This window comes from Hyperolius riggenbachi, chromosome 6, assembly GCF_040937935.1.
Source record: "Hyperolius riggenbachi isolate aHypRig1 chromosome 6, aHypRig1.pri, whole genome shotgun sequence".
In the NCBI taxonomy this organism is placed as follows: domain Eukaryota; kingdom Metazoa; phylum Chordata; class Amphibia; order Anura; family Hyperoliidae; genus Hyperolius; species Hyperolius riggenbachi.
The window spans coordinates 96,002,860-97,149,105 of NC_090651.1; the positions used below are offsets into that span (position 1 = coordinate 96,002,860).

Sequence of the window (1,146,246 nt, forward strand, 5' to 3'; positions counted from 1 at the left end):
CTTGTTTATAGCTGGCCCCAGCCTCTCCACCCCTCTAGAGCGAACACAGTGAATCCAGCGCAAGAGACTTGGGTGCACAGGGAGTAACTTCAGCGCCGTCAAAAGACATTATACACCATCCATGGCGGCCTGGAGGAATAATAGTATTTAACACGACCGGGACTTGTTCAGCAGCAGGATCAGCCATATACCTGCTGTATCCTGCGCCCAAGTCTCCCGCGCCGATTCCTCTCCTACGGCTCTAGAGGCATTTCAAGCCACAGAGATGATTATAAAGGCCCTATAATTTTTCTGGCAGTCCAGGAAAATAAAAGTTTATTTTTCCTGTCCTGAGAAATTGACAAGGGTGTGGAAAGAAAAAGCTTTCTGCTCTCTGCACAATTGTTCTAATGACTTCATCTGCTATTCTGCTTAGCCACTGATAAGGAATCATACAAAGTTTTGTAGGATTTGTAGACAGTCCCTATTCAGTGTGCAGCAGGGTCTTGTGTACAATGCCCTGTCCCCAGCCTCTCCACACCCTCACCAAGTGCTGTTTACTGTAGTGATGCTGCTGGAGGAGTCTGCAGAGCCAGTTCTGCTCCATCAGATGACAGAGTGAGTGTAATAAGAAGCTGAGGCTGGGAGCACACTTGTCTGTCAGTTTTCTGTGTTTTTCTGTATGCTTTTTCTGCACACCATGGGCTTGATTCACTAAACCATAATAACTCATACCGCTCCACGCTAGTGTTTTTGCGCGTAATTGCAAATTTCCACGCGCAATAACGAATTTTCACGTGCAACCGCTGGCGCTGCCGTGATAGCAGTTATCGCGGTTTAGTGAATCAAGCCCCACGTGTGTCTGTATGTGTGAAAACATGCATGCTTTATCACAGCAGTGAATTGACAGAGAAAATGTGTAAAGTGCTTCACTGCTGTCAGTTTTTATCTGCATGAGGGAAACATGTTCAAGTGTGCACTAGCCAATTAAAGAGAACCCAAGGTGGGTTTGTGACATCAATATTAGGACACAGAGGCACATTCTGCATACAATGCCCAGCCTCTGTGTCCTTACAGTGTACCCCAGTCCCCCCCTTGCTCTGCTGTACCCCATTATGAAAACCGCTAGGCTAGCAACACGCAGATTGTCGCTAGTCGGCTGTTTACATTCAGGCTGCCATTCAGAGCCGCTCCCCACCTCCTCTATAGCACGGCTCCCCGCCTGTGTCTCTTCCCTCCCCGCCTCCGTAAGCTTCCTCCAATCGGCTTACAGAGGCGAGGAGGGAAGGGACACAGGCGGGGAGCGGCGCTACAGAGGAGGCGGGGGAGAGGCGCTGAGTGGCAGCCAAAAGGTAAACAGCCGACTAGCGACAATCTGCGTGTCGCTAACCTGGCGGTTTTTATAATAAGGGACAGCAGAGCACGGGGGAGACTGGGGGCACACTGTAAGGACGCAGTGGCTGGGCATTGTATGCAGAATGTACCTCTGTGTTCTAATATTGATGTCAGAAACCCACACAGAAAACAACACAGAAAAGTGTGCTCCCAGGCCAAGGACAGGACAGCATGGTGAGATCAGGACCCAGGAGCAGAAGCGATGTCTCTGTTGTCTACACAGTGACTTGCTGTGAGTGTAGCAGCAGGTCTGTGTTCTTATGAAGCTCTGTCACTTGTGGAAGTCATCTTGTATAGCACTGACATCTTCTGCAGCACTTTACAGATCACATAGTCATGTCTCACCCTGACCTCAGAAGAGCTCACAATCTAATCTCTACTATAGTTATAATCTAATATTTTCACTATAGGATTGTTTTGGGGAAACCAGTTGACTAATTAGTAAGACTTTTTAGCATGTAGGATAATATAAAGTGTCTGAATGAAATCCAGGGGAAGATAGAAACTCCATGCAGATTTTGCCCTGGCCAATCGTCATAAACCTAGGACTCGTCACTATAATACAATAGTGTTATCCAGTATGCCTCTATTCCGCTCATATCTATCTGCTCATCCATGTCATCAATTCTGACCCTCCTCCCTCCAATCTCCCATCAGATAGATGGGTCGATAGATAATTAACGACTGATCCGGTCTGATTTCAATAGTTTTTCTGATCAATTTTCTGATAACTTCTATACAAATCTGAAACCAGATTGGACCTGTCGGAAAGTATCTATTTCCCCATCTATCTGACAGAAAATTGCATGGTGTATTCCCAGCATTACACTACAAACACGCTGTGCTTATCTCCAGAATGGGTTATGAATCAATCCATTGTAGCATCTCACTTTGTCAGCCCTTCAATGTCATGATATACCCACTTCAGTACTATCCTAGCAAGTGATAACCTATTTGCATATCCCATAATGTTTGTGAAAAATTATTCTGAAATGAAGACCATCTTGCTTGATAATCTGATCCTGCGATGTGAAGGACATGACATGATGTTGAAACTTGTAGTGTGGATGCTGTTTTTATTTGAGGTGCTTAGTGGCAGCATGTGCTGTATGGCATACAGAGCTGGATCATCCACAAGGCAAACCTAGGCAGCTGCCTAGGGCCTGGAGAGAGTCTAGGGGCCTGGTTGATGCTAGTCCCCACCAAATCTAAGTAAATAAGCCAGGTGACCATCAGTGGAAGGCAAAAAGTGTTATCTAGACTAGGGGCGCATTTCATAGTGACCCTTTTCTGATGGTTGATATCATATGTGAAGTGTTGTATAATGTGTGTGATTTTTTTATCGGGGGGGAGCAAGATTTCTTGCCTGGAGTGATAAAACGGCTAGAAAAGCCCTGAAGCACTGAATAGAATGCCCTGCATGCACAACATATCTAACTAACGCTTCTCTTTCATTCTACACCTGTTGGCAAGCATGATTTCAATCTGAAAAGAGGGCGATTTGTCATCGATGCAGTACAGAGATCATCGTGCAGGCGTAGAGAAGGGGATCTGTCAGCATCAGTCGTTTAATAATTAATGATTGCGATAAGAAGAAGGGGGGGGGGTGGAAAGGGAGAGAGCCCACAGCCCCTCTGCTAGAGATCCTTTCTATTGAGCAGGTGAAGTTCTACTCTGGAGCGCTGACAGCAGGGGAGGGAGGGAGGGAGGCAGCTTACTCCCAATTCATTTTCTGGACAGGTAGAACTACTAACTCCCAACAGCTCAGCATATAACTGTATCACTCACAATAAAAACTAGGCTCAAACATAAGACACACACGCTGTATAAAAGCCTCCACCGCTGTCTGCTGTTGCTCGCCTGGCACACTGAACGTTCTTACCTTATATCTTCCAGAAAGCACAATATACACGCTGCAAACATCTGCAGCAGCATTACAAGGGCAATTAACCTCTACCTTTCCAAGGTCTGTGAATCCCACCATAAAACAGGATGCCTCCAGGTTACATTGTAAAAGGATATGGCCAATCGATGAGCTTCTTCGCATATTTCCTGATAATGTTGTCTTCTCCAAAGATGAACAGCGACCTGTTCACCGTGAAGCAGTTCTGCCGGACCGGTATGGGGTTGTATAAAGCCATGGTCCTTGCTCTTTGGGCTTTAGATTGCTTGAAAGCTGCCTGGGTCCCCACTGGAGCGGCCGGGGAGCCTTGTAGAGTCTTGCTCCTCTCTGATCCTGCATCTCCGGACCCCACTCTGCCAGCCACCGCCTCTCCAAAGCGAGCCATTCTGGAAGTTAAAAGAAAGACAGGAGAAGATCAGAGATAATCCGGAGGAGGCACAGACCACGGCAGTCAGAGAGCCCCCAGTAACAGCATACTCACTCTGTATGTGAGGAGAGTCTATGTGAAAGCCCCTCAGCCTCAAAAATAACAATAAATCCAGGCAAATCCTACGTCTATTACAATTAGATCTGATCAGATAGACATAGCCAAGCCACCTCATTCATGAATAGGTAAACTGCAGGGAGAACAGACATCGCATAGGGTAGCAGCACTGCGCACACATGAAGCTCTGTGATTATCATTTAGTTGGGAAGCAACAAGATCCTATTCACATAAGGACACGTCCCAAAGCCCAAGGGGGCAGGCGATGCTGTGAGATCGGCTTACATCACATGTAGCTGACAATCTGCTGGGGGGGGGGGGGGGGGGAAGGGGGTGACGTTCTGCCAAATTCTCTCTCTCTCTTTTCTGTTCCCCCAAAACAAAAATAAGCATGGCATTAAAATAGGGAGTGTAATGAGCAGGAGGCACTGCAGCACAAGGCTGAGAACTTCTTCCTGACAATAGAGCTTCTGTGTTGGCCACATGCAAGAGTAGTGACGGCACACTGAACGGATACTAGCAAAACAAACGACCTACAGCAAAGGGGGGTTAAGGAGGGGGGGTCTACAATCAAGAGGGCGGTAAGCAGCCTTTGTAGCTATGGGTGGAGATTTCGGACATAATTAAATCACTTTCAGACAAGGCATGCAACCAGTGAAGCCATGGCAGGGATTTGGATGTAAGGCATATGCAGTCAGTACATGCCCTTTTAGTCAAGCAGAGAGGCACATTGAAAGTGTAGCGCTCACACATCCTACATACATTCTGAAGCTGGTCCCCTGTTCCTCCTCCGGTCTGTTCTAAATGTGTCTTTGCAGCCAGAATAACATGTGCCTGTGTGCTTCACACACATATACAGGCAGGTGCACATACACTGACTTGTCATGTAGACAGCGCAGTACATGCACACAACCCCGCCCCCTTCCCTTTCATCTGCCTTAATTGAAGGTGCTTCTTGCAAGCTATGATGTTGCCTTGTATCAAGCACAGATACTACGTTGTCTTTCTCTCATTCTGCTTGTTAGGTAGGTTGTCTTCTCCAGTGCTTCATTACTGCTGTGCCTCCCTTAGGATAAAGCCAGACTGCAAATCAGTACATACTAATAAATGCAAATCATTTGCCTCTGTGAGATGTTTTGACACAAAGAGGAAATCAAATTCAGTTTCAGCTGTAAACAAGTTAATGAGTAAGTCTCTCAGGTGATCAGAGTTAAAAGTTCTGAAGTTTTCCTTTTTCTAGAGTTGCATTCACACGTGTTGCTGTACAATGCTTTGCTGGATGTGACTGTACTGGCCATTCAATTGTATGGGCATGTCCACTTCTCTGCATTAAAACTGACAATGTTATCTAAATGCAGGACTCAGACAAGGTTCTCCAGCACTAGAGGCAGAGATTCCAAAGTGTGACCCCAGTCTTAAAAGATTTCCGATGCGGGAATGATTAAACAGATTTTACTCACCTGGGGCTTCCTCTAGCAGCAGTCTCAGTCTCTTGCTGCAGCCCCGATCTTCCGCATTGTCCTGCTGTCCGCCAGTAAAGATTGCGACCCCGCGCTTGCCTGTGCGACCATGTCATCTGGCGCATACTACAACTACTGCACAGGCGCAGTATGCACCAGATGACATGGTCGCGTGGGCACGAATGGTCGCGCAGGCACAGAAGAGCTGACCCGCCGACGGGGTCACGATCTTTACGGGCGGCCAGTGGGACAATGTGGGAGACTGGGGCTGCGGCGAGGGACTGACACTGCTGCTAGGGACTGGAACAAGCCCCAAGTGAGTAAAATCTGTTTAATCATTCTCACATTGAATGTTTTTTAAGTGGGTTGCCACCCCCACCCCCAATATAGGAATCCAGAAGTGCCCCGAGTATTAGGTAACCCCCCCACCCCCATAGGTACACCTATGGCGGCGCCTGAGAATTTGCAGAGGCTTTTTTTGCTGCAGATGCGATAATTGCAGTGCACCGTGCCAATGGAAACGGACCCTTAGGTAGCTAGTGTGTGTGTGTGTGTGTGTGTGTGGGGGGGGGGGGTGGTTTAAGGGTTAAGCATTAGGTAAGCAGTTTGTGCGGGTGGGGGTTTAAGCGTTAGGCATTAGGTAGGTAGTGTGTGTGTGTGGTTAAAGAGATCCTGGAATGAAAATAAAAAGTCAAAATAACCATACACAGGTCATACTTACCTCCTGTGTGGTCTACTACTCGATCTCTCTCTCCTCTCCTGCGTCCCGTTTGTCCACTATGATCAATGGATTTCTCCGTCCTCCATTTTAAAAATGGCCATTACCCCCTAACAGCTTCCTGGTCAGCACACTGTTACACTGTAATATCACCCACTTGAGCCATAGGGAAACTTGGACATTGCTTGCACATTCAGTTGTAAGTGACAGCTGAACTGGTATATTTCAGTTCTGACAAAATATTGTCAGAACTGGAAGGGATCACTGTAAGAAGAAAATGGTGAGCTTCTGAAAGGAACTGATGGTGAGGTAAGTATGTAATATTAATTTGCAGCTACGTCCTGTGTTTATTTTAAATATTTTTCCTCGCTTCAGGTTCCCTTTAAGGGTTAGATAGGTCGTTTGCATGTGGTGGGGGAGGGGACAGTGGTGTAACAATAGGGGCTGCTGCCCCTGCATCTGCGGGGAGGCCGGGGCACCTCTGGGGCCCGCTCAGGGACATTTTGGGGGTCAGGAGGGGTCGCAGCATAAGGAGAGAGCATTGCCACACATCGGCATCCCCCTTCACCTCGGGCTCTCCCCTCAGCGCTCCCCCTCCAGCATCAATCAGTGGCAGCAGGTGGTGGGCAGCAACACATACCTTCATGCGTTCCACGCGCCAGAGGTTCCGCTCCTTCCTGTTTAAACAAGAAGTAGTGTGAGGCACTTAGAGATTGGACCTCCGCAGTGGATGGAGGTTTGTGTTCCTGCCCGCCGCCTGCTGCCACTGATTGATGCTGAGGGGAGAGCCCGAGGTGGGAGGGGGAGTATCCCCCCTCCCTGTCAATGTGTGGCAATGCTCTCTTCTCATGCTGCAACCCCTCTTGTTCCGAAAATGGCCCTGAGCGGGCCCCAGGAGGGGTTAGGTTTAGGCATCAGACAGATAGTGTGTGACCGTTGGGGGGTGAGGGGGTTGTTAAGCTTAGGCATCGGTAGGGTTCAGTAAGAGTACAAGTAGGGTTAGGTTTGGCCGTAGTAAAATATCGATATTATGTACCGATATTTTACTATCAGCATTACTAGGCGCCACTGTTAGGCAGTCCCCTGCCCCCAGGGATGTGCGCCCCGAGGCTGGTGCCTCCCCGCCTCTACCTCGGCCCAGCCCTATTTAAACGTACAGGTATAACACACATGTGAAGAGTGTGCATTGTGTTATGCCCACATTATAGTCAGGGGCGTAGCAATAGGGGGTGCAGAGGTAGCGATCGCAACGGGGCCCTCGCTCAACCACAGTATTCATTCTTTATTGGTCCTGTGCTGATAATATTCACTTCTATAGATAGTTTGAATAGTGGTAATCATTAACCAACTGCTTCCCATCCCCTTCTTGCACCTCTGACACTGTGGTTGTCCTTGATTGGTTTTGGTGCGCCATAACAATTGTTCTGTATAGAGAACTTGGGGGGTCCCAATGTAAAACTTGCACCGGGCCTGCTGCTTCTTAGCTACGCCACCGATTATAGTGTAGAAAAGCGTTATCCAGAAGCACCACATTATAAATAGCTCTTTATTGGCATGGATAAAGTTTTTCTGCCTGTGATTGACTTTATAAGGTAACTTCCTAAGAGTCCTTCTGGTTTAGCTAGATTGGAGTGCCAATTTCAAACAATTGGTGTAAACCAGTACTGCTCGGATACCCCTTTTCAAAATCCGAATCCGATTCGGATCCGGATACCCAGATATCCGATCCGGGTCGGATATCCGATTTCAAAATTTTCCAATCCGAATCGGATATCTGGCCCTAGTATCCGGGATATCTGGGCAAATTCGGATATCCGGTTAGAAAAAACGGAAGTGGCCTTTAAATTGCTTTAAAAAACGTTTTAGGGTATATGAGGCATGTAGCATCATTATTTTGTAAAGGGGAACACTAATTGTTGATGTGGGGACTTAAAATCCCCCCCCCCCCCAAAAAAAGGCTGTCAATTAACATTAGGCCTAGGTTCCAGACAGCGGTCGTGCAGCCCACATTGGGCTTGATTCACAAAGCGGTGCTAACTGTTAGCACGCCTGTGAAAACCCCCTTAGCACGTCTAAACGAGCTTTTCGCGCATAGGGCGCTCCGTGCGAAGTGCCCATTAAAGCCTATGGGACTTAGCGCGCATAAAACTTTGCGCGCGTACAACTTTGCGCACGCAAAGTTAGCGCGCGATCTGATTGAGAAATCCAGTGCTAACCTACTTAGCACCCTGGTTAGCACGTCTAAAGACTTTAGACGTGCTATGTAGGTTAGCACCGCTTTGTGAATCAAGCCCATTGTGTCCAAAAACCAACCGCACAACTGGGACATGACAGTTTTCAGCCAAGACACCTCCAAACATTTATGCAGCAATTGTGTTTTGGGTTAAATATAGGTGGTATCAGTGGCCTGTGGCACCCTAGCTTGGCAGTGGGAGCTGCACAGGCAGCAGGAGCAGGGCAATGCAGCAGCAGGCGTAATGTGTGCCAGGAGCATGCCGGACGTGGCACGTTGCAATTGGCACTTAGCACGTGTCACTTGGCACGTGTATCGTGGCACTTGGCACGTGACACTTGGCACGTGTCACTTGCCAAGTGTCACTTGGCAAGTGCCACGTGCCACATGACACGTGCCAAGTGACACGTGGCAAGTGCCAAGTGCTGAATGACAGTCAGACAGCAGAGGAGAAGACACTAGTGCACACTAACTGTCACACTGCCACTGCTCACTGCACAGCAGTTCTGTAGAAAGCTAACACAGTAGTACTACTACTCTAACAACTACTAGCAATGAATGCAGTACTACAGTACTAACTACACAATAACAGTAATCCTATCCCCTAATCCCTAACCTAACCTATACCTAAGGTTAATAGCTGGCCATCATGGCAGCCCTCCTTATTATACAGGAGGGCTGGCCAGTGTTCCTTGTTGTGATTGGGTGCCAGGGTTTAGGCTGGGAGCCCTCTGATTGGCTAAATGAGGTCAGGTGGGGCTGGCCAGGGTTCCCCTCTGTGATTGGTTGCTAGGGCTTCTGCTGAAAGCCCTCTGATTGGCTCCAGGATGTCATCTCCTTAGTTACAGTATTTCGGATCCGGATATCCGCAATATCTGTGGATATCCGTGTTATGTGCCCAAATATCCGAAAAATCCGAATCCGAATCGGATAGCGTAAAAAAGTTCGGATATCCGTATTACCCGGATATCCGGAATTCTGATTAGCAGCCCTGGTGTAAACACGCTACTACATAGTAGGTACATTATGAAATGTGCAACACTTGGTCCTGAATTATACCTTAAAGTTGTCCTATACGAGGACTAAAACACTTTCATAAATACAAAAATGGTATAAAAAAGTATAAAAGGGTTGAAAAGGTCACTCGTCTTTGTCCCAACCCACATACACAGTATAAAGGGGGGTCCATGCTCATCTCCCCAACACTGGATGTCCCAAGCACTGGGCTGGGATGGAGTGCAGCTATCCTTCAAACTGTGTAGAAAACAATATGAAAGGTCCCTCACTTGAGGACTCAGATATAAGTGCAGACAGGGGTGTTTTAAACCACTGGCACTACAGGAGCTCACCTGGAGCGCAGAGCTGGTTAGAAAGGCTCTGTACATTTTCTGACAGTCCAGGAAAAAAAAAGTTTATTTTTCCTTCCCTGAGAGACAGCGGTAAGGGTGCAGAGAGATAAAGCTTTCTGCTCTCTGCACAATTGTTTTAATTACTGCATCTGCTAAGCCACCAATAAGGAATCATACAAAGTTTTGTAGACAAAGATTTGTAGATGGTCCCTATTCAGTGTGCAGCAGGGTCTTGTGTACATCGTCCTGTTCCCAGCCTCTCCAGAACCTTCCCAAGTGCTGTGTACTGTAGTGATGCTGGAGGGGTCAGAAGAGCCAGTTTTGCTTTATTGAAGGTGAACAGAGTGAGTGTAATAAAAATCTGAGCATGGGAGCAAACTCCTATGGCAGCTTTCTGTGTGTGTGTGTGTGGGGGGGGGGGGGGGGGGGTTGGGGGGGGGGAGAGAGAGAGAGACACGCCTAGGGCCTTTTTGCTGCCAGGAGGGTCGCAGCGCATGATGGGAGAGCAATGGCCACACAGAGCGGCAGAGAGGGGGGGTTTACTCCCCCTTTGCCTCACCTTGGGCACTCCCTTCAGTGCTCTCCCCTCCAGCATTAATCGGGCAGCACAAGCGGGCATGGAACATGGGTATACTTCCACGTTCCATGTAAAGTGGCCCTCAACCCTCACCTGCCCCCCCCCCCCACCCCATCAACACCACCTCAATGCATCTACTTGACTAAGAGCATTGGTCTTTCCCTCTATCCATCCACTCAGTCATGTGGTGCTCGGTCAGCCCTGGCATACCAACAGAACCAGTCATCAGCCTAGAGGCTAGTGATGCATCCATACAGAACTCTACCCAAACTGTCACCTGAGGGATCAAGCGACATTTGAAATTCTTGTATTCTGGGCTCTACTCTACCTGGCATTAAGCATGTTTGTCTGTACAATGAACCCTGTTCAGAGGGGATAGGTAATATAGCTAATGTGGAGCTGCAAGCTCAGGTCTGGACACTTTGGCAGCATAATACAACAAATACATGGCTTTTGTAGGCTTGGGAAGAGTAACCTTTGTCAAGATTTTTTTTTTTAATGTTCTTTTTTTTTCTACAGGACTACCAGAGTTCAAGGTAAAAGGAACCCAAGGTGTGAGACCTATGGAACCTATGGAAGCTGCCAATTATTTCCTTTTAACCTTTTGGGGACCGCCGCAAATAAATCCTACCACACACTTGTGGCTGTCCAACTCTGATGCCGCGCAGGTTTTACGCCGCCTACTGTGGTAACAGTAAAAAATAGTGGACAAATCGGGCGCTGCCATTCACTCCCATAATAAATATAATTTACTGGGCGCCGAACGGGAAAAAAGGGCGCCCGAGAATAATAACGTTTTCCAAGGGCGCCCAAAGATTTTTAATGTTTTATAACTGCTAGTGATGATTTACGTTTCCTATTTAAATAAAACATTATTTTAAATGTTATTTCTTACTGTTTGTAAAACATTATTATTCACAAAATAAATCGATCAGTACGTAACGTAAATTGTAATATATTTTATCCCTTACTGTTTCTAAAACATTATTCTACACACAATACAGTGATCACTAAGGAGGGTCTTAGGTTTAGGCACCACCAGGGGGGTCTTAGGTTTAGGCACCATCAGGGGGGGTCTTAGGTTTAGGCACCACCAGGGGGGTCTTAGGTTTAGGCCCCACCAGGGGGGTCTTAGGTTTAGGCACCACCAGGGGGGTCTTAGGTTTAGGCACCAATACGGGGGTCTAGGGGTTATGGGTAGGTACAGGGAGGGTTACTTACTAATTTTTTTTTAAACGTTAGTATACATTTCACTTTTTAAACGGAAAATTAACGTTTTCACAATTGCCGATTTAATGAACATTATTTAATGATTTATAACTTTATAAAAACGAATATTTAAATGAAATATAGTACATTATATTTTTAAACGTTATCCATGTTTATCGTTTAAAACCCTGCGTCCTTTTTTCCCAGCGCCCCTTTTTAACGTACGCGCCTACTGCTTCCACTCCCGACACGATCGTGAGCACCCGAGAGGGGTGCCTTAAAGGTATCATCAGACATTAAAAAAAAAAAGCCGTCGCAGAATTATTGCGCCTGCGCAGTAAGCCGCGTACAACGTGGGCTTGATTGACAACGGCGGTTCGCGCAGGTGCATTAAGGACGACCTCGGGGTCGGCCTCTGCACTGTACACGGAGACCGGAACGCAGCGGAGAGCGGAGCGGTCGGCGTGGGTGCTCCTTTAAGTGTCGAGTCCCGGCTTGATGACGACATCAAGCCGTGACCCGGAACTTTACAGCAGTGCAAGCGGGGATGCCGGCCAGAGCAGAGGGGGCTAGAGATTCTCATCGCTGGAACCTGGGAGGTGAGTAACGGCTGCTGGAAATATGGGGGACACCTGGCTACACTGGGGACATCATGGCTAGCTATCTGCAATGGGGACCCGGCTGCCTGACCCCCTCAAATGCCCGCCCCGCCCCCCGCATGCAAAATGGCCTGGTCTTTAAGGGAGGTTAGGCAGCCGGTCCCCAGGGCTAAACAATACCAGTTGCCTAGCAGTCCTGTCGATCTTTCTGGTCAGTAGGGTCTACATCACACATCTGAAACAAGCATGCAGCTAATCTTGTCGGATAGACATCTTGTCATGGACATCTGATCTGCGCTCTTGTTCGGGGTCTATGGCTTAAAGCATTAAAAGCAGAGGATCAAAAAGACAAAAAGACAGCCAGGCAATGTGCATTATTTAAAAGGGAATAAACATGTCAGCCTCCATATCCCTCTCACCTTGGTTTCCCTTTAAAGCTACAGAGGTCGGAGGCACACTCTCTACAGCAGCAATCGTAAAGAGGTTCTTTTAAAAGGTATGTTCGGAAAAACTTGGTGGCTCTCCAGAACTACACACTGCAGTGGAATGGTACTTGTTCTATGCTGCATTCAGAAGGCAAACAGCTGGTGGCTTTTACACATGACACAACTCAGTATGTGTTTTGGCTGAACTGCTATCAACTGGTTGTTTTTCTACCCATAACAAGACTGACATACCACAAGTTGCATCTACTCTGACTCCTAATAGCACTGAGGGTCCAGTTTAAACAATCATTCCCCTACAAACCCCCAGCTGTACTGCTGGCCAGTCTTCATTCAAAACACTAGTTATCCTTTGTTGCCTCAGATTGTAATCTTTAAAAGAATGCCGTTTAACACATTCTGAACTGCAAGCCTGAATTCCTTTAGAGGTAACAGGAATTTCATTTGTACCATCAATGTATGGTGCTAATGCAAGTTTAACAATGCAGAGTTCTGGTACAATGTAAACACTCACCTCTGTTGACGACCCCCCCCCCCCCCCATGATATGCTAGTAGTATGCGTTGTACTTGCTTTCTCTTTTAGTTACACTAAGGGTGTAGGGGTGTAAGAGGCAGTTGACAAAAAAAACATTCAGAGGGGACAAGAATGAATTGCTCTAACTCTGTCCAAAGACTGGCTGCAGAAATCAGAATAAGGAATCAGGGTTAGACAGGAGAGGAGAGATCACAGAGAAATTTGTTCACGAATTGCCACGGACAGCTGCTCCTCATTTGCTCTTGTTTTTGTTTAACCTGCCTTGCTAAAACACCCACCAAGGCACAACCACTAATGGAAGAATAAGGGTTGGTCCACACTATGACAAAGCAACCAGAGCAGGTTGTGTAGCTGATTCATGTTCTGGTGGTCACACTGTCTGCAGAGCGGTAGCTTGTCATGCCCTCTGCTATGACAACACATTCATTATCCACTAGTTATTGTGTAGATTGGAAATCTCTGTTGCAGTGGTCAGTCCTACATTCGATGTAAACAGACTGTATGAATGGGCCTATAGGGATAGCATGGCTCCATAGGTCTACTGAAGAAAACGGTCTACCTAAACCTAGTCTGAACTGACCCCTCAGGAGGATATTAGACATCATAGTCTATTTGTCGTATATTTCTCTCACTTAGCACTCACTTAATCACTTGAGTCTATCTGGTCGACGATAGTCATCCATATAGAAGCTCTTAAAGTCTAACTGGATGCATATTCGCGTCTAGTGTTACTGCGGAGGTTGCGCATGCATTTTTTTTCTTGTTCTTCCCTATAAAATGCATCTCACTAATATTATAAATGCAAACGTTTGGATGTTTGTTACTCAATCACTCTGCAAGTATATAATTATCAAGTTAGCTGCTCTCAGCCCCTCCTCCTGAGTTTCCTGTTTGCATGATAAGTAGTAGCAGATTTGCATATGATTTGCATCTGAGTTGAATGCGAAGTGTGCAGCAAGCATATTTAGGTGCTGCACACATGAGCTGGTTGTCATATCAGATGCAGCCTTAGTGGTATGCACTGGCGTTCTCCTCGCTGTCCCACAAAATGTAAGTTACACATTTTTTTGCTTAACTGCTCCTGAGTTTCCTGTTTGCATGATAAGTAGTAGCAGATTTGCATATGATTTGCATCTGAGTTGAATGCGAAGTGTGCAGCAAGCATATTTAGGTGCTGCACACATGAGCTGGTTGTCATATCAGATGCAGCCTTAGTGGTATGCGCTGGCGTTCTCCTCGCTGTCCCACAAAATGTAAGTTACACATTTTTTTGCTTAACTGCTCCAAAGGTTTTAAATGTAGGTTAGGTCACTTGCACGGAGGTTTGCCTCACCGTGGCGCAAGTGTCTAGTACTTTATACTTTGCATGCAAACCATATTGGAAGCTAAAGTTCCTCCTAGTGTAATAAATGTTAGCATTGTTTTGGATGCAGGGCATGCATTTTTCAGTCTAATAGAGGCGGTGTATGCCTATGCGATTAACCATTCAATTGCAGCATGTGTTTAGGGATGCGCAGCCTTCCCCCCACTTTTTTCTGTTACTCAATCACGCAACAATGGCTGAACGGATTTGAATGAAATTTGGCGCACACATAGTACATTACCTGGAATAGCATATAGGATATTTCGGTACTTTTCCCTTAGCCGGGCGCATCCACTAGGTGGTGATAATTACTATTCCCCCTCCAGGCCGCCATGGATAGTAGGGAAAGATGTAATTCTGGTGGAGTTTTATCGCCACCTAGTGGATGCGCCTGGCTAACGGAAAAGTACCGATATTTCTTAACCACAAAAAGTGAGCGGAGACAAATAAAAATTTTACTTGGAAAATGTGAAGCCTACAAAAGTTCACCTATTGCTTTACAAGGGGAATGTTTAATTGCTGCCATTCTTGCACTGTTAATGGCACAAGCCCCAAGCCTGCTACAGTTGGTAATTGGGTGACTGGGGTTCAAATTCAGAAAAGGAGGTGGAGCCACAGCCAATCAGATCTGTTTCATTTCAATGCAAATTATTGATGCCAAAGACCGCAAAGCTCACAAACTAGGTCTTTGAGTAATTGTGTGTTATAGTTAGAAAAAGTGGGTGGAGCCAACACCAGCCAAATACATACCCGGGCAGGACCGGACCATCAGCTAGTAGAAAATAAAGTAATTGCTGAAAACAAGCATCGCCCATAAAAAGCCTACTTTGTGGCAAAAAACAAACAAACAAGATATAGATTATTCAGGTGTGAGAAGCAGTTATAAGGTTATGGCCAAATAAATGGGAGGAGTACTGACAGGTGAAAATGGTACTTGGCGGCACGAGTAAAAATGGCCTTTGGGCTGAAGTGGTTAAATGAACTGCAATGCAGCATTTTGTGCTTGATAGTACTTTTCTCTAGTGCATTTTCTCTATTAACTGGGATTACACTTACACTGACTGTCAGATAAAATCCCATGCTTATTCTGTGCTTTCAGATTGTCACAACCCCTTTAAGACAGTTTAGGGTCGCTGTGAAAAAAACATAGCTTTGCTTTAAGGAAACCCAAGATATTACCTTTTCAGTGATGGGCTAATGACTCCACATGGCAGCAATCACCTAGAGATGTTATTGAGCCACCACCCCCTTAATAGGTTGAGACACAAAGTCTAGTGCTATCCTCAATGAAATGTCAGCCAGGGCTCTGGGCTTGTAAGGAAGAAGGAGAGCGGCAGGCCTGGCCAGGGAGGGGAGCAGGAGCCGGATACACATACAGCTGTCCACGGTGACTCAATCCATTTAACCCCTCTTATCTCGTTATTGAAATATATATGAGAAATGGGAACAGAATTCAGCTTAAATAATTTCTCCGGTAGAACAACACCCATTATAATGAAGACTTAATCATCCGTTAATGACAAGTCAATTAATGAAGATCTTATCCTCCCCTTCCACTCACTGATTTGATGTTGTAAATTACGTACTTATAAAGAGAATTCCCACAAAGCTCCGCTGGCTTCAACCCTTAATTGCCAGGGATAAGGAACACTATGCACCCTTGTGAACTCTGACCCCAATTATATGGCAGGAAAGCATCACCCACTGCTACAGGGAAATGATCTTTTGTTAGTGGTTATTAGGTAGTTCACGCAGCTGCTTTAGCATTTTTCCTGCCAGAAAGGCATGATGGTCTTACAACAGCAAATCAGTCTGCCTTTTCCAAAATGGCAAATAATATGTGTACAAATAATACAGGGCCCACAGCAACCCATTAGAACCCACACAGTACCAGTTGGTTGCAGGAAACTGGGATCTGTTTGGTCTGTAGGGTCAGTGCCTGTCTGACATCATATCACTTTACAGCAGCTAGTGAAATAATCGGAGAATATTCAAAACCAACACACAAGAGCTGGTTTACAGATAAGATAAAAGAACCATATGCAATTCCCTTTATCTCCTAAGTTTTCTACTAGGAGATAATTTTTCATCTTCAATTTAAAGAGACTCTGAAGTCTCCTAAAATTGACCTTTTTATTTAACAGCTGTCTTCAGCATTATAACACAAGCTAAAATGCCACATCCCAGCAGCAGATCGCTACATTTAAACCCCCCAAATCCCCTGGCCTAAATATGGGGAGCGCTTCCTTGTAGAGGCAGAGTGTAACGATCGGTGTAACACAGAGAGGATCTGATTATCGGTGATCTGCAGTATCACCGAGAATACAGATATATACCCGATTATTGATGATCTGCAGTATCACCGATAATCAGATATATATCTAACCTCTGGACACCTGAGTAAGATGAGTGTTTGGTGCAACAGTAATACTTTGAGGAGAGCACCCGTATCGAGGGTGCCAGGCAGTAAGAGATACTGCCCAAGAACAAGCTCCTTCCACTGGCCTGAGGCTCCCCAAGGGGAGGAGTCAGAATGAGAGTGGGAAGGACCAGAGTGTGAGTGACACCAATGGTGGAGTGTCACTGACAGATCTGCGAACTATCTCTAAACAGAAGAGATAGTTCTCGAGGTCGGACAAGCCAGGTCGGCAATAGACAGACAGATCAGGTACAAAGACAGGAGACAGAATCGGAATCCAAGGACAAGCAGAGTTTGGCAACAGAGTATCAGATATAGCGAAGTACCAATTCTGAGATCAAGAGAGTGGTCAGGAAAGCAGGAAGTCATAACAGATTATAGCAATGCCTATTCTTTAGGTGTGAGCTCCGTGATCATCAACACCCTGGAACTAGTCTGAAGTATAACAGAATGATAATACAGTTCCCTAGTCTTGGGTGTGAGTTCCTTGATCATCAACACCCTGGAACTAGTCTGAAGTATAACAGAGAAATAACAACACAGATTTTAGCAAAAGGTCTGAGTGCTACCACGTAGTGATCGCAACGGCAGACACCAGAGAAATGACCAGCATCCAGTATATATACCCTAGCGCTCTACAGCGCCTCCCCTAAGTGCTGGACCAATGGGAAGTGGTAAAATTGTCAGCTGACCAGCTTGGTCAGCTGACACCCTTCTGGCTGTCATAAAAGCTCTGCCTCTCAACGCGCGCGCACGCGCGTCCTTCGAAACCTGTGTGGACTATCAGTCCCAGCCACACCAGATCTGTTTTGCAATGTATCTGCTGTGCAGGACGTGGAAGCAGCCGCACCGCTATCCGAGCACGCGGCGGTTTCTCCACGTTCCGCCATGCAGACAGAAGTAGGCCTTTGCGTGCAATCCGCCGCCTTGTTTACTGGGCATGCGGCGGTTTCTCCGTGCTCCGTCAGGCCAGTGGATGCAGGCCCATGTGCAAAAACTGCCATGTTGAACGCGGAATCAGCCGCCTTACCTTGAGTACTCGCGTCGGCTTTTCCGCGTTTTCTCACACAGAGCTTACCGAAGTAACTCTGCCTCTACTCGTGCCAATCCCCGCTGATTGCCGCCTCTCCCCGCCCCTCTCAGTCTTCTTTCACTGAAAGGGGCGGTAAAGAGGCGGAGATACGCGCGGACTGACGCAAATGGAGGCAGAGCTGCAGCTCAAAGCTCTGCCTCCCCGGGCAGAAAAATCCACGACTTTGAAAGTCGTGGATTTTTTCCCCGGTATTTGGGGTTTTTTAATGTAGCGATCTGCTGTGGGGATGCAGCGTTTTAGCTTGTTATAATGCTGAAGACAACTGTTAAATAAAAAGTGCAATTTTAGGAGACTTCAGAGTCTCTTTAAAATAACCTTTTAGCACTTTGCAATAGAAAAAGTACCAAGAAGTAGGTAAAAAGGAACTGTCAAAATAATTGAGTATTTGTTTGCTTGCTGATGGTTTAAAGGTATTTTATTTTCAAGATGTGAAAATATCACCTAGGAGAAAACTCAGGTGAAAGAGTGAATTGCATATGGCCCTCGGTGAGATAGTTGACTATAAAAAGTGTCAAATTAAGTTAGGTATCCAGGTGGGTAACCACTTTATCCACCACACCAGTACAGTATATCTATGTCTGTGACTTCATCTAAGTTACCAGGACATAGATATATGTCTCGTAGCTGAAGCACAGTTGTGCATGGTTGGGCTTGCTCCTGTACACACCTCCAGCACTATCTGCTGCAGCACTAATTGGTGAAAGGAAATACCGTATATACTCGCATATAAGCTGACCCGTGTATAAGCCGAGGTACCCACTTTCCCTTCAGAAACCAGGGAAAAGTGATTGACTCGCGTATAAGCCCCCTTCCCAGTATAGCCCACTCCACAGTAGCCAGATGTGCCACAAGGTCAATAGTTGTGTCTCAAGACGCCACTAGATGAGGTCATAGATAAGACAGCAAATGCCACACAGGAAGAATACCCAATCATTGCACCGCTGACAGATTGCTTGCACACTCTGCTCCACAGGAAATCTTGTTGCAGGGGATGGGGGGCACAGACACAGCAGGGAGTCAGCTGGCAAGAGCAGGTTCACTAGTGCATGATCCTTACACTCCTCTGCCAGTAACAAAACCTGCTCCACTGACTTGCATATAAGCTGAGGAGGTAACTTTTCAGCTCTTGTTTTGTGCTGAAAAATTAGGCTTATATGCGAGTATATACAGTATATGTTTCCTGAGCAGGGGCGTTGCTAGGATCCTAAGAGATCCGGTGAACTTTTGTGCACTCCAGATGAAAAATGGGTGTGGCCATACACCAGAATGTGGGTGTGGTCATGGGTGGATCCAAAATTATATAAACTTATCAGCGGTCTAAGTAGGCCAGCTCAGCAAAATGTCTTAATGAAATTTAAATATGCAGCATATCACATAAATATCACATACATGCTGTTGTGCTATGCTGGGTGCTGTGTGGTGCCATGCTGGGCGCTGTGGTGCCTCTACTGTGCCAGGGAAACATTTGGGGCACCCCAGAATAGATACAGTGGCTTGCAAAAGTATTCGGCCCCCTTGAAGTTTTCCACATTTTGTCACATTACTGCCACAAACATGCATCAATTTTATTGGAATTCCACGTGAAAGACCAATACAAAGTGGTGTACATGTGAGAAGTTGATTGAAAATCATACATCATTCCAAACATTTTTTACAAATAAATAATTGCAAAGTGGGGTGTGCGTAATTATTCGGCCCCCTGAGTCAATACTTTGTAGAACCACCTTTTGCTGCAATTACAGCTGCCAGTCTTTTAGGGTATGTCTCTACCAGCTTTGCATATCTAGAGACTGAAATCCTTGCCCATTCTTCTTTGCAAAACAGCTCCAGCTCAGTCAGATTAGATGGACAGCATTTGTGAACAGCAGTTTTCAGATCTTGCCACAGATTCTCGATTGGATTTAGATCTGGACTTTGACTGGGCCATTCAAACACATAGATATGCTTTGTTTTAAACCATTCCATTGTTGCCCTGGCTTTATGTTTAGGGTCATTGTCCTGCTGGAAGGTGAACATCCGCTCCCAGTCTCAAGTCTTTTGCAGTCTTCAAGAGGTTTTCTTCCAAGTTTGCCCTGTATTTGGCTCCATCCATCTTCCCATCAACTCGGACCAGCTTCCCTGTCCCTGCTGCATGATGCTGCCACCACCATATTTGACAGTGGGGATGGTGTGTTCAGAGTGATGCGCAGTGTTAGTTTTCCGCCACACATAGTGTTTTGCATTTTGGCCAAAAAGTTCCATTTTGGTCTCATCTGACTAGAGCACCTTCTTCCACATGGTTGCTGTGTCCCCCACATGGCTTGTGGCAAACTGCAAACGGGACCTTTTATGCTTTCTGTTAACAATGCCTTTCTTCTTGCCACTCTTCCATAAAGGCCAACTTTGTACAGTGCATGACTAATAGTTGTCCTATGGACAGAGTCTCCCACCTGAGCTGTAGATCTCTGCAGCTCGTCCAGAGTCACCATGGGCCTCTTGACTGCATTTCTGATCAGCGCTCTGCTTGTTCGGCCTGTGAGTTTAGGTGGACAGCCTTGTCTTGGTAGGTTTACAGTTGTGCAATACTCCTTCCATTTCTGAATGATCACTTGAGCAGTGCTCCGTGGGATGTTCAAGGCTTTGGAAATCTTTTTGTAGCCTAATCCTGCTTTACATTTCTCAATAACTTGATCCCTGACCTGTCTTGTGTGTTCTTTGGACTTCATGGTGTTGTTGCTCCCAAGATTCTCTTAGACAACCCCTGAGGCCCTCACAGAGCAGCTGTATTTGTACTGACATTAGATTACACACAGGTGCACTCTATTTAGTCATTAGCACTCATCAGGCAATGTCTATAGGCAACTGACTGCACTCAGAATAAAGGGGGCCGAATAATTATGCACACACCACTTTGCAGTTATTTATGTGTAAAAAATGTTTGGAATCATGTATGATGTCCCTTCCACTTCTTATGTGTACACCACTTTGTGTTGGTCTTTCATGTGGAATTCCAATAAAATTGATTCATGTTTGTGGCAGTAATGTGACAAAATGTGGAAAACTTCAAGGGGGCCGAATACTTTTGCAACCCATTGTAAGTGGCACGTGCCACCGATCTTTGGGGCTAGCAACGCCCCTGTTCCTGAGCCAATGAGATTAATTTTTACCATTATAAATACTTTTATTTTCTCAGTTCATAGTAAAAAATACACACTGTAGCATTATTTCACAATCAAATATCCTCACCATAAGTTGTGACAGGAACATAATCTATATTTTGTGATAAATGGTAGAAATAGCCAAACAAGATTTGTGTTTTATCCACAGTAGCACTTTTTTATTTTTAAACCAGAATTGGTAAAACTGAGGAATAATGTTTTTTGTTTTTTCTTTTTTTTTCCTCTTTTTCCCATTAAAATGCATAGACAATAACATTGTTGGGAGGGAAAAAATGGCATGCAATGAAAGCCAATGAAAGCCTAGCTTGCCTTGAAAAAAATGATATATATTTCATTTACGCGTCAAAAGTAGGGATAAAGAATTAAATAGGGACATGGCTAAAATGTCAAAACTGCTCTGGTCCATAAGGGGGAAACAAGGTCTGGTGCACCAATAAAAATCGTTTCTCTATCGCAAACGTCTACTTGCTTTTATATTCTACCAAACATCTATAAGGTAGGAAAATTGTATTATCCCATACTTTATGAAGATTGTTTTAAGTGACTATTCGACATCTTGATATAGTTTTATCCATTACCATGACGTAACCCAGACCGGGCGCCTCCTATCCACTTGAAATATAACTGTGTTCCCTCATATATATTTTGTATTGAGGGTGATTCAGTCGAGTATCTCGGCGAAAGAATCGTTTTTTACTAGGAGTAGCGACCGTCTTAGATACTAAAGGCCGAGTGGGGACGGTTTTTCTCCACCTGCGGACACGAGTGGTTGCCTTACTGCAACCCGCCTTTGTGAGTATATACTCAATTGTCTTTCAATATACCCATACCAACTAACGATATTGCACCAGATTGGGCTCCCGGACCTTTTTGTGTTTTTCCTTCACTATTCTACAGAAACATCAGCTCTACATTTGATAAACTTATGGTGGCCACCAGAGAAAAATATTGATATTCTTTTTGCATTCATTTTCACAAAAATAATGTTAAATTCGACTTTTGAGCAAAAATGCCATAGAAAATCGTTGTTTTTTTTAATTTTGGGCTAAAAATAAACAATTGTGTGCTTTTTCAAATTTTCAAAATAAAAACTTTTTTTGTGCAGTTTTCTTTGACCAATGTATTATTGCAAATATTTTCTCAAAATAGCAACACTGGTGGCCACTAACGATACAATTTACCAAATAATTGTTTAAGAACTTTTTTATGTGAATAATTAGAAATGATCAATTTGGGACCACTAATAGACAAAAATCTCTAATCCAATCCGATCAGATTAATGAATCAATCCGATTTTCAGATCAATCCCGTCAATCTGATTGGATTGGTTAGGATATTTTTGTCCATTAGTGGCCCCAAACAATCATTTCCAATTGTTCATATGAAGAATTGTTCATAAATGATCCTTTGTCAAACTGTACCATTAGTGGGCACCTTAAGACATAGTTCACACTGACATAGTTCACACTGCAAATCGCAATCACGAACCGCTTAGTGATTGTGATTTTACAATGCAATTTTCAGAGCGGTTTTTAAAGAGACACTAAAGCGGAAAAAAAATGATATAATGAATTGGTTGTGTAGTACGGATAATTACTAGAAGATTAGTAGCAAAGAAAATATTCTCATATTTTTATTTTCAGTTACGGTATATACCGTAGTGTTTTTTATAACACTGCATCATTCTCTAATATTTGCAGTTCACACACTACTCAGCATTCTAAATGATTTTAAAGAGCAGTCTTGTGAACTATTGACCTGTCCTCTGGGGAGAAAAAGAAAATACAGTGACTGACAGTTGAGATAATAAGCTTCAGAAGGCAGAGCTCTCTGCGACTTTGAAAGTCGTGGAGCTCAATGGCTTTTTTTGCATAGATAACATCTGGAGTTTCTTAACTCTTCCTGTACTGGAAACAATATTAGACTTGTATCTCTGCTGCTAATGTTTTATTCCTTAGGTGCACTACACATACAAATTATTATATAATTTTTTTTGCTTCAGTGTCTCTGGGAATGTGCATTTTTGCACTTTCCTTTAAGCTGAATTGCTCTGAAAAATGGTACAAGCAAGATTTCAATTTTCTCAAAAAAACAAAACGCATAAGCTTCCCTGTCCCTGCTGAAGAGAAGCACCCCCAGAGCATGATGCTGCCACCACCATATTTGACAGTGGGGATGGTGTGTTCAGAGTGATGTGCAGTGTTAGTTTTCTGCCACACATAGCGTTTTGCATTTTAGCCAAAAAGTTCCATTTTGGTCTCATCTGACCAGAGCACCTTCTTCCACATGTTTGCTGTGTGCCCCACATGGCTTGTGGCAAACTGCAAATGGGACTTCTTATGCTTTTCTGTTAACAATGTCTTTCTTCTTGTCACTCTTCCATAAGAGCCAACTTTGTGCAGTGCACGACTAATAGTTGCCCTATAGATAGATTCTCCCACCTCAGCTGTAGATCTCTGCAGCTCGTCCAGAGTCACCATGGGCCTCTTGACTGCATTTCTGATTAGCTTGTTCGGCCTGTGAGTTTAGGTGGACAGCCTTGTCTTGGTAGGTTTACAGTTGTGCCATACTCCTTCCATTTCTGAATGATCGCTTGAACAGTGCTCCGTGGGATGTTCAAGGCTTTGGAAGTCTTTTTGTAGCCTAAGACTGCTTTACATTTCTCAATAACGTAATCACTGGCCTGTCTGGTGTGTTCTTTGGACTTCATGGTGTTGTTGCTCCCAAGATTCTCTTAGACAACCTCTGAGGCAGTCACAGAGCAGCTGTATTTGTACCGAGATTAAATTACACACAGGTGCACTCTAGTTAGTCATTAGCACTCATCACGCAATGTCTTTGGGCAACTGACTGCACTCAGACCGAAGGGGGCTGAATAATTATGCACACACCACTTTGCAGTTATTGATTTGTAAAAAATGTTTGGAATCATGTATGATTTTCGTTCCACTTCTCACGTGTACAACACTTTGTATTGGTCTTTTACGTGAAATTCCAAGAAAATTGATTCATGTCTGTGGCAGCAATGTGACAAAATGTGGAAAACTTCAAGGGGGCTGAATACTTTTGCAAGCCACTGTATATATGTTAGCATAGTGCGTTGCTAATTGATGCAAATTCACATATGCATTAATAAAATGAGAAGATGGACTAGGGCTTTCATGAGTGCTGTACAGTCACACTGCCTCCCAGCCAGGTGAGGTTTTTTGTACATTAAAGAGTGAATTGTGGAGGACAAGCAGGTGGTGCCCTGAAATGGAAATATAATATCGGTTGAGCAAGAGCAATATAACAAGAGCAATATAACACGGCTGATCACTGCAGAGGAGGCCAGCAATATCAGCAAACACCTATACATTTTAGCTATAATGATAAAGAAAGAATGGGTCGTATTCATTAAATATTGGTAAAGTTCCCAAGTACAGGAAGCATACAGCAATTTTATTGCTACTTATGCTGACTAGGTTGACTATGTAGCATGTTGAGCAATTAGGGTAGTTCACATTACCTTAGCAATGCTCAGGTTACCTAGGTAACACAGGTTGCTCTAATTGCGCAATTTATGCTAAGTACATGACATAAGTAATGGTAAAATTGCTGTAGGCCTTCTGTGCATGGAACCTTTACAGATATTTAGGGAATATGTCCCCCTGTTTCAGTTGAGGAAACTCTGAAGTGTTTATGTACCGTAGCAGTCATGTATTGCTGCACAGACAGTAAGCAGTTTAGCAGGCCAATCCAGCAGTCATTACAGTTAATGTCTTATTATATTCTTTAATACTGTAGTTAAATGCTGCCCGAAAACCTCTTCATATAATTCACAATTAATTTAAAAAGAAAACCTGTAACGAGAAAAAGTACCACTGGGGGGTTACTCACCTCGGGTGGGGGAAGCCTCCGGATCCTGTTGAGGCTTCCCCGTCCTCCTGTGTCCCACGGCAAGCGAAAAAGCTCCCGAAATGGGGGGGGGGGGGGGTGTAAATATTTACCTTCCCGTCTCCAGCGCAGGCGCAGTATCGGCTCTCCGCTCGGAGATACGCGGAAATAGCCGTTCACTGTCGGGCCGCTCTACTGCACAGGCGCAAGTCTCCTGTGCCTGCGCAGTAGAGCAGACCCAATGGGGATCAGCAATTTTTGCCTATCTTCGTGCTGAGAGCCGCAACAGCGCCCCCGCTGGAGCCAGGGAAGGTAAATAAATGTAGCTTGTCAGGCTTGTCGAGCCAGGATTGCCGGAGACTTCGGGGGAGCCAGCGCTGGACTGCCTGCAGCTACAGGGGAGGGGGAAGCCTCATTGGGACCCTGAGGCTTCCCTCTCCCGAGGCGAGTACCCCCTGGGGAACTTTTTTTTGTTACAGAGTCTCTTTAAAAGATAACTCCACTTTAGTACAAAAATCTACACAAAAATCTACACAATATATGCCATCACTATGCAACTCATTTTGTCACCAAATTCCATTAAATATTATTTTCTATTTTCGGGCATACACTCAATGCGGCCACAATGTGTTTTTTTTTACCAACCGCATGTTTACTGCTATATTGCTAATAAAGATTTGTAGCTGTTAAGTGTACCCGAGCAGAAGTCCGGGCCAAAAATAACACACTTTCCTAAGAAGAGGACTTGTCGGTAATCTGATTAGGGCCGCGTTTCTCTTCAAGCATAAGTGCTGCCGTACTGCTCCTGCATGAGTGTAGCTGTGCTGTTAGCTGGGGTCACCCATGCAGGAGCGGCTCCGTTCCCTCTCCTTAGGTAAGTAGTGTACATGAACGTTCACAAAGCTCAGGGTTTTACTTAAAAGAGACACTGAAGTGAAAACAATTATGATATAATGAATTGGTTGTGTAGTACGGAAAATTACTCGGACATTAGTAGCAAAGACAATATTCTCATATTTTTATTTTCAGTTATATCATTTTTTTTTTTTTTTTATAGCATTGCATCATTATCTAATATTTGCAGTTTACACACTACTCAGCATTCTAATTGATTTCACAGAGCAGGCCAGTGAACTTGTGAAACCTTCTCTGCAGAAAAAAATAAAATAGAGTGACTGACAGTTGAGATAACAAGCTTCAGAAGACAGAGCTCTCTAGGACTTTGAAAGTCGTGAAGCTCAATGGCTGTTTTGCATAGATAACAACTGGAGTTTCTTAACTCTTCCTGTACTGGAAACAATATTAGACTTATGTCTCTGCTCTTAATGGTTTATTTCTTAGCTGTACTACACATACAAATCATTATGTCTTTTTTTTTTTTTTGCTTCAGTGTCTCTTTAAACTGATATCTGGGTAGCCCATGTTGTTAGCTGGTCAGGTGAAACAGGCAGGAGCCGTACACAGCGGGATGCCGGAAAGCCACTAGGAGCTACAGGATAGGTAGAAGATGGCGCCTGAAGACTTGACAAGTATTTTCTGCTGCACGGGGGTTGGTGCTATTTTTGGCTGGTTGCTCAAGCAACCGGCAAGCACACACATATCCAGCATCAGGCAGTCCCCATCTGTATTCACAATCCAATATACAGTATATACGCAAACAGGGGTTTTGTCATGAACCAAAGTTCTCTTTTATTCTTCAATTATTTCTTCAGATCGCAGGTGATAAATGTAGATACAACATCAGACATTCACTTCACATAAAAATGCCTGACACGTGTTTCGCAGCCATAAGCCGCTTCCTCAGAGGCACATCACAAACAACACATCCAAAGTCAGGGACATACACAACACCAGCTCAATCCGAAGTCAGTGAAGAGAGACACCCTCAACGCCGTCCCCGTGCGAATAGACTGCATGAGACTGTGCCATCATGTGTACCAGATACAGGGGACCTTGTATCTTCTATCTATATGTACACATACATTTTTTAAATTTTACAGTTTTTGTCATAGTATTCCTTTGAGTAAACTAGACAATATACTCATGAGTTGGATCCTTGCGTTGGTGCATATTGGTATACATTTTGTATGTTATAAAGATTCTATTTACTTTGTATCTTCCCATCCCCATTACATGCCATCTGCTTTGTTATAATTAATAGATGTTTACTCTCATTGTGCGTTACATTTTTTTGCAATTACAGTAATAAATGAATAGCTGGATGCCGCTGCAGTACTAGAGTTTCAGATACAACATTTCTGTAGATAGTAAGTGTTGGTTACTCCCTGAGACTGGTTCATACTTTACTATAGTATAAATTAAAGAGAAAATGATGTGAAGAAAAACAGACAGAGGTCCTGGAGTCAAAAGCCTTTTCCTAAAAATGTATTGAAAACAAATGCTAGCCTCGTCAAATTTTGCACATGTACTGCACACTACAGACGGAAAAAAGGAGGGATTACCCGCAAAATAGCACCACTCTGTATTCAGGAATAATAGAAACGTTTTATTATATCCAAATGGCATTCCATACGGATACTAAACAATTAAAAACAACCTCAATCACTGATCCAAACATAAGCCAATAAATAGCAATCAAACTGTATGAGTAAACCTGGTGTACCAATATGTGTAACCTAATTAGACTGTGTGTTGGTGTATGAACCCGGGTTCACACAAGTGCAAAGAGCAGTATATAAAACTGCAAACTGTGTAATAAACAAACATCACTAAATACAAAATACTGGTGTCAATCATACATAGAAAAACCACATAGTGCAATGGAAGTGCTATTGCTATATAAATGATGCTGGAAGGTAGCATAAATGTGCAATAAAAGTGTATACACAGTATACCGTATATTCTGGCGTATAAGACGACTGGGCGTATAAGACGACCCAACTTTTCCAGTTAAAATATAGAGTTTGGGATATACTCGCAGTATAAGACTACCCCTCTTCCAACGCACACCAATTAAAAAAAAAAAAAAAAAACAATATACTGGTGCTATGTATGAACATATACTGGTACTGTACTGTATGTGGTACCCAGTATATAACAGTATACAGGTGATTGACTGGTTGGATTGGTCAACTCTCCCTCTCCATAAGTGGATTTGTCAGCTCTTCTTGTCTACCTGTTTATCAGAGCGGAAGGGAAGTATAGATTGCGCTGTGCCTATAAAGCATGCCCCTTTCACCTTTCTGGCCGACCTTTGTATCCTATTTACCTCCTTCGCTGCCTCTCAGATCTCGCTCATGTGCGCCTGCGCCGCTTCACTACAGTCCTCAGCAGCGAGATCTGAGAGTTGGCAATAGGAGAAGACGTGTCACCTGGCATCAATGACACTGGGCATATAAAACGACCCTTGACATTTCAGAAGATTTTCAAGGGTCTTACACGCCATAATATATAGTACTTAACCCAAGTAGGAGATAAGAATCAGGAGTGGATCAGGAGCAAGGAGGGAACCAGCAATAAGCCAGGGTGGACAAGTCCACTGGTTCCATGGGCGTCACCCCGCTTTGTCAAGGGTATCAGTCTACCACATGGCAGATAAAATGTAATGCCTATAAAACGACTGTCTTCAGCACCAAGGAGATGAAAAAGATGCTGAAGCTGTAACTGCAGGGTGGTAATGTAACCAACATTAGTCTGTTACCCTACCTTTGATTTGATTAAACACTCCAAATGCAGTGGTGATATCAAATATTAGCATGCAAAATTGCTGTAACCAAGCTGTGTATAAGGTTGTGAAGAGTGCTATTAAAAGTTGAAGAGACAGCTCTCCACAGCAGTATAAATAATCCCTTGGAGGATATTCAGAATTGGAAAGCAGGAGGTCTTACAGGCAATATCTACTAACACAATTTAGTTCTTCAAAGGAAAAAGTCTCATCACTGCCAATAGCGCTACAATCTTTGACACAGTCTTATGAATTCCCCCCCAGGGAACAGAGCGGCAGAATTCTCAGCCTCGGATACTAATGGAAACGTTTGTGTTCTTCCACAAGCAGTGGAAGCGGCCATGGTCAGAAGAGGCTCCATTAATGACTCTCTTGGCAGTTATAATTATCCCCTACAAATGGATTCTTGATTCCTCCAGCCTTCAAGGAATAATTTGAGCCTATGTGAAATTATTCATCATAGGAGGAGTCTGTATTGCTGGAAAAGATGTCTCTCTTGTTATTATGGGAAGAGAAAGTCTAATTGAGTCTTTCTGTGAATAAATATTCAGGAAATCTTATCTCGGAGACTTGGTTGAAACAAAAAATAATCTCTTCACAAACAAAGCAGCATTTTCCTGATAAATGGAACATTGTATACTTACCTATCTGTAATTTTATTTTCCTGATGCCTGCATGGCAGCCCCTGTGGGTAGCTGCCCCACCCTCTACCCCCAAAGGACAAGTGAATAGATAACTTAGCAAGAATAACTCACCCCTCTGTCTATGTTCAGCTCAGACTTACTGCCACTTTGGGTGATCCTGTGCTGCTGCCATGGATGCATGAGGAAAACAAAATTACTGTTAGGTAAGCATACAATTTTCCATTTTCCCAATGCTTCCATGCAGCACCTCTGAGATCTAACTAGAGTAAACAAAAATCATTAAAGGAGGAAAAATGCAGGTGCAAAAAGAAAGGTGGTTTATTCAACTCTATAGTCTTCATGGATTTGTGCAGATAACACTGATTCCCCAAAGTGTCCGGAGGAACCTGTAGCCTGCCAGTATTACAAACAGTAGCAGAGCCTCAGAGCTTCCTTCAGTAAGGAGTAGGTAAAGTCCAAACCTAATTAAAGTGGTAGGATGTTGCAACCTTTGCAGTGAAATGTTGCATTGGTTGAGTACAATTCTATCTGGAAAACACATTATTGATCCTTAAAGAGAACCAGAGAGGAGGAGGACAGAAAATATTTTATACATACCTGGGGCTTCCTCCAGCCCCATACGCACAGATCGTTCCCACGCCGCCGCTGCCCGGATGCGCCGGTACCGGGTCCCGTCATTGCCGCGAGTCGGCCAGTCGGCGGGCGGACGCGGCCAATTGTCCGCATCACAGGGGCTCCCTCTATACACTTACGCTTGCCGCTGTGTACTGCGCAGCCGCAATGCGCAAGGGTATGGAGGGAGCCCCTGTGATGCGGACAATTGGCCGCGTCCGCCGGAAGTGACGGGCCCAGTACCGGCGGATCCAGGAAGCGGAGGACAGCGGCGTGGGAGCGATTCAGGCTTATGGGGCTGGAAGAAGCCCCAGGTATGTATAAAAACGGTTTCAATTTTCAGGCTCCATTCCTATCTGGTTCCCTTTAATATCAATTTTCAGGCTCCATTCCTATCTGGTTCCCTTTAATAATCCTTAATCAATAATGTGTTTTTCTATATAAATCTGAATTTGTGAATGTACAATTCTATTTGGAAAAAAGAAAGTTAGGAAGGGTTATATGATCCCCAATGCTTGTAGTTCCGAGACTGTACTTGCTTATGCAATGGCTATGAGAAAGACAGTTTTTAGCATTAAAGTGTACCTGAGGTGGGGCATTAAAAAGAAAATATACTTACATGGGGCTTCTTACAGCCCCCTCTGGCCTGATCGCTCCCTTGTCATCCTCAGTTGCCATCTAGTTTGTCTGCAAGTGGCCACGGTAAGTAGTCCAGCCGTGGCCAGTCAGCGCAGGTGCAGTCCGGCCACACACACTACCCCGCCATGCTCCTGTAGCTGGGAGTGTTCTGCTCAGGCAATGGGAGCACTGCAGGAGCGCGCGTGCAGCCGTGTCGTGCAGTTGCCCCGAACCACAGGACTTTCTGGGGTCAGTTGCTGAAGAACAAGAAGGTGGAGGATGGTGATGAGGGAGGGAATCAGGCCGGAAGGAGCTGGAGGAAGCCCGAGGTAAGTATATTTTCTTTTTAATGTCCCATCTCAGGTTCCCTGATTGAACATACCTATAATGGCTCAAATGTAGATCTAGTTAATGCTTTAGTTAATGCTTCTAGGACTAGTGGTAAGTCCAACTTGGGGAAGATGGTTTTTCTGGGAGATTTTATTCTGTGTATTGCTATGGTAACACGCAGTATGCCCCACGTACATTTGTGCATTAGGTCCTCTTTACTGCCAAATAAATGACAGACAGCAAACTGTCAGGACCTTGGTCATGACATCACACTGTGGGAGGGGTTTCACCTCAATATCAGCCACACAGATGTCCCACAGATGATCTATTCGAGAAAAGGTAAAGATTTCTCATGGGAAATGGGGTACCAGCTACTGACTGTAATTAAGTTCAATCCTTCCTCTTTAAACATTGCATAGCTTTTGTCAGCCCAGATAGTGACTTATTTTTTTTGATCTAGAACAAATTTTCTTAGATGTATCCGAGCGCAACAATGTATAGAGAAGCTGCAAAGCTCCTGGTTCATTAATGCATCTGTTAGATGTTAGATAACTTGAATTCCCCTAACGTTAACAAAAGATTCATGTTAACATTCAGATATAATAAGATACACGTGTAACACACACTGGGATACAGGCAATGACACCAGCTAATTGGCCTTATAGTGTAGTGCCCATGGCACAGATGTATCCAGCCTGCATAGTAAGCATTCTCTTGATGCTAATAATATACAGTGGTTTGCAAAAGTATTCGGCCCCCTTGAAGTTTTCCACGTTTTGTCATATTACTGCCACAAACATGAATCAAGTTTATTGGAATTACATGTGAAAGACCAATACAAAGTGGTGTACACGTGAGAAGTGGAACGAAAATTATACATGATGCCAAACATTTAAAAAAAAAAGAACTGCAAAGTGGGGTGTGCATAATTATTCAGCCCCAAGACAATACTTTGTAGAACCACCTTTTGCTGCAATTACAGCTACCAGTCTTTTAGGGTAGGTCTCTACCAGCTTTGCACATCTAGAGACTGAAATCCTTGCCCATTCTTCTTTGCAAAACAGCTCCAGCTCAGTCAGATTAGATGGACAGCGTTTGTGAACAGCAGTTTTCCGATCTTGCCACAGATTCTCGATTGGATTTAGATCTGGACTTTGACTGGGCCATTCTAACACATGGATATGTTTTGTTTTAAACCATTCCATTGTTGCCCTGGCTTTATGTTTAGGGTTGTTGTCCTGCTGGAAGGCAAACCTCCGCCCCAGTCTCAAGTCTTTTGCAGACTCCAAGAGGTTTTCTTCCAAGTTTGCCCTGCATTTGGCTCCATCCATCTTCCCATCAACTCTGACCAGCTTCCCTGTCCCTGCTGAAGAGAAGCACCCCCAGAGCATGGTGCTGCCACTACTATATTTGACAGTGGGGATGGTGTGTTCAGAGTGATGTGCAGTGTTAGTTTTCTGCCACACATAGCGTTTTGCATTTTGGTCAAAAAGTTCCATTTTGGTCTCATCTGACCAGAGCACCTTCTTCCACATGTTTGCTGTGTCCCCCACATGGCTTGTGGCAAACTGCAAACGGGACTTGCTTTTCTGTTAACAATGGCTTTCTTCTTGCCACTCTTTCATATAGGCCAACTTTGTGCAGTGCACGACTAATAGTTGTCCTATGGACATATTCTCCCACCTGAGCTGTAGATCTCTGCAGCTCGTCAAGAGTCACCATGGGCCTCTTGACTACATTTCTGATCAGCGCTCTCCTTGCTCGGCCTGTGAGTTTAGATGGAGGGCCTTGTCTTGGAAGGTTTACAGTTGTGCCATACTTTTTCCATTTCAGAATGATCGTTTGAACAGTGCTCCATGGGATCTTAAAGACTTTGGAAATTTTTTTGTAGCCTAAGCCTGCTTTAAATTTCTCAATAACTTTATCCCTGACCTGTCTGGTGTGTCTTGGTTTTCATGGTGTTGTTGCTCTCAATATTCTCTTAGACAACCTCTGAGGCCCTCGCAGAGCAGCTGTATTTGTACTGACATTAGATTACACACAGGTGCACTCTATTCAGTCATTAGCAATCATCATGTCTATGGGCAACTGACTGCACTCAGACCAAAGGGGGCTGAATAATTATGCACACCCCACTTTGCAGTTATTTATTTGTAAAAAATGTTTGGAATCATGTATGATTTTTGTTCCACTTCTCATGTGTACACCACTTTGTATTGGTCTTTCAGGTGGAATTCCAATAAAATTGATTTATGTTTGTGGCGGTAATATGACAAAATGTGGAAAACTTAAAGGGGGCCAAATACTTTTGCAAACCACTGTAATTGCAGGGAATAGGCTAGGTACATTGTGCTGTGACTGTAGCAGCATCCCCCCAACAACCAATCTGCCTCAGACTGCAGATATGTTACAATCCTAATTCACACCTACAGAAAGAGAAAATGTAACCTTTTTATCCCCCTTTAAAACGTTTTTATTTATTAATTTATCCCACATAATAACTGAATTAAAATTTGATCCTTTGGGCCTTTTATCAGTGCACATGTGTTCTGTGTATGCAGTAACAATGCCACGTTGCTTCTCATCTCTTCCCATGTGACAGATATTTACCAACATGGTTGAACATACTTCAATAAATGAATCACATGTTGCTTGAACATAACATATTTCCAGGAGGTTCGATTAAAATTATCAAATTTGCTGCAAAAAAATAAATGGTTATGACCGGCTTAAAAAGCCAGTTTAACTTACCTGGGGCTTCTAACACCCCCAAGCAGCCACCCTGTGCCTGCGCTGGGACAAACCGATTCTCTGGGCGGTAGTGAGAAAATCTCGCACTAAGCATGCGCTGCGAGCTGCGATGCTCCTGGTGACAGGAGCTCGATCGAGGACACGCACAGCCAAGGCCGTGCAGGTGCAGTGGCCATTGACTGGCTCATTCGTTGAAAACAAAACTTCGGCGTTGTGGGGGATCGGAGGATCGGCTGCAGGGGGCCGGTAGAAACCCCAGGTAAGTAAGTTTTTTTCAATGTACTTGAGGACCACAGGTTCATACCCCTCCCCCTAGTGACCAGGCCATTTTTTATAATTCAGCACTGCGTTGCTTTAACAGGTTATTGCTCGGCCATACAACTTGGAAGCCAAATGAATCTTTCTTCCTTTTCTTCCCCCTAACAGGGCTTTCTTTTGGCAGTCTTTGATGGCTGCTGTTCCTTTCAGTTTTTTTTTTTTTTAATTAATAAGATAAGAGCTAAGTTTTTTTTTTTTTTTTGCATCTCCCCTCCCTTCCCCCTTTCCCTCTTAAATTAGCCCTACACTGCTATCATCAAAACACTGCATTACACATACACAGGCATCAGCATATGTATGTGATTAGATTATGAGGCCATCAGAGGGACGGTCACTGATACAGCGCTGCACTAGATCGCAGCGCTGTACATGTAAATAATTGTTTGTTTGTTTTTTCTGCCTGCCAGCTCCGATCGCGGCTGGCAGACTGATGACGGATAGCCACTCTACGTCACGGCACAGGCATTCCCAGCTAATCCCCGCCTCCAGTACTTGACGGCAATCAGTGTTAGGCGGTCCTGGAGGCGCCACCTTCCCATTTTCATACTTGTTTTGCCATTTAATTTTTGACAGGTGGGGAGCGGCGGATCAATTGGGGCTCCTGTGACCTCTAGCTGATACAAATTGCCCAGGGGATTGTCTGTGTGTCGCTGTGATAGGTAAGTGATGGGGACGCTCCGTCCATCTCTCTTTGCTATTTGGCCTTTTGTTTATGCAATGGACGCTGTATAGCGTCGGGTTGCCTAGTTCCCCTGTGTCCTAGCAACTGGAGTGCGACTTGGGAGGAGGGGCGACTTGGGAGGAGGGGCTTTACTAACCCATCCAGTCGCGTCCTGCTGCACACGAATAGGAGGAGGCACGGCCGGCTATTTGGTGACGGCGGCCGCTGCACTATTGGAGGACTGAATACACGTGACTAATGTCACGTAAGCGGGGCACGTCAGTGGTGATGTAGTCTATGCGGAAGGAGATGGCTGGGATGTCCGTAGAGCTTGCTACATTACAGCCTCAATGGCGGTGGGTGATGCACCGCGTTTCCACGCAAATGGTCAGTATATTGTTACCTCCCATGGGGTGTGGCTCTTTTTTGGTCTATTTTGCATATTACCTGATGTAGTTTTCCATCAGGTCTGCTGGAAAATGGGCGTGGCTATAACCTGCGGCAAAAATGGGTGTGGCTATAACCTGCGGCAAAAATGGGTGTGGATAGAACCTGCGGCACGTAGCGCCGCGGCAAAAAATGGGCGTGGCAATGACCGGATAAGGGCGGAGCTAACTGTAATTTAAAGTGATCCCGGGGTGAGAGTGATATGGAGGCTGCCATATTTATTTCCTTATGCCCAGAAAATACGTGCAATGATGTCGGCAGATATGCCCAGAAAATACGTGCAATGATGTCGGCAGATATGCCCAGAAAATACGTGCAATGATGTCGGCAGATATGCCCAGAAAATACGTGCAATCATGTCGGCAGATATGCCCAGAAAATACGTGCAATCATGTCGGCAGATATGCCCAGAAAATACGTGCAATCATGTCGGCAGATATGCCCAGAAAATACGTGCAATCATGTCGGCAGATATGCCCAGAAAATACGTGCAATCTTGTCGGCAGATATGCCCAGAAAATACGTGCAATCAAGTCGGCAGATATGCCCAGAAAATACGTGAAATCAAGTCGGCAGATATGCCCAGAAAATACGTGCAAGCAAGTCGGCAGATATGCCCAGAAAATACGTGCAATCGTACGTGCGATGACGGGTACATGAACTTAGCAGCAGTTAATTCAGCAGTTGACATCAACAGGGAACTTTGAGTAAAGCCCTGTCTCCTAATAAAAAATTATGCGCTATTTACTATACATATAGAAGATATTAGATAGTGAGCTCCTCTGAGCACAGTCAGTGTCGTGACTATGTACTCTGTAAAACGCTGCAGAAAATGTCAGAGCTATATAAATACATAATAATATGATAAGACATTCAACTATGACTATGGTAGGAGTAGTGTGAGCTCCTCTAAAGGACAGTGAGCGACATAACGATGTACTCTGTAAAGTGCTGCAGGTGGGTGGGTGGGCTAAACGATTACCTGGTCGGGAGGGTGGGTGAGCTAAAAGATTATCTGGTCGGGAGGGTAGGTGGGTGTGTGGGCTAATAAAATTACTTGTGAGGGTGGGATGGAGGATTACCTGGGTCTGGGTGGGTGGAGGATTACCTGGGTCTGAGTGGGTGGGTGGGCTATAGGATTACCTAGGTCTGGGTGGGTGGGCTATAGGATTACCTGGGTCTGGGTGGGTGGGTAGGTGGGCTATAGGATTACCTGGGTCTGGGTGGGTGGGTGGGTGGGCTATAGGATTACCTGGGTCTGGGTGGGTGGGTGGGCTATAGGATTACCTGGGTCTGGGTGGGTGGGTGGGCTATAGGATTACCTGGGTCTGGGTGGGTGGGTGGGCTATAGGATTACCTGGGTCTGGGTGGGCTATAGGATTACCTGGGTCTGGGTGGGTGGATGGGCTATAGGATTACCTGGGTCTGGGTGGGTGGGTGGGCTCTAGGATTACCTGGGTCTGGGTGGGTGGGTGGGCTATAGGATTACCTGGGTCTGGGTGGGTGGGTGGGCTATCGGAATACCTGGGTCTGGGTGGGTGGGCTATCGGAATACCTGGGTCTGGGTGGGTGGGCTATCGGAATACCTGGGTCCTTTGGGCTATAGGAATACCTGGGTCCTTTGGGCTATAGGAATACCTGGGTCTCTTTGGGCTATAGGAATACCTGGGTCTGGGTGGGTGGGCTATAGGAATACCTGGGTCTGGGTGGGCTATAGGATTACCTGGGTGTGGGTGGGCTATAGGATTACCTGGGGGTGGGTGGGTGGGTGGGCTATAGGATTGTCTGGGTGGGTGGGTGGGCTATAGGATTACCTGGGTCTGGGTGGGTGGGCTATAGGATTACCTGGGTCTGGGTGGGTGGGCTGTAGGAATACCTGGGTCTGGGTGGTTGGGTGGGCTGTAGGATTACCTGGGGGGGCTGTAGAATTACCTGGGGGTGGGCTGTAGGATTACCGGGGGGGGGGGGCTGTAGAATTACCTGGGGGGGCCTTTAGGATTACCTGGGGGTGGGCTGTAGGATTACCTGGGGGGCGGGCTGTAGGATTACCTGGGGGGGGGGAGCTGTAGGATTACCTGGGGGGCGGGCTGTAGGATTACCTGGGGGGGGCTGTAGGATTACCTGGGGGGGGGCCTGTAGGATTACCTGGGGAGGTGAAGCTGTAGGATTACCTGGGGGGGCGGGCTGTAGGATTACCTGGGGGGCGGGCTGGTCGGTCTGGGAGGGTGAAAGATAAGATTACCTGGTGGGTGGACTATTTGCCGAGGCTGGGAGGAGGGCCCGATCACTCCCTCACCTCGGCGGGCCCCCCTCCTGTTATGCGCGGCGCCGAGCGGGAGATACAGCCAGCTATTAGTCTCCGGGCTGCAGCAGACACTAGAGCACCAGCCGCCTGTCCACTCCTGTCTCCTCCTCAGCAATACCGCTCTGCACGCACTGAATCAGGAAGTAGTGCAGAGCGGTATTGCTGAGGAGGAGACAGGAGTGGACAGGCGGCTGGTGCTCTAGTGTCTGCTGCAGCCCGGAGACAATAGCTGTATCTCCCGCTAGGCGCCGAGCATAACAGGAGGGGGGCCCGCCGAGGTGAGGGAGTGATAAGAGTCGGGCCCCCCGGGGATAAAAAAAACTAAAAAAAAAACAAAACAAAAAAACGCCTGCAATACATAATGGGCCCCTCAAAAACGGAGCTTGAGGGGCCCCTGTGCGCTTGCACGGCCTGCACGGCCGTATGTCCGCCACTGACGGTGACTGCACAATGGATGTGGATTTGGAAGATACAAGTGCAACTTTTGCTTACACACAGGATGATGCGGCACGTATTTTACCACCAGTGACCGGCAATCGACAATTTCTACAAAAGCCAGATGAGAAGATACTTAAAGGGACTCCGAGCTCAGAGTAAAAATAAAATTTGAACTTGCCCGGGGCTTTCTCCATCCCAGCCCTGGTCGGGACGTCCCACGCCGGCCTCCTGGCTCTTCTCCCGGCGGCTGTCCGCATAGCGCGGACAGGCCGGTCCCCCGGGCGACACTGGCGAGTGTCGGGCCTTCTCCTTCCGTACACTAATGGATATGTATATACCTGGCAGAAGGAAGGATTTGTCCCTAGACGTAAAGGGAGGTACCCATTTAATAAGAAAGGGAGGAGACCACGACAGGTTCCCCCAGATGGAGAAGCTGGATCCTCTGATTTTTTACCAACCTCCAGGGACAGTTCCCCAGTGTCGTCCCACGACACAGAAGGAGAGGAGGGAAGAGGTACCAGCGGAAAAGGCAAAGATCGCAGGAACAAGGGTCCTACCAATCGAATGAATCTACGTCAGAGGGTTCAGAAGACCAATTAGTGGTTAATCTGTCGAGTCACACTCTTACAGTCAATGAGAGGAGAGTTTTGAATCATGGACTGGGATTTTGCCCAACATATGGGCCAGATTTTTTTTTCAATTAGATCTGGACTTGTGCCGATTCTTCAGAAACATTACATTGAAACAATATTTTTCTTGTGTTCCAAGGTGGCCAGGGTCACACACTACAGAAGAAATCAGTGAACTTTCTCTTTAGCCTTTGGGCCTTCGTAATAAAAGCACCTTTAATCCCCCAAGTCACCCTACCATTGATTTGTTTATGTCTAAAGTGAAACAGGATCTACAGTTGTTGGAAGATAATTTCCTAAAAAGTCCACCGAGTGTCACACCTAATCTCTCGAGAGAAGAGAGACAAGCACTTAACAGCTTACGAGAAGATGATCAAATTGTGATCCGCACAGCAGATAAGGGCGGGGCGGTGGTCATTTTGAATAGCGATTACTATAAAAAGGAAATTTTACAACAACTCTCCAATGAGGAGGTCTATGAGAAATTAGATATGGATCCTTTATTTAGGATACAGGATAAAATATGTAGGGTGGTAGATGATGCTCTAGAGAAAAATATCATTGATGTTGAGTGTAGTAGATTTCTCATTAAGCAGCATCCGGTGACCCCGATCTTGTATACTTTACCGAAGATTCATAAGAGTCTTGAAGCACCCCCTGGTAGGCCGATAGTTTCAGGGGTGGACTCTATTTTTGTTCCGTTGGCTCAGTTTGTCGATAGGATTCTACAACCTTTGGTCCATTCCTTGGAATCTTATCTACGAGACACTAGAATGTTTCTTGAAAAATTGCAGTCTTTACCAGATTTGGACTCTGGGTGTTTGCTGGTCACATTGGATGTTGAAAGCCTCTACACCTCCATCCCACACGATGGAGGTGTAGAGGCTGTAGAGTGGTTTTTGATGGTCTACTCTGATTTAACTAATCCTCAGAGGAAATTTGTAATCTCAATATTGCAGATAATTTTGCATGAAAATTATTTTCTATTTGACGGCCGTTTCTATGCACATTGTAGAGGGACGGCGATGGGTTCGAACGTGGCCCCGTCCTATGCAAATCTATTTATGGGACAGTATGAGGAGAGCTTTGTTTACACTAGTAATTTGTTCCACCAGCATGCTAGGTGCTGGTTTCGTTATATAGATGATATCTTTTGCATATGGGCGGGGCCACGTTCGACATTGGATTGTTTCATTGAGGAGTTGAGACAGAAGTGTCCCTGCATTAGATTAACAGCACATGTGGAAGTGGATGAGGTGCCCTTTTTGGATACATTGGTGTATAGGTCTGGTGATCGTTTACTCACGGACCTATACACCAAACCAACAGATAGGAATTCCATTCTTGAGTTCCAGAGCTTTCACCCCAAACATATTAGAGAAAATATCCCGCAAGGACAAGAAATCAGGGTTGAAAACATTGTGGCTGACCCAATTAAACGGGAACAGAGGATTGCACAAGTACAAAATAAGTTTGTTAGGAGGGGTTACCCTAAGGAATTACTTGGGAGAAAGAAAGTCCATAGTAAGAATGGAGCTAGTGGATCAAGGGTGCCCTTTGTTAGTACCTTTAACAGTCAAAGCCAACAAATTAGTAAAATCATAAGGAAACATTGGAAAATTTTGAAAGAATCTTTCCCTCAGGTACAAGAATTCAGATACCCACCCCTGATGTCTTTTCGCAGACCACCTACAATTAGAGACAAAGTGGTACATACTTACCCTGGGGATCCCGGGGGGGGGTTGTGAATAGGAATGGAACTTACCCGTGTTTGCACTGCCATATGTGCAATAATGTGACAAAAGGAGATACATTCACCCATCCCTCAAGTGGACATAAATTTTACATTAAGGGTTACTTTACCTGTGAATCTATGTATGTAGTATATTTAATTAAATGCCCTTGTGGTTTAGGGTATGTTGGTAAGACAACACAGCCCTTGAAGGATAGGATCTCCTCTCACAAGACTACTATTAGGGGGGATAGTCGTGAACAATCTGTAGCCTGTCACTTTAAGGAATATAGACATAATGTATCCCAATTAAAGGTACAAATAATTGATCAAGCCCCCCTAGGTCTTCGTAGGGGGGATCGCCATAAGATGTTGTTAAAAAAAGGGGCCAGTTGGATTAGAAAATTGGGCTCTCTGGGGAGGGGAGGTATGAATAAAGAGTATGATCTATTGTCATGTATATAGAGATGCTGCTGCTGGTTCTGCTGTAGGTAAAACATTTTCATACTTGTTTTGCCATTTCATTTTTGACAGGTGGAGAGCGGCGGATCAATTGGGGCTCCTGTGACCTCTAGCTGATACAAATTGCCCAGGGGATTGTCTGTGTGTCGCTGTGATGGGTAAGTGATGGGGACGCTCCGTCCATCTCTCTTTGCTATTTGGCCTTTTGTTTATGCAATGGACGCTGTATAGCGTCGGGTTGCCTAGTTCCCGTGTCCTAGCAACTGGAGTGCGACTTAGGAGGAGGGACTTTACTAGCCCATCCAGTCGCGTCCTGCTGCACACGAATAGGAGGAGGCGCGGTCGGCTATGTGATGACGGCGGCCGCTGCACTATTGGAGGACTGAATACACGTGACTAATGTCACGTAAGCGGGGCACGTCAGTGGTGACGTAGTCTATGCGGAAGGAGATGGCTGGGATGTCCGTAGAGCTTGCTACATTACAGCCTCAATTGCGGTGGGTGATGCACCGCGTTTCCATGTAAATGGTCAGTATATTGTTACCTCCCACGGGGTGTGGATCTTTTTTGGTCTATTTTGCATATTACCTGATGTAGTTTTCCATCAGGTCTGCTCTAGGCTGCAGGACCCTGGTTGGTCTGCCGCTGGTCACCTGATGTGCCAAGATTACTATTTAAACAGCTGATCTGTTGATGTCCAGTGTGGATGTTGTGCCTTTACAGCTTGAAAAAGGGTAGATGACCCGAAACAGCGGAGCTGTCGCTGTCCTGCCATACACCATGCTGTTCTATTTTAACTTTTGATATGGAATAAAGAGCTATTTTTACTGAGACGGTGACGACTCATTTGGAATCGGACTTTACTATCACCTGAGAGTGCACAGGTGATTTGAGTCTTGGCACGTCATTTTTTCTGATCTGTTTCCCCCATTGGTGCATACCATACACAGATTTACTGATACAGCGCTGCACTAGATCGCAGCGCTGTACATGTAAATAATTGTTTGTTTGTTTTTTCTGCCTGCCAGCTCCGATCGCGGCTGGCAGACTGATGACGGATAGCCACTCTACGTCACGGCACAGGCATTCCCAGCTAATCCCCGCCTCCAGTACTTGACGGCAATCGGTGTTAGGCAGTCCTGGAGGCGCCACCTTCCCACTGCTGATCGGAGTGAGGCGGTCGGGAAGGAGCTAAGGGAGCATGAGGTGAGAGGGATATGGAGGCTGCCATATTTATTTCCTTTTAAACAATACCAGTTTTTTGGCTGTAGTAGTGACTGAAACAAGCATGCAGCTAATCTAGTCAGACTTCAGTCAGAGCAAGTTATCTGTATGCTTGTTCAGGGTTTGTGGCTACAAGTATTATGCAGGGAATACACGTTACGTTTTTTGCGAAGAATCGTTCCGATAGATGCCTTCGATGATAAAATTCCGACATGTACGATTCTCCGCTCGATTCTGTTCCGCTCGATTTTTCATAGAAGTGAATGGAAAAAAGAAAAGAAAAACGAAGATAAGATAAGAGAATCGAGCAGAGAATCGAATGGCTAATAAATCAAACTGAGAATCGAACGCGAAAAAGTAACGTGTATTCCCACCATTAGAGGCAGATGATCAGCAGGACAGCCAGGCAATTTGCATTGTTGTAAAGGAAATTTTCATCTAACTTCAGGTGTGTGTTTAGTCTTTGCCCTCTCCTGGATGATTTTCTAATGAGGTGCCTTTTTCTAATAATAGTATGAGGTGAGGGTGGGAGGAGGCTTTGACCAAAATAATGAAGTCTTTTAACCATGTGATGTGTTTTCTGCACTTGTGCTCCAACGTGAATCTGATCTGAACAATGCATAGGCAAGTTTAGGGGGGATTACTGGAGCCCAGAATCCCCCCTCAGATCATGGCCGGTGCAGTGTCTGAGGACAGGCACAAGTTGAAACACCACAATGACTACATACATCCTGCCTTTCACTTTCTACCTCTACCTTCTCCCCACCAGAACTTCTGTGCCTATAGGCTCCCAAGATATAAATCTACTCCTGGTTTTTATACAGTGTTTTGTGTATGTAGGTGTGGCTAGAGATCCAGTAGATGGAGCCAGTAAAGCTCTGGTGGGAAGCGCCATGCTGGAGATTTTTTGGCTTTGAATGTTTTTGAGCTCCTTAGAAAACGTTGTGGACTGCAATAGCTGAGCAAGTACACTCACCTGGCTGCAGCACATAACAAGCGGTACATGGTCATGATGCACTAACTTGCATGAAAGCTAAATCCCAAAACATTAATGAATTCGGCATGCAGTAAGCTGTGGTGCCCAGTACAGTATGCTGTTGTATGTGCAGGATACTGCAGCTTCCTACAATCTTTCTAAATCAACCCATATGTACCCTGAGGCAAAATAAAAAAACAATGGAGATAATGGAGAAAAATAACTCTAAAATTACATTTTTTTTCACATTAATTACCCCCCCCCCCCCCCCAAGCATTACCCTTAAACAAGTTTAAGGCCTGGAACCCACTACAAATCGATATCGCTAATCGCAATCACTAGCGATTTGTATGAGCGTTTTGTAAGCGATTTCATGAGCGTTTTCTGGCGATTTTGGTAGTGATTTTTAAAAGTGTAAGTGTTTTGCCAGCGATTGTGTAGCGATTAGCGTTTTTAACTCTGATTGGTTCTTTCAATTAATCTTAATTTTTTTTTACAGTGTATAGTAATTACAAAACGCTAGCAAAATCGCTCTGTGTAGGTTTTCACGAGCGATTACACAAGCGTTTATATACTTTACATTGCAGAAACGCTAACGCTAAAAATGCTGCATGTCCTGCTTTTGCGATTTTTGGTAATCACAATCGCTCCAGTGGAATTTGGCCCATCTATTAACATTAGCTGAGCGTTTAGGTAAATCGCTAGCGTTTTGAATCGCTCCCTAAACGCCCACAAAATCGCTCCAGTGGGTTTGAGCCCTTAGTGCTGATGCAGTTAAACAAACCATAGGTAGCAAGTATTGCTTTTAGGCAAATGAGTCATTGGTGTCAATGAACTTAGACATGGAGTTAAATCAAGTATTCTTGAATTTGAAATAGAATTGATCAAGTTCAAGTTGCAAAAGCTCTGCAAGTAATAAAGAAAAAAAAAAGTCAAAAAGCATTATTATCCAACCCAGACGTCATTCATTCCCCATTTAGCTGGAGTGCTATGGAAAGTATGTGTTGTTTATTCTTCTGTTCTATCATTAAATGTCACCGCCAGGCAGTTCTGTGTATAACAGCGTCAGAAGTCAAAGTTTCCTCCTAGGAGATAATTTTTCATCTTCTATTTAAAATAATTGTTCTGCACTTTGCAATTGAAAAAGTACAAAAAAAAGTGGGTGAAAAAGTACCATACTAATTATTTTTTGCTTGCTGGTGGTTTAAAGGGCATTTTATTGACAAATATCACATAGGAGAAAACGCAGGTGAAAAATGTAATTGCATACGGGCCAATGAGATTGATTCACAAAATAGCAGTAATATTACAGTACATGCACAGCAATAGTACTGTTATTTCTGCGCGTAAGTACCGCGCGATAGGCTAGTACCATGACCTGTGGTACTATAGTAGCACGACTGCTACTACGGTAACATGTGCAGTAATATTGCCATGCGCACACAGTAACATTACCGATATTTCATGACTCAACTCCATTGTGTGATGGGACCCATTGGTGGTACAGTTACTGTTACTTCTGTTTATTAATATCTATATTGGAGTGCCCTTCAGAAGTCTATCTCCTGGATTTATCTTCCTGACCGTCACATCTTGAAGTAAACCCGAAGCAGCAAAGAAGTTAGATACCTACCCAGTTAGCGGGACAACATACAGAACTTATTGGTAGGTGAACAGAGGCGCCAGAAGGATAAAAGTACATAAAATTTTTAAAAAATTGCTGGGAGGAAGTGGTGGACTCGCCTCCGTTAAAGCAGACACCAAGGACTGTAAATATATAGATATACACATTTATTAAAAAATACCCCAAAGATGCAACGCGTTTCCTTTCTAAACACTGCCCTGTGCATGCAGAGAAAGCTGCATGTTATGTAAGACCACATGCACACCAATCTACTCCTTACAGCTGGTAGCAGCTGATTGGAGGACTCTCTGTCACTATGGCCACTCACTCCACCCACCCACACTGAAGCAGCTTCTGGATAGGCCAGAGCTGCCAGCATTAACACATTTAAAGGGAAGGTTCAGGGAAACCTTGAAAAAAATAAAAATCCATATCCACTTACCCGGGGCTTCCTCCAGCCCGTGGCAGGCAGGAGGTGCCCTCGCCGCCGCTCCAGAGGCTTCCGGTGGTCTTCGGTGGCCGACCCGACCTGGCCAGGCCAGCTGCCAGGTCGGGCTCTTCTGCGCTCCACGGACGGGCTCTTCTGCGTCCCACGCGGGCGCGCTGACGTCATCGGACGTCCTCCGGGCTGTACTGCGCAGGCGCAGAACTACTGCGCCTGCTCAGTACAGCCCAGAGGACGTCAGATGACGTCAGCGCGCCCGCGTGGGACGCAGAAGAGCCCGTCCGTGGAACGCAGAAGAGCCCGACCTGGCAACCGGCCTGGCCAGGTCGGGTCGGCCACCGAAGACGACCGGAAGCCTCTGGAGCGGCGGCGAGGGCACCTCCTGCCTGCCACGGGCTGGAGGAAGCCGCGGGTAAGTGGATATGGATTTTTATTTTTTTCAAGGTTTCCCTGAACCTTCCCTTTAAAGCAGCAAGCGACCTCACATCAGTACAGAGGTGCTCTGCTTGCTATAACTGAATTGCTGGTAAGTCTTTATCTTTATTTTTAACCACATGCCTTTTTCCCACTTGCCAGCTGCAATTTATTCCATTCACTACCTTCTACTGAAATATACCTAAAGCGGTTAATTTGATACCAACTTAATCTGATTTACTAACTACCTTTTACCACTGTTATCTAGTCTATTCCCCTACACACATTATGTAGTCTACACCGACCCATTCCTTGCAATCACCCCTCTACTATAACATATCACTTAACACTATTTTTGAAGTACTATTCTTATTACACTAACTAATAATCCATTTGTATCTTTTTATGGCAACATTTATAGCTATGCCTCTGTCTTTTGTTTACAGTTGTTTATCCCCCTGCTTATTGCCTGAAGAAGTGGGCTGTGCCCGCGAAACGCATTGCATCTTTGGGGTATTTTTTAATAAATGTGTATATCTATATATTTATAGTCCTTGGTGTCTGCTTTAACGGAGGTGAGTCCACCACTTCGTCCCAGCAATTTTTTTTAAAATGTTATGTACTTTTATCCTTCTGGCGCCTCTGTTCACCTACCAATATATTTGAGTCCACCCCAGGTGGAGGGGTGATCTACCCCCTTTCTTCCTATCTACAGAGAGCGACTTCTTAATCCTGAGTGAGGACAGGTCTAATCTCCTCACCTGCCTAATGAGTGGTTACCTAGGTGGTAACCCGTGTTTGTGAGTATTACCATCTCACTGTTTAATTTATCCAATCAATTTTGACATACTACACCATATTGGGCTCTTGATTTCTCTTCAACTTTAACATACAGAACTTGAATGACATTTAACCTCCTGAGCGGTATGTCCGACACTGTGTCAGGCATGCCGCTGAAGAGGTTTTGCTAGCCTCAGGCATCCCCCAGTATAAATCTATTAGGTTATGTGGCTGCATTATATGTAAGCTAGCACTAGGCTAGCTAGTATATAGTGGGTTGCAAAAGTATTCGGCCCCCTTGAAGTTTTCCACATTTTGTCACATTACTGCCACAAACATGCATCAATTTTATTGGAATTCCACATGAAAGACCAATACAAAGTGGTGTACATGTGAGAAGTGGATCGAAAATCATACATCATTCCAAACATTTTTTTACAAATAAATAACTGCAAAGTGGGGTGTGCTTAATTATTCATCCCCCTGAGTCAATACTTTGTAGAACCACCTTTTGCTGCAATTACAGCTGCCAGTCTTTTAGGGTATGTCTACCAGCTTTGCACATCTAGAGACTGAATTCCTTGCCCATTCTTCTTTGCAAAACAGCTCCAGCTCAGTCAGATTAGATGGACAGCGTTTGTGTACAGCAGTTTTCAGATCTTGCCACAGATTCTCGTTTGGATTTAGATCTGGACTTTGACTGGGCCATTCTAACACATGGATATGTTTTGTTTTAAACCATTCCATTGTTGCCCTGGCTTTATGTTTAGGGTCATTGTCCTGCTGGAAGGTGAACCTCTGCCCCAGTCTCAAGTCTTTTGCAGTCTCCAAGAGGTTTTCTTCCAAGTTTGCCCTGTATTTGGCTCCATCCATCTTCCCATCAACTCTGACCAACTTCCCTGTCCCTGCTGAAGAGAAGCACCCCCCCGAGCATGATGCTGCCACCACCATATTTGACAGTGGGGATGGTGTGTTCAGAGTGATGTGCAGTGTTAGTTTTCTGCCACACATAGCGTTTTGCATTTTGGCCAAAAAGTTCCATTTTGGTCTCATCTGACCAGAGCACCTTCTTCCACATAGTTGCTGTGTCCCCCACATGGCTTGTGGCAAACTGCAAACGGGACTTCTTATGCTTTCTGCAAACAATGCCTTTCTTCTTGCCACTCTTCCATAAAGGCCAACTTTGTACAGTGCATGACTAATAGTTGTCCTATGGACAGACTCTCCCACCTGAGCTGTAGATCTCTGCAACTCATCCAGAGTCACCATGGGCCTCTTGACTGCATTTCTGATCAGCGCTCGCCTTGTTTGGCCTGTGAGTTTAGGTGGATGGCCTGGTCTTGATAGGTTTACAGTTGTGCCATACTCCTTCCATTTCTGAATGATCACTTGAACAGTGCTCCGTGGGATGTTCAAGGCTTTGGAAATCTTTTTGTAGCCTAAGCCTGCTTTAAATTTCTCAATAACTTGATACCTGACCTGTCTTGGACCTGTCTTGTGTGTTCTTTGGACTTCACAGTGTTGTTGCTCCCAATATTCTCTCAGAAAACCTCTGAGGCCCTCACAGAGCAGCTGTATTTGTACTGACATTAGATTACATACAGGTGCACCCTATTTAGTCATTAGCACTCATCAGGCAATGTCTATAGGCAACTGACTGTACTCAGATCAAAGGGGGCCGAATAATTATGCACACCCCACTTTGCAGTTATTTATTTGTAAAAAATGTTTGGAATCATGTATGATTTTCGTTCCACTTCTCATGTGTACACCACTTTGTGTTGGTCTTTCATGTGGAATTCCAATAAAATTGATCCATGTTTGTGGCAATAATATGACAAAATGTGGAAAACTTCAAGGGGGCTGAATACTTTTGCAACCCACTGTAGGTGCCCACCACCCCCCGATCCAGCCACTATTTACATACCAAGCCTCTATCTAGTGATCGCCACAGCCTCCCGCACAGGTCCGGTTTTCTTTATGGAGAGGATTGGGACTGCGCATGACGTCATGATGTCGGTGATGTCATGTACGATCCTCCCCATAGAGAAGACCAGAACTGTGCGGGGAGGCTGTGGCGATCGTGGGATCGAGGCTTGGTAAGTATATAACGGCTGGATCGAGAAGATAGGGGCAATCGGGGGGGCACCTATACTAGCTAGTCTAGTGCTTGCTAACATAGGCTAGCAAAACCTCTTGAGCTGCATACCACTCAGGAGGTTAAACATTCTGTAACAATAATGTCTATCCCTAAGTAAAGCTTTCTTGGAGGCCAGATCCACATCCTCTGGACCCCAACTTAGCACTAGTGCACACCAAAATCGCAATTGCAATCGTTTGCATTTAACGATTTGGATTTTGTAAAGTTATTTTTGAATAAATGAGCATTTTTGCACATTCATACAAGCTGAATTGCTCCAAAAAATGCTACATGCAGCGCGGTTGTGTTTTAAAAAAAAAATCACAACGCTGCTGTAGGAACACCCTCATAGGATTACAGTAGCCAAGTGCTTTTCAAAGCACTTGTGATTTGAAAAGCGCTCAGAAGCGTTCTTGGTGTGCACCAGCCTTCAATCGTCGTTACAGAATAAGACAAGACAAGACAAGACAAATAACATTTATATTGCGCTTTTTTCCTTGCGGACTCAAAGCGCCAGAGCAGAGCAGCAGCCACTAGGGCGCGCTCTATTGGCAGTAGCAGTGTAAGGGAGACTTGCCAAAGGTCTCCTACTGAATTAGTGCTGGCTTACTGAACAGGCAGAACCGAGATTCGAACCCTGGTCTCCTGTGTCAGAGGCAGAGCCCTTAACCATTACACCATCAGCCAACTGCTTAAATAAAAAGGATTAGGCGGTGAAAGACAATATACGAGAGTAATAACTACCTATGGAACATATTGGAATTGTCTTAAAAAAAATCATTGGCACATTTTGTGCCTAAATCAATCCTTGCTGAAGTGGTGGATCCTCACCCTCTATTCCCAGCAAGGAGAAGCAAGAATGTGAAGGATGTTATTGTCAGTAGTGAGGGCAGACCAGAAAGGGCTAGAATTAAAAAGAAAGGAATGTTTAAATGTCATTCATGTTCCATAGGTAGGCTGGTGAAAATATAGTGTTCTATATACAAAGCTATATTGAAAGGTCATTTATCAATTAAAATGTCCCTGCGGTTTTACATCTATTGGAACTCGCATCTTGGAGCACATTTCAGCAATTGACAACAAGGATGAAGAGAGGGTGGTGGCTATGCATTTTAAAGTGTACCAGAGATGTCATTATCAGGGCTGCTCAAATCCGGATCCGGTAGACATCCGGATATCTCCCTGTTACCTGTGCGGGGTGGGGGGTCAATCTTACCTGTCTGACGTCTTCTTCGGTCTGTCCCTCGGCACCTCTCACGATGTGGTCCAAGCGGCGGTCACGTGATTACAAATACTTCCTACTTCCGGGTTGAAGGAGGAAGTGTTTTTTTTAATCACGTGACGCGCGTGAAGTGCATCGTGGGAGGTGCTGAGGGACGGACCAAAGAAGACGTCAGACAGGTAAGATTGCCCCCCGCCCACCCCGCACAGGTAACAGAGAGATATCCGGATAGAACTATTCAGATGTCTCCCGGATCCGGATTTAAGCAGCCCTAGTCATTATACTAAGATTCAATACTCGGCACTTCCTCCAGCCCTATAAGCACTGCTGAGTCCCTCACCATCCTCCCGTGGTCTGCTGTTCAGCGAAAATCAGCCCCAGTAACTGGCTCAGTCGCATCAGTCGGGGTCTTCCGCGCATGCGCATAAGAGCTAACTGTCGCGACTGAGCCAAACTACCGGGGGCTGATTTCGGCTGAACGGAGGCATGGGGGAGGACAGCGAGGGACACAGACGTGCTTATAGCCCTGGAGGAAGCCCTGGTAAGTATCGAATCTTTATATGACATCTCTGGTTTCCTTTAACCACCTTACGACCGCCTAGCGCTGATCAACGGCTGCAAGGTAGCTCCTCCAGGAGCCTCGTAACACTGATTGGCGTCAAGTGCTGGCAGCAGAGATTGCAGGGGATGGCGCGTGCCGATGCGCGCAAATCTCCGCTTTAGTTACAGAGCTCCATTCCGTAAACAGCCTGCTAGCCCACGATCGCGGCTAGTAGGCTTTCAAAAGAAAAAAAAATGGTTTTATAATGCTGGTGACTATGAGAGGTAATCACTGATTGGATCGCAGGTGGGAGGGAGGGAGGTCGGGAAATTTAAATAATAAAAAAATGCACAAATTTAATAAAAAAAAAAATCTTTATAAATTAACCTGGCAGCAGCAATCAGATGCCACCAACAGAAAGCTCTGTTGGTGGCAAGAAGTGTGTGTGGGGGGGGATTCATCTGTGTGCACAGTTGTATGGCTCTGTAGCGAGCTTTTAAAGCTGCAGAGCACAGAATTGTAAAGAATAGCCTGTTCACTAGCTTAGAAAATATTCATAATGCGGCAATCTTTCACCAGAAAATAATCGTATTGCAGCAATGTTTCACCAGAACATAATCTGCACCTGTTAAAAAAAAAGCATTTACTCACCCGCAGAAGACTCCTCTCCTGGTGCACAGCTCCCCTGATCATCTTCCTGCAGCCAGCGGCTACAAACTCCCACGCTGACACAGGCAGAGCAGGGCTACGGGAAGATGGCGCCCGAAGCCCTGTACTGGAGACACAAATGGTCTCCAATGCAGGGCTTCAGAAGCCATCTTCCCATAGCCTTGCTCTGCCTGCCGGAAGACTCCCACGGGCTGAGGTGAGCAATGGGCTGCAGGGAGTCCCTGGGGGGTCCCACAATCTGGGCACGTTCCCCCCCCCTCCCCCGCAGCAGCGCCCCAAGCGACCGCCTGGTCAGCCTGGTGGCCCAGGCGCCCCTGATACCAACTAATATGTTGCAGCAAAACCTGCCAAGGAAAACCAGTGTCAGAGGTGCAAGAAGGGGATGGGGAAACGTTTGATGATTACTACTATTCAAAGCATCTATAGCAGAGATCATTACCAGCACAGGACCAATAAAGAGCAAATACTGCGGATGAAAGAATCCCCTTGGGGTTCTTCTAACACAAGGGTCTTGGTACGATCACATCCTCTGCATCCCCCATCGCTACGACACTGGTAAGTAGATGTAAGAATGATAACTGTGGGCTATGGGTCACTGCACCTTGCATTTCTCCTTTAGCTTTATGAAATGAATATACAGCACCATTTCTGTATATGAAATCTTAGGCCAGACAGAACTGTATTCTTCACCAATGACTCATTATGAATAGTTATGGTACATATGGAACGTGCAGCACTTCACACAAGCCTATAATTTGCATCCCGCTGTTGTAGAGATAGAGGCTTCAGGACATAGTTCTGCTATAAACTCCCTCGGGGAAGAGATTCAAGGAATTGTGCTGCAGAAAAAGCTCGTTGGATTTACACACTGGGAAGCTTAGCGTTGTTCTGTGATCTTTCTCCAGGACTTTCTTGCTACATGTTTATCTCTTCCTACAGTAACTGGATTTACTCATGTTTTATTAATAATGGCATGGAGATTAGGAAATATGTTGATTGTCATATAAAAACATGATGGGTTCTAGCAGTAAAAAGGTATCTCATCACAGGTGCAGCGCAGAGGGCTGCAGAAAAGGTCACGGCAGCAGCAGCAGCAACTGGCTGGGGGGGGGGGGGGGGGGGTGATATGTGAATGCTTATATGAGGAGGAGAAGGTCCCTTGCTTAGCTGCACATAGTCAGTCAGAGGTGCATGGGCACTGTACCTACTACTTCTCTCTATTTGTTATCACATTGCAGTCAGAGGGAACTTGTATGTGCTGTAACTGTTAGGAGAGTCACCTAATCAGCTCAGCAGCCACTAAAAATAAGGGCTGGGCTTGATTTCTGGAAAGGCCACAAAGGCCCAGGTCCTTGGGCGGCTGCAGCCAATGGGGCACCTGAACATGAAAGAGGAGATGCTACATATGAAAGTGGAGGATGATCATGGGGAGCAGTGAAAAAGGGAACTGATGCTCAAGGGACCGGTTTATGAAAGAGAGGGGCTGCTGTACATAGATGATAAACATGAAAGGGGGGGGGGGGAGGCTGCACATGAAATGGGAGCATTGCTAGCGCACAAGGAAGGGGAAAAATCAAGCCTTGGGGAAGGGAGAGACGCCTCACCTCAGAGCATGGCATTTGCCTGGCTAGTCAGTCTCAGAAATGCCTAAGGCAGGGGCCACACTTGTTGAAACTGCAGATGTTTTGCCACAATACAAAAATCGTAAAGTGAAATCGTCAGCTTTCCTATGGGGCAGCTGCGTTTTCAGGAGCCATCTACGATTCTGTATAACGTTTAAAAAAATAATGCACGCACTTCACTACTTTTCTGCACAACATGCAAAAAAACCCTCGCTGCATTTAATCGCAGCCAAATGCACATATCGTGAGGTGAAATGCATGCCATGTGTTGTCTGTGGTTTCCACACAGCTAAATGCGCAGTCCCATGCACTTCCATGTTACTTATCAGGGTCATCGTAACAGATAATAAACACAATTTCTCTTTAACTACCTAACAACTGCGGCAGCCCCAGGACCGCCTAACGCCGATTGGCAAGTCCTGGAGCTGCAGTTTCCCAGGGAATGGCCGCGCGCATGCGCGATCGTTCCCTTCCCGTTCACAGTGCGGAGCTCCGTGATTAGCCTGTTAGCCGCCGATCGCAGCTAGCAGGCTGTTTGTAAACAAAAGGGGAAAGTGCAAGAGGCTGAAAAGCCTGCACAGCCCAGTGCTGCAAGAAATGGCCTGGTCTTTAGGGGGGTTTAACACTGCGGTCGTCAAGTGGTTAATCATTTTGCATCGCTGCTGCCGACATCCACGTTATAGCACAAATCACTGTGCACTGTGTACAACGGAAAACGTTTGTGCGAAATCAAGTTCCTGCTGCTTGCAGTGATAACACAATTGATTTAGGGTAGTTATCAATGGAATATCGATCGCATTATCAATTGGAAACAGGTGGGAGATTTACAAACGAGGACACACGACTTCTTATCAGATTACCGATCGATCTGATGGAAAATTGTATCATGTGTGCTAGCCTTTACATTCCTGCCACAGTCACAGTCTAATATTCCTGACCTAGTCATAGTCTGCTATTCATGTCACAGTCTAACATTCCCGCTACAATATCACTGGCAGGAATATTAGACTGTGACTGTGGCAGGAATGTTATGCTGGGTACGTACAGAGGTGTATCTACATGGGTACAGGTATGGCATGTGCCACGGGCGCCACTTACTGGGGGCGCTGCTCTGTGGCATCCCCGGTGTCCTCCAAACAGATTCTAGTTTTTATCTGGGGAAAAGTCTGCTGTCTTGCTGTCTAGCTGCATTTTTTTTTTTTTGGGGGGGGGGGGGGGAGGCAAGCTCTGTTATTTAAAGCAGGGGTCCCCAACCTTTTTAAGCCTGGGGCCCACTATCCCGACCAAACTTTTCTCTGGGGCCCCCCGGGGGGAGGGGGGGCGTGGTTAGTGGCGGCGGAAGCCCCCCCTCTTTTCCCTGATTTTGAGTGTAGTATATAGGTAAGTAGGTATCTAGGTAAGTAGGTATCTAGGTATAGTTGCCCCCAGTATAGGTAGCTAACACAGTTGCCCCTGTATAAGGACTATAGTTGCCTCAGTATAGTTAGTTAGGTAGTATAGTTACCCCAATATAGTTAGTACAGTTACCCCAGTATAGTTAGTACAGCTACCCCAGTATAGCAAGTACAGTTACCACACTATAGCAAGTACAGTTACCACAGTATAGCAAGTACAGGTACCACAGTATAGCAAGTACAGGTACCACAGTATAGCTAGTACAGTTACCACAGTATAGCAAGTACAGTTGCCACAGTATAGCTAGTACAGTTGCCACAGTATAGCAAGTACAGTTACCACAGTATAGCAAGTATAGTTACCACAGTATGGCAAGTACAGTTAGCCCAGTGTAGCCAGTAGTTACCCCAGTATAGCAAGTACAGTTACCCCAGTATAGCCAGTAGTTACCCCAGTATAGCAAGTACAGTTAGCCCGGTATAGCAAGTACAGTTAGCCTGGTATAGCAAGTACAGTTAGCCCAGTATAGCAAGTACAGTTAGCCCAGTATAGCAAGTATAGTTAGCCCAGTATAGCAAGTACAGTTAGCCCAGTATACCTAGTACAGTTAGCCCAGTGTAGCCAGTAGTTACCCCAGTATAGCTGCCCCAGTGTAGCTAGCAGAGGTGCCCTCTCCCCCCCGCGGCCGCCGCTCCTGTTACCTTATGAGCGGGCGTCCGCTTCCTTCCTTATATTACTCCAGCCTCGGCTTTCCTCTTTGCAGCATGTCGTATTACAGCAGCGCTTCCTGCGCGGCTGCTGTAAGGAGGGAAGGAGGTGGGGTAGCGGCTTTCTGTAGCGGCGATACGCATCATCGTTACTATGGGAACTGCTGTCCCGGCTCCCTTGGCTCCTTACAGCAGCCGTGCAGGGAGCGCTGCTGTAATACGACATGCTACGAAGAGGAGAGCCGCGGCTGAAGGAATATAAGGAAGGAAGCGGCCGCCCGCTCATAAGGTAACAGGAGCGGCGGCCGCGGGGGGAGAGGGAGAAGACGCGGCCACCCAGAAATCTACCCAAGGACCCCCAGGGGGCCACGACCCCCAGGTTGGGGACCCATGATTTAAAGGATATGTATAGACTGACCTATTGCGATACTCCATTCTTACAGGCCATGCTTCTCCTAAGCCTGGACACAACCAATTCAACCGAGACTAAATATTTGGAGGGTGGTGCGCCCCCTACCACGGGGAGGGGGGGGGGGGTAATTTAACTGTATGCCATAGGCGCTGTTTTCCCTAGATACGCCTCTGGGTACACACAATGCGTTTTTTCGATTCTCCGTCCGATCAATTTCCGATCGATTTCCAATTCGATTCTGTTATCTTTTCTTATCTAACAGAATCAAATTGGAAATCGATAGTAAATTGATCGGACGGAAAATCGACCGAAAAAAAACGCATTGTGTGTACCCAGCATAACATTCCTGCCACAGTTACAGTCTAATATTCCTGCCAGTGATATTGTAGCGGGAATGTTAGACTGTGACATGAATAGCAGACTATGACTAGGTCAGGAATATGAGACTGTGACTGTGGCAGGAATGTAAAGGCTGGCACACATGATACAATTTTCCATCAGATCGATCGGTAATCTGATAAGAAGTCGTGTGTCCTCGTTTGTAAATCTCCCACCTGTTTCCAATTGATAATGCGATCGATATTCCATTGATAACTACCCTAAATCAATTGTGTTATCGATTGGGATCTTGTCGAACCGGTTGTAAATTATCGGATTGAGCTATTGATCTGATGGAACATTGTATTGTGTGTACTAGGCTTTAGACTGTGACTGTGACATGGATAGTAGACTGTGATTATGACAGGGATAATAGACTATGAGGCCTGGAACCCACTAAAAAACGCTATCGCTAATCGCAATCGCTAGCGTTTTGTATGAGCAGTTTGTAAGCGATTTCATGAGCGTTTAGGGAGCGATTTTAAAAAGTGTAATCAATTTGCAAGCGGTTGTGTAGCGATTAGCGTTTTAAAGTCTAATTGGTCCTTTCAATTAATTTTAATATTGTTACCGTGTACAGTAACTTTAAAACGCTAGCAAAATCGCTCCATGCAGGTTTTGATGAGCGATTACGCCATCGATTATATACTTTACATTGAAGCGCAAACGCTAACAAAATGCTGCATGTCCTGCGTTTGCGATTTTGCTAATCGCAATCGCTTCTGTGGAATTTGCACCATCCATTTACATTGGCAGAGCATTTAGGGAAATCGCTAGCGATTTATCACGCTCCCTAAACGCTCAAAAAGATCGCTCTAGTGGGTTCCAGCCCTGACTGTGGTAGGAATATTAAACTGGGACTGTGGCAGATATATTTGACTGTGAAATCCCTTGAAGGACAGTTTGTGACATGAATTATTCAGTGTACTCGGTAAAGTGTTGCAGAAAATGTCAGCGCTATATAAATGTATAATAATATTAACAGTGTTACAATATCACGATAGGTCAGAAATCTCCAAGCATATCCTAGCGCTGTAACGGTAAACCGACTGGAAATTTTCAACTGTAATGATTTGATTCGGGTTGTGCAAGTCAACCAATACAGGTTTATGGAGCAAACAGCTCTCAGGGGACAAATGGACTGAAACTCTCAGGCCTGGAACCCACTAGAAAGCATAAAACACTATCACAATTTCAAGCGATTTCCCTGCTCTTATAAAATGTATTAGAATGGAAACGTTCCCAAAATGCTGCATGTTCTGCAATTGTGATTTCCTTAATCGCAATCGCTCTAGTGGAATCAGTCCCATCCATTTACATTGGCAGTGCGTTTAGGGAAATTACTAGCGATTAAAGGCGCTCCGACAGGCCTGGTGCACACCAAACACCGCTAGCAGATCCGCAAAATGCTAGCAGATTTTGAAACGCTTTTTCTTCTTTTTCTGCAGCGTTTCAGCTAGCATTTTGCGGTTTTGTGAAGCGTTTCTGGTGTAGTAGATTTCATATATTGTTACAGTAAAGCTGTTACTGAACAGCTTCTGTAACAAAAACGCCTGCGAAACCGCTCTGAACTGCCGTTTTTCAGAGCGGTTTGCGTTTTTCCTATACTTTACACTGGAGGCAGAAACGCCTCCGCAATCCAAAATCTGCAGCAGCCCGGAAGTATGCGTTTCTGCAAAACGCCTCCCGCTCTGGTGTGCTCCAGCCCATTGAAATACATTACCCAAGCGTATCCGCAGCCACAAGCGGATCGAAAAACGTTGCCGAACCGCTCTGGTGTGCACTAGGCCTAAATGCTGAAAAAATGCTCTAATGGGTTCAAGGTCTAATCCTGGTTTGGACCAGCTAATTTATAACAAGTAGACAGGGCGTATGACATGCAAATAATATGGGCTTGGTTGCAAATATATTGCAGATTGTGCTGCTAACAATTTGCATTATCTCTGCATGCAAGCCAGAATTACCTGCATCTCTTTGAGTATCTGTAATCATGAGCAATTTGCACTGCCCAACGTGTGAATTTGAATTTTTATTAATCATTAGTTTCGATCAAAGTCGACAAAAATGACAATTGATTGGCCATGTAGGTACATAGATTTCTGGCAAATTCAGAGTGATAGAATAAGCTGGGAATCAAAATCAAAAACTGATAAGTCTGTGGCTACCTTAAAGAGTACCCGAGGTGGGGTTCTTCCATTACAATCCATATACAGAGGCTGGGTCTGTCTATAGAGCCCAGCCTCTGTTGCTAGTTCGTTTCCTCCAAAGCCCCCCTGCGCGCTGTCAGACCCCATAAAACACAGCCGCGCTGGCGACACGCAGCGTGTCGTAGCCGGCTGTGTTTAGCTTACTACTGTCTGTTCTGCAGCTCCCCCGCCTCCTGCAGAATTATGCATTGGCATACACTGAAATGCACTAGCAAGTAACTGGCATTGCATTTAGAAAGTCCTGGGACCCACTGGGAGAGATTTTGCAACGCTTGACATTTTCCAGTGATCTGCAAAACACTAGACCAGTGAAACCATATGGGGGTGCTCCCACTCGCAGCGTTTTGGGAGCAATCCCAGAGAGATCACATCAGTGGCTGCAGAGCCAAATTGTGATAATACTTTGAGGAAAATATGGGCTAGTCGTCATTCGCGATTGCCCACAATGCACTTGTAGCGAGTCCCTAGCCAAACGTATGCACAAGTGGGCTAAACCATTCCAACCCCAGATAGGAGATTCCACAGAAGGTAATAAGATAGCAGAGCCTGTGAGACTTCCAGACCCAGCACCCTGGCCTGAAGTAAAGCTGAATGCTCACCGCAAAGACTGCATAAAATGGATCCATCTTTCGCAATTGCGTACTGCAGGGACAAATGACGGGCGCAAATTGCATCGGTCCTAGAGATCATTATTGATTCTCTCTGTGAGAGTAATTTTTCCCTATTGCCTCCTCTACATGGGACCTTTATTAATTCTAAATCCACCATTTTCAATACGTCTGCATTGGCATCATGTACTTCTCTGACATGGTTGATTAACCTCAAAGCACCTACACCTTTTTTGATCGATCAACGATGTTCCAGTAGCCTCTCCCGTATTGGATGGGTAGTTTTGCCTATATAGTAGAAGGAACAGGGACAGAATATGCCATAGACAACAAATGATGTCCTACATGTTATAAAATCTTTAATTTGATGTGTGTATCCGCCCATTTGCTGACGCGCTTCCGCTTTACATGTGGGAAAAAATGGGGGAGGTCGGGCCGAGTGGAGGATGGCCTGGCGTATTTCCATTTAAACGCCGAGGAGTGTGAATGGCGGCAAGCTTCTCCCCGCCATGGAGCCATGTCTTTGATAAAGCGCTAATCAGCGCAAAACAATTGTCGACAAAGCGTAACACCTCTGTAACTGCCAGCTACTTCGGATTGGTGATGTATATTCAACTTTACATCCGAAACCTGTAATGTATTATGCTGCTGGAATAAATGAAGCTTTCTGATCTGGTGCCCACGGATACCTGTCTTTTTGATGTGTAGATGATAACTATTCTTTAAATCGTGGAGGCACAGTAGTGGAAGCCTATAATCCAGCAGCCGGGTTGAGGTCTCCCAGTTAAAGTACTTTACTCCCTTTTGATTATTAAATTTCTAGATGGTGTGGGTCATACTGGAGTAATGTTCCCTCAGCTAGGTAGTTCAGGTCACACGATCCAATGTTTTTTATATTTCCGTATCATTTAAAGGACAACTGAAGTGACAGGGATATGGAAGCTGCCATATTTATTTCCTTTTAACTACCTGCCGACCACTCCATGCCAATTGGTGTGAACGTGGCGGCAGCCCCAGGACCACTCCACGTCGATTGGCGTAAATTGTTTCCTATGGGGATTGCAGGAGAGCGCGCGCATCTCTGCTTGGAGTCTCCCATAGGTGATCGCCGCTCGGAGACTGTTAGCCGGTGAAACCGTGTGACACAGCTGCCCCCCTAGGGGACACAGGAGCGGTCCGCTGTGATAGGCTGATCGTTGTAATAGGCTGACTGGGGAAGGGAGGGAAAATTTTTTAAAAAATAAGTAAATTTATAAAAAAAAATATTTACAAAAAAATAAACATTGGGGGAGCAATCAGACTCCACCAACAAAGAGCTCTGTTGGTGGGGAGAAAGGGGGGGGGGGGATCACTTGTGTGCTGAGTTGTCCAGCCCTGCAGTGAGGCCTTAAAGCTGCAGTGGCCCATTTAGTAAAAAATGGCCTGGTTACAAGGGGGGTTTAACACTGTGGTCCTAAAGTGGTTAAGCAATACCAGTTGCCTGGCTGTCCTGCTGATCCTCTGCCTCTAATACTTTTTGCCATAGACCCTGAACAAGCATACAGCAGATCAGGTGTTTCTGACATTATTGTCAGATCCCACAAGATTAGCTGCATGCTTGTTTCTGGTGTTATTCAGATACTACTGCAGCCAAAAGGACCAACAGGAATACCAGGAAAATGGAATTACTTAAAAGGAAAAAAATAATGCAGGCTCCATATTCTTCTCACTTCAGCTGTCCTTTAAATGCAACTAGTAGATTGTGTGTGCTTTTAATTAGTTTTAAATCGGTAGTTGAAAGATTTCAGGTTCAAACCCTGAAACTGTTTAACTTTTGTGTCATTGTGTGTACAGGCTTGGCAAAGGTTTGTGAATGTGGGATGACCCTCCAGCCCTGTGCAGTCTCATGGTGTGCGTATTGTCACATCAGATGCAAGATGTATTGATTGTCTGTGACATTTCCACAAAGGGAGGATCATCTCAGGATCAAAGAGCACTCAAATGATTTTCCATCAAGGTGCAGCCACAAGAGAGCGTGTTTAAACAAAGGGAGGCTTTTTTAGGGAAACGATCCTGCTTTTAAATTAATTGGCTCATATCAGCTGGACGCTTAATATTCTTTTTTCCAGGTGTTACTGAGTGTAGTTGGCAACCAGAAGATTTAAATAATAAAGGAATTGGTATTTTTACTTATTCTATCTCTGCTGTTTGTGTGAAAGACAGGGGGAAGACGTATTGTACACAGAACTGATACTGCAGAAGGATAGCATACATGGGACAGGATGGAGTTTTTTATTAGACCTGGTAACCTGATCTTAGCAGAGATATAAAAATAACCCAATGCTCTCCAGTAACACACGTTCAATTCTGTCACCCAGAGGGAACAGGAACTGAGGCCCGATGCTGTAAACGGGGCCATTTTGGTCCCCGCAAAGGGCACTTCCAATATTCTAAATACAAACATTTTAGCCTACATTAGTAAAATTAGGGTAAATAAAGAAATATTTTTTTCCAAAAATAATTCTGTAAAGGATATTTAAGATTATTACCAGGCCAGAAACACCTCACTGACCCAAATTCACTGAACCTGCATAGCGACTTCCTATATTTGTTATGAGAATCTGTAGCCACTTTACATCTGAAAAATAAAAAACATTATACTGTTTAGTGAAGCCTGGGTCTTTACAGGTTGAAATATTGTCCTGGAAATGCAGAGTTGCAATGGCCAATAGAAACCAAATCTAAAACAGTCACATCTTAATGAGCAAAGCCTCGTTTTTTTATGCAAAATTAGCAGTGCCCATTCAGGTGTTAAATTACCATCCATTACTTTCTTAAGGTGCCTATTCATAGTACAACATTTTCTTCAGATGTAATAATTCAATAAGATTTATATGATACAATTGTACAGAAAACCGTACAGTATGTGAAGAAAATCAATGTGAAACAATTGTATGGTCAATTGGAATACAATGTCTGGAGAGAGAAAATGCCATAATCGACCCATTTATGGGAACAATCAATAACTGCCTTCCGATTACTTAACCTCCTTGGCGGTAACCCCATGTGTGACACGGGGTAAGCCGCCGGAGGGTGCCGCTCAGGCCCTGCTGGGCCGATTTACATAATTTTTTTTTTGCTGGACGCAGCTAGCACTTTGCTAGCTGCGCCAGCACCCCGATCGCCGCCGCCGCGCGCCCGATCACCGCTATCCGGTGCGGCGCGCGGCCCCCCCCCCCCCAGACCCCTGCGCTGCCTGGCCAATCAGTGCCAGGCAGCGCCAAGGGGTGGATCGGGTCTCCCAATGACGTCCCAACGTCGCTGACGTCGGTGACGTCATTCCGCCCCGTCGCCATGGCGACGGGGGAAGCCCTCCAGGAAATCCCGTTCTTTGAACGGGATTTCCTGATCGCCTATCGCCGGAGGCGATCGGCGGGGCTGGGGGGATGCCGCTGAGCAGCGGCTATCATGTAGCGAGCCCTGTGCGATCGACCGATATCATGCTCGATCGAGTAAGCTGGTCAATTCGGCATGATATCAGCCACTTTTCATCAATTGGGAATTCTGAAACACACTTGATTCTCTCTCCATTCCTTCTTGATTCCATAAAATGATCGAATCGAATGGTCGATCATACTGTAAAATTTCTAGATGTATGGGCACCTTTACAATCCTGCAAATCTGATTGAGTGATTGCATCAGAGGAAAATATTGTACCATTAATGGAACTGGCAGATGAGTTTTAGAATCCTATCTTTATACGCATAGTGTGCTAAGAGTAGCTACTGCTAAGAGTAGCTATGTGGTGCCCCTTTCTGCAGGTTTCACTCCAGGTGTATGCCTTGTGTGTCTATGCCTAAAAACTGCCCTACCTGTTCAGATGTTCTGTTGCTATGGAGAAACCAGTGGGGCCATCGGTATGGTACACGACACAGCGGCACGGAGGTGAGGTGGGAAGGAGAACAATGCCTGTGCTCAGCCAAGACAATGCACCAGACTGATCACCGGCACTGTGTAATGTAGTTGTACCAGCTAATGTAGTTACATAAAAAAAAATATATGAAGTAAATGCACGTAATGACAGACAGCCTTTCAATAATAAATGCACGTAATGACAGACAGCCTTTCACCAGTAAATGCATGTAATGAGAGACAGCCTTTCAATAGTAAATGCATGTAATGATAGACAGTGTTTCACCAGTAAATGCACATAATGAGAGATAGCGTTTCCCCACTAAATGCACATAAGAGACAGCCTTTCACCAGTAAATGCACATAATGAGAGACAGCGTTTCCCCATTAAATGCACATAAGAGACAGCCTTTCACCAGTAAATGCATGTAATGAGAGACAGCCTTTCACCAGTAAATGCATGTAATAAGAGACAGCGTTTCCCCACTAAATGCACATACGAGACAGCCTTTCCCTAGTAAATGCATGTGATGAGAGACAGCCTTTCACCAGTAAATGCACATAAGAGACAGCTTTTCACCAGTAAATGCACGTAATGAGAGACAGCCTTTCACCACTAAATGCACATAAGAGACAGCCTTCCACCAGTAAATGCACGTAATGAGAAACAGTGTTTCACCAGTTAATGCACATAATGACAGACAGTGTTTCCCCAGTAAAAGCATGTAATGAGAGACAGCCTTTCACCAGTAAATGCATGTAATGAGAGACAGCGTTTCACCACTAAATGCACATAAGAGACAGCCTTTAACCAGTAAATGCATGTAATGAGAGACAGCCTTTCACCACTAAATGCACGTAAGAGACAGCCTTTCACCAGTAAATGCACGTAATGAGAGACAGCGTTTCACCACAAAATGCATGTAATGAGAGACAGTGTTTCACCAGTTAATGCACATACTGACAGACAGCCTTTCACCAGTAAATGCATGTAATGATATCAGAGCCGGGACAAGGTCCTTTAGCCCCCAAGGCTGAGACACCAAAGTGTGCCCCTCCATCCCTCCCACCCCAGCTGTCACACACTGATTGCTATTAGACTAAGAGGGCCACAGGGCCCACAACCTCCCCAACACCTTAATATCTAGTTATCTGGCTTGCAGTCACTGCTATGTATCCTCTTTTCTTATTTATTTCTGCTTCATACACAATTAGGAATGACAGCTGAATGAATTGTGTGCCCCCTCCTACACTGCACCCTGAGGCTGGAGCCTCTCCAGCCTATGCCTCGGCCCGGCCCTGAATGATATAGATGTCCCCAGTATATGTAGCCAGGGGTTTGTGTGCCCAGTATATGTAGCCAGGGGTATATGTGCCCAGTATATGTAGCCAGGGGTATATGTCCCAGTATATGTAGCCAGGGGTATATATACCCAGTATATGTAACCAGGGGTATATGTGCCCAGTATATGTAGCCAGGGGTATATATGCCCAGTGTATGAAGTCAGAGGTATATGTCTCCAGTGTATGTAGCCAGGGGTATATGTGCCCAGTATATGTAGGCAGGGGTATATGTGCCCAGTATATGTAGCCAGGGGTATATGTGCCCAGTATATGTAGCCAGGGGTATATGTGCCCAGTATATGTAGGCAGGGGTCTATGTGCCCAGTATATGTAGGCAGGGGTATATGTGCCCAGTATATGTAGCCAGGGGTATATGTGCCCAGTATATGTAGCCAGGGGTATATGTGCCCAGTATATGTAGCCAGGGGTATATGTGCCCAGTATATGTAGCCAGGGGTACATGTGCCCAGTATATGTAGCCAGGGGTACATGTGCCCAGTATATGTAGCCAGGGGTACATGTGCCCAGTATATGTAGCCAGGGGTATATGTGCCCAGTATATGTAGCCAGGGGTATATGTGCCCAGTACATGTAGCCAGGGGTATATGTGCCCAGTATATGTAGCCAGGGGTATATGTGCCCAGTATATGTAGCCAGGGGTACATGTGCCCGGTATATGTAGCCAGGTGTATAGTTGTCCCCAGTATAGGTAGGTAGGACTTACCATGTATAACCAGGTGTATAGGTGTCCCCAGGAGGGGTCGAAGCGGAGAGAAGAGGAAGTCGTGTGGACAGCAGCAGAGAGGGGGTCCGTCTCCCCCCCTTCCCTCACCTTGGGGCTCCCACTCTCTGCCTCGCTCCCCCCTCAGATATCAGCGGCTGGCGTCAGAAGACTTCCACTCTTCCCAGCGCGGGAGAGAGAGATCGATCTGTGCGCCGCTACTCTGGTCTAGACTAGACCAGAGCGGCGCACAGATCAGCCGCGCTGGGAAGAGAGTGAGTCTTCTGACGCCAGCCGCTGATATCTGAGGGGGGAGCGAGGCAGAGAGTGGGAACCCCAAGGTGAGGGAAGGGGGGGGGGAGACGGCCCCCTTCTCCGCCGCTGTCTACATGGCTTCCTCTTCTCTCTGCTTCCACCCCTCCTGCTGCTTGGCAACCCTGCGGAGGGGGGCTTTTGCAGGGGCTGACAGCTTGCCAGCTGGGGCTTAAGCCTGGGTAAGCCCCAGTGTAGCGCCGCCACTGCGACACATGGAGAGGGATGGAAGGCTGCTTTATGCTGGGAACACACAATGCAATTTCCCGCCCGATCTGCAGGAACTGAGCTATTATTTCCGACATGTCCAATCTGTTTTAGATCAAGAAAGGAATCGATTTTGCAAAATTATCATTGGAAAATTGATCCCTTCATCGATCGGGAGCAGTTTGGACATGTACATCGATACAACTTCCTGTCTGGTCATCCGTCGATCGGACAGAAAGTTGCATCGTGTGTTCCCAAGCATTACACATGCTAGATTCAATGCACAGACGGCCCCAACCAATTACCATCTAGCATGTGTGCAAGGCTTTACTGCGTATTGGTCAGTAATAAGGAGGTTACTGTACCTGGTAACAAAATACATGGGTATGATCAGCTCACTCTGCACAAACATCACTGTGTTTTAGGAGTTTCTGATGGCAGCTTATTGCTCACTACTGCAGCTTGTGCTTTGCAGTCAGACAACACTTTAGAATTTTAAGGTATCTTGTATTTGAATTAGGTGGCACCATCACCCCTTGCCAATGTATTACTTTGCAGCACACATTATTTTCCTGAAGCGCTGGCTTTCTCATCTCTCTGGGGTTTCAGATCACTCAATGTAAATAGATATTGTTTTGTGCGATTTTCCTTCTTAAAACAGAAGGTACTTGCGATAATTCAGCTTTAAAGAGAGTCTGATGCTTAATAAAAATCCTATTTTTATTTGACATTTATCTTCTGCAATATCACCAGTGCTAAAACGCCACATCCCCACGGCAGAACACCGTCATTAAATCCCTCCAAATCCCTATGGCAAAACGTGGAGAGCGCTTCCTGATAGAGGCAGAGCTTAGCGCCGTAGCTCTGCCTCTACTCGCGTCAATCCTCACTGATTGTCGCCTCTCCCCACCCCTCTCAGTCTACTTTCACTGAGAGGGGCGGGGGAGAGGCGGGGATTGATGCTATAATAAACAAAAAACCTTCAATGTGCGCTCCTCAACTAATTCCTTATTCCAATCTATCACTGTTAAGAACTGGATCGCTCCTGAAAAAAGTGTGTGTGTCACTTCCTAAAACAATATATGAAAAAAACAGGGCGCTCTACAGATATCACAAATAAAGCTTCAAATAAAATGCAGTCCTGAATGACAGAACAACAGAGTTCTAGTAGTAAAAAAAAGTTCCCACAGTTCTTCTTTCAAACTCCTTTTGGGGATATATGGACTCCACACTTTCCTGGCATAAATAGTTATAGTATACGCTCACCAGAGATGACAGCTGCCCTTCTCAGGATCAGCCAACAACGCTCCTGGCCCAGCCAGTATTCCTCCGGTATTTCAGCGTGCTTTCCTTCCTCCAGTCATTCCAACCATAAAAAACGGGGAAACAGACTCACATAGTGTAATACTGTATGGCTCAATTGGAAGACTCTAACACCAGTGCTCCCAGTCGATACACAGCACCCAGTGTTCCACCACCAAAAAATCAATAAAGCCTCTCACCACACGTCCTGGCTGACCCAGCACAGACCAGCAATATTCACTTTTCAAGCAACATCAAACTTGCTCCTGTCTTGGTGGTGCTCCTAGGGCTCAAACAGGGCCAAACATAGTGTAAAATCTTCTTTTATTAAAATAATTAAAACATAGTGCACTTACAATTTAGCAGATACAAATGCGCATATAAGAAATCCTTAGAGCTCTTTCAGCGTCCCTCGCTCCTTAGGCCACGCCCAACTAGTTTCGTCCTTTGACTCATCAGGGGCTAGGGCCAATCGGAGCGAGTGGACGCTATATACTTCCTCCCCCACATCACATGACCAGCATTCCCACGGGGCTCGGCATATTTCACTTATTGCTTTCTCATTTGCCGTCATAGGCTGAGGTTTACCTCACTCCACCCACCATAGGAATAGGAGTCCATAATTGGCCGTGCAGGTTTCACAGATCTCCGCACGCCACCTAAAACTACATCTCCCATCATTCCCTGCTTCTCCCTTTTAATATAACATACGGAGTTCCGCCTCTGCTCACAACACCGATGCCATTCCCGGAAACCAATGCACCAAATTGCCGATTTCCTATCAGTTCGTTCTATTCTAAACCACAATTCCCATGATTCCTTTCTTGTATTTCCTTTCCTCTCTACGGTGGCTCCGGGGTAACCTGTCTACTAACTTCACTCCTCTCGCTGTTAAGGGAACACATCTCTCTCTTTTAACCCCTCATCCTGCCGCCACCTTAAGGAGGCACTCTACATGACAAGTAAAAGGAGATACTTTATAGTAAAATACCAGAATTAACATACAGTAAAATATGAGTAACATAATAAATAAGAGTTAATATTCTAATGAAAGGACAAAACTACAAATTTTTTAGAGGTTTTTTAGAGGTTTTTAGGAGGATCACAACGGTAATCTTCTATGGGATGCTTCTTTACCCGATGTTTCTTCCTATTTATATATGCAATTCATAAATTATGCATAGCCCCTTGCATTGACCATTTGTCAGTAATTCATATTGTCCCCAACATTCTGTTACAGTTCATTAGAACCGGATAGTGTACCACATAACAGTACTTGATATCTTAAACATTATTGTTACACTACATTAGAGCCAGGTAGTACATGTATGTCAAATGCTTTTACACCCCCCCCCCAACCCACCCAATTATTGTCACCCCAATACACGTGCTTTTGCACCCCACAGCCCACCCAGTTGTTGCCACCCCAACACACATTGCAGGTAGCATATGGGTGCTGCCGTAGTCCACACACTCACTTCACCGCCACTCTTTAATCATCAGCTAAAAAGCAATTGATATCCAGCTCGACATTTAATCCACCCGGCGTCAACGTTTGTAATTCATAGATCCATCTAGTTTCCATTCGTGAGATCTCTCTGATCTTGTGGCATCCTCGCCACTTAGTTGTAAGTTTTTGTACTCCACAGAATTTCAATAAAGCTGAATTGTGTTCATGTCTTTCTAAAAAATGTTTTGACACACTATGTCCCTCAAACCCTCTGTTGATGTTCGCAATGTGTTCACCAACACGTTTCCTCAGGGTTCTTTTGGTCCGACCCACATACTGCAGCCCACACGGGCACCATAATAGGTATACCACATGTGTGCTGCAGCAGTGGATAAATTCATTAATTTTATAACTTCTCCCTGTTTGATTTTACACAATTTCTTTTAATCTTACTCCCTGTGCTATCTCACACGTGGTGCATTGTCGGCAGGGATAAAATCCCACATTGCCCCATGCGTCCGTCTTGTTTTTAACCCTGGGACCTTCCACATATGTTTTAACCAAGCTCTGCTGTAAATTCTGCGCACGCCTGTAAATGAATTTAGGTTTCTCTGGGAGTATTTTGCCCAGAATGGGGTCATTCCTTAACAGGCCCCAGTGTCTTTTATAGATTTTTTCAACCTGTTTATACTGGGAATTGAATTGTAATAACACCGCATGTTCAAAGCCACCAGATTTGCTATCGTTTCGGTTGTTGGCGTTTCTAGACGCCTGTAATAGTTTGTCTCTTCCTTCTCGCATCACATCCTCCGATATAAACTCCAGCTGTTGTCTGTTATATCCTTTCTCAACAAACCTTTCTATTAGCATTTCTGCCTGCATAATATAGTCACTTGTATTGGAACAATTCCTACGTATCCTGCTCAGTTGACCCTTGGGGATATTTGCCATCCAACTTGGATGGTAACAATTCTGCGTGGGTATATAAGAATTCCTATCTGTTTTCTTAAAGAATGTCTTACTCCCCAAGGTTCCATCTCTTTTCATCACTACAATATCAAGGAAATCAATCTCCTCGGTACTGCACTTCATAGTTAACTCAATCCCCAACTGATTGTGGTTCAGCCATTGTACATATTGGTTTAATTCTTCCACATCCCCTTCCCATATCCAAAATAGATCATCTATAAAACGTTGCCAGTTTCTAACCCTACTACTCTGTGGCCTCCCCAAAACTTCTCTTTCCCATTGATCCATGAAAATATTTGCTACACTGGGGGCATACTTTGCCCCCATGGCGCAGCCTACCACCTGTAAATAAAATCTCCCATCAAACCAAAAATAGTTGTGTGTTAAAGAATAATGTAATATCTCCAAAATAAATTCAATTTGTTCCTCACCAAGTGCTTCTTGTTCCTCAAGTCCCTTTCTCACAGCTTCTAGTGCCTTTGTATGCGGTATTATAGTGTACAGTGCCGTAACATCTGCAGTAACCAATATACTCTTATCATCTATTCCAATACCGTTAATCGTCTGCAGAAAGTGCTTGGTATCCCTCAACAGATGCAGAAGGGTCCCCACAACCGGCTGCAGGAACTGGTCCACATATTCCCCTAATTTCTGGTTTAGTCCTCCAATCCCACTAATAACTGGCCTGCCAGGGGGCCGAGTCTGGCTTTTGTGGATCTTGGGGTTAATGTACATAACTGGTATCCGGGGTGCATCAATCACTAAATACTTAAATTCAGCATCATTCAGTATACCTTTTTCTAGCCCTTTTCTTAAAATGTTCCTCATTTCTTCTTTATACTCACTTGTTGGGTCCCCTTTCAGGCACCTATAGGTGGCAGTGTCCCCAAGGATGTTATATACTTCCTGCTTGTACTGAGATTGATGCATAATAACCACCCCCCTCCCTTATCAGCTGGCCTGATAAGGATTTCCTTTTTCTTACTCAATTCATTGATCTGTTTGCATTCTATTTTATTACTGTTGGTTTTTAATGCTTCTAAATCTTTTAATACCATGTTTTTGAAACTCTTAACGGTGCTGTCTTTTGTTAGGTCCGGTGGATTAAATGTCGAGCGGTTCCTTAAATTGGTGTGGACAAACTCCTGTGTTGCTCCCCCCTGATTGGCCCTGTTTGTTGGGCCTTCCTTTGATAGGAAATATTTCTTAATGTTCATTTTCCTGATGAATTTATGGGTGTCAATGTACACATCAAATTTATTTACACCTTTCTTCGGGGCATATTTCAAACCTTTATCTAGAATTTTCAGTTCAGCTGGGGTTACATCCACCCCGCTGATGTTAAATATACCTGTGCCCTTTACTTCCTCCTTTTTATGTCTGCTCCCTCTGTGTCCTCTTCTATTTCTCTTTTTCTTGTATTCCGTATCTGATACTCTATTTCTTGCCATTGATCCTGCCCTCCCCTCCTGTCCCCTAAAAAATGATGGTGAACAACCTCATCTGTTTCCCGTTCAAGGGGTTCATATCTGTTATATGTTGGTAACATCCCGTTTCTCCTCTCTCTTTCTTCCCAACTTCCTTTTGCAGGGATCCTCCTGTATGGGCTATATGTTGGCATTGATGGTTGATTCCGGTGAACCCCACCATAAGGTCCCCCATTTCCTCTCTGCCCCCTTCCTCTATTGTACCTAGGTGCTACCCATTGTTCCTCCCTTTCCCTTTTTACTACTAGAACTCTGTTGTTCTGTGATTCAGGACTGCATTTTATTTGGGGATTGATGCTAATTGAGGCAGCACTACATCGCTAAGCTCTGCCTCCCCAGGTAGCAAATTCAACGACTTTGAAAGGTATTTGGGGGGTTTAAATACAGTGTTCTGCCACGGGGATGAAGTGTTTTAGCACTGGTGATATTGCAGAAGATAAATGTCAAATAAAAATAGGATTTTTATAAGGCTTCAGACTCTCTTTAAGTGAACATTTGTGGTTACCCACAATGCACCACTTCTGAGTATGAAAATTATCTCATATTATTATCTTATAATTTTATGCCCCTTAAGCCAGACTTGCATCCAAAACCGCTGGTGTATAGCACACCTATAGCTTTAAATTTTACAGAGCCATATCAACCCCACGTGCAGACAACCTGTTTCGGACTTTTGGTCCTCCTCAGTACATGGCAGGGATTTATATGGCTCTATGGGAAAGAGCTTGGACCAGCACAACAGAGTAACTTAATGCTGAATTATCATAAATACCTTCTGTCTTAAGAAGGCAAACCACACCAAGCATTGCTTATTAGTAGGAGGGCTTTTGCGTCTCTTTTAGTCCACTATATTTCCCTAGTGGTTTAAAGAAACCGAGACAAACTAACAGTTTTATACATACCTGGGGTTTCCTCCAGCCCCATCAGCCTGGATCGCTCCCACTCCACTGTCCTCCGCTGCCTCTATCCGCCGGTACCTGGTCCCGTCATTTCGGCCTGCAACACTACACTTCCGGCGCCTGGCCCCGCCTCCCCTCTTTCCTCGGAGAAAAAACGCCCGGCAATTTAATGCAGTAAATGGCTTGACGTTTTTGTTTGAGCAGAGAGAGAAGGCGGGGCCAAGCGCTGGAAGTGTAGTGAGGTGGAGTCTTTGGGGCGGCTTCGTGGGACGAGGCTCCGCGGGTAAATATAACTTTTCTTTGCAGCAGTACCGACAAATTTTTATTTTATAGCTGGAGATTCACTTTAAGCAGACTTGTCAAGCTGCATGTTTACCCATGGGAAAACCCACGATTTCCAGGGGGGATTCCTGAAAGCTCTCCCTCAGCCACGCACAATACAGTATAATAATATGATAGGACATCATGCTGGGTACAAATAATGCAATTTCCCATCCGACTGACAGGATCTGACAATTATTTCCTAAATTTCCGATCTGATCCCGATCGACAACGGGATTGGTCAAGAGCAGTTTGGATACAGATAATAATGAGGACAGCCGACATTGGTAATGAAGGGGATAGTGAAGCATTCACCCAGCAGGAGCACAGGGATGTGCTCATACCTGACTCTGTTAAGTTCCCCAGAGCTGCTCCAAGCTCTGTGCACATGCTGCTGCTCCATGCTCTGTACACATACTGCTGCTCCATGCCCTGTATACACGCTGCTGCTCCATGCTCTGTACACATGCTGCTACTCCATGCTCTGTACACATGCTGCTGCTCCATACAAAGTCAACTGTAGCAGGTAAAGGAAGGGGCAGTTCTGTGAGCTGCAGGATGCCTGCAGATATTCTGGTGTCTCAACTTGTGCCTGTCCCGAGACACTGCACCAGCCCTGGTTTGAGGGGGGATTCTGGGCAGCTGTAATCCCCCCTGCGTTTGCCTATGTTACCCATCTACAGTTCTACTCTTCTTCCATCTGTGTCATTACACCTGAAGTTGCCATAGATATGATATGTGGGCACTTTAAAAATAATAATGATGTACAAATGGATGTTATAGTAGCACACCTTTATTACACGACAGCATGTTACATTCAGTACAATATGCTTCAAACCCTGTGCAGAACCTATACCCAGAATTTCAGGGTCTAATTGATTCGAGGAAATTTTAATTACACAGCCCTGCTGACAATGAACCTCAACATTAAAGCAGTAACGATACATCACCTCTTTATCTCGGTTATATTGCGTGTCAGCGCGCTGTTTGAAGTTCGAGGAATACGTGCCAGCGAGGCTGACAAATACCAGATCATAATTTACTAGCTCTGCTCTTTTATGAGTTGCTTACAGCAATTGCACAGTAACTACAATTCGGGAAAGCTATAATCTCATCCTTCGGAGCTCTCATTGTCATTGTATCCGTAATGATCTTTTGTGAAAATAAGTCACAGGGCATTATAAAGGTAATGGTCCTGGGGGCTTGTGCAGGGAGGGCGCACTCATCAAATAACAAAGGTTTGTTGAGGACGCCAGTCCAAATGATTCATAGAAATTGCATAATTGTGAAATGATTCCACTCTTTTAGAAGGGAAAATGAACCATATTTATGGGAGCGATTCGTCGGTAGGAAATACAATACAGAGTGAATATATCATGCTGGAAATGCTAGAGCTGCTACCATCAGATTTTTTGAAGACACTCACAGTTTCTATAATTGTAATAATGATTCCAATATTTGTATAGCGGTTTTCTCCTACCAGATTAAAAACTCTTGCAGTGTTAGGCAGTCTTGCCCAAGAACTTCTCACTGAATAGGTGCTGGCTTACTGGATAGGAAGAGCTGACATTTGAACCCAGAGGTATCCCCTTATTAAAGGATACTGGAGGTGGCATGTGACATGATGAGATAAACATGTGTATGTACAGTGCCTAGCATACAAATAACTATGCTGTGTTCCTTTTTTTTCTTTCTCTGCCTGAAAGAGCTAAATAGCAGGTATGTAAGTGGCTGACTCAGTCCTGACTTACAGGAAGTGACTACAGTGTGACCCTCACTGGTAAGAAATTCCAACTATAAAACACTTTTCTAGCAGAAAATGGCTTCTGAGAGCAGGAAATAGATAAAAAGGGTCAATAGTTCATAGAGTTTAGCTCTGGCATACTTCAATGAATGTGTCATTGAGCAAAAACAATAAAACAGTTAAATCTTAAAAAGTAGATTTAAACATAAAAGAAAAATGTGGAATATCTTAAAGTCAATGAGTACCAATCTAAAAATAAAAAAGTCAGTTACTCACCTAAGGAGAGGGAAGGCTCGGTCCTAATGAGCCTTCCCTCTCCTCTCCCGGTGCCCTCGGTGCTGCGCTGGCTCCCCCGTTCGCGTCCGCCGCCGCAGGGACTTCGGAGGTCTTCGGGAGCACTCGCATGCGCGAGCGCCCTCTATAACGCACTCGCGCGTGCGTAGTATGGAGCGGCCCGTCTTCAGGAGCCCGAGTGCTCCCGAAGGCTTCCGAAATCTCCCTTCGGCATGCGGAAGTGGCAGTATTTGACCGAACTGGTCGAATACTGCCACGGGGGATCCTGCGCGGGACCGGGCACCGGGAGAGGAGAGGGAAGGTTCATTAGGACCGAGCCTTCCCTCTCCTTAGGTGAGTATCCGACTTTTTTATTTTTGAAATGGTAAACACACACTTTAAAAAGTCATTTTTAGGAGAAGGAAGATAGATACAATCGTTTATTTCATTAGTTTATTTTCGCCTTGGGTGTACTTTAACCATTACACTATCCAGCCACTATAGATTCCTCAACACTGGGGCAAATTTTTATTGGACTCTAGCTAATTCTGATAGTAAAATATCGGCAGTTTTGTTTATTTTACTATTGCCTAACCTGACCCTAGTCTCACTTGAACCCTTCCTCTAATGAGGCCTAACCCTAACCTATCCCCTGCACTACAATCTCTGCACATATAAGCACAACCTTTGCCACTAAAAGTATGCTGGATCAATTAACCACTTGAGGACTGCAGGGCTAAACCCCCCTAGTGACCAGGCCATTTTTAGCAAAATTGGCCACTGCAGCTTTAAGGCTAAGCTGCAGGGCCGCACAACTCAGCACAGAAGTGACTCCCCCCCCCCCCTTTTCTCCCCACCAACAGAGCTCTCTGTTGGTGGGGTCTGATCGCTCCCCCCATGTTTATTTTTTGTTAAATAAATATTATTGTTTGTTTTTTTTCTTGAAAAACCCGTTTCTTTAAATTTCTTCCCTCCCTCCCTCCCTCCCTCCCTCCCCACAGCCATCCAATTATGGCGATCGGCTGTCATAGGCTTCTGCCTATGAGAGCCGATCGCTCTCTTGTCCCCCATGGGGACAGCTGTGTCACACGGCTGTCCCCAGTGCAGCGCTGCTGCTCATCGCAGCGCTGCACCTAGTAAATAGACGGCGTGATCGCCGTCTAACAGTCTCCCGAGCGGCAATAGCCGCTCGGAGACTGAAGGCGGGGCAGAGCTCCGCCCTCCGAGCATGAGATGCGCGCGCACCATGCGTGCGATCTCATGCAAAACAGAGCCCCAGGACTTTACGCCAATTGGCGTTAGGCGGTCCTGGGGCTGCCGCCGCGGCCACGCCTTCTGGCGTGACACGGGCGGCAGAAGGTTAAAAATCGTTGTGCAGTGTGTGGAAGTAACAGATCCTCTCTGATCAAATGTCAATCTTTTGGGCATGTCCGGTGACAGTCTGCCAGTGTATGGCAGGCTTTAGGAACATGTCACGTAGAAAACTTAAGGCCCATTTACACTTAATCAGTTGGTGTGCATACTGTGCGTTAGTACGCGTTTTTTCCATAGCAGTGTATTGTGAAAAAGATTTCAGTTGAAACACGTTACTTGTGAAAGGTGCCATAGGAAAACATGGGCATTACATTGAATATCAGTTTTCTTTCAGTTATAACTGAGAGCAACTGATTAAGTGTAAACAGAGCCTTAGGGGTTGATTCACAAAACTTTTTCTAATGTAAGCACAGAGGTATGTTGAATGTCCATGCTAGATCCGCATACCTCTGTGAATTGTCCATTACTCTCCTTGTTTCCACCTGGTCCCATAATCACTCCTTAAAGGGGCACTATGGCGAAAAATTGTAAAATTTCAAATATGTGCAAACATGGACAAATAAGAAGCATGTTTTTTCCAGAGTAAAATGAGCCATAAATTACTTTTCTCCTATGTTGCTGTCACTTACAGTAAGAAGTAGATATCTGACAGAAACGACAGGTTTTGGACTAGTCCATCTCTTCATGGGGGGATTCTCAGGGATTCATTTTTTTTTAAAAGCACTTAGTGAATGGCAGTTGCTCTGTCCAACTGCCAAAAAACTGTTTAGCGAGCAGGGAAGCTGGACAGCATCATTGTTTAAATCCTTTTTAGGGAATATCTTTATAAGGAATAAAACCCTTGCTGAGAATCCCTCATGAAGAGATGGACTAGTTCAAAACCTTCTGTCAGATTTCTACTACCTACTGTAAGTGACAGCAGCATAGGAGAAAAGTAATTTATGGCTCATCTTACTCGTCTATGTTTGCACATATTTTAAATCTTACATTTTTTCGCCATAGTGCCCTTTAAAGGGAACCTAAACTGAGAAGGATGTGGATTTTTCCTTTTAAAATAATACCAGTTGCCTGACTCTCCTGCTGATCCTGTGTCTCTAATACTTTCAGCCACAGCCCCTCAACAAGCATGCAGATCAGGTGCTCTGACTGAAGTCAGACTGGATCAGCTGCATGCTTGTTTCAGGGTGTGAGATCCAGATACTACTGCAGCAAATAGATCAGCAGGACTGCCAGGCAACTGGTATTGTTTGAAAAGGAAACATCCATATCCCTCTCAGTTTAGGTTCCCTTTAAAGAGAAACTGTAACAGCACCCCTCCCCCGGGCAATACTTACCTCGGGAGGGAGAAGCCTCTGGATCCTTTTGAGGCTTCCTCCATTCACCTAAGTCTAAGGGATCTAGCGCTGGAAGCCCCCCATATTACAGCCAACAAGTGTGTTGGCTGTTGCGCAGGTGCAGTAGTGCCTGCAATATTTACCTTCCTTGGTCCAGTGCAGCTGCAGTAGCAGCTTTCAGATCAGGCTCAGGCGCGATTTGCCTGTGCAGTAGAGCTGACCAGATGGGACTCGGTCGGATCGGAAAGTTACTACTGCGCCTGTGCTGGATAGCAGCAGCAGGTACATATTTACCTCGCCGGTATTCCGGGGCTGCCAGCACTGAATCCCGGAGGGTGAAGAGCACAGGGGAAACCTTATTAGGATCCAAAGGCTTCTCCCTCCTAAGGTAAGGTTATTACAGGCTTGCTGTGATGTTCCCTCCTACCATCCTCATATTCTCTTTTCTTCCCTTGCCTTATGAAGAGCCAAAGTCACATTTTTTTAAGGGATTGATTTGAGGGACCGTAGGGGAATGAGAAAAGAAACTGACAACACACAGAGCTATGTGGATCCAGCATGAACATACCTCTGTGCTTACCTTAGGTAGTTTTACAACATCAATTAATGTGTTACATTTTAAAATAAAGTTCCATAAAAGACTGTAGTAAGACCAAGTGACGGTCATGAGGAAGCCCTAATTGCAGGACGAAACAATTACCAACCTTCCTCTTGTACTACCTCGTCTACTAATCTCTCTTATGTAATTTGACTTTTATGGAACTGTCTTTTAAAATGCAACAACTAAATGGATGTGTCAATAATGAAGATATTGATGGTCCTGGATCATTACGCTGTTGCTTCAATCTGTTGACTGTATTGCTGGATCCAGACATTGCTCCATGGTGTTTGAAAAGATAGAAGGAAGTTACCTGCTTGATCTGTGCATAGGAGTTGCATAAATTGTGTCATAGTATAAAAAAAACTAAAATTGTTATAGTGACAAATGCATTGCAGTTAAATTATTGTACAGCAAGATGAGATAAATTGTGTTAATCAACCCCTTAGTTACTGAGCAGCATATGAGCTGGTAGCATCACAGTTATTGAGATGCTAAGCATCTGCTACTATGGTTATCCAATGCAGTTGCTAAGCACTGTGACACACTAGAGCAGCGGAAGCTAGAAGTTGTGTGCCATAGTTGATAGCAACTGCATTGAATAACATCAGTAGCAGCTGCTCAGAATCACAGCATAAACTAATCAACTTGAAACTAAGAAGCTTTAAGTCTTTTATGTGACATGGTCCTAATCTAAAGCAAATCTCAAATGTTTGGGACGTCACATGACCGACCAAGTAGCTAACAACTAGTCATAGCAACTAATCACTAATTATAGCAACTCGTCGCTTCTATCATTTCTATCTCCACTGACCTGTACTGAAGCCCATTGGCAGCTACCAGTCGCAGCATCTCCGTTGCCATGACTGAGTCACCTATTCAACATGGTCATTAGAATCATGAGCATTGTAGGTAATCTTATATTCCGAACTTGCAGAAAGTGAGGTAGCAGAGTCCATGAAACAGAGTCCTCACAATCTGCAGCTGTGCTTTAAGCAGGGCTGGCTCTGTAGGGGGGGGGGGGCTGCCCGAGGGGGCAGCTCCCCCTCAAAAATCTTGCCCCTTCAAATTAACGGGGAAAACTTTTCTCTTCTGCCGCTGCGCTGCCCATCAGCCGACAGTTCCTGCTCCTGGAACGCAGAGAGAGAGAGAGAGAGAGAGGGAGAGAGAGAGAGAGAGGGGCGAGGCAAGCAAGACATGTCACATCAACTGAGCAGCGGTCATGTGACTGCTCAGTCACATGACCGCGAGCCAGCTATTTCCTCCCTCCTCCTCTATGCGATGCGTAATGATGTGCAGCAGCAGCACGCCTACGCTTGTTGTCCCGCGACTCTCACGGACAGAGAGAGAGCTGACTGAGCACGCCACTCAACACTTCTGTCGCTGTGTTTGCTGCCTTGTTTTTAGTGACAGCCACACCACTCGCCACGGTCACAACCACCGCCTTTGACATCTAGTCTGCCTGCCAGTGCCTGATATTGCCTGATATTGATATAGGACAGACCGCCAGACCAGTAGTCTGTTCCCCAATTCCCCCGGCTGCTCAAAGATGATGTGTACACATGATGCCCCCCTTATATTTCTGACTGTCCCCTCATATGTGCCTGTCTAGAACCTGCCCTGGCTTTAGGCTAGGTGTATAAGCTGGATGGCCGAGGTGGCCATTAAGAACCATCTCAGGGGCAATAATCTAGCATGTGTACAGACCTACCTCATGTTTCTGACCCCTACTACACAGATCATTCTTCCTCCCCCCACAGACTCCTGATCTCTGTGGTCAACAGTACTCACAAGCTTTGATGAAATTTTCCAGTACAGCAAAAGTTTTTATGTATGCAAAAGAGCTTCTCGACAGCTTATCGAATTCATTATGTTTTCCTGAAAAGTAACTAGAGGCTATGGCAGCTGCGAAACAGCGAGATAAAGCTTCCAAAGAAGGTATAGGTACAAGAAAGTTTAAAACAGCCTCTTTATCTTTCAGCTTAAAAAGGCAGAGTGCAGATTCTATACAGCAACTGTGATAGTCTGATGCAATCCAAAAAATGAACCCATTAAACTGAAAATAAAAATATCAGACTAATTCCCATGCCACTACACCGTACTATACAAATAATTTAATTATCTCATGTTTACTTTCACTTCAGGTTCACTTTAATCACTTGAGGACCGCAGTGTTACCCCCCCCCCCCCCCCCCCCTTAAGGACCAGGCCCTTTTTCTTAAAATTGGACACTGCAGCTTTAAGACCAAGCTGCAGGGCCGCACAACACAGCACACAAAGTGATCCCCCCCCCTTCTCCCCACCAACAGAGCTCTCTGTTGGTGGGGTCTGATCGCTCCCCCAGTGTTTTTTTTTTTTTAAATATTTATTTTATTATTTTTATTTTTTACCCACTCCTTCCCTCTCCCCGCCAACCAATCAGCGTGAATGGCTGACATAGGCTTCAGCCTATGACAGCGGATCACTTCCACAGTGATGGAGGGGACAGACGCAGATCACAGCGCTGTACAATGTTTATAGACGGCGGTTTCGCCATCTAACAGTCTCCGAGCTCTGATCGCCATCTGGCGTAGAACAGTTGGCAAGTAGTTAAATAGAATGAAACAGTGTAAGCTACACTATCCCAGTAAATGTTAGCATAGTAGCACCAAATGTAGTCTGTAGTTTCTGTAATTTGCAATGTGTGCTTTAGCAAGATCAAATGAAAGAAATGTTACTTAGGTATGTAGAAGCAGGCAAAGATGATACTAGCAGAGGCGTAACTACAGCGGAGCAGCCCCTGCGATTGCAGGAGAGGCCAGAGCTGCAACAGGGCCCCAATTACTACTTCACTTACTCCACTATTGTTACACTCACCGTGGTGGCGTCCTCCGGCGTTCCCGTGCACGTGTCTTTACGCGTGCAGTAAAACACTGACTCTTATGGCCCCATCTGCTTAATTACGCCATACGGCATTACACAGTACGTGCATGCACACTAACATTTACGCGTGCAAACCTTTTGAGTGGGGGCTAGCATCCACCAGGCCCCTAGATTCTCTCCAAGCCCTAGGCAACTGCCTAGTTTTGCCGTATTGGTGATTGGCTCTGCATAGGATACAGCTGTTGCCTTTTATTAACCCTCTCCAATATATGTTCTTGATTACCCACCTGTGTGTTTGTGAGGGGGGCATGGTTGATCAAAAGAATGCTGTTGCAATGGGGTGGGGGGGGGGGGTGAGGGCACAGACATCAGCAGCAGGGTACAGGATGTCTTAAGCTTCCACACTGTAGCTCTGTCCCGTTGCACACATGCCAGCATAGTAACAGTATTACACGCTACAGCGTGCTACCGAAGGGGATCAGTGTTGTACTTTGTCTAACACTTTGATCAGCATGAGCTGACGCTGTGCCGGACTAGAGCTGGCAATGGAGCTCGTTGCGGCTAGCCAAAATATGCCCATGTATTATATAAATTACATGGCTGAGCGAGGAGATGGTGGCGATCAATGTGTCGGACCTAAAGGTGCTGACATTGTCCTGGATTTTATCTGGCAACAGTGCCCCCAGTGGCAGCAATGTTTTTCTATAACCGTCATTGGGCATATGCTGGAATGTGCAAATGTCGGACACAGTGCGACTGCGACGTAGCATTAGACATAGTTAAAGAACTGAGGCCAAGATCAATAGTGCAAATATACTTAGATTACTGATTGTAGCCTAATTTATAATACTGGCTTATCTCCTTCAATATATACCTTATAATTACTCCAAGCTGCCACTGTTAGTAAACAGATTTCAGTATGTGCATATAGGTGTGTACACACGCACTACCAAATGCAACGACGGGTCCGCCGGACCCTCCCGCTGGGCTGTCTTTAGCCAACAGTATGCGCATGTGTACGCGTTGTCAGCGGACTGACAAGGCTGTTTCTGAGCGATCAGAAACAGCCTTATCAGTCCGCCGACAGCGTACACACTCGCATACTGTTGGCTAAAGACCGCCCAGTGGGAGGTTCCAGCGGACCCGGCGTTGCATTTGGTAGTGCGTGTGTACACACCTATAAGCACATGTACGCATCTTATCTCTACTTGAAAAAAAACCCTTTCTATCAAGTTCCTTTCCTTTGCTATTGTTGTAAATTGTGTGTTTGCACTGCTTATCTTTTCTGAGCAGCTCTTATCAGCACTTCAGTGCACACTGAGTATGAGGTACAGTGCAATCAGTTCTGAGTCTTTTTTGTGTATGTAATGTGACTCACATGACAGTATTTTGCACTATCTTTAAAAACAGGTAAAATTAGTATGCTGTATTATTGTTCAAATCATCCTTAACCATGTTTAGCTAAACTTAAGAATGAGTCACCAGTACTTTAAGCACAATTTTTTTTCTTACTTGTTATCAGCTTTAAAAGCAACAACGGTAACGGTGTGAGTGTATATGAACCTTTACAGAATGTTTGTACCTTAAGTAGAGGTATAGTCCATATTTCAGGTACAGCCATCTCCTTCCCTCTTTCTTCCTCATTTGTCTGTCTTTTAGGTCTGATGTGCAGGGCCAGTAGTGCCATGAAGCCGACTGAATCACGTGATTCAGGGCAGCAGACTGTAGAGGGCAGCATCAGCTCTACACTCAGCTGATCTTTTTCAGTCTCTCCCTCTACTCAGCTGCTTCTGGCTGACTCACAGAGCGCAGAGCTTTCCTGCTGTGAATTTGTGTGTGGTGGCAGGGCCTTTAAAGAGTACCTAACTTATAAAATACAGTGCATTAAACCTAATAAATTGCCAAGATACAGTATATTACAACACACATAAAGTATCATTTTCTCACCCCCATGGTCTGTACTCCACATATGGGCTTGAAATCCCCGCCCGCTGTCTGAAATTGGGCCCTGGCCATTTTTGTTTCCTTTCCTAGACAGAGGTGCAAAGGATGCTTGAGGATTCATGTCATTACTCCGACTCCCCCCCCCCCCCTCCCCCATGTCTTGTTTGCATCTCACACCCACTGTAAGAAGGGACATAATCTGATCTAGGCAGGCAGACATCTGGGGTAAGAATTATAGTATGCAGTCTCAGATTTCTTATCTCTAAGATCACAGCGCTGCGTAATATGTCGGCGCTATATAAATACTAAATAATAATAATAATAATAATAATCACTCTTCTCTGTGTCTGCTCTGTTTCTACTGCTTTCCCCAAGTGCTGTATCAAAACAAGTCTGGCTCTTATAATGTCATCAGTCCAGCCCATAATCTGAACAGAGCATGTGTGGAATACCACAGGTATGTTTGCATGAAGGGAGGGCACGAGGCTGGGGGTAACAAAATGCTGGAGCAGAGAACACAATGCTGAGGGTGTGCTTGCAAGGCATCAGCATGAGGAGAAAGAGGAGAAAGATTGAGGTGCTACTACAGATATACAGTAAATGTGTGTCTGTTCTAGACACTACGATGTACCAGATGTAAACTTTATATGTTCATCTAACTGTACGCAGTGCATAGACTACATACATGTTGACATGTCATATTGACATTCAATGGGTTTTTCTTTGACCCGAGGTAGTCTTTAATTAAATATGCATTGCTCTTCTGCTTTTGGGACAGCTGGGAGGTACAAGAAATCATACTACTTTCCGTGCATGGCAGGAAAGCACATGTGTGGTAAATAAGGGGGAAAAGGCATATGATGAAAACAGAAGTCAAACTCAATACCACTTCATGTTCCATGTCCGGAACTGTGAAAACTTTCTGGCCGTTATTCAATTCAGGTGGAGACGTTATGTTCACAGCCCCGCCCCTTTGAGCACATGGAGAGGAAAGAAGACGTCGTCGTTGTGAGTGCAGCGCCGGGTTCTTCAACACACAGCAGTTGCTGAGACAGAGGGCTTCCTGCCTGGCTGCTTGCTGTGTGGGTATGTGTACTGAATGTTTCGAAGGGGGAGTTGTTGTGTATTTATAATATATAGATAGTTTGCATTCCTAACCTGTAACCCTTGGATTCTGTCTCAGGTTTTTACTTACCTGGGGCTTCCTCCAGCCCCATGGGGTCTGTCTGGTCCCTCGGATTATGTATTTACAGGCTGGCCCAATAAATCTGTCAACTGAGCCCAGTTGTGGGCCACTGTGCATGCATGTTTTGGTCACACACGTGTCCTAATCGCACTCCCATTACTGGGGGAGGGGGGATCCAAAGTTTTGCAGGGGGGCAGCAGTGATTTCTAGTTATGCCCCTGCCCATATGTGTTTATGTCTACTCTAGACAGTATGATGCTTAGAGTAACGTGACTCAATTACTCATGCAATTACTCATGCAAAAATAAATAATAGAGATTTATTCCTAACATCTAAACTGAGGAAGTCACTTAGAATAGTGGTGAAACATCATTGGGATAGTCAATAAGACATTTTGAACTAATGTACTGTACGTGTAAAGTTAAGTGAGGATGCTAGTGTAATGTCTATTTTTTCCCTGCTGGAGCTTCTGAAAATCAATACAGTTAAATTTGTTGAGATGACAGCAGTAGTTAGTTACTGTAATTTAGCTCCTTCCATTGTCATGCAATGGCTGGCAAAACTACAAACGGACACCAGCCACTGGGATTCAAGCTTGTTGGAAGAGTATTCGCAGCCAATAAGCACAGCTAGAGATTGTCGGGAGTGTTGATGCAAGGACGAGTCAGACAATGGCTATTCTCATTGACTGAGCTTCCTCAAAATGCTGGTTAAATACAGCAAGGTTTGTATGGGTACCCTATAGCAGTGGCACCAAACATGATGGAATTTACACCAGAGGTCTAGCAGGGAGCTGGGGTAGGAGTAGGGTAGGATGGATTGATCATCAACAAGTTTAGCTTGGGGTCAGAAGCCAGAGGATATCTGTCAGCCAAGCCAAGGTTTAGACATCAGGGAAGCAAAGTGTCAGAAGCCCGAACATAGTCATCAGTCAAGTCAGGGATCAGATGCTGGAGGAAAGCTCTCAGCCAAGCCAGTAGTCAGAAGCCAGAGGATAGTTTTCAGCCAAGCCAGTAGTCAGAAGCCAGAGGATAGCAGACAGAATAGCCAGAAGAGAGGATAGCTGTCAGCCAAGCCAGATGTCAGAAGCCAGATGATAGCTGTCAGCCAAGCCAGAAGTCAGAGGATAGCCGTCAGCCAAGCCAGAAGTCAGAAGCCAGAGGATAGCATTCAGCCAAGCCAGTAGTCAGAAGGCAGAGGATAGCTGTCAGCCAAGCCAGTAGTCAGAAGCCAGAGGATAGTTTTCAGCCAAGCCAGTAGTCAGAAGCCAGAGGATAGCAGACAGAATAGCCAGAAGAGAGGATAGCCGTCAGCCAAGCCAGAAGTCAGAAGCCAGAGGATAGCATTCAGCCAAGCCAGTAGTCAGAAGGCAGAGGATAGCTGTCAGCCAAGCCAGTAGTCAGAAGCCAGAGGATAGCTGTCAGCCAAGCCATGGGACAAAAGCCATAAGATAATCATCAGCCAGACCAGGGTATAGAAGCCAGAAGATAGCATTCAGCCAATTAATCAGCTCTTCATTAGCATTTGTAATCGGCTTTGTAGCTACTCGGAAGCCCATCCCTGTTGTGTAGCCAGAGGATGGTTTTTAGCTAAGCAAAGGTTCAGAAGCTAGCCTAGGACATAACCATCAGCCAAGCCAGGGGTCAGAAGCCAGATAATACCTTTCAGCTAAATAAAGGTTCAGAAGCCAGAGTCATTAGTCAAGCAATTGATCTATAGCCAGAGGATAGTTGAAGCAGAATGACTGGAATTTTGGAACTGTAAAGTAGAAGTACTGAGATGCCAGAACTCTGAAGTAGGAGGACTGGAATACTGGAAATCTAAAGCAGAATGACTGGGGTGCCAGAATTTTGAAGCAGGAGGACCGGGATTCCTGAACTCTTCAGCAGGAAGAAAGGCATAACTAGTAGCTAAGATGCTGAAAACTGAAAATGAGTGAAAATAATGTAAAAGAACTGGAGTTTGTGGACAAGTGATTGGTTTGATGTAATTTGCATACCTCAGTCCAGCTAATCAAGCAAGTCCATAACAGCACTCCAAGAAATCAGCATCTTCAACAATCACTTTTCTGCTCGATCCCTGATATCACCACCAAGCAAGTGCTGCATGATTAACTCTGATTGTTCGTGTGTTACCAGTTTAAAAACAAGATATTCTAGCTTAGTATTTGTAAGTCTGTAAGAACTGTAGGAATGAACCTGCATCTCCATGACATGGAATTAGAGAGTGTAAACATCTTAAAGAGAACCCGAGGTGTGTTTAAAGAATGTTATCTGCATACAGAGGCTGGATCTGCCTATACAGCCCAGCCTCTGTTGCTATCCCAAACCCCACTAAGGTCCCCCTGCACTCTGCAATCCCTCATAAATCACAGCCGTGCTGTGAGGCTGTGTTTACAGCTGTAGTGTCAGTCTCAGCTGCTCCTCCGCCTCCTGCGTAGCTCCGGTCCCTGCCCCCGTCTCTTCCCTCCAATCAGCAGGGAGGGAAGGGATGCAGGCGGGGACTGGATTTCTGCAGGAGGCGAGGAGAGCAGCAGACTGACACTATAGAGATAAACACAGCCAGCTCTGACAAGCTGTTTGTCAGTAGCGTGGATGTGATTTATGAGGGATTGCAGAGTGCAGGGGGACCTTAGGGGGGTTTGGGATAGCAACAGAGGCTGGGCTGTATAGGCAGATCCAGCCTCTGTATGCAGATAATATTCTTCAAACCCACCTAGGGTTCTCTTTAAGACATCCCTCATTTCACTGTTCTCAAAATGTTATTTGTCAGTTTAGGATGTGCACATAAGCATGATTACTGTTGCCCACAGGGATTGGGACTCTAACCCTTTGGGGCCCAATGCTGTACAGATGTGCCACTAGCCTACAGGCTAGCAATACCTTCTGTTGCTTTGGAAGAGGCCGGAGGGATGATGAGAGATGGGATGATGAGAGGTGCACAATGGATCTCTTGGCTACACATCAGTGCCACCGCACACGTTAGAGTCTCTTCCCGGCCGGACATTCTGGCCAAGAATCTAGCATGTGTATAAAGGTGCCCATAAGCAGTACAATTTTTTTTAATCAATTTTATATTAAAATTAAATGAGCAGTTGCTCATGATAGATTAAAAACAACTATATAGTCAATCATATATACTGTAGCTGTTTTCTCAATCTGCCTGGTGGATTTTTATTATAGGATCTGTTCTGATCACGTTGAAAATCTTGTAATTGATGTATATTATGATTTATTTATTTTTAAAACAAACAGAACCAAACTCTTACACAGCACACATTAAAAAGTCTAAATTCCACATATAATTGCTGAAGAACTTCACTGCTGTGATTTTCTGTGTTTGTTTATCCAGATTCTTATCAGCAGCTATGAATAGACTGCAGGAGCACCACAGTGGCTCTCTCCTTATACAGTAAACACTGAGGCTTAACCACTTCAGTGCTCCCTGGAAACTGAAACCAAGTTCTAAACTTCAGGTTTTTTTAGGATTTCCATAAATTATAATGAAAATCGAATGGAGGGGAGTACTGATTGGCAAACATTAACAACCAGCGTGCTTAGACCCTTCTGTTCTTTTGATAAATTATAAATTATAATGAATACATTTTGTTGTCCATTAACCTCCTTGGCGGTTAATTTTTTTTTCCTAATTAAAAAAATCCTTTTTTTTTTAATTTTTTTTTTTTGTTTCATGTAAAGCTACCAGAGTGGTAACTACATGAAACACCACTAGAGGGCGCATGTGGCCCTCTAGTCCGATCGTCGCCGGCATCTATAGCAAACAGGGGAACGCGTATATAACGCGTTCCCCTGTTTGGCTTCTCCTGTCGCCATGGCGACGATCGGGATGACGTCATGGACGTCAGCCGACGTCCTGACGTCAGGCAGACCCGATCCAGCCCATAGCGCTGCCCGGAACTCATTGATCCGGGCAGCGCAGGACTCTGGCGGGGGGGGGGGGGGGCCCTCTTCAGCCGCTGCGTGCGGCCGATCGCCGCAGAGCGGCGGCGATCAAGCTGTGCGCGCGGCTAGCAAAGTGCTGGCTGCGCGCACAGCAATTTACAGGACACAAATCGCCCCACCAGGGGCTGAGATCTCCCCCTGCGCGGCATAGCCCGAGCTCAGCTCGGGCTTACCGCCAGGGAGGTTAAGGTTATCATGCTGTGGCCAATCTTTTAGAGCAGAGAGGAAATTCTGAGTTTGGTTCCACTTTAACAAAGCTTTATTGTTAACTCTATGTTTCCAACTTTTACTAGTGTTTTAAATTCACACCTTTTTCCTTTTAATCCATATTTTATTATTAAAAGTTTTTTTTTTCATTTTTCAAATACTGTATAACTATAACAAATTACCAAAATTATGTATGGTAATTCAAAGAAGGTTTGTTGAAATACAATATTTGTCATAAGTAATTATTTACCCTGGCCCTAATACTGTATATATTGGGCCATATGCAATTAACTTTTTTTTCCTGAGTTTTCTCCTAGGAGATGATGGGCCATATAGAATTCACTTTTTCACCTGAGTTTTCTCCTAGGTGATATTTTTAAATGTGTCAATAAAATGCCTTTGAAGCCACTAGAAAGCAAGAAAATACTAAAAATAATTTTGATAGTACTTTTGCACTTACTTCTCTGTACTTTTTCAGTTTAAACGTGCTGGAAAGTTATTTTAAATTGAAGCTGAAAAATTAGGAGAAAATATAGGAGAAAAGTGGAATTGCATATGGGCCAATGTTTCATCTTCTATTTAGAATAACTTTTCAGCACTTTGCAATGGAAAAAAACTATCAAAAAAGTAGCAGAAAAAGTACTATCAAAATTATTTTGAGTTGTTTTTTTGCTTGCTGGTGATTTAAAAGGCATGTTATCAACAAGTTTGAAGATATCACCTAGGAGGAAACTCAGGAGAAAAAAAGGTAATTGCATATGGGCCATAGTGTCTAAATATCCTTATTGAAAAACAAAAAAATTCCTGTTGTTGGTCACAAAAGACAAGAAAAAGAACATTTATATTGCACTCTCCTCCTGGCGAAGCCTTACCAGTACGCTATCCAGCTGATCCAAACAGAGCATTTCTAATTGATAATTACAATTTAAAGCGGATCCGAGATGAAAAACTAACTATAACAAGTAACTTGTCTATATATCTTATATAAAGTTTAGATAGTTTACAAAGCAAATCTAGCTGCAAACAGCTTTAAACTCCCTGGCGTTCTGATTTCCCAACCTAATTTTCTTTTTTAATCATGTAGCTAGCCTAGGGCTAGCTACATGATTCCCCCCCCCCCCCCCCCCCTCCCTGCTCACTCCCTTCCACCCTTTTGATCGCCGCCGGCGATCATGCCCACCAGGAAATCCCGTTCTGAACGGGATTTGCTTCAGGGCTTGCCCCATCGCCATGGTGACGAACGGAATGACGTCATTGATGTCACAGGGAGTCCCGATCCACACCTCAGCGCTGCCTTGCACTGATTGGCCAGGCTGTGCACGGGGTCTGGGGGGGCCTATTATGCGGCGGGTAGCGGCAGATCAGCATCGAGCGGAGAAACACGCAGCTAGCAAAGGGCTAGCTGCGTGTTTAAAAAAAAAATATTCAAATCGGCCCACCAGGGCCTGAGCGGTGCCCTGCGGCGTTACTGGACGAGCTCAGCTCATCCAAAACGCTAAGGAGGTTAATAGAATAAGATTATTTCTTCCTGTGGTACAATGAGAGCAGCAATGTTGTTTGTAAACATTACACAGAGGCAGGCTTATCTGCATCTTGAGCAAAAATGCCTCTGAAATCTCTGGCTAGTAATACCTCCCCCTCCTCCTGCCCAGACTGAGCTCCCATGAGCCCTTGCTACTGTCTGAAAGTGCCTTGGCTCTCTTAAAACCTGTGGGCGTGGCTTGTTTAGTTTATAGGGAATTAGAGTATTAAAACAAAAACAAAAAAGTATTTGGCTTGAGGAATGCCCTATAAATAGGAAAGGAACACAATTATGCAATGAGTAAAAGTTCATCTCGGATGCACTTTAACAAATCTCTATGAGCCTAAAGGTCAGTCTTAAAATGAGTCTGAAGAGTCAATAAAAAAAACAGATACTAGCCTAAGGAGAGGGAAGGCTGTGGGTCCTATAGAGCCTTCCCGTTCCTCCTACTGTCCCCGTTTTCCATTGCTGGATCCCCCGTTAACAGTCTCCAACCTATGGGTCCGAGACTGCCCACTTCCACCACTTCGGGAGGCTTCAGCAATAATCAGGAGCCCAAGTGCTCCCAAAGACGGCCGCTCTGTACTGCACATGCACGAGCACACATTCTCACACACACAGTACGGAGCGGCCATCTTCAGGAGCACTTGGGCTCCCGAAGATTGTTGAAGACTCCAGCAGGGGTGGAAATAAGCAGCCTCTGACCCATCGTTTGGAGACTGCTAACGGGAGATCCAGCGATGGAACACCAGGACAGTAGGAGGAACAGGTAGGCTCTACAGGACCCAGAGCCTTCCCTCTCCTTAGGTTAGTGTCTGTTTTTTTATTGACACTTCAGACTCACTTTAAGAAGTTCAGCTTAGTTTACTCTTATTTCCTCTATTGCCTGCAATGGTAAGGAAGAGGAGGGGGGTGTTTTGTAAGGCTTTGAACACTGATGTAGATGCACTATACCTTTATCCTAGACCTATTTTTGTGCCTTGCTGAGGAAAGTTATAAATAGTTTCAAGTTCATAACAGCATTAAGTTTGGATGCTCCAGTACTGAGCTTAATTCCAAGTGAAGGTTTCCATAAATTATTTGATAGGACCATAGTAATTACTCTGACACATAGCTAAATTTGTACCACAGTTCTCAAATAGAATGTGTATGTTAAAATGATAATGACTGCAGAAAAGCTGAACAGCATCTTTCCGTATTTTTGTCACTGTGAAGCCAACATTGACTCCTAAGTAAGTCATCACGGAAAATGAACGATTTTCTACCAAAATACATTTTTCTGTTTAGTGCTTGTTTCAAGTCATGAAGAATTCATATCTAAAGCTTCTCTTTTAAAAAATCGAATCCTCAGCCTCTGCAAGCATCCTTGCCTCTCAATACACTCATAGAGTGCCATCTGCTGGCCACCAAGCAGCCTGAATACAAAGTCATAGCATATCATATCTGCTAAGCTGGCTCCCTGTATTCTCAGTTCTGAGCAGTGTATTTTCATTCTGTGCAGATGTATTGGTAATTATGGTAAAGTCATTGGTAGATTGCCAGCTATATTAGGTATAAACCTTCAACCAGGCAATCACACTGATCCTTTCCCCTGGGTCTAATTCAACTACAAACGTAAAGAAGCATGTCTTCTGGTGCCCATACATGGTACAATAAAAACGTTTAATTTTACCATTTATTCGACCAAAACAATTAAATCGAATGAAAGTTGAAAATAATCTTTTTTTTTCGATCAAGAAAAATAAATGATTATCCAGTTTTTCGATAAAAATATGATCGGACGTGTTGGAAAAATCTTTATATACGATCTAACGGAATAATCGAGCAAAATTATTTAATTGAAAAAAATTGAAAGAATTGTACTATGTATGAGCAGCACCATTAGGGTTACAAGTTCTTGTCCACACGACACAAGCAAATATGTATAAGTTTCTATTGCATGCAAACAGTGGGCCAATGCTAGGCAATTAACAGGTATATAGCAACTTGTGTGCTTATACCATAATCCACTGGTCAATTTTATTGACTCGGCAATAATTTATTGCCTGTCTGTGAACTAGACAATTTTTTAATTGCTTAAAGGACAACTGCAACAAGAGGGATATGGAGGCTGCTATATTTATATACTTTTAAGCAATACCAGTTGCCTGGCTATCCTGCTGATCCTCTGCCTCTAATACGTTTAGCCATACACCCTGAACAAGCATGCAGTAGATCAGGTGTTTCTGACATTATTGTCAGATCTGACAAGATTAGCTGCATGCTTGTTTCTGGTGGTATTCAGACACTACTAGAGCCAAATAGATCAGCAGGGCTGCCAGGCAACCAGTGGCAGTGCCAGGGGGGTGCTTGGGGGTGGCTCAAGCACCCCCTAAATTTTTCCAAGCACCCCCAAAGCACCCCCTGGCGTGAACTGACTTCAGGCGTCTAAGAGACGCCGAGTCAGTTCACAGCGGCAGCCCGGAGTAGCAGGCAGGGCTACGGTAAGATGGCCGCCCGAAGCCCTGCTCTGCAGTCTGCAGTGCAGGGCTTCGGGCGGCCATTTTCCCGTAGCCCTGCTCGCCGGGTAATGCAGGCTGCAGGCAGGAAGGAAGAGGATCGTGGAAGCTGAGCTGCGTGCCACAAGGAGGTCGGAAGAGGAGGAGGTCGGAACAGGAGGTCTTCTGACTAGGTGAGTAAATGGATTTTTCTTTTCTTTTTCAGGTGCTGCTGCTGATTGGGGTCAGAACTGCTGAGCATTGTGCATATTGGGGTCAGATCTGCTGAGGATTGTACATATTGGGGTCATGTCTGATAAGGATTGTGCATATTGGGGTCATATCTGAGAAGGATTGTGCATATTGGGGTCATATCTGATAACGGCTGTGCATATTGAGGTCATATCTGATAACGGTTGTGCATGTGCATATTGGGGTCATATCTGATAACAGTTGTGCATATTGGGGTCATATCTGATAACGATTGTGCATATTGGGGTCATATCTGGTAACGATTGTGCATATTGGGGTCATTGAACATGCTTTTTGTTCAAATCTGCTCACATTACGTGTATTTTCTTGAGAAAACCTGCACAATTATGTGAATTTTCTGGGGAAAGGGTCACCAAAACTTGGGCCCTCTGTCTTTGCGTTGAACTTTTAAAGGGAACCCGAGGTGAGAATAATATTGAGGCTGCCATATTTATCTCCTTTTAAGTAATACCATCTGCCTGGCTGCCGTGTTGGTCCTCTGCCTCTAATTCTTTCAATCATAGACCCTGAACAAGCATGCAGCAGGTCAGGGGTTTCTGACAATATTGTCAGAATTGACAAGATTAGCTGCATGCTTGTTTCTGGTGTAATTCAGTTCACTACTGCAGCCAATAGATCAGCAGGGCTGCCAGGCAACTAGAATTGTTTAAAAGGAAATAAATATGGCAGCCACCATATCACTCTCACCCTGGGTTCAGGTTAAATTACAGTTAGCCCCGCCCTCATCCGGTCATGACCGCGCGAAGCGCGCCGCAGGTTGTAACCATGCCCATTCTTTGCCACTTCGCGCGCCGCAGGTCGTCAGCTCCCCCGGAAATTGGTCCAGCACCTGCATAGCACCCCTTAAAAAAAATTCCTGGAGCCACCACTGCAGGCAACGAGTATTATTTCAAAGCTAATAAATATGGCAGCCCCCATATCCTTCTCACTACAGTTGACCTTTTTTTTTTTTGGGGGGGGGGGGGTATTGATGGTGTAGTAATATAATCTAGCATTTGACCGTGTATATGCAGTTACTAAGCCTTTTTGTTCAGCATACAAGAATATTTACAAAAAACTTTCATACACACGTTATCATGTAGAAATGCATTATAATGTACAGTACAGTGCAGTACAGTGCTTTATACTTTCAAAAAATTATACTTTGCCTGCATTCAACCCCAAGGCCAGTAAGTATTTGTACAAAGCCCATAATTACTGTTAAAGAGACTCCGAAACTAATACATTTTGCCATTTTTACCTTGTAATTCGCTTCAGGAGTCTCAGCAGAAGTAAACCGCCGCATCCGCGCCGCAAAACGAGGGCTTTAGACCCCCCAAATCACCGGGGGGGGGGCAATCCGGGCAGTGCTTCCTCAAAGCTGCAAAACTTTCAGCTGCAGCTCTGCCTCTACTGATGTAAATCGTGGCGGATCTTCCCAGAGGCGTAGCTAGGGCATTCAGCGCCCGGGGCCATAGACAGTTTATGTGCCCCCTCCCCACGGTGCCAAAGCGTGAAAAGGGGGCATGGCCCCAGTTTAGAATGTGAGTGTGGTCATCGGTGCTGCTATACAAATACATAATATGATAGGACATTAGACTATGACTATGGTAGGATTAGAGTGTGAGCTCCTCTGAGGACAGTCAGTGACATGGCTATGTACTCTGTAATGTGCTGCAGAAGATGTCAGTGCTATATAAATACATAATAACAATATGATAGGACATTAGACTATGACTATGGTAGGATTAGAGTGTGAGCTCCTCTGAGGACAGTCAGTGGCATGACTATGTACTCTGTAATGTGCTGCAGGAGATGTCAGTGCTATATAAATACATAATAATATTGTAAGAGATTACACCATGACTATGGTAGGATTAGATTGTGAGCTCCTCTAAGGACAGTCAGTGATATGACTATGTACTCTGTAAAGTGCTGCAGAAGATGTCAGTGCTATATAAATACATAATAATAATATGGTAGGACATTAGACTATGACTATGGTAGGATTAGAGTGTGAGCTCCTCTGAGGACAGTCAGTGACATGACTATGTACTCTGTAATGTGCTGCAGAAGAGGTCAGTGCTATATAAATACATACTAATATGGTAGGACATTAGGCTATGACTATGGTAGGGATTAGAATGTGAGCTCCTCCAAGGACAGTCAGCGACATGACTATAGTCTGGTGGGTCGGGTCTGGCGGCTGGAGGCCTCTGGCTCAGGCATGGTGGTTTTGTGTACTGGGCTCCGGCCTAGTGGGGTCTATGGCTAGAGGCTTCAGGCTCAGGCCTGCCTGGTGGTGTGGTGGGCACCACCAGGCAGGCCTGTAGTGGGCTGGATCCTAGTGGGTTGGAGACCATGGTCAGCAGTGAATGGGGGTGGGTGCCTGGGGAGGCTGGTATGTCTGGGAGTGAGGGGTTGCAGCAGCCAGTAGGCAGGCAGAAAACATACAGAAAACAGCCAGCCAGGTTGCAGCCTACTGCTACATGTGTGCTGCCTGAAACTGGATAGTACTGCCTGGATCTAGGTGGGCTGCTGGCAGGAGCTTGGCTTCTATCCTTTCTTCCCCCCAGATACTGTGATAATGGCTGGCTGAATGTGTGATAAAATGCTAAAAGCCTGAAGGGTCAGGGAAAGGGTCAGTCAGTCAGTGAAAGGGTATGTATGTATGTATGACATACATAGATTCTGTGATTCCTTCCTTGACTGTCTGACCCCTGTCCTTGTCCCCTGCAGGCTTCTTCAAGCATTTAGCATTTTATCACACAAGTACCCTATTTTTTGGACCATGACACCCTCCCAATTACAGTAATTCCACCCCCACTAATCTCCTCCACACCCTCAGTGACAGCAACCCTCCCAGTAACAGTAATTCTCCTCTCCCACCCCCCCAGCAGGGCCGAGGCATAGGCTGGAGAGGCTCCAGCCTCAGGGCGCAGTGTAGGAAGGGGCGCACAATTCATTCAGCTATCATTCCTAATTGTGTATTAAGCAGAAAGAAATAAAAGGGGATACATAGCAGTGACTGCAAGCCAGATAACTAGAGATTAAGGTGTTGGGGAGGTTGTGGGCCCTGTGGCCCTCTTAGTCTAATAGCAATCAGTGTGTGACAGCTGGGGTGGGAGGGATGGAGGGGCGCACTTTGGTGTCTCAGCCTTGGCTGCTGGAGGACCTTGTCCCTGCTCTGCCCCCCAGTAACAATAATCTACCCTTCCATAACTGCTCTACTCATCCGTCTCCGTCGCCCTCCCCACAGTTGCGCTCCACTTCTCTGCCTGCCTCCGGCGCTCCTCCTCACCCACCATCTGGCTTGTGACGTCACACAGGAAGAGCCCCGAGCAAGGCAGCAGCAGCGGCAGACTCTGGCACAGAGAGATTTACAAAAAAAAATGCAGCTGGGCGCCCTTAGGGAGTCGGCGCCCGGGGGCACATGTCCTACCCCGCCCACCCCTAGCTACGCCCCTGGATCTTCCTTCATAGAGAGGGGTGGGGAGAGGCGGAGATCCGCACGGCGATTGACGTCAGGAGAGGCAGAGCTGCAGCTGAAAGCTCTGCCTCTCAGGGCAGCAGAATCCACGACCAAGTTGGTTGTGGATGTTTGGCGCTTGATTTGGGGTGTCTAAAGCCCTCGTTTTCCGGCGGTTTACTTTTGCTGAGACTCCTGAAGCGAATTACAAGGTAAAAATGGCAAAATGTATTCGTTTCAGTGTCTCTTTAAATCTCAGTTTATGAGACACTGCCAATAATTAATTCCTGACTAATGAGACCTTCCAAAAATCACCTACATTTGGCAGGAGTGAGTGATTTTTTTGCAGGTTGATCCCTGTCTAGTTTTTTATTTTGGATATTGATGTCCTCCCATGGCAAGTAAATTACCTTTACATGGCAAGTGCTGACTTTCTAAAAAGCAAGTCAGTGTGAAGAGTCTATCATTGTGGAGTGTAGATGCGATATACTCCCTCCTGGTCTACTCTGCATAAGGAGGAATTTGCCATACAGGCAGCAAACGACTTTATTATTCTCCAACACTTTGCTCTCAATTTTGTATTGAAGTGGGCCTCATCCAGCTGAAATAGCTTATGAATCATTGTTTGCACCTAGAAAGCAGGTCAAAGAGTTCTCGCTAAACTTTACACCAGATTTATGTCACACTTGACCAAAAAGGACATTTATGAGACAATTGGGATGTTTATTTTGGGCAGTTATTTCATTTCTACATATCTATTTTTTATGCTTTGATTAAGCGGTAAAAAGATAACTGTGGTATATGATGACTCTATGACGTTGCAATAGATTAGGTATTCTAGCAGAATGACATATATAACTAATAACTTATTGTTCTGCATCAGAATACATAACGTGAGTTGAGGCGCTGAACTTCCCCATTAGCCATTACATTAAAGGAACCCTGTAGTGAGGGTATATGGAGGCTGCCATATTTATTTCCTTTTAAAGAAAGCCAATTGCCTGGCTGTCTTCAGTGGTGTCCCTCCTTGCTTTTATAACCCGGCCTATAAAATTACTTTTCAGTAGTCTTCAAAACAAAACAAAAAAACAAAAAAAGTAGAAAAAGGACTCAAAGAAGTTATTCCTGAATCCTTATTAGCTTAACTTAGAAAACACTTTTCTTACCTTACTCTTAGTATTTTTTGGTTGTTGGCTGCTGAAAAGTTTTTAAAGAGACCCTGTAATGAAAAAAAGTTCCCCTGGGGGGGTACTCACCTCGGTAGGGGGAAGCCTCAGAGTCCCAATGAGGCTTTCCCCTTCCATGTAGCTGCAGGCAGTCCAGCGCTGGCTCCCCCAAAGTGTCCCGGAATCCTCCCTCGACAAGCCTGACAAGCGCTGATTTACCTGCCCTGGCTCCAGCAGGGGCCCTGTTGCGGCTCTCCGCACGGTCTCTGTCGGGTCCGCTGTACTGCGCAGGAGACTTGCGCCTGCCATGTAGAGCGGACCGACAGAGATCGCCTATTTCCGCCTATCTTCGAGGTGGAGAGCCGATACTGCGTCTGCGCTGGAGCCGGGGAGGTAAATATTTACATCCCCACCGTTCTCGGGGCTTTTTCGCCGCCGCTGAGGACGAGGAAGCCTCAATAGGATCCGGAGGCTGCCCCACCCGAGGTGAGTACCCCCCAGGCGAGGTTTTTAAAGTTACAGGTTTTCTTTAAAAAGATAAGGGAACAATAAATATCAGCCCCCAAAGTCTCTTGCCCTGTGCAGATAATTTATCCTGCAGCAACTGCAGCAACATGAGAGTCTCTGGACAGTCTCATAGCAACTGTATTCCTAACAAGGTACAGAAAACACTGTTGCTAAGGCTGCACAGAAAAGCAAGCTGATCTTTCTATTTCTTTTGAAAATGCTGAGCTGACTTCAGACTAAATTAGAACATAATTTTTAAAAACAGCAGCAGAAAATTATGACAAAAAAAAACAAAAATCCAGTCCTGATTTCCTGAATCGCTTGTGACATCCCCAATGGAGCGGTTTGGAGAAAACTTAGTAAAGTAGGAAATGTTTGGAGACGTCTGAGTAATCAGGTTCATAGTCTGTTAAGTTGAGGACAGCAGGTAATAATTACACATGCACAACTCATCCATGCTTTTGCTTTTTCACGTCAGTTGCAATTTCGACTACTGCAATAATAGTACTTAAAGGGATACTGTAGGGGGAAAATGAGTTGAAATTACCTGGGGCTTCTAGTGGTCCCCCACAGACATCCTGTGCCCGCGCAGCCACTCACCGATGCTCCAGCCCCGCCTCCTGTTCACTTTTGGAATTTCAGACTTTAAAGTCTGAAAACCCCTGTGCCTGCGTTGCCGTGTCCTCACTCCCGCTGATGGCACCAGTAGCATACTGCGCAGGCCCAGTATGGTCTGTGCCTGCGCCGTGCACTCCTGGTGACATCAGGGGAAGCGAGGACACGGCAACGCAGGCACATTGGTTTTCAGACTTTAAAGTCTGAAATTCCAGAAGTGAACAGGAGGCGGGGCCAGAGCATCGGTGAGTGGCTGCACGGGCACAGGATGTCTGCGGGGGACCATTAGAAGCCCCGGGTAACTTCACTCATTTTTCCCGACCCCCCTACAGTATCCCTTTAAAGAAACACTATCATTTAACATTTTTTAAACTGGGATGGGAAAAGTTTGTCATAGGCTGGGTGCACACTTGTCAGTGTGTGAAAGATCGCATTTTCTGTCATGTGCATTTTTGCGTTTGTAGTGCATTTTTTGTGTGTTTGCGTTTTGCGTTTTTTTGCACACATGCACATATGTGTTTTGTATGCGTTTTCCATACGTTTTTCTATTACGTTTTATGCAAATCACTAGGAAGACAACAGGAAGCGTAAATACATCAGAAATCATTAAAAAAAAGGTGCACACAAAACGCATTACATTGCGTCACCATTGATTGACTTTCATTATGTGTATTTTTATAGCGTTTTTGAAAAATATGCAACAAAACCAGCGTTTTTAAAAATGCATATTATAAAACGCATACAAAACGCATATGCGTTTTTTATATGTGTTTTTATGTGGCCCATTGACTACCATTGCAGGCAAAAACGCTGCATTTTCCGTAAGTTTGTTCCCAGCCTAAGTGTTCCTAAGTACTGCTGTATATCTCCCTCTGTTTATCTCTTCCTTTAACCACTTCACCACTGAGGGGTTTTACCCCTTGAGCACCAGAGCAATTTTCACCTTTCAGCGCTCCTTCCATTCATTCGTCTATAACTTTATCAGTACTTATCACAATGAAATGAACTATATCTTGTTTTTCCCGCCACCAATTAGGCTTTCTTTAGGTGGGACATTATGCCAATAATTATTTTATTCTAAATATGTTTTAATGGGAAAATAGGAAAAATGTGGGAAAAAATTCATTATTTTTCAGTTTTTGGCCATTATAGTTTTTAAATAATGCATGCTACTGTAATTAAAACCCATGAAATATATTTGCCCATTTGTCCTGGTTATAAAACCGTTTAAATTATGTCCCTATCACAATGTCTGGTGCCAATATTTTGTTCAGTCCCTAAGGTAACTATTTATGTATTTTTTTTTATTGTACATTTTTTTTATTTTTTTTAATTACAAAAATAAAAAATTGGGGAGTGTGGGAGGTAATGAGTTAATTTTCTGTGTAAAAGTAGTGTATTTGTATGTGAAAAATGCTTTAGGGTGTAGTTTTACTATTTGGCCACAAGATGGCCACAGTAACATTTAATTTATGCAACCTACAAGCGTCCGGAAGGACGCTTGCAGGAAGTACAAAGAGGCTGGGAACTTTTTTTTTTCTTCACAATGATCGCTGCTTCTCGTAGAAGCAGCGGATCATTGCGGGGGCTTAGATCAATGAACGGGAATGGATTTTCCCATTCAATGATCTCCGGGCGAGCGGGCGGCGGCGTGCATGCGAGCGGGAGTGCGCGCATAAGCGAGCGGGAGCGCGGGCAGTGGCGGGAAGTACAAAGAGGCTGGGAACTTTTTTTTTTCTTCACAATGATCGCTGCTTCTCGTAGAAGCAGCGGATCATTGCGGGGGCTTAGATCAATGAACGGGAATGGATTTTCCCATTCAATGATCTCCGGGCGAGCGGGCGACGGCGTGCATGCGAGCGGGAGTGCGCGCATAAGCGAGCGGGAGCGCGGGCAGTGGCGGGAGCGCGGGGAAGTACGGATTTCTCCGTCCCTGATGGTAAAAGGATGGAAAAAGGGACGGAGAAAGCTGTACGGGTGGGGGTAAAGTGGTTAATGCTATCAAATTCCTTTCACAATTCACTGAAGGATGGTGACGGGCCAGGATGACGGACCAGTGAATCATGATGGGGGGAATCCCACTCTCTACATCTGTTAAACCTGTGTGTACATATCTTTTGCAGATGACAGGTCTAACTAGGTTAATCTGCAGCTGCTTGTCTCTCTGAATGAGCTGTCTGAGGAGAATAATGCACTGAGAGCAGAGGAAATATATCTTGTTATATGCAACATAATGTAAACAATTTTAATTGTGTGTGGAACCTGATACCAAGGCAGGATGTTCATACTAAAGCCCCATACACACGCTCAACAGCGGTCTTTTATGCAGCACAATTATCAAACAACTTTCAAAAAAAGTTACTTGCTGTTAGTTACACAACTGATAAGATGTCAATCCAACTGTTGGATTGACGTTTTATCAGTCTTATAAGTTGTGTGAACAATAGCAAGCAACTTTTTTTTTTGTTGTTTCAACTTGTTTCACAACAAAAGTTGTTTGACAATTGTGCTGCATAAAAGACCGCTGCTGCGCGTGTGTATGGGGCTTAAAGGTTTTTTTTTTTTTTTTTTGCTTTCAAAGAAAAATACTCCAAAGCCCTAGCTTTGTCACATTTCTCACGAAGCATTGACTCCCCTTTGCTAATGATTTGGTCCAATGCACCTACAACCTACACACGAATTACAGCTTTTGCCTCTAATATTTAACATGAAAAGTAGGAAAATGCTTACACAGCTACTTAGTCATTATATATATATTGCCATTTTAGAACACTTGTTTATAGATTGTTTTCTTTTAGGCTGGTTTCACAGTGGGACGTTACAGGCGCACGTTAGTGCAGCCTGTAACGCACCCCACCGCACAGCAATGAAAAATCAATGGGCCGTTCACAGTGCCCACGTTGCATTACACAGTAACGCTGCGCCATAACACAACGTACTGCATGCAGTACTTTGTAAGCGGCAGAGCCGCGTTAGACTGCTTGGACATGCGCAGTAATGTTGGGGAGGAGCGGAGAGCGGCCAAGCACATGGCTTATTAATATTCACTGCACTCAGTGACGTGCAGTGTTTACTTCCTGGAGCGGCCGCTCTGTGCGGCGATTGGCCGGGCGGGACCACGTGATGCCGCATGCGTCCAAGAGTGCGCATCACGGCATCACGGACGCCAGAGTGAGCTGCACAACCCAGCTCACTCTGACGTCCACCTTAGAGAGCACCAGGCGTTGCGTTAGGGGCACGTTATGTGACCATAACGTCCCCTAAAATGCAACGTCCAGTGTGAAACTAGCCTTAAAGTAAACTTGGAGCAGGTAATGGAAACTGCTTTGCTACTGGTCTGCATTAGGTTCTGGTTCTGGTTGTAATTACCAGATAAAAATAAAGAATTGATTTTTTATTTTATGCCTGACAGTTACACTTTAAGTAACTGATTAGGTGTCCGCCTCCTTCTGAACTGCCCTGATATAAATCAGACGGATTGCTTGCAGGAACAACTTCACATCTCCTTTTCTTAACCTCTTGAGGACCTCAGTGTTAAACCCCCCTAATGACCAGGCGATTTTATGTTAAATGGGCCACTGCAGCTTTAAGGCCAAGCTGCAGGACTGCAAAACACAGCACACAAGTGATTCCCCCCTCCTTTTGTTCCCACCAACAGAGCTCTCTATTGGTGGGGTCTGATTGCCCCTGCAGTGGTTTTTTTCTTTATATAAATCATTATGTTATTTTTTTTTTTTTTTTAAATGTACATATTTTTTCACATAATTTTTTCCCTCTGTCCCTCCCACCCCCCAGGCAGCCAATAACGGCGATCGACTGTCATAGGCTTCAGCCTATGAGAGCCGATCGCTCTCTTGTCCCCCACGGCTGTCCCCAGTACAGCGCTGCTGCAGATCGCAGCGCTGTACAATACAATCAAGCGGCGGTTTCGCCGTTACAGTCTCCCGAGCTCCGCTCCGCCCACCAAGCAGGAGATGCGATCTCCTGCAAATGCAAGCCCCAGGACTTTACGCCAATCGGCGTTAGGCGGTCCTGGGGCTGCCACCGCAGCCACGCCCATTGGCGTGACGCGGTCGGGAAGTGGTTAACTTTACACAGATACCAGTTGAGCATCCAGCTTCTCTGATATGCAAAATCAATAAAATATATGATCAAAACATCTGGTGTTCCACCGGAATAGGTGAAATAAGTAGGTGTGGACTGGCAAAAGGCTTACTGGGAGTTTTTCTACTCCTAGCTGCATCTGCCAGAATCTATAAATACAAGAGAGGAAAAGCAGCTGTTCCTGTAACTTACCAGCACAGCTGTGCTAAACAGGGTAAAATATGCATAAAAAGATAGAGAAGATATTTCAGAACCGTAATTAGTTCACATGACACTTCCATCAATTGGTGCATGTCTCAAGAAGACAACTGTCTCATAATGCTGCTTTTTTAACCCTTTGTGTACCAGCAGTCTCTGGCCCCTTAAGGACTAGAGACTGCTGGCACCACAAAATGGTGCTTACCGATGAATCGCCGCACATACCTGCCGCTCTCACTGGTCACGCCGCTCTACCGTCGCCACAGGGACCTCTCTCTGCCGTCATTATGATGGAAGAGCTCTGTGTACTTCTCAGGAGCCGCTTTCCATGGCTCCTGACCCTGTCCATCAATGTAAGCCAATGTGATTTGCTCACAGCCAGGCTCGGACTGAGCCACCGAACCACCGATTTTTCCATCGGTAGGCCCCGCCGCCCGGCCACCCCACCTCCTGGGGGCCCCAGATAGGGCTGAACTTATCTTCCATGGATGCGTTCTAGTGTCCACGGCTTCGTCCAGGAGAACGGATTCACTGGTTTTACAGATTGCGATGGTATATTACCTGCGAACCAACATATGATATGTGTATGCACTGTGTGCCTCTGAGGAAGCGGTCTTTGACCGTGAAACACGTGTCAGGCAGTCCTTTGTTTTGATGTGGAGTCCTGTATGTGGTTCTTGTGGTTACCTGTCTACAATCTAGAAGAAAATTGAATACTGAAGAATAAAACGTTGATTGTTCATTTAAAGCCCCGTTATATTGTATGGACTGTATAGGGCTGAACGATGACGATCTTCAGATCATCAAAGTGGCGGTTTTTGCTGCCGCCGCCGCTGATACATGCCCCTCTCCTGGCCCCCTCCTCTGCTCCCGGACCCCCCTCCAGTAAGTTCTGATCTGATTCAGGCTCACCGTATTAGTGAGCCGTGGGGAACAGGCAGCGAGTGTTGCCAAGTAATGCGGGGCCTGTAGCAGGAAGTGTGACATCACTTCCTGCCGGCGGCCACCGTTATCATGCAACACTTGCTGCCGGTTACCCGCGGCTCACCGCGCGACAATCTAATGCGGTGAGCCCGAATCAGATCAGAACTTACTGGAAGGGGAGGCGAGAGAGGAGCATGTATCAGGGGGGATCTGCTGCCTATATACAAAGGCAAGGGGGGAAGTGCATGTGGCTATATACGCTAAAGGGGGGGTTGCCTATACTAATGGGGGATCTGGCTATATACACTAAAGGGGGGGTCATCTACCTATAATTAAGGGGGGATCTGGCTATATTCATTAAGGCTTCCCCCCCTCCCTGCTGCTCTGTGCCCACTGCCCCCCCCCTCCAGCATGGGGGCCCCCACTAACTGGGGACCTGCCTTTGTGTGGATATCTGCCGCCAATCTATTGCATTTTGTGGGGATATCTGCCACCAATCTATTTGCATTTTGTGGGGATATCTGCCGCCAATCTGATTGTATTTTGTGGGGAAATCTGCTGCCAGTCTCATTGCATTTTGTGGGAGTATCTGCTGGCAATCTGATTGCATTTAGTGGGAATATCTGCTCCCAATCTGATTGCATTTAGTTGGAATATCTGCTGCCAATCTGATTTCATTTTGTGGGGTATCTGCGGCCAAGCTGATTGCATTTAGTGGGGATATCTGCCGCCAATCTGATTGCAATTTGTGGGGGTATCTTCTGCCAATCTGATTGCATTTTGTGGGAGTATCTGCTGGCAATCTGATTGCATTTAGGGGGATATATGTGCTGCCAATCTGATTGCATTTAGTGGGAATATCTGCTGCCAATCTGATTGCATTTTATGGGGGTATCTGCGGCCAATCTGATTGCATTTAGTGGGGATATCTGCCGCCAATCTGATTGCATTTTGTGGGGGTATCTGCTGTCAATCTGATTGCATTTAGTGGGGGTATCTTCTGCCAATCTGATTGCATTTTGTGGGGATATCTGCTGCCAATCTGATTACATTTTGTGGGGAAATCTGCCGCCAATTTGATTGCATTTTGTGGGGAAATCTGCCGCCAATCTGATTGCATTTTGTCGAAAAATCTGCTGCCATTTGACTACTTATAATATGAATTATCATGAGGCATGTAACTACTTGATTATTTTATCTAAAATGTATCTGGTCAGACCTAATCTCTGTGAATAACACCGCTACTTATTTATTTATTTTTAAAGTCTGCCCATGACTCATGACCACGCCCACGTTCCAGGGCGTGGGGACACTCATTTATTTTTGCTGCGGCGCATTGTGCGTGCCGCATGTGGTCATATCCCAATTGGAGACTGTACTCAGAAGTGCTCACAATCTATTCCCTGCATAAAATCATGCAACATTTCTAGAGTACATGTGTATGTGAGCCCAAAATGGGGGGAGGGGGAGGAGGAGAGGTGATCGGGGGGGAGGAGGAGGAGGGGGGCAGGCCCCAGGCTGAAACTTTCTTGGTGGGCCCTTAGTGTCCCAGTCTGACCCTGCTCACAGCGGTCACACAGTCAGGAGCCCATGCCCGGCTTACAGTGCTCTGCCATTATATAGATGGCAGGGCAAGTGAATTGCAGCAGAGGAAGAGTGACGCGACCGGCAGTAACGGCGGTAGCGTGCAGCGCACACATTGAAATCCTCATCCAGTCAGAGCTGTGCAGCCACCTGCAGGACGTAGATTTAAACCAATGCAGTCCTGAAGGAGTTAAAAGCAAGTAGTATCTATTTTTCATCTACATTATTGCCTCGGAGCCATATTTACTAAATATCAGTAACATTTCCACATGCAGGAAACGCATGGCAATTGTACCGTTATTTACTCTGACTGCATAGTGCAGGTAGAGCAATTAGCACAACCTGCGATACCTAGGTAACTTGCACATTGCTATGGTATTGCTTGCTACACTGCCTGCGCACAGCAATATTATCAATATTTAGTGAATATGGCTTCATATTAGATAGCTCCCTTAAGGTGCGTACACACATGCGACTATAGTCGTTTGTAACGATGGTTCCCCGATCTTTAACAACGACGATCGTTACAAAAAACGAACCACCGACTATCAAGGCAAACGACGAACGAGCCAAATCGCTACAAAAGAAAGTCCTGTCTCGGCGGATTTTAACCAACGACGATCGTTTGCAAAAGTAGTACATCGTTGGAAACGATCGTTCGTACTAGGCTTGACATGCGCATTTCACAATTTCTCCGTGAAACTTCTCATTTTTATGCGCAGGCGCAATAGTTGCTTTACGTGATTTAACGTTCGTTCTAACGATCAGATCGTTACACACCTTTTAAAACTAACTTTACTTAGGTCGTTCTTTCATCAATTAAAAGTTCGTTCGTCGTTCTCAACGAACGATCGTTGTCGCATGTGTGTACGTAGCATTAGACAGATGGTAGTGCATGAGGCAGGTCATTTTGGGGCAAGCTCTTCCCCACGCTGCGCCTGACCTGGCTGCCACCATAGACACAATGTTATCATGTCTATGGCTACGCAGCAGTATAATTAGGGTGCCAACAATTCCTAGACCTCAAATTACTTCTCCCTCCAAGTTGCTACGAGGAAGAGTAGTAATTACCGCCACCTGGAATTTGAGTGGCAGCATGGTAAGTCGTCAATCGACCTGCGCCAAAGTGACTGGGAAGCAAAACTCCATGTACATGGTAGTGTACAGCAAGACATCTAATTTGGTCACCACACTGCGCCACCAATTTAGGCACCACCATAGGCTGTAATGTTAAAGGGAACTGAGCACATTCTCTTTCACTGGAATCTCTCCTGGCATAGAAGCTGCCATGTCCCCCCCTCCCCTTCTCACACTCCTTATTTACAGAAGTCACAGATGCTATCTTGACACTTTGACACACACAATGGCCTCAATTCACTAAGCTTATCTCCTGTCTTTAATAACGTTTCAAGAGTTGTTACCATGGTGATAAGGCATGTAGTATTCAGGAAACATTTTACCTCAGGCAAACCTAAAGTTAACATTTCTGTCTTTAAGTTAACTCTCCAATCCTTAAAATAACTCCAGAGTTAATGACAGGCTGTTAATTAACTGTGTGTGAAAATAACTACAGAGGAGGTAAATTAACTACAGAAGAGGTAAATTAACTACAGAGGAGGTAAGGTAAGGAATGAAGAGATAAGATAACTCTCTCACTGTGTGGAGGCAAGTTTTCTCTTGCCTTATTATCTCCAGCATGATCTTAGTGAATTGAGGCCTATGTCTTTGAAGAAACAGACCTAATTACTCACCCCCTTTGTTAATGAAAAGGTATTGTTTACCTCTTGGTAATTAGCTCAATAAAACAATTAAGTTCCTGAAAGCTCTGCGGATGGGGACGGTCCGGCAGGCCTGCTGAAACAGGCTAATAAAACTACTTTGATTGTAAAATACAAGGTAAAATGAAAGCTTATTTTAATAATGAAACAGATGGTCGACATGCATTTTTCATGTGCTATAGAAATGTCCTGAGTGATAAAAAAGGTGCTCGGTTCACTTTAATTGCAGCTATAGCTGCACTCACTGCGTAATTTGGGTATCAAATTACAATAAAAAACACTGTAACTTAGCTGCCGGCAGCAGCCAGACTCCTAATTAAGTTTACAGGTTCCAAGAGGTCACTTACAAGATTTGGCAATATGAAGAAATCTCAGCAGACCTTAGAGATACAAACATTATTGCTAAATTTCAAATACGTGACAAAGAAGACCAGAAAGCTATCTATGCCTCGCTTTCTGCTGTTAGACAAATCATCATGTGCGCTCCTGAATTGCCTGGCCTTTCCTGCTAAGAAAATTCAACACAGCAGTGACTGCCCTGCTAAAGTCATCAGTATATGGACAGGACTATAAACAGAAGCAGGGCCGGATTACCAACCAGGCAACAAAAGCAGTCGCTTGGGGCCCCATTCAGAGTCAAAGGGGCCCCATCAGCACACAAACCAGCCCTCGCCATCCTGTCAGCGGTGGCTGGATGGTATAATGGTTAAAGGGACTCTGAGCAGTGCAGTAACTATGGAAAGATGCATATCATTTTAAAGCTCTCTTTCTCCTCTTTCCAATGATATATAAACGGCCACCCTATGCCTTTTAGTTTTCGCTATTTTCCACAGGACGACTTTTCTCCAAAGTCGGCAGCTCGATTCAGCACAATGCAATGAATTATAAGGAACCCAGGGGGATATAATTACAAACATCATGCTGGTAGGTGTGAGGATGTAATTAATTAGTTGTGGGTATGCTTAAAGGCATACCCACAGGTACTGCTCGGAGTCCCTTTAAGGGCTCTGCCTCTGACACAGGAGACAAGGGTTCGAATCTCGTCTCTGCCTGTTTAGTAAGCCAGCACCTATTCAGTAGGAGACCTTAGGCAAGTCTCTCTAACACTGCTACTGCCTATAGGGCGCGTCCTAGTGGCTGCAGCTCTGGCACTTTGAGTCCGCCAGGAGAAAAGCGCGATATAAATGTTGTCTTGTCTTGTCAAATGATGCCGTGCGCTGCTGATTGTCTTCAGAGCCAGGCTCTCCTCTTAGGTCCCCCTCCTGCTACTGTGCGCTCTGACGCTGCCCACTCCACCCTCCCTTCCCACAGAGAATCACAGCTGCAGCAAGAATGATAGCAGCAGATGGCAAACGCTCACTCACCTATCCATGATCCAAGCGATAGAGATCCCGTCATCTGAAACCCATCTGTCTCTTCTACAGTGCAGCCGCTCGCTCTGAACTTCCTGATTCTCAGATCAGACAGGATGTAGGAAGTAGTAATAGTAGTAGTAGTAACAGAGCGGCAGCACTCTAGAGGAGACAGATGGGCTCCGGATGACAGGACCTCTATTGCTTGGATTGCAATAGGTGAATGTGAGTCATCTGGTGCTGTCATTCTCCCCCGCTGCGGCTGCCTTCTCTGCTGGACTATCGTATTCACTGGGATGGAGGCTGCGTGGTGGCTGTCTAGTTTGGGAGGAAATCGGTTGTTCGGTGGTGGGGGTGGTTATGTAAATTCTGTCTGAGGAACGGCTTCCGGTTTGGCGGTGTCCAGAGATTTCTGCTATTGCCAGGCTGGAGATGCAGGGGGAAAGTGCTGCTGCTGTGATATCTGGCGCCCTCTTCACGGGTGCCCCAGCCCCTGAGTGCAAATGTCCCATCCATTCATCTCTCACTCTGCATTTTGCCGCTGCTATTCCCTGTATTGTGCACCCACAGAGGAAAGCGGGCTGTTGCCCATAGCAACCAGTAGCTCGGCTGCCCCAATGTGTGCGGCATGTTGCTGTGCAGCTGCATCTTCTGATTCTATTACGACATGATGGGGGGCCCAAATCAGTTACTTTGCTTAGGGCCCCATTTAGCCTTAATCCGGCTCTGAACAGAAGCAGGTGCATACCTAGAAATCACTGGGCCCCACTGCAAAACATTTGATGCCCCCCCTCCCCCCTTGCTTTCTACACAGGTAAACTGAGAACCAATGTTATTCAATAAACTAGTGCACACTTGAATGTTTTCCCCATGCAAATAAAATCAGACAGCAGTGAAGCACTGCACACATTTTCTCAAACAATTACATTAGCTTCTGTGATAAAACGGGCATGTTTTCACAAACACAGATACACATGGTGTGCAGGAAATGCATACAGAAAACTGACAGACGCGTGTGCTCCCAGCCTCAGCTTATTACACTCAATCTGTCCATCTCTGATGGAGCAGAACAGGCTCTGCAGATTAGTGATGGTCAAGTAGATGCAAATAACTTTGAGTTGATGCAAATGTGTATGCAAATTTATGCAGCTTGAAAATAAATCAATCAAATTTTACCTCAGCAGGATTTGATTGGATCATTTTCAAACTACATACATTGGCAGAAAATTTGCATCAACTTGAAGTTATTTGCATCTACTTGACCATCACTAATGCAGACTTTTCCAGCATCACTACAGTACACAGCACTTGGGAGAGATAAAGAGGTTGGGGCGGGGCACTGTACATAAGGGCCTGCTACACACTGAATGGGGACTGTCTATAAATCGTTGTCCACAAAACATTGTATGATTCCTTATCTTGGCTGAGCAGATGCAGTCATTAGAACAATTGTGCAGAGAGCAGAAAGCTTTTTCTCTCTCCGTGCCCAGACTCCACAAGCATCATTACAGTACACAGTACTTGGGAAGGGGTAAAAAGGCTGGGGGTAGAGTAGCACTGCACACAAGACCCTTCTGAACACTGAATAGGGACTTTCTACAAATTTTTGTCTGCAAAACTTTGTACAATTCCTTCTTATCAGTGGCTGAGCAGTCACAGTCATTAGATCAATTGTGCAGAGAGCAGAAAGTTTATTAGCTCTGTGCCCTTGGATGTCAGTCTCTCAGGCCAGGTAAAAGAAATGACTCCCCCCACTGCTTCTGGACCCCCCTGCAGCTGCATCCCTTGCAGAGTCTATTGTTACATCCTGACCAGAAGATATGCATTTATGAACTAAAACTGAATCATTTTCCTTAAAATTAGGATTTGCACAAATGACTATATAATATGGTTTCTAGTTTCAGTTTTTATACTATTGATATTAAGATCTGATCATTTTAAATGTCTATTGCTTGTCAAGAACTATTATTAAGACATATAACAGAAATCCATAAAATCATTCAGAGTTTACAACATTTTCCCAACTGTCAATCAATACTTAAAAAGTGACTGAACAATCTGTAAAGCAATAGCTATATATGAAAATCAGCAGGTTAACTATGATTTCAGCAGTGCTGCCTTCATTCTGGATTTTCCCAGAACACAGAAATCTACGGTATAAGGCTTGCCTGCCTATATATAAATAGAGAAAATTGATTTCAACACTGCAAAATAAAAACTATAGCTTCACTCTGAATTTAAAAGGGCATTTATGTTGTCTCAAGACCAAAGTGTGAGGTTGCTGGTTACATTCCCACTATTTGTTATATTTGACCAGAGATGGACAACAACAAGGTACATTTCAGAAATACATGGCACTAAATTATTATATTTATCTAAGCGTAGCAAAACTACGGTATGAGATGAGAGTCTAACTTGAGCTAACAGACTAGACTGCAGCATAGATGGTTCAGAGATACCTGGTTGTCAAGTAATGTCAATTAGAGATGCAGACAGTTAATTTATATTTATTATAGAAGCATTTTCTGCATGGCTTCTCCAGTTCTTCTTCACAGACATACCCTCTATCATTATTGGCAACTTAGCTATCCCAATAGATACTAACTACCCCACTACCACTAAACCTCTTTCACTTACGCTACCTGCACTTTCCCAAGTGGTCCTCTTCCTCCACCTGCTATGATGACCACACTTTGGACCTAGTCTTTACACAACTTCGCACTCTCTCACTTTACAACTCAACTATACATTTTCTCTATTACATCAGAACTTTGAAACTCCTCGTCTCCACCATCCTATGCGCTGTGCAGACACTATAGGAATTATGAAAACCTTTATGTCCACATCTTGGCTGATGGTTTGTGATGGTTATCAATCCCTGAGCACTCTGTCCATCTAACAATAACTCTGAGACAGAGGCCGCTCACTAAACCAATATTGTATCCTCTGTCTTAAATTTTAAATTAACTGTCAACCACCTGACTCCCACCCCTTCCACATATCAACCATCAGCCATGTCTGGCAGAACCCATTGAACAGCTGGAAATTACAAGTTGGCAGAAAAGCACCAGAGGAAGACCACTACTGCAAAGAATTACAAGCATCTGGAGGAGCTCAGAGATATCCTTTCCCATGTCAACCAGAGATACTTCTCACTCATTTTCCTACAGTCCATAACCCCAATTACTTTTTCATCCACCACATCCTCCCTAACCACATGATTATTAGCAGTTTTAAAATGGAGCCCTGTTCACCAGTCTGACCATCACTACCAAATTCCTCCTGTCTGCCTGCCTGCTCACTCACTTATTTTAAAATTATAAACTCCTACTCTACTCCACATGTCCAGTAATTCACTCTAACTTCCTCCTCTCTCTTAGATTGTATTGTCTTACTAACCTTCAATGCACACCTCAATACCTGCATTCTGTACCCTATTCCCATCACATTTTAAGCTCTCCTTCTTCTTCATTCTTCTTTTCAACCTCTGTCTCCACTGGCGTTTTCCATCCCTTATTAAAACAGGTGATCACAACAACATGAATTAAAAAAAACATATTTCGACCAACGCTTTGATCTTGTAAGATCCTCCAGGCACTCATGGCGGCAGCGTGCCAAGACCCACGCTGAGGCGCAAGCCTCTGGGTCTCGGCAGGCTGCTGACATCACTGGAGCACATGGCACTCAGTTCCCATTGGATAGGCAGCGGACGCGCTCTCAGTACGCGCTCCGCCACTGTAAACAATAAAACATTAGACACGTGTGTGTATGGCGTGTCAGCTGACCTGCTGACACGCCACAATGTCATTGATAACTTTGGATGCTTTTGTTTTCTGATTGGTTAGTCCTTGTACTTAACTCAAGTGAGTGCTCCCAGACATCACCCGTGATAGCATTTAGCTTTGGCTTGTTGCTTAGTATGCGCTCACAAACATTTGATTACTGTTGCCGACTCTGCCTTGTATCTTTCACCACGTTTAACTCTAGCTTGATTCCCTGTTGCCGACTCAGTTTTGTATCCTGACCACGCTTATTGGATTACCCGTAGCCCACTGTGCTGTGTACCTGGACCTTGCCTGTCTGCTGCCTGGATCGACTTCTTCTTGGATAAGGACTTGTTTGAACGCTGCCCGGACCGACAATGGCTACACTGACCACGCTACCTCTTAGTGCATGAACTGCATCCTATTCTACCTGCTGACAACCACTTGACTCTCATCTGGATTGCTTTATCTTCCAGGCCTCAGGTGACTATAATACCTGTGTATACTGTGCCTTGCTTATTTCCTTAGGTTCTGTGTGGTGAATACTGTCAGTCTGTATGCTACATCTACCTGCAGGGTAATGTAGTTCTGTGTTAGGTAGGAGTTTTGTGCAGGTGTTACGGACTGGGCTATAGGTCAGTCATATGGGCATACAGCCTGACCTACAGTCATTGACCAGAAAAGCCTGACAGATTTTCTTTGTGTAATCAATTATGCTGGCGTGCGTGCAATGCATGGCAGAGCTACAGTACGCAAGCTGGTGTTGGTCTTGCCACCCGCTGATTGGCTGTTTTTCTCCTTGCTCTACTGCAATGAGTTAGAGATCCTAGAAGCTCCCCCTGCATAAGCACACAGCGATCACCCATACCCCTCGCACAGTGGAACAAAATGCTGGAGCAGAAATCAGTAATGAAATAATAAGATTGGAAAGGGTTAATTCTGAAGTGTGCACAGAAACCAAATCAGTGTGATGTAACAACTGGTTCATCAAGCTCCCAACAAAAAATAATAAAGACTGATGAACCTCCGCCCCCAGCACCAGCAGCCACATATCAGGCTCTGTCATTTTCACCTCTTGTTAAGAAAAAGTGAACAAAGAAACATTCAGACTTGGTACTATATCTATGTATCCATGTCTACCTTATCATGTCACATGTCAGTTCAGGTATACTTTGGAGGGATAAAAATCCCTCTATTCTGTGGAGGGATAAAAATGATTTGGAGAAAATGTTTAGGGGAAATAAATGGATGAATAGCTTGGGGACCTCTGTTCATTTATGATTAAAGCAATTATTCTATGCAGCAGTTTGTGTTGATACTTCAGAACATAAAAGCTCTCACCAAAGAGATGATCCAGAAGATAGAGACTGGGGAATTCAGAGGTCCTTTAAACTCTACAGGCATGTTTCTAATTCACAGCTCTGAATGCCCTTGATGTTAGATGTGAAAAATGATATTCTTAGCTGGATGCTCTTTTAAAACCACTCTAAGACATGTATGCATTTTGATCTTCAGTTAATGAATGCATGCCAAGATTTACACTGTCGTGGTGGTGTTAAAATATTAGAAAATCAGCCTTCGCAACACAGTTGAGGCCTTTGGGTCCTTGGAAGAAATGAATGCGTGCTGCTCGACAATTGCATCCGGAGGGTGAGGGGAAGATGTGAATCTGAGCATGAATATGTGCTTGACTGAAAGTGACATCACAGAATCTGCATTTCTCGAAATAGCTGAAAGGACCGTTGCTTTCAATTAATTGAATCACTGCACAGCCTTGACAAACTAAATAGCGTGCTGAGCATTCCATATTGCAGTGAGGTTGTCTGTTCTTTCATGGTGGGGGGTTTAATGATATAGTCCAACCTCAAAGTGCAAAACCACAACATGTGCATAGGAAACACTTCAAAAACCCAATCCCCCACCTAAACAATATATTTTAGCTACGATCTCCCCGCCTACTTCCATTTATCAAAGACTCTGACATTGGGCGTGATAAACTAAACAACGGTAAAGTTGCCATGCGCAGGTAGCACACAGCAATGTTATCGGTACTAATGCCAGGGGAGAACCACCTATTAACCTAATAACGACATACGTATTACCTATGCTAGTGGGTGGTGCTAATGATTAAGGGGTGGTACTCCCCCACAGTTGGTACTGCTAAAATCACCATGCATGGCAACTTTACCAAAATGCATCAGGGCCATTGTGACAGCCTTCTGTATTTCAATTTTGGAATTGCTACACTAATATTTTCTGTAAACCAAACTAAATGAAATACCCAACATATAAAAGGTAGATGCATAGAAATGACTCATCATTTTTGGGGGGGATGCCACCACTGGAATTCACCAGAAAGAAACCACTGAGCTGTTTAACTTAGTATTTTCCAGAAACTAAGATATGTGGTTTTGGGGGAACCATCGTTGACAGGGGTTGCTCTGGCAATTATTAATATCATTAATTCACAGAATGATTGGTACAATTGACAGAAATTAAGAGAACCACAAGCCTTTTAAATTAATATATGCAAATAAACAGTTCTTCAGTGTCCATCACCAAACATAGACAAATATCCATCTGTGATCTCCATAGTAAAAGCTAGTACACTCACCAGATATTGTGTAAACGTGTAACACTACTTGCGTAAACACCCGCAAAATTGCCTTATTCTGCTTACGTGTGTCAATGTTATAGCTTTTACATTAAATATCTTGAATAGAAAAGGATACTGAAGGGTCCAGATTAAAAACAGAAGAGTATTTTATTAGTTGCTTTATTTAAATATATATATAGTGTTTCATTAAGGTGATGTCAGCAAGAAAGCGCACAGCATGCCATGGTGAAGTGAATCTAGGAACTTTTATTTAGCACATCCGACTGACAGAAAGGCAGCTGACGCTTTCCAGACACGCAGGTCCTTAGTGTCCGAAACGCATCAGCTGATGCGAAAATAAGTTTTGATATAATGAATTGTAAATGTAGTACAGCTAAGAAATAGAACATTAGTAGCAAATAAGAGAGTCTCATATTGTTTTCCAGTACAAAAAGTTAAAAAACTTCAGTTGTTATCTATGCTAAAGAGCTTCTCTGTAAGGGCCCTTTTTCTACTATCCTCTGTTTTACACTGATTCAGATTGCTAAGGGCCTGAGCCCACTAACGCAGTTGTGCGCAGTTGTTTCTGCTTTCCAGCATCTTTAACATTGATGAGTTGCTGAAAAGCGGACACAAGTTCGCACAGCTGCATTAGTGGGCTCGGGCCCTAACAGATCGCAACATACAGGGTACAGTAAAACCAATGCTGAGTATATAATGCAATCGTAATCACATTAGTGGAAATAAGTTTGAAATGCAGTCCTGTTTTCTGAAGCACATAAACTTCAAAGAAACAGCTCGAGATAATGTTTTACTGCATGAAAGTTTAAAGGGTAATTATTTATGCTTTGTTTTAGGCTACTTGCACACCGAGACAATGCGTTAGGTGCTACGTTAAGGTCGCATAACGTGCACCTAACGCAAGGTCTGGTGCTCTTCGATGTGGACGTCAGAGTGAGCCGCGTTGTGCAGCTCACTCTGGAGTCTGTGATGCCATGATGCGTATTCTTGGACGCATGCGGCATCATGTGGTCCCGCCGGCCAATCGCAGCACAGAGCGGCCGCACCAGGAAGTAAACACTGCACGTCACAACGTGCAGTGAATATTAATTAGCCATGTGCCCGGCCGCTCTCCCCTCCTCCCCAACATGACTGAGCATGTGCAAACAGTCTAACTCGGCTTAAGCCGCTGTAACACCGTAGCATGCTGCACTTTCGGAAGAACGTGCAGCGTTACATGTAACGCAACGTGGGCAGTGTGAACAGCCCACTTGTGTTACATTGCTGTACGTTGGGGGAGCGTTACAGGCTGCACTAACGTGCGCCTGTTATGCCCCTGTGTGTAAGCAGCCTTATACTTTAAAAGACAGGGGCCCATATGCAATTCACTTTTTCTCTTAACTTTTCTCCTAGGTGATATTTTCACACCTTGCCAATATGAGGCATTTTAAACCATCAGCAAGCAAGAACGCTCGCTTAAGTACGCCCCTGAATCCTGAAGTGGTTTCCATGGAAACGGCCGCTTGCATGAGCGGCCGTTCCATGTCAGTTCACGGAGGGTGTCTCCGTGAACACCCCGTAAGCCTCCGATCGCGGCTCGCAGGGTAAATGTAAACATGCGGGGAAGATCTTCCCCGCTGTTTACATACATACGGCGCTGCTGTGCAGCAGCGCCGTAGAGGAGATCGGCGATCCCTGACCTCTGATTGGCCGGGGATCGCCGGCATCTGATAGGCTGAAGCCTATCTGAGGCGGCGCAGGACGGAAATCCGTCCTGCGCCGCTCACAGGGGGAGGGAGAGGGAGGGAAAGGGAAGGAGGCCAGAAAGCGCTGCGGAGGGGGGCTTTGAAGAGCCCCCCCGCAAGCGAAAGCAGCTGGCGGCGATCAGACCCCCCCAGCAGGACATCCCCCTAGTGGGGAAAAAAAGGGGGAAGTCTGATTGCCCTGGCTGCTATCTGATCTGTGCTGCGGGCTCAAGAGCCCCCGCAGCACAGATCAGCAAAACCACCGGAACCCGGACGTGGTTAAAGGACCTCTGTCGCGAAAATCTTAAAATTTTAAATATATGTAAACACATACAAATAAGAAGTATGTTTCTTCCAGAGTAAAATGAGCCATAAAATACTTTTCTCCTACGTTGCTGTCACTTACAGTAAGTAGTAGAAATCTGACAGCAGCAACAGATTTTGGACTAGCTTATCTTCTCATGGGGGGTTCTCGGGGTTTTCTTTATTTTTAAAAGCAGTTAGTGAATGGCAGTTGCTCTGTCCAATTGCCAAAAAAGTGTAGTGACCAGGGAGGCTGGTTAGCATCTCTGTATACATCTTTTTCAGAGAATGTCTTTATAAAGAATAAAGTCCATGCTGAGAATCCCCCATGAAGAGATGGACTAAACCTAAACCTGTCGGTAATGTCAGATTTCTACTACCTACTGTAAGTGACAGCAACGTAGGAGAAAAGTAATGTATGGCTCATTTTACTCTGGAAGAAATGTACTTCTTATTTGCATGTGTTTTACATTTTAAGACTTTCGCGACAGTTCCTCTTTAAGTTTTAACAAAAGGCATAAAAAGACAGGAAACAGTTTAGGAATAATTTATAATTTCTGTGAGGTTCTAACCACATCACTTCCGTATTATTAAAATCTGAATACATTTCCCACATACAGATCTCTACAATAGGAGGATCGGTCACCATTGAAATGTAAGCAAAGGATTAGAGCAATTTGTGCACAGTAAAATTACCCGATACCCATTAACCCCACTGATCACAATGCAGGCTTCTTTAAGAGAGCGTTTCAGACTTTAGTTAACTAACAAAGGCACATCAGTGTGGAGCAGTCACCAAGGAGAACCCCGGGCATATTGTGCCATGTCATTACCGTGGCCAGCATGCTGCGCTCCATGACTTGGAGACCTAATAAATGTACGATCTCTATTCTAATAGGAATCTACTACAACAAAATCACAGCTTGCGTCAGTGTGTGGGCTCTGACAGCCGCATTGTTCTCCTCCAGTCTCTTTATTGATAGATAACTGCACGGATATATACCGCACTCCCTTCTAATGACAAGCATTTGGCAATTAGGCAAGATGATTGCACAGGCCTGTATGCAATTTTCCCAAACTTTTGTAAAAGAGCTCAGATTAAAACCTTGTTTTATTTTGCTGGTTTTGTTAATCCGGCTCTGTAAAACAAAATGTTCGTGTTTTAGAAAATGACATACCCCGATGTACAACAAGCGAGGCAGAGCTGCGGAGGTGCACTTTGTTCAATGGAAAGGGCTGAGCCATTGTGCACTTAAGAACATAAAATACAACCTCCTCTACATCTTTTAACTGTTGAGAACAAATGAGTCTCGGTAATCTCTCCATACAGGCGGGAGATTTGTGTCTTCAGAAAGGAATGGAGTCTAAACATTGTACATTAAAAGAAAATAAATCCCAAACCTCTCCTTGACATTAATTATATTAACACATAAATGTGCTCAAAAAGGTCAAACGATAAAAGGAAAGTTATGATAATGGAAATGTATGCGGGCTGCCCTTGCTGTTTGTATTTCCTGAGGTTGCACGTTCTCTGGCTCTTATACACCTACCAAAATGTCATTATTTAGTGAGTCACTCAGGGCAAATTAGGTTGTCCGGTCCTCATTCATCTTTGAAATGAATGGAGATGAATGGGGCTGGAGCATAGATGATGTTCAAGCTTTTTAATTGAGGTTACACACTATGCAATGTGATTTTGGTTCTGCTTATGTCAGTGAATAATGATTTAGGTGGTGCTATCGGTTGAATGCTGCTCTGTGCTGCTGCAGGAGGCTTTGGGAGACGTGCAGCTCCATATTGTACCTGCGCAAGTATGATCTCTCTCAAGCTCACGTATGTGTACCACGGAGCCGCCCACAGCAGCAGATAGGAATGAGGTGACAGCGCTAAAACAAGGAAACCATGAGAGGAACAGGAAGGCTCTGTAGGACCCAGAGCCTTCCCTCTCCTTAGAAAAAATATCTGTTTGTTTTTTTCAATTTAAATTGGCTTTAAGAGCATAGATAGAAGGTCCCAGGAGTTAGGGATAGATATGTTATTAGGTAAAGCTATAGAGGGTTAACAACTGATCAAGAGACAGAATAAGGTTAGGTCCTGTTTAAAGGGGGGAAGTTAAGGAGAAGCATAGGAAAAGTAGATCAATAAGAGGTTAATGGGAGACACCAGGTTATGGTTATCAGTAAGGGATCTTGGTTATGGTTAGGCACATGACAGGGAGAGGCTATGATTACTCATTGGAGAAGGTCCTTCTTTTCCCATGAGTAATGGTCAGGGATAGGGTTGAGCTATGCGTGTTGGAGAGTTGGAGAAGGTTTAGGGGTTTCCAATGACCCTTAAAACCAGGTGTAAACAGAAAACCACATAGCCAGTACCTTGTACTTAAATCAATGGGGGTTGTGGCTAACATTAGACATCTGGGGTTAGAGCAGGCATGGGCAAACTTGGCCCTCCAGCTCTTAATAAACTACAAATCCCACAATGCATTTGCCTTTATCAGTCATGACGGTGGCTGTCAGACTACTGCAATGCATTGTGGGACTTGTAGTTCCTCAACAGCTGGAGGGTTTGGCTTTTCATTTAATACCTTAATCAAATCTGCTCACTCAACTCACCATCACCTGCATTATTCAGAAGTAAACTGTTTATTTGCATTTATTGAGCAGCCTGTTAATATTCTTTATTTTTAGAGGCAGTCTGAAATCACTGTGGTAACAGAGGCCTGCTGACTGTCATGCCATAATACTGAGCTGCCAGCATTGTTCCTTTGCCACTATGACTTAACGTTCACTGAGATTGATGCCCACTTATTACATTTACAGGAAAATGATATTACACAGGGCATACTGGGAACTGCCAAAAATGATTGCAACTGGAATAATGGTAGTAAGAGACTCCTTTTATATTGGCTCAGCAATGGAGAGAGGAGTTTTAAAGTTTTTATAGGTTGTGTTGTCTAAGCGGCAGCAGCTACAGTCTCCGTGAAGGTTCATCCTTATTTGGCCCCTTCAGGACTGACCGTATTTCATAGCTTGGTTACCATTTGGTTACCATTTTATGAATTTGCTTCAGCTTCTAAAAACTTTTTAAATGTTTTATGTCTCGATACAAAGCTTTGCTGCTTTTTTTTGGGGGGGGGGGGAGGGGGGGGGGCTAGGGCGGTGCAAAAGAAATGTTTTTAGAGGTTTATTTTGTTAAGCCAATCAAGTTTATTGAAACATAACACAAACATAGTTACAACTATGTAAGAAAGAACATGCAACAAATTATTATTTAGTATTTATATAGCGCTGATATCTTCTGCAGCACTGTGCAGTGTATAGTAACTTGTCACTAACTGTCCCTCGGAGGAGCTCACATTCTAGTCCCTACCATAGTCATATGTCTATTGCAGTCTTGGACCAATTTTAAGGGGAGGCCAATGAACTTATCTGTATGTTTCTGGGATTTGGCAGCAAACTGGAGTGCCTGGAGGAAACCCACGCAGACATTGGGAGAACATACAAACTCTTTTCAAATGTTGACCTGGGGACCCAGCGCTGCAAGACAAGAGTGCTATCCAGTAAGCCACCATGCTTCTCAACAGCCCATTTGAAAAGTGGTGCTGCACATCATGAAAAGATCAAGGAAATGGTCCCAGGGAAGTCCATATATACCGACCATCTCAGACTGTAGCAAAATGATACTTAGACACATAAGCTTCGTCTTACCCGAGTGCAGGAGGAGCTTAACCATGCCACTCATATTCTATCCAGGGCCGAATTTCAGCCAAGCCAACATAGGCCTGAATCTGGAAGGGCAATTTGTGGGCAGTAGAATAGTACTGTTATTTTCTGCCTCGCAGTGGCCGGCCTTTAGCTGGACAGAGTATACTCCTGCTGGTGTGCATCCAACCAGACCCGATCCGGGGCCGCCCTGCTTCTGAACTTGCTGCAAATAGCTGCGGGAGGCCACGGATGGCTGGGACTGGCAGACAGGATGTAAGCAGCAGGGATTGAAATCACGGGGCTGCAGGCAACTCACAATGACGTATATGCCTGTCGCTCCCTGAGTCCTCCTCTCTCTCTTGTACGGAGCTGTGTGTTGTGCAGCCACGCCCCCTTCCTCTCCGGGCTGCTTGTCACACATACAGCCGGGAGATTCAAGCCATGGAGAACTGCTATCAGCCCTAAACAAGGGGAAGACTTCACTGGCAAGTAAATGGATTGGCAACGAAGCAATTACAAAGATATCTGCAGCGAGATAGCTGCAATAAAGATAAGGTAATGGGGGCTGCTGCTGATTATTTACTTGTCTTTCTTCCCCTACAAACTACATGTTCTAGTTCTTGATAAATGAAATGTTTTGACAATGGAGATTAAGTAAGTTCATAGTATTTATATTTCTACCGCAATACAGTATAAAAACAGTAAAACTCTCTCTACACTTTGCTCATCATACCCTTTTTGTCTGTCATTTCATCTCTCCTCTCTGCCATATTCAGGTAGTGCTCTTTCCCCCTCTGTTTTATATCCTATTTTCCAGTCTGTAATGCTGGGCATACACAGTTCGATTTTGCCGCTCGATTCTTCCGCTCTATAGATTCCCTGCTTGATTCTGCAGCCGATTCTCTTATCTTCTGCTCGTTTTTCTTATCTTTTCCCATTGTCCTCAATGCAGAATCGACCGGCAAAACAATCGGGCGGGAGATCGGATGCGTCAGAAATCATGTATCGAGCCATCTAAATGACTCCGAATCGAGCCATGTATTCTCAGCATAACACCCCCCATAGTCATGTCAGTGACTGTCCTCAAAGGCGCTCACAACCTAATCTTACCATAGTCGTAGTCTAATGTCCTACCATATTATTATTATGTATTTATATAGCACTGACATCTTCTGCAGCACATTACAGAGTACATAGTCATGTCACTGACTGTCCTCAGAGGAGCTCACAATCTAATCCTACCATAGTCAAAGTATAATGTCCTACCATATTATTATTATGTATTTATATAGCACTGGAATCTTCTGCAGCACATTACAGAGTACATAGTCATGTCACTGGCTGTCCTCAGAGCAGTTTACAATCTAATCCTACCATAGTCATAGTGTAATGTCCTACCATAATATTATTATGTATTTATATAGCACTGACATTCTCTGCAGCACATTACAGAGTACATAGTCATGTCACTGGCTGTCCTCAGAGCAGCTCACAATCTAATCCTAGCATAATCATAGCCTAATATCCTCCTGATCTATTAGTATCCCTAACCACTATCCCTTCCCCTTTGTGGATAACGCTATCTTAACACCACTGTTGTCATGGGGCGGCTGGAGATTGTGGGCCTAGGGCGGTAAAATGTACAAATCCGGCCCTGATTCTATCAAATTATTGCACCAATGTAGAGGACAGCATACCTCTACATTGGTGCACAGCTTTCCACAGTGGAAGAACTGCATTGACTAACTTTATCCAGTCTGTGCAAGTTGACAATGTGTATAAAATCCAATACTTGGTAAGTATATATTAAAGTATACTTTAAAAGGAACTGTCGTGAAAATCTTAAAATTTAAAACACATAGAAATAAGAAGTACATTTCTTCCTGAGTAAAATGAGCCATAAATTGCTTTTCTCCTATGTTGCTGTCACTTACAGCAAGTAGTACTAGTCATAGTCATTTTTTTTCAAGAACTTTAATTGAATAGAAACAAATTCATCCAGTGAATATTTATTGAGATCTCTGACCATTATTACTGAAATACACTGAGGCGCTACATCCGCTATTGATGAAATTCTGCACCCATTTGACCTGAGGAAGCGGTTTGAGCCGCAAAACGCGTTGTCTGCAGTGCTTGGTATTATTATAATAAATATACCTTTTACAAAAAGTGGAAGTCTTCCTGAATAAGGTAGGAGAACACCGTTATTTATTTATATACATATATACTCTATTACTAATCAACCTAAAATACAAAGGGCGCCTCCTACCATCAACATATTCAGTATTACCGAAATAGGCCTTAATAAGCATAAGGAGTTGTGACATCATTTAATATGTTTCTTAACACTACAGACTTGACTCAATGTCCATCAACAACCATGAGTTCTCACAAGCTACTGTGTGAAGTTTTGAAAATAAAGACAACAGATTCCTAGAAAGCAGAAGAAGGCTATAAGAAGAAGATCGCAATCTCTACCAGTGTGTAATCTCCAGTACTAGTAATGTCACAAAAATTAGCAGTTGGGGAAACTGTGAAAGTCAAATCAAGATGGAAGACCAAGGAAACCTTCAGAGATAACTGCTTGAATGTTAGCAAAGGCAAACCTTCATAAGACTGGAAAGACCTCCAAGAAGGTTTGTCTAACAAATGTGTGGTGGTCTACCATTCCAGGGTGCAGCATGGCTTGCAAAAACACAGTCTATGGAAGAGTCATCAGAACTAAGCCTGTGGCCTCTCCACAAAAGTCAATGGTCCATGCGCAGTTAACTTTTTCTTGAGTTTTTCTTGAGTTTTTCCTGAGTTTTCTCCTAGGTGATTTATCAAACTTCTAAATAAAATGCCTTTTAAACCAACAACAAGCAAGGAAACACTCAAAATAATTTTGATAGTACTTTTTCAACTACTTTTTGGTACCTTTTCAATTACAAAATGCTAAAAAGTTGTTTTAAATAGACAATGAAAAAGTATCTCCTAGGAGAAAAAGTCAATTGCATATGGGCCCTTGTCAATAAACTGCCTTTTAAGACAACAACAAACAGGTAAGAAAATACTTGTTATATAATAAATAGTTGTAATAAATAGTTGTGACAGTACCTTTTCACCAACTTTTTGGTACTTTTTCAAATGCAGAGTGCTGAAAAATTATTTGAAATTGAAGATGTAAAATTGTCTCCTAAGAGAAATCTTAGGAGAAAAGGTGAACTTAATAAGTGTTTCAGTTTTGAAAGGCAGCATCTAGACAAGCCAGAAGCCTGTTGGAAACAGGTGCCGTAGATATGAAGCGAAAACTGAAATACATGGCTAAAATCACCAATTGCTTGTTTGGAATAAGCATGCAGTCAAATAATAATAATAATAATAATCCGAACATTTGTATAGCGCTTTTCTCCTGTCGGACTCAAAGCGTTCAAGAGCTGCAGCCACTGGGACGCGCTCAAGAGGCCACCCTGCAGTTTTAGGGAGTCTTGCCTTGAACTCCTTACTGAAAAGGTACTTGACCTAACCAGGATTCGAACCCTGGTCTCCCATGTCAAAGGCAGAGCCCTTAACCAGTACACTATCCAGCCACTATGTGGAGCTGAAAGATGGATTTAGATAGGTTACTCTGGAACAACACAATAGTATTTATAAACTCAGACAAATGAGCCTTAGTTTTTGCCATAATTGGGGGGGAAAAAGCTTTTAAACAGACCATTGACATAATCAGATGAAACAAAGTCAAACCAGGAGCCTGGCATATTTTATCTGCTCTCGGCACACAGTGAAATTAAGTTGACAATAATTAAAGGTTTGCTCAGTCACAGTTTCCAAATGTGCCAGTCCTTTCTCATTTATTTCCATTAGTTCCTTCTAGGATAACTAATGTGACAGAAAGCCATTTAACTGCTAGTGTTATAAAACGACATTGAAGATGACAGGACATACATCATGACCGGGCTGAGTAAAATGACATGCTGTGGAAAAAGTGAAATGCATTAAGGCAAGCACTGTATGGGTGCACGCTGCATTATGCATGTTATAGGGCCAGAGTTAGGACACATACTAACAGAGGAGACTGTGTAGCATATGTGACTATGGGAAATAACACATTGTTTTGCAAACTAAAACCTCTGCTGTTTAATTAGCAGTAGGAATACTGTTTTCTTTTCATTGTTTAAATGAGTATTTGCGTGCGAGTGTGCAAAAATTGTCTTTGCTGTTTGCTTGGCCACACCTGTTTTAGCGCCTCAATCTTATTTAAAGAGAAAGAGTAACCAAGAATTGAACTTCATCCCAATCAGTAGCTGATACCCCCTTTTACATGAGAAATCTATTCCTTTTCACAAACAGACCATCAGGTGGCTCTGTATGGCTGATATTGTGGTGAAATCCCTCCCACAGGAAACTGTGAGGACCATGGTCCTGGCAGTTCCCTGTATGTGAATCTTGTTGCATTGTGGAAAATAGCTGTTTTACAGCTGTTTCCAACTGCCAAAAAAAGCAAGCAGAAGCTACTTCGACTGACCAATCACCTGCCAGCAGTAAAAATGTCACCAAGTGATAAATGTCAGAATGTAAATCAGGGAGAGGAAAGCTTTTAAATGGGCAAACACAAATCAGTTATACATAATTATTGTAAAAATGAAGCACTTTTTTATTACATTATTTCACTGGAGTTCCTCTTTAAGCATCCTTAGTAAGAGATGAGCCTGGATTTTGTAAGCAGTAAGGATATGTGCTTCTAATCTGTTAGATAGGTTGATGCACTGTATGCTTGCATGCCTCTTTATGAATGTTATAGGCCAGAATTAGGACACATACTAACAGAGCAGACTAAGACCACTGTTTTTTAAATAGCTGTATGGATAGATTTTCTTTATCATTAGGGTTGAAGGAGTATTTGTGTGCGAGTGTGCAAGGGGTTGAATGACTTTGCCATGTTTGACCACACCTTCTTTGGCACCACCATTATAGTTTAAGTGTCCTTATTAGTAAGGTAAGCCTTGATTCTGTGTCTATTAGAACAATGGAGGGTGTCCTTGCTGAGAACTTTTAGGTGAATAATAAATAGTCACCAAGGTAATATTTAGCTTTACTATGGGAACCTAATCTGGATATCTATTCTGGATCAATGAGTATTGTTTCCCTTATTATAATGGATTTTCGATAGGTTCAAAATCCTTTTTAAACCTGGGGCCTGGTGCAGAAACAGCCAGTAATAATGCAATGCCTAGGAAGTGCACAGCAACATTACTAGTACTAGAACCAGAAGAGTATAGTGCATTGCGTAATTAGCACAACCTGTGGTTCACGGGTTATGTGAGCGTTGCTATGGTAATCTGCATTAAACAAGTAACGTAATGTGCTTTACTGTAGCAGTGCTTGCATGACCCACATACTGTGGGTCGCACTATTTGTACAATGTGCGTTACTGTGCTTGACAATATTACCAGCGGTTTGTCCATCAGGCCCCTAATGTCTAATTTATTTAATTTGGCTAACAATTTCTACACAGCTTTACTTGTCAAAATCGCTCATATTCCTCTACTCCATCTTGTACCTTTTTACAGACTCTGAATGGTAGAAACTTGCTATTAAAATGATGAACCCTTCCATAGATGCTTATTTAGACTGCCAATTTCTTATAGCTGTAATAGCCTAATACAGTAAATGGCCACAGATTGCATTTGTAAATAGTAATAATATCTAAATGCAGGAAGGAGAGCAGCAATCACACAGACTGCCAGGCAATCTCCAGCCCTCTCCAATATTCAATGCTATGTTATCAATTTTTCAATCCAAGTAGAATTTAGACTTTTAAATAAAAAGGGTGTTAATTGCTGTATTTCCTGAGCATTTGTTTTTCTTGATTGTATTTTATGCGCCTGTTTTGGATGACTATTGTGTATCACGATGAAATGTGTTTAAGAAAAAAAAGTGAGCTCCGCCCATAGCCAGGATAGCCTACATCCCACAAACAAATTTGCCAAATCTACATCTGCAATAGCCCGTTATGCCTCCATTTCCTGTTGGTGTCTATTAATGCTGAAATCCAGGAAAAGGGTAGAGCTTTTTTGGATTTTTATTGTCGTGGTTTATTCCTTGTCCCTAGCTGGTAGGGATGATCACAGATATGCACATTCTTCTGAGTTTATGCAAAATAAATGTATGCAAATTTTTATGTATATATATATATATATATATATATATATATATATATATATATATATATATATATATATATATATATATATACAGCTTGAAAATGGACCAATCAATTTGAACCTGTGTTTAAATTGATTGGGCCATTTTAAACCTGCATACATTTGCATAAAAATTTGCATAATTTCTGAAGAATATGCATTTCAATGATCATCCCTACTAGCTGCACAGTCAATAGCAGATGCCCTCGATTGCAGCAATGTACTTAAGACTAGACGCCAGATGAAATGTTTATTCCAACTTAGTGGTCTATTTACATGTGAGTACAACGGTGAACATAAGGTGAACCACAATAACCAGCAAGCAATAGGAGATCACTAACCTAACTATCTAACTTAATATACAAGCACAAATATATACACAAAATATAAACATTACTATGCAATGTAGAGTCATTAGGCAAAAGGCAGAATGAGATACTGAACAACACTACAGCAAGCTACTGATGATTCTGGCAATGCTGTAGTTCAGCAGAATTACAGGGGCAGATTAGGAATCGGAATCAGGAATCACAACCAGGGTTACCCAAAGACTTAGAACTAGCAGCATACAAAGTTCTGTCAATGCTCTTAAATTAACGATTAAATCGTGAGGCCCCCCACAATGACAAATTCAGCAATCGTGTGGCCCCCAACAAGACACATTCAGTAATCATGAGGCCCCCAACAAATCATGAGGCCCCCAACAAGACAAATTCAGCAATCATGAGGCCTCCAACAAATCATGAGGCCCCCAACAAGACAAATTTAGCAATCTTGAGGCCCCCAACAAATCATAAGGCTCCCAACAAGACAAATTCAGCAGTCATGAGGCACATAAATAGACAGCATTTCAAATAAATAGGCAGAATGCCCCCTTAATATGGTAGCCCCCCAGGTTAGGTAGTGAGTGACAGGGACCCCCGTTAGATAGTGAGTGACAGGCGCCTCCATTTAGGTAGTGAGTGACAGGGACCCCCGTTAGATAGCGAGTGACAGGGACCCCCTTTACATAGTGAGTGACAGGGACCCCCTTTACATAGCGAGTGACAGGGACCCCCTTTACATAGTGAGTGACAGGGACCCCCTTTACATAGTGAGTGACAGGGACCCCGTCAGATAGTGAGTGACAGGGACCCCCGTCAGATAGTAAGTGACAGGGACCCCCGTCAGATAGTGAGTGACAGGGACCCCCCCCGTTAGGTAGTGAGTGACAGGGACCCCCCTCACCTTGCAGCCAGCAGACCTCGATCAGCGGGCGACCCGACCAGATAGAGCAAGCGCCGGACGCACCACGCTGTATATAGTGGTGTCATTTCCGCATATCAGCGGTGTACGCTAGGTCCTAGCGCCCGCTCTATCTGGTCACCCACTGATTGAAGTCTGACGCTCTGGCCGCGGGTGGGCGCAGCGGCCGCCAGCAGGGGGCAGTGCTGGGCACCCCTGGGAAAGAGATCCGAGGCACCCCAGGACAGATTGGGGGAACGTGTCCCCCAAAATAGGGCTAGCAACGCCCCTGCTCTGCATAATGGAAATATATATGATAAAATGAACAGGCAGTATTTTTTTTTATATATTTTCAGGTTCTATTTTTTACATGATTAAGGTCTACAAATGAAAGGGACCTGAGCTCTCAATAAAATCTAAATATAAACTTACCTGGGGCTTCCTCCAGCCCCCTGACGTCCTCATGGCTCCTCCCCCAGTCTCACTGGCGGCTCAGTTAACTGGGGACTTCAGCCTGCCATGCACGCAACGCATCATCACGCTGGCCGGCGGTGGAGTCCAGGGCATGCGCACAATTCTCAATGATGACATGTAGCGTACGTGGTGGGGTTGCGCACTGGCAACTCAGGACGAAGTCGCCGAATAATGGAGCCACCAGCTGGACCGGAAGAGAAGCCAGGAGGACGCTGGGGGACCTCAAGGGCTACGGGGGCTGGAGGAAGCACATATTGCGATTTTTACAGAGAGCTTAAAGGTGAAACGTGTAATAAATATTTGTTGGTTGCTATGGGCAACAACACTACACCTTTGTTCAGCACCCTATCACAGAAAGTGTGATAACTTGACACTCATCACAGCAACAGCACAGGAGATAGAACTGCTTAGACGTTGTCAAAGTTTCAGGAGTTTATTCAGAAAACAAATATACAGATGTGTTCAGCAATCTTATCTCTTCGTTTACCTCAGCAAAGCAATTGGTCTGTAGAATCTTTAGCGTTGCGGTTCTTGGTCAATCCCTTTTGAATAGACCAGGCTTTCTCTTATGGTACATCGATGCACTTAGCGTATATGCAGCACACAGATAATGGAAGTTACAAGAAGTAAGGTTGAAGTCTGAAGCTAGAAGGTGGAAACGGAAAGTGGAAGTCAAAAGTGGCTCTCTGGAGCCTGTTGGCTGTTTTATACTAGCCTTTAAAGAGTTAAATGTGACATCATCCAGCAGGGATGGATCCATAACCCATCACCTGCTATAGGCTGATAAGAACATGTGATAGCATGACAAGCACAGTCTTTACTGCGCATGCACTGGAAGATTACATTTTCCAATGACCTGCCCCCTTGTTCTGAGGAGAAGATTGTTTTCTGCTCCCTGGCTATTGTTTATCTTTAGGAAATATGAAAACACTCGATGTTTATTCCACAAGGCCTGGAAGACTGTACATCTAGAGCTTGATATCTATTCTATGGCCCTGTACCTACCCATAGAACATTTCTACTAAACCTCCAAATGTCTTTTACTAAACCAGTTATGTAAAGTAACTGAGGCCTCCGAATTCAAGCATACCATACTTAAAGAGACTCCGTAACAAAAATTGCATCCTGTTTTTTATCATCCTACAAGTTCCAAAAGCTATTCTAATGTGTTCTGGCTTACTGCAGCACGTTCTACTATCACCATCTCTGTAATAAATCAACTTATCTCTCTCTTGTCAGACTTGTCAGGCCTGTGTCTGGAAGGCTGCCAAGTTCTTCAGTGTTGTGGTTCTGCTATGAACTCCCCCTTCCAGGCCCCTCTATGCACACTGCCTGTGTATTATTTAGATTAGGGCAGCTTCTCTCTTCTCTCTTATCTTTTACAAGCTGGATAAATCGTCCTCTGAGCTGGCTGGGCTTTCACATACTGAAGAATTACAGACAAGGGCAAAGCTGTTTGCAGGAGAAAAACGAGCAGCCTGAAACTTCAGTGCATGAGAACTGCAGGGGGAAAGAAACACACAATGATCTCTTGAGATTCAAAAGGAAGGGTGTATACAGCCTGCTTGTGTATGAATGTATTTTCTATGTGTGGACATACTGTACATCAACCTACTTCCTGTTTTGGTGGCCATTTTGTTTGTTTATAAACAAACTTTTTTAAAACTGTTTTTAACCACTTTTAATGCGGCGGGGAGCGGCGAAATTGTGACAGAGGGTAATAGGAGATGTCCCCTTACGCACTGGTATGTTTACTTTTGTGCGATTTTAACAATACAGATTCTCTTTAAATTCTAACAGAACGACACAGCAAATTCCAACAGATCTGATTGCCTTCAGTTACACACTGAATCCTGGATGTTACGCAAGATTTCATTTGCAAATTTCTAGTATAAGACCTCTTAAATCTAACAGGGTAACACACATTTTCTAAATGATCTCATAAAGGATAACTAGTACTGAACTGACCTCTGGGGCTTAAAATGGATAAAGATAAATGACTCATCATAATAGGACTGCAATGGATTCAGATAGTCTCTCTAATATTCCTTATTAAGGGAATAGCATGAACAGAAAGTAGCAATCAATTATTTACTTGACTGTATGAAATAAATGGGAGCACTTTGCAGAAATAATGCATGCATTAGAGTGAAGAAATTCTATATAATTACATTATTTGAAAAGGTAACTAAATGGAAAATTATTTTCCCAAGCTCTCAATTTCCCCTTACCTTGGGTAGCATTCAGAAATGAGCAGCGATACGGATATGATCAGAACTACTGTAAAATGTTTTTCTCACGCTGCATCAACCCCAACATGTTTTGGTTAAGCCATTCATACTGAGTTAAATTAAGCTGCTGACATTTATTAGTGTATAGGCTGTTTCCTAAGGCTTCTTCTACTCCGTTCTCTTACTTTGCACAAGATAAAAGCCTTACCATCCAAATACCATTTTCCCCAAAACTCAGAAAAGTTTAGCAATGTTTTTTTTTTGGTGGGGAAGATCTCATTCTTTTTGAAAGAAACCTGATGTGTGATACCTATGGAAGCTGCCATATGTATTTGCTTTTAAACACTTCCAGTTGCCTGGCAGGCCTGCTGATCTCTCTGGTCAGTAGGGTCTAAATCACACACCTGAAACAAGCATGCAGCTTGTTTAATTCTCCCTCATTCAACCCCCTACGTGACTAATCACAACTGCAATTTGATCTCTCAGCTGCGTCCGCACAGGAATCTCTGCAGTCCTTCACAGACCAGCTAATTTGTAAACACAGGATGTTAACCCTTTGTCTGCTGGAAGTAGACACACTGCAGATTTATTGCAGGATTTCTATCAGCTGAAACAAATATTTTTTTCTCTATAAAAGGTTATTATGCTGTTGCTTCTCTTTTGGAGCAAAGAGAAGTTTTGAGATCAGATCGGTTTTAAGTATAACAATATGCTCTTCACAGCTTTACCAGTTTATTGCTCGGTCATACAACTTACCACCCAAATTAATTTTACCTCCTTTTCTTCCCACTAGTAGAGCAGACTTTTGGTGGTCTGATTGCTGCTGCGATTCTTAGGTTTTTCTTAATAAAAAAAGAGTGTTTGTGTTTTGTACCCCTCTCCCTCCCCCCCCCTAAATTGGCCATAGACTGCGATCCATACACTATACTACCCATACATGGGCTTCAGCCTATATATGGGATCACGGTGTGAGCCAATCAGAGGGACAGTTAAGTGACTAGGCTGTCCCCTGTACAGTGCTGTGCTAGATAGCACCGCTGTACAAATGTAAATAGTTTTTTTTATTTATTTATTTAGCCTGCCAACTTAGATTGCGGCTGGCAGGCTGATCACGGATCCCCGCTCTGTGTCTTCGCAGGGAACCCATGCCCTGCTAATCCTGTCCACCACACTTTGACGCCAAACGGGGTTAGGCGGTCTTCAGCGAGCCACTCTCCCACCGCCCATCAGTGTTAGGTAGTCGGGATGTGGTTAACTGAGTGGACATATTAAGCCCTGGTTCATTTACCTGGGGTGCTCAAATATTGAGCGAATCAGGTGATAGTCACTACATTTGCTGTCGGGCACAATACTATATATCATATATTGCATATCATTAACCACTTGCCGACCGCCCGGTACATTGGCGGCGGCAAAGTGGCAGCCCCAGGACCACGTAACGCAGATTGTCGTCGGGTCCTGGGAGACTGTGTTGCCGGGGATCGCGCGGTGGGATGCGCGCGCATCCGCCGGCAATAGGCTCCGCCCGCCCGCGACGACAACCCGCCGGCGGGTTGTTAACCCCATGACCGCCGCATACAAAGTGTATAATACACTTTGTAATGTATACAAAGTGTATTATACAGGCTGCCTCCTGCCCTTGTGGTCCCAGTGTCTGAGGGACCACCAGGGCAGGCTGCAGCCACCCTAGTATGCACCAAACACACTGATCCTGCCCCCCCCCTTCCCTCTGAACGACCACAGCACCCCTCAAACCCCCCTGCCCACCCCCCAGACCACTGTTTGCACCCAATCACCCCCCTAATCACCCATCAATCACTCCCTGTCACTATCTGTCAACGCTATTTTTTTATTTATTCCCTAAACTGCCCCCTGGGAACTCCTGATCACCCCCCACCCCTCAGATTCTCCCCAGACCCCCTCCCCCCCCCGTGTACTGTATGCATCTATCCCCCCTTTAATAACCCACTGATCACCTGTCAATCACCCATCAATCACCCTCTGTCACTGCCACCCATCAATCACCCCCTATCACCACCTGTCACTGTTACCCATCAGATTAGACTCTAATTTGCCCCTTGCGGGCACCCAATCAACCGCCCACACGCTCATATTGCCCTCAGACCCCCCCTTATCAATTCACCAGTGCATTATTTACATCTGTTCTTCCCTGTAATAACCCACTGATCACCTGTCAATCACCTGTCAATCACCCATCAATCACCCCCTGTCACTGCCACCCATCAATCAGCCCCTAACCTGCCCCTTGCAGGCAATCTGATCACCCACCCACACCATCAGATCGCCTGCAAACCCACCGGCAGATCACCTCCCAAGTGCATTGTTTACATCTGTTCTCTCCTCTAAACACCCACTAATTATCCATCAATCACCCATTAATCACCCCCTATAACCACCTCTCACTGTTACCCATCAGATTAGACCCTAATCTGCCCCTTGCGGGCACCCAATCAACCGCCCACACGCTCAGATTGCCCTCAGACCCCCCCCCCTTATCAATTCGCCAGTGCATTATTTACATCTGTTCTTCCCTGTAATAACCCACTGATCACTTGTCATTCACCCATCAATCACCCCCTGTCACTGCCACCCATCAATCAGCCCCTAACCTGCCCTTCGGGCAATCTGATCACCCGCCCACACCATTAGATCGCCCGCAAACCCTCCGTCAGATCACCTCCGAAGTGCATTGTTTACATCTGTTCTCTTCTCTAAACACCCACTAATTACCCATCAATCACCCCCTGTCACTACCTGTCACTGCTACCCATCAGATCAGACCCCTATCTGCCCCTAGGGCACCCAATCACCCACCCACACCCTCAGAACTCCCTCAGTCCCCAGCCCTGATCACCTTGCCAGTGCATTGCTTGCATCTATTCCACCCTCTAATCACACCTTGAGACACCCATCCAGGGGTGCCGCAAGGCACCAAGCAGACCAAGCGGCCGCTTGGGGCCTCAAGGTCTTAGGGGCCTCGGCGCCGGCGGCTCCGTGACGTCGGCGTGACGTTACTATTTATTAAGCTTGTTTTTTTACACACAATTGTCCATTTACAGAGATATTTCTCCCACCTAGCATGGGTATGTGTAAAAATACACCCCAAAACACATTATACTACTTCTCCTGAGTACGGCGATACCACATGTGTGACACTTTTTTGCAGTCTAGGTGCGCTAAGGGGCCCAACGTCCTATTCACAGGTCATTTTGAGGCATTTGCTTTCCAGACTACTCCTCACGTTTAGGGCCCCTAAAATGCCAGGGCAGTGTAGGATTTATACAGATGCATTTACAGGAACATGAGGACTGAGTAGTAACTTCCGTTAGTAGTATGGTGAGTTCATAGAAGTTTTTATTTTTTTGTCACAAGTTAGTGGAAAATGACACTTTGTGAAAAAAAACAACAATTTCTGCTAACTTGTGACAAAAAATAAAATCTTCTATAAACTCACCGTACTACTAATGGAATACCTTGGGGTGTCTTCTTTCTAAAATGGGGTCACTTGTGGGGTTCCTATACTGCCCTGTCATTTTAGGGGGCCCTAAACCGTGAGGAGTAGTCTAGAAGCCAAATGCCTCAAAATGACCTGTGAAATCCTAAAGGTACTCATAGGATGTTGGGCCCCTTAACGCAGTTGGGGTGCAAAAAAGTGCCACACATGTGGTATCGCCATACTCAGGAGAAGTAGTATAATGTGTTTTGTGGTGTATTTTTACACATACCCATGCTGGGTGGGAGAAATATCTCTGTAAATAGACAATTGTGTGGAAAAAAAATCAAAAAATTGTCATTTACAGAGATATTTCTCCCACCCAGCATGGGTATATGCAAAAATACACCACAAAACACATTATACTACTTCTCCTGAGTACGGTGGTACCACATATGTGGCACTTTTTTGCACCCTAACTGCGCTAAGGGGCCCAAAGTCCAATGAGTACCTTTAGGATTTCACAGGTCATTTTGAGAAATTTGGTTTCAAGACTACTCCTCACGGTTTAGGGCCACTAAAATGCCAGGGAAGTATAAGAACTCCACAAGTGACCCCATTTTAGAAATAAGACATCCCAAGGTATTCCGTTAGGGGTATGGTGAGTTCATAGAAGATTTTATTTTTTGTCACAAGTTAGCGGAAATTGATTTTAATTGTTTTTTTTTCACAAAGTGTCAATTTCCGCTAACTTGTGACAAAAAATAAATCTTCTATGAACTCACCATACTCCTAACAGAATACCTTGTGGTGTTGTCTTTCTAAAATGGGGTCACTTGTGGGTCTCCTAAACTGCCCTGGCATTTTAGGGGCCCTAAACCATGAGGCGTAGTCTTGAAACCAAATGTCTCAAAACGACCTGTGAAATCCTAAAGGTACGCATTGGACTTTGGGCCGCTTAGCGCGGTTAGGGTGCAAAAAAGTGCCACACATGTGGTATCTCTGTACTCAGGAGAAGTAGTATAATGTGTTTTGGGGTGTATTTTTACACATACCCATGCTGGGTGGGAGAAATCTCTCTGTAAATGAACAATTGTGTGTAAAAAAAATCTACACATTGTCATTTACAGAGATATTTCTCCCACCCAGCATGGGTATGTGTAAAAATACACCCCAAAACACATTATACTACTTCTCCTGAGTACGGCAATACCACGTGTGGCACTATTTTGCAGCCTAACTGCGCTAAGGGGCCCAAAGTCCAATGAGCACCTTTAGGCTTTAGAGGGGTGCTTATGATTTAGCAACCCCCAAAATGCCAGGACAGCAAACACACCCCACAAATGGCCCCATTTTGGAAAGTAGACACTTCAAGGTATTCAGAGAGGGGCATGGTGAGTCCGTGGCAGATTTTTTTGGTCACAAGTTAGCAGAAATTGAAACTTTTTTTTTTGTCTCAAAGTGTCATTTTCCGCTAACTTGTGACAAAAAACAAAATCTTCTATGAACTCACCATGCCTCTTAGTGAATACTTTGGGATGTCTTCTTTCCAAAATGGGGTCATTTGGGGGGTATTTATACTATCCTGGAATTTTAGCACCTCATGAAACATGACAGGTGGTCAGAAAAGTCGGAGATGCTTCAAAATGGGAAAATTCACTTTTTGCACCATAGTTTGTAAACGCTATAACTTTTACCCAAACCAATAAATATACACTGAGGATAGATTCACAGTGGGACGTTGCATTATCATGCCATGTTAAAGTCGCACCGCAAGCTTACAACGCAACACGCCCAAAAAGTGGCAACGCAGCGTTACCGTCATATACAGCAGATACAGTAAAAAATACAGGCAGTGAAAAGTATGCTTCCAAGTCATTACTGAGCTTGTGCAAACAGTCCAACGCAGCTAATAACGTGTATAACGCACTGCATGCAGTACTTTTACTTAACGTGCAGCGTTAGACACCGATGCAACGTGTGCACTGTGAACAGGGCATTGATTTTTCATTGCAGTGAGTTATTCTGCGTTAAATGCTGTTTTAACGCGTGACTTTAACGTCCCACTGTGAACTTAGCCTGAATGTTTTTTTTTTTTTTATCAAAGACATGTAGCACAATACATTTGGACAAAAATGTATACAGAAATTTTACTTTATTTGACAAATTTTATCACAGAAAGTTAAAAAAAAATCTATATTTTTTTTTACAAAATTCATGTCTTTTTTGATGAATATAATAAAAACTAAAAATCGCAGCAGCAATCAAATAGCACCAAAAGAAAGCTGTATTAGTGACAAGAAAAGGAGGTAAAATTTATTTAGGTGGTAGGTTGTATGACCGAGCAATAAACCGTTAAATCTGCAGTGGTCTGAATGGAAAAAAAAGGCTCTGGTCCTTAAGGGGTTTTATGACTGCAGTCCTTAAGTGGCTAAAATGGTCATGATGGTGATGTGGATTTTTTTTCTTTTAAATGGTTTTATAATGTTTGTAATACTATATTGTTCAAATAAATATTGTTATACTTTATACACTGAGTGGTGCTTTATGTGGGTAATTTGGTGTTTATCCTTTGCATATTATCTAGAGCCCTAGCTTGCCTGTAATCCAGAGTGTAGATCTGTTTTGTGTGTGTTGAACTAATTCAAAAATGTGCCTACAAAAGGATAAAATATTTAAAAAAATGTTTAAAAGGCACAAAACGGTTTCCTGTCAATTCAAGTAATGTTCTGGCTGAAAAACATGCCTTAACCAAGTGGGTGTAGAGTTATGGTGCATTATGGCTCATTAGCCTCCTGATGCTTCAACCAACAATAGACAGCCTTGGTAACTCAGAAACGTTAGTACAGTATAATCTCGTTATAGTAAACTCTGATATAGTAAGCCTCGGTAGTTATCCGTTAGCCAGGCGCATTCGGCAGGTGGCGCTAATTACTATTCCCCCTCCAGGCCATCATGGATAGTAGGGAAAGATGTAACTCTGGTGGAGTTTTGTCGCCACCTGCCGGATGCGCCCGGCTAACAGATAAGTACCTAAACCTCTGATAATAGTAAACTCAGTCCTCATGTTCCTGTAAATGCATCTGTATAAATATACAATGTATTACCAATTCTGATATAGTAAACTTCTGATATAATAAACTACTTTTCCTGATCCCTTGGAGTTTACTATAAAGGGATGATACTGTATTTAGCTTGCCTCCTAGCCCCAACCATACTGAAACACATCAAATAGGAAGAGTATCACCCCAATAGACGCCCACTATTTCCCCCAGCTCCTGGTGCTCTTACACTTTTTCCTCAGGCGTGCTCTTAAAGTCGGTGGAGTAAAAAATTAGTCCAGGCATTCCCTCACCACATTACTAACAATGCTACCAGCGGCACCCCTGACCAGGACGCAGTATTCTCAAAAGCCATAGCTGCCTGTTGTTTGCATTCCCCCTCCATGGATTTTTATCACTCCGTTGGAGATGTGGGCAGTCAGTGTTCTCTTCGGCCATAGAGTTAGGGTTGGTCCAAACTTGTCAGGTTGCAGATCGGAAGGCGTTTTAAACGGATCAGTTTTTCTAAAAACTGATCAATTTTTCAAAATGTTGTGCTTTTGCAGCGTACTTTTCCAGTCCGTTTAAACATATGTTAAAATGTGTCCTTCCTTCCTGTGTGTTTCTATTGGATTAAGAGGTCCGCAAAGATGATGCTGAGGGGAGGAGCAGGCAGTAGGCAATCTGCTTTGGCATCCGTTTTTTGTTTAAAAGTTCTCTGTAAAGAGGGAGATTTATTTTTGTATTGCCTTTCATTGCCTATGTGGGTATCTAAGCTCCATAAAAAATGTGGCAAATCCGGACTCTGTTCAGTTTTCTAAAATGGAGCACACGGAGTGTGTGAAGATGGCTGCTTTTTTTTAACATTGGTACCCATGGCTGCAGTTTTGTCCAGGGCAAAAAAACAAAGCCACGGATACGGTTTTGAAACATAGTTCTGATGCAGCTTGTCTGATCCTGCTGGTTCTCATTGGCCATGGATGTAATCATGGCATGGCTTGATCAAAGAGACAATCCCCCTGCTTAAATTATACTTATAGAGTAGCCACATGCATATCATACAATGCAGCTACTTTCAGCTACTAACAATATTTATAATGGGTGGTAATGCAGATCTCTTGCCTTGCGGACACACAGTGTCTAGGCACTGAAAACTTTAAAATGTCATAAGTGAAAAGCATGAAGATGTCAGCTATGCCAATTACCTGACTAGTTTCAAGAACTATGTTGGTTCAAAACTAGTCAGACAATTACCATATCTGACATCTCCATGCTTTTTACTCATGACGTTTTAAATAAGTTTTCATACCTAGACACTTTGGGCCTGATTCACAAAGCGGTGATAACTCAGTTATCACGCATAAAAGACTTTAGGCATGATAACCTTTGCACTACACTGGTGAAAAGCCAGTTTAGGCGTGATAAGTTTAGGTGTGATAAGTTTAGGTGTGATAAGTTTAGGCATGCTAAGTTTAGATAAGTGTAGATAGCGTGCAAAGTCCCGCACGCAAAGCAGCGCCATTAATCTCTATGCGAAGTGCACCAGACTTTGCTAGCGCAAAACTTTTGATCAGCTGTGCACTGCGGTGCTAACGCAGTTGGTGCTTAAACTTATCATGCCTAAACTTATCACACCTAAACTTATCATGCCTAAACTTATCACACCTAAACTCATCACACCTAAACTTATCATGCCTAAACTGAGTTTAGGCGTGATAAAGGGCTTTTCACCAGGGTGCTAACTGTTTGCACCGCTTTGTGAATCAAGCCCTTTGTGTCCACTAAGCAAGATATCTGCATTACCGCTCATTGCATATATTGGTAGTAGCTTGAAGACACCACATTGTTTCATATGCAATATTGCACGTGGCTACTCTGTAGGTATATATTAAGCAGGGGGATTGTTCGTTTAATAAACACATCACATGATGAAAATTGTTTGCTTCTGTTTCTTTCCTCTCAGGCATCCATGCAGAGAGTCTAGTGGAACAAGCCAGGAAAGCCACACTAGTTAAGTGCAGGAGAATACTGTACATGAGGAGACCAGCAGCGTTTGATCCAGCCATGACAGGATTACATCCATGGCCAATGAGAACCAGCAAGATCCGACCAGCAATGCCAGGACTACCTTCACAGAGACAGTTGACTACCCTTACCACCGATGGAGTGGTAGAACCCATGGAGGATTCATGCAAATACCAGGTTATTGAAAATACCACATCCTGGCCAGGGGTGCAGCTGGTAAAACTGGGAGTAAAGTGGTGAGGGAGTGTCAGGACTCATTTTTGACTTTATACTGAAAAAATAGATTTTTAACATTGAGGGGTAGCTTGCATCAGGGGAGTTTCCAAAACCTTCACTCCCTGGCAAAGCTCTATTCTTCCAGTCCCGAAGAATGAAGGCCTCTACAAGTACCACAAACAGAAGAAGAGGGAAATATTAACATGGAAAGCCATTATGGTAGAATCGGAAAACCTTTCGTAATAATTGGCTCCCCAGATATCTGCTCCCCCATGTGAGTAATTATAGAAGTCACTCTAGACTCCTCACCTTTTCACAGACAATAATAAAAACAAGATATGATGAAAAAAATGTAACCCCATGCCATATTATATATTATAATTAGTGTCCTAATTGTAATCATTTGGGATCATGAAGTCATGAAGGGGGAATCCAGATCATTTTAGAAATGTATAAATGCTCACAGTTGACATTATAGAGCAATGCAGAAGCATCACACTGGGTAATCCTATCCCAATCTTAATTCTAGCTGCAAGGGTTATGGTAAACTGATGAAAAGTCAGATCTAAGGTTAGTCATACACGGGTCAATAATTGCCCAATATGCCAAGTCAATGTAAACCCTAATTGGATTTCAATCCAATAATGCTCATTCCCTACTCCACATGGTAAACTGAATTTTCAAAAATTTCAGCAGACATGTTTATGAATTCCAATGTTATAGGACATCAATCTGTCCTGCCTCACATGGAGATTATTCAACATGTCTGATCAGAATTTCAATCGATAAACTGTCCAACATGAATTGAAATGGAATATTGGGGGCAATAAGCAACCAGAAGATTTGATCAAAGGGGGCAAATCAGCCGGAAAAAAAAAATACATGCATGGCCAGCCTAAAGCACCCCTGACCAAAAAATAAGCTTGTGAAACAAAGTTATTTTCTAAATACTTACAGTACCTACAGGAGATCCAGGCTGGAATCTTGTCAGGGCCGGTTTAAGCAACAATGGGGCCCCAGGGCAAAATAAACCTGGAGGGCGCCCCCAACATATACCCTGGAACAAAAATCGGCATTAGGGGACCTTTTTTGCAGCTGGTATAGTCAGGGTGTGAAGTCCCAATCGGTCGGAGCTCCACATTCTGGCTATTCCAGCCTGCATGGGGGACAAGGGGTTAAAAAGTTTCAGGAGGGGGGACCCCACATAATTTTTTTTTTAAATTCCCACACTCTAAACATAAAAAAAAAATTGGGAAAATAGGAAAAAATGCCAGGGATCTTCATACAGCCATACTGCGGCTGTATAGCGATCCCTGGCCAAAGCGCTGCGGCTGCGTATAGACCCCCTGTAAACCCCGTCAGGAAATTTATTGTGCTTTTGTTTGATGCATGTAAAATTACACTATCGTTAGGTTTGCTACTAAAAGTGACATTTACCGCATTTAAAAGTATACTTTTTTCCTTCGAAACTTTAAAATCGATTTTCTAAAAAACTATAAAGTCTTTTTGAAAAATTGTTTTTTCCTCTTATTCCTAATGATCTCTTTAACATATCCTGCAAATTTAGGGTTTCTAGCATTTAAGGTGGATTTGCTATTAACCATTAAAGTTGGCAAGTTTTTAAATGTGTATTTTTTTTCCTTTGAAACTTTAAAATTGATTTTCTCAAAAACTATAAGGCTGATTTGAAAATTTTTTTTTCCTCTTGTAGCCACTGGGGGCCCCTACAAGCTCTGGGGCCCTGGGGCAGCTGCCTACTTTGCCTCTATGGTAGCGCCGGCCCTGCATCTTGTGCCAGTCCTCTCTGGTAGGGATGCTCATTCGGATTTCGCGGAATTGAAATTTCCGAATTTCCGATCGGAAATCTGAATTCCCGATCGGAACTCGGAAACCAGAACTCAGAAATCTGATTTCTGCAGAAATACTGCACTACTGCAATTCGGTAATTTTAGGTCAATCACAGAACTTCAAATCAATGGACCAATCAGAGAATGCAGAAACAACTCGGAAGTATTTGGCCAATCAGAGAATGCAAAAAATGTAAAACAAAACCCCACTACCTGGAAATCGGAAACCGATCGGAAATCGGATTTATGAAGAAATACTGCATTACCACAACTCGGTAATTTTAGCCCAATCACAGAACTCGGAAGCATTGGGCCAATCAGAGAATGCAGAGTCAACTCGGAAGTATTTGGCCAATCAGAGAATGCAAAAAATGACCAAAAAACCCAGTACTCGGAAATCGGAACTCGGAAATCTGTAAAATCGGTAATCGGCATTGTCGGAAATCGGAATTTCTGCAGAATCGGAAATTAACATTTCTGACCATCCCTGCTCTCTGGCTCGTTCCGCACTGTCCACAGTAGTAGTTCATCCATTTTAAAAATGCACTGTCCCTGGATCAGCACTTTCCAGTGCACTGGATGCTCACTCATGACAGGATAACGAATGACAAGGGGATACAAATCAGCAGAAAGGGGGAGTGAACTGGGTGAGAAGATAGAGAAGGTGGACTGCTTCTTCCGTCTCAACCATATTCCACAAGATTCAACAATCATCCCACTCAAATACTTTTGGAATTGAGTTGTGGGGACCCGTGGGAGAGCAGGGAGATAACAAGCATGCTGTAACACATATCAAAGCGCTGCGTGTATCAAGAAAGGGCGCCTGGAAAAAAGGGCGCGGGATATAGCCGAAATTATAAGTTGTAATTTAAAACAATATTTTTCGTTTATAGCTTATAAACGAAAATATAGTGCTAAATCGGTTCAAAAAACGGAAACGAAACGGCAAAATGCCGTCTATAGCAACAAACAAATTCGGAAATGAAACGTCAAATAGCGTCTATACCAAAAAACAATATTTACACTTGTATTAAGCATAGTAATACAATGGTAGATTTTACAGGTATTTTACTGCAACTATACCTAACTATAGGCCCACACAGATCTCTCCCTATCCCTAACCCCTAGACCCCCCCCCCCTCTTTGTGTAAATATACATAATTTAATAAATTGTGTATATTACAATATTGTACTGTAACTATACCTATCCCTACTCTCACACAGAACTCTCCCTGTAACTATCCCTAACCCCTAGACCCCCCTGGCGGTGCCTAACCCTAACCACTCCTCTGGTGGTGTATATTGTACTGTAACTATACCTTATCCCTACTCTCACACAGAACCCTCCTGTAACGATTGTGGGATTCTCTCCGTGATCAGCGCAAGTGCGCTGACACTGCGGAAATCCTCCACAAGCGTAGAATTTGCGGGAACCCAGCAAAAGGTGCAATGCACCTGTAGAGGGAAATTCCTGTCGACAGGGGGAGCTGTGGAGTGCAGAGGAACAGCTCCTCTGCCCTACCACACATGCCAGACAGGAATTGCACGAAGGGACGGAACGCAATCGCAAGAGAGGCGATTGAGAATGAGCACAGAGACAGATTGTATGTGTGTGCACTAAACTAGTCGCCAACCCGTGACGGTGCACACACCACAGCAGATATGAAGTAGGAACGCGATCGTGAGAGGTGCGATCGGAGCACGAGAGTAGCAAAGGCACAGCAAATCATACAATGAGGAGATACGGAAAATAACAAACGCTAGCTAAACGCAAACACCACACTCATTCGCAACAGTGCACGCGTTTATGCGCGGTCTCCACGTGATAAGCACAATAGAGACAAACACGCCTAACTAACCACCGACAGACAAACATGAAACAGAGGACGCGAGCGCTTGCTTAACGGTTACCTCACCGAGCCTCTAGCAACCGATCGTAGCAGACAAGACCGACACACAAAAACATGAATAAGCGAATGATAGGATCCACAGCACAAGCGAAAGTGGCTAGCGCGATCCAGGAAGATAGAACAGAAGGATCCACAGCGCTAGCGCAAGATGCTAGTGCGATCCAAGTACAGAGTAGCAGACCAGAAGGATCCACAGCACTAGCGCAAGTGGCTAGTGTGATCCAGGAAGACAGAACAGAAGGATCCACAGCGCTAGCGCAAGATGCTAGTGCGATCCAAGTACAGAGTAGCAGACCAGAAGGATCCACAGCACTAGCGCAAGTGGCTAGTGCGATCCAGGAAGACAGAACAGAAGGATCCACAGTGCTAGCGCAAGATGCTAGTGCGATCCAAGTATAGAGTAGCAAACAAGAAGGATCCACAGCACTAGCGCAAGTGGCTAGTGCGATCCAGGAAGACAGAACAGAAGGATCCACAGCGCTAGCGCAAGATGCTAGTGCGATCCAGGTACAGAGTAGCAGAACAGAAGGATCCACAGCACTAGCGCAAGAGGCTGGTGCGATCCAGGGAAACAGATCAGAAGGGGCTACCAGTAACAACCGCTGTTCCGGTTAGCACCCAGACACACAGAACGATTTCCTGTCGACCACCGCTGGGACAGGTCAATCGCAACAGACAAACAAAACAGATAAGCAATCCTAACTGCACTAGGGAAACCTGCCTAGTGCAGTCCCAGGAATTACTCTAGGCTAATCTTAAACAAAGAGCAAGGTTGACACTCCAGGCGAGTGTTCCACAGGACTAACTCTTATGACCAGCAGCCTAAAGTGGGAAACATAGCTCTTTATAGAGCAAGCCCGCAAGGGATGTGGCTAGGCAATCTGCATGACAAACGTATGCAAATTCCTCAGCAGCAAGCTGCACAACTGACAAACGGTCTCTCTTCCAGAGACCTGCAGAATGCAGACCTGAAAAGTGGTCAAAAGGCTGCCTGCCTGCGCAGGCAGCCCAGAGGATCCTCACACCTCCCTGTACCTATCCCTAACCCCTAGACCCCCTAGTGGTGCCTAACCATAACCACCCCCCCTGGTGGTGTCTAACCCTAAGAGCCCCCTGGTGGTGCCTAACCCTAAGACCCCCCTGGTTTTGCCTAACCCTAACCACCCCCTGGTGGTGCCGAACCCTAACCACCCCCTGCTGGTATATATTGTACTGTAACTATACCTATTCCTACTCTCACACAGAACCCTCCCTTTACCTATCCCTAACCCCTAGACCCCCTGGTGGTGCCTAACCCTAACCCCCCTGGTGGTGCCTAACCCTAACCACTCCCCTGGTGGTGCCTAACCCTAACAACCCCCCCCCCCCCGGTGGTGCCTAACCCTAACCACCCCCCTGGTGGTGCCTAATCCTAGGACCTCCCTGGTGGTGCCTAACCCTAAATCTCCCCTGGTGGTGCCTAACCCTAACCATCCCCCTAGTTGTGCCTAACCCTAACCATCCCCCTGGTCATGCCTAACCCTTACCTTCCCCACTGCACAAACACCCTTACACACATATAAACAATAATATATTTAATCTTTAAAATACTTCACTATAAATAACATGAAAATAATAATGTATATATTTGTAATAGAATAAATAGTGTTGAAATCACGTACACATGAATAATATTATAAATAGAAAAAGGTATATATATATATAATAGAATAGATAGCCTTACAATCACGTACGCATTAAAAATCTTAAAATAACGGTAATATTAAAAGCGATATATTAGAAAACTATAATCAACGCATCATAAGTGTAAAAAACAAAGTTAATACCAAAAGCGACGTATTTCCAATAGAACAAGGTTGAAAACGATATTTAAGCATTTTACGTATGAAAACGAATTTTAAATGATAAAATAAGTGTAAACGATAATTTACTTGTTACAGCTCTGAAAGTGAAATTTAAAAACGGAAAAATAAGTAAAAGCTCCTATAAGCAAAATTTAAAAATAAAAAAATAAGTAAACCACAAAGTTAAAACGAACTTTTAAACGGGACGAAAACTTTTGTTAACATGATCCCTGCAACTGCTGTTTCTAGGCGCCCTTTTTTCCTGTCGGGCGCCCAATAGTCGATATGTTGCATTGCAGTCCATGGCATCTCCCTTTTTGTCCATTAGCCATATGCGCCCTTTTTTACTGGCCCGCAAAGCGCTACCTTTACATAGACATACACAGAAGATTGTATACAGGTGAAACTCGAAAAATTACAATATTGTGCAAAATTATAACAAATCAAAGCTTGAAATATCTCCCTTTGCATGTAATGAGTCTATCTCATTTATTAGTTTCACCTTTTAAGTTGAATTACTGAACTAACTGGACTTCTGCTCACAATATTCTAATTTTTTGAGTTTCATCTGTATTTATCTACTGTATATACTTTATTTATAATTTTTTTTAAAATAATTGAATACAGACAATGCATGACAAAAGGAACCTTGCAAAGAGTAAACTTTTCCTATATTAAGTCTACTATTAAGTCTACTATACCTGATGCCATTTGTCCTGCTGGCATGTGGGAGCTGCAGAGATGATGAGACTTTCTTGTAAATATTATGACACTTTTAATCAAGAAAATCTATATTAAGCTGTGCATGCAACCTTTGTTTCTCAAGTTCTAAAAATAAAGGATAAGACTGTGAAAATGTACAGCAACCTGTTCCCAGGGCGGGACAAAGAAGAGCCAATTACAAACTAGAAGTAAAAACTTTACTGCAATATTGTTTCCCTTCTCAGAACACCTCCTTATCAATGTTCTAAGCAAACTGAATTCATTTTACAAACTTTCTCACCTTAGGGATGTTATAGCTACTTAAAGGAATACTATCGATTCACATATTTTTTTCAATTGACACAGGAATTGTTTGGGAAGTGCTGCTAAGTACTACTGGTGTATACATTTTAGTAGCAACTTCTTTGTTTACTGTTAGCAAAATACTTTCAAAGTTTACTGACGCCAAAACTGACGGCTGACTGAGCCATGAGGAGAGGGGAAATTCCCCTCACACTTGATCAGTTAACTCTATGTGTAGCTCTGTGTGTGACAGAGAAGAGAGCTCCCAACAGCTGCAGCTCCTGTGTCCTGTGTTTCTGACTGACCTGTCTGAAGAGAGCAGAGGAAATGTAACTAATTGTCACAGCTTTTTCATGCTGTTTTTGCTTTCAGAGTTTGATATTTTTGATACTTGCTTTCTGTAGTCTGGCTGTGCATTGAAACAGACACCCCTTCTGCAATTGATTTGTCCCAATATAGCTAAATCCTACCCTCAATAAATTACAGCTTTTGCCTCTGATATTTAACATGAAAAGTAGGAAAATGTTTACACAGCTACTTAGACATTATTTGCACACTGTCATTTTAGAACACTTGGGTATCGATAGCATTCCTTTAAGTGCTAGCCTGCTTTGTGGCAATAGCTCCTTTGCTGAGTCTACCTCACTATATCTCACTATCACTTACTGTGACTTTGGAATAGATGACTTTGTTATTTGGTACTAAACAAATGTTCATGAAAATGTGACATCAAATGCATTCAGAATGGAGCTGGATCATTCACAAGGCAACGTAGACAGTTGCCTATGGCCTGGCTGACCACATCTCCTACCAAACTGTACCAAAAAATCAAACTGCTCAGCAAGGGTAGGCCAGAGGTGCTATTTTGCCTAGGGACCCATGACACCTTACTCCATTCCTGATTGGAGAGAATTGGGAAGGTGAAATGAAAGTGACCTGAAACAATGTAAACTGGAGCTGTGAGTTTTTAATACATGATTAGATCACCATCAGTTAAAAAAAATTCATGGTAAATGTTTTTTCCTCTAGTCATATACCATACAAATAGCATACAAATTAGCAGTATGAATACAACTATAGAAAATTAAACATACAGATAAAAAAAAAATATAGAAACGAGAATATTGCTAAATATACACAAATTTGATCAAAACAAGGCACTGTCAATTCAATCAAAACAAACAAAAAAATATACAAAATAACTTACAGAAATAAAAAACTACTATCAAACCAAAAGCGCATTATGAAAAAAACTTTCAGCAGTCTTCACAGTCCTACAATAGCACACACAGTGCAAAGAGTAATCAGATTAGGGGCTCTTTCACACAGGCAGTTGAAGGCACCTGTCAGCTGCTTCAGAGAATGAGCCAGGTACAGGCATTTGGGAGGAGTCCATTTCATGCAGGAACATCTGAGCATGCCCAGTGCAAACATCAAGGGATTCAGATTGCAACGGTATTAAAATGAGCCCTTTCCAACCCTGCGTCATATTAATATGAACCCTTGTGGTGGACTACGTCCATCATTGGCATTTTCCAATTAGCACCAATGCAGGACATAGTCTGATTCAGGAAAACGTGGATCCAGCCAGGCATGCCGTAAGTCCTTTAAAATCAATGAGTCGGACTAAGTCTGACACTTTGACCATCAGCAGCCCCATTCTCTGCCACTATGCCATGTATGGTTAATATTACTTTGGTGCATTTGGGCTCGTCACTAAGGGCATCACTGCTGGATGTAGTCTGGCACAGCGTGAGGCTATGTGGGTCAAAGTGTTTCACAAAACACAGCAGAAAAAAAATGTAAGTGCGGGGAGGAGGGGGGTGGACACACGGATGATCAAAAAAGAGGATTAAAACTCTTTATCTGCACCAGTGGACATGAAGAGTAAGGATTTTGCAACATTAACCAAAAATGGTATGTTCTATTGTATTCAGAAACTGACTATAAGGGCCCATTTCCATTTGCAAATGGGAGCCGAAGGGATGCGATGCGGCTACGCACAATGGAAGAGATGGGGCGGATGCTGCAGATTCTTTGATCGCTCTGCACCGCTCCGGATAACCACCATGCAGTGGCCTTGATTCATAAAGCATTACCGCATGCAGTAATGCTGAAAACAGCTGACTTTACCGAGCACTTATGAACATCAAAGAAAAGTACCCAATAACAAGAGCACCAAGCTACTCCAAAATAATTCTAAATATATACAAAAACTTTATTGGTAAATGGCAAACAGAATAAAATCAATATTAAAAATCACCAATGGTGATAGCAGTGGTGTACATGGTTATAAATAAATACAACAATCACAATGCTTCACAACCATCCCAATAGAAATACCATGATCATAACAAACAAAATCATAAATATAGATAGTAAATCAAAGAGGAGATTATATATAAATAAACAAATCCTATATTATAAGGATCTAAAGTGCATACAATAAATTATATAGTATGTACAATTGTATATATACTAGTGCAAAACCCTTGGTGACCTAAAGTGCATAGATAGTGCAGTATGTCAAAAAAATATGTATACACATATATGCACATTAGAACAAAATGCCAAAGTGAAAAAACCAGAAGAGACACAAGAAATGAGTGTCCAATAAGATAGTGACTAATATAAATAGACACCAGAACGAGCAATTGAAGCACTTGAAATCAACCGTGCGAGAATAAAGTAAGAGGGAATAAAGAAGCTTGAGACTTACATGACAAGGGAGGAGGAACTAAGTACACCGCCGCACGCCTAAATGCATCGCGCGGGCTCAACCCGCTTCAGAGAGAGGCCAACCGAGCACTTAGGCAAATGTCAATTCATAAAAGCTGTTACCGCATGAAAAACTGAAATTCACCGAGCAGTGAGGTAAATTACAGACTTGTGCGGTAATTACCTCAACACATGTCAGTAAATGTCAATTCATAAAGATTCGAGCAGGCGGTAATGGCACTGAACATACCGCCTGCTTTGAACAGGTGATAAGAGAGCGATAAGCGAGGGACTGTGTGATGCTAATGGAGACTCAGCAGAAGCAGTGAGATCTCCCCAAGCTAGCAGCAGAGCGATCGAAACAAACAAGGCTTCCCCTGAATACCGTAAGCTGTGTTTTTAACCTCTTGGGTACCTGTTTTTCAGATGTGTATTTGCAGGAAGTGAACATCAGAAAGCCTGGCATGTGTAAAGTTTATTGAAGTTCTTCTACGCTGTGGCAATGAAATAGATTGTTTAGAAAGACTAATAGAGACATTCAGAGCAGATTCAGGGCAAGCAGAGGCAGTATAACAAAGTATGCACATCTAAATTGAAGTTGGGATGCCTCTTTTTTTGTAATGCTGTCTCTGCATGGAGAAATGTAACAACTCAGCCAGCTACCCTTCTCATGTTACCGACAGTTTAGTTCGGTAAAACACTGCATTTCTATTGCAGCTGTGAAAATCTTTATGAATTAGCACACAACAGTCTAAAATACTCGAATGTGGTATTTTTCCGACCATTTTTTTTTTCTGCACAGCCTTTTATGAATTGACCCCATTGGAAACTGTTCCATTGATGGGGTTTGGTTTCAGTTCAGCGTCTATGTAGCCTCATTGCACTGTGTGTAGTGGAAACAGGTCCTAAGTAGAACCTATTGCTCTTTTTTTATTATTAGAAGACGTAAGAGCTAAATTTTAATAAAAAAATAGATTTTTTTTTGTGTACTGTTAATTGAATTAGGCCTAAAGTGTTTTTCACAGTGTTTGCATATGTGCATAGCCTTAAAATGCCCTTGTAGTCAAATCTATGTTGATAGGATCATCACAATAATGCATATACAGGTCCTTCTAAAAAAATTAGCATATTGTGATGAAGTTCATTATTTTCTGTAATGTACTGATAAACATTAGACTTTCATATATTTTAGATTCATTACACACAACTGAAGTAGTTCAAGCCTTTTATTGTTTTAATATTGATGATTTTGGCATACAGCTCATGAAAACCCAAAATTCCTATCTCAAAAAATTAGCATATTTCATCCGACCAATAAAACAAAAAAGTGTTTTTAAAACAAAAAAAGTCAACCTTCAAATAATTATGTTCAGTTATGCACTCAATACTTGGTCGGGAATCCTTTTGCAGAAATGACTGCTTCAATGTGGCGTGGCATGGAGGCAATCAGCCTGTGGCACTGCTCAGGTGTTATGGAGGCCCAGGATGCTTCGATAGTGGCCTTAAGCTCATCCAGAGTGTTGGGTCTTGCGTCTCTCAACTTTCTCTTCACAATATCCCACAGATTCTCTATGGGGTTCAGGTCAGGAGAGTTGGCAGGCCAATTGAGCACAGTAATACCATGGTCAGTAAACCATTTACCAGTGGTTCTGGCACTGTGAGCAGGTGCCAGGTCATGCTGAAAAATGAAATCTTCATCTCCATAAAGCTTTTCAGCAGATGGAAGCATGAAGTGCTCCAAAATCTCCTGATAACTAGCTGCATTGACCCTGCCCTTGATAAAACACAGTGGACCAACACCAGCAGCTGACATGGCACCCCAGACCATCACTGACTGTGGGTACTTGACACTGGATTTCTGGCATTTCCCTCTCCCCAGTATTCCTCTAGACTCTGGCACCTTGATTTCCGAATGACATGCAAAAGTTGCTATCATCCGAAAAAAGTACTTTGGACCACTGAGCAACAGTCCGGTGCTGCTTCTCTGTAGCCCAGGTCAGGCGCTTCTGCCACTGTTTCTGGTTCAAAAGTGGCTTGACCTGGGGAATGCGGCACCTGTAGCCCATTTCCTGCACACGCCTGTACACAGTGGCTCTGGATGTTTCTACTCCAGACTCAGTCCACTGCTTCCGCAGGTCCGCCAAGGTCTGGAATCGGTCCTTCTCCACAATCTTCCTCAGGGTCCGGTCACCTCTTCTCGTTGTGCAGTGTTTTCTGCCACACTTTTTCCTTCCCACAGACTTCCCACTGAGGTACCTTGATACAGCACTCTGGGAACAGCCTATTCGTGCAGAAATTTCTTTCTGTGTCTTACCCTCTTGCTTGAGGGTGTCAATGATGGCCTTCTGGACAGCAGTCAGGTTGGCAGTCTTACCCATGATTGCGATTTTGAGTAATGAACCAGGCTGGGAGTTTTTAAAAGCCTCAGGAATCTTTTGCAGGTGTTTAGAGTTAATTACCGTAGTTGATTCAGATGATTAGGTTAATAGCTCGTTTAGAGAACCTTTTCATGATATGCTAATTTTTTGAGATAGGAATTTGGGGTTTTCATGAGCTGTATGCCAAAATCATCAATATTAAAACAATAAAAGGCTTGAACTACTTCAGTTGTGTGTAATGAATCTAAAATATATGAAAGTCTAATGTTTATCAGTACATTACAGAAAATAATGAACTTTATCACAATATGCTATTTTTTTGAGAAGGACCAGTAAGCACATTCCAAACCATCTGCCCTGTCTGGAAAAGCATAGCAGGCTGCAAACTAAAAATATATATGTTACAATAACAGTAGCTGGTGCAGTACTAAAATATGTAATAAACATTTTCAGCAACAATTTTAATTTCTAGTAATGACCATTATAATACAGCAGAAAAACTGTAAGTGCTGGAGGTAAAGGGGTGCACACGTGATCAAAAAGAGGACTATAAAGGGTTTAAAACTCTTTACCTGCACCAGTGCACATTAAGAGTAAGGAATTTGCAACATGAGCCAAAATTGTATGACCTTTTGTATTCAGAAACTGACAGACTATAACTGGAACCTATTGCCCATTTTATTAAAGGAAGAAAAAGTAAAAGCTACATTTTAATAGATTTTTTTGTACTATTAATTGAATTAGACCAAAAGTGTTTGCGTAAGTGTACATGTATAGCCTTAAAATGCCTTTCTAACAAATCTATGTTGACAGGACCATCACAATAATGCATGTAAGCACATTCTGAGCCATCTGCCCCTTCTGGAAAAGCAGAGCTGGCTACAGATTAAAAATCTATTTTATAAAAACAGTAGCTGGTGCGGTACTAAAATATGTTATAAAAAATGTCAGAAACAATTTTAATATCTAGTAATATTCATTAAACTGTTAATGTTGGCTACTGGGAACCACTAAAGGCAAGCACAGCATTGTTCATGCTGGGTGATACATACTTTTTTGTTAGTTCTAGAAACTGGTTTATATTAATTGAAATTTATGAAAATGTATTTTAAGGTAGTAAGGTAATGGTTTATATTTGAAAAGATCAACACAACAACCCAAACTAATAAGTATTTCATTGAGTTAAATAGTGGAAACGAGGGATGATCAGTGAGATGAAAATTATTCTGAGTTGATATGGGATTATGCAACTTCTGCATGTAATTGTATGTGGCTTGAAAATGGACCAATCAAATCCCACTAAGGTTAATTTGATTGGTCCATTTTCAAGGCATATAAATTTATATAGAGAATTTACAGAATTCTGAAGCAACTTGGAATTACCATATTACTCGGAATATAAGAGGCACTTTTTCTTCCCCAAACTAAATGGAAAAGTGGGTGTGTCTTAAATTCTAAATGTACTGTAAAAATTGAAAAAGTGGTGGACACCGCTACACCCCACACATAAAAAGACAGTGCACGACCAGGTCAGCAGGGCCCAAAAACAATGTATATCACAAATAAAGGGGTCCGCACTTATCCGTTAATCTTCTTTATTGCAAGACATATTTAAAAATAAAAACACCATCACATCTCAGGTTGACATGTTTCGGACACGCTTAGTCCTTAATCATAGCTGGTCAGCCCCTGTACATGCACTTCTCAACTGTTGCCACCTGCCTCTTCCGCTATACAGCTCCAGGTCCTTTGTTCCTTGTGGCCTCTGTACTTCCTGATGTGGTTCCCTCAAACAAGCACTGCACATCATGAGTGACCTCAGAGTAGCATGTGCCTTGGGATCACACATGATGTGAGGAGCACGTGCCAGAGAACCACATCTGGAAGTATGGAGGTCACTAGGAACGAAACACCCAGCGCTGTGTAGCGGCGGTAGGTAGCTGCAGTGTAGATCAACAGCTGCAGAAAAGGAACACGTGTACTGCGACTAGAGGAGAGGAGCATGCCAGCACGATCAGGTCACACGTGGCAGTGTAGTGTAGTGTGGCTTAGCTGGTAGGGCAGCAGGGATAAGTGTAGCGTAGTCTGTAGAAGTTTAGTGCATCTTAGCTGGTGGGACAACAGGTATTAGTGTAGTGCAGTGCAGTGTAGCTTAGCTGGTGGGGCAGCAGGAATTAGTGTAGTGTAGTGCAGTGCAGTGTAGTGTATTTTAGCTGTTGGGGCAGCAGGGATTGGTGTAGTGTAGATGGGCAGTGTTGCATAGTAGCTTAGAGACAGCTTGGAAGGAAAAGGTCCATAAGAAGCCCCTGCACCATGGTTTAGTATTTTCCCCGATTTTTGCCTTCTAAACGTATGTGCATCTTATAGTCTGGAGCGTCTTATAGTCCAAAAAATGCAGTATTAGCATCTCTGGACCATGCTTAGCTTAATCTAAAACTTAACAGAACTACCTATAATCACTCAACTACTACATCACTGTTATTTGAAAACTTATGAAACTTTGAAAACGGAGTACCACTGTTTCAGCCTGCATTACACATTTGGTACAGTGCTGCTCATAATTATTCATACCACAGGCAAATTTTGACTTAAAGTTACTTTTATTCAACTAGCAAAAAAATGTTGGTGGGAAATGACATAGGAGTCTCCCAAAAAGATAATAAGACAATGTAGAAGAGGTATTATTGTGGGGAAAAAAAACATTTCTCAACTTTTATTTACATTTGAGCCACAAGTATCCAGTCCAAAATTATTCATATCCTTCCCAAACTGTCACAGTCTGTACGAAAATCCAACGTTCTATACCATTCCAAATAGTCCAAGCTGTGCTAAAGCATCCTAATCACCTTGATTAATTGGGAACAGCTGTTTTAATCAACTCAACAGATGAAAAACAGCAGTTCTCTGCAGTTGGTTTGTGGACAGTCATGGCTAAGAAAATGAGCTAGTAAGGACCTGCGGCTGCACAGTGTGGCTGTTCACAACCCTTTTTAAATGTTTTCATGTTCCACGTGGCTACAGTGCAAAGTATTAAAAAATACAAGATGTTCTGCACTGTGGAAAATCTCAGAGGACATGGTTGGAAGCCAAAAGTGACACCTGTGCTGGCCAGGAGGATAGTGAGAGAGGTGAAAAAGATTCCAAGGATCACCACCATGGCCATCCTGGTGAATCTGGGCTCTGCTGGTGGCGATGTCTCAATCCAGACAATCCAATGGACACTGCACACTGCTGGGTTCCACAGATGCAGACGAAAGAGGACGCAACTTCTCCAGATAAAGCACACAAAAGCTTGCTTGGTCTTTGCAAATGCTCATCTGGACAAAGAAGGAGGCTTCTGGTCCTTTGTGTTATGGTCAGATGAAACAATAATTGAATTGTTTGGTCAAAATGATGTTTCCTTCCTTTAGCAATAAAAAAGACCAGTGTACCTAATCACAGTAAACCGCACCATGAAAAAAGAGCAATACATGCGGATTCTCAATGACAACATCAGGCAGTCTGCAGAGAAACTTGGCCTTGGGCACCAGTGGACATTTCAGCATGACAATGACCCAAAACACACAGCAAAAGTGGTAAAGAAATGGTTAGCAGACAACAACAATAACGTTTTGGAGTGGCCCAGCCAGAGTACTGACTTGAATCCAATTTAGAATCTGTGAAGGGTGCTAAAGATCAGGGTGATGGCAAGAAGACACTCCAACCTGAAAGATTTGGAGCTTTGGAGCTCATTGCTAAAGATGAATGGGCAAAAATACCTGTGGAAACATACAAAAAGCTGGTCTGCAATTATAGGAAGCATTTGATTGCTGTAATAGCCAATAAAGGCTTTTCTATTGATTATTGAGAAGAGTATGAATAATTTTGGACTGGACAAATAAAAACTGAGATTTGTTTTCCACAATTATGGCCTCAATTCACTAAGCTTATCTCCTGTCTTTAATAACTTTCTAGAGTTATCACCATGGTGATCAGGCATGTAGTATTCAGGAAACATTTTACCTCAGGCAAACCTAAAGTTAACTCTTCTGTGTTTAAGTTAACTCTTCAATCCTTAAAATAACTCCAGAATTCTAAAGTTAAAGACAGGCTGTTAATTAACTGTGTGTGAAAATAACTACAGAGGAAGTAAGTAACTTAAAGGACCGCTTTTGCGAATGAGGAAAAAAAAAAGTGGTTTATGCATAAAGTATTAAACATTCTTCTAAATAGTGTAAAACGTTTTTTAAAAAAATGAATGGTTTCATCAAAGCTTAGTAGTAGAAGTAGTTCGCACTCCAGTAGATATAATGTCGTTATGATGTGCCTGGAAGTAAAGGACTTTCAGCCCCAAGTCCCAATCTTCAGTATATAATGATGAAATCCGGCACCATCAGTAATTTGCTCTTTCACTTTAATGACAAGGTACTGGCATAGTTACAACGTTTCGGAGGACTAACCTCCTTTATCAAGTATTACCAGCATCTGAAGAAACACATAACATGTTGCAATATATATACAGCTTAATCTCAAAATTGGCCAATCAGCTTTGCAAGGTCGCAAATTAGCGACCAATCCCCTTCCGTCCGCCACGCGGACCTTATGGGGAACTGCTACTTAATATGCACAAGCTTCTGCTCCAATAGCAGAGCACTTACGGACAGTCAGCCGTGCGACGCACGGGGGTGGGGCCCAGACGGCCGCTCACAAACGCCGACCAATACGGGCGCATATCCCCAGATGACATCACATCAGGTACCGCCCCTAGGAAGAGCGGACCTGATGGGGGACAGCGCTCCGTAAGGCGGAAGAAACTCCGCCTATGGGCAGCGTCATGTGACATGTGTGATGGGCGAACGAAGTCCGCCCATCCCACCGTCACCAGGCAACCATCCAGGCGTCCACAGCCAGCGCGCACGGCGCTGTCTAACTCAGTTGCAGCACCATATGGCGGAAATCCATCTAAAGAAAAGAGAGAGTATATAATCACTACACCACAGATCAATATATAGCTCAGTGCTATTGGGCATCATATGCAGCAATGCAAAAATAAAACAGCAAAATTAATAAATATTACTATATAAATGGCATCATATCATATTCCCTATTCATGCCTCTAGGTTCAAGTGTATCAAGTCTGCGTATCCAGATAGCCTCCCTATATAATAATTTTTTAATTCTATCACCCCCACGTCTAGGTGGCTGAACTTGCTCTAATATTTGGAACCTCAGCTGGCTAACAGAATGATTAGCATGACTAAAATGGGAAGGGACTGCCAATTCATTGGCATGATTTCTAATTGTGCTCTTATGTGCTGATAGTCTGACTTTCATGGGTTGTGTGGTCTGCCCAATATAGAGAAGACCACACGGACACTTTAATGCATAAACAACATAACGTGAGTTGCAATCGAACTGTCCACCGATCCCAAACCTAGCACCCGAATGGGGATGTGAAACATAGTCACCTTTAATAACACTATGGCAATGGACACAATTTAAGCAGGGATAGGTGCTCTTTCGGCTCGACCCAATGGCACCTATCCCTGCTTAAATTATTATATAGGGAGGCTATCTGGATACGCAGACTTGATACACTTGAACCTAGAGGCATGAATAGGGAATATGATATGATGCCATTTATATAGTAATATTTATTAATTTTGCTGTTTTATTTTTGCGTTGCTGCATATGATGCCCAATAGCACTGAGCTATATATTGATCTGTGGTGTAGTGATTATATACTCTCTCTTTTCTTTAGATGGATTTCCGCCATATGGTGCTGCAACTGAGTTAGACAGCGCCGTGCGCGCTGGCTGTGGACGCCTGGATGGTTGCCTGGTGACGGTGGGATGGGCGGACTTCGTTCGCCCATCACACATGTCACATGATGCTGCCCATAGGTGGAGTTTCTTCCGCCTTACTGAGCGCTGTCCCCCATCAGGTCCGCTCTTCCTAGGGGCGGTACCTGATGTGATGTCATCTGGTCGGCGTTTGTGAGCGGCCGTCTGGGCCCCACCCCCGTGCGTCGCACGGCTGACTGTCCGTAAGTGCTCTGCTATTGGAGCAGAAGCTTGTGCATATTAAGTAGCAGTTCCCCATAAGGTCCGCGTGGCGGACGGAAGGGGATTGGTCGCTAAATTGCGACCTTGCAAAGATGATTGGCCAATTTTGAGATTAAGCTGTATATATATTGCAACATGTTATGTGTTTCTTCAGATGCTGGTAATACTTGATAAAGGAGGTTAGTCCTCCGAAACGTTTTGTAACTATGCCAGTACCTTGTCATTAAAGTGAAAGAGCAAATTACTGATGGTGCCGGATTTCATCATTATATAATGGTTTCATCAAAGCAACATGTAATCCTCAGTGTATGTAAACACCGACGGATGACGAACTGGGAAGCTAAACTATTTGTTAGGGGTGTTTTTTTTTTACTTTCATTTCACAAACAACTCCTGCCTACCTAGTTTTCAGTGGTGTAATCCATTGCTGGCAGGAATCGCCGTTACAGCTGTTATAATAGCGGCTCTGTATGTGTTTACATTGTTGCCTGGCAGCCAGACTCCCGGTCTGTGCAGAGAGTCGGTCTGTGCAGAGAGTCATCTGTTATCAGCTGCTGGGAGAATCAGCCAGAATCAGCCCCATCTACACCATACGATTCTTTGTCCGATTCGATTCAATTTGATTCGATTCATTGATTATGAGCAGCACTATATGTGTAGTGGTGTATAGACACATTTTCTTGCATCTCACATTGTTTTTTTTTTATACTTAGTAGTTTTATTTTAGTTGTCAAGTGTGTGCAGCAGCCATGTCAGTGTGAGATACAAGCTGGTTCATTCATCTCCCAACAGAAATAAATAATTAGCTTTGAGGTTTTGAGCACTCTGGTGTTATCAAAGACTGTTTATAAAGCCAGGTGTTTTGGCTTCCTTTTAGTTTTCTTACAAAATGTATGCATTACCAACTTTGTAAAAATAGGTAGTATTATATTCTAACTTACACATCAATAAAGCATGAGTTAAATACAATAGAATAAAACAATATGTATGGTGCATTTGTATTATTTGTTTAGAACTAAAAATCAGAAGGTAAAAATATTTAAAATTATTTCAGAAAAATATAAAAACTATTTCTAATTAATCTTACATTTTTGGGGGGGCTTCACTTGTTGGTTGACTGGCAGGTTTGTAACTATGAAATAAATCCTTGTTTTACAGCTGTGTAGTAAATGTACGATAAATACACAATCAACAAACTGGCTTCAATCTCAGTTACTTAGCTATTGTAATTTTACAGCAATTTTACTTGCAGTAAAGCAAGACACTTTTCTCTGTACAAAACTAATAAAACTAGAAGGTAGATCTTGCAAGATGAAACATTACAGTGGGGTGCGAAAGTTTGGGCAACCTTGTTAATCGTCATGATATTCCTGTATAAATCGTTGGTTGTTACGATAAAAAAATATCAGTTAAATATATCATATAGGAGACACACACAGTGATATTTGAGAAGTGAAATGAAGTTTATTGCATTTACAGAAAGTGTACAATAATTGTTTAAAGAAAATTAGGCAAGTGCATAAATGTGGGCACTGTTGTCATTTTATTGATTCCAAAACCTGTAGAACTAATTATTGGAACTCAAATTGACTTGGTAAGCTCAGTGACCCCTGACCTACATACACAAGTGAATCCAATTATGAATAAAAGTATCTAAGGGGGTCAATTGTAAGTTCCCCTACGCTTTTAGTTTTCTCTGAAGAGTAGCAACATGGGGGTCTCAAAACAACTCTCAAATGACCTGAAGACAAAGATTGTGCACCATCATGGTTTAGGGGAAGGATACAGAAAACTGTCTCAGACATTTCAGCTGTCTGTTTCCACAGTTAGGAACATATTGAGGAAATGGAAGACCACAGGCTCAGTTCAAGTTAAGGCTCAAAGTGGCAGTCAAGAAAAATCTTTGATAGACAGAAGCCACGAATGGTGAGAACAGTCAGAGTCAACCCACAGACCAGCACCAAAGACCTACAACGTCATCTTGCTGCAGATGGAGTCACTGTGCATCATTCAACCATTCTGCGCACTTTACACAAGGATATGCTGTATGCGAGAGTGATGTAGAGCAAGCCTTTCCTCCGCCCACAGTACAAACAGAGCTGCTTGAGGTATGCTAAAGCACACTTTGACAAGCCAGCTTCATTTTGGAATAAGGTGCTGTGGACTGATGAAGCTAAAATTGAGTTATTTGAGCATAACAAGGGGTGTTATGCATGGAGGACAAAGAACACAGCATTCCAAGAAAAACACCTGCTACATACAGTAAAATATGGTGGTGGTTCCATCATGCTGTGGGGCTGTGTGGCCAGTGCAGGGACTGGGAATCTTGTCAAAGTTGAGGGATGCATGGATTCCACTCAGTATTAGCAGATTCTGGAGACCAATGTCCAGGAATCAGTGAAAAGGCTGAAGCTGCGCCGGGGCTGGATCTCTCAACAAGACAACAATCCTAAACACTTCTCAAAATCCACTAAGGCATTTATACAGAGGAACAAGTACAATGTTCTGGAATGGCCATCTCAGTACCCAGACCTGAATATAACTGAAAATCTGTAATGTGAGTTAAAGAGAGCTGTCCATGCTCGGAAGCCATCAAACCTGAATGAACTAGAGATGTTTTGTAAACAGGAATGGTCCAAAATACCTTCAACCGGAATCTACTAAATATTTATTTTATTTTATTTTTTTGTGGTGCCCAAATGTATGCACCTGCCTAATTTTGTTTAAACAATTACTGCACGCTTTCTGTAAATCCAATAAACTTCATTTCACTTCTCTCAAATATCACTGTGTGCTGACATTTTTTATCGTAACAACCAACGATTTATACAGGGAAATCATGACGATTAACAAGGTTGCCCAAACTTTCGTATCCCATTGTATTTGTGGAAATATGTGTTTTCTTTTTAAATTAAAAAAAAAACACATCTTTTTTAAATACTGTTATTTCTAACTAGATTTTTATTTTTTTTTACAAAATGCAGTACTAATTATAATAGATTAAGAAATCAAACACTATATATATATATAACTTTTAACTATGGAATAATGCTATGGATAGTGTGTCATACAGGTAAATAATGTTAAGCAACAAATATTTTATAGCCAGATACATTTCAGCTGCCAAAAATATTGTAAGGAACTTAACTGGTTCTTAAAGCTAACCTGTAGTAAAGATAAACTTATGAGATAATTTAATTGTATGTGTAGTACAGCTAAGAAATAGAACATTGGTAGCAAAGAAAAGAGTCTCATATAGTTTCCAGTACAGGAAGAGTTAAAGGGAACCTTAACTGAGAGGGATATGGATGTTTCCTGTTAAACAATACCAGTTGCCTGGCAGTCCAGCTGATCTCTGTGGCTGCAATAGTGGCTGAATCACACCCTGAAACAAGCATGCAGCTAATCCAGTCTGACTTCAGTCAGAGCACCTGATCTGCATGCTTGTTCAGGGGCTGTGGCTAAAAGTATTAGAGACATAGGATCAGCAGGTGATTCAGGCAACTGGTATTATTTTAAAAGGAAAAATCCATATCTTTCTCAGTTTAGGTTCCCTTTAAGAAACTTCAGTTATTATCTATGCAAAAGAGCTTCTCTGAGCTATTTGACCCAACTTGGGCCGAATACAGTCCTGTTTTCTGAAGCACTTAAGAAACAGTAAGATACAGCTTAAGATAAGGTTTTACTGCAGGAAAGTTCAAATGGTCATCAACTCTGTTCTGTTGCATAACAAATAAAATATATATAATTGAAAATAAAAATATGAGACTCTTTTCATTGCTGCTAATGTTCTATCAATTATCCACACTACACATACGATTCATTACTGTATATTATAATTTTTTTTTTTACTTTGGGTTTGCTTTAAGAGCAATCCCAACTTGATAAACAAAATAAGAAAAAAGCTGAATTAAATAGTAATAAGAGCTGTAGCTGAATTTAAAGCACTATAGCTATATTATTCAGTAGTGAAAGTGAAAAAGATATAAAAGGTACATTAGAAAAAATGTAAAAAACTTGGAACAATTTCGTTTAAGTACCGTACATTTTTGCTAGTTAGAAGTTGAAAAGACATTTTTATTAAAATATCTCCTGTGAGCAGAAAAGTTTCATGAAGGTATTTTTTGTGTATATGAGAAGAATGTGTATGAACGGTCTCAGTAGTAGAGTATATAACAATTCCAAGAACATCCAGCATGCAAGCATGTTTACTTGTTACCTGTGTAGATGGCCCCGGACTCTCAGTCATGTAAGAATCCCACCGAGAGAGCGATGTATAATACGCTGAACACAGAGGGCACCAAGAAGAGTGTGCCCAAACAAGCTATTGGTACACCTCCTGCCTCTACACAGGGAGAGGATACACATTGCCAATAGTGTTTATTCAGGGGAGAAGATGGATGGTACATAACAGTGCAAGGCATAGTTACAGGATCAGTGGTACAAGCTGTGTTGATTTATTTCAATGCTGTGTATACAGCAAGTGCCCTGGGACTGGATTTATGGAGCAGTCACACTAATTCTCAACTTACAATGCAGGTTAGATACTTTAATTGTCAAAAGTGATATCTTCCCGAGATATAAAACAGAGATGGAAAGTAAACTGCAGGGAGCAGAGTTAAAAAAAAAAAGCAAAGGATTCAGTGTCTAAGCGGTGGGACTGGTTTTAGAACAGAAACATGGGGCTTCATAAAACTTTGTCTTATTTACTCTGAACAGTTCCTTCAGTCACTGGGGGCTACAATTTGGTTAAAGGACACATCCGAGGAAAATAAAAAATCAAGATCTACTTAAGGTGGCCACACACGATAAAATTTTTTAAATATCTGTTCAATTTAAGAATTGCAATCAATTTTTCTGACTGATTGTAACATTTCAATAAATATGACCAATGTACCACACACCACACCTATGTTCAATTTTTTCCTCAATCATGATAAAAATGATTGGAAACTCAGAGAAAATTGCTAGGGTGTGTATATTGATAAATTAACAATCCAACACACACCATACACTTTTTAGTAGAGATTAAAGAGAAATATCTGGCATTCCGGATCGATTTAAATAGAAAAAAACGAGAAATACGATCGTAGTTTTCAGTTGAATGAAAAAAAAGCTTTCTATTTTTTCGAGAGATACGATCATTTTTATCGAATTACTGTAAAATCAGATCATTTTATTGTATCGTGTGTGGCCACCATTACCCAGGGCTTCCTCCAGCCCCTGGCAGCCGATATGTCCCTCGCCACAGCTCTGGTGTCCCAGGGTGCCCTTCTTTGCAGATGCTGACCTCGCCAGCTCAGAATCTTCTGCGCCTGCGCAGAACACTCCAGGCCATGTGAGCACAAATGTGGGTCGCGCTCGCGCAGAAGATGCTGACCTGGTGGGGTCGGCATCTACAACAGAGGGGACCAAGGGAAACCAGAGCTGCGGCGAGGGACATATCGGCTGCCTGGGGCTGGAGGAAGCCCTGGGTACGTAGATCTTGATATATTTTTTTCCTCGGACCTTCACTTTAAGGAGTGGGAGGAACCCTGTGCTGGTGTAATAGGCACTTTGAAGCAAACAAACACTCTGTATGCAGCTCCTCCAACTCAGGTGTAAGGTGGCTTGAGAGTACAGAAAGATAAGAAGAAAGGAGGGGAGCTCCAATAGTGTAACATGGCTTTAATAGTTATAATAATAATAATCTGAACATTTGTATAGCGCTTTTCTCCTGTCGGACTCAAAGCGCTCAAGAGCTGCAGCCACTGGGACGCGCTCAAGAGGCCACCCTGCAGTGTTAGGGAGTCTTGCCTTGAACTCCTTACTGAATAGATACTTGACATAGCCAGGATTTGAACCCTGGTCTCCCATGTCAAAGGCAGGGCCCTTAACCAGTACACTATCCAGCCACGGTTAAAAGACACTTGCAGTAAAAAGTACTTTTACTAAAAGTGGATGTGATAAACGCTCAACAAGGTCTCTCTGCAGCCTCCTGAGATGCTGTGGCTGCCAGCATTGGTGGTGGTCCCAGGTGTAACGGACCACGGCTCTAGCAGAAGACCTTCCATGCACCAGTGATGTCACTATGAGTTTTGGTACCGTTTCAGCATGGAACCCCAAAACGCCCAGTGACGTTACTGGCATGCAGGCGGTGTACTGTTAGCGCCATGGTCCGTTATACCTCAAAGAACGCTGGAGTTCCAGGGAACCCTGGTTGAGAAAGCCTGATGCAGCCCTGCAGTTAAAACTGTGCTACTCCTCGGACTGAGGATACCAACTTTAGCCAAAATTTCAACTCATTGTAGAGCTTTTTAGTTTTTTCAGCCTTGGACTTAAAGAAGAGCTGTAGTAAAAATAACGTAATGAATAAAATTGCATATTTTTTTTACAAGATTCATTTATAAATTATTTAGTCAGTGTTTGCCCATTATCAAATCGTTCCTTACCCTGATTTAGGGCCTGAGCCCACTGACGCAGTTAAGTCCGCTCCGAGGCGGAGCTACATCCAGTGCGTCTGATGTCATCACGAGACTGAGCAACTGGTTGAATAGAACTACCAGGAGATCGAAATAGCGAGGTGCAGCTGCATAATGGTCAGGGAGAGGGACACGGGACGCTGTATTCTGAACCAGAAGGGACCAGACCCCGCTGTTGGCTCATTGATGTGCAATAATTCAAGGCAGCAGACGTGAGTGCACATTTGGTGCGCAGGTGTTAACATATAGATGTTAAAAGGTTTTACGCTATGTCTGTTTTATCTTGTATTTTTATGGATGGGAGTTCTAAGCCGATATTAAAGAGAAAATGAAGATTTAAAGTGCCATTGAGGTTATTGATAAAACGCTAGATACACCTGTTGTCTGAGGTGGCCGACATCTGGTGAGCGCAAAATTTGGAAGTGTGAAGCAAGCTGTGTATTCACCAGTGGTTCACTAATCACAAAGCACGGGGTGTTGTGGACTATTAGAAACAGTATTACGCTACGTGCAGTCTTTTTTATTTTTTTAGGAGATATCTAAAATGGTGGAGAGCGCAGTTCAGCATTTTATATCACTGACTGTTTGGAAAATTGTGACAGCGACCCCACCATATTGTATCATCTGAGTAGATGGGAACTATTGTTAAGGGTATGGCAATATAGTTGGTAATTTAGGTGGTGCAGCGTTGTGGAAAATGATGTTACAAAATGCTGATACACGAGCTGATACACAAGGTCTTTTTTTTTAATACAGGCTGTGATCAGAGACTTCTGAAAAGCGGTCTATTGTTATTGGCTAAAAGCTCTTTTGGTATGTGGGGTTTATAAAAGGTCAGTTTCTTGGATAGTTTCTTTTTAAGCACCTGAGCTTACCCACTGCTCAGTAGGCAAAAGTGACAGATACCCACTGTGGTAGAGGACAGGCTCCCTATGCTGATCTGCTTTTTTTTTCCCAATCGGCACTGTTATTGGCCTCTGAAAGCGGGCTTAGACCCAAGAAACGCGTTGCCTGTGCTAAATAAAAATCCTTTGTTTATACTAAGATTTCATCATTGAAGTAAGCCACCTCATTTTTTTCGATTTTACATTGTTTTTAATGAGTTTTATACACACCAGGGAGCCTATTTATCCTTATTGTGGTATTCAGTAAAAAAATAATAGGTCAGTAAAATACTGCAGTCTGTAATTTAGACATTACTTCCGATTAGCAAAAAAATGTCTTCAGTTCACTAACACCTGTTCAGAAAAAAGTTGAAGTCTAACCAGCTGTGGAGTATTTCTCGGCAGCAAGCAGTGTTCTGCTACGGTAAAGGTCTCCCACTTCTGGCCAGAATAGTGATGATTCTTCAAGCGGTCTGCCTAGACCATAGCCTTTCTTTGCAAGAGCTGCTTGCGACAGCATACAACAGAAAGAGGCATCCCTAGAGTCCATTGAGTTCTGCATGCATGTCACTAGAGAGACCTATCTGTGTATTAGTCTTTTTCTGTGCACGTCTAAGGGGATAAAGGGAAACTTTTATGAATGTGCCCTGCTCCTGCATCTTGAGTTTTGTTTATTTTCTGAAGTCCCGCCTAAGAGTACATCGGTACCAATGGAGTGAGGAGTAGGACGGGGGTGGATCCTCCTATTGGCTGTCCTCTTTGCCTGTCCAGTTTGCCACATGGCTGATTGTTAGTTACTGACTACTCCAGGAGGTAAAATACCAAACATCTCACTTGTTTTACCGAATGCTGTAATCTTTGTGAATTGACATTTATTGAGGTAGTTATAACACTAGTCTGTAATTTACCTCACTAGTCGGTAATTTACCTCACTAGCCGTTAATTTTACTTTTCCATGCAGTAACAACCTATGTGAATGGAATTTTGACAAAACGGTCAGTAAAAACTGCTGTAAATCATTGGAAAAATCATCAGTGTACATGACATCACTAGAAGTGAATTTGCTACCAGCAAGCTGAGAGGAGATATACCGGCAACATCATAGGCATACAGAAGACCATGCAAATTTGTGATGACAGGTACAGTTAGGAGTACATTTTAGATTAGTTTGGTGAAGTATCACTGGAGACAGTAATTTACATCAACCAGCTGAAGAGCTTCTTGTACATAAAAGAATGGTAATAATAACATTCTGCTTACTAAGCGATCAGACGATTTATTTTGATCTCCGCTTAGAGATTGGCTGTACAAAGCATTTTATGTAATGCATTCTTCCAAGGAATTGACACTGTAAAACTGTAACAAAGAATTTGTCTTAGCCAAGTTAGCCAGACTCAGCAACAAGCATGTTTCCGAAGAACTTTGTATTTAGAACCTTACGTGATCCCACAGCCAGCCAAACTTGTGAAAACATTTCCCATGGCTGAGATAACAGCAACTAAATGCAAAGCAGATGCCTTCACCTCAGCCTGACACCTTCAAGTAACATCACCTGCTAGAGTGAGAACCCTTCCTCACATACAATTATGTACATTGAGTGCAGTAACCTCATTAGCTGAATATGTAATGTGACAAGATAGACTTGCTCTAGAATGAAGGGGGAGAGATGTTCTTTACTTCTTTAGCAGACTGACATAAACATTGCCATATTTAGAGAGGCTTGGAGCTTATGGCCACGTGGCTACATAAGAAAAACAAGACTCATACTATGACTGGGGAAATATTATCCAGACTTGTTCAGGCTAAGGCTGTGTTAATGGCTGATCATGCTGTATTTCATTTGCTTTAACAGATCAGTAAACAAAGGCAACTCATGAGTCACCTTACTAAAGTGATTCATATTAAAGGTCCTCTACAACTTAACAGGTGAAAAATGAACTTTTAGGCAGGGGCCACACTTGCTTAAAATCACGTGTGAAAATGCACATGCTTCCCAATGCACAATTGCAGTGCACTGGCAGTAATGTGCAGTTTTCCACAGCGGGGGAAAAAAACACGGTGCTATTGCGTGCAATTCCCTATTGTTCATAGTCAGCTGCTCTCAGCTGGCTGGCAGCCAAGAATGAAGATTCGGCCGAGGGAAATTGCTGATGTTTTGACGTGGGCCCAAGTGTGAACCTTCCCTTAAGCCAATCTGGATGGAGAGATTTGTCCAAAAATCGCCACTCAAAGGCAATCTTAACGAATATATCCATCCATCGATGTTGCAGCCATTGCGCAGGCGGCTCGTTCCCCACCGCTATTACAGGGTATTGATTGCGGAAAAGGAATAAGTGTTCCCCCGAGGCAAACGATCCCCTGTTAATGAATCAAGATGCCTCCATCTAGTGGCCAAAAAGTAAAATTAAAGTAGAAATGAAAAAAACAAAACCAATACACACTAAATAAAAACTGATTGACCCCGCACCCTGTCAATTAAATTGGACCCAAATTAAAAATACAAGATTTCAGAAATAAAATCTATTTTCTAATTTATAATAATAAATAGCAGCCTTTTTTCAGCTGCATGATGACAAATATAAAATATTTTACATTTATTGGAGGAACCCCTCCCTTCCTTTCAAATTGCCGGGACAAAATCCGGCAAACTGGTGGAGTAGATGGTGTCCGGCAATGGAGGAATTGCTAATGGCTGCCCCCAGTATAACCCTAGTTATGAAAAGAGAAGGGTGAAAAGCATGCACTGAAATGATCATAGGTTTGAAGAAGTGTTTATTTATCTTTGTATGTGTCAGAGTGGTGCAACTAAATATTTTTAATAAAAAAAATGTTTGGTTTGGGTCCGCTTTAAGTAAAAAAATAAATAAAAATGGACATTTAAAAAAAAATTACAGTTTTAAAAAAATACATAAATAGTTACCTTAGGGACTTTTTAATATGTAAGTTGGTAAGGTGTATTAATACCGTATATACTCGCATACAAGCCGAATTTTTGACCCCCAAAAAGGGGGCCAAAAGTTGGGGGGTCGGCTTGTACACGAGTCATGGGTGGTGGGTGGTGGTCCGCGAACCCCCTGCCCGCTCCATCCGCGGCCCCCCTGCTTGCTCCCTCCCTCCGCGGCCGCCACTGCTATTACCTGTTCAGCCAGCGGCCGCTTCCTCTAATCCGGTAAGGCAGGAAAGAGCGGTTCCCCTGGTAACGACGATGCACATCGCCGCTACAGGAAGCCGCGCTCTCTCCTGCCTCGTCACAGCAGCAGCGCCGGGCGCGCTGCTGTGATACATTTATACGCATGATGGAGAGGGGAACCCGGATTAGAGGAAGCGGCCGCTGGCTGATCAGGTAATAGCAGCCGCGGAGGGAGGGAATGGGCGGGCACTATACTGGCTATACTGGGCACTATACTGGCTATACTGGGCACTTTACTGGCTATACTGGGCACTATACTAGCTATACTGGGCACTATACTGGCTATACTGGGCACTATACTGAGCACTTTACTGGCTATACTGGGCACTTTACAGGCTATACTGGGCACTTTACTGGCTATACTGGGCACTATACTAGCTATACTGGGCACTATACTAGCTATACTGGGCACTATACTGGCTATACTGGGCACTATACTGGGCACTATACTGGGCACTATACTGGCTATACTGGGCACTATACTGGCTATACTGGGCACTATACTGGCTATACTGGGCACTTTACTAGCTCTACTGGGGCACTACCTACCAATACTGGGGCACTATACTAGCTATACTGGGCACTATACTAGCTATACTGGGGCACTACCTACCCAGACTGGGCACTATACTAGCTATACTGGGCACTATAATAGCTATACTGTGCACTTTACTAGCTATACTGGGCACTTTACTAGCTATACTGAGGCACTACCTACCCATACTGGGCACTATACTAGCTATACTGGGACACACTGGGGGGATCACGCAGCCTGCACCAATCCAGCATTTCCTACCCCCGGCTTATATGGGGGTCAATCGTTTTTCCCTGTTTTTTCAGGTAAAAGTTGGGGGGTCAGCTTATATGCAGATTGGCTTATATGCGAGTATATATGGTATATACTTTATTACCTATATACTATACTTTATTACCTTGAGCTTATATGGGCTTGTAATTAGTGATGGACTCAAAGCTGAAAATATGTACCTCTATTTCTAAATAAAATATTTGCGCCATACAATGTACTAGGGAAATATTTTCAACGTTGCAATAACCCGGGACAAATGGGCAAATAACATGTGTGGATTTTATCCACAGTAGAACGTTTTATTTTAAAATTATAATGGCTGAAAACTGAGAAATAATGATTGTTTTAAATTTTTTTTCTTATTATTCCTGGTAAAATGCATGTAGAATAAAATAAATCTTGGCAAAATGTACCACCCAAAGAAAGTCTAATTGGTGCCAATTTGGTGGCAAAAAACAAACAAACAAGGTATAGATCATTTAGGTGTGATAAAATTATTGGCGAATGAATGGAAGGAGCTCTGACAGGGGAAAATTGCCTTCATCCTGAAGGTGAAAACACCTGCGGGCTAAAGTGGTTAAAGGGGTCCTTAAGTGACATGTGACAGGATGAGATGGACATGTGTATGTGTAAATTGGACCCAAATTAAAAATACAAGATTTCAGAAATAAAATCTATTTTCTAATTTATAATAATAAATAGCAGCCTTTTTTCAGCTGCATGATGACAAATATAAAATATTTTACATTTATTGGAGGAACCCCTCCCTTCCTTTCAAATTGCCGGGACAAAAACCGGCAAACTGGTGGAGTAGATGGTGTCCGGCAATGGAGGAATTGCTAATGGCTGCCCCCAGTATAACCCTAGTTATGAAAAGAGAAGGGTGAAAAGCATGCACTGAAATGATCATAGGTTTGAAGAAGTGTTTATTTATCTTTGTATGTGTCAGAGTGGTGCAACTAAATATTTTTAATTAAAAAAAATGTTTGGTTTGGGTCCGCTTTAAGTAAAAAAATAAATAAAAATGGACATTTAAAAAAAAATTACAGTTTTAAAAAAATACATAAATAGTTACCTTAGGGACTTTTTAATATGTAAGTTGGTAAGGTGTATTAATACCGTATATACTCGCATACAAGCCGAATTTTTGACCCCCAAAAAGGGGGCCAAAAGTTGGGGGGTCGGCTTGTACACGAGTCATGGGTGGTGGGTGGTGGTCCGCGAACCCCCTGCCCGCTCCATCCGCGGCCCCCCTGCTTGCTCCCTCCCTCCGCGGCCGCCACTGCTATTACCTGTTCAGCCAGCGGCCGCTTCCTCTAATCCGGTAAGGCAGGATAGAGCGGTTCCCCTGGTAACGACGATGCACATCGCCGCTACAGGAAGCCGCGCTCTCTCCTGCCTCGTCACAGCAGCAGCGCCGGGCGCGCTGCTGTGATACATTTATACGCATGATGGAGAGGGGAACCCGGATTAGAGGAAGCGGCCGCTGGCTGATCAGGTAATAGCAGCCGCGGAGGGAGGGAATGGGCGGGCACTATACTGGCTATACTGGGCACTATACTGGCTATACTGGGCACTTTACTGGCTATACTGGGCACTATACTAGCTATACTGGGCACTATACTGGCTATACTGGGCACTATACTGAGCACTTTACTGGCTATACTGGGCACTTTACAGGCTATACTGGGCACTTTACTGGCTATACTGGGCACTATACTAGCTATACTGGGCACTATACTAGCTATACTGGGCACTATACTGGCTATACTGGGCACTATACTGGGCACTATACTGGGCACTATACTGGCTATACTGGGCACTATACCGGCTATACTGGGCACTTTACTAGCTCTACTGGGGCACTACCTACCAATACTGGGGCACTATACTAGCTATACTGGGCACTATACTAGCTATACTGGGGCACTACCTACCCAGACTGGGCACTATACTAGCTATACTGGGCACTATAATAGCTATACTGTGCACTTTACTAGCTATACTGGGCACTTTACTAGCTATACTGAGGCACTACCTACCCATACTGGGCACTATACTAGCTATACTGGGACACACTGGGGGGGATCACGCAGCCTGCACCAATCCAGCATTTCCTACCCCCGGCTTATATGGGGGTCAATCGTTTTTCCCTGTTTTTTCAGGTAAAAGTTGGGGGGTCAGCTTATATGCAGATTGGCTTATATGCGAGTATATATGGTATATACTTTATTACCTATATACTATACTTTATTACCTTGAGCTTATATGGGCTTGTAATTAGTGATGGACTCAAAGCTGAAAATATGTACCTCTATTTCTAAATAAAATATTTGCGCCATACAATGTACTAGGGAAATATTTTCAACGTTGCAATAACCCGGGACAAATGGGCAAATAACATGTGTGGATTTTATCCACAGTAGAACGTTTTATTTTAAAATTATAATGGCTGAAAACTGAGAAATAATGATTGTTTTAAATTTTTTTTCTTATTATTCCTGGTAAAATGCATGTAGAATAAAATAAATCTTGGCAAAATGTACCACCCAAAGAAAGTCTAATTGGTGCCAATTTGGTGGCAAAAAACAAACAAACAAGGTATAGATCATTTAGGTGTGATAAAATTATTGGCGAATGAATGGAAGGAGCTCTGACAGGGGAAAATTGCCTTCATCCTGAAGGTGAAAACACCTGCGGGCTAAAGTGGTTAAAGGGGTCCTTAAGTGACATGTGACAGGATGAGATGGACATGTGTATGTGTAAATTGGACCCAAATTAAAAATACAAGATTTCAGAAATAAAATCTATTTTCTAATTTATAATAATAAATAGCAGCCTTTTTTCAGCTGCATGATGACAAATATAAAATATTTTACATTTATTGGAGGAACCCCTCCCTTCCTTTCAAATTGCCGGGACAAAATCCGGCAAACTGGTGGAGTAGATGGTGTCCGGCAATGGAGGAATTGCTAATGGCTGCCCCCAGTATAACCCTAGTTATGAAAAGAGAAGGGTGAAAAGCATGCACTGAAATGATCATAGGTTTGAAGAAGTGTTTATTTATCTTTGTATGTGTCAGAGTGGTGCAACTAAATATTTTTAATAAAAAAAATGTTTGGTTTGGGTCCGCTTTAAGTAAAAAAATAAATAAAAATGGACATTTAAAAAAAATTACAGTTTTAAAAAAATACATAAATAGTTACCTTAGGGACTTTTTAATATGTAAGTTGGTAAGGTGTATTAATACCGTATATACTCGCATACAAGCCGAATTTTTGACCCCCAAAAAGGGGGCCAAAAGTTGGGGGGTCGGCTTGTACACGACACGAGTCATGGGTGGTGGGTGGTGGTCCGCGAACCCCCTGCCCGCTCCATCCGCGGCCCCCCTGCTTGCTCCCTCCCTCCGCGGCCGCCACTGCTATTACCTGTTCAGCCAGCGGCCGCTTCCTCTAATCCGGTAAGGCAGGAAAGAGCGGTTCCCCTGGTAACGACGATGCACATCGCCGCTACAGGAAGCCGCGCTCTCTCCTGCCTCGTCACAGCAGCAGCGCCGGGCGCGCTGCTGTGATACATTTATACGCATGATGGAGAGGGGAACCCGGATTAGAGGAAGCGGCCGCTGGCTGATCAGGTAATAGCAGCCGCGGAGGGAGGGAATGGGCGGGCACTATACTGGCTATACTGGGCACTATACTGGCTATACTGGGCACTTTACTGGCTATACTGGGCACTATACTAGCTATACTGGGCACTATACTGGCTATACTGGGCACTATACTGAGCACTTTACTGGCTATACTGGGCACTTTACAGGCTATACTGGGCACTTTACTGGCTATACTGGGCACTATACTAGCTATACTGGGCACTATACTAGCTATACTGGGCACTATACTGGCTATACTGGGCACTATACTGGGCACTATACTGGGCACTATACTGGCTATACTGGGCACTATACTGGCTATACTGGGCACTATACTGGCTATACTGGGCACTTTACTAGCTCTACTGGGGCACTACCTACCAATACTGGGGCACTATACTAGCTATACTGGGCACTATACTAGCTATCCACAGTAGAACGTTTTATTTTAAAATTATAATGGCTGAAAACTGAGAAATAATGATTGTTTTAAATTTTTTTTCTTATTATTCCTGGTAAAATGCATGTAGAATAAAATAAATCTTGGCAAAATGTACCACCCAAAGAAAGTCTAATTGGTGCCAATTTGGTGGCAAAAAACAAACAAACAAGGTATAGATCATTTAGGTGTGATAAAATTATTGGCAAATGAATGGAAGGAGCTCTGACAGGGGAAAATTGCCTTCATCCTGAAGGTGAAAACACCTGCGGGCTAAAGTGGTTAAAGGGGTCCTTAAGTGACATGTGACAGGATGAGATGGACATGTGTATGTATCGTGCATAGCATACAAATGCATATGCTGTAATGCTTTCTTTCTTTCTCTGCCTGAAAGAGTTAATATTCAACCAGGCAACTGACAGTTGTTCTCCAGTCAGGACGCAGTCAGACTACCGATAAGGAATTACGGCCATAAAATAATTTGCTCTAGGAAGCCCAGTTCTCTGCTAGGAGAAGATAGATAAGGTCAATATTGGGCACCCTGAAGATGCGTACACACGCACTACGGCAATGAACAACGGGTCCATCAGACCCTCCCGCTGGGCGGGCGTTCCAGCGACAGTAGTGTGTGTGTACAGTCTGTCAGGCAGACTGATAAGGCTGTTTCTGAACGATCCGCTCAGTGGAGCGTTCAAAAACAGCCTTATCAGTCTGCCTGACAGACTGTACACACGCACTACTGTTGCTGGAACGCCCGCCCAGCGGGAGGGTCTGACGGACCCGTCGTTCATTGCCGTAGTGCGTGTATGCACCCTAAGACGCAGTGACAGACTGTTCAATTCACCAAAACAAAACAATAAATCTGCTTTTTTAAGTTTTTAACCACTTTACCCCCACTGGTGCGGATATCTCCGTCCCTTTTTCCATCGTTTCACCCCCAGGGACGGAGATATCCGCACCTCCCACGCTACCGCTGCTGTCCGTGCTACCGCCGCTGTCGGTGCTCCTGCTCGCTTGTGTACGGTGCCGCCCTCTCGCACGGAGATCAATGAACGGGAAAAAACTTTTCCGTTCGTTGATCTAAGCCCCCGCAATGATCGGCTGCTTCTATGAGAAGCAGCGCGATCATTGTGATTTTCCCAGCCTCATTGTGCTTCCTGCAAGCGTACTTCAGGACCCTTGCAGGTCGCATGAACAAAAAATCACTGTGGCCATCTTGTGACCAAATAGTAAAACTACACCCTAAAGCATTTTTCATATACACATAATTAATTTTACACAATAAATTAACTCATTACCTCCCACACTCCCCAATTTATTTATTTTTTGTAATTAAAAAAAAAAAAATTACAATAAAAAAAACAACATAAATAGTTACCTTAGGGACTGAATTTTTTAAATATTTATGTCAAGAGTGTATAACACTGTTACTGTATAAACTATGGGCTTGTAATTAGGGATGGATGATAAACTGAAAAAAGACACCTTTATTTCCAAATAAAATATTGGCGCCAAACATTGTGATAGGGACATAATTTAAACGGTTTTATAACCAGGACAAATGGGCAAATACATTTCATGGGTTTTAATTACAGTAGCATGAATTATTTAAAAACTATAATGGCCGAAAACTGAAACATAATGATTTTGTTCCCATATTTTTTCCTATTTTCCCATTAAAACACATTTAGAATAAAATAATTCTTGGCATAATGTCCCACCTAAAGAAAGCCTAATTGGTGGCGAAAAAAACAAGATATAGTTCATTTCATTGCGATAAGTAATAATAAAGTTATAGACGAATGAATGGAAGGAGCGCTGAAAGTAAAAAATTGCTCTGGTGTTCCAGGGGTAAGACCCCTCAGTTGTGAAGTGGTTAAACATAACATAAAACTGTGGGAGATGTAAAAGTCATTTTTAGGAGTAGGGGGATCAATACAATTGTTTATCTCTTCACTTTGTTTTCACTTAAGTATCACTTTAAAGTACAAAAATAAATAAAACATGCACAGTTTAAAGCAATATTAGATACCAGGCCCCTCATATACCAGTGGCTGACAACAGTGTCAGTTTATTTTAGTAATAGAACAAAGTTTATAGATACAACAACTAATTCCCCATTGCTAAGTGCCGTAACACTGCGGGCCTAATCTACTTAGCCTGAGATGGGAACTCATCTTGCCCAGCCCACGATACTCTGCACGTTTGGAGCTGCAATGGGGGTTTGTGCATGCATATGCATGTTTCTCTATCCATCAGCAGGCATTATAGGTAAATAACCTGCATTTTTTATTTTGCAAAGTAGTTTTTGCAAAGTAGTGTGGCCACACAGTGCAATCCTTGGCGAGCACATTTTTTCAACTTCTATGCATGCATTGCACATATTCATGTCCAGTCAGGGCCGGCCCTAGACTTTTTGCCGCCGGAGGCAAAATTAGAGAAAATTGCCCCCCCCTACCCCCCCCCCCCCCCAGCCGTGGGGTGGGGGGGGGGCGCCGAGCTGGAGGGGTAGCGGGCAGAAAGAGGGTATTGGGCCTAGCGGCGGGGAGGAGGGTCCCCCGATCTGCGCTCCCCTCCAGCGTTAAGTACAAGCCTGCATATGATGAAGAGGCAACGGGCAGGGGAATCACTCCCCTCTTCCGTGTTCCATCGCGTGCTCCACTGACGTCACTTCCTGCAACGCCGCCCACTGCATTGTAAGTGGACGGCCTTGCAGGAAGTGACGTCAGTGGAGTGCAAGATGGAACGCGGAAGAGGTGAGTGATTCCCCCGCCCGTTGCCTCTTCATCATATGCAGGCTTGTACTTAACGCTGGATGGGAGCGCAGATCGGGGGACCCAGGCGAGGGAGGGGGGGTCCGACCCCCCTCCCCGCCGCTGGGCCCAATACCCCCTTTCTGCCCGCTACCCCTCCAGCTCGGTGGGCGGCCCCTAGCGTATGGACAGGCGGGTGCCGCCCCCCCAGATCTGCTGCCTGAGGCAAATGTTTCACCCCGCCTCATGAGCGGGCCGGCCCTGTGTCCAGTGTTTTAAAAATCAGTCTTAGTAATTAAAATAAGAAAAAAACCAGTATAACCACCCCCTCCTGAGTTTTCATACAGCAACTGTTGGACCAAGCAAGTTGGGGGGGGGGGGGGGGAGTATAGAAAATGGGCTAGCGAGTGTGTTGCCTCCTCTGTTAACCACCCTGGCGTTCATTTTTTTTGCGGCCATGAGGCTGCGGGAAGGAAATTTCTGTTTCAATTTTGTTTAATATAGTGTAGCTAGCACTAGGCTAGCTACACATGTGCCCCAAGTCCCCCGGCACCGCTCTGATCCCCCCGATTGCCGCCAGCTATATTTATCTAGCCGCAATCCTGCGAGAACCGCAACTTCCCCGAACAGCTTCTGTTGTCGCTATGGTGATGATCGGACATGACGTCATCAACGTCATGATGTCATGCGCAGTCCTGATCCTCCCCATAGCGACGCCTGGAGGCTATTGGAGAGGCTGCGCCATCGTGGGTTCCGGGGGGAGGTATGTATAAGGTCGGCGATCGGGGGGTTCAGAGGCTGCCAGCGGCGATCGGGGGACATATGCTACTAGTGCTAGCTACATGATGTGAGACAGTTTTTATTTTTAAAAAACCCACCCGGGGCCATGCGATCCCCTGCGGCGGTATGGACGAGCTGAGCTCGTCCATACCGCTCAGGTGGTTAAACCAACCAACCCACACCACATTCAACGTTGGGGGTACTTTTAATAAGGAAGGTTAGGGTGGGGTGTCAGAAGAGTTTAACTTAGGTGGGGAGATTGGGGTATGGTGTCAATAAAAGGATAGTATTGGGGATGGGAGGGTTATTGCAGTTCATCTGTGGCTAAACAACTCAGTAATGAAAAGTGAAACAAACACTGAAAATGCACGTGCATAGCCAACAGCAAACAAGCATCACCAGAGACTGTACAAATGCCAAACGTCAATGTGTTCACATTATATGTACACATCTGAAATACTTTCTTTATACTTAGTCACCTTGGTGGGGACACGCTAACTCATACCTTCCTACTTCAAAGCATACCTGAACTCTGAACAACCCCTATGCTCTAAAAGATAAGCAACAGCATACTAACTTTTAAAGAAAAAATGTCTTTGTTACAGCTGATACATATCCTGCAATATATCTGCAGTGCGTCTACTTCCTGCTTTCATGAAAACAGACAAAGGGTTAACATCCTGTATTTACAAATTAGCTTATCTGCCGAGGCAGGCAGCTGACACACTAGTGATTAATCACAGATGAGGGGGGAGGTGGGGGGGGGGGGGTAGAGAGGCTAAACTCCCTAAATACACACGGTACATTTCTCTATGTTTCATTCTGTCTGGTGCAAGAGTTCATGTCTACTTTCAGTATTAATTAGTCTGGCATTCCCATCCATGAGAAATCATGGAATGATTCTGAATACATGCCAAGGAATGGTTGTTTTTGCCTACCATGCTGACTCTTATGATTTAAAAAATATACTACACATAGACATTACTGTGGCATATGAAATACATCTAATAAGGATTGCTTTTAAGAACATCTGTATTGAAAAGATGTACTGGCTAACTTTTATTAACTTTTAAAAATACCACGTGCCTGCTCCTAAGGTTAAGTATAATTCTAGCACTGATTCATTTTTGTGTCAGGAGAAGCTTATAAGAACATTGGTTAAAAGTAGTTACCTGTGCTCTAGTGCAGAGTTTCTCAACTCAGTCCTCAAGTACCCCCAACAGTGCATGTTTTGTGGAAATCCACAGAGGTAGTTAATGAGCTCTGCTGAGACACTAATTACCCCACCTGTGAATGACGCAGTGGATGGGGTGTCGGGACACCCTGGAAAGAAGAAACAAAACATAAATCGGGAACCCAAATGGTGTAGTATGTTAGTAACACTGAAAACAATATAATGATAAAAGGGCTACTCACAAAGTTGGGTTGCTGGGAGCAACCAACCACAGGAAGTAGGTGGAGATAATGAACCCGTCTCCACTTGGGGTGTCCCAGACTGGGACTAGTGGTGGTCGCTTCTTCTTTAAAAGACAATAACGGCTTCAAACATGGTCCGTTTTTTTAACCCCACCCACAACAGGTGTGTGTGTGTGGGGGGGGGGGGGGACTAAGCACAATGAGGGTAAAGAAGCGCCCAGGGGTTTATAAAACTGAGTTAAAAAGCACAGTAAAAACAATAAATGAGGTGGCTTACCTCAATAAGGACATTCTCATAGGAAAAAAAAGAGAATTTTATTTTTGCACAGGCAACGCATTTCACGGGTCTAAGCCAGCTTCCTGAGGCCAATAAGAGTGCCAGAGTATGTAGAGCCAGTATGCATGGAGCGCTCTGACTGTGCAGCACCGGCATACCATCTAATCATGCTGCTCTGCTGCCCTACGCAGAGCAGCACACCGCCTATTAGAGGAAGCAAAGGGAGAGCCGGGGCTGGACCTTTTACCTTGTTCCTTACAGGCCCACCCCACTTCCTCCCCAGCCGCCGCTCAGCCTCTCTCTTCCGCTCTCTGGGATCCTTCTCACTGTTGCTGCTTGCCGGGTTCGGAGACCTCAAATCAGCGGCGACCACAGTGCAGAGGAGAGCGGTGGCATAGCAATGGCGCATATACGCACTGTTAGGTCTCTGAGCCCGGCATGCAGCCCCAGCGAACGGGATCCCAGTGTGGAGGAGAGTGGCAGCTGCAGAGGAAGGGGGCGACCGGTGGAGGGGGGCAATACCTGGCTACCTATAATAGCGCTCATATGCCTGGCTACCTACACTGTGCACATATGCCTGGCTACCTACACTGGCCACATATGCCTGGCTACCTACACTGGCCACATATCCCTGGCTACCTACACTGGCCACATATGCCTGGCTACCTACACTGGCCACATATCGCTGGCTTACCTACACTGGCCACATATCGTTGTCTACCTACACTGGCCACATATTCCTGGCTACCTACACTGGCCACATATCCCTGGCTACCTACACTGACCACATATGCCTGGCTATCTACGCTGGCCACATATCCCTGGCTACCTACACTGGCCACATATGCCTGGCTACCTACACTGGCCACATATTCCTGGCTACCTACACTGGCCACATATCCCTGGCTACCTATACTGGCCACATATGCCTAGCTACCTACACTGGCCACATATCCCTGGCTACCTACACTGGCCACATATCCCTGGCTACCTATACTGGCCACATATCCCTGGCTACCTACACTGGCCACATATCCCTGGCTACCTATACTGGCCACATATCCCTGGCTACCTACACTGGCCACATATCCCTGGCTACCTATACTGGCCACATACCCCTGGCTACCTAACACTGGCCACATATGCCTGGCTACCTACACTGGCCACATATGCCTGGCTACCTAACACTGGCCACATATGCCTGGCTACCTACACTGGCCACATATGCCTGGCTACCTACACTGGCCACATATGCCTGGCTACCTAACACTGGCCACATATGCCTGGCTACCTACACTGGCCACATATGCCTGGCTACCTACACTGGCCACATATGCCTGGCTACCTAACACTGGCCACATCTGCCTGGCTACCTACACTGGCCACATATGCCTGGCTACCTACACTGGCCATATATCCCTGGCTACCTACACTGGCCACATATATTTATACACATCTGTACATAAGGTCTGAAAGAGGGAGGAATGAAGAAAAAGGGACAGATGGATTTTGTTCCCAAAAAGGGACTTTCCCTCTGAAAAATAGGACAGCTGGAAGCTATGGGTCACTAAGCTTTCAGAAAAGCGCTGTGACACTTTTCCACAATGGGGACGGGGTATTTGCTTTCAAGTAAACCTGAGATAGGTTAACTACTTGCCGACTGCTCTACGGCAATTGGCGTGAGCAGTGCGGCAGCCCAAGGACCGCTCCACGCCGATTGGCGTTTTCTATGGGGCTAGCAAGAAATCGCGCATCTCCTGCTTGGAAGGTGGAGTCTCCCAGCGGCGATTGCCACTCGGAGGCTGTTAGACAGCAAAACAACCGTCTAATTACCCCATACATCGCTGCGATCTGCAGCAGCGCTGTACTGGGGACAGCTGTCTGACTCCATAGGCTGGAGAGTGATCGGCTGTCATAGGCTAAATGAGTAATAATACTTATGCACAAAAACAAATATGATAACTGTATGGGTTATAAAAAGTAGCAAAACATGTTTTTATTGAATTGTATGTCAGAGTCTTCTACCGCTTTAAGAAAAGTAACGTCCTTGTGGTTAAAGTGACTTTGTAATAACAAACTAGGATTGTGACATGAAGACACTTCTAAGCTTCCATCTGAATGTAAAGGTCAATGTCAAAAGCCACGTGCCATATAAAGTCATGGCTTACTTTCTATATAACTGTAGGATCAACTGAAATAAACTTCAACAAGACAACTAATGAGGCTCTGCAGTGATTGGAAAAAGAGCCTATGTATAAATAATACATTCAGAAATGCAGAGAAACAAAGGAACCCCCCATCACGGCACAGACTGCTCGCTAGAGCCGGAATCACGAGAACAGCATCTATAATACATTACAATTGGCTAACTACTTAGGTGTTTTGGAAACAAGTCAATGATAAATACAATACATTACAGTACTGCAAATAGCCTGGCACAAAGGTAGATTTCTGTACATAAATGAGTGATGGAACTCACTAATGAGGCTAACCAGGTAAATAAATATAATAGGCCAATCATTCAAAGCTATTCAGCCATTTGCAATCCATTAGTAAAGAGCTTTGAGGAAAAAACAGGGCTGTGGAGTCGGAGCTGGATTCGAGGTCGAAGCAATTTTTGGGTATTCTGAGTTGTACAAAAATGCACCAACTCCGCCTCCTAATACATTTAATTTTTAATTAAGAGAAAAAATATGGTGAAATATTCTATTTCTAATGTAATATATAGTAAAAGTAGTGCTTAGTCCACCTAATTGACATTATAAACCAATCAAAAAAAAGTTACTTATGCTGCTGCAATAAGTCACTGGCGTCAATTCATCAAAGGCCTGTTCGATAACAAAAACCAAGTCTTTAAAATACCGCATTTGGTATTTTAGACTTGTGTGTGCTAATTCATCAATATTTTCACACATGTGGTAGATGTTCGGTAATTTACAGAATAGGTAACAGCAGTTCTGTGCTGTCACCGCTGTTCTCCATGCAGTGAGGGCATTACAATAGTAAGAGGCATCCCTGACATCCCTTTAGATGTGAATGTTATACTGCCTCTGCTTGCTCTGAATCTGCTCTGAATCTGCTCTGAATCTGTCCCACTAGTCTTAAAATTCTATTTACTTGCAACAACTAAGATGAACTGCCAAGAAACATTACACATGCCCTACTTAGGTCATTTCCGCTCCAGCTCCCACTAGCATCTCTGCATATTCAAACAGGCATTCGAGGGGTTACACTACCGAAGGGTGCCAGGAAAACATCTTTTGTTATTTTCTCTCTGCTCGCTGCCTGGGGGGGTCTAAAAGCTTGTTCCACCTGAGGACCCTGCACAACCTATCAGCAGCACTTTCAGGAGACAGGGGCTCTTTCCATTGGCTGCCTGCTCCTGTCAATCATAGGGGCATCCACATGGAAGGCAGTCGAAGCTAGTTACCAATAGAGGAGAGCTGGAGGTAATCAACGCACATAATTCTGTGTGTTACCGCCTGCTGTAACCTTGATGAATTGACATTTACTGATGTGCTGCGGTATTTACCTCACAAGTTGGTAATTTACCTCACTGCTCGGTAATTTCAGCTTTTCATGCAGTAACGGTTTTGATGAATTGACATCGGTAAAGTCAGCTATTTTTAGCATTACCGAATGCGGTAATGCTTGATGAATTGAAGCCAATGTATTTTAAAATCAGATACACATATGTAACTGACTGTATATTTGAGGTGTACACAGGAATCTTTTATATATAATAAATAACATCTTTGCAGTAGGATTAAAGATTGCCAAGTAGTTGTGTCACTAGTAGGGAAGGTGAATGAGATGCAAATAATTCAGTGATGATGTAGGCTTATGGAAATTTTGCATGCAAATGTATGCAGCTTGTAAATTAACTACTCAAATATCACCTTTGTAAGAATTGATTGGTCCATTTTCAAACTGTATAATCCTGCATTAACTCAAATTTGCATCTTAACGCTGATTGAAATCTACACCCTGTTTGGCACCTGTTATCTCTGACAGGGTGTAGATTTCAATCATCCCCGCTGCACGCTCCCACTGCTGCAGCCGATCGCGCCGCTCTCTCACTGCTGCAGCCACCTCGCTCTGCCCTTGGTATAATGGCAGAGCTCCCTGAGCCGGACAGGAGCCGATTTCATTGGATGTAGCAGCAGTGTGTGTACAAAGCATGGAGCAGCAGCGTGTGTACAGATCATGGAGCAGCAGCAGCATGTGTACAGAGCATGGAGCAGCTCTGGGGAACTTGACAAAGCACAGAGCCAGGTATAAGCACAGCCCTGTACCCCTGTTGTGTGATAGCAGCAAAGGCAGATGGAACCTTGCAGGGGGCTTTATTTTCCCCTTCATTTCACAAGTTGGCTGTCTTCATTATTATCTGTATTTACTGAATATTCTGCAGAGGCCAGTAGACACAAATAACAATGCTTACAATCAACTGACTTCTGTAGTGATAAGAGAACAAGCACTGAGAGAGGACTGGACAGATATGCCAGCTGAACACATCCTTGTCTCGGGCTGCTCATGTGATAGCCCTCTTCTTATATACAATTACCTCTATTTCATACTGAAACGTGTGTCTCACTCTCCCCCAAGACTTTCTCACCCTCTCTCCCTGGTATATGCTCTTCCCCTTTACCCTGCCTCTCATTCACAGTGCAATGTGTCTGTGTATTATCTCAGTATGGCCCTGCGAATTAGAATAATGCAATTCTGGTCAGGTATCTCTCACCTGTTTCTGTGTTGCCTTCCATTCCCTCTTTCCTGCGCCTATCTCTCTCCTACTGTGTACTGTGTGCGACCCACTCTGTATCCCCCATTCCCGTCTCTCCCTCTTCCCCTCACTTTTCTTTTCTTCTTCCCCACAGACAACCACTCGTGTCTCTTGCCCTTTTACTGAATTTCACTCTTCTTTCTCTATCTTTCCCCCATTCTCATATCTTTTTCTCCCACTCTCCTGTCTCTCCACCCCCCCAAAAGAAAAAAAATCAACACGGTCCCATTCTAACTACTATTATGTATTTATATAGCACTGGCATCTTCTGCAGCACATTACTGTTCTCAGGGGGGCTCACAATCTAATCCCTACCATAGTCATAGTTTAATTATTAAAATTATTATTTAGTACTTACTTAGCGCCGACATCTTCTGCAAACCTGTACAAAGTATATTGTCTTGTCACTTAACAGACAGACAGACACAGATACATTTATAGCACGCTTTTCTCCTGGTGAACTCAAAGCGCCAGAGCTGCAGCCACTAGGGCGCGCTCTATAGGCAGTAGCAGTGTTAGGGAGACTTGTCCAAGGTCTCCTACTGAATAGGTGATGTACAGGCAAAGCCGAGATAACTGTCCTTCAAGCTAATCCCTACCATAGTCATAAGTCCAGTGTTGTGTCATGTATGTATCGTAGTCTAGGGCCAATTTTAGGGTAAGCCAATCAACTTATCTGCATGTTTTTGGGATGTGGGAGGACACTGGAGTGCCCGGAGGAAACCCATGCAGACACAGGAACAGTGTAAAAACTCTGTGCAGACAGTGCCATGACTGGTATTTGAAGGTGAAAGTGCTATCCACTATGCTACCGTGCTGCCCGTACTCTAAGGTCCTACTATATTATATTGTGTGTGGCTGAGAGAGAGTTTTCAGGAAACCCCTCCTTGAAAATCCTGGGTTTGCCCCTGAATCGGATGATTGATTGGCCGCCAAATCGCTAGGAGTATGGCCACCTTTACTCCACTTTGCTATCTGTCTATCTAACAAAGTCTGCATAGATCGTATTCATCAAGCCATCCACAGCAGATGACACCTGCAGCCTTCACCTGGGTAATAGTATTATATTTCCTCATAAGCAGACAGCTTTCATTGACGACCCAGAAGACATGGGGAGCTGACCTCCTTCACAGTAGTCAGCCAAAGAGGTGAAGAGCAAGCCAAACTAATTATCTGTGCAACAAGCTAACAAATGTGTTAAATATACAATGACATTTATCAGCTGTCAAGTGGGAGAGAATAGTTTTATCTACCCTGCTAACATTCTGCTCAGGAAGTGACTTGCCACTGAATATTAAAACAAAGTTTATTCTAACAGACTGACACTCAAAGGCTTCTCAGCTTTGTCTCACCCACTCTGAAATCATCTCTTCTTTCTTTCTTTTTTTTTATCTCATTCCTTTTGTAACAAGCATACGAATTCAGTTTTTATGTTGTTCTTGTCACTTGGTATAAGAATGAAAAAGCAGCACTGTCATCTCATCATAAATGCTTATTATAAGAGCTGGTCTAATTAAAATGCAAAATAATTGGTTTAAAAAGAACAGCAGTTAAGATAAACCTTAAGAAAAATAAATAAGGAGACTGCCATTTTAACACTTTAAAAATGCAATTTGACTATCTGATGTTTTAGCTTCGGTAGTTTCTAAGAGGTATATTCTCGTAGCTGTGGTAACATTTCCAGTTGTTTTACCAGAACTTACACCAGTTATGTAGCGAGCGTTGTGCAACTCGCGTTATGTTATGTGCCTTTTGCTAGTCTACTGCATGCTACATAGTTGGTGGTACACTAGCAATCAAGGCCAGATTTACACCACAGGAGCTTTTAAGCACAGAGGTTCTGGTGCCCTAAACTCCATCCCCAACACAGGCCACACACCCAATGCCAGTCCATTTTTTCCTACATTTTATTAGAGACAGGAAAAACTCACTGCGGGTGCTGGGAGAGAGAGAAGTGCGGATACTGGGGAGGGAGAGGTCAATGCAGGTGCTGGGGGAGGGAGAGGTCAATGCGGGTGCTAGGAGAGGGGACGTCAGTGGTGGTGCTAAAACAGGGGAGGTCAGTATGGGTGCTGGGGGAGGGAGAGGTCAGTGCAGGTGCTGGGGTAGTTAGAGGTCAGTGCGGGTGCTGGGTGAGGAAGAGGTCAGTGCGGATGCTGGGGTAGAGAGAGGTCAGTGCGGAGACCGGTGGAGAGAGAGGTCAGTGTGGGTGCTGGAGGAGGGCGAGGTCAGTTTGGACGCTGGGGGAAGGAGGGGTCACTGCGGATACTGGGAAAGGGAGAGGCCAGTGCAGGACGTTGGGGGAGAGAGAGAGGGCAGTGTGGACACTGGGGAGGGAGAGATCAGTGTGGACTCTGGGGAGGTCACCATGTGTGCTGGGGGGAAGCTTCCTGCAGGTGGTGGGCGAAGCTTCCCATAGGTAGTGGGTGTAGCTACTCCTGGGCGGAGGCAGAGCTTTTTTACATGGCTTACTTTGTAAGATCCAGCTGTCGCCCAATTTTTGATCACATACTTTTCGCTGTGATCATTATCATATGATTCACTGCATTCATGGTGATATGATTGGACACTTGATGTCACCTGCTGCAGTGTTTTTAATTGTTTTCACTCAGGGATAAGCGGTGGCGAAGCTAAAGAGCTTGGGGCCCCAGTATGCGTTTTACATGGGGCCCCAAGCACTCTAGTGCCTCAAAACCTACCAAGGACAGTTTCAGTGTCAGAGAGGTGTAATCAGGGTAAGGAAAACAGGTAAAGATTACTACAATTCATTGCACATATAGAGGTGTCCATTATCAGTATAGCACCAATGAAAAGCTAATAAGATTGATAAAGGAGGCCCCCTAATGGGCCCTGGTGTGGTCGCAACCTCTGCACCCTCTATTGCTACCCCACTGGGGATAAGTCCCTAATAAATGTTGCTACATTGCACAAGTGCATTTTGAGCTGGATCATCCCATCACAACGGAGGAAGTGTGTCATGTTCCTGTGAACCTGAACTGAGAAAAATTATTTAAAATAAACACATTACGTAGCTTCAAATGAATATTACATACTTACCTCACTTTCAGTTCCTCTCAGAAGCTCACCTTTTTCTTCTTACAGTGATCTCTCCAGTTCTGACAATATTAGTTATATATCAGTTATATAATTAGTTATATATCAGCTGCTGTCAGTTACAACTGAATGTGCAAGGTAATGTCCATGTTTCCCTATGGCTCAAGTGGTCAATATTACAGTTTAACAGTGTGCTGACCAGGAGACTATTATGGGGTAATGGCCATTTTCAAGATGGAGGATGGAGAATTTAATCAATCACAGTGGACAAACAGGATGCGGGAGAGGAGAAAGAGATTGATGAGTAGACTACACAGGTGGTAAGTATGACCTGTGTATGTTGATTTTGACTTTTAATTTTCAGTTCAGGTTCTCTTTAATGGCAATTGCGGTGAAGCGGCACAATGCCTGATAGTATATTTGCTGTCTTTAGAAAAGCATTTTCACTCAGTTTACCCTTTTAATATACACATAGATGCAGTGGGATTGTACAAAAAAGATTGTATCATTTAATTTGCAGTAACTTCAGAGAGGAGCCTCAGCAGCCCCTCCCACCATATCTTGAAGCAGCAGGTGAAGCCATTTTATCCCAGGAAAAAAAACACATGTATAAGTGGATAACTACTTGTTCTACTTACATAACAGATGTATTGTACTTATTGTATGTATTGTGTTTTAAGTGGATTTTATATAGTAAACAAAGAGAATTCTGATCCTGCCATTTGCCATCTTGTTCCTGAAGCCAATACTAATGTATATTCCTACCTTACTTTTTTTCCGGCCCTCAGCCAATCCCTCAGCCCTGAATTGCCCTTAGCTTGTCAGTGAGGGGCAGGCATGTGGGAGGGGTGATGACAAGCTTCCTTCTCATTGGCAATGGCAAAAATAGAGCCAGGCTGACTGAGGTTTGACTGACTGACTGATTTATTACAGCAGAAATAATGCAGGGTAAGGTTGCAGGCTGCATAATGAACACAGTGCAGTAGGTAAATGGAATTTGATTTTGTGGCTGACAATCCCTCTTTAACCAGAATAACAAAAAATACACATTCAGACACATTCAAGCACTAGCAAAACTAGACTTGGTAATAACAGTTGAGAACTTTACATAGAAGGGCTCCACATCCATATACATCAAGACCCTGAGTCTGAGTGCTGCAATTTTTATCCAAAAATACTAAATATATTTGAATAAAAATGGATTGAAATCTAACCTGACCACTCTATTTTTAGGGTTCCTCATTATGCAGATCGACCTTGCTATACACCTTTCCTTAATATTTATGTCCATATTCGGAGAACAGCATGACAGTCAAATAATGATGTTGTCTGATTATTTTAGCATTTTATAACAGAACTCTCAGAATTTAAGTAGGTGCAGATTGTCTGTGTTTATAGCAAAGGTAATTCCAAGCATTTAGCTCACTTCTTCAAATACGCTATGTTTAAACAAACACATCTTTAAGAAAAACATGCATCAATGATGTACTTGTGAAATGCAGCAGTAAAAGATATCAGCATGGTATGGGATTTTTAGTATGTAGTATGATAATAATATGAAAATGTAAAAGTATTTCGGGGAAATCGTGAATTCTGTGTCCTCTGAGCTAAAGAGAGGAAGTTCCATCTGGCTAAATATCAAGTTAAAAAGTCAACATCTGTGATATTAGTTGAACATAACATAGGTAGCTTGCATATCTTGCAAGGGACCACTGCACTGATACCGAACCATATGCTGTCATATAGACATCTTTTTTTAAGGGAAGGTTAGACCTTGCTAATTTCAGCAACAGAATGCTGCATTTTGCAAGATTTATACTAGAAAGGTTCTATAGAAATAGTCTGGGTGCTAAACTAGCTTGCCTGCAGTCCGGACCGCTCACCCACCGAAAACATTTGACACATTATAAAATTTAAAACATGATAAAGGCGCCCCCAAAGCTTTTGAGCAACTGCATATTAGGCAAGAATGGGACAACCTTCCACCCACAAAACTACAGAAACTGGCCCCATCAGTTCCCAAACATTTACAGAGCGTTGTTGGAAGAAGAGGTGAAGTAACTCAGTGGTAAGCATGCCCATCTCAACAGGTATAAAGTGCAAAATAAGCATGTATCATTCACAGAGCCATATTTCTCAGTTTTAACTACCGTATGTGTTCTTTGTACTGGTTTCAGTTCATGATATGGTTGGCATAATTTGAAAATCATTGCATTCTATTTTTATTCACATTTTACAAAGTGCCTCAACTTTTTTGGATGGGGGTTGTTCTCTGTACAAGTCCTGGAGGTGAATTAGAAGAACGTCAAGCTTGACTTCTTTTAATGACTGCTGCATTCTTGCAGAACAGCAAGAGCAAAATGAAATCAACGTTGCACAGCCAGTCTTAATTAAATTATGCTGAGGATAGAAGTTCTCCAAAAATGTAAATTTAACCACTAGATGAAAAGGCATTCATACTGCTCTGCATTCAGTACGGGGCCAGGCAGGCCCATCCCCTTCCCCCGCACGCGCAATGCCGGAGGTCAAGGGGCTATTGTTACGGCCCCGACTGAAGTAAAGAAGAGTAGCATCAAGTATATGGGATTGGAGGTGGTGCCCCAATTGTGAAAAAATGATCTAAAACCAGTTAAAACATGAAGGTTGGCCTACCTCAAGTAAGTCAGCAAACAGCGAAACCTGAACAAAACAATATTTATTGAAGACACTATGGACAACACTCCTCACGGGCTGAAATGCCTCTCCTCAGGTAAACAAGTGTCTTTTAGCGGCAAGCAACAAAGCTTGAGGCGCCCCAGCAAGCCTCATGCTTATTGGCTGCCAGGAGCGCAGCCACACTGAACTGAAGAGGAGAGAGGAGGACCTGTTCCACCGCCAGGAGCAGGTAATGTACATGCTCTGCTGCCGCCAATCTGCATTTAACTCTTCATTTGCTCACAGGACTAGGCTCCTTAGGGCCAGTTCACACTAGAGTGGATGCAAAACAGGCATGGTAAGTGCATCCTCTAGAAATGTCCATTTTGCCTCTGCTTGCAGCAATCTTCCTCATTCACTCGGCATCCAGTCCTGCATCGATCACATCTGCCATACGCATTGCCACTCGCATGTCTTGCCATCGCTTGGCCCCTTGGGTAACAGCCCGGGGGCCGGTAGGGACATGGGTTTCCCCATAGAAGATAATACATTAACAAACGTTATCAGCACACCACGTTGCAATTATAGCGCACACTTCATTGTGCCAGTATCCACAATCAGGTCCAACAATTGTTTTGGGGGCTACACAGGGTCCCCCTTTACCAAGGCGTGTGGTTACATCAAGTAAAGGGGGACCCTGTGCGGCCCCTGAAACAATTGTTGGACCTGATTGTGTATACTGGCACAATAAAGTGTGTGCTACAACTTCAACGTGGTGTGCTGATAACATTTGTTGCTGCATTGGATGTGTGGTACTGCCTATAGCACTTTATCAAGCACCCAGAGAGATTGATGGTGTGCCAACTCTACCTGAGGATTTACCATAGAAGATAATAGACCAATTCTCCCTAGCAACAGGGAGAATTTTTAATGATTCACCATAAACCATTGAGAATCCTCCATGTTGCTGAGGATTCCTATTGGTCTTTTGCAACCCTATGAGGATCCTGATGCTTCTGCCCCGATCTGTGTCCCGGGACATAGCGGAGGAGTCGGCAGAATGGAGTGATGAGAGCATTTTTAACAATAGGATCCGCTTCCTGCACTAAACGGAGCTTAAAAAACGTCCCGAACGGGTACATTTTTTAAATTGTAACGGTTAGGCGTAAAATCAAAAATCAATTCTTTATTTTTATCTGGTAAACAAGTAGTAAGAATGCTAACCAGGCAATCCAAAGTTAAAAATCACTATTACTTTTTTTGCTGATAAATGATCAGTTTACCTGACTCTTATTTGGTACATTGCCACACAAAGGAAGTTGCAGGGCATACTGGGTTGTCTTTTTTTTGCTTCTTTAATTTCCCCTCAGACTTAACTAATGCAGCCTGATTGGCTGAAGCCTCTTTCCCTCCAGTTTTTCCCTCCCACACCTCTGTTCCTTTCTGACTGGCCAATATTTCTCAAACTGAGACAATGCACTTTCTATTGCAGAACTGGGTGGGAGTGCCTGAAGACTGGGAGAAGGGTGGGCAATGCATACACAATCAGGCAGAGGAGAGTAAGGGAGGAAATGACATCAGGATTGGCTTCAAGATAGACACAGTTAAAATGAAGAATCCTAAGAAGGATTTTCTCTTGTTTTACTATAGAAAAATCACTAAAATCAAAACATGGACAGTGCAATACATATGTTATGCAAGTAGAGCAAGTATTTATCTACTTATATATGTGTTTTTTTTCTAAGATAGTATGGCTGACAGCTTCTCTTTAGGCAAGTGTGAACTGGCTCTTAGCCCCAGGTCCTTGAGGTCCAGAAGGGGAGGCTGGAAAAGAGGCACAGGTGGCTCGGCTGGCGGGGCCTGGTAGACTGTAGTTACGCCCCTGTGCATACAGCACCCATGAATGCGAAATGATTGTAAAATTCACTGAATGTAATGCTCAGTTGTTTGTATCCAGATCACCAATGGTGAATGCATATGGACACATTTAATGAGGTTATGCAACTGCAACCAATTTTTGACTTCCTCACAATTTGACCATCCTAAAATGATGAAAAGTGAAATCCGTCTGGCTATAACATTGTACTGTGCTTTTTTATGCTGATATACAACTATTAATACTATCTTATTGCACGCAGAATTTTTCTATTTAATCACACAATATTTTATTTCCTGTCAGGGACAGACGTGAAATACCTTCATTGACTCCCTATGGCTGTTCAGCAGGAAAGATATTAAATATTCATGTCTTCCGTTGGCCGTCAGGCTATTTAACATCCAGGAATGGAATAGATGGGCGGCCATAATCACTTTTTACTACAAGAGCCAAAGGGACTTCAGATGCCGGCTGAATAATGTAATGGTCTGTTCTATTAATTAACGACATCTATTGTACCGACGCGCCCCATACGGATGGCTGTGTTAGACAAATACATGACTGGAATAATGCAGGTCTGGGCAGAATCCGCACAGTGCTAGAATAATATATGGATTCCTCGCTGCTGTTTTGGCTAAGGCTCACAATTAGACTAAACTATGAAGATATGTTAGTATAGTTTCATAACACATGTATCCTCTGCATGGAATTATGGGTGCATACAGACTTATCACCGCCAGTACACACCACCCATTACAATAATGACATAAAATTATCTATTCAATAAATAAAAGCTGAATTCTAGGATAACAGCTAAATCCACAGTTGATTTACTTAAAGGGAACCCGAGGTGAGAATGATCGGGAGGCTACCATATTTATTTCCTTGTAAACATTGTCAGTTTCCTGGCAGTCCTGTTAATCTTCTGGTATATGTAGTGTCTGAGTCAAAACCCTGGAACAAGCATAAGCTAATCCAGTAAAATCTAAGTCAGCTGAGTCAGAGTACCTGATCTGCTGCATGCTTGTTCAGGGTCTATGGCTAAAAGTACTAGAGACACAGGATCAGGAGGACTGCCAGGCAGCTGGTATAGTTTAAAAGGAAATAAATATGGCAGCCTTCATATCACTCTCACCTGGGGTTTCCTATAAGATTGGTAACTGAGTCTGGCAGTGGTCACATTTGAGCCCGACAGCCACCTGGCTGTCCGCAATAGGGAATGGGTGAAAAAAAAGGCAACAGTGCCTGCTAACCCTCCTCCACCCCCCCCCCCCCCCCAATTGTGGAAAACCATTGTGATTGTGCATTGGGAAGAAGTATGTGTGCTTTTTTGTTTTAATTAGGTGTCATCCCTGACAAATGTATCTTTTGACGTGACTCCCTCAGTGAAGATTAGTAATGTAAGTGCAAAAATAAGTTATAATCAGCCACTATAAGTATGTCAAATATTACTATCATTGCTCATATTTTATATTAACCACTTTCGCCTCCTGGACATACTAGCTACGTCCAGGAGGCCCTGTGCTCTACCGCGGCCGATCGCGCACGTACACGCGGGCTCCCGGCCGCGGATAGTTAGCCCAGGAATCAATGAATTGGGCTATGGTGCCCGATCACTGATTTCTTTCCCCCGCAGAAAAAGCGACAGCTTCTGTCGGAAGCTTCACTTTTTCTGACTCCAACGTCCCCCTACGTCGCTCTAAGCGTACATGTTACATTTAGAGTGACGTCATGTAAACAAACTTATGGCTGCCATCTTGTGGCCAAAAAGTAAAACTACAACTAAATGTAATTTTTTTTTTAAATCAACACATATTTACAAAAAAAAATTACTGTTTACATCCCACCCTCCCAAAAATATCCAAATAAAATGTTTAATCAAAAAAATAAAAAATAAATAAACATTAAAATAAAAAATAAAAAAACATGTAAATATTTACCTAAGGGTCTAAACGTTTTAAATATCAATGTAAAGATGAAATATTTCCTTTTTATTTTTAATTATAAGCTTGTAAATAGTGATGGATGCAAAACGGAAAAAATGCACTTTTATTTCCAAACAAAATATTGTCGCCATACATTGTGATAGGGACATAATTTAAATAGTGTAATAACCGGTACAAATGGGCAAATACAATACGTGAGTTTTATTTATGGAGGCATTGCAGTTTCTTGACAACTTGACAAAGGGCATGAAGCCCGAAACAGCGGTCTGTCGTTGTTTGACTGCTTTTAATCCATGTGATCAATAAAGAGCTTATTCATACGTTGATGGTGCCTGCTCAAGTGGATTTCTACAATTTTCAGCCCCAGTGGTGTGGAGAGCTGTGAGCTGAGGCATGTCGCTGAGTCTTCCAGTGGATGGGTGCTCCAACCAGAAATAGTTTCTATTTATGGAGGCATGTATTATTTTGAAACTATAATGGACAAAAACTGACAAATAATGAATTTTTTCAGTTTTTTTTTATTCTTCGTGTTGAAATGCATTTACAGTAAAGTGGCTCTTAGCAAAATGTACCACCCAAAAAAAGCCTAATTGGTGGCGGAAAAAACAAGATATAGATCAGTTCATTGTGATAAGTAGTGATAAAGTTATAGGCTAATGAATGGGAGGTGAACATTGCTCGGATGCATAAAGTGAAAACGACTGAAGGCTGAAGTGGTTAAAGTGGTCTGAAACTCTGACATAACATTCAATAAAATTTTGTTTTCCTACTTATTATTACTCATACAGTTACCATATTTGCTTTTGTGCACACATAATATTGTCTGTTTACAAATTACAAGTTTCCAAAGTGTATTTTTTCTTACCCTGAAAGTTGGCATTGCATTTTATTATTTTTCTATTATAACTGCTTTTTATTATATATTAAAATCTTCTAATGAGTTATTCTGAACTCTGTGTGTGCCTGAAGCAGAGACAGTTTCTCAGAGAGTGTTTGTTTGCATTCCAATGTTAATACATTTGTGTTTAACAAGTAAAAAAGACACTGTTATCTACAGTTTGGATACGATTTGAAGCTGAATAGCAGGGCAAAATACTTTGTTTAACCATTTCAGTGATGTTCTGCTAGAATTTTTTTCTGTGATAGTAGCTTTCAAGCTGTGAGGAATCTTTTAGAGCAAAGTAGAAATGCTGACTTTCAGACCACTTTAAATCCAGTAAAGTGCAGAATTTAGCAATAGTGCCTCTTTAACAATAACCTCTCCCCTGATGTTAACTCTTTGACTCTGAACCCTAACCTCCGCACTCAACAACAGCTCCTTTCTGATGCTTAAAGGACACCTAAAGTGAGAGGCTACCATATTAATTTCCTCTTAAACATTATCAGTTGCCTGGTGCCCTGATGATCTTTCATGCATCAGTAGTGTTGGGTTGATGTGGCTCTGTAAAATGTGTTCAGCTATAGACTTGAAATACACCAGCGGTTCTGGATGTGAGCCTGGCTTCAGGGGCAAAAAGAGATAATTTGCATATTCTGGAGTGGTGCATCATGGGAAAACACAGTTGCCCCTGAGACTTAGTTTTTAGGGGTGTAGATATACTGCCGTGGAGGCATAAGTGGTTAATCCCATATACTTTCCTGATGTTCTCTGAGGAAGGACAGTGTCCGGAACGAGTGAGCTTTGGGTCTCAGTGTGCGGCTTGGTCCCCATCCCAGGGTGAATCAGCTTCTATCTTAGCTCACCCGTCATTGGTGGTTATCTGTCTTGCACAGCGGCCGTGCTGCAGCACTATTTGGTCTGCTGTGCAGGTAGCTGCATTATTACATATAGGTACAGCCAGTGACCATACAGCCTGTGGGTGGTTATCACTTGCTATATAGTGTGCATGTGATTCTTTATTTCCGCACTCTGTACACCCACTTGCCCTGTGTTGTGTTTTTATCTTGCTTTTATGGGCTATGTCCCTTAATAAAGATTTATGGAGTCATATTGTTTTACATTGTGATGTGCCATGGATGTCTTTTGTGTTAGTTAGTATAGTGATTTACGACTATAGCAATGAACTTCTTCATTCATTTATTGGTCTATTGTTTGGCTACTATACTTTCCTAATGGTTCTGGGTCACCATGAGCTATTTGGGTATTCTGCAGTAGTGTCTGAATCACCCGCTTGAAACAAGCATGTGGATAATCCAGTCAGACTTCAGACAGAGCAGCTGATCTGCATTTTTGGTTCAGGGTCTATGGCTAAAAGTATTAAAGGCAGAAGATCAGCAGTACAGCCAGACAATTACCATTTTTTTTACAAGGAAATAAATATGGCAGCTTCCATATCCCTCTCATGCCAGATGTGCTTTAACTGTAACCTCCCCTTTAACAATAATGTTTTCTGGGTGCCAAACGCTACCTTCTAAACCTAACATGCAAACCTAACTTCCTCCTATCCCATAATTTTAACTCACCTAAAAGATGCTCACCTTTCATAGTATTAATCAACGGTGTAGAACCCAAGCTTGTTAGACACAAATACATACAGTATTTGTACAGTTTCTAAGGCAGCTTGCCAATAATGTGTCTGGTTATTGGGACGCCTGCATGATACAAGTGTAAAAAATGCAGTGTGAAAGTTCGCCTGCCCAATAGAGAACAAAATGGTTTGTTAGGAATGAACAACTTTCATACCATTCTGTCATTGTTTTCTGTTGATTCATTCAGTATTTTTAGATGTGGGAGGCATCTTTATTGTCAAAATGAGGTCAGACGAGGGAAACGTTTTACCTGTTCTGCCTAATAAAAAGACAGTTCCCTATGGATAAAAAATTAATTTTATTATACTTTTATCTCTGTGTATACCCCTTCGAACCTTCTCCCCCCTTTCCCCCGAAAAAAGAGAGATACAGACTAACCAGCAAGCTCATGGTGACCCAGAACTCATTGGAGTGTGTAAGGGACTACAATGGTCCTAAAAGCCCCCTTACTAAGAGGTTAAGAAAAACAAAAGTTTGCTTTCTTAAAACAGAAAGAATTTGCGATAATATAGGTTGTTTTTCTTAACATCTTAGTAAGGGGGCTTTTAGGACCATTGTAGTCCCTTACACACTCCAATGAGTTCTGGGTCATCATGAGCTTGCTGGTTAGTCTGTATCTCTCGGTGTTACAAGCCCTACTCCATAGAGCCATATTAATCCATGCCATGCACTGATGAGGATCAAACAATCCGAAACAGTCTGTATGCATGTTGGATTATTATGGCTCTGTACAAATTAACAAGCTGACACATCATTGCATTCCAGCGGTTCTGGAGGTGTGTTTAGCTTCTAAGGGTACAATGGTTAATTTGCATATATTCAGCGGTGATGCCCTGGGAGACATCTCGAGCTCACTCCAACCTGAATTATCGCAAATTATTTCTGTTTTAAGAAAGCAAACTTTTGTTTTTCCCCTAAAAAAGAAAAGGCTTTTTAAACCCTCATCCCCTGTGCAGGCTGGTATTGCCAAACATAATTAACCACTTCCATACCATGAAATTGTGTGCTGATCTGTGCTGCGTGGGCTCTCCAGCCCACAGCACAGATCAGATAGCAGCCAGGCCGATCAGACTTCCCCCCTTTTTTCCCCACTAGGGGGATGTCCTGCTGGGGGGGTCTGATCGCCGCCGGCTGCTTGCGCTTGCGGGGGGGCTCTTCAAAGCCCCCCTCCGCAGCGCTTCCTGGCCTCCTTCCCCTTCCCTCCCTCTCCCTCCCCCTGTGAGCGGCGCAGGACGGATTTCCGTCCTGCGCCTGATGGGATAGGCTTTAGCCTATCAGATGCCGGCGATCCCCGGCCATTCAGAGGCCGGGGATCACCGATCTCCTCTACTCAATTAATGTATTTTAATGCGACTGCCAGACTGACATAGATACGACCTTAGCTTTACTGACCATTCTCTAGTCCTTTGTACCGCAGCGATCTGATCGAATGTGTATGACCTTAGCCTGTTACCGACTCAGATTCCGCCTAGTCCATTGTACCGCAGCCATCTGATCTAACGTGTATGACCCTAGCCTGTTACCGACTACATCTGTTGTGTATTGTATACATGTAAACACCGGGGAGGGTCTTCCCCGTGTGTTTACATTTACCCTGCGAGCCGCCGATCGGCTCGCAGGGTGTTCACGGAGACACCCTCCGTGAACTGACATGGAACGGCCGCTCATACGAGTGGCCGTTTCCATGGTATACACTTCAGGATTCAGGGGCGTATATATACGCACCGAGAATCCGGAAGTGGTTAAGCCTGCTTGTGGTTACTGGGCAATACCAACCCATATGCTTCTCAGAACTTGAGGTGCTTGGCGCCAGGGGGCTGCACCTTCCTCCCTTTTCCCAACCATTGTCATCCAATGTCAGTCAGGGTTTAGATGTCCCAGAGTAGGTAGATGTAATACTAGGAAAGGGTACATACAGCTAACTGGAAGTTTATTTTAGTAAGAGAAGGGGGTAAAGGGGATACATATACGTCCCCTCTCATAGAAGTGAGTGCTGAGATTTATTAGTGCGCCTTAGCAATTGCCTAATCCAAACACCTCTTCTTTATATAGAGCCGGCATGTTTCGCGGTGCTGCACAGCAGCATACAGGGTATAACAAATCAAAATAAACAGTACAACAGTCAATACAAGACAGTAAGTGGTAGAAGAATCGCTCACCCCCGTAAAGAACAGTGTTGGCACCCGGAGACTGAATCTGATAGATACTGGTTCAAGCTGATCCAAAACGTTATTGAAAATGCATCATAGGTCACAAAAAGATGACATGTTTCGGTCTCACAGGACCTTAATCAATACAAAACAATGGTGGAGTACAGCTGATGTAGTGAGAAATTCCACTACATATTTTTACACAGGGGTGGGAGGTATGTACACCCATTACACAGCATTGTGAGGCAAAAGGGGAAGAGAGCCTTGGCCAAGAGGCCTTACAGTCTACAGGTTTAGGGGATAGGACACAGGTAAAGGGAAGCTGTGTATGAGGTGGTAGAAATGGTGGTCGATGGTGGTTCTAAAATTAAATCACACCTCAATATCTCAAACAGTATAAGAATCCGTGTTTGTTGTTCCAGTATCATTGGTTTAACCAGCCTGGCGTTCTATTACGATCGCCAGGCTGGCGACCGGACACTTTTTTTTTTGATAAAAAAAAAATTATTGCATGCAGCCAACTGAATGAAAGCCCACTAGAGGGCGCTCCTGTTGCGTACTTCTGATCAGAAGTAACAAGAAAGGCCGCGATGAGCGGCCTTTCTTGTTTCGCTTTCCTCGAGCGGAGTGACGTCATGAGCGTCAGCCGCCTCCGATCCAGCCCTTAGCGCTGGCCGGAACTGTTTGGTCCGGCTGTGCTGGGCTCGGGCGGCTGGGGGGACCCTCTTTCGCCGCTGCACGCGGCGGATTGCCGCGCTGCGGCGGCGATCAGGTAGCACACACGGCTGCCAAAGGGCCGGCTGCGTGTGCTCCTTTTTATTTGAAGCAAATCGGCCGAGCAGGGCCTGAGCGTCAGCTCCGGCGGTAATGGACGACCTGAGCTCGTCCATACCGTCAGGCTGGTTAACCAATGGCTCTCAGCTTAACCATACACTTCAGCTGTGTGGTAGACAGAAGATAAAGGGATAAATTAAAATTAAAAAAGTTGCATACCAGCTAAGGAAATGCAGCCAATAAAGTTATAGTTAGATATTTATTAGGAGGGTTAGGATATAGGGAAGGGATGGTTAGCATTATAATTTAGGGTTAGAAATGTAAGTTTAGGGAAAGAGAAGGAGGACTTTCACAGGGAGGGGAATTTTGTGGGGTGGAGGGAAGGGCAAGTTGACATTAGGCACAAGGTTTGGGGTTTTCATCAAGGAGGGATGTTAGGGTCAATGGGTGCAATGGAGATTTTCATTAAAGGGGGAGGGGGAATTAGAGATAGACCAACTCCAAGGAGAAAAGCACCAAAGCTACTAATAAAAAAAAACAGTGGCCAAAACACTACATGATTCTGTAACGCATAGCCAAAATGGCAGATTGAAACATCTCTAAATCTTTGGCACTGAACCTTTGAAACTCTTGGAGTGGGGATGATTGTCAAAAGAGGCAAAGCTTACCCCAACGTTCTACAGTGTTTCCAGGATTCAGGGGGTCTCTGGCCTCAGCTGATCAAGAGGAGTTTGGGATATTACTGCAGCCCTTCAAAGTACCTGTGTTTTAGCAGAAATAAAATATTGGCCAAAAATGTTTGATGGCAGGTTCTTATTAAAGAGGATGTCTCATACCCGGGGAGCGTAAATCCTCTGTGTGGCCGGATGGGCCCAACCCTAGAGACTGGATGGGTGCGAAGCAGTGACAAGGTCCTCCAGCACCCAAGGCGGAGACACCAAAGTGTGCCCCTCCATCCCTCCAACCCAGTCGTCACACACTGATTGCTATTACACTAAGAGGCGCCCCAACCTGCCCCCCAACACCTTAATCTCTAGTTATCTGGCTTGCAGTCACTGCTATGCATCCCCTTTTTCTTATTTCTCTCTACTTAAAGCACAGTAAAGGAATGATAGCTGAGTGAGTTGTGCGCCCCCTTCTACACTGCACCCCGAGGCTGGAGCCTCCCTCGCCTCTGCCCGGCCCTGGATGGGTGTGCCTGAAGGCAAATGCTGAGTGTGACTAGATAATCCAATGCGAGGTACAGGTACAACAAACAGAAGACATAGTGAGGGATAAGCCAGAAGTTCGTTATTAGGAAATCAGTCTCAGTCAGGTGAGGTACAGGAACAAAGCCAAACGGGTAGTCAGAGTATTGCCAAGATCAAAGACAGGGGGCCATATGCAATTCACTTCTTCTCCTGAGTTTTCTCCTAGGTGATATTTTCACAACTTGTCATAAAATGCCTGTTTAAGCCACCAGCAAGCAAGAAAATACTCCAAATTATTTTGATAGTACTTTTTCATCAACTTTTGGGTACTTTTTTCAATTGTAAAATGCTGAAAAGTTAGTTTAAAGAGAAGATGAAAATTATTTCCTAGGAGAAAACTCAGGTGAAAAAAATAATTGCATATGGGCCAGGATATAATTTCATAAAGATCTAAGTCTATCCACAAACAAGGACACAGGAAACCTGTGTTGCTTAGGCAGTGAGCAACAGCAAGTGAAGTACTTTTAAAACATAATTCAGGAAGTGAGCTCACAGGTGCAAACAGGAATGAGTAGCGCATTCCAGACACTATATGGCGAGGGAACATCTAAAGGTCCTAGAAGGGAATACAGTTCTGTAGAAAGAGTCCTTAGCCCATGGGTTACCATGTGACAGTGGAACTAGATCTCTTGTCCTGAGATCTTTGTGAAAGTTGTGTCCCAAAACACTTTCACTTTAAGCTTTAGGCTCAGCTCACTTTGTTTACACTAGCACAAAAAAGGTTGCATTTAGTGGAACGGATCTGAACAGTTTCGAATGGATCCTATGCAAAGCAATACACATTAGTCTGGTTGGAATGGATCCATTTGCTCCATTCCAGTGAGCAGAAAGCAAGCTTAGCACCCGTACGACTTTTCTTGATCTGCCAGACGAAGTGAATGGTGACAGAGGATAAGAGAGTACCGATGCTAGTCTATGCTGTTCGCCCCACGTGTTCCATACATTTTATATATATATATATGTATATATATCATATAGGCGACACACACAGTGATATTTGAGAAGTGAAATGAAGTTTATTGGATTTACAAAAAGTGCACAATAATTGTTTAAGTAAAATTAGGCAGGTGCATACATTTGGGAACCGTTGTCATTTTATTGATTCCAAAACCTTTAGAACTAATTATTGGAACTCAAATTGGCTTGGTAAGCTCAGGGTACGTGTCATCAGGTAGATGACGCGTACCCTCGTACGCGTCATCGCGGTACTTCTGTTCTCTCTTGACGCGACTTACAAATGTAAACAGGAAGTGCGTCAGAGAGAGGGCGGAAGTACCAGATGGTACTAGCGCCTGTGATCGCCGGCTGCCCGCTTCCTGCCCTCTTCCAGCCAGCCTGCTACAGGTACTTTGGGGGACTTCTATTTAATTTTATAGGGTCCAGCAGAAGGGAGAGCTTAGAGGGGAGGGGTGGGGGGCATTTCCGACCCCCCCCCCCCCGCACTCGGGGCATGCTCTCCCTTTATGCTGGGACCCTATAGGGGCCCCAAAGGGACATGTTCGGGTTGGGTTCGGGGTTCGGCCCGAACATGCCGAATATCGGGGGCATGTTCGGCCGAACCCGAACATCTGGATGTTCGCCCATCACTACTGAAGACAAAGATTGTTCACTGTACTAAAGAAAACACTTGAGCCTATCTTTGGGTGTTTCTCATGATATCCAGAAGAAAATAACGTGACTGAACTGTCAACTACCAGCACAGTATTGCTAGCAGCAGCGTAATGCCTGTTCCTTTACTGGTGGGTAAAGCCGACCTAAACCAAGGACTTCCTATCTGCTTTAAAAGATAAGCAAAAGCACAATAACCTTTACAGAAAAACATTTATTTCAGCTTATAGAGCTCCTTCAGAGATGCTGCAGCGTTGTTACTTTCTGGTTGGCTGGGGGCAAAGAAAGGGTTAAACTCCTGCATTTACATATAGCCTGTCTGAACGGCACACATCACACTCATTCAACCAATTCCCATTGACATTACAATGGGAATCACCCCTATCAGTTGCAGGTAGCAGTTACAAAATGCACATGTGACCAGTGGCGCACCAACACAGGATGTAGAGGCCGTAACCGCATCTGGATCCCTGGACCAGAGGGCCCTCTGCTTTAATTGCTGCATCAGCTCATCAGTAGTACTAAAGCTGCAATGATCACCACTATAAAAGCTTTGAATGGTGGCAATAATTAAGAAATTATTCACTCCCCCTTGTTATACCTCTATTTGGGCTTGATTCACTAAGACAAATAGCATGCCTTATCAAAGTTAACTCGCCTTATCAGAGTAGCATAGCGAGCGCTACAAACGTATGCCTGCTAATTGGCAATGACGAGAGCTCCACGCGTCCTGCCCTGAGCCCCTGTGGGTTCGTAGCGCTCGCTATGCTACTCTGATAAGGCTTGTTAACTTTGTTAAGGCGTGTTAACTTTGATAAGGCATGCTATTTGTCTTAGTGAATCAAGCCCTTTGACTGTGACTGTCCTCGGAAGACATGCTTTAGCTTTCCTTATCAGACAGATGTTGTTATATAGTTTTGGGTGGGCCCAGTGTCAGATACACTAGGATCCATGGCTCTATAGTTTTACCACTGCATCCATCTAACAAAGCAATATCTAACACTTACAGGCGCTGTCACATCTATACTATAAATATCCATATAGCTAGTTATACCTTTGTAATAAGCAGAGTGAGCAACAAGCAGGTCACAAATACATAAATACTAACATGACCCAAACAGTACTAGTCCCAGACATTACACACTAGATCTATATAATAACCTACCTCGTAAACTGGAGTTTAATCATAGTTTGTCAATGAGACAGCAGCATCCACAGAAACACACAGAGCATCCCAAGCTTCATTATGCCAAGATGCTAACGGGTAGAAAGCAAATTTCCCTAACCTCTATAAAAGGTAATAGGGAGTAAGCATACTTTACATTTGTTTATACGGGGAAAAATCTGCTGCTGCTGCTTCTGTCCTATAGAGAAGCCATTATCTGTGCAGGAGTGCTCGGATTCCTCTGGCAGAGGAAGTGGCGCTCCTGAAACATAAACTGCTCACACGGAAAAGTGCTGCAGTAGCTACCTTTCCTCATACTAAGCCCTGTATAGATACAGCACGGGCTGCTGCTCTGGTAACTGCACAAGCATGGCCTGGCCTTCCACTCCTAGCAAGAGTCCTGCTGCTTATTAGCAACACTACAAAACTTTATTATGTATCTCTGGCATCTTGGGCTTTGATGTCGGAAGCAATGCTGTGCTGTCGCTTCTAAAATATTCTTCCATTAGCTGTTCATGCTTTTTTGTCACACTGAGTTATGCAGATTTCGATTAAACAGAGATCACAAGGGACATTTGTGTTATGTGGGGAATAAGCCCAACTCCAGCAAAAATATGTTCTGGAAAATGTGGAATGGGGTCAGTATCTCTTTTAAGCCTATATATTATTTCTGTGTCCCAATGTGTGAGAATATTCTGCTTTCATTTCTTCACTCCTACAGGGACAGAGGAAGCTAGAAAACAAGTTGAGAAAACCTCATCAAGTTTTTTTTTGCCTCTGTCTGCATTAACCTCCTTAGTGGTATGCCCTACACTGTGTCGGGCATACCGCTCTGTGGCCCCAGGAGTCCCCCATAAATAAATAAATGTGCCAAATGGCTGTAAATCCTCTAGCTAGCACTAGGATAGCTAGTTAGAGTCTCCGGCACCCCTGGATCCCCCGCGATCCCCCCGTTTATACGTTACCCCCCCCCACCTGGCTCCAGCGATCGCGCAGCCTCCCGACACAGCTCCAGTCTCTCTATGGGGAGGATCGGGTTTGCGCATGACGTCATCTGCGATCCTCCCCATAGTGAAGACCGGAGCTGTCCCGGGAGGCTGCGCGATCGCTGGATCCAGGGGGGTGTAACGTATAAACGGGGGAGCGGCGGGGAGCGGAGGGTGCCAGAGACTTCTTCTAGACTTCTTCTAGCTAGCCTAGTGCTAGCTAGAGGGTTTATAGCCATTTAGCACTTTTATTTAAAAATCGGACTAAAAGTAACAAAACCTCCTGAGTGGCGTAATGCTCAGGAGGTTAAAGGGCACTATGGCGAAAACAAATTAAATTTCAAATATGTGCAAACATATACAAATAAGAAGTACATTTTTTCCAGAGTAAAATTAGCCATAAATTACTTTTCTCCTATGTTGCTGTCACTTACAGTAGGTAGTAGAAATCTGACAGAAGCAACCGGTTTTGGACTAGTCCATCTCTTCATGGGGGATTTTCAGGGATTTATTTATTTTAAAAAGCACTTAGTGAATCGCAGTTGCTCTCTCCAACTGCCAAAAAAACTGTGTAGGGTGCAGGGAAGCTGGCCAGCATCATTGTTTAAATCCTTTTTAGGGAATATCTTTATAAAGAATAAAAGCCTTGCTGAAAATCCCCTATGGAGAGATGAACTAGTCCAAAACCTGTCACTTCTGTCAGATTCCTACTATCTACTGTAAGTGACAGCATTATAGGAGAAAAGTCATTTATGGCTCATTTTACTCAGGCAAAAATGTACTTCTTATTTCTCTGTTTGCACATTTTATGGTAGTTTTCCTGGTTTCAGCATCACGAACACTTCCTATATCTATATACTGCTGTATACTGGTATGAAGCTCCGCCCTCCAAGTGATGGGCAAACACTGACTAAATAATTTATAAAGTAATTTTTAAACAAATAAGGAATTTTATTCATTACACTATTTTCACAACAGATCTGTAAGAAAAACAAGTGACCCTATAGGGTACTTACCTTGGGAGGAGGAAGTTTCGGGATCCTACTGTGCCTTTCTCCATCCTCCTCAGTCCCTCCGTTTGATTCGCCGGGGCTCCAGGATCATAACAATCCTGTGTGAGCCTTGCGCAGGCGCAGTGGCGGTTTTCCTTCGAGCGCAGATGGAAATAGTCAAGCACAATTGGATCCGCACTACTGTGCAGGCTATTAAACTTTTTACTATGCTATTCAATGCAAATATACTACTGTATACATAAAACATGGGATGACGAATGGAAGCTTTTAGATTTACTAATGTTTTGAAGGACTGACAAAAAAAAAAAAAAAAGTTACTTGATCTAGCATAAGTAGCCAAGGGATTATTCAGAACTGTCTGCTACAAGGCTGCAGGCAGGGCCGGATTTGTACTTTTTTACTCGCTATCACCTGCTGCCCCCAGACCGACAGCATCCTAACCCCCTTCCCCAACATTGCAAGGATTAGATTGAGACTCCTCTGAGGACAGTTAGTGAAGTGATGGCGGGGATTACATTATAAGCTCCTCTGAGCAGTGGCGGACACAGCCAGCAGTGGGCCCCTGTGCAAAATTGTAATTGTGGCCCCCCACGACCTGCGGCGCGTGTAAAATATGGGCGTGGCTACTTTGCGCGGCGCAGCAAAAAAAAGGTGTGGATAGAACCTGCGGCAAAAAAATGGGCGTGGCAATGACCGGATGAGGGCGGAGCTAACTAACTTAAAGCGAACCCGGGGTGAGGGTTTATTTCCTTTTAAACAATACTAGTTGCCTGGCGGCCCTGCTGATCTATTTGGCTGCAGTAATAAACTGAACTACACCAGCAACAAGCATGCAGCTAATCTTGTCAGTTCTGACAATATTGTCAGAAACCCCTGACCTGCTGCATGCTTGTTCAGGGTCTATGGTTGAAAGAAAAAGAGGCAGAGGACCAGCACGGCAGCCAGGCAACTGGTATTGCTTAAAAGGAGAGAAATATGGTAGCCTCAAGATTATTCTCACCTCAGGTTCCCTTGAAAAGTGACGCAAAGACAGCGGGCCCAAGTTTTGGTGACCCTTTCCCCAGAAAATTCACATAATTGTGCAGGTTTTCTCAAGAAAATACACATCATGTCGGCAGATATGCCCAGAAAATACGTGCAATCATGTCGGCAGATATGCCCAGAAAATACGTGCAATCATGTTGGCAGATATGCCCAGAAAATACGTGCAATCATTTCGGCAGATATGCCCAGAAAATACGAGCAATCAAGTCGGCAGATATGCCCAGAAAATACGTGCAATCATGTCGGCAGATATGCCCAGAAAATACATGCAATCATGTCTGCAGATTTGCGCAGAAAATGCATGCAATCATGTGGCAGACCTGCCCAGAACATACACCTGCTAATATAAATAAAAAAACAAAAACATTTACTCACCTGCAGCAGCAGACCTCCTGTCCCAGCCTCCATCCGGCGCGCAGCTCCCATGGGTGGTTGGGTGGATAGGTAGACTGGTGGGTGGGTGAGTGGGTGGGTGGGTAGGTAGCCTGGTGGGTAGGTAGCCTGGTGGATGGGTTGGTAACTAGCCCGGTAGGTAGGTAGGTAGCCTGGTGGGTGGGTAGGTAGGTAGCCTGGTGGGCGGGTGGGTAGGTAGGTAGCCTGGTGGGTGGGTAGCCGGGTGGGTGGGTAGGTAGCCTGGTGGGTGGGTTGGTAACTAGCCCGGTAGGTAGCCGGGTGGGTGGTTAGGTAGGTAGCCGGGTGGGTAGGTAGGTAGCCGGGTGGGTGGTTAGGTAGGTAGCCGGGTGGGTAGGTAGGTAGGAAGCCTGGTGGGTGGGTAGGTAGCCGGGTGGGTAGGTGGTTAGGTAGCCGGGTGGGTAGGTAGGTAGGTAGCCGGGTGGGTAGGTAGCCTGGTGGGTGGGTAGGTAGCCGGGTGGGTAGGTGGTTAGGTAGCCGGGTGGGTAGGTAGCCTGGTGGGTGGGTAGGTAGCCGGGTGGGTGGTTAGGTAGTCGGGTGGGTGGTTAGGTAGGAAGCCTGGTGGGTGGGTAGGTAGCCGGGTGGGTAGGTAGGAAGCCTGGTGGGTGGGTAGGTAGCCGGGTGGGTAGGTGGTTAGGTAGCCAGGTGGGTAGGTAGGTAGGAAGCCTGGTGGGTGGTTAGGTAGCCGGGTGGGTAGGTAGGAGGCCTGGTGAGTGGGTAGGTAGCCGGGTGGGTAGGTCGGAAGCCTGGTGGGTAGGTGGTTAGGTAGCCGGGTGGGTAGGTAGGTAGCCGGTTGGGTAGGTAGCCTGGTGGGTGGGTAGGTAGCCTGGTGGGTGGGTAGATAGCCGGGTGGGTGGTTAGGTAGTCGGGTGGGTGGTTAGGTAGGAAGCCTGGTGGGTGGGTAGGTAGCCGGGTGGGTAGGTAGGAAGCCTGGTGGGTGGGTAGGTAGCCGGGTGGGTAGGTGGTTAGGTAGCCGGGTGGGTAGGTAGGTAGGAAGCCAGGTGGGTGGTTAGGTAGTCGGGTGGGTAGGTAGGTAGGAAGCCTGGTGGGTGGGTAGGTAGCCGGGTGGGTAGGTGGTTAGGTAGCCGGGTGGGTAGGTAGGTAGGAAGCCAGGTGGGTGGTTAGGTAGTCGGGTGGGTAGGTAGGTAGGAAGCCTGGTGGGTGGGTAGGTAGCCGGGTGGGTAGGTGGCTAGATAGCCGGGTGGGTAGGCAGGTAGCCCTTTGAGTATCCGGGTGGGGGGCCCGACTCCTATCCTCCCTCCCTCCCTTCCTCACCTCGGAGGGCCCCCCTCCCGATATGCGCGGCGGGAGAGCGAGCGGCAAATACAGGAAGTCTTCAGGGCTCTCCAGGCAGACGCTAGAGGCTCAGCCGCTTGGTCTCCAATATGTCTCCAACTCTGTCGGCATATTGGAGACCAAGCGGCTGCCGGCTGAGCCCTCTCGCGCATGCCTGGAGACCCGGATTTGCCGCTCTCCCGCCGCGCATACCGGGAGGGGGGCCCCCCGAGGTGAGGGAGGGAGGGAGGATAGGAGTCGGGGCCCCCCGGGGGAAAAAAATAATAAAAAAATATATATATAAAAAAAAAAATACTTAATGGACCCCTGAAGAAAACGGAACTTCAGGGGCCCTCGTGCGGCGGCACGGCCGTATGTCCGGCACTGCCTCTGAGAACAGTTGGCAGGGATTAGATTGTAAGCTCCTTGGCGAGCAGCACATTCAGTAAGGCCCAGTGCACACCAAAACTGCTAGCAGATCCTCAAAACGCTAGAGGTTTTTGGAGCAGATTTCAGAGCGATTCTAGGCATGTTTAGAGGTGTTTTCTAAACATGCCTAGCGTTTTTGGGAGTGTTTTTGTGTAGCAGATTACAAATATTGTTACAGTAAAAGCTGTTACTGAACAGCTTCTGTAACAAAAACGCCTGGAAAACCGCTCTGATCTAGCATTTTCCAGAGCGGTTTGAGCTTTTCCTATACTTTACACTGAGGCAGAAACGTTTCTGCAAACCGCAAAAGTGCTGCAGGACCCACGTTTGCGGTTTGCTAAAAAACGCACACCGCCGGTGTGCACCAGCCCATTGAAATACATTAGCCAAGCCTTTTCCAAGGTGGAAGCGGTTTGCGGATCGCTTCAAAAACCGCTCGGTGTGCACCAGGCCTCAATGACAGGCAGCTCAGAGATCACTGTAAGTGCTGGGTTCCTGCTGTTGGTAGTCACCCACTGCTACATGCAATCTCTGTGTAGCAGGACGATTGTTCATCAGGGTAACTGCTACTGCCACCCTGCTGCCCTCAGTCCACCCCTTACTTTCCTGGTGCCCTAGACCATGCCCTTTTGGCCTTGCCTGAAATCCGGCCACGGCTGCAGGCCTTGCATAGGTCATACCAGACCACAGTGAGGGTAGCTAGAATCCTAGCAACATAGAAATCCATAAATTGTGGTTGCATTGCATGTACACAACTGCAGTGACAACTCATTGTTGGAACTTATTACTTATTTAACAAATGTCTGCTATTCTGTGGCAATACTTTATTCTTAAAGAGAACGTGAAGTGGGCATATGGTGGCTCCATATTTATTTTCTTCTAAACAAAAAAAGTTGCCCAGCAGTCCTGCTGATCTTTTAGGCCGCAGTAGTGTCTGAATAACACACCTTCAAACACTCTCATGCAAATGTTCAAACAAATGCATTCGCAGATTCACTCATCCAGGCACCACTGTTATCCCTACAGCTAAGTTAAAAGCCAGGGTCTTAGTTCACCGAAGAATGCATTCTTTTGCTTAGTCACCTACACTGCGCAGAAGTACCCAGGTAAACATAGGTGTCCTAACTCTGGCCCTGTAACATGCATAGTGCAGACATGCAAACATTCATTTGCATGCGAGTGTGCGAAGGGTTACTGATTTCTGCTAATTTTCTGGCCATGGCGACGGGTGGGATGACGTTACCGATGTCACCGACGTCGTGACGTCAAAGGGAGTCCCGATCCACCCCTGAGCGCTGCCTGGCACTGATTGGCAGTACACGCAGCTAGCAAAGTGCTAGCTGCGTGTACAAAAAAAACATTATGCAAATCGGCCCAACAGGGCCTGAGAAATCCTCCTGCGCGGCATAGCCCGAGCTCAGCTCGGGCTTACCACCAGGAAGGTTAATCAGCTCTGCTGAGACACTAATTTCCCCACCTGTGCATGCTTGAGGTGTCCTGCAAAACATGCACTGTTGGTGTACTGTTGGTGAGCCTTGAGAACAGGGTTGGGGAACTCTGCATATAGAACATCCTCTCGTGGTCCCCTCGTTCCAGTGTTGTCACCCTTGTTGCAGCTATTCAACCAGCTGGTCGAATACACCTTTGGGGATCCTTGGAAGACAGGGACATGAGTGCTTCTGAAGATGGACGTCTCTGTACTTTGCATGCATGAGCACGCACTTGCTTATATGCAGTTCAAAGCCGTCTGTCTTTGGAAACACTTGGGAACACAAAGTCTTCCGAGGGCTCCCGGAGGCGGCAAAATTGAACTAAGGACAGAGCTGGAAAGAGGACAATGAGAGAGGACAGGGAAGGCTCTATGAGATTCAGAGCCTTCCCTCTCCATAGTTGAGCATCTGACTTTTCTTTTTTTCTTCAGTATTGCTTTAATAAAACCAGTACAGTTTGACAAAACTACTTAAAATGTTCACTGTTCCTCATCACTGAACGCTCTTCAATGTCTTAGTAAGTCCAGCCCCTAAAGCTCTCTATATAAAAGGATGAACAGGATGTTTGCCAGAGATTGAGAAGTGTCCTTGAACTGATGGCAGCTTTTAAACAACCACATTTTTTGTGCGACATTTATTAAGTGCTGTCCAGACCTGATTGCAGCTTTCTAAGGCCACATGAAGATGTCGCTTTAATTATGGCAATCCTTATAAGGACAGGGTTGGCCGCCATATTGCCGTTCTTGAGAGTGCTAGGGTGCCGAATTACCAAAATGAAATTAAAAACAATGTTTGCTGTTAGGTACACTATGCCTGAGACATGTTATCAAATAAAATTTTTCCACAGGAAAAAGCCACATACCGTGTGCAGTTAGCACAGTGGTAGCTGCTAATCAGTGGCTGTTACTGCTGCTGGCACAGTGGCAGCTGCTAATCAGTGGCTGTTACTGCTGCTGGCACAGTGGTGGCTGCTAATCAGTGGCTGTACTGCTGCTGGCACAGTGGCGGCTGCTAATCAGTGGCTGTACTGCTGCTGGCACAGTGGCGGCTGCTAATCAGTGGCTGTTACTGCTGCTGGCATAGTGGTAGCTGCTAATCAGTGGCTGTTACTGCTGCTGGCACAGTGGCGGCTGCTAATCAGTGGCTGTACTGCTGCTGGCACAGTGGCGGCTGCTAATCAGTGGCTGTTACTGCTGCTGGCATAGTGGTAGCTGCTAATCAGTGGCTGTTACTGCTGCTGGCACAGTGGCGGCTGCAAATCAGTGGCTGTTACTGCTGCTGGCATAGTGGCAGCTGCTAATCAGTGGCTGTTACTGCTGCTGGCACAGTGGCGGCTGCTAATCAGTGGCTGTACTGCTGCTGGCACAGTGGCGGCTGCTAATCAGTGGCTGTACTGCTGCTGGCACAGTGGCGGCTGCTAATCAGTGGCTGCTACTGCTGCTGGCACAGTGGTGGCTGCTAATCAGTGGCTGTTACTGCTGCTGGCACAGTGGCGGCTGCTAATCAGTGGCTGTACTGCTGCTGGCACAGTGGTGGCTGCTAATCAGTGGCTGTTACTGCTGCTGGCACAGTGGCGGCTGCAAATCAGTGGCTGTTACTGCTGCTGGCATAGTGGCGGCTGCTAATCAGTGGCTGTTAGGAAAAGATTGAATCGCACGATTTCTGTCAGAAATTGCGATTGATTCAATTCACGATTTTCTTAAAATAAAGCTTTCGTACTAAATTCACAATGCACACCATGTACTTCGGCCAGTTAGCAAGCCTGAAACAAACCATTTTAGGATTAATCAGAGTCCGCTCACTCAGCTCCTTTATCAAATGCACAGTGTCCAGCAGGCCAGGCCAGCACACATTAATTCACACGTCTAGGTCCAATAAATTTCAAATCATCAAATGCTTCCCTGGGTCTAAGACCCCACGTAATCAATTTTAAACCTTTAGCAAGAAGGGAAGGAATACTATATTCAGAAGATCATAAAATTCTTTACTTTAATTACTTAATTATCAAAAGATAAAATATACACACATGTATAAAAAGACCTGATATAAGTAGCATATGGGGTTAAGCATGTGGCAAACAACCTCAAAGCATCAATGATAATCAATTCCACTAGATCAACTGGCCAGTTGTCTTATTGTAGTATGCGCATAAAGGGAGAGGAAAAGAGGCCTGTTAACGCCAAAGTTATCTTGATGAGGTAGGTAGAGTTCAATTTATTGTTCCCTGTGGGAGTGATAATGTCGATCAACAAATCCATCCATATGTTATCATAGCATGTAGGCCAAAAACCATCAACATAGACAGATTGATAGAGAATTCTCTTCAAATAAAGCTTCAGGACAATAAAGATCCGCCAGGATGAAATCCTTATGCAGGGTTGTCCATATTAGATGAAATAGCAAATTGCATGGGTGCTTAGATCACTCAGACTTGTGTCATAGATAGAAAATCAGTTCAAGGAAACATCAACAGCCTAGGTATAATCATGGTCAGCATATGTAGTCCGCCAGGTTAGCAACCTTATGCAGTGTGATCCCAAGATCCTAGCCGTATTTCCCTGTAAAGTTATATGCAATGATAAGAGTCCACCTCCATGCAAATTGTGGTGAGTTGGCACATGAAAGGCTATCTAATGGCAAAACAGTATCCCTTCCTCAGAGATATAACTCCATCTCCACATAGGCTTGTATGAGAAAAAACAGGTAAGTTCAAATGATACTCATCCGGTCGTTGCGTAGGTATTGATGGTGATGCCTTCCATGCTCTTTCCCCAAGCACTTGATCGGTCTGTGAGTGGGCCCAATAGCCGACCGGTTTCGCTGGTCAGAATACCAGCATCGTCAGGGCAGGCCCCCAAAGTGTGTCCTTCCGAGGAGAGATGCCGGCCTTAATGGCGCCGGGCGGCCGGGGAACGCCACTCCGCCCCCCTCCCCGACGCCCCGCCTTTGGCGTTAACAGGCCTCTTTTCCTCTCCCTTTATGCGCATACTACAATAAGACAACTGGCCAGTTGATCTAGTGGAATTGATTATCATTGATGCTTTGAGGTTGTTTGCCACATGCTTAACCCCATATGCTACTTATATCAGGTCTTTTTATACATGTGTGTATATTTTATCTTTTGATAATTAAGTAATTAAAGTAAAGAATTTTATGATCTTCTGAATATAGTATTCCTTCCCTTCTTGCTAAAGGTTTAAAACAGGCCAGCACACAACAGCTTTCCACAGATCAGTGAGATCACCATGCTGTTTGCCGCAATCAGAATTCTGCTGTGCAAAGGAGGCGGAGCTGTGATAATTCCATTTCCCATTTCCAAGCATAAAGATTTGATTACTGGCCATACTTTTTTTGAGTTACAGGCCCAGCTGGAGTGAGCGTGAGAGCTGATGACAGGTGCCCTGGAGAGAGAGGGAAAACAAGTGAGACCCTGCGGGCAGGGAGCACTGTTGGAGGCAGAGGGAAACGAATGAGAGCCTGCAGGTGGAGTCTGTCGCGCGGCGCCCGCCCCCTCATGACACGCTAGGTGGAGTCTGTCGCATGGCGCCCGCCCACCTCATGACACGCTAGGCAGAGTAGAAGGGCAAGAGAGCCGATGACGTAGGAGGAGGAAGCGGCGCACAGTAGGAGAAAGGAGTGATAGTGAGCCACCGCTGGAAAAAAGAGCCGATGAACCGCTGCTACTTGACCATAAAGCGGCAAGTTGGAATGCACAGCGGGAGGGCGCGGGATATCGAAAAAAAATCGCTGCTCTGACGATCACAGAATTGCCATTTCCGTGATCACGATTTTGATGCAAAAACGATAAATCGTTCAAGCCTAGATGCTGGCATAGTGGCGGCTGCTAATCAGTGGCTGCTACTGCTGCTGGCACAGTGGTGGCTGCTAATAAGTGGCTGTACTGCTGCTGGCACAGTGGCAGCTGCTAATCAGTGGCTGTTACTGCTGCTGGCATAGTGGCGGCTGCTAATCAGTGGCTGTTACTGCTGCTGGCACAGTGGCAGCTGCTAATCAGTAGAGTTGGGCCGAACCTCCGATTTTAAGTTCGCGAACCCTGTTCGCGAACTTTCGCAAAAGGTTTGGTTCGCGAAAAAGTTCGCGAACCGCAATAGACTTCAATGGGGAGGCGAACTTTCAAAGTTTAAAAGTTTCTATCAGCTGGAAAAATGATAGAAAACATGTTTCAAAAGCTCTAATACCTGGAGCCACACCTAATTGAGTGAAATACACATCTCTGCTGGACCCACCCTCCCTCCTCCTCCTCCTCCTCCTCCAAGCAAGGTCCTTTATACCATTTGCCTATCTACACTAATTAGTTATGGGACAGCTGCTAGGAAGATTTTAATCTCCCTCCTCCCTCCGTCTCTTCTGGCAGGGAATTATACTACTTTAAAAGCCAGTATACATCATACCATAGCTGGGAATTGAACCCAGATCTCACTGTGTAGTGGACACGTCTCCCTAAGCACTGTACCACTACAGTAGTAAGTGAAGCTAGCCGAAAATGTACCATTAATGCTCAATGCAATAGAACCATTAGGTTGCTTAAAGGAGAACTGTAGTGAGAGGTATATGGAGGCTGCCATATTGATTTCCTTTTAAGCTATACCAGTTGCCTGGCAGCCCTGCTGATCTATTTGGCTGCAGTAATAATAATAATCCAAACATTTGTATAGCACTTTTCTCCTGTCAGACTCAAAGCGCTCAAGAGCTGCAGCCACAGGGACACGCTCAAGAGGCCACCCTGCAGTGTTAGGGAGTCTTGCCTTGAACTCCTTACTGAATAGGTACTTGACCTAGCCAGGATTTGAACCCTGGTCTCCCATGTCAAAGGCAGAGGCCTTAACCAGTACACTATCCAGCCACTGTAGTGTGAATCCCACCAGAAACAAGCATGCAGCTAATCTTGTCAGATCTTACAAAAATGTCAAACTGTTGTTTGTTCAGGGTCTAGGGCTAAAAGTATTGGAGGCAGAGGATCTGCAGGATAGCCAGGTAACTGGTATTGCTTAAAAGGAAATCAATATGGTAGCCTCCATATACCTTTCACTACAGTTCTCCTTTAAAGGGAACCTTAACTGAGAGTGATATGGCTGTTTCCTGTAAACAATACCAGTTGCCTGGCAGTCCAGCTGATCTTTGTGACTGCAATAGTGGCTGAATCACACCCTGAAACAAGCATGCAGCTAATCCAGTCTGACTTCAGTCAGAGCACCTGATCTGCATGCTTGTTCAGGGGCTGTGGCTAAAAGTATTAGAGACACAGGATCAGCAGGCGATTCAGGCAACTGGTATTATTTTAAAAGGAAAAATCCATATCCTTCTCCGTTTAGGTTCCCTTTAAGGATTTGTAGCATAAAAGCCAACTCACATTGGCTGGGATTTGAAACTGGGTCTCAATGTATGGTGGACAAGCACACTATCCACTATACCAACTGAAGCTGGCCTGAAATTGCTGGCCTGAAATTGCTGGCCTGAAATTGCTGGCCTGAAATTGCTGGCCTGAAATTGCTGGCCTGAAATTGCTGGTTCAGGCCAGCAATTTCAGGCCAGCAATTTCAGGCCAGCTTCAGTTGGTATAGTGGATAGTGTGCTTGTCCACCATACATTGAGACCCAGGTTCAAATCCCAGCCAATGTGAGTTGGCTTTTATGCTACAAATCCTTAAAGGGAACCTAAACGGAGAAGGATATGGATTTTTCCTTTTAAAATAATACCAGTTGCCTGAATCGCCTGCTGATCCTGTGTCTCTAATACTTTTAGCCACAGCCCCTGAACAAGCATGCAGATCAGGTGCTCTGACTGAAGTCAGACTGGATTAGCTGCATGCTTGTTTCAGGGTGTGATTCAGCCACTATTGCAGTCACAAAGATCAGCTGGACTGCCAGGCAACTGGTATTGTTTACAGGAAACAGCCATATCACTCTCAGTTAAGGTTCCCTTTAAAGGAGAACTGTAGTGAAAGGTATATGGAGGCTACCATATTGATTTCCTTTTAAGCAATACCAGTTACCTGGCTATCCTGCAGATCCTCTGCCTCCAATACTTTTAGCCCTAGACCCTGAACAAACAACAGTTTGACATTTTTGTAAGATCTGACAAGATTAGCTGCATGCTTGTTTCTGGTGGGATTCACACTACAGTGGCTGGATAGTGTACTGGTTAAGGCCTCTGCCTTTGACATGGGAGACCAGGGTTCGAATCCTGGCTAGGTCAAGTACCTATTCAGTAAGGAGTTCAAGGCAAGACTCCCTTGAACCGTGGCTTCTTGAGCATGTCCCTGTGGCTGCAGCTCTTGAGCACTTTGAGTCTGACAGGAGAAAAGTGCTATACAAATGTTTGGATTATTATTATTACTGCAGCCAAATAGATCAGCAGGGCTGCCAGGCAACTGGTATAGCTTAAAAGGAAATCAATATGGCAGCCTCCATATACCTCTCACTACAGTTCTCCTTTAAGCAACCTAATGGTTCTATTGCATTGAGCATTAATGGTACATTTTCGGCTAGCTTCACTTACTACTGTAGTGGTACAGTGCTTAGGGTGACGTGTCCACTACACAGTGAGATCTGGGTTCGATTCCCAGCTATGGTATGATGTATACTGGCTTTTAAAGTAGTATAATTCCCTGCCAGAAGAGACCCTCTGAATAGGTTGAAGGGAGGTGGGAGGAATTAAAACTCTCTAGCAGAGTGTGTACCAGCTGTCCCATAATTAGTGTAGGCAGACAACTGAGTCAAATGGTATAAAGGACCTAGCTTGAAGGGAGGGTGGGCGGGTCCTCAAGCAGTGTGTTTGACCATAACATGGCTGCTGACAGTGAAATGGAGGGTAAAAATTTTGTTTTTTGAAGCGAACTTCCGCAAACGTTCGCCTGCGGGTGGCGAACGCGAACCACCGAAGTTCGCCGGGAACCGTTCGCCGGCGAACCGTTCGGCCCAACTCTACTAATCAGTGGCTGTTACTGCTGCTGGCATAGTGGTGGCTGCTAATCAGTGGCTCTAACTGCTTCAGTGGTGGCTGATAACCTACAGATGAGCAAAGGGGAAGGCAGAGCGGCGACACAAGGTGGCCCCTGTCTGTGGCACCGCAGTTATGGCCTGTGGGTCGCATGGAATTAACAATTGTAGAGAGCTCTGGGGGCCACCAGAAAAAGCTTGGTGGGACACATTTGGCCTCCGAGTCGGACTTTGACATGTCTGTTATAAGACATAGTGAAGATCAGAGTTGTTTTTTTTTTGTCAAACACCTCTATTACCACTTTTTCAACGGTTCCCAACAATAGAAAATAGCTGTATGCAGAGCAATAATAGTCAATGGACCATGTACTGTTAATGTTATAATAATGGTTGCAGCAAGAACAGGTCCTAAGTACAAGTGATCGCTATTTTCAGGTAATTACGGTATAGTAATTCAGTGATACTCTGGTATACAGTTTTCTTAAAAAACAACATCTGAATGTTGTTTTTTCATCATGTTATCAATTTCAGGCTTGTTTTAAGCGTCATAATTGAAAGCCCTGGTTTAGGGTGATCTGCTATCCTCCTCCTCACTGATTACCATGTTAAGCAGTCATGGGTAGCCAGGTCTGCGGAGATTTCACGGGACAGACAGAAATATATATTGGAAAGTACACAGTGCGCGTTATTAATCTCCCTGCTTCTAATTATACAGCCGACAAACCATACTGTGTCGTAATCACCGAGACAGAGAGCTGCATGCCCCGAGGTGCTCTGTGTTTACCGCTAAATAACAGGAGACGTGGATGATTACACCACTAAATAACTCCTGTCCACATACCATTGTGGGGAACTCCAAGTCTGGACAGAGAAACTGGGAAATTCACCTGGGGACATGTCATTTATAATGCTATGCTGTGAGTTTTTAGATGGAGAAAATTAGCAACAGAACCAGCGCTGTATAATAATGGCATAGTGTAGACTACCAAAATGGGGTTTGCAAAGACAGCCCCTGTAAGGGAGATGCTAATGCAGTGACTGCAGGAGAGTTTCTGCTTGGTTCCTTTAGTCCAGCGGCCTGTTACAATTACAACAAAGGCCAGATTTATACTTTTTTTGCCCCTAGACCAAGGATGTCAAACTCAAATACAAAGTGGGCCGAAATTGTACACTGTGACCTAGTCGTGGGCTAATCTCAATGTCTGCTGGCCACCTTCCTACCTTACAAAGTTTCCAGGTGTCTAATGGACCCCCTCTCCAACCCCTACTCAGTTCCCTGGTGTCTAGTGGCATTCCCTCCCCTACACATTTCCCTGGTGTCTTGAGGTCCCCACCCTCCCCTATACAGTTCCATAGTGTTTAGCGCCCCCCCCCCCCCCACCTCCCCCATATGGCTTCCCGGGTGATCTAGGGCTTCACCCCCAATATAGCTTCCTTGCTGATCTAGAGTGGGCCAAACATAATGCAAAGTGGGAAAACCACTTGAGGGCCAAATTTAATGGCTCTGAGGGCCAAATTTGGCCCACGGGATGGAGTTTGACATGTATGCCCTCGACCAACTTTCTAGTACAGCACCCTGTGCAGCCCCCTCTTCCATGTCTAACATACATGTACAGCAGCCAAGGGCAAACCCAGGATTTTCAAGGGGGGGATTCTTGAAAGGTCTCCCTCAGCCACGCACAATACAGTATAATATGGTAGGGCATCATGCTGGGTACACATAATGCAATTTCCTGTCCGACTGATCGACCGGACAACGGTATCGATCAGGAGCAGTTTTGATACAGATAACAATGAGGTCAATAAATGGAAAAGTGAAGCATTCACATCGCAGGGCACAGGGCTGTGCCCATATCTGACTCTGTTAAGTTCCCCAGAGCTGCTCCATGCTCTGTACACACAATGCAGTTCCATCCAAAGTCAACTGTAGCAGGGAAAGAAAGGGGGCAGTGCTATGAGCTGCAAGATGCTTGCAGATATTCTGGTGTCTCAACTTGTGCCTGTCCCCAGACACTGCACTGGCCCTGGTCTGAGGGGGAATTCTGGGCAGCTGTAATCCCCCCCTGCCAGGGCCGGTTTAAGCAACAATGGGGCCCCAGGGCAAAATAAACCTGGGCCCCCCCAACAGATACCCCGGAGCAAAAATTGGCATTAAGGGACCTTTTTTGCAGCTGGTATAGTCAGGGTTTGAAGCCCCAATTGGTCGGAGCTCCACATTCTGGCTACCCCAGCCTGCATGGGGGGACAAGGGGTTAAAAAGTTTCAGGAGGGGGGACCCCACATAATTTAAAAAAAAAAAAAATTCCCACACTCTAAACATAAAAAAAAAATTGGGAAAATAGGGGAAAAAAATGCCAGGGATCTTCATACAGCCATATTGCGGCTGTATAGCGATCCCTGGCCAAAGCGCTGCGGCTGCGTATGGACCCCCTGGAAACCCTGTCAGGAAATGTATTGCTCTTTCTTTTGATACATGTAAAATTACACTACCGTTAGGTACTAAAAGTGACATTTACCGCATTTAAAAGTATACTTTTTTCCTTCGAAACTTTAAAATCGATTTTCTGAAAAACTATAAGGTCTTTTTTAAAAATTGTTTTTTCCTCTTATTCCCAATGATCTCCTTAACATATCCTGCAAATTTAGGGTTTCTAGAATTTAAGGTGGTTTTGCTATTACCATTAAAATCGGCTGGTTTTTAAATGTGTATTTTTTTTCCTTTGAAACTTTAAAATCGATTTTCTCAGGAACTATAAGGTCGATTTGAAATTTGTTTTCCCTCTTGTAGCCACTGGGGGCCCCTACAAGCTCTGGGGCCCTGGGGCAGCTGCCTCCTTTGCCTCTATGGTAGCACCGGCCCTGCCCCCTGCGTTTATCTATGGAAGCCCCCTTCAGTTATATAAAGATCTCTTGTGCAGCAGCTCCCCTCTTCCAGGTCCAGCCACCCCTTGGCCAGCTGCCACCCAAGGCCCCCTTCTAAGAAATTTGGCTTTGGTTGCAACCTTTGCATCTCCTGTTGCCTGGCCACTGGATAAAACTTTGTTATGATAACTAGAGATGAGTGATATCAATGTGTTTCATGAAAACAAAATGCATTTGTAAGGCCTGACAGGTTATGTCCCTAATCAGTCTCTATGCCCCAATCTACAGCCACGGCTCTGAGCCCGGCCCACAGTCTTCACCTATAGCCCCAGGTCTTAACGTGCAAGGCATACAGACTGAAGGAGAGTGGACAATAACCCGCCAGAACCCCAATGAGGCTAGTAACACAATTCAATAGTTCATAAGTATCACACAGGACTAGTACCTTGATTTAGGAGGATGAGGCCCTCAGTGTTGATTGCCAGTAATGACAAATGATTCAGGAACATACAGTCGATGATCCAAGCAACACGTGAGAGAGTTCATGCAAGGTCCACATGCAAGGTCATCCAAGCAACAAGCAAGGGTAAGTCCACTAGTCCAGGTATAACTAGAGTGTCCAGTAAACAACAATGGTCGGTCCAGGCAGCAGGCAAGAGTATCCAGTAAACAGGGAGAGGTTGGTCCAGGCAGCAGGCAAGAGTATCCAGTTAACAAGCAGAGGTTGGTCCAGGCAGCAGGCAATGAGAGTCCAGGTAACAGGCAGAGATCGTCCAGGCAGCAAGCAAGAGTATCCAGGAATCAGAGCAAGGGTTAGTAACAGCAGACAAGAATGGTCAAATACAAGCCAAGGTTGAGTTCCAGTAATTCAAACAATGTGAGTGCACACCCAGCAGCAACTAGCCACAGCAATGCTTATCACGGGCGATGACTGGGAGGTCTCTGCAGGCTTAAAGACAACTTTCATCCAATCAGTGGCCGGTCACAATCCGCACATCCAATCACACAGCGGTAACCTACCTAGGTGTCAGCTGTAGCGTCAGCTGAGACCGCGCTGTCAGCTGACCGTAGTCAGCTGACTATTGTTTACATCTCCGGAGGGCGTACTGGGAACGTGCCCTCCGCCTATCAGAATGTGTGGCCAGCGTTCCAGCGGCTCTGTCATCAGCGGGGGAACAAGCGCCGAGACCCGGAAGCAACGGATTCCGCATCGGTCTCGGCGGAAACACCATCAACAACAGGCAGGTTCCTTATAGCATTAAGGTCAATGGGAAAGTAAAAGCCACTTTTAAAGAAGCACCAAATGTGGTCTTCATGATCACCTGCAGTTACTATGGTGCCTCTGTGCTGAATATTTGGTTCAATGTTACATAAAAATAATATACAGTCCAATGAGTCACCATCTAAGTAAAAAATGCTCTTTTATTGAAAACGTCAAAATGACATGCAGTTAATAAAACATGGCACTGTGGCAATTGCCATGTTTTATTGACTGTGTAATTTTAATGACGTTTACAATAAAACAGCATTGTTTACTTAGGTGGTGCCAACCTCAATGGTCTGTTGGCTATACGGTCATTGGTACTGTGAACACAGGCTTGGGCACACCAGGATCATTTTACATGGGTGCTCCCCATACCAGAAGCTGCTACACTTAAAAATAATATCACAGCTGCTTTACAATACAGGCTAAATTTGAAGTGAAGCCCCATTGGGTTCTGTTGCTATGCAGGGGGCTGGGAGGAGGGCTGACATAGCAAGCACACGAGTGATGTCACACCTTGGGCCGGTTGAGTAAGGAGCACAATGTTCTTAGCCAGCAACTGACTGACTCCTTCCGCCCTGCGGATCCGTGGCTGTGGTGTTGGGGACCGCTGTACACACACTATATTCTCGGGAGAGGCGGGTCATTTGAGGCCACCTCAGCAGAAGTTCAGAGCATGCACACAGAGCTTGCATTTGCATATACAGGTAGTCCCCGGTTAATGAACGAGATAGGGACTTGTATGTTCGTTCTTAACCTGAATCTGAGCTTTTTTTCAATAAACATTATTGTCACAGTTATCTGGCCCTCAGTGTATTGCTGCAAAGAGTGGTCATCTGCTATTTGCTTGTGCAGACCGTTACAAGTATATAGCTAATTCACTACCAGGGGTATAACTATAGGGAAGCAGCCCCTGTAAATGCAGAGCTGTAAGGGGGCCACAGCTACGACTTCATTACCTCTCATAAAGGGTACATCCTTCACATCAGGTGTTTCTTTAGCTACACCTGTTATGGGTGTGATGATTACGATACCCACACTTGTTTTATGACCCTTTTAAGATGGGCCCCTCAGGCTGTGAGGGTCTCCAGGGTCAGGCAAGGGAAAGGGTATGAACATTGGGGGGGGAGGGGATCAACGTTTTGTGGGGGGGGGGGGCATGATTTGTAGTTAGCAATGAACAAATACAGTAAATAAATGGAGCCTTCAAATAACTGGTCTCCTCTGGCCTTCACCACACCTCACCACAGTTGGAACTCTGATCTTTGTCATTGCTTTTTACACTGACAGGAAGAGGCTAAACAGCATCGGGGGGAAAAATTAGAGGCTTAATAGCAAGGCAAGTGATTCTTTCCCTACTGCAGTTCAATAGCACAAAGATGTATGCAATATTAGATCAAGTTCTCCTCCTTGCCCCAAGATGGTTGGAGGGCAACTAAAATGCCTGAGGAAAAACTGCAACTTCAGGTTGTGTTGTTAGGAAGTCAGATCATCTCCAGCATTCATAATGAAGCCATGTGCTGAGCTCCTCAATTCAGTATGCCATAACCTGATGTAGAGGGTTTCATTTATTGATGTCCTGTCATGAAAAAAAGCAGGAAGCAATGCCTTCAGAGCTATGCTATCACCACTGGTGTATTGCAAATGGGATCAGAAAAGCACGTCTGTGGGTCTGTGGAATGCTGCATCAAGATCAAGTCAATGGAATACTTGAACTGATGGTAGATGACAGCTGTAATTTACAAATGTGTGTATTTGTTATACTGGCCACACGCTGGGAGATTTCTGGAAGATCACAGAATTTATGAACGGTGCAAAGCTCGGGTGCAAATTGAAATATTTACTTAAAGAGAGGGAATCCTAAGGATCCTATTGAGGTTTTTCTCAATACTCTAACATCCCCCTCGCTAAGCACGCCCCCCCGGAAGATTGGTGACAATGCATTCTTGCCAGTCATATCAGGGTCGCTTACCTCCTCCTCCATCTACGTGGCTGCACAGTAGCCTGCGCAGTAAGTCGGAGTCTCTCGTATAAGAGTGGCTCAGTGCTACTGCCCATGCGTGACCACACTTGTAACAGAAGACTATGTGGAGGGAGGCCGCACTGACTAAGGGGGACATCAGAGCACAGAGAGAAGCCTCAACAGAATCCTGAGACTTCCCTCTGTTTAGGTATATATCTTTTTTGAAGCTCAGGTTCCCTTTATCCACTTCCCCTTCCCCCAACTACGTCCCTGCAAAATCCCATATCTCCTTGCAAGGACTTAGCTACTATATCCCTTCCCGCTGCCCCCCCCCCCCACACACACACACACACTCACACCCGCACACTCCTGCATTTGTTACCGCCGACGATCAGCCAGGAGATCAATTGATCTAAGTCCCGTGTGAATGACCGCAGCCATCCTTTAGATGGCGCCGTCATTCACAAAAGTCGATACTTACACGTTCACGCATAACTTCTTCTTTGCGTAGTAATATTATGCATTGGGAAGTTATGAGCGAGGACATCTTGTGGCCAAATAGTAAAATTACATCTAAACGGTTTTTTAATGTAAAGACATATTTTTACATTTAAAATGAACAATTAACCCCTTACCTCCCACACTCCCCAATAGTCCCCCCCCCAAAAAACATTATATATATATATATATATATATATATATATATATACAATGAAAAAAATACATAAATAGCTACCTTAGGGACTGAACTTTTTAATATTTATGTCAAGAGGATATATTACTGTTAATTTTGAAATTGTGGCCTTGTAATTAGTGATGGATGCAAAAGTGAAAAAATTGACCTTTATTTCCAAATAAAATATTGGCGCCATACATTGTACTAGGGCAATATGTTAAACATTGCAATAACCGGGACAAATGGGCAAATAAAATGTGTGGGTTTTAACTCCGGTAGCATGTATTATTTTAAAACTATGTCTGGTGAAAACTAAGAAGTTGTTCCATATTTTTCCTGTTAAAACACATTTAAAATAGAATAATTCTTAGCAGAAAGTACCCCCTAAAGAAAGCCCAATTGGTGGCGAAAAAAACCAAGCTATAGATTGTTTCGTTGTGATAAGTAGTAATTAAGTTATAGGCGAATTCATGGAAGAAGCGCTGACAGGTGAAAATTGCTCTGCTTTTTTTAAGGGGAAAAACCCTTGGAGGTGAAGTGGTTAAAGTACAGAGGTGCCCACTTTAACTTACCTTGGGCTTCTTCCAGCCCCGGTATTCCTTCAGGTCCCTCACAGTCATTCTGATTTGTTCAGTGTAGCAGCCATGCTCCCCAAAAGCTGGTCCCTACCGTGCGCCTCAATTGCGCTTCCGTAACCTGGAGCGATAGGCGCATCTGCAGTTGCAACGTGTGCGTGATCGAAGATGCAACTTCTGTAAGGGGCTATCTGCTGATTGGCGCAGAGTGGAATGAATGCAAGGAAACAGAAGGACTGCAAGGGGCTTAAAAAAGCACCAGGTAAGTTAAACTAAGAACCTTTGTTTTACAAGTTTCTTTTAAAGTGGATCCAAGATAAACTTTTACTCATTGCATAATTGTGTTCCTTACATATAGTTTATAGAGCATTCCTCAAGCCAAATACTTTTTGTTTTGTTTTTAATACCCTAATTCCCTATAAACTAAACACGCCTCGCCCACAACTTTTCAGAGAGCCTTGGCACTCAGTCTCAGGTAGCAAGGGCTTATGGGAGCTCAGTCTGGGGAGGAGGGGGAGGAGGTTACTAGCCAGAGATTTCAGAGGCAGAGGGGAGGGGGGAGTTGGAGGGGGAGTGAAATGTTCCACAAGCTAAGGGCTGGAAATGCTATCAGCTTGCCACAGTGTATTGTGACAAACAGAACATGGCTGCCCTCATTGTATCACAGCAATAAATAATCATACACTTTTGAAGCTGTTTGCAGCTAGATTTGCTGTGTAAACTATCTAAACTTTAAATAAGATATATAGACAAGCTACTTGTTATAGTTACTTTTTCATCTCAGATCCACTTTAATGAAGGAAATGTATAGAAAAGAGCCGTGACAGTTCACAGTGATAGAGTTGAACATGCTGCCAAGTGATGAAATATCCTATAATTTGTATCAACACTTGATTGGCTGTTTAAAACCAAGTGAAGCTTCATTAAAGATTTGCTTCAGTAAACCAACTGCACTGTTTCATTTAAATATTAGGTTTGAGTGCTCTGTGAATCATTGCTTTCTGCTTTTACTTATGTTTTAAACAGCTTCCTATTTGTATTAAGTGAACCAGAGATGAAACCCCCTCAAGTAATTTACCATATATATCGGTGGGAACATTAGAGAAAACACCTACCCTGCTCTCTGTTGCATTCTTCACTGCTCAGCCTGCTTGTTATCAGCCCTGATAAAATCCCCAACTGAGCATTCAGTCCGGCTTTACTAAGGAATCATTATAGCTGAGTCTGTCTTCTCTCTGGTTTAATGACTTGGCTATAATGATTCCTGAGCAAAGCCAGACTAAATGCTCAGTTGGGGATTTTATCAGGGCTGACAACAAGCAGGCTGAGCAGTGAAGGATGAAACAGAGAGCAGGGTAGGTGTTTGTCGGTAGGTAATACATTTATCAATTTGTATTAAACACTAAACTTGGTTCATTTTTGCCTAATATTTGCCTGAAAATACATTTTAAACGCAGTGTTAATTAATTTACTGAAACCTCTCTAAAAGACAGATTGCAGCTACAGTGCATGGGTGTTCGCGTGGCAGATATAACAGCACATGTGTTTTCTTGATCTATTATCAGAACTGTTATAAACAACCAAGCTATGTATACATATATATTCGTATATTATTATATTGTGAGAATGTCACTTTCACTAACTGTCGTACTGTGAACTGCAACAATCTCACTGACACATATTGTTCAATGAGATATTAAAGTGTAACTCCCTTTTTGTTAAGTAAAAAAAAAAACAATGCTCTGTAGGCCAGCCATATATTTAGCAAGGATTTTTAACAAGCTGTGTTGCACATATATTACCAGTTCCTGTCCCAGAGCTCGCCATTTAATTGCAGCAACTTCAAAGTCTACTCTAGTTTTAGCCATAAAACAACACAGAGCTCTCAACACTGAGGTGCTTTGCAAAGTGAGGTAGAACACAGGGCTGGGCCGAGGCAGGTGCGAGAGAGGCACCAGGGTGTATTATCTATGTTTTGGCTTGATACCTTTCTAATGACTCTGATGACTTAATTCCAGTAAGCCGTTATTTTAGGGCAAGACCATTGTATGTGGAGTAGAGTGCCTTTCCTCCCACACCCTCTCCAGCATTCATCTTTAGCATTGTCATAAATTTTAGCCAAGAGGACTGGGGACCTATACCATCTAGTTAATGTTTTAAAATTGCCCTCTTGAATTCTAGAGCTAATAGAAGAGGTATGACAGTTTCTTAAAATAGTATCCGATTGACCGTCTTCCCGTAGATAGACCAGTAGACTTTTACTTGTCATGGCTAAAAGAAGTTGATATAGTTCAGAAACTGCATGTTCAATTTTGGAGCTTTTAAGAAATAGAGATACCAAACTAGAAACTTTCTATCATCCAAAGGGGGTGCCATACCTTTACACCAGGAGTTAACCTGTTGCAGCCTCCAGAAATCAAAAGGGAAGGAGTCATAATCTTCTCTGAGTTCAGTAAAAGTTTAAAGTCTTGTCCCTTTCCATAGATGTCCTATACAAGCCTCTTTCTAACCTTTGCTTGAAAAGCGGATAGCCCATTAAGGAAGTCTTTTGGAAGTCTTTTATTCTTATATTAACCCATTAAAAATGATGCTTTGGTAGTTGGCTATATATTTTTAAGTTTTCACTTTTTAATATTTATATATATTATATGTTAATATTTTAAGAGTATTACAGTAGAGCCCCAGTTATCTGGAACTCAACCAACTAGCAGTCTCAACAACCAGCACAAATCTCCGGCAGTACTCACAGTGGTGAAGGCCAACTTCTTGGGCTGTTTGTGGGCTCTGCTGTGCTCAAAGACTGGGACTATGGCTGCCCCAATGTTAATATACTTTAAGTTGCTGGATTCTAACATTTAATACAGAGTTCATGGTATGTATATAGAGTGGGTATAGTACTGGCAGGTGGCGTAACTAAGGAGCTTGGGGCCCCCGGTGTGAGTTTATCAAGGGGCCCCAGCAGGGCCGGGCCGAGGCAGAGGCGAGAGAGGCTCCAGCCTCAGGGCGCAGTGTAGTAGGGGACGCACATCTCACTCAGCTTTCATTCCCCTATTGTGTTTGAAGCAGAGAGAAATAAGAAAGGGGGATACATGGAAGTGCCTGCAAGCCAGATTACTAGAGACTAAGGTGTTGGAGAGTTGGATAGCAATCAGTGTGTGACGGCTGGGTTGGGAGGGATGGAGGCGCGCACTTTGGTGTCTCAGCCTTGGGCGCTAGAGGACCTTGTCCCGGCTCTGGGAGAACAATCCCCCCCCCCCCCCAGCATCATTGGCCAATGTCGAGAGACAAAGAGCTGTTTTCCTCCAAAAATGTGGCAAGAGTAGTAAGGGGTAGCTAGAGCACCACTTCAACCCAGGTAAATAAGTAAACTAGGCTATGTTCTAGTCTCTTACTTACAAAAAATTTAATAGCTGAAAAAAACAATACTTTGAACATATTATAGTCTAGCATCATAATTCAGTTCTAATTTTCCAAATTTGCAATGGAGAGGCACAGGAGTGACATCACGCAGACGGCGGGTAACCCCCATGGCATTATGCTTCTTTCCGGATTTTAGGGTCTAAAAGCGGTGCCATTTCTTTGCATGCTTTTAGATCCTAAAACCTGGGAAAAAAATCATGCTGCTAAGGAGTTCTGCAGCAGCTCAGCTCTCACTCACCTCCCTGGGATCCAGCGCTGCAATTTTCGCTCCGTCCTCTGGGTGGCGATGTAACCCTTTAGTGAGATTGCCAACTGTCATCATGATGACTGACGCCGATCTCACCAAGGGGAAGCAGAGCCTTGGAGGAGAGGAAGTAGAATAGAAGCAGCAGACGTCGGGATCCCCCGGGAAGTGAGTTAAAATGCCCGCTGCGCGCATCGCTCTGCACAGACCTCCTGGCGGCTACCACAAGTTCATCTTGGGGATACTGCTCCTAGCTTGTTTTTCCTACCCCGAGCTGAACCTGTGTTTACCGCTAAGGAGGTTAAGTGAGGAGAAAGATACTCTCAGCATTGCTTGACCAAAGCAATCTGCCAGGTAGATCACCAAATGAATGGCAGATGGAGGTCGGGGGCTGCTATACACATGCTGGTTTCATCTAGATTGTGTACAGGGCTCTAGTGAGTCTTATTTACTTGCATAATCAAAATAGTTTCCTTTGACAACAATAGTAATTTAATGTTTAAATTATGCAAACTTAACATTCCATGCACATGTCTATAGCACAACAGCAGCCATTATTATGAACTTAAAGAGACTCCGTAACAAAAATTGCATCCTGTTTTTTATCATCCTACAAGTTCCAAAAGCTATTCTAATGTGTTCTGGCTTACTGCAGCACTTTCTGCTATCACAGTCTCTGTAATAAATCAACTTATCTCTCTCTTGTCAGACTTGTCAGCCTGTGTCTGGAAGGCTGCCAAGTTCTTCAGTGTTGTGGTTCTGCTATGAACTCCCCCTTTCAGGCCCCTCTCTGCACACTGCATGTGTGATATTTAGATTAGTGCAGCTTCTCTCTGCTTTCGTATCTTTTACAAGCTGGATAAAGTGTCCTCTGAGCTGGCTGGGCTTTCACATACTGAGGAATTACAGACAAGGGCAAAGCTGTTTGCAGGAAGAAAAGAGCAGCCTGAAACTTCAGTGCATGAGAGCAGAAGGGGGAAAGAAACACACAAATGATCTCTTGAGATTCAAAAGGAAGGGTGTATACAGCCTGCTTGTGTATGGATGTATTTTCTATGTGTGGACATGCTGTACATCAACCTACTTCCTGTTTTGGTGGCCATTTTGTTTGTTTATAAACAAACTTTTAAAAACTGTTTTTAACCACTTTTAATGCGGCGGGGAGCGGCGAAATTGTGACAGAGGGTAATAGGAGATGTCCCCTAACGCACTGGTATGTTAACTTTTGTGCGATTTTAACAATACAGATTCTCTTTAAGGTGGCCATTCATCAGGCAACTTGGTGGACGATCGACCATCTGATTCAATTATTATAATCGAATCAGATGAAAATCGGTGCCACCAAGTGCATGACTGAACGACGATGCAATCAATTTCGGGCTGAAATTGGTTGCATGTATTGATCAGACATGCTGCAATATATAGGGCCGATGTGCTCGATTGGGCGCGGCAGTAATGGCGTGTGATATTGGGACGTCACACAAATGCCCACGTTACGCCGGCAACCATGTGGGGCATATGTATGTGAGGCAGTACGGAGACGGAGCCAGTGGTGGACACCAACAAGTAAAGTACGGTATTCACGCACGGGGCACTGGGGGACACATTTTACACTAGGGAAGACAACGCCGGGGGTGGCAAGGTGGAGTCACTAAGCTGGTTCCCGCAGGATTTCATGCTGAAATTGATCAGGATCGGCCTGCAGTATATGGGCAGCTGACAGATCTCTCTCTGATCAGATTCAATCAGAGAGAGATCTGTCTTTTGGTCGAATCTGCCCATCATCGCTAGACGTATAGCCACCTTTACAATACCAATAGCTAAGTTTAAATCTTTCCTCTTTCATTTATCTTTATACTATGCAAATGAAGGCACAATGTCCTACAGAATACATGTAGCAAGTCCGGTATTTCCTATGGTTATCAATGAGCAATCATTGCTTCATTTATATAATATGTGATTTGCATGAGTTCCTCTTGGAACACAACCTTGGTATAAAATGAGACTCCTCTGTATATATGAAAAGTGATAGAGGTACATTGGTGACTGACAATTTGTTCCTCCATAATAAGTGTGCAACCATATGCTGGAAAATCCTACATGGCATAATATGATAACCTACTTTGAAATATGCATCACATCTATTGTGTAACTCTGCAGTATTGGCTAATGTGTGAGCCTGGCTTGTGTACACACTTGTAACACCATGATCTGCTAAGGAATAGCTTTAACAAAGGCATTTAAGGGCCTTATTGCCATAGCAACAAGGACTCTATGTCAGTATATAAAAGTTAGCCTCAGGTGAGACAGCAGAGGAGCGATTATTCTGTATTTATTTTTAGCAAGCTGTCAAATATATGTGAATAATCTAGAAAATTATCCACTTATTATATTAATAGTAATAGGAAGACAATTCACTAACACACATCCGAAGCACGGAGCAAATCAAAGTAATAAGTGGGGAAGATGCTGCAGGCTGTGTCTGGGTAATATATGCACACCGTCACTCATACATTATATACAAATGAAACGGTATTTTAGGAATATATACTATGGACCCCCCCCCCCCCCCCCCACTACCCTAGCACTTACCTCACCCTCTGCGTGGCCCTGGTGATAACAGCACTTTCTTTAACCCCTTACTAGCAACTAACTTCTAACAGCCCTATTGTTCTCTTCTAAGTAGCACCAGGCTTGCTCTCATGAGTAATCAAAAGTGATTACCTGTGATTCAAATGAGGCTTAATTGGTGCAGGTGTGCGGTGGGGATACAAGGTGTTATTTACCCATAATTCCGCCGTCCGCCCTGCGTTCTAAACAGCTTGCATGCGTCCTATTGGTCGCGTTGCAAGCCTCACCTGGGCGCACTTCCTCCTTCAAGCCGGAAGTTCGCCGGTGTGAGGCTTGCAACGCGACCAATAGGACGCTTGCAAGCTGTTTGGAACGCAGGACGGACGGCAGAATTATGGGTAAATAACCTCTTGTATCCCCACCACACACCTGCACCAATTAAGCCTCATTTGAATCACGAGTAATCACCCGTGATTAATCGTGAGAGCAAGCCTGAGTAGCACTAAGGGCTGGTTCACACTTCCAACTGCACATGTGCACATGTGCAATTGCAACTGCCCTTAGACAGAGGAGCTATATCTGGCTCTTGACCCGACTTGCGGTCTTATGACAGCTGGCATCTCCCCTCAGTAATCTGCAGCCATTGTGTATGGCTGCTGATCACGTGATCACTACGATCGCCGTCAGATCGTAGTGATCAATTTGACAGCTGCGGCGGTAGGGGGGAAAGAAGAGGATCCACTCACCTTCCTGCCGTTCCCACGACGATCCGCGCCCCCCACCGCTCTTGACGGCATTTCTGCACCTTCTGACGTCAGCACCGGGTCCTGGCTTGATTACGTCATCAAGCCGCGACCCGGAACTGAGCGGCAGTAGGAGCTGAGATGCCGGCCGGAGTGGAGGGATCCGCTGCGGCTCGTCGCTGGAGCCTGGAAGGTGAGTGATTGCTGCTGACAAGGGGGGACACCTGGCCACACAGGGGGGAGACAGCCCAGCCAGACCCTGCAGGGATCCGGCTGCCTGGCCCCCCAAATTCCTGGTCCTGAAGGGAGGTTAGGCTGCCGATCCCGAAAGGGTTAGGTTTCAGTGGTTTGAAAAGGCCCATGAAAACAAAAGGGTTATTTCATAGCACAGCATCACAGCATCAATAATTACCAGGGCTTTTTAGTGTGAAACATGCCTAAAAACTACTGTACATGAAGCTTATAACTGAAGTAGATTTCCGACATCGGCCAGATACGTTGGACAATGCTTGCGTTTTTAAGTGTGTGTACACAGCCAGCAAACAATGCGCACACAAAAATGGGGATGAGCCTGCATACAGGCATGTAGTGAGACAACTTTCCTCCTGGTGCAGCAGCAACAACTTGGAAATTAAAAGATACCAGATATGAATTGAGATAGGGAAATGGGTGGAATAGGCATATAGGGCTTGATTCACAAAAGAGTGCTAACTGCTAGCACGGGTGTTTTTGCGCGAATTTTTGCATTGCGCGCGATCGTGAATTTTCGCATGAAACGATAACGTTTGCGAATTTTCCCGTGAAGTCGATATCGTTTTCGCATGAAAATTCGTGTTTGCGTGCGAAAACATTATCGTTTCATGCGATAATTCGCGATCGCGCGCAATGCGAAAATTCGCGCAAAAACGCCCGTACTAACAGTTAGCACTCTTTTGTGAATCAAGCCCATACTGTTACCTGTCCTGATGTCTACCGCTACCCCTTGCTCTCCTCTCTCCCCCCGCAGTCTACCTAAATGCCCCTTTGGCAGCCTCTTCTGGGTCGCCAGAGTCAAGCACTACTGCACAGGAACTGGCCGGGCTGCGCGCGTCCTACAGCGTGCTCCTGTGGCTGAGAGCGCACTGCGCATGTGTGTGACGTCACTCTGCCATGCGCATGATGCCACACGTATGCGCAGAGCGCTCCCAGGCCACGGGAGCATGCTGTATGATGCACGCAGCCCGTCCAGTGCCTGCACAATAGTGCCCGACTCCGGCAACCCAGAAGAGGCTGAGATAGAATGAGGGGCAGTAAGAACGGGGGGAGCAGTAGGCATTAGCACAGGTGGCCGTATATGCCTGCTCCCCCCGTTTCTCTAGCTTAGTTTATATCCGGAATCCTTTAAAGCTGATCTTCACACTAAATGAAAAATCCTGCAGCCTCGCTGTAAAAAGAACGTTATAGTTACTTGAGCTGTCTTGTCCCGCAAAGCCGTCCCCAAACCCTGCATCACTTGACTTCCGGCCCCTGGCCCCATCTCCCCTGTCTCCACGGAGAAAAACACCAAGCTATTTACTGCAGTAAAGAGGATTACTGCAGTAAAGAGGAATAAGGTTACTGTAAGATGGCCACTAATGATCCAATCTTTTTCATCCAATCTTACCAAATCTATGTAGTATAAGGGTAAATTGAGTGAATTCATTGAATGGATAATTTAGGTAGTCCATTACATTATATAGAAATGATAAGATTGGATGAAAAAGATTGGATCATTAGTGGCCACCATAAGATGTATTGGTAGGAAGGTCAGTGTTGGTTGTAATTGGTAGGAGGGTTAGTGTCAGGCCTGGGGCCCACTATCAGCGATTTTCGAAGTGCTTGTGATTTGAAAAGCTCTTGCTAACGTAATGCAATGTGGGTGATGCCACTTGAGGGCTGTGATTTTCTAAAAATCCCCCACAGCAAATACATTAGCAAGCACTTTACAAAACACAAGGTCTTAGAAAAGCACTGCTAGTGGGTTCCAGGCCTTGGGTGTATCAGTAGGAAGGTTAGTGTTAGATTTATCCTTACGAAGGTTAGTGTTGGTTGTATCAGTAGGAAGGTTAGTATTGGTTTAGTGTTGGGTGTATTGGTAGGAAGGTAAGTGTTAAATATTTCTGAAGGAAGGTTAGTGTTGATTGTATCAGCAGGAAGGTTAGTGTTGGTTGCATCGGTAGAAGGGTTAGTGTTGTGTGTATTGTTAGGAAGGTTAATGTTAGACGTATCGGCAGGAAGGTTAGTGTTAGACATATCGGTAGGAAGGTTAGTGTTGGGTGTATCGGTAGGGAGGTTAGTGTTGGGTGTATGGGTAGGGAGGTTAGTGTTGGGTGTATGGGTAGGGAGGTTAGTGTTGGGCATATCGGTAGGAAGCTTAGTGTTAGATGTATAAGTAGGAAGGTTAGTGTTGATCGTATCAGTAGGAATGTTAGTATTGGCTGCATCGGTAGAAGGGTAGTGTTGGGTGTATCGGTAGAAAGGTAAGTGTTAGATGTATCTGTAGGAAGGTTAGTGTTGGTTGTGTCAGTAAAAAGGTTAGGTTTGATTGTATTGGTGGGATGGTTAGTGTTGGGTGTATCTGAAGGAAGGTTAATGTTAAATGTATCAGTAGGAAGGTTAGTGTTGGTTGTATGAGTAGGAAGGTTAGTGTTGGTTGCATCGGTAGAAGGGTTAGTGTTGTGTTTATCATTAGGAAAGTTAGTGTTAGACGTATCGCTAGGAAGGTTAGTGCTGGGCGTTTAGGTAGGAAGGTTAGCGTTAGAAGTATTGGCAGGAAGGTTAGTGTTAGATGTATCAGTAGGAAGGTTAGTGTTGGGTGTATAGGTAGGAAGGTTAGTTTTGGGTGTATCGGCAGGAAAGTAAGTGTTCGCTGTATCTGTAGGAAAGTTAGTGTTGGTTGTATCAATAGGACGGTCAGAGTTGGGCGTATTGATGGGAAGGTAGAGTGTGTGAGAGGATAGGGTACAGGGATGATATGTTAGTGTTTGGACTGCAACTTTTATGCAGCCTTCTTTGATCTGTTGGTGGAGATTTATAATATACCAGCAGGTGATCCTACGCAGATTTCCACCCAATCTGCAACTCCCCGTTTCACAGACAGGTGCTATCTTTAGCCGAGGCTGTCTTAATCTGCATATTCACCTAAAGACTTCTTGCTGAGCTCTGTGGCCCAAGTGATTGGATACAGATTCCTGCTGGGCCACAGAGAGGCTAGGCCTCTGTACATGCCTATCATCAGCCTCTGGCTGACGACATGCATGTTGCTATACGGAGGGATGACGAGCACATGCGATAGATCGATTTCCGGCAGGCAGGGAGCAGTGAGAACACTGGCGTGGTGCGGTTCTCAGGCATCGCTAAAGATCTGACATAACCAATCATTGCGCGGTGACTGTACTCACTAGCCGATATCTGAATGATCTGCTATTTCTCGTTCATTCCCCGTGATCTGGACATTAGGTGATCTTCAGAAATATTTTAGAGCAAGCGATGTGTATATATTTAAAGGGAACCTAAAGTGAGGCTTCTATATTTATTTCCTTTAAAGTAATACAAGTTGCCTGGCAGTCCTGATGATCTCTTTGGCTGTAATAGTGTCTGAATCACACACCTGAAACAAGAATGCAGCTTATCCAGCCACACTTCAGTCAGAGCACCTGATCTGCATGCTTGTTTAGGGTCTATGGTTGAAGTATTAAAGGCAGAGGATCAGCAGGACAGCCAGGCAATATGCGTTGTTTAAAAGGAAATAAATATGGCAGCCTCTATATCCCTCTCACTTTAGGTTCCCTTTAAGGAGTACAGATTATCGTGACGCCGGGCAGTTGGGCGCCGGGTGAGCCGAATGATGACTCTTCCTGCTAACTCTAAACTCCCCGGCAGCATTCCTACTTATTCCCACTCCGAGTTGTAGCAACTTGGAGGGAGATGTAATTTGGGGTATGGTGATCTGCTGAATTACTCTTAGGCTGCATTTCCACTTGTGCGGTGGGAATCGTCGCAGGAAAAATTCGCATGCGGATGCGAATTCCGCATGCGGGTCTATGCGAATTTTCATTCAAATTTGCATGGATGACGATGTATTGCGAATTTAACCTATTTTGGTTCCTGGACGTAGAAACTACGTCCATGAACCATGCGCGCTCCCGCGGCCGATCGCGCGCGTGCACTCCCGGCCTGCGGTTCGTTAGCCAGGCAATCAGTGAATCGTGCTATGGTGCCCGATCACTGATTCCTCTCCCCCGCAGAAAAAGCGACAGCTTTTCTCGGAAGCTTTGCTTTTTCTGGCTGCAATGTCCCCATGCGTCTCTCTAAGCGTATGTTACGCTTAGAGTGACGTCATGTAAACAAACTCATGGCTGCCATCTTGTGGCCAAAAAGTAAAACTACAACTAAAAGTAAAAAAAATAAAACTCAACAGACATTTACACTATAAAACTATTGTTTACATCCCACGCTCCCAAAAATACCCAAATAAAATGTTTAATATAAAAAAAAACAACAACATTACAATAATAAAAAAAAATGTAAATATTTACCTAAGTCAGAAATTATGAGTCTGATCAAAGATGGACAAATCAGGCACATGATTGGCACTCTTTATTCAACCCTTATACTGTACACCATAAGGCTGACACCTACAATGCCCCTTCAAGAGATAAATGGGTTGTGTGTGGCTTAACTATAGAAGATGATGACTGGGATGATATCCTTGTAGCAGTAAGACTGGCCTCTCCCTGTGTGAGAGATAGGCTCACTCAACTTTATATCATACACCAGGCATATCTCACCCCTGGAAAGGTTGCTAAGTTTGACATAAATCGCTCAGATAAATGCCCTAAATGCATGTCACCCAACCCAACCTTTCTCCACTTAATTTGGGAATGTCCACCTGCTACATACTGGACCCAGGTAGTAGCGTTCCTCCATGATAAAATGGGCTGCCCAGTCACACTTGACCCTGCAATGTGCCTCCTAGGCCTCATCGCTGATGAGGATACTCAAAAGAACGATAAGTTGTTTATAAGCCAGACCCTCTTTCACGCTAGACAGGAAATCGCCCTTAACCAGCTGAGCGGTCTGGACGAGCTCAGCTCGTCCAACACCGCCAGCGGCTGCCGCTCAGGCCCTGCTGGGCCGATTTTAACGAAATAAAAAGCAGCACACGCAGCCGGCACTTTGCCAGCCGCGTGTGCTGCCTGATCGCCGCCGCTCTGCGGCGATTCGCCGCGAGCAGCGGCGAAAGAGGGCCCCCCTAGCCGCCTGAGCCCAGCGTAGCCGGAACAAAAAGTTCCGGCCAGCGCTAAGGGCTGGATCGGAGGCGGCTGACGTCAGGACGTCGGCTGACGTCGATGACGTCACTCCGCTCGTCGCTATGGCGACGATATAAGCAAAACAAGGAAGGCCGCTCATTGCGGCCTTCCTTGTTTATTCTGGGCGCCGGAGGCGATCGGAAGATCGCCTCCGGAGCGCCCTCTAGTGGGCTTTCATGCAGCCAACTTTCAGTTGGCTGCATGAAATAGTTTTTTTTTTATTTAAAAAAAACCCTCCCGCAGCCACCCTGGCGATTTAATCAGAACGCCAGGGTGGTTAAAGGGAATGTCCAAGCAAAATAAAAAAATGAGTTTCACTTACCTGGGGCTTCTACCAGCCCCATGCAGCCATCCTGTGCCCTCATAGTCACTCACTGCTGCTACGGTCCCCTGCTGGCAGCTTGCCGACCTGGGAGGTCGGCGGGACGCATTGCGTACATTTTTACGCATTCCCGCTAGTGCAGGAACATTAACACATACATTTTACGCGTTACTGGTTCAATGTGTAAATTTTTACGCATTGAACCAGTAACGCGTAAAAATGTCATTTTTTTATTTTGCTTGAACCTTCCCTTTAAATAGCTTTCGCCAAACTTTCCCACACTTACTGATTGGATTAGGTGTGTAGACAACATAATACCCTATAAGAAACTTATCTATATACATAGGAAGGCTCCTAACAAGTTCAATCTAATATGGGACAGGTGGATAAACAGATAAATACCTCTTTCGTGTCTGGTATAATTTGCATATGCAATTGCTATTTATTTGTATGTATATACTCCCTGCCCTGCTGAAACCCAAAACACAAGGTGTTACCTTTTTCTCCCGTACTATGTAATACCCCTACTATACTAAGGATTTAAATGGACTAACTGTTTATGTGGTACTGTATTCTGTTGAATTACCTTAAACTTTGTACTTGAATTCTGCCTCACACCGGCAGTGTTGTATTACTACCTTGATATTTAACCCTCCTGGCGGTTTGCTAAAAAATCGCCAGGGGGCAGCAAATCTTTTTTTTAATTTTTTTTTTTTTCATGTAGCGAGACAAAGTCTCGCTACATGATAGCTGCTGCTCAGCGGCATCCCCCCAGCCCCTCCGATCGCCTCCGGCGATCGGCGATCCCGTTTAAAGAACGGGATCTCCTGGAGGGCTTCCCCCGTCGCCATGGGGACGGGGCGGGATGACGTCACCGACGTCAACGACGTTGTGACGTCATAGGGGATTCCGATCCACCCCATAGAGCTGCCTGGCACTGATTGGCCAGGCAGCGCACGGGGTCTGGGGGGGGGGCGGCTGCGGCGCGACGGATCGGCGGGTAGCGGCGGCGATCGGGCACTGCACGCAGCTAGCAAAGTGCTAGCTGCGTGCAGCAAAAAAAAAATTATGCAAATCGGCCCAGCGGGGCCTGAGCGGTGCCTTCCGGCGGCATAGCCCGAGCTCAGCTCGGGCTTACCGCCAGGAAGGTTAAATAAACTTTTTTTTCTTGGGTTAAAAAAATATTTACTTAAGGGTCTAAACTTTTTAAATATCAATGTAAAAATGAAATATTTCTATATTTTTTTTATTTTAAACTTCTAAATAGTGATAGATGCAAAACGGAAAAAATGCACCATTATTTCCAAATAAAATATTGTTGCCATACATTGTGATAGGGACATGATTGTAACGGTGCAATAACCGGGACATATGGGCAAATACAATACGTTAGTTTTAATTATGGAGGCATGTATTATTTTAAAACTATAATGGCTGAAAACTGAGAAATAATGATTTTTTTTCCGTTTTTTTCTTATTCTTCCTGTTAAAACGCATTTACAGTAAAGTGGCTCTTAGCAAAATGTACCCCCCAAAGAAAGCCTAATTGGTGGCGGAAAAAACAAGATATAGATCAGTTCATTGTGATAAGCATGGCCGTTTCTAGGGCCATGCGGCCCGTGCAGCAGCCCTGAGCGCAGAAGGAGGAGGGGCGCCGTGATGGAGAGGGAGCCGCAGCCGCGGGGAGGGTGGCCCGACCCCTCCCTCCCTTCCTCTTAGGCGTGGACTGGCCCATATGCTGAGCAAAAGAGGAATCAGCTCAGCAGAATAGGATTAGGATGCACGCAGCAGCCAGCGATGATTCAGTATCACGGGCTCTGGCTCCAGGCTGCAATGATCTGCTCCTTTCTCCTCGGCGGCCGCTCGTTCTCTGTCCCCATCTTCTGCACCTCAAAAATCATGTGATGTGCAGAGGAACCAGGTAGTGGAGAACGAGCGGCCGCCGAGGAGGAAGGAGCAGATCATTGCAGCCTGGAGCCAGAGCCCGTGACAGTGAATCATCGCTGGCTGCTGCGTGCATCCTAATCCTATTCTGCTGACAGGTAAAAGGGGAGGCAGGGGCACCTGGGGGAGGGGGAGTTCGAGCAGCACTACTGTCTGGGTGTGAAGGAAGGGGCTCTGAACACAGCCATCCATGTCCAGCACGCAGCGGGGGGGGGGAGATTTGGGGCTATGGGGGTTGAGCACTCCTATCTGGGGAGGGGGTGTTGAAACCTACCTAACTAATCTATATTACAGTACCTACCTACCTACCTAATCTATACTGCACCTACCTACCTACCTACCTAATCTATACTGCATCACCTACCTACCTACCTACCTAATCTATACTGTAGCACCTACCTACTACCTAATCTATACTGCAGCACCTACCTACCTACCTAATCTATACTGCAGCACCCACCTACCTACCTAATCTATACTGCAGCACCTACCTACCTACCTATACTGTAGCACCTACCTACCTAATCTATACTGTAGCACCTACCTACCTAACCTATACTGTAGCGCCTACCTACCTAATCTATACTGCAGCACCTACCTACCTACCTAATCTATACTGCAGCACCTACCTACCTACCTAATCTATACTGCAGCACCTACCTATCTAATCTATACTGCAGCACCTACCTACCTAATCTATACTGCAGCACCTACCTACCTACCTACCTAATCTATACTGCAGCACCTACCTACCTACCTAATCTATACTGCAGCACCTACCTACCTACTCTATACTGCAGCACCTACCTACCTACTTACTCTATACTGTAGCACCTACCTACCTAATCTATACTTCAGCACCTACCTAATCTATACTGCAGCACCTACCTACCTAATCTTTACTGCAGGCACTTACCTAATATATACTGCAGTCACCTACCTAACCTATACTGCAGGCACCTACCTAACAAACCTATACTGCAGGCACCTACCTATCTAACCTATACTGCGGGCACCTACCTATCTAATTCATACTGGTGGCACCTACATAGCTAACCTAAACTGTGGGCACCTATACCTGGCTCCATGCCGCGGAGGGGGGGGGGCGATTTTTACACCCTCGCCCTGGGTGACATTTAGCCTAGAAACTGCCCTGGTGATAAGTAGTGATAAAGTTATAGGCTAATGAATGGGAGGTGAACAACATTGCTCAAGTGAAAACGACGGAACGCGAATGGGTTAACCATGGCAGTGCTGGTGTGGGTTTCCATTGTTTCAATGCGAATTTGCATGAAAATTTGCATGAAAATTTGCATACCCAAACTGCTTGCGAATTTCTTATTAAATACATTGTATGCAATTCGCATAGCGATATGCGAATTGTGATGGCTCTGCCATGCGAATTTTTTCTGCACAGAAAAACGCAAAGGAATCCTGACAAGTGGAAACAGTCCCATTCACTTGTATTGCTATGCGAATTTGCATGCGAAAAACGCATGCGAATCCGCGATAGTGGAAATGGGCCCTTAGAAAAAAAAACACTTGTATAAGTAGATAAATACGTGCTCTACTTACATAACATATGCATTGCACTGTCCACATTTTTATTTTAGTGATTTTCCTATAGTAAAAAAAAAAGAGAAAGCCCTCCTTAGGATTTTCCATTTTAACTGTGTCTATCTTGAAGCCAATCCTGATGTCATTTCCTCCCTCACTCTCCTCTGTCTGATTGTATGTGCGTTGCCCGCCCTCCTCACAGTCTTCAGACACTCCCACCCAGCTCTGCAGAAAGTGCAATGACATCAATGTGTGACTCTGCAGAGCTGGTTTATTTGTATGGATGAATTTCAGAAGCTGCTGGGGTGAGTGCTTTTCTCAGCTTCTCAGCATGAGAAATATTGGCCAATCAGAGAGGAACAGAGGTGTGGGAGGGGAAAATGGGAGGGAAAGAGGCTTTGGCCAATCAGGCTGCATTAGTTATGTCTGTGTAATGCTTCGGTGGTATACTTTCTGAGTCAGCGTGTATGCTCAAGACTGGAGGCTCGCTCTTCACCTGCTGACCCTGCCTGGCACACCACTAGCTGACCCTCAACCTGTCCCTGCCTGGCACACCACTAGCTGGCCCTAATAGGACTTAGGCAAGCAAGCATACAAGCTGATGCAGAAAGCAAACCTACCACCAAGAGCAACAAGACTATGTAGCTGGGTAATGGAAGAGGCTACACAGGTTGCCACAGGAGTAATGAACAAGGGAGCAAGATTGCCCAGAGCAACTGCAGCTCTGGGATCCCGATACCGCCACAAATAACACACAATGGTAGCGCAGTGCGATGCTGCACTGCCTATAATCTGAGTAACAAGACAAACAATGGACAGACTGACTGACTGATGCCCAGGGCGGCTGCCGCCTGAACCTCTGCCTAAGTAACAAGACAGACAACAGAAAGACAGACAGAATGCTTGCAAGACTAATTGCTGCCCCAGCAAGCATCCACACTGGCACGAACAAGACAAACAGGAAGGAGTGTAACTAATAGCAACTGCAGCCTATAGTTACGTCCCCATAAACAAGACTAGCCGGAATACTACCAGTCACCAACATGGTGATGGCAGAATCCAAGCTATCAGGATAGTGGACTTCACGGACCCCCGCAGGTGCAGCAAACATCCAGCAGGCATGAAAATACAGAGCAAGGCATTATACAATTTTACAAAAACAACTTTCACAGCATGGACCCAATGACAACTATAGTAGCTGTACGCTATGTCAGGCGGAGTCTAAAATAGGAGGCAGACTTTTATGTGGACATCAGCCAATGGATGCAGGCATGCAAATTCCCACACAGCTGAATGGCAATCACTCAATCCTGAGCTAGCTTGATTACAAGCTGCTAGCTGACTGTGAAAAAGGACTCTCATAACAAATTCATGCAATATTATGCAACAACATGCATGTAGGAAATCCAGGGCTTTCTGGCTGCAGTTCAACTGCAGCAAGCAATAGGAAGAATCGTGACAGCATCCTGAGCTGCTCTGAATTGCAGAGTCATTGCAAATGACAATGAGACTTATTGCCAATGCGCAACCAAATGTAAGCAGATAAGTCAGAACTGCCCGGTTGCAGTTCCACTGCAACCGACAGAGCATGCTACATGAAAGATCCTAACAGTCTGAGGGGAAAAGGGGAGAAAAGTAAGGAAGAAAAAAAAACAGCATGCCCTGCAACTTCCTTTGTGCATTACATGTACCAAATAAGAGCCAGGGAAACTGGGGAATTATGTTTTATGGATAAGAAAAGTGATTTTTAACTTCTGGATTGCCTGGTTAACATCCTTATTACTTGTTTACCAGATAAAAATAAATAATTGATTTTTAATTTTATGCCCAACAGTTACACTTTAAAGGTAGCCATACACTGGTCGATTTGCCATCAGATCCGACCAACAGATAGATCCCTCTCTGATCGAATCTGATCAGAGAGGGATCGTATAGCTGCCTTTACTGCAAACAGATTGTAAATCGATTTCAGCATGAACCTGATCACAATCTGTGAAGCTGTCGCTGCCGCCGCCCCCTTCCCCCGCATACATTACCTGCTCCTTCCGGCGCATGTCCCCTGGTCTCCGCGGTCTTCTTCTCCGTGCACGGCTCCTCCAGCTTCACTGAACTTCCTGCCGGGGAAGTTTAAACAGTAGAGGGCGCTCTACTGTTTAAACTTCCTGCCGGAACAGGAAGTTCAGTGAAGCTGGAGGAGCCGAGCACAGAGAAGGAACAGTGGAGACCAGGGGACACGCGTTGGCCGGAGCAGGTAATGTATTGCCGCTAGCGTCAGTTGTCGGGCATTCGAACGCCGCTATCGACACACTCCCGACCCGCCGGCGATGGAGCGAAATCTTTCGCATGGATGGATCGACGGGAACGATTGATTTCGGACGGAAGTCGATCGTTCTGTCAGCGTTTGCGCAACTATTTCACAGCAAATTCGATCACAGTGATTGAATCTGCTGTATATCAGCGGGAATATCGTTAGGGGTATGGGCCCCTTAAGGACTGTACCCTTCCAAGGTAAATGCCACAGTGTCAGTCGCTCGCTCAACAAACTCAATTGCTTAATCACTCTATGGAAAATTGAGTAATGTATGGGTACCTTAAGCGCCTGAATTATCTGATTGCATAATAGAAATACTGGAAATAAGACTAACTAGGGCAAATTTACCATAATGAGTTCTCTTGAATAGAGGGTGAGAACTACAGCTAATAAGATTAACAGTACTTTTCCCTTAATGACGGAGAAGCTAGCATTCATTATTAGAAGTGGATCAAAACGTGAAAAAAAAGCCTATAACCTGTGAGTCTTGCTCTTCTCTGTCAGTATAAGCGATAATGCGGCTTCATGAAATGAAACACAATCATTTTCCAGTGGGCTGATGAGAGACTGCTGTTTTTAATTAAATTCCATCCAAGCCTCATTTTGTTCTGTGCTGAGGAAGACACTTCTATAGTCGTGTTATTTATCAAATGACGCCAACACACAATGGCACCTAAATCCCACTGATAAAGTTATACATTACATAAGACAGAGAAGTTCAACACTTCACTTTATCTGCTGCTGAAGGAAACAGTCAACTTTCCAACACATTCATACCATTTTATAACACATCTAAAACTGTATAAATTATTCGTTAGTTACCCAGCTTGATTTATATGCCTTTATACACACTTCTACACGTCACATTTCTTTTGCTTGCTTTCCTCTCAAAGCTCTGTGTACTCCCTCTTCATGCTCAAATATGGGAATCCTAAACTGCGGAGTCACATGACACCACCGTCAAGCCAAACAGCCATAGAGACCGAAGATTCGAAAAACCAATTAAAAATGTCCAGACATCTCCCCATTCCATACTTCATTTCACAACAAGAGACAAAGAATACTAAGTAGCAAACCCCCCCCCCCCCCCCAAACACACACAGCATTAGGACTCATAATAACTATAAATAGAACTAAAGAACTAAAAGGCTAAAATCATCCCCATTCTGCAATACCCTGCCCTGCATCCCAGGAACTTCTATGCACTTACATATATTAGCACCTCCCCTTCCCATGCACTCACACATAGTGGTTCCTTCCCTTCCTGTGCATGAACACATATTGGCTCCTCCCCATCCTGTGCACTTACACATCTTTGTGCCTCACTTGATTTGCTTGGGGGAGGTCCATGGCTGTGATGGCAGCCACCTAGTAGGGACCCAAGAGGAAGTTCAGCATGAGAAACAATGAGATACTTTCCTCAGTAGGGGGAAACATTTCTGGATCCTTCAGAGGTTTCCCTTGTCCTGCTTGAGACCACCAATCCAGCACTTGACCCTCTGGAAGTTCCCAGCCATGCATGAATGAGAGTGGCTCCACTGCGCAGGTGCAGGACACCTCATGCCTGTGCACTAGCACAGAGCCTGCAAAGGCTTGGTGGAAATAGCCGAGCCTGATGGACTCCATGCCACTGCGCAGGTACAAGGTGTCCTGTGCAGTGCGGTCGTGCTTGTTTAAGGACAGAAGCATAGCTGTGCTCACTACTCGACAAAGCCCTTGTTGAGCAGGTTCTGGGGAGGCAGCACTGGTTCGGTGGAGGCGAGAGGGATGTGGAAAGCGCCTACATTATCTCTATTGAGATGAGTAGCCATTTGGGGCACTTTTGGTGGTCGGTGGCAACTGTACACAGGCCGGATTATCGACTTAGGCAATCGCTATCAGCTGCCTAATCTAGCATGTGTGCGGGGCACACACTGCTGTACATTGTTGCTGCGGTTTTGGTCACAATCTAATCTTAAGCCTTTTATACCTAAAGAAAAAATATTGCCCACCACTGCAATTTTCCATGTTTAAAAGGAACCAGAAACATGGGGGGGATTTTGGGAATTATACATACCAGGGGGTTCCTTATTCGCCATCCAGACTGAGATCCTGGATTCACCTGGTTCCCCCACAATTTGGCAGCAAAGTCCTCAGGTCTGGGAAGTACTGTGCATGCACGGCTTGGCAGCACGCATGCCCCGTCACTGGGAGCATTCTGTGGGAGCACGACAGGAGCGCGTGCATCCAGACTGTCCCCGAATGAAGGACTTTCAGGGGCGAATTGATCCAGATGGTGCAGCAGAACAGCAAAGGAGTGATCAGCCTGGAGGTAGACCCAGGTATGTATCATTTTTTTAAATCCTGTCGTCTCAGGTACACTTTAAGCTGCAAAGCTTCAGTGCTTTATAAACAGTGCCTATTTTGCCAGAATTGTTTTATTTTGATTTTGCTGGAATTGAAGCAGCAATTTTTCCGCGGAACTGCTTCCCCACAAAGCACCAGCCAATCTTTCCTCTCTGCTGCCTCTCTCTTCTCACTGTACGCCAAGCTGCCAAGAGAGAAGTTATCTTGTTGTAACACAGACAGCGGCTGGAAAAGACATTCTGTAGAGCAGACGTCGGCTTTTACTGACTTAGAAAATGACTTTGTAAAATGTGGCTTGTTTTTCATGTTCCCAGTTCCTTTATTTTCTCTGGAGCAGACAGCGTGGAAATAGATTATATTAGAAAGAGGTCACATTGGGTTAATTAAGCAGGGCATCTGATATGATTATTGCAGTTAATATTTGACATTAGGGCTAATTAATTATTGTGTTGTGGGATAATTCATCACTAATTTAGTTTATTGAATTAGCTGTTAATTAAATTATAGCAATAGTCTGAACTGATGACTGTGCCAGCTTAGTTGTTTATTTAAAATGCAAAAACTGACCAAACTATACATTCATGCAGACTTCATGTGGATGTTAACCACAAGGTTGCGCTCAATGATAATGGGAATAGCAGAATTTGTGAAGTTTGATATTGAGGAGCAAGTGGAGAGCAGGTCATGTGTGACCATCAGCCTCAGAGGACAATTGTGTGAGGTCAAAACAGGAGCTTAGAGACATCAGTTTGAAAGCAGCAGTTATAAGAGGGTGGGAGGCTGAAAGCCACCAATGGTGACCAGGGCTGGATTTGTGCCTTGTAGTTTACAGCGCCCAAAGCCCGCTGCCTCCATTCTTCAGACTTATTTTACTGATTTTTTTTTTTAACTGATGGCTAACATGGTACAAGGGTTTAAGATTTAGCTTAGAAAGAGCTGCCCTAAATTTCTGTAGGAAAAAAAATACCTTCTCTTTTTGTTTAAAGTTGGGTACACACTGTACAATTTTCCGCCAGATCGACAGATCTATTAGATAATTACAGACCAGTCCGATCAGATTGCGATCGATTTAGGATACTTATCAACACAAAATCGATTGCAAATCGATCGGAAACAATTTGGACGTCTACACACGATGAAATTTCTTATGAGATCCCAGGTCGATCTGATGGAAAATTGTACCGTGTGTATGAGGCTTAAGATTTACGAGTCTGGGATTTACAAGTCTGTCATTAACTGAGTCTGATTAGCTATACTGTTCAGCTCAGCTTGAGTTGTAAAGTGGAGCTGATATTCCCATGAATGTAAACCTTACCAGATCAGATGTTCTTCTCTACAACCCTGGCACTAAACTGAAGGTTCTATGTTCCTGGATCATCAGGAGTTTGCACTCATTGCACACCAGGAAGTAAGGAAGATGCAGGGAGCTCTGGAATTTAGGCTGTCTGTGCAGCAAAGCTGGGCAATTTCAGAGCAGGAGAGATGCTTTATTTTGACATGTAGCCTCTTATCTCTCCCCAAGTGTTGCTGCCCTTCTGCTTTTTCAGCACCCAAGGCCATGGCCTTTGCGGTCCTGTTGGTGGCAGAAAAGATATCAGTGGACATCCCTAGTGCCAAGCTGCTGCACATAAAGTGGGTAGGCTGGGACAAAACAGGTGAATTGGAAGGGGTAAAAGGTATATATCCAGCCCTGCTTCCAATAGCAAAAGATTGCTAAAAGCTTGTCGTTACTAGTACCTAATTTAAAGAGGAACTGTAGTTAAAATAACAATGAATAAAATTACTATTTTTTTTTACAATATTCCTTTATAGATTATTTAGTCAGTGTTTGCCCATTGTAAAATATTTCCTCTCCCGAGAGATATCATGATGAAATCAAAGGAACTGGCCTGTGGTGTATTGGCAAGCAACAGATCTCTCTCCAATCAGACAGAGATCTTTCTCTTGGTCGATCTGCCCATATATTGTCTGATGTATGGCTACCTTTACAAACACTCCTTAAAGCAAGTAAAGAGAAAGAGGTTCAATAGACCATCATTGCTCTCTATGGGTTTACAATAAACATAAAAATCAAGGGTGGAGGCCAGTGAGAAAATTTGATCATCATGCAGCACTGATTTCCACAGCACTTTACAGGTAAATATAGTCTTGTAACCAATTGTCCTCAGAGGAGCTTGCAAACTATCCCTGCCTTAGTCATTTGTACCAACCATAGCTTAAAGGAATACTATTGATCGAAACGATTTTTTTTAATACTCTATTTATTCACCCAGGTCTCTCTCTCGCTATCCCTGCTTAAAAAATCATTTCTCACACAGCTCATAGTAGTTTGGGTCACCCTGAGCTGCTTGGTTACTCTGTCACACAGCTCACAAATATATGTCACTGTGTCACTCTCACAGCATGCAGGAGTCATGAGGAGAAATAGGCTGATCTGAGGTGGTAACAGGTAACTAAATGAGCTGTAATATTGCTGGAATACAACTAGCTATAACACTAGACTGTGTTTACACTCAGACTGGTTGCCTGCTTGTGGTGATTCACTCCAGGCTGCATCCACTTTACAAGCTGCTGAGAGGGGCAGACCACTGTCTACAATTAGCATTATTAGTATCTTTATCAGTCAAGAGAAGCAAAGATAATAAACACACATTGCTAGAATCTTTAACCCCTTACCGCCATATCAACAAGATTCTTTCAGCAAGGTAATAATTAAACTATAAACTGAGGAGTTGATAGCAACTCCCCTGTGCAGAGACATGGTCTAGCCCTCTGGGAGCCCAGTATTAGATACATTTTGTATCCAACACTGACGCCAAAACTGACGGAGGATTTTACAGCTGAGAGGAACAGCTGTGTGAGAAATCAAATTGCTCCTAGTACTTGTCCTAATGTGTGCTACAACATACCGCATTTAAAAATAAATGTATACATCGATAGTATTCCTTTAAGACCAGTATGTTTGGAAGGAACCAATTAACTTATAGTATGTTTTTAAGGAGGAGACCACTATGGAGATAGTGTCTTGGACTATGCTCTCATGCCACTCTTAATCTTTTAACCATTCAAACCAAAATAGGAACATGAGATTTAAAGAAAGTTCTATTCAGGATTATTTCTTTAGATACAATTGTTTGCCTCAACGGTTTTTATAAATTTACTTCCAAGAAAAATTATCAGTATCAGTGGTATTCTTAGGCATAGGCATTACAGGCCACTGCCTGGAGTGCCATTGGTCCTGGGGGGCGGCATGCCCCTGATTAGGCCTCACCCCTGAACTAAGCCATGCCTCCACAGTTGTACCTCCTTCTGTCCCCTTGTGCCTCCTTCTGTCTCCTAGTGCCACCTTCAGTCCCCCGTTGTCACCTCTGCCCCCCTGTGTGTCCCTCTGTCCCCCTGTGCCTCCTTCTGTCTCCTTATGCCACCATCAGTCTCTTTGTGCCACCTCTGCCCCTTTGCATTCATAGATGGATTAAAGTGAAATGGTGTCCTAGGCAAGCAACGACTTTGGGCCCATGCTTGATGGCCACCTAGCTTTTTTTTTTGGCAAGATTTGTTGGGGGTTAGCATAAAGCGGGCCCCTAGACTCTCTCCAGGCCCTAGGCAATTGCCTGATGTGCCTTGTGGATGATCCGGGTCTGTGTGCATCCCTCTGTGGCAACTTCTGTCCCATTATGCCTCCTTCTGTCCCCCTTTGTGTCTCCCTCTCTCTCCTCTGTAACTGTTCTCACCCCCCTCCTGCGCTCCCCCAGTCCAGTGTGCAAAGGCAGAGTATAGTGCAGCAGAAGCTGTGCTCTCACCTTCCTGCCAGAGTCCAGCACTTAGTCTGTGTGACCATCCTGTCTGTTTTCTGCTCCGTCTAGTGCTGGCACCTCACTATCCTCATGTCGCGTGTAATCACACTACATGCGACAGGAGATGCCGGGCACTAGGGCGAGTGTTGAGTGGGCAGGCAGAAGAACAGCACTGGACTCCAGCAGAGAGATGAGAGCACAGCAACTCGGCATTTACACACTAAGCTGGGGTAGTACAGGAAGGAGGTGTGCAACAAAATGTGAAAGGATCATTGGGTTGTTTGTATCTCAGGGTCTTACACCCAATAAGGCACATGGTTTATAAATCTCTAGATTGTGTGGGTTTTTTTTTTTTGGGGGGGGCAGCGGTAATACAGGACTCCTTGCCTGGAGTGACAAAAAAGCTAGAAACACCCCTGTGCCCATGATGCCTCCTCAGTGACATAAGTACAGCCAGCCTAGGCATTTCTAAGCGATGTAAACATGAACTTTATTTACATTATTGATGCTGAACTGCACAACAGTGGAGTCGGTAAGAGTACAAAAAATAGTTTAAAAAAAAATGACTGATCTGGCAACAAACACCATGTCTTCCTCCTCTACTTGTTAAAAAGAGGCCTCCAGTCATACATGCTAATAGAATTCATTGTTTCCACAGCACTGGAAATGCAGATGTTGTCAGGCTGCCCAGGAGGACCGAACAGCTCACTCCGATACATCTCCGAAGGATGTGAGGACTTTGGAGAGCGGCCAACAGATTTCGGCGAGAGCTTTTTCCAGCACAAACTGGCTGTGCCTCTTAGGGGCGATAAAGACTGCAATATCAGTACTGCAAAGGTCTGCGAATGAATGATCTGAACTTGGAATAGTAGTTTAATTTTCATAGTTACCTTATGGGATCAATTCTGAAAAATTAATAGCACCATTTATAAATATGCAGAAGGGTCAGAGATCGCCTATATGGAACAGCTGCACAGTTGCAGTCACTGTAATGTCACTTAATGAGCCAATTTCTTATTCAGACTCCATTAGTCTTTTGTTGGGCAATGCACCTGCAAACCTGACAGATATTAAATGTATAGTCTTACCTGAATTAGTAAATAAAAAAATCATAATTCTCTAATGACTGCTCCATTACAGATATAGATACAGCTAAATGTGGACCAGGTAAGTGGTTAGAACTCTGAACTGGGCTTGCATCATTATTATACTGCCAGGATTTAACTTCAAGAGAAGACAGTGTCTGCATAAAGTGTGTATGTTATTCAAAAACAAACAAGGAGGTTGGTGCGTACACAAAAAAGTTGCCTGAGGGATTGGCTCTGAATTCATGTCGGCAACATTTTTTGTGTGTATGTACGAAACTGAAGCCTGCTTGATTGGGGACAAGTACAGGACAAACACATTGAGAGCATACAGCCTCGCAGGGTTCCGCTGCTAAGGGTGAAAGGGGGAAGCCTGATGGGAGTGCATTGCCGTGGCGCACATGAGCAGTACAGCACATCTTGGGACGACTAGAGAGAGAGACTGGGCTGGTCAGAGGAGGATAGGAGTGTGTCGGGATGATGGAAAGAGAGCACATGGAGCTGGAGGAAGCCCCAGAGGAGGGGGAGTGCTGGGCTGCCTTAGTGATCACTACAATCAGCAGTGATTGTAGTGATCAGGAGCCAATCGACATGGCTCCTGATCAGTGAGGGGAGATCATGTCATGTGTCATGTGACAGCTGAATCTCCCCCTTCGGGTATGCGCGATCGCAGCGGGACTAAGGTCAGTTACAGTTATGTCCTGTCAGCAGCAAACAGCCACAAACAGGATGTAACTATCAGGTCCTTCATCCCAAAGGGGATTAAAGGACATCTGAAGTGACAGTAATGTGGAGGCTTCATACTTATCTCATTTTAATCAATGCACACTACATAGTTGTGAAGTAGAACGCATGCGCAGATTGTTACCGGCCGCGGGCGTGCAATCAAAGGATGCGCACCAGGCAGCGACTGCGCAGTTAGCCGCCACCACCATAACCAGGAAGTTTGGGGGTCGGTAGGAAGTATCGGAGGGGGAGGGAGGAGAAGAAGTGGAGCGGTGGGCATGAGTAGAGCCCACTAAACATGCTTGCTCCCCCTGTTTTTAAATTCTTTTTGCCCCAAGGTACCCTTTAAGTTAAGCCACCAGCAAGCAAGAAAATACTCAGAATGATTTTGACAGTGTTTTTTCACCTACTTTTTGGTACTTTTGCAATTGCAGAGTGCTGAAAATGTATTTTAAACAGAAGATGAAAAGTTATAATTTAGGAAAAAAAGTGAATTTGATCTGTATTATACATTGTGAATCCCACCTATTCCATTTATTGTAATGAACAACTACAGGAATATAGAGAGAAAATGGCAACAAAGAACCAGAAATAGAAAGTCTACCAACATGGCCACCTAGGCTTTTGCACGGAGCCACGTTTCACTCTACGGCTGTGTTCTATTCTGACAGGTCACTCGACCCTCTATATGTTGACAGATATATTGGTTACTATTACTGAGCCAGTTGGATGAATATATACTGAAATGGATACCTAGAACATTTCTATGCGGATATGATCAATGTGTTTTGATACTTCTCTTAATTCTTATCGTCACAAATGTTGATCTGCTATTTTTTGTCTCTGAAGAAGCAACCATCAAAAAACTGTGAAACATGTGTTAGGCTGCACATTGTACATTAATACTCCCGTGACATATCGATAATCCTATGTGGGAACACACAATGCAACTTCCGGTCCGATCGGCGGGGATCAGATAATTTGTCTCTGATCAATAAAGGGATAGATTTTGAAAAGTTATATTTGGAAAACTATCCCTTTATCGCTCGGGAGCAGTTTTGTATACACGATTCAACTTCCCATCAGATTACCTCTGTCGATCAGACAGGAGATTGCATAGTGTGTGTTCCCAGCATTACAGAGTTGTCTGCAGGGTGGTCGGGGGAAAATGAGTTGAAGTTACCCGGGGCTTCTAATGGTCCCCTGCAGACATCCTATGCCCGCGCAGCCACTCACCGATGCTCCGGCCCCGCTTCACTTCTGGAATTCCAGACTTTAAAGTCTGAAAACCACTGCGCCTGCGTTGCCGTGTCCTCGCTCCTGCTGATGTCACCAGGAGCGTACTGCGCAGACCCAGTATGGTCTGTGCCTGCGCAGTATGCTCCTGGTGTCTATGGGGGACCAATCGAAGACCCGGGTAAGTTCAACTCATTTTCCCCCGACCCCTCTACAGTATTCCTTTAATCTAATTTTAGTATACCTAATAATTATATAATTGTAAAAAAAAAAGAAAGAAAACAATACATTTACATCCCTATCAATTTTCCTAAAGCCCAACTTCAGTGTATAGACTGAAATAGAAATTCTCATGGCTTCCTTTGGGTGATGTTTTTCTTTACTTTACATTAAAGACTATGTGTATTATAAATTCTGAATGCTGCTAATTCACTCATCGTAGCTCAGCACTACAGGAATACAGAGAGAAAATGGCAACAAAGAATCAATTACATCACAATAGCCCATCATTAGGTTGTAAGGAAGGCATGGTAAGTTCCAATTCCTCCCACAGATGTGACTGTACTTACTCCCACTCTTTCCGCCGTGCTTGGGGTGTGCTCTGCATCTTATGTGCCTGGTGGGCTTTTATGATATCCTTCTGCTCAATCAGACCTCCTCTCCTCCTTTTTATGACATGGGGGCTCAAGGGGAACTCTGCATCCACTCCAGTGGCCACTTCAAACATGCTGTTGCCCTCGAAGGGAAAGTTAGTCTCAGCCTCCCGTGCTCTAAGATCGTATAATGCATCATAGCTTGCTGTACGTGATACCAAAGTTTCTGAAATAGTATCTGGTTCCAGTAAGTTGCAAGAGTGAGTATCTTGCGTCAATCCCAGCCGGTGCTTCCTCCACGTCTCCACTTCTGGCAGTGCCAGGACATATCTGTGGGTGTCAGCATCCAATGTAGGTATTCCTAGCGTGCTAGAGTGATCAAGCTCTGTCAGGGTGTGGGCACTGGTTGAGCAGGAACTTAATCCAAGCATCTTCAGGACCATCAGAACACATCTCTCTGCACAAAAAACAATGCAAGACACAGGTGAGTTACTATGGGACTGAGAAAGCAAATTCATAATTAGGATTGATCTACATTTCTAGAAGAGCCACACCATTTCTCAATACATTTCAATATATAGTGATGTTGCTAAAAAAATCAGATGGCCCAACAGCAATATCTTGATGGGGTCCCTACAACTATGTACACATAATGACAGCTTCAGCTTTTCAATGAGTATGCAATGACATCTCAATATACACTGACATGCACTGTGCAGCACACAGAGCACATGGATACAGCTGTTTGATGTCACAGGATACAGGAGGCCCATGTTCCAGGATCCCACAGCAGCTGCTATGACCGCTATAGTTATTGTTATACCCCTACCAGTATATGAGGCATGAAGCACAAAGCAAAAGCCTAAGGGCCCATTCACACTCGGGCGATTAGCGGGCATTTACCATATTTCAATCGTGATCGCTCAAAAAAAAAACGAAAATGTCCACTGATTTTTACGCGTTAATTGCATAAAAATTGCCAATGTTAATTATGTTTGTCAGGATGAATGGGTCCTTAAGGGCTGGAACCCACAGGAGCGCTTTTGGCAGCGTTTTGGCAGCACTGCGATACGCTAGCAGTTTGCCAAAACGCTGGGCTAATGTTAATGGATGGGGCAACTTCCACAGGAGCGTTTGCGTTTCCCAGAAACGCAAACGCAGGACCTGCAGCATTTTGGGAGCGTTAGCGCTTCAATGTAAAGTATTGAAACGCTAGCAGAAACGCTCAGCAAAACCTAAACTGAGCGGTTTTGCTAGCGTTTTGCGGTTCAGCACACTGTAACAAAATTAAAAATAATTCACAGGACCAATCAGGATAAAAACGCAAAACGCAAAACGCTACGCACCCGCTGGGCAAAAAAATACAATGTTGCAAAACACGACCAAAAACGCGCATGAATCTGCTTGCAAACCGCTCAGACAAAACGCTAGCGGTTGCGTTTTGCGTTTGCTGATTTCAGTGGGTTCCAGGCCTAAAGGAATACTTAAGTCATCAAAAAAAATGACTTCTACTCACCCGGGGCTCTCCTCAGCCCCCTGCAGCTGAACGGTGCCCTCACCGTGTCCCTCCGATGCGCCTGGACTTGCCGGCGGGCACTTCCGGTTTGGTCGTCACCGGCCGACAGGCTGGGAACACGGCTGATTATCCGCGTCCCCGGCCGCAATAGCATTATAGGGGGCGCTATTGCGGCCGGGAACGCGGCTATTCAGCCGCGTTCCCAGCCTGTCGACCGGTGACGGCCAAACCGGAAGTGCCCGCCGGCGAGTCCAGGTGGATCGGAGGGACACGGCGAGGGCACGGTTCAGCTGCAGGGGGCTGAGGAGAACCCCGGGTGAGTAAAAGTCATTTTTTTAGATGACTTAAGTATTCCTTTAAAGGGAACCTTAACTGAGAGGAATATGGATGTTTCCCTTTAAACAATACCAGTTGCCTGGCAGTCCTGCTGATCTCTGGCTGCAGTAGTGGCTTAATCACAACCCTGAAACAAGCATGCAGCTAATCCAGTCAGACTTCAGTCAGAGCATCTGATCTGCATGCTTGTTGAGGGGCAAAACAAGAAGAATTCCTTGCGCTTCCACTCCAAAACAGAAACAAGTCACATCCACAACGATAATCTGTCCTAGTCTGATGGTCATGCACTGTGCTGCTCCTGTGTAGGGTAGTGTAAAAACATCTAAGGAAAAGAAGAGCGCTCTAGGTGCATTACCAAAGGATAGGCTTTATTGCGCATAATAAACAAGGTACTTACAGAATAGTGGTTAAAAGATCGCCTGTCAGCGGTGAGCCAACCGCTACACCCCTCTGCGGTAATGATGCACGTGCTGTGGCCAGCAGCGCGGTCTCCGATCTTCCTGGAGCTACCCAGAAAGATTGGAGACCGCGCTGCTGGCCACACACACGCGTGGCTAAAAGTATTAGAGACACAGGATCAGCAGGTGAGTCAGGCAACTGGTATTATTTTAAAAGGAAAAATCCATATCCTTCTCAGTTTAGGTTCCCTTTAATGTTGTGTTTTTTTAGAAGAATTTTGTTGATAACCATACCCAAAAAATTTTTTCACTTGGCATACCGTCAGAACTCAAGATTTTGAGCCAGATATTCTATCTGGACTGCTCGGTCTCTGTTGTCCTCTTCCCATACACCAACTTTGCATGTAAGAACATTTCTAACATGGTGGCCAGGTGCCCAAAGTTTGCACCATTCTCTTGCAGTTCCAGAGTCCTGGGTTCTACTCTGGCCACACTGAGTTTGTGTCTTCACCCAATGCATCCTCTAGGCACACTGGTTTCTTAACACGTCCCACAAAACTACTTGGAAGTTAATTGTTGCTCCTGATTTACTATATGTGTGTCGTGTATCTTATGAATGACCCTTTGAATGACAGTTACTGGGCCTGATGCAATTCACCTTTTCTCAAAGTTTTCTCCTAGGTGATATTTTCATACCTTATCAATAAAATGCCTTTTAAGCCACCAGCAAGCAAGAAAATACTTTGAATAATTGTCAAATAATTTTACAGTACATTTTCACCTACTTTTTGGTCCTTTTTCAACTGCAGAGTGCTGAAAAGTTACTTTAAAGAGAACCCGAGCTGGGTTTGAAGAATGTGATCTGCATAGTGAGGCTGGATCTGCCTATACAGCCCAGCATCTGTTGGTATTCCAACCCCCCTAAGGTCCCCCTGCACTCTGCAATCCCTGATAAATCACAGCCGTGCTTTCGACACACAGTGTGTCGCAGCGGCTGTGTTTTTCTCTATAGTGTCAGTCTGCTGCTCTTCCCACCTCTTGCAGAACTCCAGTCCCCGCCTGCCTCCCTTCCCTCCCCGCTGATTAGAGGGAAGGGAGGGGGGCAGGGACGGAGCTCTGCAGGAGGCGGGGGAGCAGCCGAGACTGACACTACAGATGTAAACACAGCCCACACAGCACGGCTGTGATCTATGTCTGATTTCAGAGTGCAGGGGAACATTAGGGGGGTTTGGAATACCAACAGAGGCTGGGCTGTATAGGCAGATCCAGCCTCTGTATTCAGATCACATTCTTCAAACACACCTCGGGTTCTGTTTAAACAGAAGATGAAAAAAATATCTTCTAGAAGAAAACTTAGATGAAAAAGTGAATTGGATCAGGCCCACAGCGAGAGCTTTTTCACACTACATGTGATTCAGATTCCAAATTCTGATTTTGATGCAATTTTACATGCAATTCTGATTTTTGATGCAAATAAAAAATGTCCTGCATGCTGCGTTTTTCCAGCGTTTTTCTTCTTGTGTTGCTAGCATCCAGTGAAAATCGCAAATCAGAATGGGAAATCGGAATTGCGATTTGCAGTGTAAAAGAAGCGTGAGCCTTGTGAATCTTCAGTGTTTAAAGCGGACCCAAACCAAACATTTTTTTAATTCAACATATTTAGTTGCACCACTCTGACACATACAAAGATAAATAAACACTCCTTCAAGCCTATGAGCATTTCAGTGCATGTTTTTCACCCTTCTCTTTCCTAACTAGGGTTATACTGATGGCAGCCATTAGCAATTCCTCCTTTGCTGGACACCTCCTACTCCACCAGTTTGCCGGGCAAATCCCCGGAATTTGAAAGGAAGGGAGGGGTTTCTCCAATAAATGTAAAATATTTTAAATTTGTCATCTTGCAGCTGAAAAAAGGCTGCTATTTATTATTATAATTTAGAAAATAGATTTCATTTCTGAAATCTTGTATTTTTAATTTGGGTCCACTTTAAGAGTACCTTAAGTTAAAATTTGAATAAAATACATATTGTTGCAAAGCAATTACTGCAGAAACTTTTCCTTCTGCTCATTGCCTTCAGGGACTATACTGTTTCTTTTTAATATTTAATTGCCTAGCCAGTTGAATCCTCTCTTCAGGACACATTTAAGGCCATGTGCAAGTGCAATTGAACCCGACATGCACGATTTCCAAACTGCGCATGTCCTATAAAAATGCACAAAAGAAAATATACACAAGCACTTTGTTTCACACAGTGATCGAATTTGCTGTCTATCAGCGGGAAATCAAGTAAGTGTATGGGCACCTTTTGAATGTTGTTCTAGTAAAAAAAATGCTGGTTGTATATAATATGCTGTAAATAATCTATTAGAGCAAAGAAGAAATGCTGGGTTTCATTCCGCTTTAAGACAATATATACTGCGCTGAGGAAGATGGCAGTACTATATAAAACCTAAATTATATTATGAGACAGAATCGATTATGTGATTAACCACTTTACCCCCGCGCGTACGTATTTCTCCGCCCCTTTTTCCATCCTTTAAAAACCAGGGACGGAGAAACACGTACTTTCCGCGTTCCCGACGCTGCCCGCGCTCCCGCTCGTAAACACGCCGCCCGCCGCTAGTAAAACCGCCGCCGCCCGCTCGCCCAGAGATCAATGAACGGGAAAATCCATTCCCGTTCGTTGATCTAAGCCCCGCAATGATCAGCTGCTCTCCTATGGGCAGCGCGATCATTGTGAGAAAAAACTCACGTGTCCAGCCTCCTTATTCTTCCTTCTGTGGCAAACGCGAAATTTTACCGCGAAATCGATATCGTTTTTGCGCAAAAATTCGCGTTTGCGCGCAAAACTGTTATCGTTTAGCGCGAAAATTCGCGATCGTGCGCAATGCTAAAACGGCCGTGCTAACAGTTAGCACTCTTTTGTGAATCAAGCCCATTGTACATAAACTGTACATTTGTGCAGAACATAACTCCAGCCAGACAAAAGTTCATCAAATATATTGGAGCACAAGTGTTTCCACAGGAAGGAATTTCACTAGGTATGGATTTCCTTTACAGCACATTATTCAGTTCCTTGTCACATGCAATGTAGAAAAAAAACCACAGCAAACAGCAATAGAGTCTGCTGTGTGTCATATTAGTCACTGATATCACCACAGGGAGGCAGGAGGCGTCAACTGCACTGCATAGAAAGATATCAGTAGATGCAAGCACATGTCAGCACATACTGTAACCACCTGTGTGGCAAGACAAAATGCAGCCAGCTAATTACATCTATACCACAGACATCAACATGTGATGATAGCATTTCCCTGCTACTGGTCATCCATGCACTCAATGGTTGATTTATGTTTTTAATAACAGAACATTCAAGTTTACTCAGTGCAGCGAAGAAATACATATATGACAGTACTGACACTGTGATGAAGTTTGCCTTTACAGAAGCGGTATAGCATCGGCCAAAGATTACAGTACAGGAAACTCAGTAAAGCTACCTGCAAGACTTCACAGAAGATTTGCAAAGGCTTGAATATACTGTTCTGTGCACAGCAGACTGCCTGAAACAGAATATAATTCATACAGAAAGTGCAGTGTTGCACTCTGCGCACTAGAGGGTGCTCTAGGATTTTGCCTGGACAGCCAGGGCCCAGAAACATCTCTGCTGCCACCCTAAGCTCACCAGAGGAATGGGTGAGAAGGTGAGGTGCATGCAGTACCACAAAGTGCAGACCATTTATTGAAAAGGGAGTGTACTGAAGATGAATAAAGTTTCACTCTGTTCAAATATGCAATCAGGTGGAAGGAATATGAAATAAAAATAATAATAATAATAATTTCAATTCTTAATGATCAGACTGAATATTTGAAATTGCACACAGTGAAAGCGCTCTGTCCTAGCTGCACATCTCCTTAACATCCAGTTCACATAAGATTGGTCCAGGTCTCTGGAGGTCCCTTCACAGGTCAGTACAAACAACCTTAAATAGAAGTATTTTAGATTGGCGCCCGTGCCCCACACGACTTCTATTCAAGGTTACTTGTTTGTACTGACCTGAGGAAGCGGGCTTAGACCCGTGAAACACCTTGTCTACAATTAACAACTTGATAATAAAGACTCCCTACGTTAAATCCGAGTGAGTCTTCATTGCAGGTAAGACACCTCTTCCTATAATACTGTACAGTAATTATAACTCAGCCTCATTAGTAAAGAATCTGGGCACCTCCCCAAACCTTTTTAATAGTTCACATAAGAGACTTGGAATAAGGCAAAGGCAATTAAGCAACTACTTAGCAATTTGACTAGCAGAAAATAGTAAGCCCAGTGGCGTAGCAATAGAGTTGGCCCGAACGTCCGATTTTAGGTTTCCAAACCTTTGCCAAACGTTCGATTCTCACTAACTTTTGCGAACCGCAATAGACTTCAATGGGGAGGTCAACTTTGAAAACTAGAAACATTTATGCTGGCCACAAAAGTGATGGAAAAGATGTTTCAAGGGGTCTAACACCTGGAGGGGGGCATGGATGAGTGGGATGGACGCCAAAAATCCCGGGGGAAAATCTGGATTTGACGCAAAGCAGCGTTTTAAGGGCAGAAATCACATTGAATGCTAAATTCCAGGCCTAAAGTGCTTTAAAACATCTTGCATGTGTATACATCAATGAGGGAGTGTAATTAGAGTACTGCTTCACACTGACACACCAAACTCACTGTGTAACGCACCGCAAACAGCTGTTTGCGTAGTGACGGCCGTGCTGGAGTGGTGCGCACCATGGCGAGATTGCTCTTCCTCACTCAGTGATGTCAAGTAATGTCTGACTACCTTATCAACTGTTGATGGTTCTTTCTCTACCATTGTTAAAGCTTACATTTTTTTTAAATACTTGTTCTGCTTGCTGTTCAGTACCTGCATCGAGAATCTTTTATGGAGGGCAAGTCTGCCATTGTGAGTGACCACGGGTAATGGGTAATCCTGGTTCGATTCCAGTCCGGAGTGGGAGCCTAAGAAAAGGATACCACCACAACACATCCAAGGAAAGCAGCAGGCATGCTGTGGGCAAAGGAGCAGGAATGGCTACCACACATCCAAGGAAGGCAGCAGGCATGGCATGCACGTCCAGAGGTAGTGATCAAAAGGAGGACTTTCGAGGCCCTGCTGTAGATGACACTGATAGACTGTACTACCTGTAACGAGAATCTGTTATGGAGGGCAAGTCTGCCATCTATTCAAGTGAAAGGTATGCACTGACTGCCAGGTATAATACAATGTGCAGTCAAAGATGCTGTGAAAGGTATGCAGTGACTGCAAACAGCTGTTTGTGTAGTGATGGCCGTGCTGGACTGGTGCGCACCATGACGAGAGTGCAGATGATGGCGGCTTTCCAGCCCATCTGGTCACTGGGCTGAGGTAGCTGAATGACAGAACAGTGACTGTCCAGCTGATCAAATTTGGTCTGTCCACAATGAAGCAACGACTTTATTATCTTTGGTGTGCCACCCCCCACCCCCACCCCGAGACACTCATATAGCCGGTGGTCATTGCTTCATTGTGATACGCAAGCCACTTCACCGCGGCAAGGTAATGATCACGAAGGGGAATGGGCACATGTACATGCCTTTTGTTTTGTTGTTGCAGCCGCAGTGCATCCAGAAAAATTAGGCAGGGATGTACACGCACTAGAAAAATTATTATAGTGGCCGCTGCTAGCAGCAGCCTAAAAAATTCAGGAATCCGCCGGGAGTCCTGGACCCTGTTGGTGGTGGCGGAGAAGGCAGTCAAGCGGCCTACGGGCAGAGGTGCTGTGTGGGGAGCGGCTTAGTCTTCGGGTGGGCAGTAGCCCTCCGGGATCCATGCCTCATTCATTTTGTGACTTAATCGACTTCTCTTCTCAGTGACAATGCCTCCAGCTGTGCTGAAGGTCCTTTCTGACAGGATGCTTGAGGCAGGGCAAGACAGAAGTTGGATGACAAATTGGGACAGCTCTGGCCACAGGTCAAGCCTGCGCACCCAGTAGTCCAAGGGTTCATCGCTGCTCACAGTGTCTACATCCACACTTAAGGTTAGGTAGTCATCTACCTGCCGTTCCAGGCGTTGGTGGAGGGTAGATCCGGAAGCCCTAATGCGGGGCATTGGACTAAAGAATGTCCGCATGGCCGACATCACCATGAGATCACAGGAGCATCCTGTCCTTGCCTGCGTGGACATAGGAGAAGGATTACTGGCAGTGGTACCTTTAGTGCGTTGTGCTGTGACATCACCCTTAAACGCATTGTAAAGCATAGTTGCCAGCTTGTTCTGCATGTGCTGCATCCTTTCTGCCTTCAGGTGACTTGGTAACATGTCCGCCACTTTGTGCCTATACCGAGGGTCTAGTAGCGTGGCCACCCAGTACAGCTCATTCCCCTTGAGATTTTTTATACGGGGGTCCCTCAACAGGCTGGACAGCATGAAAGACGCCATCTGCACAAAGTTAGATGCAGACGTACTATCCATCTCCTCTTGCTCTTCCTCAGTGACATCAGGTAAGTCCTCCTCCTCCCCCCAGCCACGAACAATACCACGGAAACATCAAGCAGCACAAGCCCCCTGCAACACCTGCTGCGGTTGTTCTTCTGCCGCTGCCTCCTCCTCCTCAGAAACACCTTCCTCATCATCCGTGTCTGATTCCTCTTCCCCACACGACTCTTCCTCCTCCCCCCCCCTCTGTGCTGCCGCAGGTGTTGAGGAAACATTTGGTTCTGTTGAAAATTGCTCCCACAACTGTTCCTCCCGTAACTGTTCCTCTTCATGTTCCTCCACAGCTTGATCCACCACTCTACACACGGCACGCTCCAGAAAGGAAGCGTACGGGATCAAGTCGCTGATGGTGACTTCACTGCGACTCCTCAAACGGCCGCATGAGCCTGCATGCATTTTGCATCAGTGTCCAGTTGTTGGGCCAGAAAATCCCCATCTCCCCAGATTGTATCCTTTTACTGTAATTGTACAGGTACTTGGTAACGGCTTTCTCCTGTTCTAGTAGACGAGAGAACATGACCAGGGTCGAATTCCAGCGAGTCGGGCTATCACATATCAAGCGTCTCACCGGCAAGTTGTTTCTCCGCTGAATGTCCGCAAAGCGTGCCATGGCTGTGTAAGACTGCCTGAAATGCCCACACAACTTCCTGGCCTGCTTCAGGACGTCCTCTAAGCCTGGGTACTTTGACACAAATCTTTGAATGACTAGATTGAGCACATGTGCCAGCTTTCCCAAATTCAAAGCGGAAAGGAGATTGCTGTCATTGTCACACACCACGTTGCCGATCTCCAACTGGTGCGGGGTCAGCCTCTGATCCACCTGTTTGTTAAGAGCAGCCAGAAGATCTGATCCAGTGTGACTCTCCGCTTTGAGGCAAGACATGTCTAAGATAGCATGACACCGTCGTACCTGGCATGCAGCATAGGCCCTGGGGAGATGGGGCTGTGTAGCTGGAGAGGAGATCGCAGCACCTGAGGAGTTGAATTGCCATTCAGCCAAGGAGGAGGAGGAGGACGATAGCGAAGAGGATGTAGCAGGAGGAGAAGGAGAGGAGGTGGCAGGAGGCCTGCCTGCAAGCTGTGGAGGTGTCACAAGTTGGTCCGCTGCACAGCCACGTACTCCCTGCTTGCCAGCGGTCACCAGGTTGACCCAATGGACTGTGTAGGTTATGTACCTGCCCTGACCGTGCTTGGCAGACCAAGCATTCATGGTCAGGTGGACCCTTGACCCAACGCTGTGTGCCAGAGATGACACCACTTGCTTCTCAATTTCACGGTACAGTTTGGCTGTCGCCTTTTTAGAGAAATAATTGCGGCCTGGTATCTTCCACTGCAGTGTTCCAATGGCCACAAATTTACGGAAGGCCTCAGAGTCCACCAGCTGGTATGGTAACAGCTGGTGAGCTAACAGTTCCACCAAGCCAGCTGTCAGACGCCGGGCAAGGGGGTGACTGGCAGAAATTGGCTTCTTCCGCTCAAAGATTTCCTTCACAGACACCTGGCTGCTCTGCTCAGAGGAGCAGGAACCGCTCAAGGGCAGAGGCGGAGTGGAGGAGGGTGGCTGTGAAGGTGCAAGGAAGAAAGCGGCTGAAGATGCTGCACCTGAAGGAGGAAGAGGAGAAGGAGGGTGGCTTTGCTTTTGTGTGCTGCTTTTGCTCAGGTGCTCTTCCCACTGCAGTTTGTGACTTTTCTCCATGTCCCTTCGTAAGGCAGTTGTCCCTACGTGGGTGTTGGCCTTTCCACGGCTCAATTTTTGGAGGCAGAGAGAACAGATGGCATTGCTCTGATCGTTGGCAGACACACAAAAAAATTTATAAACCTCTGAGCCCCCCTGGGGTGATGGCACTATGATGGCATCAGTAGCTGATGTTGAAGGGCATGTTAGCTGGCGCTGGACACTGCCACCAGCTGTTTCTGATGACGAGCTCCCCCTACTTCTTTCAGCAACTCATCTCCTCCTACTCCTCTCTGGCTCCCCCTCTGAACTGTCCCCCTGTTCATCTCCTCTATTGGGAACATACGTGGCATCCGTATCATCATCATCATAATCATCCAGCCCAGCTTCGCTTGCCTCAGACACCTCCAAAACTGCACCAACAGCAGGTACTTCATCCTCCTCCTCACACGTTACGTCCATAGTGTTGCCGCCTAACTCAGACATATGAGGTGGTGTAACTTGCTTAGCGCCTTCATCTTGTTGTAAAAAAATGGCTGTGCATCAGTGATCTCCCTACCAAATAACTCCTGTGAAGTGTTAAATGCAGCGGATCTTGTGCTAGTAGTAGCGCTGGTGGCTGCGGAAGATGAGGTGTTCTGTGTTAAATAGTCAACCACGTCCTGACAATCTTGGGAGTTGATGGGACGTGCCTTCTTCTGAGCACTGTACTTTGGGCCAGGGCCGCACGAAATCACATCAACATGACCTCGCGCAGACCTGCCGGGTGGTCTTCCTCTGGGTCTGCCTCTACCTCTTCCTCTACCTGTTTTGTCTATTTTGTCCATAACAAAGGGGATGAAGTGAAAGGTATGCACTGACTTGACTAATACAATGTGCATTCACACAGGTGCAGTTGACAGGTATGCACGGAGTGATATATCACACTGTGTGCACTCATGTAGGTAGGTGGGTGCACTGTGAACAACAGGTAGGTATATGCAGTGATGGGTATTACAATGTGCACCTGTCAGTCACACACAGACAGGTACCGGACAGGCACAGTGACACTGCGTGCGCTCACGTGGGTAGGTGGGCGTACTGAAGTGAACAGGTAGGTATATGCAGTAATGGGTATTACAATGTGCACCTGTCACACACAGACAGGTAAACTGAAAGAAAAACACGACTCCGGCACTCCACAGGAACTCTTCTTTTATTGAGGCCACAAAGCAACGGATACAGAAGGAATGCCCCTACTGTCTACAGCTGTTTCGTGTGAGGTTCACGCCTCTTCAGGACATGTGGGGCCTGTCAACCTTACTTCCTACCCCACCTATAAACAGGTAACCCCTCCCCCTCACCCACCTCTCTCTCACAGGTCAGGGTCAGGGTGGGGTCAATATAAGATCAGGAACATAGGTGGCAGTGTAGTCTATACTAAATTCCTATAACAGACCTATTTAAAAAAGGCATTAGCCTCATCCCTCTCATTGAAACCCAGATTCCCCAGAGCCTCCGTATGATAAATCATCCATGCTTCCCTTTTCGAGAGCCTATCGTCTCTCAACCCCCCTCTGCGGTTGCTCTGTACGACCTCCAGACCAGCGAAGGAGAGGCAATCTGCATTACGCAAGTGGGCCTCATTCACATGTTCTATCAATCGGGTAGCACCTACCCCATTTTTGGTAGATCTTTTATGTTGAAAAAATCTCTCCTTCAGTGGCTGGACCGTCCTACCAATATAATAGCGGCCACAGGGACACCACACACAGTAAACGACAAACCGAGTACGACAATTGATGAATTCTCTGATTTTCCAAGTAATCGGGCCAATCTGTACCACCTTACCCTTTTTAATAAAGCGGCAGGCACTACAGTGCCCACAACCATAATTCCCCTCCCACTTTCTTTTAGACAACCAGTTTCCAGACTCTTCCTCCCTCCTTTTTATATCACTATGCACTAACATTCTCCTAATTGTTTTACCCCTCCTAAAGCTGACCCTCAGGGGAGATTCGGTTATGTCCTTCAGGTGTTTTTCCAACCTAAGGATTCGCCATTGATTACGGACCGCTTGTCTAATCTTTTCAGAGAGTGGGGAATAATCAAATACAAAATTACATCGATTGCCTGTAGATCGCAACTGATTTTTCCTAATGAGTAACTGTTCTCTTGGAACCTGCCAGGCTCTATCTAGGGCTTTACTAACTGAATCTAGTTCGTATCCTCTATTAATAAGATGCTCACCTAGCTCGGCTGCTTGTTCCTCAAAGTCTAACTCATTTTTATTATTCCTCCTAAGGCGCAAGAATTGGCCATACGGGATGGCGTCCTTGACATGTCTGGGATGGTAACTAGCAAAGTGGAGCAAGCTGTTCGTAGCGGTTTCCTTCCTAAAACCTTTAGTGGTCACCACACACAGACAGGTAGCAGACAGGCACAGTGATACTGCGTGCGCTCAACTCACGTAAGTAGGTGGGTGCACTGTGAAAAGCAGGTAGGTAGGTATATGCAGTAATGGGTATTACAATGTGCACCTGTCACACACAGACAGGTAGCGGACAGGCACAGTGACACTGCGTGCGCTCAGCTCACGTAGGTAGGTGGGTGCACTGTGAACAACAGGTAGGTAGGTATTTGCAGTGATGGGTATTACAATGTGCACCTGTCACACACAGACAGGTAGCGGACAGGCACTGTGACACTGCGTGCGCTCAGCTCACGTAGGTAGGTGGGTGCACTGTGAACAGCAGGTAGGTATATGCAGTGATGGGTATTACAATGTGCACTTGTCACACACAGACAGGTAGCGGACAGGCACAGTGACACTGCGTGCGCTCAGCTCACGTAGGTAGGTGGGTGCACTGTGAACAACAGGTAGGTAGGTATTTGCAGTGATGGGTATTACAATGTGCACCTGTCACACACAGACAGGTAGCGGACAGGCACTGTGACACTGCGTGCGCTCAACTCACGTAGATAGGTGGGTGCACTGAAGTGAACAACAGGTAGGTATATGCAGTGATGGTTATTACAATGTGCACCTGTCTCACACACACAGGTAGTCACTGAATGTGCTGGGCCTGGCAGTGGCACACACAGTATGAATTATCAAGGCTGTCTATGCAACACAAGTGTCAGTGGGACACACAGAAAAAAAAATAGATCACAAGAACAAGATTAGCTCTCAAAAGAGCTGTTGTAGGGTGCTATTTTAGCAATAAGAATCAGCAAGGAGCAAGCTAAGAAGCCTACAAGAGCCTAACTAATCTTTCCCTATGAGAGTCTGCAGCAGCTGTCCCTTCTCTAATTACTGCAGGCACACGAGTGAGTAAAATGGCCGGCACTGCCTGCCTTTTATAAGGGGGGGGAGTGGCTCCAGGAGGGAGTTTAGCCTGATTGGCTATAATGTGCCTGCTGACTGTGATGTAGAGGGTCAAGGTTGACCCTAATGGTGCAGTATGGGAGCGAATCGAACTTCCAGTAAAGTTTGCGGTTCTCCGCGATCGCGAACCCCGGAAGTTCGCCGGGAACCGTTCGCCGGGAACCGTTCGCCGGTGAACCGTTCGGTACGTAGCAATAGGGGGTGCAGAGGGCACAACCGCACCGGGGCCCTTGGGCCAGAGGGGCCCTCCCTCAACCCCAGTATTAGCTCTTTATTGGTTCTGTGCTGATCATAATCACTTCTACAAATGCTTTCAATATTAGTAATCATTAAGCTGTTCCCATTCCCCTTCTTGCACCTCTGACACTGTGCTTGTCCTTGATTGGTTTGGTGCGCATATCAACTGTTATGTATAGAGTGCTTGGGTGGCGCCAATGTAAAACTTGCACTGGGGCCCACAGCTTCTTAGCTACGCCACTGAGTAATTCCTATAACACGGCCCTTATACATCACTACCAACCAACAATTACCACGCTTTAGAAAAATGAAGTGAGTTTGGCTGCTATAGTTTTATGCACTTTTTCATATGAACTTTGTAAATTCATGCTCAGCTTAAAGTGATTCCGAGATGAAAAACTAACTATAACAAGTAACTTGTCTATGGCCTCAATTCACTAAGATCATGCTGGAGATAATAAGGCAAGAGAAAGCTTGCCACCACGCAGTGAGAGAGTTATCTTATCTCTTCATTCCTTAAGTTACCTCCTCTGTAGTTAATTTACCTCCTCTGTAGTTATTTTCACACGCAGTTAATTAACAGCCTGTTTTTAACTCTGGAGTTATTTTAAGGATTGAAGAGTTAACTTAAAGACAGAAGAGTTAACTTTAGGTTTGCCTGAGGTAAAATGTTTCCTGACCTTATCACCATGGTGACAACTCTAGAAAAGTTATTAAAGACTTGAGGCCAATGTATCTTATCTAAAGTTTAGATAGTTTACACAGCAAATCTAGTTGCAAACAGCTTCAACAGTTTATGATTATTTATTCCTGTGATACAATGAGGGCAGCCATGTTCTGTTTGTCACATTACACACAGCCAAGCTGATCTGCATCTCCAGCTCTCAGCCTGTGAAAACTTCGCTCCCCTCTCCTCCTCCCTCTGCCTCTGAAATATCTGGCTAGCAACCTTCTCCTCCTCCTGCCCAGACTGAGCTCCCATAAGCCCTTGCTACATACTCTGAGAATGCCAAGGCACTCTGGAGAAGCTGTGAGCGAGGCTTGTTTCGTTTATAGGGAATTAGAGTATTAAAACAAAACAAAGGAATGCCCTATAAACTATATGAAAGGAACACAATTATGCAATGAGTAAAAGTTTATCTCAGATCCACTTTAATATTTATAGGAATGGCAAAGGTGGTATGTAATTATCACTAACAAAAAGGGAGAAGGATCATTGTGAGTAACCAACGTTTTACAGTAAAATGTGTATGTCATCCTTTCAGATGCATTTGCTATTTCTTATTTGTCAGAAACAGTTGGGGACCACCACTTTTACTGTCACTACTTGGCTGAATACTATGTAGGTGAGGAAACTAGGAGCCTGCATTGTCACAGCTGGGAGCTAGATCTTTGCTGGGTGAGCATTCTACATAACATTTGCCACAAATCACTAAGCTCATCTCCTGTCTTTAATAACGATTCTCTGCCGTTTTTACTGTTATCACCATGGTGATAAAGCATTTAGTATTCACTAAGCTATTTACCTCAGGCAAACTTTAAAATAAAGATTCTGTCCTTAATTTAAGTAATGCTTTCTGAAGTTAAGGTTTAAATCCTTAAAATAACGACAGAATTCTTAAGTTAAAGACAGGGGCCCATAGGCAATTAACTTTTTTCTCCTGAGTTTTCTCCTAGGTGATATTTTTACAGTTGTCAATAAAGTGCTTTTTAAAACACTAGCAAGCAAGAAAATACTAAAAATAATTTTGATAGTACTTTTCACCTACTTTTTAGTACTTTTTCAGTTGCAAAGTCTTGAAAAGTTATTTTGAATAGAAAATTAAAAAGTATCTCCTAGGAGAAAAAGTTAATTGCATATAGGCCAGGATGTCAATTCAGAGAGGAATGCAAGTGATCACAACTGTCAAGTGTGTGAGAAATTATCACATGGCCTGAGCTGTCATTAAGTGTAGTGCTGCTACAAACTGCAATGCAAAGTGAAGCATTCTTAGCTGTCTGCTTTATTTTTTTACTAGTTTATGCAGCAGATAGATATAAATATGCACAGCAGACACACAAAGAGGGAGGGAGAGACACCAATATATATATACATACATATTTGCTGTATATATAGATATACACACACACAGAAATTCGCACACAGACCCAGTCATACACACCCAATCACAGCCTCTCCCTCCTTCCTTGGCTGTCTTATACAGGCTAACTGTAATCATCCTGGCAGCAGGAGGGGTGGTACATCCTGCATGTGCTCCTCCCCTCCCTATCTACTGCATGTGAGACTAACATGTGCATGTGAGGTGATCATGTAAGGACTGGAGTGATATGACAGCACTTTCACTGCGAAAGCTTATCACTACATGTTAACCACCCTGGCGTTCTATTAACTGCGCCAGGGTGGTGGCGCAGCACTTTTTTTTAAATATTTTTTTTAAATCATGTAGCTAGCGCTAGGCTGATGATGCCCCCCTCCCTGCGGCATCCGCCCTTACCTTTGGATCGCCGGCGGCGCGTACCCACGTAAGGAAATCCCGTTCTGAACGGGATTTCCCTGAGGGCTTCCCCCGTCGCCATGACGACAATCGCGATGACGACATCGATGTCGTGACATCAGACGGAGTCCCGATCCACCCCTCAGCGCTGCCTGGCACTGATTGGCCAGGCTGCGCAGGGGTCTCCGCGGGGGGCGTTACGCGGCGGGCAGCGGTGCATCGGCAGCGGCGATCGTCATCAACACGCAGCAAGCAAAGTGCTTGCTGCGTGTTTTTTAAAAAAAAATTTGAAAATCGGCTCAGCGGGGCCAGAGCAGCGCCCTCCAGCGGTCATGGACGAGCTGAGCTCGTCCATACCGCCAAGGAGGTTAATAAGGCAAGCTTCTTTAGTCAATTAACACTTAAAATAACTGATTGATGTGTGGCAATACGTTTTCACATGCCTTATTATCCCTAACATGATCCTAGAGAATTGTGGCCATTGTTAAAAATGATTGGATTGCCTTGATTTCCTCAACTTTCTCTTTTTCAAAAAATTCACATTATTACTCAAAATCAACAAGATTGATAAAGGATCACCTCCCTGTGGCATTACTTTGTAGATTAAACAAAAGAAACCGTAATAAGGTAACCACCTCTCTGGTCAATATGGATAATAAGAAAACAAGGAAATTTTCAGTACCACAATTAATAATACAGTGATTATAGCGTGTAACTTTTAATTACAGCCATTGAGTCATGAACAAATGTGACAAATGTGTTAAAAATCCACATGTCAAGTCGATGTGCAGTGATTGGCCTGATGCATGTTTTGCGGTCTATACAAGAGCTCCTTCTTCAGAGGCAAACAATGAAAGTTCCAAATGTAAATGAAAGGAAAAAACACAATTGAGAGCCCCAATAGTGTATTATTGATGATAAAGGAGTGCCAAGGTAGCCGCAAGTAGAAATATACTCACAAGTATGGGTTGCTGGGTTCAGGCAAACACTTAAAGCACTTATGGGGATATAAGTCTGTCCCCACTCAGGCTAAAAAGTCGCTCTCTGTAGAAGGAAAGAAGGGGTGTTCACCCATCTACCAGGTGGATAACAATAATTGCAATGGAAACAGAGGCGCCAGCAGAGTAAAAGTTGATCATAGGTAAAAACAGATAAAAGTTGGGGGGCAAGGGTGCGTACAGGGCCTCTTTCACAGAAGCGCTGTACTTGTCTACACAACTTCTGAGTTACTTCAATCTTTATTAGTGCCCGAGGAAGCGGGCTAGAGACCCGCGAAACACATTGCATTTGTTCTGGAGTACAAATTAAATCTTGTTTAAACCATACATAGTGGTTGTGTTCGGTTTTGGGGAGGTAAGTCCACTCTTGCCCCCCAACTTTTATCTGTTTTTACCGATGATCAACTTTTACTCTGCTGGCACCTCTGATTCCATTGCAATTAAAGTTCAAAGTTCGTGACATGAGGCAGTTAAAAACATCATCAAAAAGTATAACAAAGAATATGGCTAAAATCCTCTTCCATGCATCAGATATCCATGTCCTCTAGTCAAACTTGTTAGACAAGTAAACAGTTGCCCATCATAATCACTGGGTTGGTAAATAAATAAATATATATATATATATATATATATATATATATATATATATATATATATATATATATATATATATATATATATATATACATATACATATATATACATATACATATATATATACATATACATATATATACATATACATATATATATATATATATATATATATATATATATATATATATAATGTAATTAGGTTGTAATTAGGTTGCAAACAGCAATCACAGGCAGGGTGGCCAGTAAGTGTATTTGAATGTCCAGGGTCGCAATGATGTAAACGAATGGGGACCATCTGGTATGCACAGCGTGGCTGTGGTAGGCAAGTGCCTCCATTCATTTTACATAATGACCACACTGCCATAAATTCCTGTAACTGTTAGAAAGTTGCCACAGTTTTCTTGGTAGCCTTTCTGTCCAGTTTCCTCCTCCCTCTTATCTAGTTTAGAGGATTGGCCTCATGAAAAGGGTCCTGGTAGTTCTAAACACTTTCCAGTTCTTAATTATAGACTTTACTGAATTTAAAAGAGCTGGAATTTCTATTTAATTTTTTTTCATCCATCTCCTGGATTGTGTTAATCCAAAACTTTATTCCTGAGATCTCTTGACAGTGTCATTCCACCCATAGTTGATTATTTGCTTTAAGTTGCTTATCCAAGAATGCCACATAACTTAATGCTACATTACTTTTACAAGACTTTGTATTTTCTACCTACACAGGAATGCTACAGAAATTGCTGTTTCTATGTTGAACTAAACAAAACTATTACACTTGATGTCAGGTGAAAGCCCATACGTTTGGTATAAAATGGAGAGTGTGATTAGTTACACTGACTGAGTTTACAAGTATTTTAGGAGAGGAGAGAACCTTTAACCATCTCAGTGATTCTGGTTTTCCATTTTTTATAAAGAGGAACTGTTGCAGAGGAATCTTTTACTTGGCCGTAATACGTTGCATTGAGTAAATAAAAAGCATTTTTGTCTTTGCGTCTTCATTTCCAGCTGCAAAACAATAAAATGTAAACACTGCATTTTGAAAGGGTTGATTTTTGTTCGATTCTTACTGTATGCCATTGCTCGGCTGAACAACACAGGAGGTGAAGGCTGGTTAAGCCGCGTACGTACAAAAAGGGCGCCCGGACAAAAAGGGCGCGGGGTGTAAACGCTAATTAATAATTAATCATTAATAGCGTTTATAAAAATAGTGTGCTATATTTCGTTTACAAATAATGTTTTACAAAATTATAAATCATTAAATAATGTTTATGAAATCGGCAATTGTGAAAACGTTAATCTTCCCTGTTTCAAAAGTGAAACTTATAATTACGTTTATTAAAAAAACGATAATATATGTTTAATTGTTATAATTATATATTATTGTGAATAACCTTCATTTATGGTTTGTTCTTATAATAAAATCTGAAAATATTCTTTATAACGATGATATAAAAATAACTACGTTCGTAATAAGTGTTGTAAAACATTAGTAAGTATTACTAAAATTTTACTAAAACTATACCTAAGCCTACTCTCACACAGAACCCTCCCTGTACCTATCCCTAACCCCTAGACCCCCCTGGTGGTGCCTAAACCTAAGACCCCCCTGGTGGTGCCTAACCCTAAGACCCCCCTGGTGGTGCCTAAACCTAAGACCCCCCTGGTGGTGCCTAAACCTAAGACCCCCCTGGTGGTGCCTAACCCTAAGACCCCCCTGGTGGTGCCTAACCCTAAGACCCCCCCTGGTGGTGCCTAAACCTAAGACCCCCCTGGTGGTGCCTAAACCTAAGACCCCCCTGGTGGTGCCTAAACCTAAGACCCCCCTGGTGGTGCCTAAACCTAAGACCCCCCTGGTGGTGCCTAACCCTAAGACCCCCCTGGTGGTGCCTAAACCTAAGACCCCCCTGGTGGTGCCTAAACCTAAGACCCCCCTGGTGGTGCCTAACCCTAAGACCCCCCTGGTGGTGCCTAAACCTAAGACCCCCCTGGTGGGCTGCGCGCACTCCCGCGGGTCGCGCGCGCTCCCGCGGGCCCCCCCGTGCGCGCCCCCGCTGCTGGCCGCTAGATTACCGATCAGTGAAAGGGATTATAAATCCCTTTCGCTGATCGGACCCCCCCGGAGAAAAGTCGACAGCGTCTCTTCAGATGCTGCGGCTTTTCTGAGCTCTGGGCTCCTTTCTTCTGCCTGGGAGCGAGATCGATCGCTCCCAGGACTTTTTGATTCTGGCCATCTTGTGGCCAAATAGCAAATTACACCTGTAAAAAAAAAAATTCAAATTAAACATATAAATATATTAAAAAAAAAACCTGTTTACCTCCCACACCAAAAAATACCCACATACAAGTTTAAATTAAAAAAAAAAAAAAATTACAATAATAAATAAAAAAAAAAAAACATAAATAGTTACCTAAGGGTCTGAACTTTTTAAATATGCATGTCAAAGGAGTATATCAATATGATTTAATAAATTATGGGCTTCTAAACAGTGATGGATGCAAAACGGAAAAAATGCACCTTTATTTCCAAATAAAATATTGTCGCCATACATTGTGATAGGGACATAATTTTAACGGTGAAATACCCGGGGCATATGGGCAAATACAATACGTGAGTTTTAATTATGGAGGCATGTATTATTTTAAAACTATAATGGCTGAAAACTGAGAAATAATGAATTTTTTCCATTTTTTTCTTATTCTTCCTGTTAAAATGCATTTACAGTAAAGTGGCTCTTAGCAAAATGTACCACCCACAGAAAGCCTAATTGGTGGCGGAAAAAACAAGATATAGATCAATTAATTGTGATGAGTAGTGATAAAGTTATTGGCAAATGAATGGGGGGTGAAAGTTGCTCGGATGTAAAAAAATGTCAACCCTTCGGACTTAAGTGGTTATTATGTGGATAATAATATTTTACTAATTGTGGCTGCAAAAAATATATTGCAATTTACGTTACGTACTGATCGCTTTATTTTGTGAATAATAATGTTTTACAAACAGTAAGGGATAAAACTTTAAATAATGTTTTAATTAGTTAAATAAGATAAATATGTTTAGTATTTTTATAAACGTTATTCGGCACGGGTGCATTTTATAAACGTAAATCACCACAAGCACAGTTATAAATCATTAAAAATCTCCGGGCGCCGTTTGTAAACATTATTTATCTCCGGCGCCCTTTTTTCCTGCTCGGCGCCCATTAAACGTTATTTATTATGAGCGTGAATGGCGGCGCCCTTTTTGTCCACTAGCTGCCTGCGCCCTATTTTCCCGCTTCCGGTTAAGCCACCCACCTTACATTTAACACAGAAACATTTCAGAAGTTGTATTGATGTGGAGGCTGCAGACATACACTTTGTGCAGGTCAGAGGGGACAACGCTTCCACCAGCTCCTACATAATGCTTCATTTAATGACATGTCAACACAAAGACCCGGGGAGCTAGTAAGCAGCACACTCTCCTTGGCTGCAAAGGCTGCTGACATTAGATGCCTTGCCGTAGGGACAAGAATAGTTATTGTGTATTCCTGTGAGCACAGTCACCTTTACACAGCTAGTGTAGGCTCCTTCCCATTAGTAAATGAAATGACCTGTCTTGTAAAAACACTCTGGGATATGTGATTGTTTCAAATCCTGGAGTAATCACATTGATACATGTGGCTAGAATGTTTCAAAATGAGGCTCTAATCTACAGAGCCACATACCTGCTTTACTGATTGTAGCTGTCTGAAAAGAATAGTAATGTCAGTATGAGTCATTGTTTACACTAAAAAAATGAGTCATCATTAGTTCTACTCCTCCATATTCAATGTGTGCTGATGGTTAGGTGCAGGTAAAAGCTAAAGGAGAATTAACAACAGAGATAAATGGCCAGCTACACACAAGAAGATCCTTTTGAGCATTCAACCATTCAAATCAATTTCCTGACAGGTAATCATGGCTCTTCCATCCAATATTTTATTCTTGGCAAGTTCAGACAGGTCTTTTGTTCCTGTCACATTATATCAGTGGTTGTTTGCACGTCTGTAAGGCATTATATGTGCACATCCAATCAATGTTTACCACAACATGTGATCTAACCTAAACTGAAAATAAACTTATGAGATATGGCCTCAATTCACTAAGCTTAACTCCTGTCTTTAATAACTCTTCTGAGCTGTTTTACAGCTATCACCATGGTGATATAATTGTGATAACTGTAAAACAGCTCTGAAGAGTTATTAAAGACAGGAGTTAAGCTTAGAGAATTGAGGCCATTGAATTGCATGTGTAGTACTAATGGCAAATAGAACATTAGTAAAATAAGGGTCTAAAACCTTATCAGCAGGGTTTTCTCAGCCAGATAACACTATTTTGCCTTCTATTTACTTTACAGAACATCTGACTTTGTTTGACTGCCTCATTTGCAGGGATAACTGCACTAGTTTTGAACACTTGTTTTACAGGAAAACAGAAAAGGGCTACAGACAATTTCTTAGCAGGACAAGTACTATATGTACCTATGTTTACCTCATCATGAAGGATATTCACTATGCAGTGGTAAAACTGTTGTGTGCAGAAAGTATGCAGCTGTTTTACCTGTACTTCCAGCAGCTATGTAGTGCATGCTGTGCAAATAACATGTCACTAATTACCTAGGTTACATATACATTGTCCGGGTACCATAAGCCATGTTACGTGCTGCTTGAGATGAATATACCCTACCTTGGAAAAGTATTCATAACCCTTGGCTTTGAGACTTTTTTGTTACATTCCAAACTGTAATTTTAATGTTCCTTAAAGTGGTCTAATACCCAGCATTTCAACTTTGCTTTAAAAGTTTGCTTACAGATTAGAAAATATTATGTCAGATTTTTTTTTAACAGAAATTCACTGAATGGATTAAACATGACATTTTAGTGTTGCATTTAGCTAGAAATCCGCCTCTGTGCTGAGGTTATTAGATACAAATGTATCTATTTACAATGTAAATAAACAAACACCTCTCTGAGAGAGCACTGAGGGCTTCCCAGACAGGCTTTTCAGAGGTCTATTTGCATTCCAAACAAAGATATATTTGTAACAAAACCTCAGCATGGATGTGGATATCTAGCTAAATTCAAAACTAAAATGTCATGTTTAACCCATTCAGTGAATTTCTGCTTAAAAAAAAAATCTGGCATAATAGTTTCTAAGCTGTAAGCAATTTTTTAAAGCAAAGTTGTAATGCTGGGTGTTAGACCGCTTTAATCTTATTTTATGTGATGCATCTGCAAAAATAGTCTAAGTTGAAATAATATACATAAAACTTATTCAAAAAAATAATACACTGAAAATGCATCTGTCTTCAACCCATTTGCCATAAAGAAACTAAAAAGCCCTGGTGCAACCAATTACCTTCAAAAGTCACATAATTAGCGTGCAATCTAAGTGTCACATGATCTGTCAGTACAAACACCTTTTTAGAAAGGCCCCACTAACCAAGAGACATGACATCATGAATAGCAAGGAGCTCTCCAAACCAGTCAGGGACAAAGTTGTTGAGAAGTAGAAGTCAGAGTTGGGTTATAAAAAAGATCCAAAGCTTTGAATATTACCTGATGCATCTTCAAATGGAAAGAATATAGTACACATGTAGTACATATGGAGGCATTCTTCCACAGGTGAGGGGAGCGTGGCTGCGAGCACCATATTCAACATTATTGTTGTAATAAGACCGGGGCAGCTTCTCTCTCTACGGAGGTAAACATCTAACTTTTTTTTTTAACGCTTCAGGAACTGTTTAATTGTATAAAGGCCCAGAGAGTAAGATGAATTGCTCTTATCTCCAGAATGCTGTTTGATTAGTAACTTAAAGAGAAACTCCAACCAAGAATTTAACTTTAACCCAATCAGTAGCTGATACCCCCTTTTACATGAGAAATCTATTGCTTTTCACAAACAGACCATCAGGGGGCGCTGTATGACTGTTATTGTGGTGAAACCCCTCCCACAAGAAGCTTTGAGGACTAAGGTACTGTTGGCAGTTTCCTGTCTGCGAACCTTGTTACATTGTGGGAAATAGCTGTTTACAGCTGTCTCCAACTGCCAAAAGAGCTAGCAGCAGCTACATAACCTGCCCACAGTAAAAAATGTCCCCATGTAATAAATGCCAGAATGTAAACCGGGGAGAGGAAATATTTTACAATGAGCAAACACTGACTAAATCATTTATGCATAATTATTGTAAAAATGAAGCACTTTTTTTATTACATTGTTTTCACTGGAGTTCCTCTTTAAAGAGGAACATCAACCTAAACATACTGTCATTAATTTACATTAGTTATTTTAATTAAAATAGATAGGTAATATAATCTCTTACCCACCCTGTTTTAAAAGAACAGGCAGATGTTTGTGATTTAATGGGGGCCGCCATCTTTTTGGTTGAAAGGAGGTGACAGGGAGCATGAGACACAGTTCCAACTGTCCTGTGTCCTGATCACCCCTCCCAGCTGCGCGCTAGGCTTCAAATCTCAAATTCAAAATAAAAAAACAAAACACATTTGCGCAAAAACAGCAGAACGAGAACAACAACCTCAGAAATCCAATCATGCTTTGCCCAGCATCAGGGCAAAAATGCCCGGGCAGAATTCTTTGATGGGGTGGAGCTTAGCTTCTGTGCAGCTAAAAATGAGACTTGGGTAAGAAAAACAAAGTTCTGATGCTGTGAAACTGTTAAAGAAACACCAAGCCTTTTCAGTGCTGCTGAGTAGATTTTTAGTCTGGAGGTTTGTTTTAAGACCGAGTCAGAACACGGTAAATGACTAATAAATGATGTAGACTCACACACACAAATCCCTAAAAAAGCATTTCAAACAAGGCTAAAAGCCATGGAAGGATGTAGTACTAGAGGAGTAAGTAATCCACTTTTGAAAGGCTGATTGCCAGGGAGTAAACCTGTTACCCGAATTTAAAAAGGTTACGTTATAAAATGATGAGCAGAATTTTAAAGTGCATAATTTTAAGAAAGGCACTCGAATCTCTCGGCTGCAGCCATTAGGCACTGTTTTCATTGACCTGAAGAGACATGTCAATCCCATTAAATGCATTGTCATTTTTATTTGCCAATAAATGAACATTCTGGGAAGTGCTGGAAGTATGGTTGATGAAGGACAGGTAAGCCAAAATCTATTTGGCTCCTGCCATCCCTTGAAGCACCGCATGATTGGAGTGACATTTTGGTTTTGTGATGGCTCCTCAGGTGGTCCTCTGATGTGAATAGATGCTGCTTTTATACTTTTAAATTTCATTCTCAGCCATGTTTGCGGTTATTTTTCCGAGCGTTGGACGCACACGGTTTTCCGCGTACTGATGGTCTTATGCGCAAGCATGATCGAGATGCCTATGGGATTTTCCACGAGTAATGTGAACGTTTTTCCGCTTCTGGACGGCCGTGTCCGCATGCGCTGAGCAGAAGCAAAGCTGAGAGGCGCATTTTTTGTGATGTCACTGCTTTTTAGTTCACCATCAGGTCCACGGCCCTACTGAGCGCTCCTATTGGCCAGCAAGATTTTAAACTGATTGGCTAACCACTTGTATTGTACCTATTTAAGGAGGAAGTGTTCCTCTGATTATGTATATGGCTTTTGGCTTTGAGAAAGAGCAACTGAGCTTGAACCAGCGGGCTGTCAGTGGCTATAGCCATTTTTATCCATGACTTGTCATTTTTCATGACTTTTTCAATAAAGAGCTACTGAATTACTGAAGGTGGTGCCTGCTTCGCTTGGATCTGCATAAAAGCACCTGACGCATCAAAGCAAGCCCTTATAGTAATAGCCATGCTTACTACATCATGTTTCTGTCAATCTTTTGGGTTTTCCTCTGATTTGAGCATTATTTTTATTTTAACCTGATTAGGTGCTGCCATCTTTCTGATGAAGAAGCACTATGAGCACAACAGGGATTTAAGCCACCTCTGCTTAGTGTAAGCTGGGTCTATTAGCAAGAAGAGTTAATAGTCAGAGAGAATCAATCTTAAATCTGTGTAGTTAAAGTGAACTAGAGACGAAGCACCCTCATGTATTTTACCATATATATCAGTGGGAACATTAGAGAAAACACCTTCCCTGCTCTCTGCTTCATCTTTCACTGCTCAGCCTGCCTGTTATCAGCCCTGACAAAATCCCCGACTGAGCATTCAGTCTGGCTTTGCTCAGGAATCATAATAGCAAAGCTTTGCTCCATCATCAATCTACCAGCAGTGATCTAGGAGAGTGTTAGACGGCAAAACCGCTGTCTATTTTCACTGTACATCGCTGAGATCTACGGCAGCGCTGTACTGAGGACAGCTGTGACACTCGGCTGTTCCCTGGAGAGGCTCAGAGAGCGAAATGCTCTCATAGGCTGATGCCTATGAGAACTGATCGCTATGATTGGCTGGTGGGGGGAGGGATATTAAAAAAAAGCTAATTTTTATTACAAATTTAATAACAAAAATCAAAACACAAATCAAGCAGCAGCGATCAGAGCTCACCAACAGAAAACTCTGTTGGTGGGCAGAAAAGTGGGAAGGGATTTATTTGTGTGTTCAGTTGTGTGGCTCTGCAGCGAGCCATTAAAGCTGCAGTGTGCTGATTTGTGAAAAATAGCCTGGTCACTAGGGGGGTGTAAGCCTGAAGTGTAGGTCCTGAAGTGGTTAAATACATTTTGATGGTGCCGGCCTTCACTTACTTCAGAGATTTAGCTGGGCTCTAGTGCTGTGAGACCCTACAGCCAGGCACATCAGACCTTTTCATTGCAGGAGTGCAGTTGACTACAATTGATATCTATTTTTTAACTTCTCATTTTGCAATGTATTGAATTATTTTTTCCCCCTTTTCGCTTAAAGGAACTCTATCAAACCATGTGTTCTAAAATGACAATGTACAAATAATGTCTTAGTATCTGTGTAAACATTTTCCTACTTTTCATGTTAAAAATCAGAGGCAAAAGCTTTAATTCATTGTGTGTAGATTTTAGCTACGTTTGGAATGTCTCATTTGTAGAGGTATGAATCTGTATGAATCTCTGCCACCTGACATGCTAAGAACAGTGTAATATTGAAGCAGATTACCTGGCAGGCTTTTGTTTTCATATATCAGGTTTCACACACACAATTACAGATGTTTATGTTGCACATAAGATACATTGGCCTCAATTCACTAAGCTTATCTCCTGACTTTAATAACGTTTCTAGAGTGGTCACCATGGTGATGAGGCATGTCGTATTCAGGAAACATTTTACCTCAAGCAAACCTAAAGTTAACTCTTCTGTCTTTAAGTTAACTCTTCAATCCTTAAAATAACTCCACAGTTAAAGACAGGCCGTTTATTAACTGCGTATGAAAATAACTACAGAGGAGGTAAATTAACTACAGAGGAGGTAACTTAAGGAATGAAGAGATAAGATAACTCTCTTACTGTGTGGAGGTAAGTTTTCTCTTGCCTTATTATCTCCAGCATGATCTTAGTGAATTGAGGCCATTTCCTCTGCTCTCTGTGAGAGAAAGCTCTGCCTGTCTCTGACTGAGCTCTCTGCACACAGAGTTAATAATGCACTGTGAAGGGAATCCCCCCCCCCCCCTCCCCTCATGGCTGAGTCTGCTGTCACTTAGCAGCACTTTCCAAACAATTTCTATCTAAATAGAACAAAACATGTAAATCTATAGTGTCCCTTTAAGTTCCTCTTTAAATTATGCAGTTTTTTTAAACAATTAATGGCAAACTGACTTATTAAAACGTCCTGTTTGAGCCTGTTAACCACAACAGGACGTTTTAATAAGCCGCTTGCTCCCACAGCCGCTCCGCACAAGTTCGCGCCGCTCCCACCGCCGTTTACCATCGAGTATCCGTGTTCCGTAGTTGAGGAAGAGGACCGAGTGGTCCTCTACCCAATCGCAATGCCTGAAATGAATGGACGTGACCGCGATCAGCGGCCGCGTCCATTCATAAAACAGGAAGCCGTCAAAGATTAGTAAAATGGAAAAAAAAGTGAACACTTCCTAAACAGGAGAGTGTTCACTAGCACCATCTTGTGACCAAAAAGTAAAATTTCACATACAGGCACATACATACACAATATTAATAAAATTAATAAATTATACTTCCAAAGCCCCCTCCCCCCCCCCCCAAAAAAAAAAAAACACTTGTAAAAAAAATCAGTTTAAAAAAAAATACATAAATAGTTGTTTTAGGGACTCAGCTTTTATATTTTTATGAAGGAATATTACTATAACTATACTACATAGGGGCTTGTAATTATAGACCGGACAAAAAAAAAACAATACAGAAAAATAACACCTATATTTCTAAATAATATATTGTCGCCATACATTGTGATAGGGACATAATTTAAACAGTTTAATAATCAAGACAACTGGGCAAACAAAATGTGTCGGTTTTAACCACAGGACAATGTTTCATTTTAAAACTATAATGGCCGAAAACTGAGAAATAATGAATTTTTTTTCATAATTTTCCTACTTTCCAGTTAAAACGCATATAGAATAAAAAAATTCTTAGCAAAATGTACTACCCACAGAAAGCCTAATTGGTGGGAAAAAAACGAGGTATAGATCATTTTGTTGTGATAAGTAGTAATAAAGTTATTAGGGAATAAAAGGGAGGAGCACTGACAGGTGAAAATTGCTCTGGTCCGTTAGGGTAAAAAAACAATTGGAGGTGAACTGGTAATAACAAAATAAATAGAGGATGTACCTTGGGCATAATGTGTGATAATGCTCTTGATGTCTGAATGCGGTTAAAACTGGGGTAGCTAGCAAGATGATAGACAGAAAAGCCTTGAGAACCTAATTAGTGATTTTGGATTCCGCAATGAATTAGGCACTGTCAGATAACGTCGCCTTAATTGTGCTGCTGGTGCTTTTTCATTTCTCTGTATGGCTTTTTAAGAAACCATGCTCCCTGTCTGGCTGCTTCTCCTTTCCCCCAATGAGAATTTCTTTGCCACTAAGCCTCTTTTTTTTGTATTTTTTAAACCATGAATGCATATCAAACATATATAGATTCTATTAGCATTTCTGAGAAACTGGCTTCTGTAGAAAATTAAAATGGCAGATACAGTAAACGGATCGCCATGGTAACACCTGAAGCCAATTAACTTTAAGAGTTAGAAAAACAGCATGCAAAATAATGCTAATCCATAAAATACTATCTAACTGTGCCATTTATCAAAGTCAAGCATGTTGTGAAACTAAGTGCATCAAGTCATATTCATATGGACAGAGCTGACAAGGGAATTTTAATAATCGTTTCTCTGATTTTGCTTCTGGGTGATGACAAATAAGAAAGAAAGGTAAGTTGTATTTTAAATGATGATTTAAGTGCTAGCCTGTGTCCCATTGTATTGAACCATCCTACGAGTATAGGTAAAACAGGTTAATTAGGTTAGTGTTAGGCATTAGAAGGGGGGGGGGGGTTAGTGTTAGGCACTTGAAGGAGGAAGATTAATGTTAGGCACTATAAGTGGTAGTTTAGTGTTAAGCATAAGGAGGGGGGGGGGGTTAGTTTTGGGCAAAAATAGGGGGGTTAGTGTTAGGCACTAGAAGCGGTAGACTAGTGTTAGGCATAAGGAGGGGGGTTAGTGTTAGGCACTAGGAGGGTGGTTGTGTTAGGCACTAGAAGCGGTAGACTAGTGTTAGGCATAAGGAGGGGGGTTAGTGTTAGGCAATAAGAACGGGGTTAGTGTTAGGCATAAGAGGGAGGGTTAGTGTTAGGCAATAGGAGGGTGGTGGTGTTCGACACTAGAAGCGGTAGACTAGTGTTAGGCATAAGGAGGGGGGGGGGGATTAGTGTTAGGCACAAGGAAGGTGGTGGTGTTAGGCACTAGAAGCAGTAGACTAGTGTTAGGCATAAGGAGGGGGGTTAGTGCTAGGCACTAGGAAGGTGGTGGTGTTAGGCACTAGAAGCGGTAGACTAGTGTTAGGCATAAGGAGGGGGGTTAGTGTTAGGCAATAAGAGGAGGGTTAGTGTTAGGCATAAGAGGGAGGGTTAGTGTTAGGCATTAGAAGGGGGTTTAGTGTTAAGTACTAGAAGGGTGGTGGTTTTAGACAAGGAAAGGTCAGTATGAGAGTAGGAGACAGATAAGTCAGTGTAATGTATATTGGTTCAAAAATATAGGGCAATTCGACAAACAGAAAAATTATGGGAATATTGGTTACTTTGACAATGTAGGCTATTTCGTTAGAGCACCTGCAGCAATTGCTACTTCAGTTATGGGTGGACTATGCTAACATCTTTTATCTCAGAAACTTCAGTAGCAAGATCAGTGTAGCTTGCAAATTTTCACCAAAGTCATTATCGCATCGGAAATGCAGTTTTCAATTTTGAGAAAATATCTGTGAAAATACATTGTATTATTGCAATACGGTCAAAGGAAACTACATTTTCTTTCCGATGAAAAAGTTAGCAGAAACTGTGAATAATCGTTATTTTTATAGTGAAAATTTGCAAAAAAAAATGACAAGCTTATAACAAAATGATTTTCGACTGCATTTTTGTTTGAAAGTCAAATGGTACATTATAAAATGAATGCGAAAAGAATATCAGCATTTTCGTTCATCACTGAGCAAGATATCCCCATCATGGCTGCCCAGTCCCCAGCATACTGTCACCCTCAATGTAAAAGTACATTTAAAATAAAACAGAGAGACAGTGGGAGACCCTCTAGCAAGGAAGGACCCAGAAAGGTGGGTGATGCTGTGGCCGCAAGTGCAGAGATATCTGTACTGGAGATAGAAGATGAGGGTGGCTATTTCAAGTTGCTGGAATTCCAAAGCAGGAGCAGAGTGAAAATCCTCTAATATAGATTTCCAGGAATCAGAAAAAGTAACCCTCCCTCACCAACAAGCATTGCAGCTCTAGTGATGAAGTAGTGAGAACTCATGGAGAAGCATGTGATTGGTTCGGTCAGGTGATAGATATCTAAGTATCTGATTTGCTAGTGATGATCAATTCCTAATGCAGGATCAGCTGATCAATCAAATCACATGCTTTTTCAGTTTTTCCTAGACATAACCATCACTATGCAACACTACTAGCGAAGTGAAAAGGATTGTCTATATTGTACATCACAGCCTATGTTCGAGTGACAGCAGCAGGACTCTTCCCCCTACAGCCTCTCCCTTCTGGAGGAGGGCCTAAATGGAACACACACTGGCCTGCACTGGCTTATGGGAGGAGACATGGCATGAAATGCCACACAGTGAGATCCTATGTCATTGGGAGTGGTCAGGATTGTCAGGCACTCCAGTCCTCAGGGGGAGTCATAGCCATACCAGTGTTTAGGATGAAGTGAGAAAGGGAGAAATGCGTTCTACTTGATGAATCACACCTTTCCTGATTCAGTCCCATTAATTAATTTGAGCTATGCCAAAAATGTGTGAGAACCGACACTTGGGGACTTAAAGAGGAACTTCAGCGTAAACAAACACATTGTCATTAAGTTACATTAGTTATGTTCATTAAAATAGATAGGTAATGTTATCTCTTACCCACCCTGTTTTGAAAGAACAGGCAAATGTTCGTGATTTCATGGTGGCAGCCATCTTTTTCATGGGGGCAGCCATCTTTTTGGTTGAAAGGAGGGGACAGGGAGCATGAGACACAGTTCCAACTGTCCCGTGTCCTGATCACCTCTCCCAGCTGCGCGCGCTAAGCTTCAAATTTTAAATTAAAAATTTTAAAAAAAATTGCACCTAAACAGCAGAACGAGAGCAACAACATCAGCAATCCCATCATGCTTTGCACAGCATCAAGGGAAAAATGCCCGGGCAGTTTTCTTCTGTGCAGCTAAAAATAAGGCTTGGGTAGTTCTGATACTATGAAACTGTTAAAGGAACTCCGAGCAGTGCAGAAACTATGGAAAGATGCATATCATTTTAAAGCTCTCTTTCTCCTCTTTCCAATGATATATAAACCGCCGCCCTACGCCTTTTAGTTTTCGCTATTTTCGCGATTGAAATTGCAGCGACGATTTAGGTGTCGCCAGAAAGAGGAGAAAGAGAGATTTAAAATGATATCCATCTTTCCATAGTTACTTGTATTACACAGGACGACACTTTCCCCAGTGTCAGCAGCTCCATTCAGCAGAAAAAGTCGGCCTGTGTAATACAATGTAACTATGGAAAGATGGATATCATTTTAAAGCTCTCTTTCTCCTCTTTCTGGCGACACCCAAATCGTTGCCCTACGCCTTTTAGTTTTCTTTATTTTCGCGATTGAAATTGCGGCCGCGGCAATTTCAATCGCGAAGATAGCGAAAACTAAAAGGCGTAGGGCGGCGTTTTATATATCATTGGAAAGAGGAGAAACAGAGCTTTAAAATGATATGCATCTTTCCATAGTTTCTGCACTGCTCGGAGTCCCTTTAAGGTAGCCATACACTGATCGATTTGCCATCAGATTCGACCAACAGATAGATCCCTCTCTGATCGAATCTGATCAGAGAGGGATCATATGGCTGCCTTTACTGCAAACAGATTGTGAATCGATTTCAGCACGAAACCGATCACAATCTGTGGTGGTGCTGCCGCTGACCCCCCCCCCCCCCCTCACCTGCTCCGCCGGCACGTGTCCCCACTGTCACCGATGTCTTCTTCTCCATTGGCCTCCGGGTTCCAGCTGGCTTCACTTCTTTCTGTCTGGGGAAATTTAAACAGTAGAGGGCACTCTACTGCTTAAACTTCCTGCCGTGACAGGAAGAAGTGAAGCCTGCTGGACTCAGCACAGAGACGGAGAAGGCGTAGCGGTGACAGTGGGGATACACGTCGGCCGGATCAGGTAATGTATTGCGTCGGTCGTCGGGCATTCAAACGCCGATGTCGATGCACTCCCGACCCGCCAGCGATCGAGAAAAACCGTCCGCACGGACAGCTCGACGGGAACCGACGGGAATGATTGATTTCGAACAGAAATCAATCCTTTGTGTTTGCGCAACGATTTCACAGCAGATTCAATCACAGTGATCGAATCTGCTGTATATCGGCGGGAAAATCATTAGGTGTATGGGCCCCTTAAAAGAAACACCAAGCCTTTTCAGTGCTGCTGAGTAGAATTTTAGTCTGGAGGTTCACTTTAGGTTGGAGAACCCTGTTTAAACTAGTTAACCACTAAGGGTTTTTTCCCCTTAAAGGAGTTATCAAGGAATCAAGGAAATACTGCTCCCCCCCCCCGCTCTACTTACCTGGGGCTTCCTCCAGCCCCTTGCAGCCGATCCATCCCACGCAGCATCTCTGCTCACAACCGTAGGCCCGGGGTCCCCATAAGTCGTCCTCTACTGCTCCTACGCAAGCACTGCTGCGAATCAAGTCCATGTTGTTCCCAGTGTGCTGCACAGGCACAGAACTACTGCGCCTGTGCAGTACACTGCGGACAACATGGACTTAATTGACAGCAGCACTCATGCAGGCACAGTGGAGAAGGTTGGCTTCTGCACCAGCAGGAACCCTGGGCCAGCGGATGCGAGTGAAGCTGCTGTGAGGGACATGTCGGCTGCAAGGGGCTGGAGGAAGCCTCGGGTAAGTAGAGCGGGGGGGGTGTTGGGCAGCAGTATTTGCTTGATAACGCCTTTAAGGACCAGAGCAATTTTCACCTTTCAGCACGCCTCCCTTTCATTCGCCAATAACTTAATCACTACAATTCACAACAAATTGATCTATATATTATTTTTTGCCACCAGTTAGGCATAATTTGGGTGGTACATTTTGCTAAGAAGTATGTACTTTATTATATTTTAATGAAATAATATAAGGAAAACAAATGGAAAAAAAAATCATTATTTCTCAATTTTCAGCCATTATAATTTTAAAATAAACCATTCTACTGTGGTAAAAATATTTCCCTAGTACAATGTATTTTGTAAATAAAGGTGTATTTTTTCTGTTCTGTGTCCATCACTAATTCCAAGCTCATATTTGCAAAAAAAATAGTAATATACCCTCATGACATACATATTTAAAATTTCAGTCCCTAAGGTAACTATTTATGTATTTTTTTTTTTTAAAAATGGCATTTTTTGTAATATACATAAATGTTTTATTTCGGTAACTATGGGAGAGTGGGGTGGTAGGGGGTTAGTTTTAATGCGAACTTTACAGGATGTATTATTGTGTAATTTTGTTAGGGTGCAATTTACTATTCGGCCACTAGATCCCCCCCCCCCCCCCCATCCTGTTTAAACCCCTGTGTATTGAACAGTACACAGAGAAACTTATGCTGGGAATACACAGTTCATTTTTAAGCTGATAAGGTGGGTCGATAGATAATTACCGACATGTCCGAACGCACTTTTGATTCTTTGGCCGCTCGTTTTCTGATAGAAGTGAATGGAAAAAGATAAGAAAAAGGAGAAGATAAGAGAATTGAGAGCTGAATTGAGCGGCAAAAACAATCGAGAGCAGATATGCGCGGCAGAAACGAAATGTTTATTCCCAGCATAATGCGTGTATGCGTTTCCTTTTTGCCAATGACCGCAGGCAGGCTTGCTGTTCCAAGTAGCTACCTACTGGTAGCTACTCAGAATTGAAATGTTAATTACAGCAGCTGTGACTGCAGGGGAGGGGAGGAGGGTTAACTTACCCATGCTGCCGTCTGATCCAAAGCACTCCAATCGTGTCACATCCTGTTCCAAGTCACTACCACGCATTTGACTGCATTTCTGATCAGCACTCTCCTTGTTCAGCCTGTGAGTTTAGGTGTATGGCCTTGTCTTGGTAGGTTTACAGTTGTGCCATACTCCATTTCTGAATGATCGCTTGAACAGTGCTCTGTGGGATGTTCAAGGCTTTGGAAATCTTTTTGTAGCCTAAGTCTGCTTTAAATTTCTCACTAACTTTATTCCTGACCTGCCTGGTGTGTTCCTTGGACTTCATGGTGTTGTTTCTCCCAATATTCTCTTAGACAACCTCTGAGGCCGTCACAAAGCAGCTGTATTTGTACTGACAGATTACACACAGGTGCACTCTATTTAGACAGACACTGGTGGACACAAAGCATCAGAGCTGTAGCCACTAGGACGCGCTCTATAAGCAGTAGCAGTATTAGGGAGTCTTGCCCAAGGTCTCCTACTGAATAGGTGCTGGCTTCCTGAACATGAAGAGATGAGATTGGAACCCCGAGTCTCCTGTGTCAGAGGCAGAGCCACTGTACAATAGTACAATGACTACACATATTCACTGGCCATATTAATGCAACAGATGTAAAATGTTCCATACAGCATAAATCATCAGTAAAGGCTGCAGGATTCAAACTCACATAACAGTTTTCCTACTACAACTCATCATGAATCCACAAAGCTGTTTGACACTTCCCATAAGGAAGGCAAAAATCAATATAAGAAGCAGAAGTAGAACAATCCAAAGTAAATGCAGGGACTGATGATGGATTAGTATAACCATTGCCGTATTTCACACTATTAATTATTGGCAAGCATTAAGCTACCCTTACAGAATCCATTGTAAAGGAGCATCACTCAGTGCTATTTGTGGATGGTGGATTTAACATTCTTATCTGGATATCTGTTTACCGTATATACTCACATATAAGCTGACCCGCATATAAGCCCAGGTACCCACTTTTCCCTCAGAAACCAGGAAAAAGCTATTGACTCACGTATAAGCCCCCTCCACAGTAGCCATATGTGCCCCCAGTACAAGTCAGCCTCCATTCCCATAGCCACATGTGCCCCAAGGATGATACAGCTTTGTCTCAAGAAGCCACTAGATGGCGTCATATATATGAGACACAGCGATTGCCACACAGGAGGAATCCCCGATCATTGCACTGCTGACACATTGCTTGCACGCTCTGCTCCACAAGCCAGGGCACTTAGGTAGTCCTGAGCAGCTCACTTTGCACACCATGTTGTAGGGGATGTGGGGTACAGACACAGCAGGGGGGCAGTAACAAAACCTGCCAGTAACAAAACCTGCTTTACCATCTGTTCTGCTCCTCTGACTCACATATAAGCTGAGGGGAAAACTTTTCCGCACATTTTTTTGTGCTGAAAAATTAGACTTATACGCGAGTATATACAGTATCTGTAGTAGCACCATAGCGGTTTCATCTATATACTGCAGTGATTTCAGCAGGGATACTAAAGCTTGCAATCTCAAGTTTTTCCAGTGGAATTTTCTAAAGCGTACCTGAAGTGAAAGCAAACAGTTTATCAGCGCCAAGGAAATAGAACATATGATCGCTGCCGAGAATAAACAACGTCCAAAGTCCACAAAATTAGTATTAAGAAGTCAGCGCAGATCAAAGAGGAATAAATACAGTCAATAAAACTTCACCACGGTGATATTCCAACCTCACATGGTCTTGTAGCCAACCACCACCAGAACAAAGTAAGAGGGGCTTACCAGCTGCCAACAACCCACATTATAAGGTTGTATGTCTCGCATTCAGTGGTAATCCTAATGGACCTCGAGCAGATATGCATCCAAACTTCCATCACTCCCTCACTTCGATATATGGTATGGTATCCAAGAAGGCCAATATATAAACACAACAAAAAACGGCAACTCTAAGTGTAAACCGCCTATTGTAAAAACAATCGGTACCTGAAGTGAAAGGGATATGAAGGGTGACATATTTATTTATTTAATTTTAAACAATTAAAATTGCTTGGCTGTCCTGTGTATCCTCTGTTTTTAACAGCTTCAATAGAGTTAACTTGCTTGAGATAAGTGCACTGCTTTTGACTTCAATCAGCAGAACTCGTTGTGCTGTAAATTCTTGGAATATTTTGATGTCTTTCTGGTAGCAGAAACCAAAAGCAGAAGTCCTCCTCTGTTTCACACTGCCCCTTAGTGACAAGTGCCATAAATACACATTACAGTAGTACTAATTTGAAGCAGAGAAATGTAACAAATAATAAATAAAAAAAGTGCTATAAAAATTGGTCTTGTGCACTTGCAAGCCTCTTAATAAATTGTCTGCTAAAGGGTAACTTTTAGGCACAAACCCTGAACAAGCATGCAGATCAGTTGCACTGACTGAAGTTTGACTGGATTAGCTGCATGCTTGTTTCAGGTGTGTGACTCAGACACCACTGCAGCCAAAGAGATCAGCAGGGCTGACAGGCAACTGGTATAGTTTAAAGGAGAGCTGAATAGAGAGGTATATGGAGGCTGCCATGTTTATTTCCTTCTAAGCAATACCAGTTGCCTGGCATCCCTGCTGATCCTCTGCCTCTAATACTATTAGCCATAGCCCCTGAACAAGCATGCAGCAGATCAGGTGTTTCTGACTTTAAAGTCAGATCTGACAAGACTAGCTGCATGCTTGTTTCTGGTGTTATTCAGATACTACTGCAGAGAAATAGACCAGTGCTGCCAGGCAACTAGTATTGATGAAAAGGAAACAAATATGGCAGCCTCCATATACCTCTTGCTTCAGTTCCCCTTTAAAAGGAAATCAACATAGCAGCCACCATATGCCTCTCACTTTAGGTTCCCTTTAACCCCCTTGCCGGTCCAATTCTTGCGGCAAGGGGGCAGCGCAGCACTTTTTTTTAATTTTTTTAAATCATGTAGCTAGCCTAGCGCTAGCTACATGATAGCCGCTGAGCAGTGGCATCCCCCCACCCACTCCGATCGCCTCCGGCGATCAAAATAAGCAGGAAATCTCGTTCAGAATGGCTCGGCGTGGCGGGGAGCGGCGAATCGGCGGGTAGCGGCGGCGATCACGTACCACACGCAGCTAGCAAAGTGATAGCTGCGTGTAGGAAAAAAAATTTGATAAAAAAGGGCTATCCTCCTGCGCTCAGCTCGGGATAACCGGCAAGGAGGTTAAAGATTAGTGCTTGTCGCTGGTATTTTCTCTTATATCAACATGCAGCACCTTACAATCTAGATACATTTAAATAAGCTTAAAGAGTAACTGTCGGGCATAAAATCCAAACTCAATTCTTTATTTTTATCTGGTAAACAAGCAATAAGGATGCTAACCAGGCAATCCAAAAGTTAAAAATCACTCTTATTTTTCTTCTCCATAAAACATCATTCCCCAGTTTTCCTGGCTCTTATTTGGTACATCTGCCAAACAAAGGAAGTTGCAGGGCAGGCTGGGTTTTTTTTTTTGCTTTCCCCACAGACATAACTAATGCAGCTCTTTCCCTCCTGTTTCCTCTCCCACACCTCGGCTCCTCTCTGATTGGCCAGTATTTATCATGCTGAGACAATGCACTGTCTACTGCAGAGCTGGGTGGGAGTGTCTGAAGACTGGGAGGGGGGCAGGTAATGATACACAGACAGAGTAAGGGAGGAAATGATGTCCAGATTGGCTTCAAGATAGACAGACAAAATGGAAAATCCTAAGAAGAATGTTCTCTTTTTTTACTATAGAAAAATCACTAAAATCAAAATGTGGACAGTGCAATACATATGTCATGTAAGTAGAGCAAGTATTTATCTACTTATATATGTGGGTCTTTCTCTGAGATAGTATGGCTGATAGCTCCACTTTAAGAGAGCAATGTGTGTCTGGTTGATTTCTGCATATGTTGTTAGAAGTCTTGACTGTGGATGGGGAGAAGATAGAACACAATGATTGAAGGGGCACCATAGAAAATAACACACTATACTCCTTGCACACTCTCATAACCCATACACTATACAGTACACCTCAGACACTGGGCATCCATCCATACACTCTGCATACATCCAATGACAGCACCACCCAGTCCCAGCACACAAATGCAGGGCCACCCATTCCTCACACCCACACTCCCAATAGATTATCCTCACAAGAGTTTGACCTCTAAACCTGCAGATCAGCACACAGGAAAACATACAGGAACAATTACAACCGGAACAGTTCAATGGAGCACAACAAGCATGGGTGCCTGTTAAATAATGGGCAAAAGAGCCACCCGCAATTAGTAGCTGCATTTCGCATAGCAGGCAGCCCCAGCTCACGCTATTTAGTGGTGGCCCAAATTTATTGTTGGGGTTTAGGGTGGGGGGGAAGCTCATCATGTCACATGCCATCTTGGGTACACTTTAAAGCTTATAACAGTTGCAGATAGCCAAATAGAAAAAAGAAATAAAAAGGTTTTCTTCGCATCACAAAATAATAACATTTTTCCCATCAGCACTTTCAGTAGTGAACATCTGGCAGACGGAACCTGTTATTTTTTTTTTTTTCAGCTCCACTCACCAGCAGTGCCACCTGAATCTATAATAACTGTAAAATGATCATCACACCTGGAATGGAAAAATCCGTATCTAATGTATATTCTGGATACACGTCCTCTTCTTGTGCTCACGGGAGACAGGAAGTCCACTGTATTCCCAAACTATGTTACAGAGCCGTAACTTCAGATAAGCCATAAGTAATGAGACTATTCAAAGTGCACTAGCTCTGCAACAAACAGCAAATTGATTGAAGTCCACACTGCCTCAGTCAATCGTCAAACTTTTATTGGTACAAAAGTTAAAACATATTGCTGTAAGGCATACAGCAATATGTTTTAACGTTTGTACCAATAAAAGTTTGATGATTGACGGAGGCTGTGCGGACTTCAATCGATTTGCAGGCTGTGTGGATCCTGGTGGTACCCAGACGGAGAGTCCAGCACGCCTCACCCCTCAGTGTATTCTAGCCATGTGTACGGTTCAACGACCAAACTAGCCCTGCAACAAATGCAGTATCTTATGAGAATGTATCTGACTCTCTGGCAGAGCCAGGACAAGGTCCTCCAGCACCCAAGGCTGAGACACCAAAGTGCGCCCCTCCATCCCTGCCACCCGAGCCACTTGGAGAAATCATACAAAAGCATGGCCTGACATATCATTGCTATGCTGAAGACACCCAGCTATATTTGTCATTCAAACCTGGCATCACAGACCCTACTCCACAAATAAACTCATGCTTAGCTGAGCTTCAGGAGTGGATGAATATGAATTGGCTAAAACTTAATGCTGACAAAACTGAGGTACTTGTTATCGAGGGCCAGGGCTCAACAGCAAAGCAGCCCCAGTCTCAACCAACACTGCTAAGGATAGGGAGCTCAGACCTGAACAACTCAGACTGTGTGCACAGCCTGGGAGTACTGATTGATAGGAAATTAAGCTTCAGGAATCAAATCTCAGCTGTTGTGAAACATTCCTTCTTTCATCTAAGGAATATTGCAAAGATTAAACACCTAATTCCTTCAGAGGATCTTCCAACCCTAGTCCATGCCTTCGTCACATCAAGGTTAGACTACTGCAACGCCCTCTACACAGGCCTGCATAAGAAAGACTTACGCCGCCTGCAATTAGTACAGAATGCCACCGCAAGGCTGTTAACGAGCCAACCCCGCCATTGCCACATAACACCAACCCTGATCTCACTCCACTGGCTACCAATAAAATGGAGAATTCTGTTTAAGATTGGCTTACTGACATTCAAATCCTTGCACAATCTGGGCCCTGGATACCTGAAGGACTTGTTGCAACTGTATCACACCCCCCACAATCTTAGATCAAAAGGACGCAACACCATGGTCACCCCCAGAGTCCACCTCAAAACCTTTGGAGACAGAGCCTTTTGTCATGCTGCCCCTACACTTTGGAACTCCCTGCCACACCCAATCAGGACAGCTCCATCCCTGGAAGCATTTAAGTCTAAACTGAAAACCTACCTCTTTAGTCTGGCATTCATGAACATCTGACTATCTCCTCTGTAACACAACCCAGCCTGCAACCCTGTATTAATCTGAGACACAACTATGCGCTTTGAGTCCTATGGGAGAAAAGCGCTTTACAAATGTTATTGTATTGTATTGTATTGTATCAAACACTGATTGCTATTAGACTAAGAGGCGCCACAGGGCCCACAACCTCCCCAACACCTTAATATCTAGTTATCTGGCTTGCAGTCACTGCCATGTATCCACTTTTCTTATATCTTTCTGCTTCAAACACAATTAGGAATGACAGCTGAATGAATTCTGCGCCTCCTCCTACACTGCGCCCTGAGGCTGGAGCCTCTCCAGCCTATGCCTCGGCCCTGCTCTCTGGACAATAGTACACTACAGATCTGATTTGATGGATGTCTACACTCTGAACTATCATATTTATGAAGTCCAAATAAGAGTAAAATATGTCTACATAGCTCAAACTCCTTCTAGAAATACATTTTGTAAACTCATAAGCAGCTTAATTTTCCAGCACACAATTATATAGTCTGGAATGTGGAACCATTATACCATTTCAATGCCTAGGGTCATAAATCAGCTGAGGTAACGATGAGTGCCAGTTTGAGTATGCCAAAAAGAATCATTTTAGGATTAGGGTTTGGGAGAGTTTCAGCTGTGCTGTCATCACTGCCGAGTAAGCCATTAGTAAAATGCTAATTACAATTTTCCATGGGATGCAAGCAATGACATGCATGACATTGAAAGATGGATATGTGGGGTACCTGGTCACACAGACACTGATCTCATCATTACTGGAGAGTCTCCTGATGCTCAAGCAGAATTCTACTCAGACAACAACCCACTTAGGGATGCTGAGGCCCCAGGTTTATGTGGGGTGGTCTAGCAGCATTGGAGCTGGACTATAATGGAGGGCAGTAGGTTCTTGAGCCCTGAGCTGCTTTGTACATGGCTAACTTGTCATAGTAGTAATATGGAGGCAACAGCTGCCGATCTTCTTTTGGAAATGCTAATTGTCTGTCAGCAATAGTGATACTTTGGCAATCAGATGCTTTCTATGTGAATCCCCTGGAGCAACAATTCAGACCAGCAACCACAATGGAAAAGCAGGCAGTCAAAACTAGATATGAGCAAAAATATGATATTTTCTTTGACTTGTTTTTTTTTGTGTGTAAACAAAACATTTTTAAAAGAGAGTTTACAGGCAAATGGAGGGTGACACAGCTACAAGGGAGGTGCAGTAAGAAATGGCACCCCTCCCCATACACTTACATAGCTTCCAATTTTCTCTTTGGCAGGATACAGGCTCTGGCCACGCTTGTCCTTCTTTGCGTTCCAGTCCGCAATAGCGCTATTGCAGACGGGAACGTGAAAAAAGGATACGCTTGGCAGGGCTGCACAGACTCAGTGGCCCCACGTCTTACAAGTCAAGAAACGAAACTAGCTGGCAGCGGGGAATGGAGGATCGTGGAGGACCGGCGATGGACAGGACGGCTGCTGGGGTCTTGCAGAAGCCCCGGGTAAGTTAAACTGTTTGTTTTAATATTATCTTTAGTTATGCTTTAAAGAGAACCTGAGTCGATCATAAAGCAAAAAAATGGAAGATTTGCCTGAGAAGAGGGACGCCTATGGATCCTGCAAAAGGATTCCCATGTCCTCTCTGGGACACCTCTACTGCCTGAGAACCTTTTGAAGAGTTCAACTGCACTTGTCTTCATGCACACACATGAGCACAACTGCGCCTGCACGTTAGCAGAGACACACATGGATGAGCGCACAGGCGTGGCTATACGCCCGCAGGTGCAGTATGGCCTCACTCATGCATGAAGCGCGGCCATGATAACATATCCAACACGCTCTTGTCGGATATGTCCTGGGGGTCCGCATGAGGACGTTGGAAGACTCTGCAGGACTCTGCAAAGATTTTTACTTATCTTTTTTTTAGGTTCGCCTCAAGTACTCTTTAAAGAAAATGTAAAGCAAAATAAACTTATGAGATAATGAATTTAACAAATGCAACATTAGTAGCAAAGAAAAGTCTCATATTGTCTTCCAGTAAAGGAACTCGAACACTCGGGGCTTCATTCACCAAGCAGTGCTAATGCATAGCACGGCCATGCTATGCGTGTAGCGTGCAATGTTACTCGCGCAAAGTTTTACACTCGCAAAGTTTTACACGCGCACGCTAACAAAGCTCTTCGCGAGTTAACGAGTTACAATGCGCACATTGTGCCACGTTAACACTTGAAAAGCTTGTTGGCGCACGCATGTAAATCTGTGCACGCGTAAAATTTTGCGCAAGTAACATTGTGCGCTACACGCATAGCATGGCCGTGTGAATCAAGCCCTTGATTTGTCATCTATGCAAAAAAAACTTCTTTGACCTATTCCACCAACCTTGTTGAACTCAGTCCTGTGTTATAAATAGCTTAAAGGGAACCCGAGGTAAGAGGGATATGAAGGCTGCCACATTTATTTCCTTGGCAGTCCTTCTGATCCTGCGTCTCTAATACTTTTAGCCATAGACCCTAAACAAGCATGCAGCAGGTTAGGTACTCTGACTCAGCTGACTCAGGTTTTAGCCATTTCCTTGTTCCAGGGTTTTAACTCTTATGCCAGAAGATCAACACGGCTGCCAGGCAACTGGCATTGTTTACAAGAAAAAAAATGTCAGCCTCCTTATCCTTCTCACCTCGGCTTCCCTTTAAACAGCCAAGAGACAGTGAGAGACTGCTTGAGATAAGGTTTTACAGCAGGAAAGTTCAAAGGGTCATTAGCTCTGCTTTGTTTTATAGATTAAAATACAGCGTGTGGTTTCTAAACTACAAATAATGGAATGATGCAATGTTATAAATAAAGCTATATAACTGAAAATAATAAATAGGACTCTTTTCTTTGATACTAATGTTCTACTACCTATCCGTACTACACATACAATTCATTATCTCATAAGTTTGTTTTCACTTTAGTGTCACTTTAATGCCAACTTGGGGTGTGTGTATTTCAGATATCCCCACAGAGGTCAGAATCTGTTCCCCATCATGTACCTAGATGAAAAGGTTGTTTTTGAGAGGATAACCTGAATCATGGCTAGGCAGAAAACATGGCTTGCATACCAGAGGATAAACCTTACAGCCAGGGATCTGGCATGCTTTAGCAGATGTGGCACATCTCTCATGACAGCTTTAACCCAAGAAACATCACGTCTATTATCAGGTTAATTACTCTGAATCAGCTTGATTGTCTTTGGAAGATTTTTAATAAATATCCTCTTTAGTTCTTCTGTGTTCAGCCCTTACAATCAGACTAATTGCATCACAGATGTTCTTGGATTTGGCCTGTTAAGTATTAATTTTCCTTTTTCATATGAATTACCATAATATGATACATAAGTATCTGCAGAAAGTATGTAAATTTAGACTGCTTGAAAATAATATGAAATCCGATACACTTACTTGTGTAATTTAAAGTGCTTCATGAAAAGATTTTGACCCCTTGGCTGGCTGAAGTAGCGTTTAGCACAATTTTAGGACCTCTGCATTCTCCAATTTGTCATCACAACTTTCGGAAAAGTATATTTAAAGGAACACTATCAATTAACATATTCTTTTCAGTTGAGATAGGAATTGTTTGGGAAGTGCTGTTAAGTACAGGTGTATACATTTGACAGCTTATCTCTTTGTTTACTGTTATCAAATTCCTTTCACTCTTCAGTGACGCCAACATCTGACGGACTACGTCATGAAGGGAGGGAGGATTCCATCACACTGAATCTGTTAACACTGTATGTGAGTGAAAGCTCTCAGCAGCTGCCTGTCTCTGACTGAGCTGACTGCAGAAAGCAGAGGAAATGTATCTCATGTGCAACATAAACATTTGTAATAGTGTGTGACCCCGGACACCAGAGCCATCGCATATAACTCTGCTTCAATATTACACTGTTCTTAGCATGTCAGACTGCAGAGATTCACCTATGCAAATGAGACATTCCAACCAAACTAAAATCTACACACAATGAATTACAGCTTTTGCCTCTGATATTTAACATAAAAAGTAGGAAAATATTTACACAGCTACTTAGATATTTGTACATTGTCATTTTAGAACACTTGGTGTGATAGTGTTCCTTTAACAGTAAGCTGTTCAGAATCAGAAAATCATATCTTTGGAGTAGGAAATACCTATTGGGCATAGGGCAGGTCAGACACTGAGGACTAGGAAATAGGTGAATGGGAGAGGAAAGGAAAAGACTTGCAACACCTGCCGTTGCAGAACACCATCACAAGTATGTTAACAAACCAATACCACTATTGCCACATCCTTTTCTCATTACACTGGCTAACCATAAAATGGAGAATCCACTTCAAATCTGGCCTACTAACATTCAAATATCAAAATAATGTATGCCCTAGATAACTGCAGTAACTGAATCACACCTTTCTCAACCTCAGATAAATGAGATCTAACAACTTGGTCATCCATGGAATCCACCTTAAAACCTTTGGAGCCAGAGCCCTCTGTCACGCTGCTACACTTTGGAATTTCTTGCCACACTCAATCAAGGCAGCTTCAACCCCAGGGGCATTTAAATCCAAATTGAAAAGCACCCTGTTTAGTCTGGCATGTATGAATGAATAGCATTTTCCTCTGTACCACACTCCATCCTGCAACTATGCACCAATCTGAGACATATCAATGCGTTGTGAGTCTATAGGAGAAAAGCACTTTACAGATGTTCAAGTTGTTGTAATACAACTTTGGGATAAACAGGAGGGAAAATCATAGTAGGTGGTAGGATAGATGAAAAAGCAGGTAAATTACAGGGAGGAAAGTAGGAGAGGTCATCATGCTGGTGGACATAGTGATATGGTAGGATAGATGACAGATGCATATACTACAAAGGAGGGTAAGCACTGTGTAAAATTTCAAAAGATAAACTTAAATGGAATGGTCTTCAGAAATAATTAAAGAAGATGAATAGGGAGATGAATTAATAAGGTGCATATTTTAGGTGCAATACAGTGGGTAAGTGGTTGGTTGTGAATCAGGATAAATGACTTGACTGAGCTGCTGCTCACCCTTTTACCACCTGTAGAATGCAGTATGGACCTATAGCTTGTATAGAGCTCATCAACACTTTGCTGTATGCTGCTGTGACTTCAGCACCATCAGGGTTATAGCAGCAAAATGAGGCCTGGTTAACATTGGAAAAAAATGGTCCGTTTAGCGGATCATAACGGAATGGACCCTAAACAAGGTGAACAGATCATTTGTCAATATCAATAGGATCCGTTCACATTGCTCTGTTCGAACAGATCAGTTTGGTCCTGCATCGATTTTTCCCGGACGGATGCATCGCATTGACTGTGGCTTTTACACAGATCAGTTTTCCATCCAAGCTAGTGTGAACCAGGCCCGATGGCGGGGTAAAGAGTGGTGTCTGCAACCGGTATTTTGTGCAAATGGAAATGGGTTTTTGGGAAGCTGAAGGTGATGAGAAGTGACATGTGTGGGTTAGAAGATAGATGAGGACTCACTGGGCAGGGTGATAAGAGGTGACAATGGGGGGGGGGGTTGGAAGGGTAAATGATGTGTGCACACGTGGAGTTCAGGAGAGGAGACATCACGGATGGTATTTTAGATAAGGTGTGGATAGGCATGTGATAATCATGGGATTAAGCAACATGGGAGATAAAGTGTGAGTGGGTATATTAGGATGTGGAGATGTGAAAAGAGAGGTTGAAGAATGCCTTAGGGATGAACTGGGGGTCAGAAAAGGTGACATTGCTGTAGTAACGAAACCCGAGGGTGTGGGTAAGTGAAGATCAAGAGTAGCAACACACCCAGGTGGTAGGATAAATAAGGGGTTGGGTGCTCAGACAGCTTTGTGATCTGCCATTGCAGCCGATGCTGCTCAATGCGGTTTCCCGGTCACTCAGCTTTTGTGAAACTTGTCTGGGTGATCTAGTGATGCACTAAAGGACGGCCTTTGTTCATCATGTTGGCAACTACCTTGAATAGCATCAGTGACATTTTACCGCTTTTAACTGCACTTTCATTCTAAGTAAAATTATACAATGCTTACTTTTCTTTGGAGAACGTAGGGGGCTTGGTGTAATGCAATATCTAATAAAGCACAGTTGACATAAAGACAGTAAACTGTGATGAATACTAATATTGACTGCACACAGGGACAAGACTTTTTATTTGCCTGTATAGAGAGCTGATGGAGGAAGTGGTGGCAAGTTTAAAGAGTATGGTGGCACCAAGTTTTTTACAGCTTTGTGTTTAGGATCACTGTTGGCTTTCATTCCTACAGTTGTACTTTCAAAAGGCAGGAGGACTGTATTTACGAATGGTCATGTCTTGTTAGGCATTATGATTTGCCTGAAGCTGCTGTGTCCTCTCACTTCATGGAAGTGTCAGCCCTGCTGAAGCCAAAGGATGATCCTCTTTAAAGAGGAACTTTAACCAAGGATTGAACTTCATCCCAATCAGTAGCTGATACCCCCTTTCCTGCAAGAAATCTTTACCTTTTCTCAAACGGATCATCATGGGTATGCACAAAAGGATCCGCAAACCAAGCAGTGGTGGAGAAATGCTGGTATTCTTTATTCAGGAATTACACATGGCAAATATTGTAAAATCACAAGGTTCAACTGATGCGTGTCGGGCTTACAATCTGCCCTTAGTCATAGTTAAAGGTGAACCTGCAAGGGGAGGGCTTTATGTAGGTGGGAGGAGAGAAAACTCCACCCTATACCTCAACCAGCCCTCGCCTTAAAGGGAACATTACACATGTACACATACATTATCCTAAAAGAGACATAGTAAATACACAAAGATGCATTAATATGTTCAATTATGTTTAATAGCAACCATTAACAAATGTTAAAAAGTAATGTAAAAAACCAACACTGGAAAAAACACAGAGTCGCATATACCGGTAATAGCCCATTTAGTAAAGGAGAGAAGAAAATGGGGGAAAAGAATGGGGGGGAAACAGGGGAATGCATAAATCCCATGAATGAGAGAGAATCGGAGGGAAAACAAACATATAAAGTCAACAATCGTAAACTAAGTTCAGATCCCAGCGTGTATTGAGACCCATAGGAGTACGAGTATCCATCCTATGTATCCAATAAGCTTCTCGTCTCAAAAGTAATTTGTAGGTGTCTCCACCTCTCTTAGGACTCACTATACGTTCCACCCCTTGAAAAGTAAAAGAAGAAAGATTGCCCTCATGAACATTTTTAAAGTGTTTAGACACTGCCGACTGTTTGAAGGTCTTCCAATTAGTGCCACAATAATGTTCCGCAATGCGGGCTCTCAAGTTGCGAGTGGTGCATCCCACGTATTGTAAGCAACAAGAGGTGCAAGAAATAACATAGATGACACACTTCGTGTCACAATTGACATACTGTTTGATGGGGAAACTGTTACCAGTCGCAAAAGAGAGAACAGAGGGACCCTTTCTGTGACAGTGGCAGTAATTGCACGTTGAGAAGCCAACGTGTGGCTTCTCAACGTGCAATAAACTGCCACTGTTTATAATACGTGGGATGCACCACTCGCAACTTGAGAGCCCGCATTGCGGAACATTATTGTGGCACTAATTGGAAGTCCTTCAAAAAGTCGGCAGTGTCTAAACACTAAAAATGTTCATGAGGGCAATCTTTCTTCTTTTACTTTTCAAGGGGTGGAACGTATAGTGAGTCCTAAGAGAGGTGGAGACACCTACAAATTACTTTTGAGGCGAGAAGCTTATTGGATACATAGGATGGATACTCGTACTCCTATGGGTCTCAATACACGCTGGGATCTGAACTTAGTTTACGATTGTTGACTTTATATGTTTGTTTTCCCTCCGATTCTCTCTCATTCATGGGATTTATGCATTCCCCTGTTTCCCCCCCTTCTTTTCCCCCATTTTCTTCTCTCCTTTACTAAATGGGCTATTATATGCGACTCTGAAGTAGAGCCCTCCCCTTGCAGGTTCACCTTTAACTATGACTAAGGGCAGATTGTAAGCCCGACACGCGTCAGTTGAACCTTGTGATTTTACAATATTTTGCCATGTGGAATTCCTGAATAAAGAATACCAGCATTTCTCCACCACTGCTTGGTTTGCGGATCCTTTTGTGCATATCTTTTGACTGGTTTGGCTTCCCAGATCCTGCACCCACTGGTCGAACTGGTAGGGGGTTTGAGCGTTCTGATCTCTACAATTTGGATCATCATGGGGCTTTTTGTGACTGATATTGTAGTGAAACCCCTCCCACAGTGTGATGTCAGGATCATGGCCCTGACAGTTTCCTGTCTGTGGACCTTGTTGCATTGTGGGAAATAACGGTTGTTTCCCAATTCCAAGCAAGCAGGATCTCCCTCTGTAAATAGAACTCTCGGTAATGAACATTCCATACAGATCACCTAGTAGGACCAAAGATGTCACCACCTGTGATCAATGTCAGAATGTATAATCAGGGAAAGGAAAACATTTACAATGGGCAAATACTGGCTAAATAATTTACAAATGAATATTGTAAACAATAAGCAATTGTATTCATTATGTTATTTTCACTACAGTTCCTCTTTAAACATCCACTCCTGATCCCAGACTAAATGACTATGTACACACTTTCAGTTTCTGCCACTGACAGTCCCTCGGGAGACCGTGTGGTGCTGAGATCTGTACAGATGCATTGCAAGCCTGCATGTTGGTAACGCATTCTGTTACTATGGCAGGGAAGGGACAAAGCACAGTGCAGTACTGAGCAAGAGGGCATCTGATCCATCCGGCTGGATTTCTCACCGACGCATCGGCGAGGGTCTACTATCGCTGTACACACACTAGATTCTCAGCAGAGGTTGACCTGAACAGCTTCCTACCCTTTAGCAATGCCACTAATGCTGTGCCTGAGACAGGTAGACTGGTAAGGAGCCACTAAGCTACAGCTAGAAAGAGGGACAAATCTATTAGATACATAGCACATAACCTCCTGATGAATAGCCGCATATACACGCTACTTTTGCCGGTCACGCCATTCTCCCATTGCTCCAGGCCCCTTGCGTCTGTGGTCATTAAGACGGCAAAGCTCTGTGCGCCGGTCAGGAGCCGCTTTCATTGGCTCCTGACCCTGTTCATCATTGTAAGCCAACGGTATTAGCTCACAGTGATCACACGGTCAGGAGCCAATGAAATCAGCTCCTGACCGGCTCACAGAGCTCTGCCATCATAGAGATGGCAGAGAGAGGGTCCTGTGGCGGGTGTAGATTGGCACAATCTTCAGTTGTGCGCAGCAAAGCAGTTGACATCGATGTCCTGCCAGAGCCACACAGATACCTGCAGGACGTAGATTTCTACCAACGTGGTCTGCAAGTAGTTAATAATGATCAGTGTCTATTTCCTACAGCGCCCATGTCAGTGACTGGCTACTGATGACACAGACCGCAAAAGTTGGTGACAATTTAACACTATCTAGTCACAAAATACAGTGTAACATATTTCCTTCAGTGAACAGAATCTGCAGAAGTAATAAATGATAGTCATAAGATACTGTGCCGTTCTGTCCTTTCCATGCTATTCTAGGGATAACAGGCTGAGGTTCTAACTGCAGAACGCTAGCCAATTATACAGAAAAGTCTTCTGCTTTTTCCGGGAAGCCATCTCATGCAGACGGCCTCAAGTCTTTGTTCCCTCCTCTGATGTTCCTCATGAAGAAGGGCATAAAACACGCCACAGAAAGTCACACAACATAAACATAGCTGGGATGTGTTAAGACAACAGGCAAGCTCTGAGAGATGAACATCAGCTCCGTACTGTATGTAAATATGACAATTACTGTAATTGTGGATTGTCAGCCTTCCAGGCCCGATAAAGTTTCCTTGCAGAGCCCCTATTGCTTGGGAAGTTGCGTTGCAGTATCACTGCTAATTATTAGAATAGGAATGAATTACATTACTTTTACATGGATATTTTATCATAAAAACATAAACATTAATTACTTTTAATTGGTACTGTAAATTTCCAGTGCATGCTGAGCTTCCCCTTGGTATTTGGCTTGATTTGCAGTTCCTGCTGCCCATGACTTTCTGATCCTGATTTATTATTGCCGCAGTGAGCAACGATGACCAGATTGTGGCATTTATATGTTAAAAAGGCATGCCTGTGACATCATATGGTGTATTTATTATTTATTGCTGACAAACACATGAGGTTGTATGGGGCAGGCAGTGTTTACAGTTATCACCAGCAAATAGCAGGAGATGTTGCATTTTATCTTCGCATTTTGTCAGGAAAAAACGATTTATAAAACATCACAACAATCTTATTTATATCTATATATGTTTACTGTCCATTTTTTCTTACATTTAGAAATGTAGAAAAAAAGCATCCGCTCATAGGCATGTACACACTGTAATGCTAAGGGATAAATTCAGGAAACAGGGGCGGTCTTAGGCATGTACCATCTGTGCATGTGCCGGGGGAAGGGTGGGGAAGGGCACCACATGTGCTCACTGCGGGGGTACGTGGTCACTATGGCTGCACACGTCACTGTAGCGCAGCAGGTCACTGTGACACCACGTCCGTGTGCTGTGCCAGCACCTGTGTTTGTCACTAGTAAAGGGACTAACTACAGTCCAGTCACCGGGAGTTTCTCCCTATCAGCCCCGCCCCCCGCATGGCACTTGCCTCCCATTGGATAAGCACGCTCTCAGTACGCGCTCCGCCGCTGTAAGCAATAATGACAGGTGTGCTGTGCGTGTCAGTCTCACGGCCGATTCCTGAGACATTTCATGCTGAAATCTTTTGGAAATCGGCCTGCGGTACATGAGCAGCCAACAGACCTCTCTCTGATCAGATTTGATCAGAGAGATCTGTTTCTTGGAGAGAGATCTGTTGCTTGGTCGTTCGGCCCATACATTGTCTGATGTTTGGGCACCTTTAAGGTGGCCACTAAAGATCCAATCTATTTCATCCAATCTTACCAAATCTATGTAGTATACGGTTAAATTGAGTGAATATACTGAATGGATACTTCAGGCAGTTACCTTATATTACATAGAAATGGTAAGATTGGATGAAAAAGATTGGATCATTAGTGGCCACCATTAGGCTAGGTTCACAATGGTCAATTGCTAAGCGCACGTGTTATAATGCATTGTAATGACGGTGAACTGCAGTGGAGACTGGACATAGACTTTAATACAAAGCCTGCATGCAGCGAGTTAGAATAACGCAATCAGTTACAACGCAGTACTGTGAACGGGCCCATGGAATTGTATGGGCAGGGAGTTGACATGCAGAATTATCCTGTAACGCAACTGAGCACTGTGAACTAGCCCTTAGAGATTTATATAGGCCATGGTTGATTAACAGTTTTAAGGGCAAATGGTGGGAATGCCAAGCACTGAATTGATTTTCTTTTCTTTTTTCTTTTTTTTTTTGGGGGGGGGGGGGGGGTTGTTTTTTTGTTCTGTCTTTTGAATTTTCTTATGCACTTGTTAATGAATATCTAGGACTAGTCAATGCAATATTGATTTTACAGTGACACTGAAGCATAAAATAGTTATGATATAATGAATTGTATGTGTAGTACGGATAGGTAATGGAACATTAGTAGCAAAGAAAAGTTTGTTTTTATTTTCAGTTACATAGCTGTTTTTCTATAATATTGCATCATTCTCTAATATTTGTAGTTTTAAATTTACCCTCTGTATTTTAAATGATGAAACAGCTAATGAACCTTTGAACTTGCTGGCATAAAAACCTTAACCACTTCACCACTGAGGGGTTTTACCCCTGGAGCACCAGAGCAATTTTCACCTTTCAGCGCTCCTTCCATTCATTCGTCTATAACTTTATCATTAATTATCGCAATGAAATGAACTATATCTTGTTTTTTGCGCCACCAATTAGGCTTTCTTTAGGTGGGACATTATGCCAAGAATTATTTTATTCTAAATGTGTTTTAATGGGAAAATAGGAAAAATGTGGGAAAAAATTCATTATTTTTCAGTTTTCGGCCATTATAGTTTTTAAAAAATGCATGCTACTGTAATTAAAACCCATGAAATTTATTTGCCCATCTGTCCCGGTTATTACACCGTTTAAATTATGCCCCTATCACAATGTTTGGCGCCAATATTTTATTTGGAAATAAAGGTGCATTTTTTTCAGTTTTGCGTCCATCCCTAATTACAAGCCCATAGTTTATAAAGTAACAGTGTTGTACCCTCTTGACATAAATATTTAAAGAGTTCAGTCCCTAAGGTAACTATTTATGTACTTTTTTTTGTATTTTTTTTTCTTTTTATTACAAAATAAAATAAAAAATTGGGAAGTGTGGGAGGTAATGAGTTAATTTATAATGTAAAACTATATATTTATATATGAAATATGTTTTTGGGTGTAGTTTTACTATTTGGCCACAAGATGGCCACAGTAATTTTTTGTGCATGCGACCTGTAAGCGTAGGAAGTACGCTTACAGGAAGTGCAATGAGGCTGGGGAACTTTATTTTTCACAATGATCGCGCTGTTTCTCATAGAAGCAGCCGATCATTGCTGGGGGGCTTAGATCAACGAACGGGAATGGTTTTTCCCGTTCATTGATGTCAGGGCGAGCGCGGGAGCGTGCGCACGAGCGATCCGGAGCGCAGACAGCAGCGGTAGTGGCGGGGGTGCGTGTATCTACGCTCCTGGTGGGGAAAGAATGTCAAAAGGAGCGTAGATACACGCTACTGCGGGGTAAAGTGGTTAAGCAAACAAGTAACAGTGACAGTTTGAGATAAATGCTTCAGAAAATTGCATTGATCTCTGACTAAATTAGTTGGAGAGCTCAGAGAAGCTCTTTTGCATAGCTAACAACTAAAGTTTATTAACTTTTCCTGTACTGTAAACAATATGAGACTTATATCTGTGCTACTAATGTTCTATTTGTTAGCTGTACTACACTTACAAATCATCATATCATAAGTTTATTTTCACTTCAGATTCCCTTTAAACATCCCTAGTGTACATCAGTTTTTTTCACAAGTGTACATATGTGTTTATGTGTGTGTGTGCTTTATAGCTCTCCTTGTAAGATATAACCACAGCATAGTATAGCAATATGGCAATTATTTTTAAACTGTGGAAAGAGGCAGCTTTTCCAAGGTATATGTTTCTTCTACATATTTAATGCTTTGCTGGGGGTTGTACAGTGCAATCTCCAGGCTGCTGCATTCGTCTCCAGTGAAAAATGCACACTAAAAACCTATACCAGAGAATGAATGTAAACAATGCGGAGCTTAGAAATTTTAATGGAAATTTCTTTCAGATCTGAGAGGCCACAAGAAGGACATTTTTCACAATGTGACAACCTTGGCTAAGAACTGATGAATTGTTTTGAAACAGTTTCAAATGATAACATGATGTGCATATTTACCATATTTGGCAGGAGGATAACAATTTTAGTCATGTTTTAAAACAGAAATATAAAGTATCCAGGCAGGCATATAAAAACCAAATGCAGAGGGCCTGTCACAGATTGGAGACAGACATAGGGGGACTGATGCTGGAATTTTACTAATGTCTTCAACATTTCCCAACTCCATGTTCTGAGTCCATTAATCTAGGAGGCTTATGGAGAATGGGAATATTTTGCCCAAAAATGGGCATGGTAAATCAGATTTAGCTTCAGCTATAGCTAATGTGGACCTGAATAATTATTTTAAAGGCCAACTGTATTCAAATTTGTAAAGGGCAACATTTCAAAGCAATTGTGTAAATGATAAGCAACGCATTTGGAACTGATCTTTTTGAATAAAAGAAACTTTAAGATTAGTTTGCCTGTACAGTAGCTATGCTCCTATCCATACAGACTTACATCTACAGGTATAATAGCTTCTTGTTAGACTGATGTCTTATAATCCCTCACAACCTACTTTCTAAAAACAAGAAACACCAAGAGCCCCAATAGTGTAATATGTACTGGTAAATGGTTACTAGATAGAGTAAATAATAATACTCACAAACCAGGGTTACCATTAGGCAACCACTGTAAACGCAGGTGGGGAGATTTTCCTGACCCCACTCAGGAATAAGAAGTCGCTCTCTGTAGATGAGAAAAAAGGGGGTTCAACCCTCCACCCAGGGTGGACTCAATATTATGCAGGAGAACAGAGGCGCCAAAAGGATAAAAGGAAGCTAAATTAGCTTAAATTCTTGGTAAATAGAGCAGGCACTGGTGGACTTACCTCCTCCAAGTAGACACACAACGACTGTAGTAAAGACAGTCAATATATTTTATTTATCAACTCCAAATATGCAACGCGTTTCGCAGGTTTGATCCCGCTTCATCAGGCAATAACAACAGAGCAATAGCATATGTGGTCAGTAGAAGAGCCAGGCACCCCTGTGATCCATAATTCAGACCTGCTAATTACATTTGGCACGTTTTTAAATTAAAAGTGTGGCAAAGATGACCCTGGACTATTAAGCAGGGGAAATCTGATATTTGGGATGAATGGGACAACATTTCATTTTCAAAACTACAACAATTGGTCTTTGAGTTCTCAAACATTTACAAGGTTTTGTTAAAAAAATCGGTGATGCGATACAGTGCTACCATCATTATCCTGTCCTAAGGTTTTAGACATATGCTGTAAGCATGAATTCAAAATGAGCTTTTATTTTCCATAAAACAATAACATTTCTTAGGGCTCAGGCACACTATAAGCGCTTTTCGGAGCGCTTTTAAGCCTCCAGCGCTTTCAGACAGCTTTTTAAAAAATGCCCCCATTGACTTCCATTAAAATCACGATCGTGGTAAAATCGCGCATTTTTACTGCAATTGCGATTTTACTGCGAATTTAATGTAAGTCAATGGGAGCGGGTTTTTTTTAAAAGCTCTCAGAAAGAGCTGAAGGCTAAAAAGCGTTCAGAAAAGCACTTATAGTGTGTCTAAGCCCTTAGTTTCAGCAAGTGCAATGTGGTCTTTGAACTGCTTTATTTTCAGTTAAATATGGGATTACTTGATTTGCAGATACTCACATTCTGTTTTTATTTGCATTATATCTTACCTGCACAAAACAAACCATAAAGTTAATCGGAAGCACTACTGACAACAAACAAAGAGGATCCTGTCTCCAGAGACACAGTGTATATTTTTTAATAGCAAGCACACAAAATTCTTCAATGTAGCCTCTGCTTGATATAATTATGCAGTGTTCTCAGCAGCAAGGCCACTTTAGGCAGTAATAGAGCAATTTTTATACAAAAAAGACAAACGCAAAACGTCCTTTGCACATACACTTTTAATTTATTACACACAAACTTGCTAAATTTAACTATAACCTAACCTAGCCCTACTGTCACACAGAACCCTCCCCTCTACAAATGACTAACCTTATCCCATTCCGGTGGTGCCTTACCTTAATCCCACAGAGGTGCCTTACTCTAACCTCATATCCCCCGATGGTGCCTTGGAGGTAATGGGATACTGAGCAGGTACAAAAAAACAGAATTGGTACTTACCTGGGGCTTCCTCCAGTCCATTCCAGACTCCTCTCCGGTTCCTCTGGCGGCTCCATTAATTGGCAACTTCTGCCTGAAGTCGCCACTACAAGTCCCGAGGCGCATGTTATGCGTCATCACGCCGGCCACTATGCATCATCACGCCGGCAGACGTGAGAGTTCTGTCCATGCACAGTTCAGAGTTCGAGAACAGTGATGCGCAGGACTCTCACACAGGCTGATGATGCATAGCGGCCGTCGTGATGACACGTAACATAACGTAATTAACGTAGCCGCCAGCAGGAGCGGGAGAGGAGCTAGGACAACGCCAGAGACCTTGTGGCCTAGAGTGGGCTGGAGGAAGCCCCAGGTAAGTACCAATTTTGTTATTTTGTACCTGCTCAGTATACCTTTAACTCCAAGGACCCCCCTCCCTCCCCCCTCCCCCCCCCCACACACACACACCTAGCACAAAAAAAAAACCGTGCCAAAAAGCAGCGATCAGTGACAATAGATGGAAATTTGGGCACCCGGAGGCACCTGATAAAATAGCGGGTCCCGGAGCTACATGCTATGCAAATTCTTGCTATTGCCACTAATCGTGGCTTTATCATTGCCGCTGGCTCCCTTCTTTCCATGGTGCCTTGTGCACCATTTTTTCCTGCTTCGCCTTTTGACACCTCTCTGTTCAAGTTCCCAGTTGCAGAGTGGCTAATGTCACTATGCCTTTTGGGGCCTAACCTTTTTGTAAGCCCCATTTAGCAAGTGTGTGTTTTATAAATTAAAGCTCTTTGTGAAATGGAGGGCCCTTATTTAGCCCCTTTTGTAATCCTACATGCACTTGGTTTCTTATAATCAGCTTGTAACAGTGCATTGCAGTACAGCCAGCTCCACGTGCCTCCAAGGACATGGCCACGGCACGTACAGTTTGTTCGCAGTTACAGGAAGTGGGCCTCTTGAGTTTGATTATCTCCAAACACAGAGCGGAAAGATTACACCGTCGTATTAGTCTCACACCCGCATGGCTGATACCTAGGTGGGATGTAAAATGATTGACTGTACGGTATCTGTACATTCCTGTCTCTGGAGTAAACAAAGAGAACCTCTCCAGGCAGACATAAAATATGGATCCATTTGTTCTAACAAAAGTTACATTCTGTTTTCAGTCAGTTCTTGCAGGAGAACCAAACTGTGAGCAAGATTTTAAATTAATAATATCCTGTATACAGTATATTGTGTTAGGCCTCTGAAAAGGAAAATAAACTTGTTTTTTTCCTAAGATTGGAATCTCATTAAAGCATGATAAAGCCAGCAGTTCACCGAAAACAAGGTGGGAGTAGAAAGCCAGGAGGTGTCTCTATTCACCGAATTCCACTCACGCTCACCTTATTTCCGCACACAGTAATTTACACATCCCACCGACACCTACCTACCTCTACCTGCCCCTTTATTAAATGAACAAAGTAACAAAACTGGGAATTATCTCCTTACACTGCAATCAAACAAGCCGTATTCAGCGGAAGATTAAGTCAGCATTGTGATGGATTTAACACCTTCCATGGCAGCGTTTTACCATTGCTTCTCACGCAGATGTCAGATTAAGCTTTGGCGGTATTATCCTGCGAGCTGAGCTGCTAGAGCAGGCCAAGAAATAATTCATTAAGTTCGAAAACATTCTCGCATCTGAATGTAACAAATATCCCGCAGCATCTGTGAAAAATTGCAAGATCCAGAGGTGAGGCAAAGTCATGCTTTGGTTAGCTTGAAATGCTAAAGTGAACCTGAACTCAGAACTTTCTCTCTGCTCTAAAAGATAAGCAACAGCATAATAACCGTTAAAGTAAAACATTTCTTTGTTGCAGCTGATACAAATCCTGCAATAAATCTGCCGTGTCCATTTCCTGCTTTCCCGGGAAGCAGAAATAGGGTTGACATCCTGTGTTTACAAATTAGCTGCTCTGACAAGGCAGCGTGCTGACACAGCGGAGAGATCAAATTTCACTTGTGATTAGTCACAGATGAGGGGGAATTAGACATTGGGTCAGGTGACTCGCTTGCTTCCGTGCATGGCGCCAGAAAGTCGCTAGGAGCTGCTAGACGTCGCTGGAGGCTTGGTAATGCATCCAAAACTATAGTCCCCATTATCCCTCAGGCATGCCGGTTACTTGAGACTTCCTGTTGCCTGAGTTCCAGATAACGGGGACTTTGCTATACATACAGGGTGCATTTCTCTATGTTTTTTTTCTGCCCTGTGCAAGTCCACTTCAAGTGTTGGCTACAACAAAGGTGATTGCAGAACAACGTGGGTAGTCTGAACAGAAGTGAATGTTGGGAAATGAGACAATGTAAGACTGCGGCACTCATATCCTAGCACAAACTGATATCTAGTGCACAAAGCATTCACAGTGGGTAATGCCAGGGCTGGTAGGCAGCTCTTTAGAAGCTGATTTCTGATAGGACCCAAAAAGGCCCAGCTGTGAAGCTCTCCACCTTGGCTGGCTAGGAAGGTCCTCAGCTGGACATGACATTACTGTTTCGCCCAGAAAAAGCACTAGCTCTAAACTTACCAATCTCAGAACTGGAAGTCCAAATAGCTATCAAATACCTGAAACAGGGTAAGGCTCCTGGGCCAGATGGCTTCACGGCCTTATACTACAAAAAATTTAAGAACATTCTGGCCCCCTACCTTGTTAAATTAAGCATTAAACTGGTTGTCATTCTGACCAGAACCAGAGTCCAAGGTTGTAACTAGAGGGAAGAAGCCCCTGCATTCACAATGGTGCCCAGAGCCGTTTTGGAGCCCCAACTACTAACCTATCCTTCCTCTGATACCGGGGAAAATACTTCAGATCAGGTGTTTTTGAGGCGTCACTTGTTATGGGTATGATGATCATGATGATCACACTCTTTTTTTGACCCATGTGAGATGGGTCCCAAGGTCATGAATGGCACCAAGGGGGGCAAGGGAATGGGTGTGGCCATTCAAATCAATCATTCAAATTCATAAAAGTTTCAATGTGGGCCCCATAAATTGTAGTCATGCCACTGCCAGAGTCCCTAACTCCTGTGTCCTCTGGAAAGCCACGCTCTCGAAAACCGTATGCTTCCACTACAAGTTTCTCTGATCTCCTGACCTCTGTATCTAATCACTCACTCACCAGCAATAGAGGAAGACAAAGACAGAAAACTACTGAACGACGCCAGTCTAAACACCAGAATGATTCAGCGGGTTCCAGCATGGCAGAAATTCCCTTCATAGTGGCATCATCCATTAAATAAAGCAAGCTAAATCTAGATATAGTTCAAGTTTATTTGTTGCAAGTAGCAACCAGCTAAAGGTAGCCATACACTGGTCGATTTGCCATCAGATCCGACCAACAGATAGATCCCTCTCTGATCGAATCTGATCAGAGAGGGATCGTATGGCTGCCTTTACTGCAAACAGATTGTGAATCGATTTCAGCATGAAACCGATCACCATCTGTGAAGCTGCCGCTGCACCCCCACCCCCGAAATACATTACCTGCTCCAGGCCGGCGCGAGTCCCCCAGTCTCCGCTGTCTTCTGCTCCGTGCTCGGCTCCTCCAGCTTCACTGAACTTCCTGCCGGGGAAGTTTAAACAGTAGAGGGCGCTCTACTGTTTAAACTTCCTGCCGGGACAGGAAGTTCAGTGAAGCTGGAGGAGCCGAGCACTGAAAAGTGACAGCAGAGAGAGCGGGGACATGCACCGGCGGAGCAGGTAATGTATTGCAGCTAGCGTCGGTCGTCAGGCATTCGAACGCCGCTATCAACATACTCCCAACCCACCGGTGATCGAGCGAAATCTTCTGCACGGACGGATCGACGGGAATCGACAGGAACGATTGATTTCGGACGGAAGTCGATCGTTTTGTCAGCGTTTGCGCAACGGTTTCACAGCAGATTCGATCACAGTGATCGAATCTGCTGTATATCGGCGGGAAAATCGTTAGGTGTATGGGCCCCTTAAGACAGAAACAGATCGACACATTTCAATGTTCTTTGAGCTCTTACTCACATGACTAAGGGCTCTATAACACTACATGCGATTTCAATGCAATTCTGCATTTGACGCGATTGAGATGGTATTGTGATTTGCAGTGTAAAATAAGCCAAAAGCCTTGTACACAGGCTACTGTAGAGGGTGTTGGCTGAGGCAGCTGGTTGGCAATGCCTCTGCTGAAAAAAAATAGCCTGACTACGGCTTGCATGGGATCTAGCCAATGCTTTTATTCTCCTTCTCCCTACTGCTTTGTCATGTACTGTGTCACCATTCCTCCACACCACTCCATAGCAAGAAAGCTGGACCCCTAACTGTCGTTTGAGGGATCAAGTTCCTGCAGGCAACATACATTTTGCATGCGTATGCACCTTACCAGCTAATAGAAACTTGAAAACATGTTGGCTGTTTGTCTCTTGCATGGTTGTTTATATGTACTGTAGCCTTCCTCCCATTCAACATGTAGCCCCAGCTTTCTATAGATGTAAAAAATGGCAGCCACAAAAAAGCGCACCAGATGTAGCTGATGCTGCAGATCAGATGTGCCCGTCAAGCATTGGATTTGGTAGCAGTAGATCAGACTAACAATATGGTGTACCCAGCGTCCAATTAGCTGCCATGGTGCCGCCATAGCCAATAACATTGTGGACTGTGGTGGCATGCAAATTACCATAAGTGGTGCTGTCTTCTTCGTGCAGCATCCATATACAGCAGCACCTCACTTTCATTTGTTTTGGTTGAATTATTATAATAAAATATAGTGTGATTTAGTAGACCTATCCTTTAATGTGTAGTTAGTTGCAATTTTACTCATAACATTCCCCTCCCCCAAGCATAAAACTCTGAATGTTACAAAAGTAATGAGATGCAAAACTACAGCAATTCTGGTGATAAACATTTAAAGTGAACCAAAACCCAGGACTTCCTCTCTGCTGTAATGCTGGGAATACACAATGCATTTTTGAGGTTGATTTGCCGTTCGATTGTGTTTCGACTCCTTTTTCTGCTCGATTTCCCTCTCGATTCTCTTTTCAATTTCCATTCACTTCTATCACAAATCGAGCGGTAAAACGATCGAAAGTGAGATCGGACATGTCAGAAATTATCAATCGAACCATCTATCTGTCTAAAAAACGCATGGTGTGTTTCCAGCATTAAAGATAAGTAACAGTATAATAACATTTCTTTGTTACTGCTTATAGAGCTCCTCAGAGATGCTGCAGTGTACTTACTTCCTGGTTTCATGGAAGCACATACAGAGTTATCTTCCTGTGTTTACATATATCTGAATGGCACAACTCGGCACAGTTCAGAGCTGGCAGCTCAAATTACAGTGGCTCATTACTTCCAGATGAGGGCGAATTAGACCGGCTTGTTATTGCTAAATACACACAGGGTGGGTTTCTCTGTGTTTTCCTTCTCTCCTGTGGAAAAGTTAATCTCCTCGTTAATACAAGTAAAGTGTATAACTGAAAAGCAAAATAGAACATTTGCCTCCAGTTTTGAAAGTCAGTGTGTTCTGTTGTTTTTGTATTTACCAGGAACAATATTGTGCATTGATGCCTTCCAGGATTGCATAATTAGCTGTCTGGAAAATAAAACATTCTGGAGAGATTACGAACACCACAAGGCTGACATGGTGGCTATGTGCAACTTGACACATTGTGCTCCTTTCTTCCAGCTTCTCTTCAATCACACATTCCAGGCTATTCTAACACCTTTCCCTGGAGAAACCCGCTGAAACATTCTTTCCAAAGTTTACCAGTGTTTATACTTGAACGAGATATTTTTGGAAGTATTCCCTAGACAATCGGGAAGACGAGAAGCCAAGAGCGCATCTGAAATGTACGAGTCTCTTCCCATACCGACTGACAGCATTTGTTTTCTTCTCAGTATAGTAATATACCCAAACCAATAAACAATGCTGTCAGTACTTTGTGCTTTGCAGGTGCTAACTAATTAAAGTTTTGTCACAGAGCTACAGCCTAAAACTACTTACAGACATTAACGTGCTCCTGTAATGACATGCATGCGATTACCGCGCTGCAAAGAAAAATGGTAGCTCGCTCAATCAAGCTTATAACTTGCATGGAAGGAAAACAGAAAAATATAATTAATCACATGGTAAAAATATATACATAAAAGCAGGGCCGGTTCTTGACTTCCTGCTGCCTGATGCAAACTTTGGAGGATGCGCTATTAAATGTAATTGCTACTGATTGAGTGCAGTGATTGGTGCAATGGTGGTGTGGTGGTGTCCCAAGACCTTCGACACCAGTTAGCAAAAGGAGTAGTGGACGGCTGTGATTGGCCGGTCTGGTACTAACACCCCCGCCTGATTGGTCATGAGTCACAGCTTTCCCTCTGACTGGCAATGGTCATCTCTCTTCGCCAATGGGGTTTTACTGTAGCATGCCCTATGATAGTGCACGCTATTATGCTGTCATAGGGAAGTCGGCAGGTGCTACTGGTTGAATGAGGATGGGGATTCGGGGATGAGGAGGGTAGTGTGTGTGCCAGGAAGGCGGGCAGGAGAGTGGAGAAGAGGCAGGGGCCAGGTGGCTTAAACTATTTGTGCAAATGTTGCCCCCTAGACTTTGCCACCTGAATCACGTGATTCCGGTGGCTTCCGCCTCTGCATAGAAGAACCCCAAACTCAACTTGCATGAAGCCGGTGTGACCTGTGACTTTTAAAATTAAAAAAATGATATGCTTAACTCAGTAGAGGGAAGCCTCTGGCTCCTCTAGAAGCTTCCCCAATCCTTCTTGAACCCACGCTTGATCGCCTAGGACCCCGCTCTTTTTTGCTGCTGCACTCCTGTCTGTGGGCCGGTGAAAGGCAACCTGCCCCTGCGCAGTACCACAGAACTCATCAAGCGTGGAGGATAAAGGTGTGTGCACAAATAGCTATGGTGCAGGCGTAGGCCATAATGCATCTGCACAGTGTGGCCATGCTCATACCAGGACGGAAGTATGGAGCCGCTTGTCTCCAGAAGTACTAAGGCACCCCAGTACTTTTAAAGACTCTCTAGGAGTCTTGAAGGTGCCAAATTTAAAGTCTTGGCAGAATGTTCTGTAAATACTGCATGGCCTCCCTTACCACTATGCATGTTACTGTGTAAAGTAAGGGCACCACCATAGGCAATCATGTTAATAGCCGCAATTTGTGGCTGATTGTAGCCACAGTTTGTATTATGGCCCACCTCTACGTCAGCTATTCTATCGGGTGCCTCTGGCACCTAAATTTTCCAGTTATTACTGCAAATTGCAGCTATGGCGGTGCCCAAACTTCCCAGTGCCTCGGGCGTCCAATTTACCTGCTTTCCTGGTGAAGTCATAAAATATGCATTCCTTTTTGCTACACCACTGTATAGAAAGTGAAGGCATTCACCTTTCTGCAGACTAACAGTTTTGTGACGATATACAAAAAAAAATATAATGTTTTCTTAACCACTAAAAGTGGACCCAAATTAAAAATACAAGATTTCAGAAATAAAATATATTTCTACATTATAATGATAAATAGCAGCCTTTTTTCAGCTGCATGATGACAAATATAAAATATTTTACATTTATTGGAGGAACCCCTCCCTTCCTTTCATATTGCCGGGATTTTTCCTGGAAACTGGTGGAGGAGATAAAAAACAAAAACAAAACACAGGCTGCTACTGATGATGTCACAGGGGAGGTGATCTCAGCTTGTGTGAGATTTCACATAGACGATGCCCCTGTGAGGGAGGGTAGCTGATGACAAACACACCCATGATCTAAAACATCCTCCTAAGCCCAGAAGTAATGGCTGCCACCTGTATAACCCTAGTTATGAAAAGAGAAGGGTGAAAAGCAAACACTGAAATTCTCATAGGTTTGAAGGAGTGTTTATTTATCTTTGTATGTGTCAGAGTGCTGCAACTAAATATTTTGAATTAAAAAAATGTTTGGTTTGGGTCCGCTTTAAGTACCAGTGGTCTTTGCCCCTTTAAGGGCCAGTGACCGCTGGTACAGAAACGGCGGAATCCCGACGAATTGTCACACATACCCGGTGCAACCATTGTCACCACCGCACGTCGGGAACCTCGGCCACCCACTCTGCCATCTCTATGACGGCAGTGTTCCTGTAAGCCGGCCAGGAGCCACTTTCATTGGCACCTGGCCCTGTCTTTCAATGTAAGCCAATGGGAGTTGCTTACATTGAAAGACAGGGCCAGGAGCCAGTGAAGCCGGCTCCTGATCCGCTCACAGGGCTCTTCCATCAGAGACAGGCAGAGCGAGTGAACTGCGGCGAGAGACGGCGGGGATTCAACGGCGAGATCAGTGGGAGCATTGAAAACATCGGATGTGCGCAGCGGCGGTGAATTGAAATCTACGCCCTGGCAGCCAGATAGCCATCAAAACAGGGCGTAGATTTCAATTAGTGCGGTCCGTAAGTAGTTAAATATGATGGGAATATAAAAAATGTTCATATCAGGACAGATTTTATATGAATTGCCATCTCATCCCTGCCTTACCTTCAGTATCTGACATTCAAGGAACAAAGTCCTGTTTCCCACTACTCCAATACATCATTGTCACTGACACTGCTGCCTACACAAAGAAGTGAAGGCTCTATTGCATCATGGGAAGTATTTCCTTCTTTGTCCAAACCTGTTTGTATGTAGAACATTAAACAGGAGTGTTATTATGTGGCGGAGTGGATGTAAACTGCACCCTATTCTGTCCTTTATACATTCCATAACAATGGCAGTGTAGAATACCCTCTACCGTTATACCACCTTTGTGTTAAATATAACGCTGCTAGCTACTATATCTGTCTAAATGAAATCTGTACTAATGATATAATAGTGAGTTCCTCTAGGTATTATGGTGTGTGCTATATATAGTACCTCGACTGACTCACATATGTGCATGCTAACTGTTCACTCAGCAATGCGGTTCATTCCTAGAAATACTGCAGGATCTTGAATTACAGCAATTGTTTACACAATTAAACAGATTAGGAGGAAATGAAAGAAAACCATCTATAATTACAGTGTTACTACATTCTGTTAAGTATATCACTCATTTAAATGATAAATGGAATACACAAATATAGAGGCTCATGCCTTTGTTTCTGGAGTTTAACTAAGGCAATATTTATTATACAGGAGCATGGTTTGATGGAAGCGTTATATATTATTAAAACTACATTCCAAACTCATTTAAAGGACAACTGTAACAAGAGGGATATGGAGGCTGACATATTTATTTCCTTTTAAGCAATACCAGTTGCCTGGTTGTCCTGCTGATCCTCTGCCTCTAATACTTTTAACCATAGACTCTGAACAAGCATGCGGCAGATCAAGTGTTTCTAACATTATTGTCATATCTGACAATATTAGCTGCATGCTTGTTTCTGGTGTTATTCAGACACTACTGCAGCCAAATAGATCAGCAGGACTGCCAGGCAACTGGTATTGCTTAAAAGGAAATAAATATGGCAGCCTCCATAAACCTCTCACTTCAGTTGTCCTTTAAAATGAGCCATGGTTATGCCATCTCCATCTCCCTCACTGATTACTACTACAACCAATAAGAGCTCTCTTTTTCGTCTGTATTAATGGAAAAAGTAGTGGTGACTATTCAATGCTGCTTTCAACTCTATAGGAGCTCTATAAAACTGCAATGACAAATGCTTGTGATTGGGAATTTCATTATTTGCAAGACTGCCAGGAAGGGGCTGGAGCAGGCACTGATAGAAAAGTAACAGATAAAAGACACAGCTGGAGTTGGCATTTATGTGTTTAAAAAAAAAACACCACACACAGTTCATGGAGGATTGTGCAAATATTGTATGCAAATTTATGCAGCTTGAAAATGAACCAATCAAAACCTGCTGAGGTAAAAAATTGATTGGTCCATTTTCAAGCTGCATACATTTGCATAATCCTGCATCAACTCAAAATTATTTGCATCTCATTGACCATCCCTAGTCCAGATTGAGGAATCTGATTGGTTGTTCTGACCAACTGCTCCATTTCGGTAAATGTGTTCTGATTGTTAGGACAAACCTGTTTACTCTGGCACTAGTGGTTGGCACAGGCTCTCGCAGGGTGTGGGAGCCAAGTGAACACCAGAGTGCCCCCCAAAGAATGATGGGCCCCTACCAGGCGACAGACTACTTTGCTGAAGTGGCCACCAGGCCTTGGCCCCCTAGGATTACCCCACTAGTGACAAAGAGAACAAGATCGTCTACAGAAAAGAGATTTTAAGGAAGGATCATTGACAGGCAAAAGGCCAGGGCAGGCGGCAGTCTGGAATGGTCATATAACAAGCCAAAAGGTCAGGGCAGGCTGCAATGAAGAAGCGTCAATATACAGGGAGAAGTCAGCAACAAGATCAGGAAAGTAAACAAGGTCAGAAACTAAATGGGCCATAACAAGCAAATAAAATGAACAGCATGCAGAGCTTTCAGAATTACCAGAGCTAGTCAGAACTATCAGCGCTGGCATTCAGACAGAATGGACAAATAGCCCTTGAATGTGTGGACACTCCAACAGTGAATTGGTGCCATGCACTGCGCCTGCATTTTTGCACATTTGTTTAAGAGAAAGTGCACATACATGGGGCCTGATTCACAAAGCGGTGCTAACAGTTAGCACCCTGGTGAAAAGCCCTTTATCACGCCTAAACTCAGTTTAGGCATGATAAGTTTAGGTGTGATAAGTTTAGGTGTGATAAGTTTAGGCATGATAAGTTTAGGTGTGATAAGTTTAGGCGTGATAAGTTTAGGCATGATAAGTTTAAGCACCAACTGCAATAGCACCGCAGTGCACAGCTGATCAAAAGTTTTGCGCTAGCAAAGTCTGGTGCACTTCGCATAGAGATTAATGGCGCTGCTTTGCGTGCGGGACTTTGCACGCTATCTACACTTATCTAAACTTAGCATGCCTAAACTTATCACACCTAAACTTATCACACCTAAAGTTATCACACCTAAACTGGCTTTTCACCAGTGTGGTGCGAAGGTTATCATGCCTAAAGTCTTTTAGGCGTGATAACTGAGTTATCACCGCTTTGTGAATCAGGCCCATGGTGTGCATACACGCACAACGCTAGCAATGTGCATAAACCTGCGGCCCGGCGTGAGTGCATAACAGGGTGCAAATACTATAACGATGCAAATACTATAACAAAATATTTTGCACTTGACTTGCTCCAGTTCTATTTGTGCTAGTTCTAGTAAACCTGCCCTAATGTGGGATGGAAGTGTGTGAAGTCATGGCAGACATGCTCACCTGTGAGGCAGCAATCAAGATAAATCCTTCATGATCCAGTACAAAGGCCTCTGTGCTACTCATCCACCCACTTCCAGTTCTGCACAGTGGGAGCCTGCCAGTATTGGAAACTATTATTATGCAATGAAATGTTGTGCAAAGCTTTACACAGTGCATAGAACAATTCATGGTACTTTAATACATATAACACTATCAGTATTCCTTTAACGTCTAGCAATTTGTACAGAGGGGCTCCCTTAAACTCACCTTCCTTTCATTCATTCCTGCTGTTCGCCAATGCTGCATCCCCCACACACGCAGAAACCTATGCAATCTAGACATTACACCCAGGCTCTCTGAAACCTCTATTATCTATGCTCTCAGGCACTGTATTCTTAAATATAGCTCTTACATCTTCCACGTTGCTTTACAGTGTAGTCGTGTCACCCCTCTCTCATAGTGTCAGCCAGTATGGACTGCCCCCTGCTAAGTACGCCACTGCTCTCCTCCTCCAACACTAGACTAGTTACATCTCATTACCATAACAATGATTGGGGGGCCGGTGTTTATTGTTAGGAATTAAGCTTGGGGAGGGCAGTCAATAATAGGAGTGTTTGGGGGCGGAGAGAGGGCACATCGCTGCGCTGACCCTACACAATTTCCAGTTGTGATATTAAGCTACTAATACACTTTTAGGCCCCATTCACACTTGCAAAACGCTAGCGCTTTTGCTAGCGTTTTGGTCAGGCGATTTTTGGCGTTTAACGCGGAAAAAAATCACCATTCACACTTGGCGATTTTTTTGCGAATAAACAGAGAAAGTCTTGTGGGCATCAAAATGAATGATTATCTGTATTCTGCGTACACTAGGATGTCGTCTTGATCCTGTCTTATGAGCCTACAATAAGACTAAGAATGGTGCATTATCCGGGTAAAACGGTACCACCACAAAAAACACAGTGACCCAGAATACCAGCATAGCACCTGTGTTTAGTGAGGGTGGTCACACCATGCGCACCCCCCCCCCCCTCCCCAATCCAAAACACATGGCTCACTACCAGATAGATAGCAACTCAGGCTTCAATAAACTGCTTCAAAAGTACAATGATTACCCAATCATCGAAGAACACTTGTTACAAATCAAGGATTATTTTTATTGCTTGTAATTTGCATAAAAGTACATAGATTAAAATAGGCGTGTTAAAATACTGCTACCACAACATTTGGAACATAGATAGATATATAGGATATACAATATAAAATCAATATTCAACCTCACACATACCATTCATACCCACCGCCTCTCTGCAGTGGGGAAAAATTTGCATAAGCTTGAAAAAATTATTTTTTCTATTTGAAATTGCAAAAAAATTGCAGAAAAGTGCATGATGTGTAGATGACTGCACTGTATTCAAGGGTATTGATTGTATTCAATAAAACGGAATAAAGTGCCTTTTGCATCGATTGGTTCCTGTGTTGTTCCTCAAAATAGGTGCGGAGCAGAGGAGATAATCTCTTATCTGTTACAGTATCTCTAAAAGAGTTGCAATTGCATAGAATAGTTCAACAAAGTTTCTGGGAATGACATGTCTCCTAAGGTAAGCTCATGCTACTCTTTTGTACAGATCTACAACATGCATAATTCTAAATATTTCCCGACACTTGGATTCTGCTAGTTCAGTACAGTTCACATAAGAATAATAGTCTATTTCACCGCTGATTAAGCTATAAAAACATTTTTGTTCTCCTGTCTACTAAGTCAAACCTGAACATATTGTGTTGAACCCCCTGCCTGATCTAGATTAAATTTCTGCCTTGTTGACTGTTTCTGTAAACTAATCTCAATCACAATATTGCTTTACACCTAACCATTTATGATTTCCATGGTGCATGCTCAATTTCACAAAATTGGTGCTAATTAAGAAAGCCTAAAAGACAAAAAGACTGCTGCTTTCGAGAATGGTTATCACAAAGGCGGATTAGCATTAAAATTAATCTTGTATACTTTATCATAAACTGGATGGCAAAATTAAGTTTTGTATTCAAAGAACTGGTTGTAAGTACTATCGAAAATAAGTAATGTACAGTAGAATTAACAGCTAAAAATAAGACATGGACATGAAGCATGGTTGAATATACCGTAAATGAAAAATAATTCATCCTGTCTCTGTCATGTTATAAATATAGGCTATCCACAGCTCAAAATCTGATGAGATGGTACAAATACAACACGCCCTTCAACCGTAACAAATTATATATACCGTAATATATGTTATTTTATATATTACTGTAAAAGTTTCTGGAACGGTTATGTGAATCCTTGTCAAGGCACACAAGATGATATCACAATGGCTGCATCCAGCATGCATTCTATTCAGTTTTCTCGCCCATCAGTGAATTATTAAAGAGAAGAAAAGGATAGAGTACAATGTGTGGGCTACTAGAAATCTACTGTACATGGTAAAAGGGAATATTCACCTTTTCCTTCTAAGGTCCAATGACTTATCAAAGACTTGGTGTATTGAACCTTGCTTGTCTAACATGAGCCAGGTTGCAGGACAACTGCCATAGATTTAGGAACCAGCATACTATGTTACTCAATAACCTCAATCGCTTGATCAACGGTCACAAGACAGTTCACATAAGAAAAAAATCACACCATAAGTCTGAAGTAGGTTAGCACACCGTTCTGCAAGAAGTTGCTTTTATTCCATCAGTTAGTCCACACTATAAGCTGACAGTTGTTTTGGGGCCACTCAGGGTCTCCTTTATCAAAGCATAAGAGTAGACAGTAACGAATAAGTCAGACATCCGAAGTAATTTGTGACGGATTGCGGAGAAACCGCCACGCCTTCTGACAGTGAGGCGGCGGTATCCGCGCACAGAGCGGCGGTTTCCCCGCAGCAACATGCATCTGGTTTGGCTGCACCCAGTAGTGCACACAGATGGAGAGCTACGCGCGCGCGCGCGCCGCAAGACAGGCTCTTTATACCAATAGGAGAAGGGTCAGCTGATCGAGGCGGTCAGCTGATCCCAGCTCAGTTGTTGATTGGTTGATGGGAGCTGGGTGGCGCTGGAGAGCGCTCCACTATATATATCTCTTGCTGTTCAGTTGCTGGTTGTCTGGCGTTGTGAATACCTGTGTGTTAGCACTCAGACCTAGTCAGATCTTTCAGTGTGGTGGAACCAGGAGGACCTGGGAATCCGCACTTAGCCAGTTTACTGTGTATTGTCTGTGTTATTCATTAGACCAGTTCCAGGGTGTAGAAACCAAGGACCTTACACCCCAGACTAGGAATACTGTGTATCATCTGTGTTATTCATTAGACCAGTTCCAACGTGTAGAGATAAAGGACCTCACACCCCAGACTAGGAATACTGTGTATCTGTGTTATTCATTAGACCAGTTCCAGGGTGTAGAGATAAAGGACCTCACACCCCAGACTAGGAATACTGTGTATCATCTGTGTTATTCCTTAGACCATTTCCAGGGTGTAGAGACCAAAGACCTCACACCCAGACTAGGGAACTTGTGTTATCATTCTGTTATACTTCAGACTAGTTCCAGGGTGTAGAGACCACGGACCTCACCCCCAGACTAGGCATTGTTTGATATCTGTTATGACATATTGCTTTCCTGACCACTCCTCTGATCTCTGATTCGGTACCTTGCACTTCTGATATTCCGTTGCCAAACCCTGCTTGCCTTGGATACCGAATCAGCGTACTGTTTTTGTACTTTATCTGTCAGTGTGTTGCCGACCTGGCCTGTCCCACCTTTCTGGCTGTCACCCACCCCTTGGGTGCTCAGCATCCCTGCAGGGGCCCCCTGCTTCTCAGAAGGGGCACTGCTGCTAACCAGTCAAGGTCTCCTTCTCCTGGAGTCCTTGACTGCAGTAGAGTCTGTCTCTACTTATTGGACCACCTGCTACCCCGTTGGTCCAATTTCTACAGTTACACGTGTTTGTTGAACAAGCAAGAAAGATTTCTGAGTACAAATTTATGAAAATGTTCAAGACATTAACAGAAGGTTTAAATTGTGGAATGGGATTCATGACTCCTTATGTAACATGATTGACTTGGCTTCACTATCTTCAGAAACCTGCTAGATTTCATGTTTGCTTGCATAAGCTCACTGGCTCCAGCCTGCTGATCACATGACATCTAACTGCTAAACAGCAACCAGTACAACTGCCATCTTCATGCAGCTTCCCTGCATCAGTGTTTTACTACAGCTAACATCTAGAAATATGCCTGAAGAAGGGGACTAGATCCCAGAAAGCTTGCATTATTTAACTTTATCAGTTAGCCATTAAAAGGTATTACTTTTACAAGACTTTGTTTTTTTCTACCTACATATACAGTTACACCAAACACTCACACGCTTCAGGTGTCCAGAGGTTAGCAATATATCTGTATTATCGGTGATTCTGCAGATCATCAATAATCAGGTATATATCTGTATTCTTGGTGATACTGCAGATCACCAATAATCAGATTCTCTCTGCATGCTGACACCAATCGTTACATAATTCTTGTGAAACCGACCTATATGTCCTGTACGCAATCTAAAGCAGTACAGGAAGCAGAGTGTCTGTCACATATCTTAGGTTTGAAGACTTATATTTTGAGAACAGCTTCTCTTGCAGGTCACAGTTCAGGAACGCTGAGGTTGGAACAGGGAATCAAGGACAGCACGTTACAGGAGTGCTTTGAGCAGTGGGCCTGGTTGGCAACAGAACAGGTAGGTTGACAAGCAGTTGCTCAGCAAGCATACAGGTAGTCAGACAAGTAGGAAAAATAGACTTAAAGAGGAACTCCAGTCTAAACAAACATACTGTCATTAAGTTACGTTAGTTGTTAATTAAAATAGATAGGTAATATAATCTCTTACCCACACTGTTTTAAAAGAACAGGCAAATGTTTGATTTCATGATGGCAGCCATCTTTTTGGTTGAAAGGAGGTGACAGGGAGCTGTCCTGTGTCCTGAGCACCTCTCCCAGTTGCTAGGCAACGTGAATAACAACATAGGAAATCCCATCATGCTCTGCACAGCATCAGGGGGAAAAAGCCTGGGCTTTTTTTCTTTGATGGGTGGAGCTTAGCTAAAAATGCAGCTAAAAATGATGCTTTGGTAAGAAAAACAAAGTTCTGATGCTGTGAAACTGTTAAAGAAACACCAAGCCTTTTCAGTTCTGCTGAGTAGATTTTTAGTCCGGAGGTTCACTTTAAGAAAGCGACCCAACTGACTTTTAAGAAAGAAGAAACACTGCATAGATTTTTTTTTATCAGGGTTTGATTTGTTCATTCTGTCTGATCGTTTATTTGAAGGTGTTAAGCAGAAGAACAGAAAAGCTGGACATCCAAGTTATGAACAAAGTTTTCAAAAGTCCTATGTAAGGTGCATACCCCTATCTAATGTGGCGTTGCTGGAGACTCTCTGAATTCTCACGATTACATTAATAAAAGTGAGTGCAGTAAACACAGCAATCTACTACAACAAAAAATGGTGTTAAAGCCTTTCGAGCATGATAATTCTACAATGAAGTCCACTGAAGTCATGAAGTGGTTTGAGTTGGCCCCAAGTTGTGGATTTAGAGGCTTTGTTGAGAGCACAAGCAGAGCAGGAATTTACATAGTTGTTGAACGAAAGATGTGAAATCTTGCTCTGCTAGGCCAGAAGTGGAAGATCAGCAAGATTCTGAGGTCATCAACATTGGCAGCTCCTGACGACCCGGCTGTAGGGTTGGCTTATGTAGAGAGAAACAGAAGAGGAGCACTCCGTCGTGTGATAACGCTTTTAATAGAGAGAGTGCGCAATAAAAAATACACTTAGGCCTTGTTCACACTGTGTTTCGTTCGCATTAGCGTTCGCTTTCGGGGGGGGGGGTTGATTTCCCGGTGCTTGGGTGGGCGTTCCATTTTTCTGAAAAGCACTTTTCTAAGCACTTTTCCCAAGTGTTTTTTTAATTCACTCCCTGATGCAAGTCAGGAAGTGAACTCTTTGACCCAGAAAAGAATAAATACAATGTATTTATTCTTAAAAACGCGAACGCAATCGCTGCACAAAGCGATTTTACGAGAGTTTTGCGTTTCTCCTATAGCTACCATTGAGGCGGAACTGCCACTAAAATGGTCCATACACCGCTTTGCTGACCGCACAGCGCACGACGCACACTGATATGAACCTTCTCATAGACATTCATTGCACAAGCGTTTGGGGGGCGATTTTAAAAATAGCCCGCCAGTGAAAAAAGGCCAAAACGCCTCCAGTGTGAACGAGCCCTTACTGTGTAATAATAAAAACAGGCATATCAATGGGCATAGAGCCCTCCAATGTGTCTTAGGTAGGTGCAGCCTCAAACCACCAGGGCCAGTAGCTGTGTGTGGACCAGATGGAAGGGGGTCCTCGGAGTCCCACCGTCTGACCTTAAAGGACTTACAAGGCCAGACTGTACCTGTCAGCTTTTTGATTCCATAGAGGATGCCATCCTCACCCTCTGTTTAGTTCTGCCGCCATTATACTCCTTGTACTGGCCCCAGGTCGGATCCCGATCCTAAGATGGCCGTCGAGCTGAGCCGCCGCTGCGCTGTATGCATGGACGCGAGTGCGGCTGCACAGCTCTCAGCCCTCCTCCAGCCGCGTACACCGCTCCCCGTGGCTCAGCTCGGCAGCCATCTTAGAAGGGGAGTGATAAGACAACCCGTAAGGTGGGGTCGGGACCTGACCTGGGGCCAATACAAGGAGTATAATGGCGGCGGAACTAAACGGAGGGCGAGGATGGCATCCTCTATGGAATAAAAAAGCTGACAGGTACTGATCTATTTTTGGCTGTCTGGCCTCGTAAGTCCTTTAAGTGTGCTGGTTGCGTTATGACACGTTTTGGCGTTCAATGCCTTCATCAGGTAAATTTGAATGGCAGAATGTTGAGCCTAAATGCAGTCCTAGTCCAATAATGTTGGGGTACAGTGGAGAATATCCAGTTTCAATAAGTCATGATAGCCTGTTTTGGTAAAAGCACAGTTTCTAGAAGAAAAAGTCTTGAGCTAATGAAAGATCCCTCAGCAAAATGAATATGAAGAGGGTACATTCTGGCTTGCAATGGAATGGAAAGCGGAGTGACAAAAATGCTATCCATTAAGCAAATGCAGGCTCTAAAATAAATGGCTTCTCAAGGGAGCTTTAGGGACATAGGAAGAACAAGGTTATTGACTGAGGTTAATGACATTTCCTTGGCTTGGATCTTATCACTGAATAACTCACCAGCAGGCCATAAATAAGCATTGCGTCCTAATGCAATAATAAGACTTACCACAACAGAAATATGGGATTTATCTGCAGTGTTTCATGCGCTCTGGAGTTCAGGTGGGTCAGATTTACTCAGTTTTCATTGTTTCAGATAAGTTTATGGGGGGGGGGGCAGTGGAAAGTGCTGCGGAGGTTGGGATGGTGTGTGTGATTCAGTAGGTCCAGATTGGAAAAGAGGTTCTTGCTTGTCCAGACAGCATTCTCTAAGGTGTTGGTTGGTCTGAGTTGAAACTTAGGTTAGTTCTACAAGGTTTCAAGAACCTCTTCCCATACTAGTGCATCCTCTTGTGTTTGGTATTCAGTTTGCGGTGGTAGTGGGCAGCTTCGGGGCTTGCTGGTACTTCCCCCTTTGTGTTGCATGCAGGTTTGAAACTTCCACTGTATTTAAAAAAAAAAAAAATAGGTGAAACTGAAAGCTCCTCGTTGCAGGGAGACCCGAGTATAGCACAATTTCTGTTATGGCAGTCAAGTGATAAGGCCCAAAGTAAGAGAAGGTAAGTGAAGCGAAACATATTAACCATTTTGTAAACAAGATCCTGTTATTGGAAGTCATGATGGCTTTAGAGATTTCTAACAAGAAGCAAATTTTTGCCTGTATTTTTTTTGTAAAGGTTTTATTAATTCCCTTTCACAGAAAAAAGGGTGCATTACATTATGTCCATTATACTGCAAAACAATTCTGCATGTCAAATCACTGTCTATACAATCCTCTGGGCCTGTTGTAACTGATCGCATTATTCTAGCTCGCTGCATGCAGGCTTTAAATAAACATGTACATTATAACACCTACAGAGTCCATTGCAATTCACACACGTGTTATGCTATCGGTGCTGTGTAAATCTACCCTAAGCCAACAGCAGATATAGATTTTCCAACTTGTAAAAGTAATTCAATTGCTATGAACAAGCAAGATATGAAGTAGAAATTTACTAACTGCTTCATTCTAAAAATCCACTTTAAATAGCCCGCTATGCACCTGCCAGTTACCACTGGAAACAACCTATGCAGGAACAAATTGAGCATACTCTGATTCTTAGCAACTGGCCAATCTGTAAGTAGAACAGAGTACAAAGTATTTATAAATCAAGCCCATGATCAAATTGATCACATGATTCTCCATGCATTCTCCTTGAGGAGAAGATTCTAGTGTTAGTGTGGACTGACAAACATTCCAAACGTGGTATGGAAAATGTTGCAATCAACTTTACACTGCACCCAGGGCCGGAGCTGCCATACAGGGAAAGGGGGTAATTGGCCCAGGGCCCCTGACCCCTGTGGCGCTGGACCCTGCCAAGTGGTCTCCCCCACACATTAGCTTCATTAATCATTCACTTGCCCCAGTGGGTGGCTGCACCGTCCATGCAATCTTCAACCACCTGTACACCTCTTCTGTATTCGCCACTTGTTTACACATAACATGTGTCGGATAGAGAAGAGGCAGACAGCGTGGTTAAAGACTGCATGGACGGTGCAGCCACCGCCTGCTGGGACAGGCAAGTGATAATGCAGATAATGTGCAGGGGCCGCGGGGAGCAGTGGGGTAATGTCTATCGGTGGGGAAGGGGGAGGGAATATTGGTGGGGTGAAACTATCGACGGGGGGTAGAGGGACCCCCCACTTAAATTTGCCCCAGGGCCCTCGGACAACTTAAACTGGCCCTGACTGCACCATAGAATCGATTATAACACTGAGGCTGGGTTCACAGTGGTAAGTTGTATAACTCTCTTGTTATAATGACTGTGAACTGCAATGGAGACTGGCCATAGGATTTAATAGAAAGCCTGCATGCAGCAAGTTAGAGAAAAAAAATCTGTTACTATGAACAGACCCATAGAGTTGACATGCAGAATTTTTCTGCATCGCGACTGACCACTGTGAACCGGGTCTGAAAAATTCACTCTAGTCTAGCGAAGGCGGGAAAAATGGGTGCAGGAGCCGCCTTGGAAAAAATGGTGCTGCCTTGGAAAAAATGGGTGCAGGAGCTGCCTTGGAAAAAATGGTGCCGCTGTAGGTACCACAATGTTCGGCAATGAACGGAAATTTGGGCGCAATGTGCAATGTGGACATAAATGGTGAACGGCTCATCAAGGGTTAAAAAATACCCGGTACTCTGTCTGTTGCACTTCTGAGCACGAAGAGCCCCCGTCGCATTTCCGCAGCTGGGAGTGCTCTGCGCCTGCGTATATTTGGGCATACGAAGGCGCCCAATAAAATCGCGGGTGCCGAGGCTACCTGATATGCAAATTTTAGCGTTACACAGCTGGCACTCTGTTATGTGATGCTGCTCCACGCCCACAATGTAATGCTGCAAATTGCTTAGGGGAGGAGCGTCGGCACCCAAAATTTTTTGGGATGCCCCGTGTGAACACTTTTCCCTTAATTGCCCCAAATCACGGCAGGGGAAAGTAGGTTAAAGTTATGCGATACAGGGGGATGCTTAAAGTGACACTGAAGAAAAAAAATTCTCGTATAAATTATGATATAATGAATTGTATGTGTAGTACGGATAATTCATAGAACATTAGTAGCAAAGAAAATAGTTTCATATTTTTATTTTCAGTTACATAGTTTCATAGTTGCATCATTCTCTAATATTTGCAATTTACACACTACTCAGCATTCTAAATTATTTCAAAAAGCGGGCTAGTGAACTTTTGAGCTTTACTCTGCAGAAAACACAAAACAGTTGAGATAATAAGCTGCAGAAGACAGAGCTCTCTGCGACTTTGAAAGTCCTGGAGCTCAGATAAGCTCTTTTGCTCAGATAACAACTGGAGTTTCTTAACCCTTCCTGTACTGTAAACAATATTAAGGTGCCCATACACTAAAGCGATTTCCCGCCGATAGACAGCAGCTTTAATCACTGTGATTGAATCTGCTGTGAAATCGATATGCAAACGCAGACCGATCGACCGATTTCCATCCAAATCGATCGATTCAGTCGATCTGCCAAGGCGGAAAATTTTGCTCGATTGCCAGCGGGTCGGGAGTGCCTTGTTAGCGGCGTTTGATACAGTGACGGCCGACACATAGTGGCAGCAATAAATCACCTGTCCGGTCGGCGCGAGTCCCCGCTGTCTTTCACTTCTTCCGGCATCTTCTCTTCACCTACTGTCCCGTCCTGTGAGAAAGCGAAGTTCAAACAGTAGAGGGCGCTCTACTGTTTGAACGTTCTACTTGTGACAGGAAGGGAAGGGAAGAAGGAGTACGTTGGAAGAAATGAGACTGCAGGGACCCGGGGAATCGCGCCAGCGGACAGGTAATGTATTGCTGCTGGCGGGGGGAGCACACGAGGGTGGCGAGTAGGCGGCAGTTTCACAGGTTGTGAATCAATTTCATGCTGAAATCAATTCAAAATCTGTGTGCAGTGTATGGGCAGCTAGTAGATCCCTCTCCGAACAGAGAGGGCTCTATCTGTTGGTCGATCTGGTGGAAATCAACCAGTGTATTGCTGCCTTTAGACTCATATCTCTGCTGCTAATGTTTTATTTCTTAGATGTACTGCACATACAAATCCTTATATCATAAGTTTATTTTCACTTCAGATTCCCTTTAAGGGTTAAGCGTCACTGATGGGGGCAGGGTTATGTGTTAAGCATCGCCTGAGTGGGTTAAGGGTTAGGTATAGGTAGAGGGAGGGTTAAGGGTTAGGTACCGGCAGAGGCAGGGTTCTATGTGAGAGCAGGGTTAGGTTAAGTCGCAGTAAAATACTGGTAAAGATAAGTAGTAGAATATGTCATTTTACCGATATTCTACTAGCGACATTCCCCATGTGCCCTTTTTTCCAGGCACCTTTATTACAAGAATACATTGCCTAGTGATTTTGTGCCTCACATTGGTGTAGCAACCAGAAGGTCACAGCAAATACTGTATATTCCGGCGTATAAGACGACTTTTTGAACCCTGAAAATCTTCTGCAAAGTGGGGGGTCGTCTTATACGCCGGGTGTCAGGTGCAGGGTGTTAGTATTGTGGCAGGCAGAGCTTACCGGGTGCAGCAGCCTTGAACGGTCCGCTCGTGTCCTCGGTCCTTTTATGTCCTCCACTGTCCCCCGCATCATTTATGTCCACGTCCCCCGTGTTTGAAAATTCAAAGCTGCAATATAATAGCATCTTGCGAGCAGCCGCTCACATGGATAATACGGCAGCTTCCTGATTCCGTTTGATGTGCATAGGAAGAGGAAGACACTGAATTGTGGAGCGCACGTCACCAGTCAGGTGACCCGGAATCAGGAAGCTGCCATATTATCCATGTGAGCGGCTGCTCGCAAGATGCTATTATATTGCAGCTTTGAATTTTCAAACACAGGGGACGTGGACATAAATGATGCGGGGGACAGTGGAGGACATAGAAGGACCGAGGACACGAGCGGACCTTTCAAGGCTGCTGCACCCGGTAAGCTCTGCTCTGCCTGCCACAACACTGACACCCGCTCTTAAAAAAAAAAAAAATCACACCCTGATCTCTTTTCCCTCCCCTGGATGACTGCGGCACGCAGTAATATCCAAAGGTGTATACAGGGGTGGGCCAGGAGGATGGAGGAGGCATATTGTGAAAAGGGGTCTTATACGGCGAGCATATGCCAAATTCTTTATTTTAACAGGAAAAGTTGGGGGGTCGTCTTATACGCCGGGTCGCCTTATACGCCGGGTCGCCTTATACGCCGGAATATACGGTATATTGGTTTTCAGGTTGGTCTGTGTGATATTCACAGCTGTGTTCTGGCTTTAAAGTTGTTGTTTTTTTTTTTTCAGAAAAATGAAACTTGATCAGTAGATTGATGCTGGTATAATTGCTATCACACCTTATATCACATCTCTGATAATGACCTACACTTCACCATCTCTTCTTGTAGATTCTATTGAACATGTTCTACATGAGATAAATGGGTTGCTTATTCAAGAAGACATTTCTTTAGATCTGCCAGACAACAAACTAGCTTCCTGCGCCTGGACAGAGAGCCAGATTCAGCTTCTTTTCACAGATGAAACTGCTCTGATTGCAATAATGATGTGACAGTTAAGATGTAAGAACAATGCGAATGTGATTATAGCTGCCCTTTCTGTTCATTTCTTCAGAATATTCAGATAATGCAAACAGGTTAGACATAATTAATTAAAGGTGTGAAATATAAATAGGAGTTATCATTAAGGAATGAAGAAAACCTCCCAAAACTATGACCTCCTGCAGAAAATGAAAAAAGAATATAGTTTTAATTCCAAAAGTTGATGGAAGATAAAATAAGGGTAAGAAAGCCTTTATGGTGTAGTTAGTCACAGGGGCGTTACTAGGATCTTAAGAGATCCGGGGAACTTTTGGGCACCCCAGCCGAAAAAAGGGTGTGGCCTTGTACCTGCATGTAGGTGTGGTCATGGGTGGAGCCACATTTACATGAATTTAACAGCAATCTAAGTAGGCCTGCCCAGGAAAATGTTGGATGAAGCCCCCCCTCTCCATTAATACAAAATAAATTGCAGCATATCACATATATAGGCAGTGTCACTTAAACATAACTAGACACAGTTACCTGGCTTCTGTGATGGCAGGTCTGACTTTCTGATGGGCATGCTGGCAGGTTGTCTGGCAGTCTCCCCATAACGTTCCCTAACCTTTTAGTAGACCCCCTCCCATGCTCCCACAGGCCTCACATTGAGGCACCACAACTCACAGCATGCCCCCATAGTAGAATCACAGCTCCCTGCATGCCCCCATAAAGGCATCACAGAACCCAGCATGGCACCACAGCACCTAGTAGACCCACATAGATGCCCTGTGTGGTGCCATGCTGGGAGCAGTGGTGCCTCTATTGGGCATGTGGTTTAGAAGGGAAAGAAGCACAGAAGAGTAGGTGTCTGCAGACCAAGTGGCCGGAGGTGAGTACTGCCTCCCCCACCTGACTCTGCCTAAGGAAGATCCGGGGCACCCCAGAACAGAGCCGGCGCTACCATAGAAACAAAGGGGGCAATTGCCTAAGGGCTCCAGGCCTGTAAGGGCCCCCAAGGTGTCTTACCCCAACTTAACTGTTGCTCCCCAGGGCCCTTACACAGTCTTCGGCAGAGCCAGGGGGTGACAGCCCCTGGCTCAGGGGCTCTATAGGGAAATCTGGCTGCATAAAAGTGTCTCTACTGCCGCTTTTTGGTTGGGGGGTATCTATTTGGGGGCCCCCAGGTTAATTTTGCCCAGGGGCCCCATTGTTACTAGAACCAGGCCTGCCCCAGAATATGGGGTATGTGCCACTGATCTTTGAGGCTAGCAACACCCCTGGTTAGTCATAATGGAATGGGTGTAGTGTAGGTGTTGTTCTGAATCACAAAGTAGGGTGACCAAGATAATAGACTGCCCCATTGTGGACTTGGTGTCCTGCTGTTGTTGCTCTTTAAAATGTGTATGCGTCCTTCTGACTGGCTACTTGGATTTAGGGTACTGGGATAGTAGCAGAGGAAAACAGATATAGCTAAAAACCTTTAAAGAATTTCACCATGTAGAAGCAGTTCCTTAAAGGAATTATCAGGCAATATAGAGAAAATTTGATCTACTTACCTGTGGCTTCCTCCAGCCCCTGGCAGCCCATATGTCCCTTGCCACAGCTCCGGTGCTAATGCACGGCAGATGGTAATGCACCTGCGTGAGAGCCGCTCACGGTCGCACTGACGTGGTTCGGAGTGTACTGCACTGCACTCCGAAACACGTCAGCGCGACAGCGAGCGGTTCTCACACAGGTGCATTAGCATCTGCCAATGTCGGCATTTTACACCTATTCAACAAACTTACAGCCTTTTTCTGACTTTCTGGTCCTCATCAGTAAATGGCAGGGATTGCTATAGCTTTATGGGCTAGGGCTTGGGCCAGTGCTAAGGAATACCCAGGCAGCTCATGATGACCTAGAACCACTAGGAAGGTATAAGGGCCTTCAGTACAAGCACGTTTTCTTTCTATTAATGATATAAATGCACTGGCATTCTAAGACTGGGTGAAGTGCTCCTATGTATATAAGCAGAATTCTGTTAACTTTGGTTAATCAAGCGGCAGCCTTGCTTTACACACTCACAAAGAAATAGGTATAGGAATATTTATTTACCCTTTGCTGCACAGTAATTAAGTATAACAGGTTAATTCCTGCTAAATGAGCTTCCTGTGAATGAGGTGGTTTAATTGTCTAATTAAACTAATAGTCCAAAACATGTAAACCTACACCCACTTTTATCAGCTCCTAAAGCAGTGATTTCACCAGGCACAGGTGCAGAATAAACACTGCAGATTAATTTGTGAACTATGGACGAAGGATTACTATTTCCGTTGTGTTTTTACTAGTATAGAAAGTGAATTAATCCATCTACACCACTGCAAGCATCTTGGACACCCCCCTCCTTTTTCCCGGTTAGGACTGATTAACACATCAGAGCATAAAGGAGTTTATTAAAATCACTGAGTATGTGGCTATGATGGAGGCGGGCCAATACCAGTCAAACAGAAGGCAATTAGCATTTCAACTAAATTAGCATGACAATAACCGCAGGTAATTATGCTATTCAACGGATTTTAAGTAGCGCTAATTAGATGCTACGTACCTCCGTCGCACAGGTTTTCTCCATACAAAGCAAATTGCTTATGTACATATAAAACAATTAGACATAACATAGCAGAGGTAGTAAAGAGTCGATGCAAATTGGGGTTCCATACATCCTGAGAGCACAAACTGAACTACAAGATTGTAAAATCTGTCTACAGGCACAGATCTAAATATACCATCTGAAGCATAGCAAGCAAAATGCCCAACTGTTATCATCTTCAAGGGGGCAGGTTTATATCCCAGTAAGTTAGATAATGCAGCAATACATGTTTATCACTGTCTTATCTCTGTTAACATACTGTCCCTCTTCCCAAAACAGGGAAAAAGGCGCAGGAACCCTTATGGAAAAAACAGCGCCGCCATAGGAGCCTATGATTAAAGCCGCATTTAGCGGCATAAGAAGGAAATTTGAGCGCATGGCGGCGGATGCTAGCGGGCACTTCAGGACGCCCAATGTTACCCTTTTTGCAGCAAATTGCGGCTTACGCAAAGCTGCGATATGCAGCTATGAAGGTCAATTTGGGCACCCGGAGTCATCCGATTAACAGCAAGAGGGGCTATTTTTTTAGGACAGGCTTGCGGGAAAAAACAATGGCTTAAGGATAACTACATTGCAGCATAACGAGCGAAAGCCTGTCCACATAAAGTAGCCCCTCTTGCCGCTAATCGGGTGCCTCTGGGTGCCCAAATTGACCATCACAGCCGCATATAATGGCTTTGTGGAGGGGGAGGGGGTTAGCTCAAGGAAGGGGATTAAGGGTTAGGCGCCACTTAGGTTTAGGCACCACTAGGGGCACTTTTAGGTTTAGGCACCACCAGGGGGCGCTTTTAGGATTAGGCACCACCAGGAGGGGGGGGGGGGGGGGGTGTTAAGGTTTAGGCACCACATGGAGGGTATCTAAGGGTTAGGCACCACCGGGGGGGAGGGGGTCTTAGGGTTAGACATCGGTAGAGGGAGGGCTCCGTGTGAGAGTAGGGTTAGGTAGTTTAGCCATAGTAAAATATTGGTAAATATTACCGATATTCTACTATGGAAATTCGCTTTAACCTCTGCATTAGTTCCAAAATGCTGCTGAAAGCACTTTAGTGAGCCCCAGGCCTAAAAGGGTATGTGTACTTACTAAAGTAGTAATGAATACATTTACTTTCTAAAGTGCACTACATAAGTTGTTATGCAGGAGAACAGAGGCGCCAAAAGGATGCCTCTAAAGAGGTGCCTGGCTCTTCTACTGACCACATATGCTATTGCTCCGTTGTTATTGCCTGATGAAGCGGGATCAAACCTGCGAAACGCGTTGCATATTTGGAGTTCATAAATAAAATATATTGACTGTCTTTACTACAGTCGTTGTGTGTCTACTTGGAGGAGGTAAGTCCACCACTACCTCCTCTATTTACCAAGAATTTGGTTTATAAGCTCATTTAGCTTCCTTTTATCCTTTTGGCGCCTCTGTTCTCCTGCATAATATTGAGTCCACCCTGGGTGGAGGGTTGAACCCCCTTTTTTCTCATCTACAGAGAGTGACTTCTTATTCCTGAGTGGGGTCAGGAAAATCTCCCCACCTGCCTTTACAGTGGTTGCCTAACGGTAACCCTAGTTTGTGAGTATTAATATTTACTCTATCTAGTAACCATTTACCAGTACATATTACACTATTGGGGCTCTTGGTGTTCCTTGTTTTTATGCTACATAACTTGTGTTATTCTAAAGGTAGTGATTCAAGTGACAAATTCAAGTGAATGGCAAAAAGCATGCCCCGATGCCTCCCCTTTTGCCCTGCTATTATTGTGTTACCGTATATACTCGCATATAAGCCGACCCGCATATAAGCCGACCCCCCCCCAAGTTTTACCCCAGAAAGCAGGAAAAAGTCATTGACTCGCAAATAAGCCCAACCCTCACCCCCAGTATAAATAGCCAGATGTGACCCCAATACTAGGCAGCCCCATTCCCCACAGCCATGTGTGCCCAACAATGTTAGGCAAACCCCCTTCCCACATTGTGATCAGAGTATTTAGTAGTGACCTGCTATGCAAAGACAAGCAGGTCCAACAAACTTGTCACAAGAATACATTTGTTACAGCAGACTGAGAACAGCAATGGTGCCTCCCTTGCTATTTAAAACAATAGGGATCAGAATGATTCTCTTCAATGTGATTTCCCCCCCAACTGTGCCCATGCACCCCCTCCCACCCTAGTACCTCTGTGGCTATTTAAAAATGATGTACCCCTGCTATGTCCGTGCCCCTCCCCGCTGGAACGGTACATGCATATCATTGTTTTCTCCCCGAGTCTCTGCCCCCTAACCCCGTGATTTGCAGAGCTTTCTGCTCTTACTTGTCCAGTCCTGAGCCCCCGTAATGGTGTAGAGGGGTGCCGAGTCCCAGCGTCACATGCCCGGAGCCCCGTAATGCTGTCTGTGGGTAGAGGAGAGCTGAGTATCAGCATCACATGTCCGGGGATTCCCTTCTTCTCTGACACTCTCACTGTGTCTCATATTTATGACGCCATCTAGTGGCGTCTTGAGACACAGTGAAGAAGGGAATCCTCGGACATGTGATGCTGATACTCAGCTCTCCTCTACCCGCAGACAGCATTACGGGGCTCCGGACATGTGACGCTGGCACTCGGCACCCCTCTACATCATTACGGCGATTTAGTACTGGACAAGTAAGTGCAGAAAGCTTTGAAAACCACAGGAAGGAGATTCGGGGAGGAATCTGCTCGGAGTCGGAGAGGAGGCAGATACCGCAGGGGGGAAAACAGTTTTTACATGTACCGCTCCAGCGGAGGGGGCACATACCGGAGCGAGGGGGAACACTTTAGCATCATGACACGCATATATGCCGAGACCCCTACTTTTGGGCCACTTTTTGGGGGTCAAAAATTTGGCATATATGCGAGTATATACGGTATTTTGGGATACAACTACCATTATTGCAGGATAATGGATGATAATGGCTAGTAAAATAATGCAATAGACTGGCTTCCTTTATCACTGCAATTTTCTGCAGCACTTTTCCAATAAATACACAGAGATTAGCAGTGATGTCACAAGTATACACGCAAGATTAAAGTTATTGTGTACTAATGACATTATAAGGAATGACATCTGTGAACGAAGTGCCACAGAACAATTTTGTGCAAACTTTAACAACACGGTCATGACACTGTGCATTCTGCGAAGAAATACACAGTGGATATTCAAGTGGTAAAGCCATGCATGTGCCGATACCATGTTGTGATCTGAGGCTATTTGCACATATGGGAACATATTGACTAAAGCCCCTTTTACACCTACCATGTCACATCACGTCACTCTCCCCGCCACAGCTCATCGCAGTGACCATTAAAATCTATGGGCCTGATGCAGGAAATCAGGTAATATTGCCATGCACAGACAGCACATGGCAATATTACCTGATTTCCTGCATCAGGCCCATAGACTCTGATGGCCACTGCAATGAGCTGCGGCGGGGGAGAGTAATGCAATGTGACATGGTAGGTGTAAAAGGGGCATTAGTCAATATGCTCCCATGTTTGCAAATAGCCTCAGCTCACAAACAGGTATTGGCACATGCATGGCTTCTCAGCATGAATGCCCTTAGGATTGGCATTGTATACCGCGAGTTACGCTATTATCAAAATGACCTGCGAAATACGTTGTCAGAAGATACAGACACCAGTTCAGAAAAAATATTTATTCAAAAAATTAACAACGTATTTCGCGGGTCATGGCCTGCTTTCTCAGGTCAATACAAAAAATGCCTTAGCAGAATAAGGAGTAGAGTGTAGGCTTTATGGTTATCTGGAAAGTGTATTAAACTACAGGAGGACAACCATCCAGTACCCGGCTGGACCTGGAGTGCCAAGCAGGGATGGTGAAATCCCTGTAGGCTTATATGGTGGTTCAGGAACTGCAATCCACCTTTTTGAGTATATAATCATATATACTTAACAGATACTGCCCCCCATACCTAACGATACTGCACCATTGGGCTCCTGGTCTCTCTCTACTTCTCGTTTAGGTGCTCTTGGTCACTACAAGAATCACCAAACCCCTTCTACTATGGAGTATTTATATAGGACTCGGAAAATGTCTGGAGCCAGGCTTTAAAATACAAAAATTGAATGGTTATCAAAATTAGGAGATGACTGAGAATCTGGAACAGATCAATTAATTATCTCCATTTAAAGCAGCATCTGGGCTGTGTTCCCGCTTGAGGTGACCTCTCTTAATTAGTGATGTGGTGTACTAACTTTTTCCACTACTTTCTGTTTTTCCACACAGAACAGTCATCTCTGAGGATCTAACCTGTGCCTTCCGCACATTTTGCAGCAATTACATGAACAATAAGCTAAAAACACAGAAAATTAGTCAGAAGTATTCTGCACATGTAGGGTGGGAGAAATTTGACTGGTTTCCATATTTAATGATTGCAGCTATTTAGGACTTTCATTTTGCATTTCTCTCTTTTTAAAGGAGATGTATAATGTTTATATTTACTCAGGGCCGGCCGCACATGAGGCGGGGTGAAACATTTGCCTCAGGCGGCAAACTTCTAGGGGCGGCACCCGCCCGGGGGGGCGGCCGCCGAGCCGGAGGGGTGGCGGGCAGGTCGGGGGTATTGGGCCTAGCGGTGGGGAGGGGGGTCGGACACCCCCCCCTCCCTCGCCTGGGTCCCCCGATCTGCGCTCCCCTCCAGCTGTAATTAGGAAGCAGCCGCTTGCAGATCGTAAGAGACAACGGGCGGGGAGGACTCACCTTTTCCGCGTTCCAGCGAGCGCTCCACTGACGTCACTTCCTGCATCGCCGCCCCTGACCCCCCTCCCCACCGCTAGGCCCAATACCCCCAACCTGCCCGCTACCCATCCGGCTCGGCGGCTGGGCGGGGGGGGGGGGGGGGAGGCGGGTCCGGCAGCAATCTTCTCCAAAATTTGCCTCAGGCCGCAAAAAGTCTAGGGTCGGCCCTTACTTGCACCAAAACCCCCAAGACACCATATCTAATCTATAAAACATGATTCTCCAGTAACTATACCCTGAGGACAAGATATTGACCTCCCCATACAGCACATCATTCCCCAAACCTCCAAGACACCATATCTATCAGGCTGGATTTACACTTAGATGTGTTGAGTTTTGGTGAGTTGCTTTGCATTGCAGTATTATTTTTTCAATGGGATGCAATGGGACACAACTCAAATCTAAATCAGTTGCCAAAGCATAATAAATTGCAATTTGTTTAGTGAAGTTGTCATTTTTGAGGTAAGCCACCTCCTCTTTTCTCATTTTAGTTGTTTTTTTACACAGTTTTATATATGCTTTGGTGCCTCTTACCCAGTTTGTTTTTCAGTAATACATTACATCCCATAGGAAAAATACATCTGAAAATGAACATGCTGACAAACGTAATTCCACAGGGAATTCTATGTATTAACCATTTAAGTCTATCTGGACGACTATAGTCGTCCAAATAGAAGCTCCTCACGTCTAACTGGAGGCATATAGGTGTCCAGTGTTACTGCAGCGGGTGCGCACATCGTTCCCGGTGGCATTTACATGGCGGCGACAAGCGTTCTCAAGCCAATCACAGTGTGTATGTATGTCATGGCGGTATATTACTGTTATTTTAGAAAATAAGGGCTTGTAATTGTTGATCCCATACAAAAAATACAGAATAAATACACCTTTATTTCCAAATAATATATTGTCACCATACATTATTCTGGTATTCTGGGAACATAATTTAAATGTTGTGATAGCCGGGACTAACAGGCAAATACATTGGGTGGGTTTTATTTATAGTAGCATTGCTTATTTTAAAACTATAGTGGATGGAATTGAAGAAATATTGTATTTTTGTTTTTACCTATATAATGCATATAAAATTTAGTAATTACCACTACTGAAAACAAGTATCACCCACAAAAATCATAATTTGTGGTGGGAAAAAAACATGATGTACATTATTCAGGTGTGAGAAGCAGTGATAAAGTAATGGCCAAATGAATGGGAGGAGCGTTGACAGGTGAAAATGGCTCTTGGCGGTAAGGGTAAAATGGCCTGTGGGCTGAAGTGGTTAAAAAAGCTCTAATAGCTGTTTCTAGTCTGTATTTCCTGATACAGGAACACACTGCATTTGCGACAGTAGCCACTCGCTTTTCCAAGTCACCTGACATATAGTTCTGGATTGCAGCAAGGACTGGCTTTCAGTTAGATTGGCAGGGCAAAGGGGAATTGCCACACACAAAGCCCCATCTTGTCATCCCAACTGAAAATTCCCTGACCACTGCATTGTGGCAAATGCTGACTTTTCAGTTAGCTGGATGGACAGGGGGTGTGACCTCACAGGGTATGAACATGATCAGTACTGGAATGACTTTTCAGCCATTTAGGTTGGTAGGCAGGGTGTGTGCCTTCAAAGAGCGTACACATGATCAGGTGGGTGAAGATATAGCTATGGTGCAAATACAGCCAATCCTGTAACATTAAGTGCAGACCACATAATACAGAATGCAGCCTTTTTTAGCAGCCAGCGTGTCAAGCATGTCACAGATTATAGATTCCCAGAAAACAGCAGCATCCGTATTAACTGTACCAGACTTGTTTTATTTGATGATTTCAGAAAACATTTAGTAGTTGCATTTTATTTCACTGACTTTTACTCTAAATGGCAGGTTAATCAGCCCTAGTTAAGCTTAAACCTGTGGCTTTGGCAATATCACTAAATTATACTGAACTCTTCTGCATGACTCATCCATCTCTCCTCTCACTTCTGTAACACTACCCTGGCTGACTACTACAATTTAAAGAGAACCTGTAACAAAAAAAACCTCCGGGGATACTTACCTTGGGAGGGGAAAGCCTGAGGGTCCCAATAAGGCTTTCCTGGCCTTTGAAGCTTGGAGGAATCAAGCGCTGGCTCCCCTGAATCTTCCCCTGACAAGCTTGACAAGCGGTGATATATTTACCTCTCCGCGATCCTGCGCAGGCTTTTCGCTAGGCAGAAATAGCCCGATCGTATGCGCTCTACTGCACAGGCGCAAAGGACTGTGCAGTAGAGTGGATATGATTGGGTTTGGCTATTTCCGCCTTACTCGAACGAACGAAGAGCCGCTAGTGCGCTTGCGCAGGATTGCCGTAAGTAAATGTTTACCTCGCCGCACTTCAGGGGGGTCCCAATGCTTGAGTGAAGAGATGGAGGAGGACGGGGGAAGCCTTGTTAGGATCCAGAGGCTTCCTCCTCCTGAGGTAAGTATCCCCCAGAGGGTTTTTTTTTTACATTACAGATTCTCTTTAAAGTTATAAACCCTTATGGCTCCTTCACACTAAAGGTGGGTTACACTGACGGGTTACACTGACGCACACGGCTGTGATGTTGTCAGGAGCAGCACTAACCCCATTTGGTTTCACACAATGTAGAAATGCTGCATTACATTTAAAACTGTGGACTTCTGTGAAATAATGCATCACACAGTACCGGTAATTTAGTTCAGACCATCAGGCAATGTACAGCAATGTTGGCAATCAAAACTGTTTGTCTGGTTTCCCCTAGCATAACTGCACTTATTTCTAGATATCATCCTAAAACCAACCTCCAGTTGGCTAATGACATTCTCTCCTCATCCCTTCTAGTTATCTCTTCTCATGCTCGCATACAGGATTTTTGATGTGTTGCTCCTGTTCTCTGAAACTCCCTCCCACAATCTGTTCAGCATTTAACAACCTCTACCAGCTTCAAATGCAACCTAAAAAATCAGCTCTTCGGGCAAGCATGTAAGCAGACCTACTAGGACACAAACTGTCGGCCTACTACTTAGATTAACACTGGCCAGTGTTTAGGGAAATTAGCTTAAATGTTTATCGGAGTTTGATTATAACAGACATGTCTTTTAAAGCACTTAAAGGAGTTACCAGGGAAAAAAACAACAAATGAGCTTTACTCACCTAAGGCTTTCTCCAGCTCCTTGCAGCCGACTGACCCGCTCTGTCACTTCCGCTCCCCGCCTCTGTCCCGCTCTCGCCACACGGTGCAGAGGCCAACCGCGGGCTTGGCCTTACTGCGCCTGTGCGAATCGCCGCTGTCAATGATGGCCACGTGGTTCGCAGCGGGCTTTGCAGAACTACTGCGCCTGCGCAGTTCGTCGTGAACTACGTGGCCATGATTGATAGCGGCAATTCGCGCAGGCACAGTAAGGCTGAGCCCAAGGTCGGCCTCTGCACCGTGCGGCGAGAGCGGGACAGAGGCGGGGAGTGGAGGTGACAGCGTGGGACAGTCGGCTGCAAAGGGCTGGAGAAAGCCCCAGGTGAGTAAAGCTCATTTGTTGTTTTTTCCCCGATAACTCCTTTAAAGAGAATCTGTATTGTTAAAATCGCTCAAAAGTAAACATACCAGTGCGTTAGGGGACATCTCCTATTACCCTCTGTCACAATTTCGCAGCTCCTCGCCGCATTGAAAGTGGTTAAAAATAGTTTTTAAAAGTTTGTTTGTAAACAAACAAAATGGCCACCAAAACAGGAAGTAGGTTGATGTACAGTATGTCCACACATAGAAAATACATCCATACACAAGCAGGCTGTATACAGCCTTCCTTTTGAATCTCAAGAGATCATTTGTGTGTTTCTTTCCCCCATGCACTGAAGTTTCAGGCTGCTCTTTTCTTCCTGCAAACAGCTTTGCCCTTGTTTGTAATTCCTCAGTATGTGAAAGCCCAGCCTGCTCAGAGGACGATTTATCCAGCTTGTAAAAGATAAGAGAGAGAAGAGAGAAGCTGCTCTAATCCTAAATAACACACAGGCAGTGTGCATAAAGGGGAGTTCATAGCAGAACCACAACACTGAAGAACTTGGCAGCCTTCCAGACACAGGCCGACAAGTCTGACAGGGGAAAGATACATTGATTTATTACAGAGACTGTGTTAGTAGAAAGTGCTGCAGTTAGCCAGAACACATTAGAATAGCTTTTGGAACGTGTAGGATGATAAAAAACAGGATGCAATTTTTGTTACGGAGTCTCTTTAATAATCTACTGTGATTTTGGGATTTGACATCCGTGGATTGTAACTTTCACATGGTTGGGCCTCCCTGGGTCTTGTGCAATACAGTTGTAGTTAGGACTAGAAACAAAAACTGTCATATTGGCCTAACAATCTGCTCTGGGGTGTCTCGGCCTATCAGAAGAGGATCATTTATACATATCAAATAATCCAACTTGTGTCATCTTCCTGATGCTGCTCTCCTGGGTGAAACTCCTTGTGGATTACAAATACTGTTTTATATATGAGCTCCAACTGCAGGTCTACTACTTAGATTAACACTGCCCAGTGTTTAGGGGAAAATTTTGTAATGATTATCTGAGTTTGATTATAACACACTGTTTATACATGTGTCATTTAGGCCTCATTCACACCAAAAAATGAAAACGCAAACGCCAGCGTTTTGCGTTTTTGTGTGCTTTTTTTTTCCACCCTCCCGATGCTAGTCTGTGCGCTGCGTTTCTGAAAAAAACGATTTTCTAAGCGCTTTTCCAGAGTGGTTTTGTAATTCACTCCCTGATGCAAGTCAGGAAGTGAACTCTTTGACCCGGAAAAGAATACATACAATGTATTTATTCTTAAAAACGCGAACGTAATCGCTGCACAAAGCGATTTTGTGAGTATTTGCACTTTTCCTATACCTTCCATTGAGGCAAAATCACCCCAAAAATGGTACAGGCACCGCTTTGCTGCACGCACAATGCATGAACTGCACTGATATGAACCTTCTCATAGAGATTCATTGCGTTTTGTTGCCGATATTAAAAATCGCCTGCGCTTGAAAAAAAAGGCCAAAAAGGCCCCTAGTGTGAACGAGCCCTTAATGTGTACTTAACTGTGATTTGGGGATTTGACATCTCTGGATCTGTCAGAAAATATTGCTAGAAGGTAAATTATTAATTTAATCTTTATTACTGGGTCCCTGGATAAAATAAAATTGCTTATCATACTGCTGTTTTTTTGTGTATCACTAAAGTTCACTTGTGTATGAATTTGTCATTATTGAGGTAAGCCACCTCAAAAGTTATTTATTTTACGGTCTTTAATTAATTTTATCATTTCCTGGGCGTCTTTTCTTTTTGTTTGTGCATTGTATACCAAACAACAACCCCCCCCCCCCCCCCCTCCGCTCAGGGTAGAGGATACTCCTGGACACTAAGGCCTTTTTCTCAAAAAGTGCGACCATCTGCCGCTATCTTGGACCCCCGAGCAGAGTCAGGTTTCTTGATCTCCACCTTCCTGTAATGGTTGGTTGCCCCTTTGCAACCTCCCTTTGTGAGTGGAACCCTCTGTTTATATTGTTTTGCTTCTTCTATCATTTGTGATGTACTGCCCCATGTGGGCTCCCAGTGTCTCTGTGTTTTTTTGTTCCAGGGTGACTGTTCATCCTCCACTTTGATTACGTTAACCAGGTTCCCATTCTAAGCTGCATTAGGTAAAGTATAACAGTCACTGCAGTTACACTTTAATGCAGGTGTAATATAAACAAAGTTAAAACATGCATAAGCTCAAACCCAGTACAGATATGCAATTATACTTGCAAGAATAATAATAACTTTTATTCACTAGACCAGAATTTAGCTGCAATAACAATTTTCTCACTGGTTAAATTGTTAGAAGTGGGTTGCAAAATAGCAAATGCTTTTGTAATTATGGATCAAACAAAAGAAAATCAAAATCACACCTAGAAATTCTCAGCTTGATTTAAAGCAAGTAAAGAGGTAAGAACAAAAACCTTGGTACCTCTATCCGTGAAGTGACCACAAAAACACACAGCAAGTTTGAGAATAGGACAGCGTGTCAAAGCAGAGATCATTACACAAAAAAAAGTGTGGTAAATTGTAACCATTATTATTATTAATAATCAGGGACGGTTCTAGACTTTTTGCCACTTCAGGCAAACTTGTGAGGATGCTGCCCCAACTTCCCTATAGGTAGTATAATTGCCCCCAGTATAGGTAGCTTGGAGGGGATAGCAACCAGGAAGGGGGAGTAGCGGGCACAGCGGTGGGGAGGGGAGTTGGACCCCCCTCCCCCACCTGGGGCTCCCCCATCAGGGCTCCTCCTCTAGCTATTTGCCCAGCATTACAGTCAGCAGCAAACGGGGAAGGAATTACTCACCTCCTTCAGGTCCAGGCATTGCGTTCCACCGCTAACGTCACTTCCATGTAATGCCACCGACTGTACAGCAGAAGTACAGTGGGCAGCATTGCAGGAAGTGACATGAGCGGTGGAATGTAATGCCTGGACCGGAAGGAGGTGAGTCATTGCTTCCCCGCTTGCTGCTGACTGTAATGCTGGGCAAATAGCTGGAGGAGGAGCCCTGATGGGGAAGCCCCAGGTGAGGGAGGGGGGGTCTTATCACATCCCCACTGCAGTGCCAGCTGCCCCCACACCTCCGCTCCCTTAGGAAGCTGCCTCACCATGCCTCATGGGTGGGACGGCAGTATTAATAATCAGATTCTAAAACAACAATACTGAAACACAAAACTAAAGTCCAATCATTGTATAAGCAAGCCAAAACTGGTCGCTAAAAGGATAAAATATGTTCAAGCAAACCTGAACTGAAAATAAACTTATGAGATACCGTAATTAATTGTATGTGTAGTAGGAATGGTAAATAGAACGGTTAATGACTGTCATCATGGATTCTGGATAGCACTCTTGCCTAGCAAGGCTAAGGGGTCCCCATTTCATACCTGGCCAGGACACTATCTGCATAGCGTTTGTAAGTGCTCTCGGTGTCTGCGTGGGTTTTCTCTTGGTACTGCAGTTTCCTGACCATGGTCTAGAGGTACTACCTCTGCCTGTGAAGCATGATGTCATGAATTCAACTCCATGGTAAGTAAAAAAAATTGGCTCTAGACTACAATAAGACAATGACTGACTATGGTAGGGATTAGATTGCAAGCTCCTCTGAGGGACAGTTAGTGACAAAAGTATGTAAAAATGCTACAGAAGATGTCAGTTCTGTATAAATACATAATAATAAATAACATTAACCTTTTCCAGCCAAAAGTCTAATTCTAAACCTAAAATTTCGCCCCAACCTCTACCCTAGATGTTGCCAAGCCCTAACATAACGCTCCTGGAACATTTACTATTGCTCTGTTAAAACTAACCTCATGCTGGCCACAGATTTATCTTTAAAATGCTCAACTTAACCTTTGCATTTGTGCCTACAAGTTATTATGCATATGCAATTTCCCACTCTTCTGATCAATTTTCTAAAAATAATCAATCAGTTAAAGATTGTTCACCATTGATGAAGAGAATATTTGCATTCTATATCGTGATCAATTGGATTGTCTAACTGAATCATTTGCCTGTTGTCATATAATTTACAGAAAACTTAACCCTAACCTATACTTAAAACTCCCCCAAATCTTGATCATTATCCTCCCATACCCCAACTCACCCTAATCTGCTAAACATTAATACCCAAATAACTAATAGAATCAGTTTTTACTCTCTAACCTCCCTTAAAGGAAATCCAAGGCGAGGGACAGAAGTTTAACTTACCTGGGGCTTCTTTCAGGTAAACTGGATCCTCCGCTAGCCGGCCTGAAAATTCTTCCAGATGGGACGTACTGCACATGTGCAGCCCCTTCGTGCTCCCGGGGGCAAGCACGCAGATAGACTGTGCATGCAATGTCTAGCCCCAACTAGACGAATTACCAAGCTGGCTTGCAGAGGATCTAAGCGGCCCGAGAGGATGGCAAGGGAGTGAACAGCCTGAAGGGTGCTGGAGGAAGCCCCAGGTATGTATACATTTTTTTAAGCCCCCCATCTCAGGTACACATTAAAAAGTACTAAGAAAAATGTGTATATGAATTATTTTGGGGCCACAAAAGCTTTTAGCGGTGGACGTTTACATTTTTTTTTCTTGTACAAAGGAACTTGTCAATATTTGGCAAATTGTTTCCAAAATAAGACAACTGTGTATAACAGTTTCCAGTAGCAGCTCAGATAGGAAAGCGTAACACTTACTAATCTCAAGCTCTCATTGAGCCATTAACCATAGCTAATGGTTTGCTTTGACTAATTGCTCCGTGACAGCCTGAAACTAGTAAGTGTTATGATTTTCCTATCCATGATGTAGATGGAAAATAAAGAAATGTTTCCTTCTGCAGAAAGCCAGCTTGCTTGCTGGGTGTTTTTTTTTGTTTGTGGTTGCAGCTGTATGCACTGACTTCTGTCACGCCAACATGGCTAAAGGTAGTCCCCGGTTAACGAACGAGATAGGGACTGTAGGTTCATTCTTAACCTGAATCTGTTCTTAAGTCAGAACACTGTGCCATCTCTTACCCCTGTACCTCCTCTGTGCCCCCCTGTGCCTCCAGTGTCCCCTCTGCCCCCCTGAACCCACCTATGCAAGTTTAAAAGACATTTTTCTTAGATTTAAAAAAAAATCAATTTTCTCAAAAACTACAAGTCCAATTTCAACTTTTTTTACTTGCTCCCACAGAATCACAAAATCCACGCCGTTTGTATAGGCGGGGCGTTCGTAAGTCAGGCGTTCGTAAGTCGTAAACTACCTGTATTGTCGAGCAAGATGCTATTTACATTTGTCACTTTGTCTTCTTATTTAATACCAACCAAACTAGGCTTTCATTGAATGGCAGTCCCCCCCCCCCCCCCCCCCCCCAAACAATTTTGTTTTTATGTATTTTAATGGGAAAAATAGGAGAAAAATTGAAAAAACACATTATTTCTCAGTTTTACCAATTCCAGTTTAAAGATAAAAAGCACTACTGTTCCGGTTCCGGCGCCTGTGAGGGAAGACGGCAGTGTAAGGAGCTCCGCTCGCGGACCTCTGCCCGCCCGCTCAAACACCGCGAAAAGTGCCCACTTTACAGTGCAAGAGCAAGGGGAGACGGCGGACAACCTCCAGGGCTCGGGGGACGTGGCATGGACCGGTACTTACTTCGGTCCGACGCTAGAACATCCATGGCCGGGGAATCTAAGATGGCGCCCAAAGGCAAAGAGCGGAGGACACCGCAAGACAAACAGACCTCTCCAGCTGGTAAGGAGACGGCGAGCAAGCATGTGCAGGAAGGGGCCAGTGACTCAGATGATCCCGTAGATGAGGGTGAAAACCCTACAGGATCACTAGATTATGCAGAGATAGCTGACGCAGTAGTATCCAAACTGACTCCAGAACTGCACAGTATGATACAATCCGCCCTAGCACAATCCCTGAAGCAGATCCACAAAGATATACAGGCCCACTCCACCAGGCTTAAGCAGGCAGAAAGCAGAATCTCTAAACTAGAAGATGACAGAGCTAAGCATAAGGAGCGCATTAAAAAGCTGGAAGCTAACAACAAAGAGATGAATGACAAAATGCAAGACTTGGAGAACAGGTCACGTAGAAGCAACCTTAGAATGGTGGGTCTCCCTGAATCGTTTGCAGCCAATACTTTACATGATATCTGCTCTGTAACTCTCCCTCAATTGTTGGGACTACCAGCATCATGTAAGATTGAACGCGCACACAGGATTGGGCCCCCTAAGGATAATAGCACACGGAAAGGCCCAAGAGTAGTCATCATGAAGTTTCTTGACTTCACGGAGAAGGTAGCCATAATGAAAGCTTATAAAGAATCTAAACAGGCTCTATCATACCAAGGACATACCCTGAGACTTTTTAATGACTATTCCCTAGAAGAGTCCAAGGCAAGACAACAGTTCAATAAAGCATGCTCAATGTGCATTACTAAAAATGTGAGATTCATGCTTCTGTACCCTGCCACTATGAAAATTACTGATGAAAAAAAAAATGAGCACGTGTTCAAAACGGCTCAAGAAGCAGAAAAGTACGTGGAGGAACTGGCTAGTGCTGAAGACGCTTAATTATTTGCTGCGCCATGACGAGCTCGAGGTTTTTCCAATCGCAGGAACTTTAACTCCACAGCTCATTAACAACAATGAGATTCTATGGAGTCTCTCTTCTTCATAGGGCACTGACAAGCATCATCTTATATATTTGATATATATCATATAAAGACGGGCGGGCTGGCTCGTGAAGATATCTGTTTCTAGCTCCCTTCTGGTGTCACCGCTTTTGATCCTCAGCGATCAGGAAAGTACAGTTTACCTCACAGGGAAGAAGTGAGGTCACGGAAAAGTTAGGAGCTAGGATCTGAGTCCATCTCAGATCCTGTGACTATGTGCTCCAGTTGGGGTGTTTATGTTAGGGGGGTAAGGGAGGGGGGGGGAGGGAAAGGGGTTGTCACCAAGCCTAGTCGTCCAATCTTGTATCGAGATATATACGGTCATACTGCAATGTGTCTTATTAATGTGTTACATATATATGAAAATGCGTATAAACCTCTGTTCAAAGCTACATAATGACGGAAAATGCCTTTCCGAGTATTAACTTGGAACGTTAAGGGGCTACGCACCCCGGCAAAGAGATCTATAGTCCTACGCCATATTAAGAAACATAAAGTAGACATAGCAATTCTCCAAGAAACCCACCTACCAAAAGAATTGTTTTGTTCAATGAAGAAATTCTGGGTAGGGGAGGTATATGGCTCCGCTGCACAAGGTAGGAAAGCGGGGGTCCTAACCCTCATACATAAAAATTTACGAGGTGCAGTAATAGGCCACGAGGCAGATGACAATGGCAGATGGGTCAAAGTAAGGATTAAGATGGCAGCAGAAATAGTAGATATACTGAATATCTATGGGCCGAATAACGATAATGAGCAATTTCTGACTGATATCACAACACTATCACTAAGTTCCTCGGGATCTCCTCTCATAGTAGGGGGAGATTTTAATGCAGTAATGAATGACTTAGAGGATAGAACACATAAGAAACCAATAATGCAGCCCATTGCTAAAAAGTCAGAAAGACTCAGTCAGTTTGCAGCTGATGTCAACTTGACTGACTCTTGGAGATTCCTGCACCCATACGAGAGACAATATTCTTTCTTTTCCTCTCCCCATGATGTATGGTCGAGAATTGACTATATATTTATCTCGTCTTCCTTAACTACAAGGATTGAAAAGTCAGAGATTGCAGATTTACTTATTTCAGATCATTCGCCAGTATACATTGACCTACATGAGATAGTTCCAAGGGGAAGTGATATCCTATGGAGGTTTCCCTCCCAGTTATACACAGACGAGAAGTTTGCTAACCAGCTAATCTTGTGGTGGCAGGAATATATACATGACAACAGGGCACACTTAAGCGACCCGATTTTGCTGTGGGAAGCGGCCAAGCCAGTCCTTAGAGGAAGGATAATAGCTTACATGGCGGGAGTAAAGAAGCAAACAAATGAAAAATACCACCAAGCAGTAGCGGAGGTACGCAAATCACTATGTGAATATCAGTCACATCCCACAATCCCTAATAAGGAAAAATGGGTGAAAGCCAAATTAGAAGTTGACAAACTTCTTAAATATAAGGAGGTCCTACAGGGCTCATTTAGAGAAATTAGGTTTAAAAGATATGGGAATAAGATGGGGAAAATTCTGAGTGGTCTGATCAGGGGCTCTGAGACTAACTCCCATGTACTATCTCTCAAAACTAACTCAAATATATACACCTCTGACCCGGAACAAATAAATCTAATATTTTGTGAATATTATGCTAAATTATATGGCCCAGATTCCCACACTCTAGACTTAGAAAAAATTGATAACATACTATCTAAAATTAATCTGCCAAAACTATCGGAAGAAGATAGGGAGTGCTTAGACGCAGATATAACAGAAGGGGAAATTAGGCTGTGCATCACTTCACTTGCTAATAATAAGGCCCCTGGCCCTGATGGCCTGACAGGAGAATTTTTTAAAATCCTAAAAAATGAGATCAGTAACACACTACAAAAAGTATATTCCACCTCCATTTCTAAACAACAAGCCACTGAAGCCTCACAATTAGCGTATATTAAACTATTGCCAAAGCCAGGCAAAGATAACACCCTCCCAGAATCTTATCGACCAATTTCATTAATAAATGTGGACAGGAAAATACTAACAAAAATATTAGCCAATAGACTAGCCGACATCATGCCCAAATTGGTGAGCCCATGCCAAGCAGGCTTTACACATAATAGATCCGCAGTGGCAAATGTACGCAAGGTTCTTACTCTTCTTGATTACGCAAAGAACTATCCAGTAACTGCAAAAAAATATGCCTTATTGTTCCTTGACGCAGAAAAGGCATTTGATAATGTCAAATGGCCTTGGTTAGAAAAAATCATGCATAAGCTTGAATTTCCCCCAATGTTTCTGAACATATTAGCCATATTACATGCACATCCCACAGCCCAAATATACACTCCAGGTTTCCTCTCCCCCAAATTTTCGTTATTTAAAGGGACAAGACAGGGATGCCCCTTATCCCCTTTACTGTTTAATTTGGCTCTGGAGCCCCTTCTCAGACTACTCCAGCTCAAACTGAAAGGAATACCCATTGGCTCAGCAAGAGTTCTACAGGCAGCGTTTGCAGATGACCTAGTCCTCTTTCTGGCCGACCCAATAGCTCAGATCCCGATAATCTTTGAATTATTAGAAGAACTCAGCCCCCTTAGTGGTTTTAAGATAAACCAATCCAAAAGTGAACTGCTGTTTCTTACAGGGGCGGGCAAAGCACAGTCAGGAGTGGGAGCATTACCCGTAAAAATTACCAACAGGGTACGATACCTAGGTATATACCTTAATAGGGACCCATCTTCACTTTACTCTTTGAACTATGACCCACTAGTGCGAGACCTCCAAGAGAAACTGCACAGATGGGAGAGTCTACCTCTCAACTTAATGGGAAGGGCGGCAATCCTCAAATCAGTTTTTTTCGGCAAACTACTCTATCCACTCCAAACAATTCCCCTATTAGTCAAACATGTGGATATTCAAAAGCTGGAGAAATCATTTACACGCTTTTTATGGAAGGGGAAAAAGGCGAGGATTGCTTTGTCCAAATTAAAATTTCCTAAAGATAAGGGTGGACTGGGACTGCCAGACATACGACGCTATAACTTAGCCTGCTTGTTCAGGCATGTGAGAGATTGGGTCCGCCAGACGAGTGTTTTCTCCAATTTTAAGTTGGAGAGTGCCTATGTAGAGCCATGGTCACTGACTGCAACACTTCACACTCCATATAAGGCCCTACCTGCGAGGCTGAAGGGCAGTAGACTAATTCGAGATACATGGGTTACCTGGAAGGAAACACGCAAATTGTTCCAGGTCCCTATGCATGTATCCAAATATATGCCTTTGTGGGGACATCCCGGTTTTAGGGCCAGCATGGCACATAGCGGTTTTAGTGATTGGGAGGAAAGAGGTATAACTAAGTTGGGAAACATTCTGGCACTGGACAAGCACAGGTGGTTGTCTTTTAGAGAAATCCAAGATCAGTTTGGTATACCCCGCTCTCATTTCCTATTTTACGCCCAGTTACGTTCATATATCACCTCCCAGACACGAGACATGTCCAAAGTACATTCTATAAATGACTTTGACCTTTTCTTCTCACCCACAATCCAAAAATTATCTTTAGCAGATATCCAGAAAAAACTAGAATATAGAACATTGAGGGGAGCAAGCGAGGTATACCAAAAGATCTGGTCGAAATATATAAATGATCCGCTAATTGGAAATAAGATATTGGAGGGGAATAATGTGTTTAGGTATATAATGATCAGTGAATCTTGGAGAGAATCACACTACAAGATGATAAATAAGGCAAAATACGCCTTCAACCTGAAATATATAAATCCCCCTTCTTACTACGCTCCAGTATGTCCTAAATGTGGAGAACCAGAGGCGGATATGTTTCATTGCATCTGGACCTGTGCTCCTATTTCTCTGTTTTGGATGAAAGTCCAAAGGTATATCAAAGACGTGTGCAATATTGACTGGTTACTCACCCCTCAACTCTTTCTATTCCATTACAAAGAAGATCCAGCTAATATAGGGGTACCTCCTCAGCCTCCCCCTAAAGGATCCAACAAACTGGCCCACTTAATCCTGGCTGCAGCAAGAAAAACGATTTACAATAAATGGATCTATCCTAGCCCCCCTAAGTTGTGGGACCTAAAAGAGGAATTAATGCACATCTTCAACCTGGACAAATTAGAGACGCTACAACATAAGGAGAAACTCACAAAATCTTTATTCACCACATGGAAACATTTTATTCTTCATTCATACTCAGACGTTGAGATCCATAAAATGATGGAACACTTTAAATATACCTCTTGGTATGCAGTTCTAGACTTGCAGGACAAACTTGGCAGGCTAAAGGTTCCGAGTCGCTAGCTGTGCTCTGGATCTATCCAGGGGAACATGCTACTAACTAATAGCACCCTGTTGTAGGACCTGTTGGAAATTTTAGCTTATTTTCTCTGTTTTAGATATATTGCGGTAGACCTCGATAATATTCCATTAATTCAGCATGTAAATCAGGGGAGGACGGCCCTTTGGTGGCAAAAGGGGGGTGGAGGGGAGGGTTAGTTTTGGTGGGGGCAGAAGGGTGGGAGAGGTTGGGGTTTATGTACATGTACTTACCATTGTATGGGCCTATGGCCAATAACCTGAAATGCTTTATGTGGGTTTAATAAAACAATAAAATATGTTTTTTAAAAAAAAAAAAGCACTACTGTAAATGAAAAAATTCAAATTTTGTTTGGCTATTTCTATCGTTTATCACACAACTTTGATTATGTTCCTGTTTATGGTGATGATATTTAATTCTGAAATAATGCCACAGTGTGTATTTTTCACTATGAAGTGAGAAAATAAAAACATTTTTAATGGTAAAAATCAATCTTGTTAGCTCAGGGAACATATATTCACTTTCACCAATTAGTGCTGCATTAGATAGTGCCGGAGGTTTGCACAGGAGCAAGCCCAATCGTGCACAGCTGTTCTTCAGCTACAAGACGGACATCTACGTCCTTGTTGCTTACATGAAGTCACAGAGGATGTAGATATAATGTAGTGGTGAATAAAGTGGTTAAGGAGGTAAGATCTATACACTCCTGGATATAAACGGTTGTAATGATTTTTTAGGGCACCTCCAACAAAGTATCTATTAGACTAGCCTTCAATCGGTAGCACCTCTAGCTACTTAATACTGAGGGAACCTATAGCTACTTAATGCTAAGGGACAGCTGTAGCTACCTATGATGGCCAAGGGAAGTAAGAGAGAAGTGACAGTTGGTCCAGCCAGCACACTTGCGGTGCAGTTTGGTGGGGATTCGTAGAGTCATGGAGGGCAAAGTCTAGGGTGCCAAGACATGTGTGCCCATAGGCTCCTGTATTGTAAATCTGGGCCTGGACTGCAGTCTTCATGACCTATCTGCCCATATTGTCCAGAAACCACTTGCCAATAGCTGATATGATTGCAATATCACTCCTGCTAAGCCTGAGAATATCACTGTAGAAGTTAACTGCTGTCAGTTGGTATTGGTGAAAAAGCAGCTACTGACTCTCCATGTACGCGCCAGCCTAGTTGTGCTCAGTCGCAGCACATTTGTGGTGAACTGTAAATTGATAGTGAAATCACAAAATAAGTGTTTTTATATGAGTGATTGTACATGGTTGTGTACTCAGAAGTGTTTTACTTTCTAGAGAGGATTTCAGAATACTAAGAATACTAAATAATCCTTCATGTCTGTAAGGCTTGTCTGAAGCAAAACTTGGTCTCAGAATATTAACATAGTAGACGTAGTAAAGGGAGATTCATCTATTTTCTAACATTCAGAGCTGGAAATAGTAATGTAAAGTATTACTCATCAGAGAGTAAATGTGACGTGAATGCCAAATTAATCTAACTTCTATTTTTGAATTTTGTGTGTGCGTGTGTGTGTGTGTGCGTACGTGTGTGTGCGTGTGTGTGTGTGTTGGGAAATGTGAATTATGTCTTTGTGAACTGGAGAAGGATTGCCTGGCAGTATGTGTACAATATCTGCATCTCTTCTACCACTTCCATTTGGCATGAGGGCCAACAGATTTTGAATACTATGAACAGATTGTGTAGATGGTCAAATTGGTTTCTAGTCACTCTTGTGTATCCAGCCTCCCACTGCTCCATATTGTTTGTCCCCAGAAATCTAGTATTATCCTGCATAGGCCTCGATTCATAAAGCATTACCTCATGCGGTAATGCTGAAAACAGCAGACTTTCCCGACCACTTAGCAATGTGTCAATTCATAAAGGCTGTTACCGCATGAAAAGCTGACATTACCGATCAGGGAGATAAATTACCGACTTGGCTGTAGTTACTTCCAACACATGGCAGTAAAATGTCAGCAAATGTCAATTCATAAAGCCTGCAACAAGGGGAAAGCCTGACGATAGTTACCGACATCTCTGGTGAGGCGTTAACAAGTTACAGACACCTCTGGTGAATGCAAAGTGCAGAGAGCCGAAGTCTGTTTAAGTCATCTGTGGAGAGAGCCAGAGAGCAGTCTGTGTGAGTCATTTCAGCAGGCAGGGAAAGTCTGTGCGAGTCATCTTTCTGAGTCATCTGAGTGAGTCATTTGTGCAGGCAGGGAAAGTCTGTGCTAGTCATCTGTCTGATTCATTTGTGGAGTCATTTGTGCAGGCAGGGAAAGTCTTTGCGAGTCATCTGTCTGATTCATTTGTGGAGTCATTTGTGCAGGGCAAAAGAGAGAATCGCCACACTGCTCTACTCTACCGCTCAATGGGCTGCGGTAATTTGCCGACCTTCAAAGGCAGCTGGGGAAATCTTTATGAATTAGCACACAGACCGGGAGAATACCGAGTGCGGTATTTTCCCGACAAGATTTTTTTTATCGCACTGCTTTTTATGAATCGAGGCCATAGTGTGTCCCAGCATTCTAGTGTCCACTGCATAGTCTGTCCCAACTGTTCAGTCCTTCACTCATAGGGCTTGATTCACTAAACTGTGATAACTCAAATATCACACCGTATCAAAGATGTCACACCTTATCAAAGTTAACATGCCTTATCAGAGTAGCATAGCAAATGCTACGAACCCGCAGGGGCTCAGGGCAGGACGAGTGCAATTGCCAGTTAGTAGGCATAAGTTCGTAGTGCTCGCTATGCTACTCTGATAAGGTGTGATATATTTGATAAGGTGTGATATTTGAGTTATGACGGTTTAGTGAATCAAGCCCCTAGTGTGTCCCAGTGAGCCCGAGCATTCATGTATCCCAGCTTTCCAGTGTCCCGTGTAATGGGTCCCAGCTTTCCAGTGTTCCCTATAGTGTGTCCCAGCTTCCCAGTGTTCCCTATAGTGTGTCCCAGCTTTCCAGTGTTCCCTATAGTGTGGCCCAGCTTTCCAGTGTTCCCTATAGTGTGTCCCAGCTTTCCAGTGTTCCCTATAGTGTGTCCCAGTTTTCCAGTGTTCCCTATAGTGTGTCCCAGCTTTCCAGTGCTCCCTATAGTGTGTCCCAGCTTTCCAGTGTTCCCTATAGTCTGTGCCAGCTTTCCAGTGTTTCCTATAGTGTGTCCCAGCTTTCCAGTGCTCCCTATAGTGTGTCCCAGCTTTCCAGTGTTCTCTATAGTGTGTCCCAGCTTTCCAGTGTTCTCTATAGTGTGTCCCAGCTTTCTAGTGTTCTCTATAGTGTGTCCCAGCTTTCCAGTGTTCCCTATAGTGTGTCCCAGCTTTCCAGCGTTCTCTATAGTGTGTCCCAGCTTTCCAGTGTTCTCATGTAGTGTGTCCCAGCTTTCCAGTGTTCTCTATAGTGTGTCCCAGCTTTCCAGTGTTCCCTATAGTGTGTCCCAGCTTTCCAGTGTTCCCTATAGTCTGTCTGAGCTTTCCAGTGTTCCCTATAGTGTGTCCCAGTGTTCCCTATAGTGTGTACCAGCTTTCCAGTGTTCCCTATAGTGTGTCCCAGCTTTCCAGTGTTCCCTATAGTCTGTCCCAGCTTTCCAGTGTTCCATATAGTGTGTCCCAGCTTTCCAGTGTTCCCTATAGTCTGTCTGAGCTTTCCAGTGTTCCCTATAGTGTGTCCCAGCTTTCCAGTGTTCCCTATAGTCTGTCCCAGCTTTCCAGTGTTCCCTATAGTGAGGCCCAGCTTTCTAGTGTTCCCTATAGTGGGGCCCAGCTTTCTAGTGTTCTCTATAGTGGGGTCCAGCTTTCCAGTGTTCCCTATAGTGGGGCCCAGCTTTCCAGTGTTCCCTATAGTGGGGCCCAGCTTTACAGTGTCCACCTCATAGTGACTCCCATAGTCCCATCCTCCTCTCATAATGTATCCCAGCATTCCCCTCATAGTGAACCCCAGCATTCATGTATCCCAGCTTTACAGTGTCGCCTGTAGTGTGTCCCAGGTTTCAGCGTCCCCTTTAGTGAGTCCCAACTTTCCACTGTCCACTTCATAGTGTGTTCCAACAGTCCACTTGCCGCATGGGCACGTTTTTACTGCTTCGCCCTGCAACTGCAAGGGAGGGGCTCAAGGGATACAAGGGACCTCTCCTCCTCCTCCTCTCCTGCAGAGTGCAGCAGAGCTGTGTAAATATATTAACCCTTTCTCGCTCCACGAACTTAAAGTTCCTGGCGTTTTTGACACTTTAGCTGTGTCGTTTTGATACAGCAGTAACTTTTTAATTATCTATGCCATCTTGGTGATACATATCTTGTTTTTTTCAGTAGAATCTACGCTTTCTTTGGGTAATATTTTTCTCCCCAAACTATTTTGTTTTATAGTCCATTTATGGGGAAAAATTAGGCGTAAATGCAGAAAACGAATATTTTTTTCATTCTTCCCCTCCCTAATTTTCACATCTCCCGTCCCACAGTTATAAAACATTTACAAATCAATTATTTGGCCCTTCCCGACTAAAATGATACCCCACATGCCATATTTTACTTCTAGCTGAGCATGTGGCGGAATGTTAACCCCAGTCTGCGCGTCTGTGGCGATCGAATGCATTCGCTTCGGCGACAGTTCGTCTGCCAGAATGCTGTACAGATGCATCGCTAAGCAATGGCAGAGAGTTACATCTGTAGAGCATTGGGGCCTGAAACTTTTGCCCTAGCGATTGCATCCGATCGCTACTGGCGGCAGTCATTAAACGTTTATAAACAGGCAAGGGTATTGCAGGGGTTAATAATGGGTTAATAGGCTAAGTTTGGGTTAAAAATTATTGGGGAATGAAAAAAAAATTACTTTTTATTTTATTGGGCCCATGTCACTTAAAAATTTTTTTTTTTAACTTTTACAACTTTTTTTCCCCCTAACTTTATTGGATGATTGTTGCTAGCTAACAGCAACAATCATTCACAGGACCATTCACGTGACTGGGCGGTCACGTGCACGGTCAGGTGCGCGGTCACGTGCACGGTCAGGTGCACGCAGCGGCGGCAGACAGCGCGGTTTAATGCAGGACGTAGAATCTACGTCCTAGAACGTACAACAGTTAAACTGCCTTCGCCACATTAAGTCTCCTCCTTCTCCCAGCAGCCACTTGAAATGTTTGTCTCTTATAACCTTTGAGAGACACAATCTTTTTAAGTGGTATACATTAAAAATGTTATTCCTGTTCTTTGCCCAGTCTAATAACATTTCAATGAGTTCTCCTTTAAAATATTATACTTATGGGTAAAGAAAACCTAAACTAGCATTGAAAAAATGATATAATTTACCAGTGCCCACTTTTATAATACTGGTCTGTTATTTCCAGCTCTGTTTAAGTTGGTACTCTCTAATTATGCTGCTGCTTATAAATGTATGTTATATACATGTTATACTAGCTACAGTGTTTGTTGATCCCGGTCTGAAAGGAAAAAAAAATAAAAATGCTCCTATTTTCTGTAGTTGATGGTTCCCCTATGCTTGCTTTTCCGCCACCTACGGGTGTGTAGCGTGGGCGTACTCAAGCACTTTATGTGCACTTCATTGATTGATATGCGCAAACATGCATTAGGGTCCAGTATGTAAGGGCCCGCAATGTAAGTTGTTTTATTGAGAGTGTTTTTAAAAACTTGTGGAAATACTGTATATTCTGGCGTACAAGACTACTTTTTAACCCAGTAAAACCTTCTCAAAAGTCAGGGATCGTCTTATACGCTGGGTGTCGTGTTGTAGGGCGGGTGCTGAAACTTCCGAGCCAGACTGGAGAATTTGCGGTTATCGCATATGGTGGGAGGAGCTCAAAAACGTCTGCGGACACATGCCCACCGTATCCAGCGAACGTATGAAAGCGGCAAGAATGTTAGGCAGAGAAGGAGGTATAGTAATAGGATACAAGGGCGGGCCAGACGGGGGAAAGAGGAATGTTTGCGCGTCTCATAGTCTTGGAGACAGGAATAGCTGACCAATCCTTATCTTATTGTATATATCTTATTGTATATGCCCAGTTGTCTTATATGCCTGAATATATGGTGAAAGGTTTATTTGGATACAATATTTGATCCCAGTTTATATCTTTCTGGTTGTGGACATTTGTACGTGTTGTATGAGCACTGGGTGGTGAAGTTAACTATTATCAGAGTGTGGGAAATCCATAGATCCATTGCAGCGCTAGGGATTTTTTTTCCCTTCAGTGAAGATAATACAGTAGAGCCTTAAAGTGCCGGGTCCATCCACATAACTCTGCAACCTCTCATCCTCCCCTTCCCACAATACCAATGCAAGCCCACCACCTCCTCTCAAATTCTCTTCCCTGAACAAGACCTGATCATTCCCAATGTGCATGCTTTCTAAGATTAGGAGTCAACCAGAACTAAAGCCTCGAACACACATTACATTTTGATTGGCTAATTCTACCGCCACCATTTGGCATGAGGGCCAACAGATTTTGAACACTATGAAACGATTGTGTAGATGGTCAAATTGGTTAGTGATTGGTCAATCAAAATTGAAGATGTGTACAAGGACCTAAGGAAACCAAAGACCACCTTTTGAGACACTCAAGTCTTGTACATTTCACATAAGAGGCACTTTTTGATGGTTTTTATTGACCTGATGAAGCGGTAAATACCCAAAAATGCATTGTCTAAACCTTTTTTGCAATAAACTCTTGAAAATCTCAATCAAGTTTTGATTGCTACATGTGCTACTTCACCGGAGAGGTAAGCTTACCATACCTCTCCTTATCATATTGTTTTATGCCTTTTGGGCGCCTCCACCGTTTCACTTTAAGCACTTAAGGACCGCGGTGTTAAACCCCCCTAGTGAACAGGCATATTTTTTACTAATTAGGCCACTGCAGCTTTAAAGCCTCGCTGCAGGGCCACACAACTCAGCACACAAGTGATTCCCCGCCCCCTTTTCTCCCCACCAACAGAGCTTTCTGTTGGTGGGGTCTTATCCTTTCCAGCATGTTTATTTATTTTTTATTTATTTCGTTTTTTTTCTAATTAATTGTTCTATTTTTTTAATTTATTTTATTATACCCCGCCCTCCCTCCCCCTGCCAGCCAATCAGCACGATTGGCTGTCATAGGCTTCAGCCTATGACAGCGGATCGCCTTTGTGCCTCTGAAGGGGACAGCCGAGCTTTAGATCGCAGTGCTGTACCTAGTAAATAGACGGTGATCGCCGCTGGGAGACTGATGGCGGAGCAGAGTTCCATCTTTCCAGCGAGGATGCGCAAACACAGGCACGCGCGATTCCCTGCAGTCCACGGCCATAGCACTTCACACCGATCAGCGTGGAGTGGTCCTGGGGCTGCCGCCACGGTCGCACCAATTGGCGTAGAGCGGTTGTCGAGAAGTTAAAGGACAACGATGGCTAGCTGCTGATCTGACAGGAAATGGGCTCCATCTGGTTGTTGTGTAATGTGTATTGCTACCAAATGGCATCATGTGTAACCACCCATGTGTCAGTGGTAGAACCCAGGTGCACGTACTGCGTAGCAGAAAACCTCCATGGCTATGTGGGTTGACTACTCTACTCAGAAATTACGTGAGAGACTTTGTTCTCATAAAAGAGCAATACGGAGCAAGGATCTAACACAGGCAGTATCCAATCATTTTACTGAGCGGGGACATCATTTATCACAGCTAAAAGTACATGTTATTGACAGTGTGCCCAGTGATTGGTAGATTGACTAGACTGGAGGAGTTACTTCAGAGGGAAGCTTGGTGCATTAGACAATTGGAGCTGATATGCGGGGGGGGGGGGGTTTCCTTATGCTTAGTGACGCGGCGAACTGTGACGGCGTGTAGGCGTATTTCCATTTGTACGCGGCATCTATCGAAGTGAAGTTATTGCCTGTGACTGTATTACACAGCCATTTGGTGAGCGCAGCGGTTGGACATGTTTATGCCGCTTACCGCTGCAGCGAGCAAAGCCTTGAGGTTTTAACATGAGCCCACTATGCCTGCTGTGATTCTAATCACTCATTGGTGAGGTTCTTTTTGTATCAGTTCCCCATCAGGTCCTCTTCGCTTGTTTTTTTGCTGCCATTGGCCATCATTGTTTGAATTCATTGGTTGTTTGTAATTGATGACACTATAAACAGGCAGGGTGATTCCTGCCTTGAATATATGGCAGAACGGCTTGAAAAAGAGCTGTTTACAGCGGTTTCCAACTGACAAAACAGCGAGCAGCATCTCCTTCCACTGACATCACCTGCCAGCAGTAAAAATGTCACCATGTGTTAAATGTCAGAATGTAAATCAGGGAGAGGAAAGATTTTACAATGGGCAAACACTGACTAAATCATTTATACATAATTATTCTAAAAATGAAGCACTTTTTTATTACATTATTTTCACTGGAGTTCCTCTTTAAGTCTAATCAAGCCTTAGTGCAAAAATAAGACAATTTGTCTATTTTTGTGTACCTGTATTGTATACTGGCCATGGCCATAACTGACAATGACAAATCCATACCAAGGTATATTCATACAGCTGTTCTAGGTCCCCATGGTCTTCAGTCAAAGCAAACAGGAGCAGTGAAATATTCCTCATGTCTTCCAGCATCCTCTTTCTGCAATCCATGCACCATGCTGCTCTGATCACAGCTTAGAGGAGCCCGAGGCTTCCAAGAGCCTGTCAGCTTTCTCTCAATTAGATCACAGTTTAAAGAGCAGACTATTATCTATTGGACAGCACATGGTGTAAAGTGCAGGTGCTGGAGAGGAGGATAATGGCTGGATGCCATGACTCTGCTTGCCGCTGTCTTCATTCACAATGAGACACTGTTGGCATTCTAGTACATAATTTGCATTCCGTGACCCAAGTTCCCTGATGAGCGGAAGAGCTTACCAGTTAGGCATGTTCTTGCTGAAATCATTCAGCTCACTACCAATGAAGCAATGGTAAAGCCAAAAAATCCACTCAGAAACGTGCAGAAAGATAAATATGAATATATATATATTTAGATAAAACGGGTGTAGGCTAAAGCAAAAATCAAACTAGCATTGTATCCTCCTTCTAAACAAAAGTAGGTGAATACACTTAAAAACACATAAAAGTTGCAGTAAGATGACTGGTTGCAGCAGGGCCGGATTTACAACCTAGAGGCCTGTAGGCACAGGTGTTCTGATGCCCTAAACTCTGCCCCTGAACACAGGCCACACCTCCAAGTAAAAATATACTGTAATCTAATCCCTGCCTTATATCGATAACTGTCGTAGAATCTAACACTTTAATCACTTTCTCATACTTTCCTTAGTGACATGAGACAAGGATTAGGGTGTAAGTGCCTGAGGTCAGTGATTTGAGACAGGGAATAGACTGTAAGCTACTGAGGTCAGTGATCTCAGAAAGGGGGCCTCCTCTCCTACTTAAGGTGCCTGTAGGCACGTGACTACAGTGCCTTATGGAAAATCTGACCCTGGGTTGCAGGCTGATATTGAAAATTTTGGAAGGTTAATAAAAAAAATATATCCTTCAAGGTGTTGCACTGCACCAATAACCGTATCAAAATATTATGAGGATATAAAACAAAATAGTGGAAAAGTTCCGGAAAACCAAAAATATTTTTCTTTATCTTAAATAATCAAAAGTACAAAAATGAACAAGAGTGATGACAATTATATCCATCCAATAATGGTAATTAGGCAAACTGGACTCACCATGAGCTTGCAATAACGTATGACTGTAATGATCGGTGTCAGCACACAGAGAGAATCTGATTATTGGTGATCTGCAGAATCACCGATAATCCAAGTATAACTAACCTCTGGACACCTAGATAGTGTGAGTGTTTGGTGCAACAGTAATGACTTTGAGTAAAACCACCCGAGGAGCAGGTGGTTTTTTGGCAGTATGGGCGATACTGCCTTTTTGAGAAGTACAAGAGCCTTCCAGCAGCCTGAGACCTCCAAAGGGGTGGAGTCCCAGACTGTAGGTAGGAGGGACCTGTGAGTGAGTGAGTGACACTTGAAGGTGGATGTCACTAGCAGGTCTGGAGACTATCTCTAAAAGGAGAGAGATAGCTCTCGAGGTCGGGCAAGCCAGGTCGGCAACACACAGACAGATAAGGTACTGAGACAGTAAGCTGATTTGGTATCCAAGGCAGGCAGGCATGGTTGGCAACAGATAATCAGATATGCGTAGGTACCGAATCAGAGAGCAGAGGGATAGTCAGGAAAGCAGTAGGTCATAACAGATATCAAACAATGCCTAGTCTTGGGTGTGAGGTCCGTGGTCTCTACACCCTGGAACTAGTCTGGGGTATACTAAGATGGTACACAGTATCCCTAGTCTTGGGTGTGAGGTCCGTGGTCTCAACACCCTGGAACTAGTCTGAATAATAGCACAATGATAACACAAGTTCCCTAATCTTGGGTGTGAGGTCCGTGGTCTTGACACCCTGGAACTAGTCTGAATAATAGCACAATGAAAACACAAGTTCCCTAATCTTGGGTGTGAGGTCTGTGGTCTCGACACCCTGGAACTAGTCTGAATAATAACACAATGATAACACAAGTTCCCTAATCTTGGGTGTGAGGTCCGTGGTCTCGACACCCTGGAACTAGTCTGAATAATAACACAATGATAAACAGAAGTAATCTGGCTCAGTGTGAATTCACAGGTCCTCCTGGTTCAAACACACTGTAGGATCTAACTAAGGTCTGAGTGCTTCCACTAAGTGTTCGCAACGGCAGACAATTTGAGACTGAGCAGCAGTAACTATATGTAGAGCAGCGCTCTCCGGCGCCACCCATCAGTGATTGACCAATAGTCACTTGCTCTGAGGTCAGCTGACCCACTTGGTCAGCTGATCCCTCCTTGGCTGTCATAAATGTTCTGCCTCTCAGCGCGCGGGCACGCGTATTCCTGAATCTGTGTGAACTAACAGACCCAGCCACACCAGACGCACGCTGCTGTGTGCAAACCGCCGCGCTGGACGCGGAATTAGCCGCCTTGCTGTCAGTACACGCGACGGCTTTTCCGCGTTTCCTTACAATCACTTTATATTTTTCTTACAGTAGGTGACAAAGCCAACTTGTTTCAGGTTAAACAACCATTCTTCAGGCCCTAGAAATACAATGGCCACAATTCACTAAGCTTTATCAAACATTTTATCAAATGGGTAAAATCGAATTTTTACGCTAGAGCTGTTGACTGGAGTAGACATATAAAATGCAAGCAATGGACTAAACTAGAACAGGACTTAACTACATTCCCTCTGACAGATCTCTTGTGGATAACTCCCTCAGATATGAACAAATGGCCCTGCCCACCGCTATGCATTAACACCTTTAAAAGTCTTAATAAGGTTAGACACCTGACAGATATATCACCTTGGCCATCTCCTCTTTTACCACTAGTGACAAATCCTGATATCCCGATAATCAGTACACAATCCAGACTTTCTGAGGACGGTAGAGGCCTGACATTAGCTCTCTTCAGGGACCACTCTGACTGGCCTTCTCTTGACTATCTTGGGGAGAGGTTTCCCCAGCTTAATATAGGCTGGTGGAACTTATTCCAAATACATTACTACTTGAGACGATTAAAAATCCATCCAGAAATGACTAGACCACTTACAACCTTTGAGAGTCTATGCACAGGAAAAGAACCAATGCGGAAGGTTTTGTCAGTGATCTACTCCCTCCTGATTGACCAGTCATCCCCAAACATGCCATTTATGGATAAATGGGAATCAGAATTAGGAACCACGTTCTCTACCGCACAAAGGAAAAAAATCTATCTTCACCCATAAAACCTCCCTAGCAGCAAGAACGCAAGAAATGAACTACAAAGTATTGACCTCTTGGTATCTAACACCTACTAAGCTTCACAAATACTACTCTGAGGCCAATCCTAACTGTTGGAGATGTGGGAATAGTAGAGGTACACTTTTACATATTCTGTGGACTTGCACTGGGGTGGTGGCCTTTTGGAGGGGAGTCAAAAGACTAATCAGTGGCGTATTAGAGGGTGAGTTTCCGTTCCTGCCGGAGACCTATCTGCTACACCATAACGACTGGTCAATCAGGAGATACAAAAAATCCATTGTGAGACATATTTTCAATGCAGCTAAATGTACCATAATCAGAGGGTGGAAAAGCACCTCGGCTCCTAACCTGAAGGAGTTGGTCGGAGAAATGGATTTGGTATATTATATGGAAAATTTAGCTCATGTGGCTCAAAACAGAGCTGAGGTATTTAAAAAAACATGGGACTGCTGGTCAGCGTTCCGAGAATCGGAGGAATTTGAGGCGGTGATAATGAATACTGGGCAATAATAATCTCACCAGAACCTCTGAAATGATTTCTAGTTGTTGACAATATTATTATGATGATATGTTGGTAAATGTCTGTTATGACCCATAACTAACATAGTCATAATATGCAGAATCCCCCTTTAACGCTAATGAGTCAAACGCTTCATAGAAATATCAGTATAAAGTAATGTGAATATTGAGAAGCGTATGCAAAGAAACAAAGTGGTCTCGTTGGTTGTTCAAAAGTTTTTATTTGATATTGTTTTATAATCTCACACATAACATATGTTTATAACAAAAATAGTCATATTCATCGGCATCTGTAATCTTACAGGAAATAAATATAAGGATATAAGATAATGTATATGCCACATAGCCTTTGGATTAAAATAGATTTATTATATATGATCTTTCCTGTACCAATCACCAAGAAAGGTGGTTTATATACTACTAACAAGACCGTTCAAATAAGATTGATAATATTATATGATGTGATCTTGTACTGTTCAAAAATCTCTGACAAATAAAGATTTTTCAAAAAAAATCGAATTTTTAATTCACCAAGGTGTTATATAGTTATCAAATGTTTTATTGATAAAATGTTCAATAAATCTGTAACACCTTAGTGAATTCAAAATTAGATTTTACCCATGAGGTAAATTATCAAACGTTTGATAACGTGATAAATCTTAGTGAATTGAGGCCAAGGTGTAACCGATTTAAGTAGACAAAGGGTAAACAGGTAAGTACATCTGGACAATATAAAGCCAGGAAAGACCACCCCTATGAGGAAATAACAAGCCCGATTAGCTATAGTGCTGCATGGCCAAATGAAGAAGTGGTTGCAGGCCACTGCATTGTGGACCTCATTCCTGCATTGGGTATAGATATATACTACACTGTATAATGCCAGTGCAATAAGAGGTAGTCATAATAAACTCTGGCTGCTGGACCAGCACCATTTAGTGGGTCCTTTATGCTGGAAATACACAGTGTTTTTTTTCCACTCGACTCTCTACTCGATTCTATTATCTTCCGCTTGTTTTTCTTATATTTTTCCATTTACTTCTATAAGAAATTAAGCAGTAAAACAATCGAACTTAAGATCGGACATGTCGGAGATTATCTATTGAACCGTCTATCTGCTGGAAAAACGCATGGTGTATTCCCAGCATAAGTCAGTATATAGTTGTGTTACTAACTGTTCTTTAGAGGGGCTCACAATCTAATCCCTATCATAGTCATATCAATTATAGTCTAGGGAAAATTTAGGGGGAAGCCAATTATCTGTATGTTTCTAGGATGTGTGAGGAAACCAGAGTGCCCAGAGGAAACCCACGCAGACACAGGGAGTGCATGTGAACTCCATGCAGATAGTGATGGTACAAAACAGAAAGAGACAGCACCCATGAATATAGGGCCAGCGGTGTGCCAATGCCTGGAGTCACAGTACCAAGTGGCTTGTCAGCATCAAAAGTCACAAAGGCAGGCACCACCTGTAGTAAAAATAGCGCTTTATTAAAAAAATATTAAAATGTCATCCAATAAAAATGGCTAAGTCGACAACCCACCGTTTCAAACTCATATGCTCTTTTTCAAGCCATTATGCCATATATTCAATGCAGGAAACACCCTGCCTATTTATAGTGTCATCAACTGAAAACAATCAATGAATTCAAACAATGAAGGTGGCCAAAGGCAGCAAAGAAACAAGTGACGAGGACCTGATGGGGAACTGATACAAAAAGAACCTCACCAATGAGCAATTAGAATCACAGCAGGCATAGTGGGTTGGACCGCCCATGTTAAAACCTCAAGGCTTCGCTCGCTGAGTATCTAAGCGGCATTAACACGCTCATCCACCGCGCTCACCAAATGGCTGTGTAATACAGTCACAGCCAATCACGTCACTCCGATAGCCGCTGCGTACACGCGGAAACAAGCCTACCTGCCGTCACGCATAGTGACACAAAGCACAAGGAAAAACAGAGGCTGCTAACACCACACCCACGGGTACAGCCGGCCAACAGGATGGTATAGACAAAAACGGTAACTATGGGAACTAATGCTGGAGATACACGGGTCGACAAATCCTTATCAATCGAGCCGCTAATGGCTCGATTGATAACATCCGACAGGTCCGATGACCCGCCGGATAGATTCCCGGCTCGATCTCAGCGGGCGGACAATAGCGGGGAATCGAGCGGAAGATAAGGAGCGCCGGCGGGGATTGATACAGGCGCCGGCGGGGATGCGCCGGGATCGATCTGGCTTGATCCGGCGCAATTATCTAACCGTGTATACCCAGCACACGCACTAGGAATACTGAAACCATGTCCTGTTGTCTGATGAGACCAAGACAAACTTAATTGGTTCAGATGATGTCATGCATTAGCAGTGGCAGCCAGAGGAGGAGTACACAGACAAATGTGTCTTGCCAACAGTCAACTGGTGGTGGGAATGTCATGGTTTTCGGCTGCACGAGTGCTGCCGACACTGGGGAGCTACAGTTCATTGATGGATACCATGAATGTCAACATGTACTAAGATATACTGAAGCAGAGCATGATCCGCTCCCTTTGTAAACTGGGGAGCAGGGCAGTATTCCATCCTGATAATGACCCCAAACACACCTCCAAGACAACCACTACCTTGCTAAAGAAACTGAGGGTAAAGACACTGGACTGAACAAGCATCCACTTACTTTTTGTGAGATATTGTCCAACATACATATGCCACAAAATCTCAAATCACGTAAAAAAAAAAAAAAAAGGTTCTGATGAAGTGGTTAAAGATTATTCATGTTTACAGATCATTTCTGTCTCCACTATATGTTTAAAGTGTGTTAGCTGATAGACCCGTGATATATTTAATTAGTATAGCACAATATGTTGTGGCTTTCTGAGGTTTATATTGTAATATTGTGTATTTAGAACTCATTAGTAGTTCAAAGATCACTAATTAGTGTTCCGTACACTATTTGTATACTGTAAGTTTTGTGTGGGAGTATCCGATACTGTTGTTTATGTTATTTGCACTTACGGTATATCTGTTCCTATTCATTATTTACTTGCACTGAAGGACTTTGACATTTACCGTAATAAGAATATTGTATATACAGGTCCTTCTAAAAAAATTAGCATATTGTGATAAAGTTCATTATTTTCTGTAATGTACTGATAAACATTAGACTTTCATATATTTTAGATTCATTACACACAACTGAAGTAGTTCAAGCCTTTTATTGTTTTAATATTGATGATTTTGGCATACAGCTCATGAAAACCCAAATTTCCTATCTCAAAAAATTAGCATATATCATCCAACCAATAAAAGAAAAGTGTTTTTATAACAAAAAAAGTCAACTTTCAAATAATTATGTTCAGTTATGCACTCAACACTTGATCGGGAATCCTTTTGCAGAAATAACTGCTTCAATGCGGCGTGGCATGGAGGCAATCAGCCTGTGGCACTGATCAGGTGTTATGGAGGCCCAGGATGCTTCGATAGCGGCCTTAAGCTCATCCAGAGTGTTGGGTCTTGCATCTCTCAACTTTCTCTCCACACTATATCACAGATTCTCTATGGGGTTCAGGTCAGGAGAGTTGGCAGGCCAATTGAGCACAGTAATACCATGGTCAGTAAACCATTTACCAGCGGTTTTGGCACTGTAAGCAGGTGCTAGGTCGTGCTGAAAAATGAAATCTTCATCTCCATAAAGCTTTTCAGCAGATGGAAGCATGAAGTGCTCCAAAATCTCCTGATAGCTAGCTGCATTGACCCTGCCCTTGATAAAACACAGTGGACCAACACCAGCAGCTGACATGGCACCCCAGACCATCACTGACTGTGGGTACTTGACACTGGACTTCAGGCATTTTGGCATTTCACTCTCCCCAGTCTTCCTCCAGATTCTGGCACCTTGATTTCAGAATGACATGCAAAAGTTGCTTTCATCCGAAAAAAAGTACTTTGGACCACTGAGCAACAGTCCAGTGCTGCTTCTCTTTAGCCCAGGTCAGGCGCTTCTGCCGCTGTTTCTGGTTCAAAAGTGGCTTGACCTGGGGAATGCGCCACCTGTAGCCCATTTCCTGCACACGCCTATACACGGTGGCTCTGGATGTTTCTACTCCAGACTCAGTCCACTGCTTCCGCAGGTCCCCCAAGGTCTGGAATCAGTCCTTCTCCACAATCTTCCTCGGGGTCCGGTCACCTCTTCTCGTTGTGCAGCGTTTTCTGCCACACTTTTTCCTTCCCACAGACTTCCCACTGAGGTGCTTTGATACAGCACTCTGGGAACAGCCAATTGGTTCCGAAATTTCTTTCTGTGTCTTACCCTCTTGCTCGAGGGTGTCAACGATGGCCTTCTGGACAGCAGTCAGGTCGGCAGTCTAACCCATGATTGCAGTTTTGAGTAATGAACCAGGCTGGGAGTTTTTAAAAGCCTCAGGAATCTTTTGCAGGTGTTTAGCGTTAATTAGTTGATTCAGATGATTAGGTTAACAGCTCGTTTAGAGAACCTTTTCATGATATGCTAATTTTTTGAGATAGGAATTTGGGGTTTTCATGAGCAGTATGCCAAAATCATCAATATTAAAACAATAAAAGGTTTGAACTACTTCAGTTGTGTGTAATGAATCTAAAATATATGAAAGTATAATGTTTATCAGTACATTACAGAAAATAATGAACTGTATCACAATATGCTAATTTTTTTAGAAGGACCTGTATGCAGTGGAATACATGTATTCAATCGATTTGAATACATATCATATATACTTGAATATAAGTCGACTTTACATATAAGTAAATATTTGATTAAAGGTGAAAATAAACTAAGATAAACAATTGTGTTTATCCTCCTACTCCTGAAAATGACTTTTTTTAAGATATCTCTTAGTCTTACTTTACTTTAACATTTACAAAGTAGATTTAATGTTTTATTGTGTCTGCTCAGTGGCAGTCCATTAAGTGTCCCAGAGTTAAAATACATGAACTATTGCCACTTTTCTATCTTTCCTCTGCCCTCAGAAGTTGTATTCTGCCAGAATTTTTGAAGGCTGTAACTTGCTCATCAGTAAGGTTCCCGGCAAAATACCGAAAAGACAGAAGCTGTTACTTGCATGCCTAAATATTAACGCTTTCTTTTTTTGTTTTTCTGTCTGAAAAAACAGCCAGGTTTTTAATTATTTTTGCACTATACATAAACGTTTAGCTCATCATGTCCCATGTCGTTCTTGGTACACTTTAAACTTAATTTTTTTTGAATGGCTTAAAGTGAATCCGAGATAAACTTTTACTCATTGCATAATTGTGTTCCTTTCATATAGTTTATTGGACATTCCTCAAACCAAATACTTTTTTTTGTGTTGTTTTAATACTCTTATTCCCTATAAACTAAACAAGCCTCCCCACAGCTCCTTTTGTGCCTTGGCACTGTAGCAAGGGCTTATGAGAGGTAAGTCTGGGCAGGAGGAGGAGGAGGTTACTACTAGGGATGGGACGACGAATCCGGCGAATCCACGAATCCCTCGAATATTAGAAAATATTCGAGATTCGTGGATTCGAATCCCGACGCCATTTTCTGATCGCCGAATCCGCCGCGACGCTGCATCGCCGCTTTACCCGTCCGCAATTGTCCTCCTTCCTCCCCCTGCAGCCTCCTCCGCTCGCCCGCCGCATAAATAAGAGGAAGCAGCCTCTCACCTCCAGCGTGGAGCTCGGAGCGGCAGACCTCCTCCAGACTTCCTTATTTCCCCTAGTGACCGGCTCTTACTATGCGTCATCAGTAAGAGCCGGTCAGGTGGCCACTAGGGGGAACCAGGAAGTGAAGGGAGAAGTCTGCCGCTCTGGGCTCCACGCTGATGCTGGAGGTGAGAGGCTGCTTCTCCTTATTTATGCAGGGGGACGAGTGGAGGAGGCTGCGGGGGGAGGGAGGAGGATTACCCAGGTACCTATACTGCAGCCCCTCATAGCCTGCTACCTATACTGAAGCCCCCCATAGCCTGCTACCTCTACTGAACCTCCCATAGCCTGCTACCTATACTGAAGCCCCCCATACTGAAGCCCCCCGTAGCCTAACTATACTGAAGTCCCCCATGCTGAAGCCCCCCATAGCCTGCTATCTATACTGAAGCCCCCCATAGCCTGCTACCTATACTGAAGCCCCCCATACTGAAGCCCCCCATAGCCTGCTAACTATACTGAAGCCCCCCATACTGAAGCCCCCCGTAGCCTAACTATACTGAAGTCCCCCATGCTGAAGCCCCCCATAGCCTGCTATCTATACTGAAGCCCCCCATAGCCTGCTACCTATACTGAAGCCCCCCATACTGAAGCCCCCCATAGCCTGCTAACTATACTGAAGCCCCCATACTGAAGCCCCCCATAGCCTGCTAACTATACTGAAGCCCCCCATACTGAAGCCCCCCCATAGCCTGCTACCTTTACTGAAGCCCCCCATACTGAAGCCCCCCATAGCCTGCTACCTATACTAAAGCACCCCCATAGCCTGCTACCTATACTGAAGCCCCCCATACTGAAGCCCCCCATAGCCTGCTAACTATACTGAAGCCCCCCATAGCCTGCTACCTATACTGAAGCCCCCCATAGCCTTCTACCTATACTAAAGCACCCCCATAGTCTGCTACCTATACTGAAGCCCCCCATAGCCTGCTAACTATACTGAAGCCCCCCATACTGAAGCCCCCCATAGCCTGCTAACTATACTGAAGCCCCCCATACTAAAGCCCCCCCATAGCCTGCTACCTTTACTGAAGCCCCCCATACTGAAGCCCCCCATAGCCTGCTACCTATACTAAAGCACCCCCATAGCCTGCTACCTATACTGAAGCCCCCCATACTGAAGCCCCCCATAGCCTGCTAACTATACTGAAGCCCCCCATAGCCTGCTACCTATACTGAAGCCCCTCATACTGAAGCCCCCCATAGCCTGCTACCTATACTAAAGCACCCCCATAGTCTGCTACCTATACTGAAGCCCCCCATAGCCTGCTAACTATACTGAAGGCCCCCATACTGAAGCCCCCCATAGCCTGCTAACTATACTGAAGCCCCCATAGCCTGCTTACTGTACTGAAGCCCCCCATAGTCTGTTACCTATACTGAAGCCCCCCATAGCCTGCTAACTATACTGAAGCCCCCCATACTGAAGCCCCCCATAGCCTGCTAACTATACTGAAGCCCCCATAGCCTGCTCACTGTACTGAAGCCCCCCGGAGCCTGCTAACTATACTGAAGCCCCCCATACTGAAGCCCCCCATAGCCTGCTAACTATACTGAAGCCCCCATAGCCTGCTCACTGTACTGAAGCCCCCCGGAGCCTGTTACCTATACTGAAGCCCCCCATAGCCTGCTACCTATACTGAAGCCCCCCATAGCCTGTTACCTATACTGAAGCCCCCCATAGCCTGCTAACTATACTGAAGCACCCCATAGCCTGCTACCTATACTGAAGCACCCCATAGCCTGCTACCTATACTGAAGCCCCCCATAGCCTGCTACCTATACTGAAGCAACCCATAGCCTGTTACCTATACTAAAGCCCCCCATAGCCTGTTACCTATACTGAAGCCCCCCATAGCCTGTTACCTATACTGAAGCCCCCCATAGCCTGTTACCTATACTGAAGCCCCCCATAGCCTGCTACCTATACTGAAGCCCCCCATAGCCTGTTACCTATACTGAAGCCCCCTATAGCCTGCTACCTATACGGAAGCCCCCCATAGCCTGTTACCTATACTGAAGCCCCCCATAGCCTGCTAACTATATTAAAGCCCCCTATACCCTGCTACCTATACAGAAGGCCCCTATACCCTGCTGCCTATACTGAAGCCCTCCATAGCCTGCTACCTATACTGAAGCCCCCTATACCCTGCTACCTATACAGAAGGCCCCTATACCCTGCTGCCTATACTGAAGCCCCCCATAGCCTGCTACCTATACTGAAGCCCCCTATACCCTGCTACCTATACTGAAGGCCCCTATACCCTACTACCTATACTGAAGCCCCCTATACCCTGCTACCTATACTGAAGGCCCCTATACCCTGCTGCCTATACTGAAGCCCCCCATAGCCTGCTACCTATACTGAAGGCCCCTATACCCTGCTGCCTATACTGAAGGCCCCTATACCCTGCTGCCTATACTGAAGGCCCCTATACCCTGCTGCCTATACTGAAGGCCCTTTATACCCTGCTGCCTATACTGAAGGCCACTATACCCTGCAACCTATAGTGAAGGCCCCTATACCCTGCAACCTATAGTGAAGGCCCCTATACCTTGCAACCTATAGTAAGGGCCCCTATACCTTGGTAGCTATACTGAAGACAACTTTACCTAGCTACCTATACTGCGGGCACCTATGCCTGGGTACCTTATACTGCGGGCAACTTTACCATGGATCGCACAATTCTTATGCGCAGGATTCGTTAGATTCGGTATTCGAAAGGTTCGAGATATTCGAGAACCTTTTTAGATTCGGATCCGGATTCGGATTCGAAGAAATTGTGAATTCGTCTCATCCCTAGTTACTACCCATTGATTTCAGAGGCAGAGGGAAGGAGGAGAGGGGGATGAGTGTACACACAGGCAAGTTGATAGCATCTCCAGCCCTCAGCCTGTGACGATGTGACAACAGAACATGGCTGCCCTCATTGTATCACAGGAATAAATAACCATAAACCTTTTAAGCTATTTGCAGCTAGATATGCTGTGTAAACTATCTAAACTTCAGATAAGATATATAAACAAGTTACTTGTTATAGTTAGTTTTTCATCTCAGATCCACTTAAGTATAAGGCCTAGTTCACACTACACGGATGAAAAACTGATCTATGGAAAAACTGATCCGTGGAACCGATCAGTTTTCTATTGGGCACCAGTTTTTCATCAGTAACCCTTTGTTCCATGTGTGCGCAGTCAAATGTGTCTGTTGATCGGGGAAAAAAAATTGTTCCCAACAAAAACTTGGGGTCCGTTCAATTGATTAAAGTTTAGCTCACACTGGGGCGCTTATTGGGGTTTTTCAAGGTTTTGCTGATCACCGGTGATTAGCAAAGCGCTGTGTCAAAGTATTTCAATTAAAACTATTTACACTGCTGCATTGCGATTTGCATAAAATTGCATATGCGCTGCATGCAGCATTTTTGGAGTGATCATGATGCAATTCTCATTACCCAAACAAAATCACAAACTGCATTTCACAAAAAAATCAAATAGCAAAATCACAATCGCTAGGAGATTGCGATTGCGTTTTGTAATTGCAAGTGTGAACTAGCCCTAAGGCCCCTTTTAATCAGTTGCTGCGGACCCAGCTGCTTAATGACCTAATGGATCATATATCATTGCAAGCTAGCAGAGCAGCGGCGCTCGAATCGGGGGGAGATCGGCTCATAACATGACTTATTAGATCGTTAAGCAGCCGGGTCCGCACTGAAAGCTGCCTCCCTGAATGCCTGCAGGATTGTCCATAGAGATTGTGCGGACCTTCCGTGCATCGTCGCCAGATATAAAGCGGTTACTGCGCATGAGTATGCACGGGCAATTATGGCAGTTAGGTAAAGTATATGACACCTAAAAAAAGGACTATACCATCTACAGGTTAATTTATTTACAACACCTGACAGGGCTTCTCCTATGATGGAATGAAAGTTAATCAAGTACGTCAGCATCAATGTAAGTACTCTAGCATACAGAATACAGTGACTTGTGGATATTAAAAGGACCATAATAGAAATTAAAGGACTACTGTAGATGGTTAGGGGGGAAAAGTGCCACTTAATAAGTCAGGGCCAAATGTAAGTTACGAATTACCAGTCAGTAAGCCATGGTCAGCAAAGACTTAAGAGAGGGTCAGCCAGTTTAGAGCCAATTAAGGGTTAAGAAAAAGGTGAGGCATAGGTGGCTGAGGGTTAAGAGCAGACCAGCAAATAATTCAGGACCCCTTAATGATTAACAGAGGGACGTGCATGCTAAAAAAGCTCACAAGGGGGCGGCATAACTCGTAGGAGAATAGGGTCAAGTCCCATAGGCCTACGAGCACTCAGATTGGCCAATGCAGTGAAGGTCAGAAGCTTGCAGAGCGGAGGACAGCTCCCCAGCATTTGTCATACATAGCACGGGTAGAGCGATTTCTTGCCAGCACACCAGCGGTATACCACTGGCATACTGCTATCCCAGAAGGAGGGCGACGGACAGAAGGAAGGTACTGATTGCCCATGCTGGTGGCGAGATCTGTTTGTAGACATTATTGCATAGTTTGCAACCCAAAGATATTACACCTTAGCGCACCTGGACTATGAAATATGCCTCTCTCCCCGGAACTAGAGTGGATGTATGAGTGTGAGTGCAGTGGCGTGTTATGTGTGTGGTAGCGCTCTGATATGATCAACCATAATTGGTTGGTCAGTTGGGTTTCTTTATGCTAATCAATAAAAACTGTTTTTGAATTTTTGGCACATACCCTGAGTGGCGACACTATTTTTCTAGATTTGCAGTATATTACAATTTCAGTGATGTTACTCCCTCAAAGGTGAGGTAGATGTGGCGTATAAAAAGAGTGGTAGAGTCAGGCTGCTTGCTTATATACTGGTTAATAGAGGGACAACCATGGACAGATGGAAAGCAAAAGAGACAAGGTTCAGTACTGACAAAGGTAAAAAAGTGTAGATGTACCATAGTTCTTGTGGTCACAAAAACCATATGTGACTACCGGTACGCTTCGCTGCAACTTCTGCATCAAATGAGAGCTTATTTTCAGCATAGAAAATTAAGGGCAGCACCGTTCATGGTAGCCTGATTTTCTCTGTAAGGAAAATACTTCCAGAGCATAATTAATTTGTCTGCAGCTCGGCAATGTGCAGAGCGCTGCTCGTCAGCACTTCCATATTTCTCCCTGTTATCAAATTGTCAGACCTTTGCCAGTTCCTGGCATTCATACATGCACATAAACCACTCACTTAACGTGTTCCAGAAATCCTGCAGCTTAAATAACAATATAGTGTGACTCTTTCTTACTCCTATTCACTTTCCGCTGTCACAATACTATGAGATTCACGGTTACCATAAAGCCCCATGTATCACTGGTTTATATATGTAATAAGACTCCAAATTACGAGGCTTATTTAAAAGGAATGTTACTGCCAGATGTAAATAGCTGTGCTGTTTCTCAGATTGAGTTTGATGGAATCAGGGGGTTCATGTATGCCCAGAACATACTATGCGGTTGATTCTCAACTATTCTCTAAGTTGGATCTATATTCTCCCAATACAAAGCCATGCACACTACTGCTGAACTGTCCATTATGCCTGCTCTACCTCTGGACCTGTGAATGGCATGTGCACAGTGGTGGAGGGGGGGGCTCTGGGTGCTCAAGCACCCCCGTTTGTGGCCCACTACCGTAGGCTCTTCCACTGGACGTCCTCCTGTTTACCAGTGTGGAGTCTGTGGTGTGGAGGGCACTGGAGGGTTGCAGCAGACTTACAGTAAGTAACTTATACTCACTGGTTGCCGATAGACACAGGGAGCCAGGAGAAACAGGCGCCATCAAGTAGGAAGTTTCTTGAAGCTTGGCGTCTCCATGGCAGCCACACACCATGTTGTCGCATAGCGTTGTTGCCATCCTGACGTCATGACAGCGGAGACATGGCTGCCAAGGAGACAGAAAAGAGGGAGGAGGTAATGAATGGCCACTGGTGACAGGTCTGACTCCACACCATGAATGCAGCCAACACCTCTGTAATTGAATGTGTGTGTCAAGCGGAAGGGCTCAGGGGGATGATTCGGGACAGTGGCAGTGGGGGAGCCTTACTACTTACTACTACTGGTTTGGTACTACTGTGCATTTCGGGGGGGGGGAGGAGGAGGAAAGGTCACCTGTCACTGCAGGAAAAGGGGGCTGAGGGTTGGTTGGTACTACTGTGTATTGGGGGGGGGGCTTTTTTAAATTTGAGCACCCCCAAATTAAGCACGCTGCACGGCCCTGCTGTATGGTGATGGGGTTCAGTGTAGGAGGAGACAAGTTTTAGTTCCATGTAAGACAAAAAGAGGAGATTGAGAGCCTAATATAGTGTAGTAGTTTGTATGCCAATGAGCAAAGTAAACCAATAATGGATATACTCACAAATGTGGGTTACCACTTAGGTAACCACTTCAGTTGCAGATGGGCAGAATTATAACTTGACCCCACTCAGGTATAAGTAGTCACTCTCTGTAGATAGGAAAAAACAGAGATGTAACCCCTCCACCGGGGGTTGACTAGACTAGATACCAATTATTTAAACACAGGCGCCAATGTAGAATAAAAATGTCTAAAAACAGTTTAAAAGGGGGAAGTTAGTGGACTTACCTCCCTCAAGGAAAAACCGACTAGGATTCGTTATTTTATCATAAAAATAACATTTAATTGTAGCTCCAGTGGCAGTATGCAACGCGTTTCACGGGCAAAATCCCACTTCATCAGGCAATCAAATGGAGAAAAGGAACTAGTAGTTGTCTGTACAGCAACCGAGCGCCTCTGTCAAGTGTCAGAGGCGCACGGCTGCTGTACATACACGTGTGTGATCAAGTTGGGTGCGTGGATGGGCCGCAAATGTGCAGTTACTCACAATTTTGCCCAAAGTCGCCAGGATAACAGGGCCGTCAGGGGGACCACAGAGGGGACCGAGTGGATGCCGAGGGACTTTGTGGGCTATGGGGGGCTGGAGGAAGCCCCAGGTGAGTCCATATTTCTTTTTTTTTTATTACTGTTCAGGGTCCATTTAAGATGTCACCCGAAGTGACATATGACATGATAAGATAAATATATACACATTTAGTACTAACCCTACTAAGACATTGTTTTTCTCTTTTTCAGTACAGCAGGAGTTAAAAAAGTTGAGCCCCTATATATGCAAAAGAGCTTGGCAACAGCTTGCCGAATTCAGTCCAGATTACTGAAGACTAAATAGTAGCTAAAAGGCTGATAAGCTGCTGTAAGGTTTTACTGCAGGAAGGCTCAAATGGTCATTATTTTTCTCCTACTTCTTCTTCAAGTAGATAATTTTTCATGTGCAGTTCTCAAAGACTGCCAGCAGACTATGGTGGATGACATGCACCTCAAAATGTGCACTAAATGCGCATATACACCTGTGTTTTCTGCGAGAGCAAGTGTGCTCCCAGCCAGTTATGCTACTTAGGGCTTGTTCACACTACAAGAGCTTTTCTAAGCGCTTTGTGATTTTAAAAACTCTTGCCGATCACTTGCAATCGGCAAACTGAGTGCAATCGCTCATAGGGCTTGATTTACTAAACCGTGATAACGGATATCACGGTCGCGCTAGCAATTTGCGCGCGTTATAATGCACGTAACGTTTTTCACACGAAAATGCAACCGTTTTTCCGTGAAAAAAAAATCAGGATTGCACGCGAAAACCGTTACGCACGTTATAACACACGCACAACGCTAGCGCGACCATTATATCAGTTATCACGGTTTAGCGAATTAAGCCCATAGTGTGAACCTGCCCTCATGGCTTCATCTGCTAACTCCTGTGTCTTCTTCCCTATCGCTTTCCCACTACCCTCTAGATTATAAGCTCACAAGGGCAGGGACCTCCTCCTATGGTTTCTTATTTTGCTGTAATTTATCAAATTAACGTGTACCAATTTTAGTGATATCTTAAACCACACATATGTATGTTATGTATTTGCACTTGTATGGCTATATGTCATGATTGTACAGTGTTTTGAACATCTGTTGTATATATATTCCCCAATATGTGTATTGCACTATATACAGATATCCGCGCTAGAGAGACAAAATAAATAACATTATTATTATAATTTTTATTCAAATGTAAACATTTTATCAACTGAACAAATTACATTTAAACATTGAAATGCCTGCTTTAGAATCCTTTACGATTGTTTAAAATAGACTGCATAGCATGTATACGTTTGTGGCTACCCTTCACCTAATACAATGAATAGAGAAGAAAATTCTGTAAGCAGTCTGTAAGTCAACAACAAAATGTGATATATAAACATTCTTACAGTGCTCTTGTAATTACTACAAAATATAATTAGATCGCAATAAAGCTCTATCCAGAGATAAACATCCGTATTATAATTTCTTTGCAACAGAGACATTGTTCCAAATACAGTTGTGATCATTTCAGAACAATGCAAAACAGTGACTTTATTGTTTTTGCCATAGATGTAACGCATGTAATCAAGATCAAAAGACAACAAATGTGTTTGGTACAGAACGTCTCTTTCTGCACATGTTTCTTGCTTGTACCAACTGGATAATTTGTTTACATTTGATCATTTTCCAAGAGAAACACTAGGCTTGCATAATACTAAAACTCTTCTTTACTCGCATTTTATATTGTCGTTATCAGCAAATGACCCACCTCATGTGTGATGGTGGAATATGAGAAGGCGTATGGGCAGTAGCCCCACATAAAAAAATAATAATATATGTACAGTATATAAAGGGCCAGTTCTAGACTTCTTGCTTATTGAGGAAAACTTGTGAGGATGCGACATCCCCCCCCCCCCAGTTGGAATGATCGCACAAAACCCAGAAATTCACTCTGCTTCATTTAATGTTCTCACATGACATGCTGCAGCTCAACCCAATAGCACTCTGGCTGGCTGTGAGTATGTGACATACAAACTGCACAGCCTCAGCCACTGTATTCTTCCTCAGTCAGGACAACAGTGCCACCTCCTCCCTTCGGCCTCTTGCACACTGCAAGCAAATCAGATTCAGATTCAGATTTTTAATCTGTTTTTACATCCGATTCCGATTCAGATTTTTAATCTTAACTGCATGCTGCGTTTTTTGATCCGTTTTTCTGTTGAATGTATTCAAGGAAAATCGGAAACGGAATCGGAATCGGAAACGGAATCGGAATCGGAAAACGGATTTGCAGTGTGCAGGGAGCCTTCTGTTGTGTTCTGTTCTGTAGTCAAAGGAAACACTGCCGCACTCCTGCCTCCCCCCTCCTCACTCACTGTCAGACTCCTCACACAGCACAACACGCTGCATTTCCCCAATGATTACCTCTTCTCCTCCCTTTCCTCTCACTTCTCCTCCTATTCTGACTGCATGCTGCTAGTGTAAAGTAAACGCAGTACAAACATGCAGCCCCAGTAAACTCTGCGCCTAATGCAACTGTTTCACCTTGCTTCATGAGGGAACCGGCCCTGAGTGTATAAAAATAGTTTGTATGTCATGCGCAAAACTTTTTGTATCCCAAAAACATACAGATAAGTTAACTGGCCTCCTCCTAAATTGGCTGTAGACTACTTTTAAGATTTTTCTAATTGCTCTAGAATACCGCTTTAAGTCTATCAGTGTAAAGTGCCAATTGATTTCAATTTAAGTTCACTTCAGTGTTTGTTCTGTTTATGATTTAAAAAAAATGTTCCATTGAATTTTTAGGTTCAAGAATTAATTAAGGAGAAGGGGTGCTCTTACCAACTATTTAGACTCAATATTAGCTTGTGTCTCATTACATTTCTTTTTTTTTATTAAACAAAATTTGGATCAGAAGACCCCCAATTATTGATTTATAGGTGAATACGTTTATTGATTGTGTGGTTTGTGGTCCAGAGTTCCAGGTAAAGTAGTAGCCAATTGAATGATATTGTGCAATAAGGGCTGGCGAGTTCTAAAATCAACATTGGAGAGAAGAAACGAAGGTCGGCACTGCAAGCAGATCGGTTTATTCCAAGATATATAACGTGCATCAGCAAAATTTTAATAGTGCAAGCCTGAGCAACAATTCAAAAAGTAGGTGCACATACCGGTCCTGGTGGGCAGTCAGTGGGGTGGTGATGACTGTTTCACGTTAATATCGCTTCTACGGAGGCTAAGCCTTAGTTGCAACCCTCCAGATTACGATACAGTGCCAACGTTTAGCTTCACTTATCTTTAGAGTTCTAAAATCAGGCGACGTAATCAAATGAAAATGAATTTTTTTCATGCAGCAGGGTGGAAAATAACTAATGTGGATGATTTTATATCCAAGCAAGTTATTTCCCCCTAGGCAATTGCACACAGCAAGTTGTATAGAGCCTTTTAATATGTGGTTGATCTTTCAGCATTAATACAGGCAATAATGATTGGTTGGACCATACGCAGACCAGATATCTGGAGTAGATTAGAGTGAGGAGAGTTTTTGCGTTCTTTGTCCTACTTTAATAACAGGCCTGAGATGTGTGTGGGGTAAGTCACATTAATGAGGAACATTCGTTAATGTGCACTTTAAAAATCAATTGTTGCATCAAGCTTATAATTAGCAGATGTAACAAATGGGGCTGTCAGAAGGACATTTAAACAGCACATGTGTTGCCTTTTAGTGCAGCAGAAACACAAACAGAATAGTTACTGTATGCTGCTTTCTCCGTGTTTCTACTACCAAGAATTCTGTAAGGGAGGCTTAAGTAAAGACCTATGTGTGTGATTTACAAATGGGTGATTTAAAGTGTGAAGTTCTACCGTGACCAATTTAACCACTTGAGGACCACAGTCTTTCTACCCCTTAAAGGGAACCAGAGATGAACGTTTCACACAAAATAAACATATCAGTTGATAGCTTGTTATGAATAAATGCTCTACATGATAATTTTGCCGCTCTGGTGTGCCTTTTTTAGTGTTTTTTATCCATTATTGCTCCAGGAAAAATCAAATATGGCCGCCGGCTCATATCCCTTCTCCTTCCGGGTTATATGAGTTGTTCTAGATGTGCTGTCTAGGCTATATGAGACCATGCTGCTATCTAGGCTAAATGCAGCCTTTTATCTATGTGCTTTCAGTTTGGTATGATCTGCCTGTAGGAAGTGTCACTGATAATAACTGCAGTTTCATTCCTATGAGAATCTAGTGCACACAGAGCACACAGGGATCATATTACAGCCACAGAGCTTCTCTCTCAGCAGAGCAGCCCCTCCCAGTCATCACAGCTCTCAGTATGCAAAGCAGAAGATCTAAGCCAGGAGGGGGAAGGCTTGGGCTTGAAAGGACTCCACAGAAGAGTGACTCAGCTATAATGATTCCAGGTCAAACCTCAACTGAATAATCGATGGATTCTTATCACAGTTGCTAATAGACTAATTAACCACTTGCCGACCGCCTACTTCATATTGGCGGCGGCAAAGTGGCAGCCCCAGGACCACGTAACGCAGAATGGCGTCAGGTCCTGGGGCACTCTTTGGCCGGGGATCGCGCGCTGGGATGCGCGCGCATCCGCCGGCAATAGGCTCCGCCCACCCGCGACGTCAACCCGCCGGCCAATCGGAAGCGTGACAAAAAATAAAATCTTCTATGAACTCACCATACCCCTAACTGAATACCTTGGGGTGTCGTCTTTCTAAAATGGGGTCACTTGTGGGGTTCCTATACTGCCCTGGCATTTTAGGGGCCCTAAATCGTGGGGAGTAGTCTAGAAAACAAATGCCTCAAAATGACCTGTGAATAGGACGTTGGGCCCCTTAGCGCACCTAGGCTGCAAAAAAGTGTCACACATGTAGTATCGCCATACTCAGGAGAAGTAGTATAATGTGTTTTGTGGTGTATTTTTACACATACCCATGCTGGGTGGGAGAAATCTCTCTGTAAATGGACAATTGTGTGTAAAAAAAAATCAAAAATGTGTCATTTACAGAGATATTTCTCCCACCCAGCATGGTTATATGTAAAAATACACCACAAAACACATTATACTACTTCTTCTGAGCACGGCGATACCACATGTGTGACACTTTTTTGCAGCCTAACTGTGCTAAGGGGCCCAAAGTCCAATGAGTACCTTTAGGATTTCACAGGTCATTTTGAGACATTTGGGTTCAAGACTACTCCTCACGGTTTAGGGCCCCTAAAATGCCAGGGCAGTATTGGAACCCCACAAATGACCCCATTCTAGAAAGAAGACACCCCAAGGTATTCCGCTAGGAGTATGGTGAGTTCATAGAAGATTTTATTTTTTGTCACAAGTTAGCGGAAATTGATATGTATTGTTTTTTTTTCACAAAGTGTCATTTTCCGCTAACTTGTGACAAAAAAAAAATCTTCTATGAACTCACCATACCCCTAACGGAATACCTTGGGGTGTCTTCTTTCTAAAATGGGGTCACTTGTGGGGTTCCTATACTGCCCTGGCATTTTAGGGGCCCTAAACCGTGAGGAGTAATCTAGAATCCAAATGCCTCAAAATGACCTGTGAATAGGACGTTAGGCCCCTTAGCGCACCTAGGTTGCAAAAAAGTGTCACACATGTGGTATCGTCGTACTCAGAAGAAGTAGTATAATGTGTTTTAGGGTGTATTTTTATACATACCCATGCTGAGTGGGAGAAATCTCTCTGTAAATGGACAATTGTGTGTAAAAAAAATCAAATAATTGTCATTTACAGAGATATTTCTCCCACCTAGCATCTGTATGTGTAAAAATACACCCCAAAACACATTATACTACTTCTCCTGAGTACGGCGGTACCACATGTGTGGCACTTTTTTGCACCCTAAGTGCGCTAAGGGGCCCAAAGTCCAATGAGTACCTTTAGGATTTCACAGGTCATTTTGCGACATTTGGTTTCAAGACTACTCCTCACGGTTTAGGGCCCCTAAAATGCCAGGGCAGTATAGGAACCCCACAAATGACCCCATTTTAGAAAGAAGACACCCCAAGGTATTCCGTTAGGAATATGGTGAGTTCATAGAAGATTTTATTTTTGTCATAAGTTAGCGGAAAATGACACTTTGTGAAAAAAAACAATTAAAATCAATTTCCGCTAACTTGTGACAAAAAAAAAAAATCTTCTATGAACTCACCATACTCCTAATGGAATACCTTGGGGTGTCTTCTTTCTAAAATGGGGTAATTTGTGGGATTCCTATACTGTCCTGGCATTTTAGGGGCCCTAAACCGTGAGGAGCAGTCTTGAAACGAAATTTCTCAAAATGACCTGTGAAATCCTAAAGGTACTCATTGGACTTTGGGCCCCTTAGCGCAGTTAGGGTGCAAAAAAGTGCCACACATGTGGTATCGCCGTACTCAGGAGAAGTAGTATAATGTGTTTTGGGGTGTATTTTTCCACATACCCATGCTGAGTGGGAGAAATATCTCTATAAATTGACAATTGTGTGTAAAAAAAAAAAAAAAAATTGTCATTTACGGAGATATTTCTCCCACCCAGCATGGGTATGTGTAAAAATACACCCCAAAACACATTATACTACTTCTCCTGAGTACGGCAATACCACATGTGTGGCACTTTTTTTGCAGCCTAACTGCGCTAAGGGGCCCAAAGTCCAATGAGCATCTTTAGGCTTTACAGGGGTGCTTACAATTAGGCACCCCCAAAATGCCAGGACAGTGAACACACCCCACAAATGACCCCATTTTGGAAAGTAGACACTTCAAGGTATTCAGAGAGGAGCATAGTGAGTCCGTGGCAGATTTCATTTTTTTTTTGTCGCAAGTTAGAAGAAATGGAAACTTTTTTTTGTTTGTTTATTTTGTTACAAAGTGTCATTTTCCGCTAACTTGTGACAAAAAATAAAATCTTCTATGAACTCACCATGCATCTCACTGAATACTTTGGGATGTCTTCTTTCCAAAATGGGGTCATTTGGGGGGTATTTGTACTATCCTGGAATTTTAGCCCCTCATGAAACCTGACAGGTGCGCAGTAAAGTCAGAGATGCTTGAAAATGGGAAAATTCACTTTTGGCACCATAGTTTGTAAACGCTATAACTTTTACCCAATCCAATAAATATACACTGAATGGTTTTTTTTCTATCAAAGACATGTAGCAGAATAACTTTCGCGCTCAAATGTATAGGAAATTTTACTTTATTTGAAAAATGTCAGCACAGAAAGTTAAAAAAGTCATTTTTTTTACAAAATCCATGTTTTTTTTGATGAATATAATAAAAAGTAAAACTCGCAGCAGCAATCACATAGCACCGAAAGAAAGCTGTATTAGTGACAAGAAAAGGAGGTAAAATTCATTTAGGTGGTAGGTTGTATGACTGAGCAATAAACCGTGAAAGCTGCAGTGGTCCGAATGGAAAAAAAGGCTCTGGTCCTTAAGGGGTTTTATGACTGCAGTCCTTAAGTGGTTAAGCAGATAACAATGAAACTAAAAGCAGGGTAGGTGTTTACTGTCATGTTCCCACTGATAAATGTAATAAAATACATGAGGGTGCTTCATCTCTGGTTCTCTTTAAGGACCAGAGCCTTTTTTTCCATTTAGACCACTGCAGATTTAACGGTTTATTGCTCAGTTATACAACCTACTATCTAAATGAATTTTCCCTCCTTTTCTTGTCACTAATACAGCTTTCTTTTGGTGCTATTTGATTGCTGCTGCAATTTTTTGTTTTTATTATATTAATCAAAAAAGACATGAATTTTGTCAAAAAAATGATTTTTTGACTTTCTGTGATAAAATTTGTCAAATAAAGTAACATTTATGTAAACATTTTTGTCCAAATTTATTGTGCTACATGTCTTTGATTAAAAAAAAACATTCAGTGTATATTTATTGGTTTGGGTAAAAGTTATAGCGTTTACAAACTATGGTGCAAAAAGTGAATTTTTCCTTTTTGAAGCATCTCCGACTTTTCTGAGCACCTGTCATGTTTCATGAGGTGCTAAAATTCCAGGATAGTATAAATACCCCCCAAATGACCCCATTTTCGAAAGAAGACATCCCAAAGTATTCACTGAGAGGCATGGTGAGTTCATAGAAGATTTTATTTTTTGTCACAAGTTAGCAGGAAATTGACACTTTGAGACAAAAAAAAAAAAACAAAACAAAAAGAAAAAAGTTTCCATTTCTGCTAACTTGTGACAAAAAAAATGAAATCTGCCACGGACTCACCATGCCCCTCTCTGAATACCTTGAAGTGTCTACTTTCCAAAATGGGGTCATTTGTGGGGTGTGTTTACTGTCCTGGCATTTTGGGGGGTGCAAAATTGTAAGCACCCCTGTAAAGCCTAAAGGTGCTCATTGGACTTTGGGCCCCTTAGCGCAGTTAGGCTGCAAAAAAGTGCCACACATGGTATTGCCGTACTCAGGAGAAGTAGTATAATGTGTTTTGGGGTGTATTTTTACACATACCCATGCTGGGTGGGAGAAATATCTCTGTAAATGACAATGTTTAGATTTTTTTTTACACACAATTGTTCATTTACAGATAGATTTCTCCCACCCAGCATGGGTATGTGTAAAAATACACCCCAAAACACATTATACTACTTCTCCTGAGTACAGCGATACCACATGTGTGGCACTTTTTTGCACCCTAACTGCGCTAAGGGGCCCAAAGTCCAATGAGTACCTTTAGGATTTCACAGGTCGTTATGAGATATTTGGTTTCAAGACTACGCCTCATGGTTTAGGGCCCCTAAAATGCCAGGGCAGTTTAGGAACCCCACAAGTGACCCCATTTTAGAAAGACTACCCCACAAGGTAGTCTGTTAGGAGTATGGTGAGTTCATAGAATTTTTTTATTTTTTGTCACAAGTTAGCGGAAATTGACACTTTGTGGGAAAAAAAACAATAAAAATCAATTTCCACGGAATACCTTGGGGTGTCTTCTTTCTAAAATGGGGTCACTTGTGGGGTTCATATACTGCCCTGGCATTTTAGGGGCCCTAAACCGTGAGGAGTAGTCTTGAAACCAAATTTCTCAAAATGACCTGTGAAATCCTAAAGGTACTCATTGGACTTTGGGCCCCTTAGCGCAGTTAGGATGCAAAAAAGTGCCACACATGTGGTACCGCCGTAGGAGAAGTAGTATAATGTGTTTTGTGGTGTATTTTTACATATATCCATGCTGGGTGGGAGAAATATCTCTGTAAATGACAATTTTTTTTATTTTTTTACACACGATTGTCTATTTACAGAGATATTTCTCCCACCCAGCATGGGTATGTGTAAAAATGCACCGCAAAACACATTATACTACTTCTCCTGAGTACAGCGATACCACATGTGTGGCACTTTTTTGCACCCTAACTGCGCTAAGGGGCCCAAAGTCCAATGAGTACCTTTAGGATTTCACAGGTCGTTATGAGATATTTGGTTTCAAGACTACGCCTCATGGTTTAGGGCCCCTAAAATGCCAGGGCAGTTTAGGAACCCCACAAGTGACCCCATTTTAGAAAGACTACCCCACAAGGTATTCTGTTAGGAGTATGGTGAGTTCATAGAATTTTTTTTTTTTTGTCACAAGTTAGCGGAAATTGACACTTTGTGGGAAAAAAAAACAATAAAAATCAATTTCCACGGAATACCTTGAGGTGTCTTCTTTCTAAAATGGGGTCACTTGTGGGGTTCCTATACTGCCCTGGCATTTTAGGGGCCCTAAACCGTGAGGAGTAGTCTTGAAACCAAATTTCTCAAAATGACCTGTGAAATCCTAAAGGTACTCATTGGACTTTGGGCCCCTTAGCGCAGTTAGGATGCAAAAAAGTGCCACACATGTGGTACCGCCGTAGGAGAAGTAGTATAATGTGTTTTGTGGTGTATTTTTACATATATCCATGCTGGGTGGGAGAAATATCTCTGTAAATGACAATTTTTTTTATTTTTTTACACACAATTGTCTATTTACAGAGATATTTCTCCCACCCAGCATGGGTATGTGTAAAAATACACCACAAAACACATTATACTACTTCTCCTGAGTATGGCGATACCACATGTGTGGCACTTTTTTGCACCCTAACTGCGCTAAGGGGCCCAACATCCTATGAGTACCTTTAGGATTTCACAGGTCATTTTGAGGCATTTGGTTTCTAGACTACTCCTCACGGTTTAGGGCCCCTAAAATGCCAGGGCAGTATAGGAACCCCACAAGTGACCCCATTTTAGAAAGAAGACACCCCAAGGTATTCCGTTAGTAGTATGGTGAGTTCATAGAAGATTTTATTTTTTGTCATAAGTTAGTGGAAATTGATTTTTTTTTTTTTCACAAAGTGTCATTTTCCACTAACTTGTGACAAAAAAATAAAAACTTCTATGAACTCACCATACTACTAACAAAATACCATGGGGTGTCTTCTTTCTAAAATGGGGTCACTTGTGGGGTTCCTACACTGCCCTGGCATTTTAGGGGCCCTAAACCTTGAGGAGTAGTCTGGAAAGCAAATGCCTCAAAATGACCTGTGAATAGGACGTTGGGCAAATTAGCGCACCTGGACTGCAAAAACGTGTCACACATGTAGTATCGCCGTACTCAGGAGAAGTAGTATAATCTGTTTTGGGGTGTATTTTTACACATACCCATGCTAGGTGGGAGAAATATCTCTGTAAATGGACAATTGTTGTGTAAAAATAAATTGTCATTTACAGAGATATTTCTCCCACCCAGCATGGGTATGTGTAAAAATACACCCCAAAACACATTATACTACTTCTCCTGAGTACGGCGATACCACATGTGTGACACTTTTTTGCAGCCTAGGTGCGCTAAGGGGCCCAACGTCCTATTCACGGGTCATTTTAAGGCATTTGGTTTCTAGACTACTCACGGTTTAGGGCCCCTAAAATGCCAAGGCAGTATAGGAACCCCACAAGTGACCCCATTTTAGAAAAAAGACACCCCAAGGTATTCCGTTAGGTGTATGGTGAGTTCATAGAAGATTTAATTTTTTTGTTACAAGTTAGTGGAAAATGACACTTTGTGAAAAAACAATAAAAATCAATTTCCGCTAACTTTTGACAAAAAAATAAAATCTTCTATGAACTCGTCATACACCTAACGGAATTGCAACAAACACGGAAGAGACAGCTGCGGTGAACAGCGATACCACCGCAGCTGCCTCCATCTCCCTGCCTAGCGATCTGCCGGTCCTCGGGCGTCTAGCACACCGAGGACGGATTTGTCAGCAGCACATAGGGTTGCAATGTCGCGTGCGCGCGCGCAAAGACGAGACCTTTATGCGGGGAGGAGGCGTGTCAGCTGACCGGCTGGTCGGCTGACGTCAGAGGAGACGCTCGCCGCTCCTCATTTTTTAATGAGAGGGGGCGTGCCGGAGGGGGTCTCCTCTGCTTCTTAAGCTTCCCTGAATCACTCGCAACTTGTCTGCTGTTGCGAATACTTCGTGTTAGCACTCAGACCTTAGATGGATCCTGTGTGCTTTGATCCGGGAGGAAACCGGGGATTTCACACAGTGATAGGATTGTTTGATAGCCATAATCATAATTGAATTTGGGCGGGTGATTGGGTGCCCGCAAGGGGCAGATTAGGGTCTGATCTGATGAGTAATAGTGACAGGTGGTGAAAGGGGGTGATTGATGGGTAATTAGTGGGTGTTTAGAGGAGAGAACAGATGTAAACAATGCACTTGGGAGGTGATCTGACGGCGGGTCTGCAGGCGATCTGATGGTGTGGGTGGGTGATCAGATTGCCCACAAGGGGCAGGTTAGGGGCTGATTGATGGGTGGCAGTGACAGGGGGTGATTGACAGGTGATCAGTGGGTTATTGCAGGGGGGATAGATGCATACAGTACACAGGGGGGGGGGGGGGTGTGGGGAGAATCTGAGGGGTGGGGGTGATCAGGAGCCCCCAGGGGGCAGTTTAAGGCATAAAAAAAATAGCATTGACAGATAGTGACAGGGAGTGGTTGATAGGTGATTAGGGGGGTGATTGGGTGCAAACAGTGGTCTGGGGGTGGTCAGGGGGGGTCTGAGGAGTGTTGTGGGCGATCAAGGGGCAGGGGGGTGCAGATCAGTGTGTTTGGGTGCAGACTAGGGTGGCTGCAGCCTGCCCTGGTGGTCCCTCGGACACTGGGACCACCAGGGCAAGAGGCAGCCTGTATAATACGCTTTGTATACATAACAAAGCGTATTATACGCTTTGCATGCGGCGATCGTGGGGTTAACAACCCGCCGGCACTTCCGAACAGCCGGCGGGTTTTCATCGTGGGTGGGCGGAGCCAGTTGCCAGGGGAAGCGCGCGTCACCAGTGATGCAATCGCTCCCCGGGCATGCCGAAAGGACGCAACGCCGATGGGCGTATTGCGGTCCTTTCGGCGTCCACTTTGCCACCGCCCATCAGCTGTGGGCGGTCGGCAAGTGGTTAAGTAGCCAATCAAGGGCAGAGAAGTTTCTTTCTAACTTCATGTGCACCTCACTGTGTATGAAAGTGAACCTGACGTGAAAACAAACGTATGAGATAATTAATACTATGTGTAGTACCAAGGGCAAATAAAACATTAGTAACATAGAAATGAGTCTTATATATGTATTTTCAGTTATATGGCTTCATTTTTAAGAAGGCATCAGACTGTCACAGTTGCTGTATAGAATCCACACTCTACCTTATTAAGCTGAAAGAGAAGTAATAAAGTTATACACTAAAACCTTATCAGAAGCCTTATTTTACTGTTTCTCAGCTGCTCTACATTTACTTATCAGGAAACTGGTCTAAATTGGACAAGCTGTTGGACAAACTCTTTTACATACATAACAACTCAAGTTGTTTAACTCTTGCTGTATTGTAAAACAGGAAGGGACTTCAGACAACTTCTTACTAGGGCTAGTATTATATGTTGCTATGTTTATCTCATGTCACTTTTAGTGCTTCTCATTTAATAATCCACCCCTTTTGTTACTGCATCTGATATAGTGAGTGAATTCATTACAACATTCCCCAAAGCATACACATTTTTTTTCGCATTTTGTAATATATGGTTTGCCAAACTTTACTGTATAAGGTAGCTTAACCATAACCATTGCTCTACCCTGCATTAGTAGAAATGATGACATGTACAACCCAGCTACATTGTCCACATGTATTATCCAGTGGAACCCACACAATCCACATATCTGTCACTATTGCTGACCTCTGCAGTGTGCCAAAAACAGGATAAATGAGTACAATAACTACAAAGTAATAAAAACAATAACTACAAAGTAACTTTGTCATTGCTACTAGTAGCAGTAATAATAATAGTATTACAGAATTTATAGGAGAACAAATTATATCATTAAAATACAAGAAGCAACAGAAACCACTTCAAAATTTAAAAATTCACTGTAGACAAGGTTAGAACCAGTAATAATAATATTAATAATTACTACAAAATAATATTGTCATTACTACTAGTAGCAGTTAGGGGCCAATTCCACTTATTAGAATTTGCATGCATCATGCTGAATTTTGATTTCTCATTCGTTGGACATCTAATCTAATTCAATGGCATTACATTTGACCCGCGTTTTTCTTATTTGTCATGTGTTTTGCAGTTTTTCTGCATTCTTAAATCATGAAGCAGTGGTGCTTTTTACAGTGTGATTCACATGTAATGTAAATCAATGCAATGAAAAACTGCATTTGTCATGCGAAAATCTAATTTTATTTTAAAGTTAGATAAATTAAAATGGCTCTACAAAATAAATTAATAAGAGAACGCTGCCTACAATAGTCACTGTTCCTCCATATCATACAGTCCATAAAAAAACTAATCTCTCCAGGAAGCAGATCTAAAAAAAAAGCCCACTTTAGTCTGAGATGGAAATAGGTAAACTTTCACCACAGCTGTTGTGACCCAAATTACAAGGTCAAAAATGCATCAGCCATTTTTCCCTTTAGGATTAACACCCCCCCATCTCTCGCCCCGCACACCCCTCGCCCAGTGACGTATTCCCTGCTGGACAGGAAGTACGTCACTAGGTTTCCCTGTTGTATTCCTGTCATTTTACGCATGTGTGCTGCTGCCAACATGTTTAAGGGACAACTGAAATGAGAGGGCTATGGAGGCTGCCATATTCATTTCCTCTTAAAGGATAAACACTATCGATCTACATATTTTTTTCAATTGAGATAAGAATTGTTTGGGAAGTGCTGCTAAGTACTGGTGTATACATTTCACTGGCAACCTCTTTGTTTACTGTTATCAAATACTTTCAAACTTTACTGACGCCAAAATTGATGCAGAAAGAGCTGTGAGGAGAGGGGAAATTCCCCTCACACTTGATCAGTTAACCCTGTGTGTAACTCTGTGTGAGAGAGAGAGAGGAAGCGCACAGCTTTTGTCACAGCTTTTCATACTGTTTTTGCTTTCAAAGAAAAATACTCTGTAGTCTGATGTGCATTGAAGTAGACACCCCTTCTGCAATTGATTTGTCCCAATATAGCTAAATCCTACTCTCAATAAATTAAAACATTTGCCTCTGATATTTAACATGAAAATTAGGAAAATGTTTGCACAGTTACTTAGACATTATTCGTACATTGTCATTTTAGAACACTTGGGCATTGATAGTATTCATTTTAGGCTACTTTCCCACCAAGATGTTGCATTTTAGGGGACGTTATGGTCGCATAACGTGCCCCTAAAGCAACGCATGGTGGTGTTGAAGTTAGACGTCAGATTAAGCTGCGTTATGCAGCTCTCAAAGCAGCCGCTCCAGGCTAGTGATAGGAAGTCTGGATCTTTTTAGGGATTTGGATCATTTGAATCGGATCATTGAAAAGATCCGGATCTTTGAACCGAATCATTTGAATCTTTTTACTAGGGAAGCAGACTGGGTGAAATGATTAGCAGGACAGGACTTTCCCTGCACTGTACATTCTGTATGTTCCTGTTTCTTCCAGACAGACATCCACTGTGAACCGAATCTTTCATTGTGATGATCCGGATGATTCGACTCACAAAAAAGATCCGGATCAAATGAACGATTCGTTCATGATCCGGACAACACTACAGTCCCACCACGAGTCATCACAGTGCAGTGAATATTAATTAGCCATGTGGCTGGCCTCGGAGGAGGAGGGGAGACCTCCTCCTCCAACAATACTGAGCATGTGCAAACAGTCTAACGTGGCTTAGCCCAGTATATCGTACAGCATGCAACACTTTGTTTAAACCTGCTGCGTTACTATGTAACGCAACGTGTGTGTAAGGAAGCGCGGAAAAGCCGCCGCGTGTACTGACAGCAAGGCGGCTGATTCCGCGTCCAGCGCGGCGGTTTGCACGCAGCAGCGTGCGTCTGGTGTGGCTGGGTCTGTTAGTTAACACAGATTCAGGAATACGTGCGCGCGCGCGCTGAGAGACAGAACATTTATGACAGCCAAGGAGGGATCAGCTGACCAAGCGGGTCAGCTGACCTCAGAGCAAGTGACTATTGGTCAATCACTGATGGGTGGCGCTGGAGAGCGCTGCTCTATATATAGTTACTACTGCTCAGTCTCAAGTTGTCTGCCGTTGCGAAAACTACGTGGAAGCACTCAGACCTTAGTCAGATCCTACAGTGTGTTTGAAGCAGGAGGACCTGGGAATTCACACTGTGCCAGATTACTTCTGTTTATCATTGTGTTATTATTCAGACTAGTTCCAGGGTGTCGAGACCACGGACCTCACACCCAAGATTAGGGAACTTGTGTTATCATTGTGTTAATATTCAGACTAGTTCCAGGGTGTCGAGACCACGGACCTCACACCCAAGCTTAGGGACTTGTGTTATCATTCTATTATACTTTAGACTAGTTCCAGGGTGTAGATACCACGGACCTCACACCCAAGACTAGGGATACTGTGTACCATCTTAGTATACTCCAGACTAGTTCCAGGGTGTAGAGACCACGGACCTCACACCCAAGACTAGGCATTGTTTCATATCTGTTATGACCTAATGCTTTCCTGACTATCCCTCTGCTCTCTGATTCGGTACCTACGCATATCTGATTATCTGTTGCCAACCCTGCCTGCCTTGGATACCGAATCAGCCTACTGTCTCTGTACCTTATCTGTCTGTGTGTTGACGACCTGGCTTGCCCGACCTCGAGAGCTATCTCACTCCTTTAGGAGATAGTCTCCAGACCTGCTAGTGACATCCACTTTCAAGTGTGGATGAAATTCAACAAGTTAAATAATCGTTCCCAATGCCAAGCCGCTGCAGCTAAAGCTAACAAAATTTTGGGATGCATTAAAAGGGAAATAAAAACTCGAGATGCTAGCATAATATTGCCCCTGTTTAACTCTCTAGTAAGGCCACATCTGGAATATGGAATTCAGTTCTGGGCACCGCATTACAAAAAAGATATTGCAGTTTTAGAGCAGGTGCAGAGACGAGCAACAAAATTGATACGTGGGATGGAAGGTCTCGCTTACCAAGAAAGGTTAAATAAACTGGGTTTATTTAGTCTAGAGAAAAGACGCCTTAGAGGAGATCTAATTAACATGTATAAATACATCAGAGGGCAATATAATAGCTTGGCGGATGAGCTTTTTGTCCCTAGGCCTTCTCAGAGGACTAGAGGACATGATCTGTGCATGGAGGAAAAATGTTTTAGCCATTTATTTAGGAAAGGGTTCTTTACAGTAAGAGTGATTAAGATGTGGAATGCATTGCCACAGGAAGTCGTTATGGCAAACTCTATACCTGCATTTAAAGGGGGCTTAGATGCTTTCCTTGCGTTGAAAGACATCCATGGCTACAATTACTAGGTAATGCCTAATGATGTTGATCCAGGGATTTTATCTGATTGCCATCTGGAGTCGGGAAGGAATTTTTCCCTTTTGGGGCTAATTGGACCATGCCTTGTGAGGGTTTTTTCGCCTTCCTCTGGATCAACAGGGATATGTGAGGGAGCAGGCTGGAGTTGTACTTTGTACTGGTTGAACTTGATGGACGTATGTCTTTTTTCAATCAAAATAACTATGTAACTATGTAACTATGTGTCACTCACTCACAGGTCCCTCCTACCTTCAGCCTGGGACTCCACCCCTTTGGAGGTCTCAGGCTGCTGGAAGGCTCTTGTACTTCTCAAAAGGCAGTATCGCCCATACTGCCAAAAATCACCTGCTCCTCGGGTGGTTTTACTCAGAGTCATTACTGTTGCACCAAACACTCACACTATCTAGGTGTCCAGAGGTTAGTTATACTTGGATTATCGGTGATTCTGCAGATCATCAATAATCAGGTATATATCTGCATTCTTGGTGATACTGCAGATCACCAATAATCAGATTCTCTCTGTGTGCTGACACCGATCGTTACAGTGTGCACTGTGAACAGCACATTGATTTTACAGTGCTGTGAGTTAGGCTGCGTTACTGGCTGCTGTTACGTGGGACTTTAACGTCCCACTGTGAAACCAGCCTTAAGCAATACCATTGCCTGGCTATCCTGCTCATCCTCTGCCTCTAATACTTTTAGCCACAGACCTTAAACAAGCATGCAGCAGATCAGGTGTTTCTGACATTATTGTCAGATCCGACAAGATTATCTGCATGATTGTTTCTGGTGTGATTCAGTCATTGCTGCAGCCAAACAGACCGGCAGGGCTGCCAGGCAACTGGTATTTGTTTAAAAGGAAATAAATATGACAGCCTCCATATACTTCTCACTTCAGTTGTCCTTTAAATTTTCTGCATTGCCCATTGACTTACAATACCATTGATTCTCTCTGTGTGCTGACACCGATCGTTACAGAACGGCAGACCAAAACCAAATGTACGCACTTAACAGCCGTCTTGATGCACTCACCACTTCGGTGGAGAATTACACCCGAGTGCTGGACAGTCATCAGACCCAGATTAACGCTTTGTCTGGGTCTGTGCAAGTCTTTCAGACGGCTGTGAATACAGTGCGATCTCCTCCAAGTACAGACTTACGTATGCCTGTACCCGAAAGGTTTTCTGGTCACAGATCTGACTTCCAGAATTTTAGAAATCGAGTGTTATCTTACTTTGTGTTGAGGCCTAATTCATCAGGAACCGTGGCACAGAGTTACGTTCATTAAGACTCTGTTGTCAGGGGATTCTCAGACTTGGGCATATACCGTATATAGTCGCAAGCAAGCCGATCCGCATGCAGGCCGACCCCCCAACATTTACCTGAAAAAACAGGAAAAAATGATTGACCCCCATATAAGCCAGGGGTTGGAAATGCTGGCCGCGTGATCCCCCCCCCCCCCCCCCCGTGTGTCCCAGTATAGCTAGTATAGTGCCCAGTATAGCTAGTTTAGTGCCCAGTATAGCTAGTAAAGTGCCCAGTATGGGTAGGTAGTCCCCCAGTATAGCTAGTAAAGTGCCCAGTATAGCTAGTATAGTGTCCCAGTATAGCTAGTATAGTGCCCAGTATGGCTAGTATATTGCCCAGTATGGCTAGTATATTGCCCAGTATGGCTAGTATAGTGCCCAGTATGGCTAGTATAGTGCCCAGTATGGCTAGCATAGTGCCCCAGTATAGCTAGCATAGTGCCCAGTATAGCTAGCATAGTGCCCCAGTATAGCTAGCATAGTGCCCAGTATGGCTAGCATAGTGCCCAGTATGGCTAGCATAGTGCCCAGTATAGCTAGCATAGTGCCCCAGTATAGCTAGCATTGCGCCCAGTATGGCTAGTATAGTGCCCAGTATGGCTAGTATAGTGCCCAGTATGGCTAGCATAGTGCCCCAGTATAGCTAGCATAGTGCCCAGTATAGCTAGCATAGTGCCCCAGTATAGCTAGCATAGTGCCCAGTATGGCTAGCATAGTGCCCAGTATGGCTAGCATAGTGCCCAGTATAGCTAGCATAGTGCCCCAGTATAGCTAGCATTGCGCCCAGTATGGCTAGTATAGTCCCAGTATGGGTCCCCGTCCTGCTCCGGTAACTAATTCACAGCAGCGCGCCCCTCGGCGGCTGCTGTGATGACGGAGGAAACCATAGAGAGCGGCTTCCTGTAGCGGCGATGTGTATCGCCGTTACTATGGGAACCACTCTCTATGGTTTCCTCCGTCATCACAGCAGTCGCCGAGGGGCGCGCTGCTGTGAATTAGTTACCGGAGCAGGACGGGGATAGAGGAAGCGGCGCCGCCTAAGGTAATAGCAGCGGCAGCGGGGGGAGCGGGGAGGGGCACTACCTACCCACCTACCTATACTGGCACATGACTCGCAAGCAAGCCGACCCCCCAACTTTTGGGCCACTTTTGGGGGGTGAAAAATTCGGCTGGCTTGCGAGTATATACGGTAGTCTCCAGACAGGGCAGAAAGCTCTAACCTCAGTTGAGGAATTTTTTAAAGCTATGGCTATAATTTATGATGATCCGGACATTGCCTCTACCGCTGAGCGGAAGCTCAAGACTCTGCGGCAGGGCAAGGGTGCGGTAGAAAATTATGCAGCTGAGTTCAGGAAATGGGCAGTTTCAGCTAGATGGGACTCATTTGCACTTCTGGACTGCTTTTTGTCAGGATTGTCAGACGCGGTCTCTGATCTAATGTTGGGTCATCCTGAGCCGAAGTCCATTGATGAGGCCATTTCATTAGCCGTCAGGGTTGATCGTCGCCTATGTTACCAAAGACAGACTCGGGGTAGGAACAATACGAGATATGTTTCCTACACCTCACCTCCACCCGTTTCACCTCCACCAGAACCAATGCAGATTGGTCAGTCAAAATTGTCCCGGGTGGAGCAGAGTCGCAGAAAGACAGAGCAGCTCTGTCTATACTGTGCAGAGGAGGGTCACAGAGTACAGAATTGTCCCAAGAAGTCGGGAAACGCTGCCGCCTAGGTGTAGTCGGAGGTAATACCCTAGGCGCGCAGTCTTTACCTCTAGACAATAAACGTTTGCTCCTCCCTTGTACTATATCTTGGAAGGATCAAACAGAGACCACTGAGGCCTTCATTGACTCTGGCTCAGCAGCCAATTTTATGGATTACGAATTTGCTAAGAAATTGGGGATTCCTATTTCCCCTTTGAATCAACGGATTCTGGTCACTGCAGTGGACGACTCTCCTCTGCAGAGTAAATACCCTCTGTCTCAGACCCCAGAGTTAAGGGTTACGGTGGGGGTGTTACATAAAGAGAATCTACAGTTTCTGGTCTTGCGGATGACAACTTCCACGATCATTCTTGGTATGCCATGGTTACAACTTCACTCTCCTCAGATCAATTGGGCTTCAGGTCAGCTAACGAGCTGGTCTACCCATTGTCATCATCATTGTTTAGCGAAGGTAACCTTGGGTAACACCAAGATTCAGATGGAAGGTTTGCCAGACCAGTATTCAGAATTTGCGGACGTGTTTAATCCCAAGTCAGCAGATAAACTTCCTCCTCACCGTCCTTTTGATTGTCCCATTGATCTCAGGTCTGGTTGTATGCCCCCTAGAGGCCATCTCTATAATTTATCTGGGCCAGAGAAATTAGCTATGCAAGAATAAATCCGAGATACCTTAGCTAAAGGCTATATTCGTCCCTCTCGGTCACCAGCAGGGGCAGGATTCTTTTTTGTGAAAAAAAGGATGGAGGCCTCCGTCCATGCATCGATTATCGGGGCTTAAATAAGATTACAGTAAAAAATCGTTATCCTTTGCCTTTAATTGACAATTTGTTTACCCAGGTCACCAATGCTAAGATTTTCTCGAAGCTGGATTTGAGGGGTGCATACAACCTTGTGCGTATCAGGGACGGTGATGAATGGAAGACGGCCTTTAACACACCCGACGGGCATTACGAGTAACTAGTGATGCCCTTCGGGTTGTGTAACGCGCCGGCCTGCTTCCAGGAGCTGATTAACGAGGTCTTCAGAGAGGTGTTGGGCAAATTCGTCTTAGTGTACTTAGACGATATACTCATTTTCTCATCCAACCTCTCAGAACACAGGAAACATGTTGGGTTTGTGTTACGGAAGTTGAGACAGAATATGCTGTATGCTAAATTGGAAAAGTGCATTTTCGAAGTGACCTCTGTCGCCTTTCTGGGGTTCATAATCTCGACCTCCGGCCTCTCTATGGACCCTGGAAAGGTTTCAGCTGTCTTGGAATGGCCCAAACCTGTAGGACTGAAAGCCCTCCAGAGATTCCTGGGGTTCGCCAACTACTACAGGAGGTTCATAAAAGGGTACTCTACGGTGATCTCGCCTCTCACCAGTCTCACCAAGAAAGGGGCAGATACTCACCACTGGTCCCCAGAGGCCCATGCTGCTTTCTCCACTCTGAAGAAATTGTTCTGTTCTGCACCCATACAGAGACATGTAGACGTCACCTTTCCCTTTATCGTGGAGGTAGATGCCTTATCTGTCTGTGTGTTGCCGACCTGGCTTGCCCGACCTCGAGAGCTATCTCTCTCCTTTAGGAGATAGTCTCCAAACCCGCTAGTGACATCCACTTTCAAGTGTCACTCACTCACAGGTCCCTCCTACCTTCAGCCTGGGACTCCACCCCTTTGGAGGTCTCAGGCTGCTGGAAGGCTCTTGTACTTCTCAAAAGGCAGTATCGCCCATACTGCCAAAAATCACCTGCTCCTCGGGTGGTTTTACTCAGAGTCATTACTGTTGCACCAAACACTCACACTATCTAGGTGTCCAGAGGTTAGTTATACTTGGATTATCGGTGATTCTGCAGATCATCAATAATCAGGTATATATCTGCATTCTTGGTGATACTGCAGATCACCAATAATCAGATTCTCTCTGTGTGCTGACACCGATCGTTACAGTGTGCACTGTGAACAGCACATTGATTTTACAGTGCTGTGAGTTAGGCTGCGTTACTGGCTGCTGTTACGTGGGACTTTAACGTCCCACTGTGAAACCAGCCTTAAGCAATACCATTGCCTGGCTATCCTGCTCATCCTCTGCCTCTAATACTTTTAGCCACAGACCTTAAACAAGCATGCAGCAGATCAGGTGTTTCTGACATTATTGTCAGATCCGACAAGATTATCTGCATGATTGTTTCTGGTGTGATTCAGTCATTGCTGCAGCCAAACAGACCGGCAGGGCTGCCAGGCAACTGGTATTTGTTTAAAAGGAAATAAATATGACAGCCTCCATATACTTCTCACTTCAGTTGTCCTTTAAATTTTCTGCATTGCCCATTGACTTACAATACCTCTGCTCGGCAGTCCATCGTGCACTTCCTTGCATTACCAATTGTCTAGCATTGCCATTGCATTATCCTATGCTAGAACAGTGTTACACAACCCAGCTTTGCAAGACAAGTATAGAAGGGGCCACAAAGTAACACTGTACGGAGTTTTTCCCCTTTGGGATCAAGGACGCTACAGTTACGTCCTGTGCTGCTGAATGTAACGTAACTGTAATGTCCCTTAGTCCCGCTGTGCGCAGCCGAATGGGGAGATTCACATGTCACATGACAGCTGACATCTCCCCTCACTGATCAGGAGCCATGGCTATTGGCTCCTGATCATGATCATGTGATCATCGTCGATCTCCGCTGATCATAGTGATCACTAGGTCGGAAGAAGAGGATTCCGTCACCTCTCCTGACGTTCCTCCGGCAATCATCGCTCCCTGTCCGCTCTGCCTAGCATCCAGCCTCACACTGCTTCTAGTGTCAGGTCCCAGCTTGATGACATCATCAAGCCGGGAACTGAAACTTAGCGGCAGTCCGAGGCTGCATGGTGGGGAGAGCTGCTACTCACTGGAACTATGGGAAGTGAGTAATTGCTGCCTACCTATACTGGGGAGAGCTGCTACTCACTGGAACTATGGGAAGTGAGTAATTGCTTCCTACCTATACTGGGGACACATTAGCCTTGCTATCTATACTGGGGATACCTATGCCGTGCAATCTATAATGGTGAAATCCTTAATTTTGCACCCCGGTCCCAAAGTAGTTAAGCTTACTAAACTAAGTCCAGTCCCATGGTAGCTGGAGTTGTCATAGATGTGGTGGATACCTCCGCCTCTCCAAAATGGTGAAATCACTCCATGCCTACCTTTCCCCTGACTGCCTTTCCATTCACACTTGCAAGAGGGAAGTGATGTCCCTACGGGATATCCTGGTCAAACTACAATGACTATTCTGATCATCAGATCTGCACAGAGCTTGACACTGGTGGATCCATCTCTATACTATAATGCAGATGAGGACATGGATAGTATTGACTGAGATTACAGTCAGTGTGCTAAATGGGTTTAAGGTTCATTCAGTAAGTTTAAACTCACTACAGGGTTATTTTATTCTTTCAAAGGTAATTCAGAATGTTTCTCTTCTGGTAAAATCCGGTACTACTTCAATTCAAAAATACTTAAGTAAAAAATCTATAATCTATAACATAAAAAATGCGTTTCCAGTCTGGGACGTAAAAAGGGACATTTGGAAAACCCAAAACTGGTGTGTGTTTTTTATAGGGCAGGGCAGCTGTAACCAATAACTCCAATTGCATCTCATTGATTGGACTCCAGCTGGCTGACACCTTACTCCAATTAGCTCTTGGAGATGTCATTAGTCTAGGGGTTCACATACCTTTTCCACCTGCTCTGTAAATGTTTACATGGTGTGTTGAATAAAAACATGAAAACATTTAATTATTTGTGTGATATTTGTTTAAGCAGACTGTGATTGTCTATTGTTGTGACTTAGATGAAGATCAGATCACATTTTATGACCAATTTGTGCAGAAATCCATATAATTCCAAAGGGTTCACATACTTTTTCTTGCTACCATACTTACCTAAGATCCTCTGGATCTTGTCAGATTTCTTTGGGGGGGTCAGAGGGCCACAATACAGGTCTGGAGGACGGCATGGGAAGTCTCGAAAGGATCCAGAGTCCTCTTTTCTTTCCTCTTCTTAAGCAACTATGAACATTTTGACCCCAGGTTCGCCTTGGGTACATTTTAACCACCTTACAACCGCCTAATGCCAAACTTCGGCCACAAGGTGACTCCCCCAGAACAGTGTAACGCCAATTGGCGTCAAGTCCTGTGGGAGCAGATCGCAGGGGATACCTGCTGAGTGACGGAGAGGAGCTCTGTGATTAGCCTGCCAAGAGGCTTGCAGGCTGTTAACTGTTAAACCTCCCCCCCAAAAAAACGGTCTGTTTACATTTGTACAGTGCCGCGATCTAGCACAGAGCTGTACAGGGGACACTTAGCTGTCCCTCTAAGTGGCTTACTATGAAATCCCTCTCATAGGCTGATGCCTTTGAGAGGAGGGGAAATCATCGGATCGCTGCCTAGGGTCAATTTAGGGGGGGAAGGGGGGAGGGAGGTTGACTATAGTAATTTTTTTTAAAAAGGGCTCTTTTTTTAAATTAAAAAAAAAACCTAATGATGCAGCAACGATCAGAGCCCACCAATAGAAAGCTCCGTTGGTGGGCAGAAAAGGGGGGGGGGATTTCTCTGCGTGCTAAGTTGTATAGCTCTGCAGCGAGCTGGTAAAGCTGCAGAGCACTGTATTGTAAAAAATTGCCTGGTCACTACGGGGGTGTAAGCCTGTGGTCCTTAAGTGGTTAAAACATAATTATCTCTTTATGCTCCATTTTTATATGCTACATTTTGTATATGCCTAAACAAATTCTATAAGCAATCATACAACTGATGTTGTATATACTAAGCAGAGCATGAAGGAGTTAATCACTTTTTATGTAAACCCAGTTGTAATTTCGGATTACTGTTGACTTCTCATATTTAGTCAGCATGATTAGTTATTTGCGTAAATTATGACATACAATTATGAAACCCTATTGTTGATCTCCCACACTCAGCAAGGGTAATAGGCCACTAAGTGCTTAGTTTCCTTGCAATAAATGGAAATATGCTCGCAAGGATCTCTTCAAATAACAGTCCTTTCCTTTCTGCCTTCAGTGATCTCCTGATGTCACAAACCTGCCAGGACTATGCCTGTTTACAGGTGATAATTAATGGATTTACATATCAAGATACAATAGGATTTTTTTATAAAGATTATTGTACAACAGACGTTTACTGTACATTTTTCAAGTAAATCAATCTCTTCCTCTAGTATACAAGTATCAAACTCAAGGCCCACAGGCCAAATACGACTTGCCTTGCGATTTTATGTGTCCAGCAGGTACTTTTAATGTGCATGATTGTCTCAAATAAGGTCTATGGGAATTTAAAATGCATATGACCCATAAATTCCCAAAATGCAATTCACTTTTGTGATCCACGAAATAAGGTCCACAAAATAGAATTCAGTGTTTCTATTTTACCACTGTTTGCAGCGGGTTTTTCAATGAGCCAAGATAAGTAATAATAACAATCTATCCCAAAATGACCGAGAGGAGAAAAGTTGATGCAGAAGGAAGACAATTTAATGAAATATGGGAAAGTGCATTTAAGTGAACCTGAGATGGAATAAAGGAAACAAATGTGATACTTATCTGGTCTTCATCCAGCCCCATGCACTCTGTTGTTACCTTCGAAATACTCAACAGTGGCTCAGTTAATCTGTAATAGCCCCTTGTAATAGGACTTCAGTTTCCCCAGACAAGCGGCTCTGTGCATGCGTGGCCCGACTACTCATGTGCCCCCATCGTGCTCCTGTCACTGGACAGGAAAGGAGGCAACAGAGTTCATGGGGCTTGAGGAGGCACTAGGTAAGTATCGATTCTTTCCTTTATTTCGTTTCAAGTACACTTTAAAGAAGACAAACCAGTATGTATTTTAAAGGCTGTGTCTGCGGTAAAGTACAGTACCATATACGTCAGCATTTTGACAGCGAACATGGAATTAAGTACGCTAAATATACGCTTCAAAGAAAACCTTCAAATTGTCCAAGAATTGAAAGGCAGAATTTCGTCGCAGCAGGAAATGTTTACCAAAGCTACAGCCAGAAATGTTGCAGCATTGAAAGTTAGCCGTATCCCGGCTGAAAAAATGAAACTTAACTAAAATGAAACAAAAAAAAAAAAAAAAAAAGATTTGAGGTGTTTTTCAGAGGGTTTTTTAAGCAATGCATGCTTATATACAGTATATTTTTGTTTAGTTTATTAACATTGCAAATTTTAGACTGTTCAATAAATGTTAAATCGTAATAAATAATTTGGCCTAGAACTTTAAGAGAACCTGAACTGAAAATAAAAAGTCAAAATAACACACATCATACGTACAGTACCTCCTATGTAGTCTACTCCTGATCGTCCAATGTGATCGATGGAATTCTCTGTCCTCCATCTTAAAAATGGCCGTCACCCTTCCTTCCTGGTCAGCACACTGTTAAACTGTAATATCACCCACTTGAGCCATACGAAAACATGGACATTACCTTGCACATTCAGCTGTAACCGACAGCTGCTGATATATAACTGACAGCAACTGGTATATTTCAGTTCTGACAAAATATTGTCAGAACTGGAAGGGATCACTGTAAAAAAAAAATGGCGAGCTTCTGAGAGGAACTGACGGTGAGGTTAGTATGTAATATTCATTTTCAGCTACATCATGCGTTTATTTTAAATAATATTACTCAGTTCAGGTTCCCTTTAAGCTAGTTACACACCATGCAATTTGATCTTCAGATTTTATTGAAGTGACTGATTAGATTAACAATCAGATCTGACATTGGCTATAGAAGAAAGCTAGCATACGCATGTATTATTATTTAGTATATACAGTATATAGCACTGACATCTTCCACAGTGCTCTACAGAGTATATTGTCCTGTCACTTAAAGAGGAACTCCAGTGAAAATAATGTAGTAAAAAAAGTGCTTCATTTTTTACCATAATTATGTATAAATGATTTAGTCAGTGTTTGCTCATTGTAAAATCTTTCCTCTCCCAGATTCACATTCTGACATTTATTACATGGTGACATTGTTACTGTGGGCAGGTTATTTAGCTGTTTCTAGCTGCTCTGTCTGTTACAGACAGCTAATAACAGCTATTTCCTGTCTCTGAACATTGTTACATTGTGGCAGTTTGCCAGCAGTACCGCGGTATTCAGAGCCTCTTGTGGGAGGGGTTTCAGCACAAAATCAGTCACACAGCGCCCCCTGATGGTCTGTTTGTGAAAATCATTGTCTTTCTCATGTAAAATGGGGTATCAGCTACTGATTGGGAAAAAGTTCAATTCTTGGTTGGAGTTTCTCTTTAACTATCCCTCAGAGGTGCTCACAATCTAATCCCTACAACAATCATATGTATATGTATGTATGTATTGTGTAATTGTATCGTACTCTAGGGCCAACTTTATAGGAAGGCCAATTAACTTATCTGTATGTTTTGGGGATAGGGGAGGAATCAGGAGTGCCCAAAGAAAACCCACACAGACATAGGGTGAGCATACAAACTCTGTGCAGATAAGACTCAAGCGCCTCAGAACAAAATGGGTATTATTCTTCTATGCTTTACAAAAACTGCTATTTTGTTACGCATAATTTCAATAAACCAATGTTGTGCTAAATACATTAAAAAGTGCATGAAATAGTAATAACTAGTACTTTGGGGTCGCTGAGGGAAGGAACATAGCTTTATTGTTTGTAAGTTGAATGATCAGAAGTGACTAACATTTTCCACATACAATTGCTTCTAGAGGTAATTATATTTTATTGATGGGACCTATGCAGTGTAAATGCCAAGACAAATTTGGCATGTAATATGAATGTCAGATAAATATTCGTTGCCACGATTTAGACTCACAGAAAAGTCCAAAGTTAATTATCAGATGTTTTTAAAGAGAAATGTCACTTTTACTGAAAAAAACAAAGCACAGCCCAGCTATTAACGTTACAAAGAAGTTAGCAAACTTTTTCTTTATATCTATATCTAATGTTATTCCACAGTGGTGCAACTTGCAATGTATCCCATGTACTAGAATCCCTTATGTGTCCTTTGGTCAGTGTAGTTTGCCTTTTTAAAACAGAAGGTATTTTGCGATAATTCAGCTTCAAGTAAGCGACTGTGGTCTCCCACAATGCATTACTATTGAATATGCAAATTATCTCTTTATGCCCCTGAAGTCAGGGTTACAACCTTCACCAAAGTTCCCCACAAAAATATGATAGGCTGCTACCCCAGCTGACAACAGACTACTTTGCTGCCTAGGACTCCCAAGTCCCCCGATCAAACCAGCAGGAACCAACAGGAGGACAGGCCTCAGAGTGGAGATTTGTGAAGAAATGAGTGACAGCAAGGTCAAGCAGTATCTGTAGGTGAAGTTGGGACAGGCAGCAATCCTGATTAGTTGGTTTCTGTAGCAAGGTCAAGGTAGATGATAATGTTTGGTTAGTATTCATATCTGGAGGCAGGCAATAAGAAGCAGAGCTGGGTTAAGGCCAAGGTCAGTATCATGACAGAAGACTGGAGTTAAGGTGCAGATCATCATACACACATGATTTAACAGACATTCATCTGCAGATCAGATCCACCAGGATGGATTTTCAGATCTGCAGATGATTGTCTGATCTGCAGATGAATGTCAGTTAAACAAGGTGTGTATGATGATCTGCAGATCTCATAGACTATCATTGCAATTTGCAGGAATGGATTTTTGGCAGGAACAGATCTTTTGCAGATACTGATCTTTTGTGTCTGTACAGCATCTGTGTGTGCAGCATCTTGCAAAGATTTTTTTCTGATGTGGAGTTCAGCTCCATAGAAAAGACTGTGTAGAGTATGGCTCTCATACTACATGAAGGGTGGTAAGATTGGTCTGTGATCTTTCATTTTCCAAAGACTATAGTCTGATGTGTGTATGAGCCTTAAGTCAGACAAGCAGGTTTAATAAACAGCCAGTGAAAGTATAGCAGGGGCTCTGGTCAACACACTAGCCTTAGCCACACTTGGGACCTACAAAGCAAGGACCAAGTTTTACTGAATGGCAATGGATGTTTAGATTGTACTTAGATTACAAAACATCTCTTAGTTAAGTTAAGTTCCGCTCTTCCCCTTGTATCAAAGTTCTGTTTCATTCTAACTTTAGTTTGAGCCAGGATGAATTAGAGAGTCAAAGTTATAGGCCAAAAGAGAAGGTTGTTCTTGAAGTCATGGCAAATGTGATTGGAGATCAAGAACAAGAGTTGCAAGAAATTTGGAATGAAATCCGCAATTCACAAAGAAGGGTGAGTGAGTGAGTAGCATTGCTATAAGCAAGGTCTGCTAACAGAAGTGCTGTTTTAGGGTTGTTCTTTCAACTTGTTATGGTTTGTTCTTTCAACTGGTGTGTTGAAACAACAGTCAGTAAACGTACAGCAGGGGCTCTGGGCAAGATGATAACTTAATACATGGTGGGATGGAATTTGTTTTTTTTTGTAGAACTGCTACTACATAGAGATAAATAGACTTCCATGTCTCACACAATATTGTCAGGGAGTCCATGTGTCCACTTTTGTGACGAAAACTTCTGCATTATCTCTGGTGGAAGTAGCACCCATCATTCAGACATAATATGCCACGTCACCCACATAACAAGCTGTGGTCGCCCTGATCCTGCTCAGCCTTAAGGACCATGTAAAGAGAGCCCGAAATGAGCTCATAAAATAAAAAACTAGGCTACCTGATCTGGGAGCTGGGCGGACCCGGTAGCTGACAAAACCGCCTCTTTCTGCCACTACTGTGGGCTGCACTGGCCCACTTTCACTTTCCGTGACCTCAGGGTCAGGACACTGGAAGGAGATATTGTGTCTCTGATTCACAGCGTACAGGGGAATTGGGGAGCAGCAGGGGGCATGGCCAGGGAGGGAGAGCTGCCTAATGGCAGCTCTGGAAAGCCTGCAGGAACATCCCTAATGGGCGTTTTGAGCAGGGAATCCCTCTCCCCCATGTTTACCTCCGAGATAGCGACAAATAAGGTCACTAATTTCAGGGGGGGGGGGGGCAGTGGCAGTGTTTGGCAGTGGGGGCACACAGAGGCATGTCATAAGGCAGAGAACATGCCTCTGAAAATTGAAAGCTCTCTTTTTTATGGGTCTGCTCTTTCATATGCCAACAACATTTGTTGTGATATCCATATCTTCTCTTTATTACATTATGGTATATCTTAATTGCTATGTTATTCTAAAATCAATGCCGTTTTCTCTGTATATCATTTCACTATAAATTAATACAAATGTAATTATTTAGGAAAAAAAAAAAGACATAATATGCCACCTTGCACATGTTTCAGCATCAGCTAGGTCAGTATTAGTATTACAGAAAGTTGGATGTATCACAATAAAAATGAGATAAGAAATAGTCTCGTGAACTTCAGGGTTTGGAACAGCTGAAATCTTTCAGACAGCTTTCTGTATCCTTCCCCTAAACTATGATGGTGAACAATCTTTGTTTTCAGGTCATTTGAGAGCTGTTTTGAGACCCCCATGTTGCTACTCTTCAGAGAATATTAAAAGAGGAGGGAGACTTATGAATGACCCCCTTAAATACTCTTTCTCATAATTGGATTTATCTGTGTATGTAGGTCAGGGGGCACTGAGCTTACCAAGCCAATTTGAGTTCCAAAAATTAGTTCTAAAGATATTGAAATCAATAAAATGAGAACAGGGTCTAAATTTATGCACCTGCCTAATTGTATTTAAACAATTATTGCACACTTTCTGTAAATCCAATAAACTTCATTTCACTTCTCAAATATCACTGTGTGCGTCTCCTATATGATATATTTAACTGATATTTTGGATCTTAACAGCCAACGATTTGTACAGGAACAAGGTTGCCCAAACTTTCGCATCCCACTGTATACTAAACCTGCTGCATCCATGGTGAAGGGGCATCTTGTGGATTATGACCCTTTTGTACCTCATGTCCCCTTGAACTTCTTGTGTCTCCCTGTGTCATCCTCTGTCCCCCTTGTGTTCTCCTGTGTCCCCTATGTGTCCGCCTCAGTCCTCCTTCTGTCCTCCTCTATGCCCCTTTGTGTCCCCCTTGTGTTCTCATCTATGCCCCTTTGTGTCCCCCTTGTGTTCTCATCTATGCCCCTTTGTGTCCCCGTGTCGTCATCTGCACGGGCACAGTACAGGGAGTCCCGACATTACAGCAGGTTGGAGGTTCGTATTCACAGGCGTTCACAAGTCAGGAACTCCCTGCATTTGGACTATAAGTCGCAGTGACTTTTTTTCCTCACTTTTGGGGGGGAGGGGGGGGAAGGTGAGTCTTATAGTAAAAAAAAAAAACAGTACTTTAGAGTTTTTGGAGCAGGGACAGTAAGTGACAGGAAAGTTATATCATGTAAAAAAAGAAAAAAAAAAAAAAAAAGCTCACCCGGGACTTAATCTCCTGGCTGAAATAAGGTACTTTATATTTTTGTGGAAATACTGGGTTAGTAGCTCTCTCCAGAAGATACCACCATTCTTCCATGGCAGTTTTGATAGCCAGTGAAACCTTATCACTGATGACATAATTACTAGTGGGGGGCAGAAATTACACCTATGCGTAATTACGCATTGTACGCATAATGGCATAATTTACGTGTAATTTTGTTTGCAAATGTTGTATGCATACAAACAGATTTTTCGCATAGAATATTTATATAGCCGCGCGTGTGCAGTATGCTGGCTGATGAATGCTAATTTTTTTACTAACAGACGCTTTTTTCAAGTTGAATATTTAACTAATAGTCACGCATGGCAAATAGATGAGAAAATGTTTACCGATTGAAATCGAATTACACTTTATTACAGGCGTAATTACAATTCACAAATGTAATATGCTGTATGTAATGTAATCCAAATTACATAATCCATAATTGTGAAAAATAACACAAAATTTTGCTTAAAGAGAATCTGTGTTGTTAAAATCGCACAAAAGTAAACATACCAGTGCGTTAGGGGACATCTCCTATTACCCTCTGACACAATTTCGTCGCTCCTCGCCGCATTAAAAGTGGTTAAAAACAGTTTTAAAAAGTTTGTTTATAAACAAACAAAATGTCCACCAAAACAGGAAGTAGGTTGATGTACAGTATGTCCACACATAGAAAATACATCCATACACAATCAGGCTGTATACAGCCTTCCTTTTGAATCTCAAGAGATCATTTGTGTGTTTCTTTCCCCCTGCATCTCTCATGCACTGAAGTTCCAGGCTGCTCTTTTCTTCCTGCAAACAGCTTTGCCCTTGTCTGTAATTCTTCAGTATGTGAAAGCCCAGCCAGCTCAGAGGACGATTTATCCAGCTTGTAAAAGATAAGAGAGAAGCTGCCCTAAATAAATAATACACAGGCAGTGTACATAGAGGGGCCTGGAAGGGGGAGTTCATAGCAGAACCACAACACTGAAGAACTTGGCAGCCTTCCAGACACAGGCCGACAAGTCTGACAGGGGAAAGATACATTGATTTATTACAGAGACTGTGATAGTGGAAAGTGCTGCAGTAAGCCAGAACACATTAGAATAGCTTTTGGAACTTGTAGGATGATAAAAAACAGGATGCAATTTTTGTTACGGAGTCTCTTTAACCCATTCGCGTTCCGTCGTTTTCACGTGAGAAATGTTCACCTCCCATTCATTAGCCTATAACTTTATCACTACTTATCACAATGAACTGATCTATATCTTGTTTTTTCCGCCACCAATTAGGCTTTCTTTGGGGGGTTCATTTTGCTAAGAGCCACTTTACTGTAAATGCATTTTAACAGGAAGAATAAGAAAAAATGGAAAATATCATTATTTCTCAGTTTTCAGCCATTATAGTTTTAAAATAATACATGCCTCCATAATTAAAACTCACGTATTGTATTTGCCCATATGTCCCGGTTATTACACCGTTAAAATTATGTCCCTATCACAATGTATGGCGACAATATTTTATTTGGAAGTAAAGGTGCATTTTTTCCATTTTGCATCTATCACTATTTAGAAGTTTAAAATAAAAAAATATAGAAATATTTCATCTTTACATTGATATTTAAAAGTTTGTACCCTTAGGTAAATATTTACATGTTTTTTTTTAATTGTAATGGTTTTTTGTTTTTTTTTATAGTAAACATTTTATATGGGCAGTTTTGGGAGGGTGGGAGGTAAACAATAGATTTATAATGTAAATGTGTGTTAATTTTTATTTTTTTTTTACTTTCAGTTGTAGTATTACTTTTTGGCCACAAGATGGCGGCCATGAGTTTGTTTACATGACGTCACTCTAAGCGTAACACACGCTTAGAGTGACGCATCGGGGAGGGAACAGCCAGAAAAAGCACAGCTTCCGAGAGAAGCTGTCGCTTTTTTAGCGGGGGAGAGGAATCAGTGATCGGGCACCATAGCCCGATACATTGATTCCGTGGCTACCGAATCCGCGGCCGGGAGTGCGCGTGCACGCGCGCGATCGGCCGCGGGAGCGCGCGGTGGCGCGCATGCTTCTTGTACGTAGTTTCTACGTCCAGGAACCAAAATAGGTTAATAGTAATTGACCCATTACGAGCACAACTAATAATTATCATCTCTCTAGTTTAGTTTGTGAGGGGAAAAAAAAGGCAACTGGATGAATCAGGGCTTTAGGCAGAGGCGTCACTAGGGTTGGTGTCACCAGGTGCAGAGACTTGTGGTGTCACCCCTCTCTTACCTCATGAACCCCCAACCTCACCAGGCCAAGAATACAATTTTTGTAGTATTGTTACTGGTTACTGTCACTTGTTGAAAATTGGGTTTGGAAGGAGGTCTTTTTGACCTATTTGCTACAGGGGGAGACATTAGTTAGGGATTGTTGAACTATACAGGAGGTGGGGGAAGAGTTCAATGAATGTTATGCTTGAGGGGGGAGGGGGTGTCTGGCAATGTTTGCTCTGGAGTTATGAGGGAGGGATACCATGCTGGACAAACATGATATGGGGGGATGGGTGATTGGATGGGACACCTTTACTAAGGTGTAAATAGGGGGATGTTAAGGTGAACCCCATATGGTCATGGTGTACTCTGAACTCTGTTATCAGCTCACCATGGAGCAGCCAGAAGGGAGAAGTACATCAGGCACTAGCCTGGTCTGTATTTACATAGCCTACTCCATTCTCACTTAGCCTGGAGCTTGGTGTCACCCCCTCTGCTGGTGACACCTGGTGCAGTCCGCACCTACCGCACCCCCCTAGTGCCACTACTGGCTTTAGGGCTGGAGTGTAGTGAAAGATGGCCCTCACAGTGATTTTGGATTATACAATCAAGTGCTGATTCTGATGATTTGACAAAGATTTGAAATGTAGAAAGACCGATATAAAAAAATGGCAGATAGTATTTTTTGTACATAAATATTTCAGTCAAATACAGATTCTGGCCCTATGTAAGTTTTCATGATGATGGAGATACAGCCATCTGGAGGAATGTGTAATTAAGGAATATACTTGTTAACAGCTCCACGGCGAGATGTGGCTAGATTGTTAGCGAGGTTGGGCCAACGTAATGAGATTTACAATCTGACTTCTACGGATTCACTTCTCAGTGAAAGTAAGCTTAAAAAGGAATAACTGAAGTTAAAAATAACACAGCGTGAGCTCAGAGTTTCTTTTCTACTGGATGTCAATGTCTAACATACCAGCATAAGATACTGCTAGCAAGTCATTCACCTCAGCCTTTGTATGCCTAAGCTTCCCAGGACGAAGGACATCAGTGCCATGAAACATGGACCGTTCTCCTTGGCCAGAAATCTCTCATCCAATTTCATGGAGCAAAAATGTCTAAACTTGTCTGAGCATGACACAGGCGCAAGCTGCCCTAGAGTATATCTAAAACTCAACAATGGAGAAAAAGTGCAATATATGTTCAAAGTACCACCTGACATTGGGGCAGAGGTTTACCTAAAGGTGTAGAGCGCAAAGGATTGTCCATTAACCTCCCTGGTGGTACGCAGTTTATGAGGCTGCGTCCGCGGCAGGGATTTTTAAAATAAAACATGTTTTAAGCTTCGTAGCTAGCACTAGGCTAGCTACCTGTAGCCCCCGAGTCCCCCGGCACCTATCTGCTCCCCCGGTCGCCGCTGGCAACACTCACCTGTCCACAATCCCGCGAGAGCCGCAGCTTCCCAATTAGCTTCAGTCTTCGCTATGGCGACGATCGGACATGACGTCATCGACGTCATGACATCATGCGCAGTCCCGCTCCTCCCCATAGCGAAGCCTGGAGCTGAACGGGAGGCTGCGCCAATGCGGGATCGCTGGGGGGTATGTATTGTGGCGGGGATCGGGGGGAGAGCGGAGGCACTTGGGGGGCATAGGTAGCTAGCCAAGTGCTAGCTGAAGAATATGGAACAAATTTTATTTTAAAAAAATCCTCTCGGGGCCATGCGATCCCCTGCGGCCGCTTGCCTGACATTGTGTCTGGCATACCGCCAGGGAGGTTAAAGGTAAATTATTTTTAATTTTATACTAAGGTATCACTAAAGGTGGCCACACACGATACAATAAAATGATCCGATTTTACAGCAATTCGATAAAAACGATTGTATATCCCGAAAAAAATCGAAAAGCTTTTTTTTCATTCGACTGAAAAGTTTGATCGGATTTCACGTTTTTTTCGAGTTATATCGATCCAGAATGCCAGATATTTCTCTTCAATTTTTTTAAAGATTGTATGGTGTGTGTTAGATTGTCAATTTATTAATATACACACCCTAGCAATTTTGTCCGAGTTTCCAATCATTTTTATCATAATTGGGGAAAGATTGAACATAGGTGTGTGGTACATTGGTCATATTTTTGAAATGTTACAATCAGTCAGAAAAATGGATTGCAATTCTTAAATTGAACAGATATTTAAAAAATTGTATTGTGTGTGGCCACCTTAACCTCCTTAGCGGTATGCCCGACACTGTGTCAGGCATACCGCCGGCTGTCCCCAGGAGTCCCACATAAATAAATAAAAGTGCTAAACAGTGGTGCTCAGCAGAGCTCGAATATTCGAGTAGCTCGAATATTCGAGCTCTTTTCCAGCTATTCGAGCTCGGTATTCGAGCTCCGAATAGCTGTAGCTATTCGAATGGGCTATTCGCGTACACTCGAATAGCCCATTCACTATTCGAGCTATTCGAGCAAACGGCGCTATTCGAGCTCGGTACCGAGCTCGAATAGCGTCATAGCCCAGATTGATGTCCTTAGAGCCAATCAGAGGGCTCCCAGGCCCTCTGACGGCAGCCAATCACAGAGGGGGACCCTGGCCAGCCCCTACCCTATAAATAGCGGCCGCCATGTTACGTTTCTCCGTCCTTGCCTGAGACTTGCATAGAGAGAGAGTTGCTCCTTTGTGCTTTGGCTTAGCAAGAGCTTTATTGTGGTCATTTACCTAGCGTTTTTGCTCACATACACCTCCTATACACACCTATATTGTTGTTAGTTAGTTAGACATTGTATTTTAGTTAGTAGCTTTTGTGTTACATAGAGACAGGCCAGCTGCTGCAGGCTTACAGCTTTAGGCCTCAGGGCCTGCCTGTGTGGGCAGCTGTCCTCCTGTCCTCTGTTTATTTCTCTCTATTCTATACCAGTATTTCTGCTGTCCTTTACTACTGATTGTATTAGTATTGTAGTTATATACTGTAACTGTACTAGGACACTCACTGTCACTGTTCATAGGCTACTAGCTGCTCCTGCGTGTGTGCACTCACTGTCTGTGTACACACTACACACACTCTATTTCCAAGTTCTGATAACTGATTGATTATTGTAATTGAATATTGTAATTAGTTAGTTGTACTCACTGTTACTACTTACTGTACTAGGAGTCTAGGACACTCAGTCACTGTTCATAGGCTACTAGCTCCTGCGTGTGTGCACTCACTGTCTGTGTACACACTACACACACTCTATTTCCTTCTGATAACTGATTGATTATTGTAATTAGTTAGTTGTACTTACTGTTACTACTTACTGTACTAGGAGTCTAGGACACTCAGTCACTGTTCATAGGCTACTAGCTCCTGCGTGTGTGCACTCACTGTCTGTGTACACACTACACACACTCTATTTCCTTCTGATAACTGATTGATTATTGTAATTAGTTAGTTGTACTTACTGACTGTTACTACTTACTTACTTACTGTACTAGGGACACTCACTCAGTCACTGTTCATAGGCTAGCTCCTGCGCGTGTTTGCGCGTGCGTGCACTCACTGTCTGTAGTGTACACACACTAAATTTACTTGTGATTACTACTGATTATTGTAACTGCTAGTTGTACTTCCTGACTGTTACTACTTACTTACTGTACTAGGGACACTCACTCAGTCACCTCACCCACCAACCCACTCCATTAAAGTACCCCACTTTTCACCCGCCCTTTTAAAAAACTTTTGTCTATACGCCCAAAACATCGAAGATGTCTGGAAGTGGCAGCCAGCGCGGTTTGGGCAAGGGGAAGGGCAGCAAGGGAATCAGGAGGAGAGGGAGCAGCATTGTGGCAAGCCGCGGGCGCGGGCGCGCCACCATGCACAGTTCCGCAGCAGCAGCAGCAGCGTCAGTGGCTAACATTCCTCCCATAGCCACTGGCCGTGGACGCCTTGGGCGCCGCCCAGCAGGAGCATCTGCAACTCACGCTGCAGAGACACAGCAGCAGCAGCGTGTAGCACCTGCTCCGATTTTCCTCCAGCCGGGTCGGAAACGTCCCATTGAGGAAAAGCATGCAGACACTGTGGTGCAACTCATGACGGAGGATGAGCAGCCCGCCATCAGCTCTGCATCTGAGGCCTCCACCCTCACCACCACCACCACCACCCCTGTTCGCAGCAGCCGCCCAGCAGGGTCTGGGGAGGAGGCCAGTTCACCGTCACTCGCCGACCTGTCATTCAGCAGTCTTTTGACCCCAGGCATCATGAGTAAATTGTCTGCTGTTGTTGGCGATCTTGAGGAGGAGATGCTGATGGGCACTTTGGGGGATGAGGGATTGGACAGCAAGACTGTGGCGACAGTCAAGCAGCCCATCCATGCATCAGGAGAGGAGTTTGGGGGGTCCTCATCCCAGCAGGACATGTTTCAGGAGGGGGAGGATGTTGATGACCCGGTGACAGACAGAGACTGGGTGCCACCACCTCCAGGGGATGTCGTCCTCAGCAGCTCTGAGGAGGAGGAGGAGGATGCTCTTGTGGGCCTTGCAAGGAGGCGCATCATTGCAAGCATTGGCAGCAGCAGTAGGCAGGTCCCACAGCCTGCTGGTGTCTCAGGCTCAGCAGCAGCAGCAGCAGCATCTGCCAGTACCACCACCAGCCGCACCCAAGCCCCCCAAGCCCCACCCCCAACCACCACAGGGAGACAGGCAGCAGCGCTTCCATGCCGTAGGGGGATGTTTCTGTCACCAATCTGGCGCTTTTTCACCATGCCCACAGTGTACAGCAAGTACGCCACTTGCAACCACTGTCAGCGGAAGTTGAGCAGAGGTGCAGACCCCTTAAAGTTCTGCACCAGCTCGCTCATCAACCACCTTGCTGCGAAACATTTCCACCAGCATCAGGAGTTCCAGAGGCTGAAGGCATCTGGTGCTGGCAGTGGCACCACACCCATCACTGCACAGCCTTCAGCAGCAGCAGCAACAGCAGCCACCCGCCCTCCTGCTCCTCCAGCAGCACCAGCAGGAGTGCGGAAACGCACTGCTCCTCCCCCCTCTGCAACTCCTGCCGCCGACACTGAGGCCTGTTCTGGCAGCCAGTCCTCAGTGGCCTCCTCCGCTGTGTCTGCTGATTCCCGTGCCAGCAAAAGGCCACGCCAGAGCCTTTTGAGCGAGTCCTTCCAGGGGGTGGTTAGGGCTCTGCCTCCCAGCAGCCGTCGCGTGCGGCAGCTGAACGGCTTGCTGGCACGGGCCATGTGCTCCCAACTCCTGCCGTACACGCTCGTGCAGGAGGGGAGCGACATTCGTGCGCTGCTTGCTTGCGCAGCCCCAGACTGGCAGCTCCCCAGCAGACACTTTTTCTCCCGCAAGTCCATTCCTGCACTGCACCGCTTTGTGATGGCCAATGTGGAGCGAGGGCTGGAGCACGCGGTTGGTGAAAGGGTCCACGTCACCATGGACTCCTGGAGCAGCCGCTTCGGGACAGGCCGCTACCTGTCCTTCACTGTCCACTGGGTCAGCTTGGTGGAAGGGGGTGAGGATGGGAGAGCAGCAGCGGGCACAGCAGCAGCAGCAACACAGTGGGTGGTGCCACCCCGCAGGGTCAGGGGAACTGCAGCAGGTTCCTCTGATCCTCTGCCATCCTCCGGCACACCTGGCCAAACCCCCCGCCTCAGCAGCAGCGTGAAGGCCCGCCACTGCCAAGCGCTGCTGCACTTGGTCAGTCTTGGGAAGACCAAGCTGACGGCAACCCATGTGTTGGCCAAACTCCAGGAGCAGGAGAGGATTTGGCTGACCCCCAGAGGCCTCAGAGTCGGAGAGGTGGTGGCCGACAATGGGGCCAATCTGGTTGCCGCAATAGACAGGGGAAACCTGACCCACATCCCGTCTTGCCCACGTGCTGAACCTGGTAGTGCAGAAGTTCTTGCGCACCTACCAGGGGATGGGCGAACTGCTGGAAACGGCAAGGAACGTTGTGCGTCACTTCCGGCGCTCGGCTGCAGCCTGTGCGAGCCTGGAAGACGTGCAAAAGGAGCTGGATCTGCCACGCCATCGGCTGATCCTTGACGTTCCGACTCGCTGGAACTCCACCCTGGCGATGTTGGAGCGTCTGGTTGAACAGAAGCAGGCTGTCAACCAGTACCTTGCCCTGGCCACTGTTTCCGCCGCTCAGAGAAGGGACAAGACCAGCAACATCCCGTCCATCGTCCCCGATGATGACTGGAGGCACATGCAGCAGGTGTGCTTAGTGCTGGCTCCCTTTCTGCAGGCCACTAACATGGTGAGCAGGGACCATGCTATGGTCTGCGAGTGGGTGCCCCTGGTTTGTCTGCTGAACAGGGCCCTCGATGCTTTGCTGGAACAGGGAGCGGCAGCCTTGGACCAGCAGAAGCGGCAAGCAGCTGCACAGTCCACCTCTGAGGGGGAGGAGGAGGAGGACTTGGTGGAGGTCCCTGACCTTGCTGCTGATGAGGGGGAGCAGCACAGTGCAGCTGAGTTGGTGCGGGGGTGGAGAGAGGATGAGGCTGACGAGGCAGAGGAGGAGGATGAGGACAGCAGCACTGCCGTCGATGTGCCAGCAGACGTGGCCCGCCTCTTCCCAATGGCAGCGCACATGCTGACGTGCCTGCGCAGAGACCCCAGGGTGATCCAGATGAAGCAGAGGGAGGACATCTGGATCAGCATGATGTTGGACCCACGCCTCAAGGGGAAGTTGAGCCAGTTCCTGCCGCCTGCAGGAGGAGACCCAGCGCAACAAATAAGGAGCTTGCAGCAGGCCCTTGTTGAGCGCTTGGAGGAAGCCTTCCCCCAGCCTTCCACCCCCACTGTCCAGCAGCCAGCACAGAGGCAGCAGCAGGTGCCTGCATCCAGCAGCAAGCGCCCCACAGACCTGCTGTCTCTCAGCCACGAGCTCTACAGGACTGTAGAGGCTCCGGCAGCAGTGACTAGAGAGGAGGTGCATGCAGCAGCATCCTCCACCGGTCACAGCCAGCGCCTGACCCGCATGGTGGCTGACTACATGGGGTCCTACAGCGGGCTTGACAGCGATGCCCCTGTTGATCCCATGGAGTATTGGGTCAAGCGCCTGGAGATCTGGAGCGAGCTGGCGCAGTACGCCCTGGAAGTGCTGTCCTGCCCCCCTTCCAGCGTGCTGTCCGAGCGCTGCTTCAGTGCAGCTGGTGGTGTGGTCACCGAGAAACGCTCACGTCTGTCTCACAAGTCTGTGGACAGACTGACGTTTCTCAAGATGAACCAGGCGTGGGTGGAAGGCGAGTTCCTGGCCCCTGTTGTCGGCGAGAGGGGGACATGAACTGGCTAAGAACCATCGTTAATGTGCCTTACCACCCTTTACCACCTCCTGGCTCCTGCTCACTAAGCCAGCCTGGTTCACTTTGACTATTACGTCGCCTGCAGCCACACATTTTACACCTACAGTGGGCTGCTGTGTACTGCCCTTCTGCTGTCTGTCTGTGTTTCCCACTGCCAGGGTACACAGATTTACCTTCTGCTGCCACTCTGCCACCAGCTATTACGTCAAACAATAGCTATATATCTGTGTAATTTGTTTTACAAACAAAACCAAAAAACCATAAAAAAAAAAAAAGGTTTAATTTTTCTGAGGTGCCCGGGTTGAAAACTGTGTTGTCCCAGTTGTGTATTGGACACAATGTGGGCTACACGACCGCTGTCTGGGACCTCCTGCCTGCTGTGTTTATTTACAGCCCTGGTATCACCGCTAGGTACCAGGGCTATTATGTCACGCTGCCTGCCTGCTGCCACACTCACACTACTCCTCCATTCCTCCTGCTGATGCTGCTGTCTGTCTGTGTTTCCCAACGCCAGGGTACACAGATTTACCTTCTGCTGCCACTCTGCCACCAGCTATTACGTCAAACAATAGCTGCTCACATTACTCCTCCATTCCTCCTGCTGCTGCTGCTGCTGTCTGTCTGTCTGTGTTTCCCAACGCCAGGGTACACAGATTTACCTTCTGCTGCCACTCTGCCACCAGCTATTACGTCAAAAAATAGCTATATCTGTCTGTGTAATTTGTTGTAAAAACAAAACTACAAAACCATAAAAAAAAAAAAAAGGTTTAATTTTTCTGAGGTGCCCGGGTTGAAAACTGTGTTGTCCCAGTTGTGTATTGGACACAATGTGGGCTACACGACCGCTGTCTGGGACCTCCTGCCTGCTGTGTTTATTTACAGCCCTGGTATCACCGCTAGGTACCAGGGCTATTATGTCACGCTGCCTGCCTGCTGCCACACTCACACTACTCCTCCATTCCTCCTGCTGATGCTGCTGTCTGTCTGTGTTTCCCAACGCCAGGGTACACAGATTTACCTTCTGCTGCCACTCTGCCACCAGCTATTACGTCAAACAATAGCTGCTCACATTACTCCTCCATTCCTCCTGCTGCTGCTGTCTGTCTGTCTGTGTTTCCCAACGCCAGGGTACACAGATTTACCTTCTGCTGCCACTCTGCCACCAGCTATTACGTCAAAAAATAGCTATATCTGTCTGTGTAATTTGTTGTAAAAACAAAACTACAAAACCATAAAAAAAAAAAAAGGTTTAATTTTTCTGAGGTGCCCGGGTTGAAAACTGTGTTGTCCCAGTTGTGTATTGGACACAATGTGGGCTGCACGACCGCTGTCTGGGACCTCCTGCCTGCTGTGTTTATTTACAGCCCTGGTATCACCGCTAGGTACCAGGGCTATTATGTCACGCTGCCTGCCTCATTGACTGCCTGCTGCCACACACTCATCCTCCTCCTCCTGCTGCTGAATTTACCTCCTGCTGTCTGTGTGTTTCCACTGCCAGGGAGCACATACAATGGCGCTTCCAACATGCGTGCGCCACCAGCTATTTGTTACGCTCAAAAATAGCTGCATTTCTTTAAAAAAAAAAATTTGAAAAGAGAAATAAGTGAAGAAGAAGACGATATAGAAGAAGATGAAGAAGATGAAGAAGAAGAAGATGATGAAGAAGAAGAAGAAGAAGATGAAGATGAACAAGAAGAAGAAGAAGAAGAAGAAGAAGAAGAAGAAGAAGAAGAAGAAGATGAAGAAGAAGATGAAGAAGATGAAGATGAAGAAGAAGAAGAAGAAGAAGAAGAAGAAGAAGAAGAAGAAGAAGAAGAAGAAGAAGAAGAAGAAGAAGAAGAAGAAGAAGAAGAAGAAGAAGAAGAAGGAGAAGAAGATGAAGAAGAAGATGAAGAAGATGAAGAAGATGAAGATGAAGAAGATGAAGAAGAAGAAGAAGAAGAAGATGAAGATGAAGAAGAAGAAGAAGAAGAAGAAGAAGAAGAAGAAGGAGAAGAAGATGAAGAAGAAGATGAAGAAGATGAAGAAGATGAAGATGAAGAAGATGAAGAAGAAGAAGATGAAGAAGAAGAAGATGAAGAAGAAGATGAAGAAGAAGAAGATGAAGATGAACAAGAAGAAGAAGAAGAAGAAGAAGAAGAAGAAGAAGAAGAAGGAGAAGAAGATGAAGAAGAAGATGAAGAAGATGAAGATGAAGAAGATGAAGAAGAAGAAGAAGAAGAAGAAGAAGAAGAAGAAGAAGAAGAAGAAGAAGAAGAAGGAGAAGAAGATGAAGAAGAAGATGAAGAAGATGAAGAAGATGAAGATGAAGAAGATGAAGAAGAAGAAGATGAAGAAGAAGAAGATGAAGAAGAAGATGAAGAAGAAGAAGATGAAGATGATGAAGAAGAAGATGAAGATGATGAAGAAGAAGAAGAAGATGAAGAAGATGAAGATGAAGAAGATGAAGAAGATGAAGAAGAAGAAGATGATGAAGAAGAAGAAGAAGATGAAGAAGAAGATGAAGAAGAAGAAGATGAAGATGATGAAGAAGATGAAGAAGAAGAAGATGAAGATGATGAAGAAGAAGAAGATGAAGAAGAAGATGAAGATGATGAAGAAGAAGAAGATGAAGAAGATGAAGAAGATGAAGAAGATGAAGAAGAAGAAGATGATGAAGAAGAAGAAGAAGATGAAGAAGAAGATGAAGAAGATGAAGAAGTTGAAGATGAAGAAGAAGATTAAGAAGTTGAAGATGAAGAAGATGAAGAAGAAGAAGAAGAAGATGAAGAAGATGAAGAAGATGAAGAAGAAGAAGAAGATGAAGAAGTTGAAGATGAAGAAGATGAAGAAGATGAAGAAGATGAAGAAGATGAAGAAGAAGATGAAGAAGAAGATGAAGAAGATGAAGAAAAAGAAGATGAAGAAGAAGAAGATGATGATGAAGAAGATGAAGAAGAAGAAGAAGAAGACAATATAAAAGAAGAAGAAGATATAGAAGAAGATATAGAAGAAGAAGATATAGAAGAAGAAGATATAGAAGAAGAAGAAGAAGAAGAAGAAGAAGATATAGAAGATGAAGAAGAAGAAGAAGTATATACAGTACTGAACAAATTTCTGGACACAACTTCTCTTTTCAACTTTTTTTTTTAAAGGAACATCCCCACATAATCACTTGCTGTTGTTACTTGGAAAAAAAGAGGTTTCTTGCATCATTCACCCTCAAAACAAGTGTTGGAAGCTATTTAAGGCCATTTCGAATAGTCAGCTCGAATAATGAGCTCGAATACCGACTCGAATAGTGAGCTCGAATTCCGAGGTCGAATCGAATAGTAAAAATTATTCGACTCGAATATTCGACTGATCTCGAATAATTTACTATTCGAATTCGACCTAACTCGAATTTTGAAAAGGGGTATTTGAGCACCACTAGTGCTAAATGGCTGTAAATCCTCTAGCTAGCACTAGGCTAGCTAGAAGAAGTCTCCAGCACCCTTTGATCGCCGCTGCTCCCCATTTATACATTACCCAGCCTGGATCCAGCGATCGCGCGGCCTCCCGACCCAGCTCCGGTCTCTCTATGGGGAGGATCGGGTTTGCGCATGACGTCATCTGCGATCCGCCCCATAGTGAAGACCGGAGCTGGCCCAGGAGGCTGCGCCGATCGCTGGATCCAGGCTGGGTAATGTATAAACGGGGAGCGGCGGCGATCAAAGGGTGCCAGAGACTTCTTCTAGCTAGCCTAGTGCTAGCTAGAGGATTTACAGCCATTAGGAACATTTATTTACTAATCGGGCAAAAAGTGACAAAACCTCCTCAGCGGCGTAACACTCAGGAGGTTAAGAGGCACTGTAGTGACATATAATACAATTACGGTAAGTAAGGTATTCAGCATAACCACTTTTATGGTAATTTTCCTGGTATCAGATTCAGAAACACTTCCTATATCTATATATTTCTGTACATTGGTATGTAGCCTTGCCCTACCCGTGATGCTTACCCTAGGCTGTTTAGCTATGTGGAATTCTCTTCCCAGAACCATCTGGGAGACGAGGCATTATTTTCACTGGCTTTAGAACTCTCAGAAGAAGAGATTCTGCAGAGCTGCACCTGACAGGATTAAAGATTTTGCCGCCTGTAATACATTTTCATAATGTAAATCAAGATAAGGAAAGATATTACAACGGGTAAACGCTGACTAAATAATAAATTGATATTGTAAAAAAAGCGATTTTATATTCATTATGTTATTTTCACTGCAGTTCCTCTTATTGTTTGCTGTTCATCAAGCAAATCTGACACTGAGGGGGGTAGTTTTACAGGTAGCAGTGTTCAAAAATTGCTGTTATTTCTGCAGAAATAATAACAGTGTTCTGAAGATCTAAAAATCCCCATATTCATAAAACAAGATGACCAGCATAAATTATTGCCACTTTTAAAAGGGTTCGCATGTTCCTATGGTCTCTACTTTTGCCAGTAATTATCAGAAATAATGTGACCATCACCATATTATTTATAAAGGAGACCGCTGTGTCTCCTTCCCTAATGTTTCCAAACTGCTACCCTCTAAACTGTAAGACTGCAAGGGCAGGGAACTCCTCCTAGTGTTTCTTATTCGACAGACTTTATCATATGAACATGTACCAGTGTCAGATCACAAACATACATTCTCTAAAAAACATCCACTGGCAATGACATCTTAAGTTAAGAATTATTGGGTTCAGTTGAATCTTCCAGATCAGGGCAGTTTTTATGTATAGGCAAAACAGGCAGATGCCTGGAGTGACAACTGTAGGAAGGGGCACCACAAAGGTAGTCGTAACACACTGTACTTGCATGGAATTCTTATAGCCAACTGCTAGTTCTATTAAAGGGATCATGCACTGATGCAGATCAAACAAATCCGAAAGTCGGTATGCATGTTGGATTATTGTGACTCTGCACTATTAACAAACTGACATATCATTGCAATCCAGCGGGTCTGGAGGTGTGGCTAGCTTACAAGAACAGCAACAGAGAATTTGCATATTCAGCAGTGATGCATCGTGGGAGACATCATATGATTACTCCAAACTGAACTATTGCAAATACCTTCTGTTTTAGGAAGGCAAACTTTGTTTCATTTCTCAAATGCCTGTTAATAATCATCTCATTATCTTTGTATATATCTGTCAAGCAATCTGTCCTTCTAGTTAACGCTCATACTATTTAGCTAATACTAGACAAGACAAGACAAATAACATTTATATCGGGCTTTTCTCCCGGCGGACACAAAGCGACAGAGCTGCAGCCACTAAGAAGCGTTCTATAGGCAGTAGCAGTGTCTTGCCCAAGGATTCCTACTGATATGTGCTGGCTTACTAAACAGGAAGGGCTGAGACTCGAAATCCAGATCTTCTGTGTCAGAGGCAGAGCCCTTAAAGAGGAAATGTCTCGAAAATCTTAAAATTTAAAGAGACTCTGTAACAAAATTTTGAGCCTTATTTCTTCTATGCTATAAGTTCCTATACCTGTTCTAATGTGCTCTGTCTTACTGCAACCTTTCCTTCTTGCACTGTCTCTGTAATAAATCTTATCTCCTTTCCTCTGTCGTGTCTGTTGGCTGAGGCTGGAATGTGTGGAATGTGCAGCACTGCTTGTCATTGGCAGAAGCTTTACACACCCCCTCCAAGCTCTGCATGAGTCACACAGTAAGCTAGTTCTCAGCCTATAATACTCTGGTTAAAAGCCAGTCTTTTGTTTGTAAACACTGCCTAAAACTGTTCATTACAAACCAGGATTGCAGCAGGGAGTGGCAGAAACAGCACAGAGGGGCACAGGAGAACATAAGGAATAGAATGGTATGCTTTTTATTGTAAGAATATTAGAGTACAGATTCTCTTTAAAACACATACAAATAAGAAGTACATTTCTCTAAAAGTAAAATGAGCCATAAATTATTTTTCTCCTATGTTGCTGTCACTTACAGTAAGTAGTAGAAACCTGACATTATCAGGTGCAGCTACATCTCTAATCTCAAAATGGGAATCCGACCTTAACACAAAGTTCACCCCAGATGAAGGGGACAAAATATGTACCCTTATACATAAAACATCTCTTGCCTCTATCGCGCAAGAAAAAAACTATAAAATCTCTACTAGATGGTACAGGTATCCTACCCTGTTACATAAATTCAATTCCTCCACTTCAGAAACTTGTTGGCGATGCCTGAAAGAGAGAGGCACATATTTCCATATGTGGTGGGAATGTAAACCTATCAAAAAATTTTGGTACATAACATATAAACTATACTCTTAGGTTATGGGAGTTCTTTAACATCCGAACCCAAAACTTGCCTTACTATCTTGCATACCAGAATCTATTGCTAGTCAGGTTTTGGGCTAGTCCGACAGGTTTTGGGCTAGTCCATCTCTTCATGGGGGATTCTCAGCATGGCCTTTATTTTTTACAAAGACATTCCCTGAAAATGAGTAATACAAAGATGCCAGCCAGCCTCCCTGCACACTTTTTTGGCAGTTGGACGGAGCAACTGCCATTCACTAAGTGCATTTAAAAATAAAGAAAAGCCTGAGAACCCCCCTATGAGAAGATGGGCTAGTCCAAAATCTATCCGTAATGTCAGATTCCTACTACTTACTGTAAGTGACAGCAACATAGGAAAAAGTAATTTATGACTCATTTTACTCTGGGAGAAATGTACTTCCTATTTGTATGTTTTTTACATTTTAAGATTTTCGCGACAGTTCCTCTTTAAGCCAGTGCACTATCCAGCCACTGCTGGATAGTGCTGGATAGCACTGCTAATACTAAAGGCCTATACACATACAAGATCAATGTCACCTGTTGGGGATCAGTACCTGATCCCTTGGGCCACATTGAAGGGCCGAGGCTTACAGACACGTGACTAGCCTGCAGGCTAGCGACATGTTCTGTTGCTATATAGGAGGGGGCGTAGGGCTGACAGAGAAGCGAGGGAGTGATGTCACGCGGTAGGCGATGGGTGGAGAGAACAATGATCTTGGCTGTAACTGGGCAATAGCGATCAAGAGGATTTGGGGGCTTCCATACACACAATGGATTATTGACAGAGGAGGTCAGTTTTGTCTGCCTCAGCCAAGTAATATTGCCATGCACAAGCAGCATACAGCGATATTACCAGTACAAGCGTCAGCAGCGTACCGCATGCTGTACAGCATGGTATGTGAGGGGCATAATCCTTTGATAGATTTCCCTTGTTCCGTGAAGCCATAATTTACATCGGGCAGTGAAAATGCAAGTAACATCCCCGAATGAGCAGTTCTGGGCCACCTACAATGTTGATAACTGTAGTGCAGTAAGCCATATCTCTCATTCGGAGAGCATTAAATATTTGTACAGAGCTGTCATTCCAGCTATACTTTATATCACTGACTTTTTGCCTTTCCGTATGGAATAGACTGTATGACAGCTTCACTGCCATAATTTGTGAAACAGCAGCAGGTAGAACACATATGAAACCTCCTCTCCATACATAGTATGCCACACAAGAGCAAGCTCAGGTTTTCCCCAGACAAACGTCCCATGGCAACTGCTTGAAGAGACATGATTTCACCGGTCAAGCAACTGAAAGTCTCTAAATTACTAACCTGAAAAAACATCTTTTGGAATAACACTGAAGTCTTTTCCCACCATTTCAAAACAAGTAATATTGGTGATACAAGTTCTGTGTATTCCATCCTATATAATAAAACGGCTGCGTCCCTGCGTCTTCTGTCCATGTGTGTTCATGCATTTGGCATACTGCGTATTCGTAGCACGCAGGCGGACTTGGAACAGCAGAAATCTGGTGCAGAGGGGGGCGGGCGCACACAGCGGTGTAAGTGCAATCGTTGGGGGGAGAGAGAGGCAGTGCTGGGGGTCGCGGCCAAAGCCTAGTGCCCATTTTTTTAAACAGGCGGGCTTTCATCTTGTTATTAATAAAAGCCTAATGTTCAACATTTAAATCTTACTTAAATGGAACTTAAACTGAAGCCCCCCCTCCCCCCAAAAAAAGAATTTCATTAACCTGAGGCTTCTACCAGCGCCTTGTTCAACTTGTTCACTGCGCGAACCCGCTGCTACCGCCGATCGCGTTGCCTTCTCCCTGCCGGAGTTAACTTGCCCTGCTACATGATCACTGTGAGCCAATCACATTGGCTTACATTGATATACAGCGTCAGGAGCCAATGAAAGCGGCTCCTGACCGGCTGTCAACACTCTGCCGTCATAGAGACGGCAGACAGAGGGGCCTGCGCCAATGGGTGAGAGGTGTGACCGGCGGGAGTGGCAGGTATGTGCGGCGATTTGTCAGGAGGTGCAATTTTCTGTTACCAGTGGTCTTTGGTCCTTAAGGGGCCAGAGACTGCTGGTGTGCAAAGGGTTAATTCAGTAAAACAGTGTTTTCCTGCTTTTTATTACCCATACAGTTATCATATTTGGGTCTATGCACAATTGTTACTGTCTGCAAGGCTGTGGCGATAGAGTCGGAGTTGAGGAGTCAGAGTGGAAGCAATTTTGGGTACCTGGAGTCGGAGGTTTCAATAAACTGAGGAGTCGGAGTCGGATGATTTTTGAACCAAATCCATAGCCTTTGTAAACATTAGGCTAAGGGGTCGGAGTCGAGGAGTCGGAGCAATTTTGGGTACCTGGAGTCGGAGGTTTCATAAACTGAGGAGTCGGAGTCAGATGATTTTTGTACCGACTCCACAGCCCTGATAGTTAAGTTCTCAAAGTACAGTTTATCTGCACTGAAAGCTGTCATTGTAACTTATTGCATATCTGCTGTATTTATATACAGCCCGTTTCTCTGGGCATGCAAATAGTGCAATCAACTGGGGCGCTGGATTAAACGGCAGGAGGGTGGGGCGCAGCAGCGAGGGGAGCGGGTATAGCGTAGTTATAACTCACCTTCCACAGTCGATCCCCTGCAGCCTCTAGATCTCCTTCCTCTCCTAGGCGTCTGTCGCGTTGGTAACCGTGCCCCCTGTGATGATGTGACCGCATGTCATCATAGGGGGTGCTGTTACCAATGCGACAGATGCCGGGACAAGAAGGAGATAGAGGCTGCGGGGAATCGGGAGGGGGGGGGGGGGTAGACGATAAGTTATAACTACGCTATATACGATCCCCCGCCGCTGCAGGGCATCTACCCATCTAACCTTTATTTGGGGCACCTACCAATCTAACCTATACTGGGGGAACCTACCTATCTATCCTATACTGGGAGCACCTACCTATCTAACCTATACTCCGGGCACCTACCTATCTAACCTATATTGGGAAATCTATCTACCGATCTAACCTTTACCTAGGGCACCTACCTATCTAACCTATACTGCGGGCATCTACTTATCTAACCTATACTGGGCCACCTACCTATCTAACCTATACTGGGAGCAACTATACTGGCTATCCATATTGGAGGCACCTACCTAGCTAACTTACATTGGGGGCACCTACCTATCTAACCTATACTGGGGGCAACTGTACTGGCTACCTATATTGGAGGCACCTACCTATCTAACCTATACTGCGGGCACCTACCTATCTAACCTATACTGGGGGAAACTATACGGGCTACCCTATACTGGAGGGACCTACGTAGCACCTACATAGCTAACCTATACTGGGGGCAACTATGCCTGGCTACCTATCCTGGGGGGGACCTATAGCTGGCTAACCTATACTGTGGGCACCTATGCCTGACTCCGGGAGGAGAGGGGGCGCAATGTTTACACCCTTGCCCTGGGTGCAATTGAAACTGCCCTATTTATATTTTACAATGTATCCAGTGAGAATGTGTCTTCTGCTATATACACTTTTGGCTTGTATTCAGCTGAGACAGTTTTTATATTATTGTTTGTTTTCTTATCAGCTATCATTGTTGGTACCGTAGTAACTTTTTACTTTAAAGAATCTTTTAGAGCAAAGAAGAAATGCTGGGTTTCATACCACTTGGTGCAGTGCGATCATCGCATCGCACCGCAACTAAACCGCCGCTGATATAAGTTAGTGTTTCTATTGTTTCCATAATATAAGAAGTGTTTCCATTGACGCAAATTACCCGACGCGATGCAGGTAAAATTATGGATAACCTGCTGCAGATTTCTACAGCACACATCCGAGTCCCCATAGCCACTAACAGGAAGCCGCATGACACCGCATCCGGCTGTTCGGATGACAACCGGAAGTACCTGCGGGAAATGCGAGGCGATGCGGCCTTGCATCAAACGCCAGTGGAAACGGGCCCTAAAGTGTACCAGAGATGGCACACTGGCATTTATTTATACTTACCTGGGGCTTCCTCCAGCCCCATAAGCACCGTGCTTTCCCTCGCCATCCTCTTCAGCCCCTCTATTCTGATGCTACGACTCCTGGTAATCCTGTTAGCCGCTGCCACTTGAGGGCTTCTACGCATGCGCGGAACGCTCCAGGGGACAGGAGCGCGACGAGGGGTGTACACGCTGCTGAGCCACTCATGCGCAGGAGCCTGTGACTGCCCGGATTACCGGGAGTCAAAGCGGCATAACGGAGGGGCCGAGGAGGCACCAAGGGAGGCCATGATGCTTATGGGGCTGGAGGAAGCTCCAGGTAAGTATAAATTAACGCTAGTGTGACTGCCCGGATTACCGGGAGTCATAGCGGCATAATGGAGGGGCCGAGGAGGCACCAAGGGAGGCCATGATGCTCATGGGGCTGGAGGAAGCTCCAGGTAAGTATAAATTAACGCTAGTGAACCATCTCAGGGTTACTTTAAGGAGGAACTCAACTGAAGTATATACTGTAGTAACTATAATAATGGGAAGGGATGTATTCTCCAGTCTGCCAAGTTGCAACCATAGGATGTCTATGCATTTTTTCTCCATCATTTTCCCTTCCAGAGAATCCATGCTGGCAGAGGAGCTTGGCACCATATACTGTTTGGTTTCCTCACATATATGCCATCCAATAAATGGAATCCTCTTCAGTGACGCAAAAGCTTCTTTTACACTGCAAATCGCAATGTGATGACGATTTGTGATTCCGATTTACAATGGATGCTACCAACATGAGAAGGAAAATGCAGAAAATGCGCAGAATGCAGTACTTTTTGAAATCGCATTACTATAGTAGTCACATGTAGTGTAAAAGAACCCTCACACATTCTTTTTATCCTTTTATGTTTGTGCCTGACACATGAAAGCATGACATCATTGGGGGAGGAGGAGCAATGAACAAAAAGTTGTAATCTCTGAACATTACGTGCTTACAGTGGCTTGCAAAAGTATTCGGCCCCCTTGAAGTTTTCCACATTTTGTCATATTACTGCCACAAACATGAATCAATGTTATTGGAATTCTACGTGACAGACCAATACAAAGTGGTGTACACGTGAGAAGTGGAACGAAAATCATACATGATTCCAAACATTTTTTACAAATCAATAACTGCAAAGTGGGGTATGCGTAATTATTCAACCCCCTGAGTCAATACTTTGTAGAACCACCGTTTGCTGCAATTACAGCTGCCAGTCTTTTAGGGTATGTCTCTACCAGCTTTGCACATCTAGAGACTAAAATCCTTGCCCATTCTCCTTTGCAAAACAGCTCCAGCTCAGTCAGATTAGATGGACAGCGTTTGTGAACAGCAGTTTTCAGATCTTGACACAGATTCTCGATTGGATTTAGATCTGGACTTTGACTGGGCCATTCTAACACATGGATATGTTTTGTTTTAAACTATTCCATTGTTGCCCTGGCTTTATGTTTAGGGTTGTTGTCCTGCTGGAAGGTGAACTTCCGCCCCAGTCTCAGGTTTTTTGCAGACTCCAAGAGGTTTTCTTCCAAGATTGCCCTGTATTTGGCTCCATCCATCTTCCCATCAACTCTGACCAGCTTCCCTGTCCCTGCTGAAGAGAAGCACCCCCAGAGCATGATACTGCCACCACCATATTTGACAGTGGGGATGGTGTGTTCAGAGTGATGTGCAGTGTTAGTTTTCTGCCACACATAGCGTTTTGCATTTTGGCCAAAAAGTTCTGTTTTGGTCTTATCTGACCAGAGCACCTTCTTCCACATGTTTGCTGTGTCCCCCACATCCCAAACGGGACTTCTTATGCTTTTCTGTTAACAATGGCTTTCTTCTTGCCACTCTTCCATAAAGGCCAATTTTGTGCAGTGCACGACTAATAGTTGTCCTATGGACAGATTCCCCCACCTGAGTTGTAGATCTCTGCAGTTCGTCCAGAGTCACCATGGGCCTATTGACTGCATTTCTGATCAGCGCTCTCCTTGTTCGGCCTGTGAGTTTAGGTGGACGGCCTTGTCTTGGTAGGTTTACAGTTGTGCCATACTCCTTCCATTTCTGAATGATAATTTGAACAGTGCTCCATTTGATGCTCAAGGCTTTGGAAATCTTTTCGTAGCCTAAGCCTGCTTTAAATTTCTCAATAACTTTATCCCTGACCTGTCTGGTGTGTTCTTTGGACTTCATGGTGTTGTTGCTCCCAATATTCTCTTAGACAACCTCTGAGGTCGTCACAGAGCAGCTGTATTTATACTGGCATTTGATTATACACAGGTGCACTCTATTTAGTCATTAGCACTCATCAGGCAATGTCTATGGGAAATTGACTGCACTCAGACCAAAGGGGGCTGAATAATTACGCACAACCCATTTTGCAGTTATTGATTTGTAAAAAAAATGTTTGGAATCATGTATGATTTGCATTCCACTTCTCACGTGTACAACACTTTGTACTGGTCTTTCATGTGGAATTCCAATAAAATTGATTCATGTTTATGGCAGTAATGTGACAAAATGTGGAAAACTTATCCTTTGTAACCTCCCTACAGATTCAACAGATGGATTCAAGGCCGTGTTGAAATTAAATGCATTGTCTGGATATTTCAACAATACATGGTTAGACATTTTAACAGTATAAAGTAGACCAAAAGTGTAAATTCTTCAATGAAAAAGAGCCAGAATGACACTTACTATGACAGTCACTCCTCTTGTTTTACCCATTGCAACAACAGGTGATTTCTGTATTAAAGAGAACCCGAGGTGTGTTTAAAGAATGTTATCTGCATACAGAGGCTGGATCTGCCTATACAGCCCAGCCTCTGTTGCTATCCCAAACCCCATTAAGGTCCCCCTGCACTCTGCAATCCCTCATAAATCACAGCTGTGCTGTGAGGCTGTGTTTACATCTGTAGTGTCAGTCTCAGCTGCTCCCCCGCCTCCTGCATAGCTCCGGTCCCTGCCCCTGTTCCTTCCCTCCAATCAGCAGGGAGGGAAGGGATGCAGGCGGGGACTGGAGTTCTGCAGGAGGCAGGGAGAGCAGCAGACTGACACTATAGAGATAAACACAGCCAGCTCTGACAAGCTGTTTGTCAGCAGCGTGGCTGTGATTTATGAGGGATTGCAGAGTGCAGGGGGACCTTAGGGGGGTTTGGGATAGCAACAGAGGCTGGGGTGTATAGGCAGATCCAGCCTCTGTATGCAGATAATATTCTTCAAACCCACCTCGGGTTCTCTTTAAGTGTGTGTCAGTTGCGCCATAGAGCAACTGACACTGAATATTATAGCTGGCAGTACTCCTTTACTCCTTTTCTCTTCACCCTTCCTCTTCCTGTGACTGGCTTAGTGGCACAGAACACATCTGGGTTGCCTTAAAGAGAGACTGAAGCGAGTTAGATAGCATTTGATTAATGTAAAGCACCTTACATAGTGCTAAATCGCCGCTATCCTGCGGCAAAACGAGGGGTTTATACCGCCCAAATCCCCTCTTCTAGGTCCGGGGAGCGCTTCCTGCTTGAGGCAGAGCTAATGGCTGTAGCTCTGCCTCTCAGCGCGTCAATCCCGGCTGATCGCCGCCTCTCACCGCCCCTCTTGATCTGCCTTCACAGAGAGGGGCGGGGGAGAGGCGGAGATCCGCCGGCAGATTGATGTGCATGGAGGCAAAGCTGCAGCTCATAGCTCTGCCTCCATGAGCAGCAAAATCCACGACCAAGAAAGTCATGGATTTTGTAAGGAGGATTTGGGGGGTAAAAACCCCTCGTTTTGCCGCGGGATAACGGCGGTTTAGCACTATGTAAGTGCTTTACACTAATCAAATGCTATCTCACTCGCTTCAGAGTCTCTTTAAAGGGAAGATACGAGCTTAAAAAATGAACAAAATGCAAAAATTTGAACAGAGGCGTCAACAAGAATAAAAACTTCTAAAAAACGTTTAAAAGGGGGAAGTTAAGGTGGACTTGGCTCCCTCGCAGATTAACGGACTGAAAGCCGTTATTTTCAAACAAAATAACATTTATAGGTGCTCCAAAATGCAATGCGTTTCGCAGGTCACAATCTTGCTTCATCAGGCAAATAATGGAGAAAATAAAGGGAGTCTGTGTAACAGCCAAGCGTCTCTATCACAGACCGGCGTCATGGGCACAGGAGGACTCCAGGGGGCTGCAAGAATCCCCAGATAAAATCATATTTTAATTTTAACTTAAGAATCACTTAAATATTTCCTGTGCTGGAACAAATCATTGGAATTATTCTGTCCTTTTAATTGTTTGTCAAAACTTAAAAAGCTTGTTTTTGTAACATATAATGTATGCAATTGTTTGGGCATTGTTAGCCATGTTTGGCTAGTTGCATATGTGAAAAGTGAGTAACAGCTGCTGCAGGAAATTGTATGTTCAAAAAACACCAAACCTATTTACAAATGTCAATGCAGAGGTCCTTTGGCATTTTTACTGGAGTTGTATTTGCTTAGTGACTCAGCACACAGCGTTCAGTAGGTGGGCTGACTGAAGGACTTTAATATGGGGAGCTGTGGAGGGACTGTACTGTTATTATTATTTATTTATAAAGTGCAAACATATTCCATGACGCTGTACAAAGTAAGAAACAAACATGGGGTACAAAATAATACTGTTAGCAACATCACTGAGAAGAAAGAGTTCTGTGCTTTCTTTCCACGTGTTACAAAACTAGGAGAAAACATGAAATGGTGATGGAAGTGCTCTACAGAAAGAACTGCGCTTTTCCGGCTGGTCGCAGATCACCACGTTTATAAATAGGATCCTTATTTTCCAGCCTGCCAGCATTTCCCAGACAAGCCACTTATGGGCAGCCTGATGTAATCATTGCTGTTAAAGTGAATAATAAACTGTAGTTTGTTTATAAATGAAGAAGGGTCTCTTCAGCAGCTCCGCACACTCAGAAAGTGTGATTTTTATAACACAAAGACAAAAAGCGCTGGTTAAAAAGTGAAGCATGACTAAGCTTCCTTCACTGCACAAACTGCCTTACAATGGGACATTTACTATGCTTTAATAAATAGCCTTGAGATTTACAGCTTTATTAAGCCTGTAGGTGTGATTTTGTTTTTTTCAGCCTTCAGATCCATCGCTCATCATCCAGTTGCAGAATAGAAATAATGTCAGCACCATAAAAGATCAGAAAAACAGAGAGGAGGAAAGTTAAAAAAAAACACCTGATGAAGTGGTTTTCTTTGTAAACGTTATTATCTATATACCTTATTGCTGCTCGATATTACAAAAGGAGCTCTTATCCTGCCTAGACTAGACTTAAAGTGAGTCTGAATGGGGGGGAAAAAACAGATACTTACCTAAGAAGTGGGAAGGATCTGGGTCCAATAGAGCCTTCCCGATCCTCTCCCGGTCCACTCATTCCAGCACGGGCTCCCCCGTTAGCATTCTCCGACCGATGGGTCAACGACTGCTGTTTTATGCAGTGGAGGGCTTCGGAAGTCTTCGGGAGCCCAAATCCTCACAAAGACAGGCCAGTCCATATTGCAAATGCATGAGTACACTCTCTCGTGCAATCACACATGCCCAGTACGGAGCAGCCCGTCTTTGGCAGCATTCCCGAAGACCTCCAAAGCCCACCTCAGTGGAAGACAGCAGTCTCCGAACCCATGTATATGCAGAGGGAGATGCTGCTTGCTTGGCAGTTGGAAAAATCTGTTATTTCCCACAATGCAGCAAGGTTCACAGACAGGAAACTGTCATGACCATGGCATTAACATCACACACTGTGGAAGGGGTCTCACCACAATATCATCCATACAGATGTCCCTGATGATCTATTCGAGAAAAGGTAAAAATTTCCCATGTGAAAGGGGGCATTTGCTGCTAATTGTGATGAAGCTCAATTGTGAGTTTAAGTTCCTCTTTAAGCGTTGTTTAACAGAGCTGCTTAAATCCGGAACCGGGAGACATCCGGATAGTTCTATCCGGATATCTCCCAGTTACCTGTGCGGGGGGTCAATCTTACCTGTCTGACGACTTCTTCGGTCCGTCCCTCGGCACCTCCCACGATGCGGTCCAAGCAGCGGTCACGTGATTACAAACACTTACTCCTTCCGGGTTGAAGGAGGAAGTGTTTGTAATCAGGTGACACGCGTGGACCGCATCGTGGGAGGCTCCGAAGGACAGACGAAGAAGACGTCAGACAGGTAAGATTGACCCCCCGCACAGGCTTACTGGGAGATATCCGGATAGCACTATTGTTTAATATATGCTACTGAACCTTTCAGGATGCTTGGTAGTAGTGTAGCCAGCTCTATAGTTGTCATAGCAACTGCCAGAAGGCACATATTAGCCATAGACATTTCTAATGCGAGTTGCCCCTGATCACACTTCCTCCCTCCCATACTGTAATGCTCCAAAAGCACATGCCTGGTTCCCGCTTCCTGGCCACGCATGCAGATCCAGCTTTCCTGTCTTCCCTCAAATCCAGGCCTGGCATTGAGCAATGTGTGTTGGTAGCTAGGGGGAATGAGAGCGCCTTGGGCAGTCTAATGCAATTTTCAAAAGTGTTTAGGCAAAACTTTTAAAGTCCATAGCACCTTACTGCAGTCCATAGCGCTGGTTAATAGCAAAAGCCCCCATACATGCTATAATCCAGTGATGGCTAACCTTGGCACTCCAGCTGTGACAAAACTACAAATCCCATCATGCCTCATCCTCCCCAAGTTATGCTAAGAGCTGTCGGAGTATTGCAATGCCTCATGGGACTTGTAGTTCCCCCACAGCTGGAGTGCCAAGGTTAGCCATCACTGCTATAATCCCAAAATTTGTTAGGTATGTTAAGGAGAATATAATTTTTCACACAAAAAAAAACCCTTGTAATTTTTGAGAAAATTGATTTTAAAATTTTGATAAGAAATAAGGTTAAATTGCACATAATGTATCTAACCATCAGTATTGAAAATGTACTTATATCCCCAGAAACAGAAGTGAATTTAACGTAGGTTGCAACACTTTTGCCAGGGATCGTTGTACAGCCACAATACTGCTGTATATGGATCCCTGGCAAATATACCTATTATTTGCATATAAAAAATAATGACATAAATGATGAAATAAAAAAGCAAATTGGACATAATGTCACATAAAACTCCAAAAATGAGCTGGACAAAATTATAGGCACCCTTTCAAAATTGTGGATAAATAAAATTGTTTCAAGCATGTGATGTTCCTTTAAACTCACCTGGGGAAAGTAACAGGTGTGGGCAATTTAAAAATCCCACCTGAAAGCAGATAAAAGGGTGAGAGGTTCTCTTAGTCTTTGCATTGTGTGTGCCACACTAAGCATGGGCAACAGAAAGAGGAGAGAAGAACTGTCTGAGGACTCGAGAACCAAAATTGTGGAAAAATATCAACAATTTCAAGGTTACAATGTCGTACTGAAAGAAAAGCACGGACTCCAGCACTCCACAAGAATTCTTTTATTGTAGCCACAAAGGAACAAGTACAGCAGAAAGCCCCTACTGTCTACAGCTGTTTCACGTGATTATCACGCCTCTTTAGGACACGTGGGGCCTGAGGACCAAAATTGTGGAAAAATATCAACAATTTCAAGGTTACAAGTCCATCTCCAGAGATCTAGATTTGCCTTTGTCCACAATGCGCAACATTATTAAGAAGTTTGCAATACATGGTACTGTAGCTAATCTCCCTGGACGTAGACGGGAGATACAAATTGATGAAAGGTTGCAATGCAGGATAGTCTGGATGGTGTATAAGCAGCCCCAAACAAGTTCCAAAGAAATTCAAGCTGTCCTGCAGGCTCAGGGAGCATCAATGTGAGCGCAAACTATCCATCAACATTTAAATGAAATGAAACGCTATGGCAGGAGACCCAGGAGGACCTCACTGCTGACACAGAGACATAAAAAGCAAGACTACAGTTTGCCAAAATGTACTTGAGTAAGCCAAAATCCTTCTGGGAAAAGTCATATGGACAGATGAGACCAAGATAGAGCTTTTGTGGCAAAGCACATCATTGTACTGTTTTACCAAAAATGGAATTAGTAAAAACAAAAGTAAAGAACACAGTACCTACAGTAAAATATGGTGGAGGTTCAATGATGTTTTGGCATTGTTTTGCTGCCTCTGGCACTGGGTGCTTTGAATGTGTGCAAGGCATCATGAAATCTGAGGATTACCGCACTGTAGAGCCCAGGGTCAGAAAGCTGTGTTTTGCATCCAAAATCTTGGGTCTTCCAGCAGGACAATGACTCCAAACATACATCAAAAAGAACCCAGAAATGGATGGCAACAACGTACTGGAGAGTTCTGAAGTGGCCAGCAATGAGTCCAGATCTAAATCCCATTGAATCCTTGTGGAGAGATCTTAAAATTGCTGTTGGGAAAAAGCACTCTTCCAATAAGAGAGACCTGGAGAAGTCTGCAAAGGAAAAGTGGTCCAAAATTCCAGGTGAGAGGTATAAGAAGCTTATTGATGGTTATAGGAAGTGACTGATTTCAGTTTTTTTTCCAAAGGGTGTGCAACCAAACATTAAGTTAAGAGTGCCAATAATTTTGTCCAGCCCATTTTTGGAGTTTTGTGTGACCTTATGTCCAATTTGCTTTTTTCCTCTTTTTTTGTTTTATACCAATACACATAAAGGGAATCAATGTGTATAGCAAAACATGTGTTACTGCAATACTTTTCTGTGAGAAATACTTGATTTTCTGGAAACATTTCTGGGGTGGCAACAATTTTGGCCATGACTGTATCTCTGTACTGCCTTTGCTCTGATCTATATCCCTAAAAAACTATTGTTTAAATAATGGACTCTTCAGTCCTTTTATTTAGAACTTTTATTTAGTCTTTTTATTTGGAGCCGCGGAGGATATGAAAGAGCCCTGTGTGAAAATTTATTGCCACAGAATATAGAGCGAGCAGGATTCTTTTCAGTTCCCTTCAATGTAGCATTGATTAAATGGAACAATTTAATTTAGTAGTGTCAAATGAAGTTTATCTATCGAGTTCCTATAATAGCAATAGTGTTTGGCACAAGAGTAATTTGGTTGTTTCATGCATAAGGCTATTGTTGGCGCCACAAGCTACTTGCATTATGCTTTGCAAAGTGCAGATAAAAGTCCAGTCCAGGGACACATTTTATAATGTAAATAAATACATAATTATTACCAGCAAATTATTTTTATGTGTTTAACCACTTCAGGATTAGATAAACTGACTTTATTTAGTCTAGAGAAAAGACGCCTTAGAGGAGATCTAATTAACATGTACTGTATAAATACATCAGAGGGCAATATAATAGCTTGGCGGATGAGCTTTTTGTCCCTAGGCCTTCTCAAAGGAGTAGAGGACATGATCTGCGCATGGAGGAAAAATGTTTTAGCCATTTATTTAGGAAAGGGTTCTTTACAGTTAGAGTGATTAAGATGTGGAATGCATTGCCACAGGAAGTCGTTATGGCAAACTCTATACCTGCATTTAAAGGGGGCTTAGATGCTTTCCTTGCGTTGAAAGACATCCATGGCTACAATTACTAGGTAATGCCTAATGATGTTGATCCAGGGATTTTATCTGATTGCCATCTGGAGTCGGGAAGGAATTTTTCCCTTTAGGGGCTAATTGGACCATTACTTGTAAGGGTTTTTTCGCCTTCCTCTGAATCAACAGGGATATGTGAGGGAGCAGGCTGGTGTTGTACTTTATACTGGTTGAACTTGATGGACGTATGTCTTTTTTCAACCAAAATAACTATGTAACTATATAACTATGTAAGGATCACAGGTTTTCCCCCTTAAAAACCAAAACAATTTTCACATTTCAGCGCTCCTCCCATTCATTCAGCGATAACTTTATTGTTACTTATCACACTAAAATGATCTATATATTGTTTTTTTCTCCACAAATTAGGCTTTCTTTGGGTGGTAGTTTTTGCTATGCATTATTTTATTTTATATGCATTTTAAAGGGAATAATAAGGAAAAACAAACAAACAAAAAAAAGATTATTTCTCAGTTTTCAGCCATTATAGTTAAAAAAAAAAAAAAAAGGTGCTTCGATACATAAACCCCACACGTTTTATTTGCCCATTTGTCCCGGTTATTACAACGTTTGACTTGAGTCCCTAGTGCAATGTATGATGATAATATTTTATCTGGAAATAAAGGAGCATTTTTCCGTTTAGGGCCCGTTTCCACTAGTGCGGTGCGGAATCGCATGCAGATGCGATTTCGCATGCGTTTTTGCCGCGATTTCGCATGCGATTTCGCATAGGCAGGGTACATGCGATTTTAACCATGTCACTGCCTGTGTCATTTAACATTACTTTCAATGCGAAATCGCATGCGAAATCGCGGGAAAAAACGCATGCAAAAAACGCATGCGATTTCCCTATTAAATACATTGCCTGCGATTCGCCTGCATTCCACACGCAGGCGAATTCTGCAGGCTCTACCGTGCAGAAAAATCCTGCACAGAAAAACGCAGAAGAAAACTGACAAGTGGAAACAGGGCCATCCACTTGTATTGGTTATGCGAATCCGCATGCGGACAACGCATGCGGATTCGCTCTAGTGGATTTTTAAGGGATTTTTAGGGATTTTTAATACTTACTTATTCACTTATTACAAGACTTTTTTTGCAAAATTAACAGTAATATAGTCTCATGACAACCATATTAGAAAAGTACCTAAGGTAACTATTTATGTGAAAAATAATTAAAGTAATTTTTTTCATTATTTTTAACAAGTGTTTTATTTCTGTAACTGTGGGGCAGGGTTGGAAGGGGTTAAAAGTAAACAAAAACATAATAAACTTTCTATGTAATACAGTATAGTGGTATACAGTGGCGTAGCAATAGGGGGTGCAGAGGTAGCGACTGCATAGGGGCCCTTGGGCTAGAGGGGCCCCGAGGGGCCCACCCCTTAAACACAGTATTAGCTCTTTATTGTTCCTGTGCTGATAATATTCACTTCTATAGTTGATTTGAATGGTAGTGATCACCAACATACAGGTTCCCATCCCCTTCTTGCACCTCTGACACTGTGGTTGTCCTTGATTGGTTTTGGTGTGTTGTATCAATTGTTATCTATACCATGCTTGGGGGCCCCCAATGCTAAACTTGCACTGGGGCCCACAGCTTCTTAGCTGCGCCACTGGTGGTATAATTAGGTGTATATTTACTTTTTGACCAAAAGATGGTGCTACTGAGACCGTGTTTCTATTAATAGAACACAGAAGAACAGGAAGTGTCGGGTCTGAGAGTTTGTGTGACTTTATTAACCTCTCAGAAGACACGGGAACGGTGATCAGGATTGAGAATAAAAGATTGATCACAGATGGAGGTGGGCTGCAGCGGTGGATCGTGTGAAAATGGCGCAGGGATCGTTAACTCAACGGGAAGGTAACAGTACGCATATCTACCCCCCTCATCCGCACGTCAAGTTTAAAGGGGCGTAGATATGCGTACCAAAAATCCTAAAGTGGTTAAAAATTGTTGCACCAGCACTTTCAGTTCCTGAAGCACTCAATTAAGGAAAGGGCATAAGAGGTATAGATTAAATATTCATTAGGCCTTTCATATAACCATAAGCATTAACTAACCTTGTCAGTGTTCTCCCCAAAGCCTTTAAGCCAGGCACTTTGCCCGGCTAATTTAGGTGAGCGCCCAGCTGTCATTTTTCCTGTGGTCTGGACTTTTCTCCTCACTCTTGTGTTCCTCTGCCTGCCTGCATGCCTCACCCGCCTGACGATGCTAAATAGAAACATCCTCAGCTCTCCTCCGCAAATATCCCCTTGCTCGCTGCAATGCATATGCAGCACAGATCACTCAGCGGCACTGATGGCTTACAGTGGCGAGAGCAAGCGGTGCCTAGTGATCATGCCGTATACAGGAAGTGACATCACTTTTCACTTCCTATATTTGAAGTACATGGCACGGTCAGTGGGCATCGCTCGCTCTCATCCCCACTTTCATTATCTGCGAGTGAGGAAATCTCTGTGGAGGAGAGCATGTCTCTTATTAGCATCGGCAGACAAGGGGTGGCTACAGAGAGGCATCTGCCGGCTGCACTGTGTGTGCATATGCTGCCCTAAGCCTGTGCTTTCTCGTGGTGTATTAAAAATAGACCGAATCAGGTACGAAGTTGCCCAAGGTGACAAATTAGCAGTTGCACCCAACTTGAGGCTAACTGCCTCTCCAACATGCTATATGGGGTGGGGAAGGGGGTTCACACTGGCTGCTGCTAATGTAGGAAAGGGACTCTACCTTTGGGGGCCGGGAGGGTCTCTCACTGTTGGGGAATGGGGAGGGACATTCTCAGAGTTCTGCTGGTGGATAGGGGTGAGAGAGATCTTCCTATCCATCAGCAGCACCTTGACTGAGAATGCCTCTGCCCAACAGTATCACTCCAGTCCATGTGAGACCCCCCCCCCCCCCGCCCCCCATCATCCAAAGGGAGATTACCCATCCTCTTAAGTAACAGCTAGTGTTAACTCCTTTTCCCACCCACTAGCATCATCCAGTGTGAAGCCCCTTACCATTTCATCAGCAGCATCCATTATGAATCCACACCTTGGTCAGCAGCATCTAGGGTGAGATCTCCCTTCCCTTCCCATTACTCAGCATTACTTACAACCCCTCCACCATCATCTGCCAAAACCAGTAGCATCTAGGCTAATCCCCCTAAGCTCCCCCCCCCCCCCTCTTCCCAAAAGTACCTAGTGTGATCCCACACCCAGTAGAACCCAGTGTGACCTTCCCCAACCGGCTACTTTTTCATGCGACCCGGCTGGAAAAAAATTCTGAGAATGCTGTTTTTTTTTACCTGAAAAATACAGGAATACAGTATGGAATGGTTTTTAAGTATGCTTCCTAAAACCCTGTTTTATACAAGCGTAGTATACCGGGTGCCAACATGTTTTGTAGAAACAGTTAGGAGAGCATCAGGTCTGTGTAGGATGTAGGTAATTTTAGTCCAAACAGATTCATTCTTCAAAGGATTTCATTTCCAGGGAGCATTTATCAGTGGGAAACACATCGGTTGTTTAGTAAGAAACCACATGTAAAAAATTGGCAGCTTGTCCTGATGTGTACCTTAAAAAATGACAACAAATGGCTTGCAATTGATATTATATTATCACATAGTGTGTTCTGAGAAAGACCGAGGAGCAAGCTGTTGACAAGGTCTTGTGAATTTTTTTTAGGATGACACAGCTCTAGAACTGCCCAGTGGAGGAGGATGGGGGAAGCCTTTGGATTATCCAGAAGCGTTCCTCTATTGAGGTAAGTACCCATTTGTGGCACTTTTTTGCTATAGGTACACTTGAAATGAACACTTCCTGATCTAAGATGTACTGCACTGATATTGTGGCAACAAAAAGCATTATACAGTAATACAGTATAGGACCGGCGTGGGCAAACTACGGCTTGCAAGCTGGATCCAGACTCCTTTCCTGTCCTCCCTCCTTGAAAATGTTTGCATTGTGCCTAATGGGAAGGTTAACTCACCCAATTGCACGGTCCAGTGGCGACATGTGACCGGTCGTCATTACGTACCAGCGTGCCACCATCGCTTTGGAGATCGCTGCTGGAATGTGCAATTGGTTAAAGCCTATTGCTACACGCGTCTGCAACTCTGCAGGGAGGGAGGAAGAGAGGAATGCAGGTGGAATGCGGGAGGCATGCGGGCCGCTACAGTAATACGGGCCACAGGCATAAAAGTTTGCCCACCCCTGGTATAGGATGACTAAAAATTCTGCTACAACTTTTGTGGGTTCATTCTGTTGTCTGACTTTGGTAGCTTTTTCCACTAATTGTGTAATACAAAGCCCTCTCAAGTCAGTCCCATTTTATCATAGGTACCTCTTTGTGGTAGCAGCCAGATATGAGGAATCCATTCATTGTAACGTTCTCGCTATTCCAGAGGAGTTAACCTACTAAACTATACCTGTCAAAACAGCTCTGTGTGTAGCTGAACTGTATCTGTGTACTTTGCCCTTCTGATCGGGTGCCATGTGAGCTGCCTGTGAAAAAAACCCATTCTAATTGCTTTCCTCTAATGGGTAAATCCGGGAGACTTCTGATCTTTATAAAAGGCAGAGAGGGAAAATAGAGCAGCTTCCGGACCACTGCAGTGCATTTATGGAGAATAAAAGTAGCTATATTTAGCAGAGCAGCACTCTTTAATTCACTTTGAAGGTTACTTTTAGAATTCATATGAATCCAAAATACTGCTGCTTTTATACAGCAAAGACAATCCATACGTTTAAAAATGCAGAAGCAAGCGAACAAGCCAACTAAAGGGAAGGGAAATTATAGTCATGCACCCACCTTGCTGTGCTATCCTCATATTGCATGTTTTGACCTGTGAACCTGACCAAGTCGCTTAACCGATTTGGGTTAGAAACTAGGCCGCATCTGCGGGTCTCTAACTTTGATGCGGCGTAGATTCTACCCCGTGGGCTTACCACAGTCCCGAGCTAATCGCTCTTCCTGGAGGAAGTGAACTTGGCTGTCACGTGATAGCTGAACTTCCTCCTATCGGTCAGGAGATGTTTTAATTGGCTCCTGACCTCCTAATTGCTGAGAGCCAATCACAGCCATTTGGAAATGAAAAAAGAAAAATAAAGACTCTTAAAGGGGCCAGAGGTTGCGGTCCCAAAGACGTTAAAGAGGAACTGTAGCAAAGGATTGAACTTCATCCTAATCAGTAGCTGACCCCCTGTCCCGTAAAATTTTTTTATCTTTTTTCTCAAATAGATCATCAGGGGTGTCTGTATGGCTGTTATTGTGGTGAAACCACTCCACCAGTGTGATGTCAGGACCATGGTCATGACAGTTTCATGTCTGTGAACCTTGTTGCATTGTGGGAAATAACATCTGTTTCTAACTGCCAAGCAACCAGTATCTCCCTTTCTTTATTTGTATATCTATAAAAAAAGCAATATTTTAGCCTATCCCAACATTAGTAGGTATAGAAATAATGGCAGTTGCAAAAATGGTTTACCATTAACCTTAATAAAAGGGAGTGGGTGCCCCTAAAACTGTCAACAGCCATCAAATAGGAAAGAAAGAGGTACCTTGCTCAATGTCACTCAAAATACAATTTTATTAAGGAAAATTCGAACATCCCTTATTGCATATTAATATTGTTAAAAACACCCCCCATAAAATACAAGCATGGCCACAAAGATCTTCATTAACACACAGCCGGCTGTACAGGCACATTCACTCACAGCAAGTTCACATGGGATCCCCATTTATATACTACTAAATTGCTGCATGGCTATAGCCAATTTGTTTGCAACCTGATTGTATGTCTATGGTTCTCAGTGTGCTTGGGTTCCACAACAAGGTTCCTGTAACGATTGTGGAACTTTCTCCGTGATCAGCGCACAACGCGTGCGCTGATACGGCGGAAATCCTCCACAAGCGTATAATTGCAGGAACCCAGCAAAAGGTGCTACGCACCCATAGAGGGAAATTCCTGTCGGCAGATGGCGCTGGGGAGTGCAGAGGAACCAATCCTCTGTACCTCCACAAATGCCAAACAGGAATTGTACGAAGCGCAGAACGCAATCGCAAGAGAAGCGATTGTGAATGAGAACGAGCAAAGGGACAGGTTGTATGTGTGTGCGCCAATCTAGTCGCCATCCCGCGACAGCGCACACACAACAGCAGATACGAAACAGAAACGCAACCGCAAGAAAGGCGATTGCCAGAAGTGACACAAGGCAGATCAGAACAGAATACGAGGATAGCAAAGGCACAGCAAATCATACAATGAGGAGATACAGAAAATAACAAACGCTAACTGAACGCGAACACCGCACTCATTCGCAACAGTGCACGCGTTCATGCGCGGTCTCCACGTGATAAGCACAATAGAGACAAGCACGCCTAACTAACCATCGACAGACAAACATGAAACAGAGGACGCGACCGCTTGCTTAACGGTTACCTCACCGAGCCTCCAGCAAGCGTTCGTAGAAGACAAGACAGACACACGAAAACAGGGACAAGCGAGAGATAGGATCCACAGCACTAGCGAAAGTGGCTAGCGCGATCCAGGAAGACAGAACAGAAGGATCCACAGTACTAGCGCAGGATGCTAGTGCGATCCAGGTACTGAGTAGCAGAACAGAAGGATCCACAGCACTAGCGCAGGATGCTAGTGCGATCCAGGGAGGCAGAACAGAAGGATCCACAGCACTAGCGAAAAGAGGCTAGCGCGATCCAAGGAGACAGAGCAGAAGAGATAGCTGGTAGCAACCGCTGCACCAGCTATACTCCAAGAACAGAGATCAAAACGATTTCCTGTCGACCACCGCTGGGACAGGACAATCGCAACAGAACAAACAAAACAGATAAGAAATCCTAACTGCACTAAGGAAACCTGCCCAGTGCAGTTTCCAGGGATAACTCTAAGCTGATATTCAAACAATGAGCAAGGCTGACACTCTCCAGAGTGTTTCACAGGAAGAATCCTTATGACCAGCCAAGCATTGTGGGAAACACATAGTACTTATAGTACACGCCTCCAATGAATGTGGCCAGGCAATTTGCATGACAACGTATGCAAATTCCTCAGCAAACACAAGCTGCAAAACTGACAGAAGCTCTCCTTTCCAGAGTCCTGCAGCATGCAAACCTACACAATGGTCAAAAAGCTGCCTGCCTGCACAGGCAGCTGAGCAGATCATTACAGTTCCTGGTAATATTGCATGCACTGTGGACAGTCAATGGGGATAAAGTTATGGTGTCATGCCAAGTTAAATAGCAAAATTGCAGGGGGGTAGCACCCTCAGCTACCTATGCGGGGGGCTCTCTTCCTACCAACACTTAGGGGACCTCTCTGGCTACCTATAAAGAGGGGGGCGGAACTCTCTGACTACCCAAAAAGAGGGGCCCTTTCTGCCTACCTACACTCGGGGGCACTTTCTGGCTACCTATAATGGGGGCACTGTCGTCCTACCTACACTAGGGAGGGGGCACTCGTTGGGAACCTATAAGAGGGAAGGTGGGGAAGCAGAGATAAAAAGCACTCCCTCTGTGTTTCACTGACTAGAGTCACACATAATTCCAGTAACTCTCACCTGTTCTGTAGGCTGAATGTGTCTTATAACAGTTCCAGCATAAGCGCCTGTGCCACAATAACGCAGGCAAAAGTATTGATCAGGATTAGCCATCGCTAACCCTTGGATGCTGACCCAATGAACAGCTGACTACTACCATTTCTGATCGATTACCAAGTCAGGTTTTTTTAATGGGATAGTTATTAAGAATTACACATAAAAAAGTAACACAAGTAACAATATAAAAGGTACAAGTGAAATAAATCTTGAAGGAGGAAGTGACGACAGCGAGGCTTGGAACACTACTATTAGGACACATGGACCTATATGGAGCACGGGGAGGACGCGGATTTATGGGTAAATAACCCTTCCAATCCCTGCCGCTCAGCTGCTGTAATTAATCCTCATTTGAATCACGAGTAATCACTCGTGATTAAGCTCGAAGATCATCCCTGTTTGCTTCCATGAAAGCAGGAAGTAGATATACTATTGCATGATTTGTATCAGCTGTAACAAAGAATTGTTTTTCTTTAAGGCTGGGTGCACACATAACATAACGTGTGTTTTATGTCATATTTTATGTTAATGTTGTGTGCTTTTTTTTTTTTGCATTTTTACTGCATTTTTGGTGCATTTGTTATGCATTTTGCGTGCATTTTAATGTGTTTGCGGTTCGCATATATTAACCACTTCACCACTAAGGGGTTTTACCCCATGACCACCTGAGCAATTTTCAACTTTCAGCGCTCCTTCCATTCATTCGTCTATAACTTTATCATTACTTATCACAATGAAATGAACTATATCTTGTTTTTTCCGCCACCAATTAGGCTTTCTTTAGGTGGGACATTATGCCAAGAATGATTTTATTCTAAATATGTTTTAATGGGAAAATAGGAAAAATGTGGGAAAAAATTCATTATTTTTCAGTTTTCGGCCATTATAGTTTTTAAATAATGCATGCTACTGAAATTAAAACCCATGAAATTCATTTGCCCATTTGTCCCGGTTATAAAACCATTTAAATTATGTCCCTATCACAATGTTTGGCGCCAATATTTTATTTGGAAATAAAGGTGCATTTTTTTCAGTTTTGCGTCCATCCCTAATTACAAGCCCATAGTTTATAAAGTAACAGTGTTGTACCCTCCTGACATAAATATTTAAAAAGTTCAGTCCCTAAGGTAGCTATTTATGTATTTTTTTTTAATTGTAAATTTTTTTTATTTTTTTTTTAATTACAGAAAAAAATAAATAAATTGGGGAGTGTGGGAGGTAATGAGTTAATTTTTTGTGTAAAAGTAGTGTATTTGTATGTGAAAAATGCTTTAGGGTGTAGTTTTACTATTTGGCCACAAGATGGCCACAGTAACATTTTATTTATGCGACCTGCAAGCGTCCGGAAGGACGCTTGCAGGAAGTACAAAGAGGCTGTGAACTTTTTTTTTTCTTCACAATGATCGCTGCTTCTCGCAGAGGCAGCGGATCATTGTGGGGGCTTAGATCAACGAACGGGAATGGATTTTCCCATTCATTGATCTCCAGGTGAGCGGGCGGCGGCGTGCATGCGAACGGGAGTGCGTGCATAAGCGAGCGGGAGCGCGGGCAGCGGCGGGAGCACGGGAAGTACGGATTTCTCCGTCCCTGGTGGTAAAAGGATGGAAAAAGGGACGGAGAAATCCGTACGGGTGGGGGTAAAGTGGTTAAACGCATATGTGTTTTGTATTTGTTTCTCATGCAGTTTTATATTTCCATTTATGCAAATCACTAGGAAGACAACAGGAAGCGGAAATACAGCATAAAAAAAATACTTTGGGGAAAAAACGCATATAAAAGCGCATGGAAAACGCATGAAAAACGCATACCATCGTTTTTGATGTGTCTATAAATATTATGCAACAAAAAACCAGCGTTTTCTGCAATGCTAGCGTTTCTGCTATGTGTGCACCCAGCCTAAAGGTTCAGTGTTCTCCCCAGGCTCTTTTAGCCGGGTGCTGCACCCGGCTAGTTTTGGTGAGCACCCGGCTGTCATCGGCTCACTTCCTTCTAATCTGTAAGCAAAGTTGCACACAGAAGCATCGGCCCTATATTGTTTCATCTCGCCCCACCCGGCTACTTTTTCCTGCCACCTGGCTGGAAAAAAAATCTGGGGAGAACACTGAGGTTATTATGCTGTTGTGTATCTTTTAAAACAGAGAGGAAGTTCTGAATTCAGGTCTGCTTTGGTATATTTATTTTAAGTCGTGTTGGCGTAGCCAGATTTGAAATTACTTATTAATAAAAGATAATGTTATTTAGCTACTTCCATGTTCTGCTAATGTAATTTGTCACTTACACTATTTGATTTATGTGTTTTACTTGAATTACCATCTGTTGTGCTTCACAAATACTATTCCAACTAGGTGTCATTTCAGTGAGTGAAAGTCCATTGGGGCACTTTAGAATGGGTATTCTAGCAACCAAACAAGCGTTTGTAGTGATAAAGAAGCCATAATGTGTGTCTAAAGCAGTATTTACAACTGCTTGCCCAGAACACTGGCTTATCTTTTCTGCAGGCATCCATGCGTGAGGTTTTGGTCTATGTTCCAGTATTGGTTTGTTACACATTTAACATTACAGCCAGCAATCAGTATTGAGGAAAACAAGGTACAATGCGCCGCTACAAAACAAAATGTAAGGTGGTGTTGGCTGAAAATTCACAGGTTAGGAGACAACAATGCATGTCCCCATCTCATGTCTACGCTAATGGTGGATGCAGTTGCATCCTACATATACAATGAGTGTATCAATGATTGAATACATATCCAATTAGATTAAAAGCCTGATGGTGCCCATTAATCTTACAATTCCATGTCAAATCAAATTTTAAATTTTTTCAGATCGATCCCATAAATTGAATTAGCTAGCGGGAATTCGTCCATTAATTGGCACGACTAATTGTTTCTGATTGATTACCATGGCAATCAGAAGATAGCGATAGGCCGCAGAATTGTACCGTTAATGGGTACTTTGAGAGCAGTTTTACCTGAGGTCATCCACAGGGTCATGTGCCCCAAACCTCATGGGGTGCAGCTAGACATCAGGAAGAGGGTAGGGTGGGACCACTAGCAAGATCTTACTGTGTTATTGCACTCACCGTATCTAACTCAATTTTGCTCTGTATAGTTCTTCCCAACCCCAAGCTCCTTATATGTTGGTTATCAGCCTGATTCAGTTGACTACTATTCTTTTTTGCAATGTTTGACACAGTGAGTGCATTAAAACAGGGGGATGCTGGTAGTGGCAATCTTTATAAAGATGTTGATAAGGCAAGCGATATTCTTTGAGCAGATGATGAGTCATTCCGTGATTGTAAGCCTTCAATGCTTGGGGCCATTGACATGTTAAACACTACCTCCTTACTGGGTGACATTTATTCAAGGCGCTCTTCCAACATTCACAAAAACATAGCATTCACCAGAGTAGGGTGGATTTATACAAAACAATGGAAGGAAGCAGAGCAAATGCCAAGTACATATTATGGAGGTATCCAGACATCGTGCATTACACGTCTGAAGGGTGCATGGGGTGCTAAAAGCAATTTGTACAGCTGTTATTTAAAGAGAACCTGAGGTGTGTTTAAAGAATGTTATCTGCATACAGAGGCTGGATCTGCCTATACAGCCCAGCCTCTGTTGCTATCCCAAACCCCACTAAGGTCCTCCTGCACTCTGCAATCCCTCATAAATCACAGCCGTGCTGTGAGGCTGTGTTTACATCTGTAGTGTCAGTCTCAGCTGCTCCCCCGCCTCCTGCATAGCTCCGGTCCCTGCCCCCGTCCCTTCCCTCCAATCAGCAGGGAGGGAAGGGATGCAGGCGGGGACTGGAGTTCTGCAGGAGGCGGGGAGAGCAGCAGACTGACACTATAGAGATAAACACAGCCAGCTCTGACAAGCTGTTTGTCAGCAGCGTGGCTGTGATTTATGAGGGATTGCAGAGTGCAGGGGACCTTAGGGGGGTTTGGGATAGCAACAGAGGCTGGGCTGTATAGGCAGATCCAGCCTCTGTATGCAGATAATATTCTTCAAACCCACCTCGGGTTCTCTTTAAAGTGAGTCTGAAGTGTAAAAAAAAAAAAAAAGATACTTACCTAAGTAAGTAGAGGGAAGGCTCTGAGTCCTATAGAGCCTTCCCGTTCTTCTCCAGGTCCCAGCACTGGCTCCCTAGTTAGCAGGCTCCGACTGATAGGTCGGTGACTGCTCTCTTCTCTCTTTTCTGCTGCAGGAGTCTTCAGGAGCCCGAGTGCACCCAAAGACGAGAGTACGTTCTCTTGAGGCCTCTTGCACACTACTTGTTCTGATTTTAACCCTATTTTACATGTGAATCCGATTTTTCATCTATTCCAGTTTTTAATCGGCCCTGCATGCTGAGTTTTTCTTCTTGTGTTGATAGCATCCAAGGAAAATCAGAATCGTAAATCGCAAATCGTATTTGTGATTTGCAGTGTGCAGAAGGCCTTAAAGAGTACAGAGCTGTCACATAACGACCCATGCTCTCCTCCCACGGTCTGCCACTCAACCGCGATCAGCCCCAGTAACAGGCTCAGTCGGGTCCAGTCTGGGTCTTTTGCGCATGTGCAGATCCCGCGTGCATGCGCAGTAGACCCACACTGAACTTGACTAGGTTTGTTCCTGGGGCTGGCTGCGGCTGAACGGCAGACCGCGGGAGGACGGCGTGGGACTCAGATGAGCTTATGCTGCTGGAGGAAGCTGCGGGTGAGTATCAAATCTTCGCTATGTGACAGCTCTGGTTTCCTTTAAAGGGAAGGTTCAGGGAGGGTGGGTAAAAAATAAAAATCAAATTCCACTTACCTGGGGCTTCCTCCTGCCCGTGGCAGGCAGGAGGTGCCCTCGCCGCCGCTCCGCAGGCTCCCGGTGGTCTCCGGTGGCGCGCCTGACCTGGCCAGGCCGGCTGCCAGGTCGGGCTCTTCTGCGCTCCAAGGCTCGGAACTTCTGCGTCCCACGCCGGCGCTCTGACGTCATCGGACGTCCTCCGTGCTCTACTGCGCATGCGCAGTAGTTCTGCGCATGCGCAGTAGAGCACGGAGGACGTCCGATGACGTCAGAGCGCCGGCGTGGGACGCAGAAGTTCCGGGCCTTGGAGCGCAGAAGAGCCCGACCTGGCAGCCGGCCTGGCCAGGTCGGGCGCGCCACCGGAGACCACTGGGAGCCTGCGGAGCGGCGGCGAGGGCACCTCCTGCCTGCCACGGGCTGGAGGAAGCCCCAGGTAAGTGGAATTTTATTTTTATTTTTTGCCCACCCTCCCTGAACCTTTCCTTTAAGATGTTTGGCATCCCTGACAAACTGGAGGCTTTGATAAAAGCTTGGGACACAGAGTGCCATCCAGCACACTTGATGCTGAGGATTCATTATCAGGATGAACACGTACATTACAATTACAACTCCCACAATCCATCAACCTACAGATCTTCTTAACTGGCATCAACCTTTAGTGTAACTAAATCAAACAAAAAAAAATGCTATTTTCCCATTATCTCCAAAGCCAATGATGCACTTGGGAAACATCAGCCTACAGGAACTGCTCTTCAATTTGTTTATTCACTTAAGGCAGACAAATAAAAATGAATTGGACCTTACAAGTGAAAGCAATTGTACATGGAATCTCTCTCATCCACAATGTTAAATACAAAGACCCCAAACGCAGCCAGCCCGGCTGGTGATCTCTGGATTAATTTAGCTTTACAAAGTGGTTACCAGAGCACACATTTAACCTATTCATGTAAAGGAAGCAGTGATGACTTTTTGTTTATAAACCGTTATCTTTCGTTGAGTACAGACCATAGTTTTCCACTTTGGTATACTGTTATGTATTTGGAATTTGCTTTTAAAGAGATTCTGAAGTGAAATTAATTTGAAAAAAAAAAAATACGTAGGTCAGCAGATCTAATTATTACAAATCAATGGCGCCTATTACCGCTGCTGCTCCGCCGCCTCATGTTCATTCACTTATCCATTTTGAAAAAAAAACAGTTACTTCCTGGACAAAAGATGGCTGCGACCTCAGAAGAGTTTCCGGGTCACGACACTTCATTGTGTGCGGCCATGCGCGCACACGCAGCACGTCCTAACGTGCCACCCTGCTCCTTCTCTGAAATGTGAGGGATGTTTGCATGGATGCTGTCAGGAACCGGCCCGCAGCACGCCTGCGTATACGGTTCCCGACTGCGGGTTTGACCAGACTGAGAGGGGAAGCAGCCTTAGTCAAGCTAAAACAAGGCTGGGACCCCTCAGAATACCTCTCACTGCCACCACTAGCTGTTCGCTAGACACTTCCACTCTGCTGTTGAGTCCCAGCGCGCACTCCGCGTTTTCGTATTCGGGTCAGCTTTGCGCTTAGGCCAAATACGGGAACGCCACGCACCCACACACACACACAGTTGCAATCTTACACGGTCGTGAAGCAAAGACCCACTAACAGTGGTTCCGAATGATACTGTTAGCCACTCTGCTGTCGCTACTCGCACTGGCGTTGTTCGTACATTGGGTCAGCTGCGCGCTTAGGCCAACGTATGACAAACGCCCCCACACACAATGCAATTACAATTTCATACGGTAGTGTTGCTCAAACATACAACTAGGCATGAACTTATACACGGTTACACTTCAGTCTCTTCTAGGCTATGGGCCTGATTCACAAAGCGGTGCAAACTTTTTCGCGGACTTTTGCGCGCGCAATTTGCCGCGATTTGCGTGATTGCGGACTTTTGCGCGTGCAAAAGTCCGCGAAAAAGTTTGCACCGCTTTGTGAATCAGGCCCTATGAGTGTTAGTTTAGTACAGCAGAAGTCAAGCTTATTAAATAATGATTTAATATTCCATAAAAACATAGAACAATGCAGAACTTAATATATACAAAGATTACAAAAAGACAAAGAAAAAATAGTTACAAGATAAAAGTTACAAAGATAACACACACGGATATTTGCATAAGATAAAAATGGGGATTAAAAAAAACGTTAACAACTTGAAGGTCTCAACGTTGTCGGCAGGAGCATGCCGCTTGTTCGACCAGAAGTCGAGATCAACTCTAGCTATGCGCTAACTCCAAGAGCAGATAGTCACTAGGCATCTGCCTCTGCTTTTTATACTTTGAGCTATGCCTGGAGGCTGCAACTTCCTTGGGGAGGGGAGGAACTAGGTTTTAATTACATCCTCAGTCATAATTGGATTTCTAGAGATCTAACATCCACAAAAAATGTACTATAGCCCACATACATGAAAAGACTTCCTCCAATAATTTAATTTCCTCACAGTGAAATAGGGTTTCTTCACCACAAGTTGACATGTGTTAGACTTTTCCTGCCTAGGCTTGCTTTGTGTATTGAGACAATGGGCCGTCTCCTGAGTTCAAAACGCCAGGCAGATAATCCCATTAGCAGAAACTCAAAGCATTTCCTATGGTCAAGACAATACCCACTTCCTTGTCCCAAGCAATCAATGGCCACAGCTCCCTTCTAGCCGACCTATATGGAACACAGGCAGAAAAAATGGAAGAATATGTTCCTGTTATCCTTACATCATATGCACCCCAATATATCACCACAGATGCATACACTAGTGTGCGTGCATGTGCAGTCTTACGATCTGTGCCTGGCATACGCTGCAGTCGCTGGCTAGCGCACATTAGATAGGCAGAGATGGGTGGAGAGGAGCAGACATAGGCGGTGATTGGCACTGCAAGAGGCAGAGCTACAGTGAACAGCCCTGCCTCTTCCTGCAAGCTCGTTCTCCAACCAAGTGGGTCAGAGAGAAATAAAGGCTGTTTCCGGGGGACAGGGAGACTCGTTTTACTGCAGTTATTATACCGTGGAACTTAATGTGAGTAACCAATAAGTAAGATTAAGGCTTAAAAAAAGAAAAAAAATTGGCTTCAGATTTTATTAACAAATACTCTGCACAATTCATCATCAATAGGAAACATGGACAAACATGTAAAGAAATGTATTTATGGTCTTTTTTTAATGATAACTTCTTTAATATTTTTCCCAAAGCGTGCTCCAGCTGGGCCCATGCAGCTAATGGTAGCTTTGCTGATATGTGCTATAGGCCCCGCCCTTCAGCCACTAGTATATGCAGATACATGGATGGAGATAAGCTTCTCATTCATAACAGAGAAGTCAGCTTTTCTATGCATAAAATATATATTTTATATTTCATGTATTCAAAGTTGCCCTGACTGGCCCTGAAGGGACAAGGCTGCCAGATGTCCCTGAATGGCCCTGAAGGGACAAGGCTGCCAGAAGAAGTCTATTATGATCACACAGATGCTGTTTTTTAAAGGGAAACTCCACTGACATATTTAAAATTCATTTTCAATTCAAGTGTTACAATTCCCTTCAAAACACTTGTAGTTTATCTTGTCATGTGTTATATGTGTGTGTGTGTGTGTGTGTGTGTGTGTGTGTGTGTGTGTGTGTATGTATATATATATATATATACAGTGGAGGAAATAATTATTTGACCCCTCACTGATTTTGTAAGTTTGTCCAATGACAAAGAAATGAAAAGTCTCAGAACAGTATCGTTTCAATGATAGGTTTATTTTAACAGTGGCAGATAGCACATCAAAAGGAACATCGAAAAAATAACCTTAAATAGAAGATAGCAACTGATTTGCATTTCATTGAGTGAAATAAATTTTTGAACCCTCTAACAATAAAAGACTTAATACTTAGTGGAAAAACCCTTGTTTGCAAGCACAGAGGTCAAACGTTTCTTGTAATTGATGACCAAGTTTGCACACATTTTAGAAGGAATGTTGGTCCACTCCTCTTTGCAGATCATCTCTAAATCCCTAATGTTTCGAGGCTGTCTCTGTGCAACTCTGAGCTTGAGCTCCCTCCATAGGTTTTCTATTGGATTAAGGTCCCGAGACTGACTAGGCCACTCCATGACCTTAATGTGCTTCTTCTTGAGCCACTCCTTTGTTGCCTTTGCTGTATGTTTTGGGTCATTGTCGTGCTGGAACACCCATCCACTACCCATTTTCAGTTTCCTGGCAGAGTGAAGGAGGTTGTCGTTCAGGATTTCACGATACATTGCTCCATCCATTTTCCCGTTAATGCGATTAAGTTGTCCTGTGCCCTTAGCAGAAAAACACCCCCAAAGCAAAATGTTTCCACCCCCATGCTTGACGGTGGGGACGGTGTTTTGGGGGTCATAGGCAGCATTTTTCTTCATCCAAACACAGCGAGTTGAGTTAATGCCAAAGAGCTCTATTTTGGTCTCATCAGACCACAGCACCTTCTCCCAGTCACTCACAGAATCATTCAGGTGTTCATTGGCAAACTTCAGACGGGCCTGCACATGTGCCTTCTTGAGCAGGGGGACCTTGCGAGCCCTGCAGGATTTTAATCCATTGCGGTGTAATGTGTTTCCAATGGTTTTCTTGGTGACTGTGGTCCCTGCTAATTTAAGGTCATTCACTAACTCCTCCTGTGTAGTTCTAGGATGCTTTTTCACCTTTCTCAGAACCATTGACACCCCACGAGGTGAGATCTTGCGTGGAGCCCCAGAGCGAGGTCGATTGATGGTCATTTTGTGCTCCTTCCATTTTTGAACAATCGCACCAACAGTTGTCACCTTCTCTCCCAGCTTCTTGCTAATGGTTTTGTAGCTCATTCCAGCCTTGTGCAGGTCTACAATTTTGTCTCTGACATCCTTGGACAGCTCTTTGGTCTTTCCCATGTTGGAGAGTTTGGAGTCTGCTTGATTGATTGATTCTGTGGACAGGTGTCTTTTATACAGGTGACTAGTTAAGACAGGTGTCCTTAATGAGGGTGACTAATTGAGTAGAAGTGTCTAACCACTCTGTGGGAGCCAGAACTCTTAATGGTTGGTAGGGGTTCAAAAACTTATTTCACTCAATGAAATGCAAATCAGTTGCTATCTTTTATTTAAGGTTATTTTTTCGATTTTCCTTTTGATGTGCTATCTGCCACTGTTAAAATAAACCTACCATTGAAATGATACTGTTCTGAGACTTTTCATTTCTTTGTCATTGGACAAACTTACAAAATCTGTGAGGGGTCAAATAATTATTTCCTCCACTGTATATACATATATATATATATATATATATATATATATATATATATATATATATATATATATATATATATATATATATATATATACATATATATATATATATATATATATATACATATATACATATATATATATATATATATATATATATATATATATATTAGCGTGTGTGTGTGTGTGTGTGTACACACAAACATCACTTCCTGGTTATCGGCCACGTTTTTTGTTTGTAAACACTGCCTAAAATTGGTGATTAAAAGCCAGGATCGCGGCGGGGAGTGGTAGAAATGCCAAAGAGGGATCCAGCAGATCACAGTGACTCTATTGGTATGTTTTCTATTGTACAAATCGGACAGTACAGATTCTCTTTAAATCGCAGTAGCAATCTTTACCATGAATTTGGCCTTCGAATATGTATGTACAGAAGAGGAAAAGGAAGCGCTAGCTTCTATGGTTGCAGTGGCATAGTAAAGATGGAGCTGAGTGAAACAGCCTGCAGCCTCTGCAAGTAAAATGCCCCAGCATGCATCTCTAAAGCAAAGCCTGGCTTGACTTGGTGATACACAGTTGCCTGACCAAGACCTTGGCCACACAAGAAAGGGTTTTTTACAATGAAGACTATAAATAAAATTCAACTGTAGTTAGTTTATTGTTTATAGATCAGCTTCAGTTTACATTATTATCATAGTTATAGGTCTCCCTCAATAAACTGACTGTGTTGCACTTGAATGGGAGGAGACAACACCTGATACACAGCAGGAGAGAGCAGCTTCCAGGGCTGGGATTCTCTGCTGATCTCAGAAGCTGCCTCAGGAATATTTACTATGCCAGGCTTATCTGTTTATGCAAGCGTTTGATTACTATGCATTAAAGACTAGCTTTTAAAACCCATCAATCACTGCTGAGCTCATTGTGATTTAATGCTGTGCTGTTTACTTCTGCTTAAAAGGTTTTGCCTTGTTTTATAATTTGTAAAATACTTGAAGTCCTATGGGGAGATAATTACATTTATTAATATTTCCTGTAAACTGAGTGAAACAAATTATATTGTAATATTATCATTCTGAGCTATTCTGCATAAAAACAGAAAACAAAACTTTTCTTCTTCTGTTTTCCAATAATAAATAGTACAGGGTCACAACACTAAAGTGACCCTGTACACACCAAAAACCTTTCAAGGAGCACCAGAGACCCCCTCTATTACTCCTTAATTGCCTAGGAGCACCAGACACCCCCTTTCTTACTCCATTACTGCCACAAGGAGAACCAAAGACCACCTTTCTCAATCCATGATTGCCACAAGGAACATCAGAGACATCTTTTCCTACTTCCTGACTGCCACAGGGAACACCAAAGACTGCATTTCCCGCTTCATAACTGGCACAGGAAGCACCAAAGACCACTTTTCTCACTTCATAACTGCCACAGGGCGCATTGAAGACCGCCTTTTTTGCTTCATGACTGCCACAAGGAGCACCTAAGACTGCCTTTCTCACTTCATGACTGCCACAAAAAGCACCAAAGACCGCCTTTCTTTCTTCATGACTGCCACAAGGAGCACCAAAGCCCGCCTTTCTCACTCCATGACTGCCACAAGGAGCACCAAAGACCGCATTTCTCAGTCCATGACTGCCACAAGGAGCACCAAAGACCGCCTTTCTCACTTCATGACTGCCAGAGGGAGCACCAAACCACGCCTTTCTCACTCCATGACTGCCACAAGGAGCAACAAAGACCGCCTTTCTCACTCCATGACTACCACAAGGAGCACCAAAGACCGCCTTTCTCAGTCCATGACCGCCACAAGGAGCACTGCCTTTCTCACTCCATGACTGCCACAGTGAGCACCAAAGACCGCCTTTCTCACTCTATGACTGCCACAGAGAGAACCAAAGACCGCCTTTCTCACTTCATGACTGCCAGAGGGAGCACCAAAGACCGCCTTTCTCACTTCATGACTGCCAGAGGGAGCACCAAAGACCGCCTTTCTGATTCCATGACTGCCACAGAGAGAACCAAAGACCGCCTTTCTCACTTCATGACTGCCAGAGGGAGCACCAAAGACCGCCTTTCTAATTCCATGACTGCCACAAAGAGCACCAAAGACCGCCTTTCTCACTTCATGAATGCCACAGGGAGCACCAAAGACCACCTTTCTGGCTCCATGCTTGCCACTCCCTTCACCTGTGTGTGATGTTGCTCGTTAAATGCTGCTATAACAGGTGGGGAGGATGAGGTGAGGTTAACAATAGTTAGTACTATAGAGAGTTATTGTTCTATCTGGTCAGACTGCTGTTTTTATGCAGAAGCCAGATGGGCTAGAGGGAACAGCTGTTCAGCAATTAAAAAAACTGTGCAATCCATACCTGTGGCTACAGTAGAATGTGTTGGATGGGGAGGAGTGTGATGTGATGGGAGGCGGGCACTATGGGATACAGATAGGATATGTGTGATGTAAAACCCTTACACAAGTTAGACAGAACTTAATTAAGGTAGACATTCGCGGGGCTGTCTCAGCCAAGAATCTGGCATGTATATGAGTTTAGACAGGCAGTGTGTTGGGTGCCTGATGAGGACCCTAGTACCCGACTGTCAACAGGAAAAACTGCTGCTACTATGGCTACTACACAGGTTTAAAGGCGTTCTTTCGCGAAAAAAGTAGGCAGTTAAAAAATGTGACAGATGACAGGTTTTGGGCCAGTCCATCTTTTTAAGGGGGATTCTCAGGGCTTTCTTTGTTTTCAACAGCATTTCCTGAACAACAGCAGGGCCGGCCCGCTCATGAGGCGGGGTGAAACGTTTGCCTCAGGCGGCAAACTTCTAGGGGCAGCACCCGCCCGTCCGTGGGTGCGGGGAGGGCCGGCCACCGAGCCGAAGGGGTAGCGGGCAGGACGGGGGTATTGGGCCTAGCGGTGGGGAGGGGGGTCGGACTCCCCCCTCCCTCGCCTGAGTCCCCCGATCTGCGCTCCCCTCCAGCTTAAATAGGAAGCAGCTAATGCCCAATAATAAGAGGCACGGGCGGGGAGGACTCACCTTATCAGCGTTCCAGCGTGCGCTCCACTGACGTCACTTCCTGCATAGCCGTCCACTTAGAATACAGTGGGGGGGGGGGGGGGCACAGGTATGCGGCGGCATTTTTTTTTCTAAATTTGCCTCAGGCGGCAAAAAGTCTAGGGCCGGCCCTGAACAACAGTTGCAAAATTTAACTGACATAATAGTGTGCAAGTGATTAGGGAGGCCGGCTGGTATCTTGCTATTTTGACAGTTAAACTGTTGTTCAGGAAATGCCCTGAGAATCTCCCTTAAAAAGATGGACTGGCCCAAAACCTGTCATCTGTCACATTTTTTAACTGCCTACTTTTTTTTCGCGAATTAAGTTACACTAGCTCAGAGGTGCCCACACTTTTTCGGCTTGTAAGCTACTTTACGAAATTAGCAAGTCAAAATGATCTACCTATGTACAATTTTAGGAGCACAATTGTATATACAGAATGGAAAATGTAGTGGGGTTGGGATCTACCATAAAGACCTTCGCGATCTATCCTTGCGTTGAAAGACATCCATGGCTACAATTACTAGGTGATGCCTAATGATGTTGATCCAGGGATTTTATCTGATTGCTATCTGGAGTCAGGAAGGAATTTTTCCCTTTTGGGGCTAATTGGACCATGCCTTGTGGGGGGGTTTTCTCCTTCCTCTGGATCAACAGCGGTATGTGGGGGACGGGCTGGAATTGTACTTTGTACTGGCTGAACTCGATGGACGTATGTCTTTTTTCAACCAAAATAACTATGTAACTATGTAACGATCTACCTATTGGGCTCCCCTGCACTAGCTTATTGGCTAGTACTTATAATACTTTGTTTCTGGGTCAAAGTGCATTTGATTCTGATTTTAACCAAAAACTCCATCCTATCTATTAAATGGAAGCTGTCTTGCGTATATATTAGTACTGTTCCTCAACATCCTGGAGTAAACACAAGCAAATCAGATCTTCGCCTATATTTGAATTGTGTCCTGGCAGTCCTCCTGATCCTGTGTTGCTAATTCTTTTATCCATAGACCCTGAACAAGCATGCAGCAGATCAGGTACTCTGACTCTGCTGACTCAGGTTTTACTGTATTAGCCATATGCTTGTTCCAGGGTTTTGACTCAAACACTACTTAAAGAGAACCCGAGGCGGTATTCTTACATCGCAATCCCCATACAGAGGCTGGGTCTGCTTATAGAGCCCAGCCTCTGTTGCTATATAGCTTCCTCCAAAGCCCCCGCTGCTCGCTGTCAGACCCCATAAATCACAGCCGCGCTGGCGACATGCAGCGTGTCGCAGCGCGCTGTGTTTACCTCACTAATGCCAGTCTCGACGCTCCCCCGCCTCCTGAATCGCTCCGGTACCCGCCCATGTCCCTTCCCTCGCCGCTGATTGGAGAGAAGGGCCGCGGGCGGGGACCGGAGCAATTCAGGAGGCGGGGAGAGTGGAGACTGACATTAGTGAGGTAAACACAGCCGCACAGCGCGGCTGTGTTTTATGGGGTCTCGCAGCGCGCAGGGGGGGGGGCTTTGGAGGAAGCTAAATAGCAACAGAGGCTGGGCTCTATAGGCAGACCCAGCCTCTGTATGGGGATTGCGATTTAAGAACCCCGCCTCGGGTTCTCTTTAATTCAGAAGATCAACAGGGCTGCCAGGCAAATCGCATTGTTTACAAGGAAATAAATATGGCAGCCTCCATATCCCTCTGGGGTTCCCTGCAAGAACATATGTGGACTGATGAAACATAAGAAAACTAGGTAAAACACTAAATAAAATCTGTAGCTATAGAGGTAGAAATGGTCCATGCATCTAAATTTATTGTTACAACAATCCTCAAAGCGCCTTAGGAATCGATCCGAATCTATGTTGGAAATATGTAAGATCTACTACTTTATGAATCTACAAGGATAGGAAAGCAACAGAAATAGCTGATACATTTCAGAGAGTAAGCCCTTAGTCACAGCACAGTAACAGCTATGACTAAGGGCTTATTCCTCGACTGAAATCCATGAGCTGTTATTGTTGTTGTCCTATCTGTTGACGATTTATGAAACGGGATTTTTTATATCTGCAATGAGCTGTGCATCAATTTCTTTGTATTATTGTCTCTAGCTGGAGATGTCCAGGGATCCAGCAGCACATGCAGTGTGAGTTACAAGGGTTTGAGCAGTATTCCCACATTTCATTTCAACATTATATCAAATTGATCAGTAGTCTTCATGCTGAGGGCTAGTAATGCGGTACTATGGCGAAATGCACACATAAAATAATAACACATACACAAGCTAATTAAACATACATCATTGTTAAAAGGGAATGGTAGCAAAAATAACAATGAATAAAATTGCTTATTTTTGCTTACAATATTATTTTATAAATTATTTAGTCAGTGCTTTCCCACTGTAAAATCTTTCCTCACCTTGATTAATATTCTGAAATGTATCACAGTGGCAACATCTTTAGTCCTGGCAGCTGATCTCTGAGAAATGTTTGTTTACTGAGCATTCCAAACCCAGCATATGACATCAGAGCCGGGACAAGGTCCTCCAGCACCCAAGACTGAGACACTAAAGTGCCCTCCATCCCTCCCCCCTCAGCCATCACACACTGACTGCTATTAGATTAAGAGGCACCCCAGGTACCTCAACACCTTAATCTCTAGTTATATGGATTGCAGTCACTGCCATGTATCCCTTTTTCTTATATCTCTCTGCTTCAAGCACAATAGGGGAATGATAGCTGCGTGAGTTGTGCGCCCCCTTCTACACTGCTCCCTGAGGCTGGAACCTCTCTCACCTCTGCCTCGGCCCCGCCCTGTAAAATTTACCTGGTCTCCCAGAATGCTTGGGGGAAGGGCCCACCCCCAGCTTGGCAGTCACCATCTGCCGAGCTGGGAGCGGGGGCCATGGCAACACAGATGGAGGTGGCTAAAGCATCAACAGAAATGTTGAAAAACCCATGCCGGGCCCCTTTATCAAGGCACACGTAGCTCTAGGCAACAATCTGTCTGCTGCTTCAAGGTAAACCTAGAAGGTTAAGTGGGGAGTCTCTACTCCTCTTTGCACTCACAAATGTGCCTAGAGCAATGTGTGCCTTGATAAAGGGGCCCTGCGTGGCTCTGAAACATTGGCTTATTTGTAAGATAACAAAGATAATTCTTGTATGTTCTAGCTTCTTCATATGCATATGTTCAACAAGGGGCTTTATCCCCTTTTTTCAGCGGCAGCACTCTCTGTATGAACTTAAGTGGAATCCTTTAGTGTGAGCGAGACAAAAACTTTGTATATTGATGTTAAAAAAACATCCATGGCTGCAATTACAAAGGTGGCGGAGCAATCACCTGCCTGCATGAATTACGACAGATGAGGTAAGTATTTATCCCTGAAACACCAAAGTCCTGTATCGTTAAAAGAGAGCCTGGCATGACAGGTCCTAGCACAGGACTAAACAATACAATGTATTATTGCTTCTGGGGTTGCTTTACCATTTTACTGTATAGTATTGTAAATTTGTTTACAAAAAGGACAGTGATATGATTTTAATTTAAAAACTGTCACTTGCATACCTGATGTTTAACTCTTTCGGGCAGAGAAAGTAAAAAAGGAGCACAGCCTAGTTATTTGTGTGCTAGGCACTGTACATACACATGTCTATCTCATCATGTCACCTCGGGTGTCCTTTAAAGTGTACCTGAGATGTCCACATAAAAACATTTTATACTTACCTGGGGCTTCCTCCAGCCCCATGAGCAGCAATGCATCCCTCGCAGTCCTTCAGAGTGGCTTCGCATCAGTGAGCTCTTCTGCGCATGCGTGGAGGGGCCGCACCTATGCAGATGAACCAACTGGCATGACTGAGACAGATTACCAGGACCAATAGCAGGTGAACGGAGGCACTCGTGAGGAGGGCAAAGAATGCATCGGTGCTCATGGGGCTGGAGGAAGCCCCAGGTAAGTATAAAATCTTTTTATTTGGACATCTCTGGTTTACTTTAAAGGACAACTGAAGCGAAAGGGATATGGAGGCTGCCATATTTATTTGCTTTTAAGTAATGCCAGTTGCCCGGCTATCCTGCTGATCTTCAGCTTTTAATACTTTTAGCCATAGACCCTGAACAAGCATGCAGCAGATAAGTTGTTTCTGACATCATTGTCAGATCTGACAACACTAGCCGTATGCTTGTTTCTGGTGTTATTCAGGCACTGTCAAATAATCTAATCTCAAAGTGCAATAAGTCAGAAAAGAACAATTAGTCTCTCTACTTGAGAGCTCCACCTACTGGATCCAGAGGGTAATCATTTACTTACACCAAGAGGAGAGCGCACTGTATTAATGTGTAGATTGCATATAATCACATATGTATAATATTTCAATTTTAGGTCAGCTTGAGCACAGCCTGAATAGACTACAAAGCAGATAGACAGACCTGCTACAAGTACCTCAGTCTCCTATTGTCACATAGTAAAAATGATGAGAAGGCAGGGATGACAACATCCAGGTACCATCAAAGGCAAATGACAATATGAAGAACTGCATGCTCCTCGCAATGCATGATGAGAGATTGTGTAACAGTTTGAATGAGGGTGGGTGAGTTCTGGTAAGTGACAAAGTCATTGTAATGGAAATAACCCAGAGCATCCAGAAGTACATGAAGGCAACTGGCATTTTTCAAATGCAAATAAAAGTGACAGATGCAAATTGCTCTAATTCCAGTTGCTGTTAAAGAAGTTTGTTTATTTTGTACCGTAACTCAAAAAGTATTTTGTCTTCTAGATTAGTTTCGTGCTTTGCTTTAGGGTTTTTTTAAGGGTGGGGGCAGTTGGAGGAAGCTCCAAAAGAGTATAAAATACCGGAAGATCAAATAATAAAATATTATGATCATGAAGTATAAGAATTACTGCTCTCTTAGTAAGTTAGAAGCAGTGGCGTAGCTACAAACCTCTGGGCCCCGATGCGGAATCTGGATGTGTCCCCCCGGCAACAACAGCCCCCCCTCCCCCGACGGATGCACACACATATCAAAATCCCTATAGCCAGCTATAGGTACCCCCAGTATAGGTAGTCAGGCATAGGTAAGCCAGTATAGTTGCCCCCGGTATAGGTGAGATAGGCAGGCGCCGCCGGTATAAGTTAGATAGATAGGTGCCCCCAGTACAGGTTAGCTAGGTGGGTGCCTCTAATATAGGTAGCCAGAATAGTTGCCCCCAGCGTAGGTTAGATAGGTAGGTGCCCCCAGTATAGGTTAGTTAGGTAGGTGCCTCCAATATAGGTAGCCAGTTTAGTTGCCACCTGTATAGGCTAGCTAGGTGCCCCCAATACAGGTTAGATAAGTAAGTGCCCCCAGTATAGGTTAGATAGGTAGGTGCCCCCAGTATAAATTAGATTAGGTCGGTGCCCCCCAGTATAGGTTAGATTAGGTAGGTGCCCCCCAGTATAGGTTAGATTAGGTAGCTGCCCCCCAGGATAGATTAGGTAGCTGCCCCCAGGATAGATTAGGTAGGTGCCCCCCAGTATAGGTTAGATTAGGTAGCTTCCCCCCAGGATAGATTAGGTAGCTGCCCCCCAGGATAGATTAGGTAGCTGCCCCCCAGGATTAGGTTAGATTAGGTAGCTGCCCCCCAGGATAGATTAGGTAGCTGCCCCCCAGGATAGATTAGGTAGCTGCCCCCAGGATAGATTAGGTAGGTGCCCCCCAGTATAGGTTAGATTAGGTAGCTGCCCCCCAGGATAGATTAGGTAGCTTCCCCCAGGATAGATTAGGTAGCTGCCCCCCAGGATAGATTAGGTAGCTGCCCCCCAGGATAGCTTAGGTAGCTGCCCCCAGGATAGATTAGGTAGGTGCCCCCCAGTATAGATTAGGTAGGTGCCCCCCAGTATAGATTAGGTAGGTGCCCCCCAGTATAGATTAGGTAGGTGCCCCCCAGTATAGGTTAGATTAGGTAGGTGCCCCCCAGTATAGGTTAGATTAGGTAGGTGCCCCCCCAGGATAGATTAGGTAGCTGCCCCCCAGGATAGGGCAGGTAGGTAGGTGCCCCGTCCCCATAATGGAGGGGGGGGGCCGCGGGGAGGGCAGCCCGACCTCTCCCTCCCTTCCTCTCCCCGGGCCCCCCCCCCCCCCTTAGGTGCAGAGTGAGCGGCTCACGGAAGCGCTGTAGGCAGAACTCACCTCCGTCCCTGGTTCCAATCGCCGCTGATCTCCTCTCTGGCTGGCTCTGCATAGATGCTTACACACGCAGCTTCCTGTTTAGCCGGAAGCTGCGTGTGTAACAGCATCTATGCAGAGCCAGCCAGAGAGGAGATCAGCGGCGAGTGGAACGCAGGGAGGTGAGTTCTGCCTACAGCGCTTCCGTGAGCCGCTCACTCTGCATCTGAGGGGGGGGGCCCCGGGGAGAGGAAGGGAGAGAGAGGTCGGGCTGCCCTCCCCGCGGCTGCGGCTCCCCCCTACCAGCGCGCACGGGCCGCATGGCCCTCCAAACAGAGATGGGCCCCCCGGGCCCCTCCCCCGCCTCCTCAGGAGCCGGGCCCGGTCGCCAAGGCGACCGCTGCGACCACGGGCCCTACGCCCTTGGTTAGAAGGACCCGCATTTAGGATAAGATGAGGCATCGGAACTTTAACAAGCATTTCTTTAATGCTATTCATGGTAATTATCGCAGTTCTTTGGCTATGAATTCTCTTTAAAAGTTTTGCTCACTTCTTGCAAAAAACAACTGACATAAAAAAAGTGGGTTATGTCTTATCAAACATGGCCACAGTTTAAATTCCCCCCAAAGTAAGTCCTTGTTGGACTGTGCTGTCCCACTTCGTGAAGGTCCACGCTCCTGGGAGTCCTGGTCAGGAGGAGGCGGGGCCTGCAAACATATCATAACCAGAGGCAGGGCCAAGCAGACCACTGAGCCATGCAACAACGTCCCGGCTTCAGGGGGGAGGAGCTGAGTGGCAAGAATGATGTGGGCCGGCAGAAGAAGTAAGAGAAGGGGGAGAGACACTTCAAACAGATGGGCTGCAGCAAGAGCTCTTGTAGGCTGGATGTGGCCCACAAGTTGGATAGCACTGTGCCAGGAAATTAGTTGCATTTAAGGTGGCCACTAATGATCCGATCTTTTAGTAGAAGGGTAAACTGAGTGAATATATTGAATGGATAATTTAGGCAGTCCCTTCTATTACATGGAAATGGTAAGATTGGACAAAAATGATTGGATCATTAGTGAGCACCTTACAGGTTGCCCTCACGGATTGGGACTTCATCCCTCAGGTGATAGCTCTAGCTAGTGACACATTCTGTTGCTATGGAGGGGAGAGGACAGCTGACGGCGGTGCATGACAGAGTGGAACAGAGCGGTCAGGGTGATTAAGAGAACAGGGTCATCCTACGCTCAGTTGAGACGATCCACCAGTCCAGATCACTTGATGACACATCGGGGAGGGTTGAAGGCTGCCATACACATGCAAGATTGCCGGGAGAGGTGACTCTAACTGATGGTATCAGCCAAGAACCATCTAGCGTATGTACACAGCTTTGGGACCTTAATACACTAACATGCTTCTGTTTGCATTTCAGCAATGCAAATCTGTCTGTAACATTGATGTGTTACTGAAAAGCAGACAGAAGTGCGCTTCTAACTTTTTTATACTCTTTGAGCGCCTCTTCCACAATTCCAAAACTAATCTATTCTTACCTTCAAGTTCAGATGATACATCTATTGAACAGTTTTATGGAAGAGAGTCGCGTCTATTACATACAGAAGTGTCCAAGAGGGGACAGTTTACAATTACCTGGCAAACTAAAAAGTGTGAATAATTTCCTACCAGTCTATCCTTTCCTTTTGCTGTTCGATTCACAAAATACACTACATTGGCTCTTGTTTGCTTCCTCGGGTCTTTAGTCTTTTTAGGTACTCATTCAATCTCTCCTCTTGTCTCCCTCTCATTAATTAAATGAAGTTAAAGGGATACTGTAGGGGGGGTCGGGGGTAAATGAGCTGAACTTACCCGGGGCTTCTAATGGTCCCCCGCAGACATCCTGTGTTGGCGCAGCCACTCCCCAATGCTCCGGCCCCCCCTCCGGTTCACTTCTGGAATTTCTGACTTTAAAGTCAGAAAACCACTGCGCCTGCGTTGCCGTGTCCTCGCTCCCGCTGATGTCACCAGGAGTGTACTGCGCAGACACAGACTATACTGGGCCTGCGCTGTGCGTTCTTGATGACATCAGCGGGATCGAGGACACGGCAACGCAGGCGCAGTGGTTTTCTGACTTTAAAGTCAGAAATTGCAGAAGTGAACCGGAGGCGGGGCCGGAGCATCGGTGAGTGGCTGCGCCAACACAGGATGTCTGCGGGGGACCGTTAGAAGCCCCGGGTAAGTTCAGCTCATTTTCCCCCGACCCCCTACAGTATCCCTTTAAGCATTTATCGGGCTGTCTTCTCTTAGTAAAGTGGTTTGAAGCGGCGAGCCTTGCGCCTCACAAAGGAATTCTCTGCACAATCCTCTGTTTTCTAATAATATATAACCCCTCGGCCGGCAGAACAGCTTCGGAAATCAAAGCTGTAGTCAGAGTGTGTCTGTTCAACTAAGTCGGCCAGATGCTGTTTGACTGCTGCAGCCTGTTAACCAGTACGGAGGGGAAATAAACGCCTATTGTACCAACTGCAGGGAAAAAGGCTTCAGAAACAGAACACAAATAAAATAAAGAAGCTTAAAACAAAAAGATATGAACATAAAATATCTGTACCCCTAGCTTTGCTTTCAGAAGAGGGAATTAGAAAAGTAAAGCATTAGATTAAGCTTCATTATTTAATAGCTCATTGCACATAATTACAAAATGAAAATGAAAGCTTCTTCCTATGCATGGCTTTTATGTCCTACTTCTGTATGTTTGAATCACACACTAGCCAAAATGTACAACACAGTTGTATGTGCTGGTGGGACCTTAATCTCCCAACCTTAAACAAAGACTTGATCAGAGGCTTTTACTAAAAGTGCACTTGTACAGTATTAAATTTAAAGTTAAACTGAGATATATAAACATACCGGGGGCTTGCTCCAGCCCCCTCCAGGCTTATCACACCCTCGCCTCCCTCCTCCGTCTCCTCATTCTTCTGCAATTGGCCCCATAATGTCCTCTGGTCCGGGGCCAACTGCGCATGCGCAGGTGCAGAACGCTCCTGGCAATAGCTGGAAGCCGCATTACATCTTTCCCCACTATCCATGACGTAGTAATTAGTGCCGTCAGGAGTTGTGCAGGAGCAGGGTAAGCCGTTTATCGGCTTTACCCTGCGCCAAAATCTTCTGGCGGCTGAATCATATGTATGCCCTTTAACACCCCTATATTTGTGTATACCCAGTATGCAGAAGTATGTATTTGGACTGGAGCGTGGCCACATGAAGAAGAGGGTACAAGGCAGCAGTGGTGGGCTCGAGGAGAAGCTGGGAACCATCTATAGGCATCCCATTTCTTAGGTAAGTATCTAACTTGATCTTTCATGCATTAATAGTGTCTGAATAACCCACCTGAATCAAGCATGCAGTACATCCAATCAGAGCACCTGATCTCTATGCTTGTTCAGGGTCTATGGCTAAAAGTATTTGAGGCAGAAGATCAGCAGCACAGCCAGGCAATTCAGGCATCCTTTAAAGCAGCAGGGACAGCCATACTATACCAGGAAAAAAACACGTATAAGTAGATAAATACTTCTACTTACATAACATATGTATTGTACTGTCCACGTTTAGATTTCAGTTAATATTATATAGTAAATAAAGAGAAAACTGTTCCAGGCATTTTCCATCTTTATTACATCTGACTGAAGCCAATCCTAAAGTCATTTCCTCATTCTTTTTTTTCTCCTAGAAAACTGCACTGTCATATCTAGCTTGCTTTGTGAACACATGTGAGCATAGCATATATTGTATTTCAGCAGCTTCTGCAGAGTTGTGAGGTGTATTTCCCTTCTCAGCCTTGTCACACTGAACTGCCCTCAGCCAATCAGTGAGGAGCAGGAATGTGGGAGGGGAGATAACAAGCTTATCTATCCTCGGCAATGTACCAGAATAGAGCCAGGATGACTTAGATAAGATTTATTACAGCAGAAACATATATGGTTACATTGGAATGCTTGCAATGCAGACTGCAAGTAGACTACGTAATAAACACAGAGCAGTGGGTAAATGGAATTTGATTTTATGGCTAACAAACCCACTTTAAGGCCCCGTTCACACTTGCGGTTTTGTAAAAACCGGAACGGATGTCCGGACCGCACCGGATCCGGACCGGACCTAATCCGTACGGTTCCTATCCGGATCAGGTCCGGATCCGGTCCGTTTGCATCAGTTTTCCGTGCGGTATGAACACGGTTGCGGTCCGGATCCGGTTTCTTAAAGAGATAACAACCTGTAAATACCTGGGGTCTGGGAGGTCAGCAGAAGCTCTGGGGTCATTGTTGGAGACAGGTGGACGTGTGGAGACCATCCGTGGAAACACAGAGACTGCAGTTGGGACCATGGATCCAGTCATTTTTTACTCGTACCTGGGAATTCTCTCCTTCCTGTTCACCTACTACTATGTGGGGAGAAGGCCTCACCTCCTCGTTATCAGACATATCATCAGACATGTTGCTGCCAAAGAGCTCCAGCATGAAATCCCTGCTGCTCCACTCTGTGAACGCTGGGCCCATGTGGTCCCCATCCAAAATGGCCACTAGAAAAAGCATAGGAAGTGGGGTAAAACGTCCGGTTTTTATAGCCAGTGTGTTGTGCGCTCTCCAGGTCTCATTGGTTTGTATTGGCCGGATGCAACAGTCCGGCTCCGCTCCGGATACGTCAGCCAGACCAAAAAATAGCGCATGTTGGATCTTATGCCGGAGTCCGGATCCGGTCCGGCTCCGGTCCGGACGAAACGGACGCATGTGAACGGACGCATAGACTTTCATTGCTATGCCGTGCGTCCGTTCCTCATGCGGTCCGGCTCCGGCACGGCGATTCCGGACGGCGACCGCTAATGTGAACCGGGCCTAAGAGAAGCCTTCCGTTGGTAAATACTCCTTTCTGTAATTGCATGTGTGACGTATAATGGGGCCACACAGACTGTATATATCAAAGCCAATTCCAGTGATAAAAATGTTTGCAAAAAACTGCTTACTATACTACCTATTTGTTCATCTTCTGTGGAATGTTAGAAAGTGATATAGAAATAATGATGCTATAAACTGCACCTTTCAGTTTTATGAATCTTCTCAAAGCTCAACTACAAGAACATTATCCTACCTTTCAAGTGTAGGTGTCGTGTGTATTAAAAGACAATACTCTTATCCCTAGGATCACTGTGGCTCTATAAAACACATTGCAGAAGCGCTGGAATTGCTTGTCAATGGCATTCCTGTCAGTCTGGATGCTGTTTCTGTTCTGTAAGGCTGTTACATGCCTCAAGTCAGCTCTCAAAAAGCTCTCTGCATACTTGTTGTGCTGAGCAGAGTATGATGTCATCACATCAGCACTTCCATCAACCTGCTGAAAAAGTGCCACAGTTTACATGTATTGTGGAATTTAAGGCCATCTTTAACACAACTTATCAGGGAATGTAACTGAGTTTCCCTAATAGTAAATGAGGATTGAACCTCTAAAGGTGTGCAAATACATACCATTAGTATTGCCTGTCAGGACCAAACTCATTCCTGTGGCAGCACTGCAGGAAACAAGTGTGTATGCATCACTCTGGTATACCAGATTGACACTTGCTGTTGATAGAGAACGTACTGTGGCACCGCCGCATGAGTTGGAGGCTGGGTGGTGCCACTTGTAGTAAAATATCAGGAATTTAGATTACCAATATTTTACTATGTAGTACCTGGCACCCATTGTCACTTGAACCATATGCCTAACCCTAATCCCGCCTGTGAGTGCTTAACCCTAACCCCCCCCCCCCACTTGATGCCTAATTCCCCCATAGATGCCTAATCATGCCTGTAAGCTCTAACCTCCCCACCTACCTAATGCATAACCCCCCAGAGGTGCCTAACCCCGTTGGTAAGTGCCTAAAAATAAACCCTAACTAATTACAAACCCTAAACCTCCCCCCTGTAAGTGCCTCACTCTAACCTCCCACTCAATACCTAACCCCCCCACCCCAGTAAGTGTCCAAAACTAACCTTGAAGCCCCAACAACCAATCGGCTACAGCCATTAATTACTATGTAGAAGTCAATCATCTACTAACCACATCAGGTACTCAAATCACTGGTTGAGCACTCAATAATTATCACAAGTGTCTATTAGACACCTGCTGATCACGGCGCACAATTGCACAATTGACCTGACTTGCTGTTCCTATAGTGAGGGTACAAGGGAGAATGGCACAATGCACAATGTATTTTATTTATTTATTGTATTTATAAAGGGCCAACATATTATGCAGCGCTGGACATTAGTTTAGGTTACAGACAAAATTTAAGGGTGACATACAGCAATACGACAATATAGGAAAACAAGAAAAACCAGATCACGCAGCACAGTATGAGTACAAGGTAATGCTTAGTCAGTCACTAGATGGGAGCATGGGGATTAGGCAAGTTGAGTTCACTCAAATGCATAGCATGGGTGCACAGTAATGGAGGTGTATGATAAGGTAGGACACAAAAGGAGGAGGAGCCTGTCCAAAAGCTTACAATCTAGAGGGAGAGGTAGGGACACGAAAGGTAGGGACCAGAGTTCAGCTGTGGGATTAGAGCACTTGTGAGGGGTGGTAGGCCAGAGTAAAAAGGTGAGTTTTGAGGGCCTTCTTGAAGATGTTGAAGGAGGGGGCTGCTCTAAAGGGTTGAGGATATGAAGTTCCATAGTGTTGGTGCAGCTCTTCAGAAGTCCTAGAGGCATGCATGGGACTGGGTGGTGTGGGGGGCGGTGTTAGGTGCGAGAACAGGAACTGTTGACCGCCCCACTATGATGTGGACCACCCAAGCGCAGAGTCTAAGTGACCACGGGTCTTCACCCACGACCCCTTGAGGGGGAAGCAGGACCACTACCCCAGGAGGGGGAAGTGGAACTTCGCTGCCTAGTGCCCACCAGGTTGCGCTCAGGATAATCCCACAGTGGATTGGAGAACAGGTGACGTCTCGATGTGGAGAGCCAGGTACAGGCAAGATCGTGGTCGAGGAACAAGCCACGGTCAGGGCAGGCGGAGATCAGGATTGTCAGGAACAGGCCGGAGATCAGGGCAGGCTGCAGACATCAACACGGTAAAACAAGCCAAGGGTCAAGACGGGCAGCAGACGAGAGTAGTCAGGGTCACACGCCAAGAGTCAATACCAGGAAATACGATCAGAGTAACTACAGGTTCACTAGGCACACGCTGTATGAACAAACAGCACAGGACTAAAGGGCAGACCTGTTTCAATAGGGCAATGGGCGCCAATGATTAACGCCTGCGCATGCGCGCAGCGCGCACGGCCTTGCACGCAACTCGATGCGCGCATTGCGCACGCGCGCAACTCTGCACGCGCATAGCGGAACGCAGTGCGCACCATAACAGCAATGAGACACTATAAGTCCCAGTGTGCCCGCGCGCGTGCGCATAAGGACGCGCCCGCGGCAGCAACGGAGGAGACCCGGCTGGTGAGTATGACATTGCCCCCCTCCCAGAGGCGACCTCCGGGTGCCGCCTGGACACGGCTTTTCAGGGAACTGAATGTGAAACCTTCTGACCAACCTTGGTGCATGTACATTTTGAAAAGGTTCCCAAGAATTCTCTTCGACCCCGAACCTTTTCCATTTCACTAAGTACTGAAAGGATCTTCCTCTTCTTCTGCAATCCAGAATTCTCTCAACTTCATATTCCTCATGGTCATCAAGCAATACAGGAGGAGGAGAGGAAGGTGAACAGTTAAATTTATCAGGAACGACTTCTTTCAGGCAAGATATATGGAAAACTGGATGTATATTCATGGAGGTAGGAAGTTTCAGTCTGAAAGCCACCGGGCTAATAACTTTTTCAATGGGAAAGGGACCCACAAACTTGGGCCCCAACTTCCTGGAGGGGCAACGGAGATGCAAGTTATTAGTGGATAACCATACCAGATCGCCAGTAGTAAAACAAGGACCCTTCTCCCGTTTCTTGTCAGCCCAGAACTTAGACATTTTTTGGGACTCCAGCAGAATAGACTGTAACTTTTTGAAATTTTCCACTAGAAAATTGAGTCTGTCTTGAACTGTAGGCACCGAAGATTCAGCCACAACTCCGGGTAAGTATACAGGATGAAAAGCGAAATTAGCGAAGAACGGAGACAGTTTGGTGGCAGTGTGAACAGAGTTGTAGGCAAATTCTGCCCTGGCAAGCAGAGTGGACCAGTCGTCTTGAGCAGCAGAAGAGAAACAGCGTAAGTATTGATCTAATGTCTAGTTTGTCCTCTCAGTCTGGCCGTTGTTTTGAGGGTGATAGCCAGACGAGAGGCAAGGTTTGATACTCAGAAGTTTGGTTTGATACTCAGAAGTTTACAGAGCTCCTTCCAGAATTTAGAGGTGAACTGCGAGCCCCTGTCGGACACAATCTCGGACGGGAGACCGTGGAGATGGACGATCTCCTTCAGGAACACCTGAGCAGTTGGTTTGGCCGAAGGGACACCTTTTAAGGGTATAAAGTGGGGCATCTTGGTAAAACGGTCGACTACCACCAGGATGGTGGTGAAGCCCTCAGAAGGTGGTAGATCGACAATGAAGTCCTTGGCAATCTTGTCCCACGGCCGCTCAGGAATGGACAATGGATTGAGCAGACCCCAAGGCTTGGATCTGGAGCTTTTTGATCTTGCACAAATCTCACAGGAACGTATGAATTGCTTACAGTCCTTAGACAAAGTCGGCCACCAGAAGTTTCTCCGGAGAAGTTCTAACGTTCTAGAGACCCCAAAATGTCCCGCCAGTTTGCAATCATGACAACCGGCCAACACTGACTGACGAAGCTCGGGGGGAATAAAGACTTTGTTTCCATGAAAAAAAAAACATCTCTGAAGACTAGACCAGAGGGAACTTCCTGTACAGGTGTTGTAGAGGTGACTTGCTTGACTAGATCCAACAGACCGGTTTGTAAAAGAAGGAAGTGACTTGCAGACAGGATAGTATCAGAGGCCAGGTGGGTTGCTGACTCATCATGGAACATACGTGAGAGAGCGTCTGCTTTGGCATTCTTGCAACCAGGGCGGAAGGTCAACTGGAAGTTGAACCTGGAAAAGAAAGCCCAGCGGGCTTGACGAGGTTTCAATCTTTTGGCCGAACGTAAGTATTCCAGGTTCCTGTGATCGGTGAAAATAAGGATAAGATGCAACGCTCCTTCAAGCAGATAACGCCATTCTTCCAGGGCTGCCTTAATGGCTAGGAGTTCTCTATCAGCAACATTATAATTTTTCTCAGAAGAACCAAGTTTCCTGGAAAAGAAGGCTATCGGATGCAGGATGGACTTAGGGCCAAATCGTTGTGAGAGAATGGCCCCTATTGCAGTTTCCGAAGCGTCCACTTCCAGGACGAAAGATTGAGAACGATTCGCGTGTTTAAGGATAGGAGCAGAAGTGAACTGTGTCTTGAGATCCTCAAAGGCAGACTGAGCCTCAGGCGTCCATCTGAATGGAAGATTAACCTTGGTCAGTAGAGTGATAGGAGCAACAATCTTTGAAAATTTTTTAATAAATCTCCTGTAAAAGTTGGCAAATCCGATGAATCGTTGGACTTCCTTGCGATCAGAAGGAACAGGCCAATCCAGGATAGCAGACACCTTCTTTGGGTCCATCTCGATTCCCTCCGATGATATTCGGAGACCCAGGAACTGAATATTATTCTGCTCAAACTCGCACTTCTCTGGTTTTGCGTAAAGTTCATGTGTGCGTAGACGAGCAAGAACCTTTTTAACATGAGCCTGGTGTTCCTCTAGAGAAGATGAAAAGATAAGGATGTTGTCCAAGTAAACAACGAGGAAATCATCAATAAAGTCCCTTAACACATCGTTGATAAATCGCTGAAAAGTAGCAGGAGCGTTACAGAGGCCGAAGGGCAGAACTAGATACTCAAAATGTCCGTAACGGGATCTGAAAGCCGTCTTCCACTCGTCCCCTTCCTTGATTCGTACCAGATTGTAGGCTCCCCTTAAATCAAGCTTGGTAAAGACTTTGGCTGACCGTAACCTTTGGAACAAGTCAGACATTAGGGGTAGCGGGTAGCGATCCTTGGAGGTAATTTCATTAAGGGCTCTGTAGTCGATGCATGGCCTAAGAGAACCATCTTTCTTTTCTACAAAAAAGATTCCAGGACCGGCTGGAGAGGAAGAGGGTCTGATGAATCCTTTTTTCAGATTTTCCTCGATGTACTCCTTGAGTACCTGTGACTCCGGTTCAGAAAGAGAATATATTCTGCCATAAGAAATGGCCGCACCAGGCTGAAGGTTCACTGGACAGTCATAGATACGGTGCAGGGGAAGCAAGTCAGACCCCTTCTTGTCAAAGACATCCAGGTAATCATGATAAATGGCTGGGATCATGGAGGCCTTTTCAGCGTTCGTGCAGAGTAGACGACCAATACTTGGGAAGCAGAAACGGGAACAGTAGGAGGAGTTGAAGGAGACTTTGCCAGAAACCCAGTCGATCTGAGGGTTATGACTCCTGAGCCAGGGAATTCCCAGGATAACAGGGAACAGTGGGGAAGGAATCAGGTCGAAACAAAGATATTCCTGATGATCTTCTTTGATGGTAACCAGCAGAGGGAAGGTTTCTAGGGTCACAGGTCCAGAATAAATGGATGATCCATCGGCAAGCTGAATAAGTAGAGGTTTATTTTTCTGACGAGTAGGTAGCTGAAGTTGTTGGGCGAGATGAAGGTCTAGGAAACAAGAGTAAGCTCCAGAGTCTACGATAGCTTTAAGGTGAGTATTCTTTCCTTTGGGACCCTGCAGAAGGAGAGAAAGAGGAACATGAGCCGTTGAAGGTAATGGACTGTGAAGTTCCGAAGATGGGAAGGAGGCAGGCTTACTTAGAGGACGAACCGGACAATCCTGGCGAAAATGTCCGGATGCTCCACAATAAAGACAGATATTTGCAGCCCGACGACGTCGTCTTTCCCCCGGAGTGAGTGGAGCTCGGGCAAGGCCCAACTGCATGGGTTCAGGTTCTTCCATGGGCGTAAAGCTGGAAGCTGAAGGGGACACAGCAGGAAGTACTGGAGCCGGAGGTTACCAGGAACTATGAGGGTTACCGGCTCTTTCTTGACGCCTCTCTCTCAGACGCCGGTCTATCTGAATGGAGAGCTGGATAAGTTCTTTAAGAGTAGCTGAAATTCCCACATGGGCAAGTTCATCTTTAACCGGCTCAGAGAGGCCCAAGCGAAACTGAGACTTCAGTACAGAGTCATTCCAGTCTAGATCACCTGACCAACGATGGGACTCCTGGACATATTCCTCGACCGACCTACGACCCTGTCGAAGGGAGCATATAGCAGCATCAGCTGAAGCCTCTTTACAAGGGTCGTCATATATTTTTGCCATTGCCTCGAAAAATGACGTGGAATTCTGTAAACAGACATGACTCTGTTCCATCAGCCAGAGAGCCCAGGCTTGTGGATCCCCTTGGAGAAGAGAAATGATTGCTCCAACTCTGACATTCTCATTGGCAAAGGTTCGAGGAAGCATGTTGAAGTGCAGGTAACAGGCACTCCTAAAAAGTCTGAACTTGCTTCGGTCACCAGAAAAACGTTCAGGAAGCGCCAGCTTTGGTTCAGGAGCAGGTGGTTCAGGGTTAGCAGGTAACTGAGCAGGCCCGGAAGCAGGAGCGGGAGCTGGAGCAGACACGGGATCAGCATGGCCGCGGGAGCCACTTGGTTAGCAAATTGGCCGCGGATCTCAGCACAGTCCCTCTGAACCATTTGCACAGACAGGGTCAATTGTTGTACCAGATCACAGAGGGCATCAAACGGAGTTCGCTCTCCAGAGCCGTCCATAATGGTTGTTTGTTACTGTTAGGTGCGAGAACAGGAACTGTTGACCGCCCCACTATGATGTGGACCACCCAAGCGCAGAGTCTAAGTGACCACGGGTCTTCACCCACGACCCCTTGAGGGGGAAGCAGGACCACTACCCCAGGAGGGGGAAGTGGAACTTCGCTGCCTACTGCCCACCAGGTTGCGCTCAGGATAATCCCACAGTGGGTTGGAGAACAGGTGACGTCTCGATGTGGAGAGACAGGTACAGGCAAGATCGTGGTCGAGGAACAAGCCAAGGTCAGGGCAGGCGGAGATCAGGATTGTCAGGAACAGGCCGGAGATCAGGGCAGGCTGCAGACGTCAACACGGTAAAACAAGCCAAGGGTCAAGACGGGCAGCAGACAAGAGTAGTCGGGGTCACAAGCCAAGAGTCAATACCAGGAAATACGATCAGAGTAACTACAGGTTCACTAGGCACACGCTGTATGAACAAACAGCACAGGACTAAAGAGCAGACCTGTTTAAATAGGGCAATGGGCGCCAATGATCAACGCCTGCGCATGCGCGCAGCGCAGAGTGCGCGTGCGCACGGGCTTGCGCGCTCATGCGCGCAACCCGATGTGCGCACTGCGCAGCAAAACGCTGTGCGCGCCATAAGAGCAATGAGGCACTATAAGTCCCAGCGTGCCCGCGCGCGCGCGCATAAGGACGCGCCCGCGGCAGCAACGGAGGGGACCCGGCTGGTGAGTATGACAGGCGGTCAGGCAAAGTTCATTGCAAGAGCAGAGTGAGGGGTTAGGTGTGTACCTCTGAGTGAGATCAGAAATGTAGGTTGGACAGGTTTTGTGGACAGATTTGTAAGTCAGGCACAGTATCCTGAATCTGATTCTGGACTGGATGGGAAGCCACTGGAGGGATTCACAGAGGGAAGCCGTCATGGTGGAGCAATGGGAGGGGTGGATAATTTTGGCTGCCGCATTCATGATGGACTGCAGCGGGGCAATTCAGGTCATAGGGAGATCAGACCGAAGGGCATTGCAGTAGTCAAGGCAATCCAGCAGCTTATGGTATACAGTAGGTTGCAAAAGTATTCGGCCCCCTTGAAGTTTTCCACATTTTGTCATATTACTGCCACAAACATGAATCAATTTTATTGGAATTCCACATGAAAGACCAACACAAAGTGGAGTACACATGAGAAGTGGAACGAAAATCATACATGATTCCAAACATTTTTTACAAATAAATAACTGCAAAGTGGTGTGTGCATAATTATTCGGCCCCTTTGATCTGAGTGCAGTCAGTTGCCTATAGATATTGCCTGATGAGTGCTAATGACTAAATAGAGTGCACCTATAAAAATTGTTACAAAAAAAAATAGACTGCACCTGTGTGTAATCTAATGTCAGTACAAATACAGCTGCTCTGTGAGGGCCTCAGAGGTTGTCTAAGAGAATATTGGGAGCAACAACACCGTGAAGTCCAAAGAACACACAAGATAGGTCAGGTATCAAGTTATTGAGAAATTTAAAGCAGGCTTAGGCTACAAAAAGATCTCCAAAGCCTTGAACATCCCACGGAGCACTGTTCAAGCGATCATTCAGAAATGGAAGGAGTATGGCACAACTGTAAACCTACCAAGACAAGGCCATCCACCTAAACACACAGGCCGAACAAGGAGAGCGCTGATCAGAAATGCAGTCAGGAGGCCCATGGTGATTCTGGACGAGCTCCAGACATCTACCGCTCAGGTGGGAGACTCTGTCCATAGGACAACTATTAGTCATGCACTGTACAAAGTTGGCCTTTATGGAAGAGTGGCAAGAAGAAAGGCATTGTTAACAGAAAGCATAAGAAGTCCCGTTTGCAGTTTGCCACAAGCCATGTGGGGGACACAGCAGGGACAGGGAAGCTGGTCAGAGTTGATAGGAAGATGGATGGAGCCAAATACAGGGCAAACTTGGAAGAAAACCTCTTGGAGACTGCAAAAGACTTGAGACTGGGGCGGAGGTTCACCTTCCAGCAGGACAATGACCCTAAACATAAAGCCATGGCAATAATGGAATGGTTTACAAAACATATCCATGTGTTAGAATGGCCCAGTCAAAGTCCAGATCTAAATCCAATCGAAAATCTGTAGCAAGATCTGAAAACTGCTGTTCACAAACGCTGTCCATCTAATCTGACTGAGCTGGAGCTGTTTTGCAAAGAACAATGGGCAAGGATTTCAGTCTCTAGATGTGCAAAGCTGGTAGAGACATACCCTAAAAGACTGGCAGCTGTAATTGCAGCAAAAAGTTGGTTCTACAAAGTATTGACTCAGGGGGCCGAATAATTACGCACACCCCACTTTGCAGTTATTTATTTATAAAAAATGTTTGGAATCCTATGATTTTCGATCCACTTCTCACATGTACACCACTTTGTATTGGTCTTTCATGTGGAATTCCCAAAAAATTGATGCATGTTTGTGGCAGTAATATGACAAAATGTGGAAAAACTTCAAGGGGGCCGAATACTTTTGCAACCCACTGTATTTGAGGGCTACTATGCATTTGGGGGTCACTGCTGTTGCTGAGTGCCATACCAGGTCATTAACCTCTTCCGGACGCCTCTGACTAAAATCTACAACCTGTTTAGGGCCTCTTATCCCTGCAACAGCGTAGTTTTCAATCTCCAGTTTAAAAGCTTGGTACAAACCAGTCAGGAGCCGGTTTCATTGGCTCCTGACCTTGTGATAATTGTGAGCCAATAATAGTGATTCCAATCAAAAGGAGAAAAAAGGCTCTGGTCCTTAAAGGGCCTAATAAGCCCAAAAGTGTTAAACAAGATTGGGGAAATCACACTCGTACACACGCTGGATTTTCAGCCGACGTGGCCATAATTGGCTGTCTTGGTCAAGATCCTTCCAAAGTGTCTACATAGCTTGAGGAATGAAGATCCTAAACAAATGATCTTGCAAGCTTAGCCTAGATTAGTCTGTCAGCTGTTACATTCCTCTAAACTCTTTCTAAAAGAGTAGAAAGGGAAACCTTTTTAGGCAAAAATATTTAGACTAACAACAGCCACCATCCACCTTGCAAAACACCTCTAGATATAAGAACCAAAGAATGCATAAACATTTCCATAGTTGCCTCCTAAAGTCATGAAAGAACACAAAAAAAAAAAAAAAAAATCACACAGCACTTTAAAAATAAAAAATGCAGTAAGTTCAGGATAAAACACAGAGAAAACAAAAAAAATACAGTACTATATTTATTAATACATATATGTAATAAACCAAAGCCCTGGTGAGGTAGTTTTAAAGTTACCTAACCAAAACTCGGTATAGGTTACTGCCGTGGGAACAAACTCCATGTAGCACTACATAGAACCAGTACCGTATATACTCGCAAGCAAGCCGACCCACATATAAGCCGACCCCCCAACTTTTACCTGAAAAACCAGGAAAAAATGATTGACCCTCATATAAGCCGGGGTAGGAAATGCTGGCCGCGTGATCCCCCCAGTGTGTCCCAGTATAGCTAGTATAGTGCCCAGTATGGGTAGGTAGTGCCTCAGTATAGTTAGTAAAGTGCCCAGTATAGCTAATATAGTGCCCAGTATAGCTAGTAAAGTGCCCAGTATAGCTAGCATAGTGCCCAGTAGAGCTAGTAAAGTGCCCAGTATAGCTAGTAAAGTGCCCAGTATAGCTAGTTAAGTGCTCAGTATAAGTAAAGTGCCCAGTATCTAGTAAAGTGTCCAGTATAGCTAGTATAGTGCTCAGTATAGCTAGTATCGTGCCCAGTATAGCTAGTAAAGTGCCCAGTATAGCTAGTATAGTGCCCCAGTATAGCTAGTATAGTGCTCAGTATAGGTAGGTAGTGCTCAGTATAGCTAGTAAAGTGCCCAGTATAGCTAGTAAAGTACCCAGTATAGGTAGGTAGTGCCCCAGTATAGCTAGTATAGTGCCCAGTATAGCTAGTATAGTGCCCAGTACAGCTAGTAAAGTGCCCAGTATAGCTAGTATAGTGCCCCAGTATAGCTAGTATAGTGCTCAGTATAGGTAGATAGTGCTCAGTATAGCGCCCCAGTATGGGTAGGTAGTGCCCCCCCCCCCACTCCCACGGCCGCCACTGCAATTAGCTGACCCGGCGGCTGCCTCTATTCCCCTCTCCGTCTCCAGCTCGCCGGTGTAAATAATTCACAGCAGCTCGCCCCACGGCGGCTGCTGTGTGATGGCGGAGGAAGCCGTAGAGAGATTTTTTGACTGCCTGCCAGTCAAATCATTAAAATTAGACACACAACAAGGGTGAGGGCCATAGATATTGGAAAGTGCATCCTCAAAATACATCCTCAGCACCCACTATTACTTTATCTTGCATGTTGGTTTCGCTTCAGGTACACTTTATTGCAAATTTATTATTCCATGCATAACAAATGGGAAGCTGACTTATGGCATTAATCCTGGAACTCCAGATAAGCACATGGTTAACCTTAGAGGAAGCAGCAGCAATAAAATACTATACATATAGAAAACTCTCGCAACGTGCATAAATCTACTGCTATAACCAGAAAGTGATATAGGGACTCATATAATTACATTAAGCCAGAGAGATGACAGCTTCCAGTTTCTAACAAGCTGCTTTCCAATGACCACAAATCAGTAATTTAATATAATAAGCTCCACTGGCTGACAGGTTAAACTGTACATCACTTATATGATTTACATTCTAAATGAAAAAGACACTTCCTGCAATTAAAGAGACATTTATCATTTAACTGGCTGTCATGTGACTAGTGTGTATGTGTGTGTGTAGCAAGCTCGCTTTTATCCAGAACTCAGGCAACTGGAAGTCTCAACTAACCGACATGCCTGAGGGGGATAATGGGGACAGTACTGTGGGGTGTTTGCAGGGCATTACTTACCGAGCCTCCCGGGGCCATCTTCTACCCATCCTGCAGGTCCCTTCAGCTTTCCAGCGCCCATGCATGGCTCCTGGCGTGTGACCTGGGAACCGTACACAGAAACCGCCACAGAGCCACTGGCAGCTACAGGAAGTGTAGAAGACAGCGCCTCGAGGCTAGGTACCGTATATACTTGCATACAAGCCGAATTTTTGACCCCCAAAAAGGGGGTCAAAAGTTGGGGGGTCGGCTTGTATGCGAGTCTTCCCTGGTGGTCTAGTGGTGGGTGGTCCGCGCCCCGCTCCCCCCCTCCCCGCTCCCCCCGCGGTCGCCGCTGCTATTACCTGCTTAGGCAGCGGCCGCTACCTAATCGCGTTCCTCTTCTGAACTTTCAGCGTGTATCACAGCAGCACGCCGGGCGCTGCTGCTGTGACGATGCAGGGGGCAGGAAAGAGCGGTTCCCTTGGTAACGGCGATACAGATCGCCGCTATAGGGAGCCGCGCTCTTTCCTGCACTCTGCATCGTCACAGCAGCAGCGCCGGGCGCGCTGCTGTGATACACGCTATAAGTTCAGAAGAGGAACGCGGATTAGGAAGCGGCCGCTGCCTAAGCAGGTAATAGCAGCGGCGGCCGCGGGGGGAGCGGGGAGCACTACCTACCTATGCTGGGCACTATACTGGCTAAACTGGGCACTATACTGGCTAAACTGGGCACTATACTAGCTAAACTGGGCACTATACTGGGTAAACTGGGCACTATACTAGCTAAACTGGGCACTATACTAGCTAAACTGGGCACTATACTGGCTAAACTGGGCACTATACTAGCTAAACTGGGCACTATACTGGCTAAACTGGGCACTATACTAGCTAAACTGGGCACTTTACTAGCCATACTGGGGCACTATACTAGCTAAACTGGGCACTATACTGGCTAAACTGGGCACTATACTAGCTAAACTGGGCACTATACTGGCTAAACTGGGCACTATACTGGCTAAACTGGGCACTATACTAGCTAAACTGGGCACTATACTGGCTAAACTGGGCACTTTACTAGCCATACTGGGGCACTATACTAGCTAAACTGGGCACTATACTAGCTAAACTGGGCACTATACTGGCTAAACTGGGCACTATACTAGTTAAACTGGGCACTATACTGGCTAAACTGGGCACTATACTAGCTAAACTGGGCACTTTACTAGCCATACTGGGGCACTATACTAGCTAAACTGGGCACTATACTAGCTAAACTGAGGCACTACCTACCCATACTGGGCGCTATACTGAGCACTATACTGGCTATACTGGGCACTATACTGGCTATACTGGGCACTTTACTAGCTATACTGGGCACTATACTAGCTATACTGGACACTACCTACCTATACTGGGAAATATACTAGCTATACTGGGACACACTGGGGGGCTGCACCAATCCAGCATTTCCTACCCCCGGCTTATATGGGGGTCAATCATTTTTCCCTGTTTTTTCAGGGAAAAGTTGGGGGGTCGGCTTATATGCGAGTATATACGGTAAGCATTTTCTGCTGCACAGTAAGCATTTTCTGCTGTGCCAGATACAGGGGACAATGCTGTATTTGGGATATAATACTACGTCCAAATCTTGTGAAGTAAAGCAACCTTTGAAAACAGACATGGAAACATGGCTACTTGTATACAATTTCTATGTTCTTTTTATTTACACTAAAATTGTCTTTTATTCATATATGAACTGCGTGAGAATCAGGAAAGAGCTGTGAATTGTACCCGCCCCTTCCTGCCACACTAAAGGTAGCCATACATCTAGCAATTCTGATTCAAATCGACAAAGCCATCGACTTTTTTAACCACTTCAGCCTTCAGTAGTTTTTCACCTTATGCATCCAAGCACTTTTCACCTCCCATTCATTCGACCAATAACTTTATATCTACTTATCACAATAAATTTATCTAAATCTTGTTTTTTTACCGCCACTAATGAGGCTTTCTTTGGGTGGTGCATTTTGCTAAGAGTTATTTTTTTCTAAATGCATTTTAACGGGAATATTAAGAAAAAAATAATTATTTCTCCATTTTCGGCTATTATATGTAATGAATAGCAGAGATACGGCCACAACAGCAAGCGGCATGGCGGCTATCTCCGCGTCACAGCCTGCGGTCTCTGCCGCGTGGCTACACGCTGATGCTCTGCCTGGTCCCTCTATTGCTCACAGACTAAGGGCTACGCGCGCGCCAGGACCTTTATGCATCTAGAAGGGGAGTCAGCTGATCCAGCGATCAGCTGACTCTAGCTATGCTCTGGATTGGCTGAGTGACTGGGGCGGTGCTGTGGAGCGCTTGCAGCATATATAGGACAGGTCATTCAGTTGCTCCACGTCTGCTGTTGCAAATGCTACGTGTTAGCACTCAGACCTAGTCAGATCCCAAAGTGTGCTAGAACCAGCTGGAGCTGGGGATCCACACTTAGCCAGATTCTGTTCATAGCTTAAAGTACTAATTGAATTGTATTATTGTTATGACCTTCTGCTAGCTTGACTACTCTTCTGTTTACTGATCCTGTACCTTTGCCTATCTGATATAGTTGCCGACTCTGCCTGAAATACTACTCTGATCTAGCTTTCTGTCTCTGTACCGTATTTGTCCGCTCGTTGCCAAACCTGCTTGTCTGACTCTTCTATCCTCACCAGTGAGCCAAGTCACTGGTGAGGGATTCTCTGCCAGAATCACCTGCTTTGTCTGGTGTATACTAGCTGCAGTACTATCTGAATCACCTGCTCCTCAGGTGGTCAGTAGCTGCAGTACTGTCTGAATCACCTGCTCCTCAGGTGAATAGTCACTACAGTATCATCACCTCTACCTGCCCCTCAGGTAATAGTGACTACAGTACAGTCTGAATTACCCACTCCTTGGGTGATCAGTACACTCGTTGTTAGCATAGTTCCACCCGCTCCTCGGGTGAACTATCTTACTACTGCATGTATCTCCAGCTTGCTGGAGTTTGTATTCCTGTGTTACATAGATATATTCATATCTCCCAGCTCCTCTGGGAATAGCGAGTATCTCTATCATTACTGTTGCACCAAACACATACCCTCACATTGGTTATCCTGGTCCTGGCTATACCAGTATTATTGGTGATTCTGCAGATCACACATAATCAGGTATAGCGTCTGTATTATTGGTGATACTGCAGATCACCAATAATCAGAGAAATCTGTTCTTGCTGACACCAATCGTTACATTATAGCTTTAACATAATACACGGTACCATAATTAAAATCCACATATTTTATTTCCCCATTTGTCCCGGTTATTACCCAATTTAAATTATGTCCCTAACACAATGTATGCCCCAATATTTTATTTGGAAATAAAGGTGCATTTTTACAGTTTTGCATCCATCACTATTTGCAAGCTTATAATTAAAAAAAAATAATAATAGTAATATTCCCTCTTCACATGCATATTTAAAAAGTTCAGACCCTTAGATAACTATTTATGTTTTGGTTTTTTTTGTTTTTTTATTGTAATTTTTTTTTTTATTAAAAATGTATTTGGGTATTTTTTGGAGTGTGGGGGGTAACCAGTTAATTTTAAATGTAATAAATTGTATTTATTAAAAAAAAATGTATGTAGATGTAGTTTTACTGTTTGGCCACAAGATGGCCACAGTCAAAAAAACATTTTTTTAGTCCTGTAAGTGAGCTCTCTCGCTTACAGGAAGTGAAGGGAAGACAGGAAACTTTTCTTTCTTTAGAAAGATTGGGGCTTCAAAAAGAAGCACAGTCTGTCTTTCTAACGGGAACTGTATTCCCATTCATTGATCACCAGGCTAACGAGCGACACGGGAGTACCCGGCCGCGTGCAGCAGTGCAGATGCAGCCATTTGGACATAACAGCAATGTCCAAAAGGCGAAAGGAGTTAAAGAAAATCTGTAATGAAAAAACCTCCCCTGGGAGGTACTCAACCATACTGAAGTTGATTCCTTAAAGAAAACCTGTACTGAAAAAAGTTCCCCTGGGAGTAATCACCTCAGTAGGGGGAAGCCTCCGGATCCTATTGAAGCTTCCCCGTCCTCCTCGGTCCCACGGCGGCGGCGAAAATGCTCCCGGAGAGGCGCAATGTAAATATTTCCCTCTTGGCTCTAGCGCAGGCGAAGTATCCGCTCTCTGCACGGAGATAGGCGCTTGCGCAGTAGAGCGGACCCGACGAAGATCGGCTATTTTCGCCTATCTCGATGGGAAGAGTGCCCCCGCTGGAGCCAGGAAAGGTAAATATTGCACAGCCTGACAATTGTCGCATGTGCGTTCCGTGGGCTGCAGCGAGACCGCCGTGGGACACAGGAGGACAGGTAAGCTTCAATAGGGTTCAGAGGCTTCCCCCTACTGAGGTGATTACCCCCAGGGGAAGTTTTTTTCAGTACAGGTTTTCTTTAAGGAATCGACTTCAGTATGGTTGATCCAAAGTGGATCAACTAGTGACCCACACACTACAAACGATATCCAATCAATTCACCTTTACATTTGATCTGACCGATGTTGTGTCTCCATGCTCTGAATTCAAAAATCGATTCAGAGTCGACCCAAAGACATGTGAACAATATCCAATTCCTGTGCGATTGACCAATATCTTGCATCCTGCTCCATAGACTAAGCTGGTCGATTTGGTGTAAAATCCGCCCCTTTTCATCGATTGGGAATTCTAGAACACACTTGATTCTGTCTCGATTCTATAAATTGATTGGCTGTATGGCTACCTTAAGCTGCTAACATTGGCTAACTTTCACCACCTGTAGATGTGATAGCGGTGACAGGATTAATGGGCACAGGTCTTTATTAACCTACAGAAGCTTTTCCTGTAAATGAAATAAAACTGCAGTCCTGGGCCTTGTGCGTGAGAAAGATCAATACTCGTTTCCCATAGCAGCGAGTCATATTTCTTGGGAATCTTGTGAATGAGCATTGTAAAATGACATTAGAATGCAGGACAAATATTTCAGGGGAATTAAAAGTCATTCTCATATACTCTGAGGAAGGCAAATGCAGTTCACAGAGTCCTTATTAACACCAATAATGTTTGTAAATGTATTCAATCTCCTAAACACATTTTTACAAAGAGTTTATGGAACTCTAAGGGCCTTTTTCCACTACACGCAGAATGGATGCAGAATGAATGCAGAAAAACTGACTCCAATGAATGTCTATGGGCCTGTTTCCACTAAACACGATTTTTCTGATGCAGAATTTCCCATAGGCATTCACTGGAGTCAGTTTTTCTGCATCCAATCTGCGTGTAGTGGAAACAGACCCTAAGGCTGCTTTCACACAGGGACGTTACAGGCGCACGTTAGTGCGCCTGTAACGCTCCTCCAACGCACAGCAATCTAACTCAAGTGGGCTGTTCACACAGCCCACGTTGCGTTACATGTAACGCTGTACGTTGCCCGGAAAGTGCAGCATGCTACGGCGTTAGAGCGGCTATAGCCGCGTTAGACTGTTTACACATGCGCATTAGGGGGCGGAGAGGAGGCGGGGAGAGCCAGCTACAGTAGCCGCGCACATGGCTACTTAATATTCACTGCACTGGCGGCCGCTGATTGGCCGGCGGGACCACGTGATGCGGAGTGTCTCGCTCCGCGTCACGTGGTCCCGCCGGCCAATCAGCGCCACTCTGGGAGACTTTATCGGAATAGAGCCGCCTAACGCGGCTCACTCTACCGTCCGCTCTTGCAGCACCATACGTTGTGTTAGGTGCACGTTATGCGACCTTAACGTGGCACCTAACGCAACGTCTTGGTGTGCAAGTAGCCTTAATGTAAATGTTACATAGTCCTGTAGGTAGTAAAGGTATTAGTTCTGTAAGTTATAAACATATGTACACACCTACCATCAGGAAGACTAGCCAAAGAAAGGAGAAAAACCCCTGATCATATATATAATGTGAGCAAAGATTGGATGTCAAACCAAGACCAATTATGGTACAAAAAAGATAACAACTTTATTAAGCCAACTGCACAAAAATAAAAACAATTAAAAACAGAGCTGGGCCATCCCAAGCCACAAGGCCCCTAGATAATACATGATTGTTATGTTGTTGACAAATATACAAAAAAAGTCTACAAAAATATGTAAATCACAATTTGTATGAGCATTAAAAGCCTCATTAGGTATCATGAAGAATGTGTGTTAATCCCAGCACTATTTGAGGTCTAAAATTGTCACAGCATCACACCCAATTGTAATATATCAATTTATATATGTGTGTGTGTGTGTTGCTGGGCCTCAAAACAGTAATGAGAGTAAACTAAGAGAGTAAACGCAATGTAATGCGCGTGAAGGTTTGCGCATATAAAGATTTAAATGCGCACTCTAACAAAGATTATCGCACTTTAATGCGCGCACTTTGAGCGCACTCAGTTGTAATAATATATGTGTGTGGCTGAGTCTCAGAACAGCAATAGGAGTAAACACATCAATAAACATAGTGCTCAGAGCTGCAACAAACGCTTACACCTACCATCAGTGCGGGGAGTGATCAGTGTATAGTTGCTAAGAAGATTGGAGGATCAATGACGGGATGGCACACGATAGTGCAGTTTCCAAAGGGCGGGATAAAGATGGAAACAATGACTCAAGCCACACCATGCCTCCAGTCACACCCTCATGATGCCTCAAGTCACACCTTACTACACCTCTAGACACACCCTCAGCACACTTCCAGCCAACTCTCACCACACCTCTAGTCATACCCCACCACACCTCTAGGCACACGCTCACCATGCCTCCAGTCACACCTTACCACACCTCTAGTCACACCCTCAAGATGCCTCGAGTCACACCTTACTACACCTCTAGACACACCCTCAGGACACTTCCAGCCAACTCTCACCACACCTCTAGTCATACCCCACCACACCTCTAGTCACGTCCTCAGCACACTTCCAATCAACTCTCACCACACCTCTAGTCATATCCCACCACACCTCTAGGCACAACCTCACCATGCCTCCAGTCACACCTTACTACCCTTTCAGTAACACCCTTGCCTCACTTCTAGCCACATCCTCATCACACCTCTAGTCACAACCTCACTACACCTCCAGTCATACCTCACTACACCTCCAATCGTACCTCGCCACACCTCCAGTCACACCCTAACTACACCTCCAGTCATACCTCACCACACCTCCAGTCACACTTCCCCACACTTCTTGCCTCACTTCTAGCCACATCCCCATCACACTTCTCGTCATGCATTCCACAAAGAATTAATTACCAAACTGCATCATTTTATAATTCAAACTACACTGGTCCTGTTTTACATAACTACTTTTCCTTCGCATTGCAAAAGCAAACAACATATACATTTAAAGCATAAAAATAAAGATTACCATGTTTTCAATCAACAATCACATAGTTGCACATTAGTCCTTAAAGAGGCACACACAAGGAAGAAGAGGGGGTTTTGGTTCCAAAAGCACAGTCCTTCCAAAAAAGGTACAGTTAGGAGCTATGCAAACGCCACACAACAAGCAGTTTTTATTAAAGAGCTCACCCTGTTGGTTCCGTATGGAAACGCAACATATTTACACATAACATTTCATATGTATCTGAATAAGCAACAAAGATTGTTTTATTACAAATTACAGGAAAATTCTCCAGAACTTGAAACGGTGGCCATAAAGTAAGAGTGAGCTATTTCAACGGCATTAAAGTATGTACCCCTTTGTAAAAGCCAGTGTTATTCCAAGTACGCCTCAGTGTAAATATGATTATCTCAAGTACTCCTTGACACATATACATTTATTAGCACTACACACTAATTGCCTATATATGCTTTTTTAAAACATCTCTTCTGCTTTTATATAACATAAAAACACTCAGTGGTGTTTACATACTTCTAAAGTTCAGAACTTGTTATAAATGAACTGACTTTGGCAAGCACAAGTACCTCTGAACACATCAGTATTTCCCCCTGGGGTGCAGCTATCTTGTACCGAGAGCCTGTGCTGTATATGACAAGACCGTAATTCACAGTACTTGTAGTCCAGTACAGAGAGAATTGTTATGCGGTACTAGGACTAGAAAAATGTGGAAATCTCTATAGCAACCAAATGGAAGAAAAAAATCTGATTGGTTGCTATGAGTAGTTATCAGCTTCTTTCTGAAACTTCAGGAAGTAATGAAAAGAATGTCCTCCACCCAATAAATTGCATTTTACAATCACAGTTATACAAACGAACCCTTTTGTGTCCTTGGAATTTGTTACACATTTATTTATATTAATTTTGTCAGTGCAATTACCAGTTCTGAAGGTTGTACCAACTCTGTATTTCGTACATTGGTGTACACCATTGCCTGAATTATTTTGTACCTTATATTTGTTTCTTATTTTGTGCATCGCCACAGAATATGTTGGAGCATTATAAATTAATAATATTCAGGGGCATAACTAGAAATCACTGCCCCCCCCCCCCACCTCGCTTCCTGCACAGGTAAACTGAGAACCAATGTTATTCTATTGGCTAGTGCACACGTGAATGTGTTTTCCCCATGCAGATAAAAACAGACAGCAGTGAAGCACTGCATTCATTTTCTCTATCTATTACATTAGGTTCTGTGATAAAACGTGCATGTTTTCACACATACAGACGCATGGTGTGCAGAAAACGCATACAGAAAACTGACAGACGAGTGTTCTCCCAGCCTCAGCTTCTCCCAGCCTCAGCTTATTACACTCACTCTGTCCATCTCTGATGGAGCAGAACTGGCTCTGCAAAACACTTTAGCATAACTACAGTACACCACACTTGAGGAGGGGTGGAGAGGTTGGGGGCTGGGCGCTGTACACAAGAGCCTGTTGCACACTGAATAGGAACTGTCTACCAATCTTTGTCTGCAAAGCTTTGTATGATTCCTTATCAGTGGCTGATGCAGTCATTAAAACAATTGTGCAGAGAGTTCAGCTTCTCACGAGCCTCTCCTTTGCTTTGGAAAACCCTCCCATAACCCAGTTGGCACTTACTTACCCTTATGATTATTAAACTCAAGTTCTAAGAGGAACTTATGTTTAATGCATAATTCAAATATACTGTATGTTCCATTCTCTACATCCAGAAGTAACAGACTACGCAGGGGCAGAACTGATATATATATATATATATATATATACATATACATATACGCACAGAGAGAGATACTGCTTGCTTGACAGTTGGAAACAGACGTTATTTCCTACAATGTAATAAAGTACACATACAGGAAACTGTCATGGCCATGGTCCTGGTATCACACTAAAGGAGGGGTTTCACCGCAACGGCCTCAATTCACTAAGCTTGTCTCCTTTCTTTCATAATGTTTCTGAGCTGTTTCTAGAGGTATCACCATGGCGATAAGGAATTCAGGATTCGGGAAACATTTTACCTCAGGCAAACTTAAAGTAAACTCTTCTGTCTTTAAGTTAAGGAGAGAGCTTTTAACCTTCCTGGCGGTAAGCCGCGCAGGAGGTTTTCTCAGGCCCTGCTGGGCCGATTTGCTTAACTTTTTTTTTTTGCTGAACGCAGCTAGCACTTTGCTAGCTGCGTCAGCACTGCGATCGCCGCCGGCCCACGCTCGATCGCCGCTATCCGCTCTGCCGTGCCGCCCCCCCCCCCCCCCCCCAGACCCCGTGCACTGCCTGGCCAATCAGTGCCAGGCAGCGCTGAGGTGTGGATCGGCACTCCCAAAGCCATGGCGACGGGGGAAGCCCTCCAGGAAATCCCGTTCTTTGAACGGGATTTCCTGATCGGAGATCGCCGAAGGCGATCGAAGCGGGCGGGGGGATGCTTCTGAGCAGCGGCTATCATGTAACATGATTTAAAAAAAAAAACTGCTGCGCTGCCTCCTGGCGGAAAACATTAGACCGCCAGGAGGGTTAAGTTAATGTTTCAATCCTTAAAATAACTACAGAATTCTAAAGTTAAAGACTGGCTGTTAATTAACTGCATGTGAAAATAACTACAGAGGAGGTAACTTAAAGGAGTTATCAGGCTAAAATTCATAAAATAACTGCGCAGTTCGCCGGGGCCCACGTGGCCATGATTGACAGTGGCGCTTCGCACAGCCGCAGTAAGGCCAACCGCCGCGGTCAGCCTGAATACCGATCACGAAGCCCGGGAGAGCAGCGGGGAGCGGAGCGATCGGCGTGGGACAGTCGGCTGCATGGGGCTGGAGAAAGCCCCAGGTGAGTAAAGCTCATTTTACGAATTTTAGCCTGATAACTCCTTTAAGGACTGAAGTGATAAGATAACGCTCTCACTGTGAACACTTATCTCTACACCTTAATAAGGCAAGCTTCTTTAGTGAATTAACACTGATGTGTGGTGATAAGTTTTCTCTTGCCTTATTATCACCAGCATGATCTTAGTGAATTGAGGCCAATATCAGCCACACAAAAGTCCTTGATGATCTATTCAAGAAAAGGTAAAGATTTTTCATGGTAAAAGGAGATCGGCTACTGATTGGGATGAAATGTAATCCTGGGTTCCTCTTTTAATCCTCCAGTATTTCCACAATCTCTATAGCAGCAGGGCTCTGTGATAAGGAGCTAATATCCTCCCATCATTACATGGATGGCCTCTTCAATAATATTGTCATCTTGCCTCAGGGCAGAATCAGCGAGGTCTGCTAAGGGCAGGGTCATTTTTGCTCTTGTTTCCATTTGCTCTACTTTTCAAGCAGCTAAAGCAGGTCTGATACTAGAAGTCTGTCATTATAATGAAGATTATTTCATACAGCTAATGCTCACTCCCACTGTTCTTCCACAATGATCCATATGGGTGATTCCATGCCGTCTAATGGCAGGTGGCATTAGATGCAGGGGGTCATTTTAATTATTGGCTCCTCTTTAAAGATTGTTTGCCTACCGCGGAGGGCAGAGCTCGCTAAAGAGCTATGGAAACCCAGGGGAAGCAGAGCTGTCTGTCAACACTTTAGAAAGTCACACCCCATAAACAGGTGCTCTGTCAGACCGCAGAGATCATGCGTTCCACTGCCAAGAGCTTACAACAGCGATGCTTCCTGAATCCGTATGAGTAAATCTATCTGCAGATAAAGTGCGTGGGAGCTGCCAGACTGGTCCAGAGCATGCATTTAATAGATTCAAGGTCAGGCCTCTTATACAAGTCCTCAAATATTAGTATGTGCCTTGAGTACTCCCTAATCAACAGATTAGTATGCAAAGACCATCATGGAAATTACAAAATAGTCTCCGTTCCAAATTAATTTACAGATTATTATTTTTTTGTATACTCCAAAAGAGCAAAATCGAAAGTAATTTAACTCTTTTTCAAGCCAAAAAATTAAGTAATTACTGTTCTGAACCTGCCAATCAATTTCAGCTTGATCAGTCTACTTTTTGTAAGAACTTCAACAATGACTTTGCACTAAACTCACTAAAGTTAAAAGAACTTGTCTGATTACTGAAGAATTAGAAGTCACCATATATCAAAGCCAACTTGGCATGCTGATACTTTTAGTTCCATACTACAACAATCCTAAGACATTGCTTATATGGGTCTGAATTATTAAGCCATATCTACAGCTGTCATTTTCAAAACTGACCAAAATTATGAAACCTGTCTGCAAAGTGGCAAAAGATTGCAGTCTTCACCATATCAAACTGTAGCTAAGAAAATTCTCAATGACACCATCCTCCCCCCGGCCCACTGTGAAATGTTCAGCTAAAGGTTTTGAAAGTTCTAGTTTTATTTATAAAAACCAGAAGTGGTGTACTGACACCTATAGCTGCAAGAGTAGTTTTGTTGTCTGAGCTACTGGCTGCTATAGGTTACTTCTCAGCTGAGCATGTTTACTTGTACAGTGTTATTAAATAATCTCATGTTTAAGCCTTGTGTCACTATTACCTGAAGAAGTGGACTCATCCCACGAAACAACTTGTACTAGAACTTAATGAGTTCTTTTGCACATTAAGGATGATTCCCAGGGTGTAAACACATTGATGCTTATGTCCTTTTATATTTTTTACAATGTTATCACCTGCAAAGCCCTACTTTCAAAGTTCTAAACAAATAACAGCGATCTATTAGAACTCATGAAGTTCAAGAGTCCAATCAAGACCTGCCTACACAGTAGTTGCCGACTCTGCTTTGTGAGTATCTGTGCTCTATTAATTTTCAGTTTCCCCAGATACTACGCTTATTGGCTCCTAGTTTAGTTTTGCTTTTTTGTTGTCTTTTATTATATATAGTATATTTCTATTGAAGAGTATATCAATCTAACATATAGACAAGTGCATGTAAAGGTATACAGACTATAACCATAGATCCCCAAAAGTCATATCTTGTTCATAAATTCCAATAATATAGAGAAACCTAAAGAAAAGAGAAAACAAAAAATTCAACCATAAAAAAATAAATAAAAAAACAGAGACCACCTGCTGCATAAACTACAAAAACAGAAAAGTACAAGAGCATAGCTCAAAAGAGAACAGATACAAAACTGCAAAGGCAATGAGCGGGGTAGGACGTTTTTCGTCTTTTTAACTGAGCTTTTCGCAACCCCAACACCTTTCAGACTGTTATATTTCATAAACTAGTGGAGATTCAATTTGATTTTTGGAAAGGGGAATAACCCATGTCAAACTATCATCATTGATAAATCCGATCAGAGTAAAGTAAGCTGAAATCTGTTGTGGGTTAATGCACTCTGCATGTCACTACAGTTTGCACTGCGTCAGACACTAAGCCTGGTTCCAGTGGCATATTCCAAGGTAGGGTGGGAAAGTTTATAGTAAACCACAAGATTAAGGTTATGTTCACAGTGGGGGATTGTCCCCTGTAAATAAAAAAAGAGGTACACGACAGAGGGGAAGAGTCACATCCCGCGTATGCTCTACTGCCACGGTTAATGCTCGCCTTATGCGATAACATACTGCCTAACAGATCCTTTGCACAGCACTGCTAACCCACTGATGTGAATGTAGCCTTACAATATAATACTACCATGTTAGCAATGCCATTTCATTGACCGACGCACCGCAACGCCCCACTGTGAACGTAGCTTAAAGCGGAATGCAACCCAGCATTTCTTATTTGCTCAAAAAGATTATTTACAGCATATTATATACTACCACCATTTTTTTTTTACTAGAACAGCATTTAACTAGTTAAACACAGGACTTACAAGCTCAGTGCAGAGAAACCTGGACACATCCGAACTGGAGATAATGTTATCTTGTGTTTACTTCATTGTATCAAGTGAGGAATGTGACACATTCTCTGATTGTGCAGACTTTCCTGAACACAGACCAACAATCAGAAAGCATTTCTGCCTTCAATACAAGATGAATAAAACCAGTTGTTAATAAAATTCAAAGTCAGCTCTCAGAGCAAAGAAATGTACTTTGGGAACTTGTAATTTCTAAATGAATAATAATACTTATGCACAAAAGCAAATATGATAACCGTATGGCATATAACAAGTAGGAAAACGTGTTTTTATTGAATATTATATCAGGGTTTTATACCGCTTTTAAGGACAGTGGTAAAAAGCCATCAGTAGTTACTTAAATACAACATTAGCAGTGGCTGGATAGTGGAATGGTTAAAGTAAAACTGAGACGTGGGGATTTTAAAAAATCCTGGAGGTCCATTCAGGCTGATGGCTCCCTCACGACCTCCTTCGCTGCCTAGATCATCCGCAATTTGTCCCCAGAAGTCCTGCGGCCTGGGGCATTCTGCACATGCACAGCCCGGCCGTGTACGGCCAGACATGCACACAGGCACATGCGGCCAGACTGCACCTCACATGTAGGACTTTCCGGGGCAAACTGTGGATGATCCAGGTGGAGGAGGAGGACAACGAGAGAGCGATCAGCCTGTAGGGGGCTGGAGGAAGCCCCACGTATGTATATATTTTTTTCCATCTCAAGTACACTTTAATTGAATTGCTCTGCCTCTGACATAGGAGACGTGGGTTCAAATCGTGGCTCTTCCTATTTCAGTAAGCCAGCACCTATTCAGTAAGAAGTTCTTGGGCAAGAATACCTTACACTGCTACTGCGTACTGAGCGCACTGTAGTGGCTCCCTCGCAAATGCTTTGAGTCCAACAGTGGAGAAGTACTATACAAATACTGGAATTATTATTATTTTAAATAAAGTAATTTTTAAGATTCCACGTATTGGATTTTGTTGTGATTAATCAAGCCACTAAGCAGTAGACTGGGGAAGAGGGGGAGGGGAAGTAGCACCCCTACTGCCCCCACCTTGGTACTTTAGTACACACTCACTCAGAACTGGAATCTGCACTGGCTGAACCGAAACTTTGCAACAGGCTTACCAGTTTAAAAAAGTGCCAGCTAATTTACCAGCATCCAATTAATAAATGAGCTTCTGGTTGATTAAACAACAATCTAATCACCCACTGTAAAAGCACTGTTTTCGTATTTGCCCATTCATTTCCTGGTCACTAGCAGTTACCCATGGCAACAAACTGCCTCACTAAACAGGCCCAAAAGAGTGAAAGAAGTGCTGAGCTTAGCAACACACAGCCACATTCTCACTCAGATTCATCAGCGCTTTGCAAGTCAGTGCTAATCCAATCCTTTCATCAACACCCCTAAAAATATGGTTGTCATGGTGATGAATACTACAAAATTGAGAATCCGAATAAAAACATGTAGAGAACTGGAAACCAGTCTAGAAAGGTCATGAACACACAAGTAAATTAAAACACAGCGACACACTGGATGTACCATATTACAGACCAAGGGGAAGGTACTTTAGCTACAGAGTTTCTCATTCACGCCAAACGATGAATGCAAATCACCTTGCAGGATTAAAAATAGCAGCTTAACAGCCAGCACTGTAACCCACCAACTCTGAAAAGTTGCTAAAAGAATCTTCATTGTTTTAATTGCAAGTTACAGAAAAACTGGTGGTAAATGTCAGCGTTATTCTGTGACGAGAGAATAAAGGGGCGCATTCGCTAAATAATAACGTTTCAGTTCCACGGGTCAGTCTTCCCGTATTTGGGAACCCTGTAATTACATACCATGTCCAAGGAAAAGAACCCTATTTTTAATCATAGCTTTTATCTATCTTGATCAATAGACAATCCACAAGTCAAACCTTGAGTCAGCCCGTCCACCCGTAACATGTTTGGGTGGACTGATCCTGTCAGTGACGTTTAAAGCGCAACTGAACTTAGAACTTCCGTTGTCTCTAAAGGATACGCAGCAGTATAATAACCTTTAAAGAAAAACATTTCTTAGTTACAGCTGATACAAATCCTGCAATAAATCTGCTGTGTTACTACTTCCTGCTTTCCCGAAAGCAGACATATTTTTAACATCCTGTGTTTTCAAATGAGCTTATCTGCCATGGCAGTCGGAAGGAACAGGGAGAGATCAATTGACTACTTGTGATTAGACACTAAGGAGGGGGAATTAGACAGGCTAAACTCTCTAAAAACATACAGGGTGAATTTTTCTGTTTTCCGTCTGTCCTGTGCAAGAGTTCAGATCCACTTTAAAGCAAAGCTCGGCTTCTAAGCCACTATATACATTAAGTACATTTAAAGATATACAAGCAAATGAAAGTCTTTCCTTCTTCCGTTTAGTATTCTGAATCCCATCACGGCTGTCAAAAGAAAATGCTTTTAGAAGGTGCCTTTAACTCTGTTAATCCACCCTTTATTCTTTTAGATTTTCCAAATGCAATTATATATATATATATATATATATATATATATATATATATATATATATACACACACACACATACAATATGTATATATGCCACACAACGCAAACTCAGATCATAAGCAGTCAATGGTAAATGCAGAAGCAAAATCCCTATTGATTTGTCATAAAAAGAGCACAATTATTATTCTTTTGCAGCAGAGAACCCGGCAGAGATGGATTTTGTCAGCGAGATTTGTTCTGAGAGCAATTTGCCAGAGCTGTCACCACAACAGGTTGTATCAACTGCTCCAGCAAGAGATCTGTTGTGGATTGTGCAGAACGCAGAGCAGTTAGCAGATAATAATAATCATAATCCTTACTATCTCCCATTCAAAAGCAAATTAAACAGGATACACTCACTGCTTTGACATAGAATGAGAAATAAAAAAAGACATAGCAGCTTACCTTCATTTAATGCATGGTTCCTGCAGCTAGCAGAGGGTGTGGGGTATGCTAAAGGAAATAATTTCTAGTGTAAAAGGATAAAGAAGAAGAAAAAAAAACAGGAGGTGATATGGAAAAAGAGGGTGGAGAAAGAGCTGGAGGAGGGAAAGAAAAAGAACAGAATGAGAAAAGAAAAGAGAGGAAAGACAGTTTAAATCAGTCTCCTGCCCACACAGTGTGAAAGGAATCACTGACAGTGAAAGGAGCGCACACACACACAGAACACACTAGAGGGGGCAGACAGCGGAAAGAGACATAGGAATAGAGAGAGAGCTTCTCAGCTCGCTCCAAACAGACACACGTGAAAAGGGAAGGCACAGGTGATGTGGTCCTTGAGTAGAGTACACAGTGCACTTACTCAGCTATGAGTCACCTAGTACAGGCTGAATCCAGTCACCTACCATAGGCTGGACACAGGCACCTATTGTAATGTGGAGCCAGTCACATGCTAAGCACTTTCAATATAGTTTTAAAGTCTACAGCTATGCACATATGCTAGACGTTTTGTAATTGTCTCAAGAGAAGAAAAACTGCTACCAGTACAGATGTCTAGAGGCATAGATAAGCTATCTGCTGCATCAAAAAGCAAAGCTTCCGAAAATGAACTTGGGAGCGGTACAATTTTTTCATCAGATGTGATCTTTGATGCACTTTTTATGAATGAAAGTCATAGCTCCCAACTGTCCCTCTTTTAAAGGGACAGTGCCTCTTTGGCAGCCCTGTCCCTCTTTCTTCTTCCTTTGCCCCTCTTTCATAACTCATATACAAATTTGGGTACATGTATGTATTTTTTCACTACTGAAAAATATACTTGACTCTAAACTTTATTCCTACACTTTAATTTGATATATTTTTTACTTTCAAATGCAGTGGCGGACACAGCCAGCAGTGGGGCCCTGTGCAAAATTGCAATTGTGGGCCCCTACGACCTAAATGGGTGTGGCTACAACCTGCGGCGCGCAGAGAGCGCCGCGGCAAAAAATAGGTGTGGATAGAACCGACCGGATGAGGGCGGAGCTAACTGTAATTTAAAGCGAACCCGGGGTGAGGGTTTATTTCCCTTTAAACAATACTAGTTGCCTGGCGGCCCTGCTGATCTATTTGGCTGCAGTAATAAACTGAATTACACCAGCAACAAGCATGCAGCTAATCTTCTCAGTTCTGACAATATTGTCAGAAACCCCTGACCTGCTGCATGCTTGTTCAGGGTCTATGGTTGAAAGAATAAGAGGCAGAGGACCAGCACGGCAGCCAGGCAACTGGTATTGCTTAAAAGGAGAGAAATATGGCAGCCTCAAGATTATTCTCACCTCAGGTTTCCTTGAAAAGTGCAACGCAAAGACAGTGGGCCCAAGTATTGGTGACCCTTTCCCCAGAAAATTCACATAATTGTGCAGGTTTTCTCAATAAAATACACATAATGTGAGCAGATATGCCCAGAAAATACGTGCAATCATGTCGGCAGATATGCCCAGAAAATACGTGCAATCATGTCGGCAGATATGGCCAGAAAATACGTGCAAACATTTCGGGAGATATGGCCAGAAAATACGTGCAAACATGTCGGGAGATATGCCCAGAAAATACGTGCAATCATGTCGGCAGATATGCCCAGAAAATACGTGCAATCATGTCGGCAGATATGCCCAGAAAATACGTGCAATCATGTCGGCAGATATGCCAAGAAAATACGTGCAATCATGTCGGCAGATATGCCCAGAAAATACGTCCAATCATGTCGGCAGATATGCCCAGAAAATACGTGCAATCATGTCGGCAGATATGCCCAGAAAATACGTGCAATCATGTCGGCAGATATGCCCAGAAAATACGTGCAATCATGTCGGCAGATATGCCAAGAAAATACGTGCAATCATGTGGCAGACTTGCCCAGAACATACACCTGCTAATATAAATAAAAAAACAAAAACATTTACTCACCTGCAGCAGCAGACCTCCTGTCCCAGCCTCCATCCGGCGCGCAGCTCCCATGGGTGGTTGGGTGGATAGGTAGCCTGGTGGGTGGGTAGATAGGTAGGCAGCCTGGTGGGATGGTAGGTAGCCCTTAGCCGGGTGGGTAGGTAGCCTGGTGGGTGGGTGGGTAGGTACCCGGGTGGGTGTCTGGTTAGCTGGGTGGGTAGGTAGCCTGGTGGGTGGGTAGGTAGGTAGCCTGGTGGGTGGATGGGTAGCCCTTAGCCGGGTGGGTAGGTAGCCGGGTGGGTGGGTAGGTAGCTCCACCCGGCTAGTTTTTGTGAGCACCCGGCTGTCATCGGCTCACCTCCTCCTCTGCTATAAGCAGAGTTGTGCACAGAAGCACCGGACCTGCAGTCTCTCATATTGCCCCACCCGGCTACTTTTTCATGACACCCGGCTGGAAGAAAATTCTGGGGAGAAGACAGAGCCTGGTGGGTGGGTGGGTAGGTAGCCCTTAGCCGGGTGGGTAGGTAGCCTGGTGGGTGGGTAGGTAGCCTTGTGGGTGGGTAGGTAGCCTGGTGGGTGGGTAGGTAGCCTGGTGGGTGGGTAGGTAGGTAGCCTGGTGGGTGGGTAGGTAGGTAGCCTGGTGGGTAGGTAGCCAGGTGGGTAGGTAGCCTGGTGGGTGGGTTGGTAACTAGCCCGGTAGGTAGGTAGGTAGCCTGGTGGGTGGGTGGGTAGGTAGGTAGGTAGGCAGCCTGGTGGGTGGGTAGCCGGGTGGGTAGGTAGCCTGGTAGGTGGGTTGGTAACTAGCCAGGTAGGTAGGTAGCCGGGTGGGTAGGTAGGTAGGAAGCCTGGTGGATGTGTGGGTAGGTAGCCCTTAGCCGGGTGGGTAGGTAGCCTGGTGGGTGGCTGGGTAGCTGGGTGGGTAGGTAGCCTGGTGGGTGGGTAGGTAGCCGGGTGGGTAGCCGGGTGGGTGGGTAGCCGGGTGGGTGGGTAGGTAGCCTGGTGGGTGGGTAAGTAGGCAGCCTGGTGGGTGGGTAGCCGGGTGGGTAGGTAGCCTGGTGGGTGGGTTGGTAACTAGCCCGGTAGGTAGGTAGCCAGGTGGGTGGTTAGGTAGGTAGCCGGGTGGGTAGGTAGGTAGGAAGCCGGGTGGGTAGGTAGCCGGGTGGGTGGTTAGGTAGTCGGGTGGGTAGGTAGGTAGGAAGCCTGGTGGGTGGGTAGGTAGCCGGGTGGGTAGGTAGCCGGTGCGGGTGGGTAGGTGGTTAGGTAGCCGGGTAGGTGGTTAGGTAGCCGGGTAGGTGGGTGGGTAGGTGGGTGGGTGTTTAGCTATCCGGGTGGGGGGCCCGACTCCTATCCTCCCCCCCTTCCTCACCTCGGAGGGCCCCCTTCCCGATATGCGCGGCGGGAGAGTGGCAAATACAGGAAGTCTTCAGGGCTCCAGGCAGACGCTAGAGGCTCAGCCGCTTGGTCTCCAATAAGTCTCTAACTCTGTATACTGCTCGCTACTTCCTGATTTAGTAGCGAGCCGTATATAGAGTTGGAGACATTGGAGACCAAGCGGCCGCTGAGCCTCTAGCGCCTGCCTGGAGCCCCGGAGACATCCCGTATTTTCCGCTCTACCGCCGCGCATATCGGGAGGAGGGGCCCCGAGGTGAGGGAGGGAGGATAGGAGTCGGGGCCCCCCAGGGAAAAAAAAAAAATATATATATATATATATATATAAAAACAAAAAAATACTTAATGGGCCCCTGAAGCAACGGAACTTCAGGGGCCCTCGTGCGGTGGCACGGCCTGCACGGCAGTATGTCTGCCACTGTTCAAATGTTAGTATGAAGGAATAAGGGCACTGGCGTAACAATAGGGGAAGCAGCCCCGCCCCCGCGGGGGGGGGGGGGTCAGGGGCTGCTTCCCCTATTGTTATGCCAGTGCTCTACTGTTAAAACAGGAAGTAATATGAAGCCCTTGCAGATTGGAGACCTCCAGTGGTGAATGGAGGTAATTATAGCTGCTGCTGCCACGCTGCTGACACAGATGGACCAGTGTGGTTTGAATAATAGACGAACATATTTTCCTTATGAAATCTTTATAGTATGCGTAATTAGGGGTGTGTTGGGGGTGTAGTTAGAGGTGTGGCAGGAGCGTGGCTTAAGTGTCCCTCTTTCTGATCTCAAAAAGTTAGGAGGTATGTGGAAGTAATCGAAAGGCAATTCTCGATTGTTCCCATAAACAGGTCATTTTCTCTCTTTGGATACATTTCACCAAACACTGCGCTGTTTTCTGTACAATTTGATCATAAATTAACTGTTGTATTGTTTATTATGTATTGTTATACCCTGTATGCTGTTGTACAGCACTACAGACGATGCTGGCGCTATATAAATCAATTATAATAATATTGCATCAGAAGATCGCATATGATGAAAATATTGTACCATTAAAGCTTAGTACACACCATGCAATTTTTATTTCAGGTCCTATTCAAGTGAGGGATCAAATCAATATTCAGATCTGACGTAAAAGAAAGCTAGTGTACACACACGTAAGCAATTTATTTCTACTTCTGATTATTTTTCGGATTGGTTATCGATTGAACAGGAAAAGAAAGGACATACACATGGAACATTAGCAAGTAATTCAATCAACATTTTCCAGCAAATTTGATCTGCTTCAAACACAGCAAGAGATCGATTTTGAGTTTGAGATTGGTGACAGGCAATCAGTAGACTGTATATTATTTTGCCTGATTTGATCATTTTTTTCAATCGGAAGTAGGTTCTAAGTGAAAATTACATGCTGTGCTCTAAAGGTTAAACATGAGGAGCACATTACTTTTTTCAACCAACATACTGTAGGTTACTTTGGGGTCGATTCAGAAGGCTTTTCTCTTGAATTATCTCACCTTACTTACCGTATTTTTCATCTCAACTATAGGGAAAAGTTAATTCATGAGATAAACAGATAACGGATAAGGGGACAGATGCACTAACTTTCGATAAAGTTAGTGCATCAGTGTAATTAACCTATCACACACAACCATAGCAAAGTGTGTGTTACCCAGGAAACGTGACTGGTTCTAATTGCACAAGACAACACAAATAACATTTATAATGTGCTGACTCAAAGCACTTGAGCTGCAGCCACTTGGGGGGGCGCTCTATAGGCAGAAGCAGTATTAGGGAGTCTTGCCCAAGGTCTCGAACTAAATAGGTGCTGGCTTACTGAACAGGAAGAGCAAAGATTTGAACCCTGGTCGCCTGTGTCAGAGGCATAGCCCTTAACCAATATACTATCCAGCAAACATGCGCTACCCCCTGGCATTAATACAGCAAGACCCCCAGTATCTGGCACAGGCGGGGATTGCCTGATGCTGATAAATGTGCTTGCCAGTTGCTTGAACCGAAGTTAAAAGCACTTTTTTCTCCCCCCAGAAGCAGCAGTAACTACTCACTGATCGTCCAGGCGCCATCTTCTATGCATCCTGCAGGTCTCAGTGGCTTTCCAGATTCCTCTGTGTACGGTTCCCAGTGTGTCACCTTGTGTTGGTACTGAAAGTTAGTGCATCAGGACCAAGGAGAGAGATTGTGAGCCAAGTCAGATAATGAGAGATAAATCAAAAATTAAAATATGCATACCTGGGGCTTCCACCAGCCCCCTCCATGCCGATTGCTCCCTCATACTTCTGCGCTGTCTAGAACACCCACAATTAGCCCCAGAAAGTCCTGGAGGAAGCCCCAGGTATGTATATCCCCCCCTCCCCCCGCCATCTCAGGTACACTTTAATAATAGAGAAATAATCTTTCATAAAGTACTCCTGAAGTGAAAAAATATAGTACATTGTGTATTGAGGCAATGGTGGACCTGTTTTGAATTGGACATGCATGAGTTCTGAACCACACATGCCCAGTAAAAAGAAGTGCAGGTGCATGAAAGAAAGAAGTGCACTGGTACTTTCTTTCACTGTGCATGTGCTGTGGGAAAAAAAAAACTTGAGTGGAAAGCAGAGAGGACCTTGGAGAGAGTGGGAAGTGGGAGGATAGTCACAGTATTTTTCTAGTAGTTCCTGGCCGCTGCTCCCCACGCTGGACTACCATCGCACCTCTTTGGATTGGCCATTCTCCGCCGCACCTTGGACAAGCACCCTGCCCTTGCAGCCCCACAGCTCTGCCAAGCTGCTTCAGCATGGTCGCTACCCCCTTCCCCCCTAGCACTAACACTATCGAGACCACCTCCACACCACACTGAGGCTCTGCCTCACTGTAGATCCCTGTACAGAGATCCCTGGCAAAAGCACTTTAAGCTTAAAGCCAGGGTTCCCCATTGGCCTACAGTCTGAACCAATAATCCTCAATGAGAAGGATTTCCATTGGTCACTTTTCTCTACACAGTGCTTTGCTAAAACTAGAGGAACCGTGGCAAAAGCATCTTCAATATTTTTTACTGGGGTCCCCCATTGATTTCTATAATAACCAATGGAATTCCTTATAAGTTATTATAAGAGCCAATAGGAAACCCATTGTCTCCCCTTCCATCTGCGTAGAACAGTACAGGCTCCCTGGATATAACCAAGCAGTATGTCTATACAATGATAATTTCTAAAACTGTCATCCAAAATAATCAACAATCGTTTTGAAAGATCAATATTAGGTGTCTCTACAGACTTTAAAGAGAACCTGAGGCGGGGTTCCGGGAATGAAATCCCCATACAGAGGCTGGGTCTGTCTATACAGCCCAGCCTCTGTTGCTATACAGATCGCTCCTAGGCCAGCCCCCCCCGCTCTGCAATACCCCATGACTCACAGCCGCGCTGTGCGGCTGTGTTTGCCTCTCCTCTGTCAGTCTCGGCTGCTCCCCCGCCTCCTGCCTTGCTCCGGTCCCGCCCGCGTCCCTTCCCTCCAATCAGCGGCGGGGAAGGGAGGTGGGCAGGGACCGTAGCGATGCAGGAGGCGGGGAGCGGCAAGACTGACAGAGGAGAGGTAAACACAATGCGCTCTGACAAGCTGTGTGTCAGCAGAGCGGCTGTGAGTTATGGGGGATTACAGAGCGCAGGGGGGGGGGTTTAGCAGCAATCTATATAGCAACAGAAAAAAATCTATTAACCCTTCGCACTCTTGCATGCAAATGTTAAAACAAATGCATTCACAGATTCACTCATCCAGGCACAATTGTTATCCCTACAGCTAAGTTAAAAGCCGGGGTCTTAGTTCACAGAAGAATGCATTCTTATGCTTAGTCACCTATACTGCGCAGAAGTACCCAGGTAAACATATATAGCAACAGAGGCTGGGCTCTATAGACTGACCCAGGCTCTGTATGAGGATTTTATGCTCAGAACCCCGCCTCGGGTTCTCTTTAAAGAGACACTGAAGCGAAAAAAAATGATGATATAATGATTTGTATGTGTAGTACAGTTAAAAAATAAAACATTAGGAGCAGAGATATAAGTCTAATATTGTTTCCAGTACAGGAAGAGTTAAGAAACTCCAGTTGTTATCTATGCAAATAAGCCATTGAGCTCCATGACTTTGAAAGTAGCAGAGAATTCTGACTTATGAAGGTTGTTATCTCAACAGTCTGTCACTATATTGTTTTTTCTTCTGTACAGGACAGGTCAAAAGTTCACAGCCTGCTCTGTAAAAATAATGTAGAATGCTGAGTAGTGTGTAAACTGCAAATATTAGAGAATGATGCATTGTTATAAAAAACACTATATACCGGTAACTGAAAATAAAAATATGAGAATATTTTCTTTGCTTCTAATATTCTAGTAATTATCCGTACTACACAACCAATTCATTATATCATTTTTATTTATTTTTTTGCTTCAGTGTCTCTTTACAGAAGGGTACACACAGGTAGTCTAACAGATGCATTTGATTAGTTTGATCCCACCTGCCTAAAATCCACTTCCTGTGAAAACATCCGACAATGTTCAAAAAACATTAAAGAGAACATCAGCTGAGACTGCAAAAGAGAGGGATAGAAAGTGATGCTCTTACTGGCATCGGATAAAGGCCTGGAGGGATGTTTTTTACCTAGTAGCAAAGCACTGATATCATAAAAGGTGAACATGCACAAGTTTGAAACAATTGTTTAAACTACAGAATCAATTTGAAAAACAAAATGGGAAAGAGGTGCCCAAGACTGTGATAAAACCGTGTTAAAACAATTAAAAGAAGAAAAAATGAGGTGGCTTATCTCAACGAAGAAAATTCATATCATAAATTAATTTTAATATGCACTGGCAACGCGTATCGTGGGTCTGTGCTTACTTCCTCAGGCAGAATAAAGTGCCAAAGGATGCTGTGATCCAGCACAGAGGCGCCTTAAATCTGGCTCACAGAACCCTTTGGAACTTTATTTGGCCTGACGAAGTAGGCACAGACCCACGAAACGCGTTGCCAGTGCATATTATAATTCATTTATGATATGAATTTGCCTTCATTGAGGTAAGCCACCTCATTTTTTCCTATTTTAATTGTTTTTAACAAAGTTTTATCACAGTCTTGGGCACCTCTTTCCCCCTTTGTGCTTTCCACCCTTCTTTGGGAGGCTGTGTACCCTTGGCTCCTAGTGATTTTGCCACCTCTAGGACCACTTGGTTGTTTTTGTAACAAGAGCGCCACCGCATCCAGCTGGCCTGGACACCCGAGTAGAGTCGGGTTTATACATCTCCACACATCTACAGTGGTTGGTTGCCCTTCTGCAACGTCCCTTTGTGAGTACAATTTTCACCTACCACTTAATTGTGACATACTGCACCATCTGGGCTCCTGTTGTCTCTGTGTTTTTTCCTTATAGGGTGCTTTGATCACCCTGATCACCCTTCACAGTTGCATCTATTTGAAAAGGCTATGTGAATGACTGAATCACTTTAAAGTCCTACCAATGGTTGCCAAATAGAGACATTATCATATACAGTACATATATATATATATATATATATATATATATATATATACATATATATATGTATATATACACACACACACTATAGTATAGTTCATAAAAGACTAGAAAAAAAACACTGAGCCAGTGCTATAACTTTTGTACAAAATGTATTACAAACCTCTAAATGCATAAGTCAGAAAGGCAGGGGGGGGGGGGGGGGCAATTGCCCCAGGGCTCCGAGCACTGCTGGGGCCCCAGCCTCCCCCTGCCTCAACATTAGTATGGTCCTTCACCCACCTCGTTCACCCACGCGGGCAGGACCCCGACCTCCCTGCTAATTGATCTGAGCCAACAAATATATCCTCTAGCGGGGCCCCAGCACGAGAGCAGCATTTGTACTTTAACTTTCTCGGCTGCTGTGCTGGAGCCGCTTGCCCATCTTCATTCTACTTCCTATGTGATAATGTTACACGTTATGATTTGCCGGGTTACACAAGAAGTAGAATGCAGATGAACAAGCGGCTCCAGCGCAACAGCTAAGACAGGTAAAGTACAAATACTGCTCTCCTGCTGGGGCCACGCTAGAGGATATATTTGTTAGCGCAGATCAATTAGAAGAGAGGTTGGGTTCTGCCCGCGAAGGGGGTCTCAGCATCTGTCCAGTGGCTGTAATTTTTCTGGGGGATGGGAGCCCCAGGATTACCTTTGCCGCGGGGCCTCAACCAGCCCTGCAAAAAGGATGTACAACAGACTGCATGTTGTAATACAGTAGTAGTGTTCCTTATCATGTCATAATGGAAAGTTCTACGTAAAGATCTTAAAGTCAACTAGGCAGTTGTTTTAGCTCCAAAATTAGAGCAGAATTCATGTGGGCTGAGCCATATCTTTCCGCGAGGCAAATAAAGTAATGTACATATGCTACAACTCCGCATCAACTCAGCATTTATCATCTCATTGATTATGTCTACTGACAGCTTGATTCATTGCTCTCTTGTTGGGTAACTAATCATTAGCCTTCTGAATTCAAATTTCTTATTTCTAACACAAACCTATTTTGGTTCTTACGTCTTAGGCCAACTCTGTATTTCCCCTGCAGAAATGTCTAGTGTCAGATAGGACAGCAGCTGATTTGTCACAAAACGAACAGCTGATCTATTCCGCAGACAGCAGCTCGGAGCTGCCTGAGGGTTCGGAGACCAAGCAGGAAACACTATCCATGTCACCAACTGAATAGGTTTAGTAAAGTGCCTGAAGCCCAGCAGCTGAAGGTCGCAGGTGAGGGTCCCGCTGTGCAATTTTAGAGCTTATTTTGGTGCTCACCGATAGGGTTTTTCTCGCTGGGTCTCCGCTCCTCAGGCAGCACTGAGCTGTCATCTGTGGTATAGATTAGCAGTTGGTTTTGTGGCAAAATCAGCTGCTATCCTACCTGACACTAGACTTTCCTGCAGGAGAAATACAGAGTAGCCAGCTGCTAGTCAACGGCCTAAAACCTATGCATCCCTATTTTTTGTTTGTCTTATGGATTTAGGACTTTCTTCCACTATCAGCATTTTTAAAGCGTACCAGAGACAAACTAAAATAAATGTTTTATACATACCTGGGGCTTCCTCCAGCCCTCTGCTCACCATTCGCTCCCACACCATCTTCCTCCAACTCTTCGCTTGCTACGTAGAAGTGCCATTAGCTTGGCAAGTCAGGGCCCGTCAGCGCAGTTCGCGTGTATGTGCGCACCCATCTCACTCCTGCGGCTGGAAGTGTTCTGCGCCTGTGCAGTAGTACTGCGCAGGTGCAGAAGTCTCCAGGGGACCGTAAAGTGGCAGAATACCTTGACTGGTGGCTGAGCAGATTACTGACAGTTGTATCACCAGAACGGAGGAGCTGAGGGGTAAGGCGAGGGAAGCCGAAGTGTTCATGGGGCTGGAGGATGCCCCAGGTAAGTATAAATAAGTGCCAGTATACCATCTCTGGTACACTTTAAATCTGATTAGGATTGCTTGCGAATTGCAAAAATCAGGGGTTAATGTTTCAATTTCTACAATTCGATTGTGGCGTGATTTTTCCCAATCTCACACATTTTTCCTGCGTTTACGACTGTGTTTATAGCAACTGCAGCATGACACCTGTCAGATCTCGCAGTAATTATGTGTTCTGTGCACTAGAAATCGCGATTGCAGTCACACCATGGTCACAATTGCAATTCCTAGTGGAAAACGGCCCTCTGGACAAAATAAATTCTGGACATTTGCAGATACCAGAGTAAAGTAAAAAGGGGGCGGGTGGGGTGTTCTCCCAAGCTCCCTATGAAGAAATGTAATGCCATGTTTGCCACTCTATGGGACCTAGGACTGCTATCACTAGATTGCAGCTACACAGCCCTGGCTTGCAGACACTGACAGGTGTCTAGCAAACTCCACTGCCTACGCCCTACAGGAAATAGTGGTTGGGAGCAACACAGAACTAACCACCACTAGTCTTGCTGCATGTTTAGCATCTCTGGATTTAGATAAGGTTTCTGCACTGTAAGAACATCCTAATAGCTCCCCCACCCATTATTCAGGCATCCCTCAGCACATCCAAAGGCACCCCTCTAGCACCCCATGAATAATTCACTTTGCATAAAATTCCCTTAGCATACTACATTACATAGTCCACCCCTTTACTACTATAAACTCACAATGCTGTAATCATTACCTACATAGCCATACACTTGGTACCCCAAACGCAGTCCACTTACACATGGAACATAACAGTATGGATCCACATGCTTTATCATGTGTTCCTTCCCCTACACTAGCAGCACTGTAAAGGCCACCCAGCCACACTGTTTAGGGTAACCTACCTAAAAAATCCAGTCAGAAGGAGGAGGATGGCCAGTCGGCAAACAGATCCGAGTGTGACTACGTAACTTTATTAGCTGGCTGCATACCAAAAGAAACATTGCTTCTATCTACTGACACGTCACCTACAGAAAGGAGGTGGTACTGCAGGCTCGCTTTGTTTGACTTAGACAGTCGTGTAGCCAGACACATTTGTCACTGTGAGCGCAACTATTCCCGTACCCATAGCAACACTGCTTCTGCACACCAGCAACTCAGGCGGGCCACTGTGCACTGCAGCTGTGAACTAGAACTAGGCCGTAGTAAACTATCACTGCACATGCGCAATAGAATTTAACTAAAGGTCTTTTCACACCTAAGTTTTAAATGTATTTATTTATTTTATTTATTGTATTTATAAAGCGCCAACATATTACGCAGCGCTGAATCAGGATGATACCATTTATTGGCTAACTAAAAAGAATAAGCAAGCTTTCGGCCTTGCAGCCTTCGTCAGGCTTAAATCCTGTTTGCTTGCAGGCTGATGGTATGTGTCTGCGTGCACAAATGTTTTATAATTGCATATATAGTCTTGTCTTGTCAGTAACTGTCCCTAAAGCTGGAGACTCACCTGAAGATGGATCACAGCAGCACCAACCAACGAAGAGCGCTCCCCGATCCATGTTCCGACCAGTGGGAACACACGATGCGCGCGAACGAGAGGCTAAACATTCCCGGTACTTTGCGCGGGAGTTGCTGGGAATCCTAAAGATCTGGTCCGTTATGATGGTTGTAATCGCTGCGCATCGCAAAACATTGTTTGTGTAGTTACACGCATGTATGAAGTTGCGTGATCATGGAAACGATCTCTTATCACTCAAAAAAATGCCGGTCATCAGAAAAATCGCAGAATAAGTTGCAATGTGGGTTCAAGTTTTCAGGCTTAGTTCACATCAAAAGTCCCTAGTGCTTAGCAATTGTGATTTTGCAAAGCGATTATTTTGTGAATGTACGTTTTTGCACATTCATGCAAGGTGAATTGCTCCAAGAAAGAGGAGTAAAGATTTTCATTTGGCAATTCTAGGCACTGTTATTGGCCTGAGGAAGCGGAATTGTAGCCGTGAAAGAAACGCTTTGCCTGTGCTTCAATAAATTTCTCTATCTCGAGATTGTTGTTTTTGAGGAAAGCCACCTCACTCCTTTTAAGTTTCACTATTGTTTTTAACCTAGTTTTTACATATTTGGGTGCCGCTTTACCCCTATTGTGCTGGGTGTCACCCTCTCACATGCAGTGGTGAGAGGGGTCTAGCCTGGCCTCACATGGTGGATGCCATAGTGAGAGCCAACTTTTAACTTTCACAGAGAGCGACCATCCCCAGGCAAAGGTTGGACAACCCGAGTGGAGTCGGGTTTATTGTCTCCACCTGCCACAAGTGGTTGGTTGACCCCCCTGCAACCTGCCTTTGTGAGTAGTCCTTTTATACATTTGAATTTATACCTTATTTATTGAACTTACTACGCTATTTGGGCTCCCGTGTTTTTTTCTCTGTGTCCTTTTCTCTAGGGTGTTGTTACACCCCACCCCACCTCTGCTCCAAGAAATGCTACATGCAGGATGTTTGCGATTTTAACAAAATAACAACGCTGCTGTGGGAACACCCTCTTAAACAAAACCTGTAAGAAAAAATCCTCCCCTGGGGGGGGGTACTCACCTCGGGTGGGGGAAGCCTCCGGATCCTATTGAGGGCTGCCCCTGTCCTCCTCGGTCCCACAGCAGCGGAGATAAAGCTCCCCGAACAGCGGGGATGTAAATATTTACCTCCCCGGCTCCAGCACAGGTGCAGTATCGGCTCTCCGCCTCAGAGATAGGCGGAAATAGCCGATCGCTGTCGGGGCGCTCTACTGCTAGGCGCAAGTCTGCTGCGCCTGTGCAGTAGAGCGGACCCGACGGCGATCGGCTATTTTTGCCTATCTCCGTGCGGAGAGCCGCAACAGCACCCCCGCTGGAGCCAGGAAAGGTAAATAAATCAGCGCTTATCAGGCTTGTCGAGGGAGGATTCCGGGACACTTAGGGGGAGCCAGTGCTGGATTGCCTGCAGCTACAGGGATGGGGGAAGCCTCATTGGGACCCTGAGGCTTCCTCCTCCCGAGGTGAGTACCCCCCCCCCCGGAACTTTTTTTTATTACAGGTTCTCTTTAAGGGTTTCATTAGCCAAGTGCATTTCAACTTGTGGGCGCTTTGAAAACGCACTCTTGGTGTGAACATCAAGCCCCCAAAGGAGCGCACAATCCAATTACAAATATAGTCATATGTCTAGGGCCAACTTGGGGGCCAATTGACTTATGTCAATGTGGAAGGAAACAGACAAGCAGGCAGAACATAAAGGAATACCGGGCAGCTTCCATGGTTTTTCACCGTGGATACTTCATTCTCAAGGTGCCCATTAACAATTCAATATTTTCATCAGATGCGATCCCTAAATTAGATTGAAAGAAATCGGAAAGTAATTATCGATTGTTTGCATAAATTGGATGATTAGCGCACTTAGATACAATTGCAAAAACAAACATTCTGATTGATTACATTTTCTATTCCAGTTGATCATAGCATTGTTTTACATTTTTTCCACATACTCACTCTGTGGTTTTCTGTACAATTTGATTGAATGAGAACCTTTAGAGCAGGACTGCAAATTTAGAGACTGCTTTGATATAGGCCCTTCAGGAATAAGGCTTGAGTTGGGACCCACTAGCAGCATTTTTTTAAGCACTTGTGCTTTAAAAAGCTTTTGCTAATGAAATGTTGTAGGGGATTTTTAAAAAAATCACATCCCTCAAGTGGGTTCACACCCATAGCATTATATTAGCAAGAGCGATTCACAAGCGCTTACAAGAGGCTTAGTAAAGCGCTGCAAGTGGGTTCCAGGCCTAAAGCTGGGACATGAAGCAAGGGTGCCCAACCTCCTGTAGCTATAGCTAAAGCAAATCATTGAATTTATGTTACACCTGCTCCAGTAAAACCATAGCTGCAAGTGCACTCACATAACTAGTTGTAAAAGGTCATGTCATATCAATAGCAGTTCCAGAAGCCAGAAAATGAGAACACATTATATATTTGAGACTGAACTACTTCCTGGTTACTAAAAGGTGCAGTGCAACCCACTTGGCTGTAGAGGGAGCTGAAAGACAAACTGTTCCCAATTCTGGACTTGTGAACTTTTTTCCCACTCCAGACCCTGCAGCTTACATACACGTTTGCAGGGGCGTTTCTAGCCATTTTGTCACTCCAGGCAAGAAAACTTTTGGCGCCCCTGTCCCCCCCCCCCCCCCCCCCACACACACACACACACGTAGTGTCAACCCTTATTCCACAACACAATAACACACTGGTTGGATTGCTGGCTGTGGGTCTGTGACAAGCAAACTGCACACCCTCAGCCAGTCGTCCGTCCTCCATTCAGTACAGCAGCACCACCTCCACCTTTCTGCTGTGCAACTAGTAGAGATCAGCACACACTGCAGTACAGGTACAGAGTCACAGCTTATACTGTAGGTACTGGAGGTAGAAGAGATCAGCACACGCTGCAGCTAGTTTACTATCAGCGCAGGCAAAGAGTAACAGCTTATACTGGAGGAAGCAGAGATCAGCACATGCTGCAGCTAGTTTACTATCAGTACAGGTACAGAGTAACAGCTTATACTGCACATACTGGAGGCAGCAGAGATCAGCACACACTGCAGCTAGTTTACTATCAGTACAGGCACAGAGTAACAGCTTATACTGTACATACTGGAGATAACAGAGATCAGTACACACTGCAGCTAGTTTACTATCAGTGCAGGCACAGAGTAACAGATTATACTGTACATATTGGAGGTAGCAGAGATCAGCACACACTGCACCTAGTGTACTATCAGTACAGGCACAGAGTAATGCTGGGTACACATAATGCGATTTCCTGCTCAATCGGCGGGATCGATCGATTATTTCTGACATGTTCGATTGGGTTTCGATCGATACAGCCGTCGATTTTGCATACGTAACATGAGTAAATCGATGGCTGCATCGATCAGGACCTGATCGAAGATATCAGAAATAATCGATCGACCAGTCGATCGAGCGGGAAATCGCATCATGTGTACCCAGCATAACAACTTATACTGCACATACTAAAGGCAGCAGAGATCAGGACACACTGCAGCTAGTAAAAGATGCCTCAAAGGAATACCACTGCTCCCTGTCTGATTGTACAGCGCTCAGCCACTTTCCCAGCTGTGCACTTAAAAACTAACTGTCTTCTAGCAGTCTGCAGTCCCTGAAAAAAATAACATGTTCAAGAATTCCTAATTGTCAGCCTGAAGATGAGCAGTGGGCTTTAAAGATAGGTTGCTACCGGTAATTCCTTGTTGTAAGCAGGTTGGGAACTGGAGGAGTTGAAATGTCAGTTATCACAAACCAGAGGTGGGATGTCTCTGGTGGGCAGGTGACTTGCAGGGGTCAGGCAGAGGTGGATATCTGAAACCCTGGAATACAAAGGGAATCCCAGGGGTGGGGAAGAGTGGGAGAGAATAACTTTCCAAAAAAGCTCAGCTCTGAGGATCTCTGATCCATTCCACCATCTGAATGTAACCAATTGCCATTTGCTGCTAAATGCCTCTCTCCTCTGACCACAAAGCATGCTTTAGATATTCACGTTAATCTGTCTCACACAGCCTCAGCCAATACCCACCAGGGAGCCCCCTGCTTGTTTTTTTGGGGGGGGCAGTAAAGTATTCTAGCCTCCACCTGTGGATCGTTGCTGACTTATTTTCCTCCCCTTCTATTATACAAATGTTGAGGACAGCCAGCTAGAGCTCACAGTATAGGCTGGCTTAAAAAAAAAAAAAGCACAAAACAGACACCCAAGGGGACAATATAGGCTTCCTCGAACTAGGCCTGGCTGCTGTCACCCCTGCTGCCTGGATTACTGTGAGATGATGATTCCAGGCTCCCACAAGGACACCAACAACCTAACTCTGATTCCCCCAGGCCCCACGCAAACACAGGCTACTGTCCTAACTGCTCCTTCTCCCATTGATTGATGAACAGGAGAAACAGGACTGTCTTGCTTACCCCTTGTCCAGACTCCTGGCGGCAGGGCCGTCTCAGCCATCAGGCAACTCTAAATATTTGCCTAGAGCGCCATGGGAGATAGAGCGCAACGCAGGGGGGCCAGTCGTGTTTTTTTTTAATTCTTTTAATCATGCTGCTGCAGCAGCTGCTGCGCCTCTGATAGGCAGCTGTGCCGCCTACCGGACCGCCCCCTCCTCAGAGCGAGCAGCCGCACGAGTAGTTTGTTTACTACGTGCGGTGCCGCCTCTAACTCCGCCCCCGCCTGTCACACGTGCACGCAGGCAGCGTGTGTGAGTGTGACCAGGCATTTTGATTTTGGGCGCCACTGCTGGCTGCACTACAGAGACAGCCTGAGCCTGGAGTCTGCCTGAGCCCTAAGCCCACCCACCCTGTTGCACATGAGGAGGATGGCGGCAGGTCAGAGGCAGAAAGGGAGAAGAGCGCTGCCCCCCTGCCTGCTGCCCCCTCTGCTAACACCACGGAGGGAATCGTCAGTGTCAAGCAGACCTGCAGAGATGACGATCCCCAGCTGGCCAGCCGCTGCCCGCCAGGCAGGGGTGCCTCTAGTCATTTTGTCACTCCAGGCGAGAAAACCTGTGGCGCCCCCCCAAGCCCCCCCCCCCCCCCCCCCCAAGAAAATAATCATAATGCAGCATCGTTTCACCAGAAAATAATCATAATGCGGCAGTGTTTCATCAGAAAATAATAGTAATTATCGTAATTCAGAATCGTAATTCACCAGAAAATAATCGTAATGTGGCAGTGTTTCACCAGAAAATACACTTATTGCAGCAGCAGTTCACCGGAAAATATTCGTAAGGTGGCAGCGTTTCACCAGAAAATACACTTATTGCAGCAGCATTTCACCAGAAATTAATCATAGGGCAGCAGCGTTTCACCAGAAAATAATCGTAATGGGGCAGCGTTGTCAGAAAATAATCGTAATGTGGAAGCGTTTCACCAGAAAATACACGTAATCCGAGCAGAGGGAAAGAGTAGAGAGGGAGAGGCAGCATAAGATGTAAGAGGGGGGTAGAGGAACAGAGAGGGGGAGGGATAGACAGCATAAGATGGAAGAGGGTGCAGAGAAACAGAGGGGAGAGGGAGAGACAGCATAAGATGGAAGAGGGGGCAGAGGAACAGAGAGGGGTAGAGACAGCATAAGATGGAAGAGGGGGCAGAAGAACAGAGAGGAGAGAGGGAGAGACAGCACAGCACTAAAGCACAGGTTTACAGCTTTACCAGCCTACAGCCTAACCAGCTTTCAAAGAAAACTCTAGTATCAAAAGAGCAGGGCACATTCTAGCAGTTATAACAGTACTGGGAGTCTGCACACAGGACAGGAAGTGTTCTTAGCAGCCTGCCTGCATACCTTATCTTCTGCCTGTGCATGCAGCTTATCATCTCTGGAGTAGTGATGGGTCGTTCGCGAACGAGCCGGCTCTTTGCTGCGAATGACAAGAGCCAGTTCTCAGTTTTGAAAGAGCCGATGCCTCAGCCGCCCCACAGAGCTCTGCTTTGCTCTGCAATAAAGGGCGCTGAGGCATGTTGGGAGATGTAGTCCTCCTCTTGCAGCTTGTAGGAGTGTATGGGGCGGAGCAGAGCAGTAGCAGTAGGGATTGCCCCAGTCAGAGAAGCAGTCTGGAGTTGTCATGGAGACGGGGGCGGGGCTTTTATTCCGATTCTGAGTGGTGTTTAGTGATATTTAATGAAGAGCCGATTCAGAGCCGTAAGAGCCGGCTCTTTAATGGGAGCCGATTCAGAAGAGTCGATTCTCTGAAAAGAGCCGGAATTCCCATCACTACTCTGGAGCAGAAACGTCCCTACTCCCGGGCTGTGTTGCTGTCTTGTGCGGGGGCGGGGCTCCAACACGGACACATCACATTCTTCTCTCTGTGACTGCATCTGTCCCCTGGCTGTCTCGCTCCAGTGTCTGTGTGCAGCCAGTGACACAGGTGGGGGGGGGTCAGACTGTCGGGGGCATAAGCTGGCTGGCCGCTGGCTCCTGGTTTGACTGGCGTGGGGCGGAGTTAAAGGCTGGGCCACATGAGGTAAACACTTTACCTGTGTGGCTACTGAGAAGAAGGGGCACGGCTTTAAAGAAGGAGCCTGGCAGAGAAGAGCAGTATTGATTGCTCTATTGGCTGGGGAGAAGTGGAGGTGGAGGCACTGCTGAGCACATGGTAGCGTGCCGAGCACCGGGGACTGAGTCGGGAAGTAATATAATATAAAAAAAAAAAAAAAACATGGTCACAGTAGCAGCGGTGGGGGAATGCACCTCACCACCTCATGGCGCCTCACCACCTCATGGCGCCCCAGGCAACCGCCTATACTTGCGTGGTGGGTGAGACGCCCCTGCAGGCCACACATGCAGCTTTCAGAGGGAGCGGCAGCTGAAGGGAAAAGAACGGCAACATTTTGAAGGACCAGGAAGACTACAGAGGGCTGGAAGAAGCAGGGCCGGCGCTACCATTAAGGCAAAGGAGGCAGCTGCCTCAGGGCCCCAGAGCTTGTAGGGGCCCCCAGTGGCTACAAGAGGGAAAAAAAATTTCAAATCGGCCTTATAGTTTTTGAGAAAATCGATTTTAAAGTTTCAAAGGAAAAAAAAATATACATTTAAAAACCTGCCGAATTTAATGGTTAATAGCAAATCCACCTTAAATGCTAGAAACCCTAAATTTGCAGGATATGTTAAGGAGATCATTAGGAATAAGAGGAAAAAACAATTATTCAAAAAGACCTTATAGTTTTTGAGAAAATCGATTTTAAAGTTTAGAAGCGAAAAAGTATACTTTTAAATGCGGTAAATGTCACTTTTAGTAGCAAACCTAACGGTAGTGTAATTTTACATGCATCAAACGAAAGCGCAATAAATTTCCTGACGGGGTTTCCAGGGGGTCAATACGCAGCCGCAGCACTTTGGCCAGGGATCGCTATACAGCCGTAATATGGCTGTATGAAGATCCCTGGCATTTTTCCTATTTTCCCAATTTTTTTTTTATGTTTAGAGTGTGGGAATTTAAAAAAGAAAATTATGTGGGGTCCCCCCTCCTGAAACTTTTTAACCCCTTGTCCCCCATGCAGGCTGGGATAGCCAGAATGTGGAGCTCCGACCGATTGGGACTTCAAACCCTGACTATACCAGCTGCAAAAAAGGTCCCCTAATGCCGATTTTTGCTCCGGGGTATATGTTGGGGGGGCCCCCCAGGTTTATTTTGCCCTGGGGCCCCATTGTTGCTTAAACCGGCCCTGGGAAGAAGCCCTAGGTAAGTTGACATGGGGATTTACTGTCAGTTTAGGTTTCTCCCGGTGATACCTAACCTTACCTCCCACCCCACCCACTGTTGTCCTGTTAAAAAGTGTGCCCAATAAAATAGTGGGCGTCGGACCACCCACTATGCAAACAGCGGCTACAAAGCCCCGGCGCCTGTTATTTTATCAGTCGCCCTTTACAACAGGACGCATCTCGCGTTCAACTGTTCTGTCCTGAGGGACTAGTAGTTAAGGGCCTGAGCCCCTGACGCAGTTGTGTCCGCTTTTCAGCATCTCTAACATTGATGTGTAACTGAAAAGCAGATACAGCTGCGTCATTGGGCTCAGGCCCTAATAGAAAGCTCTCCTTAGATTGACACAGAAACAGCATTCAGTGCCCAAGAGGTTAATTTGCAAGTTGTTTGGCATGGAAATGTCTCGTACAGCACTTAAAAAATGCTTTGACAAGTATATGCAGGCACGGTACATGCTTTTTAAAGAGTAACTCCATTGAAAATAATGTAATAAAGAAAAAGTGCTTCATCTTTACAATAATTATGTATACATGATTTAGTCTGTGTTTGCCCATTGTAAAAGCTTTCCTCTCCCTGATTTACATTCTGACATTTATCACTCGGGGACATTTTTACTGCTGGAAGGTGATGTCACTGAAAGGAGATGCTGTTGGCTTTTTTGGCAGTTGGAAAGAGCTTTAAACAGCTATTGCCCACAATGCAATGAGGTTCACAGACAGGAAACTGCTAGGACCATGGTCCTCACAGTTTCCTGTGGGAGGGGTTTCACCACAATATCAGCCATACAGACCCTCCTGATGTTCTGTTTGTGAAAAGAAATAGATTTCTCATGCAAAAGGGGGTATCAGCTACCGATTGTTATGAAGTTCAATTCTTGGTCACGGTTTCTCTTTAACACTCAACGTTTTGCTTCCTTTTTTTATTATTATTATAATTAGAAAGAGAATTACACACAAAAAAAAAAACTTAGGGAGGCAAAAAACTTAGGAGGCTTCACAGATTTCAGAGGAGCCCCAAAATCAATCAGTGTATTTGATACCCAAATGATGCAGCCAGAGCTCTGTTTATTGCTGCCCTAGTCATACATATAATGGAGCTGGAGAATGCTGTGGCAGTGCTGTAGTACGTAGGGTACAATTGACTTGAATACATTTTCCGTTATATGCCTGTAACCATCCGTGAACACGGAAAGTCCTAATCAGCAGAGCCAGCACTACCAGCGAGGAGAGAGATTTTCTTAATTAAGATTGGTTGGCTTCCTATAACGAACTGAAGGTGACATCAGCTCAGCCCAGAGTTTCTGTATGAATCACTCTTCACCTGTCACACAAGTGTGGGGGAGAGCAGTGCACTCCAGAAGACGCTACACGCTGAGAACTACACAGCCTCTCATTTGGTGACTTGTTTGCTTTATTCTGACTGGCAAGATTGTGCTACAATCCTGCTTGCTGCATCTTTCAAGGCAAGTGTGCTGCTAAGGAGAGATTGGGCTTGATTCTCTAAAGCATGATATATCCCACGATCTGCCGCACGCAAAGCATAAAGCTCAACACACACCATACAATCTTGGTTGTACAGATTTACCAAATCTATGTAGTATAAGGGCCAACAGATTGAAAATACCTTGAATGATTGATTGGATAAGCTCTTCTACTACATGAAAGTGGTAAGATTGAATAACCAACATTGTATGGTGTGTGTTGAGCCTTACTCTGTGTGATAAAGGAAGGTTTGCATGCACGCAAACCATCCTTTCTCACACGGAGTAATGCTTTGCGCGGGAAAGCGCCACGCGTGGCAAATCGCGTGATAACTGCTGTGATAGCAGTTATCACGCTTTAGAGAATCGAGCACATTGAGTGATGACTTTTTCACTTGCAAATTGTAAAATTCAAAGTCCTTCTACTAGCACTAGGGATGATCAGAATGAGCAAATTCTGTTTCGCCCGAATTCCGTCAGCGCTAAATTCCGTCGCCATTACATTTCCGCGGAATTCCGCATTCTGGCGGAAAAAATTAAAGTAATCGCAAATGAAACCTTGTTTATGCTAAATGGTAGCCCATGGGACCTAGTGGCTGTTCCCCCTGTCATTTTTTTTTTTGCAGCAGCAGGAGGTGTCGCTTAAGCTATGGGACCTAGCGGTGGTCCCATGGCGGTCATTTTGGCACCGCAGGAGGTGTCGCGTAAGCTATGGGTCCTGGCAGTGGTTCCATGGCGGTAATTTTGGTGCCGCAGGAGGTGTCGCGTAAGCTATGGGTCCTGGCGAAGGTCCCATGGCGGTCATTTTGGCACCGCAGGAGGTGTCGCGTAAGCTATGGGTCCTGGCGGTGGTTCCATGGCGGTCATTTTGGTGCCGCAGGAGGTGTCGCGTAAGCTATGGGACCTGGCAGTGGTCCCATGGCGGTCGTTTTGGCACCGCAGGAGGTGTCGCGTAAACTATGGGACCTGGCGGTGGTCCCATGGCAGTGGTTTTTGCGCCACAGGAGGTGTCGCGTAAACTATGGGACCTGGCGGTGGTTCCATGGCGGTGGTTTTAGCGCCGCAGGAGGTGTCGCAAAAGCTTTGGGACCTGACGGTGGTTCCATGGCGGTGGTTTTTGCGCCGCAGCAGGTGTTGCGTAAGCTTTGGGACCTATACAAAATGGTTGGGATAGGTGAGATAGCTAGGGAGCTGGTTGCTAACATAGGATTGATTAGTTTTTGTTAACACTGTAATTGGTGCTGAAAGAATTCAGATTTTCATGCAGAAATCCATTTGGGTGGTTTTTGTAAGCCTCTGATTGGTGCAGAAATTCCTATTTTCATGAAGAAATCCTTTTGTTTTCACTTTTAACTTCTTCTAGGGCAGGGGTCTCAAACTCACGGCCCGCGGGCCATTTGCGGCCCTCGATACAATATTTTGCGGCCGTCGCCGGCAAAAGCTTCCTTATAGTTCGCTTTAATGCTCCCAAGTAATCCGCTGCATCCCCGCCGCTAAACGAGGGTTGCAGAGCCCCTAAATCGCCTGGGGGGAAATCCGCTGGCATTTCCTGGAAGGGGCAGAGCTTTCAGCTCCAGCTTTGCCCCTCCTGACATCAATCGCCGCACGGATCGACACCTCTCCCCGCCTCTCTCTGTGAAGGAAGAGTGAGAGGGGCGGGCAGAGGCGGCGATGTGCCGCGATTGTGAAATTCCTTATGCAGCCCAGCCTCATCCTGACTTTGCCTCCTGCGGCCCCCCAGGTAAATTGAGTTTGAGACCCCTGTTCTAGGGGCTTCCTTGTGATTGGCTTACAAAATTCCGCATTCCGCCGGAATTACGCATCGTTCCACGGAATTTCTGCTATAGCGCTAAGGCAATTCCGTTCCGATGCGATGGAATGGAATCAACAAATTCCGTCCGGAATCGCGGAAAAATGAATTTCCGCGGAACGCATCCCTAACTAGCACTGAGCACAGGTTGCTGTGTCATGGACTGGTGGGACTGACAAATAACGGTTTTCATATCTTTAATTCTAAATGAAAAAAAAGCGACACTCATTTTGTACATTTATGCAAGGTTAACATTCTTTCCATATTTTCAGAGCTTAAAAAAAATTTGGCATCAGTTTCATTGCCATCGCGTTTCGAGTCCCTAGAACAGGCCTGGGCAAACATCTACAGGGCTCGGGCCACATGTAGTGGACCACGGGCCACATTCCTAAAATACTTTTCCTCCTCCCTCCCTGCAGAGTCGCGAGCGGGCGATAAGAGTGGGTAAAAACTCACCTGATCTCTGATTACAGCATCGTATCTCCGTGGCAACAGGGCGTCACGTGACACACTGTCAGGTGTGGTAGCATATTACATTCTAGCTGCCAGCATGTAATACGCTGGCATATCCTCGCGCGACACCCTGTTGCCATGGAGACGCGATGCTGGAATAGGCATTCAAGTGAGTTTTTACCCACTCTTATAGCCCTCTTACTGCTCCGCGGGGGTGGGGGCTGTCTACGGACGGGCCAGATTTACAGCACAAGTGGGCCGGATAAGTTTGCCCAGAGCTGCCCTAGACCCTAGAAGGACATGGAACCGCAAATGCAGCTGATGTCGGATGCTATATGTAGCATCTCTCAATGCAGGCCCTAAAGCAATATGGAAAGAATAGTAGAAAGGTACAAGAGCTTGAGATAAATGACAGCTTTATCACAATTCTTTTACTGACAATTGCCAGCAATTGCGCAGATGGGGCAGTTGATCAAATTTTCCAAGACGCTTCCGTGCAGCATCCAGCGTGGTCTGCATTTTTGGTTCCATGTCCTTCTAGGAGTTCAAAATGCAACACGATGGCAATAAAACTGATGTCAAACGCTTTGCATGGTACCAGAAAAGCATTTAGCATCGCTAAACAAATCGCCACCAGTCGTCTGTCTGAACTGGCCCTTATTTAGAACATAGATCAATTCATACCACTGTCTCCCCCTGGTAATCGCAATGTAATACACCTGCCACAATCTGGGCTAGTTTTGAGGGCATTCTATACAGCTTGTGGCAGAGGAGGACTGGGAACATTTGGCTTGTGGAGAAATACAACCAAGTGGCCCTTAGAGGGCAGTGATGGGAATAGAGGAGTGATGAAAAAAGTGGGTGGTGCCACAATTGTCAGATATAACGTGAGTGTCCTGGCTTTACAGTGTTCCCGAGTGCATATCCTGCTTTTCAGTGCACTGTTGTGTCTTATCTTTCCCCAGAAAAACTTACTGCTTTCTAGCTTACCCCACCACACAGTCTCTGCTTTGCAGGATTTGCTAACTGCTGACAGAGATCACCTCTGAAAGAGATTGTGGCTATGTATGAATGATGCCAGACATTGGGAACTATCTATGGCTGCTGAAGATATTGATGGCCACCTATGACAGCTGACAAATATTGGGAGTTGCCCTGGACTAGATTTCTGCCCAAGTTGTTGGCTGGACATGGAAAAGGGGTTGCTAAATACATAAGAGAAAGCTGAAAATGGAAAAGGGAAGCTTCAAATAGGGAGCAACATGCGGAAGAGGAAATGTGCTGTTTCAAGGGAGCTGTACATGGATGTAACACAGAAGAGGGCAGCACATAGAATGGTAGGGGTGCAGTTGCACATGGAATGGGAGCTACATGAAAGTTGGCCTAGGGGTGGAAAAGTATAAATCTGGCCTTGGAGCCACTTATGACTGCTGGGAGATATTGGTGGCCACCTATGTCTGCCAGCAGAAATTGGGGTTTGTTGACAGATAGTGGGAGCCTCCCATGTTTGCTGGCCAACATTGTGGGCCACCTATCACTGTTAGATATTAGGAGCCACCTAGGACTTATAACAAAGACCGAGAAGCCATTTGTGACTGCTGCCTAAGGTGTCAGCAAGGGGACATGATCTGCGTATGGAGGAAAAAATTATTTGCCATCTACTTTGGAAGAGGTTTTTTACAAAAACAATGATTTAAATTAGGAAGTAGTTATGGCAAATTCTATATCTGCTTTGAATGGAGGTTTGGATAGTTTCTTTGCATTGAAGGACAGCATGCAGCAATTGTCCGGATGCGTTTGCGTTTCAAATATAATGTATTTCAGAGGAAACCACTTGTGTAGCTAAGTGTATGGGTTTGTTTGAAAACATACGCAGATGGATATTGTCCTATGTAGATTAGAATCACATTGAAGGCTAATACACAAAAAGCACGTGTTTTTAAAAATGTGTTAAACACATGCATTTTATTGCGTGCAATTTGACAATTTGTGATTGAAACAGACTCTTAGAGATCACAACAGAGGAAGATGGAGTTTTTTTGAACACAGAAAAGTATTCCTCAATGTATAAAAGTGTAACATTAATTAACCCCTTTGCCGTTCCAATTGTGTCGGCAAGGGGGCGGCGCAGCGCTTTAAAAAAATATATATTTTTTTTTAAATCATGTAGCGAGCCCAGGGCTTGCTACATGATAGCCGCTGACACGCGGCATCCCCCTACCTAAGCCGATCGCCGCCGGCGCTCTCTGAAAGCAGGAAATCCCGTTCAGAACGGGATTTCCTGCTGGGCTTCCCCAGGGGCGGGATGACGTCATGGACGTCGGAACATCAGAGGGAATCCCGATCCACCCCTCAGCGCTGCCTGGCACTGATTGGCCAGGGTGCGCAAGGGGTCTGGAGGGGGGGGGGGGGCGGCGAATCGGCGGCGATAGAAATATGCACGCATCTAGCAAAGTGCTAGCCGCGTGCAATAAAAAAAATTATGCAAATCGGCCCAGCGGGGCCTGAGAAATCCTCCTGCGCAGGTTACCCCGAGGATACCAAGGTGGTTAAAATATCCATACAAAATTGGGAGGCAGTTAAAATACTGAATCATAAAATACATATCACAGCTTGCTCACAGGATAAAACACAGTCTGAGGCCCAGTGCACACCGAGCGGTTTTTGGAGCGATCCGCCGGCCGCATCCGCCTCTAAAAACGCTTGTCTAATGTATTGCAATGGGATGGTGCACACCGGCGGTTTGCGTTTTTTGCCAAGCCTTAAAACGCGCCTCCTGCTGCGCGTTTGCGGTTTTCGGATGCGTTTCGTCCTCAATGTAAAGTATAGGAAAACCGCAAACCGCTCTGAAAAACGCTAGTTCAGAGCGGTTTGCCAGGCATTTTTGTTACAGTAGCTGTTCTGTAACAGCTTTTACTGTAACAATATGTGTAATCTGCTACACAAAAACGCACGCAAAACCGCTAGGTATGTTTAGAAAACCCTCTCTAAACATACCTAGAATCGCTCTAAAATCATCTCCCAAAACCGCTAGCGTATTGCGGATCTGCTAGCGGTTTTGGTGTGCACTGGGCCTGACTCACGGTTCAGGCAGGGCAGTGCTTCATAAGAAGCACAGTGTATAGTATATAATACTCACAGGCCTAGCATAAATAATCCCAGGCAGATGGGTTTCTAACAAGAAATACTTTTCCTTAACTATAAATACCCATTTGTGGCTGGCTGACTGGTTCTCTTTATATTAAAGTGTCTGATAGTTCCCAGAGATTGTTCAAAAAAGTATCGATGTTCTTAAGACTGCATCTGCCAGACATCTCTGCAGGAGAAGAAAATGCTCACTCCCAGCCAGCAATCTGCCATTTTATATGACCTACAAACAGCCTGTCAGCCAATCAAGTGTAATGGTACACACCTGTGTCTGCAATACCAAATCAAGCTGGAATTGCATAAGTTCAGCAAAACTCAGGTGAGAGGGTTCGGTCAGACATAATCATAGACTATATCACCAGCTGGGGGCACCACATGCAAGTAGTCTCTTATTTTGCACCCCACTAGCAGGGAGCACTGTGCGCAGGTATACCCTCCCATGCCCCCCTCCCTAACCACCAGGGGCGTAACTAGGAATCACCGGGCCCCCCTGCAGAAATTCTGAGTGGTGTGTCCTCGGGTGACCTTTAAGGCATCTTAATGACGTGTTTATGCTTGCAAAAAAAAAAATCTATGTTTCCCTTTCGATGTTGCATGTACTGTATATAGCTGTCTGTACCAACATCTTGAAAGCAAACAGGATTGAAGTCTGACGAAGGTTGCACAGCCCAAAGCTTACTCTTATTCTTTCTTTTATGTTAGCCAATAAATGGTATAACCCTGATTCAAAACTTCTTGAAGATAGGTCTGTAACTTTAAACTGATCTGCAAGATCGGACCTCCAAACACATCAATCGTCTTGTATAAGGATGAGCAAGAGCAGTTTCACAAAATACACAGCAGTCCTGTTGTGTATGGGGGCACAGGCCATGGCAGAGGGTTAACTCACCTGTGTCCCTGCCTCTTACCGCTGCACTGCATGCTGTTCTCCATCTGCCTGACACCTCCGCCTTCACAGCTGGTTATAAAGGCGGAAGTGTCAGGAAGATAAAGAGCAGCGTGCAATGCAGCGGTGAGAAGCAGGGTTGCAGGTGTTAACCCTCTCCACCACAGCCCGTGCCCCCATACACGCCGGGATAGTTTTGCATTTTGCAAAACTGGTTTCACTCATCCCTAGTCTGGTACTGCTCAATGCAACACAAAAATGATGTAGGGTACCAGATTTGATTGCATTTTCTACACATCTGATCAAAGTTGCTTTGCTCTTGATGGGGCGGAGCTTGGAGCCACGCAGGACGCCAACTAGGAAATTAGACTAGCGGAGGTTAGGGACTGAAGGCGTGCAGCGGGATCCGACCGCGGCGGATGCTGTCACTATCAGATAAGCGCTCTGGCTCTTTACATTTGGTACACATTATTTATTCTGGATTTTAGTGATTAAAACATTTACAGTTTTACACTATGGAAGCTCCTGGTTTTGTCTTTTAAAGGCTTATTTGAAAGGTTCTTTGCCCAGATCATAGGAGGGCTGAGACGCTAGTGGACACACGGTGAGTGTAACCCACTTGGGGAGCGTACCCCACTAAGTATGCTCCTGGTGAAGGCACTATTGCTTCTGTCCTGCAGTGATCACAAAGGTGTTATATACCTATACAGTATTGCGCTATGTGTTGTTTACTTCTATAGGGTGATCCATCTCCTTACCTTTACGGAGTGCTGCTTTGTTGGAACTAATCTTGATGGTAACTTTCAACTTCAAAATAATTATTTTAAACAATCATATTTATTGATCGTTTGAACGAATGTCATTGAATCAAGCCATCTACGGTTTCATAATATTCCTTTGAGAAATACCTAAGATGATTTATACTTAGAAGAACGTGGAGGATCATCATCTAACAACAAAATGTAATCGTAGGATAAAATAGAATGTGCTTTGTGTCAGTACAGACTGAAGATTAAGGGATCTACAGAATGCTCGCTTGTATTACATGCAGCATGAATGCAAATATAGTAAAAGCAAATAGTACAAGCTCTGCCATAGCATGACTAATACAGCTGAAAAAAGGACAGCGCTGCAAGAATGATACTAGTAATAAACCTGCGGTAATGTAAACATTTATCTTCAGAAGGATTGGAGACGATGCTGTTAATATTACTGCAGCAAATGGAGGTGTACATCATGTAACAGACGGCAGGAAGAGTAACCTGCTAACCTCCAATGAGAGAAGAAACTACAAATTCCAGCATATGGTGGGAATGTACATGTTTTGAGGAATATTTAATATTAATCTCAAATAAGAAAAGGAATCCAGACTAGACAGACAAGAGGTGTTTTATTTTAGATAAAGAGTGATGAAATCCACCAGGTTTTTAATGCTGTTTGTGCCTAGAGACATTGCAGGAAGTCATTCTATTTCTCAGCTTTTAAAGTGACACTGAAGAGGAAAAATAAAACTTATAATGAACTTACTAATTGTATGTGTTCAAGAAAAGTACAGAGGCGCCCCAAGGATAAAAACACTATGAATAAAATATATACAGTATAAGATGGGGGGTGCTGGATGAACCACCTCCCCAAAAAATGATAAATTCACACTGATTCAAATAAAAGGAACAGCTTTATTCTCACTCCACCACATAGCTTGCAAACGCGTTTCACGGGTCTGACGCCCGCTTCCTCAGGCAACATAAAAACTGCCAAACCCGCTCCCTGACATATTGAGTTGCTCCAGTTTTTATGTTGCCTGAGGAAGCGGGCATCAGACCCGTGAAACGCGTTTGCAAGCTATATTGTGGAGTGAGAATAAAGCTGTTCTTTTGATTTGAATCAGTGCGAATTTATCATTTTTTGGGGAGGTGGTTCATCCAGCACCCCCCATCTTATATATATTTTATTCATAGTGTTTTTATCCTTGGGGCGCCTCTGTACTTTTCTTGAACACGATTGTATCCACCAGCTGGATGGGTGTGAACACCCTTTTCTTTCTATAGAGAGCGACCTTTTAGCCTGAGCGGGGGCAGGCCTAAACTCCCCGTCTGCGAGAATAGTGGTTGACTGAGCCGGCAACCTACACTTGTGAGTAATATCCCTTCTACTTTAACCAATAATATAATAACAATACCACACTATTGGGGCTCTCGTTTTCCTTTTTGTCTTTACAAATTGTATGTGTAGAACGGATAATGAATAGAACATTAGTAGCAAAGAAAAGAGTCTCGTGTTTATTTTCAGGTATATAGCTTTTTTTTTCTTTTTTTTTTATAGCATTGCATCATTCTATCATATTTGCAATTTACGGACCACGCTGTTCTTTACTATGAAACAAGCAGGGCTAATGATCCTTAGAACTTCCCTGCAGTAAGAATCATATCTGAAGTGCCTGTCACTGTTTCTTTGATTTATAAGTGCCTCAGAAAAACAGCACTGTAGCCAACTAAACTGGTCCGAGAGCTCAGAGAAGCTCTTTTGCATGGATAACGAGTGAAGTTTCTTAACTCTTCCTGTACTGGAAACAGTATGATACTTGTTTCTTTGCTACTATTGTTCTATTTCTTAGCTTAGCTGTACTACACATACAATTCATTATCTCATAAGTTTATTTTCAGTTCAAATTCCCTTTAAGTCACCAGTAGGACAATATGTGCGCTGCAGGCGACACTTTTTTGCCTCCCCCAGACTGGCAGCTTTAAGTCGCGCAAGGAGCCCTTTCATTACCTGTTCTGGTTTGGATTGGCTCTGCTCTTCCTCCACCTGTGGTGCTGCAATGCCGACATCCAGTTCTGGGTCACGCTCACATGATATATGTGATCGGGACCCAAAGGATGATGTCAGCGTTTCATCGCCGCTCGGTGGTGAAAGAGTTTCTTCCAAAGTGGGAGGGATATGGAGGAAACCATATTTATTTATTTTTGCCTGGCTGTCTTGATGACCCTCTACCTCTAATACTTTTAGCCATAGACCCTTAACAAGCATGCAGATCAGGTGCTCTGACTGAAGTCTGACTGGATTAGCCCCATGCTTGTTTCAGGTGTGTGATTCAGACACTACCGATGCCTGAAAGATCAGCACAGCTGCTAGGCAACTAGTATGTTTTAGTGCACACCAAAAACTGCTAGCGTATCCGCAAACGCTAGCGTTTTTTTGAAGTGGTTTTTTTCAAAGCAATTCTAGGCATGTGCAGAGCGATTTTGTACACATGCCTAGCGTTTTTTGGACCGTTTTGGTGTAGCATATTTTATTTTATCTAGCACTTTTCAGAGGGATTTTCCACTTTCCTATACTTAACATTGAGGCTGAATCACCCCAGAAATCAACAAAGATGCTGCAGGACTCGAGTCTGCGTTTGAGGACCCCCGTCCTCTGTAGCTTGGGGGAATCCAGAGCTGGCTCCTCCAAAACCTCCTCGATAAGCTTTTCAAGCGACTTGACAAGCGACGCAATATTTACCTACCGTGTTCAAGCGCAGGTGCAGTAGCGGCTCTTCTTTCGGGCATAGGCGGACACAGCCAAGCCCGATCGTATTTGCTCTATTGCACAGGAGCAAGTCCTTTGAGCCTGTGCGATAGAGCGGATACGATCGGCTCAGCTATTTCCGCCTATGCACGAACAAAGCCGCTACTGCACCTGCGCTGGATCACGGTAGTGTTGGGCGAACACCTGGATGTTCGGGTTCGGGCCGAACAGGCCGAACATGGGCCAGATGTTCGGCATGTTCGGCCCGAACGCCGAACTCAATGGAAGTCAATGGGACCCCCGAACATGCCCATGTCGCAGGCATAAGGGGGGAGCATGCCCCGATCGCGGGGGGGTCGGAAATTCCCCCCACCCCCTCCGCTAGCGCTCCCCCCTCTGCCCGCTTCCCCATAAAAAAAGTTTCAGGCAAGTTAAATAGTACCTGGTGGCTGGCACTGGCAGTGGAGTGAGGAGGAGTCCGAGTAGCAGAGTGACGCGTTGAGGCCGGGCAGCGGGCAGTTCAGCGGTAGTACCCTTGTGGTACTTCCGCCCTTTCTCTGACCTCACGTCCTCTACGTGATGACGCATACGAGGGTACGCGTGACGCGTACCCTCGTATGCAGAGGACGTGAGGTCAGAGAAAGGGCGGAAGTACCACAAGGGTACTACCGCTGAACCGCCCGCTGCCCGGCCTCACTCTGCTACTCGGACTCCTCCTCCTCCTCACTCCACTGCCAGTGCCAGCCACCAGGTACTATTTACCTTGCCTTAAACTTTTTTTATGGGGAAGCGGGCAGAGGGGGAAGCGCTAGCGGAGGGGGTCGGGGGAATTTCCGACCCCCCCCCCCCCCGCGATCGGGGCATGCTCCCCCCTTATGCCTGCGACCCCATAGGGGGGCCGTATTGCGGCATGTTCGGGCGAACAGGGCCCTGTTCGGCCGAACAGGGGCCCTGTTCGGCCCTGTTCGGCGGGCATTGAAAAGTTCGGGCGAACCCGAACTAAAAAGGCCGAACACCATCAGGTGTTCGGCCGAACTCGAACATCACCCGAACAGGGTGATGTTCTGCAGAACCCGAACAGTGGCGAACACTGTTCGCCCAACACTAGATCACGGTAGGTAAATATTTACCTTGCCGCTGTTTGGGGGGTCGCAGGACTGGAGGATCTAACAAGGCTTCCCCCTCCCGAGGTAAGTATTCCCCAGGGGTTGTTTTTGTTTTCGTTACAGGTTCTTTTTTAACAATTACTATGCTGTTGCATATTTTTTAGAACAGAGAGGAATTTCTGAGTTCAGCACAACTAAGATGCTGACATTAAACATTAAGGTTTGGCTTGAGTGTGTGTGACATTTTGAATTATTAAACAGTATATAACCCTGGTCATTTGCATAACCCTCCATGTATTTTCATGAAGTATTTAAATGGTTTCATCATCAGCCACATAACTCCAGTTGCTTCAATGAAAGAGACCATTATGTTCACCAGTGGATACAAAGGAAAGCTGAAAGGTTTCATGATAGCAGAATGAACCCACCTGACCTTTATTTAATGGTCTTTTATTTCAATGCATTCATTTGAACAGCCACTTGTTCTTTGATTCTTGTTTAAAGGGCTAGTAGACTAAAATGTATAATTATATAATATCAGTGTAAATTACTGTTTTCCTATGTTGCTGTCTCTTACAGTAGGCAATGAAAAGCTGACAGATCTGTCAGGTTTTGGACTAGTCAATCTCCTCATGGGGGAGTTTCAGTTATCTCTTTATTTACAAAAGCACCTGCTGAACTGTAGTTGCTCAATTCAACTGCCAAAATAGTATGCAAACGAGTATAGAAAGGGGCTGACATCATTGCATAGATCCTTTCCAGAGAGTGCTTTTGTAAATAACAAATGTAATACTGAGAATCTCCAGTAAGGAGATGGATTAGTCCAAAATCTATCAGATCTGTCAACTTTTCTTTACCTGCTGTAAGTGACAGCAACACAGGCAGAAGGTAATTTATAGTGCTTTTTACTCTAGGAGGAACATACATTTTATATGTATGTATTTAAAATGTTAAAATGTTTAATAAGTGTCGTCATTTAGGAAGGATAAATATAATTCTCACGATGTAAGCAGTATTAATGGACAGATGTGGCCTAGTAAGCTATGTTGTTGTATATTGGACTGGTGAGGGCTGCTGAAGTGTAATTGTGATTGGTTAGGAGTGGGATGCTGTATCCCGTTATCAGAATCTTCCGCCCACCTACTACAGATTCCCATTCTAACAACTGGCTACTTTGGTGGACCACTGTCACATATTTAAAGAATTTTAACCCAGGATTGAACTTCATCCCAATCAGTAGCTGATACAACCTTTCCGATGAGAAATCTTTTCCTTTTCTTGAATAGATCTGTGTGGCTGATATTGTGGTGAAATCCCTCCCACAGTGTGATGTCAGGACCATGGTCCTGACAGTTTACTGTGTAACCTTGTTGCATTGTGGGAAATAACAACTTTTTACAACTGCCAAGCAAGCCACATTTCCCTCTGCGGAATGTTCATTTACTGAGGGTTTTAAAGGGAACCAGAGAGGATTCAATATACATACCTGGGGCTTCCTCCAGCCCCATACGCACGGATCGCTCCCACGCCGCCGTCCTCCGCTGCCTGGATCCGCCGCCACCGGGTCCCGTCATTGCCGCGAGTCGGCAAGTCGGCCGGCGGACGCGGCCAATTCTCCGCATTACAGGGTGCTCTCTCTCCATACAGATACGCATGTGGCTGCTTACTGCGCTGCCGCATGCGTACATGTATGGAGGGAGCCCCTGTGATGCGGACAATTGGCCGCGTCCGCCGGAAGTGACGGGCCCGGTACCGGTGGATCCAGGAAGCTGAGGACGGCGGCGTGGGAGCGATTCAGGCTTATGGAGCTGGAAGAAGCCCCAGGTATGTATAAAATCATTTTCTTTTTTCAACCCCCCGTTCCTCTCTGGTTCCCTTTAAGCACTAAAGATGTTGCCACCTGTTATAAATTTCAGAACATAGTTCGGGATGAAGAAAGATTTTACAATGGGCAAACACTGAATAAATAATTCATAAATTAATATTTAAAAAAAAACTATTTTATTAATAACGTTATTTTCACTGCATTTACTGTTTAAAGTGAACCAGAGACAAGGCACCCTCATGTATTTTACCATATATATCAGTGAGAACATTAGAGAAAACACCCACCCTGCTCTCTGTTTCATCCTTCACTGTTCAGCTTGCTTCTAATCAGCTCTGATAAAATCCCCAACTGAGCATTCAGTCTGGCTTTGCTCAGGAATCATTATAACTGATTCTGTCTTCTGTGATGTCTTTTTAAGCCCAAACCTGCCCCCTTGTGGCTCTGCTCAGGAATCATTATAGCTGAGTCATTATAGCAAAGCCAGACTGACTGCTCAGTATTGGATTTTGTTGGGGCTGTTAACAAGCTGGCAGAGCAGTGAAGAATGAAACAGAGAGCAGGGTAGGTGTTTTCTCTAATGTTCCCACTGATATATATGGTAAAATACATGAGGGTGCCTTGTCACTGGTTTACTACTACTGACTGTTTTAAAATGGCATGTTTGTATATAAATAGAAAGTACACACTGTAAAGCCCTGTACACACGGAGGGCAACACCTGGCTACCTCTGCTGTGAATCTAGTGTGTACAGAGGCCCCCAGGGCCTCGGCCAGGTGTACTGAGTCAGCCAATCACTGACCAAGAGCATTGTTATCCTTATAAACCCCGCCTGCTATATGATGTCATTCCTGCACTGCTCCATCTGCTCTCTGCCCAACCTCCCCTCATGGGCGACGCTACACTAGGGCACGCTGGAGCACTGACCACCCCGGAATCACAGTGCCTGCTCAATAACAGTTAACTGATTCCAGGCTCTAGCAGCGTACAGTGAACAGGATAGGGTCTGAAAAAAAGAGGATAATAATCCTAATTCAAAACTTTCTGTCTGTAGAATACAAGCTCTAGTCTCCGGCAATGCCTAGCTACTAAAATGAGGAATTACATACACAGTGTTTCTCTCTTACCTGCCTCTTCCCCTTCCCCTTGCTTGTAGAGTCGTTAGACACAGGCTGGGGGCTGGGATGATTTGTCGGTGATCTGTCCACACAGGAGCAGCTTGCTAGCAAGTAAGGATTAATGAATGCCAGCCAGAAAACTAGTCAAGTACATCTGTAGGTAACTTCTCTTCCTTAATTGCACCATCATTTAGACAATCTGCTCTGCTTAAAAGCCTTTCAGTTTTGTTTGTGGTGTTTACATTTTGTTCCTATCGTTGCTGAATTAGTTAGCCTTAATTGTATTTTATGAGTTAGACAAAATATATCTAAAACCTGCCATACAATCAATGATTTTGATCACCCAAATGGGCCCCACCAGCCAGCCATTGCGCCCCCCAAAAATATGAAGCTGGAGCCGCTACTGCCTCCTCCGTCTCCCCCCTCCACACATAACAACGAAACACCCAGCTAGCTTAGATTCTACAGTGCAGCGGCAGAGAGCAGTCTCATCCGTCAGAGACTGCTAACGGGGGAGCCAGTGCTGGAACGCTGGAACCGGGAGAGGAGAGGGAAAGCACTAGGACCCAGGGCCTTCCCTCTCTTTAGCTAAGTATCTGCTTTTTTTTTTGTTGTTTTTTTTTTTCACTTCAGGGACAATCTTGTTGTAATTCACAGCTCCTCCAGCTGCACTGAAACCTCTTTCTGATAGAACATCGGAGGATGGACATGAAAGCACCTATGTGGCATGCTGTGCCAGTTCTGGGCACACAAGTATCTTGTTGAACCAAATATAAGAGGTCATCAGTGTGCAGACTTTCAATCCTTACGCATGAAGTTACATAATCCTCAGCTTTCCTTTAAAGTTGATGACAGAGGCTGTGGAGCTAGAGGAGGTCAGAAGAGATTGTTCCACGCATACCTGTGATCCCCACCTTGACCAACATTGGGACGTATTAGTAGTATGTGCAAATGTGCTCAGTATTAACTTTTATTATAATAGTACTAGTAATGCGGTTATGTGAAAATAAGCACAATATCAACCTTTATGATAACAGTAGTAATGCACAATCAAGTGCAAATGTGTACATTATTATCCCTTTATTTATAACTAAAAATCCACACAGGGATATATTGGCGATATCAGTCTGAAGGATCTGCACATCCTCAGCCCTGTAATGTCACCCAAGTGATTGGATCCTGATCTCGGTCAGGTAACAATGATTGAGAGTGTGTAAGGGCCTTTAGTTAGCTAGATCAGACAGACAGGTGTTCTTAGTGTATAGTCCATAATGGAAATCAAATGAGCTGATAAGCTGACTGAGGCCATAAGTATAGACGAATTAGAGAAAGGTCCCAAGAATAAAACCTTGGGGTACATCAACAGGGATGGAGCATGAGCAGGAGGTGGTAATGGAATGTGGAAATCTGAAGCACGTATCTGTAGTACAAGGTAAGCGTGGATAGAGTTAGACCCTGAATGCTCAAGTAGAAGAGGATGCATTGCAGAGAATAGTCTGGTGTATCAAAAAATGAATAAAGACAAAAGAATGACATTATGCTGAAGATTTTTGACAGGTCTTGTTCTTATGAAGTAGTGTTGGGCGAACAGTGTTCGCCACTGTTCGGGTTCTGCAGAACATCACCCTGTTCGGGTGATGTTCGAGTTCGGCCGAACACCTGATGGTGTTCGGCCACATGGCCGAACTAAGAGCGCATGGCCGAACGTTCCCCGAACGTTCGGCTAGCGCTGTGATTGGCCGAACGGGTCACGTGGTTCGGACCCGAACGCGCTCTGATTGGCCGAACTGTCACGTGGTTCGGGTAAATAAATACCCGAACCACGTCATATCTCCGCCATTTGTCTGTGGGTTTAGCTTTGGGTAGGCAGGCAGGGTAGTTCGCGCTCCAGCCACGCTAGCCAGGGTCCCCGCAGTCATTGTGTCGCTGCTGGGAATAGTAGTACACCGCTCGCTCAGCCACACTATATAGCATTCTGTTTACTGCCACTCTGTGTACCTCGCTCAGCCACACTATATAGCATTCTGTTTACTGCCACTCTGTGTCTGCTGGGAATAGTAGTACACCGCGCGCTCAGCCACACTATATAGCATTGTGTTTACTGCCACTCTGTGTACCTCGCTCAGCCACACTATATAGCATTCTGTTTACTGTTCTGTGTCTGCTGGGAATAGTAGTACACCGCTCGCTCAGCCACACTATATAGCATTCTGTTTACTGCCACTCTGTGTACCTCGCTCAGCCACACTATATAGTATTCTGTTTACTGTTCTGTGTCTGCTGGGAATAGTAGTACACCGCTCGTTCAGCCACACTATATAGCATTCTGTTTACTGCCACTCTGTGTACCTCGCTCAGCCACACTATACAGCATTCTGTTTACTGCCACTCTGTGTCTGCTGGGAATAGTAGTACACCGCTCACCCACCACTGTATAGCATTGTGCTCTGTGTCGCTGCTGGGAATAGTGGTACACCGCTCAGCCACACTATATAGCATTCTGTTTACTGTTCTGTGTCTGCTGGGAATAATAGTACACCGCTCGCTCAGGCACACTATATAGCATTCTGTTTACTGCCACTCTGTGTACCTCGCTCAGCCACACTATATAGCATTGTGTTTACTGCCACTCTGTGTCTGCTGGGAACAGTAGTACACCGCTCGCTCAGCCACACTATATAGCATTGTGTTTACTGCCACTCTGTGTCTGCTGGGAACAGTAGTACACTGCCGCTCACTTAGTCACCTAATTACTATATAGCATTGCTGGGATCTGTAGTACTCTGCTCACCCACCCATACCATTGTACTGCCAGTCACTGTGTATATTGCTGGGATCTGTAGTACTTCACTCACCGTCAACCACTATATAGCATTGCGTACTCTGCCAGTCAGTGTGTATATTGCTGAGATCAGTAATACTCCACTCAACGTCAACCACTATATGAGCTCACCATGAGTTCCTCAGAGACCTCCGCTGTGAGCAGCTCTCCCAACAACAGCAACAGCCAACGCCCCACGCAAGCTATAACATCCACCCCAGCAGCCAGTGGTCAGCAGCAGCCCTCCCCGGAGGAGAACGTTGTGCCCATCGGTCCGGCGCCAGAGCGATTATTGAGGGCTGCCATTGAGGAGATGATGGGGCCTGATGTGGAGGAGGAGGTCGGGCTCAGGCCAGCATCCCAAGTTAATGTTGAGGACGATGAGGGGTCTGTGTCTGGGGATGTTGGGGTAGCAGAGGTGGTGGGTGGGTCAGACTCAGGAGAAGAGTTGTATGATGAGGATGATGATCGGGACCATCTGTATGTGCCTCAGAGTCCGACCCCGGAAAACATGTTGTATCGTGTGTTTAGGTACTAAAATCTGCGTTCCCACTTCCCAGTACTGCCCGGATCCACGGATCCATATAATTTTTTGGGCAGCACTATCAAACTGTGGTACTATGAGTGAGTTGCCATGGTCCTTCTGTGCTGTCACACTCACCGTCTGTCTGCAGATGGATTGTTCAACACAGCTACGCCATCTGACATGTAGTCCTTGACCATCTTCTCCAGGCGATTGGTGTTGGAGGACGTGGAACTGCCCGATTGCTGTTCTGTGGGCTGCTGCATGGGTGTCAGAAAATGTTCCCACTCCAAGGACACTGCCAATACCATTCCCTTTTGGGCACTAGCAGCAGCTTGTGTTCTTTGCTGCCCTCCTGGTCCTCCTGGGTTTGCTGAAGTCAGTCTGTCGGCGTACAACTGGCTAGAGAAGGAGGAGGATGTCAATCTTCTCTCTAAAGTCTCCATCCTCAAGGGCCTGCTGGAATTGTTCCATTTTTGACCTGTCTGACACTTTCTTCAATCAGTTTTTTAACATTGTGTTTGTATAAACTGGGTATAAACCCAGTAATTGGTGTTGTCCAGAATAATGAATAATAATGAATAGTGAATAATGCGCGGGCCGCGTTCAATGCAGTCTAGCATGAATTGAGCCATGTGTGCCAGAGAATCCTGCCAGACTCCTCTGTCTTCATGTTCTTGTGAGCGTTGTGATTGTTGTGATGCACCATATTCGTCAGCAGCATCACTTTCTTCCTCTTCTGTTGTCCATTCCCGCTAAATTGTGGAAGTCCAACGTGCACCGCTCTGTCCCTCGGCAGTGGGGGCATCCAATTCCTGCTCCAACTCCAGCTGTTCCTCGTCCTGTTCTTTGTCATAGCTGGGACCAGCGTTTCCTGAGGCAGGTTGCCTGATGTTGGCATCATCACGCTGATCGTTTTCATCTTCAGATTCCCCCACTTGCATCATGCCAGCGGTTTTCATCTTCAACATTGATTTCTTCAGTAAACACAGCAGTGGTATTGTAATGCTGACTGTAGAGTTGTCACTGCTCAGTCACAAGCAACGTGGATTGCTCAAAATTTTGGAGGACTTGGCAGAGATCCAACATGGTGGCCCAATCAGATCCACAGAAGCTTGGTAGCTAGCTGCTGGAATGCGCCTCGGCACTGCACAAAAGCGTGCTAGCATGTGCAGCGTAGAATTCCAGCGCGTAGGGAGGGACATCACCCAGCGAGCGATGGTGCGCTAGATTGAAGCGCTCCTGCATCTCTTGGTGAGTCCTTCAGAAGCGGTACTGGACTTTTAAAAATCTTTTTTTTTTCCCTTCAACAGAAGATCTGCCATGTTGGAGTGAGGAGGACGCCGCCGACCCCGACACCAAGCTGAACCCCGGCGAACTCCAAGCAGAGGATCTTCAGGAACCCTCAAGGCTTTGAGCAAGCTGAGGAGGATCAGCAGTCCCGACGAGACCTCTCCTCATATGTGACTGTGTGCAGTGGAGTAGAGCTCCCCAGAACAACCTCTCACTTGTCACTTTGTCACTGGTCACTTTCAGGGATGCTCGGATGTGCCTCATCCACGAATTCGGCAATCCGCGTGGTTGCAAAAAAAAAATCCGCATTCGGCCCCGCCACATGCGGATTTTCGTCCGCGTCCACGCAACCACGCGGATTTTTTCCCGTGAATGGCGTAATCACGCGTGGATTCACGCCCGGAGGCGGATTTTCTTTTAACGTTAATAACAAAGCCCCCATACATGCTACAGTCCCCCAAATAGCATGGATTACCGAGGTGATAAGGGGCAACATAACTTCAACATAAAAAATTCCCCCCAAAAATTTTTTTCTAGAGAAAATGGATTTTAAAGTGAAATCAACACTTTAAATGGGGCTATTAATTGGTAATAAGTGGTTTTAAAAAGGGATATATGCGTTAAGCAGTCAAAGAGGTGAAGGCGAGTTCCAATGGCACTTGGCGGCGAAGGTACCGCTGGAGGAGGATGAGTGGCTGACGGCAAAAAGGCTCCAGAGAGGTTTTTGTAATTTTTTTTTTGTTTTTTTTGCAGCAATTAGCAATGACATCGCAGCAGAGTTGTCAGTGGACACGGGCAGTGTGAACGCAGAGTGCAGTGGTGGTAGCGACTGAGTCAGGAGAAGGACTATGCGGGCGGTCAGTTCAGCAGCACAGAAGGACCACGCAGAGGCGTATCTAGAGGGGTGCAGGCATGGCTTGTGCCATGGGCGCCACAGCACCATGGGCGCCATGGCTGCCTCCTCCTCCCTCATGCTTCACCACCATACTGAAGGATGCCTCTTCGTCATTTGTACCTGCTCTTATACTGGAGGACCCCCCCTCAGTAAAGGCTCACTACCTTTACTGGGGGGGGTCTAGTTATACCGGGGGGCACCTGCCAAATCTATACTGGGGGGAGCGGGTTACTTATACTGAGGGGAACCTCTCATTACCTATACTGAGGGACTACTTATACTGCAGGGATACCTCTTGCCACTTATGCTAAAGAAGGCTACTTATACTGGGGAGACATCTCTTAACTACATATACTAGGAGGGCAACGTAAACGTGGGTCTACTTATACTGGGTGAACTACCTCTGGCTACCTATACTAGGGTGCTACCTCTGCTTACTTTTACTTGGGGGTTAACTCTAGCAACCTATACTGGGGTGACTTGTATCATTGCAAGAAAAGAAGTTGTTATTATGGGACAAGGTGGTCTGATGGGGGAGGGGGGGGCGCAATATCAGTGTTTGCCATAGGCGCTATGGCACCCAGATACGCCCCTGGGACCACGGCAACATACTGGTGGTAGTAGTAGCAGCACAGCGTCATAGTGCTGGCCAAAAAATTAAATGCACCCGGCGACCCGGGCAGTGTGAACGCAGAGTGTAGAAGCGACTGAGTCAGGAGGACAAAGCGGGCGGTCAGTTCAGCAGCAGCAGCACAGTAGTATTAGCACAGCGTCATAGTGCTGGCCAAAAAATTAAATGCACCCGGTGACCCAGGCAGTGTGAACGCAGAGTGTAGTAGCGACTGAGTCAGGAGGACAAAGCGGGCGGTCAGTTCAGCAGCAGCAGCACAGTAGTGGTAGCACAGCGTCATAGTGCTGGCCAAAAAATTAAATGCACCCGGTGACCCGGGCAGTGTGAACGCAGAGTGTAGTAGCGACTGAGTCAGGAGGACAAAGCGGGCGGTCAGTTCAGCAGCAGCAGCACAGTAGTAGTAGCACAGCGTCATAGTGCTGGCCAAAAAATTAAATGCACCCGGCGACCCGGGCAGTGTGAACGCAGAGTGTAATAGCGACTGAGTCAGGAGGACAAAGCGGGCGGTCAGTTCAGCAGCAGCAGCACGGTAGTAGTAGCACAGCGTCATAGTGCTGGCCAAAAAATTAAATGCACCCGGCGACCCGGGCAGTGTGAACGCAGAGTGTAGTAGCGACTGAGTCAGGAGGACAAAGCGGGCGGTCAGTTCAGCAGCAGCAGCACAGTAGTAGTAGCACAGCGTCATAGTGCTGGCCAAAAAATTAAATGCACCCGGTGACCCGGGCAGTGTGAACGCAGAGTGTAGTAGCGACTGAGTCAGGAGGACAAAGCGGGCGGTCAGTTCAGCAGCAGCAGCACAGTAGTAGTAGCACAGCGTCATAGTGCTGGCCAAAAAATTAAATGCACCCGGTGACCCGGGCAGTGTGAACGCAGAGTGTAGTAGCGACTGAGTCAGGAGGACAAAGCGGGCGGTCAGTTCAGCAGCAGCAGCACAGTAGTAGTAGCACAGCGTCATAGTGCTGGCCAAAAAATTAAATGCACCCGGTGACCCGGGCAGTGTGAACGCAGAGTGTAGAAGCGACTGAGTCAGGAGGACAAAGCGGGCGGTCAGTTCAGCAGCAGCAGCACAGTAGTAGTAGCACAGCGTCATAGTGCTGGCCAAAAAATTAAATGCACCCGGTGACCCAGGCAGTGTGAACGCAGAGTGTAGTAGCGACTGAGTCAGGAGGACAAAGCGGGCGGTCAGTTCAGCAGCTCAGAAGGAGGACCATGGCAACTTACTGGTAGTAGTACCATAACACCAAAAAATTAACCAAGGTAGGCACTAGGCAGGCAGTAAATGTCTTTATAAAGGCAGGCATAGTTAACAACAGCACATGCAGCAGCCACTTCATGTCCCCCTGTGTCCGACAATAGGGGCCAGGAACTCACCTTCCACCCAAGCCTGTGTGGTAGTAGTTGCCGGGGGTTGCATGGTGGTGGTGCCGGCTGAAGCAGTGTCCTGTCTACTTCCTCCACGCCCACTGCTGCCGATGCCCCTGCCCCTGCCTGACATATGGCGATATCCTTGCCTAGGCCGAGGTGACTCGTCATCCTGCTCTGCCTCTGACCATTCTTCCACGGACTCAGCAGGCTGCACATAGTTAGGGTCCACAACGTCGTCATCATCAGCAGCATCTTCATAATCCAGCTCTTCCTCTGACTCCCCTGCCTCCTCTTCTGTCCCTACATCCCCAGACACAGACCCCTCTTCTTCATCATCAGAACTCAACAACGCTTGTGATTGTGGCCCGATCTCAATCTCTGCCACATCAGTCCCCAGTAAGTCCTGAGCTTCTTGCATCAGCAGGTTCCCAGAAGCCGGACTGAGGGACAGAACGCTGTCATCCTGGGAGGGCTGCTGACCAGTGGGTGCTGGGGTGGATGTCACAACAAGCGTGGGACGTTGGCTGCTGCTGCTGCTTGGAGTGGTGCTCACAGTAGAGGTCTGGGAGGAAGTCATGATGTCCATGAGTACGTCAGGTTCCATTTGCTCAACCACCACACGGGGACCAGAAACTTTAAAATATTTGGACAATGGCGTCCGCTGACTCGGCCCAGGCTTTGCTGCCCCCCTTTCTGCTGCATCACGACCACGTACAGCTGGGCGTCCTCTCCCTGGACGTGGAGCAGTCCCAGAAGTGGCTGAGGCAATTGAACTCCCTTTCCTCTCACCCCGCGAAACCCTGCCAGACATGTTGCTAGTAATGAATCACTGGATGCAGTGGGCACAGTACAAGGTCACTGAAGGAAGCAGTGGGCACAGTACAAGGTCACTGAAGGATGCAGTGGGCACAGCAGTGGGCACTGGATATACAACTAGGTCACTGAAGGATGCAGGGGCCACAGTATAAGGTCACTGAAGGATGCAGTGGGCACAGCAGTGGGCACTGGATATACAACTAGGTCACTGAAGGATGCAGTGGGCACAGTACAAGGTCACTGAAGGATGCAGTGGGCACAGTACAAGGTCACTGAAGGATGCAGTGGGCACAGCAGTGGCCACTGGATATACAACTAGGTCACTGAAGGATGCAGTGGCCACAGTACAAGGTCACTGAAGGATGCAGTGGGCACTGGATATACAACTAGGTCACTGAAGGATGCAGTGGCCACAGTACAAGGTCACTAAAGGATGCAGTGGGCACAGCAGTGGGCACTGGATATACAACTAGGTCACTGAAGGATGCAGTGGGCACAGTACAAGGTCACTGAAGGATGCAGTGGGCACAGTACAAGGTCACTGAAGGATGCAGTGGGCACAGCAGTGGCCACTGGATATACAACTAGGTCACTGAAGGATGCAGTGGCCACAGTACAAGGTCACTGAAGGATGCACTGGGCACAGCAGTGGGCACTGGATATACAACTAGGTCACTGAAGGATGCAGTGGGCACAGTACAAGGTCACTGAAGGATGCAGTGGGCACAGTACAAGGTCACTGAAGGATGCAGTGGGCACAGCAGTGGCCACTGGATATACAACTAGGTCACTGAAGGATGCAGTGGCCACAGTACAAGGTCACTGAAGGATGCAGTGGGCACTGGATATACAACTAGGTCACTGAAGGATGCAGTGGGCACACAAGGATGTCACACTGTGTAATGAGATGCTCATATGCCAGCGAGCGAGCAGTGGGCACTGGGCACGGCACAAGGTCACTGACAGAATGAATGAACAGCGCCGGCAGAGAGTGGCGGCGCCGGCGGTGTGACTGGCTGCCTGCGAATAGTACAAGTGTATAACTGTCACTGGAATATACAAGTGAACACTGCAGCTGCACTAACCTGCCTGCCTGCACTCTACACACAGATAATCCCCACTCCCACTACACTGCAGCACTGAACCTGCCTGCACAGCACTACACACAGTTAAATAATCACTAGACTCCCACACTCCCACTACACTACACTGACTACAACTAACTACAGCAATCACTCACTGACTAGCTAACTGTGTACAGTATAAGAGCAGTGTTAGCAAAAAAAACGCTTTGTTTTTAACACAATAAATGCACTTGCTCAAACAACAATGGCCTGGAGATAATCCTCTCAGCACCACAGTCTAGCAAGGACAGAGCTTTTCCATCATGGCCGCCGCTTTATATTCAGGAGGGGAGGGCATAGCTCCCCTCCTGTGATTGGTTGCTAGGGCCTGGCTGGGGCACTTTGATTGGCCTGCAATGTGTCACTTCCACATAGTTTGACGCATTTCCGCAAACCACGACTTCAGCGCCGGGTTTCACGAGCGTGAATGCGGATTTCTGTCCGCATTCACGCGTAGCCGAAGCAGATTTTCGTGGTTGAAAATCTATTCACGGCTTAGCGTGTCCGAGGCGGAATGCGTCAAAATGGTCGTGAATCCACGCGTAAGCGTGATCACGTCCTGGCGGTGAGCACCACTGGTCACTTTGTCACTTTGTCACTTTGTCACTTGTCACTTTGTCATTTTGTCACTTTGTCATTTTTTCACTTTGTCAGTTACTTTGTCACTGGTCACTTTTCACTTTGTCACTTGGTCACTTGTCACTTGGTCACTTGGTCACTTATCCAGATGATCTCGGTACACCTCCTGCGATTCAAATTCCTGCACAGATTGCTCTGGGATTTGGGTGTGATGAATGATGCATCTAACTGGCCACCGGAGGCAATTAAGGCCTTCAAAACATTGAAAGCAGCTTTCTGTTCCGCCCCCATTTTGCGTCATGTTGAGTTGTTGACGTCATGTTCATCCTCGGCCTCGCCTTGCATTTCAGTGCGAGGTGCATTTTCCACAGAAAAAGGTTGTGAATCCGGGCACAACATTTGTGGCTGTTCCATTGACCTTTCACAGGTAGAAGATTGTGGGGGTGGGAATAGCTCCTCCGAATAGCCCATTGTGTCCTGAAAACTACTCATTGCATTGCTTTGCGCACGCATTTTTTTGTCCTCATGCAAGGCCTGAGTTGTGCCTGAAAGCGTGGCCTTCTCCTCCTGCGCCTCCTCCTGTTCCATCACGTCTGCTGCTGCTGGGTTAGCGTTGCCGCCCGGTCCCTGTTTATTGAACCTCTTATCTTTATTACATTTATGACTGCATGGCGGTACAAAGCATGCTATCCGCACGCTTCTTGTCCTCATGCGAGGCCTGGGTTGTTGTGTCTCAAAGCGTGGCCTTCTCCTCCTGCGCCTCCTCCTGTTCCATCACGTGTGCTGCTGCTGCTGCTGGGTTAGCGTTGCCGGTCCCTGTTTATGGAACCTCTCATCTTTATTACATTTATGACTGCATGGCGGTAAAAAGCATGCTATCCGCACGCTTCTTGTCCTCATGCAAGGCCTGGGTTGTTGTGTCTCAAAAAGCGTGGCCTTCTCCTCCTGCGCCTCCTCCTCCTGTTCCATCACGTGTGCTGCTGCTGGTGCTGGGTTAGCGTTACCGGTCCCTTTTCCTGGAACCTCTTCTCTGTATTACATTTATGACTGCATGGCGACAAAAAGCATGTTACCTGTGCAAAGAAACATGACATTTTCCACATTTAAAAGACAGTTTTTCCTTTGAAACTTTACAATCAATTTTCTCAAAAACTATAAGCTCTTTTTCAAATATTTTTTTTCCTCTTGTACCCACTCCCAAGGTGCACATACCCTGCAAATTTGGGGTATGTAGCATGTAAGGAAGCTTTACAAAGCACGAAAGTTCGGGTCCCCATTGACTTCCATTATGTTCGGAGTTTGGCGCGACCACTCGAACATCGCGGCGATGTTCGGCGAACGTTTGCGAACCCGAACATCTAGGTGTTCGCCCAACACTATTATGAAGGCACACCAACACATCATCATGGCAGCTTGGCCTCCTAAGGTCACTTCTGGATGCTGTTATGACACAAGTTCCACCACTTACCCCTACCCTTCATTGCTGTTTGAAGAAGAGACATTGTTTTTACAGCCTCTGATTAGAGATGGCCCGAACGGTTCACCGGCGAATGGTTCCCGGCGATCTTCCGGGGTTAGTGATCGAGAAAAACCGCGAACTTTACCGGAAGTTCGGTTCGCCCCCATAGTGCACCATTAGGGTCAACTTTGACTCTCTACATCACAGTCAGCAGGCACATTGTAGTCAATCAGGCTACACTCCCTCCTGGAGCCACTCCCCCCCCTTATAAAAGGCAGGCATCGCCGGCCATTTTACTCACTCATGTGCCTGCAATAAATAGAGAAGGGACAGCTGCTGCAGACTCTCTCATAGGGAAAGATTAGTTAGGCTCTTGTAGGCTTCTTAGCTTGCACCTTGCTGATTCTTATTGCTAAAATAGCACCACACAACAGCTCTTTTAAGAGCTAATCTTGTTCTTGTGATCTATTTTTTTTCCTGTGTGTCCCACTGACACTTGTGTTGCATAGACAGCCGTGATAATTCATACTGTGTGTGCCACTGCCAGGCCCAGCACATTCAGTGACTACCTGTGTGTGTGACAGGTGCACATTACCCATCACTGCATATACCTACCTGTTGTTCACTGTGCACCCACCTACGTGAGCGCACGCAGTGTCACTGTGCCTGTCCGCTACCTGTCTGTGTGTGACAGGTGCACATTGTAATACCCATTACTGCATATACCTACCTACCTGTTCACAGTGCACCCACCTACCTACGTGAGCTGAGTGCACGCAGTGTCACTGTGCCTGTCCGCTACCTTTCTGTATGTGACAGGTGCACATTGTAATACCCATTACTGCATATACCTACCTACCTGTTGTTCACAGTGCACCCACCTACCTACGTGAGTTGAGCGCATGCAGTGTCACTGTGCCTGTCCGCTACGTGTCTGTGTGTGACAGGTGCACATTGTAATACCCATTACAACATATACCTACCTGTTCTATTCAGTGCACCCACCTACTTACGTGAGTGCACGCATTGTGATATACCACTCCGTGCATACCTGTTAACTGAACCTGTGTGACTCCCACATTGTATTAGTCAACAGGGCTGCTCAAACCCGGGGCCAGGAAACATCCGGACTTCTATCCGGATATCTCCCAGTTACCTGTGCGGGGGCGGGGGGGTCAAGCTTACCTGTCTGACATCTTCTTCGGTCCATCCCTTGGCGCCTCCCACAATGCGATCCAAGCGGCGGTCACGTGATTACAAACACTTCCTCCTTCCGGGTTGAAGGAGGAAGTGTTTGTATTCACGTGATGCACGTGGAGCGCATAGTGGGAGGCACCGAGGGACGGACGAAGAAGACGTCAGACAGGTAAGATGGACCACCCACCCCGCACAGGTAACTGGGAGATATCCTGATAGCAACTATCCGGGTATCTCCCGGATCCGGATTTGAGCAGCCCTATTAGTCAAGTCAGTGCATACCTTTCACTTCATCCCTCCCAATACGGACAAAACAAAAGGCAGCAGCAGGCCTCCTGGCTGCTGTTTGCGGTGCGTTACACAGTGAGTTTGGTGTGTCAGTGTGAAGCAGTACTCTAATCACACTCCCTGATTGATGTATACACATGCAAGATGTTTTAAAGCACTTTAGGCCTGCAATTTAGCATTCAATGTGATTTCTGCCTTTAACCTTCCTGGCCCTGCTGGGCCGATTTGCATAATTTTTTTTTTGCTACACGCAGCTAGCACTTTGCTAGCTGCGTGTGCACACCGATCGCCGCCGCTCTGTGTGCGATTCACCGATATCCGCCGCGCCACCCACCCCCCCCCCTTAGACCCCTTGCGCAGCCTGGCCTATCAGCGCCAGGCAGCGCTGAGGGGTGGATCGGGACTCCCGATGACGTCACGACATCGTTGATATCGTTGACGTCATCCTGCCAGTCACCATGGCGACAGGGGAAGCCCTCCAGGAACGGGATTTTCTGATCGCAGATCGCCGGAGGCGATCGGAGCAGGTGCGGGGGATCCCGCTGCACAGCGGCTATCATGTAGTGAGCCCTAGGCTCGCTACATGATTTAAAAGAAAAAATATTTAAAACTTCTGCGCTGCCCCCTGGCGGTTTTTAATAGACCGCCAGGAGGGTTGAAACGCTGCTTTGCGTCGAATCCAGATTTTTCCCTGGGACTTTTGGTGTCTATCCTGCTCCGCCATGCCCCCCTCCAGGTGTTAGACTCCTTGAAACATCTTTTCCATCACTTTTGTGGCCAGAATAAGTGTTTCCATTTTTCAAAGTTTGCCTTCCCATTGTAGTCTATTGCGGTTCGCGGAAGTTCGCGCGAACCAAACTTTTGGCGGAAGTTCGTGAACCGAAAATCAGAAGTTCGGGCTATCTCTACCTCTGATGTCAAACTGGTTAGTAAGGAACATAGGCTCAGTGAGTAACATGGTGGGTGCAGTGATGCTGGGGGAGGCTTTTTTGTTTGGGTTTTCAGTGGAGAGAGTTTACATCACTTTCTCTTCTCTGTGATCCTGCCACTGGGACAGGAAGGCAGTAAGTGTACATCTAACACACTAGGCTGGAGTAAGGGTGCTTGTCTGATTGCACAGAGAATTTGGGGTGATCAGATTATACACCATATACTCATATGGTCATCATAGACCATAAACCCTTGCTTCCATAATCAGGCACCCCACCAGGAACAGGGATTTACCTTTGGGGGGACCCCAAAACATGTTTATTGCAGCTTAATCATGTAAACACAAGTTTGCAAGTCAATGGAGTGCCTTCTAGTCTCTATTTTATATTTACCAAAAAGCCCTTGTGACCACTATTCCTAGGTATCTTAAGTTGCTGTAATTGCGCAACTCACACTATGTAGTAGTAACGGTAAAATTGTGCATGGCAGTTTTACCAAGACTTAAGGTAGCCATACACTGGTCGATTTGCCATCAGAGTTGACCAACAGATAGATCCCTCTCTGATCGAATCTGATCAGAGAGGGATTGTGTGGCTGCCTTTACTGCAAACAGATTGTGAATCGATTTCAGCCTGAAACAGTTCACAATCTGTGGTGGTCTTGGTGGTGCTGCTGCCGCTCCCCCCCCCTCCGCATACATTACCTGCTCCGGCCGGCGCGACTCCCCCCGGTCTCCGCTGTATTCTTCTCCACTCTGGTCTGGTCTCCGAGTCCGGCAGGCTTCACTTCTTCCTGTCTGGGGGAAGTTTAAACAGTAGAGCGCCCTCTTTAAACTTCCTGCCGGGACAGGAAGAAGTGAAGCCTGCCGGACCCGGAGACCAGCGCGGAGAAGAAGACAGCGGAGACCTGGGGAGTCGCGCCGGCGGAGCAGGTAATGTATATTGCAGCTGTATTGTGTCGGCCGTCGGGCATTCGAATGCTGCTAGCGACGCGCTCCCTACCCGTGGGCGATAGACGGTAATTTCCCGCACGGAGCGATCGACGGCACGAAATAGATCGAAATTTTGCGTTAACGTTAACGATTTGACAGCAGATTCGATCCCAGTGATCGAATCTGCTGTCGATCGGCGGGGAATCGGCCTAGTGTATGGCCAGCTTTAGTAAATACTGTATGGCCCTTGATTCAATCAGACTGTAGGTAAACGTCACACTATTTTTTTATTTACCAGGCTGTAACCAGTATGTTTTTACATCAACCCCAATATCCCATGCTGAGATCAAGCCACGGTGTGTGATATGTATGATATATGTCCTGAAAACCAATATATGCACTAGTGATTTATTCGTCATTTGGTTCCCATCAGTAATCCCTATATGTGAAATAAAGACAATGAAATGTTTACCATGAGAAGTTGGGATTTATAACATTAGGTGATACTGCTACTGCATGCTGTTAGATTGTCAGAGAAGTAAATCACATTTTTATATTAGCAGGCCATCGGGCTCCATGATGTGTACTAGATTCAGGTAGTAGAGTACAGCTTGACAGGTCCTCTTCCCATGAGGCCCCAGTATGTCAGAGCAACTGACCTGCACTGTTTTTTTGCTGCTTTGTATAGTCCCTCATACATAAAATACAAGTGCTGAATGCCTGAAGACAGCAGCTATTTACATTCACTGACACCAAAGCCAATAGTTTAATGTCTATAATGTAGCATAAGAGGGACATAAATAGTTTACATTGCTTTCTTCTGTGCATATTTCATTGATTTACATATGACCTATAAATATGTAAAATATGTAGTGACTAAGTGCTTAAAGGATACCTGAGGTGACATGATGACATAGACATGTGTATCTACAGCGGCTTTTGATACAGTTGACCATGAAATCCTGCTTAACAGACTGCAGGAGTACTGTGGCATCAGTGGATCAGTCCTCCAGTGGTTCAGATCATTCCTGACTGACAGAACACAGAGAGTATCCCTAGGTCCTATAATGTCCAAACCTGCACCTCTACAATTCGGAGTGCCACAAGGATCAATCCTATCCCCTCTGCTGTTTGCAATCTACATGTTGCCACTCGGTACACTTATCCTACGTCATGGCCTGACGTACCACTGCTACGCCGATGACACACAGCTATACCTGTCCTTCAAACCTGGTGGAACAGACCCTACCCCAAAAATAAACTCTTGCTTAGCTGAGCTACAGGCATGGATGAATGATAACTGGTTGAAACTGAATGCTGACAAAACTGAGGTCCTGTTTGTCCAAAGCCAGCACTCGCCATCAAAACAGCTCTATCCTAAAGCAACACCAATCAGGAATCAGGATTGGGAATTCAGACATAAACAGCTCCAACCTTGTGCGCAGCCTTGGAGTACTAATCGATGGGGAATTGAGTTTTAGAAACCAAATTTCATCTGTAGTTAAATCTTCCTTCTTTCATCTAAAGAACATTGCAAAGATTAAACATCTGATTCCCCCAGAGGATCTTCCAACCCTAGTCCACGCCTTCATCACATCACGGCTGGACTACTGCAATGCCCTTTATGCTGGCCTCCCCAAAAAGGACCTGCGTCGCCTGCAATTAGGGCAGAATGCTGCTGCCAGATTGCTAACAAACCAGCCTCGCCACTGTCACATTACACCGATCCTTCGCTCACTGCACTGGCTACCAGTAGAATGGAGAATACTCTTCAAGATTGGACTGCTGACATTCAAATCCCTGCACAATCTGGGCCCTGGATACATGAAGGACCTGCTGAAGCTGCACCACGCCTCTCACAACCTCAGATCAGCAAGTTCTATAAACTTGGTCACTCCCAGAGTGCACCTCAAAAAATCTGGAGATAGAGCCTTCTGTCATGCTGCCCCTACTCTTTGGAACTCCCTGCCACACCCAGTAAAGACAGCACCATCCCTGGAGCTATTCAAATCCAGACTGAAAAGCCACCTGTTTAGCCTAGCATTTCCGGACATATAAAATTCTTCCTCTGTACCACGATGGTCGGAGCCATGCTTATGCGCTTTGAGTCCCATGGGAGAAAAGCGCTTTACAAATGTTATTTGTTGTTGTTGTTGTTACAGTGCCTAGCACACAAATAACTATGCTGTGTAGCGGACTTTTGCGAACGCAAATTGCCAATCGCGGCAATTTGCACGCGCAAAAGTCCGCGATCGCGCGAATCGCGGCACTTTGCGCGCGCAAAAGTCTGCAAACGGCCCTTCACGTGCTAACTGTTTTGCACACCCGTGCTAAACAGTTAAACAGTTAGCACGGCTTTGTGAATCAAGCCCAAAGAGTATGCGTTTTTAGATGTCCTTTTTACCTCTATAGCTGATACAGTAATAAACAAATATGTAAAGGATATACTCTTTAATACAGAGCCAGGGATGTAACAATAGCCCCCATGACCCACGTCACTGTGTGTGTGTGGGGGGGGAGGGGGATCTAGTGGCTATAGGGGCTATAGGGACCGGTTCCTGCTCCACTCCTCCCTCCCTGACTGGCTGGCAGGCAGAGTTAGGGCAGTGGCCCTGCATACAAATATTTACCTTATCCTACTGTGTAGCTTCTCCTCCCAACAGCCACTCACTCATGTTGTGGTGTTTGGGACTACTAGTTGATTCACTGGCCACTACGCGGGGCAGCCAGGTGGTAATGCAAGGGATCATTTACTGGCCACTACCAACTGAAGGGAAGAGGGGGCTTAATAAAATCGATGGTTAGGGGGAGGAAGAGGTCCAGGAAGATGCCACCATGCAGCAACATCGTGGGAGAAGGAGTAGGTTGCCCAAAACATCAGGGTTCTAATGTGAACAAAACTATGAACATTAAAAGCTTCTCTTGCTGAAAGCAGAACACTTACAAAGTTATTTACAGATAATATCTGCTGTAATTCCCCTCCCCTTACTGCCGAATATGTTTCTGCATACCTAATAGCTTTAGAGGATATCAGTCAAAAAACAATGTTACAGTACATATCTGGTGGCAAAACTCAAACATACAATGGTTTTGGATTAGAGTTTACACTTTTATTATGCCAGTACTCATTCATACTTACCATATTTTTCGGACCATAAGACGCACCGGACGATAAGACGCACCTAGTTTTTTAGGAGGAAAATGAAGAAAAAAAAGATTCTGTACCAAATTGTGCCCTAATATAATTTATGTAGCATAGAAACACAATAACACCTATATTCCATCAGGTGCTCTCATTACTCCCCCCATATTCCATCAGGTGCTCTCACCGTCCCCCCATATTCCATCAGGTGCTCTCATTACTCCCCCCATATTCCATCAGGTGCTCTCACCGTCCCCCCATATTCCATCAGGTCAGGTGCTCTCATTATCCCCCTATATTCCATCAGGTGCTCTCATAGGACAGTGTCTCAAAAACAGTACCCATTAGTCATGCAGAGACTCTCTGCTATCCAGCAAACTAAGGTACAACCCATACTGTAATCACTGCCACCCAAAGCCATTAAAGATTTTAGAACTGCTCCATCATACTATATATCTGCCTATCATGCAGAGACTTTATGTTATTCAGCAATAACTTGCACTGTCGTGCCTCCAGCCTCTTCTCTCACCAGGCTAACAGCTGTCAGCAAAGTTCATGGTTGCATAAAGGTGTGTGGACACCCATCATGCAGAGAGGGTATCTCTGCATGATTTATGGTTATCCACACATCATATGCAACACTGAACTTTGCTGACAGCTTTTAGCCTGGTGAGAGAAGAGGCTGGAGGCACGACAGTGCAAGTTATTGCTGAATAACATAAAGTCTCTGCATGATAGGCAGATATATACAATGGAGCAGTTCTAAAATCTTTAATAGCTTTGGGTGGCAGTGATTACAGTATACAACAGTATACAACGTTTGTGAGGCTTACAGTTCTGCATACAATTTGCAGTAAACGGTAGTACAATCATGCAGGGCAAAGTGCTGGGCGGAGATCTTCAGTACTTACACCCAACCATCAAGCGGCATCCAGCAGAGGGCGGAGTGGTGGGCGGAGATCCAGCGTACTTTTGGCCAGCCATCCAGCAATACATCCAGCGGTGGGCGGAGTTTCGGCGGCAATCACGCGAGCACACGAGGTGGACACGTGGGCGGACTACCGCACATCCCGACTGGCTGCCGAACGCCGAACTGCGCATAGGGTGGAATGAAGGCTATCACGCGAGTACACGAGGTGGACACGTGGGCGGACTACTGCACATCCCGACTGGCTGCAAAACGCTGAACTGCGCAGAGGGTGGAATGGAGGCAATCACGCGAGCACTCGAGGTGGACACGTGGGCGGACTACCGCACATCCCGACTGGCTGCAAAACGCTGAACTGCGCAGAGGGTAGAATCGATGCGACATGGAGAGCGGGCGGAGGTAGATTACTGCAGTATGGAGAGCAGGCAGAGGCTTATTGCAGGCGGCATGGAGGCGGGTAATTGGCGGCGACTTAAAGAGCGGGCACGGGGCAGATGATTGGTGGCATGGAGATGGGTAATTGGCGGCGACTTAAAGAGCGGGCACGGGGGCAGATGATTGGCGGCAGGGAGTTGGCAGACTGAGGAGGATGAGAGGTGATTGGTGTGCAGCAGGCACAGAGACACACAGTGAGCGCAACAGTAATAACAGTTTTTGCAATATGTGTACTGCATTTTACTACTATTTTTTGCTACCTTTGGACCATAAGACACAGGGACTTTTTCTCCCCAGTTTTGGGGGAGAAAAAGTGCGTCTTATGGTCCGAAAAATACGGTATGTAAGACCCCATGGGAAGCCCTCTTAAACAAAAGAATACCAGAAGTTCCTAAAGTGGAGCGTCAACTAATTACTAATTAGTTATATCTTCTCAAAAGAAAAGCAAAGAGTAGCTGTGCTTAGAGATCTCTAGAGCTTAATTGCGAAGAGGCTAAGCAAATACTGAAGAGTACTATGAGTAATAAGGGAATTGGCAGACATGATCCTCGTGGAATTCTTAACTCTGACAGGGAATAATATGCAAACTTGGCTTTTCCTATAGAATGACCCGGTGCTTCAAGACTGGGTCCTTGAAGCTAGTACTGCACTACAGTACACTACAGTGGTGTTAATTAGATTATGTATTGTTTAGATTATGTCTTTGTTAGATTATGTCTTAGATTATTAGACTACATCTTCTAAAGGGAAGTCCTGCCCATGAGGAACCCGAGTGAGTGATAGGAATTTGCATGCATGCCAGGATACTGCTGTTGGTTTAAACTTTAAACAATAATGTGTAACGATCGGTGTCAGCACACAGAGATAATCTGATTATTGGTGATCTGCAGTATCACCAAGAATACAGATATATACCTGATTATGGATGATCTGCAGAATCACCAATAATCCAAGTATAACTAACCTCTGGACACCTCTATAGTGTGAGTGTTTTGTGCAACAGTAATGACTTTGAGTGGGACCACCCGAGGAGCAGGTGATCCTTGGCAATATGGGAAATACCTCCCTCTGGGAAGTGCAAAAACCTTCCAGCAGCCTAAAACATCCAAAGGGGTGGAGCCCCAGGCTGGGTAGCAGGAAGGACCTGTGGCTGAGTGACACCTGGAAGGTGGGTGTCACAAGCAGGTCTGGAGACTATCTCTCAATGGAGAGAGATAGCTCTCAAGGTCGGGCAAGCCAGGTCGGCAACACACGGGCAGACAAGGTACAGAGACAGAAGGCTGATTCGGTAACCAAGGGCAGGCAGGGTTGGCAACAGGCAATCAGATATGCGTAGGCACCGAATCAGAAAGCAGAGGGATAGTCAGAAATGCAATAGGTCATAACAGATATCAAACAATGCCTAGTCTTGGGTCTGAGGTCCGTGGTCTCAACTCCCTGGAACTAGTCTGAAGTATAATATGATGGTACACATTATCCCTAGTCTTGGGTGTGAGGTCCGTGGTCTCGACACCCTGGAACTAGTCTGAAGTATAACACAATGATAACACAGAATCCCTTGTCTTGGGTGTGAGGTCCGTGGTCTCAACACCCTGGAACTAGTCTGAATGATAATACAGAAGTAATCTGGCTCAGTGTGAATTCCCAGGTTCTCCTGGATCTAACACACTGTGGGATCTGATTATGGTCTGAGTGCTTTCACATAAGTGTTTGCAACAGCAGACAACTTGAGACTGACCAGCAGTAACTATATATAGAGCGGCGCTCTCCGGCGCCACCCATCACCGATCAACCAATAGCCACTTGCTTTGAGGTCAGCTGACCAACCTGGTCAGCTGATTCCTCCTCGATTGTCATAAAGGTTCTGCCTCTCCGCGTATTCCTCAACCTGTGTGAACTAACAGACCCAGCCACACCAGACGCACGCTGCTGCGTGCAAACCGCCGCGCTGGGCGCGGAATCAGCCGCCTTGCTGCCAGTACACGCGGCGGCTTTTCCGCGATCTATTACATAATGGCTTCAATTCAGCATTTGATAATGCAGAAAACAGCTGATTTTACCAAACATCTTGCCAAACACCAGTTCGCTAAGGCTCTTACCACATTGTAAAAAGTTAAATTACTGACTAGTGAAGCAAATTACAGACAAAATGAGTGCATTATGTAAAAAAAATTAAATGTGCGATACTTAAGACCAGCCTGGACCTATCAGTAACTATAGCAATCAACATTCTATAAAATTGACAGCCTATAGAAGAAAGCCAATGGGAAGAGCCACACTGTCCTGCTACTCACCCCATTTGCACTGCTGGGCGGGACTTCAGCAAAAAAACAAAAACAAAACAAAAACAGAAGAGCAGGAAAAGGTGATATTCAAAGCGGCTTTTCTGTATTGCCTAAGATTTACAGATCTATATACTGATGCACAGAAGAGCACCCTCTAGTGGCATGCAAGCACATCTAAAGGGATGCAGTCACAAGACTGAATCATGAAAGGCTCATGCTAGCCACTTGTAGGAGAAGAATCACAGATTGCTACAGAGACCTACTCCACAGCTGGTGAGGCTTCTACATTACCAAACAGGATTTAGTGTATTGAAGCAACATTTTTCTGTACATTACCGAACTATTACTGCATGTGTGGAAATCTTAGTGAATTTAAAAAAAAAAGTCTAAAATACAGAATGCGTAATTTTACCAACCTAATTTTTTTTACTTACAGCCCTTAGTGAATTGACACCAATGTGGTCATATGTTCTTTATGCTAACACATGGGTTAATGTGTCTGTTACTGTTGAAAATGTAAACTGTGCAAAATAATAATTTTGTATTTAGTGCCTTCAAGGATAACTAAAGTGAGGAGAAATTATGGCTGTCATGTTGTTCTCCTTAAAGTAGACCTGAATATTTAAAATAAAACAGTGGGTTGGGAGGAACAAGTTCTATTTGACTTACCTGGGGCTTCTTACAGTCCCCATAGCCATACAGGTCCCTTGGTTTCCTCCCAATCCCCTTCGTTGTGCAGCTGTTCTCCTCTGAAAGCAGGGCCGGGCCGAGGCATAGGCTGGAGAGGCTCCAGCCTCAGGGCGCAGTGTAGGAGGGGGCGCACAATTCATTCAGCTGTCATTCCTAATTGTGTTTGAAGCAGAAATAAATAAGAAAAGAGGATACATAGCAGTGACTGCAAGCCAGATAACTAGATATTAAGGTGTTGGGGAGGTTGTGGGCCCTGTGGCCCTCTTAGTCTAATAGCAATCAGTGAGTGACAGCTCGGGTGGGAGGGATGGAGGGGCGCACTTTGGTGTCTCAGCCTTGGGTGCTGGAGGACCTTGTCCCAGCTCTGTCTGAAAGACTGATGACTGTGCAAGTGTGGCCCCACTTGCGTTCCTCCTCGATTGCGCTTCCATGGCTGGGAGCGTTCTGCGCCTGCACAGTTTAAAGAGAATCTGTATTGTTAAAATCGCACAAAAGTAAACATACCAGTGCGTTAGGGGACATCTCCTATTCCCCTCTGTCACAATTTTGCCGTTCCTCGCCGCATTAAAAGTGGTTAAACACAGTTTTAAAAAGTTTGTTTATAAACAAACAAAATGGCCACCAAAACAGGAAGTAGGTTGATGTACAGTATGTCCACACATAGAAAATACATCCATACACAAGCAGGCTGTATACACCCTTCCTTTTGAATCTCAAGAGATCATTTGTGTGTTTCTTTCCCCCTGCAGCTATCTTCCACTGAAGTGTCAGGCTGTTTCTTCCTGCAGAGTGCAGACACCTCTGCCTGTATGTAATTCCCCAGTATGTGAAAGCCCAGCCAGCTCAGAGGAGGATTTATCCAGCTTGTAAAAGATAAGAGAGAAGAGAGAAGCTGCCCTAATCTAAATAATACACAGGCAGTGTGCAGAGAGGGGCCTGGAGGGGGGAGATGCATCACAAAACCACAACACTGAAGAACTTGGCAGCCTTCCAGACACAGGCTGACAAGTCTGACAAGAGAGAGATAAGTTGATTTATTACAGAGATGGTGATAGTAGAACGTGCTGCAGTAAGCCAGAACACATTAGAATAGCTTTTGGAACTTGTAGGATGATAAAAAACAGGATGCAATTTTTGTTACGGAGTCTCTTTAAGTCTTTACAAACTGAGCATATGCAGAACACTCCCAGGTTGAGGAGCCATGCTGTCAGGGCCGATGCATGTGCAATAGCCCACTACTGGTCCAGTCGGTGAGCTACTGGAAGTGAACAGTAGCACAGAAGAGTGGACTTGGAGGAAACCGAAGGACCTGTAAGGCTACTTGGGCTGGAAGATAAGTACATTGGCCTCAATTCACTAAGCTTATCTCCTGTCTTTAATAACGTTTCTAGAGTTATCACCATGGTGATGAGGCATGTAGTATTCAGGAAACATTTTACCTCAGGCAAACCTAAAGTTAACTTTTCTGTCTTTAAGTTAAGGAGAGATCTCTATAGTTAACTCTTCAATACTTAAAATAACTCCAAAATTCTTACGTTAAAGACAGGCTGTTAATTAACTGCATGTGAAAATAACTACAGAGAAGGTGACTTAACTACAGTACAGAGGAGGTAACTTAAGGACTGAAGAGATAAGATAACTCTCTCACTGTGAAAACTTATCCCAACACCTTAAGATTGATGTGTGGAGGTAAGTTTTCTCTTGCCTTATTATCTCCAGCATGATTTTAGTGAATTGAGGCCAATAGGTCTTAATCCAGTAGCATATGACTTACTCTAGTGGCGCAGAAGGGGATGCAGATTGCAGAGGTAGCGGCTGCACCAGGGCCCTTAGACCATAAGGACTCACTAGGGGCCCTGCTTCAATGGATTTATTAGCTCTTTATTGATGCTAAGCTAATAATGATCACCTATATATGTGCTTTGATTAATTGTAACCATTAATAGACTGTTCTGCTCCCCAGTTTACACCTCTCTGACACTGCAGCTGTCTTTGGCAGGTTTGGTGCTCCATACAAATTGTTACATATAGAGCTTGCTACTGACTTGTTCCCTTCACCCTAAGTACACTTTACACCGTACAACCTGGAAAAATGTATTTTAGTTTTAGACAGTATGGAATGGGATTAAATTTATTCTAGGCTTCTATTACTTTCTATGTCTTCTTCTGGAAGAATTTTACTTACTTCTCTTCCTGACAGGAAGTAGGTAGAGATAGGCCGAACGGTTCGCCGGCGAACGGTTCCAGGCGAACTTCAGGTGGTTCGCCTTCGCAGAGAACCGGGAACCTTTTTTCCAAAAAGTTTGGTTCGCCCATAGACTTTAGTGGCGCCGACTTTAGCGGTTAATAGCAAAGCCCAATTGCATAGTAAAAACACCAAAATTGTTGGGAATGTTAAGTGGAATAGTGGGAACAAGAGGAAATTTTTTTTTCCAAAAGACCTTATACTTTTTGAGAAAATCAATTTTAAAGTTTCAAAGTAAAATGAGCCGATTCATAAAAAAGAACCGATTCATTAAAAAGAACCGGATGATTCATGAAGCGTTAGTATAGCAGAGAATGCGTCCTGAGCAGGACGTGAAGCTGCCGTCTCCGCTGCTGTCTCTCCCCACCTGCCTGCACCTGTCACCCTCACCTAGCCTGGCACCCGGTGCACCCATGGGTGCCAGGCTAGGTGAGGGTGACAGGTGAGGAGGTGGGGAGAGACAGCAGGAGCCCGCAGCTATGCGTCCGACGCATTCTCTGCTATGTGGGAGGCGTCGGAGATCTTCAATCAACTTAATTGAAGATCGCAACATAAGAGAATACAGTTCGTTGTATCATTTACCGTGGATATTGGCGTGGGAAAACTTTTTTTTAAAGGTACAGGTAAGTATATATGGTTAATTTAGAATAATAACCACAAGAAAATGTATGCGTGCTCAACACCAAGCTTAACCCTTACAAGTCTGGCTGTGCAAATCTGGCTAAATTGGCTTTTCATGAGGCATTGCTCATGCAAAAATGCATTTGCTTTCGCATGCCAAACTTTACAGGGTCAAAAACTAATACCGCGAAGCGGTTGCCCTGCGACAATTAGTTCATGCTACATAGCACTATCCAGGAGCGCCACGGGGAGGCTTCCCAATGCCCCCATACAACCGGGGGGGCTGCGGGGCTCCAGGCTCTCTCACTGCCCAGGGACCACAGCGACACTACGGGGGGCATTGGGAAGCCTCCCCGTGGCGCTCCTGGATAGTGCTATTGTAGCATGAACTAATTCCCGCAGGGCAACCGCTTTGAGGCATTGGTTTTTGATCCTGCATAAATCGGCATGCGAAAACGAATGCATATTTGCATGAGCATTGCCTCATGAATAGCCAATTAGGCCAAATTTGCTTAGCCAGATATGTCAGGTGTTTACTTGGTGTTGAATGCACACATTCAATTCTTTGTGTAGTGGTTCATTTTGTATCCCCCCTTTGGAGGCGGGTGGTGGATGGCTCATTTCAGGTGGTGTGAGCCCTGGAGTGGGCTGTCTGCGCCTGTCCTCCCCCCCCCCCTTGGAGTGCTGTGTGTGAGCCAGCCCTGACCTCCAAAGCTCAGTGCAACCCATGCTTCATTCCTTTCCTTTTCAAATGTGTTGCACCCAAGCTATGCTCAGTAGCAGAACGCAGTGGACGTTAAGGTAAGTGCTTGTTTTTAAATATTGGGAGGTGGGTGCGGGCGGTTCTCCCCGGCGCTGGCCACGCTTGGGGGGGCCGCCTGCGCCACCCAGCCTCCCCCTCCGGGGTGCTGCTGTGGTTCCCAGGCAGTAAGAGCACCGGGGACCGCGTCCCCGGTTGTATGGGGGCATTGGGAAGCCTCCCCGTGGCACTCCTGGATAGTGCTATTGTAGCATGAACTAATTCCCGCAGGGCAACCGCTTTGAGGCATTGGTTTTTGACCCTGCATCTGTTGGCATGCAAAAGCGAATGCATATTTGCATGAGCATTGCCTCATGAATAGCCAATTAGGCCAAATTTGCTTAGCCAGATATGTCAGGTGTTCACTTGGTGTTTAATGCACACATTCAATTCTTTGTGTAGTGGTTAATTTAGAATAATAAAATACTTTTCTTGTGGTTGTGTTTTTATTTCATTTAACCCTTTGTGGAAATGGGTAAGGGGTACTTTGTACCCCTATACTCATTTCTCCTGGGAGGGGGGTGTTCATCTGGGGTCCCCTTCTTAAAGGGGACTCCCAGATGCCACCATGAACCCCCCCCCCCCCCAGGGAGTTGTCGCCCCAACCTCCTCCTGGGGCACTGGAGGTAGGAAAGAGCCCCTTGTCCATGGATTGGACAAGGGCTCCGGGGGGAGGAGGGGAAGGCTTGGCCGCCCCTCCCCCAGGAGCCCCCCATACCATGGACCATGCAGGCTGGTATAGTTCAGGGTGCGAAGCCCCAGTCGGCCGGGGCTCCACATTCTGGCTATCCCAGCCTGCATGGGGGACAAGGGGTTACAGAGGCTCGGGAGGGGGGACCCCATGCCTTTTTTTTCAGATTTCCCACACACAGCACATAAAAATAATTTTAAAAAAATAAAAACATTTTTTAACCTCCTTGGCGGTATGAAAAATACCGCCAGGAGGGAGCGCAGCAGGTTTTTTTTTTAAAAAATTTTTTTTAATCATGTAGCGAGCCGAGGGCTCGCTACATGATAGCCGCTGCTGAGCGGCACCCCCCCGCCCGCTTCGATCGCCTTCGGCGATCTCCGATCAGGAAATCCCGTTCATAGAACGGGATTTCCTGGAGGGCTTCCCCCGTCGCCATGGCGACGGGGCGGGATGACGCCACCGACGTCACTGACGTCGGGACGTCATTGGGAGTCCCGGGCCACCCCTCGGCGCTGCCTGGCACTGATTGGCCAGGCAGCGCTGGGGTCTGGAGGGGGGGGGGGCCCGCGCCGCAGCAGATAGCGGCGATCGCAAAGGGGCCGGCGGCGATCAGAGTGCTGGCGCAGCTAGCAAAGTGCTAGCTGCGTCCAGCAAAAAAAAAATTATTAAAATCGGCCCAGCAGGGCCTGAGCGGCACCCTCCGGCGGCTTACCCCGTGTCACACACGGGGTTACCGCCAAGGAGGTTAAAGGACTTCCGAGGCCACAAATGTGAAAAAAAAGTTAAATACCTTTTCATAATCCCGATCCATTGAGGACGCCATCCGCATCCTCCCGTTCATTCCCCCATGGCTCCAGCACTAATAACGGCCCCGGTCAAGTCCCGACCCCTCTGAACGGGTTGGGTTCTCAACTCATTCCCCCCCTCAATATGGCCGGCACAGATTGCCGCGGCTGCGCAGTCCGCATAGACGCGATTGCGGCTGCGCAGCTCTAGGACCTCCTCCCGATGCATCCGATGTATATGCAAGCATATTGATGATGCGGTGGGAGGAGGGACTAGAGCTGTGCAGCCGCAATCGCGCCTATGCAGACTGCACAGCAGCGGCAATCTGTGGCGGCCATATTGAGGGGGGAATGAGAACCCGACCCGTTTGGAGGGGTCGGGGCCCGACCGGAGCCGGTATTACTGCGGGAGCCATGGGGGAATGAACGGGAGGCCGCGGATGGCGTCCTCCATGGATCTGGATTATGAAAAGGTATTTAACTTTTTTCACATTTGTGGCCTAGGAATTCCGTCAAATATTGTTTCCCGCTATCGTTTTAACATATCCTGCAAATTTGGTGTTGCTAGGATGTAAGGGGCCTTTGCTATTAACTGCTAAAGTCGGCGGGTGATGATGATACCCAACCAGAATTATAGGGGTGCAAAAGTGCTGAATTCTGCCATAGGCTTCCATTAGGCTCCCTATTTCACTTTCAAAAATCTCAAATCTTTTCAAAGGGCGATGGTTTAGCAGTGGCAAATTTTCTTGCATTGTAGGGACTCTTAGGGGGATCATGACTGGTGAGTTTCGGGCCCCTAGGCTGAAGAGGTCATAGCCTAGGGCAGGGGTGCCCACACTTTTTCGGCTCGTAAGCTACTTTAAAATTTGCCAAGCCCACTACCAATCTACCAACATTTAGGTAGCTAGGTATACATGCCTTCAGTATAGGTAGATAAGTATAGGGGCCTTCAGTATAGGTAGCCAGGTATAGTGTAGTTAGGTGTAGGAGCCTTCAGTATAGTTAGCCAGGTATAGTGTAGTTAGGTGTGGGTGCCTTCAGTATAGTTTTCCAGGTATAGAGTAGTTAGGTGTGGGTGCCTTCAGTATAGTTAGCCAGGTATAGTGTAGTTAGGTGTGGGTGCCTTCAGTATAGTTAGCCAGGTATAGTGTAGTTAGGTGTAGGTGGCTTCAGTATAGTTAGCCAGGTATAGTGTAGTTAGGTGTAGGGGCCTTCAGTATAGTTAGGCAGGTATAGTGTAGTTAGGTGCGGGTGCCTTCAGTATAGTTAGCCAGGTATAGAGTAGTTAGGTGTAGGTGGCTTCAGTATACTTAGCCAGGTATAGTGTAGTTATGTGTAGGGACCTACAGTATAGTTAGCCAGGTATAGCGTATATCACCTCCCTCCAGTTCCAGCGGCGGTGTCTGGGGCTCCTCCTGGTCTCCCCTCCTTCGGCCGCGCTGGCTAGTCAGTGCAGATGCACGGCATAGAAGAAGACTCCGGCGAGCGGCGGGGGCGGCGGGCAGCATGAGCTGATGCATTGTCCCCATCACCGCCCCCCGCTATGACGTCGCGGCGTCTTCCATTCCCGCTGCGCCGCTCCTCTCCTCTCTGCCTCTTCCGATTGGCTAGCGGCCGACAGGGGTGCAAAAGTGGTAAAATCCCCCATAGGCTTTCATTGGGCCTCCTATTTACTGTTCCAAAATTTCACACCATTTCAAAGGGCAATGGCTCAGCAGTACCAAATTTTCTAGCATTGTAGGGACTCTTAGGGGGATCATGACTGGTGAGTTTCGGGCCCCTAGGCCAAAGAGGCCATAGCCTAGGGTCACAAAAACCTGTTTATTTGGGCAATGTCAATGGTGGAAATTCTGACGAACATAAATCGCAGCCATGGCCGTTAGCAACGTCTGAATCTCACGACATGTCTCATGCAGGTAGAAGGCATATTGTTATACTTGGAATCCAAAGATGGGTTCCCTACATCTCTGCAAACCAGAGTTACAGGGGTGCAAAAGTGGTAAAATCCCCCATAGGCTTTCATTGGCTCCCTATTTCACTTTCCAAAGTCTCAAATCTTTTCAAAGGGCAATGGCTCAGCAGTACCAATCTTTCTAGCATTGTAGGGACTCTTAGGGGGATCATGACTGGTGAGTTTTGCCACTGCTGAGCCATTGCCCTTTGAAATGGTGTGAGATTTTGGAACGGTAAATAGGAGGCCCAATGAAAGCCTATAGGGGATTTTACCACATTTGCATCCCTGTAACTCTGGTTTGCAGAGATGTAGGGAACCCATCTTTGGATTCCAAGTATAACAATATGCCTTCTACCTGCATGAGACATGTCGTGAGGTTCAGACGTTGCTAACGGCCATGGCTGTGATTTATGTTTGTCAGAATTTCCACCATTGACATTGACCAAATAAACAGGTTTTTGTGACCCAAGGCTATGACCTCTTTGGCCTAGGGGCCCGAAACTCACCAGTCATGATCTCCCTAAGAGTTCCTACAATGCTAGAAAATGTGGTACTGCTGAGCCATCGCCCTTTGAAAAGATTTGAGATTTTTGAAAGTGAAATAGGGAGCCTAATGGAAGCCTATGGCAGAATTCAGCACTTTTGCACCCCTATAATTCTGGTTGGTTATTATCACCCGCCGACTTTAGCAGTTAATAGCAAAGGCCCCTTACATCCTAGCAACACCAAATTTGCAGGATATGTTAAAAAGATAGCAGGAAACAATATTTAACGGACTTCCGAGGCCACAAATGTGAAAAAAGTTAAATACCTTTTCATAATCCAGATCCATGGAGGACGCCATCCGCGCCCTCCCGTTCATTCCCCCATGGCTCCCGCAGTAATACCGGCCCCGGTCGGGCCCCGACCCCTCCAAACGGGTCGGGTTTTCATTCCCCCTCAATATGGCCGCCACAGATTGCCGCTGCTGTGCAGTCTGCATAGGCGCGATTGCGGCTGCGCAGCTCTAGGATCTCCTCCTGCCGCGTCATCAATATGCGTGCATACATCGGACGCATCGGGAGGAGGCCCTAGAGCTGTGGCAGCCATATTGAGGGGGGGGAATAAGAACCCGGCCCGTTTGGAGGGGTTGGGACCCAACCGGGGCCGTTATTACTGCGGGTGCCATTGCGGAATGAACGGGAGGGCGCAGATGGCGTCCTCCATGGATCTGGATTATTAAATGGTATTTAACTTTTTTCATACTTGTGGCCTCGTAAGTCCGGGCTTGTTTGCGCTGATCTGTGCAGAGTGGGCTCTCCAGCCCACAGCACAGATCAGCAGACAGCCAGGGCGACCAGACTTCCCCTCTTTTTTCCCCACTAGGGGGATGTCCTGCTGGGGGGCTCTGATCGCTGCCGGCTATTTGCAATCAGTGGGGGTTGTCTCCTCAAAGCCCCCCTCCGCAGCGATTTTTCGCCTCCTTCCCTCCCTCTCCTCTTTTCCCTGGGCGGCGCAGGACGGAGATCCGTCCTGCACTGCCTCTAATAGGCTTCAGCCTATCAGCTGCCGGCGATCCCCGGCCAATCAGAGGCCGGGGATTGACGATCTCCTTTACGGTGCTGCTGCGCAGCAGCGCCGTATGATGTAAATAGCGGGGATTTCTTCCCCGCGTGTTTACATTTCACCTGCGAGCCGCAATCGGCGGCTCGCAGGTTGTTCACAGAGGCACCCTCCGTGAACTGACATAGAAAAGCCGCTCGAACAAGCGGCCGTTTCCATGTAAGACCACTTAACACCTAGGTCCGCCGATCGGCTGACTGTGGTCGTTAAGTGGTAAAAAATATATATATATATATATATATATATATTATTTTTATGTGCTGAGTGTGGGAAATCTGAAAAGAAAACAACGTGGGGTCCCCCCTCCCGAGCCTCTGTAACCCCTTGTCCCTCATGCAGGCTGGGATAGCCAGAATGCGGAGACCCGGCCGACTGGGGCTTCGCACCCTGAGCTATACCAGCCCGCATGGTCCATACTATGGGGGGCTCCGGGGGGGGGGGGGGGGGCGGTGGGGCGGTCAAGCCTTCCCCACCTCCGGTGCCCCAGGAGGAGGTGGGGGTGACGACTCCCTGGGGGGGTTCATAGTGGCATCTGGGAGTCCCCTTTAAGAAGGGGACCCCAGATGCCCACCCCCTCCCAGGAGAAATGTGAATAGGGGTACAAAGTACCCCTTACCCATTTCAACAAAGGATTAAATGAAATAAAAACACAACCACGAGAAAAGTATTTTATTATTCTAAATTAACCATAAATACTTACCTGTACCTTTAAAAAAGTTTTCCCACGCCAATATCCATTGTTCCCACTGTTCTTCTTAACATTCCCAGTAATTTTGGTGTTGCTAGCTGTTAAAGGTGCTTTGCTATTAACCGTTAAAGTCGGCGGGGGTATATTTTCCCACGGTCAGAAGGAGAATTTACATTGAAACTTTAAAATTGATTTTCTCAAAAACTATAAGGTCTTTTTGAAAAAAAAAATTCCTCTTGTTCCCACTGTTCTTCTTAACATTACCAGTAATTTTGGTGTGTCTAGCTTTTAAAGGGGCTTTGCTATTAACTGCTAAAGTCGGTGGGCGTTTTATTTTCCCACGGTCAGAAGGAGTTACTTTAACATGATTTTCTCAAAAAATATAAGGTATTTTTGTAATTTTTTTCCCCCTCTTGTAGTCACTGAAAGATCACAGGTGTTAGACACCTTGAAACATCTTTTCCATCACTTTTCTGGCCAGCAGAAATCTTTCTAGTTTTCAAAGTTCGCCTCCCCATTGAAGTCTATTGCGGTTCGCGGAAGTTCCTGCGAACCGAACCTTCCGCGGCAGTTCGCGAACCTAGAATCGGAGGTTCGGCCCATCTCTAGAAGTAGGTATATCTCAGTAATGAGAACAACATCAAATACTACCTTTTTTGTGGGAAGTGGGAATGGGGATGAGGGAGAAGAACCCATCCAGTTATATTGCTGTCCTTCTGTGCCTCCTGTCCTCTAGACCCTAGGTTCTCAACGTGTGGAACGCGTACCCCAGGGGGTACTTCTGATGGTTCCAGGGGGTACTCGGGCTTGACATACTCAACCAAGAATAACACATTTAGAGTTTTAGAAAATGCTAAATATTATTTAAAACAATACCAAATTAGTATTTTAGCTAATTAAAAGCAATAGTAAATGCTTGGAAATTGTTTAGACCCAATTATCATGTACTACGATTAAACTTATATTTGTCAAGGGGTACTTGTGATAATGTTTACTATGCTAAGGGGTACTTGGTGAGTACAGGGTTTTAAAAGGGGTACACACCAATAAAATGTTGAGAAACCCTGCTCTAGACTGCCAGTAATCATATTAAATCCACAGAGATCCATGGAAGTCCCAGGGGAAGAAAGTTGGGGAAAATTACCTTGATGGGGAATTAAACAGCAGTACAAACCCAAACAGAAGCTGCAAACACCTTCTACTTTAACTATAGCTAAACATGTTTTCTTTCCTATTGTTTGGGTTTTAATAACATATTTTTGGGAGTTATCAATCAATAACAGATTGTGTTTCTCTTGTAAGTTTTGCTCCATGATCAAACCCCCAAAGAATACAGTATAAACGCATTGAAAACTTAAGTTCAAATATAAGAAAAGTCTGTTTGATTTTTATTTTGATGCTAGCCTTACTTGCATGTTAATACTGATCGTCTCTGGAGACTCTCTCCAGACTTGGTCTCTGAATTTTTCCCATCAGTGAAATATTGCCTTGCTTTGTAAAATTATCCGGTCACAAATATATCAAAAGAATTGTTGGCAAAGGAGGCTGTAAACATGAGTGGGATTGTAAGATTCCAGTTAGAATTTTGTTTTCTCATTTTAATATTTCCTACTAACTTCAATTCAGCATAGAAAATGTATGGTGGTGCTTTAACATTCAACAGGCAACAATCATAACAAAAAATGTTTTTAAACTTCATATTTTTAAAGTGTCTTTGAACTGAAGTGATATGAGATAAACATAGGTACATATAGTACTAACCCTACTCCGAATCTGCCTGTTTTCAAATTTCTGCTATTTTTTTTATCATTATTGAAAGAGGTAACAGAGCAATGTTGTCTGTATGCAAATTAAGCAGTTGAACATAAAGTGTAATGCAGCAGATGCTTTCCTGAAGAGTAAACAGAGGCAAATTAATTTTATTTTGGGTAAGCAAATGCTGATGATGACAAAAGAGAGCTGAAAAGTTTAAATGTTCACTAGTTCTTTTAGTTGGCAGCTGAATGAGTCAGATTTTACATCACACTGAAATGGTTGCTGTACATACCTCAGAGTTAAACTTTAGCCCCTTAATTTGAAAATAGAAATATGAGACTGCAGGGAAGTTCTATACAGCTTTGTTACTACACATACAATTACCTATCTCATAAGCTCATTGTTAGTTCGGGCTTGCTTTGAAGTCTTTCCCATTAGTGAATATATGTTTTTGTGCTGTAAAAGTTGTGAGCACCCATCCTAAAATCTTTTTTGAGGAAAGGGTTTGGGACTGGGGCTGAACCATGTCTGTCAGGAGAAAATTCAAGTTGGCCTAATGCTTACATCGATTTTTCAAACAGAGCTGTCAGAGCTGCTGGGTAATTCCTCTCTAGCATGCAGATTACAAAAGCAGCATACACATTTACAAAGAAAAAAATGGTCCCACACATGCACAGCCTTTGATGTCTACACAAAAATTTAGTTAAGGCCCTTTCACGTTTAAATCTTAGTTTTGCGATTTGCTGATCACCAATCAGCAAAGCGCTGCTGCACAAGTAATCCTATGGGATTACTCACACTGCTGTGATTGCGGCACGTTTGTGATTTCTGACACTCACAAAAGTGCTGCATGTACCATTTTCCTGGCGATTGGGTCACAATTGTCCTTCATTGGAATAAGGATAGCAAAGTGTATTAACCAAAATATTGTTGAATATTGCAATGCAAAATTGTGACCGCAATCGATAGGGGATTACGATCGCATTTTGCATTGCAGAGTGTGAACGTGGGCCTTATGTGCAGAGCTGTCCATCACTGTACATTGTGTGCGACACCCATGGTAACACAAAAGTCTACTGACTTGCGATGTAACACACTGGGAACAATTTTTTGCATGATGCATGCCATTTCCTATTGGGTTAATTTGTGCCAGCGCTGATGACTGGCACTGAAACTGAACCCCCCACCACACATGCCATGCATTGTAATGCGTGCACAAACTTGCATTCATGCATTCATGTACTTGTTGGCTAGTGTGAAAGAGCACCAACCAAATCCTGAATTTCATCAATGAGAACACCTCCCACTCTGCCAGTAAAAGAGGTTGCAAAGTCAACAATTTTTTTTAATTAACCCCTCATGAGGGAGGTTCTTAATGGAGTGTGTCATGGGAGGGATTGCCATTACTTACCTTTAGAGTGCTGCTCCTTTGGCATCTTCCTCGTATGGGATCCACCATCTTCTCAATGGAGAGCCCCCACTATGCCTAATTTTCAACTTCCTGAGAGATATAGCCCAGGAGATGTAGGCCTTTGATGCAAGTCCATGTACTCTCATGTCCTGGCCACATCTCCTAGAATGCATTGCGACACGGCCATGAAGTTGGAAACTCAACGCAGGGTGAGCTCTCCGTGTAGATTAGAAGATGTGAAAGATCTCAAAGAAGCAAGAGGCCAGAGGAGAAGTACCCCATAGGTAAGTAATGCAGATCACGCCAGCCCCTCTGATATTCCCCCCTTCCCCACTCCTATCGACACATTCCATTAAGAACTTTAAGCCAGCAGGTCCAATGCTGAGAAAGCAGGTGTGGCTATTGATCACAGAAATTATCAGTCCTGCACCAGAGTACAGATAGCAGACAAGTGTTTTAAAATGTGAACTGTGTGAATATTTATCTTGCTAGACACTTCAACAGTAGTCACCACTAAGAACAAAAATATGTAAATTTACTTTAAAGTGATATTCCAGCTTTGTAAGAAAAATATTATGACATATCAGTGACGCATGAGTCATTTTGTGATTTACTCTTTCTATTCCAGCTTACAGCTTTCTGTGAATGTCTCAACGTTCCTGGACACTCAAATAGAAATATTTTTCAAGCACAATGGGACTTCACAGAGACAGAGTAAAGGTATTTAGCTCATCAACCTTCTGAGAACATACAAATGTTGTATGTTTTATTTTAAAGGGGTTCTGTAGCGCATTAAAAAAACAAAAACTGTCACTTACTTGGGGCTTCTACCGGCCCCCTGCAGACATCTAGTCCTGCGCCGATCCTCAAAGATCCTCCAGTCCCCATGCCGCGGGTCACATCCAATTATTCGTCTAACTAGACGAATGTCACTGCGGCTGCGCTGCCATGGCTACGCACGTTCTCGCTTCCGCTCACGTCTCCGGGAGCTTACTGCACAGACACAGTATGAAGTTTTCTCGGATGGATGATTTGCATATTCAGCAGTGATGCATCTTGGGAGACATCATAAGCTCACTCCAATCTGAATAATCCCAAATACCTTCTGTTTTAAGTAAAAAAAAAACATTTTAGCCCCTTACACACTCTACTGGGTTCTGATTCACTATGAGCTTTCTGGGTAATCTGTGGCTCTGGTCCCAGTAAGGGTTGCAGATTTTTTTTAAAGAGCAAATCTTTTTAATTTGCCCAATTCTGTGACACCGTGGAAGAATTTATATAGTAAAGGCAGTTCATGAAGATGCATGATCCATATATAATCAGCAATATCATAGCATTAAGCAGATGGTCACCCGATGAGTAGCCAGCACTGCTGTCAGATAAATTATGAAACATATGCTGGGGATTGAGAGAAATGAATGCATTACTTTTAAAATGTCTCCAAATGTATTGGCAATAAGATTGGGCTGGCATGGAGCCAATGGTTCTGCCTTCCATGTTCGGCTTCACTTAGAAAAAAAACACATAGGAGATCTATGCTCCCTGGCAAAACAGACAAAGCACTGATCAATGGCTTGTAATATTCTCTATAACCGAACAAGTCATCCAAAGCCCTGTCCCCGGGGCATTTAGGTCCTGGGTTTTTTTTTGAGCCTGTATCGCTTAAGTGACTTTCTTCCTAGTAGCCGAAGAACTGAAGAGAAAAGCCTGCTTCAATAATTCACATTGCAATGATTTTGTCTAGTTGCCTGGCAACCAACATCCTGATATCCAATTGGGAGAGGGACCTTTACAGGAAAGGGGAAAGCACAAGCCTGCGTTCCAGCCACAGAAAGTTTAAGGACACATATTTGTACATTAAGTTGCCACAGCTAGAATCAATTTTTGGTTTTAAAAACGTGCCCCGATTACATTTACCAATTAAGCATGCTGTGCCTTCTAAACTAGAATATCACTCGTTCTGATTCTGCATTCTTAGAGGCTGTATGTGGTAAATATCACGGCTTACAGCACAGATGACTCCAAATCATTGCACCATAGGATACATCATTAAATAAACAGAGCTACCCACATGTCTTAAAGAGGACCTAAAATGATCATCTTATCCACAGGAACATTGCTCATTGCTGCATATGACTTGAAATATAACAGATATAGAATCACCATTTAATCTAGTACGGTGGTCAGTAAAGGAAGTGTACATTTAAATGGTATGAAAAATGTCTTCTTTTTTGTAAGAAATGAAACACAACATAAAACTATTGGAATGTGTATTTAGCAACAACAGTCTATTATCTATTGTGAGTATATCTATGCATTACCAGCTATAACCACAATGTAGCAGTATATTAAAGTAGCAAAGGTCTCTTATTTATATCTTGCATCTGTAAAGGAAATTGTGAATTAAACTTTTGAATTAAAGTTTGTTTTTTTGGTGTAACTTGTCTGAGGAAAAGGAGACCAGTAAGCTGAGGACAGCAAACCTTGCTGAAGTGGGAACAGGAACCCCTGGTAGACAACTTAGAGGCAGGACTTGAAGAACTGGTGGCAGGACGGCCAAGTGTGTTATCAAAGTGGAACAGCACCACTCCCATAGGCTGAGTAAAGTGTGCAGCTTTAATTTATTTGGAATTGGATCATATAATTCTTTACTGCGGCTTCCTGATCTTGAATGGAAGAATTGTGTGTGGGACTCCATTACAGAGAAAAATTGGTTGAATAGGGGCATTGCTAGGATCCTAAGAGATCCGGAGCACTTTTGGGCACTCCAGCTGGAAAATGGGTGTGGCCACACACCAGAATGTGGGTGCGATCATGGGTGAGTGACATCCGGGAAACTCCTGAATAGATCCGGGGCATGTGTACGGATCTTTGAGTCTAGCGACGCCCCTGTGGTTGAATACACTAAATGGGCAGGGCCAGTCTGTTGAAGATACTCCGACCAGTCTGTTGAAGCTTCTCACATCAGGCATGGGTTTCCCTAAAAGGAAGTACAGGAAGAAAGACTACTTTAGTACTATTATTATTTATTCTATGAAAATAGCAGTAGAGTATTCTTGGTTAGCCATCAGTAAAAGCAGGGCCGGAGCTACCATAGGAAAAAATGGGCAATTGCACCCAGGCCCCAGAGCCTGTAGGGGCCAGGGACGGATCTAGGGGGGGGGGGGGGGGGCAAGCGGGTATCTTGCCCCAGGCGCAGTTTGCTGAAAGGCGGCAAAATTTGGATGGGGAATGGCAGTTTACGCGCCAAAACATGACCTTGCCCCAGGCGCAACTTGGTCTAGATCCGTTCCTGGTAGGGGCCCCCAAGGTGTCCCTCCTCCATCTTAATTGTTGCTCCCCAGGGACTCAGCAGAGTCTTTGCCAGAGGAGTGTCTCATCTGTGCTGGCGGGCAGGTGAGACACTACACTGACATACAGTAGACACTGCAGTGGCCCTAGGGAGCACAGTAAAGTTGGGAGGTGATTGGGGGAGGAGATGTTTTGGATCAATCAGGATGATACCATTTATTGGCTAACTTAAAGAAAATCTGTTGTGACCTGAAAGTAAAAAAAAGGCAGATACCTATGGAGAGGCTCTGAATCCTATAGAGCCTTCTCGATCCTCTGAAATGTCTTCAATTCCATCACTGTCCCCAGTTAAAATTTGCTGCATCCAGGAGCCCTCAAAAGCCTTCGGAATCACTCAGGGACACTAGTGCTTCTGATGCCTTCTGAGGAATCTTGAATGTGTATTTGACCTGTTGCTCAAATGCATGCATAAAAAAGGGCACCAGGATAACAGGGCCAGGCTGGATAACTAAATGGCTCCGGTGGATAATGAAATCTCAATTACAATAAACATTGTTGTCCAACTTGGTTAACGATAAATACCGTTCTAAAGACAGATGGGCAATAATAACGAAAAATATTAACGTTAAAAAAACGTTACGTAATTCAACAATACAGCTTAACCCAACCCTACTCTTACACAGAACCCTCCCCTGGTGGCTCCTTACCCTAACCACCTGCCCCCCCCCATCCCGATGATGCCTAACACTATTCACCCCGCAGTGGTGCCTAACCCTAACCACCACCCCCCGGTGATGCCTAACCCTAACCACTTAATGATATTTATCAGGTGCCCTTTTTTCTGCGTTTTTTGCCGTATTAATGATAATTTCATTAGAGTCTATCGCGGCGCCCTTTTTTGTCCACTAGCCGTCGGCGCCCTTTTTTCCTGCTACCGCTCAAATACTTTCAATGGGGGTGACAGCACTGGACCAAGGCCATGGAGAGAGGACTAGGAAGGCTTTGTGGGATCCAGAGCCTTCCCACTCCATAGGTGAGTATCAAACTTACTTTCCTTCTTGTTTTTTAACCACTTCAGTATAACTTTAAAAGAAAAAGCTTAAGACAAATAAGCCTTCTTCAGACTATTTCTGCAGGCCTACAAGATGTTAGAAAACACAGCTTGTATACATTTAAACAAAATGCATAGTGAAATGTATATGAACAGTGTTTTCTGACATCTTGTATGCCTACAAGAATAGAGTCTGAAGAAGGCTCATTAGCTAAAAGCTAAGCCTTTGGCTCTTATCCAGTTCACTTTTTCTCCTAAGTTTTCTCCTGTCACCTTCTGTTTAAAATAGATTTTTAGCACTCTGCGACTGAAAAAGTTCCAAAAAGTAGGTGAAAATATACTATCAAAATTATTCTGAGAATTGTCGTGCTTGCTGGTGGCTTAACCACTTGACAACTGAGGAGTTTTACCCCTTGAGCACCAGAGCAACTTTCACCTTTCAGCACTCCTTCCATTCATTCACCTATAACTTTATCACAACTTATCACAATGAGATGACCTAATTTTTTTTTTTTCGCTTCCAATTAGGCTTTCTTTGGGTGGTACATTTTGCCAAGAATTATTTAATTCTGAATGCTTATTAGCGGGAAAATAAGAAAAAAAAATCGGAAAAAAATAATATTTTTCAGTTTACAGCCATTACAGTTTTTAAATAATTCATGCTACCGTAATTAAAATCTTAAATTATTATTACATTTAAACTTAATTTATTTGTCCCAGTTATTACACCAATTGTTAATTTAAAAAAAAAAATGCTTGTAATAAAAAAAAAAAAAGTGTATTGACGTAATTTTACTATTTGGCCACAAGATGGCCTCAGTCATTTTTTTAAATGCCTCCTGTAAGCATACATAGTATGCTTACAGGAAGTGCACTGTTAATGGGAAACTTTTTTTCACAATGATCGCGTGGCTTCTCATAAAAGCCGCAGATCATTGCTTTGGGGACATAGATCAATTAATTCACATTTATTGATCTCCGGGCGACTGGGTGGTGACGTGAACGAGCGCAGGAGTGCATGCACAAGCGAGCCAGAGAGCGGCGGTAGTGGCGGGGGTACGTGTATCTAAGCTCCGGACGGGGAGGTGAAGTTAAAAGGGGTGTAGATATACTGTACCCGGGCGGGGAACTGGTTAAAGGGCATTTTACTGATAAGATGAGGTAATATTACCTTGAAGAAAACTTATGAGAAAAAGTGAATTGGATCAGCCCCTTTTTCTTGCTTTCTGTCTTTCAAAATCTAGGCATGGTTTCTGAAAGGCTGTTACACCACTTACAAAACTTTAGAACTAGTACTCAGAGTTCTGCTTTAAATATTTACTGTAATTGGCTATTGTATATCTTTAAAAATAGCTAATCAGGCAGACATTAGAAGATTGATCTGTGCCGTCTCTCCAGGGAAGCATAACATATATATAAATGTATGTAGTGCAATGACTCAACAGGCATAAATCTCATATGCACCCTTTGCGAAAAACCAGCATGGATGATTCCTTTGATTATAATGTCTCTCAGCTTACTTTGTATAATAAAACCTGGCATGGCAGAACAGCAAGGGAGAATTAATTAAGGAAAATCACACCGTCATTTAATACCATCCAGCAGCTATGAAAAATTAGCTGATTGAATGATCAACTCATACAATTAACTGTGACACATGGAAGGCAATGGGCAGTTGGGCACATGGAGAACTGTCTGTTTATTCCAAAAGCATCCTAGAATGCATTCATCAATTCAATGCAGTCTATGTCTGATCAGACTGAAAAATTTAAGCTGCACATATGAGCTGTATATCAAAATAAACCTGAACTTCAAATTTGCCAGAGGCACAACCCTCCACCCTATTATCCTGTGCTGGCTGGGACAATTGCTCAACCTTCCACTTGCTGTGAATGATCCCAAACTTCCTATCTACATGCTGAGCCTCTTCTCAGCACAAATGCTGTTCAATCAAGAAAGTGCTGGGCCTGAATTTGATGACGTGGAAGTAGTAGTAGACTATTCATACCTATGTACACCTGAAGTAAAAAAAACAAACAAACAATGAGATTATTCATCTTCTGTGTTTTACTGAAGTAAATATAACATAGAACTGAGTCTCATATTTTTTATGTCCAGTTTACAGTAAGTGCTTCATCTTAAGGCTGAGTTCTAAACAGCAGCCGTGACAAATCTGCCCTGCCGGGCTGAAAAACAAACAGAAGTAATGACTTTCTCAACCTTCCAGCACCAAAACCTCATCAGAAGCCTTTTCTCACTAAAACTTCCCAGGCTTCTATTTACCTTTCAGGAAACTGACTCAATTTGCCAAGCTGTTCGACAAGCTCATTTGTATAGATAACAATGACATTTTTTTTTAACTCAGACTAAATGACATCCTGGAATCATGGAGTTTAGCTTGCACTTAAATACAAACCTTATTTGAAATTTAAGGCAAACCACTCATTGACCTGTCTATAAACTGAGATTTGCAGTAAGGGTTTTTGGCTGAAAATGACTTGGTTTATATTTAGATATACTTAGATATACTTAGTGCTTGTTATAGCATTATAACTTGGTCCACTTGGATGAATATTATTGCCTCTGCAACATATTTCTTCCCTGTGAGTTTGGCACATTTTCTGACCTCCCTCTTCTTACAGTAGTTATTAAGTGTAGATTTTTGTATTTGCCATCAAGGGGTTGCACAGTCAAACTGGGCACTCAACAAAACCATCCAGCCTCCCACCTGCTCAGTGGTTAACCATACCATTTAGCAAGTGGTTTGGTAATGCTCCCATTTGCTCAGCAATGAGCATATGAGAAAACTTCTTGGGCCATATGCAGTTGACTTTCTCTCCTGAGTTTTCTCCTAGCAGAAAAATGTTACTCTTTGATTTATAATAACTTTTTAGCACTTTGCAATGGAAAAAGTATCAAAAAGTAGGTGAAAAAGTATTCTTGAAATTATCTTGAGTATTTGTTTTCTTACTGGAGGCTTAAAAGCTATTTTATTGACTCAGGTGAAAAAGTGAATTGCATTTTGGCCCTTGTGTCTCTTTGTTCCCTTTTCATTTCAGTGGGAGAGGTTAACCACTTTTCAATTTCTGGTTCCTTTATTGTTTTAAATACATGCTATACACCTAGGTTCTCAACACATGGTAAGCATACCCCTCGGGGGACTTGTGTTCGTTTCAGGGGATACTTGAACTTGTCATAGCAAATCTGAAACTGAGTTTGGGGATTAAAAAATATTTCACCATGTATAAATATACCCGCATATGTATGTTTAGTTAATTAAAAGCATGAAGGAATGTTTGAAGAAGTATTGCGTATCCCTAACAAATATACAGTCAGGGGCGTATCTGGGTAATATAGAGCCTATGGCAAACACTGAAATTGCACCCCCCATCCCAGTCAGAGCTCCCTTCCCCTTCAAAACATCATCCTTTCTCATGTACTTGTGTTATGGTTACCTGTGTTTTCGCTCAGGATATTGCTGAAGTTTCTGTTCGGTAAATATCTCTTCTTATTTCCTCCTTTTCCTCTTTTCTAACACTAAGCCAAGTGTGCCTTACATACCTAAATTAAGTAGCCATGTTCCCCTGATAACAGAATTAATCTGATGCGTGGGGTATGGGTATGTGCTGTGGCGCCCATGGCACAAGCCATGCCTGCCCCCCTGTAGATACACCTCTGTATACAGTTAGGCCCATAAATATTTGGACTTTTTTTTTCTAATTTTGGTTCTGTACATTACCATAATGAACTTTAAATGAAATAACTCAGATGCAGTTGAAGTGCAGACTTTCAGCTTTAATTCAGTTGGGTACTTAAGCTGATGTTATTTCACAATAGGGGGGTACTCAGCAAACACCATCTTTGATAAAAGGGGTACATGACGTAATAATGTTATACCACATTCTCTACACATCTGTACAGTTCTACATTATATGCCCACAAAAAGCAGGTACCCCAAAATTAGCCACATGCAACATCTAAACCAGCAGTTGTAGATACATATTTAGCCTTAAGGGGGATGAAATAATTCTCTCTTATCCAGCCATAAGAAAAAAATCTGCTTGCTGAAAGTGATCACTCTGCACCCCTTGCCTCCTAAAGACGTACGCTGTCTTCTCTCCAGCTAGTAATCTCAGCTGGGAATCAGCTATTCAGTACTTGATTTAAACTGCAGAATTTGGTTTGATAAGTCAGGATAAATGGGGTTTAGCATAAGAAACATCAACGCCCTTTTATTAAATACTTCTGTTTTGGGATAGAAAAATGTATGGATACACTGAAGGGTTAATTTAAAGTGGACCTGAACTCTTGCACAGGACAAAACATTTAGCCTGTCTAATTCCCCCTCATCTGTCACTAATCACAAGTGTAATTTGATCTCTCAGCTGTCACAGCTGGCTGCCTAGGCAGAGCAGCTACTTTGTAAACACAGGATGTTAACCCTATGTCTGCTTCCATTAAAGCAGGAAGTAGAGACACAGCAGATTTATTGCAGGTTTTGTATCAGCTGTAACAAAGAAATGCTTTTCTTTAAAGGTTATTATGCTGTTGCTTATCTTTTAGAGCAGAGAGGATGTCCAGAGTTCAGGTTCCCTTTAATATGAGTTCCTCTCTGTATGTGAAAGAGCAGATAGTATGATTAACCTGCTTTTATTTGTTTGTGATGTCTCCTCTGTGAATGCGGAGAACTCCTTTAGGAGCTTTTTCAGAAGGGCAATTAAGCAGGATACGAGTTCTGTCAGACTCTAGCTGTACTTAGTGCTGCTGAAGATGACCTCATTAACTCCTCTCGTAAGGCTGATTGCAGAGGCGTAGCTACGGTGCTGTGGGCCCCGATGCAAGTTTTACAATGGGGCCCCCCTAGCACTCTATACACAACAATTGATACGGCGCACCAAAACCTGCCAATGGCAACTACAGTGTCAGAGGTGCAAGAAGGAGATGGGCAACAGTTTGTTAATGATTTGCACTATTTAAAGTATCTATAGAAGTGATTATTACCAGCACAGGACCAATAGAGAGCTAATACTGCAGTTGAGGGAGGGCCCTTCGGGGCCCCTCTGGCCCAAGGGCCCCGATGCGGTCGCTACTTCTGCACCCCCTATTGCTACGCCCCTGGCTGATTGAACCCTATAAGAAGGTTGCCGGTAGTACACTTGCTCACCTCAAACATAATGCATGGATAGTGCACATATTAGAACTTTATTACATTTTATGTACTTTGTTCCCTTAAGAATAATCTGTTTCAAGGAAGCTGCTGGGCATGACTGCCAAACCTTGTTTTTAATTTTCTGAAAGTGTCTGGAACTTTGGAGCGGGGTGAAACCTTCTGTCTCATCAGATCCATCTCAATCCAGCACCTGCCAAGAAGAGCATTTATTGAGCCAATAGAATGAAAAATGAAGCACTAATCATAAAAGGATTATGTTAAAAGAAATACAATAAAGTTGAATGAGCCATTATTATTATTGTGTAGTGTGTTGGGCAAGATTTAGCATGCCTAGCCAAAGTAAATCTGGTCATACACTGTACAATGTCTTCACAGAGTGAGTGTTGAGCCCAATCTACACGATACGATTCTATTTACGATCCGATTAAATCCGACATGTCAGATCGGGATTCGATTGAATTCGATTTGCCATTGTTTTGCAACGGCAAATCAAATTGAATCGAATCGGACATATCGAATTTAATCAGATCGTAAATAGAATCATAATCGAATCGTATCGTGTAGATTGGGCTTTAGATTTCATATCAATCTTATTTTTTCATTCTTTTTTTTATTTATATAGCACTGACATCTTCTGCAATGCTTTAAAAGATAGTCATAGTTTTATGTCCCTATTATAGTCTAAATCCTCATGCACATATATGCGGAATGTCACCCAACAGAAATGTAATCCCTTGGGCAAAAGTGCGGGGCTGAGATTGTACAGGCATGTTGCTAGCCTCTGGCCTTGCGACACATTTTGTTGCTATAGGGAGTGGGAGGAGGGCCAATAGAGGGGCACAAGAGAAGCATCACAGAGTGGGCAGGGTGAATGGGAAGAACAATGCCCTTAGCTGAGTTATCCACCAGGCAGATCACTCCCCGATGTGTTAAAGGAAAACTTAAGTCAAATAAAAAAAAATGACATTTACTCACCTGGGGCATCCCTCAGCACCCCGAAGCTGGATGGTGCCCTCGCAGCCCCGCTCCGATCGTCCTGTCCCCGCCGGCGGCTACTTCCGGTTCGGCGACATCCGCCGACAGGCTGGGAACGCGGCTGATTTTCCGCGTTCCCAGCCGCTGCTATCACCCTCTATGCTGCTATAGCGTATATATAGACGCTATAGCAGCATAGAGGGTGATAGCAGCGGCTGGGAACGCGGAAAATCAGCCGCGTTCCCAGCCTGTCGGCGGCTGTCGCCGAACCGGAAGTAGCCGCCGGCGGGGACAGGACGATCGGAGCGGGGCTGCGAGGGCACCATCCAGCTTCGGGGTGCTGAGGGATGCCCCAGGTGAGTAAATGTCATTTTTTTTTTTTGACTTAAGTTTTCCTTTAAGGGCGATCAGACCCAGCTGTACACGTGATAGAGAGGTTTAACCTCTTCTGGATAGCCGTAGTTAAAGTGAACCCAAGGTGAAAATAAACTGATGAGATAAACAATTATATTTATTTGCCTAATCCTAAAAATGACTTTTTAAAGTATCCCAGGGTTTTCTTTTATATTTAAACATTCACAAAGTAGGTTGAATGTTTTACTGTTTCTAATCAGTATCAGTCTATTAAGTGTCCCAGAGTGAAAATACATGAACTATTAACCTTGTCTTACCTCTCTCCTCTCCTCAGAAGTTGTATTCTGCCAAGAAAACTTTTATGACTAATTAGTTTATCAGTGATGTTTACTATTTTCCTGACAAGTTACTGACAAGCCAGAAGCTGTCACTAGCATGCCTGAAAATTAACTCTTTCAGACAGCGAAATAAAGCAAGTGAAACAGCCTGGTTATTAATGTTTGGCACTGTACGTACACATGATTATCTCATCATGTCACATGTTGCCTCAGGTACACTTTAAAATCTACACCCGGTTTGTTTTTGCTAATCCCAAACAGGGCATAGATTTTAACTTCCAAGTCGAGAGCTCACACTGTTACTGTTGCTCTTGCCATTTCAGGAACATTGTAGCCCACTCGCTCTGCTGTCCTAATGACAACAGAGCTTCCGTATCTCAGTCAGGAGCCAATTCTATTGGTTCCTGACCTCATGATTACTGTGAGCTAATCACAGGCTCAAACAGGGAAAGGAAAGCTCTGGTCCTCAAGGGGCCAGAACCATCCAGTCCTGAAAGGGTTAAACTAGCATGTCTACATAGCTTAAAGAGATTCTGAAGCGAACATATATTGCTATTTTTACCTGTTAGTTCGCTTCAGTAGTCTCATTAGATGTAAACCGCCGTATCCCCGCCAAAAAACGAGGGGTTTAGACCCCACAAATCCCGGGGCAAACATCCACGACCATCTTGGTTATGGATTGGATTGTGCTGCCCTGAGAGGCAGAGCTTTCAGCTGCAGCTCTGCCTCTACTGATGTCAATCAACGTGCGGATCTCCGCCTCTCCCCGCCCCTCTCTGTGAAGGAAGAGTGAGAAGGGCGGGAAGAGGTGACGGTCCGCGGCGATTGACATCAGTAGAGGCAGAGCTGCAGCTGAAATCTCTGCCTCTTTCAGGAAACGCTGGCCGAATTGCCCCTCTGGGATTTGTGGGGTATAAAGCCCTCGTTTTGCGGCTTGGATGTGGCAGTTTACATCTACTGAGAATACTGAAGCGAACTAGAAGGTAAAAAAAGCAGTTTTTGTTCGCTTCAGTCTCTCTTTAAGGCCAGTTTTTGAGGGTAGCCAAGTAACTTATCTGCATGATTTTAGGATGTGGGAGGAAACCAGAGCGTCTGGAGGAAACTCAAACAAACACAATAAGAGCATACAAACACAATGCAGATAGTGTCTTAGAGTTAAAACTGGGACCCCAACGCTGCAAGGCTATCCACTATGCTACTATGCATTGCTTAAAAATCTATTAAAAACAAAGGCCCTCTTGATAAATAGCTAAAGAAAAGAGACCTATTCTGTTTAATGAGAGTGGGCTGGGAATAACAGAATGGACATTTCAAAAAAGCTAGATGGCTGATTTCCATTGGAGAGTTGTGTCACTAGGTCAGAGACCTCCATCTTGGACAGAGTACTGAGGAAGCTGTCACTGAAATACCTGTCAGTCAGTCATTACCCACATCTGAGCCACATGGTCATCATGAGGCCGGACTGTCATCATATGATTGTGTCCCATGTTTCTGAGCATTGAAGCTGATTGGAGGAACAGGTCATTTATGGATTCTTAGGAGCTTGTGATGCTGTGGACTGTAAGTGACAAACTACCGCACTTTCACTGAACTGTCAGACTGTCACTGTGCAACAGATTAGACTCAGTGATAAACCATCTTTTTTAACATTTAATTCTACTATAATTTGTTCTTCTGTCTGAAGCATCTACTCCCAAGCATCACTTAGATAAGACTAGTGACAGATTGAACTGCTAGATGGTGTAATTTGTGATGATAATTTTGTTTGACACCATTGTTCACTCTTACGGATTACAGACCATTTAGTGCTGTTCAGATACAATTTATCCTTTGTTCACCTGTAGTCAGCACTAAGGAAGCGGTGAAGCGATCCAAAGGACCTCAGCACAGCTGATCACTGATATCATTATTCTTGATTTATAAAGCACCAACATATTCCGTGGCGCTGTACAAGGTAAGAAACAAACAGGAGGTACATAATAATACAGACCACAGACAATGGTATACACCAATATGCAAAATACAGAATTGGTAAAAAAAAATACAGAATTGGTAATTACAGTGACAAAAATAATATGATAAATAAAATGTACAAATTCCAAGACACAAAAGGGGGCGAGAGCACTGCCCTTGCGGGCTTACAATCTAAAGGAATGAGGGCTAGGGATGAGCGTAATGACCTAATTACGAATTTCCGAAATTTCGCGAAATTACTACAATTACGATTTTAGCAGTAATCGAAATTTCGTAATTTTCGCAAATTACGCAAATTTTCGTAATTACAATTACGAAATTTAGTATTTTAAAGTTTGCAAAGGTTTCTATCCCTCTAGATGCCTAAAATGAATAACCAACCTCCTCCTCTCCTCTCTCTCTCTCTCTCTCTCTCTCTCTCTCTCTCTCTCTCTCTCTCTCTCTCTCTCTCTCTCTCCAGAGATTTGTAGTATTTCAAAACCATACTCACATTCATGACATGTCCAGGGATCAAACCCAGGCCAACCACATGGAAGACAGCTATGCTCACCACCATACCACCAAACACACACTAAATAGACTGCTAACCTAAATCTTACTTGTAGACAGTCATATGAGACACATGCTGGGTGCAGGGCTTTGTGATTGGACCATGCGATAGAGTGAGGTGCAAAAATGAAATCATGCCTAGCAGAGGATGGTTTCACAGTGCTAAATGCTAGGCTGGCTGTGGTGCAATTGGTTAGTGTGTCTGGCTGGTAACAGCAAGGTTACAGGTTCAATTCCATCCAGGCATGTCTTTTCCTTTTGCGTTCAACAGTTGTCCAAACAGAGCCAACAGAGCCCCAGATAGCCATGTAGAGTTAGGTCACAGCTAGCCTGGCTGTGGTGCAATTGGTTAGTGTGTCTGGCTGGTAACAGCAAGGTTACAGGTTCGATTCCATCCAGGCATGTCTTTTCCTTTTGCGTTCAACAGTTGTCCAAACAGAGCCAACAGAGCCCCAGATAGCCATGTAGAGTTAGGTCACAGCTAGCCTGGCTGTGGTGCAATTGGTTAGTGTGTCTGGCTGGTAACAGCAAGGTTACAGGTTTGATTCCATCCAGGCATGTCTTTTCCTTTTGCGTGCGCGCGCTGCGCCATTGAACCCCATGGGGTATTTTGCGTGCGTAAAACTTTACGCATGCAAAACTTTGTGCTCGGTGTTTGGACAACTGTTGAACTCAAAAGGAAAAGACATGCCTGGATGGAATCGAACCTGTAACCTTGCTGTTACCAGCCAGACACACTAACCAATTGCACCACAGCCAGGCTAGCTGTGACCTAACTCTACATGGCTATCTGGGGCTCTGTTGGCTCTGTTTGGACAACTGTTGAACGCAAAAGGAAAAGACATGCCTGGATGGAATCAAACCTGTAACCTTGCTGTTACCAGCCAGACACACTAACCAATTGCACCACAGCCAGGCTAGCTGTGACCTAACTCTACATGGCTATCTGGGGCTCTGTTGGCTCTGTTGGGACAACTGTTGAACGCAAAAGGAAAAGACATGCCTGGGTGGAATCGAACCTGTAACCTTGCTGTTACCAGCCAGACACACTAACCAATTGCACCACAGCCAGGCTAGCTGTGACCTAACTCTACATGGCTATCTGGGGCTCTGTTGGCTCTGTTTGGACAACTGTTGAACGCAAAAGGAAAAGACATGCCTGGATGGAATCGAACCTGTAACCTTGCTGTTACCAGCCAGACGCACTAACCAATTGCACCACAGCCAGCCTAGCATTTAGCATTGTGAAACCATCCTCTGCTAGGCATGATTTCATTTTTGCACCTCACTCTATCGCATGGTCCATGGTCCAATCACAAAGCCCTGCACCCAGCATGTGTCTCATATGACTGTCTACAAGTAAGATTTAGGTTAGCAGTCTATTTAGTGTGTGTTTGGTGGTATGGTGGTGAGCATAGCTGTCTTCCATGTGGTTGGCCTGGGTTTGATCCCTGGACATGTCATGAATGTGAGTATGGTTTTGAAATACTACAGATCTCTGGAGAGAGAGAGAGAGAGAGAGAGAGAGAGAGAGAGAGAGAGAGAGAGAGAGAGAGAGAGAGAGAGGGAGGAGGAGGAGGAGGAGGAGGAGGAGGAGGAGGAGGAGGAGGAGGAGCTGGCTGTGCTATTCATTTTAGGCTTCTAGAGGGATAGAAACCCTTACAAACCTGAAAAAGTAAAATTTCGGTTGGAGACACGAAATTCGTTATTACGGGAGTGAAATTTCGATTACGAAATTGTAAATTACGATTTGAAAATTAATTACGAAATTACGAATTTGGGTCGTAATGTTAAATTTCGCATTCGTAATAAAAGCAGTTCGAAATTTCGAAAATTTCGGCTCATCTCTAGGGGGAACAAGAGGTGGGGTAGTGTACAATATTCATACCTAGAGGCAGTGTGATTTTAGGTTTTCTAGTAGGAGTACAACTTGGCCAGAGGTCAAAGGGGGAATGGCCTAAGGTAGAGCCTATGCTTTTCGGAAAAAGTGAGTTTTTAGGGAGCGCTTAAAGATATCCAAGTATGGAGAGTGATGAATATGTTGTGGAAGGGCATTCCAAAGGAGGGGTAAAGCACGTGTAAAATTTTCTATACGTGAATGCGACAAACACATGCAACAAACAATGTGACAAACACCCACCTATCCTGTCGTACTATGCCACAGTTGCCATACAGGTCTCATCCACTAGAGGCTCCTGGAGGTGAATCCATTGATAACTGATAACAACCTTTCAGCTGGCACTGCCCAGTGCGTGGTATTAGAAATTACACTGACAGATATACAGGTGGCCCGTTCCGTTCTGGGAGATGTTTGTGAGTCAAATTTTTAAGTCAAGCCTTTACTCTATGTGGTGCATCCCTGCTCAGCTGAGGGACGACTTTATGCGTCATCCTAGTGCTCAGTTACATCCAAGCCATGCACAAGGTATAGGGACTAAGGCCAGGAAAGCAGAAGTAAGCAAGCAATGGTAATATCAGGCAAAATACATGGTAGCGAATATTAAGCATGAGACAGTCCAATACAAGCCAGTGTTACACACATGATCAGAAGTTCACGGTATCCAAGGGCTAAAGAAGACTTAACTATCAATCGAAGGTTAACAGTCAGGCTAAGGTCGTACATTAAGGTAATGCAAAATAATATACCCAGCACAGCAGGACACAGGTAAGTTGCAATGGACAAGGGCAGTACTTTATTGGAGCAAAGACAAAGTGGGCGGGACTATAAGTACTGGCAGCCCATTGGCTTCCAATGTAACAGAGTGGCCTATTGGCCACTCACTAATTATTGATAAATAATTTCCCTTCTGGGAATAAGATAGGTGCGTCGCCCCGTGTAGTGGAACCTCTAGTGTTTTTCACTTTTCACCTGTTGTACCAGGAAGTAAGAAAATGCATTTTCTGTTGTGCTTTTAGTAGGGTGTTGTAAGCTTTGATAATTTAAAGTGAGCAATTTATATATTCTATTTTAAGGCTGTTGTATGAAATAGATGGATAGATGGATAGATAGATAGATAGATAGATAGATAGATAGATAGATAGATAGATAGATAGATAGAGTGGCGTAGCTAAGAAGCTGCAGGCCCGGTGCAAGTTTTGCATTGGGGCTCCCCAAGCACTCTATACATAACAACTGACACGGCACACCAAAACCAATCAAGGACAACCACAGTGTCAGTCAGAGGTGCAAGAAGGTGATGGGAAACAGTTTGTTAATGATCACTACTATTCATATCATCTATATAAGTGAATATTATCAGCACAGGACCAATAAAGAGCTAATACTGTAGTTGTGAGTGGGCCCCATGGGGCCCCTCTAGCCCAAGGGACCCTCTGCACCCCCTATTGCTACGCCACTAGATAGATAGATAGATAGATAGATAGATAGATAGATAGATAGATAGATAGATAGATACTATGGATAGACACATTCACACACATATGCACACTATCTCTCTCACACACTCTCACATACACACACAATTAAACACCAGAATGACTGTGGTGTTGTGTGTTTGAAGGCACAATTGCTTGGGTTTTATATTCTTTTTATCAGAGCTTCTAAAAGTAATTCAGACAAAAACAATGAGCATGTCAAGACAAAGCTTTTTATCAATAACAGACACAAATTACACATCACATTAATTTTATTCCCCCTATTAATAGAGTTAAAAGCTTTCCTACTGAGGGCTAATTACCCGCTGCTCCTTGTATCTACTGTGTGTGTAACACGATTTAAAACAAAAAGTGATGAAATGTGATTAAATTATAATACATTTTAGTAACATAAACAAGAGAAATGCTACAGCCAATGAGAAACTGGCAGCTCAGTCTCTGGTGTGGAAGCAGGAAATTTGGGCGCATGAGGCAGGTGGACAAAAAGGGTGCCGCCATTCACTCCCATAATAAATATCGTTTAATGGGCGCCCAACAGGGAAAAAAGGGCGCCGGAGAAAAATAACGTTTTAAAAGCGGCGCCCGGAGACTTTTAATGTTTTATAACTGCTTCTCATGATTACCCATTATTTAATGATTTATAATTTTTTAAGCATTATTTTTAAACGAAAAACAGTACAATATTTTTTTAAAACATTACTTTTAAACGAAAAACCGTACAATTTTTTTTTAAACATTTTTAAACGAAAAACCGCATATTTTTTTTAAAACGTTATTAATGCTTATCACAGGGGGGGTCTTAGGTTTAGGCATCACAAGGAGGGTCTTAGGTTTAGGCACCACCAGGGGGTTCTTAGGTTTAGGCACCACCAGGGGGGTCTTAGGTTTAGGCACCACCAGGGGGGTCTTAGGTTTAGGCACCAACAGGGGGGTCTTAGGTTTAGGCACCATCAGGGGGGTCTTAGGTTTAGGCACCAACAGGGGGGTCTTAGGTTTAGGCACCAACAGGGGGGTCAAGGGGTTAGGGATAGGTACAGGGAGGGTTCTGTGTGAGAGTAGGGTTAGGTATAGCTTTAGTAAAATTCTTATTAATGTTTTATAAAACGTTATTATAAATTTCACTTTTTAAACAGGGAAGATTAACGTTTTTATAATTGCCGATTTCATACACATTATTTAATGTTTTATAACTTTATAAAACATTATTTTTAAACGAAATATAGCACAAATTTTTTTTAAACGTTATCCATGATTATCGTTTAAAACCCTGCGCCCTTTTTTCCCGGCGCCCTTTTTTAACGTACGCCTCTAGTGTAGCCTAAATCAATCAGCTTTGAACTTTTATTTATTATTATTATTATTATTATTTATTATTATTATTTATTGTATTTATAAAGCGCCAACATATTACGCAGCGCTTCCTTAATTTAGGGTTAATTAAGGAAGAATTCTGGGATTCACTAATGAACAAGCAGGATGTTGTTTTAAAATCATGCAAGTTGTCATTGTATCTTCTGCCGTTGACTCTGTTTTTAACTCCTGTATATGCTTGATATTTGAATGATTGTATGCTTGCCAGCTACAAAGAAATAATCTAGCTCTGTTTTCATAGTGAACATTGATACAAAATTTGAAGTCAATGCCATGGTCAGCTAATACCGTGTTTCCCCTAAAGTAAGACATCCCCTAAGAATAGGGGAGAGGAGTTCATGTCCACTTTATAAGAACGTGCCTAAACACACCACACAGTCCCTGAATCCCTAGCATGATGTTATCACTAAAACTTTCTTCCTGTCTCTGTGAGTATGGGGGGGCCTTGGGGAGAGGATGACAATACTTAAAGTGAACCCGAGGTGACAATAAACTGATGAGATATGTATCCTCCTACTCTTAAAAATGACAGTTTTAGGTATCCCAGGGTTTTCTTTTATATTTAAACATTTACAAAGTAGGTTGAATGTTTTACTGTCTCTAATCAGTGGCAGTGTTTTAAGTGTGAGTTAGACAAAGGTCAATAGTTCATTTATTTTATCTCTCCCTGCCCTCGGAAGTTGTATTCTGCCAGAAATCTTTTATGGCTGTAATTTGCTTATCAATGATGTTTACTATATTCCTTACAAAGTTTACTATATTCCTGACTAGAAATTAACTCTTTCAGACAGCAAACTAAAACAAGTAAAAGAGCCTGTTATTATTATGTGTTGTATTATACATACCCATGTTCATCTCATCATGTCACATGTTGCCCTGGGTACACTTTACACACACTGGATTGAACTTGACCATGACAGCCGATAAAGACCACCTCAGACAAGAAATGTGACTGTGTACAGCAGCTTCCCAATGTCTCCTAGAGATCCGACTTGCCAGAGACCAGAGGTTTCAGCAACAGAGTTAATTCATCTGTCTGGCTGGTGCGCTCCTCCATCAGTCTGTGCCCTCCTGCGCCCGACCACAATAACTTTAAGGGTAGACCTGGGGGTGACCAGCAGCTGACTCAGGGGGCCCCAAGGGGATTTGTCAGAAAAAAAAGGTTCCTCAATGTCTCCAGTATATAGATAGCCAGATGTGCCCCAGTAAGATATAGTCCTCTTTCTAATATACATAGCCAGAAGTTACCCCAGTATTAGGTAGCCCCCCTCCCCACTATATATAGCCAGATGTTCCCCTAGTATTAGCTAGCCACCTCACCAGTATATTGGGGATTGAATACATTCGTAATACTTTTTGAATTATATACGTGTGGTGCTGTATATGGTCATATTCCTTATGTACACCTCTCTAGTATAGATAGCCAGATGTGCCCTCAGTATTAGGTAGCTCCCCCGGTATAGAGAGCCAGATGTGCCCTCAGTATTAGGCAGCTCCCCCAGTATAGATAACCAGATGTGCCCTCAGTATTAGGTAGCCCCCTCCCCAGTATAGAGAGCCAGATGTGCCCCCAGTATTAGGTAGCCACCCTCTGCAGTACAGATAGTCAGATATGCCCCCAGTATTATACATTAGGCAGCTCCCTCCCCAGTATAGATAGCCAGATGTGCCCCCAGTATTAGGCAGTGCCCCCTTCCCCAGTATAGATAGTTTGATATACCCCCAGGATAAGGCAGCTCCCTCCTTGGTATAGATAGCCAGATGTGCCACAGTATTAGGCAGCTCCCCCAGTATAGATAGCCAGATGTGCCCCCTATATTAGGCAGCTCCCCCAGTATAGATAGCCAGATGTGTCCCCAGTATTAGGCAGCTCCCCCGAGTATATCTATCTATCTATCTATCTAACCATCTAATCAGCTAAAAAACTAACCATGTATTCCCAGCATTAGGCACCCCCCCCCCCCCGTATAGATAGCCAGATGTTCCCCCAGCATTAGGTAGCCCCTTTCTTCAGTAGAGATAGCCAATATAGATAGCCCCAGTGTTATGTAGAGCTTATAGTGCCATCTTTCTTAAAAAAAAAAAAATCATGTCATGGCTCATTTTCTGGTAAGGTGTTATTTTTATAGAAACAGAGTAAACACTGAGTGGTACGTGGGGGCCTTAATGAGTCCTCAGTGTACACTGGACAGCACAGCCCTGCTTTTCTTGTGCAGGACAACTGGGCACAGAGCAGTAGTCGGGTGTTTGCTAGCTGCTCTGAACGTGAATGAGATGATAACGCGCAGCAAAGCCCCCTTGTTACAGGCAGCAGCATCACCTGAAACATGGAGCTTACCCACTTCAGGATAAAAGCAGCTCTGGGGAAATTGCATTGCGGAGAAGCCAGCTTGCCATTATTATTATTATTATTATTTAGTATTTATATAGCGCCGACATATTACGCAGCGCTGTACAGTGTATATAGATATATTGTCTTGTCACTAACTGTCCCTCAAAGGAGCTCACAATCTAATCCCTACAATTGCCATATGTCTATATTATGTAGTGTAAGTATTGTAGTCTAGGGCCAATTTTAGGGGGAGCCAATTAACTTGTCCGTATGTTTTTGGAATGTGGGAGGAAACCGGAGTGCACGGAGGAACCCCACGCAGACACGGAGAGAACATACAAACTCTTTGCAGATAGTGCCTTGGCTGGGATTCGAACCAGGGACCCAGTGCTGCAAGGCGAGAGAGCTAACCACTACGCCACCGTGCTGCCCTGCAAATGCCATGCAAATAAAGTAGTGCTTGACACATTTCTTTCAAGGAAAACATGATGTTAATGTTTTATAAAGCGACAACATCATAGCTGGTGCAGTAAAAAAAAAGAGAGATGTGCTGTAGTGCGATGCTGCTATTGACAATGAAGACAAGAACTTGTGCAGGATGCACAGTACATAAGAAATAACACCATACATGTGTCAGTAAGGGAGGAAACTATCCCTTTAGTTATATCAGATTAATAACAAATACACTGCTCAAAAAATTAAAGAAACACTTTGAAAACATATCAAATCTTAATGGGAAACAAAATCATGCTGGATATCTATACTGCTATGGATATTATATTATGTTATATACAAAAGCTGTGGGATCACCAAGGAGAGACGGAGGAAGAGGTGTGAACCTTCTAGGCGCCATGATTTGTAGTTACACCCGTAGAATCACTCACTCACTTAACGCATATCTCACTGGCTGCCTAGCCCCATGTGTTCGCCTTGATGGAGAGCATCCATAGCTCCACCCCCAGAATGCCGCACATCGTACTGTGCACACAGGGTGAGGGCGGCGCCATGGAAACAGCAGGGATGCTGCTTCGGCTTCGTCCAACATTCGGGGCAGTATTGGCGGGCACACCGGGACCCCCAGGGGCGCATTTGAATAGATCCGGGCCACATGATTCGGACCTCCCCCCCCCCCCCCCCTCCCCAGTGGTGCACCTGCTATGCATCTAAATCATTCTCACATAGAAAGGTTAAAGAAAAATAAAGTAAATGTTCTGGATTGGCCAAGTCAAAGTCCTGAACTTGATCTAACTGATATGTTGTGGAAAGACCTACAGTGAGCAGTTCATATGAGGAAACCCACCAATATCTAAGAGCTGAACCTGCTCTGTGTGGAGAAATGGATATACATTCCTATGAGTCGATATACAACTGGTCAACAACCATTGCAAATGTTTAGTTGCAGTTCTTTGTATTTTTTGGACTATAAGATGCACCTGACCATAAGACGCACCTAGATTTAGAGGGCAAAAACCAGGGGAAAGAGATATTAAACCTGGGTGCGTCCATGGTGCAGGGGCATCTCTTCCCCCTAAGGGCCCTTTTACACTTAATCAGTTGCACTCAGTTATCACTGAAAGAAAACAGATTTTCAAAGTAACGCCCCTGTTTTCCTATGCACCCGTTTACATTTGCGAATGGGTGCCGATGCAGCTACGCATCACTTATGCTCTCATTCGCGTCACTTCCACATCGGAAGATGCGGAAGTGTATTGGAGGAGATGGTGTGCGGTTGCGGCCATGCGAGATTCTGCAGCATGCTGCAGATCCTTGGATCGCTCCCCATTGCTCCGCACAACCAGCAAGCATTGGAAACCGTTCCATTGCCGTGCATTGGTTACAGTGCAACCGCGGTGCGATGTGTCTATGTAGCCGCATCACACCGCAAACAGTGGAAGCGGGCCCTATGGCTCAGTTCCAACTATACGCGCTTTAACTGAAAGCTTTTTCACAATGCACTGCTATGGAAAAAAACGCATACTAACGCGTACAGTAGGCACACACACGCATACCAACGCATTAAGTGTAAAAGGGCCTTTAGTGATCTCTATCTCCTAAGCTATACTGTCCAACTAAAGAAACCCCTGCTGCCTCCTCAGCTACAATAACACACCCACTACTGCCAAGTTACACTAACTAATGCTTCCTAGGTCAGAAAAGAAGCTCCCCCAGGCTCTTGTATCCCCCAGCAACAGCAGGGATAAAAAAAAAAAGCTTTTCCTTGTAGCTGACCCTCCCGCCCCCCAACCCTCCCGTTACCCCGAGCAACTTGACAATAACAATGTTTTTCCCACAGCTGCACCCTCCCCACCACTAAGACTCCTGCAGCCCAGCAACTTATTAAAGTGGACCTGAACCCTTGCACAGGACAGAAGGAAAACATAGAGAAATGCACCCTGTATGTACTTAGAGAGTTTAGCCTGTCTAATTCCCCCTCATTTGCGTCTAACCACAAGTTGTAATTTGATCTCTCCCCGTGTCACATGACTGCCACGGCAGACAAGCACATTTGAACGCACAGGATGTTAACAATATGTCTGCTTCCAGTGCAGATTTATTGCAGGATTTGTATCTGCTATAGTTATATATAGTTACTAGTAGACCTAAGCCCGTTTAAAAACGGGGTCTAGGTCTGTGTTTCTCGGCGCGCGCTCCCGCCACCGCTCCCGCTGACCTGGCGCTCACTCTGCAATAGCCTGGGGGAATACAAAGGCTTAGCAGCATTGGAGCTGCTGCTGTAAAGCTGCCAAACACATGTGTAGTAGCCAGGGGTAACGGGCCTTGACGGGGGAGTGGCTGCAGCGAGAAAAGGATTTTCTGTTGCTGGGCTGCAGGAGGCTTAGCGTGGGGAGGGTGCAGCTGCGGGGAAAGATTTTCACAAATAAGTTGCTGGCTATGGGAGTCTTAGCGAGGGGAGGGTGCAGCTGTGGGAGTGTTCAGGTTGGGAAGGACACCCAGGGGACGCCTGGCACAGTGCAAAATTTACTATTTGGACCATAAGACGCAGTGACTCCCCCCCACAGTTTTGGGGGAGAAAAAGTGTGTCTTATGGTCTGAAAAATATGGTAAAACCAGATACTAACAACATGTCTCTTCTTACTTTTGCCACATGCAGATATGTTGTTGGATAGTTTTGAAAATAAATAAATAAATACAGCACATGACCAAATATAATCATTTTGCTTCATTTGTATAACTAGGTTTCCTATATCTACTTCTAGGGCTTGTTTGAAAACCAGATGATGTTTTAGGGCTGTGGCACATTCATATAGAATATACAGAAAAGGGGTTCACAAACTTTTCACCACTGTATGTCTATCTGAATGGCAAATGTATATCTTATTGAGCACATGCATTGGGGGACATTTACTATTGCTTCTGCGCTGAATCTCAGGCCCATTTCATTGCAAATCAGATTTATTATGGATTTTCTCTGACTTTGTGATGTATATGGAAAGCTGTTGCTACAAGGGATTTCCAACAGTCAGCGATGGATTTGTGATGCAAAGACGTGCAGAAATCAGAAATGATATGACACACGTTGAAATTTCAGAGCAATGTGAGCAAGAGATTACAAAGCATTGCTCTGCAGTGTAAAATGTATTGCAGTGCGGCCTGACTTGTGAGATAGCTGAATGCAGAAATGAAGAAACCTTCCCCAGTTTGTCTAATGAATTTCTTACCAGCTATCTACAGGAACACCTAGCAGTTTTCCACAAAGCTGACTTCGGCAGATTTGTACAAAACTTTACTTATAATCTGTTGAGTATTAAATTCTAATTCCACAATGCACACCATACAAAACAAAACCCCACATCTGATTATTGATGTCCATCAGAAATCACAAAATTATCCCTTTGGGTGTCAATTGCTGTACAATGCTGTACAGACATATCACTAGTCCACAGGCTAGCAATCATTCTGTTGCTATAGAGGGGTGTGCGTGCTGAAAAATGGGCATAGCCACAAATGTGGGCGTGGTCATGGGTGGGGCCAAATATACATGACTTTAGCAGTGCTGTTAAAAGTCTCCTGGGAAGGTTTGAGCTCTTCACCAAAAAAACAAACAAAAAAAACACATAATCTGGCAGAGGTGCTTCCAAATAACAGATAATATGGCAGTGGTTCCCCCAAAATAGATGTAATCTGGCAGCAGCGGTTCCCTCAACATACACATAATCTGGCCAAAATACACTTAATCTGGCAGCAGCAGTTCCCCAAAAAATCTCACAAGAAAAGGTGGCCCCAGTATAGGTAACCAGGTCTATAGGTGTCCCCAGTATAAATAGCCAGGTCTATAGGTTTCCCCAGTTTAGGTAGCCAGGTCTATAGGTGTCCCCAGTATAAGTAGCCATGTGTATAGATGTCCCCAGAATAGGTAGCCAGGTATATCTATGTCTTTAGAATAGGTAGCCAGGTGTATAGATGTCCCCTGAATAGTTAGCCAGGTGTATAGATGTCCCCTGAATAGTTAGCCAGGTGTATAGATGTCCCCTGAATAGTTAGCCAGGTGTATAGATGACCCCTGAATAGGTAGCCGGGTGTATAGATGTCCCCTGAATAGGTAGCCAGGGGTATAGATATCCCCTGAATAGTTAGCCAGGTGTATATGTGTCCCCAGTATAGGTAGCCAGGTGTATAGATGTCCCCTGAATAGGTAGCCGGGTGTATAGATGTCCCCTGAATAGGTAGCCAGGGGTATAGATATACCCTGAATAGTTAGCCAGGTGTATATGTGTCCCCAGTATAGGTAGCCAGTAAGCCAGGTGTATATATGTCCCCAGAATAGGTAGCCAGGTGTATATATGTCCCCTGAATAGGTAGCCAGGCATATAGATGTCCCCTGAATAGTCAGCCAGGTGTACAGTATATGTGTCCCTAGTATAGGTAGTCAGGTGTATATATGTCCCCAGATTAGGTATAGGTAGCCAGGCATATAGATATCCCCTGAATAGTTAGCCAGGTGTATATGTGTCCCCAGTATAAGTAGCCAGGTGTATATATGTCCCCAGAATATGTAGCCTGGTGTATATATGTCCCCAGAATAGATAGCCAGGAGTGTATGTGTCCCCAGCATAGGTAGCCAGGTGTATATATGTCCCCTGAATAGGAAGCCAGGTGTATAGATATCTCCTGAATAGTTAGCCAGGTGTATATGTGCCCCCAGTATAAGTAGCCAGGTGTATATATGTCCCCAGAATATGTAGCCAGGTGTATATATGTCCCCAGAATAGGTAGCCAGATACATATGTGTCCCCAGAATATGTAACATGGTGTATATATGTCCCCAGAATAGGTAGCCAGGTGTATAGATGTCCCCTGAATAGGAAGCCAGGTGCATAGATGTCCCCTGAATAGGTATCCAGGTGTTTAGATGTCCTCAGAATAGGTAGGCAGGCATATACTGTAGATGTCCACAGAATAGGTAGACAGGCATATAGATGTCCCCAGAATAGGTAGCCATGTGTATAAGTATCCGGAAGGGTGGCAACGCAGAAAAGAGGGAGAGTGGTGGGCACAGTGACGGGGAAGGGGAGCTGTCTCCCCCTCCTTCCCTCACCTGGGGCTCCCCCCCCCCTTCGTTCCCCCCTCTGAAACTAACTCTTGTGCTGCTGGCAGTGGTGGGGAGTCGGGACCCACCACTGCCTCATTCCAGCCGGCGCGAGATGAAGCTCTGCATTGCCGCTAGTCTGGTCTAGACTACCGCCGGCTGGAACGAGGTAGAGGTGAGTCCCCGCCCACAGCCAGCTGCACAGGGGGGAGCGAAGGAGGGTGAGCCCCTGTTGAGGGAAGGGGGGGATGGCCCCCCTTCCACGCCTCTGTGCCCGCCACTCTCCTTCTTCTCTGCACTGCCTCTCCTCCTGCTCACAGGACAGCCTTTTACGGACGCTGCTGAATTCCTTACGGAATTCACGGGCAGCTAAATTTCAATGAAAATTTACGGTAAGCCCATAAATGTACGGGTGGTTGGCAACACTGATGCAGGGGGGCTGGAGGAAGCCCGGAAGCCCCAGGTAAGTGGATTTTTTATTTTTGGACCTTTTATTGCTTGGACCTTCCCTTTAAATATCAGAGGCAAAAGCTGTAATTCATTTTTTAGTTCAGTTGGAATGTCTTATTTGCAAAGGTGAATTTCTGCACTCTGACATGCTAAGAACAGTGTAATATTGAAGCAGTTATATGAAATGCCTGTGGTGTCAGGTTTCACACACTATTACAAATGTTTATGTAGCACATAAGATACATTTCCTCTGCTTTCTGCAGAGAGCTCTCAGAGACAGGCAGCTGCAGTGAGAGCTTTCTCTCACACACAGGGTTAATAGATGCAGTGTGAAGGAATCCCCCCTCCCTTCATGATGTAGTCCATCAGATTTTGGTGTCAGGGAAGTGTGAAAAGAATTTGACAGCAGTAAACAAAAAGATAAGCATTGAAAAGTATACGCCCATACTTAATAGCACTTCCCAAACTATTCCTATCTCAATTGAAAAAAAAAATATGTTAATCAATAGTATTCGTTTAATAATCTGTCATGCCGGACCCTTAGGCAATGTCAGGTGACCTCTGTACATACACTAGATAAAAGAACAATCCTAGATTTCTGTGTAGGGTTTGTTGAGGGTTTTTTATTTACATAGAAGGTTGTATGGTTGAGGACTGGGAAGAGGGGCTCAGGAGATGAGCATACTTGCTTTTAACGTTTGATTTGTATAGTGAACTGGCAGTGGGGTTCAATGGTTACCTTGCTAGCTCACTATTGTCTCTCTCTCATCTGAAGACTGTATGATCAGGTGACTTGGGACTTGGTGATTAGTTAGCCCTTCCTCATCCTGTCATTACAACTGGGATTTTGCTGAATAATCTCAGAACCATTGTGGTCCACTTGACTGCCTCTCCATATTAAAGTGTACCAGAGCTGAAAAATATAAAAGATTTATACATACCTGGGGCTTCCTCCAGCCCCATCCGCACGGATCGCTCCCACGCCGCCAACCTCAGCCTTCTGCAGCATCAGTACCGGGTCCCGTCACGACTTCAGTCAGTCGGGGCCAGTCTACGCAGGAGAAGTGCACTCTCTATGTATTTCCATGGTGGCTGCTGGAGTGATACGCAAAGAGCGCACTTCTCTTACGTCAGACTGGCAGTGATTTGGAGCGATTGCTCTCCAATACAAAAGTTATGAATACTGCAAAAATAATTTTGCAATTGCTGTGCTCAGTACCTGAGCAGAAAAATAAAAATTGAAAACCACAGTCAGTCTACAAATGCAAGCTCTAAAAAAACATATTGTGCTCTAAAATCGCTGTACAAAACACTTGCAAAAACACTAAGCGATTGCAATAGCGATTAGCATTCTGCAGTGGGCACCCAGCCTAAAAAGTATTGCCTGCTAGAAATATCGCTGTTTCTGTTAGCCACTTCCAATTAGGTTAGGTTCACAGTAGTGTGTAGCAAGATAGACATAAAGTAGAAGGCACTGCGGACTTCCGCGTTAGAGAGGGTTCACTTTCTGGTATTGAGGGATAGGGTATTACCTCTTGCGTGCTCAAGATAGTAAGATAAACACATCACAATATCCGAAAGTACAGAGAATAAAGATATCAGGCACTGCACCGAGGTCTCCGCTTTGTCAGTTTAATGTCAGCCATATAAACACAGGACACCATCAATCCATATTGTACATATAACAGTTTCTGAGATACCCTACGTTGGTCCTTGCTGTGGGGCAATGTGGGAGCAGCGGCCTGCCTGACGACTGTTTCGCTCAACGAGCTTCCTCTGAGGCTCCGTGCAGGGTGATGTCCCCATTCGCGGGTAATTTATAATTACGCGTCACTTCCGGCTCGTCATGGCGGCGCGCATTCGTACTAATGCACGCGTATCACGTATACTCCTAAGCAGGAAGTGTATCCGTTCCACAGTGGACTTTCTCTCTCCAGACACGTTGGATTATAGAAAACGTCCACTAGATGGTGATAAAAACAACACAGTAGTGTGTTGTATTACGCACGTTATAATGTGTGAACTGGAATGGAGATTGGATATAGACTTTAACCCATAGAAATGTTTAGTTTGAAAGCTGCTGGTGCATTGTAAGCCTCTGTCGACATATTTAGTGCAGCCAAATGAGCAGGTGGCAGGGGACAGTTATATTTACCTGTTCCGGGTGTCTTCTTTTCTTCCTCGGAACTTCAAGGTTTTCTAGGTCTCATTCACATCCGATCACATGATATGACATGTGATCGGGATCCAGAAGACCATGTCAGCATTACAGCGCCACCTGGTAATGGAAGAGGGGGGAGGGAAGAGACACTTCCATCACCCCTCTTCCACAACTGGGTGGCGCTCTAAAGCTGACATGCTCACCTGGATACCGATTACATGTCATATCATGTGATCAGTACCGAGAAGACCATAACTCCCAACTGTCTCTCTTTTGGAGGGACAGTCCCTCTTTGGGAACACTGCCCCTCTGTCCCTCTTTCCTCCTCATTTGTTCCTCTTTCAGGACTTTGTCCCTCTTTCTATGTAAATCTATGTATTTCTCTACTGAAAAATGTGTTTGATTGACTCTAAACTTTATTCCCATCCTTTATATTGATATATCCACCTCTTTCTCATCTCAAAAAGTTGAGAGGTATGGAAGACATGTCGGGATTACATCGCCACCGAGGTGGAGGAAGAAGCCAATCCAGCCATCCAGACATGTATGTATGAAAGCTCCCACTTTACATACCCTGCTGAGCCTGCCAGGCTGGGGAAGGCACACTTCCCCAGCCACAGGAAAAATTTGGCCCTGCAGCCAAATAAAGTTTTACTCTATTTGACTGCTAAAGAATGAATACAAAGCCTGCATGCAGTGAGTAAGGTGGCCACCGATTTCTAGCAAAAAATTGTTTGAGCGATCAGAAATTCTGATCGGATTGGTTGTAAATAATCTCCAATGATGGGCACAATCGATTACGAATGATTATTAAAATAGTCATCCGATTGGATTTTGGTCAGACCGAAATTTGGATTTTCTTGCTGGTTGTGATAGATAGGAAGCAAAAATTGGTTTGTTGATGGTGTAGTGAACAATTTTGCCATGCCGAAAAATTGGCCTGGGGGGCCGCGCCGAAATATGGGCGTGGCCCTGACATTGTATGGCCATGACATTGTAACCGTAACCCCAAAGCAACAAATATAGCCAACTATGACCATTAAATAATAAATGCAGCAACAGTTACCCCAGACACCAGAAAATAAATGCAATTTGAGCAACATTTCAGCAGAAAACAAATGCAATTTGGGCCACATTTTAGCAGAAAATAAACGGAATTTGGGCAAAATTTCAGCAGAAAACAAACGCAATTTAGGCCACATTTTAGCAGAAAATAAACGGAATTTGGGCAACATTTCAGCAGAAAACAAATGCAATTTGGGCCACATTTCAGCAGAAAACAAACGCAATCTGGGCCACATTTCAACAGAAAACAAACGCAATTTGGGCCACATTTTAGCAGAAAACAAATGCAATTTGGGTCACATTTTAGCAGAAAACAAATGCACTTTGGGCCACATTTTAGCAGAAAACAAACGCAATTTGGGCCACATTTTAGCAGAAAACAAACGCAATTTGGGCCACATTTTAGCAGAAAACAAATGCAATTTGGGCCACATTTTAGCAGAAAATAAACGGAATTTGGGCAACATTTCAGCAGAAAGCAAATGCAATTTGGGCCACATTTCAGCAGAAAACAAACGCAATTTGGGCCACATTTCAGCAGAAAACAAACGCAATTTGGGCCACATTTTAGCAGAAAACAAATGCAATTTGGGCCACATTTTAGCAGAAAATAAACGGAATTTGGGCAACATTTCAGCAGAAAGCAAATGCAATTTGGGCCACATTTTAGCAGAAAACAAACGCAATTTGGGCCACATTTCAGCAGAAAACAAACGCAATTTGGGCCACATTTTAGCAGAAAACAAATGCAATTTGGGCCACATTTTAGCAGAAAATAAACGGAATTTGGGCAACATTTCAGCAGAAAGCAAATGCAATTTGGGCCACATTTCAGCAGAAAACAAACGCAATTTGGGCCACATTTCAGCAGAAAACAAACGCAATTTGGGCCACATATTACCAGAAAACAAACGCAATTTGGGCCACAGATTACCAGAAAACAAACGCAATTTGGGCCACATTTTAGCAGAAAACAAACGCAATTTGGGCCACATTTTAGCAGAAAACAGACGCAATTTGGGCCAAATTTTAGCAGAAAACAAACGCACTTTGGGCCACATTTTAGCAGAAAACAAACGCAATTTGGGCCACATTTTAGCAGAAAACAAACGCACTTTGGGCCACATTTCAGCAGGAAATAAATGCAATTTGGGCCACATTTCAGTAGGAAATAAATGCAATTTGGGCCACATTTCACCTAAAAAAAAGAATTTACTCACCTGACAGAAGTCTTCTCCGGCCGGCAAGCAGCTCCTCGAACGATCCTCCTGCTGTCTCCCGTGCTGACAGGCAGAGCAGGGCTACGGGAAGATGGCGCCCGAAGCCCTGTACTGGAGACACAAATAGTCTCCAGTACAGGGCTTCGGACGCCATCTTCCCATAGCCCTGCTATGCCTGCCGGGCCCGGAAGAATAAGCAGGCTGAAGTGGGGCTGCGGGTTATGAACTGGCGTGGCCAGTTCATGGAATAGTACGCTGGCCAGAGTCCTGAGGCCGGGATGTCCCGCGGCTAAAAGCGGGACGTTTCCCAGGACCTCATGCAGCCTGGGACAGGGGACCCCAAATCCGGGACCTGTCCCGGGTAAAGCTGGACGTATGGTCAGCGTATAAAAGGGAATAGTCCTAACGGAATATATGCATCACTGGCCACAGGAAATCGTTTAGGTTCTACATATATGAAGAACATTCTTTACATATAGTATATGCTGCTGATTGCCAGCACAAACACAAATACATATAACATGCTGATGCAATTATAATAATTTGTCATAATAAATGTAACATGTATAGTGTGAAACCTGGTCTCAGATGCATATTAAAGTACATTTCTAGTAAAACATTGTATCTTCTGTGTATCCCTGATCCCCCTGATTATTACTATTGAGAGATGAACTATTGAGAGAGAGATGAGACATGAATTGAGAGATGAACTTAATTGAGACATGAATTGAGAGATGAATCTTAAGTAGGCCATACACGCATGGATTTTTACCAGCAGAACAAATCCATTTTCTGTGATGCAGTGAGTTGCATCGATCATAATTTTCATTGATTTGTGGCAAAAATCAATTGAAATTACGATCAGACAGTAAATTTGAATCAATCAGGCGCAGCGGGAAAGACGCGGTAGATCGACGGCCCATAGCGCTGCAATGTATCAAACAGTGCAACACTGCGGTTCGATAAATTTTATATAGATTTCATTGTGAATGCTAAGAAAAATCTGTGCAGTGTATGGGGGATTCAATCCCTCCCTGATTAGATTCAGATCACAGAGTGATTGATCCGTTTGCCACATTGTATGGCAATCATACCGTGTTTGGCCACCGGCAGATGACTCTATTGCAACTGTATGGACATTTTCAGGGAGCTAGAATGCTTCTGGGGAAAAAATACTAAACTTGGTGCGTCAATAGTGCAGGGGAGTCTTTTGGACCCTTTTACTCCGAAGCTGTCTGAGCTTAACTGTCCAGCTACGCAACACTACACTAACCCCTGCTGCCCCCATCAACTACACTACACTTCGCAACTACACTATAACTCACTAAGCCCCTTCCCTCCACCCCAGTTACACTGCACTACACTACACTAAACTTTACAGCCCACCAGCTACGCTACTCTACACTAACCCCTGCTGATACTACAATACGCTACACCACACCTGTGAAAGATCTCACTTGAGCCTGCTGCCACCCATGCTCCTTCTCTCTCTCCGGTCATCTTGTATTGTACACTTTGGTCCTCCAAGGGCGCCGTCCTTCATACATCAGGACCCTGCTGCACATCCTGCCGCTGTTGTCCTTCCTGGTAACGGTGTCCTTCCTAGTTACTGTTGCCCTGTTACTGTGTGACTTCACGGCCCACGTGCGCTGACCCCGAAACACGTGCGCCGTGAGGTCACACTGTAACAACAACAGTTACTAGGAAGGATGATGTATGTACAAAAGGATGATGCAGCGGCTGCAGACGGAGCCTGATGGGAAGAGGAGCGCGGTGGCTGGGGTCCTGATGTGCGAAGGACTGCGAGCTCGGAGAGGACAGGAGCGTACACTGCAAAATGACCAGAGACGGAGGAGAGGAGTTGGGCAGCAAGACCGGTAAGTGCTTCTCTGCACACTCTTCACCATACCTTCTAAATCTAAGATGCATGACTTTTTCCCCCAGTTTTAGAAAAAGTGCATCTTATATTCCAAAAAAATACGATATGTGGTTGGGGAAGAGGGGTTGGGAGGGACAACTTTAAGGCTAGAGTCACACTTGGCAAAAAATTGTGGGCATTTTCGTGTTGCACATAATGCTTCCCAATGCACAATCACATTGTACTGGGAGCATTGTGCAGTTCTCCGCAGTGGGGTAAAAAAAGCTGTGACTGTTACTTTTCATCACACAATGCATGGGATTCACCTTTGCTGTTCTCAGCTGGCTGCCGGTAAAGAATGAGATTCGGCAGTGGGAAACTACTGCTGTTTTTCTGTGGCCGCAAGTGTTACCCTACCCTAAAGATTAGTGGGTCCTGGGTGTGAGACAAATTATTAAGACTCTTCTGGGGACACACAGTACGTTTCTGTACCATGTATCGACCAGGTGATCTGGCCAGCTGACAATATTCAGCTGGCCCGATCATGCCGCTCGACCCCCACCCGCTCGATTCCCGCCTGCGGACAATGGCAGGGAATCGAGCGCTGATAAGGAAGTGCCGGTGGGGGCGAGCGGTAATCGATCCGCGTGCACGCACGGTCGAGCGTGGAGTCGGCTGGAGTCGATCCGGCAGCTAATCGAGCCGCCGCTCGTACCGTGTATCCCCAGCATTAGTTGATTTAAAAGCACAAATACAAAGAACACCAGCACAGCACTATTGAAACAAAATTCTGGTTAGTTGGTTTCTGGGCACAGCTGCTGCACTGTCATTGTTCATCAGCTTGCCCACTCCGTTAACCTGGTTGGGTAACCAAAACTGTTCATAACATCAAAGCTAGCTTCACCGATCAATATCATAATAAAGCCATGCTTTTCGCTAAACAAAAGCAAGTGCTACTCTACTAACATACTTTGTGTTTCCATGACAATAAAGCCATCAGTTATTAGTTAACATGGTAACTAAGGTTTCGCCAACATTCTATAGCAGCAGAATCCGATGCCTCATTAAAAGTTTGATTCATTTCACATTGTCCCAGCAACAAAGAGGTTACTTTTTGAACCTGCTGTAATTGATGAGTCAGAACAAAGTCACTAAGCAATCATAATTAGAAGATGCTATGCTGGCCACACACTTTACTGATGTGGTAAACAATCGATTCTAACCTGGCTGCAGTACAAAGCTATGGGGCAATGCTCTCATCCACTCCTGCCTTCAGCCCTGCTGCTGTCTAGCTCAATCAAGCTCATAAAGAACAGCCTGTCCCATAATGATGTCATCAATTGAGGGGGCCTTGTATCTTAAAAATGTTTTATTAGATTCAAAGATTTTTTTTCAGAATCTAACATCTAAACCATTAGAACATTGTACTGTATAATATACAGGAGGTCCAGCTATACATAGGTCCCAAATGAAAGTATTCAGTTAAAAAATACAGTCTGTACCAACCGGGAGTAAGGGTGGAGCCATGGGGGTGTGTCTCTCTCCCTGCCTCTCATTTTGCAGAGCAGCGCACAGCGGAAACCACTTGCCAGAGCTCCAGGCAACAGTGGCCCTCTTCACTTCTACAGCTGCCTGCTGCATCCATTTTTTCCAGGGTGCTTTGGGAAAAGGTCTGGAGACGGTGGTCTGAAGGGTCTGTACCTCCTTGCACTAGAGCGAGGAAGTGACCTGACATGAGTGGTGGAGGGCAGGTCACCTTGTGTGCTGTAGCTCCAGCACCTTGCACGAGCTCCAGTGTAATTTCATTATTACACAATGCACCATGCTGCTGTGGAGGATCAAAATATCGGACTGTGTCCGTCACTTTGATCCACATAGGGCAGGGGTGTTAAACTCAAATACAAAGAGGGCTGAAATTGTACACTGGGACCTAGTCAACCTCAATGTCTACTGGCCACCTTCGTTTTTTGTGCTTTCCTCCTATCTCCCCCATATGGCTTCCCTGGTGTTAGAGGGCTTCACCCCCAGTATAGCTTCTCTGCTGGTCTAGAGAGGGCCAAACATAATGCAAACTGGGGAAACCACTTGAGGGCCAAATTTAATGGCTCTGAGGGCCAGATTTGGCCCGCTGGCTGGAGTTTGACATGCATGACATAGGGGACGTCATGCCAATACCTAACCATAAGACCTCAACAGTAAATTATAATACAACACTACATTATTACCCTTAAACCTCCTACCTGATTACCCATGTTTACCCAGTGCCTACTACATTGGGGCGCCTCTTTCCATTGTGTGTCGTTTTCTCCTCCCTCCAGTGTTGTCCCCTGAAAAAATTATCCAGTGGCCCTTTTTTCTGGAGTGCGACCTACCCATCCTGAAGAGGATACTCAGTCCACATGGAGACGGAATACTCCACCTGCCTAATGCTGTGGTTGCCTAAATGCAATCCAGTTTTTTTTGCCTGGAAATACTACAATATCTGGCTCTCCTGGTGATTTCTGTTTCTATTTTTCTCTCCTGGTTCCTGAGGTTCATCACCCGAATTCAATCACCCGAACACCCCTCATCAAGATTTGAAGACAGTTTGTGCGGAAGAATGGGACAAATTCACACTTGAGCAATGCATGTGACTCGCTACTCCATATAGAAGGCATCTCCAAGCTATCTTTATTAACCGAGGCTTTTCTACTGATATTACATAAATTCCAGTAAGCTTGTTCAATACTTATTCCCTTTTGTTATCCCTCTTTGCTAAACATAAATTAATTTATCGATTACTAAGGTTGTTACCAACATCTTGTGTAAATTTCATGTCAATAGCCCCATTAGCAATATATTTACTGAGAACAACATTGACTTGTTCAATACTTATTTTCCCCGATGTATATTCTACACAATATGCATTAAAAAAAACAAGAGCCGGAACTTGAGCTATAATAAAGCCAGCACAGGCAGAATTTATTAAAGTAAAACTGAAGAGAGAAGAAAAAAAGTCTAATACTTACCTTAGAGAGGAAGTGAATCAGCAGTTGTATGATAATGGTTTCACGTGCAGATAAGAACTGTTTTAAAGCAAATCTGTAGCAATAAAAATACCAAAATAACATACTTACCTATGTAGAGGGAAAGCTTTGGATCCTGTAGAGCCTTCCCTGTCCGCTCTCAGACCCCTCGTTCCAGCGCTATCACCCCCTGTGCATGTATTGGACCAACTGGTGGAATACGCCTTTGGGGAACCATTAGAAGGCTTTGGGAGCACTCGGTTCCAGAGTGCTCCTGACGGCTCTGTACTGCATACGTGCCCATGCATGCATAGTATGGATCCACCTGTCTTCATGAGCACTCGGGGACATGAGTGCTCCCAAAGCCTTCAGAGGGCTCCCAGAGGTGACGAAACTTCACGGGGACAGCAGGGGAAAGGAAACACCAAAAGTGGACAGGGAAGGTTCAATAGGGCCCAGAGCCTTCCATTTCCATAGGTAAGTATGTTATTTTGCTATTTTTATTGCTAGAGATTTGCTTTGAGGGCCCTTTTCCACTAGCAATCGCTAGCGTTCACGCTGAACGCTAGCGATTGCTGAATCGCAATTACCGCCGATTCCCCGACGTTCGCGGCCGCGATTTTGCTATGCTATGCACTGCATAGCAAAATCGCGGCAAAAGTCGCTCCGTGGCGCGATCGCGCTCAAGTAAAAAACGAATCGCGGTAGTGGAAATTACCTACCGCGATTCCTATGTTAAAAAGCAAACCGTAGCGATTGTAAAATCGCTAGCGGTTTGCGTTTTTGCGATTCAGCCAGCGCAAACGCGCTGGTGGAAAAGGGCCCTTAGGGGAGAGTTTTTATCTGAACACGTTATCACCATAGTCATTCAACTGCTGATTCACTCATCTTTTCGGTGGTCATCACCATAGTCTAATATTACCCAGGGAAGGGTTGCAAACATATGACTCCTATTAGAGTATCGTTAACCACTTTTGGGCATTTTAGCTGTGTCGCTATTGATACAGCAATAGTTTTTTTATTGCTTGAGCAATCGAAGTGATATATGTATTGTTTTTTCTGAACAATCTAGGCTATTTTTTCACATTTCACCCTTGCTAAATAACATTCCTAACTATGCGCCAGGGAGAGGGGGGGCAGCCTCCCCCCCTTCCTCACCTGATGCCTTCCTTCCGCACTCCCCCCTCCAGAATTTAGCGCAGTGGCGGCGAGTGGGGAACGACTTCCTGGTTCTAGGTGCCAGAGTTCTGCGTGCTGCTGGTGTGGTCTTCTCAATTGTCCAATGCCGCTCTCACTGCACTTCAGCGGAATTACAAACACAGAACACTTATATCACGCTTTTCTCCTGGCGGACTCAAAGCGCCAGAGCTGCAGCCACTAGGACGCGCTCTATAGGCAGTAGCAGTGTTAGGGAGACTGGCCCAAGGTCTCCTACTGATTAGGTGCTGGCTTACTGAACAGGCAGAGCCTAGATTTGAACCCTGGTCTCCTGTATCAGAGGCAGAGCCCTTAACCAGTACACTATCCTGTTACAGTGAGAGCAGCATTGGACAGCTGATAAGACCAGACCAGCGGCATGCAGAGCTCCGGCGCCTGGCTGGCTCGCTGCTTCTGCACTAAATTCTGGAAAAGGGGCGTAGAAGGGGGCTCCTGGTGAGGGAGGGGGGAGGCTGCCCCCCTCCCTGCCACTCTGTGCCTGCTTCTCCTCCTTCCAGGCTACCTATACTGGGGACACCTATAGATCTGGCTACCTATACTGTGGACACCTATAGACCTAGCTACCTATATTGGGGACACCTATGGATCTGGCTACCTATACTGGGGACACCTATAGACCTGGTTACCTATACTGGGGGCACCTATGACTTGCTACCTATACTGGGGGCACCTATAGCTGGCTTCCTATACTAGTGGCATTCATAGCTTGCTACCTTTACTTGGGGCAACTATAGCTGGCTTCCTATACTGGAAGCACTCCTAGCTTGCTACCTATACTTGGGACAACTATAGCTGGCTACCTATACTGGGGGCATCTATAGCTGGCTACATATAATGGGGGCTACTATAGCTGGCTACCTATACTGGGGGCAGCTATAGCTGGCTACCTATACTGGGGGTACCTATAGATGGCTACCTATACTGGGGGCATCTACAGCTGGCTACCTATACTGGGGGCATGTATAGCTGGCTACCTATACTGGGGGCATCTATAGCTGGCCACCTATACTGGGGGCATCTATAGCTGGCTACCTATACTGGGGCTACCTATAGCTGGATACCTATACTGGGGGCACCTGTAGCTGGATACCTATACTTGGGGCATCTATATCTGGCTACCTATACTAGGGGCAACGATACTTGGCTAGGGGGGAGGGGGGCAATCTGCTACTTTACTTAGAGCCCCATTTGTCGTTAATCTTGCTCTGGTTCAACTGTACAAACTACTAATTAATAGCACTTCTTTTTTCAAACTGCAAAGCTGAATTCTAGGCACAGAATCACTCAGCCCCTCCATCACCATCCCAACAAAGTTTGTCAGGTTGGGAGTATCTAATTTGCAGATAGACACTTAAAGTGTACCTGAAATGAACAAATAGAAAAAAAATATATAAATACCGTCCACCTGTAACGACTGTGGAATTATCTCCGTGGTCAGCGCACAAGATGTGCGCTGACACTGCGAAAGTCCTCCACAAGCGTATAAAAATGATAGAACCCAGCTTTGGTGCAGAGAGAAAGTGAGCACAGAGACAGAATGTATGTGTGTCCACCAATCTAGTCGCCACCTGGCAACGGTGAACACACAACAGCGGAAACCTAGTGGGAACGCAATCGCAAGAGTGACGATTGCCAACAGTGACAGAAGACCGAGTAAGACAGAGCACAAGTGTAGCGAGAAAGACACAGTAAATAACAATGATCAGAATGCCAAGGAAAATAACAAACGCACTCGCTAAGCGCGATTGCCGAACGGAAAGCGCAACAGTGACAAAGCACGCTAATGGCGCGGTCTCCGCATGAAAAGCGCAACAGAGACAAAACACGCCAACCCTAACTAACCAATGAACACGAAAATGAATAGAGAACGCGAATGCTTGCTAAACGGTTACCTCACCGAGCCTACAGCAAGTGTTCGTTCCAGATAAGACAGACAGAAGGAGCAACCAGTAGCAACCGCAGCTCTGGCCTACACTCCCAGACAGAGTGCTGAAGGAACCACCGCCACTACCGCTAGGGCGGCTACGGTCCAAGAAGAAAGACAGAAGGAGCAACCAGTAGCAACCGCTGCTCTGGCTTGCACCCCTAAGACAGAGTACAGAAGGAACCACCGCCACTACCGCTAGGGCGAATGCGATCCCAACAGACAGAACGATTTCCTGTCGACCGCCGCTGGCGACAAGACAATCGCAACAGATAGACAGACAAGGCAATACAAATAATACAACCTGACTACGCTAGAAGGAATGCTAGTGCACTCCCAAGGAATTACTCTAAGATAATCTTAGCAAACAATAAGCAGAGGCTGAGACTCCAGGTAAGTTAGCAGGAACAAACCTCTATGACCAGCAGGGAATTCTGGGAGGAAAAGGTATTTATACGGCAAGTCATCAAAGGAAGCAGCTAAGCAATTTGCATGACAAGTGGATGCAAATTCCTCACCAGCAGAGCAAGTTTGAAACTTACAGAGTGAAGACAGGTCTCCTTTCCAGGGACCTGCAGCACTCAGACCTGCAAAATGGTCAAAAAGCTGTCTGTCTGTGCAGACAGCAGAGCGGACCATTACACCCCCCCCCCCCTTCTGGCTGATTGGACCCTCGACATGCACCCCCGCCACTTTGTTCTCACTGCTAGCCTCGCCCACCGCCCAGTGTCATATCTGCACTGCTCCAGCGGTCCAGCGCCCCCCCCCCCTAATCGGAGCAGAACATGTCATCAGTTTGTAGGCTGAATACGTGTCTGTACAGCCTGGGCCCAGGTATATTGCCCATCGGGTGACATCAATCAAACATACATATGGGCCTTTACTAATGTACCATGGGCTGCGCTGATTGCTCTAGTGACATATTTATGGTAAAATTGCTGTGCATTGTGTGCGTATGGCAGTTTTACTGTAGGTTAGTCAGTCGATGTCTGTCTTTTGAATAGCAATAATCATTAAAATGTGTTCCACCCCCTCTGTTTACATATCTTTCACGCTGAGGCTAAACCTAGATGCAGGTCTGGGGGCTACAAATCAAGTAATTGTTATATATACAATGTTGAAGGTTCCCAGTGTTAACATTTGCACTGTGGTCCATGGCTCTGTAGCTACAGCTCTAAAGAAGGAAGATTTCCTGTTTTATGCAGTTGGTCATTCAAGCGGGAAGAGGATATACCTGAGCTGGCTGTATTGAAATACCTCTCTGTACTGAAATATTTTCCAAACTAGGAAATAAGTGCAGTTTGCGCTTTGGTCTGGGTTTCACTACAAGCACTTTTCAAGTATCTGCTGATCGCCAGCAATTGGACCAGTCAAAATTCTTAGGAAATTAATTTACATGGCCCAATTCCGGGCTGTACACAGTTTGCAATAAAAGACACCTAAAGTGAAAGGTATATGGAGGCTGCCATATTTATTTCCCGTTGATCCTCTGCCTGTAATACATTAAGCCATAGACCGTGAACAAGCATGCAGATCAGATGTCTGACTGAAGTTTGACTGGATTTGCCACATGCTTGTTTCAGGTTGAATGTGTATTTAGCAACAACAGTCCATTATGAGTACTTCTATGCATTACCAGCTATAACTCTGGGATTAAAGTAGCAAAGGTCTCTTATTACATCCTGAATCTGTAAAATAAGGTTGTCCTTTTTGGTGTGCATTAGCTAGGAGAGCCATTAGCCATAAATTCTTCAGATTAATATCTGTTTCTTCTACTTTTTACATTTTTGCATACAAAGAATCTAGATTATAATATCCCTTTCTAATGCTGGATACACACCATGCGTTTCCGCGTCGAATGCGTCCGTCGATACACGTCGATTCGATTATTTCTGAGCATTTCCGAACGCATTTCGATGTAGACACTGCTGATGCATGAAAGATCAGCAGGATGCCAAGTAGTGATGGGCGAACATCTGGATGTTCGGGTTCGGTGTGGTTCGGCCGAACATGCCCCTGATGTTCGGCATGTTTGAGCCGAACCCCGAACCCAACCCGAACATGTACCTTTGGGGCCCCCTATAGGGTCCCAGCATAAAGGGAGAGCATGCCCCGAGCGCGGGGGGGGGGGGGGGGTGTCGGAAATGCCCCCCACCCCTCCCCGCTAAGCTCTCCCTTCTGCTGGACCCTATAAAATTAAATCTAAGTCCCCCAAAGGTACCTTGCAGGCTGGCAGGAGGAGGGCAGGGAGCGGGCAGCCGGAGAGCATAGGCGCTAGTACCATCTGATACTTCCGCCCTCTCTCTGACGCACTTCCTGTTTACATTTGTAAGTCACGTCAAGAGAGAGCAGAAGTACCGCGATGACGGGCTGTTCGGGTTCGGGCAGCGTGCCCGAACACCCTCCCGAACACCATGAGGTGTTCAGGGGGTGCCGAACCGAACCCGAACAGGCCAAAATCCGGGCGAACCCGAACAGTGGCGAACACTGTTCGCCCATCACTAATGCCAAGCAACTTATATTGTTTAAAAGGAAATAAATATGGCAGCCTCCATATCCCTCTCCCAGCAGGTGTCTTTTAAAGTTGTCATTGTCACACACAGCAAGTTTGCTGCAGAAGCTAATGCAGGAATTGTGTGAGTTTATTTTTAACTCTGGCAAGCCTCTTCTCCAATATGATGTCAGATATGGATAAAAACAGAAAAATCCTTCCATTCATCTCCAGTCTATTCCTGGCGGAGTATCTGCTCCTGTATATGCATGAAGAACCTGTCAGGGGATGTCAGTCTGGCTTTCGCCTGAGAAGCTGGGTAGCTGAAGATGGTGTATTCTCATTCGCGGGCTGCATGCTCAGGAAGAAGACAAGGGCTCTGCTAGCTTCTTGCTATGTTCTGTACAGGACTTGACGCTACAAAACATGCAGAACCAGCTTCACGGGAAACGCAACGGAATATCTATTTTTAACATCCATATGTATGGTATATATATGACAGATTTCACGTTAGACTATATTGTATTGTCATATAGGTTTAAATCAGTGTGATTATCTGCCATATTCCTGGACGTTTCAGCTTGAAGTTAATAAAGCATAAGCCTTCAGAATTGCCTGAGAGCAAAGTAATCTTTTTGGAGAGTCTTTCAGCACAGAGTTAAACTATCAACTGGAGGAATTATAACTACTCAAGGTGAATTGCAGTGAATATGACTAGGTAAAGTGCACCTGTGGTGGATGAACTGTATAGAACCTTACCAACAAGTCTGGGCTGTCACAATGTCGAAAAAAGGCTTTACAGGTCCAAAAAGTTGCTTGGAATTCTAGTTAAGGCCTGTACCACTGCACGATTTTCCCGACGACCTGCGGTACTTTGCGTGACAAACGATAGTTTCTGCGATCTTGTGACATCGTTTAGCAGAGATAACGACCGTCAGGGCGGATTGGATCTTTAAGGTCCCCAATAACTCCACGCAAAGTACCATGATCGCTTGCCTTCCCACCTGCACCCGCCATGTGACATCACAAATACCCGTCGGCCGGAAGATGGATTGCGGTGCGCTCATCACGAGGGCGATGTTGCTGGATCCATATTCCTCCATCGGGTGGTGATTATTTAGTTTTATAGAATCCAGGAACACACTTTACCACCCCCTGCCACATCATTAACCAGCCTCCATTCTGATAAACTAAGCTGTGGTTGTCAAAGAGTCACATGCAAACTGGATCTTCATCCAGCTTTGGAGATCTACCACAGTTCAAGTGAGCCACATTCTGAAGAAGTGAAGTAATAGACATGGAGGCAAGGTTCCATAGAATGCGACCACACCATCATTGTCATGTGTAAAGAGAACCTGAACTGAAAATTAAAAGTCAAAATAAACATAAACATGTCATACTTATCTCCTGTGTAGTCTACTCATCAATCTCTTTCTCCTCTCCTGTGTCCTGTTTGTCCACTGTGATCAATGGAATTCTCCATCCTCCATTTTAAAAATGGCCATTACAGCATAACAGCTTCCTGGTCAGCATACTGTTAAACTGTAATATTACCCATTTGAGACATAGGGAAAGATGGACATTACCTTGCACATTCAGTTGTAACTGGCAACAGCTGATATATAACTGACAGCAACTGGTATGTTGCAATTCTGACAAAATATTGTCAGAACTGGAAGGGATCACTGTAAGAAGAAAATGGAGCTTCGGAAAGAAACTGGCGGTGAGGTAAGTATGTTATATTCATTTGCAGCTACATGTATTTATTTTAAATAATTTTACTCAGTTTAGGTTCCCTGTAAGCACCCACTACAAATGTGCTTCAGTTGCAGTTCATGGTCTTCTAGCAAGACCAGCAGCCTAAGCTAGTTGGATATCACTTGAAGATCTCCTTGTCAAAGTAACACCAAATTACATGGTTTGCAGCATTAAGGGTACCTGCGAACTGGAGGGGTTAAACACCAAACAGCGGGGATGTAAATATTTACCTTCCTAGCTCAAGCGCAGGAGCAGTATCGGCTCTCTCCGCTCGGAGATAGGCAGAAACAGCCGATCGCTGACGGCCCGCTATTGCCGCCTATCTCCATGCAGAGAGCCGCAACAGTGCCCCCGCTGGAGCCAGGAAAGGTAAATAAAACAGCGCTTATCAGCGCTTGTCAGGCTTCTCGAGGGAGGATTGCCAGACATTTCGGGGGAGCCAGCGCTGGATTGCCTGCCTGCAGCATTGGGACCCTGAGGATTCCCCCTCCCGAGGTGCTTTTGTTACAGGTTCTCTTTAATACAGAGTTTAGTGTGGAGTATAGTACTGTATTTTAGCTGAGCCTATTTTTAACTTTGACTCTCAAGCAACCAGAAACAACACTTTTTCAGCATCAGCCTATCCTTGTTGGTGCCAGATAATTGAGGTTTTACTGTATTGGCTTTACAGTACTGTTTTTGCAGGTAATTCAGCATTTATTGTTCGCTTAAAGGGAACCTTAACTGTAACAAGAAAATGAGTTTTACTTACCTGGGGCATCTACCAGCCCCCTGCAGCCATCCTGTGCCCTCGCAGTCACTCATGGCTCCTCTGGTCCCCTGCTACCAGCTAGTTTCGTTTTTGCCGACTGGCAGTCGGCCGGCCGCCATGCGTAAGTTTTTACGCATTCATGCTGGTACAAGAAGCTATTGCAGACATCAACAAGTACATTTTTACGCGTTACGGTTGTAATGCGTACAATTGTACTTGTTGATGTCTGCAATACTCTGCAATACTCCCAGTCGGCAAAAACGAAACTAGCTGGTAGCAGGGGACCAGAGGAGCCATGAGTGACTGCGAGGGCACAGGATGGCTGCAGGGGGCTGGTAGATGCCCCAGGTAAGTAAAACTCATGTTTTTGTTACAGTTAAGGTTCCCTTTAAGCCTAGTGGATTGCCCTTATATAAATTTCCATTCCTTAGCTTAACCTCCCTGGTTAATGTAATCGCCTCTTCGATGCCCAATCTTAACCTCACCCTCCGAGTCCTAATGTAATTTCTGCGCAAATTAGAAACAATGATCATGGAAGCACCACATTCACTTTGCTGTCAAATCAGCTGCTCCTGTTTTACTGCCTGAGGAAATAGGCTGTATCCCACAAAGCGCATTGCATATTTTGGAGTACAATATTAAAGAATTTTTGATGCTAATCTCATGTTGAATCTTCTATGGGGAAGCGAGTACTACTTCCCCTATTTTTATTTATTTTAACATTGTTTTATCCTGATTGGCGCCTCTGTTTCATCATGAAATGATTACCTAGCAATGGCAGTTGTTTTCAAAAGTATTTGCCTTTATTGTAAGTTGTGATGTTGTATATAATAAAGCAGCCATTTTTGAACGTGTATCTCGTGGAAGCCATATTTTTTCATTTTATGTCTGCTGTGCACTATCGCATCTGTGTATGTCTGTTAGAAACCAGTCTGGCATGCAGGCTTTGGAAATTATTGTCACCTGGACACTAGGTAAAGTAGGAAGCAATCTTAAAAGGGGAAATCTGCATCTTTCTGTGAATCTAATTTGAATAGACCAGCTAAGTTGCATAGGCCATGGACACCCGGACATTGTGCTAGCCTCCAGCAAGGAAGCAGTCAATTAAATAATGACCCAACCGTTTGTCCTGAATCTCCTGATGTGCTGGAAGGTGTCTGTGTTGCTTTGAACTCTGTATACACAATTGGTCTAGAGTCTGGCGGAACAGAAAACCTTGGAAATTTACATATGACAGCAAGTTGGGATATTACAGAGGTCTTTGAAAACCATGAAAACCATGAGGGAAATTACATTATTTCAGCTGGGATGTTACAGAGGTCTCAGTAAACCGTCTGAGAAACTTGTGGCCTCAGGCCAAAAATCTTCATATAAAAGTCAGCAGGGAAGATTCAGAACTTGTACTTCTCAGGAGCTAGCAACATGCTCGGGGTGCCCCGGCTTCCGGTCGGAATCTGCGTGCTTCCGTAAACAACGCTCTGATCTTTATGCTGGTAACGTTTGATCCCCGTTTTATTTTGTTTATGAACAAACTGTCTTGTTGTGTGTCTTTGTAGTTTTTACTTTGTTTTTGTAAATATTTTGTAGATATTTCTTTCTGCACTGTTTCTCTTTTTGGAATATTAAATCTTTGATTAATAAGTCTGACTTCTGATGTACTAACATCCTGCTGTACAAAATTCTGATCTACTAAGCAGAACTTGCATTCCTAGAGAGAGACTGCAGTGTAATTTGTGTTACAAGTTCAGTGTCTGATTGGATGCTCGGTTTGTACACCGCTACCGTGTGAGAGTTCGTGTGTGTGTGGCGTTCTAGTATTTGGGCCTAAGCGCAAAGCTGACTCAAATATGAAAAAGCTGGACTAAGTGCAGGCCCCTCGACAGCAGTGGGAATTGTCGAAGTGTCTAGCAGCTGCTAGTGGTGGCAGAGTGAAGTGTTGTTGAGGGGTGACAGCCTTGTGTTAGCTTGAATAAGGCTGCTCCCCCTCTCGATCTGGTTCAAACGAGAAAACCCCAGTCAGGTACTGTCTCTGCAGGCTTGCCGTGGGGCCAGTTCCTGACATATGTTTTTATCAACAAAGAGTCCTTTTAACATACAATAGTACAAACATCAAATTAGACATACTGGGTAGATGTGGAGAGTCAGCGAGTGGGTGCAGCAGGGCACAAGACCAAGCCTGACGGCTATTTTGCGCCGATATGCACTCCTTCTGAGGCAGTGTCTTAATGCCTAATTCTAGCCTCCCTGCCTAATGTAGTTCACGTCCTGGTGTCTAACCTTAACTTCATAACCATATACTATGCATGCCCAGTAGAATGAAGCCATTTGTGCACTTCTTTTTTCTTATGTCCACAAGCACTACACTCTACTGGGAATGCACAGACCTTATCGTGTCCTTCTCGTCTGCTGCCAGAAACACATCCAAAAGAACTTATTGGACAAGCTTTTGTCAAATAGATATATCAGGACCCTGCCACTAGAACGGTGGGTGGTGAAAAGATTTTGACTGTACTGACTATACTGAGATAAGCATCTAAGGTAGAATATATACTTTTCCGCATACTTCAGCGTTTTCTCTCAGATGGCTTCCTAAAGTCTTCTGGTGGCAAGCTCTGGGGATATCACAGCAGCCCAGCCTCCCACAGTGCCTTCTGGGTGGGGCACACTCAAATTGTCCCCCCCTTCAATGTATTGTGGGAGGTGTGGCCAAATTCTCTTCCTTTGTTTACTATGGGAGGTGGTGTGGTTATGAGGGGGTTTTGTAGGATAAATCATGGGGCATATTGGGAAGCTGCATGAGGCATTGTGGGAGAGGAAATGGACTTGCCACTCAAATGCTCTTCCGTGTAAAACATATGGAGGGAACAATGGCTCAGGAATGAAATGGAGATGGAGAGCTTCTGTCTATCAGGCTTTGAGTCTAGTGTAAGGAGGAGCGGTATGGCCTGCTTGGAGCAGAGACGCATGACCAATTATTAGAAATAGACTGCAGCGAGTGATAAAGGGTGTGTGTGTGTGTGTGTGGGGGGGGGGGGGGCTGTACATCTTGTTGTTAGGCACAGGATTTGGAAAAGTTGAGTTATAAGAACACTGCAGATGAGCTTTAACATCATATTACAGTATTTTGTAAATGAGTTGAAGCTGCTGATATTTAGTGTATAACATCTCTGTCTAGAGGAGGAACTATTCATGTTTTTCAGGTCAAAAGATCTGGCAGAGTGACGTCCCACAGAGCAAACATCCTTCAGAACCACAGGGAACATCTTTTGGGCCAGCTGTAATTGTGAACACTTCAGGGGGACAGGCCAACCATATCTCTAGGTGGTCTGCTTTGTCCCATCCCACAGCAGCTGTACGTGGAAGCGGCTTTGTTCTGTCTGCCCTGCAACTGCAACATGCTCACCCTCCCTGTATTCCAGGATGTGCCAAACAGCGTATCTGAGACATTAACTAACAAATGATACAGTGGCTGAGTGACTGGAGGAAAGGAAAGCCAGAGAGTGTGCTTGCGATTTTCAGTGCATTTTGAGGGTTTGTGATGGGGAACATGAAATCAACTATCAGTAAATTGATAACAGCTAAAAAGTCAGTCCACCGCATGCATTCTGATCCAACTTTTAAGTGTACATAGGCCAAAGCTCGGGTACAAAACGAGATACTTACCTAAAGAGAGGGAAGGCTCAGGATCCTATGGAGGCTTCCCTCAGTATTCTGATGTCCCTCGCAGCTCCTCTTCCTGCAGAGTGGCCGCACAGTAGCTGCGCAAGCTTGCCCGCGCATGCACTGTAAGCTGGAGCCGGTTGTGTACAAGCAGCTCCTGGCAGGCATGGCCACGCTCATAACAGAGGAGGCACACTGCCCCGATCTGGAGGGGAGCCGCACTCAGCAACGGGGGACATCAGAATACTTAGGGAAGCCTCAATAGGGTCCTGAGGCGTCCCTCTCTTTAGGTAAGTATCTCATTTTGATCCTGCTCAGGATCACTTTCAGAAGGCTTGTGTTTTTACAATCACAAGGGAAGCAAGGATTTAAAGTATCTCTGAAGGGAGAGGCATATGGAGGCTGCCATATTTATTTCCTTTTAAACAATTACATTTCCTGGCTGTCCTGCTGATCTCTTTGGCTGCAGTAGTATCTCAATCACACACCTGAAAGAAGCATGCAGCTAATCCAGTCAGATTTCAGTCAGAAGCATCTGATCCGCATGCTTGTTTAGGATCTGTGCCCAAGCGTTTTAGAGGCAGGTGATCAGCAAGACTGGCAGGCAACTGGTACTGTTTAAAAGGAAATAAATATGGCAGCTTCCATTTTCCTCTCATTTCAAATGTGTTTTAGAGAGAAACTTTACTGAATGTAATTGTTTTGTCAATGTTTGTCCTTGGTAAACTCTTTCCTCTCCCTCATTTGCATTCTTAAAGTGATCCTAAAGTCAAAAAAAAAAAAAAAAAAGAGTTTTACTCACCTGGGGCTTCCAATAGCCCCCTGCAGCTGTCCGCTCCTCTATGCTGCTATAGCATATAGCATGAAGCATATAGCAGCATAGAGGGCGCTATTGTGGCTGGGAACGCGAAGAATCACTCGCGTTCCCAGCCTGTCGGCTCCTGACGGCGAAACCGGAAGTGGCTGCCGGCGGAGACAGGAGGATCGGAGGGACACGGCAAGGGCACCGGACAGCTACAGGGGGCTATTGGAAGCCCCAGGTGAGTAAAACTCATTTTTTTTTGTTTGACTTAAGGTTCCCTTTAAATTTATAAAAGGGGGTGACATCTTTACTGCTAGTGGGTGCATAACTGTGGAATGTTTGTTGTGTGTTCCGAAGTGAGCAGAAACAACATCTGGTCTACCCTGTGACATCAATGCCTAGTCAAAACTTTATTGTGAGGGAATGGTTAAATACCAGTACACAACAAAATATATAGTAAGTGTTTCTGATGCTAAAACCAGGCTAAATAGCATAATAGTGGTCCCCCGAATAATATACATATAATATAACTTTATACTTTTTGTCTTTGCAGTGCCATTTTAATGTAACTCGCACTGCCCCTTTTCCCTTAATGTTATTAGATCTTTCCCCAAGTGCAAAATGTTGAATTTTTTTGCATTTGTGAATGTGTTTGGGTAAAGCAATATTACCCTTTTTACAGAGAAGTTGTGCAGATCGCAGTTATGACTTTTTGGCAATTTCTGACTGCAGCTGCTACAAATGTTACCATAGGAGTTACTGTAATGATCCGCTCAGCTGTCTGCACAGACAGACAGCTGTTTGACCATTCCTTAAGTCTGAGGGCTGCAGGTCTCTGGAAAAGAGACCTGTCTTTACTTTGTAAGTTTCAGACCTGCTCTGCTGCTGGGGAATTTGCATATATATGTGTTATGCAGATTGCCTAGCTGCCTCCTTTGAAGGCTGGCAGTATAAATACCATGTTCTCCCATAATCCCTTGCTGGTCATCCTCATGGTTTGTTACTGATGAACTCTCCTAGAGTATCAGCCCTGTTTGTTTGTTAAAGTTTATCTTAGAGTAATTCCTGGGGACTGCACTAGGCAGCCCTTCTAGTGCAGTCAGGTTGCATTATCTGTTTTGCCTGTACAGTCTTTGTGTCTCGATTGCCTTGTCGCCAGCGACGGTCGACAGGGAATCGTTCTGTCTGTCCAGGGGTGCTAACCAGAGCAGCGGTTGCTACAGGTAGCCCCATCTGTTTATCTGTCTGGATCGCACTCGCCCTAGTGGTAGTGGCAGTGCCTCCTTCTGTATTCTGCCTCAGGGGTGCTAACCAGAGCAGCGGTTGCTACTGGTAGCCCCATCTGTTTATCTGTCTGGATCGCACTCGCCCTAGTGGTAGTGGCAGTGCCTCCTTCTGTATTCTCCCTCAGGGGTGCTAACCAGAGCAGCGGTTGCTACTGGTAGCCCCATTTGTGTTTGTCTGGCTGGATCGCACTCGCTCTAGCGGTTGCAGCGGTGGTTCCTTCTGAACTCTGTCTGGGAGTGTAGGCCAGAGCTGCGGTTGCTGCTGGCCGCTCCTCCTCTCTGTCCTGTCTTGTACGGACGCTTGCTGTAGGCTCGGTGAGGTAACCGTTAGCAAGCGTTCGCGTTCTCTACCTTGTGTTTGTGTGTCATTGGTTAGTTAGGGTGGCACGCTTATCACTGGGCGCCTAACGCACGGAGATCGTGCAGAAACGTGTTCGCTGTTGCGAATGAGTGCGGTGTTCGCGTTTAGCTAGCGTTTGTTATTTTCTTTATCTTCTCATTGTTGTTTGCTGTGCCTTTGCTACTCTCGTGCTCTGTTCTGTTCTGCCTTCTGTCACTTCTGGCAATCGCATCTCTTGCGATTGCGTTCCTGCTTTGTTTCTCCGGATGTGTGTTCGCTGCCCCTGGGTGGCGACTAGATTGGGGAACACACATTTAGTCTGTCTCTGTGCTCTCTCTTTTAGAGGGCTATCGTGCCCTACTTTGCCTTTATCTGTACAATTCCCAACTGGCATCTGTGGCCATGCAGAGGCTGCACTCCACAGCTCTATCTGCCGGTGGGAATTGCCCTCTACTGGTGCATTGCACCTAAGCTGGGTACCATCTATTATACGCTTGTGGAGGATTTCCGCTGAGTCAGCGCGCATCTTGTGCGCTGACCACGGAAATAGAAACCCGCAATCGTTACAGTTACACAGTTATTTATTTTGGATTAAAAAAAAGACACCCATCTATCAAGTTCAACCACAAAAAAAAGTAAAATTGTTCAACACTGTTCTGTACACACACTTATGCTAATTGTTTTAGAAAAAGGTGGAAAACCTTTACAAGGCTTAAAGAGAACAAGAGACGAAGCACCCTCATGTACTTTACCATATATATCAGTGGGAACATTAGAGAAAACACCCACCCTGCAGTCTGTTTCATTTTTAACTGTTCAGCTTGCTTCTAATCAGCCCTGATAAAATCCCAGACTGAGCATTTAATCTGGCTTTGCTATATATATGAATGCTCAGTGGCTGATAAGAAGCAAGCTGCACAGTTGAAAATGAAACAGAGAACAGGGTTGGTGTTTTCACTGATGTTCCCACTAGTATATATGGTAAAATACATGAGGGTGCTTCGTCTCTGGTTCACTTTAAGCGCGTGTATCAAAATAGGGTGCCTGGAAAAAAGGGCGCGGGATAGAGCCGAAATTATAAGTTGTAATGTAAAACAATATGTTTCGTTTATAGCTTATAAACGAAAATATAGTGCTAAATCGGTTCAATAACCGGAAATGAAATGGCAAAATACCATCTATAACAAAAAACGAATTCGGAAATAGCGTCTATATCAAAAACAATAAACACAGGGGTTTGCAGCACACCAGCTCTTTTATTCAGAGCGCACAAGGAAAAGTTACAAGCAAGCTTTCGGACACTCCCTGTCCTTTGTCAAGCTAACACATAATGAAACAACTGGGTATATATGCACAATGCAGCAGGAAATGACATCACAATTAATCTCATTAAGTCTAATTGACACAGGTATTAACCCTATAAGCAAACATGGAAAATAACATGGAAAATAACATAGAAAATAACATAGTCACGTCATCCTGCAGCTTTCCCTTGCATAAGAATGAGTCCATTCCCTCCTTTCCCTTCCATAACGTAGTATGTATCAAAAGTCCATGTGCAACCTGTAAATTCAAAGAAACAAATGTAAATCAAAGTCATGATTCAAGCCACGAGGAATTAACGTATCCAATTCATTGATCCAAAAAAACTCCCTCTTTTTTAGAGTGAGTATGCGATCACCTCCCCTCTGTAACCTAGGTACATGATCAATAACCATAAATTTGAGGTCATCACAGGTATGTCCCTTTTCTCTACAGTGTCTGGGAATTAGAGTTGGGCCGAACCTCCGATTTTAGGTTCGCGAACCGGGTTCGCGAACTTCCGCGGAAGGTTCGGTTCGCGTTAAAGTTCGCGAACCGCAATAGACTTCAATGGGGATGCGAACTTTGAAAAAAAAAAATAATTATGCTGGCCACAAAAGTGATGGAAAAGATGTTTCAAGGGGTCTAACACCTGGAGGGGGGCATGGCGGAGTGGGATACACGCCAAAAGTCCCCGGGAAAAATCTGGATTTGACGAAAAGCAGCGTTTTAAGGGCAGAAATCACATTGAATGCTAAATGACAGGCCTAAAGTGCTTTAAAACATCTTGCATGTGTATACATCAATCAGGTAGTGTAATTAAGGTACTGCTTCACACTGACACACCAAACTCCACTGAACAGAACAGGTATGCAGTGGCGGGTTCACTAAACAGGTATACAGTGGCGGGTCCACTGAACAGAACAGGTATGCAGTGGCGGGTTCACTGAACAGGTATGCAGTGGTGGGTTCACAGAACAGGTATGCAGTGGTGGGTTCACAGAACAGGTATGCAGTGGCAGCAGGATCACTGAACAGGTATGCAGTGGTGGGTGGGTTCACAGAACAGGTATGCAGTGGTGGGTTCACAGAACAGGTATGCAGTGGCAGGATCACTGAACAGGTATGCAGTGGTGGGTGGGTTCACAGAACAGGTATGCAGTGGCAGCAGGATCACTGAACAGGTATGCAGTGGTGGGTGGGTTCACAGAACAGGTATGCAGTGGCAGGATCACTGAACAGGTATGCAGTGGTGGTGGGTGGGTTCACAGAACAGGTATGCAGTGGCAGGATCACTGAACAGGTATGCAGTGGCAGGATCACAGTACAGGTATGCAGTGGGCTGAGGGCTCACTGAACAGAACAGGTATGCAGCCAGGAAGAAGTTAAGCCTAACTAATCTTTCCCTATATGAGAGACTGCAGCAGCTCACCCTACTCTCACTAATGCAGGCACACGAGTGGCCGTAATGGCCGCCGCTGCCTGCCTTATATAAGGGGGGTGGGGCTCCAGGGGCTAGTGTAGCCTAATTGGCTACACTGGGCCTGCTGACTGTGATGTAGAGGGTCAAAGTTGACCCTCAGGTGCATTATGGGGCGAACCGAACTTCTTCCGCAAAACGTTCGCGTGCGGTACCCGCACGCGAACCACCTAAGTTCGCGCGAACCACGTTCGCCGGCGAACCGTTCGGCCCAACTCTACTGGGAATGGGTAAATCGGAGGTAACAGACCTCACAGTGGACCTGTGTTGTGAAATCCTCTGCTTAACCCTTTGGGTAGTTTCCCCCACATAAAGAAGACCACAGGGACATCGAATAATATAAATAGCAAAAGCAGTTTGACATGTCAGAAAATGGCGAATCTTATAATTCTTTGACCCTGCGAAATTCCTGAACGTAGTTCCCCTGAGGATATTGCTGCATTCAGAGCAAGATAAACAGGGATAACACCCCAAATGTCTCGGAATGGGGGCTGTGCTAGTAGTAGTGGTACATCCGATATCGGCCCTTACTACCCTATTACCAATAATAGGATTCAGACAGAATGCCTGCAGTGGTGGAGCAAGAAATTCCTCAACATGAGGATATGCATTAGTCAGCACATGCCAATGATTTTTAAGGATAGCAAAGACCCTATCTGAAAATGAATGGTACTGACACACGGTAAGCGTTTAGTTTTGGGCTTCTTTACCTCAGACCTATCCTTGCATTTGGAAATCAAATCAATGGGATAACCCCGCTCTGAAAATCTCTGACACATTTCCTGTTCCTGTTCATTACCTGTGTCAATTAGACTTAATGAGATTAATTGTGATGTCATTTCCTGCTGCATTGTGCATATATACCCAGTTGTTTAATTATGTGTTAGCTTGACAAAGGACAGGGAGTGTCCGAAAGCTTGCTTGTAACTTTTCCTTGTGCGCTCTGAATAAAAGAGCTGGTGTGCTGCAAACCCCTGTGTTTATTGATATTACGCTGTGGAGGCTAGGGGACCTTCGCTGTTTGCTTGCACCCATACATTGGGACCCTGAATGCAGCTGACCCCTGATTGCACATATAACAAAAACGATATTTACACTTGCATTAAGCATAGTAATACAATGGTAGATTTTACAGGTATTTTACTGCAATGATACCCAACTGTAGGCTCTCCCTATCCCTATCCCTTAGACCCCCCCCCCCCTGTGTGTAAATATACATAATTTAATACATTGTGTATATTACAAATATTGTACTGTAACTATACCTATCCCTACTCTTACACAGAACCCTCCCTGTACCTATCCCTAACCCCTAGACCCCCCTGGTGGTGCCTAACCCCCACCCCCCCCGGTGGTGCCTAACCCTAACCACCCCCCTGGTGGTGCCTAACCCTAACCACCCCCCTGGTGGTGCCTAACCCTAACCACCCCCCTGGTGGTGCCTAACCCTAACCACCCCCTGGTGGTGCCTAACCCTAAGACCCCCCTGGTGGTGCCTAACCCTAAGACCCCCCTGTTGGTGTCTAATCCTAACACCTCCCTGGTGGTGCCTAACCCTAACCATCCCCCTGGTCATGCCTAACCCTTACCTTCCTCACTGCACAAACACCCTTACACACATATAAACAATAATATATTTAATCCTTAAAATACTTCACTATAAATAACATGAATAGAATAATTTATATATATATAATAGAATAGATAGCCCTACAATCACGTACGCATTTAAAAATCTTAAAATAACGGTAATATTAAAAGCGATATATTAGAAAACTGTAATCAACGCATTATTAGTGTGAAAAACAAAGTTAATACCAAAAGTGACATATTTCCAATAGAGCAAGGTTGAAAATGATATTTAAGCATTATATGTATGAAAACGAATTTTAAATGATAAAATAAGTGTAAACGAAAATTTACTTGTTACAGGACTAAAAGTGAAATTTAAAAACGGAAAAATTAGTAAACCACAAACTTAAAACGAACTTGTAAACAATATTTGTAATAAACCTTATTCTGTAAACGAAAACTTTTGTTAACACGATCCCTTTTTTCCTGTCGGGCGCCCAATAGCCGATATTTTGCATTGCAGTCTATGGAGGCGCCCTTTTTGTCCATTAGTCATATGCGCCCTTTTTTACTGGCCCGGGCTTAAGCCAATTAGCCTTATAAGGAAGACTAAAGATTGGTTAGCACTTTGAATTATGACTGACCAATCACAGACCAATTTTACCACCTCCATGTAGTAAAAGAGTCAACAGATAATTAATACAATGAGCAGATTGTGTAGGTAAGCCCTCCTACTACATGGAGGTACATAGCTATCTATACTGGAGGCACCTACAGCTGGCTACCTATACTCTTCATCTGCTGTAGCACTACTGAAAGTCTAGGGGCATGCCAGGTGTGCAACCGCCCTGAGCACTGGTGGGGGATGCAGTGCTGGAGGGGTGAGCTGTGGCCACACTGCGCCTGACTTCTCCCTCCCTCAATTTCTCCAGGGCCCCTCTCCGTGCTCCCCCTCTATGCAGAGTAAACACAGGGAAGCCTCGTATTAGTAACTCATCTCCCTGTTGGCTCCAACCGCCACTCACTTGCTGCTGGTCTCCATTTGCATAGCTGCTGATATACTCTCTACTTCCTGATAAGCAGGAAGTAGAACGTGTATCGGCGGCTATGCAGATGGAGGAGACCAGCAGCAAGTGAGTGGCGATTGGAGCGAGCAGGGACTGTTTCGGATTGTTTGATCCTCATCAGTGCATGGCATGGATTAATTTGGCTCTATGGAATAGGGCTTGTAACACCGAGAGGTACAGACTAACCAGCAAGCTCATGGTGAACCAGAACTCATTGGAGTCTGTATGCATGTTGGATTATTATGGCTCTGTACAAATTAACAAGCTGACACATCATTGCATTCCAGCGGTTCTGGAGTGGTGTTTAGCTTCTAAGGGTAACAATGGTTAATTTGCATATATTCAGCAGTGATGCACTGGGAGACATCTCAAGCTCACTCCAACCTGAATTATCGCAAAATCTTTCTGTTTTGGTGTTATAACAAATGTATTCTTGCGATATAACTACATCCAATACAGGAAACACAGAAGTGCTACACCTTGCCCCAGGCGTGCTGTATAAACAACTCTGCTAAGAGGAAGGCAACAAAAAAATCAATGAATTATTAATAAAAGTTGCAAGAGGACATTCAGTAGGGAAGCCAGCAGAGCGCATTTACTTTCACTGAACCAGATAAGAACAGAAAAAAAGGTTATGCAGTAACTAGACCAATATGAGGTCATATAAGAATATTACATAATTATAACAATAACAATAACAATTATATTTCTATAGCGCTTTTCTCCCTGGGGATTCAAAGCGCTGTGACCCTGCATTATGCAGTCTCGAAGGCTAGGGGAAAGAGTTTTTAGCCTTTTTTTAAAGCTGTCCAGAGAAGGAGCCTCTCGTACTGATTGTGGAAGTGAGTTCCATAGAGCAGGGGCTGCATAGAAAAAGGCCCGAGCACCAACTGTTAAGTGTATCCTGGGAATAACCAGCTTCATCTTGTTGGCAGACCGGAGGGTGCGAGGAGGGGCATAAAGTTCCAATAGATCCGCTATGTATTTGCGTCCCATGTGGTTTAGAGCCTTGAATGTCAGCAGGCAGATCTTAAAATTGATTCTCCATTTTACTGGCAACCAGTGAAGAGTTTGCAGTACTGGGGTGATGTGTGAGCTGCGGGGGGCATTGGCTAGGAGTCTGGCTGCAGCATTCTGTACTAATTGTAAGGGGCGCAGAATCTTATCTGTAGATCCGATGAACAGGGCGTTGCAGTAGTCTAGGCGGCAGGTTACAAATGCATGAACCAGGGTAGGTAGGTCTTCAGCTGGGATAAGGTGTTTGATTTGCGCTATATTTCTTAGATGGAAGAAGGAAGACTTGACGACAGCTGATACCTGCTGTCTGAGTTTTAGATTTCCATCCAGGATTACCCCAAGGTTTCGCACAGAGTCTTTATACTGTACGGTATCTTTTATACTACATCATTACTTAGTTTGGCCTCTTTCTAAAAAAAAAAAAAAAGATACCCCTATCATTAACCATTTCCGCCGCCCGGACGTGAAGCTCACGTCCGTGCGGCTGCTATGCTGCGCTCCTGTGTGCGATCGCGGGTGCGCCCCCGTGTCCCCCAGTAGCCCTGGGATCGGTGAACAGGAACATAAAAAATGAACTGATTATGTCCCACACCAAAATATTACCCAAATAAATTTTTTAATGAAAAAAAAAAAAGACATAAATAGTTACCTAAGGGTCTGAACTTTTTAAATATGCATTTGAAGGGGGTATACTACAAACATTTTTGTAAATAGTGATGGACGCAACACGGAAACAATGCACCTTTATTTCCAAATAAAATATTGGCACCATACATTGTGATAGGGACAAAATGTAAATGGTATAATAACCGAGACATATGGGCAAATAAAATACATAGGTTTTAATTATGGTAGCGTGGATTATCTTAAAGCTATAATGGCCGAAAACTGAGAAATAATGAATTTTTTTCAATTTTTTTCTTATTAATCCTGTTAAAATGCATTTATAAATAAATAATTCTTAGCAAAATGTACCACCCAAAGAAAGCCTAATTGGTGGTGGAAAAAAACAAGATATAGATCAATAAATTGTGATAAGTAGTGATAAAGTTATTAGCGAATGAATGGGAGGTGAAAATTGCTCTGATGCATAAGGTGAAAAATCCCAGCGGGCTGAAATGGTTAAACAGCACCCTGCATTAACTAGAAGATTTCCATCGTCCCTTGGAATAGACTTGATAATTCAAATTAGACATAAAATGGAAATGCCAGGAAGTGAGACTGAAGACAGCGATTTTGTTTGAGAAACTCACTCTTACCATCTCTGGCAGATCTTAATTCCTTCCACTGCTACACAGTAAATTAACATTTTGTATTACACACCATTTATTTAATTAAGTATTTATATAGCGCCAACATATTACACAGCGCTGTACAGAGTATATTGTCTTGTCATTATTAACTGTCCCTCAGAGGGGCTCACAATCTAGTCCCTATCATAGTCATACAGTATGTCTATGTATGTATCATGTAGTGCATGTACCATAGTCTAGGGCCAATTTAGGGGGAAGCCAATTAACTTATCTGTATGTTTTTTGGGGATTTGTGGGTTGGAAACCGGAGTACCTAGAGGTAACCCACACAGACAAAAGGAGAACATACAAACTCCTTGCAGAGATAACTCACACAGACACAGGGAGAACATACAAACTCCTTGCAGATGTTGACCTGGCTGAGATTCGAACCGAGGACCCAGTGCTGCAAGACCGAGAGCGGACGCTGACCACTACGGCATCGTGCTGCCCACATGTGCTGTAAGCATGTTAATTTACTGACCTCCTTCTATTCAGCTTCATGCTTCCATGCATTATTATTATTAGTGATTTAACCGCTTCAGCGCCACATTGTCGAAAATCGCATGCATCCGAGCAACGTTCACCTCCCATTCATTCGCCACTAACTTTATTGCTACTTATCACAATTAATTGATCTATATCTTGTTTTTTCCGCCACTAATTAGGCTTTCTTTGGGTATTACATTTTGCTAAGAATTATTTTTTTCTAAATCCATTTTAACAGGAAGATTAAGAAAGAAATTAAAAAAAATCATTATTTCTCAGTTTTTGGCTATTATAGTTTGAAATTAATATACGCTACCATAATTAAAACTCATGTATTTTATTTGCCCATCTGTCCCGGTTATTACACCATTTAAATGATGTCCCTATCACAATTTATGGCGCCGATATTTTATTTAGAAGTAAAGGTACATTTTTCAATTTGCGTCCATCACTATTTATAAGTTTATAATTTAAAATAATATAATAACATACTCTCTTGACATGCATATTTAAAAAGTTCAGACCCTTGGGTAACTATTTATGTTGTTTTTGTTTTTTTTTATTGCATTTTTTAAAATTTATTTTTTTAATAAAAAATGTATTTGGGTAATTTTTGGTGTGGGAGGGAAACAGCTAATTTTACATGTAAAATAACATAATTGTTTAATAAAAAAATGTATGTGGGTGCAGATTACTATTTGGCCACAAGATGGCCACAGTCAAAAAAGTCCTGGATGTGAACGATCTCGCGTCCAGGAACTAAAAAGAAGAAGGTGATGTTTCCTGGGGGCAGAAATACCGCGCTCTCTGAATAGAAAGCGTCAGTATTTCTCCAAGGGACGTAGATCGGTGAATGGGAATTATATTCCCATTCACTGATTGGGGGGCTAGCGGCAGGGGGCGGGGCGCCCGATCGCGCGAACCAAGCGGCGGCAGCCGCAGAGCCTATCTGGATGAGTAAGTTCGTCCAGAAAGGCCGAACTGGTTATAAAGCGCCAACATATTCCGTGTTGCTGTACAATTTAAGAAATGAACGTGGGTTACATAGTAATACAGACATTGGTGTACACCAATAAACAAAATACATAATTGGTGACAAAATACAGAATCAATACAAAATACAGAATTGGTAATTACAGTGATAAAAGTAACATGGTGAAAAAATTTGTATAATGAATTCTAAGACACAAAAGGACATTCAACTTGTTTACAGATCTGTTAGGCTCTTTACTCTTTGTATGGTAACACTCAATTCACTCTACCTCCTAACACCTCCCCTTGGAATAGGACCTCCCAAAATAATAAGCAAAATCAAATAATCAGAAAGGGTTAGAACAAAATAAAAGCAAATAAAATAAAATATAAATTGACTGATGCACCCCTCTATACCATCAATATCACCCTCCTACAATATAACTTTGTTTAAGTGCACTTTGACTTGAAGGCTGAATAAACTCTAATTTAGAGTTGATGCAAAACTTGTGCTTCAACTTAGTTGACTTTGTATCTTGATCAGGTATCACCTGGTTTATCCTGCAGCACACTTTAGTATCACAAGATGCAATGTAACTCCTCCTCCACTTATCTTCTTTTTAGTACTGTTAGGTTCCCTTTAAAATCTCAAACTCTCGCTAATTCTGCAGAACACATCAATTTAAGAACTTATAACTTTAACTCCTGACTTGAAATGGACTTGACAGGCACTATGTCTCTTTATATACCAGGACTTAATGCAAGCGGGGTCTGAGTCAGCTTTGCGGGTACTTTAGGGAGGCTACTAATGTCTTTCAGCAGCAGCGAGGCCTGAACACTCAATACACATCTTATTATCAATAGCAACTTTGCTTAGCACAATATCTCTGCATTTGGATAGCTTTCTCACACTAGCAGTCTCTAGCAACACCACCTTAGAACAGAATTGGCCTCTTCAGGTTCTGGGCCGCTATCCTCAGCAAGCCTCCACCGAATACCGGCCACCAACTGAACACACTCCGCGGCCCGCAGTTGGCCCTCAGGCCTGCACTCATCCGTCTGTTGCCTCCGGCCCATCTCGGGTCTGCTGCCTCCGGCTTCTGGTCAACGCCCAACCTGCTGTCCTTACTGGCTCTGCGCTGGTCACTGTATGGCCGCCAGATCCCCCTCACGGCTTCTCTCTTGGTCCACCTCCTTTCCGCTCCACACAGCCAGCTCCTGGCTCCAAGTCTCGTCCTCTCTCTCTCACTCTCCGGCGCACTCCCTCTGGCTCCAGCCAGTTCCCTCCGGCCACACCCTTCCATCTCTGCCTCCCCGCGCAACAGCTCCCCGACAGTCCGTGCGGGGCCTCTGGAAAGCTCCAGCAAGCTCCCCCACCCTGCAAACCCCGGTCGCCTAGCAATAGTTTACGCGACCATGCTGACGCTTATACTCCTCTCCCATGCGCTGTTTTAGTTCCACAAACTGGTGTCTAAGGCTTTAAAGGCGCCACACACATAAAAATACATTAACACTTTGTAACCCTCTTTTTTGGGGTTACACAACAAGCAGTCAAGAACAGGTGCCAGGAGTGAGTTACGGTCTGGAGCCGAGAGGTTCAGTTGTATATCGTTTGCATATAAGTGGTATTGAAACACAAATGAGCTGATTAAGTTGTCAAGACCTTGCATGTAGATGGAAAAGAGGAGGGGGTCAAGGACAGAGCCTTGAGGAACCCCCACAGACAAAGGATGAAGGCAGACAAAGGATGCATGTAGCTATCCTTAAAACTGTGTACACACAATAGATAAAATTTGCGGCCAATAAAAACCACCTCATTGAGTTCATATACTATGTGCGCAGATAGCGGATGGCAAGTTTACCGGTATGTATGCCATTTGAGTAGTGTGTGTTGCTCAAGTACTGCTAGCTGTGCTAAATGCACACTGCAAACTACTCAAATGGCGTAAGTAATGTAGTAAACTTGCCATGCACTGTCTGCACCACTGATGCTTGAGCTAGGTACACTCGCTTGATGACACATGGCTAAGAGGACTTGTTCAGACCACCTAAGCTGAGAATCTAGTGCGTGTATAGGTGTCCCATGACTTTGCATAAAAGCCTGATCTTTAGTGACAGCGAAACTTGACTGAACCCCAAGCCTATTGTTTCCCCCTCACCCTGCCCACCAGAAGCCACTCAATCGTGTGCAATGCTGCCATCCCTCCTCCTTTTTTACATAGAGAGATACGTTGATACCCTTTAGCCAAGCAATGTGTCTGTACAGCACTCGGCCCCTAACTGTTAAATCTACAGTAATTGTGCATGCTGGATCTTTAAACGACTGTGACCCCCAAGCACATTGTCCCCACCTTACCGTTCTCACTGGAAGCTGATCCATCCTGCGTCGCACTGTCATCGCTCATCCTTTCACCATAGAAAGAGGCCATTTGTTTCACTCTTCTATAGCAAAGCAAGGTGTTTGTACAGGACTCAGCCCTCGAATGATCAAATACCTACCAATCTCAAGTAGCAACAACCATTGTGGAAACCACTGTGTGTGTGCACCTTAAACTTGCACAATCCTTATTTGATTTGCACTCTAAAACTGTATCTTGCACTTTGGAATAGAACTTTAAAATGATTGTTCAAACAATCATTTCTAATCCTATATAATAATCCCTAACTGTCCCTGCGTCATCATTTGTCCCTGTGTCCGGATGAAAACTGAACTGCGCATGTGCGCGTAGTTCAGCCGGCTCGCTCTGCGCTGTGTATGTGGTTGCTAGGGTAACAGGGACGCACAGTGCAGAGCTGGGAGGATGACGCAGGGAAGGAGGAGGAGGACGACAGAGCCACGGGGGCGGGCGTGTGTGCGCGTGTGGGTGCGCGCTGTGGCGGTGGTGACAGACCTAGAGCCCGTTTTTAAATGGGCTTAGGTCACTAGTAGTCTTTATAAAAGCTCACCTACAAAATCAACTTGTGCTAATGCTGGATACAGATGGGATGATTTTTAAGGTGTTTTTTTTCTGTCATTTCATATCAATAATTTGCAAAGTACTGTCTGTGAGCAATCCTTCTAGGATATCATCTTTTATTAGATCCTATTTGACAAACATTTCAAAATGATAGATCTTTCAAATGATTGATTTTACAAAAGATATTGATAATTTCTTATCTGCAGGAGAAATAATTAACACTAGGAAATGTATTCCTCAATAGCTGTAAAAATGGCTTTTGATTTTTCTGTTGCTGTTCACAGCAGTGCTTTGGGCAATCTCCGGTCCACTAAAAGGATATAATTGTTATTGATATGTAATTACGTTAGAACCATAAACACAAGTGTACAATTTACCAAGGTAATCCTGTGGTGTTCTGTGGGTCATCCATTGACTACCTGGACAATACCAACCTGCATGGTCCATGACATAGATCGGGGGTGGCCAGCAGAGGTGCGTCAGTGTGTGTGCTGGGGAAGGGGTTGTCTGGCAGGGATGCAACAGTGTCACAGTTGTGTATTCTGGAGGTGAGCAGTGGGCAACTTTGCAATCAATACCTGAGAGTAAAGAAGCCAAAAGAAAAGAACAAATGAAGAACAGAGGACTAGAATAAAAGAAGGTTAAAAAGTAGATCAACAAGTATACAGTTGATTATGCTAGAACAGGGGTGTCAAACTCAATTACGTAAGAGGCCAATATCTCTAATATAGTCTAAGTTGCGTGCCAAATTTTTTAATCAGGATTTAACATTTATTGAACAGTCTAAAAAGCGGCATAACTACAGCTACTATCCTTCTACAGAGCAGCACTTTGATATTTACCTGCTTCAACACTGGTTTGGGCTCCTCTGATCTTCCTGGCTCCTAAGGCATGTCATGTGATTGAGAAAATGAGGAGCACAGAGCGTGCGACTGCCAGGAAGAACAGAAGAGACACAATGCAGCATTGGAGCAGGTAAATAAATAACTGCTCTGCTACAGTACTCCGTGTGGAGATAGTGTTGGGGGGGGGGGGGATGTGATGGTGAGTGTATGTTTTTGTCAAACATATGGCGGGCTCCATGCTAATTTTGTTGGGGGTGGGGGTGCTTTATGGGTTGTTGCTGCACCTGGGCTCAAAAGGACAATTTTTAAACCAGAAACACAGTCACCACTGTGCTTCTCCGGATGGGAAGGCGGTGTACTGTTATTTTACATCTTAAAATGATGCCCATTTGAAGCTCTCAAGGGCCACATAGAATGGCAAGAAGAACTGCATTTGGCCCACAGGCCTTGTGTTTGACACCTGTGTGCTAGAAAATAGAACTGTACAAAAGAAGATGACATCACAACAAAGAAATATGCAGATGGAAAACGTTTTCAATGTTCAATGCAAGTACTGTGGTAAATTTTGTGGGAGGAATGGCAGTGCATCCTAAGACCAGGCCACATCTGAATGACTACCAACAGAGGCGTGCAGAGCCCCCTAGAGGCAACATACACACCTTGTATTCAAACGGAAAGTAGAGCGGAAATTTAGCATTCTGTTTCTATCAGAGGTAAGGGCTTTAGTGCATATTCTAGTTCAAACGACTTGTACACACATGGTCAACCTGTACAATAGTTGGTCAGTTGATTGCCAGTTTGATCAGGCAAACCTCCTTTTTTTAGTCGCTCGTCTAGTCAGTTGCCATGTGTACACTTTCACAACCTATCGTCCAATAGAAAAGCTTGGATGATAGTTGGGCGGAAAAGTTGCACGTGTGTGAACCTTAAAGCAGATGATACGTTTAGCGCCCTAATTTTTGATGTTCAACAATACCTTCCCACATTTAAACCACTAATTGAAACAGATGAAAAAAACTTTGGTCCAGATAACATGGGCCAATCTGTGGACTGTGCAACCCCCTTCCTCCCCACACACATTTTTGGACGGAAGAATAGGCCAAATACTGTGACTCACCAATGAGCTAACCCTCCCATGTGCCTCCTTGTCCTCCCAAGTAGAACGCCTGTTGGAGAACGATATTAGAAGTAAAGTGTGCCAATAAAAGCATAGATATCTTTCCTCAATCCAGTTTATACCCTCATGCCTTTCCAACAGCTTCTGATCTGTCCGTTAGAGCTCCAGGATCTCTGTTATGTGACCACAGTGAGCTCCAGGCTCTCTGTCATGTGACCGCAGTGAGCCTGAAGTTCTATTGGCCAGTTCAGAAGTTGGCGGGGACACGCGAGGATGCAAGTTGGAGCCGAGAGAGGTAGCTACGCTTTCTGTCATGTTCCAACATGCACTCTGCATAGCAGGGCTCCTTACATAATGTACTGTAGGATGAGAAAGTTTGGGCAACCTTGTTAATTGTCATGATTTTCCTGTATAAATCATTGGTTGTTGTTATGATAAAAAATTGTCAGTTAAATATATCATATAGGAGACACACACACAGTGATATTTAAGAAGTGAAATGAATTATTGAGGTATGCTAAAGCACATTTAGACAAGTCAGCTTCAATTTGGAATAAGGTGCTGTGGACTGATGAAACTAAAATTGAGATATTTTGGCATAAAAAGGGGCGTTATGCATGGAGGAAAAACAACACAACATTCCAAGCAAAACACCTGCTACCTACAGTAAAATATGGTGGAGGTTCAATCATACGGTGGGGTTGTGTGGCCAGTCCGGGGACTGGGAATCTTGTCAAAGTTGAGGGACGCATGGATTCAACTCAGTATCAGCAGATTCTGGAGACCAATGTCCAGGAATCAGTAACAAAACTGAAGCTGCGCCGGGGCTGGATCTTTCAACGAAACAATGGCCCTAAACACTGCTCAAAATCCACTAAGGCATTCATGCAGAGGAACAAGTACAACGTTCTGGAATGGCCATCTCAGTCCCCAGACCTGAATATAATTCAAAATCTGTGGTGTGAGGTAAAGAGAGCTGTCCATGCTCGGAAGCCATCAAACCTGAATGAACCAGGGATGTTTTGTAATGAGGAATGAGGAATGGTCCAAAATACCTTCAAGCTGAATCCAGACTCTCATTGGAATCTACAGGAAGTGTTTAGAGGCTGTAGTTTCTGCAAAAGGAGGATCTACCAAATATTGATTTAATTTATTTTTTTGTGGTGCCCACATTTATGCACCTACCTAATTTTGTGTAAAGAGACTGAAGTGAATGATTTAACATGTGATTACTATAAAGTACCTTACATAGTGCTAAACCACTGCTATCCCCCGGCAAAAAGAGGGTTTTTTTACCCCCCAAATCCCCCCTGCAAAATCCACAACTTTCTTCGTCGAAGATTTTGCTGCTCATGGAGGCAGAGCTATGAGCTGCAGCTCTCCCTCCATGCGCGTCAATCGCCGCATGGATCTCTGACTCTCTCCTGCCCCTCTCTGTGAAGTCAGATTGAGAGGGGCGGGGGAGAGGCGGTGATCAGCTTGGATTGACGCGCTGAGAGGGAGAGCTGCAGCTGAAAGCTCTGCCTCTTCAGGTAACGCTCCCCAGGCACCACGGAGGGGATTTGAGGGGTAAAAAAACCTTGTTTTGCCGCGAAATAACAGCGGTTTAGCACTATGTAAGGTGCTTTATAGTAATCACATGCTAGTTCATTCACTTCAGTCTCTCTTTAAACAATTATTGCACACTTTCTGTAAATCCAATACACTTAATTTCACTTCTCTAATATCACTGTGTGTGTCTCCTATATGATATATTTAACTGACATTTTTTATCATAACAACCAACAATTTATACAGGAAAATCATGACAATTAACAAGGTTGCCCAAACTTTTGCATTCCACTGTATTACCCGCAGATAAGCCAACCTCCCACTTTACAGACAAAATGTGGGTGTAAAAAAAAAAGTGCCTCATCCACGGTGATACTCGGTAGTTTTTTCTAACACTATCAGACTAGCTAATATTTGCCTGGCAGTGCAGTGTTTGCTTAATCATGCAATTCTGAAATCGCACGAGCTAAACAATCGCCAGCACTTAACACTGGCGATTGATGGAACAGAATCGAGCCCTAAATGCTGCATGCTATCATTGATTGTTGTGTAATGTCCTACACGGCCAGTAAATGGTAGAAAGGCCAAGGTAATGAAAAGAATGAGAGGAACATGGAAAACAGAAGCAAACAAGAGGCAGAGAGAAAGACGTTTAAAAATGGAAGGGCAAACTGATTCGTCAAGCGAGTCAAAGGATCCAGTGACAGGATAATCACAGAGCACAACAAAGTGAGTCTTGTTATGATGATGAGTGAATGGAGTGGGGTGACAGATGAGCAGCTGAATGCTTGATAAGTGGAGTGCATATGATTAATAGACGGAAAAGCACATTTAAAAGCTTCACACTCAGCCGTTGCTGCAGAGCGACACTTATTTTGGAGATTCATCATCAGTAACCAAAAATAGCAGAAAGCTTCTTGAAATAACCCATACTACGTACATAAGCCACGCTATAATGTGTAGGTAGAATGAACATGCTTAGCTTGCAGTTTATTTTTGTATTTTTCCTCTTTTTTGTATATTCATAATACTGTAGTACAAATCAGAGCCGGGACAAGGTCCTCCAGCGCCCAAGGCTGAGACACCAAAGTGCGTCCCTCCATCCCTCCCACTCCAGCCATCACACACTGATTACTTTTAGACTAAGAGGTGCCCCAGGGCCCTCAACACCTTAATCTCTAGTTATCTGGCTTGCAGTCTCTGCCATGTATCCCTTTTTCGTATTTCACTGCTTCAAACACAATAGTGGAATGTAAGCTGAGTGAATTGTGCGCCCCCTCCTACACAGCGCCCTGAGGCTGGAGCCTCTCTTGCCTCTACCTCGGCCCGGCCCTGGTACAAATAGAGCACTGGGGGCAGTACAGAAATTCTGATCATGTAATGTGGCATACACTGTTGGGCTGTGTTCCTACTTTAGCTTAGAACGGACATTTTATATCTGTTCTCCACTCATCGCAAAATTGATAGTGAACGCCTCGTATTTTATAAATAGCTGCTGTTCACACTTGTCACTCTGCAGTGGATCTGTGTGATCTGTTGCAGTAAGTGGACCACTCTTCTGTGCAGAACAGGATAATCCCAGGAAGGCAGATGTGTTCACCATATAGACTATGGAGGTAACCCATCTGCCCCCACCTCCAGCCCGGCCACAGTGAACCATCAGAGCGAACACTACATCCGCTGGCTGCATGTGGTCCGGCTCAAGTGGAAACTGAGCCTTAGGCCCCAAATCAGTCCATGGTACAGCAGTAGTTAAAGGGACCCTGAGCTCAGGTTTAAAGCAGAATTTGGACTTACCTGGGGCTTCCTCCAGCGAGCCCAGCCCCTCGTAGCTTGGGAAGTCCCTCCTGGCTCCTGTCCTGGTCCCGCTGGGAGTTCCGTTAATCAGCGACTCGGCCTGAAGTCATCAGCGCGTGCCCCCGCTGTGCACACAACACGTCATCTCGCTGTCTGGAGTGAGAGTCCTGCAAACACAAGAAAGAGCCAATCGCACTCTTCTGGCACACCACCCTTAGTCAGAAGAAAGGGGGGTGAGGTGTGCAGGGCTTGTCTCCGGATACCACAGAGAGTAGTCGTAGTAGATCAAAATGGAAGTCCGCACCACCTCTTTAGGATAAATCTTTGTTTTATTGGTATCAAAAGCACATTAAAAAGAACCAGTAGGCAAGACAGTCCGCTGTTTCGGGCTCCTGCCCTTCTTCATGTTGCCAGGTTCTGAATACATGTTCAAACACATCACATATATATACCCCAGAGCAACCAATCAGATTCAATATTCAAATAGGAGGACCTGATGGGGAACTGCTCATTTAAATATAACACTCCGCCTACCCATGTATCTCTATGGGACATCAGTATCCTTTATGAAACACCGAGCATATAGTTAAAGATCTCAATTTTACCTCATATAGGATAAATATGAATACAGGCAATGTCCCCAGATGGATCACAAAGTTCCCCTGGCTATAGATCGCCTTCACCTCATTCAAAAAGTGTATCACCAGTTTATAAACAAACTGCGTGATCACTGTCCAATCAAAACGCTATACGTGTCCGCGTCATGGTCCGCAATACGCCCACATCACGTGGATGCCTTAGCCGGCCAATCAAAAATAGGTACGCGTCAGATGACGCTTATGACGCGGCCAAACGTACGCATGGCCAGACATGCCAACCAATAGGACCATGCGTAATGCGTCAACCAATCTCGCGGTATTGATGCGGCCGTACAAACGAAAAAAAACGCCTGTCAAATGCCGAACAAAAATACACAGTGTTAATGTGACCATGCGAACGTGCAAAGAACGCCTATCCAATAAATACGCAATACCGATACGGCCATGCGAACGCGCAAAAACGCCGATCAGAAGTCAAAATAAAGGCACAAAAACTCACCCCAGGCAAGATACCATTATGTCAAAGGGGAGAGTGTGTCTCACAAACACATGCAATTTAGGGAAGCAAATGCGATAATATATAGCCAGAAGAACACACATAACTCTATTAGTTAATATTGGTTGCTATATTCTAAAATTTAAAATTAATATAACAAAGACCCCTACGTGAACTCTTAAATAAACATATGAACAACATGAACAGATCAACTACCAATCAAGGCGTAAGTCATAGTCCCTATTTAATCCAGAGTTAATCGTATCCAATTCCCTAATCCACCTAGATTCCATTTTAAGAAGTCTGGACAGCCTATCACCTCCTTTTTTATCTAGGGGGACACTACCAATGATACATACTTTAAGTTGGCTGACATTATGTCTAAAAAGGGTAAAGTGTTCTGACACAGCTTGATCACTATTATGATTACGTATGGCAGATTTGTGCGATGCCAGTCTGTCTTTGAGCCTTTGGGTCGTTTGACCTACATAACATTTACCACAAGGGCATTTAAGTAAATAGACTACCCAGCTGGAATCGCACGAATATCTGCCATGTATCTTATATTTCTTTCCACTAGTAGGATGTGATATAGTATCACCCCGAATAAGGCTATTACAGATGTGGCAATTGAGACACGGAAAAGTGCCACAACGTCCCTTATAAATGGCTTGGTTGGTAATATCTGAATGTACAAGTTTACTGCGAAGGGAAGGAGGGCTTTTATAGCAAAACATAGGTGGCCGTTTAAATTCAGGTATATATGGCAATGAGTCACCCAAAATACTCCAATTACGTTTGATACATTTTTCAACATGATGGCTAACAGTATTAAAAGTAGATACCAACATGACTCTATCCATTTTAGAATTTTTTGAATTTCTAGGCTTTTTGTTGGTCATATGTTGTTTCTGTAGTTGTTCATTAAGTATTCTGTCTGGATAGCCTCTCTGTCTAAACCTTCCCACCATCTCAGCAAGTCTTGTATCCTGGTTATCTTTTTCACTGACAATCCTGTTTATTCTCTGAAACTGTCCTCCCGGAATGTTGTTAACCATATGTCTGGGATGAAAGCTGCTAAAATGCAAAATGGCATTGCGGTCTGTTTGCTTCCTGTACAAGTCAGTAAGCAATTTACAGTCTCTCTTGTATATCTTAGTATCCAAGTACGAGATGCCCTCGAGGTCAAAATTGGCGGTCAACTTAATCTCATGACACCTCTCATGCAGCGAGTCAATAAATTCCAAAAGGGTTGAGTGTGGCCCCGCCCACAAACAAAAGACATCATCGATGTAGCGAAACCAACACCGTGCATGTCGGGAAAAAAGTGGGGAAGTATACACATGGGCCTCCTCATAGAGGCCCATATATAGATTCGCATATACAGGGGCCACACTCGACCCCATGGCCGTACCCCTACACTGCAAATAAAAACTGTCATTAAAAAGAAAGTAATTCTCCCTCAAAATAATATTCATCATATTGACCAAGAATGACCTCTGGGCACCATCATAATCAGACTATGCAAAAAGATAATGCTCGATCGCCTCCACACCCCCATCATGTGGGATGGAGGTGTAGAGGCTTTCGACATCAAGCGTAACAAGCAGCCAATCATCACCGACATCATCTAATTTGCTGATCTCGCCTAAAAAATAACCAGTATCTCTAACATAAGATGGTAAACAATTAACATAGGGCTGAAGAATGCGATCTAAAAATCTTGCCATAGGGGAAAAAATAGAATCAGTGGCTGCCACTATCGGTCGTCCAGGGGGGAGCAGTGGATTCTTATGGATCTTGGGCAATGTATACAGCAATGGAGTAGATGGATGCCGATTAATGAGGAAGTGAGAAACATCATCACCAATGAGGCCATTAACCAAGCCTCCATTCACCAAGTTCTCAACTCTCTCCATAATAGACTAAATCGGATTACCATCCAATTTCCTATATACATTGTCATCAGATAATTGATCCATAATTTCTTTAATATAGTAGTCCCTATCCATAATGACCACTGCTCCCCCCTTGTCTGCTGGACGTATAATAATCTCAGTATTAGCCTCCAAACCTCTCAAGGCCTTCCTCTCTTCTGAGGTCAGGTTATGGTTTACTAGATATTCACCCCTCTTGGTAGATTTCTCTACTCTCTTTATATCATTAGTAACCCGTTTGATAAACAGATCAATGGCCGGGTGACTACTTGGTGTAAATGCACTTTTATTGCGAAGACCAACTTCTTTAAGAGATAGGCTATTCCCATCAGAGGGTGCTGTAAACCTAAAGATAGGATCAGATCGGGGAGTCCCAAAAAAGTTCTTAAGCTTTAGGGTACGAAAAAAACGATTAAGTTCAATGTCCAACGAGAAAAAATCGGGACCATGAGTTGGGCAAAATGACAGTCCATATTCAAGGATCTGTTTTTCAACATTGGATAACGTATAAGATGAAATGTTAATAACAAGAGACACATCACCTATCTTCTCCTCAGTTGGATTGGACTCCTCTGTTTTGAGGTTCCGGCGTTTGTGTTTCCTGCCGCCACGTCTACTTCTCCTCTTCCCCTCTCGGGTGTCGGATCCCGTGAGGACAAAAAATCAGATGTGGAGCCACCAGCCATAGAACTCTCATCACCAGAGGGATTATTATTTTTCTTCTGTTTGTTGCCACTTTTTTTAAATTTGCGTCCTCTCCCCTTAAATGGATGGTTATTAAAGGGTTTCTTTCCTCCAGAGCCACGTTTTTGCCAGTTGTACACGTAGCCATGTAGATAATCATTCTGATCCCGTTTGTACTTGGATCTCTTTGTCTCCTCAAGGCTATCTGAGAATTTTTTTTATCTTGGCGTCCAAACTCTCTAGGTATTGTTGAAATTCATCATCTGAGAGGGCCATTTTAAGCTCACTTTCAAAGCCACTCATTTTAATCTCCAGCCTTGGCAATTCTTGATGTATTCTTGCTATCATGTGTACCATTGAGTCAAAGGAAGCTTTATTCCAAATCTTGGCCCAAACTGAGGTAAAATCACTTGTGAGAGTCCTGCGCATGCGCAGTTCAATCTTAGAGAGCCGAGCATGTGCAGAACTCTCACTCCGGCCGATGTAATGACACGTAGCATTAACCTTAAGGCCGAAGTCACCGATTAACAGCGGGACCAGGACTGGAGCCAGAGCACCTCGCGGGCTACAGGGGGCTGGGGGAAGCCCCCGGTAAGTCCAAATTCCGTTTTGAGCCTGATCTCAGGGTCCCTTTGCTAAATGCAAAATTTTTGAAAAACTCATAATTAATTTCATTTGTAACAATAATAATCAGGAACCGCAATTACATGTCATTACGCGTAATTTTGTGCTGATTCTAGTTGTTAATTGAAAAGCCCCCGCCCCCCGTACATGCGATCATTGCCAAAATTGCTATGTATGTTAAAGGTTATAGTGGAAACAAGTAAAAAATAATATTTTTTTCAAGAAAATCAGTTTAAAAAATTCAAAGTAAAAATGTTTTTTTAAATTCAGCAAAATTAAATTTTAGGTTTAGTTCACACTTGGGAACTTTTGGTCCGCCCTTTGCTGATCATCAGAGACCAGCAAAGCACTGCTGTATGAGTAATCCTATGAGATTACTCACACTGCAACAATTGTGATGCATTTGTGATTTTCAAAGATCGCAAACATGCTGTATGCAGCATTTTCCCAGCGATAGTGTCGCAATTCTCATTCAATAGAAAAAAATTGTCACATGTTCTCACTATGTTCTCACTATTCCACTAACCACTCGAAATCGCACAAATTTACGCAAAATTACACGTAATTATGCAAAATGAATTATGTGAAATCAATTGAATTTCCACATCGTAATTATGTATGGCCGTAATTACGAAATTTTACCCAAAATTTTGCCTAGTAGTAATTAACAGATCACCATCATTGCTCTATAGCAGTTCCAATGGCTGTAATGATCATAAGGTCCATCGCTGTCAATACTCCCAACTGTTTTCAGAAACTGGGAACCAGTCAAATTGAAGTTGATAAATTCTGATAGTATGCATTTTTTTACTTTAAATAATAAGTGATGCTTTTGGCACTGCATTTTAAAACGTAAGAATCTGTTTTATAGCTGTGCTTGCCTGCAGCTGCGCATCTATCCATATTAATGCAAGACCCCTGCATTCTTCTGGCTTCCCGTTCAGAAAGAGGAGTCTTTGAAATTCTATTACCTGCAAATTACAAGTCTACAGAAAGCTGTGCCAGCTTAGTGACTGATATAAACCCCTTACATTCTGTTGTGTATAAAACTGAATCAGAATCAGCTTTATTCGCCGAGTACAATGGTTGTCGTACTCAGAAATGATTGCGGTACAAATGGCATTACCAACAGAACAAGCAAATATTGGCAAACAAAAACAGAAAAACAATACAACAACAACAACAACAAAAAACAGAACAGCAATAAAAAATAAGCAATAGTGCATGCAGTCAGACAATCATTTAAAGCGTGAGAGGTAAAAAAGTGGGCAGGCAATATTACACTTCAGGATTTTTAAAGTGTTCCAGAGACGAGATGTAATAAAAGTTTTATACAAACCAGAGGCTTCCGTCAGCCCCAGCCACGCGGATCACTCCCACGTCCTCAGTCTTCTCTAGCTCCGGTACCAGATCCCGTAACCTTGGTCAGTCGCGGCCAGTCTGAGCAAGCGCAGTGCGCTCTCTCCGGTGGAGAATAGTACTGCACAGTACTGCCATAGCATTGCATTAGCAAGAGCTTTTCAAATCACTAGCGTTCAGAAAAGGCTGCTAGCGGGTTTGAGTCCTTAGAGGGAATGGATCAGTAGGATGGCCTGCATCTTTTTTATAGATCCTTTCCAGGAAGTGCTTTTTAAATTTAATACTGAGAATCCTCCATGAAAAGATGGACTAGTCAAAAACCTATCAGTTCCATTAGATTTCTACTAACTACTGTGAGTGACATTGACTTAAGAGAAAAGTTACTCTGGAAGAAACATACTTATTACTTGTATGTGTTTAAATATATTTTAAATGTTATAATTTTCGCAATAGTGGTCCTTTAAAGAAGCACCATAGTGACATGTAGCAGAATGCGGTAAATGATTCCGGATACTTATTTTAACTTTAATTATCCTGGCCTCAGAAACACTTCCTATATCTATATATTGCAGTACATTGGTATGTAGCTCTGCCCTTCCAGGGGCTGCTTAACCACTTGCCGACCGCCCAAAGTGGACGCCGAAAGGACCGCAATACGCCCATCGGCGTTGCGTCCTTTCGGCATGTGCGGGGAGCGATCGCGTCACTGGTGGCGAGTGCTTCCCCCAACAACTGGCTCCGCCCACCCGCGACGACAACCCGCCGGCCGTTCGGAAGCGCCGGCGGGTTGTTAACCCCACGATCGCCGCATGCAAAGCGTATAATACGCTTTGTAATGTATACAAAGCGTATTATACAGGCTGCCTCCTGCCCTGGTGGTCCCAGTGTCTGAGGGACCACCAGGGCAGGCTGCAGCCACTCTAGTCTGCACCCAAACACACTGATCTGCCCCCCCTGCCCCCTGATCACCCACAGCACCCCTCAGATCCCCCCCTGCCCACCCCCCAGACCACTGTTTGCACCCAATCACCCCCCTAATAACCCTCAATCACTCCCTGTCACTATCTGTCGTCAGATCACCTCCCAAGTGCATTGTTTACATCTATTCTCTCCTCTAAACACCCACTGATTACCCATCAATCACCCATCAATCACTACCTATCACCACCTGTCACTGTACCCTATCAGATCAGACCCTAAGCTGCCCCTTGCGGGCACCCAATCACCCGCCCACATGCTCAGATTGCCCTCAGACCCCCCTTATCAATTCACCAGTGCATTATTTACATCTGTTCTTCCCTGTAATAACCCACTGATCACCTGTCAATCACCTGTCAATCACCCCCTGTCACTGCCACCCATCAATCAGCCCCTAACCTGCCCCTTGTGAGCAATCTGATCACCCACCCACACCATCAGATCGCCCGCAGACCCGCCATCAGATCACCTCCCAAGTGCGTTGCTTACATCTGTTCTCTCCTCTAAACACCCACTAATCACCCATCATTCACCCATCACTCACCCCCTATCACCACCTGTCACTGTTACCCATCAGATCAGACCCTAATCTGCCCCTTGCGGGCACCCAATCACCCACCCACACGCTCAGATTGCCCTCAGACCCCCCCCCCCCCCTTATCAATTCGCCAGTGCATTATTTACATCTGTTCTTCCCTGTAATAACCCACTGATCACCTGTCAATCACCCATCAATCACCCCCTGTCACTGCCACCTATCAATCAGCCCCTAACCTGCCCCTTGCGGGCAATCTGATCACCCACCCACACCATCAGATTGCCTGCAGACCCGCCGTCAGATCACCTCCCAAGTGCATTGTTTACATCTGTTCTCTCCTCTAAACACCCACTAATTACCCATCAATCACCCATCAATCACCCCCTGTCACCACCTGTCACTGCTACCCATCAGATCAGACCCCTATCTGCCCCTAGGGCACCCAATCACCCGCCCACACCCTCAAAACGCCCTCAGACCCCAGCCCTGATCACCTCGCCAGTGCATTGCTTGCATCTATTCCCCCCTCTAATCACACCTTGAGTCACCCATCAATCACCTCCTGTCACCCCCTAGCACACCTACCCATCAGATCAGGCCCTAATTTGCCCCGTGTGGGCTCCTGATCACTCGGCCAAACCCTCAGATCCCCCTCAGACCCCCCTTCCGATCACCTCCCCAGTGCATTGATTGCATCTATTTTCCCCTCTAATCACCCCCTGAGACACCCATCAATCACCTCCTGTCACCCCTCTAGCACTTCTATCTATCAGATCAGGCCCAATACAACCTGTCATCTAAGAGTTCACCCTGCTTATGACCGGTTCCACAAAATTCGCCCCCTCATAGACCACCTGTCATCAAAATTTGCAAATGCTTATACCCCTGAACAGTCATTTTGAGGCATTTGGTTTCCAGACTACTCCTCACGGATTTGGGCCCCTAAAATGCCAGGGCAGTATAGGAACCCCACAAGTGACCCCATTTTAGAAAAAAAGAAACCCCAAGGTATTCCGTTAGGTGTATGACGAGTTCATAGAAGATTTTATTTTTTGTCAAAAGTTAGCGGAAATTGATTTTTATTGTTTTTTTCACAAAGTGTAATTTTCCACTAACTTGTGACAAAAAAATAAAATCTTCTATGAACTCACCATACACCTTATGGAATACCTTGGGTGTCTTCTTTCTAAAATGGAGTCACTTGTGGGGTTCCTATACTGCCCTGGCATTTTAGGGGCCCTAAACCGTGAGTAGTCTAGAAACTAAATGCCTCAAAATGACCCGTGAATAGGACGTTGGGCCCCTTAGCGCACCTATGCTGCAAAAAAGTGTCACACGTGGTATCGCCGTACTCAGGAGAAGTAGTATAATGTGTTTTGGGGTGTATTTTTACACATACCCATGCTGGGTGGGAGAAATATCTCTGTAAATGACAATTTTTTGATTTTTTTACACACAATTGTCCATTTACAGAGATATTTCTCCCACCTAGCATGGGTATGTGTAAAAATACACCCCAAAACACATTACACTACTTCTCCTGAGTACGGCGATACCACGTGTCACACTTTTTTGCAGTCTAGGTGCGCTAAGGGGCCCAACGTCCTATTAGTTACATAGTTACATAGTTACATAGTTATTTTGGTTGAAAAAAGACATACGTCCATCGAGTTCAACCAGTATAAAGTACAACACCAGCCTGCTCCCTCACATATCCCTGTTGATCCAGAGGAAGGCGAAAAAACCCTTACAAGGCATGGTCCAATTAGCCCCTAAAGGGAAAAATTCCTTCCCGACTCCAGATGGCAATCAGATAAAATCCCTGGATCAACATCATTAGGCATTACCTAGTAATTGTAGCCATGGATGTCTTTCAACGCAAGGAAAGCATCTAAGCCCCCTTTAAATGCAGGTATAGAGTTTGCCATAACGACTTCCTGTGGCAATGCATTCCACATCTTAATCACTCTTACTGTAAAGAACCCTTTCCTAAATAAATGGCTAAAACGTTTTTCCTCCATGCGCAGATCATGTCCTCTAGTCCTTTGAGAAGGCCTAGGGACAAAAAGCTCATCCGCCAAGGTATTATATTGCCCTCTGATGTATTTATACATGTTAATTAGATCCCCTCTAAGGCGTCTTTTCTCTAGATTAAATAAACCCAGTTTATCTAACCTTTCTCGATAAGTGAGACCTTCCATCCCACGCATCAATTTTGTTGCTCGTCTCTGCACCTGCTCTAAAACTGCAATATCTTTTTTGTAATGTGGTGCCCAGAACTGAATTCCATATTCCAGATGTGGCCTTACTAGAGAGTTAAACAGGGGCAATATTATGCTAGCATCTCGAGTTTTTATTTCCCTTTTAATGCATCCCAAAATTTTGTTAGCTTTAGCTGCAGCTGCTTGGCATTGAGTACGATTATTTAACTTGTTGTCAATGAGTACTCCTAAGTCCTTCTCACAGGTCATTTTGAGGCATTTGCTTTCCAGACTACTCCTCACGGTTTAGGGCCCCTAAAATGCCAGGGCAGTGTGGGAACCCCACAAGTGACCCCATTTTAGAAAGAAGACACCCCAAGGTATTCTGTTAGTAGTATGATGAGTTCATAGAAGTTTTTATTTTTTTGTCACAAGTTAGTGGAAAATGACACTTTGTGAAAAAAAAATAAAAATCAATTTCCGCTAACTTGTAACAAAAAATAAAATCTTCTATGAACTCACCATACTACTAACGGAATACCTTGGGGTGTCTTCTTTCTAAAATGGGGTCACTTGTGGGGTTCCTATACTACCCTGGCATTTTAGGGGCCCTAAACCGTGAGGAGTAGTCTATAAACCAAATGCCTCAAAATGACCTGTGAAATCCTAAAGGTACTCATAGGATGTTGGGCCCCTTAGCGCAGTTAGGGTGCAAAAAAGTGCCACACATGTGGTATCGCCATACTCAGGAGAAGTAGTATAATGTGTTTTGTGGTGTATTTTTACACATACCCATGCTGGGTCGGAGAAATATCTCTGTAAATAGACAATTGTGTGTAAAAAAAATTGTCATTTACAGAGATATTTCTCTCACCCAGCATCGGTATATGTAAAAATACACCACAAAACACATTATACTACTTCTCCTGAGTCCGGCGGTACCACATGTGTGGCACTTTTTTGCACCCTAACTGCGCTAAGGGGCCCAAAGTCCAATGAGTACCTTTAGGATTTCACAGGTCATTTTGAGAAATTTGGTTTCAAGACTACTCCTCACGGTTTAGGGCCCCTAAAATGCCAGTGCAGTATAGGAACCCCACAAGTGACCCCATTTTAGAAAGAAGACACCCCAAGGTATTCCGTTAGTGGTATGGTGAGTTCATAGAAGATTTTATTTTTTGTCACAAGTTAGCGGAAATTGATGCTTATTGTTTTTTTTTCACAAAGTGTCAATTTCCGCTAACTTGTGACAAAAAAAAATCTTCTATGAACTCACCATACTCCTAACAGAATACCTTGTGGTGTTGTCTTTCTAAAATGGGGTCACTTGTGGGGTTCCTAAACTGCCCTGGCATTTTAGGGGCCCTAAACCGTGAGGCGTATTCTTGAAATCAAATGTCTCAAAACGACCTGTGAAATCCTAAAGGTACTCAATGGACTTTGGGCCCCTTAGTGCAGTTAGGGTGCAAAAAAGTGCCACGCATGTGGTATCGCTGTACTCAGGAGAAGTAGTATAATGTGTTTTGGGGTGTATTTTTACACATACGCATGCTGGGTGGGAGAAATCTCTCAAAAAAAATCAACACATTGTCATTTACAGAGATATTTCTCCCACCCAGCATGGGTATGTGTAAAAATACACCCCAAAACGCATTATACTACTTCTCCTGAGTACTGCAATACCACATGTGTGGCACTTTTTTGCAGCCTAACTGCGCTAAGGGGCCCAAAGTCCAATGAGTACCTTTAGCATTTCACAGGTCGTTTTCAGACATTTGGTTTCAAGACTACACCTCTATGCTTACAATTTAGCACCCCCCAAAACAGACAGTAAACACACCCCACAAATGATCCCATTTTGGAAAGTAGACACTTCAAGGTATTCAGAGAGGGGCATGGTGAGTTCGTGGAAGATTTCATTTTTTTTTTTGTCACAAGTTAGCAGAAATGGGACTTTTTTTTTTTTTGCCTCAAAGTGTCATTTTCTGCTAACTTGTGACAAAAAATAAAATCTTCTATGAACTCACCATGCCTCTCAGTGAATATTTTGGGATGTCTTGTTTCCAAAATGGGGTCATTTTGGGGGTATTTATACTATCCTGGAATTCTAGCACCTCATGAAACATGACAGGTGGTCAGAAAAGTCGGAGATGCTTCAAAATGGGAAAATTCACTTTTGGCACCATAGTATGTAAACACTATAACTTTTACCCAAACATATAAATATAAACTGAATGTTTTTTTTATTATCAAAGACATGTAGCACAATAAATTTGGACAAAAATGTATACAGAAATTTTACTTTATTTGACAAATTTTATCACAGAAAGTTAAAAAAATCATTTTTTTGACAAAATTCATGTCTTTTTTGATGAATATAATAAAAACTAAAAATCGCAGCAGCAATCAAATAGCACCAAAAGAAAGCTGTATTAGTGACAAGAAAAGGAGGGAAAAGTCATTTAGATAGTAGGTTGTATGACCGAGCAATAAACCGTTAAATCTGCAGTGGTCTGAATGGAAAAAAAGGCTCTGGTCCTTAAGGGGTAGAAAGACTGTGGTCCTCAAGTGGTTAACCTAGGCTGATTAGATTTATACCCCCCTCCTCCCTCAGAGCATTTGAGAGACCAGGTACATTTTGTATTGGCTTCAGAACTCTCAGTAAACAAATCTTCTGGAGAGCTGCACCTAACAGGACAAAAGATGTCATCACCTGTGACATGGGCCCCCACCCGCCAGCCATTGTGCCCCCCTCCTACACAGACATTTGAAGCTGGAGCCGCCCCTGAAGCTGCATATGCTTTTAGGATTATTTCTGTGAAGGTGCATACACACATCAGACCATAGTCTTTGGAAAATGAAAGTTCACAGACCAATTTTTCCCCCTTCCATGTAATATGAGAGCCATACCTACACAGTCTATTCTATTGAGCTGAACTCCCCATCAGATACAAATCTTTGCAAGATGCTGCAGACAAAGATGCTGTACACATTCAACAGATCAGTATCTTCAAAAGCTCTGTTCCTGCAAAAGATCAGTTTCTGCAAAATGCATTAATAGTCTATGATATCTGCAGATCTCATACACACAGGGGCGTCGCTAGCCCTATTTTGGGGGGGCCCGTGCCCCCAATCTGCCCTGGCGTGCCACGGATCTCCCGGCCACCGCTGCCCCCCCCCCCCCCCCCGGCTGTCCCTGCTGCCAGACAGCAGGGTCAGACCTTGATCAGCGGGCGACTAGATAGAGCAGGCGCTAGGACCTAGCGGACACCGCTGATATGCGGAAGTGATATCACTTCCGCATATTTGCGCCTGGGGCCCGCTCTAACTGGTCGGGTCGCCCGCTGATCCTGAGGTCTGACACGGCAAGGTAGGTGGGGGTGGGGAGCACGCCTGTCACTCACTACCTAACGGGGGTCCCTGCTGTCACTCACTACCTAACGGGGGTCCCTGCTGTCACTCACTACCTAACTGGGGGTCCCTGCTGTCACTCACTATCTAACTGGGGGTCCCTGCTGTCACTCACTATCTAACTGGGGGTCCCTGCTGTCACTCACTATCTAACTGGGGGACCCTGTCACTCAATACCTAACTGGGGGTCCCTGCTCTCACTCACTACCCAACTGGGGGTCCCTGCTGTCACTCACTACCTAACTGGGGGGTGCCTGTCACTACCTAAACTGAGGGCTCATGTCACTACCGGAACTGGGGGGCACCAGTCACTACATACACTGGGGGGCTCCTGTCACTAAATGAGCTGGGGGCTCCTGTCCCTACCTGAACTGGGGGGCTCCTGTCACTACCTAAACTGGGGGACTCCTGGTGCTACCTTAACTAGGGGGCACCTGTCGCTACCTAAACTATCCAGGCCAGCCAGCCCAGCATCACCACCAACCAACCAGCCCAGAATCACTGTCAATAAGGCCACAGCATCACCACCAGTCAGGCCAGCATTTACTTCAACCAGCCAAGCACAGCCCAGCATTACCACCAGCCAGGTCACAGCATCACTGCCAGACCTTTCAGCTCACACATCATCCCCAATCCAGCCAAAAACAGTATTGCCAGGCACAGCAGCCAGTAGAGGAGAATTCAGAAGCCAGGTGAGAGGTGTCTACCATATTAAGGGGACATTCTGCCTATTTATGTGAAATGCTGTCTATTTATGTGCCTCATGACTGCTGAATTTGTCTTGTTGGGGGCCTCATGATTGCTGAATTTGTCTTGGTGGTGGCCTCATGATTTGTTGGGGGCCTCAAGATTGCTGAATTTGTCTTGTTGGGTGCCTCATGATTTGTTGGGGGCCTCATGATTGCTGAATTTGTCTTGTTGGGGGCCTCACGATTGCTGACTTTGTCATGTTGGGGGCCTCATGATTGCTGAATTTGTCTTGTTGGGGGCCTCATGATTTCTGAATTTGTCTTGATAGGGGCCTCATGATTGCTGAATTTGTCTTGTTGGGGGTCACATGATTGCTAACTGCGAGACTATGGGAAAAGCTGAATCATCATCATATGAGACAATAGCATTAAACCTACTTTTTTAGCTTTTTAAAACAGAAAATAAAACTGGAAGGTTCTAAAAAAATGAATACATTTTTTCAGTAGTAGGATGGATGAAATTGTTTATCTTCACAGTTTTTAAACTTGGATTTTCCATAATGTTCATGTATGTGTTAAAACGTTTGTACAGTATTTAGTTTAAATTGCTGTTGCCACGCAATAGATAAGTGACTTGTGGGTTGCAGTTTGGGCACTTCGGCCTCCAAAAAGTTCGCCACCACTGTCCTAATCTAATGTCCCACCATTGCTAAGTTCATGTAAATTTGTCTCCACCCGTGACCACACCCACATTCTGGTCCATGGCCACACCTATTTTTCGGCCGTAACCCTCGTATTTTTCGGCAAGCTAGCTGCAGTGTGCTGATTTCTGTTGCCTACAGTATGTACAGTATAAGCTGTTCTCTAGTGCCTGCACTGTGTGCTGATCTACCTCTGTGTACAGTATAAGGTGTTACTTTGTGCCTTTACTGATTGTAAACCAGCTGTATTGTATGCTGATCCCTGCTACTTTCAGTATGTACAGTATTAGCTGTAAAGCTTGGTACACACATACAATTTTGATTAGCCAATTTTAGCTCTGTTCATCAAATTCATTGTCTGTTGGCCAACTTACTGCATGGGGGTGGTAAAATTGGTCAGTGATTGACCAATCAAAATTGTATGTGCGTATACATCTTTGAACTATGCCTATAATGATTGTAAATTATCTAAATAAAGGACAGGGGGCTCCATCCAGTATTTCGATGGGCAGGCCCATTATCTGTAGCTTACACCGCTGCTAAGTTCATGTATGTTTGGCCCCACTCATGGCCACGCCCACTCACTGCATGACCATGCCCATTTTTTGCCCCACCTAGTGCCCCCGATCTCCAAGGACCCTAGGAACGCCCCTGCATACACACCTTGTTTAACAGACAGTCATCTGCAGATCCGAATCCAAACTTTTTGGTATCCGAGTAAACTCTGATATCCGAACCCAATATCCGACCGGATTCGGATATCCGGATAGAAAACCGGAAGTAACCTGAAAATGGCTTAAAAAGCTTCCAAAAGTGTCTTCAAATGGCAAAAACCCCTTTTGGAGGTCTCTCTCTCTCTCTCTCTCGGCCTGGATGCCTTCGAAAGGGATTTTTGCCATTGAAGGAGATTCTGGCTTCTGCACGGATATCTGAACTAATTATCCGCCCGAATTTCGGATTTCAGATAGGAAATCCGAGTTTGCCTGGATAGTATTTTCGGATTATAAAAAATATCTGAATTGCTATTCAAAGTTCGGATAGTGGAAAAAGTTTGGATTATCTGGGTAGTTCGGATATCCGAAATCTTGCTGACCACCACTGCTCCGCACTAAGGGTGTGGACAGAAATAGCTTTCTGCTCTACTACAATTGTTCTAATGACTGCATCTGCTCAGCCACTGATAAGGAATCATAAAAAGTTTTGGGGACAAATAATTGTAGACAGTCTCTATTCAATGTTGAGCAAAGTTTTGTGTACAATGCCATGCCCCCAGCCTCTCCACCCCCTACCCAAGTGCTGTGTACTAGTGATGCTGGAGGAGTCTGCCGAGCCAATTCTGCCGCCATGCCAGAGAAGGACAGAGGGAGTATGATAAGAAGCTGTGGCTGGGAGCACACTCGTCTGTCAGTTTTCTGTGTGCGTTTTTCTGTATGTGTTTTCTCTACATGTATATGTATATGTATGTGTCTGTATATGTGAAAACATGCACGTTTCATCACAGAAGCAATTAATAGAGAAAATGCGTGCAGTGCTTCACTGCTGTCAGTTTTTATCTGCATGGGCAAAACACATTGAAGTGTGCACTAGCCAATTGAATAACATTGGTTCCTGTGCAGAAAACACACAAACGGACAAGTGTGCTCCCAGCCTGAGGTCAGGACAGCATAGTGAGATCAGGACCCAGGAGTAGCAGCTGGGACAGACATGTGCTGAGGGGTCTGTCACTTGTGGAAGTCATATTCTAAAAAGCTCTTAAAGTGTACTAGAGATAAATAGGGAACAAAATTCATACAAACCTTGGGCTTCCCCCAGCCCCCGCCTGCCTGATTGCTCCCTCGGCACCATCCTCCGCCTCCTCAATCTTCTGTAACGGGTCCTGGCACACTCTCAGCCATGTTCACTGTGTGGACAATGCTTACACCCTGCTCCAACTAGAAGCAGATGGCGCTGTGCCGGGTGGGGATTTGGTGGAGAAGTCGGTCACAAGTCTCCAAATGTCTGATGATGTAAAGAAGAAACAGGTATCCAAAACTTGTTGTTGTTCCCCTATGGTATGTATTAAGCAGTATTTGTGGCTGTTTCGGCACAGAATCTAGTGCTGCTGACAACAATCTCCTCCTCCTTCTCCTGAATGTCCCTCTCAGTGTCTGCTGCTCTGCCAGAGGCACCTGCACTCAATTGGCACCTACAGCCATCCTTCAAAGGACCGCTATCGCGAAAAAAGTAGGCAGTTGAAATCTGACAGAACCGACAGGTTTTGAGCCAGTTCATTTCTTCACGGGGGATTCTCAGTGTTTTCTTTGTTTTCAACAGCATTTTTGGCAGTTAAACTGCTGTTCAGGACATGCTGTTGAAAACAAAGAAAACCCTAAGAATCCCCCATGAAGAGATGGACTGGCCCAAAACCGGTCGGTTCTGTCAGATTTTTAACTGCCTACTTTTTTGCGATAGTGGTCCTTTAAAACAGTGAGGAGGCACTGTTGTTTAGGAGTCATGTATGTTCATGCTGCTGCTAAATCATATAGATATTGTCTGGCTGTAGGTCAGAAAGGGGGGGGGGCTCACTTGGTCAGCTCAGCCTCTGTTGGTGGTGGACCTTGCCTCAGCCCTGGACTATAACTACTCAATATAGACAAAATATATGTATAATAATAGTTCTGCAACTTTAAGAAGCTGGAAAATTATGTATTGCTAATAAAGAGGCAGTGTAGGAAACAGGCACAGCCACAGCAACAAGTTAAATGGTTACGTATACCTCTCATGCTATAACATTTCGCTAATAATGCAATTAAAAATCACAGCGGCAGTAAACAAGCATTCAAACAAACAAACTGCAGGGGAGAGTGTTACCCAACCAGAAGACACCAGGGTATTCCAGAGGCAGAGCGACAGGTAGAGGATTGAAGGCCCAACGAAGAGGTGGATAAAACAAGAATAATTAATAATTCCTCATTAGTATATGAGCAAGTGGATGAATCAAAGTGGCACACGTGTCATGAGTGTCGGGTGCAGAACCTAGGCGGGCAGCCATGCCACCAATCGTCATACAGAGAAGTTCCACATAGGTTAGCACATCAATTTGAAGGTCAAAGGTTCAGTTTATTTCATCAGTGGTCCACTAACTGACAATTGTTTCGGGGCCAAGGGGGTCCCCTTTCTCAAAGTGCAATTCAGACAAATCAGTGTGCTAACCTAACTGGAACTTCTGCTTATTAGTAAATGAGTGCACAAAGCACTATAGTTGAAATGCACACAATGTTCTCTATGCTCAGGTGAGGAAAATACTTAGGCTTGGTTCCCACTTGAGCGGATGCAAAACGGCACAGTAAAAGCTTAAGATGTGATGCACTCCGTGTTCTGTCGCATGTCCGCACCATCGTTCACAGTAGCTGCCATTTTGCATTTCCACTTCACCTCCCGTCGTCCACCACCTCTGCTGACACCGGCGTTCAGTCCAGGGAACAGCTGGCATAAATAAACTGGTGACCAGCAGGACTGGTGATCAAACGCTTCCTATAATTGCAGACCAGCTTTTTACATGTCTCCACAGGTATTTTTGCCCATACATCTTTAGCAATGAGCTCCAAATTTTTCAAGTTGGAGAGTCTTCTTGCCATCACCCTGATCTTTATCTCCCTCCACAGATTCTCATTTGGATTTAAGTCAGGACTCTGACTGGGCCACTGCCCCCCCCCCCCCCCCCCGAAGCATTAGTTTTCCACCACTATGTTTGACATTGGGGATGGTGTTCTTTGGATTGAAGAATTCTCCTTTTTTACGCCAAATGAAGGAAATTGTGACCAAACAATTCAATTTTTGTTTCATCTGACCGTAACACAGAAGACCAGAAGTCTTCTTTGTCCAGATGAGCATTTGCAAAGGCGAGCTTTTGTGTGCCTTATCTGGAGACAAACAAAAGTTTGCTTTCTTAAAACAGAAAGAATTTGCGATAATTCAGGTTGGAGTGAGCTTGAGATGTCTCCCAGTGCATCACTGCTGAATATATGCAAATCAACCATTGTTACCCTTAGAAGCTAAACACACCTCCAGAACCGCTGGAATGCAATGATGTGTCAGCTTGTTAATTATCTGGAGACGTGACTTCCTCCTTGGTTTGCATGTGTGTAACCCAGCAGTGTGCAGCTCCGTTGAATTGTCTTTCGCGAGACATTGCCACCAGCAGAGGCCTTTAACAGGATGGCCTTGGTGGTGATCCTTGGATTATTTTTCATCTCTCTCACTATCCTCCTGGCCAGCACAGGTGTCACTTTTTGCTTCCGACCACATCCTCTGATTTTCCACAGTGCAGAACTTCTTGTATTTTTTTAATAATACTTTGCACTGTAGCCACTGGAACTTGAAAACATTTAGAAATGGCATCTTAGCCCTTTCCTGACTTGTGAGCAGCTACAATGTGCAGCCGCAGGTCCTCACTGAGCTCCTTTGTCTTAGCCATGACTGTCCACAAACCAACTGCAGAGAGCTGCTGTTTCTCACCTGTTGAGTTGATTAAAACAGCTGTTCCCAATTAATCAGGATAATTAGGATGCTTTAAAACAGCTTGGACTATTTGGAATGGTATAGAACTTTGGATTTTCCCACAGGCTGTGACAGTTTGTGAAGGGTATGAATACTTTTGGACTGGACACTGTTTGCTCTAATGTAAATAAAAGCTGAGATTTTTTTCCCACAATAATGCCTCTTGTACATCGTCTTATTATCTTTTGGGAGACAACTATGTCATTTCCCATCAAAAAATTACTTGCTGGTTGAAGAAACATAACTTTAAGTCAAAATTTGCCATGCGGTATGAATAATTATAGGCAGCACTGTATATACAGTATAACATAATACGAAAGTTTACAAGATCAACATATATAACCAAACAATGCAAACCCACCCCACATCAGACATTTTAACACATTTAAAAAGACAGCCACACACAATGCCCACCATTCAAATCACAATATACAGTAAATATTATGATTAAATTACTACTTTTATAGGAGCCACTTGCTAATACTACTTTATATACTATTATCTGTTTATTAAGTCCCCTCATATCGTTCCTTTGTTTATTAAATATTTGAAGGTGCTAGTTGTTTATCTGAAATAAAGATTAACCACTTGACCACTGAGGGTTTTTTCCCCTATAGGACCAGAGCAATTTTCACCTGTCAGCGCTCCTCTCTTTCTTTCGCCAACAACTTAATCACTACTAATCACAACAAAATGATCTATATCTTGTTTTTTTGCCATCGGTTAGGCTTTCTTTGGGAGGTACATTATGCTAAGAATTATTTTATTCTAAATGCATTTCAATGGGAATAATAAGAAAAAAATGGAAAAAAAAGTATTATTTCTCAGTTTTTGCCCATTATAGTTTTAAAATAAAACATGCTTCTGTGGATAAAACGCACACATTTTATTTGCCCATTTGTCCCGGTTATTGCAATGTTTAAAATATTTCCCTAGTACAATGTAGGGCGCCACTATTTTATTTGGAAATAAAAGTGCATTTTTTCAGTTTTGAGTCCATCACTAATTACAAGCCCATAAATGAAAAAAAATAACAGTAATATACCCTCTTGACATACATATTAAAAAAGTTCAGTCCCTAAGGTGAGCACATGTTATTTGGGCGCCGGGCAGTTTGGCGCACGGCGAGCCAAATGACATGTGCTCACCTTAGGGACTGAACTTTTTTAATATGCTGCTAAACTCCCCGGTGGCTTTAATACTATTCCCCCTCCCAGTTGTCGCAAATACAAAAAAATGTATTCAGGTACTATGGGAGAGTGTGGGAGGGAAGGAGTTATTATTATTATTTAGTATTTATATAGCGCCGACATATTACGCAGCGCTGTACAGTGTATATATATCTTGTCACTAACTGTCCCTCAAAGGAGCTCACAGTCTAATCCCTACCATTGCCATATGTCTATATTATTTAGTGTAAGTACTGTAGTCTAGGGGCATTTTTTTTAGGGGGAGCCAATTAACTTATCCGTATGTTTTTGGAATGTGGGAGGAAACCGGAGTGCCCGGAGGAAACCCACGCAGACACAGAGAGAACATACAAACTCTTTGCAGATAGTGCCCTGGCTGGGATTCGAACCAGGGACCCATCGCTGCAAGGCGAGAGAGCTATCCACTACGCCACCGTGCTGTTAACTATAAATGTAAGTGTGGGTCTTTTCAATAATAATAAAAAAAATGTTTGTAGGTGTAATTTTACTATTTTGCTACAAGATGTCCTCACGTATTTTTTCCTATTAGCGTACTATAAGTATGCAAACAGGAAGTAATGCGTGGATGTGTTACTTCCGTAATTACAATGACGCAGGCATCTCATTGAGGCCGGCGATCATTGACATGGGGACTTAGATCAATGAATGGGAACTGCGTTCCCACTCATTGATCCCCCCTCTAACAAGAGGCAACAAGTACCTGCGGGAGCAAGCGTGGGAGCTGTGCACCCCCCAACACCCCCCCCAACACCCCCCCCCCCGGGCAAAAGACGAGTTTCAATGTCACTGGGTCTTAAGATGAAGTCTCCAAGGGTGTAGATATACTGCACTAAGTGGTTAAAAAATGATTTTTAAAAAATTGATAGAAGTTTTGAATCAGGATGATGCCAACCTAATACAATAACAGTAAGCTTTCGGCTGTGCAGCCTTCTTCAGACTTCAATCCTGTTTGCTTACAGGATGTTTGCTTACATCTTCAAAACTTCTTGCTTTTACTGATGGCTAACACGGTACAATGCTCTACTAAAAAATTGTGGTAGGTTTGGTTTAATTACGCATTCAGTCAGCCACTATTTGCCAACAGTAGCAGACTTTAAAAGTATTTTTATGAGCATCAAGAAACAACATTTACTAGTACTGTCCTTTGCGTATAAACTGCACTAACTGCACTAATAGTACAATCTTGATTGTACAATCTTACCATTTCTATAGGGGCCCATACACTTACATGATTTCCCGCCGATATAGAGCAGATTCGATAATTGTGATTGATCACTGTAATCGAATCTGCTGTGAGATCGTTGCGCAAACGCTGACTAAACGATCAATGTCCGTCCGAAATCGATCATTCCCGTCGATCTTTCCGCGCGGAAGATTTCGCTCGATCGCCGGTGGGTTGGGAGTGCGTTAATAGTGGCATTCGAATGTCCGACGACCGACGCTACCGGCAATACATTACCTGATCCGGCCAGCTCGTGTCCCCGCTGTCCCTTCTCCGCGCTGGGCTCCGGCTGGCTTCACTAACTTCCTGTTGGGGGAAGTTTAAACAGTAGAGCGCCCTCTACTGTTTAAGCTTCCCCTGACAGGAAGTAAAGTGAAGCTGGAGCCCTGGAGCCCAGAGCAGAGAAGAGACAGCGGAGACCGGGGGACTTGCTCCGGCCAGATCAGGTAATGTATGCAGGGGGGGGGGGGGGGCGACAGCAGCTCCACAGATTGTGAATCGGTTTTATAGTGAAAGTCAAAATCTGTTTGCAGTGTAGGCAGCCTATAGATCCCTCTTTGATCAGATTCGATCACAGAGGGATCTATCTGCTGGTCGATCTGGTGGCAATCGACCAGTGTATGGCAGCCTTAAGTAATATGACTGACTACTTTAAGTTTCCATCCAAAGTATTTACACTCGGCTTACATTTCTACAAAGTAGATTTGGTAAGATTGTACCATCAAGTTTGTATGTTTGATGGGCATTTTTAGTTTATGGACGACAGAGAAAACTGGAGAGTTGAAAATGTAGGTTAGTTTGACTTTGCTGCCACCCAGTGGACAAAATAAGGCATTATTTTCTTTTTATTTCTTGTATTGTAGAAACAAGTTGGTTCTGGCTTTAGAAATTATTTTGTTTTTGTTTTTTGTAATTTGCGGGAAAAAAAAACTTTTATTATAGGTGAACTTACAAGCGGCCAACCTGGATTTTTCCAAGTCAATATAACTCCAGGAGGTTGCAATTGCCATGATCACTATTTTTATTAACTTTTCAATGGAATCTAAAGTTAAAAAAGGCATATGGCGGCTGACATATTTATTTCATTTAAACTATACCAGTTGCCTGGCAGTCATGCTAATCTCTGAACAGACTCCTAAAACAAGCATACAGATAATCTGATCAGATATTTTGTCAGAAACACCTGATCTGCATGCTTGTTCGGGGCATTTGGCTAAAAGTAATAGAGACAGAGGATCAGCAGAACTGCTAGGGAACTGGTATTGTTTAAAAGGAGATAAATATGGCAGCTTCCATATCCCACTTCAGTTGTCCTTTAAAGGGGGGGATCAGGCATGTATGGGCTGTAGTCCTCATGCCCACCGTTCCCCACATTCACCTCCGTCCCCCAGTATGATCAAGGGCCAGCGCTTTTGCAGTAGTGGGTGACCTGGCAGACCGCGTCCAGGTCGGCCAGGTCACCCACTACTGCAAAAGTGCTGGTCCTTGATCAAACTAGTGGTTGGGCGCGGTCTGCACATTCGCACTACATGTCCTGATCCCCCTGTTTCTGCAAATTAAGTTGCCTCAGGAATCCTTAAAGGGAATCTTAACTGAGAGGGATATGGATGTTTCCTTTTAAACAATACCAGTTGCCTGGCAGTCCTGCTGATCTCTTTGGTTGCAGTAGTATCTGAATAACACACATGAAACAAGCATGCAGCTAATCCAGATACATATCTGCCTATCTGAATGGGGGAAGGGGGCACCTCTGGCTATCTATAGGGGGAAGGGGGAACATCTGGCTATCTAAACTGAATTTGTACTTTTGGCTCCACAAAAACGGTCTTTGTCCCCAGGCACTGAAAACCCTGACTAGTGGGTTTGACATGGGAAAGAAGAGGCAGGGGTAGGAGTGACACCGGTATATAGAAGGCATACACCAGTGAACCGGTGAGTGTAAGGTCCCGTATAGATAGCCAGATGTTTACCCCTTTAGATAGCCAATGTGCCCCCTTCCCCCCTTTAGACAGCCAGATGTGTGATACCAGCAAAAGCAGCGGTGTAGCAATAGGGGTTGCAGAGGTTGTGACCGCATCAGGGCCCTTGGGTCAGAGGGGCCCCGAGAGGCCCTCCCTCAACTGCAGTATTAACTCTCTATTGGTCCTATGCTCATAATAATCACTTCTATAGATACTTTGAATAGTAGTAATAATTAACAAACTGGTCTCCATTCCCTTCTTGCACCTCTGACACTGTAGTTGCCATTGGCAGGTTTCGGTGGGTAACAGTAAAAAAGAGCGCAGGAGGCTAGTGGACAAATCGGGCGCCGCCATTCACTCCCATAATAAATATCGTTTAATGGGCGCCCGATAGGAAAAAAGGGCGCCGGAGAAAAATAACGTTTTAAAAGCGGCGCCCGGAGACTTAATGTTTTATTACTGCTTCTCATGATTACACATTATTTAATGATTTATACATTTTTTAATATTATTTTTAAACGAAAAACAGTACAATATTTTTTTCAAACATTATTTTTAAACGAAAAACAGTACAATTTTTTTTTTTTTTTTATACATTATTTTTAAACGAAAAAAACGCACAATATGTTTTTGAAACGTTATTAATGCTTATCACAGGGGGGTCTTAGGTTTAGGCACCAACAGGGGGGTCTTATGTTTAGGCACCAACAGGGGGGTCTTAGGTTTAGGCACCAACAGGGGGGTCTTAGGTTTAGGCACCAACAGGGAGGTCTTAGGTTTAGGCACCAACAGGGGGGTCTTAGGTTTAGGCACCACCAGGGGGGTCTTAGGTTTAGGCACCAACAGGGGGTCTTAGGTTTAGGCACCAACAGGGGGGTCTTAGGTTTAGGCACCAACAGGGGGTCTTAGGTTTAGGCACCAACAGGGGGGTCTTAGGTTTAGGCACCAACAGGGGTCTTAGGTTTAGGCACCAACAGGGGGGTCTTAGGTTTAGGCACCAACAGGGGGGTCTTAGGTTTAGGCACTAACAGGGGGGGTCTAGGGGTTAGGGGTAGGTACAGGGAGGGTTACTTAGGCACCAACAGGGGGGGTCTTAGGTTTAGGCATCAACAGGGGGGACTAGGGGTTAGGGGTAGGTACAGGGAGGGTTACTTAGTAATTTTTTTTTTTAAACGTTATTATACGTTTCACTATTTAAACGAAAGATTAACGTTTTTACAATTGCCGATTTAATGCACATTATTTAATGATTTATAACTTTATAAAACATTAATTTTAAACGAAATACAGTACAATACATTTTTAAACGTTATCCATGCTTATCGTTTAAAACCCCGCGCCCTTTTTTCCCAGCGCCCCTTTTTAATGTACGCGGTTTCGGTGTGCCAAATCAATTGTTATGTATAGAGTGCTTGGGGGACCCCATTGTAAAACTTGCATCGGGGCCCACAGACCCTTAGCTATGCCACTGAACAAAAGACTCACCGGTTTCAACATTCCAGCAATGATGTCACCTCTCCTCTGCAGCATGCCTAGAGCCCTCTCCTTGGTAACAGTGGCATGCTGCAAAGGAAATATTTTGTCATCGTTGGAATGTTGGAGCTGGTGAGTCTTCTGCAGTTATTCATGTTTCTGTACTCATTTGCAGAGGGAGGGAGATAAGCAGGGGCATTTTGGGTGCCGGCAAGCCCCCTCTCATGCACACGGGGCTGCGGCAGCCGCGCTGAACACCCTCACAAGGCTGCGCCAGGGGACATATGTTCCCCCTTGCCCCCCATAGCTACGCCTCTGCACTAGAGGCCCAGAGACAGGTACCTTACTTAACTATGTACTTGCTGGGCCTCTAGTGTTCGATTGTCAAGGGACCTATGGCAGGGCTTGGCCGAGGCAGAGGCGAGATAGGCTCCAGAATCAGGAAGCAGTGTAGGAGGGGGCACACAACTCACTCAGCTATAATTCTCTTATCGTGTTTGAAGCAGAGAGAAATAAGAAAAGGGGATACATGGCAGTGACTGCAAGCCAGATAACTAGAAATTAAGGTTTTGGGAGGGTTGGGGCCCTGGCAGTGGTGTAGCTAAGGAGCTATGGGCCCCGGTGCAAGTTTTACATGGGGCCCCCCAAGCACTCTATACATAACAATTGATACGGCGTACCAAAACCTGCCAAGGACAAGCACAGTGTCAGAGATGCAAGAAGGGGATAAGGAACAGTGTGTTAAGGATTACTATTATTCAAAGCATCTTTAGAAGTGATTATTACCAGCATAGGACCAATAGAGAGCTAATACTGTGATAGAGGGTGGACTGTTCGGGGCTCCTCTGGCCCAAGGGCCCCGATGCGGTTGCTACCTCTGCACCCCCTATTGCTACGCCACTGGGCCCTGGGGCACCTCTTAGTCTAATAGCAATCACTGTGTGACAGCTGGGGTGGGAGGGATGGAGGGACGCACTTTGGTGTCTCAGCCTTTGGTGCTGGAGGACCTTGTCTCGGCTCTGACCTATGGCCCCAGGAAAGAAGAGGCAGGGATGGGCGCCGACAATGGATAGAACACATGCACTAGCAGACAGGTGAGCTGAAGACCCAGTGCTGCAAGGCGAAAGTGCTATCTACTATACCACAATGCTGCCCACACCATAATTTGGACACAGTTATAGGGAAGTTTGCATTAACATTTATACATGTGTTATACTTCAACATGTTTACTATCCATGCCACCTTTTAGGTCTCTATTCATTTTAGAGGGGATGCAAATTAGCCACTCCCACTCTGGGGGCTGTCCATTGTTCAAACCTCTTGCCTCCAATCACAGCTTCTAGTTTTAATGAGGGAGCAGGATGTTTTCCAGCTCTCTTACTGGTTAACCAAGTCACATGGTGCTGAGCTGTGCTGTACATCATGTAGCCTTGCTGCAAATTCCATAATTTTTTCCCAAAGAGCAGCCTTCTACCAAGTGATGATCAGTAGTAACGCATTTCTCTTGGCATCTCACAGGGATGAGAGACACAATACTGTGATGCAGTGGCTCAAGTAAGACTGACAGTTCAGTGCCACTGAGGCAAAGGGGGCAATAGCCCCAGGGCCCCAACCACTCCAGGGGCCCCGTGCCACTGGACCATCTAGGTGGCCTCTCCTATCTGCTTCCCGTGGACCCTCGTGTTCGGTAGTTCAGCTGCCTTGAAATCTCTCACCTGTCTCGGTGGCTGCTCCGTAACAATCTCCGTCTTCAGCCACGCTGCCTGCCTCTTCTCTATGCCCACCACATGTTATTTAAACATAACATGTGCTGGATGGAGAAGACGCAGGCAACTGGGCTGAGATCAGGATGGAGCAACCACCGGCACAGGAGAGAGATTTCAAGGCAGCTGAACTACCGAATGGGGGCCACAGGGAGCAGTCAGGGGAGGCCACTTGGGGGGGTGGGGTGGCGCGGGGGCCCCGGGAGATGACTTTCATGGGGGAATGCCAATTACTTTTGCTCCGGGCTTAAATCGGCCCTGGTTTAGTGTAATGGGGAACACACTGTTCACAATAGGAACATCTGCTTAGAATATATTATAGCGAAGCATCTCCCTAAAATATATTACAGCAGAGCACACCCCTCCATGTGTATTAAAGCTGCACCTTGCAGCATACTGTATACACATGCTTTTATACAGGGGTCTAGTCCTGGAAAAAGAAGTGAGTGGACTCACCCTAAAAAGTGGGCGTGGTTAAGCATAGCGTGGGCGTGATCATGGGTGGGGCCAAATATACATGGCCTTAGCAGTGGTATAAAAGGTCTGCCAGGGGAAGTTTGAACTCTGTCGTAGAGTATCCCCAAAAAGTAGATGTAATCTGACGGGTGGGCAGAAACTACGCATATGCGAATCTACGCAACGTATTTTACGCTATACGCATAGGCGTAGCATTTCGTATGCCTAAGACTACGCGTAGCAAAATACGCGTAGTCATTTTTGCCGTTCCGTAGTGATACGCAATATACGCACGCGATTGCGTAATTTGCGTAGCTTCGCATGCGTATTTTTAATGCGTATGTATACGCAGCCAGGCGTATACTACGCGTAAATTGAAGTTCACACTCTCACGCATGTAACAATGCATTCGTAGCTTACGCCATAGGCGTAGCTTACGCTTACGCGTATTTTCATACGCGTAGTTTCACAAACAGACTATTTGGCCAATCAGGTAAAACTTTTGGTGGCTGCTACACTGTTAGCAACCAATAGAAATGTAGCCCACCCCTCAGTATAAAAGCTTCCTTCCAACAGCTCTGCTTTCAGTTTCTGGGTGTTATTGTGCTGTGTGCTGGGCTTTGTGAGGACTCTGAGAAGAATCAGCTTACACAGGCTGCAGCCAGTGACATACACATCCACATTCCTTGCATTCTTTTGTTGTTTTCCTTATTTCTAATCTGTGTTTTAGCTACCTAGCTACTAGTATTACTATTTAGTGTAAGGATTTCTGTGATTTAGTGTTAGACAGCTACAGAAGATAGGAGGAGGACTGTGTATATAGCTATATAGTTCCATGCTGTGATCTGTAGTCCTATCATCCTTTTTTCATTTGTTTTCCTTATTTTAATTCCACTGTATTATTGTATTCATTCCTGTCCTTTATTCATTCTTTCTTCTATCTCACTTATTCAGCAAAAGTTTTTTGACATTGTTCCCCTTCCACTATACTTCAATTAAAAATTTGAGACAAATAATAAACAATGTCCGGCAGAGGTGAAGCTCGCCGTGGTCGAGACAGTGCAGGCAAGGGTCCGCCAGCAAAGTCAGCAGCTGGCAGGGGACACTCTGCACCAGGCAAGGGTCAGTCCACAGCAGTCCGGGGACAGACTTCTGCAGGCAGAACCAGAAGCCAAGTAGCAGCAAGTACTAGCCACTCAGCCACAGGTAGTGGACACTCAGTATCAGGCAGTGATGCATCAAATCCCAAAAGGGGGTCCAGTCTGATACGATCGTATTTCACGTCACAGAAACCACGGGCTATTGTGCAGAGCCACACTGAAGACATTGTGAACTGGGTGTCAGGAGACAGCCCTATTAGTCATCATAGTCAGTCCTCACAAGCTGAGTTACAAAGTACCAGCAGTACCACCAGCAGCACTTCCATGCCTCCTCCAAAAGCTGCCCTTAACCCATGTGTCCTTCCCTTTGATGACACAATTTCAGCACTTGTTGATACGGCTCTGCAGCAGTCAGACATCGATCTGTCGCATGATGCCCAGACTTTTCTTTTGGATGATGATAATGTTGTTGAGGGGGGGGGGGGGGTGCAGAAGTTGACATTCAAGTAGTGGAGGGTCAGGATGAGAACATTGAGGAGGTGGGCTATGAGGGAGGCAGCCACAGTGATGATTATGCTGACGATGACATGGATATCACCTATGAGCCTGAGCATGATGATGCCAGCTCAGAAGAATCAGAGGCAAGCTGGCAGAGGAGGCAGCTTGGACATCGGCACACCAGGGGGCCTAGTGGCAACATGAGCTCCTCTGCTAGTGCAGTTCAAGGAAGGCAGGAGTTACAGTCACAGCCTCCAGCTGAAACTCCTATGTCCCGAACTGGAAGTGGTACAACTGCAACCTCAGGCATAAACACTTCTCGGAGGAAGGCCCCGGTTTGGAAGTACTTTACTGAGTCAACCAGTGATCCCTTAGTAGTTGTGTGTAAGCTGTGCAGTGCCAGGCTGAGCCTAGGAAAAAATTTGAAAAGGTTGGGGACAGGTGCTCTGCACACACACCTAAAAAGTAACCACCAAAAGGAATATGGCAGTGTTAAAGGACCACAAAGCAGCACCATGCAGAGGACTATAGCACAGACCCGTCCACTTTCCCATCCTGCTTCAGTTTCTGAGATTGGCACCCATCCTGCCTGCTCTCCATCTGTTATACACTCTGGCCGTAGAGGGCAGATTTCACCTTCCTCCACTCCATCATCAGCTCAAAGCACCCAGCCATTGATAACTGAGGCTATAAGGTCCACAAGAGCACTGCCTCCCCGTAGCCGCAGGATACGGAGATTAAACGGTCTATTGGCAGAGGCCATGGTCCAGCAGCTGCTGCCCTACTCCATTGTAGAGAAGGGGTCAGCCATTCGCAACCTCCTGGAGTATGCCATTCCTGAATGGCAAATACCCAGCCGTCACTATTTTTCCCGAAGGGGAATTCCTAACCTGTACCGACGCACAGTTGATAATGTCGCCCTGTCGCTAGATTATTCCATAGGCGACAGGGTACATCTCACCATGGATGGGTGGACCAGCAAGCATAGTCAGGGCCGATATGTCTCATTTACAGCTCACTGGGTCACCCTACATAGTGAGCAGGAGGGTTCCGGTCCTGGTGCTTCCATTGAGCTTGTTGAGCCTCCCCGTGGGGTCAAGGGTAGTGTTGGGCGAACATCTAGATGTTCGGGTTCGGGCCGAACAGGCCGAACATGGCCGCGATGTTCGGGTGTTCGACCCGAACTCCGAACATAATGGAAGTCAATGGGGACCCGAACTTTCGTGCTTTGTAAAGCCTCCTTACATGCTACATACCCCAAATTTACAGGGTATGTGCACCTTGGGAGTGGGTACAAGAGGAAAAAAAATTTAGCAAAAAGAGCTTATAGTTTTTGAGAAAATCGATTTTAAAGTTTCAAAGGGAAAACTGTCTTTTAAATGCGGGAAATGTCTGTTTTCTTTGCACAGGTAACATGCTTTTTGTCGGCATGCAGTCATAAATGTAATACATATAAGAGGTTCCAGGAAAAGGGACCGGTAACGCTAACCCAGCAGCAGCACACGTGATGGAACAAGAGGAGGGTGGCGCAGGAGGAGAAGGCCACGCTTTGAGACACAACAACCCAGGCCTTGCATGAGGACAAGAAGCGTGCGGATAGCAATTTGCATTTTGTCGCCATGCAGTCATAAATGTAATACAGATGAGAGGTTCAATAAACAGGGACCGGAAACGCTAACCCATCACAGATGTTCATTGTTCATGTTACTTGGTTGGGGTCCGGGAGTGTTGCGTAGTCGTTTCCAATCCAGGATTGATTCATTTTAATTTGAGTCAGACGGTCTGCATTTTCTGTGGAGAGGCGGATACGCCGCCGATCTGTGACGATGCCTCCGGCAGCACTGAAACAGCGTTCCGACATAACGCTGGCTGCCGGGCAAGCCAGCACCTCTATTGCGTACATTGCCAGTTTGTGCCAGGTGTCTAGCTTCGATACCCAATAGTTGAAGGGTGCAGATGGATTGTTCAACACAGCTACGCCATCTGACATGTAGTCCTTGACCATCTTCTCCAGGCGATCGGTGTTGGAGGTGGATCTGCACGCTTGCTGTTCTGTGTGCTGCTGCATGGGTGTCAGAAAATTTTCCCACTCCAAGGACACTGCCGATACCATTCCCTTTTGGGCACTAGCTGCGGCTTGTGTTATTTGCTGCCCTGCTGGTCGTCCTGGGTTTGCGGAAGTCAGTCTGTCGGCATACAACTGGCTAGAGGAGGGGGAGGATGTCAATCTCCTCTCTAAAGTCTCCACAAGGGCCTGCTGGTATTCTTCCATTTTGACCTGTCTGGCTCTTTCTTCAAGCAGCTTTGGAACATTGTGTTTGTACCGTGGATCCAGAAGGGTATAAACCCAGTAATTGGTGTTGTCCAGAATGCGCACAATGCGTGGGTCGCGTTCAATGCAGTCCTAGGCCGAAGAGGTCATAGCCTAGGGTCACAAAACCTGTTTATTGGGCAATTTCAATGGTGGCGAGTCTGACGTACATAAATCGCAGCAATGGCCGTTAGCAGCGTCTGAATCTCACGAAATGTCTCATGCAGGTAGAAGACATATTGTTAGACTTGGGCTCCAAAGATGGGTTCCCTACATCTCTGCAAACCAGAGTTACAGGGCTCCAAATTTGGTAAAATCCCCCATAGGCTTTCATTGGGCCTCCTATTTACAGTTCCAAAATCTCACATCTTTTCAAAGGGCAATTACTCAGCAGTGGCAAATTTTCTAGCATTGTAGGGACCCTTAGGGGGAACATGACTGGTGAGTTTCGGGCCCCTAGGCCGAAGAGGTCATAGCCTAGGGTCACAAAAACCTGTTTATTTGGGCTATTTCAATGGTAGTGATGGTGACGTACATAAATCGCAGCAATGGCCGTTAGCAAAGTCTGAATCTCACGAAATGTCTCATGCAGGTAGAAGACATATTGTTAGACTTGGATTCCAAAGATGGGGTCCCTACATCTCTGCAAACCAGAGTTACAGGGGTCCAAAATTGGTAAAATCCCCCATAGGATTTCATTGGCTCCCTATTTCACTTTCCAAAATCTCACATCTTTTCAAAGGGCAATGGCTCAGCAGTACCAAATTTTCTAGCATTGTAGGGACCCTTAGGGGGAACATGACTGGTGAGTTTCGGGCCCCTAGGCCGAAGAGGTCATAGCCTAGGGTCACAAAAACCTGTTTATTGGGGCTATTTCAATGGTAGTGATGGTGACGTACATAAATCGCAGCAATGGCCATTAGCAAAGTCTGAATCTCACGAAATGTCTCATGCAGGTAGAAGACATATTGTTAGACTTGGATTCCAAAGATGGGGTCCCTACATCTCTGCAAACCAGAGTTACAGGGGTCCAAAATTGGTAAAATCCCCCATAGGATTTCATTGCCTCCCTATTTCACTTTCCAAAATCTCACATCTTTTCAAAGGGCAATGGCTCAGCAGTACTAAATTTTCTAGCATTGTAGGGACCCTTAGGGGGAACATGACTGGTGAGTTTCGGGCCCCTAGGCCGAAGAGGTCATAGCCTAGGGTCACAAAAACCTGTTTATTTGGGCTATTTCAATGGTAGTGATGGTGGCGTACATAAATCTCAGCCATGGCCGTTAGCAACGTCTGAATCTCACGAAATGTCTCATGCAGGTAGAAGACATATTGTTAGACTTAGATTCCAAAGATGGGGTCCCTACATCTCTGCAAACCAGAGTTACAGGGGTCCAAAATTGGTAAAATCCCCCATAGGCTTTCATTGGGCCTCCTATTTACCGTTCCAAAATCTCACACCATTTCAAAGGGCAATGGCTCAGCAGTGGCAAAACTCACCAGTCATGATCCCCCTAAGGGTCCCTACAATGCTAGAAAATTTGGTACTGCTGAGCCATTGCCCTTTGAAAAGATGTGAGATTTTGGAAAGTGAAATAGGGAGCCAATGAAATCCTATGGGGGATTTTACCAATTTTGGACCCCTGTAACTCTGGTTTGCAGAGATGTAGGGACCCCATCTTTGGAATCCAAGTCTAACAATATGTCTTCTACCTGCATGAGACATTTCGTGAGATTCAGACTTTGCTAACGGCCATTGCTGCGATTTATGTACGTCACCATCACTACCATTGAAATAGCCCCAATAAACAGGTTTTTGTGACCCTAGGCTATGACCTCTTCGGCCTAGGGGCCCGAAACTCACCAGTCATGTTCCCCCTAAGGGTCCCTACAATGCTAGAAAATTTGGTACTGCTGAGCCATTGCCCTTTGAAAAGATGTGAGATTTTGGAAAGTGAAATAGGGAGCCAATGAAATCCTATGGGGGATTTTACCAATTTTGGACCCCTGTAACTCTGGTTTGCAGAGATGTAGGGACCCCATCTTTGGAATCCAAGTCTAACAATATGTCTTCTACCTGCATGAGACATTTCGTGAGATTCAGACTTTGCTAACGGCCATTGCTGCGATTTATGTACGTCACCATCACTACCATTGAAATAGCCCCAATAAACAGGTTTTTGTGACCCTAGGCTATGACCTCTTCGGCCTAGGGGCCCGAAACTCACCAGTCATGTTCCCCCTAAGGGTCCCTACAATGCTAGAAAATTTGGTACTGCTGAGCCATTGCCCTTTGAAAAGATGTGAGATTTTGGAAAGTGAAATAGGGAGCCAATGAAATCCTATGGGGGATTTTACCAATTTTGGACCCCTGTAACTCTGGTTTGCAGAGATGTAGGGACCCCATCTTTGGAATCCAAGTCTAACAATATGTCTTCTACCTGCATGAGACATTTCGTGAGATTCAGACTTTGCTAATGGCCATTGCTGCGATTTATGTACGTCACCATCACTACCATTGAAATAGCCCCAATAAACAGGTTTTTGTGACCCTAGGCTATGACCTCTTCGGCCTAGGGGCCCGAAACTCACCAGTCATGTTCCCCCTAAGGGTCCCTACAATGCTAGAAAATTTGGTACTGCTGAGCCATTGCCCTTTGAAAAGATGTGAGATTTTGGAAAGTGAAATAGGGAGCCAATGAAATCCTATGGGGGATTTTACCAATTTTGGACCCCTGTAACTCTGGTTTGCAGAGATGTAGGGACCCCATCTTTGGAATCCAAGTCTAACAATATGTCTTCTACCTGCATGAGACATTTCGTGAGATTCAGACTTTGCTAACGGCCATTGCTGCGATTTATGTACGTCACCATCACTACCATTGAAATAGCCCCAATAAACAGGTTTTTGTGACCCTAGGCTATGACCTCTTCGGCCTAGGGGCCCGAAACTCACCAGTCATGTTCCCCCTAAGGGTCCCTAAAATGCTAGAAAATTTGGTACTGCTGAGCCATTGCCCTTTGAAAAGATGTGAGATTTTGGAAAGTGAAATAGGAGGCCCAATGAAAGCCTATGGGGGATTTTACCAAATTTGGAGCCCTGTAACTCTGGTTTGCAGAGATGTAGGGAACCCATCTTTGGAGCCCAAGTCTAACAATATGTCTTCTACCTGCATGAGACATTTCGTGAGATTCAGACGTTGCTAACGGCCATTGCTGCGATTTATGTACGTCAGACTCGCCACCATTGAAATTGCCCAATAAACAGGTTTTGTGACCCTAGGCTATGACCTCTTCGGCCTAGGACTGCATTGAACGCGACCCACGCATTGTGCGCATTCTGGACAACACCAATTACTGGGTTTATACCCTTCTGGATCCACGGTAGAAACACAATGTTCCAAAACTGCTTGAAGAAAGAGCCAGACAGGTCAAAATGGAAGAATACCAGCAGGCCCTTGTGGAGACTTTAGAGAGGAGATTGACATCCTCCCCCTCCTCTAGCCAGTTGTACGCCGACAGACTGACTTCCGCAAACCCAGGACGACCAGGAGGGCAGCAAACAACACAAGCCGCAGCTAGTGCCCAAAAGGGAATGGTATCGGCAGTGTCCTTGGAGTGGGAAAATTTTCTGACACCCATGCAGCAGCACACAGAACAGCAAGCGTGCAGATCCACCTCCAACACCGATCGCCTGGAGAAGATGGTCAAGGACTACATGTCAGATGGCGTAGCTGTGTTGAACAATCCATCTGCACCCTTAAACTATTGGGTATCGATGCTAGACACCTGGCACAAACTGGCAATGTACGCAATAGAGGTGCTGGCTTGCCCGGCAGCCAGCGTTATGTCGGAACGCTGTTTCAGTGCTGCCGGAGGCATCGTCACAGATCGGCGGCGTATCCGCCTCTCCACAGAAAATGCAGACCGTCTGACTCAAATTAAAATGAATCAATCCTGGATTGGAAACGACTACGCAACACTCCCGGACCCCAACCAAGTAACATGAACAATGAACATCTGTGATGGGTTAGCGTTTCCGGTCCCTGTTTATTGAACCTCTCATCTGTATTACATTTATGACTGCATGGCGACAAAATGCAAATTGCTATCCGCACGCTTCTTGTCCTCATGCAAGGCCTGGGTTGTTGTGTCTCAAAGCGTGGCCTTCTCCTCCTGCGCCACCCTCCTCTTGTTCCATCACGTGTGCTGCTGCTGGGTTAGCGTTACCGTTCCCTTTTCCTGGAACCTCTTATATGTATTACATTTATGACTGCATGCCGACAAAAAGCATGTTACCTGTGCAAAGAAAACAGACATTTCCCGCATTTAAAAGACAGTTTTCCCTTTGAAACTTTAAAATCGATTTTCTCAAAAACTATAAGCTCTTTTTGCTAATTTTTTTTTCCTCTTGTACCCACTCCCAAGGTGCACATACCCTGTAAATTTGGGGTATGTAGCATGTAAGGAGGCTTTACAAAGCACGAAAGTTCGGGTCCCCATTGACTTCCATTATGTTCGGAGTTCGGCCATGTTCGGCCCGAACCCGAACATCTAGATGTTCGCCCAACACTACACGTGACCCCGAACAGGGTGATGTTCTGCAGAACCCGAACAGTGGCGAACACTGTTCGCCCAACACTAGTCAAGGGGAACAGGTCTGCTCTCACCTCAGCTGGTGACTCTACTGCCACTGCCGAGCCCCCTAATAAGCGGCCCCGTTGCTACACCAGCGTGTGTCACAAGCGATGTCAAGCATTGCTTGAGCTGGTGAGCATTGGGGAGCAGAGGCTCACGGCAGCAAATGTTTTAGCCCTACTCCAGGAACAGGCACAAAAGTGGCTGACCCCCCGAAGACTACAGGTTGGCCATGTTGCCTGTGACAATGCAGCAAATTTGCTGGCTGCCCTGAACGATGGCAACATTCCTCATGTGCCATGTTTTGCCCATGTCCTCAACTTGGTGGTTCATCGTTTTTTGCGCACCTTACCAGGTATGAGTGACGTGGTGCAGCATGCAAGGAAGATTTCCGGCCGTATGGGCCGCTCTTCAACTGCCACCTCATTGTTCCGTCGCTATCAGCGAAAGCATGGCTTGCCCCCTCACAGGCTCATAGTAGACACTCCAACGAGGTGGAACTCCACCCTTTACATGCTGGAGAGGATGGTGGAGCAGAAAAAAGCAGTCTCTGAGTACCTTCTGGAGCAGGACGACATCCATAGGTCATCAGCAGAAACACTCCCCTACATCACACGGGAAGAGTGGCGGCTTATGCAACAGGTCTGCCATGTGTTGGCCCCATTTGAACAGGCTACTACGTTTGTAAGCGGGGAGCAAGTCAGTCTCAGCGACGTGCTCCCTGTTGTGTTCATGCTGGAACAAACACTTAGTAGCCTAATGACTGCTGGTGAGGAAGCCGTTACTGAACTTGAGCTGCAGCAACAAAGCTCGCTCCAAGGCAGCCAGGCTCAGACACAGGAGGAAGAGGAGGAGGATGTCCATGTGATGGAGGATATCATGGAGGTGCCTGACCATGGTGAAGAGGAAGAGGAGGCGGGTGCAGCTTCTGTTATTCAGGGGTGGGGTGACCTTGGAAGTCAGGAGGAACAGCAGCAGCAGGAAGAGGATTTGTCTGTTTTGCGCAGAGATGACGATGGGGATTTGGCGGAGCGAGCTCTTGCTTTCCCAATGGCTGCTCATATGATACGATGCCTCCGGATGGACCCTCGGATCAAAAAGATAAAGAAAAGAGATGACTACTGGCTGGCCACCCTTTTAGACCCACGCTGCAAGGGGAAGCTGGGTCAATTTATTCCAACCAGCCAGCAGGAGGAAAGGATGGGAGAGCTGCAGCAGGCCCTGATCGACCAGCTGAAGGAAGCCTTTCCACATCCACAGCCTGAGAACCCAGCTATCCCTGCTCATGGTGCCCAGCAGGTGCCTATGCCCAGCAGACCTAGACATCTTGGAGACTTGTTTGGTGCGATGAGGCAGTTTTACAGCTCTGAGTCTGTTCAGCCTACCACAGCATCAGCAGCAGCACCTGGAAATCAGGAGCAGCGGCTGTCCCGCATGGTCAACGACTACATGTCTTCACTCAGTGCATCAGATAGCATGCGCACTGAGGACCCCATGGAGTACTGGGCAGCCAGACTCGACACCTGTCCTGAGCTTGCACAATATGCGCTGGAACTTCTCTCATGCCCTCCTTCCAGTGTTATTTCTGAGCGGGCTTTCAGCGCGGCAGGTGGGGTGGTTACCGATAAGCGATCCCGCTTGTCCACTGATTCAGTAAACGCACTGACATTTTTAAAAATTAACCATTCGTGGATTGAAAGTGGCTACTTGGCCCCCGTCGTTGGATCCAGGGACACAACTTCACCGCTTTAAATTGCCCTTCCTGGACTGCTTCTCATTCCCTCATCCGAATCCAACCTATTTACTGCCAATAATTTTGCCTACTTAGTACTTACTGCCAAAATGTACTTATATTGAGGGTGATGGTCATCTTGACTGAGCCGCTGCTCCTCTCATAGGTACAAGACCAGGTGAAATGTTGCCTACTTACTGCCAAAATGTACTGTTATTGAGGGTGATGGTCATCTTGACTGAGCCGCTGCTCCTCTCATAGGTACAAGACAAGGTGAAATGTTGCCTACTTACTGCCAAAATGTACTTTTATTGAGGGTGATGGTCATCTTGACTGAGCCGCTGCTCCTCTCATAGGTACAAGACCAGGTGAAATGTTGCCTACTTACTGCCAAAATGTACTTTTATTGAGGGTGATGGTCATCTTGACTGAGCCGCTGCTCCTCTCATAGGTACAAGACCAGGTGAAATGTTGCCTACTTACTGCCAAAATGTACTTTTATTGAGGGTGATGGTCATCTTGACTGAGCCGCAGCTCCTCTCATAGGTACAAGACCAGGTGAAATGTTGCCTACTTACTGCCAAAATGTACTTTTATTGAGGGTGATGGTCATCTTGACTGAGCCGCTGCTCCTCTCATAGGTACAAGACCAGGTGAAATGTTGCCTACTTACTGCCAAAAAGTACTTTTATTGAGGGTGATGGTCATCTTGACTGAGCCGCTGCTCCTCTCATAGGTACAAGACCAGGTGAAATGTTGCCTACTTACTGCCAAAATGTACTTTTATTGAGGGTGATGGTCATCTTGACTGAGCCGCTGCTCCTCTCATAGGTACAAGACCAGGTGAAATGTTGCCTACTTACTGCCAAAATGTACTTTTATTGAGGGTGATGGTCATCTTGACTGAGCCGCTGCTCCTCTCATAGGTACAAGACAAGGTGAAATGTTGCCTACTTACTGCCAAAATGTACTTTTATTGAGGGTGATGGTCATCTTGACTGAGCCGCTGCTCCTCTCATAGGTACAAGACCAGGTGAAATGTTGCCTACTTACTGCCAAAATGTACTTTTATTGAGGGTGATGGTCATCTTGACTGAGCCGCTGCTCCTCTCATAGGTACAAGACCAGGTGAAATGTTGCCTACTTACTGCCAAAATGTACTTTTATTGAGGGTGATGGTCATCTTGACTGAGCCGCTGCTCCTCTCATAGGTACAAGACCAGGTGAAATGTTGCCTACTTACTGCCAAAATGTACTTTTATTGAGGGTGATGGTCATCTTGACTGAGCCACTGCTCCTCTCATAGGTAGCATTCCCACAGCCAGGGAGCACCCCCCCCCCCCCAAAAAACAAAAACAAAAAAAAAACACCTGTTGCTGTTATGTTTACTGGTGTCCCCACCTTTAGGGTGCACCATACCTTTTCACTCATTTACCTTCTTCTGTTCCTGTTAGATAGCAGTGTTCCCACTGTCAGGGAGCAAAAAATAAAAAAAAACCCTTGCTTTTATGTGTATTAGTGTGTTCCCACCGTTGGCGTGCACCTCACCTTTTTATTGATGTACCTTATTTTGTAGATGATAGATAGCAGCGTTCCCACTGCCAGGGAGCACACACACCCCAAAAAAAAAAAAAAAAAACCACCTGTTGCTGTTATGTTTACTGGTGTCCCCACCTTTAGGGTGCACCATACCTTTTCACTCATTTACCTTCTTCTGTTCCTGTTAGATAGCAGTGTTCCCACTGTCAGGGAGGACCCAAAATAAAAAATTGCTTTTTTGTTTACCTATGATGAATTAATGGGGGGGGGGGGGGGGGGGGAGAGGGTAGAGGTCTGGCTACCTATGAATTACTGGGGGGGGGGGGGGGAGAGGGGAGAGGTCTGGCTACCTATGAATTACTGGGGGGAAAGGGGAGAGGTCTGGCTACCTATGAATTACTGGGGGGAGATGGGAGAGGTCTGGGTACCTATGAATTACTTGGGAGGGGGGGGGGGGATTAGGTCTGGCTACCTATATTTAACTGGATGGAGAGGTCTGGCTACCTCTATTTATATGTGTATCAGATATACATGCATGCAGATTTATTATCAGATGCATATATATATATATATATATATACATATATCTATCTATCTATCTATCTATCTATCTATCTATCTATCTATCTATATATATATAATTTTTTTTAATTTTTTTTTTATTTATACATATACTGTATATACATATGTCCCCAATATCCACCAGCTGGGATCACTTGAAGCCGTATTCATGTGCTTGTCGGTTGCTTACTTGAACCACCAGCAGAAAAAAACGCAAACCTGCTCCAAAATATTCACTGAAACCTCCAGCAACATCTTTCAGCCCTCCTGAAACTCCTAGCGGCTTTTTGACATCCTACTTGCATGGAAGCCGGCGTGTTACCTGACCTGCCTAGAGTCGAGTGATACGCCTGCTGCCGTGAACAGAGGACGTCGGAAAGCCAATAGGAGCATGCTAGGAGCTTCAGGAAGGCTACAAAACGCCGCTGGAGGCTCGGTAAGTATTTTGTAATGCCTGCAAACCAGGCCCAAATTCTTCTCCCCCACCCTAAAGAAAGAACCCCTGAAAGGGACACTGAGCAGGGGCACAGGGTATGTTTTTAAAGGGACTCCAAGATCAAATTAAACGCAAAATGTGAACTTACCCGGGCTTTGCTGTAGCCCAGTGCTGGTCTGTAGTTCCCACGACGTACCTCCGGGTCTTCTCCCAATACCTCTTCAGAAATGGTTTGCCGGCGGATCCTGGCGACACTCGGGCCGAGTGTCGGGCTCCTTCTTCCGCATACATCACGCGTAACGTCATTACGCCGGCCGCCTCGCGTCATCACGGTGGCCGGCGTGACAGTACGGCGCATGCGCGATTGAACCACGCATGCGCCGTACTGTGACGCCGGACGCCGTAATGACGTTACGCGTGATGTATGCGGAAGAAGGAGCCCGACACTCGGCCCGAGTGTCGCCAGGATCCGCCGACCAACCATTTCTGAAGAGGCTCAAATGAAGTAGAAAACAAGGAAGGAGGCACCGCTTCTTTTGTAAAATCCCTTTATTCCGGTGGGGGAAGATGCAGGTACATGGCAGTGGGGGCAACAGATGCCTAGGCCTCCTTCCTTGTTTTCTACTTCATTGGATCCCAAGCTGTCTTCTGGACGTGCACGCTCTTGGTTCCCATCCCCGGTGCGTCTGCCCTGCTGCATTTGGTGCCAGGTACTGTGCCTCCTTTTCCACTTCATTTCTGAAGAGGCATTGGGAGAAGACCCGGAGGTACGTTGTGGGAACTCCCGACTAGCACTGGGCTACAGAAAGCCCCGGGTAAGTTCTCATTTTGTGTTTAATTTGAGCTCGGAGTCCCTTTAAGTATACCCAAGTGTATATGAAGTGTATACACTTCCTCTCTTAATCCCTCTCCATCCCGGTATGCCCACTCTCAATGCTATTGAAAACATGGCTCCTACAGAAAGTAGAGCTGAAACATGAAAAATGATGTCTTTGGGTCCTTACAGCGCATGCGCAGTCTCTGTCTCCTCGAATTATTTTCCGACTCTCTGCATCGCATCATAGTTCCGTGCACTATGACGCGTGCCACAGAGAGGAGGGGAGGAAGAAAGTAGAGTAGCCTGAACCTGCATGCGCTGTAAAAGAGAACTAAAAAGCAATGAATAATTGCTACATATACTCTTTACACTTTAAATGTCTATTTTGCACACTGGTGCTTTGTGTTGGACACAGAAGAAGATCTACAAAATTAAGGGATTGCATCACACAAGCAATGTGACACATACAACTAAGTATTCTGCATAAATATATGTTTTTGAAATGCATTGTATTAACAATGTCATTGCATTTCTTTTGCGATTATTTAGTCCAACACAATGTGTCAGTGTCAGAGATCGTACAACAAAAGAGAAGAAACTTATCCTTTTTTAAGAAAAAAATTTATTTTTTGTGAAAAGTTTTTCTTTTCTTTTTTTTTTTTTTCTTAAAGCGGATCCGAGATGAAAAACTAAATATAACAAGTAACTTGTCTATATATCTTATCTAAAGTTTAGATAGTTTACACAGCAAATCTATCTTCAAACAGCTTCAACAGCATATTAATATTTTTTCCTGTGATACAATGGGAGCAGACATGTTTTCTGCTTGTCACTATTACACAATTACACACACAGGCAAGCTTATCTGTATCTAGGCCAGGGGTCCCCAAACGTTTTGGGTCGAGGGCCGGGTCAACATACTTCAGACTGCTGGGGGGCCGGAGTATGCATAAAATGTTGTCTTTGCGGGCCGTACAGTGAAGCATACCCAAGCAGTCCAATTGGACAGCAGTGTCACCTGATGTGGAATTTGATTGGAAACCAGCGAATTACTGCTTTCTGGCTTCCATGTGGATGGGTGGTGCCAGCACTGCTATTCTATATGTGGATCACCAATATTTAAAGATGTAGCTGACCGCATCTATAAGTAATACATTTTGTGTGTGGGGGCCGGTAAAAAAGCCTCAGGGGGCCGCATTCTGCCCGCGGGCCTTAGTTTGAGGACCACTGATCTAGGCAATGCTAATCTGCCTATCTGCATATTCTGTGAAAACTCCACTCTTATCTCCTCCATTACAAAGGCAACTGATCTGTATCTGCACTGAAGCTCTCAGATTGTGAAAACTCTGCCTCTGAAATCTATAGCTAGTAACACCTTTTTCACCTGCCCAGACTGATATCCCACAATCCCTTGCAAGCGCCAAGGCATTCTGGAGAAGCTGTGGGTGTGGCTTGTTTAGTTTATAGGAAATTAGGGTATTAAAACAAAACAAAAAAAGTATTTGGCTTGAGGAATGCCCTATAAACTATATGTAAGGAACACAATTATGCAATGAGTAAAAGTTCATCTCGGATCCACTGTAAAGGGGAACTTCAGCCTAAACAAATATACTGTCATTAAGTTACATTAGTTATGTTAATTAGAATAGATAGGTAATATAATCTCTTACCCACCCTGTTTTAAAAGAACAGTCAAATGTTTGTGATTCATGGGGACAGCCATCTTTGTCATGGGGGCAGCCATCTTTTTGGTTGAAAGGAGGTGACAGGGAGCAGGAGACACAGTTCCAACTGTCCTGTGTCCTGATCACCCCTCCCAGCTGCACACCCTAGGCTTCAAATGTCAAATTCAAAATGTTAAAAAAAAAAAAATGCACCAAAACAGCAGAACGAGAACAACAACATCAGAAATTCCATCATGCTTTGCCCGGATTCAGGGGAAAAATGCCCGGGCAGTTTTCTTCTGTACAGCTAAAAATGAGGCTTGTATAAGAGAAACAAAGTTCTGATGCTGTGAAACTGTTAAAGAAACACCAGGCCTTTTAAGTGCTGCTGAGTCGATTTTTAGTCTGAAGGTTCACTTTAAAGACAATCTGTACTCTAAACATGTAAAACCCCTCCCACAAGAAACATGAAAAGTACGTACTCCTGGCAGTTTCCTGTCTGTAAACCTTGCTGCATTGTGGAAAATAGCTGTTTACAGCTGTTTCCAACTGCCAAAAAACCATGCAGCAGCTACATCACCTGCCAGCAGTAAAAATGTTCAACAAAAATAAACAAAAAAAAAACAACAAAAAAAACCCCCCTCAGTCCACCCTACCCCCTGTCCCCTTCAATTGGCGGACCTCCTCCTCCACATTCGCCATATGCTGGCGCATCTCCAGCATCTGGCTTTTAAGTAAGCGGATTTCCCGCTCATGCCTCCTCTTCGTCTTCGTCAGCCTCCTCACCTGGCCCCTCAGCCTCGTATATGTTGATAGAGGAACTGTAGAAAAAAATGTGCAAAATAGGTAAACCCAGCAATCCATCAACTTGTACATATTTCAATCTCATTGATCATCCCTAAAATTAAGAACCTGTAATGTAATACATATAACATAGCATTTACTTGCTTTTCCATAGTATGCAATGTTAATCATACAGTAAGAGAATTTTACCATAAAGCGGTGTCCTGGCTCGACTCAGATAAGCCCTCTGGCTATGATGGCTGGGGCCAGGTGAGGAGGCTCTTGACGAAGAAGGAGGCCTGGGTGCAGAGGATCCCCGGGGCCGGGCAGTGCGGGCACCACTTGCAGCTGTAGTAAGGAGTAATGAATAATACAATTTAATCAAAATATATGATAAAATGGATAAAAAGTAATAACTTTATTGTTTGAACTACAATTACTTTTATTTCTATTTTCAAGTGAACTTTGATAAGGACCTTACTCTAAACACAGAACAAAAAATCATATTCTTATTCCTTTAATGTATTTATTATACATGAAAGAATATGACTCTTCAATACAGTAAAATAAAACTAGGATAGGCTTTAAAGTGATCCTTTGCGGCTATTGCGGCCTCCGGGACGTAATAGTAGCATAGGGGGCGATATTTTTGCTGGGAACACGAAGAATCACTCGCGTTCCCAATGCCTGTCGGTTCCTGACAGCGAAACCGGAAGTGGTCGCCGTGGGGTCCAGGAGGATCTGAGCGAGGCGGCGAGGGCACCGATCGACTGCAGGGGGCTGAGGGAAGCCACAGTTGAGTCAAAATCTTTTTTTTTTTTTTACAGGCTTAAGGATCACTTTAAAGAGAGCACTTGGAACGCAGACTGGGGCAATGGTTCATCTTGTAGTAGGAATACGACACAGCCAAGATATCAATGGTGTGGCTCCGAGACAACTCTGTGTATGTCCTTGAGTGGCCCAGCAAGAGCTTAGGCTTCAATACGATTGAATAGCTCTGGAGAGATCTTTAAAAAAAATTGCTGTGCAACAAAGCCGGACCATCCACAAGGCAAACCTAGCCACTTGCCTAGGGCCTGGAGAGGATATAGGGTCCAGATGGACGACAGCACCTATCAAATTTTTCTAAAAAAAAAAAGTTAATTGATCATCAGTGGTTATCAAAAACCAATGTTAAGCCTAGGGGCCCATTTTTTTTAATAACTTTATTTGCATGAATGCAGTATAATCAGTACATATTGCACAAATATCATCACTATGCCCACACAGGAGCACAAAATAATATGTTTTAACCCATTTTGGAATAAGCCCCTAACAAAACAAAATGTGGGAAAAGTGCTGCACTGTGAATACCTTACGGATATATACTTTAACTGTACATACTGCACAACTCTATAGTATTCAGCCCATGGAATTATTTTTTAGGATAAATACATACAGCATATAAAACCCAAAATAGACATACATAAACTAATAGTTTGCTGACTTACATCCAATTTGAGCAACCACCCGCCTGAGCAGGTCCTGGTCCCTCCTCTTAAGGTCGCTCCAGAGCATTTGGACCTGCTTGGTGGTGAGGACCCGCCGGTACTCGGTCCTCAGGATCCCCTGCACCCTTCTCACCACGTCTCTTTTTTCAGGAGCGGTGGTGAGGTCATACCGGCCTCTTGTAAATTCCTGAAAAAGAAATATTACAGTATTAATGACCACTGTATTATACCTTAATTAATTAAGAATCTTCTTACTTACAGCATAATGTAAAAGATTATAATATTATTCATAATGACAGTTTTCAAAAATTGTGGGAAGCAACCAACTATGACTTCGGGCAGATACTAGGGATCAACGATGACTAGTGCCACCTATAACTGCTGACATTGCTAGCCATAATAACTACATCATTTCATTTCATGTGTGATTGGACTGACAGAGAAGATCCTGTGACAGCAAGCATCAAATATATAATTGAATGGATTCCATGAACTGGCCGCGGCGTCTATAGACTTTGTGCCAGTTCATAGCCATGGGCGTCCGCACAAAATTTTCCAGGGGGGGGGGGGTGCAAAAAGGCAGGGAAGAAGTGGTGCGCCGCAAATTTTAGAGAAGACGTGTGCGCCGAAAAACCTGAGGGTTATGTTGTGCGGCGCACGTACGCGCCGCCCCCAAAAATGGGTGCGGCCATGGACCAGAATGTGGGTGTGGCCATGGGTGGCGACAAATTTTCATTAACTTAGCAATGTGGGACATTAGATTAGGACAGTGGTGGCGAAACTTTTGGAGGCCGAGTGCCCAAACTGCAACCCAAAAGTCAATTTATCTATCGCAAAGTGGCAACAGCAATTTAAAACTTCATACAAACGATTTAACTCATACATGAACATTATTGAAAATCCAAGTTGCAAATAAACTGTGAAGATAAACAATTTCTTTCATCCTACTCCTGAAAAATGTATTCGTTTTTTAGAACCTCACAGTTTTATTTTCCGTTTTAAAAAGCAAAAATGTAGGTTTAATGCTATTGTCTCATAGGATAATGATTCAGCTTTTCCCAGAGGCCCCCAACAAGACAAATGTAGCAATCATGAGGCCCCCAAGAAATCATCAGGCTCCCAACAAGACACATTCAGCAATCTTGAGACCCCCAACAAGACAAATTCAGCAATCATGATGCCCCCAACAAGACAAATTCAGCAATCATGAGGCCCCCAACAAATCATGAGGCCCCCAACAAGACATTCAGCAATCTTGAGGCCCCTAAAAAATCGTGAGGCCTTCAACAAGACGAATTCAGCAATCATGAGGCCCCCAACAAGACAAATTCAGCAGTCATGAGGCACATAAATAGACAGGATTTCACATAAATAGACAGAATGCCCCCTTAACCATTTCCACCGCCCGGACGTGAAGCTCACGTCCGGGCGGCAGCTCAGCAGCGCTCCCGCGCTTCGGCGCGCTCCCGCCCGCGATCGCGGGCGCGCCCCCGCATATCCGCTGTGCCGCCCGGTAGCCCTGGGATCAGTGAAAGGGAACATGGTTCCCGATCACCGATCCCTTTCCCCCGCAGAAAAACCGAAGCGCTCACCTGTGAGGCTTCAGTTCTTCTGCCCGGAGAGACTTCCGCATCGCCCTTGTACTTCCGCTTAGCAGGAAGTACAAGGACTGAAAAAAAAAATCAAGGTGGCCATCTTGTGGCCAAATATTAAAACTACAGCTACACAATTTAACATTACAGTTTACACAAAAAACAACATTAAAAATTTACTGTTTATGCCCCACACCAAAATATTCCCCAAATAAAAATTTTAATGGAAAAAAAAAAAATTACAATAAAAAAAAAAAGACATAAATAGTTACCAAAGGGTCTGAACTTTTTAAATATGCATTTGAAGGGGGTATACTACAAACATTTTTTAAATTATAAGCTTGTAAATAGCGATGAACGCAAAACGGAAAAAATGCACCTTTATTTCCAAATAAAATATTGTCGCCATACATTGTGATAGGGACAAAATTTAAATGGTATAATAACCGAGACATACGAGCAAATAAAATACATAGGTTTTAATTATGGTAGCGTGGATTATTTTAAAGCTATAAAGGCCGAAAACTGAGAAATAATGAATTTTTTCCATTTTTTTCCTATTAATCCTGTTAAAATGCATTTACGGTAAAGTGGCTCTTAGCAAAATTTACCACCCACAGAAAGCCTAATTAGTGGCGGAAAAAACAAGATATAGATCAATAAATTGTGATAACTAGTGATAAAGTTATTAGCGAATGAATGGGAGGTGAAAATTGCTCCGATGCATAAGGTGAAAAATCCCAGCGGGCTGAAATGGTTAATATGGTAGACACCTCTCACCTGGATTCTCAATTCTCCTCTACTGGCTGTTGTGCCTGGCAATACTGTTTTTGGTTGGATTGGGGATGACGTGCGGGCTGAAAGGCCTTGCGTGATGCTTGCCTGAAATGTGGCCCAAATTGCGATTTTTTTCCCTGCTAAAATGTGGCCCAAATTGCGTTTGTTTTCTGCTAAAATATGGCCCAAATTGCGTTTACTTTCTGCTGAAATGTGGCCCAAATTGCGTTTATTTTCTGCTGAAATGCAGCCCAAAGTGCGTTCATTTTCTGCTGAAATGTGGCCCAAAGTGCGTTTGTTTTCTGCTAAAATGTGGCCTAAATTGCGTTTGTTTTGTGCTAAAATTTGGCCTAAATTGCGTTTGTTTTCTGCTAAAATGTCTATATTTGCTGCTTTGGGGTTACGGTTACGCTCCGCCCATACAATGTCATGACCACGCCCATTTTTTGGCGGGGCGCCAAAAATGGGCGTGGTCATGACATTGTATGGGCGGAGCGTAACCGTAACCCCAAAGCAGCAAATATAGACATTTTAGCAGAAAACAAACGCAATTTAGGCCAAATTTTAGCAGAAAACAAACGCAATTTAGGCCACATTTTAGCAGAAAACAAACGGGCCTGGGGGGCGTGTGCGGCGCGCATAGTGCGCCCCGCACTATGCGCGCCGCACACGCCCCCCAGGCCCGTTTTCCGCCGCGCTGCGACCCCCTCCCCAGCCATCCACAGCCCACCCCCCACCTTCACTTGTCCCAGGTTGGTACCAGAAAAAACAGGTCACTGTAGTGAATATGTCTCACTCTACTATTAACAGTACTGCTACAAATGCAAAGTTACAGAGATAAACTAAAAACAATTGTCTACTACAACACCTATGATATCCTTTTACACAGTGCAGTTTCTAGGCTAAAATGCACCCAGGGCGAGGGTGTAAAAATTGCGCCCCCCCCCCCCCCTAGGTTAGATAGGTAGGTGCCTCTCAGTATAGGTTAGATTAGGTAGGTGCCCCCTAGTATAGGCTAGATTAGACAGGTGCCCCCCAGAATAGGTTAGATTAGGTAGCTGCCCCCCAGTATAGGTTAGATAAGGTAGCTGCCCCCCCAGTATAGGTTAGGTAGGTGCCCCCCAGTATAGGTTAGGTAGGTGCCCCCCAGTATAGGTTAGATAGGTAGCTGCCCCCCAGTATAGGTTAGATTAGGTAGCTGCCCCCCAGTGTAGGTTAGATAGGTAGCTGCCCCCCCAGTGTTGGTTATATTAGGTAGCTGCCCCCCAGTGTAGGTTAGATAGGTAGCTGCCCCCCAGTGTAGGTTAGATAGGTAGCTGCCCCCCAGCGTAGGTTAGATTAGGTAGGTGCCCCCCAGTGTAGGTTAGATAGGTAGCTGCCCCCCAGCGTAGGTTAGATTAGGTAGCTGCCCCCAGTATAGGTTAGATAGGTAGCTGCCCCCCAGCGTAGGTTAGATTAGGTAGCTGCCCCCAGTATAGGTTAGATAGGTAGCTGCCCCCCAGTGTAGGTTAGATTAGGTAGGTGCCCCCCAGTGTATGTTAGATAGGTAGGTGCCCCCCAGCGTAGGTTAGATTAGCAGCTGCCCCCCAGCTTAGGTTAGATTAGGTAGGTGCCCCCAGAATAGGTTAGATAGGTAGATGCCCCCAATAATGGAGGGGGGAGCCGCAGGGAGGGCAGCCCGACCTCTCCCTCCCTCTCCTCTCCCGGGCGCCCTCCGTGCTCCCCCCTCAGATGCAGAGTCCGTGAGCAGCAGGGAAGCGCTGTTTACAACTCACCGGCTGCCTGGCTCCAAGCGCTGCTCTCTCGCCGCTGGTCTCCTCTCTCTGTATACATACTGATACACGCTGCTTCCGGCTACAGGAAGCAGCGTGTATCAGTACGTATACAGAGAGAGAGAGGAGACCAGCGGCGAGAGAGCAGCGCTTGGAGCCAGGCAGCCGGTGAGTTGTAAACAGCGCTTCCCTGCTGCTCACGAACTCTGCATCTGAGGGGGGAGCACGGAGGGCGCCCGGGAGAGGAGAGGGAGGGAGAGGTCGGGCTGCCCTCCCCGCGGCTCCGGCTCCCCCCTCCATTATAGCGCCCCCCTCCCAACAGCGCCCCGGGCGGCGGCACGCTCCGCACGGGGCAAGAAACGGGGCTGCTTTTACATGATGGGACATATAAAGATTAGAGAAATGCAGTCAGAAACAGTAGCCAAAAACTATACATTCTGTTAATAGATTGCTTACCTCAATTAGCATAACTTTCATCCTGAGGGGAATCTTAGGAGGCATGTTGTTGAGTTGTTGATGGCAGTGCTGCGTGTCTGATGCCTGTGATGCGTCCTCTCCACGCGTTTGCCGGTGCCTGCTCTGGCCAACTTCCTGTCTCTACGCATCAGCCAATCAAAACTTCCGCTTGTGACGTACGCGTGTACGTACGCGTACGGAGGCAAAGTACGCATGCGCGCGCGCATTGGTGGCCGTGCTGATGCGGCTGGTTATACGCATGCTGGCTAGAACGTACACATGACAGGCAAACCAGTTCACGCATGCGCGGTACGAACACGGCTAACGCGTAAAGAATCCCGCATGCGAGCATAATGTTACGCATACGGCTACGATAGCTACGCGGATACGCGTATTTCAAGGTGTAGTTTCGTAGTTGCAGACGTAGCGAAGTTTAAGGCGTATTGGCGTAGTCCCACTACGCGTGGATGCGGAAAAATACGCGTAGTTCCAGCGTAGCGAAGTTGCCTGCCTACGACCACCCCTGTAATCTGACAGCATTTCACCAAAAATACACAATCTGGCAGAGGTTCCTCTAAAATACAGATAATATGGCAGTGGTTCCCCCAAAATAGACAATCTGGCAGCAGCAGTTCCCCCTACATACACATAATCTGGAAGCAGTTCCCCCAAATACGTGTAACCTGGTAGTGGATCACCCAAAATACATGTAACACCCAAAATACATGTAATCTGGCAGTAGTGGTCCCCAACATACACAATCTGGCAGCGGTTCCCCAAAATACACGTAATCTGGCATCAGCGGTTCCCCAAAAATATAGATCTGACAGCAGTTCTCCCAAAATAGGTACACCCAGTATAGCTAGCCAGGTCTATATGTGTCCCCAGTATAAGTAGCCATGTGTATAGTTGTCCCCAGAATAGGTGGCCAGATGTAGAGATGTCACCAGAATAGGTAGCCAGGTGTATAGATGTCCTTAGAATAGGTGGTCAGGTGTAAAGATATTCCCAGAATAGGTGGCCAAGTGTATAGATGTCCCCAGAATAGGTAGCCAGGTCTATAGGTGTCCCCAGTATAGCCATGTGTCCCCAGTATATCTAACCAGGTGTTCAGGTGTCCCCAGTATAGCCAGGTGTATAGGTGCCCCCAGTATAGCCAGGTGTATAGGTGTCCCCAGTATAGCCAGGTGTGTAGGTGTTCGCAGTGTAAGTAGCCAGGTGTATAGGTGTCCCCAGTATATGTAGCCAGGTGTATATGTGCCCAGTATATGTAGCCAGGGGTATATGTGCCCACTATATGTAGCCAGGTGTATAGTGGCCCCCAGTATATGTAGCCAGGTGTTTAGTGGCCACCAGTATATGTAGCCAGGCGTATAGTGGCCCCCAGTATATGTAGCCAGGTGTATAGTGGCCCCCAGTATATGTAGCCAGGTGTATAGTGGCCCCCAGTATATGTAGCCAGGTGTTTAGTGGCCCTCAGTATATGTAGCCAGGTATATAGTGGCCCCCAGTATATGTAGCCAGGTGTATAATGACCCCCAGTATATGTAGCCAGGTGTATATTGGCCCCCAGTATATGTAGCCAGGTGTTTAGTGGCCCCCAGTATATGTAGCCAGGTATATAGTAGCCCCCAGTATATGTGGCCAGGTGTATAGTGGCCCCCAGTATATGTAGCCAGGTGTATAGTGGCCCCCAGTATATGTAGCCAGGTGTATAGTGGCCCCCAGTATATGTAGCCAGGTGTATAGTGGCCCCCAGTATATGTAGCCAGGTGTTTAGTGGCCCCCAGTATATGTAGCCAGGTATATAGTGGCCCCCAGTATATGTAGCCAGGTATATAGTGGCCCCCAGTATATGTAGCCAGGTATATAGTGGCCCCCAGTATATGTAGCCAGGTATTTAGTGGCCCTCAGTATATGTAGCCAGGTATATAGTGGCCCCCAGTATATGTAGCCAGGTGTATAATGACCCCCAGTATATGTAGCCAGGTGTATAGTGGCCCCCAGTATATGTAGCCAGGTGTATAGTGGCCCCCAGTATATGTAGCCAGGTGTTTATTGGCCCCCAGTATATGTAGCCAGGTATATAGTGGCCCCCAGTATATGTAGCCAGGTGTATAGTGGCCCCCAGTATATGTAGCCAGGTGTATAGTGGCCCCCAGTATATGTAGCCAGGTGTATAGTGGCCCCCAGTATATGTAGCCAGGTGTTTAGTGGCCCCCAGTATATGTAGCCAGGTATATAGTGGCCCCCAGTATATGTAGCAAGTATATAGTGGCCCCCAGTATATGTAGCCAGGTATATAGTGGCCCCCAGTATATGTAGCCAGTTGTCCCTCCCCCCCCCCCCCCCCCCCGGCTGGAGGGAAGCAGCGCAGCAGAGAGGAGCATTGTGCGCAGCGTGGGGAAGGGCGGACGTTTCCCCCCCCCCCATCCCTCACCTTGGGGCTCCTCTCCCTGGCTCTCCCCTCCATAAAGATGCGGCGGCGGCGGCGGTGACTGGCAGCGGCATCGGTGGGCGGGACTTACCTCCTCCAGTGTTCCGGGTGGCCTCTGTGCGTGCAGCTACTCTGGTCTAGTGAAGACCAGAGCAGCGGCACGCACAGCGTCCACCCGGAACACTGGAGGAGGTAAGTCCCGCCCACCGATGCCGCTGCCAGTCACCGCCGCCGCCGCCGCCGCATCTTTATGGAGGGGAGAGCCAGGGAGAGGAGCCCCAAGGTGAGGGATGGGGGGGGGGGAAACGTCCGCCCTTCCCCATGCTGCGCACAATGCTCCTCTCTGCTGCGCGGCTCCCCTCCAGGGTGCTAGGGGGGACGGCGTTCACTGTCCAAAAAAAGTAAGTGGACGCCGTCCCCCCGCGTTCACGCAGGACTCGACCCCTGCTTTTATACTATACATGTGCTAACTTTCTGGAAGCATTTTAGTGGGTTGTGAGAGGATTGTACCAACTTCACAATAGCTCGTGGGTGAAGTGATGCTGAAAGCCGTGAGTCTAACAACTGGGGATGGAAATCAAAGGAGTACACTGGCTTATTTTTCTCCAGGAGTGGTAACACAGGAGGCAGGGTTTCAATTCACTCGTTCTGCCCTGAGCTTCGGCGGCGGCGGTGACTGGCAGCGGCATCGGTGGGCGGGACTTACCTCCTCCAATCTGAGTCCAATCACTTTAAAGGACCTATCCCCGCACTTTGATTGGCCCAGTAGGCTGCCTGTCACTTGACAGGAAACTTAACAGGCAGCCTAATGCTTCATACACACTTGAGATAAAAGTCTTTGGAAAATGCAAGATCACAGACCAATTTTACCCCCTTTCATGTAGTATGAGAGCCATACTCTACACAGTCTATTCTATGGAGCTGCACTCCCTATAAGATAAAATCTTTGCAAGATGCTGCACACAAAGATGCCCGTACACATTCAAAAGATCATTATGTGCAAAAGATCTGTTCCTGCAAAAAATCCATTCCTGCAAAATGCATTCATAGTCTATAAGATCTGCAGATCCTCATACACACTTGGTTTAACAGACTTGTTTAACAGACTTCATCTGCATATCTGGCAATCATCCGCAGATCTGAAGATCCATCCTGGTGGATCTGATCTGCAGATGATCTGCAGATGATTGTCTGTTAAACCAAGTGTGTATGAGGATCTGCAGATATCATAGACTATGAATGCATTTTGCAGGAATGGATCTATGCAGGAACAGATCTTTTGCAGATAATGATCTTTTGAGTGTGTACAGGCATCTTTGTGTGCAGCATCTTGCAAAGATTTTATCTGATAGGGAGTTCAGCTCCATAGAATAGACTGTGTAGAGTATGGCTCTCATACTACATGGAAGGGGGTAAAATTGGTCTGTGATCTTGCATTTTCCAAAGACTTTTAACTCAAGTGTGTATGAAGCATAAGTTCGTAGCGCTCGCTATGCTACCCTGATAAGGCATGTTAACTCTGATAAGGTGTGCTAACTATGATAAGACATTTTAACTTTTACAAGGCAAGCTATTTGTCTTAGTGAATCAAGCCCAGAGTGCGCTCTTTTTCTAACACTTTGCGCTCTCTTTGGTAATTTTTTTCTTACATCAATATTATTGGGCTTCATCAGATTGCTCTTTAGGCCATGAAGATTGGATTTGCACCATAATTGTTTGAAAAAGGAAGGGGGAATAGATGAAAAGAAATCAATAACAAACACTCTTTACTTTCTCCTATAGGGCCTGATTCACAAAGCGGTGCAAAGTGTTTGCACACCTGTGAAAAGCCCTTTATCACGCCTAAACTCAGTTTAGGCATGATAAAATGAAACTCGCGCGAATTTCCCGTGCGCAAAGTTTTGCGCGCGTAATCGTGCGGCGCACGGTGTAGTGCGCGCGATGCGCCTATTAAACCCTATGGGCGCTGCACGCGGAGTTGCGCGATTGCGCGCGGGACTTTGCGCGCGATAAAGAGCACAAAACGGTGCTAACTCAGCAGTGCAAAGGTTATCCCGCCTAAAGTCTTTTAGGCGTGATAACTGAGTTATCACCGCTTTGTGAATCAGGCCCATAGTCTTTTAGGTAAGTTGAAGTGGGAGAATGGTCAGAGAAAGGGGCAGCTGGGCCCCTTGATGTCCACTGGGCCCCAGGCAATGGCCTAGGATGGTTTGGGGAGGATCCTGCATTATTAACAAGTAGTTATCTATAAAGCTATGATTTGATATTAGCTGATAAAAAGGCGGGGAGGGGCAAAAAGGTGGTGGTGGGGTAATACAGTACATTTAGCTTTTATAATAGTTGTCAAATTCACCAACTTCCGACTTTTAATTTTATATGTTCACGTTGTGTGCCCTCTCTGTTTCTAACACATTGCTCTCTCTTTTGTAATTTGAGCTCTCTGCCTGCAAAACCTTTTTGCACTTTGCTGAGTCTCTGTGTTTATCTCTGCAGTACTTTGCAAGTGCTCACTCTCATTTTGCAGAACGCTGCACTTTCCCTTTGTGTCACTTTGCAATCTTTATCTGTGACACATTCTCCTTTACTCTACACCTCAAGACTTTTCTGTTTCTTTCTATACCATTTTGAGTTATTTTCCTTCCTCTCCTCCTTTTCGCCTTGCACACATTCTCTCTCTCTCTTTACACAACGCTGAGATCCCTCTCTCTCTCTCTCTCTTTGCCACTGTGCTCTCCTTGCACTTTCTCTTCCCACCTCTGCCACCTTACTCTGTCTCTTCCCGCCACCTTGCTGTCTATCATTACCAGTTCACACTGTGTTTGTTGACTTTATCCTCCCACTATAATATACACTATTCTATAGTTCATTATAAAAATATACAGTATACTGTATACATTCCATCGCAGTAATGCAGTTTTGGTTTTTGCTGCATCCAGTTTGATTTGCTTTCTGACTCCAGTGGCACATTACTGTGTTAACAATAAACTGAACAGCTTTAGTTATTTGATTTTGATACTGCTAAGCCTTGGGGCAATTCTTACAAACCTATAAACAAGTTCACAGGCAGGCAGAAGTGATAGATGTGCGAATGTTTCCGCTGTCTTGCCAAGTAGAACTTTGCATCAGACTTTAACCAGTTCTTGTCCTACAGCTCTAGATGTTGAGTTTAGATGTGGCCATTAGGGAAACAACAGTCATTTCATACTGCCTTTTAGAAGGTGCTGCCTTAGACAAAAGGCCCAGACACATGTTACAGGCACTGGAGTTGTTTGGGAACGGCTTGAAATACTCACCAGAAATGCATGCACACCCTTCATACACTTCATGTGTGCAACAATCCATGTACAGGAAGTCACAGCCCCCTACCATGGTCATAAGACCATAGCCAGGCTTGTACAAACACAAGATACCATACTCCTCCCTTGAAAGCTTCCTCCAGATACTAACAGCAAAGAGAGTCTCTGCAACACTGCAACTAGTGTGCGCTAGGGCTACGGAAACTGCAATAATGAAGGAACTGTATAGCCCATGAAGCAGCACTATACATGAGTATGCAAACATGTAAACATTTTATTCAATCAAGTTAACACTGTAACAGAAAGTTAAAACTATTAAAATGATCATAACACCCGAGGCAATGAAATATTGCAAATGTACAATCATATTTGTCCCACGCCCCTAGTGGCCAGGCTGCTCAATGCCTTCCAATTTATTTCAACCCACAGACTGTCCAAACTCGTGGATGCAATCGATGCACTGAAACCGCTGGAATTGGGAGGCAGACAGGCTAAGAGGGAGCGTGTGAGCAGCACAAAGACTTTACTACACAATATTTCAGGTACAGGGCTGCCGCTACCTCTGTGATGGACATAGGAACCTGCTCTGACTATTCTAAACCTGCAAATGAAAATTGTTGAACACTCTGCTCCGGCTAAACAATACAATACCGCAGGGTAGTGAATCTTAAGAAAGGCTAGGATTCTTTCTGCATGGCTTAAAACAGGTTTGCAGCTGAAAAAAATAACTTTAAAGTATTTTATTGGAAATGCAATATAAATAAATAATATATACAGAAAATTAATAAAAGTAACAATTATAAAGAAAGAATAGCCCAGATAAAATAAAAGGAAAAACAAAACAAAAAAGAATACTTAGTTTTGGAAGAAATATGTCCTTTGTGGAAAATAAAAGATAAGTGGAGGGATCCTTTGTTTCAAAAGTTCAGTGAAAATGGCAGCCAGCCTAGGTCCTCATGCTAGCTGCTTCCAATTCTTATATGATGGTAAAAATGGAGAACTGAGGTTAAATTTCACCCTACTGCTTTTATACAGACCTGCCCTGAGGGCAGATCTCAGAGCCAGCCCCCTGGTCTGGGGTTTTATTTTTGGCAGGAAGCTTAAGTCCAAAAGATATGACATTTTCATATTTCAGCACATGTTCATCGCACACAAATAATAACAGCAAACCCACATTCTTCAAAAAATATAGCTCTCATTGATACTAGAAATTAATATTATATATTTGATATTCGGTTACTGAGAAGTTTAATAACGTGGATGTGGCAGACACCAGCTCCTCAAAAGGGGTACCAAAACGTCCAGTGGGACACTACTAATCAAATGACATAACTCCCATAACTGTCTTATGTACAGTATCTCTTAAAAAGGAAAAAATCATACAATAACATTTATTCCAAATCTGCTACAATGGTGCCAGCCCGACTACAATTATGCTGCGTGGAAAGCTTGCTTTTGCCTTGTATCACCAAATGGTTCCTTTTTAGGTTTGCAATTCACACCTAAGTGTGAGGTGCTCTGCTAAATGGAGCTTCTATTATACCTTGTAATTAAAGATAAACATTGTAATCCCCAGAAGTACAGTCGTATCCAGCTAAATAGACAGACCCCAGAGAGTTGCCTGTGCAGTCCTTAGATGGGTAATTTAAATTGGAAATGTGAAACACAATTAGAAAACCGATTGATTGCGTTTCTTCACCAATAGATTACGTTTCTTCACGAATTGTTTGTGACAATATCATCATAACATCACAGACCCATAATTATATCCTATATCTAATTACTAATGATTAGAGATGGCTCGAAGCTCCGATTTTTGGTTCGCGAACCTCGAATGCGAACCTCCGCCAAAAGTTCGGTTCGCGCGAACTTTTGCCAGCCACAATAGACTTCAATGGGGAGGCGAACTTCGAAAATTAGAAACATTTATGCTGCCCACAAAAGTGATGGAAAAGAAGTTTCAAGGGGTCTAACACCTGGAGGGGGGCATGGCGGAGTGGGATACATGGCCAAAAGTCGCGGGGAGAAATCCGGATCTGACGCAAAGCAGCGTTTTAAGGGCAGAAATCACATTGCATGCTAAATTGGAGGCCTAAAGTGCTTTAAAACATCTTGCATGTGTATACATCAATCAGGGAGTGTAATTAGAGTACTGTTTCACACTGACAGACCAAACTCACTGTGTAATGCACCGCACACAGCTGTTTGTGTAGTGACGGCCGTGCTGGACTGGTGCGCACCATGGCCAGAGTGCAGGTTTTCAAGCCCATATGGTCGCCAGGCTGAGGTAGCTCAATGACAGAATAACAGTGACTGTCCAGCTGATCGAATTTGGTCTGTCCACAATGAAGCAATGACCTTATTATCTTGGGTGTGCCCCATCCCCCCCCCATCTCCCCGAGACACTCATATAGCCGGCGGTCATTGCTTCATTGTGATACGCAAGCCCCTTCACCGCGGCAAGGTAACGATCACAAAGGGGAATTGACACATGTACATGCCTTTTATTTTGTTGTTGCAGCTGCAGTGCAGCCATAAAAATTAGGCAGGCACGTACACGCACCAGAAACATTAGTATAGCGGCCGCTGATAGCTTCTTTTTGTTAGCGCCTGCTGCTAGCAGCGGCCTTAAAAATTCAGAAATCCGCCTGGAGTTCTGGACCCTGTTAGTGGTGGCGGAGAAGGCAGTCAAGCGGCCTGCAGGCAGAGATGCTGTGTGGGGAGCGACTTAGTCTTGGGACAGGCAGTCACACGGCGTGCAGGCAGAGATACTGTGTGTGAGGACTGACTTAGTCTTTGGGCAGGCCTGACCGTACTTTGCAGACCAACTCTGTGTGCCAGAGATGGCACCACTTGCCTTTCAACAGCACGGTACAGTTTGGGTATCACCTTTTTTGAGAAATAATTGCGGCCTGGTATCTTCCACTGTGGTGTGTGGCTTTGCTTTTGTGTGCTGCTTCTCCTCAGGTGGTCATCCCATCGAACAGACCTGCCGGGTGGCCTGCCTCGGCCTGTTTTGCCCATATTGGGGGGGGGGGGGGGATGAAGTGAAAGGTATGCACTGACTTGACTAATACAATGTGCAGTCACACAGGTGCAGTGAAAGGTATGCAGTGACTGGTATTACAATACAATGTGCAGCTGTCACACAGTGTGCAGTTAACAGGTATGCATGGACAGAGGCGTATCTTTAAGGGTGCATATAGGGAACCTGCTATGGGCGCGCCCTTGTCAATCACCTTGGGGAGCACATCCCCAGTAAGCAATTTAATAAATCTCCCCTCCAGTTAATCCTGGCACGCACCTCTTTTCCATGTTGCAGACGCACCGCCAGCACTGTTATCTATGCCGCCCGCCCGCAGAGGTAGGGGAGAGGGAGAGTGACTGTGTGTGACTCGTAGGCGGCCCCCCACTCGCAGCCCATTTACATGCGGTCCTCCCGCTACACTGTCCAGCATTTTGTGGTCGCCATAGCAATGTTGGTGGCACGCACTGCCTCACATCCCCGATCCCCCCTCCTGATTGGCCAACTCTGTGCCGCTGGGGATGATGGGGGTGGGAGAGGAAACAGTCCATGGATGGAGCTGCAAGAGGTCAGGTGACACACGCACGCTGACTGTAAGCAGCTAGGCTTGTCGGTCTTGGGCAGCAGAGATCACATCTTGCTGCTGGCTGGAAGCAGTGAAATTATAAAAAAGGTATTTAATAAGATAAGTAAGTTATCACTGACTTAAGTTTAGGCAGAAGGTTACCAGAGCCGATTCAGCATGCTCAGAGATTGCTTGTCATTGAGCGATAGGCAGTATATTATTACAGTTGAGCACTTCGCTCACTCTGCTCACCTAATAACATCACTCCGAACAACTGGTGCAATGTCATAATCTCCACTCTCTTCTCCTCTCACTACAATCTTCACCCAGCTGACTTGAGCAGGCTTATTTAGTTAGCAGACAGAAAGAGACAATTATAAGAACACGCCAGCATGAGTGAGACAAGTAAGTTACTGTAATTCACTTTCTGCAGTGCAGGGGGTGGGGGGTCCTGGCTGCTGGGAGACAGGGAATTACACATGGAAGGAAAACTTCTGATATGCAGATATCCTCCAGACCAGCTGTGACCTGGGATCAGCTCTCCCAACTTCTTTTTCTAGGCTTTCTTAACTATTAAAGGTAATATCCAGTCTCTCTCAGTCTCCATTTTCTGTGGATCTGTTGTGCTGTTGTGACACACAGGCTTCTAGGTGCTGGAAGAAGCCCCAGGTAAGTAAAGCTTTATATGTAATCATGACTTAAAGGTAATATCCAGGCTATATAAAAAAAATGATCTACTTACCCAGGGCTTCCGCAAGCCCCTGGCAGCCACTACGTCCCACGCCACAGCTCCGCTCTCAGCCGCCGACCCGGGGTCGCCGCCGGTGCAGAGACTGACCTCGCCAGGTCGTCCTCTACTGCGCCGCTGTCAATCAAGTCCATGTTGTCCAGCCTGGGCAGTACATTCCGTCAACGTGGACTTGATTGACAGCGGCGCTCGTGCAGGCGCAGTACAGGTTGACCTTGCAAAGTTGGCCTCTGCACCGGAGCGGACCAGGAGCCAGCGGCTGGGAGTGGAGCTGCGGAGTGGGACATAGGAGGAAGCCCCAGGTAAGTAGATAATTTTTTTTTTATATAGCCTGGATATTACCTTTAAGTGATTGTTAGGTATAACGCTTTACTTACCAGGGGCTTCTTCCAGCACCAGGGGCATTTCTAGGGCCCTTGGAGATCGGGGGCACCTGTGGGCACCAGGTGGGGAGGTATATGCGGCGCGTGGCCATGCGGTGAGTGGGCGTGGCCATGGGTGGGGCCAAATGTACATGAACTTAGCAGCGGTGTAAGCTACAGATAACGGGCCTGCCCATCGAAATATTGGATGGAGCCCCCTGTCCTTTATTTAGATAATTTACAATCAGTATAGGCATAGATCAAAGATGTATACGCACATACAATTTTGATTGGTCAATCACGGACCACCAATTTTACCACCCCCGGGCCCCGTGCAGTAAGTGGGCCAACAGACAATACATTTTATGAACAGAGCTAAAATTGGCTAAAACTGTATGTGTGGACCAGGCTTTACAGCTAATACTGTACATACTGAAAGTAGCAGGGATCAGCATACAATACAGCTGGTTTACAATCAGTAAAGGCACAGAGTAACACCTTATACTGTACACACTGGAGGTAGATCAGCACACAGTGCAGGCACTAGAGAACAGCGTATACTGTACATACTGTAGGCAGCAGAATTCAGCACACTGCAGCTAGCGTGCCAAAAATATGAGGATCACGTTGTGCGGTGCGCTTATCGCGCCGCACCGAAAAATGGGTGGGCCATGGACCAGAATGTAGGTGTGGTAACGGGTGGAGACAAATTTACATGAACCTAGCAATGGTGGGACATTAGATTAGGACAGTGGTGGCGAACCTTTTGGAGGCCGAGTGCTCAAACCAACCCAAAAGTCACTTATCTATCGCAAAGTGGCAACAGCAATTTAAACTAAATACTGTACAAACGTTTTAACTCATACATGAACATTATGGAAAATCCAAGATGAAAATAAACTGTGAAGATAAACAATTTCATCCCTCCTGCTCCTGAAAAATGTATTCAATTTTTTAGAACCTCCCAGTTTAATTTTCTGTTTTAAAAAGCTAAAAAAGTAGGTTTAATGCTATTGTCTCATATGATAAGGATTCAGCTTTTCCCGTAGTCTCGCAGTTAGCAATCATGTGACCCCCAACAAGACAAATTCAGCAATCGTGAGGCCCCCGACATGACAAATTCAGCAATCGTGACGCCCCCCGACATGACAAATTCAGCAATCATGACGCCCCCCGACATGACAAATTCAGCAATCATGAGGCCCCCAACATGACATATTCAGCAATCATGGAGGCTCCCAACAAATCATGAGGCCCCCAACAAGACAAATTCAGCAATCATGAGGCCTCCAATAAATTATGAGGCCCCCAACAAGACAAATTCAGCAATCTTGAGGCCCCAACAAATCATAAGACCCCCAACAAGACAAATTCAGCAGTCATGAGGCACATAAGTATACACAGCATTTCACATAAATAGGCAGAATGCCCCCTTAATATGGTAGCCCCCCAAGTTAGGTAGTGAGTGACAGGCGCCTCCAGTTAGGTAGTGAGTGACAGGGACCCCCGATAGGGAGTGACAGGGACCTCAGTTAGATAGTGTCAGGGACCCCAGTTAGATAGTGACAGGGACCCCAGTTAGATAGTGACAGGGACCCCAGTTAGATAGTGACAGGTACCCCAGTTAGATAGTGACAGGGACCTCAGTTAGATAGTGACAGGGACCCCAGTTAGATAGTGACACGGACCCCAGTTAGATAGTGACAGGAACCCCCGATAGTGAGTAACAGGGACCCCCGATAGTGAGTGACAGGGACCCCCGATAGTGAGTGACAGGTACCCCAGTTAGTGAGTGACCGGGACCCCAGTTAGCAAGTGAGTGACAGGGACCCCCGATAGTGAGTGACAGGGACCCCCGATAGTGAGTGACAGGGACCCCCAATAGCTAGTGAGTGACAAGGACCCCCGATAGCTAGTGAGTGACAGGGACCCCCGATAGCTAGTGAGTGAAAGGGACCCCCGATAGCTAGTGACAGGCTGGCTTCAGGGTGGCTAGCTGGCTCTGGCTGCAGTGCTGCACCCTCTCATCTCCCCCCTCCCCACCAAACCCCCACCACTTGCATTTGCTGGGTGCTGCTGCTGCTGCCACTTACTGTGTGAAGGTGGATGACTGCGGTGTTCTGCTGGCTGCAGGCTGCCTGGTGGGGACTCTCTGGCATCTGGCTGCAGGCTTGCTTCCTTGTCCTTTCCACTGTCTGCTCGAATGAGCCAACTTGAGAGGCACTGTGGGGGGCACCGGCCGGGTGAGGCAGACTGAGGCGGCGAAGTCTGGGGCGGCGGCCAGATGGTGGTGTCGTGGTGGTCTGCTGCTCTGTGGTGGAGGCGTGGAGCAGTCTTGCCGGGTGCGGATTGGAAGCCGGCACCACCAATATGACGCCATGCCATGTGCTGCCTTGCCTGGGTCGGGTCAGACTCCGTGCAGGGGGCGGAGCTAGTCACGCTCCATGGCTCTAGCCCCCTGCCTTTCAATGGAACACCACGCCCCCTGCCAGGTGCTCCTCCGCTTCTGATTGGAGCACAGGGCGGCAAGGGGCGGATCAAGGCAGCGTATGCTGCCTGTCAAGTTGATGTCGGGACTGGGAGCCGGAAATGTGAGCGTGAGCGGCCACCGTATCGAGCGAACGGCGGTCGCGTTGAGTCATACTTGTGCAGCTGCTGTGCGGCTGCTGTGCCCATACATTCAGGGCACCTGTGTTGGGCACCCCATAACACAGAGATCAGGGGCACCCTACGCCAGGTTCGTGGCACGGGCCCCGAATGAACAGCGCTAGGAACGTCCCTGTCCAGCACCTAGCAGCCTGTGTGGCACAACAGATCCACAGAAAATGGAGACTGTATATTACACTACATGGTGAGTTTTTTTCAAATTTAAAAGTGTGAATTAAAAGGAACCTAAATTGAAAAAAAGAAAAAGTTTCACTTACCTGGGGCTTCTACAAGCCTCCTGCAGCTACCCTGTGCTTGCTCTGTCACAGATTAATCCTCCAGTCCCCCGCTGCCACTTAGTTTCATACTTGCTGACTGGCCAGTCAATGGCCACTGCTGTGCAGCCTTGGCCATGCGCATCCTCAATCACACTCCCATCACCGGGAGCGTCCCAGCACATGTGCAGTACAAGATTTTCGCAGTGGCCATCCACATGGCTTGAGTCGGCAAGAAAGTGGCAGCGAGGGACCAGAGACTCAATCTGTGACAGTGCAGGCACAGGATGGCTGCACTGGGCAGGTAGAAGCTCCAGGTAACTGAATTGTTTTTTTTTGTTTCAATTCAGGTTCAATTCAGGTTCCCTTTAATTCACACATTTTAATATGAAAAAAAAAACAAACCATGAAGGGCGGGGGGGGGGGGGGGGGGGGCGCAATTTCAGTACTTGCCATAGACGCTATCTTCCCTAGATACGCCTCTGTGCACGGAGTGGTATATTAAACAGCGTGCGGTCACACAGGTACTGTGAACAATTATGCAGTGATGGGTATTACAAATGTGCAGCTGTCACACACACACACGCACACGCACGCACGCACGCACGCACACACACACACACACACACACACACACACACACACACACAGGTACCGTGAACAGGTACAGTGACTGGTGGTATTAAATATCACACTGCGTGCGCTCACATAGGTAGGTGGGTGCACTGAACAACAGGTAGGTATATGCAGTACAGGAGGATCCGCAGACACAGCGAAGTGATAAAAGGTGGTATTCTTTATTGAAAAAAGCCACAAAAATGACACAAGAAAGGCCACAAGATGACTGACGCGTATCGGGCTCAAAGTTCGCCCTTAATCATAGTCATACAGATTCTAAAAAGAGGCGGGGACTTTATAGCTAGAGGAGAGGGGAGGGAGAAAAAACTCACACCCACTCCACCAGGAAAAAGTCACACACCTCTTAAAGGAACAGAGTACATCTTATAATAAACATTACTAAATAGAATTATAGCATGATTGCAAAAATACAAAACATGTAACAAAGTTCTTTAAAAACATCTAAATGTTAAAATTACGTACAAAAAGTACAAATATAAAGAAAAAGAAAAAGAGAAAATGACTGGCAACTAGAAAAAAGAAGAAAAAACTTTCTTAACAATCGTATACTAGACTAATGTCCCAGCGGGTATTTAGAACATCGGGGGAGCGGGTACCCATACGATGAATTCAAAAGGCCTCTCGTTTAAGGAGAAGTCTCTGGTGGTCACCTCCCCTAATTGGAGAAACCACTCTTTCTACTTCCTGGTATTTGAAAGAGGTCATGTTCCCATTGTGACAGTTCTCAAAATGCTTTGAGACAGCAGATTTTTTAAAAGTATTCCAGTTAGTCGCACAGTAGTGTTCACCTATCCTCGCTCGAAGATTGCGGGTGGTGCACCCCACATACTGGATGCGACAACTGGTACATGAAATTACATAAATTGTATATTTAGTATCACAATTGATATACTGTAAAATGGGGAAAGACCTATTAGCTGTGTATGAAAAAAATGGAGGTTCCTTTATGGTGACACTTACAGTAATGACATGTGGTAAAACCACAAGGGTAAGATCCTACTGTACTTAACCAAGTAGGGGTGCGTATAGAGGCCGGGGACCTAAAAAGGCTGGGGGACAAGAGGGACCCTAAAGTGCGTGTCTTACGGGCTGAAAAACGACACCCTCTATCTAAAACCTGCTTCAGTTTGGGATCTGAATGTAGAACTGGGAGGTATTTCTTAATAGTGTCAACAATATTCTTATATTCTAAACTATATTCTGTTACAAACGTAACAGTACCATTCCCTGTTTGTTTGTATCTACCCTTGTCACTATTTAAAAGTTCTGTCCTAGATTTTTTGGCCACCTTGTTACGACTAATTTTTAATTGCCTATCTGTGTATCCTCTCTGCCGTAGCCTAGACTCGATCAAACTACACTCCTTATTGGCACCCTCCAAAGTAGAGCAATTGGGAATTGCTCTGACAAATTCGCCAGTAGGTATGGTGTCAATGGTGTGTCTAGGATGACAAGAATTGGCTAAAAGAATAGAATTACCCGATGTCGGTTTCCGAAAAGTACAAGTCGAAATTGTCTGTGACACAGGATCACCTATTAAAGTGAGATCTAAATAATCAATCGAGGTTGCATGAGTATTCATTGTAAATATCAGATTTAATTGATTGTCATTTAGATAATTCAAGAATGACTCCAAAATGTCAGGAGGACCCTCCCACACTAGCAATAGATCGTCTATATACCTGCCATACCATTGTATATGGGAGGTAAAGGGATTATCATCCCCAAAGATGCGGAGCTCCTCCCACCAACCCATGTATAGGTTGGCCAGGGAGGGGGAAAACTTAGCCCCCATAGAAGCTCCGCATCTCTGGAGATAAAACTGAGAATCAAAGACAAAAAAATTGTGCGTGAGAAGGTACTCTACTGCTATGAGCAAAAGAGACTGTAATGAAAAATCAAAAGAGGAATATGTAGTGAGATGAAATTCTAGTGCTTGTAAAGCAAGTGCATGGGGAATAGAAAAATACTGTATAGTGAAGTGACATCCAGGGTCACCCACCGGAAATTACCATTCCACCTAAACTTGTCAAGACTAGAGAGAACATGCCGGGTATCTTGAAGATAGCCTGGCAGTCTGGACACTAGGGGCTGGAGGTGTGCATCCACCCACTCGCCCAGGCGCTCACCCAGGGAGGCCAATACCAGCAACAATTGGTCGGCCCCTCGGGGGAACGCCCGGTTTGTGAATCTTCGGGAGATGGTGGAACACGGGGAGAACAGGGTGCGATGGACATAAAAACTCAGAAAGTCACATGGTAAGTACCCCCATGTTCACCCCACGTTCCAGCAGCGCCCGAAGATCACAGAGATACTCCTGAGTGGGGTTGCGAGCCAAGGATAGATACACATCTCCATCCTCCAGTTGTCTCAGAGCCTCCGCTCTATAGTCCGTGGCATCCAGGACCACCACCACCCCACCTTTATCCGCCGAGCATATAACAATATTGGGGTCACCATGTAATTCATTTAGAGCCCGACGCTCGGAGGAGGTGAGGTCGGAAGGGGCCCTGGAAGCCCTGGTCAGACCACTCAATTCCCTCTCTACAAGATCCTGAAATGTATCTATTGCAGGAGATATAGCATTAACAGGATAAAAAAAGGGATTGGAAATCTGAACAGGAACCACATCTTGCAACTCAATGCCCGATACTTTGGTGTCATCTAATGTCTGTAATGTCATAAGAGTTTTAATGTCAACAAAAGAGGGGACATCACTAATTTGGCTAACAGGCGGAGACTCCTGAGAGTCGGAAGCCCCAGTGTCATCAAAGAAATGTTTCTTAACTACAAGATTTCTAACAAATTTATTCAAATCTAAAATAGTCCTGAACAAAATAAAATGATTGAAGGGTGCAAAGGAAAGTCCCCTAGAAAGGAGCGCAGTCTGGTCAAGAGTAACCACTCGACTGAAAAGATTGACAACATTTTGGATATTAGAAACTATCTGGGTCGTGGATTTTCTATGTTTTCTGCCTGCTCTCCTGGTTTTCTTAGTTTTGGTTGTCTTTTCTTTTGTCTCGATTTCTTTTTGGTTCCCCCGGCACATCAGACGGAAAAATAGTTTGTAAAGTGCTATGAGAGCAATCGGAAAAATCTGATGTATCGGATTGGGACCCCGAGGTGTCTTGAAAGCCAAAACTTATATTTTTCTTAGGAGTGAACTTTTTAAGAATAGATTTGGGCGACCTGTGGAAAGATCCCCACCTCCCCCATTCATAGACCACATTTTTCTTATAATCATTAGTGTTCCTCAAAAATGTTACCCTTTTAGTTTCCATAATGATTGTTTCCAATTTACCTATGTTTTGTTTTAATTAAGCATGACCTCTTTTACATACCAGGGAGTAGAAAGAGTGGTCTCTCCAATTAGGGGAGGTGACCATCAGAGACTTCTCCTTAAACGAGAGGCCTTTTGGATTCATCGTATGGGTACCCGGCCGCTCCCCCGATGGTCTAAATACCCGCTGGGACATTAGTCTAGTATACAATTGTTAAGAAAGATTTTTCTTCTTTTTTCTAGTTGCCAGTCATTTTCTCTTTTTCTTGATATTTGTACTTTTTGTACGTAATTTTAACATTTAGATGGTTTTTAATAACTGTAACGATTGGTGTCAGCACGCAGAGAGAATCTGATTATTGGTGATCTGCAGTATCACCAAGAATGCAGATATATACCTGATTATTGATGATCTGCAGAATCACTGATAATACAGATATATTAATAACCTCTGGACACCTAAGGGTATGTAAGTGTTTGGTGTAACAGTAGTACTTTGAGCAATGCACCTGCTGGGCAGGTGATAATAGACAGTAAAGAGACACTGCTCTGAGAGCACAGGAACCTTCCAGCAGCCTGAGACTCCTCAAGGGGTGGAGTCAGGCTGAAGATAGGGAAGGCCAGAGAGTGAGTGACACCTGAAGGTGGATGTCACTATCTGGTCTGGAGACTATCTCTTAATAAGAGAGATAGCTCTCGAGGTCGGGCTCGCCAGGTCGGCAACACACTGACAGATAAGTACAAAGACAGAAGGCTGATTCGGTATCCAAGGCAAGCAGGTTCTGGCAACGGAATATCAGATATGCGAGGTACCGAATCAGAAGACAGAGGAGCAGTCAGAAAAGCAATAAGTCATAACAGATATCAAACAATGCCTAGTCTGGGTGCGAGGTCCGTGGTCTCAGCGCCCTGGAACTAGTCTGAAGAATAACACAGATGGTAACAAAGTTCCCTAGTCTGGGTACGAGGTCCGTGGTCTCAGCACCCTGGAACTAGTCTGAAGAATAACACAGATGGTAATAAAGTTCCCTAGTCTGGGTACGAGGTCCGTGGTCTCAGCACCCTGGAACTAGTCTGAAGAATAACACAAATGATAGTACAGTTCCCTAAGCTGGGTGTGAGGTCCTTGGTCTCTACACCCTGGAACTAGTCTGAGCATAAACAGAATAACAGTTCAAGTAATCTGGCTAAGTGTGAATTCCCAGGTCCACCTGATTCAAACACACTGTAGGATCTGACTGAGGTCTGAGTGCTTCCACGTAGTGATCGCAATGGCAGACAACTTTCAACTTGCCAGCAGAAACTATATATGGAGTAGTGCTCTACAGCACCACCCCTAATTGCTCAACCAATAGCATCCTGCTCAGGAGTCAGCTGATCGGCATGGTCAGCTGACTCTCCCTGCCTAGTATAAGAATTCTGCCTCTCAGCGCGCGCGTATTCCTAAGCCTGTGTGCACTAACAGACCCAGCCACACCAGACACACGCTGCCGCGTGCAAACCGCCGTGCTGGACGTGGAACCAGCCGCCTGACTGTTGTTGCATGTGGCGGCTTTTCCGCGTTCCGCCCTGCCACTAGACACACGCTTCCGCGTGCAAACTGCCGCGCTGGACGTGGAATCAGCCGCCTACTCAGTAGCACACGCGGCGGCTTATCCGCGATCTCTCACTGTTCCAGAGACTGATTGGTTCTCTCGGTCTGGCCATTGGTCTGTGGGTGGTAGCCTGATGAAAAAGACAACTCCATGTCTAACTGATGGCAGAATGCCCTCCAAAATTTTGAAACAAATTGGACTCCCCGATCTGACACTATATTTTCCAGGATACCATGCAGCCGGAAAATATGTTGGATGAAGAGATCAGCCAATTCCTGGGCCGAGGGGAGTCCTTTCAGGGGGACAAAATGGGCCATCTTGCTGAAACGATCGACTACCACTCAAATGACCGTCATGCCCTCAGACCTGGGCCCACAAAATCCATGGACAGATGGGTCCATGGTTCACTCGGGACTGGTAATGATTGCAATGTCCCAACAGGTGCCTGACGGGAGGGTTTGCTTCTAGCACACACTGCACATGCTCTTACATACTCTTTGCAGTCAGTTGCCAATGATGGCCACCAGGCACATCTTGCTATGAGGTTCTGAGTTCTGGTGGCCCCAGGATGCCCAGCATTCTTGTGGGAATGAAACAACTGCAGTATTTGTAGACGAAAAGGCAGTGTTACAAACATGAACCCTTCAGGCTTTCCCTCAGGAACATCCTGTTGGAACGGACTCAATGTTTTTGTCCAGTCCCTCCAGGTCTCAGTGGCGGCCAGAACCACTTTCTGCAGCAGAATGGTTTCTGGGTCTGAGGGCTGTGCTGTCTCGGGCTCAAAACATCTGGACAAAGCATCAGCTTTGATGTTCTTACTACCCGGGGTATATGTGATTACAAATCAGAATCTCTAGAAGAACAATGACCACCGAGCCTGTCGGGGGCTAAGTCTCTTAGCGCCCTCAATGTACTCCAAATTCTTGTGGTCAGTATAGACAGTAATGGTATGTTCTGCACCCTCTAGCCAATGTCGCCATTCCTCAAAGGCCAACTTAATGGCTAGAAGCTCCCTATTGCCTATATCGTAGTTTTAACTGTAACTAATAAGCAAGTTCTCCTGCCTTCACTTGCTGGATGCTGTAGATTAGCTGCGTTAGCTGGCAGGCTGGCTGACACTCGCTCCCTTCCCTCCTCAAACATCAGTGCAGTGCTTCCCTGAGCTAGAGTCTGCACACAAGGGGTGAGCTTTGCATGCATTCCTTCTTCTGGCTGCTCTTCTCCAGGAGATGGGTTGCTTAACTAGAGTGACCAGATTTTTGTGGGTCCAACCTGGGACGGGGGCGCGGGGAGGGGGGGCGGCGCGCGCAAAGTGGGGAGGACTAAGGCGCCGAAGACTGAAGGGAGCGCCGCGTCGAAAAATGGGTGTGGCCATGACATTGTATGGGCGGAGCTAACATAATGATGTAACAGCGAGGCATAAGAAAGCAGTGTTTACGCCATGATGTGGACAAACGAGACTTTGCATCATGGGTGTGCAGAAACTGTGTGATGCTAATAGTATACCGTAACCACAAAGCAGCAAACATAGCCATCTATGACCATTAAATAATAAATGCAGTAACAGTTACCCCAGACACCAGAAAATAAATGCAATAGGCAACATGTCAGCACAAAATAACCGGAATGCGGGCAACATGTCAGTATAAAATAAATGCAATGCGGGCAAACATGTCAGTATAAAATAAATGCAATGCGGGCAAACATGTCAGTACAAAATAAACGCAATGTGGGCAACATGTCAGTACAAAATAAACGCAATGCGGGCAAACATGTCAGTACAAAATAAACGCAATGCGGGCAACATGTCAGTACAAAATAAACGCAATGCGGGCAAACATTTCACCAGAAAATAAATGCAATGCAGGCAAACATGTCAGTACAAAATAAACGCAATGCGGGCAACATGTCAGTACAAAATAAACGTAATGCGGCCAACATGTCAGTACAAAATAAACACAATGCGGGCAAACATTTCAGCAGAAAATAAACGCAATGCGGGCAAACATTTCACCAGACAATAAACGCAATGCGGGCAAATATGTCAGTACAAAATAAACGCAGTGCGGGCAAACATGTCAGTACAAAATAAACGCAATGCGGGCAAACATGTCAGTACAAAATAAACGCAATGCGGGCAAACATTTCACCAGAAAATAAATGCAATGCGGGCAAACATGTCAGTACAAAATAAACGCAATGCGGGCAAACATGTCGGTACAAAATAAACGCAATGCGGGCAACATGTCAGTACAAAATAAACGCAATGCGGGCAACATGTCAGTACAAAATAAACGCAATGCGGGCAAACATTTCACCAGAAAATAAACGCAATGCGGGCAAACATTTCACCAGAAAATAAACGCAATGCGGGCAAACATGTCAGTACAAAATAAACGCAATGCGGGCAACATGTCAGTTAGTGTTGGGCGAACATCTAGATGTTCGGGTTCGGGCCGAACAGGCCGAACATGTCCGCGATGTTCGGGTGTTCGACCCGAACTCCGAACATAATGGAAGTCAATGGGGACCCGAACTTTTGTGCTTTGTAAAGCCTCCTTACATGCTACATACCCCAAATTTACAGGGTATGTGCACCTTGGGAGTGGGTACAAGAGGAAAAAAAAATTTAGCAAAAAGAGCTTATAGTTTTTGAGAAAATCGATTTTAAAGTTTCAAAGGGAAAACTGTCTTTTAAATGCGGGAAATGTCTGTTTTCTTTGCACAGGTAACATGCTTTTTGTCGGCATGCAGTCATAAATGTAATACATATAAGAGGTTCCAGGAAAAGGGACCGGTAATGCTAACCCAGCAGCAGCACACGTGATGGAACAGGAGGAGGGTGGCGCAGGAGGAGAAGGCCACGCTTTGAGACACAACAACCCAGGCCTTGCATGAGGACAAGAAGCGTGCGGATAGCATGCTTTGTACCACCATGCAGTCATAAATGTAATAAAGATAAGTGGTTCAATAAACAGGGACCACGCGGCAACGCTAACCCAGCAGCAGCACACGTGATGGAACAGGAGGAGGCGCAGGAGGAGAAGGCCACGCTTTGTGAGACACAACAACCCAGGCCTTGCATGAGGACAAAAAGCGTGCGGAGAGCATGCTTTGTACCGCCATGTAGTCATAAATGTAATAAAGATAAGAGGTTCAATAAACAGGGACCACGCGGCAACGCTAACCCAGCAGCAGCAGCAGCAGCAGCACACGTGATGGAACAGGAGGAGGCGCAGGAGGAGAAGGCCACGCTTTGTGAGGCACAACAACCCAGGCCTTGCATGAGGACAAAAAGCGTGCGGATAGCATGCTTTGTACCGCCATGTAGTCATAAATGTAATAAAGATAAGAGGTTCCATAAACAGGGACCGGCAACGCTAACCCAGCAGCAGCAGCAGCAGCAGCACACGTGATGGAACAGGAGGAGGCGCAGGAGGAGAAGGCCACGCTTTGTGAGACACAACAACCCAGGCCTTGCATGAGGACAAAAAGCGTGCGGATAGCATGCTTTGTACCGCCATGTAGTCATAAATGTAATAAAGATAAGAGGTTCCATAAACAGGGACCACGCGGCAACGGTAAGCCAGCAGCAGCAGCAGCAGCAGCAGCACACGTGATGGAACAGGAGGAGGCGCAGGAGGAGAAGGCCACGCTTTGTGAGACACAACAACCCAGGCCTTGCATGAGGACAAAAAGCGTGCGGATATAGCAGCAATGCTTTTTGCCGCCATGCAGTCATAAATGTAATACAGATGAGAGGTTCAATAAACAGGGACCGGAAACGCTAAACCATCCCAGATGTTCATCGGTCATGTTACTTGGTTGGGGTCCAGGAGTGTTGCGTAGTCGTTTCCAATCCAGGATTGATTCATTTTAATTTGAGTCAGACGGTCTGCATTTTCTGTGGAGAGGCGGATACGCCGATCTGTGATGATGCCTCCGGCAGCACTGAAACAGCGTTCCGACATAACGCTGGCTGCCGGGCAAGCCAGCACCTCTATTGCGTACATTGCCAGTTCGTGCCAGGTGTCTAGCTTCATGCCCGGTTTCAGGTCCAGCGGTGCCAGCCACAAATCCGTCTGTTCCTTTATTCCCCTCCAAATTTCCTCCCCTGTGTGCTGCTTATCCCCAAGGCAGATCAGCTTCAGCAACGCTTGCTGACGCATGCCAACAGCTGTGCTGCACTGCTTCCACGATCCTACTGCTGCTGGTGCTGGGTTAGCATTTCCGGATGAGGTACAGCTTTGAGATGCGTTGGAGGAGAAGGAGTCAGAGAGGTAGGTGCTGCTGTTGTTATCCAGCTGTTTGCGGCGTGGGCAACACCCGCGCCGTAGCAGGTGAGGAATCGCTGCCAGGCTCCACAAGGTTCACCCAGTGCGCGGTAAGGGAGATGTATCGACCCTGGCCGAACGCACTCGTCCAGGTGTCAGTGGTGAGGTGAACCTTGCAGGCAACGGCATTCTTCAAGCTTCGGGTTATTTAGCTGACCACGTGCTCATGCAACTCAGGCACTGCAGAGCGCGCAAAGTGGTAGCGGCTGGGAACAACGTAACGTGGGATGGCCACTGACATCATGCCCTTGAAGCTGTTTGTCTCCACCACTCGATATGGCAGCATTTCGCAGGCCAGAAGCTTGGCTATGCTGGCTGGCTGTTACTGCCACGGCCCGGGGGTCATTTGCTGGCAATTTCCTCTTGTGCTCAAACATCTCAGAGACAGACAACTCAACCGTAGCGCTGCACACCGAAGGGCTGTTGGTTGTTGTGTTTGATGAACACTGGGAGACCTCAAGAGCACTAGTCCGGAAAGTGACAGTGTCAGCATCGTCTGATGTTTGTGAATGTTGTGAACCACGCAATGGCTGGGCTACTGCTGCTGCTGAGGCGGGTCTGGTGGTGAGTCTGGTGAACCCAAGGGAGGCAGTGTTGCTGGTGGTACCCTGTCCTGCCGCGTTTGCCCACAGAGTGGGATGTTTGGATAGAATGTGGCGGCTCATGCTGGTGGTGGAGAGGTTGTTAATACTTTTCCCCCTGCTCAGGCGGGTCTTGCACACCTTGCAAATCGCCATGGTAACATCCTCAGTGCAGTCTTCAAAGAAAGCCCAGACTTTAACTGGCTGAGGACTCGGACCTCGTGCGTGATGTGCTGGTGCTGCTTAACCCACTGCTGGACGCTTGAGAGGTCATCCAAGTAATTATCTGGTCCTGTTCTTTTGGATCTGTGAGGGTTGTTGTCCTGGACAACATGGGCAGTATTGAGTGGGTTTTCTTGGGTGCTCCCCTGTGGCCTGTACGTGAACCGTCAGGGGAAACACCTCTTCCCTTGCCCCTCCCTCTTTCACCGGATTTCTTCCTCATTTCACTTATCCTTAAAGTACACGCTGACTGGCAGCAGTACAGTGGCAGTACAGAAATGCTATACAGTGGTGGGTGAGCGGTGTACCACTATTGTCAGCAGTGACACAGAGCACAATGCTATACAGTGGCGGGTGAGCGGTGTACTACTGTTCCCAGCAGACACAGAGTGGAAGTAAACACAATGCTATATAGTGTGGCTGAGCCGTGTACACAGAGTGGCATTAAACACAATGCTATATAGTCTGCTATATAGTCACCCCGAACAGGGTGATGTTCTGCAGAACCCGAACAGTGGCAAACACTGTTCGCCCAACACTACTGGGAGGGAACGCAGATTTTAGTACCTAAACACACGATACAACATGTTTTCCGGGGTCGGACTCTGAGGCACATACAGATGGTCCCGATCATCATCCTCATCATACAACTCTTCTCCTGAGTCTGACCCACCCACCACCTCTGCCACCCCAACATCCCCAGACACAGACCCCTCATCGTCCTCAACATTAACTTGGGATGCTGGCCTGAGCCAGACCTCCTCCTCCACATCAGGCCCCATCATCTCCTCAATGGCAGCCCTCATTAATCGCTCTGGCGACGGACTGATGGACACAACGTTCTCCCCTGGGGAGGGCTGCTGCTGACCACTGGCTGCTGGGGTGGATGTTATAGCTTGCGTGGGGCGTTGGCTGTTGCTGTTGTTGGGAGTGCTGCTCACAGCGGAGGTCTCTGGGGAACTCATGTTGAGCTCATATAGTGGTTGACGGTGAGTGGAGTATTACTGATCCCAGCAATATACACACTGACTGGCAGAGTACGCAATGCTATATAGTGTGGCTGAGCGGTGTACACAGAGTGGCAGTAAACACAATGCTATATAGTCTGGCTGAGCGAGCGGTGTACTACTGTTCCCAGCAGAATCAGAGTGGCAGTAAACAATGGTATATAGTCTGGCTGAGCGGTGTACACAGAGTGTCAGTAAACAATGGTATATAGTCTGGCTGAGCGAGCGGTGTACTACTGTTCCCAGCAGAATCAGAGTGGCAGTAAACAATGGTATATAGTCTGGCTGAGCGGTGTACACAGAGTGTCAGTAAACAATGGTATATAGTCTGGCTGAGCGAGCGGTGTACTACTGTTCCCAGCAGAATCAGAGTGGCAGTAAACAATGGTATATAGTCTGGCTGAGCGGTGTACACAGAGTGTCAGTAAACAATGGTATATAGTCTGGCTGAGCGGTGTACACACAATGCTATATAGTCTGCTATATAGTGTCAGTAAACAATGGTATATAGTCTGGCTGAGCGAGCGGTGTACTACTGTTCCCAGCAGAATCAGAGTGGCAGTAAACAATGGTATATAGTCTGGCTGAGCGGTGTACACAGAGTGTCAGTAAACAATGGTATATAGTCTGGCTGAGCGAGCGGTGTACTACTGTTCCCAGCAGAATCAGAGTGGCAGTAAACAATGGTATATAGTCTGGCTGAGCGGTGTACACAGAGTGTCAGTAAACAATGGTATATAGTCTGGCTGAGCGGTGTACACACAATGCTATATAGTCTGCTATATAGTGTCAGTAAACAATGGTATATAGTCTGGCTGAGCGAGCGGTGTACTACTGTTCCCAGCAGAATCAGAGTGGCAGTAAACAATGGTATATAGTCTGGCTGAGCGGTGTACACAGAGTTTCAGTAAACAATGGTATATAGTCTGGCTGAGCGGTGTACACAGAGTGTCAGTAAACAATGGTATATAGTCTGGCTGAGCGGTGTACACAGAGTGGCAGTAAACACAATGCTATATAGTCTGGCTGAGCGAGCGGTGTACTACTGTTCCCAGCAGAATCAGAGTGGCAGTAAACAATGGTATATAGTCTGGCTGAGCGGTGTACACAGAGTGTCAGTAAACAATGGTATATAGTCTGGCTGAGCGGTGTACACAGAGTGTCAGTAAACAATGGTATATAGTCTGGCTGAGCGGTGTACACAGAGTGGCAGTAAACACAATGCTATATACTCTGGCTGAGCGAGCGGTGTACTACTGTTCCCAGCAGACACAGAACAGTGAACAGAATGCTATATAGTGTGGCTGAGCGGGCGGTGTACCACTATTCCCAGCAGACACAGAACAGTAAACAGAATGCTATATAGTGTGGCTGAGCGAGCGGTGTACCACTATTCCCAGCAGACACAGAACAGTGAACAGAATGCTATATAGTGTGGCTGAGCGAGCGGTGTACCACTATTCCCAGCAGACACAGAACAGTGCACAGAATGCTATATAGTGTGGCTGAGCGAGCGGTGTACCACTATTCCCAGCAGACACAGAACAGTAAACAGAATGCTATATAGTGTGGCTGAGCGAGCGGTGTACCACTATTCCCAGCAGACACAGAACAGTAAACAGAATGCTATATAGTGTGGCTGAGCGAGCGGTGTACCACTATTCCAAGCAGACACAGAACAGTGAACAGAATGCTATATAGTGTGGCTGAGCGAGCGGTGTACCACTATTCCCAGCAGACACAGAGTGGCAGTAAACAGAATGCTATATAGTGTGGCTGAGCGAGGTACACAGAGTGGCAGTAAACAGAATGCTATATAGTGTGGCTGAGCAAGCGGTGTACTACTATTCCCAGCAGACACAGAGTGGCAGTAAACAGAATGCTATATAGTGTGGCTGAGCGAGGTACACAGAGTGGCAGTAAACAGAATGCTATATAGTGTGGCTGAGCAAGCGGTGTACTACTGTTCCCAGCAGTGACACAATGACAGGGGGGACCCTGGCTAGCGTGGCTGGAGCGCGAACTACCCTGCCTGCCTACCCAAAGCTAAACCCACAGACAAATGGCGGAGATATGACGTGGTTCGGGTATTTATTTACCCGAACCACGTGACCGTTCGGCCAATCAGAGCGCGTTCGGGTCCGAACCACGTGACCCGTTCGGCCAATCACAGCGCTAGCCGAACGTTCGGGGAACGTTCGGCCATGCGCTCTTAGTTCGGCCATATGGCCGAACGGTTTGGCCGAGCACCGTCAGGTGTTCGGCTGAACTCGAACATCACCCGAACAGGGTGATGTTCTGCAGAACCCGAACAGTGGCGAACACTGTTCGCCCAACACTAATGTCAGTACAAAATAAACGCAATGCGGGCAAACATTTCACCAGAAAATAAACGCAATGCGGGCAAACATTTCACCAGAAAATTAACGCAATGCGGGCAAACATTTCACCAGAAAAGAAATGCAATGCGGGCAAACATTTCACCAGAAAAAAAACGCAATGCGGGCAAACATTTCACCAGAAAAGAAACGCAATGCGGGCAAACATTTCATCAGAAAAGAAACGCAATGCGGGCAAACATTTCAACAGAAAATAAACGCAATGCGGGCAAACATTTCATCAGAAAAGAAACGCAATGCGGGCAAACATTTCACCAGAAAAGAAACGCAATGCGGGCAAACATTTCACCAGAAAAGAAACGCAATGCGGGCAAACATTTCACCAGAAAAGAAACGTAATGTGGGCAAACATTTCACCAGACAAGAAACGCAATGCGGGCAAAGTTCACCTGGAAAAAAACCATTTACTCACCTGGCAGAAGTCTCTGGCCTCTGGCGCGCTACTCCCGGGACCACCTTCCCCCTGCATATCTCCCGCGCTGACAGGGCTACGGCAAGATGGCGTCCGAAGCCCTGTACTGGAGACACAAATAGTCTCCAGTACAGGGCTTCGGCAGCCATCTTGCCATAGCCCTGCTCGCCTGCCGGTGTCGGAACAGACACCGGAAGAGGAGGCTGGAGCGGGGCTGCAGGCAATGAACTGGCACGGCGTCTAAAGACGCCACTGCCAGTTCATGAGGAGAGAGTGGCCAGAGTCCCGAGACCGGGACGTCCCGCTGCTGAAAGCGGGATGTTTCCCGGGACCTCATTAAGCCTGGGACAGCAGACCCCGAATCCAGGACGCGTCCCGGGCAATCCGGGACGTCTGGTCACTCTAGCTTAACCCATTCAGCAGCTCAGCAGTCTCACTTAGAAGGCTCTGAGATATCCATATATATCCAGCCCCAAAGAGTGTCTCCTGTTTTGTAAGAGGCATCTCTCTGTCTCTCTGTAAAGGTATGGATACTTGGGTGACCTACTTCTTGTTGCAAGTAGCTCCTAATGTCACCCTTTCTACTAGCAGCACCCAGTGTGAAAAAATACTCTCTGGTTTTATACTGGGGCTCTCTCTTGCTGTACAATAGGGCTCTCTGGCTGTATACTGGGGCTCTCTGACTGGCTGTATAATAGGGCTCTCTGGCTGTATACTGGGGCTCTCTGGCTGTATACTGGGACTCTCTAGCTGTATACTGGGGCTCTCTGACTGGCTGTATAATGGGGCTCTCTGGCTGTATACTGGGGCTCTCTGGCTGTATACTGGGGCTCTCTGGCTGTATAATGGGGCTCTCTGGCTGTATACTGGGGCTCTCTGGCTGTATACTGGGGCTCTCTGGCTGTATACTGGATCTGGCTGTATACTGGGGCTCTCTGGCTATATACTGGATCTGGCTGTATACTGGGGCTCTCTGGCTGTATACGGGGGCTCTCTGGCTGTATAATGGGGCTCTCTGGCTGTATAATGGGGCTCTCTGACTGTATAATGGGACTCCCTGGCTGTATATTGGGGCTCTCTGGCTGTATGCTGGGGCTCTCTGGCTGTTTATACTGGGGCTCTCTGGCTGTATACTGGGGCTCTCTGACTGTATAATAGGACTCTATGGCTGTATACTGGGGCTCTCTGGCTGTACACTGGGGCTCTCTGGCTTTATACTGGGGCTCTCTGGCTTTATACTGGGGCCCTCTGGCTGTATACAAGGACTCTCTGGCTGTATACAAGGACTCTCTGGCTGTATTCTGGGTCTCTCTGGCTGTATACTGGGACTCTCTGGCTACATGCTGGGGCTCTCTGGCTACAAACAGGAACTCTTTGGCCACATACTGGTGCTCTCTCGCTACATACTGGTGCTCTCTATGGCTACATACTGGGCTCTCTGGCTACATGCTGGGGCTCTCTGGCTACATGCTGGGGCTCTCTGGCTACATGCTGGGGCTCTCTGGCTACAAACAGGAACTCTTTGGCCACATACCAGAGTATGGCTGCATGCTGGGGCTCTCTCTGGCTACATACTGGTGCTTTCTGTGGCTACATGCTGGGGCTCTCTGGCTACAAACAAGAGCTCTCTTGCCACATACTGGGGCTCTCTTGCTACAAACAGGAGCTCTCTGACTGTATACTGGGGCTCTCTGGCTGTATACTGGGGCTCTCTGGCTGTATACTGGGGCTCTGGTTGTATACTGGATCTGGCTGTATACTGGGGCTCTCTGGCTGTATACTGGGGCTCTGGTTGTATACTGGATTTGGCTGTATACTGGGGATCTCTGGCTACATACTGGGGCTCTCTGGCTGTACACTGGGACTCTCTGACTACATACTGGGGCTCTCTGGCTGTACACTGGGACTCTCTGGCTGTTTACTGGGGCTCTCTGGCTGTATACTGGGGCTCTCTGGCTGTATACTGGGGCTCTCTGGCTACATGCTGGGGCTTTCTGGCTACAAACAGGAACTCTTTGGCCACATACTGGGTCTCACTGGCTACAAACAAGAACTCTCTGGCCACAGACTGGGGCTATCTTGCTACAAACAGGAACCCTCTGGCCACATACTGGGGCTCTCTTGCTACAAACAGGAACTCCCTGGCCACATACTGGGGCTTTCTGCCTACATACTGGGGCTATCGGAACATCTCCCCATACACACATAAGACATCCTTTTTTAAATAAAGTAACATTTTAATAACATTTTTAAAGGGTGGTTGAGGGAGGGGGCCCAAATCTGGAAGTCTGCTTAGGGCCCCATTTGGCCTTAATCTGGCTCTGCGGAAGGGCATCACCAGGTACTCGTAATGCCCGTCGGGTGTGTTAAAGGCCGTCTTCCATTCATCACCGTCCCTAATCCGCACAAGGTTGTAAGCACCCCTCAAATCCAGTTTTGAAAAAATCTTAGCATTGGTGACTTGAGTAAACAAATCGTCTATTAACGACAAAGGATATCAATTCTTTACTGTAATTTTATTTAAGCCCCGATAATCAATGCAAGGCCGGAGGCCTCCATCTTTCTTTTTCACAAAAAAGAACCCTGCCCCGGCCGGAGATCGAGAAGGGCGAATAAAACCTTTAGCTAAGTTTTCTCTGATGTATTCCTGCATGGCCAATTTCTCTAGCCCAGATAAGTTATAAAGATGACCTCTAGGGGGCATACAACCAGAACTGAGATCAATGGGGCAATCAAAGGGACGGTGTGGAGGAAGTTTATCTGCTGACTTGGGACAGAACACGTCTGCAAATTCTGAATAATGATCTGGCAATCCCTCCATGTGAATCTCGGTTTTACCAAAGGTTACTTTCGCAAGACAATGATGATAGCAATGGGCAGACCAGCTTGTTAGCTGACCCGTAGCCCAATTGATCTGAGGCGAGTGAATTTGTAACCATGGCATGCCAAGAATGATCATGGAGGTTGCCATTCGTAACACAAAAAATGATAAACTTTCTTTATGCAACACCCCTATCGTGACCCCCAAGTCTGGGGTCTGAGAAAGAGGGTGATTACTTTGCAGAGGGGAATCATCCACCGCAGTGACCCGAATCTGTTGTTTTACTGGGGAGATCGTAATCCCCAATCTCTTGGCAAATTCATAATCCATAAAATTAGCTGCTGAGCCAGAATCTATGAAGGCCTCAGTAGTCTCTGTCTTATCTTGCCAGGATATAGTGCAAGGGAGAAGAAAACGTTTGTCATCGAGAGGTAATGACTGCGCGCCTAGGGTATTACCTCCGACTACACCTAGGCGGCAGCGTTTCCCGACTTCTTGGGACAATTCTGTACCTTATGACCCCCCTCTGCACAGTAAAGACAGAGCTGTTCTGTTTCCCTGCGTCTCCGTTCCACCTGAGACAATCTCGACCGACCAATCTGCATTGGTTCCGGTGAGGGTGAATCAGGTGGAGATGGAGCAGAAGGAGACGCTGCGTAGGACAAGTACCTCACATTGTTCCTACCCCGGGTCTGTCTTTGGTATCGTAAACGACGATCAATTCTGATGGCCGATGAAATGGCCTCATCGATGGATTTGGGCTCAGGATGACCCAACATTAGATCAGAAACTGCGTCTGACAACCCTGACAAGAAACAGTCTAAAGGAGCAAATGAGTCCCATCGAGCTGACACTGCCCACTTTCTAAACTCCGCAGCATAGTTCTCTACCGGACCTTTACCCTGCCGCAGCAACTTGAGCTTCCGCTCAGCGGTCGAGGCAATGTCCGGGTCATCGTAAATTATAGCCATAGCTTAAAAAAATTCCTCTACCGAGGTCAGGGCCTTATCCCCCGTGGGAAGACTATACGCCCAAGTCTGGGAATCCCCTGACAATAGAGTCTTAATGAAGGTTACTCTCTGTGCCATGGTTCCTGAGAAATTAGGTCTTAACTCAAAGTATGATAACACTCTGTTTCTAAAATTCCGGAAGTCAGATCTGTGACCAGAAAACCTTTCAGGTACAGGCATACGTATGTCTGTGCTAGGAGGAGATCGCACGGTATCCACAGCCGTCTGATAAACTTGTACAGTCCCAGACAAAGCATTGAGTTGAGTCTGGTGACTGTCCAGTACTCGGGTGTAATTTTCCACCGTAGTGGTGAGTGCATCGAGACGGCTGCGGAGTGCGTCCATTTGGGTTTGGTCTGCCGTTCTGTAACGATTGGTGTCAGCACGCAGAGATAATCTGATTATTGGTGATCTGCAGTATCAACAAGAATGCAGAAATATACCTGGTTATTGATGATCTGCAGAATCACTGATAATACAGATATATTACTAACCTCTGGACACCTAAGGGAATGTAAGTGTTTGGTGTAACAGTAGTACTTTGAGCAATGCACCTGCTGGGCAGGGGATAATAGACAGTAAAGAGACACTGCTCTGAGAGCACAGGAACCTTCCAGCAGCCTGAGACTCCTCAAGGGGTGGAGTCAGGCTGAAGATAAGGAAGGCCAGAGAGTGAGTGACACCTGAAGGTGGATGTCACTATCTGGTCTGGAGACTATCTCTTAATAAGAGAGATAGCTCTCGAGGTCGGGCTCGCCAGGCCGGCAACACACTGACAGATAAGTACAAAGACAGAAGGCTGATTCGGTATCCAAGGCAAGCAGGTTCTGGCAACGGAATATCAGATATGCGAGGTACCGAATCAGAAGACAGAGGAGTAGTCAGTAAAGCAATAAGTCATAACAGATATCAAACAATGCCTAGTCTGGGTGCGAGGTCCGTGGTCTCAGCACCCTGGAACTAGTCTGAAGAATAACACAGATGGTAACAAAGTTCCCTAGTCTGGGTACGAGGTCCGTGGTCTCAGCACCCTGGAACTAGTCTGAAGAATAACACAAATGATAGTACAGTTCCCTAAGCTGGGTGTGAGGTCCTTGGTCCCTACACCCTGGAACTAGTCTGAGCATAAACAGAATAACAGTTTAAGTAATCTGGCTAAGTGTGAATTCCCAGGCCCACCTGGTTCAAACACACTGTAGGATCTGACTGAGGTCTGAGTGCTTCCACGTAGTGATCGCAACGGCAGACAACTTGCAACTGGCCAGCAGAAACTATATATGGAGTAGTGCTCTCCAGCACCACCCCTAATTGCTCAACCAACGGTATCCTGCTCAGGAGTCAGCTGATCGGCGTGGTCAGCTGACTCTCCCTGCCTAGTATAAGAATTCTGCCTCTCAGCGCGCGCGCGTGTATTCCTAAGCCTGTGTGCACTAACAGACCCAGCCACACCAGACACACGCTGCCGCATGCAAACCGGCACGCTGGACGCGGAACCAGCCGCCTGATTGTTGTTGCATGCGGCGGCTTTTCCGCGTTCCGCCCTGCCACTAGACACACGCTTCCGCGTGCAAACCGCCGCCTCAGTAGCGGCGGCTTTTCCGCGATCTCTCACAATAACTTTGTTACATCTTTTGTATTTTTGCAATCATGCTATAATTATATTTAGTAATGTTTATTATAAGATGTACTCTGTTCCTTTAAGAGGTGTGTGACTTTTTCCTGGTGGAGTGGGTGTGAGTTTTTTCTCCCTCCCTCCTCTAGCTATAAAGTCCCCGCCTCTTTTTAGAATCTGTATGACCATGATTAAGGGCGAACTTTGAGCCCGATACGCGTCAGTCATTTTGTGGCCTTTCTTGTGTCATTTTTGTGGCTTTTTTTCAATAAAGAATACCAGCTTTTATCACTTCGCTGTGTCTGTGGATCCTCCTTTGCTTGATGTTACCTGTGGCTTGCTCACCTGATCCTGCACCGGTGGAGTGTTTGCTTTCTGGGGGTTTCAGAGCGTTTGGCCTTCTGCCTATAGGTATATGCAGTGATGGGTATTACAAATGTGCAGCTGTCACACACACACACACACACACACACACACACAGGTACCGTGAACAGGTACAGTGACACTGCGTGTGGTCACGTAGGTAGGTGGGTGGGTGCAATGAACAACAGGTAGGTATATGCAGTGATGGGTATTACAAATGTGCACCTGTCACACACACAGGTAGTCACTGAATGTGGGTGGGTGCACTGTGAACAGCAGGTAGGTATATGCAGTGGTGGGTATTACAATGTGCACCTGTCACACACACAGGTAGTAGTCACTGAATGTGCTGAGCCTGGCAGTGGCACACACAGTAGGAATTGCCAAGGCTGTCAATGCAACACAAGTGTCAGTGGGACACACACACACACACACACACACACACACAAAATAGATCACCAGAACAAGATTAGCTCTCAAAAGAGCTGTTGAGGGGTGCTTTTTTAGCAATAAGAATCAGCAAGGAGCAAGCTAACAAGCCTACAAGAGCCTAACTAATCTTTCCCTATGAGAGTCTGCAGCAGCTTTCCCTTCTCTAATAAATGCAGGCACACGAGTGAGTAAAATGGTTGACACTGCCTGCCTTTTATAAGGGGGGGGGGGGGGGGGAGTGGCTCCAGGAGGGAGTGTTGCCTGATTGGCTACAATGTGCCTGCTGACTGTGATGTAGAGGGTCAAAGTTGACCCTCATGATGCACAATGGGGGCGAATCGAACTTCCGATAAAGTTTGCGGTTCTCCACGATCGCGAACCCTGGAAGTTCGCCGGGAACCATTCGCCAGCGAACCGTTCGGGCCATCTCTAATTATAGCACCACTTTTAAAGTCGGTACAAAATAAAAGAAGACATTCTAAAACAAATCGTCAGGACTGGCCAGCTGAAAGTGTAAGGTTACTTCAAGAGTGGAGTCGATTAATTATCTGCAATGAGGTGTTGTACCGCAGAGTGGCAGACCCTGATATAACATGGCAGGTACTTCTGTCCCGAGCAAAGACCCTCTCTGTGGCTGAGAAGGTGCATAATGATTCAGGGCACTGGGGAGTTGAGAAAACCTACAGTTGGTTGCGCAGGTACTGTTATTGCGTGAGCTTAAAGAGACACTGAAGCGAAAAAAAAATTATGATATTATGATTTGTATGTGTAGTACAGCTAAGAAATAAAACATTAAGATCAGATACATCAGTCTAATTGTTTCCAGCACAGGAAGAGTTAAGAAACTCTAGTTGTTATCTCTATACAAAAAAGCCATTAAACTCTACGACTTTCAAAGTCGTGGAGAGGGCTGTTTTCTGACTTTTATTATCTCAAGTGTTAGTTAACTATTTACTTTTTCTCTGCCAGAGGAGAGGTCATTAGTTCATAGACTGCTCTGAAAGAATCATTTTGAATGCTGAGTGTTGTGTAATCTACACATATTAGAGAATGTTGCAATGTTAGAAAAAAACACTATATACCTGAAAATAAAAATAAGAGAATATTTTCTTTGCTGCTAATCTTCTAGTACTTATTCATAGTACACAACCAATTCATTATATCATATTTTTTTTTCCGCTTCAGTGTCTCTTTAAGTACTATTGTACAGAGAGTCTGTCAGCAATGCCATACGTGTGCAGCAGTGAAAGGAGGGGAGAGTGTAGTGCCTATCCAGACTTGGCGGACCTTTGAACCACTGGCTTTAATCATGCCCTGGTTATGGTTGATCATTTCTCCAAATTTGCTGTGGTTGTCCCAACCCGGGAACAGACTGCTCGAACAGCCGCATTATCTTTCTGGAAGCATTTCTGTTTGCCGTATGGGTGCCCCCAAAGAATTCATTCTGACCAGGGTGCCTGCTTCGAAGGCGACACGATTCGAGAGCTATGTAACTTGGCAGGAATAAAGAAGTTTCGTACTACCCCATACCACCCCCAGGGTAATGAAGCATGTGAGAGGTTTAACAGAACTACCATACAGATGCTACGAGGCTTGGAAAAGGAAAAGAAGATGGACCATGTACCTGGCAGAACTAGTCTGGAGTTACAACCATACCATCCATTCAGCAACCGGACGAACACCTTACCATGTGCTTTTTGGACGCACTCAGGGTGGTCCCCTTGTCCTTTGGGCCTCACCCCCAAGTGACTCTCCTGGATATACACCCATCATGTGGATTCAACAGCTGAAGCACAGACTGAGAGAAGTACAAGAGTTTTTTGTCAAAAGGAAGCAGTGGCAGGAAATTGAGGGTGTCAGATCAGAGTCTGATGAATTGCGTCCAGGTGAGCGAGTGCTTATTAGAAGAAAAGGGGCTCACCAATATGGGTTGTTCTATGTCAGCCAATGAATGGAGTCCCTGTTTATGATGTCCTAAAAGAGGGTTCACAAAATAGACCTAGAAGACTACATCGAAAACTGTTAAAGCGGTATACTGCCACTGGAAATCCAGATGTCTCTAGGGAGTTACCAACGGCTGAAGAGCAACTTCAATCTCAACCAGTAAATCCTTTAGGGAATTTGTGGTATCTGCCAGTACCTTCTAACCCAGTGCCTCCTGTCAATAAAAAGTAGGGTCGTTGTCTTGACGAAAGATTCAGCCTCGTCCCAGCTTCAGCTTTGTCACTGATTCCTGGACATTGGTCTCCAGCATCTGCTGATACTGAGTGGAATCCATGCGTCCCTCACCTTTGACAAGACCACCAGTCCCTGCACTGGCCACACAGCCCCACCACCATATTTTATTGTAGGTAACAGGTATTTTTCTTGGAATGCTGTGTTGTTTTTCCTTACATGCATAACTTTTGTTATGTCCAAATAACTAAATTTTAGTTTCATCAGTCCACAGCACCTTATTCCAAAATGAAGCTGGCTTGTCCAAATGTGCTTCAGCATACCTCAAGCGGCTCTGTTTGTGCTGTGGGCGGAGAAAAGGCTTCCTCTGCATCACTCTCGCATCCAGCATCTCCTTGTGTAAAGTGCGCCGAATGGTTGAATGATGTACAACGACTCCATCTGCAGCAAGATGATGTTGTAGGTCTTTGGTGCTGGTCTGCAGTGATGCTCAGATACCCACAATCATGGATTCAACTATTCGGCCGTGATTGAAAAAAATCCAGAAATTCTGTGATTAATTTCCCGGATTTAAAACGGACTCACGAATTCAACCTGGATTTTTTCCGTGAATGAGGCAATCACGGATATTCACGGCCGTAATCACGGAAAAACATTTTAACTAATAGCAAGACCCCCATACATGCTACAATCCCCCAAATTGCATGTATTATAAAGGTGATAAGGGGCTACAACTTAAACAGAATTCCAAAAAGAACTTTTAGTTTTTGAGAAAATGGATTTTAAAGTTAAATCAACACTTAAAATACGGCTATTAATTGGTAATAAGAGGTTTTAAACAGGGAAATACACTTTAAGCAATCACAGAGGTGAAGGTGAGTCCCAATGGCACCTGGCGGTGATGGTACCACTGGAGGACGATGAGTGTCTGAAACCACAAAAACCCAGAGAGGTTTTTGTAAATTTTTCAGCGGCAGCAGGATAAGGACCAAAGCGGTCAGTGCGGCAGCACATAACGACCATGACACCTCACTGGTGGTACCACAGCATAATAATGCTGCCCAAAAAATTACATGCATCCGTGGATCCCATCCGTGGGTGGATGTCACAGCAAGCGTGGGGGGGGGGCTGCTGCTGCTGGGAGTGCTGCTCACAGCGGAGGTCTAGGCTAAAGTAATGATGGGCTGCTCCTCCGTCATCATGTCCATCAATGCCTGTGAGTCTATCTCCTGAATGACCACACAGCGTCCCGAGGTGCTGAAAATGGGCAACACCGGTGTCGGCTGACTCAGCACAGGCTCTCTACTGCACACCCTACTGCTGAGCGCCCTCTCCCTGGCCATGGACCAGTCCCAGAAGTGGCGGAGGTAATGGCACTCCCTCTCCTGCCACACCCACGACCCCAGCCAGACATGTTGTATACTATGCATAACCAGTGGCGGCGCCACGCTGGGGCTTACCCAGGCTTCAGCCCCAGCTGTCAACTAGCCAGCCCCCCCTAAAGCCACCCCGCGGGCTGCGGCCGCCGCAAGTCAGTACTCGCGGTTTAGAAGAAGGAAGGAAGGAGGAGGACTGGAGGAGGGCTGGCCTGGCTGTCAGAAATAACCCCGCCCCTGCCCGGGTAATTATACAGTCTATCTGTATACAGACGCGCCACGCACGTAACCAGGCACAGAGGGCCCGCAAGGGAACGTTCGTGGCTCTTAAATTTGTGTCACGTGACGACGTCCGTCATGTGACACGCAGCAGTGTGCAGCGTGTTGCCTGGCCTGCCCGCCCGCCCAGCTTCAGAGGCAGAGCAGAGAGGCTTGCTGCTATTCACTCCGACGGCGCCGGGGACTCATTCCAGCCACCAGACTGTCACTCACTACTAGTGACTCACTCACGGAGACGCAGTAGGACCTCCGTTGACAGCTCAGCAGAAGGAGGAGGAATCAAGGTGGGTTACTGTGGGGTGGGCAGCCAAGCCAACTTGAATTATTGTTTTTTTACATGTGATGGCGATGTGAGCCTGGGGCCCCCAGTCCACTACCACCAGCCAGACCTGAGCTGCCCCCCCTGGGGCCCCAGCCCACCATCACCAGCCAGGCGCCTCCAGCCCACCACCAGGCAGACCTGAGCTGCCCCCCTGGGGCCTCCAGCCCACCATCACCAGCCAGGCGACTCCAACCCACCACCAGGACGACCAGAGCTCCCCCCCTAGGGCCCTCAGCCCACCACCAGCCAGGCCTCAGCTGCCCCCCCCTGGGGTCCCTAGCCCACCACCACCAGCCAGACCTGAGCTGCCCCCCTGGGGCCACCAACCCACCACCACAAACCAGACCTGAGCCTGGGGCCTCCAGCCCACCATCACCAGCCAGGCGCCTCCAGCCCAGCCCACCACCAGGACGACCTGAGCTGCCCCACTGGGGCCCCCAGCCCACCACCAGCCAGGCCTGAGCCTGGGGCCTCCAGCCCAGTCCACTACCAGGCAGACCTGAGCTGCCCCCGGGCCTCCAGCCCAGCCCACCACCAGGCAGACCTGAGCTGCCCCCCTTGGACCCCCAGCCCACCACCAGGCAGACCTGAGCTGCCCTCCTGGGGGCCCCAGACCGTCACAGGCAGACCTGAGCTGCCCCTAGCCCACCACCACCAGCCAGGTCTGAGCCTGGGGCCTCCAGCCAACCACCAGGCAGACCTGAGCTGCGCCCAGCCCACCACCAGCCAGCCAAGTCTGATCCTGGGGCCTCCAGCCCAGCTCACCACCAGCCAGGCCTGAGCCCTCTAGCCCAGCCCACAACCAGGCAGACCTGAGCTGCCCCTAACCCACCACCACCAGCCAGGTCTGAGCCTGGGGCCTCCAGTCCACCACCAGCCAGGCCTGAGCTGCCCCCAGCCCACCACCACCAGCCAGGCCTGAGCCTGGGGCCTCCATCCCACCACCAGGCAGACCTGAGCTGCCCTGGGGGGCCCCCAGCCCAACACCACCAGCCAGACCTGAGCCTGGGGCCTCCAGCCCACCACCAGACAGACCTGAGCTGCCCCCAGCCCACCACCAGTCAGGCCTGAGCCTGGGGCCTCCAGCCCAGCCCACCACTGCCTCTTATGTGCATTTACTGGTGAAACGCTGTCTCATTATGTGCATTTACTGGTGAAAGGCTGTCTCTCATTACATGCATTTACTGGGGAAACACTGTCTGTCAGTATGTGCATTAACTGGTGAAACGCTGTCTCTCAATACCTACATTTACTGGTGAATGGCTGTATGTCATTACGTGCATTTACTGGTGAAACGCTGTCTCTTATGTGCATTTAGTGGTGAAACGCTGTCTCATTACGTGCATTTACTGGTGAAAAGTTCTCTCATGTGCATTTACTGAGGAAACGCTGTCTGTCATTATTTGCATTTACTGGGGAAACGCTGTCTGTGATTATGTGCATTTACTGGGGAAAAGCTGTCTGTCATGTGCATTTACTTCATATTTTTTTAATGTAACTACATTAGCTGGTACAACTATATTAGTTAGCCCCGCCCACATGACGTCACTACCACGCCCATTTTTTCGCCTTTCTTATGAGCCCCGCCAGCCAGCCATTGTGCCCCTTTTGAGCCCCCTCAAAAATCTGAAGCTGGAGCCGCCACTGTGCATAACATTTCGAGGTGGAGAAAGTGTGCTGCTTTTTACAGTCAATACGAGTGTGTGGGCTTGGGGACAGACGGAATATAAAAGGGGGCTTTTATTGATTTTTCAGAAAAGAAAAAACAAAATACTGAATGCAGTAAAATAGAACATGAAAATCAGTGGACAGTGCCGTGGTCTGCCTGTACTATGTGCACAACAAACGAACCGGCTGCACGCTAGTAGCAAAGTACAAGGTCACTGACTAAACTTAGTGACTGAACAACTGTGGCAGTGACTGCAACTAACTGAAGTTGATCACTGGCTGGCTGGCTTAGCTAGCTAACAAGTACACAGTAATAGAGCAGTAGAATCAGTGTGAAGTTGAACCTGCCTGCCTGCACTAAGCACAGCAATCAGTACACTCTCTCACTGACAACTACACTGACTACAACTAACTAAAGTAATCACTCACTGGCTAGCTAGCTGAATACAAGTATCAGATACAGTATAAGGGCAATGTAAGGACTGAAAACACTCTTGCTGATGTACAATATGGCCTGGAGATGATCCAGAGCCTCCCCTCATATGATTGGTTGCTAGGGCCTGGCTGGGAGCCTCTGATTGACCCAGGGATGTCAATTCTGCCCATTTCCGCCCAATCACGACCTAATCACGGATTTTCCACTGCTATCACGGCCGTAACCAAATTCCGAATATTTGCAATCACTGAATTTCCATGGCCGATTTCCGTGATCCAGAATTGATCACAGATTCAGATTCAGAAGTCGAATAGTGAAAAAGTGCTTGTGAATCACAGCTATTCCGTGATCACAGAAATTATCCAAGCACCACTGCTGGTCTGTGGGTTGACTCTGACTGTTCTCACCATTCTTTGCTTCTGTCTATCCGAGATTTTTTTTGGTCTGCCACTTCGAGCCTTACCTTGAACTGAGCCTGTGGTCTTCCATTTCCTCAATATGTTCCTAACTGTGGAAATAGACAACTGAAATCTCTGAGACAGCTTTCTGTATCCTTCCCCTAAAACATGATGGTGAACAATCTTTGTCTTCAGGTCATTTGAGAGTTGTTTTAATTCCCCAATGTTGCTACTCTTCAGAGAAAATTAAGAGGAGAGAAAACTTACAATTGACCCCCTTAAATACTCTTCCTTATAAATGGATTCACCCGTGTATGTAGGTCAGGAATCACTGAGCTTACCAAGCCAATTTGAGTTCCAATAATTTGTTCTAAAGGTTTTGGAATCAACAAAATGACAGCAGTGCCCAAATTTATGCACCTGCCTAATTTTGTTTAAACAATTATTGCATACTTTCCGTAAATCCAATAAACTTCATTGCACTTCTCAAATATCACTGTGTGCGTCTCCTATATGATATATTTAACTGACATTTCAATGTCAGTTAAAATCATGACGATTCACAAGGTTGCCCAAACTTTCACATCCCACTGTATTACCGCAATCAAATGCTTCCTATAATTGCAGACCAGCTTTTTGCATGTCTCCACATGTATTTTTTCCCATTTATGAGCAATGAGCTCAAAATCTTTTAGTTTGGAGCTTCTTGCCATCACCCATGATCTTTCGCTCCCTCCAGGACTCTGGCTGGGCCACTCCAAAACGTTAATGTTTTTGTCTACTAACCATTTATTCACCACGTTTGCTGTGTGTTTTGGGTCATTGTCATGCTGCAATGTCCACTGGTGCCCAAGGCCAAGTTTCTTTGCAGACTGCCTGATGTTGTAGTTGAGAATCCTCATGTATTGCTCTTTTTTCATGGTGCTGTTTATTGGGATTAGGTTCCCTGGTCCATTGACTGAAAAACACCCCCAAAGTATTAGATTCCCACCACCATGTTTGACAGTGAGGATGGAGTTCTTTGGGTTTCAGGCTTCTCCTTTTTTACACTAAATGAAGTAAACATCATTGTGACCAAACAATTACATTTTTGTTTTATCCGACCATAACATAGAAGACCAGAACAGTCTTCTTCTTTGTCCAGATGAGCATTTGCAAAGGCCAAGCAAGCTTTTGTGAGCCTTATCTGGAGAAGTGGCATCCTCCTTGGTCTGCATCTGTGGAAACCAGCAGTGTGCAGTGTTCGTTGGATTGTCTGCCTTGAGACATTGCCACCAGCAGTGCTTAGACTTACCAGGATGGCCTTGGTGGTTATCCTTGGATTCTTTTTCACCTCTCTCACTATCCTCCTGGTCAGCACAGGTGTGACTTTTGGCTTCCGACCACGTACTCTAAGATCTTCCACAGTGCGAAACAGCTTGTATTTTTTTAATAATGCTTTTGCTCTGTAGCAACTGGAACTTAAAAACATTTAGAAATGGCCTGTTAGACCTTTTCTGACTTGTGAGCAGCCACAATGCGCACCCGCAGGTCCTCACTGAGCTCCTTTGTCTTAGCCATGATTATCCACAAACCAACTGCAGAGAGCTGCTGTTTTTCAGCTGTTGAGTTGATTAAAACAGCTGTTCCCAGTTAATCAGGGTAATTAGGATGCTTTAGAACAGCTTGGACTATTTGGAATGGTGTGGAACTTTGGATTTTCCCACAGACTGTGACAGTTTATGAAGGGTATGAATAATTTTGGACTGGACACGTTTTGCTCAAATATAAATAAAAGCTGAGAAATTGTTTTTTTTGCACAATAATGCCTCTTATACATCATCTTATTATCTTTTGGGAGATACCTATGTAATTTCCCGACAGAAAATGACTTGCTGGTTGAATAAAAGTAACTTAAAAGGATACGTCCAGGAAAAAAAAAATATTTACCTGGGGCTTCCTCCAGCCCCTGACAGCCGTCCTGTTTCCTCCGGTGGTTCCCGTTCTCCTCCGCAGCAGAAGCCGACCTCGCCAGGTAGGCTTCCGGTTCGGCTTCTTCTGCGCTCCACCGCTACACCGCTGCGGCTGACATCATCAGGACTGTACTACGCAAGCGCAGTAGTTCTGTGCCTGCGCAGTGCAGCGCTGATGACGTCAGTGGTGTAGCGGTGTAGCGCAGAAGAAGCCAACCCAGAAGTCGACCTGGCGAGGTCGGCTTCTGCAGCGGAGAAGACCGGGAGCCACCGGAGCTGCGGCGAAGGCACAGATGGCTGTCGGGCTGGAGGAAGCCCCAAGTAAGTTGATTTTTTTCTTCCATAGACATATCCTTTAAGCCAAAATTTGCCAGGGGTATGAATAATTATGGGCAGCACTGTATGTCTAGTCTCTATATCAGTTCACACACATTATAACGTGCGCGTTATGCAACTAACCACTGTGGACCTAGCCTCACAAGACATGTACCTCTGCTATAAAATACCCCAAAATATATTCTTTGCCTGTTTTTGGTTAAAATGATGCCCCATATGCCTAATTTTAATATTAGCTGGGCATGTAGCAGACCATTAACTCTGGCATACTCATTTGTTTTTTAGCAGGGCAGTTTTTTTTCCTCATATGATTTTATAGCACTTTTTTTTCCATGGCAGTGTACCACTAGCAGTGCATTGCCAACAGTGTACCCTGCATTACACAATTAGGCCTTGATTCACTAAAGGGTGCTAAGTGTTAACACGCCAGTGAAAAGGCACTTATGACGTGAAATATGTGCGCAAGCGTTTGCGCGCGCTACACTGTCGCACCGTTTACACGCAAAGTAGCCTGAAAAGCTATTTTACACGCAAATGGTGCGACGTTTCACACGCACCAACTTAACGCGCAATCAGTGACAGCTTTGGACATGCAAACTACTTAGCACCCTAGTTTGCATGTCCAGAACTTTTAGCCATGCTAAATAGGTTAGCACCCTTTTGTGAACCAAGTCCTTAGTGCGACCGTACACAGGTATTGCGAGTGTTACCATGATAATGCACGTTATGTCCGTAGGTTGCACTATTTGGGTAATACACAGTACACTGTTAATGGCAATAACTGTAATAATACCTGCCCTGCCTACGCATAGCAATATTACTGGGTAGTTAATGCATCCACCCCTAAGTGAGTGTTAATATTTCATATTTATAACATTAATCACTAATCCTTTCTTCCCTAACCATCACCACCTCTCCTTCCATATACCATTATTGTGTTCAATATCTATACCCATTCCTACTGTATTAATCCCACCACTGTAGTCTACTGTATACTACAATTTTTGCAAAACCCAATAGGCATACATTTGCTAGTAACTTTACATTGTGAGTGCAAATGTGTGTAATTTAATGTTCACTATAAAGGGCTGCTTAATATGTTGGCACAATAGGAATGTAGGAAATAATTGTATGTCTGTATAGCCTACTATAGTGAAAATTATAATATTCTGCTATTCTAATATAGCCATTTGTGAATGAAATTCTCAGCATACCATGTGTCAAAAATGCTACCAAACATGACTTTTAAAGCCCTAGTCCTGCCCTTCATTTTTTAAGGCATATCATTTGTATTACATAGCAATTCCCAGTGATTTGTGCAGAGTGCATCTATACCTTCTGCAAATACTATTTTGAAAGTACTTGACTGACTGGCTGGCTCCTCTTTCTCCTTCCAGTCAGGAGAGTGGGAGTTGCTTTCACAGCATATAATCTGCAGTGTAATCTGCCTTTGTGTGGGCTCTGCACATCTATGCAGCTGGTCAATGTGCAGACCATTTATGGCTAGCAGCCTCAGGTTCATATTATGTTTCTACTGTCAGCTAGTGGTTAGGTTTAGCTAGTGGTTAGGTCTCTTCTGAGAGGGCACATCATCATCGTGGAAGGGTCTAGTAGTGCACAATCTGTGCACAGGCTGTCCTTGAAGCCAACGCCCTCTTTTTCTGCATCTGTGTTGAATGCAAGTTGTGTAAATCTGCCCATGTGTGGGATCTGCACATCTATGCAGCTGGGTGCAGCCTGTATTTGGAAGCGCTGCCAATATATCCTGTTCTAAAAAAAAATGGCTAGCTGCATCCATTTGTATCAGTTTGCATTCCATTTATTTAGATTAGCGTTTAGTACATAGTTTTGCATCCAATTTTTATTCAATGTGTGTAATTAAGTCCCTGGGGGCGTTGCATGCCTCTGTTGGTTTCATTCCAGTTGCAGCCGGATTGAGCGCTGCAAATCTTTTCCCTGTTCTTTAGAAGACGTGTAGACTATTTATGGCTAGCGGCTTCAGGTTCATACTATGCGTTAACTGTCAGCTAGTGGTTAGGTTTAGCTAGTGTGGTTAGGTCTATTCTGAGAGGGCACGTATCGTTGTGAAAGAGTCTAGTATTGAACAATCTGTTCACAGGCTGTCCTTGAAGCCAACGTCCTCCTTTGTTGCATCTGTTTTGAATGCAAGTTGTGTAATCCAGGGGCGTAACTAGACTTAATAGGGCCCCCCTGCAAAAATGATAGCTTGGGGCCCCCTTGGTCCCCAAACCCCATTCTGGTCACGTAATCGGGAGCTGGTGAATGGCACCAGAAAATGTTTTGCTGTGAAGCAGCATCTGGAAGCAGGAAAAAATTACACATGCTCCTGCATATGGTTTTTGTGAGCAAACAGGGAGGGTTTTTTGCTAATTGGCAGCCCTTGCAGTTGGGGAGAGAGAGGAGGAAGGGCCACAAAAGCCCTTGGGCCCCTCTGCGATGGCAGGGGTCTCAGGGGTTATTGCTACGCCCATGGTGTAATAATCTGCCTGTGTGTGTGGGCTCTGCACATTTATGCAGCTGGTCAACTCGGGTGCAGCCTGTATTTGGAAGCGCTGCCAATATATCCTGTTGTAAAAAAATGTAAGTCTACTTATGGCTAGCTGCATCCATGTATATCAGTTTGCATTCAGTTTATTTAGATTAGGGTTTAGTGCATAGTTTTCAATCTGATTTGTATTCAAAGTGTGTAATTTAAGTCCCTGGGGTCAGCGCACGCCTCTGTTGGTTTAATTTCAGTTGCAGCCTGATTGAGCGCTGCCAATCTTTTCCCTGTTCTTTAAAATATGAGTAGACCATTTATGGCTAGCAGCTTCAGGTTCACAGTATGCCCTGTCAGCTAGTGGTTAGGTTTAGCTTGTGGTTAGGTCTCTTCCGAGAGGGTTATATCATCCACCCCCCCCCATTTTAAATACAGATAACATGTCCCCCACAGACAGTGTCGGACTGGGAGCTAGTAAAGCTGAGGAAATGCACTTCCTGGCCAAGCAGCAGTAATCAGGTGTTGCTGCTCACAGTAAAGACTTGCTGTAGGTTTCTATTGGGAGTGATAACACAGGGTTACTGCTGCTTGGCCAGCGGGTGGATTTCCTCAACTTTCCCAGCTCCCAGTCCGACACTGCCCACAGATAAAAGCAGATATCATGACCCTCATAGATCATAGGCAGGTGCCGGAGAATAAGGTGCAGATGCTAGATGCCAGAGAACAAGGCCAGACATCATTGCCCCCATAACAATTCCAGGTATTATGTTCCCCACGGATCAAATGCAGATATCGTGTTCCACATATGAAGCAAGACATAAGTCCTTAGTATAGTAAGTGGACTCTTCATTACACATTTGCACATACATAATGGGATATGCAAATAAACGGCCACGTGTTAGGATAGATACGTATGTACAAGGTATATCATAACATGGAAAAGCTGATATGAGATGGTACACATATTTACATACTGTAGTTACATGGTTATTTGGGTTGAAAAAAGACATACATCCATCGAGTTCAACCAGAAAACAAAGTACAACACCAGCCTGCTCCCTCACATATCCCTGTTGATCCAGAGGAAGGCGAAAAACCCCCACAAGGCATGGTCCAATTAGCCCCAAAAGGGAAAAAATTCCTTCTCGACTCCAGATGGCAATCAGATAAAATCCCTGGATCAACACCACTGGGCATTACCTAGTAATTATAGCTACAGATGTCTTTCAATGCAAGTGAAGCATCTAAACCCCCTTTAAAGGGAAGGTTCAGGGAGGGTGGAGGAAAAATAAAAATCAATTTCCACTTACCTGGGGCTTCCTCCAGCCCATGGCAGGCAGGAGGTGCCCTCGCCGCCGCTCCGCAGGCTCCCGGTGGTCTCCGGTGGCCGACCCGACCTGGCCAGGCCGGCTGCCAGGTCGGGATCTTCTGCGCTCCAAGTCTTGGTACTTCTGCGTCCCACGCCGGCGCTCTGACGTCATCGGACGTCCGCCGGGCTGTACTGCGCATGCGCAGAACTACCGCGCATGCGCAGTACAGCCGGGCGGACGTCCGATGACGTCAGAGCGCCGGCGTGGGACGCAGAAGTACCAGGACTTGGAGCGCAGAAGAGCCCGACCTGGCAGCCGGCCTGGCCAGGTCGGGTCGGCCACCGGAGACCACCGGGAGCCTGCGGAGCGGCGGCGAGGGCACCTCCTGCCTGCCACGGGCTGGAGGAAGCCCCAGGTAAGTGGAAATTGATTTTTATTTTTCCTCCACCCTCCCTGAACCTTTCCTTTAAATGCAGATATAGAATTTGCCATAACTACTTCCTGTGGCAATGCATTCCATGGGCTTGATGCAATAAGACAAATAGCATGCATTATCAAAGTTTACATGCCTTATCAAAGTTAACACGCCTTATCAGAGTAGCATAGCAAACTTATGCCTGCTAATTGGCAATGACGAGCTCCACTCATCCTGCTCTGTGCCCCTGCGGGTTCATAGCGCTCTCTATGCTACTCTGATAAGGCGTGTTGATTTTGATAAGGTGTGTTAACTTTGATAAGGCATCCTATATGTCTTTGAGGTGCTTAGCCCAATCCGGAGGTAAGCACGGTGTGTTGTAGGGTTGGTAGACAGAATTTCTGGGGTGAAATGAAATTGAACCAGAGTACTGTCTTAACATTTATGCCTTTTTTTTTTTTTATTTTTTTGCTGTTATTTTATATTATGTTTTCTCTTGTAATGGATATTGTTTTGTTTCTTTTTTTAACCAGTTAATGACAATGGCCTCGATTCACTAATCGCTTAAGGCTTTGGACGTGCAAACTAAAGTGCTAAGTAGTTTGCACGGGCAAAGCTGTTACTGATCGCACGCTATCCGGTGCGCCCAAAATGTTGCACCGTTCACGAGCAAAATAGCTGTTGAGGCTATTTTGCATGTGGACAGTGAGACCTTTCGCGCACACCGGTGCGACGGTTTGGGCGCACCGCGCAGTGCTAAACTTTGCGCGTGTTAACGCTTGCGCGTATATTAGCGCTAGAAGCGTCTGTTTTCGCGTCCTAAGTGCCTTTTCACTGGCGTGCTAACACTTTGCACCCTTTAGTGAATCGAGGCCCATGTAACTTATTAAAACATTGAGCCTGTTAACGGCAACAGGACGTTTTAATAATTCGCTCGGCGTTCCCACGCCCCCCCCCCCCCCCCCGCTGTTACACATAAGGACTCCATGTTCCATGATTGGGGAAGAGGACGAGTGGTCCTCTACCCAATCGCAATGCCTGGAATGAATGGACATGACCGTGATCAGCCGCCACATCCATTCATAAAACAGGAAGCCGTCATAGTGTAGTAAAATGTGAAAAAAAAAAAAGTGAACAGTTCCTATAAGGCCCCGTTCACACTTGCGGTTTTGCAAAAACCGCACCGGATGTCCGGACCGCACCGGAGCCGGATCGGACCTGAACCGTACGGTTCCTGTCCGGATCCGGTCCGGATCCGGTCCGGTTGCATACGGGTTCCGTGCGGTATGAACACGGTTGCGGTCCGGATCCGGATTCTTAAAGAAATAACAACCTGTATAAATACCTGGGGTTCTGGGAGGTCAGCAGAAGCTCTGGGGTCATTGTTGGAGACAGCTGGACGTGTGGAGACCATCCTTGGATACAGAGACAGCAGTTGGGACCATGGATCCAGTCATTTTTTACGCTTATTACCTGGGAATTCTCTCCTTCCTGTTGTTTACCTACTACTATGTGGGGAGAAGGCGTGCTCCTCGCAGGAGATGGTGGGTGCACCCTCTACTAGCCAGGAGGCAGAGGAAGGGAGAGTTCCAGGCCCTCTACCGGGACCTCAGACGACACCCACAGAAGTTCTACAGCTACACTCGGATGTCTATTCCCCTGTAAGTATATAGGCCTAAATACACCAACCCCCACCATTCCTAAACACCCCACCCTCACCCCCACAACACCTCATCCCTTTATACCTAGCTAAACACACCACCCTGACCCCCACACCCCTGTATACCTAGCTATACAGTACACCCCCACCCTCCACAACACTCCCAAACCTCTGTAAACACACCTCCCCCATCCTCCACCCAACACCTTGTCCCACAACATACTTTACAGCTTCTTCCTTTCCATCTCCTGACAGGTTTGATACCCTTTTGGAGATGGTGAAGGATGACCTTAGGAAGAAGGATACCACGTTCAGGAGAGCAGTCACACCACAAGAACAACTACTCATCACACTGAGGTATGTAAAAACAAATTTTTTTATTGCAAAAACAACCACTTTCCAACATGGAAACATTCTTCCAACATGGAAGACAAAAAAATAACATATCTATGGTATAGCCCGGTCAGTTTTAAGGAACACCAACCACCAACTTTGTGCTGGAAGAGTTGTAGGGCATAGCTGCCCAAGTGTCTTTCGGGGACACCAGGCCCTAATAAATTGAAGTGCTTCAAAAACCTAACCACTGGCACAGGACCCTCTGAGCCATGGATGAAGGACACAGGTCAGTGAAAAGGCTAGGCCTCTCACCGACCAGTGTAGGTGTCCTTCATCCATGGTTTCAAGGGTCTTGTGCAAGTGGTTAGGAACAAGAAAAAAGTGAGGAGCAAGAGGAACCGATGGCAGAGGTGCATGACTACAGGTGCAGTGCAACAGGCACAAGGTTGTGACCAAGGTAGTGTCTTTCGGGGACACCAGGCCCTAAAATTGAAGTGCTTTAAAAACCTAACCACTGGCACATGACCCTCTGAGCCATGGATGAAGGACACAGGTCAGTGAAAAGGCTAGGCCTCTCACCGACCAGTGTAGGTGTCCTTCATCCATGGTTTCAAGGGTCTTGTGCAAGTGGTTAGGAACAAGAAAAAAGTGAGGAGCAAGAGGAACCGATGGCAGAGGTGCATGACTACAGGTGCAGTGCAACAGGCACAAGGTTGTGACCAAGGTAGTGTCTTTCGGGGACACCAGGCCCTAAAATTGAAGTGCTTCAAAAACCTAACCACTGGCACATGACCCTCTGAGCCATGGATAAAGGACACAGGTCAGTGAAAAGGCTAGGCCTCTCACCGACCAGTCAAGGTGTCCTTCATCCATGGCTCCAAGGGTCTTGTGCAAGTGGTTAGGAACAAGAACAAAGTGAGGAGCAAGAGGAACCGATGGCAGAGGAGCAGGACTACAGGTGCAGTGCAACAGGCACAAGGTTGTGACCAAGGTAGTGTCTTTCGGGGACACCAGGCCCTAAAATTGAAGTGCTTCAAAAACCTAACCACTGGCACATGACCCTCTGAGCCATGGATGAAGGACACAGGTCAGTGAAAAGGCTAGGCCTCTCACCGACCAGTCAAGGTGTCCTTCATCCATGGCTCCAAGGGTCTTGTGCAAGTGGTTAGGAACAAGAACAAAGTGAGGAGCAAGAGGAACCGATGGCAGAGGAGCAGGACTACAGGTGCAGTGCAACAGGCACAAGGTTGTGACCCAGGTAGTGTCTTTCGGGGACACCAGGCCCTAAATTATTAGTGCTTCTAAAACCTAACCACTGGCACAGGACCCTCTGAGCCATGGATGAAGGACACAGGTCAGTGAAAAGGCTAGGCCTCTCACCGACCAGTGAAGGTGTCCTTCACCCATGGCTCCAAGGGTCTTGTGCAAGTGATTAGGATCAACAAAGTAAGGAACAAGAGGAATCAAAGGCACAGGTGCAGGACTACAGGTGCAGTGCAACAGGCACAAGGTTGTGACCCAGGTAGTGTCTTTCGGGGACACCAGGCCCTAAAGTTCAAGTCCAGCAAAACCAAAAGTTAAAAAGCCCTGTGATGGTATCCTTCCTCCGAGGATCGGAGGTATTCAGAGGAGCATGTCCAGGAACAATTTGACTTTTTTTTTCAAATTGTATCGGCACCACTACTAGAAAAGGTGGGAGTTGCTGCCTGGAAATCTGGACTCTCTTGGGTGCTGGTCGTGGATGAGCTGGACCCTGACAGCGGTGGCCCATATTGACTGCCTCTGTAGCCGGTGTACATCTGTGATGATTGCCAGGTGGGCACCGCTGTTGGTTGTGGGGGTCTAAAAATTGGTGGTTGCAATAATGGCGTGTCCATGTGCTGTTTAATCACCTCCAGCAAATTGGAATGGCACGCCATCAGGTTTTGGGAAGGCACCTTTTCCAGATATGGTATTAGAGACATCACAGTGTGAAAACATGGGTGTGCCTGCAATTTCAGTAGTTCCTTGCTTTGTTGATGCATTTGCTGCATCATGTTCTGCAGCTGGCCCACCGACTGATGATGCTGCGCACGCCAGTGGCGGACATACGGCCGTGCAGGCCGTGCCGCCGCACGAGGGCCCCTGAAGTTCTGCTGCTTCAGGGGCCCATTAAGTATTGCAGGTTTTTTTTTTTTTTTTTTTTTTTTTTTTTTTTTTTTAACCTGGGGGGCCCAACTTCTGTCCTCCCCCCTCACCTCGCCCCCCCCCCCTCATGCGGCGGGAGAGCGGAAAATACAAGAAGTCTCCGGCCGGGGCGGCAGCTGCCGCTTGGTCTCCAACTTTGGAGACATATCGGAAACTAAGCAGCAGCTGCCTCTAGCGTCTGCTGCAGCCCCGGCCGGAGACTTCCTGTATTTTCTGCTCTCCCGCCGGCTGCAGCGCATACCGGGAGGGGGCCCCCGAGGTGAGTGAGGGAGGATAGGAGTCGGGCCCCCCACCCGGATAGCTACCCACCCGGCTACCTTACCCACCCACCCGGCTACCTACCCCGCTACCTAACCATCCACCCGGCTACCTACCCGGCTACCTAACCAGGCTACCTACCCACCCACCCGGCTACCTAGCTACCCACCCGGCTACCTAACCACCCTGCCGGCTATCTACCTGGCTACCTACCCACCCGGCTACCTAACCACCCGGCTACCTAGCTACCCACCCGGCTACCTAACCACCCTGCCGGCTATCTACCTGGCTACCTACCCACCCGGCTACCTACCCACCCGGCTACCTAGCTACCCACCCGGCTACCTAACCACCCTGCCGGCTACCTACCTGGCTACCTACCCACCCGGCTACCTAGCTACCCACCCGGCTACCTGACCACCCTGCCGGCTATCTACCTGGCTACCTACCCACCCGGCTACCTACCCACCCGGCTACCTAGCTACCCACCCGGCTACCTAACCACCCTGCCGGCTACCTACCTGGCTACCTACCCACCCGGCTACCTAGCTACCCACCCGGCTACCTAACCACCCTGCCGGCTATCTACCTGGCTACCTACCCACCCGGCTACCTAGCTACCCACCCGGCTACCTAACCACCCTGCCGGCTATCTACCTGGCTACCTACCCACCCGGCTACCTACCCACCCTGCTGGCTACCTACCCACCCGGCTACCTACCCACCCACCCGGCTACCTACCCACCCGGATACCTACCTACCCACCCGGCTACCTACCCACCCACCCGGCTACCTAACCACCCTGCCGGCTATCTACCTGGCTACCTACCCACCCGGCTACCTACCCACCCGGCTACCTAGCTACCCACCCGGCTACCTAACCACCCTGCCGGCTATCTACCTGGCTACCTACCCACCCGGCTACCTAACCACCCTGCCGGCTATCTACCTGGCTACCTACCCACCCGGATACCTACCTACCCACCCGGCTACCTACCCACCCGGCTACCTAACCACCCACCCGGCTACCTACACACCCACCCGGCTACCTACCTACCCACCAGGCTACCTACCTACCTACCCACCCGGCTACCTACCAACCCACCAGGCTACCTACCCACCCACCCAGCTACCTAACCACCCACCTACCCACCCACCAGGCTACCTACCCACCCGCCTACCCAGCCACCCACCAGGCTACCCACCCAGCTACCCAGCCACCCACCAGGCTACTTACCCACCCGGCTAAGGGCTACCTACCTACCCACCCGGCTGCCTACCTACCCACCAGGCTACCTATCCACCCAACCACCCATGGGAGCTGCGCGCCGGATGGAGGCTGGGACAGGAGGTCTGCTGCTGCAGGTGAGTAAATGTTTTTTTTTTATTATTTATTTTAGCAGGTGTATGTTCTGGGCAGGTCTGCCACATGATTGCGTGTATGTTCTGGGCAGGTCTGCCACATGATTGCGTGTATGTTCTGGGCAGGTCTGCCACATGATTGCATGTATGTTCTGGGCAAATTTGCTACATGATTGCATGTGTTTTCTGGGCAAATCTGCCGACATGATTGCACGTATTTTCTGGGCATATCTGCCGACATGATTGCAGGTATTTTCTGGGCATATCTGCCGACATGATTGCAGGTATTTTCTGGGCATATCTGCCGACATGATTGCAGGTATTTTCTGGGCATATCTGCCGACATGATTGCACGTATTTTCTGGGCATATCTGCCGACATGATTGCACGTATTTTCTGGGCATATCTGCCGACATGATTGCACGTATTTTCTGGGCATATCTGCCGACATGATTGCACGTATTTTCTGGGCATATCTGCCGACATGATTGCACGTATTTTCTGGGCATATCTGCCGACATGATTGCACGTATTTTCTGGGCATATCTGCCGACATGATTGCACGTATTTTCTGGGCATATCTGCCGACATGATTGCACGTATTTTCTGGGCATATCTGCCGACATGATTGCACGTATTTTCTGGGCATATCTGCCGACATGATTGCACGTATTTTCTGGGCATATCTGCCGACATGATTGCACGTATTTTCTGGGCATATCTGCCGACATCATTGCACGTATTTTCTGGGCAAATCTGCCGACATGATTGAATGTATTTTCTGGGCAAATCTGCTCACATTATGTGTATTTTCTTGAGAAAACCTGCACAATTATGTGAATTTTCTGGGGAAGGGGGTCACCAAAACTTGGGCCCACTGTCTTTGCGTTGCACTTTTCAAGGGAACCTGAGGTGAGAATAATATTGAGGCTGCCATATTTCTCTCCTTTTAAGCAATACCAGTTGCCTGGTTGCCGTTCTGGTCCTCTGCCTCTTATTCTTTCAACCATAGACCCTGAACAAGCATGCAGCAGGTCAGGGGTTTCTGACAATATTGTCAGAACTGAGAAGATTAAGCTGCATGCTTGTTGCTGGTGTAATTCAGTTTATTACTGCAGCCAAATAGATCAGCAGGGCCGCCAGGCAACTAGTATTGTTTAAAAGGAAATAAATATGGCAGCCTCCATATCACTCTCACCCCGGGATCACTTTAAATTACAGTTAGCTCCGCCCTTATCCGGTCATTGCCACGCCCATTTTTTGCCGCGGCGCTACGCGCCGCAGGTTCTATCCACGCCCATTTTTTGCCGCGGCGCGCGTAGCGCGCCGCAGGTTATAGCTACACCCATTTTTTGACGGGTCAGGGGGGCCCACAATTGATATTTTGCACAGGGGCCCACTGCTGCCTGTGTCCGCCACTGGCGCACGCAGTTGGTCGATTTCTCCTCTGTGCATCTCATGCACCATTTTAAGCTCGTCCCTGTAGTGCCCATGTACAGCGTCGAGCTCACATTGCAGTATAGTGATGTGGGACTTGTACTGCTCCATGATATGGCCCCTGTCCTCATCTTGCAACTGCCGGGTTATGAGAGTTTGGTGTCTCTGAAGAATCCCGAGAAGTCCGGAGACAGCCCCGGACATCTCGGACTCTGTCTCTCTCCTTGTTGGGGGGAGGGTACCTCGACGCCTCACTGGTGTGGTGGTCCTCACTGGTGGTGTGGCAGCATCTTCCCGTCCTCTGGCCTGTGTCGGGGTTGCCCTGCGCGCTGGTTGTGCTGCAGTCTCTCGGTGCTCCTCACTTTGTTCTTTTTCCCCTGGAGCTTCCATAGCGGTCGATTGTGGAGGTTCAGCTTCTTCCACACTCGGTCCTGCAACCTCAACATCCAAGCTCTCTTCTGCCAAGTCATCATCAAAGGAGAGAGTTGGGATTAAGGACTCCCTCCTCCTACTCCTCTCCTCGGGGCAATAGGTTACATCGGCGACGTCATCATCCACCAAGCTCTCCTCACTGCTGAACCGTGCCTCCTGGGTCGGTTCCTCTTGCTCCAAATTGTCTTCAGTCCTGTAGATAAAAACAATATTTATTGGTGTGCCAAACAGCATGTGGCGTCAATTCACAGAGCTAGCAAACACTAGCAATCACTTTATCAACCGTTTCTACCCAACATTTGATAAAGCTTGTGAGAAAAGTTCGCTAGCCATGGGAATTGAGGCCATAGCAATACATGGCCGAAGTCATGGTAAATGAGCTCTCAGTTCCTGCCCACAGTAGTGGTACTTACAGTCTAGGTTCCAGGCTTGCATTGATGAAAGACAATTGCTTGGCAAATTGGTAGTCTTTTTGTCGCCTTCCCCCGCCACTGCCACTTCGTTCGGCAAGTTTTTTCTTCCGTAGCCATTTCACGTATGCATCCCGTATATTGCGCCACCTTGTCTTGAACCTTTCTCCTGTAACGACATGAAAAATTGATTTCGATTATTTCTCTTGTAGGTACATCGCAACTGGACAAACATATACATCGCTACATGTCACATTTCGTATTGGGAAGAGCACGGTGGCAGGCATCGTCGTGAGGACTTCGAGGATCCTTTGGACGCGACTGAGGGCCAGATGCATGCCTGTGCCGGACACCACGAAATGGGAGGAGATCGCCCAGGGCTTCTGGACCGAGTGCAAGTTTCCTAATTGTGTTGGCGCACTGGATGGGAAACACATCCGGCTTCAGAAACCCGTGGGGAGTGGCAGCCATTATTTCAACTATAAAAAATACTTTAGCATTGTTCTAATGGCAGTGGCAGATGCGGACTACAAGTTTGTGTACGTGGACGTGGGGTCGTACGGTAGTTCCAATGACTCTGGAATTTTCCAGCGTACAACCCTTTGCCGGCTGATGGAGGAAGGCAGACTGCGTCTCCCCCGTGACAGACCCTGGCCTGGGACAAGGGCACCGGCCTACCCCTATGTGTTTGTGGGGGACGAGGCCTTCGCCCTTTCCGACCATGTAATGCGTCCGTACCCAGACAGGGGACTTGATGCCAGCCAGCTACACTTCAATGCTCGGTTGAGCCGTGCAAGGAGAATGGTGGAGTGCACATTTGGGATCCTGGTGTCAAAGTGGAGGGTGTTCCACACGCCCATGCTGCTGAAACCGGGCAACGCAGTTGTCGTGGTGAAGGCAGCATGCATCCTCCACAACTTTGTGCGGCAGGAGGAAAGAGAGACTCCGGAACCCCCGAATGTGCTTCCACTAATGCCCCTGCGGAGGTATGCAACCAGGCCAAGGGTAGTGTCACTGCGGAACAGGGACCAACTGAGACTTTATTTTACCACACCACCAGGACGAGGGTGAATGTTTGGTTTTTAATATGTTTTGTTGAAATGTGTTTATTTTGGAGTTTCAAGTTTTTGAGTGATTTTAAATGTATTAATTTTTTACAATAAATTTATGTATAATAATTGGTCATTGTGTATGTTTTATGTGCACAGGTGGGGTACATCGCAGGTGGGTGGGATACATCACAGGTGGGTGGGATACATCACAGGTGGGGTACAGGTGGGTGGGATACATCACAGGTGGGGTACAGGTGGGTGGGATACATCACAGGTGGGGTACAGGTGGGTGGGATACATCACAGGTGGGGTACAGGTGGGTGGGATACATCACAGGTGGGTGGGATACAGCACAGGTGGGGTACAGGTGGGTGGGATACATCACAGGTGGGATACATCACAGGTGGGGTAGAGGTGGGTGGGATACATCACAGGTGGGTGGGATACAGCACAGGTGGGGTACATCACAGGTGGGGTACAGGTGGGTGGGATACATCACAGGTGGGGTACAGGTGGGTGGGATACATCACAGGTGGGTGGGATACATCACAGGTGGGATACATCACAGGTGGGGTACAGGTGGGTGGGATACATCACAGGTGGGGTACAGGTGGGTGGGATACATCACAGGTGGGGTACAGGTGGGTGGGATACATCACAGGTGGGGTACAGGTGGGTGGGATACATCACAGGTGGGGTACAGGTGGGTGGGATACATCACAGGTGGGGTACAGGTGGGTGGGATACATCACAGGTGGGTGGGATACAGCACAGGTGGGTGGGATACAGCACAGGTGGGTGGGATACATCACAGGTGGGATACATCACAGGTGGGGTAGAGGTGGGTGGGATACATCACAGGTGGGGTACAGGTGGGTGGGATACATCACAGGTGGGGTACAGGTGGGTGGGATACATCACAGGTGGGTGGGATACAGCACAGGTGGGGTACATCACAGGTGGGGTACAGGTGGGTGGGATACATCACAGGTGGGGTACAGGTGGGTGGGATACATCACAGGTGGGGTACAGGTGGGTGGGATACATCACAGGTGGGGTAGAGGTGGGTGGGATACATCACAGGTGGGGTACAGGTGGGTGGGATACATCACAGGTGGGTGGGATACATCACAGGTGGGATACATCACAGGTGGGGTACAGGTGGGTGGGATACATCACAGGTGGGTGGGATACATCACAGGTGGGATACATCACAGGTGGGGTACAGGTGGGTGGGATACATCACAGGTGGGGTACAGGTGGGTGGGATACATCACAGGTGGGGTACAGGTGGGTGGGATACATCACAGGTGGGGTAGAGGTGGGTGGGATACATCACAGGTGGGGTACAGGTGGGTGGGATACATCACAGGTGGGGTACAGGTGGGTGGGATACATCACAGGTGGGTGGGATACAGCACAGGTGGGTGGGATACAGCACAGGTGGGTGGGATACATCACAGGTGGGATACATCACAGGTGGGGTAGAGGTGGGTGGGATACATCACAGGTGGGGTACAGGTGGGTGGGATACATCACAGGTGGGGTACAGGTGGGTGGGATACATCACAGGTGGGTGGGATACAGCACAGGTGGGGTACATCACAGGTGGGGTACAGGTGGGTGGGATACATCACAGGTGGGGTACAGGTGGGTGGGATACATCACAGGTGGGGTACAGGTGGGTGGGATACATCACAGGTGGGGTAGAGGTGGGTGGGATACATCACAGGTGGGGTACAGGTGGGTGGGATACATCACAGGTGGGTGGGATACATCACAGGTGGGATACATCACAGGTGGGGTACAGGTGGGTGGGATACATCACAGGTGGGGTACAGGTGGGTGGGATACATCACAGGTGGGGTACAGGTGGGTGGGATACATCACAGGTGGGTGGGATACATCACAGGTGGGATACATCACAGGTGGGGTACAGGTGGGTGGGATACATCACAGGTGGGGTACAGGTGGGTGGGGAACAGGTGGGTGGGCAACACAAATCCATAGCAAAAGTGGAATACATCACAAGCTTAAACCACAAGCCCCCCCCAAAAACTTCTAGTCAACATACCCTCTGTGCCTTGCTGTCTCTTGCTCAAGTTCTCAAAGTCCTCCACATACAGCTTGGCAATTTTTTTCCACAGGCCTCTGCATTTTTTGATGTTGCTGTGGTCCGCATCCCCCTTGTCCCACAGGGCTGGTACCTGCTGCACCTGTAGGATGAGGTCTTCTGATGTGTAGGGCCTCACCCCCTCGCTATCAGACAGATCCTGCTCCATATTGCTGCCAAAGAGCTCCAGCATGAAGTCACTGCTGCTCCACTCTGTGAACGCTGGTGCCATGTGGTCCCCATCCAAAATGGCCACCATACCATAGAGTCAGCATAGGAAGTGTGGTACAACATCCGGTTTTTATAGCCAGTGTGTTGTGCGCTCTCCGGTTCTCATTGGTTTCCATTGGCCGGATGCAACATTCCGGCTCCGGTACGGATACGTCAGCCGGACCAGCCGGACCAAAAAATAGCGCATGTTGGAACGGACGCCGGAGTCCGGATCCGGTCCGGCTCCGGTCCGGACGAAACGGACGCATGTGAACGGTCGCATAGACTTTCATTGCTATGCCGTGCGTCCGTTTCGTCCGGTCCGCATGCGGTCCGGCTCCGGCACGGCTCCGGCACGGCGATTCCGGATAGCAGCCGCTAATGTGAACCGGGCCTAAACCGGTAGAGTGTTCACTAGCGCCATCTAGTGGCCAAAAAGTAAAATTACACATACAGGCAAATACTTACACATACTATTAATAAAATTAATAACTTACACTTCCAAAGACCCCCCCCCCCCCAAAAAAAAAAAACACTTGTAAAAAAAAAAATCTGTTAAAAAAAATTGCATAAATAGTTGCCTTAGGGACTCAGCTTTTTAATCTATATTTTATGAGGGAAACTTACTTTTACTTTACTACATAGGGGCTTGTAATTATGGACCGGACAAAAAAAACAGAAAACAGAAAAATGACACCTATATTTACTAATAATATATTGTCACCGTACATTGTGATAGGGACATCATTTAAATGGTTTAATAATCAGGACAACTGGGCAAATAAAATGTTTTATCCACCGAAGAACTTTTAATTTTAAAACTATAATGGCAGAAAACGGAGAAATAATTATTGTTTTCCATTATTTTCTTATTTTTCCCATTAAAAGGCATTTAGAATAAAAAAAAATTCTTATCAAAATGTACTACCTACAGAAAGCCTAATTGGTGGCGAAAAAAATGAGGTATAGATCATTTTGTTGTGATAAGTAGTAATAAAGTAATTAGGGAATGAAAGGGAGAAGCACTGACAGGTGAAAATTGCTCTGGTCCGTTAGCGTAAAACCCCTAAAAAATTAAATAAATAAAAAGAAAGTTAAAAAAAACCCCAAAGAAATTAAATTGAATAAACTTATATTGAGAAAAAAGCAAGTTGGCTCTGTGCATTGTAAACATTTTACCAAACATTATTTTAGTTTTCTACTTTCTGGTGTGGAAAATTAGAAACATGTCTTCCTGCTTTGTGCAGCTATGTACATAGTAGGAAGAGGAGTAGTTGGTGAGATGTGTACACCAGGGGGTAAAGCAAATAGGATATAACTTCCATGGATGTAAGTCAGACTACTCAAGTCAGTTAAAAATAATCTGTACTCTAAAATTCTTACAACAAAAAGCTGTGTGCTGTTTCTGCCACTCTCTGCTGCAAACCTGGCTTGTAATTACCAGTTTTAGGCTGTGTTTACAAACAAACCAACCAACCAGCTTGTGATAGGCTCACATAAGCAGAGTATGTGAGTCATACAGAGCCCGCAGGGGGCCCGGAGAGGGTGTGTATAGCTTCTATCCAATCACAAGTAGCCCTGCACATTCCAGTCTGACTGCATGAGCCCGACAGACCCGACAGAGGAGAGAAGATTAGATCATATAACAGAGATAATACAGCCACTGTGCAAGTAGGAAAGGTTACAGTAAGCCAGACCACATTAGAAAAGGCATAGGAACTTATAAGATAGAAAAAATAAGGATGAAAATTTTGTTACACAGGCCCATATGCAATTCACTTTTTCGCCTGAGTTTTCTCCAAGGTGATATTTTTAAACTTGTCAATAAAATGCTTTTTAAGCCACCAGAAAGCAAGAAAATACTCAAAATAATTTTACTATTACTTTTTCACCTACTTTTTGGTACTTTTTTAGTTAAAAAGTACTGAAAAACGGCTTTAAATCGAAGATGAAAAATGATCTCCTAGGAGAAAACTCAGGTGAAAAAGTGAATTGCATATGGTCCAGAGTCTCTTTAAGATGTGACCGTGGGCTGCATTTTACATACAATTTCTCTGTTGCTGGAATTTCAGCTTCCATCACTAGAGGTCACTAAAGCATAAGAAAATATTTAATACAGCTACTATACCTGTCTCACACCGAAAATGCAGCACTTCTGCGATATTAATGAAAACAATTCTTTTCAGTGGGAAACAGTCCATAGCATTTATTTGATTTTGTGCTTTTTAAAACACTATCAATCAGAAAAGAGCTTAAAAAGCACTTTCAATGGGAAACAGCCCTTATGCAATCCGATTCCTATCACTTCGAGATTGCAAAAGGTAGTACGACACTACTGGTAATCCCTCTGAAACGTTTCCATTAGGGCTGAGCCCACGAATAAAGTTGTGTACGCTTTTTAACAATATATTAATGCGACATATGCAGAAAAGCGGACAGAAGTGGACACAACTGTGTTTGGCCCGGTTAACGCTGGGGAAAAAAAACGGTCCGTTCGCGGATCTAGTGTTAACCCCATGGATCTGTTCACATTGGTTTGTTAGAATGAGGCTAGAATTCCAGAAGGGGTTAGAAAGGGGCTAGAATTCCAGGATAGTATAAATACCCCCAAATCACCCCATTTTGGAAAGAAGACATCCCAAAGTATTCACTGAGAGGCATAGTAAGTTCATAGAAGATATTATTTTTTGTCACAAGTAAGCGGAAAATGACACTTTGTGACAAAAAAAAAAAAAAGTTTCCATTTCTTCTAACTTGCGACAAAAAAAAATGAAATCTGCCACGGACTCACCATGCCCCTCTCTGAATACCTTGAAGTGTCTACTTTCCAAAATTGGGTCATTTGTGGGGTGTGTTTACTGTCCTGGCATTTTTGGGGGTACCTAATTGTAAGCACCCCTGTAAAGCCTAAAGGTGCTCATTGGACTTTGGACCCCTTAGCGCAGTTAGGCTGCAAAAAAGTGCCACACATGTGGTATTGCCGTACTCAGGAGAAGTAGTACAATGTGTTTTGAGGTGCATTTTTACACATACCCATGCTGGGTGGGAGAAATATCTCTGTAAATGACAATCTTTAGATTTTTTTTACACACAATTGTCCATTTACAGAGAGATTTCTCCCACCCAGCATGGGTATGTGTAAAAATACACCCCAAAACACATTATACTACTTCTCCCGAGTACGGCGATACCACATGTGTGGCACTTTTTTGCACCCTAACTGTGCTAAGGGGCCCAAAGTCCAATGAGTACCTTTAGGATTTCACAGGTCATTTTGCGGAATTTGATTTCCAGACTCCTCCTCACGGTTTAGGGCCCCTAAAATGCCAGGGCAGTATAGGAACCCTGCAAATGACCCCATTTTAGAAAGAAGACACCCCAAGGTATTCCGTTAGGAGTATTGTGAGTTCATAGAAGATTTTATTTTTTGTCACAAGTTAGCGGAAATTGATTTGTATTGTTTTTTTTTCACAAAGTGTCACTTTCCCCTAACTTGTGACAAAAAATAAAATCTTCTATGAACTCACCATAGTCCTAACAGAATACCTTGGGGTGTCTTCTTTCTAAAATGGGGTCATTTGTGGGGCTCCTATACTGCCCTGGCATTTTAGGGGCCCTAAACCATGAGGAGTAGTCTGGAAATCAAATGCCGCAAAATGACCTGTGAAATCCTAAAGGTACTCATTGGACTTTGGGCAACTTAGCACAGTTAGGGTGCAAAAAGTGGCACACATGTGGTATCGCCGTACTCGGGAGAAGTAGTATAATGTGATTGGGGGTGTATTTTTACACATACCCATGCTGGGTGGGAGAAATATCTCTGTAAATGACAATCTTTTGATTTTTTTTACACACAATTGTCCATTTACAGAGAGATTTCTCCCACCCAGCATGGGTATGTGTAAAAATACACCCGAAAACACATTATACTACTTCTCCTGAGTACGGCGATACCACATGTGTGACACTTTTTTGCAGCCTAGGTGCGCTAAGGGGCCCAACGTCCTATCAACAGGTCATTTTGAGGCATTTGTTTTCTAGACTACTCCTCACAGTTTAGGGCCCCTAAAATGCCAGGGCAGTATAGGAACCCCAAAAGTGACCCCATTTTAGAAAGAAGACACCCCAAGGTATTCCGTTAGGAGTATGGTGAGTTCATAGAAGTTTTTATTTTTTTGTCACAAGTTAGTGAAAAATGACACTTTGTGAAAAAAAAACAATAAAAATCAATTTCCGCTAACTTTTGACAAAAAATAAAATCTTCTATGAACTCGTCATACACCTAACAGAATACCTTGGGGTGTCTATTTTTCTAAAATGGGGTCACTTGTGGGGTTCCTATACCGCCCTGGCATTTTACAGGCCCAAAACCGTGAGTAGTCTGGAAACCAAATGTCTCAAAATGTCTGTTCAGGGGTATAAGCATCTGAAAATTTTGATGACAGGTGGTCTATGAGGGGTCATAAGCATGGTGGCCTTTTAGATGACAGGTTGTATTGGGCCTGATCTGATGGATAGGAGTGCTAGGGGGTGACAGGAGGTGATTGATGGGTGTCTCAGGGGGTGGTTAGAGGGGAAAATAGATGCAATCAATGCACTGGGGAGGTAATCGGAAGGGGGTCTGAGGGGGATCTGAGGGTTTGGCCGAGTGATCAGGAGCCCACACGGGGCAAATTAGGGCCTGATCTGATGGGTAGGTGTGCTAGGGGGTGACAGGAGGTGATTGATGGGTGTCTCAAGGTGTGATTAGAGGGGGCAATAGATGCAAGCAATGCACTGGCGAGGTGATCAGGGCTGGGGTCTGAGGGCGTTCTGAGGGTATGGGCGGGTGATTGAGTGCCCCAGGGGCAGATAGGGGTCTAATCTGATGGGTAGCAGTGACAGGGGGTGATTGATGGGTAATTAGTGGGTGTTTGGAGGAGAGAACAGATGTAAACACTGCACTTGGGAGGTGATCTGATGTCGGATCTGCGGACGATCTATTGGTGTGGGTGGGTGATCAGATTGCCCGCAAGGGGCAGGTTAGGGGCTGATTGATGGGTGGCAGTGACAGGGGGTGATTGATGGGTGGCAGTGACAGGGGGTGATTGATGGGTGATCAGTGGGTTATTACAGGGAAGGACAGATGTAAATAATGCCCTGGCGAATTGGGGGGGTCTGAGGGCAATCTGAGCGTGTAGGCGGGTGATTGGGTGCCCGCAAGGGGCAGATTAGGGTCTGATCTGATGGGTAACAGTGACAGGTGGTGATAGGGGGTGATTGATGGGTAATTAGTGGGTGTTTAGAGGAGAGAATAGATGTAAACACTGCGCTTGGGTGGTGCTCTGATGTCGGATCTGCGGGCGATCTATCGGTGTGGGTGGGTGATCAGATTGCCCGCAAGGGGCAGGTTAGGGGCTGATTGATGGGTGGCACTGACAGGGGGTGATTGACAGGTGATCAGTGGGTTATTACAGGGAAGGACAGATGTAAATAATGCCCTGGCGAATTGATAAGGGGGGGGGGGTCTGAGGGCAATCTGAGCGTGTAGGCGGGTGATTGGGTGCCCACAAGGGGCAGATTAGGGTCTGATCTGATGGGTAACAGTGACAGGTGGTGATAGGGGGTGATTGATGGGTAATTAGTGGGTGTTTAGAGGAGAGAATAGATGTAAACACTGCGCTTGGGTGGTGATCTGATGTCGGATCTGCGGGCGATCTATTGGTGTGGGTGGGTGATCAGATTGCCCGCAAGGGGCAGGTTAGGGGCTGATTGATGGGTGGCAGTGACAGGGGGTGATTGATGGGTGATTGACAGTTGATTGACAGGTGATTGACATGTGATTGACAGGTGATCAGGGGGGATAGATGCATACAGTACATGGGGGGGTCGGGGGGGGGGGGGGGGGGTCTGGGGAGAATCTGAGGGGTGGGGGGGGGGTGATCAGGAGGGAGCAGGGGGCAGGGGGGGATACAAAAAAAAATAGCGTTGACAGATAGTGACAGGGAGTGATTGATGGGTGAATAGGGGGGTGATTGGGTGTAAACATGGGTCTGGGGGGTGGGCAGGGGGGGGGGGTCTGAGCGGTGCTGTGGGCGATCAGGGGGCAGGGGGGGGGGGAAATCAGTGTGCTTGGTGCAGACTAGGGTGGCTGCAGCCTGCCCTGGTGGTCCCTCGGACACTGGGACCACCAGGGCAGGAGGCAGCCTGTATAATACACTTTGTAAACATTACAAAGTGTATTATACACTTTGAATGCGGCGATCGTCGGGTTAACATCCCACCGGTGCTTCCGTATGGCCGGCGGGATGATGCGGCGGGTGAGCGGAGACAGGCGCCGGCGGAGGATCGCGTCACGGATGACGCGATCGCACCGCCCATGCCCCTACAAGGACCGCCGCCATTTGTCAATACGGCGGTCCTTGCGGGGTCCACTTCCCGGCCGCCAATTGTCAATACAACGGTCGGGAAGTGGTTAAGTCCCTATGTATAACCTTATAAAATATAAAACTGGGGATGTAGGCAGCAGATGTTTGTACATGCTCGTACTCACCTTGCGATTCTTCGCATGATACTTCCGACTATCAGTGATTTTTTTTTGAGGGATGAGTTATCATTTCCGCTATCTCGTGAGGTGTGTCCAAGTGCACAATTTGACTAACAAAGCTTAGCGACGCACGATGATAACAAACATCATGGCAGATCTTTAAGATCCCAGCCCCAGATGACTTTGTTTGAACTCTTGTACGCGCTTTATCGTGTGCCATTGCATGTTCCTTTGGGACAGGAAGATGGATCAGGTAACCTCATTCTTCTGGAGGCGTCGCTGTGACAATCCATCGTCAGGTGAGTATTAAGCTTTACTCCTTACCACCAGTGTAGATGGTGTTGTATAACTTATATAGAAGATTCATTGATCAGGCTGTGTAGAGCCATTGGCGTAGCTAAGGAGCTGTGGGCCCCGATGCAAGTTTTACAATGCCCCCCCCCCCCCCAGGCACTCTATACATAACAATTGATACAGTGCACCAAAACATGCCAATGGCAACTACAATGTCAGAGGTGCAAAAAGGGGATGGAGAACATTTTGTTAATGATTTCTACTATTCAAAGTATAGAAGTGATTATTAATGTGAAAACTGTGAAAACGCCGCGCACACCGCTGACAGAACGATCGCTTTCCTTCCGAAATCGATCATTCCCGTCGATTCCCGCCGATCCGTCCATGCGGAAGATTTTTCTCGATCACCGGCGGGTCGGGAGTGCGTTGATAGCGGCGTTCGAATGCCCGACGACCGCCGCATATACATCGGGTATACATTACCTGTTCCGGCCGGCGCGAGTCCCCCGGTCTCGGCTCTCTTCTCCGCTCTGGTCTGGTCTGGTCTGGTCTCCGGCATGCTTCACTCTACTGTTTAAACTTCCTGCTGGGCAGGAAGAAGTGAAGCATGCCGGAGACCAGACCAGAGCGGAGAAGAAGACAGTAGAGACCTGAGGAGTCGCGCCGGCGGAGCAGGTAATGTATGCAAGGGGGGGGGGGGGGGCGGCAGCAGTGGCAGCTCCACAGATTGTGATCGGTTTCAGGCTGAAATCGGTTCACAATCTGTTTGCAGTAAAGGTGGCCATACGATCCCTCTCTGATCAGATTCGATCAGAGAGGGATCTATCTGTTGGTCGAATCGAATCTGATGCCAAATCGACCAGTGTATGGCCACCTTTAGAAGTTGTGGTTGCAATCATGCAGTGTGACTGTCGGATATGCTTGATATTCACGTTGAAACGCGCACAGAGAAAAGAGAGAAAATGTCTTAATACATTGCAGTGTGTTTGCATTGCTTATCACAAATATTTTGTAGAGAATGCCCGTAAATCATCCCTGAAGCAACCTAATAAAAAAGACTCAGATACTCACCTAAGAAGAGGGAAGGTTGTGGATCCCATAGAGCCTTCCCGGTCCTTTCTCCATCTCCTCATTCCTCCACTGTACCTCGTTCACAATTCACACCTCGGGGCTCCTCGGAAGACAGGCACATCCATAGTGCTCATGTGCAAGTCTGGACTGGCCGTGCGATCAGCAGTTTCACTGGAGAGTGTAAGCGCTCCAATTTTTGTGTTGGGACCATAAAAACATACAGTAGTGGATGTGACTAATGACCTCCACTAGATGGGTCAGTTTGGGTCTGTAAACTCCAAATTAGCATCAGGATCCTGTACAGTTCACTACCCCTTTCGCGTCAGGATCTTTGGCACTTTTATCTTTTGGCATAAAAAGGCAGTACAGTCAAAACAATGTTGGTGTTACCTTCCAGAAAGCAGCATAGGAAACATAATATAGTGTTTCGATTCAATATGGATGTTCCAATAAATGAATGGAGTCTGCGCACGTTCCCATTGCTTATGCAGGTCCATCCTGGTGTGATTGCTCTCCAGAGAAATTATAGAACCAAATATCAACCTCTCTACAGGGAGACTATTATAACTGAAGGACTAGGAGGTGCCCAATGTGAATAAAATAATTTAAAATATTAAAATTGGATAGTAAGAGTGGGTTTATTAGCACACTGTGACTGGACAACATGTTTGGTAAGTGTAGCTCACTTCCTCAGGTCAGTAAGTGGGCCTTGCTGGCTGCCATGTGTAAGGTAGAGTGCCTTTGTCAATGGAATAGCCACCCATTGTAAGGACTGGCAGATCTCTTGTCTTCCTTCAGTCCCTATGCCCCAATCTGATGCCAAGCTCTTCACCTATAGACAAGCCCACACATGAACCAGAGACAAGTTACGCCTACCCGACTATGGTTATTCCCCAGGACTTCAGTGTGCAAAGTATAAGGACTAAGGCCAGGAAGACTCGAGTACCACCAGAACTCACTGAGCTGTGAAACAGGCAAATATGTAGCCAAACAATCCAGGGTCATACACAGTAATCAGATGGCAGTCAATTAGAGGTGTATGCAATATGTACTATGTAGTCAACAAGCCAGAGGTTATACACAAACAGATGAAACCAGGCACAAGGAGTAAGACAGAAGAGTGGTCAAAAACTACCACAGGTCGGTACAGGCAGCAAACTGAAGGATAGTCTTAAATATTGAATCTTCGCAGGCCACAGGCAAGTTATCAGGCAAGGTAACAGGTGTGGGAAACAAGGTACGCCCAGCAACTAGCTCTAGCAGTTTAATGCTATCACAGGAAACATACAAGTGTGAGTTTAAATACTACCAGCAGCCAATCAGGAAACCTCACTCAGTCAGCCTGCCAGCCAATGGAACGCACCGCCTTCAACAGTGATTGACTCTGTGTAGTCAATCACTTCCTGGTACAGAGGCAGCACTGCAGAGTGTACGTCAAGTGTCCCAGTCGCCTACCAACAACAAGGGAAGTCCGTCACAGGGATGCCAACCCCACGCGGGGAACCACGCAACCGGCTGCACTGGTTCCCAAGGACCACCGATCCATCGCTGGAGCCGGGCTGAGGTGAGATCGTGACACTCATCTACAATGATAGCAGTTGTAAGTGGCAGTCCTCTACAATCTGGCTTTAAGAAACACCACAGCTGTAAAACAGCCCTCATGCAAGTCTGCAACGATCTGCTCATGGCAAGGGACAGAGGGGAATGTTCCATCCTAATCCTGTTGGATCTCTCAGCGGCTTTTGATACAGTTGACCATGAAATCCTGCTTAACAGACTGCAGGAGTACTGTGGCATCAGTGGATCAGTCCTCCAGTGGTTAAGATCATTCCTGACTGACAGAACACAGAGAGTATCCCTAGGACCTATAATGTCCAAACCTGCACCTCTACAATTCGGAGTGCCACAAGGATCAATCCTATCCCCTCTGCTGTTTGCAATCCACATGTTGCCACTCGGTACACTTATCCAACGACATGGCCTGATGTACCACTGCTACGCCGATGACACACAGCTATACCTGTCCTTCAAACCTGGTGGAACAGACCCTTCTCCAAAAATAAACTCTTGCTTAGCTGAGCTACAGGCATGGATGAATGATAACTGGTTGAAACTGAATGCTGACAAAACTGAGATCCTCTTTGTCCAAAGCCAGTGCTCGCCATCAAAACAGCTCTATCCTAAAGCAACACCAATCAGGATTGGGAATTCAGACATACACAGCTCCAACCTCGTGTACAGCCGTGGCGTACTAATCGATGGGGATTTGAGTTTCAGAAACCAAATTTCATCTGTAGTTAAATCTTCCTACCTTCATCTGAAGAACATTGCAAAGATTACACATCTGATTCCCCCAGAGGATCTTCCAACCCTAGTTCACGCCTTCATCACATCACGGCTGGACTACTGCAATGCCCTTTATGCTGGCCTTCCCAAAAAGGACCTGCGTCGCCTGCAATTAGTGCAGAATGCTGCTGTCAGATTGCTAACAAACCAGCCTCGCCACTGTCACATTACACAGATCCTTCGCTCACTGCACTGGCTACCAGTAGAATGGAGAATAGTCCAAGATTGGACTGCTGTGCTGACATTCAAATCCCTGCACAATCTGGGCCCTGGATACATGAAGGACTTGCTGAAGCTGCACCACACCTCTCACAACCTCAGATCAGCAAGTTCTATAAACTTGGTCACTACCAGAGTGCACCTCAAAAAATCTGGAGATAGAGCCTTCTGTCATGCTGCCCCTACTCTTTGGAACTCCCTGCCACACCCAGTAAAGACAGCACCATCCCTGGAGCTATTCAAATCCAGACTGAAAAGCCACCTGTTTAGCCTGGCATTTCCGGACTTATAAAATTCTTCCTCTGTATCACGATGGTCTGAGCCATGCTTATGCGCTTTGAGTCCTATGGGAGAAAAGCGCTCTACAAATGTTATTTGTTGTTGTTGTTGTCATGTCATCTTAAGCAAGGGTTCGGAGTTAGTAACCACTTGTAGTCCAAGTGTGTCATAAAGCAGCAACCTAGGAGGATAAAATATGTGAGGATCAAATTGCAAAAGGGGGTTACCATAGAGATCAATGGTTATCAGCAAGCTGCCTTCATCGCTAAATTACTATCTGCGTGTTGTTTTTTGGGAGCGTTTCAGGATCCTGGGATGTTCAGTTCAAGGGGCCTTATATAGTCAGCTTATCAATATCCTGAAGTGTTCAAGGAAAACTTGAAAATGAAATCCTGTTAGGTAGAGTGCCAAAGCCTTTCCATGAGTTTCCATACCAAAGCTTGAGAAGTTCAAGCTAATGGCACACAGCGCCTATGCATACAAATGGCGCCACATTAAAAAGATACACTTATCGCTATTTATCGTTAGTACTGCATAATAATGGCGCACAGGGAAAAAAGAAGAAAAACGGCACACAGTAACGTTATTTATCAATAGTGCCGTTCATATGCCAAACAGCAGACGTTATTGTGCACAGTAACGTTATTTATCAATAGCGCCCTACATAAGCCAAACTGCAGACGTTATTTAAGAACTTAGGGTTAGGGATAGGTACAGAGAGGCTTCTGTGTGTTAACACTAAATAACAATAAGGCTTTAAGGTTAAATAGCGATAAGCGTCAAACGGATTAGCGGCAACACCGTGCGCCATTATTCGCAGATGCCATTTTCAGATGGACTTCTGGAGGAAGCCCTGGGTAAGTATCTAATCTTTAGAATGTGACGTCTCTGGTTTACTTTAAACCACCTTTTGTACTTCCTACAAGATAACCTAAAATACACTGCCTCTAGGTATGATTATTGTATACTACCGCATCTCTTGATCCCCCCTATTCCTTTAGATTATAAGTTCGGAAGGGCAGGGCTCTCTCACCCTTTTGGATTTTGTTACTCATTTATTCAGATTAATTTTGTCACTGTAATTACCAATTCTGTACTTTGTACCAACTCTGTATTTTGTATACTGGTGTATACCATTGTCTGTATTATTTTGAACCCCGTTTGTTTCTTACTTTGTACAGCGCCACTGAATATGTTGGCGCTTTATAAATCAATAATATTGTAACAACTGTGACGCTATAGATTTTATACTTTTCTGTGCTAACTTATCCAACTGTTGTACTTGAAACTGTACTTCAATAAAAACATAAAACAAGAAAAATGATGTGCCATGTGTATGCAATTCAAGCCTAATCTAGGGCTTTAACAACTTTATTTGTGAACTTAAGAGACCCTTTATGTACTTCATGTTTAACCTCCTTAGCGGTAACCCCAGGGTGCCACTCGGGCCCTGCTGGGCCGATTTACATATTTTTTTTTTTTGCTACACGCAGCTAGCACTTTGCTAGCTGCGTGTGCATAACAATCGCCGCCGCCACCCGCACGGCCCCCCCTCCCCCCAGGCCCCTTGCGCTGCCTGGCCAATCAGTGCCAGGCAGCGCTGAGGGGTGGATCGGAGTGCCCGCTCACGTCACGACGTCGGTGACGTCATCGCGATCGTCGCCATGGCGATGGGGAAGCCCATACAGGGAATCCCGTTCAGAACGGGATTCCCTGCAGGGTAAAAGCGCCGGCAGCGATCGGAGTGGTGGGAGGGATAGCGAAGGGAGGGGGGAAGCATGTAACTAGCGCTAGGCTAGCTACATGCTTTAAAAAAAAAAAAAGTGCTGCGCTGCCCCCTGGCGGATTTATTGTACCGCCAGAGAGGTTAATAGATTAAGAACCGTTCAGTGTGGGAAAAAGATTGTACATTAAGAACAGGCAAATACTTTTCACAGCACTATGTATAAAAGATAACTATACTGAGGAGGAAACAGCACATATAATAAAGTCTTATTAAAATGTAAATGAGTCTTTTACTGTCCATGTGATTGATGCAATCATTTTGTGACAAGTGGAGCAGATGCTCTTTATTTTGTCTGTTCAATACTTATGCACACCGGATTTGAAAGTGATGTGTCATGATTCAATCTATTCTGTGAACACTGCACATGGGAGGAGTACTTCACATACAGTAAGGGGCTCGATTCTCTAAAGCAGGATAACTGCTATCACAGCAGTTATCACGCGAGTCACCAGGTGCAAGCTTTGCTTCGCGCGATAAGCGAAGGTTTGTGTGCGATCACATTCGCTTCTCACATGAAAAGCGCACGTGATCGCGCGCAAACCTTTGCTTCTCACGCAAAGTAATGCTGTTCGCATGCAAACCTTTGTGCACGGCAGCTCGCGTGATAACTGCTGTGTTACCGGTTATCACGCTTTAGAGAATCGATCCCAATAAACGCCCTGCCCTGCATTGGTCAAAATGCTGTACCAGATTTACAGTATGAGTGTATGGTCACTGATGACATTTAACCTGATTCATTATTTAAATTAATTCTCAATTTCACTTATTTGACACAGTAGCCTAAAACTAAAGCTTTTAAATACGAACGGCTCAAATACCGTAGCCCAGATCAACATAAGTCAAAGTAGTATACAAAAGTGAGTAGCTAATTAGGACCATTAGCGCATTACGACACATTAGGGCCGGTGGTTGCTTCCCGCCCGTTTTGCATCTGGTTGCAACAAATTTCCTTGTCCGCTCCTTCATCAATCATGTTCGCAGTGCCGCTCACCTGTTCCGAAGCCAATCGGTCCATCCATATTCAGTCTGGAGGCCGGCAGGAGTATGGGGCTCTCCATAGGCTCTCCATAGGCTGCATTAGGCCAATTCTCCCTAGCAACATGGAGAATTTTCAGTGGTCCTCCATGAAGCAATGAGTTCTCTCTGTTGCTTAGGATTCCCATTGGTCTTCTACACCCCCTATGAAGATTCCCATGCTTATGCCGGCCACCAGGCTGTATAGGAGGGACCAAGCGGTGGCGGGACCAGAGTATTACGAAATGGGCGAAGCGGACACAGCAGCTAGCCTAGTAAGATAGGCTTTCATTGTAGGGTTACTGCAGTATACTGGTATGACGGTTTGATTGTGCATGGTAATCATATCCTGCACAATCATGGTTTACCGTTTTTTTGGGGGTGGGGCGATGTCTTAGTGGGGTTGCGACGTAGTGGCGGGCACATAAACAAACGGGCGCATAATACTCACTTGCCGGTGGGTCCTGCACACGTGTACTGGCTTTTTCTTCCTGTTCTTGGGTCCCATTTTCCTGAAACAGCGCCCCTGGGCGTTGTTACAAAGAGATGAAACGCAAGAACAGGAAGAAGTATGAAACCAGTATCTGTGCATGACCCGCAAGTGAGTATTTGCATCCCCACCGCTGCGACCCCCCCCAGCTCTCTATACTGCGGGCCCCTATCCTAGCTACCTATGTTGCAGCCACCTACTGGCTACACCTATCCATGGCTACCTTATGCTGCGGCCACCTAATGGCTACACCTATCCCTGGCTACCTATGCTGCAGCCACCTACTACTGGCTATACCTATCCCTGGCTATCTATGCTGAAGCCACGTACTACTGGCTACACCTATCCCTAGCTACCTATGCTGCGGCCACCTACTACTGGCTACACCTATCCCTCGCTATCTATGCTGAAGCCACATACTACTGGCTACACCTATCCCTAGCTACCTATGCTGCGGCCACTTACTACTGGCTACACCTTTCCCTGGCTATCTATGCTGCAGCCACGTACTACTGGCTACACCTATCCCTAGCTACCTATGCTGCGGCCACCTACTACTGGCTACACCTATCCCTCGCTATCTATGCTGAAGCCACATACTACTGGCTACACCTATCCCTATCTACCTATGCTGCGGCCACCTACTACTGGCTACAACTATCCCTGGCTATCTATGCTGCGGCCACCTACTACTGGCTACACCTATTCCTGGCTACCTATGCTGCGCCCACCTATTACAGGCTACACCTATCCCTGGCTATCTATGCTGCGGCCACCTATTACTGGCTACACCTATCCCTGGCTATCTATGCTGTGGCCACCTACTTATGGCTACCTATGCTGCGGCCACCTATTACTGGCTACACCTATCCCTGGCTATCTATGCTGTGGCCACCTACTTATGGCTACCTATGCTGCGGCCACCTATTACTGGCTACACCTATCCCTGGCTATCTATGCTGCGGCCACCTACTACTGGCTACCTATGCTGCGGCCACCTATTACTGGCTACACCTATCCCTGGCTATCTATGCTGCGGCCACCTACTTATGGCTACCTATGCTGCGGCCACCTATTACTGGCTACACCTATCCCTAGCTATCTATGCTACGGCCACCTACTACTGGCTACCTATGCTGCGGCCACCTATTACTGGCTACACCTATCCCTGGCTATCTATGCTGCGGCCACCTACTTATGGCTACCTATGCTGCGGCCACCTATTACTGGCTACACCTATCCCTGGCTATCTATGCTACGGCCACCTACTACTGGCTACCTATGCTGCAGCCACCTATTACTGGCTGCACCTATCTCTAACACCACCAGGACTTTTGCAGGAGCAGGGTGTGCCTTTTTACAGTTTTACCCGGTGCCCCAATTCTCCCGGCAGCTTAAAGTGAACCTAAAGCCGGGGAAAAAAAATGAGATTAACTCACCTGGGGTTTCCCTCAGCCCCCTGCAGCCGATCGGTGCCCTTGCAGCCCCGCTCTGACGCTCCAGGACCCGCCGGCGAGCACTTCCGGTTTGGCCGTCACCGGCCGACAAACATGGGAACGCCAGTGATTGTTCACGTTCCCAGCCTGTATATCGCCCCCTATGCTGCTATTGCGGCCACTTTAGCTTCACTATAATCATATGTATGCCGAGGGAGTGGGGCACCCCACACTGGGGTGGAGGGGCCCTGGGTCCAAATAATTGTATAATACCGTAATACAGTGGTATTTTTTTAGACGGTTATCATACCATGGAATTTCATACCATTTCAACCCAATTTCATAGCATACATTTTCCCGTCCGGTTAAATGTGCCAAGTTCGGACTCTGCGTTCCTCTTAGCCCAGTGATCTGCAAACTTGGCTCTCCTGCTGTTAAGGAACTACAAGTCCAACAATGCATTTGCCTTTATCAATCATGACTGTTACTGTCAGACTTCTGCAATGCATTGTGGGATTTGTAGTTCATTAAACTACAACTACAGGAGAACTGTCGTTGAAGGTATATACAAGCTGCCATATTTACTTCCTTTTAATAAATTCTAGTTGCCTGGCTTCCCTGCTGATCCTCTGCCTCTAAGACTTTTAGCCATAGACCCTGAACAAGCATGCAGCAGATCAGTTGTTTCTGTCAAACCTGACAAGATTAGCTGCATGCTTGTTTCTGGCCCAATTTAGACATGACTGCAGCCAAATAGAGCAGCAGAGTCGCCAGGAAACTGGTATTGTTTAAAAGGAAATAAATAAGGCAGCCTCCATATACCTCTCACTACAGTTGCTTTTTAACAGCTGGTGAGCCAAGTTTGTAGATCACTGGCTTAGTACAACGAGCCAAACGTATACGTTTAACAAGTTGAGACGGATCCTGTTTTTACCATTAGGATCCGTGTCCTGCACCAAGCGGAGCTTAAGAAAAATGTTCCGAATGGGTACGTTTTTCAAGTGTAAACCAACCCTTACTTTAATGTAAATAAATATGGCATTCTTCATATCCATAGCACTACAGGGTCACTAATCATTTAGGAATAGATGTAAATCATGCAAAGCTTAAAAGGACAACTGAAGTGAGAAGAATATGGAGGCTGCCATATTATTATTTTTTAAATACCAGTTGCCTGGCAGCCCTTCTGATCTGTTTGACTGCAGTAGTCAGACACTTCAGCACTGACTCTTGAGATCCTCCACCAAAAACACCACTAAGATCATAGATACGTTTACCAGAAATCCATAGACCTTAATTACAGGGTCTATATAGCTTCTATGGGCCTGCAGCTGGCATTCCTCCTGCTGGCCTCCCTCTTGTCACACCATATCCACCTTCACTCAGAATGATAGATTTACCATGGATTTGCAGTTTAAAATAGATAGAGATAGCATAGCTCCCAACTGTCCCTCTTTTGGAGGGACAGTCCCTCTTTGGGAGCCCTGTCCCTCGGTCCCTCTTTCTACCTCATTTGTCCCTCTTTCAGGACTTTGTCCCTCTTTCCATGTACATATACATATTTCTTTACTAAAAAATGTGTTTGACTGACTCTAAACTTTATTCCCATTCTTTAAATTGATATATTACTAAATTTAAAATGTTAATATGAAGGTAAATTAACCAGGATAGAAAGGACCAGTGTGGTTTGAATTATAAAACAGCATACAGTATTTTTCTTATGAAATCTTTATGGTATGCGTGATTAGGGGTGTGATGGGGGCATGATCAGGGGTGTGGCAGGGGCATGGCTTAAGTGTCCCTCTTTCTCATTTCAAAAAGTTGGGAGGTATGTAAGCGTATCGGTCACAATCAGCAAATTTATTTTGTATATAAAATCATATAAAAGATTACAGGAACAGGTACTCACATAAGGGCCCTTTTGACAGGGACCCAGGCAATAATAACAGCGTTTCACTATTTGCAGGGCACTAGGGCTGAACGATTTTTTGCCCAGACACCCCCTTTTTTCACGTTCAATTAAAGTGCCCATTCAGTGGCCCGGCCGCGAGAAGCCCTGCCCATCTTCGGAAGCTCCGCCCCTGGGTTGTTTGGTTGTGGGACTTCTTTAGCACCCATAAGACCGCACCTTTCCCTCCCCCAACAGCACCTCTACAGTAGTGATGGCACAAACTGCTTGCCAGCGAACAATTCACCATCTATTCTAGCTACTTCAAGGCGGACAAGTTGCGGCAGTGGTGTGCAGGAGTTGGCTAGGTAGCACACCTCTTTCATCGCGTGGCCAGAAGCGCTCTGCGAATTTACTCTACGTAGTCATGACTAGAGATGGCCCGAATGGTTCGACCACAAACTTATTCACGCGAGCTTGGGTGGTTCGCGTTCACGGCAAACCATGAACTTTATGCGAGTTTGACCCGCCCCCTATACTACATCATTAGGCTCAACTTTGACCCTCAACATCACAGGGCAGCCAATAAGGCTACACTCCTTCCTGGAGCCCTCCCCCCCCCCCCCCTTATATAAGGCAGCAACGTCGGCCATTATTTCACTCGCGTGGCTGCAGTAATTAGAGAAGGGAGAGGAACCTGCTGTAGACATAAGGAAAACTTAGTTAGGCTGTTGTTAGGCTTGTTAGCTTGCTCCTTGCTGATAATTATTGCTAAGAAGCAACCCAAAACAGCTCTTTTGAGAGCTAATGTTCATTTGATGTGGTTTTGTGTGTGTGTGTGGCCCACTGACACTTGCATATACAGCCCTGTCAGTCGCAGCTGGCCCTTGGTAATTGCTATACTGTGCAAGGCCCAGCACATTCAGTGACTACTTTTTCACTGCACCTGTGTGGGACAGCTGCATATTTGTAATACCAGTCACTGCATAACTGTTCATGTTTACTGCACCTGAGTGACAGCACGCAGCACGCAGTGTTATATATACCAGTCACTGCATACCTGTTCATGTTTACTGCACCTGTGTGACAGCAGCACGCAGTGTTATACATACCAGTCACTCCATACCTGTTCACGGTACCTGTGTGTGTGACAGCTGCACATTTGTAATGCTAGTGACTGCATACCTGTTCACGGTACCTGTGTGTGTGACAGCTGCACATTCGTAATACTAGTCACTGCATATCTGTTCATGGTACCTGTGTATGTGTGACAGCTGCACATTTGTAATACTAGTCACTGCATACCTGTTCACGGTACCTGTGTGTGTGACAGCTGCACATTTGTAATACTAGTTTCGGTAGGGTTAAGAGGCGCCCGGTCAAGGTGATGATATAAATACACTCTATATGACCCCACGCTCCTCTATACTACTATACTAGTTCAGGCCGGTCCCCCTATTAGATCCTTCCCCTCTGTGAACTCAAATACCCACCCCCCTTATATTACCCACCCCACACCCGCACCATAGGAGACAATCTTTCTCCTCTCTTTGCCAACAGGAGAAAGATAATCAGATTTATCCCCTATTTTACACATTGGTAATATACCATTAGGAAGATCTATGCGCATAATTAACTCTATGCCCACCCGGGGTACACACACTTGAGTGTGCATATGTACATATATGCATTGAGCTCCTAACCCCCTTTTTCTTTCTTGGGGGGATGTGTGTGCATGTGTGTGTGTTGGGGGGAGGTACGCGCACACGTACACTAATAGTGGTGTGTGCGGATGTATGTGTGCGTGCAGCCACACGCGCCCTGCTACTTATCTCCTATCTAAATTAGAATGACAATTCTGTTAGCAAGTAGCACTTGTCCCCATTAAAGAGACACTGAAGCGAAAAAAAAATATGATATAGTGAATTGGTTGTGTACTATGAATAATTAATAGAAGATTAGCAGCAAAGAAAATATTCTCATATTTTTATTTTCAGGTATATAGTGTTTTTTCTAACATTGCATCATTCTATAATATGTGCAGATTACACACCACTCAGCATTCAAAATGAGTCTTTCAGAGCAGTCTGTGAAGTAATGACCTCTCCTCTAGCAGAGGAAAAGTAAATAGTCCAGGAACAGTTGAGATAATAAAAGTCAGATAACAGCCCTCTCCATGACTAACTTAGTCGGAGAGCTTAATGGCTTGTTTGCATAGAGATAACAACTGGAGTTTCTCAACTCTTCCTGTACTGGAAACAATTACACTGATCTTAATGTTTTATTTCTTAGCTGTGCTACACATACAAATCATAATATCATCATTTTTTTTTCGCTTCAGTGTCTCTTTAAGTAGAAACTAGAATAGGCCATATAACAATAACAACAATAACAATAATATTTATATAGCGCTTTTCTCCCTGGGGACTCAAAGCGCTGCGACCCTGCATTATGCAGTCTCAAAGGCTCGGGAAAAGAGGTGAGTTTTTAGCCTTTTTTTAAAGCTGTCCAGAGAAGGAGCATCTTGTACTGATTGTGGAAGTGAGTTCCATAGAGTAGGGGCTGCGTAGGAAAAGGCCCGAGCACCAAATGTTAAGTGTATCCTGGGAATAACCAGCTTCATCTTGTTGGCAGAGCGGAGGGTGCGTGAAGGGGCATAAAGTTCCAATAGATCCGCTATGTATTTGGGTCCCATGTGGTGTAGAGCCTTGAATGTCAGCAGGCAGATCTTAAAATTGATTCTCCATTTTACTGGCAACCAGTGAAGAGTTTGCAGTACTGGGGTGATGTGTGAGCTGCGGGGGGCATTGGCTAGGAGTCTGGCTGCAGCATTCTGTACTAGCTGTAAGGGGCGCAGAGCCTTATCTGTAGATCCGATGAACAGGGCGTTGCAGTAGTCTAGGCGGGAGGATACAAATGCATGAACCAGGGCAGGTAGGTCTTCAGCTGGGATAAGGTGTTTGATTTTCGCTATATTTCTTAGATGGAAGAAGGAAGACTTGACGACAGCTGATACCTGCTGTTTGAGTTTTAGATTTCCATCCAGGATCACCCCAAGGTTTCGCACAGAGTCTTTATACTGTACAGTATCTCCCCCAATTGCTAGTTTGAGGTGGTGAGCGTTTTGAACTTTATCCATCATGTGTGGACCACCTACCACCAACACCTCTGTTTTGTCAGAGTTCAGCCTCAGCCAGCTGGTGTTCATCCAATTTTGTAAATCCACTAGACACGCATTTATGGATGCTGATGGGTCTTGGGTGCCAGGCTTGAAGGACAGATACAGTTGTGTGTCATCTGCATAACAATGGTATCCTAGGCCATAGTTCTGGATTATTTTGCCCAGTGGGAGCATGTAGGCTGCAAAGAGTAATGGTGATAGTACAGAACCCTGTGGAACTCCATAGGCAAGTGGCACTGGATTAGAGTAGTGTGTGCCCAGACATACTTGCTGTGTCCTGCCACATAGGAAGGTCTGAAACCATCTAAGAACAGTACCCCTTAGGCCACAGTAATTCTTCAGTCGCTGGATAAGAATTTCATGATCCACAGTATCAAATGCTGCTGACAAGTCAAGAAGAATCAGAACTGAGCAATCACCCTTGTCCCTTGCAGTAAGTAGATCATTCATTACTCGGACTAATGCTGTTTCAGTGCTGTGCCTTTTCCTGAATCCTGACTGAAAAGTATCAAAGATGTTGTTATCTGTAAGCCTGGCTTCTAGCTGGTTGGCGACTGCTTTCTCGATAACTTTTGATATAGGATTAACTATTCAAAAATCTCTGATACTATTAACCTGCTTATACTCTAATACCCCACGGACCCAGTGTATTATCTATAGAGATAGCCTGAACCGCCAATTTTAGGTTTGCGAACCGGGTTCGCGAACTTCCGCAAAGTTCGGTTTGCATGAACTTTCACGAACCGCAATACACTTCAATAGGGAGGCGAACTGTAAAAACTAGAAACACTTATGCTGGCCTGAAAAGTGATGGTAAAGATGTTTCAATGGGTCTAACATCTGAGTTTTTGCATGGATGAGTGGGATAGACGGCAAAAGTCCCAGGGAAAAATCTGGATTTGACGAAAAGCAGCGTTGTAAGGGCAGAAATCACATTGAATGCTAAATTGCAGGCCTAAAGTGCTTTAAAACATCTTGCATGTATATACATCAATCAGGGAGTGTAATTAGAGTACTGCTTCACACTGACACAACAAACTCACTGTGTAACGCACCGCAAACAGCTGTTTGTGTTGTGACGGCCGTGCTGGACTGGTGCGCACCATGGCGAGATTGCTCTTCCTCTGTGATATTAGGTACCATGTCTGACTGCCTTATCAACTTTCGATGGTTCTTTCTCTACCATTGTTAAAGCTTACATCAATTTTTTTTTTATTACATTTTCTGCTGGCTGTTCAGTACCTGTAACGACAATCTGTTATGGAGGGCAAGTCTGCCATTGTGACCACGGGTAATGGCTGGGGAATCAGGGTTCGATTCCAGTCCGGAGTGGGAGCCTGAGAACCAGCTACCACCACCACACATCCAAGTGCAATTCAGGCATTTATGGTCAGATGGACCCTTGACCCAGCGCAAGACACACCAAATCGAAAGCATTTGCCAAGAATGTGTTATGGTGGGTGTCACATTTTCGCGAACGCCATTGCAGCAAGCGCATAAAAATGCGCCCAAACTATGATCTGGAGAGCCCCTTTAATTCATTAGCCTGGCTTTTAGAAACTCAGTGCTCCTCCATCTCACCACCCCTGCACTGGAGGATGTGAGTGAGTATTTCTTTGTACTTCCCGAGACCCCCCATAAAACCCTAAAAACCAGAGCCATTCACATGGCTCACAAATCTACTTCAAAGATGATACTAGCTAGGCCAGAACAGACCCCTCATAAAGCCATTAAGTACCACATTTCCGCAGTCGTCACTTCCGCCTCCTTAGTGGAACGCAGCGTGACCAAGCGTCCGTGTTGACGCGAAACGGCCGTCGCTAGGCCCACCGTTATCCCCACTCCCACCTCCTGCACCAGCAACCGGCACTACAACATATGAGGTACCCCTCTCCATGTGATGATACAAATGTAACCTCTATTCATTTCTTATACTGCACAACTTGGAATAATAAATGTACCTAAGTTCCTGACGGAAAAAAAATGTGGAACGCAGCGTGACCAAGTGTCCGTGTTGACGCGAAACGGTCGTCGCTAGGCCCACCGTTATCCCCACTCCCACCTCCTGCACCAGCAACCGGCACTACAACATATGAGGTACCCCTCTCCATGTGATGATACAAATGTAACCTCTTTTCATTTCTTATGCTGCACAACTTGGAATAATAAATGTATGTACCTAAGTTTCTGACGGAAGGTGCACGCTCCTTTCTTCTTTGTATCAATATTGATGTGGACTTTCTTCAGTCATACCATATTAGCGGAGCACACGTCAGGCAGCAGTTAAGAGGTCGTTAGGTTGCAGAGTGCGTTGCCAGTTTGTACCACAGTCAACTTTCTCCCATATGACCACAATCAAGCTTCAAAGGGGAAGTGCCACACTTCTTTTTCTAGTTTGAATAAGTACCACATTCCTGCATCTAGCCTGAGGGGAGTTAGAGAGTTAGAGAGAATGACTTTTAATTCACATTGATATGAAGGAATAAGTCATTCAGACATTAGAGAGAATGACTTTTAATTCACATTGATATGAAGGAATAAGTCATTCAGACATTTTACTAAATTAATCAGTTTTCTGTCGAGGCTAGCCATTACAAAATTAGCAAAATTAGCATTATTAGTAATGATTTGTGTGTGGTGGAACCAATCAGAATGTTCCTACCATTATCCGAAAACAAGCAACAGTGTGATTTGCCTTTGGATACCCCAAGATGCACATGTTTCGTATCTGGGCGACACCGAGAACACTAGAAGCGCGCCCGTGACACTCGCTGCAGGTTTTGGTCGGCTGTTGCCGAGCTATGATCATTCCAGTTATTACCTATTCTTTCTGCTTGTCATGACAAAGGGTGGGAGAAGGTATAAAACACCGATCTCCTTTTACAACTCCGCCCTCTGGCAGAGGAAGAGTTAAAACCAACAATTCTGGACAGAGGAGAGAGTCTTTGGTCCAGCCATCTGATACCATCAAAGGATTTGGCATTACAAGACTTCCATCTATTCCACAGAACTTTCCATAACTGGACTTTAAATCTTCTGTTGGACTTCATATCACAAAGGACACGGTAACTTGATAAACTGCTCAGACTGTAATCAGCTATTATTTTCATATTGAATAATTATTATTTCTGTATCAATTTGTTTCGATTGCTATATTTTTTGTTCTGCATTATTTCATTAAATAAACAATTAAAAAATCATTTGTCTAAGTGCTGTTCTGAAACAAATTTCCGCCAAAAGAATTCACATCTTCAAAGAGAGACATGTTACCATAACTGTTTTGATATTAAATATTGTTAGTTTTGCTATCTCTAGAAAGGTTGTCAAATTAACCCTTTTTCCTACAGGATTTAGCTAGAGTTAGAATTAGCGCATTCACACGCTTTTATTGTGGATTGGTGGCAGCGTCCTCCGTCTTCTGTCTTGCGTCCTCCATCTTGCGTCCTCCGTCTTCCGCCTTCAGTCTTCCATCTTGCGTCCTCCGTCTTCCACCTTCAGTCTTCAGTGTTCCGTTCTCCGTCTTGCGTCTTCCATCTTGCATCTTCCGCCTTCCGTCTTTCCTCTTCCGTCTTGCGTCTTCCGCCTTCCGCCTTCAGTCTTCCGTCTTGCGTCTTCCGCCTTCCACCTTCAGTCCTCCATCTTCCGTCTTGCGTCTTCCGCCTTCAGTCTTCCGTCTTCCATCTTCCGTCTTGCGTCTTCCGCCTTCAGTCTTCCGTCTTCCATCTTGTGTCTTCCATCTTCCACCTTCAGTCTTCCGTCTTGCGTCTTCCGTCTTGCGTCTTCCGCCTTCAGTCTTCCTTCTTGTGTCTTCCGCCTTCCGCCTTCAGTCTTCCATCTTCCGTCTTGCGTCTTCTGTCTTCCGCCTTCAGTCTTCCGTCTTGTGTCTTCCTTCTTCCGTCTTCCGTCTTGCGTCTTCCGTCTTGCACCTTCCGCCTTCAGTCTTCCGCCTTGCGTCTTCCGTCTTGCGACTTCAGCCTTCAGTCTTCCGTCTTGCCCCTTCCGCCTTCAGTCTTCCATCTTCCGTCTTGCGTCTTCTGTCTTCCGTCTTCCGTCTTGTGTCTTCAGTCTTCCGTCTTCCGTCTTGTGTCTTCAATCTTCCGTCTTCCGCCTTCAGTCTTCCGTCTTCTGTCTTCCGTTTTGCGTCTTCCGTCTTGTGTCTTCCGCCTTCTGCCTTCAGTCTTCCGTCTTGCGTCTTCCGCCTTCAGTCTTCCGTCTTGCGTCTTTTGTCTTCCGCCTTCAGTCTTCCGTCTTGTGTCTTTAGTCTTGTGTCTTGCGTCTTCCGCCTTCAGTCCTCCGTCTTGCGTCTTACGTCTTCCACCTTCCGCCCTCAGTCTTCTGTCTTGCATTTTCCGTCTTCCGCCTTCCGCCTTCAGTCCTCCGCCTTCAGTCTTCCATCTTCCGTCTTCCGTCTTGCGCCTTCCGTCTTCCGTCTTCCTCTTTCGCCTTCAGTCTTCCGTCTTGCGTCTTCCGTCTTGCATCTTCCGTCATCTGCTTTCAGTCTTCCGTCTTCTGGTTTGCGTCTTCCGTCTTCCACCTTGCATCTTCCGCCTTCAGTCTTCCGTCTTCAGTCTTCCGTCTTCCATCTTTCGTCTTGCGTCTTGCGTCTTCCACATTCAGTCTTCCGTCTTGTGTTTTCAGTCTTCCGTCTTGCGCTTTCAGTCTTCCTTCTTGCGTCTTCCGTCTTGTGACTTCCGCCTTCAGTCTTCCATCTTGCGCCTTCAGTCTTCCGTCATGCGTCTTCCGCTTTCAGTCTTCCGTCTTGCGTGTTGCGTCTTATGTCTTCCACCTTCAGTCTTCCATCTTCCGCCTTCAGTCTTCCATCTTCCGTCTTGCGTCTTCCGTCTTGCGTCGTCCGCCTTCAGTCTTCCGTCTTGCGTCTCCTGTCTTCCGTCTTGCGTCTTCCGCCTTGCGTCTTCCGCCTTCCGTCTTCCATTTTCAGTCTTCCGTTTTCGTCTCCCATCTTCCGTCTTATGTCTCCTGTCTTCCGTCTTCCGTCTTCCGCCTTCAGTCTTCTGTCTTCTGTCTTCTGTCTTCCGCCTTGCGTCTTCCGCCTTGCGTCTTCCGCCTTCAGCCTTCCATCTTCCGTTTTCAGTCTTCCGTTTTCCGTCTCGCGTCTTCCGTCTTCCGCCTTGCGTCTTCCGTCTTCTGCCTTTAGTCTTCCATCTTGCGTCTTCCGCCTTCATTCTTCTGTCTTGCGTCTTCCGTCTTCAGTCTTCCGTCTTACGCCTTCAGTCTTCCGTCTTGCGTCTTCCGCCTTCAGTCTTCCACCTTCCGTCTTGCGTCTTCCATCTTGCGTCTTGTGTCTTCCGTCTTGCGTCTTTCATCTTCCGTCTTGCGTCTTCCGTCTTGCGTCTTCCGCCTTCAGTCTTCCGTCTTCCGTTTTCCGTCTTCCGTTTTCTGTCTTCCGTCTTGCGTCATCCGCCTTCAGTCTTCCGTCTTCCATCTTCCGTCTTCCATCTTGCGTCTTCCGCCTTCCGTCTTCGGTCTTCCGTTTTCCTCTTCCGTCTTGCGTCTTGCGTCTTCCGCCTTCAGTCTTCCGTCTTCCGTCTTGCGTCTTCCGTCTTCCGTCTTGCGTCTTCCGCCTTCCATCTTGTGTCTTCCGTCTTCTGCATTCAGTCTTCCATCTTGCGTCTTCAGTCTTCCGCCTTCAGTCTTCCGTCTTGCGTCTTCAGTCTTCCGTCTTCCGACTTCCGTCTTCCATCTTGCGTCTTCTGCCTTCCGCCTTCAGTCTTCCGTCTTCTGCCTTCAGTCTTCCGTCTTCTGCCTTCAGTCTCCCGTCTTCTGTCTTCCGTCTTCCGCCCTCCGTCTTCCATCTTCCATCTTGCGTCTTCCGTCTTGCGCCTTCCGTCTTGCGCCTTCCGCCTTCAGTCTTCCATCTTCTGTCTTCCGTCTTGCGTCTTCCACCTTCCGTCTTCTGTCTTCCGTCTTCCGCCTTCAGTCTTCCATCTTCCGTCTTGCTTCTTCCGCCTTGCATCTTCCGCCTTCCGCCTTCAGTCTTCCCTCTTCCGTCTTCCGCCTTCAGTCTTCCATCTTCTGTCTTCCGTCTTCTGCCTTCCGACTTGCGTCTTCTGTCTTGCGTCTTCTGCCTTCCGTCTTGCGTCATCCGCCTTCAGTCTTCCGTCTTCCGTCTTGCGTCTTCCGTCGTCCGCCTTCAGTCTTCCGTCTTGCGTCTCCTGTCTTCCGTCTTGCGTCTTCCGCCTTGCGTCTTCCGCCTTCCATTTTCAGTCTTCCGTTTTCCGTCTCGCATCTTCCGTCTTATGTCTCCTGTCTTCCGTCTTACGTCTTCCGCCTTCAGTCTTCTGTCTTCCGCCTTGCGTCTTCCGCCTTGCGTCTTCCGCCTTCAGCCTTTCATCTTCCGTTTTCTGTCTCGCGTCTTCCGTCTTCCGCCTTGCGTCTTCCGTCTTCTGCCTTTAGTCTTCCATCTTGCGTCTTCCGCCTTCATTCTTCTGTCTTGCGTCTTCCGTCTTCAGTCTTCCGTCTTGCGCCTTCAGTCTGCCGTCTTGCGTCTTCCGTCGTGCGTCTTCCGCCTTCAGTCTTCCGTCTTGCATCTTCCGCCTTCAGTCTTCCATCTTCCGTCTTGCGTCTTCCATCTTGCATCTTCCGTCTTGAGTCTTCCGTCTTGCGTCTTTCATCTTCCGTCTTGCGTCTTCCGTCTTCCGGCTTCAGTCTTCCGTCTTCCGTTTTCCGTCTTCCGTTTTCTGTCTTCCGTCTTGCGTCATCCGCCTTCAGTCTTCCGTCTTCCATCTTCCGTCTTCCATCTTGCGTCTTCCGCCTTCCGTCTTCGGTCTTCCGTTTTCCTCTTCCGTCTTGCGTCTTGCGTCTTCCGCCTTCAGTCTTCCGTCTTGCGTCTTCCGTCTTGCGTCTTCCGTCTTCCGTCTTCCATCTTGTGTCTTCCGTCTTCTGCATTCAGTCTTCCATCTTGCGTCTTCAGTCTTCCGCCTTCAGTCTTCCGTCTTGCGTCTTCAGTCTTCCGACTTCCGTCTTCCATCTTGCGTCTTCTGCCTTCCGCCTTCAGTCTTCCGTCTTCTGCCTTCAGTCTTCCGTCTTCTGCCTTCAGTCTCCCGTCTTCTGTCTTCCGCCCTCCGTCTTCCATCTTGCGTCTTCCGTCTTGCGCCTTCCGTCTTGCGCCTTCCGCCTTCAGTCTTCCATCTTCTGTCTTCCGTCTTGCGTCTTCCACCTTCCGTCTTGCGTCTTCTGTCTTCCGTCTTCCGCCTTCAGTCTTCCATCTTCCGTCTTGCTTCTTCCGCCTTGCATCTTCCGCCTTCCGCCTTCAGTCTTCCCTTTTCCGTCTTCCGCCTTCAGTCTTCCATCTTCTGTCTTCCGTCTTCTGCCTTCCGACTTGCGTCTTCTGTCTTGCGTCTTCCGCCTTCCGTCTTGCGTCTTCCGCCTTCAGTCTTCCGATTTCCACCTTCGGCCTTCCGTCTTACGTTTTCAGTCTTCCGTTTTCCGTCTCGCGTCTTCCGTCTTGTGTCTCCTGTCTTCCATCTTGCGTCTTCCGCCTTCAGTCTTCCGTCTTCCGCCTTCAGTCTTCCGCCATCTGTCTTCAGTCTTCAGTCTTCAGTCTTCTGTCTTCCGCCTTGCGCCTTACGCCTTCCGCCTTCAGCCTTCCGTCTTCCGTTTTCAGTCTTCCGTTTTCCGTCTCGCGTCTTCCGCCTTGCGTCTTCCGTCTTCCACCTTTAGTCTTCTGTCTTGCGTCTTCCGTCTTCATTCTTCTGTCTTCCGTCTTGCGCCTTCAGTCTGCCGTCTTGCGTCTTCCGTCTTGCGTCTTCCGTCTTCCGCCTTCAGTCTTCCGTCTTGCGTCTTCTGCCTTCAGTCTTCCATCTTCCATCTTCCGTCTTGCGTCTTCCATCTTGCATCTTCCTTCTTGTGTCTTCCGTCTTGCATCTTCCGCCTTCAGTCTTCCGTGTTCCGTCTTCCGTTTTCCGTCTTCCGCCTTCAGTCTTCCGTCCTCAATCTTCCGTCTTCCATCTTGCATCTTCCGCCTTCAGTCTTCGGTCTTCCGTTTTCCTCTTCCATCTTGCGTCTTCCGTCTTCCGCCTTCAGTCTTCCGTCTTCCACCTTCTGTCTTCCGTCTTGCGTCTTCCGCTTTCCATTTTGCGTCTTCCGCCTTCCGCCTTCCGTCTTCCGTCTTGCGTCTTCCGCCTTCCGTCTTGCGTCTTCTGTCTTCCGTCTTCCACCTTCCGTCTTGTGCCTTCAGTCTTCCGTCTTGCGTCTTCCGCCTTCAGTCTTCCATCTTCCACCTTCAGTCTTCCATCTTCTGTCTTCCGTCTTGCGTCTTCCGTCTTGCATCTTCCGCCTTCAGTCTTCCATCTTCCGCCTTCAGTCTTCCGTCTTCTGTCTTGCTTCTTGCGTCTTCCGCCTTCCGTCTTGCGTCTTCCATCTTCCGTGTTCCGTCTTCCGTCTTCTGTCTTCCACCTTCCGTCTTCTGTCTTGCGTCTTCCGTCTTCCGCCTTCCGTCTTGCATCTTCCGCCTTCTGCCTTCAGTCTTCCGTCTTGCGTCTTCTGTCTTCCGCCTTCCGTCTTCAGTCTTCCATCTTGCGTCTTCCGCCTTCTGTCTTCTGTCTTACGTCTTCCGCCTTCAGTCTTCCATCTTGCGTCTTCCGCCTTCTGTCTTACGTCTTCCGCCTTCAGTCTTCTGTCTTGCGTCTTCTGTCTTCCGCCTTCCATTTTGCGTCTTCCGTCTTCAGTCTTCCATCTTGCGTCTTCCGTCTTGCGTCTTCTGTCTTCCGCCTTCCGTCTTGCGTCTGCCGTCTTCAGTCTTCCATCTTGCGTCTTCCGCCTTCAGTCTTCTGTCTTACATCTTCCGCCTTCAGTCTTCCGTCTTGCGTCTTCCACCTTCAGTCTTCCGTCTTGCGTCTTCCGCCTTCAGTCTTCCGTCTTCCGTCTTCTGTCTTCCGCTTTCCGTCTTGCGTCTTCCGCTTTCCGTCTTCCGTCTTCCGCTTTCCGTCCTGCGTCTTCCACTTTCCGTCTTGCGTCTTCCGCCTTCAGTCTTCCGTCTTGCGTCTTCCGCCTTCAATCTTCGGTCTTGCGTCTTCCGCCTTCCGTCCTGCGTCTTCCACCTTCAGTCTTCTGTCTTGCGTCTTCCGCCTTCATTATTCCGTCTTGCGTCTTCCGCCTTCAGTTTTCTGTCTTGCGTCTTCCGCCTTCAGTCTTCCGTCTTGCGTCTTCCGCCTTCAGTCTTCCGTCTTCAGTCTTGCGCCTTCAGTCTTGCGTCTTACGTCTTCCGCCTTCAGTCTTCCGTATTGCGTCTTCCGCCTTCAGTCTTCCGTCTTGCGTCTTCAGTCTTCCGTCTTCCGCCTTCAGTCTTCCGTTTTACGTCTTCCGCCTTCAGTCTTCCGTCTTACCTCTTCCGCCTTCAGTCTTCCGTCTTGCGTCTTCAGCCTTCAGTCTTCCGTCTTGCGTCTTCAGCCTTCAGTCTTCCGTCTTGCGTCTTCCGCCTTCAGTCTTCCGTCTTGCGTTTTCCGCCTTCAGTCTTCCGTCTTGCATCTTCCGTCTTACGTCTTCCGCCTTCAGTCTTCCGTCTTGCGTCTTCCGTCCTGCGCCTTCCGTCTTCCGCCTTGCGTCTTCCACCTTTTGTCTTCCGCCTTCCGTCTTGCGTATTCCGTCTTCCATTTTCCGTCTTCTGTCTTCTGTCTTGCGTCTTCCGCTTTCTGTCTTCCGTCTTGCGTCTTCCGTCTTGCGCCTTCCGTCTTCCGTCTTGCGTCTTCCACCTTTTGTCTTCCGCCTTCCGTGTTGCGTCTTCCGTCTTCCATTTTCCGTCTTCTGTCTTCCGTCTTGCGTCTTCCGCTTTCTGTCTTCCGTCTTCCGCCTTCCGTCTTCCGCCTTCCGTCTAGCGCCTTCTGTCTTCCGTTTTCTGCTTTCCGTCTTTCATCTTCCGCCTTCCGTCTTGCGTCCTCCGCCTTCCGTCTTGCGTCTTCCGCCTTCAGTCTTCTGTCTTGCGTCTTCCGTCTTACGGCTTCCGCCTTCCGTCTTCCGCCTTCAGTCATCCTTCTTCCATCTTCCGTCTTGCGTCTTCCACCATCAGTCTTCCGTCTTGCGTCTTCTGTCTTGCGTATTCAGCCTTGGATCTTCCGTCTTGCCAACTTCAGCCTTATGTCTTCTGCCTTTAGTCTTCTGTCTTCCGTCTTCCCTCTTCTGTCTTGCGTCTTCCGCCTTCAGTCTTCTGTCTTGCGTCTTCCGTCTTGCGTCTTCCATCTTGCGTCTTCCGCCTTCAATCTTCCGTCTTGCGTCTTTACCGCCTTCAGTCATCCGTCTTGCGTCTTCCGCCTTCAGTCTTCCGTCTTGCGTATTCCGCCTGCAGTCTTCCGTCTTGCGTCTTCCGCCTTCAGTCTTCCGCCTTCAGTCTTCTGTCTTGCGTCTTCCACCTTCAGTTTTCCGTCTTTCGTCTTCCGCCTTCAGTCTTCCGTCTTCCGCCTTTAGTCTTCCGTCTTGCGTCTTCTGTCTTCCGCTTTCCGTCTTGCGTTTTCCGCTTTCCGTCTTGCGTCTTCCGCCTTCAGTCTTCCGCCTTCAGTCTTCTGTCTTGCGTCTTCCACCTTCAGTCTTCCGTCTTTCGTCTTCCGCCTTCAGTCTTCCGTCTTGCGTCTTCCGCCTTCAGTCTTCCGTCTTCCGTCTTCCGTCTTGCGTCTTCCGCCTTCAGTCTTCCGTCTTGCGTCTTCTGTCTTCCGCCTTCAGTCTTCCATCTTGCGTCTTCCGCCTTCTGTCTTCTGTCTTACGTCTTCCGCCTTCAGTCTTCCGTCTTGCGTCTTCCGCCTTCTGTCTTACGTCTTCTGCCTTCAGTCTTCCGTCTTGCGTCTTCTGTCTTCCACCTTCCGTCTTGCGTCTTCCGTCATCCATCTTGCGTCTTCCGTCTTGTGTCTTCCGCCTTCCGTCTTGCGTCTTCCGACTTCAGTCTTCCATCTTGCGTCTTCCGCCTTCAGTCTTCCGTCTTGGGTCTTCCGCCTTCAGTCTTCCGTCTTGCGTCTTCCGCCTTCAGTCTTTCGTCTTGCGTCTTCCGACTTCAGTCTTCCATCTTGCGTCTTCTGCCTTCAGTCTTCCGTCTTGGGTCTTCCGCCTTCAGTCTTCCGTCTTGCGTCTTCCGCCTTCAGTCATCCGTCTTTCGTCTTGCGTCTTCCGCCTTCAGTCTTCCGTCTTGCGTCTTCCGCCTTCAGTCTTCCGTCTTGCGTCTTCCGCCTTCAGTCTTCCGTCTTGCGTCTTCCGCCTTCAGTCTTCCGTCTTGGGTCTTCCGCCTTCAGTCTTCCGTCTTGGGTCTTCCGCCTTCAGTCTTCCGTCTTGGGTCTTCCGCCTTCAGTCTTTCGTCTTACGTCTTCCGCCTTCAGTCTTCCGTCTTCCGCCTTCAGTCTTCCGTCTTGGGTCTTCCGCCTTCAGTCTTCCGTCTTGCGTCTTCCACCTTCAGTCTTGCGTCTTGCGTCTTCCGCCTTCAGTCTTCTGTCTTGCGTCTTCCGCCTTCAGTCTTCCGTCTTGCGTCTTCCGCCTTCAGTCTTCTGTCTTGCGTCTTCCGCCTTCAGTCTTCCGTCTTGCGTCTTCCGCCTTCAGTCTTCCATCTTGCGTCTTCCGCCTTCAGTCTTCCGTCTTACGTCTTCTGCCTTCAGTCTTCCGTCTTGCGTCTTCTGTCTTCCACCTTCTTCAGTCTTTTGCCTTTAGTCTTCCGTCTGCCGCCTTCAGTCTTCCGTCTTGCGTCTTCTGCCTTCAGTCTTCCATCTTGCGTCTTCCGTCTTCAGTCTTCCATCTTGCGTCTTCCGCCTTCAGTCTTCTGTCTTACGTCTTCTGCCTTCAGTCTTCCGTCTTGCGTCTTCTGTCTTCCACCTTCCGTCTTGCGTCTTCCGTCATCCATCTTGTGTCTTCCGTCTTGTGTCTTCCGCCTTCCGTCTTGCGTCTTCCGACTTCAGTCTTCCATCTTGCGTCTTCCGCCTTCAGTCTTCTGTCTTGCGTCTTCCGCCTTCAGTCTTCCGTCTTGCGTCTTCCGCCTTCAGTCTTCTGTCTTGCGTCTTCCGCCTTCAGTCTTCCGTCTTGCGTCTTCCGCCTTCAGTCTTCCATCTTGCGTCTTCCGCCTTCAGTCTTCCGTCTTGCGTCTTCCGCCTTCAGTCTTCCGTCTTGCGTCTTCCGCCTTCAGTCTTCTGTCTTGCGTCTTCCGCCTTCAGTCTTCCGTCTTGCGTCTTCCGCCTTCAGTCTTCCGTCTTGCGTCTTCCGCCTTCAGTCTTCCGTCTTGCGTCTTCCGCCTTCAGTCTTCCGTCTTGCGTCTTCCGCCTTCAGTCTTCTGTCTTGCGTCTTCCGCCTTCAGTCTTCTGTCTTACGTCTTCCGCCTTCAGTCTTCCGTCTTGCGTCTTCCGCCTTCAGTCTTCCGTCTTACGTCTTCCGCCTTCAGTCTTCCGTCTTGCGTCTTCCGCCTTCAGTCTTCCGTCTTGCGTCTTCCGCCTTCAGTCTTCCGTCTTGCGTCTTCCGCCTTCAGTCTTCCGTCTTGCGTCTTCCGCCTTCAGTCTTCCGTCTTGCGTCTTCCGCCTTCAGTCTTCCGTCTTGCGTCTTCCGACTTCAGTCTTCCGTCTTGCGTCTTCCGCCTTCAGTCTTCCGTCTTGCGTCTTCTGCCTTCAGTCTTCCGTCTTGCGTCTTCCGTCTTGCGTATTCCGCCTTCAGTCTTCTGTCTTGCGTCTTCCGCCTTCAGTCTTCTGTCTTGCGTCTTCTGCCTTCAGTCTTCCGTCTTGCGTCTTCCGCCTTCAGTCTTCCGTCTTGCGTCTTCTGCCTTCAGTCTTCCGTCTTGCGTCTTCCGCCTTCAGTCTTCCGTCTTGCGTCTTGCGTCTTCCGTCTTGCGTCTTCCGCCTTCAGTCTTCTGTCTTGTGTCTTCCGCCTTCAGTCTTCCGTCTTGCGTCTTCTGCCTTCAGTCTTCCGTCTTGCGTCTTCCGCCTTCAGTCTTCCGTCTTGCGTCTTGCGTCTTGCGTCTTCCGTCTTGCGTCTTCCGCCTTCAGTCTTCTGTCTTTCGTCTTCCGCCTTCAGTCTTCCGTCTTGCGTCTTCCGCCTTCAGTCTTCCGTCTTCCGCCTTCAGTCTTCTGTCTTGCGTCTTCCGCCTTCAGTCTTCTGTCTTGCGTCTTCCGCCTTCAGGCTTCCGTCTTACGTCTTCCGCCTTCAGGCTTCCGTCTTACGTCTTCCGCCTTCAGTCTTCCGTCTTGCGTCTTCCGCCTTCAGTCTTCCGTCTTGGGTCTTCCGCCTTCAGTCTTCCGTCTTGCGTCTTCCGCCTTCAGTCTTTCGTCTTGCGTCTTCCGCCTTCAGTCTTCCGTCTTGCGTCTTCTGCCTTCAGTCTTCCGTCTTGCGTCTTCCGTCTTGCGTCTTCCGCCTTCAGTCTTCTGTCTTGCGTCTTCCGCCTTCAGTCTTCCGTCTTGCGTCTTCCGCCTTCAGTCTTCCGTCTTGCGTCTTCCGCCTTCACTCTTCCGTCTTGCGTCTTCTGCCTTCAGTCTTCCGTCTTGCGTCTTCTGCCTTCAGTCTTCCGTCTTGCGTCTTCCGCCTTCAGTCTTCCGTCTTGCGTCTTCAGCCTTCAGTCTTCCGTCTTGCGTCTTCCGCCTTCAGTCTTCCGTCTTCCGTCTTCCGTCTTGCGTCTTCCGCCTTCAGTCTTCTGTCTTGCGTCTTCCGCCTTCAGTCTTCCGTCTTGCGTCTTCAGTCTTCCGTCTTCCGTCTTGCGTCTTCCGCCTTCAGTCTTCCGTCTTGCGTCTTCCGCCTTCAGTCTTCCGTCTTCCGTCTTGCGTCTTCCGCCTTCAGTCTTCCGTCTTGCGTCTTCCGCCTTCAGTCTTCCGTCTTCCGTCTTGCGTCTTCCGCCTTCAGTCTTCCGTCTTGCGTCTTCTGTCTTCCGCCTTCAGTCTTCCATCTTGCGTCTTCCGCCTTCTGTCTTCTGTCTTACGTCTTCCGCCTTCAGTCTTCCGTCTTGCGTCTTCCGCCTTCTGTCTTACGTCTTCTGCCTTCAGTCTTCCGTCTTGCGTCTTCCGCCTTCTGTCTTACGTCTTCTGCCTTCAGTCTTCCGTCTTGCGTCTTCCGCCTTCTGTCTTACGTCTTCTGCCTTCAGTCTTCCGTCTTGCGTCTTCTGTCTTCCACCTTCCATCTTGCGTCTTCCGTCATCCATCTTGTGTCTTCCGTCTTGTGTCTTCCGCCTTCCGTCTTGCGTCTTCCGACTTCAGTCTTCCATCTTGCGTCTTCCGCCTTCAGTCTTCCGTCTTGGGTCTTCCGCCTTCAGTCTTCCGTCTTGCGTCTTCCGCCTTCAGTCTTTCGTCTTGCGTCTTCCGACTTCAGTCTTCCATCTTGCGTCTTCTGCCTTCAGTCTTCCGTCTTGGGTCTTCCGCCTTCAGTCTTCCGTCTTGCGTCTTCCGCCTTCAGTGATTCGTCTTTCGTCTTGCGTCTTCCGCCTTCAGTCTTCTGTCTTGCGTCTTCCGCCTTCAGTCTTCCGTCTTGCGTCTTCCGCCTTCAGTCTTCCGTCTTGCGTCTTCCGCCTTCAGTCTTCCGTCTTGGGTCTTCCGCCTTCAGTCTTCCGTCTTGGGTCTTCCGCCTTCAGTCTTCCGTCTTGGGTCTTCCGCCTTCAGTCTTTCGTCTTACGTCTTCCGCCTTCAGTCTTCCGTCTTCCGCCTTCAGTCTTCCGTCTTGGGTCTTCCGCCATTAGTCTTCCGTCTTGCGTCTTCCGCCTTCAGTCTTTCGTCTTGCGTCTTCCGCCTTCAGTCTTCCGTCTTGCGTCTTCTGCCTTCAGTCTTCCGTCTTGCGTCTTCTGCCTTCAGTCTTCCGTCTTGCGTCTTCCTTCTTCAGTCTTTTGCCTTTAGTCTTCCGTCTGCCGCCTTCAGTCTTCCGTCTTGCGTCTTCTGCCTTCAGTCTTCCGTCTTGCGTCTTCTGCCTTCAGTCTTCCATCTTGCGTCTTCCGTCTTCAGTCTTCCATCTTGCGTCTTCCGCCTTCAGTCTTCTGTCTTACGTCTTCTGCCTTCAGTCTTCCGTCTTCTGTCTTCTGTCTTCCACCTTCCGTCTTGCGTCTTCCGTCATCCATCTTGTGTCTTCCGTCTTGCGTCTTCCGACTTCAGTCTTCCATCTTGCGTCTTCCGCCTTCAGTCTTCTGTCTTACGTCTTCCGCCTTCAGTCTTCTGTCTTCTGTCTTCTGTCTTACGTCTTCCGCCTTCAGTCTTCCGTCTTGCGTCTTCCGCCTTCAGTCTTCCGTCTTGGGTCTTCCGCCTTCAGTCTTCCGTCTTGCGTCTTCCGCCTTCAGTCTTCCGTCTTGCGTCTTCCGCCTTCAGTCTTCTGTCTTGCGTCTTCCGCCTTCAGTCTTCCGTCTTGCGTCTTCCGCCTTCAGTCTTCCGTCTTGCGTCTTCCGCCTTCAGTCTTCTGTCTTGCGTCTTCCGCCTTCAGTCTTCTGTCTTGCGTCTTCCGCCTTCAGTCTTCCGTCTTGCGTCTTCCGCCTTCAGTCTTCCGTCTTGCGTCTTCCGCCTTCAGTCTTCTGTCTTGCGTCTTCCGCCTTCAGTCTTCCGTCTTACGTCTTCCGCCTTCAGTCTTCCGTCTTGCGTCTTCCGCCTTCAGTCTTCCGTCTTACGTCTTCCGCCTTCAGTCTTCCGTCTTGCGTCTTCCGCCTTCAGTCTTCCGTCTTACGTCTTCCGCCTTCAGTCTTCCGTCTTGCGTCTTCCGCCTTCAGTCTTCCGTCTTGCGTCTTCCGACTTCAGTCTTCCGTCTTGCGTCTTCCGCCTTCAGTCTTCCGTCTTGCGTCTTCTGCCTTCAGTCTTCCGTCTTGCGTCTTCCGTCTTGCGTATTCCGCCTTCAGTCTTCTGTCTTGCGTCTTCCGCCTTCAGTCTTCTGTCTTGCGTCTTCCGCCTTCAGTCTTCCGTCTTGCGTCTTCTGCCTTCAGTCTTCCGTCTTGCGTCTTCCGCCTTCACTCTTCCGTCTTGCGTCTTCTGCCTTCAGTCTTCCGTCTTGCGTCTTCTGCCTTCAGTCTTCCGTCTTGCGTCTTCCGCCTTCAGTCTTCCGTCTTGCGTCTTCTGCCTTCAGTCTTCCGTCTTGCGTCTTCTGCCTTCAGTCTTCCGTCTTGCGTCTTCCGCCTTCAGTCTTCCGTCTTGCGTCTTGCGTCTTCCGCCTTCAGTCTTCTGTCTTTCGTCTTCCGCCTTCAGTCTTCCGTCTTGCGTCTTCCGCCTTCAGTCTTCCGTCTTCCGCCTTCAGTCTTGCGTCTTGCGTCTTCCGTCTTGCGTCTTCCGCCTTCAGTCTTCCGTCTTGCGTCTTCCGCCTTCAGTCTTCCGTCTTGCGTCTTCCGCCTTCAGTCTTCCGTCTTGCGTCTTCCGCCTTCAGTCTTCCGTCTTGCATCTTCCGCCTTCAGTCTTCCGTCTTGCGTCTTCCGTCTTCCGTCTTGCGTCTTCCGCCTTCAGTCTTCTGTCTTGCGTCTTCCGCCTTCAGTCTTCCGTCTTGCGTCTTCCGCCTTCAGGCTTCCGTCTTACGTCTTCCGCCTTCAGTCTTCCGTCTTGGGTCTTCCGCCTTCAGTCTTCCGTCTTGCGTCTTCCGCCTTCAGTCTTCCGTCTTGCGTCTTCCGTCTTCCGTCTTGCGTCTTCCGCCTTCAGTCTTCTGTCTTGCGTCTTCCGCCTTCAGTCTTCCGTCTTGCGTCTTCCGCCTTCAGGCTTCCGTCTTACGTCTTCCGCCTTCAGTCTTCCGTCTTGGGTCTTCCGCCTTCAGTCTTCCGTCTTGCGTCTTCCGCCTTCAGTCTTTCGTCTTGCGTCTTCCGCCTTCAGTCTTCCGTCTTGCGTCTTCCGCCTTCAGTCTTCCGTCTTGCGTCTTCTGCCTTCAGTCTTTCGTCTTGCGTCTTCCGCCTTCACTCTTCCGTCTTGCGTCTTCTGCCTTCAGTCTTCCGTCTTGCGTCTTCTGCCTTCAGTCTTCCGTCTTGCGTCTTCCGCCTTCAGTCTTCCGTCTTGCGTCTTCAGCCTTCAGTCTTCCGTCTTGCGTCTTCCGCCTTCAGTCTTCCGTCTTGCGTCTTCCGTCTTCCGTCTTGCGTCTTCCGCCTTCAGTCTTCTGTCTTGCGTCTTCCGCCTTCAGTCTTCCGTCTTGCGTCTTCCGTCTTGCGTCTTCCGCCTTCAGTCTTCTGTCTTGCGTCTTCCACCTTCAGTCTTCCGTCTTGCGTCTTCCTCCTTCAGGCTTCCGTCTTTCGTCTTCCGCCTTCAGTCTTCCGTCTTGCGTCTTCTGCCTTCAGTCTTCCGTCTTGCGTCTTCCGCCTTCAGTCTTCCGTCTTTCGTCTTCCGCCTTCAGTCTTCCGTCTTGCGTCTTCCGCCTTCAGTCTTCCGTCTTGCGTCTTCCGCCTTCAGTCTTGCGTCTTCTGCCTTCAGTCTTTCGTCTTGCGTCTTCCGCCTTCAGTCTTCCGTCTTGCGTCTTCCGCCTTCAGTCTTCCGTCTTGCGTCTTCCGCCTTCAGTCTTCCGTCTTGCGTCTTCCGCCTTCAGTCTTCCGTCTTGCGTCTTCCGTCTTCCGTCTTGCGTCTTCCGCCTTCAGTCTTCTGTCTTGCGTCTTCCGCCTTCAGTCTTCAGTCTTGCGTCTTCCGCCTTCAGGCTTCCGTCTTTCGTCATCCGCCTTCAGTCTTCCGTCTTGCGTCTTCCGCCTTCAGTCTTCCGTCTTGCGTCTTCCGCCTTCAGTCTTCCGTCTTTCGTCTTCCGCCTTCAGTCTTCCGTCTTGCGTCTTCCGCCTTCAGTCTTTCGTCTTGCGTCTTCCGCCTTCAGTCTTCCGTCTTGCGTCTTCCGCCTTCAGTCTTTCGTCTTGCGTCTTCCGCCTTCAGTCTTCCGTCTTGGGTCTTCTGCCTTCAGTCTTTCGTCTTGCGTCTTCCGCCTTCAGTCTTCCGTCTTGCGTCTTCTGCCTTCAGTCTTCCGTCTTGCGTCTTCTGCCTTCAGTCTTCCGTCTTGCGTCTTCCGTCTTGCGTCTTCCGCCTTCAGTCTTCCGTCTTGCGTCTTCCGCCTTCAGTCTTCCGTCTTGCGTCTTCCGCCTTCAGTCTTCCGTCTTGCGTCTTCCGCCTTCAGTCTTCCGTCTTGCGTCTTCCGCCTTCAGTCTTCCGTCTTGCGTCTTCCGTCTTCCGTCTTGCGTCTTCCGCCTTCAGTCTTCTGTCTTGCGTCTTCCGCCTTCAGTCTTCAGTCTTGCGTCTTCCGCCTTCAGGCTTCCGTCTTTCGTCATCCGCCTTCAGTCTTCCGTCTTGCGTCTTCCGCCTTCAGTCTTCCGTCTTGCGTCTTCCGCCTTCAGTCTTCCGTCTTTCGTCTTCCGCCTTCAGTCTTCCGTCTTGCGTCTTCCGCCTTCAGTCTTCCGTCTTGCGTCTTCCGCCTTCAGTCTTGCGTCTTCTGCCTTCAGTCTTTCGTCTTGCGTCTTCCGCCTTCAGTCTTCCGTCTTGCGTCTTCCGCCTTCAGTCTTTCGTCTTGCGTCTTCTGCCTTCAGTCTTCCGTCTTGCGTCTTCAGCCTTCAGTCTTCCGTCTTGCGTCTTCCGCATTCAGTCTTCCGTCTTGCGTCTTCCGCCTTCAGTCTTCCATCTTGCGTCTTCCGCCTTCAGTATTCCGTCTTGCGTCTTCCGCCTTCAGTCTTCCGTCTTGCGTCTTCTGCCTTCAGTCTTCCGTCTTGCGTCTTTCGCCTTCAGTCTTCCGTCTTGCGTCTTCCGTCTTGCGTCTTCCACCTTCAGTCTTCCGTCTTGCGTCTTCCGCCTTCAGTATTCCGTCTTGCGTCTTCCGCCTTCAGTCTTCCGTCTTGCGTCTTCTGCCTTCAGTCTTCCGTCTTGCGTCTTTCGCCTTCAGTCTTCCATCTTGCGTCTTCCGTCTTGCGTCTTCAGCCTTTAGGCTTCCGTCTTACGTCCTCCGCCTTCAGTCTTCCGTCTTGCGTCTTCCGCCTTCAGTCTTCCGTCTTGCGTCTTCCGCCTTCAGTCTTCCGTCTTGCGTCTTCCGCCTTCAGTCTTCCGTCTTGCGTCTTCCGTCTTGCGTCTTCCGTCTTGCGTCTTCCGCCTTCAGTCTTCCGTCTTGCGTCTTCCGCCTTCAGTCTTCCGTCTTGCGTCTTCTGCCTTCAGTCTTCCGTCTTGCGTCTTCCGCCTTCAGTCTTCCGTCTTGCGTCTTCCGCCTTCAGTCTTCCGTCTTGCGTCTTCCGTCTTGCGTCTTCCGTCTTGCGTCTTCCGCCTTCAGTCTTCCGTCTTGCGTCTTCCGCCTTCAGTCTTCCGTCTTGCGTCTTCCGTCTTGCGTCTTCCGTCTTGCGTCTTCCGTCTTGCGTCTTCCGCCTTCAGTCTTCTGTCTTGCGTCTTCCGCCTTCAGTCTTCTGTCTTGCGTCTTCCGCCTTCAGGCTTCCGTCTTGCGTCTTCCGCCTTCAGGCTTCCGTCTTTCGTCTTCCGCCTTCAGTCTTCCATCTTGCGTCTTCCGCCTTCAGTCTTCTGTCTTACGTCTTCCGCCTTGCATCTTCCGTCTTGCGTCTTCCGCCTTCAGTCTTCTGTCTTGCGTCTTTTATCTTCTGCCTTCCGTCTTGCGTCTTCCGTCTTCAGTCTTCCATCTTGCGTCTTCTGCCTTCAGTCTTCTGTCTTGCGTCTTCTGTCTTCCGCCTTCCGTCTTGCGTCTTCCGCCTTCAGTCTTCCATCTTGCGTCTTCCGCCTTCAGTCTTCCGTCTTGCGTCATCTGCCTTCAGTCTTCTGTCTTGCGTCTTCCGCCTTCAGGCTTCTGTCTTGCGTCTTCCGCCGTCAGTCTTCCGTCTTGCGTCTTCCACCTTCAGTCTTCTGTCTTGCGTCTTCCGCCTTCAGTCTTTCGTCTTGCGTCTTCCGCCTTCAGTCTTCCGTCTTGCGTCTTCCGCCTTCAGTCTTCCGTCTTGCGTCTTCCGCCTTCAGTCTTCTGTCTTGCGTCTTCCGCCTTCAGTCTTCCGTCTTGCGTCTTCCGCCTTCAGTCTTCTGTCTTGCGTCTTCCGCCTTCAGTCTTCTGTCTTGCGTCTTCCACCTTCAGTCTTCCGTCTTGCGTCTTCCACCTTCAGTCTTCCGTCTTGCGCCTTCAGTCTTCCGTCTTGCGTCTTCCGTCTTGCGTCTTCCGTCTTGTGTCTTCCGCCTTCAGTCTTCCGTCTTGTGTCTTCCGTCTTGCGCTTTCCGTCTTCCGTCTTGCGTCTTCCGCCTTCCGTCTTGCGTATTCTGCCTTGCGTCTTGCGTCTTCTGCCTTCCGTCTTCCGCCTTCCGTCTTCCATCTTGCGTTTTGCGTCTTCCTTCTTCAGTCTTTTGCCTTTAGTCTTCCGTCTGCCGCCTTCAGTCTTCTTTCTTACGTCTTCTGCCTTGCATCTTCCGTCTTGCGTCTTCCGCCTTCAGTCTTCTGTCTTGCGTCTTCTATCTTCTGCCTTCCGTCTTGCGTCTTCCGTCTTCAGTCTTCCATCTTGCGTCTTCTGCCTTCAGTCTTCTGTCTTGCGTCTTCTGTCTTCCGCCTTCCGTCTTGCGTCTTCCGACTTCAGTCTTCCATCTTGCGTCTTCCGCCTTCAGTCTTCTGTCTTACGTCTTCCGCCTTCAGTCTTCCGTCTTGCGTCTTGCGTCTTCCGCCTTCAGTCTTCCGTCTTCCGCCTTCAGTCTTCTGTCTTACGTCTTTCGCCTTCAGTCTTCCATCTTGCGTCTTCTGCCTTCAGTCTTCCGTCTTGCGTCTTCCGCCTTCAGTCTTCCGTCTTGCGTCTTCCGCCTTCAGTCTTCCGTCTTGCGTCTTGCGTCTTCCGCCTTCAGTCTTCCGTCTTCCGCCTTCAGTCTTCTGTCTTACGTCTTCCGCCTTCAGTCTTCCATCTTGCGTCTTCTGCCTTCAGTCTTCCGTCTTGCGTCTTCCGCCTTCAGTCTTCCGTCTTGCGTCTTCCGCCTTCAGTCTTCCGTCTTGCGTCTTCCGCCTTCAGTCTTTCGTCTTGCGTCTTCCGCCTTCAGTCTTCCGTCTTGCGTCTTCCGCCTTCAGTCTTTCGTCTTGCGTCTTCCGCCTTCAGTCTTCCGTCTTGCGTCTTCCGCCTTCAGTCTTTCGTCTTGCGTCTTCCGCCTTCAGTCTTCCGTCTTGCGTCTTCCGCCTTCAGTCTTCCGTCTTGCGTCTTCCGCCTTCAGTCTTCTGTCTTGCGTCTTCCGCCTTCAGTCTTCTGTCTTGCGTCTTCCGCCTTCAGTCTTCTGTCTTATGTCTTCCGCCTTCAGTCTTTCGTCTTGCGTCTTCCGCCTTCAGTCTTCCGTCTTGCGTTTTCCGCCTTCAGTCTTCTGTCTTGCGTCTTCCGCCTTCAGTCTTCCGTCTTGCGTCTTCCGCCTTCAGTCTTTCGTCTTGCGTCTTCCGCCTTCAGTCTTCCGTCTTGCGTTTTCCGCCTTCAGTCTTCCGTCTTGCGTCTTCTGCCTTCAGTCTTCCGTCTTGCGTCTTCCGCCTTCAGTCTTTCGTCTTGCGTCTTCCGCCTTCAGTCTTTCGTCTTGCGTCTTCCGCCTTCAGTCTTCCGTCTTGCGTCTTCCGCCTTCAGTCTTTCGTCTTGCGTCTTCCGCCTTCAGTCTTCCGTCTTGCGTCTTCCGCCTTCAGTCTTCCGTCTTGCGTTTTCCGCCTTCAGTCTTCTGTCTTGCGTCTTCTGCCTTCAGTCTTCCGTCTTGCGTCTTCCGCCTTCAGTCTTTCGTCTTGCGTCTTCCGCCTTCAGTCTTCCGTCTTGCGTCTTCCGCCTTCAGTCTTTCGTCTTGCGTCTTCCGCCTTCAGTCTTCCGTCTTGCGTCTTCCGCCTTCAGTCTTTCGTCTTGCGTCTTCCGCCTTCAGTCTTCCGTCTTGCGTCTTCCGCCTTCAGTCTTCCGTCTTGCGTCTTCCGCCTTCAGTCTTCCGTCTTGCGTCTTCCGCCTTCAGTCTTCCGTCTTGCGTCTTCCGCCTTCAGTCTTCCGTCTTCTGCCTTCAGTCTTCCGTCTTGCGTCTTCCGCCTTCAGTCTTCCGTCTTGCGTCTTCCGCCTTCAGTCTTCCGTCTTGCGTTTTCTGCCTTCAGTCTTCCGTCTTGCGTCTTCCGCCTTCAGTCTTCCGTCTTGCGTCTTCTGTCTTCCGCCTTGTGTCTTGCGTCTTCCGTCATCCATCTTGCGTCTTCCGCCTTCAGTCTTCCGTCTTGTGTCTTCTGTCTTCCGCCTTCCGTCTTGCATCTTCCGACTTCAGTCTTCCATCTAGCGTCTTCCGCCTTCAGTCTTCCGTCTTACGTCTTCCGCCTTCAGTCTTCCGTCTTGCGTCTTCTGCCTTCAGTGTTCCATCTTGCGTCTTCCGCCTTCAGTCTTCCGTCTTCCGTCTTGCGTCTTCCGCCTTCAGTCTTCCGTCTTGCGTCTTGCGTCTTCCGCCTTCAGTCTTCCGTCTTGCGTCTTCCGCCTTCAGTCTTCCGTCTTGCGTCTTCTGTCTTCTGCCTTCCGTCTTCCGTCTTGCGTCTTCTGTCTTCCGTCTTGCGTCTTCCTTCTTCAGTCTTTTGCCTTTAGTCTTCCGTCTGCCGCCTTCAGTCTTCTGTCTTACGTCTTCCGCCTTGCATCTTCCGTCTTGCGTCTTCCGCCTTCAGTCTTCTGTCTTGCGTCTTCTATCTTCTGCCTTCCGTCTTGCGTCTTCCGTCTTCAGTCTTCCATCTTGTGTCTTCCGCCTTCAGTCTTCTGTCTTGCGTCTTCCGCCTTCAGTCTTCTGTCTTGCGTCTTGCGCCTTCAGTCTTCCGTCTTGCGTCTTGCGCCTTCAGTCTTCCGTCTTGCGTCTTCTGTCTTCCACCTTCCGTCTTCCGTCATCCATCTTACGTCTTCCGTCTTGTGTCTTCCGCCTTCAGTCTTCCGTCTTGCGTCTTCTGCCTTCCGTCTTCCGTCTTGCGTCTTCTGTCTTCCGTCTTGCGTCTTCCTTCTTCAGTCTTTTGCCTTTAGTCTTCCGTCTGCCGCCTTCAGTCTTCTGTCTTACGTCTTCCGCCTTGCATCTTCCGTCTTGCGTCTTCCGCCTTCAGTCTTCTGTCTTGCGTCTTCTATCTTCTGCCTTCCGTCTTGCCTCTTCCGTCTTCCATCTTGCGTCTTCCGCCTTCAGTCTTCCGTCTTGCGTCTTCCGCCTTCAGTCTTCCGTCTTGCGTCTTCCGCCTTCAGTCTTCCGTCTTGCGTCTTCCGCCTTCAGTCTTCCGTCTTGCGTCTTCTGCCTTCAGTCTTCCGTCTTGCGTCTTCCGCCTTCAGTCTTCCGTCTTGCGTCTTCTGCCTTCAGTCTTCCGTCTTGCGTCTTCCGCCTTCAGTCTTCCGTCTTGCGTCTTCCGTCTTGCGTCCTCCGCCTTCAGGCTTCCGTCTTACGTCTTCCGCCTTCCGTCTTGTGTCTTCCGCCTTCAGTCTTCCGTCTTGTGTCTTCCGCCTTCAGTCTTCCGTCTTGTGTCTTCCGTCTTGCGCTTTCCGTCTTCCGTCTTGCGTCTTCCGCCTTCCGTCTTGCGTATTCCGCCTTCCGTCTTCTGCCTTCCATCTTCCGCCTTCCGTCTTGCGTCTTCTGTCTTGCGTCTTCCTTTTTCAGTCTTTCGACTTTAGTCTTCCGTCTGCCGCCTTCAGTCTTCTGTCTTTCGTATTCCGCCTTCAGTCTTCCGTCTTGCATCTTTTGTCTTCTGCCTTCCGTCTTGCGTCTTCCGTCTTCAGTCTTCCATCTTCCATCTTCCGTCTTGCGTCTTCCACCATCAGTCTTCCGTCTTGCGTCTTCTGTCTTGCGTATTCAGCCTTGGATCTTCCGTCTTGCCAACTTCAGCCTTATGTCTTCTGCCTTTAGTCTTCTGTCTTCCGTCTTCCCTCTTCTGTCTTGCGTCTTCCGCCTTCAGTCTTCTGTCTTGCGTCTTCCGTCTTGCGTCTTCCATCTTGCGTCTTCCGCCTTCAATCTTCCGTCTTGCGTCTTTACCGCCTTCAGTCATCCGTCTTGCGTCTTCCGCCTTCAGTCTTCCGTCTTGCGTATTCCGCCTGCAGTCTTCCGTCTTGCGTCTTCCGCCTTCAGTCTTCCGCCTTCAGTCTTCTGTCTTGCGTCTTCCACCTTCAGTTTTCCGTCTTTCGTCTTCCGCCTTCAGTCTTCCGTCTTCCGCCTTTAGTCTTCCGTCTTGCGTCTTCTGTCTTCCGCTTTCCGTCTTGCGTTTTCCGCTTTCCGTCTTGCGTCTTCCGCCTTCAGTCTTCCGCCTTCAGTCTTCTGTCTTGCGTCTTCCACCTTCAGTCTTCCGTCTTTCGTCTTCCGCCTTCAGTCTTCCGTCTTGCGTCTTCCGCCTTCAGTCTTCCGTCTTCCGTCTTGCGTCTTCCGCCTTCAGTCTTCCGTCTTGCGTCTTCTGTCTTCCGCCTTCAGTCTTCCATCTTGCGTCTTCCGCCTTCTGTCTTCTGTCTTACGTCTTCCGCCTTCAGTCTTCCGTCTTGCGTCTTCCGCCTTCTGTCTTACGTCTTCTGCCTTCAGTCTTCCGTCTTGCGTCTTCTGTCTTCCACCTTCCGTCTTGCGTCTTCCGTCATCCATCTTGCGTCTTCCGTCTTGTGTCTTCCGCCTTCCGTCTTGCGTCTTCCGACTTCAGTCTTCCATCTTGCGTCTTCCGCCTTCAGTCTTCCGTCTTGGGTCTTCCGCCTTCAGTCTTCCGTCTTGCGTCTTCCGCCTTCAGTCTTTCGTCTTGCGTCTTCCGACTTCAGTCTTCCATCTTGCGTCTTCTGCCTTCAGTCTTCCGTCTTGGGTCTTCCGCCTTTAGTCTTCCGTCTTGCGTCTTCCGCCTTCAGTCATTCGTCTTTCGTCTTGCGTCTTCCGCCTTCAGTCTTCTGTCTTGCGTCTTCCGCCTTCAGTCTTCCGTCTTGCGTCTTCCGCCTTCAGTCTTCCGTCTTGCGTCTTCCGCCTTCAGTCTTCCGTCTTGGGTCTTCCGCCTTCAGTCTTCCGTCTTGGGTCTTCCGCCTTCAGTCTTCCGTCTTGGGTCTTCCGCCTTCAGTCTTTCGTCTTACGTCTTCCGCCTTCAGTCTTCCGTCTTCCGCCTTCAGTCTTCCGTCTTGGGTCTTCCGCCTTCAGTCTTCCGTCTTGCGTCTTCCGCCTTCAGTCTTTCGTCTTGCGTCTTCCGCCTTCAGTCTTCCGTCTTGCGTCTTCTGCCTTCAGTCTTCCGTCTTGCGTCTTCTGCCTTCAGTCTTCCGTCTTGCGTCTTCCTTCTTCAGTCTTTTGCCTTTAGTCTTCCGTCTGCCGCCTTCAGTCTTCCGTCTTGCGTCTTCTGCCTTCAGTCTTCCATCTTGCGTCTTCCGTCTTCAGTCTTCCATCTTGCGTCTTCCGCCTTCAGTCTTCTGTCTTACGTCTTCTGCCTTCAGTCTTCCGTCTTGCGTCTTCTGTCTTCCACCTTCCGTCTTGCGTCTTCCGTCATCCATCTTGTGTCTTCCGTCTTGTGTCTTCCGCCTTCCGTCTTGCGTCTTCCGACTTCAGTCTTCCATCTTGCGTCTTCCGCCTTCAGTCTTCTGTCTTACGTCTTCCGCCTTCAGTCTTCTGTCTTCTGTCTTCTGTCTTCTGTATTACGTCTTCCGCCTTCAGTCTTCCGTCTTGCGTCTTCCGCCTTCAGTCTTCCGTCTTGGGTCTTCCGCCTTCAGTCTTCCGTCTTGCGTCTTCCGCCTTCAGTCTTCCGTCTTCCGCCTTCAGTCTTCTGTCTTGCGTCTTCCGCCTTCAGTCTTCCGTCTTGCGTCTTCCGCCTTCAGTCTTCTGTCTTGCGTCTTCCGCCTTCAGTCTTCCGTCTTGCGTCTTCCGCCTTCAGTCTTCCGTCTTGCGTCTTCCGCCTTCAGTCTTCTGTCTTGCGTCTTCCGCCTTCAGTCTTCCGTCTTGCGTCTTCCGCCTTCAGTCTTCCGTCTTGCGTCTTCCGCCTTCAGTCTTCTGTCTTGCGTCTTCCGCCTTCAGTCTTCTGTCTTACGTCTTCTGCCTTCAGTCTTCCGTCTTGCGTCTTCTGCCTTCAGTCTTCCGTCTTGCGTCTTCCGCCTTCAGTCTTCCGTCTTGCGTCTTCCGCCTTCAGTCTTCCGTCTTCTGCCTTCAGTCTTCCGTCTTGCGTCTTCCGCCTTCACTCTCCCGTCTTGCGACTTCTGCCTTCAGTCTTCCGTCTTGCGTCTTCCGCCTTCAGTCTTCCGTCTTGCGTCTTCCGCCTTCAGTCTTCCGTCTTGCGTCTTCCGCCTTCAGTCTTCCGTCTTGCGTCTTCCGCCTTCAGTCTTCCGTCTTGCATCTTCCGCCTTCAGTCTTCCGTCTTGCGTCTTCCGTCTTCCGTCTTGCGTCTTCCGCCTTCAGTCTTCTGTCTTGCGTCTTCCGCCTTCAGTCTTCTGTCTTACGTCTTCCGCCTTCAGTCTTCCGTCTTGCGTCTTCCGCCTTCAGTCTTCCGTCTTACGTCTTCCGCCTTCAGTCTTCCGTCTTGCGTCTTCCGACTTCAGTCTTCCGTCTTGCGTCTTCCGCCTTCAGTCTTCCGTCTTGCGTCTTCTGCCTTCAGTCTTCCGTCTTGCGTCTTCCGTCTTGCGTATTCCGCCTTCAGTCTTCTGTCTTGCGTCTTCCGCCTTCAGTCTTCTGTCTTGCGTCTTCCGCCTTCAGTCTTCCGTCTTGCGTCTTCTGCCTTCAGTCTTCCGTCTTGCGTCTTCCGCCTTCACTCTTCCGTCTTGCGTCTTCTGCCTTCAGTCTTCCGTCTTGCGTCTTCTGCCTTCAGTCTTCCGTCTTGCGTCTTCCGCCTTCAGTCTTCCGTCTTGCGTCTTCTGCCTTCAGTCTTCCGTCTTGCGTCTTCCGCCTTCAGTCTTCCGTCTTCCGTCTTCCGTCTTGCGTCTTCCGCCTTCAGTCTTCTGTCTTTCGTCTTCCGCCTTCAGTCTTCCGTCTTGCGTCTTCCGCCTTCAGTCTTCCGTCTTCCGCCTTCAGTCTTGCGTCTTGCGTCTTCCGTCTTGCGTCTTCCGCCTTCAGTCTTCCGTCTTGCGTCTTCCGCCTTCAGTCTTCCGTCTTGCGTCTTCTGCCTTCAGTCTTCCGTCTTGCGTCTTCCGCCTTCACTCTCCCGTCTTGCGACTTCTGCCTTCAGTCTTCCGTCTTGCGTCTTCCGCCTTCAGTCTTCCGTCTTGCGTCTTCCGCCTTCAGTCTTCCGTCTTGCATCTTCCGCCTTCAGTCTTCCGTCTTGCGTCTTCCGTCTTCCGTCTTGCGTCTTCCGCCTTCAGTCTTCTGTCTTGCGTCTTCCGCCTTCAGTCTTCTGTCTTGCGTCTTCCGCCTTCAGGCTTCCGTCTTACGTCTTCCGCCTTCAGTCTTCCGTCTTGCGTCTTCCGCCTTCAGTCTTCCGTCTTGGGTCTTCCGCCTTCAGTCTTCCGTCTTGCGTCTTCCGCCTTCAGTCTTTCGTCTTGCGTCTTCCGCCTTCAGTCTTCCGTCTTGCGTCTTCTGCCTTCAGTCTTCCGTCTTGCGTCTTCTGCCTTCAGTCTTTCGTCTTGCGTCTTCCGCCTTCAGTCTTCCGTCTTGCGTCTTCTGCCTTCAGTCTTCCGTCTTGCGTCTTCTGCCTTCAGTCTTCCGACTTGCGTCTTCCGTCTTGCGTCTTCCGCCTTCAGTCTTCTGTCTTGCGTCTTCCGCCTTCAGTCTTCCGTCTTGCGTCTTCCGCCTTCAGTCTTCCGTCTTGCGTCTTCCGCCTTCAGTCTTCCGTCTTGCGTCTTCCGCCTTCACTCTTCCGTCTTGCGTCTTCTGCCTTCAGTCTTCCGTCTTGCGTCTTCTGCCTTCAGTCTTCCGTCTTGCGTCTTCCGCCTTCAGTCTTCCGTCTTGCGTCTTCAGCCTTCAGTCTTCCGTCTTGCGTCTTCCGCCTTCAGTCTTCCGTCTTGCGTCTTCCGTCTTCCGTCTTGCGTCTTCCGCCTTCAGTCTTCTGTCTTGCGTCTTCCGCCTTCAGTCTTCCGTCTTGCGTCTTGCGTCTTCCGCCTTCAGTCTTCCGTCTTGCGTCTTCTGTCTTCCGCCTTCAGTCTTCCATCTTGCGTCTTCCGCCTTCTGTCTTCTGTCTTACGTCTTCCGCCTTCAGTCTTCCGTCTTGCGTCTTCCGCCTTCTGTCTTACGTCTTCTGCCTTCAGTCTTCCGTCTTGCGTCTTCTGTCTTCCACCTTCCGTCTTGCGTCTTCCGTCATCCATCTTGCGTCTTCCGTCTTGTGTCTTCCGCCTTCCGTCTTGCGTCTTCCGACTTCAGTCTTCCATCTTGCGTCTTCCGCCTTCAGTCTTCCGTCTTGGGTCTTCCGCCTTCAGTCTTCCGTCTTGCGTCTTCCGCCTTCAGTCTTTCGTCTTGCGTCTTCCGACTTCAGTCTTCCATCTTGCGTCTTCTGCCTTCAGTCTTCCGTCTTGGGTCTTCCGCCTTCAGTCTTCCGTCTTGCGTCTTCCGCCTTCAGTCATTCGTCTTTCGTCTTGCGTCTTCCGCCTTCAGTCTTCTGTCTTGCGTCTTCCGCCTTCAGTCTTCCGTCTTGCGTCTTCCGCCTTCAGTCTTCCGTCTTGCGTCTTCCGCCTTCAGTCTTCCGTCTTGGGTCTTCCGCCTTCAGTCTTCCGTCTTGGGTCTTCCGCCTTCAGTCTTCCGTCTTGGGTCTTCCGCCTTCAGTCTTTCGTCTTACGTCTTCCGCCTTCAGTCTTCCGTCTTCCGCCTTCAGTCTTCCGTCTTGGGTCTTCCGCCTTCAGTCTTCCGTCTTGCGTCTTCCGCCTTCAGTCTTTCGTCTTGCGTCTTCCGCCTTCAGTCTTCCGTCTTGCGTCTTCTGCCTTCAGTCTTCCGTCTTGCGTCTTCTGCCTTCAGTCTTCCGTCTTGCGTCTTCCTTCTTCAGTCTTTTGCCTTTAGTCTTCCGTCTGCCGCCTTCAGTCTTCCGTCTTGCGTCTTCTGCCTTCAGTCTTCCATCTTGCGTCTTCCGTCTTCAGTCTTCCATCTTGCGTCTTCCGCCTTCAGTCTTCTGTCTTACGTCTTCTGCCTTCAGTCTTCCGTCTTGCGTCTTCTGTCTTCCACCTTCCGTCTTGCGTCTTCCGTCATCCATCTTGTGTCTTCCGTCTTGTGTCTTCCGCCTTCCGTCTTGCGTCTTCCGACTTCAGTCTTCCATCTTGCGTCTTCCGCCTTCAGTCTTCTGTCTTACGTCTTCCGCCTTCAGTCTTCTGTCTTCTGTCTTCTGTCTTCTGTCTTACGTCTTCCGCCTTCAGTCTTCCGTCTTGCGTCTTCCGCCTTCAGTCTTCCGTCTTGGGTCTTCCGCCTTCAGTCTTCTGTCTTGCGTCTTCCGCCTTCAGTCTTCCGTCTTGCGTCTTCCGCCTTCAGTCTTCTGTCTTGCGTCTTCCGCCTTCAGTCTTCCGTCTTCCGTCTTCCGCCTTCAGTCTTCCGTCTTGCGTCTTCCGCCTTCAGTCTTCTGTCTTGCGTCTTCCGCCTTCAGTCTTCTGTCTTACGTCTTCCGCCTTCAGTCTTCCGTCTTGCGTCTTCCGCCTTCAGTCTTCCGTCTTACGTCTTCCGCCTTCAGTCTTCCGTCTTGCGTCTTCCGCCTTCAGTCTTCCGTCTTGCGTCTTCCGACTTCAGTCTTCCGTCTTGCGTCTTCCGCCTTCAGTCTTCCGTCTTGCGTCTTCTGCCTTCAGTCTTCCGTCTTGCGTCTTCCGTCTTGCGTATTCCGCCTTCAGTCTTCTGTCTTGCATCTTCCGCCTTCATTCTTCTGTCTTGCGTCTTCCGCCTTCAGTCTTCCGTCTTGCGTCTTCTGCCTTCAGTCTTCCGTCTTGCGTCTTCCGCCTTCACTCTTCCGTCTTGCGTCTTCTGCCTTCAGTCTTCCGTCTTGCGTCTTCTGCCTTCAGTCTTCCGTCTTGCGTCTTCCGCCTTCAGTCTTCCGTCTTGCGTCTTCTGCCTTTAGTCTTCCGTCTTGCGTCTTCTGCCTTCAGTCTTCCGTCTTGCGTCTTCTGCCTTCAGTCTTCCGTCTTGCGTCTTCCGCCTTCAGTCTTCCGTCTTGAGTCTTCCGTCTTCAGTCTTCTGTCTTTCGTTTTCCGCCTTCAGTCTTCCGTCTTGCGTCTTCCGCCTTCAGTCTTCCGTCTTCCGCCTTCAGTCTTGCGTCTTGCGTCTTCCGTCTTGCGTCTTCCGCCTTCAGTCTTCCGTCTTGCGTCTTCTGCCTTCAGTCTTCCGTCTTGCGTCTTCTGCCTTCAGTCTTCCGTCTTGCGTCTTCTGCCTTCAGTCTTCCGTCTTGCGTCTTCCGCCTTCAGTCTTCCGTCTTGCGTCTTCCGCCTTCAGTCTTCTGTCTTTCGTCTTCCGCCTTCAGTCTTCCGTCTTGCGTCTTCCGCCTTCAGTCTTCCGTCTTCCGCCTTCAGTCTTGCGTCTTGCGTCTTCCGTCTTGCGTCTTCCGCCTTCAGTCTTCCGTCTTGCGTCTTCCGCCTTCAGTCTTCCGTCTTGCGTCTTCTGCCTTCAGTCTTCCGTCTTGCGTCTTCCGCCTTCACTCTTCCGTCTTGCGACTTCCGCCTTCAGTCTTCCGTCTTGCGTCTTCCGCCTTCAGTCTTCCGTCTTGCGTCTTCCGCCTTCAGTCTTCCGTCTTGCGTCTTCCGCCTTCAGTCTTCCGTCTTGCATCTTCCGCCTTCAGTCTTCCGTCTTGCGTCTTCCGTCTTCCGTCTTGCGTCTTCCGCCTTCAGTCTTCTGTCTTGCGTCTTCCGCCTTCAGTCTTCCGTCTTGCGTCTTCCGCCTTCAGGCTTCCGTCTTACGTCTTCCGCCTTCAGTCTTCCGTCTTGCGTCTTCCGCCTTCAGTCTTCCGTCTTGGGTCTTCCGCCTTCAGTCTTCCGTCTTGCGTCTTCCGCCTTCAGTCTTGCGTCTTGCGTCTTCCGCCTTCAGTCTTCCGTCTTGCGTCTTCTGCCTTCAGTCTTCCGTCTTGCGTCTTCTGCCTTCAGTCTTTCGTCTTGCGTCTTCCGCCTTCAGTCTTCCGTCTTGCGTCTTCTGCCTTCAGTCTTCCGTCTTGCGTCTTCTGCCTTCAGTCTTCCGTCTTGCGTCTTCTGCCTTCAGTCTTCCGTCTTGCGTCTTCCGTCTTGCGTCTTCCGCCTTCAGTCTTCCGTCTTGCGTCTTCCGCCTTCAGTCTTCCGTCTTGCGTCTTCCGCCTTCAGTCTTCCGTCTTGCGTCTTCCGCCTTCAGTCTTCCGTCTTGCGTCTTCCGTCTTCCGTCTTGCGTCTTCCGCCTTCAGTCTTCTGTCTTGCGTCTTCCGCCTTCAGTCTTCAGTCTTGCGTCTTCCGCCTTCAGGCTTCCGTCTTTCGTCTTCCGCCTTCAGTCTTCCGTCTTGCGTCTTCCGCCTTCAGTCTTCCGTCTTGCGTCTTCCGCCTTCAGTCTTCCGTCTTGCGTCTTCCGCCTTCAGTCTTCCGTCTTTCGTCTTCCGCCTTCAGTCTTCCGTCTTGCGTCTTCCGCCTTCAGTCTTCCGTCTTGCGTCTTCCGCCTTCAGTCTTGCGTCTTCCGTCTTCAGTCTTCCGTCTTGCGTCTTCCGCCTTCAGTCTTCCGTCTTACGTCTTCCGCCTTCAGTCTTCCGTCTTGCGTCTTCCGTCTTCCACCTTCCGTCTTGCGTCTTCCGTCATCCATCTTGCGTCTTCCGTCTTGTGTCTTCCGCCTTCCGTCTTGCGTCATCCGCCTTCAGTCTTCTGTCTTGCGTCTTCCGCCTTCAGTCTTCCGTCTTGCGTCTTCCGCCTTCAGTCTTTCGTCTTGCGTCTTCCGCCTTCAGTCTTCCGTCTTGCGTTTTCCGCCTTCAGTCTTCAGTCTTGCGTCTTCTGCCTTCAGTCTTCCGTCTTGCGTCTTCCGCCTTCAGTCTTTCGTCTTGCGTCTTCCGCCTTCAGTCTTCCATCTTGCGTCTTCCGCCTTCAGTCTTTCGTCTTGCGTCTTCCGCCTTCAGTCTTCCGTCTTGCGTCTTCCGCCTTCAGTCTTCCGTCTTGCGTTTTCCGCCTTCAGTCTTCTGTCTTGCGTCTTCTGCCTTCAGTCTTCCGTCTTGCGTCTTCCGCCTTCAGTCGTTCGTCTTGCGTCTTCCGCCTTCAGTCTTCCATCTTGCGTCTTCCGCCTTCAGTCTTTCGTCTTGCGTCTTCCGCCTTCAGTCTTCCGTCTTGCGTCTTCCGCCTTCAGTCTTTCGTCTTGCGTCTTCCGCCTTCAGTCTTCCGTCTTGCGTCTTCCGCCTTCCGTCTTCCGTCTTGCGTCTTCCGCCTTCAGTCTTCCGTCTTGCGTCTTCCGCCTTCAGTCTTCCGTCTTGCGTCTTCCGCCTTCAGTCTTCCGTCTTGCGTCTTCCGCCTTCAGTCTTCCGTCTTCTGCCTTCAGTCTTCCGTCTTGCGTCTTCCGCCTTCAGTCTTCCGTCTTGCGTCTTCCGCCTTCAGTCTTCCGTCTTGCGTTTTCTGCCTTCAGTCTTCCGTCTTGCGTCTTCCGCCTTCAGTCTTCCGTCTTGCGTCTTCTGTCTTCCGCCTTCTGTCTTGCGTCTTCCGTCATCCATCTTGCGTCTTCTGCCTTCAGTCTTCCGTCTTGTGTCTTCTGTCTTCCGCCTTCCGTCTTGCATCTTCCGACTTCAGTCTTCCATCTAGCGTCTTCCGCCTTCAGTCTTCCGTCTTACGTCTTCCGCCTTCAGTCTTCCGTCTTGCGTCTTCTGCCTTCAGTGTTCCATCTTGCGTCTTCCGCCTTCAGTCTTCCGTCTTCCGTCTTGCGTCTTCCGCCTTCAGTCTTCCGTCTTGCGTCTTGCGTCTTCCGCCTTCAGTCTTCCGTCTTTCGTCTTCCGCCTTCAGTCTTCCGTCTTGCGTCTTCTGTCTTCTGCCTTCCGTCTTCCGTCTTGCGTCTTCTGTCTTCCGTCTTGCGTCTTCCTTCTTCAGTCTTTTGCCTTTAGTCTTCCGTCTGCCGCCTTCAGTCTTCTGTCTTACGTCTTCCGCCTTGCATCTTCCGTCTTGCGTCTTCCGCCTTCAGTCTTCTGTCTTGCGTCTTCTATCTTCTGCCTTCCGTCTTGCGTCTTCCGTCTTCAGTCTTCCATCTTGCGTCTTCCGCCTTCAGTCTTCTGTCTTGCGTCTTCCGCCTTCAGTCTTCTGTCTTGCGTCTTGCGCCTTCAGTCTTCTGTCTTGCGTCTTGCGCCTTCAGTCTTCCGTCTTGCGTCTTGCGCCTTCAGTCTTACGTCTTGCGTCTTCTGTCTTCCACCTTCCGTCTTCCGTCATCCATCTTACGTCTTCCGTCTTGTGTCTTCCGCCTTCAGTCTTCCGTCTTGCGTCTTCTGTCTTCTGCCTTCCGTCTTCCGTCTTGCGTCTTGCGTCTTCTGTCTTCCGTCTTGCGTCTTCCTTCTTCAGTCTTTTGCCTTTAGTCTTCCGTCTGCCGCCTTCAGTCTTCTGTCTTACGTCTTCCGCCTTGCATCTTCCGTCTTGCGTCTTCCGCCTTCAGTCTTCTGTCTTGCGTCTTCTATCTTCTGCCTTCCGTCTTGCCTCTTCCGTCTTCCATCTTGCGTCTTCCGCCTTCAGTCTTCCGTCTTGCGTCTTCCGCCTTCAGTCTTCCGTCTTGCGTCTTGCGCCTTCAGTCTTCCGTCTTGCGTCTTCCGCCTTCAGTCTTCCGTCTTGCGTCTTCTGCCTTCAGTCTTCCGTCTTGCGTCTTCCGCCTTCAGTCTTCCGTCTTGCGTCTTCTGCCTTCAGTCTTCCGTCTTGCGTCTTCCGCCTTCAGTCTTCCGTCTTGCGTCTTCCGTCTTGCGTCCTCCGCCTTCAGGCTTCCGTCTTACGTCTTCCGCCTTCCGTCTTGTGTCTTCCGCCTTCAGTCTTCCGTCTTGTGTCTTCCGTCTTGCGCTTTCCGTCTTCCGTCTTGCGTCTTCCGCCTTCCGTCTTGCGTATTCCGCCTTCCGTCTTCTGCCTTCCATCTTCCGCCTTCCGTCTTGCGTCTTCTGTCTTCCGTCTTGCGTCTTCCTTTTTCAGTCTTTCGACTTTAGTCTTCCGTCTGCCGCCTTCTGTCTTCTGTCTTTCGTATTCCGCCTTCAGTCTTCCGTCTTGCATCTTTTGTCTTCTGCCTTCCGTCTTGCGTCTTCCGTCTTCAGTCTTCCATCTTGCGACTTCCGTCTTCAGTCTTCCGTCTTGCGTCTTCTGTCTTCTGCCTTCCGTCTTGCTTCTTCCGTCTTCAGTCTTCCATCTCGCGTCTTCCGCCTTCAGTCTTCTGTCTTGCGTCTTCTGTCTTCTGCCTTCCGTCTTGCGTCTTCCGTCTTCAGTCTTCCATCTTGCGTCTTCCGCCTTCAGTCTTCTGTCTTGCGTCTTCTGTCTTCTGCCTTCCGTCTTGCGTCTTCCGTCTTCAGTCTTCCATCTTGCGTCTTCCGCCTTCAGTCTTCTGTCTTGCGTCTTCTGTCTTCTGCCTTCCGTCTTGCGTCTTCCGTCTTCAGTCTTCCATCTTGCGTCTTCCGTCTTCAGTCTTCCGTCTTGCGTCTTCTGTCTTCTGCCTTCCGTCTTGCGTCTTCCACCTTCAGTCTTCCGTCTTGCGTCTTCTGTCTTCCGCCTTCTGTCTTGCGTCTTCCGTCATCCATCTTGCGTCTTCCGCCTTCAGTCTTCCGTCTTGTGTCTTCTGTCTTCCGCCTTCCGTCTTGCATCTTCCGCCTTCAGTCTTCCGTCTTACGTCTTCCGCCTTCAGTCTTCCGTCTTGCGTCTTCCGCCTTCAGTCTTCCGTCTTGCGTCTTCCGCCTTCAGTCTTCCGTCTTGCGTCTTCCGCCTTCAGTCTTCCGTCTTGCGTCTTCTGTCTTCCGTCTTGCGTCTTCTGCCTTCAGTCTTCCGTCTTGCGTCTTCTGCCTTCAGTCTTCCGTCTTGCGTCTTCCGCCTTCAGTCTTCCGTCTTGCGTCTTCTGCCTTCAGTCTTCCGTCTTGCGTCTTCCGCCTTCAGGCTTCCGTCTTTCGTCTTCCGCCTTCAGGCTTCCGTCTTACGTCTTCCGCCTTCAGTCTTCCGTCTTGCGTCTTCTGCCTTCAGTCTTCCGTCTTGCGTCTTCCGCCTTCAGTCTTCCGTCTTGCGTCTTCCGCCTTCAGTCTTCCGTCTTGCGTCTTCTGCCTTCAGTCTTCCGTCTTGAGTCTTCCGTCTTGCGTCCTCCGCCTTCAGGCTTCCGTCTTACGTCTTCCGCCTTCCTTCTTGTGTCTTCCGCCTTCAGTCTTCCGCCTTCAGTCTTCCGTCTTGTGTCTTCCGTCTTGCGCTTTCTGTCTTCCGTCTTGCGTCTTCCGCCTTCCGTCTTGCGTATTCCGCCTTCCGTCTTCTGCCTTCCGTCTTCCGCCTTCCGTCTTGCGTCTTCTGTCTTCCGTCTTGCGTCTTCCTTTTTCAGTCTTTCGCCTTTAGTCTTCCGTCTGCCGCCTTCAGTCTTCTGTCTTACGTCTTACGTCTTGCATCTTCTGTCTTCTGCCTTCCGTCTTGCATCTTCCGTCTTCAGTCTTCCATCTTGCGTCTTCCGTCTTCAGTCTTCCGTCTTGCGTCTTCTGTCTTCTGCCTTCCGTCTTGCTTCTTCCGTCTTCAGTCTTCCATCTTGCGTCTTCCGCCTTCAGTCTTCTGTCTTGCGTCTTCTGTCTTCTGCCTTCCGTCTTGCGTCTTCCGTCTTCAGTCTTCCATCTTGCGTCTTCCGCCTTCAGTCTTCTGTCTTGCGTCTTCTGTCTTCTGCCTTCCGTCTTGCGTCTTCCGTCTTCAGTCTTCCATCTTGCGTCTTCCGCCTTCAGTCTTCTGTCTTGCGTCTTCTGCCTTCCGTCTTGCGTCTTCCGTCTTCAGTCTTCCATCTTGCGTCTTCCGTCTTCAGTCTTCCGTCTTGCGTCTTCTGTCTTCTGCCTTCCGTCTTGCGTCTTCCACCTTCAGTCTTCCGTCTTGCGTCTTCTGTCTTCCGCCTTCTGTCTTGCGTCTTCCGTCATCCATCTTGCGTCTTCCGCCTTCAGTCTTGTGTCTTCTGTCTTCCGCCTTCCGTCTTGCGTCTTCCGCCTTCAGTCTTCCGTCTTACGTCTTCCGCCTTCAGTCTTCCGTCTTACGTCTTCCGCCTTCAGTCTTCCTTCTTGCGTCTTCCGCCTTCAGTCTTCCGTCTTGCGTCTTCCGCCTTCAGTCTTCCGTCTTGCGTCTTCTGTCTTCCGCCTTCTGTCTTGCGTCTTCCGTCATCCATCTTGCGTCTTCCGCCTTCAGTCTTCCGTCTTGTGTCTTCTGTCTTCTGCCTTCCGTCTTGCATCTTCCGTCTTCAGTCTTCCATCTTGCGTCTTCCGTCTTCAGTCTTCCGTCTTGCGTCTTCTGTCTTCTGCCTTCCGTCTTGCTTCTTCCGTCTTCAGTCTTCCATCTTGCGTCTTCCGCCTTCAGTCTTCTGTCTTGCGTCTTCTGTCTTCTGCCTTCCGTCTTGCGTCTTCCGTCTTCAGTCTTCCATCTTGCGTCTTCCGCCTTCAGTCTTCTGTCTTGCGTCTTCTGTCTTCTGCCTTCCGTCTTGCGTCTTCCGTCTTCAGTCTTCCATCTTGCGTCTTCCGCCTTCAGTCTTCTGTCTTGCGTCTTCTGCCTTCCGTCTTGCGTCTTCCGTCTTCAGTCTTCCATCTTGCGTCTTCCGTCTTCAGTCTTCCGTCTTGCGTCTTCTGTCTTCTGCCTTCCGTCTTGCGTCTTCCACCTTCAGTCTTCCGTCTTGCGTCTTCTGTCTTCCGCCTTCTGTCTTGCGTCTTCCGTCATCCATCTTGCGTCTTCCGCCTTCAGTCTTGTGTCTTCTGTCTTCCGCCTTCCGTCTTGCGTCTTCCGCCTTCAGTCTTCCGTCTTACGTCTTCCGCCTTCAGTCTTCCGTCTTACGTCTTCCGCCTTCAGTCTTCCTTCTTGCGTCTTCCGCCTTCAGTCTTCCGTCTTGCGTCTTCCGCCTTCAGTCTTCCGTCTTGCATCTTCTGTCTTCCGCCTTCTGTCTTGCGTCTTCCGTCATCCATCTTGCGTCTTCCGCCTTCAGTCTTCCGTCTTGTGTCTTCTGTCTTCCGCCTTCCGTCTTGCGTCTTCCGACTTCAGTCTTCCGTCTAGCGTCTTCCGCCTTCAGTCTTCCGTCTTACGTCTTCCGCCTTCAGTCTTCCGTCTTGCATCTTCCGCCTTCAGTCTTCCGTCTTGCGTCTTCCGCCTTCAGTCTTCCGTCTTGCGTCTTCCGCCTTCAGGCTTCCGTCTTGCGTCTCCCGCCTTCAGGCTTCCGTCTTACGTCTTCCGCCTTCAGGCTTCCGTCTTACGTCTTCCGCCTTCAGGCTTCCGTCTTGCGTCTTCCGCCTTCAGGCTTCCGTCTTGCGTCTTCCGCCTTCAGTCTTCCGTCTTGCGTCTTCCGCCTTCAGTCTTCCGTCTTGTGTCTTCCGCCTTCAGTCTTCCGTCTTGTGTCTTCCGTCTTGCGCTTTCCGCCTTCCGTCTTGCGTCTTCTGCCTTCCGTCTTCCGCCTTCCGTCTTGCGTCTTCTGTCTTCCGTCTTGCGTCTTCAGTCTTCTGTCTTCCGTCTTGCGTCTTCCTTCTTCCGTCTTTTGCCTTTAGTCTTCCGTCTGCCGCCTTCAGTCTTCTGTCTTACATCTTCCGCCTTGCATATTCCGTCTTGCGTCTTCCGTCTTGCGTCTTCTATCTTCTGCCTTCCGTCTTGCGTCTTCCGTCTTCAGTCTTCCATCTTGCGTCTTCCGCCTTCAGTCTTCTGTCTTACGTTTTCTGCCTTCAGTCTTCCGTCTTGCGTCTTCTGTCTTCCACCTTCCGTCTTGCGTCTTCCGTCATCCATCTTGCGTCTTCCGTCTTGTGTCTTCCGCCTTCCGTCTTGCGTCTTCCGACTTCAGTCTTCCGTCTTGCATCTTCCGCCTTCAGTCTTCAGTCTTGCGTCTTCCGCCTTCAGTCTTCCGTCTTGCGTCTTCCGCCTTCAGTCTTCCGTCTTGCGTCTTCCGCCTTCAGTCTTCCGACTTCAGTCTTCCCTCTTGCGTCTTCCGCCTTCAGTCTTCAGTCTTGCGTCTTCCGCCTTCAGTCTTCCGTCTTGCGTCTTCCGCCTTCAGTCTTCCGTCTTGCGTCTTCCGCCTTCAGTCTTCCGTCTTGCGTCTTCCGCCTTCAGTCTTCCGTCTTACGTCTTCCGCCTTCAGTCTTCCGTCTTGCGTCTTCCGCCTTCAGTCTTCCGTCTTGCGTCTTTCGCCTTCAGTCTTCCGTCTTGCGTCTTCCGCCTTCAGTCTTCCGTCTTGCGTCTTCCGCCTTCAGTCTTCCGTCTTGCGTCCTCCACCTTCAGTCTTCCGTCTTGCGTCCTCCGCCTTCAGTCTTCCGTCTTGCGTCTTCCGCCTTCAGGCTTCCGTCTTGCGTCTTCCGCCTTCAGTCTTCCGTCTTGCGTCTTCCGCCATCAGGCTTCCGTCTTGCGTCTTCCGCCTTCAGTCTTCCGTCTTGCGTCTTCAGACTTCCGTCTTGCGTCTTCCGCCTTCAGTCTTCCGTCTTCCGCCTTCAGTCTTCCGTCTTGCGTCTTGCGTCTTCCGCCTTCAGTCTTCCGTCTTGCGTCTTGCGTCTTCCGCCTTCAGTCTTCCGTCTTGCGTCTTGCGTCTTCCGCCTTCAGTCTTCCGTCTTGCGTCTTCCGCCTTCAGTCTTCCGTCTTGCGTCTTGCGTCTTCCGCCTTCAGTCTTCCGTCTTGCGTCTTGCGTCTTCCGCCTTCAGTCTTCCGTCTTGCGTCTTCAGTCTTCCGTCTTCCGTCTTGCGTCTTCCGCCTTCAGTCTTCCATCTTGCGTCTTCCGCCTTCAGTCTTCCGTCTTGCGTCTTCAGACTTCCGTCTTGCGTCTTCCGCCTTCAGTCTTCCGTCTTCCGCCTTCAGTCTTCCGTCTTGCGTCTTGCGTCTTCCGCCTTCAGTCTTCCGTCTTGCGTCTTGCGTCTTCCGCCTTCAGTCTTCCGTCTTGCGTCTTCAGTCTTCCGTCTTCCGTCTTGCGTCTTCCGCCTTCAGTCTTCCATCTTGCGTCTTCCGCCTTCAGTCTTCCGTCTTGCGTCTTCCGCCTTCAGGCTTCCGTCTTGCGTCTTCCGCCTTCAGTCTTCCGTCTTGCGTCTTCCGCCTCCAGCCTTCCGTCTTGCGTCTTCCGCCTTCAGGCTTCCGTCTTGCGTCTTCCGCCTTCAGTCTTCCGTCTTGCGTCTTCCGCCTTCAGGCTTCCGTCTTGCGTCTTCCGTCTTCAGGCTTGCGTCTTCCGTCTTCAGGCTTCCGTCTTGCGTCTTCCGTCTTCAGTCTTCCGTCTTGCGTCTTCCGCCTTCAGTCTTCCGTCTTACGTCTTCTGCCTTCAGTCTTCCGTCTTGCGTCTTCCGCCTTCAGTCTTCCGTCTTGCGTCTTCCGCCTTCAGTCTTCCGTCTTACGTCTTCAGCCTTCAGTCTTCCGTCTTGCGTCTTCCGCCTTCAGTCTTCCGTCTTGCGTCTTCCGCCTTCAGTCTTCCGTCTTGCGTCTTCCGCCTTCAGTCTTCCGTCTTGCGTCTTCTGCCTTCAGTCTTCCGTCTTCCGTCTTCTGCCTTCAGTCTTCCGTCTTACGTCTTCTGCCTTCAGTCTTCCGTCTTACGTCTTCTGCCTTCAGTCTTCCGTCTTACGTCTTCTGCCTTCAGTCTTCGGTCTTGCGTCTTCCGCCTTCAGTCTTGCGTCTTCCGCCTTCAGTCTTCCGTCTTACGTCTTCAGCCTTCAGTCTTCCGTCTTGCGTCTTCCACCTTCAGTCTTCCGTCTTCCGTCTTGCGTCTTCCGCCTTCAGTCTTCCGTCTTGCGTCTTTCGCCTTCAGTCTTCCGTCTTGCGTCTTCCGCCTTCAGTCTTCCGTCTTGCGTCTTCCGCCTTCAGTCTTCCGTCTTACGTCTTCAGCCTTCAGTCTTCCGTCTTGCGTCTTCCGCCTTCAGGCTTCCGTCTTGCGTCTTCCGCCTTCAGTCTTCCGTCTTGCGTCTTCCGCCTTCAGTCTTCCGTCTTGTGTCTTCCGCCTTCAGTCTTCCGTCTTGTGTCTTCCGTCTTGCGCTTTCCGCCTTCCGTCTTGCGTCTTCTGCCTTCCGTCTTCCGCCTTCCGTCTTGCGTCTTCTGTCTTCCGTCTTGCGTCTTCAGTCTTCTGTCTTCCGTCTTGCGTCTTCCTTCTTCCGTCTTTTGCCTTTAGTCTTCCGTCTGCCGCCTTCAGTCTTCTGTCTTACATCTTCCGCCTTGCATATTCCGTCTTGCGTCTTCCGTCTTGCGTCTTCTATCTTCTGCCTTCCGTCTTGCGTCTTCCGTCTTCAGTCTTCCATCTTGCGTCTTCCGCCTTCAGTCTTCTGTCTTACGTTTTCTGCCTTCAGTCTTCCGTCTTGCGTCTTCTGTCTTCCACCTTCCGTCTTGCGTCTTCCGTCATCCATCTTGCGTCTTCCGTCTTGTGTCTTCCACCTTCCGTCTTGCGTCTTCCGACTTCAGTCTTCCGTCTTGCGTCTTCCGCCTTCAGTCTTCAGTCTTGCGTCTTCCGCCTTCAGTCTTCCATCTTGCGTCTTCCGCCTTCAGTCTTCCGTCTTGCGTCTTCCGCCTTCAGTCTTCAGTCTTGCGTCTTCCGCCTTCAGTCTTCCGTCTTGCGTCTTCCGCCTTCAGTCTTCCGTCTTGCGTCTTCCGCCTTCAGTCTTCCGTCTTGCGTCTTCCGCCTTCAGTCTTCCGACTTCAGTCTTCCGTCTTGCGTCTTCCGCCTTCAGTCTTCAGTCTTGCGTCTTCCGCCTTCAGTCTTCCGTCTTGCGTCTTCCGCCTTCAGTCTTCCGTCTTGCGTCTTCCGCCTTCAGTCTTCAGTCTTGCGTCTTCCGCCTTCAGTCTTCCGTCTTGCGTCTTCCGCCTTCAGTCTTCCGTCTTGCGTCTTCCGCCTTCAGTCTTCCGTCTTGCGTCTTCAGACTTCCGTCTTGCGTCTTCCGCCTTCAGTCTTCCGTCTTCCACCTTCAGTCTTCCGTCTTGCGTCTTGCGTCTTCCGCCTTCAGTCTTCCGTCTTGCGTCTTGCGTCTTCCGCCTTCAGTCTTCCGTCTTGCGTCTTCCGCCTTCAGTCTTCCGTCTTGCGTCCTCCGCCTTCAGTCTTCCGTCTTGCGTCTTCCGCCTTCAGTCTTCCGTCTTGCGTCTTCCGCCTTCAGTCTTCCGTCTTGCGTCTTCCGCCTTCAGTCTTCCGTCTTGCGTCCTCCGCCTTCAGTCTTCCGTCTTGCGTCTTCCGCCTTCAGGCTTCCGTCTTGCGTCTTCCGCCTTCAGTCTTCCGTCTTGCGTCTTCCGCCATCAGGCTTCCGTCTTGCGTCTTCCGCCTTCAGTCTTCCGTCTTGCGTCTTCAGACTTCCGTCTTGCGTCTTCCGCCTTCAGTCTTCCGTCTTCCACCTTCAGTCTTCCGTCTTGCGTCTTGCGTCTTCCGCCTTCAGTCTTCCGTCTTGCGTCTTGCGTCTTCCGCCTTCAGTCTTCCGTCTTGCGTCTTCAGTCTTCCGTCTTCCGTTTTGCGTCTTCCGCCTTCAGTCTTCCATCTTGCGTCTTCCGCCTTCAGTCTTCCGTCTTGCGTCTTCAGACTTCCGTCTTGCGTCTTCCGCCTTCAGTCTTCCGTCTTGCGTCTTCCGCCTTCAGTCTTCCGTCTTACGTCTTCCGCCTTCAGTCTTCCGTCTTGCGTCTTCCGCCTTCAGTCTTCCGTCTTGCGTCTTCCGCCTTCAGTCTTCCGTCTTGCGTCTTTCGCCTTCAGTCTTCCGTCTTGCGTCTTCCGCCTTCAGTCTTCCGTCTTGCGTCTTCCGCCTTCAGTCTTCCGTCTTGCGTCTTCCGCCTTCAGTCTTCCGTCTTGCGTCCTCCGCCTTCAGTCTTCCGTCTTGCGTCTTCCGCCTTCAGGCTTCCGTCTTGCGTCTTCCGCCTTCAGTCTTCCGTCTTGCGTCTTCCGCCATCAGGCTTCCGTCTTGCGTCTTCCGCCTTCAGTCTTCCGTCTTGCGTCTTCAGACTTCCGTCTTGCGTCTTCCGCCTTCAGTCTTCCGTCTTCCACCTTCAGTCTTCCGTCTTGCGTCTTGCGTCTTCCGCCTTCAGTCTTCCGTCTTGCGTCTTGCGTCTTCCGCCTTCAGTCTTCCGTCTTGCGTCTTCAGTCTTCCGTCTTCCGTTTTGCGTCTTCCGCCTTCAGTCTTCCATCTTGCGTCTTCCGCCTTCAGTCTTCCGTCTTGCGTCTTCAGACTTCCGTCTTGCGTCTTCCGCCTTCAGTCTTCCGTCTTCCGCCTTCAGTCTTCCGTCTTGCGTCTTCCGCCTTCAGTCTTCCGTCTTGCGTCTTGCGTCTTCCGCCTTCAGTCTTCCGTCTTGCGTCTTCAGTCTTCCGTCTTCCGTCTTGCGTCTTCCGCCTTCAGTCTTCCATCTTGCGTCTTCCGCCTTCAGTCTTCCGTCTTGCGTCTTCCGCCTTCAGGCTTCCGTCTTGCGTCTTCCGCCTTCAGTCTTCCGTCTTGCGTCTTCCGCCTCCAGCCTTCCGTCTTGCGTCTTCCGCCTTCAGGCTTCCGTCTTGCGTCTTCCGCCTTCAGTCTTCCGTCTTGCGTCTTCCGCCTTCAGGCTTCCGTCTTGCGTCTTCCGTCTTCAGGCTTCCGTCTTGCGTCTTCCGTCTTCAGTCTTCCGTCTTGCGTCTTCCGCCTTCAGTCTTCCGTCTTACGTCTTCTGCCTTCAGTCTTCCGTCTTGCGTCTTCCGCCTTCAGTCTTCCGTCTTGCGTCTTCCGCCTTCAGTCTTCCGTCTTACGTCTTCAGCCTTCAGTCTTCCGTCTTGCGTCTTCCGCCTTCAGTCTTCCGTCTTCCGTCTTCCGCCTTCAGTCTTCCGTCTTGCGTCTTCCGCCTTCAGTCTTCCGTCTTGCGTCTTCTGCCTTCAGTCTTCCGTCTTCCGTCTTCTGCCTTCAGTCTTCCGTCTTACGTCTTCTGCCTTCAGTCTTCCGTCTTACGTCTTCTGCCTTCAGTCTTCCGTCTTACGTCTTCTGCCTTCAGTCTTCGGTCTTGCGTCTTCCGCCTTCAGTCTTGCGTCTTCCGCCTTCAGTCTTCCGTCTTACGTCTTCAGCCTTCAGTCTTCCGTCTTGCGTCTTCCACCTTCAGTCTTCCGTCTTCCGTCTTGCGTCTTCCGCCTTCAGTCTTCCGTCTTGCGTCTTTCGCCTTCAGTCTTCCGTCTTGCGTCTTCCGCCTTCAGTCTTCCGTCTTGCGTCTTCCGCCTTCAGTCTTCCGTCTTACGTCTTCAGCCTTCAGTCTTCCGTCTTGCGTCTTCCACCTTCAGTCTTCCGTCTTCCGTCTTGCGTCTTTCGCCTTCAGTCTTCCGTCTTGCGTCTTTCGCCTTCAGTCTTCCGTCTTGCGTCTTCCGCCTTCAGTCTTCCGTCTTGCGTCTTTCGCCTTCAGTCTTCCGTCTTGCGTCTTCCGCCTTCAGTCTTCCGTCTTGCGTCTTGCGTCTTCCGCCTTCAGTCTTCCGTCTTGCGTCTTCCGCCTTCAGTCTTCCGTCTTGCGTCTTCCGCCTTCAGTCTTCCGTCTTGCGTCTTCCGCCTTCAGTCTTCCGTCTTGCTTCTTCCGCCTTCAGTCTTCCGTCTTGCGCCTTCCGTCTTGCGTCTTGCGTCTTCCGCCTTCAGTCTTCCGTCTTGCGTCTTCCGCCTTCAGTCTTCCGTCTTGCGTCTTCCGCCTTCAGTCTTCCGTCTTGCGTCTTCCGCCTTCAGTCTTCCGTCTTCCGCCTTCAGTCTTCCGTCTTGCGTCTTCCGCCTTCAGTCTTCCGTCTTGCGTCTTCCGCCTTCAGTCTTGCGTCTTGCGTCTTCCAACTTCAGTCTTCCGTCTTGCGTCTTCCGCCTTCAGTCTTCCGTCTTGCGTCTTCCGCCTTCAGTCTTCGGTCTTACGTCTTCCGTCTTCCGTCTTGCGTCTTCCGCCTTCAGTCTTCCGTCTTGCGTCTTCCGCCTTCAGTCTTCCGTCTTGCGTCTTCCGTCTTCCGTCTTGCGTCTTCCGCCTTCAGTCTTCCGTCTTCCGTCTTGCGTCTTCCGCCTTCAGTCTTCCGTCTTGCGTCTTCCGTCTTCCGTCTTGCGTCTTCCGCCTTCAGTCTTCCGTCTTCCGTCTTGCGTCTTCCGCCTTCAGTCTTCCGTCTTGCGTCTTCCGCCTTCAGTCTTCCGTCTTGCGTCTTCCGTCTTCCGTCTTGCGTCTTCCGCCTTCAGTCTTCCGTCTTGCGTCTTCAGTCTTCCGTCTTCCGTCTTCCGCCTTCAGTCTTCCATCTTGCGTCTTCCGCCTTCAGTCTTCCGTCTTGCGTCTTCCGCCTTCAGTCTTCCGTCTTGCGTCTTCCGCCTTCAGTCTTCCGTCTTGCGTCTTCCGCCTTCAGTCTTCGGTCTTACGTCTTCCGTCTTCCGTCTTGCGTCTTCCGCCTTCAGTCTTCCGTCTTGCGTCTTCCGCCTTCAGTCTTCCGTCTTCCGCCTTCAGTCTTCCGTCTTCCGTCTTGCGTCTTGCGTCTTCCGCCTTCAGTCTTCCGTCTTGCGTCTTCCGCCTTCAGTCTTGCGTCTTGCGTCTTCCGCCTTCAGTCTTCCGTCTTGCGTCTTCCGCCTTCAGTCTTCCGTCTTGCGTCTTCCGCCTTCAGTCTTCCGTCTTGCGTCTTCCATCTTCCGTCTTGCGTCTTCCGCCTTCAGTCTTCCGTCTTGCGTCTTCCGCCTTCAGTCTTCCGTCTTGCGTCTTCCGTCTTCCGTCTTGCGTCTTCTGCCTTCAGTCTTCCGTCTTGCGTCTTCCGCCTTCAGTCTTCCGTCTTCCGTCTTGCGTCTTCCGCCTTCAGTCTTCCGTCTTGCGTCTTCCGCCTTCAGTCTTCCGTCTTGCGTCTTCCGTCTTCCGTCTTGCGTCTTCCGCCTTCAGTCTTCCGTCTTGCGTCTTCAGTCTTCCGTCTTCCGTCTTCCGCCTTCAGTCTTCCATCTTGCGTCTTCCGCCTTCAGTCTTCCGTCTTGCGTCTTCCGCCTTCAGTCTTCCGTCTTGCGTCTTCCGCCTTCAGTCTTCCGTCTTGCGTCTTCCGCCTTCAGTCTTCCGTCTTGCGTCTTCAGTCTTCCGTCTTCCGTCTTGCGTCTTCCGCCTTCAGTCTTCCGTCTTGCGTCTTCCGCCTTCAGTCTTCCGTCTTCCGTCTTGCGTCTTCCGCCTTCAGTCTTCCGTCTTGCGTCTTCCGCCTTCAGTCTTCCGTCTTCCGTCTTGCGTCTTCCGCCTTCAGTCTTCCGTCTTGCGTCTTCCGCCTTCAGTCTTCCGTCTTGCGTCTTCCGTCTTGCGTCTTCCGCCTTCAGTCTTCCGTCTTGCGTCTTCAGTCTTCCGTCTTCCGTCTTCCGCCTTCAGTCTTCCATCTTGCGTCTTCCGCCTTCAGTCTTCCGTCTTGCGTCTTCAGTCTTCCGTCTTGCGTCTTGCGTCTTCCGCCTTCAGTCTTCCGTCTTGCGTCTTCCGCCTTCAGTCTTCCGTCTTGCGTCTTCCGCCTTCAGTCTTCCGTCTTGCGTCTTCCGCCTTCAGTCTTCCGTCTTGCGTCTTCCGCCTTCAGTCTTCCGTCTTGCTTCTTCCGCCTTCAGTCTTCCGTCTTGCGCCTTCCGTCTTGCGTCTTGCGTCTTCCGCCTTCAGTCTTCCGTCTTGCGTCTTCCGCCTTCAGTCTTCCGTCTTGCGTCTTCCGCCTTCAGTCTTCCGTCTTGCGTCTTCCGCCTTCAGTCTTCCGTCTTCCGCCTTCAGTCTTCTGTCTTGCGTCTTCCGCCTTCAGTCTTCCGTCTTGCGTCTTCCGCCTTCAGTCTTGCGTCTTGCGTCTTCCAACTTCAGTCTTCCGTCTTGCGTCTTCCGCCTTCAGTCTTCCGTCTTGCGTCTTCCGCCTTCAGTCTTCGGTCTTACGTCTTCCGTCTTCCGTCTTGCGTCTTCCGCCTTCAGTCTTCCGTCTTGCGTCTTCCGCCTTCAGTCTTCCGTCTTGCGTCTTCCGTCTTCCGTCTTGCGTCTTCCGCCTTCAGTCTTCCGTCTTCCGTCTTGCGTCTTCCGCCTTCAGTCTTCCGTCTTGCGTCTTCCGCCTTCAGTCTTCCGTCTTGCGTCTTCCGTCTTCCGTCTTGCGTCTTCCGCCTTCAGTCTTCCGTCTTGCGTCTTCAGTCTTCCGTCTTCCGTCTTCCGCCTTCAGTATTCCATCTTGCGTCTTCCGCCTTCAGTCTTCCGTCTTGCGTCTTCCGCCTTCAGTCTTCCGTCTTGCGTCTTCCGCCTTCAGTCTTCCGTCTTGCGTCTTCCGCCTTCAGTCTTCGGTCTTACGTCTTCCGTCTTCCGTCTTGCGTCTTCCGCCTTCAGTCTTCCGTCTTGCGTCTTCCGCCTTCAGTCTTCCGTCTTCCGCCTTCAGTCTTCCGTCTTGCGTCTTGCGTCTTCCGCCTTCAGTCTTCCGTCTTGCGTCTTCCGCCTTCAGTCTTGCGTCTTGCGTCTTCCGCCTTCAGTCTTCCGTCTTGCGTCTTCCGCCTTCAGTCTTCCGTCTTGCGTCTTCCGCCTTCAGTCTTCCGTCTTGCGTCTTCCGTCTTCCGTCTTGCGTCTTCCGCCTTCAGTCTTCCGTCTTGCGTCTTCCGCCTTCAGTCTTCCGTCTTGCGTCTTCCGTCTTCCGTCTTGCGTCTTCTGCCTTCAGTCTTCCGTCTTGCGTCTTCCGCCTTCAGTCTTCCGTCTTCCGTCTTGCGTCTTCCGCCTTCAGTCTTCCGTCTTGCGTCTTCCGCCTTCAGTCTTCCGTCTTGCGTCTTCCGTCTTCCGTCTTGCGTCTTCCGCCTTCAGTCTTCCGTCTTGCGTCTTCAGTCTTCCGTCTTCCGTCTTCCGCCTTCAGTCTTCCATCTTGCGTCTTCCGCCTTCAGTCTTCCGTCTTGCGTCTTCCGCCTTCAGTCTTCCGTCTTGCGTCTTCCGCCTTCAGTCTTCCGTCTTGCGTCTTCCGCCTTCAGTCTTCCGTCTTGCGTCTTCAGTCTTCCGTCTTCCGTCTTGCGTCTTCCGCCTTCAGTCTTCCGTCTTGCGTCTTCCGCCTTCAGTCTTCCGTCTTCCGTCTTGCGTCTTCCGCCTTCAGTCTTCCGTCTTGCGTCTTCCGCCTTCAGTCTTCCGTCTTCCGTCTTGCGTCTTCCGCCTTCAGTCTTCCGTCTTGCGTCTTCCGCCTTCAGTCTTCCGTCTTGCGTCTTCCGTCTTGCGTCTTCCGCCTTCAGTCTTCCGTCTTGCGTCTTCAGTCTTCCGTCTTCCGCCTTCAGTCTTCCATCTTGCGTCTTCCGCCTTCAGTCTTCCGTCTTGCGTCTTCAGTCTTCCGTCTTGCGTCTTGCGTCTTCCGCCTTCAGTCTTCCGTCTTGCGTCTTCCGCCTTCAGTCTTCCGTCTTGCGTCTTCCGCCTTCAGTCTTCCGTCTTGCGTCTTCCGCCTTCAGTCTTCCGTCTTGCGTCTTCCGCCTTCAGTCTTCCGTCTTGCGTCTTCCGCCTTCAGTCTTGCGTCTTGCGTCTTCCAACTTCAGTCTTCCGTCTTGCGTCTTCCGCCTTCAGTCTTCCGTCTTGCGTCTTCCGCCTTCAGTCTTCGGTCTTGCGTCTTCCGTCTTCCGTCTTGCGTCTTCCGCCTTCAGTCTTCCGTCTTGCGTCTTCCGCCTTCAGTCTTCCGTCTTCCGCCTTCAGTCTTCCGTCTTGCGTCTTGCGTCTTCCGCCTTCAGTCTTCCGTCTTGCGTCTTCCGCCTTCAGTCTTGCGTCTTGCGTCTTGCGTCTTCCGCCTTCAGTCTTCCGTCTTGCGTCTTCCGCCTTCAGTCTTCCGTCTTGCGTCTTCCGCCTTCAGTCTTCCGTCTTGCGTCTTCCGTCTTCCGTCTTGCGTCTTCTGCCTTCAGTCTTCCGTCTTGCGTCTTCCGCCTTCAGTCTTCCGTCTTCCGTCTTGCGTCTTCCGCCTTCAGTCTTCCGTCTTGCGTCTTCCGCCTTCAGTCTTCCGTCTTGCGTCTTCCGTCTTCCGTCTTGCGTCTTCCGCCTTCAGTCTTCCGTCTTCCGTCTTCCGTCTTGCGTCTTCCGCCTTCAGTCTTCCGTCTTGCGTCTTCCGCCTTCAGTCTTCCGTCTTGCGTCTTCCGTCTTCCGTCTTGCGTCTTCTGCCTTCAGTCTTCCGTCTTGCGTCTTCCGTCTTGCGTCTTCCGCCTTCAGTCTTCCGTCTTGCGTCTTCCGCCTTCAGTCTTCCGCCTTCAGTCTTCCGTCTTCCGCCTTCAGTCTTCCGTCTTGCGTCTTCCGCCTTCAGTCTTCCGTCTTCCGTCTTCCGTCTTGCGTCTTCCGCCTTCAGTCTTCCGTCTTGCGTCTTCCGCCTTCAGTCTTCCGTCTTGCGTCTTCAGCCATCCGTCTTCCGTCTTGCGTCTTCCGCCTTCAGTCTTCCATCTTGCGTCTTGCGTCTTCCGCCTTCAGTCTTCCGTCTTGCGTCTTCCGCCTTCAGTCTTCCGTCTTGCGTCTTCCGCCTTCAGTCTTCCGTCTTGCGTCTTCCGCCTTCAGTCTTCCGCCTTCAGTCTTCCGTCTTCCGCCTTCAGTCTTCCGTCTTGCGTCTTCCGCCTTCAGTCTTCCGTCTTCCGCCTTCAGTCTTCCGTCTTGCGTCTTCCGCCTTCAGTCTTCCGTCTTGCGTCTTCCGCCTTCAGTCTTGCGTCTTCCGCCTTCAGTCTTCCGTCTTGCGTCTTCCGCCTTCAGTCTTCCGTCTTCCGTCTTGCGTCTTCCGCCTTCAGTCTTCCGTCTTGCGTCTTCCGCCTTCAGTCTTCCGTCTTCCGTCTTGCGTCTTCCGCCTTCAGTCTTCCGTCTTGCGTCTTCCGCCTTCAGTCTTCCGTCTTGCGTCTTCCGCCTTCAGTCTTCCGTCTTGCGTCTTCCGCCTTCAGTCTTCCGTCTTGCGTCTTCCGCCTTCAGTCTTCCGTCTTGCGTCTTCCGCCTTCAGTCTTCCGTCTTGCGTCTTCCGCCTTCAGTCTTCCGTCTTGCGTCTTCAGTCTTCCGTCTTGCGTCTTCCGCCTTCCGTCTTGCGTCTTCCGCCTTCAGTCTTCCGTCTTGCGTCTTCCGCCTTCAGTCTTCCGTCTTCCGTCTTGCGTCTTCCGTCTTCCGCCTTCAGTCTTCCGTCTTCCGTCTTGCGTCTTCCGCCTTCAGTCTTCCGTCTTGCGTCTTCCGCCTTCAGTCTTCCGTCTTGCGTCTTCCGCCTTCAGTCTTCCGTCTTGCGTCTTCAGTCTTCCGTCTTGCGTCTTCCGCCTTCCGTCTTGCGTCTTCCGCCTTCAGTCTTCCGTCTTGCGTCTTCCGCCTTCAGTCTTCCGTCTTCCGTCTTGCGTCTTCCGTCTTCCGCCTTCAGTCTTCCGTCTTCCGTCTTGCGTCTTCCGCCTTCAGTCTTCCGTCTTGCGTCTTCCGCCTTCAGTCTTCCGTCTTGCGTCTTCCGCCTTCAGTCTTCCGTCTTGCGTCTTCCGCCTTCAGTCTTCCGTCTTGCGTCTTCCGCCTTCAGTCTTCCGTCTTGCGTCTTCCGCCTTCAGTCTTCCGTCTTGCGTCTTCAGTCTTCCGTCTTCCGTCTTGCGTCTTCCGCCTTCAGTCTTCCGTCTTCCGCCTTCAGTCTTCCGTCTTGCGTCTTCCGTCTTCCGCCTTCAGTCTTCCGTCTTGCGTCTTGCGTCTTCCGCCTTCAGTCTTCCGTCTTGCGTCTTCAGTCTTCCGTCTTCCGTCTTGCGTCTTCCGCCTTCAGTCTTCCATCTTGCGTCTTCCGCCTTCAGTCTTCCGTCTTGCGTCTTCCGCCTTCAGGCTTCCGTCTTGCGTCTTCCGCCTTCAGTCTTCCGTCTTGCGTCTTCCGCCTCCAGCCTTCCGTCTTGCGTCTTCCGCCTTCAGGCTTCCGTCTTGCGTCTTCCGCCTTCAGTCTTCCGTCTTGCGTCTTCCGCCTTCAGGCTTCCGTCTTGCGTCTTCCGTCTTCAGGCTTCCGTCTTGCGTCTTCCGCCTTCAGTCTTCCGTCTTGCGTCTTCCGCCTTCAGTCTTCCGTCTTACGTCTTACGTCTTCCGCCTTCAGTCTTCCGTCTTGCGTCTTCCGCCTTCAGTCTTCCGTCTTGCGTCTTCCGCCTTCAGTCTTCCGTCTTACGTCTTCAGCCTTCAGTCTTCCGTCTTGCGTCTTCCGCCTTCAGTCTTCCGTCTTGCGTCTTCCGCCTTCAGTCTTCCGTCTTGCGTCTTCCGCCTTCAGTCTTCCGTCTTGCGTCTTCTGCCTTCAGTCTTCCGTCTTCCGTCTTCTGCCTTCAGTCTTCCGTCTTACGTCTTCTGCCTTCAGTCTTCCGTCTTACGTCTTCTGCCTTCAGTCTTCGGTCTTGCGTCTTCCGCCTTCAGTCTTGCGTCTTCCGCCTTCAGTCTTCCGTCTTACGTCTTCAGCCTTCAGTCTTCCGTCTTCCGTCTTGCGTCTTCCGCCTTCAGTCTTCCGTCTTGCGTCTTCCGCCTTCAGTCTTCCGTCTTCCGTCTTGCGTCTTCCGCCTTCAGTCTTCCGTCTTGCGTCTTCCGCCTTCAGTCTTCCGTCTTGCGTCTTCCGCCTTCAGTCTTCCGTCTTGCGTCTTCCGCCTTCAGTCTTCCGTCTTGCGTCTTCCGCCTTCAGTCTTCCGTCTTGCGTCTTCCGCCTTCAGTCTTCCGTCTTGCGTCTTCCGCCTTCAGTCTTCCGTCTTGCGTCTTCAGTCTTCCGTCTTGCGTCTTCCGCCTTCCGTCTTGCGTCTTCCGCCTTCAGTCTTCCGTCTTGCGTCTTCCGCCTTCAGTCTTCCGTCTTCCGTCTTGCGTCTTCCGTCTTCCGCCTTCAGTCTTCCGTCTTCCGTCTTGCGTCTTCCGCCTTCAGTCTTCCGTCTTGCGTCTTCCGCCTTCAGTCTTCCGTCTTGCGTCTTCCGCCTTCAGTCTTCCGTCTTGCGTCTTCCGCCTTCAGTCTTCCGTCTTGCGTCTTCCGCCTTCAGTCTTCCGTCTTGCGTCTTCCGCCTTCAGTCTTCCGTCTTGCGTCTTCAGTCTTCCGTCTTCCGTCTTGCGTCTTCCGCCTTCAGTCTTCCGTCTTCCACCTTCAGTCTTCCGTCTTGCGTCTTCCGTCTTCCGCCTTCAGTCTTCCGTCTTGCGTCTTGCGTCTTCCGCCTTCAGTCTTCCGTCTTGCGTCTTCAGTCTTCCGTCTTCCGTCTTGCGTCTTCCGCCTTCAGTCTTCCATCTTGCGTCTTCCGCCTTCAGTCTTCCGTCTTGCGTCTTCCGCCTTCAGGCTTCCGTCTTGCGTCTTCCGCCTTCAGTCTTCCGTCTTGCGTCTTCCGCCTCCAGCCTTCCGTCTTGCGTCTTCCGCCTTCAGGCTTCCGTCTTGCGTCTTCCGCCTTCAGTCTTCCGTCTTGCGTCTTCCGCCTTCAGGCTTCCGTCTTGCGTCTTCCGTCTTCAGGCTTCCGTCTTGCGTCTTCCGCCTTCAGTCTTCCGTCTTGCGTCTTCCGCCTTCAGTCTTCCGTCTTACGTCTTCCGCCTTCAGTCTTCCGTCTTGCGTCTTCCGCCTTCAGTCTTCCGTCTTGCGTCTTCCGCCTTCAGTCTTCCGTCTTACGTCTTCAGCCTTCAGTCTTCCGTCTTGCGTCTTCCGCCTTCAGTCTTCCGTCTTGCGTCTTCCGCCTTCAGTCTTCCGTCTTGCGTCTTCCGCCTTCAGTCTTCCGTCTTGCGTCTTCTGCCTTCAGTCTTCCGTCTTCCGTCTTCTGCCTTCAGTCTTCCGTCTTACGTCTTCTGCCTTCAGTCTTCCGTCTTACGTCTTCTGCCTTCAGTCTTCCGTCTTACGTCTTCTGCCTTCAGTCTTCGGTCTTGCGTCTTCCGCCTTCAGTCTTGCGTCTTCCGCCTTCAGTCTTCCGTCTTACGTCTTCAGCCTTCAGTCTTCCGTCTTGCGTCTTCCACCTTCAGTCTTCCGTCTTCCGTCTTGCGTCTTCCGCCTTCAGTCTTCCGTCTTGCGTCTTTCGCCTTCAGTCTTCCGTCTTGCGTCTTCCGCCTTCAGTCTTCCGTCTTGCGTCTTCCGCCTTCAGTCTTCCGTCTTACGTCTTCAGCCTTCAGTCTTCCGTCTTGCGTCTTCCACCTTCAGTCTTCCGTCTTCCGTCTTGCGTCTTTCGCCTTCAGTCTTCCGTCTTGCGTCTTTCGCCTTCAGTCTTCCGTCTTGCGTCTTCCGCCTTCAGTCTTCCGTCTTGCGTCTTTCGCCTTCAGTCTTCCGTCTTGCGTCTTCCGCCTTCAGTCTTCCGTCTTCCGTCTTGCGTCTTCCGCCTTCAGTCTTCCGTCTTGCGTCTTCCGCCTTCAGTCTTCCGTCTTGCGTCTTCCGCCTTCAGTCTTCCGTCTTGCGTCTTCCGCCTTCAGTCTTCCGTCTTGCTTCTTCCGCCTTCAGTCTTCCGTCTTGCGCCTTCCGTCTTGCGTCTTGCGTCTTCCGCCTTCAGTCTTCCGTCTTGCGTCTTCCGCCTTCAGTCTTCCGTCTTGCGTCTTCCGCCTTCAGTCTTCCGTCTTGCGTCTTCCGCCTTCAGTCTTCCGTCTTGCGTCTTCCGCCTTCAGTCTTCCGTCTTGCTTCTTCCGCCTTCAGTCTTCCGTCTTGCGCCTTCAGTCTTCCGTCTTGCGTCTTCCGCCTTCAGTCTTCCGTCTTGCGTCTTCAGTCTTCCGTCTTGCGTCTTGCGTCTTCCGCCTTCAGTCTTCCGTCTTGCGTCTTCCGCCTTCAGTCTTCCGTCTTGCGTCTTCCGCCTTCAGTCTTCCGTCTTCCGCCTTCAGTCTTCCGTCTTGCGTCTTCCGCCTTCAGTCTTCCGTCTTGCGTCTTCCGCCTTCAGTCTTGCGTCTTCCAACTTCAGTCTTCCGTCTTGCGTCTTCCGCCTTCAGTCTTCCGTCTTGCGTCTTCCGCCTTCAGTCTTCGGTCTTGCGTCTTCCGCCTTCAGTCTTCCGTCTTGCGTCTTCCGCCTTCAGTCTTCCGTCTTGCGTCTTCAGTCTTCCGTCTTCCGTCTTGCGTCTTCCGCCTTCAGTCTTCCGTCTTGCGTCTTCCGCCTTCAGTCTTCCGTCTTCCGTCTTGCGTCTTCCGCCTTCAGTCTTCCGTCTTGCGTCTTCCGCCTTCAGTCTTCCGTCTTCCGTCTTGCGTCTTCCGCCTTCAGTCTTCCGTCTTGCGTCTTCCGCCTTCAGTCTTCCGTCTTGCGTCTTCCGTCTTGCGTCTTCCGCCTTCAGTCTTCCGTCTTGCGTCTTCCGCCTTCAGTCTTCCGTCTTGCGTCTTCCGCCTTCAGTCTTCCGCCTTCAGTCTTCCGTCTTCCGCCTTCAGTCTTCCGTCTTGCGTCTTCCGCCTTCAGTCTTCCGTCTTGCGTCTTCCGTCTTGCGTCTTCCGCCTTCAGTCTTCCGTCTTGCGTCTTCAGTCTTCCGTCTTCCGTCTTCCGCCTTCAGTCTTCCATCTTGCGTCTTCCGCCTTCAGTCTTCCGTCTTGCGTCTTCAGTCTTCCGTCTTGCGTCTTGCGTCTTCCGCCTTCAGTCTTCCGTCTTGCGTCTTCCGCCTTCAGTCTTCCGTCTTGCGTCTTCCGCCTTCAGTCTTCCGTCTTGCGTCTTCCGCCTTCAGTCTTCCGTCTTGCGTCTTCCGCCTTCAGTCTTCCGTCTTGCGTCTTCCGCCTTCAGTCTTGCGTCTTGCGTCTTCCAACTTCAGTCTTCCGTCTTGCGTCTTCCGCCTTCAGTCTTCCGTCTTGCGTCTTCCGCCTTCAGTCTTCGGTCTTGCGTCTTCCGTCTTCCGTCTTGCGTCTTCCGCCTTCAGTCTTCCGTCTTGCGTCTTCCGCCTTCAGTCTTCCGTCTTCCGCCTTCAGTCTTCCGTCTTGCGTCTTGCGTCTTCCGCCTTCAGTCTTCCGTCTTGCGTCTTCCGCCTTCAGTCTTGCGTCTTGCGTCTTGCGTCTTCCGCCTTCAGTCTTCCGTCTTGCGTCTTCCGCCTTCAGTCTTCCGTCTTGCGTCTTCCGCCTTCAGTCTTCCGTCTTGCGTCTTCCGTCTTCCGTCTTGCGTCTTCTGCCTTCAGTCTTCCGTCTTGCGTCTTCCGCCTTCAGTCTTCCGTCTTCCGTCTTGCGTCTTCCGCCTTCAGTCTTCCGTCTTGCGTCTTCCGCCTTCAGTCTTCCGTCTTGCGTCTTCCGTCTTCCGTCTTGCGTCTTCCGCCTTCAGTCTTCCGTCTTGCGTCTTCCGTCTTGCGTCTTCCGCCTTCAGTCTTCCGTCTTGCGTCTTCCGTCTTCCGTCTTGCGTCTTCCGCCTTCAGTCTTCCGTCTTCCGTCTTCCGTCTTGCGTCTTCCGCCTTCAGTCTTCCGTCTTGCGTCTTCCGCCTTCAGTCTTCCGTCTTGCGTCTTCCGTCTTGCGTCTTCCGCCTTCAGTCTTCCGTCTTGCGTCTTCCGTCTTGCGTCTTCCGCCTTCAGTCTTCCGTCTTGCGTCTTCCGCCTTCAGTCTTCCGCCTTCAGTCTTCCGTCTTCCGCCTTCAGTCTTCCGTCTTGCGTCTTCCGCCTTCAGTCTTCCGTCTTGCGTCTTCCGCCTTCAGTCTTCCGTCTTGCGTCTTCCGCCTTCAGTCTTCCGTCTTGCGTCTTCCGTCTTCCGTCTTGCGTCTTCTGCCTTCAGTCTTCCGTCTTGCGTCTTCCGCCTTCAGTCTTCCGTCTTCCGTCTTGCGTCTTCCGCCTTCAGTCTTCCGTCTTGCGTCTTCCGCCTTCAGTCTTCCGTCTTGCGTCTTCCGTCTTCCGTCTTGCGTCTTCCGCCTTCAGTCTTCCGTCTTGCGTCTTCCGTCTTGCGTCTTCCGCCTTCAGTCTTCCGTCTTGCGTCTTCCGTCTTCCGTCTTGCGTCTTCCGCCTTCAGTCTTCCGTCTTCCGTCTTCCGTCTTGCGTCTTCCGCCTTCAGTCTTCCGTCTTGCGTCTTCCGCCTTCAGTCTTCCGTCTTGCGTCTTCCGTCTTCCGTCTTGCGTCTTCCGCCTTCAGTCTTCCGTCTTGCGTCTTCCGTCTTGCGTCTTCCGCCTTCAGTCTTCCGTCTTGCGTCTTCCGCCTTCAGTCTTCCGCCTTCAGTCTTCCGTCTTCCGCCTTCAGTCTTCCGTCTTGCGTCTTCCGCCTTCAGTCTTCCGTCTTCCGTCTTCCGTCTTGCGTCTTCCGCCTTCAGTCTTCCGTCTTGCGTCTTCCGCCTTCAGTCTTCCGTCTTGCGTCTTCAGCCATCCGTCTTCCGTCTTGCGTCTTCCGCCTTCAGTCTTCCATCTTGCGTCTTGCGTCTTCCGCCTTCAGTCTTCCGTCTTGCGTCTTCCGCCTTCAGTCTTCCGTCTTGCGTCTTCCGCCTTCAGTCTTCCGTCTTGCGTCTTCCGCCTTCAGTCTTCCGCCTTCAGTCTTCCGCCTTCAGTCTTCCGTCTTGCGTCTTCCGCCTTCAGTCTTCCGTCTTCCGCCTTCAGTCTTCCGTCTTGCGTCTTCCGCCTTCAGTCTTCCGTCTTGCGTCTTCCGCCTTCAGTCTTCCGTCTTCCGCCTTCAGTCTTCCGTCTTGCGTCTTCCGCCTTCAGTCTTCCGTCTTCCGTCTTGCGTCTTCCGCCTTCAGTCTTCCGTCTTGCGTCTTCCGCCTTCAGTCTTCCGTCTTCCGTCTTGCGTCTTCCGCCTTCAGTCTTCCGTCTTGCGTCTTCCGCCTTCAGTCTTCCGTCTTGCGTCTTCCGCCTTCAGTCTTCCGTCTTGCGTCTTCCGCCTTCAGTCTTCCGTCTTGCGTCTTCCGCCTTCAGTCTTCCGTCTTGCGTCTTCCGCCTTCAGTCTTCCGTCTTGCGTCTTCCGCCTTCAGTCTTCCGTCTTGCGTCTTCAGTCTTCCGTCTTGCGTCTTCCGCCTTCCGTCTTGCGTCTTCCGCCTTCAGTCTTCCGTCTTGCGTCTTCCGCCTTCAGTCTTCCGTCTTCCGTCTTGCGTCTTCCGTCTTCCGCCTTCAGTCTTCCGTCTTCCGTCTTGCGTCTTCCGCCTTCAGTCTTCCGTCTTGCGTCTTCCGCCTTCAGTCTTCCGTCTTGCGTCTTCCGCCTTCAGTCTTCCGTCTTGCGTCTTCCGCCTTCAGTCTTCCGTCTTGCGTCTTCCGCCTTCAGTCTTCCGTCTTGCGTCTTCCGCCTTCAGTCTTCCGTCTTGCGTCTTCAGTCTTCCGTCTTCCGTCTTGCGTCTTCCGCCTTCAGTCTTCCGTCTTCCGCCTTCAGTCTTCCGTCTTGCGTCTTCCGTCTTCCGCCTTCAGTCTTCCGTCTTGCGTCTTGCGTCTTCCGCCTTCAGTCTTCCGTCTTGCGTCTTCAGTCTTCCGTCTTCCGTCTTGCGTCTTCCGCCTTCAGTCTTCCATCTTGCGTCTTCCGCCTTCAGTCTTCCGTCTTGCGTCTTCCGCCTTCAGGCTTCCGTCTTGCGTCTTCCGCCTTCAGTCTTCCGTCTTGCGTCTTCCGCCTCCAGCCTTCCGTCTTGCGTCTTCCGCCTTCAGGCTTCCGTCTTGCGTCTTCCGCCTTCAGTCTTCCGTCTTGCGTCTTCCGCCTTCAGGCTTCCGTCTTGCGTCTTCCGTCTTCAGGCTTCCGTCTTGCGTCTTCCGTCTTCAGTCTTCCGTCTTGCGTCTTCCGCCTTCAGTCTTCCGTCTTACGTCTTCTGCCTTCAGTCTTCCGTCTTGCGTCTTCCGCCTTCAGTCTTCCGTCTTGCGTCTTCCGCCTTCAGTCTTCCGTCTTACGTCTTCAGCCTTCAGTCTTCCGTCTTGCGTCTTCCGCCTTCAGTCTTCCGTCTTGCGTCTTCCGCCTTCAGTCTTCCGTCTTGCGTCTTCCGCCTTCAGTCTTCCGTCTTGCGTCTTCTGCCTTCAGTCTTCCGTCTTCCGTCTTCTGCCTTCAGTCTTCCGTCTTACGTCTTCTGCCTTCAGTCTTCCGTCTTACGTCTTCTGCCTTCAGTCTTCCGTCTTACGTCTTCTGCCTTCAGTCTTCGGTCTTGCGTCTTCCGCCTTCAGTCTTGCGTCTTCCGCCTTCAGTCTTCCGTCTTACGTCTTCAGCCTTCAGTCTTCCGTCTTGCGTCTTCCACCTTCAGTCTTCCGTCTTCCGTCTTGCGTCTTCCGCCTTCAGTCTTCCGTCTTGCGTCTTTCGCCTTCAGTCTTCCGTCTTGCGTCTTCCGCCTTCAGTCTTCCGTCTTGCGTCTTCCGCCTTCAGTCTTCCGTCTTACGTCTTCAGCCTTCAGTCTTCCGTCTTGCGTCTTCCACCTTCAGTCTTCCGTCTTCCGTCTTGCGTCTTTCGCCTTCAGTCTTCCGTCTTGCGTCTTTCGCCTTCAGTCTTCCGTCTTGCGTCTTCCGCCTTCAGTCTTCCGTCTTGCGTCTTTCGCCTTCAGTCTTCCGTCTTGCGTCTTCCGCCTTCAGTCTTCCGTCTTCCGTCTTGCGTCTTCCGCCTTCAGTCTTCCGTCTTGCGTCTTCCGCCTTCAGTCTTCCGTCTTGCGTCTTCCGTCTTCCGTCTTGCGTCTTCTGCCTTCAGTCTTCCGTCTTGCGTCTTCCGCCTTCAGTCTTCCGTCTTCCGTCTTGCGTCTTCCGCCTTCAGTCTTCCGTCTTGCGTCTTCCGCCTTCAGTCTTCCGTCTTGCGTCTTCCGTCTTCCGTCTTGCGTCTTCCGCCTTCAGTCTTCCGTCTTGCGTCTTCCGTCTTGCGTCTTCCGCCTTCAGTCTTCCGTCTTGCGTCTTCCGTCTTCCGTCTTGCGTCTTCCGCCTTCAGTCTTCCGTCTTCCGTCTTGCGTCTTCCGCCTTCAGTCTTCCGTCTTGCGTCTTCCGCCTTCAGTCTTCCGTCTTGCGTCTTCCGTCTTGCGTCTTCCGCCTTCAGTCTTCCGTCTTGCGTCTTCCGTATTGCGTCTTCCGCCTTCAGTCTTCCGTCTTGCGTCTTCCGCCTTCAGTCTTCCGCCTTCAGTCTTCCGTCTTCCGCCTTCAGTCTTCCGTCTTGCGTCTTCCGCCTTCAGTCTTCCGTCTTGCGTCTTCCGCCTTCAGTCTTCCGTCTTGCGTCTTCCGCCTTCAGTCTTCCGTCTTGCGTCTTCCGTCTTCCGTCTTGCGTCTTCTGCCTTCAGTCTTCCGTCTTGCGTCTTCCGCCTTCAGTCTTCCGTCTTCCGTCTTGCGTCTTCTGCCTTCAGTCTTCCGTCTTGCGTCTTCCGCCTTCAGTCTTCCGTCTTGCGTCTTCCGTCTTCCGTCTTGCGTCTTCCGCCTTCAGTCTTCCGTCTTGCGTCTTCCGTCTTGCGTCTTCCGCCTTCAGTCTTCCGTCTTGCGTCTTCCGTCTTCCGTCTTGCGTCTTCCGCCTTCAGTCTTCCGTCTTCCGTCTTCCGTCTTGCGTCTTCCGCCTTCAGTCTTCCGTCTTGCGTCTTCCGCCTTCAGTCTTCCGTCTTGCGTCTTCCGTCTTCCGTCTTGCGTCTTCCGCCTTCAGTCTTCCGTCTTGCGTCTTCCGTCTTGCGTCTTCCGCCTTCAGTCTCCCGTCTTGCGTCTTCCGCCTTCAGTCTTCCGCCTTCAGTCTTCCGTCTTCCGCCTTCAGTCTTCCGTCTTGCGTCTTCCGCCTTCAGTCTTCCGTCTTCCGTCTTCCGTCTTGCGTCTTCCGCCTTCAGTCTTCCGTCTTGCGTCTTCCGCCTTCAGTCTTCCGTCTTGCGTCTTCAGCCATCCGTCTTCCGTCTTGCGTCTTCCGCCTTCAGTCTCCCATCTTGCGTCTTGCGTCTTCCGCCTTCAGTCTTCCGTCTTGCGTCTTCCGCCTTCAGTCTTCCGTCTTGCGTCTTCCGCCTTCAGTCTTCCGTCTTGCGTCTTCCGCCTTCAGTCTTCCGCCTTCAGTCTTCCGTCTTCCGCCTTCAGTCTTCCGTCTTGCGTCTTCCGCCTTCAGTCTTCCGTCTTCCGCCTTCAGTCTTCCGTCTTGCGTCTTCCGCCTTCAGTCTTCCGTCTTGCGTCTTCCGCCTTCAGTCTTCCGTCTTCCGCCTTCAGTCTTCCGTCTTGCGTCTTCCGCCTTCAGTCTTCCGTCTTCCGTCTTGCGTCTTCCGCCTTCAGTCTTCCGTCTTGCGTCTTCCGCCTTCAGTCTTCCGTCTTCCGTCTTGCGTCTTCCGCCTTCAGTCTTCCGTCTTGCGTCTTCCGCCTTCAGTCTTCCGTCTTGCGTCTTCCGCCTTCAGTCTTCCGTCTTGCGTCTTCCGCCTTCAGTCTTCCGTCTTGCGTCTTCCGCCTTCAGTCTTCCGTCTTGCGTCTTCCGCCTTCAGTCTTCCGTCTTGCGTCTTCCGCCTTCAGTCTTCCGTCTTGCGTCTTCAGTCTTCCGTCTTGCGTCTTCCGCCTTCCGTCTTGCGTCTTCCGCCTTCAGTCTTCCGTCTTGCGTCTTCCGCCTTCAGTCTTCCGTCTTCCGTCTTGCGTCTTCCGTCTTCCGCCTTCAGTCTTCCGTCTTCCGTCTTGCGTCTTCCGCCTTCAGTCTTCCGTCTTGCGTCTTCCGCCTTCAGTCTTCCGTCTTGCGTCTTCCGCCTTCAGTCTTCCGTCTTGCGTCTTCCGCCTTCAGTCTTCCGTCTTGCGTCTTCCGCCTTCAGTCTTCCGTCTTGCGTCTTCCGCCTTCAGTCTTCCGTCTTGCGTCTTCAGTCTTCCGTCTTCCGTCTTGCGTCTTCCGCCTTCAGTCTTCCGTCTTCCGCCTTCAGTCTTCCGTCTTGCGTCTTCCGTCTTCCGCCTTCAGTCTTCCGTCTTGCGTCTTGCGTCTTCCGCCTTCAGTCTTCCGTCTTGCGTCTTCAGTCTTCCGTCTTCCGTCTTGCGTCTTCCGCCTTCAGTCTTCCATCTTGCGTCTTCCGCCTTCAGTCTTCCGTCTTGCGTCTTCCGCCTTCAGGCTTCCGTCTTGCGTCTTCCGCCTTCAGTCTTCCGTCTTGCGTCTTCCGCCTCCAGCCTTCCGTCTTGCGTCTTCCGCCTTCAGGCTTCCGTCTTGCGTCTTCCGCCTTCAGTCTTCCGTCTTGCGTCTTCCGCCTTCAGGCTTCCGTCTTGCGTCTTCCGTCTTCAGGCTTCCGTCTTGCGTCTTCCGTCTTCAGTCTTCCGTCTTGCGTCTTCCGCCTTCAGTCTTCCGTCTTACGTCTTCTGCCTTCAGTCTTCCGTCTTGCGTCTTCCGCCTTCAGTCTTCCGTCTTGCGTCTTCCGCCTTCAGTCTTCCGTCTTCCGTCTTCAGCCTTCAGTCTTCCGTCTTGCGTCTTCCGCCTTCAGTCTTCCGTCTTGCGTCTTCCGCCTTCAGTCTTCCGTCTTGCGTCTTCCGCCTTCAGTCTTCCGTCTTGCGTCTTCTGCCTTCAGTCTTCCGTCTTCCGTCTTCTGCCTTCAGTCTTCCGTCTTACGTCTTCTGCCTTCAGTCTTCCGTCTTACGTCTTCTGCCTTCAGTCTTCCGTCTTACGTCTTCTGCCTTCAGTCTTCGGTCTTGCGTCTTCCGCCTTCAGTCTTGCGTCTTCCGCCTTCAGTCTTCCGTCTTACGTCTTCAGCCTTCAGTCTTCCGTCTAGCGTCTTCCACCTTCAGTCTTCCGTCTTCCGTCTTGCGTCTTCCGCCTTCAGTCTTCCGTCTTGCGTCTTTCGCCTTCAGTCTTCCGTCTTGCGTCTTCCGCCTTCAGTCTTCCGTCTTGCGTCTTCCGCCTTCAGTCTTCCGTCTTACGTCTTCAGCCTTCAGTCTTCCGTCTTGCGTCTTCCACCTTCAGTCTTCCGTCTTCCGTCTTGCGTCTTTCGCCTTCAGTCTTCCGTCTTGCGTCTTTCGCCTTCAGTCTTCCGTCTTGCGTCTTCCGCCTTCAGTCTTCCGTCTTGCGTCTTTCGCCTTCAGTCTTCCGTCTTGCGTCTTCCGCCTTCAGTCTTCCGTCTTCCGTCTTGCGTCTTCCGCCTTCAGTCTTCCGTCTTGCGTCTTCCGCCTTCAGTCTTCCGTCTTGCGTCTTCCGCCTTCAGTCTTCCGTCTTGCGTCTTCCGCCTTCAGTCTTCCGTCTTGCTTCTTCCGCCTTCAGTCTTCCGTCTTGCGCCTTCCGTCTTGCGTCTTGCGTCTTCCGCCTTCAGTCTTCCGTCTTGCGTCTTCCGCCTTCAGTCTTCCGTCTTGCGTCTTCCGCCTTCAGTCTTCCGTCTTGCGTCTTCCGCCTTCAGTCTTCCGTCTTGCGTCTTCCGCCTTCTGTCTTCCGTCTTGCTTCTTCCGCCTTCAGTCTTCCGTCTTGCGCCTTCAGTCTTCCGTCTTGCGTCTTCCGCCTTCAGTCTTCCGTCTTGCGTCTTCAGTCTTCCGTCTTGCGTCTTGCGTCTTCCGCCTTCAGTCTTCCGTCTTGCGTCTTCCGCCTTCAGTCTTCCGTCTTGCGTCTTCCGCCTTCAGTCTTCCGTCTTCCGCCTTCAGTCTTCCGTCTTGCGTCTTCCGCCTTCAGTCTTCCGTCTTGCGTCTTCCGCCTTCAGTCTTGCGTCTTGCGTCTTCCAACTTCAGTCTTCCGTCTTGCGTCTTCCGCCTTCAGTCTTCCGTCTTGCGTCTTCCGCCTTCAGTCTTCGGTCTTACGTCTTCCGTCTTCCGTCTTGCGTCTTCCGCCTTCAGTCTTCCGTCTTGCGTCTTCCGCCTTCAGTCTTCCGTCTTGCGTCTTCCGTCTTGCGTCTTCCGCCTTCAGTCTTCCGTCTTGCGTCTTCCGCCTTCAGTCTTCCGTCTTGCGTCTTCCGCCTTCAGTCTTCGGTCTTGCGTCTTCCGTCTTCCGTCTTGCGTCTTCCGCCTTCAGTCTTCCGTCTTGCGTCTTCCGCCTTCAGTCTTCCGTCTTCCGCCTTCAGTCTTCCGTCTTGCGTCTTGCGTCTTCCGCCTTCAGTCTTCCGTCTTGCGTCTTCCGCCTTCAGTCTTGCGTCTTGCGTCTTCCGCCTTCAGTCTTCCGTCTTGCGTCTTCCGCCTTCAGTCTTCCGTCTTGCGTCTTCCGCCTTCAGTCTTCCGTCTTGCGTCTTCCGTCTTCCGTCTTGCGTCTTCCGCCTTCAGTCTTCCGTCTTGCGTCTTCCGCCTTCAGTCTTCCGTCTTGCGTCTTCCGTCTTCCGTCTTGCGTCTTCTGCCTTCAGTCTTCCGTCTTGCGTCTTCCGCCTTCAGTCTTCCGTCTTCCGTCTTGCGTCTTCCGCCTTCAGTCTTCCGTCTTGCGTCTTCCGCCTTCAGTCTTCCGTCTTGCGTCTTCCGTCTTCCGTCTTGCGTCTTCCGCCTTCAGTCTTCCGTCTTGCGTCTTCAGTCTTCCGTCTTCCGTCTTCCGCCTTCAGTCTTCCGTCTTGCGTCTTCCGCCTTCAGTCTTCCGTCTTGCGTCTTCCGCCTTCAGTCTTCCGTCTTGCGTCTTCCGCCTTCAGTCTTCCGTCTTGCGTCTTCCGCCTTCAGTGTTCCGTCTTGCGTCTTCAGGCTTCCGTCTTCCGTCTTGCGTCTTCCGCCTTCAGTCTTCCGTCTTGCGTCTTCCGCCTTCAGTCTTCCGTCTTCCGTCTTGCGTCTTCCGCCTTCAGTCTTCCGTCTTGCGTCTTCCGCCTTCAGTCTTCCGTCTTCCGTCTTGCGTCTTCCGCCTTCAGTCTTCCATCTTGCGTCTTCCGCCTTCAGTCTTCCGTCTTGCGTCTTCCGTCTTGCGTCTTCCGCCTTCAGTCTTCCGTCTTGCGTCTTCAGTCTTCCGTCTTCCGTCTTCCGCCTTCAGTCTTCCATCTTGCGTCTTCCGCCTTCAGTCTTCCGTCTTGCGTCTTCAGTCTTCCGTCTTGCGTCTTGCGTCTTCCGCCTTCAGTCTTCCGTCTTGCGTCTTCCGCCTTCAGTCTTCCGTCTTCCGTCTTCCGCCTTCAGTCTTCCGTCTTCCGCCTTCAGTCTTCCGTCTTGCGTCTTCCGCCCTCAGTCTTCCGTCTTGCGTCTTCCGCCTTCAGTCTTGCGTCTTGCGTCTTCCAACTTCAGTCTTCCGTCTTGCGTCTTCCGCCTTCAGTCTTCCGTCTTCCGTCTTGCGTCTTCCGCCTTCAGTCTTCGGTCTTGCGTCTTCCGTCTTCCGTCTTGCGTCTTCCGCCTTCAGTCTTCCGTCTTGCGTCTTCCGCCTTCAGTCTTCCGTCTTCCGCCTTCAGTCTTCCGTCTTGCGTCTTGCGTCTTCCGCCTTCAGTCTTCCGTCTTGCGTCTTCCGCCTTCAGTCTTGCGTCTTGCGTCTTCCGCCTTCAGTCTTCCGTCTTGCGTCTTCCGCCTTCAGTCTTCCGTCTTGCGTCTTCCGCCTTCAGTCTTCCGTCTTGCGTCTTCCGTCTTCCGTCTTGCGTCTTCTGCCTTCAGTCTTCCGTCTTGCGTCTTCCGCCTTCAGTCTTCCGTCTTCCGTCTTGCGTCTTCCGCCTTCAGTCTTCCGTCTTGCGTCTTCCGCCTTCAGTCTTCCGTCTTGCGTCTTCCGTCTTCCGTCTTGCGTCTTCCGCCTTCAGTCTTCCGTCTTGCGTCTTCCGTCTTGCCTCTTCCGCCTTCAGTCTTCCGTCTTGCGTCTTCCGCCTTCAGTCTTCCGCCTTCAGTCTTCCGTCTTCCGCCTTCAGTCTTCCGTCTTGCGTCTTCCGCCTTCAGTCTTCCGTCTTCCGTCTTCCGTCTTGCGTCTTCCGCCTTCAGTCTTCCGTCTTGCGTCTTCCGCCTTCAGTCTTCCGTCTTGCGTCTTCAGCCATCCGTCTTCCGTCTTGCGTCTTCCGCCTTCAGTCTTCCATCTTGCGTCTTGCGTCTTCAGTCTTCCGTCTTCCGTCTTCCGTCTTGCGTCTTCCGCCTTCAGTCTTCCGTCTTGCGTCTTCCGCCTTCAGTCTTCCGTCTTGCGTCTTCAGCCATCCGTCTTCCGTCTTCCGTCTTCCGCCTTCAGTCTTCCGTCTTGCGTCTTCCGCCTTCAGTCTTCCGTCTTCCGTCTTGCGTCTTCCGCCTTCAGTCTTCCGTCTTGCGTCTTCCGCCTTCAGTCTTCCGTCTTGCGTCTTCAGCCATCCGTCTTCCGTCTTGCGTCTTCCGCCTTCAGTCTTCCATCTTGCGTCTTGCGTCTTCCGCCTTCAGTCTTCCGTCTTGCGTCTTCCGCCTTCAGTCTTCCGTCTTGCGTCTTCCGCCTTCAGTCTTCCGTCTTGCGTTTTCCGCCTTCAGTCTTCCGCCTTCAGTCTTCCGTCTTCCGCCTTCAGTCTTCCGTCTTGCGTCTTCCGCCTTCAGTCTTCCGTCTTCCGCCTTCAGTCTTCCGTCTTGCGTCTTCCGCCTTCAGTCTTCCGTCTTGCGTCTTCCGCCTTCAGTCTTCCGTCTTCCGCCTTCAGTCTTCCGTCTTGCGTCTTCCGCCTTCAGTCTTCCGTCTTCCGTCTTGCGTCTTCCGCCTTCAGTCTTCCGTCTTGCGTCTTCCGCCTTCAGTCTTCCGTCTTCCGTCTTGCGTCTTCCGCCTTCAGTCTTCCGTCTTGCGTCTTCCGCCTTTAGTCTTCCGTCTTGCGTCTTCCGCCTTCAGTCTTCCGTCTTGCGTCTTCCGCCTTCAGTCTTCCGTCTTGCGTCTTCAGTCTTCAGTCTTCCGTCTTGCGTCTTCCGTCTTCCGTCTTGCGTCTTCCGCCTTCAGTCTTCCGTCTTGCGTCTTCCGCCTTCAGTCTTCCGTCTTCCGTCTTGCGTCTTCCGTCTTCCGCCTTCAGTCTTCCGTCTTCCGTCTTGCGTCTTCCGCCTTCAGTCTTCCGTCTTGCGTCTTCCGCCTTCAGTCTTCCGTCTTGCGTCTTCCGCCTTCAGTCTTCCGTCTTGCGTCTTCCGCCTTCAGTCTTCCGTCTTGCGTCTTCCGCCTTCAGTCTTCCGTCTTGCGTCTTCCGCCTTCAGTCTTCCGTCTTGCGTCTTCAGTCTTCCGTCTTCCGTCTTGCGTCTTCCGCCTTCAGTCTTCCGTCTTCCGCCTTCAGTCTTCCGTCTTGCGTCTTGCGTCTTCCGCCTTCAGTCTTCCGTCTTGCGTCTTCCGCCTTCAGTCTTCCGTCTAGCGTCTTCCGCCTTCAGTCTTCCGTCTTGCGTCTTCCGCCTTCAGTCTTCCGCCTTCAGTCTTCCGTCTTCCGCCTTCAGTCTTCCGTCTTGCGTCTTCCGCCTTCAGTCTTCCGCCTTCAGTCTTCCGTCTTGCGTCTTCCGCCTTCAGTCTTCCGTCTTCCGCCTTCCGTCTTCCGTCTTGCGTCTTCCGCCTTCAGTCTTCCGCCTTCAGTCTTCCGTCTTCCGCCTTCAGTCTTCCGTCTTGCGTCTTCCGCCTTCAGTCTTCCGCCTTCAGTCTTCCGTCTTCCGCCTTCAGTCTTCCGTCTTCCGCCTTCAGTCTTCCGTCTTGCGTCTTCCGCCTTCAGTCTTCCGCCTTCCGTCTTGCGTCTTCCGCCTTCAGTCTTCCGCCTTCCGTCTTCCGCCTTCAGTCTTCCGTCTTGCGTCTTCCGCCTTCAGTCTTCCGCCTTCAGTCTTACGCCTTCAGTCTTCCGTCTTGCGTCTTCCGCCTTCAGTCTTCCGTCTTGCGTCTTCCACCTTCAGTCTTCCGTCTTGCGTCTTTCGCCTTCAGTCTTCCGTCTTGCATCTTTCGCCTTCAGTCTTCCGTCTTGCGTCTTCCGCCTTCAGTCTTCCGTCTTGCGTCTTTCGCCTTCAGTCTTCCGTCTTGCGTCTTCCGCCTTCAGTCTTCCGTCTTCCGTCTTGCGTCTTCCGCCTTCAGTCTTCCGTCTTGCGTCTTCCGCCTTCAGTCTTCCGTCTTGCGTCTTCCGCCTTCAGTCTTCCGTCTTGCGTCTTCAGCCTTCCGTCTTCCGTCTTGCGCCTTCCGCCTTCAGTCTTCCATCTTGCGTCTTGCGTCTTCCGCCTTCAGTCTTCCGTCTTGCGTCTTCCGCCTTCAGTCTTCTGTCTTGCGTCTTCCGCCTTCAGTCTTCCGTCTTGCGTCTTCCGCCTTCAGTCTTCCGTCTTGCGTCTTCCGCCTTCAGTCTTCCGTCTTGCGTCTTCCGCCTTCAGTCTTCCGTCTTGCGTCTTCCGCCTTCAGTCTTCCGTCTTGCGTCTTCCGCCTTCAGTCTTCCATCTTGCGTCTTCCGCCTACAGTCTTCCGTCTTGCGTCTTCCGCCTTCAGTCTTCCGTCTTGCGCCTTCAGTCTTCCGTCTTGCGTCTTCCGCCTTCAGTCTTCCGTCTTGCGTCTTCAGTCTTCCGTCTTGCGTCTTGCGTCTTCCGCCTTCAGTCTTCCGTTTTGCGTCTTCCGCCTTCAGTCTTCCGTCTTGCGTCTTCCGCCTTCAGTCTTCCGTCTTCCGCCTTCAGTCTTCCGTCTTGCGTCTTCCGCCTTCAGTCTTCCGTCTTGCGTCTTCCGCCTTCAGTCTTGCGTCTTGCGTCTTCCAACTTCAGTCTTCCGTTTTGCGTCTTCCGCCTTCAGTCTTCCGTCTTGCGTCTTCCGCCTTCAGTCTTCCGTCTTCCGCCTTCAGTCTTCCGTCTTGCGTCTTCCGCCTTCAGTCTTCCGTCTTCCGCCTTCAGTCTTCCGTCTTGCGTCTTCCGCCTTCAGTCTTCCGTCTTCCGCCTTCAGTCTTCCGTCTTGCGTCTTCCGCCTTCAGTCTTCCGTCTTGCGTCTTCCGCCTTCAGTCTTGCGTCTTGCGTCTTCCGCCTTCAGTCTTCCGTCTTGCGTCTTCCGCCTTCAGTCTTCCGTCTTGCGTCTTCCGCCTTCAGTCTTCCGTCTTGCGCCTTCCGTCTTCCGTCTTGCGTCTTCCGCCTTCAGTCTTCCGTCTTGCGTCTTCCGCCTTCAGTCTTCCGTCTTGCGTCTTCCGTCTTCCGTCTTGCGTCTTCCGCCTTCAGTCTTCCGTCTTGCGTCTTCAGTCTTCCGTCTTCCGTCTTGCGTCTTCCGCCTTCAGTCTTCCGTCTTGCGTCTTCCGCCTTCAGTCTTCCGTCTTGCGTCTTGCGTCTTCCGCCTTCAGTCTTCCGTCTTGCGTCTTCAGTCTTCCGTCTTCCGTCTTCCGCCTTCAGTCTTCCATCTTGCGTCTTCCGCCTTCAGTCTTCCGTCTTGCGTCTTCCGCCTTCAGTCTTCCGTCTTGCGTCTTCCGCCTTCAGTCTTCCGTCTTGCGTCTTCCGCCTTCAGTCTTCCGTCTTGCGTCTTCAGTCTTCCGTCTTCCGTCTTGCGTCTTCCGCCTTCAGTCTTCCGTCTTGCGTCTTCCGCCTTCAGTCTTCCGTCTTCCGTCTTGCGTCTTCCGCCTTCAGTCTTCCTTCTTGCGTCTTCCGCCTTCAGTCTTCCGTCTTCCGTCTTGCGTTTTCCGCCTTGAGTCTTCCGTCTTGCGTCTTCCGCCTTCAGTCTTCCGTCTTCCGTCTTGCGTCTTCCGCCTTCAGTCTTCCGTCTTCCGCCTTCAGTCTTCCGTCTTCCGTCTTCCGTCTTCCGTCTTGCGTCTTGCGTCTTCCGCCTTCAGTCTTCCGTCTTGCGTCTTCCGCCTTCAGTCTTCCGTCTTGCGTCTTGCGTCTGCCGCCTTCAGTCTTCCGTCTTGCGTCTTCAGTCTTCCGTCTTCCGTCTTCCGCCTTCAGTCTTCCGTCTTGCGTCTTCCGCCTTCAGTCTTCCGTCTTGCGTCTTGCGTCTGCCGCCTTCAGTCTTCCGTCTTGCGTCTTCAGTCTTCCGTCTTCCGTCTTCCGCCTTCAGTCTTCCGTCTTGCGTCTTCCGCCTTCAGTCTTCCGCCTTCAGTCTTCCGTCTTCCGCCTTCAGTCTTCCGTCTTGCGTCTTCCGCCTTCAGTCTTCCGTCTTGCGTCTTCCGCCTTCAGTCTTCCGTCTTCCGCCTTCAGTCTTCCGTCTTGCGTCTTCCGCCTTCAGTCTTCCGTCTTCCGTCTTCCGTCTTGCGTCTTCCGCCTTCAGTCTTCCGTCTTGCGTCTTCCGCCTTCAGTCTTCCGTCTTGCGTCTTCAGCCTTCCGTCTTCCGTCTTGCGTCTTCCGCCTTCAGTCTTCCATCTTGCGTCTTGCGTCTTCCGCCTTCAGTCTTCCGTCTTGCGTCTTCCGCCTTCAGTCTTCCGTCTTGCGTCTTCCGCCTTCAGTCTTCCGTCTTGCGTCTTCCGCCTTCAGTCTTCCGCCTTCAGTCTTCCGTCTTCCGCCTTCAGTCTTCCGTCTTCAGTCTTCCGTCTTCCGCCTTCAGTCTTCCGTCTTGCGTCTTCCGCCTTCAGTCTTCCGTCTTCCGTCTTCCGTCTTCCGCCTTCAGTCTTCCGTCTTGCGTCTTCCGCCTTCAGTCTTCCGTCTTGCGTCTTCCGCCTTCAGTCTTCCGTCTTCCGCCTTCAGTCTTCCGTCTTGCGTCTTCCGCCTTCAGTCTTCCGTCTTCCGTCTTGCGTCTTCCGCCTTCAGTCTTCCGTCTTGCGTCTTCCGCCTTCAGTCTTCCGTCTTCCGTCTTGCGTCTTCCGCCTTCAGTCTTCCGTCTTGCGTCTTCCGCCTTCAGTCTTCCGTCTTGCGTCTTCCGCCTTCAGTCTTCCGTCTTGCGTCTTCCACCTTCAGTCTTCCGTCTTGCGTCTTCCGCCTTCAGTCTTCCGTCTTGCGTCTTCCGCCTTCAGTCTTCCGTCTTCAGTCTTCAGTCTTCCGTCTTGCGTCTTCCGTCTTCCGCCTTCAGTCTTCCGTCTTGCGTCTTCCGCCTTCAGTCTTCCGTCTTGCGTCTTCCGCCTTCAGTCTTCCGTCTTGCGTCTTCAGTCTTCAGTCTTCAGTCTTCCGTCTTGCGTCTTCCGTCTTCCGCCTTCAGTCTTCCGTCTTGCGTCTTCCGCCTTCAGTCTTCCGTCTTCCGTCTTGCGTCTTCCGCCTTCAGTCTTCCGTCTTGCGTCTTCCGCCTTCAGTCTTCCGTCTTCCGTCTTGCGTCTTCCGCCTTCAGTCTTCCGTCTTGCGTCTTCCGCCTTCAGTCTTCCGTCTTGCGTCTTCCGCCTTCAGTCTTCCGTCTTCCGTCTTGCGTCTTCCGCCTTCAGTCTTCCGTCTTGCGTCTTCCGCCTTCAGTCTTCCGTCTTCCGTCTTGCGTCTTCCGCCTTCAGTCTTCCGTCTTGCGTCTTCCGCCTTCAGTCTTCCGTCTTGCGTCTTCCGCCTTCAGTCTTCCGTCTTGCGTCTTCAGTCTTCCGTCTTGCGTCTTCCGTCTTCCGCCTTCAGTCTTCCGTCTTGCGTCTTCCGCCTTCAGTCTTCCGTCTTGCGTCTTCAGTCTTCCGCCTTCAGTCTTCCGTCTTGCGTCTTCCGCCTTCAGTCTTCCGTCTTGCGTCTTCCGCCTTCAGTCTTCCGTCTTGCGTCTTCAGTCTTCAGTCTTCCGTCTTGCGTCTTCCGTCTTCCGCCTTCAGTCTTCCGTCTTGCGTCTTCCGCCTTCAGTCTTCCGTCTTGCGTCTTCCGCCTTCAGTCTTCCGTCTTACGTCTTCCGCCTTCAGTCTTCCGTCTTCCGTCTTGCGTCTTCCGCCTTCAGTCTTCCGTCTTGCGTCTTCCGCCTTCAGTCTTCCGTCTTGCGTCTTCCGCCTTCAGTCTTCCGTCTTCCATCTTGCGTCTTCCGCCTTCAGTCTTCCGTCTTGCGTCTTCCGCCTTCAGTCTTCCGTCTTGCGTCTTCCGCCTTCAGTCTTCCGTCTTGCGTCTTCCGCCTTCAGTCTTCCGTCTTGCGTCTTCCGCCTTCCGTCTTGCGTCTTCCGCCTTCAGTCTTCCGTCTTGCGTCTTCAGTCTTCCGTCTTCCGTCTTGCGTCTTCCGCCTTCAGTCTTCCGTCTTCAGCCTTCCGTCTTCCGTCTTGCGTCTTCCGCCTTCAGTCTTCCATCTTGCGTCTTGCGTCTTCCGCCTTCAGTCTTCCGTCTTGCGTCTTCCGCCTTCAGTCTTCCGTCTTGCGTCTTCCGCCTTCAGTCTTCCGTCTTGCGTCTTCCGCCTTCCGTCTTGCGTCTTCCGCCTTCAGTCTTCCGTCTTGCGTCTTCAGTCTTCCGTCTTCCGTCTTGCGTCTTCCGCCTTCAGTCTTCCGTCTTCAGCCTTCCGTCTTCCGTCTTGCGTCTTCCGCCTTCAGTCTTCCATCTTGCGTCTTGCGTCTTCCGCCTTCAGTCTTCCGTCTTGCGTCTTCCGCCTTCAGTCTTCCGTCTTGCGTCTTCCGCCTTCAGTCTTCCGTCTTGCGTCTTCCGCCTTCAGTCTTCCGCCTTCAGTCTTCCGTCTTCCGCCTTCAGTCTTCCGTCTTGCGTCTTCCGCCTTCAGTCTTCCGTCTTCCGTCTTCCGTCTTCCGCCTTCAGTCTTCCGTCTTGCGTCTTCCGCCTTCAGTCTTCCGTCTTGCGTCTTCCGCCTTCAGTCTTCCGTCTTCCGCCTTCAGTCTTCCGTCTTGCGTCTTCCGCCTTCAGTCTTCCGTCTTCCGTCTTGCGTCTTCCGCCTTCAGTCTTCCGTCTTGCGTCTTCCGCCTTCAGTCTTCCGTCTTCCGTCTTGCGTCTTCCGCCTTCAGTCTTCCGTCTTGCGTCTTCCGCCTTCAGTCTTCCGTCTTGCGTCTTCCGCCTTCAGTCTTCCGTCTTGCGTCTTCCGCCTTCAGTCTTCCGTCTTGCGTCTTCCGCCTTCAGTCTTCCGTCTTGCGTCTTCCGCCTTCAGTCTTCCGTCTTGCGTCTTCAGTCTTCAGTCTTCCGTCTTGCGTCTTCCGTCTTCCGCCTTCAGTCTTCCGTCTTGCGTCTTCCGCCTTCAGTCTTCCGTCTTGCGTCTTCCGCCTTCAGTCTTCCGTCTTGCGTCTTCAGTCTTCAGTCTTCCGTCTTGCGTCTTCCGTCTTCCGCCTTCAGTCTTCCGTCTTGCGTCTTCCGCCTTCAGTCTTCCGTCTTCCGTCTTGCGTCTTCCGCCTTCAGTCTTCCGTCTTGCGTCTTCCGCCTTCAGTCTTCCGTCTTCCGTCTTGCGTCTTCCGCCTTCAGTCTTCCGTCTTGCGTCTTCCGCCTTCAGTCTTCCGTCTTGCGTCTTCCGCCTTCAGTCTTCCGTCTTGCGTCTTCCGCCTTCAGTCTTCCGTCTTGCGTCTTCAGTCTTCCGTCTTCCGTCTTGCGTCTTCCGCCTTCAGTCTTCCGTCTTCCGCCTTCAGCCTTCCGTCTTGCGTCTTGCGTCTTCCGCCTTCAGTCTTCCGTCTTGCGTCTTCCGCCTTCAGTCTTCCGTCTTGCGTCTTCCGCCTTCAGTCTTCCGTCTTGCGTCTTCCGCCTTCAGTCTTCCGTCTTGCGTCTTCCGCCTTCAGTCTTCCGCCTTCAGTCTTCCGTCTTCCGCCTTCAGTCTTCCGTCTTGCGTCTTCCGCCTTCAGTCTTCCGCCTTCAGTCTTCCGCCTTCAGTCTTCCGTCTTGCGTCTTCCGCCTTCAGTCTTCCGTCTTCCGCCTTCAGTCTTCCGTCTTGCGTCTTCCGCCTTCAGTCTTCCGCCTTCAGTCTTCCGTCTTCCGCCTTCAGTCTTCCGTCTTGCGTCTTCCGCCTTCAGTCTTCCGCCTTCAGTCTTCCGTCTTCCGCCTTCAGTCTTCCGTCTTCCATCTTCCGCCTTCAGTCTTCCGTCTTGCGTCTTCCGCCTTCAGTCTTCCGCCTTCCGTCTTGCGTCTTCCGCCTTCAGTCTTCCGCCTTCCGTCTTCCGCCTTCAGTCTTCCGTCTTGCGTCTTCCGCCTTCAGTCTTCCGCCTTCAGTCTTCCGCCTTCAGTCTTCCGTCTTGCGTCTTCCGCCTTCAGTCTTCCGTCTACCGCCTTCAGTCTTCCGTCTTGCGTCTTCCGCCTTCAGTCTTCCGACTTCCGCCTTCAGTCTTCCGTCTTGCGTCTTCCGCCTTCAGTCTTCCGCCTTCAGTCTTCCGTCTTCCGCCTTCAGTCTTCCGTCTTCCGTCTTCCGCCTTCAGTCTTCCGTCTTGCGTCTTCCGCCTTCAGTCTTCCGCCTTCAGTCTTCCGTCTTCCGCCTTCAGTCTTCCGTCTTGCGTCTTCCGCCTTCAGTCTTCCGCCTTCAGTCTTCCGCCTTCAGTCTTCCGTCTTGCGTCTTCCGCCTTCAGTCTTCCGTCTTCCGCCTTCAGTCTTCCGTCTTGCGTCTTCCGCCTTCAGTCTTCCGCCTTCAGTCTTCCGTCTTCCGCCTTCCGTCTTCCGTCTTGCGTCTTCCGTCTTGCGTCTTCCGCCTTCAGTCTTCCGTCTTCCGCCTTCAGTCTTCCGTCTTCCGTCTTCCGCCTTCAGTCTTCCGTCTTGCGTCTTCCGCCTTCAGTCTTCCGCCTTCAGTCTTCCGTCTTCCGCCTTCAGTCTTCCGTCTTGCGTCTTCCGCCTTCAGTCTTCCGTCTTGCGTCTTCCGCCTTCAGTCTTCCCTCTTGCGTCTTCGCCTTCAGTCTTTCGTCTTGCGTCTTCAGTCTTCCGTCTTCAGTCTTCCGTCTTGCGTCTTCAGTCTTCCGTCTTGCGTCTTCAGTCTTCCGCCTTCAGTCTTCCGTCTTCCGCCTTCAGTCTTCCGTCTTGCGTCTTCCGCCTTCAGTCTTCCGTCTTGCGTCTTCCGCCTTCAGTCTTCCGTCTTGCGTCTTCCGCCTTCAGTCTTCCGTCTTCCGCCTTTAGTCTTCCGTCTTGCGTCTTGCGTCTTCCGCCTTCAGTCTTCCGTCTTGCGTCTTCCGCCTTCAGTCTTGCGTCTTGCGTCTTCCGCCTTCAGTCTTGCGTCTTGCGTCTTCCGCCTTCAGTCTTGCGTCTTGCGTCTTCCGCCTTCAGTCTTCCGTCTTCCGTCTTCCGCCTTCAGTCTTCCGTCTTGCGTCTTCCGCCTTCAGTCTTCCGTCTTCCGCCTTCAGTCTTCCGTCTTGCGTCTTCCGCCTTCAGTCTTCCGTCTTGCGTCTTCCGCCTTCAGTCTTCCGTCTTGCGTCTTCCGCCTTCAGTCTTCCGTCTTGCGTCTTCCGTCTTCCGCCTTCAGTCTTGCGTCTTCCGCCTTCAGTCTTCGGTCTTGCGTCTTCCGTCTTCCGTCTTGCGTCTTCCGCCTTCAGTCTTCCGTCTTGCGTCTTCCGCCTTCAGTCTTCCGTCTTCCGCCTTCAGTCTTCCGTCTTGCGTCTTCCGCCTTCAGTCTTCCGTCTTGCGTCTTCCGCCTTCCGCCTTCAGTCTTGCGTCTTGCGTCTTCCGCCTTCAGTCTTCCGTCTTGCGTCTTCCGCCTTCAGTCTTCAGTCTTCCGTCTTGCGTCTTCCGTCTTCCGTCTTGCGTCTTCCGCCTTCAGTCTTCCGTCTTGCGTCTTCCGCCTTCAGTCTTCCGTCTTCCGTCTTCCGTCTTGCGTCTTCCGCCTTCAGTCTTCCGTCTTGCGTCTTCCGCCTTCAGTCTTCCGTCTTGCGTCTTCCGTCTTCCGTCTTGCGTCCTCCGCCTTCAGTCTTCCGTCTTGCGTCCTCCGCCTTCAGTCTTCCGTCTTGCGTCTTCAGTCTTCCGTCTTCCGCCTTCAGTCTTCCATCTTGCGTCTTCCGCCTTCAGTCTTCCGTCTTCCGTCTTCCGCCTTCAGTCTTCCATCTTGCGTCTTCCGCCTTCAGTCTTCCGTCTACCGCCTTCAGTCTTCCGTCTTGCGTCTTCCGCCTTCAGTCTTCCGACTTCCGCCTTCAGTCTTCCGTCTTGCGTCTTCCGCCTTCAGTCTTCCGCCTTCAGTCTTCCGTCTTCCGCCTTCAGTCTTCCGTCTTCCGTCTTCCGCCTTCAGTCTTCCGTCTTGCGTCTTCCGCCTTCAGTCTTCCGCCTTCAGTCTTCCGTCTTCCGCCTTCAGTCTTCCGTCTTGCGTCTTCCGCCTTCAGTCTTCCGCCTTCAGTCTTCCGCCTTCAGTCTTCCGTCTTGCGTCTTCCGCCTTCAGTCTTCCGTCTTCCGCCTTCAGTCTTCCGTCTTGCGTCTTCCGCCTTCAGTCTTCCGCCTTCAATCTTCCGTCTTCCGCCTTCCGTCTTCCGTCTTGCGTCTTCCGTCTTGCGTCTTCCGCCTTCAGTCTTCCGTCTTCCGCCTTCAGTCTTCCGTCTTCCGTCTTCCGTCTTCAGTCTTCCGTCTTGCGTCTTCCGCCTTCAGTCTTCCGCCTTCAGTCTTCCGTCTTCCGCCTTCAGTCTTCCGTCTTGCGTCTTCCACCTTCAGTCTTCCGTCTTGCGTCTTCCGCCTTCAGTCTTCCGTCTTGCGTCTTCCGCCTTCAGTCTTCCGTCTTGCGTCTTCAGTCTTCCGTCTTCAGTCTTCCGTCTTGCGTCTTCAGTCTTCCGTCTTGCGTCTTCAGTCTTCCGCCTTCAGTCTTCCGCCTTCAGTCTTCCGTCTTGCGTCTTCCGCCTTCAGTCTTCCGTCTTGCGTCTTCCGCCTTCAGTCTTCCGTCTTGCGTCTTCCGCCTTCAGTCTTTCGTCTTCCGCCTTTAGTCTTCCGTCTTGCGTCTTGCGTCTTCCGCCTTCAGTCTTCCGTCTTGCGTCTTCCGCCTTCAGTCTTGCGTCTTGCGTCTTCCGCCTTCAGTCTTGCGTCTTGCGTCTTCCGCCTTCAGTCTTGCGTCTTGCGTCTTCCGCCTTCAGTCTTCCGTCTTGCGTCTTCCGCCTTCAGTCTTCCGTCTTGCGTCTTGCGTCTTCCGTCTTCCGTCTTGCGTCTTGCGTCTTCCGTCTTCCGTCTTGCGTCTTCCGCCTTCAGTCTTCCGTCTTGCGTCTTCCGCCTTCAGTCTTCAGTCTTCCGTCTTCCGTCTTGCGTCTTCCGCCTTCAGTCTTCCGTCTTGCGTCTTCCGCCTTCAGTCTTCCGTCTTGCGTCTTCCGTCTTCCGTCTTGCGTCCTCCGCCTTCAGTCTTCCGTCTTGCGTCCTCCGCCTTCAGTCTTCCGTCTTGCGTCTTCAGTCTTCCGTCTTCCGCCTTCAGTCTTCCATCTTGCGTCTTCCGCCTTCAGTCTTCCGTCTTCCGTCTTCAGTCTTCCATCTTGCGTCTTCCGCCTTCAGTCTTCCGTCTTGCGTCTTCCGCCTTCAGTCTTCCGTCTTGCGTCTTCCGTCTTCCGTCTTGCGTCTTCCGCCTTCAGTCTTGCGTCTTCCGCCTTCAGTCTTCGGTCTTGCGTCTTCCGTCTTCCGTCTTGCGTCTTCCGCCTTCAGTCTTCCGTCTTGCGTCTTCCGCCTTCAGTCTTCCGTCTTCCGCCTTCAGTCTTCCGTCTTGCGTCTTGCGTCTTCCGCCTTCAGTCTTCCGTCTTGCGTCTTCCGCCTTCCGCCTTCAGTCTTGCGTCTTGCGTCTTCCGCCTTCAGTCTTCCGTCTTGCGTCTTCCGCCTTCAGTCTTCCGTCTTGCGTCTTCCGCCTTCAGTCTTCCGTCTTGCGTCTTCCGCCTTCAGTCTTCCGTCTTGCGTCTTCCGCCTTCAGTCTTCCGTCTTGCGTCTTCAGTCTTCCGTCTTCCGTCTTGCGTCTTCCGCCTTCAGTCTTCCGTCTTCCGCCTTCAGTCTTGCGTCTTGCGTCTTCCGCCTTCAGTCTTCCGTCTTGCGTCTTCCGCCTTCAGTCTTCAGGCTTCCGTCTTGCGTCTTCCGTCTTCCGTCTTGCGTCTTCCGCCTTCAGTCTTCCGTCTTGCGTCTTCCGCCTTCAGTCTTCCGTCTTCCGTCTTCCGTCTTGCGTCTTCCGCCTTCAGTCTTCCGTCTTGCGTCTTCCGCCTTCAGTCTTCCGTCTTGCGTCTTCCGTCTTCCGTCTTGCGTCCTCCGCCTTCAGTCTTCCGTCTTGCGTCCTCCGCCTTCAGTCTTCCGTCTTGCGTCTTCAGTCTTCCGTCTTCCGCCTTCAGTCTTCCATCTTGCGTCTTCCGCCTTCAGTCTTCCGTCTTCCGTCTTCCGCCTTCAGTCTTCCATCTTGCGTCTTCCGCCTTCAGTCTTCCGTCTTGCATCTTCCGCCTTCAGTCTTCCGTCTTGCGTCTTCCGCCTTCAGTCTTCCGTCTTGCGTCTTCCGCCTTCAGTCTTCCGTCTTGCGTCTTCCGCCTTCAGTCTTCCGTCTTGCGTCTTCCGCCTTCAGTCTTCCGTCTTGCGTCTTCCGCCTTCAGTCTTCCGTCTTGCGTCTTCAGTCTTCCGTCTTCCGTCTTGCGTCTTCCGCCTTCAGTCTTCCGTCTTCCGCCTTCAGTCTTCCGTCTTGCGTCTTCCGCCTTCAGTCTTCCGTCTTGCGTCTTCCGCCTTCAGTCTTCCGTCTTGCGTCTTCCGCCTTCAGTCTTCCGCCTTCAGTCTTCCGTCTTCCGCCTTCAGTCTTCCGTCTTGCGTCTTCCGCCTTCAGTCTTCCGCCTTCAGTCTTCCGTCTTGCGTCTTCCACCTTCAGTCTTCCGTCTTCCGCCTTCAGTCTTCCGTCTTGCGTCTTCCGCCTTCAGTCTTCCGCCTTCAGTCTTCCGTCTTCCGCCTTCCGTCTTGCGTCTTCCGCCTTCAGTCTTCCGCCTTCAGTCTTCCGTCTTCCGCCTTCAGTCTTCCGTCTTCCGTCTTCCGCCTTCAGTCTTCCGTCTTGCGTCTTCCGCCTTCAGTCTTCCGCCTTCAGTCTTCCGTCTTGCGTCTTCCGCCTTCAGTCTTCCGCCTTCAGTCTTCCGTCTTCCGCCTTCAGTCTTCCGTCTTGCGTCTTCCGCCTTCAGTCTTCCGCCTTCAGTCTTCCGCCTTCCGCCTTCAGTCTTCCGTCTTGCGTCTTCCGCCTTCAGTCTTCCGCCTTCAGTCTTCCGCCTTCAGTCTTCCGTCTTGCGTCTTCCGCCTTCAGTCTTCCGTCTTCCGCCTTCAGTCTTGCGTCTTCCGCCTTCAGTCTTGCGTCTTGCGTCTTCCGCCTTCAGTCTTGCGTCTTGCGTCTTCCGCCTTCAGTCTTCCGTCTTGCGTCTTCCGCCTTCAGTCTTCCGTCTTGCGTCTTCCGCCTTCAGTCTTCGGTCTTGCGTCTTCCGTCTTCCGTCTTGCGTCTTCCGCCTTCAGTCTTGCGTCTTCCGCCTTCAGTCTTCGGTCTTGCGTCTTCCGTCTTGCGTCTTCCGCCTTCAGTCTTTCGTCTTGCGTCTTCCGCCTTCAGTCTTCCGTCTTCCGCCTTCAGTCTTCCGTCTTGCGTCTTGCGTCTTCCGCCTTCAGTCTTCCGTCTTGCGTCTTCCGCCTTCCGCCTTCAGTCTTGCGTCTTGCGTCTTCCGCCTTCAGTCTTCCGTCTTGCGTCTTCCGCCTTCAGTCTTCAGTCTTGCGTCTTCCGCCTTCAGTCTTCAGTCTTCCGTCTTGCGTCTTCCGTCTTCCGTCTTGCGTCTTCCGCCTTCAGTCTTCCGTCTTGCGTCTTCCGCCTTCAGTCTTCCGTCTTCCGTCTTCCGTCTTGCGTCTTCCACCTTCAGTCTTCCGTCTTGCGTCTTCCGCCTTCAGTCTTCCGTCTTGCGTCTTCCGTCTTCCGTCTTGCGTCCTCCGCCTTCAGTCTTCCGTCTTGCGTCCTCCGCCTTCAGTCTTCCGTCTTGCGTCTTCAGTCTTCCGTCTTCCGCCTTCAGTCTTCCATCTTGCGTCTTCCGCCTTCAGTCTTCCGTCTTCCGTCTTCCGCCTTCAGTCTTCCATCTTGCGTCTTCCGCCTTCAGTCTTCCGTCTTCCGTCTTCCGCCTTCAGTCTTCCATCTTGCGTCTTCCGCCTTCAGTCTTCCGTCTTGCGTCTTCCGCCTTCAGTCTTCCGTCTTGCGTCTTCCGCCTTCAGTCTTCCGTCTTCCGTCTTCCGCCTTCAGTCTTCCGTCTTCCGTCTTCCGCCTTCAGTCTTCCGTCTTGCGTCTTCCGCCTTCAGTCTTCCGTCTTGCGTCTTCCGCCTTCAGTCTTCCGTCTTGCGTCTTCCGCCTTCAGTCTTCCGTCTTGCGTCTTCCGCCTTCAGTCTTCCGTCTTGCGTCTTCCGCCTTCAGTCTTCCGTCTTGCGTCTTCAGTCTTCCGTCTTCCGTCTTGCGTCTTCCGCCTTCAGTCTTCCGTCTTCCGCCTTCAGTCTTCCGTCTTGCGTCTTCCGCCTTCAGTCTTCCGTCTTGCGTCTTCCGCCTTCAGTCTTCCGTCTTGCGTCTTCCGCCTTCAGTCTTCCGCCTTCAGTCTTCCGTCTTCCGCCTTCAGTCTTCCGTCTTGCGTCTTCCGCCTTCAGTCTTCCGTCTTGCGTCTTCCGCCTTCAGTCTTCCGTCTTCCGCCTTCAGTCTTCCGTCTTGCGTCTTCCGCCTTCAGTCTTCCGCCTTCAGTCTTCCGTCTTCCGCCTTCAGTCTTCCGCCTTCAGTCTTCCGTCTTGCGTCTTCCGCCTTCAGTCTTCCGCCTTCAGTCTTCCGTCTTCCGCCTTCAGTCTTCCGTCTTCCGTCTTCCGCCTTCAGTCTTCCGTCTTGCGTCTTCCGCCTTCAGTCTTCCGCCTTCAGTCTTCCGTCTTCCGTCTTCCGCCTTCAGTCTTCCGCCTTCAGTCTTCCGTCTTCCGCCTTCAGTCTTCCGTCTTGCGTCTTCCGCCTTCAGTCTTCCGCCTTCAGTCTTCCGCCTTCCGCCTTCAGTCTTCCATCTTGCGTCTTCCGCCTTCAGTCTTCCGCCTTCAGTCTTCCGCCTTCAGTCTTCCGTCTTGCGTCTTCCGTCTTCCGTCTTGCGTCCTCCGCCTTCAGTCTTCCGTCTTGCGTCCTCCGCCTTCAGTCTTCCGTCTTGCGTCTTCAGTCTTCCGTCTTCCGCCTTCAGTCTTCCGTCTTGCGTCTTCCGCCTTCAGTCTTCCGTCTTGCGTCTTCCGCCTTCAGTCTTCCGTCTTGCGTCTTCCGCCTTCAGTCTTCAGTCTTCCGTCTTCCGTCTTGCGTCTTCCGCCTTCAGTCTTCCGTCTTGCGTCTTCCGCCTTCAGTCTTCCGTCTTGCGTCTTCCGTCTTCCGTCTTGCGTCCTCCGCCTTCAGTCTTCCGTCTTGCGTCCTCCGCCTTCAGTCTTCCGTCTTGCGTCTTCAGTCTTCCGTCTTCCGCCTTCAGTCTTCCATCTTGCGTCTTCCGCCTTCAGTCTTCCGTCTTCCGTCTTCAGTCTTCCATCTTGCGTCTTCCGCCTTCAGTCTTCCGTCTTGCGTCTTCCGCCTTCAGTCTTCCGTCTTGCGTCTTCCGTCTTCCGTCTTGCGTCTTCCGCCTTCAGTCTTGCGTCTTCCGCCTTCAGTCTTCGGTCTTGCGTCTTCCGTCTTCCGTCTTGCGTCTTCCGCCTTCAGTCTTCCGTCTTGCGTCTTCCGCCTTCAGTCTTCCGTCTTCAGTCTTCCGTCTTGCGTCTTGCGTCTTCCGCCTTCAGTCTTCCGTCTTGCGTCTTCCGCCTTCCGCCTTCAGTCTTGCGTCTTGCGTCTTCCGCCTTCAGTCTTCCGTCTTGCGTCTTCCGCCTTCAGTCTTCCGTCTTGCGTCTTCCGCCTTCAGTCTTCCGTCTTGCGTCTTCCGCCTTCAGTCTTCCGTCTTGCGTCTTCCGCCTTCAGTCTTCCGTCTTGCGTCTTCAGTCTTCCGTCTTCCGTCTTGCGTCTTCCGCCTTCAGTCTTCCGTCTTCCGCCTTCAGTCTTGCGTCTTGCGTCTTCCGCCTTCAGTCTTCCGTCTTGCATCTTCCGCCTTCAGTCTTCAGGCTTCCGTCTTGCGTCTTGCGTCTTCCGCCTTCAGTCTTCCGTCTTGCGTCTTCCGCCTTCAGTCTTCCGTCTTCCGTCTTGCGTCTTCCGCCTTCAGTCTTCCGTCTTGCGTCTTCCGCCTTCAGTCTTCCGTCTTGCGTCTTCCGTCTTCCGTCTTGCGTCCTCCGCCTTCAGTCTTCCGTCTTGCGTCCTCCGCCTTCAGTCTTCCGTCTTGCGTCTTCAGTCTTCCGTCTTCCGCCTTCAGTCTTCTATCTTGCGTCTTCCGCCTTCAGTCTTCCGTCTTCCGTCTTCCGCCTTCAGTCTTCCATCTTGCGTCTTCCGCCTTCAGTCTTCCGTCTTGCGTCTTCCGCCTTCAGTCTTCCGTCTTGCGTCTTCCGCCTTCAGTCTTCCGTCTTGCGTCTTCCGCCTTCAGTCTTCCGTCTTGCGTCTTCCGCCTTCAGTCTTCCGTCTTGCGTCTTCCGCCTTCAGTCTTCCGTCTTGCGTCTTCCGCCTTCAGTCTTCCGTCTTGCGTCTTCAGTCTTCCGTCTTCCGTCTTGCGTCTTCCGCCTTCAGTCTTCCGTCTTCCGCCTTCAGTCTTCCGTCTTGCGTCTTCCGCCTTCAGTCTTCCGTCTTGCGTCTTCCGCCTTCAGTCTTCCGTCTTGCGTCTTCCGCCTTCAGTCTTCCGCCTTCAGTCTTCCGTCTTCCGCCTTCAGTCTTCCGTCTTGCGTCTTCCGCCTTCAGTCTTCCGCCTTCAGTCTTCCGTCTTGCGTCTTCCGCCTTCAGTCTTCCGTCTTCCGCCTTCAGTCTTCCGTCTTGCGTCTTCCGCCTTCAGTCTTCCGCCTTCAGTCTTCCGTCTTCCGCCTTCCGTCTTGCGTCTTCCGCCTTCAGTCTTCCGCCTTCAGTCTTCCGTCTTCCGCCTTCAGTCTTCCGTCTTCCGTCTTCCGCCTTCAGTCTTCCGTCTTGCGTCTTCCGCCTTCAGTCTTCCGCCTTCAGTCTTCCGTCTTGCGTCTTCCGCCTTCAGTCTTCCGCCTTCAGTCTTCCGTCTTCCGCCTTCAGTCTTCCGTCTTGCGTCTTCCGCCTTCAGTCTTCCGCCTTCAGTCTTCCGCCTTCCGCCTTCAGTCTTCCGTCTTGCGTCTTCCGCCTTCAGTCTTCCGCCTTCAGTCTTCCGCCTTCAGTCTTCCGTCTTGCGTCTTCCGCCTTCAGTCTTCCGTCTTCCGCCTTCAGTCTTGCGTCTTCCGCCTTCAGTCTTGCGTCTTGCGTCTTCCGCCTTCAGTCTTGCGTCTTGCGTCTTCCGCCTTCAGTCTTCCGTCTTGCGTCTTCCGCCTTCAGTCTTCCGTCTTGCGTCTTCCGCCTTCAGTCTTCGGTCTTGCGTCTTCCGTCTTCCGTCTTGCGTCTTCCGCCTTCAGTCTTGCGTCTTCCGCCTTCAGTCTTCGGTCTTGCGTCTTCCGTCTTGCGTCTTCCGCCTTCAGTCTTTCGTCTTGCGTCTTCCGCCTTCAGTCTTCCGTCTTCCGCCTTCAGTCTTCCGTCTTGCGTCTTGCGTCTTCCGCCTTCAGTCTTCCGTCTTGCGTCTTCCGCCTTCAGTCTTGCGTCTTGCGTCTTCCGCCTTCAGTCTTCCGTCTTGCGTCTTCCGCCTTCAGTCTTCAGTCTTGCGTCTTCCGCCTTCAGTCTTCAGTCTTCCGTCTTGCGTCTTCCGTCTTCCGTCTTGCGTCTTCCGCCTTCAGTCTTCCGTCTTGCGTCTTCCGCCTTCAGTCTTCCGTCTTCCGTCTTGCGTCTTCCACCTTCAGTCTTCCGTCTTGCGTCTTCCGCCTTCAGTCTTCCGTCTTGCGTCTTCCGTCTTCCGTCTTGCGTCCTCCGCCTTCAGTCTTCCGTCTTGCGTCCTCCGCCTTCAGTCTTCCGTCTTGCGTCTTCAGTCTTCCGTCTTCCGCCTTCAGTCTTCCATCTTGCGTCTTCCGCCTTCAGTCTTCCGTCTTCCGTCTTCCGCCTTCAGTCTTCCATCTTGCGTCTTCCGCCTTCAGTCTTCCGTCTTCCGTCTTCCGCCTTCAGTCTTCCATCTTGCGTCTTCCGCCTTCAGTCTTCCGTCTTGCGTCTTCCGCCTTCAGTCTTCCGTCTTCCGTCTTCCGCCTTCAGTCTTCCGTCTTCCGTCTTCCGCCTTCAGTCTTCCGTCTTGCGTCTTCCGCCTTCAGTCTTCCGTCTTGCGTCTTCCGCCTTCAGTCTTCCGTCTTGCGTCTTCCGCCTTCAGTCTTCCGTCTTGCGTCTTCCGCCTTCAGTCTTCCGTCTTGCGTCTTCCGCCTTCAGTCTTCCGTCTTGCGTCTTCAGTCTTCCGTCTTCCGTCTTGCGTCTTCCGCCTTCAGTCTTCCGTCTTCCGCCTTCAGTCTTCCGTCTTGCGTCTTCCGCCTTCAGTCTTCCGTCTTGCGTCTTCCGCCTTCAGTCTTCCGTCTTGCGTCTTCCGCCTTCAGTCTTCCGCCTTCAGTCTTCCGTCTTCCGCCTTCAGTCTTCCGTCTTGCGTCTTCCGCCTTCAGTCTTCCGCCTTCAGTCTTCCGTCTTGCGTCTTCCGCCTTCAGTCTTCCGTCTTCCGCCTTCAGTCTTCCGTCTTGCGTCTTCCGCCTTCAGTCTTCCGCCTTCAGTCTTCCGTCTTCCGCCTTCAGTCTTCCGCCTTCAGTCTTCCGTCTTGCGTCTTCCGCCTTCAGTCTTCCGCCTTCAGTCTTCCGTCTTCCGCCTTCAGTCTTCCGTCTTCCGTCTTCCGCCTTCAGTCTTCCGTCTTGCGTCTTCCGCCTTCAGTCTTCCGCCTTCAGTCTTCCGTCTTCCGTCTTCCGCCTTCAGTCTTCCGCCTTCAGTCTTCCGTCTTCCGCCTTCAGTCTTCCGTCTTGCGTCTTCCGCCTTCAGTCTTCCGCCTTCAGTCTTCCGCCTTCCGCCTTCAGTCTTCCATCTTGCGTCTTCCGCCTTCAGTCTTCCGCCTTCAGTCTTCCGCCTTCAGTCTTCCGTCTTGCGTCTTCCGTCTTCCGTCTTGCGTCCTCCGCCTTCAGTCTTCCGTCTTGCGTCCTCCGCCTTCAGTCTTCCGTCTTGCGTCTTCAGTCTTCCGTCTTCCGCCTTCAGTCTTCCGTCTTGCGTCTTCCGCCTTCAGTCTTCCGTCTTCCGTCTTCCGCCTTCAGTCTTCCATCTTGCGTCTTCCGCCTTCAGTCTTCCGTCTTGCGTCTTCCGCCTTCAGTCTTCCGTCTTGCGTCTTCCGCCTTCAGTCTTCCGTCTTGCGTCTTCCGCCTTCAGTCTTCCGTCTTGCGTCTTCCGCCTTCAGTCTTGCGTCTTGCGTCTTCCGCCTTCAGTCTTCCGTCTTGCGTCTTCCGCCTTCAGTCTTCCGTCTTGCGTCTTCCGCCTTCAGTCTTCCGTCTTGCGTCTTCCGCCTTCAGTCTTCCGTCTTGCGTCTTCAGTCTTCCGTCTTGCGTCTTGCGTCTTCCGCCTTCCGTCTTCCGTCTTGCGTCTTCCGCCTTCAGTCTTCCGTCTTCCGCCTTCAGTCTTCCGTCTTGCGTCTTGCGTCTTCCGCCTTCAGTCTTCCGTCTTGCGTCTTCCGCCTTCAGTCTTCCGTCTTGCGTCTTCCGCCTTCAGTCTTCCGCCTTCAGTCTTCCGTCTTCCGCCTTCAGTCTTCCGTCTTGCGTCTTCCGCCTTCAGTCTTCCGCCTTCAGTCTTCCGCCTTCAGTCTTCCGTCTTGCGTCTTCCGCATTCAGTCTTCCGTCTTCCGCCTTCAGTCTTCCGTCTTGCGTCTTCCGCCTTCAGTCTTCCGCCTTCAGTCTTCCGTCTTCCGCCTTCCGTCTTGCGTCTTCCGCCTTCAGTCTTCCGCCTTCAGTCTTCCGTCTTCCGCCTTCAGTCTTCCGTCTTCCGTCTTCCGCCTTCAGTCTTCCGTCTTGCGTCTTCCGCCTTCAGTCTTCCGCCTTCAGTCTTCCGTCTTGCGTCTTCCGCCTTCAGTCTTCCGCCTTCAGTCTTCCGTCTTCCGCCTTCAGTCTTCCGTCTTGCGTCTTCCGCCTTCAGTCTTCCGCCTTCCGCCTTCAGTCTTCCGTCTTGCGTCTTCCGCCTTCAGTCTTCCGCCTTCAGTCTTCCGCCTTCAGTCTTCCGTCTTGCGTCTTCCGCCTTCAGTCTTCCGTCTTCCGCCTTCAGTCTTGCGTCTTCCGCCTTCAGTCTTGCGTCTTGCGTCTTCCGCCTTCAGTCTTGCGTCTTGCGTCTTCCGCCTTCAGTCTTCCGTCTTGCGTCTTCCGCCTTCAGTCTTCCGTCTTGCGTCTTCCGTCTTCCGTCTTGCGTCTTCCGCCTTCAGTCTTGCGTCTTCCGCCTTCAGTCTTCGGTCTTGCGTCTTCCGTCTTCCGTCTTGCGTCTTCCGCCTTCAGTCTTCCGTCTTGCGTCTTCCGCCTTCAGTCTTCGGTCTTGCGTCTTCCGTCTTCCGTCTTGCGTCTTCCGCCTTCAGTCTTGCGTCTTCCGCCTTCAGTCTTCGGTCTTGCGTCTTCCGTCTTCCGTCTTGCGTCTTCCGCCTTCAGTCTTTCGTCTTGCGTCTTCCGCCTTCAGTCTTCCGTCTTCCGCCTTCAGTCTTCCGCCTTCAGTCTTCCGTCTTGCGTCTTGCGTCTTGCGTCTTCCGCCTTCAGTCTTTCGTCTTGCGTCTTCCGCCTTCAGTCTTCCGTCTTGCGTCTTGCGTCTTCCGCCTTCAGTCTTCCGCCTTCAGTCTTCCGTCTTGCGTCTTGCGTCTTGCGTCTTCCGCCTTCAGTCTTTCGTCTTGCGTCTTCCGCCTTCAGTCTTCCGTCTTGCGTCTTGCGTCTTCCGCCTTCAGTCTTCCGTCTTGCGTCTTGCGTCTTCCGCCTTCAGTCTTCCGTCTTGCGTCTTGCGTCTTCCGCCTTCAGTCTTCCGTCTTGCGTCTTGCGTCTTCCGCCTTCAGTCTTCCGTCTTGCGTCTTGCGTCTTGCGTCTTCCGCCTTCAGTCTTCCGTCTTGCGTCTTGCGTCTTCCGCCTTCAGTCTTCAGTCTTCAGTCTTCCGTCTTCCGTCTTCCGTCTTCCGTCTTCCGTCTTCCGTCTTCCGTCTTCCGCCTTCAGTCTTCCGTCTTGCGTCTTGCGTCTTCCGCCTTCAGTCTTCCGTCTTCCGCCTTCCGTCTTCCGTCTTCCGTCTTGCGTCTTCCGCCTTCAGTCTTCCGTCTTGCGTCTTCCGCCTTCAGTCTTCCGTCTTCCGCCTTCCGTCTTCCGTCTTCCGTCTTCCGTCTTCCGTCTTCCGTCTTCCGTCTTGCGTCTTCCGCCTTCAGTCTTCCGTCTTGCGTCTTCCGCCTTCAGTCTTCCGTCTTCCGTCTTCCGCCTTCCGTCTTCCGTCTTCCGTCTTGCGTCTTCCGCCTTCAGTCTTCCGTCTTGCGTCTTCCGCCTTCAGTCTTCCGTCTTCCGTCTTCCGTCTTCAGTCTTCCGTCTTCCGTCTTCCGTCTTCCGTCTTCCGTCTTCCGTCTTCAGTCTTCCGTCTTCCGTCTTCCGTCTTCCGTCTTCCGTCTTCCGTCTTCAGTCTTCCGTCTTCCGTCTTCCGCCTTCAGTCTTCCGTCTTGCGTCTTCCGTCTTCCGTCTTGCGTCTTCCGCCTTCAGTCTTCCGTCTTGCGTCTTCCGTCTTCCGTCTTCCGTCTTGCGTCTTGCGTCTTCCGCCTTCAGTCTTCCGTCTTGCGTCTTGCGTCTTCCGCCTTCAGTCTTCCTTCTTCCGCCTTCCGTCTTCCGTCTTCCGCCTTCCGTCTTCCGTCTTCCGTCTTCCGTCTTCCGTCTTCCGTCTTCCGTCTTCCGTCTTGCGTCTTCCGCCTTCAGTCTTCCGTCTTGCGTCTTCCGCCTTCAGTCTTCCGTCTTCCGTCTTCCGTCTTCCGTCTTGCGTCTTCCGCCTTCAGTCTTCCGTCTTGCGTCTTCCGCCTTCAGTCTTCCGTCTTCCGCCTTCCGTCTTCCGTCTTCCGTCTTCAGTCTTCCGTCTTCCGTCTTCCGTCTTCCGTCTTCCGTCTTCCGTCTTCAGTCTTCCGTCTTCCGTCTTCCGTCTTCCGTCTTCCGTCTTCCGTCTTCCGCCTTCAGTCTTCCGTCTTGCGTCTTCCGTCTTCCGTCTTGCGTCTTCCGCCTTCAGTCTTCCGTCTTGCGTCTTCCGTCTTCCGTCTTCCGTCTTGCGTCTTGCGTCTTCCGCCTTCAGTCTTCCGTCTTGCGTCTTGCGTCTTCCGCCTTCAGTCTTCCGTCTTGCGTCTTCCGCCTTCCGCCTTCAGTCTTCCGTCTTGCGTCTTGCGTCTTCCGTCTTGCGTCTTGCGTCTTCCGTCTTCCGTCTTCCGTCTTCCGTCTTCCGTCTTCCGTCTTCCGTCTTCCGTCTTGCGTCTTGCGTCTTGCGTCTTCCGTCTTCAGTCTTCAGTCTTCAGTCTTCCGTCTTCCGTCTTCCGTCTTCCGTCTTGCGTCTTGCGTCTTGCGTCTTCCGTCTTCCGTCTTCCGTCTTCCGTCTTCAGTCTTCCGTCTTCAGTCTTCCGTCTTCCGTCTTCCGTCTTCAGTCTTCAGTCTTCCGTCTTCCGTCTTCCGTCTTCCGTCTTCCGTCTTCCGCCTTCCGCCTTCAGTCTTCCGTCTTGCGTCTTGCGTCTTCCGCCTTCAGTCTTCCGCCTTCCGCCTTCCGTCTTCCGTCTTCAGTCTTCAGTCTTCCGTCTTCCGTCTTCCGTCTTCCGTCTTCCGTCTTCCGTCTTCCGTCTTCCGTCTTCCGTCTTCCGTCTTGCGTCTTGCGTCTTCCGTCTTCCGTCTTGCGTCTTCCGCCTTCAGTCTTCCGTCTTGCGTCTTCCGCCTTCAGTCTTCCGTCTTGCGTCTTCCGTCTTCCGTCTTCCGTCTTCCGTCTTCCGTCTTCAGTCTTCCGTCTTCCGTCTTCCGTCTTCCGTCTTCAGTCTTCAGTCTTCAGTCTTCCGTCTTCAGTCTTCCGTCTTCCGTCTTCCGTCTTCCGTCTTCCGTCTTCAGTCTTCCGTCTTGCGTCTTCCGTCTTCCGTCTTGCGTCTTCCGCCTTCAGTCTTCCGTCTTGCGTCTTCCGCCTTCAGTCTTCCGTCTTGCGTCTTCCGCCTTCAGTCTTCCGTCTTGCGTCTTCCGCCTTCAGTCTTCCGTCTTGCGTCTTCCGCCTTCAGTCTTCCGTCTTGCGTCTTCCGCCTTCAGTCTTCCGTCTTCCGTCTTCAGTCTTCAGTCTTCCGTCTTCCGTCTTCCGTCTTCCGTCTTCCGTCTTCCGTCTTCCGTCTTCCGTCTTCCGTCTTCAGTCTTCCGTCTTCCGTCTTCCGCCTTCAGTCTTCCGTCTTGCGTCTTCCGTCTTCCGTCTTGCGTCTTCCGCCTTCAGTCTTCCGTCTTGCGTCTTCCGCCTTCAGTCTTCCGTCTTGCGTCTTCCGCCTTCAGTCTTCCGTCTTGCGTCTTCCGCCTTCAGTCTTCCGTCTTGCGTCTTCCGCCTTCAGTCTTCCGTCTTCCGTCTTCCGTCTTCCGTCTTCCGTCTTCAGTCTTCCGTCTTCCGTCTTCCGTCTTCCGTCTTCCGTCTTCCGTCTTCCGTCTTCAGTCTTCAGTCTTCAGTCTTCCGTCTTCCGTCTTCCGTCTTCCGTCTTCCGTCTTCCGTCTTCCGTCTTCAGTCTTCCGTCTTCCGTCTTCCGCCTTCAGTCTTCCGTCTTCCGTCTTCCGTCTTCCGTCTTCCGTCTTCCGTCTTCCGTCTTCCGTCTTCAGTCTTCCGTCTTCCGTCTTCCGCCTTCAGTCTTCCGTCTTGCGTCTTCCGTCTTCCGTCTTGCGTCTTCCGCCTTCAGTCTTGCGTCTTCCGTCTTGCGTCTTCAGTCTTGCGTCTTCAGTCTTCCGTCTTCCGTCTTCCGTCTTCCGTCTTCAGTCTTCCGTCTTCCGTCTTCCGTCTTCCGTCTTCCGTCTTCAGTCTTCCGTCTTCCGTCTTCCGTCTTCAGTCTTCCGTCTTGCGTCTTGCGTCTTCCGTCTTGCGTCTTCAGTCTTCCGTCTTCCGTCTTCCGTCTTCCGTCTTCAGTCTTCCGTCTTCCGTCTTCCGTCTTCCGTCTTGCGTCTTGCGTCTTCAGTCTTCCGTCTTGCGTCTTCCGTCTTCCGTCTTCCGTCTTCCGTCTTCCGTCTTCCGTCTTCAGTCTTCCGTCTTCCGTCTTCCGTCTTCAGTCTTCCGTCTTGCGTCTTCAGTCTTCCGTCTTCCGTCTTCCGTCTTCCGTCTTCCGTCTTCAGTCTTCCGTCTTCCGTCTTCCGTCTTCAGTCTTCCGTCTTGCGTCTTGCGTCTTCCGTCTTGCGTCTTCAGTCTTCCGTCTTCCGTCTTCCGTCTTCCGTCTTCCGTCTTCAGTCTTCCGTCTTCCGTCTTCCGTCTTGCGTCTTGCGTCTTCAGTCTTCCGTCTTGCGTCTTCAGTCTTCCGTCTTCAGTCTTCCGTCTTCCGTCTTCCGTCTTCCGTCTTCCGTCTTTAGTCTTCCGTCTTCCGTCTTCCGTCTTCAGTCTTCCGTCTTGCGTCTTCAGTCTTCCGTCTTCAGTCTTCCGTCTTCCGTCTTCCGTCTTCCGTCTTCAGTCTTCCGTCTTGCGTCTTGCGTCTTCCGTCTTGCGTCTTCAGTCTTCCGTCTTCCGTCTTCCGTCTTCCGTCTTCCGTCTTCCGTCTTCCGTCTTCCGTCTTCCGTCTTGCGTCTTGCGTCTTCAGTCTTCCGTCTTGCGTCTTCAGTCTTCCGTCTTCAGTCTTCCGTCTTCCGTCTTCCGTCTTCCGTCTTCCGTCTTCCGTCTTCAGTCTTCCGTCTTCCGTCTTCCGTCTTCCGTCTTCCGTCTTCCGTCTTCAGTCTTCCGTCTTCCGTCTTCCGTCTTCCGTCTTCCGTCTTCCGTCTTCCGTCTTCAGTCTTCCGTCTTCCGTCTTCCGTCTTCAGTCTTCCGTCTTGCGTCTTGCGTCTTCCGTCTTGCGTCTTCAGTCTTCCGTCTTCCGTCTTCCGTCTTCCGTCTTCCGTCTTCCGTCTTCAGTCTTCCGTCTTCCGTCTTCCGTCTTGCGTCTTGCGTCTTCAGTCTTCCGTCTTCCGTCTTCCGTCTTCCGTCTTCAGTCTTCCGTCTTCCGTCTTGCGTCTTCCGCCTTCAGTCTTCCGTCTTGCGTCTTCCGCCTTCAGTCTTCCGTCTTGCGTCTTCCGCCTTCAGTCTTCCGTCTTGCGTCTTCCGCCTTCAGTCTTCCGTCTTGCGTCTTCCGCCTTCAGTCTTCCGTCTTCCGTCTTCCGTCTTCCGTCTTCCGTCTTCAGTCTTCCGTCTTCCGTCTTCCGTCTTCCGTCTTCCGTCTTCCGTCTTCCGTCTTCCGTCTTCAGTCTTCAGTCTTCCGTCTTCCGTCTTCCGTCTTCCGTCTTCCGTCTTCCGTCTTCAGTCTTCCGTCTTCCGTCTTCCGCCTTCAGTCTTCCGTCTTCCGTCTTCCGTCTTCCGTCTTCCGTCTTCCGTCTTCCGTCTTCAGTCTTCCGTCTTCCGTCTTCCGCCTTCAGTCTTCCGTCTTGCGTCTTCCGTCTTCCGTCTTGCGTCTTCCGCCTTCAGTCTTGCGTCTTCCGTCTTGCGTCTTCAGTCTTGCGTCTTCCGTCTTCCGTCTTCCGTCTTCCGTCTTCCGTCTTCCGTCTTCCGTCTTCCGTCTTCAGTCTTCCGTCTTCCGTCTTCCGTCTTCCGTCTTCCGTCTTCAGTCTTCCGTCTTCCGTCTTGCGTCTTCAGTCTTCCGTCTTCCGTCTTCCGTCTTCCGTCTTCCGTCTTCCGTCTTCCGTCTTCAGTCTTCCGTCTTCCGTCTTCCGTCTTGCGTCTTGCGTCTTGCGTCTTGCGTCTTCAGTCTTCCGTCTTGCGTCTTCAGTCTTCCGTCTTCAGTCTTCCGTCTTCCGTCTTCCGTCTTCCGTCTTCAGTCTTCCGTCTTCCGTCTTCCGTCTTCCGTCTTCCGTCTTCCGTCTTCCGTCTTCCGTCTTCAGTCTTCCGTCTTCCGTCTTCCGTCTTCCGTCTTCCGTCTTCAGTCTTCCGTCTTCCGTCTTCCGTCTTCCGTCTTCCGTCTTCCGTCTTCCGTCTTCAGTCTTCCGTCTTCCGTCTTCCGTCTTCCGTCTTCCGTCTTCAGTCTTCCGTCTTCCGTCTTCCGTCTTCAGTCTTCCGTCTTGCGTCTTGCGTCTTCCGTCTTCCGTCTTCAGTCTTCCGTCTTCCGTCTTCCGTCTTCAGTCTTCCGTCTTGCGTCTTGCGTCTTCCGTCTTGCGTCTTCAGTCTTCCGTCTTCCGTCTTCCGTCTTCCGTCTTCAGTCTTCCGTCTTCCGTCTTCAGTCTTCCGTCTTGCGTCTTGCGTCTTCAGTCTTCCGTCTTCCGTCTTCCGTCTTGCGTCTTGCGTCTTGCGTCTTCAGTCTTCCGTCTTCCGTCTTCAGTCTTCCGTCTTCCGTCTTCCGTCTTCCGTCTTCCGTCTTCAGTCTTCCGTCTTCCGTCTTCCGTCTTGCGTCTTGCGTCTTGCGTCTTCAGTCTTCCGTCTTGCGTCTTCAGTCTTCCGTCTTCAGTCTTCCGTCTTCCGTCTTCCGTCTTCCGTCTTCCGTCTTCCGTCTTCCGTCTTCCGTCTTCAGTCTTCCGTCTTCCGTCTTCCGTCTTCCGTCTTGCGTCTTGCGTCTTCCGTCTTGCGTCTTCAGTCTTCCGTCTTCCGTCTTCCGTCTTCCGTCTTCCGTCTTCCGTCTTCAGTCTTCCGTCTTCCGTCTTCCGTCTTGCGTCTTCCGTCTTCCGTCTTCCGTCTTCCGTCTTCCGTCTTCAGTCTTCCGTCTTCCGTCTTCCGTCTTCCGTCTTCCGTCTTCCGTCTTCAGTCTTCCGTCTTCAGTCTTCCGTCTTGCGTCTTGCGTCTTCCGTCTTGCGTCTTCAGTCTTCCGTCTTCCGTCTTCCGTCTTCCGTCTTCCGTCTTCAGTCTTCCGTCTTCCGTCTTCCGTCTTGCGTCTTGCGTCTTGCGTCTTGCGTCTTCAGTCTTGCGTCTTCAGTCTTCCGTCTTCAGTCTTCCGTCTTCCGTCTTCCGTCTTCCGTCTTCCGTCTTCCGTCTTCCGTCTTCCGTCTTCCGTCTTCCGTCTTCCGTCTTGCGTCTTGCGTCTTGCGTCTTCAGTCTTCCGTCTTCCGTCTTCCGTCTTCCGTCTTCAGTCTTCCGTCTTCCGTCTTCCGTCTTCCGTCTTCCGTCTTCCGTCTTCAGTCTTCCGTCTTCCGTCTTCCGTCTTCAGTCTTCCGTCTTGCGTCTTGCGTCTTCCGTCTTGCGTCTTCAGTCTTCCGTCTTCCGTCTTCCGTCTTCCGTCTTCCGTCTTCCGTCTTCAGTCTTCCGTCTTCCGTCTTCCGTCTTGCGTCTTCCGTCTTCCGTCTTCCGTCTTCCGTCTTCCGTCTTCAGTCTTCCGTCTTCCGTCTTCCGTCTTCCGTCTTCCGTCTTCCGTCTTCCGTCTTCCGTCTTCCGTCTTCAGTCTTCCGTCTTGCGTCTTGCGTCTTCCGTCTTGCGTCTTCAGTCTTCCGTCTTCCGTCTTCCGTCTTCCGTCTTCCGTCTTCCGTCTTCAGTCTTCCGTCTTCCGTCTTCCGTCTTGCGTCTTGCGTCTTCAGTCTTCCGTCTTGCGTCTTCAGTCTTCCGTCTTCAGTCTTCCGTCTTCCGTCTTCCGTCTTCCGTCTTCCGTCTTCCGTCTTCAGTCTTCCGTCTTCCGTCTTCCGTCTTCCGTCTTCCGTCTTCCGTCTTCAGTCTTCCGTCTTCCGTCTTCCGTCTTCCGTCTTCCGTCTTCCGTCTTCCGTCTTCAGTCTTCCGTCTTGCGTCTTGCGTCTTCCGTCTTGCGTCTTGCGTCTTGCGTCTTGCGTCTTCAGTCTTCCGTCTTCCGTCTTGCGTCTTGCGTCTTCCGTCTTCCGTCTTCCGTCTTCCGTCTTCCGTCTTGCGTCTTGCGTCTTGCGTCTTCAGTCTTCCGTCTTCCGTCTTCCGTCTTCCGTCTTCAGTCTTCCGTCTTCCGTCTTCCGTCTTCCGTCTTCCGTCTTCCGTCTTCAGTCTTCCGTCTTCCGTCTTCCGTCTTCAGTCTTCCGTCTTGCGTCTTGCGTCTTCCGTCTTGCGTCTTCAGTCTTCCGTCTTCCGTCTTCCGTCTTCCGTCTTCCGTCTTCCGTCTTCCGTCTTCAGTCTTCCGTCTTCCGTCTTCCGTCTTGCGTCTTCCGTCTTCCGTCTTCCGTCTTCCGTCTTCCGTCTTCAGTCTTCCGTCTTCCGTCTTCCGTCTTCCGTCTTCCGTCTTCCGTCTTCCGTCTTCCGTCTTCCGTCTTCAGTCTTCCGTCTTGCGTCTTGCGTCTTCCGTCTTGCGTCTTCAGTCTTCCGTCTTCCGTCTTCCGTCTTCCGTCTTCCGTCTTCCGTCTTCAGTCTTCCGTCTTCCGTCTTCCGTCTTGCGTCTTGCGTCTTCAGTCTTCCGTCTTGCGTCTTCAGTCTTCCGTCTTCAGTCTTCCGTCTTCCGTCTTCCGTCTTCCGTCTTCCGTCTTCCGTCTTCAGTCTTCCGTCTTCCGTCTTCCGTCTTCCGTCTTCCGTCTTCCGTCTTCAGTCTTCCGTCTTCCGTCTTCCGTCTTCCGTCTTCCGTCTTCCGTCTTCCGTCTTCAGTCTTCCGTCTTGCGTCTTGCGTCTTCCGTCTTGCGTCTTGCGTCTTGCGTCTTGCGTCTTCAGTCTTCCGTCTTCCGTCTTCCGTCTTGCGTCTTGCGTCTTCAGTCTTCCGTCTTGCGTCTTCAGTCTTCCGTCTTCCGTCTTCCGTCTTCCGTCTTCCGTCTTCCGTCTTCCGTCTTCCGTCTTCCGTCTTCCGTCTTCCGTCTTCCGCCTTCAGTCTTCCGTCTTGCGTCTTCCGTCTTCCGTCTTCAGTCTTCCGCCTTCAGTCTTCCGTCTTGCGTCTTCCGTCTTCCGTCTTGCGTCTTCCGTCTTCCGTCTTCCGTCTTCCGTCTTCCGTCTTCCGTCTTCAGTCTTCCGTCTTCCGTCTTCCGCCTTCAGTCTTCCGTCTTGCGTCTTCCGTCTTCCGTCTTGCGTCTTCAGTCTTCCGTCTTGCGTCTTCCGTCTTGCGTCTTCAGTCTTCCGTCTTCCGTCTTCCGTCTTCAGTCTTCAGTCTTCCGTCTTCCGTCTTCCGTCTTGCGTCTTCAGTCTTCCGTCTTGCGTCTTCCGTCTTCCGTCTTCCGTCTTCCGTCTTCCGTCTTCCGTCTTCCGTCTTCCGTCTTCCGTCTTCCGTCTTCAGTCTTCCGTCTTCCGCCTTCAGTCTTCCGTCTTGCGTCTTCCGTCTTCCGTCTTGCGTCTTCCGCCTTCAGTCTTCCGTCTTGCGTCTTCCGTCTTCCGTCTTGCGTCTTCCGTCTTCCGTCTTCCGTCTTCCGTCTTCCGTCTTCCGTCTTCAGTCTTCCGTCTTCCGTCTTCCGCCTTCAGTCTTCCGTCTTGCGTCTTCCGTCTTCCGTCTTGCGTCTTCCGCCTTCAGTCTTCCGTCTTGCGTCTTCCGCCTTCAGTCTTCCGTCTTGCGTCTTCCGCCTTCAGTCTTCCGTCTTGCGTCTTCCGCCTTCAGTCTTCCGTCTTGCGTCTTCCGCCTTCAGTCTTCCGTCTTGCGTCTTCCGCCTTCAGTCTTCCGTCTTGCGTCTTCCGCCTTCAGTCTTCCGTCTTGCGTCTTCCGCCTTCAGTCTTCCGTCTTCCGTCTTGCGTCTTCCGCCTTCAGTCTTCCGTCTTCCGTCTTCCGTCTTCCGTCTTCCGTCTTCCGTCTTCCGTCTTCCGTCTTCAGTCTTCAGTCTTCCGTCTTGCGTCTTCCGTCTTGCGTCTTCAGTCTTGCGTCTTCAGTCTTCCGTCTTCCGTCTTCCGTCTTCCGTCTTCAGTCTTCCGTCTTCCGTCTTCCGTCTTCCGTCTTCCGTCTTCCGTCTTCAGTCTTCCGTCTTCCGTCTTCCGTCTTCAGTCTTCCGTCTTCCGTCTTCAGTCTTCCGTCTTCCGTCTTCCGTCTTCAGTCTTCCGTCTTGCGTCTTCCGTCTTGCGTCTTCAGTCTTCCGTCTTCCGTCTTCCGTCTTCCGTCTTCAGTCTTCAGTCTTCCGTCTTCCGTCTTCCGTCTTCAGTCTTCCGTCTTGCGTCTTCCGTCTTGCGTCTTCAGTCTTCCGTCTTCCGTCTTCCGTCTTCCGTCTTCAGTCTTCAGTCTTCCGTCTTCCGTCTTCCGTCTTGCGTCTTCAGTCTTCCGTCTTGCGTCTTCAGTCTTCCGTCTTGCGTCTTCCGCCTTCAGTCTTCCGTCTTGCGTCTTCAGTCTTCCGTCTTGCGTCTTCCGCCTTCAGTCTTCCGTCTTCCGTCTTGCGTCTTCAGTCTTCCGTCTTGCGTCTTCCGCCTTCAGTCTTCCGTCTTGCGTCTTCAGTCTTCCGTCTTCAGTCTTCCGTCTTGCGTCTTCAGTCTTCCGTCTTGCGTCTTCAGTCTTCCGTCTTGCGTCTTCAGTCTTCCGTCTTGCGTCTTCAGTCTTCCGTCTTCAGTCTTCCGTCTTGCGTCTTCAGTCTTCCGTCTTCAGTCTTCCGTCTTGCGTCTTCAGTCTTCCGTCTTGCGTCTTCAGTCTTCCGTCTTCAGTCTTCCGTCTTGCGTCTTCAGTCTTCCGTCTTGCGTCTTCAGTCTTCCGTCTTGCGTCTTCAGTCTTCCGTCTTCAGTCTTCCGTCTTGCGTCTTCAGTCTTCCGTCTTCAGTCTTCCGTCTTGCGTCTTCAGTCTTCCGTCTTGCGTCTTCAGTCTTCCGTCTTCAGTCTTCCGTCTTGCGTCTTCAGTCTTCCGTCTTGCGTCTTCAGTCTTCCGTCTTGCGTCTTCAGTCTTCCGTCTTGCGTCTTCAGTCTTCCGTCTTGCGTCTTCAGTCTTCCGTCTTGCGTCTTCCGCCTTCAGTCTTCCGTCTTGCGTCTTCCGCCTTCAGTCTTCCGTCTTGCGTCTTCAGTCTTCCGTCTTGCGTCTTCCGCCTTCAGTCTTCCGTCTTGCGTCTTCAGTCTTCCGTCTTGCGTCTTCCGCCTTCAGTCTTCCGTCTTCCGTCTTGCGTCTTCCGCCTTCAGTCTTCCGTCTTCCGTCTTGCGTCTTCAGTCTTCCGTCTTGCGTCTTCCGCCTTCAGTCTTCCGTCTTGCGTCTTCAGTCTTCCGTCTTCAGTCTTCCGTCTTGCGTCTTCAGTCTTCCGTCTTGCGTCTTCCGCCTTCAGTCTTCCGTCTTCCGCCTTCAGTCTTCCGTCTTGCGTCTTCAGTCTTCCGTCTTGCGTCTTCCGCCTTCAGTCTTCCGTCTTGCGTCTTGCGTCTTCCGCCTTCAGTCTTCCGTCTTGCGTCTTCAGTCTTCCGTCTTGCGTCTTGCGTCTTCCTCCTTCAGTCTTCCGTCTTGCGTCTTCAGTCTTCCGTCTTCCGCCTTCAGTCTTCCGTCTTCCGTCTTCCGCCTTCAGTCTTCCGTCTTGCGTCTTCCGCCTTCAGTCTTCCGTCTTGCGTCTTCCGCCTTCAGTCTTCCGTCTTGCGTCTTCCGCCTTCAGTCTTCCGTCTTGCGTCTTCCGCCTTCAGTCTTCCGTCTTGCGTCTTCCGCCTTCAGTCTTCCGTCTTGCGTCTTCCGCCTTCAGTCTTCCGTCTTGCGTCTTCAGTCTTCAGTCTTCCGTCTTGCGTCTTCCTCCTTCAGTCTTCCGTCTTGCGTCTTCAGTCTTCTGTCTTGCGTCTTCCGCCTTCAGTCTTCCGTCTTGCGTCTTCCGCCTTCAGTCTTCCGTCTTGCGTCTTCCGCCTTCAGTCTTCCGTCTTGCGTCTTCCGCCTTCAGTCTTCCGTCTTGCGTCTTCCGCCTTCAGTCTTCCGTCTTGCGTCTTCCGCCTTCAGTCTTCCGTCTTGCGTCTTCCGCCTTCAGTCTTCCGTCTTGCGTCTTCCGCCTTCAGTCTTCCGTCTTGCGTCTTCCGCCTTCAGTCTTCCGTCTTCCGCCTTCAGTTTTCCGTCTTGCGGATTCCGCCTTCAGTCTTCCATCTTGCGTCTTCCGCTTCAGTCTTCTGTCTTGCGTCTTCCGCCTTTATTCTTCCGTCTTGCGTCTTCTGCCTTCAGTCTTCTACTGATTTCAGCTAGATTAGTCTAATAATCCAGCGTCCTCAAGCTATGTAGCATTCAACTTTTCCGGTAAAATACATCGGTCAAGCACCTTCCTTATTTTTAGGAAATGCTACATAAGTGCTCTTTTTCTTCCACGCTTCATCAAGGCCAAAAAGCTTAAATTCTTCAAGGTTGGATTTTACCGCAAAAAAATCGCACAATACTCGCTTTTAAATTGCAAGGGCATACAATCAACATATTGATTGTGGCTGGAAAGTGTAATGGTTAAGGGCTCTGCCTCTGACACAGGAGACCTGGGTTCAAATCTCGGCTCTGCCTGTTCAGTAAGCCAGCACTTATTTCAGTAAGGAGTTTCTTGGGCAAGTCTCCTTAACACTGCTACTGCCTACTGAGTGCGATCTAGTGGCTGCCTCGCAAGCGCTTTGAGTCTGACAGGAGAAAGGCGCTATACAAATACTGCCATTATTATATTGACATTAATTAAAAGTGAAAAAGTAAGTTTACATGATAAATAGCTAAAACAGTGTCACCACTGCTGTAAGAAACAATTGTAGCACATTCAAATTGTAAACCAGGTGCAAACTTACTCTTTCACTTTGTATGGCCTCCTCCTCCCCAATGCCATACCAGTTATTATTATTATTATTATTTAATATTTATATAGCGCCGACATATTACGCAGCGCTGTACAGTGTATATATATATATTGTCTTGTCGCTAACTGTCCCTCAAAGGAGCTCACAATCTAATCCCTACCATTGCCATATGTCTATATTATGTAGTCTAAGTACTGTAGTCTAGGGCCAATTTTTTTAGGGGGAGCCAATTAACTTATCCGTATGTTTTTGGAATGTGGGAGGGAACCGGAGTGCCCGGAGGAAACCCACGCAGACACGGAGAGAAGATACAAACTCTTTGCAGATAGTGCCCTGGCTGGGATTCGAACCAGGGACCCAGTGCTGCAAGGCGAGAGAGCTAACCACTACACCACCGTGCAGTTCTCTCCAGATAAGTAGTAGTTTTTGGCACATTCATTATTCCACTTGGAATGGATGACCAAAAATGTTACCACATTTATTAACATTTTAACAAACACCTCAATCTTAGTATTTTTTTTAAACCAATAAAAACAGTTGGGCATTATGATTCTAAAAAAAAATATTTAAGGAGAGTCTACTCACATGACCTAGGCTATTTATTGACCTAAATGCCTGAGCAACTTCAATAACTGATCTCTTTCACCTTCTGTACCATGATTAATGCGACATAAAGCTGGTGTGTTTGTCATCTCAGAAACAAATCCAAAGCTTTTATTCCTGGAGTCCCATCAAACTCCAAAAAGAGGGAAGAAAAAATGCAACCGTTCTTCTAATCGGTTGTCAAAGTTCAGAGACTTCCTTCTGCAGCTGTTCCATCTAAGTCAACTTCTCCTTAAAATGTTCTTCTCCTGTGTTGTCTCACTGCCAATGCTTTTAGCTAGATCAGTCTAATAATCCAGCGTCCTCAACCTATGAGGCATTTAACTTCTCCAGTGAAATAAATCTGTTAGGTACCTTCCTTCTTTTTATGATTCATAACATAAGTGGCATTCTTCTTCCATGCTCCATTGAGGCCAAAAAGCTTAAATTCGTCCATGGTTTATAATAACGCAAAAAATTGCACGATAGTTAGATTTCAAACTGCAAGGGCATACAATGAAAATATTGATATTAGACTGCCTCCTGCAGCTGTTCGATCCAGTCAATTTCTTTTAAAATGCTTCTGTGTAGTGTCATTGCTAATGCTTTCAGCTAGATTATTCGATTAATCCAGCATCCTCAAGCTATGTAACATTTAAATTTTCCAGTGAAATAAATCTGTCAGGTACCTTCCTCCTTTTTATGATTTAAATCATAAGTGGTATTCTTCTTCCATGCTCCATTGAGGCCAAAAAGCTTAAATTCATCCAGGGTTAGTGTGTCCTTCTTAATTTTACTACCCCGGCAATTACACCCTTCTCATGGACTAACTCGTACTTGTTTTGCCGGGTCTCTGTAAACCACATTTTATACCCTGATTGTATGTATAACCTTGTGCTATGTTGTATAACCGTTTGCTACCTCTCTGACTGTCACCCCTTGTTGCAATGTATGTATCCCTATTTATTGCCCAGCGCTGCGTAATATGTTGGCGCTTTATAAATACAATAAATAATAATAATAATGCAAAAAAATCACACGATACTTAGATTTCAAACTGCAAGGGCATGCAATCGAAATATTAATATTAGAGTGCCTCCTGCAGCTGTTTGATCCAGTCAATTTCTCTTAAAATGTTCCTCTTCTGTGTTGTCTCACTGCTAATGCTTTCAGCTAGATCAGATGATTAATCCAACATCCTCAAGCTATGTAGCATTTAACTTCTCCAGTGAAATAAATCTGAGAGTTACCTTCCTCCTTTTTATGATTTACACCACAAGTGGTATTCTTCTTCCAGGCTATATTTAGGCCAAAAAGCTGAAATTCTTCCAGGGTTTATAATAACGCAAAACATTGCACAATGTTTAGATTTCAAACTGCAAGGGTATACAATCAACATATTGATATTAGACTGCCTCCTGCAGCTGTTCAATCCAGTCAATTTCTCTTATAATGCTCCTCTTCTGTGTAGTGTCATTGCTAATTCATGTAGCTAGATCATTCAATTAATCCAGCATCCTCAAGCTATATGAGTGGCACCTATATAAAGCTAAGTACCCACGGGGGTACAATTGTAGCTGTCGCCGCACACGGGAGCGTGTGCGCGACAGTTCAGCGGCAGTTCGGCAACAGCTCGTCGCCAAATCCCTCTGCATCCACACGGCAGCAGAGGGATTAGCAATGCGGCGGAAGCTGTCGCCGAGTTTCCTCCCCCCCGCCGGAAGCTCCGTGTGGTGTGTGTGGGTAGCTGTCGCTAGCCCGCATACACATGCGGTGCTAGCGACAGTTCCGGCGAGGTTGCGGCGACGACTGTAGCCGGCGATTGAACATGTCAATCGCCTGGCGACAGCTCCGACGGGCGACGGTTCGGGCCGCGCGCATCATACACACGGGGGAACTGTCGCCGCAACACGCGCGTGCCACGCGGTTGCGGCGACGGCCGTCCCCCGTGAGTATGGGCCTTTAGAATAGAGGAAATCCTAGAATAGGAGACATGAGGGACAAGCAGCTACTCACAGACAAGCCAATATATGATAAACATGCTGATGTCACAATGGTTGCTTGCTGCAGCTGTGGTGGGAGGGAGCCTATTGTGACATCATCACATGACCACACCCACATTCTGGAACATTTTCACGACCCTGCTATACACTATGGGCTTAATTCACTAAACCGTGATAAGTCATATCACGGCGGTTTTTACATGCATTTTTGCGCTCAATCGCAAATTATCATGCAAAAGCAATATCGTTTTTGCACGATAATTTGTGATTGTGCACGAAAATGTGCATGAAAATGGCCGTGATATGACTTATCACAGTTTATTGAATTAAGTCCCATGACATCAAGTTTATATCCGGAATATTATCACAAATTAGCCATCATAGCTGAATTTCTCACTTGTAACTAATAAAACAAACACTCAGGGTAGGAACACACTACTAGGCAGAAACCTTAGCGTTGTAGAAAACGCAGCAGAAAATGCTCATACTGCAAGTCAATGGGCCACATAGAAAAACACATATGTTTGCATTCAGCAATGTGCGGTTTTTAAAATGCAGGACTTGCTGCATATTTTTCCAAAATGCATCTAAAACGCACATAACGTATGTAAATGGTGATGCAGAGGTATTGCTTGTTAGTGCGTTTTTTAAAGCTTTTTTAAAAACTATTTTTATGATGTGTTTCCGCTTCAAAAATGCATAGAAAATGCTTACAAAACGTATATACGATTTATATATGTGAACCATAAACACATTAAAACGTGAACAAAATGCATGTGCGGAACAAAAACGCAAAATGGAAATGCACTGAAAACGCACAAGTGCATATGCAGCAAAACACTAACTTTCACGCATGGCCTAGTGTGTTCCCACCCTCACTGCCATTGTGTATCACTGTTAGTTAAATATCGGCCTGAATTATTATATAAACATCAGAATAAATCATATTGGGCCTGATTCGCGTGAATTTTCGCATTGCGCGCGTATGCGAATTTTCGCGCGAAACAACAATGTTTTCGTGCGCAAATGTGATTTTTTTTGCGTGAAAACGATGTCGATTTCACACGAAAATTCTCATTTGCGCACGAAAACTTTATCATTTCGAGCAAAAATTTGCGATCGCGCGCAATGTGAAAATTCGCGCGAAAACGCCCGTGCTAAGAGTTAGCACCGCTATGTGAATCAGGCCTATTATGTATAACCTCCAGAAACCCCCGTTGCTGATTCCCCAGTGACCAGCTGATATAAGGGTGGGGAACATCACATATGAGTGACACCTATAGAAGAATAGAGGAAATCCTAGAATAGGAGACATAAGCTGATGTCACAATGGTTGCTGCAGCTGTGGAGGGAGGAAGCCTATTGTGACATCACCACATGACCACACCCACATTCTGGAACATTCTTACGCCCCTGCTATACACTATGGGCTTAATTCACTAAACCGTGATAAGTCATATCATGGCGGTTTTTACGCGCATTTTCGAGCACAATCGCAAATTATCATGCAAAAGCAATATAGTTTTTGCATGATAATTCGTGAATGCGCGCCAAAACAGCCATGATAGGACTTAACACGGTTTAGTGAATCAAGCCCCATGACATCAAGTTTATTTCCTGAATAATATCACAAATTAGCCACCATAGCTGTATTTCCCACTTATAACTCATAAAACAAACACTCATGATAGGAACACACTAGGCAGAAACGTTAGCGTTGTGGAAAATGCAGCAGACAATGCACATGATGCAAGTCAATGGGCCACATAGAAAAATACGTTTGCATTCTGCAATGTGCGTTTTTTAAATTGCAGGACTTGCTGCATATTTTTCCAAAATGCATCTAAAAGCACATAATGAATATCAATGGTGACGCAGAGGTATTGCGTTTTAGTGCGTTTTTGAAAGCTTTTTTTATTATGAACAATTTTTATGATGTGTTTCCGCTTCAAAAAAGCATAGAAAATGCTTACAAAATGCATATGCAATTTATATATGTGAACCACAAACACATTAAAATTCAAGCAAAATGCATGTGCGGAACAAAAAATGCAAAACGGAAACGCACTGAAAACGCACAAGTGCATATGCAGCAACACGGTAACTTTCAAGCAAGGCCAAGTGAGTTCTAACCCTCACAGCCAAGTGTATCACCGGTAGTTAAATATCGGCCTGAATTATTATATAAACATCATAATAAATCGTATTATGTATAACCCCAGAAAACCCCTTTACTGATTCCCCAGTGACCAGCTGATATAAGGGTGGGGAACATCACATATGAGTGACACCTATAGAAGAATAGAGGAAATCCTAGAATAGGAGACATAACACAAGCAGCTACTCACTTGCCAATCTCACGGGAAATGAGCCCTCAGGGCCAAGACAAGCCAATATATGATAAGCATGCTGATGTCACAATAGTTGCTGCAGCTGTGGAGGGAGGGAGCCTATTGTGACATCATCACATGACCACACCCACATTCTGGAACATTTTCATGCCGCTGCTATACACTATGGGCTTGATTCAGTACACCGTGATAAGTCATATAATGGCCATTTTTGCCGTTTTGCCTAAAAAATAAGCTTATGTTCCACCAATCACATTACAGATTGTCACGTTAACTGTTTATATATTTTACTCTCAGTCTCAGTTAAGCTATTTTGTTATAAGCTGATTCAAAAACAGAGTCCTCTAGTTCAATCAATTGGCCAAAAAATACTCTATAAAAAGAGTTGTCCCTGTTATTTCTCCTGTGTTGTCGGCCCTTTATAGGCTACATGAGGCTTCTAGTGTCCATGAAGGGAATTGCTGGCAGGCAGCTACTTGTGTCGGATCAGTGAATAATGGCGCACAGCGCCTATGCATACAAATGGCGCCGCATTAAAAAGATACACTTATCGCTATTTATCGTTAGTACTGCATAATAATGGCGCACAGGGAAAAAAAGAAGAAAAACGGCACACAGTAATGTTATTTATCAATAGTGCCGTTCATATGCCAAACAGCAGACGTTATTGTGCACAGTAACGTTATTTATCAATAGCGCCCTACATAAGCCAAACTGCAGACGTTATTTAACAACTTAGGGTTAGGGTTAGGTACAGAGAGGCTTCTGTGTGTTAACGCTAAATAACAATAAGGCTTTAACGTTAAATAGCGATAAGCGTCAAATGGATTAGCGGCAACACCGTGCGCCATTATTCGCAGGCGTCATTTTCAGATGGACCTGGTTTCATCTTCCTAGAAACAAACCTGGAAAGTTTAGAATGATTAATCATCTGTCTTTCCTGAGAAGATCATCTCTTATCTAATTATATTTATCCTGAAATGTTCAGCATGTCATAAGCAACTTTTGATTACTCTAACCAGTTATTTCTGGCAAAATCTGTGCACTTTACCATACAGTGTAGTTACTGCTTGGGAAGAGGGAGTATCTATCATTACTACTGGAAGCTCTGTATCTCCAAACTGAAGGAAGTGTATAAGCGCCGGCATACCATACAGGCACAAGAACAGCATGCTCAGTAGCCCGGAGCTGCTCATGCATGAGCGGCTTTTTAATACATGTGCCTGTGCAGTTTCGGCTACATTTGTACAAGGACAGTAGCATGGCCACAAAGAAAAGAGGATCCTGAGGAGCAGTGGGGGGAGGAGGAGGATTGAAGAAGCCTCTTATGAGCTCCTGTCCACATCTCAACTTACTGTAAAGGTAAGGTGTCAAGTAGGGGAAGCCAAAGCTGCTACATTGCCTAGGACCCCAATTTCAGCTTCATCTGTCTCTGAAATACCAGTACCTCCCAACATTTTGAGATGACAAAGAGGGACAGTCTAAAGTGAGTACAAAAATAAAAATCAGATACCTATGGAGAGGGAAGGCTCTGGGTCCTGTAGAGCCTTCCCGTTCTCCTCCCGGTCCCCATGTACTCCCGCAGGCTCCCCCTTTCGGTTGTAGACTGCTCTCTTCCGGGTTGGGATGGCTTTGAAAGTCTTTGGAAGCACTCGGGCTTCCGAAGACGGCTGCTCCATACTGCGCACGCGCAGTACAGAGCTGCCGTTCTTCGGGAGCCCGACTGCTTCTGAAGACTTCTGAGGTCTACCGTGGTCGGAGATTCAAACGGAAGAAGCTAGGGGGGGATTGAGGACACCATCAAGGAGAACGGGAAGGCTCTATAGGACCCAGAGCCAGGCACGTGCAGAGGGGGGTGCTCTGGGTGCTCAAGCACCTGCGACCCACAGTGGCAGGGCCCACTGACTTCTAGAGCCCATGTGGCTGCGTGCACCGCAGCTTTTCTCTTCATCTCTTCTCCCTCTGGAGCTTTTCTCCAGCGCAGTGTGCAGGAGAAGGCGACAGCTAGAAGGGGGAGGCGGAGATTAGCCAGCAGCAGCACTCGCAGTGTGCTCTGTAGCTGCGATGTTACAGTGTGTCAGCTGGTGAGGAGACCAGAGCCTGGCAGGAGAAGAGGAGGAGCAGCCGAGAGACACGCTGGCTGGACAGAGTGTGAGGTGAGGAAAGCAGAGACACTGGAGGAGGAAGCCTGCTCTCTCAAGATGCCCCGAGTCCCTCAGCTCTATCTTCAACGCAGGACAGGAGCACATCGCTAATCACAGCTGCTGATTATAGTGTGACTGTCACCTAGCCCTCCCCCCAGTTCAGCTCAGTCTCCTCACACTATATAGGCCCTTGGAAGCCAACACATGTGCTCACACAGCCTCTTTCTCCAGCATTGTCCAGCACAGCTCACCCCCTCTCCACACTTCTACTGCCAGTTCAGTGAGAAGAGACAGCCAGAACCTGAAGGCAGTCTGTAGGTGATAATGGTTTAAATTTGCACACATAGTATTTACTTCCCTCTTTGCATTGTATTTTCTGTGCTTTAGAAGTTCTGCCTTTTTTTTATTACAGCCTAAACTCATCATTTTAAAGTGAGCTTGAAGCAAAGTAAAAAAACAAAACAAAACCAGATACTCACCTATGGAGAGGGAATGCTCTGGGTCCTATAGAGCCTTCCAGTTCCTCCTACGGTCCTTAATTTCCAGCGCTGGGTTACCCATAAGTAGTTTCCCATCAATGGGTCAGAGACTGCTCCTTCCACCACTACGGGAAGCTTCAGAAGTATTTGGGAGTCCGAGTGCGTCCGAAGACCGGCCATCCTGTACTGCGCATATGCGAGCACGCATTCTTGCGCACTTGAGCATGTGCAGTATGGAGTGCTTATCTTTGGGAGAACTCAGGCTCCCGAAGATTTCTGAAGCCTCCCGTAGTGGTGGAAGGAGCGGTCTCTGACCCATTGATGGGAGACTACTTATGGGTAACCCAGCGCTGGAAAGCGGGGACCGTAGGAGGAACGGGGAGGCTCTATAGGACCCAGAGCATTCCCTCTACATAGGTAAGTATCTGGTTTTGGTTTTGCTTTTTACTTTGCTTCAGACTGATTTTAGTCTCTTGCCGACCGCCTAACGCACATTGGTGGCAGCAGAGAGGCTCTGTTGTTCCTCGGCACCGCCATATGACGTCATCTCACAAGGAGTGAGACGCAAGCCATCTTACGCAGCGATGTACAGAGTATAGGCTTGTCACTTAACTGTCCCTCGGAGGGGCTCACAAGCTAATCCCTACCATAGGCATATGTCTTGGTATGTGTAGTGTAGTATATGTATCATAGTGTAGGGCCAATTTATGGGGAGGGAAATATTTTTTTTTACAAAAATGTTGGTCTTTTTTGATTATTTAAAAAGAAAAAAAAATTGCAGCAGCAATCAAGAGACCATCGAAAGAAAGCTCTATTAGTGGGAAGAAAAGAGGGTAAAATTAATTTGGGTGCTAAGTTGTATAACCTAGCAATAAACCGTTACATTTGTGTATTGTAAAAATTGGCTGGGTCACTAGGGGGGTATAAACCTCTGGTCCTCAAGTGGTTAAAAAGTACCTGAACAATGCATAAATGTATGAGGTGGACATACCCGGGGCTTCTTCATCGCCCCATAAGCGTCATGTCCCGCCGCTTCACATCACTGCTGGGCAAAGGGTTTGGGGGAAGGTCCCCCACCACTTGTTGGTCAGTACTGCGCTTTTCGGGGGAGGGGGGTGGAGAGGCCCCTTTTTTTAAATTTGAGCACCCCCCACTTAAGAACCCTCTGCACGGCCCTGCCCAGAGCCTTCCCTCTCCTTAGGTGAGTATCTGTCTTTTCTACTTTTTATTCTCACTTCAGACCTCCTTTAAGATGAGCTTCTACCACACCCCTAGTCACGCCCCCACTACACCCCTAGTCCGGCTTATATAGATCTTTACATCTGTCATGAAAGAGGGACAAAGGGACTGGGTTCCAAAATAGGGACAGTTGGAAACACTGGGAGAGGGTGTGTCCTTGCCTAGAAAGGAGGAAGAAATGAGCCACTCTCATGGGACCTCATATGAGGTACATAACAAACACTTTATTGGTAATAATGGTTTATTTGTAACTGATTAAAATATATCTGTCGCCTATTGTTTCAGCTCCTGTCTTATTTGCCCTTTTTGAGGATTACATAAATTGGACATTTAACACAAATATGTTAAGATAAGAAATTGTGACTAGCCCGTTTCTATTTGCATTCTTTATTTAAAATGATGATAACATGTTAAATGATGTGAGTCATTTAGGAGTGAAACAAAAGTTCTGGTTCACCATGAGCTTGCTGGGTAGTCTGTAACATTACAGAATAATGATATACAGAAAATTTGCATAATCATGTCTAGAATAGCACCCCACTACTACAACCACTAAGTGGCAGCAGTGCTATAATTATTATGGTAACAGGCTCGCCGAACTTATAGGAGTTCCTGTTAATCATCCAAATTAAAATTCAAAACTTTTTAAATATATTGGCAATAGTTACTTTTATACCCCATAGCCACATCCATTAAAGTATACCCAAGGTGGATTAAAAAAAAAAAAGTTAGCTATGAAGAAGGAAGCCTCTGGTTCCTCCAGAGGTTTACCACGGCCTCCTGTAGACCACCATTGCTGCATACAGATGTATCGAAACTTAACTTAATTCCCTTAGCACCCAAGGATGTATGCCATACGGGCTAGGTGCCCTTTTTGATTTTATTTAGTCTTACCTTCACTTCTTCCTGCGTTAAGTATTTAATAATAAAAATTGGAAAATTGGGACCCTTCCGCATATGTAATACACAATAACGATGCTTCACCTGTGAAGACAGAAGCAAAGCAAGCATTTAATAACTCTGTTCTACTTCAGTTGTCCACCACATGGCATTACTGTGCCATGTGGGTGTTAATTATGGGGGTATTGGGTTTCATGTGGCTCCTAGGTGCAAATACTGGGTGCCAACCAAGAGGGTACTGGGAGCGAGTACAGGGTGCCATGTGGGTGATGGGTCCTGGCTAGTGGGCAGGGGCGTAGCAATAGGGGGTGCAGAGGTTGCGACCGCATCGGTGCCCTTGGGCCAGAGGGGCCCCGTAGGGCCCTCCCTGAACTGCAGTATTAGCTCTCTATTGGTCCTGTGCTCATAATAATTACTTTTATAGATACTTTGAATAGTGATAATCATTAACAAACTGTTCCCCATCCCCTTCTTACACCTCTGACACTGTAGTTGCCATTGGCAAGTTTTGGCGCGCTGTATGTATAGAGTGCTTGGGGGGGCCCCATGTAAAACTTGCATCGGGGCCCAATGCTCCTAAGCTACGCCACTGCTAGTGGGATATTGGTTGTCATGTGGGTGCTGAATGCCAGGGCAGTTTCTAGGCTAAATTTCACCCAGGGCGAGGGTGTAAAAATCCCCCCCCCCCCCACAGTGGAGCCAGGTATAGGTGCCCACAGTATAGGTTAGCTACGTAGGTGCCACCAGTATGTGTTAATTAGCTAGGTGCCTGCAGTATAGGTTAGATAGGTAGATGCCCCCAGTATAGGTTAGATAGGTAGGTGTCTGCTGCATAGGTTAGGTAGGTAAGTGACTGCAGTATAGGTTAGATATGTAGGTGACTGCAGTATAAGTTATATAGGTAGGTGAATGCAGTATAGTTTAGGTAGGTAAGTGACTGCAGTATAGGTTAGATTGGTAGGTGACTGCAGTATAGGTTAGGTAGGTAAGTGACTGCTGTACAGGTTAGATAGGTAGGTGCCAGTATAGGTTAGATAGGTAGGTGACTGCAGTATAGGTTAGGTAGGTAAGTGACTGCTGTACAGGTTAGATAGGTAGGTGAATGCAGTACAGCTTAGATAGGTAGGTGCCAGTATAGGTTAGGTAAATGACTGCAGTATAGGATAGGTAGGTAAGTGACTGCGGTATAGGTAAGGTAGGTAAGTAATTGCAGTATAGCTTAGATAGGTAGGGGACTGCAGTATAGGTTAGGTAGGTAAGTGATTGCAGTATAGCTTAGATAAGTAGGTGCCTGCTGTATAGGTAAGTGACTGCAGTATAGGTTAGTAAAGTAAGTGACTGCTGTATAGGTTAGGTAGGTAAGTGATTGCAGTATAGCTTATTAGGAAGGTGACTGCAGTATAGCTTAGATAGGTAGGTGCCAGTATAGGTTAGAAAGGTAGGTTCCTGCAGTATAGCTTAGATAGGTAGGTGACTGCAGTATAGGTTAGGTAGGTAAGTGACTGCTGTATAGGTTAGGTAGGTAAGTGATTGCAGTATAGGTTAGGTAGGTAAGTAACTGCTGTATAGGTTAGGTAGGTAAGTGACTGCAGTATAGGTTAGGTAAGTAGGTGCTGCAGTATAGGTTAGGTAGGTAAGTGACTGCAGTGTAGGTTAGGTAGGTGCTGCAGTATAGATTAGGTAGGTAGGTGTTGCAGTATAGATTAGGTAGGTAGGTGCTGCAGTATAGATTAGGTAGGTGGGTAAGTGCTGCAGTATAGATTAGGTACGTAGGTAGGTGCTGCAGTATAGATTAGGTAGGTGCTTCAGTATAGATTAGGTAGGTAGGTGCTGCAGTATAGATTAGGTAGGTAGGTAGGTGCTGCAGTATAGATTAGGTAGGTAGGTGCTGCAGTATAGATTAGGTAGGTAGGAAGGTGCTGCAGTATAGATTAGGTAGGTAGGTGCTGCAGTATAGATTAGGTAGGTGGGTAAGTGCTGCAGTATAGATTAGGTAGGTAGGTAGGTGCTGCAGTATAGATTAGGTAGGTGCTTCAGTATAGATTAGGTAGGTAGGTGCTGCAGTATAGATTAGGTAGGTAGGTAGGTGCTGCAGTATAGATTAGGTAGGTAGGTAGGTGCTGCAGTATAGATTAGGTAGGTAGGTGCTGCAGTATAGATTAGGTAGGTAGGTGCTGCAGTATAGATTAGGTAGGTGCTGCAGTATAGATGAGGTAGGTAGGTAGGTGCTGCAGTATAGGTAGGTAGGTAGGTGCTGCAGTATAGGTAGGTAGGTAGGTGCTGCAGTATAGGTTAGGTAGGTAGATGCTGCAGTATAGGTTAGGTAGGTAGGAAGGTGCTGCAGTATAGGTTAGGTAGGTAGGAAGGTGCTGCAGTATAGATTAGGTAGGTAGGTAGGTGCTGCAGTATAGATTAGGTAGGTGGGTAAGTGCTGCAGTATAGATTAGGTAGGTAGGTAGGTGCTGCAGTATAGATTAGGTAGGTAGGTAGGTGCTGCAGTATAGATTAGGTAGGTAGGTGCTGCAGTATAGGTTAGGTAGGTGCTGCAGTATAGATTAGGTAGATAGGTGCTGCTGCAGTATAGGTTAGGTAGGTAGGTGCTGCAGTATAAGTTAGGTAGGAAGGTGCTGCAGTATAGATTAGGTAGGTAGGTAGGTGCTGCAGTATAGGTTAGGTAGGTAGGTGCTGCAGTATAGATTAGGTAGGTAGGTGCTGCAGTATAGATTAGGTAGGTAGGTGCTGCAGTATAGATTAGGTAGGTAGGTAGGTGCTGCAGTATAGGTTAGGTAGGTAGGTGCTGCAGTATAGGTTAGGTAAGTAGGTGCTGCAGTATAGATTAGGTAGGTAGGTGCTGCAGTATAGATTAGGTAGGTAGGTGCTGCAGTATAGATTACGTAGGTAGGTGCTGCAGTATAGGTTAGGTAGGTAGGTGCTGCAGTATAGGTTAGGTAGGTAGGTAGATGCTGCAGTATAGCTTAGATAGGTGGGCAGGCAGCGTGGTGGGAGCGGGCATAATAGTAATAACTCACCTTTTTCTTCAGCAGAATAGCCGATCTCATCCCACGCTGCTTCAATGTACTTCCTTTCCCGGCATCTGTCTCAGTAACAGCTCCCCCTGTGTTGACATGCGGAACATCAACACAGGGGGCGCTGTTACTGAGACAGATGCCGAGAAAGGATGTACATTGAAGCAGCGTGGGACGAGATCGGCTATTCTGCTGAATGAAGGTGAGTTACTATACCGGCTCCCACCGCCACATCGCCCCCCTCAGGCCGCAACAATACAGCGCCCCGGGCGATTGCACGCATCGCACGCCTATAGAAACGGGGCTGCTGAATGCAGATGCTGGGTACCATGTGTGTTCTGGGTGCGTGCATAGAGTGTCATGTGGGTTCTGACTAAGGGTGGGTATTAAGTATCATATGGGTGTTGATTGCAGGTAGTCAGTGCCTTGTGAGTTCTGGGTGTGTGTACTGGATGGGACGTGAGTGCTTGGTTTGGGTACTGGACGCCAAGTGGAGACTTGGTGCAGCTGAAACTACTGCAGATGAAACACGTGGGTGCTGGGTTCAGGTACTGGATATCACATGAGTGCAAATACTTGGTGCCATGCCTGCACTGGATGCTGACTATGGGTGGGCATTGTGTCATGTGGGTTCTGAGTGCAGATACTTTGGTTGCGGGTACTGGTTATGTGGGTGCAGATAGTGGGTGCCATGTGGAGGCTGTGTGCAGGTGTGAGTACTGGGTGCCATGTCAGGGCTTGGTGCAGGTACTGTGGCATGTGGGTGCGAGTACTGGGTACCAGCCATAGGGGTGAAGGTAATGGGTGTCAAGTGCCATATGGAGGCTGGATGTGAGTGTTACTGTTGATGGTAGAAGTGCTGCTGGGGAAGGAAGAGGTCACTGTGGGTGCTGGGGGAGGTAGAGGTCAGTGTGATTGCTTGGGGAGGGAGAAGTCACTGTAGATGTCTGCATCATGATAAGTGTATCCAATGTCCTTCAGCTTTGCAGGTATTTGTTTCTGTTCTGAGGTGTGGGCATTTTCTGGGATGTCTTTGTAGAGGTCTCTGAAGTAGTGGAGCCAGATGTGGACATTTTGGATATAAAGAGAGCTTTTCTTGGGCTTTATCACAATACGGCTCCAGGTCTCCCAGAATGAGTTGTACTGCAGGGAGTCCTCCAGCTATTGGAGAGATCATGTGGTTCTGTTTTTTCCATCTAAGGGTACCTTTGTATGGCCTCTGTAGATGGTCGTGGGCTTCCCTTTGATCCTGGTTGTTCATGTGGGTCTGTGTCTGTGATGGCATAGTTCATTACACAGCAGCCCACGTGGGAGTTCATGTTAAATCTCTCAAGAGAGTAACCCCATTCATTATTTATAGGCCGAGACTGCAGGACAGGTTTAACAGTGTTTTCCCACCTTTGCTTACTGTCTTGTCATAGCTGTTTTTTGCTGCCTACATTGGCTCCTGGTAGTAGCTCTCACCTCCAAGTATGTATGTGTTTCCATCAGAGGTCAGATAGTATTCATCTGTGCCTGTTCTGGCACTGAGGTGTCCATAGATGGGCACTCTGCCGTGAGACTGGAAGTGGTGGACTTCTCTTTGTAGGACCTCATAGATGTCAGGTTTGTAGTAATGGGAATCTGGTGGGGGGGGGGGGGGGGTATATGCTGGACATAGGTACGTCAGACTGAAAGGTGAGCATGGAGTCCATCAAGCTCTCCCCTCCCCTAGTGCCTCCTTCCCTATCCAGAGTCCTGATGAGAGTGTAAATAAGAGGATACTCACCCAGCTCTAGGCATTCCACTGACGAGATCTCCCTTCAGTCGGGTGCACCTCTAGCTACTTAATACTGAGGATAGTTCTGGCTACCTAATACTAAGGGGCATCTGTGACTACCTATGATGGGCAAGGGAACTTAGGGAAATAAAGGAAAAGTGACAGCTGGGACAGCCAGTACACTTTGGCTAGGGTTTGCAGGTTCATGAAGGGCAAATCTAAGGTGACAGGACATGTGTGCCTATAGGCTCCTGTGAGGTAAATCCGGGCCTGGTTGTCATTGTGGGGCAGGCGGTTTCCTCCACGCTTGCCATTTTTGTTGGCCACAGTACTTTGCCATCTGTCTGTTGAGTTAGGAGTTTCTTAGAGTCTCTGGGGTCTATTTAGTACCATGTCCTTTGGTTCCTTTGTTAGGTGGCTGACTCCTTGTTTGTTAAGGTGCTTGTTGTCATATAGGTGATGGGTGGTGATTGTGGTGTGTTGTGCCAGTCGTATGTCTGGTGAGGATCTGTGATTGGAGGCCAGATCTGCGTTAATTTGTTGGATTGCTTGGTGAGGGATGTATTTTCTTGGGAGCAGGGAAGATAGGATAATTTTTGTCCTGGGGAATTTTAGCTGTGTCCTTTTATCTATTCATCATGACAATTTCTCTGTGATGGTTTCTTGGTCTGCGATGGTTTCTTGTTTGATGCCATTGGTGCCGGTGTGCAGGATGAGGTGTTTTGGGCTCATTAATGACCCCTGCTGCTTGTTCAATAGTTGAACAGTAGATCTTAATGACATGTTTCCCTGGATATAGTCTATTTGTGTCCAGGTATTTTCTATTGGAGTCTATATTCAGCACAATGTCAGGTCAGGGGGGGGTTTATAGGAGCCGTTTGCTTGGTGTTTAGGCTTGGGCTCTGGGGTGAGGCTGTGTTGACAGCATTTATGGGGGGATCTGGCTGGCCATGGCTGTCACTGGCCTCTTAAGGGGCCCATACACTCAGCTGATTTTCTGGCCGATCGATCGATCAAAATCGATCGATCAAAATCGATCGATAGATTGGTCGATTGCAAATCGGTTGACCGATCGACCGATTGGCGGACGATTTCGATCGATTTCGATTGATTTCCATCGAACTGGCAGGGTTGAAAATGTAGGTCGATCTGTTGAGATTGTTTATCATTTTGCATTGGCCCTAATGGAAATCTGATGGCAAAAAAATGCCATCAGATCGATTTTCAATAGATTTCAAACTGAAATCTATTGGAATTCTATCTTAGTAAAAAATGTTTCTAAAACACATCAGATAGATAAGAAATCTATCTGATGATCTATCTGCTGCTAATCTGACGAGTGTATGGCCACCTTTAAGTGTTTATTGCATGTTTAGTTTTGTACACAGTGTTGTCTTTGGCAGGGGAGGACTGGGGCACTTTAGCCTGGAGGGAAAACACAAACTAGAGGCCCGTTTTCATGGCAGCCCCAGCCCAAATGACGTCACACGTGCCACACGTGCTATATGCCGGTAGTCACGTGGGGCGCCAATGCAGAAATACAGCAAGGACGCTCGAGGGACAGCATGACAGGTAGTATAAAAGCACTGGCACTGGGGAGCACATAATACATTTTGAAGGACAGCGGCCGGGGTTTCCGTCGTGTTCCATCGTTTGTGATTATCGCATTGATCGCACCTCTGTTCTACACATTCAACTAATTTCCGCCCGAAATCGGTCAAATCCTGGAGTCTAGGGACCTTCTGGAGTCTAGGGACTGTCTGCAAGCAGCCCTTCTGGAGTCTAGGGACTGTTGAAACTTTTCAGCCTAGACAATACCTTATGTAGCTGTGCACATGCAGTCGTTTTAACAATGGTGAGAGACCAGACAGATTTTTTTTCCCATGGACCCTGCAGTCAGGTGTCTGCTCTGAATCATACTGTGTATATTTACCAGCTTGCCTACCCTCTAATTGCTTTGTAATTGGGCGTTTGTTTCCCTCAGCCAGCCTAGTGATTCACATTGCCTTATACAAAAAAACCTGAATGCACCAGTCACCGTCACAGCCCTAAATTATTAAATGAGAGGCAGCCTGGTGGGAAATCTCCCCCTTTCCCCCCTGGCCAGTCCTCCCCTGGTCTTTGGTCAGCAGAGGACTAGATGGTTCAGTTATGCTCTTGCTGGCCTCAGAGGAAACTCAATTCTAGGATGTTTTTGAGATTTAACAGGTTGCACCTAAATTGGAGGGGCCAGGTACACCATCATTTTTTTCAATATGCAGTGCTGTAGTACAGAATTGACTTGTAAAAAGAAAAAAATATAAGAAGAAAGTTTTTCCCTTTTTTTCCCTTTGTTCTATTTACTGCTCTGGCTTGGGGAGGTCAAAGGCCAAAGAGCTTGCTGTTTGTGATTTGCAGGCGCTAGCACGCAGCAGTGGAGTCCTTGCACTCTGCCCGTGGTTTTACATTCTATTGATTGATCTCAGGCTGCTTTTTCAGTGAGTTCATTTACATTCCTCAGATTCTTTTTCACAGACTAGTGGAGTCCCTGATTGATGGATTGTAAACAAATGTCTGCTGGAAGCCTGAATTAAACTGGTACTGAGAGGAAATGAGAAGATGGAGACATGCAGGGAACAGGTGCTTCTTCTCCCTTGGTCGAAATGTAGAACAGTTATTAGAGATAGAAAATTAGCAATAGTACCGTCACCAAATGTACCTTTCTTGTGGATGGTACATTGGTTTTTGTCTTGCCTCTATGTGACTTTGTGCAGGATAGAAATACTTAATGTGGCCCTGAACTCTAGCACAGGACAGAAGGAAAACAAAGATAAATGCACCCTGTATGTATTTAGAGAGTTTAGCCTAATTCCCCCTCCTCTGTGACTGATCACAAGTTATAATTTGATGTCTCCCTTGAGTCACCTGACTGCCATGGCAGATAAGCTCATTTAAAAGAACAGGATTTTAACAATATGTTTGCTTCCATGAAAGCAGGAAGTAGGATTTATTTCAGGATTTGTATCAGCTGTAACAAAGAAATGTTTTTCTTTAAAGGTTATTATGCTGTTGCATATCTTTTAGCGCAAGAGGAAGCTCTGTGTTCAGGTCCGCTTTAAAGTGACCCAGCTATCCCTAAACTCCCTTTCCCCGACTAAATCCTAATGGTAACTAACCTGCAAACCTCCCAACTTTTTGAGATAAGAAAGAGGGACACTTAAGCCACACCCCTGCCCTCACCACACCTCTAATAATTCCACCCCTAGTCAGGCATACCATAAAAATTTCATCAGAAAAAGATGCTGTTTTATAATTCAACCACGCTGGTCCTTTCTATCCTGGTTTATATTGCTTCATATTAACATTTGAAATTAAGAACTATATCAATTCAAAGCATGGGAATAACATTTGGAGTCAATTAACCATTTGAGGACAGCAGTGTTAAACCCCCCTAATGACCAGGCCATTTTTTACAATACAGGGCTGTGCAGCTTAGTCAGGGTGCTGCACAGCCCTACAACTCACCACACAAATTAATTTTTCCCCCTTTTAATGTCCTTAAAGGACTTCCGAGGCCAAATGTTTAAAAAAAACATAAAAAAAAGTTATATACCTGTGTAACTTTGTAGGAGGCCGCGCCCTCCGTGCCGTTCCGCCGGGTCCCCGCCGCTCATAGCCCCCCCGGACGGCTCCCGACCCCACGGGCAGGGTCGGGCTTTCTGCCTGTATCAAGATGGCCGCTGGCCCTGGCCACGGCTGCGCACTCCACATTGCCGCTAGTGCGGCTGCGCAGCTCCAGGGCCAGCCCCCCGATCCACGCATCCTGTTGCAACGGGGTCGGGAGCCGTCCGGGGTTCGCTATGAGCGGCGGGGACCCGGCGGAACGGCACGGAGGGCGCGGACGGCGTCCCCCGTGTCCTACAAAGTTACACAGGTATATAACTTTTTTTATGTTTTTTTTAAACATTTGGCCTCGGAAGTCCTTTAATAGGACACTATGCTGGAGGCATCTGATCTATTTTTTTTTTTGAGTAAAGAGAGGTTTTTTCCTCCCTCCGTCCTCCCTCTCCCTCCCTCCCTCGGATTGCGGCTAGCAGGCTAATTGCGGCTAGCAGGCTAATCATGGAGCTGAGCTCCGTGAACTGGCAGGGAACAATCGCGCATGTGTACACGCGTTCCTTGCCAAACTGCAGCTCCAGGACTTGACGCCAATTGGCGTTAGGCTGCCGCTGCGGTCACGCCCGTTGGCGTGACGCGGTTGTTATATAGTTAAACACATTTTTCAGTAGAAATATACATATATTTGTATAGATCTGTATGTGAGTCCTGAAAGCAGGACAAATGAGAAAGAAAGAGGGACAGAGGGATTGGGGTACCAAAGAGAGACTGTCCCTCCAAAAAAGGGACTGTTGGGAGCTATGAACCAGATTATAACTACTCACCATTACTCTATTTCCCAAACCCAAACTTCTGTCTTCCTACATGGACTGTATATCATCTCATGATATGTCCTAGTATCCCCAGGTTGTGCCAGCTTTGTAGGGTCTCCTCAATCATAACGTTACACTTTATAGTGCCCCTGCTATACTGCTCCCCATTGTAATGCTCCTAGTCATTGTTGCTTCCAGGATCTGTTTCTTACAGAGCAACGTTTTGGGCACATAAAGTTTAGAAAGGCACAAAGTAGAAATACTAAATACTGTTCATCTGTCTAGATGTTAAGGTTATTTTCTGTTGGGATCCCTACAATACCAGAGGTGTAAAATTAGAATTCAAGCAAAGAAAACCAAAAAACGTCAACTCTGTAGTTCACATTGCCTGGTGTCTCTGCTGCTTCATGTTGCCTGAGCCTCTTCAGCCATATTCTAACACTGCCTGACTTTTCCAGATAGCACTGTACTGTCTCTAATACGCACTAAAAATATACACTGGTCAGTGACGTGACTGGACAGACCACTGACAAACACTGATCACTGACAGGCAGAGAATGACCACTGGTTGTGTTGCCCACAGGCAGGGAGAGTCTGCCGAACGACTTTATTGTCAACTGACAACTAGAAGGCAGAGTGTGACTACTTACAGATCTTTCCTATGGGCAGCTGAAGGCAGTGAATTCACCATCTGTCAGCTGCTGTCTCTTGCACCAGCTGAGCACTTGTTAGCACTCTGTACTCGATCAGTGAATAATGGCGCACAGCGCCTATGCATAAAAATGGCACCGCATTAAAAAGATACGCTTATTGCTATTTATCGTTAGTACTGCATAATAATGCCGCACAGGGAAAAAAGAAGAAAATGGCACACAGTAACGTTATTTATCAATTGTGCCGTGCATATACCAAGCAGCAGACGTTATTGTGCACAGTAACGTTATTTAGCAATAGCGCCCTACATAAGCCAAACTGCAGAAGTTATTTAACTGCAAAACAGTGAATGGATTTAATGTAACACTGTCAAGGTTAGGGTTAGGCACCACCAGGGGAGATTTAGGGTTAGGCACCACCAGGGAGGTCTTAGGGTTAGTCACCACCAGGGGGGTGCTTAGGGTTAGGCACCACTAGGGGGGTGCTTAGGGTTAGGCACCACCAGGGGGGTGCTTAGGGTTAGGCACCACCAGGGGGGTGCTTAGGGTTAGGCACCACCAGGGGGGTGCTTAGAGTTAGGCACCACCAGGGGGGTGCTTAGGGTTAGGCACCACCAGGGGGGTCTTAGTGTTAGGGATAGGTACAGAGAGGGTTCTGTGTATTAACGCTAAATAACAATAAGGCTTTAACATTAAATAGTGATAAGGCTTTAATGTTAAATAGTGATAAGCATCAAACGGATTAGCGGCAACACCGTGCACCATTATTCGCAGGTGCCATTTTCAGATGGACTCCTCTGTACTTGTGGTGGACAGGCAGCCCTCTCTATGGAGTCACATCTGAGCGCATCTGAGTGCGGCTGCAGATGTGCTCAAATGTGAGTCCATGGGGGGCATCTGTCACGGTTCTCTGCTGCCGGGTAACTCTCATTTTTTTAAAATTATGTATATATTATATCTTTCCATAGGACAGACCTGGCCAAAATACAGCCCGCAGGCCATATCCGACCCATGTGCGCTGCTTCTCCAGCCCTCCAACAGGCGTCTGGATTCCCCTCCTTTCCCCCTACCGTGAAAAGTTGCAAGTGGCCACAGGGGATTTGAAACTCACCTCGCTCACCAATGCCCTGCGTCGCATCTCCATGGCAACAGGTCATCACATGACGTGACGTCAGGACGCGCGAGCAGCAAACATTGTTACTCCTTTTTTTAACAACTTGACCAATCCATTGACTGGCAACTAGGGATTGATGATCAGTGAGATGCAAATAATTCCGAGTTGATGCAGGATTATGTCAATTTTGTATGCAAATTCATGCAGCTTGAACATTATCCAAACAAATCCCACCAAGATGAAATTCAGCTGGTCCATTTTCAAGTTGCATACCTTTACATACAATATTTGCATAATCCTGTGTCAGCTCAGAATTTGCATTGCAATGACCACGTTGCCAAGGCTTTATAAAATCCACAAGCATCTTTATTTGTCAGATGACCAGGTTATGGTTGTCTAGATAGGCCTGAAACATGTTAACCTTTTTGTTGCAATAAGCAGCAGCTTCTGCTTGTGCTAAAAGGTCACAAGGTGGCCTTGTGCATTTTGCTAATGTGAACGTTCAGTGTTATAATGTATTATGTTACGCTACTCTCTAGTAGTTTGTTCTAATGCACAATAAAAACAATGCTGTTTTGTTAACCTTATGTAACAATGCTTTTGGAAATGATATAGGGCATTGACAAGCTTTGAATTTTTTGGAAGACTGCTTGTAGCTATTTTGGGCTATTTATCTTTCATCAGTGCAAGCTGTGAATTTGTGATCAGGGTGTGTGGCATTAACTAATGCTCTTCCTTTACTTTTGTATAGAGAGATAAAATACTTTAATGCTTGTCAGGTTTGTTTTGCTCACCATGTCCCCATTAACGAGATAGTATTTATTTACATCTTCTTGTCAGTAACACAACAAGAGGTTAGTTAACCTCTTTGTCGGCAATACAGACAGTAATAAAAGCACTTTAGAGGCTCATACACATGTCCCAACAATCTGCCCAACTATCTTCTTAACTTGGTCTGTTGAAAGATAGTTGGGCGTGTGTACGGCTGGTAAACAACCAGACAACCAACTCATAACAGGTTGTTTGCCAGATCCAACCGGTGGATCAACCTGTCCAGCTATCATGCAAGTTCAAACGTGTGTACAAGTCTTATGAACAACTTTGTTGTTTTTGAATGCAGACATGTTGTGCAGTTTGTTGTTTAGCTTTCGCGCATCGTATTTAAAGGATACCCGAGGTGACATGTGACGTGATGAGATAGACATGGGTATGTACAGGGCCTAGCACAGAAGTAACTATGCTGTGTTCCTTTTTTTCTTTCTCTGCCTGAAAGAGTTAAATATAAGGTGTGTGACTGACTCAGTCCTGACAGGAAGTGACTACAGTGTGACCCTCACTGATAAGAAATTCCAACTATAAAACACTTTCCTACCAGAAAATGGCTTCTGAGAGCAGGAAAGAGATAAAAAAAAGTTCAATAGTTCATAGATTTTAGCTCTGGCATACAACAATGAATGTGTCATTATTATTATTATTGATTTATAAAGCACCAACATATTCTGTGGTGCTGTACAAAGTAAGAGACAAAGATGGGGTACATAATAATACAGACAATGGTTTACACCAATATACAAGATACATAATTAGTGACAAAATACAGAAAATGATACAACATACAGAATTAGTAATGACAGTGATAAAAGTACCATGATGAATACGATGTATAATGATTTCCAAGACACAAAAGAGGGAGAGAGCCCTGCCCTTGCGAGCTTACAATCTAAAGGGAATGGGGGGGGGGGGGGGGGGAACAAGAGGAGGGGTAGTATACAATAAAATATATAGAGGCAGTGTGTTTTAAGATACCTAGTAGGAGTGCAATTTGGTCTTAGGACATAGGGAAGTGGCCTAAGGTAGCGCATATGCTTGTCAGAACAAATTTGTTTTTAGAGAGCTATTAAAGGTAACAAAGGTTGGCGAGTGACAGATGTGTTGTGGGAGGGCATTCCAAAGGAGGGGTGAAGGGCGTGCAAAATCTTGTAAGCGTGAATGTGAGGAGGTGATTCTAGAGGAGGACAACAGAAGATCATGTGCAGATCTGAGATTGCGATTGGGTTTGTATCTGGAAATTAGTGAGGATATGTACCGGGGAGAGAGATTGTGGAGAGCTTTGTAGGTTAGGGTTAGGAGTTTGAACTGGATCCTCTGGTTAATTGGCAGCCATTGAAGAGCTTGACAGAGAGGGTCAGCAGAGGAAGATCGAGAAGAAAGATAAATGAGACAAGCAGCTGAGTTCAGTACCGACTGGAGCGGGGCCAGTCTGTTAGAAGGTAGTCCACAAAGTAGCATGTTGCAGTAGTCCAGACGAGAAATTATAAGAGCATGTATTAACATTTTGGTTGTGTCTTGAGTGAGAAAGGGACGGATGCGAGATATGTTTTTTAGTTGGAGATGGCAGGAGCTGGTTATGGAGTTAACATGAGGACTAAAAGAGAGAGATGAGTCGAATATTACCCCCAAGCACCGTGCTTTGGGAACTGAAGTTATGGGAGTGTTATTAACATTTATTGTTACTTCAGGCAGAATTATGGCCAGAGACGGTGGAAAAATGATTAGTTCTGTTTTACTCATATTAAGTTTTAGGAAGCGTGAGGACATGAAGGAGGATATAGCAGACAAGCAGTCAGGAACACGTTTGAGGAGGGAGTTAAGGTCTGGGGCCGAGAGGTACAGTTGTGTATCGTCTGCATACAGGTGGTATTGAAACCCAAATGAGTTGATTAAGTCACCAAGACCATGCATGTAGATGGAAAAGAGGAGGGGACCAAGGACAGAGCCTTGAGGAAGCCCAACAGACAAAGCATGAGGAGAAGAGATCTGATCTGAGTAGGAGACTGTGAAGGACCTTCCAGAGAGGTAAGAAGATAACCATGTGAGAGTGAGGCCCTTTATTCCTACATTTGAAACTATTTGAAAGAGTAAGGTGTGGTCGACCGTATCAAATGCTGATGACAGATCAAGAAGGATGAGCATGGAAAATTGACCTTTGGATTTAGCTGTAAGAAGGTCATTGCCCACTTTGGTAAGGGCTGTTTCCGTGGAGTGGTTAGAGCGAAAGCCAGACTAGAACTGATCAAGTAGGGAATTAGCAGATAAATAATGGCTTAATTGTGCATGTATATGGCGTTCAAGTAGTTTGGATGCAAATGGGAGAAGTGACACTGGGCGGTAGTTGGCGAGTGTGGTAGGATCTAGAGATGGTTTTTTAAGTAGTGGTGTAACAACAGCCTTTTTGAGTGGCGACGGAAAGATGGTGGAGAGGGACAGGTTAAATAGTGATGTTAGTGCAGGCATGAGAGATAAGGATAGCTGCGGAATGAAATAGGAGGGAATAGGATCCAAAGAACAGGTGGTTAGATTAGCTTTCGATATTATAGGGGAGAGAGAATGCTCAGAGAGTGGAGAGAAGGCAGTTGGAGAGCAGTCAATGAGAGGTCATTGAGCAAAAACAATAAAACAGTTAAAACTCAAAAAGTAGATTTACAGTAAACATAAAATAAAACTGTGGAATATCTTAAAAAGTCATTTTTAGGAGAAGGAAGATAAATACAATCATTTATTTCATTAGTTTATTTTCGCCTCGGGTGTCCTTTAAGTGAGTTGGATGTTTAGCTGGTTGGTGTGTATGTACTTGTCGTGTAAGCAACTTGTGGTTGGTTGTGCATTATGTTGGACGTGCTTATGAGACTTAAGGGACATCCAAGGTGAAAATAAACCGATGAGAAAAACAATTGTATCTATCGTCAGTCTCCTAAAAATGACTTTTTTTTAAATATTCCACAGTTTTATTTTATATTTAAATCTAGTTTTTAAGTTTGTACTGTTTCATTGTCTCTGCTCAATGACACCTTCATTGTACAAGTATGTCAGAAATCAAATCTATGAATTATTGACCCTTTTTATCTCTTTCCTGCTCTCAGTATCCTGCTCTCAGGAAAGTGTTTTATGGCTGTAATTACTTATCAGTGAGTGTTATGCTATAGTCTAACCCAGTCCGCCCCGGTCCCGACCCAGACTGACTGTCACTTACATACCTGATGTTTTACTTTTTCAGGCAGAGAAAGAAAAAAAGGAACACGGCCTAGTTATTGTGTGCTTGGCACTGTACATACACATGTCTATCTCGTCATGTCGCATGTCACCCTGCTTGTTCTTTAAGGTTCTTTAAGAGTGTGGGGAAGAAGTTGTAGCTTTCATCTGGTTTGAAGGGCTGTCAGTGATACCACTGGAGATTAATGACAGAGAACTCATGGAGAAGCATGTGATCAGGTTGGTCAGATGATAGATATGTAAGTCTCTGATTTGCTAGTCGTGATCATGTGCTAAAGCAGGATGTGTCAATGAGACAGGAAGCAAGGGGAAACCTGATACTGCTTTTAATCACATTATTATATTTAAAGTGACCCTGAACAGACAAAAATACAATACTGAACTTACCTCCTCCAGAGACCCCCCCCTCCCCCAACACACACACACACACCGTAACTCGTAAGGTCCCTGGTCCCTTAGCGTCCTCTGGGTCCCCTCTGTTCTCCTACCGGCAGCTCTGTGGCTGCGCAACCCGGCCGAGAGTCATATGCAACTGCGCATGCACGGCCCATCTGCGCGCCTGTCTCAATTACGCGTTCATTGGTGTGATTGTTCTGTGGGCGTGTGATTGAGACAGTCGCGCAGCTAACAGAACTGTCAGCAGGAGAATGGAGGGGACCCAGAGGACGCCAAAGCACCCTGCGTGCTATGGGGGGGGGGCTGGAGGAAGTCCGAGGTAAGTTCAGTATTGCATTTTTTAGGTCTGTTCAGGGTCACTTTAAGCTAAATTAAAATAAGTTTTAGGTTGATTTGCATAGCGCCGTCCTGCCCATGACTCCCATCCTCCCATCTCCCTCCCCACGGTCGCCGCTCCTACTACCTACTGAGCCAGCGTCCGCTTCCTTTAATAGTCTCTGGCCCCATTGCCTCCGTCATAGCAGTGAGTGAGTCAGAGCAGCGCAACCCAGCTGCTGTGTGTGCAGAGGAAGGAAGCAGAACAGCAGTTCCCCTGGTAATGGCCATATACCGGAAGTTCGTATATATCGCCGCTACAGGAAGCCACTGTCCTGCTTCCTTCCTCTGCACACACAGCAGCCGGGTTGCGCTGCTCTGACTCACTTACTGCTATGACGGAGGCGATGGGGCCAGGGACTATCATAGGAAGCTGCCGCCGGAGATGTATCTGATTGTGCTGCTTGTAAAATTGTGCTGCCCCGCATTCAACATAATCAACTTCACACTGAGCATGCTATTGCTACTACACAGTGTGGAAGGGAGCTTCCAGGCAGCACAATCAGGGGCAACTATACTAGCTACCTATACTGAGGCAACTATACTACCTATACTGAGGCAACTATACTACCTATACTGGGGACAACTATACTAACTATACTGGGACAACTATACTAACTATACTGGGGCAGCTATGCTAACTATATTGAGGCAACTATACAACCTATACTGCAGCAACTGTACTAACTATACTGGGTATACTATACTACCCCATAGCTCCCAACTGTCCCTTTTTCGGAGGGACAGTCCCTTTTTGCGAGCCCTGTCCCTCTGTCCCTCCTTCTTCCTCACTTGTCCATCTTTCAGGACTTTGTCCCTCTTTCTATGTAAATATATATATTTCTATAGTAAAAATGTTTGTTAAATGTTAATGTGAAGGAAAATGAACCAGGATAGAAAGGACCAGTGTGGTTTGAATTTTAAAACAACATATTTTTCTTATGAAATCTTTATGGTATGCGTGACTAGGGGCGTGGTGGGGGCATGGCCAGGGGTGTGACATGGGCGTGGCTTAAGTGTCCCTTTTTCTCATCTCAAAAAGTTGGGAGGTATGCTATACTGTAGCAACTATACAACCTATACTGGGGCAACTATACTATCTATACAGAGGCAACTATACTACCTATACTGGGGCAACTATACTACCTATACTGAGGCAACTATACCTAGCTTCCCTATACAGGGGGCACCTATACCTAGCTACCTACCTATACTGATGGTGAAAATTCTGGTGCTGTGCGATCATTCCAAATCAGGGGGGGTTGCACATTCTCACAAGTTTTCCTCAGGCAACAAAAAGTCTATAACTGGCCCTGAATTTGCACTTAACATTACTGAGAAAAGGAATATTTTGTGTGGATCTGGATTGGTCTTGGACCACAGCGGTATATTTATGTGTTTTCCTAGCCTGCTAAGACAACAGCTGGATGAGCAGTGACTAGTAAATGTCTGTCTGGCAGTCGGATTTCTGGAGGGCAAATGATTTGTACTGGCCCAGATCTCGCACCATCTGCAGCCCACATGCACTATGAGAAGGCACAAACACTCAGTGGAAAAATGAAGGTGACATATGAAATATCCCAGCTGTTTCGCAATCCGCTGCCGGCATCTCATTTTCCTCAGGCCTGCTGCAGAGCAGCCATTTTCATTTCCATAATAAACTTTATCTTCCAAATGTCACATTCCACCTCGACACACATTTTATCCGTGTCTTTCTCCTGCGCCTCCAAACTGACCCACACAATTAACAGGAAGGGGACCGCCATTCCCTAAATAATGATTACACAACTGGAGACAAAACAGTAATTAGCTTGATTATGTCCTGCTACATTTCCATAGATAACGCTCATGCTTGCTTGCCTCAGACACCTATCATTATAGGTTGCGCTGACCTTGTAGGGCGACTAATTAATGCTTAGGATGTTGACTATCAGGCCTGTCTTGTTTTGTTAAGTCACTTTGACAATTCATTTAGATGCTACGAAGTACAAAGGTGACCTTTTTTGTTTTTCACACGTCTACAAAACACAGTGTGATTGATTTACAAAGGTGGAAGAGCATTGCAGGAAATAATTGATCCATCATACCTAGACATTTTAAAAAAATAATTTATATTTAGGCGCAAGAATTGGGAACCCGGCTTGGGGGTGTTACATTCTACTGTTTAGCGAATCAGATGTTGTGGTCTAAAGCTAAGTACACACTTGCAATTTTTGTGGCCCAGCAGGAATCAGGGCTCGATCAGTAAGGAACAGATCATGGCCTAGTTCTGTACAAATGCATTGCAAGCCTGCAGGCTATGGACGCATCTGTTGGTATCAGAGATGGATTAAGATGTAATGGGTCCCTAGGCAGGGTTGGGGCCCCCTTATGGTCTTTTTGGTAAGCTGAAGTAGAGAGAGGTGAGAGAAGGTGGATGAGTGGGCCCCTTGACACCCACTAGGCCCCAGGCACCCACCTAGGTTGGATGATCCTGGTATGGAGGGAGTAGGATAGAGGAACAACAAATGTGCACAATGGCAACAGCTTCCCGCTGGTGGGTGTGTGGTGAGAATGATGAGATCAGGGGCTTTTCACGCATCGGGAGTCGCTAAAGAGTCGGCATGCCAGATATTTAGGGGATGTTGGGCTAAAGCTGTACACAAGATGCACAAACCATTCTCACCCAATGTTGTCTTAATCAGACGCCTTGGCTCAGTTTAATCTAGTGTGTTTATGCAGCTTTGCAGTCACACAGGTATCCCTAGGCAGAGATTATCTTTACCGTGTTCAGTGCTCCCTTGATGGTGGAATCTTGATAGTAGATATGACATTCTGCACTCCAACTTACCAGTTTTAGGGCTGGTTCACATGGATGGTTTCCCGACGTTTAGACGCAACGTTTACCATGATCTACCGCCGTCCCATTCAAGTGAATGGGAGTGTTCCGCATCGGCTTTTGCAGGCTTTCATGAAAGTGCAGGGACCCGAACCGCTAACTTTGAAGGCTTCGCAGAAGCCTTCAAAGGCTTGCATAATTACGATAGCGTTTAAACACCGATGTTTGAACACGACGTCTGGCAAAAGCTTGCCGGATGTCTGTCTGAACCAGCCCTTATGCTGGGTACACACCATGCGTTTTCCCGCTCGATCCGCGGGTCGATCGGGATCGATTCGACTATTTCCGACGTGCTCGATTCGGGCTTCGATCGTTCCTGCCGTCGATTTGCATGTTAATTATGCAAAATCTATGGCAGGAACGATCGAAGCCCGAATCGAGCATGTCGGAAATAGTCAAATTGATCCAGATCGACCCACGGATCGAGAGGGAAAACGCATGGTGTGTACCCAGCATTACTTACTCTTAAATTACTGATATTAGAGGGGGCTGAACCAGAACTTCAGACAGGGTTAATCAGTTTCTGGGAGCAAATGACTGATTAGATGATATCTTGATAAATTTCAAGCCCTGAAGCACTTTTTCAATTTTCACTGTGGCTAATGTTTGCCAGCTGCATCTCTCGGCCAACTCTGTAAATGTAGGTGTAGCCAACAGCAGATCAATAGCTGAGCAGACGCGCTCAAACAGGATGGACCTGGGAACAGTGACTCTTTAATAAAGATACAAAACAGCAATCAACACATAAGAAGTCAAACTGCAATCAACAGAAGACGATACTTCACTCAAGCAGCAGATCAAGATGGCTGTCCCTGTGGAGAACTCTGAAGATTTCCAGCAACCTACAGAAAATAGAATATTTATTTAAATTTGCATTATCTCTATCAATGTTAACCTTAGGACTGGTTCCCACTTGGCGATTCTTCAGCGCTTTGCTGATCGCCGGCGATCAGCAAAGCACTGCTACTAATGTATCTTTATGGATACATTCACACTGCAGCATTTGCGATTCTGATAAATCGCAAACATGCTGTATGCAGCATTTAGGGGTGCGATTGCGCTGTGATTCTGGTTCTAGTGAATGGGAATAACAAGCGCAAATTGTGCTGAATCACAAGATTTTGGCTGCAAATTGTGATCGCGGAGCTGAACGCGATTGCGGGCTAGCGGCACTCCAAGCGCCGAGTGTGAACTAGCCCTTACACTATGGGCAAATATATAAGTGGTCTTAGGAAGGTCTCTGTACTTTACTCAGGCAGAGGTGCTCATCTGAAATCTCTGCTATCAGGGTGATTGGATAGCATCACATACCCTCAATGGGCCAAAGGTTGTCTGAAGAGCCTTATGTTTAGAAGCAGTTACCACAATGCCTTGAGAGGGGTGATGACTCTGCTGTCTCCTTGTGAAGCACCCCTCCCTCATTTCTTAAAGTGAACCAAGCACCTTTTTTTCACTCAGGACATTTCTATAGCACATGAAAAATGTATGCCGACTATCTGTTTCATTATTAAAATAAACTTTAATTTTACCTTGTATTTTACATTCAAAGTTGTTAAATTGGCCTGTTTGAGCAGACCTGCCGACCGTCCCCATCCGCAGAAAGTTCAGTAACCTCTAATTGTTTTATTGCGCTAATTACCAAGAGGTAAACCATGCCTTTCATCAGCAAAGAGGGTGAATAATTAGGAGTGTGTTTTCAAAGCATGGCTTTGAAAACACACTCCTAATTATTCACCCTCTTTGCTGATGAAAGGCATGGTTTACCTCTTGGTAATTAGCGCAATAAAACAATTAGAGGTTACTGAACTTTCTGCGGATGGGGACGGTCGGCAGGTCTGCTCAAACAGGCCAATTTAACAACTTTGAATGTAAAATACAAGGTAAAATTAAAGTTTATTTTAATAATGAAAAAGATAGTCGGCATACATTTTTCATGTGCTATAGAAATGTCCTGAGTGAAAAAAAGGTGCTCGGTTCACTTTAAAGCCATAGGAGCTGGTAGCTGGAGCTGAAGAGGATCCCCATACTTGCATGGTAGGCACCTACCATGGTAATTGTCTGACCATTACCATCTGCCATAGCTGGGTGTCCAGACTGGTATGGGGGGGGGAGGCATGACAAAGACAGGAAGCACAGATGGAGCAGCACACAGGGAAAGGTGAGTTGTAATCCTTACACAAAACATTTAGGGGCCACAGGGTGAAGATTGGGGGGGGGGGCTCCGGGGAGGCATGAGGAGGAGTCCAAAAATGTGGCCTGGATGCGCTTGGGGATGAATTTGCTGGGGGAAGGGAGCCCCAGGTTACCTTTGCCTTAGAGTTCCATTGGGGCTTGATATGGCCCTGTGCAGATGTTCACTACATCAACCACTAAGGGTCTCCTATTTCCTAGTAGAAGAATGGTTTCTGTTTTCTGAGACATTAAGGGAAATCTCTGGACTCTAGCCTGGGGTGTGTGCATCAATGAGATCTCTGTTGGTTATGCACATCGGCTATGACACCATGCTTAGGTGTAGTAATCAGGTGAATGAATTAGCCACAGTATGTCCCTTCTTCTATACAGTGAGTTGTATAGACTATGCTATTGTTACCAGCAATGGACAATGTCAGCACAGAATGTGGATGACTGGGTGTTTGAGTTCCTTTCCCTGCCCTGTTTCATGGTTACTCAATTGACCTCAGGCTTCTAGAGAAGGAGGTCACTTCTTTCTTCAGAAACCTACTAGACCGGTCTTCTAATGAAAGGTTTTCAGTATGGAGGTGTGGGAAGAAGCAAGTTCATGTGGCCTCAACTGTCATTACTAGGGATGGGACTTCGAATCCGGCGAATCCACGAATCCATCGAATCTTAGGAAAGATTCGAGATTCGTGGATTCAAATCCCCATGCCATTTGCGCGCATTCGAATCCGACGAATCCGCGCAACCCGCCGCATCATTTTGTCGCACGCGTCGCTTTGTATACATTACCTGCGCCGCTTGTGACGTCATCGCGACCACCTCCGACCTCGCGTTCCATCCGCGCATCGCTCCCGCTCGCCGCGTGATGACGTTGACGCTGCCCCTTGAAGACGTCGCTCTCGCGGAGAAGACCCGGCGCGGACGTCGCAAGAGCTGAAGGCGTGGACGGACGGGCGAAAGAAGAAGCTACAGGTCAGGTACAGTATGTCGGGGGGGGGGGTTGCCCAGGAGCCCTAGAAGACCTAGAAGACCTTGCTTGGTGGATGATGGCGGTGGGGGCGGGTGCGGGCCTACGTGAGGTCGGGCGGCCTACTTTTGTGGGGGAGGGGATCTATGCCTGCCTGGCTACCTACACTGGGGGGGACCTATGCCTGGCTACCTATACTGGGGGGGACCTATCTATGCCTCAGGCTACCTACACTGGGGGGACCTATGCCTGGCTACCTACACTGGGGGGGACTTATGCCTGGCTACCTATACTGGGGGGACCTATGCCTGGCTACCTACACTGGGGGGGACCTATGCCTAGCTACCTATACTGGTGGGACCTATTTCTGGCTACCTACACTGGGGGGACCTATGCCTGGCTACCTACACTGGGGGGGACCTATGCCTGGCTACCTATACTGGGGGGACCTATGCCTGGCTACCTACACTGGGGGGGACCTATGCCTGGCTACCTATACTGGGGGGACCTATGCCTGGCTACCTACACTGGGGGGACCTATGCCTGGCTACCTACACTGGGGGGGACCTATGCCTGGCTACCTACACTGGGGGGGACCTATGCTTGGCTACCTACACTGGGGGGGACCTATGCCTGGCTACCTATACTGGGGGGACCTATGCCTGGCTACCTATACTGGGGGGGGGGGGCCTATGCCTGGCTACCTATACTGGGGGGACCTATGCCTGGCTCCCTACACTGGGGGGGGGGCTATGCCTGGCTACCTACACTGGGGGGGATCTATGCCTGGCTACCTATACTGGGGGGGACCTATGCCTGGCTACCTATACTGGGGGGGACCTATGCCTGGCTACCTGTACTGGGGGCAACTATGCCTGGCTATCTCTATACTGGGGGCACCTTTACCAGAAGCTACCTATACTGTCATTTGATTATCATGTGCCTGGCTACCTATACTGGTGGGACCTATGCCTGGCTACCTAAACTGGGGGGACCTATGCCTGGCTACCTATACTGGGGGGACCTATGCCTGGCTACCTATACTGGGGGGACCTATGCCTGGCTACCTATACTGGGGGGACCTATGCCTGGCTACCTATACTGGGGGGACCTATGCCTGGCTACCTATACTGGGGGGACCTATGCCTGGCTACCTATACTGGGGGGATCTATTCCTGGCTACCTATACTGGGGGGATCTATTCCTGGCTACCTACACTGGGGGGGACCTATGCCTGGCTACCTATACTGGGGGCACCTATGCCTGGCTATCTACACTGGGGGCACCTTTACCAGAAGCTACCTATACTGTCATTTTGATTAACATGTGCTTGTTCTTTGAGAAAAGGTTTGGTTGAACTCATATGAGCCTTTCCTACCCTTCTCCCTTTATGAATGCCTGCAGTCCAAGCCCCACACAAGCCAGATACTCGCTGTTGCCTGAGCCTCACACAAGCTGCCGCCTGAGCCTCACACAAGCTGCCGCCAAAGACAGAGACCACCACAGACATCTTGCTACAGTAAGAAAAGTACTATACTCGCATTCTGTTTGTCTTTGAGGGGCACAATGTACTGTACCTGACTACCTATGCCTGGCTACGCTAGCTAAACTGTGGGCACCTGAACCATAAGCTACCTATACTGGGGGCACCTATGCCTGGCTATCTATACTGAGGGCAACTATGCCTGGCTACCTATACTAGGGGCACCTATGCCTGGCTACCTATACTGGGGGGGACCTATGCCTGGCTACCTGTACTGGGGGCACCTATGCCTGGCTACCTGTACTGGGGGCACCTATGCCTGGCTACCTGTACTGGGGGCACCTATGCCTGGCTACCTGTACTGGGGGCACCTATGCCTGGCTACCTATACTGGGGGGACCTATGCCTGGCTATCTGTACTGGGGGCACCTATGCCTGGCTATTTGTACTGGGGGCACCTATGCCTGGCTACCTGTACTGGGGGCACCTATGCCTGGCTATCTGTACTGGGGGCACCTATGCCTGGCTATTTATACTAGGGGCAACTATACCACGGATCGCACAATTCTTATGTGCAGGATTCGTTAGATTCGGGATTCGAAAGGTTCGAGATATTCGAGAACCTTTTCAGATTCGGATTCGGATTCGGATTCGAAAAAATTGTGGATTCGTCCCATCCCTAGTCATTACAATTATTGTGATGCTGTCATCCAAACATGCCAGACAGAAGCACCTCCCATCTATGTGTTCATTTTCACTGTGTAATAATATGCTCCCGACAACTTATCTTTAGTTCCCACTGTGGTTGTGGAAAAAGGAAGTAGAGTTCCTGTGAAACTGTGTTTGGAATAAATAAATAGTAAAAACATTCAACTCATAAGTTTTGCTGCAGAAAGTCTCCATGGAGGGGTCACTTTAATTCTCCTTCCATATGAAACTTTGGGAAAAGCTAGAGACAATGCAGAACCCACTCACCAGAAAGGGACTAAAGATACCCATACATCTTGGGATTTTAGCACTGATCGCCCAAGAGACTGATCTCTCTAATTGGAGAGAGATCTGTTTGCTGCCCTAAACCGTAGTTCAATTCCTAGTCGATTTCTGCATGAAATCTTGCAGAAATTAGGCTAGTGATGCCACCTAATCACCTCTCCGCCCCCTGTCCTCCTAATATTTTATGTGTCCCCCACCCGGTGCCCGTGCAGTTATACTTCGCATATCCAGTGGCAGTTAGGATCAGCACGTGTAAGTTAAGACCACACGCTATGCAGAGAGGACCACACGTAGTGTGCACACGCTATTATTAACTCGCGCTGTTAGTGTGCAATAAATTTACCGGCCTTTAATGGATCAAGGCCAAGAGCACACAACAAGCCTTCAGTAGTTTTTATGACCCCTGTGACTATGGCTACATACTCAACTGAAGATTTCCTAGAGAGCTTGGTCGCTCAAGGAATCAGATACTGAACCCTGCCTGGCAAACAGAGCAGCTATGAGGATGTACATACGTGTCATCAGTCTCTGGCCAATGACCGGTATGTTGCTGGAAGGGGAGGGACGACGAGCGAGTGCAACTGAACTGTTTCCGTCACGCAGAGGAACGGCAAGAATATTGGGGTTGTGCAGTGCTTGGGCATCAGGAACTACAGTAAACCAGCAACATTGTTACAGATGACATCAGTGTATTTGAATAATTGAATCATGCCATTTAAATAGAGAGAAGAGGTTAGGCTGGGGAAGAGGATGTCATTCTTTTAAAAAAATCTTAATAAAAATGTTAAAAAAAAATATATGAAAAATGGGTGGTGCTGAAAAAAGCTCCATGACCAGCATCTCACATAACATCACTGTAATGTTTCAGGTAACCTCTTTAGCATACCATACAAAGTCAACCTTGCATATACATTGGAAGTGTTAACTTCAAAACTGAATCACTCGCTAACTTAAAGAGTAACTGTCGAGCATAAAATAAAAAATAAATTCTTTATTTGTTATCTGGTAAACAAGTAATAATGATGCTAACCAGGAAATCCAAAAGTTAAAATCACTATTACTTTTCTTGTTGATAAATGATCATTCCCCAGTTTACCTGACTCTTATTTGGTACGCACAAAATTTGGTACACAAAAAGGAAGTTGCAGGGCATGTTGAGTTCTCCTTTTTTGTTTCTCTACTTCCCATCAGACTTAACTAATGCAGCCTGATTGGCTGAATCCTCTTTCCCTCCTGTTATCACCTCCTACACCTCTGTTCCTCTTCGATTGGCCAATATTTCTCATGCTGAGACAATGCACTTTCCGAAGTGAACGGCGGGTAATGCATACACCATCAGGCAGCAGAGGCGTAGCTATGGGTGGGCAAGGGGGCACACATGTCCCCGGGCGCAGCACTGTAAAGGGGCGTAGAGCATGGCCACCGCACTCCCAAGTGAGTGAGAGGCAGCTCGCTGGCTGTCCGAAGTGCCCCTGCTTATCTCCCTCCCTCTGCAGAGGAGTGCAGAAGTGTTAACAGCAGCAGAACAAGGGGGTTACTGTTGACTAACTATAGGGGGTACATCTGGCTATCTAAACGAGGGGAAGGGAGGCACGTCTGGCTATCTAAAGGGGGGGCACATTTGGATATCTAAACAGGGGGGAAGGGGGGCACATCTGGCTATCTAAACAGCATTTGTACATTTGGCTCCACCCATGACCACACCCACATTCTGATGCATGGCCATGCCCAATTTGTCCAGAGGGGGGTACAAAAACTTTGTCCCCGGGCACTGAAAAGCCTAGCTATGCTTCTGTCAGCCAGAGGAGAGTAATGCTGTAAGCCTGCACCTAGTTTGCATTGACACATTGAGGAGGATCAGGGGGTTGCTGTACATATACTAGATTCCCGTCAGGGGAAGATCCAACTGGCCAGTTTCCACCTTGGTAGAGAATCATCTAGTTTGCGGACCAGGCTTTAGATGTGACACTAGGGAGATATAAAAAAGTTGCACGCTGAAATACTTTTAACTCATATTATTGAATTAGGTTATGTGTATAATCCATTTTCAGCACCTAGCAAGTTGAAAAGTACTCAGAACTCAGAATTAGGTAAGAACAGTTATATCAAATGTTAGCTAATTTGGGGCAACTTAATATGAATATTTGTTTTTATAATATACTGTACAAGTAAGAAGTTTTGAATCAGGATACCATTTACTGGCTAACCTAAAAGAACAAGAGTAAGCAAGCTTTCGGCTGTGCAGCCTTCATCAGACTGCAATCCTGGATTGAAGTCTGCAGAAGGCTGAGTAGCCGAAAGCTTACTCTTATTTTTTTAAGTTAGCCAGTAAATGGTATAATCCTGATTCAAAACTTCTTGCTTTTACTGATGGCTAACAGGTTAAAATACTTTTCTGCTAATACTGTACGAGTGGAATTCTTCCTATGGATCTATGGTCAGTATTCTAGTGCATATTTTACATTTCTAGAAGGTACAAGTAAACTCATTAAAGACTGGTTTAACCACATAAACAGGTTTGTGATGGATAGGTAGACACACAGACTGCAAGAGCGGCACAGCATTAGTAATGCAATTATCTGTATGTGCTCCACCCTGGCTAGACAGAAACATGGATTTGATTTAGTAAACACAAAAATATGGCCCTGCAGTACTAAGTCTAGTACACTTGCTTCAATCCATTGCCAACCAGTCAATCATTCTGATTGGCATTTGTTCGGTGATCAAATAGTAAGAAATGCCAAATCGCTACGCACATGTACAAATGACACTTCCAACCAATCTTTTCTTCCAAGCATCTTCCTGTCAGAGCTGGCCTTTCCATAACGGCAAAAGGGGCCCCATCGCCTATAGAGCCCCCCTGAGGTGTGTGTCCCTTCCCCTCCAGGTATGGTGACCCTATACATGCCTGCAGGGAATGAGGAAGAGAGGCGCTGTGGGGAGAAGTCCGGAGTGTAGCGCACGGTGCTGCCTCCTGTGTCCTGCCTGGATTAGGTGAAACCCCTGGATTAGGGTACACTCTGGATTTGTAAGGGGAAGGAGAAGGGGAATAATGGGGTCCCCAACAATGCATGTGGGGATATATGATGTACACCTAGTGATTTTGTGTGGCTGGGAGTGTGGTGGGATGGGTCCTGGGAGTTGGTTCAGGGGGATGAGGCATTGCTGGGGGGGGGAGGGCAACCAAGTTAATTCTACCCCAGGGCCCTATTGTACCTAGAACCAGCCCTGCTTCATGTAGTATCCTCTAATACCTATTTTTAGGTACATCAATATTTGATATTTTTCAGAAGAGAATAGTGTGTTTACTACTAGCCCTTACAGTCGGATGGCCTGCTCTTTTCATCTTAGGAATTGCAAACAGGACTGGATTCATGCCTTATGCTGCCTTGGTCCCTCTAATGATGTCTATAAATATTTGATCTCTCCTTTATATAATTGTGTGTTTAGTAGGAATTGTTATGTGTTATAAGCTGTCAATGTGTAAGTGACACCATGACAGCACAAGCTATGCTGAGAGTGAAACAGCAGCTACAGTTTACCTTCTCTGTGTTCATACATGTTAAAACAGGCTACTGGAACTTGGTTGCCTGCATTACGCCCAGTATGACCTCTGACCTAAAGTCAGCCATTGGAGTTTGCAAACCCGTGTGTCCTGACAGGAATGTGAGTTTGCAAATGTAGTTACTGTCAAATTGTATCCTTATTGGCCAGCTGACTTCAGTTCAAAGGTCACGTTGGATATTATGGGGTAGAAGTTCACTGCTGGTGAACCCACGCTGTGGTAAACCAGTATAACGCTATATGTTCTGTTCTCCCTGTGTTTGCATGGATTTCCTCTCAGCACTCCAGCTTCCTGCCACATCCCAAAAATCCACTGACAGGTTACTTGGCTTGGTCCCGTATAGGTCGTACACTGTGGTAGAACTATTAGATTATACAGGATCTTCTAAAAAAAATAGCATATTGTGATAAATGTCATTATTTTCTGTAATGTACTGATAAACATTAGACTTTCATATATTTTAGATTCATTACACACAACTGAAGTAGTTCAAGCCTTTTTATTGTTTTAATATTGATGATTTTGGCATACAGCTCATGAAAACCCAAAATTCCTATCTCAAAATATTAGCATATTTCATCCAACCAATAAAAGAAAAGTATTTTTAAAACAAAAAAAGTCAAACTTCAAATAATTATGTTCAGTTATGCACTCAATACTTGGACGGGAATCCTTTTGCAGAAATGACTGCTTCAATGCGGCGTGGCATGGAGGCAATCAGCCTGGGCACTGCTCAGGTGTTATGGAGGCCCAGGATGGTTCGATAGCGGCCTTAAGCTCATCCAGAATGTTGGGTCTTGCGTCTCTCAACTCTCTCTTCACAATATCCCACAGATTCTCTATGGGGTTCAGGTCAGGAGAGTTGGCAGGCCAATTGAGCACAGTAATACCATGGTCAGTAAACCATTTACCAGTGGTTTTGGCACTGTGAGCAGGTGCCAGGTCATGCTGAAAAATGAAATCTTCATCTCCATAAAGCTTTTCAGCAGATGGAAGCATGAACCCATTTTTGAACCAGAAACAGCGGCAGAGGCGCCTGACCTGGGCTACAGAGAAGCAGCACTGGACTGTTGCTCAGTGGTCCAAAGTACTTTTTTCGGATGAAAGCAACTTTTACATGTCATACAGAAATCAAGGTGCCAGAGTCTGGAGGAAAACTGGGGAGAGGGAAATGCCAAAATGCCTGAATTCCAGTGTCAAGTACCCACAGTCAGTGATGGTCTGGGGTGCCATGTCAGCTGCTGGTGTTGGTCCACTGTGTTTATCAAGGGCAGGGTCAATGCAGCTAGCTATCAGGAGATTTTGGAGCACTTCATGCTTCCATCTGCTGAAAAACTTTATGGAGATGAAGATTTCATTTTTCAGCATGACCTGGCACCTGCTCACAGTGCCAAAACCACTGGTAAATGGTTTACTGACCATGGTATTACTGTGCTCAATTGGCCTGCCAACTCTTCTGACCTGAACCCCATAGAGAATCTGTGGGATATTGTGAAGAGAAAGTTGAGAGACGCAAGACCCAACACTCTGGATGAGCTTAAGAGGCCACTATCAAAGCATCCTGGGCCTCCATAACACCTGAGCAGTGCCACAGGCTGATTGCCTCCATGCCACGCCGCATTGAAGCAGTCATTTCTGCAAAAGGATTCCCGACCAAGTATTAAATGCATAACTTAACATAATTATTTGAAGGTTGACTTTTTTTTGTTTTAAAAACACTTTTCTTTTATTGGTCGGATGAAATATGCTAATTTTTTGAGATAGGAATTTTGGGTTTTCATGAGCTGTATGCCAAAATCATCAATATTAAAGCAATAAAAAGGCTTGAACTACTTCAGTTGTGTGTAATGAATCTAAAATATATGAAAGTCTAATGTTTATCAGTACATTACAGAAAATAATGACATTTATCACAATATGCTAATTTTTTGAGAAGATCCTGTAAGTATGGTAGGGGTAGGTATTAGATTGTGAGCTCCCTTGAGGGGCAGTCAGTGACATGAATTACTCATGACACACTGGTAACATGTATATCACGCTTTGCTGCGGTGGACTTAGAGTGCTTCAGGGCTGAAGCCACTTAAGGCACGCTCCACGGGCAACCAGGATCCTTGCCCAAAGACATCTCACTATTTTTACATTAACTGGTATACTATCCAGCTGCACTGATGAGGGCTAACCAATCCGAAAAAGCTGTATGCATGTTGGATTGGTATGGCTCTGTTAAACTAAGAGCCACAGGCAAACTGCACACCTGTGGTTCTGGATGTGTGTATGGAAATTAAGGGCTGACATCATTAACTCACCTACAGTATATTCTGTTCCCAGGGCAATCCAGTCGCTTGCAGAAGGAAGAGTTGCGCAACTCACAACCAGTCTGGAGCAGCCACAGCAGGGGTGCGTGCAAGTGTGCAGTCTGGCAGGTCCAAGACGCGAGTGCATAGGGTCACACGCTTATGCACTCTGTGAGGGCATACCAGGAAGTGAGCCTGGGTGTCTGATTGGTGGATGATGTGTGGCCGGCCATTGTGAGTGCTGATATAAAAGTTTTCCTTGACTCTGAATTAACGGCCGTGATAGTGTTAGCTTTTCTAGCTGTTGGGTGTGCTGTATCTGATCTTGATCTTCTGTTGTGACTATTTCCTTGGACTCTGACTACTCTTTTAGATTGCTGCTTGGACTGACCCCTTGCTTGGATTTAACTACTCTTGTGGATTGCTGCTTGGACTGACACTTTGCCTAGATTACCACTCTTCTGATATTCTATGGTTTGGTAATTTATCTCTCTGTGTATGACCCTGGACAGTCCAATACTCTTGCCTGTGGTGTGTCTGGTTTGAGTTGGTGGTACTTTTACCCTCTAGTCATCAGTGTCTACATCTTGCACACTTAAATGCCTGGGTATAACTGATTGTTGGGACAATGCACTGGTCATTCCTTCAACTGAGCGGGGACGTACCACATATGGTGATGCATGAGGCATAGGTACTGATATTGAAAGCAGAAGATCCCCCCACATCTTACTGTCAGGCTCTATGCCTTTGTCATCCTGCTGGTGGCAGCACTGAGGAATTTTTTTGTGGACTTCCGCTGTCTACCAGCAGATGGCTCTTGTCTTGCTGGGAGCTGTGCAGTTCTCCAGCTCACCAGCAGATGGAACTGTGAGGAAATTCTGGCCAGTCACTTGATCAATGTGCTGCATACTTAAAGAAAACACCAGCCTCTGTTGCCCCATGGTGTGCCTCCAAGATCCCCCTGCGCGCCCCTATACCCCATGCAGTGCTGGCGACATGCAGCGTGTCGCCAGCACAATGTTTACCTCTGCCTGTCTGTTAGCGCCGCTCCCCCGCCTCCTCCGTATCGGCGCTACCCGCCCGCGTCACTTCCCTCCAATCAGCGGGAGGGAAGGGACGCGGGCGGGTAGCGCCGATACGGATGAGGCGGGGGAGCGGCGCTAACAGACAGGCAGAGGTAAACATTGTGCTGGCGACACGCTGCGTGTCGCCAGCACTGCAGGGGGTATAGCGGCGCGCAGGGGGGTCTTGGAGGCACACCATGGGGCAACAGAGGCTGGTGTTAGTGTGCACAACCAGCCTCTGTGCCCCACTAGCATAATTAAAACCCACCTCGGGTTCTCTTTAAGGGTGGACTTGCTAGCAGCACATTGCTAGATCATTCTGGAACTTTTGCAGTGTTTGTGACATTTTTCCTGTGCTTCCTGATCCTTGCCCTTGTATTCTGAACTCCTGGTATTGACCCTTGCTAGTCCGACTATTCTCTTTGCCTACTGTCTCTGTATTCCTGATATATTCTGATTGCCTGCTTTGATTATTGCCTGTCTGGCTTGTCTATTGTATGCCGATTTGGTTAATCCACTCCTGTATATATCGTGAGATCTGTGTTCCTGTGTATGCCATTGTATATATTGTGTGATCTGTGTTATTGCATAATGTTGTATATATCTGTATAGTTAGTCAGTTAGAGGGGTTCTGGTATTTGATTGATTGTGTTGCTGATTGTATGCTTGTATGTGTATACTGGTTGTACGTTTGATTTACTGCACCTTTGTAAATAAACACGTTTTCACCTTCAAATCCAACCTGTGCAGACCTCAGTATTTTCATATATGATTGTTTGCTCTTGCCGTGTCTTGATATGAATCTGCATGTGCAGATCCTTACACTTACAGCTGATTTAAGCAGTGATGCATCATGGGCGATCTTTCTTGTATTCATAAAGCTGAAAAATTGTACATTCATTCTATTTTAAGAATGCAAATGTATATTTAGAATAGCAGTTAAATGACAAGACAGTTATAGACCGCTTTCCCTATACGCATCCTCTTCAAATCCCACTCTTTTGCCTGTAAGAACCTGAACTGCCACATGCTCTCTTCACACTGTTGGCCCTGGCTGGCGTTCACCCAGTGTTTGGACAGGAATGAGAGACGTGCTGCGGCCACCAGAGTGAGGGCTTTTCTGTCAATCAGTAACCACGGCACCGAACAAACAACCACAATGACCACCCTCATGCACAATCCCTGACATTCCCATTATTTCCTATGAATGCTCATTTTCCCAGCGGTAAGCCTTTTCTCAATTAAAATAACTCACCAGAAAAATAAGACACACAGGAATTAGCATTACAGACTATATATTAATAGAGAGGGAAAGAAGGCTTGAAAGAAAACTTATGGAGAAAAATGTTAATAATTTATCATCCTTAAACTATAAATAAAAAAATTTATTGTAGAAGCTTGCTTTCCAGACCTGCCAACCCAAACCTAGCCAAATCCAAACTCATTTCAGTTCAGTCGACTGGTTCAATGAAAATGTCGGCAGTTGATTGAAAATGAATTGTTTGCAGTGCCACACATGGCTATTGCTGTATGAGGAGGGATGATCAATGATATGCAAATATTTCCGTGTTTAGGCAGATTTATGTAAATTTGTATGTAAATATATGCAGCTTGAAAATGGACCAATCATTTTAAACCTGGGTGAGACTTGATTGGTCTATTTTCAAGCTGCATAAATTTGCATAAAAAATTACATAAATCTGCATAAACTTGGAAATATTTGCATACCATTGATCATCCCTAAACAGGAGAAAAGCATGGTTTAGAAATCATTTGATTTGACTGAGATGGAACGAATAGAAAAGTCTCAAAGACCCGTCAGACACTTAGATAATAAACTCAATTTTTGGGTTCTGGCCAATTACGGCTCTTAGAATTCCACATTTCATATTGATCACTTTTCAATTGAATTGAAAGATAAAGAACCTGCTTGCAGTCGATTTGATGACGAATAGAGTGCTTGCTCAAACTAAAAAAATATTATTAATGTCAAGATAAAATCTCAGACTAAGGCCACATACACACATCAGACCATAGTCTTTGGAAAATGAAAGATCACAGACCAATCGTACCACCCTTCATGTAGTATGAGAGCCATACTCTACACAGTCTATTCTATGGAGCTGAACTCCCCATCAGAAAAAAAAATCTTTGCAAGATGCTGCACACACAGATGCTGTACAGACACAAAAGATCAGTATCTGCAATTGATCTGTTCCTGCCAAAAATCCATTCCTGCAAATTGCAATGATAGTCTATGAGATCTGCAGATCATCATACACACATGATTTAACTGACATTCATCTGCAGATCAGATCCACCAGGATGGATTTTCAGATCTGCAGATGACTGCTTGATCTGCAGATGAATGTCAGTTAAATCATGTGTGTATGATGATCTGCAGATCTCATAGACTATCATTGCAATTTGCAGGAATGGATTTTTGTCAGGAACAGATGTTTTGCAGATACTGATCTTTTGTGTCTGTACAGCATCTGTGTGTGCAGCATCTTGCAAAGATTTTTTTCTGATGTGGAGTTCAGCTCCATAGAAAAGACTGTGTAGAGTATTGCTCTCATACTACATGAAGGGTGGTAAGATTGGTCTGTGATCTTTCATTTTCCAAAGACCATAGTCTGATGTGTGTATGAGCCTTAAGAAGAGAGAGAGAAGATGGTGTCTCTATGGTGTAATACCTTTAATTCAGTTTGAAAATTGCAAAAGAAATGCATGTACAAGATCGCATAAATTTGCACGTATATTTCACATGCTCAATGTTCTACTCAACCGTGGCCAGTGGGGGACATCAACAAGAGTACAAGGTAGGTCTGGAGTCCAGGCAAGCTTCTTGTGTCGGGTGATAATGACAACGCGTTTCGACACACTTCCTTTTTTTGATCTTGTGATATGTACACAGCAATGATTGTTTGTAGTTTTGTATGTGATGTTAAATGCTAAATGGTTTCTGTTGTAGAGAAATCACACATTATACATTGTTCTTTTGAACATGACTCAATGTTCCCTATTCTGGTCTCCGTGGGGTCATATGCAAATTATAACCTTGCCAGAAATCACATCACCAGGCTAGCCCTGCTATAAGTACCATTCCTCTCCATTGCTGGTATCCTGACTAGACAAAGACACACCGGTATGTTGAAACGCGTCGTCATTATCACCCGGGACACGGAGCTTGCCTGAACTCCAGACCTACCACAGACCCTTGGTGATGTCCCCCGCTGGCCACGGTCACCTTCCGAGGAGTGGAACATTGAGCATGTGAGATACGCTTGCAAATTTATGCGAACTTATACATGCATTTCTTTTGCAAATTTGCAAACTGAATTAAAGGTTTTACACCATAGAGGTGCTCTCTTCTCTCTCTCCTTTTTCTGGTACAGACACTTGTCAAATCCCACCGCTGAGAGAGCTGCACCAGATGCTACCTTTCCTCCTTTCATTGTCTGACACTGGCATTGGAGAACGGATTCACTTTGGACATAATATCCTTTAGTAGACAGAAAAGTGTTCCTTGCCCTTTCACTCCAGGCAACCTTGACCAATCTAATCCAATGAGTCTCTAGTCCACACTAGGCAATCACAGATTGTGCTGCTCCAAGTCAGGGAGTGTGCAAAAAAAATCTAAAAAGAAAGGAGCGCTCTAAGTGCGTTACCAATGATAGGACTTTTATTGCGCATAAAAGTAAATACTTACAAGATGGTTGAATTAAAAACGCTTATCAGCGGGTAGGCCACCCGCTATACCCCTCTGTGGCAAGGCTGCACGCGCTGTGGCCAACAGCAGCGTGTCCGATGTAACCAGGAAGCTCGTCTTGCCTAGGGTCGTGGTGCGTGTGACATCATGACGCGTTTCGGCACTCTGCGCCTTCAAGGCGCAGAGCGCCGAAACGCGTCATGACGTCACACGCAACACGACCCTAGGCCCCGCCCACCGCCTCGCAAGACGAGCTTCCTGGTTACATCGGACACGCTGCTGCTGGCCACAGCGCGTGCAGCCTTGCCACAGAGGGGTGTAGCGGGTGGCCTACCCGCTGATAAGCGTTTTTAATTCAACCATCTTGTAAGTATTTACTTTAATGCGCAATAAAAGTCTTATCATTGGTAACGCACTTAGAGCGCTCCTTTCATTTTAGATAATATCTTTTAGTCCTGGCTGTAACATGCAGCGCGCATATATACTTGTCTATTAAAATATTAGACTGTGTGGCGTATACAGAAACTGGTCCTGAGGATAAAAAAGCAAGGCTTGCTCTTCAGTCTGTAATGTTTTCCCAGACATGGCAACTAATTCAGAATATGCAGAAAGGGCCCCATTACACAGTTTGGTGGGCATCTCACTCCTTTAGGTAGGTACAAGGTGGCTGGAGGTGCCTAGGTGGAGGTGCCTAGGTGTGTACATATACTTCAAAAATCAGTTTTTGGAACATGTAGGGCAGGTGATGGTACAGTAAACATTGCAGTTCAGGTACAGTATAATATAGGTAAAGTCAGCAGCATATATATGACATATGAACCATAGTGAGTAAAGACCAGAGGGGTAGTCGAAATGATGTGTGAACAGAGATGCCACATTTACCTGCGATGCTCATCTGCTCAGCAGCGATTTCAGATGCCAGATACCCCTACACTGTGTCCTTAGGAAGGGGACAGAGAGAGATAGAAAAAGAGGTGAGAGAGATAGAAGAAGAGGCGAGAGAGAGAAGAAAAGAAAGAGGCGAGAGAAAAGAGGTGAGAGGGAGAGAGAGAGAGAAAAGATAGAAAGACGAGGGAAGGAGAGAAGGCAGGAAGAAGAGAGAAAAAGTCCCTCTGGAGGTTGCGGCAGAGAACCTGGCTGCACATTAAAGAGGAATATTTCAAAGAAGCTTTATTGTGCACCTTAGGACAACATGTTTGACGGTATAAGCCACTTCTTCAGGTCAAATATCGAGCCTATCTGGTACAACTGTAGTCTTGGGAACCTAAAAAAGTGTATTATGCCATGAAAAGTGTTGTCCTAAGGTGCACAATAAAGCTTTTTTGAAATATTCCTCTTTTTGAAGTATATGTACACACATCCATCTGGGCACCTCCAGCCACCTTGTACCTGCCTAAAACAAGACCCCTGCATTGGGGAACTCACTAAATCCTGAGTGAGCTTTTTTTTGGAGCCATGACCGCAATATACCATCCACAAGGCCGATTGGGGATGGGTACTTACCCACATACTCGTACCAGTGTTTAACTCCCACCAACCCAGACTTGTGAGTATAATTCATTGGCTTTTACGTGATACTCTGATTATCCTGTGATAATACAGCAAAGTGGGCTCCCATTGTCCATGTGTTCTTTTTTTCTCCACAAGTCTTCATTACACTCCTTTGGAGACCCTGAGCAATTCATGCGCAGGCACACCCCATTAGGGCTAGAAAGTTCAGTTGCGCAATCAGCTCTGCAACAACAGGAGAAGGATTATTTAAACACATATTTAGTGCTCAGCTCCTTTAATGTTTGAGACCTCTGATGTAAAAAGTTGCAATAAAATCACTTTTCTGTTTTTGTTAATTTAGAATTTCTAAGAGGAATAGCAAAGCTTCCATTGTTTTTTACTTAAAAAAAGAATGTTGTCTGATTGTCAGCTGATATTATGGATTCTGGAGAGCCCAGGTCCCAAATATAAAACAAGTATGCAGACAGCGGAGTGTGACCAGAGTTAGAACACATGATCGACCCATTTGTTCTGGATCAGTGATTCTGAAGGAGGTCGAGAATCAGCATAACAGCAAAGGAAGTTATATTTTTTTTAAAACAGAGGAAGCAAACGCAATTTCCATATTTCCCAGACTTGCTTTAAAGGATTACTATTCCAGAAATGTAGAAATGATGTCACCCCTACAGATATCCTGTACTAATGCTTCTGGGCATGTGGACGCGGCACCTTTGCCGATGTGAGCAGTACGGCACTCTATCTTTATGTTTGCCTATTGCTGATGGGCAAAGCAGTTTTTTAGTCTTTCGCTTTGAATATACAGTGGAACCTTGGTTTGCGAGGATAATTCGTTCTGGAAACATGAAATCCAAAGCACTCTTATATCAAAGCAAATTTCTCCATAAGAATTATTGGAAACCCAGTTGATTCGTTCCACAATCCAAAAACAGTTATAGTAAAATAATATAAACTAAAAATGTAAAGAAGACTTTCACTATAACTAACAGAATCATTGCCACCTGTTGGCTCGCCTCAACTTGTTTTTTTTTGTGGCTTTGCCTTTAACAAGGAACTTATCCAATGACAGTTAATTTTGAGGATTTCATGGAAATGTGACTTTGCACAGTCTCTACACTCAACCCACTTAAGGACCGGGCTATTTTGGAAGGATCTGTGCTGGGTGGGCTATTCAGCCCACAGCACAGTTCGTATTTGCAGCAGGGCGACCAGACTTCCCCCCTTTTTTCCCCACTAGGGGGATGTCCTGCTGGGGGGGTCTGATCGCTGCCGGCTACCTGCGTGTTGCGGGGGGGGGCGGCTCCTCAAAGCCCCCCTCCGCAACGATTTCAGGCCTCGCTCCCTTTCCCTTCCTTCCCTCCTTGCTGTGGGCGGCACAGGACGGCGATGCGTCCTGCGCCGCCTCTGATAGGCTTCAGCCTATCAGATGTCGGCGATCCCTGGCCAATCAGAGGCCGGGTATTGGCGATCTCCTTTACGGCGCTGCTGCGCAGCAGCGCCGTATGATGTAACTGCAGGGATTTCTTCCCCGCGTGTTTACAATTAGCCTGCGAGCCGCGATCAGAGGCTCGCAGGCTGTTCACGGAGACACCCTCCGTGAACTGACATGGAAAGGCCTCTTCCATGTAATTCCACTTACGACCTGCTACCGCCTATCGGCGTTAGACGGTCGTTAAGTGGTAAATACAATTCCTGCAGCGCCAAAGGGAGAAGTACTATCGGCTCAGTTGTGATGACGTGATGCATGTATAATTTTTTTTTTGCTTGTGTATCAAGACGTTGTTTGTATATCAATTCAAAATTTCACAAAAATGTTTGCTTGTATTGCAAATCGCTCTTAAACCAAGGTTACTCTCAAACCAAGGTTTTACTGTATATCTAAACTTTCATTGTTCATTTAATGTTTTATACTGATGTCTCTGAACACATGATTAAATATACTGTAAATAAAATGTATATCCTTGGTCAAAATTGAAGTCCTTACAAATAGTGCAAGTTTTGCTGCTTTGGGGTACAATCCTGGTCTCTGATGATAGAATCCTGTATCAGGTGCCTGATGATGGAAAGGCAGATCACTCCCCTCCAAGAGCGACTCCCGCCGTTTTTCCCTATGCAGAGTCCTGATGAGAGGTGTAAATGTGAGGTTACTCACCCTGCTCTGAGCATTCCACTGCCAGTATCTCCCTTCAGTCAGGGGCATCTCTAGCTACTTAATACTGAAGTTCTTCAGCTACCTAATACTTGGGAGCACCTCTACCTACTTAATACTGAGGGCACTTCTGGTTACCTAATACTAAGGGGCACCTGTAGCTACTTATGACGGTCAAGGTAAGTAGGGGAGAAGTGACAGCTAGTACATTTGCGGTGCAGTTTGGCGGGGGTTTGTAGGTTCATGGAGGGTGAAGTATAAGGTGCCAGGACATTTGTGCCTATAGGCTCCTGTGAGGTAAATCTGGGCCTGGTTGGTCATATTACAAAACTGCAAGACATCAAAGGTACTGCAAAAGCTGGAACAAACTGCAACACAATGCAGACTGCCTGAATTAGAACATCAATAATATAGAGGGTAGTATTGCACCGTGTAGTATTGCACTAGAGGTTTCCTCAGCATTTGCCTTGACATTCCGTGCCCAGAAACAGCCAGGCATGCAATCATATATACTGCAATATCCAAGGTAATAGGGGAAGTGACTTTAACTTTGTAGGCCTTACCGACAAATTTAACCTCCTTAACGGTAATCCCAAGTCAGACTTTGGATGGAAAGCTGCCGCTCAGAGCAGTAATCCTGTGCCTAAATGAGTTATATGCAGGAGCTGCTGCAGATCTCTCTGTGTTATGTTTTTTTATTCTTGTTTTTATGGTCTAAAAGCTTGTAAAAAAATGGCACGGCTTTTAGACCCTAAATCTGGAAATAATCATAATGCCAAAGAGAATAATCATAATGCCAAAGAGATTAAATGATCTTAATAAGGTTTTTTGACATTCTAGAATCACTGATTTCTTTGTGTAATGGATGGACTGTTAGTTCTCATGAAACTTAGTGTTAATACTTCAGTGAAATGCTCCCAAAGTGGAAATAAAAAAAAACGTTGACCTCTTAGCTTAGTGCCCAAATGTTACCTTTGTTCGTCATTAATCTCCAGAACTTGTCCAAGTCATTGGACACAGTTGCTACTACTTCTTGGTTGGACTTCTCCATGCTGCAAGAAGAAAGGCAAAGAAAAAAAACCACAGGTGATAGTATTCCTGGTGAGGTACTTAAAATTAATTGATGTTAGTTATGAGTGGCAGAGTATGAAATATGTATGAAATACGAACCTGCATGTTGGTATGGGTTGCAGCGGTGATTGTTAACTCACCTATATCACTGCCTCTGAGTGATGCACTGCACGCCACTCTCCATCTTCCCAACACTTCCACCTGACCTTCATAACTGGAGGTTTGGCTTTGAAGGTGTAAAGGTGGAGTGCAGCTGCAGCGCATCAGCAAGAGGCAGCAACATAGGTAAGTTAACATTTTGTACTTGCCTGCTTATCCATAGTTATGAGCTTCCATACAAATCGAAATAAGGTTTAGCAATGAATTAAGGCCCGAACACCTGTCGGCTGAGGTGGCGGATAATGACTGCCTCAGCCAATAATCAGGTGTGTGTACGGCAGCAGGTGACCCAAAAACTCGCAAGCGATCCACCGAGTGGATCTACTCACGCCCAGCAACGCTGGTCTCCCGCCGATCCCATTATTTGCGCTGCTACCCCACCCGCCATGTGACGTCACACATGTGCAACTCGTCATCACTGCGTTGCCCCCTGCATAGCAACACCACGCATCTTCTGTTTCACACAGCTGATGCATGTGTGCAGCTTGGTCCAGCGATGTCGCGCAAGAGGATCCTGAGGTTCCTGATCCCCGACGGGCGACATCCATCAAATTCATGTACGCACCTTTCGGGAAAGTGTACGTTTACCTTAATAGGTTTACTAATTGTGAAATAATCACAGATTGTAATCTGTGGTTTAAGTAATCATTGTTAGCTAATCTGTAGTTTTTTTTAATAGGATGGATAAATGACACAAAAGCATTGTAAACTGTGTGTTTGCAGTTACAACAAGGCATGACATAACAGAAGAGGCTTTCCAGCATGGAACGAGTCAAGGTGCTGGAATGCACAGAGTGGCGGCAGGATAGCATTCCACATGAGTCCAGGTCTTATTGTTTAGCTCCTGATCAGTTTGGTCTTGTCCATAAACTATGCATGAAAACTTAATCCTACCTGGATTACGCATAATGCTCACAAGTAAGCATGACGGAGCTTGCAAATAACCACTTAAACAGCCGGGACTTATCTGCACCTGAGAAAGCTCTGTCATGTCTATTGCTTTACAGGGCAGTGTATTGAGACTCGTACCGACATAGAAATTTTAAATTGAATTCTTTTGACGACCGGTGATTATTTTTTTTTTGAGCGACCAGTAATCGTCTCCGCAATCTGGCAATGTGGGTACGAGTGCACTATTAGGCGGATGACACCTTGCAACACGTGGTGATAACGACCGTCAGGGTGGATCATATCTTTATGATCCCCTACAACTTCCACGCAAAGTGCTGCTATCGTTTGAACTTTCATTTGCACCCGTTGTGTGCCATCATGTGACGTTGTGTGTTCCCGCAGGCAGAAAAATGGATCGGGGGCTGTCACTGTGATCCATCTTCCTGTGCCTTCAGGTGATTATTCAGCTTTGCAGCATTTATTTTCTGGAGAGGAAGAGTCTTGAGTTTGGTAAGTGATATAGGAGTAGTAAAACGTGTAACTACCAGGGTACCAGAGAAACTGAGCATAGAGCTAACTAAGAGAGGGACATGGAGCCACTCCTTGCTATAGTGCAGACATGGCCGCGCTCACACTGTGCATGAATAGCAGCACGGATGTGATGTTCCTGAGGGACCCAGGCAGAGGCAGCAGGGGTGAGGAGGACATGGGAAGACTCTAGACTATCCAGAGACTTCCCACGACCCAGGTAAGTATCTTTTATTTTGGTTGCATCTTTCACCTCAGGTTTACTTTAACATACAGTATGTGTTACTGTGTGCCAAAAAGAATTAACCGATGGACAACACAAACTCATTTCTTTCATTAGAGCTATGTCTGTTTTTGGCATACCTCCCAACTTTTTGAGATAAGAAAGAGGAACACTTAAGCCACGCCCCTGCCACATCCCTAACCACACCCTCCGACACATCCATAGCCACGCACACCACAAAGATTTCATAAGAAAAAAATTTTTGGTCAATCAGACCACACTGGTCCTTTCCATCCTAGTTCATTTTCCTTCATATTAACATTTAAAAATAAGAAATATAGAACAGGGGTAAAGAGTTTTTACTTACCTATGGCTATTACCAGCCCCCTGCAGCAGTCCTGTGCCTTTGGAGCCACTCTGAAATCCTCCGGTCCCCCGCTGTCATTTAGTTTCGTTTTTGACGACTCACCAGTCGGCCGGCCGCCATGCGTATTATTGGACGCATTCCCTACTGCAATTAGCGCTGTTGCGGACCGCAACATGTACAAAAATACGCGTTGCCTCATTCCGCACGCGTAGATATGTACTGTGGTCCACAACAGCGCTAATTGCTATAGGGAATGCGTCCAATAATACGCATGGCGGCCGGCCGACTGGTGAGTTGTCAAAAATGAAACTAAGTGACAGCGGGGGACCGGAGGATTTCAGAGTGGCTCCGAGGGCACAGGACTGCTGCAGGGGGCTGGTAATAGCCCCAGGTAAGTGAAACTCTTTACCCTCCGTTCAGTTAAGGTTCCCTTTAAAGGATGGGAATAAAGTTTAGTAACAATTAAACACATTTTTCAGTAGAAAAAAAAAATATTTACATACATTTGTACATGAGTCCTGAAAGGGACAAATGAGGAAGAAAGAGGGACAGAGGGATTTGGTTCCTAAAGAGGGACTGTCCATCCAAAACAGGGACAAGTAGGAGCTATGGTTTCTGGTATAGTCTACAGAATGAGCTTCACAGACTGAGAGGAGCATAAATGAACTGTAAACCTAAAAATGTCCACAGACTGCTTAACTGCTTACCTGTTGTACCCCTATCCCACCCTATCCCATGACCCTATTTCCCGTTGCTTTGGCAATGCCTGTAAGAATCTTGGTCATGCCAATAAAGCTATTTTGGATTTGATTTGATTTTTGATTTGAGCTTCACTACTAACACTTTGTTGCTTTAAGAGACAGGACAAAATATTCCAGACTGCCTTTAAAGTCTAGATGACTTTCCCAACCTCTTTACCTTTTCCTGTGAATTCCAGAGCAAGAGGAACTTTGCCAGAACTAGACTTTTCCTTGCGGAATCCTAACCAAGATGTCTGGAAATCAGCTTCTGGAGTCCGGCCTCTGCTTCTGCCTTCACTGAAATCCCATCTGACAGTGGCTAATTGCATTTTCATAGACATGATGGGCCTGCTATTCCTTCCAGCTCTGTATTTCGTTCACTTATATAACACCCATGCTGCTTATTTCAGTTATAGAATACAATGTGTAAATCACAGAGATGTAGCAGGAGAAAAAGTAACAGATATGAGATAAAGGTCTGATCCTGGGAGAGATGGAGCCCCACGTTGCACACTTCTCATGGGAGATTCTACAGAAGGAGCTGTAGTTTTTCCAACATTTATGTAATACCAACATATTATGCAAAACTTTACACAGTATACAGAATGTATAGCACTCTCTGCTGCAACAGGGCATTCCAATAAAGCAATAAATGCTAATGTTGTGTACACAATACTTACATCATCTTTTCTCTGTTAAACAGAAAAAAACCCGCTGATACACACTGGGTGAACTACAGTATATGGCCAAACACCTTTACATCACCAGTATTTTCATCATACTGTTTTCAGTGACTTAACGCGAAACTGAAGTGAGTAAAATTATTTAAAATAAACACATGATGTAGCTGCAAATTAATATTACATACTAACCTCACCGTCAGTTCCTCTCAGTAACTCACCATTTTCTTCTAATAGTGATCTCTTCCAGTTCTGACAATATTTTGTCAGGACTGCAATATACCAGTTGCTGTCAGTTATATATAAGCAGCTGTCAGTTAGAACTGAATGTGCAAGGTAATGTCCATGGTTCCCTATGGCTCAAGTGGGTGATATTACAGTTTAACAGTGTATTGACCAGGAAGCTGTTATGGGGTAATGGCCATTTTTACACAGGAGGTTAGTATGACCTGTGTATGGTTATTTTGACTTTTTATTTTCAGTTCAGGTTCTCTTTAAAGTGGGATCAGTAGAGTCAACACTGTTGACTCTACATCAGTAAAAAGCAAGGAGTTTTGAATCTGGATGATACCATTTATTGGCTTACTTCAAGATGAATAAATAGTAAGCTTTCAGCTAATAATAAGCCTTCGTCAGACTTGGTTCAGCAAATGCTTATTATTAGCCGAAAGCTCACTGTTTCTTCATCTCTAAGTTAGCCAATAAATGGTATCACCCTGATTCAAAACTCCTTGCTCTTAAACTGAGATAAAACTCTGACATAACATTCAATAAAAATGTGTTTTCCTACTTTTTATTACCCATACAGTTACCATGTTTGATTTTGTGCACAAGTAATATTGTCGGTTTACAAATTCCCAAAAGTGTAGTTTATCTGCTCTGACAGCTGCCGGGGCATTTAATTGCATAGCTGCTGTATTTATATATTAAAATATATGTAGTGATCACTTCTCAGCTTTTTCTGCTTCTCAGCTCAGTACAGCTCAGTTTCAGCAGTTTACTAATGTTTACTAAATGTATGTGACAAAGGAATATAAACAAAAAACATAATGTTATCACCTCTTCGAATGCGGCCAGAAGCTGCCCACTGAAGCAAGGAGCTCTCCACTAAAGAACAAAGTGCTTTGTTTAACTGTTTGAATGCTGTTCTACCACAATTTTTTGTAGTATACTTTTTTTTGCTAAATAATCTTTTAGAACTATGAGGAAATGCTGAGTTTCATGCCTCTTTAAAGATGGATCAGGATGGCTATGCTTGAAAGAGAGGGCTGCTGCACACAGAAGAGCGTAGCTGACACCCATGGTCCATTCAAAGGAGAGGGGCAGCTGTACATGCAAAAGAAGAGCTGCTGCTTATTGGCATCCCATGGAACAGGGAGTTGCTGCCTATGATCTATCCATGGATCCATGGATGAGAGGGCTGTTGTACAAGAGATGAGCTGCTACTTATAGACTACTCACAGAATAGGGGGTGATGTATATAGAAGAGGGTAGCTGTTGGCTGTGGGATGTACATAATAATGCTAATGATAACAATAATGCTAACATTTGTATAGCACTTTTCTCCTGTCAGACTCAAAGCACTTGAGAGTTGCAGCCACTAGGGGTGCGCTCAGAAGGCCAATGTGCAGTGTTAGGGAGTCTTGCCTAAGGACTTCTTATTGAATAGGTACTGACAAACGGAATAGGAACAGCCAACATTTGAACACTGGTCTCTTATGTCAGAGATGGTTCCCTTAACTAGTTAACTGTCCAGCCACTGCCATGAAATAGGAACTGCTGGACATGGAGGAAGGTAGCTGTTGGTTATGGGTCACTCATGAAAGACAGAGCTGCTGTTCTAGTGGAACTATGCTATGCACATGAAATAGGGTTAGGAGGCTTTTGTACAAAAAAAACATGAGTTTCTGAAGCTTATTGGGTCTGTTGTACAGAGAAGAGGAGGGGTCCATTGCATCCTGGAAGAAAGTGTCTGCCATCAGGGGCTACACGTGGAAGATGGAAATTGCACATAGAATAGGGAAGTAGCACAAATATATGTGCCAAGCCAAATAATCCCTTCCTATAATAGCTATCTTCACTACTACCTTTATTAAACATGGCTTGAGACCTTGTTTGTGCTAACTGTGCTAATTATCCGCCTGCTTCTTAGCATGTGACCCAACAAAGCTTCACTGTCACCTTCCCAGACCTCGGCTTGTCCATTGACCACAAACTCCACATCACAGCAATCCTAGGGGTCTTGACCTGGTGAATACCAAGAAGTCCACTGCCCACTAGGTGTAATGCTCCACCATCCCTTGTGGGGTGCTCTTGTGTAGACCCAAAGCCACTTAGACTCCACACCCTGGGAGAGCCCATATGTACCACTGGTGACAGAGTCAACAGAGTTTGCTATTAGATCATTACACTGTAACAAGAAATGTGGCAACAGATGGAAGAGAGATGGTTCTAAACCTAGAAAAGAGGTGGTGCATGGCAGAGTTGTGTTACTGAACCTAGAAAAGAAGCGGTACATGGTAGAAGGGTGTTACTGAATCTAGAAAAGAGGCGGTACATGGAAGAGGGGTGTTACTGAACCTAGAAAAGAGGCGGCACATGGAAGAGGTGTGTTACTGAACCTAGAAACGAGGAGGTACAAGGAAGGGGGGTGTTACTGAACCTAGAAAAGAGGCAGTACATGGAAGAGGGAAGCTAATGGACCTAAAAAAGAGGTGGTACATAAAAGAGGTGTGTCACTGAACCTAGAAAAGAGGTGGTACATGGAAGAGGTGTGTTACTGAACCTAGAAAAGAGGTGGTACATGGAAGAGGGGTGTTACTAAACCTAGAAAAGAGGTGGTACATGGAAGAGGGGTGTTACTAAACCTAGAAAAGAGGCGGTACAAGGAAGGAGGGTGTTACTGAACCTAGAAAAGAGGCGGTACAAGAAAGGGGGGGTGTTACTGAACCTAGAAAAGAGGCAGTACATGGAAGAGGGAAGTTATTGAACCTAGAAAAGGGCTGCTGATTTAATTTATAAAGCACCAACATAAAAGGGAATAAACATGGCAGCCTCCATATTCCTGTCACTACAGCTGTCCTATAAATTGCATAACAGGAAATGTGATACTGCATACAAAATAAAAATATTTGCTTTCATCTTCAGCCCAAGAACATCAGGAACAGCCCTGCTTTTCCCTCACAGTGCTCAGCAGCCAGAGTGTTAAAAAGAATCCCATTCAGGTAGCTGAAGATGTGGTAAATAGCTTTGGAAGCTAAGTTCCTGCAAATCCCTTGTGAAAACATTGTGTGGAGGATGGGGCGGAGACATGCAAATGAGCTAATCAAACGTGTGCCGCCTCCCCTCTGTGTTCACCTAAGTTTAGCTCAGATTCCCCAAGGCGAGGGTTTTCTGCTCTAAATATATCTTTTAGAGGCGTAATTAATCAATGAAGGTTTACTTGTATGCACTGTACTGTACAGTATAATGAACTGATTGCATTCACTAGAATTTAAAAAGCACCAAAGAGGAGAAAACAGATTGTCAATGGGAGACTTGGTCCTCCAGGTGTGAAGGTTTTGATTATATTTTAGAAGTGATATTTTCCAGCCCTGCTCTGGTTCTCTCCTCTAAGCTATTTTTCTGTTACCATGGCAGTACCACCATGCTGGCATGCAGAGAAGTAAGCTTTGACAAGTGTTTTCTGTGCTCAAGACTTGCATGCTCACTGCCTTCGGGTTCACTGCGTCTAACATTGGCGTCCAACATTGCCGAAAGGAAATAACAGTTTTGGCTGTTTGGAAGATCAGCTGGAATTTGAGAGGTTAGCATCACTGCCTGGAGGAAAGTTGGGATCAGGTTAAGTTTTAGTTAAAGGACGACTCCAGCGAAAGAAGTAAGCAGTTAAAATCTGACAGGTTTTGGACCAGTCCATTTCCTCATGGGGGATTCTCAGGATTTTCTTTGTTTCAAAAGCATTTCCTGAATATCAGTTGCTAAGTCTAACTGCCAAAATAGTGTGCAAGTGAATAGGGAGGCTGGCTGGTGTCTTACTATCTTGGCAGTTAAACTGCTGTTCAGGTAATGCTTTTAAAACAAATAAACCCCCCATGAGGAGATGGAGTAGTCCAAAACCTTTCGGTTCTGTCAGATTTTAACTGCTCACTTTTTTTTGCTGGAGTGGTCCTTTAAGGTTTTCAGATGGGGTTATTGAGTATAAGGTTCAGTTAAGGTTATGAGTGTAGAGCAGATTTAAACATAATTTAAAGGATCACATTTAAGATTCATTCAATGCAGGTAAAGGGTCAGGGTAAAAGCTGGGTACTTGGACCTGGGGAGGGAGTTAAGGGTTAAAGTAGACTGGGTAGCTAGCAGATACAAAGAAGTTGAAATAAATGGTAGGCAGAGGAGAGGTGGGAGGTTAGTAGTAGTAGTAGTAGTAGTAGTAGTAGTAGTAGTAGTAGTAGTAGTAGTAGTAGTAGTAGTAGTAGTAGTAGTAGTAGTAGTAGTAGTAGTAGTAGTAGTAGTAGTAGTGAGGGGAGAGAAGGAGGAGATGAAGGTTAGGCAAAGGGAAGGAGGTGAGTGTATGGTTCACTGGCTACCGATAAAATGGGGAATACTAATTAAGATTGGCTTATTGACATTCAAATCCTTGCACAATTTGGGCCCTGGATACCTGAAGGGCTTGTTGCAACCTCATCACAACCCCACAATCTTAGGTCAAAAGTATGTAATTACTTGGTCACCCCCAGAGTTCACCTCAAAACCTTTGGAGACAGAGCCTTCTGTCATGCTGCCCCTAGACTTTGGAACTCGCTTCCACACCCACTCAGGACATCTCTATCCCTAGAAGCATTTAAGTCCAAATGGAAAAGCCACCTGTTTAGTCTGGCATTTATGAACACATGACTATTTCCTCTGTAACACAGTTTAGCCTGCAGCCCTGTATTGATCTGAGACATATCTATGCGCTTTGAGTCCTGTGGGAGAAAAGCGCTCTACAAATGTTATTGTATTGTATATTATTGTATGATAGATAGGGAATAAGGTCAGATCAGTGGATACACTGATAGATTTGCAGCAGATTCGACCATCAGATAGATTTCTGTCAGATGCCTGTCAGGTCGAATATGACAGGAATCTATCTGATGTGTGCCACATACTAGGAACAGATTTCCAATAGATTTCAGAATGAAATCTATTGGAAATCTATTGAAAATCGATCTAAAGGCATTACTGCACCATTAGATCCAATGCAACTCTATGGGCCATCAATCTGCTGCCAGCAGCAGATCGACCTAGATCTTCCATCCTGTCCTCTATATCTAAGATATAGCTGAGCTATGAGGATTAGTGTTATGTGATAAGGCAGTGGTGAGAGAAGTTAGTATTAGTAATCAGGGCCGGTTTAAGCAACAATGGGGCCCCAGGGCAAAATAAACCTGGGGGGTCCCCCAACATATACCCCGGAAAAAAAAATCGGCATTAGGGGACCTTTTTTGCAGCTGGTATAACAGGGTGTGAAGTCCCAATCGGTCGGAGCTCCACATTCTGGCTATCCCAGTCTGCATGGGGACAAGAGGTTAAAAAGTTTCAGGAGGGGGGACCCCACATAATTAAAAAAAAAAAAAAATTCCCACACTCTAAACATAAAAAAAAAATTGGGAAAATAGGAAAAAATGCCAGGGATCTTCATACAGCCATATTGCGGCTGTATAGCGATCCCTGGCCAAAGCGCTGCGTATAGACCCCCTGGAAACCCCGTCAGGAAATTTATTGCGCTTCCGTTTGATGCATGTAAAATTACACTACCGTTAGGTTTGCTACTAAAAGTGACATTTACCGCATTTAAAAGTATACTTTTTTCCTTCGAAACTTTAAAATCGATTTTCTCAAAAACTATAAGGTCTTTTTGAAAAATTGTTTTTTCCTCTTATTCCTAATGATCTCCTTAACATATCCTGCAAATTTAGGGTTTCTAGCATTTAAGGTGGATTTGCTTTTAACCATTAAAGTCGGCAGGTTTTTAAATGTGTATTTTTTTTTCCTTTGAAACTTTAAAATCGATTTTCTTAAAAACTATAAGGCCGATTTGAAAATTTTTTTACATCTTGTAGCCACTGGGGGCCCCTACAAGCTCTGGGGCCCTGGGGCAGCTGCCTCCTTTGCCTTAATGGTAGCGCCGGCCCTGTTAGTAATAGGTTAATGTTAGGTGTGGAGAAAGGGAGATTTGCGTTGGACATGGAGACGGGGAAGATTAGTATTAGGCATCCACAGAAGGAAGGTTAGCATTAGGCGTCGATGGGGGGAGGTTAATGGTAGGAGTTCGACTTAGAAAGGAAGACTGTTAGGAATAGAGAACATCAAGATATTACAACTATCGGTAATATCTCACACACAAATCACTTATGGCAATCCTAAACATACCCCATCCCCATAATACCCAACCTGGCAACTGGTCATTCATATAGTACATGCATGCTTGCTTGTTTCTCATTCATGCATCATAGAAGCCAGGTAATAACCTACAATAAAGGTGCATAGACACACACATACACATACTAATTCTGTCGCCTGCAGTGATTGGAACTTGTTCCCTCAGGAAACGGTCAAGACCAAGTGCTGTAGCCTAGCGACATGTTCTGTTGCTATGGAAGGAGCAGGAGGGACAATGGCACAGCACATGGAGTAGCTTCCATTGGGAGTGGCAAGAAATCATTAAGCAAGTTGAGGGGTCGCCTGTACACAAGCTTGATTCTTGGCCGAGGGGGCCACGAACGAGCATAGCGTGAGACAATCTAGTCTCCGTACTGTACACTTTCACAGCATGATAACAAACTGATGCATTTCAGGATTGATTCTGCCTGATTGAAATGCCAATTGAAGAGAAGCAATCAATGCATCACACTTCAGCCTCCAGGCTATTAATAGCTTACCACTATCATGTGTTGCTTTATTACACTGCTTCATTCAGTACAAAATCGCCGCTCCCCATCTCAACTCACCACTGATACAATACTGGCTTTATGCTGTTTTTCTTGAAATCAAGCAAACTTTGCAAAGTTTCTATAGAGAATGAAGAATATTTCAAGCAGCTTTTATCAAAGTAAATGAATATGCCTGTAAGCTATAGGGACCATTTTTACAATGGCATAACAGAGTTGGTAAGGGATGTATTTAACTTGTACTACTACATTTATGCAACAGTTGTTTTTAACATGTCATCCATCCAAACATTATACAGGTTATATTTAAAAGTAAGATCATCAGCCACAAAATCAAATCCCATTTACCCACTGCGCTGTGTTTATTATGTAGTCTACATGCAGTCTGCTTTGCAAGCATTCCAATATAATCATAAATGTTTCTGCTGTAATGAATCTTATCTCAGACAGCTTGGCTCTATTCTGGAGCATTGCCGGGGAGAGAGAAGTATGTTATCTCCTCTCCCACATTCCTGCTCCTCACTGATTGTCTGAGGGCAGTTCAGTGTGACGGGCTTAGGTTGAGAAGGGAAAGAAATCTCACCCCTCTGCAGAACTGCTGAAATACGATCTATGCTGAGCTCACTTATGTTTACAAAGCAAGCTAGATATGGCAATGCAGTTTCTAGGAGAAAAAAAGAGTAAGGGAGGAAACGACATCAGGATTGGCTTCAGTCAGAGGAAGTAAAGATGGAAAATGCCTAGAACAGTTTTCTCTTTATTTTCTATATAAAATCCACTGAAATCAAAACATGGGCAGTACAATACATACAGTATGTTATGTAAGTAGAACAATGATTTATCTACTTACATGTGTTTGTTTTTTTTCCTGGGATAGTATGGCTGTCCCTGCTGCTTTAAAGATACATGTTTACTGGGGGGGTTAGAGGGTTGTTTAAAAACAATAAACTACCTCACATAATTTAGGGTTTAGTCCTGAATCACAGTTTGCTAGGAATAGGGGTTAGGCCAGAGAATTATAGACCTTATTACTTTGTCACACAGATTTGAACCCCTTGTATTGAAGACATGTGATATGTATCTTAGGAATCAATTGTGCTGGATAGTATTTGTCTCACAATAAAAAGAAAGAAAATTTCCCCTCCCCCCCCAAACTCACTGCATAGAATTTCCAACATTTCCTATAAGACTTTGGTCAATACACTGCCCAAAAGGCAATCGTTCTGATACATTGGAGCAATAGATGGTGGCAGACTCAATTAAAGTGGTTGAATCTGCCAGAAATCAATCAGAAAACTTGATGTATGTATGACCAGACTGACTCCAGCCCAAGAAACTTTGTAAGGGCTGATGTTTCCTCAATTTCATTTGAATGCTGCATTTTAAATGACCCCTGGACTCTTCAGCAAGAGTGCTAGCTACTTATCCACCTGTCCATCTTTTCCTCTACCTTGCCCAAGTCCATGAACATGCATCTATATGTGGCATGGTGGTGTAGAAGCTAATCCTCTTGCTTTGTAACACTAGCGTCCTTGGTTTAAATCTTAGCCAGGACACTATCTGCACGAATGTTGGATGTTATACCTGTGTATGCTTGGGGTTACTCTCCAATTCTAAAAAGATACTGATAAGCTCTCTCTTTTGAAGGACACAAAAGGATGATTACTCTTCAAAACAGATGAACAAGATTTCTGTAAACTGGGAATTAGAAGAGACACATGAACATCAGTCCAAAAATAGGGACATAAGTGGAGAAAAAAGGGACATTGAGATTTTGTCCAAAAGATGGACTCTTGTGTGTGCATAGCAATAGGGGATGCAGAAGTCTGCGACCGCACCGGGGCCCTCCCTCAACCGCAGTATTTTTTAAAATTTACTTTTACACATGAACAATACAACAGTGGTGAACAGTAGCTGCAAAGTAATTACAACAGTCCTGGTAACAAATTACAAAAGGTCAACCCATGGCCCTTCGAGACCGTGGGAGTCCTGCTCTGGTTGCACCTTCCCCCTTGAGATCCGAGTTATCATACATACAGCTATGTGAGAACACGAGTTAATCATCTAGCTTCAGTTTATAAAAAGAAAGCCACTTAGACCAAATTCTCCTAAACTTTTTTATGGCATTTGCGCTTGGTGTATACACGTTTTATCAGAGCAAGTTCTTTGGACATATACTACCCAGTCTCTTTTCCTGAGGTGGCAGCCAGGGGCGTAGCAATAGCCATAGCAGCCATAGCAACTGCTATGGGGCCCTGGAGCAGAGGGGGCCTAGGTTGTAATTGATGTGTTCACTATTAACTTTCCTTTGTGTTTTTCCACCCTCTGACTTTGTCTCTTAGCTCAAGGACTATACACAGTGTACATTGCATGTGAATTTAATTTGCCCAAATAACTCATATCCATAGGGTAGAGGGGCAGGTGGCATTGCTACATCTGAGGGCCCCATGAAAATTTTGGAGGCCCCCTAATTTGTAGCTACTCCACAGGTGGCAGCCCTTGGTTCCATCTTAGCACTATCATTTTGCGTGCCTAGGCTACTAAGGTTTTAAATGCTTCCATTTTGTGTGTGGATAGAGTATCATCTGTGATGTTACCAAACAGTAGTGTTTCTGGAGAGAACTCTCTTTATTGGTCCTGTGCTGGTAGTGATCACTTGTATAGATGCATTGAATAGTAGTTATCATTAACACACTGTCTCCCTTCCCCTGCTTGCACCTCTGATACTGTGGATGTCCTTGGCACATTTTCTGCACCATATCAACTGCTATGTATAGCGTGCTTAGGGGGTTCAATGTAGAACGTGCACTGGGGCCCAAAGCTAAGCCACTGTGTGCATAGCTAATCCCAGGACTATTTCCTCTTGAACGGGAGTGGCAGTTTGGAGCAGAAACTAGCCCAGCATGTATCTAGCAACACCTTGTCATCACTTTCCCAGTAAACATCTCCCATTTTCTCATGCAGCAATGACATCAGTGTCCAGTTCAGGCCGGTCTGCTTGTCCATTTCCATGTATAGTGTTTTTCTTGTCTACCAGTTCCTCTGCCTTTTCCTCTCCCATCCAGCTATCATCCTTCCTGTGGCTGCCACCCTCTGCCAGATATCCTGAAGGCTGCGCGCTGCTCTCCAGCAACCTCTGACACTTGGCTATGTGCCCAGTGGCGCTGGCCGCTTCTTGCATTAATCTGACACTAAGCTGCTGTCACCCTAGAGACAGACAGCTATGTATATCAGACAATCCACTGTACCAGGTGCACAAGCTGTACAGACTGGCCAGGGAGGGATGAATGGAGCACAGATCAGGGGATCAATGGGTGCATTAGAAGGATCTCAGGTATTTAGGCTCAGGTATTAACGCCAAACAATATCAGCTTGCGGAATATTATAACGCTGCGTTACGCAGCTATGTGAAATCAGGAATACACAGAGGAACTATATGTTTTCTGCATACACAGCCACTAAAAATTATTGAACTCAAGTCAAGTTTCCGAGGTTGAGTTCTTCAGCAATGCAGGACACATAAGCAATAAGCATACATGGAAAGCCGTACTGAGCCTGAGATGCAAGGGAAGAGAAAGAATAAAAGTGGGGGTAGCAGGGCCGGACTGACAACTCATGGGGCTCCAGGGCAATAGGAGATTATGGGGCCCCATACACTCGCAAGCCACACCCGCCCATCCTCAAGCCCCACTCACATAACCTACACTTGTTACAAAATTTATCTTCACTATGTTCAAAATAAATGTAGTTGCCTCCAGTAAAGGGTAGCCCATATAGTTGCCACCAGTATAGGTTAGATAGGTAGGTGCCTCCAGTGAAGGTTAGATAGGTAGGTGCCCCAGTATAGGTTAGATAGGTAGGTGTCTCTAGTATAGGTTAGATAGGTAGGTGCCTCCAGTATAGGTTAGATAGGTAGGTGCCTCAAGTATAGGTTAGATAGGTAGGTGCCCCAAGTATAGGTTAAATAGGTAGGTGCCTCCAGTATAGGTTAGATAAGTAGGTGGCTCCAGTATAGGTTAGATCGGTAGGTGCCCCGAGTATAGGTTAGATAGGTATGTGCCCCAAGTATAGATTAGATAGGTAGCTGCTTCCAGTGTAAAAAAAAATATCTTCACTATGTTCAAAATAAATGTAGTTGCCTCCAGTAAAGGGTAGCCCATATAGTTGCCACCAGTATAGGTTAGATAGGTAGGTGCCTCCAGTGTAGGGTAGATAGGTAGGTGCCCCAAGTATAGGTTAAATAGGTAGGTGCCTCCAGTACAGGTTAGATAGGTAGGTGCCTCCAGTGTAGGCTAGATAGGTAGATGCCCCCGTATAGGTTAGATAAGTAGGTGCCTCCAGTATAGGTTAGATAGGTAGGCGCCCCAAGTATAGGTTAAATAGGTAGGTGCCTGCAGATTAGATTAGATAGGTAGGTGCCTCCAGTATAGGTTAGATAGGTAGGTGCCCCGAGCATAGGCACAGCGGCAGGGGGAGCGGGCATAGCATAGTTACAAACTTATTATGACATGCGGTTACGTCATCACAGAGGGCGCTGTTACCAACACGACGGATGCCAGGGGAGGAAGTAGGAAGAAGTTTGGGGCTGCGTCCGGGGATTGCAGAAGGTGACTGACCACGGGCCCTTGGTCCATGCCCGAGTGCCCGAATGGTCAGTCCGTCCCTGGGGGTAGTTACAAACAAGTGCATAGCATTTTTCTAGTGCCCTCATGGTGTGTTTCAGCCTTCTTATACCCCTTAGAGCCGCCTACACTCTATCCCCATGCTATCAAGGCATTTTGTATTGACCTGAGGAAGTGGGCCATGACCTGTGAAACGCGTTGTCAGATTGCTTTTTGAATAAAAACATTTTTCCAGTTTGATTGAGGTCTATATCTTCTAGAGAGGTAAGCGATTAGCTCTTTTTTATATCTTTTTATTTATATTTTAAAACTTTACAATAGAACACACATTGGCCACCTTCATTATCCTATCCATATAGTATGTCTCAGCTTTCCAGTTCCCACAACCCTCCACTCTCAGCATGTTCCAAATTTTCATTCTTCCCCAAAGTGGTGTGTTCAAGCTTAGCAAGATTGCCCACAAGTGCCTGGGGCTTAGTGGATGTCAAGGGGCCTGTATTCCAGCTTCTATGGCCCATCTCCCACCTCAGCTTACTAAAAGGATCATAAAGGGTAGCAAGAGTTACTTACTTGCCAAGAGCCCTATTTTATCTTAGTCCTTCTCTGATTTTACGAATCCCATTCCCCCATAGAGCAATAAGTATTGCTAATGAAGAAACTTATGTGTGCAAACGGGGGGGGGGGGGGGGGGGTGAGGTCATCGACCTGGCTATAAAGGTGCGTACACATGCACGACAGCAGCCAACGACGGGTCCGTCGGCACCTCCCGCTGGGCGGGTTTTCAGCAGACTGTAGTGCGTGTGTACGGTAAAACACTTCAGCGCAAAATCATATACGTCCACCACCTGGAATCACCAAAACAAATGCGCTTACCAGATCCTTACAGACCTTAACTACAGGGTCTGCAATATAGCTTTATGAGGTCAGCAGCAGGTGTCTTCGCAGCCAGCCTCCTCTCTGGATATATAGAGTAATTCAAATCCTTATTTGCAGTGTTTCACCATATTGGGGCATGCAAAGGAAACAATGCACATCCAAGTGTATCTATTGCGATTTTAATGATGCTCCATAAAAACAGCATAAAAGATTTTAAAAGTCACTCACATCTGGGCCCTTATCACAGGGACCCACAATGAAATACAGCACGTAAATCATAGGACGCCGTCCAGCCACACGTCCGCCTCACCCGACCGGTTTCACTGCCAGAGTTTCATCAGGGGCCCTGATAAAAAAGGCTTAAAAACAATTAAGAACAAGGCAAAACCGTGCCCAAACCAGAAGGCCCCCTAATATTATACAATGATGGCTCTAAGCCCTGCCATTAATAATATTGCAAGAACACATAAAGCATGTTCATATATAGTACAACACAATAATGTGCAAAAATTGTGTGTATAGCGCCTGAGAGGCAGTGGTATAAAGGTCACAGCATCACAATAGTAAAGTACATATCAATAAATAGTAAGCGACAGTGCACCACTACCATTGACAGGAGAAAGACACACAAGTATGAAAAAGATAGTGAATGCAAAAAATGCCTCCTGAAAAATGCATCTATAAAAGATGTGCAGTGCTGTGACTTGAATAAGACCTCAGAGAGGATAATACAGTGCAAAAAAAGTTTGATACAAACACTAAAAAATATATGTGCAATTGTTTTTAAACCTTTTTTAAGTTGGCTTAATAAAGAGGAATTTGCATTTACTTTTGGCCTTTTGCATCAGTTATTCGTTCTTACTTATTATTCATATACCTTTATGGGGGATGCTTTTACTTTTGTGTTTTCATATTGTATATTGTCTAACAGAGAGCATGGACATTATGTTGGTTGGAGCATGCACTAGTTGTTGGCAATTATTTTGTGCCAGTCTGCACTGTGCAAAACAGAGTTCCTTTACTGAAAGTTTTTCTTCTACGTTTGTCTTCTTACTAATCTGCAGAGTTTGACAAGGAAGTGTGCTTCTTCATCATCAGCCAGTATTCTTTAGATGTCACATTACAATCACATGACTGAAGCACAAAAGGATAACGGAGAAAAAAAGGCTCTAGTTGAAAAAGTTAATTGTAGCATGATTCTCTGCCAAACTCTGCACATGGCAGTGGAAAGATGAAGGCTATGTTCACAGTGGTGTGTTGCGGTGCAGTGTAATGGCCACTTTGTTATGTGGCTTTCTGCACTGCAATGCACCACTTATGTGATGTTCACAGTGCAGTGGGTACAGTGAGGCGTTGTGCCATGCGGCATCCCAAAGCACTGCATACAGTGTGTTACCACAAAATGCGTTCATAACAGTGACATGAAACATACTTTTTATTGACTGTATGCTTCACTGTCTGCAACACAACAGTGGGATAACGTGTGGTATGACTTTTCCATTCCGTTGCATACTTGCTTTACAAGGAACGCAACACAAGGTCCAACTGTGAACCTAGCCTTAATCACAATGGAGAGAGGGAACTGGCAGTGGGTGTTATAAAATCCTGCCTTCACTGTTGGCAAAATCCTGATTGAATTGAATGCTGGTTTTCAGCTCTGCACACAAATGTATGGCAAGATACAGAACAATGAGTCTCTTCGTTGTAGATTTCAGCTTTCTACAGAAACTCACAGAGAGTTGTATCTATATTATTCTTATAGTAGTCAGTATAAAAAAATGGGTGCTAGAATGACCACCCACGTCCACCCGCATTTGTGGCAACAGCTGCGGCTACGCACCTGATTTGGACTCGCCCCATGGACGCCCATCCAAGGGCTTCTATTAGGTAGTATAACAGGGTCACAGCAGATCACTTTAATGTATGGTAGAGGATTGGAGAGCCTTAAAGGACAACTGAAGTGAGAGGGGTATGGAGGCTGCAATATTTATTTCCTTTTAAACAATATCAGTTGTCTGGCTGTCCTGCTGATCCTCTGCCTCTAATACTTTTAGCTACAGACACTTAACAAGCATATGCAGGTCAGGTGTTTCTGACAAAATTGTCAGATCTGACAAGATTAGCTGCATTCTTGTTTATTTTATACTTCAGGCACTACTGCAGCCAAACAGATCAGCAGATCTTCCAGGCAACTGGTATTATTTAAAAGTTGACAAATATGGCAGCCTCCAAATCACTCTCACCTCGGGTTCACTTTAACTCTAAAGCAGCCATATTTGATCTGAAAGCTCAGATGCAATAAGTATGTGTAGCACACTCTTGGATATATCTATACTTGATAATGAATTAATTTTCTTTTTGCACAGTGCACTGCTATCAGTTCATTCATAAAGTTCTTAAGGTGGCATTACATACAGCAATTTTAGGAGCCGATTGACCAACAGACCGATCTTTTTCTGATCGAATCTGGTCGGAGAGAGATCTGTTGGCTGCCATAAACCACAGGCTGATTACTGTAACAATTAGTGTCAGCAGGATAACAGATTTCTGATTATGTTGTGATCTGAAGTATCACCAATAATACAGATACTATATCTGATTATATGGTGATCTGCAGAATCACCAACAATACAGATATAGTAAGCAAATGGCGTGTAAGACGTGACAAAAGTCACTAGCTTTATTGCACAAAGTGTAGTGATTAGTGCAAACAGTCAGTTTCTGATAGATTCTCAGCGGTAACCTCACCAGTGGCGATGGAGGTTACAGATAGAACCACAGCGGTAACCTCATCAGTGGCGAGGGCCCACTGGTGAGAGAGAATAGTCAGACAGATCAGATAGGCAACAGACGGGCAGATGAGGTACAGAATCGACAAGCAGAATCAGAATGAAGTTCAAGCAAAAGTCGGCAACAAGATTAGATGGGCAGAGGTACAGAATCACAAGGCAGAAAGAATAGTCAGAGCAGGCAAAGAGTCATACACAGATAAATAATACAATAATGAAGTTATTATTACAGCTATTAAAGGTCTGAGCGCTAACACGAAGTATTCGCAACAACAGACAATAAGCAAATGACATCTCCCAGCTTAAATACAGAAAGCAAATTCAAGCCGCCCGCCCAGAGGGCTGAACCAATCAGCCGCGTGTAATTGGCAGGCTGGTGTCAGCTGACCGCAAGATCAGCTGACCCATCTCCTCAGATTATAAAGGTCCTGCCGCCTCGCCCGCGAGCGTGCTGACCTAATCTGATGTGCAGAGGAGAGACCTGTCCTGCCAGGGGCTGTGCAAGATGTCTGAGAGGATGCGGCCGCCGCCGGGGTGACGTCAGACGCGGAAGCGGCGGCCGCAGCACTCTCCACTGGTGAGGTAATACTGCTATACCTGACAATTACCAATCCTAATCAATTTCAGTATTAAATCTTTTGGGTATTGGCTTTATGACACCACCATGCCGCCTCGCTGCCCCCGGCTGCCTGTCCCCCTCTGTCCATGCATTGTACTTCTGCATTTGTGTCCCCACGTGGTTGCCACCGTTATAGTGAGGGTTTCCATTTCATCACATTCAACGTTTGCGATTTTTGCACGTCGTTACCATTGTACACCCGAGCAAGCATGTCGGCCCAAGATTTTCCAGCGACCAGTGTGTGGCAGCACACTGTATTATACTAGTGCATATCTTTCCACTGTATTTGTGATTGAACTTACTATATCATAGCTCTCTTTGTGGGTGACACTGCATAGATACAGCCCACTGTCTCAGCTGGCCCTTGCTGTAGTCCGCCAGCACACTGTATTACCATCAGTGCATATCTTTCCACTGTATTTGTGATCAAACCTACTATAGCATAGCTCTCTTTGTGAGTGACATTGCATAGATACACCCCACAGTCCCAGTTGGAATTTGTAGTCCGCCACTGCCAGCACACTGTATTATACCAGTGCATATCTTTCCACTGTATTTGTGATTGAACTTACTATAGCATAGCTCTCTTTGTGGGTGACACACTGCATACAGCGCACAGAGAGAAAGGGACAGTTATTGCTGAAGGCACCCCTTTTGAGGGCTCATATTGTTCTATTAGTGTGTGTGTGTGTGTGTGTGTGTGTGTGTGTGTGTGTGTGTGTGTGTGTGTGTGTGTGTGTGTGTGTGTGTGTGTGTGTGTGTGTGTGTGTGTGTGTGTGTGTGTGTTGGCGTGCGTGTGTGTGTGTGTGTGTGTGAGTGACACTGAATACAGGCCACAGTCACTTCTTGGCTTGAAACTGTATTTGTGATTGAAAGTACTATAGGATATCTCTCTCTGGGCTTGATTCACAAAGCCGTGCTAACTGTTTAGCACGGGCGTGCTAAACAGTTAGCACGTGAAGTGCCGCTTGCGGACATTTGCGTGCAATAATGCGGACTTTGCACGCGATCACGTGGACTTTTGCACGTGATCGGCAGCCAATCGCGTGCAAAAGTCTGTGTGATCGCGTGCAAAGTCTGCGTTATCGTACGCAAATGTCCGCAAGCGGCACTTCACGTGCTAACTGTTTAGCACGCCTGTGCTAAACAGTTAGCACGGCTTTGTGAAGCAAGCCCGCTGTGTGTTAAAGTATACAGCCCTGCAGTGTTCTCCTCAGAATTTTTTTCCAGCCGGGGGGCATGAAATAGTAGCCAAGCGGCATGAAAAAGTAGCCGGGTGGGGCGAGATGAGAGAATGCAGAGCCGGTGCTTCTGTGAGCAGCTACATTTACAGCATTGGATGAGGTGAGCCAATGACAGCCGGGTGCTCACCAAAACTAGCCGGGTGGAGCTCCCAGCTAAAAGAGCCTGGGGAGAACACTGGCCCTGTGATACACACACAGTTGTTGTGCATTTGACACTGATTGTGTGCTTTTTTGTGATTACACACACTGTCTACCACTATTGAATATTGTTAGTAGTACTGCATACCCCCAATATGGAAAAAATAACAGGCAGAGGCAGGCCACCCGGCAGGTCTGTTCGAGGTCGTGCTGGCATGATTTTGTGCGGCCTCGACCAAAGTACAGTGTTCAGAAGGCACATACCCTCAACCCACAGGATTGTGAGCACGTAGTTGACTATTTAACACAGAACACCTCATCTTCCTCAGCTTCCGCATGGAACTGTGACATATCATCCTCCTCCTGCTCTGATTCGGGCACCCCACAACTACTTAACACTAAGCCAGCAGCCACCACCACTACTACTAACACCACAGCCGCTCCACATCAGATGTCGCAGGAGTTATTCACACATGTTTGTGGGGAATTTACTGATCCACAACCATTATTGTTACAAGATGAAGGCTCTAAGGATATTACACGACCTCATATGTCTCAGTTAGGCGACATCACTATGGACGTAAGGTGTGAGGATGATGAAGTACCTATTGTTGTTGCATTTTTGAAGATCTCGTATACAAGCGAAGCTGTGGATGATGATGATGATGATGATAATGATCATGGCATGGATGTCACGTGGGTTCCCAGAAGACAAGATGAATAGGGGGACAGTTAAGATGGGGAGTCAGAGAGAAGGAGAGGAGTTACTTTAAGAAGCAGGGGGAGCTCATTGGAAAAAGCTTGTGGCAGTGTCCGGCGGCATGTATCGCCACCTAGGGATAGCCAGCCAACACGCCCTTCTACACCAGCTGCTGCCGTCACCACCAAAATGCCGTAATCCCAGAGCTCACCAGTGTGGAAATTTGTTAGTGTCTCTGCCTCAGATTATAGTGATGCCATCTGTAATCTCTGCTACCAGTTGTGGAAAAAGCAACACCCACCTAGGGACAAGTGCCTTACGAAGGCACTTTACCTTTAAGGACAAACACCAATGGGATGAGCACATGAGGAAAAGCAGCACACAAACGCAAAGCCACCCTCTGCCTCCTCTTCCTCCTCCAGGTGCAGCATCTTCAGCCACTTTATTCTCTGCTGCCCATGCACCTTCACAGCCACCCTCCTCCACTCCGCCTCTCCAGTGCTGATCGTAATGGAGAAAGCTACGCTTACGGATCATTACGCGTAATTTTACGCTATTACGCATTACGAAATTATGCTTACGGCATAGACATTCAATTTCGGTACATGTCTGTAATTACGCATTGCCCTTACGCAATTACGCGTAAGAATACCGTAATTCAAGTTGTTACGTTATAGGCTTACGCGTAAATTCCTACTAGCAATTAATGCGTAAGGTCATGCTGCCAAGCGGAAAAGTTGACGCATGGATCAATGTTAGGTAGCCGCCGACTTTAAGGGTTAATAGCAAAGCCCCCTTAAGTGCTAAGAGCCTCAAATTTGGAGAATATATTAACCACTTGAGGACCCACCCTTTACCCCCCCTTAAGGACCAGCGCTGTTTGTTTGGATCTGTGCTGGGTGGGCTCTGCAGCCCCCAGCACAGATCCGCGGCCACACAGAGCGATCAGATCGCCCCCCTTTTTTCCCCACTAGGGGGATGATGTGCAGGGGGGGTCTGATCGCTCCTCCTGTCTGGCATGTTGCGGGGGGGGCACCTCAAAGCCCCCCCCGCGGCGACATTCTCCCCCCTCCCTCTCCTACCTGCTCCCCCGGAGATCTGGGCTGCACAGGACGCTATCCGTCCTGTGCAGCCAGTGACAGGCTGTCTTCTGTCACATGGCGGCGATCCCCGGCCGCTGATTGGCCGGGGATCGCCGATCTGCCTTACGGCGCTGCTGCGCAGCAGCGCCGTACAAATGTAAACAAAGCGGATTATTTCCGCTTGTGTTTACATCTAGCCTGCGAGCCGCCATCGGCGGCCCGCAGGCTATTCACGGAGCCCCCCGCCGTGATTTGACAAGAAGCAGCCGCTCGCGCGAGCGGCTGCTTCTTGATTAATTAAGCTGCAGCTGGCGACGCAGTACTGCGTCGCTGGTCCTGCAGCTGCCACTTTGCCGACGCACGGTATAAGCGTGCGGTCGGCAAGTGGTTAAGGAGATCAGAAGGAATAAGAGGGAAAAAAATTTTTTCAAAAAGACCTTATAGTTTTTGAGAAAATCGATGTTAAAGTTTCAAAGGAAAAATAGATACATTTAAAAACCCGCCGACTTTAACGGTTAATAGCAAAGCCTGCTTAAAATTTAGAAACACCAAATTTACAGGGTATATTAAGGGGATCAGTGGGAATAAGAGGAAAAATTTTTTTTTCAAAAAGACCTTATAGTTTTTGAGAAAATCGATTTTTAAGTTTCAAGGGCAAAAATGTCTTTTAAATGCGGAAAATGTCAGTTTTTTTTGCACAGGTAACAATAGTGTTTTATTTTCATAGATTCCCCCAAGTGGGAAGAGTTTTACTTACTTCGTTCTGAGTGTGGGAAATATTAAAAAAAAAACGACGTGGGGTCCCCCCTCCCAGACCTCTTTAACCCCTTGTCCCCCATGCAGACTGGGATAGCCAGAATGCGGAGCACCGGCCGCGTGGGGCTCCGCACCCTGACTATACCAGCCCGCATGGTCCATGGATTGGGGGGTCTCGGAAGGGGAGGGGCAGCCAAGCTTTCCCCTCCCCCTCCGAGCCCTTGTCCAATCCAAGGACAAGGGGCTCTTCTCCACCTCCGATGGGCGGTGGAGGTGGAGGCCGCGATTTCCTGGGGGGGAGGTTCATGGTGGCATCTGGGAGTCCTCTTTAAAAAGGGGTCCCCCAGATGCCCACCCCCCCTCCCAGGAGAAATGAGTATAGAGGTACTTGTACCCCTTACCCATTTCCTTTAAGAGTTAAAAGTAAATAAACACACAGACACTTTGAAAAAGTATTTTAATTGAACAAAAAACATAACCACGAAAAAAGTCCTTTAATATTCTTAATTAACCATTAATACTTACCTGTCCCTTTAAAAGCCAGTTCCCACGCAATATCCTCGGAAATATACTAATCAGTTACAATGTAACAAAGCTATTACAATGTAACAACTTTGTTACTTTGTAACACCACCGCACCCGACGTCACTCGCCGCCACCGCCGCGTCTGCGCTGACCCGACAGAGCTCTGAGCTATATAGCTCAGAGCTCCCTAAGCATCTTTGTATTTGGGCTCCAAGGAGCCCCATTGGTCCTTAGCAGACCAATGGGGTTCCTTTAAATCAGAAGGAACCCCATTGGTCTGCTAAGGACCAATGGGGCTCCTTGGAGCCCAAATACAAAGATGCTAAGAGAGCTCTGTCGGGTCCGTGCGGGACGCTAAGTCCCCGCCGCCTCCCGCTGTCCTCCCCGCCTCTTCCACATGTCACCCACATGTGGGTGACATGTGGGTGACAGATGTGGGCGGGGCTGACAGCAGGAGGCGGCGGGGACTTAGCGTCCCGCACTGACCCGACAGAGCTCTGAGCTATATAGCTCAGAGCTCTCTTAGCATCTTTGTATTTGGGCTCCAAGGAGCCCCATTGGTCCTTAGCAGACCAATGGGGTTCCTTCTGATTTAAAGGAACCCCATTGGTCTGCTAAGGACCAATGGGGCTCCTTGGAGCCCAAATACAAAGATGCTTAGGGAGCTCTGAGCTATATAGCTCAGAGCTCTGTCGGGTCAGCGCAGACGCGGCGGTGGCAGCGAGTGACGTCGGGTGCGGTGGTGTTACAAAGTAACAAAGTTGTTACATTGTAATAGCTTTGTTACATTGTAACTGATTAGTATATTTCCGAGGATATTGCGTGGGAACTGGCTTTTAAAGGGACAGGTAAGTATTAATGGTTAATTAAGAATATTAAAGGACTTTTTTCGTGGTTATGTTTTTTGTTCAATTAAAATACTTTTTCAAAGTGTCTGTGTGTTTATTTACTTTTAACTCTTAAAGGAAATGGGTAAGGGGTACAAGTACCTCTATACTCATTTCTCCTGGGAGGGGGGTGGGCATCTGGGGGACCCCTTTTTAAAGGGGACTCCCAGATGCCACCATGAACCTCCCCCCCAGGAAATCGCGGCCTCCACCTCCACCGCCCATCGGAGGTGGAGAAGAGCCCCTTGTCCTTGGATTGGACAAGGGCTCGGAGGGGGAGGGGAAAGCTTGGCTGCCCCTCCCCTTCCGAGACCCCCCAATCCATGGACCATGCGGGCTGGTATAGTCAGGGTGCGGAGCCCCACGCGGCCGGTGCTCCGCATTCTGGCTATCCCAGTCTGCATGGGGGACAAGGGGTTAAAGAGGTCTGGGAGGGGGGACCCCACGTCGTTTTTTTTTAAATATTTCCCACACTCAGAACGAAGTAAGTAAAACTCTTCCCACTTGGGGGAATCTATGAAAATAAAACACTATTGTTACCTGTGCAAAAAAAACTGACATTTTCCGCATTTAAAAGACATTTTTGCCCTTGAAACTTAAAAATCGATTTTCTCAAAAACTATAAGGTCTTTTTGAAAAAAAAATTTTTCCTCTTATTCCCACTGATCCCCTTAATATACCCTGTAAATTTGGTGTTTCTAAATTTTAAGCAGGCTTTGCTATTAACCGTTAAAGTCGGCGGGTTTTTAAATGTATCTATTTTTCCTTTGAAACTTTAACATCGATTTTCTCAAAAACTATAAAGTCTTTTTGAAAAAAAATTTTTTCCTCTTATTCCTTCTGATCTCCTTAATATATTCGCCAAATTTGAGGCTCTTAGCACTTAAGGGGGCTTTGCTATTAACCCTTAAAGTCGGCGGCTTTTTTATATTATACGGGAGCATAATATTACGCGATTACGGCAGACTGTGTAATTTCAATGGGAGTTTACTGTCTTACGCGTAATTTGTTACGCGTAAAACGTAACCCACGGTCTACGCGTAATTAATTACGCGTAATACCGTAACCTTACACGTAACGATTACGGTGCATTTGTAGTGAATTACGATGCGTAATTACGCTAATGCGTAATTTCGGCCCAGCACTGCGCCTCTCACCTTGGGCAGTTCCTGCTCCTCTGCCCACAGCAGTCAGGTGTCCGTTAAGGAAATATTTGAGCAGAAAAAGCCAATGTCTGCCAGTCACCCCCTTGCCCGGCGTCTCACAGCTGGCTTGGCAGAACTGTTATCCCGCCAGCTGTTACCCTACAAGCTGGTGGACTTTGAGGCCTTCCGAAAATTTGTGGCAATTGGGACACCGCAGTGGAAGACACCAGGTCGCAATTATTTTTCAAAAAGGCGATACCCAAACTGTACACTATTTACACTATCTGATCGATGTATACACACGCACTTTATGCCTCCAATTTAGGAATACAATGTGATTTCTGCCCTTTAGGGATTATAAACCTACTCTGCGTCAAATACGTAATTTTCCGAGGGACTTTTGGCATGTATCCCACTCCGGCATGCCCTCCTCCAGGTGTTAGAACCCTTGAAACAACTTTTTCATCACTTTTGTGGCCAGAAATAGTCCCTGTATGTTTAAAATTCGCCTGCCTATTGAAGTCTATGGCAGTTCGCCCCAGTTTGCACGGACACAAACTTTTTCGGAAGTTCGTGTTCGCAATTTGCGAACCCAAAATCTGACGTTCGGGCCATCTCTACCCTCCTAATTCAAAGCACTTACGGTCACACTATGACTCCAGTGAAAAGGTTTTTTATTTTTGTTTGTTTGATTGTTTTTTTAAAAACACTAACTTACTGTTTGTAATGGGGTACTGAAAGTTGAATTTCCATTCCACTAACCCCCATTCTTCAATGACTAAAATGTCATGCAGTCACCGAAACTACAATAAAAACAAGTCAACAACTGATACACAGGCATGACTACCTCACTTCTCTAAATTCAGCCCACTCTTCCTTCCTATTCCGACTCTGATGTAAAAGATAAGGAGGAAACCACAGCTGCAAATCTCAGGAAGAGGGCAGCACCATCTAAATAAGGCAATGTAAAGAGAAAATGTTCATCATTGTACCATAGAGCCAGACTGTGGTCTGTGAGATACAGCCCAGCAAACATATATATTCTCTCTGTCACTTGATCCAAACAGCTACAATACATGAATTACCAAACCAAATACGACCAGAGATTTTTTTTCTTCCATTTAAGGATAATTGTGCTTTTAAAGAGCAACACTCCATTTTTTTGTGGCAAATAACCCTTTTGTTTTTCAAGAAGGCTCTATCCTGGGCAATTATTTAATTATGTCTGCCTGTTACTTTTTTTGTTGCAGAGTAAGATTATTGCAATGTTCTCCTGGGGTTGGGAGTTGGGAATTGGAAGTGTCTGTATTCTGTATACAGGGAAAAAGAAATGATGATGATATCCTCTCAGGTGTGCCACAACACCTACATAGACTTTATACTAGTAAAAAGGATATATGTAGCAAAATACTGAAGAAACTTGAAGAGTTTATATGCAAAAATACAAAAGATTTTTATTGAAGACAACACTTGTGCAAAAATATGTATAAAAAGTATCCATCAGGGAACATTTTCCATAGCAGAGAATGGCAAAAATGCATCAGTTGTTAACATCAAGATTAGTGCAGTTGTGCAAATTGAGGCGACAACGTCGACTTGTTTCGGGATAGACCCTTCATCAGGCCTCCAAAAATAGAGACAAATCTAAAAACAATAAATATAAAGACATTAACACCATATAGTAATGAAATACAACTGAAGTGTGAAACATACTGGTTGGTGAACAGAAATAGGAAGTGAATATGAGTGAAAACAGTAAGGAAGAGCACCGACATAGTGAAAGATCAATGGAGCCATACTGTTATAGTAATAGGGCCCAAAGAAAAAAATGCCAGGAACCCTGGAAAGTGATAGCAAAAGCCACCAATTAAATAGTAAACTCTAAAGAAATCAAACAGGTACCTGTATAGTTAACACATGTTCTTAATAAACATCTGGACAACATCAAGCCAGGATTAACCACCTATAGAATATAACTCTATAGGTGGTTAATCCTGGCTTGATGTTGTCCAGATGTTTATTAAGAACATGTGTTAACTATACAGGTACCTGTTTGATTTCTTTGGAGTTTACTATTTAATTGGTGGCTTTTGCTATCACTTTCCAGGGTTCCTGGCATTTTTTTCTTTGGGCCCTATTACTATAACAGTATGGCTCCATTGATCTTTCACTATGTCGGTGCTCTTCCTTACTGTTTTCACTCATATTCACTTCCTATTTCTGTTCACCAACCAGTATGTTTCACACTTCAGTTGTATTTCATTACCATATGGTGTTAATGTCTTTATATTTATTGTTTTTAGATTTGTCTCTATTTTTGGAGGCCTGATGAAGGGTCTATCCCGAAACAAGTCGACGTTGTCGCCTCAATTTGCACAACTGCACTAATCTTGATGTTAACAACTGATGCATTTTTGCCATTCTCTGCTATGGAAAATGTTCCCTGATGGATACTTTTTATACATATTTTTGCACAAGTGTTGTCTTCAATAAAAATCTTTTGTATTTTTGCATAGAAACTCTTCAAGTTTCTTCAGTCTTTTGCTACATATATCCTTTTTACTAGTATAAAATTGGAAGTGTCTGCACATGATCAACCCAACCAACCTAAGAATGATCCCGGCCCAAGTATTTTTTTTTCTTTTTCTTTTTTACATATTATTATTTTTTAATTACATTTTCAAAAGTAGGTATGAACATACAATGATAAGAATTAGGCTAACATTGATAAGAAATAAGAATTGAGCTACAAGGATAAGAATTAGGATAACAACAAATAGCAATAATACAGTAGCCTCATAAAGAACAGTTACATCCGTCATATGTAGAGTTCAAACAATACCATGACAGCATATGAAATAGAGCAAAGGCATACAAAATAATGACTGTGAGGAGATCTTAGTATCTATCTGCACAATTCAAATAATATAACATAAGGGACCTGGATATTTTTCATATTAAATTACAGAATGGGTGGGGTGGCAAAGACATAATAAATAAGTGATATGGATAGAGCATGGAAAACTCCCGGCGCTGCTGTCAAAAATGAACATGCTTTATTCAAATTTCAGCATTGTAGTGCTGATTAAACTGGGTACATGCATATGAGCTGTGGGTAGACAAATGGAACAACAATGTAAGGCCTGGTTCACATTAGCAGTCGCCGTCCGGAATCGCCGTGCCGGAGCCGGACCGCATGCGGAACGGACAGAACGGACGCACGGCATAGCAATGAAAGTCTATGCGTCCGTTCACATGCGTCCGTTTCGTCCGGACCGGATCCGGACTCCGGCATAAGATCCAACATGCGCTATTTTTTGGTCCGGCTCCTCCGGCAGACGTATCCGGAGCGGAGCCAGACTGTTGCATCCGGCCAATACAAACCAATGAGAACCGGAGAGCGCACAACACACTGGCTATAAAAACCGGACGTTCTACCCCACTTCCTATGCTTTTTCTAGTGGCCATTTTGGATGGGGACCACATGGGCCCAGCGTTCACAGAGTGGAGCAGCAGGGATTTCATGCTGGAGCTCTTTGGCAGCAACATGTCTGATGATATGTCTGATAACGAGGAGGTGAGGCCTTCTCCCCACATAGTAGTAGGTGAACAACAGGAAGGAGAGAATTCCCAGGTACGAGTAAAAAATGACTGGATCCATGGTCCCAACTGCAGTCTCTGTATCCACGGATGGTCTCCACACGTCCACCTGTCTCCAACAATGACCCCAGAGCTTCTGCTGACCTCCCAGACCCCAGGTATTTACAGGTTGTTATCTCTTTAAGAAACCGGATCCGGACCGCAACCGTGTTCATAACGCGCGGAAAACGGATGCAAACGGACCGGATCCGGACCTGATCCGGATAGGAACCGTACGGATTAGGTCCGGTCTGGATCCGGTGCGGTCCGGACATCCGTTCCGGTTTTTACAAAACCGCAAGTGTGAACGGGGCCTAAGTGTTACAAAATTTTAACTAGAAGTTAAATTCATTCTTCACAAAACGCAATCAAATCCTAATACTGTGCGCAACACAGGGCCACATGTAGCCATACACTACCTACAGAAATATGGCATTCTAATGTCTCCTTACACCCGCATAAATGGAACATGCATTGCAAACAAAACCTAAGTATCCTGCCCATTGATGCAAGAATACACTTCCTGCTCTGGCAGCCAGATACACAGCAGGACAATGGTAGTTTGGAAACGGTTTGAACACCAAAAAGAATCCTGTCATCATAGTTGCAGGTACAAGAAGGGAGCTCAGCCACCAATGAGAAGTTCTCTTAGTGGGTGGTGCATTGAAAGCTTGTCAGCTGCTCCTGTGCACCTGCTGGGCTGTGCGGCATCTGGTAATTTGGGTGCCACCATAGACCGTAATGTTAATTGTGGCTATAGCAGTGCCCAGAGTGTCATTTGGCTGCTAGCAATAGCTGAAACACAAATTATATTTACCAGGGACTGGTAGCGTTAGGTGAAGGGTTTACAGCAGGGGTCTCAAACTCGCGGCCCGCGGGCCATTTGCGGCCCTCGATACAATATTTTGTGGCCCTCACCAGCAAAAGCTTGCTTATAGTTCGCTTCAGTGCTCCCAAGTAATCCGCCGCATCCCCGCCACTAAACAAGGGCTGCAAAGCCCCCAAATCGCCCGGGGGGCAATCCACCGGCATTTCCTGGAAGGGGCAGAACGTTTAGATTCAGCTCTGCCCCTCCTGACGTCAATCGCTGCACAGATTGCCGCCTCACCCTGCCCCTCTCTGTGAAGGAAGAGTGAGAGGGGCGGGCAGAGGCGGCGATGCGCCGCGATTGTGAAATTCCTTATGCGGCCCAGCTTCATCCTTACTTTGCCTCCTGCGGCCCCCAGGTGAATTGAGTTTGAGACCCCTGGTTTACAGTATCGGTTTGAAAACCAATTGGCTAGGGTTGGAATTAAAGAGGAACTGTAGTGAAATTAACATAATGAATAAAATATCACTGGTGGTGACATCTTTAGTTCTACCAGGTGATCTGTATGGAAAGTTCGTTACTGAGAGTTCTATGCACAGAGGGAGATATTGCTTGCTTGGCACTTGGAAAAAGCCATTATTTCCCACAATGCTACAAGAGTCACAGACAGCAAACTATAAGGACCTTGGTCATGACACACTGTGGGCGGAGTTTCACCACAATATCAGCTATACAGAGCCCCCTTATCTATTCTAGAAAAGGTAAAGATTTCTCATGGGAAAGGGGGTATCAGCTACTGATTGGGATGAAGTTCAATTCTCGGTTAAAGTTCCTCTTAAATGTAGATGCAAGCGACTTAATAGAATATTGTCAGTAGTGCCGATCTTCTGCTAGTGGCTGCACCTGGCGCCCAAATTAGCCGGCGCCTTTTTCATACTCAGCTGGCAGCATGCTAGTGCTCAGAGTGGGTGGTATAGAGGTGTCCATTGCATTACGTTCTATATGTTTGCAACATGATTTGGTTTCTGGCTGCCAGGTAACCGCACTGCATGTCATACACTGACGCGTGGTGTTGCAAATGCTGCCGTTCGGCTGTATTAAATTGTGAGGTAATTATAGCTGGTGTCTGTAGCTTAGTAAATCAGGCCTATAGATTTGTCGCTAGCAGAGTTTTGTATTTTTCCAAAGCAACCATTAATAACATGCATTTTCATATTCATTCTTCACACAGAAAGGTTAACACACACACACACAATAGAAACAATTGCAGCTTGTCCTTTCATAGCTCATGAAAGGGAGAACATTTGCTAGAAATCACAGCTTGCAAGCTACTGAAACCTCACGCGATTTGCCTTCCCCCCCAACCTTTCAGTCATTACCAAGACTGAAAATATCCCAGCTATCTAGCACTTCAGTGGTTAACCACAAAAATCTGCAATCTAAAGGAAAGGGGAAAAAAAGTTTTCGAGGTCGAACACAAAGAAAAGTCCTGGTGTGATCAATCTCTCAGTGCGATATGTCTGCCTGGCAGGGGACCGGGATAAATGACCCCCCTACTTTTCCTGGTGTAGACTCTACACTGCTCAAAGATTAGCTGGAGATCTGAGAAAGAAGGTGGTGGGGTGTTATGTTGCTATGGAAACACTAACATCGGCGAATGCCTGGAAACAGGTGAGATACCGTAGTTGCTGTTTGCTGAAAAGAAATGCCTGAGGTATTGAAAGTCCTCTTGGATCCCTTCCAGTTGTAATCTCCAAGCACCTAGCTATACCTCTTGCTGGGAGCATCGGCCTTACAGATGGCTGAATATCCAGCTTATTTTCTAGTGCCGAGAAGTAATGAGGTGAAGGAGCTGATCTCCTCTAGCATGTCAGGAGACACACACTCGCTCCAGATGTTTCTGTGACTTATATACACAATATAGCAGTAGGTGTAAGAATGCTGTCAAAATAATTCTAACCCACATACATGCAAATCCTCCTTACAATTCCACCAGGAACAATCAAACCCGAGGACCATCATTTCTTCAACAGACATGCACATCTGCTGAATAGCACACAGCGGAATACTTTCCATAGAGAAATTATTATTAATATAATAGTGTGACACTGCACCAGCATCTTCTGCGGTGCTGCACAATGACATAGAAACAATGCATACCTATAGTCACGACTTACACACAAGGGGAAGTCAGTTAATACACAGACATGAGCACGCCATGTAGGAGGTCCATGCCAGAAATAACGAGGCAGCAGGGGTATTGCTAGGATCTCAGAAGACCTGGGGCGTGCATGGCGTTCTGCTGCCCAGTGACTTTGGCATCAAGGTGAATCGATTGATGGCTCACCCTGCTGTTACTGAAATTCCGGGTGGCGTTAATTACTATTCCCCCTGCAAGTTGTAGCACCTCGGAGGGAGAAGTAATTCAGATCCGAATTACACTGCTGCGTGGCCATAGACATAACAACATTATCTCTATGGCGACACACAGGTTAGGCACAGCACAGGGAAGAGCACTCGCCAAAATGATCTGCCTCATTCATGGGCACTGTGGTGATATATTGGGGTGCTGGTGATGTTAAGGATAATAAAGGAACATATTCTTTCATTTTTCTGCCTGTGTTCCCTGTAGGTCTGCTAGAAGGGAGCTGTGGCCTTGAGTTGCTTGGGGCCAGGAAATGGGTGATTGTCTTGACCATATAAAGTACTTTGAGTTTCTGTATGCAGTTCCTCTGAGAGTGGTTCCCTGCTAATGGGATTATCTGCCTGGCTTTTTGAACTCAGGAGACGGCCCATTGTCTCAATACACAAAGCAAGACTACCCCAGTCTGGAGACTAACACAGGAATGTTTGAAATGTACATGACCGCCTACTGGAAATGGGTGAAGGGGTGAAGTCCTTTTGATACCATTTTTTACCTGTGGAAATTGAGTTATTGGTGGAGGTGCAAACGATACCCTGTAAATTACATCTATTGAAAGGGGGTTGGAAATCTCTGCAGACTTTAAGGGCTGAGACAGGAAAGCTTTGATGCTAGGAAATAATGAGAGGAAGCCTTAATCAAGTTTTCACCTGGAGTTGAAAGCCTCACTTCACAATCTTTTGATGTATAGACTTTTACCTGGAAATGGAATATGTCTGAGATTTAATTAAAAACGAGTTCCTCCCCTCCCCAGGGAAGTTGCAGCCTCCAGGCGTATCGCACAGTATAAAACTGCAGCTAGGATAGCCACAACTTATAGTTCTTGGAGGTAGTCCACACGGCTAGAACTAACCTGGTTCCTGACCAGAAGTGCGTACCCCCGCAACAACGCCAGATCGATACGCTGGTACGTTTATTTCCCCGTTTATTTTGGTAAGCAAAATCGCTTTGTGTGTATTTTTGTACTTTTATTTTTGTAACCTTTATCTTTGTAACTTTTTACTTTGTTTTTGTAATCTTTTGTATATATTCTGTTCTGCATTGTTCCACCTTTTTCCCTGGAATATTAAATTATTATTTAATAAGCTGGACTTCTGCCGGACTAAACTAACACTCATAGCCTAGAAGAGATTGAAGTGTGTATAAGTCCGTGCCTGATTGTATGATTGGGCGACACTACCATATAAGATTGTAATTGCATTGTGTGTGGGGCGTTTGTCATATGTTGGCCTAAAGCTGACCCAGCGTACGAAAAACGCCACTGCGAGTAGCGACAGCAGAGTGGCTAACAGTATCGTTCGGAACGACTGTTAGTGGTTTTTTGCTCACTACAGTGTAAGATTGCAACTGTGTGTGTGTGTGGGTGCGTGGCGTTCCCGTATTCGGCCTAAGCGCAAAGCTGACCAGAATACGAAAACGTGGAGTGCGCACTGAGGACTCGACAGCAGAGTGGAAGTGTCTAGCGAACAGCTAGTGGTGGCAGTGAGAGGTGTTCTGAGGGGTCCCAGCCTTGTTTTAGCTCGAATAAGGCTGCTCCCCGCTTGATCTGGTCAAACCCGCATTCGGGAACCATATATGCAGGCGTGCCGCGGGCCGGTTCCTGACAGGCACTACAAGTGGTGGGAGTGTCAGAAAGTAGGCGTGGCCTCAGCAGATTGTGGGAATAGCCAAATACCAGGAATAACTTGGGGCGCATACACACATTTAATTTTGATTGGCCAATCACTCACCAACTTTACCATTTCCATGTAGTATGAGAGTCAACTGACTGTGAATACTATAAACAGACTGTGTAGGTAAGCTCTCATAGTACATGGAAGTGGTAAAATCGGTCAATAATATTTGGATGTATCAGCCAAATTAGAAGAAATGAGCTTTACTCACCTGGGGCTTTCTCCAGCCCCTTGCTGCCGACTGTCCCACGCCGACCACTCTGCTCTGCGCCGCCGTCCCGGTCTCCGTGCACGGTGCGGAGGCTGACCCCGAGGTTGTCCGCACTGCGCCTGCACGAACCGCTGCTGTCAAACAATCCCACGTTGTACGCAGCTTACTGTGCAGGCTAACTCCTTTAAAGTGGTGAAAATAAACTGATGAGATAAACAATGGTATTTATCCTACTCCTAAAAATGGCTTTTTTTTTTTTAGATATCCCATGGTTTTATTGTATTTAAACATTTTAAAAATAGATTTAATGTTTTATTGTCTCTGCTCAATAGCAGTCTGTTAAGTGTCCCAGAGTTAAAATACATGAACTATTTCATGAACCTTTTTCTATCTCTCCCCTGCCCTCAGAAGTTGTATTCGATCAGGAAAACTTTTATTGCTATAATTTTCTTAACAGTGAGGTTTACTATATTCCCGACAGGAGCTATCACTTGCATGACTGAAAATGTAATGTAATATTCATTTGCAGGTACATTTGTTTATTTTAAATGAATTTACTCGGTTCAGGTTCCCTTTTAAGGAAAAAACCATAAACTTGTAAAAATGTATTTGGGAAAGACCTGGGTAAAAATTACGTGCACAGACAGAACAATTTTGAAGATATTTAGTGAGTATACCCCACAGTAACCTGCTGTGCTAGCTTTCTCTGGTCAGAATCAGTACTGCATATTCAATTTATTAACTAAAATATAGGGGCCTACTTATAACAGTGGAAAGCAAAATAAAAATATGAAATGTTGCTCACCATTTTTACAGTGCCATATTTATAAGTACCGGATTAGGTTTTTGTTACCTAATGATGAGAAACTCCCAAATAGAGGTACAGCTGCTTGTGCCACTGCTTTTTATTGCACTATGATAGGAAGTCAGTAAGTACAGTCTTTTGTAGATTCAGTGCCCACAATTTGTCTATTATTAACTGGTACTGCTTCTTGTATACTGAGGGCACAAGACCTGGACAACATCCACACCTGCCCAGCTGAAGATAAGTGCTTATTCTGTTGTCACTATGTCTGCCTTTGCCATTAGTGCCAGTTTATCTTGCTCTTTTTTACACATGTAAAAAATTAAGACTTTACACACTGTAATTACCCTAAAGTGGCGATCTGCCTGACTGCCACTTTACAAATAAGGCAACTGAGACCAAGTACCGTTCAATTAGAATAAAGTGGCGATGCAGGACTGGCAATTGGGCTATAAAGTGGTTATCTTGCCAACTTTTCACTACTTTCATAGGTGTGAGGAACAAAAAGTGTGGTTACTCGGTTACTCGGAAATAACGGTATTCCTTTCTGGCAAAGTTTGCCTCTTTTTAGCACAGGTACATAATGCAGTGCCAGGTCCTCTCTTCTTCTCCACTGCAGGCTATCACTGTGCAAAAGAATCCCTATGTAGGCTCCCAATGCATGTCATGTGACATTGGAATCCTACAAAGAGATGCTGTTACATGGTGATAGGCTGCAATGCAGAAAAGGAAAAGACTCCTGGACTAGGTATTTGTGCTCCGTCAAGCGCTCTTCCATTCAGATTGGGCCGGTCATCAGTGCTGCTCCTTTGATATTGCTGCCTGAATCATATGACTCAGGTGGCTTCGTGGTAAGACCGGCCCTGCATATAAGCTGGCGGTGGTGCCCTCTATAAGTAAAACATAATTAGACCAATCTGGCTCAGTTGCTGGATACAATGACCTTATGTCACAGTATGCGTCAGCAAAATACAAAGCTCTGAATATTTGTTGATCTGCAGTATCACCAAATAATGCAGAGACTATATCTGATGATTATGCAGTGATCTGCAGATTCACCAATAATACAAATATAGTAATAAAAGGAAGTGACGTGAGCCTAGTCACACTTTATTGCACTAAGTGTAGTGATTGGTGCAAACAGTAAGTACTGGCAGAATTGGCAATACCTCACCAGAGGAGCTGGTGGGCACTGTCAGTACAGCCACAACCTCACCAGTGGCGAGGGCTCACTGGTGAGTAGAGTGGTCAGACAAATCAGGTCGATAACAGGCAGGCAGATACAGTACAGAATCGGAAGGCGGAAAAGAAACGGTTAACAGGCAGAGTTGGCAGCTAGATCAGATGGGCTAAAGTACAGAATCACAGAGCAAAGGGATAGTCAAAGAACGAGCCAGAGTCATACAAAGGTAAATAATACAATCAAATGAGGCTAACTAGAGATAGATGTATATTGCAAACACTGCATATACATCTATCACAGGCAGGAACCTAACTAGGTCTGAGCGCTAACACCAAGTGTTTGCAACAACAGACGAGTTGCGAGTGACTCCTCAGCTCTTTTGAAGCTGAGGAGTCCCTGAAAGCACGCCCCCGCCGCCCAGCCAATCAGGAGCGGCCGGGGCCTCCAACGACGTCAGCCAACCCTTCGGTCAGCTGACTCCTCTCCTCGACGCATAAAAGTGCTGCCGCTGGGCGGGCGCGCGAGCGCGCGCGTAGCCCTAGCCTTAAGCACGGCTGAAGGACCTGGCCGCAAACCCTCCTGAGACCGAGCGGCGGGGACCGCCGCTACCTGGGATGCGGAAGAGGCGGCCATGCCGCTCTCTGCCACTGCGGCGTCCCCGCCGATTGTTACACCTTAGTCAGATTTATTGACTGCCTCAAGAGGTAATTTTTAAGGTTGCAATTAGGTATGGTGAGTGCCAAGTGGATTTTGGAAGTGGGTTCCAGATGAAGATAGTCCTGATTGTGAATATGTCAAGACGTGCCTTGAGGGGATATGAATATTATTCCATTTCCTGAATGGAGATTATGTTTGGGATGGTGTCCGGTGCCCGGAGATTACACAGTGATGCATGGAGGGGCCACATTACAGAGCACTTTATAGGTTATGCCTAGAATCCGGGACTGGACCACTTATGTGATAGTCTGCTAGTCTGATAGTCTGCCAATGAGAAATTTTCAGCAGTTGATGAGAAAGAGAAGAGGTGGATAAGTGGAGTAGTAGAGTTCAGGGTAGATTGGAGTGGTACTGATTGGCTCCCTGATGGGCCACTCAGGAAGGCATTGCAGTAGTTAAAGGATACCCGTGGTGACATGTGACATGATGAGATAGACATGGGTATGTACACTACCTAGCACACAAATAACTATGCTGTGTTCTTTTTTTTTCTTTCTCTGCCTGAAAGAGTTAAACATCAGGTATGTAAGTGGCTGTCTGAGTCAGAACTGGGTCAGACTACAGTGTGACCCTCACTGATAAGAACACAGAATGGAGACACTGAGAGCCCAATATTGTGCAGTATCTACTGGTAAGTGAATATGACAGGTAAGTACGTATTTATACTCACAAACATGGGTTACCGTCCAGGTAACCACTATATCAGCAGGTGAGGAGATTAGACCTGTCCCCACTAAGGATTAAGAAGTCGCTCTCTGTAGATAGGAAATAAGGGGCAACACCCAAGGGTTTACTCAGGAACTGTATAAGCAGACAGAGGTACCAAAAGGTTAAATATTCTAAAACGTTTAAAATGAGAGGAGGCAGAGGTGGACTTACCTCCTCCAAGCATACACACACGTGTGTTGTGTATATTCAAAAAGAACAAAAATTTATTCATATACTCCAGAAAGTGCATGTGTAATGTGTTTCGTGGGCGTGGCGCTGGACCCGGATGTGGGTGTGGTTATGGGTGGAGCCAAATTTACATAAACTACAGGGGCATTAGACTAGGACTACAGTAGGAATTAGATTGCAAGTGCCTCCGACATAGGTGCCCCCCAGTTTAGGTAGTGACAGGTGCCCCCTAGTTTAGGTAGTGACAGGTGCCCCCAGTTTAGGTAGTGACAGGTGCCCCCTAGTTTAGGTAGTGACAGGTGCCCCCAGTTTAGGTAGTGACAGGTGCCCCCAGTTTAGGTAGTGACAGGTGCCCCCTAGTTTAGGTAGTGACAGGTGCCCCCTAGTTTAGGTAGTGACAGGTGCCACCAGTTTAGGTAGTGACAGGTGTTCCCTAGTTTAGGTAGTGACATGTGTCCCCTAGTTTAGGTAGTGACAGGTGCCCCCCAGTGTATGTAGTGACAGGTACCCCCACTCACCATCGTCCCAGCAGCCAGCCCAGCATGAGACCTCAGAATCAGCCAGCGACCAGTGAGAGTGGGCGCACGGTACCCCCGCGGACACCAGTGCAGCATATGCGGAAGTGATGTCACTTCCGCATATCAGTGTGGTATCCGCGAGATCCTAGCGCCCACAGTCACTGGTCACTGCTGATCGGAGGTCTGACTCTGGGCTGGCTGCTGGGACTTAACCACTTAAGGACTGCAGTCTTAAAACCCCTTAAGAACCAGACACTTTTTTTCCATTCAGACCACTGCAGCTTTAACGGTTTATTGCTTGGTCATACAACCTACCACCTAAATGAATTTTACCTCCTTTTCTTGTCATTAATACAGCTTTCTTTTGGTGCTATTTGATTGCTGCTGTGATTTTTAGTTTTTATTATATTCATCAAAAAAGACATGAATTTTGGCAAAAAAATGATTTTTTTAACTTTCTGTGCTGACATTTTTCAAATAAAGTAAAATTTGTATATACATTTTTGTGCTACATGTCTTTGATAAAAAAAATCCAATAAGTGTATATTTATTGGTTTGGGTAAAATGTATAGCGTTTACAAACTATGGTGCAAAAAGTGAATTTTCCCATTTTGAAGCATCTCTGACTTTTCTGAGCACCTGTCATGTTTCATGAGGTGCTAGAATTCCAGGATAGTATAAATACCCCCCAAATGACCCCATTTTGAAAAGAAGACATCCCAAAGTATTCACTAAGAGGCATGGTGAGTTCATAGAAGATTTTATTTTTTGTCACAAGTTAGTGGAAAATGACACTTTTTGACAAAAAAAAAATAAAATAAAAAAAATTTCCATTTCTGCTAACTTGTGACAAAAAAAATAAAATCTGTCATGGACTCACCATGCCCCTCTCTAAATACTTTGGGGTGTCTACTTTCCAAAATGGGGTCATTTGTGGGGTGTGTTTACTGTCCTGGCATTTTGGGGGGTGCTAAATTGTAAGCACCCATGTAAAGCCTAAAGGTGCTCATAGGACTTTGGGCCCCTTAGCACACCTTGGCTGCAAAAAAGTGTCACACATGTGGTATCACCGTGCTCAGGAGAAATAGTATAATGTGTTTTATGGTGTATTTTTACACATACCCATGCTGGGTGGGAGAAATATCTCTGTAAATGAGATTTTTTTGATTTATTTTTACACACAATTGTCCATTTACAGAGATATTTCTCCCACCCAGCATGGGTATGTGTAAAAATACACCCCAAAACACATTAATCTACTTCTCCTGAGTACGGTGATACCACGTGTGACACTTTTTTGCAGCCTAGGTGCGCTAAGGGGCCCAAAGTCCTATGAGTACCTTTAAGATTTTACAGGTAATTTTGAGGCATTTAGTTTCTAGACTACTCCTCACGGTTTAGGCCCCCTACAATGCCAGGGCAGTATAGGAACCCTACAAGTGACCCCATTTTAGAAAGAAGACACCCCAAGGTATTCAGTTAGGAGTATGGTGAGTTCATAGAAGATTTTATTTTTTGTTACAAGTTAGCGGAAATTGATTTTTATTGTTTTTTTTTTCACAAAGGGTGAAACTTTGTCACTAACTTGTGACAAAAAATAAAATCTTCTATGAACTCACCATACACCTAACGGAATACCTTGGGGTGTCTTCTTTCTAAAATGGGGTCACTTGTGGGGTTCCTATACTGACCTGGCATTTTAGGGGCCCAAAACCGTGAGGAGTAGCCTGTAAACCAAATGCCTCAAAATGACTGTTCCGAGGTATAAGCATCTGCAAATTTTGATGACAAGTGGTCTATGAGGGGCCGAATTTTGTGGAACTGGTCATAAGCATGGTGGCCTCTTAGATGACAGGTTGTATCGGCACTGAAGTGCAGGAAGCGCAGGATGTTCTCAAATCGTGACCTGGACATGGCAGCAGAGAACATGGGCATGTGATGTATTGGGTGCGAAGACCAATTAGACCGCAATACATTCTTTTTGACTAGACCTATGTTAAGGAGAAGCCCCCAAAAAATGTTACGTTTGGAAACTTGGAGTGGTTTCCACCGAAAAGGCTAGTCATGGTAGCTTCTTGGATTGGCGGTTGCGTATTGTGTGGCATAATGGTTGGTCTCAGGTACAATTAAGTCATAGAGACCAGCAGTGATTAGAAAAAAAAATTCTGTCACTGCGGTGGGGCGGGTGAGGGTTTGGCCGGGTGATCAGAAGGGGGTCTAAGGGGGATCTGAGGGTTTGGCCGAGTGATCAGGAGCCCACACAGGGCAAATTAGGGCCTGATCTGATGGGTAGGTGTGCTAGGTAATGGCAGGTGGTGACAGGAGGTGATGGATTGATGGGTGTCTCAGGGTGTGATTAGAGGGGGGAATAGATGCAAGCAATGCACTGGGGAGGTGATCAGGGGGGGGTCTGGGGGCAATCTGAGGGTGTTGGTGGGTAATTGGGTACCTACAAGGGGCAGGTTAGGGTCTGATCTGATGGGTAACAGTGACAGGTGGTGACAGGGGGTGATTGATGGGTAATTAGAGAGAAGAACAGATGTAAATAATGCACTGGGGAGGTGATCAGGGGGGGTCTGAGGATGTGGGTTGGTGTTTGGGTGCCCGCAAGGGGCAGATTAGGGTCTGATTTGATGGGTAGCAGTGACAGGTGGTGATTGATAGGTGATCAGGGTGTGATTAGAGGGGAGAATAGATGCAAGCAATGCACTGGCGAGGTGATCAGGGGGGGTCTTAGGGCGATCTGAGGGTGTGGGCGGGTAATTGGGTGCCTGCAAGGGGCAGATTAGGGTCTGATCTGAGGGGTAGCAGTGACAGGTGGTGACATGGGGTGATTGATGGGTGATTGACAGGTGATCAGTGGGTGATTACAGCGGAGAATAGATGTATTCAGTACACGGGGGGGGGGGGGGTCTGGGGAGGATCTGAGGGTGTGGGGGGGGGGGTGATCAGGAGCCCCCTGGGGGCAGTTTCGGACCTAATCTAAAATATAGCGTTGACAGATAGTGACAGGGAGTGATTGATGGGTGATTAGGGGGGTGATTGGGTGCAAACAGTAGTCTGAGGGGGTGATCAGGGGGGGTCTGAGGGGTGCTGTGGGCGATCAGGGGGCAGGGGGGGGGGGCCGGATCAGTGTGCTTGTGTGCTTACTATATGGGCTGCCACCTCCCCGGTGGTCCCTCGATCATATATATATATATATATATATATATATATATATATATATATATATATATATATATATATATATATATATTACAAAGTGTATTATACACTTTGTATGCGGCAGATCGGGGGTTAACAACCCACTGGTGCTAATTGGCCGATGGGTTGACTCCGCGGGTGGGCAGAGCCTAATGCCGGTGGATGCGCGCGCATCCCTGCACGTGATCCTGGCTATTCAGTCTCCCAGGTGCCGCCACCGATCGGCGTTACGCGGTCCTGGGGTTGCCACTTTGCCGCCGCCTATCCACCTATTGGTAGTGGGCGGTCGGCAAGTGGTTAAGTAGCGGGGACGGCCGGGGGTAAGGGGGTAGCTGATGGCAGGGGGGCATCCGCCCCATTTTGCCCAACGTGCGGACGCCCATGCTGGTAACCAGTGATTTTTCCACAGAATGGAAATTATTTAAAATTAATTAGTAGTTTTTAAAGACCCTTACAATGTAAGTAGTAGTCCTGGAGGGAGTTACATTTTAAAAAAGCCAAGAGGTGTAATTTTTACGTCAACCGCAGAATAATACAGCTAATGTGTTGCTATATTATTTAATGGTGCATACCAGGTCCTAAATCTCAGGTTATATTAGATACTTACAATTTAAATATCCTATGAATTACTTAACATATATAAATTATATTTTTATGAGACTGTAAAAACAGAAAAATGTTGTAAAAAAAAGGTGAAAACTTTATTTGGTAGAAGTACAACAAATACAGAGCCAGATGTAATAAGGTTTATGCTTTGTGCACCATAATGTTTTACTATATGAAGTGTGTTTTCTCTTTGGTCTTGAAGAAGATGGCTCTGTTCTTCCCTGATCGTTCCATCCAAGTCTAACAAACGTGGCTGTGACTATTTAAAGAAAAATAGGTAAGGCACCATAGTTCTTAAGATGGCGCAAAACAGCTTTCAGTAAGTCATGGCAACCATTGTAATCCTCACCTCAAGCAGTCAAATAAACTGTCACAGTCCTGGCGGTGACAGGAAATTTAGGCACCTGAGAAATTTGGGTGCCCCAAAAGTGCCCATGTTAAAATGTGTAAAATGTAAAATACATGTAAACACATACAAATAAGAAGTACGTTTCTTCCAGAGTAAAATGAGACATAAATTACTTTTCTCCTTTGTTGCTGTCTGGACTAGCCTATCTCCTCATGTGTGGGATTATCAGGGTTTTTTATGTAGTTTCAAAAGCACTTGGTGAATGGCAGTTGCTCTGTCCAACTTTCAAAAAACTGTGCGCCGAGCAGAAAGACTGGCCAGCATAATTGTATAAATTATTTTCAGGGAATGCCTTTATAACGAATAAAAGCCTTGCTGAGAATACCCCATGAGGAGATGGACTAGTTTAAAACCTGTCGGTTCTGTCAGATTTCTACTTCCTATTGTAAGTGACTGAAGCATAGAAGAAAAGTAATTTACAGCTCATATTACCCATACTTCTTATTTGTTAACATGTATTTTAAATTTTACGATTTTCGGGATAGTGGTCCTTTAATTGTGGCTATGAGGAGAAATTTTCACGCTGGCACCCACAATTTGTAGCATCAATTTGTGTAGTGACTGCCCCAGTGCCAAATTTCCCCTCATAGCTGCAATTAACATGACCGCCTATGTGGCACACAAACATAACCGGCGCCTGATATTTTACATTAATTGCGGCAAAGGCAGCATGGATATTGGTGTATTGCGGGGAAGGGGGTGGGGGTCGTTGAGGCATATGAAATCAGAAAAAAATAATTCGCCAAGCACAACTGGATTGTACCCGAAATGTGTGGGGGGTCGATTAGGATTAGGCTTTCATGGGGGGTTAGGGTTAGGGACCGATGGCGGGAGTGTGTTAATCAAGGTTAGGCATCAGTGTGTGTGTGTTTGGGGGGGGGGGGGGGGCAATTACCAGTCAAAACCAGTAAACCAAGAATGACATTTGTAATATTTTTATATTTTGAGAAACATATTTTTATAGGCTAATTTTTAGCACTAAACACAATAAATACATAAAACAAATACATTACAGACTGCTACTCTACTGAGCTGTAGTCCAAAAAACCTAAAACTATTGTCATTTCACTTTACTTCGGGTGGACATGTATAATGCACACACGCAACCTGTGGGAAATCAGTGGAAAAGAAAAACTTGGAAATAAATAACGTTTTTACGGTAACTTGTATTTCATCTTTTAACTTTCTTTTTACATGAATAAAGGTATATCTGGAAATAAAATGAAGCAAGATAAGAGAAGCAAGGTGCTGCAGAAAAACAAAGTTTCTAATAAATTCTTGAGACCTCTTAGCATGGCAAGCTTCGAGTATATCAGTATCAGCTCAGTAAACTGAAAATGTGAAATGAGCATTTGTTCATGAGAATTTCTTTCAAAAAAAGTTCTTCATCGCTGTGGTGGCGGCAGTGTGCCCCCCTCGCCCCCTCCTCCCGCAGCCTCAGAAGCAGCTGAACACAATCAGACCTCTGTTACGCACATTCACAGCCGTATCCTTTGTGTCTGACTTCTGGCTGCAATTTATTCTATTTCAATTTTAACCCCACAGAAGAAAAAAAAATCCCAGCTCCTCCCTTATTGGCTGTGCCCACCCTTCCTTCCTCCATTACCTGTTTCCTGTCTGTTCTGGCAGCCCATGTGTGTGTCTCCTCCTTGTGGGGTTTTCTGGGGTCATATGTTCCCACCCTGCTTTTTTGGACCAGCGAGGAGAGGAGGCTGGAAGGAGAAACTCCTCTCACTCCTTCACTGCCATGCAACAGCAGCATGTGGAGCGCTTCATCCAGCTGGGGCTGCAGACATATTTGTCAGCTTATTAACATGAGCTCAGGAGTGCTGCGCAATTAAGGATCAGAAACCTTTTGTTGATTATTATATGAAGAGATCTGCCAGTCTGAAAACTTGACTTTCAAGAAAATGTATGGAGTATTAATTACCTTTTTACAACACAAAGTTGCTTTGGTGCATATCTCCCAACTATAAATGAGAAAGAGCGATACTTCTTTGCACCCAGTGGCATAGCAATAGGGGATGCAGAGCTTATGACCGTACTGTGGCCCTTGGGCCAGAGGCCCCACCACCACCACCACAGTATTAGTTTTCTGTTGGTCCTGCTGTGCTGGTAATAATCACTTCTATAGATGTTTTGAAGAGTAGTAATCATTACCAAACTGTTCCCCCTCCCTTCTAGCACCTCTGACACGGTGGTTGTCCTTGAACCAAGGCCACCAATATTTCCAATCAAATGATCACATGGGTTAAACAATAGCTAGTATTTTTTCATATGACAGATAACCCCATATCCCTGTGGTTGTCCTTGGCAGGTTTTGGTGCGCCATATAATTTGTTCTGTATAGAGTGCTTGGGGGGTGTGGGGAAAGGGGGGGAGGCAATGTAAAACTTGCATTGGGCCCATAGAAAAGGTCATGATTTCTTGTGGGCTAGGGGGTACCAGCTATTGAACCATTCTGGGTTAAAGTTCCTTTACAAAGTAAACCTGAGACGATTGTAGGAAAAGTATTTATACTTACCTGGGGCTTCCTCCAGCCCCCTGTAGTCGGTTACCTCCGCCCGTGTCCTTCCGGTCCCCTCTGCTCTGTCACTGTGGAGCCCGCAATCCAGCTGGGTTGCTGGCCACTGAGCATGTGCGGAGTCTGCTGTGCCCCTCACCCCCATTATGCTTTCTGCACAACTGCAGCTTTAGTCTTAACAAACTCTGAATGCGTATAATGGTCCTGACTGGTAGTCCGTGACGGAGGGGGCCAGCAGGACTTCGATGGAGCAGATGGACTACAGGAGGCTGGAAGAAGGTTCACTTTAACCACTTAAAGGGACACTATCGATTAACAAGTTTATTTCAATTGAGATAGAAAATGTTTGGGAAGTGCTGCTAAGTACTGGTGTATACATTTCACTGCTTATCTATTTCATTACTGTTATCTAATTCCTTTCACATTTCTCTGACGCCAATTCTGACGGTAGACTCAGCCATGAGGGGAGGGGGGAAATTCCCTCACAGAGTGTATCAGTTAACTCTGTGTGCAGAGAAGTCAGTCAGAGACAGGCAGAGCTTTCTCTCACAGAGAGTAGAGGAAATGTATCTTATGTGCAACATAAACATTTGTAAAATACTGTAGTGTGTGAAACCTGATACCTGTTTTCAAATAATCTGCTTCAATATTGCTCTGTTCTTAGCATGTCAGACTGCAGAGATTCATACTGATTCATACCTCTGGAAATGAGACTTTCCAAACGTAGCTAAAACCTACACACAATGAATTAAAGCTTTTGCCTCTGATATTTAACATAAAAAAATAGGAAAATGTTAACACAGCTACTTAGACATTATTTGTACATTGTCATTTTAGAACACTTGGGTATTGATAATATTCCTTTAAGTACCAGTGGTCTCTGCCTCCTTAAGGACCAGAGACTGCTGGTACAAGAAACGGCTGAATAACAACGAATACCGACGAAACGCCGCACATACCCGCCACAATCGCCGTCACCGCCGCACGTCGGGAACCTGGGCCACTCACTCTGCCATCTCTATGACGGCAGAGTTCCTGTGAGCCGGTCAGGAGCCGCTTTCATTGGCTCCTGACCCTGCCTATCAATGTAAGCCAATGGGAGCTACTTACGTTGATAGACAGGGTTAGGAGCCAATGAAATCATCTCCTGACCCGCTCACAGGCAGAGCGAGTGAGCTGCGGTGGGGAGACATCGGCGAGATCGCCGGCAGCGACAAAAGCGGTGAGAATGCGCAGCGTCGGTGTATTAGAATCTACGCCCTGGCAGCCTGATAGCCATCAAAACGACGTAGATTTCAATTAGCGTGGTCCTAAAGTAGTTAAAGTTTAATTATACCTTCTGTTTTAAAAAGGCAAATTTATATTGAGCATAGATCTTTTAGTAAGAAGGCTTACGGGCCAGATTCACAACACTAGCGGGCCGAAGTTTGCCCAGCCCTGTTTTAGGAGGTAAACATTTATTTATACAGATCTGCTCATCAAGTGAAAAAGCTCACAATTTGAAGCTATGTTTGTGTAGGCTTCCTCCCACATTCACAATAGTACACTACATAAAGTTATTTGGTTCCCCTCACAAATTCTTATTTGACTGTGGTATGAATGGATCCATCTGAAAATGGCGCCTGCGAATAATGGCGCACGGTGTTGCCGCTAATCTGTTTGTCGCTTATCGCTATTTAACGTTAAAGCCTTATCGTTATATAGCTTTAAAGCCTTATCGTTATTTAGCGTTAACACACAGAACCCTCTCTGTACCTATCCCTAACCCCTAAACCCCCCTTGGTGGTGCCTAACCCTAACCACCCCCCTGGTGGTGCCTAACCCTAACCACCCCCCTGGTGGTGCCTAACCCTAACCACCCCCCCTTGGTGGTGCCTAACCCTAACCATCCCCCTGGTGGTGCCTAACCCTAACCACCCTCCTGGTGGTGCCTAACCACCCCCTGGAGGTGCCTAACCCTAAGCACCCCCCTGGTGGTGCCTAACCCTAACCACCCCCCTGGAGGTGCCTAACCCCTAGAGGTGTCTAACCCTAAGCACCCCCCTGGTGGTGCCTAACCCTAACCACCTCACTGGATGTGCCTAACCCTAAGCACCCCCTGGTGGTGCCTAACTCTAAGACCTCCCTGGTGGTGCCTAACCCTAAATCTCCCCTGGTGGTGCCTAACCCTAACCTTGACAGTGTTACATTAAATCCATTCACCGTTTTGCAGACAAATAACTTCTGTAGTTTGGCTTATGTAGGTTAGCTATTGATAAATAACGTTACTGTGCGCAATAACGTCTGCTGTTTGGCATATGAACGGCGCTATTGATAAATAACGTTACTGTGTGCCGTTTTTCTTCTTTTTTCCCTGTGAGCCATTATTATGCAGTACTAACGATAAATAGCGATAAGCGTATCTTTTTAATGCGGCACCATTTTTATGCATAGGCGCTGTGCGCCATTATTCACTGATCCGGGTATGAATATATGAGTACGGCAGGGGCATTTGGAGGATTTTGTATGCACTAATGACGTGTCAGTGCAGGCATTTTCCAATGCATAACAAGCGTTGAAATGCACACAGCCACATATACAATAAATATAAATATGCATGTGCTGTCTGTAAAAAATGCATGTGAACAAACACTCTCTCTCCGCAGGTCACATGACAAACGCGATGCAAGCATTTGTGAAAGGCTGCAAGAGCTCACCCCTTGGAAACCAGGAAGTCCAATGGTAGGATGCTCTACAGCAGGCATGGGCAAACTTGGCCCTCCAGCTGTTAAGGAACTACAAGTCCCACAATGCATTGCAGGAGTCTTACAGCCACAGTCATGACTCAAAAAGGCAAATGCATTGTGGGACTTGTAGTTCCTTAACAGCTGGAGGGCCAAGTTTGGCCATACCTGCTCTACAGGCACTGCAGCCCATTGCACTGCAATAGGTACACTTTTAAAACCATTCAGTTGTTGCATACTAGCTTCAGAGAAACTGGCTGGCTTATTGTTCTAAGAAAGTGCCATTAACTATCTTCAGGCAGTTGGAGCAGTAGATACATCATCAGATATCCGCTTGGTGCGTGTTCAGTAGGTAAATAACTTTAAATATGGCTAAAGAGGCGTAAATGTTTAATAATGCATAGCACTAATGTGTAACAGATGGAGCCTAAAGTCACTCTGTGGGGAGGGAGAACCTTTCACTCTCCAGAATAAGCACTCAGTTTTCACAGAAAGCACTGTGGCCTTGTTGTTATGAGGACACTGAAGCCTCTTGGGTAAATTAACACGTGTGAGCTTGAGAAAAATACAAGCTCGACTCCAGAATAACAGCTAAATACACAGCTGAAATACAGCTGGGAGAAGTCTAACCTGTTAAAAATAGATAATTTGATCAGTCAGTCCAGTAATAAACGTGCAGCAGCATGCTGTAATATACATGCGCTCCTTGGGCAAACCTGGCTAGTTGAGGGGCAATGTGCAGTGCACTGCTGTGAAAGTTGGTCATCACAATTGAAGCATGGCCTTTTTTAGCGTCTGTCTCGCAACGTGTAGCTCTGAAGCTTGGCACAGCTATAGCAGTTATGTTAGAGTCTGCACTCCGAGCATAGGTAATTTGGGGATCTGGCGATTGCCAGACCCCGGGTTACTTCTCCTTACAAGTTGCAATAACGTGGAGGAGGAAAAGTATTTAGAACCCTGGTCTCCTATGTTAGAGGCAGAGCCCTTAACCATTACATTTTGCAGCCACTAGTAGATACATTTATATATTTATGTCTGCACCTCAGGCCAAAAAAGAGGGTTATTAGAAGGAGGAGATACGAATATACTGCAATACCTTGATACCTTTAGAGCCCCTGTTAATAATAGCTTTGAATCTAAAGGAATGGAGACATTAAAAACAAGATGAAGGGAGTTGGAAAGCTGTGATGAGTTGGCTAGGTGAAGGACATGGAACTAAGAGGGTTCAGGAGCTGAATAACATGTAATAAGTTGGGTTATACGCTGACTAGAAGAGGCAAGTCTTTTGTTTGAGGATTTGGGGGAATGGAGTAAGATGGTCGTGGAAGTGTGTTCCAGAGGAGACTAGAAGCTCATGAGAAGTCCTGAAAGAGGGCGTGGAAAAGCCTCATACATGCGTACAAAGGCTGTCATTCAGCTAGGAAAGGGACTTGAACCCTTGGGGGAGGGTAGAGGGGGAGGGGCCAACAATGGGACACAAAACACACTGGCATCAAGAGAATGGGATGAGCAAGAGAATGGGATGAGAAAGAGAGAAATGACCTCAGCCAGTGCTCGACTAATATGATCCACCAGGCATATTGCTGACCGAGACGCGGAGGGGGATCGGGGATAGCTGTACACATGCTAAATTCTCAGCAAAGGTGGCTGACCGGCTGCCTTGGCCAAGTACTATCTAGCATGTTTACAAGGCTTAAAGAGTAACTGTCAGGCTGCAGAAGCTAATTTAGACCTCTATTCTCCTGTGTTAAACAGTTTAGAAGGAAGCCCAAAAGCCATTATTGAAGATAAAAATCTCTCTTACCTTTGATGTGTTCTTATCAGAAAAGCTGTTAGACCTAAGAGGACGCAAGCCGCATACTATACTGCAAAGCATTCTGGGGCCCTCCCCTCGGCTGCTAATGAGACCTTACAGCAGCTTGTAATCAGTCCAGCGCGTAGCACTGATAAATCTCCGGGCAGAGTACACTGCAGGAGTCAGCTATTGTTCCTAGCCACATGGCTCATTAATATTCACTGCACACTGTGTTGTTCAAGTAGGAGCTTATCTGTGATCAGGAAGCAGGCAGGACATGACGACACATTTGACAGAAAAACATGGAGCCTGCCATGAGCTGTCAGGAGCATCTATCTCTGCATATACTATATACAAATTCTGTGAAATCCAAACGTGGACAGTGAAATGCATATGTAATGTAAGTACAGCCTATATTTAGCTACTGATATATGTGTTTATTTTCTCTGAGACCTTATACCTAACAGCTCCTCTTTAAGAGAAGACTAGAGTGGATAATTTTCAGATGGAAGGTTACATTTTGGATGGTGATTAATCCTACAATGTCATACAGCCATGCATTGCAAAACCACAAAAGTCTTGTTCAATGACTTGCATGGCTCCATCATTCCTCCTCCCCTCTCCATGGTACAGTACAGGACGTTTAGCAACTTCGCATGCTGACCCCTCTCTCTCCTGCTGCACTGTTGCTGTGGTTGCAACTCTTTTAAATTGGATACAATAAAGGTTTTTTTACTGGATGTGCCCAGCCGCTTATGTCTACACTATTACTGGCAGGTCGTTTAGCAATAGCCAGGTATGGTTCATGCCCTGTAGTGTTACTTAAAGGATACCCAGTGGCGTTCCTTCCATTGGGCGCAAGGGGGCGGGGCGCACCGGGTGATTGACAGGGAGGGGGGTGTCACAAAGCAGGGTTGCCAACCGTCCATCTAGATTAATCACCTAAAATTAATCATGTCTGTATTGTTTTAAAGTCGCTTTGTGAGCATTACACAGTTCCCACTATTATTATTATTATCAGATTCATTAGTATTATTGTTTAGCAAGCCTGAAAAGTTACGTCCGAGATATCAGGCTGCTGCCGCCGCCTCCTTCTCCCTTCTCCCTCCCTCCAATCAGAAGCTTTCTTTTCGGCTGTCAGATCTCTCTAGCCAATAGAAGCGAGAGAGACAGCCAAGCAAACCCGCCCCCATAGCCCCGAAGTCCTGGTCTCTACTCTCGATCAGCATGGAGAGAAGGTAACTCTCTATCACTCAAGTGTACTGGTGTATCATTGTCCTCATACCTGCAATCCGCTTCTTATCCCTTCCAGTCACACAGCCTGTCAGTATAATTCAGCACAAGGAAGCTGATCACTGTGTGCTAGAGATGGGAAGTTCGGATCTTTTCAATGATCCGGATGATTCGAATCGGATCATTGAAGAGATCCGGATCTTTGATCCGAATCTCGGATCATTTTACTACCGGAAGCATTCGGGGGTGAAATGAACAGCAGGACAGGTCTGTGGACAGGAGAAGGGGAGGGGGGTGGACACACAGAGAAGGGGAGAAGATGGACAGAGGGCAGGGAGTGGACAGAGAAGGGAGGAGGGATAAGCAGAGAGCAGAAATGTTTGCACGTAATACCCACATGCTGCAGTCATATGCTTTACATATATTTCACCTATATGTTCATCTGTACACTTTGAAAGAAAAGGTCGCACAGTGAAAGAAAGCATTCCCAGAAGATAAGTGCAGCTGTTTAGTGCCGAGTGCAGGAGGATCATATTGCCTTTCAATCACACTGTCTGCAAAGTTACTGAGCTGTGCTGAGCCAAAAGTTTCCAATGTGATCACTGTGCACAACTACGGAACAGCCAGCCTATAATGAGCAGCACGTTGCAGCCAGTATGTGTGCTCTACACATATCTGGCAGTGGCACCCATGTCCCCTCTCTCTCATCTACGTGTCACCCTGCAAGGCTGGCTCCCATCCAACAGAGCGATCCCTGCTTCCAGGACCCCGCTGCCCGCTGAGAGGGGGCGTGTCGCTCCTGGCCCCGCCCCTTTTGCGATCCGAATCGTTCATTTTGATGATTCGGATGATCGACTCATAAAATAGATTCGGATCAAAGATCCGAATCGTTCATGATCCGGACAACACTACTGTGTGCATGCAGTGGCACTTCAGCTACAGGAGTCCTCCTTGCTCTGGACTGTTATCTTCTCTGCTGGGCAGCATTCCTTAGAAGCTTCGATGGGGTTACAGGAGGGATGGGAGCAGGGAAGCCTTTCTATAGGCAGAACATGGGGGTTGTTTATGTTAAGAGGTGCAGGGTGATTCACAGATGAAGCCAGACCGAGCTTTGTAAAGATAAAATCACCTTCACATGGAATCTTGCTCTGAAAGGGAAATTTGCATTGTTTTGTTTTATAAATGATTTGTTGTGAGCTGTTCTGATGATCAGGCAGGCAGCTTTCCCCCTGTATTTGCTATGGAAGCTGGTGTCTATAGATTGTGAGCTAGTCTGAGAACAGTTAAAGTGTACCAGAGCTGACTAATAAGTTTTATACATACCTGGGGCTTCCTCTAGCTCCATCTGCATGGATTGCTCCCACTCCGCTGTCCTCAGCCATCTCCTGCTTCGGTACCAGGTCCCGTCACTTCTGCCAGTCGTGGTCTGTCTGACACAAGAGAAGTGCGCTCTTTACGCAGCCACTGGAGAGATACGTAGAGAGCGCACTTCTCTTGCACAGACTGGCCACAACAGGTTGAAGTTACGGGACCCGGTACCAGAGAAGGCTGAGGACAGCGGCGTGGGAGCGATCCGTGTGGATGGGGCTAGAGGAAGCCCCAGGTATGTATAAAACTTACTGTCATTCAGCTCTGGTTTCCTTAAAGTGTTGCAGAAGATGTCAGTGATATATAATACATAATAATAATATGGTAGGACATTAGGCTATGGTAGGATTAGATTGTGAGCTCCTCTGAGGCCAGTCAGTGACATGACTATGTACTCTGTAAAGTGCTGCAGGTGATGTCAGGGCTATATAAATACATAATATGGTAGGCCATACAACTATAGTAGGATTAGATTGTGAGCTCCTCTAAGGACAGTCAGTGACATGACTATGCACTCTGTAATGTGCAGCAGGAGATGCCAGTGCTATATAAATACATAATAGTAATATGGTAGGACATCACATTAGACTATAACTATGGTAGGGATTAGAGTGTGAGCTCCTCTGAGGACAGTCAGTGACATGACTATGTACTCTGTAATGTGCTGCAGGAGATGTCAGTGCTATATAAATGCATAATAATAATATGGTAGGACATAACACTATGACTATGGTAAGATTAGAGTGTGAGCTCCTCTTAGGACAGTCAGTGACATGACTATGTACTCTGTAATGTGCTGCAGAAGATGTCAGTGCTATATAAATACATAATAATAATATGGTAGGACATTGCACTATGACTATGGTAGGATTAGAGTGTGAGCTCCTCTAAGGACAGTCAGTGACATGACTATGCACTCTGTAAAATGCTGCAGAAGATGTCTGCTATATAAATGCATAATTATAATATGGTAGGACATTACATTACACTCTGACTATGACAGGGATTAGACTATGAGCTCCTCTGAGGACAGTGACATGACTATGTACTCGGTATAGTGCTGCAGAAGTTATCAGTGCTATATACATAATAATAATAATAATAATAATAATACAGCAGACATTGCATTATGACTGTGGTAGGGTGGGATTCGATTGTAAGCTTCCCTGAGGACAGTGAATAACCTGACTATGTAAAGTGCTGTGGAAGATCATCTCAATGCTATATAAATACTAAAAAAAAAAAAATTATGTGCAGAGCTTAGCCCCACCCACAACTCTACTTAAAAGTACGCTTCTGACTCAGCCCCCTCTCCATCCAAAATGTTGCGCTTTTTTGGGGCCTTTTGTCCTTCAAAAATAGAAATAAGGTTGGCAACCCTGTCGCAAGGACCTCCCACAGAGGCCATGAGCAGGAGGAAAGCAGCACACAAAGGAGGGACAGGGGAGGGGGGTGCCACATACCCCCCTCACTTGGGTCCCCTCCTTCCACGGTCTCCCCCCTCCAGATATGAGACGGGCATGCAGGGAATACTTCAACTGTCACCATCACGTGCCACAGGTCTCCACCTTCACTGTTGCTCACTGTGCTGATGCATATCTGGAGGGGGGAGAGTGTGTAAGGAGGAAACCCAGGTGGGGGGGTCTGGCATAACCCACCTTGGCGCGCTTAGTATGCCGCTCTCTCTCCTTTCCTTTTTTTTGGGGGGGGTTTCTTTTAATACCCAGCACCGGGTGTCAAATACCCTAGGTACGCCACTGAGGATACCACAACTGAAATGTGACATAATGAGATAGACATGTGTATGTACAGTGCCTAGCACACAGATAACTATGCTGTGTTCCTTTTTTTCTTTCTCTGCCTGAAAGCATTAAATATCAGGTATGTAAGTGGCTGACTCAGTCCTGACTCAGACAGGAAGTGACTACAGTGTGACCCTCACTGATAAGAAATTCCCTCTTTTTTACCTCTTTCTTGCTCTCAGAAGCCATTTTCTGCTAGGAAAGTGTTTTATAGTTGGAATTTCTTATCAGTGAGGGTCACACTGTAGTCACTTCCTGTCTGAGTCAGGACTGAGTCAGCCACTTACATACCTGATATTTAACTCTTTCAGGCAGAGAAAGAAAAAAAGGAACACAGCATAGTTATCTGTGTGCTAGGCACTGTTCATACACATGTCTATCTCATTATGTCACATTTCAGTTGGGGTATCCTTTAATGACTGAGCAATGACCATTAATGGCAACATGATTAAGAGAGTGTTAAAAAGCGTTTGTGCCTAAAGGTGGCTTTAATTTTTTTTTAGCAAGTATATAATGACTATGCACACAAAATAAACGGAAAGATCTTTTAAGGTAAGTCATGCAGTGGCAGAGTGGCGTCTTTGATGTTGAAGGACCTATTTGTCAGACCATGGGGCACCAGGAGGCTTCCCTTCTGAGTTTCATTGGTAACCACAGGAGATGTCTTATGGGAGGATCTGTGCTATGTTTATGATAATTGCATTTTTGTGGTCTCTACAATTCCAGATGTTACAGGCCTCTTTGCCAGGAAAAAGGAAGCTGAAGTGTATGTTACATACATTGGAAAACATATGTATTTCATTTACAGCCTAAATGGCCTTAATGCGGTCAGCACAATGAATTGCATATAATGCTGGTCCTGTCTCGTAGACAGTCTCGTGAGGATGAAAGTGGCCCCCCATGTTGTATAAGTTCTGTAATTATCATGGCCGATCATGCTTCGTAATGGGCCAGTTTGCTAGCTGCTTGGCTTCTTTAAAGCCCAACGATGACCATGTAGCTAAAAGCACACTCAGCAGACAATAGCAATCCCACATCCCTCTCACACCAGAATTAACAGTAATACGTTTTACAAGTAGTTGCAACTTATTTCCCTGCTGCCAGAAAGTGGTGATCATGTGACCATCTCTGAATTGACCTGAATTCTGCAGCAGTTCAACTGGAAACAACCGATAACTTAAAGAGAAACCGTAATCAAGAATTGAACTTCATCCCATTCAGTAGCTGATACCCTCTTTCTTATGAGAAATCTTTTCCCTTTTCACTAACGGATCATTAGAGGGCTCTGTACGGCTGATATTGTGATGAAACCCCTCCCACAGTGTGATGTCAGGACCATGGTTCTGACATGACACTGTGGGTGCCTTGTTGCATTGTGGGAAATAACGGCTGTTTACAGCTGTTTCCAACTGCCAAAAAAAACCAGCAGCATCTCCTTCCACCGACATCACCTGGCAGCAGTAAAACTGTCACCATATGATAAATGTTAGAATGTAAATTAGGGAGAGGGAAGATTTTACAATGGACAAACACTGACTAAATCATTTATACACAAAAATGAAGCACTTTTTTTATTACATTATTTTCAGAGGAGTTCCTCTTTAAGGTGCCTATACATCTAGCGATGATGGGCAGATTCAACCAAGAGACAAATCTCTCTTTGATCGAATCTAATTAGAGAGAGATCTGTCGTCTGCCCATGTACTGCAGGCCAATTCCCAACCAATTTTAGCATGAAATCTTTTGGGAATTGGCCGAGTCCAGCACGTCCACCGCATCCGCCGTGTCCACTGCACCTGCCGTCTCGCTAGTGTAAAAATGTGCCCCCCAGGTTTGCATTTATACTCTACCTGTCCTTTGTCGCCCAACACGCGGTGCCCATCTGTCTTCAGAATCCCCCTCTCTTCCATTAGCACCATACACAGCGCATGTACACTGTGTATACCACTTATGGAAGATTAGGGGATTCCGAAGATGGATGGGCACCATGGGTTGGGCGACACAGGACAGGTAATGTATAAATGCACACATGGGAGTTTCGTCTCTCGTACTGATATCGTTTACTGTTACCACCTTGCACTCGATTGACCACGACGGCCCAACATCTTGAAGTGTGTCTGTTCGTTACATGCAACCTATTTCACCCTGATATCGGTCGCATCGTCGATCGGGAATGCTCTTGGCGGCACCGATTTTCATCTGATTAGATCATAATTATCGAATTGGATGGTCGATTAGCTACCAAGTTGGGAGATGTATGGCCACTTTTGGCCTTTCATCAGTAGTCAGGGTGCATAACCAGGGATGCCAAGCAACACCCTATATAAGTAAAACAAGACCAAAGGATTGGTTAGCACACCAGCTTTTTAAAGAGCAAAGAGTAGATTATTTTTCCATCATGTGTCAAACACCATAAGTTGACAATTGTTTCGGGGCCACACAGGGTCCCCTTCTTCAGAACAGTGCAGACAAACAGTTTAATACGTTGTGCACCACAAAATATATACACCAAGTGATAACAGGACCACCCCTGGAATAAGGGAGACACCCCCCTGGTAATAATGTATGTAAACAAACTGGAAATCAGATCGAAGCGTCAATTGGCCCACAAAATCCAGTGATGTATAAGGACCCTTAAAGAGGAACTCGAGTGAATATAATGTAATAAAAAAGTGCTTCATTTTTACAATAATTAGGTATAAATGATTTAGTCAGTGTTTGCCCATTGTAAAATCTTTTAAATCCCTGATTTATATTCTGACATTTATCACATGGTGACATTTTTACTGCTGGCAAGTGATGTAGCTGCTGTATGCTGTTTTGGCAGTTGGAAACAGCTGTAAACAGCTATTTCCCACAAGGCAACAAGGTTCACAGACAGGAAACTGCCAGAAGTACCTCGGTACTCAGAGCTTCTTGTGGGAGGGGTTTCACCACAATATCAGTCACACAGCGCCCCCTGATGGTCTGTTTGTGAAAAGGAATAGATTTCTCACGTAGAAGGGGGTATAAGCTACTGATTGGGAATAAGTTAAATTCTTGGTCGGAGTTTCTCTTTAATGTACACATATTGAGGTTGATTCACAAAGCCGTCCTAATTCATAGCACGGCTGTGCTATGCTTCGCGCACGGTTTACTGTGCATAAAACTTTACGTGCGCGATCACAAACGTTTGCATGCGTTCACATGGTGCAACGCATACTTTTGCACGCGTTGTGCTGCGTTAACGCGTGCAAACGTTTGCTATAGTGCGCGTAAAGTTTTATGCGAAGCATAGCACGGCCATGCTATGAATTAGCACGGCTTTGTGAATCAACCTCATTGTACTGTATACATGTGTAGCTTGATATGTCAGTTGGCAGTTGGCTGGATGGTATAATGGTTAAGGGCTCTGCCTCTGACGCAGGAGACCTGGGTTCGAATCTCGGCTCTGCCTGTTCAGTAAGCCAGCACTAATTCAGTAGGAGACCTTAGGCAAGTCTCCCTTACACTGCTACTGCCAATAGAGCACGCCCTAGTGGCTGCTGCTCTGCTCTGGCGCTTTGAGTCCGCAAGGAGAAAAGCGCAATATAAATGTAATTTGTCTTGTCATTCCTGTCCTTGTTTACAAACTGGAATGTCAGTCAGAACAACTTATTGACTAGTCAACCATGTGTAACAGCCCTAAAGCTAAACTCTGGGCAGACAGCTAAATATATAGCTGCCATAATACTGTATATCTAACCCTGGCCAGCCAGGCCAAATGCCTTTAGACATACTAGCCAGAGAGGTTAGCCTTGAATACAGTATAGACATGAACACATCCAGTCTGCTGATTGGACTGTGAAGAGGAGCATAACCCTGAAAATGCAATTATTCTATCTAATCACTTCCCATATGAACCTCGCTAGAGAACTAGGAACCACCACTCTCTGAACAAGAGCACCGGAACAGTCAAAATTTAAGTATTCAGTCTTACTATACACACATGGGTAAAACTGTTGTTATCACTTTACGATAAAAGAAGAACCCAGAGATTTTCCAAAGTAACTAGACTTTGCTTTAGACTCAGAGCATTGTTTCAACAGAGTATTTCAAACACAAATGAGAATGGCATAGACAAAAATGACGATATCGTACTCTGAATATTTTGTTGCACAACCATTAGAAGCGATAACTGCACACTGATGGTTTCTGTAGCTATCAGTGAGATTTCTTCACCTGTTGGCAGGTAGTTAGGCCCACCCTTCCTCTGTCAAGTTTGAAGGGTGCTCATTACAGACTGCCTCTTTCACTTCTGTGGGAGGGGTTTCACCACAATATCAGCCACACAGACCCCCCTGATGATCAGTTTGAGAAAAGAAAAACATTTCTCCTGGGAAAGGGGGTATCAGCTACTGATTGGGATGAAGTTTAATCCTTGGTTACCGTTTCTCTTTAACGGTAGCTGTGAGCTGAGCGTGTTTTCTATAAAATACATGGTGTACCATGATCCTCCAGGTATTGTGTGTTCAAGGTTAAACAGTAACTGTAGTTAACAGTTCACCGGTGCTTGCTTTCTTTCTCAGGATGTACCAAACTGTAGATTTTCACACTTGTAATATTGTAGCAATTTCTCAAATGTTTTTTTTTTTCTGTTTTCGTAGCCTAAGGATGGCTTCTTTCACCTGCATGGAGAGCTCTTTTGACCGCATGTTATCTGTTCACAGCAAAATTTGCAGTGGTCATATACTTAGTATTGGAGCGCAATCACTCACAAAATGCTGCAGAACCTGTGTTTTCAATTTGTCCTAATCACAATCACTCCTGTGGATTCCACTCCATACTCTTACATTGGCAAAGCGCTTTTTGGTCAGATTTTTCAGATTCCAAAAGCACTCTAGTGGGTCCCAGCCTTTAAAACTGAAACCTGAAACTAAAGTGGAATTTGTTTTCAACATGTAAAACATTAAAGTGGACCTGAACTCTTTCACCGGACAGAAGGAAAACATAGAGAAATGCACCCTGTATGTATTTAGAGAGTTTAGCCCAGGCATGGGCAAACTCGGCCCTCCAGCTGTTAAGGAACTACAAGTCCCACAATGCATTGCAGGAGTCTTACAGCCACAGTCATGACTCATAAAGGCAACTGCATTGTGGGACTTGTAGTTCCTTAAAGTGAACCTTCGGACTAAAAATCTACTCAGCAGAACTGAAAAGGCTTGGTGTTTCTTTAACAGTTTCACAGCATCAGAACTTTGTTTTTCTTACCAAAGCATCATTTTTAGCTGCATTTCTATCTAACTCCACCCATCAAAGAAAAAAAGCCCGGGCTTTTTTTACACTGATGCTGTGCAGAGCATGATGGGATTTCCTATGTTGTTATTCACGTTGCCTTGCAACTGGGAAAGGTGATCAGGACACAGGACAGTTGCAACTGTGTCTCATGCTCCCTGTCACCTCCTTTCAACCAAAAAGATGGCTGCCATCATGAAATCAAACATTTGCCTGTTCTTTTAAAACAGTGTGGGTAAGAGATTATATTAGCTATCTATTTTAATTAACATAACTAATGTAACTTAATGACAGTATGTTTGTTTAGGCTGGAGTTCCTCTTTAACAGCTGGAGGGCCAAGTTTGCCCATGCTTGGTTTAGCCTATCTAATTCCCCCTCATCTGTGACTAATCATAACTGTAATTTGATCTCTTCAGCTGTGTCAGCCCAGGAATCCCCTCTGCCATGGCAGAGTTGCTCATTTGTAAACACAGGATGTTAACAATATGTCCGCTCCCATGAAAGCAGGAAATGGACACTGCAGATTTATTGCAGGGTTTGTATCAGCTGTAAAAAAAAAAGAAATGTTTTTCTTTAAAGGTTATTATGCTGTTGCTTATATTTTAGAGCAGAGAGGAAATTCTGAGTTCAGGACCGCTTTAATTCAGAGTGAATTTTGATACTTGTAAGTCCAATTCGGACCCCTCTATGGGTTTGATTCACAAAGCAGTTATAACGGTTATTACGGCGTTTTAGCGTGAAAACAGTTATCGCGTGCAAAAATTCACATTCGCACATTAATGTGAATATTCCCATGTTAATGTCCATGCGATAACGCAAATTTATCGCACAAACGCGGAACATTAACGCGCAAAAAATTTGCGTTATCGCGCAAACGCAAATTTTTGCATGCGATAACAGTTTTCACGCTAAATTTCGTGCGACGCACTTTTCTCAGCGTGATAACAGTTATCACTGCTTTGTGAATCAAGCTCTATGTTGCTGCTGTGCTTCTGCAACTACATAGGTGTTATGTTCCTGGGCAATTCAGATGCAAATATTGCCTAGCGGAATTTTTATCTTCATGCAAAAATAGACTTCTGTTATCACCTGTAAAGCTAAGTGCGCTGTACAACCACAGACAATTCAGTTTGCATTCAGACTGCTACAGCTGGGTGCCAATACAGGTAAACACATACTGAAAATGGTGAGCGCTAAAAATATCCTGATATTCAGAGCTCACAATCTACTGGCTACATCGCTGTGTTGCTATAGGCAGAAAATAGCTGCAAATTAGACACAATCCCTCCGTATAAACAACTCGAGACCTGTAGAAAAGGGAATCAGTAGTAAAGATATGGTTGAAAATAGAAGCTCTGTTACTAGGGAGATAATTGAGCTTCTCTCCTTCAAAGGGTAGATGGGAGAAAGCCAACCCTCCCCTCGACAACCCCTACCTCTCCTTCCATTGACAGCCCAGCAGTTATCCACTCTCTCCCCCTCCTCCCTGCACTCTCACCACACCACCTCCGGCAGCCTCATCTGTTGTACTCAGGTAACCATGACAGCTGGCTTCATAGCAACCAGATGACTGTCAACACAAGCTGCCCATTCCCAGGATATGTGCTACTACATCTACCCTGCCCACGTAGCGACACAGGAAAACACAGGCCAGGCAGCAATGCAATATTTTTCTGGGACAGATGCATCTTTGTACAGCATAGAGTCACTATACTACCCTTATGCAGCTAAATTTACATATGTGATTTTAAGAGTAATGGTACTTACAAACATGAGATGAAAATGCAGGAAAAGATACTTCTCACATCAGATCAGTGGCATAAGAACAAGGTTGCAGAGGCTGTGATCCCAACAGGCCCACCTCTGGGGGGGCCTTGAATCAGGCACTGCATTGACTATTTATTAGTCTTGAATCCAATGGTGTAACTAGAGCCAAAGACCCCAGAGTAAGTTTTACACCGCGTACTGGATGTATGATAACCACATGAAACAGACTACCAGAGCCAGCTTCTCAATGACAGCCAATGTGTAAAAGAGGTGTAAGTGGGTGGGCATACATGCAAAATGGCGCCGGGAAATTTGGGAGAAGGGTGAAGCCAAAAAATGGCTCACCCTGCTCCTGCAAAAGTCCCGGAGGCGTTAATTACTATTCCCCCTCCAGGCCACCATGGACTCAAGGGAAAGATGTAGCTGGGCTGCCAGCTATTGCACAAATTTGTTCTCCGTCTTTTGACAGCGCCCAAATATTCAGCACCGTTTTGCGCTGTTACGGTAAGTGGAGGTAAAGGAGTGGTTTGCTAATGATTACCACAATGCAAAGCACACATATAAGTGATTGTTATCACAACACCAATCACAGGAGTACTTTAAGTGGCAATCATTATTAAACTGTTCCCCACTCGATGCTCACAGTGGCTGTCCTTGGGAGGCAGGTTCTTGGGTGAAAAAAGCATATTGCTGGATGTCCCCACTTAAAAATTCTGCAGGGAAACAGCATAAAATTTACACTTGTGTCAATAACTCAGTAGCTACACCACTGTATCTCTGCAATTCCTGCAGACAACACTGGAGTAGACCAGAACATTCAAAGTTAGATGTGATAAGAGATATTGGTTAATTTTTCAAGATGATGGTTGTGTTACTCTGTTAAAGGAAACCCGAGACGTTAGAAAAAATTCATACATACCTGGGGCTTCCTCCAGCCTCCTCCTGCCTGATTGCTCCCTCGCCATTGTCCTCTGCCTCCTGGATCTTCAATAATAGGTCCTGGTATTGTGGCCAGTGGGGGTTTACTGCGCATGTGCGGCCCACACGCACGCACCCACCCTGACACGTTTCCGTTGCCGGGAGCTTTCTGCGACTCCGCAGTACTACTGCACTGTGCATGCGCCGACTGGCCGAAGATACCGGGACCTGTTACAGAAGATCCAGGAGGCGGAGGATGGCGCTGAGGGAGCGATCAGGCCAGAAGGGGCTGGAGGAAGCCCCAGGTATGTATGCATTTTTTTTTCTAACATATCTGGTACACATTAAGGTTTGCCTGTAGTGTCTGCAAACAGCTCCATTCCCTTTTCATAAGAGAAGCAGCAGTGCTAGGCTGAGTCATGCCGTCCTGTTCTTTGTACAACACATAACTATGTCTAGCCACCCATTTATGTCTGCAGCTAGCTTTATGCTATCCATACATGGATCAATGATTGATTACTCTTTAGTAAGTAGAGACAGAGTGTTGTTCAAAGGAAAGGTGAGAGGGATGTGGTAAGGGCTGCCTTTCCTTTTAAGCAATGCCAGTTGCTTGGCAGTTCCCCTGATCCTGTGTATTTCTAGCCATAGACCCTGAACAAGCATGCAGATCAGGTGATCTGACTCAAGTCTGACTTGATTAGCTGCATGCTTGTTACAGAGTTGTGACTCAGACACACGTAGCAAGAAGAGTCATTTTAAACTCTTAACCCTAACCTACAAAGCTCTCCACTATCTCTCTCTCCTGCACATCTCCTCACTAGTTTCCAGATACCAACCCGATCGCAATCTCAGATCTGCACATTAACTTCTTTTGTGCTCCTCTAGAATCACTTCCTGGCACTCGCGTATATAAGACTTCACATGTGCTTCACCCCTCCTCTGGAATACCCTTCCACAGCACACCTGTTACTCCCCAACCTTTGAAATTTTAAACAATCCCTCAAAACTCAATTTTTTTTCGACAAGCATACGCTGTAACTTAGGCCTTTAACCCTTTGATTTGTCACCAAGTTGTATTATTTACTAGATAATCTAGACACACCCTGCCTGTATGTATACTGCATACTTCCCCAACTCTTGAGTCTCCCCCCTCCCCCCTCCCCCCATTCCTTTAGATTGTAAGCTGGCAAGGGCAGGACTCTCTCACCCTTTTGTGTCATGGAATTATTAATTTTGCACTCAGTTATACATTTTATTCATCATGTTACATTTGTCATTGTAATTACCAATTCTGTATTTTGTACCAGTGTCCATAGTTGATGTACTATATCATTGTCTGTATCATTATGAACCCCATGTTGGTTTTTCTTACTTTGTACAGTGCCACGGCTTCGGAAAATCAAGGAAGTAGCACACAAGTCTGGCACACCAGAGGAGTTCAAGGCTGCCAGATAAACCCTTAAGCGCAAACTTAGCACCGCAAAAAAGGACTACTCCAACAAGCTAAGCCTCAGTCTTCGGTCCAACAACTCACGGGAAGTCTGGCAAGGCCTTAGAGCAGCCACAAACTTCAAACCCCCTCCTCAACATGCGTCCCGCGAACCTCGAACTAGCCAAAAAGCTCAACAAACTCTACTGTAGTGTATGTCTATGATACCTCAGCGCAATGGATACAAATTTGCCCACATGCAGCAGGGTGGTCAAAGTACCTGTTCCAGAAGTTCCCACCTCTGTTACTATGCGGGGTCTGTAATCCTGCTTTTTCTCTAAGTGCCATAATAAAGATCCAGCAGGCATAAGGTGTTATGGAATAGACCTGATAAAACCTCACTGGAGGGGTGGCAGTGTGATTAAAAGGCTATCACAGCTGGAGACCCGCTGGATATTTCAGCTACAAAGCCTGGCACCCCATGGCCTGAATGCCAATATTGACTTGAATTGTTTTATACGAGACGAGTGAATTTAATGTACTGTTCCTTTAAGAATGTATTATAGTATTGTTTTTATATTTTTATTATTTCTAATCCATGGTGTTGTTATAACCAGCTATGTGGTTTTTACTACTGTTTTACCACTGTTTTTACTACTGTTTTATGCAGATATGTACATGTATATGCTGCTGTTTTTAACCCCTCCACTATGTGTAGGGAGGAGTTACGTAAATAAAAATGACCTCTTGTGTCTGTAGCCCCACCCCCTGACGAAGGCGAAAAGCCGAAACTCGAGTCGGGAAGTGGAGGCTACGTTGCAATACTGCCATTAAAAAGCTTTTATCTAGTAAGTGGATTCCTGCGCTTGGTCTGTCCTGACCCATACGGTGTGCACTATTGTTTCCGCTTCTCTTGCAGTATCATTGTGACGCAAGAGACGCATTTGGGAATCATCCACCAGGAACAGCGTGGATCACATGACCTAGAGAGCCGGAAATCCGTCCAGCGTGACCAGTCTGTTACCTACACGGACCGGTTTTGGTTTGTCAGGATTACAGCAAGATTACAGACCCCGCATAGTAACAGAGGTGGGAACTTCTGGAACAGGTACTGTGACCACCCTGCTGCATGTGGGCAAATTTGTATCCATTGCGCTGAGGTATCATAGACATACATTTCCTTTTTATTGCGCTGTGAAGCCAGCTCACCTCTAGCAGCATTTCTCCGTATCTGCGCTGCTGTTTCTGTGATTAATTAAAAACTCTACTGTAGGTTTGAACACCAACCCATCCACATAGGAGACAAGGGGGCCACCTCCAGGGCACCCCCACATCCATTTCTCCCAGAACAGACCATGTCCTCCTAGCACCAGCAGCAGTCCAGGAGACTGATGTACTCAGGCATCTCCAAAAACTGAACCCCAGGAAAGCCTCTGGCACAGATGGCATGTCGTCTATGTGCCTGAGAACCTGTGCTAGCCAGCTAGCCCTTGTACTGACCGCCATATTTCAGAAATCCCTGACGGTAGACAAAGTACCCTCCTGCCTGAAAATGTCCACCATGGCAGGAGGGGGGACAACCACTTCTGTAAAAAAGTGTATTGGATTATCTGCTGTGAATCCTTTGTGAAAAAATTAAAAAAATTAATAAAAACACTTTTAAAAAAAAAAGGTCCACCATCATACCAGTACCCCAAAAAACACCTCAAAAACTACAGACCCGTTGCCCTTACCCCAACTGTCGTGAAGATTCTTGAAAAACTGGTCATCACTCATCTGAAAGACTCCACCGATGCTCTCCTAGATCCATTTCAATTTGCCCTTACAGAGCAAACAGGTCCATAGAGGATGTCATCAACATCAGTCTGGAATTCATCATGGAACATCTGGACAGACCCAACAACTACACCAGGATCCTCTTCCTAGATTTCAACTCTGCTTTTAATACAATCTGCCCAAACTTACAAACTCGGCTAAATAAATATTATTCTGATTCTAATAATACTGACTTCAGAAGATCAACAGGACTCCCAGGAAACTGGTACTCTTTAAAAGGAAATGAATATGGCAGCCTCCAAATCACTTCTTCCTCTGGTTCCCTTTAAGATGAGGTAAAGCAACACAGTGGTAAACATGCCTTTGTCCCAATTTTTTTTAATGTATTCTTGGCAAAAAATTGCAGATGAACATTTATGTTTCAAAATTCCGGCTTTTGTCTTTATGTTGTGTTTTTGCCATTTTTACTGAAATATTAGGTTTCAACGATTTGCAAATTGTTTTTTACATTTTACACAGCATCCAAACTTTTTTTTCTTTTAGCAGAAGGAAATTTGCAATGATTCAGTTATAAGTGAACATTTGTGGTTACCCACAATGCACTACTACTAAATATGCAAATTATCGCCCTTCTTAAGCCAAGCTTGTTAAGCTTGCTATACACCTGCGGTTCTGGATGCTTGCTTGGCTTAACAAGGGTGAAAAGGGATAATTTGCATATTTAGTAGTAGTGCATTGTGGGTAACCACAAATGTTCACTTATAACTGAATCATTGCAAATTTCCTTCTGTTTTAAGAAGGCAATTACACCAAGCTTTGCTTTTTTAGTAGGAGGGCTTTTTGGTTCCTTTTATCCCCCCATACATTCCTAGTAGTTTGGGTCACCCTGAGCTGCTTGGCTACTCTGTTTTTTCTTTTAGAAACAGGTTTCTATGTACAGAGAATACTGCTATTTTGTAAGGCGGAGATGGGAGAAACAAAAACTGCTCATTTCAAAACATGATATTCTGTAAATGCCACTGTGGAGTTATGAGCAGCACGCCACCTTTCATCTTCACCATCATATGGTTCTACAATAACAACAATAACATTTGTAAAGCACTTTTCACCCACAGGACTCAAAGCGCATAGATATTTTTAAGATCAGTAATTAGTTTCATGGTGGAATGTGCTACAAAGGGAGAAGCTATGTGTCCATAAATGCTAGACTAAACAGAAACCTTTCCAGTTTGTATTTAAACACCTTCGGGGTTTGAGCTGTCTTTATTGAGTGTGGTTGGGATTTCCAAAGGGTAGAGGCAGCATGACAGAAGACTCTGGGTCCAAAGAGTTTAATTGGAAGTTATTAGATCCTGTTCATCTGAGGTTGTGGGAGATGTGATGCATGTGCAACAAATCCTTTAGATATCCTGGGCCTAAAGTATGCAGGGATTCCAATGATAGTAGACCAGTCTTCTTGAAGAGTAATCTCAATTTTATGGGTTGCCAGTGGAATCAGAAAAAAAGTGGTTTTAAGGCATGGTTGGTTTGCTAACAGCCTTGCAGCAGCATTCTGTTTCTAACTGCAGGTGGTGCAAGTCTTTATTTGAAAGGCCTGTATTTATATAATTAGTAACATGTATAGGGTGAACAGAAAAGAGGCTCATAATATTTTAGTGGTAAAGGGTTGGACAGGACAGGCCCAAGATACCATTTGTGTTCTTCCAGCCAAGGGGGAGTTGAACCAGTGGAGGACTACACCATCGATACTACAGTACTCCTGCAGTGAGATTTCATGATCATCTTTTTCAAAAGCTGCTGGAAGATCCAGCAGATTCAGGATGAACCGCTCTCCTCTGTCTCTTGCCATGAGAAAATCATTGCAGATTTGGATGAGGGCTGTTTAGCATCTGTGATTTTAGAGGGTCAATCACGTTGTTTCCTGAGAGTCATTCATGTTGATTGCTGAGAGTCTGGCTTCACGTTGGACATAGGCAACCCTTTCCCCTGAAAAGGAAAGTTGGAAGAAACAGGTCTGTAGCCTCTCATAGATCTGGGTCTAAGGATGAGTTCTTGAGTAGTGACCTGATGATTGTTTCAGACAGAAGGGAAGCCTTCTTGCAAGGAACAGTTGACTATTTTTTTATATTTTGTTCTAATCAGGTCAGGGCAATTCAACATTAACTTTGTTGGGCCAGGGTCCAAGCCACAGATAGTCTGGTGAAGGTTTATTTGAGCTTTCGTCTTCAGTAGTTACCTGGAAGTCAGATCATGGTGTCCATCATATAGCTCTGCATTGGGTTAAGTTACAGTAGACTGAATGACAGACCATTCAGGTGAAGAAATTGACAATCTACTCACATAGGTCCTTTGAGGATGTGATACTGGGTTTCTGGCAACATGGGCTGCAGCAGAGCTGGGACAAGGTCCTCCAGCACCCAAGGCTAAGACACATAAGTGCCCCCCTCCATCCCTACCATCCCAGCCATCACCCTCCAACACCTTAATCTCTAGTTATCTAGCTTTCAGTCACTGTCATGTATCCCCTTTTCATATTTCTCTCTGCTTCAAACAAAATAGAGGAATGATAGCTGAGTGAGTTGTGTTCCCCCTCCTACAGTGCGCCCTGAGGCTGGAGCCTCTCTTGCCTCTGCCACGTCCCGGCCCTGGGCTGCAGAGACCGTCAGCTGTGCAAAATAGTCGAGCTGGTTTGTTGGCTGCTTTTGTAATGTCCTGTGAAAAAATGACTTTTTCTTGATGGTTATTGGTAGTTTTTCAGGTGGAGAATTACCGAATGTTTTTCTTTAGAGGACTGATGTTTTTACCATTGACGTTCCAGCCTGTGCCCCTCCTTCTTTAGTTTCTTTATGGAATTGTCTAACTAAACAAAGTTACATACATTTGATCTACCCCAAACTTATGACCTGGAAAAGGGCTTGTTTTAAACCTCTTTCCATTTCACTTCTACACAGTCAGTGACAACCTTACAGTGAGTGAGGTTTTAAATGAGAGGACTGGGAAAGCCTGGAGATACTAAGACTAAATGATGAAGAACCGTGTTCCATAATCGGCATCCCAAAATAATTGTCAACAGATCCCATTACTAATAAATTGGTGATCTTGTTTCATTCAAAAAGCGTAAGAGTTTACAGCAGCTATCTGATGACTATACAGTATAGTAGAGTGACCTAATATAGACTGAATGTGCAGTAGTTTTCCACAACCTATCATCATCTCATCACTATTCCTGCCCTTTCAAAGTGAAAAAGATGGCAAGATTCCTTAAATAATTTTGCAGAATATAATAAATTGTGGTAAAAACTTAATGGGCCATGTGGGATCTGTTTGGATGCTATCATGTTTGAGTGAAGTATATATGCAAAAAATGACACAAGCTGGAGTTGGTGTTTGCATATCACTTTTATTACTTTTAAAGGAAATCTAAAGTTAAAAAAAGAACAGTACTCTCATGGGGCTTCTTGCAGCCCCTCCCCCATCATTCTGTGTCCTTGCCATCCTTCCAAGACCCTCTGGCCAGCAGCAGCGACCCAGTGAAAGCTGTCCAGCCACATGCCTCCAACGTAATGTGCATCCGCAGTACTGGAAAACGATAGAACGCTTCCGGCAACGGGAGCGTGGTCAGGGTGAGTGCGGCTCTGGGGTAGCCTCCGACTGGCCATGACCGGTCAGCTTTCAGGGGGTCGCCGCTGCTTGCTGAAGAGTTGCGGAAGGACGTCGTGGGCACAAGATGACTGCGGGGGGGCTGCAAGGAGACCCAGGTAAGTTAAACTTTTTTTTAACTTTAGATTTCTTTTAAAATTATTAGTTGGTCTGCCACAATGTCAAGTAATGTATGGGCACCCTAACAAGCCTGCTTTCCTAGGCAACGGCCTGTGTGACCTATTCAGAAATGGTTGCTTCTCTAGTTTTATTCACTGCAAATTGACAAGTATATTATTATTTTTTTTATTATTTAAGTACATATTAAGACTTTGGGTTTCTCCCATTATAGTGATCCATACAGACCATTAAGTAATTTGGTTCTCCTACAGACCAGGTTGGCATCTGCAACGGAGGGGACCCAGGGACACCGGCTGGGAGCAGAGCTGTGGCGAGAGACATATCGGCAGCCAGGGGCTGGAGGAAGACCCAGGTAAGTAGATCTTATTTCGTTATCCATCTCGCACTTTCCCTTTAATATGGAGACATGTTCCACAAACAGCGACCACCTACCCATGTAAAAATTGTTTATGACGCCCCTTACGGTGAACACCAGACAGCGGGCTCTTGTCAAAGTGATAGCACTTGGTGAATCCACACTTTCGTTTTGCCTTTTCCGAGCATCTTCAGTGATGATTGCTCACTGTCAGCATAGTCGTTCCTGAATGATTACTTGTCATCATGCCATGAAGCACAACGGCGATACCTTATTGCAGCTTCCTGAAAGATAGGGAGGCTCATCCATCACGTTCGCAACCTTCGCTCGCAGCAGACTCGCCAATTCCCCTATCTGCTGATATCAGAGGAAAGAAGCAGCATTAACTGGTTGGGTGCCTCTCCACGCCGTTGCTATGTCCTGAGGGCCACTCAACCAGACGTTTATGATTTACCGATGACGTCATGGCAATAAATGCTTGTTCCTAAGGGAGCCTGCGATCGCGGACCCGAGCGGGATCATTGGCCCTTGCTATTCCTGACACAAGGAGATTGCGCCTGTAATCTCATCACGGCTTGTTGCTTACAAGGTGCAGCATGTCATCTGGGGTTTGTTGTGGCCATTCTGCCGGCAAAGCATTAGAGGAAAAGTACAGCTCATGAATAAGGAAGACTTATTTCTTCTCAGATGAGCAGTTAAATTAATCATGCCTACAGCTTGACAAGAGGAAGCTGCATTCTCTGAACGCTGGTGTAAGAATAGTAACAGGCACAGCAGACCTGTCTAAAGATATGTACAGACATTTTAAGGGGACTTTAGGTGAGAGGGATACAGGGGCTGAAAGGTTTATTCCCTTTTAAACAATTCCAGTTGCCTGGCAAGTCCGGCTGATCTCTTTGGCTAATCCACTCAAACTTAAGTCAGAGCACCAGCAGCCGGGAAACTTGAACTGTTTAAAAGGAAATTAATATGTCACCCTTCGTATCACTCCCACCTCAGGTTCTCTTTAATGATCATAGCTTAGTTTTATAGGTTTGCATCCAAAACAGGGAATGATCTGACGTCTATGTCTGCCCCTTGCCCCGATCATCATTTCTCTGTACAGAGATTGAAGGCTCATATACTGTACACACTAAAAAAGACTGGGCTAAGGCAATTGCTCTGCGATGTCTATTTTCAGTACTCAGGTTCCTATTTCTTGCTATAGGTAAAAATAATGTTCTGAAGATTTCTCCATTTTCGGCCTACTTGCAAAGGATAAGATCTCTGCTACAAGGGCACGTTTCACAGTGAGGCAGAGCATTTCAAGACAGGTAAGGTTGTAGCAATAACTATAACCGCCATAGCAATTGCTTTGGAGAGCAGAAGCAGTTGGCCTAGTTAGTCTGTAACCTGCACATTTCTTTGAGTCCCCTAGTCTTGTGAATTCCAGGCATTTTTAGCAAGAGACAGAAGTTGGGGTAACAGAGGATGTGCGTAGTGTGCGGGTTCAGGAACTCAGTCAGTACACACAGAGGCAGAGCTTGCAGGAAAGAAGGGATGAAGGTTGCAGCATTACTCCAATACTAAAATTGGAAGCTGAGCTAGAGCTCCTCCTCCTCATTCATTTAGTCGACTCCGACTCTTCGTGACCATATGTATTTCTGCACGTCAGATATGTCTGTCAATCACAGCTTTGAATAGGCATGTTCATAGTTTCTCATGTGCTGTCCATCCACTGCCATCCTCTTCTTTTGCGCTCAATTTTTCCAAGCATCAAGGATATATATAAAGAATCTGGCCTTCTGATTATGGCCCATATGGAACTCACTGTTTCATCTGAGTTTTCCCCAGGTGATATTTTCAAACTTGTCAATAAAATTACCTTTTAAAATCACCAGCAAGCATGAAAATACTCAAAATAATTTGATAGTACCTAATTTCACCTACTACTGCAAAGTGCTAAAAAGTTATTATTAATCGAAGATGAAAAAATGATCTCCTAGGAGGAAACTCCTGGAAGAAAAAGTGAATTGCATATGGGCCTATGGGTCATGTCCTATTCAAGGTGATAAATAGTTTGCAGATGCAATCCTATTGCCGGTTTCCTTTGCGTGATGGCCGATCGTTAGGGAGTATTACTCGGGCAAAAGTCTGAGCGATGCTCCCATGTTACGAGCAATGTGGAGCGAGGTTTTACACTGTGAGGATGTCATTCAGCACCACAGCACTGCTCCCTCGCTCCCCTGGAGATGCACACCCTCCGAACATCCGCCGCTGCATCTGGGGATCTCTTATAATAAAGAGACCCCCAGAGCTCCCTGTTGGGTCGCCGCAATTTCCCGAAGCCCCACCCCCGCAGCTGGGCCATCACCCCGATCAATTTACCTACTGCCCCTTATCTCTTTTCAGAATCATCTTTATCTTTATTCGCCAAGTGCGACACATTGTGCCACACCCGGAATTATTTGTGGGCACATGGCAGACAAGGTTGGTAGTGCAAGTTTACATCGTCGACATAGTGCAGATAGTGGTTACATAGCATGCAACAGTATCACAGCGACAGTATAACTACAACAATATTAACAATAACAAAACATTAACAATAACAGCAATAACCAAGCACATAGTGCGGATAGCAGCCCCATCGTGCGGGAAACCCATGATATGATGTGTACTATGTGGAGCAGTGTGGCCTACAGGCATGCTCTCATTCATTGAGTAGGAGGACTGCCTGGGGGAAGAAGGTGTTTCTGTGCCTGGTGGTTTTGGTGGGGATGGTCCTGTTTCATAAAAACTTTTGAAAAGTAAAAAGTACATTTGTTCCAGAACAAAATGCACTGTAAATTTATTTTATTCCTATGTTGTATTTTCGTTTAGGAAATGATGTGACCGCGTTTCCTCTATTTCCTCTACCACGACTTCGCCACGATTGCACCGCAATCCATCAGGTGTCTGGTGTGATTGCGGTGTGTTTGCACATGTGATTTCCAATGGGAGAAAAAATAATGTGGTGGGACAATAGTTTGAATTGCTGAATCACGGGGAAAAGCACATAGCGGCATAATTGCTATGCCATTCTCCTGCGCTCCTATACAAAGTATAGAAATGCAGCAGGTCAGCAATTGCGATTCAGACAGAATTTAATCGCACTAGTGGAAAAACAGCAACACAATTTACATGTTAATCGGGGTGCTGTAGCACTTTATCAAGACCATACACATGTTTCCTATAACCTGGGATTAACCACTTCAGGACCACAGGCTTTACCCTCCCAAAGACCAGGCCATTTTTCACTAATTAGGCCACTGCAGCTTTAAGGGCTTGCTGCAGGGCTGTACATGTCAGCACACAAGTGACTTTTTTTTAATAAATATTTTCATGTTTATTTTTTGAATAAACTTCCTATTTTTCTTTATAGTGGCTTTGTTATTGACCGCTATAGTTGCTACAAAATTAAGTGAACATTAGGTGTAATTGTGAAATTACGGTTCCTGATTATGGGTACAAACAAAATTAACAAGTTTTAATTAACAAGTTTTAATGGCATTTTTGCATCCAGATTTTGCATCATAATTGTGAATTACGATGTGAAATTACGATTTTGTGAGATTCATATACATCAATACACTTCAGTGGTCAGTGATACCATCAGATGGTTGGCATAGCTATGGGGACAACTATGGCACCCACTTATGCTATGCACACCTCCTGTTGCATCACTAGGAGATTGACACCATCTCTTCTGAGAGGGGAGGTGTTGCTGCTCAGGTCAGGATAACCAGAAAATGATATCCTTGTGGAGTGAGATGTATCAGAGAAAGAATTCTATGAATTCCTGCTCATCTCAAGTACCAAAGAATCAAATCTAAAAAATGTGCTTATGTTTGGGGAGGTGATCAGTTGGAATTTCACAAATTAAAAGTGGTAATGTGTAAGGTCTGGCAACCTATCCACCCACGAATCAGCCTCAATGTCCCAATCTACCTCCGCCGTCTTCGCCTTGTGTGTCGCGTCCCCGCTAGAACGGGAGGTGAGAGACAACACCTACCCAACTTCGGTTACACCCAGGCCTTTAGGGCGCAAGATATTGAGGCTGAATGCAGGGTGGGTATAGATAGATCACCAACACCAAACACAAGAAACAAAAGCAGAGTCCAATAACAGTCTGGGGTCATACACAGGTATCCGAGATTCGCAGTACAGAAGGAGCAGGCAAGAGAGTAGTCGAGAATTTCCAGGGTCAGTTCAGGCAGCAAGCAAGGAAGGTCCAAAATCAGGCAGAGGTCAAAAATTTGAGTAATCCAATAAAGAATAGTTTTCCAACCAGGCTACACGCACCCAGCAGTTAGATTAGCTAACGCTATCACAGGCAATGACAGGAAGCACTCAGCAGACTTATATACTACATGCAACCAATCAGTGGCCGGCCACATGCACACAACAGCCAATCACACGCAGGCATAAATCAGCTGACAGTGAGATCAGCTGAAACAGATGACCACAACAGGCCAGCTGACCCACCCAATGCTGACCAGCAAAGCTTTGTGAGAGTATTAGTTATAGCACAGTGGTCAAGCTCACCACCTCTGATGTGGGAGACCAGGGTTCAATCCTAGGCAGGGTCAGAAACTATAAATTCATATTATTAAAATAAACCTCTGCTAAGTGTCAGCTGACTCTACCTCAATCGTCGCCTCAGACCATACTGCGGCCGAGAGGAGCGGATCCTTACATAATGGAAGACAACAATGTTCAGTTTGGCTGTTTTTGAAAACCAAGAGCATCTGATTCTGTGTTACGTTGAAGGAACTTTCATCCTGGAACACAGTTGGATAGCTCGCTGTAAAGACAATTTCTTAGTCTAAGACTAAGGAGGAATTGTAGTGATCTGAAACAGTTTAGATGAAGCAGTGATCAAAGCCAGAAACAGAGAGAGTCGTGGTTTATTGAAGAAGAGGAGAAAGTTTGAAGCTAACAAATTTCATTGCTCTTTACACATTTTTAGGGGTTACTGCATACAAAATATCATTAGAAGGAATTGGGATACACTACAAAGTGATACTCTATTAAAGGAAACATGTCTATTGCTCTTATGCATTTATACAGTAGTATAAGTCTCTCAAACTAATAATATAAAAAAAATTCAAATAAAATCAATACAAAGATGGGGCGGCATGGTTGCATAGTGGATAGCACTTTCGTCTTGCAGCACTGGGCTACACATTTCAAATCTGTGCCAGGCCACTATCTGCATGGAGTTTGTCTCCCACATTCCAAAAAACACACACATTAGGCTCTATTCACAAAAGTCTCATACATGTTTTATTTAATACAATATATACAATACAATAACATTTCTATAGCGCTTTTCTCCCATAGGACTCAAAGCGCTTAGGCTCTCTCAGATTCAGTAATTAGTAGGATGAAGTATTCACACAACAAAAGTTATATTTCTGCAAATGCCAAACTGAACAGGTGGGTTTTCAGTCTGGATTTAAACACGTCCAGGGATGGAGCTGTCCTGATCTGTTGAGGTAAGGAGTTCCAAAACGTAGGGGCAGCATGACAGAAGGCTCTGGGACCAAAAGTTTCCAAGTGGACTCTGGGTATGACTAGATTATTAGAACCTGTTGATCTGAGAATGCGGGGATTGCTACGCAGCTGCAACATATCTTTCATGTATCCAGGGCCTAAATTATTCAGGGATTTAAATGTCAGTAGGCCGATCTTGAATAGGACCCTCCATTCTATAGGTAGCCAGTGAAGGGAGTGCAGGACTGGCGTTATGTGGCAGTGACGGGGTTGGTTGGTTAGCAGTCTGGCAGCAGTATTCTGTATCAGCTGTAGTCGGTACAAGACCTTTTTTGGAAGGCCAGTGTAGAGAGCATTGCAGTAGTCCAGTCGGGATGTGATGAAGGCGTGGACTAAGGTTGGCAGATCTTCTGGGGGTATGAGGTGCTTGATTTTTGCAATGTTCTTCAGGTGAAAATAGGATGATTTCACCACAGCAGAGATTTGAGTTCTGAAGTTTAAATCCCAATCAATTAGAACTCCCAGGCTACGCACATGATCAGAGCTGCGCAGATCCGTGCCTCCTATTCCCATTGGTGAAGACTGCAAGTTAAGTTGTTTTGTTATCATGCTCTGCCCTGCTATCAGAAGGACTTCAGTTTTGTCTGCATTTAGTTTCAGCCAGTTGTCATTCATCCATTGCTGTAGTTCACGTAAGCAGGCGTTTATAGTTAGAGTTGGGTCTGTCACACCAGGCTTGAAGGAAAGATATAGTTGGGTGTCGTCTGCATAGCAGTGGTATGTCAGGCCATGTTTTTGGATTAGTTTTCCCAGCGGTAACATGTAAATCGTTAAAAGCAGGGGAGAAAGGATTGAGCCCTGGGGCACCCCATACTTAAGTGATACAGGGGTGGACAGGAAGGCCCCCATAGACACTTTGTGGGTTCTGCCACTCAAGAAGGATTGAAACCACTGAAGAACTATGCCATCAATGCCGCAGTATTCCTGTAGCCTGTTTATCAAGATGTCATGGTCAACTGTATCAAAGGCTGCAGAAAGGTCTAGCAGTATGAGGATGGAGCACTCTCCTCTGTCTCTTGCCATGAGCAGGTGGTTGCATATTTCGATGAGGGCAGTTTCAGTGCTGTGGTGTTTCCTGAAGCCAGACTGGAATGGGTCATAACTGTTGTTTTGTAGGATTTTGGCTTCTAGCTGGAGGTAAACAGCTTTTTCAATTAGCTTGCCCAGAAAGGGGAGGTTAGAGACAGGTCTGTAGCTGGTCATTGCATCTGGGTCCAGGGAGGGTTTTTTGAGGAGAGGCCTGATGATTGCTTCCTTCAGTAAAGCAGGAAATATCCCTGATTTTAAGGAACAGTTAACAATTTTTAGGAATACCTGTACGAACAGGTCGGGGCAGTTCAACATGAACTGTGTTGGGCCAGGATCTAGGTCACAGGTAGTTAGGCGGACGTGAAGGAGGATGCTTGATGTGACTTCTTCATCAATTTCTTTGAAGTTTGACCAAGGTGTTACATTGTCTCTGCTAATGGTCTTCGGCGCTATATTAGGCTCAGATGCTGTAAGTTGGATGGCGGACCTTATAGCGGAGACTTTGTCTGTGAAGAAATGGGCAAATTGGTCACAGAGGTCCTTTGAAGACTCCGGGTTGCAGAGTTTTTCTACTGTGCGGAACAGTTGGGCTGGTTTGTTAACTGCATTTGCAATGTCTTGTGATAGAAAGGATGATTTTTTTCCCGTGATTACCTTTTGGTAGCTCTTCAAGTGGAGGATTAAGGCATGTTTGTCTTCTGGGGACTGAGATTTGCGCCACAGTCTCTCAAGTTTTCGGCCTTGTCTTTTCAGCTCTTTTATAGCGTTATCAAACCACTGTGCATGATGGTGTGGAGTAAGATATTTGGTGCGCAGAGGAGCAATGGTCTCAAAGGTGGAGGACACACATTTGTTGTATTTAAACACCAGAGTATCAGGGTCCAAGCTGGAGTCAGTCAATTCATCAAAGCTAAGGTTATCTCGGATATGTTGAGGTGTTAGCCCTTTTAAGCGGCGATATTTTATTTGATTCTTGACCTGGTGTTTGACAGCTGGTATTGAGAGGGAGAAGTGGATAGTGTGATGGTCTGACCAGGCAACAGGATTAATTTCCACATTGGCTATTGACAGCCCAGTATGGAATATAAGGTCCAGAGTGTGGCCTTTCCTGTGAGTAGCAGAGCTGATTGATTGGAGGAAGCCCAGTTCATGTAAGGCACGAGGTAGCTCTATTCCAAGTTTTGAAGAGGAGTCATCCACCCATGTATTGAAATCTCCAAGAACAATCCATCTGGGGTGTTCAAGTGCTAGGTTGCATAGGAGGTCTACAAGTTCCTTAAGGAAGTCTGAGTGTTTTTCTGGTGGGCGGTAGATCAGCAATATGTTAATGTTTTTCTCAGCTGAAAGTTGCACCCCCAAGCATTCAAACGAGTTGGTAGGACCTACAGTAAGTGGTCTGATTTTCAAAGCTGATCTAAAGCAAAGTGCAACCCCTCCTCCTCTGCGTTCTTTCCTATTTATCTCCTCATTCATAGTTAAACGCAGGGGGGATTACAGCGGCCCCGAATCCCCCCTCAGACCAGGGCCAGTGAAGTGTCTGGGGACAGGCACACAAGCTGAGACACCAGAATGTCTGCAGGTATCCTGCAGCTCACAGCACTGCCCCCTTTCTATCTCTGCTACAGTTGACTTTGGATGGAGCTGCAGCATGTGTACAGAGTATGGAGCAGCAGCATGTGTACAGAGCATGGAGCAGCAGTGAGTGTACAGAGTATGGAGCAGCAGCGTGTGTGTACAGAGCATGGAGCAGCAGTGTGTGTAAAGAGTATGGAGCAGCAGCATGTGTACAGAGCATGGAGCAGCAGCGTGTGTACAGAGCATGGAGCAGCAGCGTGTGTACAGAGCATGGAGCAGCAGTGTGTGTACAGAGCATGGAGTAGCAGCATGTGTACAGATCATGGAGCAGCAGTGTGTGTACAGAGCATGGAGCAGCAGTGTGTGTACAGAGCCTGGAGCAGCAGTGTGTGTAAAGAGCATGGAGCAGCAGCATGTGTACAGAGCATGGAGCAGCAGCATGTGTACAGAGCATGGAGCAGCAGCATGTGCACAGATCATGGAGCAGCTTTGGGGAACTTAACAGAGTCAGGTATGAGCACATCCCTGTGCTCCTGCTGTGTGAATGCTTCACTTTCCCCTTCATTACCAATGTTGGCTGTCCTCATTATTATCTGTATCCAAACTGCTCCTGATTGATCCGGTTTTCGATCAGGAGCAGATCGGACATTTAAGAAATAATTGTCAGATCCTGTCAGTTGGACAATAAATTGCATTATGTGTACCCAGCATGATGTTCTACCATATTATTATACTGTATTGTGTGTGGCTGAGGGAGACCTTTCAGGAATCCCCCCCTTGAAAATCCTGGGTTTGTCATTGATAAAAATACCCTTTCAGCACATGTACAAGCAAAATAATCACTCACAGTAAGTTGTTCCTGATTAACTTCATTTCAATAGTACTTTTCTTACCATCATTATATTATATTTTTGGTCTTTGGAAGCTTAAACATGTAACATAGATAAGGTGAACACAGAGGAAAATAAGTGAAAAAGCTTTGTGAATCATGCCCATTAACTCTTTCCCCCAAAATTGGACTACGATAGGGGCTATTATGACTACAGCTGTGTACATAGGCTAGATGGACACGATAACGACCGCTTCTGACGACACTCTAGCATGTGTACAGCGGCCCCCTGATGTCAAACAACGCCTCGACCATAGATCAGCCTGATAGATCAACTCAGCTGAGCGCTGCCTGAGAGTAAATTTATTCTGGAGAAAAACATTAAACCTGGATTCACGGGAAACTGTGAGGGCCATTTATCAAGAGTGTCTGACACAAAATATTGGTAGGTTTTTAGAAATCCTTGCAGTATTGTCTCAGACATCTTATTAAATCACTAAATAGTGCAGATTCCTTCTTAACCACTTGCCGACCGCGCACTCATACCGCGCGTCGGCAAAGTGGCAGCTGCAGGACCAGTGATGCAGTTCTGCGTCGCCGGCTGCAGGCTAATTAAACAGGAAGCAGCCGCTCGCGCGAGCGGCTGCTTCCTGTCAATTCACGGCGGGGGGCTCCGTGAATAGCCTGCGGGCCGCCGATCGCGGTTCGCAGGCTAAATGTAAACACAAGCGGAAATAATCCGTTTTGTTTACATTGTACGGCGCTGCTGCGCAGCAGCGCCGTAAGGCAGATCGGCGATCACCGGCCAATCAGCGGCCGGGGATCGCCGCCATGTGACAGGGGACAGCCTGTCACTGGCTGCACAGGACGGATAGCGTCCTGTGCAGCCCAGATTGCCAGGGGGGACAGGGATGAGAGGGAGGGGGGGAATTTCGCCGCGGAGGGGGGCTTTGAGGTGCCCCCCCCCCTGCAACCCCCAGGCAGGCAGGAGCGATCAGACCCCCCCAGCACATCATCCTCCTAGTGGGGAAAAAAGGGGGGCGATCTGGTCGCTCTGCCTGCACCCTGATCTGTGCTGGGGCTGCACAGCCCACCCAGCACAGATCAGCTAAAACAACGCTGGTCCTTAAGGGGGGGGGGGGGGGTAAAGGGTGGGTCCTCAAGTGGTTAAACTGTTAGGAATAGGAGGAGTTAGAAAAGTCTCTCAGACAGTGCAGTGTGTGAGGGAAATTCCTGTTGCTGAGGAAACCAATACATCTGCTGTATTGCATCAATGTCCAGCACTGGAAGGCACAGTACACCTTCACGGGACACCTGGCAGCAGGGGGGAGGAGCACTTCACTAATCATGCATAGCCTGCAATACTGCACTATCTGTAGAACTGCTATTAAACACTTCTTAATCTGCAACAGTTTAGAAATGGATCTGCACTTTTCTTAACTGTAGTGCAGCTCTAGAAATCCACGGTAAACTGACACTATTATGTAGGATTTGAGAAGTGTCTACCATGCAGAACAGTTCCTCTGCTGGTTAAGACAGTTTAAGAAAAATAAACTATCGGTAATGCTTTGAAAAATTTGGCCCTGTGAGTATTCTTTCCATTTGTTTTTCATTATCCGCATATTTTACCAACTCTGCTTTTTCTTTCTTTTTTTGTTTTTGTTTTATATTATACATTAACCTTACCTGCATATGGACTGTGGGCAGGCCTAAGTCTTTCCACTTCTCTACTTAATTATTATATACTAGGAGGTTTACCCACCTAATTGGTGTGTGGATGCTTGTACACATACATGATTGTTATTGATGCCCTTTTCACAAATCTCAAACTATTACGGTTTCCTGGCTTGTTATTCCTGCTAATTGTGTATTGATTGTTTCCAATTTCATTGTTGAATGTAGTCACATTGTCCTTAGGCAGTTGGGCAGTTTGTTTGTTTGTTTACATTTCAAAGGGAGTATGAGTCTGTGGGACTGATCGCTGCAACCGCCTACAAATGTCTGCTTCTGTTACAATGTCTTATATACAGTATATGTGTGTTCTGTACAGTTCTATTCCAGTTCTGGATAATGCCTGAAGAAAAAAACTTGGATTGACAGGCAGCCTATTGGGCCAATCAAAGTGCGGCGATCACGTCCTTTAAAGCCACTGGACCCAAAGCTGCTCAGGCGGGACGAGTGGAGCTCCCATTATTGGCAAGGAGCGTGTTGGAGGCCCTAAGATTGGTACTCCTGAAATGTGGTTTTCCCTGTAACCTTTGACATCGAAATGGTTCTAGGTTCTCTCAGTTCTCTTTTTATTCACCTATGCTTAAGCCTTTCTATACCTCGGATGCTGACTTTTTGTTTAATACCATAATTGTTATTTTTTTTTAAACTGAATTATTTCATGGAAGAAAATTAAAGTTTTGTTATGAGCTTTATTGATAGAGAGCTTTATTGATTGATGGGATAAGCATGCAACTAAAACTAAAAGGAAGTAACTAAAAAGTAGCAGTGGCTGGATAGTGTAATGGTTAAGGGCTCTGCCTCTGACCCAGGAAGCCTGGGTTCAAACGTTACTCTTCCTGTTCAGTAAGCCAGCACCTACTCAGTAAGGAGACCTTGGGCAAGACTCACTGCCGCGGTCTACTGAGCTCACCCTAGTGCCTGTGCTTTGATTCCACCAGGAGAAAAGCACAATATAAATGTTTTGTGTCTTGTCTTGCATCAAGTCAAAAGGGGCTTATTAACATTAGGTGCTAAGAGGAGTAGAGCAACCAATGAAATTTCATCTGTTGAGGAGAACAAGGATCCTTATAGGCACCTCTGGGTAACACCTTTTCTTTTATTTCAGTTATCTCTGACTTTGTATATGTAAACCAGCACCACTACCTAATACAGTACAATTAAACGCTGTCACAGAGTTTACATGAATGACATCACTGCGTGTGACCTTTACACAGCTGTACAAATGCAAAGGTAAACATACAAACACTCAATAAGCAGAGAAGAGGGAACTCTCATATGACTCACCCTGCAAAGCATGTAAGTCATCAACACTTTCCAAAGTCCTTCATTGTGCTTGCTGAGCCACCGGCTCCCTGTATTAAGGACACACCCTGTTGTTTTTTACCTATGTGAGGTAATTTTCTTTTGCTTTATGGTGCCAGTTGCACAGAAGAACTCAGGACAAATCTATACAAAAAATCCTTTCACTCATGTACAGTATATATTCATTTACATTTTTTTCTCTTATTGCTTCATTCCAAGTATCTACCTAAAATTACAACATGCCCTATGGGTTGATGGGCAATAGGAGGAGATATCTCAGTGGGTCCACAGCATGGATAACACTGGAGACCAGTGAAAAGAACTAACTTCCCTCTGACAAATAATTTTGCAGTTGTGATAATCATCGTGTAATGGACTGCTGGGGGGTCTTTAAAGAGACACTGAAGCGAAAAAAAACTATGATATTATGATTTGTATGTGTAGTACAGCTAAGAAATAAAACATTAAGATCAGATACATCAGTCTAATTGTTTACAGTACAGGAAGAGTTAAGAAACTCCAGTTGTTATCTCAATGCAAAAAAGCCATTATCTCTACGACTTTCAAAGTCATGGAGAGGGCTGTTTTCTAACTTTTATTATCTCAACTGTTAGTTAACTATTTACTTTTCCTCTGGCAGAGGAGAGGTCATTAGTTCACAGACTGCTCTGAAAGAATCATTTTGAATGCTGAGTGTTGTGTAATCTGCACATATTAGAGAATGATGCAATGTTAGAAAACACACTATATACCTGAAAATAAAAATATGAGAATATTTTCTTTGCTGCTAATCTTCTAGTAATTATTCATAGTACACAACCAATTCATTATATCATATATTTTTTTTTCGCTTCAGTGTCTCTTTAAGCCACTGGAAATTAAAGAACAAAACTACCTTTTGCTTTCCACTTTGGATCTGTATAGATCTGTCAGATACGCAGCTTGTATGCTGTTTGCCAGGGAGAGGTTCTGTTCCAGTAGTGTTTCTGTGGTCAGCTTCGTTAAAGGACAACTGAAGAGAGAGGTATATGGAGGCTGCCATGTTTATTTCCTTTTAAGCAATACCAGTTTCTTGGCTATCCTGCTGGTCCTCTGCATCTAATACTTTCAGCCATAGACCCTAAACCAGCATGCAGCAGATCAGGTGTTTCTGACATTATTCTCAGATCTGACAGATTAGCTGCATGCTTGTTTCTGATGTGATTCAGACACTTCTGCAGCCAAACAGACCAGCAGGGCTGCCAGGCAACTGGTATTGTTTAAAAGGAAATAAACATGACAGCCTCCATAGTCTTCTCACTTCAATTGTCCTCTAAAGCTTAATTATGGTACGGCCAGAACCCGAAGTCTGGCCGGGGGGGGGGGGGGGGGGGGGATTCATTGATTTAACGCCGCTGGGAGCTGGGAATCCTGTTCATTTCTAACATTGCCCGCAGGTGCACGGCCACTTTGTGTTTTGACCAGCCAGAACCCGAAGTGGCCAGACTTCGGTTTCTGGCCGTAACATATACATGGTAGAGAGTTCTCGGCCAAGGTGGCCAGATGGGGCCGTCTCTGTAAACAATCTAGCATTTGTATGGCAGCCCCCAGATCAAAGTTAAAGGCTGTTCAACTAAATATTAGAGTGTGTGACCTTTTCTTGGACATGCGGTGTGAGGACCGTTTCACACAGACGGCTGGTGGCAGCTCGTTTAGCCGATGCTAAATGCTTCTTTGATGCATCAGAGAAAAATCTTTGGCTGTTTGGCTACAAAGTAAGATATAAATATGGGGTACAAAATAATACCGACATTGGTGTACACCATCATACAAAATACAGAATTGGTACAAAATACAGAATTGGCAATTACAGTAACAAATGTAACAATTAATAAAATGTATAACAAATTCCAAGACACATAAGGGTGAGAGAGCCTTGTCCTTGCGAGCTTACAATCTAAAGGAATGTGGGGGGAACAAGACGTGGATTAGTATACAATATTCATACCTGAAGGCAGTGTGTTTTAGGTTATCTAGTAAGGACTACAACTTGGCCAGAGGGCACAGGGATGATGGCCTAAGTTAGATCATATGCTTGTCGGAAAAAATTAGCTTTGAGGGAGCGTTTAAAGATTTCAAAGTTTGGAGAGTGACAGATGTGTTTTGGCAGCGGACTCCATAGGAGGGGTGAAGCACGTGCAAAATCTTGTATACATGAATACAAGGAGGTGATTCTAGAGGAGGGCAAAAGAAGGTTATGTGCAGATCTGAGACTGCGTTTGGGTTGGTATCTGGAAACTAGTGAGTGGATGTATGGGGAGAAGATTGTGAAGAGCCTTGTAGGGTAGGGTTAAGAGTTTGAACTGGATTCTCTGGTTAATTGGTAGCCAATGAAGAGCTTGACATAGAGGGGGAGCAGAGGAAGAGTGAGAAGAAAGATAAATGACTTGAGCAGCCAAGTTCAGTACAGACTAGAAGGTTGCCAGTCTGTTAGTTGGTAGTCCTCAAAGCAGTATATTAGAATAGACCAGACGAGATATAATATACTAACATTTTAGTAGTATCCTGAGTGAGAAAAGGTTGGATTCAAGATATGTTTTTGAGTTGGAGATGACAGGAGCTGGTTAGGGAGTAAATTTGAGGAGTCAAATATTACTCCTAAGCACCGTGCTTTGGGTGTAACGTTCGGTGAAGCACAGAGAGGATCTGATTACCGGTGATCTGCAGTATCACCGGGAATGCAGATATATACCAGATTATAAGTGATCTGCAGTATCACCGATAATCCAATATACTAGCTAACCTCTGTTCACCTAAGTAGAGTGTAGTGTTTGGTGTAACAGTAACACTTTGAGGACAAGGCCTCAGCGCAGTCAGGAGTACTGCACGGATTCCTTCCGCAGACCTGAGCTCTCCAAGACGGGAGGAGTCAGGCTGACAGTAGGAAGGGTAATCTGAAAGTAACCCTCAAGAGGAAGGGTCACTAACAGTGCGAGGAACCGCCTCTAACAGCAAGGTCGGTTCTCGAGGTCGGACAAGCCAGGTCGTACACACACAGACAGATAAAGTACAAGATCAGGAGGCAAAGGCGGTGTCAAAGTACAGGCGGGGTTCGGCAACGGGGTATCAGATAGATCGAGGTACAAAATCAGGAGGCAGAAACAGAGTCTAGAAACGAGCCGGGGTTCGGCGACAGAGTATCAGAAATATCGAAGTACACGATCAGAGCTCAGGAGATTGGTCAGGCAGGCAATAGGTCATAACAGATAATCACAATCAAACTAGTACTTTAGCTATCAACAGAATCTAGCTAAGTGTAGGATTACGGCTCCAGCTGGTCCCGGCACACTTGCGGATCTGACTACGGATCTGGGTGCTCCCACATAAGTGAACGCAACGCCAGACAAGGAGCAAGTGAACAGTCAGCAGTATATATACACGGAGGCCTCTCCAGCACCTCCCTAAACGCTGGGCCAATCAGGAGGGGAGCCAGGGTCAGCTGATTAACCTGGTCAGCTGACTCATCCCCGGCTGGCATATGTTCTGCCTCAATGCGCGCGCGCGCGTCATTCTAGATCCAGAGGGACTACGAGTCCCAGCCACAGCAGCCCCGCTCTGCGGAGCAGCGGGGGTATGTGCACCAACCGCCGCGTCCAACGCTTTGGTTTCTGCGCTCTCATTGGGCCCCTGCACGGAGACAGCCGCCTCGTGCTGAGAGGAGGCGGCTGCCTCTCCGTGCACAGCAACACTGCGCGCGGAAAGAGCCGCCTGCCGCTGGCTCCTGGCGGCGGCTCTTCCGCGTTTATTTACAGTACCCCCCCCCCCCTGAGGAGTGGACTCCGGACAGCTCCTTCTGGGCTTTTCTGGATGTAAAGCATGAAACTCCCTCACCAACTCATTCGCATGCATACGGTTCCTCGGTACCCATTGTCTCTCCTCAATACCATACCCTTTCCAATGTACGAGATATTGTACCGAGTTTTGTACCATGTGTGAATCTAAAAAATTTTCTACCTCGTACTCAGGTTGGTCATCTACCACCACAGGAGGAGGAGGAGTGGGACCCACATGGACTGCTGGTTTAAGCAGGGATACATGGAAGGACCTTACCCCACGCATGCTAGTGGGAAGATCAACGGAATACGTAACGTTGTTGATCCTCTTGGCCACTGAAAATGGACCCACAAACCTGGGGCCCAGTTTGGCAGATGGCTGCTTCAGGGTCAAGTGACGTGTGGACACCCAGACTAGATCCCCTGACTGAAACTTCCATTCCACGGACCGTCTCTTATCTGCTTGACCCTTCTGACTCTGAAACGCCTTCTGCAAATTCCCCTTAACAATTCCCCAATTGTCCCTGAGTGACCTCTGCCAGTCCTCTAGTGCTGGAAATGGAGACGAGACAACTGGAAAAGGGGAGAATTTGGGTGACCTCCCTGTCACAATCTGGAATGGAGAAAACCCAGATGAGGAATTCTTCAAATTATTTTGGGCGAATTCCGAGTAGGGCAGAAATTTCACCCAGTCACTCTGTGCCTCCGCAACGTAACATCTTAGGAATTGCTCCAAAGACTGGTTAATACGTTCTGTCTGTCCATTAGTCTGTGGGTGGTAGCCTGACTAGAAAGACAATTTCATGCCCATTTGGTGGCAAAATGCCCTCCAGAATCCAGACACAAATTGGACTCCCCTATCAGATACAATGTCTTCCGGAACGCCATGCAGCCGGAAGACGTGAATGATAAACAATTCGGCCAGTTCTTGAGCCGAGGGGAGTCCTTTCAGGGGCACAAAATGGGCCATTTTGCTAAACTGGTCGACTACCACCCAAATAACAGACATGCCCTCAGACCTGGGCAATTTCGCCACAAAATCCATGGACAAGTGGGTCCATGGCTCACTCGGGGTGGGCAAAGGCTGCAACCTTCCTACAGGTGCCAGTCGGGAGGGTTTACTCTTGGCACATACCACACACTCCCTGACATACTCTTTGCAATCAGTTGCCAACGAAGGCCACCAAGCACACCTGGCAATCAGATCCTGCGTTCTGGCAGCTCCAGGGTGACCAGCATTCTTATGGGCGTGAAAGAGTTGTAGGACTTGTAAACGATATAGCAGAGGAATAAACATTACCCCTTCGGGTTTCCCCTCAGGAACATCCTGCTGGAAGGGACCCAAAATCTCTGTCCAATCCTCCCAAGTCTCTGTGGCGGCTAACACTAATTTCTGCGGGATGATGGACTCAGGAGCGGGGGGCTGTGCTGTCTCTGGTTCAAAACACCTGGAGAGGGCATCTGCCTTGACGTTTTTGCTGCCTGGAGTGTACGTGATTATAAACCTGAACCTCGTAAAAAATAAGGACCACCGGGCCTGACGGGGACTTAGCCTCTTAGCCCCCTCGATGTATTCCAAGTTCTTGTGGTCGGTGTAAACTGTGATCGTGTGTTCTGCCTCCTCTAACCAGTGGCGCCACTCCTCAAATGCCAATTTAATAGCCAGAAGTTCCCGGTTGCCTATATCATAATTTTTTTCTGCAGGTGAAAACCTGCGGGAAAAGTAAGCACACGGGTGTAATCTGCCCTGCAACCCGGACCATTGAGACAGCACCGCCCCTACCCCAACTTCCGAGGCATCAACCTCCACGATAAAGAGGAAGGACGTGTCCACATGTCTCAAAATTGGTGCTGAGCAAAATAATTTCTTCAAATGAGCAAATGCCGCCACGGCTTCAGGAGACCAGTGATTGGTATCCGCCCCTTTTTTCGTAAGACTGGTAAGGGGGGCAACTAACGTGGAATACCCCTTAATGAACCTCCTGTAATAGTTTGCGAACCCTAAAAATCTCTGTAGGGCCTTTAACCCCACTGGCTGCGGCCACTCCAGCACGGCTGTGACCTTGGCAGGATCCATGGAGAGGCCCGAGGTGGAAATTACGTAACCTAGGAACGTGACTGTGGTCACTTCAAAAATACACTTTTCCACCTCAGCGTAGAGCATATTTTGTCTTAATTTGTTCAGGACAAATTTCACGTGAACTTTGTGCTCGGAGAGGCTATTGGAGTAGATTAGTATATCATCGAGGTATACCAGTACGAACCTACCCAATACCTCCCGGAATACCTCATTGATTAGTTCCTGGAAGACGGCTGGTGCATTACACAACCCGAAGGGCATCACTAAATACTCGTAATGCCCGTCGGGTGTGTTAAAGGCCGTCTTCCATTCATCGCCCCTTCTAATGCGGATTAGGTTGTACGCCCCCCTCAGATCTAACTTAGAAAAGATCTTTGCAGTTGTGACCTGCGTGAATAAATCGTCTATCAATGGTAACGGATAGCGATTTTTTACCGTGATTTTATTAAGACCCCGGTAATCAATACAAGGTCGAAGACCCCCGTCTTTCTTCTTAACGAAGTAGAAACCAGCCCCAGCAGGCGACCGGGAGGGCTGAATGAACCCCTTGGCCAAGTTGTCACGAATGTATTCCTCCATAGCTATCTTCTCGGGACCAGACAAGTTATACAGGTGACCCCTAGGGGGCATACAACCAGCACGGAGATCAATGGGGCAATCGAAAGGGCGATGAGGAGGTAATTGATCAGCAGCCTTGGGGCAAAACACATCAGAATACTCGGAATAGACCTCGGGAACACCCTCCACGTAAATCTTGGTCTGACCCAATGTCACCTTCCCTAAACACTGTTGGTGACAATGATCGGACCATCTGGTTACCTGACCCGTAGCCCAATCTATTTGTGGAGAGTGGAGTTGTAACCATGGCATGCCTAGGATGATAGTGGAGGTCGACATGTGTAACACAAAAAACTGTAGTTGTTCCCCATGCAGTACCCCTATCGTGACCTTCACCTGCGGGGTCTGTGACAGGGGACGATTCCGTTGCAGAGGGGAATCGTCTACTGCCGTGACCTGAATGGGGGGACTTACTGGAGTGAGAGGAATACCCAACTCCTGAGCAAATTCAACGTTCATAAAATTAGCCGCTGAGCCAGAGTCAATAAAAGCCTCAGTGGTTACAGACTTAGTATCCCATGTAATCGTACAGGGGAGAAGTAACTTCTTCTCTTTTTGGGGTGAGAATGATGTGCCTAGGGTGTCACCCCCCACTACTCCTAGGCAGACCCGTTTCCCGGCTTGTTAGGACAGTCTCGCACTCTATGCCCTGTTTCTGCACAATACAGGCACAATTGTTCTGATATTCTCCGCCTTCGCTCCACCTGGGTCAGTTTTGATCGCCCAATTTGCATTGGCTCGGGTGGGGGCAAGGCCGGAGGAGGTGAGACAGGCGTAGATGCCGTTACTAAAGACGCAGCAGAAGGTGCCGCATACGAAGTCACCCTGGCACGGTGACTGCCCCTAGTCTGCCTCTGATGGCGTAGTCGACGATCGACTCGGATGGCCGATGTTATGGCCTCATCGACTGTCTTGGGCTCGGGTAAGGTTAACATCAAGTCAGAGACCTCTTCCGACAACCCAGACAGGAAATAATCCATCAGAGCGAAATTGTCAAACCTGGCGGTAACAGACCACCTACGAAATTCTGCCGCGTAATCCTCGACCGACCCTCTGCCTTGCCGCAAAAGTTTAAGCTTCCGCTCAGAGGTTGCCGCAAGGTCAGGGTCGTCGTATATCACGGCCATAGCCTTAAAAAATTCCTCTACCGAGGTCAGAGCTGTGTCTGTGGGAGGCAGATTATATGCCCAGGACTGGGAATCACCAGTTAATAATGTTTTAATGAAAATGACCCGTTGGGTCTCAGTCCCCGAGGATCGGGGTCTTAACTCGAAGTATGATAACACTCTACTCTTGAAATTCCGGAAGTCAGACTTGTGGCCGGAAAATTTGTCTGGTACAGGCATACGTATGTCATCACTAGGAGGGGATCGCACTGAATCAACTGACGTCTGGAGGGTTCGCACAGAGCCTGCAAGGGAATCAATTAAAGCTTTGTGCTGGCCCAGTGCTTGATGAATGCTATCCACCGAAGTGGCAAGCACAGTTAGAGGGTCAGTGCGTGCGCCCATCTGTATATTTGGTCTGGCGTTCTGTAACGTTCGGTGAAGCACAGAGAGGATCTGATTACCGGTGATCTGCAGTATCACAGGGAATGCAGATATATACCAGATTATAAGTGATCTGCAGTATCACTGATAATCCAATATACTAGCTAACCTCTGTTCACCTAAGTAGAGTGTAGTGTTTGGTGTAACAGTAACACTTTGAGGACAAGGCCTCAGCGCAGTCAGGAGTACTGCACGGATTCCTTCCGCAGACCTGAGCTCTCCAAGACGGGAGGAGTCAGGCTGACAGTAGGAAGGGTAGTCTGAAAGTAACCCTCAAGAGGAAGGGTCACTAACAGTGCGAGGAACCGCCTCTAACAGCAAGGTCGGTTCTCGAGGTCGGACAAGCCAGGTCGTACACACACAGACAGATAAAGTACAAGATCAGGAGGCAAAGGCGGAGTCAAAGTACAGGCGGGGTTCGGCAACGGGGTATCAGATAGATCGAGGTACAAAATCAGGAGGCAGAAACAGAGTCTAGAAACGAGCCGGGGTTCGGCGACAGAGTATCAGAAATATCAAAGTACAAGATCAGAGCTCAGGAGATTGGTCAGGCAGGTAATAGGTCATAACAGATAATCACAATCAAACTAGTACTTTAGCTATCAACAGAATCTAGCTAAGTGTAGGATTACGGCTCCAGCTGGTCCCGGCACACTTGCGGATCTGACTACGGATCTGGGTGCTCCCACATAAGTGAACGCAACGCTAGACAAGGAGCAAGTGAACAGTCAGCAGTATATATACACGGAGGCCTCTCCAGCACCTCCCTAAACACTGGGCCAATCAGGAGGGGAGCCAGGGTCAGCTGACCAACCTGGTCAGCTGACTCATCCCCGGCTGGCATATGTTCTGCCTCAATGCGCGCGCGTCATTCTAGATCCAGAGGGACTACGAGTCCCAGCCACAGCAGCCCCGCTCTGCGGAGCAGCGGGGGTATGTGCACCAACCGCCGCGTCCAACGCGGCGGTTTCTGCGCTCTCATTGGGCCCCTGCACGGAGACAGCCGCCTCGTGCTGAGAGGAGGCGGCTGCCTCTCCGTGCACAGCAACACTGCACGCGGAAAGAGCCGCCTGCCGCTGGCTCCTGGCGGCGGCTTTTCCGCGTTTATTTACATTGGGAACTGAAGTTATAGAGGTGCTATTAACATTTAATGTTGTATCAGGCAGAGAAGTGGACAAAGATGAAGGAAGAATTATTAGTTCTGTTTTACTCATATTAACCACTTCCCGTTTGCCTAACGCGGAAAGGCATCGGGAAAGTGGCTCTCTCAGGTCTCGGCAAAGCCATATGGCATCATGTTGTGAGGAGCAAGATTTGACGGGAGCTCGCGCTTGCACGAGCACGCGTTCCAGTCACTAAGCACAGTGGGTCCCAGCAATCAGCCTGCCAGCCAGCGATCAGTGCTGGCAGGGTGTTTTTTCAATGTATGCATTCAAATGTATTTATATAGAGCTTACATCTTACGCTACACTGTACATAGCATAGCCTTTTTTACTTAACTGTCCCTCAGAGGGGCTCATAATCTAATCCCTATCATAGGCATATGTCTATGTAAGTGTAGGGGGGAAGGGAAGAGGGGGGGGATTAAAAAAAAAACTTTTTTAAATTTTCGTTTTCTTTTATGAATTAAAAAAAAAATAAAAATCACACAGTTTTAAGAAGGGAGATGTCATTCGTTTTGTGTGCATCAATGAGAAATTGATAGTTTACAAAGAAATAATGTTATTTCTCAAAATAAGTTTGTAAAGCATACTCAAATTATTATCAGGCCATATACAGTGGTGTGAAAAACTATTTGCCCCCTTCCTGATTTCTTATTCTTTTGCATGTTTGTCACACTTAAATGTTTCTGCTCATCAAAAACCGTTAACTATTAGTTAAAGATAACATAATTGAACACAAAATGCAGTTTTAAATGATGGTTTTTATTATTTAGTGAGAAAAAAACCTCAAAACCTACATAGCCCTGTGTGAAAAAGAAATTGCCCCCTGAACCTAATAACTGGTTGGGCCACCCTTAGCAGCAATAACTGCAATCAAGCATTTGCGATAACGTGCAACAAGTCTTTTACAGCGCTCTGGAGGAATTTTGGCCCACTCATCTTTGCAGAATTGTTGTAATTCAGCTTTATTTGAGGGTTTTCTAGCATGAACTGCCTTTTTAAGGTCATGCCACAACATCTCAATAGGATTCAGGTCAGGACTTTGACTAGGCCACTCCAAAGTCTTCATTTTGTTTTTCTTCAACCATTCAGGTGGATTTGCTGGTGTGTTTTGGGTCATTGTCCTGCTGCAGCACCCAAGATCGCTTCAGCTTGAGTTGACGAACAGATGGCCGGACATTCTCCTTCAGGATTTTTTGGTAGACAGTAGAATTCATGGTTCCATCTATCACAGCAAGCCTTCCAGGTCCTGAAGCAGCAAAACAACCCCAGACCATCACACTACCACCACCATATTTTACTGTTGGTATGATGTTCTTTTGCTGAAATGCTGTGTTACTTCTACGACAGATTTAACAGGACACGCACCTTCCAAAAAGTTCAACTTTTGTCTTGGCGGTCCACAAGGTATTTTCCCACAAGTCTTGGCAATCATTGAGATGTTTTTTTTAGCAAAATTGAGACGAGCCTTAAAGGGAAGGTCCAAGCAAAAAAAAATATGTGTTTCACTTACCTGGGGCTTCTACCAGCCCTATGCAGCCATCCTGTGCCCTCGTAGTCACTCACTGCTGCTCCAGTCCCCCGCTGGCAGCTTTCTGACCTCGGAGGTCAGGGCCGAATTGCGTACATTTTTACACATTCCCGCTAGTGCAGGAACATTAACACATACATTTTTACGCTTTAGTGGTGCAACGCGTACATTTTTGTTCCTGCACTAGCTAGAATGCGTAAAAATGTATGCAATGTGGCCCTGACCTCCGAGGTCAGAAAGCTGCCAGCGGGGGACTGGAGCAGCAGTGAGTGACTACGAGGGCACAGGATGGCTACATGGGGCTGGTAGAAGCCCCAAGTAAGTGAAACTCATTTTTTTTTTTTGCTTGGACCTTCCCTTTAATGTTCTTTTTGCTTAAAAGTGGTTTGCGCCTTGGATATCTGCCATGCAGGCCGTTTTTGCCCAGTCTCTTTCTTATGGTGGAGTTGTGAACACTGACCTTAATTGAGGCAAGTGAGACCTGCAGTTCTTTAGATGTTGTCCTGGGGTCTTTTGTGGCCTCTCGGATGAGTTTTCTCTGCGCTCTTGGGGTAATTTTGGTCGGCCAGCCACTCCTGGGAAGGTTCATCACTGTTCCATATTGTTGCCATTTGTGGATAATGGCTCTCACTGTGGTTCGCTGGAGTCCCAAAGCTTTAGAAATGGCTTTATAACCTTTACCAGACTGATAGATCTCAATTACAGTACTTTTGTTCTCATTTGTTCCTGAATTTCTTTGGATCTTGGCATGATGTCTAGCTTTTGAGGTGCTTTTGGTCTACTTCTCTGTGTCAGATAGCTCCTATTTAAGTGATTTCTTGATTGAAACAGGTGTGGCAGTAATCAGGCCTGGGGGTGACTACAGAAATTGAACTCAGGTATGATAAACCACAGTTAAGTTATTTTTTAACAAGGGGGGGGGGCAATCACTTTTTCACACAGGGCCATGTAGGTTTTGAGGTTTTTTTCCTCACTAAATAATAACAACCATCATTTAAAACTGCATTTTGTGTTCAATTATGTTATCTTTGACTAATAGTTAATGGTTTTTGATGAGCAGAAACATTTAAGTGTGACAAACATGCAAAAGAATAAGAAATCAGGAAGGGGGCAAATAGTTTTTCACACCACTGTACATCTCACTTGCCCAAACTCACTGAACCCATAAAACAAACCTTTTCAATAAGGGTTTTGAGGGTTATCCACTTTATAAACATTATACTGTTTATGTACAGGTATGGTATTTACAGGTTAGAATATTGTTCTGGAAATCCAATCAGAATTGCAACAATCAACACAGCGGTGCCCATTTAGGTGTTAAAATTACCGTCCATACCTTTCTTAAAGAACAACTGAGGTGACATGTGACATGATGAGATAGACATGTGTATGAACAGTGCCAAGCACACAAATAACTGGGCTGTGTTCCTTTTCCTTTCTCTGCCTGAAAGAGTTAAACATCAGGTATGCACATAGTTTCTATCCAGGCCGGGACCATGTTGGACTGGGTCAGACTATAGCATAACCGTCACTGATAAGTAATTACAGCCATAAAATACTTGCCTGTCAATAAATGGCTTCCTGGAGCAGGAAAGAGATAGAAAGGGTCAATAATTCATAGATTTGAGCTCTAGCATATTTTAATGAAGGTGTCATTGAGCAGTGACAATGAAACTAAGAACTTAAAAACTAGATTTAAATATAAAATAAAACAGTGGGATATCTAAAAAAAAAGTCATTTTTATGAGAAGGAGGATAGATACAATTGTTTTTCTTACCAGTTTATTTTCACCTTGGATGTCCTTTAATGCCTGGTTTGCCTATGCGTAAACACGGTCCTAGCATGGGCTCACAGTTTGGTCACATACGGATCTGAATGATGCAATATGACAGCATTCAAACATAAATCTAGCCTGTGCCTTCTCATTAAATCCAGTTTGCAAGTGAAACCTACATTTTGTTTTCAAACCAGTGTTATCACCTCTTGCTGCTGCAGTGGCATAGCAATAGGGGGTGCAGAGGTAGCGACCGCATCGGGGCCCTTGGGCTAGAGGGGCCCCACAGGGTCCACTCCTGAAACACAGCATTAGCTCTTTTTTGGTCCTGTGCTGATAATATTCACTTCTATAGTTGATTTGAATAGTAGTGATCATTAACACACAGTTTCCCATCCCCTTCTTGCACCTCTGACACTGTGGTTGTCCTTGATTGGTTTTGGTGTGTTGTATCAATTCTTATCTATGCATGCTTGGGGGGCCTCAATGCTAAACTTGCACTGGAGCCCACTGCTTCTTAGCTACACCACTGTGCTGCTGTTTATGATCTATGGAGGACATGAAATACCATTTCTGTCATAGCGTGTGCCATTCCAAGATTATGCATAGTTGAATATTTTGGTGTTAATTGAGCAAGAGAGAGATTGCTAGCAGATGTTAAGTAGTGGTAAGACAGGAAGAACGGTATTATCAGACTGAATATAAAGGAACTCTATGAGGAGTGCCACAGTGCTGCAAGGAAAGCTGGAGCAAGGTTACTGCAGATGTCTGCTAATCATTCCAAGAACATGCATTTCCCTGTTTGCTTAACCCTTCTGCTCACCGGGGTTGTGCAATATAGAGCTGGCTTTTCTGGCAAGTGCTGACATCTGGTTAGAAACTGACACTTTTCATTGCTGTGCCCGGTATGCTGGAGGGCGTGACTGTTCTGCTGTGAAGCACCTTTTTATATTATTACAAAGGTCTCTGTGATGCGCACTTGCGCAGGCAAGTGGAGAGTCAACATGAGCAACCCGCTCCTGGGGGCCAGCAAGAGAACGGCAAACATACAACCTTATGTAACCCTCCACATAGCTGCAGATCATCAGCTATGAAGTAACAAAGCAGAGGCGTAACTACAACTCATCGGGCACCCCAGCAAAGCTTCGATGGGTCCCCCAAACGTTTATACCCTTTCCCTTGCCTCCCCTTGGTGCCCATCACGTTCTTGGGGCCCATCTCACAAGGGTCACAAAACAAATATGGCCATCATGATCTTCACACCCATAAATAGCCACAAAAAACTTGAAGTATAGTCCCCTGTTAGGAGGAAGGGAAAGATAGGTGTTAGGGGCCTCCACTCCACAGCTCTGGGCCTCTCTGCGATCGCAGAGGCTGCTCTCCTTTAGTTACGCCCCCAGTAACAAAGCCTCTAGGAGACTTAGCTGCAATGGGGGAACTGAAATGTTCCACCTGGGAAATAGAGAGCTGTAGGAGACCCAAATACTACCCCCACAGGAACCTCATCCAGAGCAGGTGCTGGTGTGGCCTCATCTGATATGGGTGGAGTCATGGTGGCTGCAGTGTTATAGGGGAAAATCATGGCAGCCATATTTGTTGTATGATCCCTGGTAAATGGGCTCCAAGGTTGTGCTGGTCACTATGAGGGGAGAGTTAGTGCCAGGCTGTGCTGGTCACTATGAGGGGAAAGTCAATGCCAGGCTGTGGCAGTCACCATGATGGAAAAGTTAGTGCCAGGCTGTGGCAGTCACCATGAGGGAAAAGTGAGTGCCAGACTGTGGCCATCACCTTGAGGAGAAAGTTAGTGCCAGGCTGTGGCCATCACCTTGAGGGGAAAGTGAGTGCCAGGCTGTGGCAGTCACCATGAGGGGAGAGTTAGTGCCAGGTTGTGCCGGTCACTATAAGGGGAGAGTTAGTGCCAGGCTGTGCCGGTCACTATGAGGGGAAAGTTAGTGCCAGGCTGTGGCAGTCACCATGAGGAAAAAGTCAGTGCCAGACTGTGGCCATCACATTGAGGGGAAAGTTAGTGCCAGGCTGTGCCGGTGACTATGAGGGAAAAGTCAGTGCTAGGCTGTGGCCGTCACCTTGAGGGGAAAGTTAGTGCCAGGCTGTGGCAGTCACCATGAGGGGAAAGTTAGTGCCAGGCTGTCGCAGTCACCATGAGGGGAGAGTTAGTGCCAGGCTGTGCTGGTCGCTATCAGGGGATAGTTTTTGCCAGTCTGTGGCAGTCACCTTGAGTTGAAAGTCAGTGCCAGGCTGTGGCCATCACCATGAGGGGAAAGTCAGTGCCAGGCTGTGGCCATAACCATGAGGGGAAGGTTAGTGCCAGGCTGTGGCCATCACCATGGGGGGAAAGTCAGTGCCAGGCTGTCGCAGTCACCATGAGGGGAGAGTTAGTGCCAGGCTGTGCTGGTCGCTATCAGGGGATAGTTTTTGCCAGTCTGTGGCAGTCACCTTGAGTTGAAAGTCAGTGCCAGGCTGTGGCCATCACCATGAGGGGAAAGTCAGTGCCAGGCTGTGGCCATAACCATGAGGGGAAGGTTAGTGCCAGGCTGTGGCAGTCACCATGAGGGGAAGATTAGTGCCAGGCTGTGGCTGTCACCATAAAGGAAAGTCAGTGCCAGGCTGTGGCCATAACCATGAGAGGAAGGTTAGTGCCAGGCTGTGGCAGTCACCATGAGGGGAAGGTTAGTGCCAGGCTGTGGCTGTCACCATAAAGGAAAGTCAGTGCCAGGCTGTGGCCATAACCATGAGGGGAAGGTTAGTGCCAGGCTGTGGCAGTCACCATGAGGGGAAGATTAGTGCCAGGCTGTGGCTGTCACCATAAAGGAAAGTCAGTGCCAGGCTGTGGCCATAACCATGAGAGGAAGGTTAGTGCCAGGCTGTGGCCATAACCATGAGGGGAAGGTTAGTGCCAGGCTGTGGCCATAACCATGAGGGGAAGGTTAGTGCCAGGCTGTGGCAGTCACCATGAGGGGAAGATTAGTGCCAGGCTGTGGCTGTCACCATAAAGGAAAGTCAGTGCCAGGCTGTGGCCATAACCATGAGGGGAAGGTTAGTGCCAGGCTGTGGCAGTCACCATGAGGGGAAGGTTAGTGCCAGGCTGTGGCAGTCACCATGAGGGGAAGGTTAGTGCCAGGCTGTGGCAGTCACCATGAGGGGAAGGTTAGTGCCAGGCTGTGGCTGTCACCATAAAGGAAAGTCAGTGCCAGGCTGTGGCACAGCCGCATTTACAGCATGAAGAATTTTAATGTGGACTTATCATGCGTGTCTCAGAATAGGATTAAAATGAAATAGGGCTGTTTTTGCCCACCACTGATAATCACCTGGCTTTTTTATTTAGATTTGGTGGGGACTTGCATTCACCAGGCCCCTAGACTCTCTCTAGGCCCTAGGTAGCTGCCTAGGATTGCCTTGTGGATGATGCGGCTCTGCGTCATCCGGAAAGATGTGTAGAAAGTGAATTTGAATAATGTGATCCGTTACAATGCAGAGGTGTGAAGAAGCCTGTATCATTGTATGGGGCAGTGCATTCTCATACAGCAGTGCACTACAATTCAACATATATGGTATGAACTCGCCCTTATTGACAAATACATGTTAGGGGTTCAATGTAATGTATAGGGCAGCTTAGTGTTAGGAACAGCTTAGAAGTGAAGGTCAGTGCTAGGCTAGGCTTTTGGGTTTGTTTCACAAAAGGTCGGGCAGGGGAAGAATAATTATTGGTATTGGTATCATATGCCAAAATCATACATCTATATTAATGCTGAAAAACAGGAAACTGCCACTCAGAAAAGGCTGAAGATGAAATGGGGCCTTGGGCAAGATAGCAGTTTTTGCCCACCACTGATGGTCACCTGGCTTTTTTTTAGTAAGATTTGGTGGGGGCCAGCATCCACCAGGCCACTAGACTCTCTCCTGGCCCTAGGCAGCTGCCTAGAATTGCTTTGTCGATGATCCGGCTCTGCTGCCATGTGTTGTAGTAGATGACGTGATCGGGACAGCTGAGGTAATAGAATATGTGGAAGCCGTGCTGCAATTCTCAGCTTGTCTCCTGGCCTCATTCCACTCCCTCGTGTTATGTGAATTTGCATGCTGGGGAAACAGTATACCTGACAATATTGTAAAGTACTTTCTAGGAATATGTCACTCACTATAGGCTGCTGAGAGTCCAATATGTCAGGCCAGTCCGGAGGGGGGGGGGGGGGGGGGTTTGCTAAGCACATCTAAATTTTGCATGTCAGATCGTTTGGGTAGTAAATAAGTTAGTTAGAGCTATCCATAGACTTCCCCCTACTTACCATAAGCACGTATCTAACTCTCAGGTTCATACCCACAAATGACGATGTTGCGCAAAATGACAGATAAACAACGGATCATTCTGATATTGGCAGGTCTTGGCAGGTGTGAACAGTAGGAAGAAATACTTTAGAAGTACATATTTCAAAGAGATCAGCATTCACAGTAGCTAGTTTATCAAGAGTATATGCACACAGGTTTTACTGTACATACTGGGGGGTTCATGCCTATAGCTTAATGCAAGTATAGTGCACTATTGAGGAAAGCCTTATTTTAAAGGACAGCTGAAGTGAGAGGGATACGGAGGCTGCCATGTTTATGTTCTGTGTTGTTTAAAAGGAAAAAAATTGCAGCCTCCCTCTCACTTCAGGTGTCCTTTAAACACACTTAGGTGAAGGTACATAAACACTTAAAGTGAACCTAATGCTTTTTTTTTTAAAGGAAACATCAAGCAAAACGAGCTGCCCCATGATATACTTACCCATGGCTCCACCCCCTCGCAGCCGACATGTCTCACGCAGCATCTCCACTCGCAGCCGCCGGCCTGGGGTCCCCACCGGTGCAGAGGGTGAACTCCTCTACTGCACCTGCATGAGTGCCGCTGTCAATCAAGTCCAGGTTGTCCGCAGTGTACTGCGCAGGCGCAGTAGTTCTGCGCTTGTGCAGTACACTGTGGACTACAGGGGCTTAATTGACAATGGCGTTTGCGCAGGTGCAGTAGAGGACGACCTGGCGAGGTTGGCCTCTGCACCGTCGGGGACCGGGAGCCAGCTGCTGAGAGCGGAGATGCTGTGAGGGACATGTCGGCTGCAAGGGGCTGGAGGAAGCCCCGGGTAATTATATCATGGGGCAGCACATTTTGTTTGATGTTTTCTTTAAGGAATCAAGATGCACCAGTCATTGACAGTCCAGTCCAAGTGTTGTTTGGCAGTATCATAGCTCAAACAATGGTGCACATGACATTGGTAATATAGCTGATCTATGGGAAGAACAAAAATGATCAACACGGGCTGTCAACAGTAAGGAGGAGCAAGGAATTTTTCATCATATTGATGGTGAAAGTGTAAAATGATAAACTACCCATTATAGGTGGCAATAAATCTGTATCTGACCACAAGAGTCAGCAAAAGACAGATTGTTGTAAGAAACAATGTGACTGCGATCTACTCCATCGATGGCTCTACAAATATGGCCAATCTGTCAAGCATCACATCATTCTATAGAGATGAGGGAAAGAAGAGCAGACCTCCCACTGTGAGAATGCAAGTTGCTGATCTCTATTCCCCCAAGCACAGGTGGCTCTGGAGGATGGGTAATGCCTACACAGTCACGGAATCATTGTTGGACCGGACCATAAAGCGTGCTGGAACTCAGAACTTCCTCTGTGCTCTAAAAGATAAGCATCGGCATAATAACCATTAAAGAAAAACATTTCTTTGTTATAGCTGATACAAATACTGCATTCAATTTGCAATGTCTACTTCCTTTTTTCATAGAAGCAGGCATGGGGTTAACATCCTGTGTCTACAAATTAGTTGCTCTGACGTGGCAGAGGAGATTCCTGAGCTAATACAGCTGAGAGATCAAATTACAGTGGTGATTAGTCACAGATGAAGGGGAATTAGACAGCCTAAACTCTCTATATACATCCAGGGTGCATTTCTCTTTGTTTTCCTTCTGTCAGGTGCAAGAGTTCAGGTCCACTTTAAAGTGAACTCGAGGTGAAAGTGATATTTCCTTCTAAACAATACTAGTTGCCTGGCAGTCCTGTTGAGCTTTCTGGCATCAGTAATGTTTGAATCAAAACCCTGAAACAAGCATGCAACTAATCCAGTCATACGAGCATCTGATCTGCATGCTTGTTTAGGGTCTATGACTAAAAATATCAGCTGTAGATTAAGCTAAAAAGAGAGATTTATCGTGATATTGCTAACTGTTGAGAAGCAAATACTTACATTACAAACTTGTCGGTGTGTCTGGGAGGACAGCTACCAAATGACAGCATTAATAAGTCAAGTGACAGAGGCCATATTCTCTGCTTGTCTTGTAAACTTGTGTCTTGTTTGTTCATGAAAAGTGGTCTGGAGCTGGCACTTCTGAAAGGGCTCTTTGAGCAAGATGGGGAATGTGCCAGTCTGTGAACTCTGGAACGGGGACATGTAGCCAAATTTTAATCAGTAGAACCACGTCGTACTGAAATATAAGACTAGTCCAGGAGTTTGTGTTTGTGTCTACAGGCACTGTCCCAGGAGTAATCACTGAACTCTGTGAGCAGGCTAGGCTCTTCTCCATCCACCAGAATGAGGCTACTAAGGTATCAGGATTCAGCAAAGCACAAGTTATCATCTAAGATACAGCTTAAGAATCAGTCCTAATCCAGGGCTGTTTTTAACCAAAAGGCCTGGAGTGCAATTGGTCCTGGAGGGGTGCTATGCGCCTAGATTAAACCCCACCCCTGAATGGAGCCCCACCCCAAATGAAGCCCCACCTCCTGCAGGTGTTTGATCACCTGCTATTGATCTGTGTGTGCAACAGCAGGAAGTTTGGTGTCCTGAAGAGCAGCATCATTGCCAGTCTCTGGAGAGCTTAGGAGCTCTGGTCTCCAGTGCGAGTTTTACATTATGCCCCTTTAAGCGCTCTATACATAACAATTGATAAGGAGCACTTAAACCTGCCAAAGACAGCTGCAGTGTCAGAAAGGCATAAGCTGGGGAGGAGAACAGTCTATTGATGGTTACTAATCAAAGCACATCTAAAGGTGATCATAACCAGCATAGCACCAATGAAGATCTCATAAAGTGGTTAAAGGTCGGCCACTCTGGTCCAGGGACCCTGGTACATTCGTTACCTCTGCATCCCCTATCGCTACGCCACTGCAGCCTCCACTGTGTCTCTCTATGCCAACTCTATCACAACCCTTCCCCCCTCCCACACACCCGTGAATCCCTCTGTCCCCTTTAAGTCTTCTTCTGTCCCCTTTTGGCTCCTTCAGGTCCCCTGTGCTTCCTTCTGTCTCCCCTTCAGCCTCATTCTGTCCCCCTTTGTGCCTCCTCCTGTTACCCTTTGTGCATCCCTTTGTGCCACTATCTGTCCCCGCCCCCCTCCTGCGCTCCCCCAGCCCAGTGTGTATTTGCAGAGCATTGTGCAGCAGAAGCTGTGCTCTCACTTCCTCGCTGGAGTCCAGCGCTGTGCCTGTGCAACCATCCTGTCTGTCTCCTGCTCCCCCTAGTGCTGGCACCTCACTCTCCTCATGTTGCGTGTAATTATGCTACATGTGGTAGGAGATGCTAGGCACTAGGCTGAGCAGTGAGCAGACAGGCGGAAGCACAGCACTAGACTCTGGCAGAGAGGTGAGAGCACAGCTTCTGCTGCGCTATACTCTGCATTCACACACTGGGCTGGAGGAGTGCAGGAAGGGGGTGCGCAATGAAATGCAACAGTATGGGCGGGTGGTTTGTATCTCGGGGAGTCCCTGTATTATGCATCTACCTTTTACAACACATGGTTTAAATTCTCTAAAGTGTGTGCATGTGGGTTTTTTTTTCTGGGGAGTGGGGGGGTGACACAGGACTTCTTGCTTCGGGTGATAAAGGCTAGAAATGGCCCTGAATACAGCATTAAATCGTAATAGGCTCCAAACTCCTTTTTGGCTCTAAGCTCTTCTATGTAAAACCGGCTCTGTGACCCAACAAAGTCACACTAATAACAAATATTTCGGTTGTACACATCTTAGTACTGATAATACATATTATTACTATTATTTGTTTTTAACACCATGTAACTTTTTGGCATGGAGTTAGGTGTAGCCGTGCTTTGAATCCTGCCAGCATTTAGGAAGGTAGCGATGTGGTAAGAAGATGGGGACAGCGTTCCAGATCAATAGCGATAGAACAGGGAGCTGTGTAATATGCCCGCTGACAGCCATCCCCTCGTCTTTTATGATTAATGGGAGCAGGCGGCTCACGCTTTGATTCATCCCTTCCATTTGGCTTGTCCCCTGTGTCACATTTGTACAATGGGATGCAGTAAATCTGGCCGGCCATCTCAGAGTGTAATGGTGTGAGATAGCATTTCACCTCATATGATAACAGACTCCTTGGGGCCTTATTCACAATGCAGTGAACCCTCATTGCACTGAATGGCCATTAACAGGCTGCTTTCATTACATGACTTTGGGCAAGGGTGAAATTTCGCCTTTAGACTACAGCCATTCATTTCCATCTTATACAGAGCCAAAGCTCAACACAGTTCCAGTTATCAGAAGATTACAATGGGCTTGTGAGCTAGTCAAGCCTGCAGGCTTTAATCAAGCAACGGAAGGAATAAGAACGCTGCTGATGTTATAGATAGAGACACGAAATCTTTATGTGATACTCTTTGCTAGGATGATAGCTGTCAGTCCAATTCTAACGGGGTCTGTCATCTAAACTTCACATCACATTAAAGGGACTCCAGGCAGTGCAGAAACTATGGAAAAATGCATACCATTTTGAAGCTCTCTTTCTCCTCTTTCCAACGATATATAAACCGTCCTGTGTAATACAAACGGCAAATGCGATTTTGATCGCGAAAATAACGAAAACTAAAAGGCATAGGGCGACGGTTTATGTGCCGTTGGAAAGAGGAGAAAGAGAGCTTCAAAATGGTATGCATCTTTCCATAGTTTCTGCACTGCTCGGAGTCCCTTTAAGGCCCCTTTTACACTTGAAATCTGTGTTGCGTTAACCTGTTTTACCACAGGGTAGCGCAATAGCAATGCAAGGCAATGGGGGTCTAGCACACTTACCATGTCACGCCGGAAGTGCCCAATCCAGTGCCGAGTCAACGGCGCCTTACCGGTCGCCTTCCGCGGCGACACATCGGTGATGGAAGGCATTGAAGTCATTGGGCAACACATACAATATAAAATATTGGCATTCTTCCTCTGTCCCTCTTTCAGATCTGTTTATATATGTGTATTTTTCTAATGAGAAAAAAATGTTTAATTGATTTTAAACTTTATTCCTATCCTTTAAAGAAAAACTGTAATTTTTTCAGAGCTCCTTCCATTCATTCGTCTATAGTTTTATTATTACTTATCGCAATGAAATGAACTATATCTTGTTTTTTTCGCTACCAATTAGGCTTTCTTTAGGTGGAACATTATGCCAAGAATTATTTTATTCAAAATGTGTTTTAATGGGAAAATTGGAAAAAATGTGGGGGAAAAAATCATTATTTTTCAGTTTTCGGCCATTATAGTTTTTAAATAGTGCATGCTACGGTAACTAAAACCCGTGAAATGTATTTGCCCATTTGTCCCAGTTATAAAACCGTTTAAATTATGTCCCTATCACAATGTTTGGCGCCAATATTTTATTTGGAAATAAAGGTGCATTTTTTTTAGTTTTGCATCCATCCCTAATTACAAGCCCATAGTTTATAAAGTAACAGTGTTATACCCTCCTGACATAAATATTTAAAAAGTTCAGTCCCTAAGGTAACTATTTATGTTTTTTTTTTATTGTATTTTTTTATTTTTATTTTTAATTACAAAAAAATAAATAAATTGGGGAGTGTGGGAGGTAATGAGTTAATTTTATTGTGTAAAACTAATGTATTTGTATATGTAAAATGCTTTAGGGTGTAGTTTTACTACAGTGAGTTTTTGTTCATGCGACCTGTAAGCGTCCAGAAGGACGCTTACAGGAAGCACTATGAGGCTGGGAAAATCACAATGATCGCGCTGTTTCTCATATAAGCAGCAGATCATTGCGGGGGCTTAGATCAACGAACGGGAATGGATTTTCCCGTTCATTGATCTCCGGGCGAGCGGGCAGCGACATGCACGAGCGGCGGGAGCACGCGCACGAGCGTCGGGAGCACGTGCACGAGCGGCGGGAGCGCGGACAGCGGCGGTAGCGCGGGAGGTACGGATTTCTCCGTCCCTTGGAAAATGGGACGGAGTAATCCGTACCGCGGGGGGTAAAGTGGTTAAGAAAAAGTCCCCTGGGGGTACTTTCCTCGGGATGGGGAAGCCTCTGGATCCTAACGAGGCTTCCCTCGTTTTTCTCTGTCCCTCCGTTGTCCAGCTGCAGCCCTCCGAAGTGCGGTATTGTAAATATTAACCTTCCTGGATCCTGCGCAGGCGTACTAGTGGATCTCCCTTCGGGTTAAGGCAGAAATAGCCGTCCTTTTGCGCCTGCGCAGTAGAGCGAATACGATCGGGTTTGGCTATTTCCGCCGTACTTGAAGGAAGAGCCACTACTGCGCCTGCGCTGGATCTAGGCAAGGTAAATAAATCAGCGCTTGTCAGGCTTGTCGGGGGGGATTTCAGGACACTTCAGGGGAGCCAGCGCTGGATTGCCTGCAGCTATAGGGGTGGGGGAAGCCTCTTTGTGACCCTAAGGCTTCCCCCTCCCGAGATGAGTACCCCCCAGGGAATGTTTTTTTTAGTACAGGTTTTCTTTAAAGCGGATTTCAAGATCCCCCCCCCCAAAAGATTTTCACTTACCTGGGGCTTCTCCCAGCCCCCTGCAGCCGTCCTGCCCCACGCTGGAACTCAAAGATCCTCCAGTCCCTTGACGCAGCTCCATTTCTTCACCGCCGCCTTACAAGTCAATGGACACTGTGCCTGCGCGGCCCTGAACACACGCATCCTCTTTCGCGAAAATGTCTACTGCACCTGTGCAGGACGCTCACTGCGACGGGAGCACAAACGAGGACGCGCGTCACCCGGGCCGTGTAGGCACAGTGGAGGGCTACTGGCCAGGGCCGGTTCAAGTAACAATTGGGCCCTAGGGCAAAATTATCATGAGGGCCCCCCAACAGACCCCCTCCCCCGACCAAAAAGCGTCATTAGAGGCCCTTTGTTGCAGCCAAATTTCCCTCCTGGGCCCCTGAGCTGGCTACTAACCGTCCCCCAATCAACTCCCAACTTAACAGACTCTGCAGAGTCCCTGGGGAGCAGCAGTTAAGATGGGGAGGGACACCTTGGGGGCCCTACAGGCTCTGGGCCCTTGGGCAATGGCCCATTTTTTCCTATGGTAGCTCCGGCCCTGCGACTGGCAGGGCCGGCACTACCACAGAGGCAAAGGGGGCAACTGCCTCAGGCCCACGACCTCTGCTGCGTCCCCGTAGCGCCGACCCTGGCTGCCTGCTCTCCCCACTTGCACTGCTCCCCGGGGCCCTGAAAGAATATTAGTAGTAATAATTACCTCAGTCCCGGCGTGTAAGAGGGCGAGCAGCGGTTGCACTTTGAGACACGCTGTCTCTCTCTCTCACTCTATGATCCGGTGCGTGTTTACACATGACGCACCGGGTCATAGAGTGAGAGAGACAGCGTGCCTCAAAGTGCAGACGCTGCCCGCCCGTTCACACGCTGGTGTAATGACAGATGGGACTGAGGTAATTATTGCTACTAATATACTTTCAGGGCCCCAGGGAGCAGAGGGGTAATGGCGGGGGGAGGGGGGATGCGCAGGGGGGCCCCAACCCTGCAGTTTGCGGCAGGGCCCCTTAAACCGGCCATGGCGACTGGTGAAAGAGAAAGTGAGCTGCAGTGGGGGAACGGAGGATTGGTCCAGAACGGTGTGGGCACAGGACAGCTGCAGGGGGCTGACAGAAGCCCCTGGTAAGTGAAACTCTTTTTATTTTAGGGATATTCGGGTCTACTTTAAATTGATATGTTTGTTATTTTCAAATGTTTATATGGAGAAAAATGATCCAGGATAGAGAGGATAGAACCAGTGTGGTTCATATTTTTCCTATGAAATCTTTATGGTATACGTGATTAAGGGTGTGTCATGAGCGTGATTAGGGGTGTGGCAGAGGTGGGGCTTAAGTGTCCCTCTTTCTTATCACAAAAAGTTGGGAGGTATGCGTTACTGCATAATGCACATGTTAACAGTGACCAGGAAGCGTACTTTTAATTGACTGCATGCTTTACGCAAAGGTCGTATAATGTGTAAAGTGACTTTGCCATTGCATTCTTGTTTGTAGTGTGAATGCAACACAACTCCCACTGTGAATGTAGCCTCAAGGGACTACAATTGCAACTTAAATAGATACTTCTCATTTTTAAATTATTTTTGGAATGAATAACATTAACAGCGATGTGTAATGTGAAGAGGAAGCCGTCATTTGTTTATATTCGTTGCACTGCTGATGAATTCAGCTTTAAGATTTCCCTCTGCTGCAGAACCTTACAGTGGAAAGTGACAGGAAGTCTTCACACATATATTATAAACAGGTTCTCCCTCCCTCATGCCAACTGGCTGCAGATCTGAGTTCTGCACTGAGAAATGATGTGATTCTGAGTTCCTGGATAGATCATTTCTGGGAACACATCCAGCAGCATTTTCTGCACTCTTTATCCTACAAATCTAGATAAAAAAATACAATAAGCACCACAACAACACAGAACTCCAAGGTTTTATGAGCCACATTCATCCTGTCAAAGTATACCTGTCATACTTGCACTGTGAAGAAAGCCATTCTGTCAGTTAATCTAATGTGCAGGCAGGCACTGAGCACATAACTGTGGTGGGAGTTACTTTGAACCTTGTGCCAGTGATATCCCTTGTGTATTTATAGGCTGTATCCTCAAATATATTGATTTGGCCAGCAAAATATCTGAACTGTATGCATAACTCCAAGGGACAGTCCCTCTTTGGAAACAAAATCCCTCTGTTCCTCTTTCTCCTTCAATTGTCCCTCTTTTGGACTGATGTACAGGTTTATGTAAATACAGGATCTTCTCAAAAAATTAGCGTATTGTGATAAAGTTCATTATTTTCTGTAATGTACTGATAAACATTAGACTTTCATATATTTTAGATTCAAATACACACAACTGAAGTAGTTCAAGACTTTTATTGTTTTAATATTGATGATTTTGGCATACAGCTCATGAAAACCCCAAATTTCCTATCTCAAAAAATTAGCATATTTCATCCGACCAATAAAAGAAAAGTGTTTTTAAAACAAAAAAAGTCAACCTTCAAATAATTATGTTCAGTTATGCACTCAATACTTGGTTGGGAATCCTTTTGCAGAAATGACTGCTTCAATGCGGTGTGGCATGGAGGCAATCAGCCTGTGGCACTGCTCAGGCGTTATGGAGGCCCAGGATGCTTCCATAGCGGCCTTAAGCTCATCCAGAGTGTTGGGTCTTGCGTCTCTCAACTTTCTCTTCACAATATCCCACAGATTCTCTATGGGGTTCAGGTCAGGAGAGTTGGCAGGCCAATTGAGCACAGTAATACCATGGTCAGTAAACCATTTACCAGTGGTTTTGGCACTGTGAGCAGGTGCCAGGTCTTGCTGAAAAATAAAATCTTCATCTCCATAAAGCTTTTCAGCAGATGGAAGCATGAACCCACTTTTTGAACCAGAAACAGCGGCAGAAGCGCCTGACCTGGGCTACAGAGAAGCAGCACTGGACTGTTGCTCAGTGGTCCAAAGTACTTTTTTCGGATGAAAGCAGCTTTTACATGTCATTCGGAAATCAAGGTGCCAGAGTCTGGAGGAAGACTGGGGAGCGGGAAATGCCAAAATGCCTGAAGTCCAGTGTCAAGTACCCACAGTCACTGATGGTCTGGGGTGCCATGTCAGCTGCTGGTGTTCGTCCACTGTGTTTTACCAATGGCATGGTCAATGCAGATAGCTATCAGGAGATTTTGGAGCACTTCATGCTTCCATCTGCTGAAAAGCTTTATGGAGATGAAGATTTCATTTTTCAGCACGACCTGGCACCTGCTCACAGTGCCAAAACCACTGGTAAATGGTTTACTGACCATAGTATTAGTGTGCTCAATTGGCCTGCCAACTCTCCTGACCTGAACCCCATAGAGAATCTGTAGGATATTGGAAGAGAACGTTGAGAGACGCAAGACCCAACACTCTGGATGAGCTTAAGGCTGCTATCGAAGCATCCTGGGCCTCTATAACACTTAAGCAGTGCCACAGGCTGATTGCCTCCATGCCACGCCGCCTTGAAGCAGTCATTTCTGCAAAAGGATTCCCGACCAAGTATTGAGTGCATAACTGAACATAATTATTTGAAGGTTGACTTTTTTTGTTTTAAAAACACTTTTCTTTTATTGGTCGGATGAAATATGCTAATTTTTTGAGATAGGAAATTTGGGTTTTCATGAGCTGTATGCCAAAAGGACACCTCTACTGAGAGGGATATGCAGGCTGCCATATTTATTTCCTTTTAAGCATTACCAGTTGCCTGGCTGTCCTGCTGATCCTCTGCCTCTAATACATTTAGCTATAGACCCTGAACAAGCATGCAGCAAATCAGGTGTTTCTGACATTATTGTCAGACCTGCTAATATTAGCTGCAGGCTTGTTTCTGGTGCTATGCAGACACCCTACCTCCCAACTTTTTGAGATGAGAAAGAGGGACACTTAAGCCATGCCCCTGCCACACCCCTGACCAAGCCCTGTCACACCCCTAGTCACGCATACCATTATTATTATTATTATTATTTATTGTATTTATAAAGCGCCAACATATTACGCAGCGCTGGACAATAAATATATACAATGATACAAGGATGACATACATAGGGTTATACACATAGAACAAAGTTATACATACAAATTGTACAAAATACATGATCATGCAATATGGGCTGGTTAGGTAGGCCCAGTAATACAAGTACAGGCTGTCATAGGACAGGAGCACATGATCCTGTAGATTGCACTAGGGAGTGGAGGACCCTGCCAGAGGCTTACAATCTAAAGATTTCATAAGAAAAATATGTTGTTTTATAATTCAAACCACACTGGTTCTTTCTATGCTGGTTCATTTTCCTTCATATTAACATTTCAAAATTGGTAATATATCAATTGGTAAAATATCAAAAGATGGGAATAAAGTTTAGAGTCAATCAAACATTTTGTAGTAGAGAAGTATATATATTTACATAGAAAAAGTCCTAAAAGAGGAACACATGAGAAGGAAAGAGGGACAGAGGGACAGGGCTGCCAAAGAGGGACTGTCCCTCCAAAAGAGGGACAGCTGGGAGTTATGCAGACACTACTGTAGCCAAATAGATCAACAGGACTGCCGGGCAACTGGTATTGTTTAAAAGGAAATAAATATGTCTCTCACTTCAGTTGTCCTTTAGGCCGGTTTTACACTGTAAACTGGTGGTGCGGCAGCCGCGCCACAACGCACCACCAAAAACAGGCCTTCGGGGGAATACCGCGTTACTACGTGGTATTCCCTATCTGGCATTGGGCCAAGCAGGAAGTGACGCACACTTACGGTAACTTCCTGCTTCGGGGTAGGTGGAAGTGCACAGAAGCGTATTGTAAAAAATACACTTCTGCCCACGACGTTGCATCGGCAATTGTGTAAAATTCAATGCGTCGCCATCAGAGGCGTATCTGGGTAAAATGGCGCCTATGCTAAACACTGAAATTGCGCCCTTCCCCGTTTCTCCCCAAATCAGAGCCTCCTTCCCCTGTAACAGTAGCATTTTTCTCACCCTCATTATGAAGAATAACCCCTTCACACAATTAAACACAAGCATACACAAAATCAAGGATCTAGCAGTTTCTGAACTGGGCTTTAATATGGAACTTCCCCTCACTGACTGAGAAACTCCAGTCAAGAGTCAAAATAAATAATCCCTCCCTTTAGTGCATTTGTTTTTCCCCATGTCAGGTGACAACAGCTGACCTTTAGCACACTCAGTCTTTTTATTTCCTGCTTCCTTGTGTGCTTTGTCACTCCACTGTTTGCCTTTCTCTCACTATCTCTACCAGTTCTCTCTATTCTTACTATCTGTGGAGAAAAGCTGGAAGGAGTCAGTGTAATTCGTCCACGCACATGACTGATGGAGAAACTTGAAGCTGTGTCTCTACACAGTATAGTTGTAAACAACTTTTAGTGTTAATCCTCAATGCTTTATACTGGGGTACTTAAAGTACCCCTGAATGTTGGAAAAAGAATTTGAATCAACCCCACGGAGAGCAAGATGACCTCATCCTGAGAAGCCTGATGCTGCGTGTTGTCTTTGGGGTCCCTCCCTTTCCCCCATCCCTGGTCCTCTTCTTTGACTGGCTCTCTTTGTCAAAAAGCCTCTTGGAAGTTTTCCCCAGTGGCGACAGGCATCCACAAATTTTTTTTTCACTCGCCGCTGCTTGGGGGAACTCCGTGAGACTGGGGACAGAAGATGACCAGGGACTGGGAATTAGAGGGACCCTGAAAACAAGCAGCATCTTTCTTTTCAGCATGAGGTAATATAGCCATCCATGGGCTTAATGCAATCATTTTTCCCCAGTTCAAAGTGTCTTTAAAGCGTACTTGAAACACGCTAAAATGTTCAATTTAAAAAGATGGTGGGTTAGAGTATTCACTACTCAACATCCTTGTCTTTGGGTTCCCTCATTTCAGATGTTCTTCTCCCTGCATCCTCCTGGATATGGTGAACAAGTGGCGAACAAGCAATCTAAACTGTGAATGTGCAGGTTTCAAACTGCACATGCACTAATTAAGCAAGCGCTTCTGCACTTCTTTCTTTTATGCACGAGTGTTTATTTTTGGTATGCATCAGTTGTTTGGAACTCGCACATGTACAGTTCTAAACTGCTTTTGCACGGCCAAGGGACCGTCCTCCAGACTATTCAACTGAGGGAGTGAGTCAAATATGAAGAGGTCGCGGAATGAGAGGAACGCCAAAGACAGCAAGCAGCATAAGGAGAGTCCCCAGCAGGTAATCTAGCTCAGCATGGACTTAATTTCTTTTAACACTTTAGTGGTACTTTAAGTTTCGTACTCACGTGCAATTATGTGGCCATCAGGGATCAGGATTTGATGCTTAGTACTGTACAGATGCATCATGAGCATACAGGTTATCAACGTGTTCTGTTGCTATGAAGAGAGACAAGGGACAATGCTGTGGCATACGATGGAGTGGCTTCAAGTGGGATAGAAGGGGCATAATGAACTCGACCGAGACAATCAGGCACATTCAGGATCTCTGTGCAATGTATTGGGATCACAATATGCATGCAGATTCTCGACAGAGAGAGGCCTGACTGCCTGCCTTGTCCAAGAATCATGCAGCATGTGTACTAGGCTTTATTCCTACATTTGTAATTGCAGCATAATAGGCCAGGCCTTAGAGCAGCACTGCTGCTTGTCTATACTTTATATTTTATGTTGTAAACTACTGTAATTCTTCTTGCTGTGTGCTCTGTGATTTATTCTACAGCATTGCAAACAAGAGAGCAGTCTAATTACTTTCCTGTTCTAAGGGGAACAAAAATAAATAAATACTAAAGCACACAACTTTGTGTATATCATTATTTTCTCTATATTTATGAATCACTAACATATTATGCAGTGCATAGCAATAAATAGAGACAACAGATGGCAAGCCAGCACACATAACAACAAGAGTATGAGCAGGGCCGGTTTAAGCCACAATGGGGCCCCATGGCAAAATAAACCTGGGGGGCCCCCCAACAGATATCACGGAACAAAAATCAGCATTAAGGGACCCCTTTTTTGCAGCTGGTATAGTCAGGGTGTGAAGCCTCAATCCGTCGGAGCTCCACATTCTGGCTACCCCAGCCTGCATGGGGGATAAGGGGTTAAAAAGTTTCAGGAGGGGGGACCCCACATCATTTTTTTTTTAAATTCCCACACTCTAAACATAAAATTTTGGGGGGGGGGGGGGGAAATAGGAAAAAATGCCAGGGATCTTCATACAGCTATATTGCGGCTGTATAGCAATCCCTGGCCAAAGGGCTGCGGCTGCGTATGGATCCCCTGGAAACCCCGTCAGAAAATGTATTGCTCTTTTGATGCATGTAGGTTTGCTACTAAAAGTGACATTTACCGCATTTAAAAGTATACTTTTTTCCTTCCAAACCTTAAAATCGATTTTCTCAAAAACTATAAGGTCTTTTTGTTTTCCTCTTATTCCCAATGATCTCCTTAACATATCCTGCAAATTTAGGGTTTCTAGCATTTAAGGTGGATTTACTATTAACCATTAAAGTCGGCGGGTTTATAAATGTGTATTTTTTTTCCTTTGAAACTTTAAAATCGATTTTCTCAAAAAACTATAAGGTCTTTTTGAAAAAAAGGAAAAAATGTTTTCTTCTTGTGGCCACTGGGGGCCCCTACAAGCTCTGGGGCCCTGGGGCAATTGCCCCCTTTGCCTCTATGGTAGTGCCGGCCCTGAGTATGAGAGGACCCTGCCCAGTAGGGCTTTTAATATAGGAAATGTGTGTGGGACAGATTGATATAGCATACAGTAGGAGGGGAACAAGGAATTGTGTATAGGAATTTGTTAGGAGAGATTGGAAGATGAGTAGGAGACTTTGAATAGGTGTTCTTTAATAAATGTGTTTCAAGTAAGACCAGAGGAAGGGAATTCTAGAGTAGCAGCAGTTCTAGAGAAATCTCGGGGATCCTTATTAAGGAAGTAATAAGAGGGTCTTTGGAGAAGCGGAGAGGGTGGTTAGGGGTGTATTTATGCACATGGTCAGAAATGTAAGTGGGACAGGAGCAGTGGAGTAATTGAAAGTCTAAGGACAGTCGCTAAAATGTAATGTACTTGAAGTAAGGACTTCATGAACTATTGGGTTTTCCAGATGGACCAGTGCAGAACATGCCCTAGCCTAGAGGAGCTAGCCTGTCCTGCTACAAGTAACTTAAGGCCCCATTCACACTTGCGGTTCGAGTCCGCAAGTGTCCGGGGGTCCGCGTCCGGGGGCTGCAAAGAGACCGTACGGGTCTCTGCGGTGGCCACAAGGCGGCACAAGTTGCGGATCCGGAATGTATCAGTTCCGGCTACAATAAAGTAGCCGAAACTAGATACTTTGCAGTGCCAGAAAGGCACCGCAAGCATGGGGGATACCGGCGTATAGTCCGGGCCCCCCAAGTGGCATAGGACCGGTGCTGGAAGCATCCAGTCCTATTGCCAGTGTGATGAGAAACATCCGTTTCTCATTGCACAGCATGGGCCGCATGTTCGTGTCAGGATCCGGCCTGGGTCCGCAGCCTCACCGGGACGGACTGAAAAATAGCGCATGTTGGAAAAAAAGCCGGACCGCCCCGGAGCTGCGTTCCCGGATCGGATCCGGATCCGGACGGCGCACGAGTGTGAATGTATCCATTCACCATCCTCTGTGTACGGAGCGTTCCGGGTTCGGGGAAGCCGGACCTGGAACGCTAATGTGAACCGGGCCTAAGAGAAAGAATGTCCCCCACAGCTGGGAAGGCTGACCACTACCAATATAATTTTTATAGAAAATATCGTTGGGTGTGATCCTTTATACCGTGAAGGCTCAAAACACAGTCCTCTTTTGGGGCAATCCACCTTGCCCATTAAAACTTATTTGTTACTTTAGAAAAGGACTTATAAAGCTAATGCAATCTCAAAAATACAAAAAACTTTGTGAAAAAACTTTATTGACACATGTAGAAAAAAGAGTATAAAAACAAGGTTCTTCAATTTCAAATAGTGGGTCTTCATATACTCAAGAACACAAGAACAAAATCTGGTTTGGCTTAACAAACGGTTGTAGCTTTAGGGGTATTAAATTTCAAGGCAACGACACATGTTCGTTTCAGGCTTTTGTATAAATTTGTATGCGCCCTTCGTCAGGCCGTGATACCCAGCTCTACAGATAAAAACAGTAAACAACAACACATTAAAATCACAGGGTACATTACCTCAAAAATGAAAAAGATAATCACAGGAAAGAAGTCCACCACCAAATAGGGTTTATGGCATGTACACGCCTGAAAACCCTGAATAACATATACGGTACACCCAGAAGTAGAATTTATGGTGTACACACAGACAGGATACAATCCAGGAGTTATGATACCTTGAAAATGTGTCAAGATGAAGATTAGATCAGCAGAAGGAATAAATACCAAAGAAGAAGTTCTCTAGATAGGCCAAAAAGGAGACACATTATGAAGACTAGTAAATATCAGTCCTCATATTCACAGATTGGTCCTCAGAAAAAAGAATATACAAAGTATACAGAAAGTTATTAAACTAGAGATCACAATAAAGAAAGAGAAATTCTGTAAACCTGTGTGGCTTAACCAGAGGGAGAAAACCAAATAGGAATCAAGAACCATATACTGGGTGGCGTCTGAGCTCACCAGACGCACAAAATAACCTAAAATAAAAATGAATATACATATAAAGAAGGCAGCAGTCCGACAATCCCTTTTGGGTGATTTAACGGTTAGTGGATTACAGGTTGAATTCATCATGTCCCTCTTAGAGTTGGTGCTCGAGAGGAATTTTTTTCTCTTCCAGGACACCTTCTATCTCCAACAGAGGGGATCCTCGATGGGTTCTAATGTGGCCCCTGTGTATGCCAATCTATTTGTGGAGAGGTTCGAGGAGGACTGGGTATATCGCAATGACCTTTTTAAAAAACACGCCTGTATTTGGCGAAGATATATTGATGATATCTTTTTGGTCTGGGCGGGTCCCGGTCCTCCTTTGACCTCTTCTACGAAGAACTCCAGGGGGCCTCCGCTGCTTTAAAGTTCACCTTTAGTGTTGATATGTCACAAATTGCATTCCTTGATGTAAATGTATACAGGAGAGGCCAGTTACTGTCGTTTGACCTGTTTTCTAAACCCACGGACCGTAATACTCTTTTGGACTTTAATAGTCTGGGTGTATATGTTATTCAGGGTTTTCAGGCATGTAGGTTCTTGGATTGAACCTGGTGTACATGCCATAAACCCTATTTGGTGGTGGACTTCTTTCCTGTGATTATCTTTTTAATTTTTGAGGTAATATACCCTGTGATTTTAATGTGTTGTTGTTTACTGTTTTTATCTGTAGAGCTGGGTATCACGGCCTGACAAAGGACGCATACAAATTTATACAAAAGCCCGAAACAAACATGTGTCGTTGCCTTGAAATTTAATACCCCTAAAGCTACAACCGTTTGTTAAGCCAAACCAGATTTTGTTCTTGTGTTCTTGAGTATATGAAGACCCACTATTTGAAATTGAAGAACCTTGTTTTTATACTCTATTTTCTACATGTGTCAATAAAGTTTTTTCACAAAGTTTTTGTATTTTTGACACTACCAACATAAACCAGACTTGGATCTTACTTGACTTCAATGTCCCCATGGCATATTCCAATGATTAGATACAGTCTTTGTCTATATCAGTGTGTATCTTTAACAAATTATGAGCACTCCTCCCTTATATATCGCCAGGTGGCATTCTCTCAGATTTGATCAGAGAGAGATCTGTCTGATGGTCGATACATTGCTAGATCATGTATTGGGCACTAAAAGAGAACCTGAACTGAAAATAAAAAGTCAAAATAACCATACAGGAGGTCATACTTACCTCCTGTGTAGTCTACTCCTCCATTTTAAAAATGGCCATTACCCCCTAAAAGCTTCCTGGTGTTCAGCACACTGTTAAACTGTAATATCAATCACGTGAGCCATATGGAAACATGAACATTACCTTGCACATTCAGTTGTAACTGACAGCTGCTGATATATAACTGGCAGCAACTGGCATATTTCAGTTCTGACAAAATATTGTCAGAACTGGAAGTGCTCACTGTAAGAAGAAAATGGTTAACCTCTGAGAGGAACTGACAGCGAGGTTAGTATGTAATATACATTTGCAGTTACGTCATGTGTTTATTTTAAATAATTTTACTTGCTTCAGGTTCCCTTTAAATGTTAGTGGATGAGGACTTTTCTTAAGTCACTCACAATATAGTTTTTCTGGATTTCTCAGCCACTAACATTTGTGGTGTTTTCCAGGAACTGACGGAGCTACTATAAAGAAAAGCATTCTGAGTTAATGTTTATCTTTTTAATCAGCAGAACAAAAAGGCACTTCCTTGAAAACTGTATTACGGAAAGTTTCTGTGGGCAGCTCTGAGTAAAGTCATAGGTCCCGCCCCTCAGCTGACATCACCTCACCTCAGTTTCAGTTTCCGGGTTCAGCGAGTTGTTTTTTGTTAGCGTAGATTCATCCAGGAAACGCTGCACAATCTCACTCACACAAAACCATAGAAGTTGCTGAAAAGTGACTTAGCGGTTAATGAAAACACATTTACAGTACTTTGCAGGTTGACGTATGTGACAGGGTTATGAGCACTTATTATTTAAGAACTGTACTAAAAGTGAACCTAAACCGTAGTAAATAAAAAGAGTTTCACTTACCCGGGGCTTCTACCAGCCCCCCGCGGCCGCCCTGTGCCCATGCGGGTCCTCAACGATCCTCCATTCCCCCGCCGCGGCTTAGTTTCGATTCTGCTGACTGATCAGTTGGCAGTCCACTCCCCATGTTTGTATGGGCTCCCCTATTACCTCCCACATCCCAAAAACATACAGGTAAATTAATCTCCCCAACCCCCCACCTCCCCCAAAAAATGGCTTTAGTTTGTGATAGGGACATGTGAGACTTGTTGGGATCATAATGTGGACTCCCCTGAGGAAAAGCAAGGCCCTATTTCCACAGAGAGAATTCTACAAGAACGTACCACCTGCAGGGCGCTTGGTAGCATGTGGCATGGGGTGTGGACCCCCTGCAGAGTCACGTCTGAGTGACTCAGTGGCACATTTTATTGCCACTGCCTGTCAAACAATGACACGGATGCACAGTGTTACAAGTGCTGCTTTTTGGCTACATGAAATTCAGCTGAACTGGGAGACTGAACTGTCCGACAAGAGGATCAGCCCTTTGTGGACAAGGGCCTCAGTGATATAACTATAAACTCTGTAAATCGCTGCTGAAAATGTTAGCACTATATAAAATACACAATTATAATAATAATTCATGTGTAAAGTTATTTCCCAATGTTGGCTCTTCAGTATTCAGCAATATGCAGAGTCATAAAATCCTCAAAAGATGTCCAGCGTAGTTTCTACAGCAGCTCCCAGGAGAATGCCTCCTGCTGATCTTTGCCTCTCTGTAGGAGTGAACAGGCATTAAGCAGCATGTCTGTACTATGATTGTTACTGGAAGACACAGACGATCATTTTGGGCATAAGCATAAACAGATAACATATCCTAGATACAGTGGGCTGCAAAAGTATTCGGCCTCCTTGAAGTTTTCCACATTTTGTCACATTACTGCCACAAACATGCATCAATTTTACTGGAATTCCCCGTGAAAGACCAATACAAAGTGGTGTACATGTGAGAAGTGGATCGAAAATCATACATCATTCCAAACATTTTTTACAAATAAATAACTGCAAAGTGGGGTGTGCGTAATTATTCGGCCCCCTTTGTAGAACCACCTTTTGCTGCAATTACAGCTGCCAGTCTTTTAGGGTATGTCTCTACCAGCTTTGCACATCTAGAGACTGAAATCCTTGCCCATTCTTCTTTGCAAAACAGCTCCAGCTCAGTCAGATTAGATGGACAGCGTTTGTGAACAGCAGTTTTCAGATCTTGCCACAGATTCTCGATTGGATTTAGATCTGGACTTTGACTGGGCCATTCTAACACATAGATATGTTTTGTTTTAAACCATTCCATTGTTGCCCTGTCCTGCTGGAAGGTGATCCTCCGCCCCAGTCTCAAGTCTTTTGCAGTCTCCAAGAGGTTTTCTTCCAAGTTTGCCCTGTATTTGGCTCCATCCATCTTCCCATCAACTCTGACCAGCTTCCCTGTCCCTGCTGAAGAGATGCACCCCCCGAGCATGATGCTGCCACCACCATATTTTACAGTGGGGATGGTGTGTTCAGAGTGATGTGCAGTGTTAGTTTTCTGTCACACATAGCGTTTTGCATTTTGGCCAAAAAGTTCAATTTTGGTCTCATCTGACCAGAGCACCTTCTTCCACATGGTTGCTTTGTCCCCCACATGGCTTGTGGCAACACTGTAAACGGGACTTCTTATGTTTCCTGTTAACAATGCCTTTCTTCTTGCCACTCTTTCATAAAGGCCAACTTTGTACAGTGCATGACTAATAGTTGTCCTATGGACAGAGTCTCCCACCTGAGCTGTAGATCTCTGCAGCTCGTCCAGTCACCATGGGGCACTTGACTGCATTTCTGATCAGCGCTCTCCTTGTTCGGCCTGTGAGTTTAGGTGGATGGCTTTGTCTTGGTAGGTGGACAGTTGTGCCATACTCCTTCCATTTCTGAATGATCGCTTGAACAGTGCTCTGTGGAATGTTCAAGGCTTTGGAAATCTTTTTGTAGCCTAAGCCTGCTTTAAATTTCTCAATAACTTGATCCCTGACCTGTCTGGTGTGTTCTTTGGACTTCACGGTGTTGTTGCTCCCAATATTCTCTTAGACAACCTCTGAGGCCCTCACAGAGCAGCTGTATTTGTACTGACATTAGATTACACACAGGTGCACTCTATTTAGTCATTAGCACTCATCAGGCAATGTCTATAGGCAACTGATTGCACTCAGATCAAAGGGGGCCTAATAATTATGCACACCCCACTTTGCAGTTATTTATTTGTAAAAAATGTTTGGAATCATGTATGATTTTCGTTCCACTTCTTACATGTACACCCCTTTGTATTGGTCTTTCACGTGGAATTCCAATAAAATTGATTCATGTTTGTGGCAGTAATATGACAAAATGTGGAAAACTTCAAGGGGGCCAAATACTTTTGCAACCCAATGTATGCCAATCACTGATAGGTTAGACAACATTCACAATGACAACTGACATCACATGGATTCACCACAATTCAAGCACTCCTGTGTGGCAGGGGCATTCACAGGCAGCTGAGGGCAGTGGTGGTACAGCATTGTCTGCCTGCCATACTTTATATGCAATGGTCTTAGTGCCCACCAAGTACTTGTCAACACCTCAGTCAGTCTGCAGCATTATGGGTAGGGATTGTCAGAAATCCTGATTTCCGATCCCTTGAAAATTCTGATTTCCGGCTATGTGGATTACCAATTTCCAAGGAGTTTTTTTTTTTGCGTGTCATTTTTTGCATCTCCCGACTGGCCAAATACAGCCAAGTTGACTTGGAAGTATTCGACCAATAAGAGAATGCCGCAGAAATTTTAGGCCAATCACAAAAGCCGAGTCTTGTGATTGTTCTAAATTACCGTGGTAATCCGATTACGGGAATAAAATTCAGCACTCTCTGATTGGTCGAATACTTCCAAGTCAAGTCGGATGTATTTGGCCAGTCAGAGAATGCAAAAAAAAAAAAAGACAAAAAAGAGGAGTGATTGGTCCATTGCTTCACAGTTCTGTGATTGGGCCAAAACGACAGAGTTGCAGTAATGCGGTATTCCCGCGGAAATCGGATTACCAATTTCTGTTTTACGATTTCCAATTGGAAATGCAAAAATTGAAATTCCGCAGAATCCGAATGAGCATCCCTAGTTATGGGCATGGCATTCGTTGGTGGAGACAGAACCAGAACTCTGCACTTGGTTATTTGGAAAAGTAATGATTCATTACAGTTTGATTCATAAATGTATTAAGCGGCAAGGTGTTAAATTTGATTAGACCCTAACAAAATTTCAGTTCAGTCCCCACTATTTCCATTTTCTGTAAAGCTTCATGTAAAGTTGTATTTTAAAGTGAACCCAAGGTGAGAGTGATAGGGAGGCTGCCATATTTATTTCATTTTAAACAATACCAGTTTCTTGGCAGCCCTGATGATCTATTTGGCTGCAGTAGTGTCTGAATAACACCAGAAACAAGCATGCAGCTAATCTAGTCAGCTCTGACAATATTGTCAGAAACATCTGATCTGCATGCTTGTTCACAGTCTATGGCTAAAAGTATTATGCTAGGTACACACAATGCGTTTTTTTTTTTGTGGTCGATTTTCTGTTCAATCGATTTGCAATTCGTTTTTCCGCCAGATTTCCCGCTCGATTCTCTTATCTTTTCTTATCAATTTCCATTCACTTCTATGAGAAATTGAGTGGTAAAATGATTGAAAGTAATATCGGACATGATGGAAATTATCTATCAAAGGCATCTATCGAATGTCGTGTGTCGTGTGTACCTAGCATTAGAGGCAGAGGATCGGCAGGACAGCCAGGCAACTTGCTTAACAGGAAATAAATATGTCAGCCTACATATTCCTCTAACCTCGGGATCACTTTAAGCTCATCTTTACATTCTGGTAGATTGGCTGCCTACTGCCCCTGCATGTGCATTTGTGTTACTAGAAAGGCCCAGCTCAGAAAAAAAAATTGTGATGGAAAATCTGTAAAACAAGCTTAATGGGTTAGCCAGTAGCAGAGAAATGCAGATAATTGTGCACAGTGCTGCAGCTGTAAGCAATTAAGCATTAGCCTTTATTGCAGTATCGTTCCCTCCAAGAGCTTTAATCAGTCCGTATACAACTATTAAGCTCAAGTATCTCAGTCATGAATCTGTGCCCAGTAGCACAGCCATGCTGTCATAATTTGCAGTCAGGACCCCCCTCCCCCATGGCAACTCAATGGTGGTAAAAAGTTAGAAGAGTGAGGGAACCAAGGCCATGCAGAGGGTCATTAGGTGGGTGGTGTACACCCACACACACACACACACACACACACACACACACACACACGCACCCACACACACACACTCACACGCACACACACACACATACATTCAGTCAAGGAAGAGCTGGCTGCATTCAATGCTGTGGAGTCAGTCGGACCTGTCACCGGTGGCCACACGGTCCCTCCTCCTCGTTTCTGGCTAGGGGGTGTTGGTTGTCATGTGGGTGCTGAATGCAGATGGGTGCCATGTGGGTTCTGAGTGCGGGTACAGGGTCTCATGTGGGTTCTGGCTATGGGTGGGTATCGAGTGTCAGGCGGGTGTTGATTGCAAGTACTTAGTGCCATGTGAGATGTGGGTGCATGTACTGCATATCATGTGGGTGCTGGGTGCAGGTACTGGGCGTGACATGGGTGCGAATACTTGGTGACATGCCTGTACTGGGTGCTGGCTATGGGTGGCCTTTGGGCGTCACATGGGGTTTGAATGCAGATACTTTGGGTGCGGGTACTGGTTAAGTGGGTGCTTGGTGCAGATAGTGGGGGCCATGTAGAGGGTGTGTGCAGGTGTGAGTACTGGTTGCAATGTCAGGCCTGGGTGCAGATACTTGGTGTCATGTGAGTGTGAGTACTGGGTGCCAGCTATGGGGGGGAGGGGGGGATGTTGGGAGAAGTAGAGGTCAGTGTGGGTGCTGCAGGAAGGGGAAGTCTCTGGGAGAGGGAGAAGCTAGTTTAGGTGCTGGAGGAGGCCACTATGGGTGCTGCTGGGGACAGGAAGGGTGTTGCTGGGGGAAAGAAAAGTCAATGTGGGTGCTGGGGGAGGGAGGGGTCAGTGTGGGTGCTGGAGAAGGCAGATTCACTGCAGTGCTAATGCTGGGGAGGGAGAGGTTAGTATGGGTCCTAGGTGGGTGTTAGGTGGAGGGAGAGGTCCCTGTGGGTGCAAGATTGAGGGTGAGGTCACTGTGGATGCTGGGGGAGGGAGAGGTCGCTGCTGTCAGAAAGACACTATCTTACCGGCTCCCACACAGCTGTGGGGATGGTTACACTAGGATTCCTGTATGGCACCTCTTTACTCTAAATTGTTCCAGATGGGGAGGAGCTTCCCACGTGTGTGGGAGGGGCTTCATGCATGAAGGGGTGGAGCTTATCACGCGTTCAGAGGCGGAGCATCGTTTTACAGCGAAAAGAATCAGAATCAAGCAATTCTGTGCCGGAATTGCTTGTGGTTCAAATGGCAATGGCAGTTCAGGAACATATAACATATATAACATATGACAGAAATATAACACTCGGCAGACATAAGCAAGGCAAAGCAAAACATACACGCAAATATATAGAGCAACACAGTTAGAGTCTTGGGAGGGTCAGAATTTACAGCTGTGGGGGAGGGTTGCCCTGGGGGCTAGGGTGTCCCAGTGGTGGTGGGGGGGGGGGGGTCTTGAGTTTAGTGAGTTCAACAGGTGGAGTGCTTGGGGGAAGAAGGTGTTCATGTGTCTAGTGGTTTTGGTGGGGATGGATCTGAACCGGCGACCCAGTGGAAGGGTCTCAAAGTAGCGTCTGCCCGGGTGGGAGGGGTAGAGTAGGATCTTGGAGGCCCTTGTCTTCATTCTCATGGAGTAAAGGAGATCTAGCAAGGGCAGGTGGGCGCCTATGATCTTTTCTGCTGCGTTTATCACTCTGTGGAGTTTGTATTTATCCTTAGCAGTTGCGCCGGCATACCAGACGATGATGGAGCAGCAGAGGATGGATTCGATGGTCGAGGTGTAAAAGCTGGTAAGCAGTTCCTGTGACATGCCGAATTTCTTCAATTGGCGCAGGAAGAATAGCCTTTGCTGTGCTTTCTTCTGAGATTTAGTAGTGTTCTGCTCCCATTTGAGGTCGCTTGTTAAGGTTGTACCGAGCAACCGTACGCTTTGAACTCTGGAGACCTCAGACCCGTCGATGAACACAGGGAGGGGGGCAGGGGGGAGTTTCCGGAAGTCCACGATCAGTTCCACGGTCTTTGCCGTGTTGAGAACGAGATTGTTGTCCTTGCACCAACTACAGATCTTCGCAATTTCATTTCGATAGGGGTCCTCCCCGTTTCTGTCGATGAGGCCGATAAGCGTGGTATCGTCTGCGAATTTAATAACTTTGACGGAGTCGATGGTCGAGGTGCATTTGTTGGTATACAGGGAGAACAGGTGTGGAGACAGCACGCAGCCCTGTGGTGCACCGACATTAGTGGTTCTCTCGCTGGAGATGTGACTGCCAAGCTTGACCCGTTGGGTTCTGTTGGAGAGAAAGTCCTTTACCCACCTGCAGAGGGGGGGATCTACCCCGAGAAGCGCAAGATTGTCGATCAGAATGTCAGGGCAGATGGTATTAAAAGCCGAGCTGAAGTCCAGGAAAAGGGCCTTTTTGTGGGAATTTAAAAATGGGGGGGCACCCAGAGCTTCCCCCCCCCCCCCCCCCCCCTCTATAAAATGCCTGGATGGAAAGCATACAGTACATTGAAAGTTTGCTTCATTGCCATTGATCTAAGAGCAGAGATCTACTCTCATGATTACAAGATTATGATTCCATTACTACTATTAGGTATCCATACATTGAGATCAATGGCAATGGGTGCAGTGTGTAAACATTGCATGGCCCACCCGTGGCGCTGTCGGAGCCAACTGGAATGTGCCCAGAACTTCATGACCACAGTGATTGGTATAGCTAAACGTCAATCATGTTTCTGGCATACGTTGCCATGACCCCCGCCCGCTGTGCTGTTAGCACCTATTGATTCGAGTCATGTGTAGCTTGTGATCGGCGCATGATGCAGTCAGTCAAAGTATGCGGCCTGCCCTCCTAACAGGCCATCCTAGAGCAGGAAGGTGGTTGACTGGAGGGAAAGTTGCAGGCATCCACGTGACCGTCAGTGATTGGATAAATGGGAGATAACAGATTGGTGCACTAGTGCACAGTGGCGTAGCTAAGGAGCTGTGGGCCCCGATGCAAGTCTTACAATGGGGCCCCTCAAGCACTCTATACATAACAATTGATACAACGCACCAAAATCTGCCAATGGTAACTACAATGTCAGAGGAGCAAGAAGGGGATGGGGAACAGCTTGTTAATGATTACCAATATTCAAAGCTATATATAGAAGTGATTATTATGAGCACAGGACCAATAGAGAGCTAATACTGTAGTTGAGGGAGGGCCCTTCGGGGGCCCTCTGGCCCAAGGGCCCCGATGCGGTCGCTACCGCTGCACCCCCTATTGCTACGCCCCTGCTAGTGCACGTGCATCATATTGCATGGAAATTACAAGGAGCATGTGTAACTTAAGAGTGCACGCTACGCGACAGTACCGCACCTAGCGTGCGCACACTGATTTTCTATTGTTCTGCTTGTACTAACCTAACTTAGTAAATCAAGGCCATTATCCACAACTGATGTGATTGTACCATAGAAAATATAATTGCGGCAAGTTGGGATGTGATTATATTGTCTGTTGCGACAGAACACAACTGTAACGCAGTGTAACATGTTCTGGTTACCAAAATTAGCAGGGCCTGAAATAGAACTTTGCCTAGGGCTAATCAAATTTGAGAAGCACATGATTAATTAACACCATAATAAGTCTCGCCTCATCCTGGGTATCCGCCATCCTAGGTCATGTGACTCCAGCATTTGCATAGCCGGTTATAGAGCTGAGACACCTAACACTGCTCCTCCTCTTCCCATAACCCCCGCCCCATCCTGGGATTTCCTGTATTTTTTCTACAGTAGGGTAGAGCCAAAACTTTGAGGGCTCCTTCTGCTACTGTGGTTTTGCTGTTATCCGTCCACGATCCGTAGAGTGTGTGATTATGGTGTGTTTGCGATTTCCAACAGGAAAATAAAAAAATAAAGGTAGGGACACCAAGAGCCAAATATAGTGTAGTATGTACTGGTGATATGGGATGGAGTTGGTAGGGTAAATTCAAATATACTCACAAAGCAGGGTTACCTCGAAGGCAACCACTGTAATAGCAGGTGGGGAGATTAGACCTGACCCCACTCAGGATTAAGAAGTCACTCTCCGTAGATCAGGAAAAAAGGGGATGACACCCCCCCCCCCCCCCCACCAAGGGTGGACTTAGAACAATGTAATAGGGATACAGAGGTGCCAGAAGAATAAATGTCTAAAAAGTTTAAAATTTGTGGAGGCAGTGGTGGACTTACCTCCTCCAAACAGACACAAGATATGCCAACAAAGTTTAGCAGAACAAATTTATTTACCTACTCCAGGGGAAAATGCAACGCGTTTCGCAGGTATGACCCCGCTTCATCAGGTAACAGGTAGGAGTATTCACCCACAGTACCTACTCCTACCTATTGCCTGATGAAGCGAGGTCATACCTGCGTTTCGCGTTGCATTTTCCCCTGTAGTATGTAAATAAATTTGTTCTGCTAAACTTTATTGGCATATCGTGTGTCTGTTTGGAGGAGGTAAGTCCACCACTGCCTCCACAAATTTTACACTTTTTAGACATTTTAATTCTTCTGGCGCCTCTGTATCCCTGTTACATTGTTCTAGGAGAAGAAAAAAAACTCAGCTGGAAAAATTGCATAGTTCCGCAATTGTGCAAAACACAGGAAAATGCATCAGGTCAGCAAATGCAATTCTGTAAAAAAAAACGATTCACACTAGAGGAAAAACAGCACCGCTATTTACATGTTATTAGCGGTGCCGCAGCCGCTGCAATCCACGAAACACACAAGCAATCTTATTTTCGGATCAGAATCCAGGTAGTGGAAAAAGGCCCAGAATGGGCCAAATCAGATTTAGAAACTGACTAATCACCTGACAGCGGATTCATTAATTAATTAACTGTCAAGTATTAGGGTAGGAACACATTAGGCAGGATCGCATATGCGTTTTCCACTATGTGCTATGGAAACCGCATGTGCGATTCTGCCTACAGTGTTCCTACCCTGTATCATTAGACTTCTGAATCTGAATAGCTTATGCAGAGTTCTGGGTCAGCCCCAGGGTATAGCAAAACAAACTGTCAAGTCACAAGTCTAAATGACATCCCTATCAGTGAATTGAACAGAGGCACATATTAGAGCAGCTCTAAACACAGCAGCCACGCCACAACAGGGGCCTGTTTCCAAATTTCTGAGCGCAGCCTCCCCTTTCATTGATGTGTGGGCGAGACTACCACTATCTGTCTTGTTTCTCTCACTATGCTTAGTGACTCACCTCCTTTGTATATCTCTGACACTCTGGTTAATTTGTCTCTTGCTTCCAGCCACATCAACACTCTACTTAACCCTTTCTGCTCAGACTGTTATCACACACAGTCTTGTGTCATCAACACAAGAGTGCATGGATCATTATGTCAATAGTAAATTTGTAAGTGTTCACCCAGAGGGTTGTTAATCACACATCTGGGTGTATTATGGCAGGGATGAGGCTGAAAGGGATATTTACTTGACCCTGTCTGACTTTTTCAAAGCTGCCAAATAGGAAATAGCAGTCTAGAATTCTTTGTATTACAGTAGCTATCTGCATCTGAGGAGATTATGTCAGGCCTAGATTACACAGGCCCATGGGGAATATTTTTAAAAACCGTTGAAGTGCTCTTTGGCCAAAAAATAATGTTACATCATAAAAATAACTGCATCTTTCAGATCCCCTTAAAGGACTTCCGAGACGAGAATGTTATAAAAAGTTAAATACGGTACCTGGCTGGATGCTGTAGCCTCAGGGGATGCCATCCTTGCCCTCCATTTCATTCCGCTGTTTTGTTTTTTTAAATTACAGCCTTCGTTTGGGTCCCAACCCCATCCCTCTGGATGTCTGGATTTTCCCCAATAAAGATGGCCGCCAGTCTCGCTGCGCCAGCGCTGTTTGTATAGCCGCAAGTGCTGTGAGCCCACGCCCGCTCAGCATGGACCAGTGCAAGGACACGGCTGGGGGAGGATTAAGAGCTGCGCAGCTGCACTCGTGGCTATACGAACTGGGCAGGCGGGGTGAGACTGGCAGCCATCTTTATTGGGGAAAATCCAGACGACCCGAGGGATAGGGGATTGGAGGGTGTAAATTTAAAAAAAACACGGCGGAATGAAACAGAGTGTGTGGATGGCGTCCCTGAAAGCTACAGCATCCAGCCAGGTATTCCACTTTTTTTTTACATTCTCGCCTCGTAAGTCCTTTAACTACAGAAATTCAGATCCCCTGAAATGATCCATACCTATCACATTAAACTAGACTGGCACCTCTCAAGTCCCTAGTGTACTCTGCTGCCCGCCTCATCCACCTCTCCTCCCACACATCTGATGTAGCCAGGGCCGGAGTTACCATAAGGTACTGTAGGCTCGTGCCTACAGGCGCCTGATAATGGAAAGGCGGCTCCCTCCCCTCCCCTAGTGCCCCCCTCCTTCCCTATGCAAAGTCCTGATTAGGATCCTGATGAGAGGTTACTTACCCTGCTCTCTGCATTTCACTGACAAGATTTCCCTTCAGTCGGGAGCATTTCTAGCTACTTAATATTGAAGGTACTTCTGGCTACCTAATACTAAGGAGCACCTGTAGCTACCTACGAAGAGCAAGGGAAGTAAGGGAGAAGTGACAGCTGGGCCAGCCAGCACACTTGCAGTGCACTTTGGTGGGAGTTTCTACTTTAGTTTCATGGAGGAGAAAGTCTAGGATACCAGGACATCTGTGCCTATAGGCTCCTGTGATGTAAATTCAGGCCAGTATGTAGCCTCTCTCTGACAATCTCTCCATTGATCATTTTTGGCACATACAGGGTTGGCGATGATACAGTAACAAACATACAGCAGAAAATACACAGAGTAGTCATATGGGATGTCGGTCTGAGTGGTATGTTGTTGAGCAGAGCTGCCACAATCTGTGTGGCGCACAACTGCTCTGTAGCGTATTCAGATGCCACGCAGTATGTCATTGAAAAATGTAGGTGGGGGGAGAGGAGAAAGAGAAAAGAGGAAGAGAGAGTGAGATAGACAGTCCGAGAATCCTCTGGGGTTGAAAATAACTGTTCTGGCCATGCGTACTGCTGTGGCCGCGCTTACAGAAAAAAATGTAGCTCTAGTCTAACATCCTAGGCCTGTGCAGATGGTCACTATCCAAGCAGATGTTCTTGGCTTGCGGCCTAGCTCGGAGCAGTCAGAAGCGGATCCGGTGGCATGGAAATCCAGACATGCAGCGGATGCAGGCAAATGGTAGGAGACCTGGCCTGGTGGAATCACTGCTGTGGCCTCTCTGATTGGGCCAGGCCTGCGGTGCAGTTAACTGGCAGGTTGACATTGATGGTGGGAGACCATATGTGCTGCCATAATTATAATGGCCAGGTGGAGGTACGCTGGTTCCAACATCGGAGGGTGAGTAAAGATTCCGGCAGTGGCAGCATGCAGCCAGGGCCGGATTTGTACTTTCCAACGCCCTAGGCCGGCTGTCACCAACCGCCGCCCCCCCCCCCCCCTCATTCTGTCCAACTTTAACTGGTTTGAACGGGCTCCCCTCTGTTTTGCTGCTTTGCTCCCTGTTCAACAAAGAAGCAGTGCATGCTCTGTCCACTCCATGTAATTTTGCGCTCCTGTCTGCATGTACAGCAGCTGGTAGCATTCTGGGCTTGCATACTTCAGAAATGATGCTCATATATGAGCAGCACTTGGCAGGTACGCATACCCATAACACTCCCTGGGCTTCTGTGCACATCCGTCCAGGAGTGCGAAATTACAAGGAGCCTCAGTGGACAGCGCTGCTTCTTTGACCTCTGTGCCACAAATAGGGGACAGTGTAGGGCAATGGAGAGAAGCCCATTCAAACCACAAAACAGATAAGTAGAAGGATCCCAAACTACACACTCTGGCATAGATGTAGTGTAATGCTAGGTACACATGGTGTAATTTTCTGACAGATTTACTGTCAGATCGATTATTTCCATCATGTCTGATCTGATTTCCGATCAATTTTTCGATCAATTTGCGGTTCACTTGTATAAAAAATCATTCAGACAATGGTGTAATTTTCGGACAGATTTACTGTCAGATCGATTATTTCCATCATGTCTGATCTGATTTCCGATCAATTTTTCGATCAATTTGCGGTTCACTTGTATGAAAAATCATTCAGACAATTGATTGGAAAGCAGATTGGACATGTTGGAAATAGTGGATCTGACAGTAAATCTATCAGAAAATTGGATTGTGTGTACCTAGCATAAGCTCAGGTGTACTCTACACAGTGACAATTTAGCACTTAAAGCAGACCCAAACCAAACATTTTTTTAATTCAAAATATTTAGTTGCACCACTCTGACACATACAAAGATAAATAAACACTCCTTCAAGCCTATGAGCATTTCAGTGCATGCTTTTCACCCTTCTCTTTTCATAACTAGGGTTATACAGGTGGCAGCCATTAGCAATTCCTCCTTTGCTGGACACCATCTACTCCACCAGTTTGCTGGATTCTGTCCCGGCAATTTGAAAGGAAGGGAGGGGTTTCTCCAATAAATGTAAAATTTTATATGTGTCATCATGCAGCTGAAAAGAAGCAGCACGGTGGCGTAATGGTTAGCTCTCTCGCCTTGCATCGCTGGGTCCCTGGTTCGAATCCCAGCCAGGGCACTATCTGCAAAGAGTTTGTATGTTCTCTCCGTGTCTGCGTGGGTTTCCTCCGGGCACTTCGGTTTCCTCCCATATTCCAAAAACATACGGATAAGATAATTGGCTCCCCCTAAAATTGGCCCTAAACTACAGTACTTACACTATATAATATAGACATATGGCAATGCTAGGGATTAGATTGTGAGCTCCTTTAAAGGAAAGTTAGTGACAAGATATATATATACACTGTACAGCACTGCGTAATATGTCGGCGCTATGTAAATACTAAATAATAATATTTATTATTATCATTTAGAAAATAGATTTCATTTCTGAAATCTTGTATTTTTAATTTGGGTCCACTTTAAGACAGATCTTAAAATCAGCCAGCAGGAAGTTTTGTAACAGAATAACACTTTTTATTTGCTAATCAAAAGAAAAACAGTGAGCGTTTGGCTAACCAGCCATCTTCAGACTTTGTTCCTGTATACAAGATGTTAGGGCACACAGCTATATATACAGTCAGCAGGAGATGCATTGATTGTTTTGTAAATAGAAATAAATGTAACACAGACTGTGTTACACAGTTATTCTGTTTCAAAACATCACTGAGGGCTTACACAGGACAATGCTTTGCTGGCAAAAAAAAAAGGTCAGGAAAGAGTTAAACTGTAGCACAAAGAATGTTGCTGTCATTCTCTAGGAGAAAAAAAAACAAGCCATAAATTAAACAGATCTGAGGTCTTTAAAGAGACTCTGAAGCGTTATTAAAAATCACTTTTTACCCTATATTCAACAGAAAAACGCTGCTCTCCCGCTGCAGAACTAAGGGTCTTTACCCCCCAAATCCCCTTCGTAGTACTCAGGGAGCGCTTCCTGTTGAGGCAGGGCTAATGGCCACAGCCCTGCCTCTCAGCGCGTCTATCAGCACTGATCGTCGCCGCTCCCCGCCCCTCTCAGTCTTCCTTCACTGAGAGGGGCGGGGAAAGGCGGAGATCAGCCGGCTGATAGACGCGCATGGAGGCAGAGATACAGCCATTAGCTCTGCCTCCATGAGCAGCAAAATCTACGGCCAAGTTGGTCGTGGATTTTGCAGGGGTGGATTTGGGGGGTAAAGACCCCTCGTTCTGCCGCAGGAAAGCAGCCGTTTAGCAGGGGCAAACATTCATCAGATACAGTATGTCTGCACTGTATCTGATGAAGGGGACCCTCCGTGGCCCCGAAACAATTGTCATATGTTGCACATGCAATAAGGCATAAACTTCCTGGAATATTTATATTGGTGTGCTAGCTGTACTTGGATTACCTGTATGATGAGAGAGGACAAATAATCTGCTGTGAGAAGAAAAATATATGGGCTCAAGTAGCAGAACTCTTGAGTTCGGATTCGTTTTTTCATGAAGCACGCATTCACAGGCAGGAATTAGCAGCTCTTTTCTCTCCCTGACTGATGTCAGATTTATTACTGGTAGGTCAATGCTGTTAAAGAGACTCTGAAGCGTTATCAAAAATGGCTTTTTACCCTATATGCAACATGGGCATGTTTGCCCCTGCTAAACGGCTGCTTTCCTGCGGCAGAACGAGGGGTCTTTACTTGGATTACCCATACGGACTGATGTTGCTTTTGCATTAAGGCTAAGCATCCAATCTCTCACGGTAAGGTGTGCCTCTCCATTACCTAACATTGCTCTCATCATACAGAGGACAGGATAATCAGGTGAAGTGACAGCAGATGCTGACTGTCATAACACACACTGTGCACAAGTGAGATAGATGCAGGGATCTCTGGAATTCAGGCAGATCAAAGCAGGAGAGATGATTTACTTTGACATGTGACCTCTTATCTCTCCTGCTCCCTGCTGATTTTTATCGCCTACCCTAGGCCATGGCCTTTGTGGCCTTCCCAGAAATCCGGCCCTGCATGCAGCACATGATTCAGCAGCACGGGATTTGCAGCGGCAGCCAGATTCGTGTGCAGCACGTGGTGTGCTGCTCCAATCCCAGGCCTCGGAAGCTAGAGGAATGGAGGCGTGCCAGCAAGTTTAGATGTATAACCAGGTGGAGGGCAGGTGGATGCAGTGCTCCCTGTCCTGGACTCTCAGTAGCAGAGGGGAGGAGCAGCATGAGGAGAAGCACTGGTGAGGGCTCGGCCTTTCTCAGAGCTGCTGCAAGAGCCGAAATTGCGTGATGTGCCGGGCTCAGTCATGCGGCATTAGATCTAGAGCTGGAGGATCACTATCTGCATTGGGGACTATTCAGTTGGAGAAGCCAGGAGGTAAATAATCCCAGAGGTAGTCTGACCAGGGATCGGAAGGGGGGGGGGGGGGGAAGCAGGAAAAGAGAGTTACGGAATGGAGCACCTCCTGCCCATGGCTACCTTTCTGGCACTATCTTAATAAGATGATCCATCAACATGTTCATTGGTCTGACCCAGGAAGTGTGAATCTAGCCTAATACTGGCTGAGTCACAGATCAGACAACATGTCTGCACTGGCTCCATGCTTGTGGCAGAGGTGTAACCCAGACTACTGGAGCCAACATAGAAGGAGCATGACGGTAAGGCAACAGACATTTTTCAAAATTGAAAAAAAGCATCTTTCATGTTCCTCTCACTTCAGGTTTTCTGTGAAATGAAACTTCACACAAGTAGGATAAAATAAATCTGCATCACGCCTGGAAATTTTGATGCGACTGACTGAGCAGATCAGTCATCTTCCGTCATTATCAGTGACAGATCTGTGTGGCTAGGCTTGCCTCAGATCCAGCATCTCCTTTATTTATTCATCTCTGCGCATTGCTCTGTCACACCTTACCTGCACTCACTACTTGAAGTGTTTCTGTGAAGCAGACTTTTATCCCCTCTCTGAGTTTTACACGTAAAACGTCTCCTTCTCAGATACTTTCTGCTAATGATGCTTTCAGTTACTCTTTCTGTATTCTCCTGAGGAACATGTCTGAACCTGTTGCTCAACTTCTAAAGTGAGGCTCTGTTTGCTACGTTAGTGGCAGAAGCAGCTAAAAGAAAAAGAGAAACCAGTCCATTCAGTAGAGGGGGAGGGTAGAAAGCCACAGAGTCAGGCGCCTTCTACTTATACACCAGCAATGTTTTGGGACTTTCCAGTTTCCTCCAGCTGCTACGCGAGGCTTCTTGAGGGAGAAACAGATATTTAAAGCAAACGTACTGAAGAAAAAAAGAAAGAAAACCAGCTACTTACGTAAGCGGGAAAAAACATCCAGAGGCTTCTCATATCCTGCTGGACTCCACCGTCGCTCGCCAAGACCTTCTTGATGTTGTGGCTGTGCTCCCCTCCAGAGCCATGCAGAGGGTCCTTAAGTGGGGGTGCTCAAATTTTAAAAAAAGGGGCCGGTGTGAGTACTGGGTGCAATGTCAGGCCTGGGTGCAGGTACTTGGTGTCGTGTGAGTACTGGGTGCCAGCTTTGGAGGAAAGGGGTGTCGGTGGATGTTGGGAGAAGAAGAGGCCAGTAGAGGTCAGTGTGGGTACTGCAGGAACGGAAAGTCATTGGGGGTGCTGAGGAGGGAAAGGTCAGTTTAGGTGCTGGGGGAGGTCACTATGGGTGCTACTGGGGACAAGAAGGGTGCCGCTGGGGGAGGGAAAGGTCAAAGAGGGTGCTGGGGGAGGGAGAGGTCAGTGTGGGTGCAGGGGGAGGCAGGATCACTGCAGTGCTAATGCTGGGGAGGGAGAGGTCAGTATGGGTCCTAGGTGGAGGGAGAGGCCACTGTGGGTGTAAGGTTGAGGGAGAGGTCATTGTGAAAGCTGGGGGAGGGAGAGGTCACTGCTGTCAGGGAGACACCATGTTACCTTCTCCCACACAGCTGCGGGGATGGTTACACTAGAATTCCTGTATGGGACTCGCTGGCAACGCTCACATTAATTGCTGTTTCCATCTGCTGCGTTTGCATCGCTACTTGTCCGCCGTACCGCCTGACCTCTTCTTTCATTGTCCACCAACAGGAGACCAAGACGCATGGTGCTTCCTTGTTGAATTATACAAAATCAATGTGAATCCTACCTAGCAACAGGGAGGATTCTCATTGGTTCACCATGAACCAATAAGAATTATTTTCTGTTGCAGTAGAATTCCAATTGGTTTTTAGTAAACCAGAGAGGTACCCATGCTTTTTTTGATCACCAATCAGCAGCAGTGGACCAAACGGCAGCAATGAAACTGAAAATCCACGGAACAGGTGAGCATTTTCATGCAGCGACCAGCCGAGTGGGAACAGACACCAACTGTTCCCATAGGCTTCTATTGCATCCGATTTGCAGCGTTTGCACATTACATTTGCAGAAAAAAATGCAGTGAGTTGGGAACTACCTTTGTGGTCCAATCCGTGTACGTTTCGTTCTTGTTTTCATTGATTGGCAGCATGGTGTTGTAGTGGTTAGCTCTCTCGCTTTGTAATGCTGGGTCCCCGGTTCAAATCCTAGCCAGGGAACTATCTGCACAGAGTTTGTATGCTCTCCCGGTGTCTGCATGGGGTTCTTAGGAAGATTTTACCACGCAATCCCTCAGGGTGTGGAGAATCACACTGCATGCTCACCTCTTTGCTAGTTACGTGAGTTGATGTGGGAACATTTACAATGCATATATTGCAATATTATGCTGGTGAGGTTTGACATATATTACATGTCCGTAATGGCTGTGTATGGCTGGTCTATAAGAGACGTGTTTAACAGTACGCTCTGGGCGAGATGTTGCTGAAGAAAAGCATTTCACACCATTGTCCGGTTGGACGTCACTTTCGTTGCAGTTTGGAAAAGTTTGGCCCGAAGATTTAAAATTAATGCACTCCCATGAGGGTCATATGTTATGCAGCCCCATCAAATCTGCTGTTGTTTTTTATAGGGGGGGGGGGGGGGGGGTTTATATGAAGCTTTCAGAAGTTTTTTGGTACCTTCTTATGTCTCCTACCTGTTCACACACTTCCATTATCGTACACCCATTCTATGGATCTGAGTGAACTCTTGAGTGAGCTTGACTTGCCTAATCTCTATGCTTCCATCCATTGACTGACTAAGCATTACCTTGTACTCATAGGGCTTGATTCACAAAGCCATGCTAACTGTTTAGCACGGGCGTGCTAAACAGTTAGCTCATGAAGTGCCGTTCGCGGACTTTTGCGTGCGCAAAGTGCCGCGATTCGCGCAATCGCGGACTTTTGCATTCACAAATTGCTGCAATTTGCACGCAAAAGTCTGCAATCGCGCGATTTGTGGCACTTTGCGTGCGCAAAAGTCTGCGAACGGCACTTCACGTGCTAACTGTTTAGCACACCCGTGCTAAACAGTTAGCACGGCTTTGTGAATCAAGCCCATACTGTGCTGTGTGATCTGGTTTTCATGTTTTCCTGTATTGTCTTGTTAAAGAAAGAAGAAAGGTCTGCACTTGCCTTAGAGGTTCAATCCTTGATTGCTGGACATATCCATACATTAAAAGACCATAAGCATCATGTAGCTTAACCTTAAATGATACCCGAACTGACATGTGACATGATGAGATAGACATGTGTATGTACAGTGCCTAGCACACAAATAACTATGCTGTGTTCCTTTTTTTATTTCTCTGCCTGAAAGTGTTAAATATCAGGTATGTAAGTGGCTGACTCAGTCCTGACTCAGACAGAAAGTGACTACAGTGTGACCCTTACTGATAAGAAATTCCAACTATAAGGGCTTGATTCACAAAGCGGTACAAACTGTTAGCACGCTGGTGAAAAGCCCCTTATCACGCCTAAACTCAGTTTAGGCATGATAAGTTTAGGCGTGATAAGTTTAGGCGTGATAAGTTTAGGCATGATAACTATAGCACCAACTGGGTTAGCACCGCAGTGCACAGCTGATCAAAAGTTTTGCACTAGCAAAGTCTGGTGCGCGAAACGTCGCATAGAGTTTAATGGCGCTGCTTTGCGCGCGGGACTTTGTGATCTAAACTTAGCTAAACTTATCACACCTAGACCTATCACGCCTAAACTTATCATGCCTAAACTTATCATGCCTAAACTATTATCATTCCTAAACTGAGTTTAGGCATGATAAGGGGCTTTTCACCAGCGTGGTGCAATGGTTATCACGCCTAAAGTCTTTTACGGGGTTATCACCGCTTTGTGAATCGAGCCCTAAAACGCCTAGCAGAAAATGGCTTCTGAGAGCAAGAAAGAGGTAAAAGGGGGAATTTCTTATCAGTGAGGGTCACACTGTAGTCACTTCCTGTCTGAGTCAGGACTGAGTCAGCCACTTACATACCTGATATTTAACTCTTCCAGGCAGAGAAAGAAAAAAAGGAACACAGCATAGTTATTTGTGTGCTAGGCACAGTACATACACATGTCTATCTCATCATGTCACATGTCAGTTCAGGTATCCTTTAACTAATGTCCAGGGCTGCGTAATATGTTGGCACTTTATAAATACAATAAATAAATAAAATAAATAAATAAAATTGTTGATTGTTGAATACATTTTTGAATGTAATATGCTTTGAGCTCCTTTAATTACTATTTGTGGATACAGATAAATTAATTGGATTCCCCCTAAATTGTCCGTAGACTACAATACATACACTACACAGACATATGACTATGGTAGGGATTAGACTGTGAGCCCCTCTGAGGGACAGTTAGTGACCAGACAATATACTCTGTACAGTGCTGCGGAAGATGTCTAAATAATAATAATACTTAATAATAATAATTGACAGTGTGAACGTATCCTATTAATAGCATTGGATGTGCTAACGTTATCCAAGGCAGCTGCTATTACTAGTATACCATAACTATACAACACCAGAAACAGTATTGTAGCTATTAGTTACGTTATGGCAGCAGATCTGATGCTGCAGCAAATGATTGGAGCAGCTACAGTACAAGCAGAGAGATGTATGGATCTGACCTTTGGAAACTTGTTGGGTGACACCAGTGGCATAGCAATAGGGGTTGCAGATGTCTCGACCGCAGAGGGGGCCTATAGGGCCCTCTCGCAACTGCAGTATTAGCTCTTTATTGGCCCTGGGCTCATAATAATTCTTTAGATGCTTTGAATGGTAGTAATCAGTTGGCTGATGGTGTAATGGTTAAGGGCTCTGCCTCTGACACAGGAGACCAGGGTTCGAATCTCGGCTCTGCCTGTTCAGTAAGCCAGCACTAATTCAGTAGGAGACCTTTGGCAAGTCTCCTTTACACTGCTACTGCCAATAGAGCGCGCCCTAGTGGCTGCTGCTCTGCTCTGGCGCTTTGAGTCCGCAAGGAGAAAAGCGCAATATAAATGTTATTTGTCTTGTCTAATCATTAACAAACTGTTCCCCATCCCCTTCTTGCACTTCTGACACTGTGGTTGTCCTTGGCAGGTTTTGGTGCGGCCTATCAGTAGCTATGTATAGAGTGCTTGGGGGAAGCCCAATGTAAAACTCACACTTGGGCCCATAGCTCCTTAGCAACGCCACTGGTTGACACAAACTGCGCTGTTGGCCATTTCTAAGTTGAGCGCTTTTTCATGTTCAAGTTGAGCTGTTTCTGCTGCTCAGATTTGATTTAGATCATGTGTCGAAATTATATAGATAAATAAATGGACAAAAAGCAACATTTCAGTTTCTAGAGTGTGAGAAGCTTTGTAATATCCTACACTACTTGTCTGCTTACAGTATAGCTGTGGTTAGCTGCACCAGTGTAAACATGGTCACTTATTTGCATTGTCTATAAAACGTTAACCATCTTGTCCACTTCAATGGCCTTCATGAGTTGAAAACTGTCAGAGGGCAAAGTTAACATGCTATTATGCTATTTATGTGTCTCCACCCAATAATAGTGCAGGCAATAGGCCTTCCCCAGGGGATTGTGGGAACTCAGTTTCAGTGACGCATGGGAACAGCCTCACAACATATTTGTGCCATTCTCATATACAAAGCTGAAAAATATCTGAGGTTTACCATGCCTGCTTACCGTGCTTGTTTAACCCATATGCAGTGCTTGTTAGTGGCTGCAGGAGCATTTTATCACACCAGAAATATGGGATACATTCGCAACTCACTTTTATTTACCTTACCATATTTCCTTCCTTTGTTATTTAAATGAAATCAGCAATACAACTGTATCAGGAGACTGAAATTCTGTAATTCCGTATTGATCTAAAGTGCCCTCATTAACCTGCATAGAGTTTATTCAGCAGAATAAGAGCTTGGCAGGGAAATTAATTTGGCACTGATAACATGAATGGGCAATTCATAGCAGAGCTGGGACAAGGTCCTCCAGCACCCAAGGCTGAGACACCAAAGTGCGTCCCTCCATCCATCCCACCCCAGCCGTCACACACTGATTGCTCTTAGACTAAAGGTCCGTACACACGCCGGACTGCAGGCAACGACTGGTCCGTCGTCACCTCTCGCTGGGTGGGCGTTCCAGCGACAGTCCGCCGTGTGTACAGTCTGTTGGCGGACTGATACGGCTGTTTCTGAGCGATCGGCCGGGCGGTATCAGTCTGCAGACAGACTGTACACACGCCGGACTGTCGCTGGAACGCCCACCCAGCGGGAGGTGACGACGGACCCCTCGTTGCCAGCAGTCCGGCGTGTGTACGGACCTTAAGAGGCGCCCCAGGGCCCCCAACTCCTTAATCTCTAGTTATCTGGCTTGCAGTCACTGCCATGTATCCCTTTTTCTTATTTCTCTTTACTACAAACACAACAGGGGAATGATAGCTGAGTGAGTTGTGCGCCCCTCCTACACTGCGCCCTGAGGCTGGAACCTCTCTCACCTCTGCCCGACCCTGTTTCATAGATCTTTCGCTGTTTCTGACAAAACTTTGCCTTCATTCCAAAAGCTATTTGATCATGAGATAGGACAACCTTCATCCTTCTATCCAATGGTGTAACTAAAGGTTGTTCCTGAGTTGGCTGTATGGCCGGATTTACCATAAGGCATTGTAGACTCGTGCCTACAGGCGCCTGATGATGAAAAGGCAGCTCAATCCACTCCCCCAGTGCTCGTTTACATTTAGTTGGAGTTATATAGGTATACAGCATACAGGTAGAGGAGCTATACAGTAAAAACAATGTTTCAGCATTCTTGTGTAAGCTATGAACCTCCAAGTGAGCTAATTACATTAGATAACATCAAGTACTTCAAAGCAGTAGAGTCATAATAGCTGTATAATTGTCTGTTGCCTTCTCCTGTTATAATGAGTATCAATCCATGGGACCCAGACTTAGTGAAAATTATCTGCAGCGTTTTCTGTAATGTTAATAATCTCATTGACAAAAACGAACTACACTCAGTTAATAAATTACTCAGATAGTATTTTGTTTTGCAACCAACTAATCACAAAGCACCAATGGGCTAAGATATGTCACGAGAATGCTTAAAGAGACCCTGAGATGCCAATAATGGCAAAAAGCTCCCGGAATTCTGGTCAGTCACACTCTTCTGCACATGCGCGGCTGTGTGAGCACCTGCCATCATGCTCCCATTCCTGGGCACAGGAACGCGGCGGGAGCGTGCGCGGACTAGATGTGCATGCGCAGAAGCCGACGACTGGCCAGAATACTAGGAGCGGCCAGAAAGAACAACTAGGGAGCCCACGGACCACTTGGGGTTGGTTGGAGGTAGCCCCAGGTAAGTATAAATACTGCTATTATGGCTGTCTCAGGTACACTTTAAAGGACACCTGAAGCGAGAGGTATATGGAGGTTACCATATTTATTTCCTGGTATTGTTTAAAAGGAATAAAATATAGCAGTCACCATATTCCTCTCATTACAGTCTTCCTGGAATGACTGTTTTAATATCAATAACTTCCATGGCTGTGTTAACACACAAGGGAGCACACAGATTTTCATCTGACTATTTTGTTTTCAGATTTTGAATTTTGGAAAGGAGGGGGGCGTTGTGTTTAGCACCGGTCTCCCATTTTCTGCATGCAGTTTGGTGTTAGTCAGACCTTGCTATCATCACAGGCATTGTTTAATATACTGTACCTTTTTGCCTTCTCATTCATAATAAGCTAAACCTCATTTTGTGAAACAAGATGTAGCTTTTTGCCTCAACTATTTACGTTACTAAATATTAAAAGACAGTGTTCAAAAAGTAATGTGTGTTCGGGGTAACAAACATGTGACAAGGGTTAAAAGCCTGATAACAGCTACGGCCACATAGCCTGTATCTAAGAGTAGAAGGCCTTCCAGTGACCGCAGTCACCCCTTTTTGTGAATTTTACGGACCATTAATTTTTCTCATTTACAGTAAACACTACTTATTCGTTGCACAGTGATATTATGCAGCTATGCCTAGAATCTAAGTGCTAGCAGCACAGGAACATGATGTGGAAATCTTTGGTGTAGTCAAAAGGGAAAGGTGTACAAAATCAAGGCCAAGGAGAATAATGCCAAACCCAAACTACCACACTCGATCTCTGGAGGGTCAGAGTGGCTGCCATCAGGGCGTACGTTAAAAAGGGGCGCTGGGAAAAAAGGGCGCGGGGTTTTAAACGATAAGCATGGATAACGTTTAAAAATGTATTGTACTGTATTTCGTTTAAAATTAATGTTTTATAAAGTTATAAATCATTAAATAATGTGCATTAAATCGGCAATTGTAAAAACGTTAATCTTTTGTTTAAATAGTGAAACGTATAATAACGTTAAAAAAATAAATTACTAAGTCCCTGTACCTACCCCTAACCCGCCCTGTTGATGCCTAAACCTAAGACCCCCCCCCCCTGTTGGTACCTAAGTAACCCTCCCTGTACCTACCCCTAACCCCTAGACCCCCCTGTTAGTGCCTAAACCTAAGACCCCCCTGTTGGTGCCTAAACCTAAGACCCCCCTGTTGGTGCCTAAACCTAAGACCCCCCTGTTGGTGCCTAAACCTAAGACCCCCCTGTTGGTGCCTAAACCTAAGACTCCCCTGTTGGTGCCTAAACCTAAGACCCCCCTGTGATCAGCATTAATAAAGTTTCAAAAACATATTGTGCGGTTTTTTTCGTTTAAAAATAATTAAAAAAAAAAAAAAAAAACTTGTACTGTTTTTCGTTTAAAAATAATGTTTGAAAAAAATATTGTACTGTTTTTCGTTTAAAAATAATATTAAAAATGTATAAATCATTAAATAATGTGTAATCATGAGAAGCAGTAATAAAACATTAAGTCTCCGGGCGCCGCTTTTAAAACGTTATTTTTCTCCGGCGCCCTTTTTTCCTATCGGGCGCCCATTAAACGATATTTATTATGGGAGTGAATGGCGGCGCCCGATTTGTCCACTAGCCTCCTGCGCCCTTTTTTACTGTTACCGCCATCAGGGTCCTTTCTTGGGCAGTGCAGGCAGGATGACCGCCCTGAGTGCAGACCAGCAAGTAGAAGAAGGAGGGCGCAGACAGAAGGACATAACCGCTAGGCAGATGGTGACACACAGTGCAGCCAAATGGAAGAAGAAAGAAGATTACCATTGCGATCACCTTCCTTAACTCCTCCTGGGCTGCCTCCGTCTGATGTCGAAGTCATCATCACATCACCACCGCGTAATGACATCTGATGTCCTGTAGCGGTAATGTCAGTGCGCGGCGCCTAGGGAGGAGTCAGCTTTCTGGGCTCTCTTCGCCTGTGTGTTTTCCTGATCCCTGCTTCCTCCTGGATGAGCGACTGGTCACTAGTAAGTAGGCAGATCTACTTGTGACCTGTGGCTGTGTGACTGTCCCTGAAGAGTAAGGGTTCGTAAGTCCACGGGGGTGGGAGGGAAGGGAGCGTAATTTTTACACCCTCGCCCTGGGTGCAGTTTAGCCTAGAAAATGCCCTGGCTGCCATCTTAGTTCACAAGTGGGAGTGGCAGGCCTCACACCAGATACAGTAGAGTCCCAGTTATCTGGAACTCAACAAATCAGCAGTTTTAACCAACCAGCACAAATCACCTGCAGTACTTCTTAGGCTGTTTGTGGCTCTGCTGAGCTTAAAGACTGGGTTCCACAGCTCCCCCAAGGTTTATGTACTTTATTTTTAACATTGAGTCTCAATCAACAAGAAAGCACACTTATCCGGCATCAGCCGATCCCCATTAGTGCCAGATAGACAAAACTCTATAGTATGAATGGCACACCTCAGTAAGGGAATCCCAATCAATTTTTAGCAGGGGTAGATGGAAGGGGGCACAGAAGATCAAGGCACTCTAAAGGTGGCTATAAGTCAGGCGACATGGCAGTCGATCAACAATCTGATTCGATTATTATAATCGAATCGTATAAAAGTTGGTGCCGCAAAAAGCATGCCCGATTGACGATGCGACCAATTTCAGGCTGCATTGGTTGCATGTATTGATTGGACATGCTCAAGATGTCGGGCCAACATTCTCGATTGGGTACGCAGTGGTAACAGCGTGCGATATCGGGACGAGCGAAGAAACCAATGGCGCTACTACCTCCCCCCCCCCCCCCCTCCTCCATTGTAAAATGTGCCTGTGCATGAATACTGTACTTGTTGGTGTCCTCCATTGGCTCCGTCTCCGCGCTCTTTCTTACATACACGTGCCCCACGTGGTTGCCGGTGTAATGTGGGCACGTGAGTGATGTCACACACACGCCCACAAATGTACAAATGTGTTACCAGTCTGTTGGTTTGGAGAGGGTAGGAGGGACAACAATGCAGCACACGATGGAGCGGCTTTATGCTGGGCTCGGCATTCGCTCGGTTGAGATAATCCAGCACTCCAGCTCTCTGGGTGACGCATCAGGGCCCCCATACACACACTAGATTTTTTACAGAGACAGCCCTGACTGGTAACCTCAGCCAAGAGCCTTCTAGCTTGTGTACAGACTTTAGAGCAGGGGCCAGGAACCTTTGTGGCTGAGAGAGATATTTAATATATAATTCTGTGAGAGCCATACAATATGTTTCAAACTAAATAAAAGTACAAATGAAGCAGCGTTGGCTTGGAGGGAGCATGAGTAAGCTAGTAGTGCATGCTACAGCAGTAGCGTGCCTACTTTGCAAATTTTACTCGTGCTGCCATACTAAGCTGTGCTGCTTGAGCAGTGTAGCTTAGTGAATCAACCCCTACTGATTTGTCTGCGAGCCAGATGTAGCCATCAAAAGAGCCACATCTGGCTCCCGAGCCATAGGTTCCCTACTCCTGCTTTAGAGACACAGGTTCAGTTTTGACATTTGAAATGACACTGAAAATGATTGCAACATATTTTTGAACTTGGATACATCAGTTGTATGTGTGCAGCCAGACTCCCAAGGGGCTACAATGTATCCAGGTCCATTCCTGTTCATTCTCCTGTCATGGGAATCTGGCACACACAATTAGCTTATGGCAATTGGCAGAGTATGTATGGTGGCCTATGAGTACCAACAATATATTTCATCTATTTGAAGGACAACTATCATGAAAAGTTATCAAAGTTAAAATATATGTAAATAGATATTTATTAGAAGAACATTTCTTCCACATAAAAATGCACTATAATTTACTTTTCTCCAGTCACTTACAGTAGGTAGTAACAATCTGACAGGTTTTAGACTAGTCCAATTCATCATGGGGGATTCTCAATATTTCCTTTGTTCTTTACAAAAAGCACTTCCTTGAAAGGATCTATACAAAGATGTCCGGCAGCCTCCCTACTAATGCACAGACTATTTTTGCAGTTGAACTGTGAGCAACCACCGCAGTAAGTGCTTTTGTAAATAGAGAAAACCCTGAGAACCCCCACCATGAGGAGATGGACTAGTCCAAAATATGTCAAATCTGTCAGATTTTTGCTACCTACTATAAGTGACAGCAACATAAGAAAAAAAGTGATTAATAGTGCATTTTAATCTGGCTTAAAGGGCAACTGAAGTGAGAGAGATGTGGAGTGTAACGATTGTGGAACTTTCTCCGTGATCAGCGCACAACGCGTGCGCTGACACGGCGGAAATCCTCCACAAGCGTATATTTGCAGGCACCCAGCAAAAGGTGCTACGCACCTGTAGAGGGAAATTCCTGTCGGCAGATGGCGCTGGGGAGTGCAGAGGAACCAATCCTCTGTACCTCCACAAGTGCCAGACAGGAATTGTACGAAGCGCAGAACGCAATCGCAAGTGAGGCGATTGCGAATGAGATTGAGCAAAGGGACAGGTTGTATGTGTGTGCGCCAATCCAGTCGCCACCCCGCGACCGCGCACACACACAACAGCAGATATGAAATAGGAACGCGATCGCGAGAGGTGCGATCGCCAGACGTGACACAAGGCAGATCAGAATAGAATACGAGGGTAGCAAAGGCACAGCAAATAATACAATGAGGAGATACGGAAAATAACAAACGCTAGCTAACCGCGAACACCGCACTCATTCGCAACAGTGCACGCGGTTATGCGCGGTCTCCACGTGATAAGCACAATAGAGACAAGCACGCCTAACTAACCATCGACAGACAGACATGAAACAGAGGACGCGAGCGCTTGCTTAACGGTTACCTCACCGAGCCTCCAGCAAGCGTAGCAGACAAGACAGACACACGAAAACAGGGACAAGCGAGAGAGAGGATCCACAGCACTAGCGAAAAGTGGCTAGCGCGATCCAGGTACAGAGTAGCAAAACAGAAGGATCCCCAGCGCTAGCGAAAAGTAGCTAGCGCGATCCCAGAAGACAGAACAGAAGGATCCCCAGCGCTAGCGAAAAGTAGCCAGCGCGATCCCAGGAGACAGAACAGAAGAGATAGCTGGTAGCAACCACTGCACCAGCTATACTCCAAGAACAGAGATCAGAACCATTTCCTGTCGACCACACAAGACAAGACAGAACAGGCAATACAGATAATACAACCTGACTGGGCTAGAAGGGGAGCCTAAAGCAACCCCCAGGAATTAACTATACTAGATAGCAATGGCTGACACTCCAGCAGTGTCCATCAGGAACAGACCATGGAAAGGAAATGACCAGCCAAGCATTGTGGGAAAGACATAGTACTTATAGTACACGCCTCCAATGAATGTGGCCAGGCAATTTGCATGACAACGTATGCAAATTCCTCTGCAAGCACAAGCTGCAAAACTGACAGAAGCTCTTCTTTCCAGAGTCCTGCAGCATGCAAACCCACACAATGGTCAAAGGGCTGCCTGCCTGCACAGGCAGCTGAGCAAATCATCACATGGAGGCTGCCATATTTATTTACTTTTAAGCAATACCAGTTGCCTGGCTCTGAAGCCCCTGAACAAGCATGCAACAGATCAGGTGTTTCTGACATTATTGTCAGATCTGACAAGATTAGCTACATGCTTATTTCTAGAGTGATTCATACACTATTGTAGACAAATAGATCAGCAGGACAGCCGGGCAACTGGTATTGTTTAAAAGGAGATAAAAATGGCAGCCACCATATAACTCTCACTTCAGTTCCCCTTTAAATATACATCTTATAAGTATGTATGCATACTCATGGATTTTGAATGCTCCATTTATTGTTGTGACAGTGGTCCTTTAAACAGGCCAGGAAGGCATTTTTACTTTTTAAAGGGAACCTAAACTAAAAGAAAAAAGCTAGTTTAACTACCTGGGGCTTCTACCGGCACCCTGTAGCCACCCTGTGCCCGCACCTGAACAAACCGTTCCTCCGGTCCCCCGCAGAAACTCGTTTCGTTTCTGGCGATTCATTTACTGGTCACTTCGCCTGGCCCCAGGTAAGATAATTGGCTATTTTTTCATCTAGTTTAGGTTTCTTTAAAGGTTAAATGGCCCAAGCCCTGTAAGGGTTGTTTTGTTTTTTACCTTCCCCTAGATTAGGAGTGTCAAACTCAAATACAAAGTGGGCCGAAATTGTACACTGGGACCTAGTCGCGGGCCAACCTCAATGGCTACGGGCCACCTTCCTCCCTTATAAATTTCTCTGGTGTCTAATGGCCCCCTCCAACCCCTATACAGTTCCCTGGTGTCTAGAGACCCCACCCTCACCTATACAGGTCCCTAGTGTTTAGTGCTTTCCCCCTACCTCCCCATATGGCTTTCCTGGTGTTCTAGGGCTTCACCTCCAATATAGCTTCCCTGGTGGTCTAGAGTGGGCCAAACATAATGCAAAGTGAGGAAACCACTTGAGGGCCAAATTTAATGGCTCTGAGGGCCAAATATGGCCTGCAGGCTGGAGTTTGACATATGTGCCCTACATCAATTGCGATATGTGAGGGTGCATGCCAGAAAAGTACATAAATGTTCACTTATTTATTTTTCTTTTTTAAATTTTGGTTGGCCTGTCTTTTTTTTCCAACCAAACTAACTATATGTACGGTAACTATGTATCAATTTTTTTGCCAGTTTTTTCTATAATTTTGTTTACTTTTATTGAATCTGTCAATCTATTGACAATCAGCCTAATCAGTCAATTTTCAAACTATTTTTAGCAAACATCTTGGTTATCTGGCACCGAGGGGATCAGCTAATTCTGGATAAGGGTGATTTCTGGTTGCTTGAGACTTAGAGAAAATAGGCCTAGCTAATACAGTACTCCCTTGAGCAAGGCTCCCTAACACTGCTACGGCCTTTAGAGTGTGCCCTAGTGGCTTTGGCGAAAACACTGTCTAATAACTATGCACAGCGCTGCAATCTAAGGCAGCGCTGTACTGGGGACAGCCTTGTGAAAATATTTTCAAAACAAAACAAAAAAAATTGGGGGAGTGATCAGACCCCACCAACAGAAAGCTCTGTTGGTGGGGGGGAGGGGGAATCACTTGTGTGCTGAGTTGTGCAGCCCTGCAGCGAGGCCTTAATGCTGAAGTGGCCCATTTAGTAAAAAATGGCCTGGTCACTAGGGGGGTTTAACACAGGGGTACTTAAGTGGTTAAAATGCAGTAACTGAATCTCTTGATTTAAAAAAATAAATAAATACAGTAATTAGAAGTATATTACGGTAAGCTGTGGAATCCAGTCTTAAAAAAAGAGTACTGTAGGGGGGCAGGGGGGGAAAGAGATGAACCTACCCAAGGCTTCTAATGGTCCCATGCAGACATCCTGTGCCCGCGCAGCCACTCACCGATGCTTCGCCTCCAGTTCACTTCCAGAATGTCCGACGTTAAAGTTGGAAAACCACTGCGCCCAGTATATCTACGCCTGCACAGTACACTCCAGGTGACGTCAGCAGGAGCAAGGACACGGCCTTGCAGGCGCAGTGGATTTCCGACTTCAAAGTCGGAAATTTTAGAAGTGAACCGGAGGTGGGGACCAAAGCATCGGTGAGTGGCTGCACGGGCACAGGATGTCCCGGGGGGGGGGGGGGGGAGTTTGGGGGGATTGCCATTAGAAGCCCCGGGTAAGTTTAACACTTTTTCCCCCAAACTCCCTACAGTAGCTGTGAGCCCAGGGAGATAGAAATGAGATACTCACCTTGGAAGGGTAAAGCTTCTGGATCCTAATGAGGCTTCCCCCATCCTCCTATACTTTCGCCTTCTTGTGCTGGGCAGCCACCTCCGATAACAATAATAATAACAGCATTGCTGCTCACAGGTGGACTAGTGGCTTTCCGCTCAGGCCCCAGTGGAAATAGCCCAATCAACTCACACCTGCGCAGTAGAGTGGACCTGATCGGGCTTGGCTATTTCCGCCAGAGCATGAACTAAAAGCCTACATGCAGCACCGACAAGCCCTTGTCACCAGACATTCAGGGGTCCCACCGCTGAAACGAGGCTGAAGGGGAGGACGAGGGATGCCTCTTTAGGGTCCAGAGGCTTTCCCCTCCCAAGGTAAGCACCTCCTAGGGGCATTTTTTTCACTTCAGGGCCACTTTAAGCACAGTAAAGCCCACAAACAGCCTAAGAAGTTAGCCTTCGCCACTATGAGTACTGCCGGCGATTTGTGCTGGTTGACTGAGACTGTCAGTTAGTTGAGTTCTGGATAACCGGGACTCTTCTGTACCAGGCTAGTAGTTCATTCAATCCTCAGTGAGATTTTGGCAGACATCTCATCATGACTGAGTGGATAAGGCGGTAGACCCGATCATTACTGCCTCGGTTGATCACTCGCCACGGCGCACCTCCATCGGCCCAGATAGTCTCAGTAATGAATTCTAGCTGTGTTGCTGTGCAGAAAATATGCCACTAGCGCGCTAAATGAATTCAGTGCAGTCTCAGCGGGGTGAATACAGCACACGCTGTTCTCACTGGCGGCAATCTCATATCCATAGCCTATTTGCACGCCGCATAATACCTTACAAGGGGTTAAGATTTCCCAAACAGGACAATACAGCTCCCCCTCCCTCCTTCCTTCCACATCTTCCTAAAGAGGGCAGGATGTAAGGCTGCCTCCCCCCACCTTCCCCAGGGAGAATGGTGGTGTCAGGAATGCAGCCAGCTCTTCTGGCTCACTGGATTCCAGAGCTGTGAAGCAGACAAGGAAGGGGGGGGAAGGAGGGAGAGGGTGGGTGAGGCCCCGCCGGTATTCCTGTCATGTGATTGTGTGGAAAGCTGAGAAAGAACAGGGATCTGTCTGAGAGACCCACCCAGCAGCACCGCCCAAAAAGAGGCCAACAGCAGCATTTGCAGGAACTCCCCTGCAGCCAAGTCAGCACTCCCGCTATCTCACCTCATTTCATTCACTGATGGTTGAGTACTGAGATTTCCATCTACAGGCAGCTTCATTCAATTCTAAAAAAAAACAAAACATAACATTTTCTTCAAAAGGATAACAGTGCTTTGCATGTTACATCACAGAAAGGTTTAAAAGTAGCCCCGATTCTCCAGGCTAATTTACCTCATTGCTGATGATACTGTTACGGTGCGTACACAAATGTCGCCCATCGAGGATCGGTACCCTAGGATGCCATTCCTGGCCTATGTAGCTGATGAAACATTTTGTTGCTGCGTGAGGACGAAGGGATGATGGAGAGGCGTGATGTCACACGGCCGGCAGGGAAGCGGCGCAGACAATGCGATCAGCCATCGTGGGAGTGAGTTGATCTGCCGGATGGATCACCCGTGGGTTGGGAGTCGGCGGCTGCTGTACACACACTTGACTATTGTCTGAGGTGGTCGTTATCAGTCGCCCAAAGGTGGCCACTAACTGTCCAATTTCTAGCAAAAAATTGTTTGAGCGATCAGATAATTATAATCAGATGTGATCGCATTGGTTGTAAATAATCTCCGTTGATGGGCACAATCGAATTGATTGTCGACGAACCAAAATTTGGATTTTCTTGTCGGTTGTGATAGATAGGAAGTAAAGATTGGTTCGTTGATGGTGTAGTGAACAGTGTATTGCTCCATCAATATATGCTTTAAATAGCAAGCCTTTTGTGTGCCGCCTCTTCACTGTTTGCATGATTCTACCCTCAGGTGGGTGACCTGAGTGAGGCGTAGCACCGGCAGTTCAAGGATTAATTTTCCTGAAGGGGTTCCAGGACCGTGGCCAAGTTCACAGAGTGTATTACGATATTTCACTTCTAATCAGAATTATCTGATCACTCAAACTTTTTTTTTTAAAAGAAATTGGATCATTAGTGGCCACCTTTAGTCAGGAGTGTATGGGCCTTTACAAAGGTGCCCACTTCTGATACAATGTTGATTGTACAATCTTACCTAATCTATGTAGTAGAAAAGTAAACAAAGTGAATATTCTTTGCATGGATACTTAACCCTCTTCAATCCTATGTCGCACTATGTCCATTGTTGGCATTTTCCAGTATAAGTCCAATGTCGAACATAGTCTGAAATATGGCCGCCACTAGCGTGCGTGCAATGGGAGTGCAGTTACAGCCCATGCGCTGACACTGTCACTTGAGTGTGAGGATGTACAGACCCGGCCAGTTCCCCCCACAGCAGCATTCTCTTGATCACCCACATCCTCTGTAAAAAAGTAAAGTTGCCCATACAATACTCAATTAAGCGATCACATTTATTGGGCAATCACCAATAGTGTGGTTGATCAAAAGTTGATTGACTAGAAGCCCACCTACTGCAGTGCTGTGCCAACGTATCTACAAACAAAAGGCCTTGGTCTCACTTAATTGGCTTCTTTTTGGAGGAATGCTATATTTATAGTTCATTGGGATGTTCAGGGAGTCATGGGAAATGGAGACACCACGGGAGGAGACAGTGTGCCTCAAAATCTAGCGGTAACAAATGATATTCTTGTCTAAAGAGACACATTCTAAGGGTACATTTGAAGTTTTCAGGCCTTGAAAATGATGGACACATTTTTGGAGAAAGTTCTAGATAACAGGTGACACTCATAGGAAGTCCTGGATTTAGAGTGAGAGGCAGTAACCAAGCTAGAGGACAAGAGGGTTTTCATGGGAGGAGTGAAGATTCCAGAAAAGGTGGTATATGCATAGCTCCCAACTGTCCCTCTTTTGGAGGGACAATCCCTCTTTGAGAAGAAAATCCCCCTGTCACTCTTTCTTCCTCATTTGTCCCTCTTTCAAGACTGATATACAAATCTCTGTTAATATATGTATTTTTCTACTTAAAGTGAACCTTAAGTGTAAAAAATAAATTGAGTTTTACTCACCTTGGGCTTACCTCAGCCCCCTGCAGCTGATCGGTGCCTATGACGAGTCGCTCTGACGCTCCGGGTCCCGCTGGCGGCCACTTCCGGTTTCGCCGTCAGGACCCATCAGGCTGGGAAACGCGGCTGATACTACGCGTTCTCAGCCAAAATAGCATAGGGGTGCTATTTTGGCTATGAACGCGTAGAAACGGTCGCCTTCCAAGCCTGACGAGTCCTGACGGCGAAACCGGAAGTGGCCGCCAGCGGGACCCGGAGCATCAGAGCGACTCGTCGTGGGCACCGATCAGCTGCAGGGGGCTGAGGTAAGCCCCAGGTGAGTAAAACTCAATTTATTTTTTACACTTAAGGTTCACTTTAAAGGACAACTGTAAGCTATTAAAAAAAAAAAAAGTTTAACTTACCTGGGGCTTCTACCGGCCCCTTGCAGACGTCCTGTGCCCGCGGCGTGACAAACCGATCCTCCAGTCCCCCACCATGGCTCACTTCCATTTTCAGCGGCTTTAATGTCGTGGGCCACAGCGCCTGCACAGCCCTGGCCGTGCATGTCTTCGCTCCCGCCTCCCTTCAAAAAACGCATCGAAGCGAATGCAGCGTGGAAGGGCACAACTCCTTTAGTGATTTCTGTAGCTCTTTACAAAATCTGTCTCTAATTTTTTTGACTACATGGAACCTAATGTGAAAACATCTGAAAGATGTGTGTACTGCATGTATTCAATGCTGCTAACACAGAGAAGTATGCAATAGTAAACGGAGAAGAGTGTAGTGTGATATTTATTGCTGTCATTTTATAGCATCAGCACAGGGTAAGTGAATGAGCTAAGGATGTTGATGCATTAACTCCCAGGGTGGATCATCTGGATTACAGCCAGGTCAAAAATAGTGTTAAGCCTACAGCACCTGCATTCATGTGATCTCCTCTGTGAGCCGAGTACTATGGTTACCATTCATAACACTGACTGCCTTCCAGGCCTGCTGAATACTCCAGTCAACAGTGTGTAAGCCTGGTGCTACATCTATGGCGAGTCACACACGTACTTTTGATTGAAATGTTCAGTTTCAAACATATTTGATTACTTGATAATGTAGAACTGATTACCTATTGATTGCTTCTAAAGCCTTGTACATACTCTAGATCAGCATTTCTGAACATTGTTATGGTATGTACCCCTTTATCAATTACAACCCCCGCCACCACCTTCCCAGTTGTGGTTATCATAATCTCAAGTACCCCTTGATGCATGTATGTTTGTTTGGAATACACCTTAAAGGAAACATCTGAGCAAAAATAAAAAAATAAAAAGCTCAGACCTTCCCTTTAACCACTTGAGGACCACAGTGTTAAACCCCTCTAAAGACCAGGCCTTTTTTTTGTAAAATAGGCCACTGCAGCTTTCAGGCCAAGCTGCAGGGCCGCACAACACAGCACACAAGTGATCCCCCCTCTTTTCTCCCCACCCACAGTGCTCTCTGTTGGTGGGGGTCTGATTGCACCCCAGGTGTTTTTGTTTTATTTTTTATTAAAATTGTGTCTTTTTTTATTATGTATGCAGTGGCCACTCCCTCCCTCCCCTCGCCAGCCTATCACTGTGATCGGCTGTCATAGGCTTCAGTCTATGACAGCGGATCATCTCAGAGCCAATGGAGGGGTGTCACACGGCTGTCCCCAGTACAGCGCTGCTGTAGATGACAGCGCTGTACAGATAAGTAGACGGCTGTTTCGAGACTGAAGGCTCCGCTCCGCCCACCAAGCAGGAGATGCGCGTGCAGCTTGCGTGCGATCTCCTGCAAAACAGAGCCCCCCCGATCGGCGTTAGGCGGTCCTGGGGTCATCGCCGCAGCCACGCCCATCGGCGTGACATGGTTGGCTAGTAGTTAAAGTGAACCCCAGGTGAAAATAAACTGATGAGATAAACAATTATATGCATCTTCCTTCTCCTAAAAATGACTTTTTTTTTAAAGTATCCCGGAGTGAGCGGATCGTTCAGAAACAGCCTTATCAGTCTGCCAACAGCGCGTACAAACGTGCTACTGTTGGCTGAATGTCCGCCCAGCGGGAGGGTCTGACGGACCCGTCGTTGGCGGAAGTAGTGCGTGTGTACGCACCTTTAGCTCACTACAGAAGTCAGCTATCAGCACCTGTATCACTGGCTTCTGCAACAGCAAACTGCCCTGCATTATTGAATAATTACTCTGATCGGGATAAATAATCAATAGTCCAGGCCCAGTGCACATGATTACTAATGACAGGCAACTTCTGAAGTACTAAACACATCCTGCCATCTCTCCCTGCTAATGTTCCAGCTGCAGCACAGCAATCTGTTCTCTCTACTCACCCTGCTGCTCTGCACATTCACTCACTGCAGGCTGTGAGTAGAAATCAAGGAAACACATTGCCCACGGGACAGGAAGGGGAAGGGGTGCTACATTTAGTGCAGAAAGTAGTACAGTCCCATGCACTGCCTGCTATTTTCCCGAATGTTGCCCCAACTATGAAAAAAGGTCCATTGGGGAAGAATACAGTAGCTGAGCACCACCCCTAGCCATGGCTACACCCGGGGCTGTGAGCACCTGCAGCCTTGTGGTAGGTATGCCACTGCTTCCAATTAAGCTTTGTCCCCCCTGTCATCCTTTTTCTCTTTGTACCCCCCTCTAGGTCTCTTTCTATGTGCCCCCTCTGGGTCTCTCTGTCTCCCCTGTGTCTCTCTCTGTTTGAAACGCAGGGCAGACAGCGGAATCATGGGTAACTAACCCCTTGTAATCCAGCCGCGGCTATTAAGGCTCATTTGAATCACAAGTAAGCACTCGTGATTACTTGTGAGCCCATCACTGCACGCTGCATTTCCCCCACGTGGAAATTACATTGCGGAAATGACTGCTTTGACGATTCTGAAATCATGATCATGGCGATTGCAATTTTGGTTTAAAATCGATAAATCATTCAGGCCTAATGCCAGCCATCCATGCCAGCACGCCAAGCCCCTCATCCTCTACTGCCTCTAGAAGATTTTCCAAGTTCATGTATGCCGCTTCCATATTATTATAACCATCTCATTTTTTGCCATCCCCTCCTCCTTTTGCCCTCAATCTTCCCCATCATCAGGGTCTTCTCCAAGGAGTCCTGCCTTTTCATTGTGTGTCCCAAGTATTTCAGCTATTGGACACACGCACGTGAACAAGCGCCAGACGGCGTGAAACGGCTGTAGTGCCGTCCACCTATCCCCTGGTCACCTCTTCCCCGCTCACCCCGGCACCCACATCGATCCAGGTTTGACCATTCTGTTTTTCTATGTCATTCATGCTGGCTGTTGGCTGAAGGATGGAATAAAAGATACATGCAAGAGTAAGGTACACAGCGTTCTCTTTGTGTGCTTCATCTTCAACATTGCTCCTTCCAATGAACAGTCAGGATTCATTTATTTAAGGACTGACTGAATGGATCTTATTGTAGTCCAAAGGAATCTCAAGTCCTCTACCTCACCACAATTGGAAAGTGATGACTATTTGGAACTAAGTCTTCCTTATGGTCCAACTTCTCACATTACTACTGGAAAACCATGGCTTTGACTATAAGAACCTTTGTTGACAAGGTGACATCTTTGCTTTTTATTGCACTGTCCAAGTTTGTTATTGCTTTTCATTCAAGAAATAGAGAGTACTTAAAGCTAAATTCACAGATCCTGTAATGACAGGGTCTGTCTGAATGATGGAGAATTGGAGGGGGGGGGGGGGGTGTCACAGGGTTAAATACTTACCTGTCCTCACATCCTCACATCCAGCTGAGCTGGGGACATGCCTCTGCTATGCAGCCAGAAGTTTCCGAAGACCTTCTGCAATGACTGCACAACTGCCAGGCTCTGTCAATATTAAGCTCAAGTACTCTTAAAGTGTACCCAAGGAGACATGTGACATAATGAGATAAACATGTGTATGTACAGTACAAAACATTAATAACCAGGATGTTTTACTTGATTTATTTTGCTGCCTGAAAGAGTTCATTTCTAGACATGGAAGTGACAGCTCCTCTCTTGTGGGTACCTTGTCAGGAATATAGTAAACATCACTGATAAGCAAATTACAGCCATAAATATTTTCCTGGCAGAATACAACTTCTAAGGACAGGGGAGAGACAGGCCAAGGTCAATAGTTCATGTTTTTTCACTCTGGGACACTTAATAGCCACTGATTAGAGATAGTAAAACATTCAACCTACTTTGTAAATGTAAATATAAAAGAAAACCATGGGATACTTAACTCCTTGCACACCAGAGGTCTCTGGCCCCTTAAAGGGACACTTAAGGCAACAAAATAAAAATGAGTTTTACTCACCTGGGGCTTCTACCAGACCCTGCAGCTGCTGGGTTCCCACGCAGGAGCATCGGAGCGAGACTGCGTGGGCACCCGACAGCTGCAGGGGGCTGGTAGAAGTCAGAGGTGAGCAAAACACTTTTTTTTGTTGTTGCCTTAAGTGACCCTTTAAAGAGACTCTGAAGTGAGTCTACAAGCATGTTATTACTGTAAAGCACCTTACATAGTGCTAAACCGCCTCTATCCCGTGGCAAAACGAGGGGTCTTTACCCCCCAAATCCACCCTGCAAAATGGACAGCTTTCTTGGTCGTGGATTTTGCTGCTCATGGAGGCAAAGCTATGAGCTGCAGCTCTGCCTCCATGCACGTCAATCATCGTACGGATCTCCGCCTCTCCCTCGCCTCTCTCTGTAAAGGCAGATTGAGAGGGGCGGGGGAGAGGCGCGATCAGCGGGGATTGATGGGCTGAGAGGCAGAGCTACAGGGCTAAGCTCTGCCTCTTCAGGAAGCTCTCCCCCGAGATTTACAGAGGGGATTTGGGGGGTAAAGACCCCACGTTTTGCCACGGGATAGCGGCGGTTTAGCACTCTGTAAGGTGCTTTACAGTAATAACATGCTTGTAGACTCACTTCAGAGTATCTTTAAGGACCAGAGACTGCTGGTACCACAAAACACAGCTTACAAACTGCCGCACAGACCCGCCGCTCTCCCATCGCTATGGCGGCAGAACTCTGCAAGCCGGTCAAGACCAGCTTTAATTGACCTCGTCAATGTAAGTCAATGGCATTGGCTCACAGTGTTCACGTGGTCAGGAGCCAATGAAATCGGCTTCTGACCTGCTACCATACTGACAGCAGGGCGAGTGAGCTGCGGTGGGGGCAGAGCAGCTTGACTGGCAGGAGTGGGCAGCAATGTTGAAATCTACGTCCTGTCAGAAATAAGCCACCACAAACAGGACGTAGATTTCAACTAGCGCAGCCTGGAAAAGGTTAAAATAGTAATTTTTAGGAGTAGGAGGATAAATATAATTGTATAACGCATCAGTTTATTTTCACCTTGGGTTCAGTTTAAATTATACTTATTCAGGTTAATTTCTATAGGATTTATATTTTATTTCATCTCAAAACTTTATAATGGATTGACTATGCACCCCTGAAATGTCATAAAGAAAACCCCCAGGGGTATGTTGAGAATCTAGGCTCTAGAATAGACGGTTTTCATGACCCTGATGCATTGGCAAGAGATAAGACTGCCATACCGCCCCTGGCACCTACCCCCCATATCAACTTAAAGGAATACTGTAGGGGGGGGTCGGGGAAAAATAAGTTGAACTTACCCGGGGCTTTTAATGGTCCCCCGCAGACATCCTGTGCCCGCGCAGCCACTCACCGATGCTCCAGCCCTGCCTCTGGTTCACTTCTGGAATTTCAGACTTTAAAGTCTGAAAACCACTGCGCCTGCGTTGCCGTGTCCTCTCTCCCACTGACGTCACCAGGAGCGTACAGCACAAGCCCAGTATGGTCTGTGCCTGCACAGTATGCTCCTGGTGACATCAGCGGGAGCGAGGACACGGCAACGCAGGTGCAGCGGTTTTCAGACTTTAAAGTCTGAAATTCCAGAAGTAAACCGGAGGCGGGGCCGGAGAATCGGTGAGTGGCTGTGCGGGCACAGGATGTCTAATGGTCCCCCGCAGACATCCTGCGCGGGCACAGGATGTCTGCGGGGGACCATTAGAAGCCCTGCTTCAACTTATTTACCCCCGACCCCCCTACAGTATTCCTTTAAAGGAGTACTGTAGGGGGGTAGGGGGGAAAAAAAGAGTTGAACTTACCTGGGGCTTTTAATGGTCCCCAACAGATGTCCTGTGCCCGCGCAGCTACTCACCAATGCCACTTACCGATACTCGCATCCGGTTCACTTACAAAATTTGCGACTTTAAAGTTGGAAATTCACTGCACCTGCGCGCCCATTACGGTCTGAGCCTGCGCAGTACGCTCCTGGTGACATCATCGGGAGCGAGGACATGGTCGCAAGCCACAGGCGCAGTGGTTTTCCAACTTTAAAGTCACAAATTCTTGGAAGTGAACCGGAGGCGGGGACCAGAGCATTGGTGGGTGGCTGCACGGGCACAGGACGTCTGTGGGGGACCGTTAGAAGCTGCAGGTAAGTTCAACTCTTTTTTTTTCCACCTACCCCTCTACAGTAGTCCTTTCAGTGTGCATAATACCGTATATGTTGGTGGAAGTCTGACCTTCATCCGCTACTTCAAGAAATAATACTTGACCTAGTGCATTAACTAGCGTCTCCCATTCTACTGACCATGCGCAGCTGTACTCGGGTGCAGTAGAACCATGCTCAGGCATGAAGTGGAGCGTGGCTGCAATCTGAAAGAGGGTCCTGGCCAATGGCAGTGGGGGCAAGGGGGACACGGGAAGCCTCTGATCCATCCAGAGGCTTCCCTTTACGTGGGTTTTTTTTTTTTTTTGCTTCACATCAGGTTTTCTTTAAAGATTAAGGGCTCTTTTCCACTATCGCAATCGCGTTTCAATTTCCACCATGCGATTGCGATTGCGATTGAGCTACTATATTCATTATAGTCCAGCTCAATCGCATACAAAACGCGGCAGGACGACGATTGCGCTTTGACCAAAATCGCATCGCAATCGGATCGCACTAATGGAAAATGCTGCTGCAGTTTCCATTAGTTTAATGTACCTTGCGATTTGCGATCAGAAGCAAATCGCAAATCGCAGGCTAGTGGAAAAAGGCCCTTAGAATGCACACGCTAGATTCTTGTCCGGGAATGCCCCAACGAACTGCATTGGCAGAATATAGTCTAACAAGTGTATAAGTCTTCAGAGCATACATGTCAAACTCCAGCTCGCGGGCCAAATCTGGCCCTCAGAGCCATTAAATTTGGCCCTCAAGTGGTTTCCTCACTTTCCATTGTATGGCCCACTGTAGACCATCAGGGAAGCCATATTGGAGGTGAAGCCCTAAAACACCAGGAAAGCCATATGGGGGAGGTAGGGGGAAACCATTAAGTACTAGTGAACTGTACAGGTGAGGGTGGGGGCCTCTAAACACCAGGGAACTGTATATGGGAGGGAGAACCACTAGACACCAGGGAAATGTATATGCGTTGGAGAGGGACCATTAGACACCTGGGTACTTTATAAATGAGGAAGGTGGCCAGTAGACATTGAGGATGGCCCAGGACTAGGTTCCAGTGTACAATTTCGGCCCACTTTGCATTTGAGTTTGACCCCTCTGCTTTAGAGCAAATCTGAAAACCACTAAAAATAAAAACTAGATACCTCAGTAGATGCTCTACAGGCTTCCCTGTGGAGCATTAACCCCTCTGATGCTGGCCAGGACCCTCGTTCCTTCAGGGTCACGTCCATGTATGAGCGTGGCCGTACTGTGCATGCGTGATTACGGCTGTGCCTGTGAAGTAGCATGAAGCCACTTCATGCTAAAAACAAACACATTATTTTGGGTGTCCTGTGAAGACTTGATTCATTTCAGTAGTTTGACAGCCGCTAAAACTTTAACGTGACACTCCTCCTTCAGTAGAAATTTGCTATAATTATATATCAGCGGTTCACATTTTATTTTCTGTAAATGAATGCTGTTAAAAATTACTCTATTTCTTTGCAGTCAGTTATGAATATGCCATGAATCCAAGTTGCACTACTTTTCTAGCTTGGAATTGATACTTCGTGCTGCACTAGTTGTCAGGAAAGACAGCCCAGGTCCTTTTCCAGCTGGAGCCAATTAGGCGTACAGAGCAGGAATTATAACTTTTTCACACCTGCACAAACTTGAGTAATGGCAGGAAGCTTCAAACCTCCCAGTTTTGACAGTTTTTGTCAGATCAGTGTGGAATAGCTACACATACAAGGTAAGCAGTGTGAAATAAAGTATGCCATTAATCCTAATATGTTGAACTGAACTGAAGAGATTGCTTACCGATACTTCTCAACAAAAAGTACTTTCATTTTAATATACACAAAATGTGCATCATCAGTATACTGCCTGAGCATGTTCAGGTACACATGTTTGGTGAGTAGAACACAGAAGTCTTACTAAGGGCACACAGGCATACTTGCTTGAAAACTGACCTCATTCTTCAAGGAATAATTCATGATCTAACTGCAAAGGATCGTGGGAACAGGACTACAAATAGCAATGCCACTTTGGGAAACAGACTCCATATGGACCAAGCCAATACTGTCTCTGATATCACCATGTGCTGGACAAGTGTTAGAAACTGGATCCCACCAACACGGAACTTATACTGGGGGGGAAGAGACAACAGGACATGCTCAGAATTTTCAGCACTGTGTATGCTAGCCTTACACAACATACAAGCTCGGCACTGGACATTCCCCTCATTCATAATCTCCGACAGCATTACTATGCTGACTTCCTGGTGTTAGAAGGTTGTGTTTTTGTCTGCTACTATGTAACACTTGTTAGTGTAATTCATTATTTATAGCTTCCCTGTCACTTTAAATATATCAGGAAGAAAGCAAATACAGGCGAGTCAAGCACTGAGAACTATGGACTGCATTACTGAAAGTGTCAAGCAACTGTTTCTGGGCCAGATCAGATGGGAATTTGACCAGTAGCTAGCTATAGGACTAAATCATTGCAGACACCAAAGCTGCAGTATAAGAACAATACGTTCTCTGGCAAACCGCCTGTTATGTTCTAAAGGAGGGGGAAGGCCAAGCACAAGATACCTCCAAAGTCTGGTAAACATTTTCCAGCTTGACCAATGTGTACCCACTGTAGTGTCACCTAAGACTACACAAACAATCTTAAATCTTAACTACTTAAGGACCACCTCACGCCAATAGGCGTGACCGCGGCGGCAGTACCAGGACCGCCTAACGCCAATTGGCGTCAAGTCCTGGGGCTGCAGTTTCCCAGGGAACGGCCGCACGCATGCGCGATCGCTCCCTGCCGCTTCACGGAATGGAGTTCCGCGAATAGCCTGCTAGCCGCCGATCACAGCTAGCAGGCTGCTTGTAAACGTAAGGGGAAAGAAATCCCCTTTGTTTACAAGGGTACAGCGCTGCCGGGGGCCGCAGCGTTGTACGAGATCGGCGATCCCCGGCCTGATTGGCTGGGGAGCGCCCTCCTCTCATAGGCTGATGCCTATGAGAGGCGGTACAGGACGGATCGCCGTCCTGTTCCAAATTAGATGACGGAGGGGAGGGAGGGAGGAAGGAAGGAGAGGGAGGGGGACGGGGGAGAGAGCCTCGCTGAGGCAACTGAAAAAAGTAAAAAAAGCCTGCAGCAATCGGACTCCTCTGTCGGCATGTCCCCTTAGGGACAAAAAAAGGAGGCGAGTCTGATCGCTGGGCACCTAAGCTGGGCTGTGCAGGAGGCTCAAAAGCCTGCAAAGCCCAGCACTGAAAAATTGAGCCTGGTCTTTGGGGGGGGGGGGGGGGGGTTTACCACTGCGGTCGTCAAGCGGTTAAAGAGTACCTGAGATGAATACAACAAAAGGATTTATACTTACCTGGGGCTTCTTTCAGCCCCCATATCCATGGGCTCCCTCGTGTCTGTCTGGTTCCACCCTTTAGACCATAGTCACACCTGGTAAAGTTCCCGACTGAGCCAGTCAGGAACTACTGCACATGCATGGCAGGGAGCATTCTGTGCCTGCGCTTTTACATACCTTCACTAACTGCGCAGGCACAGAATGCCTCCGACTGCGAAAGTGCTACCGAGGAGGCGCGAGGCCAAGGCTGCGCTTGCGCAGTAGTCAGCAACGACCGAGTCTGAGAGTAGAACAGACGGAAGCAAACGGACACTGAGGAAGACCCAGGCAAGTATAAATCCTTTTGTTGCATTTGTCTCGGGTTTACGGTACTTTAAGTACACAAGCAGCTGAAATCATGGGGCATCACTTATCAATTGATATCAAATCTGCACCTCATAAGGCTAAACAGCTGTGAGTCAGATAAGTACTCATCAGCTGGAGTTTCGGCCCATCAGCAATCCCAATGGTTCCACTGTGGGCCATACCAAGGATTGTTGAAAGGTTAGTCAATTAGAGTTTGGATAGTGACAGTTACACACTCGTGTCCCCAAATTGAGAACTCCTAAAAATGTCCTACTGGCTCCTGGGTGGTCTGGTTTTTACATTCTATTTCAATTTGTCCAACCCTAATTTATAGTTTATGACTCAGGGAAAGGTTACAGACTGTTGCCACCTCACAAACAATTCTTAGTAGTTGCAGCCAGGTTTCAGGGCCAGTTCAGCTGATCTCCAGCCCTGGCAGTAGACCCGCCCAAGTAGACCTGCTGGGAAATCAATTCCTGTAGACACCTAAAAATTATCATATTTAGGTTTCTTTCACATGGGAGGATTAACTGCACATCTGTTGGGGAGTTCAGCCTCCCATTTGCCACCAAGCACCTTTCAGCTTCAACTTAATGAAGACAAATGGCAGTTTGTAGCCCCACTCGTGTCAAAATTTGACGTGTGGTATGATTACAAGATAGTAAAAAAAAAAAACGCATCATGTTGGATCTGTGCTCATCCACTTTCACTGCCTGAGCCAAATGCTAGAAAGTGCCCAGGATCAGCTGACAGGCAGGGGAGTTTGCGGCCTTCAGCCTTCTGTAAAAAAGAAAATAAGTCCAAGTTCTGGCAAGGACTACAGTTATATTCTCCAGCCTCCGTTCATTATGCTTAGTGGCATAAAAAACAGGTCTGGAATTAAACAATTATAGCGTAACCTGGAGTAAGCAAAAACTTACTGGTTCCTAATTTACATTATACATTTACATTGTAATAAAAAATGCAATATAAAAGTCCAACTTCACATATACTAGTCAATAAAGTACTACTGTCCAGCTAACCGCACATGCCCAGTAAGACAAAGCTGCTTGTGCACGCGTTTCTGCCCTCCTTCATACTTGCGCAGACGCAGTGCAGCAGTATTCAAACATGGATGGGAGTATGGCCATGATGAGGAGCAGCAGCGGAGGGCACCAGATTTTGGGGGAGGGGAGACTGCAGTGCTAGACTTTTTTCTAATATTGAATTAGAAAAAAAATTTCCTCATAGGTTTGCTTTAATATGGATGGATACAGAAATGAGCCAGCAGTAAGAAGGGAAATATATTGCTTCTACTTTAAGCACTACACAGGCAAAACTATTACCAGTCTTATGCTGGGAATACACGGTTCGTTTTTGCCTTCGTTTAAACCTTCGATTCGTTCGGTAAACGAATCGAGTGTTGAAAACGTATGTGAAAATAGTCATAATCTCATTATAGTTTCGATTAATAGACCCCAAAAACGAACGACTAGTGATCGAACATGTTTGATATTATCTCTCTTTATCCATCTAATCGAGCCATTGGTAGGCTTGATGGCTGTTCAGATCGATTATATATTCGTTTATGCTAGTCCGTCCCTGTAAAAAGGGATTTTCGTTTCGTTTCTTTGCAGCCTTCGATCATTGGAAAAACGAAACCATCAGAATCGAAAAAAAAAACGAAACCGTGGGTGGTGATATTAACCGTATGACCGATTATTTCGGGATCGAAAAGGACAAAAGGCACAATCGAAACGAAGGTTTAAACGAAGGCAAAAACGAACCGTGTATTCCCAGCATTAAGGTACATAAACACAGTGTCGCCAAGGGGATAGGTACTTAAACCCTTGGGTAGCAGTTTCGGGGCAAGTGGTGGAAAGCAAGTGGGGCAAGCATCCCCATGCTCCCATCCAGTGCTGTGTGATCTGGTTTGCATGTATTCCTGCATTGTCTTATTGCTGTATGTCACCCCTAAATATTGTCTGTAACCTAAACTAATGTCAAGCGCTGCGTAATATGTTAGCGCTTATAAATACAATGAATAAATAGGTGGTGCGTAGAGACGTTTCTGGCGTACAGGTGCGTGACGTGTTTCGTTGCTGTTGGGAGGGGGGTGGGGAGACTGCCGTGCTTGCCTCGAGCAGGAGGGGTAAGGAGAACAATATGCTCGGCTGACACATTCCAGCACTGACTTTCTCAGCGATGCATTGGGTTGGCTGTACACACGCTAGATTTTGAGCAGAGATGGCCTCAACCAGCCATGAACCCTCAAAGGTGTATACTTTAATTTGGGGAATCTGAAGCAAGTGGCCAAAAATTAATTCAGATACCCAAGGCTAGCCATACACCTATCCAATTTCCAGCCAATATGATCACTTTGCTCAAATCTGCAACATGTTACCAGTCTCTGCACTTTATATCTCTGCGGTCACTGTGGAAGGGACAGAGTTAACTACCATCAAACTCTGGCCTTGGCCAGGACTGGAGGTGACCCATTCCTGTCACACCTGCTCCTTGTTTACAAGAGATCAGTGAACTGCTGCCATCAGACAAGGAAGCTGTTCATTTACATCAGCTCCAGGACTTTGTACCCCGATTTAACCATGACAGCAAGAGAACATACATAAATAGCTATTACACTTTAAAAGGAAATGTTGCATGTTTAATTTTACAATGCAGATTTAACTCAGGTGCTATGAACTAGACTGTAAAAGTTTAGCTCGTTTGTGGACTGAACTCAGGCTGCCATATCACAAGAAAAACAAATGCAGACTCTACATCAATCTAAAGATATAGTTTACTCTGTCTCATTCATTTATATAGAGTAAAGACAAACAGGACTAGTTGCCCATCAAGAGATCGCGAAAGCGCACATCCAAAACAACCTCCAGGCTTTATTCAACATACATTGAAATCAGTTACAATAGCACATCACCAATCATGAGGAGAGGGGCACAAAACTGCAATCTCTGCTTTCTTTTACCACTCACGATTGGTGATGTGCTAATGTAACCAATTTTAATGGATGTTGAATAAAGCCTGGAAGTTTTATTGGAATGTCAGCTCTGGGTATCTGATTGGAACCATGATTGGTGAGCAGCACCCCTTGAAGCACCACCTAAAGTTGACACAAGGCGGGCAAAAAAGTTACCTAGGTAGTGGGAAGCCCCACCATTGCAGTGCACAGACCCTCTGAACATACCCGACAAGCGCTTGTTAGATAAGTTGTCTTGGCTGTTTTCTCTCCCCTAACACATCCCTAGGGATTCTAGTTCACCATGAGTTTGCTGGACAATCTGTAAGGGCCCTTTTCCACTGCACAGCTAAATCGCAAATCACTAGTGATTTTTAAATCACTAGGGTTGCTACTTTGTCATCGCAATTGTTGGCGTGTGATTGCGGTTGTTAGTGGAAAAGGGCTCTAACCCTATCTGGGTTAGGGACCTTTTCCACTAGCAATCGTAATCACATAGCTTATAGTGACCCAGAACCAATAGGAAAGTAAAGGAAGCTGAAAGAGATCAAAATGCCCTCCTACTTAATAGCAATGCTGAATATAATTTTGCCTTCTTAAAACAAAAGGTATTTGCAATTATTCAGCCCTGAGTGACCAACTGTGGTTTCCCATGATGCCATTAGACATCTGAAAATGCAAATCAACTCTATGCCACTAAATGCAGTGCACACACCCAGAACCGCTGGTGAATAGTGAGCCTAGAGTTTATAAATAGAGCCACATCAATCCAATGTTTTGGAGAGGCTGTATAAATGTTGGATTTATGTGATTGTAAACCACTAACAATAAGAATTGGTACAGGGGAATGTAATATGCAGCATATTTACCACATGGGGAAGGACCCTACAGTACCGTAAAAATTAACCTATCTTGGGTATGCCTTAAAATCAATATTTATAGAAAAATACTTGTATTATCCAACATAATGGTATCCAACATAACGTTTCGGACCAGACACTAGAAGTGTGTGCATGAGAAACACAATGCTCCACTTAGCCAAGGGTTGACAGTGGTCTAGTGTTGCACATAAACGCAAGAGATTCATTTAGTTGCAAAGGAATTCTCAGACCCACCACTTGGCCTGCTGGGTTGCAGACCAAGAGGGAATCCAGCAGGCCAGGTGGTGGGTCTGGGATTCGTTTGCAACTAAACAAATCTTTCTTGTGTTGATGTGCGACACTAGACCACTGTCAACCCTTGGATAGGGGGTGCATTGTGTTTCTAATGTGCACCCCTTTAGAGTCTGCAGATATAGCATACTTCTATAGAAGTATTTTTCTATATGTATTGATTTTAATGCATACCCAGTAAAGGTCAATTTTGAAGGTAGTACTGTAAGGTTATTACCCTTGTGAGAAGCGTGCTGCATATTTGTGACTGTAAAGTTTATAAGCTATAGGCTCACAATACACCCGTGGTTCTGAAACCAGTTCACTTAAAGCTGAATTAATGCTTACCTGTTTTAAGAAGGAAAAATGAGAGTATATTAAGGGCCCGTTTCCACTAGCCACAGTGCATAGCTGCGGGACGTGCGGCGGCAATTTCTGGTCTGCGGGTACGCAGACAAATCCCAGAAGCCGTGCCATGCACGGCTATGGAACTTGCTGCCTCCCGCATAAAAAATGATGGCAAGTGATTCAGCCGGCGGCGCCATTATTTCCTATGGCAGAGTTTTCTTGCACGATTTGCCTGCGGGGAAACTGCGGATTCGGCCTGGTTTCCGCACTAGTGGAAACGGGCAATCAAACTTGCCTTTGTGACCCTCAGCTTTCCAAAATAACAAAAAACCTGATCTGAGTCATAAGCCTGCCATACACTGGCAGACTTTCTCCTGTCGCACCCAATAGATAGACCCTTCTCTGATCGACATTAGATTGTCCATTGTGTGGCAGTGATAGATTGACATTAGATCAGAGAGAGCTCTATCACTGCCACACAATGGACAAATATTTTTAATTTACCATTAAAAACCTATAGGACTGCTGCTCCCTCCAGCTACCTGGGGTCCCCATACAATGTAGAATATTAGTGCGGTGAAGCACACTTGCCGCTGACCTGTCCAGCTGGTGTACGCCCTCCTGTGTCTTTCAGTTATCTCGGTTGCCCATACCACATAAGGCAGTGACATATGTACTCGCATACACCGCTGAGTCACTGCATACAGGCACTTGGAAATGACGTAAGGACACAGGAAGAGTGGTAAGCGGTGAGTGTGCTTTGATGTGCTAATATTCTGTAAGGGCAGATTAAAAACTGTATATTGTAGTTCCACCTGAAGGGTGCCCCAGTGATGGACCTGCTGAGACAAGAAACTAATCCACGTATATCTAAAACCAGATCGGGCCTGTCGGAAATTGATTCAACCAATGGATCTGACAGAAAATTGCATGGTGTGTACCAGGTATTAGTGTAACAGCAGATTCTGTTTGCCAAACTCAGGGCACCTGGCATCAGCCTTCCAATATTCTGATGGATTGGGGCAATATAGAAAAAAAACTAATCAGATTTGGAGTAGTGTCAAATTCTGTTGACTCCTAAACTACCTATCAGATATTGGGCGCCTGAATGGTGTCTATTGGATGTTGGTTAATTGACAAACCCTGTTCAGTTGTCTCATTGATCAGCACTACTTATGTGTACTGTGGGTCATTTTTCTGAGTCAAGAATACCTTATTACACTAAAGAGCAATGCAACCGACAACTCCATTCCGCTTATGCCTGAATTCATGTTTATAGCCTGGGATCTTTTACATGTAAATGTAATGCAGCTTGGAATTGGGCCAATCAAATGCACTTCCTAGTGATTTTGATTTGCCTAATTCTCAGCTGCATACACCTGACATACAAGCTGGAATTAGCATGATTAAGGGCTGGTGCACACCAGAGCCGTTCTGAAGCGTTTTTTAAAACGCTTGCAGGGGGGAAACTGCTTGGCTAATGAAAGTGAATGGAATGGCGCACACCAGAGCGGGTCTTTTTTCCACAAACGCAAACTCGGGGGCTGCAGCATTTTTTAGATTTCTGAGGTGTTCCTGCCTCAATGTTAAAGTATAGGAAAGTGGAAAACCGCTCTGAAAAATGCTAGATCAGAGCGGTTTTCCAGGCATTTTTGTTACAGAAGATGTTCAGTAACAGCTTTACTGTAACAATATTTGTACTCTGCTACACAAACACTCCAACGCTAGGCATGTTTAGAAAACGTCTAGAAACATGCCTAGAATCGCTCTGAAATCGGCTTCAAAAACCTCTAGCGTTTTGCAGATCTGCTAGAGGTTTTCGGTGTGCACTGGGCCAAAGACCACCATCTGGTCTTGGTAAGATGGTTAAGGCACAAAAACAGTCTATTGAACATTCATACAACTTGTTTTCCTAATGCTGAAGCGACCTGGGGGAAAAACACCTATAGAGGGAGGGATCTGGACACTAGAGACTTCCCTGCCCCTTTCATGGTGTCCTCATTCCCCCGCCGTCCCCAGTTTGAATTTACCGCCTCTGGGAGCCCTCGGAAGGCATAAGAAGCACTTGTGTTCCCGAGTGCTTCCGAAGACAGGCGGCTCTTTACTGTGTGGAGCTACGTCTTCAGAAGCACTAAGGAGCACAAGTCCTACCGACTGTGTCCAAGGATCCCCAGAAGGCGTATTTGGCCAGTTGGTCGAATACCTGCAACAGGAGTGACAGTGCTGGGAACGAGGACACAGAGACAGGACTGAGAAGGTTCTATAGGATCCAGAGCCCTCCCCTCTACATAGGCGAGTATCTGCCCCCCCCCCCCCCCGGTTGCTTCAGTATCACTTTAAAATGCCAACAAATGTTTGCATTAGCGTATGGAAAAAGCAAACAAGCACTGTACATGTATTTGCCATAATTGTCCCTATAAACGTGAGTCTAAATGATGTAGGTAGGATTGATTACAGAGGTAGTAAGACGTTCATATTTCTTGCAGAAAATAAAGTTAATGGCCGTTTCATATTGGCAGTGATTCGTCCAAGATTGCACTGTGCTTGCGATTCCAAAAGCAATGCATGCAGCAGTTCAGGAGCAATTCTCATTCCCTCAATCTCTGCAAAATCACAATGCTCAGTGTGTAACTGCCTTAAAACGACTTTTAAAGTTAAATTTGCCTGTATCTGCATGGAGTTTGTGTGTTCTCCCCATGTCCATGTAGGTTTCCTCCAGGAGTGCTAGTCTACTTTAGGTGACCCAGCAGGAAACCTCACAGGGAACTTCTGCTACCATAATTGGATGGACAAGCTCCCGCCCAAAATGCTAAGCTTCAGATAGGTTGTAGTAAACTAAGCCCACACTATATGGCAAATCACAATGCTTTGTGCTGTAGGAGGGTACTATGATTGGAGAACTGTTCACTAGGTGGTTTCCTGTTGGTCTCCTAAAGTAGACTAGAGGCACTCCCGGGTCCACAGGTTTCCTACCACATCCCAAAAACATACAGATTAGTTGATTGGCCCTACACTATGATGGACATATCCTATGGTAGGAATTAAATTGTGAGCTACTCTGAGGATCAGTTAGTGACAAGATTCTATACAGCACTGCGGAAGATGTTGGTGCTATATACTAATTCAGCGACTGAGGGATCAAGAATTGGCTACCATAAAAAAAAGCCTCTGCAGTGCCAGGCTGGCGCGCCTTTCCAGTTCTGACCTATCCAGCTTAAATGTAAATCCTAAGCAATGACAGCAGTGAATCTTGCCTACTGCACTCTCTGTGATCAGACCAGATCAGCAGAGCGACTACTTGGTAGAGCAATGATTTCACTGTATTGCGAGTGCCGATCACCCCGTGGCAGTGGAAATGGGGGAAGGTCATCAGAGAATAGACATCAAGGCAGCTGCAGGTAATTGTGAGGTCCTTTCCCCTCATATTACAAGAGCTTATTGCCACTAACTGGATAATATGCAAGGCATATGAAATTTAGGTAAAAACATTTTATACAGCATTTAAAATTCAATCAGCAGCAAACACCTTTGTGGGACAGTGTCACATTTCAGTTGAATTTCCTGGGCAATTCATCAAAATTTGCATGTGCATTTGTTTGTCCCTCATTAATTACCGCATATCACGCCACCTCACAGAATTGCAACATAATGGGCAGTAATGCACAATAACTCCCATTTTCCAAGTCTAATGGTTTGCGAAGTTACTGCACACTGCTGCCCTATCATACATAACAAACAAATATAGTCTTAAAAGGCATAAAATACCCACCCATCTAAGCAAATGAGAGGAAACAACGGAAACTTTTCAAAATATTTAATACGTGTTAAACACGTAGAAACGTCATTTATACAGAAATCCAAGTTACAGCATTGTGCATCAAAAATACTGTAAACTCCCATGGTAACTGCTTCATGCCAGAAATCCCATCTTCTAAAACAAAGGCAGGAGATCCAGCTAATGTGAATAGAGCTGCAAGATATCACAAGTGCCAAGTCTGGTGGAGCTTTCAAGAAATACATACAGGATATAGTCACAAGGCTTCAGGACTCCCTATGTTAACAGAATAGGAAATCAACGCTTTCTCACGCTTTTAACAGTTAAGCATTTGTGTCTGGTGTTGGAAAGCCGATCTAGGGTAGCTGTCTGTGCACCAAATGGCTTAATTTTAAAGATCTTTTAAGCACTAGGACTGGAAAAGTCAGCAAGATTTCTGACTCCTTCAGGAGCTGAAACTGAAAATAAAATTCACGATGACAATGAAATTATGAGAACCGATGATAGCAATCCAAGTCAGCAATTGGAGGAACTTTTCCTGTAAAATCTCCGATGCCCATGTTGTCAGTTGTTTGGTATTTCCACAAGTTGGGACATGTAACAGGAAGGAGTGGCTGTGTAAACTAAAAATTGTGGGCCCCAGCACACAATGGGTGGAAGAGGGGGTGGTAGTGTAAGCAGATGGGAACTTCCCTTCCCCCCTCCTAAATGGGAACTCCCCATGCACGTGGTGACCAAAAGACAGAAGTGGGGGATGGAGAAAACATTCTTGATGGGGGAGGGGTGTAACAGTGGACAGATGTGAACTGGGGAGAGGCTTTAGCTCCAAGAAGGGTCCAGAAATATTTTCAGTGCAAAATACACATAGAAAAGTATAAGGAGGGAAATTGCTAATGCAAGACAAGTTACCCAAATCGAAGGTAATACAATTTAGCTACTAATGTCACGTGGCTATTGAGCACCTATCAATTTCGGATTTAAAAATTGCAAATCGTCTGAAGAAACCGAACACAAAAGTGCTTTTGTTTCTGGTAGACAGGCTTCTTTTGTGTTCAGGGGGGTTTCGATTGTTAAGCCTGATGCTCTCAGGGGGCATTAGAAGTCACGTCTCACACTTCATGCTACAATTGCTATGGAGGGAAACCAAGAAGAATAAGACTTCATGAGAGTCACAGCAGGCAAACTCAAACCAAACCAGCCCAAACATAACAGAAGGCAGAGAAAATTTAACAAGCAGGCATCTCCTAAACAGCACATTTTGTGGATGACCTCTACTTCCAGACACTAGACGGCAGTTGGTTGCACAACTCACTAAAGCTCCTATGAAATGAGTCTCCATAAATATGCAGTCAGATCGGCTAAGCATGAGTACACTATTGCGAGGGAATGGGTGAGAAGCTATTCTTGTGCCTGCTTTCTCAGGGGGAAAACAACAGCCATCAGCCAAGGCTGAGTACACATGAAGCTAACAGACCACGATTAGCAGAATTCGCATAGGAAAGCCAAATCAACAAACACAATTCCCCCTTACATGCAAAATGTATGCAGCCAGAAAATGGACCAGAGACACTTACTGTGGATCTTGACTGGTCCAATTCAAAACTGTATACAATTTGTTTGCAAGTTAGAATCTCATTGGCCATTTCCATTCTGCAGATTATACCAGTTACTGGCAAATGGTCATAACGAATGTTTACTGGAAACTTCATAGGGAAATTCGCCTGACGAATGGCTGGACAGCACCCTCTCAAACTGCTAGGTTTCAGATAGGATGTAGTAAACTGCCACTATTTGGCCAATCACAATGCTTCATGCTCTTTAGTATAGAGTGTTGTGATTGAAGACCTGTGCCTTATGAAGTTTCCTGCTGGGTCCCCTAAAGTAGACTAGCACCTGTTTACCAGTAAAGCCAATAACTTAAGATGGACCACAGAACAATTCAAGTTTTAATGATCAAAGAACATAATTAGAAGCAATTAACTTCTGTGTACAAAGCCCAATAACAGCCAAATGTGCTGATCTTTTTCCCCAGAAGCAGCACTGACCAAGGGGTACAGTACAGCTATAAGGTCTGGAACCCACTAGCACAGCTTTTCTGAGCGCTTGTGATTTGAAAAGCTTTTGCTAATGTAATGCTATGTGTATTTTTTAAGTCACATCTCTATAGTGGGATTGCACACATAGCATTATATTAGCAAGAATTTTACAAATCACAAGCGCTTAGAAAAGTGCTGCTAGTGGGTTCCAGGCCTAAGACTGGATTGTAGCAACATCTTACTCCTATAGGCCCCTTCACCCTTGCCCTACAAACTCATGGCAGATCATGATGGAGACTAGGGCTGCTCAAATCCGGGAGAAACCCGAATAGTTGCTATCCGGATATCTCCCAGTAAACCTGTGCGGGGGGGGGGGGGGGGGTGTCGTCAAGCTTACCTGTCTGACGTCTTTGTCCCTGGCGCCTCCCACGATGCGGTCACGTGAGTACAAACACTTCCGCCTTCAACCCGGAAGGAGGAAGTGTTTGTCACGTGACCGCCGCGTGGAAGGCGCCAGGGACGGACGAAGAAGACGTCAGACAGGTAAGCTTGACCCCCCCCTCCCAGGTTTACTGGGAGATATTTGGATAGCAACTATACAGGTTTCTCCCGGATTTGAGCAGCCCTAAAACTAGAAAGGAGCTTAAATAACATGAATGTTTACTCTTCACAGGAAACCAAATTAGCATGGGCTGAACCAGAACTTTGCACAGTGTATCAGATTCATAAAGATGGAGATTGCTTACTTGACAGTCAGTGAGGCAATCAACCTACCTCAAGAACCTGATAGACCATGTGCAATGTATAGATTCACCTCCTACTAAATACAATTGTGGCAGAGTAAAGGCTTTTGAAACTTGGAAATTTAAATCACATCTCAACTGATGGTAGAGACTTGGTTAAGCACAGCTCATAAACAACATAAACATGGACTAAAAAGCAACACTTCCAACAGACAAGACATAGAAAGAAACACACAAGGACATGGCTCCAGGTCAGATCAGCCGGTATCCTGACCATCCTCTCCCCTCCATAGACAGTGCTCTGCTCCCCCCAATGTCTCTAGGCAGGGGTCAGTCCAGTCCTGGTGGCCTGCATCAAAATGCCTCTATGGCCGTGCTCCATGGCGTGATATTGGAGCTGATGGCGGGCTCGCTGCAGCTTTGCCCTGCAGGGGCAGCAGAGTCCAGCTCCTGCACCTCCTGGGTGGGCACCTCGCCCTCCTCTGCCCCTGGCTCCTTGGTGAGGAGTCCTGAAAAGCTGGAGCCAAAGATGCTAATAAGGTTGGCCACATTCTCCGTCTCCATGTCCTCCTCCGCTTCCTCTGCTGGCTCAGGCACCTCTTGCTCTCTCTGCTCCCGCCTGGCTCGCTTCATAGCTGGCCCCTCCGGCGCGCTGCCCCCGCTTCTCTTCCGGCAGCACGGGCTGGGGGGATCTGGGGTGCTACTGGTGGTGGTGGAACAGTCTGTTTGGGATTCTGCCAGCGGGCAGCCGGGATGAGTCTGGCAGGAACAGCATGGGACTCCGCGGGGGAGGGCTCTGCACGACCTGGGCGCGGAGCAGCAGCAGGTCCGATTGTCTCTGATCTCCGCAGCCGCCTCCTGCTGCTGCTGCTCTGGACAGGAGCAGCTCTCAGGCCCCGCATACAGCGGGTACTCAGCGTGAAGCTCCTCGGCTGCCTGGCTCAGGTACACCTGCTGAGCACTCCGCAGCACCAGGGACACCATCAGGTTCTTATGCAGCTTGATGCCGCCGCGCTGCACCCGGGAATGGTAGATCTTCCCCAGCGAGATGCTGACGATGCGGTGCGCCTCCAGGCGGAAGCCCAGGCCGGGATGGAGCTCCGGCTCGGCTGCTGCGTCACGGTGCATACTGCAGGTTTTGGATGCTGGCGGGGCGCCTTCGTTGCCCAGGGTGGCCGCTCTGTTGTGTAATAAGCTCGAAGCAGAACCAGCGTGACCCCGCTCCGTCCACGTCCAGCCGCCAACTAAGCGCGGGCGCGCTGCCTCTGTTCACTTATATACTGCTCACGTCACGTCCCCAGCGGCCAATCGCAAACGCGTTCCAAACCGCCCCACCCGCTTCCGTGCCGAAGCGCCTCTTTTTTTTCCACGTGAATCTCAGCCAATCACAATCGCCTGGAGCAGACAGCAGAATTCGAACGCAACCCGCGGAGATTGCTCTTAAAGCGGCGCTCTTAAGCGGGATATGGGTCCGTCGTACGGAGACCGAGGGAATACGCGGGCAGTAAAGCTTCAGAACGCCAACAGTGGTGAATGGCTGGTTCCTTTGTAGAAAAGCCGCGGACTACATAGACACTGATGTGTCACGGGCGTCTTTAAAGCGGATTACACGATGTAGCTGTTGGTCACGCTCAGGTCACTGGTATTGCCGCTTTAAGGAGAGTTGTGTTTTGGTCGGCGTGTTGGTTCCCAGGCTGATGTAATGCTTCTGTAGGTTTCAGGCTTGGTCATGTGATGCTGAGTGAGGTCACAGCGATTGCCTGGGTTTTGTCCGTCTAATTCTATGTGCATCAATGCACGCACACATATATCGTTTATTGATGACTACAAGGCGGGCAAATCATTGGCACTTCGATCCGTGCTGTGCTACCCTGAGCTCTCTGCGGCGGATCTACAGGACCCAGATATATCTTCTGCTTTACGGAGGATTTTATTTATTATAGGAGACTACACAGAGCATGCTGCATATTTTGTCAAAGTGAAAGCATTTCTGTGCTTGCCTATTTTTTCAAATTTGGGCAGCTGTCTGATGACTGTAAAGGTGGCCATACACTTCAATTTCTGCCAGATTCGATGGAATCTGCTACAAAGCGATGCCCAAACATGCTGACCTGATCGATGATGCCAGCCCAATTGATCATTTGATCATCAAAATCAATTGAATTGATTAATCGTACCAGACGGATTATATCGATTGCCAGCGGGTTGAGAGCAGCGGCAGATCGACATGTGAAGTGTGTGGAAGGATTCAACCAGATGGATCCCTTTCTGATCAGATTATGATCTGAGAGGGATCTACTTTTTAGCCACATCGAGTTGTATATGGCTAGCTAGTTACACACTGAAGCAGTTGCATGCCATGTAAGAAACAAAAACAGGATCATAATGGCAGGAAAAATTGCATTGTGAGTTACACACACCAAGCAACACATTCAGTTCATGAAAGTTATGCTTCCCTGCTGTAACTTTAAACGCTCGATACTGCGGATTCCATCGCACCGCACTGTTGTGAACGTATAAATATAATTGCCTTGCATTTGCTATGTAATTACTGTAGTCCAACGTTCTGCAATCTGGTGTGAATGTAGCTTATGGCTGGCTATGCTTTTACCAGCTGATTTGATCGCTTTGGTTCTGCAGTTTATCAAATGCCCACAATAACTTTTTTATGGACTTAAGGCAGTTTATTCATCAAATAGGTGATTTAGGCACATTGGTAAATCTCAGTTTGGTGGGCGGACAGGGGCAGAAGCTTTGTACTACATTGAGCGGTACGCTGCTAGCAGTTTGATGGTTTCTCGATTAGATTTTACTACACTCAATTTTCAGACGGAGTGATCAGTCACTTTTATATACCAATCCATAATCGGCCCGTATTTTGTCAGCATAAAGGAAACTTTGCAATGTACTCAGATGTACACACCTAGCCTCTCACTCCGTTCCCCCAATGAACTTCGTCTGACCTCCCCCGCATCACCGAGTCCCATGCACGACTCCAGGACTTCTCAAGAGCTTTTCCAACACTATGAAGCTCCCTAAACTCCCTCCATTAGGGCTGCGCCCTCTTTCAACATCTTCAAAAAGGCCCTCAAAATGCACCTTTTCACGCTGGCCTACCCCCTTCACTGGTGCTCTAAGCCCGCAGCTGAACTCTGGTCACCTACCTTTCATGTCCCTACCTCTCTCTCTAGATTGCCTTCGACAGGGTCCTCCTCCTTGTGTCTCCTACCTGTTTATGCACCTCAATCCTATTGATCTGAGTGAACTCGACTGGCCTAATCTCCATGCTCCCATCCAGTGACTGATAAGCATTACCTTGTACTTATACTCTTATACTGTGCTGCTTGACCTGGTTTGCATGCATGTCACCCCTAAATGTTGTCTGTAACCTTAACCACTTGAGGACTGCAGTGTTAACGCCCCCTAAAGACCAGGCCCTTTTTCTTGTAATTGGCCACTGCAGCTTTAAAGCCAAGCTGCAGGGCCGCACAACACAGCACACAAGTGATCCCCCCCCCCTTTTCTCCCCACCAACAGAGCTGTCTGTTGGTGGGGTCTGATCGCTTCCCGGAGTTTTTTTTTTTATATAAATATTTATCTTAATATTTTTATAATACATTTATGTATTTTTTTTTATTTTTATCCCGCTCCCTCCCCCCGCCAGCCAATCAGCATTATCGGCTGTCATAGGCTTCAACCTAGGACAGCGGATCACTTCCGTCACACGGCTGTCCCCAGTATAGCGCTGCCTTAGATCACAGCGCTGTACTACACTATTAGACGGCGGCTTCGCCGTCTAACAGTCTCCGAGCGGCGAGAGACTGAAAGCGGAGCTCCACCTTCCAAGTAGGAGATGCGCGCACTTTGCGCGCGCTCTCCTGCTAGCCCCATAGAAGGCCAATCAACGCCTGGGGCTGCTGCCGCGTTCACACCAATTGGCGTGGAGCGGTCGGCAAGAGGTTAAAGGTACATATCGACGAGTCTGAAGCTAGTTTTTTACTTATCCGGAACTTCCTTCAGCCCCATAAGCACAAATATGTCCTAGCCATCCTCCTGCTCTCTTCCATTCAGCCCACGGTGAGCTCCGGTAACGGGCTCAGTTGATGCCAGTCAGGGTCTTCTGCACATGCACAGTAAACCCGGAGTGACATCACTGAGCCTGTTACCGAGGCTCACCGTGGCTGAACGGGAGAGAGCAGAAGGATGGTGAGGGACACTGCCATGCTTATGGGGCTGGAGAAAGCCCCGGATAAGTAAAAAAAAACTAGCTTAAGACTCGTCTCTGAGTCTCTTTAACTAATGTCCAGCACTGCATAATATGTTGGCGCTTTATAAATATAATGAATAAATATATGTCTGATGCCCAGAGCCCACTAGCAGCACTTTTGCCTCGCTTGCCAACCGCCTGCTATAGGCAAGGCAAAGTGTGGGAACAGTAGAATCCTATGAGGATGGTTCCGCTGCAGCATTGTGATTGCAAATGCGCTACATGCAGCATTTTTGGAGCAATCGCACTGAAGGAATGCAGGAACAATTTGCAGTCCTTCGAGATGTCTCCAGGATTTGTGCACAAAATCATGGTACTTTGTGTTTAAAAAGCATGGCCAGTGGGCCCTGTGTCATAGACTCAAAACTTGCCTTTTCACTCTGGCCTACTACCCCTCACAAGTGCTCTAAACCCACAGCTGAACTCTGGTCCCTACCTTTCATGTCCTTACCTCTCCTCTTCCTCTAGATTGTAAGCCTTTGGGCAGGGTCCTCCTCCTTTTGTGTCCTACCTGATCATGCACCTCTATTGCTGTGAACCCATGCTATGCATCTGAGTGAAAACAAAAGGGTAGGGAGAGACAGAGAGCGCTCCAATGGTGCATTACCCCAAGTATGTACTTTACACACATTAAAAGATGCACTCATAATTCTAGTAGCTGTGCTGCGCCTTGCATCTAAACCGCCAGTTGGTCACCTCAGCTTAATCCAGCCTGGCCAGGGCTGGTGGTGCAGATGAAATCACACGAGGACGTCCGTCTGGGGAGAGCGGTGCGAAGATTCTGCTGTCTGACGTCACTACCGGTTTCGGCGTTAGTCCACACCTTCCTGAGGCGACCAACTGGCGGTTTAGATGCAAGGCGCAGCACAGCTACTAGAATTGTGAGTGCATCTTTTAATGTGTGTGTAAAGTACATACTTGGGGTAATGTACCATCGGAGCGCTCTCTGTCTCTCCCTACCCTTTTGTTTTTACTAGTGACTGGCTCCATCCAGCACAAGAGAGCTGCACCGGGGGTACATTTAAAGGGCCATCACTATTTTGTTGAGCGCAAGTGTAATTTTCTCTTTGGTTATGCATCTGAGTGAACCTAACTTGCCTAATCTCCATGCTCCCATCCAGTGACTGACTAAGCATTCCTTGTACTCATACTGTGCTGCATGATCTGGTCTTTCTTGTATTCAGGTATTGTCATTTTGCTGTATGTCACCCCTAAATATTGTCTGTAACCTAAACTAATGTCCAGCGCTGCGTAATATGTTGGCGCTTTATAAATACAATAAATAATAATAATAATAGACCATTTGTGCTATGTGAAAGGAAATCAAACTAGCTGGCTTGTCTATTGGATCTGATGAGGGCATCTTGGCATGCTCCATAAAAATTACTGTTGGTGCAAATAAAAAGAGGATTATTTACAGTACGCAACCTTTTCTCACTCCCTGAGATAGTAGCACTCTGGACATTTCTGCTTGTTCATCCTTCTTTTCCTCCTCTATCGATATGAAAAGGAAAACAAAAGTTTGCTTTCTTGAAAAAGAAAGAATTTGCGATAATTCAGGTTGGAGTGAGCTTGAGATGTCTCCCAGGGCATCACCGCTGAATATATGCAAATTAACCATTGTACCCTTAAAAGCTAAACACACCTCCAGAACCGCTGGAATGCAATGATGTGTCAGCTTGTTAATTTGTACAGAGCCATAATAATCCAACATGCATACAGACTATTTCGGATTGTGTGATCCTCATCAGTGCATGGCATGGATTAATTTGGCTCTATGAAGTAGGGCTTGTAACACCGAGAGGTACAGACTAACCAGCAAGCTCATGGTGACCCAGAACTCATTGGAGTGTGTAAAGGCCCATACACACGGGGTACGGCCGTCGCCGCAACCACGTGGCACGCGCGTGTTGCGGCGACAGGTCGCCCGTGTGTATAACGCGCATGCCCCGAACCGTCGCCCGTCGGAGCTGTCGCCAGGCGATTGACATGTTCAATCGCCGGCTACAGCTGTCGACGCAACTTCGTCGGAACTGTCACTAGTCCCGCGTGAGTACGCGGGCTTGCGACAGGAGACCTACGCGAGTGAATGGAGCATCCGGCCGGGGGATGCTCCATTCACAAACAGCTTCCGCCATGTCTCTGCCTTTCTGGCGAGACGTGTGGACAGCTGTCGCCAGCAGGGAGCTGTCGCTCCCTGTTCGCGTGCGTGCATGCTACGGGGGACAATTGTCCCCCGTGAGTATGTAGCTTTAGGGACTACAATGGTCCTAAAAGCCCCCAATATATGAATATGAAAAGGCCCATTGGCCCAAAGTAAGCATGTCTGAATTACAGACTCTTGCCAGCTGCAGTGCCCTAATGATGGTGCCTGTACAAATGTCTGTCCTTGCCAAACTGTACACTTTATCCAAAAGATTGAACACTGAGACCAAGTCGCGGGCCAACCTCAAAGTCTAGTTGCCACCTCCCTTCCTCATAAATTTCCCTGGTGTCTAATGCTCCCACCTCCCCTATACAGTTCCCTGGTGTCTAGTAGCACCGTTCATCCCTATACAGTTTTCCAGTGTCTACTGGCCCTCCCCTATACCGTTCTATGGTGTCTAGTGCCCCCCCCCCCTCCTTATCATTCCCTGGTGGTCACTGACACCCTTCCACCCCTATACAGTTCCCTGGTGGCTAGTGCACCCCAGCCCCCCCCCCCCCCCATATGGCTTTCCTGGTGTTCGAGGGTGTCACCCCTAAATAGCCTCCCTGGAGATTTAGAGTGGGCCAAACATAGTGCAAAGTGGGGAAACCACTCGCGGTCCAAATTCGATGGCACTGCGGGCCAGAGTTTGACATGAACGCTCTAAACCTTCCAGAGGCTACCCACTACTGAGGTAACTTTTTACAATTCACTTCAAGTCTCCTTTAGAACATGCCTTGACACATACACATTTTGATGAATTAAGCCCTGTGTAGCTGCTACATGTGGCTGAACAGCTGCTACTATTATAGCTGCTAAGAAGTGCGGTACATATAACAAGTTGTGGCTTCACAGACATGTTTAGCAGCCAGCTACAAAGTCTCATGTGTGTCATAGTCCACAATGGCATAATCATTGCCAACCAGATTAATCTTCTTTGTCACCTGACCCAACTGTAACCTGGAATCCATCTACTGTGAGTTACTATGTACAGTCATTGCAATTTTCACTACCTCAGTAAGGCTGTTTATAAATGTTATGCCATCTTTCAGTGTTACAGCGTAGAAGCTATTTGCACTTTCATCTTTCATGATTACTCATATGACTCTTCCTTGTAGTATTACACACTTTTTAGACTTTCATTTCTGCCTTTATAGGAACACACATGTACTTTATAGAGTGCTATAATCTGCGCCCGCATACCTACCAAACCCCGAATTACGTGTGTGTGGCCCCTTTCCCCCAGGTTTGTACAACTCGGAGGGGGAATAGGATTTTACACCGCCGGGAATTTCAGCGGCCGCAGGCTGAGCCGTCATTCAGCTTACCCTGCGCCCAACTGACCAGCAGCATACAAATACATCAAATCCTGGTCTTCTGCTTTAATGAATAAAAAGCTTGCTTTAATGCATTCAAAGTCCTCTAACAAGAAGTGAAGATCGGTAACTTTTGTGGATCAGCATGGCAAAGCATCGTAGCATGAAACAACATCCTTTAATTTTATAAGCAGCTAATCTGTGTCTGAGCTACTGAAGGATAAACAATGCAATGCGCTTGGATCTGAGTGGGATCTAATTTAAGCTCATGAGACGGCAGCCTGATGCACAGTAGGAGCCTCCTAGGCAGCAGCGTTCAGAGCCACTGTTAGCATGAGGAGGAAGAAAATCAGGGCCGTGGTCTGAAGGGAGAAATATCCAGACTGCTGTCACCCAGATTTTCCCTTTGGGTGACAGATCTTGCCCAGAGATGAGGGCAGTGTCCCTGGTCCACCTCTCTTTCTTGGCACTGGTGAAAGAAGAAGACAAGTCTACTTTGAATAGGGGTTATTATTATTTACTGGATTTATATAGCACCGACATATAACACAGCACTGTAAAATAAATAAGGTTAAAACAGACAATGATAATAGGGGTGACAGACAATACAGGTAATAAGCAGTAAGGCGCACAATGCCAGATCATGTACTGGAGTAGTAGTCCCAATAATACAAGTTTACACTTTTCTGTGGGCAGAGATGTGTGTACAGAACTCAGAACTTGCTGTATAGTAAAGTGTACCACAGCAAAATGTAATGTATTTTTTGGGGGGACTATAATGCCGGGAATACACGGGTCGATCCGGCGGCCAATTAGCGGCCGGATCGACCCCAGCCGCGTCCCCGCGTGCGCGCGGATCGATTGCCGCTCGTCCATGCCGGCGCTTCCTAATCAGCGCTCGATTCCCTGCCATTGTCCGCCGGCGGGGATCAAGCAGGCGAGAGTGGAGCGGCTTGATCAGGCCAGCTGAATATTATTAGCTGGCCGGATCAGCTGGTTGATACACGGTACAGAAACGTACCGTGTATCCCCATCATAAGACTCACTTTTTCCCCCTCAAAAGTGTGTGTGTGGGGGGGGGGAGTCACTGCGTCTTATAGTCCAAATGCACGGAGTCCCTGACTTGTGAACGCCTTTCAATGCGAACCTCCAACCCGCCGCAATGTCGGGGACTCCCTGTACTGTACCCATGCAGAGGAGGACACAGGAGGGCAAACAAAGCACACGGGGGCACAAAGGGGCATTGAGGAGGACACAAAGAGGACACGGGGACAAATGGAGCTCACAGGGAGACACAAAAGGGCATAAAAGAGGACAGAGGCATACACATGGGGGGCACAAGAGGACACATGGGGGACACGGAGACAAAAGAGGTACAAGGGGCATGAGGTACAAAGGGGGCATCCCTTTCACCATGGATGCATCAGGTTTAGTATATATTTTTTCCCCTGGTTTTTGTCCTCTAAACCTAGGTGTGTCTTATGGTCAGGAGCGTCTTATAGTCTAAAAAATACAGTAATTTAACGAGTTCAAAAAATGTTTTTCTTTACATTTTTTAAAACTGATTTCTCCAAAACTATAAGGTCTTTTTGAAAAAAAAAATTGACTTGTTCCCACAGAATAAAATTTTCCATTTTCAGGCCATTCGTATCAGCGAGTCATTTGTAAATCGGGTGTTTGTAAGTCAGAGACTCCCTGTAAACTTAAGGGGAGTCTTCAGTGAGATAATTCCTAGATCCTGTAGTGGCAGGTTGGAGGAAGTTATCAGAAAAATATGGACTATGCCCTAGCTCCCGCATTAATTAATGTGCCCTTTTCGAAAAGTCAGTCAAATGATTTTGAGTTCTATGCTCAAAAGAATGGAGCTGTCGGGAGAGTGAGAGTTTCTTCCTCCCTTTTTGTGGAGCAGACTCAGCTCTGTACTCATCTGGAAAGTCTTACTAGTTCTCCCAATAGACTCCTTTTTAACTACCATATGTGGGTGAGAATTGGATTGGGGGAGGTGTTTGGACAGCTCACAGACTGTTGTCAAGCAAGCAGCATCTGATACTGACACAGTCAGGCAGCTTTTGCAACCCCCGCCAGATAGGTAAAAAAAATAATAATGCAAAAAATGAAAAATGTATTTTGGGCACTCCAGAAATCTGTATGCATTGAAAATTATATATTCCACACGATGTGCATGTAAGAAAACACCAGACTGAACTAGGGTTTTAATAAACCCCCCCTTTCCTTTATGATGTGTGATGCACCATAGTCCCTTTGTACCCAGAATGTCCTCAAAGCCTTTCCTGTTATCGTATTTACTCTCTACTCTCTGCAATTGTACTTTGTCTCTCAGCTGTTGAGTCCAAAGTTCACACTGAATATACTGTGTGTGTGAACTGGGTTCAGTGCAAGTGGAACCGAATGAAAGCATTGTAAGGTGTTAACTGGAATCTGCAGTCTTTGTTTATTTAACATATCATCGATGTATGTGAATGTAATCAGCTTAATGCAAATAACCTTATCATTGTACATTTTGATGGTTTAAGAAGCATACAGTTTTACAGTTTTAATTATGCATGTTCATACAGTAGCTATGTTTGCTCATTACAGCATACCTGAAGCAACATTTGTATTAAAGATGGATGAACATGGATGCTTGCCTCAGTAGTTAGAAGCCTCTGATGGAGGCTTCTCCAATCGTCTAACATCCCACCGTTCCAGTGGTGACTCTAAAGGGCTTGTTGAATGTGCTTCTCACAGCTGTGCTCCACCGTATATGAGGTTATCTGTACTGGGCATGTGTGAGAAAGGTCTGCCAATGCCCTGTAGAACGAAGCCACTCCTACACGAAAGCTTTGTTCTACTGGGCATGCTTTGAGCTCACTCGAGCATGCCCGGTATGTACAAGCTCATACTTGGAATGAGATGAGAAAAAGAAGGCCCTGAGCAGCAGGGGTGGGTTCAAGCAGGAACTAGAAACTCTCTGGACTATCCAGAGGCTTCCAAATACTGAGGTAAGTATTCAAATATTAACCCTTTCTTCCTCACAGCTGTACAACCATTTATCCATGTAGTTATTTATTTATTTCACTGTGTGTATAAGCCTTTCCAGCTAAAAAAAAAACAACGAAAACGAACTAAATAGGTACACACACTGGGTAAACATGGCTGTTAAGGACCCTGTTGTTATGATCATGTCTGCAGCATGTGTTGTTGGCTGCAGTTTGATTGAAGACAAGCAGTTTTTGATGTCATTACATGCATTTGCTTGCATAGTTTGGTTTGCACTCAAACTAGTTGCTGACTCTATCTGCAGTCGCTCTGAAGTTAATGACAGTTTAATATGCTTTTGTGTAAACAAACATTGTGGGCTCTATTCATAAAACCTTACCGCAAGTTTTCCGCTCAAAACAGCGGATTTTCCCGTCCATTTAGCAAAGTGGGCATTCATAAAAGCTGTTCCCGCATGAAAATCTACAATCCCCCAGCAGAGCGAGAAATTTCCGCCTTCTCCAGTGTTTTTCTAGATTTATCTAGAAAAAAGTAACAAAATGGCCATTCATAAAGTTTAGAGGAAGCGGTATGTGGACGGGAAATACCGCTTCCTCTGATTTTGCGGATTACATACAAGTGAATGGGACAGACCTCCCAGAGAGAGCAGTGCACGGAGGGACTCTGCTGGCTGAAGTGTTTCCGCATGCCTTCCGACAGCTTACCGCCAGCTTTCAGCGGGAGATCTCCGCTCTTGCATCGCAGCTTTCAAGATTTTTTTGAATGACCACCCGTCTGCTGCAATGGGGTGGCAATCCCTTTCATGCAGGCTGCATATCATTGTCTGCCTTTTCCTGCTGTCAGCCTGTGATTAATTACCATTCACTTGTGTGGGAATCTGCAGGTCTGCTCCCATTGGATGACCTCAGTATAAAGAACTGCTTCCTGCAATGCTTCATGGGCTACCATAGTCTCAGATTCTGTCTGTTACTCTGCTCGTGACCCACCTCGTTCCTAGTCCGTGTGGACTGCGCTGACTCCTGCGAAGGGGTCAGCGAGTCCTCCTAGTTCTGCTCTTGTTTCTAGAAGTTGTTACTTTGCTTGTCTTGTGTCATATATTGGTTCATCGCCAATATATACGCATACTTGCACGTTTTGTTATTTTCCTTGTATTCGTGTTACGTTGATACATCAGTGTCGCTGATATATACGTACACGAACTGTTTATATCCTGTGTTCAGTTAGTCAGTTTTCCAGCACGTTTTGGTAGTTTGCGCGTATTGTGATCACCCGTGCTGAGTTAGTATCCTGCTCCTGGTTCTGTTTGTGGATTGCGTTCATCTCTGCAAAGAGATAGCGAATCCTTCTGAGTCCTGTTCCCTGTATTGCTCCAGTTCTAGTCAGTGTTCCTGCTTATGTCATATATCGGTTCATTGCCGATATATACATATGTTAGTCAGACGTTACAAATAGTTTCATTGATAGCTGTAATTGTAATACGCTAGGAAAACATACTTATTGTATATTTGTCTGTGTTACATTCATCTATCTTGATCTCCCTATTTCCTGACTACCCTGTCCTGTCTTTGTGAGGCACGCCATCGCTGCAACGCATTGGCTGCCTCATTCCAGTCTGTCTTGTTGTGGACGCTAGCTGTCACTAAGTAGTGGCTAGTTAAGCAAGCGTTTATTCTGTCAACCTGTCCTGATCTCCTCGGTCCTGGTTTATGCGCTCAGCGCTACTTTGCACGAAAGTATTGTTTGTGGCTGTTCGGATCTGCACCGGCTCTGTGCACCACAATCTCCTATTGGAGTCAGTCCTCTCCTCCACTAAACTGGGGATATCCTGATTCCTTGTGTTGGTGTGTGTACCTCCTTCACGTCAGCTTATGTGTTGCATGCTGACTGTGGAGAATACACCTCCAAGCTTAACACCTGTACAACACTCTACTCTGAAGAGTTGCCTGGATAATCTTGTCCAAGAGCTTTCCGAGCCGGGCTGGTTCTCCTCCTTACCCCTCCTGCTCTGTCGTTTACCTGTGCCATCCCATTACATACAAACAGAACATTATGCTAGTCTGCAGGCTAATGATGGGTCCGTACAGAACTCAGCTGCAAACTGCTGCCTGAGGATAAAGTCATGATTCCTGCAGCTGATTATGTGTACCCACTTTAAGTGTAATGGAGTGTTCAGTATCTACTGGCCAAATTTGATTTTCCTAGCTGATAGCTTAAAGGATACCCGAGGTGACTTGCTTTGCACAAACAGAGGAAGCAGCCATGTATGGGCAGTAGTCCTCATGCCCACGCTCTACCCATTCAACTCCGGTCCCTTGTAAAAGCCCCCATTAGTCGTGCCAGGTTGCGCACTACTGCGCGAGTGCTGGCCCAGAGGTGCTCGTCCTTGATCTGTGTGTCATCCATTCCTCTCCTTGTTCCCACTGGCCTCGGTAATTACTCCTTGAAAAATCAGATCTGTTGCTTAAAGGATACCAGAGCCGAAAGGCTCTGGTAAAAAGTGAAGCTATACTGGATAGGGAGGCATAATTAAATACTCACCAGTAACAGTATGTCCCTTTGGCTCCGCCTTGTCCGCGCTGAGTGATGTCACAGGATAGGAGCGTGCTCATGCCGGGACACATGAGCCAGCGACGTCACTATGTGACCACAGGGGAGCAGAACAGGCATACTGCGCATGCACGGTGCAGTATATCCGGATTTGGAGTCGCCCAGGAGAACAGGACTGACGGGAGGAGAACGGCGGGGACAGAGGGGAATATTTGATTATGCCCCCTTACTCAGTACATCTTCACTTTTTCTCAGAGCCTTTCGGCTTTGGTATCCTTTAAGTCATATTTTCAGACAGGAAGAGGCGGGCTTGCCCCAATATTCCCTCCTATCACCCTCCCATTCCATCCTCTTCCCCAACCCATTCACTCCCCTTATAGGGGCAGGGAAGAGGGAACATCGCAGCAAGCCTGCCATCTGTCTGAAAAATTGACCTTGGCCAAAAGTCACATTTTTCAAGTAGTGAATACGGGGGCTGTGAGGAAGGATCAGACACAGGTATGTGGATCTAGCATGAACATACCTCTGCTTACCTTAACTACCTTAGGTAGCTTTGCTTTGGGTCAGGTATCCCTTTAATATCTCCCATCCATGGTCATTGTGGTTGAGAGTGAGACTGACTGGTTAGAGAACATTATTGATGCTTATGGTGAACCAGGCTCTGCCTGCAAGAAGTATTGCTGCTGTATTGGCAGGGCTCCCTAGCTGCCCAAGCATTATATCAGTCTGTGAGTAGATGGATAACTATGCACTGGGCCTTTCCTTGTTAGGACATGCAAAAAAATGTTTTCCATCTATTAAAGGGACTTGAGCAGTGACCTAAATTGAAAATCTGGACTTACGTGGGGCTTCCTCCACCCAACCCACCCCTGAACCCCCCTACACCCTAAGCCAGTGAGGTCTCCTGGAATTCTCTTGCTCCCTTCCGTGGTCCTGCTGGCGGCTCCGGTAGTTTGGCGACTTTGTTGTGTGACTTCGGCATGTGCGCACCCTACGTGTCATCACGCTGGTCATTGTAAGCGTCCTGCGCATTTTCCTAAAGACTGAACCGCGCATGCGCAGGACACTTACGGCAACGCCGGGTGTGCACATGAGCGACCTCAGCCAAAGTCGGCTGAGCCGCCAGTGAGAAGGGAGCAAGAGGATGACAAAGGACCTTGCGGGCTACAGGGGGCTGGAGGAATCCCCAGGTAAGTCTAGATTTTCAAATTAGGCCACTGCTCAAGGGTGCTTTAATAGATGGAAGATATTTCTTGCATGTACAGGGAGGTGATTAAAAAAACTGCTGCTAGCATGTCTGATATTGGTACCACACCACTGACCCTATTCCACATTTTTGGTTTGGTCCTGAGGATTGCCTGTGTGGGGGCCTGGATTCTGCAGCTTATGAATATTCTAGTAAAGTGGCATTTCCCCCAGATGGCTATATAGAGTCTCTTGTTATTGTAGTAGGGAGCATCATGGAACCATGTTTTCTGTTATGTTCAGTTGCACAGCCTGGGTCCACAATCCACAGAGTAATGCTCTCCAGGGATTTAGGTGCCCTGCTGGGACATCCATTGATTTGTGGTATTGATATTTTCTGGCTGCTGGACTGGGGCTACAAATGCAGCCTATTCTGCTGTTACATGACCTCTTCTCCCCCCAACCTACTGTTTTAACCCTAACCTCTCTCCCCTGTCTTACCCTAATCACCCCCCTCGCTCTCACAGCTAACAACTTAATTCCTTCTTGCTAACTGGTGGAAACAACCAAACCTTGATTATTTTAGTCAAATGCTGAATACACACGATGCAGTTTTTTGTCCGATCGACGGGAATCGGATAATTATTTCCGTCATGTCCGATCTGCTACCGTTCGATAATTGGATCGTTTTTCCAGTTATCATGGGAAAATCTATCCCATTATTGATCAGGACCAGTTTGGACAGGTACACACAATGTAGCTTCCTGTCAGATTGCCCGTCAATGGGACAGGATATTGTATCGTGTGTACCCAGCAATAAGGGCACGTACCCATGATGTGACTTAATCAAACAATGTTTTGTGACGCACAGTGATTAATACCGTAATGGCGCATTGGATCTATAAGATCCCCGATGACTCCTGCGCAAAGTACTGCAATATTTTGAACTTTCGTTCACGCCGTTGTGTGCTGTCGCATGCTCTTGCGGTAGGAAAATGGATCGGGGAATGCTTGGTCGTCAGGTTGCGTAGCTGCGGGTTCCCAGGTCCATCTTCAGGTGAGTATGTAACTTAAGGGCCCTTTTCCACCAGCGCTGGCCGAATCGTAAAGTCGCAAACCGCTAGCGATTTTACAATCGCTACGGTTTGCTTTTTAACATAGGAATCGCGGTAGGTCATTTCCACTACCGCGATTCGTTTTTGACGGGAACGCGAGGCGGAGCGATATTTGCCGCGATTTTGCTATGCAGTGCATAGCATAGTAAAATCGCGGCTGCAAACGTCGGGAAATCGGCGGAATTGCGATTCAGCAATTGCTAGCGTTCAGCGTGAACGCTAGCGACTGCTAGTGGAAAAGGGCCCTTACCCTACTAACTGACTAAGCCAATATAGAAAGGAGAATTACCTTTTGGGACCAGGAGCCCTAATCAGTCTCAGTAATTGCTATCCAAATCAAACACAAGTATAGCTTTGCCCCCACGTGGCAATACTCCCAACGATTTTCCTGCTATCATTCTAGATTGGGGAAGGGGGGCGCTAACTGCCCCACTGATTGTTTTTATTAATATTCCTGAAAGGTTCTAGTCTTCATTTTAAGCTGCCAAATAATTATATAAATAAAATATTAAAGCAGAGATTGAACAGCTAGATGCTTCATCTGCACGCCATACATGGCCAACCCAAAGGTGATTATGCATGTAGCAATACAAACAGTTTTTCAGTTGGTAAAAAAACATGGTGATCTTGCAACTACCTACTGATATTACATCAACAGAAAATGGAATAACACTGGAGGAAAATATAGTTCACTAGCTGACCTAAGCCCATTTCAAAACGGACTGTAGGTCTGTCGCCACGCACGCACACGTCCGCCACTCACGCGCCCACCGCGCGCACGCACACGCCCACCTGCCCCTTGGCCCTGTCCTCCCCTGCTAGCCGCGGTCACTCCCCCTCCGTGTCTCTGCGTCCCTGCACATGCATAAAGCACGGACCCACACACACACACACACACACCCTGGGACGCAGAGCCACAGGGGTTTTATATAAGAGGATATGGCAAGGAAATGAACAGCGCTACTTAAAAACAGACAAGTGCCTACCTGCAAAAGAGTGCAAGCCCCACTTATGGGATAAAATACACACCTAGCATACACATGACCTGCCTACCACTGGAGGATGTTGGTTTCCGTAACAGCTTGCATGCAACCTATTAAGTACTCGTCCCTCCCACTGCGAAGAAGACAATCCTCCATGGAAGGGGACCTAACACTAACTAAATCCTAACTTATGTGTATGCATAGCCTGGGTGCGGCTAATCAAGTAAAATTAAAAAATTGCGCAAAAGGTGGATCAGCGCATCACCAGGCCGCCTCCGAATTGCCTCGAATCAGAGGTGTGCTGAGCCCCCCCAGAAACTGCAAATGCACCTTGAACCCAAACAGAAGCTCTGCATATACACCAAAAGCAAAGCTGTTAAGTGGGAGCAGCTGACCAAAAATGAATTAAATTAGTACATGGCAAGGAAATGAACAGCGCTACTTAAAGAGACTCTGAAGCGAGAATAAATCTCGCTTCAGAGCTCATAGTTAGCAGGGGCATGTGTGCCCCTGTTAAAACGCCGCTATCCCGTGGCTAAACGGGGGTCCCTTCACCCCCCCCCCCCCCCCCTGCAAAATCAACGACCAACTTGGTCGTAAATTTTGCTCTTCCTGGAGGCAGGGCTAACGGCTGCAGCCCTGCCTCGCCGCCTCTCCCCCGCCCCTCTCAGTGAAGGAAGACTGAGAGGGGTGGGGGAGAGGCGGAGGTACGCGTCTGATAGACGCGCAGGAGGCAGGGCTGCGGCGGTTAGCCCTGCCCCAATGCGGAAGCGCTCCCCCGCTGCACAGAGGGGATTTGGGGGATCAGGGACCCCCGTTAAGCCGCGGGATAGCGGCGTTTTAGCAGGGGCACACATGCCCCTGCTATCTATGAGGTCTGAAGCGAGATTTATTCTCGCTTCAGACTCTCTTTAAAAACAGACAAGTGCCTACCTGCAAAAGAGTGCAAGCCCCACTTGTGGGATAAAATACACACCTAGCATACACATGACCTATCTACCACTGGAGGATCTTGGTTTCCGTAACAGCTTGCATGCAACCTATTAAGTACTCGTCCCTCCCACTGCGAAGAAGTCAATCCTCCATGGGAGGGGTCCTAACACTAACTAAATCCTAACCTATGTATATGCATAGCCTGGGTGCGGCTAATCAAGTAAAATTGAAAATTGCGCAAAAGGTGGATCAGCGCATCACCAGGCCGCCTCCGAATGGCCTCGAATCAGAGGTGCGCTGAGCCCCCCCAGAAACTGCAAACGCACCTTGAACCCAAACAGAAGCTCTGCATATACACCAAAAGCAAAGCTGTTAAGTGGGAGCAGCTGACCAAAAATGAATTATATTAGTACATGGCAAGGAAATGAACAGCGCTACTTAAAAACAGACAAGTGCCTACCTGCAAAAGAGTGCAAGCCCCACTTGTGGGATAAAATACACACCTAGCATACACATGACCTGTCTACCACTGGAGGATCTTGGTTTCCGTAACAGCTTGCATGCAACCTATTAAGTACTCGTCCCTCCCACTGCGAAGAAGACAATCCTCCATGCGAGGGGACCTAACACTAACTAAATCCTAACCTATGTATATGCATAGCCTGGGTGCGGCTAATCAAGTAAAATTGAAAATTGCGCAAAAGGTGGATCAGCGCATCACCAGGCCGCCTCCGAATGGCCTCGAATCAGAGGTGCGCTGAGCCCCCCCAGAAACTGCAAACGCACCTTGAACCCAAACAGAAGCTCTGCATATACACCAAAAGCAAAGCTGTTAAGTGGGAGCAGCTGACCAAAAATGAATTAAATTAGTACATGGCAAGGAAATGCACAGCGCTACTTAAAAACAGACAAGTGCCTACCTGCAAAAGAGTGCAAGCCCCACTTGTGGGATAAAATACACACCTAGCATACACATGACCTGTCTACCACTGGAGGATGTTGGTTTCGGTAACAGCTTGCATGCAACCTATTAAGTACTCGTCCCTCCCACTGCGAAGAAGTCAATCCTCCATGGGAGGGGACCTAACACTAACTAAATCCTAACCTATGTATATGCATAGCCTGGGTGCGGCTAATCAAGTCAAATCGAAAATTGAAAATTGCGCAAAAGTTGGATCAGCGCATCACCAGGCCGCCTCCGAATGGCCTCGAATCAGAGGTGCGCTGAGCCCCCCCAGAAACTGCAAACGCACCTTGTGTATGCTAGGTGTGTATTTTATCCCACAAGTGGGGCTTGCACTCTTTTGCAGGTAGGCACTTGTCTGTTTTTAAGTAGCGCTGTTCATTTCCTTGCCATGTACTAATTTAATTCATTTTTGGTCAGCTGCTCCCACTTAACAGCTTTGCTTTTGGTGTATATGCAGAGCTTCTGTTTGGATTCAAGGTGGGTTTGCAGTTTCTGGGGGGGCTCAGCGCACCTCTGATTCGAGGCCATTCGGAGGCGGCCTGGTGATGCGCTGATCCACCTTTTGCGCAATTTTATATAAGAGGATAGCTGACCTAAGCCCGTTGCAAAACGGGCTCTAGGTCTGTCGCCGCGCATGCGCCCACCGCGCGCGTCCACACGCCAGCCTGCCCCTTGGTCCCGTCCTCTCATGCAAGCCGCGGTCACTCCCCCTCCGTGTCTCTGCGTCCCTGCACATGCTCAGTTGCGCAAAGCACGGACCCACACACACACACCCTGGGACGCAGAGACACAGGATTTATATAAGAGGATAACTAAATCATCACTATAATGCCTGGTACACACAATGCAATTTTCCATCAGATCGACGTTGAAGTGATTATTTCCGAGAGGTCCAATCTGATTTCCGATCGTTTTTATGATCGATTTTGTATAGAAGTGATCGGAAAATCAACCAGATCGGACCTGTCGGAAATAATCGATTTGACCGCCAATCTGATGGAAAATTGCATCGTGTGTACTAGGCATAAGGTATTGCTACCATCAAGACCGGTGAAATAAATAATCGGATTGCTATGAGTACAGCTACCTTAATTAATCTGGCACGTCACAAAATTAACGGTCACATATTTGTCAGAAACGGTCTCCTATGTGACTGTCAGGACAGGGCAACAGAAGCCGTGCTGTATACTAGCTGGTCTGTTTGTTGTGGAAAGTGAACCGGTGTGGCATAGTATGACAAGCCCTAGTTGCTTGTGTATGTTATTTTACTATGTGTACGTGAAGAGGACAGAGTGTGATAAAACCAGTCTGGGCAGCCCGGACAGAACACTCCCCAGCCTCAGCTGCTCTTTCCCAAAATAACCACTCTGCAAGGAAGGGGAGGAGGGGTGCGGGGGCTGGGTGACTGAGACACACAAAGGGACAACACAGAACAGCATTATCATCTCCACATGGGGGAGGGGAGAAGTACTAGCAGAAAGGAAACGTGTTTTAACTGTGTTTATGTTTATATAGGTGCACAAGATAAGCAGCCAGGTAGGCATAATCACTTATTTACATACACTATGCATTTCAATGGGGACATTCAAAGAACAAAAGAAAGTATCATTTATTTTGTTTATACTCTGTCACCTCCAGGCATCCCCTGAGCAATTATTGATTGTGTATTTATCCATTTCCTGCATATGTATAGCATCAGTATACAATCATCAGCCAAACATGTCAACCAAAACTACTTAAAGTGGCTGTGTGTAGCAAGGGCCCTTCAAGCACAGAAGGCCCCAGCTGATGTCACTCAGTCAGACTGAGCTGTCTACCGGGGTTTCGTTGCGGCTACACAGGCGGACCGCAGAAGGCACATGTGAGCACGGCGAGGGACGCATCCATGCTTCTGGGTCTAAAGGAAGCCCCGGGTAAGTAAAAAAAGGGGTTTTATTAATCTCTGGGTCACTTTAAAGTGGTTCTCTAAGGCTGGGGGGGGGGTTGAAAATAAAAACAGACACATACCTGGGGCTTCTACCAGCCCCCTGCAGCTGTATGGTCCCACGCCGTCCTCCGACGATCCGCCGTTCCCCGCCGCCGGCCAGTACAAAATTTCACATTTTATTTTCAAATCCCCCCCCCCCCCCACAGAGAACCCCTTTAAAGGACAACTGAAGTGAGAAGACTATGAAGGCTGCCATATTTATTTCCTTTTAAACAATACCAGTTGCCTGGCAGCCCTGTTGGTCTATTTGGCTCCCGTAGTGTTTAAATATCACCAGAAACAAGCATGCAGCTAATGTTGTCAGATCTGACAATAATGTCAGAAATGCCTGATCTGCTGCATGCTTGTTCAGCGTCTATGACTAAAAGTATTAAAGGCAGATGGTCTGCAGGATAACCAGGCAACTGGTATTTCTTATAAGGAAATAAATATGGCAGCCTCCATATCCCTCTCACTTCATTTGCACCTCTGATATATTTACAATTAACTGGCATTATTGACCAAAAAAAACACAGAAATTCAGAAAGTCGCAAATAAGTCGTGAGTTAGCATTTCTGGCCATCCCTAGTCTCCTGATATAAGGCCAGATTGGTAATCGCTGCACAAAATGTCCAGGGTTTTTCCTAGCGTTTTGTACATAGATTTCTGGAGCGATTTGTAGGACGATTGGAGGCGCAGTACAATCCACTGCCGTCGATTGTACAGCATTTCATTTGTGTTTTTCTTTTGTAACCTGTCTAAATAAGGATTAAACTACTTGCATGGGCCTTCTGAGGCCAATTTCCACCAGTTCACATAGCCCCGCCCCCTAGCACAAGAGGTTATAGGCGCTTCTCCATCTCCAAATAGGGAAGCGTCTGTGTCTTTTTTGTGCTAGGGGCGGGGCAATGTGCCAGAAACCTGAGTAAGTAGTCAAAACTTTATTTAAAGAGAATCTGAAGCCTACAAAAAATATCTCTTTTTACAGGGCAGTCCTCTTCAGCAATAAGCCCATAGCTCAAACGCCGCAATCCTGCGGCAGAGCGAGGTCTTAATCACCTCGAAATCCCCGGGGCAAAATTCGGGACTCCTTCCGGGTAGATGCAGTGCTTTGCGCAGTAGCTCTGCCTCTAGTCGCGTCAATCTCCGCGGATCTCTGCCTCCTCTCGCCCCTCTCAGTCTTCTTTCACTGGGAGGGGTGAAGAGAGCCAGAGATCCGCGGAGATTGATGGGACTGGAGGCAGAGCTACAGCGCAAAGCTCTGCCTCCCCCGGGCAGCAAAATCCAAGACCTGGAAAGTCGTGGAGTTTTGCCCTGGGGATGTTGGGAGGATAAAACCTCGTTCTGCCGCAGGGATGCGGCGTTTCAGCTATGGGCTTATTGCTGAAGAGGACTGCCCTGTAAAAACAGCTATTTATTTAGGCCTCAGACTCTCTTTAAATCAGGAAGAAAAGCCCACAAAGTTGCTGCAAAATTGCATTTTAACGTATTCAAAAACAATATTGCAGCGTTATTATTCTTTACATTGGAGGACAATCGCTCAAAAAATGCTGCAGGACCCCTCCATTGTGATTTGGCCAATTCACAGTCATTCCTGTGGGTTCTCCTCTGTGCACTTGTATCAGCGTAGTGCTTTCTGGAATTGCCAGTGATCCCAAATGCAGCTGGAATCACTCTAGTGGGCCCCATGCCTAATAGTTTGTGATCAATTCGAGTGACGCTTTAGAAAAAAATGCTATAGAGGCCTGCTGCTTGGCTCTCTGGTTGGCAGTCTGTTCATCAAGTTGTGAACTTCACTAGACCTCTAAGGCTTGGCGCACACCAGGGCCAGTTGTGGTGGGCACTTTGCTGATAGCATTGAATGGAAAGTGATGCAGTGGAAGTGAATTTTCCTAGGCTCTGCAATAGTTCTCAACTGATTGCATGCATCTACTTTTCACATTCCGCTTGCGTGTCTAATTTTTTTTTTTTTTGCCGTAATTGCATAAAAAACGCATTTTTTTTTTTTTTTTTTCCTTGATTAGCTCAGAGCCTAGCCACAGTTTATGAAGGCCCAACCATATTGATAGGCTTCATCACCACGCTCTTGGTGTTGGGCATAAAGTCTCATCATATTTGCTAATCAGAATTTGCCAATCAAATTTAATTATTTCATAAAATTAAATAAAGAAGGGGAGAAAAGAAACAGACCACAGATGAAGAAAAGTACCGCATCCTCCCGCGTACAAGACGCGCCCCCCCCCTCAGCAACCACGGAAGCAAAACTGTGCACCCCACAGCTCAACATTTATCTACACACTGCCCTATGCTGGACACCACACACGCACACAGACACACGCACAGACACACGCACAGACACACGCACAGACACGCGCGCACACAGACATGCGCGCACACAGACATGCGCGCACACAGACATGCGCGCACACAGACACGCGCGCACACAGACACGCGCGCACACAGACACACGCGCACACAGACACACGCGCACACAGACACACGCACAGACCCACGCACAGACACACGCACAGACACGCACCGACACACGCACAGACACACGCACAGACACACGCGCGCACAGACACGCGCACAGACACACGCACAGACACACGCACAGACATACGCCCAGACATGTGCGCGCACAAACAAACGCACGGACATACGCACGGACACACGCACGGACACACGCACGGACACGCGCACGGACACACGCACGGGCACACGCACGGGCACACGCACACGCACGGGCACCCGCGCGGACACGCACGGACACACGCCCGGACACACGCATGGGCACACGCACGAACACACGCACGGACACACGCATGGGCACACGCACGGGCACACGCACGGGCACGGGCACACGCACAAACACACCATACACCCACACCACACTACTAACACTCGTTCCAGGTGGGGGGCTGTCCCACACTCCCAGTTGTCCCACCCACTGGAGAACACGGTGAGTAGAAAAGAAATCACCAAGAGAAAAGTGTAAAAGTGTAAAGAATAGCTACTTAACATTACCCTTAGAATAGTATGGCTAGAATTTGAATTTCTCAAAACAAAAATTATACAGCTTTATCCATCTGTTTTGTTCATTGGTAACAGTCATTGGGGCCTCAGGGGGATGTGAGTACTCTATCTCTAAGAGCTCGTTAAATCTAGTAAGCCAACTTGATATTGTAGGGATAGTGTGGGTACCCCAGTGTTCAATAATTAGTTTCTTGCCGATCAAGGTTGAAAACATTAAGAGGTCCATAGATAATTCAGTAGTGGTTTGCAGGCCCTGACCAAAGATTGCCTCTATTTTATTGATACGGAGGTCTAGGTCTGTGTTTACTCTTAAAAAAAAACCTCAACCTTTTTCCAAAATTTCTGGATTGAGGGGCAGGACCACCAAATGTGGGAATAATGTAAAACTGGATAAGAACATCTCCAGCAAATAGATGGAACGGAACTGTATAATTTATTAAGGGCATCCGGAGTAGAATACCAGCGCATGATTACTTTATATTGCATTAATTGAAGTACTGTATTTTTAGGCATCCAAACATTCTCTATAAAGCTCGACCAGCGTTTATTGTCCAGATTAATTTGCAGTTCACCTTCCCACCTCTCCCTAATTCTGTCCCGTGAAGTGCCCGTGAAGTGCAGCAACGACCCATAACGCATTTCTAAAATGAAAAATCACAGGTGGAACACATGAACAAAAATGCAAACATGAATTTTAAAAAAAATAAAACGGCCACGATTTCACTTACACACGGTTGTGCCCTCCCCCAAGCCTGAAGCTGTTCTGAAGTATCTGGCACTAAGATTTTGCACACTTATGTGTGCAAAATCATGGCTCTTTTATATTTTGCATTCATGTTGTCATGTCTTCCCTCAGTCAGAGCATTGAGGACGGGTCATGGCTGAGTCTGCCAACATGACAATGACCCGAAGCACACAGCCAGCATAACCAAGGAGTGGCTTGGCAAAATCTACGACCTGGAAAGTCGTGGAATTTTGCCTGGGGATTTTGGGGGGATAAATACCTCTTTCTGCCACAGGGATGCGGTGAATCAGCTTTGATCTTAATCCTTAAAATAAATGCGCAATAAAAAGAGGTGATTTAAATGGATTCAGACTCTCTTTAAAGGGAAGGTCCAGGCTCCACAAAAAAAAAACAAAATACACTTACCTGGGGATTCCTCCAGCCCCTGGCAGCCGTCCTGTGCCCTTCGCCGCAGCTGCGGTGGCTCCCGGTTGGCTCCTGCAGCGGAGAAGACCAGGAGCCACCGGAGCTGCGGCGAGGGCACAGGACGGCTGCCAGGGGCTGGAGGAAGCCCAAGGTAAGTGGATTTTGTTTTGTTTTTTTAGCCTGGATGTATCCTTTAAGAAGCATATTAAAGAGAACCCGAGGTGGGGTTCTGACAATGCTAGCTGCACATAGAGGCTGGGTCTGCCTATACAGCCCAGCCTCTGTTGCTATCCCAAACCCCCCTAAGGTCCCCCTGCACTCTGCTATCCCCCATAAATCACAGCCGCGCTGTCGAAACGCAGCGTGTCGCAGCGGGCTGTGTTTACCTCTATAGTGTCAGTCTGCTGCTCCCTCTGCCTCCTGCATAGCTCCAGTCCCCACCCGCGTCCCTTCCCTCCCTGCTGATTGGAGGGGACGCGGGCGGGGACCGGAGCTATGCAGGAGGCGGAGGGAACAGCAGACTGACAGTACAGATGTAAACACAGCCCGCACAGCGCGGCTGTGATTTATGGGGGCCAGCAGAGCGCAAGGGGAACTTAGGGGGGATTGGGATAGCAACAGAGGCTGGGCTGTATAGGCAGACCCAGCATCTGTGTGTAGATAGCATTGTCAGAACCCCACCTCGGGTTCTCTTTAAGGTTCTGGAGTGGCATCGTCAGTCTCCATACCTAAGGCCTCTTTCACACCAAGACATTGCGTTTTAGGGGACGTTAAGGTCGCATAACGTGCCCCGAATGCAACGCATGGTGGTGTTGAAGTTGGACGTCAGATTGAGCTGCGTTATGAGGCTCTTGGTGCTATTAGTGTTGTCCGGATCATGAACGATTCGGATCTTTGATCCGAATCTATTTTGTGAGTCGAATCATCCGAATCATCAAAATGAGTGATTCGGATTGCAAAAGGGGCGGGGCCAGGAGCGACACGCCCCCTCAGCGGGCAGCGGGGTCCTGGAAGCAGAGCTGAGATGGATCGCTCTGTTGGAGGGGACTCAGGGGAGCCAGCCTTGCACAGGGACAGGTAGAGGGGACATCGGTGCCACTGCCAGATATGTGTACAGCACACATACTGGCTATAACGTGCTGCTGATTATAGGCTGTTCCGTAGCTATGCACAGTGAACACATTGGAAGCTTTTGGCTCAGCACAGCTCAGTAACTTTGCAGGCACTGTGATTGCAGCGCAATATGATCCTCCTGCACTCGCTCTAAACAGCTGCACTTATCTTCTGGGAATGCATTGGGGAATGCTTTCTTTCACTGTGCGACGTTTCCAATCAAGGTATATAGATGAACATGTAGGTGAAATATATGTAAAGCATATGATTGCAGCATGTGGGTATTGTGTGCAAACAAACATTTCTGCTCTCTGCTTCCCTCCTCCCTTCTCTGTCCACTATCTGTCCATCTTCTCCCCTTCTCTGTGTGTCCACCCCCCTCTCCTTCTTCAGCCCTGCTAGTCATTTCATCCCCCGAATGCTTCCCTTGTAAAATGATCCGAGATTCAGATCAAAGATCCGGATCTTTTCAATGATCCGATTCGAATCATCCGGATCATTGAAAAGATCCGAACTTCCCATCTCTAGGTGCTATCCTGGGAAGTCCGGATCTTTTAAGTGATTAGGATGATTCGAATCAGATCATTGAAAAGATCCGGATCTTTGAACCAAATCTTTGAATCATTTTACTAGGGAAGCAGGAAGCAGGGGTGCAGCAGAGTGAGAGGTGCAAGAGAATGAAGGCACATTGATGGTGCTAATGGAGAAGGGAGAGATGCAGCAGGAAGATTGTGCTTGTGCACAGAAGCTGCAGTTCCCGTTTCTTCCGGACATCCACTGTGAACCGAATCCTTCATTGTGGAGATCCGGATGATTCGACTCACAAAAAAGATCCCGAATTGTTCATGATCTGGACAACACTACAGTGCAGTGAATACTAATTAGCCATGTGGCTAGGAACAATAGCGGACTCTCCCCTTACTGAGCATGTGCAAACAGTCTAACGCAGCTAAAACCACATATAACGCACAGCATGCTGCACTTTCTTTGAACGTCCAGCGTTACACTGTAGCGCAATGTGGGCACTGTGAACAGCCCATTGATTTTTCATTACTGTGAGTTGGGCTGCTAACGTGCGCCTGTAACGTCCCACTGTGAAAGCAGTCTAAATCCAATAGAAAATCTTTGGAGGCAGCTGACACCTGACAGATCTAGAGATCTATATGGAGGAATGGACCAAAATCCCTGTTGCAGTGTGTGCAAACCTGGTCAAGAACTACAGGAAACTTTTGGCCTCTGTAATTGCAAACAAAAGCTTCTGTACCAAATATTAGCACTGATTGTCTCAGGTGTTGCGCAGCTCTGCGACTTATCAGCCCGGATCGCCGCCTCTCCCCCGCCCCACTGATTGACTTTCTTGGTCGTGGATTTTGCTGCTAGAGGAGGCAGAGCTATGAGCCGCAGCTCTGCCCCCTTTAGCAGCAAAATCCACAACCAAGAAAGTCGTGGATTTTGCGGGGGAGGGAGGGGGGATTTAGTTAGATTTCACCGGCGGGGATGCGGCGGTTTAGGTAGGGCAGACATGTTAAACACATTTTTTTAAATAAAAACATGATTTTTAGGAGACTTCAGCGTCTCTTCAAGTGCAGCAGTGCAATACAAATAAATTCTTTAAAAATCATACAATGTGATTTCCTGATTTTTTTTAAATGCTGTCTCCCACAGTGGGAATTCACCTACAATGGTGAATTTCAGACCCCTCCATGATTTATAAGTTGGAGAACTTTCAAAATCGCAGGATGTTCAAGATGCTTATGTTCCTCACTGCCTTTTATTCAAATCAGGATTTACATGTTCAACTGTCCATCAGGAACTAATGGAATATATTTGTAGTGCTGCTGGCTACAAAGTGTTAATCTCTCAACAGTGGGAGGAGATGGGCTGAATCAGACAATCTCCTCTGTGCTGGACAAGGAACTCTCATGCTACTAGCAAAAAGGGACTACAGGGTGCGGCCTGCAAGGAACTTTCAATATAAAAGTACAGATATGCAGCACACAAAATATTGTGCACTGCAAATCTAAAATCAAATCCATTAAAGAAAATAGAAGGCTGGATTGGGACAGTGGGCAGCATGTAAATCATCTGAATGAGCTGGGAAATCACCACAACCAGTGGTTTATAGTGCACCTGTAGCCCTTATTACACAGCAGCATTTTCAGCCTTGGTTTCAGTCCTGGTGGGACTTAAAGAGACTCCGTAACAAAAATTGCATCCTGTTTTTTATCATCCTACAAGTTCCAAAAGCTATTCTAATGTGTTCTGGCTTACTGCAGCACTTTGTACTATCACAGTCTCTGTAATAAATCAACTTATCTCTCTCTTGTCAGACTTGTCAGCCTGTGTCTGGAAGGCTGCCAAGTTCTTCAGTGTTGTGGTTCTGCTATTAACTCCCCCTTCCAGGCCCCTCTATGCACACTGCCTGTGTGTTATTTAGATTAGAGCAGCTTCTCTATTCTCTCTTATCTTTTACAAGCTGGATAAATCGTCTTCTGAGCTGGCTGGGCTTTCACATAGTGAGGAATTACAGACAAGGGCAAAGCTGTTTGCAGGAAGAAAAGAGCAGCCTGAAACTTCAGTTCATGAGAGATGCAGGGGGAAAGAAACACACAAATGATCTCTTGAGATTCAAAAGAAAGGGTGTATACAGCCTGCTTGTGTATGGATGTATCTTCTATGTGTGGACATACTGTACATCAACCTACTTCCTGTTTTGGTGGCCATTTTGTTTGTTTATAAACAAACTTTTTAAAACTGTTTTTAACCACTTTTAATGCGGCGGGGAGCGGCAAAATTGTTACAGAGGGTAATAGGAGATGTCCCCTAACGCACTGGTATGTTTACTTTTGTGCGATTTTAACAATACAGATTCTCTTTAAAGGGCCAATTGGATCTATGGGTCTTACATTCCATGGATCCTCTTCTAACATTGAGTGATATTTACCTGCCTGGTCTATTTCCTCTAACTCACTCCCTGAACCCTCATCTGACGGCTTCCGGGCTATAGCACCGCCCCCTTGAAGAGTAAGGCCACATACACACATCAGACCATAGTCTTTTGAAAATGAAAGATCACAGACCAATCTTACCACCCTTTATGTAGTATGAGAGCCATACTCTACACAGTCTTTTCTATAGAGCTGAACTTCACATCAGAAAAAAAATCTTTGCAAGATGCTGCACACACAGATGCTGTACAGACACAAAAGATCAGTATCTGCAAAAGATCTGTTCCTGCCAAAAATCCATTCCTGCAAATTGCAATGATAGTCTATGAGATCTGCAGATCATCATACACACATGATTTAACTGACATTCATCTGCAGATCAGATCCACCAGGATGGATTTTCAGATCTGCAGATGATTGCTTGATCTGCAGATGAATGTCAGTTAAATCATGTGTGTATGATGATCTGCAGATCTCATAGACTATCATTGCAATTTGCAGGAATGAATCTTTGGCAGTAACAGATCTTTTGCAGATACTGATCTTTTGTGTCTGTACAGCATCTGTGTGTGCAGCATCTTGCAAAGATTTTTTTTCTGATGTGGAGTTCAGCTCCATAGAAAAGACTGTGTAGGTATGGCTCTCATACTACATGAAGGGTGGTAAGATTGGTCTGTGATCTTTAATTTTCCAAAGACTATAGTCTGATGTGTGTATGAGCCTTAATGCTGTGGTGCTTCCGTGGCTCTCTCTATCTCAGAGGGAATGCCATGGCACCTATCTGCAAGGGGGCAGGGCTATGTGCTATAAGCTGGCGGACACGAGGTTCAGGGAGTGAGTTGGAGGAAAAATGACCGATAATTATAACTTAATGTTACAAGATGATCCATAGAATGTAAAATTTAGACTGAATAGGCTCTTTAACCTCCTAGGCGGTAATCCCGAGCTAGGGTCAGGGCAGAAAACCGCAGCTAAGAGCAGTAATCCCGACCTCTGCTCGGGGTAGCCGCCGGAGGCTGAATGCAGATCAATGCGTGCAGCGGGAGCGTTTCTACATACCTCCCGGGGATCCCGACGTCAGCCGGCATTCTTCTTCCTCTCCTCCGGGGCTTTGCTTCCTGCTGGTGAGCTCGCTGGCTGTCGTCATTACGACAGCCTGAAATTTCACTTTAGAATTGTAGCGCCACCCGGAGGATGGAGGCATAACGCCAAGGGGGTTATGGTGCCCACTAACGGTACAATTTTTGTTGAAGAATCATACAAGCGATCAGATACATGCAATCAGATTGGCACAAAATAAACCTTGTTGATGTCCTAAATCAACTGCAAACAATAGTAAAGGTGATCGTTCGATATTGGAAAAAAAAGTTTTTTATGATTGATTGTGATGGATAGACAGTACAAATTGGTTTGTTGATGGTGAAATAATCTATTATGACATTTGATTTCCGATTGCTCGGGAAATTCTTTGCTGATAATTGTACCGTTAGTGGGCACCTTAAAACGCAGAATTGAATTCTGCAAGGCTGGCGTGCTCGATGCTCAGCTACTGCAGTGTACATATAGTTCTATACGGCGTATTAAACCTGACAGCCCGACATGAACGATCAAGGTGCTGGAGGATTTTGTATGCAGGAGACAGCTCCTTGCGTTACAGCGCTTGAGAAACAGCAGGTGACTGCGAGAGCTGTGCGTCCCCCGTTGTGTCTGTACATGAGAGACCCCCTGGCAGCTTGTCTGTACCTGTGTCATTGGGGCTCAGGTGTTCAGTATGCTGGGAAGGAGGCTGCAGCTCAGTTGGGTGCATATCATGATGGGGAGTTATTAAGCTTCCCCACCCCAAGTCATTTCCGAGCCAGCTATTCTGGCAAGAAGAGAGAGAGGGAGGTAAAGGCAGATCAGGAAGCAGCATGTGGCTGGAGCAGATCCTCATTAGCACATTTTTCTTGTTGATAAGTCTTGGTTCCTGCCTGACAGAAGCATTGACCGGTCTGTCCCTGGAGCCCTCTGCTGCAGACACTGCACGCTCCAACCTCAGGGCAAAGCAGCAAAATTATAATCATGCTCTCCCACCCATCCCCCCCCCCCCCCCAAGTCCCAGCATAACAATGAGAGCAGCAGCCAGCCAGAGAGAGAGATTAATGGCCTCCCTCACAGCCCCCTTCTCCCTGTCTTGGCCGGTGTCACTTCTGCGCTACTGCCAGAGACCGGAGACGTCCTCACATGTTAACTCCTTGGCAACCACACACCTTACCGTACGGTTTCTGCTAGAAAGATTACATCACGCATTATGTGTACACAGTGGCATAGCTAAGGAGCTACGGGACCCAGTGCCAGTTTTACATTGGGCCCCCATCCAAGCATTCTATACACAACAATTGATAGGGCACCCCCACACATTTGCCAAGGATAGCCACACCACTAGCAGAGGTCTCAGGCCCCGGTTCACATTGGTCTAAAAAACTGAAGGTTTACAGGACTGTAACGGAAAGGACGAAAATAAATGTGAACAGATCCAATGTTAACCAATGGATACGTTCACATTGGTCCATTTGAATGGATTTGTTTGGTACGTTCCGAAAGGACCACAAGTTTGGGTCTGCTGTGATTTTTCTGGACCAACGGATGCGTCACATTGACTGCGCCCTAACAAGGGTCAAGGAGAGAAACTGCCATGGATCAGTTTTCCATCTGTGCAAGTGTGATCCAGGCCTAAGTTGGAAATGGGGAACAGTTTGTTAATGATTTCAGGCACAGGAACTAATACTGTGGTTAAGGGAGGGCCCTCTACAGGCCACTATGGCCCAAGTGCCAAGTGCAGTCTCAAACTCTTCATCTCCAATGGCTACACCACTGTGTGTACATGTAAAGATTTCTGTCAGTGCTTGCTTAACCTCCCTTGGACCTTGGTCATTGAAATCTATGCACTTTTTGGCACCTGATATGCCTGCCAGGGCGTAGATTTCAATTACTGTGGCACACAGACCCAATCAAGGCCGCACTCCCATTGCTGCAGCCCAGTGGCATAGCTAAGGAGCTATAGGCCCTGATGCAAATTTTACATGGGGCTCCCCCCAAGCACTCTATACATAACAAGTGATATGGTGCACCAAAACCTGCCAAGGACAACCACAGTGTCAGAGTTGCAAGAAGGGGATGGGGAACAGTGTGTTAAGGATTACTACTATTCAACGCATTTATAGAATTGATTATTACAGGACCAATGTAGAGCTAATACTGTGATAGAGGGTGGACCCTTCAGGGCCCTTCTGGCCCAAGGGCCCCGATGCAGTCGCTACCTCTGCACCCCCTATTGCTACGCCACTGCTGCAGCCCACTCACTCTGCTGTCGCAATGACAGCAGAGCTCCGTCGGCTGGTCAGAAGATGATTTCATTGGCTCCTGACCCTGTGATCACTGTGAGCCAATCACATTGTCCATGGGGCGTGACGTCGGTGAGCCCCGTTTTTGTACCAACAAGTCTCTGGTCCATAAGAGGCCAGAGACTGATGGTACTTTAGTGGTAAAGCTTCTAGTGCCACTATTTACCTAGCACTGGTGTGTGGTCATGCCTCAGTAGTCTCTACTTTTATAATGGCATATTTATAATACCTCAGGCTCACATCAAGATTAGATTTTGTTCCTTTTTAATTGCAGAGCAGAACAGGGTACCATAGTTACCCTAAAGTGGCAAAAAGAAACTTCATTCACTTGTACAGGCTCGGTCCGCCCATGATGCCAAGTGAGGCGTCTTCCTCAGGCGGCAAAAGTCTGGGGACAGCACCAGGCACAAACAGGAAGTCAACCCTTACAAATTTGTAAGGGTTCACTTCCGGTTCTAGATTTTTTGCTGCCTGAGGCAAACTTGGGCGTGTATTTAGTCCAGAGAGGCTGTGCATTGCCCCTGTAGGTTTGCAAGCGAATGCATCCATGAGCGCTGTCACCAGTCTGTATGTAAGCAAAAAGTCTAGAACTGCCCCTGTACTTGTATAACCAGTTACAACTCTCAACGGAAAAAGTATCAGCCCGCAGTCTGTCAACTTTCATTGATTCTCATACTACTGCTTTTTTTGCCTTTTACCACATGTGAATTTGCAATAAATAGTATTGTCCCGATTTAAAACTTCTAAATTAAAACCAATGTAAGTAAATTAGATCATTTACACTGTAAATTTCACATGTGGGTTAAAAACTCAACATTGCAGCATCATTTACGGTACATAGTGTGCATTTTCCCATTGACAATCATTAGCAACTGTGGCAAAACGTAAGTATTGTAACACACATGGACATGCATAGTGTCCGAACGATGCATAGCGTCTGCATGTGAAAAACCATTCAGGTTTTCCGTGCAGATAAGTGTGCACCCTCCACAGTAGTGATATGTAGAAAAATAGTGTACAGGGTGTTTGATACAAACAATGCTGCTCTCCACTGTTTCCTTTGCATTTGCTATGATCAAAATGTAGTATGCCACTGGCAATCAATAAATTGGTGGTGATCAGCTTCATTGCCACTTTATAAATGGGATGAATGAAAATGCCAATAAATAATGGGCCGCTAATGGAAAGTAGCTGTAATTGCAATACTGCTGGAAATCTATTCAACTAATCACCAAAAATGAGTAACCAACGGAAGAATGTTCAGAAGATGGATCGGGGAACGATTGTTACCCATGTTGCCGGAGATCCCCCATCTTCCGAAATTGCTTCCCACGGTAATGAGGTGATCGTTCAAACGAACATGGTAATTAGCGCGGGACTCAATGTGATCTAATGCTCGTTCAGTGACTGCCGCAGGTGGTTAGTTGTTAAACATCAAGATGACAATTGTTTATCGTGGAAACGTTGCCTTAAAAATCACACTGTGGGTATGGACCTCTATTTATGCAGCAATAATGATACTTTTCTGGTGAACAGGCAGTTTACGCCTTCATAATTAGACCCATCAATTCATCATCACCCACTATGGCCTCGATTCATAAAAGTGAGTGCGGTAGTTCAGAGACGGGCGGGAAATTACCGCTAGCGGTAAATGAGGGTTTTTGCAATGAATTCATGATAAAAATCAGAGTGCGAGGTGATTGCGATAGCAGTCGCTAAGTGAGCGGTGTGGTGCGGAAAGCTGTCGGTATAATTTGCTGAGTGCGGTAGTTTGCCGCTGACTTCCTAATGACAAGGTGCATGCTGGGTAGAAGTGGGCAGTTTTAGACACACATGGGTAGTGTACTGGTTAAGGGCTCTGCCTTTGACATGGGAGACCAGGGTTCGAATCCTGGCTAGGTCAAGTACCTATTCAGTAAGGAGTTAAAGGCAAGACTCCCTAACACTGCAGGGTGGCCTCTTGAGCGCGTCCCAGTGGCTGCAGCTCTTGAGCGCTTTGAGTCCGACAGGAGAAAAGCGCTATATAAATGTTCGGATATATATGTATATAATTATTCTTATAAATTATCTAACTCTGTACGATTTCTAAAAGCATGGGTGATATTACAACGACACTTCCTCCTCTGTATCCTTAAAAATTCCATAACATTAAGTTGAAAGGGCTCCATTTGTCACCTAAAATGCTACTGTGCAGAGCAAACTCGGCAGGTCTTTGTTGGTGATAACAACATGTTATTTATCACTTCCTTACTCCTCCACTTTTTTTTTTACATGAATACACTTCATTCAGTTTACTGACACAAACAACGTTTTCATTACTGCACTATTACCGCATGTGGTAAAACATGCGTTATATTTTATGAATCCACTATCAACAACATACCATGCGGTAATTTACCGCTTGGGCAATAACGCATGCGGTAATGCTTTGTGAATCGAGGCCATTGTTACATGGAACATCGCACTGCAATGCATCACCAAGTATGGCCAGTGCAGTGCCTTTTATATAGTGTGTGGCATCTCAACACACTGCATGCAGTGCATTACCACAAAACGTGCGCATTAACAGTGGCAGTGAACCACACTTTTCTTTGACTGTATGCTTCCGTGCATGTGTGTGATGCGACTTTCTGTTGCGCTCCTGCTTTTACAGGGAATGCAACTCCCAATGTGAATGTAGCCTAAAACCAAAAGGGCTTCAAACCCCTTTCTACGTTATCCAAAGCAAAAATATATATTTTATCCTGGTGTTGGGCTTATACTGTAAGTAGCTTTCACTGCAGGTGACAGAAATAATGTACATTGTGTAGGTTCCTCCTACTTTGCTTGCAGGCGCACCTGTTTAAACAACATTTTACGTAGTCACCCCGATTAACCTCTATACATAATGCTGATGACACACTCAGCTTTCAAGTGTAGCGATACGGAAAGTTACATTTTACACTCAGATAGTGATTTGCCTCAGGCTGCAGAAGCCCAACCCAAGTGTTCCCAGCTCATGTGACCTTTTCTGAGCTTCTGAGGCATTGTTGTACACAAAACACACCTATTCACGGGACATGTGTCATACCTGTGACATGCTATGTCAGGAACTGCAGGTCTGACTGAATAAATAAATACACATATTTTATCAGACAAAAGAAAGATTGAATCCTTCAACTGAGGTTCATTGATATCCTGCACAGTAACGTTGCTTGATCATTAATTTAGGGTCCAGCATGTAAATTCTCAGAGGAATAAATACAAAAACATTGTGTTGTTGCCCTAAAACAGGGGCGTCTCACCCACCAGGCAAGTATAGGCGGTTGCCTGGGGCGCCATGAGGTGGTGAGGCGCCATGAGGTGGTGAGGCGCATTCCCCCGCCACTGCTACCGTGACCATGTTTTTTTTTTGTTTTTTTTATATATATATTATATTACCTCCCGACTCAGTCCCCGGTGCTCGGCACGCTACCATGTGCTCAGCAGTGCCTCAACCTCCACTTCTCCCCAGCCAATAGAGCAATCAATACTGCTCTTCTCTGCCAGGCTCCTTCTTTAAAGCCGTGCCCCTTCTTCTCAGTAGCCACACAGGTGTGTGTTTACCTCGTGTGGCCCAGCCTTTAACTCCGCCCCACGCCAGTCAAACCAGGAGCCAGCGGCCAGCCAGCTTATGCCCCTGACAGTCTGACCCCCACCTGTGTCACTGGCTGCACACAGACACTGGAGCGAGACAGCCAGGGGACAGATGCAGTCACAGAGAGAATAATGTGATGTGCCCGTGTTGGAGCCCCGCCCCTGCACAAGACAGCAACACAGCCCGGGAGAAGGGAAGTTTCTGCTCCAGAGTAGTGATGGGAATTCCGGCTCTTTTCAGAGAATCGGCTCTTCTGAATCGGCTCCCATTAAAGAGCCGGCTCTTACGGCTCTGAATCGGCTCTTCATTAAATATCACTAAACACCGCTCAGAATCGGAGTAAAAGCCCCGCCCCCGTCTCCATGACAATTCCAGACTGCTTCTCTGACTGCGGCAATCCCTCCTGCTACTGCTCTGCTCCGCCCCATACACTCCTACAAGCTGCAAGAGGAGGACTACATCTCCCAACATGCCTCAGCGCCCTTTATTGCAGAGCAAAGCAGAGCTCTGTGGGGCGGCTGAGGCATCAGCTCTTTCAAAACTGAGAACCGGCTCTTGTCGTTCGCAGCAAACAGCCGGCTCTTAGAGCTGGCTCGTTCGCGAACGACCCATCACTACTCCAGAGATGATAAGCCGCATGCACAGGCAGAAGAGAAGGTATGCAGGCAGGCTGCTAAGAACACTTCCTGTCCTGTGTGCAGACTCCCAGTACTGTTATAACTGCTAGAATGTGCCCTGCTCTTTTGATACTAGAGTTTTCTTTGAAAGCTGGTTAGGCTGTAGGCTGGTAAAGCTGTAAACCTGTGCTTTAGTGCTGTGCTGTCTCTCCCTCTCCCCTCTCTGTTCCTCTGCCCCCTCTTCCATCTTATGCTGTCTCTACCTCTCTCTGTTCCTCTGCACTCTCTTCCATTTTATGCTCGGCTTTATGTTTGTTTACGTGTATTTTCTAGTGAAACGCTTCCACATTACGATTATTTTCTGACAACGCTGCCCCATTACGATTATTTCCTGGTGAAACGCTGCTGCCCTATGATTAATTTCTGGTGAAATGCTGCTGCAATAAGTGTATTTTCTGGTGAAACGCTGCCACCTTACGAATATTTTCCGGTGAACTGCTGCTGCAATAAGTGTATTTTCTGGTGAGAGACTGCCACATTACGATTATTTTCTGGTGAATTACGATCATTACTATTATTTTCTGATGAAACACTGCCGCATTATGATTATTTTCTGGTGAAACGATGCTGCATTATGATTATTTTCCTGGGGGGGAGGGGCTTGGGGGGGCGCCACTGGTTTTCTCGCCTGGAGTGACAAAATGACTAGAGGCACCCCTGCCCTAAAAGAAACAATAAAAACTAGTTGAAAGTCAGAACATGCAAACATTTGTTCAGCTGTTGATGCAGACACCTGTCTGAAAATTGTGGCAATGAGAGTTCTTGCATTAGCTATTGGTTGAGCCTCTGCTATTTTAGCAGGAATGCTACAGCTGAAAGGAGGATGACGCCTCCTGTCGTATGCAATCTGAGAAAAAAAGCTGGCATTTCCTATAATGATGTTTATTATTTCATAGAAAACATCCAAAAAAACAATATTTCAGGACCACACAGAGCCCCTTTCTCAAGGCAAAGCCTGCTGAAGGCAAGTATCTGCCTGCTGCTTGTAAGTACATTCTGCAAACGGGCATAATCACCTCTGTGCACTAACCAAAGTGATGTGCAGTGTATGGACGCCTGTCTGAAAATGTCTGATGTTTGTATATTCCTGTTGGACCTTAAAGGGGCACTATGGCGAAAAATTGTTAAATTTAAAATATGTGCAAACATATACAAATAAGAAGTACGTTTTTCCCAGAGTAAAATGAGCCATAAATTACTTTTCTCCTATGTTGCTGTCACTCACAGTATGTAGTAGAAATCTGACAGAAGCGACAGGTTTTGGACTAGTCCATCTCTTCATAGGTGATTCTCAGGGATTTATTTATTTTCAAAAGCACTTAGTGAATGGCAGGTGCTCTGTCCAACTGCCCAAAAACTGCAGCGAGCAGGGAAGCTGGCCAGCATCATTATTTAAATCCTTTTTAGGGAATATCTTTATAAACAATAAAGGACATGCTGAGAATCCCCTATGAAGAGATGGGCTAGTCCAAAACCTGTCACTTCTGTCAGATTTCTACTACCTACTGTAAGTGACAGCAACATAGGAGAAAAGTAATTTATGGCTCATTTTACTCTGGAAAAAACGTACTTCTTATTTGTCTATGTTTGCACATATTTTACAATTTTTTTGCAGGTTTGGCCCCTCAATGAAGTTTCCTGTAGCCTTAGAAGAAAAATAGCTGCAAAGAAAAAATGTTTCCACTTCCATGCTAGACTGTGGGGATGGTGCTCTTTGAGTTATACTCAAAACGTTTCTTCCTCCAAACACGGACGTTTGAATTGAATCCAAAGAGCTCTGTTTTGGTATCAAGCCTTCACTAAATCAATTTTCATTGGCAAACGTAAGACTTTGCATTTGTCTTCTTAGGGCAGGGGGACTTTCTGGGTGCTGCAAGATTTCAATCCATTATGATTTCAATATAAAAAAAATAAATGAAAGTCAGTGTGTGGGTGAGGAAGTACAAGGAGTATTGCAGTAAGGAGGGGGTTACAATTAGTGCGAGGTGCAGGTGGGGGAGTCCTGTGAGGGCAAAGGATATCAGGATTTTTGGGTTTATGCTGTTTGCAGTTGTGGGCACCTACTGTATATATTGATTTCACCTCCCGCCAAAGAAATTCTACTCCTCACCACAGAGCTGCTAGTCATGTTTGTCATGTCTTTAAATAACACATTTCTCCAGAATCCAGCTTAATATAGAAATAGCAGGCACTTAGTGACAAAGACCCATCTGCACTGGGTCATCACATCATTCAGCTTGGCCAATGGCCCAACACCAAGCATGAAGAGTCATTGAGGATCCTACAACAAGCTGGAGATCAGTATCCCATCCAGGCCATCCATAAACCATTGGCAAGCATTCATCACATTTCTTTATACCACACTCCCAATAGCAGCACATATGCACGGTCTAGTTGCTGTTCCAAGCACACAGCTGGGGAAATACAATTACTACATACAAATCTATGTAACACAAGAAAAATAAATTACAAGGTAATCATCTGCTTTTGGATGTCAAACCATCACATACAAATGACAGTCATTCTTCTGGTATTGAAGCTGTAAATAATGTTTTTCGCAAGAAAAGTTTTTTTTTTTCTGTAGATCGGATATGAGCGCATAATGTATACATGTGGACCATCCATGTCATTATGTTACGTCAACTGATTATTAACAGTCATGCCACCTTTAATCAAATCTATTCAAACCATACCAAAGGGCCAATTAGTGCTTATCGCCAAGTGCAGCAGCTATCCTGGAACAACTATATAATTACATTGGTCTCCATTTGTGTGGTATGACCCGAGAACCATATAATGTTGTCAGTCATACAGCGTTATTATCTGCAAAACGTCTATGATTGTATGAACTTTCTATTGATACGCAGCCCTCATCTCAGAATGGATAGTTGATCATTAATTCACTGACGCAAAGCTGACAACATTGCAGAAGACAGGAAGGGGCAGGATCATGTTATGACTCATGCCTAAGTTCCACACTGTAAACACTTGGGCACAGGTTCACTTTAAACCCCATTCAGAGTTTACTCAATCGGTGTCCTAATCTGACCTAAACATTTTATTGAAGTGTGCCAATAAAAGAAACATGTCTCATCAGCCCCAAATTGCTCCAATCTCAAAAAAAATGCACTAAATCATTACTAATGCCTCCCTCCTCCAGAATCTCTTTCCTTAGCCTGTCACCTTTTTTGATTGTTTTTTGCTCCTTTATTGATTTACGTTCATTTGTGCTAGGGAAGGTCTCTCTCTACCTTTTTAACAAGAATTCTGCTCCACTTCACATGCACTCCGACGGTGACCTTATCATCTACACTCAATATCTCTATATTATCTTATGATACGTTTCTCATAGATCACTTTCCACCCATAATTTTTTATCTCCTTATAGCCATTTTTCCATGTGGGTAGGAGCGTTGATGGGGGTCTAGGGTAAAGTCGTAGCAGAATCTATGAGAACCAAAGTGCCTTCAGGATCTATGGCTATGCAGCCAAATTGTAATGACATGTGACTTTGACATTTCTGAGAGGTACGTATGGGGGTTTTAAAGGGTGGGTGGTACAAAGTTAGGTTAGTTGGGTGATAGGAAAGGTATAGTTTAATCGATACTTACCTATGGAGAGGGAAGACTCTAAGTCCCCTCATTCCACCGTTGTCCCCTGGTGAAGTTACGTGGCTTATGGGCTCTTCAGCAGTCTTCGGAAGTATTGCCATCTCTGAGCACAACCTTACTGTGCATGAGTGAGCACTAACCTTGCGCAGTGCAGAGTGCATCTGCTTATCTTCGGAATTACTCGGGGATGCGAGTACTTCCCAAGATTACCCAAGGAGGACTGCAGGTGTATTCAACCAACTTCAACAGGGCCTGGAGCTGGAACAATGGGATGTAAGTAGGACTGGAAAAGCTCAATGGGAACCAGAGCCTTCCTTCTACATAGGTGAGTATCTGACTCATTTTTTTCATATTTACTTTCAAATGTAACCATCTACTGTACCTCACAACACCAAAATCCATGGGTGTAACAATCACTCCCGTCGCAAGGGGGCCTGGAGGTTTTGTGGGCCCTCCTCCTCCCTCTCCCGACCGCAAGTGCAGCCAATTCGCAAAAAAAACCTCCCCATATGCTCACTAAAACTGTCCTTGCCACTTCCTCCACCATGCAGAGTAGCGGGAGTGTCTGTAATTTTTTCCTCCTTCCAGAACACTCTCTGCTGCCATTCGCTGGCTCACGATCACATGTACCTCATGGCATTTGGGGTCCAAAGGGGACCCATGCTATCATTTTTGTAGGGGGGCTATTAATTCTAGTTACGCCCCTGCCAAAATCCTCACATTTATACAGAATTATGTACTAAGCAATATATATGCATCAAGGGGCACTTGAGATGATGTTACTCACAACAGTGGGTACATGGCCAACACGGTCATTAATAAAGGGGTACATGCTGTAATAATGTTGAGGAATACTGCTCTATATACTACTCAGACAGCTGACCAGGAAGTGGCAGCCAGTTGCAGGAGTGGGCGTCACATTCACTCTGTTTCTGAGGAACAGGAAAAACATTACTACAGGCACAACAGGTTAACGTCTGTCTGTTACTGTTGTGGTCATATTTCTGCCTTACAGTTAATGCATTGTGCTCCTTCTACACCAAGCTGAAATTAAATAATGTTTCCTCTGTTGTAGCTCCGTTTTGAATGCCTGACTTGCTCACAAAGGGCCGCTTTCTAACAAATCTGAAAAGAATGAGCTTGTGAAGAGGGGGTTGTGTACCAAGACAAAGAGAGGAATGTGCAAAGAAAAGCTGTAGTAGGGGGTAGCCATGACACCTGGAGGGTCTGTGGCCACAGAAGGCCTGGAGGTCACATGCAGGGGCAGAGGTCATGCTCAGCCATGACCAGTAGCCAACAAAACATTCAGCCCCCACTAGGATTTTTCCCCCCTTGCTCTGAGAGCAATAAATACTTACGTTGCCTTCATATTTTCTACTTATTTTAACATTTTAGGGTTCGTTCAGACTCTATGAAACCCTATTGCTATCTAAAGCCTATGCACCGCTTCCCAATGATTTTGTACCTTTGTATATATGAGATGAAAAGAAAACAGATCTAATTGGGCAGCATGGTGGCATAGTAGTTAGCTCTTGCCTTGCAGCACTGGGTCCCCAGTTTGAATCGCAGCCAGGGCACTATCTGAACAGAGTTTGTATGTTCTCCCCATGTCTGTTTGGGTTTCCTCTGGTCACTCCGGTTTCCTCCCATATCCCAAAAAACATACAGATAAGTTAATTAGCTTCCCCCTAAATTGGCCCTAGACTGCAGAACATACAATACATGATACATACATAGATGTGAGAATACGGTAGGGATTAGATTGTGACACTACAGATGTCAGCAATATATAAATAATAATAATATGTTCTTTTGCAGTCATAAATAGCAGTTATGTGATATCAAAAGTTCTTAGTTAAATGTGCTCCATACTCCTCAACTCCTTTAGGGCAGGTTCAGACGGACGCTTGCGGTATTGCACCTCATACCCCCAGAAGATCTGCCAACCTTAGTCCACGCCTTCATCACATCCCGACTGGACTACTGCAATGCTCTCTACACTGGCCTTCCAAAAAAGGTCTTGTACCGACTACAGCTGATACAGAATACTGCTGCCAGACTGCTAACCAACCAACCCCGTCACTGCCACATAATGCCAGTCCTGCACTCCCTTCACTGGCTACCTATAGAATGGAGGGTCCTATTCAAGATCGGCCTACTGACATTTAAATCCCTGAATAATTTAGGCCCTGGATACATGAAAGATATGTTGCAGCTGCGTAGCAATCCCCGCATTCTCAGATCAACAGGTTCTAATAATCTAGTCATACCCAGAGTCCACTTGGAAACTTTCGGTCCCAGAGCCTTCTGTCATGCTGCCTCTACGTTTTGGAACTCCTTACCTCAACAGATCAGGACAGCTCCATCCCTGGACGTGTTTAAATCCAGACTGAAAACCCACCTGTTCAGTTTGGCATTTGCAGAAATATAACTTTTGTTGTGTGAATACTTCATCCTACTAATTACTGAATCTGAGAGAGCCTAAGCGCTTTGAGTCCTATGGGAGAAAAGCGCTATAGAAATGTTATTGTATTGTATTGTATTGTTTACCGCCAGCATTCGAGACTTGGCGTCAAAACGCTCCTATTCAAGTGAATGGGAGCGTTTACACCGAGCTTTTACATGCGTTTACACGAACGTGGCGTTCGGGTCCCGATTTTCGCTAGCGTTCGAGCTGCCCCTGGAAGCGACATGTAGCTTCCAGGGGGCGGCCAACCGCGATGGCTAATGTCCCCCTAGGGGAAGAAAAAAATGTGACCGCATCGGAACGCGACGCGAGGGCTACTGAAAGCCTGACCGCGCAGCCGCCGCAATGCCCCCAAACACAACGCCGCTCAAATGTCCGTCTGAACCAGCCCTTAAGGTAAAGTGTTTGTGTACTTACAATATACATAAATCTGCTTAAAATAATTAATAACACACAAATAAAGAATGTGACTTACAGTGGATCAGGACTCGAGCCCTTGGCCGACAGTTGAGGGCTGAATGCTGTACGGATGTGTTCTGTTGTTATGGAGGGGGGACGATGGTGGGGTGGGGACAAAGCAGCTTCCAGCAAGAAGGCTATGGAGGAGAACAATGTGATTGGCCAAGATGAACCAGCACTTTGGATCTCTCGGCAATGCATTGGGGAGGCTGTACACACACTTGATTCTCGGCAGAGATGGCACTGAGTGTTGCATGCTTACTTGTCATGCTTGTGTGACTCCTTGCCTCCTCTTGTGTCCATCATCTTGTGACATCATGCTGGAATCTTTTGGGAATCTGCCTGTAGTGTGTGGGCAGGCAATAGATCCAGAGCCGGGACAAGGTCCTCCAGCACCCAAGGCTGAGACACCAAAGTGCGCCCCTCCATCCCTCCCCCCCAGCCATCACACACTGATTGCTATTAGACTAAGAGGTGCCACAGGGCCCACAACCTCCCCAACACCTTAATATCTAGTTATCTGGCTTGCAGTCACTGCCATGTATCCCCTTTTCTTATTTCTTTCTGCTTCAAACACAATTAGGAATGACAGCTGAATGAATTTTTGCGCCCCCTCCTACACTGCGCCCTGAGGCTGGAGCCTCTCCAGCCTATGCCTCGGCCCGGCCCTGAATAGATCCTTCTTGGATCAGAGAGGGATTTATCTTTTTTTTTTTTTTTTAAATCATAATTTATTGATATTAAGTCCAAATGATACAAATGCATATTTACATGGAATATCCAATCACATTCTTACAAAACATATGCCCCATGTTATAGAAGACAACAAGTACCGTAATTCCTCAAGCTTCGCTCTTCTGATCTTAATAACCTGATCCTCATGCTAGCTCGAGAATAAGCTTGATCATTGATTGGATTCTTGTATTCTCTATATATATCTCCTATGACCTCAGCTCTAATCGAAAGAGTCACACAGAGCTGTAGGTCAAGAGGAGAAAAAGAAAAAGAGAAAGAAAGAAAAAAGAAAAAAAAAAAAAAAGGAAGAAAGAGAAAAAGAGAAGGAAGGAGAGAGAAAGAAAAAAAAAAAAAAAAGGGACATCCTCCCCTCAAATATGTACATATACTTATCTATAAATCTATATATGCCCATAAGCATACCTACATATACATACCCTTGCGCCCGCACCCATGTGCGCACGCACGCCTTAGCTCCTGTATATCTGCCGTGATTGAGCCAAAAAGAATTTGATTATAAGATGCTATATGTTACGCTCCAAAATCCAAGTCGCTCATATTTCTGGGTAACTACTTATATGTGCATCTCCACACGCCTGTGAAGAGTCTCTCTATAATCAAGCCAGAGTGACCATTGTCCAGCAAACATGTCCTCCCTCCCATGTGCCGAGGATACCAGCTCTTCCATTCTCATTGTATTGTTCATTGCATCTGCTAGCTCCACCTCTCCTAGATATCTATCTTCTTTCCAATGTTTAGCTATCACATATCTAACTGACCCCATAATATGACCAAGAATTAACCTTTTTTCATGGCTGAATTTGCCAGGGAACATAGATAGTAAGGCTATTTCTGGGCAATGGTCAGTCCGGCACCGATTCATTTCATCAAACCACCCAAAAGCTATTTCCCACAAACCTTGTATTCTGTCACATTTCCACCACATATGCATGTAATCTCCCCCCCGTTGGCCACATCTCCAACATGTGTCTGTAAGTCCCTCCTGCCATCTACATATCTGAGCCGGAGTACGATACCAGCGAGTTAATAGTCTATAATTCCTCTCTTGGGCTGAGCACGAAATAGATGATTTATGGGTCAGGGTCAGTGATTTTTTCCATTCGGCTTTTGAAAAGGATTTTCCGAGGTCTGCTTCCCATGTGGAGATAATATTATCAAAGGGGTTTGATGTAATGTCTCCAAGGATTTGGTAAATTTTTGATAAAACATGTTCGGGTCTGAAATCTTTCACACACAAATTCTCAAACTTCGAACAGTCTCTCCATATCCCTTGGTCCCTCTCAATGGATTTAATGTAGCTATGTAGCTGATGATACTGGAGCCAGTTCGGTGACCCAGAATTCTCCTTGCTAATCTTCCCCATGTCCACCATGGGAAGCAGTATCCCCCTCACCAAAACCCCCCTCAACTGTGGCCAATTTTCCCTAGAAATACCCATAAAGGTTTCGGCTCCAACCGCAGGGGGGAAAGCTAGGTTGTCAAATATCGGAGTCAATGGCCCCGGTATAGATGACACTAGCTGGTTATTAAGCATTAAATTATCCCATACTGTCAGCACATTCCTAACCCACAAAGGTAAATTAGATTGTGAACTTCTAAGTCTCTTAGGGGTCCAAGGTAAAGCCCTCATGTCCAACTCTAAGATCTGTGACTCAAGCTCCACCCATTGTTTAGATTCTCTACTGTAATGCCAGTCTACTATGTGTGATAAGGCTATAGCCTTATGATATAATTCAATATCCGGGAGTCCTAACCCACCCACTTCCTTAGACTTACACAGCAAAGAACAACGAAGTCGTGGGATCTTCTTATGACCCCAGATGTACTTGGCGAATATTGACCTTATTGACTTGAAGACTGTTTTCGGGATGAATAGGGGAAGCGCCTGCATTACATGTAAAAATTTTGGCAAAATGTCCATCTTAAGGACATTTATTCTACCTATCCATGAGGGTTTACCATATGTAGGGGCAGCTAAATCTCTTGATATCGTATGTAATAATGGTATATAATTCAATGAATATAATTTAGAGAGATCTGATGGGACCTGTATTCCTAGATATTTTATATGCTGGTGTTGCCATTTAAAAGAAAAGGCGGCTTGTAATTTCCTCAGCAGCTGCCCAGGGAGATTAATGTTCAGGATCTCTGTTTTAGTGGTATTTATTTTAAAATTACTTAGGTCTCCGAACTTTTGAATCTCGGCAAGCATGTTTGGGAGAGAAATTAGTGGGGATGTAATAAACAATAACACATCATCTGCGTATAGAGATATCTTGTAGTGACCAGACCGGATCCTAAGCCCAGAGATGGAGGGGTTCAGTCTCATCGCATTTGCAAAGTGCTCCATAGTTAAGATATACAGTATAGGGGACAAAGGACATCCCTGTCTGGTGCCATTGTGGACCTCGAAGGCGTCCGACAGGAGACCATTCACCCTCACTCTAGCTGTAGGGAAAGAATATAAAGACATAATTCTCTGTAACATACCCGACCTCAGCCCCATATTTTGGAGGGTGAGTTCCAAAAAGGTCCAATGGACCCTGTCGAACGCCTTCTCGGCATCCACAGACACCAGACAACTAGGGATGCCCTCTCGTTGGGCGTATTCTATCAAAGTAGTGACCTTGAGCACATTGTCCCTTAATTCTCTATGGCTCACGAATCCGGTCTGGTCACCATGGACCACTTTAGGAATCAATGGACACAACCTATTCGCAATCAGCTTTGCGAAAAACTTTATGTCCAAATTAATTAAAGATATCGGTCTATACCCAGAGCACTCCATAGGATCTTTACCTGGTTTAGGCAATATGGTAATATAGGCCTGTAAGGCCTGTGATGAGAACCTTTCAGTAGACGAAACAGTGTTAAATGCTTCTAATAACAGGTGGATCAGATCTCCCTTAAAGGTCTTATAAAATGGAGCTGTGTAGCCATCTGGACCCGGACTCTTACCGCTCTCTGAAGCACATATAACTGAAGTTAACTCCTCTTCAGAGAAGTCTCTTTCTAGTGAGTTTAAGATCTCAGAGGAGATCTCCGGTAATTTAGTAGCTTTCAGATATGTGGAGATCCTGTCTTTCAGCTCAGCTGTAGGGAGATCATGATATTTGCTTCTAACATTATACAAATTATCATAGTATTCCTTGAAGATGTTTGCAATATCTTTTGATCTATGGATCAATCCTTTACTAGGGGAATTAATTTGGGGAATAAAAGTACTCGTTGTTCTCGGATGTATCAGTCTAGCTAATACCTGTCCACTTTTATTACCAAATTCATATGATCTAGCTGCTAGTTTCTCTCTATAACATAATGTCTTAGTGTCTAAGATCTGTAATAGATCGTGTCGGGCTTTAGATAGTTTGATAGCTACTCCCGGATCTCTACGAGCTTTATGCGTTACTTCGAGAGCATGAATTTCAGCTAAGAGGGAAGATACCTGGTGTGACCTCTCTCGCTTGATCCGTACCCCATGTGAGATAAACACCCCCCGTAGGACGCACTTTAATGCTTCCCACTTTATTAGTGGTGTTGTAGGGTCTCCAATATGGGCGGATTTAAAATCAGCTATTGTTCGCTGTATTTCTTCCTTACAGATTAAATCGTCTAGAAGTGCGCTGTTCAACCGCCATGAGAATTCTGGTTTGTTTTGCTCAATAATAAATGAGCAGATCACCGGAGAGTGGTCCGACCATAACATCTGCCCTATACTACATTGGAAATTAAGGTCCAACAAATGGTGTGAAGCAAGAATGTAATCAATTCTTCTATGCATATTATGTAAGGGGGAGAAGAAAGTATAATCTCTTATACCTGGGTTTAATACCCTCCACCCATCTACTAACCGAAGGTCTCTCAATCTGTATTTAATTTTAGATAAAATATTACGTGGTGTTGTTGATCGACCAGAAGAGGAGTCGCAAGTTGGTTCCAATGTAAGGTTCAGATCTGAGCCTATTACCACATGACCCTCCATAAAGTTACGTAGCTCGGATAGATATCCCAACAATTTTCTACCTTGATTTTTATTGGGGGAATAAATACCCGCCAACGTAAATAACTTTGATAAATGTTTAATTTTAACAAAAATAAATCTCCCAATATCATCAACTTTTTTATCGATAAACTCAAACTTAAAAGATTTATGGAAACCTATTGAGACCCCTTTTGATTTTCCATCTGGATTAGTACAATGGTACCATTTGGGGTAGAGTTCTGAATGAGCCAGTGGAGTAAGCCCCGACTTAAAATGCGTTTCTTGTATTATTAAAATGCAAACACGCTGTTTGTGAGCATTATATAAAATCTGGGAGAGGGATTTATCTGATGGTCGATCTGGTGTGTGGACACGTGAAGGTGTGATGGCTGGATAGTGTACTGGTGAAGGACACCACCTATTCAGTAAGCCAGATTCTATTCTGTAAGGAGTCCTTGGACAAGACCCTCAATTCCATAAAGCCTGTACACACACTTGATTAAAATCCGCTTCAGCCGATAATCCGGCGTGTGTACAGTAGCCCCCGACTGCCACCCTGCAAGCCATCCTCCACGGGGACCAACTTGGCCAAGTGACGGGCGATTCCTCTGTGCATGCCGCTTCTCCGCCACGTACACAATGCTCCATTGGCCCTCTGCTCCCCAACCCCGTGCATAGCAACAAAACGCGTTGTCAGCTACACAGCTGACTTCGCATCTGTAAAGTGCTGGCCCTGCAATGTCGCCCTTAACACTCCAGGGTGGCCTATTGAGCACGTCCTTATTGGCTGCAGCTCACAGGTGCTTGGAGTCTGACAGGAGAATAGTGCTGTGCAAATGTTGGTATTATTATTATATTATTAATGTGTCCATACATGTATCAATCTTTCTATTAGATTCCCTGCAGATGTGATTTCCTTGCTTGTAATCAATTCTCCAATATGTCCAATCGATCTAATTATGATTAATTTTGAACAAAGTCAATCATATTGATCGGACAGGATGGAAAATCTGAGTCGATTTGGAGTGGACAGGAGTAGCGGTAGATCGGTGGCCCATAACGCTGAACGGCATTGAACAGTGCAACGCTGCGGTTTGATCATTTTCCAATAGATTCCCTGCTGAAATCAATTAGAAAGGAATCGATCTTTGTTGAACATTGGGTGGAAATCTGATTGTGTATGGACACATTTAAAGTGGACCTGAACTCAGAACTCCTCTCTGCTCTAAAAGATACACAACAGCATAATAACCTTTAAACAAAAAAAAACATTTCTTTGTTAAAGGTGATCCCAATCCTAAAGTAAATCTGTATATTTTCTACTTCCTGATTCATGGAAGTAGACATATTGTTTACAGCCTGTACTTTCAAATGGGCTTATCTGCTTATCTGCAATAGGCAGTCATGTGACACAGGGGGAGATCAAATTACAACTAGTGACTAGACACAAATGAGGGGGAATTACACAGGCTAAACTCTTTAAATACATACAGGGAGCATTTCTGTTGTTTTCCTTGCATACTGTGCAAGAGTTCAGGTCCACTTTAACCACTTGCCGACCGCCTTAAGCCGATGGGCGGCGGCAAGGGCTGGGCCCAAACGACCGCAATACGCCCATCGGCGGCGGCAGCAGGCGTGGTTGTGTCGATCGCATCATTCGTGACGCGATCAGCCGCCGGCGATAGGCTCCGCCCCCCTCGCGCGCTGTAACCCGCCGGCCGTTCAGAAGCGTCGGCGGGTTACTAGCTACGGATCGCCGCATACAAAGTGTATAATACTCTTTGTAATGTATACAAAGCATATTATACAGGCTGCCTCCTGCCCTAGTGATCGAGGGACCACCAGGGCAGGCTGCAGCCACGAAGGTGAGCACCCGAGCACAACGATCTCCCCCCCCCCCTTCCCACTGATCGCCCACAGCACCCCTCAGACCCCCCCCCCCTGCCCACCCCTCAGACCCCTGTTTGCACCCAAACACCCCCCTAATCACCCATCAATCACTCCCTGTCACTATCTGTCAACACTAATTTTTTCACTAGTCCCTAAACTGCCTCCTGGGGGCTCCTGATCACCCCCCCCCCACACACACACACACTCTCAGATCCTCTCCAGAACCCCCCCCCCCACCCTGTGTACTGTATACATCTATCCTCCCCTGTAATCACCTGTCATTCACCTGTCAATCACCACCTGTCACTGCCACCTATCAGATCAGACCCTAACCTGCCTCTTACGGGCATCTGATCACCCTCCCACACCATCAGATCGCCCGCAGACCTACCCTCAGATCAACTCCAAAGTGCATTGTTTACATCTGTTCTGCCATCTAATCACCCACTAATCACTTATCAATCACCCCCTGTCACTGCTACTAATCAGATCAGACCCCTATCTGCCCCTAGGGCGCCTGATCAGCCGCCCACACCCTCAGAATGACCTCAGACCCCCCCAGACTCCCCCCCCCCCCCCCCCGTGTACTGTATACATCTGACGAGTTCATAGAAGATTTTATTTTTTGTCACAAGTTAGCGGAAATTGATTTTTATTGCTTTTTTTTTTTTAACAAAGTGTCAATTTCCGCTAACTTGTGACAAAAAAAATCTTCTATGAACTCACCATACTCCTAACAGAATACCTTGGGGTGTCTTCTTTCTAAAATGGGGTAATTTGTGGGGTTCCTATACTGTCCTGGCATTTTAGGGGCCCTAAACCGTGAGGAGTAGTCTTGAAACCAAATTTCTCAAAATGACCTGTGAAATCCTAAAGGTACTCATTGGACTTTGGACCCCTTAGCACACCTAGGCTGCAAAAAAGTGTCACACATGTGGTATCGCCGTACTCAGAAGAAGTAGTATAATGTGTTTTGCGGTGTATTTTTACACATACCCATGCTGGGTGGGAGAAATCTCTCTGTAAATGGACAATTGTGTGTAAAAAAAAAATCAAAAAATTGTCATTTACAGAGATATTTCTCCCACCCAGCATGGATATATGTAATAATACACCCCAAACACATTATACTACTTCTCCTGAGTATGGCGGTACCACATGTGTGGCACTTTTTTGCACCCTAAGTGCGCTAAGGGGCCCAAAGTGCAATGAGTACCTTAAGGCTGGTTTCACAGTGGGACGTTACAGGCGCACGTTAGAGCAGCCTGTAACGCAGCCCACCGCACAGTAATGAAAAATCAATGGGGCTGTTCACAGTGCCAAAAATGTCAATTTCTGCTAACTTACGACAAAAAAAAAAAATGAAATCTGCCACGGACTCACTATGCTCCTCTCTGAATACCTTAAAGTGTCTACTTTCCAAAATGGGGTCATTTGTGGGGTGGGTTCACTTTTCTGGCATTTTGGGGGGTGCCTAATTGTAAGCACCCCTGTAAAGCCCAAAGCTGCTCATTGGACTTTGGGCCCCTTAGCGCACTTAGGGTGCAAAAAAGTGCCACACATGTGGTATCGCCGTACTCAGGAGAAGTAGTATAATGTGTTTTGTGGTGTATTTTTACACATACCCATGCTGAGTGGGAGAAATATCTCTGTAAATGGACAATTGTGTGTAAAAAAAAAAACTTGTCATTTACAGAGATATTTCTCCTACCCAGCATGGGTATGTGTAAAAATACACCCCAAAACACATTATACTACTTCTCCTGAGTACAGCAATACCACATGTGTGGCACTTTTTTGCAGCCTAACTGCGCTAAGGGGCCCAAAGTCTAGAGTTGGGCCGAACCTCCGATTTTAGGTTCGCGAACCGGGTTCGCGAACTTTCGCGGAACGTTCGGTTCGCGTTAAAGTTCGCGAACCGCAATAGACTTCAATGGGGATGCGAACTTTGAAAAAAAAAATAATTATGCTGGCCACAAAAGTGATGGAAAAGATGTTTCAAGGGGTCTAACACCTGGAGGGGGGCATGGCGGAGTGGGATACACGCCAAAAGTCCCCGGGAAAAATCTGGATTTGACGCAAAGCAGCGTTTTAAGGGCAGAAATCACATTGAATGCTAAATGACAGGCCTAAAGTGCTTTAAAACATCTTGCATGTGTATACATCAATCAGGTAGTGTAATTAAGGTACTGCTTCACACTGACACACCAAACTCACCGTGTAACGCACCGCAAACAGCTGTTTAAACTAGTGACGGCCGTGCTGGACTGGTGCGCACCATGGCGAGAGTGCAGGTTTTGGTGGCTTTACAGCCCATATGGTCGGCCTGGCTGATGTAGCTGAATGACAGAACAGTGACTGCCCAGCTGATCAAATTTGGTCTGACCACAATGAAGCAACGACCTTATTATCTTTTGTGTGCCCCCCGAGACACTCATCTAGGCGCCGGTCATTGCTTCATTGTGATACGCAAGCCCCTTCACCACGGCAAGGTAATGATCACGAAGGGGAATGGGCGCATGTACATGCCTTTTCTTTTGTTGTTGCAGCTGCCCTCAGTGCAGCCAGAAAAATTAGGCAGTCATGTACACGCACCATAAAAATTATTACAGCGGCCGCTGCTAGCAGCGGCCTAAAAAATTCAGCAATCCGCCTGGAGTCCCGGACCCTGTTGGTGGTGGCGGAGAAGGTAGTGAAGCGGCCTGCAGGCAGACATGCTGTGTGGAGGGACTGGGAGCGACTTAGTCTTTTTGGGGCAGGCCAGGCAGCCAGTCACACGGCGTGCAGGCAGAGATGCTGTGTGTGCGGGGACTGACTTAGTCTTGGGGCGGGCAGCAGCCCTCCGGGATCCATGCCTCATTCATTTTGATAAAGGTGAGGTACTTAACACTTTTGTGACTTAGGCGACTTCTCTTCTCTGTGACAATGCCTCCAGCTGCGCTGAAGGTCCTTTCTGAGAGGACGCTTGCGGCAGGGCAGGAGAGAAGTTGGATGGCAAATTGGGACAGCTCTGGCCACAGGTCAAGCCTGCGCACCCAGTAGTTCAAGGGTTCCTCATCGCTGTTCACAGCAGTGTCTACATCCACACTTAAGGCCAGGTAGTCGGCTACCTGCCGGTCGAGGCGTTGGTGGAGGGTGGATCCGGAAGGGCTACGGCGAGGCGTTGGACTAAAGAACGTCCGCATGTCCGACATCACCATGAGATCGCTGGAGCGTCCTGTCTTTGACTGCGTGGACACGGGAGGAGGATTAGTGGCAGTGGTACCTTGCTGGCGTTGTGCTGTCACATCACCCTTAAAGGCATTGTAAAGCATAGTTGACAGCTGGTTCTGCATGTGCTGCATCCTTTCCACCTTCCGGTGAGTTGGTAACAGGTCCGCCACTTTGTGCCTGTACCGAGGGTCTAGTAGTGTGGCCACCCAGTACAGCTCATTCCCCTTGAGGTTTTTTATACGGGGGTCCCTCAACAGGCAGGACAGCATAAAAGACGACATCTGCACAAAGTCGGATCCAGTACCCTCCATCTCCTCTTGCTCTTCCTCAGTGACGTCAGGTAAGTCAACCTCCTCCCCCCAGCCGCGAACAATACCACGGGAAGGTTGAGCAGCACAAGCCCCCTGCGACGCCTGCTGCGGTTGTTCTCCTGCCGCTGTCCCCTCCTCCTCCTCCTCCCCCAAAGAAACACCTTGCTCATCATCCTCTGAGTCTGACTCGTCTTCTGCACACGACCTCTCTTCTTCCTCCTCCTCCCCCCTCTGTGCTGCCGCAGGTGTTGAGGAAACAGCTGGGTCTGATGAAAATTGGTCCCATGCCTGTTCCTGCCGTAACGGTTCCTGGTCACGCTCATTCGCAGCTTCATCCGCCACTCTACGCACAGCACGCTCCAAGAAGTACGCGTAGGGAATTAAGTCGCTGATGGTGCCCTCACTGCGGCTCACCAGGTTGGTCACCTCCTCAAACGGCCGCATGAGCCTGCATGCATTTTTCATCAGTGTCCAGTTGTCGGGCCAGAACATCCCCATCTTCCCAGACTGTTTCGTTCTACTCCAGTTGTAGAGGTACTGGGTGACGGCTTTCTTCTGTTCTAGCAGGCGGGAGAACATGAGCAGGGTCGAGAAATGAGGCGTCTCACCGGCATGTTGTTTTTACGCTGAATTTCTGCAAATCGTGCCATGGCTGTGTAAGAGCGCCTCAAATGCCCACAGAACTTCCTGGCCTGCTTCAGGACATCCGCTAAGCCAGGGTACTTTGCCACAAATCTTTGAACCACTAGATTCATGACATGTGCCATGCAGGGTATGTGTGTCAGCTTCCCCATATGCAAAGCGGCAAGCAGATTGCTGCCGTTGTCGCACACCACGTTGCCTATCTCCAGGTGGTGCGGGGTCAGCCACTCATCCACCTGTTTCTTAAGAGCAGCCAGGAGAGCTGCTCCAGTGTGACTCTCCGCTTTGAGACAAGCCATGTCTAAGATGGCGTGACACCGTCGTACCTGGCATGCAGCATAGGCCCTGCGGAGCTGGGGCTGTGTAGCTGGAGAGGAGAACTGCCACTCAGCCAAGGAGGAGGAGGAGGACAGCGAAGAGCATGTAGCAGGAGGAGAGGAGGTGGCAGGAGGCCTGCCTGCAAGCCGTGGAGGTGTCACAATTTGGTCCGCCGCTTTCTGCTTGCCATCGTTCACCACCAGGTTCACCCAATGGGCTGTGTAGGTAATGTAGCGGCCCTGCCCGTGCTTGGCAGACCAGCCATCCGTGGTCAGGTGTACCCTTGACCCAACGCTCTTCGCAAGAGATGACACCACTTGCCTCTCAACTTCACGGTGCAGTTGGGGTATGGCCTTTCTCGAAAAATAAGTGCGGCCTGGCATCTTCCACTGCGGTGTTCCGATGGCCACAAATTTACGGAAGGCCTCAGAGTCCACCAGCCGGTATGGTAACAGCTGGCGAGCTAACAGTTCCGCCACGCCAGCTGTCAGACGCCGGGCAAGGGGGTGACTGGCCAAAAGTGGCTTCTTCCGCTCAAACATTTCCTTCACGGACACCTGACTGCTGCTGTGGGCAGAGGAGCAGGAACCGCTCAAGGGCAGAGGCGGAGTGGAGGAGGGTGCCTGTGAAGGTGCAAGGGAGAAAGCGGCAGAAGCAGATGATGCACCTGAAGGAGGAAGAGGAGAAGGAGGGTGACTTTTCTTTTGTGTGCTGCTGCTGCTTTTGCTCAGGTGGCCATCCCATTGCTGTTTGTGCCTTTTCTCCAGGTGCCTTCGTAAGGCACTTGTCCCTACGTGAGTGTTGGCCTTTCCACGGCTCAATTTTTGTTGGCAGAGCGAACAGATGGCTTTGGTCCGATCTGAGGCACACACATTAAAAAATGTCCACACCGCTGAGCCACCCTGGGATGTGGGCACTATGGGGACCTCAGCAGCTGATGCTGAAGGGCAAGTTGGCTGGCTGTACATAGGTGGCGATACATGGTGCCGGACTCTGCCACCAGCTGTTTCTGACGAAGAGCTGCCCCAGCTTCTTTCAGCAACTTCTCTCCTCCTACTACTCTCTGACTCCCCCTCTGAACTGTCCCCCTCTTCATCTCCTCTATTGGGAACATACAGAGGATCCCTATTACCATCATCATCGTAGTCATCCTGCCCAGCTTCGCTTGCCTCAGACAAATCCAAACTTGCACCATCAGTAGGTCCTTCATCCTCCTGACACGTTACATCCATAGTGTTGCCGCGTAACTCAGACATATTAGCTGGTGAAAATTCATCTGGCTGTAACAACAATGGCTGTGCATCAGTGATTTCAACACTAAATAATTCTTGCGAAGTGTCAAATGCAGCGGAAGTGGTGCTAGTAGTAGCGCTGGTGGCTGAGCAAGATGAGGTGTTCTGTGTCGCTAAATACTCAACCACGTCCTGACAATCTTGGGAGGTGATGGGACGTGCCTTCTTCCGAGCACTGTACTGTGGGCCAGGTCCACACGAAATTACATTTACATGACCTCGCGCAGACCTGCCGGGTGGCCTTCCTCTGCCTCTGCCATTACCTCTTCCTCTTCCTCTACCTGTTTTGTCCATATTGGGTATGCACGGAGTGGTATATCACACTGCGTGCACTCACGTAGGTAGGTGGGTTCACTTAACTGCACAGGTATGCGCACTGATGCGGTGGGTTCACTGAACAGAACAGGTATACAGTGGCGGGTTCACAGAACAGGTATGCAGTGGCAGGATCACTGAACACAATAGGTATGCAGTGGCGTGTTCACTAAACAGGTATACAGTGGCGGGTCCACTGAACAGAACAGGTATACAGTGGCGGGTTCACAGAACAGGTATACAGTGGCGGGTCCACTGAACAGAACAGGTATACAGTGGCGGGTCCACTGAACAGAACAGGTATACAGTGGCGGGTCCACTGAACAGAACAGGTATACAGTGGCGGGTCCACTGAACAGAACAGGTATACAGTGGCGGGTTCACAGAACAGGTATACAGTGGCGGGTCCACTGAACAGAACAGGTATACAGTGGCGGGTTCACTGAACAGGTATACAGTGGCGGGTCCACTGAACAGAACAGGTATACAGTGGCGGGTTCACAGAACAGGTATACAGTGGCGGGTCCACTGAACAGAACAGGTATACAGTGGCGGGTTCACAGAACAGGTATGCAGTGGCAGGATCACTGAACACAATAGGTATGCAGTGGCGTGTTCACTAAACAGGTATACAGTGGCGGGTCCACTGAACAGAACAGGTATACAGTGGCGGGTTCACTGAACAGGTATACAGTGGCGGGTCCACTGAACAGAACAGGTATACAGTGGCGGGTTCACAGAACAGGTATACAGTGGCGGGTCCACTGAACAGAACAGGTATACAGTGGCGGGTTCACAGAACAGGTATGCAGTGGCAGGATCACTGAACACAATAGGTATGCAGTGGCGTGTTCACTAAACAGGTATACAGTGGCGGGTCCACTGAACAGAACAGGTATACAGTGGCGGGTCCACTGAACAGAACAGGTATACAGTGGCGGGTCCACTGAACAGAACAGGTATACAGTGGCGGGTTCACAGAACAGGTATGCAGTGGCAGGATCACTGAACACAATAGGTATGCAATGGCGTGTTCACTAAACAGGTATACAGTGGCGGGTCCACTGAACAGAACAGGTATACAGTGGCGGGTTCACTGAACAGGTATACAGTGGCGGGTCCACTGAACAGAACAGGTATACAGTGGCGGGTTCACAGAACAGGTATACAGTGGCGGGTCCACTGAACAGAACAGGTATACAGTGGCGGGTTCACAGAACAGGTATGCAGTGGCAGGATCACTGAACACAATAGGTATGCAGTGGCGTGTTCACTAAACAGGTATACAGTGGCGGGTCCACTAAACAGAACAGGTATACAGTGGCGGGTCCACTGAACAGAACAGGTATACAGTGGCGGGTCCACTGAACAGAACAGGTATACAGTGGCGGGTTCACAGAACAGGTATGCAGTGGCAGGATAACTGAACACAATAGGTATGCAGTGGCGTGTTCACTAAACAGGTATACAGTGGCGGGTCCACTGAACAGAACAGGTATACAGTGGCGGGTTCACAGAACAGGTATACAGTGGCGGGTCCACTGAACAGAACAGGTATACAGTGGCGGGTCCACTGAACAGAACAGGTATACAGTGGCGGGTCCACTGAACAGAACAGGTATACAGTGGCGGGTCCACTGAACAGAACAGGTATACAGTGGCGGGTTCACAGAACAGGTATACAGTGGCGGGTCCACTGAACAGAACAGGTATACAGTGGCGGGTTCACAGAACAGGTATGCAGTGGCAGGATCACTGAACACAATAGGTATGCAGTGGCGTGTTCACTAAACAGGTATACAGTGGCGGGTCCACTGAACAGAACAGGTATACAGTGGCGGGTTCACTGAACAGGTATACAGTGGCGGGTCCACTGAACAGAACAGGTATACAGTGGCGGGTTCACAGAACAGGTATACAGTGGCGGGTCCACTGAACAGAACAGGTATACAGTGGCGGGTTCACAGAACAGGTATGCAGTGGCAGGATCACTGAACACAATAGGTATGCAGTGGCGTGTTCACTAAACAGGTATACAGTGGCGGGTCCACTGAACAGAACAGGTATACAGTGGCGGGTTCACTGAACAGGTATACAGTGGCGGGTCCACTGAACAGAACAGGTATACAGTGGCGGGTTCACTGAACAGGTATACAGTGGCGGGTCCACTGAACAGAACAGGTATACAGTGGCGGGTTCACAGAACAGGTATGCAGTGGCAGGTTCACTGAACACAACAGGTATGCAGTGGCAGGTTCACTGAACACAACAGGTATGCAGTGGCGGGTTCACTGAACAGGTATACAGTGGCGGGTCCACTGAACAGAACAGGTATACAGTGGCGGGTCCACTGAACAGAACAGGTATACAGTGGCGGGTCCACTGAACAGAACAGGTATACAGTGGCGGGTTCACAGAACAGGTATACAGTGGCGGGTCCACTGAACAGAACAGGTATACAGTGGCGGGTTCACAGAACAGGTATGCAGTGGCAGGATCACTGAACAGGTATGCAGTGGCAGGATCACTGAACAGGTATGGAGTGGCAGGATCACAGTACAGGTATGCAGTGGGCTGAGGGCTCACTGAACAGAACAGGTATGCAGTGGCAGGATCACTGAACAGGTATGGAGTGGCAGGATCACAGTACAGGTATGCAGTGGGCTGAGGGCTCACTGAACAGAACAGGTATGCAGTGGCAGGATCACTGAACAGGTATGCAGTGGCAGGATCACTGAACAGGTATGCAGTGGCAGGATCACAGTACAGGTATGCAGTGGGCTGAGGGCTCACTGAACAGAACAGGTATGCAGTGGCAGGATCACTGAACAGGTATGCAGTGGCAGGATCACAGTACAGGTATGCAGTGGGCTGAGGGCTCACTGAACAGAACAGGTATGCAGCCAGGAAGAAGTTAAGCCTAACTAATCTTTCCCTATATGAGAGACTGCAGCAGCTCGCCCTACTCTCACTAATGCAGGCACACGAGTGGCCGTAATGGCCGCCGCTGCCTGCCTTATATAAGGGGGGGTGGGGCTCCAGGGGCTAGTGTAGCCTAATTGGCTACACTGGGCCTGCTGACTGTGATGTAGAGGGTCAAAGTTGACCCTCAGTGCATTATGGGGCGAACCGAACTTCTTCCGCAAAAGGTTCGCGTGCGGTACCCGCACGCGAACCACCTACGTTCGCGCGAACCACGTTCGCCGGCGAACCGTTCGGCCCAACTCTACCAAAGTCCAATGAGCACCTTTGGGCTTTACAGGGGTGCTTACAATTAGGCACCCCCCAAAATGCCAGAAAAGTAAACCCACCCCACAAATGACCCCATTTTGGAAAATAGACACTTTAAGGTATTCAGAGAGGAGCATAGTGAGTCCGTGGCAGATTTCATTTTTTTTTTTTGTCGTAAGTTAGCAGAAATTGACATTTTTTTTTCTTTGTCACAAAGCGTCATTTTCCGCTAACTTGTGACAAAAAATAAAATCTTCTATGAACTCACCATGCCTCTCAGTGAATACTTTGGGATGTCTTCTTTCCAAAATGGGGTCATTTGGGGGGTATTTATACTATCCTGGAATTTTAGCACCTCATGAAACATGACAGGTGCTCAGGAAAGTCAGAGATGCTTCAAAATGGGAAAATTCACTTTTTGCACCATAGTTTGTAAACGCTATAACTTTTAACCAAACCAATAAATATACACTGAATGGGGTTTTTTTTAATCGAAGACATGTAGCACAATAAATTTGGACAAAAATGTATACAGAAATTTTACTTTATTTGACAAATGTTATCACAGAAAGTTAAAAAAAATCATTTTTTTGACAAATTTCATGTCTTTTTTGATGAGTAAAATAAAAACTAAATCTCGCAGCAGCAATCAAATAGCCCCAAAAGAAAGCTGTATTAATGACAAGAAAAGGAGGTAAAATTCATTTAGGTGGTAGGTTGTATGACCAAGCCATAAACTGTGAAAGCTGCAGTGGTCTGAATGGAAAAAAAGGCTGTGGTCCTCAAGTGGTTAATCCTCTCACTTGTTTCACTGAGAGATTATGCAAACAGGAATCAGTATCAGGCAGAAGAGTGAACACTCCTATTTCAATGTTATCATAAAACCACTGATTAGCATAACAATAGTGGCTTAGTTAACATACCAATGATATGTCCTGCGCTATTAATGTGCTAATTAAGATTGTAATTGTGACACATTTTGCTTTGATTTGTAGATTACCTAAACACCTCTGGATTCCTAGTCCTATGTGGACAGTCAGCAAAGGAGAGAACAGTAGGGCCCGTTTCCACTAGCGCGGAAACCGGGACGAATCCGCATAGTTTCCCCGCAGGCAAATCGCTCGGGGAAATTCTGCCATAGGAAATAATGGCGGCGCTGGCCGAACCGCTTGCCCTAGCGATTTGGCCGACATTGCCAACAGTTTTCCTGCGGGAGGTAGCGAATGCCATAGCCATGCATGGCACGGCTTCTGGGAATCGTCTGTGTACCCAGAGGCGGGACAAGGTCCTCCAGCACCCAAGGCTGAGACAGCATAGTGCGCCCCTCCATCCCTCCCACCCCAGCCATCACACACTGATTGCTATTAGACTAAGAGGCGCCACAGGGCCCACAACCTCCCATAAAACCTCAATATCTAGTTATATGGCTTGCAGTCACTGCCATGTATCCCCTTTTCTTATTTCTTTCTGCTTCAAACACAATTAGGAATGACAGCTGAATGAATTGTGCGCCCCCTCCTACACTGCGCCCTGAGGCTGGAGCCTCTCCAGCCTATGCCTCGGCCCGGCCCTGTGTGTACCCACAGACCCGGAAGTGCCACAGCGCGTCTCACAGCCGCGTGGTGGCTCGTGGAAATGGGCTCGTAATGTTTTGAGAAAGTCCATCAGGTGATGGTGTAGAAATAAAAACCTTGTTGCTGAACCCTTATATCCCTGCCCATTGTTTCCTGTTGGACTCGTGCTTCAGCACGCAGAAGTTAATTTTAAAGTGTACCAGAGACGGCATGTAATAAAGATTGTTTACTTAGCCGAGGCTTCCTCCAGCCCCAAAAAACCCATTTGGGTCCCACAACGATTGATGTTTATCTTCACATTTGATGGATAATCGGATCATTTCTTGCTTTTGACCAGCCCCTTATTCACTTTCGTAAATGAGAAAACGTATCATTTTTTTATCAGATCATTGGTTAATCGGGAGTAAAGGTAAAGTCGCTAGAAGTCACAGCAGGGAAATTACTTTACCGTTGACAAAGACAAACAACAAATCTTTCCAATGACTTGTCCACACACCGATATTGCAGATGACCAACTCATTTAAATACGACGCTGGCAAGCAGAAGCGACATTACGTGCACCATATGCGCATTCCGTAGAACAATGTTGTTTAACCGCTTCCAGGCGGAGGTGATTGAAATCTACGCCCTGTTTTGATGCTCTAATACCTGCCAGGGTGTAGATTTCACATCACCGATGCCGCACGTTCTCAACGCTTTCGTCACTCCGATCTCGTCGCTGTCTCCCTGCCGTCTCTATGACCACAGAGCCCTGTGAGCCGGTCAAGAGACGATTTCATTGGCTCCTGACCTGTCATCAATGTAAGCAACTCCCATTGGCTTACACTAATCACATGGTCAAGAGCCAATGAAAGTGGCTCCTGACCGGCTCACACAGCTCTGTCTTCCTAGAGATGGCAGAGTGGGTAGCCTGAGGCTCCAGGTGTGCGGCATGGACGGCGGTAGCGGCAGGTATGTGCGGCTTTTTGTCGTTATGTGGTGGTTCCTGGTATTAGCAGTCTCTGGTCCTTAAGGGGTTAAACTACGTAGTACACACACGGCTGACTGCACGATTTCTACTCAACAGTCATCTGAGTTTATCCGTCAGATGGATTGGCCAAAATGCCCCATATTGGTCGCTCATCATCATCGTTACATTTTTCACAATGATTGTTTGTTGCCCGTTATGGCAAAAAGAGTTCAGAAACATCTTAAATTACGTGTGGTTTTAGTGTTAGACACAATAAATATACTGTATAGAACAAATATGAAGAAAAAAAAACACTGCGGTGACCGATGCTCTATTTCAGGAAGTATTGTTGAATGTTAGGCTCTTGTGTCACAACCCCCATTCTGACACCTGCAGACTTGGGGCCTGAAAATACACAAACCGTTTGAAGCAATATGACACGACTAGGCAAATTTGTTCTCGCTACATCTGAGCCTCACAACAAATGGGAATCTCCACAAATGTGTGCTATTCAGAGAGAGGCAGTGATCTATTTGTGTACACAGCAGTGCGGTGTGACATTCCTGAATGACACAATGGCTTGGTTAACTTTCTATGCATTACTCCAGTCCTTCCTTCTCAGTGGTTATGTTCTAACAACTTCTAAGCACACACAATTGCCAAAGAAACATATAAAAACAATCATGCGTGGCTTGGTAAAATAATATGTAACCGGTAACTGAAACCTGAATGAGGTAGTTGTGATGAGCCTGAGGGAGGAAACGTCTGTATAGCAAATTAGACAACAGTGTGTAATCTGAATTCTCAGTTATATAACACTATCAAAACACTCTGATGTTTCTGAACAGTACTGAAAAGGTACATCCACACGGCATACAAATGTCTTTAGCTGCGAGGTAGGAACTAAAGACTGAAGATTGCAGCGTGCAATTTTGAGAGACAATTCGCACCAGCAACAATTGTACACAGACAACAACATACTGAGTAATCTAACAACAGAAGCAGTCTGCCAAGGACTTGTAAAGTGATCATCGTTGCCGGCTTCCAAGCTGTCCACACGCTGTCCGTCTTTAAAGGGAAGGTTCAGGGAGGGTGGGTAAAAAATAAAAATCAAATTCCACTTACCTGGGGCTTCCTCCAGCCCGTGGCAGGCAGGAGGTGCCCTCGCCGCCGCTCCGCAGGCTCCCGGTGGTCTCCGGTGGCGCGCCCGACCTGGCCAGGCCGGCTGCCAGGTCGGGCTCTTCTGCGCTCCAAGGCCCGGAACTTCTGCGTCCCACACCGGCGCTCTGACGTCATCGGACGTCCTCCGGGCTCTACTGCGCATGCGCAGTAGTTCTGCGCATGCGCAGTAGAGCCCGGAGGACGTCCGATGACGTCAGAGCGCCGGCGTGGGACGCAGAAGTTCCGGGCCTTGGAGCGCAGAAGAGCCCGACCTGGCAGCCGGCCTGGCCAGGTCGGGCGCGCCACCGAAGACCACCGGGAGCCTGCGGAGCGGCGGCGAGGGCACCTCCTGCCTGCCACGGGCTGGAGGAAGCCCCAGGTAAGTGGAATTTGATTTTTATTTTTTACCCACCCTCCCTGAACCTTCCCTTTAAGACATTCGTACACACAACACAACTCTAAATTGCAAAACGGTTTGCACTACAATAGTTGGGCGGGATTGAACGGTTTAATCTTTCGTGCTAGGGCTTGTCTGAAGACAGTCTATGTCACTTGCTGCGTATACACGGAGCAATTGTTGCACAAACCGTCCTCCGTCGTCTGTCTTGGAAGATGAGCCTAAAGCAGGGATGTCAAACCAGTCCTTCGAGGGCCGAGGTCCTCACACATTTTTGAAACAGCTCAAATTAATTGATGGATCTGAATCAGGAAAGGTGTGGTCCATCAGGTAGAACACATTCCTCTCTTTGGCCTGGTGCACACCAAAAAACGGCTAGCAGATCCGCAAAATTCTAGCAGATTTTGAAACGCTTTTTCCTTTCTTTCTGTAGCGTTTCAGCTAGCATTTTGCGGTTTTGGGAAGCTTTTTGGTGTAGTAGATTTCATATATTGTTACAGTAAAGCTGTTACTGAACAACTTCTGTAACAAAAACACCTGCAAAACCGCTCTGAACTGCCGTTTTTCTGAGCGGTTTGCGTTTTTCCTATACTTTACATTGGAGGCAGAAACGCCTCCTCAATCCAAAATCTGCAGCAGCCCGGGAGTATGCGTTTCTGCAAAACGCCTCCCGCTCTGGTGTGCAGCCAGCCTATTGAAATACATTACCCAAGCGTATCCGCAGCCGCAAGCGGATCGCAAAACGCAGCCGAACCTCTCTGGTGTGCACTAGGCCTTTCTCAGTCCATCCTAAACACTGGCATGGATCTGGCCCTCCAGACCTGAAGTTTGACACCTGTGGCCTAAAGGCACAGCAGGGTCAGCTGGACAGCTTACTGGTAAGGTTGTTGTCTTTAAAGAGACACTGAAGCGAAAAAATATGATATAATGATTTGTATGTGTAGTACAGCTAAGAAATGAGACATTAGGAGCAGAGACAGAAGTCTAATATTGTTTCCAGTACAAGAAGATCTAAACTACAGTTGTTATCTATGCAAAAGAGCCATTGAGCTCTGTCTTCTGAAGCTTGATATCTCAAGTACAGACCTGATGACCCGATGAAGCTTGTTGCGCAGTACAGACCTGATGACGCCCGCCAGACCACGTGACCCATGCGGTGGAACGCACAAGAAGCCGACCAGGAACCCGACCTGGCAAGGTCGGCTTCTGCAGCAGAGGACACCGAGAGCTGCGGGCGATGGCACAGGACGGCTGCCAGGGGCTGGAGGAAGCCCCAGGTAAGTGGATTTCGTTTTTTTTAACCTTCCTGGCGTTATGATTATTTCCAGATTTGGGGTCTAAAAGCCTTACAATTTTTTTCACAAGCTTTTAGACCCAAAAATCAAGAAAAAAAAGACATACCACAGAGAGATCTGCAGCAGCACCTGCATATAACTCACTCATACATGGGATTACCCCTCTGAGCTGCAGATTTCCATCCCGAGCCTGACTCGGGATTACCGCTAAGGAGGTTAATATACCTGGATATATCCTTTAAGTAAGAATGCATGCCAACAATGCGTCTTATTATTAAAACAAAACTTCAATTTTACCTCTTCTTTTTACATTTAACAGTTTAGCAGAGGCCTTTATTACCCTAGTTCTGAGGCCTGTCCCACCTCAGAAATTTCAGGCAGATAAGGACTGATGTCATTATTTTATTACACACATTAGCAGAGAGAAAAAAAGGTTTCATCAGCAGGTGAGTGGAAAGATAGCACACTATGCTTCAAACAGTTTAGAGAAGCCACAGATGCTATCTTCACCCCTTTCACTGGATAGATAATTGGCAGCTAGCTGGGGAGGGGAAACATGGCAGCTCCTATAGCCATTAGGAACCAGTAAAAAACTGCAGAAAAAAAGTGGTTCTTGGTTCTCTTTAATGTGGAATTTGAGCCTTCCACCAGGGTTCGAATCCCGGCTCAAGTCAGTACATAAAAAGTAAGGAGTCTTTGGGCAAGGCTCCCTAATGATTCTGGTCTCCCGTGGAGCGTGCCCTAAGTGGCTTCAGACCTGAAGCTCTTTGAGTCCGCCAGGAGTGTGATACAAATGTTCTGTGTCTTGTATTTACGGTCATCTTTTTTAATCATGAGGGCCCGTTTCCACTGGCACCGAATCCGCAGAGTTTCCCTGCAGGCAAATCGCACGGGGAAACTCTGCCATAGGGATGAATAGCGCCGCCCATCCGAATTGCTTGCGCTAGCGATTCGGACGGCTTTTCCGTCCGAAGTTGTGCGTGAGGCTGCGAATCCCATACCCGTGCATGGCTATGCCGACCCGCAAGTGTTGGTTTGATGTCAGCATATCTGCTCTACGACTAACGCCGGACCATGCTTCACTATGTGAGAATTTAGGAGTTTAGCTCTAAGCTTATTTGTTGCAACACATGTTAGGCTGTGTGTGTCAGGGCAAGGTGCCGGGAACATGGTGCACTCTGATGAGTATCTCTCTGAATACAAAAATGTGGGCTACGCTTTGCCTCACATTCATGTCTGTCATCAGGAATTCCTCGTAGGTCGCACTGTACAGCCAGCTGGAATGGGTTACAGTGTCACACTCAGTGACCACACATTACACAAGTTGGCCTCATGGGGGGTTTCAGATGCTCATGGCTTAAATGCTTGGAGACAGCAAAACCTTCTTACATAACAGCTGCAATCTGGCTTCATTTGACATCATGACATAATACTACCATAAAGGGGCCCATACACTCAGCCGATTTTCTGGCCGACCGGTTGGCCAATCGACCGATCGATGGCCGATTTCGATAGATTTCCATCGACCAGGCAGGATGGAAAATTTAGGTCGATCTGATGAGATTGCTTATCAGTTTGCATTGGCCTTAATGGAAATCTGATGGCAAAAAAATGCCATCAGATCGAATTTCAATAGATTTCAAACTGAAATCTATTGGAATTCTATCCTGGTAAAAAATGCTCTAAAAACGCATCAGATAGATCATCAGATGCATTTCTTATCTATCTGCTGCCAATCTGACGAGTGTATGTTAAGGTGCCCAGTGATGTTATGGGGATGGTTCAGAGGTGTTACTATAGGGGGAGCAACCCGAGAAGCCACACAGGGGTCGAAGGATGGGAGGCGGGCCTAATACTTACCCTCCCTTTCTCTTATACAGTGGCCCTTTCCATAGGAGGGTTTTGTGTTTTTTTGGCAACACTTAATATGGGTAGAGAGGAGTGACGGGGGGGGGGGGGCTGCACTGGTATCGGAGGGGATCCTGGTGGCCACATTTGTTATATGATCTCTGGCAGATTGGCCTCTAGTTGCCCTCAGGAAAGGGAAAAGGGGTGTGTGATTAGGGGTGAGAATATTGGAGGGGGCCTCATCGGGGGCCTGAGTTTAGTTACGTCTCTTCTGGTCAACCAGAATATTATGTGGTAGTCAACAAGGAACATGAAAGGCCTCTTCATGCACACTGGGAAGCACAGCATTGTCTTTTGAAACAGATGGTAACTGCTGGTTATCACCCTCCATGTGTCTGAAAAGCCAGACCCACAAAAACTATACCACCTACAGCCCCTAAAGTGGAATATAATGTGTTTTTATGAATGAATTCCTGCTTCCAGAATTCAGCACTGCCGCTGGTGTGGGAAATGGGAATACTGACATTAAAATTGCATGCTTATCTGCCACTATCTTCTTTCCTTCTAGGCTCTGTCTCTTCAACGTGAGTGCTGCTGCTGCAGCAGAACTGCCTGGTCTGCCCATGTAACTGTGGTCTCTACTTGCTCTCCCCATTCCACATAAACTAATAACTCCCAAATTAAAGTTGATGGTGAAAAAAAAGGGTGGCAGAATGGTTGAAAAATAATGACATCTGGGTGCTGTGAGCATAGCTGGGAATTTGCTCGCTATTAGCTGATACTTTTTGATTTCCACCCTCGCTGACTCTCACGTCTCTCCATTGTGGTCTACGCCAACCATAACCACTATTCTGACTGCAGAGTCTGACAAGGATGTGTGCAGTCTGCAGAGAGCAGCTGCTCCTCCAGCTAATTCTGACTACAGAAAAAAGGAGACGTAGGGCCGCTACAACCACCATCCAGCCGGGAGCAGGGAGTCATGATGCCTCAAACAATGAACATAGAAAGGATATCCCGTGGGATATCCTTTCTACGTTAATTTTGACAGTAGTTATTACACATTTTGGGAGAAGGGAACTGCAAATATAGAGATATACAGCAGGGGCCTCTGGATAGAACAAGAAACACTACAGGGGGCCTTACAAAACTGGCCCACATTTCAGAGGTTGACACTAGGAAGTTGGAACATATGGGTAGAGGTATTAGAACGCTGGGACACAATACAAGGGCACTTGTAGGTTATGACACATTACTGGAGGCAATGGTAAGCTAAGACACACTATTAGGGGCATTGGGAAGCTAGCACACACTTGGGCCCTGGAAAGCTAGGACACAGTAATGGTGCAATGGTAACACGAGACACACTACTGGGGTGCTGGGAAGCTGAGACATGCCACTGGTAACACGAGACACACTACTGGGGTGCTGGGAAGCTGAGACATGCCACTGGTAACACGAGACACACTACTGGGGCGCTGGGAAGCTGAGACATGCCACTGGTAACACGAGACACACTACTGGGGCGCTGGGAAGCTGAGACATGAGACTGGTAACACAAGACACACTACTGGGGTTCTGGGAAGCTGAGACATGCCACTGGTAACACGAGACACACTACTGGGGTGCTGGGAAGCTGAGACATGCCACTGGTAACACGAGACACACAACTGGGGTGCTGGGAAGCTGAGACATGCTACTGGTAACACGAGACACACTACTGGGGCGCTGGGAAGCTGAGACATGCCACTGGTAACACGAGACACACTACTGGGGCGCTGGGAAGCTGAGACATGCCACTGGTAACATGAGACACACTACTGGGGTTCTGGGAAGCTGAGACATGCCACTGGTAACACGAGACACACTACTGGGGTGCTGGGAAGCTGAGACATGCCACTGGTAACACGAGACACACAACTGGGGTGCTGGGAAGCTGAGACATGCCACTGGTAACACGAGACACAATACTGGGGCGCTGGGAAGCTGAGACATGCCACTGGTAACACGAGACACACTACTGGGGTGCTGGGAAGCTGAGACATGCCACTGGTAACACGAGACACACAACTGGGGTGCTGGGAAGCTGAGACATGCCACTGGTAACATGAGACACAATACTGGGGCGCTGGGAAGCTGAGACGTGCCACTGGTAACACGAGACACACTACTGGGGTGCTGGGAAGCTGAGACATGCCACTGGTAACACGAGACACACAACTGGGGTGCTGGGAAGCTGAGACATGCCACTGGTAACACGAGACACACAACTGGGGTGCTGGGAAGCTGAGACATGCCACTGGTAACACGAGACACACAACTGGGGTGCTGGGAAGCTGAGACATGCCACTGGTAACACGAGACACACTACTGGGGCGCTGGGAAGCTGAGACATGCCACTGGTAACACGAGACACACTACTGGGGCGCTGGGAAGCTGAGACATGCCACTGGTAACATGAGACACAATACTGGGGCGCTGGGAAGCTGAGACATGCCACTGGTAACATGAGACACAATACTGGGGCGCTGGGAAGCTGAGACATGAGACTGGTAACATGAGA

At 45.9% G+C, this 1,146,246-nt stretch overlaps 2 protein-coding genes and 2 long non-coding RNA genes across 4 annotated transcripts; 2 read left to right on the plus strand and 2 right to left on the minus strand.

The window, feature by feature from the left end:
• Positions 1-3,377: 3,377 nt before the first annotated feature.
• On the minus strand, positions 3,378-503,296 carry LOC137522057 (uncharacterized). The gene is made up of 4 exons (XM_068242079.1): positions 503,224-503,296; positions 500,783-500,879; positions 248,346-248,826; positions 3,378-3,663 (listed from the first exon to the last, which is right to left on the minus strand). The coding sequence occupies exons 1-4, from the start codon at positions 503,284-503,286 to the stop codon at positions 3,378-3,380; spliced, it is 927 nt and encodes a 308-aa protein (XP_068098180.1). The 5' UTR covers positions 503,287-503,296.
• On the plus strand, positions 319,934-321,661 carry LOC137521007 (uncharacterized). Its single transcript, XR_011021990.1, has 3 exons — positions 319,934-320,249; positions 320,568-320,674; positions 321,263-321,661. It is a non-coding gene; the product is annotated as an uncharacterized lncRNA (long non-coding RNA).
• Positions 503,297-971,333: 468,037 nt separating the features above from the next.
• LOC137522493 (uncharacterized) lies at positions 971,334-987,452 on the plus strand. The gene is made up of 4 exons (XR_011022310.1): positions 971,334-972,222; positions 975,919-976,019; positions 977,230-977,335; positions 987,080-987,452. It is a non-coding gene; the product is annotated as an uncharacterized lncRNA (long non-coding RNA).
• Positions 987,453-1,077,231: 89,779 nt separating this feature from the next.
• IER5 (immediate early response 5) lies at positions 1,077,232-1,078,827 on the minus strand. The gene has a single exon (XM_068239702.1). It carries the CDS (start codon positions 1,078,711-1,078,713, stop codon positions 1,077,940-1,077,942), a length of 774 nt encoding a protein of 257 aa, XP_068095803.1. The 5' UTR covers positions 1,078,714-1,078,827; the 3' UTR covers positions 1,077,232-1,077,939.
• Positions 1,078,828-1,146,246: the final 67,419 nt, after the last annotated feature.

What these genes read in the sequence shown, in the direction of transcription:
- IER5 (XM_068239702.1), bottom strand. Translation starts at nt 1,078,713, where the DNA reads ATGCACCGTGACGCAGCAGCCGAGCCGGAGCTCCATCCCGGCCTGGGC.
- LOC137522057 (XM_068242079.1), bottom strand. Translation starts at nt 503,286, where the DNA reads ATGTTCTCTTTAATGTTTTTTGAACATTGTCGGATGTTTTCACAGGAA. An exon ending in AGGAAGTGGATTTTAGGCAG is followed by an intron (nt 500,880 to 503,223) that starts GTGGGATCAAAC and finishes ACTAACTTTCAG; the next exon opens with TACCAACACAAGGTGACACA. An exon ending in AGATGGCGCCTGGACGATCA is followed by an intron (nt 248,827 to 500,782) that starts GTGAGTAGTTAC and finishes TTTTTTGTGCAG; the next exon opens with AGAGATGTGTTCTGATGGTC.